We start from the raw sequence: 1,148,999 nt of genomic DNA, 5'->3' as shown, positions 1-1,148,999 counted from the left end.
CCAGGGAATGGAAAAGTCATTTATCAGAAACAGTGCAGCTGCAATGCGTAAAGCGGTTGTTTTGTTAATTGAATTCAATACACCATAACAATGCACAACCTAAAATAACACAACTTTAATCAAATAAAATCATTAGGGTCAAACAATATTACGTATACAAGAAAAGTATGAAACAACATGGTCATGACTGCATAACCCACTTTCATGCATGTAGACTAGAGCTAGAGTCAGGAGATGATTAGATTAGCTCTGTTAGCTTGAGGTAAAGAAGGGGGAAACAGCTGGACCCACTCCGGAGTTAAGAAATAGCACCTGTAAGGCGCACAAATGCATTTTGTCATTTGTTTAAAACACAGAAACAGAAATGTAAAAACCACAAGTTGTGTTTGTGGGGAACTTTTGTACTGAAACTATTTTTTAGCAACCAGTGACGAGGCGCAGTGACTTACTGTAATGGAGTCTTGCTGTTTACACTATTGTTTGTGCACACATTAAAGATACCATAGTGAGTTTTGAAGGTCTTGATAGATGTATTTCTGAACTTTGGATGGAGCCATGTCAACATGTTTCCCCTGTTTACAGTCTTCATAGCTTTAGCTTCAGCTGCGCTAACAGTTAAACTAGCGGGGATCTGCTCTTATCCTAACGCTTATCTTTTCATAACAAGAAAACAGTATATACTGTAAATACTGAAATTTTACACAAATCTCGCAACTGCGAGGATGTAATAGTTCACATCAGTGTCACACAAGCACTGCTAGCTGGCGCGCACAATTGCATTTTGCTAATGTAATCTGCAACCTGTGAGAAAATATGCAGAAACTTATAAACTTCATCTCGTATGATCTGTAATGTCAGGTTTGCCTGCAGTGGTTTGGCAGTTATTCTGTGGTGAATTGACACGTTTTATCTGCTCTTCTTGGTCAGTACTGATAATCACATGCACATCAAGCTAAATCTTCTTGCTATATGGGAATCTGCCATGTTTTATCCTCTGACTAAAGCATGTGTTGGTGGAAAAACACAGGGGCTTCACATTACCAATGTCAGGAGTCCTGTGGAAAGTCTTCATTTGAATGCCAACAGTCATACTGTACATATAGCACTGGCTGACAGCGTTCTGGGCTAAATTCCAATTACTACTCCGTCATACATCCACATTAAAATGCAACACGAGTGAAAAGCTCGGCAGTCGTGGCCATGACAGAGCCTGTATTTCAACGCCAGGAATGAGAAGCCTTTTGATATAGTGAGCTGGAAAGAGCAGTTTAAGTCTACACAATGTGTGACAGCTCTGTATACTGTGGCTTGTTCATCAGTAAAGGGTGCGCTCGCAGCATTAAATTCACTTTCGCTTGTACAGTATCTCCGTTATTTGTGACTTTGAGCCAAGCCTTTGATTAAAGACCGCTGTTTAAATTCACGTTGGAACTTTATAGCCTTTTACTGTGCCTTACAGTGCAGAATGTTATTTTAAGGAATCTTTTTAAACCAAACAAAGTGATGGGTTTAAATGAAATAAAAGTGCCTGGCTGGGCATGGAGATTGGTGGAGCATGATTCCTGGAAAGTGCTTTCCCATGTGTGGGAGGGCAGATCAGTTGGACAGGAGCAAGCAGCAGCCTGTGCTGGTGTTTGACTCAGAAGAGGGCATACTTTTGAATGCACTCCTGCCAAGTTACAGGCACTCCGAGACCTCCCACAGCTGTCTGACTATTTTCTACACCGAGCCTGGGAACGCAGGGCGAGCTGCTCACCTGCAGCATGTTTGGACACTTTCTAATCTACAGACTCTGCTTCAGGGAGTTATGGGGAGCACGGTACCTCTGAGATGTGTGCAAAATGGAAACAAAGATGAAAGAGATAATCTGTAGTGAGGGCGGCTGTATAATATTACTTGATGGGTAGATAATAAAATGCAGTCACATAAATATATGAAGGCGCATGTGCACATGCATATAGACAAACACACACATACACGCACGCTAATGTAGTCAACACGGACCAGATCCTTTAGATAAAGGGATTAAATGACTGGCGGTCTGAGCAGCTATTTTAATTGAAGATTTGCTGATGAAGACACACTCATGCTTAATGGGCCTTTTCTATTTTTATCTCACTACACCCTCACTGACCTTTAGTAGTAAAAATACTGTGCTGCTGTGGAGTCACAGCAAGCTGTATCCTTGACTTTAATGCCATTAAATGAGTCAGTTTTATCCTCTGAAATCTGACCTATGCCACATGTAATGGAAGACAGTGATGCATGCTGGGATTTACTTTAAATCCAGAAGGCGGTAAATCAAAACCAAACATATTGTAGCTGTGTTTTTGCATGCAAGTGGACAAAGAGTATTAAAAAATTAATGGTTCAAGAAAATATTTTGAGTATGCATTAGCTGTATTAGCATTTTTAAGTGATTCTGACAGGAAATGTGAAATAAATGCTCTGATTTGCTTGTTTTCGTGCATTTTTTCCGGTGCATTTTGCAAGCTGCCAATCATCCAGTATCTGCGGTGCCACTGGCTGCTATCATGGCTTCAAAGAGTGCAAATTTGTGAATGAGGCTCCCTCCTTTTATGATGCTGGTGGAGCTTTAAAGACAAGAGGAACTTAACATTATACCTCTCTGGTTTCCTCTCTTCAGTTTCAGCTGTTATGTCTCCCTGTGAATGAATTTTAAGAAGCACTGCAGCACCAGTTTACTACAGTACATTATATTTCCATTCACTGTATTCATGGTTCAGCAGCTCATTGTGATAAAGCAAACAAGCCTTTAAAAATGTAAACACTGACATATTTGCTCTTCAATTAAGTTGATGCCTCACAGTCTGGGACACATATCAGTGTGTGCTGAATGTAAACTCCTCTTATCTTTCATAGTTCATGTTAATGATGATTCATAAAGTTTTTGCCTCTCGGCTTTAGTGCAAAGTTTCCTTTGAACAAACATACTTTTACTTTTAAAACTCGTCAGACCCTAAAAGGATGTGTTCAAAGCTGTGATCATGACTGTTCACCATTTCCTGAATCATTTTAAAAGCGGTTGTATGTGTCATCAGTGGGTGAATCATGGTTTCAGGTGATTTGTGCTCTTCATGTAAACATTGTTTCACTATTGAGACTTTTGCTTGGATGATCACATTTGAGTCAGGGGGCCACTTTTTGTCTAGAAGTACAGCAAATACTGAACTTTGAAATACTCTGCTGGTTGTTTGACAACACTTAAAGATGTTTCCAGACTTTCCCTCGGCTCAACAATAAAGACAGCCTTTCAAACCAATTCCCGTGTTGCAACTATTAATCTTATTATGTTATAAAATGGCATATTTTTTTGGTGAATTGCGAGTGAATCTGCTAATATTTTTCATTCAAAAGGTCAACTGCTGTACACAAGATATCTTCACTGAAGTCCACTCTCAGTGCCTGTCCACTGGAGGTTTAAAGCCTCCACATCACGCTTGTGTAAGATGCATATTAAATCAAGATTAGATGCAAACTAGTCATGTTAAAGTCACATTTAAGGTGAGCAAAGAGGAACCTTCTCATTTCATTAGACGAATGTGAAAACAGCCTTTAAACGTGTCAAACTGAACTTGATTTTTTCACATCCAGCATTCAAAACACAGTTTATTCCAGGAGGACGGAGAACAAGACGCTTTGCTCTGTGACTAAAAGGCGATAAGCAGCATTAGTGACAACACTGCCTGACGTCGGATTTGAACACAGGTGAGAAGTCACACCTGATTTCTGCAGAATGAACTCTGCAGCCACAGTTGAGGCTCCAGAGGTGTGACCGAGACCGAATGTTTCTCACCTCCTGGTGTAAAACGCAAACAATGCCACTGCAGCCCAGTCAGAGTGAGGGATTTAGCAATTGGCGGATTGTTGAATGGGAGAGAGCAGACCGCCGGCGCTGGTGAACAAACAGAGCAGCCACATCAAAAGGCAGAGGGCGTGAACCGAGGATGGACCAGTGACGATGAGGTCAGACAGTCGAGACGTTTTCCTAAACTGAAAAGCTCTGTAATGATTGTAGTGAAGGAAGTTATTATAATGAAAGTGGGCATAATATACTATTTATATAATATACTTTTATAATAGTTCAAACACTTTTTAAATGTATAATTATTATAGAGTTCTAATTTCATTCTTATAATTACATAATAAGAACGTGTCATATGTCATATTTATCATCAGATGGTCTGTGATCTGTACTGATTTAAGGTGGGAAATGGCTGTAAGGGCATCAAGATGACCTGACAAATGAATTTAGTGGAACACACAATTGATTTAGAATTACAGTCATTTCTTCATAAATCTAATTATTGTAGATCTACAACCTGTGGTTCCCAATTGGCCCAAAGATACGTTTGAGGGGTTGTAAGATGTTAAACAGGACAGGAATGCAGAGCAGAAAACATTAATTGTACACAACATTAGATGCATTTTTCCAGACATTCCTCTGATCTCTGTGGGTTTTCCTGTGAATGTAATCTATTTCACTTTCTCAGGACGCTGAAAAACATGTTACAGTTGACCTGATGGCAACCCATGCACATAGACAGGCCTATGACAGTGGTGACTATGAGACACAGGTAGATATTTTCATATTCACCAGTTGAATATGTCTGTGGGGCACAGAATAATCTCTATAAGGTAAAACATACATATATACCATCAGATTAAACAAAGATCTCATTGACGTTTAACCGCTGGGGGAACATGTTTGCTTCTGTTCTTTTAGATGATTGACAGGCCACCATTCTCATACCTGTGGGGCAAGTATGAAGCGCTCATGAGCAGCTGTTTATCTTAGCTTAGCATAGCATACAGACAGGGGCAAACAGCTGTTTCAGACCTCATGTTATCACAAGCTAGCTAAGTTGCCATGGACAGAGTTAGCTCGGTTCTGTCCATGGCGTAGACACAAGGAACGTACTGTTGGTGACTAAGAATTAGTCCCCTGCACTTTTTTTTGTACTGATTGCACAAACATGTTAGTTAGTGATCTTTACAGGTGCTGGAAGATGCACTTTGTTACCTTTATAAATGTTGTTACCTTTAATTTCTTTATGCTAAGCCAAACAGTCGTGGAGAAGTCACTCTCTCCTAAAGCGTCGAACTATTCCTTTAAATGATGAACGTGATACCTGTTGTTACTGTCTCCTCTAACCTCTGCTGTCTTTGTCTTTCACTTCACCTTGCTCCCTCTGTGACCCAGTAAAAAACAAGAATGGCATGTTAAGCTGAGTTAAATTGACATTTAAACAGGTTTACTGGGCTGTAAAGAATCGCAGCAGATTATGAACGCGTGAGACGACTCCGCAGGTACTCATCATAAACTTCACTTTGTTGTGCAACAGAAAATATTCAGTTTCATAAGATCTTTTATTAAAGCCTAAAACTCTGATTGGCGCCTGGAAACACATGACATCACAAGTCCAGTTAAAATCAGCAAGGAAAGAAAGGACAAAAAAATGTGTGTTCATGCAGGATCCCATCGTTCCTAACAAGAATCTGACTGAGAAAATATGTTTTAAACCTTTAAACTAGAGAGCGAGTTTCCAAAGCATGCTTTAGGACGTTGATGGTCCAAGTATTACACTTGAGCGAGTGTGTATCATAGATGATGGAAACTTCAATGTAATAAACACAGTGGGGATTTTTCTCTTATTGTGTCTACAGATCGCAGAAAACTAGACATCTTGGGTCAAAGAAAACCTTGCTGCAAACATACGCCTCTTCACCAAGATGAATGGTGAGTGCAGTGGTTGTGTGTGCACATGCCACCTTATGCCAGTGTGTGTGTGTGTGTGTGTGTGTGTGTGTGTGTGTGTGTGTTAAACTATCCTGTATGATGAGGTGGCACGGTGGTGGGAAACTCAGTCATCCTTTACCAGTCTGGGAGTGAGGGCTGCAGTTTGTCTTTGTTTCCTGGTAGCTGGGTGGGCATCCCCAGTTCATTCATTACCTTAAGTCCTGTAGCAATTCTGTGTGGGATCTGAAGCACGACAGCGCATTCCTGTACCTTAGCAAGAGGGCGTGGGAGGTTTATTTTAATGAGGTTTGTGTTTGTTTAACCTCCTCTCTCTTCATGAAAGCAAGAGAAAATCAGACAGATTGGTCTGCTACAGTCTCGGGTTTGGATCGCTTTGTCTTCTGAGAGCTGATCAGGATGAGTGTTTGAAGTTAATTGTGAAATGGTTTAGAGGTTTGGATGGGAGTTAGAAGAGATGTTTGAAAAGGGAGATAAAAAGCGATGCTGGCGGGAGGATATCCAGTCCAGTGAGCATGACTAACCGCTGACCACATCCAAAGGTTTCTGCTGGGCTGACAGAAGTGTGAAGTCCACAACATGAAGCAACACCAGCACCTGCAGACGTGGAGTCTGGACTGGAAGTGGCAGGCAGTGAAATGATTGCTCAGATGCCCTTGAGCAAGGCTTCAGCTGCTGCCACAACACTGTACTGTTGCTTTCTTGAGCGTTTGATGAGACGATCAACACCACTCATATCTGTGCGGTAAACAAGAAGCTGCAGCCAGGACATGGTTAGCTTAGCTTAGCATAAAGACTGGAGGAGGCAAGCCCAGCTCTGTCCAAATGTAAAAAAAAAAAAGCCAACTACCAGCACCTCTAAGGCTCACTATTAACTTGTTTTCCCACATTTGTTTAAAACCACAGTGTAAGAACAACAATTTGCTGTTTTATGGGAGCTTATGTGTCGGGCTATTTCCTGGTTGGGAGCTGTTGCCTGGTTGCCTGGAAACAGCTCCCAGCCAAGAAATAGTCGGGTACATGACTCTGCAAAACTGTTTTTATGTTTTTTGTAATGTAATGTGTTGAATTTTAGAGATGCTTTTAGAGGTGCTGGGGGTGGATTTTGTTAACCTTGGACAGAGCAAGGCTAGCTAGTTTCCAGTCTTTATGCTGAACTAAGCTAACTGGCTAATCTTATCTAAGATAATGCTTTGCGAGGAATTGAAGTGCATTTGGCGACACCTTCACTTTCTCTTCTAAATAAGTTCTTGCACAGTTTTGCACGAACCTCTATGATAACATCATTACAGCGTTGTCTCACTGATTCAGAGCGCACCTCTGTACACGTGTTGAAACAGCTGCAAACCTTCGGTATATTTGCGGTTTTACTCTAATGGTCTCAGAAGATGATTAAGTTATTTTTTCCCACTTATCTGGACTCTGCTGAGTCTTTAACCTTATGTGGTTTCTGAAGACGCATTTCTAATAATGTTGCTGACTTCCCAGATCTCAGCAGCTATTGTGGTGAGTCAAATATTACCAAAAAAACCCCATCAGATGTGAAATATTTTCCAAACTGCAATAACTGGAAATTCTGCAGGACAACACCTTATTCATGAAGCAAAGCCTCTGTGTTGTGGTTAGGATTTTGTAATAAGTACTGTAGAGATACAGTGTCTTGTGTGCGTAAATGACCCTTGTGAGAAGCATGAGGAGCTCGTGTACAGATTAAACGCTTTCACTCTGCGCAGCTGTAAACAGGAGGCGACCATGCAGAACACCCAGGGCCAGCTTTAGTGTAATGAGTACGCCTCACTCCAAGAAAAAAACACACACATGCTTAGTGAACATCTGCCAGAGCGAAACATTTATTCAGACTAGCCATTTCAAAAACATTAAACAGTGTAAAGCGCCAGAAACGAAAAACAAAGAGAATATGCAAGTAAAAACTGAAAAGCAGATTGCATTCCTCTTTCACCGCATTGTGGCCAAGACGTCACAAACTCTCAATGTATTCTGGCCCAACAGTCTCGTGACCCCAGCAATTACAGATTTATCAAGTTCACACCTTAAAACTATTCGATTCATATCTTTATTAAAGAGATATTTCTCCTCCTCGTCTCCTTCAAGTCTTTCTGCATTTCAAGTGAGACAAATCAACATCCTGATCGCTTAGAAACTGCAACACAGAAAAGACCTTTGACTCCTGAGCTCTGCACAGAAAAAATGCTCTCTCACTATTGAGGCATCCAACTACATGGATGTTTCAAAGCCCTGAAAAGGGGAACGCATGTGAAAGTGATCAACACTGTCCCTTTAAGCATACCAGCATGGCAGTTGTAACACTAGGTACTTCCCAACCACAATGCATATCACCACAGGGGCCCATTCAGGGGTGTATCTGTGTCCTCTCAAAGAAAAGGGGAAGTAAATGGTATTAAAAACATGCAGTGAGTGTCTGTGTGTGTTCCATTAAGACACGTGAAACCGAATCCAAGGCCGACTGCTTCCACCTTTGCATCCTTCCCATTCAGATCAGTATCTTCAGTCGTCTATGAGTGCGACAGCTGCAGTACAACCTGGGGCTTCATGAGGGTCTGCAACACCACCCACCCTGCAAGACAGAGAAAGGGCCATGTTGAACTACTGGTATGACGGTTTGTGAGCTGACTGATTTCATAATGCAAGTTATCAAGAAAACAAAAAAAGGCTGTCAACTCTGCAAATGAGCCGCTCCTTTCATTATGAGTTCAGAGTGTGTTTGTGGTGAAAATTGAGAGAGGATAAATAAAGAAAACACACGAACACACACATTTCCCCCCCTTTCTTTCGGCTCTTAAGTTGCATTTAAGATAAACTATGAAACTTTTGCTGAACAAGTGGTTGCGTGCGTGTATAATGTCAGCAATCATTGGCCACCACACCTATGAAATATTCAGAGCACCTTTCAACACCACAAACCGCAGCTTCCAAGAATGATCATTATGACCCTGAAGGTAGGATTTACTGCAGGATTGTTGCATTAGACTGCGTCAGTGTTAGCTAGGTGTGACTAATAAACTGGGTGTGAGTGTGTAGCTTCTCCTGCAGTTTGTTCCAGCTCATCATTTCAGCCATATAATACTCACACTGAGTGAAACATTCAAACCCAAGACTGTGGTTTCATGCCTGCATAGTCCCATCAAAGTCCTAGCCTGAATGTCTTTGGTTTCTCCTACAACTCAAGACTAAATGAGAACGAAGGTTTTGGATGACATGCTCTCCAGTGAGGTTTTAAGGGGTTAAAATGTTAAGAGGCTCATTGCAGCAAACAGGCCATAAACCACACGGCGGTTTACAGAAGCCTCCAGAGCGGCTGATTTGGCAAAAACCTACTACATTTTATCCTAAAATCATCTTTGAAAGTCATCTTGCTAACCCTGATGCACCATTAAAAAGCAGGGTTTGATAGTTAGTGCCAAGACGTAAAACATGGCAGCAGGGTGTCATCACCAAAGTGCTCGAAAGTTCCACTTTCACCGGCCAAAAAACCCCCCAGACTTGCCCATGAAAGGTCAAACTGGTGATAAGATCCACAAAAATCAGACAAAAAAAGGCAAAGATTCTGTGTAGAAATCAAAAATCAGCAAAACAGCAGCTTGTACTTTTATCACCGGGACCATTTTCTGAATCACGCTTGTTCCAAAAGAGCCTTATCGTTAACTTCAGTGATGACTGAACTTTTGTTCAATCCATTAAAATGATCTTCTCCAGTTATTAAGTACTATTTCCATAATGTTGGTGGTCAGATTAGAAAAAAGGAGATATCCGGACTGTTAGTCCCTCGTATGGGTCAAGCTACAACAACCCTGGATCCTACAATTGTAGGATCATGACAAACAGTGAATGAATGAATGTGTAAAATCTGTGAAGTGGCCCTTTAAGTAAAACTCCAGCTACGATCCAGAGCCAACCAACACAAACTGAAGAGAAAAAGTGGAGTAAAACAGTAGAGGAACTCCTGCTTCACGTCTTTTTACTGCTGACAGATTTGGCGCTTCCATCATCGCCCCGAGTGTATTATAAGGACATTATATGGTTCACACAGAGGTTGACTTCTTGAGCAGCTGAGTGGCTGTAAAAGCAAGGACGCCACGTGTCAGGGAAAATGTATTTCCAGGGGGCTGACAGAAAATTAAAAGAATGTGGGCGAGGTTGTAACCAACACGACCCGACTGGCACCGTGCCCCCTCACGTGATCTCACACTATTTGTGGAGGGTTGGTATCTGAGCGCAGGCGGGCTAAAAGTGGCACTGAGCGAGATGAAATCCTCTCACCGGCGGTCAGTCACATGTAGCTTTACAGTCTGCAGCAGCTCTTATGGACATGCAGGCGCTGCACACTCATATCTGAACCTGATGGCGTGCTGCACTTTCATTTATGCACCACTGCTATTTATACATGACAAGCAGCGACCAAACTAACTGCTGCTAAAACACTGAAGCATGCAGGAAAGCATGTATGACATTTCCCGCCGTGACTTTGGTTCGCTGTGGGAAATCCTTTTTTTCACTCCATGTTGATTAAACCAGGTCAGTCACTTGATAACGACGGCGCTCGGAGGGAAAGTCTCATCTACAATAGGTCACACAGGGAACTGGCTGGCTGCCGTCCATGAAAAGTGTAATGCCATGATACGGGCAACACAATCGCCAGCCGACATCAAATCAGACCAAATGTAACTTGATTATCTAAAGGAGGAATGTGGTCAGAGGAGTAAAGACTGAGCAGGAGCAGTACAAAAAGACAAAAAGCCACAACAGCACACCTGTTTCTTTGCAGTCCACGTTCAGCGTTCACATTGAGAGCGATGGTGTTTACTCACATTTCAGCCTAATTCAGACGCATATGATCAAAGTGAAAAAACAGAACGACTGTGCTAAAGAACACAACTTGAAGTCTGGCAAGATGGATTCTCGCACACGTGATGTCATGTGATCCAGCCCCCTCGCAAGGTAAAGTGTTTCCAGGACCTCTGCTCACCGTAAAACACCTGAACTACATCTCTTCTTCTCTGTCCTCTTTTCATCATAATGAAACTGCATCACATGCAAACATCTGGTGAAGAGTGAGACAGATGGATCCCCCCCCCCACTCCTCTTGGAAAAGCTCAAGAGGAGAAATGCTGTTTCAGTCTGAGGGGTTGAAATAGAGAGAAAAAGATAAATTTATGAATCTAACTGAACGTCCTCAAAAGCCATTCCGAGAAGTCCTCCTTTGCCCTGATAAACCCACGTCATCGGCTGCTGGGTCATGGAGAATCGGGTGGGATTTAACTCTGCAATGAGCTGCTTCTATCTAGTTGAGTAAAAGCAACGTCAGCCCCTTTGAGTCACCAGTTACTAAACGCGTCGAACTCCAGCTGCTTCATTTCTCCGCTGTAACGTGAACCAGCAGGAATGTGCAGCAGTGCCGATGCAAACGGCAGCTGCTCTGACGGTGATCTGCGACCAGTCTTTCATCGACAACAAGATCATTACCCAAAAACCTCTTGACCGGACCTGCAAATAAGAGGGCAACAGATCCTGGAGGGAGGTTAAAGGTCTGACCTGGACCTGCTCTCGCCACCCGGGGCTCACTGACCACCACGATGAGATCTCAAGGCAGTCAGAAAACAGCAAAGCCGTGACGCAACGTTCACACGCCTGAACCTTTCCTTGAATGCAGCAGAGGAACTTCGTCACTTAAGACTGTGTGATGCTGAGTTCAGGGCCAGGCCTTCCTCAAGAGCTCCAGCCTCATTAGCAACCTGTATTTCGGAGGTTTACCCACTGACACGCTGACCAACAGCTGCTCCAGAGGGAAGCCAGCAGGCAAGAGGAGCTGCCCGGTAATGGGGCACTTCCTAAAATCATCTATTTACAAAGCTGAGATTTCTCCTCATACTGAGACGCCGTTATCCAGTGGAAGTGTGTCTTTCTCTGCCAAAACCCGAAATAAATTGGCAAGGGCTGTTCAGCTACTCTTCGTAATGAGTCAGCATTGCTAATGTTTCTCTTCACACAGCTGCTAGCCTCATAGAAAAGTCCATTTTCTGTTGCCAAGGACCACACATATGAAGAACTGGGGACATTTTAGTGGTCTCTTCCTGCCTCTCTTTGATTCACATGAATAAGACACAAATGAGACCACGAGGAGAAATGAATACACCTTTTTATTTCTTTGAAATTGGGTTCAATCAGATAGGAACTAACAGCTGACGGAGGCGGCGTGTCAAATCAGGCTGCTATCAGGTTCAAGGTGCATGGAGAGCCTCCCCTCCTCGACGTCTTTTTACACGAGGAGCCAGTGAAGTCATCACAGCTGCTGCGGCTCTCCCACAGAGGCCGAGTGAAAGGTCGTCCCTCCAGCTGAAGGCTGTAAATTCAAGACGTAAAACGGCACAGACGTACGCTCCAATCAACAGGTGCAGATCCAGAATGAATGCTAACCCGTTTTTTTTTTTCCTCCTCTGAAGGAGCGAGGACAAAGAGGAGCGAGACAGGAGCATTCAGCCTGGAGAACTTACGACGCTCAAATGGCCTTCATTAAAACAACGACAGTCCTTCATGAAACCTCTGCAAATTAAAGAGGACGGGCAGAAACTTGGCTTGTTTGACTCATTTTGGAGCCGTAATTTTAGCGCAACACGTGAGGAATGTAAACAATCAGACGCCACATAACGACAACCGCGGGAGCTCAACTGAAACTAGTTAAGAGATGTAAAGCCTCTTCGTCTGTTTGTGGGGCCTTGCAATAGAAGATCTGTCACAAGCTGCATCTGATGAAAGTGAAACAGGACCACGGTCGCATATTCCGGCGCAGACTACAGGACATGAATTATGTATGAATTCTGACTTTCCAACATAAATCTCTCTGCTCATCCACATTTAGTTTCCACGTCACCTGACAACTCAACCATTATTCAAAATAAGCATGCACACTCTGAGATATTAATCTGTTCTGTCCTTGATGTGATGTTTTCCACGTTTCTGTGAGAAAATGGTGTACATTATTCTTAAGGTGGACTAAATCTATCTTCTGAGTATCAAACAGTGTGAAGTGTATAAAGTTTGTGGTTTCAGCTTCAACTGAAACTTCAGCCTCCCCTTTAGCATCATTTATTTCTTCGCTGCTCCAAACACTCCTAAAATGTGCTTCAATGCAACACATTCCCATCTATCTCATCAGCGTGTGTGTTGGCTTGTGCGCATCACATTGCCCACCTCTTGGTCTTTCAGTGGTTTTGCTAATTGGAACCAGGGCATGACCAATCCAGTGATTTCCTCAATAAACTTGTGTTCATGTCACATGGGATGGAGAGAGCTGATCATGTGAGGGTTACAAACACTGTGTGTTGACAGTATAGTACGGTTAATAAATTGATCGGCCAGGGGGCAGATAATTAATACGCAACTCGTTTGACAACTGATTATTGTTTAAGTCATATTTCAAAGTGGAAGAATTTGTTGTTTTTGTTTTTTTTGAACAAAGATAGGTAAACATAAACATTTAACTATGATGTAGCTAATAAAAATAATTGAGTATAGAAAAATATATATATATACATATATACACACACACACACACACACACACACACACACACACACACACACACACACACACACACACACACACATACATATATATATATTAAAAAGCTCATTTTCCAGTGTAATCCTACAATACAGCACTAAATTCATGAAATTAGGGTTTAATCACTTTAAACAAGGGGCCTGAGGTGACCTGAGGCGTCCATATTTGATTGCTTCCTTAGTTTTTTTCTATTACTACACACCAAGTCTGACAGCTTTCAGGAAAATCTCCACAACTGCAATTACAACCTGGACTTTGGCCTAAACTCAGTCGGAAACTGTCATTTACAGAAACTCCCAAGTGACCTGAGCGCAGCATGAATACCTGAGTCAAGACAGACCAATAGAGGAGCAGCAGACAGGTATTCCAACATGTATGAACCAATGAACATGCATGCTAACAAACCAACGGGCTCTTGCCCCCTGTGATTATCCTCTGCCTGCAGAACTCTCAAGGTTTCTTGGCAACTTCAGATATTTATGTATCTCACATTTTAGTGTAAGAGATAAGCGGAGCTAGTTGGAAATGAAGAAATCGTTGGCCTGGAACATTCCTGACTTCTGAATGTGTCAAGTGTGGTAACTCATTACAGAACAGTAATCCAGCTAATCTGTGAAACCTCTGATGTTTTTGGTGAAAGTGGCAGCAGCTGAGAGCTCACAGCAGCCCCATAACCAATAAATAAAACAGGCAGCAAGTGCAACAACAAGCTAACAATCATCTTTACTTACACTTAATGGAACCAGTAAATAAGACCAGACAACCATCAGTGCATGAAGTCGGGTTACGACCGGCTCATGTTGGAACTGAAATTGAGCATGCAGATATACTTCATGGGAAATTCGATAAATGGATAATGCAGGTAAAAATCGGCTGTACTGTCACCTTTTAAAAGAAAAAGACAGATTTTGGGTCACTCAGAGGTCACTCTAGGTCATACACTAACTTCATACACCACCAGCTTTGTCCAGTGTGCCCTATTTTACAGACTTCCTCTTCAAGATGAGCAGAATTGTGTTAAATTGCTATATGGCACAGTAGAAATAGCCGGCATATGATTCCTCAGGACAGCTCGTCACGCTCACCCACGGTGATATAAGAGCGACTGTTCCCAGCGGCATGCGTGGAATTTCACCATGTTTATTCTTCTTTCATCTCCACTTCCAGTCATTACGACACATCCCACACAAATCCAATAAATGAACAACCAGGCCTCACATTAGCATTCTGATGGAGGAGCGTTTATTTCCTGCTGTAAGAATGACACCATTATTATTCCCAGAAAATCAGGCAAAGAATTTAATGTGGGTCTTTCCACGTCTTAGCTCCTAAATTGCTTCTAGCAGACGCAGTGAAACAACAAAAAACCCCTCATTATTCAGCTTCATTCAGGAGTTTTTTACTTTTTTTTAAAGAAGACTTTCACATTTTTGTGAGAACTTTCTCGGGTCGTTTTTCATTGACAGTTTTGACATTTTCCATGATGTCGGTTCATCTGGCTGACCCAACTGTGAACCATCTGATGCTGTAGATAATGAAGATTTATCTGACTTATCTAAATGTCACAAGGAATTTCGTGCAGTTTTTGTGCCTGGAGGACAGCAGCTGAAGCCCTGAGTGCTGAGGAAGAAAGAGAAATGAAACAGTCTTGGTATGCACTTCAAAGATGACACATGACAAACTAGAGCAGAGCCGATCCTCCAGGTGTGTACGCTGGCCCTTTATTGCCAGTTTTCACCTTTAACAGGAGGGATTATAAAAAGAAGGTAATAATAAATAAATGTTCTTTTCTCATTTCACGTAAAATAAGGGCTGCTTTTCAAAATAAAACACATAACAGAGAGCTTTTGAAAAACGTGCATCTTAACTCCACTTCCCTTCTCAACAGCCTCAACCAATCAAATCTTAACAACTGCACATCTTTAACACCTGCTTCCCTTTCTTGTGTCCGCATGCGTCTCGAGTGATGCTTCACTTCTCGGCTTTTAATAATCTTCACGCTCTCAGAGCAGATGAGACATATTGGTTTTGAACGACCGGTGGGAAAGATGACCCTCTATGAGTCTGTTCTTCCTTCATTAAAAGTTCTCTTATCGCCGTCTATATTTATATATTATATCTCACTGGCTCAATTTGTAATGCTTATTGGAATGCACCCATTTGATTGGCTGAGGAGCATCACGTCTCGTCTGTGAGTTTCCTGGACTGCTAAACCAGCACTGGTTTTTAATGTGAATTTTTTTTTGGACTTTGAGCGAAGCAAACCAAGTGCATCCAGCTCTATTATATTTATGAGAATGCAAACATCTCTGCAGCTGATATCTCCAGATCTCACACCAAAGCAGTCCAGACGGATAAATAGCGCTGCAGGTTAGAGGGGGCAATATGTATTTTTGTGGGGTGAACTGTCCCTTTAAAATAAAAACACTTGGTATAAATGAACTAATTGTCAATTTTTTCAAAAATTGTGAATCACTGCAGCCACGAGAGGTCCTGGAGCACACGCACACACATGAACAGACGAATGATCTCCTTCTGCCTGGCGGATGAAAGATGAAAGATCTCATTCACATATCAATAACTGGGGATAGCCACAACTCTGCTGAACCAGATTAAACACACCGAGGGGAAAACATTCAAACTCAACCAAGTATGCTGTGTACAGTCATTATTTCAGGGAGTTTTTCATCTATGAAGGAGTCATACTGAGGAAGTGTGATTGTCCTCCCAGACAGCTCCTACACTTTAAAAAGGGTCATGACCTTTCTGACCGCACTGTCTGGTCACTGGACACCAGTCTGTGTCCAGCAACAGCACCATGCTCGTGCCTAAGATGACCTCTCGTGCCCGTCAGCAATGGCTTTTCACCCTCCCTCCAGACCCTTGCAACCCCTTCCCCTTACACATCCCAGCATGCCTATCATTTTGAGGAATAACTGATAGCTAACCGAGCTTTACAGGACGGTGGAGTTTGAATTTGAGGCACATTAATCAACAACTGTGGTGAGAAACTCAAGGGACATGTTAGACCAGAGGCTTGGTTGTCCTACATTAAAGACGGGTTTGTGATTAATTGCTGGCCCCGTCACAATGAAACTGGAGGTTTAGCGGTGAACTTTCTTTATGTACATCTAATTCAGCTTCTTTTATCTGGGTTGCAGAAGTTGGAGCATGGCCTCCATTCATTTTTTTGGGCCGCCTTTGAACTCTCTCAAACATGGAAGGCTAAATATTTACACGTCTGCCCTTGCTTGTTTAATGTTAAAAGCACACTCACACAGCAGAGTAAATGAATGAAAAAGCTTTAGACAAAAACACCTCCAGCAGCTGATGAGTACCAGGCCACTTTACAGCGCCGGTCCCACAGGTTCAACCTCCTTTTCAGGGCATGGGAGACAGTGACCCAGGGGTCTGCTCGGGGGCTCAGTGGAGAAGCACAGCCCTGCTGACACTGCTGTCTCTGTGAAAAGAGGCGATCTGTGCATTTAGAGTTGGCTCAGGCCCAAAGAGATTAAACGGAGGTGGGCTGGAATACCATGTGAGGGCATTACAGACAAAGACAACAAGCCATCTGATCAGCTGCGAGCATGCCGTTCATCACAAAAGAATGAGGTGCACAGAGGCACGTACGAGCGAGATTTTAAAAAATGCTCCTTAATTAACGATTCACTAAGCCCCTGCCCCCGACAGTGCCTGTCCAATCATAGCTGAGCAAGCTTTAGATTCTTCCACGTTGAAGCGATGTACATGGAGGTGTAGAAAGAGTGATACCCTCTATATATAGTTTGATCATCCAGCCTTTAAAAAACAAAAACACAAGAGACAAGTGTAAGCAGTGGATTAAACAGTTTGTGCGCTCTGTTAGCAGAGCCTGTTAGCATGTCCGGCTAACTGGCTTACACTGGCCACAGTAACTGAAATGAGCATTACTTCCAAAGACAAATAGCATTTCACTCTACAGATAACAAATTAGATTAAAAAAAAGATGCATTCATGATCCAGGCAACAACGTGGACACAGCTCTAGATGCTTCAGGGAATGAGGTCATAAAATCTGGCATTTCCTGAGTCACCTGAACATCCTCAGCACCCATCTAGCCAGGCAGCCTTAACCCATTCAACTCAGTCAAACTTCAGTTTCATCATGGTCAGTAAACACTGTTGTGTAACGGCCTGTGAAAGCCCATCACACAGCCGACAAACAAAACAAAATTAGACCATGCTGAGGTGCTTTAAGGACAACAGACCGAGCAATGTGTGACTACAGCTTTAACACTTTCTCACTATTAGATACACGGATATATATATTACACAGGAAGTTAAGATTAGACATTGTATTACTTATGTAAGCTATAAACTTGGTATAACGGTAACCTTATCTACAGGAGCAGCATCCATTGGCTGTTTACTGTGGATGTCAGAAAGGACTGTTGAACTAACACAAAACACGCTAACACTGAATAAAGTTTAAAACACCAAATGTTACAGTATATATTCAGAAACAAATGTAGGCTAATGCTCCATTTTGCTAGATACCAGTAGATTATGCACGATTAACTGACATTTTGTTAGCATTCAGTTAGCATAACATTAGCAAAGCCAAACCTTATCATTAACCACCTTAACTTTTGTAATATATCACTTCTTTTGTCTCTTTTTATGGGGATTTGTCTTGCATGTGTGATGATGAACAATTGATAGATGACAAATGACCAGTGACAGTAACAGATAATAACAGCTGCTATGCTATCCTCCAAAAATGGCTGCACCATCCCAGAATGCTTTGCAATTCCCATTTTCGATATCAGAGTTTAAGGTAACGTTAGCAACTATGTCCTGCTCCTCCTTTAATTAATTTGACACTCTACCAACCAAACCAAACTTGTTACCTGAGACAGAGTTACGTTCATTTGGTTTCATCCTAAAAGTGAAAACATACTGTTAGAAAATACAAACAATAAAGCATAAATCTAACTGCTGTCCTCCTTGTCCACATATATAGCAGCCAGGCTAAAGTTAAAAGTATGATCTGATCATACTTCAGGACTAAATATCTCTATAGACCAATATAACAACAGTGCTGATATTTATTTAAATACATTCTTCATGGATCATCAGCTGTTGATGAGATTAACTTTTAGCCGAAGACATATTAGCTTAAGCCTCAAGTCTTTTAGCGCACTAACAAGTACTATGTAGCTATCAAGTGCCCATTTAAGACCCCTTGTTTTAAAACAAGTCAGCTGAAAACATAAAAATCTAAGCAGGAGAAGTTTTCAACCAACTCGTGGAGTTAGCGTTAGCTTAATTGGCTAGCTAGCTGTCAGTGCTGGTTAGAAAGGACACTTTTGTCTTTGCTACATGTGTAAAGTCAATAAAGGGGGCAGGGGTGACAGGATTAATTGAGCCGTCTATTAGCCTAATCTGTCACCTGTATTTAGTGAATGCCAAACGGTGTGAGAGGTGTGAAAATCTGTTGGATTTTAAGATTTAAGCTGCTTCCTCCTGCAGTAATGCAACCAAAACTGCCCTTGTGATGTTTTTCAGATGGATCACCTGGCAGTGCAAACCCTCGCTGAGCCAAAATGAGGTGGGAAGACAGTTTTGGTGACACTTGAGATGTTTGCTGCAGGAAAAAGAGGCAGGACTGAAAGGAAGGAGGCAAGTGAGCAGCAAAGGGAACGAGCTGTGAGAGCTGGACTCCTCTCTCTTATTCTTAATCCTTAATCAGTTTATTTGGAGATCTAGCTAATTCTCCCCAATGGAGCATCTGTTTTACTCCCTATGAAGGGGAAAAAGTGTCCAGGTCAGTCAGAGAGGAGCGAGAGTTCAACTTTCAGGGGAAATAATCATCGGAAGGAAGCTTTTACTAAAAGTGATCTGCTGTCAAGGGTATGCTAAATCTGTCACAAATGCTTTGGGCACAGCTTTGCATCAATGTAAAGACCAGTCATAAGACATGAAAGACCCTTCCCTTTATACTCCCATGTCTAATGGCATGCCTATACCATAAAAGCTTCATGTAACGTTACAAAGTGAAACCAAGCAATCTCACACTTGAGGACAGCAATCTAATCTGTGGTGAATCAGCAGCAACTGAAAAAGTCCCGTTCTGCTTCTCCCTGATAGTGAAAAGAACAACAGCCATCAGCAGGAAGAGGAAACAATGTCCAATGTCACCACAGAGGAGAGAGGAGGATAAGACATGTCCCGCTCTCCAAAATCAGAGGGTTAAACAAAAGGATTCGAATTGTACATTTGTGACAATTAACGGGGAGTTTCAAAACTGTCTCCTCGATCCAAGACGTGGAATTCATCATGAATCTCAGACAAACAAAGACAATCTGCTGTGTGAATGAAAAGCTCATGAGACATGGCAGAGCACAGACGCCTCTGGGACGAGGCATTTTTCTGTCTGATGCTGCATTTGTCTCATTTGGCAGAACCTGGTGATTAGATTTACGAGTACAAGTGCTTAATTTTATTCAGACAAGGAAAAAAAAAAAAAAACACATTCTGGCACAAAATAACACTGGCGAATGGTTGAAACCAGGAAATGTTTAATTGGCTCTTTTACTTCTACTTGCATAGTTCTTGGATCGACCACATGCTGCTCTTATCCAATTAAGAATTTCGTGACTCTAAGCTGTTGCTGTCTGAGATGCTCCTGAAACTTAATCCTCTGGAGAGGTGTCAGTAAATAGATCAAATATATTATATCTACATGTGGTGCAAAGAGCTGAAGAGGTTCACAGAGTAACAGAGCCTCAACTCTTTTCATTAGCGTTTTAATGATAATTAATTAATCAGGCATTTGAAGATAAATCAGTTACTATTTTGCTAATTGATTGATTGATTGATTGAAAGTCAGTTTTTCAACTAAGATTTCTGATATTTTCTGGTTTCAGCTTCTTAAATGTGAATGTTTACTGGCTTTCTTAGTTTTCTGTGTGTATTAAAATGACTGTCTTTAGGTTTTGGACTGCTGGTTGAACAATACAAGCAATTTGCATACATTGATTTCAGCTTTGGGACATTTTTATGGACATTTTAATTACTATTGTCTGACATTTCAAACAATTAATTGACCCATTGGGAGAAGTGTGTCAGGTTTACTGATGATTGACATTATCTATTAAGGAATTTGGCTGAATTTCTCCTCAGACACCGGCTCTGAAGCCTCAACTTAATGCATCATCAGCACATACTGAGTTCTGATGGGATCCTCTGTTTCTCCCTCATTTAAAGGCTGCAAACATCACAGTGTGGGACATTTTTATGTGAGGCAGCATGAGGCCAGGGATCACTGTGCTGCTACAAACATGGAATAAAATCATGACCTTGATGATGAAACTGCAGTTCATTGACGTTTTCAGACTCTTCCTTTCCGTTCATTTTGATCATTATACACGATCATGAAAACCTACTTGGCAATGAACCCGTTCCTGAGCCTGAATATAGTAAGTTGTGCACAAACATACATGCAGCTGACATCCGAATGCCTGGTTAACAACACGCTACAGGATGCCTCCATCAGATCTGTCACCCTGCCAGGGCGTTGTCCTCCTGCAGAGCGAGGACGGAAGAGGAAAGCCTTAACAAACCTGCAGTCCACGCCTGACAACAGCAGAGCAATGAGCCGCTGTCTCTGCCGCGTCTGGCAAGTTTGTGAAGGTGGACGAGTCACAGAGGTCACCAGTAGGTCAGGTGGCTGTGCTCAGGAACCTGTTCGCTGATTAAGATGAAGGATGCTGAGCGCATAAGGCACGGGAGGTGCAAACGAGCCGGGGCCCCGGGGGGCCCATCTGTTGTGGGCAAACAAACGGGGGCTTCAGTGAACAGTCCTGCTCTTCCCCTGCGAGGCTCAGCAGACAGCTCCATTAATCAGGACCAGGATGAGCCTGCTGGGCTCGCAGTGACAAGTCAGCGGTGGCACAAACCCTCCTCCTCCCCCTCCTCCTCCTCACACTGTATCTCCATTAGAGCCTGGAGGTGTCAGCTGATGGCGGCTTCTGTTCCTCTGTTGTCACTATCCGTGTTTTTACAACTGTCCTCTAAGAATAACTGAAAAAAGTGACCCGAGGCGAGCAGGGAAATAATTTATGAGCTGCCATTAATGCCACCAATAAATAAACATCTGCTTCAGGAGCTGGTTTTCACACTGAGTGGCCAAATGACCTTCTGAGAAAACAGACCCTAAGCTGTGATTTAAATTTGACTGTGACAGAAAGAGCTATGCAGTGGATTTAAAAGTCATACTTTACTGAAATGAACAGGATCATTACAAGTTTTCTTACTCAGTGGTTCCAAAGCCAGAGGAAGAGACCCCAACGAGGGAGTGTAGGATAGATCTGACACCTTCAGGTGTCTATGGACAAAATAACAGCTTGAACTGTGTAACCAGTGATGAGAGTTCACATTGTTCCTCTTTAAAAGGCTAACAAGGCATAAAGGTTGGGAACTACTCTTTGGATAAAGAACCAGACAAAAATAAACTCTCTACTAACATACTGTAACTAGAGCTGACAAATATGATCATAATTATTGTCTCAATTCATTAACCTGCCTATAAAATGCCAGTAGATTTTCTCACAGCTCAGGGAAATGTCTTCAAATGTCTTATTTTGTCAGACTAACAGTCCAAAACCCAAAGATATTTGATGATGACCAACTAATCGTTCCAGCCTGCAGTAACTTCGCTCTCTGTGTGTGCAAATAGAATAAGATGGAGCTGTGTGACCGTCGAGATAAAGCCAGCAATAAACTGACTGCAGAATTGTGCACAGAAGTAAAGAAATGGTCAGCAAAAATACTCTTAGAAGTTCTCAAGTCATGTTTTATGACACTGCATCAACACACTGAATCACAGAGGCTGCAGATAGAAGGATTCTACCTTTACAGAGTTGTACACTTCTGTCTGACACCGCTCTGACCCTCTGTGGAGTGTTTTGGCATCTTATAAGCAGGATGCATGGATGTATTTTTAAAAATAGACGGCCGGTGTTCATGTTCCAGCCTCTCACCAGCGCCGGTAACGCTCACACCGATGCAGACCCTTTTTGTAATGCAGTGCTATTTTCAGTCTGCACGCGGCCTTAGCCCCAATTGGCAGCCACGTCTCCTGCATCTCCAGCAGTAAGATAAGACGCGTTCCCTCAGCCTAACTTCTGAAAGAGAGAGAGGGGGGAGGGACGGGAGGGGAGTCCGGGGTGAGAGGGTGCAAGCAGAGACAGTGGAAAGGAAGATGGAGGAGCACTTTAATAGTATGATTCAGCAGAGGTATCAATTCCCACAGATGGCAGGCTGGCTCCTATTGACTTACATAGGAGGGGAGTAAAGAGGCAATCAAAACCACCCCTGGGACAGACAGTCAGCACATCAAAAGGGAGCGGGATCTGCCCGCCCAAGGCTCGCCATCAGGACGGACGAAGGCTGAGCTCTGTGAAGTGTGAAGTGAATGAACGATGAAATGCCCCAAAAGCAAATCAATCTGGTGATTTCACGTGAAGGCGAAACCTTTAAATGTCAGTGTAAACACAAACCTCTATATCTTAACGGATCTGTGCTCTCATGAGAGAATAAATGACTCTCACTGGCGTATCGTGGTTCATTTTGCAGTCTCTTAAATCTGATCACTAAAGTAGTTCAACCGGGGATCCTGAGAGACAACCCAAGGCTGCCTGGACCAGGACCGGCTGTGTCTGCGACGCCGCTGCACAACAGCCGCAGACGAGCCTCTGGCAGTTTCTTTAGGAGGCTGGCAGCTTTCACACTTTCACACCAGCTGCTTTAAATAAAAACAACAAGAGGAAAACACGGCGTAAAGGTGAGAAAACCGCCTCCACCCAAAAACAAGGAGCGACCTGGCAACCAGAGGCTCTCACCTGTCCACTAAAGCTGTTCCTCATTTGCTGGATGCTGCCATGACAGCACACAGGCCAGTCTGGCTGCAGGAGGGAAACCACATTAACCTTTTGCTGGTATTTTTAATCAGCCTGATGAATTCTGCCAGACAGACAGCAGCCTGACCTCCAACCCCTGATGAGCGAGTGATGGAGGGAGTTGCCAGTGACAAGACGCTGTTAATATTTCATCAGCGGCCCTTTAATGATCATTAAACTGCACGGTGAACTCTGCTGGCAACATGTGATCCGGTGTTGTGCTGTCTGCTTCTCTGCGTAATAAATAAGGATGAATTATCCTGTGAATTGGCAAGTGCAACTCTTTTCAGACGTGCTCCTCATTATGGAAATGCATTGGCAGCTTTACACCAAATAAGCTTACACACCACTTTTCTGTAGAAGTTGAGATGGCAATCTGACGAGGTCACGCCCATTATGTTTCCACAACACGGCTCTGAACGCTGTCACGTTAATGTAAAGGTGGAAGCAGCATAGTTTAATTTCTTCAGGGTAAAGTGGTTAAAATCAGTTTAAAATTATTTGGATGTGCTTGAAGTTGCGTAAGGCATTCGTTTTTCGTTTTATGTTCATGTGCACAGAGAGAAATAAAACGAATTGTCTGCTTCATGCCAACTGTGGACAGTTTGACTATACAGCACAAAACTGTACAGGTGAGCAAAAAGGATTTAAATGAGTCAAACCACAAAACATGTTCCTTACTCTGCTTGGATTTGCAGGAAAATGCAGCAGAGGTTTTGTTTTGCTTTGCCCGAAAAGTCAAAGATCTGTTTCACCGCTGTCATTTTTAGTCTACATGAAAACTGCGAAAATAGTCGCTGCTAAAAAAAAAAGGTGCAGATTTAAGCAGTGTTACCTGCACAAGTTGACTTACAGCAACCTGCAGCGAGCTCCTCGCTTTCTGCTGTTTCCATGATTTATCTGTCGCCTTTTCTTTTTTTTTTTTTTTTTTTGGGCTCTGGCACAGGAAGATAACATCCCTATTCTTACTCAGACAATGGCACTGCATCAAAACACCAGGCTTCCACATTCATTTCACAGAGGTACACATGCAAAGGTCTCTGCAAAAAGACCCAGATCATCCAGCAACTGTGCTGAACCGGCTCCTCTTTAACTGCAGGGCAGCCTAATCTGGCACAACGCCAAACAAGTGCTCATGTGGAAGAGAGCTGATTCCTGGTGAAATATTTTGTAATGTGAACGTGTTTCTACCATTTACCTCGCGGTCAATGAGAGAATATAAGGATGCAATTTAGAGTGGGAAATGTGGGCAGCAGCTCAGAGGTCTAGATTTAGGACATTAACAAGGAAATTTATAAGGAGGTCCCTGGTTGCTGATTCAGTTATCAGACTATATCAATATCAGAGCCCAGAATAAGTAAAACTAAATAAGATTTCACCATAAAAGTCACATTAGTTAGTTTTTCTTCTTTTCTGGGCTGGTAAATCATCTCATGACCTCTTCCATTCACCACTGGGAAAAGCGCCAGGACAGAACCTTTGTTCCAACGCCAAAAAACCACCACCGTTACAGATTCCATGTGTGAAAATGGTTTATGTGGCAATCCGGGTAATACATGTCAGATTACTCATCGTGTTTGCAGAGTTGGCACGCAGCAGCATCGTCACGATGCAGGCGGACTCTACCTTTCGCTGCCGCGGGCAAACAAAAGGTGTCTATCCGTCTTGCGCTCCTCCTCTGCTCTGTCAGCTCCACAATGGGATTTTTGAAACCCGCTTATTTCATGTGTGGGATTGTTTCCTTTCAAACTCAAGTCCCAAGCCAGTGTGCCCACTAGCACTGCGGCAGGACACGTAAACACAGTATGTAGGTCAGTCAAACAGTTCGTGGCTGCTCTTTCCCTCCACGCCTGACGTGAACCGACAGCAAAATCAAACACATTGTTTGCCAAGTGTGACTCATCTCTACCGGAGAACCTGGGAGGCAGAACAGGGTTTGCCTCCACACTACCTGTAGCACAGTTTGTGCCAGCGTACCTGTCGGGCCGCTCAGGCAGCTGAGGATCGCGTTTCCTCTCCCTGACGGTTAATCCTGCCTTCCTGTGTATTCATGGCTGTGTCACATGAACTGTGGCGGGCCACTTTTAATGAGCAGAGAAAGCAGAAAGAGATGTCACGGGACAGATTCTGTGAGATCAGTGAGTTATGCAGATAAAACGCACGGGATGTACAATTTCCCATCTGATATCATGGTACAGCTATTAAAAGCGCCCTCATGAGTCGGCGTATTGGACTTAATAAAGTTTAAGTGACAAAGCTTCAATTGAGCTCTGGGATGAGCAGGAGCAGAATATATGGGAGAATATCCAGAGTTTAAAAACTGTGTCAAAACTAGGGGACTTCAGGTGAGGTTCAAGAGGTTAAAGATGAGGTAACTGACATGTTTTACGGTCACATCTTCAATCCTTTTCTTTAAAACACATAAATATAACTCGGGTGCAGTCAGAGTTGAGGCTGCAGAGGTGTCCTTGTAGGCAGAGTGGAGTGCTAAAGCTTAAAGAAATAAAACATTTTTAAAGACACACACATGGTGTCGACTGATTATTGTGAACCAACTGACGGCAAAGACAGATATTTGACTGTTTTCCGCCTGCAGACCAGCAGTTAAGTTTACTTCAACCACAAATGGCACCCACACCTAGTTTTAATAGAAATGCATGTTGTGGTTTTGGCTCTGGGAGGGACGTCTGAGAGATGGGAGGCAGTGTTTGATGACGCAAGCTGCCGTCATTAAGTTTAAAATGACTGTCTGCCACAAATGAGGCAAACAAAACTACAACCTCGATTCCCAAAAAGTTGGGACTGGAAAGTGTCGCTCGCTTGTGATGACTGAGCCTTTCCAGGATGCCCCTTTCATACCCAATCATGATACTATCACCTGTTACCAATCAACCTGATTACCTGCGGAATGATCCAAACAGGTGTTTTTGGAGCTTTCCACATCTTTCCCAGTCTTTAGTTGCTCCTGACCAAACGTCTTTGAAATGTGTTGCTGCCTCAAATTCAGAATAAACAGATATTTAGATAAATCAATGAAGCTGATGAAGTGAAACATTAAATATATTGTCTTTGGCCTGTTTTAAACTGAGCAAAATGCTCACACTCAGCTTTAGCAGCAGCCCCTCAACTCGACTTTGGGCACTCATCTTTACAGACACAACACGAGTATTTACAATACAAAAAGCGACTGTGATGTTATCAAGTCAGGATCATTTTCCAGTCATACATTCGGTTTTAAAGCTACAGGAACGTTAAGTTCTGTACGGATACAGACAGAAGGTCAGATGACATCAATTTCCTTCGCTTGTGGAGCAACTCAAGGCTGGACATCAGTGTGACTGATTGAAACTCTGGGTCTGTAATTCCTGTCCTGGAGGGGGACGCTAATGTGCACAGAAACAGATTGGTGAGTCCTCGGACAGTTTTTCTCTTTAGCACGTGCGCCCCTCTACTCATCCGTCTCCTTAAACTCAACACGACTCCTCTTTAACAGGACCTGTAAACATAAGAAACAGACGTGGCCTCTCATGTTTAGTCCCAGAATGCAAATGCAGGAGTTCATGGTGGTTTTGGTATGCAAGTACACCTGTCTGTAGTCAGTGCCATCAATCAAACTTATGACTCCAAGCCAGTTCATCCTGAGGAATGAATTAACACAGGCGTCAGGGTTTGTCCTTCAGGCGCAGTGCGTAGGGCTACAACTAATGACTGGCCTTGTTATTTATGGATTGGTTTTGTGTATGAAATGTCAGGGAATGGTGAAACATTCAAATCAAGATGTTCCCAGATGCTTGTTCTGCCTGAGCAACAGCCTAAAACCAAAAGGTTTCTTCAAACAATGACAAAAACAGAGAGAAAAGAAGGAAATCTTCACATTTAACAAGGTGGAATCAGTAAATATTTGAGTACCAAGATGAACATCATGCACAAATCTAACAGGAATACACAACTTCACACATGCCACAGATTATTTGCTTTATATTCATAAATCCCACTCTGTCATGTGACCTAAATGAAAAACAGGCATCACTGGAACAAAGTCAGCTGAATACCAAAGATAATTACGTCAACATCTGAGCTCCCTTCGACGAATAACTGTATCTGCAGTCTGGAGAGCAAGCGTGCTGCAACATTCCTCTCCTCCACCAAGACTTGGCTTCAAAAACCTGCCCTCTTCTTGGCCTCCTGGGTGGAGGTCTGCACGCACCACGCTGTGGGGAAACGCCTGTGGGAGAATTAGCCCCTAATCCGGCCGCAACGTCCTGCTTTGACGAGGATCGCCGTTACAATATGGCACATGACAATGCCCCCCCACCCGCACTGATGTCCTCTGCATGCAAACAGTAAAAAAGGCTGACCAGCAACAGCGTTCAGCAGCTTTTTGTCACCGGTTCTCCATCTGAATGCAGATGGGCCGAGGCGCTTGAAAAGTTGGTATGTGACAAAAAAAGGGTGGTCAGAAAGACTTGCTACGAGGTTACGGCAGTCTGAAGTAAACGCTGCACCGCTACAGAAAACATCAAGCAATAAAAGCTTTAAGTGAGAGTTTTTAAATAGGAGATGGAATGCACCCATTTCTCAAGTCTTGGTTTCTTTCCTTTCTTTATCAAATTGTATACTTTAAAAGCATATGAGGTTAGGCAATGACATCATTCAGCAGAGGGACCAATCCCGTTACATAAGAGCCAGACATGGCTGAGAGCGTTCCGCGGCACTGCTCCAAATGGTCTGAGGCTCCATACGCTGCAAAGGCCTACTTACTTATTTACAGTCCAGAGATGAACGTTTGAGTCATGATCTCCAGTGCATTATTTGCGAGCATCGGTGAAGTTATGAAAAAGATGACGACTACACACCACCTCTGTGGAAAATGATGAATAAGATCTGAAGCTTTAGCTTGATTTGAACAAAATCAGGAAGGGTGCTGATAAGGAATGAGACCCTTTCCTTTGTTTATGCTAAGAATCAGCATACATGTCCTTGCTGTTTGTTTTGACTTGTGTACTCAAAACTATAAATGTGAAAACAATAAATTTAATTTATTTTTCTGCAGCGATAGCCGCCCCCTACTTTAGCAATTAGCATTAGCATTAGCATTAGTTAGCAAACACTAAAAATTGTTTGTTATATTGCTTCATTGGACATATTGGCATTTAATCTGCTTAGCCTTCCACCCCTCCTTTAATTGTGTCCACACTGTAAGAGGTGGGAATGATCATAGTTATTACGTTACCCACGTAAACACCGCTCATAACGATAGCCTTAAAAAGGTGGAACGGACAAACCAATAGTGCAGTCAAGACTTGTTGTTGTTGTCGCATGGATATGACGTTGCTTTACCAACAACCGTCTGGCCGTCCTGTTAGTGGAGGGAACGCAAACAGGAAATAAAACCCTTGAAGGTGTGTGGTTCTCGGGGAGCCCCCCAGCAGGCAGTTCCTCTCAGAGAATCCCCAAAACCGCTAATGACACGGCAGCTGTTGAAATAAGAAAGAAAACGTAACCTTTAGCTGCACTAATGTTAGCAAGCTAGGCTAAGTATGTTCTATTTCTGAGTGGAAGCCAGCTAGCCTATCTTGCTAGCTTCCAATTTCCCAGCAGAAACCAAACATAAAAGCATGATGGATCCTCGCCAAGCGTTTTAAGTTGTAAAAGAGACAGATGTCATAAATTGCTAATGGTTCAAACCAGTTCTATGTGTGCTTGTATCAGCACTTTGAACACTATGATGAACTGGGGTCGATAGGGCACCACGAAACTTGATAGTGCATCTTGTGGCAATGTAGGGTGTCAAATGTTAGTCAACTTGCCATGGGAAACAACCACCCAGAAGTTTGAAGCTACGCACCAACTCTACATGTGTTCAAGAGAAGGTTTTAATGGAAAAATGTGCACAATAGCTGCAGGATCATCATTTCCTTCCCCACAGAAATGAGTCGGCTAATCAACTTCCAGCCTGACGCTAAGTATGCGGTGGAGTTGCGTCCGAGAGCACACGTTGTCACATTCCTCAGCGACATATTCCTAAAGACTCTCGCATGGTAAAACGTCTCGCACTAAAAACACTATGCGAGTCGAGACGCTAGCAGCCAAACACAAGTCGTCACCGCCAATAAAAACACACTGACAGCTCGGAGACAGAAACAGAGCATGCAAATGAGGCGGCGCACTCCCAGAGAGGAAAGTGATGTCATTTGATAATAACGATGCTGTAAAATGAGACACAGCCAGAGAGAAAAGTCTCGCTGGCGAGCAGCTACAGTTCTGACTTCAGGAGTATGAACTGCTTTAATCTATTCCAGCTTCCAGCTCTGAAAAACACAGATTATGTAACAGCAGATCTCCGATGTACTCCTGGGCCTCTGAAGTATCTGAAAAGCATGTGTGCAGTCGCTGTGGCGAGGCGGTGAAGTTTGGCTCGGTGCAAGTTTGTGTGGAAAACGCACAGATCTCTGAGATACACTCTAACATACACAACATTTACTACAAAACAACTCCAGTGAGGGTTACAAGAGGTACCAGACAAGCGGAGAGCTGATGTAGTCACAGCAAAGCCGAAAAATATAAATTCCCTTTCCGACTCGAGGAACAGCAAATATATTTGGACGTGCCTCCACCGTACGCATCAATATGGAGTCCAACAACTGTAAACCGTCTCTGCTGCCGTCAACTGCTGACAATTAATGCTTAAATATAAGATACGTCACTGTACCGTGAATACATTCAACTGTTTCTGCTCAAAGTGCCTGCAAGTTTTAGTCCCAGGAACTACTTTTGAAGAAACGAAAAGCGATGTTTTCACAGGTCATTTTTGCACATCGTCGTCAGTCCATCCGTCAGGCGCTTTGCTCTGTGACTCCATGCTGATGTGTCAAAGCACAACGACCAATGAGCTGCCACTTAGATCCTGCAGCGGGTGAATTTGCTCTCCATCCACATGGTTAGAAGAGTTTGCGTTGCTTAATGATCTTCTGGCTTTGTATCCATGCTTATTTATCTTTAAGATGAACTAATGCAAAGCTCTGTGACTTGAATGCATCTCAAACACATTTGAGTCTCAGCCCGACTTATATCTACATCAGGAACGGCAGAACAGTCGTTCTCCGGACGCCGAGCCAGTTTGGACTTGAAAAGCTGAACTTCATTCAGTTACTTAATATGAAATGTTCATAGGAGGTGTTGACAGTGTTGGGAAACTGTGGTAATAAATAATCGATGCCAAGCAGTCGAAATACTGGGCAATTGTGCAAAAAAAGGAGTGACTCTCCAAATGCTGTTGATAATACAGATATGTGGTTTTAAAAACAGATAAAACAAAACTTTTCACCAAAATGCAGCTCAGTTTTCACATAGAACACGTCTCTGTAGATGTCTTTTGACTTGCAAATGACCAAATCACACTTCCTGGGTATTAATCCTGCATTTCTTTGGAACAAAATCACATCAGAGCACCTCATCTGCACGGGGACTCTGAGTTTTCCTGGACAAAACTGGAGCGGGGCAGCCAGTTGCAGCACACTTTCCCTGCTCACAGCTCACCGTCCTGCCCACCCAGAGTCCAACACAATGAATCCACACTAATCCCATCTTTCGTGGTCCTCCCATGTCTCAGCGTACCTCACGTCTCAGACCTGCTGCCCCAAAATCTCTGCGTCACAGCTTTTATATGCACTCAAAAACACTCTGCAATCATCTTTTCTTGCACTCAAACAAGCTCCACACTGGACATAAAAATGTGTGTGCGGTGCCTGATGCCATCACCTTTTATCATGTTTTGTTATGATCCAAAGCACTGCACTATCACACTGACAGCAGAGATTAAACAACGCTTGAAGCAGCAGCAGACTTTGTGGTCCATGGAGAATAAAAGCACGGACAGCAGACAGCACAGAGCAGAAAGTGAGCATCTCATCAGTGGAATCAGCTGAAACAACAGCAGACCAGCAGAACATGCGGCTCAGACGTCTGCAGCTCTGAACTGTGCAGTGTGAGCAGGAGTTGGACAGACAATAGAGAAGCCAGACGAAAATAACACTTGAACTGAGAACAATAGTTTCAGACAGGTTGTATCGCGAGAGGTTTTATATCCACATCAGATTAAACCTCTGCTAAGTCGCTGCCATTCCACACTCACTATCACTGCTTTCAATGAAGTTTCCGCCACACAGATTTAAAGACAGAGAGGTTTTCCCTCATGAGACCATCAGGCCTGATAATCAGTGTCATTGAGGAATTAGTCAAATTCTGATGAATGCAATCGATCGAGGACCGCATGAGGAGCTCTTACCGCGCTGTTCGGCCTCTTTCTCTTGCTGCTTTGTGGCTTTTATATTCCTTTTTGCTGGTGATCAGTCGCGCGTCTCTCAGGCACAAATCTCGTCCTCACTTCCATGTGCTCGCGACCGGGACCACGCGCTCAGGGGAGCGCTCGGGATACGGCGCGTGACGTCACCGCGAGACTGGAAAGCCGGTGGAGAAACCGGTGCAACATCAATAATAATAAAACACGTTGTTTAACAACTAAATACCACATGATATATGATGTAGAGACTTAATTATATGTGGTGCTCAAGTGGGAGGTTATTTATGATGTTTTTATTTGCTATTATTGATTAATTTATATTAATATTCTCACGAGATTTAAACTTGAGCCTTAATATTTGTGTGATATCTTCCCCTGTAATAGAAATGATAAGTTTCTTGGGGAAAAAAAATACATTTGCACAGTGTTAATAGTCTCCACAGGCAAATCATCTGCTCAGATTTATGTTTGCAGCTGTAAAACAACCTAGTTTTGTTTCTATACACCAAAAAATTGGCTTAAGTCTGAGACGTGAAATGATTATAGGCATCATTTTTTGCATTTCCAATCATGCAAAGAATCTGAAGCAGCAATGTTCAGGAAGAAAATCATGTTGGAAATCTGAGTGTGTGTGCATGAACTGATGGTTTTAGTGTTTCTGCTGCATATTAAAGGTAAACCAGCTGACTGCTGAATTCCCTCTTTCATCCACAAAACAGGTCCAGGAGTGATGACGACTTTTTAATGAGATTTCTTCACTTGAGCATCAGCGATATTGGAATATCTTTATTAACAAGCTCCCACTTACAGTTTAAGTGCTTCTATATATAGATAAGACTCCCTGGTCTGAGCTTACCTTGTCTCATTTGACCCCACACTTGAGCAGCACCCAAAACACCATCTTCAAGTGAGAATATTGGTACTTTTAACCATTAAAGTACTTCATCTTTTACCTAAAGTAGACCAAGGAAGAGTGCCTTTGAGCATCATAACACCTGAACATGACCACCTTAGTCCCCGTCAGTCACTTCACGCCATCACGTCTGTGGCTCGCCTCCTCCTGCTGCGACACGCACCCCCAGCACATATGACCGCACGTCCACTCATAAAAAGGAAGTGTGATGTTACGTGTGAAGTGTTTTTGCAAGAACAAGGACACAAATTCAAGAAGAAACATTTTTTTTTATATTTCAAAAACAATCTAGGAACATAATGAAAAAAACCAAACACTGGGTCTGAACATCCAGACAATTGAAATCCAAAAATACATTTTCTTAGGAAATATTAATTATATACAAAACATAAAAATTTATATTTTAGTTTGGGCCCTCAACAGGGTAGCACCATTTTTTAATATTTTATTAATAAAAATAAACTTTTAAATATTTAATCCACCCATAACTTCAGATGAGGCAGTTTCAACATTGAAATCAAACAAGATTCCAAACAACTTAATCCATTTTGCATTTGCATGCAACAACTGTACACCGTAAGTCTTGAACTTGCATAAAAAAACAAAAAGGCCAAAAAGTCTCTGATTCAAACTTTAAGCACGAGAGCCCTGCAGCTGTGCGAGTCTCTGCCTTAAAAGTTCACTTTTCCTGCTCAGCTGTTCTTTGAGTGAGAGGAGTCTCTGTTCGTCCGACTGCATGCTGTAGATGCACTCTGTGGCCTTCTTCAGGATCACTACTTTGGCCGCCTTCTCGTTGTTGGCCACCTCGGGGATCTCGTCCCGCAGGGCGAAGAAGCTCAACTTGAGCTCGTTCCTCCGCTGGCGCTCCAGCACGTTATGAGTCCTTCTCTTGTCATAGTCCTCCGTGTCAGACGTCCGGGGGCTTGAACACTTGCGGTTGCTGCTGATCTGTTTGAGGACCCTGCTGTGGCCGCCGCTACTTCCACCGCCGCCACCACCACTGCTGCTCTCCAGCTTCAGCCTCTTGACAGCCGGCTGCTCGTGCCTCATGGATGGATGGGCGGCGTAATTATGCTGGTGGGTGGAGACGTGGCACCTCTTCAGCACGAGTGGGCTGGGATGCCTGGTCTCGGACGGGCTGGGATCGCACCGTTTCACAGCCTGCCTCTTCTCCACCGTGACCACATCGATCTCCTCTTCCTCCTGGTCCTCCTCCTCCTCCTCTTCCTCCTCGTCATCATCTTCATCTTCTGCAACACAAAAGGCAAAAGAATCACACACACTGCTTCAGAAGCGAGGTTGTAATACAGTCATGCTGCTGGGAAGGGGGGGGGGGCACAATCTCTCCTTCCACATCAGTTGATTGCTTAACACTGCAGCCATACCCTGCAGCTAATCTCACAGCGGTCTACAGCATGACATGGGTGGAACAGACAGCACGTCCCTACCTCCTGCCTGCAAATCTGACTGCAAATCACAGGAATTAAAGCGAGAGTTGACCTGCTTTTATTCAGAGTAGCACAGACAATCCCGGCGCACTCAGCAAAGGGAAATTCTTAATTGCACAGAGGGGTGTGACTGCACGATGCTCACCTGAGTCACTACAACTGCTGCTGCTGCTGCCGCTGTTCGGTGGAGTATCCAGCCCCAGATCCTTACTAGGCGGCGTCCCTGCGCTCTGCTTGGGCGTCTCTGCTATCGGGTAGGGGAAAACCACAGATGGGTCGATGCACTCCGACGCGGACGTGTTCAGATCTTGCAGGTAGCTGCTGTTCAGCCTCCACGCCGCTGCGCCGGCGGGCTCCGCGCACTCGCCGGCCGCCGACTCCTTCCTCGCAGCGTGCAGGGAGGCGAGCCGCTCGGAGACCACCTTCTCCAGCTTGGCCGCGGCGGAGAAGCCGCTCCACATGCAGTCCTGAATGATGATGGACTTGAGGAAGGTCTGAGAGTAGTCGGCGTCGCAGATGATGCTCTGGTTGACCACGTCGTCGCCCAGGAACTCGGTGACCATCTCCAGCTGATCCGCCGTGGAGGGGAAGAGGCTTGACAGGGACGGCCGGCGGCTCGGGGAGAGGGGAGGGGTCGGCAGCAGTTCAAATTTCTTCCAGATGTCCTCGCTCGGTGCCGGAGGCTGAAGCTGCTGAGGGTAGAAGTCCTCCTCCTCGTTGTCATAGTAGAAATACGGTTGCAGAGAGTCGTAGTCGTAGTCATAGTTTTTACTCGCCAAACTTGAAGTCAGCGGCATGTTGTCTCTGTTGTCGTTCTCCTTATTATGAAGCTGGTTGAAAGGGAAAAAATGCTCTGATTAGATGTTTATTCTTAAACGTCCGCAAGTGCAAAGCAGACAGCGGCGGCTCGGCTGTGATCCTGCCCTGCAGCACTAACTTAAGTGTAAGCAACATCACATGGTTGCTCCAAAACATCAACCCTGTGTGCACGCGTTGCATGCATGCAAGGCTGCAGCAGCAGGTGCTCAACTGGGAAACTGATAGTAAATGAAGTGCAAGAGGGGAAACCCCACCTTCACTACCCAGCGACTGACGATAAACTAATACCTTTTCTGCCTAAACTGCTGTGGGAAGGTGACGTGCAAGCTCCAGAAACCCACTCCCTCCCTTACCTTTTAGATTTTAAACCGTCGGCGGAAGAAGACGGGGCGAAATCGACCCAAAAGGCGCAAAAAAGGGCAGGAAAGTTATTCCAACACGAAAGACACATTAAATCCTTCCACGGAGGCGTTGCAGTCGGTTTCAGTGAGGCTGTGTGAAGCATGCATGGGAAGCTGAGAGGCTGCAGGAGCGACCCGTTGAGGACGACGTGCCGTCGGTCCCGAGCAGCGTGAGAATCACAGCTGTGTGCTCTGCCGGCCACAATATAAACGGCCGCAGCGCTCTGCCGCTGTATCCTTCCGCTCAGTTTCCCGCGAAACCCTCGCCGGCCTTAAAAATCTCATAAAACCCAAACTCATTTCCCGATTTTAGTCCCCCAAATAATTTCTACGCGGCATTAAGGTTGATTTAAACTCGAAACACGTGCTTTCGCTGGCATGTTTTGTCACTAAGTGATATATTTCTTCTTTACGCCGGGTCTATTTCGGCGAAGAAGTGGGAGGGGTCATAGTAGAGTAGAGCTCCCATTGACGGGAGACATGCAAAAAATACTAATGTTAGTAGTAGTGGGAGATAATTAGGACGAGTTATTTTACTACCACCCCACCTAAAATATCACTGAGCATCCCAGCTGTCTCATGAATTCAACTCAGTTTCGTTGCAGATTCTGGTCTCATCATAATTAACAAATAAGTGAGATTAAAGTCATTTTACCTGCATTTGAGCAAACCACACACATGCTTGTTTTTTTTTGTTTTTAATCACAATTGTAAGCGACTGTCTGCAGAAATGTTACAGCAGACCCACGTTGTCAGGTTTGCACGATTTGTGCAGCAGCTTCAGGACAACGCAGCGCAAAGCTCGCAGGTGCAGAAGCTTACCTCGATCTGTCTGCAGGCACCGACACCTCTGAAACAGGTGAATTCGACAAGCACACGCGCTAAATAACTGCAGTTTTATTTTTGGGAGGACGCATAAGTTCACGTGCGCACAGTGGGGAACGGTGCGCGCGCTCCTGACCACGTCATGTAGCTGGTTTTTGAGGTTGGACAGATTGGCACCAATTAACTACAGGAAGGAAGTAATTAAAGGGGTCAGATGGGTACCGCAGTCGGACGGAGGTGCCCTTCTCTGCTGTGATGCGGAGGAGGACATTGAGCGGGCTCGGGGCGCCCTCTGCTGGTCAAAGCGCTGCAGGAGCGGAGCAGCCCTGCAGGTGCGGGGTCACACTGATGGCGGTGAACTTTGAACTCCGTGAAGGCAGAGACTGTGGACTGACGCAGATTAAAGACAGAGTTCGGATTCAGTGATAAAACAGGGCTGTGCAGTGGGTTAGTGGAGCTGTTTGATGGGGTTACTGGGTCACTTCATCAAAAAACAGACTTCTGAGAAGTATTAAATGAGAAATGTAAGTTTGCAGCTTTTTGTGCAATCAGATAAAAGAAAACATTTTAAAAAGGATATTTATCAGTGAAATATGATCCACTATTATTCTAACAAAGTGAATTTATCAAAGATTTTAAATGTAGACATTTTACAAGCTGTATAACTAAAACAGTAATTGTGATTAAAGTTCAAAATAAGTCAATAAACAAGAAAACAGAATGACGTGTGGATTCATTTATGAGAATTTATTCTGTGAATACTTTCTCTTACACAAATGTGTCTCTTATAAAAGAGATCTTGATCTCAATCACTCTGCTCATTTACATAAAGGATTAACTCATAAACATGTTTCTAAGCTTTCAAAGACAATAACATGCAAAGTTTGGCCTCTCACTTGAAGAAAATACACAAGTGAAACAGTTTTTCCTCAGGAAAAAGGTAAAAACTACAATCACAATAAACAGACCAGACCATTTGTTTCTGTATTTTTAGTCCAATGAGATTTTGTCCTGAATAAGCAGCCTCCATAAGCTCACTGTGGGATCTGTGGCTCTTCAGGCTTCAGAGAAAAAGATAAATCAATAGTGGAGCGAATGAATGGAGGAAAGCAGAGAGAAGAGGGAAGGAAAGGAGAGAAGAAGGAAGGAAAGGAGAGCAGGGTGAAGGAAAGGAGAGAAGAAGGAAGGACAGGAGAGCAGGGTGAAGAAAAGGAGAGAAGAGGGAGGGAAAGGAGAGAAGAAGGAAGGAAAGGAGAGAAGAAGGAAGGAAAAGAGAGAAGAGGGAAGGAAAGGAGAGAAGAGGGGAGGAAAGAAGAGCAGAGTGAAGGAAAGGAGAGAAGAGGGAAGGAAATGAGAGAAGAGGGAAGGAAAGGAGAGAAGAAGGAAGGAAAGGAGAGCAGGGTGAAGGAAAGGAGAGAGAGGGAAGGAAATGAGAGAAGAGGGAAGGAAAGGAGAGAAGAAGGAAGGAAAGGAAAGCAGGGTGAAGGAAAGGAGAGAAGAGGGAAGGGAAGGAGAGAAGAAGGAGGGAAAAGAGAGAAGAGGGAAGGAAAGGAGAGAAGAGGGAAGGAAAGGAGAGCAGGGTGAAGGAAAGGAGAGAAGAAGGAAGGAAAGGAGAGCAGGGTGAAGAAAAGGAGAAAAGAGGGAAGGAAAGGAGAGCAGGGTGAAGGAAAGGAGAGAAGAGGGCGTTTGTGTTTTCTCTCACTTGAGGTCCAGAGGACGAGGAGAGCAGACCCAAACCTGAACGACGGCCTCTCTCCTGCCTTCGCTCTGGGTGCTGCAGCCATCACACCCACCAGACTCATGTGTTGTGGTCATTGTGTTTATCGGCTCCGGATGTTTCTCGTGTTGCTTTCAGAGCGTCTGGAGACACAGAGGGAAGCTTTGAGACCGGCTGGCATCATTTCCTCTGATAAGTGGAGACTGAAGGTACTTGGGAGAGGTTTGATTGTTTTCTCTTTTCTCTCCCAGTAAAACTGGTTCCACCACTTCTGATTGAAAAGGTCTGCATGCAGTGAAGTGCAGAGGCTAAGTTCGCAAAAACACTATTTCTTTTCCATCCAGGGCAGAGATTTCCATCAAATCGGGATCATTCTGCAATCATTATAAATTCAAGTTTATTTAGTCATTATATTTCACACTCATTTCAAAGTGTGTTTATATGAGACATAAGACGTTAAATAAGGAATAAATCTTAATAAGAAATCTGATTTAAACTAGAGTAAAAGGATAAAAAGTGATGGAAACAGGGAAATAAAAAATAAAGTGAAACGCGGCAGAGATTTGTGGTGTCTTTGTGGTTTTAATTATATAAAATAACAGCAGGCTGGGAAAGATGTGTACGATAATCAAAGCGCTGCTGGTCACTGCATGCCAACAAAGACACACAGCTCCACCGTGAAGGGACACAGATAATGGATTTTCTTTATCAGTCAATCTGTTATATTTTCAATTAACCCATTAATTGTTCAGATGTCACAGAAGAAGAAAAATGTGCCTCATAATCTTCTTTCTAATTGTTTGTTTTGTGCCACAAAGGACCCAGAAGATTTTCAGTTTCAATTCAACAAAAAGTCTCACAGCTGAGAGGCTGGAAAATGATTTGATTTGACTGATTGATCAATAACCTTATCGTCAGTTTTGACTTACTGTCAGAGGCTGTGTTTGAAATCAGACAGTCAGAATGTTTACAGTGACGTTTAAGCCTTTATAGCGCCCTCTAGTGTCCACAGCATGTATGCTACTTTTACAAAAAAAACCCCATCCTACTCAGTGAAAACCTTGTATCTCCAAATTTGGTGACTGTGAATTAGATTTTTTCTGATAAACGGAAGGAGGAAGTTTTCCTTTATGCCCTGAACAGAAATCTCCTTCTACTTAAGCTGAATAAAGCTTTTAAAAGCCTCTGGGATTAGTTGGAAAATGCAGGCTGTTTTTTACACTTTTTAGAGATATGTGGTTCTTACAGGACAGCGTCACTACACACATATGTTGATCTCATAGAAAATGATGCACTGATGTAGATTAAAGAAACCAACAGTATATAAAGTAGTTAAAATGAGCTCAACCTCAACACTGATGCAGCAGTAAAACACTGACAGTAATGAGTATTTTTGATACTTAAATTACATTTTACCAATAATACTTTCTGTTTTTATAAGCAAGGTGTCAAATGCCAGAGGTGGAAGAAGTGCTCAAATCTTGTCCTTAAGTAAAAGCAGCAATGCCACAGTGTAGAAATACTTTGTGAAAAGCAAAAGTATTACCATCAAATTACGCTTAAACTACCGAAAGAATTCAAAATGACATATTCCACAATAATCTATATTATGTTACTGGATTGTAATTATTGATGCATTCATGTGTTCATCACTTTAATGCTGAAGCTGGTAAAGGTGGTTTAACTGCTTTATATAGTAGTATTACTTGTTATTGTTATTTGTATTTGCACTATTAAACTAAATCTGCAAGTAACTGGTTACTAATGTTGTCAGATAAATAAAGTGCAGTAAAAAAAAGTACAATAGTTGCCTCTGAATTGTAGTGAGGTACTCTAGAGTAAACTACTGAGCGTTGGGAGGAAATGGCATCAAAATCACGTTCAAACAGCTGTCACCATATAGAAATAAAACTGATCTTTATGTCAGCGCTGATGCAGCACGCACCACAGATCTGCACTCCAGCTCTTTTCCATTAAACATACAGCAAGATGTGTGACTGTTGGATGAGTCCTGCACCAACTGTTGCAGTTCCTTCCTTTTGACTCACAGGCTGCTGGTTTTCCTCAGACGTTTGCATCGTGCCATGCAGCACCTGACACACCTGACAAGTCATCCACACATCAGCATGTGGATTCAGTGTCGTGCAGCGAGGACACAGTTCAGCATGATGCTGCGGTACGAGGCAGAAAATCAATAGATTTTCAGCGTAGTCAGCCAGCTAAGACAACAATGAGCTGATGGCTGATCTGTCTGACCACTCAAGAGCTAATTGTGTCATTAATTATTGACAGTGACAAAGGCAGTTATTGACGTATAGCCTCTGCACCCTAACCTTTGTAACAGCAGGCTCAGTTTCATTTTGCTCTCAAAATGCAGTTTGTCTCCTCTTGTGTGCCAGCGCCAAGTCAAATATAATAAAATTAAAAGTCAGATTTTTACTACATTTTACTGCTGCTTTTACTACATCCTTTAAACGTGCACACGGTGCAGCTGCAGCAGTGCTCCATTTGTGCCCTGGTGACGTTTCATATTCGTCTCATTCACACCCAGAATAGAGTTAAGAATATCTGGAGCAGAGAAACATTATATATTCAACAAGAGCCAAAGAAAGTGACTTCCACTTTACTTATTTAGCAGGAAATATTTCACCTTTATCATCCACAGAAGTGCACAGATGATCAGTGTGCTGCTTCATCCCATTCACAGACCTGTCACACTCATAACATAATCCCCTGATGGTGATTATTTCAGCTCACCACCATCATTTTGCCAAATTGTTAGCATCATTTCCATTTTTAACAACAGCCGGATCAATAACAGAAATGTCATATTTCCATCATATGATGACAGTGTGTGTGAAAACCATGCTGACTTTGACTCGTTCAGCCCTGAGTAGTGTCTGCAGGCGCTCCTTTCAGCCTGCCCCGGCCTGTTTTCACTACTTCTCTTGTGTCTCTCTTTGCTGGTCCTGGCTCAGTGTCAGCCATAACCACAAACCATCACGTGAAAAATGAAATTCTCTAAAGAAAAATCTCCTCCTGCTTCCTCTCCACTGGTGAACGTACTACACACTTTCAAACTTGGCCTGGGGAGAATGTAAACACGGGCTCTTCAGGGCGGCGTGCTGTAAATCGTTTGGACTAATTTTGTGGGGAGTCAGACAGGCAGTTAGAATAACTCTGAACTAATCTTCATATCCTCAAGCCAAACTTCTCGCTGATGGTCTCACTTCCTTGCTGTGGATTTAAGCTCATTGCTTTGAGCGCATGATGATAACAGAGAGTGCATCAGCATTTTTGAACGTGTAGGTTTGCTTTCAGAAGCTTAAGCGGACACAGTGAAGTCATAGACATATAATAACTACCATTATAATAGAAATGATAGATTTAATCCTACACTTCATCCCCGTCTTTACATAAGTTTGCTGTGCTCTCTGTAACAATGGTAATATAACAAAAAGAAAAATTGAAAATGCTGTTTAAAACTTTGTGTTGTTAATGTACCAACCATTTAAAACCACGTTTAGTGTCCTGAACAGAGCCCTCATACTTTCTGATAAAATACTGCACCTAGTAGGTATAGATAATATGGTATTTGTATCTTTTGAGCAAAGAGCTTTACCGCCTTACTGTCTCTATGATGGATGCTAAATTGTCTTGTTTTTTAGGAGAATACTAACTGTATATAACAGTGTTTTACCTGAACGACATGCAGAGTCCCAGGTGATTGCTGGGGCTGCCTGGAAGCAATGCCTGCAGACAGCACTCAGGGCACAAACACACACCTTACTCTTGTTGGGTTGTTAGAAACAATCATCATTCAGTGGTGCTTCTAGTGAATTGTTCTTATTATGAGTCCTGGTAATGTTCCCAAAGTGACAATTAGTTCAGTGTTCTTCATTTTCTTTAATTAAACATGATTCATGATTGCGTAATCATTTCTTTGATTTGGAAATTAAACTCTTGTGCGACCGGCAGCACCTGATGGCTGGCCGTATGAGCACTTGTTGCCATCGAACTGGTCCATCTTCTAAAAGCTGCGGGCTCATAATCTAGTCAGGTTTAATCAGTCCTGTACACTTGACATGAAGCACAATCTTTCTGCTGTTCCATGAATTTCCTTTTCTTCTCTGTGAAAACTGGGTCAGCCTGTGTTGCCTGTCTCTAAAAACAGACCACACCTGCAGCCTGAGACATGTCAGCTGTCTTGTTTGTGATTTGTGCTCCAGAGCCAGAAGTCACAAAATCCTTTATTCTTTATCCGGATCCCCATGAGCTTCCCCAAAGTGGTCGCTGGCGGGGTTCGAACGGGACGAGAACAATGAAAAGACGACAACAAAGTCAACAAAAACGGCGCAATGCAAGCCAAATACAAAGATCCAAAAAGTAGTAATGATGACCCTCCATTAAAAACCTGAAGGAGAGGAGAGAGGAAGGCAAAGCAGCACGATGAAATGGGGCAAGAGGAGAGGACAGTTTTCAGAGCGCCACCATTTTCAGAGGGTCTGTCCTGCTGTCGCTGTTATGCACTATTGTGCAGCTATCATGTGTCCTGCAGCAGCACCTGTGAGGCTCCGTTTATCTGAAAACAACAGAAACAGGCTGTGAGGAACCCGAGGACGAACACCTGGAGGGCGATGAGCTGCTGAGGTAGAGACAGCATCAGTGCCCTTGATTTCCAGCCGGATCACCGACATCCAGCTTCCACAGAGCTGAGGTGTGTGAAGATCACAGACAGCGTGAAACATGGACGAGGGCCATGGGTTTCAGGGCAAACAGGTGGAGCTGAGGCAGAATGGAGCCTGGTTGCTGAAACCCAGCAGCTAGCTGTCACTCAATAATCCCATAACCATGCACAACTTTAAGCCTTAATATAATGTAATGAGTCATATAAAAACTCCCATGCTGTTGTCATAAATGGGGAAATTAGCCACAGAGATCAAAACTGTTTTTGTACCAGGCTGTAAAGATGAATGTTTTACTATGGAGGTCTATGGGGATTGACTCACTTTCGGAGCCAGCCTCATCTGAGGAACTGCAGTTTTTAGCACTTTTATTTTGCAGAAGTTGGAAAATTCTGCTACAGCAGAGAAGACAAGTGGAGATTTCCACTCACTGAAAGGCAGCTCATCTGCGTGAGTCATGTTTGTCATGCCGCACATCCTCATGCAGGCCGCAGTACAGGCAGATGCCGGTTTCAGCCATGCTGGCAGCATAAATGTACAGATGGCGATGTCACGCATGCTGTTTGAGGCTGTGTTCTTCAGGCCATCAGAGCTGCATTAAATATCAATGGCTGAGCTGACGGTCTGACAGTGAAAGCAAACTGTTACCATCTCTTTGGAGGAGGTGTGCATCAGCAACGGTGTCTTAAATGCATGATATTTTATACAGAACCTGCAATATGTGTTTCAGTTCTGCCTTTCACCGACATCTGTGCTGAGATTTCACCCATTCTGTCTGTTGTTTTCTGCTGAACGTCGCTAATGCAGGAGAGACGTGGCCCTCTGCATAATGCTCCAATCTAATATGTGGCCAGATTTGTTTATCTGTTGTTTTCTAGGCTGAGACGCAGATGGATTATCCTGCGGGCCGACAGGACGCAGACCCAGGGGCCTCAGAGGCAGACGCTCTGTCTGGAGTCATTTCCTGTTTGAAGGTCAAAGAGAAGAACACCTCGATCCTGGTTCGATCCCAATCTGAGTTCTTTAATTTTCAGGATCCGCCACATGAAACGCAAACCCATATTCATTTTTAAAAATATATTTGTCCTTCAGTAGCCGATAGCTGCACAGCGCACACAGAATAACTAAAGCAACGCTGTGTGACTGGTGTGTATGCAAGAGAGTGAAAATGACCCAGGTGTGATGATCAAATCAGGTGTTCCCAGGTGTTGTTACTAAGAGCTGTTAGTCACTAAAATGGCCACTAGGTGGAGCGTTGAATCACCTAAAACCTATATTTGTCATTCATTCACAGGTAGAGTAAATAAAAATCCCTCCCACCATCCCTTACAGTACTGCAGCATCGCTCTGTTCCTACTTCTGCACTGTGTGAAATGAGTCCAGCAACATTTGAAGTTTTGTTTATGGAGGTGTTTCCTTTTGATCATTTCAGTCATCTGAAACACAAAGTTTGCTTGTGTTCTGCCCTCTAAATGTCTGCCAGTCAAATGTGCTCAGAACATTTTTGTGATAGGAGAAACTGATAAAAACAGAGCCTGGTATCTCCAAACCACGCAATATAATTAATGTTGCAGGTGGGTTTTAATAATCTGGGAAACTTGTTAACACGGTTTTCCAAGTCATGGAAAATAATACTAAAATGAACATGTTCATGCCAGCGCCAGTGATCGCTTCCAACGCTGCCACCTCCAACAGCAGCAGGAACAAACAGCACTCTGCTGAGCTAAATGAAATTCTAATTGACTCACACATCCATTATTCTGACACATACAGATAATCTGGGATCCTGGCTGTTGCAACACACACAAGCTGGCACGCAATCACATTTAAAGAGGGCTACCTGAGCAACACTTCATGCTTTGTTATCCAAACACACCCACATAATGAGCTGTAGTACACACGGCTGCATACGAGCTGAACGAAACACACTTCTGGACTATTTGCTTAAAAACCTGCTCGTAAAAGAAAACCACAGAGTCCTCCATTATGAAGGACCCTGTGAACAGTTAGCAGAAGGTAATGAAACAATCCCGACATTATGGAGGAATTATATTGCTTCAGGAGTTCAACTCAAAAGTGTTCTTGCAGGTATATGGGCTCTTTGGTAAACATCTGACTTTAGTTACAGCTGCCAAGGAAAGGCATGTCTGCTAGTAAAAGGCTGAGTCAACTGTTAAAATCACTACAGAGCTTCCCTCAGGCACCAGGCAGAGGCACAAACAACTCTGTGTTTTGACTGAACGTTACTCACAGCGCAGACTTTACTCACGGCTCTTTACGCTGAAACTCTGGTATGTTTCCATTTCACACTAACTGTAAACAGACCACGGTAGCATACCTATGTGTGTGTGTGTGTGTGTGTGTGTGTGTGTGTGTGTGAAAGGTAACAAGGGACTGCGCAATGACTGTGCATTTCAAGTCTGAAAAATGGTCAAACTTCGGTTTCCAAGGTATATATATATATAGGTATAATATGTATATATTTCCCAATTAAATCAGTGTCTAACAAGGGAAACATTTCCTTTTTCCACTGAGCAACAGCTCCTCATTAATGAAAATCTTCTTTGTGAGTTTTTGGCCTCCCAGGTTGATTAAAGCCTAAATAATTAGGATTTTTCAGTCAGAATCAAATCACCAATTGCTATGAGACACACTGTACAAACACAAGCATTTGCATGTTTCAGCTAATTCATGTAATCTCTATATTCAGTGCAATGCATTTCGGTAAAATAAGAGCACAAATGTTCAATATTTCACAAATCTCAGGGTTTTCTTTGTTTGTGTAATCAGTATGCTGTCATACATCTGTCTGCCAGAGCTGAGATTCACCAAATAATTCAATCAAACACATCTGTGTCAGAGATATTTTGTTTTAGTGTTTTCTGTTTACACTCATCTCCACTTTTGTTGTCATTAACTCCAATTTGATATGTTCAGCATTTGGATTAAAAAGCCATAAAACCAGTAAAAATAGACTTGTTTTGGAACAATTTTTCCAGCTTCGTCCAGCAGGGGTCAGCGTTTCCCCAGCTATTGTCCTATCAGGGTTCATCTGTTTATCCTGTGTATAATTTCTGTCCTCAGTGGAGGTGCACAGTGAAAATATGAAAACTTGCATGGGACCAAACTATTATCCTGCGTGAAAATACGCGTGTCACATTCAGATGTATGGCTGGGTTTTCTCACCGTGTGAATCCAGCTGCACACGGTTTAATTCACATGAGCATCTTTGTACCAGATTCCAGTCAAATTTTCCCAGAATTTGGTAGTTTGTTCATACAGAAGTAATATTCCCCTGAAAACGTGTGTAAGGTTTATTCATCATTATCATGCCAGCTGAAGCAAAGCTAGCTCACATTCATGTTATTTCGCGGCCACGGCCGTCTTTAACGCAAACACACATTATGGAGACTGCGTGTGTTGTGTGTTTACACACAACGATAATGAAAGCCAGCTTCGGACCCGGTGATGATGTCACGGTCGGGATGCCTGGCCCACGTGCGGCCAGCGGTTGGTTCCAGCCTCGGGGAGGGTCGACAACAACCGGACTGCGCAGCACAGGCGCAGTCAGACGCGGAGCGACAAAACTAATCCGACCAGTTTCGCGTCGGCGCTTTCATGTAAATTTCCACCGGCGACGCCGCGGGACGCCTCCTCGCTCGAATTCGGCGCAGTTTGATGTCACCTTGCGTCTCCCCCCACCCCCTTGATGATGATTTGGGAGGAAGATGCGCCGGTCTGATATTTCCGTTGACCTTCGCCTCCGCTCAGCAGCATCGAAGCATTGCCAAGCGCAGCCGCCACAGGAGCGCCCCGGCGCCCGCCGCTGCCCCACTTCAGCCTCCCGTTCTCGCTAGAAATACAGGTGCTCCGACCGCCTTCTAGCCGCCACTCTTTGATTTTCTTTCACATCAATCAAGACCGAGGCAGATGCCCTCGCTCTGTCAGCCCGGCTTGTACTATGGTGGAGTTTCCATCTCTCAGTCCCTACTGGCCTCTCATCCGCTTTCTGGTGCCTTTGGCCATCACCAATGTTGCCATCGACCTCGGGGAACAGGTAACGTTTCTTCCTGGCTCGTTGTTTTCCGCCGAAGCGTTCGGTCACTAACGGAAATGCCTGGAGCTGCGGCTTGGCGTTTGCTAGCTGCGGCTAACGGCTCCAGGCGTTATTTATTCCGCCTGTGTGAGAAATGTGTTTGAGGGTCTGAGCATCGGGTTTTGACGTCCAGAAAACAGCGTTTCTCCTCTGTGACAGCTGAGTGCTTCGAGCCCGTTTGGCCGCTTCAACGCGGCGGGCTGGAGCTATAGCCACAGCTAGCTTAGCTGAGCCGCCGTGAAGGTATCCATTAGGCTGTTCTATACATTATTTAGGAAGAGGGACCTCACGCAGAGAGAGGCCCTTGTTTATCCTGATGAAATGTTTTTGTCACTTCTGACAGCAGTTACGTGGAGCTGCTGCGGGTTTTTGATCCTCCAGCCTGACTTAGACAAGCACCTCTCTGTCTGTCTGTGATTTATTTGTCTTCTGATTAATCAGTAAATCTGATCCAGGGCCTGTTTTGGAGATGATGGCGGCTCATGTACCCGGCTCTTTTCTTTTTTTTTTTTTTTTTTTTTTTCATTTTCCCTGATCGTCATATTTTCTTGCTTAGACATTTCCTGTGCGGTCTCGGCTGATCTGGTGGCTGCCCTCTCCCAGAAGACAATGAGCAGATAGTGCGAGAGTAAAAAAACATGGAGATGTTGGGATTAAGCTTATGTAATGGCTCTGTTAGCTGGTATAAATAGCACACAGCCCTGCAAAGGAAAAGGGCAGCAGCAGCAGTTGTAGTTGCTCCTCAGGTAAAACTGAATGGAAATAATTCTGGGATGTGCTGTGGGTGTTTCCTGTGCAGACATTATGAAGGCATGCGCTGCTTTGCATTAGACAAATGTCTCATTGTGCCACATGAAGAAATCCACCATTAAAGCGAAGGCAGACAGTGAAGGGCGGCGGTGGTCGCAGCTCTGTGTGGTCAGAGATAAAGTTAGACCAAGTCATAGTCATGTGGACCGGTCACGCTATGACATACTGAACTTCCCTTGTGTGCTGTCTCACTCCCCACCCCCACCTCGTCCCTTTTCCAGGCCCTCAACAGGGGCATAGCCACAGTCAAAGAGGATGCAGTTGAAATGCTGGCCAGCTACGGTCTGGCCTACTCCCTGATGAAGTTCTTCACCGGGCCCATGAGCGACTTCAAGAATGTGGGCTTGGTGTTTGTCAACAGCAAGAGGGACCGGAGGAAGGCTGTGTTCTGCATGGTGACGGCCGGGGCCATCGCGTTCGTCCTTCACATCTTGATAGGTGTGTGTTTAAGGGTTGTTTGTGCACATGTGATGACACACTGCGCTTAAACCGCATCCTGTAAAAGTTAAGTTTTGGTTTTTGTGGCGAACCTGAGCTTGAATTATTGTAGCACCCTCTGAGAGTCGCAGCCTCTGCTGCTCAAAACAATCTAAACAGGATAGAAACGATCTCTTTCACCTCATCTGTGGTTTCCTCTTTTTATCTGTAGCCTACACAGATTTAGGATATTACATCATTAACAAGCTCCACCATGTGGATGAATCTGTGGGACACAAGACAAGAAAGGCCTTCCTATACCTGGCTGCGTTCCCTCTGTTGGATGCAATGGTGAGTGTGCAGTATAGCAGGATTATTCTGCAAGAGATTTTATCATGCGAGCATGAATGTAACTGCAGCTGACCTATAAATGACTGTTTTTTTAATCCTCTGTCCACGCTGGTCTCACGCTGGTGATGGTGCATTCCCTCCTTTAAAGTCCAGGCCTGTCATCCAGCTGCGGTTGAGCTTTTGTTTTCAAAGCTCGGTGTCTTTGTCTTGGCGTAACATCTCTGTCCATTGTTGTGTTTTGCAGGCGTGGATTCATGCAGGGATACTTCTCAAGCACAAGTACAGCGTCATCGTCGGCTCAGCCTCCATCTCTGATGTCGTGGCCCAGGTAATTTCCTTCGTTTTGACTCAGTGCGTGTGAAGAGATCAGTCTGAGGTTTTACGGCTGCTGTTCTCTCCTGCAGATCGTGTTCGTGGCCATTCTCCTCCACAGTAACCTGGAGTGTGTGGAGCCTTTACTCATCCCGATCCTTTCCCTGTATATGGGTGCCTTGGTCCGTTTCAGCATCGTCGGTCTGGGTTACTACTGTAACATTCACGACAGCATCCCAGACTCCAGTGGACTTGACGTGGGGGTAAGTGCTGCCTTTTAATGCCTAAACTGTGTAGTTGGTTGTCTGTTCATAAAATTAGGAGTAAAGTGTGTCTTTCTTCAAAAATGAGACCGATTTGTTGGACGTGTCTCCATCCCTGCAGGGCGACGCCACCATCAAAAAGATGCTGAGTTTCTGGTGGCCCCTGGCCCTCATCCTGGCCACTCAGCGCATCAGCCGACCCATCGTCAACCTCTTTGTGTCTCGCGACCTCAAGGGGACCTCTGATGCGACAGAGGTGGGTGTGCCAGGAGTGTAATTCACCAAACACGTCTGAACCAGAAAGCTGTCATTCCTGAGTGTGACTGTCACGAATGTTTGAGGAGAATTACATTCCATCTAATCCGGATGTTATCAATGAAGCTGCCACCAATGACATAACAGCGAAGCTCGTATAGTTCTATTGTTGGATAAAAGGTGTCATTAAGAGGGACTTTACAGCTATGTGGAGCCAGTGGACTAATTTTCCCTCAAGTTATTGCAGATGTAATGCCAGATGCTAACAAACTCCCTCTGGAGCTTTCTGGCTTACAGAGACCCTAACTACTAGAGACAATACAAAGCTGTTTACCAGAATGAACTGGAAATCATTGACAACACTGGCTGCCAGTGGTTTGGGTGATTCACCATGTTCATGTGAAACTCAGGGCATGATTACACCGAGTGAAAACATTCCTACATGGCCCTACTGTTCCTGCGTAAAGCCTGTCACGGCCCGTTGTTGTTTGGGACACAATAACAAGCTCAAGGCTGTTATCCAATCGTAAACTTGTGAAAAACCGCACGCCGCTGGGAAAGTGAGAGACACACGTGTTGCCTTCGTGTCTGCTGTTGTTGGGCAGCTGTCATTAATTTTGCTGTGTGTGCTGCGTGTGGTATTTTCAGCATTAAAGCGGCGGCGTGCCGATGACTTATAGCTGTCGTGTCTTTGTCATTCCAGGCCGTGGCTGTCCTCACAGCCACATACCCTGTGGGTCACATGCCCTACGGTTGGTTAACTGAACTGAGAGCAGTGTACCCTGCCTTTGACAAGGTATTCCACGCTCACCCTACCAGCGTTTGCTGCACTTTGTTGTCGATGGGTTTGTTTATGCCTCTAATTCTGCTCTCTTCCCAACAGAACAATCCCAGCAACAAGCTGAACGCTAGCAGCCCTGTCACCAAGTCAAACATTAAAAAGTTTACATTCTGCTGCCTGGCTCTCTCACTCACGGTAAGATGAGCACGTCACATGTTTTCTCTCGCATAATTTCGCGGGTTATGCTCCAAGAATATGGCTTTGATTAGCTCAGAGAGAAGGTGTGGCTCACGGTTTGTTTTCACGGCCCGTGTGGAAACAATCCTTAACTTGTGGCCGGAGTTTTGGATGAAAAGCTGATGAGGTTTAGAGCTGAAACGATTCGTCAAAAGACAAAATGAATCCGCAGCAATTCTGATAATTCCTCATAAGTTATCAAGCAAATCTGCTCAAAGGTGATGATTTTCAGCTCATGTCTTTGTCACAAAATCAATTAAAAATCCTATATTTTGGGGTCTCAGACTATTGGTCAGACAAAATTAGCAACCTGAAGAGCTCATCATCAGAGATCAGAGAGACTCTGATGTTTGATTGGCCAAATGAATTATCATAAACCTTGTGAGGTGTCCTGCCATAAGAAAACAAACCAGGTGCTGTAATTGAGATGCTTGTTATTCGCACATCTAGACCCTCCTTGACAGCTGACCCTGCTAACATGAAGCCCAGTGTTCACTCTCAATGCAGTCACTCCTACACATGCAGAGTATTAGTTTACAGCCTGAGGTGTCTTTCACTGAGACTCCACTTCTCCTACAGTCGGTGTCAGTTGTCCCACCACGGTGCATTACAACTAGCTTGTATCCAAAGTCATTATCTTAGAAATGCTTAATCATACTGCACACACACGTTTGTTTTGACAATAAATACAGTACGGCTTTTTTATTTTCTTTTGGAGGGGGGGGTTTGAATCTATTTCTGCACACACTGATGATATTAGATTCTGTGCAAAAAAAAGAACAATAGAAACACATCAGAACCACGCTGAACGTTTTCCCCAAAACACAGCGCCTGGGCCGTGTTTACCCTTCTGTAATCCTGCTGGCAGACGCCGTGTGCCGGTCAGGCTTCAGACTGACACAACGCGTCCAGCGTTATGCAGAAGCATGTTTGACATAGTTTCTAAAAGATCGCTACAGGCAGTGCTGTCAAAGGTCCCCCGCTCACTCAGCTCTAAACCTGAGCGCTTTTCTCAGAGACAAAGCCAAAATTTCTGAGTTCCTTTAAAAAAACAGGTCTCACATTCAAGGCTGGTTATGCGGGTTCAGACACAGGCGTACTCAGTGTACTTTTGCTTCGCCGTCATGTTGTGGTTTCAGGTTGCACAGAGAGGGACACACATTAGGGTGGAATTTGTGAAGACGCTAAGGAGCTTTTGTGTCCCGTCCCCCCACCGCCTCAGTCTTTAAGAGCTTAATAAAACAGGCATGCACATAAAAGGTGACAATGAACACATTCCCAAAGCCCCTCGCAGGTGAGCTTCTCTGCTAAGTGATGGGGGCTGCTGCTGCATTACGTTTGCTGCTGCAGAGTTTTTGTTTGGATTATCCCGCCTGTACGGTCCAGAGTCTCTGATCATATTTGCCCTCAATTCAACGTTAATACAATGATGCAAAGCCAGTTTCTGTGGAGCAAGAAGGAGCCTTTGCCCCAGTTTGTTGTCTTAACAGCCTGAATAAGAAAAACAGGAAGTTTGTGGCCAAGGTTGGGTCTTTTTAGGAGGAGGAGGAGGAGGAGGAGGAGAATGGCACACCAGATGTGGAATCCCAGAGCTGTAAACATGTATGTGAGGGTGTGTGTGCTCCTCACAGCGCAACAGGCAGATAGGTATGGCCTGTAGCCGCGTGGAAAGCACAAGCTGAGGGCCTTCATGCCAGGGCTTGTTCTGATTACACATGAAGGAGAGACGCAGAATGAAAAACAGCAGAGGAGGAAGTGGAATTTGGGAGAGGAGCAAGGAGATGTTCTGTAACAAAAAAGTCCGTCTTACAAAAGCTGGCCGCGTTGAGGACGGCGAGGCAGCGAGCGCGGATGTGTCACCTTGTTTAGAGGAACCACAGCTGAGTCAGGGGAGACGGCGGCTTCGCTTGAGCCACACAAATTAGTTATTACGCGCCTCCATCTTGCTAAAATAATGATAGATGGTAAGGTAATGCCACGTGAAATCATCGTTCACTGTAATCTCTTCCTATATTTTGGGTTCATGGGATGAAAAACCACAAAACCACATCAAAGGCTTTGGCACAATTCATCAATTCCTGCTACACATGTAAATCAGTAAAAACAGTGAGACGGTGAAATGTTTATGGAAGCGCTCTGGGCCATTTCTTTTCATTTACTCACGATAATGTGGAGCTTGTGGCTTGTCGGCCTTTCTCCTAACCTTATTCTTACCATAAGTATGACTCAGTGTCGGCAGTGTGAAATAATTTTACATTTATTCATTTCGCAGTCGCTTCGGTCCAAACAAACGAGGCGCAGGCAGCGCAGGCCACAGCAGATCAAGTGGAAGCCTCAGAGAATAAATGCGGCAGCACTCGGTTCCACGTTCCACCTGACACATGTTAGACACAAGGTTAGGACGCAAATAGAGAAGGATGTAGCCGAGAAGCACATTAGATGAGTAGGTGCTCTCAGAAGAGGGTTGAAGAGAAGGAAGATTTTTGAGGACTTGGGAAACTCAGGACACAAAAACGTGAATAAAAACAGAATGCAGTCATTTGCGAACAAACTGTTTTCTGAAACAGTTTTAAGAAATGTTCCTGAGCCCAAACGACTGAGCCTCTCTAGGATGCCCCCTTCATACCCAATCATGATGCTATCACCTGTTAGCAATGAACCTGTTTACCTGTGGAATGATCCAAACAGGTGTTTTTGGAGCGTTCCACATCTTTCTCAGTCTTTAGTTGTGCCTGTTGCAACTTGTTTGACGTGTTGCTCAGAATAAGCAGATATTTACAAAAATCAATGAAGCTGATGAGGTGAAATATTAAATATATTGCTTATATGCTGTTCTTAAGGATTAGCAAGTTATCACATTCTGTTTTACGTTTTGCACAGCGTCCAACTTTTTGGAATCCGGGTCGTAGGTGAGCTTTTGTGACATGTTTTGAATGCGAGCAGCCGCAGGGAGCCAGAGTCATGAAAAGTGGAGTGACGACGTGTGTTCGGCTGGTTGAGGACCAGATGTGCAGCCACATTTTGGGCTGTCTGCAGAGGCTTTTCTGTGCATGCTGGCCGGCCTGCCAGCAGGGCGGTGCAGCAGTGAAGGGGAGAGATGAGCAGAGTCTGTTGAGAGTTGAGAGGCCTGTTCAGGCAGATAGTACACAATCAGTCAGATGTCATATAGTACACGATGTTCCGTAAATGATCATTTCATTTTATACTGGCCTTCATTCATGACTTACAACAAATATTGTTTAAGAGTTCATTTTCCTGATTTGGGTTTGACAGATGCTGAGAATGGAGCTTTACTTGAATGTTGAAGTAGATAAATCGTTCACTTTATTCTATGTAAATTGCAGACTTTTGGTTTATGATCTGGATCAAATTTGCAGTGTTAGGCACGACTGGCTGCAGATGTAATTTGTTTCTTGTTTGGATTCGGGTGTTGTGTCGCGTGCTGTGGGGGCTGTGTTTGTATATTTGGTGGATTTCCATTGTGGGATATCTCCTGGAGCGCTGCTTGTGGGAGGTTTGTGTTTGGATGATGTGGATGCACTGTGCTGTTAATGAGTACTTGGAAGAAAAGGGGACCAAGTACCAATCTTTGTGGTATCCCACTGGACAGGAAGGGACATTTAGACTCTCCTCCTGAGCCATGGCACTCTGAAGCCTGGAGGCAGGACTCAAACCAGATGGGTCTTGGTGGCTCAGACAAAGTGGACAGGGCGGTTTGGTGGTTGCTTGGGCCGGCTTACACTTTGTGGGGAATGTACAGTAAGACGACCGCATGTCCAGCTCATCAGAAAAGTGGCCCAACTGGTGGAGGGTCAATAACAGTAAGAGAGATATTGACCTCATTGAAATGAGGAAGGTTGAATTTGTTGTCTCAGGTCTTTACACCAATGAGGTCTTAACAGGGGAAGGCTGCAGCCAGATATGACCCAGATGATGCACTGATTGTTTTTCACTCACAGCTGAGACAACATGAGAGAGTGCGAGACAGTGTAGTCAGAGAGGAACCAGAAAAACCCCTTTCACGGATCGCTATCCCCCCCCCCTTTCGGTGCTCGATCTAAGTTTGGAGTGCAGAGAAACTGTCTTTATGCAATTTTAAACAAATGGATGTATAATTCAGGCTCAGATCAGACAGGCTCACGCCGTTCAACACGCCCTAATGTGCTCATAATACAGTAACAGCTTTGAGATGCTCTGGTAACGCTGCACGTGCCTCAGCAGCTGCTTCCAGAAACAATAACATTGTCCGCCGTGCGTTTGCTCGCTCGCTCTTGTTATGCGAGCTTCAAAGGCCCACATTCGATCTGAAAGCCCTTCAGTTAATGAACTAATGAAATCTAATGAGGCGTGCCGGACGCTCTATTGTGGTGCAGCGAACGCAAAAATGAATTTGCCTTTGTTGGTTTTGTGTCCAGCTTTGCTTTGTGGTGTTTTGGACTCCTCATGTGTCCGAGAAGATCCTGGTTGATGTCATTGGAGTGGAGTACACTTTCGCTGAGCTGTGTGTGGTCCCGCTCCGAATTTTCTCCTTCTTTCCTCTGCCAGGTAAGACCTTCGATTAGCTGTTTTTCAGCATCAGCGTCCAGCTGGATTTTCCTTCCTGCTGTGGCTTTAACCCGGGGCGTAGCTCGGACCAGTGGGGTGATGTTTCCACTTTGTGTGTGTGTGTGTGTGTGTGTGTTTGCAGTGACTGTTCGGGCTCATTTGACTGGATGGCTCATGACCCTGAAAAAGACCTTTGTGCTGGCCCCCAGCTCGGCTCTCCGCATCATTGTCCTCATCACCAGTCTGGTTGTGCTGCCTTATATGGGGTAAGTCAACACTTCAGAGAGCACTGCCGGGGTCACAGAGGTCAGCGCTGTGACTCAGGATTTCTTGTTTCGTATTCTGTGTTTTTAGATCTTTTTTTATACCTGAAAAGGTCAAACAGGAGGAGGCTTCCTTCCGCCTCAGAAACTGTTCAGTAAGTTCAGATAAAAGGCCGCAGCCACTGAAACTTCATACGATCCTTTTGTCTTTCAGGGTTCACGGGGCCACACTCGGGGTTGGATCCCTCCTGGCCGGCTTCATAGGGGAGTCGACAATGGTTGCCATAGCGGCCTGCTATGTTTATCGACAGCAGGTGAGATCACCTGGGCTGTTCGTTGTTACAAACATGACAGCACACACCTTGTTCTGTGATTTCTGAGTTGAACCAGGTGTGTCCCCAGTTTATCATGAAGGTCCTGTTTGATCTGAGCTGTGATGTAACTGAGATGTGCAAGAAGAAAAGACCTCCAAAACCTTTTATCTACACGCTTTTGTGCTCGTCTTCATCACTGAAATTTGGATATAAGTGACAAAAACGATGAGTCGGGCTGTTTCCACTTCCTGTGCAGCCCGTCTGTGTCTCACTGGAGTTTCTCTGAATTTCTAGTCTAGTTCAGTCTTTGCATCTTTGCTCGCTGCCTGTTGTATTTGACATAATACAATAATTGAAGAAAGATTTGCACACAGAGCTGGATAATTTACTCTATTTAGTTTGAAAAGTCCCATTTTTCCTTATTTTCACTAGAACTACTGAATTTGGGACATTTTTGAACCTTTCTTTTTCATTAAGAGCCCAAAGAGCAGCAATCTTTGCCAGTCTCTCTGAATTTGTATTATTTAAATCAAAATTAACTGCAGTCACAGCCAGCGTTTAATGACGGGGGCAAATAACCAGAAGCATAACCTAACGAGGTGATCCGGTTCAAGAGGCTCTGCATGCTCCTAAATACTTCCATCTTCACGTGAGGACTGGATTACGCAGTTATACTGCTTTCTTTCTTTTTGGAGCTTATCAAGTATTAGATTTGCACAACAAAGGTATCAGCTGCAGTTTTTGGCCGCGCTCGGCCTCCTTTTCTCGCTGAGCATTGCGTGGTTTTCATTTCTTGGTCTGCCGCCTCCGCAGAAAAACAACGAGATGTCCAACGAGCTGGTGGTGGAGGGAGAGGACTCCGCCCCGATGAGCGAGGTGTGCTCCAGGACTCAGATGGACGCCATCGAGGAGCTCCAGGAGGAGGAGGAGGAGCAGGAGTGAACTCTCTGACAGCAGGAGGAGAAGGTAAAGCCGACCTCCACGTGGAACTTTGCTGGAGAGGAGACCGCCGAGTGTTACAGTGCTGGAGCAGAGCGAGGACCCGAGTATGGTTTGGTTTCAGAGGTTCTCCCGACAGACTTTGACTAAAGAGTGACGAGGTCTTCTTCACGTGGACCCCCCACCATTAAAACGCACACTGTAAAGAAAGCCATGCACCTCCAAGTGTTCATTCATCAGTGTAAATACCTTCTGTCTTCCGACCTTTTCAACAGTTCTCATCATCTTTGCACCATCACATCAGCGGGTGTATTAACCTCTTTCATGTGTCTACTGGTAAACAAGGGAAAACGACACAGGAGAACGTGTCCTCCTCCGCAGCGAGAAACATCTGTCGAGTGGTAGTGGAGTTGCCAAAATACGGAGTTCATTATTTTATGTTATTTTATCAAGATTAAGCAGCAAGGCCTTGCTTGAATTCAAATATAGACATGTTGTGGGACTTGTTGGGTTGTGCAATCGTATTTTACATACAATGGTGTACAGATTATTGTTGTTTTCTATAGGTAATGCAATGTGTATATTTAATTGCCCAGAGGGGTCAGGAATCCCTCGTTATATCATTGCGTGTGTTACAGAATACAGTTATGATTGTTCACTTTCCATGCAGTCTGGGAGTCCATCTACTTTTGTTTTGCCAAGCATTTTCCTGGTAGTATTCAGACTGTCGTATGTACTGTATATACTGTATAGGCATTCTTATTTGGCAAATAAATTGCTTTATTATTACCCCTTGTGTTTTGTTTTGGCTTTAGGTCCTCGTTGTTTGACCCCACTGCTGTGTGTAAAAAATCATTTTTTCCTTTAAATAACCAGATGTGTATTAAAGGATTGAAGCGCTAACGCCTTCCCTTTGACACGACCAGCTTTGCACATTCTGTGAGGGTGACAAAACACTGAGTCGACCATAAAGCATGTTATTACACCAAATAAGGAAATGGTTTTTGATGTTATATGAGCCACGTGTGAACAAAAAGTCACTGACAGACCAAACAAATGCAGTGTCAGCCTACACAGCGAAGTCACATGTTTGACCCCAGACGGATCCTCGTTAAATCACCTGTTCAAACTCTGACAGAAGTCTAGATAAAAAGACACCAATCAGGTATAGAGCGTTGGAAAATTCATTGTATTCAACCATGTTTTACAGACGGAGTCCAAGACCCCAAACCAACGTCATTTTCTCTGGCATACCTCTGACATGCCATCAGTTCAAAATCCTGCTTATAGTTCTCATTAAATTAGGAAAATTCAAAGTATCAAGCTGATAAAATCAAACATAAAGCAAAAAAGACTTTTACAAAAATTGTACTTTCATTTTATCTAAATGCCGTCCAAAAATCTGACAAGTGCAAGAACATTCCTGCAAATGGCACAAGCAAAGTTTCCCGTTAACGTCGCACCTTCATCGGCTCTGAATTAGGAAATGGCCTCTTATCGCTAATGACCAACATTCATTCTTATTGTGCATTATTTCTAAGGCAACGCGGAGGACCAAGCGAGCGTCTCCTACTGAATCCAGTGGCTGCTGCTCGGGACTGTTTCCAGTATCTGCAGCAACATTGGCACGCTTCTGTCCTCAGAACAGCTTGGTTAAAGGCAACATGTTACACACTGAGTTTGACACACACGCAGAGTTGCAAACACGCACACACAGACCACCACAGATCCTCCGACACAGAGGCCGCGATGACTCCTCCGCTCGTCGTCTGGTGTGAGCTGTCGTTAAACCTGATAAATCATCAAACGCTTCCGCTGACGAATTCAGTCGTTTCACTGATTTGAAATTTTCCAACATAATGAAAAAGAATAAATTAATACACAAACCAAAGTGCCCAAACTCCAGTGTAAACACCAACTGTCTGATCGTTTTGGCGCTGCTGGTAGCTCCATTGGGAAACCAATCTGGACCTAACTGCACATATATGTACACACACCCAAATAGAAAACTCTGTATACAGAACAGTGTGTACAAACGTGTGGAAACCACGTCTTGTACAGGGTCTAGAATCAGCATATTTTTAAAGGAACAGGCATTTTGGGTCGTCCGCTTAAGCGCTCTCATGCCGAGAATCAGATACTAAGATTGACACCCATCTCAAGTCTTCAAGTCTGTATGCTAAATATGACGCTAACACCCCCAGCCAGTTAGCTTAGCTTAGCACAAAAACTGGAAACAGAGGGAAACAGCTAGCCTGGCTCTGTCTTGAGGTCATAAACACCTAACAGTACTTCTTAAGCTGACTGATTAACCCACTTATCTCATTTAATGATGAAAAACTGTGTAAATCCACACGTCATGTCTACACTTCAGCCTTAGAGGTGCTGGGAGGCAGATTTTACTACCTTAGGAGAGCCAAGCTAGCTGTTTCCCATGTTTTCAGTCCTTGTGCTAAGCTAACTAGCTGCTAGCTGCAGCGTCACACTTCCTGGACGGACACGAGTGGCATCGATTTTCTCATCTAGCTCTAAGCAAGAAAGCACATTCCCCCGAATGTCAAACGATTCCTTTAACTGGCGTAAATCTATGAATCTTGATGCACCTGAGGAGTGTTTTGTTCGTATGGCAGGAGATTTCTCTGCAGCGATCAGCTCGAGCTGAGCTCCCTGTGTTCCACAGCTTCTACAACCGGCACGTTGTAGTGGCGATCGTCCTCCGTGACGAGGCACACGGATGGCCAGTCGTCCTTATGGTCGTCCGGGTAATAGGTGACGAACTCCTCCGTATCGGCCTTGTACAGTCTGTAAACTTGAATGGTGCACTGCAAGGCGTAGCCCAGCAGGAACATCTCCACCTGCACAAAAGGCACAAAGCAGGGGCATAATGGCACAGTGAGAGAATGCAGCTTTCCCAAAACAGCACAATCAGCTGCTCGAGCACATGATATTTATGGGTGGGGTTTCGATATGGAAACTGTGCCTGTAAAAGCTTTAATTAAAGGAGTGAAAATAACAATTAAACCACACAACACTTTGATCTTCCTGAAACCTCATCACCCCCGAGGCTGGCGGCGCGGAGACAGCGCAGCTCGAAAACAGAGCAAACAGCACAAGCGCTGGCATGTTTTACTGTTCGGCTTTCACATGATGAGAATGCTGCACGCCCAGTCTCATGACAGCTGACATTAGTAACTGTTTTTGTGTTCGTTACCAAGCGTGACAACGGTTTATCCGGCAGAAATTTACTGCTGGATTCAAAAGGGCACGAAAATCCCAGCAGCTATTTTCTTCTGAGTGTCGTTTTCCATAAAAGCTTCATATAAACGCTCTCTACCTGCCAGGAAACTACTGTACGCAGCCAGTAAAACGTTCAGCGGGTCTTTAAGTGCCCGCTCAAGTGGATCTGCGGTCTGCTGATCGACGAATAAAAAGACGAGCCTCCTACCTGCTCCAGCCCAGCGCTGAGGCCCACGTGGCTGAGGTGGTTGGAGAGGAAGGAGCGCGGGCAGTCGGACGAGTCGCGGGCGAACAGCAGCCAGCAGAAGAGCGGGACGTCTCCGCCGGCCTGCATGCGGCGGTGCAGCTCCACCGCTCTGCCCAGCATCAGCAGCTTGAGCGCCTCCAGCAGCCCCAGCTCCTCTTCTCCTCCCCAAAACGCTCGCTCGCACAGCTGCTGCCGCTCGGCCGCCGAGGAGGAGTCCACCGCCGCCCGCCACTGGGAACGAATCCATCAAATGAATCAATAACTGCTCTGCATGTAATCGTTGCAGCCATTTATCAAACAAACAGGAGGATTTGCTGCAGTTTTCTGTTTAAACTGTTTCTGTCAGACAAAATAAGCAATTTAAAGAGGAAATTTTAGACTGTGTGAGAAGAATTTCTCATTATTCTGAACATTTTCTGGCCTAAATTATTAATCGGTTCATTAAAATCGACTGATTGCCAAATAAAGAAAGGTAAGAAAAGAAGCAGTTAAAGCCACAAGGTCAAATTTTCAATTAGGAATGTAACAAAATGATTAATGTAATTGAGATAATCGAGGGGGAACTGATTGGCAGTGTTAAAGAAATGATTAGAAATCATACTTTCGGGAGCCTTGTGTGATCTGGCCTGCGGTTGGAAGATTTCTTCGTTTGAAGGAAAGCATAGACTAACCAACCGGGTGACAATGCCATCATTAAGCCTCACCAAGATGACAGACGAGTGTGCTAAATACAGGAAAACACCACTGGCAAGCTGGAATTACTGCCCTGTGGTTTCATGCCTCTGTCAAACAGTTCACCTCCACGTCTGCACCAAAAGGTATTCTGTGTATTTTGGGTGAAATGGAAGTTATCACCATATTGGTGGCACAGGGGTAACGGTGGCACGGGTGGCACTGTCGCCTCACAGCTAGAAGGTCCCGGGTTTGATTCCCACCTGGGGCGCTGTGGGCGGGTGCCTGCTGCTCACGACAAAGGGCCTTTCTGTGTGGAGTTTGCATGTTCTCCCCGTGTTCACCTGGGGTATCCTCCATAAAAAACCCCCACTAAAGACATGCAAGAAGATCACCACCTGACCAATGGTGATGAAGGAGAACTGGGTCCCCGGGTGCCGGTCGGCTGGCAGCCCACCACTCCTGGCCTGCCGTGGTGGAAGGACTTACCAAGGATGGGCAAATGCAGAGAAGAATTTCACGTAAGCATGGCGTGTGCAGTTTCCCTCCCTAACTCTGCATGTTGTGTGTTTGTGACTAATAAAGGATGTCTATGTCTTCTTCTTCTTCTTCTTCTTCTTCTTCTTCTTCTTCTTCTTGACATGTTTGATTCCAGTAAGAAACGCGCTGAAAGCTTCATCACACGGTGCAACGACTGGAGCTGGACCTGGAGCTCAACATCAGAGTTGAGGCCAAAAAACATGTCTTGCAAGGTGACGGTGACCTGTCAGCAGCGGTTAATGAAAGATGATTATTTGTTAATTGAGACGTGATTTCAGCCTTTACGCCTCTGCACATCTCCTTTAAATCAGCATGCACTCAAACGCCGTTACGCAACAGCACAGATCGAAGAACAACGCAACGATTCTGCTCAAGAACAACAAACACATCATTTTTATCTGCCATCAGTCCGTCTGACTGATCCCGTCAGTCCTTCGCAGAGGAAACGCAAACAGGAATGTGAAGCAGGGAGGCTTAGTTTCGTTCGTGACTTTACTTCCTGGGGCTGAAAGTCAAAGTGGGCCTCAAAAATCAAGAAAAAAAAAATCTGCTTCTATTTACAGACGTGCTATTGTAAGGTGTGTTTGTCCCATCCCCTGCATATACATCAGTGCATATGAACAGCCATATTCATGGAACCAGCGCAGACCAGAAAAACACAATGGTCTACTCTGAGTGCAATTATACAGGATCCATAATGTCGGGCACAAAACCAGCAGGCAGCACAGCAGCAGAGGTCTGACTTAAAAAAAAACAATGTGTGCAGTAAACAGCAGAATTTCTCACAAGCTAGCAGCGGCTCTGACTGACTGTAAATCCTGGCTGGGGCCTCATTCTGTTATAGTAAAGAGGAACTGTGGTTTTAACTGCTGAAGCAGTTTCTTTGAGGCTGAGGGCTCATCTATCCCTCAAAATCCTTTAAAGCATTACAAGGTTGTGTGTTAATGACCCTGAGCGAGGCAGCAGGGCAGCATTTAGAGGACTGCCTCCCTTTAACATATGGAAGCAATCTCATCTAAAAGCTCTGTGGATGAGTATCAATACCCTCTGTGTCCACGGATAGCATAAAAATAGTGCTGTGGTTTTCTCGCTATGTGTCTTTAAAATACTTTCTCACTGTTTCTGAGCAGATCTGCAGCCGGTACCTTATTCTGGAGAAGCTCCATGTAGCCTTTTAGCTGCAGGGCGGCATCTCCCGTCCCATCTCCCTGCAGGCAGTCTCCCGGAAATGTCCACTGACTTATCAGACCTTCCTGGGCCTCGAGTTGCTTCGGCAGCTGTAAACACACAGAATTAAGAAGCTGCGATGTGATTTCAGCTGCGTTCAAAGGAGCTGAAGCACGGACGTTATTAAGCACGGACGTTATTAAACGGGCATTCTTCAGGATTTTCTTTTCCCAAGCCCATCCCCCAAACTGTGATTGTCCAATCAGAACTTAGCAACTGTAGCGAGGCACAGCAGGTCTGTCAAGCTAATGGTGAAGAGGCGTTTGAAGTGTTTAGAGGTTTTTTAAAACCCAAAAACACAACAGCAAACGGGTAAGGAATTCATTGAACAGTGCGTTAAGACGCTCTTATGCTACCTGCAATCGTTAGCATTGCTAACAAGCTAGCTACAGTAAAACTGAGTGTTACGGCCAAGGCCAACTAAGTTCAATTCATGGCTGCACGTTCACTCCCTCGAAGAGGACTCTCATTTTAAAGCGAGCCACCACAAACATTAAAAAGTCGACCTTGGACTGTGTTTTCAACTGTTAAAGCTAGCTAACATCAGCTTAAATCGTCAGTGAGCTAGCTACAAGCAAGTGGCAACCTCTCTGACTGAAGAATGAAAAGTACCACAAACTGCACTTCCTAGACTGGCCACTTGAGGCTGGTTCCAAAAGTGAGTCAATCCCCATACACCCCCACATTAAACTGTCCAGCTTTACAGCAGAAATAAACATGTTTACAGCCTGGTACATACGCGCTTACTGAAATCACATGAAGGCTTAAAGTTAGCCAACTTCACACTCATGGAGTGAGCGACATGTTTACCATGGAAACGTCCTCCTCCTGCAGCCATGCAGGCAGCTGGGTGCTGTGGGAGAGCACCTGGAACAGCGTCGCTCTGAGGGCACAGTAGTTGTCCCCCCTCACCCTCCTCAAGCTGCCAAACCTCTGGGACATCTCTTTATAACCCTGCAGCAGCACACGGGGACACCACAGGAAGACTCTGAGCCATTAAACATGAAAAACAACAACTGGCTTTAATCTGAAACTTCTCTCCCCACAGGCACACCGACCTTTCTAATGAGAGCACTCTTGGCAGTGTTTCCTTTCCACTCTCTCTCACTGTAAGACAGAATGTCCATCGCCGGGTCCAAACTGCATCTGTCCTCCACCTTTGAAACTGAGTACAAGAGGAGAGTCAGAGGACAAAACTAAAAGACTCCGTATTGTTCAGGACAAAACAAAAGCAGTGTTGTTTCAAATCTCTGATGTGTGTCTTGGATGTACTGACGTGCAGGCGGAGGTCCTGCTTTATTTTCTTGTGATGCTGAAAGCTCCTCGGCTCCTCTGTACAAGTCTTCCTCGCTAAAGGAGAAAAGAACAGTTATAAATTATTAATATTTTCCTTTTTGTCAGCAAATCCTTCTAAAACTAGTGAATCCAGAGCCTGATGGATCTTATTCGTGTGCCACTGAGGCCCAGAACGTCAGCGCTTCACTGGGTGACGTTTCGGTGAACACGGGCACTGCACTTTCTTCTGAGTCAATCCCGCACGCTCTGTCCTGCTGCTGTAAATACTCACTACCGCACCAAATTGGTATGAATCTGCAGCTGAAAATAGACCCCCACCAATGCACTCTTTACTCCTGCTTGAGTAATGTGTGCTAAAAACGGCTCTTCTAAAAAAAACAATGAAAATATACCGTGCGTTTGTACCCGGTGTTTAGAGTTAGGTATCTGGTAGGAATGAAGGGGTTTGGGGCTGAGTGCCACTAACAGTGTTGGTTTTAGTGGTTTTATGGAATCTGTTGACAATAATCCTACAAAACATCATTAAAAAAATGCCAAAATCTCTGCATAACCAGTATTTGCTCGTGTTTTTGTACCATAATCCCATTTCACTTTCACAAGACAGCTGTGTATTCTTCGTGGTTACTCTGTGGCAACAGCACATGCACTTTTTAACCATGTCTCCAGGGATGATGATGATGATGATGATGGTGATCTTTCAAATGTGAAGACTAAACACGTTGTGCTTAGTCTACGTTGCCTCACAGTGTCTAAACAGTGCCTTCCTGTGTTGTAACACAACCTTTCAGATAAAATGACTAACACGTGATGTGCGGCGTTAAAATCTGATTTATTCGCTGAGGTGCTTAAAAAAATGGATCATTACAAACCTGTTCCCCCGGCCATCTTCAGCAGAGCCTTTCTTCTCGGTGACAGATGTCTCGTCCGCCTTCAAACCGGCCGATGAGCTCCCTGTCAGCTGCTCCTCGTCTCCAGTGACCTCCTGGATCTCCCCATCTTTCCCGGCCTGAGCCTCGGCCTCTGTGGGAACGCTCCCCGCCTCCTCCTCCGTCTCGCTCCTCTCCTCCGCTTTGGGAACATCTCCATCTTTGTCCTGTCCTTTCAACATAACTTCCTCCCCAATATCCTGTTTGGCGCTCTCTGAGGAGGTGACCTCCTTGGAGCTCGTAGCTGCACACTCAGGACTTGGCTTTGCATCCTGATCGGACTTCGAGCTGGAGAGAGAGAATTCATCTTTCTGACTCTTCCTGCTTTATATATATATTCATTATTTATGTCTTTAACTCATAAAAATATGCACCTCTTAAGTGACATTTTACATCATGCAGTATTTATTTAGGTGTACAAATACAGCAGAAAATATTTTTGGGAGTCTGAAAATCCTTTCGCTAATTCAACAAGCTGGTGGTGTCTATATGCCCCCTAGTGGTCACAGGAAGGCTCTCAAAAACACAAGTACACAGTTTATGTAAACAAGTGCCTTGTTTTGATATCGCAAACTCTGAACCCACTGACCTGACGCCGGCGTCTGCCAGAGCTGTGGTCTCTGGCTCCCCGACATAGTTGGTGGAGTCTCGTTCCTCACCATCGCTGTGGTTGAGCCCCGTGGGCTCTGATCCAGAAGAAGACTCAGAGACATCATGGCTTTTTATGACTCCAGGACCGGCCTCCTCGCACGCTGAGGAGCTCTCCCGCTCTGGATCCTCAGCCATGGCACTGACACACAGGATGATGGGAGAAAGATGGTCATTTCTACGCAGCAGAGGCTCAGTCTGCTAATGCACACACTGACTGTGCAGGAGCAGGTCGGCTGTATGAGATAAGATGAAACTTTATCGATCCCACGCCGGGGACATTAAGTCGATTCAGCCGACCAGCATTAAGAAGCAAAACAGCAGAAACAGTGGCACAGAAGGCTCACGATAAGGACACAGGATAAAGAATAAAAATCAACTATGTATACACACGCCATTTGTTGAATTGCACTTGTTGCATAAAAAGAGCACTGAATTGAACAGCTCTATGAACATGTGGTTTCTGATGTTTTTGGCTTAAAATGAAGCCATGTCATGGAATATCTGAATCTGTTAAATAGAAAACGGCAAGCAAAATCTTAAAGTTTTATAGTAAAAATGTCTATTTCTGCTTTCCTACTTTTTGAACCATCCCTCCGATGCCTCATTTTTAACTTGCTACCCAACCATCATATCTGCAACCACCGGCCTAAACTCATCGTTTCCTTTACTCTGTACTGCATATTAAGAAGATGAAAATACAAACTGAATAACGGATGATCAAAATAAACAGCTAAATGTGACATATTCCACTTCAGCCTCGTGATGTGGTGATGCATTTTTCTAACCAACACCCAAGACGGAAAGTTTACGGTTTGTCATGTGACTCACCAGCTCGGAGACTCTTTGCCAATCTCCTGACTGACCACAGAGATGGACGGCAGCTGACAAGCTGCTGCAGCGAGCTGCGTGTTTGGCACAGATAACACTTCATTATTGTGAGAACACTCCCCCGATGTCTCGGCCACGGCGATGTCTATAGGGACCTTGGAGCCTTCTTCTTCATCATTATCATCAGTGGACAATGTCGTGCGCTCTCTTGCTGTGTTTGTCTCTGTATGGTTTTCAGGACAAACCGCCTTGGCTGGTAGCGAGGTGCTATCAGGGACTTTGTCCTCCTCTGAGGCTGGATTTTCTTCTTCTGGTGCCGCGTTTGTCGCTGTAAAAACTTGCCAATCAGCCGTGGTGTGTTCCTTCTGCAGGGAGTTTAAAGTGCATTGCAGAAGTTCAGCTTGTCCACCGTCTGCAGGACGGTCCTTCATGTCTTCATCTTGTACTCTGGTGGAGTTTTCTTTGGGGTCAGACCCTGTCCTGGGAGAAGACTTCGACGTCTGTATGACCACCTCTGGCAAGGGTCCGTTCTCCTGAGTGTTATTGGGTCCTGTCTCTCCAACCTCAGGACTCTGCTTCACCTGCACAGCCTCAGCCTTTACCTCCACCTTTACATTAGCCCCATCAGGCGTTGTCCTGAGTAACACAGAGAGGATGCATCACATTATACAACAAAAACAGCCTTCAGACCCTAAACTAAAACCCTGCTCAGTCAGAGCTTTGATATCTTGAGTAATGACCTCTGACCTATAACCAGGAACCCCAAGCTGATAAGTGACAGACAAGATGTTTAAAGACTCTTTCTGTATCATTAGTGTGGAGGAGGCGGAAAAACATCTTTATTCAGTATGTCTTCACAGTAACAACTAGAGCGTGAAATGACAAATAAATGTGACTCTTCCTGAAACCCTTCAAGACCTCGGAAAGTCCCCCAGCCCTGTTTGTGACCTCAGCAGTCTGTGATTTGGTCATATAACACACCCTACGCAAAAACCATCTAATCTTCTCATCAAAACTTTTTTTTTTTTCCCCTGTTGCCCAGCGGCGGGTCACATATTTAACGGTATTTTCATGATCTCACATTTTTGTCAAAACCAGTGTTTAAACACAGCTTCATTAAGAAGTTAGTTTCACTGTTGACAAGTCTCTGCAGAAAGCGGCCGAAACCTTCTTCACTGAGTCAAATCTGATCTCAGTCTGAAACAACAAACCCTTGTGGGAAAATTTGCTACTGTGGGCCTTCAAGTCACTGAAAAACTGAAATGGTACCAGTGGTTTTATTCACTGCTGTATTTTTCTGCATCTATTATTTTCATTTGGTTTATCATTTTATTTTTTATTTATCAGTTGGCTGCTGTCTCTGAGCAGAATTGTCCATCTGGGACATTAAAGGTTTACTCTTCTCTCTTCTGTGGGATCATGAAAATACCTTTAAGGGTGTAACCCGCTGCTGAGCAACAGGTTTAAAATAACTTGATGATTTTTCCCCTGAAGTCCGCATCAGGAAACTCTGTCACCAGATCATGTAGTGACATGTGCAGTGCTGAGGTTAAAAAAATAAGGCTAGAGGTCTCCAAAGTCCAAAAAAAGGAAGTACTGCTGAGAGGGTTATCTCACCTTTGGTCATTAACTCCTTCAGGACCACAAGCGCCCACCGCAATGGTTTTGCCTGTGGCCACCGTGGCCTTCGACTCATCTTTCAGCAAACCACTTCTTTCCTCCGCGCTGCCACAGGGACTCTCAGCGTGACAGCAACTGCTCCCCATCTATGCCAACCGCTCCCTCTGCGTGGGAGGTCAGACAGGCTGGAGGCTGAACGGTGACCTCTGGTCCAAAACAGCCGCAAGCGACCTGATGAGTCGCCGAAGCGTGAAGAATTCAGGAGTCCATGATGACGAGGGTCAAGCAGCCACTAAAGCCAGGAAGCACCCATGTTTGAATCTTGTGTTAGAGCCGGTACCTAAAAAGCAGGAAGTGCAACATCACTGAATGATCGATTGAAAACACGCCCTGAGGGCTAAAACAAGTGTTACAGTAAATTCTCAATCAATAAACACAAGAGGATTAACAACATGAAAAACGACCATATAATGTCAAGTGAGGTGTCTGAGTGCTGTACGCAAACCTGCACACACAATTTATGCTATTACGGCTATCAAAGTTTGTTTCTCCATGTATTTAAATGCTGTATGCTAACAATATCTGGCTATCAGCTAACAACAATTTTGACCCTGTCTGTATACTGAGAGGGAGCAGGTTTGATCCAAATGCAGCATGTGATCATGTACTTTTTTTTAAATAAAACGTGGAATTATAGCTGAAAATTCAAGCTGGGTCACAGATTTTGTTACGATGTTTTTGATATACATTTAGTGCAACACTGGCTTGTTAATTGTTCATATAATCACAAGTAAGCAACGATAGTGACAGGATATTTGATATTACACATTCAACTGTCACTGCCATATTTTTAATAATGACAAAAAAACGTACCTCGATTCAGTTTAATTTCAGTTAAAGCCCACAAGCGTGAAATCATGAAGCTCCGATTCCTGTTTCACTTTTGGCTAGCTGGAAAACAAGCATAAATTAGCTTGCCAGCTAGCTGAGGTAAACTTAAAATATAAACATGCGCTGCTAAAGACTGTTCGCCGTCATGAGAACCACTGGTGCCACACTGGTTACCTTCTATAATTACTAAATCATTGTCGTTTAATACGACGCATTTCATAGATAATGCGTATTTACTGTATTTTATGCGGAACATCTGTTGGTACGAACCCCTAGCTAGCCAGAGCAGCAGGTCACGGCACGGTCCGAGCGCATGACGTCATACTCATGTGCGCCGAGAGTTTTGCTGCATTCAAGGGCTCCTCGGAAACTCGCAAGTTCACATCAACCATGGTGCATTTTGACACATAAACGAAGTATTCATCCTAACAAAAACGAGTGAATTGACCGTTTAGTCTGTCGATAAAGTTAATGGGCAACAATATGTGTTATTGATATGCAAAGCAAATCCAAATGCACCGTTATCAGCTTTTAATATGTGATTATTCGCGGTTTCTTGCTGTTATGTCTGACTCTAAATCAGATATCTGCGTGTGCTGGACTTTAGGACAGACAGAATCAGCAACCTGAACACGTCACGTTTGGCTCTGGGAACTTGGCGTAGCCGTAGTTCACGGTCCCCTGACATCTTCTACACTAAACATTTTATTTGTCTGTTTTATGAGGGCCTCTTCCCACTTCTCCCTCCAGTAATATTCTCTCTGTAATAACAATGGCTGCGTGTGATTGTTCCTTTTACATGCCAAAATTTACTACTGAAACAACTAGAACAGCATCATACAATATCTAAAGCTTAACACCATCCTCTTGTTAAATTCTGTCAATCTGGTAACAAAATATTTAGAAATAAACCTTTGTGGTTTAACCCTTACATAATATTCAGGTCAAATTTGACCCATTTTAACATTTGATGGGGGGGGACTCATTCATTCTTGTAGTCTGAGCAGTGGATTTAGGGAATCCATAAATATTAGAACAAATAAATGGTAATTCTTCATTAGAAAATTCATCTGTGGCCAGTGACAAATAAGCTGTAATATACATGTTTTCATTCAGGTGGGCAACAAAACGAGTGTGAGAACAGAAATATAGTAAAAATAGTATTTTTTAATTTCAAATGTTCAACCATCTTATACAAATTTTGAATGCAAAATTTTATACTGTACTTCATATATACATCAAAACACTTTACAGCCATGTGTGAGAAACGCACACTCGGCTGGTTCATGGTTCATGTGCTGTCAGAGTGTCCCCATGTTGAACCACTACATGTTCTGCAGCTCCTGTATGTGACTGACGAGCTCCTGTGGCAGTCCGAGCTCTGACACCAGCTCCACGCAGCGCTGCACGAGGTAATTCAGGCCTTCGCTCGAGCTGGAGGACGAAGAACGGGGCTTTGGCTGCTGGTGAGAAAGGTCCAGGTCCATCTTTTCTCCTCCCTTGCAGCAGTCTGTTTCTTTACACGCCGCTCCACAGCAGCCCGGGTCTGCCTGCTTCACCTCCAGGTCCTCCATGCTCTCCGAGACGCTGCTCACGCTGGGAGGAGGATTCTCCAACACCTCCCTGATGCCGTTCACGATCGCGTCTTCGTGCTGCGAAACCCGCTGCAGGAGGTCAGTCACAGAGGCTGGGACGGGACTTTCCGGATGCTGGATCTGGCACCAGCAGCATATAGCACTGTGACGTGACACACAAAGAGGCGACAGTGTCAGATACAATGGCACAGAGGAGAGACTGGGACAGAAGAGTCTTCAATGACGAGCAGAACAAAAGAGGCTCAGGATGTTTCTGTGCAGGAAAGAGGCAGAAACCTTTTTAAAAGAGTGAGTGAAAACTGAAAGGCAGGGCAAAAAAGTCATCTAAAGCACACCTAAAATACCTTTTTCTAATATAAATGATCATGAAAAAAATATGCTGTTTTATGTTTTCTAACTACAGAAATCTGCAGCATTATTTTCAATATCTAAAAACTGACAAGTTAAAAAAATAAGCCCGACATAAACACACTTTTCTGCTTTTTAATAATTTCAAAACATGTAGATCACTCATCTCTACATGAGGGGTTACAAATTTAAAGGCTTTTATGCAGGAAAAATAAAATAAATAAGAAGAAAAGGCTGCCATTTTTCTGCTCTTACTGATAAACACAGGTGTCAACTTAAAAAATGTTTGGATAAGAAAACACGTTAATGCATCGACATTGAGAGATGAGATATTGATTAGGATTAATTTACTGAAATATTGTGACATCACATAATAAACACGCTGCCAGTTACTGAAACAGTAAAATTTTGGGGTCAACACACGAATGCAGGTGTTGTCATTTGCCCTTTTTTTAACAGTGAAATGAACATGCTTGTCCCTCGAGTCCCCCCCTTTTGCTTGAAATGCGGTCTGTGGTGAAGACGAGCCTCAGAGATTTTCACACGTTGTTCTACAGTTTAAAATATGTCAACAAATAGCCCCACTGTTGAATTCATGCAAACCCTCCTCACTCAGACTCTGAAACCTTCAGATTCAGAGGAAAGTGTTCGTAGTGCAGCGGAGTAAGAAGCTTAACGGTGGTGATGCTGAAGTCATGCAACTGTGGTTTAGTTCATTTGTAGCCTCACGTTAGCGTTTTACTCCTACTGACTGTATTTATGCTTCAAAAGCCATGGAAGTTGTGTCTGTGTGAAAACTATCTTACTGGACAAAAGGTGTCAGTATCTGAAACTTCTGGTTGTCATAGATCTTACTTTCTGCATTATTATGAACTCAGGTGGAAAGCTCCCTTTGGCTTTTTGTGAGTGATGCTAATTTCAGGGCTGGCCAACAGAAATGCATCATCCCTGCAGCTCTTTCCTTCCTTTTGAAGCCAGGTGACCTCACCACAGTGTTACTTGACATATCAACTAAATGAGGATTTACTGGAGCCACTGTGTGTCATGGGCCTCATGGGAATGGCCTCATCACTTTACTCTGAAGCGATATGACATATCAGATAAATTACAGGATGCTTTACCTTACAATTCCTTTGAGACGGCCCACGGGAGCAATCTGAGCTGCTCCGTCCCTGAAGCCCATGTTGAACCCGACCTGAAGCGAGGCCTCCTCCCCGGCATCTACTCCGTCTACATACCCGTCCTGTCCGCAACATCAGTCAGGAGGGAGACGGCCGGCATTAAGACGCTAAACTTCACTTTACAGACGATGCTCATAACGAATATGTGAGAGGTAGTAGACTGAATAGTAGTTACTACAATGTACACGCCAACTTTAGCATTTTCAGTGAGTTTAACAACATATTTCAAGGCTGGTTTGGGAGCTAGCATGCCGCATAGCATAACGGAGCTAGCTATTAGCTTTACCCATTAGCTTTACCCTGATTCTCTTCTTCATGTTGGATGTCCACTCTTTCGTCTGCAAACTAATGTCGTCCGCATTCTCGTCGAAAACATCTTCTTCACTGTGCGAAACTGCTTTCACCCAAGACATCATGAATTTATGATAAATCCTATTTAGACAAACGCTGTTGGTATTTCACCTACATCTGAACAACCCGAGAGTCTGTAGCCAACTTTAACGCGACCGCAGCGACAGCTTCTAGCGAACAGACTACGTCATCATCCTGCGCCTCAGAGGGAAATTCCACCTTAAAACAGAATTTATTCCGTTAACTTTCTCTTTGAGGCTCAGTCATTTCCCCTTTAAACTTGGCACATGGTTTTACTTAAACAGTATTTAATCACAGAATTGTAACAGACTGGGCCCCAAAGTACCTTAATACAGTACTTTGAGGAAATGTACTTAGTTACACTGGAAATCAAGGCTACCACAATAGACTTTTCTTAAGTTGGACCAGGACAGCGGATGGATTTTGTTTAATCGAATTAGAAATTGTTTTTTTCTTTTTTTCATGCTCTCGTAGCAATTATTCTGGTTTGACATTCACAAAAGATCCCTCTGACGCTTGACAACGTTCATTTAATGATCTCGAACAGAAGCAAATGTTTTCTTTTAGGGTGTACTTTTCCTTTAGCGAACACTTCTTCTGTGGTGTTTTTGGTTGAAGCGTCATCAAAGACACTGCATATCCTGCAGGGGGCGCTAGTGGCTCACTGGAAAACTGAGTGAGGCTCAAACATCAAACATCAGAGCTTAGCAGTGTTCTCAAATGACGGGAGACCAGATTAACTACTTAACACATATTCCAGTTTTAGCTTTAACCACACATCATCATCATCATCATCATCATCATCATCATCATCATCATCATCATCATCATCAGCCTGCTGTTTTTGTCTCCTCATGTCTTTTATTTCTCATACTTTAGATTTGTCATCCTAACAGCATTTTTTAAATATTGTTTGTTTTGTTTTTATTCAAACAGAGATGCAAATAATTAATACAATAAAACACATAAAACTCAATATTATATTTATTTGAAAAGTTTGGACGAGGTTTAGGTAAATGTCTGCATCACTGCTGCACAGTAAAAACAATGTAGGCACATTGTTTGGGAATTTTTAGGGTTTTAAATAAAACAAAGAATTTAGATTTACTTCCAATGTCTAAAGATAGAAAACTCCAACTCCCTTTTCCAGATAGAAAAATTACCAAACTCCTGTTTGGTAAATTGGTAATTGATTTGCAGCCAGTTTAATCAGAGCTGAACCTCAGCCTCAGTTTTAGGCTGATTTCCTGAATTTGTCTGTTTGTTTCTGAGTATGTGGCATTAAACACAACAATAAAAATAATGACAAATACACAGTAATGTTACTTTGCATATGCATGATGAAGATATATGATCCATGCTTTAGACAAGACATCAAAAACTCTCAATGACTGATGTTTGTCTCTCTGAAAGCATCTGCAGCTGATGAGCAGAAAAAAGAAAAATCATTTGACTTTACTGAGAAATGGATGAATCCTCTACATGCTCTGATCAGAAACATGTTGTCAGGGCGGCAGAAATCATGTCTGATGTTGTTTTTTTCCATCTGTGCTGCATGTTCAGTGCAGCCTGAACACTTCAAATCACTGTCCGGTGCATCTTCACAGCTTCCTGTTTAAGTTTTCAAACAATAAAAGTGTCACCCGTCATGACAAACACATTATTCACTCATCAATAATGCATCTCAGCCAGCCTTTTCACCTCACTGCTGAGTTAAGACACAAAGTGTGTGTGTGGGGGTCATGTCGTTTTATTTTCAGATTTTCTCATTCCTCATGCCACGCTTTATGGAAAACACAGGAGAGAGCACACGGCGGGCGCATCCTTTCACCTTGTTGGAAGGCATTTGCAGCCGCTGGACAACAATGGCCTTGAGACCACTCCGAGGCCACGGCGGAGTTGTCTCTGTTCTGGAAATGGAGGCCTCATTCACAGCAGCCACACCTCCAGTCCCCTCGCTCAAAGAGTCAAAACAACCAGCTGGGGCAATCACCTGACACATTTCCATCCAATTTCCACTGCAGAATGTGTTCATTTTCAGGCTAATGGCATGTCATTTTGCTGGAGCCTTTGGTCAAGAATTAATCCTGGAATCAAAACAGATTTTCCGGGGAGCAATCTTCCATCAAGTATTGATTTTTTTACACTCACGGAGCCTGTACTCCCTAATTTAACCTGACAGCCAGCAGCACAATGGACTGGGAGCACCTTGGCATCTCACAGAGGGAGCTCTCCTCCTCCTCCTCGCCCTCCTCCCCTCCTCTTCCTCTCCATGAAGTGAAAGAGAGATTGGGAAGAAGAAGAAAAAGAGGACTCCCAGATGTATAAAACAAAGAGCACTGCTTACAGAAAACACACAGATAACGCTTCCATCTCTCTGTTTTACCTCTAATTATGTTTTCTGGTATAGTGCAACTTGGGCAGGTAAGGCTGAGAGGGAAAAGGGGAGAGTGTTCTGGGGCCATCAGCTATCATTATGTGCCTGTTGACATCTCCCTGTCTTTGAGTGATTCTCATCTGTGATTTCCCCTGGCCATTTTCCACAGATGCATGAAGAGGGGTTTCATCAAGGCCCCCGTAAAAAAAGGACCAAAGTGTCCGTACAGGCCCTCGCTAATAAGAAAGCAAAGATGTGTCCGACCATGTCACTCCTCCACCATCCATATCCGCTCTCTTGATGCCTTCAGATATGCAATCATCCCCCCACCTCTCTGCATGTGCTGTAAGTATACTATACCGTACGTGGAGGTCAGCGGGATGAGAGGATGATGGAGGGCAGGGCCGGTTATTTTCCTGCAGCTCTTAAAGCAGCGATGACCCATGTGCAGCAGAGTTGCACTTTGCCAAAGGCTTTTCCATGTGCTGCTCACAAACTACCTGACTGGAGAGGAAACGGTTTCACTTTTCATCCGCTGCTTTTGACTCATAATCATCCATTTCAGGTAGTAAGCAGCACATTCCTGCAACACATTCTGTAATAACGACTGTAATCATTGCTGTACATCAGCAGGAGGTCTGAAGACGGACCCCTCAGCAGTGGTGGACCAAGTATTCACATCCTTCACTTCAGTAAAAGTGCTAACAATACACTCTGAAAGAACTCCACTGCAAGTAAAAGTCCTGCATTCAAAACCCTTTTAAAGTAAAAGTATGTTAGTACAAAGTGTAAAAAGTACTCATTGTGCAGTAAAATGTTCCCTGTCACTGTTTTATTAGAATATCTGATGTTTTTGGATTCATGTTACTGCTGCATTCATGTTGCATTTAACTGCTGGAGATGTTTAAGGTTGAGCTCCTTTTAATCTACATTGATGCATCATCCTCTATAAGATCATCATATGTTTGTCCTGTGGGAACCACAAGTCTGTAAAAAGTCGACTTTTCATGAGAAAAACAGCCTGTTTTCAGCTTTGTGACGATGAATTTTCCAGCGAATCCGAGAGGCTTTTTAAAGAGTTAGTTTGGCTCAATAAAGAAAAAAGGAAATCATCCTCCAGTTCATCAGAAAAAGTCAGCACATTTGGAGATACGTGGTTTTCACTGGACAGGAGATGAAGAAGCATAATCTGAAAACAAGTACCTCGAATATGTACTTAAATAAAGTACTTGAGTAAATGCACTAACCCTCCACCATGAGCACACACTCCCACCCCCCTCAGCCTGCAGCCTCTGCATCACTGCTGCTCTTTCTGCTTCTTCTTCTGTGGTATTTTTTAGGTAAACTGTCGCTCTGAAGTTCTGCTGTTGGTTGAAACAGTTTCTTCCTGCCACAGTTGATCCAAGGACACTTAGAAAACACAGAAGATACGGTTTCTTTTTTTTAATTTTGATTATTTAAAGTCGCCAAAATGGAGAATATCTGTTTTTAAAGTGCCTGTTTATTCATATTTAAAATGTACTGGAATCAATAATTGATCAAACCACAGTTTAACACGTTAATATTTAGAGGCAACAACCAAATCACATAAATTTAGGTTTTCACTCCTTCGTGACTGAATTCCTCATTTGATTAAACAGAATTACAAAAATCTAAATCAACCCTAAATTAATCTCCCGTTCATTTACATAAACTCAGAGGCTGAAAGCAAAGTTTCATGTTTATTTTTATGTGCACTTCTTCTTAAAATGCCGTTTTTAAAATACCTAACTGTTCTGATTGGACTGCTGTCACTGAAGCAGAACATGAATCAGGATTCATCTTCAAAGACTTATCTACAATAAAAGTTTGTCTTTGAGGACAAAACTAAGTTGTCTCTTCCATCCTGGTGCATTTCAGGTCGGAAACACTTTCAAAATCAAACTTTCAATTTGACGTAATGTAATGTGTCGTATAAAACTCCGTGATGATGGTTCTGATGCTCAAGGCCAACGCAAAGATAATCTTTTAACAAGCAACAACAAGCATGGAGCTATTGATTAAAGGAACTATTAAACAAACTATTTAAACTATTCACTCGCTCTTCAAATACATTTTTGATGGCGGTTCTGATTGTTTTCACCACGTCCTTGTGTTCCTTAGTGCACGTTCACTAAATTCAAAAGAAGTGCGTTAAGGGTGTGCACGCCCACGAGGCCATTAGAGCTGCATGTGAACTTTTAAATAAAGTGTTATTGATTGCTTTCTTTTATCTGCTACAATATAGAAATCCGGAGCAGCAGCCTGTGTGCAGCAGCCAGGTGGGAAGCAGGAGCGCCACAGCAGCTCGTACAGTCCAACCTGAGCGTTTGTGAGACTTCTGGGGAAAAGATTCCTGCACAGAAACACCGAGCAGAGTTCAGGCTGCGAGAAAACAGAGACATCACAGCCTAAAGACATGCATTCAGAAACTGGGCTGCTAGAAAGTTAAATGGACTATGTGCCGATGCAATCAGCTGCTCAAGTCAGACAGGTGTCTCTGCAAAGACCGGGCGATTAACTCCTCTACCTGCAAATACCTCACAGTGTGTCATTGCTAATAATGCTGAAAAAAAGGCTGAAAAAACCCAGAAACAAGAGTGAAAGCAAAAGGGATCATATGCATGGCCAACCTGGATCGCATGTGAGGATTGGTAATTGCACCCCCAGAGGCATCTGGGTGTGCAAAGCAGCAAAGTGGGAGACGCCTGAGCAGCTCGGGCTTCACAGTCAGCGTACCAACATCTCAACCTTGAGGAGGAAGTGAAAACAAGGAGGCGGAGGAGCGGAGGGTGAGGGATATACAGACAGTTCATTTACCCAGAACATCAGCCCACCGCGCATTGTCTGAAAGATAAGGGAAGTGAATGCTTCATGCCTGATGGAAAACAAAGGCAGCAATTTAAAACCATCTGCATCCAACACATGCACCCTCTCCCTCCACCTCTGTGTTTCTGTGTCCTGCCTGATATTGAAACATAATCCATTTGGAGCGCCGACATGTCATAATATTTCTATCCGGCCTCCTTCTCCACATTCAGGACAATTTCAGGTGGGTGCAGGCTGGAATGTTTTATTGCAACAAGTCAGACAGTCGGCTGAAAACTGGAGTCTTCGCTTTGATGCTGTTTAGAAAAAAGTATATATAAAGAGAGAGATGGAGGGACACAAAGAAAAGGAGGACTTATGGATCACTTTAAATCCTTCTTCAGGAGACTTCAGCTGCTTCTGTTGACCTCTACAGGCTCAGAAAGTAACAATAAAGCACAACATCCAGAGATCAAAACTCTTCTTTACTGTAGAGCCGTCTTATAGAAACACCACCACAGCTTCAGGGTGAATCCTCAAACTACTGCACAAACACCGCTTCACATACTGCTGACTTTCACTAATTACACGTAATGTTATACTTCATGTCCTAAACGTGATCATTCACTTTGTGTTTCTCCTCAGATTCTTTCCTCCTTCCAGTTTCTCCTGTAATGCAGCTCGAGGATCTGAAGGTAGAGGGTGCTGCATGTTTGTCTGTTTGTTTATTTAATGTTTGTTTTATGAGTGTGGGCCAACGCAACGTTAGCACAGCGTTCACAGCTTGGTTTGGAACAACAGGAAAACAGACACGGAGATAAACAGAAATACAGTGAAATCCATGTTGCTGTGGGGCCCCCAGCTTCAAGTCTAGCTTTAATCGCTTTATTGCACCGTAACTCTGTATTTTCCTGCATGAATTTGTTCTTAGGTGACTCACAAAGTGCTATCAAAAAATCTATAATCTTTTAAATTAGCACTAATTAATTACCACTCAATAAATTTGGTGCTTGAAGCTTCGGGGCCCCTGACTGTTTGGGGCCCGAGTACAGTCAGAAGAGGTTTCATCAAGCACATGAAGGGCAGCGGTGGAAGAAGTCACTCACCCTGCATCTAAATCCTACCTAATACAGACGTATTATCAGCAAAATGTACTTAAAGAATCAAATTAACTAAACTATCATGATTTAATCATAAAGAATGCATCATATTTTAGAAACTAAAGTAAAACCTTAATCAGAAAAATAACTACAGCTGTCAGATAAATACAGTGGAGTAGAAGTATAAAGCAGTATTAATACAATACAGTACAGCACAGTGCTTGAGAAAATGTACTTAATTGCTTTATGGTTAATTGGACATTTCTGGATGAGTCTAATATTATTAATCTAATGCAGCTCTATTGAATAAAGTTCTCTGAATCAACAGCTAACATGTACAACAAGGGCTGTATAAAGTTTAATGTGACCTTCTGTCATATCTCAGTAGGTGAAGTGTTATTGTTAATCTTTATTTTAGTATTTTCTCCTGTGCTTTTCCTGCCGTGACCTCAGTGAAAAAATGCTTATTGCTTTGATCAGTAAGCGTCCGGGTGATAGACGGTGGACTGGGGTTACGTTGGATGAGCAGTGGAAATTGTTCTGATCAGAACTTCTTTGATTCGACTGATTAAACGACACGTTTTCACATTGGTGCAGGTGAACGTGTGAAGAGGCTTTAGGAGAGGGACCCTGCTTTCTTGTACATAGAAGTTGTTAAATCTCGGATACTGTAAAACTTTCATGCGTGACACACTGTTATCAGATTCACTTCCAAGAATGATTGATAAAAAGCTGAAACCCTGACACTGACTGTAATTCTGCGCTGGGATTCCTCTTAACTGTGCTGCTGCGGCAGACAGACGGCAGAAAAGTAAACTTTTATCAGCAGCAGAATACAAACAGTTTGAGAAAACAAGATATGGGTCAGGAGCTGCATCTGCACAATTACACCGTTAATGGGAAAGACAATGAAAATGGCATGGATCGACAACAAAAGAACATCAAATAACTCAGTGGAGCTGTGTACACCTCAGCCATCACCGCTCAGAAATACATCCAGTGTTTTGAAATGAAGGGGGAGAGAGCTGAAAGGAAGACGAAAAAGCATCGTGAACATCAGTTTTCAGTCTAATGTTAATAATTTATGTTGTCTGTGCTTTTTATTATTATTATTTATTTATTTACTACTTTCTTTTCAGCAGCCTGCCGTTTTTCAAAGGCATCATGGACAGGGAAGCCGTATCAAACTTTTGAGTTTAGTTTCAAAAGGCTTTCTCCCCGTTTATTTATATATTTCTTCTTCTTTACACTTGTCTTGTTGTTATTTGGTGAGGCAAACACATGAAGCTTTGATGAGAAGCAAACCTGACATGTATTCTTCTCCACTGACCCTGAGGAAATCTAAATAAATTGCTAAATATTGTATGTAAGGCTCTTTCTGTAACCTTCCCTCTCATTAAACACATCAAATATTCCGTTCCATTCATTCATCTCTCCAACAACAATGGGTTAAAAGTCCAAAAACACCTTAAGTATGACGGTGTGCATGTGATGAATTAAGCTGCACTTGACCATGACCTTGCAGAGAGGGAGTCAGGACAAGTTTGATTTTATTTGACGCTTTCAATAACCGTGTTTATGTGTGGAGTCGAAAAAGATGAAAAGAGAAGTCAGAGATGTTTTTAGAATATTTGTATGTTGCTGAAATCTTTGAACTTTACAGCAAGCGGCGCCTGTGTTTCTTTTTAAAATGAAAATACAAAATATGAACTCAATTTTTTGTATCTTGATCGTAAATCAATCAAACCTATCTATCTATCTATCTATCTATCTATCTATCTATCTATCTATCTATCTATCTATCTATCTATCTATCTATCTATCTATCTATCTATCCTTCCAACATTGTAATCAATGATAGACTCATCTACAATTCACTTCAATTTGTGATTTAGAGGTAGCTAAAAACACCAAATTACATGAATTTCACTACCGAGTTAAAAGCTAAGATGGCTGCTACTCTGCTTAGCTAGGACTGTTAGCTAGAGTTTAAGCAAGCTGAGTTTTTGTTCGTGAGTTTAACTGCTAACTCATTTAGTTATCTGTAATAGTAAACTGGATTTCCAAGATTGTAACCAATGAGGAACTCATCTACATATCAATTACATTTAAATGTGTGCTTTAGAGGAAGCTAAACACCCCAAATCACATGAATTTGAAAGCTAAGAGATAGCAGTTAACTGCTACTCTGCTAAATTATGTTACGTTAGCTGTTTAGCTAACGTGTTCCTTCTATGACTGGATCGATCTGCATCATTTAGTTCAGGGGAACAAATTGCTGACAGTGAAAGCAATGATACTTGAATCTACAATTTAACGTATTTCAATAATGCTGTGATTTTTTTTTATAAACTATTTAACCTCAGCAAATCATGCATTCATTTAAAAGCTGAGATGTAGCAGAAGTTTAGCTTAATTTCTCAATCATGATTGGTTTTATCTGCCTCATTTAATGAAGTAAACTGACTGACTGAAATGCAGACATTAAAAGCATCGATCATCTATGATTTCATATGTTTATATATGTGATTTAAAGGTAGCTTAATTGCAGCAAATCATGAATTCCACTTGAGTCAAAAGCTGAGATGGCAGTTACTGCCTCTCTGCTAAGCTAGTTAGCTTCAGCGGTGGTTCATTTATTTCCATCACGATTGAATTTAGCTTCTGCCTCATTCAGTTCTGTGTAATAAGAAAGAGAATGACTCAGATTGAAATCAATAATAAATTAATCTATAATATATATTTCATTTTTAGATTTCTGTCTGTGTTCTTTGTGTTTGGGCTTTGTGGAGCAGAACCTGTATATAATAAAAAAAAATCATTCCACTGAAAACAGGAATCAAAATTCATGTCAAACAATTGTTTATTACTAATTATGGTACAAATCAATGTGACATACTTGAAGCTTTTTTTTTTTTGGAAATACACAAAGTGCTGCTTAACTGACCAAACAGATATTGCTCTATAGATTAAGTACAGTTTTCAGTCTATAAAAAAATGAAAACCAACCTCTGCAGGCTCTTCAGCTTTGGTTTCGAGTTCTTCGACTATTAACAAAACATCAAACCGGTTTGTTTGTGTTAGTAAAATTTCACAAAAGCATTTAAAGGTGATTCACAAATCATCCTAATTGGGTTAAGAGCAACATTACTGTAATCTCCTTTTCCTCTACGCGGGTCTACAGGTCTGTGAAAACTGAGAGGTGAACGCCACAACGAATGAGAAATAATGCAGCAATAATAAAAAAGAGATGACCAGAGAGTCACATGTGGTTCAGGAAACCACTTCACGAAAATAAAACAATCATGTGTCACATAATAACAACTAAAGCACAAGCCTCTCCCTCCACATCGAAGTGAACATCGACACACACACAGTGCAGAGTTATCGTCTGTCTTTTCTACTGACCTGCCGCTGCTTGTATGGCATTTGTATGATTCTCACAAGAACAGTACTGAGGTAAACCTTGGATGAACTACTGTACATTTCTACTCTTCAATTCTTTTATCTCAGATTTTAAAGATTGTCAACATCATGAATCTATTTCTCTGTACAATGTGCATAACTATAGAGCTTTGGTCCAGCATTGAAAAGTTGAGCGAAGGCATAACTCCTTTCTGTGTCTTCTTTTTATTTTTTGGTTTTGGTTACAGCTTTATTGTTAAGCCTCAGAACGGATCCATATTCTACCTGCAGGAGCCTGCTGCCTCCCCGTATGTTTGTCTGGTGGGTGGATGCAGACATGTAGTTTCTTGGCCAAAGATTTGCCTGAATGAAATACTGCAAGCAACATAAAAACGCAGTAAAAACACTTTGCTGCCGTAGACGTGCAGATGGAAATTTAGCTTCAATACTCAAATATAAAGTCTCTGTGAGCCACAATGAGAGTCGCCTTTCCTGCAAAACTCACTTTCTTCTTTTAACATGTAAAGCTTCTTCCTGTGTTTTCTAATATTTACCGAGCGTGTGTGTGTGTGTGTGTGTGTGTGTGTGTGTGTGTGTGTGTGTGTGTGTTTTACAGGCAGTGAAGAAGAACACAACAGTGCACGGGGGACTGAAGCACTGAGATAGCCAGCGTGACATGGAAGGACAGATATTGAGCAGACACATGATTCTGAATAAATTGCATCAAATTTCACCTCACTTCACATTAAGTTCACTCGTTCTGACATGTGACACTTATTCTCAACATTCACCTCCTTTTTTTTTTCTTTTCCTGTGAGGGTTTTTGTGAAAGCCTAATATTTGCAGTGACGCCTGGGAGGTTCTTGTCCAAAATATTGACATTTCTCACAAGTTAATACAACGTAAAATGAAACAGTTTAGTGACACGTAGCGACACAGTGATGGAGAGTCAATTAAGCAACATATCAGTGGACTGAAATTAATTTCTGCCATGAAGATCTTGGTACCAAAACCACAAATAAAATCTTGAATACAATCTGCTGAAATGAACCTTTTGAAAGGTTGACTGTAGCATCTGTGAACCTTCACTTAGCTGCGTGAGATGCAGAATATAAAGGAAACCACATTTATCTTTGCAGAGAAGCATATTTGAGTTGAAATACTCAGGTTATAAAAACAGCTGAACTAGAATGAGCTCAGTCGTTTGGTCAGTGGCAACAAACAGGCTGAAAACACACACGGTTTCTTCATTTTAGGGCTTAATTAAAGGGTTTCTCGTGTAAAATAATGTGTTATTTTTCAGTGATATTAGCAAAATTCAGGTAACGATGTTAAGTTTGGTTGGCCTGGTGAAATTCATCTTTAATAATTCTTCTTCGTGTGGTTTGAGTTGAAGCATGCAGAGAGAAATTAGCTCAACAGAAAATTCATCCAGCACATTTTCCATGTTGCCGTGAAGGAATTACAGCAGACACTGTTGCAGCGGTTTGACACAATGGTGTTTTTTTTTTTTTCTTTTTTGTTGTTAAACTCGACCCACAGAGTGAAAGGCTTTAGAAAAAGGGGGGAGAAAGCCGTGTGAAGGAGTAAATAAGAAGGTAAAATCTTCACCAGTCCTTGAGCTGAAATTTATGTGTTCTTTGGCTATCAGGCTTTGGCAACAGAATGACACAGTAGCTCAAAACAAAGCTGCAGTCGACTTGACAGACACTGAAACCCCTCCTCCTCCTCCTCATCATCATCATCATCATGTGAAAGTCCTCAGTTTACTCTCCCTCCGTCCGTCCTCTGAAACAATCTCATGAGATTATTAATAAATACCTGTAAAAGTTGTACAAAGTTACACTGTGACTGAAAATATTTGCAGATGAAACACAAATCAGAGGCAAACAACATTATTATGCAATTGTTCAACAGCAAAGGTAAATTTTTTTTCTTGTCCAAAAGAGAACTTTATCAGTGTGATTTCAATTCGAAGACAGCGTTTTTCGTTTTTTTTTTTAAAGATATTTACATACAAACAATGAAGAAAAAAGTAAGCGAGACAAAGATAAAATGTATACTCAACCTCACACATATAGCTTAGATTTGCCAGTACAAATGTAAAAATTTAGAGCACATTTACATTACAAAATTATTCTTAGTACTCAGATGCAACAGACTTTGGTAAATAGTGTTTTGATTTGGTATGATCTCTTTACTAAATCCCTCCTCGTGGGAACCAAAATTTGGGCGATAGTCTGGTCTGTAAGGCCAGAATCTAAAACTCTTTGAAACAGCACACCGTATGTTTTTACATAATTCTCAGATATTAATCTCTTTTTTCATGTTTTTGGTTTCGCCAAGGTCATTTACATAGCTGTGGTAATCACACTGACAACACATAGTTTTTGTTTGCAAACTCATGACTGTCCGTCCGGGTGACTCGGGAACATTTTTCAGTTCTCATTTCAAGATGAGTTCGTCCACCTTTGTTGTTTTTAATGGCTGCCACTTTTCCACTCCGCTCTTCCAGTCGGCGAGCTCGTTCATTTCGGGAGCTCCTCTAGAGAATCGGTGAGAGGGTCCATTGGTGCAGCCGGGCCGAGGTCGGGCTGTTTCAAACGCTTTATTGTGTTTTTCAAGGCTTGCCTCTTGTTGCAGAACCAGACACGCACCACCTCCCTGTCATAGTTCAGTTTCTCGGCTATTTCCGTCATTTCCTGTCCGGAGGGGTGTGTGTTCTTCTCAAAGTGGCTGTTGAGGATCTCGAGCGCCTGCGGGGTGAAAGAGGTCCTCCGCTTGCGTTTTTTGGAAGGCTCGCTGCCGATAAACTCAGTCAGGTTCTGCATGCCGGATCGGTGGCGGGCTTCAGCCTCGGCCATCCAGCGCTCCAGAACGGGCTTAATCTTCTGGGCGCTTTTAGGGGTGATGTCCAACTTCTCAAACCTGGCAGGATATAAAAGGCCAGGGTTCAGTTTGCCTGTCAGACTGCTACCTATAGTGTTCTCTTGGGCTTCCTGTGGTAGGAAAAAGTGGCTTCTCAGGATGGTGTGTCTGGGGAGAATTGAGAAAAAAGAATCTTACTTAGGTGCCCTGCCAGAACAAGGGATAAGCTGCCTGCCTTTTACTCTCCTCTACCAGAATGCCACAGGGACTGAGACTAACATCCAGGTACACATCCGAGCCAAACACATCCTCTGTATTCTGCACCTGGAAACACCTCAGCTGCAGCAGCTGGAGGTGACGGTTGCCAGTCGTGTGTTAATTTTCTGGAGGAGGCTGTGGTTCTCTGTCCCAAATTGGCAATAGTGGAGCAAGGAGATACTGCCAATGGCTAAAGACAGGTCCAGTTGAACCAACAACATACCAAACATCTACCTAATATACTGTACTTCAAAAAAACCCCCCCCTCATAAATCAACAGAAAAACAGAACAGGAATTATTCCCAAATATCCCATTTCTTTCCCTCAGGTGATAAAACCCCCAAATCCGCTAATGCATGCGTTAAATATGGCACCATCATTTATTTACAAAAAGAGCTTGAATTATTAATCAAAATGTACATTCAATACATTTTTCAAACTTTCTTTCATCCTCTAACAACATCTCATTTCATATTTAATAAGAATACATTTGCACACTCTAATCCTGAAGGCTCCTGCGACTCTGCGGCTGCGTGACACGTAATTCTGACTTCACGTATACTCTGCATTTTAGCGAGTCACAGTGAGAGCGCAGAGTGAAGCTTTCTCTGAAAACACTGCGCGTTGGCAGCTCAGTGACTCTGTCAGGTGCTTTTCCTGTGACATGAGCAGATAGCGTGTGTGGTATCAGAATTAGATGCGATGGAGATGATGATGCTTTACAGTAAAACGATTCCTCTCATGCCTGAAATGTGTGTGTGTGTGTGTGTGTGTGTGTGTGTGTGTGATCTGCTGCCTTAGGAGACCTCGTTATCTGACTTTTGTTTTGATGTTTTTATGGCAACAGATAAAATGATGAAAATGAATGGAACTTTGGTTTAATTTGACATGGAAATGCATGATTTCATTCACTGTTGGTGGATTTCTGAGGTCAAGTGCAGAATTTAAAAACTGTTTTTTAACCACAAACACACACATTTTTAACACGGACCCTTTAAGTGTGGTAATTAGAGAGTATGAGGAGGGTGCAAACTCTTCTGAATAAATATTGTGTTTTATAAAAAAAAAAAAATGTTAATATTGTTTTATATATTTTGAATATATGGTGATTTGTAGTCACATGACTAAATGATGGTCCATACTGTGTATGAAGAGAGTGGAAACAAGCTCAGACACCACTCTGACAGTTACTGTTGGTCTGTTACTGACAGCATGGGACCTGATTGGCTGACAATGCTTTAAAGTTGCTGTGAACTGATCTCATTGGAAAGATTTTAGTCATTTATTGCCTGATTTACGGTTATAAAGAGCGACAGGAAACATGGGAGTAAAGATAGGCGATAAAGTTCCATTTAGACTCGAAGAAACGACAGTCGCAAAAGTTACTGAGATATGTTTGTTATTAAGACGTCTGGGCTGCGCATTTACAGTAACTTGTTTTTATTGAAAGAGCATATCAGGACTCAGTGTCGTGCAGCAGTGATACATGAATGATGGGAGTTCGTCTGAAACTACCTGTTTTACTAACTAACAAACCATAAATTTAACTACAAACACTGAAGTCGTCTCTTAACATCACGTCTATCCACAGAGGAAACGTTGTGCGTTTCTGGGACAAACACGAGGGCGACGCGTGCGAATGCTTTTAGTAAAATAACTCGTGAGCTGACAGCTCTGATGGAAAGACAGCAGAGATCTACAAGGAGCCTCTGCTCTCTGTGGAACAAACAATGCACACAAGACATTTTTAATGGCGAGGTGAGCGGCTGCAGACAGCGGCAGCGAGGGCGAGATGCCCATGCATGCATGAACTTCCTCTGTTTCTACACCTTGTTGGTGCTTTCCTCTTTGTCGACAGGCGGTATTATTTATAACCCTCCTCCTAAACAGTGGGGAGAGGAGGGCTCCATACTGCGGGGAATACATTAGTAAATATGAGGAGTCACCAGAGACAGGACATTTCATGGATCAACAGGAAGCGTGGATACTAAAATGAGTTGAGAGCTGCTCAGCTGGGGTATGCACTCCCTCCACTTGTGCATCAGCACGAGGGAGAAATGGCCCTGAATGCACCTCCAGCCTCTCCGGCTCTTCTTAAAAGTAGCTCAGGAGGCTGCTTAGACGTGCTGTGTGTTTAGGTGTACAGTTTCCTTGAGGTTTTACAGTCATGAACCAGGGAGAGCTGTGTGAGAGCTGGATGCTTAAAATCAGGGCCAGTATGACCTAAAAGCTACAGTCCACGAAGATCGACGACCAGATTTACCTCCATGGTAATAAATATGAACATGGTGTACGATTGTTCTTTAGACATCAGCACATGTATCTCCTTTCTCTGCTGGTTTAATTCTGACATGCTGTTATTGAAAACGTAAGATCATTTTAAAAACTGATCGTATTATGGATCAATCCTACTAGAATCTCAGACTCTTGTTGGCTAGGCTGAAAATCACTGAACAGGATATTTTTATGGCAAAATCTTTTTTTATATGACTCTGCCTGAATATTTCTATTCGTCAGGTGTAACTGGATTAGTCAGAGAGATTCATGTTTACTTCTTTTCCAAACTTGTATTTTATTTATAAGATATGTATAGATATATAAGATATAATGACTTAGGTTTACATACACAGTCATAGAGTATTTTATCCATATTGCTCAAAATGACTGCACTGAGAAGGGGCATGACATGCTAAATATTTCCTGATTCACTCAGTTTGGGCTGCATTTTATTAGCAGAAGTTCTTAGAAACTTGGCTTCTTTTGTTTAACAGTAAAATGATTTTGTATTTTGTAAGGTTCTGGAACAATAACCTGTCCTGTGACATGAGTTCAGTTGAAGCTGTACATCAGTTATCTGATTAAGTTGGTTGCGATGCTCTACATAAGGCTGCTGACTGCCTCCATAAGCTGGCTCTGTACTAAAGGTTTAACTAATGACGATTTATTAACCTTTTCAATCTTAAATCACATAATTAAAGTGATAAACGTGTATAATATTCATATTTGCCAAACCTAAAGCAAACTCGAGCAAAAAGCGGACTCACTGGTACATCATTGGTTTGATGATGCCCTCATGTAATGCCTGTGCCTGTTTAGATAAACTAATAAAGTCCCTGGAAACATACTGAGCAATGAAAGGAGACAAGATGGAAGCATCTGTCAGTGTCTGTTCACTGTCTGGGCTCAGAGCCGGAGCCCCAGAGCTACCGTGATGTCCCGCTTCTCCTCAAACTTCACGTCTATGTTGATGTTAACTAAACTAAAGCATGTGAAGTCTGCCCCTCTACTTAAAACATCAGGATGTCATGTCCAATGTCATACAAACAAAAAAATTGTCTTAACGGCATGAATAACAGCCCGCAGAGTGTTTATTTTTGAAGCTAATGGCTTTTAATGTATGTTATAAATATTTGAATTATTCCTGCCCGTAAATATTTCATGTGTGATTTTAAGACTTTAAACATTAGTCAGAGATGACTGGGCCTCATAAGAACCCCGGCCCCTGTACTGTTTCACATTTTATCGCCCGTTTGATGTTGATGTGATGAAATTTTTAAAAGTGCGTGGCAGTGGCGTGTCACATAAACAGCACAGGTCATCAGCAAAGCGCATGCATTGCGGAGGGACATTAAAATTAATACAGGAATGAGAATTTCACAGGAAACAGAGGAGAATACGCGTCAGAAATGACAAAGAAATGTTCTTAAATTAGATTTTAGAAAATCCTTCACATTAACTTCCATTTGTAAACCTTTTTATATATATATACTGTATATATATACTACTATTTGTTTCTCTTAAAAACTCATATTTGGGCCTGATATAGTCCAATAACTGTGACTTGAAAGGGAAATGCGGCTCATTTGGCCTCCTCTGGCAAAATGTTAGTCAAGTGGAACAACAGGAGGGATGAAACACTGATTGTCTGATTGTCTCATGAATATATAATACACCATTTATGACTAAACTGTCCTCGTGGCAGCAGTAAAACATGGCAATCTTATTAACAGATCATCGCCGTCAAGCTCTCTCATGTTCAGGCGGAGGCCTTAGTAATTATTAAATGCTTTAAGTGCTTCGTGTAATACTTGCGTATGTATTTTGCATAAGTAACGCGCGGCTGTCATGTCAGTGGGTGAGAGGGAAGAGAGAGGAAGAGGAGTAAGTACAGACGTGAGAGCTTCATTTGTCAGGGTGGTGATAGTCAATTATGTATTTTAATATCTTAATAACGTCTGTTAAAACATGGGATGAAAAATAGATGGCAGTTATGAGCACCAGACAACTCAGTGAGGCTGCACGCCGTCATCTGCTTTCCTTTGACAGAATTAGGACATATTGATCAGAAATAATGAGCCCTTTTTGTTGCCGTTTCACCCTCTGTCTTTGCTCTTACCTGCAGATGGCAGACTGGCTGTATGCCGGCCCCTCGGCGGCGCTGAGCGCCTGGCCCACCTGAGTCTGTGTCAGGCCCAGGGACAGCCGGCGGATCTTGAATGCTTTGGCAAATTCACGAATCTCCTCCAGGTTGACCCCGTCCACCTCGCTGGGGGCGGTCTGCGGGTCTACAATACAACACACACCTCATTTTATTAGGCCTCTGCTCCCCCGTCGCTTCACTCATTTTTCAGAGCGAATGAAGCAAACATCCAGACATATGTGATCATGATCTCGTCTCTAAACAACTTAAAAAAATAGTCCTGCTCAGGGTCAGAACTTATTATTTCTCTTTGCCCTCTTTGCTGTTAACTGCGTGCATCTGAGATAAATTCATCTGAGCTGTGAATGCAGGCGAGTCATGGCTCTGACTAGTGAGTGTAAATCGTACATACAAAAGCAATATGGACAAAACCGTATGACACAGAGCTTGTTAATTCAACAGAGGGACAGATCTTCAGCTGGCACATACCGCAGATCTTTTTCTTTAATCTCCTTTAATTTTCTGTATGAATACACATATTCTACAGCTAGCACTCTCAGATAAACAATCAATAATGTATAAAGACATTATTTCATCCTTCGAACCCTTAGTGAAGACAGTCCAGACCTTCAAACCACCTTCAAACTGCACAAATGATAGCCAGCTGCAGTCCGACAGAGAGCAACAAAGAGCGCTCTTTACACAAAGAAAGCTGTTTGTGAATCTCCGCATTTGAGCGCATCTGAAAAACTTCACTGAACCATTTTGAAGAATTTCCCTGCTAATAAAAAGTGATTTCACATTGTACATCAATGTCAGGTGCCCTGGCATCCTGCTTACTAAAGCAAAGTTTGTGCCTCTGAATTATTCATCTTGGTCATTATCAATGAATTATTAAAGGAATCCTCCAAGCGTATTTAAGCAAAAATCTATGGGGCTGCCATCTCGTTGTGCCTCATAAGTGACGTGTGGCGTATGCGGCGCGCTCCAGACGTGTGAACACTTGGAAGACGAGGGACTAGAGACTCCGACTACATGGGAGGGATGAGCACTCACAGCTTTGGGTCCCATCATCTCCACATTGATGAGCATCTCTTCATCATTCCCAACAGAGTCTATTTACTCAGTGCTTTCAAAGACTAATAGTACTCCGGAGCGGCGGTGCTCAACTGGTCCAAACTCTGGATCCATATTTGTCTTTTGACATTGAGTCCCAACCCAAACACGATTTTAGATTTAAACCCTTCGAATTCATTTTGCAGTAATGACCGGTGGAGTAAAGCCTTAACAAATCAAATAGAATAGTGAATATAATGCTTTAAAAATTAAAAACACTGAAACAATGCAGACGATCGATGCCTGTGCCCAAACGCTGCTTTTCTTCACAGCAATAAAACACTAATAAGCTTAATAATTACAGCAGGACAATAACAAGTTAAACGCTCAATTTTTCTGCTGAAAAGGAAAATGAGAAATCTTCATAAATTACATAAAGACTCGTCTATTATGTGCCAGGACGTGATGGCTCACAATACAGTCCAGTTTCTGTCTCTGTCTGTCCTCCACTTCAGGCGAAAAATGTTTTTCTTTTTCTTGAAATGTTCATAATCCACCAGAATTAGACCAAATGAGTCCATAAATGTGACCCAGCAGTAAGGAAATGTGACTGGGAAAAGAGAATAAGTGGATCTGGATCTACATCTGGATACAGACTGTTTTCATTTACATCTGGTGTTAATGAGCATTCTGCCTTCACTGTGATCAGTGCGAAAGAGTTTGCTCATGGTGATCAACCTGCAGAGAATTATCATGTGAATCTGCAGCTTTAAGGAGCTTTACGGTGACCTTCAGCTCATTCTTTTGATATTTTAGGGTCTAGCATCATTTTTACATTAACACCAGACACTGCTGGTGAGCCAGATATGTTTCTCATGAGCTGGTAGACACCAAGAGCTACAAGCGGGCGTTAATACTGGTTAATATTGGCCTTACATTTACAAGGAGGCCAGAAACTGTTGGATCAGGTTTCAGAACGTGGCCCCACTGTACAGGCTGCATTGCATCTGTCTGACATGTGATCACAACGACAGCCGTCCACCTCATGAAGTGGTCTGACTGATCTGATCCCAGCTCGATCCACACCTGCATTAACATGCGTCTTTCCCCATCCAGACAGGACATCCAGGTACAGACTGCGTGCTGTTGGCAGGTGTAAATAAGTAAGTGGCATTGAGGGAGACGCTTTCACCTCTACTCTGTTCCAGAGCGGCTGCTCACTGGTGACCAACAGAAGCTGTGGCTGCAGCGGTGAAATGAATTCTAAGTAGGGTGTTGCTCAGTTGACGTCCTCCGAATAAATAAACGTTAAAAACAACATCAAGGCGAAATATTGCTGACATTCCTCTTTCTGATTGACATTTTCCCATCTGATGATTTCAAATAATGGTAACAGACATTCTCAGCTTTTAAATCTGTTTCTGGCACTTTGTTTGTGGCCAGTGAAGGCAATGACATTTCATCTTCTCTCCTCTGCAGCCGACTCTGATTCTGTCATGGGATTTGGCTTTGTGTATGTACGCCGTAAGTGATATTGAGAGGAAATGATATGACTCATGCTCAGCATAAAGCATTAATTCTATTTACTGCAGAGCTGAACCACAATGATTTTGTGCAGACTCAAAAGTGGTTTATACAATATTTTCCAAGCTACAAGTAAACGCAAACTAAACACAGTGTCTACAACAAGTTGATCAATGGCGTCTTGTTTTTATTAAATTCACTGGCATTGTAGCTGTCTTTGGAATTAGTTTACATGGAGTTTAGGGGAATTGACTCTGACAAATGAAATTTATCTGAATAAAACAGAGTTTTTAAAGGCAATAGCTGCATGCTGACAGGCTGTGGCCCGGTGATTTATATGGCTCTGCCAAAGGCCCCTGCATTGGGAGAATGAAAGTTATGTTCATTATACATAACACGCCACTTTGGATCGTCTAATAAACCAAAGAATTGACAGTCAGGAAAAAAATAAAACAATCGTAGGAGGCTAGGATCAGTCAAAAGCTGTCCACACTGAGAGTAATGTGGATGCTGAGCGTCCACCATGTTGAACCCTTAGATGTTCTTATTCTTCTACCTCTGCTGGTATCTACGCATGCAGATAATTTTGTTTTTGTTTCCTGAAATTTTGAGATATACGTCTCTGAGATTGTAGCCTCCACCTCAAAATGGAGATCAACTGTATTTCATTTCTTGACATAGCTTATTCCTCTGTCACACAGCTCCATTGTTGTCCAAGCATCTGACATTTACCATCCTTATGTAAAAACTCACTCGAGCACCAAATATGTATTAATACTCTGCTGAAAACAGTCCCTCAACAAATACGCTATTTCCTGCTGTTTTGATAATGTTTGCTAAAGGCTGCCGCTCCCAGCTGTTCAAGGAAATTACCCTTGATCTTACCATTTAATGCGTATCGAGGCCACAAGAATCAGTGGAATTTATTCTGTGTGTTTGAAGGCATGTTGTGTTTTTGTGAGCTGTGTCAGACACTTACTGCTGACCAGCTGCCCCACGCTGAGAGCCGAGGAAGAGGAGGAGGTGGAGGAGGAGGAAGAGGCCTGGTGGAGAGGACTCTGTCTGTGGGGCATGTGGAGCAGGTTGGGCTGAGACGATGCGGAGCCTGTCTGACCCTGCTGCTGGACACACACACACACACACACACACACACACACACACACACACACACACACACACACACACACACACACACACACACACAGAGCTGATACAATAACTGACAGCATGCAGTACAGCAAAATATCCATTATTCCCATCACATCGCCACAATAACCATCACTTACAGTCATCATGTCATTATGATGATTGGGCTATAATATGAAATCTAATCAACCAATCAACAGCTATTAAATTAGCCACTTAGAGGCTGAACATAATGAGATTTACCTTGTGCTGGATGATGAATAAACGTTAATTACCGCCTGCAGTATTTAGACTGACAGAGCAGAATATAGTGTCAATAGTCTGCTCAATACTACAGCACTACAGCAGTGATTTACTACTGCAGGAGACAGTGAGAGTCAACTCAGGTACTCCACTGTCTCTGTGGGCTTTACAAACGCTTCTGTGCAGAAAATCAACAGAGTTAAAAAAACAAGGAAACTACTCGTGACAATTAGAGTCTCCTCACTTGTCATCAGACCCGAGAGGATGCTAATAATGGCAGCTTGAACGTGAAAAAAAAAAAAACATGTGGACACAGCAGTCTCCATATCAAACATAATTCATGATCCCCAAGCTACGTGCTCTGATGGCAAAAAAACAAAAAAACAAAACAAAAAAAAAAAAACGATGTATTTTCATGTTTTATGCACATTTGAATTGCTTTTACAAGATCAAGATGGTACATCTTCACTTTTAACGTGAAAAGCTGTCTCCGCTATAAGCTAGGCCGGCTTCTCCTCTCCTTCTTTGCCATTAATTATTTTCTCTGTGGCATGTGTTTGTTTGGATGGTGGGGGGTGTCAACAGCGATGCACACACTGTCAGGACTGTTGACAGGCTCGGAGAATTATCTAGCTTCACTGGAAATATTCTAGACTGCAGGCTCTGACAACCGTAAATTATGCCCGTGGAACAATGTGTACATGCAGGCTTTGAAGTGGAGACAAAAGCATAAACATTATCACAAATACATTAATTCATTCAAGAGTATGATCTGGTGTTTTCAGGGGAGCCACAATTAGGTGTCCATCTGCTGAGAGTTCATCCATTCTGCACTGTACGGGCCTTCAATGTGAACTTTTACGCTGTAATTCAGCGCTGACATCGCCATTATCATGTCAATAACGTTTTCATTGTTGTGTGCATGCATCAGACTCCGCACCCGTGCACCGTATAGATCCTCAAATTGTTCGAGCTGGAGTATGAACTCAAATCTAGTGTGCCAAAAAAGTCCGACTTGAACTCGTGCGTCTTATTCCCTTAAATCGAAACAAAATCCTTCTTGTTCAGGTCAGAGCGGACAAATCATAAGGCTGGAGAGTGTGATTGAGGAAGGAGGGAAGGAGGGAGGGAGAGTGAAAATGGAGAGAGGTGGAGAACAGAGGCAGGAGTGTTTGAGTTTTAAGTGGGGTGATGAAAAGTGTTGCTTTGTTTTGTTTTGTTTCTTTTTTTTTTTTGGTTTGGGCTCTGCAGGGCGCGGCAGTCTGAAAGGTTGGCTGACAAGTGCCTTCCAAGCATGCACAGACACACACGCACGCACGCACACGCGCACACATTGTGAACAGTCGTTCCAAAAGCTGCAATTTTCCAAGTGGAATGATGCAAATGAAGGCTATGAGTGCTGAAGCAGGAAAAATATGAGGTGTTTAGCATAAAGCAGACCTGACGAGCTGGAATATTGCTTTCATGAATAAAAAGAGCTCTGGTCTGACTCCACTAGGTGCTGCTCATTCGACGGTTTTAAAGTCTTGATCATTGTTGAAACATCAGTTTAAGTGTATAATAAGCTGCTCTACAATATCTCGCTCTGTGTGTGTTTGTGTGTGTGTTTGTGTGTTTGTGCATCGGTGTGTATGTTACCTGCTGTCCAGGCTTGATTGGTGACAGCGTGATTCCCTGGGTGTTGATGACAGGCAGGATCTGATTGCCGATCACTGTGGCGATGATCTGGCCTTGAGCGTTGGTCAGAAGCTGAGGTGTAATTGGCTGTACCTGCAGTGCTGGGTTGCCACCCCCTGATTGGCTGGAGGGCCCTGCAGAGTTGGGCATCAGTGGGATTGTTCCAATTATCTACAAAGGGGGTAGAGAGGAGACAAAATCAGCTGGGCGGTTTTAAAAAGAAGATGGAGCAGAGAGGGTAAACGCTACTGGAGGTATCGCTCTTAATGATCTCTGCCGCTGTGAGTCTTTTTTTGCCTTTTTGCGTGCGATCGTAAACCAATCACGAGCCGGTCATTTTGCCGTGTTATGAGGGTAATCAGAGCGCTCGACTTACCAGTTGGTCTGCTCGTGATTTCAAGAGAAACATGCACAAGTGTCCACTGATCTGTCACTGAGGTGGTTTTACAGGCCAGAACAAGTGAAGCCAAAGCAGACTGCTGGGAGCACACTGCAAAGGTCAGCGCTGAATACCTGTGTGTGTGATGGTGCACACCACTGACTGTATTATCCATCACCAGGCCAAGCCCGGCAAGAGTGTGTGACTGTGTGTGTCTGAGTGTGTTTGTGCTTAAGTGTCTTTGTCTGTCTCTGGTGAGAAGGAGTGAGGCTGCTGAGAGACAGAGACCCCCATTTCACCCCCCCCCCCCCCCCCCCACACACACACACAGGCAGAAAGGAAGAAGTGGAAAGAAAGAGCAAGAAAAGAAACAATAAGAGGCAGAAAAGAGGAGCCTCAGAGAGTGAGACAGGACCTTGTGTTTCTAATTCAACTCTCAGGGTCCCAGGGGTACTTCACCCCTCCTCCACCCCCCTCCAGCCCCTGCTTTCCTCTCCTCTGTGGCTGTAATCAGGAAGGGCAGATCAAAGGGGGCGGCAGAGTGTCACTGCAGCGTTTTAGCTCTCAGAGCTGCCAGAGTGTGGCCAAGAGTGGCGCTTTAGGGGGGTCTTAGCGCCTCTTCACCATGATGAAGGTTAATGTCATCTGGGGACTGGTTCTGAGCAGCTCCTGAGCAGCCGTCGCTCCGGCCCCCACCCCCCCGCTGACATCGCTCCTCCACCAAGCCTCATTACACCAGAGAGCGGCTCAACACGGATGAGACGCCCATCACTCTAAATTCTGTTACTGGGCAGAGAGCAAAAATTGCGCTCTTCTTCTTCTCTAAGTTTAGATTTTAGTGCAATCTCCTACACGTCAACCCGAAGCAACACAGAAGTCCACACAGCTTCTACATAGCATTAACCAAGCTCTCTCTGGCTCCTACAGTCTCTATCACCACCGCCGCTGATGTGCTTCAGCGCGTGCTTCGCTCTCCCCCTCCTCCCTAGCCCCCCTCTCTTTGACATAATAGGGAGGGATCAGTGAGAGAAAGGTGGGCCGACAATCTGTAATTCATCCCTGCCATGGCTCATTTGCTTACGTTGCTTCGCATTAGGGGAGAGATAATTTATCTCTCTCTCAGCACCGGCTTTACAAATTCCCTGTAATGCTCTCCTGCCACTTAGCATATTTTATTGCCCTGCCTGACGCTCTTGTCTCCCGAGTCCTACTGATCCCGCTTTGCATGCCACTGTGGCAGGGAACTTGTTCCGCTCAATTATTCATCGTCATTGGACTAAGTGGTTGTTCTATAAGCATAATAAAAGAGCAGGCAAGTGACAGCTTAGCTCTCGTCCCCGTCCCACCATGCAATGCGTCTCCCTCTGACTATCTGAGGCAGATGTTTCGTGGCAGTGTCTCAAAGCTCTCCTGGGGCTGAAGGGGCAGAGTGTGTAGAGCAACTGTTTGAGTGTTCATCTAAAGACTGAGGGGAAACTTTGATATATATTTTCTTAATGGAAAGTGGTGAATTCAGGGGCCTTGAGTTTACAGTTTAAGATAATCAAGGCTGGCTATCAAACCTCATTACTTTTCGAGTAGCAACAGAAACGCGTCTGTAGTATCGAAAAGAGCCAATTTATTGAAACAATGACTGACTGATGATAATTATTCTTTTAATAGAACAAAGCATTTTTTTTAATTAGCTTATGTTTCATTTAAGCAAAGTTCATTATTCAACACAGACACATCTTTTACATTTCTAATCTCCAAACAAAGAATCAAAATAAGTGCTGTTTTAATTTGATATTAGTACCAAATCTCAGATATCATAAAATATCCAGTTGCGCATATTAAAACTCCCCGCTGCGTACTTGTACGCAATTGATAAAAAATGTTTCAAAACAGCTTTTTTAAAGAAGTCCATCCTTGTGTAACATTTCTATAATGTTTAAATCAAAAACCAACTTTGTGTGTTTCTTGTGAAACTACAGACTTGCCGAGTTACTGGTTTTATAGCAAATGCCATTTCAGTCATGAAACACATCAGATCTTGCTATTAATTCCATAACTTCCAATAACATTTGTTAAATAAGCAGCCTTCAGGACCCTCTCTCGTTCACGACCAAGACCCTCTCCTCACTTATCTTTCAGCTTCCTTTATTTGGCTTCCTGTGTTTGCTTCCCGCTCCAGTTCGTACGACATGTGAGTAACGTGCCTCTCTACACCCAGCAGAACTCATTAAGATTATGCTGCTCTTGTTTCCACAGAAATGTCATCTCATCTCTCCAGCCAGGGCAATCTGTGTCTTTAGCCATGGTCGCCAGGCAATATCTCTGCCCATTTTCTCCTCTCCACTGTTCATGCGTTGAATTGAGACCCAAGAGGGAAAATGTTTGGGAAGAAAAAAAAAGTTAACATTCAGAGCGAATCAAAGCCTAAAACAGCAGACTGATAATGGTGACTGGACAGAAGGCATTTTCTGGGTAGGGTGATCAGTTTAACAGCATTTTTTTTTAAATTTTCTTAAATATACAAAAGAATATTGATACAGTAAATGAGTGCAGCTCTGATTAGCTGTTCAACAGAAATATTTAGCCAACAAAAAATGCTGAATTGAGAATTTACTACTTTACTGTGTTTATGTCAATGTAATGACTCTGATTTTTGGAGTGGACAATGTTGGGCATCAACAGATTAACTGATACTGAAAGTAATCAATAGTTGCAGCCCTACAGTGGATTTACAACTACAAGGTCAACAGCAGTTTACACTGACGTTACATGTGATCTAAGGCCTGGAAGCTTCCATCAATACTGAGGGAACACTTGTGTTGTGGTTTAGCTTTGCTCACTTTACAGGCTGACTTGCTTGCAGGTTAACCATGCGTGTGTTCCTTACCCAAGCTCTCACCAAGGACTGGGAATGCTGGGAGTGAAAGAATGGATGGCCTGACAGCCCAAATTCAGGGAGATGAGGGTGTCTCACGCAAAGCCAGGGCATTGCAGTATTACCAAACTGGGATTTCAGAGGTTTCTATGCGTTTTGGGACGTGCGATACGCGACATGAAACAGTGCTTAATGCCTTAATTTCCCAACAGATTTTTACAGTCATTTTAAAGCTACACGAAAAGTGAGAATTTGCACTGAATAAAAGATGTTGACAAAAATGCCACAGATTCATTAAAGGGGGAAAAAAAAGTCTCAGCGGCGAGATAACAATATTCTGGCTTTTATCCACAGCTTTAATCACTGTTGTAGAGGCGGCGAGGACAAAAGAGCCTCATTGATTCTCCTTGGAGAATAAAAATGCAGGGGCCAATATAATTAAGGTTTAAAAACATATTGAACTCCAAACGTTCATCAAACCTGGCACTTTTCAAGGTCCCCTGAGCTCTCGCTTATAAAAAGGTCTTTTGACAGAGCTGTAGAAGAAATTACGAGGTCAGACAGTATACTATGTTTTACATTCAAAGAAAGGTGAGTAAAAAACTCATGCAGTACAGTGGTGACACAGATTGTTGCCTAGATCACAATTAAACACTACCCTGAATGGATAAAAGCGGTTCTCTGGTAAATACAAACAAAAACCTGATAAAAGCTGCGGTACTCTCTTCTGTTTTGTAGCTTTTCCATGCTGACATAAGTTCTCCAAGCGTTTCTGTTGGACCTCCAGCCTTTTGTGTGCTATGTAGTAGCCTGTATAATCTTCTCAGTGATGGGGGGGGGGAGGGGGGCGGGACCTTCTGATAGGGTAGTGCATGTTTCAGAGCCCTCCGTCTGAATAATGCTGTAGAATAATGAGGTGGGGAGCAAAGGCTGTAGCCCAGGGCTTTGACCGTCTCTGTGACCTGATTATGTCAGGGGCTGTCAACCACCAAGACACTACAAAAGCACAGAGCATCCCATCAAGTCCATATCCACACTGATCTGTCCCCAGTGCTCCAGGCACCTTGTGAGCCAGGGAAGTCCATACTGTCTCATTAGCGACATTTAGCATCAAGCGCTCAGACAACACTTTGCTGTAAACAATGAGGCACGGTCACGCTGGTGGTACTGAACCTTAACTGCAGTCAGCTAAATGTCAAATTTAACACTGAAAATCAACTGTGTTAACATGTTTTCTAATGCTAAGAAATGCTGCCTACTGCTTTGGTTTCACCATGTTTGTGTCAAGTTTACACTGAGGACAGTGCAAGTGCTGAAAGATGAAACGGAGGTTAAGGTAAATAACACAGAGTGGCATGAAAGGGCACATTGTCCATACAATTTTCCTTTAATATGTGCCGTGTGCACCTGCGATAAGATGATTCATTAGATAGGGTCCCACAATGACAAGCATCATCGTTCAAGCCTCTGGCTACTGATGGAACAATTCTGCAGCCACCCTGCAAATATGACAAGGTCAGCGTTTTACTGCAACAGGCGCATGCGGATAAGAGAAAGAAGGGATTTGTTTATTCCCAAAAAGCTTAATATATGGCTACGATAGGCTCCAACACAACACACAGACCCACCACTAGAAATCTATGAGGAAAGATCAGAAATACTATACAAATGTTTTATTTGGGACTGCACATGCATACATGACAGATGGTGCAGCAGCATCTCTTACAGATCTGTTACTACGGAAACAGTTTCCTCTCTGCAGTATTTAATTAGCTGCATTAACTGATCTTTCAGAGAGTTTTTAGCTCCCAGCATGCAGCACTCACCTGTCCTTGTGCGTTGGTGACCAGCTGTCCGGTGGCTCCCTGCAGGTTTGACAGGGCGTTTCCAAACACCTGAGAACCGGCGATGGATCCCATGGCTGCTGCCGCTGCTACCTGGCTGGCCAGTGGATTCAGCTGGTGAGGGCAAAGAAATCACTCGTCAAAGCTACATCTGCTTTTTGTTTGGGCTTTTTGCCTTTATTTGATGGGGCGGCTGGAGAGTGACAGGAAAGGGGAGGAAAGTGGGCACGCATGCAACAAAGTGCTCTGGGTTGAAATTGAACCAGGGACGCCTTAGGACAGAGCCTTAGTGCATGGGGGTGCATTCTACCAGATGAGCTGTTGTCGCGCTCCAAAAGTGCATCTGCTTATGTCACTCGTGCAGATGAACACTAGTATAATGCAAATTCCAAACAGAACGGCTTCAGGATGGCTCAGGCCAGAATAGGCTAACTGCAGTGAGGTGTGTATAGTCCAGTGGAGAGGGCGATGCAGTCCATCACACAGATCCCAGAGGTCTGTGCTCCTGAACCCAGCGGGAGGCTCGAGGGTAGGGAGGAGCAGTGAGAACGGGAGGGTGGCTGTGAATAAGTGGCCATTTTACCACTCTAAGTGCTTCCTCTGGCCCCCAGGGTTCCCCACGGGCCGAGCTGAGACTCCTTACCAGCAGCAATGGCCCAACAGCATCCTGCTCTCACAATAGAGCCGGGCAGTGTGGCCATGCATCACTGTATCGTCAACCCCTTCAATACGCTTCGACTAAGAATTCCTCCTGCGTCATAATGCACTAGCACACTGTTACTTTTGAAGGAGAGGAGGGTTAAAATGACCATCTTTACCCTGGCTGTAATGGACTCATCTGGTCTGGCCTGCGGTTGTGAAAAGAGGCTCCTTGCGTCGGGGAGAGGTTGTAGAGCCCCGCCACATCGACAAGATTACCCATATAAATCAAGCTAACCACTTATTAGGGGGCTGAAAATGCACTGCTGATTTGGTTGTAGTGCAGCAGAGCAAAGTCTTATTAGGTTGAGTAAGTAGATCAAAGACCAAGAAGAGATAGGAGACCTCCCAATTACTCAACAGAATAGAGAAATAATAGAAACACTGCTTCGGAGCAGGCTGCCTGCTCCCTGCTGTTAATACTGGTCGGCTACAGTCAAACAAACCGCTGAAATTAAAAGTAGAGTTTATATAAAAGGTTTAAAATAACATAAAGTATTGCACGTGTTCCATATATTGTTAAGTTTATGTAAAATACAATGTGCTGTAAAAGAAATTGCTTCCACACTCTCTGTGCATCTGCAGGGAATTCAGCTTTGTTCATCTGAGATCATTCAGTTGCCATTCATCTTTTATCGTACCCCACCACCATATATTATTACACTTTCTGAAATCAAATGATGAAAAAATGCCACACAGCGATCAATACTTTTTCATTGACAGTAAAGGTTAAGCACATTAAGAATGACACTGCATTTGTCTTATGAAATCATATTTCATGTTGGTGGCCTCAAATTGGCCGTGATTGATATTGCCTCCTCTCGTCTGAAAGTCATCCAGTTTTTCCTCAATAATCGCAAGATTGTCTTTTATGTGTCCAGCAGCTGTCCTTCGGAAATCTCGACGTCTCCAATGTGAGAAAAGCTCGATTCTGACTGTACATGCGACACTAATATGGTAATATGACTTTGGTCAGGCAGGAATTAACCTGCAACATTTGATATGGACTTCCTTTAACTTAAACAATGGGAGAGTATGTTGGCTAATTTGAGTACTCTAACCAATAAGGAACACGACTGCATATGACCATTAAACTCAGATCAACAGCAGGAGATGCATGCATTTATTATATAAAACGTGTAATTTCTCATTCCCAATGCCAGATCTTTAAAAGAATTTTCTAATTTTATCTGTCAAAACAATAAACTGCAAAGATGCAGGGACAGAAGAGAACCTGAATGAGCTGCTGTGGCAGTTTAAGTTTTGTCAACATGAAATACCTCCTAAGTGTTGATAAAGGGGGTCTTTAATCCATGCTGGTGAAAACACAGTATTACCGGTGTTGTGATAGCGAATGGGAAGAGAAAAGCCTACACGGCCAGTTAAGCAGAGTTAAACAGAGGCTGCAGATCAACACACTGATAATGTGATCTGCTCAGGCGAGCACATCCAGGCTCTCCCTGAAAATCTGCTGTGCTTGGTGTCATTGTGTGAGTGATAGGTTGCTGGCGAAGCTTTCAGATTTATTTGAAATATTATCATTGTGTTTCATTCGATGATAGCCCTTTCAGACGCTATGTTATTCTGGTAAATCTAGGTGAAAAGAGAGCAGACTTTATTGCTGTATCTCCTGGCACTGGGTAATATGGACAGCAGTTGAAAGGAGAGCCAGGAATAAGGAGAGGCGAGGCTGTGTTCAACACCTAAACAGGTGATTTTCCGCCACGGTGACTCCTCTCAACACCTCGGCGGGAGGCACAAAATGACAGACCTGGCCCAGCATTTGTACTGATTGCATGTGTTGGAGGAGATAAACAGTGATCTTCCAGTTTGCAGAGCCTGCATGTTAACCATTGTTTCACTCTTTTCATTCCCTGTGAAAAGGGCGTCAAGAGGATTTGCAGCAGCAAAGACCAAGAATGTTTGAGATGTTAATGTCAAATTCAAGTCAGACGTGGAGAAATGTTTTCCACACATTCTTCATGTTGTGTAGCAGCAAAACTTTGCACTCCCTCCATTATATCATGTGACATCATGCTGTCACCTTTAAGTCACCACTCTCTGCACTATCACAGTTTAATATAGCCAAATATACAGGGCTACACAGGGATCAACAAACACAAAATAAATGCCTCTGAGGGGAAATTGTTAAAAATGCATCTTTTCTCTGTGCGGTATGAAGGAGAGGGAATCTAAACTCCACCGGGCTCTCCGTCGCCTGTTTGACCATGAGGGTCACCTGGTGCAGCAACCCGTGTAATCTCAGGAATAGAGGGAAAAATAGCGTCCCCGCAAACCGTGGAGAGACCCCTGGAAACCAAAATTGTCTGACACAAACTAACTGGAGTTTATTCTTGGTTTTGCTCTTTTCATGTGGCCCGTTTGAAACTTAATTGCTTTTTTTGTTCTGGGCCTGCACAGGACAAAAAAAAAGAGCAAAGATAAATGGACAAAGTGGTGCAGACACCAGCAGGCGGGCTGATTTGTCTACGCTCAGGCTTCAGCGGTGTGTAAAACTTCTTTTCTGCTCATCTATGATTCAGCAAGAGAATCAAACATTTATCTAATATATCAGAGAAAACTGAAAGGCAATGAAAGACCACAGAGAATGATTGAGCAAATTAGTGGTCAGTAATGCTTTTAATGAGTGATGAGAATGAGTGAGTGAGAGCAGCTGAATGTAAACTTTTGTCTAAAAGGTGATTTAGACAAAAATCTTGTTTCCTTTTCCTCAGTTCAGACTGATTACAGGTGGAAATAAGTGTGATAGAAGCTGACATGAGCTGTGCTAAAGGCTTCATGCTTTACTCGCTGCCATTCAGCCAGAAGTGCGTCAAAGTGTATATCAGCAGTCAATAGCAGTATTGTTTCTGAGAAGAATGTCCTTTATGTGCGGAACAACATGAAAGTTTCCCTCATTCATCCCCACATCTCTGTCTCCTCCTGCTCTTTTCCCACTCCGGAGTGAATGTAATCAGCTGTGACATGAGAAAACACGTTCTCTGTCTGTCAGGACTCTGCTAGTCTTCTGCTGACAGTCCTCTGCTGACTCTCCTCCTCCTCCTCCCCCAAAACGGCCTCTCCCCCACCTCTCCGTCTCCCCTCCCTCACATCCGCTGTGCTTATGAACATCAAAATGCCATTAGGCCCTCCAAAACACCTCTGGTCCCTTGGTTAGCGGGGCCTCGCGCTGTGGTCGTGCACTCTGAGCCCTCTGAGCGCTGACTATTGCTCACCACTGGGCCTCTGCTGCAGCCGTTGTGAAAAATAAACCCCAAAAAGAGCCATTTTTGGAAAAATATTGGGAAGTGAAAGACAGATAGAACAACTGGGTCAGATAACACCCAGCAAAATACAATAACGCTGCATCCGGTGACGGTCGGACATTGTAATTGCTTAAGGCAGTGGAGGGATGGTGGTGGCAGCGGGTGTCGATGTGGAGGTGGCTGAGGTGGCGTGGCGGGTGCTAATGGAGTGATGTCATATGAAACGCCAGAATGACAGCTAGTTAACTGAGGAGGTTTGGCTGATCAAATAAAATGCATTAACTCCAGGAAATGGATATCGCGGACAGCCCCAGAAATGGCCATATCTAATGAGGCAAAATGCAAATGAAGGAGGAAAAGAGTCGTGAAAACGTTTAAACTAACTATAAAGGGATGATGGAGTGTCGGACAGTGGCCGTCAATCTCCCCACTCATTACCTTCATGTGAAATTAACAGCAGCTTTAATCATTACATAAAATCTGCTCCAGCCCATTTGTTGATAATTGTGAGGCGCAGAGGTTCAGAGTGGGTTCTCCTTCATCAATCACAGCAGCAGTATATTTCCTCTGGTTAGGAGACGCTCTGCAAGTAAAAATATAAGTAATACTACGTTCCTCTTCCACGATTTCTCTTCCTGAGCAATGATCTATAATATTTAGCTGTTTCCAGATGTATTAAATTTGAAACTACTTGGTGATTAAGTATCTACAGGAAAGTGCTGACCGTTTCAGCTTGTGATGTGACATATTTGGTGCAGTTATTCCTGTAGCATACAAGTGTTGGGTTGGAAATCATAGCAGCGTTAAACTGGCGTTGCAGTAAATCTACTGCTGCTCCGGCTATGACTTTAAAGTGGATACCTGGCTGTGTTTGTGGTTGCTGTGAGAAGATGAAAAATAAAATCATTGGAGTCAAGAGATCAGACTATGAAGAAATTATCAGCACTATTATTTCGCTGTATTATCGAAGGCTCTCGCCAGCAATTACCTCAAATATTCAATATGTAATAAAACATATCTCTTGATTTTGGGAGTTCCGTTTCCATTGCGCCGACTGCATCCCATTCGTTTTCGTTTAGGTGGAAATGCCGTCTCTTTGCACTCTGCTGTTGTTTGACATATAAATATAGCATTTGAATGACTTTAATATCCTCCTAATCAATGTCCAGTGATCTTTTGATGTCCTCAATTCAATATAGGAAGGGTCATCCATGCCACAGCTTTATAAACACAATAAAGGTAAATGATTACTCTCCACTGTGGTGTCCAAAAATACGGCCAGTAATGAAGAGAAATGGAGGAGTTTGAGGGGGAGGCCTGTCATGTGTCATTGGCCAACTCTAAGCCCTAAGATTAATCACAAGAGAGGGGCTCTGTGGCTAAGATGTGGTCACCCTTGATCGATAAATCTGCCTCCCTCCCCTCCCCTCCCTCTGCTTCACTGTCTCTCTCTCACTTTTTCTCCCAAATATACACAAGCGTTGGCACAAGCTAAATCAGCATAAGTGGAGAGATGAATTGATGACATTTACAGCCGTATTTGTATTGATTGCTCGAGTTTTGACTTCTGAGGCTCCCCTCTTGGAGGAGCTGACTTAAGAAAATGCACTGTTCTTGCATTCTCGTTGAGTCTATTTACAAAACCATCAATTGCACATTCCCACTCCTAATGAAAAAGGGCATAAAATCACCCACCAGGAAAAAATAGAAATGCAAAAATCTCCTCAGGGAGTTCAAGGCAGCAGAGTACAGTTTAGAGGAATTTCAACTCATGCAGCCCACTATACGTACATTGAAAAAGATGTATCAAATCTAGTCTCCGCTAACCACGAAAATACTGTGGAGGAGAAATTCTGATAATATTCTGCAGGGACCACAAATGGGACTTTTGACTTGGTCTATGAGGAGGGCATAATGCAATAACATTGCATTAGAAGGGTCTTTTTACAGCGTGGCAGCGCTGTGCGGCTGTATTCCTTGTGTGAACCCGGTGCTCTGTTTGCGGTCACTAATGGGCATCAGAAATTACAGGCAGTGGAATCGCGCCCCGCGGGGGGACTGGCCTCCTCAGCGGAGCGGAGCACTTAGACAGTGTCTGGGAGCCTGCTGGAGGAGGAAGGGGGGAACTCAATGTCATAGCCCTGCCTCATAATTAAAGAAACCCTATTCCTTATCCACTGTTAGGTGAGCCCTAGCTTGGTGCTCCATCTGAGGGCTCCCCTGTGGGCGTCTAATGCGTGTTGCCCCCAATGTGCATGTGGGCTGATCAGAGAGCTGTGCCTTTCTGCTGGGTGTCTGAGCTGGAAGCCCTCTGCCCGCCACGAGAGTAACAGGGCCAGGTTTAGAAGAATCACAGACTTCAAAAAGCGAAGAAAATATCAACTTGGTGAGGTCTGAAACCCCAACAAAACCAGAAAAGCCAAAAAGCAAGTGCGAGGCAGGCAGTGGGTGCGATTTAAAAGTGAAAGTGCCTCCACAGTTTTGCAAAGGGTGCCTCTGAAATATGATAAATTTAAGTTTCTCCATATTTATAAATTCAGGGCTCATCGTTGGTCCTTAAGTCTGTAGATTTTCTTCCTGCCTAATCCCTCATTTGAAGTAAATAAAAGTAGTAGAGCTGTCATGGTCAGGTTGTTTTCCTCATCTAGCTCCCATGCTTTATAATTATTCATATGAAATGTGGTTCTGTTGATGGGCAACAGTCTTATTTTCTGCTTCAGTCAACAGTGCACATTTGTATTTCTAAATTGTGGAGCGCTTGTTATGTAAGGCAATTTTCTGCCTTCTTAAGAGCCGGATCTCCTGTGCATTAATAAGAGGCTAGGCTGAGCTGCTGGGGAGCTGAGGGCCTGTTCATGCTCTAAACCACACAGCCCAAACTAGCAGCACAGCCATTTAAACACACAGCCTGGCAGTACATTTATACTGTACAGTACACTTTAACAGCCTTATTAGAAAATTGTGATTTTAAAACAGGTGTTTTCATTGATAGTGGTCAGGTATGAGAATGCTTAGTTTGAGTATGTTCAGATTTTTCTTTTTGCAACCATCTGCATTTATTTACTCACCTTTATTCATCTGATTAATTATGTTTTCTGACAATTCATCTCCCAACATGATGGTCTGAATGCTTTTTTTTAAAGCTTGGCAAAATACTAAAGCCATTTATTTGATGTACATTTTTTGCCTCCAGACAGTCAAAGTTAATCAGATGATAATAAGTTAATAAGTCTAAAAAAATGTCAGAATAAGGAGGACATGACCTCACTGATCTTATCATAATGTTTCGCCAAAAATTTCATTTGTGAATGAATAACCTTGAATAAACACACAATTTCATTATTTTAAATTCCTAAAATTCTGACTAACATGAAGTTGTTTGGCTCTCATGAGCACATCAAAAACAAACAAACAGTCCATTGAAAATATCTGCAAAATTATATTTCTATTAACAAACTCAGTGATCTTTTTCCCAAACCACAGACACCACAGTTGAGTTATGACATAAGATAGATAATGGACTCTTTCCTCAACTTAAGCATTGCCAGTTTCATTGACAAGCCACAGTATGAGCCATTGGGTCCACGTTTGAGCATGTCATTTTAATTTTGATTTAATACCCCGTGGAACGATGGTGGCCCGTTTCGCTAAATTGAATAGACGTGGGGCTGATCTGGAAAATCAATTAATCGATGTGCAAGGCTCATTTAATACACATGTTAATATAATGGGAGAGACATAAAAAAGGAGACATTTGGAGCAAATTGGACAGTGGTGATTTTAACAGTGGTTGACATAAGTAAAAGTGCACTGCAGCGGAAAACAGTGACATGAGTGTCTGAAGGGGCCTCAGCTGGAGACAAAAGCAGCAGAGATGGGCCTGAGACTTGAGGAGGACGGTGGAGAGAATGGGAGGGGGAGCAGGAGGAGGAGAGAATGGCAAGGAGGTGAGGAGAGATGGAGAGTGCAGACAGCCAGGCCTCTGAAAGGCCGTTGTGGTTGGCAGCCGCTGACCTTGGTGACGATGGGTTTTCACCAGAGGCTTCTAATGAAGGCTGATTGCCAGGGAATGGTGAGGGAGCCAAGGGGTGGGGTGGGGGGGAGCTGGGGGGAGGAGAGAGAGCAAGAGGGAGTGAGAAGAGAGAAGGGAGGGAGAGAGAGAAAAGGATAGAGGAGAGGCTCAGGTAATTGCAGCACTTGTGGGTCTGAGGCCCTGCGGTCCTGTGATGTCGGGGTGCAGTGGGGAAGAAGAGAGATGTCTGTGGACGCTTTGGTGGTAAATTGTGGAGCACAGGGATAGGAGGCAGGCCCCTAGGCTGTAATTACCCCTATGAGTGTGTGGATGGAGAGTGGACAGGCCCAGTGTGGGGCTCTGACAGCGATCAAGGAGACGACTGTGAAGGGGAGTAGAGACAGAGGCACAGACAGACGGCAGGAGTCTGGCGGAGGAGGAAGACAGGACGCCTCCATCTCCGCCAGGCCCCCCGCAAAACCAGCCAGCCAGACACTGGACCAAGGTCAGAGGCTATTAGCTAGCACACAACATGCTGGTGACAAGACAGCCATGACAAGAACGGCAGAGAGACAGCACAGCGTTCTTGAAGATGCAGCTTCCGGATGAAGAAAGACATAATGTAGAAGGATTTGGCTAAAAAAAAAAAAGGGCCATAAAAAGCAACTAATTAGCTGAGAGCCACAGAGAGGGAGAGGTGTTGGAGCTCCACTGGATGGCGCAGCTGGGTCAGGGCGGTCTGGGGCGTACGAACTGGAATACGAGAGTTGATAGGCTGGCCTAAGCTTCCCGCTGCCACGGATCAGTATGTACTGCTTCTCCTCTCCCTGCCTGGGCTGATGTAACTCACTGGAGTGGCAAATTACACCAGACCTACAGCTGTAGCCCGACATTATGATTAATTTGATCAGTAATTTCTCCTGTTTTTCATTTTAATCGCCGCGACCATTCTGCTGTGGCAGGTCTTTCAGATCTAATTAAGATCAATTCCGGTGTAACAGACTTGGCGAGCGCCTTTACCCCGTCAAATCCCTGAGCTCTCCGGGCGTGGAGAAAACCCGCAGCTCTAATCAATCAACTTCCAGCAAAATCCAGCAGGCTCCCACAATCAGCCCATTAACACACTTAAGCAAATTTTATAATCTCCCCTGTCTATTTGTCATCACTGTGGTGGCTATTTCAGAGAGCCACAGGCTGCATCTCATTGTACTCTCCATGTTGGGGAGGAGAGAGGATGTGGGCGGGGTAGAAAGGTAAATTCTCACTCCATTTAACCAAATTAGCTGCAGTAATCTGACTTTAGACCATTGGCTCAAGGGGACACAGTCTGTGGCGGCGCGATTTGTGCTCTAATAGGGATATTAATGAGCCAATTAATGCATTTTGTCTCAGAAATTAAAAACACCAAACACTAAAAACACTAGGGATGTAATGAATGCTCAGGATTTCCTCACTATGAGTTGACAGAGAATATCACACACCTCCCATGAGAAGAGAATTACAATGGGACATTAATTGGAACATAATGAGTGTTTGTCTCTCTGCAGCTCTGTGCTGTACTTTCAGCAAATAGTTGAATGGCTGGATGATTCTGCACGTCTGAATAATGACAGCGGGAAATAGGGGTGTTATCTGTGTAATGCTGATTGTATTATGGTAATTATGGCTTGACTTTACTGCACAGACCAGTCCCTCTGAGTAAAGCGTGGAAATGCCAGAAATGCCCTTCCGTGCCTTCAATTAAAACATACAAAGGACCGATCACAGTCTGTGTTTGTGAGGAAGTCTCTGCTCGGGGAGTCTCCCTGAATTAAAAACTTATGTCAATTAACCTGCGAGCTGGTCAGTGATTCCGGGCTTGAAAATCCAATCACTGACCCAGGCGGCGGAGAGAGGCGGAGCCGCTCTTTAAATCCTATTGCAGCCTTGAGTGGGTGCTGAGGCTGCGGCCTGTCCTTGGGTGAGCCCTTTGCCGGGTGACGCATTCTTTGAAAACACCAGCACTGACCCAGAGAAACTAAACCTTTTATGGCCATTCTGCTTCTCCAACACACACACACACACACACACACACACACACACGGCCACACACGCATTCCATAATCCTATTTGATAAGGCAATATCTTAATGATACCTGATGTGGCCCCTTTGGACCCCCTCAAGGGAGGTCTGTCCTCAGTCATCATAATCAGCCTCGCTGCTTCTTTTAGAGAAGACAATCTATATAAAGCTAAGGGTCTCAGTCTTAACAACCGATGAGTTTGCTCTAAAGCAACCCTGTTTCTGCTGTCTTTGTGTGCCTGACAATCACAGATTTTAAGAAATTCAACCGAGTAGGGTTTCCTAGGAAATCAGACACATACATAAGTGGATAGTCTGATTTTAGAGTATCTCTTACCTAAGGTCTGTGTGCGTTGATGGAAGCTTAATGTGTGAATCTGTATGTTGGTCAGTAGCCCTTGTATCCACAGTCAAACTGGACAGTGTGCTTGGTGCGATGTAGCGGCTAGCCTTTGGAGCCCATTAAATCCAGAGGCTGTTTTTCCTGCTGAGTCTCACTAGGCCGTGACAGGGCCGGAGAGGGCTGCAAGGGGGGAAACAAATAGCCCAACTCATCCTGGCCATAAAGAAGGTTGCACCACAACCCAATAAGGGTCTGACGCTGATGAATGTGACCAGGGACAGAGAGGCGACCCTGGCCAGTCTCCGCCAGAAATGAAACCACAGGGATATAAAATAGGTTATTATCGTCACACAGTGACAACCAGACGGACAGAAGGGCAGAGATGGATGGACAGACAAAGTGACTAAAAAGGAGGTTGAGTGGGAAGAGCAGCAAAGATTAAGAGACTGATTATGGCCGGAAAGCCTAAGGTTAGATAACCTCAGAATCCCTCTCTGCCGTAGCAGGATGCGAATCGTGCTTCTCGCCTGGTTGCGAGGTTCTGAGCTGCTCAAGTGTGTCAAGACCTCAGCAACAAGATGCATATTCTAATCGCTCCACATAGACAGAAGAGCTGCCAGGCCCCATTCAAATACTGCAACTTGATAAAGATCAAGTGCTGACAGAGAATCAAAAATTGTGTATCCTGCTTAAACATGGTGTTCTGCCCAAAATCACACCGTCATCAATGACAGCATTCAGACAGACACCTCAGTTATTTAAGTCGAGAATTACGGGAATTAGAAATCTAATTTGTTGCTGATCATGGTGTGTATTTGTAATAATACATTAACAGAATTAGCTGTTTTTTATGAGTGTTTGATGACATGAATGAGCTGAAGTTAAAGAGCCTTATATCTGTGTACAACTGCCAGAGTTGAGATCATTAACAAGTGAATATTATTTAAAAAAGTGATGCACAAATGTTAGATACTGGGTCAGCACTGCTGTTAATACTGGTGGACAGACTGGATTCATGAAATCAGAGGTAACCAATCCCCATTAAATACTGTTTCTATTTAGAATCTGTAAAAGCCTGTTGCTTTATGTAACTTAGTACAAGCTGGTACGATCTCCTCGGGTACGAGCACTACGTCACACAATACCAAATACAGTGGTGAAATTGGATCATATTTTATGGAGAGAACGTTTTCTGGTTTTCTCTCTGATGTCCTCTGGCTGCTCTGCCTCACATCTCTGTGATGCATGGACTTTCTTGATGGACAGATAGCTTTACTTGTTGCTAAAGTCACTGCTAACCAGTAGCTGTTTGCAGTTAGTTATCTTAGTTAGCTGTGCGGCTAGCTGACTGAACTGGGAGCTCAGAGCAGTATTAGTGTTTACACCACCAGCACAGCAGTTTTGAACTGCTGGGGAGAAGAGGTTTGGGGAATGGCGCCAGAATGAGCACCAGAAATGCAGCTGTGCGAGTGGGCAAGGGAACCGGGCTGAGCAGCCTCTACGAACATCATGACAGGCAAAGAGACTGAAGAGGATGTTGGAGGAAGCTAAGAAGAGAAGAAGAGGGTGACTGAGCAAGAAGCAAGAGACAAGAGTGACTTTTAGACTGGCTTTTAGTCTTTGGTGAGAGTTTCACAAAATAAAAGGCTGCAAGACAGACGCTGTTCTGGACTTCTTGCTGTTGGACGACAAAGTAATATTAGTTGGCTCACTATGTTTTGTGTTGTACTTGCTTGATGTTTGGCTGTGTTAACAAAGTTGTGGACTTGCTAGTTTTTGACTTTAATGACAAATGCACATGTACAGCTGTCCATATTTACGACAGTGTTGTACGGGGGAATTCCAGTAAGAAACTGTAAGGGTGCCAAATAGTTAAAAATACCGATTCTTGCATAACACTGCTTTAAATTGTAAAAAACAAAGTAAAAGATAATCGGTATCAGATCATTATGAGGCCAATTCCATGAGTTTAGATTTCAGCATCACACTCACAAAGAGAAAACGTTGGATCGGTGCAGACTCACCGGCAAAGGCATGGGCGGGGTGACGGGTGAAGGGAGGCTGCGGGCCGGTGACTGGTTGGGCCGGTGCGGCGGGGACTGCTGCGGCTGTCCAGAGGTGGAGGAGCAGGCAGAGCCTGGAGACGGGACAGAGGTCTGCTGCTGGCTGGGTGGGGTCATGTGATGCTGGGATGGCAGCTGGTTCTGGGTGTGGGAGTGGGTCTGTTGGTGATGGTGCTGCTGCTGTTGTTGCTGATGTTGCTGCTGTTGCTGCTGCTGGTGGTGCTGCTGCATCTGTTGGAGCTGCTGCAGGTGTTGGAGCTGGGAGTTCAGTGATGAGGTAGCTGTTGATGAAAAGACAGCGAGCTGTTTAATTTCTCTTTGTGTTTGAGAGCTGAACCCGAGAACAAGAAACACACATGAGTTTGGACAGCATATGTTTTAGCACATAAACAGGAAGCCCTCGATATTTGAAGAACATGCTCACACCTCAGGCAGGAACGCACACATGGAGGTGTGGGATGCATAGGGTGAATAGTGAGAGACATGTAAATAGCATGGAGCCACAACAAGGTCCTCCAGGGTTTTTACCCTGCATGATGGAGTGAGTGAATTTAATTTAGCTAGCTGGAGGACAAAGCTATCAAGCCTGACTGATATAATTGCTCTCTCTGGAGCCAAAAGTCTTCATTGTCACTTGGAGAATGTCAGAATCTTTGGTTTAATGGCTTAAAATCTCATAGGAAAGAGACATCCATCTTCACTGGAAGACTTCAGAAATAAACCCATTAACTAATTGGATCCAATAATGGCACACCATTAGAACCTCATTTCTACATTTAAATTTTTATGCCGTTTAAAAAAAAAAAAGCTTAACACTCCGGCTGAGCTGGGCTGTGACCACACCAGCATGCAAATGCTCCCATGGACTCACAATGTCCATCTCAAAAAGAATAGAAGACATATGTAAAAACATCTGGGCATGAACACACAACTTCATGGTAAATTTTTATGGAAGTTCACTCAAAAACATCTGAATACAGAATTTGGTGGATCTTTCATTACTCACTCACTCACTCACTCACTCACTCACTCACTCACTCACTCACTCACTCACTCACTCACTCACTCACTGTTAGAATTTCAGAAGAAATCCATACCACAGCACACACAAAAATAATGTCTATTAAAGGTGTCAATCATAATATTATATGTGAAGAATTGAGCTAAAAAGTCAGCTCTAAGCTGACCTTCACAGCTCCTTAAATAGAAAAAGGACAAGTTTTCATACTGATGTGATGGGTAGATATGTTTTTATACCTGTGCTCACATTCTGAAAGCTCTTGACAGCCTTTTTTCAGTCAAACACACTAGAAAATCCTTAAAAGAAAATATTTTCTATATAGCAAACTACGAACGTATGTGTGCAGTGACACAAAAAGATTATTCACAGGTCATGCTAAATGTAAAAGCCATACGGTAAACAAACACCAGTGACGTTAAACTTTAAGAAATATTTGTCCTACAGTGACCTCCACAGTTCATGTGAATTTGTGCTGCCGCCTTTGAGCCTTTTGAGCTCTGAGCTCTGTACAGAAAACAAAAGGATGAGTACAACAGATGACCATGGCAGGATCCGACATGTTTTTCAGTGGATTGAAAGATAATACAGGCTTCCAAGGGACGGGACCTGATCTGTATGTTGACATTTGACTGGACTCCACGCACTGGACTGCAGTATAAACAGAATTTGACACAGATTTTTCTTAAACTGAGGCCAGACGAGGTTCAGATAGCTCCTATAACTGATGGTAACATTTCCCATGACTAAAAATCAAGATAGATTCACAGAGTAAAACATAACGCATACACACTGTCAACGAGAATTACATTAATCAATGTTGCTTCCTGAAAACGAAGCTAATTGTGCAGTATCTAACAGCTCATTGGTTTAGAATTGTCTAGACGGGAGGTAAAAATTAGAACTGATTGAAGTGAACAAAAGAAACTACTCTTCTCTCTAAAACGAATTCAGTTCTCCCCTGACAATCCTCACTGATATAAATAAAAGAAACAATGTCTCTTCCATCGTGCAAACACCCTAATTACAGCACATAATGTACATATGATGAAAGACGTCTCACTTCGACCTAATATCTACAGCTACACTGACGAGAAAGCACCACACAGTTTACTGTTAAAATGACTTAAAACACAAAGGACTGAATAGCAAACGCTGGTTCAAAAGAGTGAACATCTATTGATAACGCAGCCGAGCAATTGTGAACACAGGCGTAGCTTGTATACATACAGAATCAATGCACTTAAATAATTTAAGTATAGTTGCCTCATAAAAGATAAATAAAACATCAGTGCAGACAAGTCTTTGATTAGTGTGGTCACTAGGACTCCAGGACGGGCACAGATGAACATTTGATGAAGATCAGATCATCCTTCTCTTTCCTCTCTCTGCAGAAGCGCAGCCAAAGAAAGCCAGTAAACAGTGCACTTTTACATTTCTTCTACCTCCTGACACATTGACACCTCTCTCACACCCCCACTATGAATTATATATCATCTGTGCAAACGGCAAGAGTCCAATTCTCACTTGAAATGTTGGGGCAAGTTGTCTGCCGTGCGCCGAGCCCCTGACAGGACCGGCTCTTTTCCTTTGCAACTTCACAACGACAAAATGTTGAGCCCTATTTAAAGATGGAATAAAAGGGAACAAAGACGGAGAAAACAAAAGGGGGCTAAAATGAGATTTCTGTCAGAAAATTATCGAAACCAGGCAAGATCAAAGACGATTGGAGAATTTCCTCCAGCGCCAACCATTACGCCGAGGAACAAGAGGTACAACAAAAAATATGAGGCAAAAGAAAACAAATACAGAGGGAATATGGAAGAAGCCCCATGTGGCCTTATTATAAGGGCTACACCGCAGGTACTATATTCTTTAACAGCAGTGCTTTATAAATTCTGTCATCTTGTTAAGACTGTCAGGACCACTGACCCTCCCTTCCCCTCTAACTGGGCAACTGGCATTTTGAAGCTCATTCTTTTAACCACAGCTGTCTGATTGCTTTGGTTGAGCACATAATCCAAACGGCTTGTCTCAGCTAATTGTTTGCACTCCTTCCTCCAGCAGACACAGGGCCGAGGATGAGAGTGGGAGCTTCACTTATGATGGAGAGAGGGCAAAAGGGTGCCGGGATCCTATAGTGCTCATTATATCTCCCACTGTCTCTTTGTTGTGTTTCATATTCACTCGTTCTCCGACTGCGAAGCAAGCAGCGCTCCCACTTAGTCATCACGCCCGAGGGGTGTAAGAGCACGGGTCCCACTTTCACTGCTGTCACAACTCGCCTATGCTAATGTTTATAATGAGGAATGAGCCAGATCATAGAGGAGAGTCATACAGCTAAGTGACCAGATACAAGCTGAACTGTGGCATTTTGTGCTCCATTTAAACATTTAACAACATTCATTTGGGACTATGAAACACCAGCACTGAGAAGTCTGAGGCCTCCAACCTCAGTGCTTTGAAGAACTGTCTGCCATCTCTCTCTCAGAGCTTTTTCTTTCTTGCTTTTTTTTTCCTTCCTTTTTGCTTTAGTGCCACAGTAGAAATCAACTGTTATCTTTGACTGTCCCGGTCCCAGCTTCTGAAGTACTGGAGGACGAAGCGAGACTGATTGTCAGAGGTCGAAAGGCTAGGTCAAAGCCGGCTCATTCTTCAGACAAAATGCTATTTTTGTTTCCTGTGCGGTTGAGGAGTAAAGGGGGGAGGGGGGAGGGGAGCAGCCTGCTCTCTCATTACCAGCGCTATCTCAGTAGTCCCTGCCAACCCCCCTATTACGGCACTTTTCTCTCTGGGGCTGATTCAAGCTCGTCTCCTTGTTTTCCTCTCAATGCACAACACCTACGTTTACAACTCTCCCCTATGAGTTATCTTATATGTTGTTTGTGTGTGTGCGTGTTTGTGTACAGGTGTGGTCAGGGCAGAAGTCAAACTTTTCACATGTTGATACTCAAACTAAAGGTGATGAACACACAGGACATTGATGTTGGAAAAATGCCACGAATCACAACACTGTGTGTGTGAAAATGAGCTACATTTTGGTACCAGAACCGAAGACACACTCCATGACACACCTGATTCATGTCATACTAACTGCCTCTGTAAATGTATTAGATTAAAAGAAATACAAAACATCAACCGATGCATTTATGCTTTCTAGAAAGCGTATGTCAATAGGTGCTCATCATATTATAGGCCTTAGAAAAGGCCCAGTCAAGGCCAGCGTGAAGAATGACAGCAGTGTAACAGTAATCACGTCCACACAAAAGGACTCCGACTGTCTTTCACTCCATCAAACTGCGTGTGCACCATTCAGCATAATGTACGGTCAGAGGGAAAATGGAGATCTCGTCTCATGTCAAAGGAATTCAAGTTTTCTGGCCATCAAAAAGGAAAATATAGCTCGCAAACCTTGAAAAGAATCTACTGGGTTCACAAGAGTGAATAAAATCTATAGTGGCTTTTGTGTAAGACCAGTAAATTATGTGTGCACTGTATGCTTTTCTTAAAGTTATGGTTATTGCTTTTGAAGTCGTTTTAGTGGTTGGAAGACGTGCTTCGCCTCTGCTACTCCGCTCAGATAGAAAATTAAACAGAGAACTAGGGACGGGCAGTATGGCCCTAAAATAATATCGCGATATCACTGGGTATTTCTGTGATGTTCTTGGCGATATGACAAAACGCGACGTGCAAAGCATTCGGCGATGCTGTGGTGAGCCACGGCGGTCTGTCTGCTTGGTGTACAACTCACAATAGCTGTTGAACTCTCCTTGTACTCAGCTGGGTGCTTCTGCTGGAAGCCGTTAAATAAGTTTGTTGCAGCCTCCATTTGTTGTTGTTGTTCTTGCACTTCTGAAATATTAGTGGTTTGGTGTATATCTGACCTCTAGTAGCCAAACCATTTCCACACTAATGCAGCCGCTCTTTTTGGAGCCGCCATGCTTGTTGTTGCTGTCAAGATGTCGCACAATTGCCGTTATCACGATATGAATATTTTTTTTCACCATATTAAAAATAATACCGATATTATATTGAACAATATCACGTGGCTCATCCCAACTGAGAACAGAAAAACGCCAACTCACATCATCCCTAACTGCTGCTGTGCGTCTGTGAGTGCTGTAAATTAAGAGCTTATCAGAGGCTGCGGAGGAGCCTGTCAGCAGTTAATGAAATTGTCCAACGCGAGCCATCTTGTATTTTTAGGAACTGCTCTCGTCTAAACACAGCTGTCATTCTCCAACAAGAGAGGTGAGAGGGGACAAACAAGTTCCCCATTACTGCTCTGCCTCACGTTCCACTATGGGAGTCCATAAACCACTGTCTCAATTGCCTTTTCAGTGAGTCACACTGATAATTACTCCACTGGAGGTAAGGAGATTTAGACTCTATGAGATCTGGTAATTACAAAGGTGGTCAAAGGAAGGTCATTTTTACTCTGCGGATTAGATCGGAGCACTTGTACACTGATGAAGGGGATAAAATCACTGTTTCTGCACTCATTCCTTTACTTCCACTGATAACTTTCAGCACTGATGGTCACTTTGTCACAATGACACTCGTCCACATGACAAAATGTTAATTGTTTTCATCAGCGATCACCCTGTTAATTATGTCTTTTCGATCGTTTAGTCTTCAAACACGTAACGACACTCGAATCAGGCATGAAAAATAAATAAAATGAAGAAATGTGTTGAGAATGTGACATTTAAACATTAAATCAGCGATCAAAATTCACTCAATGGCTCATCGACAGCGGTGGAGGAAGAATTCAGGTAATTTAACTTAGTTACACTCAAGTGCTGCTCATCACTTCATTGTTACTTCCTTCATCAGTCGTTCATATATTTGTTTGTCGTGTAATGCGTTTTAAAATACATAGTTGGAACATCACGTCTGAAGAAAAAGCAGGAAAACAAACTAAAAAGGACCAAAAATGCTCTTATCACAGCTTTTCTGGAACACAAATTGGTGTAACACCGCTTTTACCAATGAGTCCATACAAGTGGTAATCATGTTAAAGGAATGGAGAATAGATTCCTGCCTTGGCGATGGCTGGAATAAACATGGAGAAAATGAAACGTTAAAGGAAGTAGTGAACTACTGAATAAAAACATTACTCAGAGCCGCAGCAGGCAATATCACTGTTTCAGTCCGGCTGCAGGAGGAACTCAGCGACTACAAAAAAATATAGGCAGTTAAGATTTGAGCGGAGTCGCGGAGCCACAGGGTTTTGGAGAGTAAACCACATCGCTTGTAGGGATCCAGAGATAATGCTTTCACTTTGTGATGCAAGGCAATATCAAGCTGTGTTGTAGAATTCTCACTCTAGGGGAAGCATTTCAAAGAATCAAATCCTCTCCATGGAGATGTTACACATACAAGAAAATCCCTGTGTGCTCGATAATGTTGCCCTTTTGGTGTTGCTTACGCTAGGTTATTGATTTCCAAAGTGTGGTCCAGGGACCTCTAGGGGCCCTTGAGAGAGTTCCAGGGGGTCCCAAACAAAGAAAGATTTCCTTCCTGAGACAGAATATATATAGAAAGATTGTTGAACTTTTCTCCTCTCCAATCAAACGATGTGCTAATGAGGCTGAAAGTGTGCATGTTTTCTTCCCAACTAAGGACTACAGAAGTAAAATCAGTGATATTTGTTGGCTTACTGTCTGCTTTTAATACAAAACCTGCAGACTCTGGCCCTCCATGGCTCCAGACTGCTGTGCACCTGTTTTTATCTAGTCTAAAACTAAAAATCTTCTCAGATGTGTTTTCTTTTTTAGGATAAAACCTTATTCAATTGCACAATGAAGCATTTGGTTAACTTTCATTCTCAGAAAATGTATGATTATGCAGAAACCTCATCTTCTTTTTTATTTTCATGAAATTCTCCAAAGGGAAAGTATACATTTAAGGATATCAACTACAGTTAACTATATACAATACCTCCAAAGACCATCTTAAATCAAATGAAAGATCAAACCTCTTTCATACATTGACAGATTTCCTCGTTTTTGGTTAACTGTCATTTCAAATACTTCTTGAACAGCATGTAATTCTGTGTTGTTCAGTAAGGGGGTCCCTCGCTTTTGTCCTTCATAGTCCAGATGCTGCTGGACTCCCCCCCCTCCCCTTAAGAAAAAAGAGCCTGTCTGCCTGGCAGGACAGACTGGGTTATTACAGCGTGTTCATGGTCCCATCATGTGTCGTCAGACCAAAGCGGAGGCCGCGAGTAAAAGCCTCATGCAAAATTTATGTTCATGCGGCTGTTTCAGTGGGTGGAAAAATCAATATTGCGGGCCTGATGCACGGAGATGACTGAGTGCTCTCTGACTGACAGTAAAAGCTGAGAGAGATTGAGGGGCTACATTTACTGCTCTAGAAATGGAGTGGAGTAGAGTTGGCCTAATAGTCTAGTTCACCTTAAATTAGATTTAAAAAAAGATTTCATTGTGGCTTATTTTGGTAACAACTTGCATATTGAGGGCTTGAAGAAATCACCCCATTAGAACATATGAGAACAAATCAAGAATAAGCAAGCTAGTCTTCAAATCGTCTGAAACACATCTTGCATTGCGGTTTCTGAGCAGCTAAAGTATTGTATATTATGGGGTTATTAAGCCTTCCCTTCCTTTCCAACTTACACAGATTTAAAATGATTGTAGAATAATCAAAAGACAATGTGGGTATGAGGAGGACATCACAGGGCCTTTGTTCTGCGCTGCTTCGCTTACATATGCTTTTGATAGCGTGCCACATACCCACAGTACATTTGGGGAGGAATGTGAGAAGAGAACGAAAGAAAGTGAGAAAAAGAAATTCAGTGGGATGAAATAACCCCAAACAATGGGATTTGCTTTCCATTCTTCTGCCTCCATCTTCTGTCTTTAATTATTCCCTTTGGTTGTCTGAGGGAGCGTGTAAGCACTTTCACACAGCACAACATGCCCAGCAGCACAACACTGTCTGCCTTAGTGATGTGGAGACTTCTGAGTGACACTGAGCCTCTTGTGATTATTAATGCTGTTTAATACAACACAGAGCAGCCACTATGATTGAGGGAAAAAACAGATTTCAAAATGCATGCATTCAAAATGCAATGTGAATGGAATTATGTACTACACGAGCACTGCACTTGAGATACATCTTCCCCATGCTACATAAACAACGTGTACACCATGAAATGAGGCCTAATGTTTTGTAGATGCAACGCGGGAAATGTGTATTTGATAATAACTACCAAGTGTGCTCTATTTTGTACACAGTGTTTAATGGAACTTCAGCTGATCCTGGTGGGATCCTTTGTGCCGGTTTAGTAGTTTCTTCCTGAATCGCATATGAGATATTTGAGAGCCCAGAACGATGTATGATGAATGAAGTAGCATGCTACTTATACGCTTATCGTGCTCACTGACTAGCAACAGGTTCAGCAAAGGGCAGCAGCAGTAAATGAAATTCCGCACCGGGACAATATATCATCAAAAGAAATGTATGCACCCGAAACTTACAAGCCTTCTCCAGATGCGGACAAGGTGCCTGACGGGGTTGGGGGAGGGGGTGAGGGTGGGATAGTAGGGAAAAAAAAAAAGGAAGGGGGGGGGGAGTGGGAGAATAGAGGGGAGGGTTTTGTTGCTGGATGGGTGAGGAGCAAGCAAGGGGAAGCAGCAGATTTTGTTGAATCAGTTCTATTTTCATACTGGCTGATCTGTGTCTTTTAACCATTTCACTGCAGCCGGAAAATGAAAGTACCAGGGCTAATTTCACAGTGAGAGCTCACTGAACAAAACCCCCTACGGTCTGTGGAAAAAGGTGCTAAGTCTACTTTGTCATTGTGAATTACGGCGGCGTAATTCAGGAAACGGGCTCGTGTGTGTGTGTGAGAGAAGAGTAGAAAATATATTCAGTGAGGAAGGCATGAAAAGCCCCTTTTCCCTCTCCAGCCTGCGATGTTCTTGGTGAGGTTTACTTGTGATCTCTAAGTAACAGATATCTCTCTCCAAACGCGCCGTCCTGTACTGATGCCACAGGATCCATCTGTGATGTGTCTGCAGTTAGTCCAGAAATAGCACCCACAGGACTTACATGCTGCTCAGGCCTCCTACGGGACCTTTTAAGCTACACTGATACTGATAAAAGCCTCCACAAATCTGGCCCCCAGATACCTCGGCCATTAATTAAGGTAATTAGGCCCTGGTCAGCAATTAGTAACCACAGATAGCTTTTAGCAGCGGCTGAGACGTCCCCACTGGTGAGGGGTTTGGTTCCACACCATCTGCTGACAAATGTCACCACGGACTCTTTGGTTTCACAGACGGGGAACCGGAGAGCCACGTTTAAAAATGACCTCTGTGTGATCCGGGCGGGCTCCCGGGCTCCCACAGCTTCTGCTGCTGCAGGATCACTTTGTTTGTTCTTTCTTTGGTTCTCTTCTCTTTCAAACATGGAGGAGCGAGCTCTTTGAAAATCCATATGTGCTGCGCATGGCCAGAGCGGGAATAGGAAACATTCACTGCACAAGGTATCGATCAAAATTAGAACATCTGGTCTGAGTGTAAGGAGTATTGATTAGAGCGTAATGCTACATTGATTTGCTTGTATTATTAAGTCCATGATAGATCCACATTAATAATATGTTAATTTACATTATAATGTTATATACACTTATATTGAAAGTGAGGATATATCAAAATAATGCTGTGCATAGCAGTTTTAATACTGCTAGTGTTTATATGAGGACACAGGGCGAGGACAGGCCATTAATATCTTATTAAATCTTTTTTTTTTTTTTTTTACTGTACCTGTGATGTAAACCCACAGGGAACCGCTAACAAAAGACCTACAGAATAAATGTGGGAAACATTCACATACAAATGTGGCATTTAGACTAATAGTAAAATACAGCAGTTTGTATATTTCATCCTGTGGCAAAGGTGTGTGATATAAGCTGCTGTGAGTAGAACAGACTGATAAAAACAGGCTGAATACACACATTCAACCTTAGAGAACAGATCATGCAATAACTCACATTACTGGGGAATGGGAAATAAAGGATGCAGCTGTGCTACTTTACACAATTCCACATTTGAAGCAATCGGTGATAACACCATTTTCATTCCGGTTCAGTCCCATAAAATTACCATTAACATTACAACTCATGCAGAACACAGATAAATGTAAAATGTCACCCAGTTCTGCCAGGCGGGAATTCCAGTTCCACAAGATTACCATCTCTGTCTGCTCTCTCCCACTGCACCTTGTCTAATATTTCATTTACAACATTTCATAAGTTCATTTTCCCCTCACTGACCATGTAAATCACAAATCAATTTTCATTTAAAATGCTTGACTACAGATTGTTGCTGAAAGCTTCTGAATTGCGCCTCAGCAGTACGGCAGACCTTTAGCAAATCTTTCGGAAACAGTCTGGTCGGAAAAGGCAGGGAAAAAAAGAGAGATGTAATTTCTACAAAACAACTCCAGGGCCAAGTGGTCAAGGCATTTCCTGGAAGCATTTCACAAGTGTTGAAATACCATGAAAACAATACACTATGTATTGTAATTTATATCAGATTCTGTACTCCCTCAAACTTGTGATCGACTGGTCTGCTCAATGGGAGCAATAGGCTGATTATGAGATGATGAAGAGATGAACTCTATTGATTGTGCACAATTGTTGGGGATGGCTAATCAATGCATGCAACAAAAATACTGAACATGCATTAAGGAGATCAGTGTGCAGATGATTTTTAGAAAAGATAATTGAGGTTTTAGTAAAAAATACCCACATTCAACTCTGAATATTTTTAAAGTAAACTGTTAAGTTGGCTGAACGGACACAACAGTGTGCATGTTTTTTCAGTAATTACACCAGGGAGAAGGTAATCTGCTGTAGCTCAGGAGCTAAGGGAACAGAAAACAGCTGGCTTAAAATGGAATAATTTGCAAGTTCTTAATCACTCATGTAATTGGAAGCTAATTTGAAAATTTGTCATGATGACATTCAGACTACTAATTCGGAAACCTATCCTCTCCTACTACACTTCTCCAAAATCCATTAAGTAAATGCATTAAACTCTCTGCATACACAGCGCAGGCATGCACAGTGTGTCATGTCCGGAGTCTGCCTTGTGTGTGTTTATGGCAGGAGGTTTGCAAAAAACCTCCGTCAGTATTTACCAGTGAGGGCAGATGTCAGGGTTTGCTGTGTAGAAGCAGACACAGCCACATCTGATTAACAATATTATTGTCCTCCTCCGCACCGCCGTAAAGACTCATCCTGCCCTCCTTTTTTCTTCTCTTTCTTTCTATTTCAGGCTCTGGCAGCGTGCTGTCCTGTGGCACGGCTGAGCCAGAGTGACACTGCCACCATCCACAGAAACAAAACACGAGTCAAGAGCCAGAAGCTTAAGACAAACAGCACTACAGTATCTTATTAGACAGGGAACATAAACATATCTCGGCATGCATACGTTGGAAAAGTCATACTGTATATTCAAATGCATCATTTGTACTCTTATTTTTGGGCAATTATGAAATACGTGTAGGTTGAATTCAGAACAAATCATCAGCATGTCTGCAACAAGTGAAACACCAGGGGGTAAAATTTACTTACATCTCAGCTTCAAAAAGACATCACAGTATAAATCATGAGTCTCGCGGGAGATTGTGTGTGTTCGTATGTGCGTGTACAGTAAACCTGAGCATCAGCCCGAGTGTAAATCTGTGTGTTTGATTCTACCCCTCTCATCGCTCCTCTGTACATTTTGATTGGTGATTTTTTTTCTTCTTTCCGTCGCCAAACTGTCACAAAGGCAGTAACCCCACACATTTCCAAGCTGCTTATTGAAGACAAACAATAAACCACTGGCAGATATCAATGGCAGAGATGAGAACCTGGGTGCCATATCTGCTGGGACTGCCTGGCGAACCTGCCTCTGCCTGCGCTTCATCTCCAGCAGCACCTCTCACTCTCAATTATTTGGCTGCTGTCACAACAAATCAATCAAATTACTGCTCCAGGACTGTGTGCAGCTGCTCCTATTGCACCGCTAGTTGCATTAGCTTTGAAATGTATGAGGTCTACATTTTATCACTGTTATTTATTTAATGCAGCTCTCTCCCCTGCGAGTCATCTTACAACCACAGCAAAGTTAAATCATTAAAGGCCGACGTGGAATACATACTGCTTGAGAACACCTCAAATTAAACAGCGATGAGGGAGAAGTGATGGGTTTGGCCTCTATTGTGTTAAGATGGCAGATGCTGATGTGAGGAAATGGGGACCTCGCACCGGGTCCTCTTGATGTACTCATGTTGTGGCTGAATGTGCACACAAACAATAGCTTTTCTTTTCTTAGCTCAAAAATGATTCAACAAATACACACATGAGAAAAAGGAGCCCACAATGAGCAACTAGTTTGGCTTTAACAGGCCCAAATAGAATGCTTGATATTCTCTGGCTCTGATAATACAATGGGTAAAGGGACACAGAGGTATTCCCACAGCAGACAGAGGTTAAGTCAGTAGCCCGGCCCGGTGATCTAACCTCTTAAAGGAGCAGCAGTCAGCTGAGGCAGAAGAGATGCAGTCTGACATGTCTAACTAGTGTGGAAACATTTGGCTCTTCCCCCAGGAGCCCACCCTTTGGTGGTGTAATGAGCACAGTGATTTCCCTAATTTGTATCATGCCAACACCCGCAACCTGCGAACGACACCGCTGAGCGTTTTCATCAAAACGGCAGACACGTCTTTGATTGGCATTGACACCGGGTCTCATTACTGCAGGTGAGTGGGATGTCGACCTTTATCAGGAAGCTTGAGTGCTGTTTTGTGTTTCCTGCGGACGAGTACAGAGGAACAATGCTCTCACCTCACCATTAGAACTCGCTTCTCTGATGTGATGCGCTGCCTGGCTTTCTGCTGAGAGCAAATAAGATGGGATATCCTTATTAATATGAAAGAGCTCCAGTAAACTAGCTTCTTGCATTACCTTTGAGTGAGTCATAGAGAAGAGGAGTAGACAGATGAGACTTTGTTCTGCTTCCTCCCATTGGGCATTACATGTACAGTGCTTTGATACAACGAGTTTTACAAGTACGGTAATCACGCTTTGCTTGTTATAAAATCATGTGAAATCTAAACCTATTAAAAATGCAGCAGAAAGTTAGCATCACATCTAATAACAAGAATGTGCAGATGTTTTGTCTGCATCAGTCGCACATACTTATCTCTGAAATTGTGAAAATCAAGTATGATTTTTTTATTCTTATGAGCCGTCATATTTACAGACCTCTAGCATGACCCAACCTAGTTTTTGCCTCTGTGAAGTCAGCTAGAATTCTGTGCACTCTGTCACAAAAGATAACTTTCTCCCTTGTTTAGTTTCATTGGGAATTTGTTTTTACTGCATGTTTGCAGGCATAAATCATCCTGACAAATAACCAGTTACCACTGGTGCCTGTGTTTACTGAGTCTGCCACAAGATGCTGCTCAGTTTTATTTAAGCAACTGCTCCAACTTTATAGCACAACCCCATTACAGTGATAGTTATTCATCACAGTCTGAGAGAGCTGCCCTCCTGAAGCTCACAGCAGTCCAGCCGGTTCCCCTCTGTCAATATTAATTCTTGCAGAGCCAGCTTTGATTAGCATGATCAAAACGTGATCAAACATGCTGTTGTTACTGCTTGTTCTGATTTTGTCTTTTCATTTAATTTTCCACATTAAAGCTTAATATGAAAACGTATGATATGCAAGAGCAAACTGGGCTGGAAAACCAAAATTTGATCCAATATAACTTATTAAACACTGGGCTCTTACAAAGACTATGACTAAGAGATTACACGCATGCTGGTTTGTAGCCTTATAGAATACAATTCCTCCATCCTCAACCACCCACTCCCCAAGACAAACAGCCTTATTAGTTGGTCATTAGCCGCCTCATTACATTTAAATACAGCCATTGGCTGGGCTCCTCTTGGAGTCTCATTACTGTGCCTCACAGTTGTCTTGTGTCTGATCTGACGCTAATTAGCTAGCAGCGTGAGTGCTGTAAAGCACACTTGCTCCTGAGGTCGTGAAATGAGCTGACTGCTCCCCGGCGACAGCGCGGCGCTGTATTATATGTGTGATTAATCAGGCCTAGAGACCCGGAGGGGCAGGGAGGGAAAGCGAGGGGGACGTGGGGGCAGAGGCTAGAGTTGCAGTTGTCTGACAGAGGTGCTGTGCCAGCAGGCCTCATTCAGCGGAGCTGTGATGCACTCAGACAGGGGAGTGTGGAGGAGGGCCGCGTGGCCAGAGGGGCCTGGACACAGTCAAGACATTTAGCTTCACTCGTGACTTGTGTCACTTTCTCTCCATGGAGGTCCCTTCAATGCATCCCCTTCAGATAAGAGGACGTGCGAACAGGCAGTCTGTCAGTCCACACGCTTAAAAAAAGATCTGCCACAGAGGCATTTCTCCACAACAGTTTTTTTTTTGCTATCTCTCATGGATAGGGAATTTTATCAGGACATTGGATACCAGACTGCCTGTTGGTTTGTTTAGCAGTGGACAATAAGGATGACTGAGAGGTGTTTGTTTTGGCATTCTGACACCCTGACAATGTGCTTCTTGATCAGTTCATCAGATCACTGAAGCCCCTGGGGTTGTCCCTCACGCACCAGGAGGAAGATCTGTTAAAGTGTGAGTCAGACGGGCCTGCTGGGCCCATTATCGTCCACTACTGATGGATACATTGAAGGGCTCACTGGATAGATGCAGGTTTATTAAAAGCTCTGCCCACAGCGATGGCTGCTGTTATTTATGCATGTTTGTGTCCATTAGGCTTCTACCTCCACATTTCCTCACTCAGGGCATCTGTCCATCCATTTCCCCACATGAAGGGAGCCGTCCCTGCACTTTGTGCTGCCCTGGCATTATTGTAATCTCCATCCTAAAAACACACTGCTTTACATGTAGCCTGGCATCTTTTTACATTAGTGGAGCTCTCTCATCCAAGATTCATGACCAACAGTTTTCCCATCCATCCCTCAATCTAATGGTATAAAAGAGACAATGTTTTAAACATTAAAATGAAAACCATTTACAACTATGATCAAAAGAGAACACTTGGGCATTAAAGTTTAAAAGGCAAGGATAAGTACAGCCATGTGGATGGACAGATGAGGTGGAAAAGAGATAAAAAAGTGAAGTACAGTGCACTCTTATGCAGAGGAAAGAGGCATAAAGTGCTTTTGCGCTGCACTGCAAAACATTGACCTGTAATTAATACGGTTGTTCCTCTGGGCAAGTTGAGGATAGCGGCTTTTTGGGATACAAACCCCTGAAGGATTCTTACCTGCTCAGGAGCTTTGTAAAGCATTTTTATTAAAGAAAAAAACAAAACTGGTCCATGCCATACAATGGATGCATCAAGCTCTTGTTGGGGTTGATATTTGTTTTATTTATTACTAATAGTTCCTGGTGTCTCATGGTCTATGAATCATCATGTATCATTAGTGTTACGTGACCATGAGGCCAACGTCTTTTAAGAGCATCCATCAGCTTCCAAGAGGACCTGAACTATTTTCTCCTTTCTTCCTGGGATGTCATATTGACCCTGTTTTGTCAAAGGAACGAGTCTTTCTATCGCTGCATTTCTACTTGGCCCTGTTCCTTACCTTGCAGGTTCTGGAGGGGGAGCGTCATGATGCCCCCTGCAGCAGCAGCAGCCACCAGGCTCTGGATGTTGGCTGTGGGCAGGGAGAGGACGAGGCCCTGCTGCCCGCCCAGGTGTCCACCTGCGTTGAAGGGGATGAGGATGGGCTGGTTCATGCCTGGCGCTGCCCCGGACATCACGCCGCCAACTGCGTTGGCCAACTGCTGGGCCACCAGGAGGGACTGCAGAAGACACACGCAGCAAACACCAAACATATCATCACTGTGTCATCATGGACATTTCTCTACTTCAGTGTAATGTCCTTTTTGTAACGTCAGCTAAATTAAAACTAAACTACCCACTGCCTGCAATGTGATTACTTCTGATTATGACTCAAAAATGATGAAGTACTTTGAAGTAAACATAGACAAAAGAAATTTATATGAAAGTAAATTCTCCACTGTGCCACATTTTATACAGATACCCAACCTGCCACTTTTTGCAGAGTTAAATAAAAATGCACATTTTCTCTTGTTCTATGACATTGTGTTTATTGTTCATTTGTCTCGTGTCACATGAAAAATATGTGTCCAAAAAAAATTTTTTTTTATTCATTTCTCTCTCAAAATGTGTCTCTTTTACTATAAAACATATACATAGTTTTGACTAAAGATCTTGAACTTGGGGTCAATTACATAAACATAACCAGACAACTGGGATTTGGGGCAACAAGCTAACCTGGTCAAAACTCCAGCGACACTTACTCAACTTATACTCTGTATACATGTCACTGGAGCTTTGACCTTTTTAGACTTTAGAGGTGAAATTGTGCCAGAAATCCCAACTCCGTAAGTAGCTTGCAATAGCCGTTAGCTAGTGTGGGCAGCTAGCACAGCAGCATAATTGGAGGTGTGTCTGTTTATTTAACTCTCCGCCACCTGGTCACACAAAATGAGTGAGGGAGGTACATGTGGAGGCCAACGGTCCTAAGAAGCTCCCTCCACAACTCAGTACTGAGTTGCTGTGTTTTTTTACGTTATCACAATCCTCAGATGTTTCACGAGTAAGTGTAAGATGAATACAATATCATTTTAGGTAATGTAGTGGATTACAGGAACATCTTTGTCCATCTTGAATGCACAACAGCATTTGTATAAACTTGTATGGTGGATGATATGGTTGAAATCATTACCACGGCAATAATAAGGCCATTCTCCAATATATGACAATATGGTAAATATATGAAAACTGTTGGAACCAATGTTATGTATTATATGAGACCAAACTCTTAAGCTAATTTTGCTAGTTTCTAATTATAGCTTGTTCGAAGTCATTCAGTCCAGAATTTTGTGGAACAATAACATTTCAACATTATAATTCCTCTGTATAAAAGATAACACTGAATTACGGCTTGACATTACTTGTGTGAGCTGCAAAATACTTGTGAGATGTGACCAAAGTGACCATATCAGTACTCAGTGTGTTTTGATGAATGAAGTTGTTTTGCAGATGAATTCTGTACTTTGCTGCGCCACAGACAGACAGTCAAAACACACTGCCGTTGGTACTGACAGAGATCAAATCCAATCTTTGTGAACGAGCTGAGCATTTTTCTTTCACAGAGATGCAGAGTGATTTATGTTTCATCCCATTGAACAAATCTCTGGTACCACAGAAATGTGCTTGAAATACACAGTGCTTAAAAAAAATGAAAAGAAAAAGAAAGTAGCAGTACTTCACTCTTTTGATGAGGGATATAACACATCACTCTTGTCTCTTCATGTATCCATTCATTCATATTAGTTAAAGTGGAATCCGTGCAGTCATACCCATAGAGGAAAAGATATGTTATCAGAAGAATCGCTCTGAGATATTTTACGCAGTAGAAAATCTCTTCAAATGTATTTTCCGAGGAAGTGGGTTTGGAAACACACCAACACATTTTTCATTGAGAGCTTTCAGCCACAAGTGGGAAGGTTTGTACCAGGGCTGAAATCTCCATGAATACACAGGGAATGGCATTTTCACTTCATTCATTCTGATAAAAACTGTTTCAAATTACGTCAGCGTTTGAGCGTGTCAAACTGAATCTGCACAGGAGGTACAAGACGGAAGATACTGAAGATGCTACAAAATCCCACAAATTTACTGTTTGGAATAAAATAATAGAAGTACATGGCCAGCTTGTGTTGCATCCACAGCGAAGCAGCCTTTAGACGTTGCTAGGTAAGCCTGGCTGCACTGTGTTGGCTCCTCCACTGTGACTTATGTTCACAAGGCTTTAACTCCAATTGTCAGCTATCTGCTTCTGTTTTGCATGGTGTGTCTGGAGCTTGCACAGGATGCAGAGCGGGCTGACTAGTGCGAAGACCCCGCCATACTCCCGCGCCTGGTGCTCCTGGGTGACAGGCGTGTCACTGTGATAACCCTGCATGCTGCAGAACGCCTGCGCCCACTCCGACATACATGCGATCACAGTTTAAGAGGTACGAGGTCATGTGGGTTTAAAGCCACAAAGCACAGAGAGATCTCAGGGTGAAATATCTGCACTGAGAGACAAACGAGTACCTGTTTGTGTTTCTAAGCCGCTAAAAGAATAATAAAGCACAGAGAGGTGATCGTTGCTGGCAGGAGTAATCACACACATGCTACATGACTCCTCTTTCTCAACATTTGCTTTGATACGCAACAACAGTGCATAACAAATGACAATATCTGACGCTTCTGAGAGCATTCAAAATGACATTTGCCATTAACTTTAAAAAATGAATTAATAATTCGGGAGCTCAAAGAATCCTCAAAGGACAATAACAAAGGCAACCCGTTTGTTAGCTGCAAGTGACATATGTTTAATCTCACATTTTAAACTAAATGTAATCTTGAGTCGAAGCAGCATATAATCAAAGACAGTCTTTGAGCGTTTCATCTCGGAGTCAAACAAAATGAGATTGCCAGGCTTGACAGCAAAGACAGCCTCACATATAAGGGAATAACATTAAAAGACAATTCTGCAATTATCAGATGTAGCTCTGATTTATTTATCATTACAGGCAGCTTTGGAGAAACAGGCAGCTGTTAGGCACACAGGCTGCTGCAGAGAGAACGCTCTTTGGAGGTTTTTTTAAAAGCATGCAGGAGCGCTTAGTCTTAAGGCTGTTTGTTGTGCCAGTTTAAGACTGATTATGTGATTATCTGAGTATGTGCACACGTCAAAATCAGAGATAAGAATAAATCGGGCAGGAACATAATTAGCTCAACTCTGCAACCACACAGCAAGCTTTTACTACGAGAATCCCAAGCATCACTCATCTAGATTTACAAGCAGTTCACCTTCTGCCTTTTCGCCTGATACTCTCGCTCCTCCTCTCCATAGGTGCTGCTGGAAAGCTGCTCTACGCTGCTTGGCAGGCCTGACAGCTGCATGTTGAGAAGCGGTCTCCTAGGGGCCACACAGACACGCAGACAGGGTGTGTGTTGGGCTCTGGATGGGGAAGCAGCCCCGCTCAGGACTGGATGTGGTACCCAGCCTCTCTGCCCATCAGGGGAGAATAGGCCCTTCTATCTGCTTGGCAGCTCTGGCACTGAGAAATTGCCCATAATCACCCAGATAGCAGACTTTTGTCATCCTAACTGCGAGTGGGAAACAGAAGGAAGGTGGATTCATGTTGGGTAAACTACCATCGGATAATGGTTGTTCGAACAATATCCGGCTCTGGAGCGAGAATCTATCAAAACATATTGATCCTGGAACAAGAGAATTGGGTATGGCATGCGGAGCGCCTTTGTTTCTGAAAAGTGTTAGCTTCACAGAGACTGTACTGACAGCATTAATATATTAGATGGTGACTGTTGAGAGCCGCCTGCTGAGGCTCAGACTCTAACTGCTGCCTGCTTGAGATGCTTTCCGCTTTGTGCTTATTTCTTATCTATTACCAAAACAGCGGCTTTGACCAGCGACGGTATCTGTAATCAGAAAAGTGCTTTTAATTAAGCTCATTCTTTATCTCCACTTGCTGCAGATTGACTCTTTCACTGGGGATTTCTCACCCTGCAAACCAGCCCGGCAAACCTGAATGGCTTTCCTGCTCTCATGTTTCCTCTTTTGTTTATCCTGATGAGGATTGACTGTCATTGAGTAACACTGAGTGCAGGGAGAATGGCCTTATTAAAGAGGGTGGAGGAAACCTGACGCTCTGTGTGCGCTTCTGTGTGTTGAGCGGTGACATTGAGCAGCACTAATGAGATAGATGTTCATTAAACATCGCAGAGCCACCAGGCCAATAAATCCAATCAGATAGGACAATTCCTGATTGAGCTATTAACAGGGCTGCAGGCTCAGGCTCTTTGCTCCCCTGCTTGTTTTGACAAGGCCTGTATTGTCAGCTCATTAGTGCCACAAATGAATTACATCTCAGGATGATGTGTGATGACAAAATACTTAATGATTTCACATTTCAGCTGAAAATTATTCGAGGTGTGGGATCAGAGAGGGTGAATGCAACAGGACTAAGTCAGCGGTTTCACCTGTGAAACTGTCAAGACAAACTCCTTAATCTTTTTCTCATTGTGGCTGTGATCAGGGTGAACAGTGACGATCTTTCTTTCGCTCCTGCTGTACTGAAGTTTGGCTTGGCACATGTGCAACACTGGTCACAGTGAAAAGAGAGCAGCACTGCTTCTGAAGGGAGACAAATAAACTGCGAAGGAGCCCGTGACAAAAACGAGGACACCGAGGATAACAGTGGATCCCTCATCAAAAAGAAGCATGCTTAAGCCAATCAGAGATCTCGGTCCTCCTGTGACTTTACACGCACCTGCCTCCAGTTTGTCCAATCATTTATCATCATTATAGTGTCACACTGCTGGTTATGTTAGGACACTGCTACAGTCAAACCAAACAGTGGATACTGTTCAGAACAGAAGCACAGAAAGTGCTGACAAAGCTGTGAATTTTGATTTGATACCTTCCACACATTAACTGACATGACTTTAAAATCAAAGGTCATTTAGGAAGAGATAAAATGCTTTAGTGCTGGACCTGATTTGGTAAGTATTACACCTTTATGTCAGGTGTCCCCGTCCTTCTTGACTTGACTGTCAGTGTGGAGCAGGTGGTCAAAGCTGATGAGGCTGGCAGCTCGTTGCCTCCATCTGTTCAGTGTTGCACAGTCATTTTTAGATGTCTGAAGTCAGTCACAATAGGGTATGTAGGTATGGAGAATAGCAAAGACCACCTCGGCATGTATGGTATACTACAGTATGACTAAAAGGAAGAATTTATGACACGTGCAAAGTGTGGAAAAAATTTACTTATCCGATTACTAGTGGGCGGGGCTGATTGGAAAGCAGTGATGTCACGTACGAACATGAAGGATTTTGAAATATTTGAATCTGATGATCAGCTGGTTGTTTGGTTGCTTTCAGTTCAATCTGATCAAACCAATCCACACAGTCCTGACGAAGCAGATCAATGTTTGAGTGTTGAACAATAAATATTCCTAATAGGTGCTGATATCAAAAACAGTAATTTACAAAGTAATAACAGAGATGCTTATTCAGTCATGAATCTTTAATGTTATGTTTTAGAGAAACAGATTTGAGGTTTTCAGAGGCTTTAAGTAGGCAGCCAAACAACAATGATAAACAGGGGGGAATAAATTGATTCGTTTTACGTCTGAGTATCTCCTCCAACTTTTTTGTTTGTGTGCAGGCACTATTTCCTAAGATAATGCACAATTTATCTCGGCTATGCACACCTGACACTGCAGCTTGAAAAGACTGGATTAGAGAGTACAAACCCTTTCACATTTGTTTGTCTAACATCTTATTGTGTCATTTCTTTTTTAATGAGATGTCTCCAGACGTCTGTAAGCTTGACTCAACGTTTATAGCCCAGTGGGCAATCGTAACTCTTTAGTGAACTTCTTTAATGCCACAAACACAATATTACCTTACTGAAAGTGCTCACGTTATCACTGACTACACAGGGTGTTTGAAGTTTGGCTTCAGTTTGTTGCAGACCCCCTCACTCACCTGTGGACCCATTGGATATCCTGGGTGGGACTGGCCCAGTTGGCTCTGCTCAGAAGGACTGCTGCTGACGTCAGACTGGACTGAACCATCACGAGCTCCTGGGAGAGCAACAGGCAGGAAAGCAGAAAGAAAAAGAGACAACAAAGAGCCCACCTTAGATCAACACAGACAATCCAAGTAGATAAACACACAACACAAACCACACTGTGATAACACGGCGCAGAGTGTCGCACAGTGCAGAGGAGGGCAGTTGGGAAAGAGGGGGAATTTGTATTTAAGTGCTTTATCAATAACCGCTGTAGCACTGAATAAATTACCAACCAGCGGAGAGGCTCATTGATGGGGGATGATGCATACTGGCGGGTCCCCGATGGCCTAGATTACCGCTGAGAGATAGAGCTCCACCACAAACGCCGGGGCCATATTATTCAGCCATTTACATCACTGAGTATCACTCATCTAAACCCACTCCCTCCCTCCGCTCTGAGCCTGCAGCTACGAGACACAATTAGACCTGTTTGCTATGAGGGCAGCGTGGAGCGGAGCAGACAGGGACATGATAATAAGCTTGCTGATGGCTGCAGGGAAAATAAAGGACACCGACGATTGGATATTATAGCAATCCCTATCTCACAGAATCTCCCAGCAGTGCAGCGAGTGTGGACTGCTCTAAAAGGTCTGAAAGGCTGCTTTGACCCTCACCCTTTGACCTCGCCGATATCGAGATCGCATGATGTCTCACAGTTGACACAAAGGCTTGTGGAGTGCAAAGACGAGTAAATCTTGCAGAAAGAACTGTCAGAAAAATGAAATGTCGCTTAGATGTCCTTCACCAAAATGACTGTCTCGAAGAAAAATACAGTACCACCTGACTAAAAATGACTTCATTTTATTTTGTGCGAGTCGCCATTCAAAGGACCAGAAAACTAAAAGCTGGATGAATTTAATGCGAAGGGCGCTCACATCTTACTAAAACAAGAATGTGCACAAACTTCAACCAAAACAATCGTCTCATGAACATGGACAAAGGTTGACTTTCTAAGAGCGATTTTTGCGTCTGATTTGCTAACTGTTCGCTCTCTAAAAACAACGCAGACTCTGTAAACAGGGTGCAACACACAATGATTTTCAAGAAGAGAGTTGAAAAGATGTTGTTGGGCATTTTGGAGGATGAATCTCTTCTGAATAAGTTGGTGAAGGTCAGCTTGTAGCGCCGCAGAAATGTGCTAAAACTATGTGTTATTATAAATCCTGTTCCCTGACTGACATGCTGTCAATATAGTGGATAATATCTACTCAGTGAATCATCTTGCTCATTCATCTCAGTGCCAATGACAACTTCAAGCCTTTTATTGATGCCAACTGCAATGTTTTACCACATTAGCCTCAACCTGGGTGAATATAGCTGTCCTTGATCGACCTTGAAGCGGTTATTCAGCCTTTTCTTTGGAGACATCTTTATCAAGTTGTCTTTTTTGTGCATTTTTACTTTGTATGACATATTGTGCACAGTACCATCCATAAAGCATCTTCTCTCTTTGGATTTTTTTTTTTGCTCTGATTGAGTGTTGAGTTTGTAGAAAGCACACTTTTGTTGTCCTGATCATAACCAGCTACAGTGACAAAATTATTTCTACACACAAATATGCAAGAGTATAAATTCAATCACAGACAGCTGAAAGCGTTGTCTTTTTCCGAAATGCCTCTGAAAGCCCTGAAAATCTATTTTCTCAGTTGGCGTCTTTGTATAAGTGATGGAGTCCTACATGAACAACATTTTGGTTATTTCAGTTCAGATATTTCTGTATTTTTTTTTTAATGAAGTCTGTACTCATCTCACCGGTTTGTGAGATCTGGAGATGTTGCTTTTTCTGACCTTTAGTATTGATGGCTGCTTATTTAGACACATAAATTTCATGTTACAGAGAAATACACTGGATTTGAAGCCAGGTTTTCAGAGGCTTTACAAGTCCAATTATTTCATTAATACTTCATTGTTTTTGGCATCCAACAGCAAAGTAAAACACAGATTGGAGATGTGTCTTAATTAGCAAAACTGACCTTTCAGTAGATGTACTGAAGTGTTAATTGCACTGCAGAGCTATTAACTGCACAACATGTGGTGAATGAAGCTATTTTGCTCTTAAAAAAGCAAACTTCTATTTTTTGATTGAGATTTGAAATTGAAAGAATTTATTTAAGTACAGATGAGTGCCTGGAGCTCTTGTTAAGTCAATTTACAAGCTTATTTATTTCAAAAACACCAATGTGATCGTTTCACAAAAGGGTTATGTGCCATCTGTAATTTCGTAAGCATGACTTTGTTTTGAATGCATGACACAGAAAGTGAATAACACATCTTTATCTTCTTCTTCACAAAACAGCTCTTCCCCTGAATAAAGTGGATTTTGTAGATGAAGTCAAGCCAACCATGTGGAAACGTGTTTGAAGGCCACACAAGCTAGTTTAACTGCACAATGTTGGCAATGAATTAAAAAAATGTAATCACATTTCCACTGTAAGATCGATTTTCTTAAATGGAATATTGCAGCTTTTAAATGAAGAATAAAGTCCTGGTGTATTGTGTCTTTTTATTCAAGGATGAATAGGCTTTTTCTTGTTAAACATACAGGGCATGCAGTGCTTTCTAGTCCTTTTATAAAAGCTTCATACAAAATGTACTATTGAATAGCCTTGCCAGCCAGATCTCATTGCCTGTCAAGTATATTTATGCATTACATTTTTAAACTCTCCTCCGCCAACTAAAATCATTTCATCTTTACATAAAATCCAAATAATTGGTGAATGGCATGACCTAAGAAACTTCAAGCATTTGATGGGTGATGTGAAAGCCCAAGGGGACGCCTGCTTTTCTTGCTGGTTTCTACCTCTGGCTGGCTGGCCCTGCTTCTCGATGAAGGTCCACATCCTCTCGCTTATCAGCCTCGCAACGCAGTGGATATTTTGACAAGCCAGTCTCTTTTCAGCAATTATTTCACCCATTATGGATCACGCTGTGCAAGGCCCCACCCTGTGCACTCTATCTGGGATTAAGATCAATGTGAGCATACAGGAAATATTCTGTGGCTGTATTAGAGTAAATATAAAGCTCCAGATAAAGAAAATTACCATCATAATCTGCTGTATAATTCCACATTTATTTGAGAGAGTAGATATCATGAGGCCATACATTTCTTACCGGATTTAATTAGAGGTATTGTCTCTAAGCAGTTAATTCTCACTTTGGATGTTATTAAATTAAAGTAATTTCTTTCCTGCTGACTTTAAACAGTCTGATTTTCATTTACAGCAACTCAAACTTTTCCATCATCTCCAACGCAATTCTCTAAATGCAGCTGCCACGCTGTGATAACAATAACAAACCCAGCAGTGCTGCTGAAGAACTTTTACACCAGTGAATTATCTCGTTATCGTCGTAACAAAGCTAATTAGCTAAATTAAGATATTCAGCTATAATGAAGGCATGAGACTTTATAACATCATCAAGCGGCACAAACAGTATGGCTCATGACTGCAGTTAAGATATTGGTGGTGAATAATGTATTCTATCTGATAAACAGTGTGGGAGACTTTCTGAATAACGATTCTTTGATGCCTTTCATTGCATCATTTCACAATAACTTAGAAAGCTTCATCCCCTTGCAAATATCTGTAACGTTAACACGTTTATCGCAGGGCAAAAAATCAATAATAAATAAATACACATGCACATCGTTCCCCAAAGGATTTGTGTAATTTCTTTAACTAAATTAAATAGCTGACAGGAGAAATATCCAGGGAGTCAATCTTCAATTCTTTTTTATTACTAGAATCTTTGTACATGTTTTGATTTTCTTTAAAAAAAATGTACTTATCCAGTGTGAATGATTCTTAAATGGATTTCCAGACAGAAATTAATACTATATACAGGGAAAAAAGAGAAACTTTACCAAAAGGAAAAAGTCCTTTGATGCTGCATTTATACGCAGCTTATACAATGAATAAAATGGAATGAATGGACGTATTGATGTGAGGAGAGATGAAAGAAAAGGCCAAGCGGATGAACGGGCGTCGCACTTACAACATTGCTTTACATTCATCCAGGACGTTCAGATTTCGTCTCTGTTTTGAATTTCCTGAAGTGTTTAATTGCTGTTGTAGAATACAAGGGCCATTAAATCTCAATTCTGAATAACAAAAACACTCTTCAGCACTTCAGTACAAACACACATATGTTTTTCATGGCTTTGACTCAAAGTAAGAGGATGAATTTAATTGCATGAATCAAGTTGTATATTCATATACTCATACTGATAGTGACGTGATATTTACAGTGAGATTTCTTTAAATAATTATATTTATTACAGGGCACAGAGTGCAATTTGGCGTGACTTATGTCATGGAAATATCGCCAATATCCACCATTATATAAATTCTCTTTCATTGATCACCAAAGTGGCCACTGGAGAGCGACTTTCAATGCCACACAAGGCAGAAGGTCTTTCTATGCAGTGTGTGTGTGTGCACGTGTTTGGGGAGGGGGCACAAAGAGCTATATTTATTTGACTTCACTCGGCCTGTCTTAATGTAGGGTGCCCCAAGGACTACACCACAAAACAATTAGCCTGGATTTCATAAAGCAATCAGCATGCCACCTTGTCTAATGCAACCGCTTCATACATTGACAGTCTGAATAAAATGGCTGTTATTGAAAGCTTTGTGTTCATGTTAGCTTTCGCCTCAGTGCGTTCATGAATCAATTTTTGCCCATAAAAGAAGCTTTAACACTTAAAGCTATTTTAGTGGAAATGCATTATGTAAGTTGTCAAATGTACGAGAGAGGCCTGGTAACGATTCAGCCTATTCAGAATGAACAGCCAACCCCCATTTTTATAATGGTCCTTTTGAAAATGTCTGGCTGAGTGCATGTGTTTGCTATTAAGATGTTGTCAATCATTTTGCCACTGAAATCTAATCCATGGAAAATAATTTCACATGTGAACACATTTTAAAAGACTGAAGATTATAAGTTAATTACAATCTTAATTGGTATGATAAACTGAATTATCGAAGCAGAGGTATTAATAGCACAAGAAACATGCATGCACAGTAATATAATTTTCATCATCAAAGAGTGTTGTGCTGATTCAGTGTTTGTTGGACAGCCATCTGTGGGCTGTTGAAGCGTAAAGAAAGGGCCAGATAAACAAAAAGCCACATCATACATGAGGTTTAATTCCATCAATACACAACCAATTGTCCCAGACTGTTTGACCATTGATTTTGTTAATACCACTTGGAAAGCTGATGTGGCATTGCAGAGAGAGCTGAGAGCAACAGATGATTTCGCTTTCATTTTTCTATTAAAAGCAGCTGGAGACAAAGTCCAAAAAGTGATGACGCACACAGGCAGAGCTGGGAGCAGAAATTCAGCTCCAAATTAGAAGTGAATCCAACATGCCAACGATCACGGACCAACAAAAAAAAAAAAAATTGTTCTGGTTATTGACTCCTAAACGTTTTAATCCTTTATCACTGCAAACAAAGGCTACATATCTGCAAGGACGTGGACGTTGTCAGGACATGTCTACATCATGCATCAAGGCAGCAGCGTGTAGGTGATTGGGCGTGGGGCGGGTGCTGGTGAGGGGCGAGTGGTTGAGCAAGCGACTTACGAAGCTCAGAGGAAAGCAAGTGAGAAGAAGATGAGGAGAGTAGTGTCAAGAGATTGTCCACCAGCTGAAAAGCCAGGTGTTCCGCAGTGAGTAGCTCAGTAAATATCCACGCAGCAGCTGATGTTGCGTAATTAGCCCATGGATGTAGTATAAATACAACTACAGTGAAGCCGCAAAAATAAGGCAGGAAATCGTTATTGCCCACTGATATTAAAGTACATAAAGAAACACGAAGATAAGGAGCTTAACTAAATCAAACTAGGGAGCAAAGTTTCATCATACATCGGGAATCAATCAATCAATCAGTGGAATTCTAATCTGAATTGATAAAAATCAAACGATGCCCAGGGCACAACCCCCTATAATATGCAATGTGGGCTTTACAGTGATTTATTTAACTCCATGTAGAATGCAAGAGAGCCAAAATCACCAGTGATTTAGTCCAGTGTTTCATTACTCCCACCAAAGCCCTCAACAATAACACAGGGCATAATCTGCTGCCAATAACTCCAGGTGCTCTTAGTCAGATGGCTCCCTCTGGGCTGGCAGGGAAGTAATACTCTGTTTAGAGGCTGGGGTGGAGAAGCTGCTAAGGATAGCTCAATAGTGTTTCTGGGGATAGAAAATCACCAGAGACTGACTTTTGAGTGGCTGCCTGTAACACTATTAGTTACATTATGGCTACTGCTGCTGTGAGGAGGGCTGCCATTTCTTTAATTAAGAGCCCAGCGCAGGGCAAGAGGGAGAAGAGACTACGGCGATCTCTCTGAGCCCCGAACATTAAAGCCTGATTCGTCATCGCACAAGGGCGTCGACCTTACAGGGGAGAAAAAAAATCTATCTCATTCATTATTCTGGCACAAAGTGGAATTATGGAGTTAAGGAATTACACAGGAGGTGGTGCCGTGGAGTGTGCCGAACAGAAAGGATTTTACACCTCAGCAGTTCTGTGACTATTTCTAAGGTGATTGTTAAGCCACAAGCAGGGCAGACAAGACTCAGAGGACAGAAGAAGAAGAAGGAGAAGAAGAAGAAGGGCAGGCAGAGAAGAAATGGATGCAACGGTGTAATAGATGTCTCCACTGCCTGGAGGTTTTCAATGTAAACAACAGGAAACTGTACACTTCAGTTTGTAGAAGTAACCCCCCCCCCCCCCCAGTTTCTGATGAATGGGTGGAGAATCTGCATGCAAACGATGCTTCAAGCAGTGAGGACCCTGTGCTCCAACACTTAAGCTCTCACTCGTGGCCACAGGTCTTCACCAAAAGGCTCTTTGACATGAGAGTGCTCTGCTCCAGCTCTTACCTGTCTCTCCCTTGATGCTGGAGTGGAGATGGAAGCAGCACAAGCACAAGAGGGACCAGAGGGAGGTAAATTGGTGAGAAGAGGCAATGCCCATTTCAAAGGTCAAGAAGGAGAGATGGTGTGATGGAGGGAGGAGGATGGAGAAGGGAAGAGGAATGGGGAGGGGGAGAAGAGGGCTTTTGTGTTGCATCCTCACAGGGGACTTGGGACACTTTGCACATGAGCACATCTGTTACGGTGCGTCCTCCTCATTCCCAAAGCAATGTCAACCTGATTAGCTCAGGGTTGAAAGAGACAAATAATAATCCAAATTATTCTTCATCCTTTTACGGCCATGAGCGAAGGAGGGACGCTGAGATGAAGACTAGCTTTAGAGAGCTGTAAGCCTTTTAGGAGATGCCTGCTTCACTATTGCTCCTCCTCCTAAATTACTTAAATGATATTTGCTCTAAATAGGATTCTGCTGCCGGCAGCATGCGACCATGTGCTGAATGGAGGCCTTCCTCTCACACTGTGTCTGTCTAAACCAAAAGCTCTTGTGACTAGGGTTGAAACGTTATCAATCAATTGGTTGATAAACAGAAAATTCATCACTTTTGATAATCGTTTAAATTCAATTTTTGGTTCCAGCACCTCTAATATAATAATAGCTGCTGCCTTTCTCTGTTTCATATTATGTCAATATATTTGGGTTTTGGACAGTTAGTCGGACAAAGCAAGACATCTGAAGGCATCACCTTGGGATTTTGGAGACAGTGATGTACATTCTTCCCTAATTTAGAGTCTTATGGACCAAACGTTTAATTGATTAACCAAGAAGATAATCAGCAAATTAAACACTGATGAAGACAATCCATAGCTGCAGCCTCACTTTATGACTTCAAAAAAGAAAGAAGAAGAAGAAGAAAGTCTAATTGCACAAAGCTCCATAGTAACAAACTCTAAATGGAAGTAAGAAGTATTTTCAGCTTTTTTTATGGCTAGTGCTGGAAGTCAATTATTCCATTAGTCAATCAACAGAAGAAGAATCTAGACCATTTTTTTCAATTGAATAATCATTTCAAGCCAAATGTCGAGTAGTCACTGGTTCCAGCTTTTACATCAGTGCAAAGCTTCCATCTTTTAGTTTTGTGCTGTTTGTTGTAAAAATGAAGCAATGGAAAGTTGGCTTGGACATTTTGATTTTTACCAACATTCAGAAGAACAAAGCATTAATTGAAAAAACTTAATAACTTATCATATTAATCGATAATAAAAAAATAACAACAAGCTGCAGTTGACTTTCACACTGTAATAACATTAAAAACAGCACCTTTGCTCTGCGATGCATCTGGTCAACTGCAGGACATTTAAAAGCAGCCAGTGGGGTGTGAGGGCAGTCCAGTGTATGTGTTTGTGTGTGCGTGGAGGGGCCAGACACCCACATGTCATGCCTGACACATCAGCCTGGGCCCCCCAGGCTATACGGCACTAATGCTGCCTATGTCCCACTTTCTACCCCCTTGCCCCTCGAAGCCTCCTCTCCTCCCCCGTCCTCACCCCTTCCTTCTGTCATAGAGGTATAATAACAATGGATCACACTCGTGCTGCAGCACAGGCTCAATCACTATAGGATAACATCAGGTGATACAAGCTGAGGAAGAGTAAATCTTTACTTTCACTGAACCTGAGCTAAACAGAGTTTATCCAGAAATGAGTTTATCTGAACAAAGGCCTGTATTAGTTGTTACTGTGTTCCCCTGTTGCAGTGATGTTTACGGAACTGAGTGAGTAAAGGTGGAAACAAGTAAATAATAATGTAGCTTAAAGACACTCACCCCACCCACCCCTCCCAGCGCATTATTCTTGTGGAGCAGACAAATAGTGGAAGGAGGGACGTCAGGAAATAGTATTGCTTTGAAGCACATAACTCTATTCTGGAGAAAAGAATCATCACAGTGTTATTCCACATCCTCAGATATAAAGGGAAAAAACATAATAACTTCTCGATAGCCTGGATCTCTACTGCCCTATACTGGCTCCCCCCCCCCCCCACTCCACCCGCCCACACCCCTGCCTCATCCACCATACACCCACTTCTCCTGCCTCAATCTTTGGTTTCAAAGGAAGCGAATCAGCCAGAAGGACAGAAGGTTATGCATTAGTACTGGTCATTGCTCAAAGAGCGAGCGTTATAAATAATAAAGGCTTGTGAAGGACACAAGGGCTGTGGGATGCATCTCTGGTTCACGCCACACAAGTCAAAGACAAGCCTGTAATTTCTATTCCGAAAATGTGACCCTTGCAGCTTCAATTACATCTCAACAACACCAACCGTGTCCGTGCCAGGAGATGTGATGCCTCTTTGTTAGCTCTACATGAAAGGCTTATTGATATTTGTTATGGAGCGTGTGCGACACAACATATAAGTTTTTGTGAAAATGATTTCCCAACTTAAAGAAAGTGTATAACTAAAATAAATGCATATTGAAATTCAATTTATTTTCTCCACAGCGATCCACCTACAGAACTTGTAATGTGCTTTTCTTTGGAATACTTTCTAGTCAGGGTGCAAATAATCTTCTTAACTTTAAACATACAAACAACAGGCAGAATTATATTACAGTTTTTTTTGAGGTTCTATGTGTTGCTGAAAGTCACTTCTGCATAACCAAGCATCCGTGAAACCTGATGACCTTTGCTGCTGTTTGCATCAGAAACAAGACGTCTGCATTGTGCTCATCCTCCCTGTCCTCCACGCCACGCAGTGATTGTGTTGCTGTAGCCATGGGCACTGCGGGCACATTAGCAAATGTATTACACCTGCTTTATAGGCATGCATTAAGCTTGTTTTCAAGTTTGCACAGACAGCTAAAATCCCCATAATGAGATCCACCTCCTGGGGAGAGACTTGTTCTCCCTCTGTCTCCTTTATCCACTCTTATTTACTCAGCGTGGCCCATTCAGCGCTGGGTTTGCGCCACTTTATTACTTAACCCCACCACACAACATTACGAGGCTCTTTGCATCAGCAAGCAGCCTATCTCACCATGCATCCTGCTCACTAAGCTGATTACACAAAAATAATAAGAACTCGTGCCTGCAGCAGTGTGCGTGTGTGTGTATTTTCGTGTGTATGAATTTGCAACGCAATAGAGAATTTTGCACGAAAGACAGTAGTGTTGTCCCATATTTACACTATTATATGTATATGTATATATAATAATACTATCAAGAATCTTAAATATTTGAGTACACAAAAAAATTAAAATTTGGAACTCAACAAAGAGAAAGAAAATGTTTGGCAGCTATTCTTGAGGCTGTCTCACCAAAATCCACCATTACTTGCATCTGCGATGCACACTCACTAAAAAAAGAGTTGATGAAACTTAAGCATTGTAAAAATAGTTTAAAACTACATTTAAGAGAGAAAGGTACTGCTACAAAGTACTCTCCAAAATAAAGACGTATGTGATTGACTAGTCCTTGAATAGTCCAGATGAAATTAAGTTCACTAATCCAGCAATCTGATTGCAAATGCAGTGTAATAAGTCTGGAAATACAACAAAAGAAGGTGCAGCATTACAGCAGATGTGGCATTTGGTGTGGACTTTTTGTTCTGAATGACCTCCAATACCAGAAATCAATGAAAGATTCATTTTGGGGAGGGGGGTCTCTAGGTGACCTTTGTGAAAATGTTCCACCATTTTGGCAGAATCCGTATAAGTGCAGACCATTTCATGTAGACAGTAAGTGTATGAAATGAGTGCTCCTGTCGTTCCAGCCTGGCTCTCTTTGACAGCATGATGATAGAAGCGTCACATCCTTGGGAGAGTAAATGCAAACTGACAAGAGATGAGCCTTTGGTTGCTGAATATAATACGGAATTGTGCTCTGAGTGTCTTATTATCTTGTCTGTTGATGTCTGAAAGGGGGAGATTTGCTTGAGAAGAGAAGACAGAAACTGCACGCATCCAACACCATCTCGTCCTTTGAAAAAATTGCTTGCCCTACTAACCACAGCTTTCCCACCTAATGTCCACTTCTACTTGGAATAAATACAAGGCGGCAGGATGTTTGTGGTGCCTCGTAGCCCCTGTTAGCTGAAGTGGAAGACTATTTGCACAGGCAAGCTTTTAGGAGGAGAACGACCCTTTCACCACTGCAGTAAGCATGTGGTGGGTGTAGAAGGTGGACAATTTACTGTAGACAAACATGACCGCTACTGTCATTGTCTCCCACTGACTTCTTCTTCTCATACTAGCACAAACTTAAGTCATACATCAGCTCTGTTGAGACGAAAACTTGTGGTTGGCTCTCTAAATATGAAAACACACATATGGCGCATGTAATTGCGGCACAAAGTGGACACGCAGCTGTATCGAAGTTCACAGAGTGATGATGATTCACTGTTGAATATCGTACCAGGCTTCATATTATCACACCTTTTGTACAACAGCCCAGTGACAAGAGATTTTGTACAACTGTATGTGTTTTCTGGAAGTATATGACTATTTATCTTTAGGATGCCCTCAGCAGAACACTTACAGGACATACGACTGTTTCAATAATGAACCAAGAGGTGCACACTTTCAGTCAGCCGTGTTATGAAATGCACTGTGTATACATGTGAGCATGTAGTAAAATTACTCCAAACTCAGTCAAGCCGTCTAAAGTTTCTCCGCATTTAAGAAAATTTCGATTCTGTCGACACAATAGATACACTAACACTTGAATTCCAGGGGAGCAAATTAAGTCATGATGTGCATTTCCTTGAAACTACCAGTGTATGCCGTTATTCTGTGCCTATGATATGAGCGTGCTGGTTCGTGAGCAAATGTCGATCATGAAACCGGAGCATTCAATCAGCGAGGTATCCAGTTTTCTCTTGCCCCTTACTTCTACCACAATGCAAGTAAAAGGGAAAAATCAGGGTGGCTTCTGCACAGTTCACAACCACATAAAGAAGAGGACTGAATAATGGAAGGCCTATAGTTTACAGGCTCAATTAAGGGTGGTTTTAATATCAGTGGCATTCATGGCGATAATGTGAACTGCAAACTTAACACACTCTCCTTGCAACCATGAGAGTTTTACTGCAAACACAAATATAAGCAAATGTGTCTCAAATAAGTACAACATAAAAACCAACTGATGTACCAAAACAATAATGAAATGTTTGCTTTTATACACTGTTTAGCTTTGCTAAGGGTCAAAGCAGCTTCAGATAAATTACTCTGCATTGTGTGGAAAGTGAATATTCTTAAAATGTCAACTATCTTTTGCTTTTAAATTTATGTCCACATGTGTCACACCCATTGGGTTTGGACAGGATTCATAGACCCGACTCTAGAACTAAACACTGAACCAAACACTCGCAACAAAGAGTGCATCCTCATTCTTGACTGGGTAAAAAATGTGAGTGACCAGTCACAGTCACCACACCTTTCCTTTCTGTCTGTCTGGTAGCATTTAAGGAAGCATACAGAAAGATGCTGAGTCTCTCCTCTTCAACCCCACACTCTCTCTGTCTTATTCTTCCTTCCTATCTCCTCCAGCAGAAGACACGACTGCGCCAAGTGTCCTCGTCACTCCCTGCCTTTCTCTGTGACAGGTCATGTGGGCAGCGGTTCCCAAACCAAACCTGCCGCTGGCACAGCCCAAGGCTCCGCCACTGGGCAGAGAGAAAGCAAACCCCCCCCACCAAAATTCACAAGTCACATTGGAGCAGCTCTGACCAGCCACATGCAGTATGAAGACAGGCCATCAAGGAACACCAAAATAGACACTATAAATCTTAATCTTATGCATCCAGAAATTAGCAAAATGCTAGATGATTGCATGTTTTTCCTAAGTAATTTCTCATTGATTAAGTGTCATTATTTATGAGATTCAAATCTAAATAAACAGCAAAGCATTTCATAAAAATCAAGTGCACGTACCACGAGATGGAAAAGCAAAAAGTAGCAAGTGAGGAGCAGAAGAGGAGTCAGATAGAGACTGATCAGAAACGAAGAAGGAGGGAGAGACTTGATGCTTATTAAACCAAATTGCAACACTTCTGAGACAAATCCTGCAGTACACAGTCCTTGTTTAGGAGACTCTAACCTCGGCTTAGAGCTAAACTCTTACTGATGAGGTTTGAGAGTAATATTTGGCTATCCCTCCTCCAAACTCTCGTTGTATTTCATTCACAAATGTTTGGCAAGCTCAGTATATGAGACCCATACTATACTCTGCCACTTGCCAGGAAACACACACACACACACACACACACACACACACACACACACACACACACACACACACACACACACACACACAGATCCACACATACTGATATATTACATTAACAACTCTCATTAAAATCTTGGAAAACAAAAAATATGCACTGTTTACTGCAGTATGAATTGATAACCCAGCAGTAAAACAATTATCTGCCAAAATCTCACAGACATACACACTAAGGCATGCACATACACAAATAAGTACACAGTTTAACTTTCAGAAAGAGAAAAACAGACAAACAGGCCCTCACAAGCAGAGGAGACAAGGTAGTTTGTATAAATATTCAAAACAGTAACCAACATAAAGCCATTAGAGAAAGAGACATAAATAAACAAATTCTATAATAAAAATAACAATAATAAAACTTGACAAAAACAGTAAATGATGAGGACGTGTTAAGCAAATAAGCTCTTTAAAGGAAGTCCTTCAAATTTGTTTTGCGCTATATCTCAAATAATATCTCCTACGAAGCTTTCCACTGAAATTAAGCAGATAAAAACAAAGTCTTGGGAATAATTTGTTAATGGAGGTGGATACATTTCACACGTTAACAATTTCCTTGAAACTAAATATAGAAATTCAAGTTTAAATTCTGTAGCTCTTGCCAGAAGGACAAATCTGTCAAATGTAAATGATATAAATGCAAATATTCAGTTTGTAATTATTTCTCATTCTAATGATTATACAATCTCTCTAATAAAAGCATCTCAAGAAAAAAAATCCTTTATGGCTACATTACGCCTCTCATTACAACAAATAATTTGAAAATTTGCTAAAATGGTAATTGATGTCATTATGCTTATTGATTCATAATGAGGCCCGGCGATTGAATTAGTTCACATGAGTAAAACAGCTCATAATAAAAACACACACACACACACACACACACACACACACACACACACACACACACACACACACACACACACACACTTATTTAGGCAAACTACCAAAATAGTGTGAACACTCAATTAAGCGATAACTGCAAAAATAATGAGGCATGCTGATACAGAAATTGGCTAATTTTGAAGATAATTTGCAACTGAAGATGCCGAAAGACCAAAAATAACTGAATAAACTGAAAACTGAAAATAAATAACTGCAAGAGATAAGCCTCTGCAATAAGCTACTAACAATAACACTATATCTGATGTGCTGATGATAAATACAATATCTAACATTAAGTAGACATTTTAATTTAACTTATCATTTATCTGCATAATTTGCTACTGATTCTAACAATGCTCAAATTACAAATATGACATTTTCTCATTTGAATTAAGGACAAAGTGCATAATATTACCAAACACCACCAGGGTTGTGAAGGTGGGGTTGTAGCAAAGTAGGCTGATAGTGAAAATTGGATTTTCATGGATCAGTTAAACTTTTAAATACATTTTCTATGAAGGAGAGTGAAAGCAAAGAAGCTGCCATAAAATACACAACTGCAATAAAGCATCACAATTATCCGTTAAAGCTTTGGTTTAGTATTTAAAACATATAGTTCTAGAACCATGTGCTGCATCTTCAAAAGGAACTGCAACATAATTACCTGTTGTATTCTAAATAGACTTTCAACTAACCAGACTGCAAAAATGTTATGAGAATCTGAAGTCTAGCAGTGAAGGTGCATAAAGCATGACATAAAATACAATTTCCCACAACGATATCCAAGCTTTAAATGAGCCAAACACTGACCAACTCATTGCACTTAAACTTAGTTTGCTGCCTGACACTGCTGACACCTGTCCCAGCATAGAAGCCCTGCGTTTGCACCTCGCTGCTGTCTGAAACAGACCTCAGCCTGCAGCTTTACGAAGGAGAAGGGACGAACGGGAGGCGTGAGTCCACTTACCGTACAGCTTGTTGGGAGTGCCCTCTCTGTCCGTGGCCTCGGAGGGCAGGAGCAGGGGCTCGTCGTTCAGATCGCTGTCTGGGGTGGCCGCTTTGTCGTCCGCCCGGAGTTCTGCCGCGCTCATGTCGCTGCGCAGGGAGAGCAGCGGCTTGCTCAGCTGCCCTGTAATCATCGGATCCTGGATGGAGCTGGGAGCCCAGGTGGGAAACGGGGAGGAGGAAAAAAAAAGAGAAAACACCCCTGGTTAGATGTGCTTCGGCGTCTCACCCTCACCGGCTCCTTCTCTATGTCTCTACTCTCTACCCAGCTTCTCCTCTCTATTGCTCACTCATCACTCTCCCTCTCTCTCCTGCTCCCTCCCTCTCCAGCTCTCTCTTTTATCTGAGGCTGGTGCTACCCTGCTGATACTGCCGGCTGCTGCCTGGTGAAGAACTGTTACGGATCGCGTGGCTTTACCATTATACCCTGCAGTCCTAAAACAGTGATACATCCATCTCCAAGGGCTCATTACTACCTGACATGTGCCTCATCTTTACCAAACACTAGGCTGACAGCAGTCTACAAAAGAGGTCCACTGGCTGTGCGCTGATAAATAAATGAAATAAATATAATTCTACATCTAAAGAATGGAGTGAAAACACACACCAGTGATTACATCAATTTTCACATAGTTGGGGACAAAAAATGAGATCAAAGGTGACATCTTGCAGCACAGTCTGAAGCAACATGCACTTAAGGCCTGATTTAAACAAGAGATGAAGTCACTGATGTTCCCAAATTTTTCTCCCAATTATTTTCATTTTTTGTCTGCACTTAGAAACAAGAATGAACAGCATCTACATGATTAGAGCAGACATTAGACATCAGTATCATCTGTCTGAGCGTCCTGGAGGAGCAAAGAGAAAAAACATCATGGTTTGAAAATACAAAAAATATTCTTAAGAGCATTTTATAACGCCGTCAGAGGTTTAAATGTTTCCATCAGGGCAATTTTAACTGTAGGAACATCCAGCATTTTTTTTTACTTTTACAAACATTAAAAGGAAAGTTTCTTAATAGCCACTGGAAAACGGCTCTTACCTAACAAAGCTCCAGAAGAGTTAAAAAAAAAAAAAAAAAAAAGAGGTTTCAGAAAGTCCAAATGTTGAAGTCAGTCAAACAGCAGCTAAAACATGCCACCACAGCAGAGACCAGCTAGTACATACTTTCTACTGAACCAGAAGGAGCCAGCTCAACCTTTGTGTATCTGAATGGCCACCACAGGTTCAAGCCTGAGGTTGCTTCCTAACGCAGGCACTGGAGATGTCACCTCCTCCCTCTCTCTCTCCCTCCCTCACACACACACACACACACACACACACACACACACACACACACACACACACACACACACACACACACACACACTCCCTCCCTCCTTCACTCCCTCTGTCTCTTCCCCCTTGTGTCCCCTGACTGGAGAGCTCCTCAGACAGTGTTCACCCCACCTCAGGCTCTGAGACACAGACACAGAGCAGCAGGACTACGGCCTTCTTCCTTATTTATGAATCAAGTCCAACCTAAATGTATCTGAGCTAAGGACAGGTGACCGCCACGTATATAGGCACAGACAGGAAAAAAGTGGGGGTGAGGCTTATCTTGCCCCTGCACCCATGAACACATCCCCCCGCCTCTCTCAGGGTGGTCGATGAGTTCCTGCCCAGAGGGGCCTTTTTAATGTGCTCGGCCCTCTTTGATATGACACATGATAATCTATGAAAATGTTAATCAATAGAAATAGTTTAAGCTGTCGTTAAAAACGTGAGCCAGCTGGTCAATACTCATATCCCTGGTAACAATGTCACTAGTCATCAGGGCTTCATTTGTGGAGCACTTAAATGTGGGACACTGCGCATCAATGCACCTCTCTGCCCGCCGAGGTAAACACATTTTCCCCTCTGTCTGAGCCTGGCCGCACTCTGCATGCATTTGGGTCCACCCCCACCTCCCACCTCCTCTCCTTTGAGTTGCTTGATAGGTCCACTGGAGGGCAAAATTAATACCTAATTGAATCTTGCAGTCATCAAAATAATCAATAGTTTTTTATTATTTATTCTTCACAGTCTGTTGACTGTTTGAAAGCTCAGAGGGACAGGGGAGAGCACAGGCAGCCCTGAAATTTCTACCGTTTCACAATGTAATTTTCGCTGGGGCAAGAGAGTTTGCAAGACCTATAAAAAATGAGAGCAGTGGTTTTTGTTACGAGGTGGGGGAAAAAAATAAAGGAAAAATGGGAATCTTTGCCCCGGCAGCTACGATGAAAAATAGAATAAACAAGCTACTGACACTTCAGAGAAGGGCAGGGTCCTTTCTGTCCATCCCTCCATCTTTTTCCCTTTCCCCTTTTCTCCTTATTTCATCATATCAGGAGTGTGGCGGTACCTCTCTAATGCTGGCATTTCTCTTCCTGACAGACTCCAAACAAGTGCTGGGAATGAGATCAGAGCTCTAATCTTCCCCTGGCCTCTGAGGCTCGAGGATAAGGGGGCAACACATCTCTCACCATCTTACGCAGCTGTTAATTACTTCATTTCAAAACAGCTAGCTCTGCCTATTTGCAATCACGCCACCAAATTGGGCGTGTTTATTAATTTAAGGCCAGGGAGTAATGTAATTACACATAATGGGATAACTGTAATCTTATTGTAAAAATACGCAATAAAAAGGGATATTTAAAAAATTACCATAACAAATTATATTACTGATTCTAAGCAGTGGATGTTTAATGGATTAGCTTCATTTTTTAGAGTAACCCTCGGACCTCTGGTTAAAGCAATAATGCTAGTTTGCTCATTTGTGTGTGTCTAAGAAGGTTGGCGGGAGCAGACATGAAGGAGAAGGTTTGTCTCATTTCTTCTCTGTTCACTCGGTCTGGCCACAGCCCAGAAACAGGTTGCAGGAACAAGAAAAAGCACTTGATCCCCCCTCTGCCTCCTGTTCACCAAACGTCCCCAGTGGCCGAATAATCAGTGGTTAGCAGAGAGTCCCGAGCGTCATCAGATATCCATGCTAATAGCTAGCGCTCTTAGCTGTGCTGTCCCAGTATGAGGGTCAGTGGGTGAGGGGTTTCAACCTGAGACTGACACCCTCCACACCAACACTCAGGGCTCCTCTGGTTATTGAACAGAGAAAAAGCATCAATAATCATTGTTATGGTCATAATATTGTTATGCTTTTAATATGTTATTCCCAATGATCTTTAATATTTATAACAGTATTCAACATGGACTGCCCAAACAGAATACCTGAAAGCTGCACTCATACATACTAAGTCTGCAGTTAGTCTACATTTATCATTAATATATGTCACTGCTTTGTATTAACAGATCATGACACTCGTTGGCTCAAGCTTTTCAGATGTGAGAATTTGATCCTTTTCTTATTTGTAAAGAGTAAAATGAATATCTTTGGGTAAGGTGAGAACGTCACCTTGGGCATTTTCATAATTTTCTGACATTTTGTTGACAAAGGGTTAGTGCTGGGTACTGATGCTCAATACTTTTATGACACCAACTGATCTGTTTAGATACTATCAAGTATAAAAAATTGCCTTGTCATTTGGTGGCAAATTTCAATACCTAAGGGGTAAATCTCATCAGCATTGGTGAGCAGCATGCCCGGACCAAGATCTAACAATGCTGGTGATTGGCTGCCTGACATTACATGCAGGAAAAACACTATGCTAAGCCTAGAGATTTGGCTCGTGTGTGTTGGTTTTTTTTGAGAGGTCTGACTACAGTTTGTGGCTCATAGGTATAAAAATGAAGAAAAAGAAGATAGTCATAGTCCTGTGCAACAGAAATGAAACTTTCTTTCACACAAACTGACCTTAGAAAGCCGATGACAATACCAATTCAACAAAAAAAACCCAAAATGATTTCATAAATTATTTTTTATTTTCCAGTATCTTCTTCAATCTGTCTCACCAGGTGCCAATTAGCGTAATAATCTCCCCCCCTCCACCCCCCTGCTCTTTTTCATTTCTGCAATCAAGCTTTTTTTTAATTATGCATGATGATGTTTATGTTCACACTTTTCTTACTTCTCCAGTGAAAGTCACGGCATATTGTAAACCTGCTCAGCATCAGTATGTCGCATTAAACTGGGACACAGGATATGAGTTTTATAATCTCACTAAAGCACTGGTGACCTGTCCATTTTCCTGCCTCGTGCCAAGTGCATGCTGGGATAGGCCTCAGCACACCTGTAATGCTGAACTAGAAAAGCCACTGTGAAATAGAATGAGATTTAAAATATACCCAAAATATACCCCACCATGTGTCAGACTTCTCTTTCAGGTTTCACATGTTCTTATAAACATCAATGTAATGTACCGGCGTCAAATTCTGTGTTTGCCTCATCAGGTTAGATGACTTTCTGAGATAACAAATGTATTCCAAGCACAAATACAACACACAATACAATTATTGTCTGCAATCAATCTACGACAGCTTTCTTTTAAACTCATTATCACTGGTCTATGTGTCCTACTGGCTACAAGGAAAATAAATTCATATAGTCATTAGCTGATTTGTTTTTCTGCTGGAGACAAATGACTCAGACACAGAATACAAATTTTGTTGGATGTCTCATGTTTTATTTAGTTTTCCAGGAGTAAATCTGAATTCAAATTTACTTCAATGAATTTAAGGAACGTTTTCCACAAAAAAAAAACCAAAACAGTAAACATGTCAGCCCGTATGCTAAAATAAGACCAGCATGTTGAAAAATCTTGCCTTTCTCAAAGTTATAGTATTGATCTGACTACCTCAAACAACTCAAAACTAAAATACAAGTGCAACTTTACTTTATTTTTTAAAATGACATTTTTGTGTTACTATATCAGTCAAAATACCAATTTTGAATAACTGTTCTGTTGTGTTTCCTACGGTATTGGGCAAATATCCCAAGACCTCAGTGTCTAATGTAGTATGGTAGATGATGATTTGTCTCCCCCTTAGGGTTATTAACCAAACTGTTCCCCTCTCTCATGGTAAATGGTTTTTTGTGTAGTAACTTCGCCAAAAGACCTTTATGTATGCAGATGTCTGCAAGTGCTGTTAATCATTTCTGTGATTTACTAATCAGAAATACAAACCTTTGCAGTATTGCATCTGTAAAATGATGTGCTAATTTACTTCCTCTGCATGCACTCTTTCGGAATAGCAGGCCAGTGGTATAAGCAGTCAAGATTTGAAGTGGGCTTTTTTTTTGGACACTCATTAATATGATCAGCAGTTATTCATCTCTACTCCACTAAAACTAAAATGCTCCCCAGTGAATGGTCGGCGGGTCAGTGAAGGCTGAGGGCTATCAAAGCAGTGTATTAAAAGGAGCTCTTTGAAGCTTGTAAACCATGGTGCCCAGCAGGTCCACAACACATAGACGCCTGTGATTGGTCAGGTGTGTGTGTGTTTTTTGCAAGATCGATTCATGGAGCTGACATTCTGGAGCATCAAAGCTTTCAGCACACTAATCTGACTCCTCCTATGAGGGCAAGGGTTGTTTTTATTATTTTCCCTTTATTCTATGAAATGCTTAGAGGGGCTCCTGCATGCTTATGATATGAGTGTGGGCGAGCCATGTGTTTTAAAGGTTTGAAAGGCAATGAAAACATATTGAAATCAAGCTCACACACTGTATTTATCAACCAATAAATAATGCAAAACTATAGAGAGAGCAGCAGAGAATCACAGGGCTATCCATTGGGCACACCGCTGGCAGCAGAGTAGTGACACCACAGAGATTCACACACCGCTGCTCCTCAAAGTCAGCTTCCCCTCACATAGTCTCTGGAGACCTGTGCCACATACACACTCATGCAAGGTGTGAAAATCTGATTTCCCAAAAAGGATCGGTAATTCTCTATGAGGGTGGAAGCCACAATCAATAAATCATTGCTAAGTAGATTGTAAAGAAAAAAAATTATTCCCCCTTGGTATCAGTGCATTAGGATTCTCCTGAGGATGGATGAGGCGAGATGGGGGTGTGAGACAATCTCAATAAAGAAGAGGCAAATCATACCTTTGGCATTCATCTGGACTCTGGCAAGCAGCTGTCAGCAGGATGAAGAAGCACCAGGAGAGTCGACTAACATCTGAGGGATTCATGTGGTCACCGAGTCCAGGAATGTCTAGAAACATGCAAAACCAAAAGTTAACTGACATCTGTAACGTGTATGAAAGCAGTCTTCTAGAGCATTTTAATGTTATTTTGAAATTTGTATTTATTTGTTTATTATATGTTCCATCAAGTGCTGGAACTCAGTACATTTATTCAAGTACTGCATGATGTAATTTTGAGTTGAAGCTGCATCTTTTGTTACTTTACCCTTCAATGTAGAGTGAACTACTCTCGTCACTGCACTTTCATCTGACAGTTCCACTTTGCAGAATCAGCTTTTACACACAAAACTTAATCATCTTAAATAAAGTATGATGCATTTTTAAAATGAGTTTCACCTGCTGCAATGTTAATGCTGCAGGTATATCAACTAAAAAATCTAATAATAATATAATATCCTAAAAGGGGACATTCTGCATATTAAGTACTTTTGTGTTTGGTACATTGGTATATTAATATTGATTAATGCAGCGCTTAATACTACATTGCAGGACATAAGTATTCAAATCCTCTAGTTAGCAGAAGTAGCAACACAGCATCCTAAAAATACTCCACTAAAAGTAAAAGTAGTGAATTCAAACTCTGATTTCAAAAATATGACAGTACGACCATCATGTATAAGTATTACTTAGTAGCTAGCTGTCTGATAAATACAGCTAGCGGGTTAAAAAGTACAATAACTTTTATCTCACTAAATGCAACAGAGAAGAAGTGAGAAGTAACATAAAATGAACACACTCCAGTAAAGTACCACAAAGGTACTTCAAACACTGTACTTGAATAGCTTACTGTAAATGTATTAGTAACACCAAAGGACCTGAATTCTGTTCTTCTTCCATCTCAGCAGCCATCAGCCCTTAAATCCTCTTGGCGAAAGTTTGGAAGATCAGCTAACTGTTAATTGTCTACCATTGATTTATTGGATTTGGCACCTTTTCAAATTGTTGAAGTTGGTGTAATAAAACTCTGTGAAGATATGATTTGTGGTTTAGAGAATATCCTACCTGTACTTGGCACCGTTTGATTAGTAGACCTTGAGCTTTATCCCAAAGAAACAATAGGCTAACGGTTAGCTTAACTTATACATAAGGTTAATTTTAAGAAAGGACATTTTTCCAGAAACTTGCTAACAACTTAACTCTCAAATATGAATAAAAGTGAAAAAACAAAGTTAGAACCGAACAGAAGGCCATTTAAAAGGCAGGAAAGGTTAAGACAAATACAACTACAGGGAAGAAAAGCACAATTAAGGTATCACCTGTTCTTTGTCATTAATTGTCACATCTCCTTTCGACGGTTGGTGTCGGCATTTTCTAGAAAAGACTTCAACACCCACAATGCCTCACGGCTTCGTCTCAGTCATGTGATTTAACTTATGACAGAGGAAGCAGGCTTCGACAACAAACATCATTTTGTTGTGTAGTGGATATTTTTGAGATGAAACAAACCTAAATGCTGTGTTGTGGACCTTTAACATGTATTCTCTTAACGTGTATTAAGATGTTATAACTATTCTTTTCGGATACAGCTGATAACAATGGCGGAAGTGGAGGAGCAGGTGAGCACTGCATGCTAACGTTAGCTGGCTAATGATGATGTTTTATACGTATGTGCATCAAAATAAAAAAAGAAGTATGATCGGTGAACACTGTCAGTTGCCTTTTAATTTGATTTAGCTTGTTATCTACCAGTTTTTTGTCGTTTTGAGAGCGTACATTTGCGTGATATGTGCTAATGGCTTTAGATTAGTTTGACATCTATGTGCTGCCTTTTGTAACTTAGATATTGGAGCTCTTGTGCCCTGGCTAATCTCCACAGTCTGTATTTGAGTTAAATTACATTCTAGTGCACGCAAGCTTTAAATATGGCTGTACTTTAATATAGTAAGACATCTAACGAGAGATTGTTAAAATCTATTTAAAATGTCTCTTCATTCAGGGCAGAAAACAAAGTGAGGAATTCACAGATGAGTCTGAGGTAAGATACACATTAACACTTCACCTACAAGAAGCCAAAGAGTGTTTATATGGAGGTAAATTTAAAAAGTTACACTTAAAATGTGTTGCAGTTGCACCAGTATGTCGATTTAGAAATGTATCAGCAGCAACATATTGCTGATGACAGGGGTGTGCATACTTCTGTCAAGCATGGGTGATTCTTGGACTCAAATTCAGCTCGCTGCCCACTGAAAGGACTATAATACATAGCCAGCTTTCATCAAACCCAGCTCCATCCCAGAAGGATCTTTGTCAGGTTTTGAGAGGTGTCAAACACTCATGAATTACAGATAGCTTTCCAGATCCATCAATATTATGACTGAGCTTGTGCATGTTACAGTACACTTGTGCTTCTGAGAATCACAAGTAGGCTAAATAAAATATGGCTTTACACATCAGCCTGGCAGGAAGGAAGGAGTTTGTCGGTATAGGAAGCAGACAATAGGATGAATTATCAGGGAAAGGTTGCAGCGGACGCTTGCACCTCTCAGAAGAAAACAGTTAAGAGTGAGCGAGAGGAAAAGGGGAAAATCCCAGGCTTGTGAATAGAAAGAGCTCTTACATCCTGTTTTCTGTCCGTGGACAGTGTGTTCAGTGCTGTCGGACACGGACGCTCACAGGAGGAAAAAGCACTGGGGCCTGTGAGATTGTGTTTCATCCAAGTGGTGACAAGCAGCTGATTATTTACTTAGTATGCTGCAACATAATTTAGCTTTCCTGGTGTCTGCCATTACCTGGTTGACAGCAGCCTCGCAGGATAAAGGCAGCGAGCGCCTGCGTGCTCTTTCTCTGCTACTCACAGAAGAAATGAGCAGGATAAGAACTTGACTTGAATGTCAGAGACACGCCGTTCACTGCCTTTGTGACTTAGTCTGATTATTGACATAATGCAGTTATAAGTAAGCCTTGTTCTGAGTGTTTTTGCTTGGTCTTGTTTAGATGTTGTTCATAGGGTTGAGATCAGGTGATTGTTAAGGCCAAGAAGCACCTGCAGTTGTGGAGTTTCTCTCCTCATTCATTCAGACTTTTTCCTGTTATTTGTCACCCCCCGTCTGCTCGATGTGTTTAAGGCAGAAAGAAGTGGAGGGTTGGGTGGCAGGATGATTCATTATTTTCTTAAGAGGGCATGTCGTCTTTTCTCATCCCTGGATGTCAGACTAATGTGGTCTCCAGTGTGTATCTGAAAGCAGAATGCTGCCCTCGGTTTGGTCCAGCGTGATGTATCTGAACTGCCAATAGGCAAAGAATGTGGTGAAAATGGACATAACACAAAGACAAGCTCAGTAGTTGACAAAACAGAAGGCAACTTACAAGAAATGGCAAAAGTTTGAAAATGGGTAGTTTCTCTCTGGGGATGAAGTTTGCCTTTGTTGTTTGATACACCTTTGAAACCCGTGACAAATGCCCTCGCATCAGAAATCTCACAACCAGAATACACAGGAAATAGCCTAGATATGGCGTTGTTGAGTGGGAAAGGATTGTTTTTGAAAATAACATTTTTTCCACGCTATTGTCCCCCACCTCCAACCCAGTAGCACATAATGGCAGACAATGTTTTGAGTTGATGCACCCTCTGGGCAGCCACAGACTGTGCAGCATTGGTTATAAACTGAATTATGAGTAATATTCGGGCTGTGACTGGCCGCAAATGTTGGCTCACGCTGCAAAGTGTAGAATAGCTTAAGTTCGCTTTATGAAATGACTAAATTCATGTATGTCACAGGGGATGAACGGTCTCGTGACAAAATAACTGAATGGCTTACTTCATGCAAGTTAATGGAAATTTGTCTTTGTGCATGTATCTCCTGATACAAGAGACCAGAATACATGAGGGATTGGCCTTGAGTATGGATGTAAAAACAGGCTCCCAAAATGTATTCATTGGTAAAATATGAATTGAATGATGATGAATGATGAATAAGCGAAATAATAGCTCCATCAACAGAACATTAACTATTTTGATAACAACAATTTTGATCATTTGTTCATAATTTCAGTCATTTTTCAAGCAAAAGCACCACATATTCTGTAGTTTTTAGGTCTCAAATGTGAGGAGTTGATGTTTTGATGAAGCTCATGCTAAGTGTAGTGGACTTAAAGGTTCCTTCTTCCGTGTATTTAAAATTATGAATTGTGTATGTTCATGTCAACTACCAAGCTGTTTTCTTCTTCACTGCTTTTTTTGTCTGTCAATCAGTGGAAAAGTGCTAAACAAACATAAATCAGAATACCTGCATCCTTACACAGGGACCCACACATAAAAACATTGCTCCATAGCGCCACTGGTGATCAAAAACTCCACAGAGTGCCTTTAAGATGACTTGCAACTTCTCAGTCGTTTTTTTTTTTTAAAAAGACAGAGCGCAGGATTTAAATGACTTGAAGTGGGCATTTTGTATATTTCAGTTTACTGCCTGAAGGATTTTTGTCAATGGCTTTCAAAGCACGTTGTGAACTATAACATCGTAAGAGGTTGTAATCAACACCTTTCAGGGTGCGTCACAGTCAGAGCACATCTTACAAGTCTGCTTTCTCAACCAGGAGGAGGACAGCGAGGAGGAGCCCAAGCTGAAGTATGAGAGGCTCTCCAATGGGGTGACAGAAATCCTCCAGAAGGATGCCGCCAGCTGCATGACCGTCCATGACAAGGTAGAGGTTATAATCCAACACCCACAAGGGCATTTCAGCCTCAAGTCCAGCCGTCTCAAGTACAGATTTCACATTGTTTATGTACGCATTTGAGAGATGTCCTCTTCAAAGTTGGTTTTCATCCCCTCTGTTCAATCTCTACCGGCAGCCCATTCTTTTCTCACCTTCCCCTGCTCTTCCTCTCAGGGAGGCACACCAGAAGACACCAGGCGCCATTGTCTTCTCCTCTTTTTATTCCCACTCTCACATTTTTTTTCGCTCCTCTCCTCTGTTTGTCCAATGTTGATATTTTTAAGAGGGCCACTCTCGGCCAGATGGTTAATCGTTGTGGCACCGGCAGCACACATGCACGCCTGAGCAGAGCAAAAGTCACCACCAGTTATGTCTCCTCAGCTGATGTTTTATTAACCGCTATTGATTTTCATTTATTTATTTTTACTTTGAGGATTTGGTCCCCCCTCTTTTTTTTTTTAACCTTAAAATAGCAACCGTGCCACAGCGAGAGACATTGCTTTGCTGAAATTCTCAATTTGATCTGACTGTCTTTCTTCCTGGGATTTCTGTGCCTGTGTACCTTCTGCCATCCAGCTACCTGTGTGGTCACACCAGCCCCCTCCGCCGCGGCAACCTCCCACAACCTTAAAGCCACCGACAGCACATATTGCCTTATGTTGCCTCATATTTTAAGTGTCTGAATCGGAATTTCATTTGAACAATTCCATTCTGATAAATCCCTTTAAAAGTCGCTCCGCCTCACAGGGTTGAACCCTTTATTTATTTATTTTTGGTTATTTTATTTGGGGAGATTGCAGGGGCTCTGTCTGACATGCTCAGCTGTGCCTGTAAATATAAGCATTTCATTATAGACTGCACTGAAGCATGGTGGGCTCGCCGCACATCCACATGCTGGTCTAGAAGGGAGGGGGATTAGGAGGAGGGCATGGAGCAGGGGCTGGGGTGGAAGAACACACACTTAATCTAATGCCAAAAGCCCCCGGTTTCTATAATTTTTTTGTCCCAGCGGACTCCCTCACACACACATAAATTCGCACATGCACTCTTGTTGAAGCACAAGACACAGAAACCAGTTGCTGCTCAGCAGAAATAATGGCTCTGCACTGGGCAGGGATGTGATGGGGTTGCATGGGGAGCATGGGAAGAAGTCAGATGTACAGTGCATTTATTATGCTTAAGCATTTTAATTTGAGAAAAAAAAATGCCATTTCACACTGTATGCTTTAATAAATAGGGCTTTTCCACCCCCTGCAATTTCACAGTTTTGCCTCCAAGCCCACCCAATCCCCACTCTGCCCATGTCGCTCCAGCTCCCCAAAGTATTTTTTTTATCCTCTTCCACAGCCTTCATCAGCACAACGTTTTTACCAAAATCCTGAATTTGCTTCCAGTGTCTTCTGGGTCGATTTACGTGGCATTAATTTTTGTCCCCTTTCAGTTTCTTGCCCTAGGTACTCATTTTGGAAAGGTGTTCCTGCTGGACGTTCAAGGAAATGTGACTCAGAAGTTTGAAATTGTGAGTACATTAAAAGCATCGTCCTGCTGTTAGCTATGCTAAGGACGAATGCTAATATGATTAATTATATGATGTGTTATTAATGTTCAAACAATAAATAATGCTAATGACTTGTCATCCTCTGACTGTTCATCTAGCGCCACCATCAGGTCAAAGGTTTGATTTGTCCATTACTGTTGTTTATGACCAAATAATGAGGCTCTGCTGGACTTTGTGTTAAATGCTAATTCTCAAATGTCATATCGAATCATACTTATCATATGTGTCAATATAAATGTATCCTAGTGCCTCACTGTCTGGACTCATAGGGGCCTCAAGAGTCATCAGTGTCTCCCTTGACAACAGTGAGGATTAGTATTAAAGGACGAGTTTGACATTTTGGGAAATAAACTTATTCACTATCTTGTGTTTATTTGCTTTGTTGCAAAGAGTCAAATGAGATCTGTACCACCCTCATGTCTGTCCATTACATGCAGGATATCTGCTGGTATCTAGCTGGTTAGCTTAGCAGCGTAGAGGCCAGTGACAATATTATGGTGGTTACACTTTTATATCTTTCATGAGATGATGATGAGATGGAAACCGAGTGTTACGAGCTGAATGTCCGGAACTGCGACCTGCATCACCATCGCACCAGACAAGTGCCGAAAATGAACGCGTCCACCCAGGTGACATGTTTCCATCACTGCCGATTGGAGCTAGAGCTGATAAATACCCGCGACTCCTGCAGTCATTTGACCTGGGAATGAATGCTGATTGTACCCTTTCCCACTGAAGACAAAAGCCAGATGTTAGTGGGGTTTTATCCGGTGTGGAAGAGGCTTTAGTGAGCTTTAGAGGTGCTAGTTTCCCCTGTTTGCAGTCTTCATGCTAAGCTGAGCTAACAGGCTGCCTGCAGCTTCATATGTGGCGCACAGACATGAGTGGTATCAATCTTTTCATGTAACGCTTTGCAACAAAGCAAACAAGCATGTTTCCAGTCCTGAAAGGCAGAATCCCTTTTCACAGACCACAATGAACACAGTGTTAATCATGTAATGATTAATCATGTAATCATGTCAATGTAATCATTGATATTGTCAGTTTAAAACTTCACATTTGTTGGATTTCTAAGCAGCAATGATCTGATTTAGTCCCAATGTTTTACTTCCTCCACGTATTTGAACTCACTTGACCTGAAGGGAATGAGTCCTGAACAATAATTTCAATTTGCAAGTCAAAAAACCATCAGTAATCAAGGCTGATTTGGCCGACACAAAGGGACAGCTTTACATTAATGTACCTGCACTCGTGCTTCTAACTGCGGCGTCCCTGCTGAGCACATTGATTCAAGTGCTACTCACCGAAACTCACTGCCAGTTATCAGTCAGTGCCTGAAAGAAACAAGGAAGGCGTTTACCTGAATAGAGGAGATGCCGCTGGGTTCAAAATGAATTGGTCAGAACTCAGTGAGAAGCAGAAAAGGATTTTAAATGTGTGCCAAACACCCAGGTGAAGCTAATGCACTAGAGTGACTGTAAATATATAATAAAAAAAGAAACTTTTTCTCCTTTCGTCTACACAGAGGCACAGTCAACCCTTTGGGGATGGTTTTTAAGTAACATTTGCCATGATTTATGCCATTTGGATGATCCTTTTTATGTAAAGAGCCCCATAGTGTCATGAAAGCATCAGCAGTGAATTGACACCCCCTAACCTTCACAGTGTTAATGCCACGCTCTATACGTTGACACATACAGGACTACGCATCCATTACATACTCAAATTTTGTGCTTTTCGCTCTTTCTGGCATTTCACTTAGCGGGGTAAAATGTCAGCCAGCAACATTTGGCCGGCCACAAAGATATTCGCCCACCTCTAAAAAAAGATGCCTCGATATTGTGTCTCCGCAGAGTTCAGTGAAGATCAACCAGATCAGTCTGGATGAAAGTGGAGAGCATGTGGGCATCTGCTCCGAGGATGGGAAGGTGAGATCTCTCCGCTCATCAGCGCCGGGTACTGATCCCTGGGCCTGCAGCAAAAAAAAAGATCACCAATCAGTGTTTTTCATCTTTCATAATTCATCCTCAGATTCATATAAAACTCATCTTATCAGTGCTCAACTTTATGCTAATGCTGTGGAACTGGAGCTGCTTGGCGGTGAATTTTTAGAAGGCAGTTCTCCCACAGTCGGAGCATTAACCTGAAGTTTTATCGTCTTCGTATCTACACATAAACCCATATTTTTTTCATGATGCGGGAATTTATAAAAAGCTTGTACCAATTTTGAAGAGTAGGGGAAAAGCTTGCACTCAGATCCGTTGAGCTGTCAGTCAGCCATCAGGCGTCTATGGATACCCTCTCCATGTTCTCCACCTTGCTGTTATCTTGTCTCTTCTCATCATTACCACCATCCTTCATGGATTTCGCAGTCAAGATATGCTCTCTGATATCACCCTCCCCCTGCTTCTAGCACTCTGGTGGCAAAAACAAGATCTTGTCGCACAAAAAGTGGAGCAGACAATTAAAATCAATGCTACAGCAATTGTTTGCCCTCAACCAATTCAGTTGGCTGTTAATCCTTTGAAAATCTAACTTAATCCTTAATCGTTGGTGCGGTTCGGAAAAGAGATTGCATCAGAGTTTCATATTATTCCTGTACTTTAAAAATAAAAAAAGCCTTCTTTTTTGGGCCTCAGACTGGGTGTCATGGACTTTAATGGTACATTAGGGTTTGTTGTAGCCAACTGAGGCCGTGGTCGAGACCAAGACGTGGACTTCTGTTTCTAAACCCTGCGGGGTTCAAAGAATCAACTTGTCCACTAATTGGTGACCCAGCGGAGGAGCAGGGAGCCAATCAAAGTCTTTTCTCGCCACAATTCCCCCCGCTGGACTCGGATAGTTGCAGAGGCAGCAATTAAATGAGAAATTTTGAGTTATTCACCTTTGCTTGTCTCATCTTTGTTCCAGGTTCAGGTGTTTGGTCTCTATACAAGAGAGGGCTTCCACGAGAACTTTGACTGTCCCATCAAAGTAAGTTGACGGCGAATTTTCTGAAAACTGAAACTGGCAGTGGAAGTTTTCGGCTTTAATGTGTCGTTGTGAAGTAAATGTCGATCGCACAGTGTCATGGCGATAGAATAATGACACCAGCAGCGTTTAGATTGGCTCCCCAGAAGCTTGTGCGTCAACATAGTCGTTCATCTGAAAGTCAACTGTCAGAAAATACTCTGTTATCTTCGTCTCTGCTGTGCAGTTTCTTTCATTCAGTAAGAACATAAAATATAATGAAAACAACCCAGTTTGCTTTTTTTGTCTCCATTATGGAGGAAGTGAAGGGATAAACTCACACTTTTCCCCTAACGTTACACCTACTGCCCCCTCCACCCTGACACCAACACCTGCTGTAGTTACTTGTTTGCATGAAGCAACACTCAAACTGTGTTATTACTCCATTTAAAATGAGGACATCTTCGCCTCTTCAGTGAGCTTCTTTCTTTCATCTTATTTCCAAAGAGTTGTTGTTTCATGGAAATCTGGAAATGAATGCAGCGTGCCCTGTGTTGTTGGTAGTCGCTGGGCTTTGTGGAAAACAGAAAGCGAACTGTTCGTCTTTACGACAGAGGCGACGACAGTAATACCACTTGGAAACACTAGAGGAGGGAAGTTTTATTATTATTATTATTTTTATTATTATTACCTTTATTTAACCAGGAAGTCCCATTGAGATTCAAAATCTCTTTTACAAGAGAGACCTGGCCAAGGTAGCAGCCAGTCAGAACATATTAAAATGCAACAAATGCGACATATTAAACAAACAAACAAACAAACAAACAAAAAACATACATATTCCACAATAAAACAACAAGAACATAGCGGAGCGGACCTCTCAAGAAAAACAAGCACATGTCTCCGTCACCACATTCTTTATGATGCCCTTGAATGTATTCATCGATATGAGTGTTTCTAATCCATGGTCCTTCTGCAGATTATTCCAAGCCCATGGGGCATAGTAGGAAAAGGCAGTTTTCCCCAAATCTGTTAAAACCTGGGGTACATTGAAAAGTAACTACTTGGCGGAGCGTTGAAAAGTTGTTGAAAAGTTTTCCCTGAAGTTTCCCTTTGAGCGTCTTAGCCTGCGTCTGTTCACTGTTACCTGCATAAAACATCATGAGAGATCTCGTTTTGACTCTCCTAAACAGTAAAAACTATGCAGCCTAATCTGCCCGTCGTGTCTTGCTTTGCAGGTGGTGGCGTTACACCCTCAGTTCACCAGATCAAACTACAAACAGTTTGTCACTGGGGGCAACAAGGTAAGTCTGAGTCGTACTTTTTTACTTTGCCAGTCATTATGTACAGTTTTAGACATTTCCCACCACAATAATTCATCCTGATTGTGTCCGAGTGAAACCTAATCCCGCAAACCTCCTCACTTTGGCTCGGCTGAAGGCGATGCGCCTGCCTTTGTCTGGTGTGAAAGGCTCTTACTTTCCTGTCTCCTTGCTGGAGTGCTCTCGGGAGAGCTGCCCATTTTCACAAAGTGCTGTTCGCTCAACAGTGTTTGAAAGGCAATGCTTCACAAGCACAGCAAGTAGATGTCATTATCAAGAGGGTACATAGTCTTAGGATTTCCGGGCGCATACAGTGATCTCTTTCCTGAAAGCTCTCTCTGAGAGGTATGTCACTGCGGAAGGTGGAAAGTATCTTACACATTAGATTTGTCATTTTGTGTTTTTGGAAGTAAAACCATCTACCTGTTACAACACGCCAATTACTGTACACAACTATAAACTGCTCGGAAGTAGCGTCACTGCAAAACCATCCGTAAATAAAGTACACTGACATTTATACAACACGGGTGAGGAAAAACAACTTTTTTATGAAACCCCATTGTTAGTGTTACTTTGCCATTTTCTTTCAATTGCCGCTGATTCCTCTCAGTTCCAACTTGTGAAGGCCTCCACAATGTGCCTGTGATGAAAATCAATAAGCCTCAACGGGAGCCACATCCTGTCAAAGGAAATTCAATTTTGTCTCCACAGTTCTTTTGTCATATCATCTCTTTGTAGAGCAAACTGTTTATTAACATAGCCCAACTGCTGAATTAAAGAGCCTATACAACCTCCTCTCAGCATCCTTGGTCATATTATGCAGCTTTTTGCGGGGCTATTTTGTATCAGTGTGTACAGTCAGGACAGCAACAATGCAGAGTATGTGAATGACTGGCTTTGTCCTCTGCGGTACGTACAATACAAGGCCTGAGCATTAAACTGCAATTTATTAAATTGTTCTGCGGCCGCCTTGATGCCACACTGCATTGTGGTGAGAAACGCAAACCTCGCACAGCACTCTCGCTGAGCTTCATGACAGTAAATATACAGAGCATGAAAGCATAATGTGCTTAAATACTTGTCGCTGTACGCCACCTGCAGCGGCTACAAGAAATGGTGTGTAGCTATTGTGATGAGAGGCAGAAGGATGTATGAAATCAAGCTTGTAATGCATCAACCCTTTCTTTATGGCTTTCACGCAGTCTCCTACTTGCAAATTACATCGACCATGTGAAACTGTAAAATTACTTCTCTCACCACTGAATGTGCAGCTGATGTGAAGCTTTCCCACTCAGACGGAGTCTAAATGAGCAATCTGTCTTCATTGTCTTTGTGCCTAAATGCTCTGAAGTGGAATTAAGATCTCCATGTAAGGACAAAAAATCAGGTTTCACCTCATCATTTGCAGAATGAATGAGAAACTTCCAGGCACTTTGAGTTAAATCTTCAAGGCTGTTTCCACCTTTTGCAGACGCGGCTCCTGACCGGCTGCTCCTGTGCAATGTGCTGTTCATCTACTGCCCTCTGTAGGCTGAGCTGCACGACTGCACCCCTCAGTTGCTGTGCATTGTTAAATATTTTCCCGTTTTCTCTCCCAAAGCTGCTTCTGTATGAGAGAAACTGGCTGAACCGCTGGAAGACGTCTGTTCTCCATGAAGGCGAGGGCTCCATCACTAATATCCAGTGGAGAGCGAACCTCATCGCCTGGGCTAACAATGTGGTGAGTGATCAGGCACAGACGCCAATTAAAGCTGCAACACTGACTGTGAAAATACTAAAAGTCTGGCTTCTTTTAGGGAGTTAAAATCTACGATATCAGTACGAAACAGCGGATCACAAACGTGCTGCGGGACAACGTCAGTCTGAGGCCTGACATGTACCCATGCAGCCTGTGCTGGAAAGACAACACCACTCTCATTGTTGGCTGGGGGACGTCCATTAAGGTTAGCTGCTTTTCTGTCTAAATTCATTACAGATGCTACTCCAGTTTGTCCGACTCTCTGTAATTTCCTTATTTTTTCTCAGATTTGTGTTGTGAAAGAGCGAAATCCTACTGAAATGAGAGATCTGCCCAGCCGCTACGTGGAAATAGGTATGAAATACACTGCACATTTATGTAATAATGAACTGAAAACAGGCAACTGCAATAGTGAAGTGAAATACAAAGTAAGACAGGCTTTGAAAAATATAGTACGAGGGTCCCAGATTAACAAAGATAAGGGAAAAGTGTGATTGAGGTCACTTTGTCTGTTTACTGTGATAAATGCACAGGAATTTGTGTGAGTGATAATGATGCAGGAACATTTGAGCAACTGGTATGTCAGCAGAGGATGATAGAGTCAAACAGGAGCTCACGTTCTGGTTGTGTTAAGTCTAAATGGCCTTGTAGATAAAAAAAAAATGGCTGATATTTTGAAGATGAGGAGACAGATGTATAGAATGTCGTGACGGTGCCACTGAAAAACGTCCAAGATGACGTCCTCAAATGTCTTGTTTTGTCCGCAACCTAAAGATGTTCAGTTTACTGTCATAGAGGAGTGACAAAACTAGAAAATGTTCACATTTCACAGGCTGGAATCAGAGGATTTGGACATTTTTTCTTAAAAAGTTGCTCGAAACGATTAATTGATTATCAGAATATGTGGAGATTGATTTTATAGTTGACAACTAATCGACTAAGTGTTGCAGCTGTAGATTAAATTCATTATAACGAGATATATTTGTAGTATCTTTGATCTTCTTCTGTGTTTTCCCACAGTGTCTGCGTTTGAGACGGAGTTTTTCATCAGTGGTCTGGCGCCGCTGGCAGATCAGCTCGTCACCCTGTACTTCGTGAAGGAGAACTCTGATCACATGGTACTGATGACTTCCTTTACCCCTCCATTAAAGGGCCAAATGTGGCGTGAATGCTTTTGCTCATTGTGTGCGTGTGCGCGTGCAGGACGAGGAGTTTCGGGCGCGGCCTCGCCTCGACATCATCCAGCCTCTCCCCGAGAGCTGTGAGGAGATCTCGTCTGATGCGCTGACTGTGCGCAACTTCCAAGACAACGAGTGCAGAGACTACCGCCTCGGTGAGACTATAAAAACAGCCCTCGCAGAAATGTCAGGCGGCCTTTTGCTGCGCTCTGATTGCATTATGCATCGACTATCAAATGTCAGCTGTAATGCGCAATACGCAGAGGCATAAATGTATTTTCATTAACAGAGCACTCTGAGGGAGAGTCGCTCTTCTACATCATCAGTCCCAAAGACATCGTGGTGGCCAAGGAGCGAGACCAGGATGACCACATCGATTGGCTGCTTGAAAAGAAGAAATATGAGGTTTGTGTGGTTGGATTTTATGAAGGTTGCAAAAGGTTACAGTCTGCAGTTTTAACTGTGTGTCCTGCTACTGTGGTCTGACTGTGACAGGAGGCACTGATGGCTGCAGAGATCAGCTTCAAAAACATCAAGAGACATGACGTCCAGAAAATTGGGATGGCTTACATCAATCACTTAGTGGAGAAAGGAGACTATGACAGCGCTGCGAGGTATGTTTGACGTCCTGCAGATGTACAGCACGCTTATCCATTTGATAAGTTGTACATATCTGATATTTGAAAAACTCCTCAGGGTCCAGATTACAGAGACTTTGCATTTTAAGCAGTTAAACAGCTTCACAAAGTGTTCCTGAGCCCGTGTGGTAATATCCCTCATACAGTCATGTGTTCACAAAGTGGTGAGCCTCACTCCATCCTCGCTTGTCATCTGTTCACTTACACTTTTTACTTTTACTGCACTGCCACTTACCACCTGTTGCACATGTTTTTATGGTTTCATGGAAATTACTTGCCCTACCTGCACCTACCTCATACTGTTCATACTGCTTATACTTCATGCCACTTGCATTACTTACATGTATTTATATTTTTTGGATATTATGACTATTTACACTTCTGGTTAGATGCTAAACTGCATTTAGTTGTCTCTGTGTTGCACTCTGATGATGACCGTAAAGTCTAATCTAATCTAATCTAATTTTATGAGCGACTGAGGCTACGTTTACACTTAGGGAAATCGCATATGCTTTCATGCGGTTTGGCCTCTCGTTTTTTTTAACGGAAAACGATCATTTTTAAAAACTCCGGCCAAAGTGGAGATTTCTGATAACGCCGGTTATGTGTTGGCATGTAAACAGGGTTAAACAGCGTTTTAGGTTCTGAAACGTCACGTGAGTGACCTATGTTTACACTCGCGCCCATAGGTTTGGCATAGTTATGATGGCGCTCGACGGCGTATTTATCCAGGTTCATGTAAACGACAACATTTTTGAAAACGATGTTGTGTGCACGATTTAATTTTTGAAAACGGAGGGGCCAAAATATCCGTTTTCCAAAATACCCTGCTACTTGTAAACGTAGGCTGAGCCTTTCCAGGATGCCCCTTTCATACCCAATCATGATACTCTCACCTGTTACCAATCAACCTGTTTACCTGTGGAATGATCCAAACAGATATTTTTGGAGCGTTCCACATCTTTTCCAGTCTTTAGTTGCTCCTGTCCCAGCGTGTTTTCTATTAAGTTTCTACACAGCGTCCCAACTTTTTTGGAATCAGGCTTCAGTAAAAAGGGAGAATATTTCACTCAAATCTTTATTTAAAATTGTACACAGAGCCACAAGCATCTCCACAGCTAACAGAGTTAAAAAAAAAAAAAACAGACTCTTTTTTTTCCTCTGAATGATTTGAGAACTTTTTTCTGAATGCAGGAAGTGTCAAAAGGTTCTTGGAAAAAACATGGAGCTGTGGGAGAATGAAGTGTACAGGTTCAAGACCATCGGACAGTTGAAGGTGGGTCAGGGGCTCTGGCTCAGATGTCTGCTGTCTTTTTTTTTTTCACAGTGTCAGTCTCTAATCAATATTGCACCACCTCTCTCCGATTCCAGGCCATCAGTCAGTATTTGCCCAGAGGGGATCTGCGTCTCAGACCGGCCATCTATGAAATGATCTTACATGAGTTTCTCAAAACTGATTATGAGGTACTTTAGTCTCGACGTCCTGTGACAGAATTCAGTGTTAATCCATCGTTTGGGCGTCAGCTCATGGCCTGTCCCGCCCCCCGTGCTGTCCACGCAGGGTTTTGCCACACTGATCCGTGAGTGGCCTGGAGAGCTGTACAATAACATGGCCATTGTTCAGGCGGTCACAGACCACCTGAAGAGGGACCCCACCAACAGAACTTTGCTCACCACGCTGGCTGAACTGTGAGTGATCTTAACACATGAATTACTTAAAAAGTTGAATAAATCCAAATCCAAAATCCACTGTCATGAAGCAGCCTGTTGCTGTTCGATGCTGTTGCAGGTACACCTACGACCAGCGGTACGACAGAGCCTTAGAGATCTACCTGAGACTGAGGCACAAAGATGTTTACCAGCTGATCCACAAACACAACCTTTTCTCCTCCATAGAGGACAAGATCGTTCTGCTCATGGACTTCGACAAAGAGGTGAAAGCCAAGTTTCCTGACGTGTTTCTGTCAAATCGCTCATGAAATGTCGTCACCAACAGCCTCGCTGTGTCTGAATCTTTGTGATATATTCTCCTAATTCACTTTGTTAGAAAGCTGTTGACATGCTTCTGGACAATGAAGACAAGTTATCGGTAAGTGTACCTGGCTTCTTTCTTTGAGGATTTGATTAAAATCCGCTGCTGCTGATCCTCTTTCTCCTCTCGGCGCTCTCAGACTGACAGGGTGGTGGAGGAGCTGGCGGACAGGCCCGAGCTCCTGCATGTGGTGAGTTGAGATGTGTATGACTTTAAATATAACCAAATTAGCTCGCAAAATTGAATTCAGAACTGACCTGCCTCATATTTTCCCCCCACAGTATCTCCATAAACTGTTCAAGCGGGACCACCACAAAGGCCAGAAATACCACGAGAGACAGATCGGCCTGTATGCCGAGTATGACCGGCCAAATCTCTTACCTTTCCTGAGAGACAGCACGCACTGCCCGCTCGAAAAGGTACGATTCTTACATTTCATCCTGCTGCAGCTTCAGGAAGCTGCAAGACATGAATGACGCTGTCTCCTCTGTGTCTCTCAGGCTCTGGAGGTGTGTCAGCAGAGGAACTTCGTAGAGGAGACCGTCTTCCTGCTCAGTAAGTGGTAGTTCAGGTCCTACTTTTCAGTGTGTTGGAAATGATTTAAGGGAAGCTAATCCAGCGAATGTTGCTCCCAGGCCGGATGGGGAACTGCAGACGGGCTCTGCAGATGATCATGGAGGAGCTGGAGGACGTGGACAAGGCCATAGATTTTGCAAAAGAGCAGGACGACGCAGAGCTCTGGGAGGATCTCATCTCTTACTCTATCGACAAGCCACGTATGATTCAGCCTCCTGCTGATCTGTTCATCTAATCCTCTGCTTCTCATTTTGTTTGATTCTATCTTTCTCTGTCATTTATTCACTTTCATGATATTCCTCTCTTTCCGTCTGTCTGCCGTCGTCTCCCCAGCGTTCATCACCGGCCTCCTTAATAACATCGGTACTCATGTGGATCCCATCCTGCTCATCCATCGCATTAAAGAGGGCATGGAGATCCCAAACCTCAGAGACTCACTGGTCAAAATCCTCCAGGACTACAACCTACAGGTTAGACATGTCCCTCTTGGATTAGCTTCAGAAATAAACTCACAGCTTCTCTCACTTGGATTACAGATGACTGAATGTAGCACAGATGTGAAACTGTTCTTCACTAGTTTAACTTTGAAAATAAAGGTGAAACCAGCAGTAAATAATTCAGTGCACAAGAATGGGTTAAACGCCTGAGTAAAACTAAAATCTCACGGGTGCCAATATAGTCAGTTGAGGCGGCATTAATACTTAAAAATCAGCAAAAGACCAAGTGGCTCTGTTTTATATACTGCAGCTTCAGTCTAAGTGAAACAAGACATTTAAAGTGTTTTTTACAAACACATAACGATTAGTGAATGTTTTTTACTGTAATTATAGACAAGTATAATTTATATTTATATAACTTATTTGTTTGGATTGTATAAGCTCTGCAGCTCTATTTGGAAATAATGTGTCACTCTAGCAATAATTAGTCATTTCAGAGGAGGAATTAATAAGAAATTGCATCATGTTTAGTCTCTTAAGCAGCTCTTTGATTTCTTGTTTCTAAGATTCTTCTGAGGGAAGGATGTAAGAAGATCCTGGTGGCCGACTCCCTCTCTCTGCTCCAGAAGATGCACCGAACACAGATGAGAGGAGTCAGGGTCGACGGTGGGTGCGCTTGTCTTAGCGTTCCTGAGAAGCAGTGGACATGAAGTCATTTTAATCTCTGCTCATGCATGTGTTGCTTTTCTTTTCAGAGGAGAACATTTGCGAGTCGTGCCATGCTACTATATTACCTTCAGGTGGGTTTTCCATGCACTTCCATGTGTTTTAATGTTGTATTGCATTTTAAAGGTATTTGTTGCTAATTTTCTGCTTCTCACATGTGTTTCAGACATGGCCAAGCCCTTCAGTGTGGTGGTGTTTCACTGCAGACACATGTTCCACAAGGAATGTTTACCATCTTCAGTGAGTAACTTCCCCTTGGTCGTTCATTTCTCTCTCCACTTGCATCTCAACGAATCTCAAACATAATTTGGGTGTCCTGTGATGAGGCTCTTGTATCTTTCCTCTCTTTCCGGCTCAGATTCCTGGGGTGCAGTTTTGCAACATCTGCAGTGCGAAGAGGCGCGGACCAGGAAGTGGAATCCTGGAGATGAAAAAGTGATATGGACTCATGCACTCACTGTGTTGTTATTATTAATGCTTTCATCTTCCCCTCTGTTGCTTCAATGAATATCACTTTCCCTCAGTACTGAACTGTCCACTGACAAAATGGCAAAACATTCATATCGGATCGTCTCTGTATATTTACATCTAACCAACGTAAAGTGCTGTACTTGTTCTGCATGCCACTGGTGTGATTTGGTGAATGTCTGAAAATAAAATCACATAAAAACTGCTCGTGGTTTGTGGCTGATAATTATACATGTGTTCTCTGTAACCCACACAGTTAGCCCTGTCAAGTCCATCAGTTAAAAATGCGTAAGAGGAATCGATTTAAAAATTCTGCACAGAGTTTGTGGTAGAACGTGACTGAAATGTTTGAGTAAAACCACTGAATCACTGGATGGCTCGTCATTAAGGTTTGAAGACCTCTCTGTTTCAAATATGTTAAAGTAAACAGAGTCTGAGCAGAGAGTGTTTCTGTTGGTGAGAGGGTAGTTAAATGTCTGACATACAATATAGTGTGCCAAGAATTATTTCATTCATCAAAAGTGCAAAGGCCATCCTCCACATTATCTTATATTTCAGTATTGTTAGGATTTACTGAGATTTCATTAGATAATAAATATAGAGAAAGAAAACTAAGTCTGTAGTCAAAAACACATTCAACATTAAGCTACAGCTTATTGTAGACATGTTTGTCATAATCGCACAAAATACTCCATGAAAATATGTAAGAAGGTTGTGCATGCATCATAATTGAATACAGGCAGCTTAATATCTGATTTCGTCAGACCTCTCCCTCAAATTACTGATGTTACAGCTTGAATTGGTGCACACACACACGCAAACACTCCTCAAAACTGTTAAGAGGATATACAAAGATGCCACAAGGATGATTGATTTGTGGTATTAAACTCTGATCATCAAAGTCTGAAATATGCAGACTCACTGTTAGTTTTTAAAATATTTGATGGTTTCGTTCCTTCCATGATAACAGAAGCTCTGAAGAAAAACACAGTGAGCTATGAAAGAGATAATAGATAAATACATACTCAGCACTTTGTCAGAATAGACCTGACATCATGATTATTCTGCTAGAAATAAAAATAAATCTGGTTGGATGAACACAAATGTTTAATTCACATTATTTTTAAATTTGGTCCGTCTGTCTAGAAGCTTATATAAAATCTGTACTCTACATGTTGCTATATGATATTTTCTTATGTATGCATTTGACATACGGTCTATGGTTTGCCTTTTTAATTCTGTGTATTGTTTAATTTTAACTTTTAACTTTGTTTAGATCACATTTGCATCATAAATATATAATTTTTGCTTGTCTCCGATCCATAAATGAAGAAGAAAGTCGTCTCGATGTTGAGCGTGCCTGGAGGGCTGCTACGTCACATCCGCCGTTTCCCTCCGGAAGTACAGTTAATTTTTATTCACAGGAAAAAAACAGCTGTTGTTGAGAAAGAAATCATCAAAGTGAGTTTCATTGGCGAGTGTCTTGCCTTTATCTCTCCGCAGACTTCAGTATCGTAGGAAGTACTCTTCTCCCTGCCTGTTCTGCCTGTCTGGCTGCTGTTTTTGCTGACTTGAACGGCGAGTCTCGTTTCGCTCATTTGTTGCGAGTTGCCTGCTGCTAGCGTTAGCTCCCACCACTTCCAGCTAGCACCTTAGCCGCTGTTAGCTAGCTAGCTAGCTAACTGACTATTTCTGTTTCTGTCTGCACAACTCCTGGTGACAGCAACCTCTGTGCTCTGTCAGACAGTCAGTAGGATGATCCGTGTAGATGGCGAATAAGTAAGTAAACGTGGATCGTACATTGCGTGACTCGTTAGCCACCTAGTTTAACTGCGATTTATCACTGTTTATGTCCAGCGTTAGCCAGCCTTGTTGCTTGTGAGGGAAAACCAGGTGATAGTTGATGCATATGTGAAAGTATTATAGCTCGTAATCATATAACACAGATCAGTTTTTGTTTATGTCGTTTGAATACATATTCATTACATTTCATGAATGTTACTCTGCCTACTTAGAAAATAGAAACTGCTTCAAGAAATGTTCCCCCTGGTCCCAGCCAGTTTTATTAAATAATGATTTTAGGATGAAATTGCATCTGTGCTGTTATCGTGGCTTTATGGTGCTTATTGTAACTGCTCTATTTCTGGCTAATATTTTGATAGAATGCCAGCCCCAAAGAGAGGATCATCGCCTCATGATTCTCAGCCCAAGATGAAGAAGTTGGATGAAGAGGATGAGGAGGCTCTGCCATCCAAAACTGCACCAGCTACCAACAATAAGTCCCTCAAAACAGGAAATACGCGAGAAAAGACAGCAGCCCCACGGACTAAGAAAAAACTGTCTTCTTCAGTGGAAGGGGGAAATAAACCAGCCAAATCATCCAAACAGAGTTCCCCTTCGAAGGATCCCAGCAAACCCTTTTCTGGCCCGCCTGTCAAAAAAGCCAAGCTCCTGAAAGCCACAAGTGCCTCCTGCGGAGAAGCTCCCTCACTAATAGCTAACTCCAAAGCTTCCCTGAAGCGGACAGCCTCCACAGAGTCCGAGGATGAGTTGAGTAGCGATGGTAGTAAGACTGACCTCTTTAGAGAGAGGGATGATGGCGACAAGGCCCGCTGCATCAGACAATATTCAAATCGAGTCAAAGCGAAGCGCAAGGCGGAAGAATCTTCTTCTGACCCGCAGGAGACAAGCCAAGGGTCACCCTCTGCACCTACAGACACTATTCAGATGGACCACAATTATGGTAGATTTTCAGATTTGACAAGTGTTCAAACCTTAGGTGAAGCTAATCAGGACAAGAACAGTAAATCTGCACAGCCTGTCACTGAACAAGAGCGACAAGAAATTTTAGTTCATATTACACAATCAGATGTGAAGGAAAGTTTAGTCTCTGCAACGGGGAATGCAACAGCTGGTGCTGAAGTTGGATGTGCAGCTGAAAGTAAACATGAGGAATTTAAAAATGTAGAAAGTCAGGAGGTCGTAGATAACGAAGCACTAGCATCATGTAGAGAAATATCAGACTCTGTCACTTCAGCAGCAGCAGATACGGGTTGCATCACATCTGGAGCAGGGGAAAATGAAAAGGACGACCTGGCAGAGTCCATCAAAAGCCAAAAGGATGTAGATAATGAAACACTAGCTTCGTTAGTAGAAACACTATGTTCTCGTACCGGAGAGACAAATCCAGGCTGTGAAGGTGAAGGACAGGCAGATGAAAGGATGGACTCAGCTCAGCTAAGTCAGACAGAGATGAGCAGTGATATTGAAACGAGGGAGACCACAGTGTCTGTTTCTGAGGAGATAAAGCTGGATGTAAAATGTGAAAGTAAGGAAGGAGAGCATGAAGTGCAGGGAGAGATTGAAGTAGGCAGTATCTCTGCAGGCTGTAGTGATGTAGATATAGAAGATAAAGCATTGTCAAACACACCTAACTCTGCAGCAGAGGGGATCCTGGTAGGAAGCGGTAATCCAGAGAGTCAAACTGAGGAAAATCTACCAACAGCAGAGTCTGTTGGCAGTCCAGAGACTCAGACAGACCTCAGTTTCAAAATTCAAGTCACTTTCAAAGAGGAATCAAAATCTGAACACCTGCAGGATCGAGTGAGCCATGAAGTGCCAGATACAATTACCAACTCCTGTGATGGTGTGGACAAAATAGTCAGGAAGTCTGAAGAAAAGCTCGAGGAAAGTGAAAGGAAAGGAGTTGAGTTACTGTCTACTCAGGCTGTAGCTGGTCCTGGGTCTGTAGCTGAGCTGCACCTGAGTCAAGAGATGATGGACAAGACGACTTACAGCTGTACTGAAGTGACACCAGATTGTGAAGCCGTTCACAAGCATGATCAAAGAGAGGTGATCTCCGATGGTGTTACAGCCTCAGAGGGTCAGACCGACATAAGGTCACAGCAGAGGTCTGACTTGGCGCATAAAGAGGACTTACAAAACCAGGAGAACCACAGTGTTAATGACCACATGGCAGAAACAACTGCTGAAGTCAAAGAAGAGATGAAGTTTGAATGTGCCGCTACACCAAGTAGTCAAATGAAAATGGATGCACAGCCTTCAGCAACATCAGAGCAGGAGATTTCACATCAAGCTGTTACAGTGGTAATACAAAGCCAGAAGAGCCAGGAAGTCATTGAACATGCTACAGACATATCTACAGAATTAAATGAGGATCACGTGGTTAATTCTAACATGACAGAAAATGAAGACAAGGTGAACTTTCAACACACCAGTGGAGACGGGAGTCAAATCAAAACGGAAATGCAGACTACGCTGACCTCAGAGACCTCTAACCCAGCACCTACAGTGGAAGAACAAAGCCAGAGCAGACAGGAGGTCAGGGAACTTCCTGCAGTCATGTCTGCTGAGGGTCATCAAGATATTAGGATTGAAAATCCTGAAATAATGGAAAATGAAGACAAGCTGCACTTTGAAAGTACTAGTGGACCTCAGAGACAGACGACAGCGACGTCAGAGATTCCTCATCCTCCATCTGCAGAAGTACAGAGCCAGGAGAGCCCAGACGCCAGTGAACGCATCACAGGCATGTCCACAGTACATGCAGCACAGAAACATCCTGCTGCAAATTGTCAGAGCACCGAAGATGAAGGCAGAGCTGAAGTGGACACGCAGTCTGCCACGACATCAGAGACGCTTTTAGACATAGCACCTGCAGTAGAGACACAGGTCCAGAAGATCCAAGAAGTCCCTGAACCTGCAGCAGACATATCTGAAAAAGTTCAAGAAAGCCTAATGATTCAGACTCATGAGACTAATGGACATGAAAACGAGGTTATAACAGAATGCTTCAGTGCAACTGGGAGTCAAAGAGAAATTGATTTGCAGACAACAGCAACACCAGAGGGGATTCCTGATCCAACATCTACAGTTGAAACACAAAACCAGGGAGGCCAAGAGGTCAGTGAACTCACCGCAGACACTGAAGCACAAAAAGATTTTTCCGTCGCCAATGTGGAGAGTGAAGAAAACAAGGACGAGGTCACCGCAGAATGTGTGGACTCTACTGAGAATCAAATGGAATTGGATGTGCAAGCAGCAGCAACACCAGAGGAGATTCCTAACCTGCCATCTACAGTGGAAATACAAAGGCAGGAGGTCAGTGAACTCAACACAGAGGTTCAAAAAGATGCAGTGACTGCAAGTTGTGAGAGTCAGGAAGAGGAAGACAAGCTTACGGCTGAATGTGTTGATGTTCTGGAGGCTCAGTTGAATTTGGAAACTACAACAACGCCAGAGGAGATTTGTAAAGCAGCACCCACAACTGAACCGCAAAGTCAGGGGATGGGGGACGTCAGTGAACCCAGTGTGGCCTTAACAAACGAAATTCACAAACCACTTCCTGTGGCAAATTCTGAAGGCAAGGATGATGAAAGCATGCAGACAGAGCCTTGTGCTGAGAATATTCAAGCTGATATGGATCTCATAAGTGGATCAATAGAACGGGTTGATACTGCTTTAGAAGAGGAAACTGGGAGGCAAGTGATTAATGAGGTCAAAGAAGAGGCTGCAATCATTTCCTCTGATAAGGCTGACAAGCCCGTCAGTAATATTGAAAGACCTGGAGAAGGAACTGGAGGCAGTGAAGTGATAGTTTTTGTTTGTGGTCGACCTGATGACATTGATATTGTAATCCAGGCATCAGAAGAGCAGATGAAGACGATTAATCAGGACGAGGTTGAGGTTCATGAAAACCAAGTCGTGTATGAGCCCATTAGTAGTCCAGAGAGTAATGATGACAGAGAGATTTCTGCAGCATCAGAGAACCATGACGGTGTCTCTTTACCAGACATGCAGAGCACAGACACCCAGCAGATGGAAGGAGACTCATCGACCAGTGAAGAAAACAGAGAAATTTGTACTCAACGACTGGACAACGAGAACAAAGCGATCCCACAAATTTGTGTCTCAGGCAGCCAAGAAGTTGAGACAGAAGTAAGAGCCATTGATGAGCCAGAGGGTTGTGTGCCTGCACAGTTGGAGCAGAGCAACATGAGCGTGGACGTGAAACAAGTTGCGGTGATCAGCTCGAGCGATGACATCAGTACGCCAGATGGTCAGTCAGAAGATGCAACGGAAAAAAGTGAAAGCAATGGCTACCCAGACTGCGCCGGTGCCACTGAGTTTTCTGAACAGGTGCAGGATGACTCCGGGCTTCAGGAGGTTGCAGACGCCACTGCAACAGCAACTACAGAGACCACTGTAGTTGAAATACCAGACAGTACATCTGAGGAGTTTGTGATCTTGGAGCCTGTCCCACAGAGTGAAATTCACTTTGATATTGTCACTCAAGCAGCGGCTGAATCGGGGTTATCGGTCTCGCTTTCAGAGCAGGTGACTCCAGACAGCGCGTCGGCAGGTGAAGTGGTAAATGAAAGGATTTTAAATGGCTCCCAACAAAGCGTCTTCCCTGAGGCAGAGGTGCAGCAAACACCTGCTGAGGTCAAAGATGCTGCAGTGACCAACTCGAGCGGGGTAGTGTATCAGGAGACCAGACTTGGAGCAGAAATTTCAGCTGAGGAAGGTGAGGCTGTTCAAAATGCTGACCATTGCCAGCAACCATCAGCTGACATGATGGATGTTAATACCTCACACACTGATGTGACAAGCTCTCATGCTCAAGTCACAAATGAAGACTGTAATGCACTGGTGATGGAGAACGCTGAGGCTAACTTGGATCTACAAGAAGTGCAGATTCTGGAGGATATAGAGATTGGTCATGAGATTGTGGTAGCAGAGGAAGAGAATGAGGAAGATGCCGACATTACTATAATAGAAAAACCCCAGGAAACACCTGAGGCAGTCCGTCCTAAGAAGTCAGAGGAAAAGGTTAATGAGAAAAATAAAGACGACACCTGCGGGACTGACTTGAAGCAAAACAGCACCGCTGAAGTGACTGCAGATGATAAAAAGGGACAGGAAACAGGAAAACCCAAGAAGCAAGAAATGAACACGCAGGCCAGGACCAAAGCCCGCCTGGCTGCTCTGGCTGAGCAAAAGGCTGCAGCATCTAGGAGAACAGCCAACAGACAGCAGCTGAACCTCTTAGCCCTGTGTCAGGAAATCGCAGAGGACATTGCTACAGACAGCATGCTGCTGAAGAGGATAGAGGAAGAAAAGCAAGCAGCAGCGGCAGCAGCAGCAGCGGCAGCCAAGAGTGAGGCCAGCAAGGAGAGTCCACCTGTTAGCACACAGGAGTCAGACACTGTTAACGTTGCAACTCCTGCTGGACCAGAGGGGTGCTCTGCTTCAGTGACGCCTGCTGAGGAGGCGCCCACAGCTGAGCCCTCGACAGCCGATTCTGATTCTGCCGGGGCTAAGCCTGCTGGGGAAACTCCAAAGAGGCGTTTCTTCATCACGCAGGTGTCAGTGCCACTGAAAGCCCACGAGAAGAAGAAGCTAACGAGGTATCAAAGACTGAGACAGGTCGAACTGCAGAGAGAGAAGATGTCCTGGGCGCGTGTAAAGAAACTTAAGTCTGACCAGGCAAGTCAGATGTTCTCAGACATCGATTGGCAAGTACCCCTGTCTGCACTATCTCCGTTTTCAGTGAGTCCTGTGACCACGGCTCCTCCACCCGCAGCCAGTCCTACTACAACACCTCTCCCAAGTCCTGTCTCAACCGGCAAGCCTGCAACACCGAAAGCAGAAGTCCCCAAGGCTGACACTCCAAAGGCTGAGCCCAGTAAAAGTGAACCCACTCAAGTGGAAACCTCCAAATCTGAACCTGCTAAAAATGAACCTGTCAAAACTGAACCCACTAAACCTGAACCTGCCAAAACTGAACCCCCTAAAACTGGGCCTCCTAAGACTGAAACCCGTATATCTACAAGGCAAAGTAAGGCTCAAACTCCTAAAGCAACCCCTTCTCCAGGACCTGCTCCAAAAGTGACCAGATCAGCATCCAAGAGGACCCTCCCACCAATGCCCCCTCCCATGCCTAATGGGCTTACTGCTCAAAAACAAAAGCCTGTTGAATACAAGCCATATAGGCCCAGGCCCAAGTATTCCTTTGACGACTTTGAACTAGATGATGACCCCTTACCAGTAACTCCAGCGAAGCCCAGCCCTCAGTCGAGGCCCACGCAGCTGACGCGACCCAATGTCCAGGCAAACCCTGCAGCTCGACCTAAGCCCGCAGTTCAGTCAAAACCCACAGCTTCACCACAGCACAACCAGGCAAGACTCCAAGCTCAGACCACCCCTGCCGGACGGATCTCAGGTCAGTCGAACCCTGCTGTCGCAACAACGCCCCAGTCGAAGGCCGCCGCCGCAGCGGCCTCTTCAAAAGCCGTCCCTTCGGCTAAAGCTCAGTTAAAGTCGACGGCGCCTCAGTCAAAAGCTGTTTCAGCTCCTGGTCAGTCCCAGCCTGCTGCTTCTGCTGCGCCTCCAGCTGGTAGCAGAGGTGCTGCTCAGCTCAAGCAGGCGACTTCAGCAGCATCTCAGCCCGCTGGTTCAACCACATCTGCTGCTCCTGTTCGTTCAGTGCCTCAGAAAACCACAGATCCACCTTCATCGGAAGATAGAAAATGCAAGGTAAGTCAAGAACAAATTATGCTGCGGGATGTGTCGCAAACGGCATCGTTGGATTAAGATGTTACTCACCTTTCTCTTCTTCTCATGTAGGATACAGCAGGTCCAGTCTCATCAGCTCCCACCTCTTCCCTTCCCTCTGAAAAGGGCTCAAAAGTGTCTGATGGCCCTCAGCAGTGTAAAGAAAAGCATGAAGGTTTGTATTTATTTGCATGATTTATTTAAATTTCTGTCTTGTTGTTGGCGCATTACTAAACACAGGATTAATTCTGTTTTCAGGACGTTTTAGTGAGCATTTATTCTTATGTGTACCTGAAGGCATTTGATATTATTTGCAGTGATATCACTGGATTATGAAGTGTGAAAAACATCCTGCTTTGTCTGACTGCGTAAACGTTGATGTTAATTTCTGCTCGTACAAAATTGTCCTGGTATATAAGAATCTTACATTTTCCTGCAGTCACTGATGTTGATCCGTCTCCAGAGAATAAGACAGACGGAGTCAAGCCAGCCGAGAAGACGTCGGAAAAACCTTGTCAAGAGTAAGAAGTTCCTCTTAAGTCTAAATCCGGCTTGTTTTCGCTTGCAGCAACAGAAACCTGAAGTAAAGTGATGTGTGTTTGTGTCGCAGCAGAGCAGCGAAGCCACAAGATGGCAGGACTCCTCTCTCTGATGCCTCTCTGCAGAAAGAAGTTAAGAAATTAAAGGAGGCTGACAAAGATGGCACGCAAACCATTATTGTGAGTGAATTCCTCTCTCTGCCTTTTTAACTTGCAGGACTCCTGTGCATCTGAACCCCTCAGACTACGATCAATATTTTAGAGCATCTGTCTGTTATTGCACACTATAGCAAGTAGCGTACACTGATGTTGCACAAGTGAGCTGACAGATTCACTTACGCAATATCGGCGTATATACTACAGTGTGTATCTTATTTTATCTTAAACTTTAAACTACAGGTCGGACTATCCTGAGGGTTAGGGGCCTTTTGGGCTGTTGGACATCTCTGACGACAGCTGAAGAAATTCTAGCGTATTTATTTGCAGGATGTGTTTGGACGTTCGCAGTGATCTGTTGCGTTCTTCCTCTCGTAGGATGCAGGACAGAAGCACTTCGGAGCCGTGGCCTGCGGTGTGTGTGGGATGCTCTACTCTGCTGCCAACCCTGAGGATGAGTCTCAGCATTTACTCTTCCACAACCAGTTCATCAGCGCCGTCAAATACGTGGTGAGAGGAAGCTTCCTTAAATGACATGTCTCATGCTTGCCATCTCACAATATTGACTCATCAGGGCGATGCGCAGATGCATCCACGCACAAGGCTTTTCTAAGCTATTTGAATGTTGGAGCGCTTAATGTTTGCTCAGTTTAGTTCATTTGGACACGTGAGAACATGAGCTTTGATGCATAAAACTGACCGAGAGTGTTGAATTCAAGCCACGTTTCCACCAAGCAGTTCAGTTTGCATTTCTATTGACAAAAGTTGTGGACGGTACCACCAGAAGTACCCAATTCCGTCCCACTTTCTCGTCACCCGTCTGTTGAGGCACCTTTCACACTGATCCAGTACTTACAGCTGAATTTAAAACAGTGCAGACCACTGATCAGTCAGACAGAATTGGAGCAGCCAATTTGTCGTCTGCGCTCTGATGTAGGATTTCCCAACTCTTTTTTTTTCTTTTTCAGCAGTATTTTGTCTCACTGCCTGCAGCCTTTTCTCTAAAAAAGTTGGTCGCATGCAGAGAAGAAAGAACACAAGACATTCGATGTCCTTCATTGTGTTCCCGTAGCTCGGTGCATTATGTGTGTGCATAGCGAGTGTGTCGTTGAGCAAGTGGCAGAGCAGTGAATGTGAGCAGTGGAGGAAAAGGTTAGCAGTAAGTCATTGTACAGTACAGGTGACAGTGTGTTAGTTAAGAACAGCACTTAAACAGATTAAACAACTGTGTGAACATAACATAAATGCACCTTTTTCTACAGGGATGGAAAAAAGAGAGGATTCTGGCCGAGTATCCCGACGGCAAGATCATCCTCGTGCTGCCAGATGACCCCAAATATGCTCTGAAGAAGGTACAGAATGCTTACAGGGGCTCACCTTTGACAGTAATCTAAGATAAACAAGGTTATTGTCACTTTTTCAGGGCTGGAAGGATAGAAGTGTATCACTGACTGCATTTACTGTCCTGTTTTTGATCATATCTGGGATGTGGTGTTTATATGGAACATGAAAAACCTGGTTAGTCATGTCCTAACATGATCATAACAGTAATCTTTCAACATCTCAGCCACTCTGCTCTACAGTATATTCAGAATCTAGATGTGTTTACATGCCACAGTGTCCTGGTTTCCATTCCAGTACTCCACATAGCACCAGCATGTTATTTCTCCACTACACTAACTGTTTGTTTCTCAGGTTGAGGAGATCAGGGAGGTGGTGGACAATGACCTCGGCTTCCAGCAGGTGGAGACCAAGTGTCCCTCGCAGACCAAGACCTTCCTCTTCATCTCTAATGACAAGAAAGTGGGCGGATGCCTGATAGCAGAGCACATACAGGAGGTAAGAGACTGCACTAATGTATCAGAATTTCCCCTTGAGGGACGAATAAAGGAATATTGAATTGAATCGTGTAAACACACATCTATGAACACACTGTCAGCATACTGAGCCCCCCCGAATGCTCACAGGGGTACCGGGTGATCGAGGAGGCCGTACCGGAGGGTTCAGAGAGAGAGAAGGTGATGTTCGAACGTCAGAGAGCTTGGTGCTGCTCCACAACGCCGGAGCCGGCCATCTGTGGCATCAGCCGCATCTGGGTGGTCAGCATGATGAGACGCCAGGGCATCGCCTCGCGCATGCTCGAGTGCCTCAGGTCAGTGTGTCGCCAGAACACCCACATTTAACGATCACCTCCAAACTAATTGAACTTCACTAACGCTTCCTTTTTTTTGTGTGTGTTTTGTTGCACAGGAACAACTTCGTATACGGTTCGTACCTGAGCAAAGACGAGATCGCTTTCTCCGACCCCACTCCTGACGGAAAGCTCTTCGCCACACAATATTTTGGCACTTCTCAGTTTTTGGTTTATAACTTTGTGAGTGGAACGCGCTCGTCCCAGCCCCAAACCGATGCAGTATGACAGCCTTCGGGGAAGGTAACGGAGGCTTCAACGGAGACGCTCACTGACCAACGGGACGCGCCGTCACCAAACTGTGACTGATGCAGAATCTGAATTTGCATAAGAATTAAAAAGAAACTGTAAAATTACTCCTTGGAGAGGAAACACATTGGTTGAAATCTCAGGATGAAAACAACAAGGTGTTGTTGAAAAATGTTATTAATTCACCCTTTAACCCCTCCCCGAATAGTATTTTGAAAAAAAAAAAAAGTATTTTCTTTATACATTTTTAAGTAAACAATTGGTTTTATTAGAAGCATAGAGTTTACATGCATGACCTGACAGCAATAGAACACAATGACAATTTCATTGTTTTTCTTTTTAATCCCTGAGAAGCCGAAGATCGACCGACTGCATTAAATAATTTTACATTTTTGTCCTCATTCGGTTTTAATGGTTTTTACTTACATGTAAACTGTCTACATGAAATGTGTACTTGGCATTTTTTTTCATGGTCATCTCTTTACAGTTAGAAGTGATGCTGCCATCGTCTCAAATTGTGTTAAAGCAGCGTTGAAATGTTCCTACTGGGCGGTTAAGGTTGACGTTTTTCCACACTAGACCCCTTGATTTCACCGTCGTGACGTTTCAGACGAGTCGTCTGAACCAGGGGGGCTCATTTCATCAACCTTATTGAACAGGTGTGGGTTAGAAGTGTAGCTTGGGCATTAATGGTGTGCTCTAACTTTCTTAGATCACCTTGCCTGACATGTTTAGTTTTCCAAGCTGAGCCATATACTGTACACCATTTAGCGGGCATTGTAGCCTCTACTGTATGACTGATGTCCTTTCATTTTACCAAGGCTGTCTATTGCTTTGTTTGTGCCTGAATGAATAACGTGTGACTTAAGATGTTGATTTGTTTTTCTTTATTTCTCCCAGCCATACGTCATGGCTTTTTATTGAGTTAGTGTAGAGTACCGCCCTCCTATTTCTTAGTAACAACAAATGAAAATGTATATCAAATTATGTAGATTTATGCATACTATAACAAAATGTATAATGAAAGGTGAGCGAGGTCGTCAGGCTCAGGTGTGAAATGGTGTTTGAGCGATGGTTAGTGTGATCCAGGTTCAGCCTTTGTGATCATAAACAGGAATATTTGCTCAGTGATGAACACGAGGGCTCGCCTCTCTCAACACAGATTTACAGTATCATTGTAATCCATCCCTTATTTTCTTCTCCTTGTTGCTTTTAGAAATACGTGTCGTGTAAGAAGAAGAACTTTGATTTATACGAAGCTGTTATGTAAATATTTATTTAAATAATAAACAGTTTAAAACATTTTCGCTGGTGAGTCTGTTCATGTTGGAAACTTAATACCGGCCCTTTAACTGCTGTTGACCCTTCACATTGTTGTATTGGTCAGCACTGCCATCTAGTGGACATTCTAAACATTTACGTGTCAGATATGCTTTAAAAGAGCTTTTCTCTTCTTTTTTTTTTTTTTTTTGATAGAAAATCATCATTTCCAGAATGTAAACGACTATGAAATATGAATTGCAGTCAATGTTTGCATGTATGCTGTATACACATGTTGGAGCTAAGTGTCAAATGCGTGCACCGTCCAGCTGTTGTGTTTTCTCTTCGTAGGTGCAGATGTAAACACTCCCATCTCAGTGCATTCCTCGACACTCCTGTCACAACACGAGCCTACTCGATGGCAACTTCTGAGAAGCAAAACAGCCTTAGAACAACATGGATACTTCCTCAAGCAGAGAGTGAGAAAACAAGAGGCCTCCGCTCCTCCTTGGAGATCTGATGCTAATCAGCAGGAGAAAACTACTGAGCTGAGCTTCCTAAGGTATCTTTAACACAACGGTCATCTTGGTCTTTTTTGACTTTCACTCAGGCTGGGATCATCTGCACAGTGTGTTCAATTCAATCCAGGATCCCTGGAGATGATTTGGACTGACTTTACTCCAGAAAAAGCTCATGACACAGCGAGAACCAACATTTGTAAATCCACTTTTATTCTCACACATCGATTTAAAGAGACAAAATTGTCAGCTGCCACATTGAAAACCATTTATCCTAGTTCTAAAGGTCAGGTTATTGTAAATATGTGTTAAACTATGGTAACTTAGTGAAAATCAATGTCTTATTTACACTTTACATCACCAATATACAAAACAACATTAAATCAAGCACCACACAGAGTATTCACTGACAGTTCCTACGATCTGCACACAACCTGTGTCATATTCAGTTGCTTTACTGAGTGTGAGGAAAGAAACAACATGACGTCGGCCTGAACTCCAGCTCACACCTGTTCATTCAGTGCAGCGGGGATTGGCCTTGTTGCCTGACATCTGCGGGGGCTTGATCGGTTTTAAGAGTTTTAAAACAAGATTACAGTAATGCTCTGGGTACTTGTTCTGTTGACAGGCAACCTATTAGGAGAAAAGAGCTGCTTTGGAGCGTGAATGGCAAATACACAATCGAGATGTTACAAAAACACGTTCGCTAATTTCACGAGGAGCATGAACTGACAAATCGATCACATATTCGTACATGGTGAAACGTGAGGGTTGATCCAAGGTTAATCTGTTGGCCTGTGTGTCAGTGACACATTGTTCCACATTGGGCAGTCAGCTCAAATGAGGTGACATATGATCGTGTATTATGCCAAGGCTATGGCAACGTCAAGCTTTAGGCACCAAAGACAATATACTGTAGCCAAACCATGTATGGTTATTTAGACAAAAACGTCCTTGTGAAGCTAAAGGAAATGTCCTTACAGGATGGGACAATTCTGACCACAGAAATTGTACAGTAAGTCCAACATGTCAGGCTCCTGAAGCCTTCTGTTCATAACACCTTGACCTCTCCCAGGCTGTGCAACAACAACCTCGCCATCAGGTGGACGCTCGACCAGCGGGTGCACTTTGTTATCCATCATCCTGAAGTCACTAAGAACACTTCCAGGCAGCGTGCCGTTCCGCTCTGCCCACATTTTGGTGTCCTCTGAATTGTCCTTTGTGTCTATGATGCTGTCTCCAGTCACGCTGCTCTTGCTAACTGTGCTCAGGTCATCCTGACATGCGTCTGAGTCACTAGCATGAGGCAAAGAAAAGTAGGTGCACTTCCTTGAAAACGACTTCTTGTCTTCAAGTTCAGACTTTGTGCTGAAAAGGGAGTATGGGGGGTTCTCCTCTGTATCCTCACACACTGCCTCGCCTTCAGGAGAGTTTCTGAAGGCTTTGTTTATTCCAACCGGGTCTGAAACAGACTTTCGGATCTGAGCGTTCTCTCTAAGGAGCAATTGTTCATTATCAGTGGGGACGCTGTCTCCAGGCCCGACCTGTGCGTTAAAAGCAACACATCGCGTTGCTTCGCTGAGGGTGTCCAGTGCATTGGTGGAATTGAAGTAAGACAGCTCAGACATTGCTTTGGACCGGGCGATGTGGAAGGGAGAGAAAATGCTCGAATGTTCTTTCTTTTGCTGTTTCGGTGCAGATGGGGGCCTTTCACCTGCTTCCTCGTCAGGATTAACATCCCTCTTGCCGTAAAGCCGTTCAATTGTTCTCCTCACAAAGCCTTTAGTGATGGATTTCCGTGCTGAGTCGTCCTCGCCGCTGGACAGCTCACTCGAAGTCTGAGACTGATACCCACCACTGGCCGAGGTCTCCGCTCTCAGATCGGACAGCTCTGATGTGTTGGGGCTTGGGAAACGTTTGTGTCCGTGCTGGATATCTGTGGCGCTCTTTGCCAGGAACATTTCCCTGATGGATCTGACCCTGTTGCCTTCAGGTTCCGTGGTTATAACGCCACTGGAATCGTAGCTGAAAGATAATGATGACTGCGGCGCCGATCGGGTGCCGAGAGCCGACTCAGGTGTGGGCTGTTCAAGATCCGACGCAAGAGGGACATTTCTTTGTGATAAACGTCTCACGTGAGACCTTTGGGTCGATTTGTCTCTCTTCTGGGCATCAGCGACTTGCTTTTCCAGAAGAATTACTCTCTCTGCGATAGACTGGGGTATTATTTCTTCAGGTGGATTCTTGAGTTGCTCCACAGCCTTTTCATATTTTTTAACTTCAGACTGAGTTGTCAGAGAAGATGGTTCCTGATAATCTTTACAGCTCTCTTCTATGTATCGGTCCACATTGGCATGTTCCTCCTCTGAGTTGGACTCTTTTTCATAGTAGCTTAATTCTTCTTCATTTGAGCTGCTTATTTGATCATCTTTGGCCTTTGGTTGCTCTTCCTCTGCATGGTCTTCATAGCCGCTGTGGTCATTCCCACTGTCCTCATCCACATTAAATCGATAATGCTTTCCTAAACTGTCAGACTTTACCAAACTGCTGTTGTCTTTTTTGATATATGGATCCTGATTTACTATCAAATTGCTTAGATCTCCTTCTCCAGTATTCTGACTTTGTGTCTCATCTCTCATTTGTGTTTTATCAGAATGGTGGTCTTCATCCTCTGAGCTGACCTTGTCCTCTTCAGTCTCTTCTATCAAAGCCTTTAACTCTGTACATTTTTTCATTTCATGTGGAGCGTCATCAAGGTGTTCATCGTCCTCCATGCTCTCCTGCTCTTCCTCATTGCTAGGCAGACTTTCCTCAATGATGACCTTCAGCGCTTTACGTGCAACCTCAGGCTGTTCTTCCTCTGAGGATAACTCACCCACATCTGAGTTAGATGGACTTGCAGGGTTGGACAAAGCGTCTTTGTTACTCAGCTCCGTACAGTCAACCTCAGCTTGGTCATCTGGGCCAGACATTCTTCCCTCCCCTCTTGCATTCAGTTCGACATAGCAGCTGGAGTTTGGTTGCTTCTCCTCTTCCTCCTCAGAGTGACTTTCAGGGATGGACAAGTCGTCACTTCCCCTGCTCTCCGGTTGTATTCCCTCACATTCAACCTCTGGTTCCTCTTCTGAACTATGTTGCTCACCTGCTTCTGAGCTAGACACACTTTGCTCACAGCTCACTTTCTGCTCTAAATCTTTGTTGGCACTTGACGTGTTCTGCCCTTCCTGTTCTGAACCTGCCTCGTCATCGTCAGGGATACTCTCCTCACTGTGCAACTCATCACCTTCCATGTCTTCCTCCTCCACCTCAGAGGTACAGCTGTCTTGTTCAAGGTTTTTCTCGCTGTGGACTGCTACATTCATGTTTGTCTCTTCTTGGTTTGACTCTTCATCGTGACCTTGCTCCTGACTTTTCTCTTCCTGGTTTTCTTGATTGACTGCATCCATAGATGACTGCATACCCTCTCCATTCTTTGTTTCATGTGTCTGTTCATCATTTGGTTCGGCTGGTGGACATTTGGCCTCTCCCTTCCTCCCATATGTGCTCCCGTTGTCTTTAGCTGCCTGGTCAGCTGGTTTATGCTTTGCTTTCTCTTTTGTACTACCCATCCCGGGTTGTTTTGGCTGGTTAATGTCTGTGAATTTTTTAATGATGGATCTCACATCAACATTAACTTTCTTATCATCAGTGGTATCCGTGACATTGACAACATCTTCATTGGATAAATGAGATGTCAGCTCTACTTTTTCACAAATCTGGGCAGATATCTTTTCTGTATCAGCATTGTCAATTTTGACACCCGCTGAAAGGGATGCAAGCTCCTCTTTGAGCTTCACAGGTATGTCAAGATTATCCATGATCTCATCAATAACATTTTCATCAGTGTCACAGTCTTTTTCAGAGTGAGCTTTGGTTTCGAGTTCCTGCTCTGAATCATTTGGAGTCGAGCTGCGACTCTTGCATTTTTCGCTGAGTTCCTGAAAGCCCTTCCAACTTTGCAGGAGCTGCTTTGAAGCTGACTGCTGTAAATTTGACAAACTAGCTTTTAACTTGTGGGAATCCTCAATGCTGGCGATTTCCCTGAGAGAGCCTATCATTTTCAAAGCCTCGGCGCAGCTGACATTGTTTACGTTCAGCTCATCCATATTTAGGTTCGTTATGCCTTCCTTTAGAGTCATGACAGACAGGAAAGCAAGGAGAGCTTTAGAAGATGAGCCAAAGGTGGAGGCCACATGAGAGGAGAAGTCAGGCAGGCTGTTGGACCTTTCCAGACATGAAGGACGTTTGTTCTGTGTGATTTGTCTAATTGACTTTATTGAGTAGCAAATCTCCTCAAGCACAGGTTTCATGCTTGGCTGATTTGTGATGTTTAATGGCTGTGACATTTGTATTCCTGTCATGGATCTCTCTGTTCTAAGGTCATCTGTCTTGTTTACCTTGTTGTCATCACTCTGATCAGCATCTGATGGCGTAAGAGTGTTACAAGTCTGTGTTTTATCCAGTTCAGCTGCTGCTGTTACACTCTGTGGTGTTTGGTGACGCTTTCTTTCAGATGACGGTTTCCTTTGTGTCTTATTTGTTGCCTCTGATGTACTGTCTGACGAGAGATTTCTGGAGAGAAGCTTCCCACTTGACTTGTGTCTTACAGGTGGCGACACCATGTCCAGAGACTGAGAATATGGAGACAGTCTCTTCCGTGGTTTAGGTTTATAAAGCTGCTTTCTGTCAGTGGAGGGGCTAGCGTTTGGTGTTGCATGTTTTCGTACTCCAGTATTTGGGGACATAGTTTTATCAGGAGCATGGTTATGCATTGATGAGAATTTTGGAGAGTTATAAGGAAGTTCAGGAGAGAATTTCTTGGTTTGGGATTTTCTTTCTGGAGATGGACTACTCATAAGCTTTACTTTTTTCTCCAAGGGTTTAGGTGATGATACCTCCTTTTGAGTTAAAAGTGGTGTTTTATTAATTTTTGTCTCCTTAAATGGAAGCTCGCTTGGTGGAGGAGCCTCACTTGATGAAACACTGCCCGATGACACTCTGTCTGCAGATGTTAAACTACTAGGAGATGCAGAAGAACAACACGACAGACTATTTTTCAGATCTAAGATGCTCTTTGATTGCTGTGTTTCATCTGGTGGGGTGTCACTCACTCGTGTCCCTATTGAACAGATGCCGTTTGGCAGCACATTATCACCCATGTTGATGGGAGTTGATGATGTGGTTGTCTCTGAAGTGGCATCACTACATAAAGTATATTTATCCAGACAAACCTTTCTGAGAGACATTTTCCTGTCAAGAGATAAATCACTCACCAAAGGGGCCCTTTTAATAGAAGGACTTCTTGGTAATGGTGCTTCCCCCAGCGTGGCAGGAATGTCAGTCTGAATCGATGTTGTCATTTCCATTGTGTGGTCAGTGGGTGATATGGTCTTGTCAGATGTAGGACTGATGGATAATGGATGATTATCTGACATTTGACTGCTCACTGATGAGAGCCCGTACAATGGGCTGCTGACCACTGAGGAAACATCCATCACACAGTAGTCAGTGTTTGGTAGCTCTGTGTCTTCAGCAGGTGGTGGGGGAGGTGGGAGCTCCATTGAAAGTGTATTGCAAGGTGTTGCTTTTTGAAAAGAGATCTTGATTGGACTTGATTTATTTTCTGTTGGGGTCTTAGTCTGCGGCATTATTTCAGGACAGTAACGATCTGAGAGAGGCTTTATTTCTTCTTTACTTTTCTGAGCTAAACTATTGCGGTTTTCTGTGTTTGCAGTGGTTGTGTGACTGTCGATGATTTGCTGTTTGACTGCGGTTTTCTCCATTGATGGACTTGTTGATTTGTTGTCAAAGGACTGGATTCTTTGTTTGACAGAAGCCCCTTGCATGTTCTCAGGCAGTGGGTCAGTTTTGAGAGTTTGACATGTTTGTATTTCCGATGTCTCCTCCAAACATTTTACCTCCTCTACCACAATCATCAAGCCGTTATCATTTTCAGGCTCTCCACATCTGCTAACTTCTGTTTGTACAACAGTAACTGCTTCTAATTTTTTACCTTCTTCATCTGGGTAAGCTGTGGGGTTGAGATGGGCTTTCTCCAGCCAGTTTTCCACATATTCATTAGTAACAGAGCTGGAGGAGTTAAAAGCAGGCAGTGACATGCTTTCGCTGACATCATAGGACTCGTTTTCCTTCTTTCTCTCCTGATGAATTGATGTCTGCCGCGTCAGTATTCCCCGTGGTTGGCTTGCTTCATTGGGAGCAACATTCAGCATGATTTGTTCAAAAGAACCCGTCTCACTCTTATTCTCTTTCAATATCGGTGGTATATTTGGGTGTGTGAGAACACATTTTATGGTGTCATCCGACTGTTGTGAGCTGTTTCTTGAAACGCCCCCATCTCCATTTTGTGTTGGTCCCTTTTTAAGTTTCATTGTGCTTTTTGCTGATTTGGATTTATTCCCGTAAATTTTCTTGATGAACCCAGCACTGGAGAAAGTTTTCTTACGTTTCTCGGTTGCTTCTGCATAACTGTCTTTTTGTCTTTTCCCTGGTGACATAAGTCGACGAACATGTCTGTTGATCACTTTGGGTTTCGAGATTACCCTCTTATCCTTATTGACCTCTCTTTTTTGGGGCTTGTCTTTGCCTTTAGTGGGCTTTGGGAATTGTTGCTGAACATTTGTTGCTTGAATTTCACCAGTAATCAGTGAGGGAAACGTTAAATCAGATGTTATAGACATGCTCTCAGTTCTCCAGATGCTGACTGACTCAGAAGCCGTCGATGGTCTCCAGAGCTCAGGCTCAAACTCACTATTGGAGGTGAACTGTCCAGTTCCAGAGGTAGCTGGCCTGCAAGAAGGAATCCCAGAAGCAGACACGCCCTGTGCACAAAGGTTTGCAAAGAAATTATCCTGACAGGTCTGCTGTTCATATATGTGTAAGACAGTTTCAGTGACCTCCTCTCTGCTGGATTCAGTCTGAAGGATTTCAGTCACCCCTGCTGATCTGAATGTGGAGACATTTCTGCAGTTTATGTTGTTGACATCCACAGAGCCAAGTCTTCTAGGTTTGGGCACTGGTTTAGTACTACTCTGTTTGAACACGCAGTACTGCTCGGTCATGGCGCCATGTTCTGTCTGCTCTCTGTAGGAGTAGGAACCAACCATACCGCCCTGGATCCCCTCTGCTGGCAGTGATTTTATGCTCTCCACAGAGGCTTGCTTATTTCTTATTTGTTTGTGCCCTGGTGTAGGAGCTCTCCGAGGGGACTCCACCTCTGTTTGTACTTTGACATTATCTTCTTCATTACTGATCTCACTGAGAGCTCCATTGCTTGGCGATGGTGGATCCTCGTCATTGTTATCTTCAGTTTTGTCCTTGTTGATGGTGTCGATGGAGGCAGCAGGACTTTGTAAATCCACTGAGTTAGATTGTAGTGAGCTGATCTCCTGTTCTGCTTCAGGCTCTGGTAAACAGGTCACATTAAGCTGATTGGCTACACTTGAGCGTTTCAGAGTGGTCGTCCAATGGATGGTTTCCTCTTCCTTAATTGTCAGCCGCACCTTCATCTCCACTGTCATGCTACCATCTTGGTTAACGCGAAAGGACTTCTCAATGTCGTCCTCTGTGGGCAGCAAGCAGTTCTGCCCTCCAGCTCCATCTCCAAGGCAGATGTCGCCCTCTGTTTCTGCTACTGACTCCAACATATGACCCGACTCCAAGTCCACAGAGTTTGAGGGGTTGCTGGGTAGGTCATATGAACTTTCTGCGATGGAGTCATGGATCCGATTCACAATGTACCTCTCAGAGGAGGGAGAGAATTTTCTTGACTTTGAAGTATATGACAGAGACTTCTTTTTACCTTTTCATTCAGTCAGTGAGGTGCCAAAAAGTAGAAATGTCCAAAGATTTCAGGTAAGAATTGAGGGAGAAAACCCAGGAAGCATGAAAGAAGAAGACAGAGAAAAAAGGAAAGTTAGAAATACAATGTAACTACTCACAGCTCATGAAGAACAATACCCGACAGCCACATAGACGGTGTATGTAGGTCATCTACGGTATTATACATAATATCATTGCCTCAGCACTTTGCTAGTCTTCATCCCATGAGAGCAGGTAGATTACCGCAGACACACTGTGGGTGCAATGCAAGGGTCTATTAATGAGAATAAATGTTCTCATTAACTAAATGAAATAAAATGATTGTAGAGGGATCCATCAAAAAAAAAAAAGGGAGATTCTTATGAAAACTTACGGTTTAAAGCCTTTAGTTTTCTGAGGCGCATTCGATTGGTAGGCAGCATTGTTGGAGCTGGTGATTTCTGTACATTGTAGACTGCAGGCCTGAATGGCTCGCGGCCTGCAGCCACGACTGTCCCAGAGCACAGTATCAAACCTGGAAGACCATCCACCTGCAGTAGACAGAAAAATAAAATGAATTATCCTTCTAATGGCATTCCACTGCGTTAGCACTGGATAAAACCTTGAATACATTTGCTAGATTGGGATATAATTACAAAGTACATGCATGCACATATGAAACAAGTCTGTATTATTATTTATTAAAATGGCAGCCTGCACCAGCAGGCTCTGCATTTACAGTATATCCTTGACCCAAAGCCTTACAGTGAAGTATCCCAGAATGCCTTTCTGCGTATTAGGGTGAGTTGCTAAAGAAGCTTAAAACTTTCTCTCCTCATGTGACACTTATTTACAGGCAAGGTTTGAACCAGTCGATTACGGGCCAATAACGGTGCTACTAAAACCTAAACCTGTACATTAGTATTATATTTGAACATAATATATTTGAAAACTGTACTGCCCTCTATGTATCTATCAAATATATTGCTAAGAAATAAAATTATTATGTAATAATATTGTAATGGTTCTGTAAGATGATGCTTGAGTTTGCTTTCAGATTTCAGATTGGGTCTGAATCGCTTTGTCATTCAGGTCATCAGTGTTCTTTGATTTCTGGGCATTAGAAGGGAAGATTTAGTGAATATATTCTGGTGCTTTTTAGGAAATTACAGCTTGCAAAACCCTGTTTTCTTAGAAATAAATTGTGCTGCATGTGTCGTATCGACAGAGAACACTCACCCGTCTGCCATCAGGTGTGTGTAATTTCACCACATGGAACTGCAATAGCTCTGACATATATTCCAGGATGGACTCAAACGTGGGTGTAGTCCTCTTATTAAGCACCACAATGTGTTTTATAGTGGGGTCACCATTGCGAAAAACCAGCAGCCTCTTTGGTGTGCGCACAACCACCGGTTCCTTCTTGTGGATGCTCTGGCCGGGGAAAAGCCTGGCCTGCTGCACAGTCCGGCGGCGGGAACTAACAGGCCTGGCATGGTACCAGGGCGGCAGCTTCTTCCTGGCCAGCGCCAGGTTGATCGGTTTTACCTTACGACTGTCAGAGCAGATGTAGGATTTGCCATCCTCCAGTTCATCCAAAGTGTAGATCGCATGAACCCCCCGGGGAGTGGTGATGTTCCTCACCCCAAACGGCAGGGGAACCTTTTTAGAGAGACTGTCCAGGAGTGCATCAAATGTTTTAAAGGTGCGGTTGTTGATGACCATGCGCAGACCACTGAACTGAGGATCTCCGCTTTTGTAGAAGCAGACCCGCTTTGAGAGGATAGGGTCAATGATGCTCGGGTGGCGAGGGGTGCCGAAGGAGTGCCCGCTCCCTGATGACTGGTCAGGGAGGATCCTCCGAAGCCCCGTCTCATTCATCATGTTGATTGGCTGGGAAGTCAAAAGTCAAGGATTAGATATTCAGTAGAAACATAAAGGCTTCCTGTTTTTTCCACTTTATGCTGCTCAGTTGAGGTTCTGTATGGTTTGATGGAGTAAATGGTCAAACAATGTTTTTGATTCCTTAGCAGCAAAACTTCCTCCACAGAATCAATGAGAAGGTCCAAAAGGTTTCTCAAGTTGCTTCTACAAAACATTAACATTTTTTTACAGTAAACTAATGTTCACACATATTGTTCAACTGTTTTGTTCAATTTTAGAAATATACAAAGTAAAGGGTATTATTAGAACCTAATTACTGTCAGTGATGCAGTAACATAATAATGAGAAGAATAAAAGACACTTCTGCGCTCATAAGACTTCTGCAATTGGGTCAACAGGCAAACATAAGCAGGCTGAACAAAACACCATGTTCAAGACAACTTAGATAATTTATGATGTGCAAACAGCTGAATGACGTCTTGCAGACATATGTTGTTTACTTCTTATGACTGTGGCCATCAGGTAACGTGACCTCACTTCTGGGAATCTTGCCACGTGAACTGCATCTTCAATTATTTGATTACCTGGGTTTTATTAACACGAGTGATACGCAACTGTTTGGCACAGTCTTCTCTTTAACAGTATTTACTGCACCCAGTGCTTCTTTTAGCGCAATTATTAGTTTATGTTTAGTTTAGTTTAGTTTATGTAAGTTTATATAACACCACATTTCAGTATCATGCTTTTAATACAGAATATATATATAAGAATATTCAAGAAGCGAATTAATTTGATCCATGAGAACAGAACTAACTGAGGTCTCAACACTTCAATGCATTGATTGACTGATGAATTATTGTGCATTTCACGTGAGAAAAATATTATTCAAATAAAATATTCATTATTCAGGTAGATTTTTTTTCATTTTCAGGTTTGAAATAGACATAACAAAAAACAAAAAAATATATTTGAAGTAATTGTTGCTTGGAAAAAAATAGATCTGATTCAAATATTCAGTCATTGCATTTCTAATGTTGCAAGTGTTACACATAACTACAGACTATAACTGGAGACTGTAAGCTAAACAAACAAATAGCAAAACAGCAAAAAAAACCTGCAGCATTTCCAAGTGAACTCACCTACGTCGGCATCGTGAGAGTCGCAGCCGTTTTGAAAGGATCCATGAAAAGTTATTCCGCGCTCTACATGATGACTGCTGTTCAACTAACTGCACAGCAACAGTTTATTTCGGGAGACACCAGCATGGTTAATTTGCTTAATCTTTGCTTAAAGTTAATCTCCACTGCAAGTGCAGTGCTTGGAAATCCTCTTCAGAAAGGTGTGTCACACAGATGCATGCAGAGCTTTCGCAGCAGGGCAGGGTGGACTAAGGACTTGACACTTATTCATTGCACATTTTATGTTAAACAGACCTGAAACACATTTGTGCAGATGTTTTTCTCTGGGTTATATTGCCAATGGTGTCTTTTTTGCAAAACCATAACCATTTTAAAAACAAAAATTTTGGAAATTAAAAAAATAAATAAAATAAACAGTCACTCTTAGAACTATATAAGCATTACAGTATAACAAAACATCTGTCAAAGTGTTTTGCACGTGTGTTTGCTTTTATTTGAGACCTAAATAAGAGCACAAAGATGCACCTGCAGAAGGTTCTACGAATTAAAATGCAAGCAGCAGATGGTAAAATGGAGTCCAGTTGTAATATCCGTGCAGGGTTGTAATCTCATTTACGAACTCTTCAGATAATAAGGATTAAGGGGCTCTCTATTAGCAGGACCCTGTGAGAAGAGCACTTATTTTCAATGAAATTCACCTCATGACCTTAACATTGATTATCAACAAATGATTCGTTTTGTCTCTGGAGGCTGAACGTACATATACACATATAGCACGTTAACATGAAATAAAATATGAAATGTATAAATAACATTGGCATTCCTTTAATAGCAAACACACACTTTTATAGTTCCTCTGAAAATACACAAGCTCGTTCTCAAAATACAATTAAGTTTAGAAGGGTAGTGGAGTCCAGTAGATTAGGTTGAACCGTATTACTGGGGTATTAGCTCGTCATGTATACGCTTAACCATGAACTATCACGAGTTGCATAACAGTTACCAAAACCAAGTCTATTTCTGTAGTGAAAGGGATTAGCCGACAAGGGATAACTTCATTCCACAGTAAACCTGGGGCTGAAGTCAAGGAGTCAAAGGAATATACAAAAGTTATCAGGTTTCAGCGCAGCATAAAAGCTTAAAGCGATGACACTCTGTAATACTGTTTAGTTTACTGCTGTAAAAATATCTCAGGTGTGTACGAAAGGGACAATTTGTGCTGTAGGAAAGAATTCCTGCTGAACCCGACAGAGATTCAGGAATGCCACAGGAGGCTCCCATGTGCCGAGCCCGTGACCTGTTCCCAAAACAACAACGAGCACAAAAATGTGAAAAATCCTTCAAAGGAAGCTGGGGGTGAACAATGGAGGAAGCCCTCAGAGTAAACAGGTAGGCCTGAAGCCTGCATGCCCCTCATTCCAGCCCTCCACTCCAGAGATAAGAGAGAAGCAAACGTTGAAACCAAGCGGGTAGAAACGTCTGGTCGCGCTGATACAGCAGCACAGATCCTGCCAAACATACCCGAATCCGACTGAAAATAGGCCTGAGCTGAAGCTCTGCACTCAAAGTAGCATGACAGGTAATAACAACAAATGTCTGAAGCTCTATTTGTCACATAACCTTCCACGTCACAGAGTTATACCGAACCAGCTGGTGATATGAATACTGTTATTTTTCCTTCACATGATTACATGTGAAATCACACGCCGCCATGACAGAGATATCTGTCTCTGCGTTCCGGGTGTATTGTCACCCCTGCCGTGCTCTATTTTTAAGTCCTTGCGCCTATACTACAACTAATTGGCGCCAAGTTAGATTCAAACCTATGCTGTTAATGGGAAAAAATGTGTGATATGTTTTGGCCCTTGTCCCCTTTCTATATTTGGCTCAGCGTCCTCTATGCAGCTGCTCCTCCAGATCTGTCTGCCTGTGTTCCCATCAAACACCTCTCTTCAGTCTGCACATATTGCCTCAATTCGAGAGGCAAAGAGTCTCAGCTCGCCCCAGTCGGCTCATGCTTAAAAGGACAGAAATAATTTGGTGGCTACATAGCAAATAACAGCAGTTTGCTCTGATGTTGCGCTGCGTTTAGCCTCTGTAGTGTCGTTTGAGATAAAAAGCCCAGCTTGTTTTGTAGCCCTTGTAAGAACTGGTTAAAATTCCAAGCATTGCAGCTGTCAGGAATTCAATTATAAGTGATACAGCTGCACTGTGACCAACAGCAGTTTTAAACATTCACTTCAATTAAAAGCAAGGCAGCTGATCCCGCAAATATGATCTCTTTTGAACTTTTCTTGTGCCCCAAATCATTCCCTGTTCTTCCAGAATTCTTGAATATCTACAATAATGTCGATAAATTCCCTTTTTCCTTTGAGGCCGCTTGAATGTGAGATAAAAAAAATGGTGGCTTGGCAGACGTTGAGCCAAAAATATGCTTACTATTCAAAATTCCATTCAAGTTGCATGATGTTACATCTTTTTTCCCCTCTTAACTTCCAGTGGAATTCCCAGGTTTTGAATGAATCCCTGCCAAACGGACTCATAAGGTCACACCACCGCCTGTCCCCTCCCCGCCAAAACCCCTCGCGCAGCAGTCAGAGGTCCCCACCCCATCCATTTTGAGCACTCAGTATCAGCTGTGCCAAGCTTTTAATCTGCCTGGTGACATCCCAGTGTTTCCTGCATGGGACAGAGGGAAAGATAAGCACGCTTCTCTGTGCGGTAAATCACTCCACACTCCCGCTCGTTCACTGATATGACCATTATTCAATTAGGCTGCACTCAAACTCACCACAATTCTTGGTAATTACAGTCAGAGGCTTGGCGGCTGTTTCCACATTATTTTCATTTTCTCCTTGAATATCAATGCGTCAGGAATGATAATCAAATTATGTAATATATAACAAACTGAGTGGGGCCATTCTTTGCATAATGGCCAATTTAACTTTTGAGTACATTTTGCAGTATTGCTATTTGAAGTAAACTGGCAACACATACGCAGTCCTACATCTGAGACTGCATTTTTCTTATTCTTCTCTTTTTCTTAATCCTTATTTTACCAGAATATTCAAAAAAGGCAGTACAGTTTAAAGACAGTATAAACACGGTGTGTTTTCAACATCATAAAGGCTGCAGGAGCGAGACGTTGTGGACTGAAAAAATAAATAGACAAAGGGAGCAAAGGTAAAATACAGTGTTAGATAAGTTAAAATGATATGCAGATTGTGATGATACAGTATATAAACGACCAAGCCCCTCTACAGCAATATAAATACTGAAATGCTCAGAATGTGGACTATTATTCTCCAGAGGACAGTGGCAGGCAGGGTCCTCCTCACCAAAGGGCTCAATACCGCATGGCTGTTAGCTTTGGAGGGCCCGGGCGGAGGGCCAGTCCGCTGACGGGACAACCTGGCTACCCGCGAGCCAGATAGCAGCCCGGGGTGAGGAGTGATTTATCCGTCTGTGCTCGCATCAGACAGCCTTCCTCTGATTAAGGGTCAGTCACTGAGCGACAGAGCTGAGTGGAGTGGAGAGGGCGAGACAGGCGGCCTCCCTGTGTGAGACACTGGCATCCTGACCGCCACACAAATGGACTTTCCAGACGCTGCAAGCAGCACATGTACTGTAGTGTGTGCCTGCCATGAACACACACATTCACACACACATTTACAAGTGGGCATGGACACGGGATTGTGCACGTAGTCATTATTCCTCCTCTCCCTTTTATTCACATACACTAACTGACTTACACACACATAAACAGACACGGCAGAGCCGAGATAAAGACGTATTGAACTGGCCTTGACATTGACTCAGCCTGACAACAAAAGGATGTGGTGAATCTGAGTCGCCCACTGTTTGACTTGTCTCTGCGGGCTGTTAAAGATCAGTGTTCCTCCTGCTCAGGGTTCACAAACAGGTTACCACCTCCATCAATTTCAGGGGAGGTGGTGTCTATTGTGTGCATATACTGTAAGGGAATACTGGAGGGGTGAAAAGTACCCGGTTCAGTTTTCATGGACTCATGGTTGTTTTTAAGTAAATATTGAGATCAGTACTTCTAAAGGGATTAAAAGAAAATTAATTATTGGCCTCAACCGCTACTGATTAACCTGCAGTTATGGCAAAATCAGGACTTTCAACGGTAAGGAAATCTACGAGGAAGCTCAGAAAGAAAACACAGGCACTATTTTCAGTTGGTAGGCCGCTTCATGTAACGCTACTTACAATATGAAAACATCTGTTGGTCCCATTCCTTAATTTATTCCACAATTTCACTCCTGTAAATCCGTCCAAATGTTAAACCCTTGCATGATACAATGTGCCACATGCCCAGCTGCTATTTCACTTGTATGCACTTCCATCGGTGATATTCATGCATTAACGCCTTACTCCTCCTGCGTCCTGAGATGTCCTGCGCTGGTTTCTTTTACTTTCATTTCCTTTGTTGTAGTCATTGTTACTGTGTCTCTTTCACAATGAACTCCTGAGACTAAGTAGCTGTTTTTAAAGCTGTTGAATTGTGTACTGAAAGAAATTACGGCTACAATATTCCTGTTTTACTCAGAATTTACATTAAAAGTAACAAGGGAATGGTTTGTATCTTGTTTTGTGACACTTGTATGTATAGTGGAACAATATTGTGAGGTTTTATTCATCTCTGTGGATAATTGTGAGCTGCTGAAAGATGCTCTCACCTCTGCCAGGCATGCTGAATATTCGGGCTAGTATGGATCTTTAGAATAAAATATCACCAACAATATTGAGTCTGGGAGAGTAACACAGATTTTCACACAACAAAATGAACAGAAATAGTTTCACAGCCATGAGGGGAAATCTTATATGGCACAGATCATCAGTGCAGATTACAATTTTAACAATACACAGTACAATCTGTCCATGAATTTTATGGCCACAACCTCCCTCTGATTTTTACAACATTCAGGAAATCAGAGGACAAAACCTGGAAACATGCTCGATGGTGTCAGATGTCACAAAATTTCACAATATTCAGAAGACCTTACTCCACATTTCAATGACTGAATACAGAGAGTTTTACCTTTCATGTGGTTAAGGAGGCCGATCAAAGCAGACGTTTAACAGCAGACAATACTGCCGAGCGTCCTCACCGTAGATCGAGCTGCTGAAGTGTCATCAGACAATAATCAGGAGCAGCCAGAGAATGTGTACACACCCGATCAGATACACACACCTCTCCATATTTCAGATATTAAATTAATAAAGACACACCTCTGTTAGAAGAAACAAAGACAAGCATTATGATGGGACAATAAATGATTTGGCAAGATTTTACCTGAAAATAATAAATGGTTATTGCACATAATATAGCATTTTAACTGTATAACAATATAATAATGTTCTGTATGTACAGTAATGAACAATTATTTTATAAGAAAATACAAACTTCTAGCAATCCTACAACCATGATTATATAAAATGAGTAATGAACAAAGCAAGAAAGTATTACAACATATTTAAAAAATAAATAGCTATGATCATAATAATAGAGGAATTATTTACATTGCCTAGATAACTGCTCTATTAGAAAAGAGATAATGTGATAGAAAATGTTATAATAAATACACTTATGATACATTATGATACAAGTTGTAAGGCTACTACAAACACTGCATTTTCTAAACGTGGTGTTTCTCTGTCTTCATCATACATCCAAAGCTGTAGGAATATCATAATCATCTTATAATATTTGTATATCTCACATTAGATTTAACATTAGGGGAAAATCCTGACATTTTCAACAGACTTTAGATGACCTGCAGCATTTCTCACCTTGTTTCTTAATGACACATTAATACACATTATGACATTTTATGATTCGCCTATTATGTAATTATGATTTAGCTGTCATGTGTTTACGACGACTTCGAATGTACCATAACAAGCACGTCAGTGACAGGTTACCGCATCAGTAGTAATGACAGCAGAGCTGGAGCTTGAACCCGGCTGTGCGTGACTGCACAGCAGGACCTCTGTCAGGGATTACTGGGCCACGTCACCTTACCTGGATTCATGGCACTCACAGCCAGCTCACGTGCTCTCACCTTCCCTCACTCTCTGACTCTTCCCCAAAGACTCTGGACTGACCTTACTCTGCACCTCCAGACTTAAAATGTCAGCTGTTATTTTTCGCTTAAGTCCACCTCTTTACATCTATACAATAACTGAATAAAAAACTGAATGATACATTTATTTTTAAGGTGAAGCAACTGAGAAAATGTTTAGGTTTATTTATGAGTCCCACCACAGGTCAATATTCAATTTCAGGAAAGGTACAAATATTACACAATCACTGGTTAATGAAAATAAAAGAAAGGCACCCCTTTAAATGGTCTCTTAATCGAATCAAATGTCTTTTTTAAAAACTCAGACTTAATACATTTTTACAATTGTGACATGATACTATAATTGATTAATTCCATCAATTAACCAATATTTAAGAAAACCTCTGCTATCACACACTTTTAAAAAATCAATATTTAATTTTACATTATTCAATGAAAATTAATGTAATAACATAATGTCCTTAAATTATCTGACAATTTCTTGTGCGCACTGAATAAATGTTGCATTTTACATGTCAACCAAATTAGAGAAACATTAATATTGCATTTCTCAAAGTTACCACATTACTACATTATTACTTTTTCACAGACCCCCACCTGGTGAAGGATTAACGTGAGCTTCATGTATTCCTGTGCACAGCTGACCCCTGGTGGCAACAACTGACACTGCAACTGACTTCTGATTAGCATGTAGAAACCTGGAACAGTGCAGCCACTTTTACATGAAGAGAACATTAAATCTGAATTTTTAGACACGTACAGTATGAACATTAGTGAGTATGACTGTGTTACAGATTGTTATCTGCCCACCCAGAGGAGACAGGAGGGAGGAACACACTGTCAGCTTTTGGGGAACTGGAAGTAGACTGTTTGCTATTTCAGTGGAAATGTGTTTGATATTTGTTTGAAGTTCATAATCCAATAACATGAGCACAAATACACTTCCTGTGTAAGAGACAGCTTTCAGACGGATTGTGTTATTGAAACAGAAAAATACCAAACAGTGTCTAGACGTTGTTCTGACTGTAGGTTCACTCAACTTAAACATTTATCTATAAATATGATACTGGAACTTGGTTTTACTCGCATTGTCTTACCCATTTTTTTGGTGGCAAAATTCTCATAAAACCAGAAATTTATGAGTTTGGAAGTTGTCATGTGAATTTTAGATGATAGACATTTGTTTTTATTGCATTCAAAAGGATGAAAAAGCCACAGAATTTATTATTTTATTGAATACAGTATATTAGTAGATTAGTTTTACAAATCTCCCTTATCAAAAAAAATCTGAGGCTGACACAACGATGGAGAAACTGTGTACAAATATTAAACATAATAAAGGGTTCAATTTAAACAGCAAGTTTAGCGTTTTTATTAAATGTCAATAAGAGGAGCAGAAAAAAAAAGTCTCCTGCTCACACACAAACACATGCACATACACATACACACTCATTCAGAAACAATGAGACAACAAAGGGTAGTTGACCCGGGTCATGACACTCTGCCCTCTCCCGTCTTTATTTAGAATATATTTTTATGTATTTTTATTCTTTAGGAAGTCCTACCGGTGATTCCCGAAATGGTGTGAATTTCACAGAGCGTGGCTTCCTCTCGGATAGAGGATGTTCCCAGCCAATCTTTCATGGATGGAGCAAACAGGAGTCATCGGAACGAGGAAGTGGAGACAGGTGCTCTCTGGAAGATTCAAAGATCCACAGAAAAAAAAAACCACAACAGACAATGGTCCATATTTATCTTGTGAAATGCAGCTCAGCCGAGCCTCTGAGTATTTATACTGGCTTTATATTAATTCACTCTCATCACCAGTCATCCATTTTTTGATAAGATAAAATAAAATGCAAACGTATGTAAAACGTGCCTTGATTCACGATGCCACTTGATTCAAACATTCTTTTCTTTTCGCTATTTCAACTGCTTAACTGTTGTTTTAGCTAATGGCTAATGGTATTGCAACATTCATTAGCTATATATATCTAATCATTCATCCATTAGCTTACTAACTTTCATCTAACTCAACCATTAGCGTACCTTCAGCTATTTCACAATTTATTCATTAGATATCTAGCTATCTAATCTTTAGCTATTTCGTCATTTATCTATTTGCTAACTGTTTCAAATGTTTCACCATTAGCTAACCTTCGCTGTTTCAACAGTTTATCCATGAGAACACTTTTGGCTAACTGTTTCAGCTATTTCTATTTTAGCTATTTCATCATGGATCCATTAGCTCATTGTTTCATCTGTTTATGCGTTAGCCACTGTCTGCTCTTTCAGCAATTTATCCATTAGCCACTTTTAGCTGTTTCAGCAATTTATCCACGAAGCCACTTTTGGCTAACTATTACATTTCTGTCTTAGCTATTTCACTACTTTTTGATAGCTAGCTAACAATTTGGCTACCGTTTCAACTTCTTCCATCTCTTTTATTTCTTTCAACCATCGATTCCATCAATTGTATCTAGCTAAGCTCTGTGTTGGGGTGTTACAGCTTGCTCAAATATTCAATATATTTCATGTTAAAACAGTGATTTCATTTTTTTTTTTTAAACCATAGTTGAGCTATTCTGCATCTTCCCATATAGGCTATGCACTGAAATAAATGAATAGTTTTAAAAAAAATAATATAGGCCAGTCATTGGCCCTATAGGATATATGTCTTTGTTTTCATTCACAATTGCTCCCTTTCCCCTCCTCTGTCCTTGGTAATGCCTATCAAGTTAAGTTAGTCATTAATGTTGCTTAGTATGACGTTTAGTTAGTCATGGTGCGCAGTGTTCTTTGCTACGAGACAGCATTGCTCACTTTCCTTACATGTTTCCAAAGAAGGGAGGTCCAGAGCCAACAAGGAGTCCTTTAACAAGGGGACATGAGACTTAAAGAGGGCAAAATGTGGCTGTACTCTGCCAACACCCTTTAGCCTCCCAAAGAAAAACACAGTGCAGAGGAAACTGACTGCTGATGTAGTCATCTTATACTCACTACCCGCCTGGACACGAGCTAAAAATTGTCCTGGATGCCACAAGGGGATTCAAACAAAAGAACAGGGAGCACTGAGCTGATCAGGAGAGGCCTGGAGTTGATTCAGCTCCCTGACTCAATTCCTGACTGTGAAACAAATGTGCCAGCCACCTTGAAAAATGTTCTCTGGTATCAGACAACCATTTTATAATCAACGCTAGCTTCTCTTTGTGTCCTTGTATTAATTTGTGTCTTGACAGTTTATGATAATTACATGTCATCTTACACTTTAATCCTGTTTTAAACATAAATTAAATGATTCCCATTTGTCACTTTTAAATTTCCCCTTCAATAGCTTCAGAGGTAGATTAAATGTTTGATGCTGTATTCACAAATGTTAAAATGAACACATTATTGGTCATTTTTATGCTGCAACATTACCTTGAACAGAAAACTTGATGTCTAATGTGTTGTTTTGTACAGCTTTCCTTGTATTTCAGAAGACATACTAAACAGTCTGTTAATGTTTAATACATTTTACATACGTACAGTGTTGTATCTTCAAAAACAACTACAGTGAAAAGCCTCTCATGAACCAGAATTTAACCAAAAGCCAAAGATTTCTAAGTGTTATGTGTTGCATTCAGGTGTTTCTTTTGCCACTGTACTAGGTGGGTTTAATGGTTCTCAGAATAAAAAGGCTTTGTTTGTTATGTGCTTCAGATGAGACTGATGATAAATTTTTATCTTTTATTGTTCATTTTTCAATTGTAAATTGAGAGAAAACAAAGTTCTTCATTTGTAATTAGGTCCATATAGGCTGGGAACTTTTACATGCACAACCCAATAAATAAAATAGCACTCACAAACTAACGAATTAAAATAAAACAAAATATTTTCCCTCACAACGCGATGGACCCAGCAAAGGGTCTTCAGGGCGTAAGAGATAAAGTTTTCCATCAGAAATGAAAAACAGGTTCTGATGCAAAGCCGTTAAATCACGTTGAGCTTTATGTCACTGTACCATAGCTGCTGTGCAATAAAAATACTTGAAAAACCATTTGCGTATAATCCCTGTGAATTCTGACACAGCAGCTGGCATCTTGGCACAAAAAGTGGGGGTACCTGTTCAATTGATCAACTATTTATAGCTGAATGTGTGACAAAAGCAGAGCTGGAATCAGAAGAAAAGTAAACTATTGAGACGCAGCATTGAGTGAAGATTGACTGGATCCACTATATATAGTGGGGACACAACTGGACGGTGGTGTGACAGGCAGGGACCATAAAAGCAGGCCAGAGAGGGACAGCATATGCCTGGGATTATGAGCAACCAGCCCTGCTTTAGACAAGGGACACACCCTCTCCTGCAGCTGTCTCACATGCTGTATTTGCAATCTGCTATCAATGACTTAATCAGTTTGGGCCCTCGCTGCCTCTCTGTGTCTGTCCCTGAAAGCGGACAAGGGAATCTTCACCTCAACGAGCCTTTTTATTTATGTGTGTGCATTACTGGGTGGTATTTATGATGAAACCAAACACTTTTCAAACACACACGCAGATTTTGAGGTTGTTTTACGGGCACATGTGTTTTGTGATCATAGTAACTTCAGACGACGCCTGTCACGTTGTTCAGTAATGTCTTTGTTTATGCTAAGGCAAAGAATTCCTAATAATAATCACCAAGTATCATGACCTTTGACACAGACTTATTTGCTGACAGTGCTTGATATTTGGGGTTTGAGCTGCAGCTGACCATTATTGTCAATATTGACAAACTATTACAATAAATCAATTAATCATTTAGGCTGTGAATATTAGAAAATAGGTCAAAATTATGTTCCCGGATCCAAATAAGATATCTTCAGAGTCCTTGTTTTGTCCAGCCAACAGTCCAAAAGTAGTCTATCTTCACACATGCGAAGCTGAAAGGAAATGTTTCCTTGATAAAAACGATTAACTTTCGAAGAAGGCACCATTGATAAAAGGTTTTTTAAGTTGAAACTAATGACTTTATTCATGGTTAATAAATCATTTACTTATCCTTAGATGAGCTATTAGCCATTGATGTGAGCAACTTTGTGGTTGCCAGATTGTGGAAAAGCCCTTTGGCTGGTGTTTATTCTGTCTTTTTTTTTTGGAAATAATGCAGCTATATATTTTAGTCTGCACCAATCAGTCAAAGGGATTTTTCTCAGCCTGGCAACAGAAAATTTGCTCTTCTTAATGGCTTATAACAGATCTCTTAATTAACCTGTAGAATTAAGGTGTTATCAAAATTATTGTGCGTTAATTTTCCCTCTGCTGATTAATTGCTTTATCGAGTAATTGCTTTGGCACTATTCTTGTTTTTAACACTGGTTTTGAACAATTCACATGTCGACTGCATCCAAAATTAAAGATCACTGTTTAAAAATGTCTTTTTGTTCACTCTCCTTGTTTCTGAACGGTGGAAAGTTAAGAGAAAGAGAAATCACAATAGCTTGCACCTGGATTCAGCTCATAAGGAGGGCGTATCTCGTCTGGACATTCAGTGTTTATTTATGATGTACAGCACATTCAACTGCAGCTAACATGACATTATAACGACTAATAAAACCTCTGACTGAGCTCCACTGTGTTTGTGTCTGATATTGATGGTTTATTGGGGGCTGAATGAAATAAACTGCAGCTGGCTCTGTGAGTAAATGACGCTGTGTTTGTGAAAGGCAGCTACCTGAGATGAGATTAGGGCAGTGCCATGATTAAGTGCTGCTGTGTTAATGTAGCCGACCGCCCTGCTGTAATCTCTGAGTGGCTCTCTGCAGACTGCTGGCAGTGAGGCCCCGGGACACACACACACACACACACACACACACACACACACACACACACACACACACACACACACACACACACACACACTTCCACAGCGATGGGAACACCATGAAAGCCCTGATTTCCTGAGCTTTGAGCTGTGCTCTCTCTGCTCTGACTGAACGTCTTTTACCTGGAAACACCTGAGGGCTGCTTACTGTAATGTGTAAATAAACCCAAAATGTTTCAAAATGGAAAAAAAATGTGTGTTGATTTATATGAAAAAGCCTGAGTTGTATTGTGGTAAATGTGCAGTGTATAAAATATATTTTTTATATAGTTCAAACATACAATATTTGCATGTTGGTGTTGCTTGTCTGATATTATTATGGCCTGTCTCATAGAAGACATACAAGGTTACTACTATCAACAATTTAATTTGACATGTGTAAAACACTTGAAAACATATTGCAAACAAGATCTATATGACTAAACTACCACATGCAAAACATATAGTGTTGTTTTTGTATAAGATGCACATTCATATGTAATTTTTCAGATTTTTATTTGTCACACTAGTCTTGAGAGAATCTATGCTGCATTTCACTCACATATTGTTTATTTGTCAAATAATTGCACCTCCATTTAAAAGATAAAATCAACTTAATTCAACAGAAAATAGACAAAACATAATCATCACAAAGTCTCATACCAATATTTACAACGTACCAACACCTTCCCGTGACTTAAAAATAAACTTTGAAATGCCAAAGTCACTCAGTGAGCTCTTCCTCGTCAATTATCCCAGATCAATTAGCTTGAGGAGATAATATCACGGCTGACATGGGGGGTCTGTCTCTCCCTAAGTCTGCACAGGTGACCCCCACCCACTCTGCTGAAGCCTCGGGGATCGTGGCCTGAGCCTGTTGTTATGCACCCATTAGCTGTAACAACAGGGAGGATAAACCTGCCACTCAGCTGCAGACTGAATTTAAACGCATTCACACTACTTACAGTGGATTGTTCCGCACAGCCCGGAGGGAAATAAGTCAGCCTGAGTGTGAGCGGTGTAAGAAGACGTAACATCCTACACATATCAGACTTACAAAACGCTTCACAGTGTGTGTTGAAGTCAAGAAGTAGCTGTTAGCATTAAAACGACAAAGCAATCCATATTTTTTCTGATTGAAATAAGAGCTGTGGGAAGAACCAGCAGTATTTACCCTGAGATCCAGCTAGTCCACCACTTCTCTTAAAAAGGAGAATATTTAAAAACATTCAGCACGAACAAAGCGCATGAACATATACACTTCTGGAACATGTTTCCTCTGAAGTGCTAAAAATGGATCGTGAGGTCAGGGTGATTGACCCCCCAGCGAAGAACCTCTTCCTTTCAAATTCGGGAAAATCTCTATTTATAAAATGGGACTCTTTCTTGGCTATAAATACCATAAATTTTCCTCAAGGCTTGGTCTGGTCTCTTATAGATTTTTACCTGATAAATTTGATATATGATGAAGCAACAGACAGGCGTTGGTGGTTAAATATATCACGAGGTCTATCAGTAGACTCACAGAAATAAAACCTGATGTCATTGCTGTGTTATTATGCATAGAGGGAGGATGGATATTGAACTATGCCTCATGTTCAGCTGTGAAAATACACAAAATAAAGTGTCACTATTGTTTAATGGATGTGTAGTAGGCCGCAGTGAATTTTAATGGCCTCTAGCATTAATCAGAGGAGACTAAATCATTTACCGGCAGGATGTCCGGAGCATAAACTGTGCTCCCATGCTGCGAAAACAAGGCGCCATGTGTAACGCAGACACTGAGATTACCTCCACTCTGTCCGGGCCAGGAAGCCGGGTCGCTGCCCTGCTTCCAGGTGAGCAACTGGTGCCGCTGGGAGCCCATTCAGCTCCGTGTGGAAGTGGGAAAAACCAACAGAGATAGCGCCATGTAATACAGAGCCAGCACTGAATGAACGGTAATGTCGTGCCACGTGGAAAAACATCTGAAAAGTGAATTTGTCCTGTGAGGATTTTCATTTTTTTCATTATAAACTCACTGGCCAATCAGCAGCTTCTACTGTTAGGCGACAGAGCTTTTAAGAATAATAAAGAAAGTTTCAGTCAGACTGAAATATAAAAGAATGGGAAATAATAAATACAGGAGAGGATAGGTCTATTTGCAAAAATTTATTTCTCAAAAGTGCAAAAAGTATAAAAAACACCTTCAGTATATACAAAAACTTTAAAATAGTGACTGTACAATATTTATTATCACAAAATGAATTCATATCCCTGCGAGGGTGGAAGAAAAAAAAGTTAAAACCAGTGTTCATAGACAGTAGACAGATACAGTACAACAGTCTTCTCCAAAGATTCATTTCAAAACCTCGTGGACCTCCTGTGCTGAAAACAGATTTAAAAAAATAAAAACATTTTTGTTCAAATTTAGCTGCAGAGATTTGAGGTCAGATCATGTGTCCTTGCAGCAGGGGTGACGGGCCAGGCAGGAGGTTAGGAGTTGTTGTAGCTACAGTAATACACAGCTGTGCTGGCGTCTGACAGCACCGATGATATGAGGCTTTCAGGTCCTTGCATGCCAGCCTCGTGTGGCCCGTACGCCAAGCCTGTCATGTCCGCACGCGCCGAAGAGGAACTCAAATACTGCTCGAACTCGCTGCGGTCCACCTCGGACAGCAGCTCAGAGTGGTGCATCTGCTCCACGCTGTCTGAGTGAGGGTGGGAGTCAGGAGGGGGGGAGAGCTGTCCTGCCCCGCCAGGATGCCTCTTGGGGTGGCCGGGACTGCAGTGCTGGGTGTAATACATGGCCAGAGGGTTGGGGCATCCCATGTAGGAAGGGGGGAGGGCGGCAGGCTGCGGGGGCTGCTCTGGAGCTGAGGTGGGGTGTCGGTGCAGGATGGGGTTGCTGTGGTGGTTGGGGAGGGGGTCCTGGGGCTGGTACTCTGCCGCCTGGGAGTGGTAAGCGTACGCAGGCATCATGTGGCAGTCCTCTTGTGAATGTGGGGGGAAGAACATGGAGTCTGACTCCACAGCGTCCAGAGGAGAGGTGTCAGGCGTAGGGAGGCTGTAGGTTTCATAAGAGGGGCCCCCGAGAGCCTGAGCATCTCGGTAGTGGCTGAGCTGCTGCGGAGGAAGCTGGAAGCCGTGCTCGTGGTAGCCCAGGCCTAGACTCTCCACACACACTCGGCCGTCCCCGGACATCGACTGGGCCTGGTGATCGGACACGCCGTGGACTAGAAAACCAGAGTCCAGCCTCTTAATCCTCTTCACCTGCTTCCGCCGCCGGGGCCTGTACTTGTAGTTTGGGTGATCCTGCATGTGCTGGACCCGCAGCCGCTCGGCCTCCTCCACAAAGGGCTGCTTTTCTGTGACAGGAAGGGCTTTCCATGATTTCCCTGCAGGTCAAGAGGAGAGTGCACATCAGTGATATGTCAGCAGATACTGTACGCAGTCTGGTGATGCACACAAAAATAGCTTGTTGCCATTTTAGGGGGCAGGGACAGGTTTTTCAGGTTACATGTGCAGCTTAACTCTGACACAGTAACTTTTAATATCACAGCAACATAACCTGCTGCCAAAACAGCCACTACAGCAAGTGACAAATAACCATTCACGTTTTTCTGATCCGAATAAAACATGAAATGAAATGAAACACGCGCGTAAAATTCAGAAACAATGAGAGCAATAATATTATCACTTAATAATAACCTGCAGTGCTCTGGCAAATAGGCGAACAGCATGGGGTTGATTAAATAAAGCTTAGAATTACTTACCCAGCATTTTGCTCAGCTCCGCGTTGTGCAGGTCCGGGTTTTGCTGCGCCAGTCTCTTGCGCTCATCCTTCGCCCAGACCATGAACGCGTTCATGGGCCGTCGGATCCGCGGTTCGCTCTTCCCGCGATTCTGGTTGCCGGAGCCGGAGGCGCACGGCTCGTTTTTCACTTTGGTGTCCCCAAGAGGACTGAGGGGGTCGGCCCACTGGCAGTGTCCCATTCCAGGCATCATGACTGACATCGTACACCTTGCCTGGGTCTGATCGTCGCTGGCGTAGCCCGCATCGGGACTGCTCATCTCTGTCCAGCTGGGAGGTTTAGGAGAGCAAAGGCGACAGCGCACGACTACTGAGAACAGCCTACCGATAGATTACAAGACAAGAACTTAACAAGGATTCTGGCTTTCAAGCTGGAATGAAAAATAATTAATCACATCCATTGGCCACTTCCAAGTCTCCCGTGGGCTGATCGGTACCGACTACTCAGCGCTGCATGTGAAGGTTGGTGCGCTATAAACTCACAGGCAGCCAATCACCATGGGGTGGGAGTGCCCACTACAAAGGTGTAAAAAAGTTTCGAGTACCCCGCCTCCTAAACTAGTTTAAGAGCCGGGACCTTCTGGGGAAAGACGCTGAGAGAGTTCAAATGGATGCAAAATTGTGGCTGATGAGGATACACGCTCATGTGCGCATTTTATTTAAATAGAAAGTTATTTCAAGCGAGAATAAGAGTATGAGATATAAAATCCAGGCTTTCGTGTCAGCTTTTAAAGCGGCAGTGTGTTTACCTACTTTAAGAGCGAGGAGACGTGAAACCGATGAACTCTAATCCACAATAACGTTTATTTGGACAGTCACGTGGTCCAGTTTTAATCGTCACCCTTGCATTAGACCGACACTAATACTCAGGCATCAATCACCAGTCTGTGTATTGGCGGGTTAGCGGCGTTAGAATCTTGAATATCAGGTTTACGCGTGGACTTAATGGCTCCCTCATTGGCGACGTTTACGCACGATCATTTGATTCATTTGGTCAGAGACTGTCTTTGAGTGCAGCCTAATGAGACGCGCTGGACAAAACGCGTTAATCCGGCGTTTGAACGCCCTGAAAGTGAAATCAGTAAGAGTAAAGAAAGCTTAAATAAACTCCCATCAGATAGTTGTGAAGCGATGAGGCCCCTGACACAAAAACTGTAAAATGTTGTGATACTGGTGTGACCTTCAAATGTCAAAACACTTTTAGTGTCGTTGGCCGACCAGACGTCGGTCTGCGATGTTAATGACCCAAACAAACAACTTGAGAGAGTAAAACACGTTTCCAGTATCACATTTATGAAGAGAACAGCTCATGTCTGGAAAACAGCCCAAACATCTTTGTCTTAACTTATTTTTACAGCAGTGACATAATGCAGGGACATAGTGGGACTAATGCCAAGTCTGTGGTGACTAAAAATAAAACAGTTTAAAAGAATCACAGAGTATTTGATTATTTTTATGTGCTCAGGATTTGATTCCCAGCTATTATTTTTCTTTCAACAAAGCTTTAGGGTGCATTTCACCTAAAATATCTGTCTCGGTCAAATTATTTTTACCTCATTAGATGCTCATTCACTTCATTGTATGCTTTATAATCCTTGTCTGAGTTTTAAAAAAAAGTTAAAATAAGGCTTACTGTATAAATACGAATATATTTAGCTTTCCCTGAGACTTGACAACATGTTTGAGGTGAAACTTTTGGACTGAGCTGCAATCACGATACTTGATGGACTAGATGACATCAGCCAGAAGTCAAATATAAACTGTTAACTCCATGACACGCGTGTGAGCTACAGAAATGTGTGAGAATGTGTTTCCTTGTTTTTGGAGCAGCTGTGCCAGACCAGGACGGTGGTGCAGGGGGGGAAAAGGTTAAAGCAACCTGTTGCACCTCAAATATCCAGACTTTGAGCGTTTATGTGGCAGAGAATGAAGCCCCCTGTTTGTGGCCAGAAATCCAAACATCACCCACAGGCTGCAGGGGTTCTTATCAGAGCCAGCAGACCTCAACCTGTCAGCTCCGTCTTTTCTCGGACTGTTCCCGTCTGGTTGTGGGTTATGGTCCCTCTGACACGTCAAAAGCGGCTGACAGAAATATGAGAGATGCTTATGCAACGTCTTTGTGCCCCGTGCAGACACCAGCGGGGACTCCACAGCACGCTGGGTGACCCTCTAGGGGTTGGTGGGAGGGTGTTTTGGATGGAGGTCCAGCCAAATGCTGCATGGGACAGGATCTGGACAATAATACTGTCATCATCTATTTTACCGCTGATGACCTGATAAGGTTTTCCCCCTCCGATCCTAAGAGAGTGGAGAAAGGGAGACTCTGTGTGTGTGTGTGTGTGTGTGTGTGTGTGTGTGTGTGTGTGTGTGTGTGTGTGTGTGTGTTGACATGGGCGTGGGCATAAGTGTGCCCTGGCCACCTCTTTCTCTCTTGCTGTGTGGGAGTGAAAAATCCTGGCTTTTGATGGAAGAAGTCATAAAGTCTGGAGTCGTAGCCACATTTCCTCTACAAGGTGAGGTTCAGAGTCAACCCAAAGGAGTGGAGGGGAGGTGGTGGTGGTGGATGAGGGGGAGGTGACACGCCTCATACCCCCCCCCCTCCCTCCATTCCTCCCCCTGTCCCTCCACCAAGTCCCCCACCCCGTGCCTGGGGAGTCTGGGGCTGGGTGGGGGCCAGGGCTCTCGACGCCAGCCTCTGGACTCTGCGCTCAGGGAGAGGTCACTTGGCTTGCTTACACAATGGCATTATCTCAGTTCCAGCCTCGGCTACTGCAGCGGTGAACACTTCCTGTCCCTCTGCAAGCACTTCCTGTCCTTGGCGTAGCAGCACAAACTGTCCGCCTTCCAAGTGAGTTCTGAAACACAGTTGAGCTGCTGGTCGCCAGTCTTGCTGTACAAATGTCTGTGGGTGGCTTTCTTGGGAATTGCACAATGTGTTTGCTGGCTCCTTTGTGCTGAGCTATGAGGCAGTGGTGTTAGTTTAAATCACAGGGACGGAAAGTATATATATGTTAGCACTCTGCACTGATCCCCTGAGCTGTGAAGGCCTAAGCTGGACAAAGACACAGAAGGGCACAGTGTTCTGACTTTGAACAATACTCTGCTAATTAGCAGCAAATACTACTACTATTCTTAAAATCTTACACTTCCTCAATAATTGTTAGTTTATTAATGGAGTGGACAATCAACAGACAATCAATTAAGTTAAAAATTGAATCCATTTATCATGAAAAAACATTTGCTTGTGTCTCATATGAGAATATTTTCTCTTTTTCTATACCTTATGTCAAAGTTCTTTGGGTTGTGGACAGCTGCAAACTAGCAAATTGAAGACATCGAGTTCAAAATTTCCCAGAGTCGAAGGGCAATTCGTGAACATCTTTCACAAATTTATGACATTTTAGAAACTATACTACTATTCTGTACTGTATTATACATACTGTCTGGAGTACTGTCTGGAAATGTCATGTCATTGCTAGCACTATGAAACCCTACATGATTCTAAAAATGTAACATATGTTATAACAGATCAGACTTTTTTGGCCACTTGGGAGCTGAGCAACAAGCTGTAACAACAACAGTGACACATTATCACCTTATAATGGCTAATGTGTCAGCAAACAGTTGCCCATTTGTACATCCAGCAGACATAGAGTAACATCACTGTTCATTAGGTTTGTTCATGTATTCACTCTCTTGTAGCACTGGTTTTGGTCTCCACCAACTCCTGAGGGAAATATCTGACTCTTTAGCTGCTAAATGCTCCACTATATTGACAAGCTAGTTGCTAACTGTGTCTGCTGTCTTATTTTTCCTGAAAACAGTTGCCTTGAATTGGAAAACAACCGATGAGAGCTGTGAGACTCAATCAAAACAGAAAAAGTGTGAGCCAGAGAATCAAAACAATGAGATTAAAGATGCTAAAATGCTTTAGAGTTGAGGGAAACTGCAGAGTTGGGTGATAATTATGTGTAGTGTCATTGCAACATGAAACCCTTTCACATCACACATTGGACCCATTGTTGATGTAAAAATATTGAGTAGTGTCACTTTAAAAATATGTGATTCTAATACTTTAAAACAGCTGTTTGTTCCAATTTGGACGGCTCACCAAAAAAAGGTTGGGTTGGTGTGGAGGGGTTATTGGAAATAAATATCATAGATTCATCTACAGGAAAAAAAATCATAGTTAGCTGCAGCTCTACATCAAACCCAGGTTTAAGTTCTATGCAGTCTTGCACCCAGTTTGAAGTGTGTAGACATTTTGTCATTATCAGTGGTGAGATAGTGATTGTTTAGACTGTCTGATTAGACTATGACTTCCTCCAACACCTGCTCTGGGGAGCGGGAGGTGTTTCAGGATGGGGGAAGGGGCTCATCAGGTGGAGAGAATGAGGGGGTTCAGGAAGTGAGCACATAACAGGTGTGCGGGAGCGAAAGGAGGAGAGAAAACATCTTGTCTGAGATTGATTCTGTAAATAGAAATCACACCGTTTTCCCGAAGCTGGAACAATTCAAGTTTCGGCACTAATCATGTCGCTCAGGAATTTAGAATGAGTTTCTATTCTGCCTTCAGCTGTCAGTCAAAACTCTTCAGAAACTTGTGGAGGACCGACTAGATCTTTAGTAACCTGTAAATCACCCCATAAGGGAGATTACAGATATGAGAGATCATCCACAGGTTGGTGGTTTAATTATGCTCACATGAAGGATGTGAGAGTCTATGTTTGGTAATGTTTTTCCCCTGAGATCCCTCTTTGGTCACAGAAATTGGGGACTTGAAATTCTGGCAAATGACACGATGAAAAAAGTGATAGAAACCGGTCACGCTGCCGAAAGCATTGCTCCTTATTCACCTGCACACACAGATGTTTTTATGTGTTAAATGGTGGTATAGTCTTCCCCCTCCCCCAGGGGATTGGTGGGAAAGTTTCCTTGCCCGGGAGCACACACCACAACCCTGCAAAAAGGGTAGCACTGGGATGTTGTCTGCCGCAGACAAGCGGGGACACAGAGGAAGCCGTCTCCACTCTGGTCTCATTGTTCTGGAGGCGTTAATCTGTCAGGGATCTGCTGGGAATCAGGTGGGAATCTACTCGGCCCTGTTGTGTTTATTGGCCCGTTCATTCCACGTTGAGCGAAGAGGACATCTTCACCCAGTACCCCTCTGCAGCACCATCCTGCCCCCGCCTCACAAAGATGCTCTGATGATAAAACTATTTCTTGTTTGTCTGCGCTGCTCAGTTTGGAGATGAGCATATCCGCCTTATCTTCTTGTCTCGTCCTCATTCTCTGTCTGTTTTACTAAACTGAAGACCGGGTCCAAGACAAATCTTAAATATGCCTTTAGTCATGCTAGCATGAGGATGTTTGGAAACTTTTCACCACAAGTTGTGGTGACCTCAGGGTTTGCGCGCTGCCAGGGGTCAGCCAACAATAAAACGGAAGCAACAACTAAAATAATCAAAGTCTCTTTCCTGAGAACAACCAGAGTGCTGCAGTTTCAGTCAGGCGACTTAGAGGATACAGAAATACAAAATTATAATGTCAAGGATATCAGGTTAGGCTGTAAATCAGTGCCATCAAACGTGAGAAGAGGCCTTTGTGGATGTATCATCTGCCAGAAAATGGTATCTAAACAATGATAAAGTAATCATAAATCATATTGTCTGAGAAAACATCACAAATGTTGGGCATTTTATTCAGATTCTTCCTTAGATAATAGTTGAGGTTTACTCTTTGGTTTACAGCTTGTATATTTTATTAGCTTTAGCCACAATTTCTATCAGCTATGATAATAGAGCCCGCTAGACATGATGCTACGGTTAGCCTAGCCTAGCATAAAGACCGGAAATGGGAGCAGCTATGAAATCTGTCTGCCTCTGATTACTTTTAAACTTTTGTACAGATACTGCCTGTTAATTAGTGAGCTCTAGCGATGGTAAGAGATCTGATTTTGTTACCTCTGCCCTGAGCCATGCTAGCTGTTTCCTCTTGTTTCCAGAATTGATGCTGAGCTAAGCTAACGGATAAGAGCTGTAGCTTCACATTTACCGTAACTTACACACATTGTAGAGGGACTGAGCTTAAAGAGATAAGCCTAATTATTCATGTACATAGCACATAAAAATTAATATACCCATCAAGTACAGTAACCTGTAAAATTAACATGTTACACACATGTACAACAAGTTATGGTTTTACAGTTGGTTACTGGATCACAGCCACTGTCACTTGCTAGCTACAAGGAGAGCAAACACTGGACTTGCTGCCCTGTGTTTGTTAGAAGTGTAAAGGCGATAGTTTGCTATAACACATTTGCTATAACAATTCTATAAAGTGAAATTTTCTTATTTGCTTTTTGCTAAGATTTAGAAGAGAAGATATATACCAGTTTCATACCTAGCATAACAACAAATGAGCCATAATGTGTTTACAAGTGACATTTAGAGGTGTTGTTGTCTGCATGCTAAGCTTAACAGGCTGTTGGTGGTACAGTAGTTTCATGTTTACTGTAAATAGCGTTATTGATCTCCATATTTAACAAAAAAGCACAATTAGCAAGATGTCGAAGTATTCTTTTAAGAATTGGGTTGCGTCCAGGAGTCAGTTAGCTTTGTGAGACAAAAGTCAAACAGGAAGTCAGTCTGTCAACTGTGATGGATGTTTTGTTGACTTTAGGTTATAATTTGAACCTTTACATTGTCTTTCAAATATGTTTAGCTAAGCTGGGGATATTAAAACCTATACGATCATCTGAATGCTACTTGCCATGTTATTATGAGCAACAGAAACAATAGGCAAACCTTTAAAAACAAGCCTATAACTCCAGTGTAACCTACATTTACACTAAGCCACCACCTTGCTTTTAGGGTAGCACTCGTGTTTTAACTGCGTTCCCATTTCTTTACAGCAGCACCACAGGGAGAGGAAAATCTATTAATAGAAGGTCTTGATTGACTGATGAATCGTCATTAGTACGCGGGGGAAAGGGAAAACCCAGGTTTCCTCAGTGAAATGAACAGGGAGGTCAGCCACACGGGACAGCAGCTCTTTCATCTCTTCACTTTTACTGGCCTGACCCTAATCCTCCCCACTGGTGACCAGCGCATTGTCCTGACGGAGGCTAATCGAGACCTGTGTTTATCATTTTTATGACTTTATCCACGAAGACAGAGGTACGGCGGGCTTCCTGTTCTCCAGGTTCCTTGACGGACCAGGCGCATTATTAGGGTCAACCTCAGCTCCCATCTCGCCACAGCATTGTTCCTACCGGTGCTATGTCCATTCCCAAACTGATAAGACTTGTCTATTTTGGGTCTTTCTTTTCTTTTCGTCCTTGACACATGAGTTTGAGCCTGAAATAACTCTTTTAGCTGTTTTAAAAGAGAACAAAACGTGCATACGAATACTCAGAAAACATTACAAAACACCAGAAAACAAATCGCAGGTACATAATAACCACTTTTTAAAATTTTTTTGTCTCATCAGTGGGACGGGATACTCCTAAACAATAAGTCGCTCACTTATGTTCCAACAATAGTTTTGCCTAGCCAAAGAGATAAACACTAAAGTCGTTTTTCTCACGTTTGCTCACACAATTCCTGCCATTACTGTGGGCTTTGTATGGCAAAATAAGGAATTGCTTCATAAGTAGTGGTGAAAAAACAAATGATAGATTATGTTCAAGCAGCATCATTGTTTTCCTGACTGCCACCAGCAACATAAATACCGCTCTCCTCAACTTGACCTGCCTTTGACCCCTCCGCCCAAAGAAGTCCCTCAATTCATCTGATCTGTTTGGCAGCAGCATGATGATGCAGGTTGAAGAGATTGCACTTTTAATCCCGAGCGAATGGAAATCAGAGCAATATCTTGACTCTAACATCGTTTTTTTGATGCCTTTGTGATGAAAGATGATGAGTTAATTACTGATCAAACTCTCCAGAGGTTTCTGGAGATGAGGGGAGAGACAGTGAAGCCTTTGTATATGACAATCACGGTGTGAATTGATTCCTCAGCAGCTCAAACACTCCGAATCCTTTCATGTGTGGCCTTTGCCTTGTTGAGGCACTAAAGCGTCACCACGGAACAAAACGCCAATACCCCCGAGGGTGCTAACAGGACGCCATGTCGGCCCAGGGTGACCAGTGTTGATCAATAAGAGCGTGTGTGATCAGTGGCATCGCACCTAGCAAGAATCTGGATCAATAGAGGTATGTGAGCGAGCTGCAGAGACCGAAGATAAGAGAAAAGATCACAAAACATATCTCGGCTGTGGTGGAAACAGAATCATAAGACTTGGTTTATATGGGAGTTTTTATAGTTTTTTTTCTCACAGTGAAATAATGCGCCGTCATTTCTGGAGATTACAGAACAAATACTCCAAATCGTGGCTGGAACTTCCTCATAGACGCGACAACTTCTCCTTTAGTGGACTGCGGTTAAAGGCTCCTTACAACTGTTTTCCCACATCAGCTCTGATCTTTACCTTTTAATGATGTCACCGTTTTGTGGAATCATTACACACATTTTATAAGCGCAAGCAAAGTCAACTCTGGTACATTCACAGCAGAGGCCGCAGTGCTCCGCAGACCCCTTTATCGTGTTAAAGTGGGAGAAATGGAATGCGCTGCATGTTGTTTTCACACAGCTGTGGTTTTACGGAGGAAATGCACTGTGTGAGTCCTTCCTCCCTGCCTTGTTCCCTTTACACAAACGCTACACAGAGGCAAGCAGCACTGATAGGAAGACTCAACCCACCTTTAATCGTATTCACACATAATTTCTTGCCAGATTGTTTCTTCACGATGACGGAATAAACCTCCCCGCTCGTTCTCGCTCAAGGCTGCCGTCAAATTAATATCCCATCAAATTAGCTAAATCACGAGATGGATTGGTGTCAAATTAACAATGGTGTGCGGTGGAATAAAAATCAGCCTCAGGTGTGAAAATTTAGCTTTCACCTTTTTTTAAATTTCTTTTTTGAGAGCCGATTTTAACATGTTCCAGAAATAAATCATTAAGATGAAACCCTCTGACTGTCTCGACGACAGTCAGTCAAGTCACACTGAAATGAACGCCATGAGAGCATTTTATCAATACATTATCTCACATATCTGTCCTATCTTACACTTCAAGGAGTTTGTGTTTGACTAAAGCTCTCCGTACCTCAGTTCACCTGATGGAGATTATCCCAGTTCATTTACACACAATGGTCCAGATCATCTACTCACTCTGTTTGCACTGCACCAAAGCCTGGCCTGTAGCCTCAGCTTAAAGGAATGCATTTGATCGAATATGCTATTTAGTAAATATTCACTTTCTTGTTGAGTTATACAGAAATTTATACCACTCACATGCCTGCCTGATAAATATGAAGCTACTGCCAGCTTGTGAGCTTAGCTTAGCATTGTGACATGAAACAGAGGGAAAACAGCTAGCATAGCTCTTTCAAAGGACAATTAAATCTGCCCACCAGCACCTGTAAAATTAACATGTTACACACATGTACAACAAGTTATGGTTTTACAGTTGGTTACTGGATCACAGCCACTGTCACTTGCTAGCTACAAGGAGAGCAAACACTGGACTTGCTGCCCTGTGTTTGTTAGAAGTGTAAAGGCGATAGTTTGCTATAACACATTTGCTATAACAATTCTATAAAGTGAAATTTTCTTATTTGCTTTTTGCTAAGATTTAGAAGAGAAGATATATACCAGTTTCATACCTAGCATAACAACAAATGAGCCATAATGTGTTTACAAGTGACATTTAGAGGTGTTGTTGTCTGCATGCTAAGCTTAACAGGCTGTTGGTGGTACAGTAGTTTCATGTTTACTGTAAATAGCGTTATTGATCTCCATATTTAACAAAAAAGCACAATTAGCAAGATGTCGAAGTATTCTTTTAAGAATTGGGTTGCGTCCAGGAGTCAGTTAGCTTTGCTTAGCATAAATACTGGAAATGCTGAGGAATCAAGCTAGCTTGGCTCTCTCCAAAGGTCAATAATAACTCTTCCATTATCATTATTTCTTAGGCTATTTGGTTAATTCATACACAAACTCAAATGTAAACATGACAATTTGCTGTCTGACCAAGCATTGTTGACAGGTGTATTTTTTATTTTTGGACATAGACAGGTAAACTCTTTCCCATTGCTTCCAGCCTTTATGCTAAGCTAAAGTTTATGCTTAACTAAAGCCTTCAGATGTAGGCCTAAGACATGAGAGTGATATCAATCTAGTTGGCAAACTCTCAGCAAAAACATTTAATACTGTATTTCCCAAAATATCTAACTATTCTAATAAAGCATGTGTAGGTCTGTGTTATGAATGCATAATTACTTGTGCTTAAATGAGTAAATGCCATGATAGATACAATTACATTAAAACAAATTTAAAAGCTTTTTGGTTGTGTTTGGTTGTGTTTTTCCTTTCAGTCACATTTTAGCAATCAATGTCAGCTGATCAGCATCCCTCCTGAGATTATTCCTATATGATAACATGGGAAAAGCTCATATCAGGAAACTAGGGGAAAGTCCCTCCTGATATCATCACTAACTGCATCCAGACAAAAGCCTGTTACCTATGCTGACATGCTGCAGCGTGTGAAACAATGGAGACCCAAGAGAACGCTCTGCGCAGCTGAAAAATGGCATCCAGATATTCTGATCAATGGTGCAGACTTTGAACTTTGCAGTAATTGTTGCATTCTGTGCAGTGGCAGGTTCAGTGTTTTTGGCTCGATACCATCCAAAACACGCGTTATCGCTGCAGGCTGTGGAGCATGGGCCCTTATCAGATGGCCTTGTGGCCTTACAATAACACAGGCTCTATCATGCCTTAGCAGACCCATATCTGGTTGTAGTGTCATAGAACAACAATAAATAAAGCCTACAAGCACATAATGTTACTCAAGATGCTCCTATGAACTGGCGTGGGCATTCATTAAATCTGAGGTGACAGAGAAAATAGACCAACCTGAGGAAGATCTCAACAGGTTGCAGTTATTATGAATCATTTTTATTGACTCTATGCTGGTGGTTAGACCAGGAATGAGGAATTCTTCTGATTTCTGAAAGATGTTCATAACAATAACTTAAAGGTTATCTCAGTTCAAGCATGATTCTGTACATTTGTACCACAAACCAGAGTAACACAGCCTTGGCCTCATGTGATCTCCTGTCGCTGTGCTATAAGGCACAGATTTACAGAGTAAATCAAAGCGGACGATTTCCTCAGCTCAGAGGAAAACCCCTCGGAGGAGGTTGATAATGTCCCAATGTGCCCACGGCTTCCTCTCAGATAAATAAATACATAAATAAAAACACGCCTGGCCACTTCAGGTTTATTGTTCCTCTGTAGGCTGTGAAGTAGAAGCTATATTGTTTATAATAAATATGTCCATTAACAGATTTGGCCCCGATGGGTGACACGGCCTCTGTGATATCCCCTCACCCCCCCCCTCCCCCTGCAAGCACCTAGACCCCAGCGGGGCCAGAATGCTTCCATTTAAGGCAGTGATGGCCAAGGAAAAGGGGGACTACAGAGGTTGGTGTCGGTTTGACTGGGCTGAGACTGTGTCACGTTTTCTGGAGTGATAAGAGCCGGAGCAGGAAGCTGTGAGAGGGCAGGAAGGAAGAGAGCTTAGGTCTGGAAGGAGAGAGGGGAGACGGAGGGATGAGGGCAAAGAGAGATGTAGGAGAGCAGGGCCGAGCAGCAAAAACAAGAAATTTAAAAATCAAAAAGTATCCAAGCAAATGCATCAAACTGCTGCATACATGCTGCTGTGTGTGTATTTGAGGTGGACGCTCGCTGCACTGTGTTTCATGCATGCAGGTGGGAGGGAGGGCCGAGCTCTGCTGGGAAACGCAGAGGGAACCTGGGGTCCAGGGGGAAGTGAGTGGCTGACTAAATTTGGTCTGAAAGGCCACACTAACATACACCTGCTTCCCGCAATCAAACAGGCTACACAATGATGACGATATCAAGCATCAGGCTTTTGTCTGTTAACACCACACACAGCAGTATAGCAAGAAGAAAATGTTGATCTGCTGCTTTCCATAAAATCTGCACCAAATGGAATGACAGAGTGGAGCTCCAAGAGTTTCTTACACTGAGCTGTGCATGCGTAGGTGTGTAGTTTTGTGCATATTTGAGCATGCAGCAGGTACCAGTTTTTTGTGCATTTAGTCTTGCCTCTGTCTCTTGTTGCGTTGTTGTTCAAATCAAATAAATAAGACATAGCAGCATGTCTGCTTTGCCAGGTGTTTATCCCTGTTTGCTGTCTTTATGCTAAGCTAAGCTAACCAGCTGCTGGCTGTAGCTTTATATTGAATGCACCGATACGAGAATGATATCTTCACATTTAACTCTCAGCAAGAAGTCAATGACTGATCATAAATGATAAATGTCATGCAAAAAGTGCTAAAAAAAACTAACTTAAATACAACTGCAGTATGCAGACAAGCTCCCATAAAACAGACTGTCACCATCAACCAGCACCATAAACAAGAGGCAAGGAAAAAGGGTTTTCTGGGCCTTAACTTCATCTATAAGCATCAACTGCTGAAACTGTTGGGTGAGGTTTGAATTCATCAGAGCTGACTTTCACCACTGGAGAACTCCGAGGTGAGAATATCAGCGGTTCCACTGCACACTCATCTTTTCCCCTTTTTAATCAATCTGTTTCATCTAAAAAGGATTTCTCTATTTTGAGATTTTAATCCAGTGTCTGAGTTAATCTCTGAAACTCAGGGATTGGAGGAGGGGACAAACGGGGCATCAAAGCCACTCAACTTCAGCCCTGCTCTCACAATTACACCCACAAGGCATCAAGGCAACCAATAAATCACGCGCTCATAATGCCTCTCGGAAAATTAATTTTCTGAGGCTCCAGGCTCGGTCATGTAGGTCAGATAGTCGGTGCTGGTTTGGTCGATTTCCAGGCATTTTTCAGTCAGATTAAAACATGGAAGGAAACAAGTGTAAATGATGGTCATGCCTCTCTCAGGGTGTGTTTAAGAACAGCAGATCAGCTGGACAGAAGCTTGAAGTTTGACCTTTGGTCCAGAATAGTGGACAGTACATATGTGCAGTATTCTTCAAACTGCGTGTTGAGTTTTAAGGGAAATGCAGCCTGTCTGACATTACAGAATAAAGGTAAATTCATATAAATAAATTCATATTAAGACAGGCATTCTGATTTGCTGTGTTTTACAGATGGATTATGGACTCAGCAGAACAGAGGGAGCCCTCCACTGGAACTCAAAGGCATTGCACACAAACTGAAAGCTTTGCTGCTCACAGGGTAAATCCACACACATATATCACTTATTATCACATGGACTAATTCTAAGATTTTGATAATAAACTCCAAGGATTTACCATTCAAAAGGGTTTAAGAGCAGGAACCTTTGTCTCCCTGGGTTTCACTTTTTATCGGGAGCTTGTTGAGGGGATAACAGGCAACAGGACGCAGCAAATAAAAAAATGAAATATCACATAAAATGCGCAGAAGACAAGATGCCACTTTGCTTCCTAGAGCGTAAGCACATACATACAAATGCACAAATACACACACATATGTATATACTGTGTAAGCACATCTGCCCATTAAATCAAAAATGGCTAACAAAGATGTTGTCCCTTTTTCCTGAATACTGTGAATAAAATCCAGCAGTGAAAGCAAAGTCATTCTTTGAATTAACAAATGGGGCCTTTTCCAGTTCAAAGTAGAGACGTGTTCATTTAGAAGTAGGAAAGTTGGGGACAAAAGAAACATTCTCACCCAAAACAGCAGATATAATTGCACTTCCACATATTGCCAAACCCTTATCTGAAATGTCTCAATGCAACCATCAGAGCATTATTCACAATGTGGACACGACAGCAGCGCCATTGGGTAGAAATCAGGGATCTGTCTGTACTGAATCAAGTGTTGCACTATACTGTACTGTAAGAGAAGACCTGCAGGAACTTTCACTGCTGATTGTGATGTTTGTATTTCATAATCATGATATAATAAAGCAAAATAATCGTGCCGTCTCAACAGATTTAATGTTTCACTGCTCACGTTTGAAATGGAATACCTTCAGCAGTACAGAGCCAGAGAGTCTAGCCTCCACTTGCCCTCTGAGGTCTTTATTAGAGGTCTATTACTGTAAAGCTGCTATCAGCTATTAGGGGGGTCTCCCTGGCTGCCACTAAGCAGTAAATAAATATGAGCCTATTGTATTCTTGTAGCCTCACTGTCCTTGCTCCTCCATGCTGAGTAAACGCTCACATACAATGGGAGGCCGGACTGCCTTGTCATTCCTGATCCCCCTAGATTGCTCTTCTAGGTCCTCTGCCTGGGAAAGTGGCAGCAGAGGAAAGAGGAAGCAATGCAAAAAGGATCTGTGAGAATATTTTACTGTGCTGCATCCCACAAATCAGGCCGATCTGATAAATGACGTAATCAAAAATCGTGAACGTATTCTTGTTGATAGCAGAGGCGGAAATGGACATTTACAGTTTTGAGTAGATTGTACTGTACTTTTTACTCCACCACATCTACCTGACTCTTAGGATACAGCGCAGTGCAGAAATCTCTATTATTGAATCTAGAAAGTCTTATTTTCTTAAAACAAGTGAAAAAAATCTGCCATTGTGGTGACATCAGTTCAACCTGTTTTAATAGAAGTCAATGGGATTCGTGAATTTGCCATTTTTTCAGTGATTTTAGAGCTTCCCTTATTCTGTCCTCTTTCAAGATTCCTATAGAACATAACTTGAAATAATCTGACTTGAGTGGCAGATTTGTGCCCATTATTTTCAGTTTAAGTTCTCATATAATGATAAGATACTTTTTTTTTTTTTTTAAATACTACAGTTAAACACACTCAGCAGCTTTGTTCCTGCAGCCTAACTTGGTCTGCTATGACTGTTAGCTTATATTAACTAACTGTAGCAAAATGCTGGTATGTAACAGACATTAATGACTCAGCTGACTGTCTTTATGACTCATTTCTACTTGCGCTTCTCTTTTATCCCGTAATTGCCTGTTGCAGCCATAACAGCCTCTCCTCAGTAAAAGTTACGCAGTCATGATTTCAGTAAGATTTTGAACGCAGGACTCGGGTTTGTAATGTCACTCGTGGAAAGTTTATGTGTCTTTTGTGTGGGTTCTAAGTGGAAAGATTAAAAAAAGAAATTGAAAGTCGTGGAGGTTTCTGGCCTCCTCGGGCTGCCTGGTGGAGCTTCCTCTCCAGTTTCTCCACAGGAAGAGAGCTGACAGGACTGCATGGACTCAGAGTTCTTTGCATGGAAGCAGAAACGAGGCCTTGAGAGAGGAGGGGGTGCGCAGCATCGCCCCCACGGGACGGCATTATTCAGGCCTGCCGCTGCCCCCGTGAGTCCGGGCATAAGGCTGCCAATACCAGGCAAAGGCGGGCGCTGCCGTCCTGTAATCACTGATGACATACATGAAGTAGTTTTCCAGATCGGTTTTCCTGTCCTTCCAGCTGCGAGTGGGGCAAACAGCACAGGAAGAATAACACAAGTTGCAGGCCAGGCTCAGGGAATGTGGCCTTAACAAACACAGCACAAATAAAAAAGTTAAAAGGCCCACTGCTCTCCTCCTGAGAGCCTCTGAGCGAGGGAAGTGAGGCTACGTCCTGAGAGAAGGTCCAACCTTCCTCAACACCCACACAGACTCAACAATAACCTGCCAATCAAACCCAATACTGTTTACTCTGCGTTACCTGCCAGGGCTAGAGCCTGAAATCAAGACCACTTTTCTGACATGGTGGGCTTATCTCGTATGTATTTTGAGTCAAGGGTGTTGAATCAGCTTTTTCCTGCTAATCTTAATATTTGCAAAGAAACGCGTAACCACCAGTAACATAGTAAGGAACCTGTGTAGACTTTGCAATTATGCTCAAATGCTGATTTGGGTTAATTAGTCAAAGTCTTCTGTGGTAATTAGTTGAAGATAGTGTTTCTGGCATATGTTGCTCCTGAAATGGCCTTCATTCGCTCTGGTCTCATGCTTTACTTAATCTCGAACACCTTTGACTGGAATTTATAGCACCTGGATGTCTGATGTAATCTGGACTTGATTTACTGTAGGCAGCTTTGACTACGGCTCTGCCTTTAAATAAAGCTTTGTCAACAGTTTGATATGTCTACTGGTTTGACCATGAAGACATAATGTTAATTTTTTTTCCACCACCCTATCAGAGCATTATAACCAAAGTGATTTTACCACGGCAGCTTAGCACACAATGCATCGCCCTCAGGTGCTACCAGCTTGCTGCATGCACACAGTCTCCTGCCTGCTGAGGGGCCTGGTGAGCTGTCAGGTTTTTACCCCGCTAAGTCAATTAGCAGAGGTGTTAGAGACGCCACGTCAACATAAACTAACAGGTGCCCACTGACAAGGCAGAAGGAGGTGGAGGAAGACACGGAGGGGATGGAGCTGCTGTAACTTCCACTGGATGTTATCATTGTATGGAAATGCTATGAAGCTGCAAACAAACATGCACATGCCCACACTGCATGTAAATTTGACTTTGTTTCGCATATTACTTCACTATAATATGAAAAACTGCATTAACACAGGTTATAACATAGTTCATTGTAATTGTCTTAATCAAAATTGTACATATCATCTGATGGGAAAACATGGTTCTTATTTTGATATGAGTCAGCTAAAACCTTTAAAAAGTCAACTGAAAACTGTTTTAATCCAGTTTGTTTGGCTAACGTTAGCTTAATTAGCTTGCTCGTGCTAACAATCTGTCAGTGATGATTTCAGCTAAACAGGTTAACATGTCAAAATATATAATGACTGAGAAGTAAATATAAGTAGGTCAGAGTTTAATTAATGGTTACTGTTGCTGTATTCCAGTAAATAAAGGGGTGGTGACTGGTAATGAAAACAAGAGAAAAAGAAAATCCAATCCCATCCTGAAATGATAGGCATGTCTCAGCAATGCATCTGGAATGATCATTTAATCCAAAAGCAATTATGCTCAGCGTTATATCACAGACACACACACACACACACACACACACACACACACACACACACACACACACACACACACACACACACACACACACACACACACACACATTGCAGATAAACTCATAGCAGATAAACTCATAGCAGATAAACTCATGGACATAGTCACAGTCTGAGTCATAAAGCACCAGAAGACACTGAGGAAGAAGGTGTGACGTTATTTCCACACAAAATAATGTGGTAGGAATGACTCTGAGCGAAACGCCACGTTTCATTCTGATGAGGGAATCTCGTGTTAAAATGCCTCCACGGTACATAAAGGCACAGGAGACCCGCACACACATACATGTCATCATATACTGCATGGTGAAAATATAAAAACAGCGCAGACACAAACAAACACTTCCAGTTTGAGGATTGTGTTTGTGTTAATCATCCTCTAAATGTTTGTTGACAGGCGTTAGTCTCTTTGCTAAGAGACTCTGATAGAGTATTGTATCTGCCCAGCAGGTCACAGGGACACACCCAGCTGCTCTATTCTCTTCAGTGTGTCTGTCGGACGCTGTTACAGCAATCATCTGTCTGGCGCTCACCGACTGTCTGTCTCTTGACTGGAAACGCGGCTGAGGTCACAACAGTCACGAAAACAGTTCCTCTTTGTGACTTTCTGCACTCCAGAACGAGACTTCGTCCTTCTCATTTGAGGCTTTGAATATTTAAAGCAAAGCAAATTAAAGGGTTAGTTCACCAAAATTAATATCTAACCATGCAGACGGTTTAAGATACATTGACAGCCATAGTTACATTGCAGATTAAAACTTCATACAAAACATAACTATAAAACATGTTGCATTATTATACGTTAAATAAGTCATTAGCATTTACAACAGTAAAGCTATTTATGCTGGGTATCAGTACTATAATCTTAAGGTATCAACCAAAATAACCCAGTGGCAGGTAGTATGGAACCAGTCAAATGATACTTGCGTTCGATCTCTTTTGCATCCAGATGCGGAAAATATGACTGTATGGTTTTGCTTGCAGCCAATCACTGCACTGATTAAATGCGACGTGTGATTGGCTCGCTCCCGCAGCAGCACAACCCAACGGTCTGTGGTCTGATCAAGCGTGGTGTATTTGGCAGAGCTGGCAGTTTTGCAGAGTTATTTGATAAATATTTTAACAATTTGAACATTTCAGAAATGTATTTGTGTAGAAATCATCTGTCTGCGTTGGAATAGTGGACACATGCATCTTTGGGACTTCTGTCACCAACTGAAAACAGTGGAGACAAATTAAATTTAGTTAATGATCCTCATAACATTACATATGCAGAAACAACGTCCTGGTTACTCTGGATTAGTTTTCACAGGGACTGTTTCTTTCTGGGAAAGAAGAGATTTTGATATTTGTGGCTGGATACCGCTGGAGGTGGGAGACCCTTTAAAATTGAGTTAACTGACCCTTTGAAGGTGTCCTTGAGCTGCCGTCTGCACATGTCTGGACCCTCTCTGAAGCAACAGAGCTGCTGAAGATGCAAACCTGTGAGACTTACTGAAGCTCCAGTGGCCTGATGAGGTTATAGTAATCTGATAGGCCCAATTAGTGCTTGATTAGAGGCTGAGCAGACTGACATAATGAAGTGATCAGACAGACACATTTAACTCAACCAGAAATTCCTGTTCTTATGAGCCTGAGAGGTTGCTTTATGGAATTACATTTCCCAGTAGCAGAAACAATGAAGCTTGCTTTACTATTTCTTTAGGTTAAGAACCTGTGGAGTGTTTCACTTCAGGGCTCTTCCTGTTTGAGTTTCCTCTTCAGCTCCAGACAGAGCAGACGTCCCTGCAGGATAATACTCGGATGATCGTTATCTGTAGACAGCAGCGCCGATTTCACCCAAACTGCACTCAGGACAGGAAACTATTGATGACCTTCATGTAGCCGATAAGACAAGAAAAATCTAATTATGACTCTCAAAATCTCAGAAATGTCACAGGTAAGTGAGCACAGATCTATTTTTAGGGTCTAATATAAACTGCAGATATTTGGACCGTCGTACAGAGGGGACATATTTACATATTTAATCTCTAACGAGGAAAGTATTTTATGGTTGAGGAATGTTTCCTCTGAATTACAGCATGTTTGACATGTTGAGATTCCTCACATTCCTCACCGGTGATAAGCTCAAACAGGCCTCTGTGAGCTGTCCAGCAGATTTCTGATCCCTATTCTTGGACACAAGAAATCAATTTAATCTATGAACAGTTCATATGTTTATTGTCCTTAAATAATATGGTTTTGCATGTTAATCACAAATTAAATCTTGAGCAGATTTAGCCACTAAAACACTAAATAAAAGTCTTCATGTATTTCAAAGGCTTGAACATCACCAAGTTAAATCTTTTTCCACATTCACTTTCAGTTGTTTTTATATTATCTAATAAACCAGAAGTCTGTTAAAACACTGCTTTGTAAATATTTGACAAATCATGAGTTTCATAAATGTAACAAAGATATCTGATTTGTCCAGCTGCCATTTCCATCACTGTTTATTGTTGATGATATTTTCACCTGAAACACTGATATCATCCCGTTGTTTTTCCTTCAGGAAGTTCCTGCAACTGCTCATTAATTGTTGCTGAGGGGCCGAAGTTCGAGAAAAACAACAAGTTGAACCAACAGCTTTGAGTTCAAGCTACTAAAAGAGGGAAAACAAGGACTGATGGTACGTAAACCGGCAATATTTCCGTATTATCGTGGATTTTGTGCTATTATTTTGCACCAGAGTACATTTCTGCATTTCACATCCCAGTGTTTTGTAATACTGTCATGGGAATTGAACTGACGTCAGATTTCTTCCGCTCATTCAGGTGGCGTTGGATTGCAGCAGGTCTTCACTTTCCTAATCAGCTTGTCTGCTCTCTCGTCCAAGCAAGGTCGTCCTTCCCTCAGCCGCTGTGCTCATCCATTTCCTTCCAACACCTCGAGATCTGATTTCCATCGCTGACTCACAACATTTCCCTCTGCAGACTCTTTTCCAACCGCCGCTGCTGTCGTTTCCACTGTATGGTGGACACATTTTAGGTTGTGGTTCTTTAATATTATTATCTTATGAGTGAAATGTACTTGGTTAAAGTGTGTGAGGCCTGGAAAATCCCCAAGATGCATTGCAGTGTTAGGACACATTTTCAGGAAGTGAACAGCAGACAAATAAGTTTGCAAAGGTAATTTTTTTTTAACTGACTTGAGAATTATGTAAATGCATCCTCCCAAAACGTTTGATAACTCTGTAATAATTCCCTGTAAATGTGTTGAAATGGATAAATCTGTCATATTTTTAGCCATGCTTCATTCAATGACAACGTAGTCTTTAAAGGGGGTGAAACTTAAGACAGCTCAGAGAACAATAATAAATGTGAACATTGCAGGACTTCACTCTGATTGGTTAATGTGGTGCAACTTCTGCCCAAACAGTGTGTCCAGAGTGAAGCATTGAGGAAATACTTTGTTTTCTTGTGTTTGAAGGCAGATCCACCACACAAAAACCCCAAATAATGAGCATTTAGTTTTAGAAAGACTGCCCTGTATATGATCAGATTTTGTGTTGTTTTGTAGATTTTATTTTACATATTTATCTTTACAGATCACAATCACTAAAACGTCCTAAAACACTCACTTTATGAGTACAATTGATTGACAGTTGAAGGGCCTCGATCTTTTATCAGTCCAGGACCAAGTTCAACCTCGAGGCTCTGACAGAAAACACAGGGCAGGGAAGTAAACATTTTCCTAAATGAGTAAACATTTGGCAGCCAAAGTCGAATGAGTTTGGAGATATGTCGATTTTCAGGCATATTTTTAGAGCCTTTGTGAAATGTTTTAAAATGAAACAGGAAGTTGGGAAGTTTATGCCCCTGGCGCCCACCCTACTTCCCTCTCTGAGCCAAGAAAGACGTGAGGATGGAGATAAAACCGCATGTCAACAGTTTGCCTTCTGCCAAAGGGTGTGTGGTGCAGCTCCAACGCTGTTTAATGCAACAGATATTTAAAATCATCTTAAAGTTACTTGTTATGAGGAGTCGCCCTGTGAAACCAGTGGTGGAACGATTTGTCTGTTTTCCTTTACTGAGATAAACCAAGAGGCAACCTCTGGAAAATGAAGCCAATGTGCCAGAAACTGCAGTTCCTCAAATGGCCACTTGAGGCTGGCTCCAAAAGTGAGTTAATCCCCATAGACCCCCAACTTCACAGCAGAAATAAACATGTTTACAGCCTGGCACCAAAAAATATTTTGATCTCTATAGCTAAGATCATAACAGTTGTACAAGGGTGAATTTTTTATAGAACTTGTTTGTTTTAATTATATTAAGGCTTAACTTTTTGCATAATCATGGCCGCACTGAGTGACAGCTAGCCGCTAGGTTTCAGCAACCGGGCTTCATTCACCCGCCTCATTTTTTGTATTATTTTAATATTTTAATATTTTAATCTTGCTGCGTTCTCATTTTTAAGATACTATTACGAACATGAACATTGTAAGTTGAATTAATTATTTATTGATACACTATAATTACATTGGAAGACAGAAGCAGAAATTTAAGAACACAGCTTTTCAAATACAGATTGCACAATATACACTTTCAGCAGTCCTCAAGAGACACTGAAACATTTAAATAAGTACACCAGTGTTAGCGTCTTAAGACAGCAAGCGTCCCTCTCTGTGGCTGCTATGCTGATGGTAGCTGCTGGGATCCACTGACTCAGGCCTGTGAGGGCTCGGACCCAGGTACTGTTCAAACTCGCTGCGGTCCAGATCGTACAGCATGTCCAGCTGAATCTGTTCCAGGTAAAACTCCAGGGAGGGGCCGGCAGGACACAGCTGGCCCCCATAAAGCCTGGACTCAACCAAATCTACATGGGGACCTGCAGAGCTGGAGAAACTCGACTGCATGTGCCCGTGCTGGCTGCCAAAATACACCTGAGGCTCTGCGAGGTACGCCGGTGGGTTTGGGAACACCTCAGACTTATTTGGGAAAGCGTCTGCAGCTACTGTGTCTGGAAAAACTGGAGCGTTTGGGTAGCTGCTGCTCAGAGGGGTGAAGTGAGCTGGGGAGTTTGGGTAAGCGTGTGTGTTTGGGTAGGACGGCTGCTGGTTCTGGAGCAGGTAGGTGAGGTTGTAGGGCACTGTGAAGCCAGAGCTGCAGAGCGACGGCAGGGCAGCGGAGGTGTCTGCACCTGAAGGCTTGGAGCTCTTCTTCAGCTGCTTCCTCCGGCGGGGCCTGTACTTGTAGTTGGGATAGTCGATGGTGTGCTGGACCCTGAGACGCTCGGCCTCCTGCATGTACGGACGCTTCTCAGCCAGAGACATGGCCTTCCAGGTTTTCCCTGCAGAAACACAGTGACGTTAATTATCTGCAACTGACCAGTGACAGCTAATAAAAACTTAAATGTGAACCTTAATGAGCTAATTTGCAGCTATGATTGGAACTTTTTATGCTGGTCTTATTAGACCAGCATAAAAAGGAGATATTTTCTAGGTAAAATAACTACAAAAATTAAATATTCTAGTATTTTTAAGAAGGGGCACTTAAAGATCTGCAAGAGGCACTTTAAAATCAAGCAACAAGTGCTCATATAATAACATTTTCAGGCTGTTAATTGAAGTCTCACCGAGGATTTTGCTCAGATCCGTGTTCTCCAGGTCTGGGTTAAGATGCGCCAGCCGCCTGCGCTCCTCTTTAGTCCAGATGATGAAGGCGTTCAGGGGCCTCCTGACTCTCTGCTGCGCTGAGGAAGACTTGGCCTCCGGGCTGGTGCAGCTGGAGTCCGAGTTCACGGACAGCGGGCTGGAGGGCCCTGAACACGGCGAGCGCACCTCGGTCAACTGCTCCCCGTCTGCGGAGCCCGAGTCTTCGCCTTCGAACATGTTTGCGCAGAGCTGGAAAGCGGCGGGATCGCGGTTGAAACGCATGGTTACGGATGATGATGATGATGATGGTGATGATGATGGTGCCTTTGGCTGCGCTGCAGGCCGCTGTCATCCTCCTAGTGATGCAGAGTGAGGGATATATGTGGGCGCTCCACCAATAGGAGGCCGGGAGGAGTGGATTTAAGGTGTGAATTCCAGGTGTTTTCTCGGGTCGGCGATAGGCCCCAATCAACGACCTCACGAAACTTAGGATGAAAAGAGTCCTGAGTCTGTAATAATCTACAATTAAGAGGTTATTTAATGTAAAAGGCATAATTCCATGTCTGGATTGACCTAAATAAACCAGTATGCGATCAGAATTGCACATTTTTGCCTCTTTGTGGTATTAATTATGACCTAAAACAAACAAATACTGCAAACTGGTGAAATGAAAAGCAGGGTTGGCTACTAAACTGTCTTTTTTATTCGCACATGTTTGTTTAAGCTGCAAATTTACATCATATTTTACCCTCCTTTTATTATTTCAGACAAAATAATTTAAATTTGACCACGGTTTCATATCTCCTATATCTGTGCATAAATATTAGCAGCCCCTGACATGCGCCGACCATCACTGCAGCTGGACAAAAATCTAGTTTCAGTCTTGCTTCTCTTAAAAACCATATTAAGGAAATCAAATTAAAGCTTTGCCTGTTGGAGAGAAATGGAATCTAATCAATAGGCCCTGAAAGGCAGGCATGATATTGAGGGGAGAACATCAAAGTTTTCAGGAGGCAGGGCTGGTTACTAATTACATTGTGGCTCTCAGCTCTTATCGGCCATCCACTGTCTCTATCAGAGTCCATTTTACAGGACTGAAACAAACATGATCAAGGCGCGTTTATTACACGATTACCGCACACAAATGTTTGCTCCACACAAAAACTGATAGGTGTGCACGATAGGGCGTGATGAGCTCACCTTTAGGACACCAACACACTGAAATAACTGCTTTATTTAACAAAACACTGTATTCGATTTGATTGAAAAGTTGGAAAAATGCTAATAATAATTAAAAAATATAATAAAATACACTAGAAGAAACAGCAGCGGGGGATTTGGCTCTAAATCAAAGAGACAAAAGTGTATTGAAATCAGTGAAAACTCACAGAAACTGTGACTGGGTGGCTGCAGTTACTCTCTTTCAGCCTATGATTAATTTATTTTGTCAGTTTTTGTCCATATCTGTGCTATTAAAAAACGACAGCGCTCAAATCATCATTTTGAAAACATTTGAACCATGAATATTACAAGAAATGAAGGTAAAATAGGGCTTTTGGGTACACAGACTTGCAGGAGGATTGTTTTGATTATAGGAATGTTTTAGTTCTTGGAAATGTACAGTTAAATGCCACGCAAAGCATAAATATGCTCGTTTCTGAGCATTGAAAACACTTTATTATGGTGCCACAAAGCATGACACACATATAAGGCCACTATTATATCTGAATTCCTGCAGAGACATTAACAGTAAAACTAGGAAATAAAGTGAATTCAAATGTTGCGGATCCACCATCAATGATCTCTCCAGAAACTCTCCAGGCGTGTGAGCTCACTTCAGTCTGATAGGATGCCATTACAGCTGCTCGCCTCCTCCGTGTGGTTTCAATGAATATGTGTTTTTGGCACCGGCGGCAAACGTTAGACAAACAATAGATGCCATTATGGGGACAGCAGCGACGTTACATCTGCAATACACGGACTGAGCGAGCTGCAGGAAAAGCTGCACCTGCGCCGCTTTGTGCCTGCAGACGAGCCTCTTCACACTGTAAATACTGTGTGGATTATAGTTTGGAGCAGCGGGGGTTAATACACAAGGCAAAGCAGGGCTGCTTTGTGCTCCATCTTGGACCCCACTTTAAAGGATTTAAGACCATAAACTCATGCATACATTGAAATGAATACTGTCACTATGAGCATTTTGTTTCATCCCTGCAAAAAAGGAGTCATGGAGGAGGATGTCTTAATCAAAAAGCCCAATCAATACCTTGACTTTGGCAAATTCAATACCAGAATTGATTAAGGCATGCTCTTTAAACTGTGCTCTTCATCTCCCTTTGGCAAACAGACTTAAACCACGTTGCATCAGCCGAAACTGATAACGCGGCCGCGCGGCTTTGAGGAGGAGAGATAACATTAAACGTCTCAGGAAATCAATGTGAGCGCGAGAAACGCAGATGCTTATGGTTATTTAAGATTCATCCACATGAAGCCATAGAGTGTCAGTCCTCGGTGAGGGTGGTGGGGGGGTGGGGTGGGGGTCCGTTTCTTCACGTGTTGTCAGAATTAGAGGTGGAATCCACATCAGCGGGACGCACGCGCCCATGCGCTGTGAAAAGCACTAATGGATTTAATCAATTAGCTTGAAAGACGCAGCGTGAATACAATAACGTTAGTTTCGGCTGAGCTTCTCTGTGAATTGAGCCGGCTAAATATTAGACAGTGTTTGGGGGTGAAGGTGGAGGCGAATATGTGGATTTAAAAGTTTGACTTGTGATTTTAAACATTAATAATTATTCTTGTGCGTTAATCTCCCATCCGGACATTATTCTAATATATTTTTTTTTTAAAGGAACATTTGCCTTTTATTCCAGCCCTATTAATGAATCCTAATCTATGAAGTGACAGTAGGGTATCATTGCATTGTCCCATAGCCAAACAAGCTGAATGGGCACTATGCTTTCTGAATAGGGATTGTTGTCAGTGGCTTCTGATCACAATGTGCCATTGTATTGGACAGAACTCATAAATGGGACACTCCTCTCCTTCTTCACTTTGGATCAGTGGTGGGCAGGCTGGCACAGGTAGAGCTGTGCACCAGAGGTCTGCAGGAGCAACTTAGCAGGACTTATAAAGGCCCTTGTGGATTCTTGACAGCTGTGGATGTTGTCTGGGTTGGATTTGGGGCACTTCTGTTCTGATGCAATTGGTAAATGAAAAGGATGGTTTGCTGCGAGCTGGATCACCTGAATTCACATTTTCTATGTGTGGACTGCAGGTTTTTGTCAACGCTGCTGATGCTGAACGCTCTTGCCTTCTCACATTATGGATGTTTGGTGCAGGACTTGCTGACCTGGAGACGACTATCCTGGAAGAGAGCCACAGGCGTGTAAAGCAGGAGGCCTCTGATAATGAAGCACTGTATTCCAGCCTGGCCTCAGTCACTTCACTGCCATCCCACCGACTTTCCTTACAGTGGATCATTCATAAAGAGCTGCATTGTTTCATAGCTGGAAGGTGTGAAGGGGATATAATACTGTTGTGTCAGGTGACCATGATCTTCACAGCGAGGGACTGTATTGCATTGTGTTGTATTGTATGGTCACAGCAGGCCGGCATCAAGATCTGCACTGTCAGGACTCAGACACCATTCTATGCAGTGGGCTGTGCCCCCTGCTCCCCCCTCCACCTCCACTTCTTAATCACGTGTTTGAGCAGATTCAACACTATAGACTGAGGCCCCGGGGTCCTGAGTGCTAGCCTCCACACTCCCCGCGTAAACAGTGCCCTGCCCGGCCCTACATCAGGCCAGCTGAGAGGATTACATGCCCCCTGGTGTAGACAGGCTTAATGTAGCCTCATTAGCAGAACACAATGATGCCCCCACCTCTGAGTCGAGATAACAGGCCAGGCTCAGCCAGACTTCAAACACAGCTCAGACCTACAAGCCCAGGTGGCGCGACGTGCAGAACAAACCTGAGAGCTGAGGATTTGAACTCTTGCACTGGTTTGATCCATCTCACGTCTCTTCAGGGCTGAAATGTCAAGATGATTGACTGGAAATCGTCAGCAGTTTTTACAGCTGATTAATCATTTTTCAAAACCTATCAAGCAAAAATGCCAAACGTGCTGTATTTCCATGTATCATAGTGTGAGGATTTGCTGCTTTTCTCTGTTTGATATCATTGTAGGTTCATCATATCTGTGTTTTAGATGGTTGGTCTGACAAAACGAGCAATTTTAAGATGTCTTTCGCTGCTTGAACTTAAACAGACGTCTGAGAACGTGAGATTATTAGAATAAAACTGAAAACATGAGTGCAACAAAAGATAAAATCAAATAATTAAATCAAGAAATAGGTTAAATAAATACAGAGTAGACATAAGAAAGTGAGATCGTGTGGGGTCAAAGTATTTGTGATGAATTTCTATGATTGTCTTGTAGAAAGACAGCTAGGTCATGGCTTTTTGACCGCCTGAAAGCCATTTTTTTTTACATTAAACACTTAATCAAAAGACTAATTACTTAAATAATCGTAAACTATAGTCAACAACATCTTAAAATCCAATTTGAACCATTATTTAGTCAATAAATGACTAATGGTGTGCGCTCACTCATGATAATCAGGTCAGGATTGTGATTCATTCAAGAAAACATGCTTCAAATCTTCCGTCTGGCTTCTTTTTCCCCCTTTAAGTCATAGCCACACTGATTTCTAATTGTATTGCATTTGTCTGCCACGCAGAGCTGCTCAGAGTGAGACCGGCTAACGAGGCAAAGCTCCACTCATGCTGAAAAACAACACTATTCTTTGTAAATTAGGAATTGTATTCTGCTACTGATAAGAGTCTTATCTGCGGAATTGAACAAGTCTTCCAAGTCTTTTATTGTCCAGACAGTTTTGGATGTTGGTGGCTTATTGCCAGAGCAGCTCATTTATTACATCCATGTTTTTGGACACAAATTGTTCCCTAAATGTGTAAGTCTGACCTTGATCCAAGACCAGATCCACACGTCTGTCCTGAGCAGACAGAGGAGAAAGAGGCCTGCATTTAGCTGTAATTAACCCTAATTATTAACTGGAACTAGAGTGAGATCTGTGACACACCATGATATCTGTGTCTGTCTTAAATGCCTCATTCAAGGCAGCAGATAACCTAAACAATCTGGCGTGCTCAGCTCCAGCAGCAGTGCTTGAATGTTTAATTAAATAGTGTGAACTGGTTAGACTCAGACATTAGATTATTTGGAGCAGAAACCCAAGATAAAATGCTCCCCTAAAACAGACAAACAAATCTTTTTAGCCAAAGTGAATGACTGCTTTCCTAATTGTAATTGATGCAGATTTGAAATCTCTATTCTTTCGTGCAAACTCTCTGCAGCCACGCACTCACCGAGTCGATGTTTGTGCCGGTTAGCTCGCTCTTTTGCTCGTCTGAGACCTGATACAAATTCAAAAGGATCTGCTGCTTTGAAGATAAGCACTGTAGTTCTGCCATAAACAATGATTGTGCTGTTTCTTTCCTGTGGCGTGATTTATTTAAAGTATTATGCTGTAAGGATTTGGGCTGGTTTTCCTGGCAGGGCCGGCTGTGTACGTATCCACTACTTGTGTAGTTTATTGGATACTTGAGATGCAGGAAAACACTCAGGGAACCGCAAGCAAAGTCATCAAAGTGTGACCTTTGTCTTTCAGGGTAACAAATTTTGAAACATACAAACAGAGCAAGAAATTAATCTAAAAAAATGCATTTTTTTTTTACTTAAACACAAAAACTGAGTAAATAAAATCAGCTAAATTTAACCCAGTTTGGGGCATCGCTTGTCACTTTTCTTTTTATTCCTGCATAACTGAGACCTGCCTGCACGGCAGAGGGGACTTTGTATAGTTACACAATGCTTGCAGTCTTGCACGCACGCACGCACGCACACACACACACAAACATATGCTTCCTTTGATAAAGTGTTTTTATACCAGCAGAAATTCTATGGCAGCCTCCCTTAAGACAATATCTGCGTAAAATACCAAGTTATTTATAGTGATTGTGCCATTTTGACTTCAAAAAATAAACACGAGCATAATGGAGAGTTCAAATACAAGAGGGCTGTTATCCAGCCAAAACCGATGCGGTTATATTCTGGTACAGGCAGGGGGTAAATGGTCTTTAAGTGATAACTGTAACATCTGGAAATCCTTATGAGATTCTACATTATAAACAATCTGATTTTCAAGTTAAAACAAGACTGGAAACTCTACAGTGAAAGTGTGAACTTTGTGAAGGTGTCTGACATCCTTAAGTGATAAACACATCAAGATAAAATCACAGTAATTTCCTTAGATATATCAAAGCACAAACATTTCTTTATGGCATCATTATGTAGAAGCGGGAGAAGTCGCATGTTTGCCTGTGATTGTATTCCGAGGGAGGGGGAGGAGGGGGGATCTTTTGAACGTCCACACCAGGATACAGCTGCCTATGACTAATTTCAAACTCCCCTTCTAGGGCCTAGGCAACCCATTTCACAAGTAACACACATCACTAGGCATCTGTTTCCTGTTTTCATTCTTTGAGTTATCTTATTTTCCTTATTTCCCCCTCACCTGTTACAGTTCACGTTCCTTCCATCATGCCGCACGGGCCAGTCGGGCTTCACCACGAGGCCGTCAGACGTCAGCCACTCAAAAGCAAAGACGTGAATGTGGTGTGAATCATGTCATAAATATTCTGTAGAAAACTTATAAAACACCAGAGATGAACTCCCTCCAAAGACCAGTGCATTTGAAAAGGTTTCCAGGATGAAGTTTAATGACAAAACGTGATTCTTAAACACAGAATGCTGTTTTTCCACATTTTTAATATAAAACAGAAACATGTCCAAGACAGTTCTTTACACATTTTGAGATACTGTTGCCATGAAATACTATACATAAACATTTATTTTACTTCTCCTCACACCTATGAACTGTAATATTTCAGAAGTTTCTCATCAGTGGGCTTCAGGATCTTCTTCTCTGGCATGTTCACGACCCAGCCTGGAGCGAGGCCAAAGAAGATCTGTCGAACATCCTTCCTCATGGAGAGCATGTGATACAGTTCGTCCTTTGAAATGTCTGGCAAAATATATCCATACTTCTGTGCCAGGGCTCGCCGGGCCTGCTGGATTTTCTCTGGGTCGGCCAAGTAACCCCGATTTTCAGCATTTGTGTAATACGGGACCATGTCCTCCCCTGGAAACATTCGCTTCGGAATAGGCTGCCCACGTAAGAAGAAGGGGACGGGCTTGATGAGAATCCCTGCAAGAAAGAGGAAACATCTCCAGTCTTATTCTCTAAAACACACACGATGAATGCTGGGTTATGGATGAGTGCATACGACTGATCATTCACTAGTTACCAAGACTTATAGGGTCATAGAAAGTGGTGCTGATGACCCCTCCGTTCTTCTCAATAGCAGCTATTGCTCCTTCAGAAGCTCTCTGAACCTCAATGTTGATTTTTGCAGCAAAACTATCAGCACCCTGGAACAGAGAAAGCACATTAAAAGTGAACTTAGGGCAGAGCAGGGTAAAAAAAGGAAAAAAAACAGGCAGCAAAAACAGCATCTTGATCTGTGACAGTGACAACATTGTTATGTGGTGCCACCTACTGGCACAAGATGATCCAAGAGCAGCAAACAACAACAAACCACATCTTTTCTCTGATCCCCTGTCTCCCATTGACACTGAATGCACTTCCACAACTTCAACAGACAAGGAAGTAACTGGAGTGTTAAATGTTTTATAGCCTTTGATGATGAAAGAACAACTTTGCAACGCGTTTTAACGTTCAGGCAGTTATTACCTCATCGACGAGCTGGACTCCAAAGTCCCTCTTGAGAGGCTGGACTGTCACTCCTCGGGCGTTGACTAGCTGGGTCAGGTCTATGGGCTGGGTCGGGTCGACTCGTCCCAGATCAATCAGGTACTGCAGACGTTTCAGCGACAGAGGCTGGTACTGAGGACGGCGACTGAGGAAGAAACAAACAAAAGCATTTGTCATCTGTGCAACAGCTACGGCATAAATGCAGTTTATGCAGCTCCAACGCTGATACTGCATTTACTTCTGGCTGCTATTATTGATATTGTTGACTCATTCATTTATGTGCATATAACTGTTGGCCAAATAGTGACAAACAGTGTTGGAACATCGTTGTCTTGAATGTGCTCTTACACTGACCGTCGTCTAAGGGGGCGTGGTGAATTTCTGGCAGGTGTTGCAAATTAATAAATGACTGCATGCCCCTGCTCCATGTGTGTGTGTGTGTGTGTGTGTGTGTGTGTGTGTGTGTGTGTGTGTGTGTGTGTGTGTGTGTGTGTGTGTGTGTGTGTGTGTGTGTGTGTGCATGCCGGTCAAACGAACCGATGGCTCCGTACATTTATTCCTCCGTCTTGTGTTAGTCAGCGTTCTAGCCCTTTTTATTATGGCAGCTTCAACAAACAGAAACCAAATATCCTGATATGAAAATGTAGCTTTAGTTCTTTTTCACTCCATTTGCAATGGCGAACAATTACGAGGTCTATACAAAACTGTCCCAAACATCCAAATATGGCCATGAGACTTAGATTTTATTTAATCTATATAAGGAAATTCTTGTAGTTGTGAATGTTTGTGAGAACAGTGCATCTTCTATTTAGTGACAAGCATAACTGGAGGAAATTGTAACTGGACGTTATTTTCTGCAAGCATCTTAAAAGAGACTTATGATCTATGATGTATTTGCTTGTGTAACTTGCAACAACAAACAGTACATTTTTCCCACCAAACAGTCGCTGGTTAATCTCAAAGGTGCATAACAGAGTGACAAGACTTTACCTGTGTCCTTCATGATAGCCATATTTTGGAATGGCCAGATAAAAGGGAGTGTGACCCCCCTCAAATCCCAGCCGAGGCCGGGTGCCTCTCTGTCGCTCTCCTTTATGCCCTCGACCGCTTCTGTTGCCACCATGTTGTCCTCTGCCCCGCCGTCTCTCCTACAATTAAATAAAATACAGAGCAAGGGTTTTGATAGCTTGCTAATGTAGTATCTTATTAAAGCACCTGCCAGAAGGTTAACGTTAGCACCTGCCTCCACAGGCTAACATAACAGGCTAACTAGCTATGTTAGCCAGACTGTGCTACTAAAGAGAGCTATAATAAAGATGGCAAAATTAAAACTTACCGCCTTTCTGGCTCCTGGTTCAGGCCGCAAGTTTGCTAAAGTTATCCGCGGCAGATTCTGCAACACATCTAAAGCTTTACCACCAGGTTTTTTTGGGAAAGACATGTTACTATTGCTCACATGTCAAAGATCGTCCAAACCAAGGACATACACGTCACGTGACCGAGGTGAGCGGAAGTAATTCTGTTTGCTTTGCTACGTTTCAAAATAAAAGCACCACAACCTATAAAAAAAACAATTGAGCTGTCAATCATTTTCGCTTGGATTTCATTGATATTTTTTGGGGTGAATGGCATTAAATGTTATTTCATAAATGTAGGAAAGCAAATACAATTACTTGGTTAAAGTTTAATCGGTTAACATAGCTAATACAAAAACCCTAAAAAACTTTGTCAAAGGTCACGGCACAAGATGTTGCATATTTAATGCATACATCTAATATTTATTTTGTAATGTAGTTCTTCCATCGCTCTATAATCTCAATGTCCATGTTCCTGAAATGCCGAAGTGTGCTTTACTGCCATTGTTAGGGATTTAGCTTTTATTGAAGCAGCGCTTATTGACATTTCAACTAACCAATCTCTGCTTTATATTTGTCATTGACCTCGAATGACAGCCAAACACATAGCGGAGGAGGCGGGACAACATAGCGTTCAGCGCTGCTGGCGAGTTCCGTGCTATCCGTTAGTGGGATCCGGCCGTGTGTTATTTTCCGCAAAATTGAACTTCCAAAAAGAATTTCACTGCCGCCAGCGGTGACACGAGGCGGAGGTACTTTGACCTCCATATTCGGTCGACGTTTGTCCTCCAGCTGTTCGGCATTTGACAGCTTGAATTGAACCTACATCGACACAGACTCTCAGTTGGGGGTAGCGTTATTAGCTAACTAACAGTAGCTAACTTGTCCCTACGTATCAGCTGCCTTAGCGCTGTATGTGCGGCAATAACATGTCAGCGCCCTTACCTGCCATTGTGCCTGCTGCCCGGAAAGCCACTGCGGCGGTGAGTTAACGTGGCAATACTGACGTTTAGCTGCTCTAACTTAGACCAAAAGCAGCTGTAGGTGTCAATAACCGCCCAGCTAACTTACATTACATACAAAACCGCCCAAATTCTGACATGTATTAGCTTGTACTGCAATTATGTGTGTGTGTGTGTGTTTCACAGGTGATATTTCTGCACGGCCTTGGTGATACTGGGTACGTGAAGACGGGTGTTTTTCTCCTTTGGTGCACAAGTATTACTGTCTGTTTCATATAGATAAATGCACTTATATTTAAACTGGGTTATTTTTTGTCCAATATGACAGGCATGGCTGGGCAGAAGCTTTCGCAGGCATCAGGATACCACATGTGAAATACATCTGTCCACACGCGTAAGCACACACAGCAGCTATAATATCAAACTGGCAAGTGCTGGAAAAGTCTGAAGACATCTAATTTCAAGGCCTCATACAGTCTTGACTGTCTGATATTTCACTATAACTGAAATTAAAAGCTGTAAAAGTTTCTAAACTTGTTGACACACAGTTAACAGTCTTACTTTTCTCCGCTGATTACAGTCCCACCATGCCTGTTTCTTTGAACATGAAAATGTCCATGCCCTCTTGGTAAGTGTCACAGTATTTGAGCATGTTTGGATAGTCTGTCAGGTACACCGTGAGCTTCACATGTTCTCTTCTTCTCATACGCAGGTTTGACATCTATGGCTTGAGCCCAGATGCAGATGAGGATGTGAATGGTATTAAAAGAGCATCAGAGAACAGTATGTCTATATATTTGTCACTTTGTACTATGTGGAAAAGACAACACAATGAGGAATGTGCTGCCTCTTTGTTTTTGTCGCGTAAAGGGCTTGTTTATTTAAGTGTTTCCCGTAATTTCTTCACAGTTAAAGCCTTGATAGACCAAGAGGTGAAGAATGGAATACCTTCCCACAGAATCATCCTGGGTGGATTTTCACAGGTAAGTGCGGCATGTACGAAGATGATGCGTTACATAACACTGTTTTTAATGATTCACTGCACGTGTACAGATGGTATTTGAATAACTAAATCCAAAAGATACACACACACACGCAGTTTGAATCCCAGAGAATGACCATATCTGTTTTTATGATGCGTTAGGGTCCTGAAATGACCTCCGTTCTTTGATTCTGATTGCTTTATGCTTTCTGACAATATGAGATATGTGACAGTTTTTCATCTTCAAAAGTGTTGTTTTTTCTTCCAGGGTGGAGCTCTGTCTCTCTACACGGCTTTGACAACCCAGCAGAAGCTGGCTGGGGTGGTTGCTCTGAGCTGCTGGCTCCCCCTCCGCAACTCCTTCCCTCAGGTAGAAAACACATGACACACGGCGGTTTGCACCTGCGCCTTTTACATTTTCAGTGTGCACAGTGCAAATTCAGAGGCGGTTCAGTAAATACTGAAACGTACAGTATGTCTGAAGGACTTGTTCTTCTGAAAGTTCAAATTCATCACCCTGTCTGTTAGTTGAACTGTTAAGTGCTGCCACACATCTTTTAATTGCTCAAAAAAACATAAAAGTGTTCATTTTATCGTGAGCTATTCCTTCAGTTACAGTTTCGGGATATCCAATTGCCAAGTCGTAATCTGTCATAATCAGATAATAAAAATAATCCTAATCTCTTCTGTTCTCAGGCTTCTGACAACAGTGCTAACAAGGACATGCACGTCCTACAATGCCACGGGGACGCTGACCCCCTGGTCCCCTTTATGTTTGGCAGCCAGACCGCAGAGAAGATGAAAAGCCTCATCGATCCATCCAACATCACCTTCAAGTCGTATCGGGGTCTACCTCACAGCGCCTGTCCTGAGGTCAGTGTGGGGACGGGGGGGGGGCGTTGCATTTGACTCCAGCGCTCCAGGTGCCTTCTGTGTCACACGTGGTCTTACTTTGTATCTGTGCAGGAAATGGTGGATGTCAAACGATTCATCGAGAAGCAGCTTCCTCCCATCAGTGACGAGTGAACTCAGGAGCAGCCACACGACCGCACAGCACCATCAGAGTCCTTCGAGCTTGACTGCAGTGAGCCTCCGTGGACGAGGAACCACTGACTTACTTGACAATAAAACCACGCTGCTACTCGTAGAGCCGGACAGCACTGGGGCTGCTCGTTGGCCTGGGAGAGGCACGACCGTAACGATGCTGCGTTCTGACCTGGAGCCACACACAGTTCTCAGTGTTACAGCAGAGTAACATTAGTTGCTTGATTGAAAAGCTCTTTGCCATTGAAACAAGCCATTTCCTGTAGGAAACGTATGTATGGGAATAACTAGGGCTATACTTTATGGTTTAATACCTACTTTCTCACAATAAATGGCCTGTTGCTAAATGTTCTTTTTTATTAATGTAGCCTGTTTGTAGTAGTACTGGAACAATTTTAATAGTTTTGGTCATTTAATTAAGCAAAAGCACAAAACATTTGTTGCTTCCAGCTTCTCAAATTTGAGTATTTGCTGATTTTCTGTATGTTTTAAATGATTGTAAATCAAATGTTTTGGGTTTTTTTTTTTTTGATGTCGGACAAAACAAAGGTGAACAATGATTTTCTGCAGCCCTAATCTGTAAAATATTTCCTTAGGTGCACAAATATAAAGCATTTTCAAAGCACACATGCAAAAGTGTAATATTAAAGCAGCTGAACATGCAGTCCACACGAAGCTTTTCTAATAATGGATAGTACCACATGTTGACGACACACAGCAGCAAAACCAACATACGATTGTGCTTTATTTAATTTGTGAGAATTCAAATAGCTATTTCACACAAATTCCTTTTGAAATACACAAATATATCAGTGGTCATGGTCACGTATTCAGTTTCTTTTTCCCTGTTTCATTTAAAGTAAATATAATATGACTAATATCACAGTATTGAAACACACAGACGATCTATTTCCGGGTATCAGCTCACGGAGTTGTAAAAACTTTTATCTTTGAGAAGAGCTGAAAGCACCAACATATGAAGTCATTGTTGCACCATTCATGTTAGACCAAAGGTGCTTGTGTAGAAGATCTTATTCCAAGGCACTTTCCTTCTTCTTACAACCCCGATTCTAAAGAAGTTCGGACGCTGCGTTAAGTGTGAGTGAAAACAGAATGAGGTGATTTTCAAATCCTTTTCGGCCCATTTTCAACTACAATACAAGGCAATGATGAGATATTTAATGTTCAAATTCATCAACTTCGCTGTAAATTTACACTTTTGATGCCTGCAACACGTTCCAAAAGCATCACAAAGGGGGCATTTTTACCATCGTGCTGCAGCTCAGTAACGTACTGGGAACTGAGGACACTGATGAACAGTTCGCGGTCTCCATTGTTTCTGAAAAACGTGGATGGCAGCATGTGTTGCTCCAAAATCTGCGTGTACCTTTCAGCTTTAATGGTGCCTGAAGTCCTTAAATTCCTCGCAATCGTGCAACGAGACACGTCCTTAAACTGTTGGACTATTTTCACATGCAGTTTTTCACAAAGTGGTGAACCTCGCTCCATCCCTGCTTGTGACTCATCAATCATGACGCTCTCACCTGTTACCAATGAACCTGTTTACCTGTGGAAGATCCAAACAGGTGTTTCTGGAGCTTTCCACCTCTTTCCCAGTCTTTCGCTGCTCCTGTCCCAACTTGTTTGAAACGTGTTGCTGCATCAAATTCAGATTAAGCAGATATTTACAAAAATCAATGAAGCTGATGAGGTAAAATATTAAACCTATTGTCTCTGCGCTGTATTCAGTTGAATACAGGTTGAAAAGAATTAGCAAATCATTGCATCGTGTTTTCAATTATGCTAAACAGAGTGTCCCAACCGTTTTGGAATTGGGGTTGTAAGTTACTGTTAAATAAAACCTACTAGTTTCTACAAGAACTGAATATGCATTAAGGCTCACAATATACCCAAATACAAATGCAGTGCTCACAGATACATGCTTTCCCTCATTAAACAAGGTAGAAAAGTGCAATGTGAAGCGCTTGGGAATATATAAAAATATAGATATGTTTTCGAACAAGTAACTGATGCTGGATCGAGCATTTGTTCTTGTCTGCTCCGAGTATTTTGGTAAGCTAATCATGGGTAAATAAACAGCAGTTACAGCTGGATAAAGACCGGTTTTAAGTAGTGTTCATTTTCCTGTCTGTCTTTCTCTAAATAGCAGGACTCCAACAGGAACACAAGACTCCTTCGGGTGGGACGCATGCGCCATTTTGAAAAGCTAAGTGTGTGGCAGTGGAGAGTCTATGGCTCAGGGGGGGGCTCCTCCAGGCTCTTCAGCAGATCCGTGTACGCAGCCGAGTTTATGAAGCGGGGGTACGAGTCTCTCTGCATCAGCGTGTAGATCTGCTGCTGAGCCTCCTCGAACGTGTGCGAGGTCGGCTCCAGCATGTTGCGGTTTATCACGTCTCGAACATGTGAGTCCAGACTGACCTGGAGAGGACGACCAGATGAAAGACGTGACGATGTGTGAAGAAGTGTATGGAGTAAACACAGCATGCGGAGGTAAAGTTATGAGGTGACGAGTTGAGAGGTAGAAAATTAAAGGGTATGTCCTCCCTGTTGCATCGGCCACTTTTCGCTACCATGGATAGCCATTGAGAGATCACATGCGGCAGAGGACATTTTCACCAAATCTCTAACAGAAATAAACCTGAAATTTGGCGATTTTGTCACCTTGAGGCGTGGACACAGAATTTGTCTTTAACTGTAAGAAGCTCCCTGTTGTACAAGCTAGCTTTGAGCAGCAGTTTTTCAACACAATATGTGCACTGTTGGAAAAAAACCACCTGTATTAACATAATGTGGCAACAAATATGTATGTGATTGTGTGTACAATGCAACTTTTGTTAGGTTTGTTATTTAATTAGTTATTAATTTTAATAAGCAATTTCAGCATTGTGGCCATACCCTCCTCTCGTGGCTCACCTCTTTAGGGGAAAGGATTGAGATGAAGTCCTCGTATATTTGACGGACTTTCTCCTCCACCACAGTCTTGTTGGTCTCCTTTTTCAGCTCCTCGCAGGCGAGCCAGAACATCATGTTCTCCTCGCTGAACTCTGTCCGCAGGAACTGCCTGAAGCAGCTGCGACCGGCTGCACTTTTCATCACCTTTTCAAATGACGTCGGCCAGGAGCGAGCGTCTTCCAGAGTAGGCTTCAGACTTAAAGACAAAAGACCAGAGGACGCATTGGTGCGTTGTTTTTTAATTCTCCCAGTAATGGCACATCACATCGTATGTTTCGTGGAGGGGTCGCAGTGTTAAGCCGTTACCTTTCTTCACAGTTAGTGGTTTCCTCTGTCCTGCGCTCAAAAGTGGACCTCTGTATTGTCTCATCCTCACTCCTAACAGTCAGACTGGAGGGAGAAAAAGACAGAGTGAGACCGGTTATTCTTTGAGGCCAGAAATAGCTCGTCATCCAGTTTAGATTTGCCACCAGGATCCTGAAAGCGAGCATTTAAAATAACTCTGGAGTCTTTAATGTCAGCCTTCCTTACAATGTCAAATCTAACCTGTCAATCAAACGCCTGTGCGACTGTTGAGCAGCTCATTAAAAAAAAACATCTGTGCTAATATGCGACTCTAACAGCCTCCACTCTTCTCTGGAGGCCTTCCACAAGCTTTTGGGACCTGGCAGCAGGGACGTGCTCACATTCAGCCCCGATAGCATGAGTGAGATCGGGCGCTGATGTTATTCCAGTTCATCCAGAGGATGCTGGATGGGGGTGAGGTCAGGAGAGCTCTGCGCAGGCCTCTCAAGTGTCACTGTCAGGTTGAGACAGGACAGGGCTTTCACCAAAATGCTGCTGCAATGCTTGAAGAACTCTTATGTATAATAATGTCCAGTAAAATATGGTGGTGAGATTTCCTGTTCAGGAATAGTTTGACATTTGGGGAAATTATTTGCTTCCCTGCAGAGAGTGAGCCAAGAAGTTTGATGCCACTCTTACATCTGCATGGAGCCAGAGCCAACAGGCTGTTAGCTTAGCCTCGCAGAAAGACTGGAAGCAGGGGACACAGCTAGCCTGGCTCTGACCAAAGGTGACAAAAGACGCCTAGCAGCACCTCCGGAGCTCAGGAATTTACACGGAATAGCTCATTTGTTTTGGGGGTAATGTGCCTGATTATTTCTTGGCTGGGTTCATCCTGGAGTCTTGGGGTCCCTGTGAGGTTGCCTGTACCCTGCAAAAACTCTGGAACTTGACATTTTCCAAAATGTCAAACTATTCCTTTAACTGGATGAAATGAAGGTAACCCAAAACAGCCATGCACAGATTTTCTAGGCCAATTATCCATGTTGGAGGCACTGACGGTTGTTTGTTCCACATCTGAAAGACACAGAACACCTTCAGTAGATTCAGGATGATCTACTGGGAACGTTGGGAACATTTGTGTAAATGGTAAAGTGTGTCAACTGTCCACAGCGTCCTGCGGGGAGCTCCTGTGCGTAATTAAAAAGTTCCCAACACCTGATGTGGCAGCTGGCTGCAGACTAATTGGCTCAGGTGAGGGTCCACTGTGAGCCGTCCCATCTGGGAATGTGGCTGTTGTAGCTGTGCAACAATTAGATGGAATTGATATAGATGTAGAGACAAAACATATTACTCGTCCCCAGCGGAGTGAATTAGCATGGCCGTGTTCTGCACATAACAGGCTGGCTGTTCTCAGAGGAAGCACAAGCAAACGCTTGATGAGTCCAGAGCAGATTAAAACCCCTGAGGCCTCCATCCAGTGACATCCAGTTAAGGTAACAGGACCACTGTGTTTCTGTTTTTCTGGGATGATGGCATGGGTTGTGGTGTTGTTGAGCGGGTGGGCGGATGGAGGCAGAAAGGAAGTTGTATCCACTGTTGTGCTGCTACTAACAAATCAAGCCAAGATCCCTCTTCATCTTCATGTTATAAAAGCATGCAGTATGCTGCTGTTACATTACAGTTTGCACACCACAAGTACATAAAAAAATGAAAAATCTGCATAACAGAAAACAAATTTCTGCCCAGAATTCGTTGTTCAGCACCCTTTCTCTCACACATGATTAAAATATCCCATCCACTCATCAGACTCATCTCGTAACACAGTGCCAACACGCTCTAAAGCATGAATGAAAGACTCAAAACCTGCATTCAGAAGCACGTTGTAGTGACGAGCTACAATACGCCTGCAGAAAATTCAACCTGGATAACAATAAAAAGCAATGTAAATAAAATGAATTTAGCAGCTTCCTCCATTAAAAGCTTAAAAAAGAAAGAACAATGGTCACCAGCAACAGTGCATGTATGAATAGTATATACATGCAGAATAAGTGAATTTAAATGGGTAAAAACAGCAGTATGATACCTTTAAAAAAAAACACTTGTCTAAGCAAATCAGCATGGAGACCGGAGATATAAAAGCAAAGATTTGTGCAATGGTTTACTTTTCTGTCATGGTAAATTAACATGAATGCATTTTCATATCATATAATGAGGGAGGGGCAGACTAAATTGATTACATTATGAATAATGTGTTATATAGACTTCCATCAGCCATCAAGGACAGGAAGAGGCAGAACAGCAAAGTGCATCGGCTGTTTTATTTTATCATCTCTGCTGCATTAAATAGAAAAGACTGATGTTACTCACGGGTACTGACTGACAGACTGTAGGGCTGTGATGATTATTTTCATTATCAGCTCGTCTACAGATTATTTTCTTGATGAATTGATCGATGGTCTTATCTGAAAATGTCCATCTTCAAATGTTTCGTCCAAAATCCAGATATTTAATTTACAATTATGCAGCCTGATGATCAGTGATGACAGCAAAATGATGAAGAAGCTGATGTGTGCGATGGATGGATGGCAGCAAATTAGCAGCCAAAAACCACCATTTCAACCCAGAATGTGTCCAGAAGACAAATGCTTAGCAGAGTGCAGTGAAAAAGCGATCAGACCAAATGTCTCCTGTGTCCAGCCCTGCTGTGTGGGAAGTGTTATTACCAGGAGCAGCTACAGCAGCAGCACCAGCAGAAGCAGCAGGCGTTTGAGGCGTTGGTGGGGGTGTTTCCCATTCTGTGGCGCGCTTGGAGGACACTGGCAGCTGCTTCCTGGTGAACCTGCATCTGTCTCTTACGCATCTCCACCCGCTCTGAGCCCATGGACTGCGAGGAGAAGATGGGGAGATCACAGTGAGACCTGGGTGGGTGGGGGTGTTTACTGGAAGATTATTACCGCATTAAGCCGGAGCACCATCACACGCACAAACATCACCAGATCCAAGAAAGCGCAAGAGATTAAAGATCTGACAGGAGGCGTGCAGACCCAAGAGGGCCTCAAGGAGGAGAGTGAATTGAACCTGATCGATCGAGGAATCAATTCTAATCCTACAATCCCGTGGTGATAATGGCCAAATTTAGGCAACGGTGTCCGAGCTCTTGCGGAATGCGCGATCATGACGCGTGGGGTCAACTTCTGTGCAATGCAACCCCAACGAACGACACGAAACAAGGCGTGGAGCGCGCTTAGGTGCAGATATGGCCATGCAAACAGCTCGAGAAGCCGATGGTTAATGTCCTACCGGTGCGTTGGCTCATGCTGGATGCAACAAAAGCAAATAATGATGAGCAACAGCCGCCCTCCTCTCCTCTCCTCTCTCCTCCTCTCTCCTCTCTCCTCCTCTCCTCTCCTCTCCTCTCCTCTCCTCTCCTCTCCTCTCCTCTCCTCTCCTCTCTGGATGAGGGATGAACAGTAATGATAGCGACAAGGCGTTACTGTTGGACCGCAGCAATCGCATCCATCAGTCGCATCCACGGGAGGACACGCGCGCGCGCGCGCACGGTGGTCGATTCAAGACAAGCACCCCGAAGCAAGCAGCATGCAGCCATTTATAGAAACATAATGACATTATTTGATCAGATGAGCTGATAAGTTGCAGTCGGAGGATTCTTTCCTTCGAGGCAAAAAGCAGCAGATCTGCAGATATTCACATGTTTGATCGGCGCCGTTTTCGCTTTGATCCAGATCACAATATGCACGAATTGAAGATGAATATTTCTGCTGGAATATCCACACAAAGATGCTCCAGCCTCAATGGACCCTCAAATTTCATCCGGCTTAATTTCCAAGAAAAGATGCACAAACAGGAGATGTCTCAGAGCTCTACACTGTCCAGAAGGTCTAATATAAATGTGTACTCACTGTGTCACCATGAATGCCAGGTTACAGATGATTTTTGGCTCGATCGCATCCGTCTGCCTCGACTTGACACAAGCCAGTCGGTTTCCTCTACGCGCATGCGTTTCCTGCAAGTGTGAAAAGATTTTTCTGCGCCCGTGCGCGAGCGGCCAGAACACGGTGCGCGCGGTGTGTTACAGCAATGGCTTCTCCTGCGCAGACTGAGGCTGTCAGGCGACTGCTCGGCACCGAGAATATACAGATTTTATGTTATTGATTGGTGATCTGCGACTCTGTGTTTGGAGACAAGCTGCTGCTGTATTATCAATGCAATTTCAGGTCGCCATCAGTTTCTAGAAATTGCCTCATCTTTTGCTGTCCCACTTAAACCTCATGAGGGATCATTCATAAAACTGAAATGTAGGAATATGTCAAGTAAGCTCTTGATTCCTGACTGTCAAGCTGTCAGTTTGGAAACTGATTCCTCCTTTCAAACTGGATGACAGAGATGGAAGGCAGTTCAGGATGCCATGGCTCTCAATAATTCAACCAAACATCTGGAAAACCTCAATTCCCACAGCTGCAATTCACCTCACCTTACACGCCCAGGAGGCCCAGTACCGCGTGTGTCCGCCAGAGGGCAGTAGTGATCCTTTTAAGCATGCCAGGATATTCTGGGAGCCCAAAGGATGAAGAAAACAAGTGGAGAGCAAGCAAGACAGCGAAGACCTGACGGAGTGAGTGTTGAAAACAGAGATTATTGAAACAAAATCATAAACCAAACTCATGCATGGTCTCTGTTTGGCCTTCAAGCCTCTGTGAGTCAATGTAAGCCATGTGGTGCAGCTTGGTCCCATGCAGGGCTGGAGACATGGACCTTATGAGCTCCCTTTACTGACCAGCCACAAAAAAATGTTTTGGATTTATTATTATTTTTTGCATAATCATTTTAACCATTCTATTATATTTCTTATAAAATTCGTCTGCCTACAAATTAGTCTGAAAGCTGCTGTGGTGGAACTTAACTGAGGATACATGTGAAGGATTTAGTGGCATGTATTGGCAGAAATGCAAAATAATATTCAAAATTATGTTTTCTTTAGTGTTTAATCACCTAAAAAAATAAGAATTATTGTGTCCTTGTGACCGCAGAATGAGCTCTGTGTGTCTACAGAGGGAGCGCTTCCTTTCCCACAGCGTCCGCCATGTTGAACCGCCATGTTCCTACAGTAGCCCAGTGCGGACAAACCAAACACCTGCTCTGAGAAGGGCAGGGCACATTTTTTGTGTTTTTTGCAGCCACCGTAGGGGAGGATGAGATAATGGGTGTTCATTTGGTTGCAGTCTGCAACCTCACCACTAGATGGCACTAAATCACAGAAAAGTCAACAAACATGGACACAGTTTCAGCAGACCTTTGCCTTCTCTCCAACCTGATTAATCATCTCATTACCCCTCCGATTGATCTTGTGACCCTGTAGAGGGGTTTGAACCCTTGCTTGGGAACCACTGGGGCAAACCTACAACAGTAAAATGCTGCAGCTGCAATCTAATAATGTAACAAATGAGAGTATACTTTTACGTGTGGTACTCAAAGTATATTTTGCTGATATTTTGAAAGTATTGGTCCAAAATATCAGAATCAGCCTTAAATAACCCTGCATGTGTTTGTAGATTGTAAAATTGCTTCTCAGTTCATTAAAGTCCCCAAACTCCCAGAGATAATATAACCAAGAAGCCGTCTACATGTAGAATAAATTGAACTCGGGCAGCAATTAATAGCGTTAAATTTATTTTAGATGCTGCTTGTTTGTTGTACAGACAGCAGCTTTCCTTTCAAGTATACGCTGTTAAATTTTCTTATGCTGGCTAATCTGACCAAAACAGAACCTCTATATCTCACTGCAGTACGGCCACACATATCATATCGTCCACACAGAGGAGGAAGACCAATAAAAGTGAATAAATTTTCTTATTCCTGCTCCCAGAGTTCACAGCACAGCACATATTGTTGAATGAGATTATTCACTGCAGCTGAAGCTGCAAATACGACATTGGAAATATGCTAAATGGTGATTGCGGCTGAGGTGGAATATCCATCCTTCTTCACTCTGTATGTGTGAGCTATAAAACAAACTCAATGTACAGAAAAGTCTCTCTCGCTCTCTCTGAGCTGCGTAATAACTCATATATGTTGTAGTCGGAGCAATCTTTGAGAGGAATTGCCTCTTAAATGGATCCTGCTCTCTGGTGAGTTACTGTGATCTATAGCTGGAACATATGAGCACACGTGTGAATCTTTTAATTCTATCACCTATAAACTGTCAGCAAACCGAGCTCTGCTGTATGTGTATCCTTCCTACGTTCAATACAGTGATTTCACAACTTGTCCGAAGAAGATCCTGCAGCACATTCAGTGGCTGTCTGCTGATCCCGTTTACGACCGACCCTGCTTATTATGTTTCCCATTTTCCCATCCCGGAGCTCGATTCCTGACAAGTCATTATTCCCACTTCAGCAGTGAGTACAAATCTTTTAATGAGCTGAGGCTCAAAAAAAAAAAGAAATCATTGGTTTTCACTCATGTTTTGCTCTGTAATTTATACACTGTCAGAGTTTATCGCAGAGCCACAGAGGTTTCCACTGTAATGACTCTTCTTCATTTTTTATCCACTTGATTAAATGCCTTCCTTACGCAGCTCCATAATTTGCTGGATTGTTGCGTATCTGAGTGAGAGGGAAGGCAGAAAATGCCTGCAGGCCACCGCAGCGCTCTGCTGCACAACACCAGTTTTGGAAGGTGAGCACACCTGGATATGACCTCAGGTAAATCACATCCACTGCTGGCACTTTTGACTTAATTCACAGATTTCTTTCCAAACCAGCTCCATCAGTGTGACTCCGCGGAAGCAGGTCACCAACCAAGTGAAAAGAACAAGGGACAAAAAGTTGTAATCGTGGAAAGAAATTTGATGTTCATTTTATTTAAATCCCTCTTTTTTAGTATTTATAAGCAATTAACACATGGTTTATAAAGCACTATAACATAAAACCATGTAGAAACAATGAGAATCTGAAGGGTTTAGAAATGTATTTCACAACAACTACAACTTCTCCTGTTTGTTATGTATATTAACTAAGTTTTTATGTATTTAAAAATACTTCTTCTCCGCCCTCCAGGACAACTGAGTTCACTCCATCTGCTGATGAAGGCCATGAGAATGGTTGAAAGCTCCAGTGTGTGCGCCTTAATGAAGTTTGTTTGGGTCAAACTACTGTTTCAGGGGAGTGTTAGTGGAATATTCATTTCTTCAGCCATGTAAACAACTGGAAACATCTTGTTTACAGCCTCTTTAAATGCTTATTTACAATAAGTGGAGTTAAACTGTTACTGCAGTTTTCGATCCGTCACTATGAGACCCTGCAGCATATTAAATCCAATCTCTCCAAGTAAAATGGTCAAACCATCAGCATTTGGAGCCAAGCCTTTCTTACAATGATTCATAATCATTTATCAATCAGGGGCAATCATTTCTCCAATTTAAACTTCAGTGCCCTTATAGAAACAATTTTGCTGCCATCGCTGAATTGCAGCTAATTTCCAATTTAACTCGGGGGAACGCTTTGCTGCTGGAGGAAATTGGTTTGTTATGATTTCAAGCAGCCCCGAGCGACTATATGTTCTGTCGTTTGTCTGCAGGAGCGTGAAACAGAAACAGAAGCGAACTGAAGACCTCCGACTGCATACGGCTTAGAGGGGCGTCATCATTCAACTTAATGCACTTCCATTTGGATAAAATGAAGAGTTTGAAAGTCTCATAATTTGTTTTCCTCCGGGCCCCCTGCGGATGTCTAAAGTTTTGGTTACAGCTGTCATTTTCGACGAGTTGTTTGTTTGTATGTTGAGGAAAGCAATGCGTTGTGACAGGCACTCAGAGTGAACGCCATCCATATGATTTCTTGCAGCAGGGAGGCGGAATCACGATGATGAATACTACCTCTCTAGGATTTGCAGTAGAGCATTAAAGTTTTATTTTTCATCCAGGACTTGGATTAAAAATGTATGTTTCCTTACTTCAGTCTGTACAGTGTGTGCTCGTCCTGCATGCATGATGAATAATGCCTCATAGACCAGCCCGATCCCTGTGTGTGCACCTGAACTGTATTTCTATGTGCATAGTGTAACAAGACACGTGGACAGCCCAACACTACACCTTCATGTGACTGTCATTCCAAAGCTGCTGCTATAACAGCCTCCGCTCTCCTGTGAAGGTGTCCCAGCAGATATCTGAACATGGCCGCAGGAGTTTCCCCCCATTCAGTCAAAAAAGCATCAATCAGGTTGACTGCTGATGTCGGGCAGTAAGGACGGGCTGACAGTCAGTTCGTCCTGAAGGTGATGGATGGGAATGAACTCTGGGCTCAGGCCAGTTAAGTTCGTCCACACCAGAGTGGGAAAACCATTTTCTGTGGACTTCACTTTGTGCACGGGAGCATTGTCATGATGAAACAACAATTCCAAAAGTGGGGAAGATAAATATGAAGAAAGTAAATGTTTCTGTTCTGGTTATTTTTTTTTACTTTTACCTCAAAAGCTCCTTCACATGAAATAAAAGAAGGTTTGAACTGTTCATAACTCATGTCCACATACAACGCCATAACTGCTCATGAGGAGTTATGAGTAGATATTGATTGATTTTAAAGTATTGAAAACAAAAAGGTTGATCTAAAATTTGATTGCATGAACGACCACTCGCAGCCCAAACAATGACAATCAGCCCATTAACACGTCTTCAAGACTCATCTAATGCTGTATATAACATGATTTTAAATCCTCTGCCAACTGCTTTTGCACCCTCCAAGTGTTTAAGTGCTATTTTCTTATTTATACACTCAAGAGTGAACAATAACAGGAAGACCTTACATTAGCATAATGTAATCCAATACAATAGCCTTGCCGTCAGAGTGATGCGGTTGCTGCACTCCCAGGAGAAGAGGCTGTAATGAGAAGCACAGTGAGCAGGTAATGGAGTGACGATCCATTATAGGACGCATTGCCCAATAAAGATGACGGTATTACCGAGAATCAATTATTCCTTCGCAGTGATCCCAACACACAAAAAACACAACCAGCAGCAAAATGGCTCCACACAGGGGACACACTGACGACATTTTATTGGAAAAACAAAAACCTCTGGAAAAAAAAATCATCACAGTACAACAATCAAAACATCAAGGGGGCCGAGAAGCATCAAATGGATCCACCCGCGGCTCGATACAGATCAAACTGAATGCCTTCCCTTCCTCAGTGTGTCATGGTTTGGGTTTTAGTTATTTCCTGTTTTATGTTGAAAGAGTTTCTCCTCATGTGTCGTGTTTTGTTTGACTTCCTGCCTCTGATTCTTTCCTGTGACTGTAGATGAGTTCCACCTGTCCCTCGTTAGTCCTCCCTCTGCTCTATTTAGTCAGTGTGTTTTCCCTCTTTCAGCTGTCAGGTGGTCTGTTTGTTCCCTTGTCCTGCGTTTGTTTCTTGCCTGTGCCATAGCATTTTGTATTCGTTTGGTCCTTTGTTTTTCTTCTTTGCTTTTTGGGGTTTTGTCCCTGCCTGCTCCTGCAGTGTTTGCCTGCCTGTTTGGTTGGTGTCCTGCATTTGGCTCTTTTTGAACTGCCAAACATAACAGTACGACTTGAAATGGACAGAGGGGATGCTACATTTCACTTTTCAGTACAGAGGGAGCCCCAGGCTGCCTGTCTGAGGTTTCCAGCTCCACTCCTGTCCAGCCCTCTGTTCAGCAGCTCCCTGGCCACTTGCCTCTTTGTAGTGGATTCATCTGCATTTAAAAAACATAACAGGCACTAAACACTCCAACAGCTTATTGACATATGTTGCAGTGAGAAACAACAATACTTGCAATACATCAATTACAACATGCATCAAGGCAAAAACAGACACTGGCTGTATGCGCCTCACATTCTGATAAATCAGTGGGCGGAAGAAAGACAGGAAGTCTGAAGGCAAACACTTAAAAAACAACATCAGCTGGTTCACAGTGGTTCACCCTCCAGGTCCTGGTTTCTAAAACTGACATGTCACCCAGCTGCCATGATAAACTGAAGGTCTACATCCGCCTCCTCTCTGTCTCTGAGTGCTCATACATCCTGTACACACCACACATGGTGGTGCTTCCAGCACAGGCTGCCACAGGTGGGTGCTGGCTGTCTTTAACATCTGTCTGGAGGCCTGTAAAGGTTTAATGTTCTTCTACGTCCATTACTGTTTCAAGGCTTAACTCGTCTCCTGCGGACAGCGACCCGGAAAATACGGCAACTAATTAGAGATCTCTCGGGAATAAAATGAAGGTTGGGAGAAATGGAACATGTTCCTCCAAAATAATTGGACTGAGACAGTGATGGCATGCTGATATACTGCTGCTCTGAGGCAGTGAAAAAAAACAAACCCTGGTGTCTCTACTTCAAGGCAGTTGGTCTCATATTTTAGGATTTGTCAGGGATCCATCGTCTTTGTTCATTACCTGAGAGAGATACAGTAGATGTAAAACAGCCTCCTATATTCTGCACATGTTAAGCATTGCTCTCATTTCGCCAGCAGCAGCATGGCTGACTGTATTACTGTCCTGCAAAGAGAGAGAGAGCAGTTTGGGAGCAGTTTTCAGGCTGGACCACAAGCTGTGTAACAGATAGAAACGCCTTGTAATGCCTTCATTTTATGTCTTTAGGCTGATTATTATGCCAAAAAAGAAAAAAACTGAATAAGTACCTGAATAATCTGAATAATGATTAAAAATGTAGATACTGTACACTGCTTTTGAAAAGCTATTTACAAGATGTTCTTTCACTTTTCTTCTCAATTTGTTTGCATAAAGATCAGCTTTACTATGATTAATAGGTTGCTTGAAGTTATGTGATGTTAAATCCAGATGGAGGGCAGGAAGTGAAAACTGCAATGGACGACGTCCGTCTACTCGAGAAACCAAATGAAAGCCTATAAAAATAGGAGGCATACAGCTTTTTTGTTGTTTTCGTTACCATAGATATAAAACAATAGCTAACATTACACCATCTCTACCATTATCAGGCTCGGTCCTCCTGACAGTTAACAAGCCATTTTCAGCATTTTCTGGTCAATTTCTTGCATTTTTCACTCTTACAAACAACAATTTCTGATACTCAATGAAAGCTCCTTGTGATTTCTTGGTTTGATCGATTTGAGCAACCGTAAACGACACAAAACATCTGCATTTTGAGTGTGTATTATAGTGCTTCCCATGGAGAAAATCACTTCCTGCCCTCCATCTGCAGTTTACACAACAACAAAAGAGCAACGTGATGTCATCTGCAAACAACCTATTACAGCCCATAGGTCATCATGTTTTGCTAGCTGTCTGCTTGTCCATGTGCAATTATATTTACATGGAAATCAATATAATAATCTCTATTTAATGCAAACAAATGGCAGACATCCTGTCTCAAGGGAACTGTTCTTTTCTATGGCACAATAGTTTGACCTAAGGTAAAACTGTCAGATTCCTGTTGTTGTTGTTTTGGCACTATAATGTGTATTGTACCTTTCTTTAATGCCAGAAGCAAAGACAGTCCTTCCTGCACTCGTTCGCTCTGTGATCCTTTATTCTGCCGTCTGGAGAGCTGCCCCCGTTGCATCATCATGAGCGCCCACAGCACAGCAGGTAATTCACAGCTAACACCATTTGGCATTTTCCTTTTATTTTCAGCAGTTTGTTTATGACAAAAGACGCAGGAGGCCTCGGGGTGGCAGGTGCATGCCCACACATGCAACGGGTCATTTACTCCTTGACGGCACGTCACCTCTTCATCACAACAGCAACAAAAGGCTTCAGTGACAGAATAGCAGTTTTTATAAGGAATTTAAGCAAAAGCATCATTTCTCCTTCCTTTAGCGCTTCGTTGAATCTGCAGGTCCCTTTGAATCGCGGCTAATAGTCTTTTGCAGCAAAAATAGCACAAATGGAAAACTTGTCAATGCTAAAGATCCCCAAAGAGAAGCCTCCTCTTTGCTGTTTAAATCAATTTTCCTCCTTTATCTTTCCTCAAGAGGTTGAAGAGGTAATTTAATTATTCCAAAGAGAGACATGGGCGAGGCGTCGTGGTGAAGGTGGTGGAGTGGAAAGAGTTGTTGTGCTTCAGTGTTTTATGATATGAGTCGGTAATGTGGCTTCCTGGATGACTTCACTCAGAAGAAGAGTCTATTTATGGCTGCAAAATATGTTTTAGCACTTTTTGCATCCAGAAGTCTAATTTTGTGATTCTTTAGTTGCTTGTTGTGGTTTTTATCCTCAGCACTGAAGTGATCCGTGTTTTGGGCTGTTAGTAGGATGTCATTTAAGCATTTCAGAAGACGAGAACACAGCACCAGTCAAACCTCAAGCAACAATGTAGAAAACATGTTGTAAATATTGGATTTTATGTTTTTTTAATGTGCTGTCGGGGCGTTCTCAAACTTATCATTCAAAGGTCTGATTTTGAGAGGGAGATCTGGAACGACTGGCAATAACAAAATAACATTTAATCAGTTGATTAAGGTCACATCTCTTGTGATCAGCATGAAACCGAAGCAGACAAGACCATTAGTCCACGTTCATTTTTGACTCATATTCTTACATTTACTCTCGCTGCAGAAGCTGCGTCCTCGAGAAAAGGACACGCTTTCTGTCTCTGCGGTTTAGGAGCTGATAGCAAATTCTCTGGTGGAACATTAATGTGTGAACGCGGCAGCAACTGCACACGCTTTCTCCATCAGTTGCCATGACAATGATGTCAACATAGGGAAATAAGCCACATTAAAGCCACATTCATCAGGAGACAGGATTGTTGTGAAAGATCTGCAGCTACACTGTAAACTGAATGTCACTAACCATTTATTGATCAATAGTAAAGTCATTTCTCAAAATAGAAAACGTTACACTTCATAACGTACTGCAGTCTATTCATAACATGAGGTGGGGAAGTCCTCCAGTCGTGCCATTTAGGCCTAATTATCCTATTATCGTTTAATATATTCACTTTCTTTTAAAATGAGTGTCATTTCTATGAGTCTATATCAGTGTAAACATGAAAAACCCATAATGGAAACTAGATAGTTAACTAGAAAATGCTCTCTGGACTCTATCAAGTCTGAGCTCTGAGCAATAATGAGTCCTAATCTCAACAAAAAAAACCTCCTGATCCCAGACTCAGTACAACAGGCAGCCCATTGCAACTAATACCACCTCAATGAAGTGTGAAAACTTTTCTCAAATTTCTCTTTTTTACATGCAACTTGATAAACAGGTGGGTGGAAATGCGCCTAGTGATTCCAAGATGTTAGAGAGACAGACAAGCTTAGTGTCACCATGTCTGTTTCAAACAAAATCATCGTGTAGCTTCAGGGCTCCTCTTTTGGTTCAAGGTGGACATGTTTAAAGAGGAAAACCAAATGTTCGGTGTTAGAGTAGGGGTGAGAGGATTTAGGACAACCATATTTACAGATGTGAATGGGAGGTAGCACTGACCCTCTCTTTTGTTAACCATCTGCTGCTCTGTCTCCGTCCAGTTGAATTTGAGGGGAATCAGTGACCTGTAGATGAGTCAGAGCTGGGGATCAGCTCAGTGGGGTGTCAAACAAATTGGTTCAAGTAAACTGTTTCTCTTTTGTGTTTGAAAGGAGGATAATAGGGTTACACATCCTGACTTGGTCTTGGGTTTTCCAATTAGCTCTATTCAGAGCAATCAAAGGAACATGAAATGTGCTGTGACCCATTGGTTTGTCTGAGGTGCATCAGTGCACAAACCCGGTGGAGCTTGCTTATCTGTTTTTAAAGATTTTAAGAAAAGAAGATAATGACACAATGTTGCTATTAGACAAGATGGTTTTTCATGTTCAAACACAAAGCACAGCTGTGAGCATTGATGGTAGAGGTCAAACATCTTATTGTTCAATAACACAGTTACTTGATGTTTAATTAGCAGGAGCTATAAGCACAAGCAACAAAGGAAATAAATGAAAAGTGAGCTGTGGATGTGGATAGTGTTTATATCAAAGCAGCTAAGATGTCTGCCTTCAGAGTGCCTGTCTTTTCTCCTGTTTACAATACGCACAGTGTGACTAAAGCTGAGACATTTTGCCCAAGGACATCCTACAATCATGTCCAAAAATATATGCGCCTGCTGCAGCTCAACCACTGAAAATAACGTGTACATTAAGCAGAGCCGGACCGAGCACATACGGTGCCCTCAGCAAGCTAACCAAGCAGGCAGCTCAGTTCAGAGTCAAACCCGGTACTTTTTATGATGAGGAGGAACCATCAAACCACACAAAACAATACAGCAAACAGCAGGAAGTGATGAAACACAAGTGATCCAATAACCAGCACCGCAAAAACAAACAGACTGGGAATTCACACATCCAGCAGATGATTGCTCCAGAGACGAGGCTGATGTTTTACAATGAGGGAGACTTTACAATGTGATCTGATGCCAAGGGCAAAGCTGGCATATGTCTCACACGGACAGATTTCCTGGACGCTGGTTTCACACTGCGGGGGTATTCTGTGAGTTTGTGATTGGATTATTGGAAGAATTATTCCTGCAATTTCAGCACTTACCCACTGTTTGTCGCCTATAGGAAGGGTCCCCTGTGGTGCACGTTTGCTTTTTCTCAAGGCAAGGAGCCACATGTGAAAATCAATGGGCAGTACATTACTTTCCTTCTAACAGAACATAAACAGTCATCACCTGGAGACAAATAGGGTAGTTTCAGTTTAACAACAACTATTTTGGGATATATTCAATATGTCACTGTACAACAGACCATATCTGCTCCATGCAGTTGAAAGATTATATTCCTTTCTACTGTTTGAAAAGAGTCTATTATTCGGACATTTGGCCTGATTAAACTACAAAATGAATGAGAGCGCTGAGGAGAAGAAAGCTGGTGACAAAGGGTGATATTTTCATGGTTTTCACCTCTCAATGAGCGTCCTACAATCCACAGACAAACATATGAGGCAGCAGGATAACGTCATCACCTAGAAAAACAAACTGTACAGGGCACGAAAATGAGAAAAAGACAGAAAAAAAAACTGACGCATGATTCTTTGCACATCCTTTTGTATATATTGTTTATTTTTTCTCAGTATATATATATATATATATATATATATATATATACACACATATAGTTTTATATTCTGTTCTATATTTTGTAGTATATTTTGTTTTATATATATATTCTCAATATAAATATTTTGTTTTTTATATTTGCTTTATATATATATAGTTGTTTCTCTTTTCTTTCGTTTCTAATTTTATTCTAATTCTATCCTTGTAAGGAGCACTGCAACAAAAACAATTTACTTACAAGTAAGTCTTGTACTTACTTACTTACTACTCTACATTACTTAAAAACAGCAATGAGACTTAACATCATGATGACTGGTGATTATCAAACAGCTTGAAATGAACAAATTTCTACTCAGTCCTTTGTTCCTTAAAGATGAATCTGTCTTTACTGATGTACCATCATCGCTGTCAGAGATTCCACGATTGTCAAATCTGTTATACGTACCTGTTAGGACCGAGTGCACGCTGTACGAAACCCCCACTACAGCCGGAGGGGGCGTTCAAATTATCGTATCCACTCACTGATTATACGCTGCTGGTTTAGTGAGAGCTGTAAAAAAGAGAAGAGAATAATCTAATTTAATGAGATTCTCACAGCTGTAAGGCACCGTGCTGGTTTTATACTTCATCCCTGGAAAAACTCTTAGGACCATTATCAAATCTACTTGTGTATTGTCTTGAAACTTGTGTGTGAGCACGGGATCCTTGAGTTGCATTTTTCACTGTTCAGATATGAACTTTGAAAAATGCAAAAAAGGTGAAAAAGGTGAAAGAGGAAACGCAGAAAGATAAAGCAGCGTTCACCATTCACGCTGAAAAAAAGTGTCAATTGAAACAACCTTTTCATATGAGTCAAGATACCGCACAGGAGCAGACAAGAAATATTATTAGATCTGATCATTTATTAGGCAAAATCTCATTAAGGCCACCTCCATGTTCCCACTGAATAATATATGAGAGGTATAATACGATATGAAAACATCAATCAAAACAAGGTGAAGAGAAGCACAAAGACAAAGTGGAAAAATAACATTATAACAGAGAAGTGGAGTTTGTTCCAGGTTCAGTTGATTCAAGTTGGGAGGTTGTTGTGTGTAAAGTGCAACAAAGGGGAGATTTTGTGATGTGGACTTCAGCGTCTGTCGGTCGGTCCGTCCACCTCTTTAAATACTGTCTCAACAGCTGGTCAGTGGACTGCAGTGAAGTTTGGTATGACAGCAGTTTTCTAAGTGCTCCTGAGCTCATGTAGTAATCTCCTTTATCCAATCATGTGTTCACAAAGTGGTGAACCTCGCTCCATCCTCGCTTGTGAATGACTGAGCCTTTCCAGGACGCCTCTTTCATACCAATCATGATGCTATCACCTGTTACCAATGAACCTGTTTATCTGTGGTACCAAACAGGTGTTTTTAGAGCGTTCCACATCTTTCCCAGTCTTTTGTTGCTGCTGTCCCAGCTGGTTTGAAATATCGCTGGGACACAAGAAAAAGATGACTTGCCTGAGCGGAGTTTACCTTTTCCACCTATTCCCTTTTTTCAGCGTGGAAATGCCAGCAGCGGCACACTAATTCACATCTTTGATATATTAAACCTGTAATCAGGACGTCTTTGATCTTCTGCTGTCTTTGTGATTCTGAGTCCTTTCCGTCAGTTGAATCCGTTTGATGAGCTGCGCTTTGATGAGCTATATCAGGCATGTCTCTTGACGGTGGTAGGTCGAGTTTCGTCCCGCATCATTTCCAGGCGGTGAGTCACATCAGAATGATCCATGTTCCCCTTCAGTCTCTACCTGTGCGTGCTCTGTTTGTCATTTAAAGCGCTCTCACTGCCTTGTCTTTCAATCAAGTCAAACATCAGTCAAACATGCCTGAGACAATTTGCATCAAAGTAGAAAAATGATTGCTGCCGTGTTACATCCTGGAAAGTAATAATGGGGAGGATGGAGACTGTAAGATACATGCGACTCATTACAAAGACCCTGTCACAGCTGCTTCATGACGACCCTGTGCTGTACGCCCAAGTCTGCTTAATGTTGTGTTATGCAATGCAATGTAAAGATTAAATGTGCTCAGAGATCTCTGTTATTCTTGCAGCCGAATTTTCAACTCAACTGTTTCCTCTGCAGAAAATCACTGCCGGCCCTCCACCTGCAGAGCGACGTGACGTCATTTGAAAACAACCGATTGATTGAAGCTAAAAATAAATTTGAAACATGGAAAATTGTCCTCAGTGGACTTTGTGCAGTAGGGACAGTGGTGGAATGTACATTTACTTAAGTACAAATTTGAGGTGCTTGTACTTTCCTTGAGTCTTTTAAAATCCTGACTTTACATTCATATACGAGCAGTGATAATCTAATGATATATAATGGTTTAACAGTCCCAGGGGCCATTTTTTCTGCCTTCAATGAAGGACTTTGACTCGTAACAGAGCATTTTTACAGTGTGGTATTAGTGCTTTTTCTGAAGTAAAGGATCTGAGTACTTCCTCCATCACTGAGCTTGTGGAGTTTGTGAGCAGACCAGTGTGGATGGTTCCCAGTGTGTCCACAGTCGGAGCTCTCCAAGTCAGATCCATCGTGGTGGGATGTGGGAGAGTGGGCTCAGGCAAACAGAGGAGTTTCAGGTGAGGTATAAATTGCTGAACACCAGATTTCACACATATTGGCCGAAGCAATGGAGAGGAGACAGAGCGGAGGGAGAGTGCGAGCTGTGAGGACGAGAACCTTCTGGAATATTTATACCACCAAAAACCTGATTCAGCCAAATGATTTCACCTGAAGTCTGATCTGATTGTGATTAATCAGCTTTGTGGGCACACAGCAAAGCTGGACGACCAGTTTCATAAAACGGGCCTAGAATGAAATTGTTGATCCTGATTCTGGTAATTCTGTTTCACCTCCTGTGTCGCAGTGAGTTTTCAAAGATTTAATGAACACAATGACAAATACAAACTTTCTGTCTGTTAAATCCAATGACAGCTTCTCACCCACTGCACACCAAAAATATTTTGACGCTTCCTGGTTCCCATCACATTCAGCTCCTGGACCTGTATGACAGGGACATTTAAAGACTTTCTCCAGCTGATGACACATGAATAAGAAGACAAATTATTCTAACATAGATCTTTAGTGCCATGTAAAAAAAATAAATAAATTTACATTGAAGCTGCACTTTAAATTTTCATATGAATGATGGGTAAAGAGACTCTCAAAGCTCTAAAAAACCCACTGTACACCACCTGCTTGGCACCAAAAAACAAACTAAATATTGGCGGCTAGATTTTAGCATTCAGCATTTACCAGCTAAAGAGCCAGATAGTTATCTCAGGAGTTGGTGGAGACCAAAGCAGAGCAAAAAGGGGGGAAAATATTGGACTTAAATTCGCAGGAAACACAATGCAAATGTCGCACCTTGTCTTGTTTTTGTGTTATGAAAACATCTGTAAAACAAATGTGTGAAACAAACAAAAAAATGTACACAGTACGTTGAGATTTTCCATCCTGCTTGGCTGTGATCTTGTGCATTACCAACATACAAAGATGTGAACAAACAGTATGCCACATAATGATAATGGCTTCAATGTGTGGAGCTGCGAATACAACAGCAAACATTACACAAGTAATCCAGCCTTTCATGTGGAAATCACCCAAAAGTAAATGGGCCTTTCAGTCGGTTTCCCTCCAAAGAATCCTTTTAACTGAGACTCTGAATGTCCCGTTATTTCTATGTCCACTATTTCAAGGTTCAGTCTGAAAAGCATCACACCTTTTTATATTCATTTGGATTCCCATTAACTGTCCGCAGCACAACAGCTACGTCTCCTGGGGTCCACGGGGAAAGTAACAGCGGTTTTATTGAATGAAAATATGTAAAACACTCTGTACAAGAGTGCAAACATATGTAAAATAACCACTGTACCCAAACAAACTTCCTGGTCAAGTAAAGGACAGAAGAGGTGAACTGATTTCTTCAGAGCTGATGGTGAGCTGACAGCTCTTTCATACTTTCATCCTCTGAACTTACCTCGCTCTTGGGCAGGTTCACCGTGCAGTGCAGACCACCACCATGATCAATCCCACCGGAAGGAAAGCGAGCTTTGTGAGACCAAACTTACCTCAGAGAACTGTGTGATGTGTTTAAATCAGAAAATCTTGGCTGAACTTCTCCATTTTCTGCACTATATTTTAAGTTTCTCGGGTGGTTTTGCAGCTATTACGCTTGTACCATCACTATACAGCTATTTATTGTATGTGGAGAATGTTTACTGTTAGCCCATCATCTTCATCCCGTAAGCGGCTGCAGGCTTATGTGATGAACCGTGTGATGATCACCAAAGCATCCTCTTTAAGAGTCAATTAAGACAAAAAGGCTTCTAATTAACCTTTGACAAACCACTCCTGATGGCCCCTGGGAGATAAGGTCTATTGATGGGACCTCAGCCTGCAAGGTGGAATCTGTTTCAGCCCTCTCGCCTGCTGCTCCATGGCGGCCGTTTGATTTTCTTCTGTGCCAGGGAAAGGGCAATTGGTCCAGCACACCTCGGATGTCGGCTTCAATCACTTCCAAATGAGCTGACATGACATGACTGAGTAGCTGAGTGTGTTCCCACTGGATGCCAAGTCAGGGCAGGAAAGAGATGGTGTAATTAAAACGGGGGGAAGAGAAAGCCAGAACACACTTTATTGATCGGATATAAAACCATCTTTGTTGTTAGCGCTGTGAAACAATTGCTTTTACTTTGCAGAGGGATTTACCCAGTAGGTTCTGGATGGCTGCCGCATGCAGTATCCTTGAAGAGGTAACCAATTACCCAGTATAGAGCTGATTCTTCTTCCAGACTACACTCTGGCCCTAAGGGATGGCACAGTCCAGAAGGAAAAGGTAAACAGTAAATAGGATTTTTCTGTATGCTGCTGATAACCTCTGGGGCACATAGCATAAAAGCACTGTAAATCAGCCATCACACCAGATGAAACCCAGTAAAAAAACACTGCTGATTGAAATATTTGTCGGGTGAATCCATCTACAATCAGACCGCTGCTGGGCGAATCAGCCAGGCTTTGAATAATTCAGTTTTTCTGTATATTTGAATAATTAAGCTTCCTTCTTTTGGACTGGCCATACTTCAAATACGGAAAATCAATGTGACATTAACGACTTGATTTAAAGAACTGAGGCGGCGCAGCCCCCTGAGAGTAAACCTGCACAAGTGCAATTTAAATGATGGATTATTGTGCTTTTATGAGAGTTTTCAGACGACACACAAAAACATGCACATTGTTTTTTTAAATAGATTTTGACCACACAAATGTATATTGATTATTTCTATAAATTGAAGCAGTCCAACAAGGAGATTTTAACCCATCCTCTGAAGCAGAGGAGACCTGTATGGAGCTAGAAGAGCGACTTTAAATTATGGCATTGAAAATAAAATCTGGCATTGAAAACTGAGCTGAAAGTGGAAAAACTGGCATTGAAACACTGCAGAAAGTAGAAAAGTTCCACTGTAAAGCACAGACATTAACAATCATTTCATTTTAATCAATTACTTTTGTGTGTTTTCTGATGTGTTTTTTCAACACATCTGCTTCAAACACCTGTACCGTAACTGCAGGAGTATACGTGCATCACAACTCACTGCACACCTAGCATGCGGCTATGCCCTCCATGACATGTTGTTAAGGCTGTTTCTATTGCGGTATGCTAGGTGTGTGGTCATGTCAGAGGCATTCGGGGCAGATTTCAGGTCAGAGTGATATTTTGAAAAAACACACAGGAATACAAAAAATATCAAAATCAAATGAAATAATTTTTAATGTGTTTTATTTTTTAGTGGATCAAGTGTTTCATTGCCAATGTTTCCTTTTTCAGCTCAGGTTTTGTTTTCAATGCCATATTTTATTGTCACTCTTATAGCTCCATACTGTGATATTATCACAGTAAATAAAGTAAATGGGTGCTGTGTTGTGTGGCTCTGCTGCTCCTCTATTGTCATCAGATAAACAACATCCAGGCACTTATCTCAGATAAACAGATAGTGGAATGACACAATAAGCAAAGATTTATAAGATTATTCTCATTATGCCTGTTCGAGGAACACAACTTGATCAGTTGGCATTAACATTTCATGTAAGACAGTTAAAACACGCAGGACTGACACTTCAACTGCCTGCTGGGTGGATTATGGAGTGGGTAACACATTACGAGATACAGAGAGGGTAAACACCTGTAAATGCTGTTTAGCTGCCAAAATCTGAAATTGAGTTTGAGCAAACACTGCATGTACAGGGCAGCCATTAACCCACCACTTACAGCACTTGTTGTAGGTGGTGATAAACAACAAACAGATCCTCCTCTGCACTGAGGCCAGCTGTAGACCTGAGTGGTGTTGAATCAGTGGGGCAGACAGTACTTCAAACAGGCTGTGAAAAGACCACAGAAGTGAGTTATCAGCCCTAATTCGTTACTAACCGCCTCCTGCTCCACTTTGTTATATCTTAATTTTCTCAGTCGAGAAGGTGCAAGACAAAATGCATTTAGCTCTAGACAAATGAAAGCAGTAACACCTCGTGTTTATACGCTGTAAGCTGAGAAATGGCTGCCAACACTTTTATTTGTCCACCTGTAAGAGATCAAATTTGAGACTCATTGGTTTTCTGTAGCCATAACATAATGCTTTAAAAAGGAATGAACACAAAACAAATCAAAACCAAACACCCTGATACAATCTGACTGTTCAGCTGCCGGCCTGAGGATGGATTGCTACACCTGTTACTGACTGTGGCCCACCTGTGATTGATGATGTCATTTAACAGGAAGTGATTAATGTTTTAACACTTGGAGGAGCCTGAAGAAGAAGAAGAAGAAGAAGAAGAAGAAGAAGAAGAAGAAGAAGAAGAAGAAGAAGAAGAAGAAGAAGCCGACTTCATGGAACTTTTTGGAGGCCTTCCTCTGTGTCTTGTACAAATAAATTACAGAACTGCATGAGAGCTGAGAGTCACGGCATCATTTGCATCTTTTCCTCATGTCAACACAAATGTTCTCACAGGTCCCAGTCAGCTGATCCCAGCATCCCCCTGCACATTCCCATTGCCCAACAACCCCCCTTGTCTTTAGTTTCCACTTCCAACTTCTTTGCCTCATTGTTTACTGAGCCATCCTTGCTACTACAATTAATGACTCCACAGTCATTAAATGATAAAAAACAAACACTGTGGTGGCATCTGCAGTTTTCTATGCAGTGGTCTGCTGGAGCTGTGGGAGCTCTGAGGACAGAAAGGGACTGAACAAACTGGTCAGGAGAGCTGGCTCTGTCCTAAACTGCCCTCTGGACTCCATCGAGGAGGTGGGTGAGAGGAGGATGTTGGCCAAGCTACCATCAATCATGGACAAGCCATCCCACCCCCTGCATGAGGGGACTTCAGCAGCTCTTTCAGTAACAGACTGCTGCAGGTCCACAGGTCCTTCATCCCAACAGCGGTCAGACTGTTTGACTTCAGCATTATTTAACATGGCACTGTGTTTCACATCTCAACATCACAAACCTACTGCTTTTGTAATGGTAATAGTACAATGTATTTATTATCCTTATCTGATTCGTGCAATTCAATATAACAATAGTATTTTTTATTGCAATAATATTCTTATATCCTTCTATGTAATGTACATATATTGTTCATTTGTGTTTCTGTATCCTTTTTATTGTCTTTTTTGTTCTTTTCTAACAATTTAATTTCTCCAGTGTGGGATTAATAAAGTTTTATCTTATCTTATCTTATCTTATCTTATCTTATCTTATCTTATCTTATCTTATCTTATCTTAAATATGCAGTAATGTGGCAGGACTGCTTTGGAAATGAATCATTTAAGTCATGTCACGCTTCAATTTCATGCACAACACTTTGTCACTTAGGCTTTATAGTTTGTTTCAGGTTTCAGCCTCTGACCTCTGAAGGGCCGCTTGCACTGTGTGAAAATATCTGATTTCATGCACCCTGAGGACTGACACTGGCACAATAAAGTTTATTCAAGGGATCATGTTGCTGTCGCGAACTTCTTCTGCACAATTACATCACTTTCATGGTGACTCACGCTGATCTAAACCCATATGTGACTAAGATGTGTCCCCCCTCCCGAGCCACTGATGTGTATTCCTGGGTGCTAAATGTTTTCCAGATACTTTGGATTAAATGATAACGGTCCCATAATTGCCTCAGACATGTAGCTCAAAGCGTGTAGGTCAGTCAGGTGTCTGGACGAGGGACACAGTCCCCATTAGCCGGCTGCCTGTCAGGCTGATGGCCATTAGTACGATGGTGCCTGCTGGTCGTCACCTCCATTAGCCTAAAGACCAGTCTGGGGAGCCCCTGGCCCAAGAGGGTCTTCATCAATATAAAGCTGATTGATGGTGAATAATAGCTCTGTTCCTCTAAACAAACTAAATTATTCACAGCTTGACCTACTGCACTGTGCATAGAAATCTCCACAGGACTGGCCCCGAAAAAGAAATGATTGATCATCTTATATGATAAAATAAATAAGCAATTGGTGGCCTGCTCATGCAAAACTCAGCACTTTCCACTTGTGGGGTGAATACAGATGAATGCATTTATAGATCCAATCCCTGACACACGCATGAGCGAGAGGTATATTAGCATCATTATCGATGCTTTTACTGACAGGACAGTATGTCCTCACAGGGTCCAGGCTGGATGAATTATTTGAGCGATTATTGTTGTTTTCTGACTGCAGGTGATCCATATGAATTCCTGTTCAAACACAGCCTGAAATTGACGTTTACAGCTCACTATCTTTGAAAATGTCAGCCGTCCTCATCATGCATGCAGCGCCATCAGGGCTCGTCGTTGATGCTCAATATATAAACATGATTCGGGTAACATTGATCACACAAAGTGTCTCCCTGTGCTTTTCTTTTAAAGTTTTGAGGAACAAAAAGTCACCACGATGACAAAAGATTACGAAAGAAACCTTAAATGATAAAAATATCAATCAAGCTGTCGTGAGCGGCCCACATCTCCACATTAAAAGAAAACTCTCGTCAACGACATACGACAGTTTCTTTATTTTTGATCATGTTTCCTGTTTAAAACGTAAATTCAAAATAATAGAAGGTGGATGACTCACGTGTAATTGTGTACACTGTGTTTTGTATTTATGTAGATTTGCATGATGCATCAATAAAACACTTTATGAGCAAAACTAGTGCACTGTATATAACATGTATTGCTCTTGAGTCTAATTTCTTTTTCTTTTTTTAATTATTATTTGTCTTCATTCATGTCCTACCTCTTTAAAAGCCTGTTCCCTGCGTTGTTGTGGATCAGTAAAAGCCTCATTACTTTAACCCCCCCCCCACTATGAACAGAATACAATCAATTTGTAAATTCTTCAAAACACACTATAATATATAGTTGCAAATATGAGGGCATTTCTGAGTGTTTATTGATTTATTTTAACAACACAGCTCATGAAGTTTTAAAAAGTGGTGTATAAACTATTAATGAATGCATGATAACATTCGTTATAAACATATAAAATGATGCATCATAATGAGCTGTGGTTTGTATGTGTGTATAAAGAGGAAAAACCTGCTTCGTGACACACTGCAAGGGTGCTCATTAACAAACACTTTTAAATTATTTAAGAAGATCTTTAAAAACTTTGCATCAAGTGTTTATATGCTGCTTATAAAAATCAAATGAGTGACTGCACACGTAAAAAAAAACCCAGCTTAAAAACCTACCTGTGATTGATTTGGACACATCTATTTTAACTTTGTTCATGTCTGAGATCGTATATCATTAAATATGATTACAGCTGTGTTACTGTGTATAAAGATAGTAATATAATAATGTACAAATTTAGATTCTGCTAAAAAATGAGGTGATTTAAACAGTGCAACGTGTTTGTAATCATATATAATGAAACATATTTAGCTTATCAGTAATTCAGTGTATTAATGATTTGATAAATTTGTTCACTTTTTTTGTCATTTTGTCCTTTGAAAGTCTTTTTATTGATCAGGGCGAGGAAGAAATCTTGTCACATAAACTGTGATTCAGTGTTGCACAACAACAAATTCTGAAACAGTCGAAGGATTTTACATTTTACAGGCGCTGAACCAAGTGAGGATCAATGAAAGACATTTCATGACAGAGAGGGAATCCATGCGATGTTATTTTCCCTGCAGGGATTATATCGTCTTATTTGGAAGATTTACTTGGTCCATGTTATTAGAGATGAGTCCACTTTGAGCACTTGGAGTTGAATGATGAGAAGACGGATCAACTTAATGTTCCTGAGGGGCACAAACTTTGAAACATCAACGTCAGGTACCTCAGACCAGCACTAACTTTTTTCCTTGAAAAACCATTTGTTTTGCCTTGTTTGGTGATTAACAGACATCGTTTTAGACATTCAAGGTAAGGAGCTTTTCATTGGCTGATGGATGCATGGCGTATTCCACCTTGACAGGGCTTATTAGTAAGAGTAATGATTGCTGCCTCCAGACCAGGGATGTGCTGTTTGGGTTTGTTCGTCATAGTTAAGACCAGTGGCGAGTGTTTCACACCTGCTGGTAGAGGTGTGAACACCTCAGCGACAAATCAGAGGAACATCTGATGCCTCCGTTAAGATGAAACCACGAGGAATGAACGTACAGCATCAATGGAAACATCTGATTTATTTTGTCAGAAGAAATGTCGCTGAATTATTATTATTAAGAAATCCACCCTTTAAAGTGAAAACATACCTTTCATGTTTATATTTCAGATTCAGTATCACATTACCTTCACACCCTGAAAACCAGTGATGCAGTCTGCTTTAGACATAAAACGTGATAAAACCTCACAGATCTTTGAATAAGCCAGCACACCCGGCCTTCCCAGCGATTTGCATTTAATCCACTCCCTCGCTGTTCGATGTTGAACCTGTTTCAAACAAATTCTACATCAAAATTACAGCGTCAGGATGCAGACATAGTGATGTGAATCCAGTTATTGTGCAAGAAACATTACGCGAAGCAAAACTCAGCCAAACACAGAAACCGAGAGAAGCGACAGAAGCTTCCTCTTCCCCCCCCCCCCCCTTTTCCTCCTTCTCCTCTCTCAGGTGCTCCTGGTTTTGGCGATTAGTGTGTGGCCCTGGCCCCTATTTAAGGAGGCTGGAGGAAGAGGAGGAGGAGCTCTCTCTTCCAGATGAAGCAGCTTCTGAGCACCTCCACCATCTTTGTTTGCTGCAGTACTTTGTGATTTGTCTGTTTTTGCTGTATTGCTGAGGATGGGGGGCTGGTAGGCTCGTTTTCACGGCTTTGTTTGTGAGCCAGAAACACAAATAATCAGCAGTTCTGCCACTGTCATTATCAGTTCCACACAACATGGTTGATTCCTTAATTCACAGTATGAATCACTTTTTTAATATATTAAAGTCCTCGTTAGACCCAGAACTCGCTGAGGATCCCTCAGATGTGAAGCGATGCTGGAGATAGGAATTCATTAATTATGATGTTTTAAGTGGGACCACCAAAGGGATGTTTCCATTAATTAACTGTTGCCTATCAGGAAACTGGATAAAAGCATTGCTCATTTTTTTGGCCACATGACACGACCACAGTGCGGCATAAGACATTTCCGTATGTGAGGTCAGGGTCATGTGATGGAGAAATAATTACATAAGTGACTCCGAAGACACCTGTCATTGCACAAAAGCATTCATCAGGTTGATACCGTCCTGCCAAAGCCATAATTTAATAAATTCACTTGTGAATTCTCGTGTGATTGCGTCTATGTTAAATAAAGATTAATTGCCAGAAAAACCTTTCAGAGTGGAATCCAGTCGGTGTGAAATGTATCACCTGTAAACAGGAAAATCACAAAAACACAGCATCCTGGTTTGCACCTGCGGCTCTTTGCTCAATGCAAACTAATAAGCAAAACAAAATCAGATCCGCGCCTTCAGCGCAGCAGTTGAGTCAACAGTGCGGCGACACTTGATGCTTTCAGGTGTGCGATTGTACGTCTTCCTCCCGGCAGCACTCAGGCGTCTCCACCGGCAAACACACAAAGAGCTTAATTGGCAACAGGTGGAGCTCCTCATCCTGACTGGGCTGCACCTGGCACTCTGCTCGGGCTCCACCCGCTCACATAGCAGGAGCCACTTTGTGCAGAAATGCATCTATAATGAAATTGAGTGTTTTAGCTTTTGCAATGCTCGTAGCTCACTTTGTGATCGATGACGGCACAATCTGGCATAACACCAAGACAGACTTACTCCTTCTTCATTGCTTTAAGTGTGTGACGTTAAGCCTGGGGCAGTAGACTTCACATAAAGTTGAATAAATATGACATCAGCTTTTCCACCTCTGCCAAGCATGGCAACACTTCGCAATATTTCTTTGTTTGCACTCATGATTGTTATGCACAAATTGAAAATGTGCATAAAAGCAGGGGGATGGAAACACTTTCTCTTCTTCTTTAAGTACTCGACTTCTCTGCAGAGAAATCTGAGAGTTGCTTGACTGACAGTGTCTTTCTGAAGTGCATTTCCAGCTTGATCTTAGTTTTTGTTCTTCCCCTGCGTTCCCTCGCTGCCTTAGACGGCTGTAGATCATTTTCCGGCGCTTTAATCAGATTATAGTGTTTGCTATTAGATTTATTTTAGACAGTGCAGGACAGGAAAAAATGGGAGAAGCGCTCAGACAGCAGAAGTAAAGCACGTCTTCTCATGACTCTCAGCACAGTTGGCTCCTTTGAAACCAGATTAATTGCACCATTGTGATGCAGCTTTGCAAAAGGGGATTAGCAGCTTGTTCGCAGAGACGGATTAGCCTGAACAAGTCTTTGGACTGTTCAGAACCAAATGGGAATGAGCTCTACAGGTACCGCATGTCAAAACTGAATTAAATATGTCTTAATTGTGGTGCTTGCTTGTCAAAACTGTTTGAATTTAAACTAGAGGGATGCAAAAAATGAGGCATATAATTCAAATCATGCTGGAAAGGCAACTGTGGACGCGTCCCACCTTAAAGCTGCAGCATGAACCAAACGGCCTCACACTGGTCCCTGAATGAGAATGTGATGTGATGGCTCCACTGTGGGCGGCCGATCACCAACTGTTAACATTCATAGTGAGACCAGCAGAGTCTTTTTTTAGCCTGGTAGTGTAATATTGTATGACACAAGGTGATGGCACATCTCCAAAATCACTCCCTCATCCACTCATAGATCCTGTCCATTAAACGCTCAGCAGTGAGCAGGACATTTAGTATATTTTGTCTGTTGTACAGGTTTCAATAGGTTTTTTAGCACAGAAGAGAAAAGCACAGGTGTAAATACTAAAATGAATGATGGCTGAATTCCATTTAGCTGCGAATTCATATGTCAGGTAATTATCATCCTCCCCACATTCACAGTACTCTGCCAGTCCAAACACATATAATATCTGTTATATTTTATTATACTTCACACTAAATGTATTCATTATTTATTATATGTTATAGTATGCTGCTGTACTATAGGATATATGGTATGTTTTACTCTATTACTACTACGATCTTCTCTACATATCTAATACTAAATTAGACTATATGATGTGTTTTTAACATAATATACAAAATAATATATCTTTAATCGTATTACTCTGTATACTCACACAGTGCAAATCAAATAAAGGACTGTTTCAGTTATCTTTATATTTGTATTTCCCTCCTACATATACTTGTAATTATTCATTTAATAATCTATTTATCTGTACTTCTATCTTATCTTTTCTTTTCTTATTAATGCTTTCAAATGTCTGTTGAGATCCTTTTCACCTGCAGTGACTGAACATACACTAAAGCATATATATGCTACGTATAGGAACTATAGAGATTCGTTTGACCCTGACATATGTAGAGTGGTGATCAGACCAGCAACATCAGTTATATTTAAACTCAACGTGGGGGTTTCAGGCCGGTCCTTGATCATGATTTCGACTGTGGCCTTAATTAAAGGTCAGGGATTAAAAAAGGCCATGCGTGTGCAGACCTGTCAGGCTCTTGATTCAGGTTTGTCAGTATCCAAAATGTCTTTGCAGAAGTCGATGCTGTGACACATTCAATGGCTCTGGAGTTCTTTTCCCTGATTCAGCCTCAGGCTTTTGTATCAGCCAGAACAAGCAATTCATCACTCAGGACCTCACACATTAAACCACCCAGTTATCTCGAAGGACTCGACGAGCATGCCTGCCACCATGCTGGCATAGGTTTATACCTCACATTGTTTAAAGGCTTGGTTTTACTCGTGCACATACAGTATTTCTTATTTATGGCCGCACATGCAGATACATGAAGTGAATAAATCTGGGCGAGATAGCACAAGCCAGGGGCAGACTTAGTATTGATATTGATTCAAGTCTTCATGCCAAACAGTCCGTGAGCAGCATATGTTTTACAGTATAAAATTCACTTGGCTGTGTGCTAAATGAAATGCTCCATCTGTTAAATAGAAACATAAAATCCCGCCTCACCAGGTTTACTCTTTAGACTTGCAATATTTTCAAGTTTTCTGACATCTGTGAAAACATCTCAAGTATTAATGTCACATGCTCAAATCCTTGAATCCTCTCCTGTATTCAGATTCTCATTCAGCCTTTCTGTCCGCGGTGGCACACGATGCTATCATTACTCCTCCAGAAGCACTCTGCGCAATGGCGCTCGCAGCTATAAATGACCACATGAGAGGCAGGACCATTGAAGCCAAACTCCTCACCGCTCAGCGGCAGATGCAGCTGAGGCGTCGAATCCGTGTTTAGATTTAATTGTCAGAGCAGCTGGGCTTTTAGGAAGGAACATCATGCAGAATATAAGTGCAAATATTCCAGACTAGATTGAAATGAGTGCCTCTGCAGCCTGGTGATTTATCGCATCATGACTGACCCGAATGAGGGTTTCCTGTCAGGAGCAAAAATAACAATCTAACTTAACCTAGAGGGAATGTGAAGTTAAAAAATGAGGAGGGGGGACAAAGGCAATATCTCACTCTCCTCCTGTCTGTACTCTCGGATGAAAAGTGAAATAAATGTGTGGGACACTGCAGTGGGGATTCCCGGGAGGCCTCTGCTTCAACCTTTTGTTGTAACTTCAAAGAATATTTCACAGGGGAATGATCTTCTCCCTCTCCTCCTCCTCCCCTCCTGAGATCAGTCGCTTGTCGTGCTGCCGTGTGTTGCCTTTATCCTCTGCGGCTGTCACACTGCTCTGCTGCTGTTAAACAGGTGGACTGTAGATGGAAAACAGATAACGAGACGACGTGAGGAGTTATCGTCCAATCGCTGTTAGATTACTTTGCAAGAAGGAGCATAAGAACATATTTTACACTTTGCAGAGTCTGAGAAAGCTTGTAAATTACTTTGAACTAATATGGACAGTAAGTATTTCTACACATAAAGTAAATGTGACTCTCAAGATAGACATAAAAACTTTCACTTGATGTTCTCCAAAGCGAAGGAGGCATCTGAACTCAAGCCTCAAAGTCCTCTAACGTTTGCAGTACTTGTTTTTCACTTTCATATCTTCAAGCAATCTTGATCTATTCTGATTAACCACTGATCAGCTGTCCTCATGTGACCTACAACACGGGTCACATCCCTGCTGATGCTGTGACTGGTTTTGGTCTTCACAGATGCTGATCCAGTGTCTGTCTAGTCTCTTGTGCAAGATCTTTGCCCGTTGATGCAGTACCTGTTCCTCGTGGTTGCTGCACCACTCCGCTCTCAAGAGGTCTGCCATCAGTGCTGTTGTTATACTGCCAACAAGTCACTTAGCAGGAGGTTGTGGTGCTCAATTGTGCAAATAAAATATGCGACTTTGACACCAGAGACCACCAGAGATTTACATCCTGGCTCCTACTGACGATGCTAGTTTCTCTTAATCATGACACCAGTCTTTCCCAAACCTTGACCTCATGATTTTATTTGCCTGAACACAGCTCCAAGCTCCAAGGCAGGTAGATGTTAGTTAGCTAGTGGAGGTCTGTGACGCACACATGCTAGTCAACAGCCCAACAACTGACAAGCTAGCTAGCTAAAACACAACAAAAAGTATCAGCTAAAGACCAGCGGCGATTTCCTGCCAACATTTCTCCCCTTTAAGTTGATCGTAATGGGAGGAGGAGGAAACAGCAAAGAGACACGTATGCTGTACATAATCAATACAAAAGGAACGGCGATAAAAAGTGCAGTTTCTGTGCTGAATGTCTTTTGAGCCGCACTTTGAGAATAAAATTAAATGAAAATCTTTTCATATTGAAATCATGTTCTTCTCCTTTTGAATGATTATGGCAGGTAAATATTGGATTTCTCCTTTCTGACATAGCTGTTATTCATTCCTTTCGTATGCCTTGTCTGAGCATACATGCACATACATACCTCCAGCATACCGTACATGGTATGAATAATTTAACAGGAAAATGATGTTATTCCTCTTTCTGAAAATGTCCTGCTGATCGTGATTACCTCAAGCTCATCATCACTCCTCAGTCCATTTCAAACACAGCGCCTCTGCTCTCTGTTTAATACCTGTTGTGTTATCTCCTAATTTGAATGCAACAATCATCCACCAGTTTGCTCACAAAACACCTTAGAGAATATAAAATATCTACCAGGCTGCACCAGCAGGCCAGAGGGAACAATGAAAGCAGACTTTATATATCTTTAATTCAGCCTTAATTAATTTCAGTTCTGCTCAATCACCACATATGTGACCTTTAAGTGCTGGTGTCTTTTATTCCTTAGTCCTTGCCTGGCTTGTGGCTGATCCGGCTCAGTTGGACGGACAAACCTGAGGTCAGGAGAAAGTCATCTCGACAATGTACATTTCATAATACCTTGACCTTAATATGTCTCAGTGCGGCTGAAGCAGTTCAGTCTGATTTATCAGTGTCATATACAGAGCTCACATAGGGGATTATGAGGATGTAGGAGGGTTACAAATGGCAGAAATTGGGCTCAAATTGGGTTTTGGCCTGAACGGCCTGCGGGGAGAGTTACAGAGGCAGCAGACTCATGTGAACAGCTGCAGTTCAGACCCTACTGACACTGAACACCTAAAAACTTTGTCCTGTGCTGAGGCTAATGAGGAGGGATTTCCCTTCAGGGATCATCAGAGAAAAAAGGGGAAAAATTCCACACAGAAACAGCTGACGTTAGATTTTTCTTGCAACAGAGGTCCACCCCCCCCCCAAAAAACAGAAAACACTGAAAGCATCATGTTATATTAACACGTCCTCAAACTGAAACAGCAGAATAGGTTTGCCAGTGACCCCTAAAAAGGCAAATATGACTGGAGAGTACCGGAAACAAGTATACCCGAAAAACATGTGGTTAACTTTGTGAAACCATTGCAGTTTGATGACATCATGGTAACAATAATAAACACTAAATTAATATGAAACTGTCCTCCCTCCAAAAAATGGCCATATAGGTCGTACCTTATTATTACCCATGTTTACGTGTATTGTTAGGTGGTGACGCCTTCTTGGCTTATTTTAACTTATGTACGTAAGTTAACTTATGACAGAGTGGGTCCTTTGCTACTGACTCCTCAAATGGCATATAGGCTATGACCGTTGGCGAGTACCAGTGAGAGGCATACTGGAAAAACACGTGGTCGTTGCTATGAAATGGTCAGCGATTGGTTACGTCTTTTAATCCGGTCAGAATTACTATGGCCACTAGAGGTCGCCACCTAACAGTAAACATGTGCTGTAATAGGCTGCTTGCACAGACTGCTGTTTTTTGTATATTTAAGAGGTTGACTCAAGAACGTTTTAAGTATTTTTTGGGACTCATAATGAGCATGGAAGTAGCCTGTAAGATATTGTTCTGGCTGAGCAACTGCATGCAAAATTTAATGAGCCTTGTCATTTGCAGGGCTTTCAGGATCAAAGCGTTTTGGTGCTGGGGAGAGAAGGCTTGTTCATGGTCAGACTTCATATGACATATCCACACTATACAAGCTATTTGTACTACACTACATACTTCATTAAGCTGTAGCTTGAGGTACATATTAATTGGTACAAAAAACGTTGGGGCTGTCTCTGACTTCGACATCTCCGTGTGTTCATTCGCAATGCACTATTTAAACCAAATGTACTGCACTCTCTCTCTTTCCATATGGCAATCAATGAACTTCTATCGCTCTGCTCTGATTTTAGTGGTTGTAAAGCTGAGTATGAATCTATAGCGACATGCCAAACCAGCGCTCACAGAGCTCTGCTGCCCGTCTTTATGGTCCGATAATTTAGGTGCTGCTGGCAGGACTTAATAGAAATGCACTTCCAGCACCTTTAACATCCATCTCTGCCAGATATATTTATTAATATTTGCCTGTCCAGTCCCCACAGTTCCCAGAAGCAGCTGGCTAATGAATGAGAGGAAATGGCTGAAGTCACACTTAGAAATGTCAGTTTCCAACAAAGTATGCTTCTGGATTCAGACTGTAATGATCCATATGGAGCGATGGATCATTAGGTTTGCTTCATTATTTTTAAGTATTGACGCACAAGAAGAGAACATTAACTTAAGTCTGAAAAACTTCCTGTAGCAGCTACTGTACTTTAGTATGTTCAAATATAGCAAATTAGCATCAGTGCATCATTAGTAACTAGAGAGAATCATTTAACCTTCAATGCATACCTCCAGTCTTTAGTGACCCTGGACAGTATTAAGTCCTGTGTAATGTTTAACTAATTTTGGGCCCAAAAGCCACAGTTCAAATGCAGATCCATTGATGAGATTTTGAGCTGGAGGTCTGCAAAGGTGAGCCAAAACAACGTTGGAGTGGAGGAAGCAGAGAGAGCTGAGCAGCTAGCTGGAAGGCAGATTGGCTGGATGAAGCGGGCAGGCAGAGACCAAACAAGGAAGATGCACCTGAGGCACAAGAAAACACAGAATTAAACTGGGTTCAAGCGAACACGAGGAAAATACTGACAAGACTTATACTTGGTTGTAGCGTTGGCGCCAAGTTGCCAAAGTGAACAAGCCGGCGAGGACTGGAGTGTCAAGCTGGGGCGTACTGCAGGAGCTTGGACCATGATTTGACTTTGGGGGACCATGAAGGCCTGTACAAAACTTCATAGCAATGCATCCAATATAGCCATTGAGATACTTCATTCTGGACCAAAGCGGCGACCCAACCGACAGAGCAACACCGCCGTCCCTAGAGCCACATTAAAAAAGCCATGTAGCCGATAGAGTTCTAAGCTGGGAATAATGCTGCACGGTACATCGTTCACAACAATAACTTCAGAGCATCGCTGAGGGAATATCTTGTTGTTAGTGATGCTGTCCTGGTGACTCAACTGATAAAAACAGCTGCAAAAGATATTTTTTGAGTACCTCTAGTTTCCCTCAGGTTTGAGGACACTTCAGCACAAATATTCAAATTGCATTAATTTTCTCAGAAGTAATTGATCTAATGAAATGGGGCCATTAACATCCTCAGCAGCACAATCTCTGAGACTCTTAACAAGTTTCAGTGTCTCTGGTAATGTCCCCAAAGCTTCAGTGCATCAAGAGGGCGGCTGATGAAACCATATTAAGAATGCGGCAACACAAAAGCTTTTCGGACTGATCACTTTGTCTCTTGGCCTAATGCACTGCAGCATTAGCCTCAGTGCCTCTGTTTTAAAATGCAAAGTCAAATCAGCGCTACTCCAGTCGTATGTTATCAAGTACACGTTGAAAACAGCCTGCAGCCTCACAGCTCAGCATCAGGGTGATTTATCACATTAAGTCCTCCGACGGGGCGATTCATTTTGTGATGAACTATGAAACACCTGCAGCAAACACACATTTACTCTTAAAGCATGTGTAATAGAGCATTAATTATTAAGGAGCCACATTATAAAGCAATAATTATGGTTCAGCCATGATGAACGGTGCTAATCCCATTTTCATGTTTGAGTTTCATTCAGGGGTTTCTGATTTATGAGGCTTGTTTAGCTCTAATAGATGATTTCTTAATCTTTCTTTTCATACTTACGTACATCATGAGCTCCCCAAAAAACATTTTCATTTGATTTAAGTCATTTATAAATCCTTCCTAAAGGTCACCGCTCACTCTGGTGTGCCTGCTGCCTATGGATGTCATGGAAACAGGGTCGCAACTGAGCAGCAAATGATTCACTATACACCCTGCAGACCACATCACCACCTCCATCTGTCTGGTGTGTCGGTGGCTGTGGGCACCCATCTGAAGACGAGGGAGGGTGCTGCTCTGATGCACACATGCACCTGAAAAAACCTTAAAATACAGAACACTCTGAGCCGGTGCCTGGCCTATCAATGATACGTCTCATAGCAGGCGAGTGGATCAGAAGAAGATTAGCAATTACGAAACACTGTGGGGAATTCTTTAATTTACTAAAACAACTGGTCAGTCTCTCTATCAAGTGACTGTTACTAATATCTGTTGCTGAAAGTCAAAGAGCGTCAAGTATTTTTTGATCCTGATAAAAGTCCTACTTGTACTCTGATGTTTTTTTAAACATATATTTTTGCTGATTTCTTCCCTAAGAAGAAGAAGAAGAAGAAGAAGAAGAAGAAAGTGTACTTTATTTATCACAACACACTACATGCACACGCCATGCTTCTTGTGAAATTAATTCTCCGCGTTTGACCCATCTTTGGTCCGTCCTTCCTCCGTGGCAGACCAGGAGCGCTGGGCTGCCAGCTGACAGCGGCACCCGGGGACCCAGTTCCTTTCGTCACCATTGGTCAGGTGGTGATCTTCTTGCATGTTTTTAGTGGGGTTTTTTGTGGAGAATACCCCAGGTGAACACGGCGAGAACATGCAAACTCCACACAGAAAGGCCTCTTTCCTCAAGCAGCAGGCACCAAAGGCACGATGGAGGACATGCCCCCGGTGCCCACCGCGGGAATCGAACCTGGGACCTTCTAGCTGTGAGGCGACAGTGTTTCCACCGTTTCACCGTGCCACCCAAACACCCTTGCTGACAATGAACTAGCTCATATTATATGTTTTGGGATCACATCTGGAGGCAAACAGCATTTATAGCTGTTCTAACCCCGAAGCCTGATGGGAAAATTAGGATAACAGGGCACATTATCCAGGTTTCCATCCAAATGTAGCACAAATGTTAATGTGCCTTTCCATCCGCTGCTGCAATGAAAACATTAGGTTAGACCCATCAAGGTGGTTGGTGGTGCTAATTTTCCAGTCTGTTAAACCACTGCAGAAGAAGAGGGAATGACAAGATGACATCATTAAAGGAGCGCCGACATGGAAAACTTGAAAAACACGATTGGTTTGACGTCAGTTTCATATAACGATTTCATGAATGTTGCAGTTTCATCTACAACCATTTGTCATCTCTTCGGTAGTTTTCACAATTTATTCATTCATTTATTTTTTCATGATTTACTGTCACTTTTTTTTATTCTTCAAGCGGAGGGTCTTCTTTTCTAATTTTTTCTTCCCACTTCTATGCTGGTTTATACACAGAACAGTCACAAAAGCAGCAGTACATTCAGCATGCTCTCCCACCTCCACACACCTGGCCAATCATTGTGTGACGTGGGAGTGAATGCTGAAGTGTGGAGGGCTTGAAATGCTGTACAACGGCTGACAAGCACTTCCTTTGAAGCACATGACCCCTTTACACAGTCCTTCAAACTTAAACTTAGAGGTCTGATACCTCTGTTTTAAGCAAACCTTGTGTCACAGGTTTCCTGTGATTATTCTCTATAATATTAAAAGTTTTGCAGTAGTTTTGTGTCAACATGGATCTGCTAGATGGCCTCTCTTCACCTCCAGCATGAGCAAAATAATGTGTCTGCAGTGCGCTTTTTAAACTTGCAAATGTCACAAAAAAACACACAACAACAAGTACAAGCCGTGTGGGTGCATCAGGGGTCCTTTTATGAGCCGATGCTGTCTCATTTTCAGCCCCTGCATGACACTTCACTGCCCGAAAAGAACAAGGGTAGCAACAACAAATAACTGTTTGTCTTGTGTTACTCACTGCTAGAAACCCAAAGTCTTGTTCTGCTCTTGTTTCAGACAGACATCATTATTTTGGGCAGTCATCTGAGCATTAGTTTCCATGAAACTTGGCATGTGGAACTACAATCTCATGCAATGGTGGCATGAACTTCAGGCGTTTTGACTGCAGAGAACATTACAACACATTTTAATATAACGTTATGATTGTATCTGTTTACAGCAACAATATAAGATTTGCACTTAAATTATTCATTCATTCATCATCTATACCAACTATCCCTTTCAGGATTGCGGGGGGGCTGGAGCCTATCCCAGCTGTCAATGGGCGAGAGGCGGGGTACACCCTGGACCTGGACCAACATACAAAACAGATTTAACCTAATGAGCATGTTTTTCGTCTATGGGAGGAGGCCAGAGTACCTGGAGAGAACCCACACATGCACAGGAAGAGTATGCAAACTTTACACAGAAAGACCCCGCCCGACCTGGGGATCAAACCGGCGACCTTCTTGCTGTGAGGCACACGCACTACCTGCTGCGCCACCGTGCTGCCCTGCACTTAAGTTAGAAAATGTGGTATTGTTGAAAAGAGTCATTCATCCCTTATATTAACTTATGAATAAGTTTATTCTATTATAATTGTTTCATTAGCAGTTTTTCATGATCATGCTGCTTTTACCTCTATGGATCTCATGCTTGACAAGAAAAAACCCAAATAACAACACATACAACCCCCCCAAAAAATAAGTACCTTACCAACTTAGAAGCAAGAGTTAAAAGGTGAGTGAGAGTACAGAGCACGGCTTTCCACAGATTTAGTCCATCTAAAACGCCGCCCTCTCCATGCTTCTGTGCATTCACCACTTCAGTACTTCATGACCTGCAAGGCAGCGATTGGTGTGTAAAAGGAGAAGCAATCAGCTGAATGTGTAAAACCATGAAAAGCCTCATAGAATAGTAATAAAAGAAATCTACAGGTCGCAGAGAGCTAGCTGTAATTAGCGTCAACCTTCTGTTTATATGCTGCATGTTAATGTCCGTGTCGGGAAATTGATAATTACGATCATGTTTCAACTTTGTTTGTCGAAAAGATTAACCAATAAACATGATGAATGCCAGAGAGCAGCAGTTAGCTCTCTGTAGTGAGGAGGAGGCGTATTAAGTGACTGATGTTCTCACTAGTTTTCACCATCTGTTCCCATGACTGAGATCTTCATCAAAGGATGAACACAGGACAGATACACACCTGATGCCAAATGCAAAAAGACACCAGGTGTTGCATTATGCACACAGCACATATATTAACAACCAGTCCTGGATTGTGACTGAAATTATTTATTTATGCATGTATTTGGTCAAATTGTCACCGTAAGAGAGAGGAAATTCAAATGCTCCTGCAGTTGAAGCACCCCCTGTGCTCATGTTCTCCACTGGATGTGTATTTCTGATACTGACTGGGTGACTTTTGACAATCTGGACATCTGCCGTCACCACATCAGGATCCATGAAAGAGTGACATGATTTGTAAAACACCCTCGTGTCGATATTTCCAACAGAGAATGTGCCGGAGCCTTCCAATATCATTCATCACTTTGAAATGGCATGAAGAACATCTGCTGGGAATTGGTGCAAACAAGGCCAGCAAGGTTCTTCTTTCCCAGAGGAACAAAGAGAACATGAATATATAATAAGAGAAACACATTTCACATGCTGTTCACAGGTGGATCTAGCTCTCAGCTCAGTTCAGTTCATCAAAATGAACTAGTTCACATTCATTTAGTCCATTCTGTTTTAAATGGGCTTGTTGTTGACTTGTAGTCTATATTAATGATTTCTTGTGATCACCGTTCACTCGCAGATTTTTCCCATGACTGGTCGGATGCTTCAACTTAGTGTGTCTGGCTGAATTCTTTTTTTCAGACCTGAAGGGCACAATTGCAAAAAACTGTGTTTTTTCTGTTAGATTCTGCACTGATTTGTTCGTAAAAGTGAATTGCGAGATACACTAGCCATGCAGGCATGCAAATGTTTCCGTTTTTTTTCCAGGATGGTGAAGTCATGACTCGCCTTTCATTGGTTGGTTAGGTTTAGACACAAGGAGAGAGAATCGTTTAGAATATCAGTGTGAGCCAATCAGAGGCAGAGTTGGGCAGATCACACCCTCACCATCTAATCTGATGTTCAGTGAAAGCGCTCTTCTGTCCCTGGCAGATTTTATGAGCTGTAGCTAGCTGCTAAATTAAGCTAACGTCGGCTCCATGATTTGGTTGATACATCTAGGTCACGTGTGAGCCTCCCACCAACCTCCCTTCGCTTATTTGTAGTCATTTTGTCGGCAAAGCTAAAGTTATCAACATCACCTCGTAATATTTTGTCGTTATAGTAAATAAACTAGCAGCAAGATATAGCCGCTACTCAGGCCAGTACAAATGTTACATTATCAGCCAGTTGTATGCAGATAGCTAGCTTTGATTTTGTCTCTTACGTAAACTCACACATTGATATAAAACCACATCAATGTTGCCTATTAATTTTCAATTTTGAAACTTTGAAACTCTTTAATTTGCTCCATCTAAGAAGGTTTCGGTGCTTCTTCTGAGAAGCTGTTAACTGCAAGATAGTTAGCTGGATTAGCTAACGATTACAATTTATTAGAGGTGCAATAGAGGTGCTATAGAAGTGGTGCAAAGTTCATTACAGCACCTCCTCATCAAATATGATATACAGTAGTAGCTGTGAATTTTAGCTTTCACGATGGTGTGTGTTATATTATGAATCACATATGTTTATTGATGTATTCAGCTTCACAGCAATCAAGGCCAAGCCTGCTGAGAGCGCCACATGTGTGGATGCATGTGTGTGTGCATTTATGTGTGAATTGAGGGCCGGGGGGGGATGGGGGGGGGGGGGGGTAACATGGCTCTGAGGCTGTGAGGTCTGTGAAGTGAAGCTGCTGAGATATGCATCAATGTGCCTATTGATCCTGTCTATTGGCAGCTCTCACTTCCCATTAAATCTCAGGCATCCGTCAAAAAGCCAGCGGGGCCCCTGCTGGCTGATGGTGGACGGTCACATCGAGGAGCTTCAATGTGCCGTGGAGGACATGCAGGCAGAAAGCATGAAGGTTTAGTGAATGTGTGTTTATGAAACAGTGAGCATAGCTGAGTCCGCAGGTAGCTCTCACACCGGCTGCTAATGCTAAACAAGTTTTAGGGGCAAATCACTCAGAGAGCCAGCCGCTGTGAGACAGGAAGCTTTCTACACAGTGTTGTTGTTTTCTTTGTGTAATATCAGGCTTCAGTGGGTTTGTGATCTGTCTCTTGATGTAACTTTTGTAATGTAGTTTTGTATTATATTCACATGATGACACTTTTCAACTCTACACAAAGACAGATGGAATGTTTTTTTTTTGTTTACAGTTTTTGCTTAAAGTTTTAAAACATTAAGCGCAAATTTAGACAAAATTCTGCAAAAGATAAAGCAAATGAATGCTTTTTTCCATCCACTGCCGCTGCATCTAATGATTATTAGGAGTTAGTTCACTGAGATAAGCAGTAGGTTGCGCCAGTTCTCCAGTCCAAAAACCATTATACCGCAGCAGAAGAAGAAAGTGCAGAAACAGCTGATCAGTCATTTCATTTAAATGTTCATTATGACAGAACTTATTCGAAAAGGTGTTTCCACCTGTTGTTAAACATGTTTGCTCTTTTTTGAAAAACTGCAAAAACAACCTCAAGTGAGCGTAAAAACTGATATGCGAAATTGACCATTTAAAAAAAAAAAAGACCTTTTCTAATGCGATTTTTCAAAATGCACAAACAAATAGTACGATGGAAGCATGGCTATTTTCTCTTCCAGAGTTTTATAGGCAACATGAGTACTGCTCTTATTGTCTGCTGTAGGCCTGAAAGGAGCCTTCCAAAGTCTGAAGAAATCACCCTGATGACATCATCTTTGGGACCGAGACATAACCGAATATAAAGCCAGAATTACAAACTGCAGCTGTGGGGTTTGAAAATGGCCTTTTAGGAGGCAACAAGTCTTAGAACATTTTTTTGTGTTCCCTGTGAGCTGCCCAAATTTACAGAAACTGATTGATGGATTTTATTAGAGAATTTCATTTAAAAACAGAAACACCAGCTCTGCCTGGGCAGTGAGTGCTTACAGAAAAGGAAAAGTGTGGATAACACAATAGAGCCCTAAGGCTTGTTTCACATTGTGGTCTCATTGGCAAGCATGACACAAAGACATTAATCAAAAACAATAATGCAATACAATGCAATGCAATTATCACTGGTGTCTACACTGACTCTCCGCAAATTCACCCTTTAACAATGTCGACGTGTCCCCATGTATCAGGATTAAGCTGCTAATTCCAACATTCTATTATCATTATTATCATAGAACTACAAAAATGAGACAAAGTTAGAATAAACTGGGATATTCCTTAAAGATCAGGACGAACCAAAGTAAAGCTTCGGATATGTTCTTGGTGGTTACATTTGAAAGCCAACTGTATTATTAGTCGATAGTTTACATCAGGACACACACGTTAGGAGGAGTGATTCCTCTCTGCCTGTAAAAGTCTCTGATCCTCACCTGCCACATCACTTCTGGCCTCTTTCTCCACCTTCCATCCCTCCCGCTTCCTAATCCAACTTTTTCACTACATCAACCCCTAAATTCTCCAACTTTGGTCCTCTCTCTCACTGATGTAGAGGGCCTCCCGTGTGCAGTCCAATCCCTCGGCCGTTGATTGTAAATGCCCCACTCACTCACAGTGCACATTCAGCACTTTCCGAGATGATCGGCTGTTCCTCTGGGTCATCGATCAAAAACATTGGCCCTGCTGGCTCCACACCTCAAGGTGGATCACATAAACATCTACAGTTCAGTATGGATGTGCTTTAAAGGGGACTTTTGTATCGTACTGAATTCATATATCTGTGTGTGATTAGAAAATATGGTTGATCAATGACATGTGAACGCTGTTCTTGTCTGAACTTATATGGCTTATTCTACATTTATACACAATATTTGAACCAAGTTTTCTTCCTGTTGCTTGTGGCTATAATTTTTAACGAGTAGTGTCTGTTGTACGGTGTTCAGGACTATGACTTCCACAGAGGACACCGAGGTCATGCACCCTGTGTATGCTGAATGTCAGATATCACATTTCATTGATTTTCCAACAATTAAAACACAGTAAAATTAATTTAGGTAAAGTCAGGGACTGATTATGCCTTGAAATATGTTTATTAACGTTTAACCAAAACTACAATCTTTGCTTAATCAAAGTGCCTTTATCGCCTGAATCTGACCACATGTAGGAGTCAGGATCTCAGTCTCTGGTCACACAGTCCATCCCAACCTTCTCCTTATGGTTTCGGTGCAGTAAAAATAGTCCACTTTCCTACCTGACGCAGTGCTGCCTGTGAGCATAATGCAGGCAAGGAAAACAATTTAGAGGTACAGTAAATGTAATTTCAAGGAGACGGGCCTGTGTGAGGAAATCACATGAAACAGAAAATTGAATAGTTAAATAAATAAAATATATTCCTTGAACTGCCTGTTAGCATAACACAAGTGTTTTCTGATCTGCTGTTATTTGCATAATTTGCCTCCCAAAAGTGTTTCAAACCACTGTCGAAATATAAATGTTTATGCTGTGATGCTACAGTCAAGGTTTGGTAAGGTTTATGCACAAAAACAGCCTGAGTAGGTTTAGGGAAAGATCATGGTTTGTGTTAAAATAACTGCCCTTTGCTGTCATAGTTCCAATAATAACCAAACTAACAATGATTGTTGGAACTTAACAGGAAGCAAACAGCGATCTTCTGTTTGTTGATATTCATCCACCCCGACCTCTTTTCTAACGACGTCACCTGACTTCCTGCTGTGCTTGTGTCATAACCATGACCGCCTCAATGTACACAAATGTCCCTTTGGGAGGACAGTCTTGTTGAAGGTGCAGTAAGCGATTCTAATTTCTTCTTGTTACCGCAGACATGCATCATTTCATGCATTGCATCTTTTCTTATTGAGGCCAACGTTCCCTCGAATAGAAAACACTCTGGATTCTGCCATATTTCTGTTTTGGTCAGCTCGCCTAGTTGTTAACGTCGTTGGCTTGGCAATACGCTTGTTTTTTTGGTTTTATTTTTGATTTGATTCATTGTTGACAGGTTTGTATTGTGGTAGTAAGGACTCGTGCCCTTCTAGCTAATCCTAAGCATAACAGGGTGATAATGGTTCAGTATTTGCCAGACTTTTCGGTCCATTTTGGCCATTTCAGTTCACTCAATGACAAATCACAGAGGTCGCAGCCTTGTAATGAACAGCAGATTGAAGAACACAGCTCGCAAGACACAATTTATACCACCAAGCTTCTCCTCTGTGAGTTTAATTTCAACTTTGGGGATGGTAGAGCTTTTTCTCCAGTAACAGAAAAATGCATTACGACCTACTCCATTGGAGCAGCTCACAACAACAAGAGCAACACGCTCAATTTCCCCACATATACTGTATGAATCCTGCAGGGAAAACCTCCAGCCTCAAGTCGCTGCTCTCTCCTCTGAACATTTTCCATCTCTGCCTCATGTTAGCAAGTGAAGCTCTGTAGGTAGATGCTTACTCATTTCACACCATACAAACACAAAAGAGCAGGCTGATGTGTTACCATCAAATAGTGATGACCACTCTCACTGTTACTAGTGGTTTAGAAAAAGAAATCTGGGGTGAAAAAAACAAAATGATTCACATGCAATATGACATCCACTTTTTCTTAATTTTGACAGACATCAGTAATTGAATTTTTTAGTATAATTTGAGTGTCTTTTGGGGAAAAAGCTTCCATACTTAACTTGCTCTTTCTCAGAAATCCTTTCAGACAGAAAATAACTGTCAATGTCAGGGCTGCCAAATGAAAATTCATCACCCTGCTTACATAATTTCAAGGGCGGAACTTAAATTAGATCCAAGATTCCTCGTTGACCCGCTCACATGTCTGCGCAGGCGAAACCAAGCGCCAGCGTGTTATGGCGTCCATCTGTCCTTTCAGGCCTGTGAGTTCAGACAAAGCTGTGAAAGATACTCTACCAGCCTCCCACACGTCTTCACAAAAGCTGCAATTTCTGAGCGAACTGAAAGTCATCGTCAGCGCTGAGCATTAGTAAACAGCTAGATCAATCATCCCTCCTGTCACACTACCAAGTAATCAGGATAAAAATATCAGTAAGTTGCTGTCATGCTGAAAGTGGCTCTTAGGATGGAGATGGAGATGGCCAATCATAACACATTGTGAGTTTATTTTGAGAATGTGTGGAGTGCAAATATTGTAGGATGCCTGATTCACCTTTTTCAGAGCGGTCGCCATTCAAAGCATCAAAATATTTGTGCTACAAATCCCACATTTCTGTAATCGCTCTCAAAATAGCACAAAGCACGAGTCGCATCTGATGCTGTTTGTCAGTGAGTTTCAAAGTAATCTTCCTCTAAATCTATTTAATCCCTCACTGTGAATATACACTTGAAATACTTAGAGACATTGACAGAATTGTGACTGTTCACATATAGACAAGTATTTTCCGTAAGCTCAGCAGAGCATTAGTCTGTGTGGAGAAGAGGATGGGCTGGAATTAGAATATTAATGTGATGTTGTATTGATTCCTGAGGTGAAATCCTCTTTAACTTGCTGCTGTACAGTGGGGGTCAGAGGTTAGGGTCAGTTGGAGAGCGAAGGTCCCAGAGGTGGTACAGATTCAGCAGGATGTTTGCCCACACAGAGCTGGATTTGTTTGCATGAACAAAGGTGTCTTTGCTGAACCAGTGCTGCAGCTCATCCCTGGACAGATGTGTACAGATGGTTGAGGTCTACAGTAGATCAAAGGAAACTGAGTTTGACAGCAACATCCTCTACGATTTGAAAATGTTGATCTGAAATATAATTGTCACCAGTGCAATCCAGGTTTTTTGCAATGCTGGGAGCGTGGCTCTAAGGACGGCAATGTGGGCCAATCTGTCCACCACTTCCAGGTCCAGGTTGACCCATCTCAACAACAATTAAATGGATTGTTAAGACATTTTATACAAACATTCATGGTTCACAGAGAGTAGCCCAATGACTTTTCCTTTATTTGTGATTTCAAGGAGGATACATGGGGTTAAAACATGGTCTCATACATTTTGCAACTCATAAAACACAAATAAATGCAAAGTGGTTTGTACATGCAAATCTGTACTTGTATCTGTGCCTTTAATTTGCAATTGTGTATCATTTGTGCATCAACTTTTGCCACTGCGACTCGAGTGCAGGTGCTGTTAAGGTGCTGTAAGACTCACTCTTCTTTGTTTAACATGCAGCCTGTGTGAGGACAGGTGGAACCTTGTAAATGCAATGCAAATAATCTTTAATACAGAGCTGGCTGTTTGCATGCAGAAGGTTACACATAATGAATTAATTTACCCCCATTTGCATAAGTTTAAAGACACAGTTTCGTTCCTTCATCTGATTCTTAGATCAATTTTTTATACCATCTTATTTCTGTGCAAGGTTGTAGCCTATCCCAGCATGCAGTGGGCAAGAGAAAGATTCATTTTCCTCTCCTCGGGGCTGGGGAGGCTGTACTTTGACTAGGTGGAGGCTTTTCTTCTCCTTTTTCAACAATTCGCCTTTTTTCCTCTGAGCTCCAGCACAGTTCAGTCAGTCTCTGTGAACTTGCACCAGTATCACCTTCTGCATCACTGAAATAAAGGAGAAAGTCAGTGAATGTGTGCTGGATATAAAATCAGTCACTCCATGCAAGACGAATGAGGTGGTGACTTTGTGGAGCCAGAGGATGCCAGAATGAAGTTGTCTAATTAACATTCAAAGATCACTTCTCCAGTTTCTGGCTGAAGGGAAACTTGCTGCATGTTGACGCAGGCTCGTGTTAGAGCTTGTAATGTTTAAATAAAAGAGACATTCACAAAATGAAAAAATTTAGTGCAAAGAACATATATAGGATACTTCTCCTTTTCATTGACTTGAACAACTTGAGCCCCAAGTAACTGACCTGATTACTGTCCAGAGACGTTTCCCACTTTAAAGAAACTTGATGGAGGCAGAAAAGTGGAACAGAAATGAGCTCATTCATTACTGAATTTCAGTTGGCAGAAAACTGTTCAAATTATTTTCCTGCCGCAGTAATGACTTTTGACTTTTCATTGTATTTTTTTCTCCTTGTAGCCACTATAATTACTGGCGGAAGCTCACAGATCCGTGGCCTCCTGGGAGCCTTGAGGACTCAGCAAATGAAACCTTTTCATAATCTTCAGACCTTAGCTTCACTGTACTAGATGGGCTGCTTCACTGGCCAATGACACATGGAGGATGAGTCACATTACAATCCACCGTAAATCGCTGTTGTATAACATTCACATAAAGCATTGCCCTAATGCATCAAATGTAAACATTTCTTATTATCAGTCTGATGGTTTCATGTAACTCTGGAGTCAATGCAGCCTTAACGCTGGCTGTCTCTGGTCCAACTCAAGATAAATGTAATGTAATGAACCAGACTTCAAAAACAAAAGATGCAACAGTGAATAAGACATAAACATGATAAAAATAGAAAAACCAACAATGAATAAAGAGACGGTAAACAACTTAATTCATGTTTGTTGACATTTGCCAGGCTTCCTGGTTGTTTGGGGTCCCGCTGTCTAAAACCAATAACAATAATGATTAAAAACTGCAAAAACAATCAATTTTTCTCTTCTGCCCTAATTAAAACCCAGCATGTGGAAATGTGTTGATGTGGTTCCTTTTGACACAAAAGGGATTTTTGACAAAATACATAAAGCGTAGTTATTATTATAGTTATTACACATCTGTGTTTTATTTTTGTATTCCTTTGTCTAATGTGCATTAGTTGTTGCACTGTATGCATGAGTTATCTGTGCAGTCTTATTATTGGCTTGTAAGTCCTCTTTGCCCTGCATTAACCTGTATGAGTGGTGCTAAGGTTTGATCGCATGACTGATGGTTTATGAGCAAACTATTAGAAAGGCACAATGACAGAACTATAAATAGACTTTTGGGGGAGGGGTAGAGCAGTGTGTAACGCATAGACAATTACAAAACCAATTATATTTAGCCATGTATTGCAGCTGGAGTCTGTGAAACCTTGAGCAGAAGTGTGCGTTATTCAGTGGACTTCTGAAATGTGTCTTTAAATCAGAATCATGTTACATGCAGTTCTCTTTAAATAATAAGACCATGCAGTATCAGGTTGATAAAACTGTGGTTTTTGAGCCGTTAGAGGGACTCCACACACAGTGTTTAGCTAGAGACAGATTCTCTTCCCACTCACCGAATGGACATACTTCACTGCTATAACAACACTCACTATAGTCCACTAACAGCCTTTGGTGCCAGTGCTGCAGGATAAAGGAGAGCTGGTTGTTGGCACTGCAGGGGAAAGAGTAAGCTCAATACATCTGGCTGTGGGGCTTAGGAGTATAAAAGCTGTACAGTCGGTACAATAAGATATTTTTCTGCTCTTATTACAGTAAAAATGCACCCTTGAACAAAATGTGCTCAGATCTCAACACTTCAATCAGCATGTTTGAGTGAGTTTTAAAAAGCTACAACCTGTTTGCTTGAGATCTGAGGCTGAGGTGTGTCACCTTTTGGTGAAATGACGATCATTCTTTGCAGGTTGGGTGGTGTGAATCCTGCCTGCACTGGACCTTGGTCATATATCATTGTCCCTCTCCACTCTGTCCACTGAAGCAGAAATACCGCAAAACTGCTGTGCTGTGTCCACTGAAAGTGGTTATGATGTTCATCTATCGTGCATTTCCCTCCCCTCTGTCTCACTGTCACCTCCCCTGCTTCAACACAGAGCATGCAAAAATTTAGGAAACAGCCAAATTTGCTTTAAAACTTGCACCAGGAAACATGTTTTTAGTGTCAGTGTCAGTGAATGTCAGTATCTTTTTTTCTTTTTTTTTAGATTTGTACATCATGAGAGGACAAATACACTATCAGTACTATTTACTATTATCCAGCCTGCTAATTGGGATGCCTTGGTTAATGATGCTCACCAGCTTTTACTCCACTGTGACATAAGGCTGGAGGAAGCTGATTGCCTGCCTGCAGATTGTCATCACTCTGTCATCTCATATTTTGGGTGATGGTTGGCTCTGTGTGTGTGTGTGTGTGTGTGTGTGTGTGTGTGTGTGTGTGTGTGTGTGTGTGCACGCGCTTGTTTTTCTATATTTATGAGGTCCCAACGCCAGAAGCCCACTCACGGTGTGGGGTCCATTAGCTTTGTGGGGACCAAAATGTTGAACCCCATAACAAAAATCACTACATTTTAGAGTGAAGACATGTCTTAATGTTTGTCTTAGGATTATGGTAAGTCTATAGGAAATGAGGGTAATGTCCCCACATGTGACGGAAACAAACGCGCGTGTGTGGTGGGTCTAGCCTGACTGCGCGCCACCTCTCCATCAGTGCGTGTGCACGAGTGTCCGCAAAGCCGCTGCTGCTCCTCTCCAGGCGCGCAGAGCCATCCACAAACTTTGATGAGCTGTAAGCTTCACCAAGGCAACACAACAACCCCAATCACAACTGGGAGAATACGTTTTACATTTAACACGCTGCGTCCGCTGATTTGTGTCGATCAAGGTGAGTAACCTGCGAGCTTCACATTACAGTGATGTGTTTACAGTGCGCGTTTTTCCCTGAACGGCTGGAGCTCCTGTATGTTTATTTCCGACTATGTTTTGCATGATCTACAAGTGGCTCCGGAGCCGAACTGAAGTTTGTAAGGCTGTCACGGTATTGCAGCAACCTCATGATGTATTCTTTTCATTTTAATCAGGATTTTAGTGGCTTTTCACGTGCGCTTTTCTGCCTCGATGTCACCGTTTTTGCCCACCTACACCACTTATTTGCATATAAGCATTATTTCTGTCCAGTTTATCCGCTGGGGTCTTATTTTGAAGCTTTTTTTTTTTTTTTTGCGTATTAACCCATTAAACAGGTGTCAGCATGGAAAGCACTCCGGTTGAAATTTTCAAAGAAGAAAATAAGTGTCTGTCCACGCTGCTGGAGGACTGTTCAGTGAATTCTTCAGCCTGGGTGTCCGGATACTCAGACAGTCGTAATGTGACCCCCGATGATGGCTGGGAGCAGGAGGGCATGTCCCCCATCATCCCCATCATCACTGCAGTCTACTCTGTGGTGTTTGTGGTCGGCTTGTTGGGCAACTGCCTCGTCATGTATGTGATCATCAGGTAAGGTCATGTAAAACAAAGTAAGCATGCAGCCATGTTTTCTGTTATATTACCATAAAGGCAAATGCAACAAGTCTATGGGGTGTCCACTATGCAAGATATACACTGTACGCTTATATAGCAATATCATTTTATTGTGATTTAAAGTAGCAGAACAACTTTAGTTAGAGGGATCTAATCTCTTCGGCACATGTGGGAAGCCTAATCATGCCATGTGTTTTTAGAAATGCAGAAAACAACAGAGGTCCAGGTGGAGCAATGTGTTTCTCCAGAGTCACTGTAAATGTTATTACTTGAGGCAAAGCCACTGGCTTTCGCAGTGACCTCTAGGGCCATCTGGTCTATGTCATAGTTCTCCTCAATGTATCTGATGTCCTTTGATGCTCATTAGAGACAGATCCTTCACAGAGAGACATACTGCACTAAAGCCCACTTAGACAGCTCACCCAAAGCATGTAATGTGCATGTAAAATGCAGGGACAAAATATGTATGAATTTTGTAGAAAAGTGGAGTTCAGAAAACTAGTTTAAAGGGTTGATATCAATAATGTCATTTCTAATGCAACATTTAATGTGTGAAATACGGCATTGTAGAATCGATTCTGCCTCCTTCAGTGGATGAGAAGTGCCAGAAACCTTCAAAGTGGCCCATTTTTATAGATCTAATAACCCTCAAGACCCCCAAAATATAATAACAATATTCTATAAATCTTGCTGCGTCTGGGGGCATGATATTAATCAGAGTTGAAACCAGCGGTGCTTTATCAAGCTGATAGCCTGCTTGCTCCTCATTGGGTATTATTTATGGTGTGCGGGAGCAACAAATCAGCTCTGATGTAATGTGAAATGCAGCAGTGCCGTCCAGTATGCTTCGGTCCATAGACAACAATTACCTCAAATCAGACTGATTGCGTCGCCTGTCGGTAGAAACCACTTTTATCACTTCAGTTCCTGAAAATGCTGCATGTTCTACTGTTTAGTTGCTCCCCGGAGGACAGTAAAAAGAGGTTTTGTGTTGATTTAGTGCAAACAAGTATCTGAAATTACACTCATCCAGGCTCTTACAAAGACAATAGACACGTTAGATATTGAGCTATGAACTAGAAGTAAGCAAACCTCACACGTAAGCGCTCTAAACTATTGTTCTAGTCAATAGCTTTGTATTAATGGATCTAACGACTACATGTACTGTGAAAGGTGTCGCTCGGGGAGATTAACCCGCAGATAATCATCAAACAACTTCCATTTTTGATCTTTCAGCTCATTGTTTTGGTTTAGCCTATTTTTTGCTAGCAAGTTAGCAAAGTTAGCGACTAGCTGGTGAGCATGGTGGAGCATTAAGCAGCTAAAGAGCAAGATATTTCTCTCAGGAGTTGGTGGACAGTAAAACAGAGCTTAAAGGAAGTGAATATTGGACATTCATTTGGCAGGTGGACAAACACAAATGGGAACGCTAGCGTTTTCTGGCTAACTGTTTGCTAACATGATTGTCAAAACACCTTCACAAGCTCACACTGCTCCCAAGTGGCATAAAAAAACCCTGTTAATGCATGTTTAAAGGAATAGTTTGAAAATTTGTGAGAGACACTTTGAATTTAGATTTGGAAAGATTGATATTTGATGACTGATATTGATTCTCATGCCTGTCCATTCAATATGAAGCTACAGCTAGCAGCTTGTTAGCGTAACACTGGTGCTGGTGCTAATACGATTTTGTTACCTTTCGACAGAGCTGTTTCCAGTTTTTATGCTAAGCTAAGCTAATCAGCTGCTGACAGTAGCTTCATATTTGACATACAGACATTAAGGTGGTATCAGTCCTCTTATCTAACGTGTGGCAAGAAGGCAAATGAGTATATTTCGCAAACTGTCAACTATTGCTTTAAGGTTTAAGGTTATCAGTCCTGCCATATTGTCATGTATGATTTTGTCCAAGGATTTTAATGCAAAGAGAAAGAAGTTAGGCTTTTTAAATGCTCTACATGATAACTTGGCACAATAGATCTACTCTAAGAATCACATTTGCAACTTTAATGACAGTAGACAATGAACAGCCTGGTGCCTGCAGTGAAACTTATGTGGCCACAAGTTTGTTGCTGATGTTCAGAATTTTTATTATAACCAAAAAAAAATAAAAATAAATAATGCATCACTTCCTGTGAGCCACAGAAATATTGGCCAGTCACCATGAATCAGAGTAGGTAGTTCTGAAACATCTTATATTAATCTCAGTGCTTCATTACATTCTGTAGGCATTACCACTGGTTTAAAAAAAAATTCAAAATTTTAATTATATTTTATAAAGCTCATCCTCTACTGCTTTCTATTACTGCTATTATAATTTAATGAAGTGAAAACAAGTTGATTATGCGTGACCTGCAATCAGCAGCATACTATACATAACAATGAAGTGTAAGTCACAGAAATCACATTACCTATTCAAGGAAGCAGTGTAGTCTAATGCACAGTGTATAATTTGAAATGAGCTGAGAAACCTTTTAAAAAGTCAGCCAAGTATACGGCTGCAGCTCTGGTCACCTCTATCCCCCTCACTGTTATAGGACAAACTTCTGTTCTGCATGTTTAACAGGTACACAAAGATGAAGACAGCCACCAACATTTACATTTTCAACTTAGCCCTCGCTGATGCCCTCGTCACCACCACAATGCCGTTCCAGAGCACAGACTACCTGTTGAACACCTGGCCTTTCGGTGAGGTGGTGTGCAAGGTCTTCATCTCCATCGACTACTACAACATGTTCACCAGCATCTTTACTCTCACCATGATGAGTGTGGATCGCTATGTGGCTGTGTGCCACCCGGTGAAAGCCCTGGACTTCCGCACTCCGATCAAAGCCAAGATGATCAATGTGTGTATCTGGATCCTGTCCTCAGCCGCAGGGATACCTGCTTTTGTTCTGGGGGGCACCCAGACGAAGAGCGGTGAGAAAGTGCTCTCACATTCCTTTCCGAGCTGAGAAGCTTCAGCCAATTTTTTAAGTTGTGACATGCACTTGAAGTATGCGCTGGTAATATTTTAAGAGCAGAAATATATTCTATCAAGTCCATCAGTGCAGAGTTTTTCATTAGCCTCACATCATGCGTCATCCTTCCTGAATACAGATGATGGCGGGGAAAAAAAAGGCAGAGTTTAGAGCAAAATATTCCTGTTTGAGTGCAGATTAGCTGTTCCATGACATCTTGCTAAAGTGATGGCAGAAAGGCACAAAGTGGAGTTTTATTTATGATAAAGCTCAAGTGCACTTCATCGCTTAATTCACATCCTCTCCCTCCCTCTCTCCTTTGCTCCTGCAGACATAACTGAGTGTGCCTTACAGTTCCCAGAGCCGTACGTGTACTGGGACACACTGATGAAGATATGTGTGTTCGTCTTTGCCTTCGTCGTGCCTGTGCTCATCATCACCGTGTGCTACTCCCTCATGGTCCTGAGGCTGAAGAGCGTCCGAATGTTGTCTGGCTCACGGGAAAAGGACCGTAACCTGCGGCGGATCACGCGGCTGGTGGTGGTAGTGGTGGCAGTGTTCGTGGTCTGCTGGACGCCCATTCACATTTTCATCCTGGTCAAGGCGCTCGTGAGCGTGCCCGAAACCACCGCCATCATGGCCGCCTACTTCTTCTGCGTGGCTCTGGGCTACACAAACAGTAGCCTCAACCCAGTCCTCTATGCCTTTCTGGATGAGAACTTCAAACGCTGCTTCAAAGACTTCTGCCTCTCGGCCAAACTGAGGGGGGAGAAGGTGTCGGGGAGCAAGAAAGCCACCAGCGCCATGCGAGAAGCCGCTGTCCCCCTGGAGAACCCTGATGGGACTAGTAAGCCCACATGACTAGCAGTGGAACTGTCTTCAATTTCCCACATTGGAAAGGAAGACTCACATGACCTGGGCCTAACCCATGTCACATCAGCAATGTAGATAGGTTTGACTCAGTTCACAGAAGATGATTTATTTGCGTGCCGACACTGATATGATTTCATTTCAGAGATCAACTATAAGTTACACATAAATTGCTTTCCATCTTTTCCATAAATCCACATGGAATCAAAAACACTTCCCCTTTGCTGTGACTGTTGTCACTGATTCATATTTTTCCTTTTGTTTTAAAAGTTATGCATTTATTATATGAAGAGGCAGGAAGAAGTTTATGAGTGAGCAATCAGAAAACCATGTGGCATTTTGCAAACATTGCTGCATAAGTGGTAATGAGAATATAATGCCGAAATTCTTCAGGAAAATTGTTGACAATTTAGTGAAAAAAAGTAGAGACTGTAAAATGTAAACATTATTGGCTCAAGTTTCATACAGTATTCTTGTTGCAGCACTATTTTATGCTAATTCTGTTGTATTTTGTTTATGTCTGTCTGAAATTTTAAGATTCCTGTCATTTCCTCCTTTGATTTTTCCTATTGCCAAACGTGCCTTTAACAGTCCAGGATAACACAGCCTTGCATCAGAGGAAAAGGATTTCAGTAATGACGACTGAATGGGGTCCTACGGCACGTCATGCATAGTTTTCGTATGCGGTTAACGTGTCAGTGGTCGTTGCATGAATCACTGACAGCAGATATGCGCCAAAGCCCTTTTCACCTCTGTGAAGAGTCTGGAGTGTGCAGCCTGACTACAATGTGAGAGAACTGACTCATGTTGGACTTTGAAGCCGCTCTGAGGTAAACACACAAAAAAATAAGTTGCACGCAGTTGCATCAAAGCAATTTATTGCAGAGAGAAGTTAAAAGGGAAAATCCTGGACTTGAATGTGCATTTAATATTTGACAGAGGGCTCTCTATCAGCTTTGACTCTGGAGTTGTGTCCAGTTTGATAAGTTGTTCAATTCATGGTGTATAATTCCATCATCAAGTGCTGTTTATGGCTTTTACCATGAAACGCATTGGCCTATTGAAACGCTCATGCTGTTGCTGTAGAGAAATGTTCAATCAGTGCAATCTGAAAACACAAATAGCCGTTTAAACAAGCTGTTAAGCACATTGTTGAATACAGTTTATTCTGTCAACTGTACAGTATGATAGTATTTTGTAAAGATGACAAAAAACAACCTTTGCACAGACATCACTGAAATATATTGTACTTGTAGCATGATTGTTGCTATGATAGTAAATAATGTAACATCGGCAGCCTATATGCTTGATGGACTGTGCTGTTATTTTGAATGTACTGCAAATAGACTCTGTATTATATAAACATAGAAGTCATATATCTCATTAAAGGAGAACTTCAGCTAACATTTAAGTAATAAAATCTATTTCCATAAACACTCATGTCCCTAAACTAGAGTTTTGTGGGTTTGGAGAAACTTGTGTTGTTAACAAGTACATCATGTATACTGCCATGAAATATTTAGAACACAGATTTCTGCTACAAGACAACAACAAAAAAAGCGCGATTATTCTAAGAAAGGACACTGTGACTGAGACACCATTGTTTGTTTTGCAGTGTCTGTGCTCACTGTTTAAAGCTGCTGCTGTATATTGGCTTTGGTCGAGCAGGAGGTGTATTGATCATCCTGTGTGTGAAGTGCTTAATATTAAAGCAAGTTTCACGAATCCTCGTTGATCCTCTTCTCTCAGGCTTGTATGTCAATTTTAATTTGGAAAGTGTAGTGCGTGGTGCTCTCCTCAGATGCTGCCAGAAATATCTGTCTGTCTTTGCTCTGCATCATTACTTTTGAGTGTTTCATTTCAGCAGAATGAAACCGTCGCTTCTTTGATAGAACAAGTTTTAGTGTTTATGTGATTTTTCTGCACAGAGATGAGTTTTAATGGGTGCAGGTGGAGATTTTGTGTTTTACTGAATGCCAGCAGCTCCCCCCAGAGGAAGGAAAATGTAATTACTAAAATACAAGGGGTCTGGTAAAAGATAAATAAATAAACCCTGTGATTGACAGTTGCATTTACACAAGTGAACATCAGCAGATGGTTCACCACAGTCGTCCTAATTAGCGTTTACATTATTAGCTGTCTGTCCAATCAAGAGAAAATTCATTGTTTATCAATAAACAAGCAATTAATAAAACATCCACTGGTCATAGTTACACTTATGCAAAGATTTGCTTGCTTTTCTCCACCTCAGATCAATACAAATTAAATATAGGGGCCCTCTTTAAAACTGGGCCACAAGATCAGGTCATAAAGTAGGAACCACCATAAGGCCCACATCATCACTGCTTTCTCCCCATACTCAAAACAGTACAAATCACGTGACACACAGTCAACTGAATGGTGTCAGGGGCCCTTGGGGGTCTGTCGGTCTGGAGCCCTAGAGCTATTGCCTGCTTTGCCTCATTGGTAATCCAGCCTCAAATGAAGATAAGCAATATTAAAACTTTGCAATATCATTTCTGGCATTACAGACTATAAATGACTCATTTGAGAATTGATAAAGTAATTAGTACTTTCATTTATATAAGGAAAAAGACAACCTACCCCAATATTATTAAAACAGACATCAATCTAAGAGTGTATCCTGATTTTATTTTATTTTATTCTTGACTTTATTTGAGTTGTAACTTAATTTCTTCATGTTACTTTTCTGTGCTCCATCCATTTTTTTTCATGTGATACCTTTTGTAAATCACTTTATAATCTGGGTTTTGATTCATTGTATTTATCTTTAATAGGATGTCTGGAGGTAACACCATGTAAATTAAAGAAAATCAGTCAAACTACATTAGCAGCATGATGTCATGGTTGTGGTGAGGTTAGCACATGCATGTTATAGCTTTTGCCAGATGTAAATAGGTTTCTGTTCGGATATAGTTGGTTTACTGCTATAAATGTTAAATGTACAGATTCCCCACTGTCTGTTACTGTCTGTAACACAGAAAACAGCATTAAACAGTGTCTTTCTGCATCTGTATGACTGTTTGTATGACTTTGTAAAGGAGAAAGCAGTTTATAACCTCGAGCAAAGGAGAAAGAGCTGTGATAATGGGCATAAATAAAATATATGAATCATTAAAGACGTTTAACCATCGACTCCACCCTAACAATGAACATCTGAGCATTTAAGAGGGCGAGGCTGAGGGAGTCGTGATCACGTGACTGAGTGACGTCACCTCAAATTCCCTCTTCCGGGTGTTTCCCTCAGATGGACGGCGGACCGTGACAGCGAACTAACGCAGCTTTCTCGAGTTTTAAAACCCCTGGTTTCGCCAAAATGAACCGTATATTTGGCAGTTCGAAGCCCAAAGCTCCTCCGCCGAACCTCACGGACTGCATAGGAAGTGTAAGTATAATCCTGAAGGAACTTTTTCAACGCTGTCTTGTGAGTAAACAAAGACCGACCCCCTTCTCGCCTCAGTTAGCTAACTGTTAGCTAGCGAACTGCTAGCTAACTTTTATGAGCAGAAAACAGGTCAGAGTCTGTCATATTTAACTACCATGTCGTCTTAATAAACGAGCCAATTAGTCTGTATTAATCATTTGTGACGTTATTGATAGCAGACAGGATTAACCCATTGGGCATTTTTACCTAACACAATGTATTGATCGGGTCAGTCGATAAACAAGGTATTTAAACAAAACAATGGGTCCGTCTGTTCAGGTCATGAATCAGCATTATGTCATTTTGAGGAGGAATTTGAGTTATTTAATCTGCATGCAGCAGAAACCATACCAGGCTTTCAGTAAAATGACTGACATCAACCAGTTATTCAGGTTATTTGTCTGGGCAGAGCTATTATTAGCTTCCTGGGGTGGAGAAAAAAAAACAGATGATATGGGATGTTTAATGGTTCATCATTAGCCTCACTTAAGATACTGTGTATGTGTACCTAAGAGAAAGGCATTCCCTGCACTTTTCGCCTTATAGAGATTATCCGACTGTTGTGATCAATATGTTATGATCAGAGTTGATGTCCTGTTCTCTGTTTTCTAATCTAAGGTCGATGGTCGGGCAGAGTCCATTGACAAGAAGATCGCCAGACTAGATGCTGAACTTGTGAAATACAAGGATCAGATGAAGAAGATGAGAGACGGGCCCTCAAAGGTGAGACTTCCTGTCCAATGCTGCAGTAAAACAAAAAAAGAGCTCCGCTCTCGAAGTCCTTTACAGCTGAAGTCCATTCAGTTCATGTATGAGCTTCAAGTGAGCGTTCACAAACGAACATTTAAAAACATCTTTTTAAAAATCTAGTCGAAAACGGGCAAAATTTTAATTAAAGTGAAGAATTTTAAACAAAACTGTGAATCTGACACACCGTTGTTGTTTAGTAATTCTGCCTTAATCATGATACACTTGTGTCCTGTTTACTTGTTCATGTCGATCATCATTTGGTATCATTGAAGTGTTCTCCGTCATTTTTCTCATTTATTAGAACATGGTCAAGCAAAAGGCTATGAGAGTCCTGAAGCAGAAGAGAATGTAAGTAAAGCCAAAGTGTTTGTATCATTACAACATGACAAATAAACCCTCTGAACATTTTCCTCATCATTCGCAGTTATGTGAGTCTAACTGTGTTTCACCATTATATCTTCCAGGTACGAGGGCCAGAGAGATAATCTCATGCAGCAGTCGTTCAACATGGAACAAGCCAACTACACTATCCAGTCCCTGAAAGACACTAAAACTACAGTAAGACAGAAAATGATCTGCCAGATGTGATAATACCTGAAGAAAGTGTGGCTTTCTGGTAACATTTGCTTTTTCCTTATAGGTTGACGCCATGAAAACCGGCCTCAAAGACATGAAGAAAGCATACAAGAATGTGAAGATCGACAAGATTGAGGTATTTGCTTCTTGGCTACAGATTTACTTCAACAGGAGGGTCATCTAATGTTGGCGATTAGTCAGCAGTTAAGAGATATATTTTCTTTTAATGTGCAGGATCTTCAAGATCAGCTGGAAGACATGATGGAGGACGCCAATGAAATCCAGGAGGCAATGAGCAGGAGCTATGGCACCCCTGAAATCGATGAGGACGACTTGGAAGCAGGTCACTAACATACTCCAACGACTGGATTTTTTTCAGGATTATATGGTTTACATAAAATTTAACTTTGATACAGGAAACCACCTTTAATTCCTCATTATGCATGTGTCCACAGAGCTGGATGCGCTGGGAGACGAGTTCCTGATGGACAATGACAGCTCCTACCTGGATGAGGCTTCATCAGCTCCTTCCATCCCAGAGGGCCTGCCTGGAGAGCAGTCAACAAACAGGGTACTTCACAGTTTTTAGGACTTTTCTCATTAGTTTACAGAGCTGTCTTTAATGAGCACTCTTCTCCTTCTGTTTCAGGACGGCGTTCTGGTGGACGAGTTTGGCCTTCCTCAGATTCCTGCTACATAAAGGAGCGATGAGAGCACTGGCGCTGGTTTTCTATGTATCATAGCCTTTTTTATATTTATCCAACTGACACTCCCAGCCCTAGAGTGCAGCCTTGAAAATCAAAGCCCTGTCCAATGAATGATGGGAACTCTAAATTCTGATTATTATTCTGAGTTAGCTAATGTCATACGTATCTGAGATGATTGTTGTAATCGGGACTCTCTTAACTTTGTACAGTTTCTGCAGCGTTGAGTTGCCAAGAACAGAATAAATCTATTTTTCAAATGATTCTTAATTTTGTGTGATGCGTTTAAGTCATTCGAAATTCATCATTTGTACAAAAGTCACTTTATTGTTAAGTTAAGCAGGCAAATAATAGCCAATAACAGGCATTTGGAAACAACTGTGATTTAAAAAAATAAATATTGATTTCTTTCCGAAAAGTATCGACAAAAGTAAAGACCCCTGATGGCACATCCGCATGAGGAAGATTATCTTCATCATCACCAGCTCAGCCTGTAAGTCTGAGGGAAGATCTTCCTGTGCAGATATTCCACCACGCTGTTGTTGTTTTGCAGTTTTTCAAATTCATAGAAAGGAATCTGGAAGGAAAAAATAATTACTCGGTCATTTAATAAAAACAAACAGCTGACGGGTTAACAGAAAAAGAAATGGGCAAAACAGTCCCAAAGGTTGTAGTTTATGAGCCATGTAGCAAAATGGACAGACCTAACATCTGGCTGACTCTCAAAAACATGAAAGTGAGGGTCTAACCTGAACAACTTCATATCCCAGCAGCCTCAGATGTCGCTGCTTGATGGCCTCTTTTCCGAGCAGCTGTCTTTTGTTTGAAGTGAACCTCTTCTGTCCATCAATACAGAGAGCTATCCTGTAACACACAGCAAACAGCAGTGTGTTCAGACCTGTTACATCACTCCTCTTGACCATCCAGCTCTCAAACATGAACGTAACATTCAGCCTTATACATATAATGCATAAAACCATTTACCTTTTGTGCACCTCATCATTGTAACTGGCAGGAAGCACGTATCCCTTCTCATCAAGCTTTATCTCCACATCTACAGGAGCAAAAACAAATGTTAAGCCTTTGGTAGGCAGTCGACAGGAAGCATTCAGGAGATTGGCAGCTCTCGTGCGTATGTTACCGAGTGTGTAGCAGTACGGCGTCAGAACTTTGGATCCAAAGTACGAACGACCCCCGAGAAATTTCTCCAGTCCAGATTTCACAGAGTTGTACAGCTGTACGTCCACTGGCGTCTCCAGGGAGCGTCCGGGAATGAGGAAAGACTTGATGTGATACTTGGAAAGGAGTTTGGGACCCTGAAGACACACACATGCATTCATTCATCTGATTAGATCCATTTTGCTTTCTATTGTCCTTTGAATGGGAAAACATGAAATATATTGTTTGGCAAGATAAAAACAAATACATTTTTAACCATATTTGATGCCTGAAGTTGACAATTCACACACATGTGAAATTTTACAGGTTAGTTCATCAAAAATATGAAGGTTTTTATCTACAGTCACTACAGGAAATGCAAAGTCACTCAGCCTGTACGGGTTTTAACATAGATGACTGGAATTCACTGAACCTCTCAGGCTGATGATGTTAAGTAAGAGGGTGTGTATTCAGGTTTCTGACTGTGTACTAATCCTGTTGGACTGGCCTCATCTTTAACATATTCAACCTTCACATATTTTACCTGATAGAAAGGACACTCCAACTTCAGAGTCATGTAGAGCTGGGTCAGCTGTGCCAGGGTGATCTGGTCCATCCCTTTGCCCTGCTCTGCAACACAGTCGATTATATTAGTTATTTTGTCAGTTGTTTGGACAATCAGGATGATACTGCATGTGTCTGACAGGATGCTTTACCTTGCAGTTGCTGGAGGAAGTAACTGCTGAAAACTTTGGAGACAAAGTTAACGGGGAACCTCTCCACCAGGGTGCAGGAGTGAAGCAGAGAGAGCATCGTTCGAGGCTGGAAGTGTGTAAAGCGTGAGTGCAGGATGGCCTCAACTTTCCTGAACAGCTGGCTGGCGTTGGGCGGAAGGTACCCGAGCTTACCCAGAGCCATGATCTGCCTGGCTACCTGGCTGGTGTTGTAGTCGTCTGCTCGGTACACGAAGCTCTCTGCGATAGCGTCACACACGGGCGGGGACAGGATGTTCCTGCGGCCAAAGAACTGAATCACCTTGGTGACCGTCTCTGGATGGGAGGTGAAGGCCATTGTGGGCACATACCTCTCCATCGCCTCCACAAAGTAATGATCGCTGTGGCCAAAGTGCATAAGGGCCCCAAGCACAACGGTGAGCTCGTCATCAGTGAAGAGACGTACATGCCGCACGGCCTGCTTACACAGGCTGATCACAAGAGGCATGGCCTGCGTCTGATGCAGGATCACCAGAGCACCGAGCACCCCGCTGACGGCTGCAGGATCCATGCGGGTGGTAACAGTCACAGCGTGGGTGTGCATGGCATTCAACAGGTCCTGGTATTTTCTATCTTGTACCACACCACCTTGCAGTAATCTATAAACAGCAATGAGATCTACTAGGCTCCACTGGGCAGGCTTCTGCTTCTGGATTTGCTCCATCACCTGTTCCAGCATCACACACTCAGGACCATCTATAGCCAGCATCGCTTGGCCCAGTGTGCACAGCTGGCCCACAGTCATCTGCCCTCTGTCTAACCTCTCCTGGCTCTCAGACACCAGCCGAACCATCAGCGTGCTCCACGGATCCAAAAAGAGGCGTGTGCAAGCCAGGAGAGCTGATACCAGCCCAGCATCTGTCAGCCGCTTAGACTCCTGCTCCAGCTGGAAGCACAGAGCAATGATGGTGTCCTTCTCCAGCACTGTGGGATCCCTCAGAGAGTTACCCACCTGCTCCAGGTCGGCCACACGGTGAAGCGCTGCTGCAGCCATGGTGTCACACATAATCCCCACTGAGCGTAGCAGTGCGAACACCTGCCGGGATGAGGAGCAGCTCTTCAGACGCTGCTGGAAAACCTGTTCCTCTGCAGCCGTGGGTCGGTGCAGCTGGGTCAGACGGAACCGAGGTCCCGAATCTCTGTGGAGTCCGACAGAGCTGCTGGCGACGAAGCACGGCTCCCTGATGATGGTGGTGGTCAGGGTCCTTCTCTCGCAGTCAGGCTGGAACCTCCTGCAGTCCCGGCTCCGGATGCAGCCGCCAGCTGAGGTACACAGGCAAGGTACACATACCTGCTGACCCGCACTACTGGTACTCAGGAGCCTGGTGGGGCAAACGGGTCCAACAGGAGGGTAACGTTGAATCCCGAACTGCCAGAGCTGCGGAAATCTCTGGATCAGCTTCAGAGCCATGACTCTGGAACAGGACAGGTCATGCCCAGCTGAAACAGCAAGAAGAAAAACTAATAAACAACAATAAAAATTAAAAGATCTCTAAGGACTTGTTCGAGGACGACGCATTGATTCACAATATGTAACCAAACCGAAATACATAACTACGGGTAGTGGGAGGACTCAGACCCTCCCCTCTGATGTTAACTAACCAACCTTGAGCGTGCTGTTAGCTAACGTTAGCTACTTAGCTGCTAGCTTCATGGCTAGCCTACAAGTGTCGTACTGCTCTGACTAGCGTTTTTTGTTTGTTTGTTTTTGTTTTTTTAAGACTAACGCTTTGACTCACAGTGATAAATAAATAGCAAATGAGAAGATGAACCCGACAAAAATCATACCCGAACTTTCCGACAACAGCAAACGGTGGCGGAACCGGACGATGAGGCGTCCAAACGTGACTCCGTAAGGCTCGCGAGGCTTTCAATGCACCTCGTAAGTCTGTGTTTCTGAAGTTGAAGAACGATTTCTCAACCTTTTCGATTTTTTGATGGGAAATAAAATTGATCGTGCAACAGAAATATTGCTAGATAATCAACGCAATGCTTGCACAGGAGTAAACGAAAGAGCTGACCTATACTACAGGGAGGTGTTGTCTAATTCTTATTAACTTTAGCTCTAAAACACGCAACGTTACCATTATCGTCACCTAAACCCCTACCGTGAACTTCACTACTCAAATTTTCCATTCTGATAAATTAGGATATCACAGAAATGTTCATACGACCTCCACATCACCATACCGAGTATTTTTTAGTTAGCTCTCAACTCCGAGGAACTTCAGGTGGTGTCTTATCAGACAGCACATGGAGGCAGCATGACGCAGTTTCAAACGTTCATACAATATTCATACACTAGGGGGCGATATAACCAGTAAGTCAAATTCCAATGTACAAATGTGTCCCTCACTCCAACTAAAGACCCCTACAAAACCCCTTCCCCTTATCATCGTCGTTTAGACTGCAATTTGACTGTGCTGTAATTCTTGTCCACCACAGGCCACCATTAACAGGGTGCACTCAAACAGCACTTTAAAAGTTGAGAAGCATCCTGGTCCATAGTGGAAGTACTCAGATCCTAAAAGTAACAATGCCTATGTATTACCAGCAAAATGTACTTTCAAGTATCAAAAGTAAAAGAACTAACTATGCAAACAACCACATTCAAAGTGTTAAATTATGGAGCCCTCAAGCTCCAAATTGTGTATCTTAAATATTTTAATACTCACAATAATTGTATGCAACAATATAAAAAATATCTTTCTGGACTTCAAGGACTGCCCTCTACTCCAATCTGAGTTGATCTAATCAGCAACATAACTGAAATTACCTGTGTGGGTATGAGGGGACTTAAATCTATACCAATGAATGATGTTTTGTATGTAAAACCAAAGTAAATCCTAACAGTAACATAAATGTAAAAAGTACAATGTTTCCCTCTGAAATCTAGGGGAGTGTAACATAACACACATAGGATATACTTAAGTACAACACTTTAGTGAATGTACTTCCTTTCCACCACTGCGCCTGCTGCTAAATACGATGGAACCTGATTCAGTCATGGGATGGATTATCAGGCTTGTTTGGTAACTCAAGTGTCCTCACAGGTCTGTTAGGTAAGATTTTTTATATTCAGGTGTGTATGGTGCTTGGGCAGTTTCCCTGTTTGTGCTCATATTAATGCTTTTTCCAAGAAGAATTCAGCTGGTGCGAGTCTGTGCACGTTAACTGAATTTGGTGAGAAGGGAGAGCAGACTAGTCAAGACTTGACTGAGGAGGGACAAATGGTCCATAAGCATTTTAGTTATTGCACAGGGGGAACAAAAGACAGAATAATGCAACACTTATTTCAGTTGTCATTTATAGACGGGAAACAGTCAGCAGAGTACAACTTGATAGAGGGCTTTATTCAAAAAGTTTATATTATAAAATGTAAAAATTCAGCTAAACCCGATCTCATGGATTGCAAAGATTTATCCCTTAGAGCTTCCAAGGTGCTGCCACTTCACATCTTTACATGACTGAAAAACATCTGACAACCTACTGGAGACTTTTCTTCTTATTAAGAGATGTGCGCATATGGCAACACTGGAAGTTCACAACAAATAAGAGTGGATAGTTATTGCTTTGGTTTGTTTAAAATGGGGTTTATACTGGAGGGTTGAGACATGCAGCACGGAGATCGAGCTGACAGGAGAGGCGAAGAGGGTGGAGAGGAGTTTGCTGGCATGGCTCTTTAATCGTCCTTATCCTTGGCACCGTGCTTTAGGATGCGTGTGAACTCCACATAGTTGAAGTTGTTTTTCTTGTCAATGGGGGCCTCCCTAAAGAGCTCGTCCACCTCCTCGTCTGTAAACCGGTCGCCCATTGTTGTGAGCAGCTCTCTGAGGTAATCTTCCTGGATGAATCCTGAGGGGAAAGACAGTCGAATCAGATAAGAAGGCTAAGACGGCCTGAATCAACATCAGAATCTCCTGAAGAAATTCCTCACTCGCAATGATACAATTACCATTTTAGGCAAGGCAACTTTATCTGAAACAGCTTCGAAACACAGCTGCAATTTCAATCAATCTGTTCAATTAAAAAAGAATAAAATGATCTTATTGAGGTCATCTTTACATTGGTAAAGGTTTCACAGCTGAAAGGAAATGACTAGCTGTGCTATTATTAGAGCAAACTGGGATTTTTTTATGTCCATTATTTGAAAGAAATTCAGAATTTACCTGTCCCCTCCTCATCGAAGCAAGCAAATGCATTTCTGATCACATCCTCAGGGTCTGTGCCATTGAGCTTCTCCCCAAACATGGTGAGGAACATGGTGAAGTTAATGGGTCCAGGAGCCTCCATCATCATGGCCTCCAGGTACTCATCAGTTGGATTTTTTCCTGTATGAAGACACAGGTACAGTACACTTTAAATTCATCTGAAGAGTTCGACTGCACAAGTTGTTTTAAGTATGAGTGACATTAAAAGTTAGATATGTTTACTTGTAGAACTAGTTTTCAGACAGCAAACAGCATAGGCACACACCCACATGATTAAATCGCAGAACTGTTTACAGCCTCTTCGTGACATGTAGGATCAGCTCATCCTCAGAGACTCTGACTCACCCAGTGAAGCGAGCATGTCGTGAAGGTCCTCTTTGTCCACAAACCCATCACGGTTCTGGTCAATCATGTTGAAGGCCTCCTTGAACTCCTGAATCTGAGACTGGTCAAACATGGCGAAGACATTGGAAGTGGCGCGCTGAGGGCGCTTCTTCGTGGTCTTTCCCTTAGCCCTTTTGCTCGACATTTTTACTGTTTTATACCTGCGGAAACAGACCAAAATATACACACGCTGTTAGAAAAGGTAAATACTCCTTAAAGTACAACACTGTTCTTACAACGGTTCAGTTTGAGTGACTGACTGTATATTTGCATCCTTCCCTTCATACGAGCAGTGTGTTTAATGTTAAGACAGCCCTTCCTTACCTACAATGATATAGAACAACAGTAGGGACAGTAGAAGAAAATGAGAAAGTAAAGGCTTGACAAGATGAATGACCCCTTATAGACAGGGAGACAGTCTGATCAAAGGTCAAATAGATTGTGTCATTAGTCCAAATACGATTTTGCCATTCGTGCCCAGAACTCAGTGGCAGAGTATTTAAATCCTCTGGCAGCGATTTCCCCAGTGTGGTGTCCTCACTGAGCTATAAATGGAAATGTTCCTCATCTTTCTAGGTTGATCAGCTCACTGCCTACACTAAGGGCAGGAAAACTACTGATGTGAGGACAGATGCCCTTATCAGGCAATGTCTCGAATGGAGATTTAAACCATCCTACATTCACATCTTTGTGTTGACAGATAACTCGTGACTTTCCCACTGGGTGTTGATGGAAAATGGATTCAACCAGACTGGCCGACAAGTACAGTGATATAGTGGAATATTAATAATCTGAGTTAGGGCTGCAACCAATAACTGTTTTACTTATGAACTGAACTGCCCATAATTTTAATATTCAACCATTTGTTGCATAAACGGCCAATCACAAGTTCTGAAAGACTGTAGGCAACTTTACAACGAAAAGCTGCAAATTCTCATATCAAAGACACCGACAACAGCAAATAATTAGTTTATTATTGAAATTTTTAGACAAAGATTTACTGTTCCAGGTTTAAAAGAAACACTATAAATGTGATCGTACAGTACAGTCAAAATATGCAGAGAAGGGATCCTAGTAAGAAAATAATCTGACGTTATTGTGACATTTGCGTTTGCTTGTGTTGCGCACTTTGCAAACCGTGCAAGCCAACAGTTAACATCTAAAATATTCAACTTATTCCTATGTTTATTTGTCTAACGACCTGATTTTAGTACTATTTTTGAACTCCTAGGAGACTGTTAAGTACGTACAGTTTTAATGATCCGCGGCCTAGCTTGAGTCATATAAAATAAAAAGTGTGCCTACGGCTGTGGATGTAAGCCCACTGCAAACACCGAGCAGCCGCTTAAGTTACCCAGACTCACGGGTGGATTTTCAATTCGATAAGATAACAATTAACTTTGCAAGTCTAAAATGCCCCCGCTAATAAGCCGTCGATTTATCACAGTATCATTACGTTAGCTGTCGAACCATTAGCCGCGCAGCTAACAGTTAGCCGTGTTTTCAAAGCGATCATCAACCGAAAACTCAAAATGGCACTATAACCGCTTCCTAAGACATAAGTTGTATTGTATCCTCATAAGAAAGTATTTATAATGTAGCTAACTGTGGTAGACAGAATAATAGAGGTGAAACTCAGGCTTACCTGTCAACGACCCGATACTTGCAAGCTAGCCCGGTGCTGCTCTTTTTCTCAACCACCGCCCTTCACTTCCTGATAATAATGTTGGGTTCCGCACAGAACGGTCAGAACAAACCAACTGAGGAAAATAGGGGTGTCATTGAGTTTGAAACCGTTGTTACACGCCTGAAAAAAATACATGCATTAATTAGATATGAATACTACACCGAAGTTTATAATTTACTAAATTCTATTCGAAAACAGATCCTAGTTATTATCATTTGAAGTAATAAAATACACAATGTACCTTCACACCCCCGGTGGATTAAATGTAACTTCCACAAACGCTCCCTTGCCTGCGTAGACGTTCCTGGATATGCCCTTTTAAGGGAAGGAAGAATGCATCCCTTACATTGTGCATTACGGCGAGGTAAAGCATAAATTATCACCGTGGGAAAAAATGGGCGTTGCCACCAATAAGGAAAACATCTGAGAAAATTATTATTTAATATCAAATGCTTTTGCTATTGCATTCATTCTGCAAATCAGATGCAAATAAAAGCAATCTGAGTTGATGCTGTTTGTCAGGGAAAATAGTTTATTGCTTATTCTGATGACTCAAATTGCTTCATATGCATCTCACCTGGGTGTTAGTTTTGCTCTTTTTTAGCATGTACCAATCACCTTAGCCTGTTTGTGTTATTTGTATTTTATTTATTGCTGTGAAAATGTTTTTATACTGCCTTCTTGGGTGGGACTTTTAACCCCAATTGGACTTAGTCCTTGTTAAAATAAGTGGAGGAACGGACAAGTAAAGGGAAGCTCATATACAAAAACGAAAACAATAAAGGGAAAAATGTTGATAGGATGGATAATTATAGATAGTGACTACCCAGTGTGGGTCAGACAACAGTTGGTACCCCGGTCATTGCTGCAAAGGGAGGCTTACCACTGCAGGGATAACAGAATGTGCAACTGTTGACTCACAGGTTAAAACAAGCCACATCTGTCCTTTTGGTCCAGCTGTCATATCACAGTCAAAATTGATAACACAATGGTTGAACATGTGCCATGAGTCACTCACAGTTACTGTATGTTGTAACCAAACAGACCACCAGTCTAGAGCTCTATCGTCTTAAAATGTTGTTAAAGAAAGGCAAACATGAGTTTTTACCTCTGTGAGCTCAGTATGTTGTTACGTCACTTTGTGTAATGATCTAACATCACTGTCAAGCAAAACGTAATATGACTGACTTACTATAGTTGGATTGAGAAAGCTAAAACTGTGTGATTGGTTAAACCCACTTTTCTTTAAACTTTCAAAGAAAATTAGTGGTGGTCTACCAGCTGCAACAGCTTTCATATATGTAGGCATTAACCATTTCATGTCCAGGTCTAATTGATTTCACTTGTAAAGTATAAGCAAAAAATTTCTTCTTAATCTTCTTTGGTTGATCTCTTTGTATATATTCATGGAAGGTCCTGCTAACTTAAATATACAAAATGACTTAGTTGTAGCATGTATTGTAGCGTCACCTTCATCCACTAGAGTGTGCTAGCGTCATGGAAAACCCTTATATTGCTTAGTGGCGTTGTAGACTGTTAATTGAGGTCATAAATAGACAGTATGTTACCCAATCCTGTGTGGGAGCTCATTTAATTTGCTCATGTTAGAACTGTTAAGTTTAACATTTACACAGCTTTACTGTGTGGGAGCCATACAAAGCACAACATAAAAATAGTCCTAATAAGTCCCATGAGACGTCCATACAGTTGGAATTTCCTGGACAGCTGAACACAGTGACATGCTGCTAACACAAATATCATTCATCACAACCGTCTTCACTTGGACAATCAAACTGCTGGTGTATGTACATTGAGAAATGGACAAAATATTACCAGCATTATTGAATATGATGCACACCTGCAATATCTATGGCCTTAAATGCACCAGAGCTGAAGCAACGCCTTTCTGACAAAGTGTCTACAAAATGTAGGCCTTACAGCTGCAGGGTGATTGCATTGAAATACATTTGATTATACAGAGATATTCTTTCTGTTAAATCAATAACTGAGCGTAGGTTTCACCATCCTTGTTATAAGGTGGAGAAATTTACTGGTGACAACGGTTAAGCACTCTCGTTAAAATTGATTTATGTGACACGTGACATGTAAATACCATAGAGTACAATGGGATGAAGTCATTAGGTTACTATCTTGGCACTTTCCTGGTAAGATATGCACAAGGAAAAGAGCCCTGTATATGAGCTGAGTGACAACTGTTTGGTAACTGGGGCTTATAGTCAAATTAGAGTAAAGCCCAAGTTGTTTGTGATATAAGCTACAGAGAGAGTGCATGCTATTCTTTGGCATTCATTGATATTCACTAATCCTGGAGGCTACCTTTAGATGGTATTAATACACAGATTTTATCATACAAATATGTACAATGTGTCACTTTGACTTATGGTTGTATTAACCTAAGAGCTATTTTTAGGTGACTAAAATAAATAATTATTTGGAGGAGGACTGATATCACTGTCATGTCTGTACAGTAAAAATGAAGCTATAGCTCGCAGCTGTTAGCTTAGTTTAGCATAACAACCAAAAGCTCATTTAGCTTCACCTCACCTTAAAGGCTAGTAAAACTATTAATTAACATGACATTTCACCACATCCAGATATCTCTAACTTTGAATTATACTGCAGCTAGGACATTAATGGTTTTTAAGAGTCATTTGCTTGTTACAGTCTCAGCAACATGATTTGAAGTTAACATTAGCAGTGCTGTTACGCAGATATTATTACTTGTGGACAGAGGCAGGCCAGCTCTTTCTCTTTGTCTCCACTCTTTATGTTAAGGCAAGATATACAGCTACTATCTGTCGAATTAATTCAACATTCATTAATAGTTTTACTGGTGTAGGTTGGTGCATTTTGCAATTTTTGGAGAGAGCCGAACTAGCTGTTTCCCTGTTCTTGGTTGTTATGCTAATCTAAGATAACAGCTACTAGCTGTAGCATCATAGCTTCCATACAGACACGAGTTTCACATCAGTCTTCTTTTCATCTAACTTCTCATTTACGCAAATAAGTGTATTTCCCACATGTTGAATGGTTCAGTAAATATAGTTAAAATGCACGTTAATTACAGCATTAAAGGCTTGAGAGTCAGCTGGACAGGCTGTTCAAGTCACTGCTGCTTTCCTGTGATTCGTTATCTGTCATGTCTCTCAGTTAATCGTAGTGGTTCAAACCAGTCATGTTGGCAAATTATTGGGTGGCTTGTGACATATCCTACTGTACTTGCAAAATATATCCCATATTCATTCGACAGCGTGTAGTGATGTGACCCTGCTTAATGTCTCATATTGTTCTCCTCAGTGTTGATCTCTTTTAATGGGTTTACACGTCAGATTGCTGCCATAACATTTCAGGTATGTTGCCATGCTGACTATTGTGTCATGTGGGACGGTGGTGGGTGAGGGCCAAAAAGGACGAATGATCAACACAGTGGCCTTGGAGGTGTTCATTGACATGATGTTTGCCATGGAAACTTACTAAGTGTTTGTGTTGCAGTCAATTTCCAGAACAACATCCAAGCATCTGTGGCCAATAAATTAATATCGGCCTGCCAAATGGCCTCAAAAAATCTTTATTTAAACAGGAAAGTCCTTTATTTTGGAAACTAATAATTAGGAATCATATTGGCTTCAGTAGTGTATTTTTATCTGCCTTTGATTTATTTGAGTATTGCTTTTAGTAGCTGTTTATGAGCAGAGGGGACGAGAGGGGACATTTGTTTACTTCCAGAAATGAGAGTGAGACCGAAGGAGAGAGTGACAAAGAGACGGTAACTGGTATTTGTTGTATGTGAAGCAAGTAACAATAGCATAGCTAAAGTTAGCAACAGTCACAGCTGAGACTGCTGCAGTAAAAAGTCAAGACAAAAGCTGATAGAGATTAACAGTGATGCCATACTGTCGGCTAAAAGCCAACAAGACCATCACGGTTGTGTAATGGACTTAAAACACTAGAAGAATAACAGATATTGAATCAAGATTGTAAAATTAAGCCAGCTGCTTCACAACTTTGGGCATCGCTGAGAATCAGGAAAAGTTGAGTGTGAGGTGCTTTTGTACTGTGACATTCATTTAAAGTATGTTGACTTTGTCATATTAGTAAGAGGTAAACTTATTTCTTTACTTCTGTTAAGTAACAAAATAACTAGCAAACAAGCAAAAGTAGAAAAAGAAAGAAAAAAAAATGCATATGTTCACTCATATGTGCCGATGCTTATATTTTACAAATGTTATACATGTTTACGATGGATAAAGGAGGCAAGAATTCATAGTAAAAGATCAAATAATATTGCTAATGTTTGGACAAATCTACAACAGTAATCCTGTGTTTACCTTCATATCAGTCAGTAATGCTCATCAGCATAGACCTGCACCCATAAATGTGTTGCACTCTGGGAGTTGACTTGCCCCCCACTCTCTGCTCTCAGCTATATTTATCTCCACCCTCACCATAAAAGGTTGTGACTGCGGCTTGGACACTCCGGCAAGGGCCAATATTATTTTTGTTGTGTAGACTGCAGCCCTGTACTCACCTGCCTGTAGGTTTGCCGGGATATCAAACTTTAAGTGTGGAGTTGGACCACAGTTTTCCATTGAAGCTTGGAGTTTGAGGCTTTTTGTCCAGGGTAAGTGGCAGCTGCTGGGATGAGATGTGATAAACCAGGTTGTAGCTCTTGCACATGTCTGTTTTAGCATGCTGAGAAAATGCCTGATTGCCTGAATCTTATATGATGTCTCGTCAGCTGATATTGCAGGTTTGAATTTGCAGATTTTCATGATGTTTAAAAGACTTTTCCCTGTGGGTTTCTTTTTTGATCAAGGAAATATTACGCAGTTTTTGGCAAGAATATTTTTATATATACATAATTTCTCCAATGTATTATTTTTGTTTAACTAGAGTTGTTGTTTTTTTTTTCCATCTTTAGAGCTACAATAACTATCCATGTTCATCTATATAGAACATGTTGAAGTAAATGAAAGCATGGCCAGCTTGTCAATGCAGACAATTACTGATTTCGACGTTCCAAATTCAGTCACAATGAACCTACAGTATATCATAATAGTTACTCCACCTGCTCTTGAACACCAACTAACCACACAGACAAACATATAGGCAGCAAGAAACTCAGGGCTGGTACCAGGAGCGGCCTGCAGCATGTCTGGATCTATACCGTTCTACCAGAAGCACCATCGCCACTATGACCGTGGCTACCGCAGCAAGGAGACAGAGTCTAAGCTGAGCCAGTACCAGTCCAGCAGCAGATACGCTGGCAGCAGCACCTCCTCTACCAGCAGGAGCAGGGGGTAAGGAGGAGGAAGAGGATCATACCTTCATCAATCTTTGTCACAGGAAACCCCGACTGCTCCCCTTAACAACGTCACCCAGCTGATTAAGTTCACCTCCATTGCCCTTGCTGGATCCCTTCCCTGCCACAGCTTTGGGATTATCTCTCCTGCTAACCATCCTTCCCCTCCGCTCTTTCACTTTGATGGACCCTCACACACACCTGAGGACGGTCGCTCTTTATTCTGGCTGAAAACAGCTGAATCCTGCATGAAGCTCTCTGCATGCAGGCTCAGAGATGCCCTGTTTGCTTTTCTGCATGCTGACAAACGTTACCTTTAACACACCTTTTCCTAAATAACTACAATGACTATTTTGAAAACCCTTTGTTAGATAAGCTGTAAGGAAATGCACTCTTATGTAATGGCGGAGTTATGGTATATGGCACAGACCAAAATAGATTCTTGACCTGTGCATACCATGCTGGAGGGAAAGTGAAGAGTGACAGTTTGTCAGTTGTGTCCACTTGAAATCTGAACCCCTGTGCTGTGATTTTAATGTCTTTAAAACCTGATAGTGTTTGCATTAATTATTAAGTCTTGGGAATTTCATAGCTTCCCTTTATTTCCAACAGACATGAGGGGAGTCGTTGTTCATGAGTGGCCGTTTCTGTCGCCCAGCTTGGTGCAGTCCCTGCTGAAAGCATTGATCAGCATAAGAAAAACAAACCTGATGGTTGTGCTAACTTTGGTTTCATAGCTGATTCTCCAAACTGGAGATTTTCCACCATTTGTCAGGAGGAATAACAAAACAGCCAGTGAATGGGGATCCTATCCTTTACAGTGGCTGGCAAATCTTTAAATGCGCTGGCCCTGAGGGTGTGAACAGGTCAGAGGGCTTAGGTTTTACTCACAGCATCTGATCTTTGCCTTCACACTCACTGCTGGGCAGCCCACCAGCTCCTGAATCTGTGCGGAGAATTATGATATGATGCTGATTTAACAGTCAGGGTGGTCGCAGTTGTGTCGTTATTTCAAAGATGCGAATGCAGACATGAACATGGACTTTTGTTACATGAGATAACGTTTGCTGGACTTAAGTAATGAAACCGACGCTCCTCATGTTATAATCCACTTTTAACGGGAGTTGTTGCTGCCCTGATCCTGGAAAGTCAAGAGAATGTAAATGGTCAGAGCTAAAAGGACAGTGACCCAGATAGATACAGGAAAAATGAGGGCAGTCGCCTCGTCACCCTTCTTGCCCTTCTGGTTATCTCATACTGTGAGATCCCACCCCCACACTCTCACTGCTGTAGATAGTGTTGCCGCAGATAAACTCTGTGGCACCTGACCAAAAATCAAACTTGTCATCCCTTTATGTAATGTATTTTGGAAAGCACACAGAGAGATATAAATGCAGAGTGACTGTAGATTGCTGTATGTTTATAAGGATTCATAAGAAGCGTTATGTGAGTTGAGTTTGGGCCATAATATCAAGTGTACTCAAGCTTTGTGGCTCTGGTATGTGTTACCGTCATACTAGATTGCAGCAAAAGTGTCTCTTTGGTCTCTTAATGATTGAATATTTGGAAATACGCCTTTAAAAAAAGTGGTAAAAATGCAAATTATTCAAAACTAAACCATCAACACTACTTTCCCACTGAACCACCTACCCTCACCTTGGCTTTTCCCCCACATGTTGATGTTGTGTTATTAGTTGTGCTGTCTGGCTGAGAGTCGGGCTGACGGTATTCTATATGTCCCAGACTGAAAGTGTCTTCACACTCTGGGCTGGAGACGAGCAGACTGAGCCCTGTACCAAAGAGAGCCAAGCCAACTTACTTGGCTGTGGATAGAGAGAACCAAATCATCGGCTATGTAGTGCCTATCTTCAGGGGCAGGTAATGAACTTTTCACCACATAAATCTGGAGCTCCAAGAATGTTTTGCAAAGTTATTTCAGTTTTGTTGATATGCCTTGCTCCCCACATCCATCCCTGGCTCTGCTCTACGAACTCCTAGTCAAGAGTTTGCTTCAGGATTTTCGGATACAGAGGAAGCCAGGGTGAGGGAAACTGCTGCATACATGGCTCGCAGGGATTTGTTCACCAGTGGCCTGGAGATGGAGAGGTCAGAGCAGTTCTCCAGGAAGGAGGCCATGCGCGAGTCGGCCGAACGCATCTCTCTGAACAAAAGGGTCAGTGGGGGACTTCTCCATGGGACACCGTCCTATCAGTGCCCAGTTTAGACCTCAGTGTTTGTTCTGATGCCTCATGACATCACCGACGATGTCACAGCAGGAAGTCTCCGTCATGATGTCACTGATTGGCTTCTCTTACCTGTGACATCACAGTAGACATTCTGTTACATGACATCATAGGTGATAAAATAAAATACTGAAATTATACCTTTTAATTATACTTTTCATAAGTGCATGCTACTACTCTTGAGGATATTTGTAATTTTTTACATTTTTTAAAAGTACACTTAAGTACAGTTAAAAATACACTTTTAATAAGTACTTTGTAATACCATGTCAACTATTTAGAGGTACACTTTTTAAAAGCCACACTTATTTTTAAATTAATTAATTATGCAAAAAGTAAAAGTGTACTTGCAATTGTTTTTCTATACTTAAATTCTACTTGTAATACGCGAAAGTATACTAGTTTTGGACCTGGAATCGCAGGAATCGCAACATCTTGTTACTCTTTCATGTCATCACAGAGTAGCTTTTGTTACTTGTGACATCACAGTCAAGAAACATTTAAACATTTAAACCTTAACATTAGGTTATTGACAACAGTTATGTCATTTGAATAGTTGCATAACTGAGCATAATTAATTGCAGTACTGCTAAGGAACACTAAGTGCTTGTGGCTACTACTACTACTTGGTCACTACTACTTCTTGCACAAGAGAGTTATTTATGTCTCTGGGTGATTATGTGAAGTAGTACCCAGCCATTCATTCAGCATCATAAAAGCCACAGTGACCCCCCCCTCACTGTATTTATCTGTCTCCACTCTGCCAGCGAGTCTTACTACTGGGTGGTAAATTCCTCAGGAGATCGTGTTCCTTGAGACAGAGGGAAGCAGTGTCCCCATGGTGTTGTCATGATATGTGCTTAACGGATGCACAACTAGACAGGACCTCAACACCCGCAGCTATTCATAGGACCTCATGAACAACACACGCTCATAACACAAGTGCATTCATCTTGCATGTTTGAAACAAAGGAAATTAAGTTGGGATCTTGCTCAGTTTGTCTATGTAAAAGCTTTGTTTTTGCTTCAACCATGCATTGTGATTTCCTGGTGAAATTTTGTACGGTGTAACACTTCATACTTAGCAAAGGTACAACTGCCCTGAGTGATCCAGTGCTTAAGTACGGTTCTGTTTGTAGATCCATGAACACGAGGAGCACTTTAAGCGCATGAACGAAGACAGCCTGATGCATCCCCCGGAGTTTGTGATTAAACCACGCTCCCACACTGTGTGGGAGAAGCAGTGTGTGCGGCTGCATTGCACCGTCAGTGGCTGGCCCGACCCTCGAGTCGTTTGGTAGGTCGCATACATCACCTGTAGCAGAACCTCAGGTCTGTCCTTTCTGTCCCCTCGAAGTCCTCCACCCAGCTTTCACATCTTATTAGTTTCCTCTTGATTCTGTTTCATCCTCTTTAAATTCTTTCTGTTTCCTTTGTTCTGTCCTCTTTGATGTTTTCTGCCTCGCACGACAAGGTACAAAAACAATGTGGCCATTGACCCTCTTGCCAACCCTGGCAAGTATAAACTTGAGAGCAGATACAGCGTGCACTCACTGGAGATTAACAGGTAGGTGTAGCGCCTCCCATCCACGGTTCTCAAAATAAAGTCTTCCCAAGAAGTTATCTTTTGCCATAGTGTAATATCCAGAACAGTTGATTTTGTAGATCCAGAGGAAACATTGTGGAACATTGTAGCATCCCACTTAGCTCAGCAAAGGAGGAACAAATGATCTTTATCACATCCTATAGAATACATGGGCTGTAGTTTATATATTAGACTGCTGGTGTATGTACAGCACAGAGACCAACGCCACCTGGTGCAGATGACATCACCAATGGTGTCTATTTATTGCCAGAGTATTCCTGGCCAGGAGCTGTGGAACGCTTTGCAGTCGTGGGCTCATAGTTGGTATTATTTACATGCTTGGGAGGGCTGAGGTTGAGGTGGGGGGAGGGCACTGTACACGTGAATCCTTAAGAGATAGAATGTGCATATCATGGGCATTGATCAGCTGATGCTCTCCTCTTTCAGATGTGATTTTGATGACACGGCACAGTATCGTGTCTCTGCCATGAACTCCAAAGGAGAGCTGTCTGCATTTGCCTCCATCGTTGTTAAGAGTAGGTTTCACCACATCGTTAAACCATCACAGTGCAATGCACAGACAAACTCTCAAAAACAACTTTCATGATCACATACTTATTCAAAAACACAAGAAAATCACCAACAGTCAGTGCCATCAGTGTGTGAAGTAATACTTTCTCATTTACTGTAATACCAAAGACCTACTCTTATGTATGAATCGTGCTGTTCTCCGTAGGGTTCAAAGGTGAAATTGATGAGTCCCTGCCAGCACCCAGATGTAAGTGTGAATTTACACTGTGTTTGTTTTTATTTCTATTGTATGCTGTATTGTGGATTTAAAGCTGCAGAGTCACTCTCAGTCTATATTTGCTTGCTGCCCTTTATTTTTACACACTTTTGTGTTTTTCCTCCGTGGATATGGTTATTGTGGTACACAGTGTCTTGTTCTTCCACTTGATTTGCATGCAGTTGTCCCTCCACTTGTCTGCTATGCGTACAGAAACAGTTTGCGCAGTAATACCAAGCTCCGACTCAGCTGTCTCATGCTTTATCTGCAGATGGCCCAGTATCCGAGTATGGCATCACCTTCCAGACTCACATTGTTGATAAGTTTGGTGTCTCGTTTGGAAGAGAGGGTGAGACCATGAGTCTGGGGTGTACGGTCATCATTTACCCTGCCCTGCACCACTACCAGCCAGAGATCCAGTGGTACAGAGGAGGTAAGCAGACGACTCCAAACTGTGGATTATTGTGCTGTGCTGTTTTGGTATCTAAAACATATGAAATGAGTAGTATTATTAAACTAAAATGTTCTTTTTGCATGTTGTTTTATAAAGACTGATGTGTTAGTAGTACATATGACTGAGCTGCTCTTTGTCCTGTTGTGTTCCAGATGTTCTGCTGTCTCCCTCTAAATGGTACCACATGCACTGGAGTGGAGACAGAGCCACACTGACGCTCACACACCTCAACAAAGAGGATGAGGGGCTCTACACCCTGCGTGTCACCACCAAATCTGGATATGAGACCTACTCAGCGTATGTCTTTGTCAGAGGTGGGAACACCTTCCTGGAAATTTAGCGTATTGTGTCTCTAACTGGACTCCTTCAGAGGTGTCTATGCTGCAGACCACTGTACATATCTTGCTTCATGCATATTTAAAGAAGCCTTCCAACCCTTAAACCCATAGTATGGTACCTATCTAAGATATCCTTCCCACAGTCATTTTCTCTGCAGTCCCACTCAACAACAGCTTAATGCAGCCTGATCTTTGTTTTTGTCGAGTATGTCATCAGATCAAGGTCGAAGTCACAACAGCGTGTCCTCTGGCACCTGATGACAATACCACATTTAATAGTCAAAGCATTTGAATGTGAGTGAGTGGTTTTAAATAGGATATCTCTAATAGAGACACCGCTGAGTGGCAACTCCATGGCATCTGTTTGAATACCATGGAAAAAGCGGTCAGTGTAGCTTATCTTTGCTGCCTTCAGAGACAATCTGACCTTTAAAGCTGCAGCTTCTACACAAGTTGAGTATGAACACGCTAGAAAATAGACCCTGCTGTTCGGCCAGTAAAGAAAAGGCCAGGTACAGTCTCCATAACAAAACGCTATATGATCCTGGCTGCCATCAGGCTATTCTCAGAGGGCTCAGCCATGGAATGAGCCTGGCTGTGAGAGCAGATAGATTCTGTAAATATCTGCTTCAAGGAGAAACAATAGGCTGCCCAGTTTCCTTACTGCTCTTTGTGAGCGAACACACTCTGGGTACAGTTATCTCCTCCTGTTTTACCTCCTCATCTCACAGACAGGTCCTCTTAATCTTTGACTCTTTGAAAAGTATCATTTTGTCGATAAGATGCCTCTATAGGTGTTAAAATACAGGCTACATGTAGCAAATTAATGCATGCTCTTTCTCTATGATGTAACTCTGGTCTGTTGTAGACTTGACTACAGTTGATGCCCTGGATTTACCTTTGTGATTCTTTAAGAGTCACCTCTCTCATCCCCTTTCACTGCTGGGTGGGCTTCTGCTAATTCTGTCCTCCTGCCTCTGATCGCTCTCAGCTTGTGTTTAACTTGAGGACCAGAAACATTCCTGGCATCGAGCCCTGCAGCTACACAGTTCAGCACAGGCCACAGCCCACTTTAAAGTTCACCTGTGGGCATTGATGAAACCTCTGAAAACTCGTCTCATATTGACACATGTAGAAGATTTTCCATGAAAATGTTGTGACGGTTCTTGTTAGATGCTGATGCTGAGATTGAAGGAGCCCCCGGTGCCCCTCTGGATGTGCGCTGTCTGGATGTCAATAAGGATTACATTATTGTCACCTGGAAGCAGCCAGCTATCGATCGTGGTAACTCCATCTTGGGCTACTTTGTGGACAGGTCAGTCAGTGTGCTGCTGCCTGTTATTACTCTGACGCTGCTAAAAAAAAAAAAAATCCATCAGTTGTCTCACAGCAGCTCCATCTGGATAAAAACCCTCAAAGAGTTACTTCTACTCCTCTACATGTCATGTTGATACTTTAAGTAATTTTTGCTTATTACATATTTTGCATTAAGTACGTTTTTTTAATCCATGATTTTTACTTGTAGTAGAGTATTTTTACAGTGTTGTGTTAGTACTTGTACTTAAGTAAAGGTTCTGAATTCGTCCTCCCTGGTACACATAGCAGCTATGGTTTGGAAACTTCTATCAAACTTGTCAGATACCACAAAAAGAGGAGGAACAGAGACAATATGTTGTATTGCAGTACACTTTGACTGATATGTGAGAAAATACCAGGAGCAGTTCTTATCATTCAAGATATCTGAATAAAAACCCAGTATGTCAGACTTATATTGTAATATGTGTCCAGATGTGAGGTTGGAACCACCCACTGGATCCAGTGCAATGACACTCCGGTGAAGTTTGCCCGTTTCCCCGTCACCGGCCTGGTGGAGGGCCGCTCCTACACCTTCCGTGTGCGTGCTGTCAACAAGAGCGGCATGAGCCGCCCGTCCCGAGTCTCTGAGCCGGTGGCCGCCATGGACCCGGCTGATCGCGCCCGCATGAGAGGTACTTCACTGCATGTCTGCTCAAACACAGCCTGCCAGTCTGCTGTCCATATTCAAAGAGCTTTATCAGACACGCAGCTGTTATGTTTTTAAGGCATTCCCACTGCCAATACCTAAGATGAAATTCTGGTTGAATATCTTAGCAAAATGTAGAAATTTAAAGATTTCCATCAGATTTCACACAGTGATCATCTGTTTGCTGTCAGGTACCTCTGCTCCCTGGACCGGACAAATCATTGTCACAGAGGAGGAGCCTGCAGGTAGGAGATCTAATCTTTAACTCCAAGATTTACATCAGTCATGTCCACGACACCTGGTGACATAAAGGTCACATTTGTCCAGTATCCTGCAGTGAGGATGATGTGTTCAGGGGCCTGATCTCTTATCTTTTGACCATCAGAGGGCATCGTTCCCGGCAGACCTCTTGAGCTGCAGGTGACTGAAGCAACCAAGAACTATGTGGTGCTGAGCTGGAAGCCGCCTGGAGATAAAGGCCTTGAGGGTGTCATGTACTATGTGGAAAAAGTAAGTTAAAGCTATTTAACAACATATTCTTCCATGTTAACTGCAGTGTTTTTCTGACCTTGCGTCCTTGTTTGTCAGTGTGTCTCAGGCACAGACAGCTGGCAGAGGGTGAACACAGAGATCCCGGTCAAGTCTCCTCGCTTCGCCCTGTTCGACCTCGCTGAGGGGAAATCCTACAGCTTCCGTGTCCGCTGCTGCAACTCCGCCGGTGTCGGCGAGCCATCGGACCCAACAGAGGCCACCACTGTTGGCGACAAGCTCGGTCAGAAAACACATGAACACACATGCATCATAATGTTACGCTCTCAGTTAATAACCAAAAACATGAAATGTTCTGGTCCACAGATATCCCATCTGCCCCGGGAAAAGTTGTCCCGACCAGGAACACAGACACGTCAGTCGTTGTGTCTTGGGAAGCGTCCCGCGAGGCCAAAGAGTTGGTGGGATACTACATTGAGGGGAGTGTGGTGGGCAGCAATGTGTGGGAGCCATGCAACAACAAACCTGTGAATGCCACCAGGTGAAAGGACTCCTCTGTCTTTTTAACCCAGGGTTTCATTGGCCAGCTGTTTCATAGAAATGTGTCGCGGGTTCATTTGCAGGTTCATCTGCCACGGTCTGATGACGGGAGAGACATACGTGTTCAGGGTGAGGGCAGTGAACGCAGCAGGGCTCAGCCAGTTCTCCCAGGAGTCTGAGCCTGTGGAGGTGAAGGCTGCTATAGGTGAGTGAAACTGAGGGTCCGTGCCTCAATACGAGAAGCTACTGCAGTCAGAGGATAGTGAGAACGATACTTTATCCTGTTGTTTATATGTAAAAAAGATCAGTTTAATAATGCCTGTAAAGCAGCTGTTGGTGTTGTAGCTTGCATTTCTGGATTCATTTTGCTGTTCATGTATATTTTGTAGCTTCATTGGATTAAAACAGACAGACAGTTATGTTAGGATATATTGTGTCAGGATATTTCTATTATATACACAATAAATATTGAAGCACCTGTGATCAGGATTCATCACATTCTAGATTATACAGAGAGCACTGCAGCCAAAACATGGTTATTTTTTAATGATTTTAAAAGATAGAAAAATCTAATTTTTAAAACGATTAATTCTAGTCTATATTACCACCCAAAAACTTGACTTCTGAAATGCACTGAACACCACAGACTGATTAGTATAAATATTTGGTGGAATGTTCCTTTAAAGTGAGCCTAAATGTCTGTGGAAGAACTGGTATTTTCCTTCATATGTTGACATGATGTTGTAGGTTACCGCTGCTGTCTTCACTTCTTTACATCATCTGCATCTACACTCCCACACTCTCTCCACCATGGTTCCACTCTGTCACCCTGTCCCGTTATTCTGCACCGTTATGTGCCCCACCTACCCACCTCCCTGTCCACCAACATCCACCTCCCACCCTCCTCCTCCTCCTCCTCCTCCTCCCTGCACAGCCTGAGGCAGGGTCAGGACATGTAGACTTCCTCTAATTTGGGTCAGTGCGATCCAACTCAGCAGTTGTTACAAACCAGCCCACTGTCACACGTCACCACCCCCCATTTCCCTCACCTGTCCTGGGCACAAGACGTGTCGGCAACCCCCACATGGTGCTGAAGGTACCAGCACACACACCTGTCCCACCCCACTGAGCTCCTCTGCCTTAACCTCTGTCGTACCTGCTAACCTGCCGATGGTATTGTTCTGTTTGATGGTTAACTGAGTTTTAATGATTAATTATTTATAAAGTCTGAGATTAGTTAAAAATACACTCTTACTGCACATGACACACATACAGTGCTGCCAGATTTGCCTACTTTTTATGTCATTGGGTGGATAAAAATTGGGCGGCGTGAGATAATTTTGGACTGCCTGGGTGTTTTCCCCTGACAAAAAAAACTTAATATATTCCAATGCCTTGTACTTTGATTGAGACTGAAAGGGCACTGAGTTCAGTAGACTCACAATCAAGAATATGTAATATAATTTCAGTTCATTAAGATTAAGATTAAAGGCTTGAAAAAGCCAGCAGTGGAAGAAGTACTCCAATCCTTTACTTAAGTAAAAGTAAAAATAACATGGTCTAAAAATATTCCTTCACAAGTATAAGTCCTGATTTTAAAATGTTACATGAGTAAAAGTATTACCAGCAAAATGTACTTTAGGTATACGAAATAAAAGTGCTCATTATGCAGAATGGCTCTTTCATGAAGTTATATTATTAGAAAATACTACGTTATTAAGTTTTTAGATTTACATTATTAAGTTTTTATAAATAAAAAAGCTCTCTGACTGACTGACTGAAATCTGACTGGGCTGTTTGGTTTCAGTCAAATCTGTCAACACTATATATAAGGATGGACGATATGGTTGAAATCAACCACTTATTTTTCCACTGTTGTCCTTCATCAAAGAAAAAATCTCCTTACACATATAAAAACATGATCTCTAATGACTTAACTGAAAACCAATAAATGAAGACATTAAAGTGGAGCCCAGGCCCGACACTCACTGTGCACAACAGACCAATCCAGCTGCTGTGATACCTGTCATAGCTGCATGTGTTCCCTAAAGTCTCTCTGCATTTTTACTAACATACCTTTCAGCCTTTGGATGTCACTCATTCACTGGCCAGCTTTGTGCTGAGCCGCATGCTCTGGTTTCCCTTATGAAACACTCAGTAATGAAGCCAATGTATTTCTCTGCGCAGTCATGCAGGCGGACGTACTGCTAATGTCAGGAAGCACTTCTGCTTTGTTAAATTATGAAGAATGCGATGGGCTGCTATACTGCAAGTTCTACTACTACTACTACTAATATTCATTTTTAGAAAAACCGTGACATCTTAAAATAATTGCACTGCTGCATGTGAATTAGGTTATGATCTGCTGCAGCATTCAGTCTCTTCGTCTTTTGAGTGGAGGTGATGAAATCCATTGGCGTTGTTACTAAAGAGCAGTGTTTTTTCATAAAGGGTCGGTGCAAAGCCTGCACATCAACATTCATCAGCTATTCTACTTCACTCGTCTGCATGCTCTCATAATCCTAAATGAAGCTGACTCACCTCCTCACACGGATGTCACTTGTTGGCCATCTTGTCTTCATTTTTCCCTCCCAGTCAAATGAAGACATTTTACTGTATTTGATGAGCTGATGTACTGAATATTACTTTCTGCTTGTCTTCTCTTTGCTCTCTGAACTGATCTTGAGTCTGTCTTTTAAAAAGCCTCTTCTGCTCTTCTCTGCTAACTCCTGTAGGGGGCGGCATCCCTCATGGTGTGTTGCCGGAGATGGGGCCGGGGGGTAACGTGGGCCGACTAACCGAGCACAGGCCATGCTGGACGGGCACGCATGAAACTGTCCAGTCCCCCGCTGACACTAAGCTAAAGCTCAATAAAGCTCAGGCTGACACTGAAACCAGGGAGGGGGCCGGGGCTGCTAGCTCAGGCCTTGCGGGGCCTGACCCCATGGAGGGTAAAAGCAAAGGGGGCAAAAGAGGCAGCGTGTTCTGGGCCCCTGACCTGGCAAAAGACCTGGTCTCAGAGTCTGTGTCAGACTCAGTTTCTGACTCACTTACTGACATAGCTGCACACTTAGACCCAGTCCCTGCTGAGGTCCAGGATCAGACTGCAAAGGCAGTCAAAGAGCCTGAGACCAAACAGGCACATAAGTTCTCTGTAGGTGCTTCAGCTAATCGGGAGACAGCGAGGCCCCGGAGAGAGTCGTCAGGTGAGCACCGGTCAGAGATTTAAATCATCTCATCAGCTCCAAAACAAACCACAAAAAAATCCATCAGTCCCCCTCATTTATATTCTACCCTGACTGTACTGAGAAATAAGAGGAAGAGTTCCCTTCTTAAACTAGTTCTGCAAGGTTTTACTTTCACATTCACCTGCTTTCAACATGTAATTGGATTTTTCAAGTGCTTTGCTGGTATTCATCTCCTTAAGGTAAGTCACTGTGAAACACCAGTAAACTTTAACTCAGCACAGTCACGCTTGTCTGTAGTTTTGGTTCTGGTTTTGGACTTGCTTAGTCTGTTTCCTGTTTTATTTTGAAAGTTGACACTCCTCTTGTGTCATGTTTGGCTTTAATTCCTGCGTTGGTGCGTTGTCCCGCCTGTTTTCTGTGTTTTGCATTAGTTAATTAGTCTCTTGTATGTTACTTCATGCGTTTTCCCTCTTTCAGTTGTCGGGTCGTACTGTTACGATTTGGGGTTGGACCCAAATACAGGACGTCATCAGGCTGAGGCAAATCCAAAAACTCAGAAGAAATAAATATAAAAACTGAGCTCAGAACAAACTTAGCAACCAAACGCAGAGGACTTAACAACTGAAAGTGGGAAAACACATGACCTAAATACACAAGAGAGGTGAAACTAATTAGCGATCACAAAGGCGGAAAGGAGACAAAGGCAGGAAATAAAACTAAACATGACACATGAAGAGAGTGAACCTTCACCATAAAACTGAATCTCAAAGCCAAAGCCATAACAGGCCACCACTTTCCCACAACCTCCTCACTTGGTGGCTCGGCGTCAGTCACCTGGCACCTCAGGACCTGCCGTCACATTGTGTTCCCAAGAGCACTTTAACACACACACAAACACACACATAAGTATGTCATGGCAGGAGCCAGCTGATCACACCCTCTGCTTGAAAAGTGGGTCATCCAGCCGATGTGAGAGCAGGACGCTTGTGACCTGAGACATTTGGTAGCTCACTGTGTACTTCTTCAGATGTCCACCTCTCAGGCACTTTGACCAACTTCTCACCCCGAAATAGGGGAAGGTATCAAGTTCACGTGCCTATTTGTGATTGACAGGCCAATTTATTATCTCCGTGATACATGATCCTTTTTTCAAGAGACCTTTTGCTCACAGCCACTCCTTCATTCGAGTCTTAGAAATCACTTTGTCCTTTGCTGGAATGTCATATTTAACTAATATTAAGGAATAGTTTGACATTTTTGGAAATATTCATATCTGCTTTCTTGCCAAGAGTTAGACAAGATGATAGATGCCACTCTCATGTTGGTCTGTTAAATATGAAGCTACCAGCTAGCCAATTAGCTTAGCCTAGCATAAAGGCTTCAAACATGTGGAAACAGCTAGCTTGACTCCGTCCAAATTTAACAAAAATCAGCTGGCAGTACCTCGTAGCTCACTACTACTACTTAAATAACACTAAATTTTGTTCTTTAAAAGTGTGAAAATTACAAATTTACTGGGGGCTACATGCCGGATGTCAGATGTGTTGTTAGCCGTGGAGTGACTTCCTGGAGGCTTCGCTGGATGTCTGGTTTTTACACTTGGGTTTTGTGCAGACTAAACAAACAAGATACAACATGCTAATTAGTGCACTCAGTCAGGCCAAATGTTTCCCCCTGTTTTCCTGTCTTTATGCTAAGCTAAGCTAACCGTCTCCTGGCTGTAGCTTCATATTTGATGAGCAGAAATGAGAGAGGTATCAAGCTGGTCGTCTAATATTTAGCAAGTAAGCAAATAACTGTATTTCCCAAAATCTCAAGCTGTTTCTTTAAATCATAAATCATCCTGCAAAATCCTGATATAAAGGGTTATTAAAGGTGCAACCATGTTGTGGGTTTGACGGTATTCTGCTATAGCAGGTATTCACCCTATTGTCTTTAACCTTTACACAATCCAGTGGAGACATAATGTTTTTGGCCATGGAAGAAAGTGAGCTGTAATATAGTCAATACCTGCTGTAAACAGAGTAGTTCTCAGTAATGGGTTGCTGAAGCTCAAAAAACACAGTTTTATGGGAATCTCAAAGAACAAGATTATAGATAAATTAAAGCAGCTGGCTGGAGGTGTGATAATAAGTTTGGGAATTGAAAATATCACCTCATTCATTGTAGTGCTTCAGTTTCCCATTACTTCACCCTGTTCCCCAGCTGAGGCATTATGGTGTTAATTTGAGTTTTCTGTCATCTCAGCCTCCCCTACTCCACCCTATGGCATCACTGTCCTGGAGTGTGTACGCGACTCCATGGTGCTGGCCTGGAAGCAGCCAACCTTCATAGGCGGTGCTGACATCACCGGCTACTTTGTGGATTACCGTGAGGTCATCGATGGCGTTCCGGGAAAATGGCACGAGGGCAACATCAAGGCTGTCAGCGAGAGGGCCTACAGGGTGGGTTGAAATGAAATCCAAATGCAGGGTTCAGTCGATTTTAACCGGGCAATTTCATGAGCAAGGTTCTGTCTTTTCGTCTCCAGGTGTGTGACCTGAAGGAGAACAGGAAGTACCAGTTCCAGGTGCGGGCAGCCAACATGGCAGGTGTTGGCATCCCGTCATTGCCCAGTGACACCTTCCTGTGTGAGGAGTGGACCATCGCCGTGCCAGGTTGGGTAGACCACCTGTTTAACCCACTGAGAGAAGGCCAACATGAACGGGACACCCTTTAAAGAACATTAACAGTCATGTTGTCACCTCCTCAAAATTGACCACACCATCCATATATAACTCTGACATTGTATTTTAGTACTTAATAGAAGACATATAAATTAATTTAATGTTAAACTGATGGTTACAGTCAGAGATAAGATCACCAATTATAAAGAAGCATGAGAAAGCAGCATAAAAAACACAAAAGTCCCAAATGAAGCTTTAAAGCTATTGTACCTGTGAGGTGTTTAAGGACCTCTCGCGCAGCCTGATGTGTAATGCCGCTGTGTCTGTTTTGGACCGCAGGACCTCCTCATGACCTGCAGGTGAGAGAGGTGCGCAGCGACTCTGTGGTGCTGCTATGGAAACTGATGGTTACAGTCAGAGATAAGATCACCAATTATAAAGAAGCATGAGAAAGCAGCATAAAAAACACAAAAGTCCCAAATGAAGCTTTAAAGCTATTGTACCTGTGAGGTGTTTAAGGACCTCTCGCGCAGCCTGATGTGTAATGCCGCTGTGTCTGTTTTGGACCGCAGGACCTCCTCATGACCTGCAGGTGAGAGAGGTGCGCAGCGACTCTGTGGTGCTGCTATGGAAACCACCTGTCTACCAGGGCCGTGATCCGGTCAACGGGTTCTACGTGGACATCAAGGAGGCCGACGCGCCCGAGGAGGCCTGGAGAGGCGTCAACAACAAGGCTACGGAGAAGACCTACATCAAGGTCGCCATCATCGGGCTGATTGCTTTACTCTGAGGGATTTTTTATACACGTGTGGCAGCAGCTGGTGTGTAATCTGATTATTTTTCTGTAATTACTCAGATTAAGAATGTGAAGGAAGGAGAGACGTATGTGTTCCGTGTGCGCGCTCAGAATAAAGCCGGAGTTGGAAAAACCTCAGACGTGACAGAGCCGGTCCCAGCTGTGACCAAACCAGGTAGGAAAAATGTTCAACTCTGGTGAGCTGCCGGTGACGAGTGTCTTATAAACCAAGTATTTGACCTCTTCCTTCTCTGGGTTTCAGGCACTAAGGAGATAGTTGTTGATGTTGATGACGACGGTGTCATCTCCCTGAACTTTGAATGCTGTGACATGACCCCCGACTCCAAATTTGTGTGGTCCAAGAACTACGAGGAAATGACAGACTCGTCCCGCCTGACCGTAGAGACCAAGGGAAACAAGTGAGATGTCGCTTTCATCAGCACACCATCAATCAATATTCTCATCCATGACTTTCTACACTGTGCTTCTCCTGCAGGTCCAAAGCTGTGTTCAACACTCCTGGGGAGGAGGACATTGGCATTTACTCATGCCTGGTCACCCACACTGATGGTGCTTCATCCAGCTACACCCTCTCTGAGGAAGGTAAGCTCCAAAGCCCACAAGAACATCATACATTTCAAGAGGTAGATCATCAAATGAGTTTTTGCTTTTTGACCTCTGCTCATGAACCTCTCTCCCGTCTTTGTCAGAGCTGAAGAGGCTGCTGGAGATCAGTCATGACCACAAATTTCCCAGTGAGTGTTTCATGTCATCGCTGCTGTTTCTAAGTGTGTCATGGACTGGACTGTTTCCTGTGAGCTGCCTCTCTCTCTCTTTCTTCATCCCTCCTCGTCATAGTTATTCCCCTGAAGTCAGAGCTGGCTGTGGAGCTGATGGAGAAGGGTAAAGTCCGCTTTTGGCTGCAGGCGGACAAGATGTCAGCTAACGGCAAAGTGGATTACGTCTTCAATGATAATGTTCTCTCTCAGGGGGAGGTCAGTGAGCACAAAAGGAAATGAACCCTCAGTAATTAGTTTTTTGAGAGTGACAGTGTGCAGCTCAAACATAAATGTCACCATTTGAGGCACCAGATTTGGCTTCAAGCTGATTCATGTCTGTAGTTAAGAACAACAAAATAACAGTACAGATTAAAAACAAAATGCAAAGTTACACAAAGAAGACCACAGAAAGCAGGCGATGCAAAAATATACTCAAAATATTATTTTTTTGTGTGTATGATTTCATGTTTTTTTTTTGTGTGTAGAAATACAAGATGAACTTCGACAGGAACACCGGTGTGATTGAGATGGTCATGGAGTCTCTGACCCCGGCAGATGAGGGCACCTTCACCTTCCAGCTGCAGGACGGGAAAGCCACCAACCAGTCCAGCTTGGTACTGATAGGAGACGGTATGTCCAGTCAAACCAAACGAAAATATTACAAAATGTAAAAATCTATCCTCTTTTTTTGTTTAAACACTGTTTTAGTGGCTAAAACCCACAGAGAATCAGTGGGTACTTACTTAATGGCATAGAAATTTTAATTATTTAAATACTGATATCGTACTTACCCTCCAAAACCTGTGAAGTGTAGTATGCACACAGTTGTGCAACTCCGTTCTGCAAGCAAATGCACATTCTGGACACCAGAGGGGAGTAAAACATTTAAGAAAGGCTGTGATTGGGCTACTTTTTGTCAATCTAATGTGACGACACTGATTTCAAATTCCATTCATGTTATCACAGAATTTAAAAGCAGCCAAACGTGGTTACACTTTGTGGTCAGAGTTGGTCATATTGATTAAGGGTTTAACATTACGAACTCTTTATATTTGCAGTGTTCAAGCAGCTGCAGAAGGAATCAGAGTTCCAGAGGAAAGAATGGTTCAGAAAGCAAGGTATGACATGATTAGTGATGATTAGCTGATTAGTGCCTTGGTTCAGGTCAGTACTGATGTCTGGAAAGCAACACAAGCAAGCAAACAAAAAGCCCATCACAGTATCTGTACATGCTCTGATTTCCAGGTATATAACTGCCATGTTTGTTCTAGGTCCCCACTTCATCGAGTATTTGGGTTACGAGGTGACACCGGAGTGCTGCGTCGTGCTGAAATGCAAGGTGAGACAGAACTTTATGGACTCTTCATGTTGCACTCTTTCAAAGAAACACTGTCCTCATTTGTTTACATCCGTGTTGTTGTGCTACATTTCAGGTTGGCAACGTGAAGAAGGAGACCTCAGCCGTGTGGTACAAAGACGGCCGCGAGATCAAAGCAGACGAGCACCTCGGCTTCACCGAGGGGGTCCTGAAGCTGGAAATTGCTCAGGTGAGAACATAAGAGGAGAAACCTGTGTGAAGTCCGAATTTAAGTAAATATTCTATACATGTATATTTCTGTATTGCATCATTGTCACTGAGTTCATTTGCATATATGAATGTAAACGGTGGAATCCTTGCACAGAGATATATAAATACATGGATCCTTCACTCTTTATGGCATCCTTCACCTCAGTGTTGGTCTGCAAGATTTGAGTAAGTTGGAGTAAAACAAAAATGATCAAAATGTATTTTTTACTAATTACAGCTGGAAAGGTTTTATTAGAAATAACCAGCATTATCTGTCATTAAAACAAATATAACATCATATTTTAAGACCTAACAATGCCATTAAGTTAATTCACACAAAATTTTTGGACACCGTTGTCACACTCTCTCTCTCTCTCTCTCTCTCTCTCTCTCTCTCTCTCTCTCTCTCTCTCTCTCTCTCTCTCTCTAACTCCTCTGTCGTCTTCTTCTTCTTCTTCTTCTTCTTCTGTTTTAATTTGAGCTTTTCTCTCACACGTCATCTAACCCTCTCTTCAGTTCTGTGTCTCATTATCCTCATCCCACTGTATCGTCTCTAAACGTCTGTCCCAGTGGCGTTCAGTGACATGACATCCTGCCAGGTGGTCTAACATACTGTGTATAAACATGATGTCACATGTGTCCCATTTCAGCGCGACTCCCCCGCAGACTCAGCAGACTATGCCGGCAGCCTAATGTGGAGAAGACTAAAAGTTGGGAACAGTTATCTGTCAAGGGCCAGTGGCCCCTCTGGTTTTGCCGTTCTGCCTGAGAATGCTTTTTAAATAAATGTTTGTTTGTCTGTCTGTTGGCTTTTTTGCTCTTGCGTCTTATATGTGTTTTCTGCAGCATCCATAGCAGAAGAGAAAGCTTGCCTTTTCAGATGAATACAAATCATATTTCTTGTTTGCTGTTGTTTTGACGGCCGAATCTGACGCTCCTGCTCTCTCTGTCAGATCTCCAAGAAGGACTCTGGTGTGTACGAGGTTGTCCTGAAGGATGACAGAGGAAAGGACACTTCCACGTTGAATTTGACAGATCAAGGTAACCTCGCAGAGTCACGCACTAACATATCCAATCATCTCCTGACTGTAGCAAATATATCACTGTTTCTAACTTCTCCTCCAGGGTTCAAAGACTTGATGAATGAAGTTTTCAGTTTTATCGGTAAGAAAATTAACAATCTGCCCCCAAATAATATGATGCCTGATTAATTTTGAATTTGCATTTTAAATAAATCTTACTTAAATTGCAGCCAATTCCTCCACTCCGCTGAAGATCACAAGCACAGAACAGGGCATCCGAATCTACACCTTTGTCAGCTACTATAATGATTTACTCCAAGTCACATGGCACTACAAGTATGTTTTGTGTCTGCATTGCAGTCTGCGAGCGTGTGTACAAATTAATATGTTCCAGCTACTCTAGCTACTGCAATTAAGCTGTTTTCTTTAAAAAGGATAGCTTCATTTTGAGAGTAAATTGGTTAAATCTTGTGTTTTGGTAATTTTGTACCTTTAGCAAAATACTGCAGTGCTTTGTTCACCTGTAGTTGTCCTCATGTTCCTGTGTGTCCATGTCTTTATCGCCTCTCTGACAGGGACTCAGCCATCGCCTTCTCAGACCGTATCAAGAGCGGCGTGGTGGGAGAGCAGCTGTGGCTGCAGATCTCGGACCCCACAGAGAAAGACATGGGCAAATACGCCATCGAGTTCAATGACGGGAAAGGTGGCCTGAGGAGGACTGTTGAGCTGTCTGGTCAAGGTGAGACCAGCAGTGTAACTGAAGCTTCTATCTTAACCACAATGATTGTAAACTGCAGTTTGGGTGCAGACTGCAGAGACCAGTGTTTTTATATTTCATGACCCCTAATAGCATCAAAAGCAATAAATATTGTCTTTTTTGCTTTGCAGCATTTGACGATGCTTTTGCAGAATTCCAGAGACTCAAGTAAGTCACTAATTACTCAATAGTTATCACATTATTAGCTTTATAAAGCTGCTATCACAGCATGCACATTTTGTTCTGGCTGGAGGAAATACACGAGGAACTCTGCATGCAGATTAAGCCTGGACTTTCACTTCTGATTCTCAGCACCTTTGACCTAATTTGCCATCGCCTCTTTTTTTTTTGTCCTCAGAGCTGCTGCTATTGCAGAGAGAAGTAAGTGATGTTGTGTTTAAAGTGTTTTTTGGTAGATTTTAGACCTGGATGAAGTAGCTGCTGAATCATCAGGAAGGCCTGTCCTTCACATATTATTGGATGTATGGAGTTATGGAGTGAAGTAATACTGCAAAGACAGATCATACAGCCTTTATTCTTTCCTCCTAATACTTACAGATTCCTGTAAAATCAGCTTTAAGTTCCCACTGATTATGTTTATCATATACAGTGCATGCTAGTGTAAATATTAACATGTTTAATGAGCTTATGAATAAAAATGTCATCTTAAATTTAGAGACAAGACTCTGACTTTCTCATCTCAGATCTGGACTAAATATCTCTGACAGCACCGAAAAGTTTTGGAAAATTCACAATCCAATAGAAATTTTGATGACTTTTAGTCCAACATGGTTGTTTACTGTGTTGTTGTTCTTTTCTTACATGTGTGCATTTGCTCAAGGTATCCTTATTTTTCAGAACTTTTAGTTAATGTGATTGAAAGCGCCATAGAAATAAAGTGTATAGATTGTAATTGAGGTAACACTGCTTCTTTCAGATCGTGCTCGAGTAGCAGGAGGCCTGCCTGATGTGGTCACCATCCAGGAGGGCAAGGTAAACCGCTTCAGCTGATTCAGATGTTATGCTTAGACAGCACAGTGACAGTTATATGGAAACATCATGACGTGTCCTGTTAAATTGTCCTCAAGAAAAGCACTGAACCACTATCTGCCCTCTCATGGTGGCAGTTACTCTACTGTGTAATATTACAAGTGTGTGTTGCATGTTTGTCCCTCTACCAGGCCCTCAATCTCACCTGCAACATTTCGGGCGACCCTGTGCCAGAGGTCACCTGGCTGAAGAACGACAGGGAGATCACGTCCGATGAGCACTGCATCCTCAAGTTTGAGTCGGGCAAGTTTGCCAGCTTCACCATCACCGGCGTGAACACGTCGGACTCTGGCAAGTACAGCATCCTGGTGAAGAACAAGTACGGCACAGAGAGCGGGGACTTCACCGTAAGTGTCTTCATCCCCGAAGAGGCGGGCGGCAAGAAAAAATAAAAGCGGTCCAAATCTTGTCGTAAATATGTATAAATGAAAAACGCTGGAAACAGTTAAAGGAAGAGAAAGGCTTGAGGATGTGTTCGATGTTTTGTGCAGATTTTAAACTCTAGAGGTGCTGAATCTGAAATGAAATGTCCAAGAGTTCAGAGAGAAATCCAGAATGTGGGTATGATCTGTAACTCAAAATTAGAAATAATACGTACTCATTTGGTCCAATAATAACAAATCTGAATCGGCGTAAAAAGGTGTTTTTGACATCCAATGTCCAATCAGAAATGTCACTGATGCAGTTTTAGGTTTTCTTTGTGTAAAGCTGTAGCTAATTAATTTTACTCTTTACTTTGTTTCTCTTCGAGGAAAAAACAAAACATTACTTGACAATAGAAAGCCAAAGATAATAGAAGTCATTAAGTTAGTATGGAATGGCTATTAAAAAGCCAAATGAATGTTTTTCCATGTTTTAGCCTATTTGTTACAAATGATGCGTACTTATGATGATGATGATGATGATGATGATGCATACCAACCACTTAAAAACACTCTCAATAATATGAAATTGATCCCAGCTTGTCTAAGCATTTCACAAAGGCTTGAAACATGGTTGAGATACAGAACGTCTTCATTTCTTTAGATTCTGTAGGCCTCCACTGTTTCAGATGAGTTAGCACGTCTCAAAACTTTGACTCTCAGTTTACAATTCTTTATCTTTGCCGTCATTAGTTCCTGTGGCATTCAGTAGCAACGGCAGATGCACCACTAAAATGTTGAGTCATTTTCAAAGCAATGGCTCCTTTATTTTTGACGGGTACCCAAAAGATGCTGATTTCTAGATTTACTAAGCTATGGCTAGTTAACTAATTAAGCTAACGTTAGTTCTTTGAGTTGGGTAAAATTCCATCAACAACTGACTTTTTTAACTTATGTAATGTTTTCACTTTTAACATTACAGCAGAAAAGGGTTTTAGGATAAGGAGCAGCCAATGTATGTGGCAAGCGTTAACACTAGCTCCTCCCCAAATTTAGCCATTAGTGAGACAGGGCGGCTGAGGTTAGCCAGAGCTTTGCTAGCTTTGCATTTGGGACCTGTGTTGAGAGGAGAAATTCTACATAGTGGATTTTCAAGCTGTGAAATGGGCTTTTTAAATACCCTAGACACTACGCTCCTTATCTTTGGGAGTAATTCTGGGCCACATAACCGCTGTAGCTAGTAAGCTAGTTAGCTTAACATGCTTATGTTTTGGTTTTGGAAAGGTTCATCTAAGAAACCTCCACCTCAAGTACACAACATGTGTTGCAAATGGGCTAAAACATTGTAATGTTCCATTTCATCAAATTTTACATTTTGTCCTGTTTTATCATTATTCACAAGCGTTTAAATGTTGTGATCGTGACATCACCTCCATTGTCTCTCAGTCTGTAGACATTATTGTTCCTCACCACTGTTATCCCCTTCACAGTCCATCATTAATGATTATGATGCCTCCTTTATTTGTGACTATGATGATAACGATGCCACTGTAATGAAGACTGTTAGATCACTTTGCATCACTTCCTACTCCCCTGTTTCTTGATGAGACTAATAAAAACGAGCATGTTTTTCCCCACTTCCTCCTCCTCCTCCTCTTTGAGTTGTTTCACTTTGGGTTTGAACCTTCCGCATTTCACCGTTCACTCTGTTATTTCAGTTTACTCTTCCTTCTTTCACTCCCAGTCATGGTTTCTATAGACTTGGACTGCCCGAAGATCAACCACCAGCATGGAGACAACCCTTCTCTTCACTGTAATAACCACAGTGTGCTTGATTGATGATGCTCTGGAAAAAAAAACTAAAAAATAACCAGTAGATGAGCACAAACAGAGCAGGCAAAATCAAGCTCACTTGAGTGTAACTGAGAGAAAACTAATGATGTATCCCCTTGTTGTCTGGTAACCAGCATCCAACGGTGCTATCTCACTGTAGAAATGTATTTAAAGGTTATAAATAGTCATTTTTCTCATCAGTTTTATCATGAGTAGTACTGCTTTAGTGGACTGGAGGCCAATGTGCACGGCCAAGAAATAGTCCAGCACATAATCTCTATAAAACTCTATCTCTATGAGTTTTTGTACAATAAGAATATGTGTGGATTAGTGAGATCTAGAAGTGCTAGTAGGTAGATGTCTTTACCTTTGGACAGAGCCAGGCTAGCTGTTCCCCCCGTTTGCCATTTTTATGCTAAGCTAAGCTTCTATTGCTGTTTCTTCACTGTAAGTTCACACCTATCTCTACAGCTTAGTTCATATCATTTCAAACAGAATACATGAAAAATATTGACAAATTAGATGAAAATGGCTAAAATTACCCACTCACTTGTGTGTATAGTAGTGAATAATAAGCATTACGGTGTCTTTACTTGTGTCATTTACTGGTTTAAAATGTTTTGAACAATCTGATTGTGATGAGACATGAAGCAATATCCGTCCTTATGTTTCAGATAGGAATGAATCAGATTAGATAGATTGATTCTATTGTTAAAGTTTTCATGTATCTGGATGACTTGGCAGTCAGTGATATTTCTGACCTCACTGAGCTTCCTGGGTAAGTAGTGGACATCGTTCTTTGGATGGCGTGAAGGTTAATTCTAATAGAGCAGCGCTTTTTATTTAGATGGTTTAAGTCCAGTTTTTCTCCCCCCAGCTGGAGATCACAGAGGGAACACCTGACTTGGGTGTGACTTCATATTGGACTGATGCAGAAGGAAATGTGGTGTTTGGTCCAAATACCCCAAAGGAAAAGATGAAAACCCCGGTCGCTGGAGCGAAAATGCAGAAGCGAAAAGGTGAGAGGGCTGTTTGAAATATGGGTGTAACGTATGTCCTAAGTAGTCATAAGTGAGATGAAATCTTTACTACTGATTTCTCTTTTGCAGAATCTGTAACTAAGACTCTTCCCATGGAAAAGGTTGAAGAAAAGAAGGAGCATCAAGGGCAGAAAGATGAGACCAAGGCTGCAGTCGATGCCGCGGCAGAACCCAAAGCTTCGGATTCAGAACAAACAAGAGATGCAACAGAAGAGGTTTCTGACCAACCTTTGACTCCTGACCAATCAGAAGCCCCCGAGCAGCCTGCAGACACAGTGGAGGAACCTGAACCATTCGCTGAAACACAGCCTGAAACAGAGTGAATCCAGTGGAGAAAAGTATTGGGTAAAGTCATAAATGCCATAAGTTTGATGAGGGCTTTTGTCCCTAATATAACTGACGTGTTTCCAGTTATTGTAACTTAGATGGTGCATTTGCTTAATGGAGTATTATCTTATATTTTGTATCACATAATCATATTAATGATTCACAGATTCCTGGTTTTACGATTTGCTTGCAGTTGATTTGGATATTTTGTCTTCCGTGTGTATCTTTTTCATCATATTTGCTTGAATAAAGGATTTGTTGACATATTTATTGATTTAAATGGTCACTGTTGTTTGTATGTAGTGCCAGAAGATTTAGGGGTATACAGACACAGAGGTGAAGCAGAGGTGAAGCAGAGGGAGACCAAAATAAACATGAGGAAATTCTTGGGGTGAAACAGAGCAGAATTAATTGAAATCAAAATATGTAAAAGTTGCAGAGGTCCAGTGATGACAAAAGTGTAGCGAGGACGAATGGCCACAGCTCCACACAAAGACAATGTGTTTTTATTCAAAATATTCAATATTTTTTGAGCTATTTACATTTCATGGACAAAGCAGGCAAGAGCATGTGGAAAAACATACAGATTAAGCTTTGCAGATGCTTCAACTAAATGCAAAACATATTTTTATTCCATATACTTTGAATATATTGAAATTCAGGCACCAAACTTGATGTCGTCAATCTATGAAATCCCTGCGTAAACCAGCCAGTCATCGTTTGACTAATCTTGTGTTTTATGGGGAACTGAAACTTACTACTTCCCCTCCAGAGCAAGTGGTTGGTACACTTCATTTGTTCCTCACAACATTCACTTACCGGGTGGCACACTCCCCTTTTTGTGGCTGAGGATTCGAGTTCAGCCCAAACATCTGCCCCGCTGAACTGTTCTGGAGCAAATCCCTGAAAATCCCACACCACCTGCAGGGCTGTTGCTCTGTAACTGACCGTGACCTCTGACCTCCACATGGAGAGTGGACAATGGATTTCCTCCAGTGATATTAATTTGCTTCACTAAATTTCAGTGCAGAAACAATGGGCAAATTGTATTGCATTTAAAATATTTAATTTTGAGGGAAGGTGGTATCTGATTGTGCTGATCGGGGAGATTCTTCGTCATCTACAGCAGCAAATCATTCCACCGATTGATCATCTGAATGATCATAGACTGTATAAAACATGGATGTAGTCTTTGGTATGAAATGAAAACAGTACTCAAGTGCAAAATGATCATTCAAGTGCAGTTCTTGAGTAAGTTACTTTCACTTTCTGATATGATGAGACAGTAGCTGGGACACCACTGAACTCTGAATCATGAGTTAGCGTTTAGCATTTTTAGTATTAAAGATGTATATCTGGGTTAGTGAACATGCACATTGTGGAGGTTGACAGTACAGCCATAATGATGTAATAATTAACCTTGATGATTAACCTGAGACTCTCCTGCGCTGTTATCACGTGCAGCGCCGGCGCTGAGCGGTCACGTGGTGCGGTCGGCTTCACCCCAGCAGCAGCAGCAGCGGCACGAACGCGACACTCCGCTGGTGGAGGAGCCGACCATCGGTACTACTGCCTGCGGGTGAGCCTCTAATCCAGCAGGTAGGACGCTTTCACCCCCGGTTCTCCTCGTTTTCCTCTTTTAACAGCTGTAGAAAGGTAATATTTGACAGAATGTTTATTAAAGCGGGTTCATGTCGCTCCTCTGTGCCGTAAAAATACCGGCAGCGGAGTCCTTGAAACCCTCCTGAGGAGTCATTTAGCGGTTTGTTTGTAACTCGTGAGTCCCGTTTGACGCTGAATATCGCTTTTCAAGTGTTGTGATATGAATGTATGTACGTAAAAGGGATAATTAAGACTGTTCGACCCGCTGTTGCCATCTTTAAAATTGTAGTTTTTCGCATAATGTCAAATGAAAGCCACCAGCGGTGTCCTTAAACGCCTCACAGGTTTCATGACTAAATACTTTGCTGCACCTGAAGGTCTTCTACAGGTGCATCAAGTACAGATTAGAATACATTTTGGGGGCAAAATCATGGACATTACAAGGTAGCTGCTCATGGTTTGTGCAGGATTTATCATCTCATTGTAGTAAACATCATGAGCTGTGGGTCCTGATTTGTGAGATGTGTCAGTGTACAGAGCTGTAACTCATTTCTGATATGAGAGTGAGTATTTACTGAGATTTAATGCTGCTGTGCTGTATTTCTTGCTGTCTGTTCCTTCTTGAAGCCTGTGTGAAAGCTACGTGACCAGTGAATGTGCAGATATTCACATTAATCCTGTATTTTTTCCCATAGACCACTTCACTCACACACACTGGATTTTTGAAACACTGTTGCTTGATTAATTGATTACTTGGTCAAAAGGAAGTTAGTTGGCAACTAGTTTGTTCCATTCATCATTTCAGTCATGTTTCAAGCAAATATATCAACCATTTGCTGGTTCCAGCTTCTTAAATGGACAGATTTTCTGCTTTTCTTTGTCATTTATGACACTAAGTGAACAGTCTTTGGGTTTCAGACTCGTGTTTGTACAAAAGAACTGATTTGAAGATGTCATTTTGGGCTCTTGGAAAATCTGACAAGCATTGTTCATGTTTTGTGATCAAATGATCATTAGTTGCAGCCCTGCTGGTTACAGCTCTTCAAATGTGAGGATTTGCCCCTTTCCTCTATTGAATATATGATCACAGTCAATATTGTTGGGTTTTGAACTGATGGCTTGATTGATTCAAATAAACAGGCAGATTAATCAAATGAAAACAATGGCAAGGTGCAGCCTGAGCTGTGTTATCAGCACACAGGTCACTGCAGTGTTTGTCAGAACTGGTGGCTGAAATAAAAACCTGCAGACTCGTTGACACAACGCTCAAAAACAAAACAACAACAGGCAGACGCAGAATCACGTTGGACACCTGGACGTAGTGAGCAGGACAAACGTGCAGAGACAGGGAAAGCTAGACTTGTGCTAATCTTGTAAACAGGATTAACACCTCTTAAGGCGACCTTAAAGATGTGTCGCGGATGAGAACTGCTTGTGCTGGATTTGTATCATCGGGCACTGGGGCAGTTTGTAACGTAGCATGAAAAGGACCTATGAAGCAAAAAGCTTGGTCAGCTTTATCCTAACTGTGCTGTGTCCATGGAGACGGCTAGATTGTTGTGCTAATATGGGGCCGTAAAGCTGTAAAGTATTAAGTTGATTCCTGTGAATGAGGAGGAACCGCAGCCTCATATTGTTTTAAATAGAAGATCAACACTTTTCAGTTTCCGAATGTCTTTTTCCGACCTCAAAGACCATGTTGACAAAACAACCTCAAGATCCACTTCCTCACCCGTCTTCATCAGCTGGACTTTGCTTAGATGTATTACAACTAGAGCTGAAACAATTAGTCGATTCATTTATTAGTCAGTTAACATGCATTTTTGCATTTTGTTGATAATGTTTGCTGAACTCAGTGAATAACTTTTGGTTTTTGGACTTGTTGTTGGACAAATAAGCATTTTTTTTTTTTTTTTTTTTTTACATTTTAATGATCTAATCAAAAAAATGATAGATTAAACCATCATGAAAATAGTTGTTAGTTGCAGCCCGACTGGAAACTAGATTTTCAAACTCTCCCTCTTCCTCAGGATTTTTCGACCTTCTCCTCCATGTTGTCTTAAAAGCTAAACTTTAAAGCACATCAAAAGCTCCAGAACATGACGTGAACTTTCAGTCTGATTTCATTTAGCTCTATTTTCAGCGTCCTTCGAGCCCACACTGGATGGCAAACCGTGCACATCATCATCATACTACTACATCCTCATTGGAGTGCAGTAGCAGAGGGTCTGGATGAAGCGCTGTGGGAGCCGAGGCTCTTACTAAATATGGTGCTGAGCGTAGAACGTGCAGACAGCATGCAGTCAGCTCACCAGAGAGCTCTGTGTTGCTATCGCGGCTGATGGCTCTCATCTAGACACTTCTGCTTTGTCCATTAAATGAGCTTTGCACTGCCTCTCTACAATGTGCTGTAGTTCACTGGGGGGAAGCCACCGCGCTCTGCAGGAGCACAGCGTGACACTGTCATCAGCAGGAGCCACAGTACGCTATTATGACCGTGTTAGTTATCAGTCAGTTACAGCTCAATCGTCCTGAACAACACGGCTGTAGAGATGGTAGTGTTGTTGCTCCATTGCTTCGGTTGAGACTGAAATATCTCAGCAGCTGTTCGCCATTTATTCAGACATTCACGGTCCCCAGAAGATGAAGCCACTCCAATGTTCTGGGTCATTTCACTCAGTTGGGGACAGTCTATTCAACTGCGGCCTAACTCGAGCATCATTTGTGGTTTTGAGTTTGATGTTTTGGCAACTATTTGCCCTAAAATCTGGTGCAGATGTTTCCCTCTAGATGAAAGCAAAACGCAGGGCCGTGCTAATTAGCGAATCTTAGCATGCTAACAGGCTAAACTAAGATTGTGAACTCAACTCAACTCAACTCAACTTTATTTGTAAAGCACTTTAAAAAACAACCACAGCTGTGACAAAGTGCTGCACATAGGAACATAAATAAATAGATAAAATGAATAAACCTAAAAATATAAGACAAACAATAAAAACAATAGACACAATAAAACAGGAGCAAGGTCTCAAGCTTGGTCGAAAGCCAAGGAATAAAAATGTGTTTTAAGACGAGTTTTAAAAATGGACAATGAGGGGGCCTGTCTGATGCACAAAGGTAGGTCGTTCCATAATCTTGGGGCAGCGACAGAAAAGGCACGATCCCCTCTGAGCTTCAACTTTGACCTCGGTACCTCCAGGAGCAGCTGATCAGCCGACCTGAGGCACCGAGCAGGAGCGTAAAGATGAAGCAGCTCAGAGAGGTAAGGCGGGGCAAGACAATTTAAAGATTTAAAAACGAATAAAAGAATCTTAAAGTGAACTCTAAAATGCACAGGCAGCCAGTGGAGGAACATGGCAAATCTGCTCATAATCAGCATGCTAGCATTGCCATTAGGAGCTTGTTAACATTTAGCCAAAGCAGGGCTGCTAGCATGGCTGTAGACTCTTTGGTATAGGTATTCATGATCTCCAGAGGTTGAATCCCAAGGACTTAGGCGATCCTTTGACTTTTCATGTAGCTGCACCGACTGGTCAAATGTAGTTTGCTACATGACCTCTAAAACGGCTGACCGAATTCAGTTAACCTCAGCTGAGGTTAATGCTAACGTACTACAGCAGGTTTAAAGGTATTAGTGTGCAAAAATGGTCGGTCGTACAGCAGCATGCTAGAATGGAGCTTTTGATGTGCCGTTGTTCATGTAAATGATTCATTTATCAATCAAACAAATAACTGATAGACCCGAATGTTCCCTTGAGCTGTTTTCTGTGTTGAGACTTTTCCAGCACAGGTTGGCAGTGGTTGGTGCTGAGAGAGGTTGTGTAAGCGTTTCCAGGTTCAGGCTGGGGGTTAGCGCTCAGTCAGAGGAGGTGCATGGCACAGACCAGGAGCAGGCTGGCTGAGGAGGGCAGGGGAGGGCAGGAGGCCTCAGCTAAGCTCCGTCCTGCTGGGGTGGCATGGAGCTCTCAGGGAGGTTTCCTGTAGAGCAGCAGGTCCGGTGGCTGCACCTGAAATCCCCTTGGACTGAGCTGTGCTGCTAGACTTCCATTTCAGCAAGAAGAAGGAGTGATGTTTTCCCATTAAATTATGGCTCTGTTATAGCAAACTCAGATTTAATGACCCGGTAGTATTTTATCTGGACAGTGGTCAGGATAGCAGGATAACAGCATGTCTGCTGTATGTCACCTGCACATAAATCGCAGTCATCTCGTGGTATTTATCACCATGTTCCCAACCCTGCTTCATATCGCTTTCACCTGAAAGTCAGAAGAGCTTTCGCGACGCGCTCTCATCACCTCATAATGAGCTGATTATCTTCATTTTGTTTTATGTTCCTTGTGTGTTCAGTTAAATGCATCAGAGTTTAGTGGGTGGAAGAGCTGAATGCTTTCAAAGTCCGTCCAGCTGATACGCAGCTCTGATTCAGTCCAGTCATTGTCCTGCACACTGAAGCACTGCTGACTGATTCTTATCACTGATCGCAGTAGCTGCGTGTTAAAGTGTAAAGATGCACAGATGTTTAATCACCCAGTCAACCTAGACTCACTGATTAGGCCCTTTCTCTTTTGGGGATTTACAGGATTAGTTTGGTCTCATTTTAAGTGTTTTCACAAGGAAGTGTTTAAAAATGAGCAACTCTCTCAAAAAGAGAGTGATAATGAGGGACGGATATGACAGAATGAGGTCTTTTCATGTCTGTGTGCTCGCTGCCTCTTCTTTCCTCGACATGTTTAATGTTTGCTGATGCATCAACTGAGCATGTTAGTTGATTTTAAATGAACCTTCGCAGTGAATACTGTAGCTTTGCTTCATCAGCCCCATTTCCTTCCTTCTCTGTAAGCTGAATGTCGCTGATTTAGATTGAAGGGGTTCATTTTTTTTTTTACACAAGAGTTTAATAGCAAAAAGTACTTCAGCCATGTTTCACAGTAAAGACAACCTGTAGTATAAAGAGGGAGAAACACTTGAGTGCGCGTCTGTTCAGTGATGATAAGTCACAGCTCTTATGCTGTACACTGTTTACTTTCTCTTTTCTGTTTAGGTATATAATGAATAACGCTGCTTATTTGTGCTTTGGTTTCCTTTGTTCAGAGCAGAGTACAGAGTCCTGGTACACTGTGGATGGATGTAATACTTCAGAAGCATGGTGTACAATACGCGCTAATACTTAAAGCTCTGAACTTTGAGCCTTATTGGGGCTTTGAATAATTTTAGATTTTTTTTGTGCTCTCTCCCTGTTTATGGTTGATGAGTCACGCTGTTTCAAATGTTTCAGAACTGTTGTTGTTGAACAGATGAATTCAGCTTCAGAGATGTTTTTCACGTGTTGTCGTGTCCATCAACCTTTTTTAAGGCGACACGTCAAAATGCACATAAAAATACATTGAAGGCAGCAAGGCTGTTATCCTCTGACGCCACGGGTGGAGGTCAGCACCAAATGCACAAACAGAGAGGCCCAGTAAAAAAAAAAACCTGACCTTATCAAACTAAACTTAGCACTAGCTGTGTTTTCATCAGCGCATGTTTATGCACATCATTGCATTAGAAAGACTTTTACAGATGGACGGACAGAAACACACACACGCGCTCGGCTCTGGTCTGCAGCAGCCTTATTGCTGCGTTCGAGGGCCTGATTAAGCCTCCATCAGTTCAGGACTCTTTTGAGGAAAATGGGACAGAGCCGCTGTGTTTAGGGACCGGCCTGCATTTCCTTTGCAGACTATTCTGAACAACAGGAGCCTCACCGCCGGGACGCTGGCCTAGTAAGAGAAAGAAGTGCGTGGGTTCACTCTGCCACTAATTCGGGTGCATTAAACTTGGTTTAGCAGCGGGGGTTAAAGGGGGATTTGGCTGATGGGGGACCCTCAGACCCGGTGCAGCAGGAAAGAATGACTCGCCTTGAAATAGATTGATTTGTACAGTGAGCTCTGGTGGCCTTGTTTTCTTTGCGGGCAGGCTGTGTGATCAGCTGACCCTCTTTCTTCATTTTTGGACATGTTTTTCTGCATCCCACTGGTCAGAAAGAGGCTCAACCTGCTCTGAGGTTTACTCTGTGTGGATTCAGCCAGCTGCACGCTATAATATGTCAGCAGATGTGACCTGGACTATCACCTAGCCATAGTATTAATGGGGAATTTGGCAAATTAAACCAAAGAGCATCATCGTCTTAAACTCAAACTGATGACCCTTGACCAAACAACAAGATAATAGTTAGTCCATTACTGTAAACTTCACCACAATACTGCAGACTACCTCGATCCATAGCCTGTTTAAATGGTCCAGTATTCTCTCATTTACTCGTGAATTTTTTGCCGACAGGTGGACACCATGAACTACGTGGGGCAGCTGGCGGGCCAGGTGCTGGTGACAGTGAAGGAGCTGTATAAGGGGATCAATCAGGCCACTTTGTCAGGCTGCATCGACGTGATCGTGGTCCGACAGCCTGATGGGACGTTCCAGTGCTCCCCTTTCCACGTCCGCTTCGGGAAACTGGGAGTGCTGCGCTCCAGGGAGAAAGTGGTGAGCGCTCGCATACAGATCTGACATTCTGTCGATGGAATATTATGAAATAATGCCTGATTAATTGCGCAACTAAGCTAATTTTTGGTCTCAAAATGTAAAAAAAAAAAAAAGCACATTAAGTTTCACTCCTCCTGCAATCAAACGCTGGTCTTGACATGTAAAAAATGCTGTAAAACATGGAATAAACGTTCAGATTGATTCATCTCAGTGTTGTGATGGAGCTTTTCTCCTCCTCCGCTCTCTGAAACTCTGAACATTACCATCCACTCCTCTGTCTGCTTCTCACAAGAGCCCTTCCTCTCTATTTATAGACACTGTGTAGCTGTCAGCTGACGACTATGGTTGGACTCACAGACTAAAGCTCAGTTTAGCCTCTTATTTCCAACTTGTAAAGACTCGTCCCATACAAAAAGAGGGTCTTACAGAAGATCTGTACCTTTATAAGCTTACAGACAGACAGTGCAGGAAATAGTTGACAGTTTCAGTGATTATGTAAATCATCTGGGCTGAAAGCTTCTTTGCGACTGCGAGGAACCAAGCAGGAAAACACAGAGTAAAACCTGACCTTGACCTCACGTCAAATGTCAGCATCTTACACTTTGAGTAGATATCGGTTCATTTCTTAGCCCCCTGATAGTTTGAAGACTGAGGAAAGTTACACACACACATCCTGATTCAGCCCAGTTCAGAGGAAAAGCTGTTCACTGTTTTTCTCTGGCTTAACTCTAATTCTTCAGGTAAATCTGGGTCACAGTTTTGTTGTTTCCATGAGCTTGTTGTAGATGTGCACATGCTTTTGTGGCGTAAACAAACCTCATTAATGCCAGCTGAGGAGAGAGTGGTTAACAGCACAGCACAGCTTTGTGTGTCTTACTGAAGAGTGTTTGTTTGCAGATTGACATAGAAATCAATGGGGAAGCTGTAGAGCTGCACATGAAGCTCGGAGACAATGGAGAGGCCTTTTTTGTCCAGGAGACAGAGCAGCACAATGTGAGTTTTGAGCTGTGTGTGACCAAAATGACAAAGATTTTTATGTTGAAACTGATCTTGTTTATTAGTTAAACACAGTTACTGCAGTCACAGCATTCACTTCTTCTTGTCCTCGTTAGCTTCTTTTTGTAGCCATGCTAGCAGCACTGGAGAAACACCTGCAGCACTACGATGCTCTCATCATCCTGGGATGTGTTTTGTGTTTAGTGCATGCTAACACCCCAAACTAAGATAGTGAAGGTGGTAAATAACGTGCATGATATTAGCACGCTAGCAGGCTTATGAGCATGTTAGCAGGCTGATGTTAGCATTTAGCTCAAAGTACTGCTGTGGCTAGGAACAGCCTCACATACCTGTAGCCTCTTCGTCTTGTTTATTTTTATTTTTAATTTCATCTCGACACAGGAGATTGTCCCTGCCCACCTGGTGACCTCGCCCATCCCCACAGAGGAGGCTCTGTTCAGGAGCAGAGACCCCAGATGTGGGGGGCCAGCGGCGGAGAACCCCCAGCCTCTGAGTCCAGCAGACCCGGTGTCTGGAAACCTGCAGTCTTGCTCCAACGCAGCCGGCAAGAAGAGGAAGAGACGCAGGAAGAAGCACAAGGCCGAGCCGCGCAAGGAGGAGCAAGCGGCTCCTGCAGGCGGGGAGCTCGAGCTGTGTGAGCTCAGTTCAGACGAGGAGCAGAACGCACACAATGGACGGTAAGCAGACACGTTTGTTTAAAAGCTGGTTTTTTACGTGTTGCTTGTAAACCTTTTGTTCATTTTGCTGTCTTCCATCTTCAGGACATCTTCACTCTCCATGATGAAGGACAATCAGGACCACAGGCAGCATTCCCCCCTCACCACCCTCGAATGGGACAGCTACCCCTTCTCTGACGGAGACTGGTCCCCTTGCACAATGTACGCCCCCCCCATTCAACAATGAGACAGAATTTCCAATCTGCCTCATCAAAAGCAAACAGAGTTGTGAAAAACAAAACACTCTCACAAGGTGGCTACAGCTGACTCAGTGGAAATGTGGTGTTTGTTTACAGCAGGGACATGTCCGAGCCCATGTCGCCCAAGAGTGACTCTGAGCTGATGGTGAAGCCTGCAGAGAGCATGCTCAGGGCCGAGTCACACATGCAGTGGAGCTGGGGAGAGTTTCCAGAATCCACCAGGGTGAGGTTCAGGTCTAGACTTGGAGAATCTGGACCAATCTTTGGTCTTTGAGTGAGATTTGCAGGGTTGGATGGAGTGAGTGGATATTTAGAAATGCGTGCGTGTGTATTTAAGCTTCATCCTGTGCTGTTCTTCCCTGCATCCAGGTCAACAAAAAGGACAAATCTGAGCCGAAGACGCTGACCATCACTCCCTCTGAGAACACACATTTCAGGGTCATCTTGAGCACAGAGGCCCTGGAGGAGGAGTCGAGGGAAGGAGGGAGAACCACAGATCACATCTGCAGTATTGTAAAGCCAGAGCCTCGGACCATCAAAGTCGACGAGCGCAGTCACAAGCCGCAGCCGCCTGAAGCTTCGTCTCACGATACAAGCATCGCTGAGCACGAGGCGGACATTTCAAACTCGACGTCCAGCAGTTTTACCTCCAAGCCGTGTCCCACAAACTCTGACCTCGGCACCAAAACCGTGCACAAGACCAGGTGGACGTCGTCTCCGCCGAGCCGCAGGGACAGCGGCTCTGCTGCCAGCGGAGGCAGCAGCATGGCTGGAGACTCCGCAGCAGTTTGTCCTGATAGGAGAGCCTCCTCTAAACCCACAGACTCCCCCATCAAGAGGAGAAGTAACACGACTTCCTTTAACTCTCTGAAAACGTGTTTTATAGTCTCTGTGCATTGGGTTCTTAATTGGAGGGAATAACAGTCTGTACTTATTTGTCATTTTTAAAAACTGTGTTGAAGCTGACAATCATTTAAAGAGCTCAGTTATTCTTATTTAGCATTTTTAAGGATCGTGGGAAAGTAAACCCACATTATGAAAAGTTTCTCTACAGCTGAATGTAAGTGACGCGAACAGGAAGGATGTGGTTTCTGTTTGGGCCTGAGCTCATTACTGTGTGTCTGCGGCTGCTCTGCATTCACTCACACATGTGAGAAGAAAGCATGAAAAGATTTCTGAGCAGGTGTCTCTTGTCTCTTTCACAAAGGTGTGAGGAAGAGGAGCCAGCACCAGGGACCTGAAGATATTTACCTGGATGACCTGAATGCACTCGAGCCTGATGTTGCTGCCCGGTACTTCCCAAAAAGGTACAAAGCTGGGAACCCTTTCCCAGTAAGGTCATGCTACCTCATTTAGGAGTACAACTACTATCAAACACTGAGGTTTGATTGTTACAGCTCTGATGGCTGCAGCTATTTACACAACTCATTGATTGCTGCTGTGTTTTCAGCGAGTCCGAGCAGGTTCCTAAGCACTGGGTCGAGATGGGGAGGCGCTCTGGATCCCAGTCGCCCCAGTCTGTGGGCAGCGCAGCGGCAGACAGCGGCACTGAGTGTCTGTCTGACTCTGCCGGTGACCTCCCTGACGTCACCCTGTCGCTGTGCGGAGGCGTTGGGGAGAACTCGGAGATCTCCAAAGGTATCCTGTCACCTGTTAGCAGCAGTTATCAGATAAAATGTGTTGACTCTTAGAATCGCAGCGGGCTCAATAACAGAATCCAGGATGGAAAGTAGATTTTTAGAGCTGATCGAATCAAGTTACTCCTTCAGGATGTTAAAAAGGGATTTAATGGACAAAACCTTTGCTCTGTCCTGAAGGTTACCCACCTTTGGCATGAATGCTTTTTACTTTTTTAACCTATATTTCTAACCTTTATATCCTTGATATTTCTTTCCTTTTTTTCTAACCTTTGTTCTTCACCTTAGTCTAATCAGGAATGCGACTCTCTGCGTTTCACTAATCATGTTACTCGTGTATGTGACAAATAAACCATTTGAATCCTTGTTATAAGCAGGATGCAGCTCCCGCATCCTCATGTTATAAATGTAGAAATGTGGGCAGTCGCTGTCATTCATAATTAGACTTTTTTGCTCCTTTTATTCCAGATAAATTCATGGAGCACATCATCACCTACAATGAATTTGCGGAGAATCCAGCAATCATTGACAATCCCAATTTGGTGGTTAGAATTGCAAACAGGTGAGTGTTCGTACTGTAAATCACAGTCACTGGACTCTTGTCACAGTTTAATAGATGCATCATTAATTAGAGTTTAAAAAAATAACTTTTTCCAGGTATTACAACTGGACGCTGGCAGCACCGTTGATACTCAGCATGCAGGCTTTCCAGAAGAACTTGCCAAAGGTATCCTCGTGCTCTGACGTGTTTGTAGCTTCAACTGTAGCTGCACGTTTTTTCTACTTACCCGTGAATCATTTCTGTGAACGGCAGGCTACAGAGGAGGCGTGGGTGAAGGAGAAAATGCCAAAAAAGTCTGGACGCTGGTGGTTCTGGAGGAAGAGCAGCGTAAAGCAGGTACTGAGCGTGTGACAGAACACTTGAGGTCGAGCCACACTTTCACCTGTGTTTACAGTGTTGGAGGGGTCAGTTGGAATACCATACTGTTTTGTCACAGTTTGCATTGTAAATGAGTCTAGACAAATGAGGAACAGGTTTCCCACATGCGTCACTACCCAGTACCTCCCTGTTTTGCATCATTATATGAAGATTTTTAAGTTACAAAAGAACCTTTAGGTCACACATTTTATTGTTCATTGGCTTTAAACTCTCGATGTTCATCTCACAGAAGGCTAACGATGTCCCTCCCTCTCTCCAGTCCTCATCAGAGACCAAGTTAGAGAGGCAGGAGTCTCTGACCAGAGAGAGCCCTGCCCTGCACCCGGCCCCAGAAACACAGTGAGTCAGCAATAAAGCTGTGGCTTCCTCACAACACCACCGTCACAGACAGTGTTGGGTAAACATGTCCCTCAAAGGCCGGTTAGCATGTTAGTCAGCGAGCAGCGCTGCCCTTTTATGACCCATCATTAAGAAATCAGAAGACAAACTTTGAATGTTGTTTGAGGCTGATTCTGCTTTAACTTTGTGTTGGAGATTGCTGCATATGCACTGTTAAACTACTGTAAGCCGCTACAGGCAGATGGAGGTCTGCTGCCCTCTGGTGACTTTAAAAAGTACTGCAGGTGTTTTTTGTTGACCCTGAATCACATTATCCATATACATGTGGCTTTATGTCAGCACATCGCCTGTTATTGGCGTAAATCTATCTGAAACTCAGTCTCCATGGCAGCTTAGCTTGTTTTTCTTGATGCTGTCTGCTGCTCTCTCCTCAGAGTGTATTCTCTCCTGCAGGCAGAAAGCAGCTGAGTGGTCCAGTGACGATGAGACCAAAGAGCTGAACGCCGTGGCACCTGCTCTGACACCCACTGAGCATGTGCAGAAAGAAGGCCCGGCCCCGGCGCCTTGTCACTCCTACAAGAAGTCCCTCCGCCTGTCGTCTGATCAGATAGTAAGACCGCTAGTCACTGATGCTGGTAGTTTGACTCAAATTAAGCAAAGACGGAAGTCCAGTGATGAAGCCGGAGAGGCAAGATGGGAGCTTTTATTTATTTTGTATGTTATTTTGTGTGGTGAGATCCCATCCTGGACCCCTGCTGCTTAAACAAGTAACTGTTCCTCTTTTCTCCTAATAGTAGTAAAATCTTGTCTAGATGAATTACATGCAGAAATACCTGCATTAACATGGAGAAGAGACAAATGCCAGCATGTGAGGACATATTTCTTGTCCGGGTCATGGTCTCAGTGGACATAAATACTACATAGAGGATGAACCCTTTCCTATCTGTGAGCTTCTTGTCAGCCCAAATGAGTCAAATGTTGAAAAAACCTGGTTCTGCTGGATCAGTGCTTATTGTTTTAACTGTCTGTCATTGAGCCTGAGTGCAGTGCTAAATGGATGAGTGCGTCTCTGACAGGCCAGCCTGAAGCTGAGAGAGGGGCCTAACGACGTCACCTTCAGCATAACCACTCAGTACCAGGGCACCTGCCGCTGCGAGGGCACCATCTACCTGTGGAACTGGGACGACAAGGTCATAATCTCCGACATCGACGGCACCATCACCAAGTACGACAACGTCTAAATATCCACCTCTTCATTATACTGTGATGAGTCTCAGACTGCAGTTACATGGGTCGATCTCATTTTCAGGATCTGAAATGAGAAGTCTCATAAGTGCTTAGATTCGTCTTGTTTTCTTCCCACAGATCAGATGTGTTTGGTCAGATTCTGCCTCAGCTCGGGAAAGACTGGACTCATCAAGGAATCGCTAAGCTGTACCACTCAGTGCACGAGTAAGACGCGTTACTGTTGTCCTAGCATGAAGGATGTCAGTGAATGCAGCTGCAGTTAAGGTTTAATCCGTCAAACACTGTCTGACGCTACAGGAATGGCTACAAGTTCCTGTACTGTTCAGCCCGAGCGATCGGCATGGCTGACATGACCCGAGGATATCTGCACTGGGTGAACGACAGAGGGACCCTCCTGCCTCAAGGACCCCTCATGCTGTCTCCCAGCAGCCTCTTCTCTGCCTTCCACAGGTAAGAAATCCTCTCCTAAGCGTTTGTTCTAAGCCTCAGCCTCCACAAAGTACATCTGAAATCCATCACGGGACGTAATAGATTTTGATCGACCTCCAAGGGTTCGAAGCAGCACTGACAGATCTCTGGCATCCGTGCCGTTTAGTTACTGCCAGCAAACCAATGAGCAGATCGAGCAGAAATGGGTATTTTCAGAGGTCGTTTATTCCAATAACTCTGGTGGAATTGAAACGTGTTTCAACACTGATCGCCCTGCTGGTCTCAACATCCTGCACTGCTGAGCAGGATTCAGTTTTTCAAAACTAAAAACCAGAGTTTCATGTGTTGACACTGATTTGTTACTTTACTGACTCTCTTCTTGGATCTTTTTGAAGTTTTTTGGGCACTCGTTGACTTGATAAATGCTTATAAATGATAGCCACTCTTTATCGTTCAGGCTTTTTGAAGCGGGGTTGTATGAGGTACTTCATAGTCAGTGTATGAGCTGTGGCAGCTGGCGGTCGGCACACAGACAGTACAGCCACAGAGGCAGAGCAGTGTCCCGCTGAGGACGGGGTCAGCAAATAGAAAAATGTCTATCAGATTAAGTGCATGCTATATGTTGAATGTTTTCAGGGCTTGACCTCGCTGTCAGACAGCTTACATTTTCTCAGCCGTTCTTTATGCCTACGCTTAAACGCAGCTGCACCGTGTGCTGTGTTACACTGCAGATCAGCTCAGACAGAGATCAGACTGAAATAAGACTTTTCTAAAGATTATGTAAAACCAACCAGTTTGTTGCCTCTTCCACAAACTGCTGCTGATCCTGCAGCGTGATACAGTTGTGTTAATGCGTAGGAATATGGGAGGTCTACGGTGAAGGCCTGAAAACACTGTAAATATAGCGAACACTTAAACCAAAATGGATTATTTGAGGGGGCCGACCGCCATCTCTATACTGTAGGTAATACACTGACTGTACGTGAGACCTCGTACAAGCCCCTTCAAAAAGCCTGGACTATCTTTTAAAGTTGTGGCAGATTTACTAAGAAGTGCAGCAGAAGATCAGAGGTCAAGTCTGTGATCCTTTGTTCCTCTTGTTAGAGAGATCATAGAGAAAAAGCCGGAGAAGTTCAAGATCGAATGCCTCACAGACATCAAGAACCTGTTTTTCCCAAACACTCGTCCCTTCTACGCAGCCTTTGGAAACAGAGCGAGCGTGAGTCTGACATTTCCTCTCTTCTCTTCACTTCTGCATCGCAGCAGCTTGTGTTTTTCTGAAGGATCGAGGATGATCTCTTTTTCCTCTGTTTCAGGACGTGTTTGCCTACAAGCAAGTGGGTGTGCCTGTGTGCCGAATATTCACAGTGAACCCCAAAGGGGAGTTAATCCTCGAGCAAGCCAAAGGCAATAAAACATCGTGAGTGTTGAACCATCACTGGAGCCATTGTTTGCGTCTCAGACAAATGTTTGTTGTTTCCATCGCTGCTTTTTATTTTACAGATACAGCCGGCTGAGTGAGCTGGTGGAGCATGTTTTTCCTCTACGGACTTCCCAACACAACGCCACCTTCAGCTGCCCAGAGTTCAGCTCCTTCTGTTACTGGAGACAACCCATCGCTGAGGTGTGTTTTGAAGAGCTGCTTTAGCTGATATTAATGTTAAATTACTTGAAAATCAACATAAGGCAGAGCGGTCGTTCCTGTCAGGACTCTGCGCACTGCTTTAAAACTGTAATCGTCAGCTTTGGCGGCCGCTGGAGTAGTTTGATAGAAGAGCTTTGGGATATTAATGTGTTCCATATCTCCTCATGTAGGGCTGATTCCCTTCATGCACTAGCAGAGTGTTCTTTGGGCTTACACAGTTAAGAGATGTATGTGAAGGCTCTGCAACTTTTGGCACGTATGAAGCCAAAAGTCTGAAGTATCAGTCGCTTTTCTTATCCTTTGTTACAAGATAAGATACAACTGAAGCACTTATTTAAGCAGTAAAGGGGCTTGAACGGGCCACCGTTCAGTATGAAACAGTGGCAACGTGCTGCCTGCTGCACGCTCAGTCAGCCTGTGCTGCACCAGTCTGCCGTTACCAGCAGGCTGTTCCCACTGCAGTTTAACACAGACATGTGTCTGCATCACATGACTGTCCATCAGAACTCACCCGTCCGAGCTACCGTTCGACCACTCATTGTTATGTTTTCCAGCATAATTATAAAGCAAATTAACAAGACGAACTCCAGATGATGACAGTATTTTAAAACTAAGGATGCAAGCTGCCGTTAAACCGCAAAGAAGAAGAAGAAGATGATGCATCTTAGGGCTGGTTAGTATGAGTAAACACACTCAGCATACACAGAAATACCTGCTAATGTAGTACACATCCAGGCTTTTCACACGGATGAAAAATCCACATACTCAGTATAAATCGTACATTAGTGTGCGATTCCAGACGCAGGCTGCGCCGCGCTTACAGCGACTGTTTTTTCAGTCTTAAGGCCTTATTCACGCTGGATCGGTCTTATTTAATGTGTAGAAATCTCACGTCTTTGCTCTGAATCTTAAGGATTTTGCACTGTTATGCTTTGTAGAAGAATCATTTGGTTCGTAGTTAATAGCTGCGTTAATGCTATTTGGAAAAAAAAAAAAAGCACTTTCTAAACTGTAGATACTGCTGCTATTTGGTATTAAGTTTGTTTGTTTTTTTAATCAGGATTTAGAGTAGAAAGTATTTTTGATGAACTTTGAAAAACGTTTGTTTTTATTCTGCTCAGTTGCGGCTGTCAGGACGATGAAATGTATTCTTTCTGTGAAAGTGATGAACACACACAGTAGTTTACTGGTCGCTTCCAGTGTTTTCTGTAGACTGTTGTGATCACCTCGTAGTATTCCACTTTACATTATGACGAAACAATGTCAGCACAAAGAATGTGTTGGATGATGTTTTTGATCAACAGCTGTTTGATCTGTCAGTGTGAGAGCTGAGCTGTGAAAACGTGAATTATTTAAAGTAATTTTTATAGTGTCAGCTGTAGATCTACTGTACATAAACTGTGTATATAGTATATTTACTATATCAATTGTGCAAATAAACTTTGAAATCACATGTCCTATGTTGGATGATGCTTTAATAAAAAAAAAAAGCTGCATTTGAACAAACAATCAAAGCTTATTTTGTATATTTATATATTGACAATTTTAAGAGGAGTCTGTGTGTAAACTGGTGTGAACTATAGGACAAATAAAAAGCTGATTTTTGCCCAGTAATTAAAAAATTGAATGAAATGAAATTTAGCAATTAACAGTTGGTACTGGGTGGTGAAGGTACAAAAAAAAAAAGAAAAAGAAAAGAAAAAGTCTGTTTTTGAAGTGTGGTTATATGAAGTGCTTACCGTGACTCAGTGTATTACCTACAATAGGTTGTGGTCAGCAAACCACCAATTTGGTGCAGGAAGTTAAACAGTGTTCTGTTTTGGACACTGCAGAGTATTTTCACTGCTTTACCGTGCGGTCAGACAGCGGCTCCAACTGGAAACTGAAGCTGTTAATACTTCTCTCTTCAAAGCCACCAGACTCCCTGGACAAAAACAGTAATTTTACCTCACAGAACAGAGGAGCTGCTGGCCCACCGCTTCCTCGATCGGTTGGTCTGTGTGTGTTGTTGTGTGACTTTGCCGTTTTAAAAGGTTGATTCAGACTCATCAAAGTCACACAATAACACAAACAGGCTAACCGATCGAGGAAGCGAGGGACCAGCGACTCCTGAGTTCTGTGAGGTAAAATTACTGTTTTTGTAAAGGGAGTCTGGTGGCTTTGAAGAGAGCATAGAGGGATATAAAAGCTTCAGTGTCCTTTTGGAAAAGGCCGTCTGACTGCAAGTTAAAGCAGTGAAAATACTCCTAGAGCATACATTTAAACTAATACCAGTTATTTTATGACTAAAATACATTTTCCACAGCAGTGCATTGCTACCTACACCTGTACTCCTGCTGCCTGAGGGTGAGCTGACCATCATCTACTGTAGTTAAACTATTGATAAGCACCTCATATACCCATCCCTTTCATAGCTCCCTTTAAGGAAGAAACAGATCACTGCAGTGGACAATAATTAAATCTTCAAGCAATATGTGTATTTGTAAGATCTACATCATGAACAAAACTTCACAAAACATAAAATAACTGCAGTGTAAACACCATATATTAGTACTCATGATACAAGTAATCTGATGTATTATTTGGAGACTGGTTTTCCTCTTTTTGTTGCTTGCTTTTATTCCTCCTGGTAAATAGATCGTCTTTCCCTCCTCTGATAAAACATTTATAACAATTAGCTTTAGCGTGTCCTCGTTAATGTACACCGTGCTCCACTCATGGCGTAGATAAAGTGTCTTTGAAATGGTCCGGGCTACCGTTTTGATGCGCTGGGGTAAAGAAGCACGGCGCTGAAAGATGACAGGACGTCAGAGGAGGCGGAGGTGGCGAGCTTCCCGGCGGTCATGACCAGTCCTGCTCGATCTCCTCTCCTCAGAGGCAGAACCAGGCTCAGAGAGGTCGAGCTGCTGCAGGTACACTGATCACGTGGCGGCGGTGCTGCCGCTCCTGACGAGAAGCCCGTGGAGTCCAGCTTCTGGATGCTGCGATTGGACACGGACAGGACCGCCTCCACCCTCTCGCCTCGCTGGGCTGTGAGCACGGCGGTCAGCAGGTAGCGGCCATCTGTGGGAGCTGTGAAGATACCTGAGGACACAGCAGGAGGCTCTGAAGACACACGCTCTTACCAAAGATCCACCACTGTGGTCAAACAGCTCAACCACTATCAGATGATTGACATTTTGTACAAACATTCATGGTCCCCAGAGGACAGTGATGTCAGTGATCCCCTGACTTTTCCTCTAGCGCCACCAAGAGGTGGACATTTTTGTCTCTCATTAAAATGTCTAACTGGGGGATGCACTGCTGTGAAATCTGGCGCAGACATTTATGTCTTCAAAGAGGAAGTAAAATCAATTTGCTGATCACTTCGCACCATCATGAGGTCAAAATTTTAATTTATCCTTCACATAATGACTAAATACTTCCTAAATTAGCAAATGCTAACGTGCTAAACATTATGGCTGCTCATCAGCACAGGCCTTCATATCCTTTATGGACCTTATTGTTATATTGATTATTTTCAGACTTAGTTCAGTAATTATTTCCTGTTTCTTTTGTTTAATTTTTCTTTTTCTGTTGCAGTTTGGTGACATTTAGGTGAAGATCAGGGTTTGGGTTAAAATAGAGACCATTTCACAACGTTAACCTCATGTTAGAAAGGCCTATAAAAGACACATTAAGTTACACTGAGGGTCATGGAGTTCAGCCTTGCAGAGCCACAAGCATCATCTGATCTCATGATGAGGAAACGGTCTGCAGGATTGCTAAATAGTTTAAATACATCATCAGTTAATAAAGGTGAATAATAATAATAGCTGAATATTAATCACCTGTATCAGCGTCGTAGTGTCCTCCATCGTTGACCAGCACCTTGTTGAACCGGATGATTCCCATCTCTCCCTGGAACGGCTGAAGAGTCAGACCAGCTGAGAACGACACCGTCTCACCTGAACACGGCACAGGAAACGTCACACACTAACAAAGAGCAGAGGGAGGAACCTGTGCGATGGAGAAACTCTGACCTGAGGCCGGGGCGGGTTTGTGTGGTGACGGTCTGTGAGGCAGGTTCACATCTGCTGAGCAAAAAGAAAAACATCATGCTCTCCTGACGGGCTCAGGGGCGACAAAACCAAAACATCAGAGGCGTATTTACCTGGGATGAGTGGCGTGCTGGCCTTCAGCGGGTCAGATTTAAACTGAGGGGTTGCTATGAAATGAACAAAAAGACGAGACACATGAAGCAATGCTGGGAAACGTGCAGAATGAACGTACATGCAGCTGAGTCTCACCTGGAGCTCCAGCAAAACCCTGAACGGGCATCATGCTGCCGTCAGTGCCCTTTGGCAACTTTGACGAGGTCATCCTGCCGGGGGGTCCCGCCTCTCCGGTCTCCATCACAGGTGGCTGCGGGAGGGAGGCGTCCGGGGGACCGACCGCCACCGTGAGGCTCTTGCGTGAACCCTGAGGGAGTCCTGCATCCTCGGCGGTGACTTGAACGCCTGGCGGAGACAGACGGGGTGGTGAGCGACGGGTCAGACAGGCCAGATGTTTGGAGGCCAGATGTGTTAACAAACCAGCTCGTTACACAGCGACCCTTAAATCTGATGCTCGGGCCAAATGCAGTTATCTCCTTCTAAAGTATAACCCTTAACCCTCCAAACAGAGGCGGGTGGAATGGATAAAATCTGCCCAAGTGTGTGTGCAATCTTACAGTATATTGCAATATCGGTGGATATTATAACATAAAGTTTAGTGAGATTTTAATTGAAAATGTGTTTGTGGTTGAAACAGAAATGATATGAATTGATGCTTTAAATCCAATATTGCCATAAAAAGCAGTTCTGCATGCTGCAGGTTATGTGTTTCGTGTCCAAAAACTGCCAAATTTGGGGCAGTTTATCTTGTAGTTTTCATTTGCACATTCCCTCGTCTTTATTTGTCTTGCTCACCACGAGCGTAGCGCAGCCGAAGTCTCTTTACTGTCATTTAACAAAACACCGTCACACCAGCTCACCACACCTACAATCCAACTCTACTGCAAACTGTGATCTAAAATGGAGATTTTAAATTAAATTGATAGCTCTCGAATGATAGGTTTCACAAAAGGAGCACTGACTGAAGACACTGTCAGATGATCCACAAGGTAATTAGACGACATCCAATACTGCAGTCTTAACATGTTTCAGACTTCTCAAATGGTGTTTGCACCGACAAGTGATGCCAAACCTCATAAGGAAAGCATGCAGATACATCTTCTGTTGTATTTCCACTTTCTCCACTTTAATTTTCAGAAATTGAATCGTGTTTGTGTTTATGGCAGAGCTACTGTTGACTGTCATTAACAGGCAAACAGCGCGCGACCATCTGAGCCTGTTATCAAGGACATAAACAGATAACATGAGCGATGCCTGGCCCATCGGCCGTCATATGGCGACCAGCTCTGAACTACATGTACCGCCGCATTCCTGAGAACCACCACTGAGACGAACCCTGCAGTTTATCAACAAATCAGCCCTCCCGGCTGGGGGCACATAATCACCGTTACTGTGTCTGCAACGAGACGACAGGCCCCGACTCTGCTGTCTCAAATGGGAAACCGGCACATAAAAGGAATACCAGCAGCATACCACGGCACAGCCACATGTTCAATCACCAGACAGCCTGTCCCCTCACCCCAGGGAAAAGGGTAATTTAGTGCAGGGGCCTGAAAACTCTGCCTGTTAAACACAACATGTGGCATGTGGAGGTGAACCGGTGTGTGACCGTAAAGCAGCACAGGGGGGTAAAGCCTGCGCACATGTGCATGTGTTTGCCTGCTCTGCTCTGGGGAGTCGCTCCTCATATAAAGCGAGGTCTTTGATGGGCGCGATTCAGATTGCAGACCAAGTGCCACGAGGATGAAAGAGGCCAACACAGGATGTACTGTATGTACATGTGAGTGTTTGTCATGATGAAAGAGGTGAGCTGTAAATAAATGCAGCTGGATCTGCTGGCGGCCACAAATTTGCATCCCTCCACCGGAGCAGCATGGGAAACCCTCTCCTCCCCCTCCAGCTCCGGGATACAACAGCCCCTTGTGTCACGAGAATGCCCACTTTCCACATTACACACCACATAATAATGACTGCACAGCAATTTGGTGCGTGTTGACTTTATGAGTCACTGTTAGCCACAACAAACTGGCCTCTTAAGACTGTGATTTACAGTAGGAGTCAATAAATCCAGCCACAGAATTTATAGCTCAGAAGATAAAGAGGAGATTGCTAAATGTCTTACGCCAGCTAACGTAACACATAATCTGTCTGGGGTATGAAAAGAGCAGCTACCAAAGGCTGCAGGCTTTATAAATCTTAAGGGTTCTCCGTCAGGTCCCATCTTGTTTCTGGTTCACGGGGTTATCACGTTTGACCGCTGACCAGAGCGCGTCACCTTACAAATCGCCTTATCTCTCGCAGGTCACCGACCCACCAGCTCCACCACTTAGCCTTGAGAGAAGCAGGAAAACATGCTTTCTTATCTCAGAGCGTCCTCATGATAGAGCTCTGCGACGCTGCTTTAAGTCACTTCAGGCCGCCTTGTCAAACAAAAGGAGAAGGATGTGCTTCAAGGGATTAGGAAACATACACATTTTATATGTGCACACAGAGTCTCAGCGTAAACTGTGAGAGGTGGTCGAAAGCTCCAAAAACAGCTGGTGCTGATGAGGACGGTGAGATGTGGTTGAAGGCTCTTAAGATTTCATTCATACAGCTTTCTAATAAGTCACTCTATATAAGTTTACTCATGGCTTTATTCATAGTTAATGAACAATTTGCTAATAAAGCTTCACGTATCAGTTATAAGCATTCATAAGGAGGATTTGTGGGTTGCCAGGTTGTAAAAAATCCTTTTATCGGTGAAATCGAAAGTAGACTACAGACATTTAAAGCTGCACTCTGACCCAACAAAAAGAAAAAACACCAGCCAGAAAGATTTTCCATAACCTGGCAACCCAAGCGTTGCTCCTATTAATGGGTTAAAACTGACCTACAGCGTTATTAGACGGTCGATTAAGTATTAAGATGGCAGCGCAATATTGACAGTTATTCAAGTGCCATGAGTACACCTATCCTAAGGCAAAATAACATTATATGTATTTATTTTGATTATTATTTGAGAACGTGTAGGTCTGTCAGTTTTGTTGTATTCTGTGTAATGACACTCTATCTGCAATATTTTATGATGGTGGTACCAGTTTTTGTTTCAAGTTACTTTCTCACAAATCGACTTAAATGCACAGTGTTTTCTCAACTTTGAGCACTTGTAGCTGTAATGTACATTCACTGGAAATATGAGGGTGAGTGAAGAAACAGGTTTTCAAACAGTCTCAGAGGCTTATGTATGTCTTCCTAAGCGAGAACGTCATGATTAGTAAGCAACAAAAGCAACAAATTCACTTGAAGAATGACAGATTGCATCTCTCTCCATCCCTTTCCTGACCCTCTCATTTAAGGTTAACAGCCGGCATGACATCATGGTAAATACCTTGACAAATGGCCCGTGGGATCGTGGTGCAGCTTTGAGCGCTCACACTGTTTATTTCCCCAGAAAGGGAACTCGGCCGTGGAAGTTCAAACTGAAAGGACGGGAGGAGGAAAAGCACTGAAGAGGGTGTGAGGGAAAGCAGTGACATAAATGTCGATCCAGTAGCACCTAATCTTAACGCACTGAGGCTCTTGGCTCTGAAATAAAGACGCCCCTGAGAGGATCACTGATAAGCTGTGTGGAGATCTCTCTGTCATGCGCTCTAAGCAGCATTTTCCAGTCTCTCCAGATAAGCAGGGAGGGAGACAATAAGATGAGACAGCTGGCAGGCCAAAGACAAACAGAGCGAGTGGGCAAAATGGTCCCTGGTAACACCACTGAGCGAGTGGAAACCATGAATAATTGTGCTCCCACTTGCAAAATTGCCCAATGACAGAATGATGAATTTAATGTTACATTATGACAACATGCCCCAGCGATGACTGATTCAATATTTGGCAAAAATGAGAAAACCGGCATGTCAGAGCTGCAGAAATGAATCAGAAGTGAAAAATTGAAACATATCTTGATGCGAAGCCTCTGCTCTGGAACCAGGACAAGAACCAGGACTATTTTATTTCCAGCTCCCCTCCCATAAGATTCTGGACTGGATCATAGGCTGCATCACCTGCTCCATAAACCAGTGAGTGAAAACTAGCAGGTCCCAGAGGAAGAGACTTGGCTCGTAAACATCATGGGCGTGCTTCTAGTTCACATTTACAACTGTGAGAGTCCAGCTCGGTCTCAAAGCCACCATTAATGAGAAGACTCATACAGGAAGCATGCAACACATGCACCGATATGAAACCTATACTCTCAAATATGCGTACAACAACAAAGCTAAGTCTTACAATAAGAGCCGGGATAAATGCAAAGATCCACCTGATATTAAAGTACAGTAGGTGAACGAGATCCCCCTGGTGTTCCCACATTTTACACCCAGAGAAACACAGCTGCACGTGCAGACTTTATGGACAAACACAAACATAAATGCAAACTTGGATGCAGAAAAAAGCAAAGCGAGCAATATTTCATTGTGCCAAGGCATTGCTCAACACAAGTGGGGTCTATTAAATCAAGCATGTGTCTTCAATCAACGGCCTCCTTTAACTGAGAACATGGCTAAATGGAAATCCAACTTGCTCTCACTCACACTCAAACACTCTAATCCTGTAGCCCCTCCAATAACGCAGTCAGCCTGTGATACACAGATGGACTCCAGTCCAAGCAATGACCTAAAAGATTGGGAAATATTACAGTTATTTGATTGTTATCTCAAGCCTCTAGCAGTGAAGCCTGTCTGGATGATAAATCAGGTTTATCCTGATATAAACTGAGAAGGCAGTGGTTTAATTTGAGACTAGGTAACTTTCGCTGTTTAGTGGTCACTACTTCAGTCATAGAGTCAGTAGGGCTGCAGTGATATGTTTCACAGTATACTGTGGTATAAAAATGATGGTTATCATACCATGCACGTTTGATTATCTAATTCTTTGCTGATACTGAACTATGAAACTCATAGCATTGCAAATCTTTGACACAGTAATGTCCATTATAAGGGAATAACATTAGCTTACATTAGCCATCTTAAGGTAGTGGTCATACCAGACCAACTCAGGCTATAGCAGAAAAATCCTCAAGTGTATGGAAATGAGCAAAAGTGTGTTTAACTGCTAACTTTAATTTGGAAGAATAGGAATTTCTTATTTATTCTTTCAGAAGTTGCATACTGTCACTTTAAATGGCTGCGTCACAGGAACAAAAGACAATAAAAAGGCAATGAAAGAGTTTATGTTGCAGAACCTGCAGCTTACCTGTCCTGCCGGGACTGATGTTCGCTAACGCCTGGAGGTCTCCGGCTACATTAGAGATGAGGTTCTGGAGGTTCTGACAAGTTCCCCTCAGTCCTCCAATATCTTGGGCTTGAGCTGTAACTGTACCATTCAGCTGGTTGACACAAGTCCACAACCTGCTGACGTGATTATTTAGACCCTCTTTAATCCTCTGGAGGCTGTCAGAGATGGGGTCCAGCTTGCTGCATAAACTCTCCACGCTAACGATGCGACTGTCCATGTGGGAAGTCTCCTTTGCGACATCTTCCGTCTGTTCCCGGCAGCGGTCGGCTTCGGCTTTCACCTCCCTGCCCAGCTCGTCCAGCTGGTTCCTCAGTTCGTGATGCTGTGTCCTGTGGAGCTCCAAAAGGTCCTTGGCCTCCTGCTCAGCCCCTGTTTTAACTTGACCCCAGGTAAAGTTGAGACCCTGCAAGGTCTGGGACTGCTGGTGGACTACATCAGATAGCGAGCTCTCCAGCCTGCCCACACGCCCGTTCAGATAGCTCAACTCGCCCTGTAGGTTTCCAGTGCTAGTGCTGTAGTTGAGGAGCTTCCCCTCCATGGCTTCCAGGCCAATTATCTGGGCTCTTAGTCTTGTCTCCATAGCATCTACAGCTGTTTTGCAGCTCTGGAAGTCTTCATGAATGTTATCTACAACAGTCAAATTAGCCTTGTGCTCCTTTGAGGACAGCGGGTCCAAGACATTGAATCGATCTTCTAGAGTTTGAACGGAGCTCTTTAGAAAGTTAATATCCCTCTGCAGAGAGTCACGACTCTCTGGTTGACCACCAGATGGGGAGTGTGTGCTTGTATCTACCAGCAGGGTGGTGAGTCTGTCTTCCATGGAGGCCAGCTTGTCCTCCAGAGTCTCCCTCAGGTCTTTGATGGCCTCTGACCGTTCAATCTTCAGCTTCTCCTCCACAGAGCAGCACTGGGCCACTACAGTCTTCTCAGAAGAGTTCAGACGGATCTCAAGGTTCTCCACACGAGCCAGAACAGAGTCAGACACCCAGGGGTCTTCCTTTCCTGGATCAACCAGCTTGTTCTTAAGGTCTTGGATCTCGTTACGGAGGTCAGTTTCCTTTGAGTCCATGAGCTCGGCCAGGCTGAGGTAGTTGTGTTCTTGTCCCTCACACTGGTCCTGAACGGACAGGATCTTATAATCGCATGAGCTCTTCAAGTCTGCCATTTTGATTTCCATGCCATTCATTAACTCCTCTCTCAGAGCGCGGATCTTCTCGTCCACGTAGCCACGCAGGTCTGTGTCGCTGGCTGTGGGAGCAGGGGGGGGTGTTGACAGTTGGTTCTGAGCAGCATCCATCAACAGGTGAATCTGTCCATCGTGACGGTTGACACGGCCCAGCAGGTCATCCAGGGTATTGCTCTTGGACATCAGTTCGTCTGTGATCTGGCTGATCTTGTTCATGACATCATCCATCGCTGTTGTATCACGTTCAAAAGAGAAGTCCTGCACCTGAACGGTCTGAGTCTCTGCGCCCCTTACACTGGCAGGCTGTCTGATGTTATTCAGCAACGTAACCAGCATTTTACTGGCGTCCTCCTGAAAATCCAGCCTCAGATTAGAGGACATGTCTGTCATTCTTGCCTGCATGTCAAGGACCATCTGGGAGAGTCGCTGCACCTCCTCCTCCAGGTGTTGGTCATTTTGGTGTCCTCCCTGACCCCCTAGTGGTCTATGACCCGTCTGACCTCCAAACTGCCCTTCCCCTCCCCAAGGATGGTTCCTCTGGCCGTCTCTTCGGTGTCCTTGAGCTACACAAAGAACAGAGAGAGAGCGGGTAACAGATATATCAACGCTTTTATTCTGACATTTTTCCAGCAGTTACACACTTATTCAACTTTGTTTCTCATATTTTCATGCTAAATCTTCTTGGTTGCAATCATCTCTTTCACCTTGTTGCACTGGAATATGTCCAGAGGAAGAGGGAGGAGGAGGTGGACGCTCTACTTGGAGCAGCTTTAAGTCTTTCACCTCCCTGCAGTCGTGGCCCTGGTACCCCGGGCAGCACCTCCACTCCAGCTCTGTCACAGTCTTGTATGCAATCTTATACGTGGGCCTGAAGTGGGTCCGATATCTGGAAGCATTTAACACATAAACATGAATACATTGTTCTTCACAGATGTTTTCCAGTGACGTGTGGGTTAAAGTGTGATAGTTGGCTATTATAGAAATAATTACTCGGCTCCTTAAATGCTCAATGTAAGACTTTGTGCAACTCTCCCTCTCGGGAATACAACGTAAACTTAGACAATAAAATCTGTTTGTTGACAACTAAGACTAGATAAACACCAGTCACATTTGTAATTAATGTATCACGCAGTTGGCAGGAAGGGGCTTCAGACTTTCCACCGCATCCACTCATGAGGACACTGCTGGCCCACATGGCCCTGCCACCCGATGATTAACTACATGTCAAATGTGTTTGTTGCTCGATGAACACCAATGCCAAACAAAGGGAGTCATGTCTGTCCATGCTTACCATTCATAAAGATTCAACACAGATGCCTGATTAAAAAGGCCTTTTGCTTTGAAATGAGATTTATTCTTCGAAGAATAAATCGATTTATTCTTCTTTAAAGAAATTTAATTTAATTTAATTTAATTTAAAGAAAATGAACACCAAATGCATCTAATACATATAAAACATTGTGTTTGAGGTTTTCATCTTGAAAGCTTTGTTAGCTTTTGCCTTTAAGAAAAAATGATGTAACACAAATTAGAAATATAGTATGAAAACACAGCAGTAAATAACATAAACGAGAGCACAGGGGAATGTTCACTGAACTTGATGCCCAAAAGGACAAAAAAAATACAGTAAAATAAACAACAGCTCCGTCCTAATCTCACTACCTCAGATTCATCATTCCAAAGATATGATTATTAATATCGCAGTATTTTTGGTACACTGTGTGATGAAAGTAAAAGTATTGCCTCATATTGTTAAAAATACTGACAAAAGCAAAAAACATGCGCCCTTCACCCAGTGCTGAGGACTTCTGGGAACTTACATCACTTGTTGCGCACAGTTTGGCAGCTCCAGCGGACACGGTAAAACCTCCGGCTGCACGAAGCTCTCCGTGCCTCCCACGACGGCACAGCTCACGTTCTTGTGCACAACGTAGGCGCACCAGTTTCTGCAGAAAATCACCGGTTAATCAGCCCTGATGCAGAAAGCTGCGGTGCGGATTCATCACATTCGTTACTTTACCACAAGTGACCGGACGCTTCAGTTTACGCACAGAGGATAAATGCTTAAGTCAGACGTCAAGTCAATCAAATGCAAACATAATTTAAACGCCAGACATCCATTACTCACTTATTTCGCTGACGCGTGTCGGGGCCGGAATATGCGTTGCCCTGGAACATGTTATACTGGAAAGGTGTTCCACTGATGAGAGGAAAAGTTATCAAAACGTGTATAAGAGGCAGTCCGCAGAGTCCGCGCTTCATGGTTAAGCTGTTTTTAAATCCTACAGTATCCTTTGTCAGACTGTGCACAGTGTGAAGGTCTGCGGTCCGGTGATCAGTGAAGGCACCGCGGGCTGTTCCCTCTCTGTGGTGCGCAAACCCAAACAGGCTCCTTCCAGATGCGAGATTGGATGTGACGTTTCGGGAACCCCTCCAATACTGACAGATGCCTTTTTTCCGTTTCTCACATCACACACACAAACACAAAAGCCTAGATATAACTCTCTTCGACATCCAAAAGCACAATGTCATGGGTCTACATTTTTCCAGGGTCCTACATTTGGATGAGGATTGTCTCTGTTTCGAAAAGGCACCGTAATTACCCTCGTGCGTAAAACGTGCGCGCATGTCGGATCCCTTAAAGTAAGATAAGTAGAAATAAGGACACAGAGTTCTTGGTAAATATATATATATTTTTTTCCATACGTTCTTTGACATAAATCATGTTATACATATAACTTTGTCAGAAGCATTTTAATTACATAAGTTTTAAAACACATTTATTTATATTTAAAAACAAATATGTGCAAAAATGGTAGATTACAAAAACTTAAAAATGAAGTAAAATTATCAAAATGTTCGCGTTCAAACTGTCCGGTTGGACTACACCTCTTATGTGGACCCCTGCTTTGCTCTCTTTGTAAGGATGCCAGATGGCTCAGCAGCATGCCGAAGACCCCGCTTCACTGGTCTTACTGGGGTTGACACTAGAAGCAGAATACAGACCGAAGAGAAATCAACAATACTGAAAGAACAACAAGCAAAAAGCTTGAAATGCATTTCCCACCCTTACTCCCAGGCCAACAGACATACCACGCTGTCTCTCAATGTCCTCCAGCTGTTTCTCTTTCTCCTCCAGTTCTTGCTGATTCTTCAGCATTTCTGGAGACCTCATGTCTTTTAAGTGATTCTCACGGTCCTTTTCTGCCTTTACCTTCTTCTCCAGAGCTGAGCGGTACTGGATGAGCAGTTCTGTCGGACAAAGCAAGAGAAGTTAGAGCGAAAACTGACTGAGCAGGACCACGAAAATAAACTTTAAAATATGACTGTGAGGGATGTCACCTGTGTCTTTCGTAACAGTGTAGTACTCCTGTGGGGGGGGGGCTCCAAACACTTTCAATGTGTTAATCGGAGGGGCTTTGTTCTGTAGGCCTCCAAACTTCCCCAAGGCACTGACCCTGTCTCCCTGTCTGGTCAGGATGGTGGGACACGGCATCTTGTTCTGCACCACCTGTGAGCAGTGGCATGTTTAGAGGAAAGATAACCACCAGCCTGTTCATTTATGGCACGGATCATCACTCACCGCCCGTCTGTAGCGGTTTGCAGAGTCCAGGTCATCAATCAGGATAGTGTCTCTGACGAGGTTTTTAAACACTGCAAAGGAAGCAGGAAACCCTCAGACCGGTTGTGACAAATGTAAACACTCGTAACTTCTTTACTGCTTGAACTACAGAAAATCCACAATCAAAGATTAAAGTAGGATGAAGAGCTTATGTGAGATGGCTAAAACTTTTTCCCACTAAAGGAAAAACTCCCAAACTACATTTTAGTGTTGAAAGAGGCTCAATTTCTCCAGAGAGGAAGCCCTCCACGTGTGTGAGGCTGGATCCCAGGTGGAACCATTTACACATGTCTCAATGGGAGTAGCGGGGGCTTGAAGGAAACACCCCGACAACAGAAAACACAAAAGACCTGGGAAGCTTCTGGGAAACCACAGAAACCCTGGACTTCTACAATAAATCTGCGATGAAAAACAACAACTAGGCAATGTTACACTGAACACGGGGAATCCATTGGAGGCAGCTCACCGGTGTCACAGCTCTCCTGGTCTTGGGTGTAAATCAGGAGGTCTCTGGCATAGACTGGGTTCCCGGTGGGCTCAAAGAGCATGCGGTCACCTTTCATGTGTGGCAGCGATCTGTAAGCAATGCAAATCTCAGAGAGGCTGCAGGGATGATCTGACACTTTCAGAGGATTTAGTCCTTTATGTTGTCAGGGTGTGTTTTTCCTGCTGTTCCAGGAAATCACCGACAACCAGAGATGAGAGAGCGACTACAGTGAACATCAAGACTGCATTCATTTTTCTCACCGATTAATCTGCCCATTGTTTAATCAATTCATTGAAAGAAAATGTCAGAAAATGACAAAAAAAAGGATGTAGAAGAGTCAGTTTCACAAGAGTAAACATACACTTGCTTATCTCTGAGACAGCTAATGAATGGACCTCTTCACTCACAAATCGATCGGGCGCTTTAGCTTTCTGGAACCATGTCCTCTCCACTGTTTGATAATGATCGTTTGGTTGAGCTGCATCTGAAAGCAGGGGGTGTCGGTGACTTCCAGCTGGTGAGAATCATCTTCTTGGCAGCTCCCACTCTGAGCAACGAGTGCATCATGCCAATTGTTCCTCAGATGTTCAGTTCAAAACCGTCTCTGAGCGTCCAAAGAGTGCCAGTTCTGGTTCGGGAGGACTGTTCTCGACCTCAGAGAACCACTGAAGTATTTATTTCCTATTAATGAAGTAACTGACTACTAATTTGAGCTTTCAGTCACATTATTGTTGCATGGTTTCATTCGAGCTGAAACGACTGGTCGATCAACTAAGATAATTTACAGCTATTCTTATGACATTCACTCGATCCAGTTGTGATTATTTCCTGCTTTTTGTTCTCTTACGTGGTGATTATTTGAACACTTTGGGACTGTAGGTGAGACCCTGGGCTTTCAGAGATTTTATTGGGCGTGCAACACAACTAACAGACAGTGGAGACTAAGACTGCATTACAACACAATATTCTGCAACATAACCAGAAATAGATGCTGTTAACGGGACGAAAAATACATAATAAAACCCAAACTGTACAGATTTTCTAAATGGTTAGTGTGGTGTTCAGTATGTAATTTGTCAAAACGTGTTAAAACATGCAGTACAGCTGGTGTCGTCCTTTAAGTAGCTGTCACCAACCCATGATGAACCACCACAAGGACCAGCAGGAAGGAAGATGGTCCGTCACCAAAGGGAACTACTGTGCTTATGAAGTCTTATTTCATAAAATCAGAGCTCACACTTACATTTAACAAGCTGTGGCCCTTGTGGAAGAAGACGCTCTTCCTACTTTTTAATCGCCCACCTCTCAAAGCATGAATTAATCTACCTGATAAATTCCTCTGAATTGAATTTCAGATGGATGAAAGCAGGACTTGCTGCTGAGTTGTTAAACAGTCTGTCCAAGAGGGAGTAGCCACGAGGTCTTTAAATGACTGTTGTTGGAAGGCTCGTGGTATGAGGAGACTTATAAATTAAAGACTATAATCAAGGACACGCAGGACTCTCATCAGGAAATCTACTGATGCTGTGTGTATGAACAAGGTGTTAGGATTGATAAACGCACACAAACACAGCCCTAAACTGCAGGAGCCCAACTCTCAAACTGAACTTTTTAGCGTCAAGCTCTGTTTTTAAAGGATCATCACCGACACAGAAAAAGTACCTCTTGCCCGGTGCCACATACACACTGTCGAGGGCCATGACCTGCTGCCTGCCTTGGGTGTTGTCATAGATCCTCTTTGCTGCTGCTGTCGTTTTGGTGACGACACAATCCATGTCGCCCCTGATATGCCAGGAGATCACCCAGGCAGCAGCGTCATCCTGCACAAAGGCCAAGTGGCCAACCTGCAGTCAAACAGATAAGAGAAAGACACGCAGCGCTCAGGAATGTAAACCCTGTGACCGTTTCACACTGCGGCCTGTGAGCCCCCCCCCCTTGTGTTTAAGACACGAGAGCCCTTCTTTCCAATGACATTACCATTCCCAAAACATCCTGCTGCCCCTGAAAGTCATCCTGGATGGAGCAGACTCTTCTGATAAGTCTCGCGATCCTGTTGGCTTCAGCTTTCTTTTCTGCTATCAGCCTGTCAATATCTGGGAACTACAAAGAGTAGAAAATCCACAAATGTCACCTCCCGATAAACAGATCATAATTTCTACATGTACAGAAGTGTATAGAATTAACATCCTGCACATACATGTTGTGTTACTTTCACGTTCCTCTGGATCAGCGCTTTTCTCTGTTCATCCTCTTTTATACTTGCTTCCAGGTGAGAAGCTAGTTTGGAAGAAATACTTAGAGTTAAAGACCGTTTCAAACACATATTGGCAGACACAAAAGTAAAGCACGGGCACATGTAGGGCTCTAAGCTGAAATACTGTTCAGCTTCTTTGTAAAGAAAAATGGCTTTCAATGCACAGTCAAATAGCACACATGCACAATATTTTCTTATTTGAAGAAAAAACTTACTGGTCAGCAATTGAAGGAGTTCAGAACATTCAGAAAAGGCTTGTTTATATGCAGAAATAGCAGTGGTGAGCTCATTTTTCCTCCTGGCTAGTTCAGACACTTTCTGCTGATTCTCCCAATCTACAACAGAAAAGGTAAACAACTGACGCACTTTAAAAGACTGGTTCAAGAAATAAAGCGCATACCTTTGCAGAGTACCAGGGGCACCGAATGTGAAGGGTCGCACACTGGATATTTAAAAAATGTGATGAAGGGAGTGACGTGCTGCCATGCTGTGAGCTTGCTTTGACATGTAGTATGTTATGATGAAGGGTGTGGGGGGGTAGTGATGGATTTCACCTGGTAAGTGTTGGTTCTGCCTAGCTTACAAAATGATCGTTATTAGTCATTTATGGCCACTTTCAATTCAACCCACTCAAAGCGTCACCTTTGTTAACCTGCCACTCTCCATCTCCATCCCCAGGCAGCAGAGAGAGCAGGCAGAGGAGCTCCTTGGTTGAATACGTTAGTCTAGTCTGCCCGACCACAGCTCTGAAACATCAGCAGCCTCACGGTGCTGTGCATTGATAAATCCATGAAGCTGTCCGTGGTGCTGAAGACGGATTTGTACATGCATTTTTCTCCCAGTCTGGCCCTTCTGTCAGTTTCGTCTGGGGGTCTTCAATCTCTAAACTACACACTACAAATACTCAATTCCATCCTATACTACAGCCTCTACGCTCTATCGAGCAGTGTCACCTTCATGATCAAAGTGACAAGCAGGAAGTGTAGATGCACAGGTGAGGTGTGGGGGCAGGGGGCCATTTCCTCCTCCTGCTCCTTGCTACCCTGACAACTGTTGAAAAGAGCAGGGGAGTCAGTGTAGTTGGTGCAAATACAGCTGGGAGGGTCAACAAACGTAATATGCCTCAGCTTTTTGGCTGTTACATCACATTTGAGGAGGGGTCTCAGGGGCACAGGGGCAAAGCTGAAATAAAGTTTCAATCGTACCATTGTAAAAAAAGAAGGGCAGCTCAAAAGGAGCCAGGGGAGCAGAAACCATCGACACTTCAGGTGTGAAGACGAGGATGTATGAACTGCCGTCCTCCCCGGGGCTGTTCTCCATGACAGCCAGCCTCTGCGCACAACAAATATACGATTATCATGTGTGTGATGTGCAGCATTTGACCCTGACCTGCCAAAATAAAGGTTGCTGTGTGTCCTATGAGAAGTGGTTACTCACCGTGATTCGGGCCTTCCCTTCTACCAAGCTAAACTGACAGCTGTTGGTTCTGCCTTCAAACACAGGACGGTTTGTGTCGTCTCCACTTTGGTTCTTTATAGAAACCTTCACTTTCCCGCCCAGGTCCTGTCCGGTTGGGTTTCCATATACATCCTGAAAGCAATCAGGCTGAATTAGGGCTGGGCGATAAAATAGACACGTAATCAATATCAATGAAAAATGCTTCGATACAACATTGGATAATTTTTTTTTCTTCGTGGCGAAGCAAAGTTGGTTGCATGAACAAAGGCACTCGCTCTCAGGTAACAAAGCAACGTAGGGAGTAATCACTGATCAAATGTTTAAATTTAATGTATTTTTCTTCTGGTCCTTATTTTAAATAGGTCATAAAAAATATTAATAATTATCAATATCGACCGATATAAAACACTTAAATCATGATACAGGTTTCAGCCATACTGCCCAGCCCTAGGCTGAATATCAGCTGATAAACATCCAAACTACACCTTTAAATTTCATAAACACACACACACACACAACATTTTATATATCTTCGTATATGTATATATGTGTGTGTGTGTGTGTGTGTGTGTGTGTGTATAGATAGATATATAGATATAAACTGGAAAACTGTTTCTGCTCTCCTTTCAGAGGATATCAGCTCACCATTATCCTCAGAGTCATATTCTCCACCAATGTTCGGCTGGCAATGTCCTCACTCAAAGAAACAGCTGGGGTCGGTGGCTGAGAGTCGGGGCCCAGTTTGACGGGTTGATTGGCCACCACATCTATGGTGATCTGGGAGACAGGAAGCAGTGCTGAGGTAAGTCATGTCTCTCAGTGAACAAGCACTGAGCCGTCAAACAGACAACGTGGAAACAGATTTTAGGTACAACCGACCTGATTACTGAACAGGAAGTTTGTTTTGTCTGTTCGTAGAGAAAACTGGATGGTTTGTTTTCCAACATTTTCTGGGATCTCTTTATCTCTGCAGAGAAAGAAAAACAAAAACAACGTTTGCATGTAATCCACCAACCAGCACTCGGAAAGCTCAGTAATCAACACAGTATATCTCCTTTCTTTAATTTGTAAAAAACAAAACAATTGTACCCAACAGTTTGCCTTCTTATGGTGGTTTAAGCCAAGAGAGCTGTTTCCAGTTTCACTGCCAGTAAGGAAGCAAATAATCATAATTTCCGAACTAAAAATCCTGCAACAGCCCAGAGAGAACAGGATGTGAAAGCATTTTACCTGAAGTGAAAACAGTCATTCTTTTCATTCCCCATGGGCCTGCTGCACCTCAGCTCAGTGGCCTAAACAAGAGAAGTACAAGAATACAAGTCAACAATGAACATGGCTTTTAAAGAAAAGCAGAGAAAACCCAGTGACAGTCCCTCAGTCACTCACCGTAGGTGGAGGCGTATTTCCTGCTGGCAGTCCCGGCCACAGAAACATGGACACAGCAGCAGGGTTAAAAGTCGTCATCGGGCTTCCTTCATCAGACACCACGGTCACTGAGAACACTGAACAGACACACAGGGGCTCTTAGTTTGCTGAGACGGACAATAAACCGCTTGCACAGAGTGAAACAGGAGCTCCACAAACACACAGAAAAAAGACACAGTTGAGATGCAAACCTGGGAATTTTCCTCCAGCAGGACACTTGGCTCTGGTGTCGTACTCCACTGACAGGCTGACAGGTTTGTTGGGATCAGGGATGACGGTGAGATTCACTAGTGGACCATAGATGGGTTTCATGATGAAGGACGCTACAAACTGCAGCTGATAGTACCCCCTAGTGGAACAGCAGGGTAACAACACTCCCATTAGTGACAGCCGGGACATGTATGCACCATTGAAAATATGGACGTCTGATGATATGATCTCTGATTTGGGGCTATTATCACATTATGATGGTAAATAAATGCTCCATTTTCATACAGTATTACAAAGTGACACTCACTTTGGTCCGTTCACCCCGGTAACAGTGAAAGATGCTTTGCTTTCTGAGTTCACGGGTTGTGAAGTAACATCTGTCGTCACCTAAAACAACACGATCTCAGCTCATTAGATTTCTCCTGTTAGATCATTTTGTACAACTCAAGAGCTCCTGTCATTTCTGACTTAATGCCTAGTGTGAATGGAACAGAGTGTCAGAGTTCAAACCTTCAGCGTCGGAGGTGAAGACTTCAGCTCTACCACGACCCTCTGGTCTGGAGAGGGGTTTCCCCACTTGTCACACAGTTGGACGACGAACGGTGTGGCGATGCCGCGGCCATTCAACACCTGCAAAGGCTTTTAGATAAAAAACAAAACGTGCTTTGACAGTTTGCCTTGCTGAATAATACAAATACAACAAAGAGCATCAAAAGCCTTGCGCTATTTAAGGCATTTATACTTTTATTTTGACAATCCTACCTGCTCTGGTTCACTAAGTAGTTTAAGCTGTGCAGGAACTCCAGGGGCCACTTTGAGGAGAACTCGGACCACATAGTTCATGTATGTGAAGCACATCTCTCTGGAGCCAGGAGTCCCAGACAGGAACTGGACCCCCGATACCAGAACAGAGCTGCTGCTCTCCTGATGTCCACACACAGTGAAGATAAACTCAGTAAATCTGCACAGTTAAGGAGGAAGTATTCAGATGCTTTACTTAAGTAAAAGTATTGATAATACTTTGTCTCAACTACTGCAAATCCTTCCATTAAAAATGTAAATTACAAAAGCATTAAACACCAGATGTGCTTAAAGCATCAAAAGTAAAAATAGTCATTATGAAAATGAAATGGTCAGTGTCATTATTATATTGGCATAAATGATTTGTTTATTGAATCCCTTGTTTCAACAAGAAGTTGCACTGAGATCAAAACGTATTTTTCAACAAAGACCTGTGCACCAAATTAAACTAAATTAATTAAATTAAAAAGGAAACGAGTATACTGTTTAAAAGTCATAAAGAATGAAGATGTTTTTGCATTAGCACTGATGGATTTACATGTCATTAGCATTTTAATGTTGTAGCTGATATTGTCCAGTGTTTTTCAGTATAGTTCCAGTGCAGTATGTAACAATTTGCTGTACAACAAGATGTTTTTATTGAGCTGCAACAAGTGGATGAAGTTTTTCTTTTGTTTTTGTTTTTTTTTTTGCTGATTTTCGTCATCTTACATTATAGTAAATTGAATATTTTGAGTTTTGGAAATTATAATGGCCATTTTTCACAAATGTTTGATTGACTGATTGAGAGAATAAGCATCAGATTAAACAATAATGAAAGTAATTGTTAGTTGCAGGCTTTATATTTTCATTACATTTCATTTTATTTTATCCTGCAAAGTAACAAGTAGCCACAGCTGTAAAACACTGGAAACGTACGGCAGTAAAAGTGAAGTACAGTGAAGTACTACAGCTGCAAAAAATGGACTAGAATTAGGAAAGATGCATCTCAGTTACAGCTGCACAACAAATGAATCAATCATTAATATGAGCAGCAAAGTGGTCATATTTGCTGCTGTACATCCTCCAGCTGTGTAGGAGAAAACACTGTCTTCTCATGAGTGCATACTCAACTGCTGCCCTTCAACAACAAAGCCCTTACGCTGCCTGCAAATTTATAAGGGTTGGAAATTTCCAGGCAATAAATCAAAGATCATCCACTTCTTAGCGCTACAAAGGCACATTCCCTCAGTCAGGAATGTGTCTGGTGGCGTCCAAGCAGAGAACGAGTGTTTGCTGTCTATTCAGAGAAAGTCTTCTTTAAAGGGACAGTTTTTGCCTCTTACTGAAGTGTTTGTTGCACTAGAGACAGCTGAGATACAATGAAGACAGCACGAATGAACGACCGCATTTTAATTCTCCCACCTGAAACGTAAATGTGACGGCTGATTTGTTCAGGCCCTCAGCTTCCACACTCATGTGGTTCACACTGGTGGACGTAAGCGCACTGGTTACGTTGTCATACTGGTCCACAAGCTGCAAGCCTGTGTAAGGAAAAAGAGGGGATTCATCTTGTGTGCAAACATCCTCAAAAATCTGGTTTTTGGGTGATTAGGTTCAAACTCACATATATTTTCAGGGAGGGTTTCACCAAGCTTTACTGAGTTTTGGGGCAGAATTGCTTTCAGCCGTGTTGGTTCATCTGGACGAGGACTACAAACAAAACAAGCAAGGATGCTGACTTTGAAAGATGCGAGTTGGGATATGAAAGGAAAAGCTCAACATTTTTGGAAACATACTTTATGCTTTCTTTTGGAGAGTTAGATGAGAAAATCAACACCACTCTCATTTGTGTCTGTTAAATATACCGCTGAAAGTTTGCTTAGCTTAGCATAAACACTGGAACTACTGGGCAAACTGTTAGCCTGTCGTTCAGTTTTTGTACATCTTGGAAATATAATGTGTTAGCTACTGAGCTTTAGAAGTGCTAGCAGGTAGACCTTTATTAACCTTCTGACAGAGCCAGGCTAGCTGTTTCTATTTCCAGTCTTTATGCTCAGGTAAGCTAAACTAAGCTAAGCTAAGCTAAGCTAAGCTAACAGGCTGCTTGCTGTAGCTTGATATTTATCTTCCAGACATGAGAGTATCTATCTTTTCATGTAACTCTTGCCAAGAAAGTGAATAAACATATTTCCCAGTATGAACTCTTCCCTTTAAGCTTGCAAACACTGAACCACACTTTGAATCGGGTATGTGTCTTACACAATGGTAAAGGAGACAGACACACTCTGGTCTTGGTAGGACACCTGATAGAAGTGCTCATCGTCCACCTGTATGGGCACCTGTATATCAGGCAGCTTCCCCTGGGCCAGATCTTCCAGATTTACATCTCCTGTCCAGTTGACCTTAAGTTAAGTGAGCATGAACAGTGAAAAGTCAGCAGTAAGCTGGGAAGAGATCAAACACAACGACTCCTAAATGATTGATTTATCGCAACAAGTGGTGTGTTTTACTGATCAGCACAGACGCAAACCACTGGAATCTCTCCAGCGGAAAAAATACCTGACATTTACAAAACCAGCATCTGTACGGTGGGACAGGATACAGTAAACACAGCAGGAAGAAAACACATGAAAAATGCCAGACGCACTTTGATCTTTGAGGCGATTTCAGGACTGAGAGGTACTTCTCTGCCGGCCTCATCATACAGCCTGTAGAACAGGTTCTCCAGCAAGTCTCCAGCCTGCCATTCTATCTTTTCCTTGTTCCTCAGGAAAAGATTCTCATCACTCTCGCTGTAGACGTCCATCAGGGAGACTCTGGTGCTGGGCAGCACCTTCAGCTCCCTCACAACTGTGGCGACGTTTTTGTGATTCTTTTGGGAAAACAACGGCGGGGTGAAGACATCAAGATTAAAGTTTTATTCGGAGAATGTCCTACTAAGCAGAATCTGGCTTTGTTTTTCTACTTACATGCATGTCGAACTGAACTTTGAGCTTTTGTGCTTCTCCCTTGATTAATTTCAGGTTTATGGGCTTTGTCGCAAGCTGTCCAGCTCCAGAGGTGCTGCAGTCAATCGCCACCGACGGAAGCCCCTGAACCTGAAAAAAAAAAATATTATTATTGTTATATATTGTTAAATTAGAAGAGACAGGGGTAAAAGAGTAGGCCCAGAAAGATGAGAACACTACCTTAAACATGTTTTGTTACATCGAGGAAAAAAAGGAACCAAGGCAAAAACATATTAACAAAAAGCAGAAAAGAGTGTTGAGGTTTCTGCAGATTAAACCAAAATGTATCTTATGAAAACAAGGCTAGCAAAGCGCCGTGAGTTATGGATTACTTATGTGAAGTTGTGAGATTTAAACCCTAATAACAGGGACTCTGACCACATGTTTTGTCAATGGGAGTGATGAGACCTTGTTTTTCCTTTCTTCTAGTAGGACGATGACTAAGAGAAATTTTAATGGTTGCTGCAGGGAGTTTTTCTTTAGCTGGTAAACAGGATGAAGTGTTATGCAAGAGCGCTTCAATTCTCATGAGGCAGACATGCTGAAGCAGATTAATTAAAATACTGCTGCTCAGCCAGGTTTCTCATGCGAAGGTTTGCTTAGGTCTGCTTAGTCAAAATGCAAAATGGTCAGGTGAGGTTTAACACATCTGATGGCTTCCCAGCGGCTGCACATCCATACCTGGCAGCGGACTGTCTGTTTGGGGTTAGCGGTGATGTTTCCAGCTTCGTCGTGTATTTCGATATCGAACAAGGCAGTGTTTCCATTCTCCACTGTGATTGGACTGTCTCCTGGCGTCACATGGAGGGAATGTGGCTTACCTGGAAAACATCATCATGCAGCTAAACTGTGATTATATTGATTATATTGCAAGACGCTAAAAAAACAGAAAAACACCCATCTGCATTATTTTGATCAACCAACAACCCAAACCTCAAATTTATTTCACTTGCAATAACAAAACAGGGAACGAAAGTTGATTCTTACATTTGAGAAACTGAAATCATTAAAAAAAGTTGCTTTAACCATTAATCGATTAATCTTCTGTCAATCAATCATGTGAGTAATTGCTTCAGCTCTAAAACATAACAAAATAACCCAGCGTCGTGTCAATAAGTTATAATCATTTCAAGCATTTATCCAATCGGGGTAACTGAAAGGACAATGTGCACTTCTCACTGATTGCTCTAAATGAATGAATACGTGCAGTCTCACCTGGAAGAAGAACAATGCTGACACTCTGTGTGTCTTTTTTCAAGCCAGGCAGGGTCACTTTCAGCTCGTATGGCTGCAGAATAAAACACAGGAGGGACATGAATAAACATAAATAAGCACACCGTTATTACTATTATTACATGATTACGCTTCCATCAACCTTTCTGGCAAATAGTCCCAGGACAGACATGCATGCACCAGATAGAAAAACTAATAATAATAACAATCACAGTATGAACAAATTATGATGACAGAATTACAGATTCAGGAAAATGTCTTCTGAGCGGAGAGGAGATTTTTTCTAACCTTGGATCGTTGGTAATTCAGGACTTTTCCTCTTAATTTGACACTTCTGATGGTGAACAACGTCCCACTGCTGTCCACTTTCTCATAACACAGGTCCAGATCACTAAATAATAACAATGATTATGACAACAGGGTCAGAGCTAACTCCTGGCCAATTAAAGACATGATCAGATATATGATAAAACTCGTGGCCAAAGACACATTCATACAAATCAGTGACAGATTTGTGCTGTTAGATAAAACCAGGTCAGTGTTTCAAGAAGGAAAATATACATAGAATTAACATTTCAAATAATGGCAGAAACAGAAACGAAGTGGAGTGACCCACCTGCATTTGAGTACAGGCTCGAGATTGGGAGGAGGCATCGTCGGGTGGTCATGAGCGTCTTTCATCAGCAGAGGAATGTCGAACGGCACTCCTACTTGAAGAGTGGAGCTCAGCTCGCTGATGACGAAACTCTCAGCGTTACCCTCTGAGCAGGATAAAGACGCCGTGCGGTTAGTGCGTTCAGACAGGATGATACAGTAAACACAGCTGCACAGGTCTGTGTTGTTCCCTACCTTTGATGGTGAAATGGAGTTCGTAGCTTGGAAGCGCTCTGCCTCCAAACACGTTATCATTAGTTTCACTTATGGCAGTTTTCAGAGTCATAGTATACTTCCCCAGGTGGGTCAGAGTCCCTGTCAAAGAGGAGATGCTTCAAAACTGATGCATGATCTTTCAGCAGACAAGATCAGGACAATCACGAACAAAGAAAAAGTTGATAAATAAAAGGAAATGTACCAATTTTTTTGAACCAGAATCCCCACTTTGTTGGCTGCTGGGCAATGTAAGAGACAATGTCTCGGTCTTGTTTAGGACCTACATATGCAAGACAGAGTTTATAACAACAGAGAAAAACTACAACTACTACAAGCCGTATAACAAGAGCTAAAACAAAGCAGAGCTGGAAAAAAGAGGCAAAAACTTCCTTTGGTTGTTTCACAAATGAAAATTCTCTAGTTTCAACTTTTCAAATGTGATGACTTGCTGCTTTTTTGTTGTCTTTAACAGTAAACTGCATATTATGGGGTTTTAGACCAAAACAAGCAATTTGACTACAACATTTTTTCACTACTACATTTTTCACTATCTAACGGGCTAAATGATCTTACCAACGTGCTGCACGATTTTGAACTCAATGCACAGTTTTTTTCCTGATCCCTGGCCCACTGACGGCATCCTGGCTATCGACTCTTCTCTCCTGTTTAGAATTTCGATTTTGAGGGGCCCTGAAATCACGTGAAAGAGAAAACATAAAACAGCTTGGTCTCCATAAAAAGGGCCATTTTTAACATTATGATGTTTCTATGCACACTCACCACTGGTATGTGAACCCATGTGGCGTACAAACAATGCAGCACTTACCAAACTGGGTCCCAGATGGGCGGACGGCATTCTGTGGCCAGGGGTTACCCTCTGGCCAGTCCACTCTCAGTTTGTCTGGAAGCCTGGAACGAACAAATGCGATTTACCTTAGCTGGTAAGGGCTTAAACGACAACATTAAGTCAGGGTGAGGTGAATCAGCTCCCAAGGGATTCATTCTTTACTACTTAATTACATCTAATACTGTGTGGTCTATGTGCTATTGCTTTGTTTAATAAATGCGTTGTATATTCCAGATTAAATGCTAACAGCATGAGAGCATTTCCCCTAACTGCTTACTCACTTGGCGAAGTCAATGTCGATGTTTTTCTGGATGGCTTCATCAGTGGCGTTTTGGTCAATCTTGGAGATGGGTATGATCTTGGTCATATCATAAAATGCTCTGGGTTCCTAACAAGCAGATTAGCTTATCATTTGCATGCTGAAAACCAGTAAACTAAAAGGCTTAAAATACAGACACAGTGAGACAGATGAAGGATTGACATGTGAGAAAACCTATTACAATACATCCTTACCAGACACACTTCCACCTGTCCTCCTGTGGCATAGACATCTCTTTTGTGATCTCCATGCAGCAAAAAGTGAACCACTTTGCCATACAGAAGGCGCTGCGTTTTCACAGACTTCATCTGCACGAAGAAGTGTGCAGCCATCAATAAAGAATGATACGAATATACTGTCCACATATGCGCTGACAGAAACAAAGACAGATGCTCACCAGTTGGCCTGCTCTGTATATTTTCCCGTCCCATTCGATGGAGGAAAATACAGCCCAGGAATGCTGCATTTTCTTCGGCACATCTGGTCGAATCACGGTCCCCTTGTAGCCCAGGAACTTAATTTGCTTGTCATATTTGTCATGACAGCTTTGCAGCCACTGTGCGAACTCCTTGTTAATGATGCCTCTTTGTTTCTGGAGACATGGAAATTAAAAAAAAACCTCAGCACAGCTTGGTGTGTCCTTCCTAGTTCTCAAATAAAGCTTTAAGTCTGACGAGACTCCAAAAATGAGTTGTACTGCTGCTAACACAAGCATCTTGTTCAGGGAAGGATGCAGTGGACGACCTGCTCTCTTAAGCTGAGCTTTTCTCCCTGTTTCACTCACACTAATGCACTCAATAATGTACCACAGTTACTGAATAACTGTAAAACAAACTGTAAAAACTGCTGTAACTGAAAATAACTGTTCTTTTCCTGAGGACATTTCAAATGATAAATATTACAAACATCAGCAAAACAGCAAAAAAATAATCAGCTTGTATTTCTTTATGTAGCAACAATCTTAAAAATAAAACTTTTGACTGTGAAAGTTTGCATATGGCCACCTGTCCATTCACGACGCGTGTGAAGTGCGTAGCGTCCTTGTTCTTCAGTTTCAGCTCCAGTTCCATGAAGGTGAGCTTGTTCGTGCTGACCTTGAATCTGTCGTCAGCAAAAAGCACCCCTGAAATGCGACTGTAACACTCTGCGGGGATTTTCAGTCCTTTATTCCAAGTGCACCAGTCAAACCTGTAACAAAAGGACAGAACGAAGAGACAGCAAAAATGTAAGAAGACCAACATGCCACCGAGTTGTCTCCTGATCTCAAACGGCTCTTGGAAGAATTCTAAGAATTCAGCCACATTTATCAGTGTTTTGACTAATGATTGGTATGTGTGCAGCTTCTATCCTTTGGCCCCGCCAGTCACTTCCCGGAGTCTCTGCCAGTTGCTCCATTGTGATGATTAGTCTTTTTGCTAAGCTAAGCTAATCACTTTCAGCAAAAGCAAATCAGCACATTTCCCTTCTGACTCTTACAGAAGACGAGCCAAACTGCATAAACATTTGTAACCATAGAATTAAGGTCCCTCCTTAAAAAAATGCACTCACTCAGACACTGTGGTGTAAGGTATGAGCCGTCCATTCCAGAAACAGACAAATATTGGTCTTTTCCCTCTTGCCTGATCCTGGACTCTAGGCTCATTAGTGTCATCCTCCTCCTCCTCCTGAGAGGCTGATCAACAAAGAACCAAAATAAAATCCACAATTTTAATCCAACGCTGTCATACATCATGAAGCAAAAGATTCAGTATTTTAGAGTTTGAATACCTTGCATAGCGTTGGGGTCTTTAGGGTAAGTCTCCTTGTCATAGAGGAAGGGATGATACCGAATGAGTCCCTCTACCGTCCCACCGTCTCCAGTGGTGGCCTTAAACTCAAACGTGTCCACAGCAGCATTGATGAACAGGGTCTCCATGTCATCGTCAACCTCCCTAAGACTCATCACACGGGGACAAACGGAGGGTTTCTCCCGCAAAGTGATCTGATGGAAAGAGAAAAGTCAAATGATAGTATCAACTGAAACAGACTGCGTTACGAAGTCGCTCTCATCAACAATTAAAGCTCTGAAGACCAGCAGCCTCACCTGAATGTCAATTTTAAGGAGATCATCAGCAGAGTTGCTCTTCCTGTTGTTTCCATTGACTCCATGAATGTAATAGTGATATATGTGCCTGAAATATGGACAAAACAATTTCTTTTTTGAATGGAATCAGTCATAGCTGACATCTTGGGACTTGTCAAAGAGTCTTGAGGACATATCTTACGGTGTGGGAGAATGAACTCACGCTAGCTGTCTGGTCCACACTTTATAATCTTGTTTCAGGAAGGCGATATGCTCAGGCAGGACTCCCGTGATGACTACGGCTGTGAAGCTTTCCTTGCCACATTCCTCGGCGATAAGGGCGTGGAGGAAGTGCTCATCATCCTTCTTCACATGTGAGGAGTCACCGGGCTGCAGGGTGAGGATGAAACATCACACAGAGGACAGACAGCAGAGATGTTAGCACAGAGGACTCCAGACTGCCTGTTACAAACCCAGATCACCTTGTTTTGGAGTTCCTAGCGTGCGTTTACTTACAGAGGCTTTTCAGTAAAAGCACTTACCTTTCTGTTTCTGATGGTTCCGCTGTAAACATCCTCTTTGTTCTTCTCTTTTCTCTCAAATGCCTCTTTTGACAGAACCAGCTCATGGACATCTGGGGAGCCCACTGGCTTACTGATCATCTAATGAACACAGGGAACCAAACTGTGCTTATTTCTGACTTATTCGAACGAGGCAAAGCAGGGCTTTAAAAAACTGGTGCCAGATGGTAAACACGCATGCAAGAGGAGCAACTTTGAATGCGACGAAGCCTACTAATTCTTACCCTGGTTGAATCTCCAATGTAGAAAACAGCCTGTTTGCCTCCAACTCCAAAGTAGGATATATCACTGTTGAGACTACGAGGGACAGGATCAGGCCGGACATACGGCTCTTGTTTACTGCAAAAACAAAAGAAAAACAAACGTCATCAAATTTTGGGCATTCAAAACTGAAAGATAAAACACTGAAAGCCTTGGACAATCGTGGCTTATTTAAAACTAGAAGGTAGAGCACACCAACCTTGCAAATTTGCTGTTTTCCCTGGAAAATTTAGAGAGTCTGTACACTGCCCAGTTACTGAGCTGTTTGGAGGTCATCCCACACCCGTTATCCAAAACAATCACAGCAGGTTTCCCAAGAGTTTCATCAAACAGCTGGAAAACCAAAAGAAGTCACTCTTATAGATTTAGGGGTACCGACTGTTTGAACTGTCTGTTGACATGACATTAATGTCCAGACAACATGAAAAAAAAAATATTTATCTCTAAATGATATACAGCTGCAGAACCAACCATCTGTATCTCTATCGTCCTCAATCCTGTGTTTTTAGCTGTGGCCGAAAGAGAGTTGTCGATAAGCTCAGCGAGTGCATACGCTGGAAAAAAATAACAAAAAGGCAGCAAGTTCTGAGTAATGATTTACAGCTTAGTCTTTCCCAATCTCAAGCATTTTGATCAAGTAAGAACTTACGCAACGAGTTCTGGCCCTCGCTGGCGTAGTACTCATACGTGCCGCTCTTGATCAACGTATCATAATGAGGAATAAAGTTGATGCGCTCCTTCGTTGCCACTGACAGAGCTTGATTTTCCTGTTGCAACAAGTACAGAGTGCTGCCATTCTCAAGCTCCTCTGCAATAAAATAAAAAGGGAAAACAACTATTTTAGAAATCACAACAAATTCACAACAGAGAGAGAGATTAGAAAGACGTGGGTTACAGATGATGACATTTACAGGACAAATTCTTGTTAGTTTAAAATGTATTGGTATATTTTATTCATCTAAAATTTATGGAAACACGCTGTTTACTTTTGCACCAACAACAACTGATTAACTCACCAAATTTGTCAAAATCCAGGACTGTTCTGTCAGTTGTGACCAACACAAATGCTTCATGCGGACGGATTGCAAATTCCTGTAAAAAACATTTAAAAAATAAAGCTGAAAATTAGAGTCAATTATTACTTTTTTGTTTCTCTCCTTTATCAGAGCTGAAACAATCAGTTGATTTGATGGTTAGTTGATCACCAGAAAAACAACTGACAGCAAGTTTGATTCATCATCAATAATCAATTAATTGAGTGAGTGAGTAGGTAGGTAGGTGTACTTTATCAGTCCCAAACTGGGGAACTCGTGTTACAGCAGCAGGGTATCTGAGCACTGCACAGGTACAGTAAATACAAGCAATGCACATATCAGAACGAGAGGAGAGAAATAAATGTCAATAGAAAACAAAACAAAATAGACTAAAATAGTCGAATACAGAATCCTAGAAAAAACTAGAGATAACTAGAATACTCTACACTAAATATACTAAAATCTAAACGTAGGATAACATACTATGGACATTAGACGAAGTTGTTTAAGTTTCATTTTTAGTGCAATGAGGAAGATTAGCAGTATGAAGATCATGAGCAAAGTCGCTGAAGGAGCAGAAGCAGAGCAGAGCTCGTCCTCTCAGTGGAGGGAAAACACTTGAATAAACAGACGAGACATGAAAGCATGGAGTGGGGGAGGGTTACAGTCGGGGGGGTGTGGGAGCCTGTTTGTGTAGTGGTGGTGTGGTGTGGTGTGTGTGGAGGAGAAGACGGATACGGACAGATAAGGGCTGTGAAACAAATCTTTCTGCTTTCAGGTCTCTGCTGATCTCTGCTCTGAGTCTCATATTCGGTGGCATTAGGTGGCACGGTGGACAAGTGGTAACACTGGGGGTTCGAACCCCGCTGTGGGCGCTAGGGGCGTGTCTTCCACCATGTCTTTGCTGCCTGCTGCCCTTTAGGGGCCTTTCTGTGTGGAGTTTGCATGTTCTCCCCGTGTTCACCTGGGCTATCCTCCATAAAATGTACCCCGACTAAAAACATGCAAGAAGATTACCACCTGACCAATGGTGACGAAGGAGAACTGTGTCCCCGGGCGCCGCTGTCGGCTGGCAGCCCACCGCTCCTGGTCTGCCGCGGAGGAACGACATTCCAGGATGGGATAAATGCGGAGAAAATAATTTCACTTGCATGGCGTGTACAGTCCGCTCCCTGTAACTCTGTGTGCTGTGATAAATAAAGTTTACTTCTTCTTCTTCTTCTTCTTCTTCTTCTATACCACTGTTGATGCCCTCCCTGTGTGGCACACAAGGCACATTCCAGTCTGTGGACTCAACGCAGGCCTGCAGGGCCTCATTTGGCTGTTTTCCATACAGATGTACTGGCTTGGCATGACTCGATTTGACTTTCATTTGGCAGAGATTTGCATCTCCATGACAACAGGGCAATCTGCCACAAGGTGTGTCTTTAACTGAAGACGCTCTTGTCCTGGGTTGATGACATTTAAAAGCGGTATCCTCCCTTACGCTGGTTTAATAGCGCACTGTGCAACGGTTTTTCGTAGCTAGCTACTTATCTTCATGGATTTTCAGCCTGTTGTTTCAGTTTCGCTTGGCATCGACCGCTTCATCGGTTTCAGCCTCTGGCAGCGGCAGCAGAGGCTATTTAAACATTATAATTCAACTGTTCCTTATGGTGATGATGCTGCTCATTTGACTGACTGCTTTCAGGGTTACTGGTTGCTGTTGGACAGGAGATTTGTAAAGTGAATTTCTTTGGGTTGTGGACTGTTGGGAGGACAAAATGATGGCATCACCTGAGGCTTTAGGAAGAAAAGATTTTCCTGTTTTTAAAGTGGATGTGTGACATGGCATCCCATGGAGAGGTCTCTGCATCGTTACACTCACTCAAGGGACAGCTACACCTGAGTAATGGCACAGTATGAGTGCGAGTCAGCCTTTCTGTATCAGATCAGTGTGGGTCCACCAAAAATCATTCATAACATTACCGTGAGTTTAATTAAGTGAATGTGGCAAACAAGATTTGCTTCTTTCACCAGTCTCGTTTCCTTGCGGGGAATAAATGAAGCATAACCTGTCTACACCCTCTTTGACAGAACAGCAATGCATCCCCGCTTCATGGGGGCTGTAGCGACATGTTATCAATGTTTCACTCGATCCAGCTTAGTTTTACTTACCGTGTATCAATAGACTAAATATCAGAAACAGGTGAGAATATTATGGCATTGTCAGGAGAATAATTCATTGCATGTCTGTTGTGGAAGTGGAAACTCAGTGTGTAAGGTCTCCTCAGAAACCAGAGTTATAATAACCACCAATAGAAATGGTTTTGAATAAGTTGTCTGTTGACAGGTGTTATAATTAGAGGGGAAGACATTTTGTTTTTCCTCTAACAGGATTGTTGAGAGGGACAAATGTATGGTTTTACATATTTCTGATAAATATATATTCATCCCAGTAACGTTACTCTGAGCTTCATGTTGATTAGTAAATTAGTTGACTGAGACAATTTGTCATATTTTGGGCTAATTTGTTGTTTTCTGAGAACTGCATGTTGTCTGTGTCAACTGAAAGTATGATTTAAGCCACAAAGTCATATTAAAACTAATTTGGTCTAACGTTCATAAAACTGAATTTAAGATATGTTAAAACTTTAACCCAACCTCGGAAACAGTCAGCTGCTTCACACCAGAGTGAAGTTAGCCATCATTACCTTGTAGAGAACTCGAAGAAAGCCGTTATAGTCCAGACCGCTTGTTTCCAGCCACCTCTCCGCCTCTGCGTTAGCGTAGCGGCAGTCGTAAACACAGACCGTCTTGCGGACTTCTTGCTTAGAGGATGCAGAGTGACGCTGAGCACCCGAATAAAACATCTTCTCAACTCCAGCGTACAACTTTTTTTGGCTAGCTAAACTACATTTACGTTTTGCCTCCGTCGCAACTGGTTACTGTCCTCCTTATGCGGTCTTTCTGTCGTCTAACTACATTCAGCAGAGTTCCCTTTAACTTCGCTCGCATTTGTTTCTACGGATATCCGCTAGGGACAAACGCCTGAGTCCGACAAACACGGGCAAATACCAGGAACTAGTGATGGGAATTCGACTCATTTTGATGAATAAGATCATTTGGCTCTGCTCAGCCCAAACGGCTCATTTAGTACCACTTCTGACTTATGTGTGCTCATATATCACTTAAATTATTCAATGTAATCACACTAAACCTCATAATTTCCAGAATACCATAATTTGGTATAAAAACCTTCAAAAATGTAAAAACATCAAATACAATCTATTGAATGTCTTTGTACTGAACTATATTTTGTATGTTGGCGCAACATACAAGTCTCACTATGCTTGGGTCTTACTGTGAATACATAAGACATTTCTGGATTGTATTTAACAAAAAACATTAAGGATTATTGTATTTATCTGTCTTGTATTAGTTTAAAATCAAGACAGAAACGATATCGACTCTCAGACGGGAGCCGGTTCGTAGAGCCGACTCGTTCACGAACGACATTTGGCTAACCGGAACACGTCGCTGAGTTTCAAATGCGGTCTACTTTCGGTATCGTTTTGGGGTAAATCCAGTTGTTTGGACGCATTGTTGCTGGGTGTGTCACGGGCATGTGGCAACAGAACAGCACCTAGCTGCTCCCAGATAAACCAACCAGTTTCACAATGTCCGTGGTTTGTCAGAATACACAGGGCTCGATTTTGAATGCGTGCTCACTCATTGATCAGGCGTATTCACGATGCATCCGATTTAAGGATAAGCAAAAATCACGTGTCGAGTGTCGTTTCAAAAGGCAGTGCTTTCGCATTTTAAAAAGCTATCATAGTGTCAATGCCAGTGCCGCTGTTGGTGGAGGAAACACGGATATGTTGCAGGAAACAGACAAACCAGCAAAGGTAAACGCTGCCCCAGAGGCTCAATGCAATTACTTTATAGCGACGTCTGCTGGTCGTAGATGTGTAGTGAAACACCCAGACTCTGCTATCTGTGTAATGACACTATCATTCAACTATCATTTCATTTTGTCTATAAATGTTGGAAACTAGAAGAAAATGACAACTGTAAGTCCCCACAGCCCAAGGTGGCGTTTTCAGATTCACTGTTTTGTTTGACAGTAAGTACAAAACCCAAATGTATTCAGTTTGCTATCATATATGATGAAGAAAAGCAGCGTATTCTCACATTTGAGAAGCTGCAGCCGGATAATTTTTGTTTTGTTTTTCGCTTGACAAATGACAAAAACGATTAATGACTTTTCAGAATAGTTGCCGCAGATGAATTAATGAATCAATCTGACTTTCAGAAAAGGAAACGAAAACACAGCGAACTCAACCAGGGGGAAGTCGATTCACAGGCCTTCCACGAGAAGGTAGATTAAAGCTCATTCTCCTTCAGCTGCACGTGTGTGTTTGGAAAGAGATTTGTGCCCACAGAGATCAATTTAAACGACTGAAGTTGTTTTTTTGTCTGTTTGCTGTTGCTGTTACATGTCCAAACACAGAAAAATAAGTCCCATTTCCAAGTGCTGAAGTATTTTACATAAGTAAAGGTACAGTATACCACAGTGTAAAATTATAAATGATTTGTTGGCTTTATTTTGCTTTAATAATCTGAATCTGTGAAGGAACCTGTAACTCGAAGCCATCAAATAAATATAGTGGACTAAAAAGGACAATATTTGCCTCAGAAATAATGTGGAGTAGAAGTATACAGTTCAAAAACAGCTCCTCACATTTTCAGGTCAGCGCACCACCCAGAATAAATACTCTCTGCGATGTGTGCTGATGCAGATCAGGTCTGTGATCCTGGAGGGAACCAAGTCCTTGGTGGATTCTGCCCGATCCCTCGGATACCTGAAGGAAGTGACGGACGCGGCGAGCGAGCCTCTTCCCTCCCAGGAGTGCAGCCTCGCCGCTCTGTGTGAAATGGCTAAAGAGCTCCCTCCAGTGAGCGAGGAGGAGCAGGAGGAGTGTGTTCAGCCGCTCGTCGCTGAGGATGGCTGCACGTCGCATGTGGACTTGTTCTCTCGGGTAACCGAGAGCAGGGCCGACTGCGCTACAGTGCTCACGCTGATGGGAGAGGAGTATGTGATACCAGCATGCACAGCCTTCCTGCTCTCTGATTTCACAAGAATACAACCTCTAGTCCACTGTGAGTACGATGGTGGGAAGAGCTCATCTGAATACAACACATGAACTGCAGTGAACTGAGAAAATGTGTCATTTTTGCTTTTCTTGGGCCACATGGAACAGATTTGACAAATGCCTTCCAACTGTGGCCTCGGCATGATTGTGGTAACTTCTTTTGCATGGAAAATAAAAGCTGGTCATTGGGACATAAATATGACCACCCCTCCCTGAATCTATCATTGTAAATACTTCCACAGTGACTCAGTGTGTTTCTCAAGGGAGAGCACAGTGGTCGTTTCCCAGCCTGACATTGTTTGCTAAAGCTGCTTATTTCTCCCACAGATGGAAGGAGGTTCGACTTAATAGTCATGGATCCACCGTGGGAAAACAAGTCTGTGAAAAGGAGTCGCAGGTAATTTGACGTTCAGGCATTTTAGAAAGGGGAAAGCAGAGAGGAAGATGCAACTTTATTTCTCTCCAGAGATGACATTTATATACACCAACACAAGAAACAGGCTAAAAAGGTCAGAGGAGAAAACACTAAAACACTTAAAATAAGATAAATTCAGTTATAAAACTACATGCATTGCAAAATGTTGTCAGCAATATCTGACACCAGTGGCCCCCATCCTTTTTGGCTCATTAAACCTTGAATACTTCCATCTGTCCAACACTGTTTCCACTCGAATATCTGTAGCAAATTTCATATCAATCCCATTGTCCAATAGCTGTCAAGATAATTCACTCTGAACCACACATCATCATCCTCACAGTGGCGCCAGAGAACATCTCCTTAACCATCTGTCGCTCCCTCAGGTTGGGAATCACTGCTTTAGACTGTATACATGAACATGTGCAAATGTTCAGTCTAATAGTTCAACCAAGCATTTATTGGCACTCATATACGAATGTTTGGTGACCTTTGGAGGCTCCAGAGAAGGATACAGTGGTCCTATTTACATATCATGACTTTTTCATCTATTTTCTCAATGAAGATACAGTTTTTTGCCCTCGACCCAGCTGAAACGGCTCCCAATACCCCTACTGGCGTCTCCGAACTGTTTAGTGGTCACCTGGGTCACAAACCGGCCGAGCCACCTGCGTTTCGTCCGCGATGAGCTGTATCCACACTGGGGAGTAGAAGTTGTGGCCGAATGGTTCTGGGTCAAGGTACAGAGACTTCGAATGGATGCAGCTGTCAGTGATGGGAATTGAGCCCGTTGGTGTGATTCCAGATGTGTTTAAGGTTTCCTCTTCTCCCTCAGGTCACCACATCTGGACAGTTTGTGTTTCCGCTGGATTCACATCATAAGAAGCCGTATGAAGTACTGGTGCTGGGCCGATATCGTTCCTCCGCAGATAACTCCAGGTGTGACATGAGTGACGTCTCTGAGTTTCAGTTTTCATACTCTTCATGTCATAACCCTTAAATGGAAAAAATCATGTCTATTTTCCGACTTGTTTAACCGCTCTCAGCTCTTCAGAGGTGTCAGAGGTTCCCGTTCAGGATCAGCGTTTGATTGTCAGCGTCCCATCAGCCCTCCACTCCCACAAGCCTTCACTCTCAGGTCAGTGTTGTCAACATTTGAGTGCCAAACCACTTAGTGTGTCTGAGAAGTGCAGTTCTTATTATGCCACCAGAGGGCAATGCTGCAGCATCAGTGATTGTTATCTGGCTGCACAGCTTTAATTATAAGCGCTAAGTCCTACTACAGCCTGCTATAGCAGACCCAAAAGCAAAGGTGTGAGTCAGTTATTTAGGTTTGCATGGCTCAAACTTAAAATGCTACCATTATGACTTTATTCCATGTGAGAAGACTGTTACTACACATGCAGTTATGACTGTTTTTGTATGAGAAACAAACACAGTAAAATAATAACTTATTGATTTTTTCTGCATTGTATTAGTAGAAATATCAGACTTTTTGCTTTTCTACTGCAGACTGTTGACATTTTCTTTTGAGAGTGCTGCCGGTGTTTGCAGGTGTCCATGCTGGAGGTGAGAAAACACAACATGCAGGGCCTCTGTTGCCTTCATGCTAACTGGGGGACTTGATTCCTCGACACATGACGGGTTTGATTTGTCAGAGTGGGACCTCTGCCGCTCAGATTTGATCAAACTTGCCCTGTCTGCACAGATTGCGGTTTTGACTCCGACAAGGCCTGGGCGACGTAGAATCAGTGTAAAACCTTCACAGTGAATATGCGCTATGAATAAGAGAGGCTTGACGTCATTTACCTCCCTCTCAGGGGAATGTGATTTATTGTGCAGTATGGAGAGCCAAACGCAGCCAGTGTTTGCTGGTGCCCTTTCAGAGGCACAGAAAAGCCTCCGCCTCACGGAAGTGGCTGGACATTGTTAAAATACATTGATTTAAATCACAATGATGCCATTGTGGAGCTGTGATACCATAGAGATTAAGTAGATTAGGACACAGATTGTGTTCAGGCTCCCTGTGTGATTCAAAGCCTCTCGGTAGGTTTAAGCAGAACTGGTTTGTTTATTCCAGTTTAGTTTTTCATATCTTATAATGCAAACATCTTTAGACTAAAAATGAAAAAGAAAATGACAGAAAAATGGGTTTATTTGTGGTAGTTTTTCATTGTCTTTTAAATAAAAATGTGTGCTACGACACAGCCAGAATGAGCAGCATCTCCAGCTGTGGTGTAGCTCGGTTGCATCTACTTCAGAGCCCCTTTTTTGTTTTCCTGCGAGAGGTGAGAAAGCTCTGTTGGCAGTGGGTGGGGCTCAAATCTGCGAGTGTAACAATTATAAATTGCAGCGTGCCATGAAATAATAGAAGGACTTGACCCAACTCTTGCACAGATGCCAGTAAAAGCAGTTTAATTTAACACCTCAGGACCTGAAGGATGGATGAGCTTTTCTTTTGTTCACTCCTGCAGTAGATTATGCAACTGCTGGAAATTTAAAATATTGCCGTAGAGTTTGGGCATTACTCACTCTGAGCCTCCTCGTGCTCATCTCCCTGCACCCCTGCTGCACTTTGTGTCCATGTCGAGCACGTCTGGTCTGCTAGAACCAGTGGGCAGCCTCAGTGGTGTAAAGCCACAACCCTCAAGCCTGCAGCCTTGAGAAACCCTGACCCACTTCTGCTCCCCTCTCAGATGGGACTCCTATCGCTGACATTCTTGGTTGCTATGGAGAAATAAGGGACACCAGATACCACACATCCTTGCCAGATGGTCAAGCAGCAGAAAAAAAAGTGTTTGCACTTCTCTGAATGACAAGACGTGTGGTTTTTATTAATTAGGGCCCCCTGCAACTTAAGAAACTGTGAAAAATGAAGTCACTTCCCAACTTGGTGATATAATTAGTGGTTAAATGGCTGTTCCTAATATTCATTTCAGGAAGAGGCACGCTGCCAGTTGTGTGGGTTGCATTACTGTTGATTGGGGGAATGGATCTGTGGCAGCGATCTGTCTGCCAGCAGGTTTAATTGGCACATCCGGTATTTAGCTTTCTTTACCAACACTCCGCTTTTTACTTGATCAATTTTAAAGTGTATATTTTTATATAAGGTGTATATAAAAATATGCTGCTTGCAGTGTCTGGATTCTCAGTATTGACCTCCATTTTTGGATCCTCTGAAGAAGTCTTAAAATTCTTAAAGTTCTTAAAGTGAAGTTGCATAAGGATGCTAAAATTTGGATAGTGTCCTTGTATCTGAGCTCCAAGCAACAAACTGTAAGCAGCACATTGACACATTATCACCTTGCACAGCTGATTCAGCAAACTTATTTACAACCAAGTGTCTTCTTAAAGTCAGATATGGAGCAACATGAGCTGTCATTCAGAGACTTGTTTTAGCCCTGAATTGACCCTCTGGATTTTAGCTATCCATTGTCTTTTCAATTGCTGACCAATCAGCAAGTGATAACAATTTGTCAGATTTGGTACATTTATGCGACTTGTGATCTGGAACACAGCAGTACAACATTAAGTGCTGCATCAGCACAATAATGAAGTATGTAAATGAAGATTAAGATGGTGCCAAAAACAGGACCCTGTGGGACTCCACATGCATGCTGCGAATCAAAGACATTGATTATATTGATTCTACTGGAAAAATAGGTTTGAGAAATTGCTGTTTTGTAATTGAACTAGTGCAGCAGCCCTGTACAATATGATTAGTTTGTGATCAAGCCTAGAGAGAATTTGAGGAGCCTTCAAGGTAAAATATCTGAGACTGAGTATGTTACTTGTCTAGAGAGTAGGTAAGTAACACCTTCCTTTGCCTCAGGCATCTCTCGGCAGAAGTTTTATATGTTGTCCCATTTCAGAGTTAAGAGGATAATTAGATCTTTTATTCTCTGTTCAACTTTGAGAGCTGAGTCACCGGTTGGGGTTGAATTAGTCGGAGAGCTGCATGTTTGGCCTTTCCACTCTGTGACTCTCTGACGTGCAAAGAAAGAGAAAACGGGAGGCAGGACACCGTTTGGATCGGTTCGGGGATCAGGCTTTTGTGCTCATTAACTCCCTGAGTGTTGGCTGAGGCGAGTGTCAGGTTGGTTTGAGCATGCACAAGAGCAGACAGAGTAGCACAGGGGCAGAGGAAGTGAAACGTATCTGTCAGGTGTGCTGCTCCTGGAATATCATCACTTATAGACTCAAGGTCACTGCTGGTCTCCACATAGAAAAATCTGTGCTGTGGAGTGAATGAGCTGGGCAGTTGCCAGTGCTGCCTATTACAGAGTAACAAGCCAAAGTGCCCCCATAAGAAATGGATGCAGTGCAGTAATCTTACAACATGACACCCAGTATATTAAAGCATCCATTTTTGAGCAACTTTTCAGTAGTTTTTCATATGACTCACACAGAACGCCACAAACTTCATGCAATTTACAGACACACAGTATAACTGCAGATAAGGGGAAACATTAAAGGACCAGTGTGTAGGGTTCAGTGCCATCTAGCATTGAGGTTGCAGATGAATACCCCTCCACTCACCCTACGGTGAAAACCCAAAAAGCACCAGAATTTGGTTTGTACCGTGGGAACATGGAGGTGCAAGATGGCAGAGTCCGCGGAAGAGGACCAGTGCGCCATGACATCACTGTTAGAGGTGCGATAGACCTGGAGCCTTTAACTCAAGGGTTAATATAATGTTCAGTGGTTGAATGTAACTAAGTACATTTACTCAAGTACAGTTACTTTGTTACTTAGGTACTTGTACTTGAGGCCTTTCATGCAATTTTAATTATAGCTTTAGTTATTAGTTAAATTACAATTGTAGAGCTTATAAAATTAGGGTTTTCTTTATAAATTAAGCACCACAGACGTATATATAGGTAGAGCTGCATTTTCTTTTTTTAATTTTAAGGTGACAGGGCTCACACATTGCACAGAGAGCAAGAAGAACAAGGGAAGAACTTATTTTTACCTCAGAGAGGATTAAAGCAGCCGTAATCATTCCTCTTCCTCATTTCTTTCTGTCTCCAGAGGTGTTGAAGCCCTACGTCAGAGCTGAAGCCAAATGCTTGGAGCTGTTTGCCCGAAGTCTTCAACCTGGATGGACCAGCTGGGGCAATGAAGTGCTCAAATTTCAGCACACGAGCTATTTCACTTTGACAGCGGCCGATGATCAAGGAGACGTTCCTAAAGACGAGGCCACAAATGAGAACAGGGACGAACCCAGAGACACAGCAGAGTCAAGCTCAGCTGGAGAATCCTCTCCTCCCCGTCACTGTCCCACCTCAGTGGACTGATGACTGACCTTTAACACTTCACTGTTTTACTGTGTTTTTAATAAAGATTCAATAACAAAACACGTCTGTATCATTTCCTTTTGATCTGCACTTCTCATGCATGTGGGACCTTTGATATCTTTTTTTGGGTCAGGGTACATTTTTAAGGTAGTGAATCACAGGGCTGATGATGCATTTGGAGAGATGAAAGTGCATTTCTGTGCAGCTATGTTTTTAACTTCCCACACTGCAATCAGATAAACATCATTCAAGGTTTTATTTTTTCACCCTTTTGAGCAATCTTTGGCACAATATGTGTCTTAAGGATGATCAAAGTATTTCTATTTTTACTCGTTTTATGCTGTTTTGACCTGAATTTCAAAATGTTTCCAAATCTTAATGAAAGAGTTTCACATTGAATGCATTTGGCTTGCTTGTAACTTTCAACAGAGTTTCTTTAAAGTTTTCACTTGAACGCGTCACCGCTGCATCCTGCGCTCTGTCTTTGTGCTGTCAAGGAGAGTCAGATCTATCTATCCATAATTTGTGCATGAATGATCCTTGTTTTCACTGAAAGATGCACTTTTTCCCCATGTCACACTTCAGACCGTCCGCACAGCCATTAAACTGCCTTTTCCTGTTGGGTGGGGCCACTTTAATGAGTCTGTGGTCTCCGGAGAGAGGAGCAATGGTGTTGTGGGGATGAGCAGGGCTGTCTTTAAGGCAGGATGGGGAATGAGTTACGGCCACTGCAGCACAGTGCACATCACAGCTAATGAAGCCAGGGTGTGACTCCGGCAGGATCATTTACACATTACCTTGTCGCTCAAACACACACCCAACACACCAGTCTGTTCATCTATTTCTCCTTCTCTGCCCAGACTAAAGTTAGGATGAGAGGCAGAGAAATACCTTGTTCATTCAAAGAGAAAGCTCTCATCAGAGTTCCTGTAATTAAGCTAAAAACAACAGCGACTTGAGGCTACCTAAAATGTTGAGGGTGCAGTTAATGTGAGTTTTTCAGACCTCTGTTTGTCCCTTCTGTCGACATTTGTGTTAGAGCATTTTTAATTCTGTTTTAAAGCCCTATTATGCAAGAACTGGTATTTTTTGTGCCCCTGCTAATGCATAGCTATAGTTCATGGGCTACTACTAACAACTGACAAACAACTTAATTGATTGGTTTCAAATGTCGTGCTGGAACGTTTTTTGCGAGGTGGAGGTGGAGAAGTACTCAACAGTGCCATTCAGGACGCCAAGGATTTCTTGTTATTATCTGCGTTCCCATGGAAATGAAAGGCAAATGAAAGAAACGCTCACCGCTCATCCTTGAATTTCTCAGAAACAGTTGCTTCATGAAGCACACCACAAATTAATTCATTCAGACATGTGACACACAGAAAGTTGCCTCCATGATGCTTTTTGTTTCCAGTGGCTTTTCATTGACGTTTTACTTCCTTCTGCTCTAAACTTACGTATCATCCATGAGGCTCATTGGTCAAGAATGACAAACTCACTAGTACTTCATCTGCTTTTTGTGATGTGATGTCTTACTCTGCAACCTAATCCTGACACTGGAGAACTCAGAATGGCTGCCTATTGGAACTCTGTCACTGGAACACTGTCACTGTCTGTCCAAATATCTGTTGTTTTCTTCACCCTTTGTTCTCCTTTTTCATTCGTTTTTTTTTTTTCTTTTTTTTGTCATGATCTCTGAATACACAGTCACTCCCTAAAAGCCCACAGCACCCTGCAGAGTGATGTCACCACGGTCATCATCTCTCTTCCAGGCGCCAGTAGATGGAGAGTGTCCTGTCGAACTGGAGATGAAGCACCACAGTGAAGACGTAGTCATCCCTTCTTCCTGCAGCTCCCCCTCTTAGTCTGCTGAAGGAAGACTGTGTGAGTTGTCTTTTTCCTTTAAATCACAACTGTTTGATTTCAGCGTCAATTTTGCAGCTCACACCAGAGGCAGGAGCTTGATCAGTTGAGCACTGAATGTTAGTGGCTTTGTGGGTAGTGTTTGGAGGTGATGAAGGTCCAAGGACATTCACACATCAGATACTACAGTCTGATTTCATATGCTGTTTGATCCAGGTCATGGCACTTCTAAGTGCTTCCAAAGGCAACTGGACTTGCTTGTGGTTCTAGAAGACGTTTTGTTCTCATGGTCAGTTCTAGAACTGAAGAAGCTCCAGTTCTAACTGTCTAGTCAGTTCTAGAACTGAAGAAGCTCCAGTTCTAACCGACTAGTCAGTTCTAGAACTGAAGAAGCTCCAGTTCTAACCCACTAGTCAGTTCTAGAACTGAAGAAGCCTCTTGGATGAGAAGCGAAAGTCATGAGTAGTGGGCTGGTAAATATACTTTGACATATAAAAATGGTGATGTGTTCATTTAATGGGAGGATAGCAAGTAATACACGTTAATCAATGTTTCAACATGACGTCTCATGTCTTCACAAGTTGCCCTGACAGCGTTTGATCAGATCAGACACTTCGCTCGTTCACTTAAGTGTGGTAATGAATGGTTTTGTGCAGTCCCTCGAGTGTGTAAGCAATCACAAGAGACCACCCCATATTGTCAATGGTAAACTGCCAGACACATTTCTCATGTAGTTCTGGGTATGAGAGGCTTGGAGAAAATGTTGCTGTAAATACTCAAAAGCCTTGTCAACAACTCCGCTCACAGAGGGAAAAACAAAGCCTTTGGTTTAGAGAGAGCCGTGCAGCAAACTGGCAGCCATCACGGCTAGATCTCCCACAGGAGGCTGCGGGGGGATGAGAGAGATAATTATTTCCTAAGAGGTGCTGCTTCTCCTCGTCTGCCTCAATCCCTCGGCCCTGTCCTCTGTGCTGTCTTTGCTAGACACATGCAGCTCTGCAACAACCACAACGAGCGAGCAGCAACACTTGGTAGTTTCGTCAGTCAGCATCATCAGAGAGAATGTGAAATCTGGACTCAAGCGTGCAGACGAAGAAACAGTTCCCAAGGTATACATTTATTACCACCAACTCTGATGTTTTTTTTAGCTGCTCTGGTATGTTCTTACATTTCTAATGAAGCATTTTGTGGTAAAAAGAAACACCACCAGTGGATATTTTTATCTCATCTACGAGGCAGACAGTTCAGCAAAACAAGCAGCAATTAAAAAAGTTCATTTTCTCACACTTTCTTATTGTTATTTAGTTTATCTTAAACACTTATCTGTTTCTCTCTGACTCGGACTTCATTATTCACCAGCAGAACTCCCAATATTATTTAGTATTGGGGATTTTTCCTTAAACAGGCAGTGCGGTGAGCTTTGATTTCCTGTCTGATACACATTCAAATGATGATTTCATCTCTTCAAAGGATTCATTTACCCCTAAATTTGAGATGAGCGGAGTGAAAGCAAAGGATTTGCAGAATATCTTTAATGCATTTAGGAGGATGGAGACTCTGGTAATATAATCTGATTTAACGCGGTGCCATGTACTTAATGAAATGGTTCAAAGTCACCCAAGGGACAAGATATATCTGGCTGTCATTAAATATACATATAAAGAGAGATGAGCATGTTTCAGGGCTAAATCGAGACACGCTGTAGAGCTCATAATTTTACAAGAACACACTGCAGCTCACAGATCTCACACTTTTATGCTGAACAGGACTTGGCACTGAAAAGCCACATGATCTGGACTTAATGTGGAACAGGAAGCAAAGGGAACACCACCAGTGGTTCAGTAAAGAGAATGGCCATAAAATATGATTTGAATCAAAGTTTCATTTTATTAATTTTCTTCATAAAATTAAAGCATCAAATGAGTAAAGGCTTTTAAATGATGTATGTAAGGGTCTCCTCTTTGCTCTTTGCACTGCTGCATGTTCTCATGCTTTGCTGCCATCCTTTGTACTTGTGACATGCCTGTGGACTCAGCACATGACTCTTGAAACTTAACATATTGCGATCATGGTGATCATGACGAAGGCTCATGGCTCCTTTTAATGATTGGCGACTAGTTAACACTTCAGTGGTCAGTCTCACAGAACAGTAGCACTTGTCCAGGGAGCACAACCTTGATATGACCTCTTTATGGGTGACAATTTGGGAGACCAGAGGGCGTGGACATTTTTATTTTGACATTTAATTTAGAGGACCTTTTGCAAGTTGGAGGTCTACTACAGGAAACATATGTAAAATAAATAAGATGCTGGTTGAATTGTGGTAATTGAGTCTCACTGGGAATGCATTGAACCCAAGAAGTACCATCAAATTCTGGATCTTAGTGGGTTTTTTTGTCCAGTGTGAAAGCAGTTTTCAGCTGATTTGTCCCTGAGTTGTAAAAACAAATAAAAACGTACTGCACCTGTGTGTCTTCCTGAAAGGATCTTCAAACTTGGTTGAGCATTTGTACCAAAAAACAGATTTTACTAACTAACTAAAGGCAAACACAGAGGACTGACAAATAGGAAATCCTGCTGCAAGCCACTGACAGTCAAAAGCTAACAAGCTAACAAATCAACAAGCTGGGACTCAGTGAAACACACACACACATCTTGCCCAGGAGTTTGATTTTTTTGTCATTTTTGTCCAGAGAATAATGAACGCTATGTTGTAGTTTTTTATTTACCTCTCGCTCCTTCAGTTTTAATTTGATTTACGTTAATTAGTCCTCCCTGTCACTGTGTGGGTTTTGCTTCATGCTGCTCCCCTTTCTTCACACATCCAAAGACATGAATGGAGACTCCTAATTGCCCACCAGTCTGAACATGAGCATTAGTACATTTTGTCTTCTAGCCGGCAACCTAGTGTCCAGGGAATTTTCCTGCCCTCTGCCCAGTGCATGCTGGGAAAGGCTCTAGCTCGATATACGAATATGTGACTGCTGGCATCTCTGCTCTGAACCTGTCTTCCTTCTCATCTCACCCAAACCTCTTTCTCTTTGTCTTTTAATGTTGACAGTTGCTCTCTGCATACTGCCAGAGAGCTCAAAGCCAATATTTCAAATATCACACCTCCTGTCTCTGCTTTACAAGGAGTATAAATGCGACTTCCTTCAGTCTGACTGCTTTTCCCCAGGGAAAATATTAGAGCCTCATTCACATCAACCCCATTTTCGGATTCATTTCAGCCTCTCACTGACTGCTGTCAGCATGCAGTGTCAGTGAGGCCTAATGGCAGATGGACAGATGGACGCCTCCATCCATATTCATTCACAGGATACCTCATGTCTCTCATGTAAATATCTGTCTGTCAGCAAGCAGCATGTGTCAGTGAGTCAATGAAAATGTGTCAGAGAGAAGAAAAAGGACTGTTTGAACATCCCAACAAGAGCAGCAAGTCCAAAATAGTCACTGAAGGAGATAAATTGAGGGATATTAGCAGCTTAGGTGTCAAAATGGCTGACAGGTGGATGGCAGCAGGCAGGAAATCAGTCTGTGCCAGCTTTACAAATCTTCTGGCTTTGCTAAACAGAAAGATTCATGACGGCTCTCTTGCCTTGTCTGTCCTAACTCCGCCCGGTGTTTTATGCATTTATAAACGTGCAGCACAGTACAGTAGCACATGGCAGCAGTGGAAAGGTGAACATGTGGATGGGCAACTTTTAAAAGGAAACGCTATTCCTCAGTAAAGACTTTAGAAGACGCCTCATTATTTCGCACAGGAAGCTTTTCTTAAATATTATTTCTGTGTCAGCGACGGGTCATGTTGCATCACAGTTGATGCACTGCTGCAGGGCACTCCGCTGTGAGAGGAGTAAACAAACTCGTGGAAGTTTTTGACTCTGTGGGAGGAATTCATCTATGCAAATGAATAAAATGCCAAAGGCTGCTGTTTAATACAGATGGCGGCCCAGAATCCCTTTGTGAAAAGGAATAGACTGGTTAAAATGATAACATGGTTTTAATGTTTGATTGTAATGCCCAAATTGTTCTGTCAGCACTAATGTAATGACGCTCTCAAAGGGTGAGGTGGTCCTTAAACAGGTGAGTGAATGCTTTGGAAAGGAGGTGGGTTGAATAAGATTCCTGTGCTTTACTTCACTGGTTTACAGAAAATAACCAAAAGTATGTCCCTGTTCACCTTTGATTGGTTTTTCATGCCTTTATTTAATGTTATAACATGGCATGATATTTTAAGAAGAAGAAAGAAGAAAGAAGAATCCTTTTTTGATCACAACACACAACATGCATAGTTACAGAGGGAATCTGCACACGCCATGCTTAAGTGAAATTCTTTCTCCGCATTTAACCCATCCTGGTCCGTCCTTCCTCCACGGTAGATCAGGAGTGGTGGGCTGCGGCGCCCGGGGACCCAGTTCCTTTTGTCACCATTGGTCAGGTGGTGATCTTCTGGCATGTTTTTAGTGGGGGTATTTTATGGAGGATACCCCAGGTGAACACGGGGAGAACATGCAAACTCCACACAGAAAGGCCCCTTTCCTCGAGCAGCAGGCACCGATGGCATGGTGAGGACACGCCCACAGCGCCCCAGGCGGGAATCGAACCTTCTAGCTGTGAGGCGCCAGTGTTACCACTGGTCCACCGTGCCACTGTTAGAAAGCAGTGTGTGTTTGGGGAAGGCCCTTTCCTGTTTAAGCAATGCATAAGCAAGCAAATACAGTTTAAAAAGAAGCTTTGCATCTAATTTATTGGGAAACAATAATGTTTTAAGTGCTTTTAGTGCTTCATAGACAAATGATAGGATTTTAAAATCTATCCATTGACACACAGGAAGGCGGTGCAGTGATTTAAGGACTGTTGTAATGTGCTGCGTTAGTGACGACTCTGGCAGCAGCACTCTGGACCAGCTGCAGCTGTCTGATTGATTTTCTACTGATACCTGTAAGGAAGTCTAACCTTCACCACTGTTTACTGCTGTAAAAAACAAATATTGCCATTCCTACACTGATTGTGTTTTAGAGAGAAGATGAACTCAGAGACAAAGAAGTGTTTCCTAACAGGTATGAGGACTCAGTCAAGCATGCGCTACTTGAGAATATAAGATTTGTCCTTGTGTAAAACAAAAGGTTGTTGCAGAGCTATTACTTGTTATTCCCTGACAGTATGTGCTTTTCTATTTGTCCATTTCCTGCAGTGACACTGAACTCCCTTCATTCATCCCGCGCTTGTCCTTGCGTCGTTGGGTTTATTGTATTTACCAGACTTCAGCTGTGCCATTACACAGGAAATATGGTCACACTGAGTCGTCCTCCCTTCCCTTGGTACAATCTGTTTTGCTAAATTGGCCACAGAAACCAGAAGTATTGGTATTATACTCTGTAACGGGCCAGGATTTGTGCAGCTAGAGCTCCATGCCTGCTTGGTTTGTGAGTTCATTGTTGGTTTGTGGAATAAGAGGAGCACGTTGTCAGGTTCAGCTGGAGAATACCAATCCCCCTGTCTCCACTGAGCAAAGGTCAGTGGCGTCCAAAACAACGCCCAGGATGACACTGGTAATAATATGACAGTGGATTCTTTCTCCTCTCAAACAGACACTTTTAAGACCCTCGTACCTTCATTTTTTAGCAGGCTGATTGATGATGCAGAAGAATTCAGAGAGGTACATCGGAATTCAAGGGTTAACGCACAATTTCAGTTGATAATTGGGCTGAACTGAATTTGTAATGACCGTATAAACTCATGCTGTGCAGCTACACAGAGCGAGATTTGAAATTCTGGTGAAGATTTAAAAATACCAAGCATGTCAGGCTTAATTTTGGGTAAATGTGTTTAACATGATGCAGAAGACATCTTGAATATTTCCATTTTATGCTTTTGTGCAGCCAATAAAACATGTAGTCTAGGGTTTGAATATTTCAAGCCAATGTTTATTTGTATAGCTGAAATGTGTTTCTTATATTCTTTCATCTACATATTTGTAAATTGGGGAAAAAATAGAAACACCTCTCAATATAATGTAGTCCAGTTCAACACCACTACATATGACAACCTTAATAATAAACATACAGTAAGTCCCTGACAAGACTGAGCTAGACTGAATATTATCATCTTTACTCAAGAAAACATTTTGCATCAAATTTTACAGGTGTACCTAATAAAGTGGTCGCTGAGTGTATATTGCAAACAAATATAGTTACAAGTGAGCTGGTCATCCACGGCTTTAACGACTTTAACCAGACTGCCCAAAACCATCTGTTGGCTGCTCTCTGGCAGCATGTGGGGTGAAGTGTGAACTGATTTGTCTTCAGGCCCAGCAGGACAAAATGTAATGCACCAGATAAGATTTCCTTGTTTTTCAACCTTGAACGGTATCTCAGATGTCAAAAATGATGCTTTAAGGTTTTACAGGTTTTGCTGAAGTGACCTTAGCATCCACTGAAGCCTCTGTTGAACTGGAGAAACAACAGTTAGCAGCAGATGAAAACATCAGATCTGAAACCTCGCTCAGATTAATATGAGGCAAACATACGTACCACATCTCCATCATGCTTTCTGCATTGTTTTCCACTGTTTGAGGTGTGACTGCCTCCTAATATCTAAGGAATATATCAGCAGTGGATGGAAAGGTATATTTTTAATTCACATTAACTTTTATATATATTCCGGAAATTTGGTTAAAAACCTGGCAAGTGAATCATGCAGAGAGCTCTTCACAGATGCCGATGGGTGCAATCCCTTGGCCCTGCCTATGCTTGTACATGCAGGTGCCCATGCATGCAGCTGAGGACAGGACAGGTGAAGCCACACCTGGATTGGTTCTTGATGGTTATAAAAATAGAGTAGAAGTAATAAAATTTGTCTCAGCTGTATCAGTTGTATAAGAACTGTGGCTGTCACTGTGACACTGGGAGTATGTGAAAGAGAGTAAATCCATGAGTGTAGGATGTGGGCTTGTGTTGATGAGGCTGCAGTGCTGGCAGATTGCTGCCGGTAAGAGCCAGCTACCCAGTTATTCAGAGGGGTTTCCATCAATCACAGTCCCAGTGGTGTGTCTACGCCTCCCTAAACTCCCACCTCCGCAGTACAGCAGCAACAACAACCTCTATTTTTTCTTACCTTGACCTTTAAAGAGTACATGGAGACAGGGAAGTAGAGGCAAGATAAATGACATATGATTAGAGTGGCATGTAATTTGTTGTTGAAATATGAAAGTATAGTATATGGTTTTCAGAAATGCTACAAGCATAGAAATGTACAAGTGCTGATCTTTTATAACCTCCAAAAACATGGGGAGCTATCACTGTCAGCCTTTGTATCACCAGCCGAGGGAATAAATTTTAGAGTAATAAAAATAGCTACTATTCAATAAATCCCTGTGTAAACAAAGCCAGCAGTAGGGCGGCTGTTGGCAGTATGGATTGCAGCTTTATGGAAAGAATCCGATGGATAACCTTTGTTAGGTATTGACTCAGACTCTCTGAGTTAGTATCCTGATATTGAGCTGACTGCAGGAGAAGCGATAAAGTGGAAGTAACGTAGAGCTCTGTGAATTTTATTTGTTCAAAGAGGGTTTTAAAGCAACATGTACAAACATCTATTGTATTATACAATAAACCAATCATTGAAGGCTTTTCAAGAAGTCCTTTTCTGGTCATTTGTGGCAAAGATCACTTGAACAAAGTAGTGCAATCATCAAGTTTTTAACTCTTTAAGTTATGTTACATTAGGTTTAGCATACTTTCGCTTTACCTCTTTGTTAAAAAAATATACCATTTATGTATGTATTTGTGGTTTTTGAGTATCTATTTCCATTTTAAGAACCCTTATAAGACCTTTGCATTGTCCTTCCTTTTGTTTTAAATGTTAAGAGGTTCATGTTATTCTGTCAAACCATTTAAAAAAGGAAATAAGAAGAGTTTTATATTATGAAATCCCGTACAACAACACTTAAACCTGCAGCACCAAAACTCTTCTGCTTATGGTTGAATCATCAGTTGCTGCAGGGTTTTATTTGATTGCATTAACAGGTGTTCCTGTAATTGCATCAATACGCTGTAACTTCTTTTGTCCAAGGATTGTGGCGCATGAACTCATTTTACAAAATTAAAATGTTCTTCATTTTAAGCTGTGCTAAATTCATCACCAATAACAACGTCTCCACCCTGGAGAGTAGTCTGAAGACAAACTCTCATCTTCAAAAAGACATGAAAACTGTGTCTGTTGCCATTTATTATGCCAAGGGATGATGAATCATCCACTCTGAATTTACTGAGATCCACTGTAGTCTGTAGTTTGAACACATCTAACCTTCACCACACTGCTAAGATGCTCATTTATACATATTTATAAGTCTTTCCAAAAGGCTTTTCCAAATAAAACAACTAAACTTAAGAGTGTGGATTAAACCTAACACACAATCGTTATCATATCTGGCTAACTAGCATAGTACTAAACATACCATTACTTCCAAGGCCAAGAGTTAGCATATCAATAACTAACTATGCTAATTTAGCAATGAGTTAAGTTATGTTAAAAAAAAGCCCTGTACCTAACACCACTGTGTAGTATTTTGTCACTGTGTGGAAGCCAGTCCTGGATGTTTAGGGTAATGTTAGGTTACGTCTGAATTACATCACAGCAACCCCCGCTAATGTTACCCAAGATAGCTCTAGCCTACGTTTAGCCTCACTGCTTTTTATCTTGTCAGAGAAAACATGTAATTGTATGTAAGCTAAGCAGCCAAATGTGGTTATGGCAGAAAACAAGACTGATACGTATGTAGCCATCAAGTGCATGTTTAAGACACACAACAGTCAACTAAAAGTATTTAAAAGTCCGCCGAAGACAGCCTCTCATTTACTTATGGAGCTTAAGTTAGCTTAATTAGCTAGCTAGCTAAATTGAATAAAATCTGCCAGACACAGGAATTTATGAGCCAGCTTTTGTCCACTTATGTTTGAAATAAGGAACCATATTGAACCATATTGCTGGAAAGTTTTCTCTTTCTTTTTTGAACAGATCCAGGTCTATCATGTTCGTTCATGTGTTGTTCTCCAACAAGGTGGGAAGGTTCTCACTAAAGTTTAATGAGTTTCACCTTTAATGCTGAGAGGCTGTGATGGAAACTGACCCGTCGATAATGAATTTCAGGTCAAATAAAGGTAGCCTACGGTGGCAGGCTGGGGGGTTCACACGTGTGTCTTTTCTAAATGTTAATTCCTAACAGGGGTTTAATTGCTCACGACAAGCCAGACTCCCACTAATCTGTGTGTTCTCTTATGCGTCTTTGTAATCTGAGCCCGTCGTGACTTTATCTTTTTTCTTCAATAGTGATTATAGTCACTGAAAAGCCTCTCACACACAAGCATGAGCGAGTCCACAGGTACGAGACCCCTCTACCCAAAACCAAAACTAAATAAAATTATTGTTTCCTGGCTTTAATGGCACTTATACTGGCAGATAAAGGCCTCAGCCATTCTGGAGAATAAACATACAAAGTTCTTCTTAAATTCCACCTCTTATTTTTTCAAACAAGCCCTGAGGCAGGCTCTATGCAATATTATCCCTCTGTGTTTTTAAAAATGCCATCATTATAGATCAGGAACAAAGAAATACAGCTACCCACACCCACACTTGTGGTTTTTATTAACCCACAAATTACAATTTCAAATACTTTTCTCGGTATTGGGGACCGGATGCCTCGCAGCACCTGCCATGCCTCATAAAGCTTTTCCCTGTTCAGTTTAAGTTACATTTCAAAGTCCACACTACATCACTTCCCTCCTTATTCGCCTTGTTCCTGACAGCTCGCAAATCTGGCACTAAGTACGTCTCCTCTAATGAAATAAAATAGTGTTTCTGGCAGTTTAGGGAAGTCCATTTCTGGGACATTTGTAATTACTCTTCCCTCAGGCACAGGGGAAGACTGTGGCTGTAAACCAAATTAACCAGCAGCTGAAATTGCTCACGCTTGCCATTGAGACTAGTATGAACACACCTCCTGAAGTTGTACTTCCAGTGCTTTTGTTCTTTTTGTTTTAAGCTGAAGGGATGCTGCAGAGTGACAGGTATCTTAGAGGTGTGTCCTCTTGTTAAACTTTTCATGGGGTTTCTCTGAGCTGGTGTTAACATTGTCGAGGTGGCGAAGCATCTCGCTGCCAACTGGCCCAGCAAGAGAGAGCGACAGGGCGGTGACAGGCCGGGGCACACAGGCCTCAGTGAGTCACTGATATGGGACAGCGATGACATGCCGTCACTTCGGCATCCGCTCTCCAGGGCTCTGCAGCTCTATTTTAGAGAGAAGGGACTTAATGTGGAAACTGACTGCAAAACTAAGTGTGAGAGAGACCGGGGAGGGATGAAGCTATAGAAAAATAACCAGCCATCCCCTTTTTTCATCTTCAAAACAGTGAGATAAAGATGATGAAATTGCGTCATCGTGGCACGACAGAAGACAGCCCCCCCCCCCCCAAAAAAAATGACTCCATTGGCCGTTTCAGCGAGAGCCCAAAAGCGTCATATGTTTACATCGACGTGACAAAGCCCTGTAGCGACTGTTGTAATCATGACTGCTGTCCACTGGGAGCAAGGGAGGAAGTAGTGTGACGTTACTATGGAGGCACAAAGTGCAAGAGAGGAGGTCGAAGTGGCTGAACGGGTCAACAAAACGTCAGACTTTAACATGGGAGAACGCTGTTTATGTCCTGTTTCTTGCTGACAGTCAGTGCTGGTTTCTGTTCACCGTGTACACAATAATTGCCTAATCATAACCATATGGTTATTATTGTGACCATGACAATGGAGGTCCCCTCACCTAAGCTAAGTTTTTTATGTGCTTAAATTTAATAAAAGCCTTAACCACAACTATGGAATATCAGAAATCAGCTTTATTTCTGAAGACAAAGAGCACGATATCCTGTCGATACTGACATCAAATCAGAAAATGCTCACATGTACACAACGTATTTTTTCCTTTCATTTGGGAAAAATGTCGCACAAAAGCATGTGAGTGAGACATTTAATTTCATTTAAATTAAGACAGACCAACACATCAGTTTATAAATTGCCAGAAGCAACAAACATTAGGAAGGTGATGACATTAAACCAGATGGTTACAGACTATTATACACACAACAACATAAATCTATGATCAGGAGTTCTGAACAATCACAGTTGGTCATAAAGAACAACTTGGTTTGTAATTGCATGCACACACAGCCACGCACACACACTCATAAAACACACACACTCTAACCCACTAAGGCGAGCTCCTCTCTGTGGGTCTTTGTCTGATTTTGAAATCGGGTAACAAGTTCAGTCTCTTGGTTTCAACTGTTTTCATTTAGTATTCAGCTCCTATTTTCTGATCCCACGTTCCGCTGAGGATTAATTGCTTGCCATCGTTTTTGGAGAGCTTATTATATTTCTTTTGATGTGGTGATTCACATCACCAGGAGTAACTCTATGGGTGCGAGTGAAGGTTGGGGGTCCGGAGCCCGTTAAAACCTGAATCATACAGAAAAATACGAGGATTTCAACAGTTTGTGTCTAATTTGATTGATAAAAACTTAAATTCTGACACCGTGGAAGCACATTAACTAGAGAAAATATCCTTAAAATGCAGTAAAATGGAGCTAAAAACGCAGGCAGGTGCCATTTTCTTGTCTTCAGCAATGTATTGAGTGGCAATCTATCTAAAGGAGGAATGACTCTCTCAACGCATACTAATGACCTGCTCATCCACGTCCCTGAGAGCTAGTGGGGGACAGATATTTCTGACATATGTCAATCAGCTAAGTAAAAAATGACCTTCGGGTGGAGAAGTTGCACTGGAGGTACACCTGCTGGAACAAATATTGTCCGCTTCCTCTCTGGGGTGGAAGCTTTTGTTTTGATGTCATTGGTTCAGGTCTATACAGGGAGGTAAATGACAGGCGCAGCCTCGAACAGAAAGCCTTTAATAGCACAGACGCTTCAGACAGCTTGTTATAAAGTTAGCGCAGGGATAGCCAGTTTGGCCCAAAACTTCTGATATTCTACTCACATGCTGGAGCTTCCCTTCTTTGGACAAGCTCAGTCAATACATGATTGATGGCAAACATAGAGGAGGATTTCCTCAAGGACTCATCCATAACATTTCGTTAATGATTACAGGCCTGGCCTTGCCAAGGAGATGTGGTGAAAGGCGAAGATATAATGGTTTGACCACCAAGCTCTCTTCACAGTCAGTGAACAGCTTAATTAGGCACCTTTTGGGCCACTTTGGCATTTATTCTCGCTTTAAATAAAGTCTCTTCCAGCAGGAACAACTGGCCCTAACACACACATAGACACACATCCTCTAACGCCTGTCTCTTTCTTATCCTCCAGACAATCAGGTCTAAACTGATTTTGCCCTGATTATGCAACTTGATGGGACGGAGCTCGTCTCCTCCCCTCAGACCAGTCTGGGAAGTGTCCCTGCATTAATGCTTAACTAATTCTCCTGCCAGTCAGCGACTTTGTGCTTGTTGCCTTTGACCCTCTGCTAGTTATTATTGCCACCATGGTGGGAGTTCACTAATGACCTGTAGACCAGTTTTGGGGTCAATCATGGGTAATTTCATTTTCCAATTTATGATGGAAAATTCTGCTCTGAGCGCACCTCTAGGATGATTTTGTTCTCCTCAGCACGAATCTTATTTGCACTAATTAAGTGGATTTTGTGTTCGTCTGTTTGGCAGGAGTGGAAATTCATTAAGAACATTTGCTTATTTGTGCACTGTATTTATGTACAAAGATTTACTTAAGTGTTTGCATCTTATTTTATAAAAATTGCTGAACAAATGAGGTGTGGAAAAGGACATGTTCCTCTATATTTTGGTACATTTTAGAGAGAAATATTCCACTATTTCTTCTCTTGTGTTTCACAGATAGTGAAGGGAGTGAAGCCAGTTGTTGACTAATGCCTCTAAACAAAATGAACTTACAAACATATTTGCTTCTCGTCATAGAAAGTCTAAAAATATCAAATTCTAAATTACATAAATGCAGTGTTATACAGCAGTTTATGCAGCATTACCGTATATTCTTTAGTGCTTTCAAAGTATAGCACATTACAGTTTTTTATTCAATATTCAAGATGTCTAAACAAGACAAGCGCCTCCTGCATCAAATGATTTGATGATTAGCCCAGAGGAAACACCACAGCCCTGCGTGGGATTTCTTAATATGTTAAATTATCATGAATCCGAAAATGTGGCAGTCAATAAGCAAACATGCCAGAGGTGATTTGGACCATGAAGAACAAGCAGTTCCGCTAAAAACCCTGAAGTCCTCCTTGTGTACAAAATGAGACTCTATCCAGAGAAAAGTGCCAACTTGACTTATCGGCCTTTAAAGAAAAGTCCTCAAACAGATGTATCTGGCAATGTGAGCTAGCAGAGAGCCGAGACCTGCAGAGCGCTGCGTTTCGTGCCCTCCTTAACCTGTCGAGACCAGTCTGGGAACTACTCAATCAAGTCTCCATGGGCGGAAACAAAAAGACAGAGTGCAAAGGTGAATGAAACATGGAGGGGATCAAGGGGCTTGTGTGTATTTTTATCCCCTGGCCTTCACCAGTCTTGCTTGAGAGCATGTAGCTCTCTATTCGTCTGGGTGAAAAAGTGACCATTTCTTCAGAGCTTCAGAGGAATGAGCTACCTGGATGGCAGCAGAAACGACGGTTTTGGCGGATGAGAAGACATAAAGAAAGAAAGGCTTTTCAGAATGGCTGCACCCCTGGGACAGTGCGTGGGTGAGGTTTGCGCCTGGCTGCTAAGTGGTTATTTATGGAAAGCTTTTGGTATGTTTCGAGGGTATCCCTTTGATAACAAGAATCCCTGGATATCGACAACAACGTCCTGCAACTCTTCCTCTTTCTAGCTAGAAAGGTGTGAGGTAGGAAATTAACACCAGAAAACAATACATTTTATTTTCAGTATGATCTCAAAGGGTCACAAGTCAGAAATGTTGGGAAATTGACAGTCGATCAAAGTGAATGTATTGAATTCAAAACAATTCAGTCAGTCAGATAAAAAAAGCAGCAGATGCCAAGATATCCTGCCACCAGTATGGGTGAAGCTAAACAGTCCTGCATCCTACATTTCCCACAATGCAACACAACATCTTTTATTTGTCAGACCCTCCTGTCTAAACGCCTCCATCTTTCAAACTCCAGTTTGTAAAGGAGGTTTAGGCTTATCAATCATTACAACTCAGGGTTGAACTGAGCTTGTTTGTATTACATTAGCATATTTGGCCTGGATGATAAGGTCCATTACTACACTTGTGTCAGGAGAATGGAGATGTCAGTTCTCTTGACACTTGCGTCCCCTCATCGCTGAATGCATATGTCCACAGGGACAGACGGACACAGGTGGCAGACCTGTTGACATGTTTGTCAGTGCATGGTCGTGAATCGTCTGCAGACAGTCCATTCAGTGTGCTAATTAGAAACTGAGATTATAAATTGTACGCAGTCTCACCAAAGATTGCATGGGAGCATGGGGGCGGATTTAGAGTTACGCAGCATCCACCTGAAAGCCAATGAAATCATGAGACATATGTGCTGCCTTCTGATCAGCTGTCAGGATAGTGATGCACAATGATGAAGACAGAGAAGATGATTCAAAATGTCCTGTTTGAGCATTAGTGCGTGTGCACTTCAGGCTCAATGTACCTCATGAACACACAATCTTACTGTTAATCTCAAAACTGATGCCCAATAGAAGATAATCACAACAGGAAGACATGTTTGGATCATGATAACCTGTTTAACCGTTATATAACAATTTGACAAAGGAGGCAACCCATGGGCATCACAATGGGCAGCGATACAGGTCTGACACTCAAACGCTTCAATATCTGGTGGCGTAATCCGACAAAGGGCTGGCATCACTCTGTGGGGGGCTCTGGGTGACATTTGAGTCCAGCTCCAGGAGGGCCAGATGTGCCGCTTTGATGGAAAAGAGACGTGTCAGCTCAGAATACCAGCGTGACAGAGACGGCACATCCGAGGTAAGACCAGCGCCAGCGTTGGGATGCTGCCGTCTTTTTCTGAAACCTGGAGGAGAGTTCAAATAAAAGCACTTGCTGAAAACTCTCGATACAGTTTCAGGAGGGCTTGGGGGACGCATCTGAAATTCACAGATCAATCTGCAGTGGAGAATCCTCGACGGTACGAGACAGAATAAAAGGAGGAAATAAATAAAGCCAGCTTTATCGCTTGCTCGCTGTCAATTAAAGCGAGGTCTTATCAAAGCCCTCCAGTTTTATTAAAATGCAGTGCACTGACAGGCGAATAACCTCCGACAAATTAATTGAATTTTGACAGACGGCTCATAGCGAGAGGAGAGCGGTGGAGATCATTAAACAGACCTCAGTGGAGATCATCAGACAGACATCGATAAGCTTGGCTGTTTGATGGCAATAAAACACATCATATGACTTTGTTATACAGCAAATATGTTTGCTCACATGCTGTGTTCATTATAAATTCATCCAACAGCAGACTTTTGTGAATCAGACGTGGTTTTTGGGTTGCATTTCCAGATTTTTCCTGAGGGAGGAGAGGACACAACAAAGCTAATGGTGAGCTAAAGGTGCACTCAACAACCTCAAACTTGAAAAATGAGGATTTGAGAGGGCAAAGTGATACAAGAATCTGGATGTTGTTCACTAATAACAACAAAATCAGGCACAGAATATCAGAAAAACATGTTATGATGGTTCTCTTCAAACGGGCAATCCGAGATCAATACAAATGAGCACGATGCTGTTTGTAACTGCAAAGCGCACTGCTCTTGTGAGCGATGGCATTATTCAAGATGTCTCATTTTCTGTGGCTCCTTTAACCCTGATCCTCATATCTAGCATGAGAGGGCTCTGTGATTTAAACCTCTCATACCGTCTCCTTGGGGAGAGCCACAGTGTCAATAGCTTCCCCCCATCTGTCCACCATTTTACTCATTTCTCCATCTACTGTAGATGCCTTCACACCCCCCTCTCAGAGAGCTCAGGGACACCATGACTGTTCTTTTGTCATTAAAAACAACTTCTAGCTTTTTTAATAGCCTCAGCCCACAAACATATACTGATTTAAATGTTTCTTATTATACAGTTTTTCTGTAAATTAGGTTTTACATCAAGACTTTCTTTGCATTTGGTCTCTTCTCGCCTTGTAAAATCAGAGATACATAGCCTTCCATATTTTTTAACCTTGTGACTTTTTGTCCAAAGATTAGTGATTAGTGATGTTTTATGTGGCATTTGAGATTTTCTTGTCTTATCTGGGGCATGTAGTATTAGTGCTTTGTCATTAAACTATGATGCGCAGACATTGCAGCCTGTGAGATAACATTTAGAAAACATAGCTTTAAATGAACAAACATGCAACCTGTCCCTGGAAATGGACCTTTCACATTTGTTTAGCCATGCTAAATATCACTTTATTTCTAATTACAACATGTTAGCATGCTAACATGCTGAACTAACATGGTAAACCTATCTGCTAGCATTAGCATTGTCATTTTGAGCATATCAGCATGCTGATGTTAGCATTCACAACTTTAGCCATACTAAAAAATGTTGTGTTTATTGCTAATCAGCAAATGTTAGCATGCTAATACGCTCAACTATTTAAGTGAATATGTGTTAGCGTTGTCATTTTGAGCATGTTGGCATGTTGAAGGTAGTATGAACAATTTCTACCAGCTGACATTAGCTTAGCATTTAGCTCATAGCAGTGTTGGGTCTGTAAAGTTCAGTCTCACAGAGCTGATTTCAGACAGCGCGCAATTGCCACTGCTTCCTCCATGTCTTAGTTCTTAATCATTTCTTATATTCTAACCCGTTTTATTTAGCTGCGTGATGGACACATGGATAGCTGCAGCCTGTGGTGTAAAGGCTGATAGCAACTGAGTTAGCCAGCGGAGACCTGGCACCCTGCTGCTGCCAACTGAAAATACAAAACCTCTTCAAAGAGATTTCTCTTTTTGCTGTTTGGCTGAATAAAAACGTCTGATGTGAGTGTAATTTAAAACTCTTTTCATTCAAGCAAATACCAAGAAAGACGCCACTGGAGCAACAAATATTTTCATATTGTTCTCTGAATGATTTTAGTGTGACGTCAGAAGGCTCAACTTAAATTTCTTTTGTCATAAAAGTGGGTGAGTGAGTGAAAGGAAGAAAAAAGTACTCTTTATTTAATTTATTTAACAATAGGATTAAAAACACAAGCACCTCCTTGATCAGTGCAGGAATTGTGCTATTAACTCTGATTATGAAGACGTTTATAATGACAATGGAGTAGAATAGCAAATGATTATAGTGCATCAGAGAGAAAGATAAAAGCAGTGTGAGTTGATTTTTATCTCAGTTAAAGTGGATATGGTATGAATAAAGTACTTCATGGGGTCATATTATTTAGAGAAGTGCTTGACTGGAGAACCTTGTGAACAAGTTTCTAGCTAAAGGATGCTGTTGGCATTGAGTCAATGCGTGGGCACATTTTAATGAAATAAATATTAAATTGCTTTATATCCAATGATTATTCTTTGATGACTTGAGCAGATCAAAGCTGCTTTCTTGTTATGGAAATGAAGGTGAGACTGAACGCTGGGTACGTCCAGGTGGATTATCAAACAGTGGCGCTGTAAAAGTTCCTCTCAGTGTGCAAGAAGACGTTTGTCCCAGGCCTCATCTGTTTACCTTAATCTGCATGATGAGGTGAGAAGTTCAGCAGTTTGAAAGGACCTCCATGACAAACAGTGACAAGACTCCCCACATCTCCCAGTTGGCCTGGAAGCGCCCACATATCCCCAACAACAGCTGAAGGCAGTTGCAGAGTAGAATAAAGCACCTAAGCTCCAAGGTCTGTTCACGTCTTCACTGCAACTCTGACCCTGATAACTTGCTAAAAGGAAGTTGGATAGATGGATGGAATACATACACAACTACTCTGAAATACTAATTTACTGTGAACGCATTATGTTCAGAGTGGAAAAGGAGGAATATAGAGGTCGAGGCAGCTACTGGTGCAGTGATAGCAGTGTTGTGCATGAACTTACTAAAAGAGTTCAGGTTTTTGGTGAACACTGAACTGAACATATCAGTTTGCAACAATTGAACGTGAAGATGAGCGTTAACTCCTGCCAGAATTCAGGATGCTCAGACTCTGTTTTATAGCATCAAGCATGCCAGATGGTGAATCCATGATCTGCTCTAGTCTGCCTCTGATTGGCTCACCCTGGTTTATTGCGGAGAATTTCCAGTTTGTGACAGTTTGATTTTTTGGGGAAAAAAAAAAAAAAACCTTTTTGCATTGGATTACTTCTCTATATTGAGTACATCTTCTGTTTTTCCACGTAATACTGCTTTCAACCAGTCCCTGGTATTTGGTATTTGCTTTTCCAACACCCTTTCCCAACCAGGAATGTGCTGAGCTACAGATGAGCTCCCCAACACCATCAGAGGATCTGCATCCAAAAGCACTCAACTGTTGTGGCTACCTCTTGGCTTCAAGCCAAGAAAGTGGGTGGAGTGTCGCTGCAGCCATGTTTGTTTGGGACGGCGCAAATAATCGTGAGTTACCTGCCTTGCGAGCCGTGATGTTACCTGGATTGACCTTTTCCCCTGCAGGTGACAGGATGCAGATTGGCGGGAGAGCGCAGTGGTGGGTCCATGATTAGACCAGATAAGAACTGCAGGGTGTGGTGTTCTCTGTACCGCTGTCACACACATCAAACAGTCAGGTGTCCCCATCAGGTATGAAGGAGCAGCAGGACGCAGAGAGACTGGAGGTGGAGAGTGACTCAACGCTTCACTCCTCTGTGTCTCTTGCGTCTCCACTGCCCCTCTGACCTCTGGGCTTGTTTACGTCCTACACTGTGTGTGTAGGTGAGTAGGCGTGTAGGCAGATGCAGGTGTGTGTGATAACCAGGGGGAGGTGGTGGTGAAAAATGAACCAGCATAAATAAATTAACCTAGAGCAGCTCTCACACTAGCAGTAAAAACAAATTTACACCTCTTTCACACTGACCCAGTTGTATAATTCTCTTCTCACATAAAGAAAGGGAAAGCGAACATGGAGAATTTTCAACAGCACTTTTAATGCTGCTATATATATAAGTCCTGACACTTTTTCACTTTTACATAGAATGCACTTAATATTACGGGTGAGATTCATGAAGTATAATTAAAACCTGAACAGGAGGCTTTTACATGTCTTATTAAATACCGTAAAGGGCAGACTGTCAAACAATGAAGAGAATCAAAATGAGCAACACGCAACTTAATACTGAGTTTTCAGCCAATACAAAGTCATTCGAGTAAATTATGTAGACATTTACAGTGGACTGTGGACATACAATAAAACACAAAATGCTAAAACATGAAAAGTAAAAAGTGGCATTTATACTAATATAATATTTGTGTCTGAAGATAGGGACACGCCTAAACCTGACTATGCATGTAATGTTGTTTCACAGCATCCAAAAAAACACTTTCCACAATTTAAACCCTCATGGGGACTAAAAACTTGCATGAGAGAAAATGTGCCATAGGTCTGATTTAAGTTAAAATGTGAACCCAAAAGCAGGGTGCAGAAGTAGAGTAGAAAAGGTAACGAAAATCAGGGTTTGTAATTTGCAGTAAGCAACAGTAAGCAAATCCAAAAAGAGGAGGAGGCAGGCAAAAACCAGAAACAGGTAGCTATCGGGGTGAGCTGGGGGGCTGGTATGTATACCAAATGATTAATTAGGTGTAACGAGGAGCTGGTGTGCAGGCAGGTGATGGTCAGGTGACTGGGGAACATGAGGAAGGACTGAAGGCTCCTGCTGGTCTGAGAGGGAATGACAGGGTCTGGAATGAGAGAAGGTGGTAGTGCTGCCATGCATATTATGTGCAGAAAAGGAGGATGAAGCCGAACCTGTGACACCTTTCTCCTGCCAATTTCTCTCAAAACAAAAAGTCTTAGATTCAAAGAGTCTCCATCCTCGTCCATTTTCTGTTTGAATCAATTTCCTAATGTCAGTCTGACCCAGGGTCCCAAAAGGACCATGTTCACCCTTCACACAGTCTAATTCCAGTCTGCCCTCGAGGAACAAACAAGGGTGTTTTCTAGCTGTTTTGCCTTTTGTTTAATGGTCATGTGGGAGGGCAAGCAATCGACCAAACACTGCAACCAAGAATGAGGAGCTGGGCAGGATCAGATATTAAAAAAAATAACACAAATACACACCCTGGCTCTTTTGTGTAATAGTAATCTTGCAGAGGGTGAAAAAAATGGGAATACAACATTATTGAGTATTCAGACCGCATATGAGGGGAAAACACACTTCCATTCACACATGGAGATCTCAGCACATTGTGTTCTGCAGGCACAGTGAAGGGAATTTCATTTTCAGACAGCGAGAGCCCATCAGGAGCTTTCCTCTGCTTGTGTGGTATGTGTGGGTGTGTCCCCAAGTGTGTCTCAGCGTCTTCTGGCCAGCAGAGAGTGTGATGCTCTGTTGCACTGCAAACGTGAAACGGTCACTGGAACATCTGGTCACACTGTTAAGTCGTGAAGTTTTAAGCCTCCGGTCTCTTGCTGCATCACTGCGGGCTGCTGCCGTGCCAGACAATGAGAGCGTGTTGGTTTCAACAAGCTGAAATAAATGACCTAATGCTCTGTCTAACTCTGAATAAAGAGTGAACGTTTGCCAGAGCTCCGCGGGCCGAGAGGTGCAGGGAGGTAACGAAAGACGTCATCGGGGAGGGGAGAAACACAAATCGTGGTGGCCTCAGTCACAACTCAGACAGTGTTTACAGAAAGGCTCGTCCAAGCTGCTGTCAGGGGAGAAACGTTTGATTGATCCTCTATTACAGAGAAAAATGACAGCGTTTATAAAGAAGTGAGTTTGACATTTTGCTCTGAGTCACCGGCTTTGAAGGAGCAGACAGAAATAAAAAGAGCTGCAACCTTTGCCAGATTCCTCTTTTAATTGAATATTTCATTTAGATATTTCAAGCTGTGTTTTGGCCTGCATGTATTTGTACCACTGAATGTTTTACAGTGACAGAAGCAATCCAAAATGCATACAGTGCTGTGAGTGAGCTGCAAGATGTGTAGATACAGAGTTCACCCTTTGCAAACTGTTTACTCTGTTAACTACGCTCAGTGACCACCTTACTCTTAAATAACTAAAGGCTGCAGCAGACATGGATAAAGGAAAACAGAGCTGAAGCAGAATGGATCGTTCCATGTATTTTTCAACAGGCTGATTGAAGAGTCTACCAAAGGCATATTTTCTCACTTCCATCCACCCTGAGGTGTCGCAGCACCCTGATGCCACATTATTTCTGCCTTTATGATTTACATGGATTCGCCCTTTAAATCCTACAGTGCGTGATTGAAGAGCAACACCGTCAGCATCAGTCACTGGGACATACAGTATGTCAAACAACTCATCTGCATTTGAAGAATACCTCTTTGTAGCTCTGATCCCATGCGGCCAGCTGAGGGCTTCAGTCTATATGACAGGGGTGAGGGGACGAGACGTGACAAGGCGGGAGCTCAGACAGGCATGCTGCCCGGTGCTACCCTCTCCCTGTTCTCATTATCCTCTCTCTGGGTGTTAAGGAGGAGTGGAGTGGAGATGGGGGCGGAGGGTGGCGGTGGTGGAGACTGGCTGGCTAACCCAACATCCCCCGTGGACAGGGAACAGATGGGACCCGACTCCCTCCACACAAATCACTGCCAAAGAAGCTCGCCTGCTCCCGTGACCGCTTCGAAATGACAACCACTGTTTACTCAAACAAGAGGGGAGTCCAGGGATGATGGAGCGAAGAGAATATTGAGAGATCCTAATCCAGTAGTGGCGAAATACACTCTAAGTTGGCATTAATAACAATGATTTCCAATGGCAACGGTTGACATTTGAGAGTCGATGTTTGCTAGCAGATGTACTGTCAACTCCCATAATGCACTACTGACTAAAGCATCACATAGCCCTGAGTACCTTATGTACAAAACATTTTTCCCCAATTTTCAAAAAGCCCATGTAGTGCAGGTTATGTAGTGTTAGCAATTTAAACATCTGCCTTTACAAGAAGCTACGCTAACTAGCTTGGTAAAATTAGTGATGATTCTCACTAGACAGCACTCTGTGTTGTGCTAACTATTACAGCAAATCATTTCCACTATGTGAATGCTGATAATGATATTTTTTCCCATTTTTTTCCACAAGCCCACATTAGCTACCAACTGTAATTTACATCGTCAGTCCCTTAACAGCATTCAACATTTGGGAGGACACATATCATATATAGCAAGCAAAGACAGCAAGCTAACTCGTTTAAACTTTGGCTGCATTCATAACTGTCTACTACATACTACCAATGAAGGCAGAGTGCAGTATGTATTGCATAATGCTGTTTTTTGAAGTGTACAGTATGAAACTTAAATCGTTTTGTGGCATGCTAGGCTAATAGCATGGCTAATGGTAAACCACTAACCAGATTCAGTTGCTTTTACAGACCAGTATTACTTCACAACAAATGTAACACAAGTTAGAGCTTGTCTTCTTGGTACTTGTGTTGCTTTAGAGGTGTAACATTATCCTTATTTTCATTGCTTCAATCAAACATCTCAGTGGTTTGGTGCTAGTATAGTGGGAGGTTTTGAAAACGGCCTCAGAGAGCAGACGATAACGAGCAAGGCCAATTCACTTAAACTCATAAATGACAGCTAGTTAGCCTAGCCTGCTAACGATAGCAATGATTCTAATGAGACATTACTTTTTGTTATTGTCTCAACACCTGCTGACTCACTGCATTGTTGCCAACTCTCAAGCTTGTGGTGTATGACACATACTTTCACCTTCAGTCTCATGCTGCCCAAACAATTAGTAAAACAGTGAGTAAAAAGGACAGCACAGGTAATGCAGAAAAAAAAAGAAAGAAATGTTTGCCTGGACGTGTCCGCTGTGATCCCAGCTCTACTGCGCTGAGACAACAAAAGTGCATCAGACTGATGAAAGTTCGACAGTAATTAACAGTGGAAAAACACTGACCCACAGCATTAATGGAACAAGGGAGGAAATGATTAATTAAGATTGTCATTCATCCCACTGATGGTCCATCTCCAATCCACCCACCCACCTGTCAGAGGCCTGGGGTACCTGGGTAATGTAGTCATCCACTGGGGACATAATTAGAGAGCTGCCACCTGTACTTCCTCTCCTCTCTCCTCCTCCAGACCTAGACAGGCCTCATTAGAGAGACCAGAGCCTGTCTGTGAGTGCTGAAAAAAGAGTAAGTTAATCTACAGTGGAAATCTGACACTAATTAGTATTTTTGGCCAAAACGCTTTAAAGGTCCACAGAGACAATAGCATTGAATCATGGAATACATTTTAATTGTGCTCATTTAATGCGGAAAACAACAACACATCAAAACATAGCAAGTGGATTTTAATGACCGTGTATTAACAAGACAAAACTGCCAGAACAGTGAAACACCCCCAGTCTCTGGAGGATTTATTGGAAGATGAAGAGGTGAATGAAAGTGTATCTGCTTTGTCCATCAATAATGTCACACCACAGTGTGTGTGTGTGTGTGTGTGTGTGTGTGTGTGTGTGTGTGTGTGTGTGTGTGTGTGTGTGTAGGCTGGAGGGGGATGGATGTTTACTTGACCTGGCTAAAAGTAAAACTCCTTTGAGACCTCTGTTTCAAAACATCTCAAATTGACACCTGCTATAGATCATACCTGTACAAAACAGCTGATGTATTGACTCTGAGCCTTGACGTCAGATGAGGCAGATATTTTAATACTCTTTAATAATCTTTTGTATTTTTACAATATCAGCATCATTTTGCATCAGATCTAATCAATTGATTGTGCTCATCGATGTCTTTTCCTATCAAGATGTGGCATGTGAATTTGAAATATCTTCTCCTGGAAGTAAAGCCCTCACAGTCAGAAGTCAGAAACAAGTATAAAATAAATGTACATCTTGACAAATAAATGTGGATTTCTTAAGCTGACAAAGCATGTTGACTGTGGCCACAAGTAAAGAATTTTAAGTGCCATATTTTCAACAATTCAATATGCAAACAATGATAGTGTAATCCTGTATCATATCTGCATATATTTTTACTACACTTAAAGATCAAAATAAAATCCTCCTTTCAGCTGAGTGAAAAGCTGAGAAGTGTAAATCAAAAAACACCCAATCTTAATTATTCTAGTGCATGTGAGGTCCATCACGATCCTCTTCAGTGCTACAGTTGATTAGAGCTAAAACTGCTTCAAGAGCTGTGGCAGAAACTTGTAAAACCCTTCAGGCTACACCTCTTGAGGTGAAGAGTCATGACTACAATACAATTACCAAACCAACTGGTAGCATTAGATAGAGGCATTATTTCCTCTGCTCTAAATTTAGCTCTAATAACTTCTTTCAGGTCACATATCACTTCTTACACTGTAAAACCAATGGCTGCTTTTAGGAATGCTGTGGCTAACTTGAAGTAGATGCACAGAGGTTACAGTAAGGACAGGGATTTGGATGAATGCTCCCCATAACAACTCACCATTGACAGATGATAACAAGCATCTTGAGGGCTGGCAGATTTCTCATCAATATTACACAGCCAAGACAAATCTGGTGACTGTTTGCTTATTCATCAACCAATAAACCAGAAGAGATGTAACAGATGCTGCTAACATGCACACAGAGATGGAGGCAGACATCGCTCGGTCTGCTCGGTTTCTCCTGGGAGGAAAAAGAGATCAAGTGGCGACAAAGCACATCCTGCAACTTAGTGCAATTGTACAACAAGGGATGGAGAGACAGATAGAGATGTGAGAGTTTTACTGAAAACTAATTGAAGAGCACAGGGCAGAGGTGTGAGAGTATTCATTTAATGGCATGACTATGGCCCTGCCCATCATACAGTACATCCTAACTGCATCTGTCCAGTGTCAGACCTGCTGCAGCACAAATTTACACTTCCTTCCTGGTGTGAATTTGTTATGCAGCACTTCATGGAATACACTTCATGGAAATAAATGCTAAATTGTAGAAACCAAGTATAAAAAATACTTCCGATCCAAATCTGTAATCATTGATTTTTTGTCCACTTGGGGGCGACACAAACAGCTGTGAGGTCTGACATTCACCCTCTTTTTAGATTTGTTATTCTAACACAAAATCTGATCTTTTCCTGAACCTTACCACGTACTTTTGGTGCCTTAACCAAACCAAACTGCAACTGCTTCGTGTTAAACAGAAGTTACTGTATATAACTCCAGTTCTATGAGTATGCACACCCACTGCTGGTAGGTGGTACAATACCAGAGTATGATAATTTAGCTGAATATGTGGTCTTTAAGTTAATTTACTTGTCCAGGCTCTGAGGGTATATAGGGCACTGACAGAATGGTTAGCCACCAGATGGCTGGGTCGCATTGTTGCTAAGCAACTGTTAATCAGTACACTCCCATGCCAAAGTGAAAACAACTAAGCAAACAAACAAACAAACAAATGTAATGGTGACTTTGTTATTATCCTTTAATTAAAAAGTGAAACATTCTGCACAAGTCTTAGATTCAATCAATAGGAGATATCATATTGTTACTTTCATTATACACCACATAATAAAAGCTAAATGTGACGATAAGTATAATTTTATGAAAGATCTGCAGTATATTAAACTTGATGAATCTTCATTACATTACAGACATTCAGATATTTAAATGCACAACGTTGCCAGCAGAGTATGAGGGAGGCGTCTACGCTGACACAAACAAATCAAACTGCAAGAGCAACCAGGGCAGGAGTGAGAGCTTGGTTAATTAACACTCTAAATTTAGCTGCAACTCACACAATACAAGTGTCAGCAACATTATGAATGCTCAAATGATGTGAATGACCCATAAACTCAACAAAGAAGTGAACAATAAGCAAGTGTGCATCAAAGCCGATATCGCCGAAACCAGTGCTACGTCAACAGAATGGCCCTCAGTGTTGATTCGCGGTGCACTCAGCCCTGTTTCATCGTTTGTACGAACGGGAACAGCTGTCTCTGTCCTGCTGCGGCATCTGGAGGATTAGGAGGGGACACAGAGAAAGCACTCATCATGCCAACGAGAGAGGAGAGACACAACGGGGGGACTGAGCCACTACAAAGAGCTAAAGACGTGGAAGCAGGAGGTTTGAAAAGAGATGGAGAGCATGTGTGAAGTGAGATGAGATACTCCAAGATGTTCACGTTTGTGCTGACAGCACATTCAAAGAGAGGATCGTGGTCAGTCTGAAAACGCTGTTTACATATGAAAATGCAGTGATCTGGCTCTAAAGTGCTTCCCATTAACCAATGCCAGCTGTAATTCCAGCTATATGTTGATCCAGTCACTTCTCTGTGGGGCGAACTGGTGGCTAAGCTGTTAGGACGCCCGCTGTGGGTCCCTGGTCCACGTCCAGCCTTTGTTCCCTGTTGTTCCCCGTCTTTCTCTGCCCTACTGTCTCTATGGGGGACCACTCAAAAAGTTAGTCGTCAGACAAAATCATCATATATACACAAAAAGCGTAACAGCTGTGTCAGCTTTATTTTCCAAAAGCTCATTTTCCTCATCCATGCCGAAACATGAGGGTAGTGTTTCCACACTGATCCCCATTTGCATTACTTTAGCTAGACAAGAACATCAACTCGAAAAAGTTTGTGAAACCGCCAATCTGACCTCTTCTCTTCTTCTTCTTCTCTTCCCGGTGCGCAGAGGCTTGAACTCTCATTTGCTGAGAAAACTACTTTCACCACTCTTTCTTGTACAATTGTGCACTACGGTGAATGAATTTGAGGAAAGATTGTCTGAAGGTGTGTTTTCACTGTTTGAACGATTGTGGTACCTCAGCAGCCGACCTTTGCATTAGATGGCATGTTGTGCAAACTACTTTCAAACATACTGGCACCTTTAGTAGAGGCCAATACTAAGAGATGCATTGAGATTTTGCCATCTTAGCTTCATCTAAGGGAAACTGAAATGATTCGAAACAAGAAAATTAATACAAACTGCTTTCGACAAAGTCTGAGTAATGTTTCCTTGTTTATTGCTCTTGCAGCCCTGCTTCACCTACGAGTGGCAGGGCTTCCTTTCTCATTTCACATGTTCTGAATCTCCAGCTTGAGGTCAACGTCAGGCTCAAAGTCTTATTAATCCCATCTTCTCTCTGTTCCCCCAGGTGCATCCCTGCCCCTGTGTGTGTTAACAGCCCAAGACCAGAAAACCAGAAAAGAAATTGGCAGGGGAGAGGCGCTTTGGAGGCGTGTGGGCCTGCACAAAAATAAATCATTCTGTTTTCTTTTGTTCAATCATACAAAGAGCACCATGTCAAGAAGACGTGGCCAAAGTTGGGCTGAATTTTGAGTATCTTTAATTGTAAAAGTAAAGAAACGGTACATCTTTTCTAACCATACTCTTGTTGTTTGTACAGCAGACGTACAAGCCTCTGTGTGTGTGTGTGTGTGTGTGTGTGTGTGTGTGTGTGTGTGTGTGTGTGTGTGTGTGTGTGTGTGCTATCTGAGCTACACCATATTGCTCGTTACATTTCCACCTACTCAACACCACATGGAGAAAGCAAACAAATACATGCAGGAGTGTGAATGTGAAATGAGCAATTAAACACATGTTCGGCTAACGAGGCAGAGAAGCAAAGCTTCTCCACATCAAACAGGAGGATTGGAAAAAAGTGTAAACGGGTTCTCTGTCTCTGGGCGGGATGGAGCTGTAAAGTTAAAGAGCAGTTGTTTGAACATGAATAGAAGGCAAACTGAGTGTTTGAGGGAGTGAAGATATACAATTTCCACATCTATGAGTGCAGTCAAACAAAGAATTTCATGTTAAATTTAAATAAATTTTTAAGGCATTTCCACATTTTCATCTGATGCATCTATGGCTTTGTATATGAGTGTCATATAAGTTAAATGATTCTTTAGAATAAGCAGGTTTCTAAAAAAAAATTGTTCAGTCACTGACGCTTTGTCTCCCTGTTCTCAAAGTGTGCTGTGGACATTGACTTCTCTTGGTTTTTGATTTCTTTGCATCTTTAAATTTTATAAGTGAAGCCTTAGCATCTTCTTGGCAACATCCTGCAGCAAGTGCAACGGCAGCCTACTGTATTATAGTTCAACAGGATGCATTGAAAATCTCACTGAGCAACGATTATCTGCAATTTTTTGATACCCGCTGACACTCTTTTATGAATCGTAATCCCATCTCTTTTAATCAAAACCTAATTTTTCCTGTTTCTCAGCACACTTCATTCATCACGTTCCAGAGTATCAAAAAACTAAATTGCTTTTTCTCCGAGAGACTCATGTGGACAATCAATGAGATCTGGCGAGCGCTGGCTCTCTCATGCTTGTCCGGGGGCATGCTCATACATGCAAACACTGGGATTATGAAATTGGAGATGGTCCGTCTTTGGAGAGCACAGTGGAAAGGTTGCTAAGAGGGATACTCAAACACATGCACAGGACGTCACGTATGTCACAGTGTGTGAATGTATATGAGTCAGAGCCATGAGCAGTTTTCAGACCACAAAATTGTGAAACTGTAACTTGTTTCAGCACATGCTAAGGGGCGTTGAAATGCATCACTTTTGTCCGAAGTCTGAGGGATAACTAGGCCATTTAGTGTGTGTTTTTATTCATGAGGCTGAGAAGAGTTCCTCCGGTTTTATTTAAGACCACACGAAAGCATTAGCATATCTTTGAATCCAATAACTCACTGAGAGATGAAGCAGCAAAGCAGCACAATGAGCTTCATTAATTAAAGCTTAACCACGGAGGTGAGTGCAATTAAATCAACTGGTCAGACGCATCCCTGGGTGGATGCTGACGTGAAAAACAAACAAAAATAAAGCCCCCACCCCCCCACCCCGCCCGCGAAGCCTCCCAGCTATCATCAAGTTCTTGAACAAAGCGCTGCAGAGGGTGCTTCACTTTCTCTGCAGGTTTCCCTGCTATAAGGTCAGCTGTGTTCAGTGACAGCCTGTGCTCAGACTGTGGCTCAGCTTCTTATCCTTTGGCCCGAGTCTGTCCTCTGCTTCCACAACGTGTCAGCAATCAATGACAGGGCTGATGCTCTGCACACACTCACACACACACACACTCACACACGCATCATGGCTGCAGCAAACCAGGAGAATAGAAATCCCTCTGCCTTGTTACCGAACACCAACGGCAATATTCATTTCTTATGATGAGTTTAGCTGAAAAGTGAGAGGTGATGTTGCGGGAGCGTTACTGATGGAATAGAATATGTCAGATCTCACAGAGAGGGTCAATATTTCAATACTAACAATGGATCAAATGACAACAATGACAAACTCACCGATTATCACCCGACAGCAGCTCCTCTCAGCTCTTTCAGCTCATTGTTTTTATTTCTGTTTTGCAACTTTACTGTTTGATTCACAACTCTCATCAGTTTTTAGGCACCGAAGACCACGCCATGGGCATTATGGATGGAGGAGAGCTGAGAGGATAAAGGAGGGATGTATAAAGGTCTGGAAGGATGAGGGGGTGATGGGTGAGGGGTGGAGGGATGAGGTTAGAGGGGTGAAAAGATAAGGGGAAGAAGGGTGAGGAATGAGGGGATGAGAGGAGGAATCCAGGTTGTGGATGGATGGAGGAATGTGATGATGGACTGCTGTCAGCTGGTGGCGAGGAGAGAGGGAGAATTTATTTCCACTGCCCATCAATTACAGCAGACTGACAAAGTTAGCAACTAGCTAGGAAACATTGTGCAGCATTTAGCAGCTAAAGAGCCTCAAATTCCCCTCACGGGTTGGTGGAGAACAAAACAGAGCTAAAAGGAGAGTAAATATAGGATTTTTATTCATGAGTTGTTAAGGAACATGAGTCCAAATGAATGTTAATGATACTTCTGCATGTGTAAATAAGCAACTGTTTCTATAGTTTAGTAACTTTATGTTATTACAAGGTGATAATATAAATGTCTTGTTTATTTCAATACTGTGTGAAAAGGCATACAGGCTAAGCGTAGTGTTATGTTACTCTTTAAGCTAACACAGTTAATTGATGTTGCACTACTCCATCATTTTCTGGTGTTTTCTGCAATTACATAGATTTCACAGGTCATGTTATAACGTTTAGCACAATTATAGCTTCATTTCATACAGATGAAGACACGAAGACTAAAAGAAGCAAGGACACTGAACACTAAAGACAAAGGAGAGAAGAGCACATGCACTGAAAGAAGCAGAGAGACAAAGAAAATGAACGTATGGGAAGAGCGATGACTAAGATGATTTCATTCGAACATTAAACCAAATAAGGATGTGAACTATAAATCTGAGAGGAAATCCAATTAAAGCTTTGCAGAGACAATTGTTTTGGTAAAGTCAGATGAAAAAACTAAAATTGTGCTTTTAAGCACTGACAGTGTGTAAGTTAAGATCCACTCTCAGTGACACATTTGGAACTTATTGTACACTTTCATACGAATCAATATTTATTGAATTCCCGGTTACTTTTAACGGGAGGTGTTGGATAAAACAATTACTGTTTTGACAGAGTCTGAACATCACTCAGCCAACAAGACGCGCAGAGATCGATACTGTGACGCTAATGTTTCATGACCTGTGGTAAATAAGCCGTTCACACCGCTTATTAAGCATTTATAAAGCTTTCACTAAGTGACCGCGCACCATTATTTTGAGATGAGCTCAGCTGAAACCATTTCCTGCGACAGATATTAAATGCTCTATTGAATGGGCGTCTAAAGTGTTCCTTTTTTCATGTTGTAGCGAGGAAACAATTAGAATCTGCTGGACGGCTTCATGAAGATCGTAATCAGCAGGGAATAAATTAAGTTACAGAGCCATGGATTAAGTCACAAGCAGCTACTGTCTCAACCACGTATGTTGAAACAAGAGATTTCTTCACCACCAAAAACGCACATTCAAAGCAGGAAAATGACTTCAAACATCCTGAAAAGTGCAGAAATAGAATATTGCGTTGATACAGAGCGAGTGGCAGGTGTGATCCTGAGCATTAAGGTTAATATAAAACCTGTTTCATTGCCAAAGCACAATTTAACAGGATGACTCATGTTGGAGGTGACGTGACGATTACAGGGTTTCAGTTCATGTCCTCACGCTGCATATCATATTGCACAGAATCAACAACACAAAGACTTGGCATGTCCCCATCTCCCTGTACTGTCTTCCAGTGTTTCCAGCCCCACCCAAGTCCTGAGCACTGAAACCACGATGTCTTTTGATATGGAAATCAAACCGCTAATTCGGTCGTACGTTTAGCTCCTGAGACATCACACCGGCTACATGACTATTCAGTGGTCACGTCAGATGGATGAAATATTTAGTAAACATTGATATTTCTGTCATGAAACTCTTTCATCTCCTTTGAAGTGCCAGAGGCAACACTGACAGGATACTCTCTTTTTTTTTTTTTTTATTGCAGAGTTTTTCTGTAAGCTATATTTGGACGTGAATGACGCATGAGGAGTTTGGACTTGTCTTGTTTTGACTTGTCTTGGATCAGAGTCCAGAATGGGATGTGAGCACGACTGCGTTGTCCAGTCAGAAATGTCAGACAAAGCCCAACATGGAGAGATTAACTCAGCCTTTGTCGACCATGATTACTAATGTGGAAACCCTCAACATGCTCTGTATTTATCTTTCATTGGGACACTCATATCAGCAATTACATTTATATTACAGCTGCTAGCCGCACAGTGTTTGCCTAATTTAGGTTAACAGAATATTAAGCGAACATGAGGACACTTTCAAATTTCCTGTTTGTAATGAATGAGCATGTGCGGCTCGTTCGGGAGTCACTGGAAACCCAATAAACTTTGAGGATATGTTTGCTTTTTCATCGCCTGGATGAGCATGCAACTTTATCAGCGGTGGGAGTAAATTTACTCATGTGCCGTACTTTAAGCTGCCCCGATCTGGATTTTCATATAAACAATGATAAAATGTGTAATGAGCACAGGTTCATGAGGAATGACTCTTTTTTGTGCTTTTAGTGGACGTACTTACAGTCCAGTCTCATTACTCCTGTCAAACCAAAAACCCTCAAATATAGCAACCAGCTGGTGAACATGGTGAAACATTTAGCTGATTAAGAGATAGTCCATCTTCAAACTTTGCACAGGTGAGACTCAAAACTTTTGCATTAATATCTGTGGAGAGCAGATGCATCCATATACCACACAAAATGTCAGGTGATGCAGTGTAAAGAAACATACGGTGGAGGCTGGGGTTGATGGAGAGGTTACACAGGACTGTCACCCAGGACAAGAGGTTTGTTTCATGAGGGAAGCCAAAATATTGTCATTTCTAACGCTTATTTGACAGCTAGCTTGGAGAGTAAGAAAAAAACATATGACAAGCTTATAAAACCCAGCTGAACAGATATATTAAAATTAGCTCCAACTGAACAAGCTACAATGCCAAAATGCTCCTTACATACTGACTAATTACCCAATTATATCAAGCATTTATGCCTAATAATATAACACTCTGCTAGCCTATTTTGTTGAAAATAGTTTTCAATTTTTTTTTAAATTTCTATCACAAAAAAGAAAACCATTTTAAATGCAAACCTTTACTCAGAACAGACTTACATTGTGGTGTTGCTGCTACTTAAGTGAAGACATCTAAATGCTTTTGTCCACTACTAACTATTATCTGCATAAATAATGAGATGGTGACACTTAAATATGATAAATTACAGTTTCACTCACTTGATTGGTTTAGTCTGAAAAGAATCAATATGGTTTTCCTCTGCAGAGTTTCTTCTTCTAACCGCTGTGGTCTGACAGTGACCACTGCACTAAGCTGCTGATGGACTTGTGAACGTCATTAGCTGTGTGAGCACTCCCTCGCTGCACAGAGAGCGCCTCAGTAGAGAGCCCATCTTTAACCTTTTGGGGGTCATTATAGGCAAATAGAGACTCATTTTGATCTCATAACTAATGTCTGATATGAAATATTCAAGGACCCGAGCCTTTGCCAATTAGCCAAGCTGTAGGCGGTCGATGATGCTGCTATGACTGCGTTCGCTGTGACTGGATATGTGACCACTATACTGTCATGGCCAACTGCAAGGCTGCTGTCAGTGTGCCTGTCAGGGTGGGAGGGAGCACACAAAAAGGACATTTCTCAAAGGTGCTGGGATTCACTTCAATCACGAGCACGATGGTTACGTTCTGTTGTGTGGTGCTGCAGGATTTCATAAGGTGTTAGGGTCATAAAAGCACAGATCTATTGTCTTCTAGATACAGTCCAGTGTGACTTGTTGCTGAAAATTAGATTTTTAGCAGTTGAGAAAGCAAATTCATCTCAGATATATTAGCTCTAAATCAGCAAATTGATCAAAATTAAATGAAGCTGAAATGTGCATGTGATTGGTTTCTCTTTAAACTGGTCTATTCCAAGATTACAAACCATCAACCAAGATATTAAAGAGATCAAAATTAGATATTGATAGTGCTTTGAGATGAGCTAAACGTGTGACAGCCCCCTCAGGACACTCATCATTTCAGTTTTTATTGTGTTTTAGTGGTGCATTTTACCAAACAAACATGTAACTAATCAAATTACTGCACCACACAGACAACCTTTGGCCTTCAGGGCCCCTAAGTCTGAGGCCCATGGGTAGTTGCCCATTTTGTCACAGATATCCACAGTGAAGCTTGTATAAAAGGTGCGTGAAGCCACAGGTTTTATTGCTCCCCTCGCCCCAATAAGGACTTTTAGTCTCAGACGTCACAGCAAGACGACGTAACAATGTCCTTCTCAAAGTCTACGATACTAGTTGCAGAAGTTGCTCCAGGCCTTGAAAGTTTCACTTATCACCGCTGAAGAAAAATGTCTAATCTTCCCACCGTACCCCTGAACTCACCTCACCCAACAGAGGGTGGAGCAGGTAATTCTGTGTGACAGCTGAGGCTGAGGGAGTAGTGACGGTGACTTTGACGTGGGAAACTATCGTGCCACCACTGAGATTAAACAGCAACTGAATCAATGGGGAGCTGACCTCATGAATAATGCATGAGGGGCGTTCTCCCAACAACTCCCTTCAAAGCCCTCCAGGAGGAAGTGCAAACAAGTTTAAAATCTGCAGGTGAAGGTCAGATTAGTGGGCTTTGATCACGTGTATGAACGGGGAATCAGAGAAGGGTTTGGTACATTAAGACTTACATGCTGTCACTGAATGTGATTTAGGTACTCAGTGCCAGTTATTTCAGGTCAAGGTCAAGGTATTCAACGTAGGCATTTCAGGATGAAAGGTGAGAAATAACCAAGAACTCAGTGAACACCAAGCAGTACAATAAGACAGCGTGTTTAGAGACAACACTTTTTCTCAGCAATTAAGCTGCTGCATAAAAGGTGAGGAAAGAAAAGTATGCGGTCCATGAGGCACCGCAAGAGTATTTCCACCACTGCGATGGCTGGTATCCTCCACAGTCTCATCTTCGCTCTGAAACTCTCAGGCTACCTCTCTGTGATTTCATTCTGTCCAAAAAGTTTTCCCTCTGGACATAATGAAGGTGGATAATTGGCGGCACGGTGGGCAGCAGGTAGTGCACGTGCCTCACAGCAAGAAGGTTGGCGGTTCGATCCCCGGACGGGGCCTTTCTGTGTGAAGTTTGCATGTTCTTCCCGTGCATGTGTGGGTTCTCTCCGGGTACTCCGTTCTCCGCCCACACACCAAAAACATGCTCATTAGGTTAATTGGTGTCTATAAAATTGCCCTTAGGTGTGAGTGTGAGTGTGAATGGTTGTTTGTCTTGTGTGTTGCCCTGCGATCAACTGGCGACCGGTCTAGGGTGTACCCCGCCTCTCGCCCATTGACAGCTGGGATATGCTCCAGCCCCCCCGCAACCCAGAAAGGGATAGACGGTATAGAAAATGGATGGATGGATGGATATATAGTTAATTTCTATGAAAGCACCATTTTGCCTGGTATTAAAAACACGAGTTCCCTTCTTCAGTACATATGAATAAACTTTGGTAAATATATGAGTAACAATAATTTCTCACTTTTATAGTTCATTTTTTAGTTCATTTTTTAAATTTTAGTACATAATAGAATATTCCCAATGACACCTGAATGAACAGTGATGCTATGAAATGAGCCACAACGTCACATTTCATGGTGGTGTGATGTCCTTCTCACCTTTCAGCCAATCACGTGTCCCCTGCCTCCTCAACAAGCAAGTCAATGACTGCTACCATATTTAGCCAGTTAGCTCCTGTTAGCCAGAGCAACAACAGTGTTGATGTATTGTTATTATGAAAATGAGTAATGAGTTAAGTTTTATCACTTACTGTGTAATTATTTCACAAATGTGTTACACACGATTTATTCACTATTACTTATTTAATAATGTATTTTAATTAATTCACCATCAAATAACTTCATAGGGTGAAGTTCAGCTGCTTCCCGCAGGCTCTTCTGTCCTGCTGAGATGAAAATGGAAATTCAGTTGAGGTGATTAAAAAAAATAACATGTTAAAGTTTAGCAGCATGTGATAAAGTCTTGAGCTTTGCAGTTATTGTTTAAACATGTGGAAGAAATTCAAGTGATTGTCTCTGTCTTGTTGACAATGATGGTGATGATGCCGTCAGTGACGATGCTGACCAAAGCATCTAAATTTATCTCCGCAGTCAAGTACAAGAGCTCGAGCCCTTGAACATCTCAGAGTGTTGTAAATTCTCTTTGTGTTAAATCTCTGAGGGTTTGATAATGCTGCGTGTCTGTTCTCAGAAATGTTTTCATTTCCATGGAAAGTAGCTCAGAGTTTCTATGGAAACACGTCAACGCTTCCAGATGATGCTGAGGGAGGGTGCATGTTTCTTGGAGACATTCCTCTCAGTACACAACAGGTTTGTTGTGACAAGAACTAACAAGCAGCCTGTTCATTATCACCTAATTCCAATTAAAGAGCTCAGACATGATATGAGAAATCCACTTCTTTAAACGAACACAATAATGTTTGAGGGCTACATTATCGATAATTATAGCTACGGAGTGAAAATGTCACAATTTCAAACCCCTCTCGGTTCCACACATTTGTTTGTTGAATTAACTGGCGCATTGTTTCTGGATGAAGATGCACTTTTGCATCCTGAAAGTACCTGAAACAAAATTCTGTGCATCTCACACAGACGCATAAGGTACCGTTTAGCGTCTGTAGGAAGATGCACCAGACTTTCAACTAACTCATCCAATGCAAAATTACTCTCTCATTGCTACTGTTCTGACAATGTAGTATCAAGAGCAAAATTAAAAAAAAAACAAAAAACCCAACTGCGACCATTTCACATTGTTAACCAGGTGTTATGAAGATGCGGAGGAGCTTGACAAGGCGGTGTTTCTGACCCTTGACTGCAGACTTTTCTACTGTGCATCTCGTGCCCAATCCTGCAGCTTTACTCTTGAAAACATACAACAAATGAGACATTTCTACATCAAAGATACAGCAAGATACACCTTTAAGCTCTGGAGGAGTGAGATCAATACTGGGTGCTCATTTAGGAACAACCTGCTCCACCGTTACATATATTCAAACCTGAAAAGCTGCCATGCACAACCACAGTCTTATCGCAAATAGCAACATAAAACCATAACGTATTTAATGTGTTGTTTTTTCAGTGAATCGTCCTCCACCTCTCTTTGAATCCTTCTGCTTGTGTCTGAGAACAAATGCCAAATCTCATCCATAGATTTCTTCAGGTTTAGATTCATGCTGCCATTTCCTGAGAGGACACACCATACGCAGACTGCATCCTGTTCCTGTTGCATTACATCGCAGCCTTTGATGTGATGCACCGAGTTTGTCACTAAAATGCTGTGATGTCAGCTGTGGCGCAGGAAGCATCAAAGGCCCCTCAGAGAAGCAGTACTTTAGAGTCACATCTGAGGTTGTGTCCTCGCGTCTGTCTTACTGCTGTAGCACCTGGGACATCCTGCTCAGTTCGACCTGCAGGTCTGTCACTGTGTGATATACTTCAGTGATCCATTCAAACCTGTTGGGAGCCTTGTTTCTGAATGCCACAGCATATACACATTGACTTTTTTTATTCACACCAATATCCAACAAAAGGCTGACCTTGGGCTTCTATCGATTTGGGCTGAATCATGTTTTGCCACCTTTGTATGATTTCCATTCAGTTCTGCTCGGTGCATTCTTTTGGTGCCAACTGTTGGTATTCAAACCCATCGTTTTACGATCAGTTTTTTATCATCAGGAGGATGAATGGCAGTAGCCATAGAAACGAGAAGTTCAGACTTTTCCAAATAAGTCTTGGGTGTGATATCGACAGTCAAGCTGGTGCTTTTCCCTTATTATTTAATTATGAGTGCTCTCCTGTGGAAATATCAGGTGTTATTAATCTGGCAGGTAGAAGCCCTCTCTGTTGTTGTTCTGATCTGACTGGGAACAGAACAACAGGGGAATTCACTGCAGCTCCAGCCTTGATCAGAGCTCAGCTGTTGCTTTTTAATCATCACTGAACAAACCCAAACCTGCGCTCCATCTCAGTGATAGCCCAACTTAATTTAAAGGCTCTAGATGCCACCGGTTTGTTTTCTAATCAGTCCCTCCAGCTCACATTAATTACCTCTACCCCCAAGTTGCTTCACATTGTTTTCTGCCACCTCATTTTCTCCTGCATGGCTTTCAAAGTACTCAAGTTGTCCCATTTTTCTGTTTTATTCAGCCTGTCCACATTTGTTCTGTCAATTCATGAAGCAATGCATCTAGGCCTACTAAGCAACCCAGTGCTGGCTATGCATGGAAAACATTTCTGACTGAAGCAGAGGCGATGTCGGCAAGTGCAGCAGCAAAAGATCTACTAGTCAAAGTTTCTAAACCCTAAAAACTCATCTCTGTTCATCAAAATTACATTTTTTCCATGAAAAAAAAAAAAATGCCTTCATCTCTTTGAATATACAGAGTGTATTTTTATCATTGCATGCTTTCTCTCAAAGTGATGTTATGTTTTCTGTCAGAATTATCAGAACTAATACAGCCATCAGTTAAATCAGTAGCTTATCTATCTGACAAACTGTTTGGAGTAGTTTGCCATAACTTTCTTCATCAACATCCACAAGCCATATGAAATGTCCTGTCAGCCTTTGACACGAATCAACATGTAACTTGGCAGGCTAACGCTGGCTAATGCTGGCTAACTAGCACATTGCAGATTCATTTTAACTTGCTTAAACATGCTTATTAAAGTATAGATATTTTTAATTATTTGCAGTCACACAGTACTTTAAGATAGTAAGTGAATGTACAGAGCCTAACCATATGAAATCACATGAATTCAACAAGAGTCAGAAACAGAGTGCCTGCTAAGCTAGCAGGAGTTCAGCTGGGTCTTTATTCTGTGTCATGACTGGATTTAGCCGCTTTCTCATTTATGTGGTTTAACAAACAGACTTCACAAGATGTCAGTTCACAGTGGATATAATTCAATTACCTTTGACAGCTAAAGGGGGAAATAATCATCAACTGAATTTAGCATTAGCTGGGACAAGCCGTTGCTATCACCAGCTAGCTTTCACTTGATCTAGCTCTTCAGCTCAATTAATGTGGTTTATATTCTAGCTCTGTTTTGTTGCTGCTGAATATTTTACACACTATTTTCACAGAAGTTAAACTTCTATGGCAGAATATTTTGTATATTTATTATTTATTTTTTGCCAAATATGAAGTGATTCTTCTGTGCTTTTGCTATGTAGGGCAGACTAAGTTTCTTTATACGATTTAAAGCAATTCCTGTGTGGATTTCAAGCTCCCAGTTACAGATAGACAGACCTCAGCATCACCTCCTACACACACCTTTTCACTTTGTTTCCCCACAGTGCTTTTCTGTAGTTTGTTGCTGCAATACATCCATTCAGCTGAGATGAATAATAGTGAAAGCACACTGCTATAATGCACAACATTCTTCAGCAGTGGGATCAATAGAGCAGTCGGCCTTGACTGAATGGATGAGCATGTGTGGGTTTAGTGGGATGATGCTGTCGTTACATCAGTAAATGAACGTTAATTGACTGTGCAGTGTCTTCTTTTCTTTTAAAGCCCGGTCGTGATGGAAATCATTGCAATCTAGTCCTTCACTAATTGGCATCTCCTAATGTCTTCTTTGAGAGGCGTGACGTGTTGAATCTCATGGCCATGAGCGAGAGGTGAGCCAGCTTGGAAGAAGGAAGAAATGGTTATTATGAATATTAAAAATTTACGCCGCTGATCTAAACTCTAGAGAGTTGCTCTTTCACACACATATTGATATTTATCTCTTAAAGTTATTTAACAGCATCCCTGTCTTATAGTTTGTTTTGTGGCTCATTACCATTTTTGCTCACATTACAGGCTTAAAATGGAATGAATGTAGTTATATGCTAATTGGTATTTATCCGTCAGCAACAACACCTCCTCTGCAGAGCGGGACCGGTCACCTATTCTCCCATGAGGCCATTGTGCTACACTCATTGCAAGCTTAAGTAGCAGGTTGAAGTAGCAAGCTGCTAATGAGGTGGAAAATGTGGCAGGTGGACACGGCTTAATGAAACAAAATACTTGACCAAGGAAAGCATTAATGAACACAAGCGAAATGTTTGTGATGCATTTTGGTGTGGCTGCTAGAGATTGTCTTTCTGTCAGTTTATATATAAAATATTACAATAAAAGTTTATTTTTGTTTGACCATGGTTGTCTTGATGCCAAACTGATGCACATAATTTAGTGAAAGAAAGACTCCATTCACACCTGGTATTAAAATAGGATCTCTATGCAGATGTGTTATCTGGATAATAAACAATGCAATCTTACCTTTGTGTTAACGTGTGAACGTCTTGTTCATTCTCCAGAGCAAAACCTGCATGTGAGGATGTAAACTCCATGACTGCTGTTGTAATGCTAATCCAAAGTACACCAGTGCTATAGGACATCGCAAGTTTCAATCTAAAGTGATGTCTGTTACTTATCTGGATGGGCATTTATCTCCAGACTTCAGTGCTACAATCCAAAGAACATGATCCATTAATTAAAGCTTTAAACTTTGTCTCTGAGAGAAGAGGCTGACATCCAACAACTATCCCTCTTCACACATAATGAGACACCATGCATCTTTCAGCACAGCCCTCTTAAAACCAAATCAAATCATTTGTACCTCAAGAAAAGTTATGTTTTATTGTCAGGATTTATGTTATCATATAAAAAGCAAAAAAATACTTTGAATGTGCAGCCCTGATATCTTCCAGTGCCAAATCCTTGTTAACGATTACATCATTGCATGAAAAAGCTGCAAACAAAATGCAGCGTTTATTGGTGTCATGTCATCTCTGGGAATTTGGACCTCAGTCTGAACCAGCAATCCTGTCTCATAGTGGCTGAATGTGTTTGGAGTAAATGATGAAATGATAAAAAGAGAGGCTTAAAGAAAGAACCAGCCCTAATGGATTCATTGACAACTTCTGTGATGAAATAAGGCAACAGGAGGTGAAATAATGTGCGAAGATTGAAGTAATATCACATTTCAAGAATTGATACTTCTCTGCTGCACTAACTCGGGTTTCAACAGCAAAAGAAAACCAAGCATATTCCATGAATCCATATGTATGAAGTATTAAGGCATGATGCAGGACTGGGGAACATCACATCCATGGTTGTGTGTCTGCAGGGTGAGAGAAGACGTGATAATGTTGTTGAGCATTTCATGGATTTATCATATCCTGAGTGCATTGCTGCACAGCAGTCACTAGAGAGTGGAGGTTACTCACCAGGAGAGTGACTTTGCATTGTCTTGTAATTTGACATGTACAGAAGTATCATTGCAGACAGTTTCCTGATATTTGGCTTCTCACAGTTACCAAGCATTTAATGATCTCAGTCACAGTGAGCTGATTGAGGATGACAGGCTTTGTGGAAACTGGTGGCAGTGAGGGAGGCCACACACACACACACACACACACACACACACACACACACACACACACACACACACGTGACTCAGTGAGATCCTTGTTGCCCCAGCAGGGAGGCTGCAGAGAGGGTTGATCTCTTCTGCTCTGCCTCCACAAATGCCAGCAGGTCAGAGCCGAGCAGCTCTGAAAGCTCTTGGTGGAAGAAGGTACATTTCGCTGTCATGACAGCAGAGAGATGGTTATGAACACAGTGGACACCGTTTGTTTGATGATTGGCTGATATTTGACAATCCCTGCTGGCCGTGCAAAGAAAGATGATTGAGAACGAGGATGTTGTTTTAGCTTATTGAGGAAAAGAAAAAAATACTTATTGGTAATGAGTTCTTAGACAACATACCGAGGGAATATTCTCATTAATAACTGCAGCTTTGGACTTTACCCATTTGATTTTTCTGACTCATACTGCAGCTGAAGCTTTGGTTCATACAGGTTTGAATGGAACGTGTCAGTGTCTGAAATCTTTTTAATATAACAATGTAAAAATCATGATGATTTCTTCAGTGGGGATTCTTTATCTTATAATAAATAAATATACACATAATACATATGCATATATATTTTATCTTGTGATAACAGACCAGACCTGCATAGAGTTGAAAAGAATTTGAAAACATCAACCAACACAGATCAATTTCCAAACCTCCTACATAATATTTTAGTAAGACATTAAAGTTTAACCGATTTCATGATTTGTTAATATTTTCTGGTCTTTACAGTCATACCTTAAAGAAAAAATGTACAAAATCTTTACTTCGCTTACATTTTTTGTTTCTTTCTTACCAAAGTTAGAAAGTCCTGGTTTGAGGTGGGTTGGCCTCAGTTGGGAAAAAAGGTAACGTCACATATTTCTGTGCACCATTCAGATGATTGCAATGATGGCTGCTGATTTTTGTCATGAATATTCAATGTTTAAGAGAATTACTCACTCGAGTAAACCAATCAGTTGTTGCAGATATTCCTCTGGCTGCTTGATCAGATCAATGTCCATTTGATTGCATCCTCTCACGCTGCTCTCTGCTCTTTCATGCAAGCCTGGAAGTCAAAGCTCATGGGGAAACGCATCCAGTCACCTCGCCTGACAATGTGCTTAATGACAAAGACCGTTTAGCCTCCTGTGGCCATCACTGCGGGGGCTTCCACCAACAGGGCCTTAATTCCAATCAAGCTCTTCAGCCTGACATCCAGCTCAGCCTCAAGGCCTACAGATCTCAGCAGCTACTGTACGCAAATGTTGGAAAATCTAACATTAATAAAATAGTTCTTGTATTGCTTGCGTTCAAAACATCCCGACATTAGTGGAAGCAGTATTAGCCATTTACTTAACTAAAAGAACTGATCCCTGATCCCTCCTGGTTTTCAGACTGATCACGATTGAGACTGCACGGTTTCTCCTATTAGCTGGTTGCTGTTTGACACTGAGAAACCTGAGAAGTCTTTCCAAGAGGTGTTGATTCACTGAGGTGATATTTTTATAGTTTGTGTCTTCTCACATCAATTTGATATTATTTACATCTTGTGTTGAGCACCTTACATCATCTTCTTTATTTGGCTTTTTAAATTTACAATGAAATAGTGTTCTGGTTCTTTAATCTGATGCATTTCCTGCTAAAGCGGTCTGAAGGGGCAGGATATAATGCAGGATTGTATCATTCAAAGTGTAAAGCAGTGGGATATCTGTTAGGCAGAGGAAGTCTGTGATGTTTTGTTCTGGGGGATTAATTAACCATCGTGGAAGGTTTTAACGAGTTCAAAGTGGAATAGTCCAACCACTTAACCCGCAATGTTCCTCAGGTAGTAATGATAACGATTAGCTTTTATTTGTTGTGCTCATTATTTGGTTATTTTGGTCATTCATCCTGTCTGTCAGTGTTCTCTGGGACATGTTGGTTCAGACTGAAATATATCAACATTACCGGATGGAGGTTAGTGCAGACATTCAGGGTCTCCAGAGGATGACTTTGATGACCCCCTGACTTCTCCTTAACCGTCAGGTTAAAATATTAATGACATTTCCATCAGCCTCAGCTGCACTTTGTGTTCAGTGCTAATTACCAAATGTTAGCGTGCTAACACCCTAAACATGGTGAACTTACCTGCCAAATATCAGCATGTTAGCATTTGTCATTATGAGCATCTTAGCATGCTGACATTAGCATTTAGCTTAAATGACCACTCTGCCTAAGTACAGTCTCACAGAGCTACTGTGCAGACTGTAGAAGGATATAAATTTTAGATTTTTATGTGATTTCACAAGTGGGAGGCAATATGTACTGAGCAGGAATACCTCAGCAGCTCTCAAACATCTACACAAATATTTAACACGATCGTGACATTTACAGTACAAGGTCAGTGATACTCAATAACATGAGTAACACAAGAGAAGTCAGAAATCGGTTTTATAACTACAGATCATGATGATTCAACAGGAGGAGGAAGGAAATGCATTGCGTATGTCATCGACAGCACTCGTTCAATATGCATCTCCTCTGCATGCTTTGATGCTCACACTAGAATCTGATTGGAGGACGGAGTGTAATTGACTGTCCTATCATTGCCGTGATTGACGGAATAAATCAGACAGTGAGCATGTGTCTTCCTCTCAAACTTTAATGAAGGTAATGAATGGACAGGAGCAAATCACCCTGCCCCGCTCACTGTCATGGCCCTCCTCACGCACTCCCCGCCCTCCCTCCTCCACCTCCATCAGGGAAATTCACCGTAGCTCGTCCGGCCGCACGAGCACCTGATCCATGCAGAGAATGATATCGAGGCATCGCCGTGGGGGTCGCCATGAACACGTCGAGCGTGTGAACAGATATGTTGCTCATAAAAGTGTCAAGGTGTCACAGAGAGTAACAGACGTATGGAGATTTACAGCTCTGCCTCTCTGGAATTGCATTTTCAACATGCAATGCACGTGATGCTCACACTGTTTATTTAATCGTGTCCGCCACACAAACTCAAGCCTTATTTAAGCATCCTGAATGTATTTTTTAATTTCAAATCATGAGCGTAAGCAGAAGGAAGTGTTTAACCTGTTACTTTTTCCAGGGTTACAGGAGTTGTTCGACATTAATCAAGCTCGATCTTTGCCCAATTAGTCGTATCTTTAATTAAATCTCTTGAAAATCAGAGGAAGGCTTCTATTAGCATAATTTCAGCTAATTACCCCCGAGAACAACACTGCAGCATAATTTGATGTCACATTTAGACAATTAGCAAATCTGCAATTTGCAAATTCTTTGACCCCCTCAGATCCAAAGATTTTAAGCGAGTTTTTGGACATTTAACAATGAGACACAAGCTAACGAGCTGAGGCAAAGTGTTTCCTCTTGACACTAAATGCCACCTCTCAGGCGTGCGCCCGCTGCCCGTGGTTAGCATTGTAGAAATAACTTTTTTTTTGGCACTAAGGAGCCAAAACTGTCCATCACAGCTGTCAAAGAGATGAACTTTCGCCATGCAAACAGTTTGTGGTCTTCACATTTAACCTTCTGATTTGACTTAAGTTCATCTGGATCTGATTAGGAGGCTGCAACATGACGTGGATGCTTGTAGTTTGCTTTCACTGCAAGTGCAATTAAGGCTAACTCTAAAACAGGACAGAATAAAAAGTCATGAATATCATTCGGCAGGTGGTACAAAGCCAGTTATTAATAGCTCAGTTCCCTTTAGCAAGTTAGTGCCACAGTTTATGCGTTTTTGAAATCTAAGTAAGAATAAGTCTTTTGCAGAGCTCACGTCTCTCGATGAAGCTCCACTACACTGTTTCTGAGATGCAGCAAGGTCACATCGGAGGTGAGCCTCATTGTGAAAAGCCTGCCAAATTATCTCACACAGAGAAGGGCGTGCGTCATAAGGACAGGAACGTTTTTATCGCTAAATCATTTATGACATTTTTATTCAAATCCTACCCCTAAGCTAAAAATTTGTGAGGCATGTATAACCAGGACACTGCTAGCAGACAGTGAAGGACTCCGATCTGAGCCAAGCCCATCAATATACCATGAGGGCCTGTTTCCTCTGTGGCCCGTGGCCAGGTGAGCTCCAGACTCCTGTCCTGCTCTGTAGAAACTCATGCTACAGGACATGCAGGAGGGACTTTTATAGGTCAGTGATATAAGGCTAAATACTTTGAGTGTTGGCGTTTGGAGTGGTTTGCTGAAATTTTAGCACTTTTGATGTAGAAGTATGTTCTCTGGCAAGCGATTTGCGATGTAGTTTATGATGGAGACCCTTCAAGAAAAACTACATTTGAGGAAACGTTGAAATGACAGTGCCCTCTAGTGGCTGTCGTATTAATGACTTGCGTGCGTCAGAAGCAAAGGAGGAAGATGTGCGATGTTATAGAGGCAAAATGTCCACAGAGAGAGGAAGTGGAGGTGGATGAATGAGACAACAAGATGTCGGTCAAATGTTTGCTTCCTGTTTCCCGCCGACAACTAACTTTCTTTTAACTCTGGCTGTTGTTATTCCCTGTGTTTATTAGTGCAGTGTTTCCCAATCTTTTTGAGCCACAGCACATTACTTTACATTAGAAAAATCACAAGGCACACCACCAAACAAAAGTATATTTATTGAAATATAATGAAAATCTAGTCTCAATTTACTCAATTTACTTACTCAGTGTGAAACCTGGGCCTGTTTAGTTGAACACAAAGCTGATATTCTTGCAGGAATTGGAGAAAGACACACAGGAAGATTTCACCTGATGGGTGTTCTAAGCCTCAGAGCACCAATCAGGTGAAATTGGATAATTTTCCACAGCACACCTGATGATTTCTCATGGCACACTTATGTGCCACAGCACAGTGGTTGGGAAACACTGTATTAGTGTAATCATGATGATGAAGATCCCCTAACCTTAACAAACCAACAACAACTACTGTTTAAGTTAGTCAAATTGCTAATCTGGGCTTGACTGGCATGTCTTTCTGTTTATACTGCAGTCTAATAAAGCATAATATGAGCCTCTGATGGAAGGAAACGTTAAATATTCTCCCTACCTCCCTCCCTAAATCACAACTTCTACTGATGCATGTTTATGCTAAAGATCTGTAGCATGCACGTGCACATATAGATTATCTCAGCCTTTTTCAATGACTCAATTAATAATTTGGATTTCTCTGCAGGCCTGAAACTGCTTAATTTGTGGACACATGTTGCTCCAGTAGCTGCATAATTTCACCTGAGTATTAAGAAATTTAATAAAGGAGGAAATCATTGAGTTACAGGCAGGATATTACTTTCAATATACTGTATTTTCATTATATATAATATAATATATTGTATGTAAATGTTTGGTTTCAATATAACAACAGAAAAGAAAAAAGTTCAACACACATAAGAATTAAACACAGACATATTAAGACACTTGAACCGCTTTTGTTGACTTCAGGGTATAAAACGTTATTTTTGGGCTCAGGTATTATAAAACTGACTGTAATAAACCCAAATGGTGATTAATGACGATCTACCAGACAAAGAAAAACTGCATAAACACTCAGGTTTCAACCTTTAATATGTTTCATATGAATAGGAAGACTCACATCGTCTCATCAGTATACAGCAAGGTGATTCAAGTAGGCTCTGTGGGGGGAAAAAGTACCACAGTACTGGATTATTAAAATGTCTGCGCGCATGCATTACCCATAATGCTGTGAGCCCGTATTATGAACACATTATGGCCATTAAATGAGATTGTGGGATCATTCACCTTCATTGTTTATCACCAAGAGGCTAGGACGTGGTTTAAGTTTGAGTTTCGTCGACACAAACTTGCCAAACTTTCACAGGGAGATGATATCCTGGCAGAACCCATTAGAAAGACGCATAAATCCTTTCCTGACTTCATCAAATATTTACTCTTTTTCGCCCAGTCTTCTCATATATCTGCAAACATTCTTGTCAACAAAATGACAGAATTTCCCCAAAAGATATTTAGCCTCAACAAGACATCAGTGCAGATTAGAACAGATGAGAGTCGGCGCCGTGTGGATTGTGGATCATCGTCCCTTCAGCTGCAGGGGCTCCGCGCTCATGTTGCCCATAACAGTAGTGAGCCAGACAGGAGCAATTATTCACCATAAAGCAACATAGAGCTGGCTGAGAGTAAATTACACAGAGAGCCTCGACCAATTACTTCATGTAATGGTGAGACAAATCTCATTTGACACCATAACACCCTTGCATTGAATGGACCAATAATGAGCAAGTCCTCGTTCCTACAAAGCAGAGCGGAGAGGGAAGAGGAAAACACTCATCCTGCTGGTGCATCCTCTCAATTAAACACCAAGAAATGTTTTTGACGTAATTACACCAAGCTGGCTGAGACTTTTATTACGGCCTTTTAATGGTGTTTTTCAGATGGTGGTCAAGCGCTGTGTGGGGGAATCTTTGCTCACCCAGGTGGGCTTTTGTTGAGTTTGGGGTGTATGAGCTGATGAATGTCATGGTGAGGTGAGGGCGCTGTGCCCTCGCTGTCATTAGACAGTGTGCACAAATGAAAAAGGCCATAAGGACCACAATTAATAACACGTCCAGCTGTGGGATCATGGCAAACCACCTCTGGGTCACATTCTGCTGTGAACTTTGACTGTATGTGATAATTATTTGTTGGAAATTAAAACACAGCTCCGGTTATTTGGAAGTGAAGTGAGATTTGCTGCCAGTTAACGTCGTTTCATATTGCTCTTATTAAGAAGGCAGAATGGATTTTCCATGATATTCCAGCTGCCTGAAGAAGACATTTAGCTCAGCATCGTTGTTTCATATATGAGTGAATCATAGGTGTGTGCTATATAAGTACATAAGCCTCTCCTTTAGCTTTTAAGATGTTTATTTAAATAGCTTTTAAATTTCCTTTTTATTGGTCAGGCAGAGGTTGCTTTAATGAAAGAGTCACATACAACCCAACACTGTATACATATCAGACAATAGACATAAACAATGCTGCATCCATGCTAGCAGCTCTGTGAGGCTGCACTTTAAGCTAAATGCTAACAATGTAAGCATGGTGATGTTCAGCAGGGATAATGTTTACAGTGTTCGCCATTGCTGTTTAGCCTGTTCGCTAACAAGCACTCAACACAAAGCAGAGCTGAGGCCGATGGGAATGGTTTTACAGGCATGTGGTTATAAAATGAAGCACTGAATAAATCAGTGCGGGTATTCTCTGTTTTGCAGGCTCAGTATGAAACACCAATATGAAAAGCATCCATATGAAAAAGAGAAAATATATACAGTAGATGCTGTGTGGTACCATTGTCAGAGAATAGGAATGTGCTTTAATCTGAGGGGCTGCAGAGGACCAGGTCTCGAGGGTCTCCAACTCGTCCTCGATGCATTCCAGCACTGCACCATTCACTGTGAATAATGTCTGAATAATGTTTAATGTTTGTATGAATTCAGAGTGTATTCATAAAGAAGTGATGTGCTGCGGCTGCCATGGAAGCATATTTTAGCAGCTGTGAGACATCCCTGTAATGCTAATTTCCGCTGTGGTGAAAGACAAAAAGAGAAATCGTTGGTATGAATTAAAGGATCGTCTGGTGATAGTTAAACGTACAGTGTGTATTCTCAGCAGATGCTACACGTCTCAAGCTCATTCCCAGCACGAGAGAAGACGAGGCCAGGGTTTCATGAGCGACATGTTTTTAAATCTGATGCACGAATTAGATTTAAAGGTGAGCTGTTTCAGAGGCATGTGTGTCCCCGCAGATGTTACCTGTATCGTCATTCACACTGGTGATGCTGAACTGGTCATAGGATTCACTTTTTAAGTCATTTTTCCACTTTGCAGTTCAGCCAAAATTGAATTCTTACACTATTCCAGTTATTATGTGTGAGAACAGTGTAAGCTTGCCGGTGAATCAGTATTTCTTGTAATGGAGCTTTGGCAACTGCTGTGAGTAAGTTAGAAGAGGAGAGATTGGTAGACACAAATGCAACCGATGCTGCAAGAAATTACATTTGCATACAACTGTTTTGCAAGAGCAAATATGTTTGGAGGGAAACGTAATGCTGGCCGAATTTTCTATGAACATAATGAGGAAATTAAAGAACATGGCAGGTCACAAAAGGTTGGTGAATGTATGTTTGCTGACGACATTTGTCTGTCTCTCTCTCTCCATATGACAATCAAGCCGTTCCTCTTAGCTTATGGAAATGTTATCGACCGTTTGTCGGTTTGTTTCAACACAGAAACAGTCAGCAGTGACTTGAGACATAACATTTTTTAACGAACGTGTCACCAAACCAACCTTACCCACACTGCTTTTGTTGCCTACACCTATGCGAACCCTGGATCCTGGTGTTACGCCGCACAAATGTCGTGTTTCATTCACTCGTCTCTGAACATAACCCAGGCAGCAATTACTTTGTCACGTAAGCTTAATTTCTAGGAGACATGATTTACTATGTGATGATCCATCTAGGGCTGCACGGTGGCGCAGCAGGTAGTGCGTGTGCCTCACAGCAAGAAGGTTGCCGGTTCGATCAGACGGGGCCTTTCTGTGTGAAGTTTGCATGTTCTTCCCGTGCATGCGTGGGTTCTCTCCGGGTGCTCCGGCTTCCTCCCACAGACCAAAAACATGCTCATTAGGTTAATTGGTGACTCTAAATTGTCCGTAGGTGTGAGTGCGAGTGTGAATGTTTGTCTGTCTTTGCATGTGGCCCTGCAATCGGCTGGCGACCGGCTCAGGGTGTACCCCGCCTCTCGCCCATTGTAGCTGGGATAGGCTCCAGTCCCCCGCAACCCCGAAAGGGATAGGCGGTATAGATAATGGATGGATGGATGATCCATCTAACAAACAGCTCTTTTGTGAGTCTCGCTAAGTCACCGCGGTGCTCGACGATGTTGGCGAACAAATATATGACATAATTAGATAAGTTCAAATAGAGCGCTGGGACATGAGGAGGAAGCGAAAGTGCATAGGATGACACCCAAGGGTGTTGCCCCTCCATATGTTCCCAAACACTAACAAAAAGGCTTTGCTGAGTGATCCCGGGCTGTCAGCAGATATGGCGTGATCAGTCTTTTTTAATAAGCTCAGAGCTTAACAGTGCACCTCACTGCCAGACAGTAATGGTGCTGATTCTGACATAAAGACTTGTTTGTTGCTCAGCTGTGATTTTTCGGTACATACAGGGGGACAAATAGACGAGCATCATGCATTTTTCAGGACTTTGAGCTTAAAGGGAACAGTAGATTTTATGAAAGCAGTACAACTTTTTCCATCCTGGCGTCTTTACAGTCCGCAGCTGCTGGGTTGCTGAGTTGCTCGTGGTTTTTCTGTGTTGCTGTCACATCTCTGATATCTTATTTGGGCATTATTTATCAGCTACAAAATGATGATGTCAGTGCTTTTCAGTCGTTGAAAGTGTTCTGGTTTTCCAGTCATTCGCTCCCCGCTGCTTCATCAACACTTCCGCCCGGCAGCTTTACCGCAGGAGCAATCTGAGAAGACAAGAGACTTTATTTCAGGAGCAGTCACTGTCTGCTAAGATGAACTGTGAACGGCTAAAGATAGAGGCTCTATTTTAGTAACTGAAGATATTAAAGATACATATGAAACAGGCACAGGCAGGACATGAATGATATCACACTCATTCAGATCTTGGCCGACTGCAAAGCTGCTTTTGTTAAACATCCAAAGGTTATCTCCAGTCAGCGGCCACCAGTGTAATTACGGATGTTTAATTGACAGAGGTTAGTTAGCTGCTGATTAGCGGTCAAGCTACAAATTAGCCCAACATCTGAGAAACAAACCTGCTGTTTTTTTTGGTCATTAACCCACTGACTCACCACATAAAACCATCACGCTGAGCGCATGTTTGTATTTCAGGGACCCCCGCTCACATAGAAACAAGAAAATATGCATACTGTGTACTAATAGTGGCTCAAAATCAGCAGGATGAAGGAAATGTACACCAAAGACTGGGCAGTGGGGGCACATCAATGTAATAGTACACTTAACAGTCACCACCTGGCATTATGAATACATTTATTTTTGAGTTTTACCTGTTTTGATGCTAATACTTGTGTATTTCTACTACAGTGGTGTTGCAGCTTTTACTTAGTAAATGAGCTGAATGCCTCTTCCACCACTGGGTAATGACATGTAAAATCCAAAGAGGGATGAATGACTCATTTGCTTCACCGTGAACAGGATAATATTCAGAACAAGCTGTCTAATCATGTATGACAGGAAATTAATTCCCTCCGCACCGCAGAATGTAATGGTCATGCAGCTATTGCTCAGATAATTTAGAGATATGTCCCAGCTTGAGTCATATCTAATTACCTTTCTTATTCGTCACCTGTTTATTTGTGTGTCATTACAAAGGTGGCCACTTAAAAGGGTTAAAAGGATCCATGAAATCTTATTAGGCTGCCGCTCACTTTGGCAGCTGGGAAGACTGATGATGAGGAAATCTCCGATGAAGATGTATAACACTAGCCTTTCTTCAAATGCCAGCCCGAGGCCACTGCTGTACTGTAGAGAGGAATGAATCCTTATGGGATCAGTGTGGATTAGTCCAAGCACAGTTCTTATGATTCATTTTTTACAGTGTGCAACTTTCCATTTTGAGAAAAGATATTGTTACCTTAACTTTGAATCAAAGGTTTTAATATATTAACAGCAGATAAATGGATGACCTATAACACTAAAGGGGTCACTCATAGTGATGAACCCACAGACAAATAGATATTTTCCTCCAGAGTAGGTGGAGACCAAACACAGAGCTAAAAGCAGTGTGATTATTACAATTTTGCTTCATATCATCAACTGTTTGCAGAGTGACCTGTTTACAGCTTGCATGTGCTTCCCACAGGAAGCCAAAAATCTGTTAATACAGGATTAGAATAAATGATCAGGATAAATCAGATAAGCAAATTTGTTGTCATGTGAAATATGATATTACCACTTTAGTTTCCCAGCAGGTGTCACTCCAAATGGTCTTTTTATCTTTCGTTATTTAAATTGATATTCAAGTTGCCTTTTTGTGTTCATTTCCATTATAAGCATAATAGATATTAGCCTTACAAACGGTAGCATATGTTCCGAATCAACACATCTTACATCATTTCCTTATCAAATATTGATAAAAAATATTGGCTGGAATAAAGATTATTTGTTGTTCAGCTGAAAGTATGTTTTCACGAGGCTGCACAGGAACAGGTAAAAGAATAAGGCTGTAAAGCTCTGATGCTCTTTTTTAAGAGATGAATGAATGCTCTATTCTGGTAGCATGTGATTTATCTCCGCTCGCCCTGTACCTCCTGAAACAACACAAGACATGTATATCCACGTCAGCACAAGTGAGATAAATTAACTTTACCTCTATCTTTAGCAGGATTTAGAGCAAGCAGCTGAACTGATTTATTACCTCCATCTCATTGGCGTCAGATGAATGATGAACGCCTAGACGTGAGAACTACCACAACAGACACTTTATAGCCTTGTTTTTCTTTTCTTCTGTGACCTCTCAACACAGTGGGCAAGAGCATACTGTAATGTGCAGAGAAGTGTGCGATTTAATTGTGTACATATCTGCCAAATCCCCCAAAGTGTCTGTGACCTTCTTCATCTTGTACGCTTGTAAAGTTACAGCCACTGTCCTTTCTCAGTGATGATTTCATGAGGTAATAGGTTGTGCTAATGGAGAGATCGATAGCGTGACGTCAGTAGATGCATATTAATGGCGCTGTGGCCTGTGTGTGTGTGTGTGTGTGTGTGTGTGTGTGTGTGTGTGTGTGTGTGTGTGTGTGTGCTCAGCTTAGCCTCGAGACCTACAGTAGCTCTAATGATGTGAGGAAAATGACATCAGGGGTCAGCTGACAGCCCAATAATGAGTACAGCGTTCAGTCCAAATCCAGGTACATGCTCCCCTACCTCTGGCCTCTGAACCCAGCCTGCCCATGACGTCTGAGCCGGGAGAATGCTAATTGGGCTCTGATGTACTTTTCGGTGTCCACAGAGAGAAGAAAGGTGGAGGAGAATCATGAGTGGGCTGCGGATGAACAACTTTTAAAGGAATATGGAAATAAAACATTAATTCCTCGTTTAGATATGGGGCTCTGTTCAGATGTTGTTAATAAAAACTTCAGCACTTAACGCCTCGGCGAAAAAGGTGGGATGGAGAGCAGACATTTCAAACACTTAACAAGGTATCCTGTGAACTGCTGTCAGCTCGCTCTATTCCCGATGCACTCGCAGAGCAGAGACAACCAGACACACACACACGCGTAACTGAGACTACTGCAAACAAATTGCCAGCTGCTTGGCCTTTATCAAATGCCACATGTCCGCGAGTCATGTGGTCCACTACCGATATAAACCAGACACAAGTGAATCTCATTTAATTGTTCAGTGATATTTCTATAATTGATTGACAGTTTGATAGCCTGTATTGTGGCCACATGTGACACTTATGAGAATATGGTAACCGCTGCCACTGCTGACCTGTGTGCTGACATCTACTTCTGTCTGCAGTTGGATCTGATGGGTCCAGGCATCAAGTTCAGCTGTATTTAACTGTATTTCAAGTAAAGAAAAAGTCGGCAAACTGGTTTAGTAATAATGTCCATTACACAGAAAAATCCACCGCATGTTTGCTGCTGATCAAAGTCTGTAGCTGAGAACGAGCCCTGGAGTGTAGTGAATTGAGGCTGCATTTTGTTGCTATGAATTGCCGTGAAGGTTTCCTTTGTACAGTAAGAGGAAGAACTTGTGATTTTGTAATTCAGAAGCTCCGGCCTCACTTTAAAGAGCTGCCAAAGGAATCAATCCCTCCTCGTGTTCGAGAGTGATCTAAAAGCTGAAGGTTGTTCACCTTGATGCGAATCACATTCTTGTCTTTATCTGGCGCAGATGTGTTTGAATTTGAGGCTGAAGAGTGGCACAAAATCTGGGCAATCCATAGCTGCAGTACGAAAATTCGTTACACAGAGCTGCTGGTCATACCAGACCGAGAGAGGCTGTACAGTAGCTGTTAAGTGCACTGAGTTGGTTGCGATTCATTGCTATGATTTTAACTTTTTATTTGTAAGAGAAAAATGTGTTGTTAATGTGAGATTTTTGTCATTTTCTCTTAAGGATAGAGTCTCGCTTAAAGAGATTTAATACTGGTTCAAAAGGCAGCTGATTCACAGCTTCAGTCCAAAAATAAGTGGCCTTGACAAAACAATCAAACTCAGAGCTGTTCTTTGACTTTTTTGATTGATCAGAATTGCTATAACCCTCATACCAAACTTAGGCTCCGTTTACAGACAAGAGTAAAATGTCCCCTCCCTTAAAAGGTGGAGGATGATGTGCACTTGCATGACAAACGTCTCCTGCTAGACGTCTGGCATTAAGGAAATGACATGTTTCACTGGTGTAAATACAGCAGCAGCTTTCCATAATGGCTGAACTTTTGCACTGTGCTGCAGTCAGTCAAGCAGGGCCCAGGGGGCGGCGCTGATGAAAGGGCTTCATGTGGATTCCCCCTCCGGAAAGCTGCCACTCACACGGCCCCCAGAGGAGAGGGGGGGATCCCAAGTTTAAGCTGTGGAGTTTGCGTCGTGGAGTAGTTGAACGTGGAGTATTTTAGGCCGCAGTTTGCCAACAGCAAAGATGTCAAACAATCGCACTACATGCTGTATGCTTGAATATATTTAATGTACTGATGCTGTGAAAGTGTTAAAAAATTGTATTATTAGTTCATAAGAGATTTACTCACCACTGTGCGTTCATACAGCTGAGCAGGACCGCGAGCATGGCGTAGCCTCTTAGTCTTGTTTCTTCTTCAGGCCTCTAAAGACTTCTATTAAGTAAAATGAAATGGAAAAAGTACTCTCTGGCACAGATTTACTGAGCTGTGTCAAGGCTGTTGAATCTTAGTCTTATTCATCAAAATCTCTCTTCCAATTTTTGTTGATCCACTTCCAATGATTTGCTCAAATGTAGCCCAGAATCCACATTTCCTCTTGAGCCGCAGAATTGTTTGTACTTTTAGCACATTTTCCGTCAGTCTTGCCTCTTGCGGAGCCGTGTGATTAATTTGTGAAGGCATTAGTTCGAGTGTGTGTGTTATGAATAACTACACATTACTCACCCTCAGTTTCGCTCTATCTATCAGCAGCTTGCCTTTGCAGCCAGTGAAAGACAACATAGCTGAGACTGAAGACATTTGACTGAAATATATCCAGGTTGATCTTTGGGTGTCCAGGAAGGCCGACGGCGCCCCGCCCAATCCCAAACGCATCCTCCCGGGACTGGTTGCCTGGCAACACCAGCTGATTGGGTTAGCAGGGTTAAGAAAGGGTCTGGCACGGGCCGGAGGAATCAGATCACTCCCATTGATCATCTTCTCTCTGCACTCCTCTGAGAGCTGAGGCCATGGCCACAAAATCAAAGCCCTGCCATCATGTCTGAGAGGGGGTTATTACGCACACAGGGGAGCAGAGAGAGACACGGCAGGCTTTGTGTGGTTATTCGGTCTTACATCCCATACCACACATCACTGTGTGATGCTGCGACTGTACTCACAAGTGATGTGATTGTAATTGAAGACCTGCCCTGGAGAGAGCAGGTCTGGAGAGCGGGGGGCGTATGGATAAGCCCTCCATGTCCGGAAAAGGTCCTGCTCCGTGGTGACCTATTATCAGATGTTATGAGATATGGGGGATCTATTCAGGGTCATTAGCTGTGATTTGGACTGACGCACAAGTATAAAAAGGTGTCATGTGTAGAGAGAAGACAGAGGGCGGAGGGATATCGGGTGGGTGGTGGTATTCCAAATGCCACCTGCTGCACCCACACTGTGGGACTCCCCTGGTGTCTCAACAGGAGGGGGACACGCTGGACTGATGGATCACATTACAGATCACTTTAATGTCATTATATTATATTGATGATAGCATTGTTCCACCTGTAACATGCACGACAGATCTTTTTCACGGCAGACATTTTGACTTGTCATAGCAGGAAAGAAACAGGCGCAACAAACATTATTAATGATCCAGTGAGTCAGCATGCCATAAAAAACAGAAACCTGGAGCTAGCTCACCCAAATGTAATGTGATGCCATTATTCACACCTGTGCGTGTCCTGCTATGACGTGTCGGGATGTCTGGTGTGAAATAGTCTGTGTGCGGGTTAAATGGCCGTCTGAGTGAGTAATAATGCACCAGTTGTTCTGATATACAAAGACTGTAGACAAGACGATGTGGTAGATTTCTACGCTGCAAGATAAGAGTATGACAGCTAGCAGCTAAAGCCTTCTTGAATGGGTCTAATAAAGCCCAAAAAGATAAAGAAGAAGCTGTATTTAAAAAAAACTCAACACAAAATAAAGCTTTAAAGAAAGCTTATTTAAGATTGTGGCAGCTTTACGATGTTATCATGTTCGCCTTTAGAACAAAACAGGCGTACGTTAGCTTGCTACCTAGCTAAGTTAGCTAACATTGTACTCTACTAGTCCTGCTCCATCTCCGAGTTGTTTGCTTGTGTTTTTTGACAGGAGAAAAAGGCATTTAACTCATGATTTGTTGGGATAATGGAGTGAAATAGATAAAGGATTTTCAAAATTAATATTAGCTTACATATGTAGCTACTAAATCTTTGTAAGATAGCATAGCTAGGCTATCCTGTGCAACCTGTGTGAATGGGCTACTAGCTGGGTATGTCTATGCGTTTTTTCATCATTATTTTAAAGTGATTATAACATTATTTCAATCATTTGCTTCTCATTAGGTGTACTCTGGTACGACTGCAATTGCAAAGGGAAATCATTTTGGAAATCCTTTCAGGGCGAAAGCCACAATCTGCAAGAATTCGCTATGAAATGCTACAAACACACTCAGACCCGGTAAAACACCTGCACATCATCATACTGATAAGGTGCAAAAATACAAGACAAACCTCCTGAATTACAGCCCTTGGTTTTTATATTGTTTTCCACTGTTGCAGTAATTTGTTATGCAAATAATATAGGTCTACTATAAACTTAAAATATATTTTTTCTATCATTGATTCATCAACAATTGAATTTCAGTCCGAGAAATTTGATTCCAAATTCAAAGATATTTGATATAAAATTAAAAATGACTGCAGCAAATATTCACATTTAAGAAGCTGGAGTTTTTGGCGCTTTTGCTTAAAAATCATTGCATTATAATGATAGCTGAATATTTTTTGATAATTAATTGATTAATTGACTAATTGCAGTCTAGAATAAATGCATGCAGGGCATTTCGACTGGCAGGAACCTGAACGGTGCAAAAGAAAAGCTTCGGAGTCTTTCTTCGACCCTCTGTATGAAAACATATCCATGTAACTTTGAACTTTAAATGTTATAACCAAGAAGAGATTAACACTGTTTAAAAGAATGTTTAAAAGATCAGCCACAGAATTGGCTGCATTCTGCATTCAGTCTATTTTGTGATGTGAGCTGAGCTATGAAGGCACGCTGGGAAAAAGATGGCTTCTCCCGTAAGATTATTTTCTGTACGACCGCCCAAAAAAAGGTAGATTTCTCTCTTAATACATGTGGATACATTCCGTCATTTCTGTGCATGTTTAGCTGAAACCAGTCCGCGCCGGCTCTTTCGTTTTTGGCCCAAAGTGACTGTACCACAGTTGAGACTGGCCAACTGTTCCACCAGTACTGCAGGCCTTTGGTGGCGACTGCTGAAGTCCTGTAGAGGTGTAAAGTGCAGCGTGGCAGTGTGTGTTGCGGGCTGGGTGATCCCTCCCACGTCTCTTTACTCATGCTGTCCCGAGGGGAGGCAGACACCCGGCCAACTGGTGTCACTGTTCCTCCGCCAAAGCCACTGAGTCACCATGAAAATGGGGTAGAGATTTGGATCTTTTGCTCTCCTTTCCACCAGCTTATCCTTTCTTTCTGCAGTTCGCTGATTTATTTTGCAACATCCCGTTACTGACCGTCCACAGGGCGACAACACATAACACCCACACAGAAGACGAGAGGAATCTTCTTATTTTTGTTATTTCAGCATGAATTTTACAGTTTTTTTTACCAGGTGTGTGCATGTGTGTTTGTGCTTTGAGACTAATTTGCAGTAGGCTGCCTTGTCCTATGTGTGTGTCTTTTTGATGTTTCATGTTTCCCTCTGTGATGTCCACAAGCTGATTTTTCTCTTAATTCCTTTCATCTCTCTTATGAAACATCCTGTTAAAACTGTCGAGGGAGGGTCTATCTCCATTATAGGAATATTAGTAGTCATTTTCATCCTCCTAAATGTGACCTAACTTAAAGACTTATGGTGATATTGGCTTCAAAGATTAGACGAAATTTTTGTTGTTTACAAAAATTTATTCATACAAATCTTACAACACTTTTTTTTTTTAAACATTTATTGACTTGACCCTTGCAGATCGCCATTTGAAGTAGTAATCTAATATTCACTTTGTACACAGTAAATATATATATATCTTTGAAGATTACTTCATTTTAGTAAGGCTATTGGCGCTTTCATTATCATACATATAATGTTTCATGGAGAGCGGGAAACTGATCCTTCCCTCTATTTTCACAAAAATCTACGTCTAGTGCTCTAAAAACAAAGTGCAACAGAAAGCAGTGCAAGCAAGAGCGCTTGACGTCTAAGCTGGATGCTACTGAAGATCCTACCAAACGTCTGTGAGACACAAAAACAACAACAAAAGGGTGAAATGTAAGCTGATGATGTGCAGCATTGTAGGGCCACTAAATAGCCATCTGTGATTCATGGCGATTTTAAAGTCGATGCAAGACACCACAGCCGCAAACTGCATCCTGCGTCACAAAGCCTAGAGGAGAATGCAAAATTAAAGAAAGATTGATACAGTAAACACATCGAAGAACTTTTTTACCCTGCTGTTTTAAAACTAACTCACTTTTTCTGCAAAAATCTGTGTTCCTTCCTCACAAATCTCAAAGTTGTGCAAACGGGGGGGAAGCAGTAAGACTGATGTCTACTGCTGTAACTTCTGTAACGTGTTTGGTTTTTAGTCTAACATATAGATTTTACACTCTTCAGCCCACCCTTTGCTCCCTTTATTTCCTTTCCCTTTATGTCTGTCTAACTGTGTTTTCCTCTTGTGTGCTTGCATCTCATCCTCCCTCTTCTTTTAATCTAGTCAAGTCGTCAATTACGGCAGCCTTTGCGCCACCCTACAGATTTATAATAGAGTCACTTTAAATGTCCAATCACAGCTGTTTCCTCATATACAATTTAACAGCTGGGTACAAAAATGGCTTGGTCACAAAGCCTAAAAGATAAAGCATGACATTAGACTGGGAGATTCTTGCCAGCAGTTAAGTACATTCAGATAATTCTTCAAAGGAGGACAAAATTCAACATACAGCTTGTGTAGAAACGTCAGCGAGGAGAACAGAACACAAAACAACATCCAGGTATGACGGGTATGTATGTTCGCAGTAGTCAGAAAGCAAGCAAAACCATCTAGTTGGAGTCGTCTGCACAGATGCGGTGGCTAGTGCAATTACTTTAATCATGCAATCTACTGTAGTTTTTACATTGGTTCACATGACAGAAGAGGGAAGCACAATAGACCCAGAGGGCTCAAACACAAAAGTTCAAACTGCCTCTTGTGTCTCTCACAAAGAACAAATCGATGGATCAATCGCCATGTAACAAGTATCATATCTCGTTCAGTTTTTTTATGCTTTTCTTTTCTTTAAATTTGCTTGATGGTGCTTATGATGTTAGTGATACTTATTATATGGGCAGAGAGACATGAGAAAACCTTCAGAAGGATAAGAGGTTTCCAAACACACAGAAACCAGTTGATAGAAACACAAGATTGGCACTTTACATGAGTCAAAGGTGTAAGCTCAGTCTGTAAACACTGCGGAAGAAAAGGACAAGAACGACCTCAAAAGTACTCTGGTCCTCATCTCAGATTTGGGAGTTTTGCCTTATAAAGTGGATAACTGGCTTTTTGAGAGCCTCTAAAGCCAACAGGGCTTTCATCCGGTCTAACCCAGATCTGTTAAGTAATTTATCATCACAATATCACCCTTGCGCCCATAAACAGGACGCAGATAAATCTGTCAATCAGCAGTGATATGAGTGACACATCGGCCTCTCCACATTAGGTGGGATTAAAGGTGCTAATCTGTGAGACTCTAGAGAGACAGGAGCACAAATGAGGTGGAAGAAGAAATCAGGAGTGTTTGGAGCAAGATCACAAGGTTAAGAGTTAAAGGTGAGAAGGAAAGGGAGGGACATGAGACGCCCCCGCGAGGACACAGCCTCAAGAAAGAGCCTGAAACTCACCAGAAATTCGGGAGAAAACTGTTTCAGCCAGTCTCCCATAAAAGCCTCAAACTCATCCCCGTCCGGGAGGGCATCAAAGTCTATGTCTTGTAGGATTTGTTGAATACCTATGTCTTCAAGGCTGTTGTGAATAAAGACAACTAAACTCTTAATGTCACTTTACAAAAAGCAGCATTCAATACATTGATTGTCTTTTAAACTATTTATTTTCCTCACAATCATATCTCTTCACTGGATGTTTAAAAGACAGGGCTGTTGGAGCATATCGTCATTTGAACAATTGTCTCCCCACAATAAATAGGTCTAAAAAAAATAAATCAATGAATACATAAATAGAGGCTATTCTTTTCTCTCTCTCTCTTTTTTTTTAGAATGAACAAAAATTGGTCCACAAAGTAGATATGTATGTCCTCAAGTGCTTTAAGTACAAAATAAAAAAACAATATTATTATCAAAATATTCATTTTAATGGCTTACTTCATACATAAATACATGTTTAAGAACACAAAAGCGATCCACTGATTGTTCAGATCTCAAAATGACTTCATCTGGGGCTGCACACACTTAAGTTTTTTTTTGTTGTTTTGTTTTTCAGGAGGGAGGGGGAGAATGCTACAAATATGCCAGCCGGCGTCCCTTGTTTCTAATTCTCTGTCTATACCTTTTCCCAAGGACTGCCGCCAGGTATTTCTTGACCGCCATTTGCTTTCGGTAGCGGCTGTAGCTGTCTGTGAAGATCCCGTCTGAGTGTCGCTTGGACAGAGGCTCCGAGCTGTCCTCCAGTGTTTTCCCCCCGCTGCGAGAGAGAGAGTGAGAGAGAGACGAGAGGCAGGTCTCACTACCATCACACTGATGCGTTTCCATCCACATGACCCCCTGTATGTACAGCCTGTGGTGCTGAGCTGAGGAGCCTGGACTCTCGGGCTGAGGCTGGAGGGGATGTTTGAGTCATCTTACAAATGATCAGAATTCATTCAGAGCAATGCAGAGCTGCAGAGACCCGATCTGGGTGCTTATTTTGGAGCATTTTTTGGGGGGGGGAATAATCAGATTTCACCATTTAGGTGATTCTAAAACAAAGCAGCAGCCTGTGCTGTCAGAAAGAGTTTGCATGAAGAATGATCGGACAAAAGCCTCAGAGGCATTTTCTCTCTTTGTTTAACTTTCAGCCCACCCCAGGACGATCTGGCATAGATTTTCGACCTGCAATAAGATGTGATAGGCCTTCTCATAAGCTTGGAGTAATTGCAACCCACCCTGCCTCCCCTCCACTGGGACCCCATCCTATAAATTATTCATATGGAAATAAATTTAAGCCTGCGCGGGGGGTTAATTCTTCCCTGTGCGCCTGCACGACGCAGCAGCGGGCTCAGAAAATGACTCTTCCCAAATCAATCAAGTGCCCGTTTGAGCTCTCCACGACCATCCTGCAGCATTAATAAAGGCTGATTCAGGGGGCGCCAGCTTTGGCTGCACGCTGGGGGATAATGGGACCACAGACACGTACAGTACGTATAACAGCGTGAATTATGAGCATTTAAAGGATCAATCCAAAAGAAAGAAAAACGCACATAGGACGGAAAACATCAAGCATAAAAGAAGAGGTGACAACCAAGAAGATGTTCTTACCCTACGCGTTTTGCCATCAGAGAATGCAGATATTTCCTTGCTGATAACTGACCCAGCGCTTTCCTGTAGGCTTTATTAAACATGCCGTCTGCATGCCTTTCCGTTCTGGGGTGACAGATAGCCACACAGTAAAATCACCACACACGCAGCGCAAGAGGCAACAATTTCAAGTAGCTGCACTGCAAAAAAAAATACCCATCTGAACAGGTCAATTACAGGAGGAATATCGGCCTCGTGTTCTGTTTTTTAATTGGAGGAAATAAAAAAATACAAGTGGTTTTTAGATTAATTCACTTGCGTCCATGTTTGAGGCGTTTTCTTCAATTATTTTGCACATAATATGTTGCATTGTTTTATAATTTCTGCTAAAAAGTAAAGGTTTTGCTGCTGAGCTTCAGCGCTTCGTTCGCAGCCAGATTTTATAGATTTTTTTCATTCTTTTCTCGCAGTTTGTTTATTCGTTTAGAAAAAGGCGGATTTAAATCACCTAAGTTCCCCTGGGGATTGAGTTAAAACAGAGACTAACTTGCTGAAGTCGTTTCTTGAGGTGATAAATAATAAAAGACGCTTCTCGTCGTGTTGACAGTTAGACAGCACCTCGACGGTACGTTACACTGATTCACACAAAACGCCAACATAGGTGGACAGAAATAGGACTACAGCGATGAGATGTTCAACATGAATGTCTCCAACGTTGGGGGGGGGGGGGGGGGGGGGGCAGAAAAGTTTTCAGACTGGTGGTGATAGTCACCTTTTCTCTGCTGGTGGGTAATACAACGAGTAGACGTCGTCAGCCACAGACACGGGGCTCCTCACATGATCCATCTGGTCTCTGTCGTAATCCAGGGACTGTAAGGAGTTCCCGTCCTCATCATAAACCTCACTGTCGAGTCTGAAAGAAGCAGACACGTTTTCACAACCTGTTTCCCAGTCTGGAGCTGAGAGGTGACAGCACGCTGAGATATTACCTGCACGTTGCAGTCAAATTCACGATCACACGGAGCCGTTTGACATGTTTTATGAGCTCCTTTAGACTTTTTATGTCTGAAACTTAAAAAAAAAAATATCCACCACAAATGTTTCTTGCTGCCACACCATCTATTTAAATAACATTTCTTTAATTGTGCATGTACAAAAATGCAAATTCATCCAAAATATGCCTTTTTTTCCTGCTAAAAAGTTTTTCTAATCATCAGGTCCAATCTGATCACATAAACTGGTGGATTAATGGGCGCAGGACGCATTGAGACACTGGTCTTCACTGCCTCAGCAGCCTAAATCACATCACAGCCGCTCCCTGGTCAATGTTTCTGCGCAATTATTTCTGTGTGAGCAGCCCTATGGATGGATGGTGATGGTGTTGTAATCCGATCGGCAATTACAGTCCCAGACAGAACTAACTGTGACTGTGAGGCAGGCATGATGTGCAGCCTGCGCCCCGCTGCTCAGCGCAATAACGCACACTCAAAGTGACACTGAAACGGTGGGTGAGGGTGTACGTACCTAACACTGGGAAAGCTAAGCCCCACAGGTGAGCAGTTGACGCTGTAATGCATCATGATTCCATAGATGAGTAAAGCTAAAGTCGCTTTTCTAGACATTGTCCTTCTGCAAAAGAAAAAAAAACGACGTTAAGTGAGTGAACAGGTGAATCACGTGTAAGAACAATTCTTCAATGCCTTCTTTTGTTTCCTGTGACATTTAGTTACTTTCACACCACATCTGTGAATTCTAAAATTAAAAAAAAAAAAATCAGCCACCTGACTTTCTCCCCAAACGCTGCCTACTTTTACGCTGCGTAAAAAGTGCATCCTCTTACCAGTTGCGAGACGCTGGACGCGATCCGCTGAAGTCCTCGACTGGGAGAGTGAGATAGGATCTCTATCTCAGTCCCTCTCTCTCTCTCTTTCTCTCTCACTTCTTCTCCTCTTCCTCTATTCCCTCAGTGAAGCGCCTTCCTCAGTCTCCTTGTGCTTGTTCCGAGTGTGCAGCCCTCCGTGCGCCCGCAGCTCAGTTCTCCGGGATTTCTACGTGTACTCGGTCATGGGCAGAATGAAGAGCGCCAAACATTTGTCTGCGGGGAACTTTGCTGCGTGCTAAGAACTCAACTCCCCTTGGTTTTTTATTCATGAATCCGAAAGGCATGCCTTTTTCACTTCTCACGTAGGTGTGGAGGGGGGGGTGAGGGTAGGAGAGGGGAGGTGGGCGGCTGCGTCATCGCCCCCGTCCCATTGGAGTGCATCCGTCTTCCGCGTCAATGAAAGACCCAGAGCCAAGTCATAAAAAAAGAATGGATCTGGAATTCAAACATGATCATTAATTACACAGTGAATTAATGTCAACATTTGACGTCACGCCATTAGCAGGATCACGTGGCCTGTGAAGCCTGGCGGGATGGAGGGAGCTGTCCGGTGCTGAAAGACGACTGACAGCCTCTCCTCAACAAAAAGTTTGTCTGAGCAAGGCATCAAAGAGATGTCTGATTGATTGACCTGCATATTTTTAGCTATTTTTCCCATGATTCACCTGTCCACCCCTGCTTAGGTCAGGGGTCAGTTACACAACCAGGTACTTCAATATTGTTCAGAGGGACGTTTCATCTGGAAGCAAAGCGGATCTGAAATGTTCGAAACCACCAAATATGGGAATGGATGTTTTCACTGGCCGGTGACGAAAAGCTTTATTAGCATATTCATATATCTGACATAAGCTGTTGTCTTGTGGAGCTGACTGACTTTGACTAACTAAGGCACCAGAAATGTCTCTTATAAGTATATTTATAAGTCATTTTTAGCATCTTCAACCCTTCCTGTTCAGGTCGGAGGTCGGGCTCAGTTACACAACCAGGACATGATAATAACGCACAGATTTAAACCTGAGTCATGTGGCCGAAGGTTTTGAATGAATCAGCTTTTACATTCTGATGTCTTTGTGTTTTATTTTAGCCTTCTTGCCGCACTCCTTATTTGCAGTAATAAAATAAACCATCAGTCTCCCGTGAATGTGTTTTCCAAACGTCACCTCGGAGTTAATAAAAGGAGGCGTGTTTTCAGCTGTGTGATGGTGCATTTTTCAGATAATTCAGTGGGTTTTAGATGGTTTATGATCTTTGGGAGAAGCAATCATTCATGCAGTGACACAGTTCACGTGGAGATTCGTGGTTGTAATTTGATGGCGATGAAAAGATGATGTTTTAGCTTATTTATGTGTTTAACGTCAGAGACCGCCACGTGGAGGTGGCCAGTGCTGAAATGTGCCAGACGAAAAGTTCCTCTCAGGCACCAAAGAGATCATTTATATTTAGAATTTCCCCCATGTTTCACCTTTCTGTCTCCGTTAAGGTCAGAGGTCAGACTGAGTTATAGAAGCAGATATTTGTCAGCTGAGTCATCCGGTTGAAGGAGAGTCTCTTTGGCTCTACTTGATGTCGCTCTTCAGACATTTACGTGGGATTTTATCACAAACCCAATTTCCACAACTTTCCCAGCCTGTTGTTGCTCCTGTCCCAACGTGTTTGAAACATCTTGCTGCATCAAATTCAGAATAAGCAGATATTTACAAAAATCAATGAAGCTCAAAAATGAAATATTTTGTCTTTGTGCTGTTTTAAACTGAGTTTATGTAAAAAAGGATTAGTGAATGATCACATTCTGTCATAACGTTTTCTGATTCAAGGTTGTACATGATTAGATGCTTTTATTTTTGTAGCTGGTGGAGGTGGAGCATGTTTAAACAATTTTATATAAAATAAAGTAGTTTAGTCCAGTGGTTCCCAACATGGGGGTCCGGCCCCTCCAAAAGCCCTCAAGATAAATGTGAAGGCTCATGAGATGATGCAAGAGGAAGAAAAACCATTTACAATAATTTTATTCTAACCTTTGCTTTTTGTTTGTGAAATAATGGAGAAATAATGGAGCATCTAGAAGTTTAGAGGGAAAATGACATGCGGCCTCAAGTACAAACCATCAGTTATTAATCTTCATCACATGTGTTTTATATGTTAAATATTATTTGTAAAACAATAGTTCCCTCTGAAATGTAGTGAAGTTGAAGTATAAAGCAGCATGCCAAAGTACAAATACCTCAAAGCTTTACTTAAATACAGTACTTGGTGAGTGTACTTGAATTAACTTTGTGTTTTCTGCTCTACTTTCCCTCATCTGCAGCTCTCGTGACTGTTTTTACGGCCCGGATACTTTTCATTACCAGTCAGCGGGGTCCTCTCTCCACAGAGGTATCAGGACCATGTGCTGAATCTTCAGTGGGTGATTCAGAGCGGTCGATCCTCCTCTGGCTCTGACGTCATGTGGTGGTTTTTACACTTCACTCTGAATTGTTCAGACGTGGAGAGGAACATGCCTGCTGAGCCCGAGCGCAGCCTTTACTCTGAGAGAGCACTGCACCCAAGTGGTTATGAGAAGAAAGTGCACTGTGATCTGAGTGAGATGACGTTTCATGCTGAATGTGAGTTACCTTGTTTGAAACGTGCAGGCTGGAGGATCAGGTTATAAGATAATAATGATTTTCAAATGGGTCGATAAATCATAAATAACATGTATGTATGTATGTATCATGCATTCTCACAAAGTCTTACTCCACTACATTTGTCTGACGGCTTTAGTGACTCGTTACTTTCACACTGAAGGATGAGGTGTTCCTTTATGGGTTGATCAAGCTCTCCTTCATCTAAATGAACTGTTTAAAACCCTCTTACATTATCTGTAAAATGTCAAATGTAAATGTCACAAAGATGAAAACAGGCTGTTTCTCTCATGAAAAGTTGACTTTTTAGAGATACGTGGTTCTCACAGGTCAACGACACTGCAAACATGTGATGATCGTATAGAAAATGATGCATTGCTGCAGATTAAACTCATATTGATCCAAAAACATCAGATATAACAATAAAAAACTGACAGGGGCCATTTTACTGCACAATGAGTACTTTTACTTTTGATACCTGAATCATATTTTGCTAATATACTACTTACATATTTAAGCGAGGTTTTGAATGCAGGACTACATGTAGTGGAGCATTTTCACAGTGTGCTAGTTGTACTTTTACTGTAGTAAAAGAACTTTTTGGACCCTGAAGTGAGTGGAAATTAATTAACATCTCATACTGAAATGTAAAATGCTGATTACTCAACCAGCCTCTTAATCATGTTAAAACATATTCACCAGAATATCACTTTTTTTATCATCTAATTACCTGTGAGAACATTAGGCAGATAAGAATATTTATCCTGAGGTCACCTGACGCTTGACTCACCACACCATATAAGAGTCTTCCTGTAATAATCACGGTGCAATATTAATAAACCTGCTGCCTGAGCAGCCATTTGTAGAAGCATGCACAGCAAAGGAAATAAACCTCTGTTTGCTCAGATGTGTCTGCAAACAGCCGCGGCCTTGAATTCACACAGTTTCATATCGCTCACGTGGAAGGACAGCTGTGGGTAATCAGAGGCGTACAGTGTGCCAAACGAGACAGGTGAAGAACATATGACTCACTGCAGTTTTAGCGCTGTTAGCTTTTCATAGCGCCTACTGGTGTTGACATGTCGCGTTTAAAGCGTTTTATTGAAGTTTCGGCCTCATGACTCAAATTTTTTAATACTCAGCCTTTACAACCACAGGTGTTGACAGAGAGCAGCTTTTTAAATCTAATTTGTAAGGTAGGTGTGTGTGTGTGTGTGTGTGTGTGTGTGTGTGTGTGTGTGTGTGTGTGTGTGTGTGTTGGGGGGGGAGGTAAGGGGTGAGATGAAATGAAAAAGAGATGCAAAAAGATAGAAATTTGACACATTGAAAAATACCCAAAAGCATATACAAAATGTACAAGTTCATTTCATTCATTAACACTGAGGTTTTTGCTGCTTATTGCTTATTGGAGATACGTGGTTTTCACTGGATAGCCATAAAAAGCCACCATATTAGGATGTCATGTATTTGACATTAGATATTATTTTTCTAAACCCTCAGCTGCCAGTTTATTAAGCACATTTAGCTATAAATTAATCTTAAAGACGTACATGTAGAGCATATAAACTTCAGCTTATGTATCTTCTTCATGTGGGATTTTGTACATCAGTATATTTAAGTGGTTTGTTTGGCTCAAAGCCTTTTTCTAGGTTAATCTCAGGCACCCGATGTCAGATACAAACACTGACTTTAGCTCATCACGTTTTCAGATTTTTCTCTGGAGGAAAGTGACTTCATCATACTTTACAGTTCACATTACCACCCTTCTCCTCAAGTCTGTAGTACTGTGTAGTATTTCGGTCTCCTCACTGCCACACTTTTAACAGTCTGTTGGCTGTTAGCTGTGTGAGCTACTGTACGCATGTGTACTGCTTGTATTCTAACTTTGAGCTTAAGTTTATCTTATCAATAGACCAATAATGTGTTGACCTAATATCCATCCATCCCGACTTCACGCAAGACGTCTTCACTGAAGCTAAAAACAGACAGACAAAAACAACGTTGTCTCATCCCTAAAATGGTTCCAACATCATGAATGCCTTTTTTCTTGTGCTGTATTGAGGTTCTGTTGTACAACTATTGCCCAAGGACACTTTGACAGAGCAAACTTGAACTCAGCACGTCCTGTACTATTTGATAGTACATCGTGTATGAGCGTTGCAAACTGATGATGTGTGGGCTCGTATTGGTCTAACTCACAGAATCGTGTTTCTGAAGAGTGACGACAGCGACGTGTGTGGAATGGATAAAAAAGCACATTCGTGAATCTAAATATTCAAAAATACCTAAAGGACACAAAGTAATGAGGCCATACAAAGAAATAATGTCATCTCTTTTACCGTAAATCATATGAATATCTCTCTCCTGTTATTTCTGATGTCTAAAATCAATCAGCCAATGTTGTGTCAGCTGGTGAGAAGAGTCCCGTTCCACAGCTGGTTTTAGGCATACGGGCTCACGCTCATAGGGAGCAATGAGCTCTGATCAGCATCTTCATCGGGCTCTTATACGACTTCAGGTGTCACAATATGTGAGATAAGATACGGTAACACTTTATTAAGTGTGTCCTGCCTCATCTGAGCAAACCTCCCTCCCTTACACAGCCATGGCCACACAAGCGCTCTCAGATCACATCATTAAGACACCAATCAAATGAATAAACATAAATAAAATTACTTTAATACCACACTCTAGTTGAATCATTCAGTTGTATCTATGGGCATAATTGCTATATTCCTAAAGGTAAAATATTAATATAGTAGCTTACATTTGCTTATATTTGCATCCTTGTGAAATTATGATGTGGATGTCCTCTAATTACAACCAAGAAGAAGTATTCAGATATCATATTTATGTTAAAGTACTGCAGTTATACCACGCTGTGAAAATACTCTGCTAAAAGGAAAAGTACAGCATTCAAAGCTTCACTTAAGTGATAAGTATTATCAGCAGAATGTATCTTAAGTAAAAGTACTCATTGCGCAGTAAAATAATTCCTGTCCGTATTTTACTATTATATCTGAATTTTCTCCAGTGGTTCATCATCCAGTTTATCAGAAACATTCAAAATCACCATATTTGGAGATACGTGGTTTTCACTTGACATGAGGTATGAAAAAGTAGTTCCCAGTTCTCACTAATAATCCTCATGAATTAGCACAGTCAGTCAAAGGCTGTAATGAAATGCGTTTGCTGACTTTACAGCTCCAGTATGTCTTAATACAGTTAGTGATATTCCAGCTTTGACAGCTGCTGCAGCCTTTCCAGTGAGCTACAGATGTGCAGCAGCAGCAGCTGCAGCAGCAGCGCTTTAACCAGCAGGGGGCGCCAGAGCTCCGCACTTCTGACTGAAAGCGGCACGGATTGAGGACGCTTTGAGTCCTCCTTTTTCTCCACATGAAACCATCCTCCGCTCCGCTCCGCTCCTCTTCCGCCCTCGCCTTATTATCTCTCTATGATTTTGTTTAATCCCGCCGGTTCTCCTCCGGTGATGGTCCGCTCTCCCCGCTGCTCTTGGATCAGCTGCACCGGACGGATCTGCGTCTCCAGCTGTGTGGCTCCAGTCCCGCAGGCAGGGTCGGCCATGTTGTTGTGTGGGGGTTGATGTAAGTTTAAGTAGTAGGAAGTAGAGGCGACAAAGAGCTGGGACACTTACGGACCTCACTTTTTTTTTTTCCTTTTTTTTTTTTTTAAATCCCTGCCATGCTGCTGCTGGATTCATCCTCTCTGACAACAATGAGCGTCTCCTCCGCCATCCTCTCACACAGCAGCGCCGCTCTCATTTAACTTCACTAATTCTGCTCTGCTGGATGCATGAAGTGAGGATGAAGGCGGTTCGGTCCCGGTTGGAATAACTCTGATTTTTTTTTTTTTTTCTTTCCCGAATCTGATTGAAGGTGGGGGGAAAAGGGAGCGAACCCAGAGGAAGGACGCGGATTTGTTGAAGGTAAAAATCCCAAATGAAGCGGGTCTTTGTCAGAGCAGCGGGATTAGATAAGGATGGGCCGAAACGCAGCTGCTCGCCTGTCTGACCTGTCATCAACAAAGGAATGAAGCTGCCTCATGATCACACAAATATATACTTGTGTGCAGGTTGTAGTCTTTGCTGCAGTTCTTCCTGCAAACTGTGTATTAATCCTCAGAGCGATTTTAAATAGGCAGAAACACTCAGCATGTGCTTTAAGTCCCACAGGAATATTAGTGCAACCACATCCTACAGCAGATAAACACTTCAAAGTAGGGCAAGGTCACAAGACCACAGATGTTTTACAGTGTAGCAGCATTACAGTCATTTAATTATGTTAAATAGTTCATAATAGGTGGTTTAATTCGCATAAATGTGAAGCTTAACTCGTCATTGAAGGAATATGGTCGTTAAAAAGGTTAAAAGTTAAAACATGTAATTGATGATATGAGTCTTTTTTATCATGTAGGAAAACGTCTGTTTCCATCACAGTTTTCTGGATGTTTCCCTCTTATGATATTAATGTAAAGTCACATTGGCTCCAGGACTGTTAGACACAAGAGGCAGAAAGTGCCACCTCATCATTTCAAATATCAAACCCAATCTTTGACTCATGCTGATTCAGATTGTTGTCAGAGAGTTGAGGAGGAGGAGGAGGAGGAGGTTCAGGCCCTTTTGGCGATGCTGTCAGTCTGAATTCAAACTGATCGAACAGCTGAGTCACAGATTGTGACTCCTGCACTTTGTTGTCATTCGTTTAGTTTACTTTTCCAGGTTGAGGGGCTGGAGGATCGTCCTCATTACCCGCACAGTGTGTGGCAAGCCCGGCTTAAGTAAACTGACTCCACATTGTGTCACATGAAGGATGCAGCTCATCCTGCACTTTTGCACAACTGGGACTGAATCATTGCTGGTCTAAACCCTTATAAGGGCTGGTGAACGTGGAGTGAAGCAATTTAAAGGGGAATACCACCATTTCTAAGAGGTATGTCATTAAAATGAGGCGCCACGCCTCAGCCAGCACCCCGGAAAGGCTGAAACCTGGTCATATACCTAAAAGATAAGACAAGCCTTTATTTACTGCATTACTGAGTGTAATGGTGTCAAACATGAGTGAAAGAGCAAGATCTGATAATAAATAAGTACACAATACAGGAAGTAAAAAAGAGTCATTTATTTAAATCTCTGCTCATATCACTCACCAGTTCAATTTCTAAGTTGTAAGGCTCAGCTCAGGATGTTCAGACGTGCCAAATATGGATCCAGTTTACCGATTCTTCAATCCAAGACCGGAACGACTGCGTGGAACTCATCTAAATTAACTTTATTTAACGTACCATTAGTCACAAAGGCAGAGAGAGGATGTAACTGATAGTGGCAACGCTTAAATTTAAAATAAGGTTGACCAAAAAAAACAAAAACTGTTGCGTAATTAGAGATCCCCAAACAGCTTAATAAGGTCAGTGTCAAGCTGACGGCAATCTGGTGTTTGAGGTCGCTGCAACAAAGTCACTGTGCCATTTAGTCTGTAAGGAGCAGCTGATTTTATACCACAAATTCTGATTTTCTGTCTTTCCAGCTTCAGGAAACAGCATCAGTTCAAAGCTGCTGACTGATGCCTCTAGAGCAGACGATGAAAACCTGAGCGGCAGTGAGCAAGGCAGCAAACACCCAGCAGCACCTGGTAGCTGTATGATCTGCCCTACGCTGAAAATAAAGTTTTTTGTTAGATTTCCCTAAAATTAAAGTCAGCAATATTTGACAGACATAAGCAAAACAAGGACAGGGACGCTTCTTGTGTCATCGTGTTAAATCTCTTGATTGGGCTCACCATTTTTCTGGTCAAGATGTGCCTGTGGGTTTGGCTCTGTTTTTTCCAGAGAGAGCAGCCTAATCCAGTCTTTCACTCTATTAGATGTTGGCTGTTCAAACACTGGATGATTGCAGACACACTCAGGTTCCCAAAATAGCTCACACCTAGCCAAGACTCAGGTGCCAGTATTCAGGTATTCCCATAAGAGCTGTTATTCTAGAAAACGTGTGATGTCTGGCAGCACAGTAACTCGCACGAGCACAGCAGAGAGCTCAGGTTTAGTGATCACATAAACTCAAATTCTAAAGACAGCTGAGGAATCAGGCTGCTATGTTTCAAAGTGAAACGGTCAAGGACCCTCAAGTCCCTCCATTGATTTCCACTGCAGTTAATATTTCTCAAATAGAACAGCTTTACAAGTCATTTCTTGCCTTCAGACTCTTATTTGAGCGTGCTCTCAGCAGAGCTCTACACCCAGTGCAGTGTAAATCTCATTACGAGCCATTTATCGATGTTTCTGTAGAGCTCCGAGGCTTCACATCTGAAACATCATATGACATTCCTCCAGACCCAGTTTTAACCCGTTGGCATTGGAGGAATGTGGGAGATGGTGGCAGGCAGCATCTGTTGCAGATCTGAGGCCCAGTAAAGCTCCAGAGACCCTCCCCGTCTTGCAGCCGCAGCGTCAGCCGCTGACAGCTGTCCGACGGGATGTTGGGCAGGGTTTCACTCCGACCTGATGGCTGATGGATGGAGGAACTCCACCATCGTGCCACTCAGCGCGGCTGCATGACCGCCATCCGGCCAAATGTCGACTTCATTACAGTCTAGATGATCTAAACCCCAGCGGAGTGGAGGCTGTTTAAACAAGTGAGATGCTAAAACAGACCAAAACATATCCGAGAATCAGGGTTTAGTTTATTTATAATGCATGATATGCAAATGAGAGATTTGAAATGCATCTGTTCAGTCACTCTCGAGTGAAAAGTGCATATATTTAATCAGTTTGCAAGCTCTGGAGGAGATAGCACACAGTTTGCTGTTGTTCAATAATGAATACTTCACAAACACATTTTGTAAATTTTCCAATTTGATTCCATCAGCATTACTTTCAATTTTCTCTCTTGTTTTCTTACATAGTTATCTCAATTATACTCCAAAAAACATGAATATGGAAGGTTTTCCTAATGATTAGTAAGTGTCATCCTTCAAAATGCTTATTTTTCCATGCAACAGTCCAAAAAAGTGATAAAGAAAATGCAGAAATCCTCACTTTTGAGGAGCTCTGATGAGTGACGTTTTAGCATTTTAGCAATGCTAGCAAACTGCTCAAAAACTGCTTGAAAACTACTGGATAGATTGTCATGAAATTTGGTACAAACATTCATGTCGCCCTGTAGTAGATTTGAGTTTGTCCAAAGTTTGCACCAAAGACGTTCCAGCCAGCCTCAGCTAATTACTAAATGTTAGCATGCTAGCTCCAAAATTAACGTGGTGACCATGGCGAGCCTGCTAATCATCAGCATGTTAGCATTAGCTGTGTTTCCATCCATGTATTTTTAAGCACATTTTTAAGTACTGCATTAGAAAATTTGCAGATTTTCTTGAAATTCAGGTAAAATGTGCAATGCATTTGGATGGAAAGCCAGCTATATGAAGCATATAGCATGCTGATGCTAGCATTTAACTGGCATAATACGGTCTTACATTCAGATTGGTCCATAAAGAAAGCTTCATATAATTTGTGTGTAAGGCTACAAATAATGGCTCTTTTTATTAAACGTTCAGAAAGCTTGTTTTGCCCGTCTGACATCCTGAAAGCCAAACGTAATCAATTCAAATGAAATGAAACACAGAAAAGCAACAAATCCAATTAAGTGTCTGTCAGTCTGCGACTCAATTAATCAAGCGATGTTGCTTTCTTTGCTTGAACTTGAGTACATTAAATCTAAAGGCATCTCTTTGTTTGTGACCACCAAACTGTAAATGTGGGCCCTCACATAATCCTGCAGCGTCAGCGCACTCAACTAAACTAATGTCTCTGCAGCCTTCTTTAAAATTCTGAACCATGACCGCTGCGAGCTCCCAAACTTCTTCATCATTCCAGCTATCAGCCAGTGTGAGAGAGACAAAACTGAGCTCTCGTTTGCCTTATCAGCACGTCTTGAAGCTCGTGAGGAATTCTCACACTGTGGCTGAAGCGGGGGGAAGGAAAGCGTAGGCAGGTCGCTGATAAGGAGAGCGCAGGTTAGCGTTATCACTGTAACAGAAGAATATGTACAGTTTTGATTTCATAGCTTTTGAACACACAGGGCCGGTTTGAAGAGCTCAGATGAATGTTTTTCTCCCACAGCTGATGATGGAAACGCTCTGTTGCTGGTTAAGCGTGCAGAGCTCTCTCCAAAGGTCTCACAGAGGCATGCATTGATTGGAATCAGGACAATATGAGCAAGTATGGGCAATAATAGCGAGGGTACGCCTCTGTTAAAACTGTGTGTTCGAGCTGGAAGCAAGCAGGGACAAGGGAGGTCAAGGGTCACAGGGAAGCTCAGATGTTCCTGGAGGACTCTGTCCCTCAGGGGGAACATCTGGAGGCTTCTCAGACATCAAACAGTACATTTAGTTTTTGTTTTTTATGTATTTCCTGTATTACTTTTTGGCTTGCTGCTGCGCCTCTTGCAAGAAATGTATTTGGGTATATTGGCTATGTTGGATGCTTGGATAATGCATAAGAGCAAGTACAAAAACTCAACTTGCTTTAGAAGATTAATCAATTATTTCCATAAGCAAATAAGCCTTTTAGCCATTTTTTATGCAAAAAGGTGAAATAGTTCAGTGTCTCCAATGTGAGAATTTGATGCTTTTCTTCATCTTGAATGATAGTAAACTGAGTATCTTTAGGTTTTGGACAGTTGGTCAGACAAAATAAGACATCTGAAGATGTCATCTGTGGGAACTTTTAGCAGGAATCTTTCACAAAACAGTCGTTTAGTAGAGAAAATAACAGTCTGTTCCAGTCCAGTCTGCAGGCTTTCAGTTGCTCGCATGAAATCAGAAAATTTACTGCCGTAGCTAACCAAATCCTGCCAGTTCCAAAAGATAATAATCCTTTTCAAAATGTCCCTGAGCTACTGTGTTAGTGGTCACCCTCCAGCTAACGGCTGGGATAGTTATCATATCTGCGGCAGGTCTGTCTGATGAAGTGTCCTTGAGCAAGACACTGAATCCCTTCCAGCTATCAGTTCTGCAGTAGCTAATAGAGCAATGTGACCTCCCTGGAGGAGGACTATTAAACAAAGATTGTATCTAGTCTGTGGCACGTCAAAGAGGTTTTTAGTACAAAAGATGAGGAAAAACTAAGCAGTGACAAAAAAGTTATCCAAGGTTTTTGGTTCTTATTTCAGATACTTCACACTAAAGAAGAGGCCTCTGCCAGCACTGAATAAAAGAACACACCTCTTTGTTTTTCAGATTTCACAGTCGTGTTGGCTGAAGAGAGAGAGACGTTTCTGCCTGTGGCGGATCATTTCAAACAGTCTGCTCCAAATCATGATGCTTTGATTGAAGCTGAATGAGAAGTCAGACTTATTTTGTCCTCATTTTGTCTCTCTTATCTGTCAGAACGGAGGAGCGCTAAGACAATAGCGCCACGCCTTTCCAATCAGATAGAGGAAGGGGCCTCGGTATACGCTCGTTTGTGTTTTGTGACGATGTGTAAGCTTCCTCTTGTAAACTCTTCACCTTCCTCTCTCATTGTTTCTGAGTGGCTCTAACTGGTGCAACTGGGAGTCCTCCCGAGGTTTGCATGCGATGTGCTGTTGTAGGTCATGCTATCATCCTGGGGGCAGCGGGATGTTGCCGGCAATAAGAATAAGCTTCTATAATTAGCAGCACGGCAGATTTTCCTTGTGGTTTCAAGGCTCTGCTGCTCAGGAATGATCAGAACTGAACAGACTTGGCTGGAAAAGACAGTGAGGTTTGACATTTAAGATCCAGCCTTGCTGAGTCTCTCTGCACAGTTTTGGACTTCTTTATAAGATTCGATGTGACGCTTTGTGGCCATAAAGGCCACACGAGCCGTATTTGTTGATCATTTTTCACCTCATCCAGGATTGCTGCATTCTCACTTTGCAGTCTGAGGTGTGGACAAAGCCCAGGGTGTCATTATGTGACAGCTGGCTGGTTCCGTCATTATGGCTCTGATAGAGGGTCAGATGAGCTGATTCAGAGGCTCCAGGCAAAGCCGGTCTGTATTGTATCCTCACAGCCAAGAGTCAGTAAGAGCCCTCCAACAGAGATCCCCCTCAGCCCTGAAACACATCTCACTGTTGTGCTTTTCAGACGAATGCAGCAAATATTAAAGGTCGCTCCAGGCCAAAAGGACCACGTGCAGGTGGAGGCTGGGGTCAGCACTGTTTCAGCTCCAGGCCCTGGTGGTCACTCCTTTTTTTGTTTTCTGTTTTCCGTTATTATCTTCTTAGGGTAAATCCTCCACCCTCATAATCCTCCTAGTAGCTCAAGCTGGTCGAGTTGGCACTGGCTGCCCAGTTGCCCCCTCCCTCATTCAGCCAACCTGCTGTTTCCCTCTGTGGTTCTCTGTCAGACTAGAATCTAAAGCATTTTCTTTATGCCCACAAGGCCACTAATGGGAATTTTATCTGAGTTACTCTGTTGCTTTGCAGTGCTCGACCCTGGATGTGGTGGGAATCTTAGATATTGTGTTTTTATGTGCATAAAAGGCAAGGATTTATTTACATTTCCCCCGAAGAATTCATTTCATCCAAGTTTAGCTCCAGGTAAAGATGGAGGACCATATATCACGTTTCCAGCTTCGCTCTGTTAATGCAAATATGACCAGGGAACAGGTGTGTATGTACACACCCTGTCTGCCAGATAAGCTCTGAAGCTCTGCTCTCCAGTGGGAACGTCTATGTGTTTGTAACTCTGCTTCAGAGAAATTTACTGCATAAGATCATATTAGGGTAACCACCCGCACTTATTTTAATCATTGATTGATCTATTTTCTATTTATTCAATCAATTAATTAATTGATCATTTGCTTCATAAAATTCCTTGTGCCTGCTTACGTAATAATAAAAACAATAGAACTATGCTTTGGCCCCTTGACGCTGTATTTAGATGATTTGAGCTAAATGCTAACATACTGAAAAAAAAAGGTGTTTTTGGAGCTTTCCACATCTTTCCCAGTCTTTTGTTGCTCCTGTCCCAACTTGACTGAAACGTGTTGCTGGCATGAAATTCAGAATATGCAGATATTAACAAAAATCTGTTAAGTTGATGAGTCAAACATTAAGTATATCATCTTTGTTCTGGCTTCAATTGAGTGGATGTCGAAAAGGACTAACATGTTAGCACATTAACCTCTCCAGCTCCCCACAAGGACAGACTTTCACATAGTTAAATGAGTTGCGTCACCTTTACTCCTTAGAAAAAGAGACATTATGCATGATTATTAATCAAGCTTCTTGTGCAGTGTGAACATAAGTGACAATATACTAGCGTGGTGTTTTACTTTGACATCCAAGGACTTGAATTCTCTTTAAAAGGCTCCATAAGTTCAGCTCAGTATTTGCGCAGTCGTGATAATTTTGGAAGAGTGATGTCACTTCCACGAAACGGCTGATGCCTCGTTTTTGGAAGGGAAAAACATCCTCTCTTTAAAGTGCAAATATTCCTGGGACGCCGTCCAGTGTTTTACAGCGTGGTAAGTTCATTGCCGAGCCATCGAGCCAGGCTCTCGTCTGTCTGATGATGAAACACAAGCCCACCATAGTTGACTAAGCCGCTGAGTGAAGACCTCTGCTTTCCGTGACACTGGTTCTGTCTCGAGGTTGAAGGAAAGTTTGGCTCGGAAAAAGCCTTTTTCCATGCCAACATTCTCAGCATATTGGCTCCAGATTTAACATCTGAGATTAGATTTATTGCCATATTCCTCTGCATATGCTTTTAAGAAATCTGCTTCATTTTGACACGTCTCCAGTGACTGGCCACTCAAAAAATGGTTTCGTAGAGGACGACCAGTGCGCAGCACGAGACGTAACCTGCAATTTAACCGGTTGTACGGTTTTATTTGAGCAAAGTGTTCTGAATCTTTGGAAGGTTTCTGTGGTTTGTCCCCATTTTGTTGATTTCCTTGGCAGTTCAGCGGGAGAACTCGATGAACTCTCGATTACGCCCCTCCTTCTCCGATGCGGAAAAAATCCCTCCCACCTCGAAACATCAAGGCCACTGTTCCAAAATCAGTGAAAGGTGTATTACTTCACCAGCAGATCCTCCTCTGTGACCCTGCAATTCACTGAACTGCTGCCGTGTCGCTCCTGTCACCAGCTGTGCCACAAAGCTGCCCAGTAGCACCACGTTTGTATCGTCTGCTTTCATCCTCCACACCTTCTCCACGCTGAACAAAAGCTCATATTTCACTTCAGTCCTCTATTGTTTTACTGTCTCGTAATGTGTCGACGGCAATTAACCAAGTCCAAGTCCTCGAGCAGCTGTTGTTCTTGGCGAATGAAAACGTTCAGATCTCCCCGAGCTCAGACTTCTTTACAAGCGTGTCTGATTGTCTCCACATTTTCCAGCCCTTCACCTCACAAAAGAATGCCTCAGTGTGACTCCGGCCAAGTTGTGTTAGGAGGAGGAATGACAGCCTCGCACATGGAGGCACACCGATGTTTTAAATCTTGTAGCGTGGTCCGGCTGAGGCGTGGACGGACTATGAGGCAATGAGCCCCTGGGTACAGACATGTTAAAGACTCTCCACCCCTCCTGCGTAGAGCAAAATACCCAGACTGTACATGTGATACTCTGCAGGAGAACCAGAACCTCACTGTTTTAGTTGTTTTGTGTCTCTTTGTTTATGTTTTCAATTCAATATACCTTTATTCGTCCCGCGAGGGGAAATTCCAACAAGAAATTTGCATCTCTTTATGGTCAGTTCGAGTCTCTTTGGGGTCATTTTGCTTCTCATTTGACAGCCCCTTCATACAGAGGCTCTCGCACAGGGACACCATGACCCCTCGGGCCCCTGGGCCTGTGTCCTCTGGGCCTTTTTAGTCACTTCTCCATCAGCTGAGGTCTCTCAATAAGGCAAAAATGTAGAACAAAGCTCTGATGCTGCAAATAACTCATATTTTTCTCCATTTCAAAGCAGAATGGCTTCAGCCTGACTTTAATCTGTCATTTGGACATGAACATTACGTGATCTCTTTATCGAACAGTGACATGTAATAGATCACAACAGTAAAAAATGATAATGACCATCTCATCCATCTGTTTTACACTCATCATTCTTCAAAACATGCATGCACCATTGGATCACTGCGTGTGAGTCAAGCGATTCGAAGCAGATTTAACCATATGTCCCAGTTACCACTTGGCTTATAGTCTTAGTCTTTGCAACAACAACAACAAAATGACTCACATATTAATATCAGGTCATTAAATTTTCATTTCATAAGGCATGTCCTACAGGCCTTATGTTGCAATCGTTAATCCTGCACCTCCCTTGGCCCTTCACTTTATTTATGGATAATCATTGTGAGTCATGAATTGGATTCTCTATTCTTCAATCTTCTGGCATTAAATTGACGGTTCTGGGTTGTGTCTGTCCAGGCAGGCGAGACGATGGGCTGCATAAAGAGCAAAGAGGACAAGGGTCCAACGATGAAGTATCGGCCAGAAAATTCCTCGGTGTCAGACCCCAACGCCACCGCCACCACACCTCACATAGGTCACTACGGTCCGGATCCCACCCAGCTGCAGCAGAATCAAGCCCCCTCCTCCTCATCGGGCTCCGGGGCTGTAAACTTCAACCACACCCTCACGCCGTTTGGCGGCTCCTCGTCTGCCATGACTCCCTTTGGAGGGGCGTCGTCCTCCTTCTCCGGTCCTGTGTCAAATTCCTTCTCTGGTGCTGTCTCAAGTGAGTCGTGTTTTATTGTCAGATGTCATTGTAATGCTGATAAAGGTCTTCAACAAAAGCATCTTCGTATTTGTTGGGTTTTTAGTTTTTGAATTTATTTTTCTTATCAGGCAGCCACAGTGTATGGTATTTCATCTTTAATGCCACATTTTTTAACTATGTATTTAAATCAAGTTGTAGAGACTTCCTAATCCATCATGTTTTTCCTTATTTTAAATCATGCTAGTGGCTTGGCTGTGGGTTGGCTGTAGTGATGATGATCCACTGGTCCCCAGGGAATGACTCTGACTGACTTGATTGTGATTTAAGATATTATTGGTATCACCATCAGGAGGTTGACATGTTTGTTTTGTTGTTTTGTTAATTTTTGGGGGGCTTTTTAGCTTTTATGATAGTGACAGATGAAGGTATGACAGGAAAGGGGGCAGAGAGAGAAGGGACGACACGCAGCAAATGAGCCGCTGGTGGGAGTCAAACCTGCGGCCACTGCAGAGGACTGACAGTCTCGATACATGGGGCGCACACCCTACCAACTGAGCTATAGGGGCACCCTGACATGTTTGTTTTTTAGTAAAAAGTCTCAACAGCTATCGGATGAAATATTTGACAGATACACATGTCCTCTGGGCTGCACGGTGGAGCAGCAGGTAGTGCGCGTGCCTCACAGCAAGAAGGGCGCCAGTTCGATTCCCGGGTCGGGCCTTTCTGTGTGAAGTTTGCATGTTCTTCCACAGACCAAAAACATGCTCATTAGGTTGATTGGTGACTCTAAATTGCCCCTAGGTGTGAGTGTGAGTATGAATGGTTGTGTGTATGTGCCCTGCATTCGGCTGGCGACCGGTCCAGGGTGTACCCCACCTCCCGCCCATTGACAGCCGAGATAGGCTCCGGCCCCCCTGCGACCCCGAAAGGGATAAGCGGCATAGAAAATGGATGGATGGACATGTCCTCCTTTGGATGAACTGTAATAACTTTGATGATCTATTAGCACCTAGCATAGCATCTAGCACTATTGCTTTGTCTGAAACTTTAATTTATGAACAAACATCTGCAAAAATGACATTGCCATTGTCCTACTTTATGGTTAGTGCTAATTAACAAATGTTACAATGCCAACACAGGCTGAACTAAGATGTTGATCGTGGTAAATATACCACCTAAACATTAGCATGTTAGCACTTTCACTGTGACAACGTTAGCTATGCTGTTGTTAGCGTGGAGCTCAATGGGAGGCAGCGCCCACATAAGTAGAGCCTCTGTGAATTGTTAGCATGGCTGTGGACTCCTGTTTCATCCAGTTTTGTCTTTTTTGTTGTGTGGTTCATGATTTTCTCACCAGTGTGCGTGGCCACACGACAGTAAGCACCAAAATGTCATAGCTAGCATGTCGTTAGCTGAGGAGAGTGGTCATGTAAAGTGTAAGTGCTTCGTATTACAGTAAACAGTAAATGGGCTAAAACATGTAAACATACTTAACACTGATCTTAACTCGGTCAGTATGCTGATCCGACATGTAGGTGTCGCCCCTAATGCCCCAGTCATTGTTGTTTTAACTAGCTTTTCCTTGTTAGATGTAACACAGGTCCCGCGATCAACTCTGATAAACGTGCCTGAGCAGCTTAGAGTGATCCTGAGAGCACAGAGATGAGATTGAACCCTCCTGTTTCAGTGGGATTTAGGTTGTAATCCTCCTCCATGTTGGATTATCTGCTCTCAGAGGGGGGCTGAAGGTGGCACTGCCATGGCATTTGCTTTCTACAGGAGATAATGAGATTACTGTTGACAGCATTGTTGTCAGTGGTGGGTATATGAATGTCATCTGTTTGGAAGTGTGGCTGCACAGTAGGCGCCAGTGTTTTACAGGATGTTGGCATGGGATGGAGGGATGAGTCCATTTATACCAGAATTGACTGTCTTGTAATATTTAATTTGAGCTCATGTTAACACCTTGTACCAACATGTTTCATACTCGTAGATTATGAGGGAAATTATTCTATTACAAACAGGTTTGATGTATTGACTTTCCTTTGGCTTCTGTCTGTCTTTGCAGAGTCTAGTCGCGGTCATATTTCCATGCAGGGGAAGTACTCATACTTATAAATTACAAGCCAAAGAAAATCAATACAGTATGAGCTCTTGGACCTTGGGGAGACAGATTTATCCACTTTAATTGGCCATTAAACAGTCACACACACAAGCAAACCTGCTGTGTCCTGATATGGTCCCTCTGCAGCATCATGATGTCCTCTGCTGCTATTATGTGTTTACTCACTTTTAAAAGCTCCCGAGCTGTTTAATCATTACACACGGGCCTGTTTTTGTGTATTCAGGTGGTGTTACGTTCTTCGTGGCCTTGTATGACTATGAAGCTCGGACATCAGATGATCTTTCGTTTAAAAAAGGAGACCGCTTCCAGATCATCAACAATACGTAAGCGTCTTCCTCGTCTCTCCGGTGCAGCAGGGGTGACGAGATGCCTCGCTTTCACACTGTTATCCCAAACCGCACCTGTTCCTTGTGTATCTGGATTCATGAATGAGTTTGATTGCAACTTGTTTCCTGATGCTGGCTTTCTGCACAGCGCTGTGAATTCTTTTATTTCGTTCATGCTGTGGCAAAGTTGTCGCCTGAGGTTATAGCACTGTGATGTAAAGTAGATTAGTCTCATTCAACCCCCAGTGTGACCATGTTTTCCACTCCCACCTCACATGCTCACAGTTTTTGCATCAAATATGGAGGCTTAAATAAATGTGAGGTCAATTTTAAACCTTTAAATTATTAATTATTAACAGTTATTAAACAGTTTTCACCCAGAATATCAGTCATAGCAGGATGTACCAGGACCTGGTTGAGTGTTAAATGAACGAGTCATTTGTCTCATCTCTCCTGTGTCATTGTCCTCCTCGCAGAGAAGGAGACTGGTGGGAGGCTCGCTCCATCAACACCGGGAGGAAAGGCTACATCCCGAGCAATTACGTGGCCCCTGCTGACTCCATCCAGGCTGAAGAGTAAGGCCCCCTTATAGCCTCATTACTCCACCTACAGCGACTGTGCCAGATGACACTCGTGTGATCTCACTTGCAACAAACACACAGTCCAAATATTAACAGCTTCACAAACCAGATTAAGCTTCAGAACGTGATTTTGATGTTCTAAGCAGCGACATCTAGTGAAGCTGTGACTGATTTTCAGCATCTGAGTCACCGCTCGACGCGCTGAGCTTGGCAGGTTTTTTAAGTCAATGCTTTCTATTCATAGGTGGTACTTTGGTAAAATGGGACGCAAAGATGCAGAGAGGCTGCTGCTGAATCCAGGGAACCATCGAGGAACTTTCCTGGTGCGAGAAAGTGAAACTACTAAAGGTGATGATCGCTTCTTAATAAACAGAGTGGTAGAACATAAGACATCATTGAAAGATAAATGGGAATTTCCAGCAGTAAAAAATAGTCATGGAACCAGCGTCTTGCAAATTTTTCAGGCGTCACGCGGTCCAATCATTGACACTCTTGTTTATACGGATGAAGAACATTTCCCTCGTCTCCTCCAGGTGCTTATTCTCTCTCCATACGAGACTGGGATGAAGCCAAAGGAGACAATGTGAAACACTACAAGATCCGCAAGCTTGACAACGGGGGATACTACATCACCACACGGGCGCAGTTTGACACCTTGCAGAAGCTCGTCAAACACTACACAGGTATGCCATGTGCAATGTTTTCGGCTGGCCCTCTTTTTCTGTCTTCACTCATTCATTATTCATCGCAGTCTTTCATCACACCTGGAAATTACTCTCAGTCACGCCCGCCGCTCTGTGCCACCACACAGGTTCCTGTGATACCTGCAATAAGTCCCAGACTGTTACCAAGGGAGATGAATAGCCTGTAATTTTAATAACAGTTGGTGGCGCAGTTATGATTCTGAGCCTCCCTCCTCGTCTTCAGCCCGAGGAAGGTTGAGGTTAAAGGTTTTGTTGTGTTAAAAAGCCACTTCATCTGGTTTATATTTCATCACAGTTAGCATAACAGTATAAATTAATCCATATCAAATGGAGTGAATCGATGCATGAAAGAGACTGGCTTTAAAAAGCTGCATCCTGCTGGTTCAAAGACTCATGTGGGTGTGTGTGGCGCTGCTGGGTGTAATGTAGCGTTTTCATCTCCGCGTCTCGCTTTATCACAGAGCACGCCGACGGGCTTTGCCACAGGCTGACCACGGTGTGCCCCACAGTCAAGCCTCAGACCCAGGGGCTTGCTAAAGATGCCTGGGAGATCCCCCGGGAGTCCCTGAGACTGGAGCTCAAACTGGGCCAGGGCTGCTTCGGAGAAGTCTGGATGGGTAAGAGCGAGGCAGACAATACACGCAGGAACATGCTGAGAAAATTCTGTCTGTTGTCGTGCATTTGTTTAGCGTTCAGCTGTAATTAATGTAGATGTGGAAACACGAGATCAGCCCAGATTTACTCAGGAAATGCAGACATCGTGCGCATAAATTGAACACACACAAACAGTCTGAAGCCTATATTTATTGTGTCTATTTTTGTCCAAACTGGGGAATTATCCACTTCCTGCAGTCGCTTCCTCTGTTTGTTGTATTCTGCATGTCTCCAGAGATCATCTCACTCAGGAGGACCAGACAAATCTATTTGTTCCTTTTTGAACCGCGAGCGTGCATGCGCTCATCCCAGGGATATTTTTGCGAGGAGAGCATGCATGACAGCACATGTCTGAGCAATTACAAGACCTAATTAATGATATTGTCCTGCTCCCACCCCATTAACAACACTGATTACCCCTGCGGCCTGTGGGCGTTTTCTCCCCCTGTCTTTGTCTCTGCAGGCACGTGGAACGGCACAACCAAGGTGGCCATAAAGACGCTAAAGCCGGGCACCATGTCGCCCGAGGCCTTCCTCCAAGAGGCTCAGATCATGAAGAAGCTCAGACACGACAAACTGGTGCCTCTCTATGCTGTGGTGTCTGAGGAGCCCATTTATATCGTCACAGAGTACATGGCCAAAGGTACACACGGATACCTGAAACATACCTGAAAAGCTATTACAAGCTTCAGATGGGTATATTTGATTAGCAATTAAACTGATTTTCTGGGAACCCTTTGCCCTGGAGAGTAACAAGACTCAGCTGTTTCCTGTTACATGACACTGACGAGGTCTATTTTTAAAGAAAAGCAAAACAACATCAAGCCTTTAGACTTTTCAGGCACCAAATTGAGCCTCAGTCATTCAGGCAAGGCGCTGATGTCAGACATGCGCCTGGTGATTTCCTTAAAGGAAAAATGTAAATTTTTACAGGTGTTTTAATTAATATGCTGTTACATATTGAAAGTCCTTGAGGGTCCCTTGTGGTTCCCTGAAGCCTGAAACTGGGATGTTTAATTGAAAACTGCAGTAGTTTTGTGGGAGGCTTTCGTAGCGTCAGCTGCAATGCGTTTTTTTTTTTTTCAGGCTTTTATGCGTAATTAGATTTATGTGTGTGTAAATGTTAACTCTATGACATACGCCTCCGTGTGTGTGCATGCGTGTCTAAATGCCTGCATCTTGCTGATCCGCTGTGTGTTGTGATCTCATAGAGCAACTGCTGTAGTATTTTCCACAGTTCTGCTGCTCTTCCTGCAGAAAAGCCTCCTCTGACAGGCACTAAAGGAACACTAGTGGTTCGATGCCACTATGAACAGCATACCAATTCCCTGCAAAGCTTCATTTAATATTCACTTTAATTTTCCAGCTAGGATATGGTGAAGACCCAGGCCTAAATTGAAATATGTAACATGTCATATAGCAGTACATTAGCATGCAGGTGGTATCACGGGCCTTTTATTGCCTCTCCAGTATAGCTTGGCTGTCCTGCGTTTATGACTTCTGTTTCTGTTTTTGTAGGAAGCTTGCTGGACTTCCTCAAAGAGGGTGACGGCAAATTCCTGAAGCTCCCCTTGCTGGTGGACATGGCCGCACAGGTGAGACAAACCAAATATCTGCATTTTTGTTTCACGAGAGCCGAATTTGTGTCAGTGAATCATTCCTTTAAGCTCTATTTTAAGCCCGTGGTTTTAAAAAAAGAACGACAGCCTCGGGTAAACATGTCTTCCTCTCCCAGATTTGGTCCGCTTTGCTTTTGTTCTGTCGATATTAGCCTCCTCTTTGTGCCTGACAGAGGGCTGGATGAGAGGAGTGCGAGAAGCTAAAAATTGTTTGGCGAAGCAGCCGTCGTGAGATGCTGTCAAATGTTTTGTTTGTAGATCGCTGACGGCATGGCTTTCATCGAGAGGATGAACTACATCCACCGGGACCTGCGTGCCGCTAACATTCTCGTGGGAGACAACCTGGTGTGCAAGATCGCTGACTTCGGTCTGGCCAGGTTGATAGAGGACAATGAGTACACGGCGAGGCAAGGTGGGCACACACACACTCACACACACAGACTGTATGAGTCACAGGTGAATGAGGCATCCGGGTCGAAATGGACAGCGCAGTGACCTCACAGCAAGGGCGACTCCCCGTTGTCTCCTATCATGGTGAATTAGGTTAATAGTGGAAACCAGATGCTCCTGTTCTCTCTGATTAGTTGCGCTTTTCACACGCTGGGCGAACGTGTCTGCTCCTTTAAGGGCTGCTTCACCCAAAACCTTACCTGTAGCGGCATCTAAGTGGAGAAGTTTGCTTTTATTTACTTATTTCTGCCTCCAACATAATACAGTGGAGGTCTCCTGCTGTCACCATAGGTGTGTGTAGGTGAACATCTATGCAGTGAGCCAAACACACTTCAAATAAAGGTTGAAGGTAGGAGCTGGACTATAAAAACAGCACTGGACAACAATTTAAATATATAGTCAAATCAGAAATAATTAGTGGACCAAATGTTTTGTAACAACACTATGAGTCCACAGTCACACAAGTTAATATTATTGAGCCAGAGAGCCCCCACAGGCCCACTGAACCAGGAGAGGCGCTACAGCTCTAGACCCAACACTTACCCACCAGCTTTTGGAGACTGCTAGAATCAAGGCTGCCAACATTATTTAAAAAAAATAAGCCATGTTTCTAGTCTTTTGTATTGTATTCAATGAAGGATTAAGAGGCTAGCTTGGTTAGCATCGCAGAAAAACTCATGAAGCGGCCGTAAAAAAGAATAACTGCAGATGATGCTCCAACGAGGATCATTGGAGAGGACATAAAAGATGCTCGTCAATAGTTTCTCAGTCACAGATCTGACAAAAGGCTGAGAGTGACGACGTTAGCTTAGCCGCTGCAGGGGTGTGACTGCAGTGCTGTCGGCAGAACAGAAGATGAATGAACTTCAGTGTCGAATGGGATGTTTAAGATGCTCAAAGCACTGAAAAGGTTGTGTTTAAAACATTCAGAGGCAACATCTCTTTCCAGTCCCAGGGTTACTTTGATTTATCCACTCATGTCTGGAATTTACAAGAAGACAATGAAAACCGCTCACGGCGAGATTTTTGGATTACTTAGCTTTACCAAAATATGATCTACTTGTCATTTAAGCTGATGACAAAGAAACATTTCCAAAGAACATAATGTCATGCTTGAGCACGTGGAAAGCCACACTAGAGACCTTGTTTTAACATGAGTGAGCTGACCCTATAAACACAAGATCCTTAATAATGTCCTTTATTCTCAACTGTATCCCTCAAATCTCAAATTTGAGCCTTGTGGGACTTTTCTTTGAGCTGCTTTTACAAGCCTGTATGAACCAGAATACCAAAATAATGATGTGATCTTAATGATGTCATCGTGGGTCACTTTGGTCATCGTGATTTCCTGGAAACGAGGCATGAAATGAAGGCCTGCGCCCTCTAGTGGAATCAACTCACCCCTCTTGTCTCCATCACATACAGGAGCCAAATTCCCCATTAAATGGACGGCCCCTGAGGCTGCTCTGTACGGCCGCTTCACCATCAAGTCAGACGTCTGGTCCTTCGGGATCTTACTCACCGAGCTCGTCACCAAAGGCAGAGTGCCCTATCCAGGTGAGTGACAGTGACAGCGCACACACACACACACTCACACTCACCGGTGGTGGCGAAAGAAACGTTCAAACTGCTGTCGGAGGGCGGTGACTCACGGCCGGAGTTATCAGTTTTCAGTCTGTCAGCAGACGTCAAGCTGGCGTGCTCGTTAATGTCGGAGGATGAAGCGAAGCTGTCTGACATTGTCTGCGCTGGTTGTTTATGCCTCTGCAGGGGGAACAGTGACACCCACACACACACACACGCACATTTGAGATTAGACGGGACCATCTGGTGGAGGACGATCAGGAGATTGAACACCACTCTTGTTTATAACCATCTGCCAGGCTGATATTGCCCTGGGGAGCGGTGCCTGCAGTGTTTTGCACCACATTCACACAGCTCTGCTTTCGATCAGATGTAGCCCTGAAAGCACTAATAGATTAGTCCATCGAGGGGAAAATAAAAAAAATCTTTTGATAATTGTTTTAACGAATAATTGGACCTTTTGGGAAATACACACATTCACATTCGTGCAGGAAGTTATACGAGAAGGTCGCTACTCTCTCACGTCTGTGCGCTAAATATGCAGCTATGCAGCCCATTAACTCCAGAAGCAGGAGTAAATGGTTAGCCTGGCTCTGTCCAAAGGTAACAAAATCTGCCTATCAGCATCTCCAGAGATCACTGTTCAACACGTTATGTCTCATTTGTTTAGTCCGTCCAAAAACTGAAGTGTAAGAATGACAGTGTGGTTTTAGGGATCCACTTCAGATAACACCACCCCCTTTTCTTATGATGATAACATGTTCCCATTACGTCCCTGTCACAGCAATGATAGCTAGCTAATCTTGGTCATTTGTACACTGATAAACAGTAAATTCATCCGAGCTACAATATTTGACCCAAAGTGTTCACTCATAGTCCTTCAGAATTAACATTTCACATGACTCAACGCCACACACCAACTGAATATACGGCTAGGAAATAGCACATTAGCTAGCCAGCTAGCTAGCCACCTACCCGCCCGAGTGCAGTGCCTTTCTGAAGACGTGAGGTTGCCTGGCAACAAGCAGAGACATCTTACACTTAGGTTTTAGTACAGACTAAACAAAAGAGACATTACGTGATAATTAGTGGTCTTCAGAGATGCTGGTAGGTGGATTTTGTTAAGTTCGGGCACAACCAGGCTATCTGAACTAAGAAATTGTGATGGCCATTTTTCACCTTTTTTTTTTTTTTTTTTTTTTACATTTTATATTACAAAAACTGAAAAAAATCAGGAGATAGATCAATAAAGAAAATGATCATTAGCTGCAGCCCTAATCTGATCTATAGTCTGGCTAACGTACACACAAACCCCTTCGAGTTTCCTTCTCTCTTTTGTGTCATTACCGTTCCTCTTTTTTTTATTCCAGCAACCTAAAAAAAGCCTGAAAAGTGATTAAAAGCTCTGACGGTCCTTTGTGTCTCGTGTCTCCGCCTCAGGCATGGTGAACCGGGAGGTGCTGGAGCAGGTGGAGCGAGGCTACCGCATGCCCTGCCCCCAGGGATGCCCCGAGTCCCTGCACGAGATGATGAAGCTCTGCTGGAAGAAAGATCCGGACGAGAGGCCCACTTTCGAGTACCTCCAGTCCTTCCTAGAGGACTATTTCACGGCCACAGAGCCGCAGTACCAACCTGGAGAGAACCTATAGCCGCCTGGACTCGAGCAGACCTGCTTCACGGCAGAGAGACGACTGAACTCTTAATTATTCGACTATAAAAAGTCGACTGGAAACCAGGCCAACCAGTCGCACAAACCACTACTCGCTCTACCCACTTTTTCGTCTTTGCTTTCAGCGTCCACCACCATTTCATTTTCATTTTTTGTTTTGATTCATGGTACTAAAAGTCTTTGCTGTGTGAAACGTTTGATTTTTAATGTGGATTTTTCGATAATGTACAGTGATGACTGAGCTAGAGTTAATTTCAGCTCTGTTTTAAACACGCTGCCGTGTATTGCTGTGAAGTACTGTGATAATACCTCGCAGCAGAATAACATATTGTAGAAAAGCAGTCCAACTGTTGGGGCTCACTATGTGGTCCAACGTGGAGATCTCACACTCCACTTGCCTCCAAATATTATTGGTTTGTGGTGAATTGGTAAATTATGCATCAAAACAATAAATTATTAACAGAGATAATATATTGGAGTGATAGGGAGAAGCTCTCAGGGGGCTGATGGTCATCATCACAGTCCGTTTGACGGTGAATATTTAAAGTAAATCCCACACAGCTTAACCTTAGGTACATTTAATCAGCCACATTTCTTTATTTCTTACAAATGAATGACTGGAGTGAGACTGTGACATGTTTTTTTCTGCCTTTCTAATCCTCTGCAATGCATTTTTTTTCAATATTATGTTCTCTGTTCATTTGCTATCATAAGATTTTATTATCGCAATTTATTCATATCACATGGACGCGGTTTTACAGCATCGTCTGGAGACTTCCCCAACTGTCCATCATCATGCAGAAATCTCCAATGAGGTTTTTGTCATAATGCTTTCTGTCCCTCGCTGCCTGGGTTGTATAATCTCACTGTGATCGCTACAGAGACGTGCTTACACAAAGACAGCCTGTATAACAGGTCAGTGAGTTAAACGGTGATGAGACTCGTGGACTTGTGGCTTCTTGCCGAGCCGGACTGACTCATCACACATGAAATTTCTGCCAACAGGAAGATTTTGCAGACTATAAAACTCTTTCTGGAAGTGGAAATCATGATCAAAGCCACCAAATGAGTCGGGAACAACCATTTTATCTTCTAAAATGTGACTGATGAAGAACTTCGGACTCTTTTATGTTCACGAATCTGAGGTGGCTCCACAAAGACTGTTTGTATTGCAGTGATTACAGTTTTTTTTACAGTGATTTTATCTTTGCATTTTGCTCCTGTATCGACTCACTGGGACAATATTATCATGGGAATAACACTAATTGACGCCTGGGCTTGTAAAGGAGGGCTCTGTTATGATAAAATCCTCATTTTATAAGATGATTAATAAAAGATTGTGAAATTCAGACCTAGTTGGGAGGGAAGTAGTGGGTGGAGACTCATCTGAGCGAATCTGTACAATAAAAACGTGATTTTACAGTCCAGTATTTATTTATTTTTTCTCTGAACTGGATGAATTGATTTGTCTCTTTAAACTGGAAAATGATTAAACCATTGACAGGCTGAGGTGGGTGGGTTCAGCAGAGCTTCTGCAGCTCACTTAAGAGGAAACTACTCCAAACAAATGTTAACTCGGCCACAATGTTGCACAAAATTATTAATTTGACAGTCAGGGATGTGAGATTCCCGACGTCTTTGGAGCAACACGGCTCAGATGCGATGGTAAGGAAGTCGCTCCAGTTAATAATCAAGATTTATGTGTTTGCATTTCATTTCTAAACTGGCGCAAAGTGTGAGACCTTTCTTCGCTGTAACTTTCCACACTGCAGCACACTGACCCGGATTATTCGGCCGCGTATGTGATCATCGACACGGACTGCGGGTTGAAAGGCTTCGGCCTCACATTCACTTTGGGAAAAGGGACAGAGATTGGTAAGATTTGCACAGGAGAGGCCATGAGCCCCCGAAACGCACCTTTATGACGCGACCAGCTCAACGGCACGAGCTGTTTATTACAATGTTGCGGATGCGTTCAAGTGCTCAAAATAAACTCCGAATTTTGAATTCCCGCATCGAACTTCTTGCAAATTCCAATTATTGCATTTGTGAATTGAACGAAATCGACGTTGGCTGCGACAGTAATTATATATATTTATCAACTAATTAAATTCAATGCCAAAACACTACTGGTTTATTCCTAAACTTTAGAGACATGCATAATATTCCACAGAAATAACTAGCATGTGCTTTGCTCATACAAGCAGAGCGAAACCATTAACACAGAAAATACAGAAACAAAAATATCATGATGGCAAATAAACTATTTAATAACGAAATGTTATATGTTTGTTTGGAAAAAGTTCCCCGGATTCCGACTCTACGGTAAGGTAACATCATTTCTCACGTGCTTGTTGGGCCGCACACCGCCATCTTGTGGTAATGAAAAACAACACAATTGATTTTAGTTTCGCCTCAAAGACTAAACTACTACAGTTGAGTCAAGTCCAGTAAAGTTGTCTAACGGTAATGGTGTTTGTATTAATGTTGTAAAGCTGTGTTGAGCTTTCATCCTAAAAGAGGCTGATTTTTATCGATTGTAACCCCGCAGTGGTGCGTGCTGTGGAGGCCCTGGTAGGACTGGTTGTTGGGAAAACCTTGGAGGAGATTGTGAGCGACTTCCGTGGATTTTACCGCCTCCTGACCAGTGATGGCCAGATGAGATGGGTAAGAACAAGCAGAGAGAAATGGCTCTTAATATAACAATATAATAACATTAACATTAACGTTATCTTTCACGGTCACAGCACCTTGCTGTATTTGGACACGGAGAGTGATTCACATCCTCTTATATCAGCAATGATTCCTTTATTCTCATTTCAATGAGATATCTGGCTTCTGTCTCCTCACCCAGAACATTATGATTCACAACACTAAATTAGATCCAAAAAATAAGAGCCACATAAATCCAGTTTGGTAAAGGTGAAGCCACTGCTGCTCGATGTCCTCTGGCCAAAGTCTTGATTTGGACAGATGGGCCAAGACAGATAACGTGACAAATCGAGTTTTTTCAAGAAGTGGCAGGTGTGTGCAGAAGAGGCTCTTCAGATAAGAAAAAAGCTATTTCTAACTGTGCAAAAGTGGTCAAATTTTTTTCAACTCTGCCATTCAACTCTGGTCTGGAGCAGCTCGGCCCGGAGAAGGGAGTGATCCACCTGGCCACTGCTGCAGTCCTGAACGCTGTGTGGGACCTGTGGGCGAGAGCGGAGGGCAAGGTGAGGCCAGCATTATTAAAAAAAAACACCTTTTCCCTCCACGAGTATGACACCTCATGACTCACAGCCTGATGTCACTGTCTTCCTGCAGCCGTTGTGGAAGCTCCTCGCTGACATGGTGAGTCACAGGAAACGTAGATCCTTGCTTTTTTGGATGTGATCACAATACAAACAGCATGTCTGACATGTGCCAATTCAGGATCCCAAGCAGATTGTCTCATGCATTGACTTCAGATACATCACCGATGTGCTCACGGAGGAGGAGGCGCTAGGTGAGGCCGGTTTGTGACGTGCAGTGTATGTCTGGTACAGTTTGGGTAACGAAATCCCTTCGTCTGTAGTCAGAGCCACAGACTCGTTCTGCTTCTCTTTTCTCATTCAGACATACTTGTGAAAGCACAGGAGGGCAAGCTGCAGAGAGGTGAGCACACTAAAAAGACTCATTAATTACATGGCTGAATGGGATTTTGCAGAACAAAATTGCCTCTTTAGAAACTAACAGGGGTGCTTTTAGCTTGCGTAATATCCCCCTGCACTCAGTGAGTGCTCTATTAAAACACACTTCTCCTCCTCTGCCAGAGCATCAGATGCTGAACGAGGGTTATCCTGCCTACACCACCTCCTGCGCATGGATCGGATACTCAGACCAGCAGCTCAAACAGGTCTCCAGGCTCTAAAACACATCATTTCTCAGGCTGGACAAATCCTATTCAAATAGCCGCTGTACTGTATGTGAGTTGTGTGTTTCTGCAGCTCTGCACAGATGCACTGAAGAGCGGCTGGACCAAGTTCAAGGTGAAAGTCGGCGCTGATCTTCAGGATGACATACGCAGGTGCCGCCTGATAAGGCAGATGATTGGACCAAATAACACGTTGGTACGGTTGTTTTCGCCCCCACCGTTGTATTTACATTGGGAGATTACAGCGTACCAAAGTGTTTCTGTGTTAGATGATCGATGCCAACCAGAGATGGGACGTAGCCGAGGCCATCAGCTGGGTGTCGAGCCTGGCTGAGTTCAGACCTCTGTGGATCGAGGAGCCCACGTCTCCAGATGACATCCTGGGTCACGCTGCCATCTCCAAGGTGAGAGAGAAGTTTGAAGTTTCAATTTATGTCCTTTTGTAGTTGGTTTGTGTCTCTTTTTGTCATCATTTTGTGGTTGTCTTGTCTCTCTCTCGTCATTTTGTGTCTCTTTCTTAGTTGTTCTGTGCTTCTTTGTGGTCTCTTTAAAGTTGCTTTGCTTCCCTTTGTTGTCATTTTGTCTCTTGGTGGTTGTTGTACACGTCTTTAACATTATTGTGCATCTCTTGGTGGTCATGTTTGTCTCTTTGTAGTAATTTTTGCATCCTGTTCTAGTGGTTTTGAATGCGTTTTGAAGTTTTGTCCCTCTGTGCCCAGTAGGCCCGTTCAGTAATCCATCCAAGGTTTGAAGGCTGATAAAAGATATTTGATTTTGTTGTTTTAGGCTTTGGCTCCACTCGGGATTGGAGTGGCAACAGGAGAGCAGGTCAGTTTGTTCTAGTGTACATGTAACCTGACTGATACTTGTAGTATTTATACAGTAGGTAACACGGGTAACTGTCTCCTCTCCAGTGTCACAACAGGGTGATGTTTAAGCAGTTCCTCCAGGCCTCGGCCCTGCAGTTTGTCCAGATAGACAGCTGTCGACTGGGCAGCGTCAACGAGAACCTGGCTGTGCTGCTGATGGCTCACAAGTTCCAGGGTACAACTCATGAAACCACAAATCACACAAGAGTAAAGTATGGAGCGGCAAAAGGGAGTTAAAGGTTATCAGATAAGTCGAAAATATATGTCATTAACAAACAATGTGAAAAGAAATATCAAGCTTTATACTGTGTTTTTAACCTACAATCGACAAAAAAAACCTTCTTTTTGTCCTGTACCTGCAACATGTAAATCAAAACTTCTTCTATTTATCTCCCACTAGTTCATTTTATCTTTCATCTTTGTTTTTATTGATGTATTCAGTCATATTTCTGATGCGTCTGAAAACCTCTCACTTCCCTTTTTTCAGTTGCAGGGCTCCATAGCATCATCATACCCAGACTGTAATGAAAACATGCCTCTGATGCACATACTATGTTTTTCCACCCAGTGCCAGTTTGTCCTCACGCCGGAGGAGTCGGTCTCTGCGAGCTGGTCCAGCATCTCATTCTGTTTGACTACATCTGCGTCTCTGGAAGTCTCAGCGACCGGTATGAGCAGGATTTGTTTTTGTCACCCGTCGGATCTCGACTGTACCTGATAAACATATATCATCATCATCATCATCATCATCATCATCAGCATCAGTTTTTCTGTTCTGCTTACTTTCTCCCTTCCAGAATGTGTGAATATGTAGATCACCTGCACGAACACTTCACCAGTCCTGTGGTGATTCACGACGCCCACTACATGCCCCCCAGGGTAAGATGAAAACACAGCTGCAAAATACCACTTGAAAAAAAAAAAAAAAATCTCTGCATCGCTCTGAAAAGCAAATGTCGCTTCTTTACGTCGACAATCGTTGCCTCAGGCTGCTCGTTTGAGTACGTGTGCTCGTTGTTCTCAGGATCCAGGATATTCTTGCGAGATGCTGGAGTCATCAGTGCAGAGACACCAGTACCCTGAAGGAGCTGTATGGAGGCTGCACATAAACAAATCACTTCAACATTAAGGCTTTTAGGCTCGAGACTAGACTCGGCTAAGTGACTAATTAGCTGTAATCATTTTAAACTGCTGCAGTAGAAGTGCAGCACACGCTGTTGAATTCAGACTTTTGTCATATTAAGCTGTGTTTTGCTGCTGGGCTCCTGCTGGGAAAATAACAATTCTGAACAAGCTGACAATGTTAAGTCTTTATTTACAAATTAGATACTTACTGACTACTGACTATTTAAAAGACGGGAAGTGAAACACATCTAAATGGCATTTGATCCAAACAACCAAAACATTCCCTCTGACGTAATCAAACTTCTCATAAACTGTACCTTTCTGCAAGAACAATGTGGTTTAAAGTGTCAGGTTTATTATATATACATATAGATGTGGTCTTTTCCACACATGGAGTGACAGACACGCACACACAGAGCAGTGCGATGATAGATTCTCCAGCATTTTCCACACCCACCATATTTCTCCCTCATCGCCATGAAAGCGGGACTTTTCACACAGCCATCTGCATCTTAATGGCGGGGTGAGGGTTGTAGTCGCAGATCTCGAAGTCCTCTGCGCGGAAATCGTCGATGCTCTCCACTTTCCTCAGGATCTTTAGCTTGGGGAAGGGGCGGATCTCCCTCTGAAGCTGCAAATTTAGACAGTGTTAAGTGTGCAGTCGAGCGGAGAGCGTGCAGAGGCAGGAAACTCTTTCCCGGACCCACCTGAACTTGGAGAGGTTCGATGTGGTTTACGTAGATGTGAGCGTCTCCCAGAGTGTGAACGAAGTCGCCGGGCTGAAGGGACAAAATGAAAAACACGTGACAGGTGAGGTGACGCCAGCTGAGCGCACAACGCCACGCTAAAGGATGAGATGGATGAGACTGACTCACCTTGAGTCCTGTGATGTGCGCGATCATGTAGGTAAGAAGTGCGTAGCTGGCGATATTGAACGGCACCCCGAGGCCCATATCGCCCGAGCGCTGGTACAGCTGACACGACAGCTCGCCATCACACACGTAGAACTGACAGAGGGCGTGGCAGGGGGGCAGAGCCATGAGGGGCAGGTCTGCGACGACACGAGAAGATGCAGATTAAAACGATAGAGCGTCACCGTTAACGCGTTTAACGAGCGCTCTGCAGCTGTTAGGAGGCGGTTTCAGATGATCACCTTTGGGGTTCCAAGCGCACATGATGATCCGTCTGTCCTCTGGATTCGTTCTGATGGTGTCAATGACCTTCTGCAGCTGGTCAACACCTTGTCCTGTGTAATCTGTTGAGGGAGGGGATGAAAGTGATCACTGAAGATCTGAAGCTCAGTAATCTTTTGTGTGTGTAGCATACCAAATATGACCATCCATCCATCGTCTATACCCAACCATCCCTTTTCGGGGTTGCTGGAGCCTATCCCAGCTGTGAACCGCTCGCCAGTCGATCGCAACATATAGAGTCAGACAACAATTCACGCTCACACTCATACCTAAGGACAATTTTAGAGTCACCAATTAACCTAATGAGCATGTTTTTGGTCTGTGGGAGGAAGCCAGAGTGCATGCACGGGAAGAACATGCAAATCCCCGCCCGACCCGGGGATCGAACCGGCAACCTTCTTGTTGTGAGGCACGCGCACTACCTGCTGCGCCACCAAGTAATTTCCTGCACCCACAGATGCACCCAACCAGGAAATAGTCAGGCACGTGACCCCAGTTGTCCCATTTTTCTAGCCGTTATGTTAAGCTAACTGTCTGCTGGCTGTAGCTGCATATCAGCCGTAGAGACATGTAAGCCTCAACAAGAGGGACTACAGGCATTTCCCAAGATGTCGAACTGTTCCTTTACGGTTACAAACATGAGTAGCTGTGTGGTTTTTGTGTTGAAACTCTCTGTTGTCAAAACAGAAGCCTAACAACTGCGATTCTCAGTGGAGATCTGCCCACAACGGCTTTACAAAGTCTGAGCAAAAGGCATCCAATTAAAATGCGCACTAATACTTTGAGTGATTAACTGCCGCCAGCGGCATTTCCAGACGACCTTGATCATAAAACCAAATCCACATTTGCTCAACGCGCGAGCTGTTTTAACTGAAATGGAGGCTCGGTGTCAAAAATGAAATGATATAAAAGACAGATGGGTGGAAACCTTCATATAGGACTGACCTTGAGTAGATCACACACACACACACACACACTCACAAAACAAAAGGCCTCGTCGCTGCACGGTAATCTGGATCTGGCTGTGACAAACTGTACCTGCGTGCATGTTTGTGTACTCGGCCCCAAAGTGCCTCCACTGGAAACCATACACAGGCCCCAGGTCGCCCTCCTCTCTATCGGTGAACCCAAGGTTGTCCAGGAAGGCCCGGGACCCGTTGGCATCCCAAATCTTCACCCCTTTCGCTGAGAGCTCCTTTGCATTTGTTGATCCCTGCGGCCACACAATAAAGACAATTTAAAGAACAGCTCAGTCCATTTTTAACACAAAATCATTTGGGTGAATAAAGAAGGGTGAATCTTATCATCCTCACCTTGATAAACCACAGCAGTTCCTCAAGGATCCCTTTCCAAAACACTTTCTTGGTCGTCAGCAAAGGAAACTGATCTACAGATAAACAGAAGCAGGTTCACTGACGACAACACCAATGTAGATATTTGAGTTTAAAAAGGGAATTAAAAAGAAAACTGATTTTTTAACCTTTCTACATAAAGACAAACACATTGAATATTATAATTTATGTATGAGACAGTTAATGCCTGAATAATGAACCATCAGTGAGCCTGTCGGTGCCCCCTGCTGGACAAACTATGAAACATACTTGGTGAACTGCAGCTCCTGTTTGTCGCCTGAGCGCCATTAACATTTCTTCCTCCACTACACATATTTCTACACAGATTAAGATTTTACAAACAAAACGTGATCACTCCATAAAAAAAATGTGCAGTGTTGATTCATTAAACTACCGATCAGTGTATCAATCAGCTCAAACGATCTCCCGTTAATGCGTGAATGACTATCATCCAGCAGTATTTAGGGCGGTCCTGCATAATGTACTTCACTGATACTTCTGTGCTTTTTCTTCCTGGTATTTTCAATGCAGCACTCTTATGAATGAGTATTTACACGGTGGTATTGCTTTTACTTCAGTAAATGTTGTGAATACTTCTTCCACGACTTTGTTTCGTGTATTCATAACATTTACAGGAAACAGATGAAGTACCAAACAAAGTGGAAGCTAGCAAACCTCGCAGACTGTATCTGGCCTGAGCGCCGAACACAGAGATGACTCCTGTCCCGGTTCGGTCCCCCTTCCTGCGGCCGTGCTGCATGATGTACTCGATCTGATCCAGATACCCGCGCTCATCGCAGAAAACACCGAAGTTCTTCTTCTTGTCCTCCGCCGCCATCATGAGGGTCTCTCCCTCCGTCTTACTTCCGTCCTTCCTGTGCACCTCTTCAGTGTGTATTTCTGAAGTGGCGGGCATGTTGGTGGAGAAAAGTGGAGGTGATTTCTGAGCAGCACCGACAGACAGCTGTCCTGTTGTTGTGTGTCACCCGTGAATCTTTCGCGGGTGATTTTGACGTACCGACGCGCCTCATTGAACAGCCAATAGTGGGCCAGGGTCTGCTTCCGGGTTGACAATACATCTCGCGAGACTACCGAAAAACGCGCGCTTCTTACTGTTTTGCTTTACAAAAAAAGCCCTCAACAGGAGCACTAAAGCTTTACTTACTGTTTTAACAGTACTTCCGTCTACCTAAAATAAATTAAAATAATAATTCAATTATAGAAATAAATGAATAAACATAATCAAGTAAAAGTACTCACATACATCCTGTGAAATGTTGCATTTATTATTCTACCATTATGCTATTAAGACCTTTTATTTAAGTAAAAGCAGCGATACTAACATTTTAAAATGTTCCTTTCAAGCAAAACTCTTGTATCTAAAATCTTACTCAAGTGAAACTATGTGAATATTATCAAGAGAATGGGCTTAAAGTTTAAAAGTAAAAAATAGTCACTGTGGAGCCAAAATGGGCTCTGTCATTATTACATTATTATATATTGAGCTATTAGACTATTAGTAGTGATGCAGTAACATGTAAGATACATTTTAATATCATAACTGTGGAATTCATTTTATTTATTCTTTCCGGTTCAAGCATCACATTATATAACAAGAAAATAACTACAGTACAGTTAAATCAATATATATTTCAACCAACAATATTGATATGATAATATAGAACAATAAAATCAAGGTTTTATTTTTGCACAACCAAGAATACAAAAAAGATCAGCTTATTTGTTCAAGACAACTGGTGCTGGACTCCTCAGTCAGTAGCTGAAGGTAACATGTGAACACTGGGATGCTCACATTACTCCAGAAGAGGGAAATAAAACCAGTTTTTAAAGAAAATTAACCATAATTTAAAATGAAGAAGTCAACACAACAAGTCAGTCACAGTTATATATTATTATATATTCCCACATTAATATTCCCATGGTTACAGATAGCAGTGCTGCAGTGCATGTGGATCCATTTAATCTTTTAATACGAAGTCAGTGAAGAGTGAAATTCCTTATTGTTTCTTAGTTACCTCATCACTTTGGATTATAACATATCATCCCATTTGCATTGTGTGGCTCAGAATGAGATTAAATTTGAAGAAATGCACAGGGATTTGTCACTGTGTAAAGTTGGCGGTTTCAAATTAGCTCAATTCATTTTGCTCAAATTCAATTTGGAGCTCTGCCAGATGATGCTGCGAGCCAAACAATTAACTAAGCCGCAACACTGCCAGGATCAATACCTCTTGTCTGCCGTTTACGGAGAGCCAGAGCCTCCTGAGCTACATATTGGATAAAAGCAGGGTCATCCACCTTCAGCTCTGCTGGGACTGAGACAGTTATTGGGGCAGAGTCCAGTAAGGTTACAGCCACGATGCTGTCAGCCTCAGGTCTGAGATTCTTCATCTGTTGCTGTGGATTCACCTGAAAAGGCAGATTGAGTGAATCAGTTCTTATGATGGCAATAAAACAAATTTTCTGGCTCACCTGCCAACAGCTGGTAGACTTAAAATAACACCTAATAAGATTCTCGCCAGCTAACATAATGTATTATGTATAGAGTCAGGGAGTTTTAATTTAAACCTTATTCATTCATTTTAGAGATTGAGCCTGTTATCTGTGACAGTCTTCAAATAACACGATTCATTTGAATTCTCTTTGGCGAAGAAATGCACATGTTGCAGATGGGTTTAACAGTAATCCTCAGTGATTTATCAGCCAAAGAGAAACGCGTTTGGCACTTAGCAACTGTCAAAAGATCCCAAATTAAATACTGTAAGATAATGCAGACAAATCCACTGTTGCTGCAAACATACCACGATCACACTGAAGATGTTGTGTGGGTCCGCCGTGCCGGCCGTCAGCTGGCCGACCCAGCCGTACTTGTCATCCATGTCGCCGAGCCATCGCTGTGTGTCCGCTGTGTGTCTCTGGACCAGCTGCAGCCTGTCGTCGTACTGCTGTCGGGAGGCGTTGAGCAGCATGTACATCTCCTCCATCTCAGAGTGTAACTGCTGGACTCTGGGACACTCTGTGAGTACAAAAGATCACATATGGAGAAGCGTGCATCAAAGTCAAGAGAAAAACTGTGCAATCCCGTCTGTAGACTTTTATTTTCTCAGCTTCTTTGGAATAACTGTTTCAAACACAAAGATATTATCAGATCTGGCAGTTATTTACCTTTTAAGAGATAATCTTCACACGTCTCGCACAAATTCTGGAGCTGCCAGCACTCTGATGCTTGTCTGCGGAGTCGTCTGCACAGATATCTGTTCTGCGTCTGTCCCAAAGCGGAGAGTGATGCTGGATCTTTGTAGATAAACACACAGGAATACCTGTTACAAAGCTTATCATTACCTTATATGTTAGTGAATAAAGTGAAAGCAAATGCTCAGACACCTCTGCTTGTTGGCTGGAAGTACTCCTCAGCTTCTTGTACCTCCTCATAGACATCAGCTACTGTGGAGCTGAATTCTTCGAGCACATTCCTCCCAAAGTCATACACTGAATCCACGATGTGACCCAGACCCACCATCCCGAAGAAGGCAGCGCTCGAGCCGCCCTGCGTGGCCGACAGTGGGCTGGGCTGGAGCTCCGTGTCGAAGGCCGCCAGGAAGGAGCGGCCGAACACCTGCTGCATCCTTTTGACCAGAGTGGCGCTCTGGTTGTGCAGGAGGCTGATGTTTGACAGCAGCTGGCTGAACGACGCATCTGCCTGCAGAAGCTCCATGTCTGCCTCATCCTCTGTGACCTGGTTCTCAGGTGAGTTGGTGCGACCAACGTTCTCCTCATTTTGATCATAAACCTGCTCTGTGGCTTCCAGCTGGGCGGCCATTTTCCTGAAAAACTCCTCCACCTGCAGGCAGAGATTCATAGAAGGGCCACCACGTTTGGAAAATGAGTCTTAACTGTTCTAATCATGACGGATGAGACAGTTATATGAGGAGCATGTTGGGGTCAAACCTTGAATGAGAAAGAGGTGAAGCCACGCCGACATGTAGAGGTATAGAAGGCCTTACATGTATCTTCAAGACAAGGTCGACATTCCTCAAAGGAAGATTTGGTTAAGTCTTGACATTGCCGCTCAGCCTCCTCTAGTTTCTGCTCTGTTTCGCGGGCCAGCTGCATCGCCCCCTGAGGGAACCCCAAAACAGAAAATTCTGTCACAGATACGTTACCTCTTAATAAGCCAGACAGGACGGGAATGCGGTTTGGGGCCCTGGCACAAAGCTCCCGAGTTTTATTTTGAAATGGCATATAAAAAACAAAAAACAGATGAATCTACAGACAGTTCATTTATCCTCGCCACAGTAAAACTACACCCTGACTCCCCAAACCAGCCCTGCTCCCACATGCATTATTCACTGTCTGCTCTGAGGTTTCTCTCTGAGGCTTTGTGTGGCTTTGTCTTTATGAGGCAGAAAATATGCGATGGGCTTCAGAGTTATGCACAAAGACTGCCATGGAGCTGCTCAGGTCTTCTGTGGAAAGTTATTGTGTTTAAATGCAGCCCGACTTGATGCTGTTCTGATTGTGGGTTTCTTTGATAAGGAACGATCACTGCAAATACAGGAGGCTTGCAGATGCTGGGCGCTTATTTGCAATCACAGAATCAGAATTTATACCTTCTTCTTGTCACTGCTGTGTCTCAGGGCGTCCATGAGATGTCTGTGCTTCTCCTCTTTTTTCTCCATCACCTCCTTCACCCGCTTCACCCCGAGTAAGGCCCGCTTTATCTCCTCATCAACATACTGCTCTCCTGCTGCAGACAGCTCTACACACACACCAACATTCAGTTATTCAGTCCTGCAACCACAATCACTGAGAAGTGTCCTCTATGATTGAAGGCCTCACTTGTCAGCGTGTCCTCGTTCAGTGGTGGAGAATCAGCAGCACAGAGCAGGACTTCAGTGATGCAAAGAATCTGAACCAGCAGCCTCCTCATCTTGTCTTGAACTCTGTGAAAAGTGCAGAACTGACTCATTATTCTGCTGTCGAGGAACACAAAGCACCGGGTCTGAATACAAACAAATGTTTCGCCTGCTATGTAACCTGCCACAAGGTGGTGCCGTTTCTTAAGTAATTTGATTTAGAGGTCCTTTAAAAACTACAAACACTGTATGAAACAATAACATGCACCTAATTATCCCAGTGGACAAAAATGTCAGAATATCACATGAGGGTCAAGACAGACAAACATGATTACCAAAAGAGATCCCGTGAACTGAAGCTACCGCAGTCTAATCTTTCAGAGGCTGAAGTGTCACATTGCATAACAAGGATAATAACAACAATATAGTGCGGCTGAATTACTTATTATAATTTATTTAGAAAATTACAATAGCTCACATGACTACTTTAATCTTTGCTAAATAAGGTTGAGTAGTCCTGTTCCAGCACCTGTAGAGGTGGACTGTGGACATTCAGCAACAGCAGGCAACTGTCATATTATTATAATACTTTGCATGAATATTAATCAACAAAATTAAAAGAAAAATAACTGATAACATGAATCAGAGTCAGCACAAACTGCCCAGATAAAATCAATATGTCATATTGTAATTTTCTCTGCTAATTCTGCTTGTATGTCCCTTTTTCTGATGCAAGTACACTGAGTTCAAGCTTTACACCGGAGTCGAATTCCCTGTATGCCGATTCACATTCAAATTCTGATCTTCATTGACTTTCACTGAAAACTGTATTTTCCAGGTTGCATACATCCCAAAATCAACCTTACTGCAAAGTTAGAGCTGTCTTTGATGCTTCCTGTGAAGAAAGACCTCCAGGTGTTAAAGAGTGAATTATGGTGATCCTTGTAAAACAGGAAGGAAATTAACTGTGAAATATTTTAAAGAAGTATGAAAGATTTACCTTGACAACTAACAAAAGCAGCAGGTCGAGCCGGAGAGAGCAGAGTGAGGCGCCTGCATCCTCAAAGGATTGTTCTATTTTTATGGATCTACTCACCAGCACAGATCCTATTAGTGTGTTTGAATTATCAAGCCTTACGCGCACAGCATAACTACAGATTAGCTTAAGACAGGCTTTACTGCACGGTTAACATTACATGCTCGGTTGTTTGCAGGCCTATCTCACTTAATTGTCTCCAACATACTCCAGAGCCCCTCTCAGGTAAAACATTCTGCTCTAATCTCCATCAGACCGACAGTAAGCCTGAGCTCCCCGCAGAGACCTGGCACTCACTGGCATGGTCCCTGCTAAGCTCTGTATTGTAGGCCACGAGAGCAGCAGGAGGACTGCATGTACATGTGCAAATATGCATGCTAATTCAAAAGCACGAAAGAGGAGAGGAGTGTTTGCAGCTTCTACCTTTAACTACTCATCATGTCCTGCATACTGAATGCTGTAGAGTTTTACATTTTTGGATGTACTGGTTTCAATATGAACACTCAAGCCTCTAAACCACACATGGACGTTTTGTTGGTTAGCTGTGATTTAAAGGGGGTGTTTCTGTGATTTAGTATGGCACGTCCATAGAGGACTTGTGAGAGACAGATTTAAGCAGCAGAGGCTGAGATATTGTGACTTGTGGTTAGCAAAGCCCCAGAATCGGTGCAGCTGGATAGTGTCGTTCATTAAACCCTCCCTGCCTCCTGAATTCCTGCTTGTTTCAAACCCAACATCTCACATTTCTAACGCAGGCTTTACGTTAAAACTGATGGATCTCAAAACCACATGCTGTGTGGTCCTTCAGGCTCTACCTGCTTTATCTCAAGGCATGGTCGAACTCTTGAGAGCCTCTTCAGGTGACAGATTAAAGAAATAAACTGCATGTAAACTACTACACACACAGCTTCACAAGTTCCTCAATCTGTGAAACAACATGTCACTCCAACTTCTCCCATAGGTGTCGAGCTGGGTTGAGGTCTGCTGAATATGAAGGCCACAGCATATGATTCGCATCATTTTCATGCTCATAAAACCCCTCAGTCGACCCTCGTGAACTGCTCAAAACCATCTGGATCTGTTATGTTTCTCCACTTGTTTATTCAGCTTTTTCTCACTTGGCTCTATATTGTATAAATATGTCAATTCATGATGAGCGCACAGAGAGACAGTTGGAAGTTGATGGATTGATCCTCCAGGTCAAATTTATTTCAGTAATCTGCATCACAAGCTTGACTAAAAAAACAAGTGAACTCATAAAACTTACTTTTTATTACTTAAAGTAGCTAAATTCAATATTTTCATATTAACAGTGGATCACATGACCGCACAGGTCTTGCCTGAGTCTGCTGTTCCCTTCAGCGTTTTAGCATCTTTCAGCTCATTGTTTTGGTTTTCCAGCCTGCAACTTCACTGCTTTGGTTCACTGCTCTCACAGTATTGTTTCCAGCTGTTGCAGGCAGCTGCTTTCAACGGAAAGTTCCACTAAACTGGTTGTACGCTAAAACAAAATGGCAGACACACACAGTAAGGGGCTAGCTGGTGAACATAATGGAGCATCTAGCAGCCAACGAGGCAGATATTTCCCTCAGGAGAGGCCAAAACAAAGCTAAAATAGAGTGGATATTGACTTAATTTATCAAAAACACGACTCCAAATGAGTGATGAAGTTGTTATGTAACTGCAATAAGCAACTGTTTGCCCAAAAAAGAAGTTCTCGTAACTTTAAATAAATCTCCTACGATGGGACAATGGGATACCACAAGGTACCGTACTACCCCCCTTAAATCTTATGCTATGAATGCAAAGTTAGAAGCAGAGAACTTCCTGTTATCAGTACAGATCCATTTCAGACTTCGCTGCAAGGTCTTAGGTGACATAATCTAAAACATCCATCATCCTGTGTCAGCACTGTATGAGGAAAAAGCCACGTTGCTTCCTGTTCTTCTGGCCTCCACCGCCAGCGACTCTCTCCTGCAGCGCACAGGACAATCAGAGCGGTTCTTATCACGATATCTAAACATGGCAGCGGCGTGGTAAATGTGGAATTCCTGTGTGCTTTCTCAGCCCTCCCTTAATCTGGGCCCACTGCTGAAAGCCTTGACCCAGCAAATGAGGTCCCAACCCCTGAATGAGGACCAGCAGGGGCAGGGCTGTAAGATACCTGACCCTCAGCTGCTTTTTATCAGCTCGTCACGATCCCTATCTGAGCCCTAATACCAGCCCGCTGCTCCAATTATAGCCGACAGTAAAATAACAGTTTTGAAGCCTTTAGGAAAACAAGTAATTAGTCGCTTTTTATCATCCCAGGCTGGTCTGGAATCTAATATGTGGTGGACCGGGTCAGACTTGAGCTATTAGCACTGAGCCTGGGTTTGAAGGCTCTGCTATCCAAAGAGAAGAAAAACAGATCCGAGTTTGATGTTTGTGTTGTTTTTTGTTTTCTTTTTTGTGCAGCTGAGAGGATTTTAGAGCGGAGACGGTTTGCATTATCTGTACCTCTGCCCCGTAAATCAGCTGGTTTGAAGTGGACGAGTGTACATGTGACCCAGCGACACTGAGCTGCACCGTGAGGACACCAGAGTGAGTCTGTCTGATTTCTTTGATGTTTGATGCAGCTGTTTTCTGCCTTTGATCAGTGATCTGCATCTGCGGGCTGGAGAGATTATGGACAGAGGAACTGTTGAAATTATCACTGCACCTGGAGGAGTTAAAGGGAAATGACCGCCGGTGAATCTTACAGTCTGATTTTGATAGATTACGGTCAGTCTTGGCTGCCACTCGGACATTTTATGCAACAGAATTTATTGCTATTACAAATGCAAAGATTTACAACATCTTATAAAAAAAAAGTTATGAAGGATATTATGTATCACAGCAAAGCAAATCTGGTTTGGTATATATCAAACACTGGTACCAAGGAAGACATGTAAAGCACATGGTAAACCTATCAAGCCTGATACAGATAATATAGTACTAAAATTCCAAAATATGCATCTTCATCGGGTGATTTTTGCAATTTTCTTCATGCAAATGAAAAAATAGCCATTGAAGTGAGGCAATTTATAATTAAATTAAATTAAAAGCTGGCTGAAATCATTCTGCTGTGAAATAATTTTTTTCCCTCATTTAATGGGAGTAAATGGAAAAAAATGACTTGAAAATGTGTACATTCTGCAGTATTACAGGAATATGAGATTATTGTGATAAAACAGTTGATAAAATACCCCAAACCACGCGATGAACCCATTATGATTGTGAGTACCACAGAGAGGTCAAATGGCCCTGAAGGAATATCATATGAATATGAAAGTGAGTTTTCATCCTTAAAGGAAATGAGCTGTGAAAATGTAAAAACACAGGAACTGCGCTGAAATGTCGCCGTTTCAGTGTCGCTCCACCTCCCCAAAACTTTGAAATTATCTTTAATGGGTACCAGATTTTCACCCGGGGACGCGATTGCCATCAACCCCCAGTAACTTAATCTCATCTCCGGCTGGATTAGTGCTGTAGCGCCGCACGACGTCCTCGCGGGTCTGTGGTGTTGAAAGCAGCCCGCGCCTCCTCTGTCCCTGCCGGGGGAGACGCAGCAGGGGAGGACGGGACTGTCACTGGTATGACCTCAAAAGACGGAGTGAGACCGCGGCTGTGGTTAGAAGTGTTGACGATGTAAAGTTGTAAAGAGAAAGCTGGAGAGACAGATAGGAAAGACCGGAAACGAGATACACCAGCCTTAAAAATAAGTGTTCCTGTAGGTTGGCCAGAAGAGGGAGTTAAACATTTTGCCGAAAAAAATATTCTTAATCTTTCTGTGAGTTGAGAGGGTTGAAACTGTCCTACTAACTACTGTCTAAAGTAAATATGAAGCCAGACAGAGCAAGGATAGCTAGTTATCTTAGCAGCTAACAATAGCAGCACAGTTTTGAAGGAAGAATATGGCAGCCTTGACATTTTTTCTAGTTGACATTGCACTTTGACTTCATGTTTGTAATTGAACTGTTTTTGGTTGCTGTAGCTTCAAATGTTTGCTGGCTGTCCACCGCTCACTGTAAAAACAACAGTAAAGCTAACAGCCATGAAGCTACTGCCAGACCCTGTGGTGGAGCTTTGACAGTCACTAGAAGCACATTTACGTACGACACATATGTTAATTTAAACAAGATATAGTTAAGATATTTTATCTTGTTTTTTTAATCATTACTAAAAGCAAATGTAAAAAACATATTTAGCTGGTTCAACAAGAAATATCGTGTTTAATAGTGAGCTTTAGAGGTGCTGGTTTGGCAAATTTTGTTGCCTTTCAGCAGAGCTGCATGCTAGCTTTTCCCCCTCTTCCAATCTTGATGCTAAGCTAAGCTAACTAGCTGCTGGCTGCTAGCTTCACATTAAACAGACAATGTGAAAGTGGTGTCATTCTTATTTATGTCCAGGTAAGAGCAAACGACATAACATAACCCAAAAATGGAAAATAATTCTTTTAATAGAGAGTTTGTGTATGGGTGTATTGAGTTAAAAAGCCACTATTTTATTAACAGTGATTCTTTTTTAAATATTGTACCGAATTACTACATACTGTGGCTTTCTCTAGTGTTACGGCAACAAAACGATTTAATTCTGAAAGCGACACCGGAAGTACATCACGTCGGTCTGTGTGGACAGCCTTTACACTGGCACCAGAGCGCACTCCTTCAGCGCAGCGCTGCTGGAAAAAGGCTGAACATCGCATCACTCCTGCAACAACTCCTCTGAAGCAAAGCGAGCGAAGGCACAGAGACGATGGGATTTTAAACCAAAGACATGAAGACATACTTTTAGTGTCATCCTTTCTGTTATCAGCGTGTGTCGTTCTCCGTGGAACAAGTTTACACTTTTGCACTGGATGCTGAGATGCGCAGAAAGTGACAGGGGTCCTCATCTCTTCTACAGTCCTCAACGAGTTACAAAGCGCCATGAAAGGTACGTTGCCTTTACGTGCAGCGGTGCATTTTATAATCCAGACTGGCAGATAACACTTTTAATTCAGACTGCGCGTATTCCTTTGTGGTGCGCGATGCACATCTGGATGACATTACGGTACTGCGGTGCAGAAGTTGTGAAATACTGAAGAGCTTTTTCTTCTCTTCCACCACTTAGCTGCATCCCATTGAAGTTTATAAAAGAGCAAATAATGTTTGCACAATTAGCCCGTGTATGCGGTAAAATGCCACATAATCCCACATTAAACTTGTTGAATGATTATTTGAGAAGCGGTAGAGATGCATTTTCTGAAAAATCGCGCTACAGAAAAGATCCTGCATGACTGATGATGACCATTGAACACCTCTTCCTCAATAACTTGTGTTTACACGCCAACCAGTAGCCACCTAAAGCAACACGCTGCATTTGTAGCATCAAAAAATACAATATTTTATTCATTTGCCAAGAGAAACTGAGGTGAAATAACTGATTGAGTTGGCATCAGAGACTCTTCATCCAGTCAAACCCCCTCTGACCCCCCACCAACAAACACACACTCAGCTCATCCCTCCCTGTCTCCCCTGTCACCCCCCTCGGTCCCATCTGGTTACCATTACCAGTGATGTTCTCTGAGCTCTGCCCCAGTCCTCAGTGCAGTGCAGCAGAGTGTAATTAGAGTTTACTGTCAACAACCCAGAGAAACCGCAGCCTGTGGCTTTTACAGTTCTCTGGACCTCCTATCTCCACACACACACACACACACACACACTGCAGATGATGCTCCACTATCTGCAGCTGAATGCCTCGCTGGCTGCCTCCACTTTGCTAAACTCTACGCTGTATTCAAGGCTAACATTATGAGTTCTTGGCTCTGTGCAGCTGCACTGTTGTGTTTCTGTCTGTTTTGTTTGTGGAGTCCCACTGACTGCTTAAACACAGCGCAGCCCCCATAGCGTGAGCATGACCTATTTACATCATGTTTCTGATTATGTCACACAGACGACTTTGCAGACGAGGAGGAAGTACAGTCTTTTGGATACAAGAGGTTCGGTGAGTGAAAAGTCCTTTTTCTTCAGGAGGAGGAGAGACAAGCCGACACACTTGGAGCTCTGAAGACAAAACTTTTACTGTTTTCAGAATAAACTGTTGTGAATTCAAGCCACTAAGTGTGCAGGCTTCACTCTTTTCCTCCTCTCTGCTGTTACTTACCTTTATATTTCCGGGCATGTCGCTGTAACTGAAACTTCCAGCTGACATAATAGACATGTTTTCCATGTCCGGACTGTCCTCATCTGTCCTGATATTTGGCTCAGTCACTAATGGTTCTGCAGGATTTGGGTTGGACATAAATGCGGCTGACAGTCTGTGAGGTCCAGCTCGCCACAGGCCCGACGACTGCTGACAGAGCTCACCAGATCAAGAAGCTTCAGAAACTCTCTTCTCTCTTTTATCCACTTAAATCGAGCCACTTAAACACACTGAGTCACACAAACATGCCCCAGGACCTCAAAAATGTGCAGTTACTCAAACTGAACTTGTCGTCAGCATATATCTTTCTCTTGTGGTGCGACTCGCAGACACAGCTCACATGTGTTAGGGTTTTGTACAAGTGCACTCGTGCAGCATGGCTGCGTGGCTCAAAGGATGCAGCCTGGCAACTTTCCCAGCAGACTTGTACGCTGGTAGTGAACCAGGAAAGATCGGGATGATGAGGATAAAAAAGCTTAAAGGGTCAGTTCACCCAAATTACAAACAGTCGAGCCGTGCAGCGAGTGCTGGTTGCATTTTTCCCAGTTTTGAGAAATCTGACCCTGACAGCACAAAGGAGGTGGTTAGACAATCGTTAGTGATGCTCATAAATGCAGAGGAATGCTTTACCGACTGTTTTTACATCCAAAGCTTCTATTGAAGGTTTTCAAATGAAGCTCTGAATGTCATATTTTATGACATCACGACCTAAAAAAATCTTGATTCCTTGATCGAAATCCTCAATTTGAATGAAACGATTCGTCGTCTTTTTTTTATCACATCAGCTTAAATGCACGCAGGCAGCAGGTTAATCCAATAAAGACATAAAACACTGATGAAATAATGCTGCAGCGCAGTGAAAATTTTGTGTTTGAAAGGCTCAACGTGGCTTGAAGCAGAACATTTCATTAAATGTAAACATGCTGTGAATTTTGGAAATGACTGCATCTCTCGTTTTTCAAGTTTGGACTTTTGAACTTTACAAAGCTCTGAAGTTACTGGAAATTGGATCATGTGAGTCGAGTCTGAAACAATCCTGCGCAGCCAGCACTTACAGTTTAAAACCGCTAATATTAGTGCAGCCTAATTTTTACCTGCAATGGTGCAGAAATACTGTGTGTGCTGTGACCATCAACAGGTTTCCTGCCTAACAAGTAGTTCCTGTGGCCAAAACTTACTGTAAAGTGGGAAAACGTGTCTTTTGTGACCTTAAAACGTGCGTCTCTGGTCTCTTTTGTCTTCTGTGAGAACTTTAATACAGTCCATTCTGGCCTCCCTCGTTTCTTCTGTAATGCGACACATTATTATGCTCATTTCTTCCTCTTACACGCGACATCACAAAGAAGCATCAGTTCGATTCACTGCTCCTCCAGCTGCAGCTGTTGGATTGCGTTTCCCATCAAGTGCTTTTGGATGAAGAAGAAAACCCTGGCAGCAAAGGGCAAACGCTGTGTCACACACACTCAGACACATCATTATTACTCTCCTTGGAGATGGAGCGCGTGCCCCATCGATTCAGCACTGATTTGGGGTCAGGAGCCTCTCAGTCTCTGTATTCAGGGTGTTGCTGCTGTGTGACTCATTCACACGCAGGCCGGCCGAGGTCCACGAGAAGTGGATGTGAGGCAGCGGACAGCAGCAGCAGCAGAGACGAGCTCAAACTGTGTTTAAACACGATCTCTTTCATCCGGGTCACCCGAGTAGAGGCATCCTGTTTGTCTTTCTCTGTGGGCGCGTGCGAGTCCCGCTCATGGATTAGATTAGGGAGCTTCAGGGAGGCAGCCAGATCCAGCTGACTTTTAACTTTATTCAAATGAACTCCTGACACTCGGAGGAGTCGGAAGAGAGAGCGGCTGAACTCTGAGCCCAGCGCTGTTGGCCCTCTCGGGGGCACGGCAGCTGTTTTGGAGGGGTCGGCTCCGAGGGTCCACCTCACCGCTCCAGAGGCTTTGTTGTGCAATGGAGTTGTGTTCATGCAAAGCATCACAAACGCTCATTCTTCCAATATTAGCACTGTAATGTCAGGTCTCGGGGAAAACATGCGGTTATTTCCTCTCTGCATGTTTTGCTTTAATTCGCTGCGATCTCCCCGGAGACCCATCGTGTTTAAAGTGTTGTGATGTGTGGAGGCTGTGACAGTTGTACAAATCTGAACTCAAAGGAGGATGACTTGACACTGACACAGAGAACACTTAATCCTGCTGGTTCTAAGTAGTGAAATGGGTAAAAAACGCAGAGTCCCTGTGGACTTACATACTTTGATTTACTTTTCTAAAGTGTTACGGGGACGCCATTGATTTCCACCAATTCCAGCACACAATTAAAACCACTCTGCAGTGGTTTGAAACATGGACGCATATTCCATCAGCGACTGTTTAGCCACTTTGATTTTTCAGTGCAGTTGCACGACTGCACGCACAGACAGTTCTGACTTCCAGTATTAGCATGTTAGCTTTGAACAGCGTCGCATGAGTCAACTTAGTTGCTAAGAAAGCGGTGGCTGTCGCTCAGCAGGCGCAGTCCACTAATCGCAGGGTGGGTGGTTCGATCCCCGGCTCCTCCTGTCCCCTTGTTGAAGTGTTAAAGTTGATCAAGACACTGAGCCGCCATTGGTCCTCAGGGTAGTTTGCCACCATCCCTGTGTGAAGGGGCGGATGGTGGCAACGGTTGCCAATAAAGAAATCAGTTTTAAAAGTCGTGATGTTCTTTGGAACGTGGACTTCAGTATTGTAAAGGATGCACAGCTTGTAGTTAATTGCTAAAACGTGCAAAAGTTGCCTCAGCTTCGTGGGATAAAGAATTGGGAGTCTGTTGGTTTGTGTGCTTTGGATTGTCTCTCTAAAGCTGTATTAGGAAAGATAAAGGAGCAATAAAATGCCATATGGTCAGATGGCTGGCTTCATCTCCGTCCTCCAATTCCTTGAATTTCAAGAGTTGATGTGCTCATCTCACTTTTGTAATAACATCTGACACAGCTTTGAGTTTCCTCGCTGCTTTGGCTGTAACTCATCCACACAAACAAACACAGGCCGGCCTCCAGCCTTTGAGTGGACGCCTCTGGAAGGTTTGCAGTAAAAAGTACAAATGTGTAATATCAACACACACGTACACGTAACACACTGTGACCATGTTGCTGAAATGTCTTCAAAAGCACCTTTGGGGTAACGAGTCAGCGGACGTCAGAGAGAACCCAATGGGGAAACACACACACACACACACACACACACACACACACACACACCCTGACACACACACACACACAGTTTAACAGACTGAACTGTTTTTGATTCTCTATCATACACAAATGTCATCCAGAAGGCTTCATACATCAAGTACACAACAAATACACAAATAGACACACATTTTTCCACACTTTTTTTTTTTTATAGTGGAAATGCACAAAACACACACACACACACACACACACACACACACACACACACACACACACACACACACACACACACCAGTGCGTTCACTGAATGAATTCATATGGTAATCCCATCTCTCTTCCTGCCAAGTCGAAGCCCGGCCGGAATTGCTTCCACAGGGCTCAAGGTTTAAACATATTTATTTTTCAGTGGGGGGTTGACATAAGAAGGCCATCAGAATAAAACAGAAATCTACCTGAGCTTTGGCTGAACTCTCGCAGTCCCCTTTAGAGCTGGTATAATCATCGGTCATTGGCTCGACTCACTCCATGAACCGTCCAGTCGTAAAAGCCCTGAAACTGTAAAGTTTATGTCATATCTTCGTTAACGTGGCAGTGAAGTCCTGCACACGCTTCAAGAATGATGCCGCATGATGACGAGCAACAAAAATCAGTGGAAAGGTCTTAAAGTAGGAACATTAAAGGGCTCTGAGAGATGTGACATGGTTTGCAGTCAGTTGTGCAACAGGAGTGGATGATATTCCCTTTAAAATAACTCCATTAACTTTTATTTTGGTAGTGACCCAAAGGTAACAAACAGATATGCTTCTAACGCAGAAGCTCCTGGTTTGACGTGTATTTCAGACACGAGTGCCTTATTCTTAGTTTAACAGCTGAAAACATTTCAACTATTGGCACCCATCAAGCTGGGGTGTCATATATTCAGTATCTGTCAGTTTATTAGTATTTATTGCTCCGTCTATATGTATTGAACTCAAAGTTAAGCTCAACAAGTTCAGGCGCACATCCGATGAAAATGAGGATATAACTTTGCCGATAATGTTAGCAAAATGCTAGTGGCAACCAATGGGAGCAGTATTAGCGTTAATGTGTGAGACAGCAGTCAGGTTTTCTGACTAATGGTATGTTTCTGAATGGGAAAAAATAATGTTTATATAGGCAAAGTTCATAGATTTGAAAGAACTACAAAGGACACTTTTCTGAAAGCACAGCAAACTTACGTCTTGATCCCTCGTTTGAGCTAGAATAGCAAGTTAGCAAGTCAGCCAAACATGAAAGGATTGCGGCCTACATTATGGCAGTCACAGAAACATGTCAAGTGTTGAATTAAATGGACTTTCTGGGGAAATGTTAACAGAGCAGCAAATGATGTATTGTGAATTTCCCCAAAGGGTTTTCTGTTGAGGAAGATAAATGCAAACTGAGTTAGAAATGCTTAAAACAGGTTGAGGTAAAGTCAGGACAACAACAAGTGAATAAGACTTCCTGTCAAATTAAAGATTAAACATCATACATTGACAATAACAAAGTGTGATTGCTTCACAGTTCAGTAAGCTTCCAGTTACAAGGGACATGTTGTGTTGTTGGACTTTGGGCTGTTTTTACTGGAGGACTGGCATGTTGGTCTGCAGGTAGGAGTCAGGGCCAGTCATGAAATAATGGAGGCTTGATTGCTCCCCGTAGCAGGTCCCCCTGGGATCAGCGCCGATGTCTGGATGGGGGTCTTACTCCCTCCGCTGCTGCGTCTCCTGTTCCCACACATGTGGGTTTGGAGAAGCCGGGCTCAGGAGGTTTGCGGCCGGTGCGGAGCCCAGAGTGCACTAATCTATTTCCTGCACTTGTTATGGTTTCTCCAGCAAGGCCCGGAACATTCCTGGAGCCGAGCATGGCGTTGGGCCGTCTGTGCCTGCGTGGAACCAGCTGTGTCAGCACAGCCGGGGCTCGGTTCGGTCCGGTGGGTTTCTCTGGCAAAGAGCATTCCTCGTCTTCACAACCGCCTTCAACTGTAGTCATAATGACACTTCACCCACCACCTCATCCATCCTGGTTAACATGGAATCAAACATGGTTATGTTGACACTGCTGGCCAGCTTTTGTCAGACCCTGACACATTTAATACACGCTGTCATGTGGTACTTTGGAGTGTGTTTGTCAGAACGTTTGATGGGGATTTTCGTGCACTTTGCTGTGGTTTCTTTTTCCTTTTCTTTACAGTGTTGTGGTTTTCTCAGATTTTGCCTCTTAGTTCTTTCTGAAAATTGCGTGGCAGGTTTTGATCACTTAATAGTTTTGTGAAGTGTACAAAGCCTTCTTAAATGTCTGCCTTACCACTGTCAAAAATCTTGTTTTGGCCTTGAGATTTCACAGTCAGCATGTCCTCTGTGTGAGCAGAAATGTATTTGTCTTGATCTGATTGTGCTTCTCATTTTGCTTCTTATGTTTTCATTTTCTCTCATAGACCATCAAGTCTGCATTTCTTATTTCCAGTTACCTAAATTGCTTTTTCCCATAAGAACTGATAAAATCAAAGAACCAAAACCAAACTAGTGGTTTTGGTTCATAGTGGAGCAAAAGAGCTACAGCATATACTTTCCCTCCAGAGGTGGTGGAGAACAAAACAGAGCTGAAAGAGAGCGAATAATGGACTTCGGGCGTATTCAGACCAGGAAAGTCCTTTGGTCCGCTGACTTTGGTTTGGACCAAAATGCAATATTTCTTTTTTGGTTTGGTGCGGTTCCTTTTCACATTGCAGTTTTTGCAAGAGCTCCAGAATATATGAACAAACACATGCGTGCAAAAATCGTTCAATCATTGGACAAAATGGTCTTGGGTGGGGCTATGCAGGGTAACATGGTAAAAAAAAAGGGGGGCGGGGGGGGGGGGGGCAATCTCCAAAAGACATTTCGTCTCCTCTTCACTGCTAATCTTTGAAGATACCGTGCTAATCATAACAATATTTCCCATAATGCCCGCAGCAACGGAGGCCTGTTGCGTCCATAAAGGCATATAATTTTTAGAACTGGGTCGGACCAGCGCGGTCGCTTTCACATATCAAGTGAACCGCAACAGGAACTGGACCAGCAAACCGAGACCACCTCTCCGGCTGGGTCTCGGTCCGACTGTTTGGTCCGCACCAGAGTTCGATGGTTTGCCGATTTTTTTAGTTTGATTTGAACCAAACAAGGCAGGTGTGAGTACACCCTTAGATTCATTAAGTGGACCCAAACATGAATTAAATGGATGCTAATGTTGCTCTGTATCAGCAGCTGTTTGCTTACATGTTACCACACCAACTTAAAGGGTGATAGTATGTCAGTGTTGTGTGTATAGATTGTTTCTGCTGCCCCCAAGTGGCCAAAAACAATCAGCTATTGCAGCTTCATTCCTGTGTTTCACAGTGACCTTCTCTGTTAAAATGAGCTCTCCAGGCACAGAGGTACCTGACCTGAGTATGCAGCGGGTTAAACACCTGTTGTCGGGAGCAGACAGGGATGGGAAAACACTTACTAAAGTCACCTGCTAAAATGGTGCAGACAGCAGTAAAACACAGGGTTTGTCTGGTAAAAATCAGGAAGTGAAAACTGGCTGCTGAGGTTTTGTGTTTTACTCATAACCTTTGTGGTGAAATCAGTGATTTTAAAGCTGTGCTGAATCAACGTAAATATCCACCATTCCTCCACATGCAAAGTAAAGATAGTTCTTTAGTGATTTAAATTGATTTCAAGGCCGTAAATTCATTTTCAAGCACACATGTTTTAGTTTTATTACACATTTTTTCCCCTCTATCAAAAGGTGTCACGCCTCTTCAACACCTGTTCTTGATCATTTGTGGTTTGCTGCCCCACACCTGTTGCTTATTGACTAATGATGCCATTCAATATAAACTCAACTGTGTGTGTCTGCTCTGTTTGGCTCTGATGATGATGTGACAGTCAATATTTCTGTTTTCCTTTAGCTTGTCTCTTCAATGTTTTTGATATTTCAAGTGCCGTAGCCTGGGCACACGTCTTATTTAATGAGTTTTAAAAGCAGTGGGGAGCCCTGAAAACACCCCAAAGCACATTTAAGACAAATTGAGACATTAATGTGGTGACAGGAGGAGAAAGAGACAAATGAAGTGTCGGTGTCTGTGTGGATGAGAGAGAAAAATGTAGGCAGAGACTATAAATGAGTCGGATGTCAGCCAGTGGGTTATAGAAACCAGCTCCATCTCTCTGTTTGTCATGTCAGGCTTAAGTCGTATTTTCAGGGGAGGAAAGTTCTCCCATAGACCTTCGCAGCAGGCTGTTAAAACTGAAGCTTCTGCGGTGTAAACAAAAAGATGATGTACAGACCTGGAATGAGGGATTTCCTGGTATCTGGTTTTGGGAGAATCTCACACCAGCAGACAGGACAGGAGGAGAGATAACACCCAAGATGCTGAATGAGCTGGAGGAGCAGGAGGTGCTGGGCCAGAGGGTATTTTATCCCAGGAGATGGGAGGGGAGTGAAAAGGAAGCGGGAGAAGGTGGAGGCGACGCAGCTGGTTCTAAGAGAAGAGCAGGAAGTGGATGGATGGCTGTGGAGGAGCATGAGAGGAGCTCTTTGTGAGGAGATGAGGGTTTGTGAGTGTGTGTGATGGTGGTAGATAAAGAAAATGAGGTAACAGTGTACGATCCAGCTGGAACTGTTTACACACACCTTTAGGGCGTCTATGACACTCACACATGTCGTTAGAAACCTTAGTTTAGCGCTGCACTTTTCAGACTTAATTACTCCTGCTGTCAGGCATTTAGACTCTTCTCTGTTATAATTCAACCCGTCCAACCTGGAAGCCCACAGAGCTGTCTGAATGTGAAGAGGCCAAACAGGATAACGGCAGCAGATCACAGAGGGGCTTTTTGAGTTTACAGTGGTACGGTCCAGGATAACAGAAGCAGTGGTGGAAAGTAGCTAAATGCATTTACACACATGCTGTCTTCAAGTGTGAAGCTACTTGTACTAAAGTGTGTCAGTTTTACACAAAAGTCCAAAAGTAAAAATATTTTTTGCTGCGTGAATCTGACGGCATTTTGACATTTTACATGTATTTTTTCACACGTTTTCTGTTTGTTCTTGTAAGTTTTGTGTCGTGTAAAAGGAGATGATGCATCCTGATATGATAAATATGACTAATATTAATTTCATTTATCAGTCAGTAGAATCTGATGCGTTGCTATAAATCACACAGCTCAGTCGTATTACAAGTTAAAATGAATTTTGTCGAATGAATCAGTTGAACTGCTGAGCTGCTGTAGGCTAACCTGGAAGTTAGCATCTGGGTTCCCTCAATGAAAAGCCGATGGGATTCTTCCATTAGCTTCTGGATTACTGCATAAAATAAACTCTCTTAGGATCTTAGAATTTGGATTTGAGAGGATAAAAAGTGAGTGAGTGGCCATTGATGAACCATTGAAGCAGAAATGGCTGAGATATTCTGACTTCAATCGCTAATGTGGCTCAAGATCCAAAACCCTTGGACCCTATACGTCCCACAATGCATCTTGATAGCATCTTTCATTACACCTCCCGTCTGTCAGTGTTGATATCTGAGTGATGAAATTTGAGGAACTTTCTCAGACTGTAGAAAACTCCTCCAGGACTTTATCCAACAGCTCTACTCATGGGCTGTTAATTCAGTGCGACACGTGAAGTCCGTGGACTGACACCTTCAGTAAATGATCTGAATACATCTTTCAACACTGGACAGCAGGTGGAGAAACAGCACAATTGATGGTTTTAACATCAAAGTCAATTCGGACAAATCGCGTAAACTTCTGTCCAAACTTTCCAAACCCCTCCCTCTTTTTCTCGCCTTCATTAGGCTGAATAAAACAGCAGTAACGTGACTCCAGGTGCTGGATGCGAAGAGCAGGCGTCAATCGGCGAAGTTTTTGCCAGAACAACACATGTGCTGGTAGTTAGCTGCTATTTTCAATCTGGCCTGTGATCATCCGAGTGTCAGTGACTTTTCGGACTCACCTTTAAGAGTGAAGAAAAGCAGCAAACTCCATCACTGCCCCCCCCAGCTCTCACACACCATAATAACCCCCGGTGTCCTTGATGTGACCCACATGCAGATGTCAGGGAGGGTTTCTGGAGCTCAGTATGGCCTCTATTTAAGTGCCTTTAAGGGGGTGTTCAGACAAGGGGTGTGAGTCATTGATTTGGTGATTAAATAAAGAATAGCAGAGCGGAGAGAAGCCGCTTCAAGACACCTGCGTTCCTTCAGTGCCTCCTTGTGTTCTTGCTTGTGTTCCATTTGGCAGCTCTTTGTTCTGCAGGGACCATGCTCGAGCATTAGATCTTACACTTGTATCCCCTCCAGTGTGTGTGTGTGTGTGTGTGTGTGTGTTCAGCCTCACAATAACTCACAACATCACACTTTTGTCGTACAAACTGATAAGTTTCATGCACGGAGTCTCTCGTGTCCGCGAACACTGAGCGTTCTCCAGCACCTCCGGCAGCAGCTCGCACAGGCACACTTTAACAGCGAACGTGGGGATTCTAATTTCTCCTCTTTTAGTACAAGTAATAAAACCCCCTAAATCTGTTGTTCACAGCCCAAAATGTTAATGAAAGGGGGGAAAAAATGACTGTGACTCCTGCCAAGATCAACCTACAGCTTCCTGGTTTGCAAAAGGGAGTTGAAGCGGAGAGGAACGGTGTTCGGCTCCAAAACTCTGTCAGATGCATAATGACTATCACATTTTCCATGTGTGGCTAAGACTGCAGACAGAGGGAGTTCTGCACTCATTCTCTGGCACCTCGCAGAGCTCTGCACAATGCTCGTCACGCATGCATATGGGTAATTAACAAATTATAAAGGACTGAGATGCACTATATTTCTGTTGTTCTTCCAAGGATCGCACACCTGATTGAGTTTAGCTGCTCCACTTTGAGTTTAAGCGGCTCTGAACATGCAGAGTTTGTCCTGATGCGGTTCACGTTCGCTGTAGTCTGTGTTCAGCGACTCCATATGTGCACTGCCTGCAGCCTCCCATGTACGGTGGAGCTGTTAAAGAACCAGTGATTTGCCAAAAATAGCAAGTTTTTTGTGCAGGCAGACAGACAGTAGCAGGACATCATAGAAAGAGCAAAGAGACCGTGTGAGACACAATAAGCGAACTATACGCATCACTCCATAAATATACAGCAGTTTTACTGCAGTTTGGTTTGTTTTACTGCTAGTAAGAAAAATGTCAAGTAGAGAAAATGTTTTAGGTCCCTGCAGAGGCAGAGCGTGAAAAGGTTAAAAACAATGGTGGTGAACTTTATGTGAAAATGGACAAACCTCTGGACCATAAAAACTCCAAATCTACATCTTCACTGTTTCCACTGTTCAAGTTATGGATCAACAATATAGATGTATAAAAAGGCAAAGTTAATATCGCTGTTATGTTGTGGGACATACGATACGTGATATCCAGGAGTGCTGAGGTAAAGGCAGCTGGGCTTGCTTACAGTAAATCATGGAAGACACCTTCAGCTTAGCATTCATAGATATGCTATGACCTGGATGGACGGCTGAGACAGACACAGATATGTGCGCTGTATATACTGTAGGATTAGGACTCTTTTTCTTGTGGTATGAATGGAATGGCAGCACTTGAGTCCAGGCCAAGATTTCTCTACGGAGACGAATAACTCATCTCATTCACCGGTTTATGTTTGCATGGACTTTCTTTAAGGACAGATTTCCTCAGATGTAAAATCCTGCTGCTGTTGTTTCTCATTTTCACCGTCGAACTGTTAAAGTAAATCCTGTAATCCTGTAAGTCGATACGGGACGATGCACGAGCGCTTTCACAGATTTCTGTTGCTCGTCTCTGCACACGTCGCTGAAAAGGTTGTGAACTCACAGCAGTTTAATTACAAATTGTTTCTGGTAATCAGATCTTGCTGTTGGAGTAATACAGTAATCACAGTGCAGCGCAGATTCAGTTCTTCCATCATTTAGAGAGTTTCTCCTCCCAGCACTTCTTCTAAATTGCCCTAAACAAACAGTGGAGTAATTTAAAGCCATTGTCTGGTGTTGATTACCTCTTTCAGTGAGTGGTATCGCCTCTGTGCGATTCACTACCCAGATGTCAGACAGCTCCTCCTGCGTCCTGACGCTTCGTCTTGACTGCAGGCTGCTCTGAGGCAGGAGAGCGTGCCACCCTCATGTCTGGAGCGCGTCTGTCTGAGCATACCTTGGCAGAAAAACGTCCTCTTCTTCCTGACCGGCGGCGGGGAGAAGATGGCTTGTTGTCATTCGGCCTGACAAACCACGCCCCCGCATCCGACCGCAGACGTGGCGGGCCACCCAGAAGCACCTCCAGCACCAGAAGAGAAGGCATTTCCATTGTTGTACCCACCTCAGAGAGCATCCCACCGACCCTCAGACCTGCTCCTTTTTGTAGTTTGTCTTGCTGACTTTGGAGGAAAAGTGTATAATTTAATAATTTGTGGTTTGCTCTCACTCTTGAATATGAATTATTGTCCTGAGCAAACCCTCCAAGTGATCGTAACTTCTTGTTTCCATTCCGAAGTTTCCACCTTCTGAGCAAATGCAGATTTTGTTCAAAACACGCGTCTGCTTACATTTACAGCATTGAATGCTGCTTCGCTGACACTTTATGAAAGAATATCACCTGCAAAGCTCAAAATATGATCAGCTACAAGATTACATGACCACAAACTGCATGTGACGTCCACTTTTCACCCATTTATGTTTTCTGAAGGCTCACCTCATGTGTAATTCAACTGACTCTCAGCCCCTTTGAGGCAGTCTAACCACCTGACAACACGCAGACCACAGCCGTATTCACATTTTACAGCCCTCCATGTTCTCTCGAAGCCACTGTCAAATGATAGAGCGTCTTATTACAAACAATCCTGAAATCACAGAGCGGCTCCCTCCACGATGGCCATAATGTTATACCGACTTTACCCACAAGCAACGCCAGACCAGAAACCACCGGGTCGAGTGGAGGAGAGAAACTGTCAGTCCGGAGCTGATGTGCTGGAGGAGGAAGACGTTCAGAGCAGAGGTGCTCCGGTGTCCTCCGTCCGTTTGGCAGCGCCGGTGACGCATGTGGTCGACCTGGTGACGAGCTTGGCTGGTGCGGTCGCGCTCTGAAAAAGAAGCGTCCCATGTTCCTTTAAGCCTTCCTGGTTTTATCTGGCAGCACCTCAGCGGAGCAGGAAGTGCAGTTCAGCACATTTACATTTCAGACGCTGTTTTAGTCGGACATGGGGCGCGACAGGCGACTGAGGCTGAAATTCGACCTGACATTGCAACAACTGGATATTTTTAGCTGTAGATGTTTGAACGTCAAGTCTTTGTGAAGATAAGATCGTTCTGCTGCAGACTGTTTGTTCATTCACCCATCTGACAAGCGATATTTCAGCACTACTCATCAGACTTTGATGGGAATTCAAATCACCCCACCAGCGATAACATGGCCAGTCGCATTTGTGTCGACTTAGCAGCTATAATCCTGAAAATGAGTGCAACCGCAGCTGAGAGCACACTTCTTTAACAAGACACACGTTAGACTAAAGTTACTTTGGAGAGCCAAAGACTAATTCTGACATATGTACTGTAACGTTTATTGATATGTACTGTCTAAGAGAAATAAACTTTATGGTGAACCAGCAGACAGATAAAACGTTGTGGACGCTGTGCAGACGAGGCAGAAAGAGCTGGATTTTAATCCCTCGAATGTTTTTTGTGGTTTATTATCTCAGCTGCTCATCAGAGGGAAAACGTGATGTTATTTATTTCTGGCTTTCTCCGACTGCTGACATTTAGACGTTTGTTTGTCTTTGAAGTACGTGCCAGAGCTCAATCGGCAGCGGGGGTCTCAATAGTGGTTTTCACATTTTGACTGGCACCTGAGGCAACCAGCTGGAGACCTGACCTGGGAGGGTAGACGGCGATCAGATGCGGTTTCAGAGACAGAAACTCGGATCCAGATCGGCTCTGCAGGATGGTTCTGGATCCCTGAAAATGCTGACGGGAAGAGAATTACAGATTCTCAGATTTTCTTGTGTTGCAATTTTATTATGAAAGGGAATAAGACTCAAATACCGTATGGTTATATTGTGAAGTGCTGCAGTTTGTGATCATTTCTCACAGTTGAATGGCAGCTGACTTTAGACAAACAGCCTTTGATCCTGTTTCTCATTGGATAAAGTGTTTCTTTTGTTTTTCTTGTCCTGCTCTCCGGACTTCTCTCTGCTTCTTTTTGCTGATGGTGTTGTATTTCCTTCAAAGTTGAGCGTAGGCAGGCTATCAAATTCTGGATGCTAATGTGATGGTCATTAACCAGTGGGCCACACACACACACACACACACACACACACAGACAAAAAGAAACACACTCACTGACGAGAGAGCTGTAACGTTTAGGGTGCTTAAACTCCGATGTTTTGGTTTGTAACTAAAACCCAAGTCGCTCTGTGGGCCCCAAATCCCTGAGCTGAGTAAGTCCATTCCCGCTCTCCGCTCCATTGTTGATGTAGTTTTGTGGAAAGACGACCTGTTTGTGTAACTGCAGCGAGAGCTGAGTCTGTGCAGAGCCGAGCGGGGGCCTCCGGGCTCGTGGGAGGGGGCGGGGCTGCAGGCCGGGAGAGGCCGTGGATGCTGCCGCAGCCCGCCTGCCTGTCTGACCGCAGCTCATCTGAAAACCATCTTAGAAGTGTTTATTTCTCTACCTTTACTATCAGTTGGTGAGATGTTATTATGGTGGGTTGAGGAGTGGGCAGCTTGGCCGGCTCTCTGTGTGTGACCAGAGTGGTTTGCAAGCTGGAGGGCGACTCGAGATTCCTTCTGTTCGAGAAAACAAATTTTCACAGAATTTTGAGGAAATCAACCAAAGAAAATGCGAATAAATGCTTTTTCCTTCCACAACTATGATGTGATTATTTGGAGATGGTTCATTGGGATGAGCAGTAGGTGGCACCAACTATTAATGTGAGTCTGTGAGTGTTTGGAATGTGTAATGTCTTCTTCTTCTTCTTTGTCTTCTTCTTCTTCTTCTTCTTCTGGAGTGGAAGCAGCTGATCTGCAGAGCTTGTTTATTCTCCATCTAACATTCAGCACATTAACCCTTTTTCAAAACAGACCCAAACACATCAAGTGAGCATAAAAATGTTTTTGTGAAACTGCTTTAGCGTCTTTTAGCGTTGTTTTGGTTTTTATGGCCTCCTTTCCACTCTTACCAGTCGCACTTGGAGCAAAAGCAGTGAGCTGTTTTTTATGAAAACCCTCAGATAAACGCACTGCATCTGCAGCACCAAGCAGCAGACAGACGAAGTTAGCAACTAGCTGGTCAACATAGTCGAGCATTTAGCTGCAAAATATTTGCCTCAGCAGTTGGTGGAGACCAAAGACAGAGCTAAAACACAAAGGTAAAAGCTAAATATTGAGCATGGCTCTAAATGAATGCTCCGTGTCTGCTGGAAGTGCAAATGAGCAGCTGTTATATATTCACAGCAAAGGCTTCATAATGTGATAATGTCAGCGTTTTTCAGCTGCCCCAAGTGGTACCAACAAAATCAGTTAATCTTTAAGCTTTAAACATTTCCTGTGACACTTTTCCAGAGGCATAAAATAAATAAATAAAAATAACAAGTGGAGATTTTCAGCATGTTAAAGCACTCAGTGAGACAAAATACTGTGTTTTAACAGAAACTCTCATTTTCTACTTCTTGCCTCTTTCCTTTTTAATATGTGTCTAATGCTGCCCCATAAACCTGTCACTGGATCAAAGGCAATCTGACACATGAATTAGAAAATCTTAATGTGGAAAACAAAGTTCTGCCTCGCTCCCCCACAGCGAGGCGGCAGACAGTTGGAGCCTGGGAGAGCTGCTGGATGCTGCAATGCTGGTTGCCTCACAATTCGACAATGCCTTTTGTTGGCCGGGATACAAAACTCAGAGATATCCTGTCAGAAAGCACCACTTTTCTTCTCTTGTTCCCACTTTAACGTGGAAGACCTGGCCCGTGTCACAGTCCCTGAGAGGTTCTTGGCTCACTGTGGGTGATGTGACAGGGGTTACTGGCTTTCAAAGTCCATCCGTCACTGCTTTCTCTCCACCTCTCAAATCTTGAAATCATTTTGCTTCCACACTCTCCCTCATATTTTCTCACATTTTGTTTTTTTCTCCAAAGTCAACCATTTTGAAACTGAGTGATGGCCTCGTCCTGCCTGTCTTCACATCTCCTCTCACCCTTCTTCGTTCGCTTATAACCGTGAGCATCGTGCCCACCGGTCTCATGTGATGGAGGCGTATGGTTTCCATTGCATGTAATAAAAGAGACTAAATCAGGCCACACACGGAGCCTGGATGGTGTCGGTTTCCTGCAGGGCCCCAGAGCCATCCCATGAACTCAGAACCCTTTGGCCCTCGTTCTGCACTTCCTCTGATTGCGTCATTGGCAGGTACAGCCTCGACGTGCACGCGGTGGTTGTGCTGTAGGACGGAGCATATTCTCCAGGCTGTTAAAGAGTTATTGGATGGGGTAACCGTGCAGCCAGGACCTCCACTGTGAGAGAGCTTCATGCATTGGCTGTGGATCATGTTCAGCACAGCATCTCTCTTTACATGTTCCTTTAGAGGACTATCCAACCAAAAGTACTGTTACAAGAGCCGATTAGTGATGTCATGATCACTTCCATGTCTGTTTTCGTTTTGGACGCAGTGTAAAACATAAGTAAAAGCGTTTTTTGATATATAGTCAACTGAAAACAGCACAAAAACAATAAATTCACCTCATCAGCTTCATTGATTTTTGTAAATATCTGCTTATTCTGAATCTGATGCAGCAACACGTCTCACACAAGTTGGGACAGGAGCAGCTGAAGGCCGGGAAAGATGTGGAACGCTCCAAAAACACCTGTTTGGATCATTCCACAGGTAAACAGGCTCATTGGTAACAGGTGAGAGTATCATGATTGGGTATGAAAGGAAAGGCTCAGTTGTTCACAAGCGAGGATGGAGCAAGGTTCATCATAAGCTCAGGAACACTTTGTAAAACCACTGTCAGTAAACACATCGCATTTTTTTCCAGCTTTTTTTGGAATCGGGCTTGTGTAAAGAGTTAACTTCTGATGCCTTCTAGGAAATTTGCGCTGTAAAAACTAAGATAGATGTTGCCAAGATAAGCTGAGGAAAAGTAGACACACCAAGGAGGTAAATGAAAACATCACAGAAGTTCACCTGGAACGCATCAAACATCGCAGATCGAAGCATTTTAAGTGTGAGAATACCCCAAAGGCTCTTTCTTTACAATCAAGCAGAGGTTAGAAGTGTCTGAAAGTCACTGATTTATGTCCACCAACAGTGAAAGTCATGCACCAGCTCACTCGATCTCACACACACACACACACACACACACACACACACACACACACACACACACACACACACACACACACACACACACACACACACACACACACACACACATTCTTGTGCACACACACACCGTTGCAGCACATGATTCAGTGCAGGCCACCTCACCGTGCCATTGAGAAAGCTGAGCGGCGTATGACTCATTCATTGAGCCATCATCTCCCTCCTGACTCTAAAACATCTTGGCTTCGCTCGCAGTGTATCAGAGATCTTGTAAAACTTCTCATTTCAGTTTGAGTAATGAAGGACAGATGGCATGAAAGACAACTGCAATGTCAAAAAACAAAAAAAAACAATAAGAAACAAACGACAGCTTTGGCATTCAGCGGAAAAAAGCATGTTTCACAATCAGCAGAGATAATGTTGTTGGATAACAGCCGTCCACCGTCTTTGTGATGTAATGAGACTGTCAAAGGGGGTAAAGATGCATTTTAACTGGGCTTTAAGAGAGATGTGTGTAATTATTATGGGATGTAGCGTCGCTTTTGTTTGCAGAAAAATGACAGTTGTGGTGAAAACTGGAGCAGACAATCACTTCCATTGATCTCCTGGGTTGAATCCACAAGCTGCTGGAGAACATGTGTTACTGTCTCACACAGAGCTTTTCAGGTATCACCACTAGGGGGCACCGACGTCGGAACATTTTAAAGCAGCAAACAGTGGCTTTAAGTACTTTTTGCTCATTTTATTTGACATCTGTTGTTACTAGTTACTTTACATCTTCAGATTTTAGATTTCAAATTCTATCAGTTTAAGTGTTGTGACGTAAAAATCTCGTATCTCAAATCTGTGAGTTCGGGAACCCTGAGAGTGACTTGCCTTAACTCTGTGACACATTACTGAGGGTATAAGAGGATTAATTCAACCTAGTTATGGTGATAAGATGCTAGTAATGTTTAGAGATTTGGCAATACCACTTCTAGAGCTATCCCTTGGTGTCTTTGCTGTACATTGAGAGTCAGCTACGTAGCAAATCATGGCTGGAGTCTTGCATAATCTTGCGAAGGTAATTTGATTTGGGCAGCAGGACAGCTGACTATGTTCTCACTTGACATGAGAGCAACAGTAGGTGGCTGTAAGTGTAAACACAGAGCAGGAGGCATCTCAACCAACCCAAGATGAGACTTGTTACGAACTTCTGTGTCGTGGATGTGGTCTGGATTTTGAAAATCCAACACAGTTGGATCCAACCATTTCCTAAATGAATTTGCCGAATGAAATTACTGTATCGTGATATATATCGTTACCACGATATAAAAGATTTTGGCCATATCGTCCATTCTTAAGTCAACCTGCGTTTGTTTTGTACATGTTCTGACTCCTTATGTGCATTTTATGATTTTATACGTTTGTAAACATTTATCTAAAACACTTAAAAGATAGAACAACACTTTATTTTTTTTTTGTCTGTTCAGGGGACAAAGTCCTCCAGCAGCTTCAGTTATTCTGAAGTCACAGGGGTCGAGGTGGTTGGATGAAATGTCAGATTTTTACACAGGAGACTTGTTTGTTTCCTGTTTCTATGCTGAGAGTCAGTGTTAGTTTCTTTTATAATTGTGACCGGGTCATTCTCTAACCATAACCACATATTATTGTAAGCGTGACGATGAAGCCAAGTAGTAATTGTATCCCAAAGCAAGGTCTTTCCCTGACCTTAACCGAGCACTTATTTTAACCTAAATCATGATGCTTTGTGCCTGAATGTAACCAAACCTTAACCGTAGGGTTGTCACATCATAAAACGGATTTAATTTTGAAACAGTGATGATGTCGATCGTGGCATGATATCAGAAAGCACTCGTATGTGTCATCCTGGACGGCATGGACATATTTTGTCATTTCATTTGGACGACTTGTTCTTTCTGTCTCTTTTTTTCTTCCTTTGTTTCTTCTCTCTGCCCCCCCTTTGATCCTTCTGTGCGCATTTCTGTCTCCTTTTCCAGTGTTTTTCTCTCATTTTATCTGCCTTCTTTGCTTCTTTTTATTTCTTGTATCCTTTTCCTTCTTTCTCTCAAATGTCCTGCTTTCCCTGCTGTCTTTTCTTATGTCCTAGTTTCTTTCCTTTTTCTGTCTCTCTTTCATTTAACTGCCCTGAAATAGTGGAAAGTGAACACAAAAAGTTACCTCTCCTTCTTCACAGAACTGTTTAATTTACAATACATGACTTATCATCCCATGCTGATACACTTTCAGTCAAGGCTTTGAGGACTTCTTCCACCGCTGTAGTTTGTCTTGAACTCCTCTCTTTGTCTTTGGTGCCAGGTATAATTCACTGATTGCCCTCTTGGAGTAATCTGCACTCTGGTTCCTGGAAAGGGGTTGAGTGTGTGTTAGGCAAGGCAGGGATCCAAATCACAGTGTGTGTGTGACCTCAGCTCACAGCTTTGTGTTCTCATCCGTTACTATAGCGTCCCTTCTGCTATTTACAGTAAATAAACATTGTCTTTTAATGAGCGAGGCCCATGTATCAGCAGTCCTTGGCTGTGGACATTATTAAGGCATGTCAGGGTAAGTTATTGGCCATGTTGAGATGAAAAAGATGATGTTTGGGTAATCCTTTGTTACAGGAAACGAGGCTGGTGAAAGACACAGACTTGGAGACACTTAATTGCATCTGAGGTGGACACTGTCCGGATGTTTTTTCAGTGTTTTGCTGGAACAATGGGTGGCTTTATCCAGCCAAAGCACACAATGACACAATCACAGGGAATCCATTCACATTTAAAAGCCCACTGGTTGTTCTGCTTTGGGAAGGCTCTTTGTCTTCGGAGCATCATTTTTGTTTTGCTTCGAGCAGTAAAAGTGTTGTTGTCAGCTTGTGGTCTGAGCATCCTGGACGATGGTTGTTTTCGCGGTTGCGGCCGGTCAGATCCGACTGCGTCTGACTGTGCAGGCGAAGGGGAAAGATGACGAATCAGTGTCTGATTTAATGACAAGCAGCAACTAAAGGAAACCGAGTCCCCGATGTGAAACTGTGAACAAGGAGGTCAGTGTCCGCGTATGTTTTTCCACAGCCTGCTTCACGTTCTCTGCTTCCTCACTTTGAACATTCATTAAGATTTCTGTCAGTCCAGAAGCTTTTTTTCATTGTATCAGCAGGCAAACGTAACTCTGCATGCAGCCAAACTTCACGATACAACCTCCAGATATTCTATCCATGTGTTAGGATTTGTGCATCTGGGCTCTGTTTGTGTGACCGATATTTGAGATTGTGTGAAAGACGTTTGTCCTGACTCTCTCATGTCCATCTGGCCATTTGTCACGTAAACAGACAGTCAGGGAATGCAGAGCGACGCCATTTCCTGGTGTCTCTGCGGTGCTTCATGATGATGTTTGGTTTTCTAACTTTATTTAGTTTAGAGTCAAAACCTATTTGATTCTCCGTGTCGACAGTATAGTTTATTTTCAACATGTCCTCATAAGTAAACGACTGAATAGGCTGATAGGCCAGTGACTCCCAAAACGACATATTTGACCATTGGAGAGTACCACTGACGACCGGACCTTCATCGTCATGTGGTTAACGTTGTGAAATGGTCGCAATTTGCCTTGGTTTAGGCACCAAAACTATTGGGTTAGGTTTCCGGAAACATCATGGTTTGGGTTTCAACGTAAATTCAGTACGTTACGTAAGTCAAAATAGGTCAACATCTGGTGTCACGTGGGGCACGAACAGCAGAATGTCCTCTGTTTGTTTCTTTGGCCCGTCCATTCACCCCACTTTCCTCCATATGTGGACTTTCTTGTTCTTTTTACGTCACCCGACTTCCTTGTTAGCTCCCCTAATAATTGCTATGGGCACTAGAGATTACGGCCTAACAATAAACGGAAATATGGGTCGCAGTACCTTACTCATACCGACGACCGTTTTTCTGGTGAGGTCGGCCTATTTTTTGTTTATCATTTTGAAATACAAACTATGTCCAAATCCATCTTGAAAATTACTTTCTGTTCCTGCTAAGAAAGACTGCTCGAGTAAGAGGACATGAATGTGACATGTGCCACATCCCATGTAAGCATGGTTTTGGTAATTTGCAGTTTGAAAGACACCTAGGCGTCTAAGTTCAAACTGGGCTAAATTTGGCTGCAAAAGTGAACTGTATAGGTGTCTCTATTTACATATAACCATCCTTTTAACCGATTTCAGTGATTACCTTTTTAAGGTGTAATTAGGACTTGCTTGACCTTGAAATGCAGTCATTTAAATACTGTAGAAAGAACAGTTATAAGTAACCTGAACAGTCACTTTTCGACCAAATTTAGCCCAGTGTAAGCCTTCACCCCTCTATCTGTGTAGGTATATGGTGACTGACAGTGAGCAGGATCAAGATTAACTAAGGCTAATTACTGACCATCAGCACTTTTGGTATTAACCAAAACCTTTCCAGTGTTTTTAGGTATCGAAAGCTGATATCGAATGGTTGATCAGATTCATGTTCTATGCAGCGCATGTAACTTATTTTTTAGTCAGCAGTGAGTACACCCACAAGCAAATCCTCCATGATGTGCAGCGTTCACGAGTGTGGTTTTTTTTTTTTCTAGCACGGTGAAGGCATAACTCACCTTGCTCTGCCTGACTGGCCAGTGCTCGTTGGCTTCAGTGTTTGAGCTGGTAAAGCATGAGGAGTAGTGATTGGTTAGGATTATGATAAGAGTACAAGGTTAAGCCAATCAGAGGCAGAGTATCACTCAAAAGTAGCAATCAGAGGCCTTGACCATCCTAGAAAAAAATTCCATGTGTGGCCTACCTGCCCCATTGGTTTCCCTCAAATAACAACATAATAAATGGCCATTGGGATATGTACTTAATGCCATTAATAGTAAAGGTGAGGCGAACTACTTGATCTTGATCTTTTCAGACTTACAAATTAAGGGTATGTCCACTTCTCCAGTACACCACTGATTGGTGCAAATGAAGAAAACACAAATGTTTTCGTAAAGCCTCAGTCAGCAGTCCAGTCCGGCATCTGTCTTCTTATTTGTCCCGCTCATCCAGGAAGTGACCCACTGGGAAATGAACAGCAAGCAGGTCACAGCCCCTGATGGAGCCTTAGACAGCCCACTGGTGTGTCCACACTCGGGGGTTGAAAAGATTACAGCTGCTCCATCTCACGGCTGCTCTCTCCGTGAGCTCGCAGAGGAGCTGCGAAACTGAAATCTCGCCTTTGCTGTTGTGTTGTCGGCCATGTGTCTTGTGTTACGCCAGGTGTCCTCCATATTTGACAGCCAACCTAAAATTCTCCACTTATCCGCTGAGCATCTGAAGTTCATCAGTGCAGCGCTGAAATGGAAAAGCCTTCTGCCTGTGTAATAGTTTATACCCTTACAAAGTGTTTTGGTATCATTTCAGCACAGCAGATTTGTAAACACTGTCAGCGTGTTTGGATTGGAACAGCAAATTTGGGCAGCAGCACTTTGATTACTGTGAACTGATGAACTGATATGTTTGCTTTATTGTGGAAGCATGCATGAGCTGACACTTCAAACATGTCAGCAGTTCTGAATGATTCCGAAATGCAATCATTTATCGTGGCCGTATTCCCAGAGTGCACTTCTGTGCTTACAGTTGAACCGGTGGCGAGGGAAGACTTTGGTAACTCCTGATGTTTCATCCACAGCTGTGTTTGGAAGCCACTTTGTGAACTAACTCGCTCCACACCCAGAGCTGGAGCTGTGCTTTTAAAAGACAAATGTCTTTCAGGCATGTACACTTGTTAATACATTTTAAGGAGCCATTCGAGGCTCTTTACGTGATTTGGGCCTGAGCGTCAGCCATGTTTCAGGCTCTGAAAGCTGATGTCATTTTCAGGTGGGTGGTACAATATCTAAGCAGAAAACAACAATCCATTTTCCTCCAGATTCCCCAGTTTCTTGTCCTTTTCTTAATCCCCATCACACGTCTTTCTTTCGTCCTCTGCTAAAACATTTTTTCCCCCACATAACGTCCCGCTTGCTTTGAAGATGTGAACATTTTGGCAAGAAATCAACAAGCGTCACGAGTAGTTGATTTTGTTTATTTAAAGATGTCATGCTTCGAAACAGTTTGATGAAATATGCGGGCCTTCACTTTGCCATTCTTTGGAACACATGTTCAAGATTTATTTAGAGATTTTTCAGTGAAGCTTTAAGTGAGAAAGTAAAGCCGGGCTGTGATTTGGCTGCAGAGCTGGTGCTGGCAAACAGTCAAAAGAAGCATTACATTAAAACCTTTAAAAAAACAAGTAACTTTAAAGCTGCTATGATAAATGTTTTATATTAACTCTCAAATGACTTGTAAGGAGTTACTCACAGTGACAAACCCACAGGGAATCTGTTGCCCTCAACTCTTCTTAGCATCTTTTTGGGGACTCAATTAGTTTATAGCGACACACAACTTACTGTCGATTCTTTCTAATGGCTCTCATGAGTGTGTTTTCTAACAGCAGCATGCGGCTGTTGTCAGAGGAGAAAGCTCTACCTGTTCAGCTGCACCAAAGAAAGAGAAAGTTAGCATCAGGCTGGAGAACAGTGGAGCAGTGAGGAGAAAGAGCCCCTCCGTCAGCCAACATATGCAGTGAGCTGTATGGGAGTTTGATGATAGCATACAGTCATTTTTGGAAACACAGAGCGCACCTTCAGGCGGATGAAGGAAAGTAGGTCTGTTTTTGGCCTGTGAGGTGTCATTGGCAAAGAATCAAAACTCTGGAAGTATTACATTTAAAACCCTTTTAAACTCGCAGCACTTGCCCTTGCTCTTTACAGTAAATCTCATGTTCTCTCAGGTTGGCCTCCCCTCCAGCTGGACTCGGTGTTTAACACTCGGTGGTCATTAACGATCCCTTCGCACCCATAAGAAAGAGTCAAGTTGTTAACTTTGGCATCTAAAGCCCCACTGAGACCGCGACGAGCCAATCGGCGCTGCATTTTTAATTCATCGAAGTATTACGTCATCTAATGCATTTGAACTAGATGTGTGGGGAAATCTTTGGCGCTAAATGCTCCCCGCACCTCAGATTGATTAATAATGTCATGTGATCGACTGGCTTTCAGATGGCGATGGTCATGTGTCGCAATCATTGTGTTGCCGTGTTCTTCCTTCATATCACGAATCTGAAGTTTAATTCCAGGTGCATGAAAAAGAAGAACCCCACACACTACCGCACCCCCCAACCTTTCCACACACACACACACACACACACGCACACACGCACACACACACACACTTCCTGAATTGAAAATGAAACGCAGCTGTGTTCCCGTCAGCACTGTGGATCTCGCCACTCATCTGTCATGAAAGATATCCTGGGAAAGGAATATTCCACCAGTGTCCCCACCAGCCTTTTCGTTTGCCTCCAAAGTCAACCGACTCTGCACCAAGAGAAGTTTAAGGTGCAGATTCAGGAGGAGGCGGCGTTTAAAGTACGTTACACGTGATTAACTTTCATCGCCCCTTGTGTAAAACTCATGAAGCCTGTTTGTGGCTCTCCGGGAAGAAATCTTTGTGCGCACGAGAGAGATGGCGACTGAAAAAGAGGAAGTTTGCTGAGTGAAGCCTGAGTTCAGGAAAATAAGCATGTCGCTGAGTGTAAACAAGTCAGTGGGGGGGATTGTTTTTGTGTCCCCTGCCCCTTCACCACCCGGGCCCTAAGGGAACTGCTGGACTCTTTAATGTGGACTCCAGGGCTGTTTGTCCAGATGTGGGACTCCTGGACATGGAGAGTCCCCAGCTAACACCAAATTCTACCCACATGTCCTTTTTAGACCTCGCTGCTCCAGAAAAATGTGCAATAGGCAGCAGAATGTATTGAATCATGTGGTCTTCTTCATTCTTTTGACACAGGGATCCAGGAGGGCACCCAGTGCACCAAGTGTAAGAATGAATGGGCGCTGAAGACCTCCATAGCTCTGCTCTATGTGCTGTGTACTCTCCTCACCATCGCCGTCGCTGTGCTCGGATATAAAGGTAAGACGAAGCTCCTTTCAGCCCAGTGAGCTCCGCTGTTCCCTCACTGTGATCTGATGGCTACAATTACAGGGGCTCGGGATGACAAACATTTCTAAACATCACCTCACTGATGCAATTTGTTTCCTAAAATGCTAAAATGATTTGCTTACGCTGTACTGAGAGAGCCGGCGTCCAAACATATAATTTGATTTCTTGTTAGTGCTGCAGAGAAATACGAGCATTTCTGTTTGATGAGTGTGCGAGTACACTGAGACCTCATGGAGTTCTTAGTCACCAGAGTGGCTTTCTGCACGTCCAAGCATGACATGAATGTTCTTTGGCAGTGTTTCTTTGTCATTATTTAAAGGCAATAGATCGGTAATGGAAAGTATGAGAAGAGGGCCGCCACACCTAAAAAAAATCAGCAATTTTTCTCTCAGAAGTCACTCATTCATACAGAGTAAGGGTTGGTTTTGAGAGTTACAGGAAAAAGGTGCCACTCTCAAGTACTGAGAAGCCACAGCCAGCAGTTGGTTAGCTTAGCTTAGCACAAATACTGAAAGCAGAGGGAATCAGCTAGCGTGGCTCTGTCTGAGAGTAACAAATTTCACCTTCCAGCACTTCTAAAACTCAATAATTAACACATTACACCTTGTTTGTTTCATATCTGCTGGTTACAAGCCTGGTCAAGAAATAGTGCAGCACATAATCCTCCAGCACAACAGCAACTAGTCATTTAACACAGTTTTTGATATATAACATGCTAATTAGTGAGCTTTAGAGGTGGGCGGTATGCAGATTTTATTACCTTCAAAGCTAGGCTAGCTGTTTCTCCGTTTCCAGTCTTTGTGCTAAGCTAAGCTAACTGCCTGCAGACTGTAGCTTCATATTTAGCCTGCAGCCATCAGAGTGCATCGATAACTCTGCAAGAAAGTGAATAAGTGTATTTCCCAAACTGATGTATAGTTTTGGCATGATTTGTCCAGGTTTGAGGTATCTGTCTCTGAGGTTTCTCCTGCTGCCTCAATACAATGCTGTAGTCCAATGGAATTACGTTTTCAGTGTGCAGAGCATTGAAAAAGTACATTTATCTTCTCTTTCCAAAACATCCCCATTAATTTCCATAGACCTCACTGTCAGCAGTTGCAGGCAGAAAATACAGCATGTCTCTTTGTCATTTGGCTGAGCACATCCTTTGAGTTTCGACCCCACTCTCCATGCTTCAGCCCCTCTGTCTCCGCCCCGCAGCCTTCTCTCAGTTTATTTTACCAACACCCCAAAGCTCACACCTCCGGAGAGGGTCTTCAGCCGTTGTGGAGCTGAACTTCCTGGTTCCATTTTTTTCCAGGTCGGGAAACGGTCTCGCCGTCTTTCGGTGACTTGAACCCTGAATGTTACTGCCATAATTGTCCTAAACAGTTCCATATGCAGCTGTATATGTCCCCCTTATTTTCAGCCTGTGAAAATGGCGTGAAGTTAACATGTTCAGGGGTTATCTGTGTACATTAACAATGATGTCCCCTAACTCGCTGAGCTCAGTCGGCCCTACTTGTTCCATGGTGCATGTTTTCATGCGGGTCTAATTGATCCCAGATGAGCAGTGAGTGAACTCGGTGCAGCTCCAGCAGAACCCACTGAAATTGGGTTTTTACTGGCACTGAAGCAGCTCTGTCAAGGGAACCACAGCTCGGCCTAAACACACTCCCAGCTCCAGATGGTTATGTAGTGAGACCGAGAGCGCTCTATGCACTTAACATGTGTGCTTCTCTCTGTCCTCCATCGGTGACCCACAGAAACGTCCTCTATGTGTCTCCTTTGTTTGATGCAGTTTAAGTTTGGCAGGGTTTCAGTGGCCTCCTGTCATCTCTCCCACGGCCTGTTGTCTTGATTGACACGACCAAAGGCAATATGAGGTAATTCTCTGGACCCTGGAGGATTTCGATCCCATTAATTTTCCTCAAAGAGGGTATGAAAAGTGGCTGAAAGAGGACATAATCTGTGCATTTTACCTCTAACTGGTTTTGAATGTGCACAGAAGGTATCACAGAAGCTGAACATCCTGCAGAGTTCAGCGGTATTACAAAGAGGAGCCTGACGAATCAGTGTCTGGATCCATGGAGCCATGCCTTTAAAAAGCTTCAGATAAAAGGTTGAAAATAATTGTTGATTTAAAGTGAGCTGTGTAAAATTTGAAAGACGAAATAACAGTCCTCATCTCAAAGTAAAAAGTCGGATTCATGAGCAATAAAATGCATCCTTTCTCAGTCCAGTTCACTCGAGGATTTTCCTGCTTTGTCTTACTTTGTCTGGTATGACCAGTAGCATTTTGCAGTTAATGTCAGCCAATGTAAGCAAACTTTAGATAGAGGAGTCAGTTCTGACTTTATGACTCTCCTTTCCTGTGCTACTGTCACTGCCACAGCTAAACCTTCTGTTACAGTAAAACAAGATGTAAACAAACCTCACTGAGCGACATGCTTGTTGTGTGTCGTACGTTGTTGTTGTATTGTAACACCGTTTAATGACACTTAGGATTTTGTATCTGGTTGAGCTTAAAATACCTGAAAAATGTGCAGAGCAGTTTGTAGATGGTGTCTGGCCCTGAGCACTGCCTGCAGGCTGCCTTTCAGGCTGCAGGTACATTCACCAACAGCAGCCTTTTGTAGCCTGACAGGCAAAACCCAGGGCAGCAAAGTCCCTATTCTCTCACTGCTTCTGCCCATAAAGCTTATGGATGTGAGCACAGGTGATAATTAAAAGCAACCTAAATCAAGCTGCTCTCCTCTCATCTAGATTTTTGCAGCTGGACAGTCAGAGGACTCTTTACAGAGATTTAAGTGGCCAAATCAGCTTTTTAACTATAAAAGTTGGGGGAGGCAGTGACAGAAATTTAGAGAATGAGGCAAAGGAAAATGCCTTCATGTCAATTAGTTGTTGAGAATATAGAGTTACTGACTTTTTCCAGTTGATCAAAAGGACATTCAGCACAACATTCAGTGAGTAAACCATGATTTTAGTAATCAAGCATATAATATTTCTGTAAAAACATCACATGAAGGCCCTAGATTTATGTTTAGATCCACTTCCACTTAAAACATCAGTTTGCCCTCAGATGTTTTTCATATTTCTCCCAGCAGCTGTACGTTACACTGAGTTTTGAGATTCTTGCCCCACGGCTCTGAGAAGTTATAAAAGACACAAAGCATGGAGTTTACTCTGCGCTAACTTCATAACTATTTTTACTATTCCTGACTTTAAATGTACTGTATAAGAAAGTTGAATTTTACAAGACAACCTGGACAGTTTTAAGAACCACCCACACAAGAGCTGGAAGGATTTCAACTTGGGTACAAAACAGCTCATTTTTACAACATTTGCACCGAGAAGGTCTTTGCCAAAGTAGCGCTCTCCTCAGCAGCCCTGTTGCAACTTCTTTGCATGTGTGTTTTATGGTTAATTTAGCTCCAGTATGATGCAATGAGTCTCTCTGGATGCCAGGACATGGACAGAATGTATGGAAAAGGTCCAGAAATGTCTGCATGTGGGAGTGCTTGTGTTAGTTTCAGTTTGCAGGCGAGTGTGTGTGTAAGTGTTGATGAAAGAAACAATGTGCCGTAGGTGAAGCATATGGTTCAGGCCTGTGGACTTGAAGTCAAAATCTGGAAATGGGTCCCATATAGTTTAGTGAGTGGAACACGACCTGTCCACCGGACCATTTTCTCCCATACGTAAAAATAATGTAGTAATCCCTGGATAATTTTATAGGTTCATATGGTTTCAAATGTGTTTATTTGTTCCATGAGACAACATTAGGTATGTTTCTAGGACAGCTAATAGGGTGAAGAAAGGAAACAAGAAACAGCTTTGACCATATTGGTTAAACATTCATTTTCCAATTTGAAGTTTCCCAAACATTTCAGTGTCAATTACTCAGAGGTAACTCAGAGACTATTTTTCCATAACAGGCATAAAAGGTCTCCTTTATTCACAGTCTGGAAACTAAAGAATAATTTTCTTTTGCCTTTGAAGTCTTTATTCTTTAGTGTAAGTCTTTATTAAGTTTTCTTTTATTTTTCATTCAAAGGAATTGTTTGACGTTTTGAGAATTGTACTTAATTGCTTTCTTACAGAGAGATCAATCTGCCTCAAGCTTTATATTCGCCCAACAGAAGACAGTTAGCTTAGCATAGCACAAAGATGGAAACAGTTTTGAACATTTAGCGTGGCTCTGTCCGAAGGAAATAAACACACATTTCAGCACTGCTCCCAGAAAATAGTCAAGAAAGCCATAAAACCATTTTGATTTGTTCACTTTGGTTTTTTAGTGAGCTTTAGAGGTGCTAGCAGGCCAATTTTGTCACTTTTTCTATAGAGCAAGGCTAGCTGTTTCCAGGCTTTATGCTAAGTTAAACTAGGCAGAGGCTGGTGGTAGTTTCATACTTAACAGACAGACATAAGACATATCATGTCATCAAACTCTCAGCAAGAAACCAGGCATATTCTCCAAAATTTGAATATTTTGCTTTAAGTTTAATACACACAGGATATAAACTGGTGGTTAAGTATTATACCACAACCTTAAGGCCACTATTAGAGTTAATCAGGCCATAAATAAAAGGCTTTACCTGTGTCCCCATTCGGAGGGATCGATGGATTTAAAGCAGCTCATCTTGTCTTTCTGGTGATTTGACCTCTGGAGGTGAAAGCCTTGTGACTGAACTGTTGTCTTAACTGTTGGAGCAAACAGCTGGGATGCAGCTTCCCAGCAGAGGAGCCCATGCAGTTCCCAGTTAGAGGATGTGTCCCCCTGGCGAGGCTGGTGGTAGAAGTGGGCTGATTCCCTGGAATCCCAGACACATTCCAGAGGAAATGAACACCGGTGTCGCCTGTGGGGGCGTGAAGAGGCTCCCTGCCATAGCGTCTGTCTCTTTGATCCGCATGTTTACTGAAGCCCCCCCCCCCCAGGTCACTTCCTGTCCCCAAGGGCCTTCGCCAGTGTCTTCCCATGCACCTCCAACTGTGGTTTCTGTCATTGGCCACCCACTCCATCTTTGCTGAATCAATGTTTCGTCCTCCCTCCTCCCTCTCACCCTCCATTTAATTGCACTCCAACTCCAAATACGGCTTTTTCCGCATCTCCCTGCCTCTGTCACACTCTAAATCTGGCCTAACCCAAGAGATTACATTAATCGTGTCCACCATTATTACATGCCTACAAGATATGTAGACACATCTCTTATAGTGTCTGTCAGTGAATTTCATTGGCTTCTGCGCTGATCCCTTTTATATATGATGTCTGTGGTTGCAGGCAATTCAGGTCTGTTATATCTTAATAAAACATGGAGCCTGTGATGAGACTGTGACACTAACCTTTGTCCTACCTGTCCTGTTTTTCTTCCAGTGGTGCAAAGAGTTGACAGTGTGTCTGAAGGAATTGCAAACTATGGAGGAAAGATAATAGCTGTTGAGAGTGATTTAAAAAAGCTAGGTAAGTTTGGGTTTGAACTGGACTCAAAGCTAAAGCGAGAGTCTGAGACATTTTTCTGACTTATTGTGCAAATCTCTGTCTTCAGATGATCAAGCAGGGGAGAAGTCGGAGAACACCACCACAGAGATCCAGGCTTTTAAGAACAACATCTGGAATCTCCAGAGGCAGCTGTCTGCGGTGGAGGAACGCATCCACAGCGATCAAGCTAAGCTGAGTCAGCTGGAGAACATTGGCTCAGACATCCAGAGCAACCAGGGCTCCATTCAGGGACTGCTGGATAGCAACACGGCCACCCTGCACTCTGTAAATGGCACCCTGCAGTCTTATGGCAGCATCATTGGGGGTCTGCAGGACGACACAGCCAGGCTGCAGAGAGAACTCCAGCAGCAGGTGAAACTTCAGGACCAGGCGCTGCTCAGCATCAGTAGCCTCAACTTCACCCAGGCCCAGCAGAGAGGCCTCATCGCCGTTCTGCAGCGCTCAGTGGATGACACCAGCCAGGCCATCCAGAAAATGCGCAATGACTTTCAGAGCCTCGAGCAGACGGCCAGACAGACCCGCTCGGACGCTGAGTGGCTTCGCAGCAAGGTGGAAATCCTGCAGGTCATGGCCAGTAATGCCTCAGTTCTTGCAAAGGCCAACAATGACAGCCTGGAAGAGGTGGGATCACAGCTCACTTTTATAGCAAACGAGCTCCAGAACACCAGCAGCCTGGCTGACGCTCACGACCAGACCCTGAGGGAGATTTTGGACCAGCAGAGGGACTTCAGTAACCTCACATCCACCAAGTTCGACCGACTGGAGGTGCGTCTGGATGAGTCAGAGCAGAGCATGGACCGCGTGACTGGCAACATCAGCTTCACCACGCAGCTCCTGGGTGCCATCAACCTCAACCTGAACGAGCTGCGCACTTGTTCCGAGACCATCGGCCGCCACTCAGACTTCTTGCTAAACCTCAACAGCAGCATGACAGATGTGAGGACAGATGCAACCAGCCTGAGGTCCCAGCAGGAAGAGCTGGCAGCACGTTTGGACAAGGAAGTCACCAACCTCTCTATTGTCATGGAGGAGATGAAGCTGGTGGACACCAAGCACTCACAGCTAATAACCAACTTCACTATTTTAAAGGGTGAGGGCCACAGTGTGCGTTGTACTAATGAAATTGATAGATAATAAAAAGAGATAGATAAGAAGACTGATACCACAGTAAATATGAAGCAACAACCAGCAGCTGGTTAGCTTAGCTTAGCACAAAGACTGGAAAAGGGGGAACAGCTAGCCTAGCTCTGTCTAAAGATAACAAAATCCATCTACCAGCATTAACATGCTATATCTTCTTTGTTTAATCCATACAAAAACCAAAGTCTACAAAACAAAAGTTGTTTTTTTTCTTGGAGTTATGTGACAGATATTAAGCTAGGCTAACCGGCTACTGGCTGTAGCTTCACATCCTGCAGAGGTGACAGTGGTGTCAATCCTCAGCCCTTTCCCCAAAATGTTGAATGTTTGTTTCATTATCTTACACTATGTCTTATTTTTCAGGTCCCCCTGGTCCCCGAGGGCCAAGAGGGGACAAAGGACCTCAGGGACCATCTGGTCAGCCTGGCCAGAAGGGAGAGAAAGGGGAAAAAGGTTCTCCAGGGATACGAGGAGCTAGAGGAGAGCAGGGTATCCCGGGACCACCAGGTCTGCCAGGGTTAAAAGGCCTGCCAGGCGCACCGGGCAGCCCTGGGTCCAAGGGTTCCCGAGGGTCAGGAGGAAGGGCCGGACCTCCTGGAGCTAAAGGAGAGCCAGGTACTGCTGGTCTGCCTGGAAGAGATGGACAGCCTGGTCCTCAGGGGGCACAGGGCCCACCGGGTATCAGAGGCTCAATGGGACCAGCTGGTGAGCAGGGGCCAAGGGGACTGCCAGGACCAGTGGGGCCTCCAGGGCCAGCAGGACCACAGGGACAACCAGGAATGCCAATCAGGGGTCCAGTAATTCCTTTTGGCCCCGTGTCTCTGCAGGATGAGGCAGTGGCCCCGACACTATGGGCCCCAGGTACGACTTCACTCATGAAGTTTGTGTTGCAGTTTCACATTTCAACACTTTCCTACAATCATCTCATGAGATGCTGAAGTGATGGATTGAATCAGATAGCATCAGCGTACATCGCTAGATCTAGTTTTGTACAAATTTACTGCTTTGTTTTATCTCTCCAGAAAAAGAATACTGTATTACTCGCATTAAATGACACGTTAAAAGAACATCTGAACTTTTTTGTTTTCTTACCGAGAGTTAGATGAGAAGATCGATATCTGCGAGTATGAAGGCATAGCTAGCAGGTGGTTAGCTTAGGTTAGCATGAAAACAGCGAACAGGAGAAAGACAAAAACAAAATATTCTTACCATAGCTCATATTTGGATGCAGCCAGGTTAACTGTTTCTCTGTTTCCACCCTTTATGCTAAGCTAAGCTAACCGGCTGCTGTTTCTCGCCTCATATTGGCAAGAAAGCAAATAAGCGTCTTCCCAAAAATGTCATTTGTTTTTATAATGAACGTTTTTGAGGATTTATTTTTTAATTATCAAATTAAATGACGTGATGTTTTACAGGATGTCCTTTTGAGTGGCTAAACTACAGAGACAAGTGCTACTTCTTCTCCAAAGACCTGCACAGTTTTGATGACGCTAAGGCAACCTGTGAATCAGCGTCTGCTTCCCTGCTGATCATCAACGATATGGAGGAACAGGTGACTCATAACAGATTTTTGCACTTAAAGACTGAAATCCATCAAAATCATTATGTAATGGAAGGAACGGTTGTCGTTGCTCTGCAGTGTGTGAGGTAACTTCTCAGTTGTGCTTTTTCTGTCCTCATGTGACCTCAGAAATGGCTGAAGAAGCAGACCTTTGGAAAGGGTTATTTCTGGATGGGTCTGACCGACAGGGAGGAGGAGAACGTTTGGCGCTGGCTGGACGGGACTGAACCTGCTTTCACGTCAGTACTAAATCAGAAAATAGCTCTCTCTTAGGGAATGCCATATCCTGTATGAAAGTAGGGGCTGTTCCTGGGATGGATCATTTGTGTCAGAGCTGTGCAAAATACTGCTTTCCAATAATAATAACACGCAGTAGGCTCTCAGTTACATAAAACAACACCAAATAAACACGCAAAGTCTTCTGAAAGTCTCAACTTTCTGATATTTCCTGATTGCTCTGACCTGCATGCAGAACTCACCGCTCGTCTATTCCTGCTGCCCAAACAAAGCAAACAGCTTCACATGCAATAAAGCTTCATTTATTTAGGGTGGTCCATCCAGAGCAGTTCCCTCTGGTTTGCATGTGTACAAAAGACAACAAGAGCAAAAATCCAACATTTAGACAAACGTTAACGCTCACGAAACGGATAAGGTAACAATGTCTGATACCATCTGAACACAGCGATGTGGGATAAAAGCCTGTTAACCTCAAAGATCCACACCGGTGGTCTCAATTAAAATTTCAAAACTTGCCAAAGAAATCAGATGATCCAACTTCAATTCCGGCTGCAGTTGATTCTCTTTTATATCCCTCCTCCACCGCTGTGGTTTTCCACCCGTCTCTTGGATGAGGTGCTGTAAATCTAATGTGTGACCGCCCCCTGCTGTTTGCCTGCAGGAAGTGGAAGGCCGGTCAGCCTGACAACTGGGGCCATGGCCATGAAATGGGAGAAGACTGTGCTGGCCTCATCCACGAAGGGTTATGGAATGATTTCTTCTGTGAAGATCTCATAAGCTACATCTGTGAGAAGGAAATGGAGACCTGTACGTCTGTTTCTCTCTTAAATCCTACTCAGCAAGGATCTTCAGGGTGATTTCCCCACAGGTCTTCTCATGTCTTTCTGTATCTTTTCCCGCAGCAAGATCGCCTGGATCGTAGCGATGTCTTGAAAGGGAGCTTGCGGTGAGCAGCTAGACTTCCCCCATGTGGCCCCGGTCCACTGACGCAGCACATGGAGAGTCCATACGGAGAGAGCAAAGGGACAATTTTGAAATGAGCCCAGGGCTGCAGCAGCAAACGTCTCTCCGACGTTGAAGAGATGCCTTTCTCCTCCTGAGTGAACCCAGTCCAACTTTACCAGCAAGTGCAATACAGCAAGGCAATCAAAGATGGAGGACTTTTATTTTTTAAAGTACCAAATCAACAATTGATTTATATATATAAATATTTTTATGGTTATTTGAAGTACGTTTTATAAAACTGTATTCCATGTGCAACTGAATATCTGAATGTATATTTCATTATGCAAGTTTTGTAGGAAATTATAAATTCTATGAAGCCAAGTGGACTTACCGTAGTGCTTTTCATAACATGTAATTGTCTTCAAATAAAAGGGTGCAAAATGATGCGTAACAAACATCATGTCGCTGATATGCTATCTTTGAGGAGCCTGTTATCTATCCTCACTAATGTCTATTTAGCATTTTCATTTATACGAGTAGAAACAAGAAGTATTTACGCATAAATACAGAAAAATGTCACAATCAGTTTAAGTTCAAGACTGCAAGTTTACAGTTTAGTACTCTGATACAGTATTTTGTGATTAGGAGATCTATTTTTCACTATTACAGACGTACATGTATGTTTATGACTATGAATCTGTGGATCCTACCTACGAATATAAAATGTGCCATTTTCTGCACTCAGGTACTGTTTCCTGTTATTAAAAAAAACACTTGAGTTAAAACAGCAAAGATGAAGGAAACTCTCACAAATAAATCTGTAAAACCTGCGAGATGTTTGCATCCGTTGGCTTGTTTCTACTTTTTTATGCAGATCAGACGAACAGATCCAGAGTCAGGTGATCTGTCTGCATATGACTCGGTGTGAGCGTCATCACAAAACTCTCCACAGTATTTTAGAATTTAGTTTATTGATTTTCCACAAAAAGGTATTTTCACATTTCTGTTGTTTTTTCCTTGAAAAATAACTTTCCCAGTGATTTGACATTGACTTTTATTGTTTTTCTCCTCTCTAACCCAGATTATAGGCAGAACTGTTGGTTTTCTTCCTCTCAATCATTTCACATCCTGGTTTCCTACTTTAGGTCAAATCCAATCACAGTCACTCCTTCAGCTGCACAGAAGATTGAAATGATCTCACAATAGCACCTTTTGTAGGAGGGAATCTAACTACCTTTCGATCAACACGGACATGAGATCCTTTATGTTAAAAAACAAACACAACAGCGACTGAAGACCGCGAGCGCTATAGTCCCGGCGGTCTCTAGGAAAAGCCACTAGTCTATGAAGACTCGGGTTTGTTGAAGATGCACTCTTGTAAATTAATTTGACACAGTGAACATCAAAGCAACATAAAAGAATGCAGAAGCAGAGCCGAGCAGGCAAAATGTTAAGTCTGAGCTGTGCTTGCTCAGGATGCGAATGCATTAAGAAATACGCTTCTTATGAGCCGCTCACATCACGTTGCATCATTTACACATAAAACAAATATACGCAGAAGAAGCAGCACATTGTCTAAATGCAGATTTATTGTCGAGGTATGATAGAACTATGAATATTCTCTCTTTTGAAACCTTGGTTTGTTACAGCCATGCTCTGTCTGTGTAAAATCACTGCGCTGGAATAAAACATAATAAAACTGCCAATTTGGTAGGCTGGGCGATGAAGTGCGGACGACTTCAGGAGACACAACTTACAATCTTCCTCCCATGCTTCATTTCACGTTTCCATGAAAGCCTCTCATTTGCCTTCTTCTCCTTCAGACAGGTGGGTGCAGTGCTGTGGCTCATGTTTTTCAGTGCAACAAGGTGCAATAAGGCTGGCGGGTGAATAAAGGACTCAGGATCAACGTCAGGCTTCTGTCTCAAGCTCCAGCAACACTGGGACTGTAAACATGTTTCCAATATTACCACTCAGATAGGAATTAATCCTGTACAGAGATGCTTAGGATCAGTTATTACTGCTCAGTACTGATGAACTCCTTTCTTCCTGATTATCACAGCCAATAGCTCTCGTCATCTGTGCGGCTCTTCCGGTCCCGTGCAATGAAGAATGTAACGGCCGATGGTGCTAAAGATGAGGATGGTGGGGGTGAAGTGAGCGGGTGAGGTGGAGGCGGGTCTGGCTCAAACGAAGGCGAACTGAGGCGGTGGCTCGTCTAGTCGTCCTTCTCCACGATGACCTCGCCGTGAAGCACCCTTCTCCTCTGTCGCAGCATGTGGAAGTAGAGCTGGGGAAACACTGGAGAAAAGGAAGATAAAGAGGATCGATCACAGAGTCGGCACTTTTCTAACTGATTTTCTGTATGTTACAATCACTTATTTGATAGGAAAATAGCTCCGGAGGCTTCAGTGAGAACATGTTTCCTGTCTCTCTCTAAAGGCCCCAAAAATCATCTTAAAAATCAAACATGAAATTGTGAAAATCACTGACCTGGACACTTCAAACTAAAGTGACTTTCAGAACATTTGCTGATTAGCCTCTTAAAATTAGCATTTTCTGCGTGGATGTTGTATTGGATTGCACTGTTCATGCAATGATTTCCACAGCTAATACATCCCCCTAAATCCTACACACTGCACCTTTAATCATGTAGATTTACTGCTACAGTCAGTATTAACTAATGCTAATAGCTCACTTGTCATGTTTATAGTTTTTAAGAGGCCATTAGCATCATACCCTGAACAGTGTTTCATCGTAAAGTGCAGCGTAGGATGAAGAAAGCTTACGTGGGATGTAGGACAACATGAGGATGATGAGGCAGTAGTAGTAGTCGAAGGACACGTTATACAAGTTGGGGAGCCTCATGGAGTACATCCCAGATCTGCGCACGAACGGCAGAGCAGCATAAATGGTCATCAGTTCTCCGATGACTCCCAGGGGGTACAAGACGATGAAGAGGTTGTATCTGAAAGACGAGTTTTACACGGTCACACACCTGTAGAAAAACACTCCTGCAGTTTGTGGATGTTAGAGCACACACATGCTGAGATGTCCAAACACAATCCACACTCAATGCAACCACAATCAATGCATGTGTGCAACAGTCAGATGCTCTGATGGAAGCAGATGTAACATAAAGTGTATTAATAAGACAAGTAAAAATCTGGGATTGACAGTGCTATGCTGCAGTTTTCTTGGAGTTGGAGTGTTGTTGGAAAACTTTGACATTCGAGACTTAACAGTTGGCTGCCAAACAGCAACTGATCAGGAATTGGTCAGGAATGCTGCTCAGTCGCCAACCGTCAATCATGGATACTGGAGATACCCACAATGTTCCAGAAAACTGGAAAACGGAAATCAATGTGGAGCCGAGAGAAAGAAGAGGCTGAGATAAAACGACATTGAGGTCACCAAAAAACAGGAAAAAACTCCTTAATGTCTGCTTTTAAAATACAACCTTTTTGTAAAAAATGTGATGCAACGTGTTGGTTTTACAGTAAGGTTATTCTTCATATCACAAGTGCTGCTGGAGTTTTGACCTTCAGACTTCTTCCCTTATCCCTGCACTTTGAAAGTGGGTGTAGTTGAGCTAGAAATCCTTAATCTGCTTCTATAACATATTGGAGGAAACCAGCCAATCAAGAGTGACTTCCAGTGCTAACGATGGGGGGGTGACTGAACCTTTGACGTGGATCTCTGGTGAAAAAGCATTTGATTTGGGAGACGGTGTCATGGTCAAAGCTGCAGGATCTGCTTGTGACTGAAATTTGTGCCTCCGACGACTGAGACAATGCTCTACATGCAAACACAGACGATCTCTCAACCTGGATGAAAACTAGGGTTTCAATAAGTTGGAGTAACCATAAAACACGGTCCCAGATTCGTCCTAAAATCATCTAAAATTCAGACTCGAGCTGCTGTTTGCGATATTCTTCATCATCACTTCACATGAGTGTGAGCTCGCCCGCCTCCCTTTGTGACAACACACGGCCTCTCGAGCGCGATCTCCGCCATGAGCCCGACGCACAGAGACCCTGCATTCAGTCAAGAGCGCAGCAAAGGCTCGGGGGAGCGTCTCAGCGGATGTGAGAGAAATGTTGGCCGAACATTCCATGACCAAAACAGATGGTCTTAAAAACAGGAGCAGCTGAACATGAGCCGCTCTCCCGGAGGGCCTGGCGTCTCCTCCGTGCTTAAAGAAAGCCGTGAAGCGTGGGGGGCAGGGAGGAGAGGGGCATTCAACGCACAAGAATCAACTCCCCGACACAAAAGAGGGACTGGCACGAAACTGAGTCCTCTCCTGAGGATCACGTGGCAAGCGGACGCAGCAGGAAAGTGAGCATTTTGCTGGCCAGCCTCTGTTTGTGGGAACGTGGAGACAGAACAATGTGTCGCCTTGTAAATGAGTGGATGTAATATGCAAACTTCAGTATTCTGAAGGGAGATCTCTGGGCTGTAAGATGCCAAGTCTGTGTGTCGGACAGCTATCAGTGTGTACAGCTGACGGCCCTCCAGACGACTCCAATTTCAAATGAGCTACTGTAGCAGAGAGGCACACAAGGCCAGACCGCCGCGTCACAGCCGCTCTTCATACAGTCGGCTTATGTCACCGTACAGCTGAGAGCCATCGTCATCACGACTCACTCATAATCAGTGCGGTGCTATGGGCTGATAATTAAGCCTTTGCATTTAAAGCAACACTTTCTTTGATGGCTAACCTCATCAGAAGTTGTGTTTTTTAACTGTATGTCAGGATGAATGCACACCATCGTAAACCACGCTTCATTCTACTTTTAAATCTGTTTTTTAAATGATTTGATAAAACAGCCCTAAATGTCAGCCTGTGTTTTGTATCTTCTGCATGATCAGTATTGTCACAGCACAATGTTAGCAGTTAGTTCGTCTATCATTTACACAGAATGGCTAATGAGGTGCTAATCAATAAACACACACATGCTTCTCCTCTGTGTGTGAGCCAGGCGATACTTAATACACACAACGGCTGCACTACTTCCTGATGTAAAGCCGCTCTAGGCCCGGGGAGGGAAACATGCCAGAGGTGAAATCGGCAGATCAGTGCCAGCATGCTCAGACACAATGTCCGACAAGGTAAAGTCACTTCAAGCTCGTCCTGGCCGCGAGCGACGGCGTCTCCACCTGGCCCATTTGATGAAGTACGGCAGGTGGTGGAGCAGGTTGAATGTGTAGTAGGAATATCTGGTAATCTCTGTCATCGTCCACACAACCAGGAATAGGATTACGCTTTCTTCACTCTGGATCTTCATTCAAGTCAGACAAAAATGGCAGATGTACAGATTTACGGTGGTGCTTTCACAGGGGCTCGTGCACAGAAAACACTAAAATCTATCTTTGCTTGCAGAATATAATCAAGATGTTCACAGTGAAGAAAGAAACAGTAATAGTAATTGTGCTATTTTTCATTTGCTTGTGCGACTACATTTACTTTAAACAACATACATAATATGTGCACAAAAGCAAACAAAGGAGCAGGAAAAAACAGAGAGGCATCAATAATGACTTAAAAGAAGCTTGTGTGGCTAACTGAAACCCTGCAGCAGCAGCTGCAGGGTGTCATGCTCTCCTCTCATAGTCACCTGTCTGATGCTGTTGGTGATGAACCAAACCATGAAAATGCGTGAACACACTTGAACCCCGGTTACAATCACAGAAGTCCTCACGATCCCTGCAGCAGAGCAGGAGGAGAAAACAAGAGTCTACAGCTGCAGAGGTGCCAACGTGCATTTCTTTACATTTAAACATGAGCCATAAACAAAAATCACCACATACCGATGGCACAGTGTCCCACCTGTAAGACAAGACACACGCCAATCAGAATCTGATACGAAGAATCAAAAATCAAACTAGGGGTGGGCAAAAATATCGATATGGCAATATATTGCAGTACTTTGTCCTCCGATTCAATATTGATATTCAAAATTTGAATATTGATATTTTTTCAATGAATAAATCATATTTCAGACGGGTTGTAAGTCCAGTACGACTTCCGCGGGGTGTCGCTGTACCGCTACCTCACTGCAAGGCACTCTTCTTCTCTTTTTTTCCCCTGGCGGTTGCAGTGAGGAAGTGGAGCCGGAAAAAAACAAGTAAGCGCGGCTGGTAACGTTATACTAGAGACGCCCTCAAACTTTAAGGCAGATGTTTGGTGGTACTTTGGATTCCAAAGGAAAGGAGAAACACACAGTGAGCTGGACAAAGTATACACTCTTTGCAGACACTGTTTCACTCCCATTAGATATTCAGGTAACACAACAAACTTGCGAACTCATTTAGCATGACACCACCCCGACATATTAGCTCAACTCATGTTGTTCATGCAAATATGTTGTAACTTGCACTTGTATAGTTACAATAAAATGGCATGGATAATTTGAATTACATTGTTTTGACTCCGTTTGTCCCATGAATTATCACTACATACAACTCAGATTTTAAGATGCATAATGCCTTTTACATTTTTCAGTGAACTATGTAGAATATCGCAATATATCGCAAAATTTGGATTTCACAATATCATATCGTATCGTGACTCAAGTATCGTGATGTGTATCATATCGTGAGGTCCTTGGCAATACCCACCCCTAAATCAAACAGTGTTCAAATTCTTACCTCAACTAGTGCGAAGGTCTGGAAGAACTTGAGCGTCCTCGCTATACTTCTGTACAGACCCTTGTGTGTGCCTTTCTGGATGTAGAAGCGCAACATCGCCATGGCCAAAACCATCCACCTGGAGAAGAAAAATAACCGGCACCGCTCAGTGTGAACAGTAAGACTGTCAGGACATAAGGGACGGATGGCTTCCTGTCTCCCAGTGCTGATACAAGAGAATCTGGCCAGTGAAAATCATGTTCTCCAGCTCTGCACATGTTTTCAGACGTCCTGTTAGCAGCCAATATATCAGTATAAAACAATCCAAATCAGATGCTGCACATATGTATGTTATTGCTTCAGTTAGGAAACTAAAGAACAGGAGAGACACCAGCTGAGGACAGAATATAAAACATACAGAATGAAGAAAATCCACATCCAGCACAGCAGCAACATGACAAAGAGTTCATGGCCACGCACACCAAAAGTTAAGCTGACTCTCCATCAGTCTGCGCAGTTTAAATCTTCCTCTCACGTCTGCTTCAAAGAGACATTCGCACAAATTCTGTTTGCATTTTAAGAGTCAAGCATTCACAGCTAACGTACATCATATTAACGTGTTTAAAATTTGCATCCAATCTGCACAAAAGTGCCTTATTCACATTCATATTAGCAGCATATTGGCTCTTTATTAGTCATTATACAGCACTTATTAACACCTTATTCTGGATGTTTGGGTTATTCATAATTAAGTTCATAATTCATGTACAACAGCTTCCATATTTACTGTCAATCAGCAGTAATTCTGAGGTTACTGAGGGGAAACTCTTAGCTAATGGTCTAATAGTTGTAGCCTATGGTCACGCAGAATAAGACAGATGATTAGCTGAGGGTCATAGCTTCCATTTGTTTTATGACAACAGTTACAACAATAGCCAACAGTTAACACAAACCAGTGCAAACATCTGTACGCTCTTTCACTCAGACTTCAAAAGTTCTGAGTAAAGATGACCAAACTGCTCCTGAACTCTTAATATACAACCGAAATATAATCCAGGTGAAACATTCAAAGCTCCTTCAAACAAACTCCTCATTCTGTCCTCTGACACTGAGCTGCTTCAGGACAGACTTCAGGACAGATTATCTCACAGATCAGCCAACAGGATCAACCATTAAGTATCAGAAATGACAGTAGAGTGCATGTTACAGTACTGGGAGGTCAAACACGTCGTGTTCAGCTGGAGTCAAACAGACAAACGTCGCTCTGATATAAACTTAAACAACAAATCTGTGTCACGGTCAGTTGGTATGAATGGAAAAGTGCTGATGCCTGCCTGTACAGTCATTAATGTCATAATGTTTCATAGACAGCCCAGATTAGCTGTAAGTGAAGCTGTAATCAGTGGTGGAAAGTAACTAAGTACTTTTATTCAAGTACTCTACCAAGACCTACTTTGACTTTAACTTTGTGATCCTACTCCACGACATTTCAGAGGGAAATCTGTACTTTTTACTACATTTATCTGACAGTTTCTTCACACAAATGAAGATTTTACATGAATAAAATCATGTGATCGGTTTCTAAAATGCAGATTTTAAAGATTAAACCAGTGGCTGGTCGGCCCCACGGTCACGCCTCAGACGTCTCCCAGTGTGTTACTTTTTACTCTACTGCATGTGTTTGACAGCTTTGGCTACTTTGCAGATTCACATTAATAATACAAAATATGATCAGGTAAAATATATGATGTATTACTTTAGATAAAGACAAAACTTCATTGTCAAAATTAGCAAGCTACCCAGCAGTATATAAAGCAAAATATAGGCCTCCTATAATATATATAGTATTTAGAGTCCAGTCATATAATGTACAGTATTCTGGGCCATTCTGCATAATGAGTATTTTTGTACTTTGGGTATATTTGATGCTAATACTTGTGTACTTTCACTTGTGTAACATTTTGCTACTTTTGCTGAAGTAAAAGCTCTGAATACTTCATCTATCACTGATCTGACAGCTCTGTGTTATGGCTGAAGTGACACACGAAGACAGCTACTGAATCCAACCTGTCTGAACTGCCACTTTTTCGCATATAAACAATGGAAATCGACTGGCTTTGATATTCACAAATGTTATGTTGTTACTGAAAAATGTGCCCATTGAGCATTTCAGTGTCCCGGACCGGAGCTCCAGTGTCAGCGCGCTCCGGCTATACTTATCACTGGAGCTGTGGGACGCGCGGTGGGCCTTGACGCAGACGCCGCGCAGTCAGCCCTATTTGGACACGGCTGCAGCGCCAGCCTGTCACTTTCACCCAACGCCATTCATTCATTTTCCAACACTCACACACATATTTTCATCTTTTTCTCGTTTTTTACTCTCCAATCTTCCACTCAACTTTTCTCCAGCTCCGGCGAGCCGCTGGATTTTCAGCCAGCTGGACGCACACTTTCGGCTTGACACTAACTCACACAGTCCTATAAACAGCAACACGCTTCCAGTTTTTTAGGGAGCGGCTAACTTAAAGGCTTTTCTTATTAATAGGCGACGTGGGCGGAATTACGCACGTACCCGGCGGTCATGGCGATGTTGTAGAAAGTGAGCCATGCGGTGACGAGGGCGCTTTTCGTTCTCTTCTTGTTGTTGTTTTCCTTCTCCTCAACCGCGCCGTCCTCCTCGCTGGACGCCATGGTACCGGGGGCAGGGTGGGGAAGTCAGGCAGGGGGCTGACAGCTGGGGGCTGGTGGGGAGGGGAGCAGCAGGGTCATCCATCCATCTATCCGCCCACGGCGCCCCTCTCTCGCGGGACTAGTGCTGCAACAAGCGCGTGGCCTGCCGGTGGGCCGCACGCGGTTATTACGCAGTGTGTGTGTGTGTGTGTGTGTGTGTGTGTGTGTGTGTGTGTGTGTGTGTGTGTGTGTGTGTGTGTGTGTGTGTGTGTGCTTAAAACTGTACCAATGGCATCAGTACTGCAGTGGTGGAATGTAACTGAGTACATTTACAAATTTGAGACACTTAACTGGTTTGTCCATTTTCTGCTGCTTTCTGCTTCTGCTCCACTACATTTCAGAAACAGTTTCTTTAAGTTTATTATCATTACATTATTAAAGTAAAGCAAGTTATTGTGGGGTTAAAACATGCAAATAACTTTATTTGTCGTCATCTGCTCATAACTGACAGACATTGGAAACAGGCACAAAGGCCGCCTGGATATAATCTGGTTTATTTATTTTAAGCTGCAGATGACTTTTCCTCTTGGAACGAAAACTGTGAAAACAGTCTGACTCCTCACAGCATGAAGCCTCGAGCCTGAGCTTTGTTTTGGCAAGGAGGCATTATAAGGAACTGAAGGAGAAGAGGCCTGTGGTATTATTATTATTATTATTATTATTATTATTATTATTATTATTATTATTATTATTATTATTATTATTATTATTATTATTATTGAGTTTAACATATCTACAGGTATTAATCTGGACTGGTCTGGCTGTCATGGAGGCTCCGCCTGAGAAACTGCATCAATGCAGAATCTAAAATTAGCTCTTCTAATCTCATCCAGTAGAAATGTGTATAAACCTAAGACAGCACCAGACCAAAGTGCAGACCACCTGACCCTGATCCAGATACTCTATCAGGTGTTCAGGTGCCAGCAACAGCACAATGTCTGCTGTTTCAGGTTTATCTGGACAAGTCAGCTGCAGCTGTTCTTGACCAACTTGAAACTGCATGAACACACAGTGTTATGGCATGAAAGACGCTGGATGGTATTTGGACTTACTGTATAGCTCCAGATATTTTACGGCTATCACACGTGGCCACTAGATGGCGATCTACATCTACATGAGAGGAGCTACAAACGGCCAGGTTTTCTGTGGTCTTTTGGTTCACACGCGTCTCAAACCCACTTATGTTTGCTGGCTTTGGAGAGTGCTCAGGTTTAATATAGTTTATAACAAATGCAAAGCTGTGTGCAGTTTATCTGCTCAGAATAATGTAGGTCATTATATGTGGCTGATTGGTAAAATGTGATTGTAGCATCAGAAGCATTGACTAGGCCATTCCTGCCGAGATGCCTGCAGTACACACGTATCCTTCAGGGTGCAGATTAGACAAACTTTGTTTGTATCCTGTATATAAAGAGAGTAAAGGGCCAGTCGCATCACCGTCACACCGAGGCACACAATGCCTAGTGCAGTGTAAGCAGTTGGGCGAGCAGAGAGCCAGAGCTGTGGCGTGTGGAAAATGCTAGTGGAGGCAGACAATGCACTGGTCCGAGGCCTGACAGCCCTCAGAGGGACAGGGGTCGCCTCACTGCGACAACAGCCCCCGTCTCCCTCCCTTCTTTTTCTTTTTTTGAGCTACCACAGCATGGGCTCGGGGAGGACGCTGAAGTTCGCCCTGTGCGAGGTGCTGCAGTTTGCAGGCCTGTGCGTGCCGCTTTTCATCGTCATGCAGAGGTTCGCCATCATCGTAGCAAAGGTCAAAGCCTCGGCGCAGCCCCCCGGCGACGGCAGCACGGCCTACTGGTTGATCGTGGCCTCCTCCATTGCCTATGTCACCTCCACCGCCCTGCTGGTCTGGGTACCCCTGAAGTATATGGTCTTCATGAAGAAGAAGTTCCTCATTGGGAGGAAGAAGTGGTGAGTTTGTCCTGACGCCGGCGGGCTGGAGAGCCAGGAATGCAGGTCCGGCCTGTTCTCAGCTGTGTGTGGTCAGCAGCTGGGACGCCAGTGCAGCACTGACCTGAGACCTGACCAGCTGGTTTGACTCTGAACAGGCCCGTAGCTGGTTTGGACTGCACTTGGCTTGTGAATACCATGAGTTAGCAAGTCCTGCAACTGCCTTTGTCTTCCTTCCTTACTTTTTTGTCTTTCCCTTCCTTTGTGTTTGTAACAGGAGGCCTGTGGCCCTCGTATATGTGATCCTGTCCACATTACCCTGCTTTGCCTTTCTCATCGCCAGCTCAGAGGTACAACATGCTGTGGATTGTTTGCCATTTATTTCATCAGTTTATCTGTAATCTGCACCTGAACTTTGAACCCTTATTGTTGCCATATTTGTCAGTCTGTAATTATAGATCCTTTGTGGTTATTTTGGTATTTATTTTTGATTGTATTTATTACCCAAAGAGGCTGCTTGGAGCTTAAAATAATTCTTAAAAATATTCATTTCAACTTTACATTTGGGACCAACATTATATCTGTGAGTGGAGTAAAGGTGATGATTTGTGAGGAGCCTTTTTGGTTCTCAGGGGAGGAATATCAAGTCTTATGGATAAGGAGCTACTGATAAGCAGCTTGGTTCCTCTTCCTGTCCAAGCTGCCCTTGTCAAATCATCTGTCCATGAGGCACATTTTCACTTCCTCGCTGGCTGCAGCCCAGCTCCTATTTGCTGTTTTATGTGGCCCTTTCTAGAGCCAAAGCTGACCTTTTGGCTCTTGCTTATCTGGTGTCTTTTACATAAGTACCATCAATTCTGCTAAGATGACCAGCTTGTCTGCTTTGTTCTGTGTCCTGTTGCCGTTAAGTCCTGACTCAGGCAAATATCAGAGCTGCAAGTGGCCCACAAACCACCAGAGGAGGTCAGAAATGTAGACGTAAATGCTTGGTGCAAAGGTCTTTGATGGGCTCTGTATTGACTGGAAGTGATTGTTCTGGTCAAAACTAATGATTTTCTGGCTGTTTGCGCAGGTTCAGATAAATAACAATATGAAAGATGATACATTCACGGAGCTCCCTGTATCGCTAGTCCTCTTCTCGCTCATCTGTATTGACGTTGTGGAGAGGATACGCCACTGCAGACTGACCGGCCAGGGTGAGCACAGCTCTCTGAACACACTCACTGAGGGCTATAGATCCTGAACTTTCCTCTGCCAACTTCTATAGTGATACCAGGCCAGCTTTACATCGCAGGAGGCAACAAATACAGCTCACAGTTCTTTATATCATTTATCCGGAACAGTTTAACAATTTTAACTTCTTATTCTTTGGAAATGGAGCAACGGAGGAAATGGGCAGGAAATATCTTTGCCACCTCATGTAGGACAGTGCTGAATTGACACAATTTCAGCAGTTTTTCAAAAGGGAGGCAAGGTGTGGTGTGAGAATAAAGCTGTTCATGTGGTATTCCTTTGAAAACCTCGATCCTTCTGAGAATTTTTAATGCCAACTGTCTCATGAAGCTTTGGCTCCAACTACACAGCAGTTTAATGGTTGGATTTTTATGACCACAGTATGTAGTGGTGGCATGTTGTATATTTATTATATTCATTTATCACCATGTCTGACAGTATTCAAAATAAAATCATGCTGATCTTTGGCATTCTTGTCATGTTCTCCAAAAACAGCCGTATGAACACAAACAACACATTGGCAACATGAACAAATGTATTGTCAGATATTATCTTGCTTGCCTGTCCTTTTCTCTCCCCAGCTAATGACATGGAGAGAGACGCCGACATCCCCTCCACTGTCCTCACACATGTGGAACAGGTAACACCAGTAACACCTATCACTCCAGCTGTGCCGGGGCCAGCTGTGCCCGGGCAAGCTGTGCCAACTCCCATGCCACCGGGAGCAAGCCAGCTCAATGACAGGAACCAGAATGGAGCCGGGGCTCGGCCGGAGACCAACGGGACAGTCCCGGGGATACCAGGTAATGCTGGGAGGCCGTTTAGTATCTCCGGACTAAGCTCACGATCAGCGAGCACCACGGCGTACCGCATACCTCCGTACGCCTACACGGGCCCGCTGAGGTTCCTGTGTGCCAGCGACGCCCGAGCAGATGTGTTTGTGGACAGCTTTATGTTCTGGATGGATACGGTGGAGATGGTGAGAGTAGCAGGACATCCCCTGGTCTACTACTCCGGCTGGGTGTTCCCCATCTATATCTTCAGCTACCTGTCTTGCCTGCGTGTGGTGGTCATGCCCCACAGCCCCCTGCTGTCCTCACTAGGAGTGGCCGTGCAGGACTTACCCTTCTTCTTTGTGCGCGTTGGCCTCATCGCCTTCTTCGGCTTCGTCACACCCCTGCTGTATCTGATGAAGAACCTGTTGATCTGCCTGGCCTTTGTCTATTTCAACTTTATGACCAAGCTGAGGGTCTTCAACACAGAGAGGATGTTCTTTTGAGACCAACACTTCAAGCAAAGACAGCGAAACAATAAAACATATAGTAGGAGTCCTTGGCTGGCACAATCAGGAAGTGTAGGATGCTAGGATTCAGGAGGCGGTCGCACCAGCTCTTCACAAGTTCAAACTTAGCCCCGTTGTGACAACACACAATCTACTTTTTACACAGAGATCTGTTATCAGATATCAAACCCAGTAACTGCCAGAGTTACTAGTTACTAAGAACTTTGAAAAACCTTAAGCACAAACCTATTTGTGATTTGGCATAGTACTTATTATGTTAATTAGAGATTTACAAATCACTAAATTAAAAAGGGCTACAATTCGGACTCATTCCAAATTGCATGAATGCCAGGAACTACTTTACACTGAAACACGCATTTTAAAACAAATTTACAAAGGATAGGTAGATAAGATCAATATCATGTTTGGTCCCATAATATTTCATTTCGTAAAGTCAGCTTGTGGTGCTACAGTTACTTCCTGTTTACAGAGTTGATTAATATATTACAAGCTAAAACATTTCTTAAGTGCTAATGGTCCAGCCTGGTTTAGGTCATCACTATGAACACAGGACGAACTTTAGGCGTGAACTGTGTAATGGATTTAAGAAAAGCTGGTGCAACCAAACCAAAGTATGAATTTGTGTATGAAACACAAGAAGATATATTTTGTTAAAATGCATGATGGTACTTTTCACAGGCCAAAAGGGAGCTCTTAGGCAATGTTTTCCCATGCAGGACATTATGTGTCAAATGACTGTTGTGTTGTGTATTATCTACCTTTATGTTCAAACACAGCCTACTTTTTTACCCCTCAAAACCCCTCCCCCTCACCAAGCATGGCACTTTGGGAATGTACCTGTAATGTCACTTGAGATTTTTTGGCAAATTTTTTTCTACCATCATAAAGTGCAGTGAATATGTAAAGGCATAAATCCATGTTGTTTATATTAGGTTTTTCTTTGCTAAGTTATATCCACAGAAGAAGAACAAAGTGTGAGTTTGTATCATTGATACATATATTTTGGTAAGATTAATAAAGAAAGTCATTCAAATACATGTTTTCAGTTTGAAGTTTTGATTGATCACATATGTAGCAACGTGAACTGAGAGTACATTCAGTATGTTTTTGACCTCCATTCAAACCTTTTACGCTGGAATTTGTCCTCTTTCTTTTCAGTCACTCCCCCAGAGAACAAGTTTCCTGTCTTTATTCCACAAAACATTCTCACCACATTCCTTCCCGCAATCCGACGTGGTCCGCGGCACAAGAGCACTGACACCTGGAAGACACCATGTCATTCACTGCACATGTGCAATCTGATGCAGTTCAACACAACAGCGTTGGAAGAGAGAGAAAAAAAACAAATATACATCATCATCATCGTCATATATTACTAAATTATATATTACTATATTAAATTGTACATCCACTTTCCACTCTATGATTGTTCTCTTGGGGCTGCACGGTGGCGCAGCAGGTAGTGCGCGTGCCTCACAGCAAGAAGGTTGCCGGTTCGATCCCCGGGTCAGGCGGGGCCTTTCTGTGTGAAGTTTGCATGTTCTTCCCGTGCATGCGTGGGTTCTCTCCGGGTACTCCAGCTTCCTCCCACAGACCAAAAACAAAATCAGGGTGGTTCAGGGTGTACCCCGCCTCTCGCCCATTGTAGCTGGGATAGGCTCCAGCCCCCCGCAACCCCGAAAGGGATAGGCGGTATAGATAATGGATGGATGGATTGTTCTCTTGTAGACTCTTTGCTAAGGCTGCACAGGTGGCATGTCAGATGTGTGCCACAGAGTTATGGGACTTTAATGCCCCTACAGGACACAAAAGCTGCAGCCTCACGACTCACAGTCCCAGAGAAGTTTCATGTAGTCATTGTATTTTCATGAGAATACGCTGCACAACTTGCAGTGAAGGATTTTCTCATTTCTTTGTGTTTTGTTCAGCATGGTCCATGCAAAGCACAGATATTTCACAGGTACGTGGCCTGTTTGTCTGTACCCCATTTGTCTGAGCACCACTGCTTGGCATCCCTGCAGTGTGAGGCCAAAGTGGTCAGATGTCCACTCACTTCCCCCGATAGGAAGCAGGATTTCCTCCTGTCATCTCTTTCTTCTGACTTGTATCATCATTGCCCTGCTCACCCCAAGCCTCCAGACCTCCTGGGGGTTATTATCCCACGAAAACCCCTGCATCAGCAAAGTGCTTCAGAGTAAACCCAATCCTCATTTACCCTGGCACAGTAACTATGAAGCTGGCACATTCCTGATCAGATGTGATTCTGTTAAATCCAGACACCTGATACTTCTTCAAAGGTAGTCTTGCTGAATGACACGTGTTTTCTGGATTCATTATTAACTGACTGAGGGGCTATTTATAATCATAAATAATAACATAATTCACAATAGATCAAAAACCTCAGATAGAGGTCATATATTAAAGCCTGTTTTGATGAATGAATTCACAAAAAAAACCCATCCAGCTCCTCTTTAGCCTCTGATTTATTAAAAATAGAAATACTGTCCCATCCTGACACAATGTGTTTCCTTGAAGTTATCATCACCAGTGACTTTCAGTTTTTCTTGTGTAATAGTGACATGAGATTGCTTGCTTCACACTTCCTGTCTTCCTATCCTCTGCCAAAAAATCTGTGGAAGCTCAGGGAAATTGCTGTCGTTTCACCAACCGTAGTTACCCATGTGACAGGATATCCATCAGTGTGATTAAGGGAGGGAAACACCATGTCTCTGTGTCAGTGTTGCTCTATGTCACACACCTTAGCACACACCAGACCCCGTCTCTCATGACTGGAAAACTCTCCAACCACCTCATCCACCACTGAATGCAAACTACACACAGAGGATAATGTTACCCTGTTCAAGCCTTGCTGTGGTCCTCTGTCTCCTGCAAGCCCTCCTCATCACTGCTGACATAGGTACGTACCCCTGACTCATTTTTAGTCTATTCAATTTGGCTGTGAGTAAAGCTGTGGGAGTACTTGAATAATACATTTGTTTGAAATTGTCTTAAGAGATGTGCTGCTGAAGCTGTTCTGTTCTGCTCCAGACAGTGGCTCCTTCCTCATCTTCAATGAGAACCACAACAAGTGCATAAAGGTGGAGAGTGCCACCTCCGTGACGGTGGCTGTTTGTGATCCTCACGCCAAAGAGCAGCAGTTTCGTTGGGCGTCCGAATCGCGCGTCCTCAGTCTGTCCCTCAAGCTCTGTCTGGCGGCTACAGAGATTAAAGACTGGGTGAAGGTGGTCCTCTTTGAATGTGATGAGAGTAATGAGCTCCAACATTGGCAGTGCAAGAATGAGACCCTCTTTGGCCTAAAAGACCAGGACCTGCACTTAAACTGGGGCAACCGCAATGAGAGGAACATAATGATCTACAAAGGCTCGGGGCTCTGGAGTCGCTGGAGGATATTTGGCACCCGGGGTGACCTTTGTTCGAAGGGGTTTCAAGGTAGGAAGTGTGGGCACGCGATTGATTTTAGTAAGGATGAAGCCCGATAGTTTATACTGTAGAGTCTAAACTGTGCTGCAGTTTTGTTTTGTTTTTTAGAAAGGTTGAAGGGGCGTTTGATGAGCTTCCTCAATAATGTTTCCTGTTCAAAGTCTTCCCATGCTGAAGATTGAAGCAAGCAAGCAAAGGCAAAATACATTTTTGCCAAATTGTAATTGCTAAGATTCAGTTTGGATTCAGGTACTCATCCTTACACCACTAAACATGGTGGTGTTTAGTGAGGAGTGAGTGCGTGAGGCCAAATACCTGGACCAAAAGCATTCTATTAGAATATCTTTAGGTTGCTGAAATGTTTCTGTCCAGAATGCCACAATCTGCAACGCATCGCAAATATCAAGCATGTTTGATGTAAGGGGAGTCAGTCGGTCACGGATCTTCTCAGCGCAGCAGCGAGATCCTGGGAAATATGTAGCCTGACTCTTGGATTTGAACCCGTCTGCAACTCAATTAAACTAGTCCTGACTGTAAATGAGGGCAAAATAGGAACATGGCTGGTAGCAGAGCTTGAGAAGCTTGAGAAAAAGCTTCAGTGTGGGCGGATGGGCAGCTGATTAATACTTCACACTACTCATCAGAAATATATCGTAAATGGTACACTAGCCATCAGCTGCCTTGTCCACATACTTCTGTGTACTCTTCTTCTTTGTGTACAAAGCTAGATGATGTGCTTCCAAATTCGTTTGTTGAAAGAACCCATCACCCTCTTCCATGAAGGAACTGTTCTGGAAGCGTGATGTGGAAGAACTTGACTGGCCTGCACAGAGCTCCGACCACGACTCCCATCTAACACCTTTGGGATGATCTGGATACTGCGAGCTAGGCCTTCAGGCCCGACATCAGCGGAAGCCCTGCTTGTTTTATTCTACTGAAAAGAACTTTGATGATCTTTAAATCCATGCTCTGTGTCTCCTCAGAGATTTTCACAATAGGGGGCAATGCCTTCGGAGGTGCCTGTCAGTTCCCGTTTAGGTTTATGGAGAAGTGGTACGCTGAATGCACGAAGGACGGTCGCTCAGATGGACAGCTGTGGTGTGCGACAGAGAGAGATTATGATAAAGACAAAAAGTGGGGTTTTTGTCCCACCAAAGGTGAGTGTGAGAAACATATTCCAACCATTTCACATCTGCAATAATTAGCATTATTTGTTTGTCTGTAACTCCTCTAAGCGTGATCACTGAAGAGGTCAGCGCTGACAGGTCTGGTTTCTGACCCTCCTCCTCCTCTCCCCCAGCAGACCACTATCACTTCCTCTCATGAGTTGTCAACACAGCACTGTTCTTGTTTTCCTCTTCTCTCAGGCCTGTCTTTCCTGATGCTGCTCTAAAACTGTGGAAAAGGGACAGAAAAAGAACCCGGCTCACTTTTACTGTACTTTTCTATGACGCAAAACACAGTCCTAGATAGGAACGTAGAAGATGTTTGTCAGAGCTCAAACGAATAGGAGGTAGATTCAATCTGAAGATGGAGACGCTTAAAATCCATTCAGCTCAACAGGTATTACACTACTTTTACTTCATGTTTTATAATGTTTAGTACTTTGGGTCTCTACCTAAATGCAGCATCCTCAGGCTGGGACACTGACCCGGTCACAGGAGTTCAGTATCAGAGGAACACACAGTCAGCGTTGACCTGGCATCAGGCCAGGAAGAGCTGCCAGCAGCAGGGAGCCGACCTCCTCAGCATTGTAGAGCTACACGAACAGTCGTACATCTCAGGTACAAAGCCAGCCTGGCATCAGTTATCCATACAGCACAATGAACCTTACTGAACAGTGACAGCATTGTCATGTATGGGTTGACACAGGGTTGACGAATTCCTTGGGAACATCTCTGTGGATTGGACTGAACAGCTTGGATTTTGAGAGTGGATGGCAGTGGAGCAACGGAAACCCATTCAGATATTTAAACTGGGCCCCAGGTTAGTGAAGACATGCAATACACTGTGATAGAGGCACGATGTTGTTGTCCGTTGTGGTTTCACTTAATGTCACTGGCTGCTTGAAACCAACTATATGATTCTTAAATTATCAAATTAACTTGCAACTACTCATTTACATCAATGAATTTTTACTTTAAAAACACATAATACATGGATTGATGTTTCCAATAGGTCATCCCTCATCAGAGCCAGGCCTCACCTGTGGCACTCTAAACGCTGGAAAAGCCTCTAAATGGGAGAGCAGCGCCTGCACCAAGAAACTTGGTTACATGTGTCGCAAAGGGAACTCAACCAGTCTGCCCACACCATCAAGTAAAATGATATCACCATTTCCAATGAGCATAAGTTGGCATATTATTAGACTGAATCTTCTTTCTCACCTCTTTGGGTCTCTATCCACAGACAAGGCCCAGCCCACCTTCTGTCCCAGTCACTGGGTTCCATACTCAGGTAGCTGTTACTACCTGGAGAGGAGCAAAAAGATGTGGAGGGACGCTTTGGCTGCGTGCCGCAAGGACGGTGGAGATCTGGCCAGTATACAAAACATAGAGGAGCAGAGCTTCATAATATCTCAATCTGGATACTGTAAGTGTCTTTTTCTCCAGCAATCTGTTGGTTCTTACAACAATCATTAAAGCCAATCATTCGAATATAAAATCATGTGATATAAAATGGTGAAGAGTAACAGTAAATAATGTGATACAAATGTGTAGAAAGAGGGTATCTTTGTCATTTTAAAAGACCAGTTCAACATTTTTGTGAAATATGCCTACTTGCTTCCTTGCTCACTAGCTCACTAACTAGTAAGCTTCAGAGGTGCTGGGGGATGTATTCTGTTACCTTTGGACAGAACCATGCTAACCGTTTCCCTCTGTTTCCAGTCTTTGTGCTGAGCTAAGCTAATCTGCTGCTGTACCTTCATACACACCGTACAGAAATGAGAGTGCAATCAATCCTTGTATCTAACTCTCAGCAAGAAAACAAATATGCCCCAAAATGTCAGAGAAGCTGTACTTTATGACTGACATGTGCGTTTAAAACACACAGTGCCAACAGATCTACTCTGGATCGGCTTGAACGATCAGAGGAACCAGATGCTGTTTGAATGGTCTGATCACTCCCACGTTACCTTCACCCAGTGGCAGACTGGTGAGCCATCTCATGCCACCAACCTCCAGGAAGACTGTGTCCTCATCAGAGGACAGGTAACGCTCATTACTGTCCAAATGCAAAAGCAACTTGCAAAATGTTTGTAAATGCAATGATGATACATGTGGTGCAGCTCCTGTCTTCTGTATATGGCTGACACAGGACGGCAAGTGGGCTGACCACATGTGTGAGAAGACGTATGGATACATCTGTAAGAAGAAGGCCTCCACTACACAAGACAAAGGCGCCCATGAGGAAGCCAACCCAGGATGCAAGCTTGTGAGTGATGTAACTTCCTTTAAATAAAGGGTGCAATTACACAACAAAGCCTTTATCAGATCTGGTCTCACACTGTTTTTTATTCATCTCAAGGGCTCGGTCAGGTTTGGGTCTTACTGTTACAACATCGGATCTGAGAAAAAAACCTTCGATGATGCAAAGCGGGCATGCTCAGACGCTGGTGGTCACCTGGTGGATGTGGCTGATAGGTATATTTTCTTATTTATTTATGTTTATGTGAAATATTCCCATATTTCAGTAAAATTTCAGAAAAATGATTGTATTTCTATCACTTTGATTAAACCAAGCTGAGCATTGTATTAAGTTTAGCTAGCTGGGAACAGTTTGTGTTTTTAATGCTCATTACGGCTCATTGTTTTGCTTTTCTATGTTTTCGTGCAGGTATGAAAATGCCCTCTTGGTCAGTTTGGTGGGTTTGAGACCAGAGAAGTATTTCTGGACAGGTTTGTCCAACACGGATGACAGAAGCACTTTCAAGTGGAGCACCAGAAGAAAAGTCACATTCACTAATTTCAATGTGGGCATGCCAGGTACAGCACACTTCTCCTCAGCTCTGCATCTGTGCTCTCTTTCATGTTGTCTGATGTTACATGAACTGTGTGAGTATGAGCTGCCTTTTGATTGGAGGGGAAGCGTCATGAGGCCTTATTCGTAGTAGCAACGTCATCTCTGGAGACTAATATCAGTCTGTTGCTTGGTCCACCATTTTGATCAAGACTGAAAAAAACACTGGATTCATGTTTCCCCTGGGATTAATTTGTACTAACTTTGATATTTCCCTTAATTTTCCATCATCATGAGGTGAACATTTCTGCAGTACTTTGGCTTATGACCAGTTCCCATCAGCCTCAGCTGTAGTTTGTGTTCAGCCCTAACTAGCAAATGTTAGCATGTTAGCATTGGGACATTGGCAGTCTGCGCGTCTTTTCTTTTGTTATCTTTTTATCGTAATCTTGACGTATTTGAGCTCAGTTTATCTATATTTTCCCCAATTCTTTTGGTGTGTTTCATAAAAGACAGAAAACAAGGATGCATTGCCATGACAACAGGGGTTTTTGCTGGATTATGGGATGTTGTGAGCTGCAGCAGCAAGGAGAAGTATATCTGCAAGAAACCAGCAGAGGGTATACAGGTGACAACAGTTCCACCCACCACCCCAGCACTGAGCTGTGAGCCTGGCTGGACCGCTGCAGGCAGGAGGAACGTCTGCTACAAAGTAGGAGGACAAAATGAACTAATCTGTGACATCTATGCCATTTTGAGTACACATCACTCATACTTACATGTTTTTCTTTTTCGCTCATTAAAAAGTTTTACAAAAAACCAAGTAACCTCAAGAAAACTTGGCATGAAGCGCAGGACTTCTGCAAGGCCATCGGTGGGGATCTGATGAGCATACACAGTATGCAGGACCTGAGCAATGCTCCGTATGTTAGATTTACAGCTTGTATACATCAAAATTCACAGTAGACTACTTAACCATTCAAGTAATCAGATCTGCTGTTTTCTGCTGTCGTAAAGGTTTCATTCCTCTGATCCCGCCTGGATTGGCTTCAGCCTGGGTACCAATAAAGGTTTTGTCTGGAGTGACGGGTCGGCTGTATGTAGCACTTTATAGCTGTCATAAAAATATTACTCACTGTCACTCTCAACACTGGTATAATCATGTGTATTTCCAAAAATTATGACCTAGTCCGACTTTGAGAACTGGGGCTTTGGTGAACCAAACAACCACAATGACGACGAACACTGCGCTGAGGTCCACTTTTACTACGGACGACACTGGAATGATCGGCACTGTGAGGCCTACAATAACTGGATCTGTCAGATACGTAAAGGTAAGGCTGACCGGCCTCATCATGGAGCTCCAGTTCACATTGAGCCATTTGTCCAGAGAAGTTATGTGAGGTGAAATTAGAGCTTTGCCCTGCTGTAAAGACTCTTTCTTCATGGTTCTTGTACCTGCAGGTGTGACTCCAAAACCTGAGCCTGCCATAGCTGCGCCAGGTAAGTTTCATGCATGTTAGCATGCTTATATTCGCATTTGGCTCAAAGCAGTAAGTGCTGCCTCACAGAGCTGCAAGTATATTTGCCTTGTTTTTCATCAGTCTCTAATACTGCGTCTGTGCGACATTTGGTAACAGTTTTGTTCCCTTCACAGTGTACAACACTACAGAAGATGGCTGGCTCATATACAATGACACACAGTATTTGATCAACACTGAAAACCTAGATATGGAAGCTGCTAGAGCCGTCTGCAAGAAGGGCTTTGGCGACCTTGCAATCATCACAGGGGAGAGTGAGAGGAAGTTCATTTGGAAACAGGCAAGAAATGTTGAATATTCTTTCCACAAGAACAACAGTGTTCAAAATGACAACACGTTGGATGTTCTCAAAAATCTGATCTGTTGGCAAAAGTACTGAAAAGCATATACGTAACGTAATGTCCCTCTTACCATGACAACAGGTATCTAAAGGCTCACAAGCGCAGTACTACATTGGCATGACAGTGAATCTGGATAAATCATTTAGGTAAATCAAACTACTGTACATTATTTAGGCATAATACTGTGCAGACTGGCTGCTTTCCATCAGCCATCCATCCAAGTCTGAAACCTGGAACACAAATCCAGATGTTGAACAGAGGTTTTATTTATAAGTGATGTCTTGTTCATTATGTTATTCCCATTTTCAGCTGGGTGGATGGCACCCCTGTAACATACACTGCATGGGAACAGAATGAGCCCAACTTTGCTAATAATGATGAAAACTGTGTGACTATATACAAGAGCATGGGTGAGTATACACACTGTGTTGGGTTCATGAGTATTAGCGAACCTAACTTAACCTAATCATTCATTCCTTGTTCTAACTCTGCACATACAGGATACTGGAATGACATTAACTGTGGCATGGAGCTGCCGTCTGTTTGCAAAAGAAGCAATAATTTTGTCAACACAACTATGGCCCCAACTGGTGTTCCCACAGGAGGATGTGCACCAGAGTGGCTATCTTTCCATGGAAAGGTAATGATCTATAACCGCATTTCACAGATTACTCCAATACATTTCTAAAACTCTGCATAATATTCACATAAATGTTTGTGCAATTACTCTCACTGCCAGAAGGGGGAGACAAAGGTTCCACACTGCAGGTTTAAACTGTCCGATGCACTTATGTCTGTTCTGGTAAAATATGCGTTCCCATTTTTTCACACTCGTTGCATACTGTCCCTTTGCTTGTTATTCTAACACACAGTGCAAATTCCTCATTTAACACAGTGCTACAAAATTGTGGGGGATGACAATAAGAGCTGGCAGGAGGCCAGGAAGTACTGCATAAACCAGGGAGGAAATCTGATTTCCATCCTCAACGAGAGAGAGCAAGGTGAGCGATACCAGAAACATGTCGCTAATGTTGTTCACAAAGCACTTTGTTTTTGTCTGTAAAAGTTACTTTTCACTGCGCAGTCACGAAGTATGAAAATAAACCACAATTTTAGGGACTTAGATAACAGTTGTGTCTTCCTTTCTAGCATTCCTAACAACACAGATGCTGAAATACAACAGCGATTTCTGGATTGGCATGAATGATGTCAACTGGGAGATGCACTTTGTGTGGACGGACGGCAAAGGGATATCATACACCAACTGGGCCAAAGGGCATCCGACAACGGTGCCTGAAGGACGTTATACGTTTATGGATGAGGTTATTTCTGCTTCTATATCCAAAGATTTTTCTGTCCTTCTCTCTCTGTCCTGCAGTTCATGCTGACAATGTGATGGCCACATGCTGCCAGAGTAGTTGCAAAGAAGTGTGACATGAGCACAAAACAACTATCTATCACTGGACAACCTGTCACTTCTACCAAAGAACCTTGTTTATCCTAACCTCAGACATTGAAATTACAATAATGAGAGTATATAATAAACAAATTATGTGCGCCCATGTATGTTCAAATGGTGCATGCAGTGTATTGTACAAGAGCTGAACTCTACCATAAACAACAGTAAGACCAAAGGTAATGTAAGATTAATTAACGATTAATTAAAAAAAGTGGAGCCTTGTTCATAAACTAGCTAGTTAAATAGTCGCTGGTGACAGAAAGAAACAAAGTATCATCAGTGAAAGTTGAACAGTAAGTCCCCACAGGAAGTACAATCTAGTAACAAGTACTTTACTTAAGTAAAATACCATAGGTACTTTTACTCCACTACATTTATTTGATAACTTTAACCCTATAAAAGTTAAGATTGTACTTGAAAGAACAGCGTATGAAAAACTTGTACAGTGTATTTCTAAAGATCAAATGAGTTTCTAACATTTTTTCAACTACAATCAGTAAAAAAAAAAAAAAAAATCAACATGCAAAAAGGAAAACAACTGTTAGGAAAACCTCTCGAAACTGTGCAACCACAGGCAAATAATGCGCCTTTTCTGCCTGACAGACGTATGACTGTGTGATTATGGTGGGCAGCGTTTCCAAAATAACAGGATTCTGGAAGGTGGAAGACTGCCACTCAAAACATGGCTTCATCTGTAAAAGAAGCATCGGTGAGTAAAATATGAGCGACGCCACATCATCACGAGTTGCACTGACCGAATTAATCGTCCACGCTAACTGGAGACAACGTCGACGTTGAATTTTATGTTGGAGAGCTTTTCCAGGTGAATGATTTATGTTATTTCTTGTTTACAAAGATTCTCAGATTGTAGTCCCACCCACGACCGTATCACCCAAGGCTTTCTACAAACTTGGCAATGACTCCTACAAACTGGTGACCCAGAAGATGAGATGGGATGAGGCGAGGAGGCAGTGCCAAGCAGACGACGCAGAGCTGGCCAGTATCCTGAATCCTGTAAGCCAGGCGTACATCACCTTGCAGATTTCCAAGCACAACGAGCCTGTGTGGATTGGCCTCAACAACAACGTGGTAAAGAATCTACCTGTTATTGCATGCCACCAACCCAATGGAGACAAGGACCTTTTGGCTCGACACAAAATTAATGCAAGTACTATTTTTCTTTGTCTCAGACGGGTGGGCGGTTCAAGTGGGTCGATAACTGGCTGTTGTCTTACACCAAATGGGGCGTAGATGAGCCAAAACACAACTATGGCTGTGTGTATATGGATGTAGACAAAAGATGGAAGACTGCACCGTGTACCAATACGTACTACTCCCTTTGCAAGAAGTCACCAGGTCAGACAATCCCTCCATTAGTCCTAATGCAATATGTATACTGTACAGAACCAAACAGTATGTTTTCTCATGCGGTGTAATATCACTATTCCAGATGTAGCTCCCACTGAGCCCCCACAGCTCCCTGGAAACTGCCCAAAGAAGCGAAAAGCCTGGATACCTTTCAGAGGCCATTGCTACGCCTTCCTCAGCTCGATGGTGGACAACTGGGCGCATGCCTCGGTTGAATGTCTGAAAATGGGTATGATTATGAAGACTCTCCACTAATAAATTCAAAATTGTGTGAGCGTAAAATCTTGACAGCGTGTTGTTGCGGCTGTGTTTTCCAGGTGGCTCTCTGTTGAGCATTGAGGACCCTCAGGAGGCTCTGTTCATACAACAGAACCTGGAGCTTCTACAGGACGGAGCCAAGTCCTTCTGGATCGGCCTCTACAAGACTCACGAAGGTGAGCGTGGCTGAGGCTTGACAGGCAACAGCAACTGGGGAGTGTGGCTGAGTTATCAGTCATCAGTCTTCAAGAACACTGGATTAATATTAGAGCATCAAAATGAGTCACATTTTGACGTTTCATTTTGTTTCTTGTCAAAATAAAACAGTCAAGCTCGCTGATTTCTTGTATAACAGCTGGAAGAGGAATGCAGTATGAACCTCACTGTCAACTCCAGCCTGTATACAATAACTATGACTGCTACATGTATGTTCCCAGGGTCCAGTGTTCCCCAGTCCAATATTGTTAGCACACATTAACCCTCCCACTGTGTTCAGGTCAAAACCCTTTGCCACGTTCCCATTACGTGGCATATAAATCTGGGGGACATAGGAAGGACTTCAGTAGGATAACATAGCAACCAGAGAAAGAGGTTAAAAATCTTTTCCATGACACAGTGGACTGAGTACAAATTTTGTCCAGATGCTTAGAAGAGTCTTTGAAGATTGTTCAGCAGCCTTTTGAGTGTTTCAAAGAACATTCGGGTGTTTCCTTTTTAAAATCAGATGCTCAGCTCTGCTTCTCTAATGTAACGACAGCACAGGAGAGGCACAGACTGGAGCTGAAGGTAGAAGTGAAAGTAACGAGCTTCCACGTTTCAGGTGAGTGGATGTGGCTCGATAACAGCGCTGTGGACTACACCAACTGGAAAAAAGGGATGCCAAAGTCAGAGTCATGTGTGGACATCAGTTCTGAAACTGGACAGTGGAGTACAAACAGCTGCGGCAGATACAGGTCCTACATCTGCAAAACCGCCAAAGGTACGTTTAATCAGCTGTTATGCAGCTTTTAAATGAGCCATCTGTCGCCTGCAATGATTCATTGTTCTCTTTTTTCAGTTATTACACCGACAGAAAAGCCACCATCTGTTGGTAAGTGTTTTAATCTAAGATATATATTAAATATGATGTTTCAAACTCAAGTTATGTCACTTCTGTTACGTTTTTCCTCCGCAGCCCACGTCGTTAAAGAGCCTTCTAACGGGTCTGCTGGCATCACTGTGGCTGTAGTGCTAGTCGTAATCGCCGTAGTTGGACTTGGTGCCTTCTTCCTCTTCCGTAAACGGATACCCACGCCTGTCTTGGGAGAAAGCACCTTTGACAACAAGTTATACTTCACCAATCCTCTCCGAGCCGCAGTAGACACCAAAGGCCTGGTGGCCAACATAGAGCAGAATGAACAAGCATAGACATGAGATCAGAGGTGATCAGCACTATGACAATGATATGATCAGAGGTCTTCATCTGTTTCAATCTTTATTTTGGGTCACTTTACTGGAAACTGAATCTCCACCAAACCCTGAAGTGTTTTTCCATATAAAGAAGACTGGATCAAAGATAATGATTCCTAATTGATTCATAAGTATTTTATAATAATTCATACAAGCACTGGCACTGCACTAAGTGAATTTGGGACAAGGTGAACAATATTTAACAAAATTTACATGATTATGTGAGCTGTGAAATGTGTACAGATTATTTTTTACTTCCAATCAACCAATCAACATGACTAAGAGCATTTGTAGACCAAACACCAGTTAAAATCAAGAAAGGTGAAGATGTTTTATTAATGCAATTAGCCAGATTTTTTTTTTTTTTAATCTGGGTTGCTTGTTATCACTGGGGGCTCTATGGGCTGTTCATCAGTCTATTCCTGGCTTACGATGTAAATAGATACTCAATAAAAGAAACTGAAACACACTAAACAGATTTTTTTTCTCATTTTTGTTTCTTTTAATTGACCAAAAACTGAGCATTTTACCATCATTTGTGGAGAACAGTGATGTGATTCATCAAGACCAATAAAAGTGACTCAAACTGTTTTCACGAGAGCAGAAGGAAACACAGGGGGTTTGATGATGATCACAAAATGTTCAGTGGACACTGTTAATTAAGCCAGGCTAAGTGCTAACATCAGCATGCTAACATGCTGACAATCACAAGGCTAAGACGCTGATGCTGATGTTCTAAACATCTTTCGCTTGAAATGTTTCAAACCTAAAAAACGACCTCCAAAAAAGTCTAAAAATCAAACACTTTCATAAATTCCTGGACAAAGCACATTTGACTTATTAAAGACATAATTTTGTCATACCAGGAGTGATTAAAGGATACTTTAATGACTTTTCTCACAGCTGTCATCGCTGCCTGTCAGGCTCTTAAGTAAAAGAGAGACGGCGATGTTTGATTCCTGCCTTCTTGAACAACTCTGTGGAAACCTTTAATTCACTTTTGATTACAAACTGTACACGACTAATGTTTGTTTGTATTTTGCTGTGCCTCCTGCAAGTCTGCAGTGGATATACAGGCGCAGACCAGCTTTGATTGGAATAACAGCATGACCTATAAACTGTCATTTGACACACTGGCATGTAATAATTACCACAGATTTTTAACCTTTAAAAATATTACTCTGTCAGGCACCAGGCATTCAATCACCCCTACTAGTAGCTGGCCACCCCCATCACCTAATATTGAAAATGAGGCAGCATTCTCCATGGCAACCACAGCCCTTTAAGGCAGTCGCAGCTAATCCTCAGGAGCTTACTCAACTCTTACTTCTCATAAGAGGGTTTTACCAGCAGCACCAATGCCCAAGAATTCTCCCCAAACAAACACCGGACCCTCTGTTTATCCAACCGGAGGAGGAAAACAAACCTAGTTTCAGCGGCTGAGAGGAGCAGAGGGGAGAACGGTAGGCCCGGTTCAACCGTTAAGCTTCTTCTTCTGTTCTATCTGAGGTATTACTGCAGCTTTTGTCCTCTTATTGCTCGCTCGGTTTGACCTGCAGGGTGCACAGTGTAGGAGGATGCTGGGAAGTGTTGCGAAAAAGCTTGGCGTGTTTTGCATTGTGTGTTTGATCTGCGATGACTCAGAGATCATTCAGCATAAGAAACCCTTTGATTTGAACGTCCCCGGTGCTTTATGTATGGGGCAGCTCTGGGGCTCGTAGTCAGCGCACTGCATGCACTCACTCATACCAGCGCCTGTCTTGTTCTTGAACAATTGATGCTGCTAAATAAGGCAGCTGGTTCGATATTTATACCATTATGAAAACTGACAGTTTTGAACACATTCAGACTTTCTTAAATTGAGCTACAAACAGAAGAGATGCAGCATTTCCAGTGACCTCTGTGCGATTTGACCAGCACTTTATAAACACTCCTTTCTTTTAGATGTGGATCTGTCTGTGTGAGCCTCCACGTTGTGTTAATTATAGCTTCTCCCTAGTTTTCCTCAATACTAATTATTTTCTGTACCGTCTCCCCCTTCATGCCCCCTTCTCCCTGCCCCTGTGCTCTCTCACTTGCCTGCACTAATCCTTTTGTTGTGGACTGAGGGGCCCAGGCTTTGGCTGACCGTTTGGCACTGTGAGGACTGGTTTAGCTGAGGGGTACCCACCAAGCCCTCCTGTCTTCCACCAGATCAGACGTACCTATTATTCACACCTCCCACAGCTCTTCTTTTCTAAAAGCTCTTCATTCTCTCTTCTCTTACCTTGAAACAAACTTCTCTCTGAATTGGCTTCTTTGTGTTTTCTATCCGTCACCTCCTTGTTGTCTCAAGCCCTAAGCCAGTCCTGGGAGCTTGAGGGAGTTGGACAGCCTTGATAGGAACATGCACTTCAGGAGCAGTGCTCCCACTTTGCTGCTGCTGCTGTGTCTTTGTCTGCTGGGGAGGGTGCTGGAGGTGAAAGGACAGGAACCGGGGTACCTGCAGGAGGCTCTCAGGGCCTTGGATCTGCCCCTGGGTACCAACGGCAAGCCACAACTACAAAAGAACCACACAGGTATCCTAATCACCAAGCTCCTCCAGGCGGTGCACTGTGCAGAGCAGACTGGCACCTCTCAGGACGTCTGTGACAAGGTAAGGACGAAACCTGTCTTAATGTAACCATGTAAGTGTCCCTGCATGATAAACTGAGGTACTTTTACATCTATATGCAAATTACATTTTATGCACTCGTCCCATTCCTGCCTGCCTATTCCAACAAATGTACTTGTTGTGGCTGGAATGTGAGTGAATGTGGAGGCTTAAGTCCTTGACCTCTATGGGGCATTCATGCTGAGTGGCTTTAGACATCCTTCAGTTTGACATCATAAACTCCATAGAGTGGAGTTAGAGGTACTTCACATGTTTGTGCGGGCGGGCTGACAATAGGATTATGTGTGTGTCGAGCCTCAAAAGTGAGATTCAAAAATTAAGAGCAACTTTCTACTTTTCCTCACTGTGTGCTGAAAAGTCTGCTTTCTCTCACAAGGAACGGTGCCTCGCGCACTCTCCTAAGCTTCTGTATTTTTGTGAGTGGATCTAATTGGGCTTGTATTCCCCCCGGCAAGACACAAACAGCAGCACAAAGCTTTTCTGAGAAGCATAGTACAGTATATTCAGAGAGAAAACAGGCCTTTTGTCAAGCGGGCTCTCTTGCATCACATGCTGGCATGTAAACCTACAGTCATTACTCACATGACCTGATATTTTGTGACTTTCTGTCCTTAAATCTGCCTCTTTTTTCTTGTATATCCCTGTTCTTGCTGCAGTGCTTGACACCAGATGTAGCTCTCTCTGTGCTCGAGGACGATGGGAAGGCTTACCTCACGGAGGAGGACTACCAGCGGATCTCCACTGTTCTGCTGTACTACATAATTAACTTGCAGGACCTGTGTGTATCAAATGCTGCCTCTCCTTCCTCCCTTTCCTCCTCCTCCTCATTTGGGAACTTTCAGTTCTACCTTTTGGCCCTCACCAATCTACACCCAGCTGAGGACAGCCGCTTCTTATCATCCAGTGAAACAGAAAGTATTCTGCAGCTCATCAACCAGCACTACCACTCCTCCAACCTAGATAGCTCATCAGATTTGCAGGTAAAAAAATCTGAGACATCTATCCTGTAAATATAGTTGCACATCCAAATATAATCATTTCATCTTTGATCCCATAGTGTATGGATGCCATCGGCCTCCTTAAGGATGTTAACGAGCAAGAAAATCCAGGTGCTGGCCAGCCTTCTGTGCCCAAACTGGCTGCAGCCATCATCAGCCATATCCTGCAGGGCCACTGTTTCAGACAGCGGAACCTCCCGTCTCCTGCATTCTTTACAGACTTTATCTTCCAATCCCTGAATCGCACAAGTAACCTGCAGATAATGGGTAAGTCCATGAGCACGGTTGGTTTGTTAAGCACATTTAAACAGACTGACATTTGATTTTATTTAAAGTATTGATGATGGGGACGTCTGCAGCTCTTCTCGGCTGTTTTCAGGCTTTGGAAAATGCAGCCCATGACAGGAAACTTTGACCAATCACAGGTCGATTCAGAGAAGCCATTTTTATTGGCGCAATGGCTTTCATTTTCCTTTTGCGTGTTATTAAAAGTTGGTGTGCCCTCTGCTATTTCTCGCCCCTCAGTGCTGAAGATAAAATAAGATAACACTTTACTACCTCTGAAGCCTGGGGCGCCCTGCCCTCGGGCTGTGATGCACTGGAGGGATGTCTTTGAGAAGATGGGTCATGGCGAGGCTCACCCTGTGGAGAGCGTGGAAAGACTCTTTCTCTTGCTGTTCAAACTTGTGGGTTTGGTGGGAGGGGTTTAGCAGAGTGACAAGAGGCAATGAGAGAGAGGGGGAAGGTTTTTGCGTTGAATATGTTCGAGCTGCCTACTGCAGCTTCAAGTTTATTCTCATTTCAAGGGTTTCCTCTCGCTGCCACTGAATAGGAGGAATGAGTCATCATGCATGAAAGAGCCACTTACCCTCCTGAAAGATTTTCATTAGTCTGGGTTTTTAAAAGAGAGATGGTCTAAATACTGTTTCAGCTGCTTTTCCATGCTGCTAAAAATTAAATACAGTCATCTTTTATATGAAAATGGTCAAATTCACTATTGAATACAAGCCCCCTGCAGGTTCAGTCCAAAATCTCAGTGTGGTGCTGAACGTTTATGCTGGTTACAACCATTAACGATCAGTCATCTCAGCTGTTACTTGTTTTGACTGCATTTCTTTTCTGCATGAAGTTGTATTTCCGCCAATCAGACGGATTCATTTGGTTGAATCTGACCTGCTGTGCTTTATAATGATGCATATCATGATTCTTTGCTCAGACTTGGAGGAGCTGCTTCATCAGCTGGGAGTAGGACAGGACGGAGCAGCACACACTCACGACAGGAAGAGACGGAGCGTCACAGGAAGTTCACAGAAAGGGGCTGGGCGTCCGCTGGATGGATGCAACCCTGAAACTGGAGGAATAAGCCGAGACTGGGCACAGGTGAGGCTGAGGCAAACGTTTGACTTAAGAAGCACGAAAACACGCATGCAGGTGCTGTGAGGCTTGATGTGACGAGCCTCCAACTCATCCACAAATTTGTGTTTCCTTTTGAATCTACTCAGGTGTGTTTTTCAGCCAATCAGCTGGTGGATATTTTTGCTCTGAATCCTCATTTGCCAATTTCCAAGGAGCACTTCAGACAAATTTGCCCCGCCATCATTCAGCAGTTGCTAGGCAATGCATGCGAGTCTGCAGAGCAAAAACGAAAAGGATCTTTGCCCACTGCTCTCGAGAGTAAGACATTTTACAGTCACCGATAAATACGTTGTACAATTTGTTCTTGATTTGTGACTTTGTTTCACTAAACGATCAAATTGGCTATGAAGTCAAGTTCTTTTTCTTTTAGTAGGTTTAATTTTCAAACATTATAAAACACATAAATGGATAAGCGCAGGTGATGCCTAATGAGAGCTGCAAGTGGCTTTTTTGAATGAATAATCTTAACATCTGGGCAGAGAATAAAAAATTCTCTCCTCCCTGCAGAGTATGGCTACAGCACGGCTGCTGTCCTGCTCATCACGGTGGGCTCCATGCTCGGTATCTGCCTGATCTTCTTCAACTCCTGCCAGGAAACGTACTCTCTCATCCTGCAGCTGTTTGTGGGCCTGGCAGTGGGAACCCTCTCAGGGGATGCACTCCTGCACCTCATACCACAGGTATAGGACACAGAGCCACTGCACCATCCTCTGTAACAGTGAGTCAAGCGCCACACATGTATAAAACTCTGTTTTGACTGGAGTGAATGTCTAATTGTCTCCCTCTTTGTCTCCTTTGGAGATCCTTGGCCTCCATGATGACACACACAGTCACGATGACAAACACTATACAGAAAAAAAGGACTATCTGTGGAGGATTCTGGGCATGATCGCGGGGATCTACGGCTTTTTCCTCATTGAAAGAATCTTCTCCTTTCTGGTTCCTTCTCATGGCCATGTGAGAGTGCACTTTTTTTGTAGCCCTTATCAATTTAATGAGACAGATACAGAAGCAAAATACTCAAACCATAGTGTGTCAAGGGGAAGGTGCTGAAGCTGGAGCTGATTTTCTTTATCTAGCCAGAGGCTGAACTTTTACAGTTTCCATGGACAAGCAAGTTTGTGCCAAGTCTGAACTTTTGCAAAGCTGGTCTCATGACTTTCTTTTGTCTGCAGGGTCATTCTAGTGACCTTCCTCTGGAGCTCAACTGCAATGGTCAGTCACAGAGGGGAAAGTCCATCTCCACCATACAGCTGGTGAGTCTCACAACACCCCAGACTGAACTATTGTGTTTTTTATTAGTGTTCTTGGCAGGAAAACCTGATTCCAGTCATCACCCCTGCTATTTACTTGATAATGATAGTGGAGACACAGGGACCATGACAAGGCAGTTCCTGGAACTTAAACAGCAATATATTAAAACAGTGCTACATATGAAGATTTAAAAGATTTATGGCATCATGCTTCTACAGTAGTGGTTTCCACCCTTTTTGGTCTGATTTACCCCCACAGCCCTCACCCAAGTAACCCTCAATGACACCGCCCATTACTTTCCAAAGAGTTTGAATACTCCTAATTATCTAAAAAAAAGATATTGTCATAGATATTTTGCATACAAGATGTAGAAACCCTGCAACTGTAGTTTAGTAGTAGTGTTTGCTCAAGTTGAATTGACACAGCACTACTGAATTCAACCATTTATCCATTGCATTTAGCCACATATTACAGTAAGTTAGACTGGTTGAAGTTGGCTTATTGTAACCAGTAATTAATTATGACAATAAATAGCTCAGCAGAGTTCAGCATCACATTAATTTGTAATCCTATTTGTGTTTATTTTTCTTTAAAAGACAAGTATGTGAATTTTTCTTTTAATAATCTCATAACATGAGAAGCAGCTGTGGTAGCAGATAGGTCAACACACTGGGTAAATATTGTGTGTATGTGCTGTTCCACTGTGGAGTTATTAAAGTCAATATGGTTTAGTCTCCCCGCTGATGCTTCACTCCCTCACAACTCCTTCGCCCACGCGTCAAGAAAGCACTCATGCACTTGTTATAAACAGTGGAGTTCTGCTGGAGGGGACTGCTGACAGGAGGGCAACCAGTCAATTACAGCACAGTTTTGTACAGTTTCTTTATTTGCACACATGCACAACAACATAAAGCAGCTGTGACAATGGCAAGAATTAATCAACCCATCTATCTAAGAATCTCTTAGCACACATACTGTGGATCAAAGAAAGTATGAATCCATTGAATCCATATTCACATTTTAAAGAACTGACTGAAATTCACTTAAATCAATTTTGCTGCGCTGCTCTTATATAACAGGCGATGAAGAGTGGTGTAGGAGGGAGTGAAGGAACAGAGCATGTAGGATGTTGGAGAATGAGAAGTATTGAATCATTCAGAATGCACTTCATGCTTCTGTTGAATCACGTACAGATGAATACATCAAAACGAGGACATTTCGGACGCAGAGACAGGCCAGTCACGTGGAAGGCCTCTTTTTTTTTTTGCAAAACTACAGAGTGGGACCAATTTTCCAACCACTCACGTTACATAAAAATATCCTGTTTTGATGAATTTGTCTCAGCTCCTCTCATTTGATCATTCTTAATTTCTCAGATTAGAATCAAAGGTTAAGAAATTTCATAAAACTGTGCTGTGAATAATTATGTGCATCCTGCAGGGACCAGTGGATGATCTGGAGTGTACAGAAGTATCTCCTGAACACACAGACACAAGGAGGCCTTCACATCAGAGTAAGCTCTGTCGCTATGAGCTGCACAGCGCAGCTGAATGTGATGTACTTTGTAATTAGTTGCCTGGCATGACAGATTAATTGTCACGGTCTGAGGATGAGCTGTAGCGACACAGGCTCCCTTTGTGTTCCCAGGACAAGGGGTTCCCCTGCTGGCTGTGATGGTAATCGTGGGAGACAGCCTTCATAACTTTGCCGATGGCCTGGTTGTCGGGGCGGCCTTCTCCTCTTCAGCCGAGACCGGCATGGCGACCACCGTGGCCATCCTGTGCCACGAGATTCCGCACGAGATGGGTGAGAGGTCACGGTGCTTACTTTGGGAACCCTTTCTTTTTTGGCCCGGAAACACTCTACGTGACTGACAACTTATCTTTCTTCTGCTTTCCGTCTCAAAGGGGACTTTGCAGTGCTGCTCAGCTCCGGACTCTCAGTGAAGACTGCTGTGCTAATGAACTTGCTCAGTGCTCTGACAGCCTTCATGGGCCTCTACATCGGGCTGTTTGTCTCCTCAGAGATGGAAGTGCAGCAGTGGATCTTTGCTGTTACAGCTGGGATTTTCCTCTATTTGTCACTGGTAGAAATGGTAAGAGAGCCTTAGTAAAGTCTCTTAATTTCAATGAAGCCCATGAGATCTTTTTTGACAAAAACTATTAGACCACCCCAGTGAGGCATGCCATTGAAACACTGCTACACATTCTGTCATTGACCATGGAAACATAAAATCATCCCACATCCAGCGTCCAGCTGACGTGAAAACTCACAACAGCAGTGATTCCTGAGGTGTACTTGTACTGCAGGAGTTACTTGTACAGTTTCGAAAGGTACATGGATAGATTGTGCGTGCCTCACAGCAAGAGGGTCGCCGGTTCAATCCCCGGGTCAGGCAGGGCCCCTCTGTGTGAAGCTTGCATGTTCTTCCTGTGCATGTGTAGGTTCTCTCCGGGCACTCCGGCTTCTTCCCACAGACCAAAAACATGCTCATTAGGTTAATTGGTGACTCTGAAATTGTCCTTAGGTGTGAGTGTGAGCATGAATGGTTTGTCTGTTTGTATATGTTGCCCTGCGATCGACTGGCGACTGGTTCAGGGTGTACCCTGCCTCTTGCCCACCGACAGCTGGGATAGGCTCCAGCCCCCTGGCAACCCCGAAAAGGGATGGTCGGGTATAGACAATGGATGGATGGATAGTATATATTGCAAAAAAGCCCACAAAAAGCTCAAGAGTTAAATGGTTGAAATGTCTGCATAGAAATTTGGCTGAAATAAATTTAAAAAGGTACCTTTCTAACCAATATTTTCAGCAAAGCTATTAGTAATTTAGTGCTGCTCTTCGATTCTTCCCTTTCCTCAGCTTCCAGAGATGAATCGCGTGAAGACCGACCGGCCGTGCCTCATGTTCCTCCTGCAGAACCTCGGTCTGCTGATGGGCTGGGCCTGCCTCCTGCTCCTCGCGCTCTTTGAACACGAGCTGAAATTCTGAATGCAGCGCACGTGACGTACCTCTTCACATGGGGTCGAGCTGAAACAAAGGTTGACTTGTTTTCTAGTGCTACTTTCAAATTTTCTTCTGCTCTGTACGCATACGAGCGCTAGTGTGCGCAATCAGGATGTTTTAACAAGTCGTTATCGGCCAGCGAGTCAGTATTTATGATGTTGTAGTCTCTGCACTGGATAAGCAATGTTCATTATAGCGATATGAATCCTCTCTTTTTTTATACTTTGTGATTTTTTTTTGTATGTTAGGTATGTCTGGGTGACTGTATCTGGACACTAAATAGTTAAAACTCCAGTGACCGTATTTGGAAACATCAGGTACAATTGTGCATTTCTGTTTTTCTGTATTTCCATGAAATATTTATGTTGACTCAAACACTCAAATAATTTGATTTTGAAGTAATTTCTCATCATCAAAATATAAAGCCTTGTAAATCTACTTGTTTTTGATTTATATGTATTTAAGTTAGTGTCTTTAAACAGAAAGGGGTCTGTGTAATTTAAAAAGTCATCTATAGTTCATATGGTTTTATACTCTGAACTGGGTCACAATGTCTTTTACAGCTGTGTAATTTCCAAGAAGTTCCCTGAAAAAACGCTGAAATTTGGCCCAATTACAAGGACACTAGAGACAGTGTTTTTTTTAATATTCTTACAATTAGTGAACTCCAATTAAATGCACACTCTCGTGATTCAGTATTTCCCTTCCACAAATTGAGAGGACTGATAAAGGAGACATTTTAAAAACATGCACTTATTAACTGTTCCTCTTTACACTGTCTTTCATTAGACCCCCTATGCAACAAATCACAATGTGCTTTCCAGGAATCATCCTCGGAAATTGTTAGAAATTACAGATCTTTAAAATAGAGCATTACCTTGAATTCAACCTAAAAATATACAAAACCTGATTGGCTTAATGAGAAATTATTACATTAAGTGCAAAGAGAGGACTAATACCTCTTTGTAAGGCATAAGCTGCTCTAAAACACATTTATTTTTGAAGCCTTGTTTGGAGAAACATGCTCTCCTCCAGCATCTCATCTCAGAGGCATTGTTCTTTGTTTTTGAGGCCTCTCTGTGATCCAATATGAGGGCACTTCCACCCACCTGGGCTACTTGTTCTCTTCATCCACCAACCTGGATGACTAACGCTCGCTGTACAAGACAGAAACTCCGGAGCGATCCAGCCCACACAGCACACACGCTCTTTCCTGGCCAGAGTGGGCCTGCAGAAAGAGGTGGAGGAAGAGGAGAATGTGATGAATTCATTACAATGAGATAAAGGAAACACAGTAAATCAACTTATTTGTACATAAAATTGGATTTGTGATATTGAAAGAATGAGTGGGCTTAAGGGAAGATTGTTTTTTCCTTCTTTTTAATCAGCTTGCTGTGATTCAATTCTGGTGCTCTCAGCATCAACATGCTTCTGTAAAGTCTGAGCAAACAGCTGTCGAGCACTTGCCTTATTTGTGCTGGGGATTAGTTGCATGGCGATTATGTTAATTGGCCATTCTGAGCTCACTATCAAAGTGCAAAGTCAGTTATATTGACGGTGTCATGAGATTATTTGGCTATCACGTCAAAAAAAAAAAAAAAAAAAGCTGACACTGTTTATTGTGGCTTTCCAAGTAATGTTCCAACAATAGCAGGAAGTCCATCGCGTTTTCTCTTGTTCGAGCGTTTTTGCTGTTTTTTTAGAAATGCCAACCCCTTTGGCATTTCCAGGAAAGCCTCAGGCCTACTGGTTTGTGTGTGTGTATCTGCTCTTTTGCACCAAAGAGGCATTTTTTTGGCATGTGTGCATCTTTTCAAGGCAACTGCTGCCAGGATGGAGGAAGGAAGGGCTCTTTATCTGGACCACGCTGGTGTGAACACGGAGTATCCTCGCTTGCTCATCAGAGACCTGCCAGAAGAAGAGTTCAGCTCCGGGGCCATTCAGGGCGGCAGAACACACGGAAACAATGGCATAAGCTAAGAGACAAAGCAGGAAATATAAAAGTGTTTTTCTTTTGATTTGAAAGGACTGAAGGGCCGTCTGACTGAAAATAATCCTTTGCACCTGTTATTGTTATTACACAAAACCACATGGGATCAAATCACAGATACTAGGAACTTCTTTCAGTTGTATTTGTATTTTCTATATGTAAAAGTGTAAAAATACAAGGAAAACAACTTTAGGTGAGTTTATTATCTGTACTAAAAACTGCAGCTCAGCAGGAATTCTTGTGTCATTAAGTCTCTAGTTTAAAGGGATACTCCCACAGTTTAGTTGCACTGGATCCAACATTTCACATACTGCAACACAAGACCCTCCATACCTACTAAATGCCCCTATTTTCAAACCTATGCAGTCTGTAACACTGGCTTTCTATTAAAGATTTCCTCTAAGCTAAAATAACCCTTATGATATTGCTATGACACCATCTGGGTTGATTTTTTTTTTTTTTAAACTGTTTTCAGAGTGGTGCTGAATAGTAAACTGACTTTGATGAGTGAAATCAATGGAGTGGCCCTTTAAAATGCTAATACACACAAATCCACTAGAGGGCAATAATGAACAACAAAACTTTACAGCACTGTAGTTAAAACTGGTCTGAGGAAGAGGTGCACTGTACAGGGCTTGAATGGCCTAAAATCAGTGGATATTCTACTGTGTACAGCTTGCAAATATCCACGTGGCTGTTCCTAGCTGTGTAGATCTTTTTAACTGAATGAAAGGCAAAAACATGAAATACCTTTCCATCCCCTCCAGGTCCTCACATGTGAAGATTTGCTGCTTTTGTCTTGATTCTGTCAGAAAAGCAGAAGTGTTACTGGCGTAAAAAACGGTTTCATTTTTGAGTTTCTAAGTAAAAATTTTCCCTACTGTGAAATGTCAAAAATAAATAAATAAAAGATCATGGCCAGTATAGACAGCAGTGACCATCTAACTGTCCCCCTATTGTATTCTTCTGCCTTGTAGCCAATGGTCTGCAATCAGTCACAAATAATAATAATTTGGCAACAGCCTCCTTTTAAGTCTTAAAATCTTCCTTAAATGGCAAAAAACTTAATTAGGTTCGTTTCACAAATCAGTTCTCCACCCACTCTCAATTTGTAAATGAATACAGTTCAGTCAGTTCATCCAAATTAATGGATTCCAGAAAATCCTTGAAACATAATTTGCAGAGGTGGAGGAAGTATCCAGATGCTGAAGTACTAATGTCACACTGTAAACATACTCTGTTATGAGTCAAAGTCCTGCACTGGTGTGCCCTGGGACTGTTACATTATTACAGTATTACAGTATATATTATATGATTAGATTAATTTAAAGCAGGTGTAGTTTGTGGCTGATGTAGTTTGTTAAGGTGGAGCCAACCAGCAGTACAAAATCCCAAAAAAAGAAACTTTAAATGATCAAAATCCTTCAAACGAAATTCAGCTAATCCTCACATATGTGAAGCTGGAGACATGAAATTTTTTGCTGAAAAAAATTACTTCAATGATCATCAAAATATTTTTCTATCAATCTGTAAAAACTACAATAGTTCCCCCTGACGTAGTGTAGTAGAAGTAGAAAGTGACATGAAGTGAACAGACTGAAGTACAAGTACCTCACATTTTAAGTGCAGTACTTTTGTAAATGTACTTAGTTACATTCAACCACTGCGAATGTGTTGTCACTCGAAGGCAAAAAGGCTGTAAAACACTTTATTTTCAGACAGATTTTCATCTTGAACGCTGTTATTCATCTCCATCCTTGTGCACTGTGGGGAGGCAGAAGTGTTGGCGTTGGATGGGGGCACGTGGAGCTGGAGAGCTCTCAGCCGCTGCAGGTAGGAGGGCACTGATGAGGAGGATCTGTGATGCTTAAGGCTATAATATCCGAGAATTCAATCATCATCATCATCTGAACTAGAGGTAAACTGCTTCACAAACCTCTTCCGCTCAAGCTCCTCCTTTCACTCCCCTGCCTCAAACTTGAAGATTGGCGGTGCCAGCTCAGCCGCAGCCCCGCTTCACTTCTCCAAACGCGGACCGGCGACTGGCTAAAAATGCGCTTCAGCTTTCATCTTGGACGCAGCTGGGGCGTCAGTCCGAGCCAAGAGGTTTTGTTGAGTATTTGCTCTTATCAAATGGTGTAATGGTCGTCAATACCACCCCTAAAACAAGAGCCGAAACACCTCTGGACAAACACATGGACTCGCTGGAACATCCGAGATTACTAGTAAGTTAATTAAATTTAAATAACGCCGACATTTTTCATGTCACAGCCCCGTTACAGTTCAAGAAAGTTAGCATGCTAAAGATTCAACTTTAGCTCACCTGCCCTGAACCTGCTGCTTCGTCGCGCCGATTGGTGGCTGCTAGCTTAAATTGAGTTTTGATTACGTAAACCGCGAGGACACCAGCTCGTGCGAGTCCTTTTTTTTTTTTTTTTTTTTTTTTTTTTTTTTTTTTTTTTGAATTGTAACGGTTGACCTAAAACAAAAATGTCGCCGGCGGTGATACGTTTAAGTGTCACTTTACGGTGGTGCCGGTGAGGTTGGTGTCTCAGCATTTTGCTTGTCTTGTTAGCCAGAGTTTAATGTTTTAATCTACATATACAGACTTATAATATCAGATAAGTTTGAACATTTGACTCGTTGTTGGTGACATCTCTCTCTTGACGAAACCGTTTTAGTCCAGCGGTGGAAGTATTTATATCCTGTATTTAAGTAAAAGTAGTGATGCCACCGTGTAGAAATACACCATTACAAGTAAAAGTCCTTCATTCAAAACTGTACTCTCATTTGAGCAAAATGTACTTCAGGTATCAAAAGTAAAAGTACACCCTTTAAGATTGCTATTACATATAGTCTGGCTTAAGTAAAGCTAATTTGATCAATTTTATACGTTATTGGGTAGTCTATAATAAGACATTACGTCCAATTTCAGTAACTGATCAGATAAAATCCATATCTGCAAAGTAACTAGCTGTCAGATAAATGTAATGGAGTAAAAAGTACAAAATTTCCCTCTGAAATGTGGAGTAGAATTACTTCAAACCGCACTTGAGTACTGATGTACTAAGTTACTTCCACCACTGTGCCACCGCCAGAACAGGATGTTCAGAAAGCCTCAGGTAAAATATTACAGGTGGATTATTCATTATCTTTCTCATGCAGCAAAGTGTATTTGTTCAACATATTTCTGTTTGGCTTAGCGGGGTTAATTAAACCTCATCCTGTCCCTCCAGACGCTCTCTGGGCAGCTCAAACTGTTCTACATGACCGGCTCCCTAAGAAACAGTCAGAATAGCTGTCTCTCTCTCTTTTTATATGCATGATTAACATGTCCGGGGGGATCGGGCTGGAATAAAAGGCGGATTTGAAATGAATTTCTGTTTTTCAGTTGCTACTGGCAACACATGCTGTATGAGCACTCGAACTGAGTGCATTACTTTTCCAGCCCTTCACCATATCAGCTTGCATGTTCGAGACCACCCACATAATTACCATCGTTTTTATTACACCTGTCATAATATTACACTTCAAATGAAACACTGAACGCTGTATGGCAACTAATTGAATTTACAGACAGGCTCTGTGTCTGCACTAAAAGGACAGGCTCACATTTGTTCAGATCTGTGTTAAAACACACTCTCACATGCTCATTTGTAAAGTGAAACCGTCTAGTTTGCTGAAATTGATGCGATTAAAATGTGAGCGATGAGGTTCAAATTCACAGTGCTCCCTTGAAAAACAATGCATTTTAAAAGCTTAGCTGCAGCTCATATTAGACTTCAACAAATTGCATGGATATCTTTCCAAGTTTTTAGTGTTTTAGTATGAAATCGCTGCATTAATATCCCTCCACTATAGCTCAGCAAGGAAACATTGTCTGCGGACACACAAGAGGGAGGCGTGTAATAAAAATGACTAATGTAGACAGTAGAGCTGAAACACTGAGTCCATTATTTGTGCACTGGCAGAAAAATAATCCCTATTTGAGTACTGATAATGATTAATCGTCTCGATTAATGTTCTCAATGAATGCATTAATTGTTTGGTCTACAAGATGTCAGGAGATAGTGAAAATGCCCTTCAGATTTTCCTAGTATCCTTTCTGATCATCAGTCATTGTCAGTCATCAAATATCAGTTTTTGTCCAACCAACAGTCCACAACTCAAAGATATTCAATTTTCAGAGATGACCTCAAATTCTGGATGGTCAACCAGAGATTTCTTTGGGCTTGTGCGATTGTGAAAGTAGTCGCCAATTCGTTTTTTCTTGCTCGATCAATCAGTTCATTGACTAATGCTTGCAACTGGTTCACATCATTTTTCACGCAAAAATATTCTCTAGTTGCAACTTCTCCGCTGTGAGTAATTGTGGCTGCTGTTTTATATCATAAACTGTACTTGTGTTTGGGACTGCAATGAGCTCTTTAAACACTTTTTTGACATTGTATTGCTGAAGCCTCAGATTAATTCCTGCTAAACTTTAATGCATTTTTGGACTGAAGGAGGACTCAATTTTGTCCATTATCTTTTAAATTGAAATCATATTAAGAAGAGATCTCTTTGCCACCAGTATGGACGGAGGGAAGTACAGCAACAAAAAAACTGTTTCAGTGTACCTATAGGCATGTATGTATTGTATTCAAACAGGCTGTAAAAGACGGAAACCTCTTTTTTAACAAGTTTGTTCTTTCCTTTTTGGCTCTATGTAGTCTCATGGCAAAGGGGCTCGAAGAAAAGGTCGATTTAAGGGTTCAGATGGCAGCACCTCCTCTGACACCACAACCAACAGCCTAGTTCGCCAGGTAAGGATCGCAGTTCGCTTTTCATTAGTTGAACTTTGGGGCTCGCTGGAGGGTTGGTGGCTAGTCAGCTGCCTGATCAACAACGAGAAACAAAAACTTTGAAATTTTAGCTTTGATTTTTGAAAAGAAATCAGCATATCTATTGGAAAATGACAGTTGGAGAGAGACAGGGAAGAGAGAGGGGAGCAAAGGGCCCAGATTGAAATTAAACCCGGGCCACTGTAATAAGGACTCAGTCTAAATACTTGGTACGCATTACCAGGTGAGCTTCAAGTGTGCCCCCCATAAAATATATTTTAACACCTTGCAAAGGCATATGGTGCCACAGTCTGTGAGCCATATGCTGAAGTACGGAGAGAAGGAGGTTTCTACTGCCTAAGCACATAGTTGTGTTTTTGACATGGTGCAGGGAAGATGTACCTGATCATTTTATGCACCATATAAGAACATCATAAAGTGTTCTGAGACTTTCTGGCAACAGTTGCTTCATTAAGGAATGTCGTGTGTGTGTGTGTGTGTGTGTGTGTGTGTGTGTGTGTGTGTGTGTGTGTGTGTGTGTGTGTGTGTGTGTGTGTGTGTGTGTGTGTGTGTGTGTGTGTGTGTGTGTGTGTGTGTGTGTGTGTGTGTGTGTGTGTAATGCAAACTGGCACAAGAGCCCAGCCTCAGTCATCATCATCCATCAGGGATGAGATGTGCATTGCAGTGAGAGGCCTCTGTAAACACTGCTGGGTACAGTATGTTAAGTGGAGGCCTTTCTTCTAAGCTGCATCCTCAGTGCGGTGAGTGTAGCTGGCGTGTTATAAAGCAGACCCTGCAAGGTACAAACTCAACATGTCTGGTCTTTGTTGAACAGACCTGCAAGGGACAGGATGGGCTGGGTTAAGGATGCTCACCCCTGCCTAAATGTTTTTGCCTTTTTTGGAGGAGGCACACAACGTCTCATCTTTGGCACAGCACCGGTAGAGTGACAGGAAGCTGGAAGAGATCAGAGCAAGACAGCATCTCCAAATCTGCTGTCTGCTTCATCTCAAGGCCATAGAAAACTTCTGAATGAGCTGCTATCATCAGTGTTACAGCTCAAGAGGAGCTGCTTATTGAGAAATTTCCTGATTTTTACCACCACCCTTGGGAGCTCATGCCTATTCCCACAGTCCTGTCCCGAAATGAAGAGTTTCCCTCCAGTGTGAGTCATCACAGATAAACTCAATTAGGCTGAGACTGACCATCTATCTGCAGCGTAACACCACATCCTACAGAAATGAGCGTCCATTAAAGTAAGAGACAGTGGAGGGATGTGGGGAGGGTGGAGGAGTAATGTGTTTCAGGGTCAGTGAGGCCCTCGCCTGCCGAGCAGAAATATCCTCTTTGAGATATTTGCCGCAAGAGGGCCCCAGAAATAGCAGACCTTCCAGTAACTTCTCCTCTGTTTGGATAATAATGTAAATACTGTTTTTCATTTGTGTTATCATAACATCAGTTTTAATCTGGCCTTATTTTCTTCACCCCCGTGCTCAATCATGCTGCCTGTGATTATTTTCCCTTTTCACAGAAGAATGAGCACGTAGTATTGAAATCACTAAACTAACACCATCCCAGGGAAAGTAGATTAGTTTCAACTAATCTTTTGTGTGGTCATCTCACTGCCTATTCATCAATCTGTCATTTGGCTTTCATCTTGTTCTTGTTTCTCTTTGTTTTAGCATTTCTCTCCTCACCATCAACAGTCAAAGTTACTGTTTACTGAGGAATGTTTGCATGACTGGATTTTAAGATTTTGAAATAATCTTTTGTATATTTTGTTTTGCTCTCCCTCCTGTCTGACCTGTTGTTTTTGTGCCTCATAATCCTGGCATGCCCGTAGGCGTCTTATGAACAACTAGTCAAGGTTACTGTGTGATTGATCCACCGCAGCTTTGAACATCATGAAAATGACTTCCCAGTAACTGGGTATAAACGGCTCCTAAAAGAATTAGTCATGTTGCTGCAGATAGAGGGCAAAGGGCAGACAGTGAGTAGGTTGAGAGAAAAAGGATGAGAGACGTTCCCTGTGGTCGTGGCCTGATGCCCGGGGGAGTATGGTGGAGGCTGGGAAGGGAGGAGGTCCAGGACAAACCAGACTGCTTAGCCGTGGGAGTAGCGAGGTCAGTGTTGGAACTGGAGCTCAGCTCTCCATTGAAAAGGAAGAAGGTCAGAACTGTCATAGATTTGTCAGCAAACGTCAACATCAGGTGGTTTACTTCTATTGATGTGGTGGTGGTCTGGTTGTGCAGTGTAAGCAAAGAAATTGTCTCGCTGATGGCAAACATTTTATAATTTGTGGTGCATTGTCCATCTGCCATTGTTTTGACCCTACATCATTGTTTTAGCACTCTGCATGGATTTCTTTTTGCAATCCAGACATTTACGTCAAACCATTTCACATGAGGTGGAAAAACAGATGTTGGAGCCAGCAGCCATTTAGCTTAGCTTAGCATAAAGACTGGAAACTGGAGGGAAACAGCTAGCCTGCCTCTGTCCGAAGTACGGTGGGCAATACCTAAGATTTATATCACACTATTTACTTATTTTTTTAAGATGATGGTATTCTATCATGGGATTATGAAAATAAAAAGGATTAAATAAAAGGGATACACTACTCAAAACACAAAACTATCTCTTTTTACTCTGCTGCAGTGGAACAAATCTTAAAGAAAAAAATAGTCCAAAAAATTGATGTGTTTATTGGCTCCAATAGGAATGAAAATGTGGTATAGGCCTACGTTTGTTCTGGAAGGAGGAACCTGCCACAAAATATAGATTAATTAGTAAATGCAATTTGATTCATTCTCTGAGTTAAACAACATGTAGGATAAGGCATCTCAACAGCATTTATTTGGCAGGAAACCCAAAGTATATTATGCAAGTACAATTGTCAGTGTACCATGGAGCATGTCTATCAAGTACATATACACAAAACAGCAATAGACACACTTACTGATGGGGCACACTCCTGAGGAGGCTTTCCTGTAACAACAAAACCTGCTGAGCTTGTGTTGCAGTATGCAGTAGTTTCCCATATCCAACATACAACTCTGGATATTGAACTGGCTTCAAGTGAGGCTTAACGTTCGCAGTTTCCCTTGACTGCCTCTCAATATTAAATATGCCAGTATGCCAAAATATATATTTGGTTATGATTAAACAAAGAAGATAGAACGTGTTAAGTGAGCTTTAGAGCTGCTGGTAGATGGATTTTATTACCTTTGGACAGAGTCAGGCTAGCCCTTTGTTTCCAGTCTTTATCACTAAACTCACCAGCTGCTGGCTGTATCTTCATATTCAGCTTACAGATGTATGAGTGATTTCGATTTTCTCATTTAACTCTTGGCAAGAGAGCAAATAAAGGGCATTTTCCAAAATGTTGAACTACTTCTTTAAACTTTTTTGTTTTCAAAAGACAGTATGTTTTAGTGTGCACAAGCAGTGTTTTGGTGAAACACACCATATGGAGTCTACAGTCCTTTATTTTCTGGTCATATTGGAAACTCAAACTGCCAATAGGTGTAAATGTGAGTGACTGTCCATCTGTCGACTGGCAATGTGTTTAGAGAGCCTGCTTTGTGCCTAATGCATCCTGGGAAACGATCCAGCCCCCCATGACCCTGAATAATAATAAACTTTCTTTATATAGCACTTCTCTAAAAACAGAGTTAACAAAGTGCTTTACAGAGAGTGAGAAACAAAGCTCAGAGCAAACTACAGGATTAAACACAAAGGGAAGAAATGCTTAAAAGCAAGTCTATAAAAGTGTGTCCTAAGTGGGGAATTTAAAAAAAGACACTGACTTTGCAATTTCTTCTGTCAGGCTGTTCTAAAAAGTATGATCTGAAATGATGAATATCTGGATATTACCTTTTCATGCCTGAGTCTGATGAGCTCTAATTGAGGATGTCAGTTTGCCCTGTGGCTCTTGTAGAAATATTAGATATAAGATACAAGGCTTACAGTGGATTGCCTTGACCAAAGTCTTGAAATATTCTCTGTAACTGACAGGTAACACATACAGAAAAGCACAAAGTCAAAAGAAACCAAAAAAAACAACTGTGTATAAAGCAAAGCAGCTGCCAAAAAAAAGATGTCAGGGACTCGGGGGAGGATAATTTGAATGAGATTTTTGCTGCATTTGAAACAATATACAGTAAAAATGAGGATCTGACGGACAATAGTTCAAACTGTGATTTGCATAACCTGCAGAGCATTATGTCACAATTAACCTCCTGCTGCTTCCCACACTCGTTATGTTTATGTAAATGGTTGCACCAACCTCTGTATCGCCCACCTCCCTCTGTCTCTTTAACCTCCATCTCTATACAGCAGTGTGTCTCCCAACGCAGCAGCTTTTCCTCAGCACATAGTTGGGGTTTGATCCTCTCTGTCTGTACGTTCAGGTTGGAGAAATGTATTTGGTGATGAAAGGCTGTCTGAGAGGGTGTGGTGAGGCCAGGAAATCTCTTCTCACACTCTCCCTGATTGTGGGCATTTTCACTTTTCAGCATCCTCTAGATTGTTTTTTCTCTACTTAATGGAGAGAAGGGGTGACGCAAAGAGCTTATCATTTACTGTGATACTTATCAGATCTGGCAACCCTTTACTTTTTATGTAACAGATACCAGTGCCATACTGTAGTGTTATGGAGAAGCTGCCACTGGAAATTTAACATTAACCCTGCAAACTGCCTGAACTTTGAGCAACTTATGTCATAGTTTTCCAATAGTAGGTATTTCTGGAGAGCCATATGTATTTTCTGGCATGAAACTGCAGTAATGATGTGTGAGTTTAGATACTAGAAATGTGGAAATGTTCTGCTGTGAAAACCACTGCTGCTCTATCAGCCATCATAGAAGCACCAGACTGCCATCTAGTGGCAAAACGAATGAATAGGTATTTAATTTAGCGATAATTCACAGGATCACTACCAGAGTAAAGCAATCAGGGTAAAATCTGTATTTGGGCTCCAGATTTCAGCATTTGGCATTTGATACAAAAACCACCTAGGAAGTTTCTTTTTTCTAAACATTTTTGCCTTTTTTTTTTCTTTTAGTAACAAGCAAATGTGAAAAAGAGAGGAAAAACACAAATGCAGGAAAAAAGGCTTTGCAAAAAGACACATCAGCAGTGCATGTCTTGCATTCACAATGAGCTGAATCCAAGTTTTTCTGCTGTTACATTAACCCTACCCTGCTGTGTTACAGTGAAGGCTAAATTAATTTGGCACTGTGTTGATACACTACCCCCCTAGTCGACAAGGTCAATGCTTTGTGCTGTTATTATGAGTGATCAGAGTCTTCCATTGTAACAACGTCCATCAAAATGCTGTATCAGGCATCATGTGTTAAAACAATGGATGCAAGATGATATAGTGCTATTCTAACCCATTAATTTGAAGAAAAGTGTTACTTATAATTCACAACTTGGTGTTTATCCTCACTCATATTTTAGTAGTAATAGTTTGTAAGCCATGAAATGGAGAGTGCTGCTGTTGATTCTATGCAGTTGTTTTGTTCATAAATCGCTGCAACCATTGATTATTTTCTTTCTATTATTCTGACATTAATCCTTTAATTGTTAGGTGTAGGTGTGTCCAGAAAGCATAATGAACTAAAATTTAACATGCAGCATTTTAGCGTGTGGACAAGATCTCAGCAGCTGAGCGATGATTACTTCTTAAAGGGGGGAAAAGCTCTGACAGACTAACTGATGGATAGGATTCCCTTCTCACTGTAAGTTGCACCTCTCTCTGTTTATAATGATGACTTTCCATCACAGCAGACATGTGTCAGCAAGTGAATTATTGGCAGTAAACTAAAGAAGCCTCGGTGTTGATGAAAGACGGTGCCAGATTTACGTTTGGCTGATTGTCTGTCAGGCCTGAGCAGGAGATATATAGATACTGATACTATCGCTGATGAGCACAAACCTTTACAGCAGGTTACACACCATCTGCACAGAGCCACTTGAGTCCTGAAATGTTGCCTGTATCCACCAATCTGACAATTTCATTTTTTCCACTGCTGTCTTTCCACCCTCTCTCTCTCTTAATGTTTACTGTCATAGTGATGTGCTTTGTTTGATGTTTGTTTAATGTCATTGTCTAAATGTTTTCTTAGAGGACGAAAAATTTAAGAAGAGGCCTTAGGGGTGTTACATGGACACAAACAGTACCTTTCTTGTAAGGCAGCTTTAGGAAAGACGAACCATTTTTTGTGTGTTTGTTCCCTATTTCTATACATTACCTAGTAAACTGTAACATTTAACATATTTTCAGACCTGCTGTTTATATTGGGTTACTTTTGATTGCATTGCTAATATTGAAGGTAAGGTTCAGTAGCATTATACCGGTACTGAATTCTCTTAATCAATAGGTATCCGTTATGAAATGTGGATTTAGGGAGAACAACAAAAGACTGGGAAAATTGTGGAACGCTCCAAAAACACCTGTTTGGAACATTCCACAGGTAAACAGGTTCCTTGGTAACAGCAGATAGTATCATGATTGGGTATGAAGGGGGCATCCTGTAAAGGCTCAGTTGTTCACAAGGATGGTGCGAGGTTCACCACTTTGTGAACACATGATTGTATAACAATAACATTTTGCATGGCGTTCCAACTTTTTGGAATTGGAGTTATATATAGTAATACTGGATATTTGTATCTGAATACAATCAATATCACTTCTGATTTTCAGAGACAGTTGAGTTTGTCCTTATCTCTCTGACAGCAGAAAAGATGTTGTTATTTTCACTGCGAGGCACCTTTTCTACAGAGGAACAACACTGATAGAGTACGTTGCCTCAGATGAGACAAGCTGCCCTTTGCTGGATGAAACAAGTTTTGGGCTTGTCAGCATCAAAGTCAGCTCTCCACAGTATTAAGAACTGGCTGCTATAAAAGAGGTGACAATAAGGGTATTATGGAAAAGGACCACAGCAAATGCATATATACAGAGTCAGTGGCATCTTTTAACATTAACATGCCATCTTAATCATCTATCTCGACAGTCATTTGTGTCAAATTCCATACGAAAGTCACTACTTAACATTTTCAGTAAATCCTTTAATAACAACTTTGTGCATAATAAATATGAGCAGAACTTCACACTCTACCGACTGTTTTACCAAATTGTAACACACAGTCAAATAATGCAAATGTTATTGAACTGAGTGAAATCAGGCATCATGTTGAAAGCTAGCCAAGTGAATGATGCAGCTTGCGTTGATTGAAAGCCATGACGTGTTTACTGTGATGAGACCTGATTAATTCCATCACAAACCCCTATAATTTAAACGAGTGTCTGTTATTATCTTAATATTCCTACATCATTCACACATACATTAATGAAGTGTTTGCAAGTGTTGCCAGAAATATATTTCAAAGCCAAAGCACATTGTTAAATCATTCAAATTCAGTCCATCACTCATGCTTTATGCTCCTGCTGTCCTTGTTGCCAGATGACATTCAAAAACACGTCCGCAGTCATGCTGTGTATATGAATATACTGACACAGAGCGAGAGAATATGTGCCCTTCTGGCTGACACAGCAGTTACGACGACACAGCAGTGAGGAAGCCTGTCGGTCATGAGTCAATCACCTGAACACAGTGGGGAAGGGCAAGAGTGGAGAGGAGGTGAGTGAGGGGAAGAAACAATCACGCCAGCCCTGCGTTCACACTCAGCAGTGTGGCATGACCGAACTGTGCCAGTGACTTCCTTCTACACCACAGGCAGAGTTGTGCTGATGCTCTGCATGAGACACACACACACTTGCTCTCTGCAATATGAAAGCACAGTGCAGTCTCTTCAGCAACCAGTAGCTGTCTCAGCCTCTGTCCTAACCACTCACACAGAGAAAGCATGAAGGTAATGCAATGCAAATGAGGAGCGAAATACAAGGGAAAAATAAAGGCAAGGAGCGAACAGGCAATAAAATCTGAGATAGAAGGGGAGGCAAAAAGTCAAGAAGAAAGCCTGTGTGTGTGTGTGTGTGTGTGTGTGTGTGTGTGTGTGTGTGTGTGTGTGTGTGTGTGTGTGTGTGTGTGTGTGTGTGTGTGTGTGTGTGTGTGTGTGTGTGTGTGTGTGTGTGTTTTAAAGCTTTTAAAGCAGATTGAACCTTGGATGAAAGGAGGGGGAAGAGGTGGAGAGTATAAAGGCGTCGTCGTCCATTAGGAAGCAAGGGACAGCGGTCAATAAAGGACACTCAGAGCTCCACCTCCTTTCCATGCTGCGAGGGAACTTGTGTGTGATGATGAGTGTGTCTAAATCCACCAGCAGCTGAACCAGTGTGCCAGCCAGCAACTGTTCCTCTCTGTCACAGCACACAGCAGCACTGCAGAGGATTTGGCAGCCCAGAGGATCTGTCGGAGTGGTTACAGATTTCGGGGTGGGGTAAACAGTCAGCTCAGACGTGTGCCTCACTGACAGCTCGTGGACACTGTACTGCAACAGTCTGGAGGTGTGGAGAAGATGAGGAGGAGGAGGGAGCATCAGAATCTGACTTTCTGAATCCTGAGAGTTTGTGAGTCAGGGGGGATTTGACGTGCACGTGGGGGATGAGTGGACAGAAGTAGGGGGCTGGTGTGGAAACGTCAGTCCTCTGTTTCCTCTGCTCACTCCTCTGTCAAGGATCCGTCCCTGTCATCTCCTCTGCGTCTTTTGGTGGTCCGCACCCGTGTGGGCCAAGTGTGCAGGCATGGACCGAGGCTGAGTGGATGCTGCTGCCTGACAGGGAGTCTGTGAGACGGCTGTCCATTCCTCCCCGCCCTGGTCCCCTTCATGCCGTGCTGTGGGCTGGGCCATCGCCGGAGAGCACAGCTTCCATATGTGAGTTTATGCCTCTGATGCTGATTTATCACAAGGGCTAGAGGAGACTGTGCGTGAGGGAGATTAAGAGAAGGCGATGAAGCTGACAGTCACCAACATGTGCACACTAATGTGCTTTATTATAATTATTGCATGGTTTAGACTATGAATAATTCAGAGATGATTTGTGCAGGTGTTACATCAAAACTTTGCCGAAAATGTCATTGTTGCTTCAAAGCAGCAGACTGAATGATCAGTGGACGCCTGCCAGCTTTCTCCCTCGATGTTGTTCACTGTTCCCAGCTAGATCTCTATCCAGAATCAATCCTGAATGCTGCAGGATTTAGCTGATTTCATTTGCACTGCTCTGACAGTTTTCTGCAGAGCTCTGCTCTTGCTGTGCATGCCGCCAGACACGATAAATCTTTTATTTCATATTTATTCCAGGGTTTTGGACAGCGAGCTGAGGTTGTAGTGTTCTTGAACACAGAGGGCTCACACTGCAGGTGGACAGCTACACTTTATTGGGCTTTGCTGGGTAATCTAGTGTGTCCTTCATGCTTTCTGGAACAAATAGCTGTGTAGTTTGAGAGTAAGAGGACCACAATGGCTGGTGGGTGAAATGAAAGGTGGTGAGAGGAACATGTGGGTGCTAACAGGTATGGCTTGAGATGGGAAATTTGATGAGGCATGCATTTTTTTATACTGTCCCTTGCATCAGTAATTCTGTCATTCAGCTGTGGTTGACTTCTGCAGACTCTCTTGTTTATAGCTCAAAGGGAGATTTCTGTTCACCAATTGAGCAATGCAAAAAATTAGGATGTTTTTTTTCCCCCTCATCTACACAGTCCTCCAGTACTGCAGATAAGGATGATACTCCTAATTGAGTTTTACCACCAGATGGCCATGTTACACTTTTACTCTCACTCACACACAAGTGCACACATACACACATAGATTCATAAGCACACCATTTCCATGCAGAGTGAAAATGTTTTAATGCCCTCAAGACTCAGAAATAAAGTTTTCATGAGGTGTGATTTTTTTTTATTTCATTGTCTGAAATGAGTTATGATGTCATCCCCAAATCAAAGACAGAAGCTCATTGCACAAAATGTTCTGAACTCAATGAGGCACAGCAGCCTTAGATTGACCAACAGAGTGATATGTCAACACAGAAAGGTCTGTGTGTTCAAATAGTGTGAGGACATACCCATCTAATCTGACCATAATTACGTCGTCTTATGGCTCGAATGTGTCATGGTGCATTTGTAGACACCACTGTACAGACTTTGTCAGAAATGCAGGCAAACTGTGACTGTTTTGATAATTGATTAATCATTTTTCACTATTTTCTTACTTAAAAAAAAAGATCAAATGAAAGAATAATCAGCAGAGTGCTCATGAGGAGTTCTATTTTCCAAAAGGCATGGACTATTAACCAGGATCGCTGCCAAAGCAAAAAGAGAAACTGCATCGGACATCAGTCGACCTGAAGGTTAGGCTGAACCTGTGCCACCAGCCTGAATGACTCTCCGGCCTCATACAGATTAAAGATAATGACGTTTCAAAGCAGCTGCCTTCAATTTGACAGAAATGTCCAAATTCATTACTTGGCTAATTTACAATGTGTAAATTTATAATTGTGTTAACTAACACATAGTAGTCAACTTACAGATAATGTCAGATAATAATGCTGAACAAGTAGCGAATCGAAATTTGACACAGAAGAGGAATAATAATAATAATAAGGAAAAACATGCAGTATAACAGTAGGGCTCGGGGCTTCACCCCATGGCCCTAATAATTTCTTTACCTATAAAATGTCATAAATGTGGTCTATAAAATCCCAAAGGCCAAGAAGACGTCATCAAATTGCTTGTTTTGTTTGACTCACAGTCCAAAACTTAAAAATATTCAGTTACCATCAAATAACAGCAAATCCAAACAATTTAGAAGCTGGATCTTGGGATCCCCTCCAATATTAGTTTTACCCCCCACCCCCACTGGGAGCACCCAGCTTCTGAAGTGGGGCAGCAACTTTCAAAAAACAAAAATGCTTTTTTTTTTTTTCTTTTTCAGACAATCTGTTTTTTGTGACACACTGCAGTAGGCTGAATCAACATTTACTGTACAACTGAGTAAGCTTTAATTTAACTGATGAGTGGATTAGTGTAGCACCAGCTGTTGATACTCTACACCGGACTGTCTAAACCCCATGTGTAAGGTGTTTGCATGAAAACAAACCATTCAGTGTGATGGAGTATCACTGGCAGCATGTGTTTGTGTTTAATTTCTGCGCAAACTGAGCATGTTCAAATTAATAAAATGAGCACAGTTAAAACTAGAGTTTTTGGTTCACAGAGCAGAGTCTAGTTATCTAATGCCAGTAGTGACCTTGAGAGACCTTAACTGCCGTGACTCGCCACTCTTTCTATGACACTCCTCTCACATGTTTCCAATATGGAGCACCAAACCGCCGTTTTACGTCTGAAATGGGGTGGAACACAATTCCGCTCTGGATGGAATGTGGAGCACGGAGACCCGGCCGGATGGGACTCCGTCTGACAGACTGAGTGGCCAGTCCCAGACACTCCTCACGGAAACTCAGCTAATTGAAGACAGCAGGCCCTACTCCATTCCCCCCTTTTGTTTTCTAGGCTTTCCTGCTTGCCATGATGCAACAGTGGTAGCCAGTACTACCTGTGAACTGAACAGAGAGCCAGTGAAATGCACAGAAAGTTTGGTGACAAATAGGCAATATTTTGCAGATGGCAAATAAATATGTTGTCACGATTGTCGTAATTGTCATTTACATTTAAGGTATGTAATCCTGCCTATAGCCCAAACGTCCAACTATATTTTTGGCGAGTCAGCAGTCATGCCAGTGGGTCTTGGAAGTTGCATAGCTGTGCTGAAAGCCAAATGGCAACTTTAGCATGCTAACATAGTGATAATTGTAATATGCTGTTGTTTAGCAGGTATAATATTTACTGTATTCAACATCTCATCTTCAGTTTTTTAGTGCACCACCATTGGGTAATTGGCACCAAACACAAAGTGCAACTGATGATGGTGTGAATATTGCATGTTTTGCAAGTATCTGGATATAAACCAAAATATTGGATAAATTGAATTCTGACCTGATGATGGCACCGTGATGACAACTCATCCTGAGGGGGGATGTGAACGTCTGTACATGTTAATGTTAATGGAAAATCATTGCTGTCCGTGCATGTTATTAAAAAACAAAAATGTAAACCTCGTGGTAGCAGTAAGAGGAAAAGTCAATGGATGCTTAAAATCAGTCAGACTGATCCTTTAATGATCATGAATATGTGCACCAAATTTTGTACCCATGTATTATTTACATGCTGAGATATTTCACGTGACAAGTGAAAACTCTGACCTACTGAGGACGCTAAAGTTACCACATAAAGAATGAGAAACGGCAGAGACTGAAGTATTACTCAGAACACTGTAATTATTCTCAGACAATACTGAGCTTTTGTGTGCTAGTGGTGAGCTAATTTCCCATGGCGAAAAGTGTGCCCTGGAATTCCCAGTTTTCCAGGCCATGGGATGCACGCCCAGGGAGGAGTGTCGGGCCAGCGCAGAGCAGACTGGAGCAGGGTTTCCTTGGCAGCACTTGTGCGTTCTTTCACTTTTCCAGAGAATATGGAAATGTCCGGAAATGGTGCAGCTAATTGGCCATGGCGGCCCTTAGGAATGTCTCGGATTTAGGTGGATTTTTACTGCTTTTACATAATCCATCACCTCACCATGGGACTGGAAAGTGTGATATATATCTTTGAGGGCCTATGTAGAGCATAGCTTCACTCCAGCCTGGAAACACTGATGTCAGTGACACCGTGTGCTGTGTCTGTGTGCACTGACCCCGGTTTAGTTACGGCTGGGCTGTGACAGTCTGAGTTTTAAAACCCTCACTTGTCTGGAAATGGTGAAGTCATGGGGGGAAAAATGCAGCTCACTCCACAAAATATACAGTATTATGGTGAAGGTTATGTATGTCAAGTGGTAAAGATGCATACCACATAACCACAACATACCAGTCTCCTGTCTGTGCCTATACTATCAGAAACTAATATAAGTGAAAACAAAAATAATAGAATATAATAATTCTAAAATTCCTTATTGGATCAGTTAAGTTAAAAGTTAAGGGATCACCAAAGTTAAACAAGTCATCTGGCGGGGAACATGAATTTGTTTACCACATTTCAGATCAATCCATCCAATATGCATTGAGACATTTCACCCAAAATTACAAGTGTCAACCTGCTGGTGGTGCACGGTGAGAAGTAAGGGGCTTACCAGAGACACTCGGATTCATCCTCTGGTGACCATGAATGTGTAAGATTGCATGACAGTTGACAGTTATTTTGGTTTGGGAAGAAGAATTGGACCAACCAACTGGCCACACACAGAAAAATCTAAAAAATATACACATAATGTAATAAATTGTATCTGTATCCTATATCACCTAAATATTTATTCAAGTCTTTTCAAAACATCAGAGTAAATTTATGAAATAAATGTATTCATGACTCTTTATCTTCCTTACAAAATGCACAGCTACTGTGTGGCCAATGTCAGTAAATATATATGTTGAAGAATCGATATGAGTCTGTGGTTTTCCAACCTGCTGCATGAGATCCATACATATGAAGTAATTTGCTCCCTCTGGTGAATGTTAATTTTAGCAGCGTCTCTCCTGCAGCGCGTCATATTGGCTGCTTCGCTGCTATCGGTTGAAAGCAGCTGCTTTAAGGGCTGGAGTGCCGTCATCCATTTTTGTGAGGCTTGCAGTTTCTGGCACAGTCTATCCAGTAATTCCGTTTATTAGCGTTACACTACAACACATGGCTTTTGGAAGAAATATGTCTGTAGTAGATTCTCTGCTGTTGATGGAGCTTATGTATTCATTTGCTGTATGTGAGACGTAGGGGTTATTTTAAGCTTGCTTTACTTCAATTTGACACCATAAATTCCCATACAACTCCCTGTATAATACTGTCAATCATCTTTACTTTCCACTGTCTTGAATATACCTTGTGCTGACTGTACTTAGTGTTGCTTCCTTCCAATAAGGACCAACAAAAGGTATCGAATCTGCAGAAAAATGGACAATCATGCTATCATGAGAGGGATGAAGGAGCTGTGGGCTCGGCTCACGCCCATCAAACTGGCACCTCAGACAGCGAGAGCAGCCAGGCCAAACCGAGCATCACTTAAAACAGGAGCAGATGTTTTTTGAGGCCAATTAACAGTGGAGAGATGTAGACAACCTTGTGCACCAGAGGAGGGCTGCCGGCCCATATGGATACTAGAGACAATTAATTAGAGCGACAGACGTTAAAAATGGATCAGGAGCTGTATAAGGTCTTGCTTTAAATCCCTGCACTCCACAGATTGAGTTTTAATTATGTGTTTGCTATTTGTTATGTGGTGATTTGAGTCTGGAGCTGGAATGAATAGTCGATCGACAGAAAATTAATCAACTGCTTTAATAACCGATGAATGGTTTCGGTTATTTCTCAAGGTAGGATAACAAATATTCTCTGGATCCAGCGTCTCAAGCATGACAGTTTGCTCTTATTCTTTTTACATATGACATTAAGATGAATATGTTAAGGTTTTGACAGTAAGTCAGACAGACATTAGTGTGGCATCTTTTTTGTTGCAGCCCTAACAAAGTTATTTTCCTCAGTTCTTCGTAAGTGCAGCAACTCAAATCTGCAAGAATAGCTGAAAAATCCTTAACTGATCTTTTACAAGTAATCCGGATTGACTTGTGCAAACAGACGTGAGGCGTTGTTGGTGTCAGAGAAAGGAAGATAAAACAAAAGTGAGTTAGCTTGTAGAAGCTGAGTAAGAGAGTAAGAGGTGAGATGATGATTCAGGACATTAATAGGCTAAATTGTTGCCAGAGAGAGTAGATTTAAGTTTGTCTCTTAGCAAAGAGGTACCATGACAACACTTACCAGCTGGGCAAAGGAGACACACCCCTGAGAGGGACATGAAGGGAGAGAAGGAGGCAGGGAGGAGAATAGAGGCAGGAGAGTGAGATGAAGTAAGTGGAGAGGAGGAGAGAATAGATGAAACAGAAAAGAGGAGGGTAATGAGCAGGGGCGACACCTACAGTAGATGAAGACAAGGTCAGTTTCTTTAAGTTTCCCCCTGTTTCTCCCAGTTTTTTTTTTTAGTTTCTGGAGGTTTCAGTGACCTATCAGTCAGCGGAGAGCCACATCCTCTCCTCCTCTCCAGAGAATCAGTATGTTCATCCTAATGCTTCTATAAGCTCACCCTCGGGAACTGGCCACAAGGATCTACTCTGCGATTGGGCGTGCGCTGAGGCTCAGCAGGGCGGGGTTAAACCTGCTGGGATGTTTCATATTCATACTCTGCGTGAATACATAATCTGTCCATCAGGTCACTGTGTGCTGTCAGGAGGAAGAGACTCTGACTTTGCGGGATAAATCTTACGTGATCTTGACTTTTTTTGCCACGTGAAGGAAAACTTTGTCGTCCTCTTCTACCTGAAGTGTGGTCTGATGCTGCTGACAGATGCTGGATTCAGTCAGAGCAGGCAATCTGGGCTCACAGGTTTGCAGGGCAGATGATGACCCCCGGCCATCACCCCTGATCCTGCTCAGACCTGCCCACACGACAGGCTGTGGGGCTGAAATCTGCTGAGGAGGGGGCTTCTCTCTCCACTTTACCTGCCTGCTCTCGTTGCCATGATCAAACAAACCAAGAATAAAAATGTCTCATGGGTAAGTGAGGTGTGTTAGTGGAGCTCCTCTATACTTGAACTACTTACTCCTTTATATGTGGCTTTTAGCATCCGTGTTGTTAGCTAACAAACCGGAAGCCATGTAACATTTTTGCATCGCTATTGATAAGATGTTATGGTTTAACAGATTTATGCAGAGACTATTACAGTATATTCCCATTGGTTTTTGATGCTCCTGTGCCCAGTGGCAATTCCAAAGAGAGGCTTAGAGATTTAGGTATTATATAACTACAAGCTACTACATGCCCACTTTATGAAATCTGGTTATCAGTCTGCCAGCTCTGCCTGCATTACAAGGAATGTAAAGGATGTTGATGAGTTGAAATTATAGACAAGGTCAAGCCATGGCTGAATCTCCAGAAAATAGCAATCTGATTATAACCATAATAATAACAGTAGGTGAACTAGTATTTTCTATCATGTTGTCCAAGGTTTTTCAGTGTGTGTGTGTGTGTGTGTGTGTGTGAGTGAGTTTGATATCTGATTCTTTGCCAGTGCAGATGGATCAGGGGAGATTAGAGTGAGAGTGGGTTTGCGAGGATGAAATCAGCTACTTGGGGAAAAGGGGGGAGGGGCAGGGAGGAGAGGATATGATGGAGTTATGGTTGACTACAGAATCTACTTTCTGTGGACTTTAAAACATTCTCTCTCTTTGACTCTGCAGTTGCTCTGTGAGGGAATTTTCTATCACAGGCCTTCTGTATTAAGGCGCCCAAAAGTCTCAGGGTTGGATAACACAGAGGCCTCAGACAGAGACACAACATAATATTTGGAGGCCATTCTAGCAGACAGCAGATAGGAAGTCTCTCCTCGTGAGGTAGCCAAGGTCTTGCAGATAAACTGTATAGACTGACATTTTAAGAGAATTAGGTCAAAAGTGTCCTCAGTTAGAGGGATGGATGTCAGGGCATACGTAAGTATGGTATGAGCTATTGTTTGGGCTTTGACTATCCAATAGAGTACCAGAAATGTAGAAGGAGGGTGCAGAATATCCATAATAAGGAAATAGTGCAAGGAATAGAAGGGAAAACATGTGACATTGGGGGTATTAATACACCCCATGAGATCGGACATCTTCAGAGTTTGGTGTGGCACTACCTTGGTTCATTTGTGGACATTGTGTTGCTCATCAACTTCTCCTTGATGCATCAAGCCTGCAATAAATACCTCTGCATAACACATCTGAAGTCTCCTGGTGAACTCCCTCCTTCAGCTCACAAGAATTTCCACCACAGCTCTGCTCAGCCTCTTTGTTATGTAATCTATTAGCTCGAGTTACTGTACGTCAGGTGCAAGTGACACTCTCATGGTGTGATGAACCTGAGGCTAAATCATCTTCCATGTACACCATATGTTGTGGACTCCTAAACAGGCATTCCTGTTTGACACTGTGATTACTTTGTGTTTTTGTCCGGTATATTGTACATGTGCACATGTTCCTAAATAGAGACGTACTTATGTGTTTTCCTCCGGAGGGAAACACTGCTCCACTTTTACTCAACCCACCCATATGGCGCATAATGTCACACTGCTGCTTTCTGCAGTGCAGCTCTATGTCCTCATAATGAACCTGATCATTACTGCACACACAGAGCTGGAAAGTTGAGTAACTTAAACACCTTGGTACCTGGTGAAATGATGTCACAGTGATGCCTTGCAGACTTAATTAATGTAGCTTACTAGATTCAAGAGTCTTCGAGTCATTAAGCAGTTTTGCCAGTTTTTAATTTACATAAGATTCATTTTCGTTTAATTACATTTTTTGGTGAATGCTATTTAATTTAGGGAATAGCTACTCCTGATACTGATACTGATGATGGTGGTACAGGCTGCATTGGATTTTAATATATCTTGTGTGCAAGTGGTAATTGAGTTTGATGGTGGTGTTAGTGGTAGTGTCAGTGGGTCATCAGAAACACTGGGAGTCATTAAGTAATGGTCAAGAGAATTTTTTTCAATGGTAGAGTTGGGCCAACTGCACTGTTCTCAAGTCATTGTGGCCTATAGCTGTATTGATTGTGAACAGTTTCTCGTTGTTGGTCTGCAGTACCCCAGCTAGGCTATCGGAGATATGCATTCTCTGTAAAAGTTTTAACAATGAAAGATCAAATGCAATTTTCCTTCATGTGTGCTGATTAGTCCACAGCTCACACTATAGTATCGGAGAGCAATAGCAACTCCCTTAAAGAGGAGAGTGTGGCTTGTGCAAGCATGTGCACATTGATAGAGCAATGTGTCATCCAGACATCCCTTCAGCATGTTGAGTTTGGTCAGCATGCTCACCAAACTTTACATTACGTTTACATTAGTCCCTACTGGTATCTGGCAGATATCAGGCTGCAGAAAATGCAGATTTATGCGATGGAGTTTCAGCACGTCTGCAGTGCGCTGATCCCAGGTATCTATTTGTCTGTCCAATAAGCCTAATGACTTTGTGGGCCACATTCATAATGACAGGGGTGGGCAGTGCCAGGCGGATTAGGACTCCAGATGGTGCTGTTACTGCCTGACTGTCTGTCTGGCCACGGATGTACAGCTGCAAGAGGTCACATGTTTTACTACAGCGGTCAGCTCTGACACTACAGCTCAGTATCACATAGACTCTTCAGTAGCACTAAAGCTGACTATCACAACACCAAGTATCTGTTGACAGAGTGTTTCTGGACTTTTAAGGTATGTTTGTGTATCTGGTGTGTGTTTCTGTGTGCTTCTTATAGCGTCATGTAGTGGAGTTGACCATGCAACAGATGTCACACTATCAAATTAAAGCTTAATGCCCGGCCAGCTGAAGAAAAACACTTCAGAGCTAACCATGACACCGCAGAGCTTAAATGCTCAACTGTGTGTGTGTGTGTTCATTCGTGCATGTCAGTGTGTGTGCGATCTGCATGAGATACTCTTTACTCCACATGAGGCATGACACTTGCTGTTGGAAGAGCTCTTTTGGATGACCACATTTCATTTCCTCTCCTCTAGATATCACCCCAGCAGTGTCACTGGTTGTGACGACTGCGACTTACCAGGTAGCACAGCAGTCAGTATTATCCCTTTTTGACTGAGGCAGAGAGGTTGGCTTTTTTTATGCCAGGCGTCAGCTGCTTGCACCCCTGGGTCATGGTACTCTGAACAAAAACCAGGGGATTTGCATAATTCATTACAGTCGCTGTGGAACGGAGAGGCGACACAGGTGTCCCGGGCATTGTGGGAGAACGAGCATGTCTAAGAAGGCAAAGGTAAAAAAACAAAAAAAACAACAACATGCAACCTGTTCTTGTTTTTGTGTAAATCAGCAGCTTACCTCTCTATCCAGGGCTTGTACTATTAGTTGTAGCGCTGGCTTGTTCCTGAGTGCTTTTTCCGTGTTTGGATTCCATGGATGCTTTGCAGTGTGCACTTGTGTTTGTGATGACATCAAGACTGTCACAGTGTATATCCTGTCTGTGAGGTCTGTCTGCATAGGCCTATACTGTCGGAAATGCACCTAGTATAAGTAGGGCTTAGTTTTTAATCACGGATTCATGTGGGACTGTGTCTGCCTTGTAGTCCTGTAAAGAGGCATTGATGCTCACAGAGCTTTTCTGTAGGTGAAAGACAATCTGCAGAGTCATCTTTCTCTTTCCATGTGTAGATACGTCCAACAGGTGCAATGAAAGAGTCTGTTCATGCGGCTAAATCCCTTCTTTGAATACTGATTTAGAATATTTGGAGCAGAATGATTTAACCTTTTGTCATTGTACACGTTGTAGGGCGGTGTGTTTGAACCTTTTGACTAGTGATTCCTTGAAATTAAGCAATATCTATATTTAAAGAATTTTTAGAGGCTTTAAAGGTTACACAAAGCTACAGTATGTTTACTTTGACTGTCACTTACTGAAATGCGTTGTGTGTGCATGTTAAGCCTGACAAATCCGTTCAGTGTGTTTCCTTATAAAAAAAAAATGCATTTTTTTAGTCTTTTAAATAGTGCATTGTTTACATCCATGTTTGTTAGCTAGCTTTGTTGGTGCATTGCACAGCCCAGTCGCTAGAGTAAAATGTTGGCATTGTATGTTTCTGCAAACCATGGATACATTAAATTTGTACATTTTATATGTATCAGTTCTACAATAGGTGTCAAAGTGATGTAGTTTAGAATACTGGTACATTTGTCTTTGCTGAATTTTTCTTATGGTGGTGTGACAGCTAGGTGAGACGACTGCGAAGCAGCAGAATATTGTTGGAGTCATCCTTGTGGAAAAAAATAAATAAATAAATAAAAAATGGGTATTTTTCACAAGATGTTGGGACATTTTCCCAGCTGTATTTCTGGTAACTATGCTGGGCATTTTTAATGAGACACTGGGATATTTTCCAGCTTGTTTGTGGCGACTACAATGGCCATTTTTAACAAGATGTCGGGACATTTAACAGATGTGTTTGTGACAACTATGCCAGGTATTTTAAGCCAAAACATAATCTTTTCCTAACCCTAACCAAGTGTTTTTTGTGCTTAAACCTAACCAGACCTTAAACCCAATGTTGTCACAACATACAATTGAAAGTTGAAATATAAAGAAAGTTTGAACGGAAAGAAACATCGTTTCAGCATGTCTATGTTTTGCAGAAATGTGGTAATGCCAACTTTGATTGGGTTGGCATTGCCACTTTTATTTGTTCCTTAATGCCAACTGTCGATAGACAAATAGTGAGTTATGGGTAGCAAGAACATGTATTGCATGTGTGTCCTCATGTGGATACATAATATAATCCAAATGGGGACCCACTTGCAAAAACATTATTCCATTCTGCTATTAGTAGTCAAAAACTCCACATGGCAATTTAAGAGGTCAGATAATCCAGTAATTCACAAGATACAAGAGAGAGATTAGAGGAAAGTGCATAAATAAAGCCCCAGGTTTGCAACCATTGCAGTTAAGTGCAGCCTCCTGTTCATATTACCTTTGTACTATGACGTCTTCCAAGGTATAAAGGACAGACTTTAACTGTTTCGAGCCTTGTTTGATGTCAGTCATTTCTTCTATGCTAAATCCTGGATTGGTTGAAAGGCTGGAGCAGATTCAAATCTCCTTACTGAGAGAAGCAATCATTACAAAGTGAGTCAGGGGATCAAGTGGACACAAGCAATCACCCCTGCGGGTGTTATTGTGTGCTGCATGGATCGTTCTCTTCCTCCTGTAGAGATGTACAGTGCACAGAGGACCATGTGACCACACAGCAGATGATCGTCTGTTGCTGAACTGCTCAAACTGTTGGACTGTGTTCAAACTAGAGGCCCATTAGTGATGTCAGAGCAGCACACAAAAGTGGCTTTGTTAGTCCAAAAGGTAGAGAAGTGTGGAGGGAGTATACTGTACAGTTTCTGTTTTATAACAGAAAAATCAGTGTATCGTGGTGTGAACTTTTGTTTTTAAATCTGACTACAAGCTTGCAGTAGCTAGTCTCGTAAAAAAGAATCAGGAAATTCCTTAGTGTTTATGTCTGGAAATTATGTGATAAGTTGACAAAAGAATAATTATCAGAATTTTCAAGGAAATTCAGGCTAAAACCATTAACTGTTTATTGTTATTTACTTAATTAGTATGAGTTAATGGGGCATTATCAGCCGCTCACTTGAGCTTCCGTCCCATTGCTATCCTAATTTTCTATTACTGGAAGCAGTTCCTGAGCTGTCAACATTTTAAGAGGACCTACTTTACTCTAAACTGCAGAGGGCAAAGGAAGCAACAAAACCCAACAATTTTTGGGTGTGTAGGGACATAAAATCTGGGTGGAAATTGGTTCCCATTGAAAAATTAAGATACTTTTATTGGATATATGTAAATGGAAAAAGATAATCCTTAAGCTAGAAGTCTGGTGATGTACTACATTTTTCTCATTGTGGACAAATCCCATTAGAAGACCAAAACCAGCAATGAACCAATCCTTTTAACAGCTAGTGTCTGTGTATCCAAAACCTGATGTAGCCAGACAAGCTATTTTACCTTGTTTCCAGTTTTTATGCTAAGCTGTGCTAACTGGCTGCTGGCTCTAGCTTCATATTTGTGATATTGATGTTTTCATCTAGCGCTAAGCAAACAGCAAGTATGCATATTTCCAAAAAAGTCAAACAGTTCCTTTAAATTTGGGGGAAGCCTTCAAAAAAACACATCATTAGTGCAAAAAACAAGTTGTTGAAAACAAATGTGCACCCAAACCCTAATCACTAAATTACCAGTTATCAGGCCATCCGTTTAGCTGATTGAAAATGACTGAGCCATAGCTATCTGACAAAACAACTTGTGTGCAATCATGTGTGGGTCTGGGTCTCTCATCTACTCTTCTGTCCATCATATCTGTGTGTCACCAGAGGGCAGGGGCTGCATTCTGTGAGAGGGAAAATGTGTTTGCATACAGTGTGCAAGTGTTTCACCCTCTGCCTGTGTTTGCCTGACCCGTGCGTGACTGTATTGGTCACAACAGCCCCAATTTGTCAGGGGAAGAGTTTTTCCTATGAGTCCACGTGGGACAGCCGATGTGTTGATGTGTTCAGCGAGCGTGAAGTGACTCAGCATCACACACTGCACTGCAGCCGCCAAACGTTGTACACTGTTGTACATGTCAGCGCTTCAGAAGTCATCAAGTCTTTGCTTCCAGTCGCTGTCCAGAAACTGAGATGATCTTCATTCCCTTGGGCATGCTTGACAAGCTTCCTTTGTCTCCACTGACTAAACACATCTTGGGAAGGGTAGGCTTTACTCGACTTTTAACTTCAGTCTTTGGTCTCAACTGGAAATGTGCTGCTCTTATACTGCATTAATAGGCTGAGGCTTTTAACTTCAGACTTTACTCCTTTACTATCAGTTGTACAGAAGAGTGCAGACGCTTAGCCTCATTTGTGTGATGTGTGCACAGGTTCAGTGCTATTCTCGGGTTTAGCACACATGCTAGCAGGATGCCCGTTGGTGGAGAGGAGGAAACAGCAGTCGAACTCTCGAGTCACTCAGAGAGGCAGCAGGAAACAGAACAGCTGGGACCTCTATCTCCATCTCTTGTTCTTATTCTCTCAGTCTCTCCCCCTCATTTTCCCTGCTTTCCTTTCTCTCATTGTCTGTAATTAGAGATGGTCTAGGGCTCAAGTGGCCTGGCTTGTGTTGTAGCTAGGTTACCTCAATCAGATGCTGGCTGCTGGCCCTGGGGGTTTTATTAGATGTGAATCACAGCCACATCAGGCCCAGCATGGATTCACCAGTCTGATCTAGCTGTTATGCATCAGGATCAGTTTAGTCCTGCTGTAAATTCATGCTTACCTTCAGAGTTGTTCAGTAGGGTATCATTTGATTTTTTTGTTTTTAATACCTTCCTTTTTGGAATATAAACATGAATTTTTGTTTTTCCCTGTGTAACAAAATAAGCTAAACTAATTGTATGAAGCCCCTTTTCCATAATGTCAAACTATCCCTTTAATTTTGTCTTAACATAAAACAGCTGGGAAAGAACTTTCCCTTCAAAAAGGGTCAGAGTCTAAACTTACAAAATTATGATTTATGTGAAAATATCTGATCAAAGAATACATAAACAAGACGAAGAAGCTAACCAAGTATTCAGTGCCAACTTTCCGCACTCAGCAGTCTTTGATATCCAGTGTTACAGACACGTCAGTGACTCTACAAAAAGTATTCGTTTTACAATTCAGGAATATAGTGTCATTTAAAGTACTATTACTATATGACTATATGACCACTGTAGCAGTGAGCATGGATGATGTATTGTCTATTGTCTAATTATGATCATAAAGGGTCATTAACAGGATCAACTAAATACAGTGAATTTACTGTGGGGTTGTTTTTTTTTTTTGTTTTTTTTAAACAAAGAAATAATCCTATAGTGAATAGGGAATTTCTGGAGGGGATTTTTTTCTTTTCTTTTTTTTTTTTTCCAGGGAAATTGAAAGATTTATCCGCCAGCACTTGAAGTCTGCTTGGAGAGTTTAATTTCTGTAATAGCATTCTTGGCAAGGCAGGCCACCATTGCAGGGACCTTTCTGCCAGATCTTCAGTGATCTAATTGTGGTGTATTTTAGTGCACTAGTGATCTTTTTAATTTACTAAACATCCGTAACATAATTTGTGTGAATCATGGCCTGACATATTAGAACATTTGACAGAAATGAAACACTGTTGCTGTGGTCGGATATTGTTTTCGTCTTTGACAAGATGCTCTGGGTCAGAATCAATCAGTTATCTTCAATATCTGTCATTGTTTGGTCTTGTGTAAAGATGTCTTCAGTGTTGTGATCTTGTACTGATGTAACACAGATTAACTCATGAGTGCTTGAACACTCACTTTAACAAGTGAGTTTGGCAGGGTGCAGAGGTTTTGTTTTGGACTGTTTACTGCAATAGTGAGTGGTGGCCACTGTGGAGCATGCTTGTTGGACGCTTTTGTTCGCTCCTGATATGGAGGTAGATGGTGGTGGAACAGTTTGGTGTGCATGAGAGAGTGTCCTGTAACTAAAAGTACACAGATGTATCCAGCGTAATACAGTACTTGTGACTGATCTGACTTTACAGGCCTTGTACAAACAAATGGTTAACTAGGAATTTACAGCCAAATCAAGGAATTCAGGACAAACAGGGATATTACACAGGGTTAGAATTGATGAATATAGTAAATGGCCTCAATATAAAGATATATAGCCTAAATCTAATATAAATATCCAAAATACGATTATAGACAGCCTAAATATTGATTGCCGGAATATAAATATATTTATCTAGATAAGTATGTTGAATGGCCTTTTTTTGGAGGATACCTTGACATACCTTTGAAAAATACATAAAACATTTGTTTTCTGTGGGATTGTTCTCAGTTTTTATTGAGCTTGGCCTTGGATGAGGCTTCATGCTGTGGTCCCATTGTGTTTTAGCTAATATGGCCTTTGTTCAAACCTCTGTTACTCAATGTCAGTCACAATGCCAGTAGTGATTCTGACTGCTGGGGATAAAACTGCAAAAGAGACCAAAACCCATGTCTGGGATGATGACCCCTGACCTTGAATAGGAAGGAGACAACCATTTGCACCTATATGATTTCTAGGGATATCACCTCCATTAAATGTAATAAACAAAAAATATTTACCACAGTGTAGAGCACATAACTGTATTTCTTAAAATAATTGTCAATTTAGATGAAAAGGCAACATAATCAGCACTGCTTTGAATATGAAACAGTGAGGAGGATATCATGTATTCCAGCTTTAAACCATCTATTTGAGGGTTTTTTGAAACTGTCTTAGAGTGGTGTTGATTCAACTCATTTTTGAGGGTGTAGTTCATGATACTGTTGAATTACACTGTTGTACTGAGAGGTTTTAGGTTTCAGTGGGGGTATACTGAATAACATAAACTTCATGAAGGTAGGATTTATTACAGACAAAATGTAAGAGCAGCAGAATCACAGTTTAATCTACCACCAGCCTCTTCATACTGCACAAGGTGACTCTTTAGTAACTACATAATGAAAGGAAACAACTGTTGGCAATGTCATTTTTTTTAAGTGAAGCACATTGGGATGTTGTATTGATCCCCCCTTGTGGTCCAATTACTGTATGCTGGTTTTGTAAGGTATCCTTGTTGGCCTTTGTGTGCTTGTCAAAGTGAATGCCTGTTGACGTCACTGTGTGCATGTATACTGATCGATAAGCCAAAGGCAATGCCGGCACTCATTTCCCAGCGCTGGCAGAACTAGAAGGCATTGATCCATCAAATCCCATTCAGAGAGCTCATTCAGAGAGAGCTGATAATTGCTGTCGGTAGTGAAGAATGCTATTATATCATTATATTATAATTACTGCACAAAATAAAACAGCTAATCTGGACTATAATTTAATTAGCTTTAGTTCATTTGGCAAATTGTATACAGTAGAGACTTTCAGCTAAAACCCATTACACATTTAAACACAGTAAACTTTATATGGGTGTCCTGAGCATAAAGATCCTGGCAGGGACATAGGAACCATAAACATACAGTGGTTCTTAAGGATTATTTTGATTAAGTGGTATTTTACAATTATCATTCAATGTGTTCCCTAATCATAATCTCACTTTTTAGATTTATTAATTAATTTATTTGTATTTTACTGCAGACTTCACATGTGAAAGTCATTTTTAGTGATCTTTCAGTGACACCAGGTCACACTTCTGATCAACTGTCATCACGCTCAGCATGTGAGGGTTTTTGCCTGCAGGACTGAACTTAATTAGTCTGCTTTCACCTTCATTTACCTTGACCTCATGTTGCCACTGTAGGGTTTGGATTGGACTATCGACTGCAATATGTTTTAGGGCTAAAAAGCAATAATTCCCCGAATTCAGTGGTTCTAGGCTCTCAAATGTGAATATTTGCTCTTTTTTAAATCTTCTGTAGAAGCTACAGGAAGCTATGACGCTATGAAGCTACAGCACAAAGAGCAGGGAAACCAAAGGTAGTAAATCTGCCTACCAGCGACTCTTTAGCTAACTAACATGACACATTATATTTTGTCTTATCTGTACAAAAAACAAACTATTTCTTGGCCTGGCGCAGTGACTTCTTGGTGTCTTGTCTTGTCTTGTCACCATAAGGTTACCTGGTTAAGAAACAGTTTTGCACTTTGTTTTGTTTTTTAAAACATATTGCTAAATATTAAACCTAATTTAGCACATTCATTAAAAAAGACACAATGTAAGATATAGGTTATGTTACAAAACAACTGAATTTTCAACCTGACGTTGAAACAACAACAACAACAACAACGACAACAGAAGAATTTTATGTCAAACTGATGCATCAGGACTTGAAACCATTGTCCTGGTGAGATGAGGATAACTATCTCGCAGTTCGTCACATGCTGAACACACGCCCTGGATGATAATCCCCAAAAAGGGGTTAACCCTGATCAAACACAATATAATCCAGGATTTAGGCTGGGCTGCCAGAAAACATTTTCTCCCCACTGAAAAATACAAATCTGGGCTTTACTGGGATGTCAAATAAAGCTCATGGCTTGTACTTTTATAGTTGTATGATCTTACAGGTTGGACATAAAATGCAACTGTCTGTTCAGTTCTCATCTGTGCTGTTCAGTTGATATGTTTTTCCAGTGGCATAGCTGCATTCCTCTGTCACTGCTGTTTTTATAAAATGAACATTTAAATGAGTTATGGTTTCATTTTGTGAACTTGTGACTCAGCTGTGGCAGTCTCCAGCTCATGTTTTGAGTCACATTTTACCACTTTAATAGAATCTTTAACTTGTTCAGCCTACACAAGCTCTGACGCAACAGCAGCGTGATTACAAAACACACATCACAGCTTCAGAGTGTCTGATGTCAGATCACAAAGAGATGGATCTGCTGGGAGTTCCTTTGAAGTGAATGTGCTTTTTTTACAGGAACCACTACATTTTCTTAGATACCTACCAGCTGCATTACACTGGATCTCTGACTGGTAATAGAAATCTGTCACTTGATTACTGAACCAACTTTTGTATGACTTTGTTTTTATGGATGTAATTGAATGTAGTGTGTAATGAGCTCTTATTCTACAAAGTAGTCTTATTTTTTAACATAAGGCCATCAAGTGACCAAACGGAAAGTTTCAATGGCTTTGGTCCCCTTGATGATGAAGGCGAATATGGCATTTTGTCGATGTAGTGAAGATAATTACTTCCTGACGTTTTGGTCTCAGCAACATGTGCTGAGACTATACAGTGAGTTCAAATCCTTTAGCCGTCCTCTCGTCAGAGTGTAACCTCTTTAAGGCAAAGCGGAACACATGTAAACTCCTCAAGATCACACACTCTCACACAGACATAAAAAGCTTCTGCAGCTGCTTTTGGTACTTTCTGGAATTTTCAGGTCGGCCCTGTTGGCCAGAGATCTTACTTCCTAACTGGCTGTGTGTGTGTGTGTATGTGTGTGAAACAGAGAGAGTGTATATGTGTGTGTGTGTGTGTGTGTGTGTGTGTGTGTGTGGGAGGGGAGAGGGGCAGGGGGGCTTGTTTTTGGGGCTGTAGGACGGTCGCGGCGCTCTGAAGGAGTGTTCTCCCAGCGTGGGAAAGACGCTTGTCTTTTCTTTGCCTCTCAGGGACTAAAGTAGGCCAAAGAAGGGCTGAGAGGAACTAACTTCTCTCCTCTGGTTCCGACTTTCTCTGCAAAACCGTTCCCCTCTGGAGCTGGGACAAGCGGGTTTTTAAGAGTGAAGCAATCGGGCTGGTAGGAGTTGCTGTGCTCAGAGAGGAGATGGGCAGCAGCTGAGGAGATTTTCTCCCAGCCGGGCTGAACAGCACAGAGTCGGGTAGGGCAGAAATGTATCACTCCGGCAGTGAGGAGTCAGATCTGGTAAGTTTGAGTAAACATGTTTCCTGCTACACAAACAGCGTCCTTTCACACTTTTCTGAACCTAAGTCGGCTGTACCGCTCATTCTTCTTCTCTCTACCCTCTGAACAAAGAGGAATGGCTCAGACTGCAGGAGAATGGAGGTTATTAGTGCAGGATTTAAAGGGGCGTAATCATACACTTCCTATTTTTCTCTTTCACTCTGTCGCTTTGCCTGAAAGTTAGTGAGAGTCACGCTCAAGATGCACACTGTGGCTCTCTTGCAGTGTACTGTTTTGAGACAAATCTGCATCTTGTCTGAATTTGCGAGCACCACTGCGTGACCACTACTAGCTTAAAGTGGGGAGCTGAGACAGTGGTTAACAAGCAGAGAGAGGGAAAGAAAGTAAACATCTGGGGTAAGCTTGGTCCTTTATGTACAGAGACCGGCAGAGAGCACAAAACTTGGCTGTGACCCGGAGCAAAAGCTAAAGTTTGGTCTGTTTGTCACATGAGCCAAATAGAGTCTGTAGTGTTTTGTTTTTCAAGTCCTTTTTGTATAACGTCAGAGCAGAATATGAACACGAGTGTAAATGAGAAGATGTCATGTCCATTCAAGCTTCTAGTTAGTATTTCAAACATTTCCTGTTCTATTTGTGTGTGTGTGTGTGTGTGTGTGTGTGTGTGTGTGTGTGTGTGTGTGTGTGTGTGTGTGTGTGTGTGTGTGTGTGTGTGTGTGTGTGATGCAGTGGTAAAAGTCCAAATATTTTTCTGTGATAGTAATCAGTGATCATCACAAGCCACATTAATGTCTGATCAGTCTCCAAAAGCAAGTCTGAGAAGTAGTTATCAACACAGAAAACCCTGTTATAAACAGACTGTTCAAAGCTGCAGATGTTTATTCTGAAGTTGAGATTGAGATACCAGGTATGTCAGGCTGATTAAGTAAATGTGCATAAATTGATACACAGGACATCTATAGTATTTCTATTTGATAAGATGGTTCAGCCATAAGAATCATTTCGGTCTTGTGTTTGAATATTTCACTCAGTGTTAACATAAAACTTCAATGAAGAATGACAAAGAATATATCTTGTATGTTACTGTCCAACAGTGTGGAATAAAAGGGAAAACACATAGGGAAAACAGTATGTTAATTGTTTAACCAGTCTGGAATAACATCAGTATATGAGTGACTAGAATCAGACCAATTCAAGCCATTAAATCATATCAGTGCTGCAGTGTATCTGTGTGTGTCCATGTGTTGAGGAAGCTCATGCAGCAGAGAGTGTTGTCTATCCTGCAGTTGATTTCCAGCTGTGGGTATATGAGAAACTATGTGACTAGCTGCTCAATCAATAGCTGGTTGCTGTTCATTTAGGTCTTGGAAAACCAATTACTCACTCCCACACATGCACACACACACAAACAGAGAGGAGAAAAAGCAGAAGGGATCTGTTCAGAAGTTGTACTTTAAAGTATCCACTTGGTTTGGTTCCCACATCAAGCAACACCTTGTATCTTTTCAGAGTGTGTTTAATTGCCACTGTGTGAGTATCTTCATCTGTCATTGAAGGCTGTGAATAGTCAACAAAGCTGATAATGAAGAGGTTTGTACACCAAGTGGTATTTCAGATTGACTAACACATTTGATGAGAGCATGTAGCGCTTTGTAACACACATTCAAGGTTAAAGTAGGATAAATAAGATCTTTATCGTTCCTTTCCTTTCAGGGGTTTTGTTGACCCTTTGCTGCTTAACGCTTCCTAACATCAACATAAGTAGAAGTCAAATTAGCGAGAATGATGGAAAACACGTATGTGGGTCTGCAGGGCCTTAATGAAGGAGTGTTTTGTAATTTAGCCTGTGATTTAGTTGATGATCACCATAAACACTAATTACAGGATTGCTAACAACGGCTAGCGTTATGAATAATTTCCTTTTTCAAATTGAATAAATTCTTTTATTCATCGAGCTGAAACAGTTAATCAGCAATCGTTGAACTGGTTCCTCAAACAACACGAAAAAGACCAAATTAAAAATATATTGTCTTTTCCTTCTCCAGATATATTTAGAATATATTTTAGGCATATTTAGAGAGAGAGGATCTTTTGTTTAGCGCTAAAATATGGAAAATCCCCATGCCTCTTTGGCAACAAAATTTACCCAGGAATCGTTCCAGATTATATAATTTATTGAGATGAGATAAAACAAATGAAGCTGAAATCATTTTACTCGAGCACAGTCCCATTTGTAGGATGGCATGTTTTGCTCCACTGAAGAAGGTTAGCAGCTTGTTCTGCGCTCTTAGCCAGTTCTCATCAATCATCCACAGCCTGCTTCATACACCAGGAAACTGCCAGAATATTGATGACGCAAGCACAAAATAACAACACAGAATAGCCACTGGCCTCTCTTATTGTATCCCCTTAATCAGCCATCATCCTATTATGGTGCTTCGCTTTCACAGAGGGACCTGAGACCTGCTAGATAAACTAGATCTCACTGTGACGGGATTCACTGTTAACGAGAACAATGTACCTCAAGGGACTGCTGCTGCTGGTTGCAGGTATTACTTACTGGAGGGAAAGGATTAGCACATAATTTGCAGTTGCAGGGGTCCCGTCACCCAGCATTGTCTTGACATTATGTTGCAGGAGTTTGAACTGTTCTCTGGCACAGCATCAGTGAGCAAGTGTCCAAACAATACCTGTTCGTTTGTAAGTTACACAGTCAGAACAGCTGAGCACAGAACAGCGCCTGAAATGATTTAATGAATCTCAGTACTTTTAGACAAAAGTCAGCAATGTTTTGTTATTCTTTTTTTTTTTTTTTCTTTTTTGTCTCTACCAATGACAGTGTCAGTTGGTCCAGACTACAACAACAACTATCCCCAGAGGATGAATCTCTGACTTTTCATTGAGCCAGATCAACAGGGCAACATTTTAAATAAATTACATACACTGGTTTATGACTAAATGCCTGCAAAAGTATGTGTGTTAGCATGCTAACAACAAATGTTAGCATGCTAACACCCAAAACTGAGATGGTGAACATGGGAAAAATAATAATTGTGAATTGTATCTATGTTTAAGTCTTACTCTAAGTGTGCAATGATAGATGTGTACACAAAATGCTTGTAGATGTAAGAACATTTTCAAGAGGCATATCTTGTTGTATGTTGTATGTATATCTTGTTTCTAGCCAGCAACTGTGCGCACTGGGATTGTGTGACTGACAACCAGTGAGTTCATCACCTCGATGGGATAATGCACTTATCTAATGCACAGGCACATGGAATGCTGGGTAAACACTTTTTTCATAGGCCTGTCAGTGTCACCTTGACATCCATGTAGCCAATCCCTCTTCTGCCACAGCAGAAATATCATTACTCCTCCCCCCTCTTCTATCTCTCCCATTTCTCTTTCTCACACACTTTCTTTTTCTTTCTCAGATGTGTCGACAGTCTGTTTCTTTTTCACTTTCTCGCTCACTTGGTTTTCATTCCTCTGTTGTGTGTTAAATATTAGCAATCATCCCTTGTAGCAGTCTCACATCTCTCGCTCTTAGCTGTCGTGTCTGCTCTCATTGTCTCTGTTTTATGAAGGAGGTGCTGCTTGTGGCCCGATGATTTAATTGACTTTGTGTTGCACTGAGTGAAGTGGCAGTGATGGACAGATGGCTAGGAAAAGAGGCTTTGGTTCTAGCCAAGAGTGAGTCATGCCAAGACTGAAACTGCTAGCACACTTGCTTAGCCCATTGTCAGCCCTCTGCAGTTAGTTAATGTCCGTCAGTCAGAAGTGAACATGACTTGGCACGAGCAATAATCCTCATTCTTCAATCATGATGCATGTGAGGTATACTGTGAAGTCTGACCACACTGTCCTATTAAGTTCACTGCTGACGCTGGTCTGCATTTTGGCCATTTTGTTTATTTTGTTAGTAGGTCAGGATTTTAAGATGAGGTTCGTGCCGTCTTTGCCTTCTGATTGGGTTTACTAGTGGGTGAAGTTTGCAAACTGCTGCGTCATTCATAACTTACTAACCTCTTCTATCCTAGTCCATTCATACTTGGTTTTTTACTTCCTTTTATATTACAGGATTATGGCATGGCTTTTCTACATATACGTTAATACTCTGCCCATAAATGCCATCTATTGCTAAGTACACGGCACTTTTCATGTACTGGGGCACATTTTATGAAACAAGAATATATAGCTACTCTGGCAGTGTTTTGAGCTTATATTGAGGCACAGCGGTGCTTTAAAGTCAACACTACCATGCTCACATTGAAATGGCAACATGTTGATGTTGAGCAAGTATAATGTTTCATATAAGCATCAATCATACTTTATAATTTATCCTAACAGAACCTGAGTGTCTATAGCAAATTCCAAGGCAATCCATGAAGTTGTTGTCTAGACATTTCACTCAGCACTGCAAATGTCAGTCTCATGGTGGCTCTAGTCGAAAAGTTAGGGATCACCAAAGTCATTACTATACGTCCTCAGGGGAGTATGAATGTTTCCCAGCACAACAAACATTTGAAAAGGATTCTGTTAGGGTCCCAAGATTGTAAGAGTCATGGTGATGGGACAGTGAATCTCAGTACTGACTCACCACAAGGTCCTCTTAGTAGCTGTTCTTGAGCTTTCAAAAGTATCCAGTGATCTTCCTCTGTAGATTGAGTTGTCATGAAAGTGTAGTTATTCAGCTTTCTATTTTTCTGAACATTTTAAGGACTTGTCGTCCTTGTTAGCTAAAAGTTGACATGGAAATTAAATTTTTCACCTTGGAAACAAAGTTTGACAACGCGGTTTTCTCAACTACTGTTCCCAAGGTCAAGAATTTGCTTTCACTCTCAAACAAGGCCTTCATAGTGTACAACAAAGACGTAATTGTCATGGATTTTGTAACTCCTATTGTTGTGTTGGTCTTTGATGAGTTTTGAGGCCTTCATTTTCCATCATGGTTTGCGAGATATAAACAGGAAGTGTGTGATGCCATGGAGCAGTTCAGTTAGCTGTGGGCTACCTGAGCCTTGTTATTTTCTTCTATAGTTGTTTACATTTTGGTAGATCCGTGCCATAGAGAGTCATATTGTCGTTGCTGTTTGAACTGTAACCATGGATGTGTCAACAAAAATCACCTTCATATGTGAGTTATCAACTTGAGTTCAACAGTTCTTTCTTAGCCCTGGAAACAACTGTTGACAAAACAATCTAGACTCCTGCTGCTTAATTGGTTTGGAGCTTTTGACGGTATCACACCGTCCTTATCAACAGATGAAGTTTGCTCAGTTGAATGGTAGATGTTCAACCTTTTTGTCCATGTTGGCCAAGTATCAACTAAAAATCAGCGGGCAAAAGATGCACGTAGTCATTCCTTCTTGAGCAAACCACAGAGGCAACAAGGCCAAAGCCATTGGGAATCCTGAGAGAGACAGGAGAGGAGTGCAGCAGAGTAAGAGGGTCATATGGGATGGGAAGGAATGGCAAGAGGTGAAAAGAAGTGCAAATGGGAGAAATATGAACGAGAGACCTTCTGGGGAACTGCAAAGAAAGGGGACATGAATGAGAATAAAATTGGGACCAGTAAACAAGCTGTGAGAGACCAGGCAGTGTGGCCTGAGTGGGAGGAAAGAAGCAGGAATCTTACCATATGTAAGAAGTGAGATAAAAACAGCTAAACATAGCAAGGATTCCTCGACCATGAGAGCACTTTATAGCTGACATGCACAGCCTTTATTTTCTGCATGACAGCTCTCCATTTTTATAGTGGATACATATAGAGAAGGACTCCTATAGTGGCCAAAAATGAAAATGAAAGCGTTCAGATCACAAAGCGATTCTTTAGAGTAGTGGCTTCGTCCACTGTAAGTGATTCTGTCAGACGCAGAAGGCAGGATTGGCTGACTCACAGCCTCCTGTTTGACTGTGGTAATAGCCACAATGATTTGTAATGTTGTAATGTAATGATCGCTGTGCCACTGCTGCATGTAGAGGTCATTGGTGCTCTTACAGCAAGGACCTCTGTCCAACTGAATCAATAAGTGTGGTATAGAGACCACAGGACAATTGCCCTTTCAGTTCCCCCCTTCATGTCTCTTGCTCTAACCAATGCAATGAAGATGGCCAGTTCTCACACACAATTCTGTTTGTCTGTTCTGCCTCCCAAGTGCTAGTGCAGATTTGCAGCCTAGTTTCTTTGGCAAGTAGGATTAATATTCGACATTTCTGCAGGACACGATTTAGGTCCAGTGCCAACTTTGTGCGGCAATGCTTGAAGTAGTGTGTTATTTATGTGGCAAGGCAAAGGGTGTAGAGGTCGTGGTGATGGATGGAACTGTGCTGCTGCGTTGTGCCCCATCTCAGGCCAACATATAATGTTGGGTTTTTGATAAAATACTTAACCAAAGAGGATTATTGTGTGATTTTGAAGTGTTTGTAGTTGATGTTTGATTGATAAGGGACGTTGTTGAATGTTCATGAGCCATGCCAGTGGCTCTGTGAGGCTGTACTTTGGCACAGTGTTGCTTTGAGCTAAATGCTGATGCTAGCATGCTAACCTGCTCACAGTGACAATTGTAACATGCTGATGTTTATCTGGTATGTTTTTAGTTTAGACTGTGTTAGCATAATATTTGCCAATTAGCACGAATCAAAAAGTGCCTTGCGTATATTTGGCAACAAACCAGTTTTTTTTAATAGTTGTTGAGGTATTTCAAAGCACAAATGTCAACCTTATGGTGATGCCAGAGGAAACGTTACCGAATCACCAAAATCATTAGCATACATCATCTTGAGACCATGGGTATCAGCCAAATTCCACGCCAGTCCGTTTAGGAGATGTTGAATTGCCATGATGCTTGTATGGCTAAAAAACACTGCAATCAAATGTAAATCATGGCTTTGCTGAATTGTTTGATACCAGCACTTTGTTTGGCAAATGTGATGAGATTTGCTTTTTCCCGATTAATGGGAGGTAAAGTAGGGAGAAGTGTCTTTGAACCAGACAGGTTCTTCCTACTTTGAATGGAGTTGTGATCCTCAGTCAGGGAACCTCTCCTCACAGATCAACGCAGTATCATACTGCTGTTAGATTATTATTAGTGGCCTGTGTGTGGGTGGCACAGCGCTGTCAGTATCAGTGTGGCAGCGGGTCTAGAGGTCGGTCATGTCAGGCAGCCGGAGGCTCGTTCTGTCGCTGTGAGTCTTTGTCAGTGTTGCGATTGGAGTGCAGCCTTCACAGCGTCACCACTCTCATCTGCGGGCTCCACAGCTCCGTGTTCAGAGCATCTGTGCCCTGTGTGCTCTTGAGGCTAGTGTCAACCCACCTATTGAAACATATGTGACCATTGCATGATTTCTTAGCATAGCAGATGAGTACTGTTTTGTTTTCTTTCCTAAACTACCATTGTAGGTGAGGTGAGAGAGAGAGGTTCGATGCAAAGATGGACAAGATCAATGTTTTTGTTCACCATTCCCACCAATCTCACGTCAAAGCATCTCAGGTAATCGCCCTCCTCATCGCGCTAAGTGGTGGTAATGAGCTAAATCACATTATTGTCCCCCAGCCTTTACTTTCATATAAGATGTGTCGTTTTTAAGTGCACGTCATGTTGAAAAGACCCTGAGTAGATGGAGGCCTGTCATTGATTGGTTATGATAAGCACCACTGATTAGCATGTCATCCTTTGATGTACAGTTAATGCTCCTTGGGGAATGACTGCTGATCATAAACTAGCAGGCCTCTTTCCACCGCTGGTCCCACGGGCCGACCCATGACTTCTCTGACCTCACACAACCTCATGATGGGTCAGACAGAGGAGCATCATGCGTCAGCAGTCCAAAAAAAAAACAAAAACAAGAAGACATTTTAAATAATCCATCTGCAGGGCTTAACTTTGGCTGTTTCTTGATGAGGATAGGAAATTTTTAATTAATGATGTGATTATTCTCATTTGTCCTGTGTGGCTTTGTGACGCTCCGTTCAGTTGTAATGAGCCACCGCTGATCTGACAGGCGAGGATTTTAGCTCTGCTTTCACCAAGGAATGCCTAATGCTGACATCATAGTGAAGAACATATTATTTAAAAACACATACAGTATATTTAAGTCTTATTTCTAACAATTAGGGCTGCAGCACACATTTTTTTATTATCTATTAATTTGCTGATTACTGTCTTTACTATTAAAAATACTTTCTGGTCAGTATTAATCACTTGTTTTGTCTAAAAATGTCAGAGACCCTGAAGTGACATATTCAGATGTCTTTTATTGTCTGACCAACAGTCCAAAAATCCAAAGATATTCTGTTTAATATTGTTCATAACAAAGAAAATCCTTTCATTGTTGAAACTAAAACCATTTGCTTAAGAACTTACTTAAACAATTCATTCATTCTGCTCAAACCAGACAGTCAATCCAGAAAAAATAATACAGATACAAATTTATTCATGTATTGCTAAACGGTTACCAGTGTGCTCATTTGCACACTGGTAACCATTTAGCAATATGAAAAGAAACATGCAGTCTATGTTGTAGATGATGCTGTTGAAATAAATTTCACCTTTGCTTAGTGTTCCTGCTAAAAATTAAAATTCAGCAGTTGGACGAGGCATGAATTTTCAGCTTCCATAGGACGGTATGAAAGGAAGTTTCAGATCTTCTGCGTGAATCAATAATGAGAGTAAGGATTAGTAGCAGCCCTAATATGATGTATGATAAAAAATGAGCAGATGTAGATTGACATCCTCTGAGAAGATGGCAATGGGACACCTATTTTTCAAGTATAAACAGCTCATATTAGGGTGGATGGAGTGTGTTTACATGTAAAAAGAACAAAACAGCATGCACAGATGACACATAAACAGTATCCACATAGCACATGCACTACCCAGAACTGATCACTGCAGAGACACAATGAGCAGATGGACTGACTGTGAGGGGTAACTGAGGAAAAAAATGAGGGGAGTGACAGAGGAGGAGGAGGAGGAGGAGGAGAAGAAGGAGGGGTGGGTAGAGACAGAGACAGAGAGGCAGAATCACTGAAGGAGTGTGCAGGACAAACACTAACAGGCTGAGACACAGAGAGTGAGAAAGAGGGAGCTTGCAGCACCTGAGAGGCAGCAGCTTCATTAGCTTCAGGAGGAGAGTCAGTCACAGGCAGCCACACCAGGACTCATGTAGATAAACTGCCATCGCTTGTGGAGCAGCACGGGGAGGCTACAGCGGAGGAGGAGAACGAGGCTGGAGCCAAAGCTTGAATGAGAGAATGAGAAGCATCGCTGCCACCTGACTCATACTGGGAGTCAGCCTCAGCACCTGCAGCGGCAGTCTGAGCAGCTATCAAGGAGACTGGGGCAGACAGGGAGAGAGCTGCTGAGATTATGCGCGGGGCAAAGAGCTCCTGTGGATTCCCCATCTTTGGCAACGGCAGCAGCAGCAGGAGCAGCAGGATCTGTGGCTCTAGAGATAGCAGCAGAGCTAGCTGGAGCTGCAGCAAAGCAAGGAGCTCTCACTCCAAAGCTATTTATTTATCCAGAGATGAAGGTAGCATTTACAGCCAAGGTGTAACAGGAACCAGCTGTCTATGCTGCCACAGTGTTGAATGTACCTGTAGCCAGAGCAGTGGCGGTCACTGCAGCACTGTTGTAAAGGTGACCACAGCAGTGCAGTTAGGTGTAGTTGTAGCAGTAGTGGGGGGGCGCAGTGGCTCAGGACACTGAATGACCAGTGTGGCTGATGAAGGCCACCTGGATCCGCTTGCTGAAACGAGCCAAGGGAGGTCGCGTCAAGAGCTCTGATGCCTGTGTAAGCAGATTTTGAGTGTGTTTACATTGTGAAAGCTGGTCTGTTTTTGTGTGCTTGTGCATGTGTGTGTTGTGCCGTCTCTAGTTCATCCATCAGTCCATAGCGTTGGGGTCAGCGTGGCACAGTTGTGAATTGCCTGGTGATGATGAGACGCTGGGTGTTGTTATCAGTTATGGCTGTCAGATTCTGGGCAGAGCGCCATATCGCCTCCCCCTGATCCACTGGGATGGTGTTCTTAATGACGCCCCATCGTTAGACATGACCTGATGATGTAATCATATCAGGCCAGGTATGTTCACCTGTATTTTTCAAGGCCAAATAGCTCCATAGTAAAAGAAAGGTTAGTGTGCAATAAGATGCCAGTTTACTATATTTATGTATAAATGTGGAAGTGATGCATATATAAGCTCAATGGCGTTTGAATGCTACTGAGAGATTACATTGATCATGAAGATGGTGCCAGCAAAAGCAGCCTATGGATAGTTAATGAGCTTGCTTTCAAATGAGTTATTCATATCAGGTACAAAAGAGGGAGGATGAAAGACACAGAGGCAATTGATGAGCAGCAGGGTTTACCGTAAGATGGAGGACATAAATATGAATAACCCTGTATTGCAACTGTATGTACGGTAACAACTCTTGTGTTGTCTCTATACATAAGTCAGGTAATGTAAGTGGAGAGGTTGGAGATCCTCCTTTGTATGTGTATGTGATGGCAGGGTAATTCTAATCAAGCACAGAGTGAGGGAGGCTATTTTTAACTCAGACAGCAGTATAATGGTGCAGTGAGATGAATGAAAGACCTTGTGTGGGTGGCATAGTAGCGTGCAGGTAAGGATAAGGCTTACACTGCCTTCCCTTACTTAAAAATCCCTTTTAATCTTACTCCCTGAAACTGATATGTGGCACTGGGAAATTTTTCTGTATGTATCTGCAAATGTTGGCATTGATTCCAATATTTAAAAATGAAAGTAAGACTTTTCCTCGCATTTTTGTGTTTTTCTTCAGTATTATTATTTCATCATTGCTTTCGTACATAGCCAAAATGCAGAAACTACATATTTATGCCAGTCAAAGACCAAAATCTGGCTCTGTTTTAAGTTGTCTTAGTTATATATGTTTTATAAAAACATTTTAATGACATTTATAAATGTATTAAATTACAGATGAATAAATTACATACATTTAAAGGCAGATGGAAAGCTTAAAGAACACATTTGTTTGCTTATATTGTGCTTTTGTTTCCTAAACTACTTTACTTTCCCAAAAAGTCTTTCGGTTGCATCTGCGGTCTATGCCACTCATTGTTTTGTCATCTAAAAAGACATGAATGAAGATTTACATCCTGTCTATCTGTTGCAGTTTAGCCAGTCAGCCTGAACGCTTCAAACCCTTTTGTATCTTCTTCGTCCTCTTGTGTAGTAATTGTTCTCTGCTGTTGCAGGGCAGAGTGCTTTAAGAAACCCTTGTAAACACTATGGTCTATACAGCCATAGCATGCAAGTATTACTTTATCTATTTCAGAAATTATTCATGATCTGTGTACATGCAGTATATGACAAGCAAGCGTGCGCATGTGGTAGTGTGCGCTAATGCACTGCACTCAAGAATGTGTCTAAGATGGTAATCATGTGTGTTTTGGTATTTGTGAGTCTGCTTGTTTATGTTATCACATATCACATAGAGATATACTGGGACCTGGTGTTCTTTAACAATTTCCCCCAGTGTTTGTCATAGAAGGATCACAACAAATCTGAAGGCGAGCAGCTGAGAGAGCTAAGGATAGAAGAAGAGCTACTGGTGACGTGATTTTATGAAAAATGACTGTTTGTGTCCTTTGGCGTCTTTTCCAAGAAAAAGAGGAAGTCTGCATGATTTGCTCCAGATTCAATCAGCTCATGTGATTTCCTCAAGTTGTTGCAGAGATGTGATTGATTGTAGAATTCCATTTTATTGAGCGCGGCCTCTTTCATTATTTCATGAAATCCACTGAGACTCCTTTGATGATCAGAACTGAACACTTCAGTCTGTGTGGATGTGTTTGCACATTGAAGTTACACATCAGATGCTCAACTCCAAAGTTAAGCGTGTCTTTGAAGAGCGAGGGCAATGCAAAGCAAATTAAGTTGCGCGTGTGAAGCCCACCATTTCTCTTACACTTGTCAAGTGTGAATCCAAATGGATGGAGTTGAGTTTCAGCGTACGTTTGTCTCTGCAGGGTTCGGCCGACTCCTACACCAGCCGTCCATCAGACTCCGATGTGTCCCTGGAGGAGGATAAGGAGGCAGTGCGCAGAGAGGCAGAGCGACAGGCTCAGGCACAGCTTGACAAGGCCAAGGTTGGTATCCAAAACCTAGCTGCAATAAGGTCACTCTGTCCACTTCTTAACCTACTGAAACATGTGCTCTGTGGGTCCCAGATAGGGTTTGTCAGGAACATTTTGGGTCAGGTGGACACACAAGATTTATTGAAAGTGCGGACTTTGTGATTGTTTCAGTGGGCTGTTTTAGGGTTAAAACTGGACAAATAAAAATGCAAGACACAATTTATGACATTAGGTCTGGGATGGGGCAAGAGAATGCATTAATGATTATGTCAATGAGGGTCCCCGCAGACTGGTTTATTATGCTTGAATGAATGATGTCAGGCATCGCTCAAATGGTAATGTAAACTTTGCACTGGTTGGTTTGTTTTTGGAAAATGAGAAGCTGCATCTACTTCCTTTTTGGTCTCATTTCTTATGCCTACATGTTTTTTTCTTTTTTATAAGGACATGAAAATTAGCTACAGTATTCTCAACCAGGAAGAGGGGTCACCCATCACATTTGAGTTGGGGACAGGGCCACTTACCAGTCTGGTTAAGTTTTTTTTTTCTTATTTCTGACTTCCCCAGCTCGTTTTACCCAGATCTTAATGGTAAATAATTTATATGGTGTTTTATTAATCCTGGGGCAAGATTAGCGGACAGTGCTACAGAACTGACTAGACGACTATGAGAGCAGGGTACTGGAGCTGATTTCAACTGGTTTAAGTTGAAGAAAGGGCTGTTTGGGTCTGCTGATGTGAGAGGTTAGGGGCCTCGGAGGAATCAGCGTCAGTATTTATCAGAGCCAAGCCTCGTCTGCTCTGCTCTGCTCTGCTCTGGGCCACAATTAGTAGCATATAAACAAACACACACGGCAGAGCAGGCTTGCCTTTGTGGGACAGGAATTGCAATCAGAGCTCGCTTCCACAGAATCACTCAAGCTGCTGTCACTGTCAAAATTTATGCCTTTGATCTTTGAAATAATTTGGCTAATGTCACATTCTGTTCTCTTCCCTCTTTGCAGCTCACTGGGTATCTCACAGTGTTCTATTTTTGCATATTAATTCAACCAAGTGTCTGAAAAATTGGTTTATTGTCTTTCACTGGGTGTTCAGTGTCTATAACCCATTAGCTGTAAGCTGTAAGCTTTTGGCGGTCTATCCATTCCAGCAGACACTTTTCTCCTGCTCTGTGTCTTAGGGTAGCTCGTAGCTGGCAAAGACAGATCATTCCAGCAGATCTACAGCATGTTGTTTCCAGAGCCACCCTCTCTGGCTCACTAATTAAACAGATAAGTTGGCTTTATAGATAACCTGTCATAGATTGCCCCTGCTGGCATTTTACATGACAGATGACCAGTAAAAAATAGCCTCTCAGTGGTCTGGCCACCAGAGAGAGTGAGATGGGGTCAGAGGAAGTGCAGACTCTCAGACTGTGAGCCTTTATGGGCAGTAATTCACAATGACTTCCCTGATATTGTACCATTGATATTTGTAAATAGCGTGGATAAAGTGGATGCCTGTAATGCTATGTACAAGATGTCCCATTGCCTTAATATATTTCTTCACATTACTTTCATTTGGCATACAAAAATCCACATGCATTTAATATTGAGAGTAATAGTCAGTCTGTGAAAGCAGCTGTATAATGTCAGGTCTGACAGAATCACCCCAGATGATGTCATCAGGCTTGGAGGCTCAAAATTTTCACTGAAAGTCTGTTAGTAAATAATTCCCGGAGGATTTCACAAATGTATTATTTCCATAATCCCTCATAGTTCATCATAGTCATGTTACAAACTTGGTGAGTGGAGTTTAGAATTTAAGATCATTTAGAGAGGGAGCATTAAAGTGGCAATAAGGTACTTTAAAATCCATATATGTGTATAGTACAAATATTTTCTGATGGTAAAAATGGTGGACTGTATATAATTCGCACTACAGAACCTAATATACTATATTGTCTCTTAGGTTATCTGACTGTAATCTGTTTGAAAGGCACTGTTCAAGTCAGTCCAGTCAAGGTGAATGGCTTACTGAGCATTTAAAGGTGCGATAATCAATAGTTTTATAATAGCAGCGGATGAAACAGCTACCTACATGTGATTCGCAGGTTTGAACCTGAAGACAATTATCAGCGACTCCTCAGTTCCCCTCAGCTGTATGGAGAGTTTCACAATCTTTAAGCTAATTCTTTTGGTGTTTCGGCCCATAACAGTACATTTTTATGTTCCCTCTCACCGCTCAGCAGGCAGATGTAAAAGTCAAAAAGGCACTGTACACCACCTGCCCAGCACCAAATGGCAAAAATCAAAGTTAGCGACTAGCTGGTGAACATAGTGACGTGTTTCCCTCAGGAGTTGGTAGAGACCAAAAACAGAGATAATAGGAGAGTGATAATGTATCAAATGTTCTGATTACAGCTTTTTTTCCACTGCATCCAAGCGGCCAAAGAACCCATTAATGCAGCTTTAAATGTTATGAGTAATGAGTGTTTCCCCTACTTTTGTTGTACACTGTTATAGATTATGTAATAAGTGTAGATCTGAGTCAGAGTTCTTTAATCTCACTTTGTCTGTTGAGAGGCCTTATCTAACCAGTGACAGTGAATACAATATGGAAATGACAGGAATTAGTGTGCACACACATTACAAAACAAGCAATTAATTAAGATAAAAGTTGATGTATGATAGAATACAAACATAACTTTACTCTAACAATGCAGTCCAGCCAAAAAGGGCAAATAACCGATCGCTGCGACGCCATTGTTATTAGCAGCCTTCATTTATCACTACTTAATGTGCATACCTACAATATGCTGGAGCAACCTTGGATAATTACAGAAATCTTCCCAGACTGAATTAATGGAGGTTATGGTTCCCTTCAAACCACATAATATTACATTTTACAGGCTCTCAGTACAGCCTGAGGCCAGTGCACACATCTAAAGAGAAATCATTTCGAATCGATCGACAGCATTCAAGGTGAAACAATGTGGGAATCTAGATTTATAGCGTGAGATCCTGTGTGTGCTGCTAATGGAGAGGCTGTGGCATGTTACATGGCAGATCTGCAACAGCAAGGGCAAGTGTTCACTCAGTCAGTTCAAGTACAGCTCAGAGAGGAGTAGGAGGTATCATCAGCTGAAATACACATGGTGTGATGAGATGTTGTGACAAGCATTGTGTGGTGTTAATTGGCTGTGGTCCATAGCACTGCCTAACAAGGTTCCCAGTTAAAGATACGGCTTCTCTTGAACTGGTTACCTCTGTCTTACATTTACTCTCCCTCTTATATCCATGAATGTGTCTCCTCTCTCTTCCTGTGCTCTGCTTCCTTTCTCTTGTCATTTATCCTGCCGTCCATTTCCTTAACCTTTCTTTTCTTCACCCCCTCCATTTCCCCATCTTCCCATGCTTCTAACCCAGTCTCTAACCCCCCGCCTCTGTCCTTCTCCCTTCCTCACTGCAGTCAATATGGCATCCATAATGAAGGCAGGTGTTACATAAGAGGCAACAGAGCCTTATGGGCTCGGTCAGGAGATGGAGAGATACTGTACAGAAGTGTTAAAGGAGCCATTATGTACAAATCCTGCAGTCACCTGTGGTGCAAGGTGGCATGTAGGACATTTATGTGTGCGTGATTGCCTACAGGTCTGTAAAATGTCATTAAGCCAATAGAAAGCTTCATCTGACAGCCAGCCATGATGGATAAAGGCGAGCAGAGCAGCTGGGAGGGAGGAAAGAGGCAGCGGTCCATGAGACAACCAAGAGAGCACACATACATACGTGTCCTAATGGACCTTATACCTTCATGCAGCCATGTGACTCAATGCATGCAAACGCCAAGGACACTCTGTCCTGTACGAGTCCTGGCACTGCACACATTGGACTGAACGATCTCCTCAGTGGATGGATGTCACAACCATGCACACACACACACACAAACACACACACACACACACACACACACACACACACACACACACACACACACACAGAGCTTACAACCATCACTCCATGGAATAGTTACGTTGCTTTCCACGTGAGGAAAATTATTCCTGGAGGATTTCACTAATGTATTATTTCCATAATCCCTCATAGTTCATCATAGTCACTTCACACCTGTTGTATTTCAATGAGGCATTAGGGGACAGTGAAAGCCATGATGACAAATAACGCCCGTCATCTGTAAAGCTCCTCCCGGCGCTGCTGTTGAATTAACTCCCATAGTGCTGAGCTCCACTGAGCGCTGCTGCCTGTTTGAAAGAATTCGAGTAGCATTTAGCAAATCCAAGCAAATCCAATCAGTTTACTTTGCAGTTGGAGGCGAAGGGGAAAGAGCTGCATGAAAAATAACCATCAAGTCATTTCATCCCATATTGAGTATTAAAGCTGCAGTGACATGGTTTGTTTTTTTTTGCCACTCGAGGGCAGCAGAAACATATTGCTAACACAACATTGACATATTGTGTTTGTGTCCATGGGATGAATGTTACTCCAATCAGTTTTGGCTCTCAACCAAATCCTGAGGGAAATAGCAGCTAAATGTTCCACTGTGTTCACCAGCTAGTTGTTAACTTTATCTGTCTGCCATTTGCTGCTTGGTAGGTACGATTATTGGCTTGAAAACCGAAACAATGGCCTTAAAGATGCTAAAATGCATGACAACTATCTCTTGGAAATGCACAGTAGGGCAAAGATTTTACATTGTATTTTCTATACCAGTTCATCTCCCTAATATCAGCAGGGAAAGTGATCAGTGATTATCTCTTTAGTCGTCACTAGCCAATCTAAATGCCAATTGGCACAGGCCTACTTTGGATATGTAATAACGAATTGTAGGCTAACATGTGCCATGACAACTTTTAAAAGCGCTGGCCGTGAGTGATTACAGCTTTAACGATAAAGGAAAATCGTTTCCACTTGCTTCTATTCCAAATCAATTTGACTCTATACATTATGTGCATTGAACTAACACTGTACTAAAAATTAATTCAACCTGTTGGTGCATTTTATTTTTAGCTTGCTTAGTAAAGATTGCTTAGTCAGATTGTAGGACCGCTATGATGAAACCAGCAGTTTGAGCGGTCTTTGAAAGCATTTTTCAGAATCTGTTCAAAGTCCAAGTGTCATTACATCATCAAAGCTCTGATTTGGTGGGTTCAATTTGGCTCAGAGCTGAATATCACACACTCCTTCCACTCATCTTGTCTTGTTTCATCTACAGGTAAATATTAAGCTTGTGAGTCAATGCTGGGAGATTATTCCAAGATACATTCCTGTGCATTCGTTTTGGCTTGTCAGCTGACTTCAGTCTTGCTTTTCACGCAGTCAAAGGCAGAGCAAATGTAATCTGGTTGAGGGCATGACTGTGTTGCCAACTGTTGCTGCCATCGCCGCCAGGCTGGCTCCAAGATTATGTCCAAATGCATTTTATGTAATTCTGAAAGGGATGTGTGTCTTTTATGGGCACATTCTAGCCTGGCAGAGATCTAGATTTAGACGGTTTGTCTGTGAGCATATGGTTCCCACTTTGCATTTTTTCATGACGTGACCTTATTAAATCTTATTCAAATCCCTTTTGTAAAAAATGTTATGGGCAGAGGAGATTTGACTGGCTGCAAAAATGTGTGTGGAAAGAAAGAAAGTTGTTCTCTCATTCTGTATGTGGACAGTCAGCGCATTAGGTGGCTATATCACGTGCAGGAAACATTTCATTAGCTGTACGCATTATCTCTATTTACTCTTTGTCCTTCAGAGGAAGATCAGCAGTGATCTGATAGAAAGTATCGATTAAGATGCTGTAAAGATTGTGGGATTGATTTATGAACCATTTACATGAGTGCAGTTTGTGCTACTCATAAGTAAGTGCAAGACAAGTGTCTTGCTTTGTGCTGAAGTGGCGATTGCTACAGACACTTACATGTTGCATCACTCTGAATTGTAAAGTGTAAGTGTTTTAGCCTGCAGCAGAGAGACAGTGCAGCAGCCAAATCATTCATAGAGTGATAGCTAAACTATAAGTCTGGATGAGTCAGAGTCTGCTCGTAGCCCTCACCCAGGGTTATTTTTACACCTCGCACAAATACAGAATCACAGCTTACCAACAGTGCACAAAAAGACTGAAATTTAAACAGCTCTCTACTCTCTGGTTGTTATTCTGAGGTTATATGTCTGTTTTTTTCCCCAATTAGGATACAGTTGCTATTTGACATTTTGACATTTTTGTCATTCATATCTTTTGCGCAATCTGACATTTTCATTTTTCTTTTTTGTTCCTCCTGAAAGACAAAACCAGTTGCATTTGCTGTTCGCACAAATGTCAACTACAGCCCAAGTCACGATGATGATGTCCCCGTGCCAGGCATGGCTATCTCCTTTGAGGCTAAAGACTTCCTCCATGTCAAAGAGGTGAGTTCATTAGAGCTGATATTCAAGACACTGATGCTGAGGGAGATAAGCATGATGATGAGGAAGAGATGTAGGATGCGCTAGATAAGTGCCTTTAATTATTCTGTGCAGAAATTCAACAACGACTGGTGGATAGGACGCCTGGTGAAGGAAGGCTGTGAAATCGGTTTCATTCCCAGTCCAGTGAAGATTGAAAACACTCGCATCCTCCAAGAGCAGAGAGCCAAACAGGGCAAGTTCCACTCCAGGTAAAAATCCTCAAGTCTCTGTCTTGGCTGGGAGTTTGTCTAAAATAAATGTAGACTTCTTCAGAGTCGTTGTTGATCACATTTTCTGTTTTCAGTAAATTGGGAGCAAACTCATCCTCAAGTTTAGGTGAAGTGGTTCCTAACTCACGAAAATCTACTCCTCCTTCGTCTGGTAAGTAGGATGGCAGAAAACTTTAGACTCCAACTTTCTACTTAATATATTCTTTCTTTTAAAACAGCTTTTTCCAATTAAATTTAAGATGAAGGTAAGATGAACTTCGTAGATTCCTAATATTCTACTAGTCTACTGGCAATCTACTGGCAATGAAGTTGATATTTACCTGTTAGTTATTTGTTTTAATGGCCATAATTGTACTTTTACATGTTTCATTTTCTGTCTCTTTGTAGTGGCATACTTCCTGTGCTACTGTCAATGTGAAATGTGTCCTGATACCTGTGACCTCCTGTTTTCACCTCTGTGTGATGGTGCTCTTGTCTGTCTGTGTGCGTAGCCATTGACATAGACGCCACAGACTTAGACCCCGAGGACAATGAGCTTCCAGTCAACCTGCGCTCCCCTAAAGCCAGTCCAAACACTGTCATGTCACCCCTAGCAAAAGAGAAACGAATGCCCTTCTTTAAGAAGGTAAACTGTGGACTACCCCACCCTCTCTTCTGCTCTATCCGTCTGCACGGCTCAGACTAAATGCCTGTGGCTGCACAGCCTCACTCAGCGCCCGTTCTGTTTGTCTACACCACTGTTCTTGTCCCTCGGCGTGCACCCGTCCGTTAGCTTGCATGCCTGTTCTTAATCTCTCTCTTTCTCCTCTTCCGTCTCACCACAGCTAAGCAGAAGCAGAAGTCGGTAAGTCGTGGCCCGCAGTGCGCCAGCTCAGCAGGGTCTGGGGATGACCTCTGTGGTCTGAACTGTACCAACCCTCTATATGATTCCTCTGCAGAGACTCAGCTCTGTACTGACCTCTCACCCTACTCACTACCCGCAATCCTGTGTGTGGTGTTTGTCATTGTTCATGTGTCTATAAGTCGACTTGTGACTCTGACAGAGTGAGAGCTCAGTGTGAACAGCATTTTAAGAAGATAGACAAGATCTTAGTCAGCTTCTCTGTATTTTAAAGGAATAGGTCAACATTTTTGGACATATGCCTGTTTTTTTCCTCACAAAAATTCAGATGAGAGGATTGATACAACTCTCATTCATTGAATATGAAATTGTTTACTTAGCTTGACATAAAGACTGGAAACAGGGGAAAACAGCTTGCCTGTCTGTCTCTAAAGGTAACAAAACCAGCACCTCTAAACCTCACTAATTAACATTGAATCCTGACAAAAAACTGAAAAAAGACTCCCCACTCCCAGCCAACAAATGGTCTGACGCCTAACGATTTTATATGTTTCTGTCTGGATTAAACAAACAAGATATATTGTGATAATTAGTGACCTTTGGAGCTGCTACAAGGCACATTTTGTTACCTTTGGACAGAGCCAGACTCGCTGTTTCCACCACTTTTCTAGTCTTTGTGCAAAGCCACACTAAATGAAATGAACGTGGTATCAACTGTGTTATCCAACTCATCTCACCTAACTAACAAAGCAAATAAGTGCATTTCCCAAAATATGAACTATTCCCCCAATGTTTTTGTAAAAAGCAAAAACCATAATAAGTAGCATCAGTTATTATTATTAATATTCTTCCTTTGATCAAAATATGTTTTCCATATGATAAATATATATACACAATGACATCAACAGTCAGTCAGCTCATTTTTTAAAATGCTAATACATTTTGAAGATTTCCCATGACAATGCCGATGTTAACCAAGTCATCCAGAGCTGAACTTAGGCTACCAGAAGTATTTGTCCAGAACCACACTGTCCATTAATACCCTTGTGTTAGTCAGCAGTAGTGTGCATCGGTTCCCACAATGTCCCAAGGGAAGCCCAATGACGACAGCAAATGTTAGACAGAAAGAAAATGTTTGGAAGAGGAAGAGGAAGAGGGGGTGATAGACTCCAACATGAAATCCACTAAAGTACTCATAAAGACAGCACAGACTGAGGGAAGAGCTTCAACATTAGGACATATAAGGGGGAGAAATTAGTAAAAAATAGTAAAATGAAGAAATACTGTGTGGCGGAGATGATAATCGACAGTCCTTTTAAGTAGCGAACCCTCTCTGCTTCCCGGCTGCCTGCTCTCCAACAGAGTTTCAACTCAGATCACGCACGTTTACTGTTTTAAGAAAAAAGAAAGACAGAGACAGTACTTCCATTTTCCTGCAGTGTGCAGGCACATCCTCACATCCTTCAAACACGCAGCTCTGCCAGACGCCTGGGACTCACAGCAGCATCAGGTTCACTGCCTCCCTGTCAGATGCAGACACAAGTGCACTTTCCTGAAGGAAAGTACAATCAGGCTACAAACTATTTAGTTCTGCCCAGAAGTACACAAATGACTGAGTATCTAAATGTGGCTCTCACTGTAAGAAAGTGAAACACCAGATAATATCGCCTCCATCAAAGACAATTATAGTGTGCACTAGTCATGTCATTTGCTTTGCCAACACATTTCAAATAGAGCTGCAACTAATGACTGTTATCAATTAATCTGCAGTCTATAAAATGTTTCAAAACATATGAAAATATTCTGCTTTGAATAATAATTTGGATTTGATGTGTTTTTCCAACAGAAAATATTATATATATGCAAATATTGTTTCAAAAGTTCGATCATGTCACGTCATGGCCGATACCTGATCTGCTTCATAAGGTCAGTAACGGTCACCAGTCAGTCTAATCTGATGGGTTCATCCTTAATTCTCGACTGCTCTCATTTTCAAACATCTTTGTCAAAATCGCCACCATGACTTGATTCAAGACTCAGGCTGTTACACAAACTGAGCTCCACTTTGTCCCAACAAGTTTTTCTACCCGCGTCCTAATTTTTCCAAGTTCTTCAGTTGTAGCCTCTGTCGATCTCCTGTGACTCGCTGTCTGACTAACCTTTCCTGTTACATAGTTTTTCCCGTTTTACTCAGTGACATCAGAAGCATGAAATGGGAGGATTTATCTAAAGATTGTAATCCATCATAAAATATTGTAGTTTACCGTAGCTTGCTTGAAAGTTTGCCAACCAAAGTAAACTGCCAAATTCATTATAAATCACAGCTAGCTTGTGTTTTGTCGGGCCAGCAGAGACATCCCGTTTCATGGTTCACAATGTTCCAGTGCTTTTAAATTGTCAGGTTCATTGTTGTTCCAACCCCTGAAGTGATTTGTGATGGCGAGTGTTTACTTTGTCTCCATAAATGTGTGCAACTGTTTTTCTTCCTCTCTCTTAAGACGGAACACATTCCTCCCTACGACGTTGTGCCTTCCATGCGGCCCGTGGTTCTGGTTGGACCATCACTGAAGGGCTACGAGGTGTGTCACAACTTTGACATTTCAAGCACCCCACTTCTCGGAAATTTACCAGCAAAATATGTGTCCCATTTTAACTCTGTTGTCTCAATATGTCCCTGAAATTTCCTGTCCACAGGTGACAGACATGATGCAAAAAGCACTGTTTGACTTTTTGAAACACAGATTCGAGGGAAGGTAAGTTCCCCGTGACCTTTTTAAAATGCAAGCTCTCATCCTGTTTCCTCCCTCATTCTTCGTCTCTCTCCAACTCTATAGGCTGGTATTTATCTGTCCCCGGAGGTTAGCCAAGGGAGTGTGTAACAAGTTTGTTTGGCCTGGAGATGTGTGCTGCTGCTTTAAATAGGCCCTCTCCATGTCCTTAATAGGCCATAGTGGGCCCTAGAGCAGAGCAGGATTCTCCTTACTCAATGTTGAGTCCATCCACCCATCTGCAGCAGAGAGGCCATGAAGTTACACAACACTAAGATCCACCAGACCACCAGCAACAGCAGCGAATTCTGTCAATTCCCTTTTGAGCCCTTTTCTTCAAACACAGTTTAACTAATGCAGGATGACATGGTGTCCATGGTATCCAGCGACTTTGGTTGGAGAATGGCAACATGAGTAGAGAGTGCGGATCATATGATTGCACTTACAGTGTATGAAGCCTCCCAGCATGCACTTAGGCAAGAGTCCCATGAACATAAGCCTCATTTTATTTGTTTTTCAGTGTTGTTGCTGGTGTTTCAATATTCAAGGTATAAACATTTTACAAAGTTTAGAGTTCAAGCCTCCATCATAAAGGGCTAAATAACATGTTTTCTTGTTCCACTGGAGAACTTTTAGTTGAGTTTATCATGAAACTCGCTTAAAATCATATCAATATTTGTCTGTATCAGGCCATGTATTGCGTTCAGCCTCAGAAATCTTGGTCATGGTAGAGCCTGTGTTTTTAAAGGTTTGGGTTAAAGGACGAGTTGGCCTGTTAGCTTGTTAAAGCGCCTCTGAAGAACGATAAAATGCACGTCAGATTGTCCACAGTAAAATCAAGCTAACTCAGGTCCTTTTTATCAATTGTGCTTCTGTGATTTTTAACAAATCTACACTTGTATTCCTTCTTTTTGAACTCTCTGCTCTCTGCCGTTTGTCTTTGAGATTCTGCAGCTGTTTTCTTCTTCCTTATTTTTAGTCTCAATACAGCAAGAGTAAGTGTTTGCCTTGATATCTCATATAATATCCAAGTGTTTTTCTTGCCCCTTGTTTCAGAATATCAATCACACGCGTCACGGCAGACATTTCTCTTGCCAAACGCTCAGTCCTGAACAACCCCAGCAAGCACGCCATCATCGAGCGTTCCAACACACGCTCAAACTTGGGTACGTTCAGGCTAGAAATCACTGCAATGCCTGGGAACATCTGGTGTTTTGATTCATAATGTTTTCAAGGAGACCAGCTTATGTGGAAAAGGAAGGAAACGATTAAAGAAACTCTTGACAATGGCAATGATATCTCCTGACTGCCCAGAGTGGCCTTGGCCAGTTTTCTTTTGTTAGGAATGAAAGATAGAGCATAAACGCACGATAACAAGTTCAAGAACCGCTCTGATTCGACTGGGGTTGATTGGGGTTCAGATGTGATTAGAATGAAACAGATTCCAGAGTCAAACTGAGGTGACAAGGCTAATGTTTGCTACGGATCAACATGAGCATCAGTCAGCGCCTCCAGCACAGTAACAAGTCCCAGGAAAAGAGTACGCTGGAAGCAAAGAGTGTATTATATTTGAATTTTTTATAATTACAGAAAGCCACCACGCTTCAACATGATCATGTGACCTCAGTCTTTTTCAACAGTGTGCTGCTGTCCCAAAAATAAAACTCATAATGAGATAAAAATATCCATCTTATAAAGCCGTTTTGTGCTCTATGAAGCCTGAAATCACTTTCCCAAAAAGAGCAGATTTATAGATTTGTTTCAGAGTCAGATGAACATTTTCACAAATTTTCTTCAACCAAAAGCGACATTTGCTGAACGCTTGTGAAGCCTTCCTTCCTTCATGATACAGTGCATGACTACAGGAAAACTGCCCTGGAAACAAGTGAAATCATCTCCCCGCTCTGGCATATTTTACCCTCAAAATGAAAATTTGTGACTCAGTTGAACTCTAAATGAGCTGTTAGGTTGGAATGTTTTCATGTTATCAGTTTACTTCAGACTTTGTCGTGACTGGAAGTCATGAAGCTTGGCCATGACTCCTCTCAGACTGGGAATCGTGCCCCGCTGTGATATTTGTAAGATAGTTTTTGCAGCCACGTCGTCATCTGTTAGAGTCGGGGTTGTGTGATGTTAACAGTCCGTATTTGCTAAAAGTAACAGAACAGGGCTCACTGTTTGACGTCAGCGAAGTCTTGATGTCTTTTGAATATTTAAGTTTCGGGGGGAAACAGCTAGCTTGGGTTTGTCCAAAGGTAACAGAATCATAAATTGGTATTTCTACACTTGTGTGGATTAAACAACCAAGATATAATCTGTTCTTCCCTTTCTTCTTCAGCTGAAGTCCAGAGTGAGATCGAGCGGATTTTCGAATTGGCCCGGACATTACAGCTGGTAGTTCTGGACGCCGACACCATCAACCACCCGTCACAGCTGGGGAAGACTTCCCTCGCCCCCATCATCGTCTATGTCAAAATCACCTCTCCCAAGGTGAGTAAACATATCGATCCAGACAGACAATAAGTCAACATGAGATCAAAGGAAACAGAGAATAGAAAATGAGGACAGGGCGATGTTCCCTCTACTTCCCTGGATGTGTTAGTCAGCTGCTCTCTGAGAGTCTCTGACTTGTCCTGGTGTCTTGTCACTGCTCATGTTGACTTTCTGTTTCATGTTGATTTGCTCCACAGCTGTGATTTTAAATACATCACGTATTTGAAAGCGCTTGTTTGAAAGCGAGCAAATCTCTGAGTGGACTGATTCATCGCTCTGACCTTCAGCATGAATAAAAAAAAGCTTATGATTCAGTGATCAATAAAAAAACACAGGCTTGTGGGTAATGTTAAAAGAGAAAAAGCATAGCTAAGGAGGCATGAGATACAAGCTTTAAATCAAAGTGGCATCAGTGTGAATCACTCACAGTGGGATAAAATAAAATACTTCTACCATCTGTCTGCTCAGTTACAGCCTGCTGCCGTGTCACGCACAGCTAAGCCTAATGGGATAATCACAGTATTTTTACAAGTTATAGCATAACTGCTAATATAAGCAAAAAGTACTCAAGTCATTTACATAAATACATACAATAAAATACTAGCACTAAAGTATAAGCACAGAAGTATTAACAATAGTATGTACTTTAAGTATCAAAAGTAAAAGTACTCTGCAGATAAATATTGGTTATATCTTACATTATTAGATTGTTAAAGGGCAAATCCAAAGTTTTTATCAGTCTGTTTACTGGTCAGGGGATTACTACTGCATAAATGTTGTGTGCCTCCAAACCTGATCATTGGACTCAAGTGACATCACTTGAGTCAGCATCAGTTGGGTCTGAGGACAACAAGTTTTAAAATGAGAGAAAGGAGTGAGAAGTTTACCAGACCTCTGGAGCCCACTCCTCATGTCTGCTTGAGAACAGGGCTCACTGTTTGACGTCAGCGAAGTCATGATGTCTTTTGAACATTTAAGTTTCGGGGGGGAAACAGCTAGCTTGGGTTTGTCCAAAGGTAACAGAATCATAAATTGGTATTTCTACACTTGTATGGATTAAACAAACAAAATATAATATGTTCTAGCCAGCGGCTAGAGGCTACATTAGCCGCTGGCTAGCATAACACCACCAAATATCTGATTGAAGTGTCGGCGGTTGCGTTGTTGGTAATGTAGTCCTCTGGTTTTGATAAGTAGGAAGAAAAAGAAGATATCTGGTTCTGCTGCTTCTGCTTGATTGTTTTTAACTTTTATTGCCTAACTTCAAAAGAGGTTATCATCTTTTTTGCACAGCGTATAAATATTTTTCATCAACTAGAAAATGCCCATCCAAAGCCTAAATTTAGTTTTGTATGCTAAAACAATAATGGCCTTGTTGCCTTCTGTCCTTATTTGCCTTTAGGTGCTGCAGAGGCTCATCAAGTCCAGAGGAAAGTCTCAGGCCAAACACCTCAACGTCCAGATGGTGGCCGCGGACAAGCTGGCTCAGTGCCCTCCTGTAAGTTCAGTGGACCCCAGTTATGAGTGACTTGTGTGCAGTGTTTAAAATAACCTGGAGTTTTGTCCTTGAAGAGATGTTTTGGCTCGAGGCTTTGGTTTCATGCATAGTCAGATGCGAGTCAATTTTTTTTTTAAAGCTTTATAATTCGTGCCAGTTCTATTTCTGCTCCTCTGTAATCTGCTTAGTTATTATTTTAGAAAATGAAGCAAGCACCCCAGGCTTGTGAAAGTGCAGTCTTAATTTAATTCAAATAGCAGTTCTTATCTTTTGGGAATTACTGTTTAAGATTTTCTCAGAGTCACTCCTTACATGGCTCAAACATCTTGTATATATAAAGATCAGTATATTTTTTATAGATAATGTTTAATTTTAGACGTCTGTTGATTTCTCAAAACAGTCCAACAATCAGATGTTCAGAGCAGATCAAGAATCTTTTCTTGTGAAATTACACTACAACACTGTCTTGTTTCCTTAATCTCGACTCGTCTCCTTTCCATTTTCGTTAACATGTCTGCACCCTCCTTCCTCAGGAGATGTTTGACATCATCCTCGACGAGAACCAGCTGGAGGATGCATGTGAGCATATGGCTGATTACCTGGAGGCCTACTGGAAAAGCACTCACCCCACCAGCTGCAACCCCCCGAACCCACTGCTAACGAAGCTGCCCACAGCCACCCTGCCCTCCAGCCCAGCCCCGGTCTCCGGCATGCAGGTAAGAAGTGCTGAGTGAAGTCAAGGTGCGATACATGTCGCAAAGCTGTGCAGATGAGCTGGACAAAACAGAGGCTGTGCTAGAGGGCTGGAAAGAGAGAGGAAGAAACCCTGCAGTAAATGAGGTTGAGGGTCTGCCCTAATACCCATGCTTATGGTATTTGCAAGGAGTCAAGTGCCTACATGCATTTCTGGTGTATTTAATTGTTCATTAGACACACCTGATTAATGAGACACCATGCTCACTCCAGCTAAGATGCTTTGTTGGTCTTATTTAATTTCCACATAATGAACAATAAGTAGGATCAGTCAGACAGTTTTTATAGATACGGTCACGTACAGGACTGCACTACTGCCAAATCCTTGATTTCAAAAGCAATTCATTTAGATTTCTTGCTATAAAATGTGTTTTTCAAGTGTATCATGTAGGATAAGTTGTCATTAGTATTGACACTTAACAGTAAGAAACAACACACAACTATGAGTCTTTTCAGCTGTTGTCACATACGAGTGTGTAAATGTATAATCGCTTAACCTGCACCCTCTCTCCATCCACTGCCACCACAATGGGAAATGTAAGACTGAAAATGAAGAATATCCTGATATTGATGAGGAGCAGGAGTGAGCTTGACATGTGATTGCTAGTGTGGTGAGTGTGAAGTGGCCCTCAAAGGTTTTGAGACTTCAGGTGGTCGAGATCCAAGAGGAGTCGGCCTTGATCCTGGAGAAAATACAAACCTTGATGTTTTTTTATTTGCCTCCTCCAGCAGTGTGTGTGTGTGTGTGTGTGTGTGTGTGTGTGTGTGTGTGTGTGTGTGTGTGTGTGTGTGTGTGTGTGAGTGTGTGAGTGTGGGTGTGGGTGTGTGTGTGTGTGTGTGTGCTCACGTTTGGGTTCAGATGTGAATATGTGTGTGTATACAATGTGCACCAGAAGCAACAAGTGAATAATAATCTGCATGAGTTTGTGTGTGTGTTTGCAGTGTTTTTCCCTTTCTTTGTGTCACCCTACTGACTGACGTGTGTTACTGACCTCAGGGTGGCACTGTAGAGCAGAGAGGAGATAGAGCGTTAGTGGAGAGAAAGGGCTCCAGAGAGGATCACCAGCACCACCATCACCATCACCACCACCACCACCAGAGCCAGGACCAAGCTGATGCCGACGCAGAGGCTGAGGGGGAAGTCAATGAGGAGGAGAGGCCTCTGAGGACAGAGTCCTCCAAGAGAGCCCAGCACATCCACCACCGTTCGTCTTCCACCAGGACTGAGCACCACAACCACCATCACCACCACCACCACCACAGCAGTCGAGGCCGGGGCCTCTCCCGGCAGGAGACTTTGGACTCGGAGACTCCCGAGAGCAGAGAGAGCCGAGAGAGCAGAGAAAGCAAGGACTCGGCTTATATCGAGCCACGCACTCAGCTCCTCCACCAGGAAGAGGAGGAGGAAGAGGAGGAGGAGGAGGAGGAAGAAGAAGAGGAGGAGGAAGAGGAAGATCTGGGGGAGGGGCACCCTCAACAGCAACAGCGTTACGAGCCACTTCCCCACCGGGACCACAACCACCATCACCATCACCACCACCACCGTGGTGGGGCGGACGAGGCCGGCCACAGCACGGGACACCACCGCTCAAAGGAGCGCGAACAGGACCATAACGAGCGGAACAAGCAGCGCTCTCACCACCACCGGCCAGCACGCGACCACCACCATCACTACTACGACCGGGACAGAGATAGGGACCGAGAGGGGGAGGTGGCTCCCAAAAAGAGGGGTGATGCAGGGGAGTGGGCCAGAGACTCCTACATCCACCAGTGACAGACCAAATCCCTCTTGAAGCTCATTCGGACTCTCCTCTTAAAGACCTTCTGTTCTCCCATCGTGCTGCTATACCCTGAAACCACAGCATCCTATTTATGTACACTTCCTTTGTAAATGCTGTTGCATCTTTTTCAATGGCAGGATTTTGATTACATAGATACAAATATAAATATATAAATATATGTATGTGTGTATCTATGCATAGACGTTGTTTATGTGTGGATATGCATGAATATTCTTAAATATGCATATTTTAAACCTGTGTTTGATAAAGCATGACACAAAAGCAGAATTTTTTTCTGTACTGAGCTGTGCTTTCTGTGATTAGCATTTTTATTTTTATTATTATTATAATAATTATTATTTTTTTGCTTGCTAGCACTTGAATCATTTGTTCCTTCAGACTACTGCTAGGGTTGACTGCACCGGTTGACTAACCAAGTTAGTTTGATGCTGTATTTGCAGAGGTCTTTTGTTTAAAAGAATAGTTTGGCAATTTGTGAAATATGCTTTTTCACTTTCTTGCTTGGAGTCAGACTTAGTTGCCAGTTTATTAGGTACACCGAGCCGAAGCTAATGCAACACTAATGTAGCAGTCCTGCCTTCAGTTTTTGTTGAAACCATTTGAGATAATTTTATGATCCTTTTGGAGGATGTAATTTGTGGTGCTGTTGACGCTGTTAACTTCACAGATGTTTCCGATATTTTGTCCACCACATTAATATCAGAATGTGAAATATGTGTGTGAATATCAGAACAGAAACACCTTCCAGTATTAATGCAACACAGTTCAACAGCACCGACGCCTTCCTAGAACTTCCTAACAAAAACGTGATTTATTACAGGACTGTTTTATTAGACTGCGTTAGTTTTAGCCAGCTGTACCTAATAAACTGGAAACTGAGTCTAGATGAGAAGATGAATTCCGCTCATATTTGTACGATATACATGAAGCTAGAGCTAGCTAAACTTTGACTAAAAACAGCTAGTCTGGCTCTGTTGAAGGTAAAAAAGAAACGAAAATCACCCACCAGCACCTCGAAAGCTCACTGATTACCACTTTATATCTCATTTGTTTTTTTCTGTACAAAAAACAAAAGTCTAAAAATGAAATGTTACGGTTTTATGGTGGAGTTTAAGTTTAGCTAAGTTAAGCTAACTGAGCCGCTAATGCTAGCTGTAGCTTCATATGTAACAGACAGACATGAAAGTCATCTCCGTCTTCTCCTCTGAGTCTCGGCAAGAAAGCTGCCAAGTGTGTTTCCCAGATCGTCTGACTGCTCCCTTCATTTTATGATCATCGTTTATTGCTTAGTTCCTTTTTTAATTCTGCGTCCATGGTTTTAGACATTTGGTTTTAAGCCTCCTTCGAGGTGCACCTTAGTCTTGCCTTACAAGACAAACGACTTCTACAATAACTTCCTCTCTTACATGCAGTACTGTTCTCTTTGTATGGGTCCAGAAACATTTTGTAACATTGATACACCCTTTATTCTGCACTTTTACTGATTTCACATTGATTTCAAGTGAAAGCAATTTGATATGACATTACAACTTACCGTAGGTCTACTACCAAAACTCCATCGAGGTTCATCTTTTATTAAGTCTGACCCCTTTTCTAATGAATGTTGTTTAATTCCCACTTTAACTCCCACTTCATGGTATAAAGAATGTTCATGTCAGGAGATCATCTTCAGTATGTTCCTCACTAAAAATGAAAACCAACTCAAACCATTCAAAATGTTTACCAGACAAAGATAGCTCTGTTTCCTGTCTTGTGTCTTTTTTTCACTCCCCTGACTCCATCAGTTTGATGCAGAGTGATGCCCTGTATGCTTAATGACGTTGGATCAACTCATATTTTCACTGATTCACGATTCTGAAAATCTGAATTGAGCCCCTCTGTTTACAAAACCACCAACCCCGTCCCTTCACTTTCTTTGTTTTTGCCTGACAATTGTAATTATAAAAAAACTACTCCATTTCTATGCTACGTTGGTAGCATTACAGATTTTCTAACAGTGTACATGTGTATGTACATAAAGCATAAATATGAAGAATAAAGTTGGCAACAAAGGACTGACGAGGGGGGAGAAGAATTTGATGTGTGCTTTGTCAGAAGACCCAGACAGAGGAGAGAAGCTGTGTCTATAAATAGTCATCTGAAAACTTGAGGTAGACTCACCGGCCTGCCTCCTTAGTCGTCATGACAACATCGACATGATGACAATACAGAGGGGATGCATCTAAAATAGGAAGCAGCTTCTCCACAGTCAGATGCCTCCAAAGTAGACAAACAAGGCGCCCAGAGATGCAGCTGATTTGATCTCACAATGTTAATGTTGTCAGAAGGAAAAGGCAGCGAACAGAGCGGCCATTTTAATCTACAGCAACATACAGTGAAACGCACAGGCGGCCGCTGCGTCCAGACAGATGTGTGGATGGATGGAGTGTGACGGTACTCCCAGGAAGAGGGATTGAGCTGAGGTCACTGTGAAGGTCCTGCGTGACGGAGGAACGGGCCAGATGTTTGCGCACTGGAGGCGCAGATCTATAAATCACACTGCGTGCAGATTTATGGACGCCGCTAATTCAATTTGCACAGAATAAATTAGTGCTGAGTGTTGCAGTTTGTATCTAAACCATCGTTTCATCAGTATAATCACTGCGCAGTAGCATCACATGTAACGGACGTGAAGAAAGAAAGATTTTATTTTAATTGGGAACTTTCATAATGATGGATGTAACTTCCTCTGCAGCATCATTTCTCTCTCACAGGCAGCAGAAGCACTAATTAGACGTCCCAGTTGTCTCCACCGCCACTAAAAGACACTAAATTGTTAATACCTCTCATGACCTCTTTCTGCATGCTACTTCCTGATCTGAGATCCAGCCAATCCACTGTCACCATGGCAGCTATGTCGTCACTGTTGTTATGGCAACGCTAGCACTGCTGCATTTGCCAATACTCATCCAGTCTCCATCCCCATGTGCCCCATCTCCCCCCTCCCTCCCTCCCTCCCTCCCTCCCTCTCCCTCTCTTCCTTGCCCTCGGTGTTTATAAAGCTTATCCCTATATGGCCTGCAGTTTTAGAGAGCAGCTGTTAAGAGGCAGATGCTGTAAACAGCACAGTGAGCGTCTTTGTCAACACTGCCCCGTCAAAGCACACAGAGTGTCGAAATATAAACACTATTGTTCCCGTCTGCAGTCTCGTGTGAGAGCTGATGGTGCTGTAAGGGAAAACATGCCCTCCGGTCAGTTTTTCAGGAACTTGGCGATAAAAAAGCCGATAGTGTCCCTGTCGGCTCTGCAGGGGAAGGGAGCCGCCGATCCCGTCTGGTCCCAGCTCAGCTCGGGACTGAACCTCTGGAGGAGGCGCAGCTGCTCAGGTGACAGGCCGGCTCCCAGCATGCCTTCTGCGCCGATGTGAGGCCCCTGAGACAAACACGAGCGTGGTTTGACGAGGTTTCCTGACATCGACATTTGCGGGTCTGTCCACGTGGCTGAAGTGTTTTTTACCTGAGGCTGAAGCGCGAGGCAGGGGAAGGTATCGAGGGCCCAGGCTACCTGCTCCTCATTCTCCGCTAGAGTCACTGTGCAGGTGCTGTACACCAAAACTCCGCCTTTCTTCAACAACCGCACTGCCTGCAATCACAAGATGTATGTATTCATGCATCTGGTTCATAAACACAGAGATCTTTTATTTAAGTGGCTGTAATCAATATTTTGATGTTGCCAGTGTGAAAATTGTTGCTCATGATGAATCTACAGAGAATTATCCCCCGCATCTGCAGCGCTCCTCATCGTCATCGTGTTGATAAGCAACTGTTTGCTGCCCAGATCATACTATCAGAAGGTGCAGGCATGTCAGTGTGATGTTCACAACTTATTTCCGCTGCCCCCAAGTGGCCAAACCAATCACTTTTTGCAGATTTACAACCTTGATTCCAAAAAAGTTGTAAATAAAAACAGAATGCAATCATGTGCAAACAAAGTATTTGCAAAGTGTTCCTGAGCTCATGCAGTAAAACCCTTCATCCAATCATGTGTTCACACAGTAGTGAACCTCGTTCCATCCTCACTTGTGAATGACTGAGCCTTTCCAGGATGCCCCTTTCATACCCAATCATGATACTATCACCTGTTACCAATCAACCTGTTTACCTGTGGAATGTTCCAAACAGGTGTTTTTGGAACGTTCCGCATCTTTCCCAGTCTTTAGTTGCTCCTGTCCCAACGTGTTTGAAACATGTTGCTGGCGTTAAACGCAGAATATCAATTATAATCAATGAGGCTGATGAGGTTTTACACAGCATCTCAACTCTTTGGAATCAGGGTTGTAACTTGTCACATAGTTCCAACAAGTCTGTGGAAATGTGTCGTACACTGACACACGATGCTGAATAACCTTGAGGAAATGCTGATGGAGCACTACACAGTATGTCCCTGGGATAAATGATTGGAGTCTAATCTCGTTCTGGTAATCCATCCAGTAGCCACACTTAAAATTAAAATAAAAATTCACACTAATACTGATTTTCACACTTGCTTCAGTCTTGAGCTACATTTATGTACGTTTGTAGAAAAAGCGAGGAAGATTTACTGCTAAATGTAGAAGAAGAAATACTTTCTGGTACTGCTTTCTGACAAACTCAACAGTCAGAATACATGATGTGTTTTCCAAAAAACTACGACGCATTTTTTCCTTTCAGAGCTGAAAACAGTACCTGACACTCATCTTCTAAAAGCCACTCGAGTGTAAGATCATTGAAAACGTTCTAGAGTATTAATCAAAATGATCAGTATTGCAGCATCAGTGGGTTTGGTTTTAAAAAGTCACGCAAGGAGATTGGAATCGCAGCTTTGTAAGGATTTTTTCCCCATAAATAACATTTTGAGTGTATTTACCCTTTTTAGATCTGAAGCTGTGGATCACAGTCAGTCTAATAACTGCCCAATGCTGCCATCTACTGGTCAAAATGAGCTGCTAACAATGGGATGTGAGAAAACCCCCCAAAGGATATCAGGTGTTTTGTCTGTGGGTGGTGAAACCTACAGCGTGGAACAACTTGCGCTGCAGTGGCTGATAGGAACAGATCTCCTTGAGGCTCCAGGTACTGCCCAGGTTGGGTCTCTGGCCGAGTCCACTACAGGGGGCGTCCAGCAGAACCCGGTCGAAACTTTCAGGAGGGAACGGAGGTCCTGGAATACGTTCAGAAACACCAGTGCTTTGTAAACCCTAAGCCCTGCTGTTGGTCATTAACAAATATTAACAGGAAACTTAAACGTGTCCCTGCTCGTTACCTTCAGTTTCCTGTGCCGGGTCACTGCTCACAGCTTGAGTGCTGTTAAAGCAATAAGCTTTGATGGAACTCAAATGCAAGATTTGGGCGTTTTGACGAATTCGATCAACCTTATTTCGGATCCTGTCCAAGGCCACAACTTCACCCTGTGTGAGACAGAAGGAGACAGGAGTTCATTCACGTTCAGGGCACAAAAAGCATCAGCTGTACCGTCTGCAGATCCTCTAACACGCTCCGGCCTGTGCATGTTAGGAGCGGCTAGCGTGTGCAGCTGACTGCTCATGACCTCTGTAGAACTCGTACCTGATCCCCCATCAGTGCTGCGATGTGGCAGGTCTTCCCTCCAGGCGCAGCACACATGTCCAGGATACGCTCTCCAGGACGAGGTCCCAGCACGTGTCCCACAACTACAGAGGGAAGGTTCTGCACAACATGAAGTCACTTCAGGTTTTCGCAGCAAAGCGAACAGCGTTCAAAAACTCTACGAGTGCATCACCAATCCATCGCTCTGACATCACCAGAGAACGAAAGTAGACATAAATACCTGTAGGAACGTCAGGCTGGGGAGAACACCATCAAAGGAAGGACTCTGGTAAAGTGGATCCACCATGCGAACACCTATTCCTCTAAAATAAGCCAGAGTGAATCGTTTCCCTGTTTGAATCTTGAACCACACCATCACCATCAGCTGTGCACCAGGAGTGCCTGTTTTGTTCAAGAATCACTTCCTCATTTGTTTGTTACTGAGTGTATTTACCACATTATCCTCTTCATATAACACCAAAGCACAGTCATATTTTTCTATATGAAGCTAAAGTCTACTTACTTGACAGGTTCATCTGTGCAGAAGATGCTGGAGCGGTCGATTTGAGCGACTCCGTTTCCCAAAAACGTTCTCTTTCCCTGGAAGCTGGTGGCTCCACGGGTGCACTTACCCTCCAGGTCAGAGAAGACGGACACCACGTCTCCAGCCTTCATGTCTAAGAACAGAGAAACATCAGGTTAAAAAGGCTTTTAATTCAACACATGGCATGTTTTTTTAATTTAATGACATGTGGCTTTGAGTCTTACACTTCGGGCTGGCGACGATCCCCGGGACGAAGACATGAGCCCCTCTCAGCACAGCGCTGCCGCACTGAGCACCAACCACCAGCTCTGAGCTGAGCTGCTTCACCGGTCTGAGAACACAAAACAAAGGGGGGGTCAAACACTGTTGAATCGGTCTCATCAGACAACCGGCAGCTGGATTCACGAGATCACATGGGATCACTCGAGCCAAGCGTGGAGTCAAATAAGGGTCATCACCAGCGTGTGAAATGATGTTCAAAAACAATTTCACAGCCTGCAGCTGTTTATCAGTTCTTGTGTGCATGTGATGATACTCATCCGGATGTCTCACAAAATCGAGTCTGTGAATGTGTAAAAGGTTTTTTTTCCACATGCATACAAAAGCTGACATACAACTGCAGGCTTTGAAATTATTTGTGAACTTCATTTCACGAGCTGTTTGCTTCCACAGCTGAGAATCCATCTTTCAAGGCGCGACCCTTTGTCTGTCAGCTGGTGGATCAGGTTGCGTTTTCATATATACTTTGTCATGTGCAGTCATGTGCAAAAATACCTCCACGTACTTGACTCAAATATCCCCAAAACAGAACAGACCAAGAGATGTTTTTGTGCCATTTCTGTATTTTTAAAAAAATCTCTTCGGGCTCAAACCACACTTGAGTACACACCTAAAAAAAGTCAGCTGAAACGGGTAAACGAAAAGTGTTTCTTCTGTCATCAGTCCATGAAATTCCGTGAGGGTTTGGCCTCAGGAAACACCCGCCCAGCGGTTGGACTCATACTGCAATTTAAGGCTAAGTGTGCGCTCCGTAGAGCAGATTCAGATTCGTCTGACGTTGTTCCAGCATTCCTCGCATACCTCGGGCCATCGACAGGAAGCAGCAGCACATCTGGAACTCGTGGGTGAGGAAGAATCTGAACGGAGACGTCCTCTGCCGACGAGTCGCACATCTGCTGCTTCAACGACAACAACGTACCGACCAATTAGGACTCACGGCTGAGAGGCAGCGACATCTCAAAACGCACTGAGGCCAAGATTCACCTTTTTCAGCTCCTCTGCTAACTTGTGTCTGATCTCCTCCAGGGGAGCCAGATGAGTGCTGGCCCGGACACAAGTATACAAAGGCGGGTGAGACAGGCATGAGAGCAGCTTCTGGAAGCGACACTCGGCCTCCTGATGACCCACCGCGGCCAACACCTGAACGCGACAGAGACGAGCCGGCCAAGAAAAGGAAAACATGAGAGTAAACAATTAGAAAACCGTCAGGAACGCTTCTTTTCATGAGGTGCATTCATGATTCTCCAGGAGAGAGCGACAAGCTCAGAGTCCTACCTCCTTGTTTAAGAAGACACTCCTGAGAAAATCAGAGACTTCAGGACTCAGAGAAATTCTCGGGAAAACAGACATTTCTTTAATCTGTGCAGAGAAAAGTATCCAATTAGTAACAGAAAAGCAAATCAATCATGATTGATGAAGTGCAGCAGGGGTGCTGGGCGTATCTGAGAGGGGATCACAGGCTGGAAGCCCCTGATGTTGATTGGATAAGGCCGGAAACCCATCAGTGGTTAAAACTCCATCACTTTCCAGCAGACAATCAAAGAAGTGATTTATCCCTCAGTACATAGGCTATAATAATAATAACAATTCAAAATAGGTCACAACTGATCATTAAATCATCGTGTTTATTCTGTTTTGTCTGTATTTTATTGTTTGGTTTTGTGTATTTGCAAATTTGCTTACATGAATCCAACATGTGGCATTCGTTCATGCTTGTCCCTGTACAAATAAACATCCAATAAATCAATAATAACAATGCAATAAATGACATACAAATACGTAAGACTACACTGAGTGGCAATTGAACAGATGTAAATAAAAATAAATGCAGTATAAGCACAGAATAAATGACCGAATAATGTGTTTTTAGCACAGATTTAGCTTTAGCTTAGCTTGCCTGTTCCTGATTATGATTTTTCTTTACATATTCTGTTAGTCCTTCTCCACACTGTCCGTCTATTATTGACACTAATCAAAAGTTCTAAATATCAAATAATTAAACAACAGAGTCCATTTGAGGTAACGACCTGAGAAACGCGTCCTCCTCTTCCAAACATTAAATCATTTTCTATATCAGAGCTCATATTTATCATGTAAATGCTCGTAGTGAGTCCTGTTCAACACTCCTGCTTCTTACATTCACAATTAAAAACGCGGCGAGTGAATTTAAGAGTTTATTCTGAGAGTAACAGCGACCTAAAGGCTGATAAATCGTCTTTACTCACGCGCCGTGCCTACCTGCGTGCGTGCTCCTGCTGACACTTCCGCATACGTCACCAGGCTAGTCACATGACACCAGTTGAATTCAGAAAATCGAAGTAATGCAGCCTGTTGATCGCCACCACCTGTTTGAGATTTGTTTGTTTATTTGGAGCGAAAGTAATTTTAGCTTTAGGGACATACTGAACACGTTTATCACAGAAAATGCAACCAAATACAGTATTACAGCGGAAAAAAAACTGTCTTTTCTGAACCTCATTGATCAAAAATTATATATAACAGTAACACTTTCACTTTATTTAGCATTTATATGCGGTAGATAAACATCCAGTTGGTAGCTTATTACACTCTATGATATAGACATGTTTAATTCCTGAAAAATGGCTTTGGCACTTGGAAATATAGTTGCTGACAAATACATGAATAAACACTTACATCCGGTTACAACCACATTATAATGTGTTAGAAATTATTTCTAACGTGTCTGTATACTACTTGCTATTTAAAGTTTTGGCGTTATAAGTCATTTCCAGCTTCGTGCAGTAAAACGAAACTAAATAATAAAAATAATAATTAAAACAATGAAAGTATAAATGCTATTTGTCTGCCTGGTAAAAGGAAATGTGAAATATTGACACAATTTACAGTAAAATAGCTTTACATTAAATAAATCCTAAACTAAAGCATTAAATTCTTCGCTAGTACATATCAGGCTTGATGTTGAGTTAATGTTCATATTACTGTTATTGTCTACTGTCCAGATATCTAACAAATTGTGTTTTGAGGCTTTGGCGACATTGACTTAAAAAATTATTAGATGAACGTAAAATTACTTCTCTACATAATTGTGCCAGTTAGACGTGTGTATGTGTATATTTATCCCTTTTTGAAAGTGTTTTCGAAAGCTGCACTTAAAAAAAGCAAACAAACGTCAACGTCAACGTCATCGCGTAACCGGAAGATAACTGAATATCTGGGGTTGCTCTTCTCGCCGCACTAGCTAACGGGCAGAGGAAGCCGCACGAGCAGACTCAACACAGCGGAGCAGTTCTCGCCCTGTGCTTTTACGATTTGTGAGGCTTTAACGGCACCTAAGACGCTCGATAAGGAGTCATTACATCTGTGTTACCTCTCACCATTTTAACCTCGCGTTAGTTGCGTTTTAAATTTAGCGGGGGCGCATGGAGTCGGCGTCGAAAAGGTCGGTGAGGTGTCTTGCGGACAAGAGATCATCCAGCTAATGTTAGCTAGCCGCAGCCAGCCACGGATTGACCGGGGTGGATTCGAGAGTGGAGAGGCTCGGTGCTGCTGCCCACTCTACTGACGGACGGACGGACATTTGTATTAACCTGAACAATGGGCCTCATCTTCGCCAAACTGTGGAGCTTCTTCTGTAATCAAGGTGGGTGTCGGTAAAATTGTTACGGCTCACTAACCGAGCCGCTAGCTTCTCAAAGCGAGGATAATGCGAACTGTTAGCCTGTTAGCATAAAGTGAGCAGCACGACTCATAATAACAGATGGGGGGGGGAGTTATCTCGCTACATATCTCCGTGACTTCAAGACCCAGCTGTCTTTGTTTAAAAACAGACATCTAAACGACAGCTCTTCTCCTCCTTAGCCACTCAAATACTTAATCTGTTTATCACTTTGTCAACCAACATGATCACCTTAAGTCACAGTAAGCCTGCGGGAGCACGTTCATCGAGTTGTCAATCAGCTTTATCTCACTTTCCAGGACACATCACATCACATTACATAACTTTCCCCTCGCTTTCCGGACAGCAGTTGAATGTAAATATTCTCACCCGGAGAAAGAAAACGGAGCAGAAATGACAGGAAAATAATCTGAGGAGGAAAAGGAGAGGCAAAAGGCAGCAAAAAGCCTGGATAATCCCATCCTTGTAGTTTGTGGCTGCGGGATATGTGTCGAGGGTGTGTTTTGTTTGAGTTTTTCACACGAACAGTGAATCTTTAATTAGATAGATTTTCTTCTCGAGCTGCATCGATTCATTGGTTTGAATCGCTTTTCGGGAAAGGTGTCAAAATTCGCTGATCTTAGCTTCTTCATTGTGGATATTTTCTGGTCTCTTCACTCCTACTTGGCAAAAACATCTTTGTGTTGTGGGCAAAACAAGACGTGTGAGGACGTCATCTAATCCATTTGTGGACCAACTAACCTGCAGATTAATCAATGATTAAAATGATCGTTAGCAGCCCCTTATTAAACTACATTTTCTGGTTGATAGTTTTCTTCCAGTATGTGAGTATTGTTTTTTTTTTTTTTGCAAGATGGACAGTCCAGATGAAGGATAAATGATCTCAGGCTAAACAAAGGAAATACTGATCAAACCTTTTCATAATCTGTTCTTGATTATTATCATTTGATAGTTAACACGAATCCCTTTCATCTTGACTCCTCTGGCCTGTGTAGCTGCATTGTTGCCTGACTCAGAGAAGGACTCCCGACTTTCATTCCCTAATTCTGGATTACACTGTTCCCAGTGTCAGATTTCATTCACAGATTACAGACGAGGTCTGAGGGGGATTGTTAGCAACAGAGTAGAAGCTAATTACATGTAATCAACACTGTATAATTAGATTAACTGAAGGTAGTTTATCAGACCAGGCGTGCTGGTTGTATGATTGCTTTTTAAATGTATGTTTCGGTGTTTTTTATTGATTTATTCTGTTCTGAAGCTTTGTACTTGCTTGCAGCCAGTGGAAATTAATGTTTTTCCTCTTGTCAGTATTGCTGCATAAAGGTGAAATCTAAATGAACACATTGCTGCTTTATCTGAGCAGAAGTTTTCTGCTTAGGAATCTGACCCAACCTGTGTTAGACACAACACATTTTCCCTCTTTCCACAGACAGGCCTTTGTTTCCATTGGATTGTTTGTTGAAGAGCTGTATGCACGACAAATGCAAGCGTTTGAATATGACGACGACGAGGGTAATGGCGACAGGCAGTCTAATTGTGCTGTCAGGATCGTCGCAGGGTAGCTGCCCTTTTAGGAAGCAATAGACATGCACCATCCTCCAAAACCCTGTGTGGTGCACCGAGGCTGCGGGTCCCCCGACCAGACTTCCTTCCTCCCCAGCAGCCGGAGGCCTCAGAAGGGCAGAGAAGTCAAAACACTAAAGTGGGACGCTTTGGCACGGCCGTGTCAGCTCTGATTCTGTCTTCAGTCCGTTACGTTCGGGCCTTCGCTGCTTTAAACTGCGCTAGCTGCGTTTCTGAATGGAAAGAATTCACTTGGAAAAATTTAGGTCAGGGAGTTTTGAGGAAGGAAATAAGTTCAGCCTTTATGATTCTGAAGGCGCAGCAGTGAATAGCAGGAATGCATTGTATAGACTGCAGACACACATGCTTTCTGACGCAGTCATTGCCGCTTATTGTCTTTACTGTGACTGAGGTGAGGACTGTTTTCTGCAGAGGAACGCCTCATTGGAGATTGTTTCTCACACCTTTCATGTGATGTGTTTGTTTTGCAGAGCACAAGGTGATCATCGTTGGACTCGACAACGCAGGGAAAACCACTATCCTCTACCAATTGTAAGTAGCTTTATTTTCACGTTTACAACTGGAACCTCCTCCTTTACTGCATCCGAACGTGCAAAAACTCACTTTCTGCTTCTGTTTTCAAGTCTGATGAACGAGGTGGTGCACACGTCACCCACTATCGGGAGCAACGTGGAAGAAATAGTGGTGAAGAACACTCACTTCCTGATGTGGGACATCGGAGGACAGGAGTCTCTCAGGTCCTCCTGGAACACCTACTACTCCAACACAGAGGTGAGCAGCACGCTTTGTACGCTTTCACAGAGGGATCGTCCAGCTGCGGCCTTTCTGGCAGCTGGTGTGTTTGTTCAGAGCGCAGACGGCAGCAGGGGCCGCCCAGGTCAGAGGGCAGCCTTTCACAAAGGGGCCTGTCTGAAAGGCAGAGCGAGGGTCAGGGGGATTCGTGCAGAGGCAGATGTGTGGGAGATCTTACAGAGAGCTGTCTGTCTGTCTGTCGCATGCGGCGTTGTTTTTACTGTAGTTCCACAGGCAAGAGGCTTCGCTCATTCATGTCTTTCATGGCTTTCACGCACTGGCCCGCGTCTGTGACGTGATATTCAGCGTGGGTCCACCATTCATGTCATGCAACAGGTCACGAGTAAATACAGGGCCCCCATCCATTCAAACACCGCCCGACTCGCCAACTGTTGTTCTCTTACAGGAGCGCTGTATTGTTTCCTGTAGAGCTGAACCAAAACGTTTTATTCAGCAAATATTATGATTCTATGATTTTTACTGTACGTCACAATAAACTGAATATCTTTTTGTTTTTTGACTGTTGGTACTATTTCTCTATTGTTCGTTGCAGCCTCTCTGTTTTCAGACACTTTGTAGACCAAACACATGATCAGTTAATCAAGATAAGCGCTCACTGTGATGGTTTTTGTATCAGGTAGAATTTTCTTGATCATCCTACAAAGAGTTAATGCATCACTTTACAATGGTGTGTGTGTGTGTGTTTGCTGGTTAAAGGACTAGTTTGTAACATTTCTGCGTTAAAATGTCTAAACGTGACTCTGCCTTTGTTAGCTATTTTGTTGATTTGTTTACATTCTCCCAAATGTTTTTCAGTCAGTTTGATTTTCAGTCTGGTTGTTTAACAATGAAGACAACAACTCCCATGATCCCACACTATTTCACAGCATCATCAGACTACCTCTTTTGTTTCCATTGTTTGGATTGAGAGACCCCTAGCAACAGAAATCACATACAGTACATTTCAGAGGCGTAGGACATTAGCTGGCCAGAAGCCCTAAATATCTACAATGGAGTCACCAGGAGCCCTGCGGTTACTGTCGGACAGTTCACCCTTTCACTGACGCAGTGTGAGACTTTCTGGAGATCTCTGGCTGTGGTTTGGGTCTCAGTCATGTTGGATGACACGTGTTGTTGAAACGCTGCTCTTTCCTGGGTCGTTTGCTTTAAATGACGTCTCTCACACCTCTCCAAAATTAACGTGTCTTTAGTCTTTTGTCCTACAGGCTCGCTCCCTCATTCACAAAGGGTTATTAGCATAGCCGTCACCGGGACCCATTGTGAGGCCCCTGGCCCGGAAGTGGCCACCCGCCGTGTTGCATTTCATTGCTGTATGTGTTGTTAACGTCTTTTGGAAAGAGGCCTCTCAGTGTGATTTTCCTCCTCCTCCTCCTCCTCTGCAGTTCATCATTCTGGTGGTGGACAGCACAGACAGAGAGAGGCTGGCCATCTCCAAAGAGGAGCTCTACAGGATGTTGGCTCACGAGGTAACATCTTAACACGTCTTTACACGGCCATGAGGAAACAGACTACACAGAGCTGGCTGTTTTTCATTGATTTTCCACCAAGGTTCGCCCTTTCCACCCTGCTGCATGGCTCATGCTTTCATTGTTCTCTTTCCTCTGCCTCGGCCTCCCCTCAGGACCTGCGGAAAGCAGCTGTGTTGATATTTGCCAATAAGCAGGATATGAAGGACTGCATGTCTGCAGCGGAGATCTCCAAATACCTCACCCTGAGCTCCATCAAAGACCACCCCTGGCACATACAGTCCTGCTGTGCACTTACAGGAGAGGGGTAAGAGACGTACAGTAACAATGGACCTGGAGTCCCGATCAGTTTCCAGATGTTTTAAACTGACCTTCACAAGGCCACAGGTTATAAATCAATACCATGTTTCCTCTGCAAGGAAAACAAAGGCACGTTTATTGATTAAAAAGAGGTGTTCAGATCTTATGCCACAGCATTTTGTTCTCTTCTTTGCAAGCTAGAAATGAATCACAGCACTTTACTCTGCGGTTCATATTCACTGTGGCATATTGCACAATAATATGTGCATTCATTGCACTATAAAAGTACAATAGATTTTTAATTGCACATTTGAGATTGAAAGTATTTGTTGAAACGAGTCTTGAGGGGCTGCTGTGAGTTCTACAGGCCACCAGGTGTCACTGTGGATTTACAGCTCAGAGTCACAAACAGGAAGTCTGTCCATCAGTAGTATATTAAAAATATTTTTTGCATTCAGGGAGAAAGTCACTGAAACACTGTTGAAGTATTCACCACCTGCACGTTTTCCTCCAGTGACACACTTCTTTGTTTCTCCAGTTTATGCCAAGGACTGGAGTGGATGACCTCGAGGGCTGGGCTCAGATAGCCCCTCCCCCAGCCATCGGCGGCCTGACTACCTGCACCACCCACCCGGTGGCACAACAGCTCGTCCTTACTGGCTTCTTGTTACTTTTTATTTTTTTAATGATGAATTTTAACGGACTCTGACCGCCGGCACAGGACGGGAGCGCCGACCCTTCCACAGCTCGGTCTTTGCAGGGCAGCAGCTGGAAAACGTGACCAGAACTAATGAACTCACCTGGTTGTGGAACGAGAAGAAATCATTTCAGCAGTACTCGAGTTCAGAGTAAGTCCAAGTGCAAAGCAGGGCCGGACGCTCGTCGACACTCCGTACATATCATGTTACACTACAGCACGTCATATCAAGAGTATACCATTAGCGTCACGCTGGTGCACAGCGCTGGGAAACATGGTGCAGCTCTTGTTATTTTTTGCCTCTATGTAAGTTTGTTGATGTTCAGGTGAAAACTGGGAGGTTACAGGCAGTATTGTAAAACCAGTTTTATGGGACACTAATTGTTAGTTTTTCAGAATAATGTTCTCATATTTTTTATTTCTCTTCAGTTCTCATTCTCAGTACAGCCAGTAACATCTGCATTCATGACTCCAGTTTCATAAGCTACATTGCTGGTGGTTGTTCTCACACGCACACTTTATCGGTGTCGGTTTGAAATGTGGTGGAATATGAATCTCCCTTCCTGTTACCTTGGAGCCTGTTTGTTATTGAGCCAAGCCGTGTGGAGTCAGAGTGTAGGCATGCAAACGTTTTCTTAAAACTCACCCTCTGGAACAAATGGAAAGTGCTCTGGCCATTTACTTAGCTAAGCATTGAGTGGCTGGAACTTGATCATTTCAAATGCAGGTACAAAGCTCAGTTTTAATGACAGTATTTTTTAAACAGTTTTGTCAGTGATGCATTATGTTTTTTATTTAATTTTTTGCTTTTTTTGGCCATCATACAGTCACGATACTTGATCCTCAGCCTTAACCATGCTGTTCTGAGCGTCTGGAGGTCCGTGTGTGTGTGAATCCTCCTGATTTAGACCCTCTTTGATCCTGTGTTTGAGTCCACTGGCAGTAGATCTATGCACGTGTCACAGCTCCTCAGTGGCCCCAGAGGAGGAGGCGCGTGAGTCTCATTGAACTGGTGTCCATCAGCGAGGTGCCTCTGGGTCTCTTGTGTTTTTGTTGTGGGACAAGGTATTTTTACATGTAACAGAAAAAAGGACGAACTGTGCAGCTCCCAGACTCTTTGCAGCGTTAAAGTTTACAGCTTTGACCTTGATCTCTCAAAGCAAGGGAACAGATCATGTGCTCAGTGTGGTGACGTCTAGTCTGGGTCACGTACTGTATTTCAGTTTTTTCAATTAAAGTTTGTTTTGAACTTTGAGCCTTTATAGTTGTTTTTTTTCCAGTATGTGTGGAATTATACAATTAAGGGGAATAAAATGACATACTTACACAAGCTCGGGCCAAAATGTTACCTTAATGCCAAACAAGTTGATTTTCATGCTGTCAAAGAAGAACCAGGCTGATTCAAACACCGGTTTAATAATTCACATCTGCAATATATCAGCCAATTAAACAAAGCACAGAGCAGTCAAGAAAAGTCACAGAACTCCTACCCACATTTTTAAGGAACGTAAAGAGGAGCTTCTCAGTTTCTAAAAAACAATGGAAAACAGCCATTTCTCTGTCATGTTTCTTTCCTCTAAACTGAACTATACATTCACCTTTCAATGAAGCCTTTGCACTGAGGTAATGAGCGAAGAAAAACACTGGCGGGACCAACATTTAGAAACGGGATTAACCACCAACAGGTCGGGGAGAGGAACGGGGAAAAGGCTGTCGAATCAGACGAAGTATAAAATGAATCATGGGACTAGAAAACAGTGGATGGAAAGAGGACAATGGGACGTCTGTTAAAAGCTGATATGTTTTCTAAGCTGCAACTCAGGTGCCAACGCTTTCCTTGGCAATGCCCTACTGCCTAAAGTACAGACGAGCTCGCAGTAATAATGTTCAACAACAAGTTTCAGTTATAAATGCAGCGTTTTTTTTTTTTTTTTTTTTCAGATTTCAAACTCAGTGCTAAAAACTGTCTCACAGTAACGTCACTGTCGCACATAAAAAGCAACACATAAAAAGAGCAAACAATGAACGAAAAGGGAGTTTCTTAGCCGATCAGTGAGTCAGTCTTAGCTGGGTTTTGGCGGACCCAGTGCAGCCCCCTCCCCGGGTTATCAGAAATCTCAGTTCTCATTGTTGCTGGTGTTATCTGGACTCCTCTTTGACATCATTTGCAAGAAACTCCGCTCCCTTGCAGTCTTTTTCGGCCACTCATCCACAACAAGACCTTCTATTTGAGCGTCCGTGGTCTCTCTGGAAATGTGGCAGGTGTGGAGAAGTCTGTGTGTGCTTGTTTGTTTGGAGCTTACGGTCAAAAAAAAAGAAAAGAAAAGAAAACACACTGGAGGATGTTACCGTGGGGTCTCAAAAAAAAATGTCCCAACGCCTCACGGCACACAGTTCACTGCCAGCAGAAGAGAAGCCTTCAAACATGCACTAGTGTAATGAGTGAAAATGGCTTTGGACGAGCAAAATCCCAAAAAACAAACCAAAAAGGAAAAAGTAGATGGGGCGAAGAACTGGAGGAGAGGAGGAAAAGCCTAGATATTCTTTGGCCGAGGCGCGTCCATCGGGGACATTCACACGCACAGAGCTCTGGGGAACCTGGCACGAGAGGAGAAACACATTAATGCAGATTCGTTTCATCGCACACACAAAACACATCCTGCATCCTTTGCATTAGAAGCCACATCCAATCACTGAAAACCACCGGAGGGTAAGGACACTAACCTGTCCTCGGTGAAGCCGTCCATCTCCTCCTCGTCCTCCAGCTCCATGTCCAGCTCGTTGTCGAGACAGTCGCGGCCGTAGCCACTCAAGACGCTGCAGGTGTCAAAGATTCACACAACTTTTGTTGGATTCGACCTTTCTGTCATCTGAGTGTTTCCGTTATTTGTGTGTGGAAATGAAGGCTGTGGTGATTTAATGTTATCTCGCTGGTAAAGCAGAAATGTCCCCCATAGCGATTAATTAACTAAGCATTCATCTCTACTCTATACAGCCTGAATGTCTCTGTGCTGACCTGACTGAGCGACATGTGAAGAATACAATCCTCTTCAGCTTCTTGTTGTAGAAGAAGTAGTTGAAGGACCAGAGGCTCCCCTCTTCACCAAAAGGGTCCGAGTCCAGATCAGGGTTGTAGCTGCGAACAAATAAGACATCAAGTTGAAAACCTCGACATACCTCGACACCAATTTTCAGAAGCATAAATAACACACACCCGCGTGTTTGTTTACGTGTACGCCTACCTGTAGATGTCACAGCCCTGCAGGTTGATCTCCTGATCGATGGCGCTCCACAGCTCCGGTCCCAGAGAGTTGAATTCCCCTCCCACAGCTGAGAACAAGCTGCCGTTTACTGCGTTCGCCACCTGGAGAGAAACCACAGTCTCACAGTTATCTGACAAAGACTTTTTTGTGTTGTCACAGTTTTCTGTAACAGCCACAGAACAGCACACTAACCCAGTTGAGGCTGGGCTCTCGGCTGAACTCGTGAGCCCGTGCCGCACTGAAGTCATAGTCTGGCCTGAAGGACTCGTTGAGCGTCGTGATGAGGTAGAAAAGGGTCTTCCTGCAACACTTGTCACTCAGGGGGTTCTCCCCGTCCTCAATGCTCTTCCCCAGCCTGGACAGCAAAACACACAGAGGGAAATTCAGAGAAATGCTTCATTATATTTTCAAACTATTCTCAATAAGGTCCTTGACAACTCTGGACTGCAGTACTCACTGTGAGGGGCTGGTGGCGCTGGTGGACTGAGGGGGAGAGAGGGCCTCCAGGACGTGTGGCTCCCCCTCCTGGCAGAACTGCTTGAACATATGTTTGTCATCCCCTGCCATCTTACAGGAGTAGCTCTCGATCCTGCAGAGCAGAAACAAAAGTGCATCAAATGTGTGACTTTCGTGTGCTGCAAACACCAGAGGAGGTCAACACACACACATCAGGGACACTTTTAAAGCATTTCATCAAATACATCAAGCATATGAACCAGTTTTAGTCTTGCTTCCTCAGATGTAAACAAATAAAAATAAACACTATAGGACAATATTTAAATAGAATAAAACGAGCTGTAATGCGGATTAAACTTTTTTTTTTATTGCGTTGCCATTCAGATCTTTTACTGTTTCTTTTTAAGTGTGCACTCTGTCTTTGTTTTGGGAAAATACAAGTAAACTAATTAAAAGGATCATAATGAGTACAAAACAAGTGGACTGCAAGATCTCTCCCAGCCCCGCCTCTGTTTGACACACAGCCCTCGTCTTTCCGCTGGGAGCCATATCTGCACAAACATCTGACAAGAACAAGCTGGTGCTAACATTTCCTGCTTGCTCTTTCATGTTTCTGGGTCAGACGCTGATATGCGAGCGGAGCAGACTGGTGCGCAGTTGTTTGTTTTGCCCCCTCCCACCTAGTGTGTTATGCAAGAGCAAAAGGTTGTGCAGCTTAAGACTACTGAGACCCTCGCTGTCCTTGCCAACCTAATTATAGGACCATTGGGTGGCAGCGACACCACAGTGGAAATAACTGGCCTGGTTTTCCGTACGCAACACAGCTGACCTGCCCGTGAAAACACCGTGGGTAACCAGATGACAGGGCAGACACTGGAGCTGTGTGAGGATCAACACCAACAGACTGTTTTTAAAGAAGCTACAACAGCAACAAGCTCTTAACATCTGCGCACAGCTCAAACCAAAAAAATGCATGTGTTTTAATGTATTTAGTAGTGAGCTCTGTGTAACTTTTATCAATAATGGTACAGAAAAAGTTGATTATTACTGTTTAAAGTTGTTTAATTCAACCCGTACATTTAGTAAAACCAAATGCTTATCTCCTGAAAATACCACAACCCTCCTGTAAGCCTGGTGGGTACATTTTTAGTCCAAGGCTGCAGTTTGCGAGTCCTGCTGCTATGATGGGCCGCCTCACTAATCCACTAAGCAGCCTAAACACCAGCAGCCTTGGCAGCTTCAGCAGCACTCAGCTATCATGCACCACTGCGGTATGTGTTTATGCGTGCATCTACATACGCTCTGATAACATACTTCACAACAGCCTCCAAAATAACCACAGAGTGGTGGTGTGAGAGGACACCGTGCCGTGCGTCACTCTAGGTCACAGACAGCACAGAAGCTCGGTTTCACCGCCCACGCTCAAACCCTGCACAGCTCTGCAACCCACTGCCCTTTATGTAACTCCACTGTCACTAAAACCGAAGGCCTTACATAACCTGAAACACACTGTAGCGCTTGTACAGTCTGCAAAGTCAAAAACATGCAGTGCTAGTTGGCTATTAACTTCGAGCGGAGGCTCTGAAAGCAGACTTTCAGCCTGCAGGTGTCTGTTTGCTCTACTACCACCGTTTATGAGCGCTGTCAGTGATCTCTGAACCAACCACACCTTTCATACACTGACAATCCTTGTTTGATGACATCACACCAGGCATGATTTTTCCCCTATAAGGGGAACTTCAGCGTCCATGAAGTGCGCTTATCCACTACAGTGGCTTTTACTTTCTCTGGCTTTGGTATGAACACAACGCTTGAAGTTTCACTTAAGAGTCGATTTTCTTGTTGAGCCAATAAGTCTGCTCTTCTGAAATACAAGCCGCAAAGCTATTTGCACAAACACACCTTAAGATGGGACTCATGCATGCATCTCTCCAGGGCTGATGAGGTGTGTGTTTACTACGTGTCTGTGCAAAAGCACCTCAACTACAGGAAGTGAACAGGCCTCTGAAAATAATGCACCCAAAAAGTCTGCCAAGAGTCAATTCGTCCCCTGATGACTGTTAGCACATGTAGAAGTGTCACTATATATACATACAACAGCAGTGGGCTCAGGTGTTCTTGTGTTGCTAAGGCGACGACCCTTACCTGCCAAGAATGCGAGACTCTCCTGTTTCAACACACAGCCGGGAGCTGAGGGCTTCAAAGCTGGAGTTTTCCAACAGTTTCATGGCTGTCTGTGACAAACAATAAACAAACACACACGTTAGGAGACTTTTCTCTACGTGTCTCGCTCATTATAAAACATGAAGTTTACATAAAAACGGAAGCAATGGTTACCACGCGCACGTAGCACAGCACCGCTGATTGGCTGTTCAATACAATTTAGCTTAAGTGCTTTTACAAGCTAATGAACCCTGTACATATATAATTAGTTACATAAATAATTAGCACGATCGGGCTACAGCGCCCCGCGAGGGTAAATCTTAAGTCAAAACACAATTTCCCCTTTCTGCAGACCGCTGCCCCTCCCCCACCATGTTCAATTGAAGTTGACAAATCGTCTTCCTGTTTCCACATTACGCCACAATTCACTTACCGAGCAATATTTTCAGCGCAGGCAGAAAACAGCTGGTTCAAAACCAGACACTCGTCTTCTTCGCCGAACTGGTTCCTCGGTGACGCCAAAGATTAACGACCCCCGCTTTGTTGTTGACCAGCTAACGTTAGCGGCTAGCTTGCTGGCTATTAACGCTCCTGTCTTCAATTCACAGCTGAGCTTTTAATTCGCACTCAAGCTTAAGCGTCTTACAAAAGCACTCGGTCGAGAATGAATTATTCTGAGGCCTTTTAAATTTATAGAAAAGCTGCTCTTCCCGATTAAATGCGACGAGATTAAATCCAAAGACTGCTGGCGTCCGTCGGAGTCTGTCTTCAGCGGCATCCCTTTCGACCTGATTTTACTAAAAGGTTTGTATTGGCCAAATCAAGTCGCCTTTTTCGGAGCGACTCGATCAGAAAAGTAGAAACTAACGAGCTACCTAGTCTAATAACTAAACGAAATGGCTCAAGGGTTCTGAAAATCGTCGACTACCTCAGCAACACATCTATTCTCATGAAAACAACGGAATCTACTGTACGCTCAAACCCAGCCCCTTTTCCATTATATACGCTGAGAAGACATACACACCCACTTTTATCAGAGCCCCCTCGTGATTGGCTAGTTCATCTGTCTATATATACTTGACGACTAATGTGATTGGTTAAAACTTCCTTCGTCAGTCCCGCATCTACAGCTGTGTCAAATTTCTTGATTATCTTTATATTTTATTAGGCTATCATAGATTTCATTGTTTTTTTTTTTAAATATTGCATTTGTTTTATTTTATTTTTTTGCGCTTTTGTGCTGCTACCATGTTGAATTAGTCGTCCAACAGAGAGCCGTCATGCCCGTTAAATTATCCTTATTCAATTATGATGCCGAACATTATTGTTACTGTTTAAATGTCGCATGTGACAACTAGGATTTTGGAACAAACCTTTAAAAATACGTATTAATGCAAATATTCTCATTCTGGCTCTGCATAAAATACGCCCAAACGGCCCAAATTTATTTCATCTTTCGTTATTGTAAAATACTGTACACTTCACTACATTTCGCGAAATTTGCTGACTGAATTCATTAAAAACTTACCGGAGCATTAAGCATCTTGCAGCAGCATGATGATCTGACGAAATTAAATCCACCTTCAAAGCAACAGCAGCCAGTTTTAGTGCTTTTCTGGTCGTCCCTTGTCATCCGACCGCCTGCTGAAAGTGAAACTGAACGTCTGCAATGCTTGTTATCTTGCATCGGCCCAGTGGCCTAATGGATAAGGCATCAGCCTCCGGAGCTGGGGATTGTGGGTTCAAGTCCCACCTGGGTCGTATAAATCGTACTTGGTCACATGCTTTATAAAACAGCACATCCTAACCACAATATATAGCACCCTCTTAACCTACTGCATCAACTCGATTGTGAGTAAAGGTGTTGCTGTGTTACGTTCAAGGGAGGTTGGAGCTTTTCTACCTGGACACTGCTATCTAACATGTTTTTGTGTCTAAGCAACTAACAACAATAACAATATGTGAAATAATATTATGCACTGCAGCCGTAAAACACGCTGCGATCTAATCCTTCAAGGAGTTTATGTACTTTCAATGCATGTCCACTAAAACTGTTTAGTTTTGCCACTGACAGGCTAAGACTGTTATTCCACGTCTGCCGTTATATTGCTCTCCTTATTTTCAACGTAAAACACACTTCATTCAAACTTTACGGGAACAACATGAAACTCAAAAAATCTCTTGGTTGCCTTTCCACTTTTCCAATGACCATCAGTTCTGATTTGGTCAAAATAAACTCTTATTAAGAGTTAGAACCGAAAATATTGGGAGAGGAGCAATATGGAGATCAGGCACTGAACAGTGAACAGCATGAAGGAGCAGAATAATTTCACAGTGGACGTACATTGATCGTGCTACAGATTAAACTGCAGCCATTTCATGGCCGCAACACTCTCGCTCAATAATGGACTAGTTTCAAAAGCAGTTGCCCCCATTAGTCACTTAGACACAAAAACATGGGAAAATAGGGTCCAGGTTGAAAAATGGTTTCCCTTTAGCCAAATGCTTCCACATTTTAATAGAACCAACCAGTTAAAAATATCAGTAGAATACTTTAATGATAGAAACACAAACAGTTTGTCAGGTCTGTGGGATATAGTCAGAAACATCCTCCAGGCCTGTGCACTCATTGTCCAGGTACTCCAGGATCACATTACCCCCATTGTACAGAGGGGTTTCTGGGTGAGCCAGCAGCGAGAGCAGGGTGTCGTCCATCCGGAAAGCCTCGCCTGTAAGAGGGTGACACAGCCGCAGTTTCTGTAAACAGAGAGCACAGAGAAACACTGTTAAGACTTATTTGAGAAATACACACTATGTCATGCTTTTTCCCTGGAATATTTAAATGAGAGTTTACAATTCAGTTACACTTGGAAGAAAACCTCAGAGTAAGAAATGCATAAAATATTGAATTTCTTTATGTTCATGCAGAAATCAAAGAAGTGACCCTTTAAATGGAAAGAAAGGATGATTCATTCAGTGGCAGCTGTAAACTTTGTGATTATCAGTGACTCCTGCTTTCTGTTACCTTAGCTGTCAGTATGTTATTGCTGTTCTTGAGGCTGGCCAGAGACGCTGCAAAATCCACCACTTTCCCCACGCTCCATTTGGAGCAGAAGAACATGGGCTGGCTCGACTCTTTGGATTCTTTGGGAAGATATACCTGAAAATAGGTTCTTTCTGTCTGGAAAGCCAAAAAATGAGAGGAAATGAATAGTTGAACAAAATAATAAACACAGAGGAATACTGCAGGTAATCATGTCAATGTGAAAAGTTATTTTCACATCAGTATTTATGAACAGAATCAAGACAGCTTGGATTTTACCTGTGGCAGGCCCTTGTCTCCTGCAGCGTGCAGCTTCAGTTTCATTAAAGCTACCTTAGCTGCAGTTGCACTGTTCTTAGCTCCTCTGCGTCCTTTTCTTTTGGATCCATCCTTTGACTCTGAGTAATCACAAGAGAGTAAAAACACACATAATCCAAATGTAAGTGGGTTGAGGATCACAAATACATGCTCATCAGTTATAACAAGACGAGAGCATTTTGTTTAATACTGATCCCATGTGGACAAAGAAGGAATGAGCAACAAGATACAAACTGCACAGTAACTAACCAACGATCTTCTGCACCAGCTCTTTCGTGGCTGCCATTCGAGGCTTTTGGACCTCCAACTTCTCACACTTGTGATCATCTTGATGACGATGGCTGTAAGGCAAGAACAAAAGAAATATGGCCCTTTCAGTTTCACAAATAAAATAATGATGTACTGTAAAAAATGAGGACAATGCTGTAACCCCTTTCCTTCTTCTGTATGAAGCCTACGAGGTGAGATGTGTCGTACAGGTCGACACAAGCTATGCTGTTTAATAAAAATGTTGCTGGAAAAAAAACTGTAAACCTACGCCAGACAGAAATGTTTTTCACACTGCGGACATATTACTGGCAGCAGTTCTTTCCCCTTGCAGTCCTGAAATGAGCATGGGTGACTTGTGCTGCCACCCACAGACCGTGATTCCTTTTTCACCGGCTCCTGAAAAAAGATAAAGGAAATATGAAAACAACCCAGGACAGGACAGAGGAAAAAATGTCCCAGTGGTAATCTTATCAAAGAAAAAGACATTAGAAACATACCTCTGAACACGAATGTGCCTCTCTGCTTCTGTGTTCAAGGCTGTACGAGACAAAAATAATATAAATGTTTAACCAACAATAACATATGTGGACTGATCAGAGGTGAACATATCAAAGTACATTTATGATGCGCTTCATTGGACCAGTTCTATCTTATGCAACCTTGTACTTTTACTTCCCTATTCTGCGTTTGCCTGATTAGACCAGAGTTACAAGCAATTACTTTACTAAATAGGATTTTTTAAATGAAAGTAAAACTTAGCCTTTCTTTAGGTTGAGCACTTACACGGTGTTGTATTTCTACTTCATTACTTAAAGTTCGGGATCTGAATACTTCCTCTAATTTTGGAAAATCGTAAACATTACGAGATAATGAACTCTTACCAGAAAACACCGCTGCAGCAATCACAAACAAACGGAAGGAAATCTAGAAGAACAAAGCAAATCCAGTGAGTCTCCGAGCTGAATTCAACAACAAGCTGTAAAACACAAACACTTCAATGTTTCCCAACTCAAAATCTGTCTATCAGACACAACTTATTGGCTGAAGTCGCAGATGTAATAATGGTAGACATAAGTAACGTGAGACATCAGTTATACAGTGATGCTAACTCATTTGAATCTGGGCAGAAACTCTTACATTACCAGTGACATAACTGAGAGCCAAACATAATTTCTCCACAAACACCTGTTTCACATACGAAACTCTTTATTTGATATAACTTAGACTGGAAAGTTTTTATTTGATATAATAACTGAACACCGACCATGATTAAAACTAGTTAGCGTTGGCATGCGAGCTAATGTAGCGAGCTAACAGTTATATAGAGTCAAATGATACCAGCTAGCTAGCTAACAGGCTAACCACGCTAAAGGAAAGCTCGGTGTGGTTCATATTAACAAATACGGCAGAATAATGTCAAGCTTTAATACATCTGCTTATTTCGACTCGGGTGGCGATGACACGGACCTTTTTGATTGCAGGAACCGATCTGACAGTGCTTTCCAATGTCTAATTCAGCCATTAGCTAGCCGCGAGTCTGCGGACATCAACATGAACCTTGACCCCAGACATGACGTCACGTGACCGAGATTTTTTTCTTCTTCTTCTGTTCTTGTTTTTTTTTTTTTTAATTTCTCTCGGTTTCACCCCGAGTTCCGTTGGCTGTTTAGATTAAATTAAGATGCAGGTTTAAGTATATATTTGTATCTGTTCGCCTCTGACAGAATAAATCTGATATAATTTATTACATAATTAAAAAACTGAATTAGTTTATTATCTAACTTCAACCAAGAGACGTTCAACCATGAGATTAAAAAAAAGCTTAGGGTGAAAAAAGAGGGAGGTGTCAAGTGTCACCACGTCACGCAGGTAATGATGAAAGGTGTGGCGAAAGGTGCGTTTACTGACTGGTTTGAATTGAAAGGACAAAGCCGTCGAGCTGGAAAATCTGCCCGCAACACACCCGCCCGTCGAAAAAATTTGAAGTAGGCCAGTATAACCACACAGCCTGGAGGAGTTCGTCTATACTCCAGACATCAACAACGGCTAAAAAATGAGCAAAATCACGAAATTATTCAAGGGGAGCTCCGGCTCGAGCTCTTCGAGCTCCTCGAAGTCCAAACACCACCGGTCGCGCGGCGGACCTTCGCCCCAGGAGGCCATCCACAAACTCCGGGAAACAGAGGAAATGCTCACCAAGAAACAAGACTACCTGGAGAAGAGGATAGAGCAAGAAATCACGATAGCCAAGAAGCACGGCACAAAAAACAAACGGGGTACCTCTTATTTTTATCTTGGCCTTAAATTATCTGTGCACCTGTACTTCCTTGCTAGAGGCTTTTATTACCTATGTGCGCCATGGCTTAAAACGGGTTGGATAGAGTCAAAGTTTACCAAGTTTTAAGGGAAATATTATAGTAAAACTTCTTAAAAGTATAAGAAAATGAGATTGAAGATGATAAAACACTTTGAGGTGGAGGAAGGAGCTAAACTAAACTCAAGGCCACACATATTTACCTGTAAGACGTACGTCTCTTAAGGTAGTGTGCAGCTAATACAAGAGGTTTGTTACAAGTGAAGTATTTCATTAAATCTGACATTGAAAGGAACCTACAGAGATCAGTGTGTTTTCTCATGTGAAGCCTTGTGCTCGTTGAATCACCTCAGACTAAAAATAACCATTGGGAGGAACCTTTTATCTGTTGTTTGTGAACGCTGAATACCTCATAGACAGATGGAGGTAAGTCACACCATCAATCTGCGACCTTTCTGTATCAGCTGCCCTGCAGGCCTTGAAGAGGAAGAAGCGCTTGGAGCAGCAGCTCACGCAGATCGATGGCACGCTGTCCACCATCGAGTTTCAGAGGGAAGCTTTGGAGAACTCGCACACCAACACAGAGGTCCTGAAGAACATGGGCTTCGCTGCCAAGGCCATGAAGAAGGTCCACGAGAACATGTAGGAACACTGGACAAGTGTCAAGTTTAGATATGGCACCATTCAGCACGACTGTGTTTTGGATATTGGTTTTTTTTTTGGCTCTTGATTGGAGATCTAATAGTATCTGATATATTTAAAATGATCACACTGTCACCTTTGGAAGTTATTGAATGGAAACGTCATTTCAAAAATCTATTTAAAAAAAGATTAACAAATGAAAAGGACAAATAATCATTAGCGGCCCTGTAATTAAAAAAAAATTAAACTTGACTTTACAGTGTTGTTTAATTTTTTATCTTTTCAGGGATGTTGACAAGATCGATGATCTGATGCAGGACATCACAGAGCAACAGGATGTGGCCCAAGAGATCAGTGAGGCCATCTCCAGACCTTTCGGCGAGGAATATGATGAGGTTGATGCATTTCCTTCCTCCTCCATCCTGTCATTTACTCTTGACACATCACAGATTTGGAAACGCGCTCTGTACTTTTTGTGTGCTAATCTGTTCCCTGATCTGCTACTACTGTAAAAATGGACAAAAAAAGCACCTGACAGAAGTCTGAATCCTGTGTGTGCCTTGTGCGTTTTGTTAGGATGAGCTGCTGGCAGAGCTGGCAGAGCTGGAACAGGAGGAGCTGGAGGACAACATGAGGAGCATGGGCGGACTACCCGCCGTGCCCAGCTCCAAACTGCCTTCAGCGCGGCCCAGTCAGCGCGCAAGTGAGTGCAACTCTGCAAAATCCTGATACTGATTATATTTTAAGTAGTAGCCACAGGAAGCTGCTGCATGTACGTCAACATGTATGAACCACTGTCACCATTGTATGTGCAATGAAATGAATAGCAGACTGACAGTTTGTCACTTTACGAAGTGGTTCGAGGAGCAGCAAAACTGAACTGTCACCTCCAAAACTACAAGCATGTGATTGATGCTGATTATGTTGAGAAGTTAGTCATTAATCTACAAATGACAGAGAATTTTTACTTTCTAACCCATTCAGTGTTAACCGTTTCTTTCTTTTTCACAGCAATCAAGAAAAGGGCTGAAGAAGAAGACGACATGCGTATGCTGGCATCATGGGCAACTTAATGGCATGAAGGCAGCCTCTCACCAAGAGAAACAAATCTAAAAATTCTGCAAAGATCTCTTTCTTTGTTTAGCTTTTTGTATTAATTTTGAAGGTTTTTAGGGAAAATGAAGAGCATCGCATCATTTTTAAAATAAGCTTTTTGCTTATCGGCTTCTAATGCCACTTTGCAGGTCGTATTTATCAAGGAATTGAAGTTTTTAAGTGAAGGAACTGACAAACTGAATTTTAGACTTGTCTTCTTTACCTTTTCTGTCTTTACAGTAATCACTCTTACTTAGCCTGTACAGAATGCACTATTTCCATAGGACTAATGAAGACAGTTATGACACATCGAGTCGATGCTTAATTATATTTCATACAGCTGTAAATAAAGTCTGATTTTGCGTCAATGTTGTAAATATTTTGCTTTATCAACATTCAACAATAAAACCGCTATTGTCTAATAGCATTGTCTTTATTGTATTCATGTAGTGTTTGTCCTGTGTGCCATATATTTGGGTTAATGTGGACTTTTTGTGATTTATATATTCTTTACAAGTTTCAAGTGGTGGGTTCTGTAATTTTTAAAGAACCTTTCCGCTACTCATTTGTAATAAACTTTCAAAAATATCACTTCGTGTAGTTACGTAGCATCCGTTTTGTCGGACCTTTATTTTGAAAGACGAAGCTGGAACCTACGTCATTACATTTCGGTTAGCTTTGCCACCTCTGTCATCAGGTAGGAAGTCCTCGTCCGGCTAACTAGCCTCCCAAAGACAAACAATACCTGAATAAAACCACGATCAGGAATAAGACAATATGGAAGCGAATAGACCAGTTCAGACGGCAGGTGAGCCAGTGACTTCATTATGTTTTTAAAACTGTTTGTTGTTAACTTGCGAGTTACTATGAGGAGTTTCCGTGGCTATTAAAATTAGCGCAAAGTTAGCAAACTGTCTCCAGGCTAACTGTATTTCCCCTCAGACCGGGATGTGACACGTTTCACACGTAATATGTTATGACGTTAAGAGGTTAGAAATATTTCACCTACTGTCATGTTCTTCTTACACTGTTATTAACTACGACTTAACTACAAATATTTTAACTTTAGCAGTATGTCTTGATCAATTGGGAAGCTACGCTGCCACTGCGCGCTAACTTGACAAAAGCTTTTATTTGTGAAAGTTAGGTAAAGTAGAAAATCCCAATATAAATAAACCAAATGGGTTCGCTGAAGCGTATTATTTACATCATTATGTTTATAATTTACATTCACAACATATAAAAATAAGCTAGACATATACGTTTAGTATATTAAATAAGATATAGAAAAAGGTATAAATTACAGAGCATATTAAGGTAAGTGGAGCTGAAATTATAAGTTAGTTGAGCAATTAGTTGACCAGTGGAAAATTCACAACTGCAGAAATGTCTGCATGATTTTAATAAGTTACTCCAGTACTGAAATATATCTATTCAATGACTGCAGCTGGAGACATCTCTGGATCAGAGGAGGAAGCCAGAAAGGCGGCAGCTGCAGCCAAAGCAGCTAACCGCCTGCCTGAAGTCCGCCTGGTGGTGCTGGGCTGGAGGTGGCCGGGGAAGAGCCTGACCGGGAACACTATCCTGGGCCGAGAGGAGTTTCGCTTGGAGCGAGCAGCTGAGTTCTGTGTGAAGAGGCAGACGGAGGTGCAGGAGCGGCAGGTGACTGTGGTTGACACTCCGGGATGGTTCTCCGCCCAGGATACACCATCCTCCTACAAACAGGAGCTAGTGAGGGGAGCCTCTCTCTGCCCTCCAGGTCCACACGCCTTCCTGCTCGTCATCCCTGTGGGCATGTTCACAGAGGTGGACCGGGCTCGCATCGAGGAGCACGTGAGCCTCTTCGGCGAGCGTGTGTGGAAGCACACCATTGTGGTTTTCAGCTGGGCGGAGGTGTTGAGGACCATTTCAATTGAGAGGTACATCCGCAGGGAGGGCAAGGAGCTGCAGTGGGTGCTGGAGAAGTGTAAGCGAAGGTACTTTGTTATTAACAACTGCATATTCGGGGAGCATCCCCAGGTGGGACGCTTGCTGGAAAGAGTGGAGAAGATGGTGGCAGAGGAGGGGGGCTTCTACAACCCAGAGGAGGTGGAGGAAGAGAAGAAACCTCTGGATGTGAATCAGAATCCAGCCAGGGAGGTGCGGGAGCTGGGGGCACGGCCCAAACAGAACTCTGGGCTGGCTTTGTCTAAAGCCATGGAGGTGGAGCCGCTTTCCAGTGAGTGATGTGCCTGTGTTTGCTCAGGAGAAAGTCAAAGTGAGGTTTTAGGATGTTGTGAGTGCCTTGAAAGACCCCTCCATTAATCAAAGATTACAATTAAAGCTTGCTAGTCTTCTTTGAGATTACAGTTTCTTTTGCCAGGCTGGTGTGCATGAAATTTAGTTGTTCACAAGCGAGGATGGAGCGAGGTTCACCACTTTGTGAACACATGATCGGATAAAGGATTTTACTACATGGACTCAGGAACACTTTGTAAAACCGTTACACAGCGTCAGAGCTTTTTTTGGTCTGAGCTAAATCCATGTGAATTAAGCTTGTGTTTCCGTGAAATGCAGCTGTGGTAATAATGCGTTTTTGTGATTCTAGATTAACAGGACACTCTCGGCCGATGGACCGTCTAAAGCACAACAGCCTCTGCCTGACTGCACCGACGGCAAAGCTGCTTATTTGACGAGACAGAAAAGGGTAAACAACAGAAATGTTACTGAATGTACAAGCCAGTGTGATTTATTTATTTTTTCAATCAGACATGTTACCGCGTGTTTTAGCTGTGAGCGTTCTTTACGATGCTTTATGTTCTTACTGTGATGATATGAGAGGCCACATAAACGCCTTTTCTTCCTGCTGTCAAAACATATGTAATGCCCTGTTTTAACATATAGTGATATTTTGGACTTGAGTTAGCGAGATGTTCGTAGGTTTGTAAGTGTCTTGCAGGTTGTGTGATGGGATGGATTTAATTTAATGTAAACGAGGAAGCAGGTAACATCCAACCCAATGTGTACTGGACGCTCCTTTTTCAGGTGCATACCAGTTGAAGAACTGCACTAGTAAAATGTTACTATAATATTCTGTTAATGGCTGTTGAGGGAATTACTTTTTTAACAGTTCCCATTTGTTGTGACCAAACTGTAAATGCTTTACTCATGTTGTAACATTTATAACACTCTCACTGTACAGTTAAAAAGCACTTCAGCTGTTATTGATTTTTCGTCTGTTGCCTTAAAGAATTGATTTTGTTTCCCTTAAATGGTTCTGTCAGATGTTTTTATCACTTTGTGGCGGGGGGATACGCTTGAGGCAAGGATGGGCCGCCGTGTAGACCTGCGATGATGAGTCGAAATATTAATCAGCAACTGCCTTAATGATCAATTAAATGTGTAAATCATTTTCAAAAATGCCAAATTTTCACTAGTTCAAGCAAAAGCAAGCAGAAAAGAAGTCATTTGGCTTTAGGAGACTGTTATGGGTATTTTTCACTTCTTTTTTGACATTTAACATTCACTACTTTGACATTTTATACCTCAAATGATTCATCAGTTAACTGCAAAAATATTCTGCAGATTAATCAGTGAGAAAAATGATGGTTAGAAGCAGCTCTGCTTGTGCTTTCTGCTGCACAGCCGACCTTATAAAGCCTCCACACACAGATGCACTCGCAGCCAGCTGGGAGTCACGTAGCTCCTCTTCCAGGGGACAGATGTCCCTGCCTAACAGCAGAGTCAGCTGCTCTGGACAGACCCTCAAATCTTCATGAGGAGGCGTGCCTGTTTTTTCTTTCGTAGGCCCTTCATAGCTCAGTCGTCTTTTGTTAGCCACACTGATCACCAGATGAATCGGGCACTGTTGCACCACCAAAACAATCCAGTTTAATCACTCCAGTGCTGTTGCTTGTGTGTCTGTGTTTATGGCGCCATTATAACGCTGGCCGAGCTGCACAAAGCATAAACAGGTCATAAATCCTTGCCTTAAACATATCCCTCCACTGCAGGCCGTTTCACACATAATTATACTCAGCTTCACTAGTTTGCTTTTAGTTTACCTGCTGAAATGTAGGTGTGAATCCGGTACTAAAAACATTTCTAGAGTAGCTGCGAGTTTCACGAACCCTGGTTGGAAATTAGTGCCTTAAATATTATGTATATGTCACAGATCACTCCTCACTCCTGGCTCTCAGGACCCACGTCTGCTGGTTTTCACTCACCAAAACCAGCAAAGCCTCAAGAGCCAGTATTTAAAACTGACTTAAAGCCTTTCGCACTGCTGTAAATACTGTAGATCTGTTTCTTGAAAGCAGCTGTCGGTCTTGCATGAATATGTTAATAATCTCAGCAAACCTCATGCTGTAAACTCAGCTCTATGATTGTTTCACCCTATGTGGGAAAATACAGACGTTTGTTGGCATTTAACACAACAATACGAGACAGGAAACGGGACCTGCTGTACACTGGTCCCTAAAGGACTCAATATTATGAAAAAGTACTTTAAATATTCACAATTACAAACACTGCTGCTGTTGTAAATGTCACTTCAGTAGCACCAGTCGCAAAACAGCTGAATTATTTAACATGTGAAGGAGTCTTAAAATCATGACAAAATGTCAAGCACGTAAATTGAAAAAGAATATCAGGCACAAAATAAGGTCAGGATACAGCAGATGTGCAGCATGCACACAAACTGCTGGTAAACATGTAACCTGACACAGCCCACCTCTGCAGCAGTGTTTGTAACGGTGACTCATTTACTGTCTGAGTTCAGCGCATGAATCCAGTTACTCTTAAGAAATTAATGAAAGCAGAGTTGTCTCTCTGAGCTTCGCTGTACCTTTGTAGACCTGCAACATGTCCACTGACTGACACCACTCACAGTTGATTGTTGTGATGGAATGGCTTTATTTTAACTACAGCTGCACTGTGTTGTTTTTCTATTAGGTCTAAATAAATGTATATTTTGATCAAACTCTGGAGCCTGTTCCTTGAATATCTGACAGGTGAAGACTTGTGAGGATTTGTCGCTAAAGAGTTTGTTAAATTATGTGTCTGGGGTGATTTTAGATGCCCGGGCAGTAACTGCAAGCCAAAATGAAAGCTACTGGCTCAAACAGAAGAGACAGCTATAAGGTAACCGAGGCTGCAACTTCACTTTTTGTAATTGATTAAGCTGCAGATTCTTTTCTTGATTTGTCTCTTCATTGTTTAGTCAATGAGATGTTTTAATAAAACCAGCATCACTTCTCAGTGCTCGTGGTGATGTCTGCAAATCGGTTGTTCATCTCACCAACAGTCCAAAAAATATTCAATTTATATCATAAAAAACAAATAAAAGCTCCCATTTTTTCTAATTAAGCTGCAGCCTGAGTATATTTGGCATTTTTGCTGAAAAAAGGACAGAAACAATCAGCTTTTAAAATGGTTGCAAACTAACTGATTTCTCAGCTTATTGTCTCCACTCACACACTAATCGGGCATAACAAACAGCCTGAACATGAGGAGAGTAGGTGGTCTTGTTCAGTAAACAGATGGGAAATAAACTGCTGTCACAAAGGATCAGATTGTTTTTTGTAATAAAAACAGATGCGTTCAGCCTCAGAATGGAGCCATCTCACTTATGTTTGTTACTTTATGGACAGCAGTTCTGCAGCTTGACCACCAGGTGGCAGTAAAACATCATGGTGACATGATGCACAGCTCTGGTGTGACCTTGCCAACATTCATTAATTTGATTTGGGGAATGTCATAGCTGAGTGCCAGCACCCACTTACTACTGTTTATATGCAAACTATGCGGCGCCTGTGTTCATGTAGCACACTTCATTACTTCTGACTGTGCTGTTGAGTCTGTTCTAGTGCCACACATTATAGAGGTTTAATTCTAGCTTCGTCCTTAGTGCTGCTGAACCAATCTTAGGTTAAAAGGTCTGTAAGTTCTGCCTGGCTCGGTCAGTAATATGTTCCTCCTTCCTCGTACCTCCCAGCTTGCTGAGCTCCCCTTTGCTGTCCTGTTTAGTCAGCGTTTTCTCTGTACCGCTGTGGAGCTCTATCTCCTCAATCTGCAGGAAGGCAGTTCTACTATCTACCTGATCCAGGGATTTCACACACACCGGGCAGCATTTTTCACTGCCATGCTCTCTTTCAGAGCCGGTACAGATGATTTAAAGTAGTTTTTTTTTTTTTTTTTTTTTTTTTTATAATATACAGAAATGGGCTGCATGAAGCTGTGGGAAGATTTCAGTCAAGGGACTGACTTGCAGAATGAACGCTGACAGAAAGCGTTCAGCCTTCTGTCAGTCAAATGTTGGCTTCCCTCCAAATTAGCCTGTGCCAAGATCTTATTTAAAGTTTTGGCATGCATATTTAAATTAATTATGGTGGCATTTAAGCCACAGTGATGCAGTAAGTGCCTCCGTTTTCCAGCTGCTGAGTGTTTCCCTGTATTTGGGCCTCGAGTGTACGCCTGAATGCTGATCACTGGAAGTGGCTGTACATGAAATTCCCTCCTTCTCATCTATGGTACTTATGAATACAGCCAAATGTACACTTAAATGAAAGACAAGCAGTTGCACACAGCAGTAGGAGAGCAATGGAGATATTCTGAGGATGTCTTTGTATTTAACAACATTGTTTATTATTTCAAATGTAATCAAAACAACAGCAGTTACAGAAATTACAGACAGCTATGATACTGTGTGATTGAGTCTCATTGTGTGCTATGGAGGGTCATGATAAGACAGAAACAAGGTCACAGTTCTTGTTTCTTTATATCGAGCTCTGGCAAACGTCGCTGACGTAACATCTCTCAATCCAACCCATAAGTCAGAGATCAAAATAATATCACACAGCAGTAACCTATCTCAACAACACCACTATGCTGCTTTTCGTCATCTAAAATAACACTGTTAAAGACAGTGGGAGTGAAAGTGATTAGTCCAGTCCAGTGAAGCAAGTGAAGCCTTTGCTGCGAGACAACATCAAAGTGTTTTCAGCTTTTCTGGTCGTGTTTAAGACAAACGAATCCGAGCGTCAGCCACCTTTTCTCTGACTGCATTTTAACAGTGGTTATAAAAACACTTGCAGTTTCAGGTGGCAGTGTACAACAAGCAGATGTTACAAGCACTTGCAAGGAGCAATTTCTCCACAGGGTTCAAGCTAACAGTAATGAAAAAAAAATCTGTATGCATGAAAAAAAACCATCAGCCTGTTAAACTTAACCCTCTGTGTGTCCTGTTGTGGAGAGGAGTTATGAAGAGTCATAAAAGAGGGTTTGAAAAGCAGGTTTGTACTCAGAACTCAGTGTAAAGACGGATCTGTGTGAAGGTTTAAAACAGCCAGTGAGTCCGTAGTTTGGTATTTGCGCATGACTCTTTGGGTATGTAGGCGGCGAGATGTGTTAACGTATTTAGAGGATGAATGTTTACGTCGTGTTTAGATGATTGACGTTTACCGTCACTAAGCCCCGCCCCCTTAGTTACTGTTGCTACGCACGTCGAACCTCGTTCTGACCTCGGTCAGTTCACAATGATACGGCGGCAGATTTAACATCGAAATAAAGTTATTTTTGCAACAATGGATCCTTGACTTCAGGCAGTGGTGGTCAAAATCAAGTTTCTCATTTCAAGCCAAATGACAACTGTGGCTTTATCAGCCTCAGCTAGCGAGCTAATAAAGCTAACGTTAGCTTCTGACTTTTAAATGTTTCCGGCTGACTGGTTTTACAATACGAATAATGTAAAAGTGGCCATAAATATGTATGTATATGTATGTACACAGCTGTCCGAGGCAGAGGCTAACACACTGTTGTGATTAAGGAAAAATATTTTGCTTGGACTGCATGCTCTTAGAAAGAGGACTAACGGACTGGTGTGGCAAACGCAACTCGATCTCGGGTAATGTTAGCCCGAGTTTGTGCCTCTCCTGTATTAGCATAACACCACATAAACATCGTTTCTCTAACATAATGAAACAGCAATATTTGAAGAAAAAAAAACTTACCGGTATTCTGACGGTATTTTCAGAATCCCCCAAACCTCCTATAACCATATAAATGAATAAAAAAATGTCTACGGCATAATAGATACGACTTTAACCCGTTTCCCAAGTTTGGAACGGGTTCCTATCCCGAATATTGACAGGCCGCCGTCTTTGTTTTGATTCACTATTAATGCCGTGATTCTTGGCTTGGAAGTTGCTACTATAGGAAGAAGCTAGTTAGCCGGACATGCTAACGTTTGATTAACGGTCATGATACAGCGGATAAAAACACTGATAAATCCATTCTTTACACTGTTTCTCTTGTATTTTGGTTTTGGCACGGCTAAATAAAGAGACACCACCCGCCTATTATTTAAATTGTAAAATAAGGTGGACAAATCCAAATCTTGACGGCGTGTCTAGTTACGGTTGCGTAGCTACGATTGGACAATTGCCGTTAGGGGGCGGGGTTTAGAGAGATCGCTTGTATTGCGGGTTTATATTGGAAATGGTTGCCTACTAACCAGTAAACCACCATAGCTACAATTAAACTGGTATGTTCAGGATGGTGTTATGGCTGCTGAGGCTGCGGGCAGGTTGAGGTAAATACTTGGAGATATATCTCACACAGATGCGGATTAGTCTTTGGTCTCAATGTGATGACGACAAGGTGTGAAATAAAAAAAAAATCCAGATGATTGTTATTTTTATGCGTTTTCAGTGTCAAACTGAACGGGTGTAATATTGCACGTTTTATTTTTTCAGTAGGATTCCAGGATATTGACCATGTCTCTAAAATGTGTCTACAATCATTGGTGTAAAAACATGATTTTGTCTTGAAGTGATACCTAAGAGTAGAAATGAGCGAATGTTTTCAGTTAGAAGCCTTGTGTACTGATCAGTGACAGTTATGACTGGAACAGTATTCACATTTAAGTAAAAAAGTAGAGAAAAAAAGGCCACTCATAAAAAATAAAAAACGTTTTTGTACCATACTGCTATACTACAAATGTTTGCCATGAGTTACCTGAATCTGCAAATGTTTTGGCCTTGGTATATACATTAATGTGTTGACATGGATGAGCCAATCATAACATAAACACAGAGGTGCTGGCAACATCTTGGAAAAAAAACCACACTGTAAAATCAAAGAAAACTCCTACCACCAGTACCAGTGTGTTTTGTGGCTCACACAAACTGTATCCACATACCTCAGATTCCAATCAATAAGAATCAACTGTGCAGAGCCAGCTCGAACATATGCACCCATAAAGCAGGTGGATATCCAATCACTACTGTAAACTGCTCTCTTTTGCATTCACACAAATATACACACACAGAGAATCACTTACACTTTAGAAAATATATTCAGCATACACACTCACAAGCGCCTGTCTTGTCATTTTGCATTAGTACCGCATGTCAAATGAGCAAATAAAATGTGCATGGGGAAAAAAAAATGTGCAAACTCTAGTCAGGACAAAATGGCAAGGCAAACTAAAAATAAAAAAAAAACAACATAAAATGGTGTCAATGATGTAAGGAATCAATCAAAGAACCAATCAAAAGAATGAGAAGGATAAGAGTGTGCCCATCACCCATTAAAAATAAAACCCACTGAGATATTCCCAGTGAACAAAAGACATCTTACACCTCATTTGCAGAAAATGAAACCGGCCAAACATCACAAACTAAACTTCAACGCCGAAGCTGAAAGTTCAGAGCTTTTTCTCTGAGCCGCGATCAATCGCGGTGACAGGAGTTCAGCTCGCGTCATATCGCGCGGCTGCAGCCTCTCTGTGCAGAGCGGGCAGTGGAAAAGTCAATCAAGCCTGCTGTGGTATTGAAAAGCAATACCGGCGGTCAATACAGATAAATGTGCCAACCCCTGTGAAAACAACATACTGAAAGAAAAAGGAAAGGAAGTAAAAACCTGATGGATATACAAAGGCCTATACAGTATAACCCCACCGACAATAGAGTGGAAATCTCTGTTCACATACTCTGTTGTTTCTGAAAATATATATTGTATAATTCACCCCCTCAGACACACCAGTACCCAGTCTAGGCAGTCAGGCTGTACAATCCCTCCATGGCGGCACGATAACAGCCGTACAAAACTTAACCAACGCTGACTGAGTCGATGACATCAATGCTGTTCCCTCCCTCTGTCCCCGGTAGGTCAGTTCCTTGCCAAAAGGAGCTGAACGACGGGTTCAAGTCTTGGATCAGTTTTCGGGGTTTTCTCACTTCCTCATGTCGTTGGCTGCTCTATCCAGTCTCGTGTAGCGCTCAAGGGGCCGATTCCGCAGTCTTAATGAGTCATTGTGTACGCTGAGCTCCTCCGCCGATAAGCAGATCCTGGAGGTTCCTGGTGAGAGGTCCCTGTGGAGCAGGAGGGAGGAGGGCCGGTACAGGAGGGGGGCTGCGGGGATGCAGGCGCCCCCCCCTCCCTCAGCACTGCTCGGACTCGATGAAGCCCTCCTTCTCCTGGCCCACCGGCTCTACCTCTGCATAGGCTGGGTGACCCGAGCCCCGGCGAAACTTCATGGCCGGCCATCTGCTTGGGCGTCTCTGCAAGGGCGGGCAGAAGAAGACGTGAGTGAGGTCACAGATCACAGTGTCATCTAAAGGTTATGGCTGAGGTTGATCTTTGTGACCTAAGGACAGCCAGTGTCCACTGTCTATAGAGTGCACTATATTTAACCTCTCGTATCCCAAATCAGCCATATTCACTTTATAGTGCACTATGTTTAACCTCCACTGTTTGATTTGAGTGTCTGAATTCAAAGGGTGTAACAAATCATGCTCTGCCTCTATATAAATATACAAAATAGTCCCAGAAAATACATGATTTTATTTGTGTTTGAGTAACATTTACAAAAAGCTACAGCGCTCAGCAGTCTCAGGAAGTTATTTAGCCTTTTTAAAAAGGAAACTATATATCTATAAACATTTTTTAAGTCTTACATCTTCAGCAGAAACAGGGTAGGGGAGTCAGAAAGTATCGAGAGACTGACGCTGGTTTCTAATGAGCTTTGTTGACAATAATAAAAATATCACCTTCCTCATCCTGTAAAAACATAAATTCGCTGTCTGATGTACAGCATGCCAAGACAGAGCCTCACTTCAGAGAGAGACATCCACATCAGGGAGTTCCTGTGATTGATACTGACCTTGTAATACAGACGAGGAGAACAACTTTGAACATGTGCAGTTTTGGTTTTAAAAGACGCTTGAGCACTGCTCAGTGTGCCACAGTCTGCAAACAGCACCTGCTCATCCTCGGGGGAATTCACATTCATTTATTAAGAAAGACTGTGTGCACCAAGTTTCATCATTCCCCTCGCAAAATCTCCATGCATATGTATGAGGCAGGAGTTGAAGGATAAAATGTACAGAGTCCTGAATGTGGTGCGTTGTTGTGCGGTCGTACAACTCTGTCTTTTCTCAGTATTACACTGGAATGTGTGAAGGTTTGACAAAATCGGTCTTATTAAAACCAAAAGGCTTTGTTCACATTTTAACTAAATTCTGTCAAGGGATAACTGTCCATCTTTTTTTTACCGAAGCTTATATCCTATCCTCATCCTACAGGTCTACAACTTGTTTAACTATTTTTCTGTTTGCCTAATTTGTGAGATAAGTTTTAGTTTACAAAAAAGTTCACCAACAGTCTCACCACCAGATCCATTCAGTAGCTGTTCTGGAGCTTTCTGATCATATCACACAGTCTTCCTCTGTAAAGCTTGCCCAGTGGTCAGGGAGTTGTAGATGATTAAATAAAACATTTTCAGAACACTTCAAGGACTTCTCGTACGTGTTGAAAAAAGTTTAAAACTCTGAGACTGAATGAAATTCATTCTTGACCCCAGAAGAGCGAAGCAATGGACCTTGTGGTGTGCTGGTGTTTCCAAAGCCAATAACAATCTTCCACCTGGAATCCAACTGCCTGGCTTCATGTCAGATGGCAGCGCCTCTACTCACCTCAATAAGGAAGAGGCTGGCTGCGGAGGTCGGGTGATGGTAAACGTACACAGTGACCAGCACGCCGGCGACCATGATGAGCATCACCAGGAGGATGCCGAGGATCAGACCGATGTGCAGAGGGTGTGTACCTGGCATCCTGTCTACAGCGCTGTCTGCAGGCATCACTGAAAAACAACACAAAAATATCCCATTACAGCCTTTTATGCAGCGATACCAACGCTAATGTGTTTATAGGTTAACTCTTAAGTGTTTATACCTCCAGTTTCTCTCCTGTTTTCATTGCAACTTTACTGTGTGCTAATGCTTTTTATTACTTGTCAGTGGTCCCACAGGTGCAATTTAACTATTGAGCCAACCCCAACACATTTAAATGGATGCTGTTAAATGTTAGTGATGATTAATGTGCACTGCCTGCTATAAATAAACAGTAAACACGCCTAAAATGCTGAGATAAAGCATCAAAATTGCTTTTCTGCTTTTGCTGCAGTTCTGTTGTTGACCAGCAGGGGACACTCATCATTCATCAATACCCACTTTCTCAAAACATCGTCACACTTCTGGACCAAATTCTGCAATTTGTCCCCACATTAAAAGAAAAAAAAACAACAAAACACTTAAAACAAAAACACTTCTACAGCAAATCTCCTTCAGCCATGTATGTTTGAAAATATTCATTTTCAGTGGATTTCATAGGGAGTTTAATGTCCTAGAGAAGATGATTAACGGGACATTTCCTTCACTTGGAGAGCAGATTCAGGGTTCATGTTTAAATTAGGTCTTTGGCACTGTGTGGTATGATCACTCTGTGCTCTGTTTAGGTATTCATGAGCAGTTTCTTCTCTCCCCCAAGTACGAGTAAGAGTTAATCCCAAGCCAAGGTTAGCAGCATATGGGACTGATAGGACGAAGAAACAGGCCTACAGATGCTGATAAGATTCCTATTGTAGCCTCCAGCCGTGGCGATGCAAACTGAAGAGGCTGTGTATAGTGACTACACAATAGGTCTGTCCTTCAGTGCGCCTTGGAAGACATCACTCGTCTTTAAAGTACTCTCTCAGATTCATACTGGAGCCTCGACCCAGCAGGTGTTCTTTTTGAAGACGATGAGAGCGTCCTGTCACCTTTCGGGAATATCTGTTTTCATCTATGGCGGCGCAATTTCCAAACAAGAAAAATACAAGAGAATTTTCACCCGCAATTTGTCAGCTGGAAGAGCGCGTAGAGTAAGAATAGAACAGAGCAGAGAGAGAAACTGTGTTCGCAGTGCTGGCAAGACCCGGCAGCCAAACACTGATCATAGCAGGGGAGAACAAATGAAGCGATTATGAAACAAATGGCACGGATGCAGCCCTCATATCGCATCTCACACAGATTTATAGCGGGTTCAGTCTTGATCTATTCACAGATTTCTTCTTCTATGCCCCCCTGACAACCTCTCCCCCGTGCTGATCTCCTCCCTGGCTTTAATTAGCAGCTATAGCCACTGCCGAGCTTGTCAGCCCACCGGCCTCTCCCCTGGCTCCCTGCCTCATTGATTTCCAGCACGCAGAATAACCGAGTGGTAATCAAACCTGTGTGATGTGTGTGGTCAGTAACTGTGAACGTGTGGTTGTGTAAGTCAGTGTGGCCATTATGTGCACTCCTAAGCTGGAAATTTAAAAAGCACTAAGTCTGGATGTTTTGGTGCGCGGAAAGAAAAGATTAGCTCCATTGTCCACAAGCTGACTGTAAACTGTTTTTATAATGCCATTTGGTGTTGAATGTAGTGTTTTTTTCATGCTAGCTCTCAGAGTACACCGTCAGCTAGCAACTCAGGAGCCCTGCTTTTCAGAGAAAAACAGCTTGGCAGAGAAAATGACATTATGACATCCTCACTATTGTGCTTTAATACTAAAAGTACGCAGCATGAGGCTGTTTGGTTTTTCTCAGAAGGCATTTCTCCTGTGTTTATCTGTCAGACCTATAGAGCCCAAGAGCCATCTCTTGGTCAGCTGGAAACAAACGATGCAACCGGCTGTTCGTCTGGGGCGTTGGCTGGTTAGCAGGGGGTTGCGACTGAGCGGAGAAATGGACTCAGAGAGAAATCAACAGCCTAGCAGCTAAATAACCAGCTGGATGCTCTATTTAAACCAACAAGACAGCAGAGGCAAGGGCTCCAAAATATCATCTTTACTGGGTCATAGCAGGATGCTCAAAGAGGGGACGGCTAAAAATGCTGATGCTAAGCAGTTCTAACATTTAGCATGGCTAAAAATACTCTTGGCTTCATAATTGTGGAAATGTTTGGTAATATTTATGCAGTCAGGGCACAGAAATGGCACGTCTTTAGCAAATTGCCCTGAATTCACTCTCCATTAGCTGTGTCCTTATGACTGCTACAGCCTGAGTAAACACTAATGGACTGCAGGAGCTCTTAGACAGCAATAAAACACATTAGAGTTTTGATAAAGGACAAATGAGACCAAGGGAAACCCAGCCAAGCTGCTCTTCTTTCAGCTCTACATTAAAGGGAACACAGGAGCGCATCCATACTCTCACCTGGCTAATGGCTTTTTAGGAAACTGACGGTATTAACTAAGCAGGCTTATAATTCACACTCTTTGCAAATGTGCGCTGAGGGCTGAGGGTGTTGAGGGTGGGGTGCTCCTGTTCTTCCTTATCTCAGCACTTCTGTAGCTCAACATTTCCTACCAGAGTCCAGGTCAGAGGGCACCTTGTTGGAAGTGGCTGATATGAGAGCTGAACAGTTAAAAACAAACCACTCTAGAAACCGTCTGATTGATTAAATCCATCAACAGCAGTTATAATATGGACAAAACCTTCTGTACAAAATCAATAAATAATCTTTGGCTTGGCAGCTTTGCCTGTTTTCTGCTCAGGATGATAATCCTGCCGCCTTCCTCGCAATTACTTTTCACCTTGAGCAACATTATTGGCGGGTCGGCAGTGGAAAAAGGGTTAGATGCATGAAAAAAAATTGCAGATATCATCACAGTGCCAGGCGCGGCGCACGAGTGCCGGCGTGATGAGAGACATGGAGCGTTTGAGTAATGAAAGTGTGAGAGAAGCTGCGGATTTCCAATCCTCTCGAGCAGGAAATGAAACATTAGTGAAGCCATCCCCAAAAAGACTGATAGAGCTGGAAGCCAGTTCAGAGTTTGGATGTCTTGCACATGTTAGAGACATTTATTTACCTCACTGTCAAAAAGACCACGGCCTTTGTCTGAAGCTCTGCTGTCAGCTTTGTGGATGCGGTGTTTTCACTTTATTTCCTCTTTTCAGGGTGAATGTGAAGTAATTTTTCAACAGATGCTTTAAAAAAATGTAATTTTAGGAGCATTACCTCCTACTTTTATTTTGCAATTCAGCAGATTTCATGTTAAATCCACCCAGGCAGCACATAACCTGCAGGAAAAGTTGGCGTTGTGGCTGCTACAACAGTCTTGTTTATTTCTACAGTTAATAAAGGTGATATATCAGCAACTTCTTCGATAACTGAGCAAAAATGTCAGACATTCCCTAATTTAAGCCTCTCAGCTGTGAGGATTTGCTGTACTTTCTTTGTTATTCTGTACACACAAACATGCAAAACAACCTATTTTAAGAGCATTATAAGTTCAGTCTCATTCCCTCCTGCAGTTTCAGAAATATATGGTTTTCTTTAGATCAACATTTATACTAGCATCTATAAAGCCGCTGCATCGTTACGTTTGTCCAGCAGCTTTCTTTTCTACCTAACAGGAATACGGCTGTGTATCGCCTTTGTGACTAATATAAAGTGATATAAAGTGTACCCTGATACAACTACAACTTTTGGGCACGCTGCCTCTACTCTCCTTCACACCAGCCCAGACACTGCAATTGATTTCTGCAGCCCACAAAGGACAGTTAAGCATTATAGTCTGCGGCTGGATGAAGTTTATCAGCTGATTGAGCCACATATCCATCCGCAAAGATCAAAAAGCAATCAGGGACCGATAAGTCAGTGGTAAAAGCAAAACAGGAGGCAAAGAAAACACACACAGCCATGAAAACGGCAGGGATTAAAGGCACGGTTTATCAGCAGCCAGAGCTGCTGGGAGGCAGAGCTGAGGAGGACAGAGACCTACCCTGGTTGTCTCTGAGATGCAGGGCGATCTTGGTGTCATCTGTGAGGAGACAAAGACATAAGTGTCAGACATAATAATCAATATTTCTCTTTGTAGTTTGTTTTTGAACCTCTGACAATACAAGGCCCCAAATGAGATGTGGCTTCATTAGTGGGCCATCCTGCTTTCAACATGAAATTTACTCCATTTAAAATCTGATTAAAAATTAAAGCTTTGAATATAATGTTCCAGCATGCATAATTCAGCACATAGAAGCTGTCTGGGGTTAACTATACATGTGAAATACGGAAATGTAGCATGACCCACTTCTCCTCGAAAGAGGTAGCAGACATTTTACACACATTATGCAAATTCAGCACATACACCAGTCTGATATATTTCACCGAACGATGTAATTCAAAAGGATTTTCTATGTCAACTCTCAACAGGGCGACGGCAGCCACATTTTGGCGTCTGAAACAAATCATTAAATGAGATATTATACTGTAAGCGACCGCATAAAAATTAGTCCGAGTAAATCTCACACCAGAGTGAGGGTCATGAATATGAATCATCAGCGCTGCTCAAGGAAAATAACACAGACGCTATCTGTATGTGTTTCTGTTCAAAAATATCTGCATCAGTGTTCAGATTGATACCAGAGGTGGGTGGAATTTAACTCTGGAAGTCAGAAAACATCCAGAATGTTTCCTTTTTGTGTTTTAAATTGTTTAAATTGCACACTCCTTTACATATAAGTCACCCAAAGTACTCAAATATCAAAGCAGGATTCGTAGCATAGGCTGGAGAACGGAAAGTTGGTCTAAAGTGTTCATGATAAAAGGAAAATGAGAAAGAGAAAAGAAAGAAAAAATCAGCCATAATAACTCAATGGGCCATTCAGCCCAGCTGCAAATAAAGTGTCCATAAAAACAATGAGAAAGCTGCTGATTCAAATCTGTGAAGCTCTCTTGACCGTTAAGCACTTTGGGGACGGTCCCTTACTTCAACACGGTGCCAGGTTTCAGTCACAGCTGTACGTCAGTCCTGCACTGCACAACAAATCTGGTGAAAACTGATTAAAGGTATTGAAGATGAACTTAAAGTTGAAGTGCTGAACTTTAAACTGAAGCATCAGAGAGGTGTTTTAATTTAACAGCACCACAAACTTCACCCTCCAAAGTGACCATAAAGTTGAAAAACTAGACCTCTCAAAAGAGTTTCTACAAAAACTGAACTTTATAACCTTCCTGATTTACTGCAGGACTGCTGCTTTAGTCTCAGCTGGCTGTACCTGGCAGCTGACTGCGTTTCCTCTGAAGCAGCCACAGTTTAGTCGAATGAAAGGAGATCTAAACTTTCCACATTGGGATTTTCCCACCCGCACAGATACATTTCTCCTCTCCTGTCCGTCTCTCCCACTCTCTCATCCAGCTGCAGATCACCAGCTCGACCGTGAGCCACCCAGCCTGCTCTCTAATCTGACCTTTGACCCCTGCAGCTATAGAGACAGGTGAGAGTTGAGGAACCTGATCTGCTGTACGTGCAAGAAAGTGTGCAGGGCTTCTCAGCGTTGACTGAATAACAAATACCACCGAGTGACCTCTCGACTTCCTGGACACTAACACACACCCACATACATACAGTCACACACACACATGCGCGCACCAAATGTGTTTTATGTCCCTTGTCCTCTGTTTGTCCTCTCAACATGAACTGGTTTGATCTGTAGGGCGACTCGTCATGCTTTGCCTCACAGCTGGACAGTTTTCACAGTCCTCCCTCAACTCACCGCAATCACACTCAACCCAGCAGCCCATCCAGCAGCCCAGCTGTGACGCAGCTTCCATTTCAACTCACGACAGAGAAAAGGCCGCCTACTAAAAGTAAACACTTTTTTGGGAGAATGAAATAATTGATGACCCAGGTTTCAATGTAGAAAGCCTTAAAAAAAAACTCGAGGGAAAATGCCATCAGTGAGATAGAAGCAGAGTGGAATAACACCGCAGAGGCCGCAGTCTTACACAACAAGAGTCCATCTCAGGTCATTTAGTCTCTTAAAACTCGGATTTTCAGGCCATCTTTAAGGATTTAGTTGTTTTGGAAAAACATCTTAAAACTCAGTCGTCAGAAGAAATTTAGTTCAAGAACCCAAATCACCTCACAGCCAAGGTCAAAGCCTTGACTTAGGAGGAGCCAAAAGTCCCTTTCAGAGGACCTTGAAGGTGGATTATGGACATTAACTGATACGCTCCCTTTCAGCCGTCATAACTCATTCCAACATTTCCCATCAGGCCCTCAATATGAAGTTCCTCTGGTGAGGTCGCACACCTTCAGAAAATCATTCACTCCAACAGCTGAGTCTGTAGATATTCAACATTTTACTTACTGCACATCCCATGAAAAGACTCACCAGCAGACCAAACGTCCCTGACAAATGCACCATTTCCTCCTGTTTGAGGAGTCCCCAGCTGTTTTTGGAAATAACTGAGTCTCTTTAAGTGTATATCTATGACCTGTTTTAAAATAATTTATGTCTTCAGTGTTTATCTTTACATTTTAAATAAGCATTGAAGAACAGTCTACCCAACACCTGCACATACTTTGCAATTCTTCTTCTCCTTTTACATCCATATTTGATGTATCTTGTAAGACATGCCAAAGTCACATTTCCATCAACCTGTGATGGCCAATAGACATTTTCTGAGCATGAGTCAGACGCACAGCTGAAGCCGGATGTCCTTCAAAGCTCACCTACGTTTGATGGTGTCTCAGGTTCTTAAAAGGATGCAGTAAAATGACTTCATCAGAGAAGAGTGTATGTCTGAAATGATTAGATATTCATCAGCTCAATGTGCATCCAGATTAACCCAAAGCAAGCACGGGGGACACTACATACAGTGCAGTGAGTATAGTATTGATTATATACGCAGTGTGTCACATGATGACACACTAAAATTTAAGACTTGAGTAGGTGAGTGGCTTCTTCCAATCATTTTGATTCAACTCCACCACATCTGGAGCTGATTAAGATTAATAGCCTGTTTACTTAGATGAATTGCTCAAAAGGCCATAAAAAGTGAATTGAGCTGAAAATTGGCACCATAAATTCAGCCAACTCGTAACTCCCACGCCTCCAGAGATGAGGAAGAAAAAAAGAAATGGAAGTAAACAAACTTTAAAGGACACCTTGGCCGTTTTCCTATCATCAGCAGAACAACCCTGAGTCCTCCGTTCGAAGACGATTTGCATGAGATAACTCTGAGATTGTGCAGCAGTGTGGGTTGGGTTAGCTTCCCGCAGCGAATCATGTGCTCAATATGTTAAACTGCAATATCAAAAGAGCACGAGGACCTCGAACTTTGGGGGGAAACACTGTGAATGAATGAATGAATGAATGAAGCTGAACTGAAGGACGCCTCTCATGAATTTAGTGACGTTACAGATGAAGCGTGAGCCCTTGTGAGTACTTAAATCGGATCTGACATCTTTTATCGACATACCACATGTCCCTGTTGGTGTCTGTGGGCTTTCTTTTTATTCTAGCTGTGCTGTGATTGATGATTTGTGATTTAACAGAATCAGCTAACTAATCAGCTTAATTATGGCAGAAATCATAATCATGATTATTTAACACAACAGAATTGACCCCATAATTCTATGTTTATTCTAGTTTATTTCCCTGATCTGCAGCTATACTCTCTCCTCCATTCACAGGAATGTTCAGCTGACCTCATATCACACACATGTGCGTTGCCTCTCTGGCTTTACGTGACATATTCTACATAACTTGACAGTCTGTTTAAGCAAAACATAATTTCACCCTGCCTCTGTATCCTGTTTTCTCCCTTTCTCTAAAAAGGCACAGTCATGGGACCCGACAAGAAGCAGCCCTCAAATGTAAAATGCGACCTTGGAAGACCTTGGAAGACGAGAGAGAGAGAATGCAGGTAATAAAAGGAAACAGCTCTCAGACAGCCTCCGTATCTGGATCAGATCGAGCCAATTTCACTAAACTCCAAAATGATTGTAAAGTCACTTTCCACTTACTGTGACCAAAGCCGGCGCCCATTCTAATTTCCTATTAAACGCTCGGCCTTCAGAAATGAAAATTGGCCATCGCTCGCCTTCACAGTCGTATAATGAAAGCCAATGCTTCATAATTAACCTGAAAATGATTAAGAACAATAGCAGGATGAGAATACTTTTGATACGTCGGCCGACCCATCGTCTGAAAAGGACGTTTTTAGGGAATAAAAGATTTCTGAGAACAAAGATCGATGGCGAGCCGGCAGCGCTGAACGACACGATCACAGGTTTGTGAGGACGCATCTATTTTGGACTGGTGAGATTTGTCTTATTCAATTTGCATTGTTTAAAAGTTGGTACAAACACAGCTGCTGAGCCCTGCTCCGCTGCCTGCCATCTGGAATGATTGTTTCAGCTGAAGTGGAGAGCGACAGCACATATTTATCCAAAAGAGAGAGGTGTCTTGTGCATGTTGTAAAAGAGGAGACACATCAGTACCAATAAAGAACAGCTCCAGCAAATGCACTTCATGTAACATCAAGCCAGAGCAGAGCATCCAGCACTGCTGGAGGGAAAGCTCGGGGCTCAATGTGCACCGTGGCCTCGTCCCGGCTGCGTTTTCTGCCTTACCTTCAGTGGGGACGCTGGTGGGAGGGTGGGAGGTGGAGGGCGCGTCCCCGCCTGCAGCGGCCTCTTTGCTCCTGGATGTTGTTTTGGCGACAACCGTGGTGGTGAAGGGGTAGAGATGCGTGGTGTCGATGACGTCACACATCTTGTCCTTCGTCTGAATGTTGTCACAGAAATAACACAAATGATGTGCATGGAAGGATCTAAGAGGGATCTCGCTGCAGACTGCAGACAAACACAAACACACACACACATCTCAGCAGGTTCATTATTTCAAGTCCTTATCTTGACTGCTTACCTCATCTGGGCAGCTGTTGTCCACCCAGTCCTGTCGATGGCGGTCAAAGCCACTGGAACACCTGAAGCCAGAGGGAGCAAAAATCAGGTGAATCTTCAGTCTGTTAAATAAATATGGTTGTATGGTCGGTGCATGGGGAAGGATTAAGAGTCACAGAGTTTGTACTCCTCATGACGAGTGAACTGATCTTGATCTCTAAAAACTGGTGGCCCTTTAACAGATTTGTAGCGTCATTTAAACCACGCTCATAAGAGTCACAGGTATGATTTCTCATTTTAGATTATGAAACTTTTTACATTTTTACTCTGAATCAAGCCAAACATCTGCACCTCCCACTGCCTCCCCCTGAGGTCTGGATTCAAGGAGGGGGCAGCTTTGTACAGCATGAAGACAGAGGATCTGTGAGGGGGAAGTTCAATAGGTCATGGGGCCTTGGGGATAAGGGTGCTGTAGAGTCGACTGTGTATCACGGTCCAAGACTCCTAATAACCTCAAAAGGCAGACAGTAATCGAGGCGGCAGCTGCTAATCCTTCATGCTGTAAACGGATCAAAATTTTAACTCGCCCACTGGTGAACTCGCCATCTTTCTGTCTTGGCCCTTTGCCACAAACAGTATTGTGTCTGGAAGGAAAGGTTAGCATGCAAAGCAGTAAACCCACTCACACTGCGCTCTGCCCAATAAACTGGAGTTGAAAAGCTTTGGTAGTCTGCAAATTATGTGCCCCTGCAGGTGGGAGACGTATAGAAAAATGCCCACAGATGAAAACAACCTATGACTAACGGGCAATGCAGAAAAGCTGTAGTTTAAAACCAGCAACGGTATCTGTGCTTTGTGCTGCCAGGACAATATGAGTCCAGTAGGGTCTGAGACATCCCCAGCAGGCCCCATTTCTCCAGTGAACATATTGTTATGTTAATAGCTTTATGTGAAGAAGTCCATTTTCATCTTTCTACCTCTCTAATCATCCCATTCCTTTTATTTCCCCCCAAAAACATTCAGCCTCATCTGCTCAATCAGGCGAGACAGATTCCTCCGCTTAATCCCCCACTTTTGCCCGACTGCTTTCCCTGCGGAGAGGGAAGCAGAATGAGACACAATATTAGCGAGCAGGTCTGGTCTAACCTGTGCCTATGGGGAGCTTGTGTTTTGTTTCTTCTCAATGGCATCCATCTCAGCTCGTTGCCATCTAGCGCAGTGAACCACAATGCTTTTAATTACAAATGGGCCGCGGTGCTTCATCTGAATATAAATGAATCCACCAAAGAGAGTATTTCTCCTCAGGTTTCCTGCATTCACAGCAGGATGGATCGATTTCATTATGAGACTTTACTCCAACTTCTTGAAATGCCACCTCAAATTCAGGAAAGACTGTTTGTCTCTCAAGCTGCAGAAAGTAACCTCACACACTGTTTTTAACCCCTGTTTTTAATACTATTTATATAAATAATATATAAATAACTGTTTCCTTAAAACAATCAACAGTGAGTACTGGCTTCACTTTGGACTCAAACCCTGGTCTCCTGTGTGAAGGTCTTGTCCCCGATGTTGCCCTTTATGCTACATTTGTCCTTAGCTCCCATCATTATCACCAAATACTGGTAGTGCACCTTCATCCATGCGAGGCATAACCTGACACTGATAAGCTGTCCTCTTGCGGATTGTACACTCTATGATGTGAGACTGAACTGTTTTTTATGCAGTTGCATTATTAGATTCACTAATGAGACATATTAAAACTCAATATTTGTCTCCATAATGACCAAAGAGCTGCATTCCTGACGCTCACCAGCAATAAAATTCCTCTAAACACATCAATGTTCGGCTACACGGGCACTTACGGCCCTCTGCGGTTCCACTGGAAATTCTGTCCTGCGTTATTAACCTGCTTCAGCACCGGCTGCACACATCAGCCACAACAAGCCAATTTAGTTCAGAACTTAGCATGAAAGAGGCGCCATGCTCTCACCTTCCCAGCACTTCACAGTGAGAAAGGTTCATCAGGGTTTTTCTCTTAAAATGTCAGCGGCTTTCATTAACCCCGGAGCCAACGAGGCTGCCACCGTTTTTAATTAGTGGGTGTTCAAGGCATGTTTGCCTTTTTCAGAGGAAGCGGCTAAAGGATACAAAGGGCAGAGTAAGACTGAACAGTCAGATATTAACACAGCAAGAGCTAATTAAAATGCAGCCTAATGAGAGCACCGCTACAGGCATACAGTATCTCTCCACGGTGTCCATAAATTGCTAAGAGGAAAAACACTTCTTCATGTTTCTGCACTGTACTGTAAATGAGTTTGTCTCTGTCAAAGGCAGGAGGATTTAAGATGCAGAGTGAAGCGAAAGTCAAATTCAAAACCCCCCGCGAGTCCTAAATAACAAATCTCAGCGGACAGAGCAGAAATGCTGCATATTTCTCACGTCAAACACATTACTCACAGAATAAATGATGAGTCCAAAATAATAGAGTGGCAGATTAATATTTGATGCATAGGGCATTCAAAGTGCAGCAGCATTTGAAAGAGAAGAGATGGTGGCTGAATAAACCCCAACAACAGCCTCCAAAAACACACCCAGGCTACACATTTATTAGGACAGTAAACATCTGTTGACTTGCAAGCTGGAACTGTCTTAACTTTCAGTCTATGAATGATTACACAACGGTCTCTCCATAATTTATTTCTTGTTCTCGCTGCCTTTTTCACCCAAACTTTTCCATCCAGCGAAACAAAACCCACCTCAGCTCACATTTCAGCTGTCAGGAAAGTCTGAGGAGGAACGCTAACACTTCTTTTAGCAGCTCAAATATTTACGTTCGTTTGAAGTGCAGGGGAGACGGGAAGGATAAGATAAAAAGGGGCGCAGAGGTTGACAGAACAGGTGTGAGCTGAGCGAATGTTAAAACGCGCTGCTGTCTCATCTAAATGGTAGAACTACATTCCCATTCACTGAATATGATTCTGCTGCGGCGGTAACAGATACTGCGGACGGCTGTGAGCTCTCCAGATGGCTGTTGTTTGTAATTAAGATATGCAAAACCGCAGACAGAACATAAGTTTAACCTTACTGATTAGCTGAAGGACAGGAGAAGCTTTCGTAACTATTTTGATTGATTGATCATTCAATTAACTTTTGATTGTCCAGTGACTCCATGTGAGTTGCTACTTTGCTCAAACTGAACATTTCAGCTTCTGTTTGTCAGACAAAACAAGTCACACTGGGCTCTGGGAGACATTTTTTCATTTCAGTTGCAGCCACGGTGAGAATGTGTCGGAGGGAGAGGAGGAAGAGGAGACGCGGGTCAATCTTTTGAGGGTGAAAGTGTTCAGTCCAACCTGTTGAGCCGATGGCACCAGCTACAGTTGAAGTTGATCTGTGAGGAGATGCACGAGCTACAGCTGGTGAACTGGAGACAGGCTGGAGAGGAGAAAGGGTCAAAACCGGTCAGATCTCAAACCATTTATACAATCAATAGCCTAATGGACATACAGCCAAGGAAAAGGTCTATATGTCGTATAATGAGAAGGAATCCATCTAATAATACTTGTCCAGAAGCCTACACTGACTGAGCTTGAAGCAGTTACAATAAATTCTTCTTACTGGGTAAAGGCATTATTTCCACGGCTGTAGAATTGGTGATCTTCGTCTTCGTCAGCTCCACGCGGTGGTACTCGTAGATTGTCCTCCGCCTCACGTCTATATTTTTGAAGAAAGAGGAGACAGAGCGAGAAAGCGAACAAACCATCACAAATCTTCCACCCAGAGATAAAAACTGGGACAAGTGGTCCCTGAAGAAAGAGGAGAGAGAGCAGGAGGCAGAATCAGGTCATAAGGGATGCTACCACAGCACTTTATTTCTCCCCTCGCTTTGTGCCCAAGCGTCAGCCCACAACTTGGCAATGGACGATAGCAATTTCCCCTGGGAGCCGATATCAATCAGACCCTGTTGAAAGGCTGCCTTCCCAGTCATCTGTAACAGCAAGTCATCAGCCGGGGTAAGATGGAGCAATTGATTAGATACATCATTGACTCTCATTGCATTCTGGCCCTTATAACTCATATGGGTCAGTGTGAAATGGGCTGCTTGCTTTTGCTGGCCATGCATCTTCACTGCCGTCGGTGGAATTGGAAAAGACAAGTTTAAATTACATCCTTTGTTAAAGTGAGAAAGGCTTTTTTAATGTGTGGTATCTTAGCAGATCGAACTTGGTGCTGTTAATACAGTAGTTAATCTAAACCTTAATTTGGTTATGAAACTTTCTGTGCAAGTATTACAGCCATAAAACAGTAAGTCTGTAAAATAAATCATTAGGATGCACAGAAACGTGCGTGTGGCACGGCTCAATACATTACATTTCCCTTAAACTATGTTCAATATCCTCTATTCAATAGCAGCAAGCAGAGACTTGCAAGTCTCATTCATCTTATGGTATTGTAATATGCTAACAAAGTTTAAAATTTAAAGGAATAGTTTGACATTTTGGGAAATAAGCTCATTGTTTAATAAGATGAGAAGATCATTTCCACTCTGCTGTGTCCATTAGCCAGGAGACCGTTAGCTTAGCAAATAAGCAACTGTTTGCTAACAATTCACCATTTCAAGTTAAAGGCGATAATATGTCAGTGATGTGTTCACAAGTGCCCCCCAGTGGCCAAAAACATCAGATTATGCAGATTTGAGGACAAGAATGCAAATAAGTAAATAAAAATCCATTTCATTTGACAGTATTCAAGGTTAGTTGAGTTGAGTGTGTGTGTTACACTCTTGCTCTTCTCATGTGAGACGATGTTGTTTCCCTGCAGACCTGCTTGGTTTGATTATACACAGAACAACTGATCAAAGCAGCAAATGTGAGCCAGCTCGGTATAACCTGAGAATAAGACCGCCCTTCCTTTCCCCTTCTCTCCTCCCCGGGTGCCTGACTTCCTCTTGCCTGTAGCAGAGGGATTATCAGGTGCCTAATGACACGGTGGGGGCCAGAGGAAGGTCAGTACCCCAGCCTGAGGCCGCTGGTGTGTGGGCACACTGTGCAGCCTCACGGGCCTCTGGTTTATAAGTGGAAGGAAGCCAATCAGATCAATTATAGCCTGGTCTCAGCCACAACATAAACAAGGCCTAATGAGGATTTAGCTAACTTCCACTGTTATTATCAAACAAAGGTTTGCAGAAGTGTGACGTCAGTTACACACGAGACGGTCAACATCCCATTCAAATCAAAATCACATCCAGAGAAGTTAACAGCTCTTCTCAGCTAAGAAACATAAAGGGAAAAACGTATGTGTTTGGATACTTGCTTTCATAAAATCACAAGAACTGTTTGGAAATCAGTAGAAATGTGATGTCAGTGCATCGAGTTAAGGATCGATGGTGAGATTGGAGGCACTGCATTGTCCGCTCATCGGACAGCACTCTGGCTGTTTGTACAAAATATTAAAACAGTCGACCTCTTAAAACTCATGATTACACTCTTGGCTCGTCGACATCTCTGATATATTGAGTAACACTGTTTTTCTTCCCAAACCTAAATAGAAAAACAGAATGAAGACTGCATACTGTGTATAATTAATAGCTCTGGTCTTGGCATCTTCCTCCTGGGACTCACAATTATTAATCCAAAGGCTGAGGTGGTTTTATCTTAATTTTCGGGATAACTCACGCTGACTGATATTGCAGAATCTAGCACTGAGAAAGTATATTAAAACCTGGGTCTTCACATGTGGTTGTACCTGACCTGTTAATTACACACCGTGGCCACAGGACACCCACAAATCGTCTCTCTCATCTCTTTCTTTTACTGGATGGGCTGTCGGCCTGCTCTGCCTGGAAGCAGTGTAAAATGTTTTATTTGAGCTTTTAATCCGTGGCGAAGCTACAGTCGGTTAAAAAAACGTCCCCTTGTTGCCATGGTTGCTGTGCAGTAATTGGCCTCAGAGACAATTAACCGAGTTGAAACACTTCTTCATGGTACAGCCTGCGGCGGTCATGCCTCTCCTCTCTGTTTTTTCTCTGGTAATTAAGGTTTAATGTTCCCAGGATATGGAATCTTAACATTCCCGCCATCAGAGGCCATTTATTAATCTGGCATGACTGCCTCGATACATGCTGAAAAATGTCACATTTTTTACCTTCACCCAGATAATCGCTGTTAAATAAGATCTGAAGCAGATCTAGACAGATCCACAGCACAACCTCCTTTTTTTCAAACAAATTAATAACATCACTTTACAGGAAATGTCTTCTCAGCTGCATCGTTTCCAGCCTACATTTCGACTGTACATGCAGAGATCAAGAACAAATGACTTAAGATAGCACATTAATAACCATCCTATGAGGAGGGACTGTTTCACCACGAAAACTGCTGATTCTTGCTTTTTCTAAAGGTTAGTCCCCATCCATCTATGTATAGCCTCCTATTTAAGCGGCATTCTCTATCATTTGCATCAATATAAGGACTATTACTATAAGAGCTTTGGGTCTTTGGTGCTGCATCCTTTGCTGTCTCCACAGACTCCACAGACATCAAGGCCTTGATGGGTGCAGGATGCAAATACTGCCCTTTTCCTGCAGACATGGACATGAACCTGTGTGCTCTGCTGGCTCATTGTACAGCAAGAAACAAAGAAACAAAGCTTTGTTTGGTTCAGCTGCTGCAGGAGTTTGATTTTGCTTGCAGTGACTGAAGGCAGTCTTAGAAATTGACTCCTAATTTAAAAAAAAAAGTGACTGTCCAATCATAACATAAGGAACCATCACTGGGCACTGCTGGCCCGTCAAGGATTACTCTTCATGTTGAAGCAGTGTGCATCGGGCTGTAGTACGATACTCTCCATTTGAAGAGTTTGGAGGGTTGTTTCTTTAATCTAGCCTTCCCGAAACCAAAAACCGAAGGACAGAAATGTAACAAACGGATTAAACTGCGTGTTTCACGTCTCTTAATTAGCTTGGAACTTTCCAAGCAACCCCAGCCAACATTACCCGAGATAGCGCTACATTTTCCAAAGACAGCAGTTACCTGGTTTTTCAACCAGCTCTGGGAGCTAACATTAGTTTCAGCTAGCTATAGTTGATAAATTCTGCCTCTGCCAGATAGTTGTTATTTAAGACACAGGCTAACATGAGAAGACTGCTTTTGTCTGTTTAAATATTTCTGAAGCATTATGATCCACAACGCCAGAGGCAGAAAATAAGAAGCTGCTTTCGTTCTTTTCTGTGTGAAACCAGAGACTTCTCTCAAAAATTACAAAGAATTTTTAGTGGTAAACCTGACACTGTTGTTGTGGTAAACAGCATTTCACAACAGAAAGCTCTGACAGGCGTAACAACACTAAGTAAGACGTCAATTATCAAGCAGTGTCTCAAATACGGACACATCGTTTGGATTTAATGTGATGCATGTAAATGAGGGCAAGGCAGGTATCGTATTTCGTTGTTTGCATCTGAAGAAATGCAGTTTGGTCTGTTTGATCTCTCCAAAAATTAGATACTTTAAAATATTTAGGTTTCTTGAGAAGCACAGTAAGTGCAGCGATGTGATCGTTCAGACGATCAGAGAACACAAAGAAGAGAAACACTCCTCAGAGACGTCATTCACGTTCAACACAATACCTCCGTTTCAATCTGCTTCCATTCAAGATTTCATCGCCCCATAACCAAGAAGCTGCACACACTGGTTTCATCATGCTGTGTCAGAGGCATCAAAGACAGCTCGGTTTATGAAGTCTCGGATGACTGCGCTAACAGGTTCAATATACAAATCACTCAGTGCCAACTGCAGCCTTCGAGAAAGAGATTTTGTAGAAAAAGGCTTCAAATGAGACAGAAAACAAAGTCCATGTCAGAAAATCCTACCACTCCAAGGATGTGGTGTTTTGTACCGTTGTTTTACTCTTAAAGCAGACTTACAAACGTCAGTCTCGTGACATATTGAGCTACAATCGCCTCCACATCCAAGTTAACATGAAGATGCCGAATGAAGGACGAAAAAAGCCCTTACTATGTAATGGGTTTTAAGTTATGAGTTATTAACTTTGAAATAAATGCGATCCAAGTTTCACACACGCAACCAAAACAGAGTTTAAATGGCTGAATAAATCATACTTGACAACTCATTATTGTGGCAGACTTTGAATCAGAGCCCATGTGAGAGAGAGAGAGAGAGAGAGAGAGAGAGAGAGAGAGGGAGTTTGACTGTGGATGAAAAGGTCTGAAGTGTCTCCCCTTTGCTCGCATTGCTTTAAATTTAATGGGCCTAAATTGCAGTACCTCAAAAGCAAATGGGAGAGGCAGATCTGGAGCTGTGCCCACAGCCCTGCCTGCTGCCCACTGAGAGAGATGGAACAGTGTTGGAGAAGAGGTGGTGACAGCTGGAGCTAAAGCAGAACAGGCTGGGCTGAACTCAGAGGTACGAGACACGGTTTAAAGGGTAAAGAGGAAGCTGATGAGACAATGCAGTCAGTCATCTTAATGACTCTTTGCTAAGCCCCGCCCCCCTTAGTTACTGTTGCTAACGCTTTGCATTACTGGATGCAGTTTACCACATCACTGGCCTGCAGAGGTGGAGAACTCCCCATGGATCGTATAAATGAAGGATCTTTCAATAAATATAAACATTTATTACTCTAAAACAGCTGCCTACACACGCAAACACAAAGTTTTCGTTCCTTTTTCACTTCGACAGGGCAGTTGCGTTGCCTCTTGCGTCGCTGCTGGATTTGGAATTCACGAAGCAGAGCTGCACTTCAAAATAAGCATCCCTCATTCATTTTTCACTTGTATGTTATGCAGATTCGCTGAACCACCGCTTTCATCTGTTGTTTAAACTCCTGCATCTGTACATCTGAAATGTGGTTCTGGAGCTGCAGGGGTTTTCCAGCTCAGTGGCAGGTTTACCACTCCAGACTCTTGGTGATTTTTCAAACAATGAGCCTTTGATTTCACACAAAACTGAACAAAAGCAGTTCATCAATTCAATTCAATTCAATTCAATTTTATTTGTATAGCGCCAAATCACAACAGAAGTTGTCTCAGGACACTTTCCATATAGAGCTGGTACAGACCAAGCTCTTTTATCTACAAAGAAACCAACAATTCCCCCATGAGCAAGCACTTGGCGACAGTGGCGAGGAAAAACTTCTCTTTCTTGCTATTCAAGTTGTCATCAGCAGGTTTCCTCAGCAAATGTTTGCTAATTAACGCTAACTGAGATGGTTGAAAATTATGCCTCCAGTGGACTTTTGATGTTTTCAGCTGATTTAAATAAGGTTCATACAAGTGAGCAAATATAATCTGGAGAGGTGTGTTTGACACTCACTGGGTATCTGCTGGATCTTGTGGACCACCACAAAGGCATCAGACAAGCCCACCTTCACCGGGTGATTGACGGAGCTGATCTGTGACACCTCAATGGGGATCTGAAATAGAAGAGGGGGAAATCAATTACCAGAACCACGATGGTCTGACTGGGACAGGCTCGCCCGACAGCACCGACAATTCAACCAATTTATCATCATCTCCCATGGGAATGTGCTGGGCCATTATGCAACTTCAATAAGCATACGTCTGTCTTTGGTGCACAGAATAAACATTTCAGACACAGAAGGAAGTAAAAAGTAAAGAGTTAAACTGGACAAAAAGTCCTCAATGTTTCGCGGATAAATTCTTTAAGGTAAATGAGAAGGAGGTCTGGTTGCTCTTTTCAGACCAATAACAGCAGCATAATGAAATACCTATTAGAAAAAACTCCCGCAGCTTTCAGATCAGCTTGTCTAAAAGGTGAAAATAACAGAAAAGATGCCTGAGTCATAAAAGAAGGAGCCCTGCTGTTGTAACCATTGCAATTACCACAGATCATTACTTAGTTATTGCAATTTCTGCCTCTTGCAGCAGTCTCTGCGGGATAATATTTTCATTGCCATCTGTTTTTCTGTGTTCAGTTCACTTGTATATCCATTTGTCTTTGAAATAAAGAAGATTAATCGACACTATTGGGACATTTAAGAAAAACCTGACATAATTTGAAATAATGTCAAATCAAACATGTGCAAACAGTATGAGGGCATTAAGTGATATTTTCTTAAGGAGCGGCCGTCATTAAACTTATTTTCTCAGTCATGTAGGCGTCACTCTTCTGTGTAATGACCAGAGTGAAAACACATGCTGAAAACTAAAAAGAGCATGTGAGCTGCGTGTTATTCATTTTCCATGAAATGCCTCGATCAAGCCCTGAAATATTCTAGCGCGGTTCATGCTGTTCACCTGTAATGATTCATTCAAATGTGTTTCACTGTCTTTGATACCGGAGATGAAATAAGAAAGCAGGTTTGGTAAAGGAGTCCTGACCTCTTTATATGCAAACACAATCCTGCCGGTGTTGTGCAGCGTCGCCTGAAAGGTGAAACTTCCCAGGTTGTAGTTGTCCTGTAGGTGGACATGGTCCCACTGCACCACCAGAGCGGTACCTAAGGGAAAAAGGGAAAAATACAGCCCATTACCACATATAAGAGAATCACCGAAGGAAAAACAGGCGTCAGTGCTGCCTGCAGATAGCTCACACTGATCTGCTTTTCCCTGGTTTTGAAATACCATCTCTACTGTCTCAGATGTAGCGTGAAACGAACCACTGACCAGGCAACAGGGTGTGAGTAAGAAGACATTAACGTAACAATCATGTTTGCAAGGCGATATGTTTGCGAGGGCTTATTTCCTGGCAGAGGCTTCAGTTCCCCCTGTGGGTGTGAGGTGATTGACACTGAAGTAGTGTGAGCAGTGATATGAAAACACTCCACTGGAGCGGGATGAAACAGCAATAAAACTGAAACTTTTGACAAAACCAAATCAAGGAGTGGTGGCTGCTGTGATGGATTATGTAGCTCCGGCTTCACAACGGTGAAAGTTTTTCATACTGTGCAGGCGCGAATGGCAGCGCTGTAAATGACTTCTTCTTATGGAAAAGTAAAAAGAAAATACTTCCAGCTACACTGGCTGAGAGCATTCACCAGCAGGGATAAAGCGAAGCAGAAGGACAACATTGACGCTAACTTAAAGAGTGCGTAAATAAGAAAAGGACGTCAGGAGTCATCTAGTCATGCTTATACTGTAGTTTTGGCTTTATTTGCTCATTCTTTGAGATATCAGTTCAAGTAAGTAAGGTTTCAGTGGTCTGAGCTGCACAAGTAACTCACACCAAAAGGACTCATCCTTTGGTGTTGCCTTAATTTGAGTATGTACATTAAATTAGCACCAGACCCACGGGGCCCTCAGCTCTACCCTGCAGACAGCGGGGTCCCGCATTACTTTTAACACTATTGTGATTTACTGTGGACTTCAGAGAGCCTATTGATGGGAAAGTCATTCTCTGAGATTTGGCTGTGCACCAGGGCAATAAAGGTCTGTTAACACAACGAATCAATTTTTACATCACACAGCCAGAGCTCCTCCATCCAAAGCAAAGATGAGATTTAGCTCCTCTGCCGACAGTGTGGAGAGCACAGGCGTCTGCTCGCACAGGAAACCCCATTATAAATTCCATGTGGTGTGAACAGACAGCCTCTAGCACTCGACATGGATGTTGCATGTGTTAAAGCAGGAGCTGAGACAAGTCCAAGTCTGATCTTTCATTGACATTTAATATCATGCGACTAATATCACAGCTTGACAACTGTTGAGTGAAGGGCAGCAACTGCAGGGCATTCTTCACTATTTTGAGTGTTTGGATGGGAAATAAGGAAAAGGAGGCAGTGCTGAAGAGCTGCTGTGTGATGCATTAAAGAGGACAGAGTGTAGGAGAAGGCAGGGAATATCTGAGAGAGGAACAGAGCACTAAATTGCTGCCTTATGGCACGGCATGCTTCCTCAGTCAGCACAAGTTAAAGCCTAATATAAGTCTACTTAAAATGCATTGAGTTCAGGAGGGGAGGCTGCCACGCTATCTGGGGCTTCCTGGCTAAAAATACAGAGTGGGTGAGGAGGCCTGGAGGGAGCACACACTGGCCTTGTTTCTAATTCCACTTACAAGCTTAACATGCTGTATAAACTCAAAACAAACAAATGGAATCTAGCTCTATTACGCAAGACCACCCTCAGCACGGCGAAGCATATTTTTTCAAGAGGTTTAGTGAGGTTTAGACAGCATCAGATCTAAAATCTCTTTTATTATGTTTAGTCTGTTTCACATTCAACACTTTTATTCGCTTTTTGAACTGTATTTATGACCATTTGAATAGATGTTTTGACTTGTCGTAGCAGTAAAAGCACAGGTGTCACTAATAACTTTAACGATGGCTGTTCAACTCAAGAATCCCAGTAAGTCACAACAGTGTGAATCCCACTTGTCATTTTACAGTTTAGTTATTAGCAATTAGCAATAACAAACTTGCTAGCGAACAACTAGCTGTAAACTCACACAAATACATGGATTAGTCGTATTTCTGAACACACAACAAACTAAAGTTTTAGAGTCTCATCAGCTCAAATCCACATTGTTCCATACAGAAAAAAGTATTGTCACCAGCACAGATAGTTCAGTGTTTGAACTGATCAGGGATCAGATAAATGCTACAACAGTTCTCCTGGTCTCAGTTGACTGGAAGTGCAATAGCTGATTTCCTTGTAATTTCAGTCTAATTTAAAACGTCATCATCTCAGTGTAAATTGGATATTTGATTCCTCTGGGCCTGATGAACAGCACATTTGTTCTAAAAAACTACTGCTTCTTCATATAATAAAGATTTGAAGAGGATCAGACGGTCGTGTTGCAGCTTCTTTAGGAGATAGAAGTCTACTTGCTTGGTACTATGCATGGAAGTTACAGCAGAGTCCTGCAGTTGTATTAAAGTCTCTAAGTGTCAAACAGGCTGTGAGAGGTATTTTTACCACTGTAATGCTCTCACCACGGTCATGCTGGCGACAACAGTCAAATCTCTTATGTGCAGAATCACTCCCCTATAACTGTGTGATATCGCTTGAAAGACTTCTTAACCAATCACATGTATTCTGTGTTTATCAGATTCTAATTAACACAATAAGTCAAGGTTTTTGTTAAAATTAACAAAGAGGCTTCACACCGTCTCTGTGAAGTTTCACACAACTCCCACAATCCTGTTTGCGCGTTGAGAACAAACAATACGCTTCATCAAACTGCTTACAATCTGATGGAGAGCAGCACCGACTCTCACACAACACAGCACACCATACAGTTCTTCTGATGTATTGGCAGGACATTGACTGATGGACAGTGTGTTGAGAAGCAAGCGGGCTGAGAATCGATCGGCTGCCAGTTTGGTTAAAGTCTGATGAGCTCCACTGCAGAAGGTCACACAGTTGGTCAGTCACTCTGCTGCGGAGGGATTAGACGGCAATGACTGACATGATGGATAACAACCATCACAGATGGCAAAGGAAAGGTGCGGACAGAGAGGAAGGGCGTCAGTTTGGTTTAAAGTCAGGGAATGGAATTTAAGGCGATGCTGCAGAGGTCATGGGAAGTTCAATAAATATAATCTAATTAGGAAGAACTGCTATTTCATAATTTTCTCTCTGAAGATGGCTCATATATCTAAAGTAATAACAGATTATCTGCATTAATTTCACCATTGTTTTGTGCAAATTTGGATAAAACTGATACATACTGTATCAAATAATGTTTTCTGGAAAAATCAATTGAGAAATTGTTGATGTCCAATGTAAGCGCCATTTATCATTTTGTAAATTTGTTTACTGTTAAACTGTTGTTCTTGTTGAGCACAATGTGAGAGTGTTTAAATTTAGGGTTAAGGAATATTGCCGAGCATTTTGTGTGACTTTATTTCTGTTTGTTTTGCCCTCTGAGCTTTATTTTGTCATTCTGTGCAGTTTCCGTGGACTAGCAAGAAGGTAAGAGGAAATGGAATTTTATTGTGAAAAGTGTTTCATAAATAAACGAGTGACGGCGGAGCAGCACGGTTGTTTTACCGTTGGCGTTGCCACCGAGCCGACTCAATGCATAAAACATCTCATGTCGTCCTTAGATGTGGTAATTAAGAAGTTAGAAAAATGTTGACTAAAGATAGCCATGACATCCAATATGTTTGGTTTGATGTGAATGAGTGGAATTATGGGGAATGTTACTGTAGTCATAGAGGGTTACAGAGCCGTAATTTATTGAGCGCTCCATGATATTTGTCAGTTTGCTGGCTTGCTTGGTTTTCGTGACTCACAGAGCTTAAAAAGAAATTGTGGTACAGTTTGCTAACCAGCAGTTAGCTAATTCATTTCTTTCTCTGTTTGAGTATGTTCTGGAGCTTGTTAGCACAAAGTTGGCAGCGGGAAACCTAATTTCATTCTGTCATTACCAAAACAAATGGCTAGCTGGAGCCAAAACTGTGTGAGAGAGAATACACAACCGCTACACATTCAGGCACAAATAAGATATTAGCTGTTACCGTTGTCAAAGTAGATGACGGTGGAGTTTCTGGAGACACTGGGGTCAAAGTTTGCCATGAGAGGAGCGATGTACTGTGTAGCTGTTAGCATCCGGTGGACCACGTCACCTGTGTAGATGAACCCTGGGGGAAAAAAGAGGAAATAACACATAACTACTAACAGAATGGAAGTTTCCCTCTAAGGCATGCTTGCGCGATTAGACTCAGCAATGTTCAATATATCACGTGCAGAGTTTTATGGTGGATTTAGCCTTTAGCAACTCATAAAATCAAACATCAATGTTCTCTCCCTCCACTGCTACATGTCCTCCCTCTGTAGAGCTGTTAGCAGATACAGTATCTTTCAGGGAGACAACACGTCTGGCCTCCAGTCAAAAGCAAAAGCCCCTCATTACCTAACAACCACGACTTCGCTCTCTGTCTCTGGCCTCATGCTACGGGCTGCTTCTGCTTGCAGCGGCGATTAATTAGCGCCATTATCAAAAACAGAAGGGCAAATCTGAGGACCTTTCAAGGAGGATATGCTGAGCGAGCAGTTATATATCATCATGGGGTTATGAGTCTGACTGATTCTCCCTTTTACTCTCCTGTGTACTCCTTTCCATCCTCCTTTGTGTGTTTTTACTCCGCATCATTAATCACAGGCGCTAACGAAGAGACCATGACAACAAAATGGGATTATGTTAACTTTTCCAATTTATTCGTCCCTTCAACGAGGCACAAATAGATCTCTCCACAGAGAGGGACGTGCTCAGTCAACACAAACTAGAGCTGCATCATTTAGCAGCCTGTAAACATGGATATTAATGGACTCAGAAAAGGGGGAAAACGCCCACTATTCATCACGAGGGAATGGCCTTTGCATAACGAATAAAGCACTGATGACAACAGAACCAAAGAGTGTCTTAATTTCCCTGCTGACAAGAAGTTTAGCAAAGTCAGCTGCTACTTCAAGAATTGTTCAAAGGACAAGCTTTTGTTTCTCCTTCTGACTTTGCCTGAATCGGAAAATATTCCTTAGACACCTTAACATGTACCTTTAAAATCTTTTTTCACTCAGAACGAAAGGAAAACATGGCATTTTGGTGAGACATCACATGTATCAATACAATGTACCTCTGAGGAGCATTTGAAGAATTAATAAGACATTAACAGCGACGGTATCTTGAAAAAAAAGTGTGTTTTTTTTAAACAAATGACTCTTTAAAGTTATTTTTGCTACAGGAAAGGGGGCATCTTTTTTTCCCTGCTGTTGCCACACTTTTCTTGTTGAAAACTGTGAAAAAAGTGCATGATTTTTATGATGACAGACGGGGTTCAAACATTAAAGACTGGTTTTAACTTTCCAGTAATAACTAAAAACCACTTTTCTGGACAAGAGAAAAAGAATCAATATTAAAATCCGAGAGCAGGAAGTTCTGGAAATGTTTAACGCACATGTATTATTAAAGAAATAGCTCAACATGCTGGAAAATATGATTTCTTACTGAGAATTATATGAAAAGATTGATATCAATCTCATGTCTGTACGCTAACTACGAAGAACAGCTAGCCGCCGGTTAGCTTAGCGTGGCATTAAGATTAACAACAGGGGGAAATAGCTTGGCTTTGTCCAAAGGTAATCAAACACACCTATCAGCTCCTCTAAAGCTCACTAATTAAGATGGTATATCTCATTTCTTGCAGCGTAGGAACAGGTTGAGAAGTACTCCCAGCCAAGAAACAGTCACATATCGCCCATAAAATTATGAAGTGATGTTTTTACACTTTGTTTTTTACAGATTAAACAATGATAACATGTTAATTACTGAGCTTTGCAGGTGCAGGCAGGCACGTTTTGTTACCTTTGCTAGGCTTGCCCTGGTAGCTGTTTCCAGTCTTTGCGCTAAAGCTAACTAGCTGCTAGCTGTAGCTTCATATTTACCATACAGACACGAGGGATGTCTATCTTCTCATCCAACACTCAAGAAAGTGAATCAGTGCCTTTCTTAAAATGTCAAACTACTCCTTTACATCACTGCTGGACATGGAAAATGCTCTTCACCTCACTTGGTCTTCAGGATGGACAGTTTAACAATAATGTCATCATACAACCCAGAGTAAGAAATCATTCTCTTATAAAGGGATCTGTTTGCCTTTTTTTTTGTTGCAGAAGTTCAACAAAAATACAGCTTACATGTAAAGTGGCTGCCTGAGGCATTTTTCTTTCCCTGCGTGGAAAGAAAAGAGGATTTTGGGGAAAAGTCTCATTGAGGCCAAGCCTATAAAAGCCCATTTCATGTCACCATATGTCTTCTCATACAGTGGGCGGGCTATCAAAACACATCTATCACTTTGGAAACCAGGAGCAGAGCATATCATGAGGGGAATCAATCCTTCCCTAAAGACCTCCCTGCTCTCTATATAGAGCACTGTCAGCACACACACAGTGAGAAGAGGAGGAGAGGGAGGCGGCAGTGAAGACGTGACTTCATTTAGTTGTGTGAAGTCCTCTGACTACATGCTTTGCCATCGTTACGTTGTTATTCCTATTAAAACTGTACATCGCATTTACAAAATAAGCTGAACTCGTGGGCCACTCACTAATTTATCCAAAGCTCTTTTTATATGCTTTTTGTTAAGGCTGGCTCAGGCTATTCCACTAATTAAGATGTCATTAAAAGCAGCTATTGTTAGCAGAAGGACAGTGAGAGAAAAAACAAAAGTAATAAATAATATCTAGTTTCATTATCAGTTTAGTGGTTGGCTAGTTTTTGGATGAATCACTTCATTTATTCATAAGTGTTTAAACTGCTCTGTTTATTATCAGACCAACAGTCTAAAACACAAGATACTATGTGATTAACGATGCCATAAAACAGAAAAAAGCAATTATCAATCGTTGTCAATTAACTTAATTTTGATGAACTAGTCAAATAATTCAGCAGTGTTGGACCATTTTATGGTATCAAATAAAAAAAAAAGTTAAAATCAAAATACATCATTTGGAGTAGGTGTAAAATGTGGAAATGTAGCCAAATTTCAAAAGCAAAAATTCTAGATTTTGGGAAATATACTTTTTCACTTTCATGCCGAGAGTTAGATGAAAAGATCGACACCACTCTCATGTGTTTATGATAAATGTGAAGCGACAGCCAGCAGCTATTAGCTTAGCTTAGCATAAAGACTGGAAACAGAGGGATAGCCTGGCACTCATCTCATTTGTTTCACAGGAATGATTCTGGATGGTTGTCTGCTGGACTATTTCTTGGCTCATGCTAGCTCAGCACAGCACATAATGTTCTGGGGTGAAATAAACATGGAACAACAAGCAAATTTTTGGACAGAACCAGGCTAGCTGTTTCCCATTGTTTCCAGTCTTTATGCTAAGCTAAGCTTCACGGATGCTAGCTGTAGCTGCATATTTACCAGACAGACATGAGAGTGACGTAGCTTGACGAGATGGATCTTGTGGGATCTCGTGGATCCAGCTGCCTTGCGAGGTAAACACGAACACAGTACAGCAGATAATCTCAGGTCATGATCTTTGATTGTAAAGAAGATAGAAGATAAACAGGCAGGGTTGTTTAGTCTACCTGCCTAAATTAAGGTAAACAAAAACATAACGCTAAAGTGACTGGTGATGGCTTCATGTTTGTATGTTGCTGCACTGGCACTTTCACATCCTTTATCTGATTGTACGACGGCACAAACGACGTCCTCCAAATCAACGCTGTACATTCCACCGCATCTCATATTTACCCAACAGTCTATTCAAGCCCGTTTTTATCTTTCGCTCTTTCTTCGGCTTTGTTCGTTTCACTTCACGATTTTCTCCTTTCACTTTAAACCTCCAGAAAGCTTAGAAATCCTCCACACACTTGGCTGGACACACACACAATGCCCTGTGTCAAAGGCTTTTACTTCTGGTGCTGCCTCTGCTCTCCGCCGGCAATCTCCTGAAAACACAATACCACGTATTTGACAGTCTAAAGAAAATCAGACAGCCTCTCAATACACTAAAGAGCTGAGAGCTGCGGGGCGCTCAATAGAGAGGCAATTCATTCATTATGGCCGTCACTTACAGCAGAGGGGGACTGGATGGAGGGGGGGTACCTGAGGAATGACAGATGTAAATTGAAAGAGGAGAAAGAAAGTAGACATGAAATAAAGGAGTCTGAGGTCAAGAAGAGGTTTGAGGATGGTGGGATGGAGTAGCATAATTCTTCCCAAGTTATGTTTATATGTGCTGCTTTCCAAAAGTGCAGGGCTGTGTATGCCCAAGAAAAACATGAGCGGGAATTAGCAGTCCCTTCTAGACTAAAGCTTCACTTTATTGGACATTGTGTTTAGATAAGGTCTTTGTTCCTCAGTTCTGAGCTGTGTTTAACTTACAGGATATTTACCACAGCTGTTCTGAGTGAGAACTGAATCACACACACACACACACACACACACACACACACATTCTATTTAGTCTTTTGTCTTTTAAATAAAAGGCTACGAGGTTTTTATCTAAATGAAATGTCTGCTTCTTGTGTGTTTTTTTTATTGCTGATTGATACAGAGCATTACTGACTCAGCCTTCCAATCCATTATTTCTCACCTAGGGACAATCCTCTGGCACGCAGAACGAAAAGCTTTTTGTATTTCACAACTTTGGAGTACGGAAAATTGGCAACAATCACCGCCATGACTGGGCAAAAAAGCCCAAAAGTTCCCATCTTTGTCACGTTGTTGTCTCCCAGAAATTACGTTGATACACTGCTTATTTGTTTTGTAAAACACATTTTCAGGAAACACTTGGAGAGCTGGCTGGCAGTGGACTGTCTGAGGGGCAGGGGCGAAGGAAAACAAGCACCGGCTGTGTGGGGCACCAGCATACAGAAGAACTTTACATTTATGGTGGGACAGTTTCCTAGCATGTAGGGCACACTACATGGCACTGAATCAGGTTATTTCATCAAGCCATTTTGGTAACAACTGAGCCTCAGAAACAGTTTTTCTTGAAATTTGTGCAGTGATGTGTCCTTATCTTTACCTTGTTTTGAGGTATTTACACTTATTTGCAGAACAGTGTCTCAAGTTGATTTGTATTTCAATCAGCAGACAAAATTTCCTCTTAGGGTCGACACTTTTTGCAGAGTATCTCTCAATTTAATGGAATGAAAAACCCATGAAAGAGGATTTAGACCTCATATGTTTGACAAGGCCGCATGCCAGCCCCATCTTGTTGCCCACATCGTTAACGTGTTTGCAAACTGGCTGCTGGACTGTTTGGAAAGTAACTGTAACTCTGAAAAGACAACACTGAGTGTAATTGTAACTGCTGCGGAGTTTGAGCACAGGTAGTGAAAAGAAATCGTGTTTATTTAATATTCATAAAAACAGTGACTCGCTGACAGCAATGAAAGCTTGGAGAAAAGATGGTGCGGTGGGGAGAGGAGGACGAGCTGACTGATAGGCCCTGAAACGGAGGGATGTGAGGAGGGAGTCTTGGAGAAAAAGCCCCAGAGGCCTGCGAGAGGCAGATAGCCGCCTCCTCCTTCTCGGCTCCCCCTCTCCTCCTCAGTCTCATTCCTCCATCTCCATCTGGAGGAATGCAAATTCTCGCTATCTCCTCTGTGCTTGTATCGTCTGAGCCCGTCCATCCCTCCACACCATCATCCAGCACATTTCTGAAGCCAAAGAAGCCAACTCAACTCTGCCAGCGATGGAGGATCAAGTGGGAGAATGAGACAGAGATGGTAATGATGATAAGAGACACGGTGGATTATTTCTTTATTATTCCAGTGGCAGTTAAACGCAGCACAACATCTCTGAAATAGTTGGGTAAGAGCAGGGCTTTAGTCTTTGATGTGATAATAGCTGGTTGGGGTGTTGTGGTTTCGCCGTCAAGACTCAAGTGGAAAATTGCTTTGCACACTCTGGCAAACACGTCTGCTGTGTCACGTGTCCAACCCACGCATACACTTCTCCTGATACCCCCACCTCCATATCCACGACTATCAGAGTGTGCTTGGCCACTTGGCAGAGGGACTCCGGTTTCCAGTCCAAACCATCGGTCTGGTTTCTCTTCCAGTTAAGTCTGGTGTGGAGTTGTTGGTGCTGAGACTTGGGAGTGGTTTGTTTTGTTATCCCCCAGTCTAGCAGACTATCCCGCAGAGGTGAGAGCTGTAAATGGTCTTGTATCAGGCTGACTGCCTGGCTGGCAGAGTGTTGTTGGTGGTTTTGTACTGTGGTTTGTGCCAGACAGGCCTTTTTCAATCCTGGATCTTCTGATGTAATTTCCCACAGAAAAGAAATAACTCATTGTTTTCTGTTTTCAGAGGTGAGATGTCTTTGTGCAGTCGCCACCACACTCACAGGTACCAGAAACACGTGCAGAAACTCTCTTTTTCTTCTCCATTTCCACTCCGGACTCATTTTAGAAATCTTGCCACATTCCCTACTAAACAGAGCAGCAATAAAAACTGCCTGTGTACAGTGTAACATGCCAAGCACATACAGTATATCCAATAGCAACACTAATAACTACTATTGAGAGAACAGAATCCAAGAACAGCGTTCACTTACCACCAGTCGCCACGGTGATTTCACGCAGGAAATGTCCATAAAAAGGGAAATCGAAGGACAGATTAACTCTCTGTGAGGGGGAAAAACAGACAGATGACCTCGGTCAGAAAGATAGAGGTAAGAAGGGGATCAGAGAAGAGACTGTTCACATCTTAAAAACAACAAGAGGATTTAGATCTGAGGAGAAATGTGCAGAGAAAATACAAAAGGTGCCCTGTGTGCTACATCAGCTCTGCTTTGGGAGGCGTGTGTCACTTCTGAGCAGAAATCTAAAATAGAGATCTAAAGAAGAATGTAAATGTGGTAAAATATATCTGCATATGACCTTTAGTACAACTTTGTACAAGAAGCAAGAAAAATCACATCCTCTTTCAAAAAATGTCCAATTTGATCATTACTCAGGCAAAATGCTAAGAAAGTGAGTTAAAATGATTAAATATGTCAGTTTTTACTCACTGTTTTTAGTCTTAGCCATGCTAACTGCAGGGCATATGGTATGCTAACGCTTTTAAAACTAATGACATTCCCATTAGCCTCAGCTGTATTTTGTGTTTAGTGCTAATCAGCAAATGTTAGCATGCTAACATGCTAAACTAAGATGGTGAACCTGGTAAACATTAAACCTGCTTTACATCAACATGTTAGCATTGTCGTTGTGAGGAGGAGGCTGATGTTTGCATGAAGCTCAAAGCCTCACAGAGCTGCTAGCCTGGCTGCTGGATGGTCACGTGGCTTTGGAAACCCCCTTCGCTGACACCTCTCCGATGTTGGATCGGTGGGCTTCGTCGACCATTACTGTAACCTTCTCACATTAAAATTGCTCAATAACATCACCACAAACGATGGTTTAGGCATCCACTATTTTATCCCTGAACTGAGCATGGTACAGTCAGACAGCACCACCGCCAGAAAATGTTATGGAAGTAAACACGCAGCTATTACACATGATCCTTGATTAAGCTGGGAGGAGTAATCCTGTGGCAAACCACAGTGAATCTCACAGACTATATAGCCGATCCAGAGCTTAACTTTTCTACAATCCTGTGATGAAGTTGACCTCTGCGGCTGTGTTTTGTTTTACGACCTCATTGGCCCAATTCCTTTCAGCCTCTCTGGCAGGCAGCAGTGCCAGGAAGGAATATGGACGCTTTCCCCAACGCTGCTCCAGCACTCGGGGTTTTATACAGTTTCTCAGGACTTTAACTACCATTGTAATAAACCCTATTTGTTTAAAATGTTAGTCTGCTGACACAGTGGTTACATTTTCAGCACAGATGGTATTCACTTCTTCTTGCACTGTAATCTCTCTGTGAAATTAACCAGTCAAGATTTCCATATCTCCTTTTGACTCTGCGTGACATGGCCGGTCACTTAACTGGGAAATTCACTTATGCATTATTTCAAACTAAGCCAAAGTAAGAAAAAGCTCCCACATCCCTCCTGTACAAATTGGAGGAAAATGCTCGCCTCTTTGCCAGGTCTGTGGCTAAAAAGAATAGCTTGTATGGTTCAATCCATCACTACATGACTGAAGGTAGGGGAGCAGAATGCACAATGTGGGACTCTATTCTGTCTCCTCTCCAGCTATTGTTCACCCTGTGTGCCTCTTCTGTTTTTTCCCAGTCTGAGGCTGCTCTGCTGCCTTGTGTGACTTCATCAGTATGTGCCTCACATGGGTCACCTGCTTGTGCAGAGGTGGAGGGAGGGGATCTCTCAAATTCACTGCAGAGAAGCTTTTAAAACTGTTGCTAGAAGGAAGACACTATTTTTCAACCACATCTCCATGGTTTTAATGGTAAAGCCTTTCTGGTGATATATTATCAGCAACCAATGGAACAACATAACAGCTGAGGCTTGTGGGTATAACGTCATATCTGAACAATGAAGCTGTAAAACATATATCGCATAAAGTTGCCGTGAATACTGAGTGAGTCTATCTTTTCTTTGTGTTGTTAGCTTTTTCATCTCCGGCTAAACTAAAGGGCTAGCAGGCACAGGTAGCTGATGACATCATGATGTGTGTTTGTGAGAGGATTAGACCCCCAGTTGCAGATTGGTGTTGAAAGAAAAGGCTGAAACAGCTCAAAGCTTGACTCTGAGTAGACAGATGGGAGGCGGCTGCTGCTGCTGCTGCTGCTGCTGCATCACTTAGCATCTGACTAGTTCAGCTGAACTGGAACAGCAAGTTCAAATGAATCTCGTTGAGTTTTGGGCTGTGGGTTTTCAGACAAATCCAGACTTTTGAAGATATTTGAAACGTGAGATGGACATCTTTTTTTACTGTTTTGAGAGAATAATCCACTGGCTGTTGTCACATCTTAAATGTAAAATTAAACTGCTGCTAAGCTAAATGCAATAAAGCAACAGCCCCCCAGGTATAGTTGAACGCAACAGAGCATCACCTTGAACTTCCCACGACACCAAGGAACTCGCCCCTCATGCTGACTTACCGCTGCTTGTCTGTGCGTGTTGGACAGGATCCCGTGAATCTTCACTTTGTCCTTTTCCATATGGTTGATATTTACCCACAAGTCCTTGCTCATCGGATCCGACGGGCTGTATGTTTTTGACGTGTAGTAGTCATGATCTGTATCCTCCTGTAGAAACAACAAAACAACGTTTACATAATGGTCTCAATATTAAGACTGTGAGGAAGCGCAGTACAACAGAGGTTATTTAGAGGGATGTAACGCAGCTTGTAGGAGAGAGCAGATATTGCTGTGTTGCTCTGTGAATTAAGCCGATGGAGTCTGCGCTTTTATGATATGGTATACAGTGTGAAGAATATATAAACACAGATTTATAAAGACATCCTGTGGCTCATTGTTCCTCTAAGCTGCTGCGAGCCCAAATCAAATTCCAAGCGACACTGTTAGCTGCAATTTCTAAAAAACAATTAAAGCCTCTGCGCAAACAGAAAACTTCTACACGTGGAAAATCTATAACAAAGAGTATTTTTAATTTCGCTGCAGAACAAATTACCTGCTAAATTAGATTATGTCGCAGTGCAATCCTTCGTATTGTGCGTGCTGTGTGTGCGTTCTCTTTGTCCTTTCATTCAACTCTGTGGTTTTCATTAGGGCACACAAAGTGGTTTTAATGTCTGCTAATCAAATTAAAAAGAAAACCCAGGAAGCAAATGGAGTTCTTCCACTCTTTTAAAAGCCTGCACCAGACTGCATAGTCAGGATTGCCTTTTATAACACAAACATTCATGGACTTTTATAAGCCACGTGGGAGCGGCCTGTCTGCTTTTATGTTTCCTGTACAGAATTAGGAAGAATGCTCGTGTCGTGCGCTTCCTATTGCTTCTGTCTCTCCCCGTGGGTCTAATGAGATACCTTACAGCTGCGCCTTTTATCTAAAACAATGTTAAAGTTGATGTTTTGCTGGATGGGGAGCCAGGGAAGTTTACACAACATCTGACTGTGATCTGAGTAAAAGGAACTCACACAGCTCTGTGGATACTTTGATATATGGGTGGTATAATTCTGAGCTACTTGAGCACTTTGGTTGTCAAAAAGCCATGAAACAAACATTAATTAAAGTACAATCCTTCCCTGTTCAGTTCGTTTTGCTTCAAGGAGTCATATTTCCCTCAGAGAGTTATAATCTAATACCTCCACACAATATTCAGCCTGGAATATAAGACAATAAGATAATGTTTGAGGCTTAGCCATGCCTCTGTGGGATTGATAAATATCAAAATACCAAAACAGAGTTTGGCTGTGTAGGTGGTGTTACTTCTGATTAATTTGGAGATTTAAACAAACATTGCCAGAGGCCTTTCATCACAGCTTAAAGTGCAGACAAATCGTGTCGGGAAAGAAGGCCCCTGCAGGCAGCCTTAGTCAGCACATTTCAGAATAGAAAACAAGGGCACTTGTAAAAGGAGTAGACACAAATGCAAAGCTGTAAAGCTTCCTCCTAACCAGCACAAGATGTGTTCTGCTCTTGTGGAGAAGGAGAATGGAGATACAGGCTCCACAGAGGTGAGAGAGACCAGCTGGTGGTCCTTCCCCTCACGGGGGAGAGAGAGAGAGAGAGAGGGGGAAGGTGGGCAGGGTGCCATCGTCCGGCTGGGTGTAGGTGGAGACCACAGCAAACAGAGAGCAGGGTGCTTGACCAGAGAAATGGCCTCACACACACAGAAATACACAACTCTCTGGAGAGGTTTGGTGGGTCACTGTGCCAAAATGTGCCACCAAGTGAAGTGTGGTACTCAACACTGATGTGTGAAAATACAAACTGGAGTTCAGTTCACACACTTGCCTGTTAGAGTGCTTTCAGCAACACAGAATTGGTGTAAAGTGCACACAGAGCCAGTCTTATTTCAGCCCTCCACCCACATTTCAGATACACTGCATGTGTATATTGGTATTGGGCCCATTTATGGCTCTTTCTTGTTGGTACAGTGGCTGGCTTTAAGTGACAGCTTATGTTGTCAAACACATCACAAAATAAAAACAGGTGACCTTTCTGCCTCCTCTCCCTTCAGTCAGTCATTGCCTGCTACACCTCTATAGCCAGTGATCAAATGAAGGCAAAAATACCTAAAAAGTCATATTTTTTACCCTTTTAAATCCATTAAAATGAAAAAAATAAAATAAAAGTCAACAAATTCTTCTATATTTATGGATATATATATATGATAGAACATGATACATGATGAAACGAGGGGGAGGAGAGGAGGAGCGTGACCCTGCCGCTCAGCTTCATCCCCTGCCTCATTTTCATCTGTCCATCACAAACTGAAATACTGCGACTAGGCAGAGGTGGAGAAAACCAAAATTGCTGCCAATAATGGACCATTTTCTGGCTCTGAACACAAAAACAAACTGAAGAAAAGATTCATTTTGTGTGTGCGAAACCTATTCCACACTCACTCCCGTCTCTGTCTGAGGCCTTTACTCGAGCTGCCCACCACATCAATATTGCATTATACTGAGACCTGAATTTCTTGTGCCAACACAGTTTTCACTTCTGAATGGTTCCTTAACACACAGGAGAGCCTAAAGAAAGGAATTCATCGCTTTGCCTTTATGAGATTATTGCTGATGTTTTACTTAAAGAAAATAAGATGTTTTGAAATGTTTCTTAAAGCTGCTACTGAAGACGTAGTCGTGGCTGTGATTCACGAATGTTTTTCAGAGAAATAAAGGAAAACCATAATCCCCTCAACTGCAACCATGTCTCTGCTCCTCAGAAAATAAAATTTCATCACTGCACAAGGAGCGCTTGAGCTTTGAATAAATGTTCCAATATGTTGGGATTAAGCTGCATGTCAGCCATCCCCATACTTCTTTTTCCTAAGACGTTGCACACACACACACACACACACACACACACACACACACAGCAGAGTTAAATCAGACTGTCTGAAAAAGCGCCATCGCTCATGTGTGCAGCTCTTCATCAGCTGATAATACCTGTGATCCATTATTCATCGCTCCGCTCCATCTCCTGCAAGTCGTAGCAGCTTGATGGTGCTGCTGTGTGTGTGTGTGTGTGTGTGTGTGTGTGTGTGTGTGTGTGTGTGTGTGTGTGTGTGTGTGTGTGTGTGTGTGTGTGTGTGGTGAAACTCAACAATGTGAAACCACAAACTGGTCTGTGCCGCAGGAGCCAAATTCTGCTGCCTTTCAATAGTATTATGGATAGCCTGGTGTGATCCAAAAAGTCAGACCTAATCCAAAGCAGACCTGCTGAAAGCTTACCAAAACCGAACGTGCATAAACTTATTTTCACTTGGGTATTTGAGATACTGACACACAGACAATGGCAATAACGTGAGCTGCGACCTGACCTGAGTTTCATTTGGACCCAGTTTGACTTGGGTACTCTTCAGAACCCAGAGGAGCCATCAAGACCTCTACTATTCAACTGGATGCAATTCATGTGTTGGTTTGTGATTGTTTTTAAAAAAATGTGACAATACAGAGAGAAGAAAGTAAATTAGTAGTCTGAGGTGAATTCAGGCACCTGATTTACAATTTCAAAGTTCTTTAGGTCTTTGGTTGTTGAGCTCATGAAGTGGATTTGACAGCTGTCTGCTGGGTTCAGACTGTTGGACGATACGTCTCAACTTCTTCCCAATGTACAAAAATGAAGCCGAAATATCTCGACCATGGGCCGACCCATTTGAGAAAGGACCCAAGGTATCGAGGTCCTGTCTAAACACCTGCCAAACTCAGCTGCAAGTTAGCTGTCAATCATGGCATTACACCCGCCTCTGATAGCATCAAATGACTAATGAAAGACAAACGGACAAATCAGAAAAACTAACAATTGAACATACATAAGCATGGTAAGACCTACCTAAAACAACAGAAACCATAGTACAATGTGTAATTAATCTTTTCTGTTTGGTCCATGACCCATCTGTCAACATGGAGGGATTGGGATTTATGACCTATGCTGCAGCCAGCCACCAGGGATCGATTGAGATGGTTTGGCTTTTGAGGAGTTGTCACCTTGCTTATCTTCATATACAGTCATTGGTTCAGACAGGATGTATCTGCATGTTAAAGTGACCTTCAGGGACGTAGAGCCACACAGAGTTCACTACACAGCGTCACTGCAGACTCACTACCTCTGTTGTCTTTGTTCATCTGCAGAAATGACTGCAAACCAAAATGTTGTCTGATCCACTGAGACGACTCTAACACCAGGCGATGACGCTCAGTCAGACAGCGCAGCCTTAAGCAGACTGGACTGAAATTTAAACAACTTCAGGTTCATCCGTGGAGCAGCTGCCTGAGCTGGTATAGCATTTCAGCATTTAAACGCTGAACAACATAGAGACAGTAAACATCTCTTTCCAAACACATTATCCTCTGGGAATCCTTTTTTTTAACAGACCTGACAAACTGAGATGCAAAACAAACAAAGGGAAAAAAAACTAATTTGCATTCAGCGCAGGTTTTGGAAAATGGAGCGTGGTGAGGGTAAAAGCAGTACTGGGAATCAAGTGAAGTAATAAAAATTAGCAATCCGAGCTGCTTGCTGCCTCGCTGCGTGAATTCTCTCCCTTAAGAAATAACACAAATAAACAGTGAATGCAGTGAAGCATGTAACCCCCGAAGAGCCTCCTGAGCTCCAGATATCCAATAACAAGTCTTCACCATAAACCACACCCTTATTACTACACATCAAAGTAAGCTATACAAACAACACCCCAAACACCAATACAGTGTATGCTTACACTGGCAACCTGACATGTTTGACAGTGGTTAAATTATCAGGACAGGCTGTACTTTGCCAGGCGGGAAAATGAGACCCTCAGATGTACTTATTTCTGAGGGAACATGAGGAGTTATATGTCTGACTTGGCTTCACTTGTGGTGTTGACTGGTGCTGCAATACAACACAGGATTTGAAAAAGAAGCAGTCCGTTCAACTTACCATCCAAGTGGCCGCCACATGTCTCCTGGATGCATGTTTTTGTGGTTTGTTTTCGCTCCTCATAAAGTTCTGAACTGAAACTGTGCCACCTGACAGCTGTAAGCAAGCAGTTTCTGAAAGCTGAGGTCAGGACCCCGTGTCGGCTCGCTTGGTATGCAGACAGAGGTTTTCATCGATTTGTCAGACTGAGCTGGTGTTGAGACCAGAAAAGGCACTTCTTTAAAAAACACAGGCAAGGGTCGCTAACAGGTAGGTAAAATATAATGCAAGAAGTTCAGTTTGAGTAATACAACCATGAGTTTTCATCTGATACCAAATCACTGCACAGTGTTTTAACACACTTCTGTATGAGACAACTATGCAAAGTTATAGAGCTACATTTATTCTATCCGACAATCACAAGATAAACATGCCATTCATGTTGCAAAGTATGTAGGCTCAGTGATTATTCCTGAGTTTTCTTCCCCATAGCTTTCTGTATCTGCACCTCAGAAATGCCAATAAAGTGTTCTCACTGACATAAATGAGGAGATTGTGTTTTTTGAAGCTGTGCTGTATTATACTGCTGTCCAGTAAGAATGCATTTGAAACACTCACCAGTGTACCGTGAGTTTGATAAAAGAAAAACATTAACAACTGAAATACATCACCAACCGCATTTGATAAACATTACACGCTTTCAATTTACAGTGCAGGACAACCGGACAGCCGGGATTATGAAATGTCTGGGAACTAAAAACTATGATCCTCTGGAAGATAACAAACAACAAAAACACAACAGCCACAAGCCATCACTGACAGCATGTCTGGACCAGCATAAACTTTGCCTTCCCTGAATAAAAGAAACTGTGATGAAACTTGGCTTCAACTCAGCGATACCGGCCTGCTCCCACAGTTTGTTCCAGCCTTCCCTTATTTTACCTTACAGTGACTCGAAGACACCTTTAGTCAAGAGGTTGTTAAATCTGGGTTAATGATCTGGAGAGCTGACAGTGAGTCCCAGTCGTTCAGGGCGTCAGACAGTCTGCCGTTAAGGCCACTGTTATGAACCTGCATGTCGAGGTGAAATGAATCTATTGTTGGAAACTCGTGTTATGACACCAGTTAACCCAAACACAGACTGTCCTCAAAGTGGAGGCAATGAAGGAGATGGAGAGATTTCTCGAGTTTCATGAAAGTGGAAGACTAATGTATGGAAATTAAAGCAATTTAGAGTGAAAACTGAGTCAACATGCTATTACTAAGAGGCATATGATACACCTTAAATTACTCTCTGTACATATTTGCATTTTTCTTATTCTAACAGATAATTGGCCAAACTCATAGAAATATGCTTATTCAGTTTCTTGCCAAGAGTTGGATGAGAAGATTGACACTACTCACACGTTTGTACGGTACATATGAGGCTGGAGGCAGCAGCCAGTTAGCCTAGCTTAGCATAAAGACTGGAAACATGGAGAGACAGCTAGCCTGACACGTACCAGCACGCCTCATGCTCACTAATTAACACGTCAGATTTCATTTGTGCAAAAACAAAATGTTGTGGTTTTACAGTGAGTTAAAAGCTGAACTATTTCGCTCCAGTTCCTTGGGGTTTTTGTGGAGATGTCGAGACTCCACTTTCCAGTCTTTATGCTAAGCTAAGCTAACTGGCTACAGGCCATAGCTTTATGCTAAACTGACAGAGGTGACAGTGATATCAGTCTTCTCAAATGTCACATAATTCCTTTAAAACAGTACATTTTTGGTGTAGCTGTAATTAAACAAAATGGTCTATCTCTAAGCTCCTCTTCACTGAAAACTGTGTTTTTCTTCTTGTTCCTGCAGATGAATGTTTGAGCTTCACTGTGCAGAATGATGTATGTGCAGAATTTGACACTAGAAAGCTGTTTTCACATTCATCTGCTGAAAGTGGAAAGTTTCTCTATTCTCCTTTCTCTATTTTGAAGATGTGCGAGCATGATTTGTGACATCACAGTTAGACTGGAAGCCAATCCTGGTCCAATATTCACCTTCTATAAGCGCGATGTGGAAACATGAATCCTCTGATGCGCAAACACTGAGAAATCTCCTGTGAAGCAGTTAAACTTTTGAAATGCCACATAATTTGCAAAATCATAGACTGGGGATCTTTTAATGAGGAGGAGTAGATGTAATTTTAAGGATTTTAACAAGATAACAGAACTTTTTTGTGGAAGAACCATATCAGAAATGCATGTCTGGAGGGGATCTAAATATCAATAATTAACATCATTTTTTGTTGCCGGCCTCTCCAAAATGAAAGAATTCTGAACTTTTTCAGCAAAAGCCATGAATCATTTAAAAAGAAATCAATGGTGAGAGAGTCAGAGAAACCTGTTTCCACACGGGACATATCTCCAACAGACTATTTAAGAGAAGACAGGAAATATAGTTCCAAATCACTGAGCGAAGGATTGAAGGGGGTGATGGACAGTAGGCGTGCCAAAAAACATAAATTATGACACAAAATAACTCTGGGAATGTGTTCAACATCACAGATATACAATGATATACAGCTATGTGTGTGTCTAAGGGTAGATTTTTCCTCGAGGTGGGCAGACAGTCCCTCCTCTGTCTGTCTTTCGTCAGTTAAGCTCATTCAGAGCAGCGGAGACAAGTCTTTAGATCCATGCAGCTCACTGCTGGGTGGAAGATTTCAGCTCGACTGTTTCTGCCCTCTGAATACAGTATGAAGGCTTTCACATGTCAACAAAGTGTTAGAGGCAGGTGAGTGCGTGTGTGCATGTGTGTGTTGAATAATCACAGGAGGAATGACAGGGTGTTTGTGCCGTGGACTGCTTCTCCATCCTGCGACAACAAATGAGCCTCAGAGAGCGACAACAATGAGGGCGGACATGTTTGTGTGATGGCATGTGTGCGAGAGTGTGTGTGCGTGTGGATGTGACATCTGCAGTGCGCGTGTGTATGCATTAGTGTGTCTCCAGTTGTGTCCATACATGAGGGTCTGTGTGAAGTTTGAAGTGTTGCGTATGCGTGTGTGCGTGAGTGTTTACAGCTGACGATCAAAGCCCTCCCCCCTCCTCAGTGAGAGACGCGGGGCTGTGAACCTGAGATGATTAGAAGCCACAGGAAAACTTAACGAGCTGTCTAAGCCCGGGCGGCCGCCATCATTATGACAGAACGCCTCGACGCTGTGCACCGGCCAAGACGCCATAACAAGAGGACACGGGCGATGCCTTTAATTTACGTAGACACAAGCGCGGGCCGGACGCAGCTATCAATCTCCAGCAGCTCCACCAACCCCCTGGAACTGTGGGAGGCCAGGTTAATTTCCTGTTCTGGTCTCTATGAGGTCAAGTTTAAGAGGATCCAGTCCCACACAGAAGGTAGATGAACACCTGAGGGCTGAGCTTAATTTGATATAAAATATTAATCCTCAAAGGCCACTCCTAGTCTTCTTTTTCATTACGAAACATCCACTCTTCTGAAGAGATTTATAATTGCTCAAGGGAAGCAAGCAAAGAGTATTTTTAGGTTCAGCTCAACAGACGGCTTTATCGATTCATTCTCTTTATATTAGTTGGCTTCTTTAGGAGACAGGAATGTTTTACTGCGTGAGCCGTTGTGTTCTGTTGGAGGCGCACTGATCTGAACTGAGCCACAATGAAGCTGGTTCATATTAACCCAGCAGGAAGATGGCGATGGCAAACACTGAATGCTGTTAACTAATGGGATTATGATTATTCAACACAATCATTTGCTGAAGTTCCAGGACATCATTTCTCATTCCATGAAATAACAATATACTATTGACAAATCATATAAAATTCAACTCTTTCAAGTCCACTTTCTATTCATGTACCATTAATGCTATAATTCATTTTGCATGACTAAAGAATCAGTCATGAGGAAAGAGATGATTATCCACTAAAACACTTAACATGAAAACATCGTCAAGTGAACTCTGAAAGTCCACTTTTAAGCTAACATGGACGAGAGGCTCAAAAACAAATGGAAATTCGAGCATCTACATTTTAATGACAGCTGGGCAAATATCGAAAGCTCCAGAACCGCAGATAAATTGACTCTGAGGCAAGAATGTTTGTCAAGAGAAAAAATGTCTTGTTGTAGCTGTAGTTCTGTAACTTTGTGCATTGTATCTTAAAACTTTTGACTGGTTGTGAGTCATGGATGCACTTGATCTATCACACCAGCACTTTCAGTAGAACATAAAACACAGCAAACGCTTTAAAAGCCCTGCACACTCATCCTGCACTCACTGATTTCACATATTATTGAATCATTAGAGCTCTTTGCAGGAGCTTGTTTAGGCTGTTTGATTGACATCTACCTCACTTTGTTGCACCTGCAAGGGCAGGACAAATTACACCTTTAAGGAGTCCAGAAACCTCACGTAATTCCCAGCAGCACACCTCTGCCCATCTGGACGGACGGTAGCAATGGGAAAGATTTGACTTGCCAGTGATTATATCATCAGACTACTCAAGGCAGTCGTGTGATTGCTGTGATTACTGTGCATTGACAATAAAACACTGTATCCACTGCATTTGGGTTTAATTACATTGAACGATGGACTTTCACTGATGTGAGTCGTCCATGTTTGCTCGACTTTGAGGCACTTCTGTATTATGAAGCGCCAAGTTAGGTGTTTTAGAGCTCCCCAGTCATAATTATGACTATTTAAGCTTCTGAAACTCATAATTAGAATAACTTTGACACAAACAAGGCATAAAAAAGAAGGAATAGAAGGATCAGAAAGACGTCAATCAAGCACACTCACACAGCCCTCAGAAGAGCCAAAGTAAGTCAAGATGTATTGCTTAACTACATAATTAAAAATAGCTCAAGAGATTTACTGTTGCATCACATTTCCATAAATTTGGGGGTAGTTAAATAAAAGAAACTGCCAAAATCAATGTGGCCAAAGCTGAGAAATCCTGACTTTGTATGGGTCAATCTCCAAAAGCCCTGGATTCTCCACCTCCCATAATGCAACTGGATGGTCTTCCACTAAACACTAAAGAAAAACCCTCATGACACTGTTAAGGTTACTTTCCCAGAAAGCTCCCTTAGAGTCACAGAAGACATTCTACAACATGATGAGTAAACAGAAATGGTCCTCATGCACAACTCAGTGGAGCACCAGTTTAATATTTATGCGAATCATCACCTACCTCTATCTGGGAGCTGTTGTCTGTGTCCTCTGCAGACAGCAGGCCTGGAAAGCCCTCAGGCTCCTCCTGCACAGGATCCTGGTCCTGTTCCTGACTGGCCCTGTTACTGTCCATGTTACGAGGTTTCGGGGGAAGCCATCTCCTCCACCGGTGACTGTACAGCTTCACGTCCACTGCTGTGTCCTCATCTCCTGCCTGCTCCTGCACATATGAGTAAGAGACCCCTGAGGAGACAGAAAAAAAACATGTCAGCAACAAAAGAAAACCAAATCACCCTAAAGTGGTAATTTCATGGTGTTAAATGTGCAGTAGGTCACCACATATGTACTTCCACTGTATGCAGTATTTTGCAGATTGGTGGGTTGTGCAAGAAAAATAACTACACAGGAGAATAATATTTTTACTTTCACTATAGGCAATAGTCAAATCACAGAGGCGGAGACTATTCAGTCTACTGTGTTTCTGCTGCTCCCTCATAACTCATGGTCTCTGCAGACTTTTCTCATTTCCCTAGGGAGAAATATCACTGCTTGAAACAGATGCACATTAGGAATGACTCAGCGGCCATCACACAGATCAGTGGGCCACAGTCATACAAAATCATACCTATCCCAGAGTGTGAAATGAGATGCTGGCGACAGGCGAGAAATGGTACTGTGTTACTGTAAACACTGACGGAAGTGATTAACCGAGCCTGAGACAGACTGCTGGATCCGAGGTGCAATGTGCTGCATCACTGTGAGGATTGAAATGAGGATGGAATATGCAAGAAAATTACATAACCATTGTAACAGATACACACATGAGCGATTGAGTGAGTGAATTTTCCCTGAATAGGAGTTAAAGCAGAGGTGTTGTCATTCTGTCCTAGTCTGTGTTTATTAGCAGCGAAATGTAGAAAGTACACAGTAGCCAGTCCTTTCATGGTGTTACAGTACAGGCTACACATTTCATTTGAGTCCTGCTTCTACGTGTCTGACAATTGATAAACACACCTCTTAGTTCATTTGTAACAAGCCAGTTTGAACATAACACAGACCAAACCTGAAACAACAGGTTTATAACCAGCTCTCTGCAACAGATTTATCACATCACGTTTATTTATGTGGGTTTGCATTTATTTCCTGCTCCCTTGCTTTCCCTACCGATGCAAAAGTTAAGCTTTAAACCTGAAAAGGATGCATGTTCTCCATTTGCTTACATGGGCACGGGTTTCCCCAAATCGCATGGATTAGAGATGTTAAATCATCAGTAGGTATGAGTGAGAGCAGGCACGTCTGTTTATCTGTTAGTCCTGTGATGGGCTGCAGACTTGTTTCCCTGCCTGCAGGCTAACGCTCAGCATGCTTGGATAAGCTCCTGCTCCCCATGACCCTAATAGGATTAAACGGTTAAATACAATTAGTAATAAACTTTATTTTCATAGCACTCATCCAAACACAAAGTTTACAAAGTGCTTGCATGCTGCTGCAGCTACAAATAGTTTTGGTTTTAGGCTAGAAAATACTGCTGATTCCTCTACTATTATTCTGTTGCTTGTTTTTTACAAGACAGAGGTCACTGGGTTTAACTAGCAGAGCGCGTTTTCCGCTCCTTTCCTCTCTGCCTTTTTTCTCTCACGCTCACATTTTTTTCTCCTTGTCGTCCTCCTCTCTCCTCTCTCCGGGCCCCCGACCAGCGGCTCTCAGGAGACGAGGAGAGAGGTGGTGAAAGCAAGCGGAGGCGCTTCAGATGCTAATTCACCCAAAGTGGAAGCTGACAGATTCACTTTATAATGAGCATCGGCAAAGCAAGAGGCAAAGAGACCAATCTGCTCTTTGAGGTGGATGTTGATGCACAGTTTAATTGAGCAGAAGGCACAGCAAAGAGTAAAGTAAGAAAGAGGGCCGAGCTCAATTTGCGGCTAGTTTTTTCAGAGCCAAAGCAGAACAATTAAAAGTTAATGCTCACGTTCAATCAGTTATGATAACAAAAATCAAAAAATCTCAGTGGAATTATGGACCCGCTTTACAAAACTAAGAGAGGCAGCATTCATCTTTCAAGCACCACATATTAGAAATTTCCAAATCAGGCCTAAAACTTGTATGTGTATTTTAGACTGTCCCTGAAACTCTGTGTCCTTAACATGTTATTTTACAGCTTTTACCGCTTTCTATGAACATAAACACATCTTATATTATTTGCCAAAGTTACATGAGAGATTTCTGTATTAATGGTTTGTGTGCGTTCGTCTCACTGGTTTTGAAGTGAGTGAGGTTTTTTAATTTGCTTAAATGCTCTGTTTTGCACCATAATTTGACAAATATAACAGAAGTTATCTATATAATAATCAAAATCAGAACCTAATTTGAGGTTGTTTGCTTTTGTTGCTACAAGATGTCACTGACATTACATTTGATGATTTGACTGACTTGAAACCAAATAGTTAAATAAGGTATTATAGGTACCTTTTTCTAAACAAACAGAACATTCAATGTCTCCTGTCGCACTTTCTGCAACGAGTTGTCTTAAACAGTTAGCTTAGCTTGCTAGCTAGCTAAGTCACAGGGGTGACTGGCTAGTTTATCTAGCTAACTAGCTAGCTAAAATTTTGAAGACCAGAAGTTAACACAAGGTGGAACTTTTCTTGGTTATCTTGAAGCTTCACAAATAAGCACAAATGACAAACAGATGAAAATACAGACGTTAAAAAACTAAAACAAATTCACGAAAGCCCTAACCGCTTTCTGCTAAACAACTCCTAACAGACAGAACATGTTGAGTCATGGCTCACAATGCTAATCACCAGTTTTCATTTATGCTAGCTCACAGTTAGCTGAATTTGAGACCCGACCTTCAGCAAAACAAAAATACAGCAACAATATTTTGCTTACAACATCTTATGTTTGATACTCACAGACAAAAAAGGTGATAAATTGCAGCAGGAGAAGCAGTCACCCTCTTACACAACAGCACTGTCACAGAATTTCCAGAAAGGGCAGTATAGCACACAGAACAGTTAGCAGTTAGCCGTTGTCAGAATATGTTTTCAGCTTGTGGTGTTGTTAGCCTGCTAGCCATGCTAGCTCTCACAGAGTTGCAACCCTGCTCACGCATAATTGTCCTATTTTTTGCCAGGCGAAATTGGTGTTTTGTTCATTCGTAGTGCTTCCTCTTACAGAATTACCAGTGTTTTGCTTGTGTTATAGCCTTTGTGCGTAAATACAACTTTAAGGCCACTAGTTGTAAGTCCTGGAAGCTCTCCTGGTCTCATTCTCACCATACCACTAATACTTCATGACACTCACTCTATGCCTCATGGTCATTAGTCACACCCATGCAGACAAAGTAGCCCAGGAAAACTTCCTGTCAACAGCAGTTATATCCTATACTTTAATCCAAGAGGCACCTAAACATCTATTTTCATCCTTCAAAGGATCTTTGTCAGTTCCTCAATATACGATGGAAAGCTGGCAAACAGCGGATGCTTTAAAACACACCATGACCACAACATAGGGGCCTTGAATAAATGGCTGCTCTTTTCCCACCATGTCCCCCTGTGAACAGTCATGATGAGTCACCCTTTACAGGGGCACATGCACCTGCATTTCTCTTGTGAGCACCACCTCTGTGACTCAGGGGCAGCAGATTCTTATTATCCAGGGGAAACTCAGAGTCTTTTGTCAAGCATATGGGAGGACACAGAGGGCAGACCCCTGAGGGACACTTAAAATAACCCCCCAGCAGGACAAGGCTTCTCCTCAGTGTGAGACTGTTCCTCACCTTTTGTGTGTAAGGAAATCTTTCCCCTTCTACTTTTCTTTCAGTGCATCTGAAAGCCCCTGCATACCTTCACCCTGACTCTGTCGAGCAGCCTTGTTGGCTGGACTCACGCCTGTCAACACCTCTGATTCACAAACACCGGAGGGACTGTAATTCGGTTCCACCTAAAACGTTTCAAGGACGTTTAGGAGGTCATAAAACCGCAGAATAAAGGTGCTGTCTGCACCCCTTCTTTCATTCAGTTCCTGCTTGTTTTCCCTTCTTTTCTCTCAGTTCCCACCTGACGCAGTGTTGCTGACAGGAGACTGCCACACATGACTGGCAAGTAGAGGAGGTGGGATGCTTCGTTGCATTTGTGCATGCTAGTGTGTGACTGTGTTTTCAGCAGAAAAAGGATAAGAAAGTCACATCCCTCTGCGGTTTCTTAGCCTTTCTATCGCTGGGTGTCAGAGTGCTTAATTTAGTGCCCACTGAAAGCTGTTTTATCAGTGTACCAGCACACCCTGCCAGGCACTCTGGAGGACCCTTACAGTGTGGAGTCTGTGCAGATCAACTCAACAGGGTCAACACAGATATAAGTTGGCATAACTATTGCCGAGGCCCATCATTTTACTGGAATTGTGCCAATTGTAGCTTCAAAATAACACAGAAATGTAGATAATGTGTGATGAAAGGCCCTCTTGTGAGAACAGAGCTCAAACATTCTTACATGAAATGCTGGCAGTGTGATTAACAGCATCGTTCAAGATCATATGGGAGAACATTGCAATTTTTCCTCCATTCAACATGTCTTGGTCTCTTCATTAGCAGTGATTCATTGGGAGCATTTGTCAGGAGAAGCACTCCATCTCTCACACACACTTTCAAAGAACTAGCAAACAATAATGCACTCAGCAAAACCTGAGCATTACAGAAATCTTTAAGCTGTGTGATAATGTTTTATTAAGTCAATTCACCCAAACTAGGGAAAAAAAGCGTATTTTCTCACTTGCATGGTTCAGTAGCTAGTCACAGTTTTACATGTCTTTGTTTTGAGATATCCATCTGTAATTTTTCTGTCTCCACCCAAAAACAACAGCAACTGACCCCTCAGATATTTCAATTTAAAGATTATTATTTAGTCTCTAACATGTCAGAACATTGTGAAAACAGACCAATGTGACGTAGTCGAACTGCTTTTTTTTGTCTGATCCCACAATATTACATTCAAATAGATATAAAATAGTGCAAATGAGCTAATCCTCATTTTTGAGAAGCTGACAATAGAGAATGTCTGGCATTTTTGCCTCATTATATTCAATGTTTATTTGTATAGGGACAAACCAACCAATGCCACACACCACAATAATTCAAATCACTTTGCAATGCAATCAAGTCATTGTTTCATCAGTGTTTGACACTGACCCACCGATGAGGAGCATGGTTTCATTTTACAAGCCAAGCTACATTCAGGATCATCTCAGAGCAAGAGCAATGACAACAGACCGAGACTCAAAAATGTGGAAAGCCCTGACAGAGCGTCATCAGCCTTGGCTGAGGCAGAAACAGAAAAGATGAGACACTCAATATGACTGATTAGTTCATAAACTGGGTCTAATAGGAGATGGCTGCTGCTTTGATCTTGACTAGATGTGAGTTCTTGAAGGAGCTTCTCTATTTCTTATTGTGTGTTCATAGATTATAGATTACATACAGAAAACTGCAACACCACATGCTCCATTGTCATATTGAAATGCGCAGCATGTGTGATGCTCAGTAATCCTATAGCAGACCGTTTAAATCTTTATGGCCTGGGGTTGAGAGACACATTAACCATTACTGCTGCCTCCACATAAAGCAGAATCCACAGAAATCACAGACAGGAGACTGTCTGAAATGATCATGCAGAGCAGAGTGTGCTTTTCTAACCTGCCATAGCTTGCTTTTTACACATCCTCTCTTAAAAATCGCAGCCTGTCATTAAGCAAACACATAAAGTCGAAAAGCTGACGGCAGGAGAAAGTTAAACACCGGCAGACAGAGAGGCAGCACCTGCAAAAGAGATCCAGTTTCAAACAGCGCTCATAAAGTGATGAAGGGCGTGATAAAACTGAAAATTTATATAGATTAAATGTGAGATATGTCTAAACCTCAGATAATCGGTGCGTGAGAGAAGCTAAGACAGGAAAATTAAACAGTGCAGGAGAGGGCTGAGAGAACAAAACATTCTTCTTTCAGAAAACTCAATGACACGCCAGGTTTCTCCGCTAAATATATGATGACTTTGACTTCAGACAGAGGCATCAAGCGTCCTGCCTGTCATGAACGCTTGATTATACGAGAGATTTTGTTTTGCCGACAATTATTCACACCTTTCCAAGTCAAAGCACTGCAACACAAACGTCCCCTGAGGTCTAGATTAGGACTGCAGATAGAGACGTGTGTGTCTCTCTCTGAATCACATTCACTTGCTTGTTGAGGACATTACATCTAAAATCTTCAATGATGATTTATAACTTCAGTAGCCCACAGGTGGATCTGGGCAAAGCATGAAGAAACATTTGAATGTGATGTGACTTCATATTGAATTTTGGCCCTTCTATAGATATATCAGAAAAGTAGGAGCTACACCAGAGGCACTTAACAAACAAGGGACAAAATAATCTCAAGTTCAACTCTCTGTGGTGAGCAGGCATTTCTTGCATGTCGCCCAAATGAGAAAAGAGGCAGGTGTGAAAGGGGGGCTATAAATAAAAGCCCATTTTTGAACTCTCAAGGTGTTAATTACAATCTGCAGAGCATGGAAGGTGGAGGGAATTCATCAGACGGAGACTAATGTTGCGTTTGCTGTGCCTGGGGTGACATAGCGCCTATGAAGAGGGCAGGTGTCACGACTGCATGTTGGAGAGGAAAGAGGGGGACAGGGAAGGAGGTGGCAAGTGTCTGGCTTCAGGTCCAGGTATGTTCAATCAAGGCTTTAACCTTGAAGAACATAATGGTATAAAGTGAAAATGTTCCAATTTGCCTCACGAGCGTCTTCTCAAAACAACCAAATGCACTGGACACAAAATCCAAGCAGGCTAGGCCACAAAGCACCCAGTAACATACCCGAGCACACAGTATCAAACCCCAAAACACAGGGTTTAAAGTGCTGGAGTAAACCATCATGGAGTCTGCTGTCACCGCCGCGGCTTTCTTAATGTAATTGGTGGTTGTCTTGGCTCCGGCGTTGGTCAGTGCAGGAAGTGTATACAAAAATGCTTTGGCAAAGAGACAAACGGCCAGGCACTGAGGGCTGCAGGCAGTCAGGAGACAGCGGGATTACAAAGAGAAGTGTGCTTCCTGAGTGACACAGGCGTTCAGGAATTCAGGATTCCAGTCAGGCACAGTGTCTGTCTCATATTTCAGGAGATTGAGTGATATACTGTACGACTATGAAGCACTGCTGTTGGCTCTCATTCCACTTTTGAACTTTGCGAATGAGCAGCATGGGCCAGGAGCCCTCGAGGCCTTGAATCGCTCTATCATGAGAGTGCCGGAGCCTGGCAGGCAATGTATCACTGGACACTGGACCTCCCGTAACTGATTATTTCTCCTCCCTCCAGTGCAGACCATTACCTGTGGTAATATTGCTGTATTCTTGCAGGTCACCGGCTAGCCGTGGCCAAAATCGTCATCTGCACAGAAGAAAACTCGCCGTTTCTCACTCTGCCTAAATCTCTCCATGAAAACACAAAATCTGCGCTTTCACTGTTCCCACAGTCCTTAGTGCCTGCTTAACAGACCTTAAAATTGAAAATGGTCACATCTCTAGCGGTGAATAGAGAGGGATAAGCAGGACAAAAGCCTGCACTTTTATTCTGATACGCCACATCACAAACAATAGCCTCGCTTTTATCCTCCGGGCTCACACACTCTTCAGCTGAGCTTTTGTGAGTAGAAACACACCTACACACCGGACATCTGAGACATGCTTGACACAATGATGGCTCTTTTCGTCCAGTGTGCCTTTCCAGGAGTTGATCTCTCCATCACTTGAGGTCACAACCTCATGGACTCGCTAATGTCGTGCATGTAAAGTATATTTTATGCCTACTACACATTACCATGAATAATATTTGTAGGTAAGATAAATCAAAAATTCACACTCACTTGCCAAGTTTTCATCATATCATGTGCTTTGATTCAAACACTGTTACGAGAACAACTTCCAGAACTAAATTACAGTAATTTTAAACATATTGATTAGCAAGGGTGCTTTAGGCTCACTGACCACTTCTACATTTCGGTTACTCTAAAAGCAATCGATCTGAGAGGTGACTCAGAGACAAACAGTGATGTGATGCATGTGTGAGAAATAGCACGTCTGTGCCAGGCAGCGCCGCCTAACTGAAGATTGATTCGCTGTAGTGTGGACAGGCTTGTTCTAAGTGTGTGTGTGTGTGTGTGTGTGTGTGTGTGTGTGTGTGTAGATGTATGAGTCTGCAGTGTGTACGATGTTTATGTGTAGATTGTCCTGCAGGTGGAGATTGATTGACTGAGTGTGAATGTGAGTGTATTAACTATGTTTCTTCTACTTTCTTTCTGGAGCGAGGGCTCCAGGCGAGGGCAGACGGGGCCCTTGGGCCTGTCCTTGTCCTTCCTGCTAATCCATCAGCATCACCGGGGCCCTCGCCCCTCCACCCTGTCAAATCTCTCCACACCCCAATGTTAAGCTGAACACTGTGTAAACACACAGAGGCAGGTCGAACTCTTAGCCCGATGGACCTGCCATTTTCCACAGTTACAGAAGAGAGTCGAGGCGAGGAGGAGTGTGAAGGGCCAAGGACAGCCATAAGGACTATGATATCTTTATTAAAAAACTGAACACACAGCTAATATCTGAAAAGTACATTTCGTGCATACATTCAAAACAGCTAGCACGGGTATTTTGGAGAAAAACACAGCCAGTGGAAACAATAGAAATAAGCAAAAACACTGCTTGTCTCATCCTTACAGTCAGATATAGCAGCTATTAACTCTATTATTAAAGAAGTCATGTTTTATAAATGTGTTTTTGATTTAAGCTCAGTCTGACAATGGCTGGAAAAAGCTGTTCCTGAGGGGAGCAAAGAATAGGAAATTATATCTGCCAGTTATCTTCTAAATTAATCACGTGGGCTGTCGTCAAAGCTGAGGTCCTTCCATGTCTTGACTTTGAGAGTCAAGACACTATGATAGTGAAATTTATTAGCCCATTAGCCACCAAGCTAACTTTTTTGCTAGCTCTGAAAAAGCTAGCTAGCATGTTGAGATTTTCTTCAATCCTCATTAACTTTTTTTTTCTTTTTTTTTAATGAAATGATGTACAGTCATGAGAAAAAATGCCAGTTGGGAGTAAACATCACAGTATTGTGGCACAACTCTAGACCAATAATGAGAAACCAAATTTAAGCCATCCTTATCAAAAATATTGGATTGTGTTATTGTAATGAATAAAAACATGTTGGATAATATATAATCAGATCTTGTATTGATTTTGATATCAGTTTCAAGAATCTAGTGTCCGTCTCACTCAACCCTTTATTTCTTATAAAATAGCTGTTATGAATCTTCTCATGTTTAGTCAATGATGCATTCCCCTTTCTCAGTACACTGTCCAATCCATCACGACCAAATCGACCGATAACACGTACTGCGGTTCTCAGACTCCACAGTCGGTCCATTTTCCAGTACAAAGCCAGCCCTCATATCCACTTATGAAATTCCTTCTAATCAACTTAATTTGCTTCAAATACTTAACATGTGAGTGATACAAACCCCTTAAATAAAAACATTCATTACACATGTCCCAGATCTGGATCATTTCCCAGTGAGCAGATGTAAACATATAACCCAGGTTTTTAATGTTCTACAGGAAAAAGATTTTAAAAAAATGGAAAAACATACAAAAAACTCCTTAAAAACTTGCCAAATCCCATATCCTCCCACCAACAGCCTCCAGGCACACACTCCCACAAACCAGCAATAACAAAAAGACTGAATATACTGAAAATCTACAGCACAAGCATCCTCGCAAATACATATTTTAAGACTCCCTTCATCTGTTGTCCATACTGAGCAGAAGATGAGCGAAAAGGAAAGAGAGGACCATTTGCTGGGCTTATAGCTGCCAAACCAATCCCAGCACATTTCATATATCTGTTGACAAACTGTGAGCCACATCCAAGTCACACAGAGTCTGTAATTGCTTCAATCTCTTCCCATTCAGTGGTGGTGACTTCAGCCACTTGCAGGAAATAAGCATTAAATATTGTTTACAACACAATCTCCTCACCCTCGATGGCGGTTTTACTGTGCAGCATGACACCAGACAGACGGCTGATTGTGTACGTAGAAAAGCGAATCTCATTAAGACTCTTAAAATCCCATTCAATCACAAATGAACACTGTCAAATATTTGCACTGTCAATTGAATAACACGATTTCCTCTTTACGTCCTGTGAAAACTTCTAATAAAAATGTCCAATTATGCAGATTTATCTTAGGGGAGAAGATATTCCATCTGAGCTCTGCTTCGTTTCTTTTCTGACAGGACAAGTGAAGAGCACAAAGGTTTCTGCACTTATCAAAGTATGCAAGCTTAATTAAATTCACTGAATGTACAATTCATCAGATTTCTCATTTATTTTTACTCCCTGGTAATTGCAATGGCACCTAAAATGACATGGGCGACAGAAAGGAAATGTTCTGCAGGCTTGAACAATCTAATAAACAGTTCCGCTATTACATTTCTTTAGTCAGAGATGGTTTCCTCAGGAATTACGCATCTGGATGCAATTTAAATTGTTGTCTAGGAGATAAGACGTCAAACTATCACATTAAATGCAGCAGTTTTTCCAGGAATTCTCTTATTGGAAGAGGCAGAAATAGAGTAGCTGACAGATCATGTTGTGAATGTTGCTCAATGTGGGAGAGAGGTTTATTGGTGAGGTCACCAGGGTTGAAATAAAAAGGTGAAAGAGAGAGCAGGTTGTTCTGGTTTATTGCTCCCTGCTGCAGCTCTGGACAGCTGCGTAGTGCAGCTGCAGGGTCCAGGTTGGTGGTAAAGCAGGTTGTTAACAGGTATGCTTGCTCAGCCAGTGGATTTTGAAGCAAGTTGAAGGTGCCGAAAACTGCAGTTCCTCAAACAGCCACTTGAGGCTGCCTCCAAAAGTGAGTAAACCCCCATAGACCTCCATATTAAAATGCCCAACTTAACAGCAGAAACAAACATGTTTACTGCCCAGTCCAAAACAGTTCACGACAACTGTACAGGGAAGGTTTTTTCCACATTAGCAGTCACGTACTGTCTAAAGAATATAACTTGAACGCAGCACCGCCTGTTTGTTTGGTGAGGGCCAGTGGAGAAACTTTGCTGTGCTGTTTTCTGCTGTGCATGCTGACGCTTGCCTCTTCACCCTCGGGCTCAAAGACTCACCGGACATGTCGATCACCTGGGCTGCATGTTGACTCGGTGCATGTGCTGATATGCATGTTTGTGGAAGCGGCCCCTCGAGTGTTAATGAAGGGTGAAACCAGCTGGCCAACGTGTCTGCTTCTGCACCATCGATCCCCCAAACATGCCTATTGATCCTACCCAAACATATTTCTGACCCCTGCAGAGGACACAGGAGCAATTGCTCACTTCAGGACTGATGGCGCCATTTGTCTTGTCTCACTGAACGTGGCTGCGCTGAGTCTTTAATAGAAACAGACAGTTCAGTGCCCTCTGACAAACAGCCTGAGAAACACTGGCTTTGAATGCAAATGGGATACACCTCTAAAATATCCTTCAACTTTCCCTCTGCCTTTGTTTGTCCCTTGCTGCTTTTTTCTAAGGTAGTCTGGATGAGGATTGGTTTGTTGCTCCTGAGGTGATGATGAAGAGGGGGGAGGAGAGGCTGGGATGTTATTTGGGTAGAGAGATGGATGTACCTTGGCAGTCTCAACCCACACTTACAAACCCTCATGATTTTCCCAGGAGGAGAACTACTAACAGTGCCTTTGTTTTGGCTTAGAGTCAGCGAGAGCCTCCTAATCAGTCAGTGAGAAATTCATATTCACACCTATTTGAGCCCTAGGCTTTTTTGATTTAGAGAAAAACATTGTACTGTTGGCTTATTTGTGAGGGTGGGGTGAGAGCTTCAAGTCCAGGGAGGGAAAAACAATTTTGTTTGTGTGGCAGGTGTTTCTGCTTTGCACATGCACACCCTATTATTATAAAAATATGCAAGATAAAGTCATCCCTCCCCCATGTTATTTTTAATTGGTTATTAGTGCTGGCAGTCGTCAGACATGTTCCCAGTAATAATCTGCATGTTGAAAAGGAACCAGAAATCCAGCACACTTTTGTTTGCTTGTATTCACTCTATTTAATTACAATGACTCGCTCCTCATTTTTCTTGGTAAACCTTCTGGTCCCTTCTCATTAAAATGTATTTTAGGAGATACATATATTTACATCCTTGTGCAGAGTGAGATGAAAAAATCAATACCACTCTCAAACTGGTACACTAAATACAAAGCTACAGCCAGCAGCTGACTGGCTTAGCTTAGCATAAAGATTGGAAATGGGGAAACAGCTAGCGTGTCCAGAGGTGAAAAAAACACCTGCCAGCAAAAAGTTGATTATTTATTCTGTGCATGAACTGAGGTGTAAAACTGACAAGTTCATCAGAAAAAGCAAGAAAGTGCATAAGCGTATTTCCTAAAACGTCAGCAATTTGGTTTTTGGTCTTTTGCACCTGTCATCAAGACGTTACGGTGGTCAAAAGCGTTGAAATCTATACTTTCAGAAACCTTTCCACAATAACATACAATAACACAGTTTTCATGGTCGACTGCACTGTGGAATTGTTGCAGTGTACTTGCAGAATCTTGACATTTTATGGGAAAGCTAAGCCCCAAACCCACTCTGCCTTTGAAAATCTCCCTGTTTTGAGACTTTCAAGTGTGACAAGTATGCCTCAGCCCCCCTTCTCTCCCCATGCCATGCTTCTGGGCACCCTGCCATCAGCACTGGGCCCCATGTTCTGCCTCTCTGGGCTTCATTGATCAAACTGTGGGGCCCACAGAGCAGACAGAGCCTTGGCGAGCTTCTGCAAGCAAGCAGAAGAAGGAGAGGGAAGGAAAGGTAGCAGCACTGATGCATTTACACTCTTCTAGTGGAAGAGGTATTCAGATTATTTCTTAATTTGAGGTACTAATATAAAATCTAACATTACTGCATTTGTAATAGGCAAAATGTACTTAAAATATGACAAATTCTCCAGAAAAATGCCTCTTCTGACTAACACATGAAGAAAAAACAAAATTCTTTGAACTTTTATCTGTTTTTTGGTGAAATATTGGATTATTTTACCTGTTTGAGCCTCAAACTGTTATTCAAATAAAACCACATGAGAAGTTTAGAGGAACAATCTCTTTGGTGGAACTGCTAACAACTAGTGATGTGTGAAGGGCCCCAATTTGATTTTCTGCAAGGGGCCACAAGCCAAGAAGGTTGAGATTAATTAAGACTGTCATACTTTCCTTTAAATATAAACACAAAATCTTAATCTGAGTTAAATTTAAACTGTAGTACAGAACAGCACTGGAATGAATGTACACAGTTTTCACCACTGCGCCTCTCACAACTTACAGCTGCTGCACAGAAGACATACATATTCAGAGGCAAATGCTTACAGACAAACAAATAAGTGATGACACATGAATAAAACATGAAAATCTCCCTGCAGTGATAACCTAAAACCACTCAGCTTTTCCTCCAACACATCAGATGAAACGCGTATGACTCGACTCAGGTCAGAAACCACACTCGCGCTCTGTTTGAGTTTTTTGGGAGTGAAAAGCAGGTACCAAAAACAAGGCAACGTCAAAAGGTGTTTAAAAAAAGGGGGCTCTGCCTGCCGCGGTTCAATGTGCCAAAGGTAGGTGATGATGAAGGAGGGAAACGGCAAGAGGGGAGCTGTCAGAGCCGCTGTGCAGGGGTGGGAAAAGCCCTGAGGGGGTTGAACGCTGGGCTGAGTCACTCTGTTACTCCGAGCTGCAGCAGACGCTATCCCCTGACTTCACACCACCTGTCTCTGAGGATTCAACCACGGGAGACAGACTGCCGGGGGCTTTACAGGCAGAAAACACAGGCTCTATTACACTGAGACACACAGGGAGGCCCTGGCAGAACTGTATCTGACAGAGAGGTAGACTTCTGAAGCTACAATTCATCTTTTCTGAAATAATTGGCAAGCCTTAGAAATGAGCGGCCCACATTTGTCAAGAGCCAGTGAATAGCGTGAGGTAATGACGGCCATTTGGGCAGCGATTTTAGCAATTCTTCACCTGTTTCTAAAATGTCTCAAGAGTGATTCTGTCCTTGGAAACAGAAGACAAAGTTTGGTTTGACAAGGAAAATAATTACAGCATTAACATACCATTACTGGCTGGCAGGGAGACAATAGATCAGCAAGAATTCGATTTGGTCTTGCTCCAAATGCAGCCATAATATTTGGCAGATAGTGAGATTATATCTCCATCTGTAATTGATTTCCTATCACACCCTGACTGGGCTTTAAAACTTAATATGAAAAATTATTTAAATAAACATCAATCAAAACGGGAGAATGTGAAACAATATTTCAGAGATGAAGCATTTCAGTTTCGAGGAGGTAAAACTCGAGCGAGAAACGGATTAATCAAACGCAGAGGCAAAGAGAGTCTAACAAGTCCACAGTGGGAATGAAGCCATGCAGAAGCTAGATTTGGTGATTTGACTTGGATGAGAGTGTTTTACAACCTGTTCTGTGCAGACAACAAAGCCAGGCAGGTTTTGTAGAGACCTGTCCCACAGCGGCACATGACTAGCACCGTGTTAGACTGCATAATGACGCCGCTGGCTCTTTAACAGTCTGTAAGGACAGCGCAGTCGTGTGTTGCTGTGTTTATGACCATGTCAGCTGAGGAACTGGGTCACCGCCCAGACACAAACCTGCAGAAACACGACGGAGACAGCTCTGCGCCGTCTCTTGACGCTGTCAGTGGAGCAGAGAAAATGAACTTGATGCTTGTCCTCATACTGAAACACATACAGCGGATCTGCTCATTAACTCCTCCTCTGTGTGACAGCTGACATTGAAGACAACTGGGATTCAGTCATTTCACACCAATTATCATTAAATCAGAATGACGTACGCCTGCACAACAACTGAATAAAAAGTACTATCTGTACTGTCAATACATTCAAGCACCACCCAGCAATGAAGAGGCTACAATTCGAAGAGATGAGGTAAATCAAAAAATTTGATGCTCTCTAAAGTGAGCGAGTGAGTTCTAATTATTCTAATAATTTTGAACACTATCTATCAAACTTAACCCACTAAGCAGACACACATGCCAGTTCCTTAAGAGAGTGGGCGATTATGCAAATGTAAGAATTGATTCAAAGTCAACAAATTTCCATAATTTCTCCACTAATTTTACCAATCACTGCAGTTTTCCACATAAAACAATTCACAAGTGGTGGATACCCACAAAGCATTCTCCAAATCAATGTTACTCTCACAGTAATTTATCACACAAAATGAGAATCAGTAAGCTGTTTACAGTCTCAGTGTTTTACAGCTAAATTACAAATTAAAAATATCATCGCAATTTATCACTGGACAAAACAAGACGGAGAGTCTCTGCAGCCACGCAAGAGGCTCTGTGAGGCTGCACAGCGGTGTTTCAAGCTAAATGCTAAAGTTAGCATGCTAACAGGCTCACAGTGGCAATGCTAGCGAGCTGATGTTTAGGAGGTATAATGTAATTTTTACTATGTTCACCAATTAAGTTGAGATATTAGCATGCCAACATTTGCTTATTAGCACTAAACACAAAGCACATCTGATGGTGATGGGAATGTCGTCAGCCATTTTGCAGGTATTTGGTCATAAATGAAAGGATTGCACAAACTGAAATTTTGAACTGATGAAGGAAACACCATGTGCTTCCAAAATTTCCCCAAAAAAACAAAAAAAAAAAGAGGCAAAAATGAGATCCGGAAAGGATTGAGAAAAAGGAAAATAATTTCCTTTGTAAGCCTTAGCTGAAAGGTCAGAGGTCAGACCAGCAGTTTTAGTCTTGTTTCATGACACTCCAACAGGACACATGCCAGTTGTCCCCGGGGCTTGAACCCAGATCTTTTCCATTCTCCCAGGACAACCTCAACACAGGCATGATGCCACCTTTCAAACACCTGTGCGAGGGCACTTTATTTATAATGAAACACCTACACTCTCTATGCTCTTCAATAAAAAATAAATGAATGCATTCCTGGCCAACACAGCTGAAGCTATCCAGAGCTCAGGCACGGCCGGGATGTTTGGTGACTTACAAAAGCTTTCACATCTGCAGGAGAGGAAAAGGGGAGTAGTGGAAAAATAAGGCTGGGAGAAAACAAGACATCTGCACAAAATTCTGCATGTTTTTTAAAAAACTTCAGCTTTTCATGACAGCAGCGGGGGCTGTGGAGCGTGGGCTCTGTTTATGTTCATGGGAATGTGTGTGTTTGTGTTTCTGAAAGACGGAGCGAAGGAGTGGAAGCTAGCAGGAGAAGCTAAGAGATACAGAAAAGCAAAATCGAACGAATGTCAAGGAGGTGAGTGAGTATTGCATGCAAAACAATAACAGGCTCGCTCTGCTAACAAGCTCGTGATGGGAAGCACCAGCCTGAACTCTGACCTCTCCAACACGCTCTGCAATCCCTGTAAAGCAACACTGAGAGTCTATATGTTCTCTTCAGGTGACCTTTTAAGTTCGAGCCATTAAATATTTATTTCAGAGAAGTTGCTGTGCCGCATCCATGCTTTCATAGCATACAAAATAAGCTCTTGCAGCTGAATCGAGGTTGAGTGCATGGTGGCCGAAAGGAAGCTGCTCCTCCAGCTGTTCGACCCCGGAGTCAATGAGATCAGACCTTGGTGTAGTTCCTCCACTGCCTGCCCTCGCATTCCCTCTCCAGCGTCTCCTCATCTCCTTTCTGTTCATTGTCCTCTTTACGAGGCCAGACCTGTTTTTTTCCCCTTTAAGACAGATGTGCAGTCCCACATGGTATTCCCATCGTTCTTTCCCTCTGAATGCCAGGACTTTCACTGAGCGGAGATGGAAAACTGAAACAGCTGACAAGAGGAAGCTTATCAGCCAGAAAGTGCAAAATGTGCTGTTAAATTGACATATTACAATAGTCTTATCTCAAAGCTGCTGAATCTTCTGGCAAATTATGAGAAGCATCCAAATGTAAACTGTCATGTACACTCAACTTTTGACAGATTAAGTGCATCTACATTTCGAGCAGATAACCTGTGACTGCCCAGACAACCACGTCCTTGTTGCGGCGCCACCACATAAAGAGAGACGCCCTAACAGACAGGGTCAAATTATCACAGTCAATCACTCCGCAATCTACTTCAGCACCGGCATCGAGTGGGACAGCCGAGGTGTCAGGGAGACGGGGCCTTTCATTACCTTCCTGTCAACGCGATTGTAGCCTCATATCAAGCCGGATGTGTTGCCTGTCATGTCTCGGTGGTGGGCTGTCACTGCAAATCTGCCACAGGACACAAACACCTGGGGTGATGCACCGAAATCCCTGTGTCACCCGGGCCAGAGGGAGTGATTTACCTGCCAGCATGTATGTTAGCCTGAGATGTGACCCGAGCGGCTGCAGCATGCATGAGTCAACTTTTTGCTTATCTTATATAAAAGAGACAAAATAGCAGATTGGTTAAGAGATTTGCCTCTGAGCTTCACAGATCTTGTATCCTATTAACTTGGAACGAAGTCCAATATGGAGTCAAACATCGGACCGTTGCCAGCAGTTGAGCTGATGTTCACCATGTGGATTATGTCAACATTCATGTAAAAATACCGGGCTGGCAAATCTGAAGCTTGTGGGAGTCAGTGGGATATTGGAGACTATACTATTTGACTTTAAATGAAAACATCTAAATCTTATCCCTGCACACCAGCCTTAAAAACACCTCTTAAAGTAGCTATAATCAACAGTTTTAGATTAACAGCATTACTGCATGTGATGATAAAGGGGCCCCTCGTAATGGTGAACCTACAGTCCTTCGCTCTACAAGCCATTTTAGTGTTTTTTAGGCTCATTGTTTTGGCTTCCAGCTCAAAACTCTCTGAACACAACCTGCTCTGCACCAACAGACTAGCAGGTAAAGAGACAATTAGCTTGCTCGAGTGATGGGGGAAACCAAAACAGAGCTAAAAGGAGCGTGCATATTGCACTTGAAAGACCACTAATGTTGCTCAAAATTGTGTAATAGTATGTTTGCAGCTTGTTTCTTCTGCCAGCAAGTGGCCAAAAATCACTTTGTATTGGAACTACTTGACAAATGTATTGTTAATGTTTTTAGAACTGATATGATGGGAAAAGAAGTGGAAAAATGCTTTAAAAAAAAAAAAAGCAGCACTAGTGAGGGACAAACTGTGTTTTGTTAGCTGTCTAGACAAACACTAGATCTGCATGCTATAGCAGCCAAAATATACAATTCAATCTCATTGGATTTATACATACAGGATCTGACTTGCAAGGTGTCTGTCTTTTTAAAAGACATTACCTTCCAATTATTTTTAATGATGCACTTAGAGAGGGCAGGGGGAAGTATTTACTTTTCATATTGTCAAATTTATCTCTTTCGATAAAGCAGTCATAAGATTATTAGTTAGGTGTTCTTATGAGCTCATCGTGCGGCAGATTTATGCTGAAGTTCGTGAGATGCAGACCAATCCAAACATAAGCAGAGAGAGACAACCTTTTCTCTGAAAAATGACTGACTTTATGAGGCTCCGCTGACCTTAACAACCCTAAAAGCCCCCCAAAGCTTTTCTCTGTCAGTGACATTCTGCTGTAAATAAAGATTTATCGCTGAATCATCTGAATGTGTTCGCAGCAAATGCCAAGATGAGAAAAGAGAAAATATCTTGCCGAAACTGCCAAACAATAAGTTGATGAAATGCAGCCACTGATAACTGAAGAGACACTGCCAACAATCGGCAGAAAAACATGTCATAAATGTTGATCATTTGCTCTGTTTGTCAGGGTTTTTTAAAGAACTGTGCTGTGTAATTACACAGGATATATTTATAGTATTGCAATGATTCATTTGGAACAGCATTTCCTAGAGTTTCTGTGATTTACTTTTCCTTTAAAATCAATTAGTCTCCTCTGAGTCCTCACTGGAGCTTAAAGGCAGTGTGCTCTGAAGTTGAAGGATCATGTGACCATTCAGTCATGTCGGTGCTCATTGATTAGAAACCTTTTCCCAGCGACTGCATACGCATGATGATATTTGCCTACTTGTAGGGGTATTTATCTGAGGTCTGCTGGCGCGTGCTTTATTTGGCCACAGGCCGACACCACAGTGTTAATGTGTTTGCTTCCCTCACACCCAGGCAGAAAGACCAATTTAGCCAACGGGCCGACGAGTCAGAGGGGTGGACTGCGGTCTTTTCTTGCCATTAGAAAAAGGTCAAGGGTCGGGAAAAGGGACATCCACTACGTCTGTCTAACTTTCCACTCGCTCACTCATCTATACTTCAGGAGAGTTTTACTGCTTAGCCCCACAAAATGCATGACACTACAGTGGATATTATCCTGTAAATGGCCAAAAGTACCTGAACAACCCTGTTCTGGGCTTTTTTCATGCTCAGCCAATCTCATGTCTGTGTGGAGCTAGGAGGTGATTAGCTTAGCTTAGCATACAAAACTAGACTCAAGGGATAACATCTTCTCAACTGACTCCAATCAATACAGAGAAGAAGTGTTCTACCCAAACTGTCCAACCATTCCTTCAAATCACCGAAGCATGCAATGATATTTTAGACAAGAGTAAGATCCAACTTCGTGGTTACAGTTTAATGACTGTCCTTTCCTGTTTCAACTGGATAATGTCCCAGTGCATAAAAACCAAGCGGCAACCCACGGGGCTGAAGAATGAAACAATGCACAGGCGCCAAAGACAGTTCCTCAAATGGCCACTTGAGGCTGCCTCCAAAAGCAAGTCAATCCCCATAGACCCCCACATCGAAATGCCAGCAGAAATAAGCATGTTTACAGCCTGGTACAAAAAAAATGGATTTGGACTCTACAGATAATTTCATGACAATTGTACAGTGGTGAATTTTTCTAAAGGTCATTCATTTAAATTATATTATGGCTTAACATTATGCAGAATTATTTCAGCAACCAGGCTTCATCCGGCCCTCCTCAGCTCCACTTGGAATAAACTGATGACCTCAAACACCTTTGGGATGAACTGGATCTCCAACTGCAAGCCAAGTCAAAATATGCCACCAATGCTTTTGTTACTGAATGAGAGTACAGCTGAAAAAATGTAACTATTAATCAATTAGTCAATTGACAGAAAATCAGCAAGAATTTGATAATTGGTTGGTCATTATAGTTCTTTATCAAGCAGTTTAACAGGTTTGGACTGCTGGTCTCTTTTTGTAATACTCTGAAAATTTGTGTGACTAAACATTTAATTAATCAAAATCAATTCACAGATGAATCATTTTGGAAATGAATCATTACTTGCAGTCCTAAATTGGAGTGAATCCCTGACAGTGAAGTTACAAAATGATGTATTAAGCCTTCCCAGCTGAGTTGAGGCTATTAACAGCACATATTTATGGGTCTACAGTTCATTTGTGCACATACTTTTGTCCATTTAGTAAAATACGACCAGTAACCCTCAGTACCAGAGTGCTGTTTTGTTTGGCTGTGACACTGGTGCCATGGTGACTTGGTGTGATTTTAGTATGAAATTGATTCTTATCTTCTTTCCTTGGGTCAAACTCAAAGTTTGCAGTGATTTATTGATTTCCAGACTCTTCATCAGCCAGGGTATATAGACAGCAGGTGAAGGACAGGCCACAGCCAAACTCAGATGATGGATGACGGATGGATATAAAAAAATCTGGAGCAGGAAGAGAAATGGGGCTAAGAAAGTGGGAATGTGAGAAATAGAGTGGCAGAAGCAAAGACAGAAGTTAAAGGGTGAGTTTTTAATAAGGCATACAGGATGTGTGAATGCTCATAATGCATTTCTCCACCATCAGGAAGGACTGTGAGACGTGAGAAGAGAGGCAGGATGTCTCCTGATCTCAGCAGCAGATTACTGTGACCTCCAGCTTATTAAAAACACATCCTCAGGCCGTGGCTCACAGTCACTCTGGGCCGCCATGCAGCAGGCAACCACTCATTCGAACGCTATGGCTAATCACACAGGAACATTAACAGGAAACTAAGAAAGCTGCAGAGATCCTGATTGTACCCTGGTAGAAAGACTCCTATACTGTAGCTCGGCAGGATTAGTTCATTTTGGTTTGTTTGGAGATCTCACTGAGGCAGGCTTTCACATCTGACAACCTAAGGCTAACTAGAATAAGGTCATCTTCTATGTTTTGTCACTAAAGTCAAAATTATATTTGAATTTTCCTAAAGAAGAAGGAAGCTAGCAAGCTAGGCTAATTAGCATCTACCAAGAACGCGAAAGCTATTCTCTGAAAGTGAAAGCTAGCAAACTAGGCACCAATCAGAGAGCAGACGCTAGGTCGCCTAGCTTGCTAACCGCAGCACTGATTCCCAATAGACAGTACTCTGAATTCATGTTATTTCAACATCTGCCGAGTCATTGTTAGCACCTGCACACTCAGAGTTGTGTTTGTCTCACATTATATAAGGTTGGGTAGGCCTTGCTACTGTAATGTTAGCTGTTTCTGGTCCAGTTTTGGTGACAGCAAATGAAACTCTTAGCAGTGGGTAGTCCTGTAACCTCAGCCCTCCATACATCACCTGGAGATTCAAATCACTACACAACGTATTAACAGAGTCATGGAGTAACATACAACATGCTCAAATCCCACATGGAGCTATGCAACAGCTAGCAATGACAGCATCCCACCTCGTATGCTGCCTGTGTGGTTGTTGGAATTGGAGTGCTGCTATAAATTAGCTTTAGTGCCAAGCAACACAGACGTTGCTCTAATATAATCACGAATAACATATCAGTTGGCACCAAAATTCATGGCCCCTGGAGAACACTAATGTCAGGGGCGCTATCACTCCGGAAAAATAAACATTCACTCTGGCACTTTGACCCAAAAAGTACACAAACACCAGTGATGAATATCCTTATTTTCTGCCAATTTCCTGACACTTTAAAGTGTTGCCTGACCTTCATCTTCATCCTTGCATCACTGAGGTGCTGCAAAGATTCATCCAACAACAACCAATCTATTCCACCTGTTTGCACATAATATACAATTATTAGCTGACAGCTGCTGATAGGTTGCTGTGAAGTCAACTGTTCAATAACCTCAAACACAGGCAGGACACATGCATGCACATTCAAAAGCTTTCATGTGCACATAGAGACATCCACACACAGATGCAGCAACCACGTATCGGGCCTAACCTTTTAATAACCTTCAATTCATCCACTCAGTCCTAATTGTTTGCAGAGACGATGTGTAGACAATGGAGCGCCTCAGTGTAAGATCTGATGAGCTCATCGCCTCCTCTGATCTGAGCTGATCCTCTGCACCATTGAGGAAAAAACACTCCCACAAATTCTCTGCATGTGGCTCCACATCCACGAAGATCAAACAGCCCTGAGGCAGGGACGCTTTTTTTTTTTTTTTAACAGCATTTTACTTATTTTTGTTACGTTGAGTAATGACACTTTTTTAAAAGTCTATTCTAATTAGTTTGACACTAAATGCTGAATGTCTAATCCCTAAGCAACAAAAGTATGAAATATCTCTCAGTTTAGTGGACATGCAGTTCTGCTCCAAACTGTCAAAAGGGCTTCTGACAGCATTTAAAATTTAATTAGCTCCTATTAGTAGAAAAAGGCAATGTGACTTTGAATGACATATTAAAAACCATGTTATGTCATAAACAGCCCAATTGGCTTTGCAGCAGCAGAGAAATCAGAGATTATTGAAGGACTCAGTGACGGGCAGGCGCCTTCAAAAGAAAACTGGCATCACCCCTGCCAGCCAATCAGGGCAGGCTCGTGGCAAAAAAAGGACATCAAGTAACTCATTTATATTCATATCGCCACCTCTCATTTACAGCTTTGGCTCCTTGTCAATAGATGAGATTTTCAGGCCATATATCAATGGTTTGGCTGCACCCTGGAGAGAGGGCATTTCACATTTGACCCCCATTCAATATGTGCTGGGAGGCAGGTCTGTCATTTTATCAGGCCCAAAACAAAACAGAGGGGAAATTTATTGCATCACAGATGTCAAATTACATTCCCACAACAACTCTTTATTTACGACTTCATAAATGTGTTTAGATGAAGTTGGGTTGGCAGCAAGCAGGTCCCAGTTGTGATGATGCACAGTGTGTTGGCACCCTGATCACTTCCAGCGTCTATGATACCAGAGGCTTTTGGGTGAACGGGGAGCCAGCCAGACATTTAATCAATACCTGGACCTCCTCTGCCTGAGACACACATCAGCTTTTGGTTGCTGTGGGACACCAGTGCAATGATAAACCCCTCAACACCGCCCCTGGGTTGAACAATAACCCCAAAATGAGGCTGGACGTTCTGATAAAAGGACATCTTTTAGATTATCTTTCCTTTCATACAGTAGCTCTGAGGTGTGAAACACATCAACACTGACCAAAAAAAAATTAAAAAACCAATAACATTATAGTAAAACATTCATGAAAACATTAAAAAAGCTTTTAATATGTTGTGTTTATAAGGTGTTGAATTTTCTGTTTTGCTGTTCTAATTTGGGAACATGTTTTCTGAAATATTCTGGTTTCTATTTTGTTGTGTCTCTTCTATCAATTACAAATCCTTTACTGTCTGCTGCTTGTACTGGTTAAATGCTTCATCGTTCACTTGTCATTCACTCCCACCTGTATGAGAGAAGAGCACATTTATTACCTTTGTGCAATGGTATGAATAACATATTCATAATTAAACTGCTCACACTAATTTACCCACCATCTAATTAGAACATTCTGGGGCACGGGAGACAAAGGCATTTAAATGGGAGCCAATTAACACTTTATGATGTTAGGGCTCCTCTCAGCACCTGACAGAACAGCTCTCGCATAAACACCTTTTCATGGTCCCAAACACAAAGAATTACCTCCGGAACAAACACCATTCATCACAGTCTTTGGGCAGGACATCATTAGCAGCCTAAAATTGATGCCGTTTACCATTTTAATACAACACCTTGCTGCTAGAAATAGAGTGCAACACATTTCTAACGCAGAGCAGCTCGACAGTCCTAGAGAGGTGACAGAGCACTTCAGCAAGATGGCCCAGATCTGAAGAGCATACATCCTCCGTGACTTTCCGTGAGCAAATACCGCATGAGACAAGACAAAAGACCCATCAGCCTACAGGAAGGAAATTATTGAGAGCTGCCCTCTTCGAGAGCGAGAGGAGAAAGTGGTTGATAGCTGTGTGAGCAACCTCTTCCTCCTCGCAGCAGCTCCGTTTTGTTGTCAAAGACAAAAGGACAGGAAAGCAAAAACGCAAAATGTTCCAAGTGCAAACACACTTTACAAGACATATTCATACACAGCTGCAGTAAACAAACGCCTGCAAGCAGCGAGGCCGAGCTCACAAATCCAGCTCGTGCTTTGATCTGTTGTGCCCTTTACATTGATGTGTTGTTGCCTTCTGGAACATAACATGTGTACACATCACCACATCCAGACCTACCCTGACAACAGGCTGGTGCAAGAAAACACAATCAACATCCAATCAGTGCAGGACATACCACTGGATTAAGACTTGAGGGTCTCTGGTTACCTGGGCAGAGTTTCCCACTTTCTCTGTCTCCCATACAGTCCACACATACAAAGGGTGCTGTTACACCTTGCAATTCATCACCACAAAGACTGAAAGCAAGCCTTTGTTCCTGGCTCTGTGTTGAGCTCTGGGAGCAGCTTTCAGCTAGCAGGCACTGGCGAGGAGACAGAAACCTGAACACCTGGCACATACTAAACTTACCAGAATCACTTGTTGATTTTTTTGTGGTTTGACTCACTTTCGTTCAATCAAGCATGTTTGATTAAGTCAAAGGAAGTACTGGTAAAAAAAGGTCACAGATGAAAATGTGGTCGGTGCCAGTGCTGCTCACACTACGAACGAGCTGCCAAGCCCTCCTGTTTACAGCTTCAGGCTGAGCTCAGTCCCGAGTTAGGAGTTGGACAGCTGAGAGACACTGGAACAAGTTGTCCTAAACTGCATGATCCAAACAAAGATCACCCTGACCTCCAGAAACCTTTGCTTACTTCTGGGAAGAGGCCATTATCTTCCCATTCCTGGCAGTCCTGTTTCCTGAAGGGTCAAGTGATGAACAGCAAAGCCGAGCAGAGCCAGCAGAGAGTCTCAGTGATGTATTACATGAGCTGTGTTGCATCTACATGACTCAATTGAGGAGTGAATTGGCCAAAACAAGTAGCGGAACAATGTTGACCATTCTCTTTCCAGGACAAACAGCGACAGATGACGTTGTCCAAATGTAATTCCCAGAGGCTGCACTGCCCATAAATCTAAGCCAATTTCAATTTGTGTGGCATTTGGTGTTTCAAGGCATCGAGTAATAACATCTAAGTCACCAAGAAGTGCCTCCAAGTGCACAGAACAAAGATAAGTTCAGCAGAAAGGCACATGACAACAGCAAGGTTCTCAATTCTACATCTTTTCAGTCCATATGCATTATACTGCAGATGTAAGGCGGCAAAGAGACGACAGCTCTGAAGCAGTCATCAAAGTCACAATCTTTTCTCTGCCTTCGCATGCAGAAATACACTTGTGGCTGTAAATCTTTTCATTTTCACCCTAAAAATGCTTCAGCCCGTCAACGTCTTGCAGCCTGTGCTGCACTGTGAAAAGCCGTTGCTTCGGGGCATACTTGTTCTTTGTCAGGATGAGTTTGGTAGGGGAAAAGAAACTTCTGGACAGGGGACGCTGAGACATTTTCCGGGCAGAGTAACAAAGGCTGCGCTGTTGGACCTACAGCAAGGAAAACACATCAATGTCTGCGAAGGTTCGCTTGGCACAGTTCAAAACGCTGTTTGAACATACTCAAGTGTGTGCAGCATTAGGAGGCTAATCATGGCAAAGGCTACACCAAGGTTACACCCGGTTTGACAGGTTTAAATCAGAGGAAGGAACAACACCTGCGTGTTATAAAACCAGAATTGACGGCTTTTCATGTGAACACGCTATTAAAATGATAAACAGACGAATAGATCAATCTGAGCTTGGGGGGGGGGGGGTCAGGTTAATTATAATTGCACTCACTGAAATATATGAAGACGCTTTGCATTTTGCTGACTCAGACCACCTCAAAGAACCCAGGGAAATCAGTCACTTCACTGTTAGCTAAACTGCCCCTGCCCCATTTATTACTGTTGCTACACCTGCCAACCTTTGCATTGCCAAGTTCATGATGGTAATGACGGCAGATTCCCTGATTGAAACTCATAGTAATTTGTGTAACAAACATACTGCATATACAAAGTAAATCTATCTCCCTGTACCACAGGCCCACGGCTTCAGCATGTGGATTCAAAGTATGACAAGTCTGCTTTGTTACTGTTGTCAAACCAGGGGGGAGTTTACTGAACGGTCAATTCAAAAGTTCAAAATAACATCCTGGTGCCAATTCAAAACTGACACAGATGCCAGAACAGCAATTATTCAATGACGCAATTTTCAAGAAATCTTGTAAAAGCCAGATTTTCTTTTAACAAACTAAAACGAACTTTTGAAGTGTCTCCACCAAACCTTGATATCTGATGAATAAGTAAACAAGACTACAAGTCTGACAATGCCTTCACTGCCAAATCTCAATCTCAAAAAGTACTGAGGTTTCAAACTCAACCCTGCCTCCGTTTACTTCTCTTGCTGCTGTCTGAATTTAAAAATATAAAGAGTAAAGGCAAGAAATCACCAGTGGAAAAAGAAAAACCGTGTGGGGAGACTGACAGACAAAGATAGAGAGTGAGAGAGAACATTTTCACACACAGTTGCACATATAGGCGAAGGCATGTAGCAGCATGCCGTAAACCCCGTGAGTGACACTGGCTTTTGTGGGACAAAGCCAAGCTGCTGCTCCCGCTGGGCCCAGGATATGAAGCCTGCTCCGGGGTGGGGTGACGGGCTCCTCTGTCGGCAGGCACCTTATCTTCTTTCAGCATGCCTGGACGACCTGAAACACCACCCTCTCCTTTCACGATAGCCATGCATGTAGCACTTTGTTCCCTTTGGAGGGCTGCTTCTTTCAACTTTCTCCAGCGAGCGCAACAAATCTTTGGATTCTTTTCATCATTCCTGTGCAGGCGCCGCGTGAAAAAGCGACAGGGACCCGTACATCATTTGCACATTCGGAGAAGCTGGTTTATGTTATGATGCACAGCTACAGTATGGGCACCTGCAGGGGCTTGTGCGTGGAAAAAACAACCTAGATAGAGGGAACCAATCAGAATCACTCCCTGTCTTCTTAAATACTTTGATTGATCACTACATAATTGTTCTGCAACACCTGCAAGTAATCCCCATCTTTCTTGCTCTCTCATTACAGACAAATAAAACACATAAATGCCTCTCTAACAGGTCTACTGAGTATCATGCATGAAGTCATTCCATATGCGTTTCACATCATTACATCTTTGAGACGTTTTAACAGGTTTCATCCAACAGAGACCCTGTGACAGATCATTCAGCTCAGTGCCAACCAGCCAGCCTTTTTTACGCCATTTTACCCATAAAATTCAGCACTGTGAACTTTAGTTTGCTGTCGTCAAATACCAGGCATTTACTGGCATGTATTGAGCTTATAGGTGCAGAGATTTGACCCACTGTGATCTAATGAGGCACTCAAAAGATCCTATATGAAACCCAAGGTAAAGGAATTTTATTTTACCCAAAACACAAGCGTCCAGCACGTCTCTGCACACATGCAAGACTAGACTGATATTAACAAAGGCCAGATTAGATGACTTCTAAGGAAAAGTCCACCTTTTATCATTTTAAACATTGTGCACAAACCCCTGCAGGCAATGTTTGCTGCATTTTCTGACTGTACTGTTTTCTGCTTTCAGTACAAAATATGATTATATGTCATCTTTTGTTGTCTCTTCCCTGCAGCAGTTGCCATGGGATCATCACCATTTCCTGCTTTACCTCGATCTGTAGGTGCCCTCAGTGTCATGGAGTGCAACAAACAAAACAAAGGCACAGAAAGTTAAGGCTATTTCAGGCATATATGAGCTCCTGTTGTACACACTGCCAGCTCTCATGTGTCATGGACTACAGTGTTCACTTTGGTGGATTAAATGCATTACAGTAATTAAACTGATCCAGAAGCAAATACTGCAGGTAATTCTTCAATTGCTGGATCTTATTGTTGAACATTAGCTTGCCAATATATAACCGTAGAAGAGTGTCCAAGGGAACAGTTTTCCTTTAATATTACACCCATATATTTTTCCTCCTATAATCTCTGTTGTTAATCATCACTCACTATCCTTCAGAGTGTGTTATTTTTGTAATTATGCTGCTATAATTCTTCTCTAGTGAGCAAAGAAGAAGAACTGCCTATTTTCTAAACCTCCTCCCTCTCCTCGTTATCTCCTCAAACTTCCCCCTCCGGGCAAAAGAAAAGGCGACCCCCTCCCGCCTAAATAAAAGCCATTTCACTCATTTTGCTCATCATCTTATGATCTAGCGTCTCCTCTGGCAGCATGCCGCAGCAGAGTCAACAGGAGGAGCCGATAACAGCCTGACTGTGGACGACGCCGCGGTCTACTGGCAATCATCTGTGGAAAAGGGATGTTTATCATGGACAGAAAGTGCTCGTCATCTCTCACTGAACCGCTGACATTCAGATCCGTATCACCCCGTAACAAGGCCGCTTTTACAATCACGAGGCTCCCGCTCCTGCTTCTGACCTTTTCAAGCTTGCTAGACGGACAAGATCCATAATTCTGCTGCTTTGAATAAACTGAATAAATCACACAGAGTAGAAAATGCCAGGGAGTGATTACCCCAGCACATGATAACTCTGGAGAAGCACTGCAACAATTGGAAGTGAAGGAGCTTTTGAGCCACATGAAAGACAATGAGCGAGAGCTAAAGAGGAGCTTAACTGCGCTGGGTTTCATTAACTAGTGGCCTCTTTGCTCTTTGTCTCGGAGCCCCTTGAACTCTGTGTGCCGCTCACACCATCAGCCTGAGCTTCTTCCCGGACTAAAAGGGGCAGGGAGCTCAGCGACAAGGGCCAGGCGTGACTAATGCAGGAGCCTGGTGCTGCTGTTGCATGCTGGTACAGGGGGACGACCCTGCCTCCCCGCCGCTGCGATGTATGGCACGGCCCACTGTGGCCGCATACAGCATATAAACCCCAGCCGCCGCCCCTCTCTGTCTCTCATCCCCTCATGCTGCCCCACCCCCGTCATCCATTCATGGCAGATCCTTTCAGCAGGTCATTCAGAAGGCCAATAAAGAGGCTAGCTCATTCTGTCCGTTCTGAAATGTGCAACGTCAGAAAGAAGGGGAGACGGGGGAGGGCTGGAGGATGGGCCGGCGGGGGTGAGATTCCAAGAAGGCTTACAATCTCCTCACTGAACCAGACAGAGATGGACCTCCCATTTTGAGGAGAGAACTCCACCGCAGACAGTTTATGTCGGGAATCACCCCCGTGACAGGGATGAGAGAGCGGCCATGGCTGCAGAAGCCACGAAAAGGGAAGGCAATTCAGAGCATTTTTAGTGTTTTAGTGTTCAGTTTATGAATCAATTTATCAAATATGAATCCTTTCAAATCCCTTTTTAGGCAGTTTGGGCGGAAATGAAGGCATTGCTTAGTATGTACTGTAAACATGCAGGATCATACCTAAACCACTGAAATTCGGCTGCCTGGAAACGGTGCAGGGCTTTTATTTTGCTTCTTTCCTGTAACATTTATTAACTCTGTCCTGACTCATTTATCCCTTTGCTGTGAGTGCTCGCTCCTCGCTGGAGGCTGTGCTGCTGCTGCAGGAGCCGGAGAAGATAAAGTAAAAACAACACTGTGCAAATAATATTAATCTACTTTATCATTCTTGAAATATCAAGTAAATAAATCACTGTTTCTTCTGCATGAGCAATGCGCTTAATGGTACCTGATGTTGGAATCGACGTTGCACTGGTGCGGGTTTGTTCCCCCTTTAGGTTCGGTTGTGTTTAGGCTCAGCACAGGTAAGTTGCTGGATTAAGGATATGGTTTGGATTCAGGTTAATGTAAGAAGAAACACATACCACCACAGAAACAGAACTCAACACCAGCGGGAGCCTGAGGCCGAGAACTCGTCAGTCTAAAGTTAATCAAAAGCACCACAAGCTACACACCACAAGCACCACAACGTCTTCCTGTCAATGTGCTGTTGACTTTGGTGAAATGTATCCACAGTTTGAAACATCTAAGGTTCAGTCAGTCTTGTTAAGAACAAAAGACAACTTTCCATCCAAATTTTGTGCAAATATTAACGATATTTCCAGAACGCCTTCAAAGGAAAACGTGAATTAATGTGCGTTTCCATCCAGTGCTCTTGAGGAATTGGCGGCAGCAACGTAAACAGGTGGTGGCGCTAATTTTCCAGTCTAGTGAAATTAAACCAACGCAGAAGAAGAGAACAAAAACAGATGATGCAATTAAAAAAGCTCCAATGAAACCTCAAACGGTGGAAAACAAAGTAGACAACAGTTTCCCTGTGGCTCCTCACAGATCGGATGTTTTCACCTGCTGCAGTTTTTCAGTGCAGCGTGGAGGCTTAATGCTGAAATCCATTGAACTCTGAACTCAGACACGGAAAAGTGCAATGGAACAATCATTTGAGCCAGAATTCCATGTAGGAAACGAAGACCCATCTAGGCTGAGTTTGCCGACATAAACACACATGACGTCACGGCAATATGGCGGCAGTGTCAGTCAGCAGAATTAGCTCTTCATCAGTTTTTCCTTTGTGCCATGTTTATGTTGTGAAACGTGCTGTAACAAGTTTAGAGTAGCCATTTCCATTCAGCTGAAGTCTGGAATATCGGCTCGGAGGTATGGACTTGCAATGGACTGCAGCATGAGTCACGTGCTTCATGCACGTCCTGGTCTGACTCACAGGAAGCAGTCTGTCGGTATAAGCCTGCCATTGGCCCACTGGTTCCAGTATGGCTATGTGAGACTACGTTCGTACTTTTCTAAGTCTGCAAAGTCTTAAAATTTGTTTGCGATATCTCAAGTTTTGGGGGAATTTAAAGCATTTCAAGATGTTTTATGAGTGTACAAAAAGGGGAATGGAAACGAGCTAGCACGCGCTCCTGCAAGAGGAACTAAAGAGAGACTGTGAGTAAAATGTTGTCTATGCAGCTTTAGAAATCCAGGTATCCTACAACTGGATCAAAATGCTAGCAGCTATTGGAGCCCATCCCTTGTCATGAAGGTCAGTCTGTGTGTGTTTCTCTGCAGCTCACACTCCTATGTGCTTCTGAGTGTGTGTTTGTATGATTGCAGAGGCAGCCGCTGGCAGTATGATGGATGAGGAGCGGTGCGTCGGAGCTGCAGACGTCCACATCGCTGCCTGCGAGCGGGTTAACCCTCCGTCAGCCTCCGCTCGCCTGCATAGAAACACAACTGCGAGCGTGCATCCACAGCGAATGAAATTCCACACACGACCACAATCTCAGCACATTAACAGCCCTCAGCACAGGCTTTTAAATCAGACCACATCATTACACCAGGCAAGACTTTCTCTCTCACGCTCTCCCTCTTTCACAGACACACTCCAGACTGTAGTGGAACATCTCTTTTTCCACTCCGAGAAGCGCCGGAGTGCAGATTAACCCCAAAATCAGCCCCGATTTTGTGAGTGTGCCACTGGTTAGAGTATCTCCGAATGAGCATCACAGACTGAAAGCTTATTTTAAAAAAAAAGGCAATGCACTGAGCTCACAGGATGTTGTGTAATTTCACCCAGATGTTCTCCACAGCTCATCTAACTAATAAATGCAAGGAGGGAAGTGGATGCCTCAAACGGTCTCAGGCTCTGCTGGAGCTGCTGAGACACTCTCCAAGAGCTGAAAGCTTTTCTGCATTACATCTTTCCAGGTGACTTCCAGAGAGTGGAGGAGTCCACCTGCGCTCTAATAATAAAGGCTTATCAAAGGAGGGGCAGGGGCTGCTCCTTACAGTCAGGTCAGTCGGCGACAAGGGAAGCACCTCGCCCAGATGTCTAAAAATACTGTCCTACATACTAAATGTGTCCAGCTTGAGCTGGAGATGAAGCGATGAGGCACTATGAGAGGGAAAATACACATTTTGTTTGGGGTTCTTGAGCCTCTTTCTGATTGTTTTCCAGGTTATGTCAAGTGAAACAAGCTGTTTTCGTCCAAAGCACCATGTCAAAAGAGGCAGGGCGCAGCAGCAGCAGCCAGGTAGATTGATTGAATTCATGAGTAAGACTGAAACTAGTGTGAAACTAAAAGTGTGTGCAGCAACCGGTCGCACACAGCTGATAGCATCTCTCCCTGCCAAAAAGAGCCATACATTCCTGCAACTCTGTGGTCTGCACTCACCCACACACACACACGGGTTTAATTTACAGTGACTGTCAGCAGCCGAACATTTCTCTAACCACTATCTGATATGTGATGAAAATCCGCTGCCAGCAGTGAAAGCCCTGGGAAACAAGAGCTCGCCTGTGTGAACAGAACCGATGCTGGCATGAACTTATTCCACCGCCTGTTGGAGTGTGTGTGTGTGTGTTTGCAGCGTATGGGATGGACTAGATTTGAGATTAGTGGAGTTGAGGTGCACACGCTGTGGCTTTACAGTAGGGATATTGTTCAGTCCTCAACCTCCAGGACGTGTAGAGGGACAGAGCATGCAGGTATCCAGCGTTTCCTCTGCAGGACTCTCTACAGAGAAAAGCACCTGCACTGTTTCATGGTAACTGATCTCAAACCTGCTAAAAGTTGCAGAGGGTTACAGGATGTTCTGGCTCTGAACAGAGGGGAAAATCTCACGCACGAATAAGCCAAAAGACACAAAAAGAGAAAGTTCCAGAGGCAGTTTGTGATTTCCACCTCCCGGATTGAATGATTTGAATGTATTACTGTACGCACACCACACAGCATTAATCAGTGCAGCCTGGGGGAGATGCATGAGCAAAGATGGAAAAAAGCAAGGCAATTAACTCAAACTTGTAGTAGTTGTGAAAATATTATAATCAGAATTAAAATAACGGCTTTGATCTAGACAGAAAAAAGGAAGTTAGTAGGTCATGACAGCCTCCTCTGCTCAGATTATTCCTAAAAATAAGATCATAAAAAAGAAACAGCCTTCAGGGAGTCTGGCTTCTCTTTGTTTTGTACACACAGACCCTCTGCTTTCATTTAAATATGATAAATAAGGGGTTTATGCAACAACAAAGGATGCAATTTGAGCAGAAACAAAGTCATTCTCATGCACAGCAGACCACCCTCCACCTGCGTCTGATAGTTGTGTGAGCAGGACTGATCATTTCCTCCGGCATGCTCTGCACACGCAGCATTAAGAAACGGACCTCAACTCAGTCTGAGCAGGTCTGGTGAAAGCTTGAGGTGCTGCCTCTTACCGTTACTGGTTGTGGTCTCGGCTTGGGCATTCCCCACACACTGCAAAACTAAAGCAAGTCCAACGAGAAGGTCGAACGTCTTCACACCCGCCATATCCAAGTTCCGCCGCTGATCTCTGCTCAATATCCCGGTCGTGTTTTAGAGAGGGGTCTCCGTGTTTCTCATGCACCGACGCCTCTTCACCGCGGACTCCGTCACTCTCCTGCCTCTCCTGCTGCTTTTAAAACGGAAACCTGCCTGCGCTGCACTCGCTGCACTGAGCTGTTTTTGTTCCAGCGTGTGCCACACTGCGCGCTCCTGGAGAGAAAACGCGCTCGTCCTACCGGCTCTCCACCTCCAAAATAAGCATAAAATAATGACGGCAGACAAAGAAAAAGTTCTCTTCTTAAGTGTGCATCCCAGTCCGGCACACTGGTCTCATGCCACAGGACGGAGGTGCGGTGTGTGTGTGTGTGTGTGTGTGTGTGTGTGTGTGAGTGGGCTAATGCGCTCCTGGAGAAGACAGTGCGCTCCCTCCGTCATCAGCTCCTCAGAGCCAATGGTTCTCGTTCCTCTGTTCGATGCTCGCTGTGTGCACCAGAACCCGAGGAGACAAACGCACCGCCGGGGGGACAGTGAGGTTTTTGCCTTGGGGTACTATGAGCAGCGTGTCTGACAAGCAGCGTTTGAGTGATGTGGAGAGATGGAGGGAGCAGAGGTGCTTTTGGGCCTTCTGTTTGCCAGCGGACAAAAGATGCTGATCATCCAAGACTAAACCCCTAAAGGGCTTTGTTTTGATAGAGGATGGAGGCTGTAATGAAAGATATATAAGAGGGGTGGGCTGTTTGCTCTGAGTGCAGTCTTCTGTCAGGATTTCAGTGTTTTATTCCAAATTTACATCTTTGAGTCTCCTTCTGTTTGAAATTCTTTATTTTGTGATCTATCTATCTCCTCTTTCTCACCTTGGCTGCACAGCCAGGTGATTGTGAGGGCGCCCTCTTCAGGTGCAAGTTAGGTCATGATATAATGAATTTGTTCTCTTGTCTGCTTCCTTCAGAACACGCTGCTAAAATATTTACAAAAAAAAATCAATGAAATTCTTTCCTTTAACTATTCTGTTTTGAACTCTGTGAAAGCAAATATGTAGAGCGAGGTTGTGACTGTTTCCTTCAAATATATTTGATTTTTGTTTGCTTAAAAGTCATTTCTTGACAGGGAAATGTTATTCTACATGCTGGTGCTTGTGTTTGGGCCCAGTTGGATCCCTGAAAAGTCTGACTCCTTGTTTGACCTCTTAAAAATCCAGTAAGAGAAATCCAGGGAGTTTATGGGGATTTGTGAGCAGCAGAGTCATGTTTGCAGGCAATTCTTGTACAATTCGGAAAAATCAGGAAGAATTAAGCTGATAAAACAATGTTAAGTGTGTTTTTTGAGCCGTTAAAGAGGGTCGCAGGTCTTCAGGAGCCACAACAGAAGGACAGGGTTAATGAAAGGATGTGAATCTTTATATCTCACATTTAAAATACTTCCTTCTTCATGACTTAAAAAAAGCCCAACCCTGATTCTACAGGTAAGCGTGACCAAACACTCATTCTTTCCCTTCGTTGTTTTGTGCTTTCAGTTTTCTCAGCAGACGTCCAAGAGAGAAAACTTGAAAGCTCTCGTGTGAGGAAGCGTTGCGTCTTTTTTTCCCGTGGCAGCCTCCTCTGCACTCAGGACGACTCACCAGACCTTTTCTTATGCTCATTTTGCACAGGAAGGACAAGTTGGACCACATGCTTGTTCCAATTAAGACGCTCGCGGTGGGAATTCAGGAGCTGCACCACAAGTCATGGAAAAGCTTAAACAGGAGAGGAAACTCTTGCATAAAGCACCACTTTTGTAATGCACTTGGCTGCTGTACATGCATATTGAACATTTCTAGTATATGTTTTGTACTGAATGGGTTTTCATACATTTTTAGTGGTTAAAGAGGTAATAAAATCATCAAAATCCAAACCAGAGGGCACAAATATTCTCCTTTCTCACAGTCTGACTCCAAAATGAAAACAGATCAATAAATAGCAATTACTTTCATAGCTTTGTCAGTAATTAGTCATTACCTTGATTGTCTTCACAGGCCACTGAAAGTCATCTGTCCCGTTATCTTGACAGAGTGGCGACTGCCAACAAAGTGGGCAAAGCAGCGATGATGAGATTTGTTTCTCAAACGAAATGAAGACAGTGGCTGTTTTGTGCCAGAAGGGTCAGTGATGGTACAAGAACATGGATTTTACTCTGGAAGAGCACAAGAGTTTTGTCTATTATTCTTTTTTACGAACACAAGTCACAAGTAAAGAAATGACATAAGACAGAGAGGGCACAACTAAAACAAATTAAAATGATTAATTATGTTATTAACATCTAACATTAATATCTATCTCTATGCTCTGCCTCTAATCTTCCACCTAATGACTTGCTTTAAATCAAAGCAGAGAACATAATAAATTTCCATAAATCTGCTCAGAAGTTATATTAAAAAAGAGACACTTCTAACTTCAGAACTTGCCTGAGAATCGTCATGTTTTTAAGTTTTCTTCAGTATTCAAGTATTCCAGTGATAGTTGTCTGTATTTGCAGTGGACTGCAAACATAAAGTCCTAACAGTCAATTCGGCATACTTTTAATGGTGCAAAAATGTAAAGAAATATGGACAAAAAAAAAAAAAAAAAAAAAAAAAAAACAAACAGGGCTCAGGTTAAACTAATGGACTCCATGGCAACATTATACTTCCTTTTTACTTTGCCCATAGACCCTAAACTATGGCAACCAAAAATTAGAGCTGAATATGCTCCAAATAGAAAAATGTTTTCAAAATCTGTGGACACACAGACAAAAAAATTCAACAATTTGAAGTTGCAGGCATCTCAAAAAATGTGTCTTGAGAATCAAAAAATTGGAAAAGAGGAACCGTATTGTTAATATAAAGATCCTGAAGGCTCTTAATTGTGTAATTACCACTTAGCAAGTCTTGAAGATGAGGCATTCAGGGACGTCTGAAAACTCTTCGCTCAGGTTTGAGAAATAGAGGATGTTTTGACTTTCGCTTCCCTCTTAAACAGCCCAGGGTGACGTTAAGATCATAGGATCAAATAAATATCTGCTGACAGCGCCTGTCCGTGATAGTGACAAAGCCACTTCCTCACATAAATCTGATTCACCCTCGGCGTGATTCGATCAACACACACCTAAAGGGATGTATATCAAACATCTGTACAGCAAACAATCCCGCTGCGATAGAGAAATATGCTGCTCAGAGACGTATTTTCCTCGCAAAAGGAGATTGTGGCTGACAAAAGCAGTGCAGCAATTTAAACCACAAAACATCCTCAGTCTGTCCAGGATCAGGATGAAATGTGATTTGGTCATGAGTCTGGGAAAGCAGACCTTTCTCCTCCATCCGCACACATGCACTTCTCCACCCTCTTTTCTTTCCTTTCCCCCTCTCTCTCTCTTCAACTCTCTCCAAGCAGTATAATCATCACAGGAGTTGAGACTCAGCGGCCGCAGCTCTCCCTTCAGTCTGCAGCTCTAATCACCTTGTTCCACAACTCCAGCAGAAAGAAGCCAGACTAGTCCTCAGATGACCGCTCTGAAAAGCTTTATCCATTTTCCTCAAAGCATCCTCTTTCACTGTAAACTCCCTTTGAGCCTTTCTTTCTCCCTCACTCACAAACCCTCTCTGACTCCTTCCCTGTGTGACGTGAAGCAGGATCAGGCACAGATGCCGTGAACTTTTGCTTGGCCGGAGACCACACCGCACTCCGTCTCCCCTGGGCGACCTTAAAGAGCATCAAAAAGTCTGTGACGAAATTAATGAAATGACGTGGGAGGCTTCCAGCGACATCAAGGCGTTTAGATCTGAGGGCGGTGGCAAGTGTACATTTTCCAGAGAGTGCTCATCTGTAGATTTGGGTCACACTTGTTGAGTTGCAGAGCAGCACGTCACCGCAGCATTTATGATGCTTGGCCGCTTAATCACCAGAGGACAGGGGGGCGGAGTGGCGAGCTGAAAGCACCGAGGAGAACAAGCTCAGCTCTGTTTCTGTTTTTCCATTATAGCACTGACGATTATTAGCCTTTCTGTCTCACAGTAATATTAACAAGACCTGAACGCACACAACCATTTAGCTTTGAGTGGAAGCTGTTTTCCACAACTGAACTCAGGCGTGGTGCACCAAATGAGACTTTCTTCAAGGTAAATTAATGTTGGACATCAGCCCAGTTGCCAGAATAAATGTTGGCATTGTATGTTTCTGCAAAGCACGGATATGTTAAATTCGTACATTTCATACATTTGGGTAGCACGGTGGAACAAGTGGTAACACTGTCGCCTCACAGCTAGAAGGTCCCCGGTTCGAATCCCGCTGTGGGCGCTGGTGGCGTGTCCTCCACCATGTCTTCAGTGCCTGCTGCTCGAGGAAAAAAGGGGCCTTTCTGTGTGGAGTTTGCATGTTCTCCCCGTGTTGACCCGGGGTTTCGTCCGTAATAACCCCCACTAAAAACATGCAAGAAGATCACCACCTGACCAATGGTGACGAGAAGGGATGGGTCCCCGGGCGCGGGCACCGGCATCGGCTGGCAGCTGGCAGCCCACCGCTCCTGGTCTGCCGTGGAGGATCGACAGACCGAGGATGGGTCAAATGCGGAAAAAATAATTTCACGGAAGCATGGCGTGTGCATGTAGTGTGCAACTAACTATGTGTGATAAATAAAGTACATTTCTTCTTCTTCTTCTTCATATGTAGCCTATCACAGTTTCTACAAGTACAAGAGCTGAGGGGAAGATGGTCACATGACGGTTTTTAATGAGGTTTTTTCCACATGTATTTTTGATGACAAAACTGGGTTTTTGTGCCTAAACCTAACCAGAACCTAACCACAGTGCTGTCACAACAGTAACTGTAAACTGAAAGGTGAAGGTTGAATGTGAAGCAATGTAAAGTTTCAACATATCTGTGGTTTGCAGAAAAGTACAACGCCAACATTTATTCTGCCGAATGGGTTGTGGATGTGCATGATAATCGCACAAATCAGGAGGACAAAACTTGCCTGGTGCATGAATAAACTTGATGTAAAATGAAGCATATTGCAGCTAAAGAGCCAAATATTTGTCTCAGGAGTTGGTGGAGACCAAAAAGAGGAGTGAATATTGGATAAATATGAATGCTGGTGCATGTCTAATAGATGTGTAAATAGGCAAGAGCTTGCTAACACTTTCACCATGCCAACTTTAAAATGTGATATATCAATGATGGGTTTGCAGAATAGATAACTTTAAAAAAAAAATCCACCTGTTGGCTTTACTCCAACAACTCCAGCATGCAGACTTCAGGAGGATCTCGTTCTACCTGTCAGTATCTTGCTTTACATTTCAAACTGATTTCTCCCCATTTTAACCATTGATCACCTTCAGTCAAACAGAAATCTGTGTGGTCAACCACATGCTCAAACTTCAGTTCAGGAGGGATTTACTTCACAAACGACGGCCAAACATGACCACTACAACAACTCTAAAAGGAGGGAGGAGCAATGCCTGCAGAGTTTCTCCAACAAACTACTGAGCTGCACAAGCTTTCTCACCAACGGTCATACAATGATCACTCTCCAATGAGTAATTTACTGTATTTCTAATCCACGGCAGAATAAACAGATCTGCTGCAGAGGCTGTTTATCTCAGTCTCTACAACCCCATTTGCGCATCTCATGAAGCAAACAATAAAGAATCTCATTAATTCAGCATGTTTGATAGCACGACTGTCTTGTATTTAGAAACTGAAGCCTCAGTGCACAATGAGGGAACGCGGCAGAGCGTGGGACAGGTCAATATTTACGGCAAGAACAGGGTCTAATTGGTTGTACAAGGTGCATAAAATACCCGTCACAATGAACCTTTACTGTACAACACAGGAGGCAGTTAAGATGTAGATAAAATAGCTTTAAAGCCCTAAAACCACACAAGATCCAACGAGAAGCAGCTCAGTCTACTCAGTCTCAACAGAGGCCGAAACCTGGGGTGTTTTTCTGAAGAACAGTCAGAGGACGACCTCCCGGGCTGATCGCCATCCACTGTCACTGAACAGAGAGAGAAGAAACAGACATTTTCCTCTGCACTCAGCCAGAGAGGATGAGAGAACCAACTCTTAGCTATCATTACATGGAAAGCGGGTAAATTTCACCTTGACCTGACTGGGCTGGTTGGGTAACCCCAGCGCCCGGCTGCAGGAGGAGAGGGAATTGAGCTGAATGCTGCGATAGCAGGTGACAGCCCGGGACTGGAGAGGACTGAGCTGAGCAGTTATGTAAATGAAGAAAGAGTCAACTGTTATTTTGACAGAGGGAGTCCTTAAAGGCTGTCAACGCTCTTCAAGAGCGATTCCATTACAGGCACCTCTCGGAGTCGAGTGGCACACAAACAAAGCGCTGACCTTCTGATGGACTCTGCTCTGTGACTAACAAAACTGTCACAACAATGGCTCCGGTGAGAAAAGCTGACTAACGTTGCTTTACCAGCAACACAAAGACAAAGGCTGGTGGCGCGTAGCAGCTCTCCAGCGCGCTATTCAACAGCACGAATAACGAAGCCACCAGAAAAAGGTTCGCCCAGGACAAAAAACATTGAGAGCTGCACATTCTCAGCAGGCTGTCATGTGAGTGTGTGCAAGCTAGGCAAGGCAAGTGGAAGGTGGCATTGTTTGTGTCTGTGTGTGGTGGCACGTTAGTGGAAAAGGTTTTTGTGTCGGCCATTGATTGGAGGTTTGTTCGGTCAAATGTCACCGGGTTGACACAAACAAACATTGATGTAGAGGCTGTGAAAAGGCTGAGCTGGGGGTTTTGGTGATTCACAGAGAGGTGTCCTTCTACAGGACTGTCGGCTTTGCGGTTGTTAATACTGCTAACAATGACAAAACTAAAACAAGAACACAAATAGGAAGACGGATCAGAATGTCTTCTGAAATGTTTATTCAATACTGCTTTACAATGGCAGAGAGCAGGAAGCAGTGAGGGATTAAACGTATCTTAGTTTTGCTGTTTGTCTTCACATTTACATTATATTTAAATCAATGACACATAAACGTACAACGTAAAAAGGTAAAATTTACAAAACGCATGCTTGCATGTCAAAGCCTGAGCTGGCACCTCCTGCTACTCTGCTAAGCTAATTTGTGTTTGTAAGAGTTTAGCTTGGTTTTTGTTCTTGGATTTAGCTTGTGTGGAATAACAAAATGATTTATCATGATGGTTAATTAAAACTGACTTACTACATTCACCACATGACTCATGACAGTTTGGGAAAAATCAGTCAGTAAATTTAGCTTTAGCTTGAGCTGAGGCTAACTGTTGTTGATCGCTCCCACTTTCTTCACAATTCACAAGTTCTAAATATCTTTGAGATGATAAATTGTGCTTGTCTAAACTTTACATTAATTTGAAATCAATCAATTTCAACTACACTTAGTATGGGATTTAAATGTAGCTTAACAACACCAAATTGCATGAGAGGATCCAAAGCTGACAGTTACTGCTACTCTGCTGAGCTAGTTACTGTTAGCAAGCAATTAGCTGTTTTCTTTTCTTAAACATGATTGAATTACAGCAAGCAAAAGCAAAGGACTTGTTGCTTTATGCATATTGATATCTTTTAATTAGAAAAGTCACCAAGTAAATTTGATTTTAGCTTAGGCTAGCTAAAGTTAGCCATGGCTATCCGTGCTATTTCTAGTGCTATTTCTCCTGCTTTAATGTGACTTTCCAGTGGTCGTCTGTCACTCTCTTACATGCTGTTTTCATGGAAATGATAAATTTTTATAGCATAATACTTTTTTATACAGTAAAACAGAAAGTCAGATTCCAGCTTAAGCTCAGTTCTGACCAAATATTGAGTTGTTTTTTGGCTTTGCAGGGCAGAACAGTGAGTCAGAGGAAAAGGCAGTGAGCCAATATAAGGCGAGGGCACAAACAATAAAACAGTGGAGCAGCTCAAAGGCTGAAATTGATCCTGTGGCCCTCTGATAAATCTCTGACCCAGAATCCACCTACAGACTCAGCAAAGACTCTGAAGTGATGGAGAACAAGACTAAACAGTAATGACACTGGAGATTGTGTTCAAGCAGTCTAAAAATTAAAGATTCATAACTTGAACTTGAACCAATATGAAGGAATGGGAGTGTGTTTTGATGTGTTTTTGACTAAGTGCAGGCTCTCAGAGCACTCACACAAGCCAACAGATTTACCTGACATTTATTATAAATGGGATGGAGACAACATCAGTTCATCGCTGCTGTGACGCTAAAAGCCATAAATACAAATAGGAAAAAGGGCCAAAAAAAGAAAAAGAACTTTAAAAAAACATGTTTTTGTTCTATATATGCTGAGCTATTTTCATTTAGAAAAAATAATATTGAACACATACACGCTCATTTGAAGTGTCCCAGTAAGCTTGATTGAACAATGTCACGACCATAATGCTGCGGTGGCTAAATGGAATCCAGCCACCATTAACTTTATCTACACATGTGCTTTCACTCCGATGACATGTCAAAACATCTCCTGAGAATAACTGAATTCTGGGTTTGCACCATTCTATAAATACTGAAATATGAAGGCAAGAAGATGCTAATCACATTAACTTTTTTATTGGTTTCATCAAACTTCAGTTCATGTGCATCAATGTGAGCTTTCTTCCTTTTCCCAGTAAGTTCCAGTTTCACAATATTGCAGCGCAAGAGTTTGCATAATGTCTGAAAAATGTGCTCAGAAGCAACAGCAGAAGCTTGCATACGCTCTAACTGTATTGCCTAACGTGAGTTTAAAGGAATCGTTAGACGTTCTGGGACATGCATTTCGCTTTCTGCCAAAAGTTAGATGACATGATCGATGCCTCGTGTCTGCAGGGTAAATACAAAGTTAGAGCTTTAGAGGTGCTGGAAGGCTTATTTATTATTTATTTCTGACAGAGGCTGTTTAGCTGTTCCCAGTTTTTAAGCTAAACTAGCCAGTTTAGTTTCATATTAAATGAATCGATAAATCAGAGGTCTTCTCTTATAACTCAAATATATTTCCCAACATGTTGAACAAATCCTTCAGCTGATTTTAATCTGAATCATTGTCAGCACTTACTGAGCCCGAGAGGAGGGTGCCTACATGAATCTCCAGCAAATCTCACTGTACAGAACATGGCCTGATCTTGTAAATCACCGTGTTGACCATCAAATCAGAGTGTTATTTATGCTGCCATGTGTGATGATTCACAGCTGAGGAGAGCCATGAGTGTGAAATTCATAACAGACTGGTTTAACTGTGCCGTTAATGGTCCCATCTGCTGTGCGCTGGTTGATACAGAGAGTTTGAGGCTGAGTTCACACCACACCCAAGGCAGCTGCAGGACGAAGACTTGTAAGAGATTTTAATTTGCAAATAAAACAGGGCAAACTATTTTATTTGCACTTGTGAGGATTAGAAAGGATCACTAATGAAGTCGGGACTCCATTTTGAGACTCTGTATGTTCAGTGGAGCCTTTCAGCTCAATGAACTGGATGTTTTCTGCTTTTGCCAGCACTAAAGAAAACCTTTAATCACCATGCACAAGGCACCCACAACCATTTCTGCGAGTTAGAGTGCTGGAACACTATTGATAGACTGATGAAAAGGCTGTATTCGGTTCACAAAACGGACAAAATGTGTTTTAATTTGTTCTAATGGCCATTTTGATGCATGTACTGTTGAATTTTGACATTCAGCATTTCTTTAAAGTCTATCTGAAAATGATTAGTTTGACTCTCTCTCCAATTTTAACTACTTAAAGGAGCGTTTTGACATTTTGGAAAATACAGCTGGTTAGCTTAGCTTAGCATAAAGACTGGAAACATCTTAAGGTCGCAGAAGCACCTAACACCCCGTAAAAGTTTAAGTTTCAGATGCAAGAGATGCTGCAGAAGAATCTCCATCACTGTTCTTTAAGTATTGTTTAAACTAAATTTATTGGTATTTACAGAATATGGACACAACCTGCTCAACAATCATGGGCTCATGTGCAGCCCTTTTAGCTTATTTTCACAGTGCCAGATGGGTGAAGGGTGTCTCATCATTCATTGGATTAATGAATAATTTAGTTGTCAGAACAGTAAAAGCAGTGTGTCAGAACTGACACTGAAATACTTCCTTGTAAAATATCTTTTCCACTCTCCAACTGCCTACTCTGCACCTCAGCAGGTCAAGACAAACTCATCAAGGATGTGCACACACTGTTTGACCCAGATCTACTGCAGTGTCAATACCTAAGGTCCATTGTTTTTATGCTTCAGAGTTTTGCGGTCAGCGCTGAAAGCATCAGGGGGGTAATTGTACAACGGGTTAGCGAAGGACAGCTTGGCTTCTTTCCAGGCTGAACCCTGCTGAGGACAAAAACACAGAGAGAGACTTACATCACGCCAATGACTTCTGCACAAGTAATGAGAGAAAAGCCCCAAAGGCTGAGCAGAGATACCTTACCTCCACCTCCCTCCTCCAGGGGTAGACACTGATGGAAAGCCCCCGACCATCTCTCCTCCTGGGGTTAGCTCTGGGACAGCCGCCTGGCCTTTCATGCGGGGACGGGAGCTGAGGGGAAGAAAAATCACGTACACTGGCTTAAAATTAGATGAGGCTTAATGTGCGAGAGCGCATGAAATGCAGACGCAATTAAAATCAAATTGACCTGTTATGCGTCCATAATTACACCTCTAACCTCCATAAAACATTTCATCATCTTCCAGAGGTGGAATAATCACACACTGTTTCCGCTCTTAAACGAGGGCTGAAGCGGATCTGCCTGGGCTGTGGAGATACCAGTTCACACCTACACCTCTCTATTTATAGCTGCGTCCTCGCTGACAGCCACATGAAAGTAAACCGGCACAAACATACAGAACACACTGAAATATATGATATATGTTGTGTGCGAGTCACACTGTAGGAAAGTCGTCTACCTTGGGAAGATCACACTTGTTGCAATTAATGAAGCATGCAGAATATTGCTAATACTCTCTCATAAAAAAACATGAACAGTGTAATGAGACTACATATCATCAGCATCACACGCTCACACACACACACACACCCAAACAGCACCATTAAATCCATGATAACCTCTATCGTCAGAGTCATGACAGTCGACTCTCAACATCACTCTCACTTTCATTACTGGCCATTATCCAAATGGAATAACTCTGACAGTATCACCTCTAGTGCTGAGAACTTTTTCAGTGATAGCAGGAGTAACAGCGGAGAAACAAAGCAAACAGTGGCTGGAAACAATAATGGTACACACATTTACTCACATACTGTACTTAGTGTAATTTTGAGGTACTTATACTGTACTTTACTTTAGTCTTTAAGGGAAAGATTTGAGATAAGTTTAAAAAAAAACAAAAACATATAGATATATTATTTTTTATTCTTTCCTCTCGCCTTTTCCTCTTCATCTTTTAGAGGGGGCCTGGACCCTTGGTTATGAATCACTGGACTAACTGTATACAAAGTAGATGTTCTGGCTCCACCTCAACCAACTTCAAAGGTAAAATGATACAGGCACATTGATGTATCAGTATTAATATAACAATGTCAGACATATAATAATGTATCAGTTCCAGGGGTGTTTTTCTACATAATGAATACTTTTACTTTTGTATATTGTGCTCATAATACTGCTGTGTTTTTACAGAATATATTGTTTTTTTGGAGGATTTTGAATTGAGGACTTTGAAGGTAAAGGATCTGAGTACATATTCCATGCCGCAGCAGTGTCATGTAATCAGCCATCAGTCTAAAAGCCTTGTAATGTCTAAAGCTTCTCATCAAGTTGCGTTCTTGTTGTTGATTAAACTGGTTATTTCGGGCGCTGTAGCTTGTGGCGTTGCATGTGATCAGACTTTATAGGCCAGTTGTCGCATTACTGTGTAAACATAACAAAAACAAATGTCCACATAAACCATAAAATCAATACTCTAACTCGAAAATGTAATCGAGCAGAAAGGCTGGGCGATCACCTCCTGACCTCCTCTGACATCAGATCCTCTTATTGAATAAATGTGAGGCGGATGGTGGAAAAATGAGATTTGTGTGGCTGAGAAACCTAATGTTGCCCGAACAGAAATCGCTGATGATTGATTGGACATTTTAGTGTGCTGACCTCTGCTCTCCCATCGAAGGTTGGGTTATCCATCACCCCGTACTCCATCGTGTCGGACTTTCTGTGGAGCCGGCAAAGAAAGTCCACTCTTCATCATCAACATCATCATCTTAAGTAAAAGCAAAAGCAGCCACAGTGTCATCATTGCAGAACTCACATAAAGCAGCATTTTTTCTTGCATAAAGCCAGAACGCAGACAGCGACTCCAGCTGCGAGCAGAAGCAGTCCAATGGCGATACCGACGTACACGGCGTCTAAACGAGAGGGACGCACATTGAATCATCGCTGCCTTTAACGAACTGCAGGGACGTTAACAGGGTCTGCAGCGATGCAGTGCATAAATTCAAGTGAGACAGTTTAACAGAGACGAGCGGGGAGACGCTCTTCTTTATTACCCAGCTGTCTGTCCTCCGGTTTGGGCGACGGGGTGGAGAGAGACGGCTTCTCCTTCACATGACAACGGTTGCCGGTCCATCCTGGATGACACCTGTGATCAAAGAACAGTTTGAAAGTTATGACACTGATGACAGCAGCCAATCAATTAGCTCTAACTCACTGTTAAATAAAGGCTTTTTTTGTTGGTTTTTTTGGGTTAATTGCCCGTCCCTAATAGTCTTGGGCATCACCTTTTAAAACACCTCCATCAGCACCACTCCTCATGTTCCACGTGTTTTAAACTGGATGTTATGAAACACTACTACTCTTAAACCACTTTTCTCACGATTGCAGCACATTGTTAAGGTGTTAACACTGGCTGTGGCTGGTGGGAGGCGAGTCCTTTGCAGTTTATTAGTTAGACAATAAATGTAGTTAAGATCAGCCTCACAACAATTTGTTATGCTCTTAAATATAAACATTTTTCACACAAACTCGTGTTTTATTTGTTCAAATAAGCTGAGCCACTCCACGATCTTTCCATGTACCCTCTGGTAACTGCTCCAGGCTGCCCAGGTTGGGATTCGTTGACATTAAGAAAAGTAAAGAACAAAACTGGCCTCATCCTTTTAAATGTGACCAAATGATAAAAGTGAAATAAAGTAAAATACTAAAAAGAATATAAATCATAATCTCTATTACCCCTGTACATACACACATTCTCTCACACTACTTAAAAAACAAACAAAAAAACATCACTATCTTGATAAATGGTGCAAGATTTATGTGCTGGACATCCAGCATGGAAACACAGAGTAATTACAGTTTGGGCCTCCCTGGTGAGCTGCACATTCGACCAAACGCACACTCTGCTCCAAGTCAACATCTGTTCAGTATCAGCTTGATTTCTGAGCAACATTGACCTTCTAATGCGAAACACACAGCTCTCAGCGAAGCCAGACTGTCATTATCATTCAGAGGGGGTCAGGGTATATATTGTGTGACGGTCTGGCCATGGCAGTGGGCGGTCCCTGGCCTGGTTCCCAGGTGGGTCCTGCTCAGCAGAGTGGAGGAACGTGATGCAAATACTGAGCCAGAGGTGCCCTCCAACGCTGGTGTCGGGCTCTGCTACAGCGCGGCTGTTATCAATGCTGGAGCAGCCACCAGAGCTCCATACCACACTGTGCAGTGAATGGCGGCGGTAAAGTCCTGTTACAAAATGAGAGGAGGCAGTGGTGGCGGCGCTGCATCGGGGAATGTTGGACGGGGGGGGGGGTGAATAAAAAGGGGAATCAAAGACAAGGAGGCCCAAAGAGAGAGTGAGAGCGAGCAGCAGTGAGACCTCTTCACAGTGCAGAAAAACAACTTTTAAAGCCCAAATAAAATCACATTTAATCAGCGTTTTTTAGCAGCCCAAAACAACGCAACATACACAACTCTTTCTATCAGTCGCTTTTTAGCAGGAGGAGAAACAGTCTTAAATATTCCTGTTTCTCTGAGTGTCAAGGGGGGCGTGTCTGTGTCCGATTGACCAGAGACAGATGTCGGTGGTATTAAAGAGCAAGAACCACAGCAGCATCTAAACGCACCAACGTGACTTCTGCAGGTACGTTTACATGGTTTGTTACAGAGAAACATCTGGGAAGTCTTTCACGGAAACTGGTGGGAAAGGGGCAAATATGGTTTAAAATGTAGAGATTTGACTGGCTATAGGGAAACTGTCGACATAGACAGAGAACTGATGGCATTACGAAGAATTAATGCAAAGACAGGAAGCAGATAAATATGCAGTAGCAGGCAAAAATTTTAAAAAGTCTTCAGTTTTGAGTAGGATTGGGTTTTTCTTTCAATAATACATCACAATATACTCTGCACACTTTGTGCTGTCAGTGATGTGACTCTGGTAAACAAGTGTCTCGCCTGCTGCGCAATTCCCATCCAGTCTGTGGAAAAAGCAGCCTTCTGACTGAGGATGAGGAAATGTGAATCTCTCATTGAGGATTCGCTGGAGCGTAATGATGTTAGCAGATCCAGCGGCAAGTCTCATTATTGCATTCTTACTTTCAGGATGAAATATCTCATTGCAGACATTCCAAGCCGCTGATGCAGACAACCAGATTCATGAGCTTCCTAAAAAATCTCCAACTGAGCCATCCCGGTGTGTCTGTCTGGAATGTGTTGTGCTTACGCCAACATGACGGCCTCCCTGCAGATTTATCTGACGCCTGAGGGGTTTTTTTTTCGGTCTCCCCACTAAGACCATTGGTAGCAGGGCCGTGTTTAAATATTGACCAGCAGAATCCACGAGAGATTCCCAGGAAACACTGTGCGGGTGGATAAAAGAAGGCAGAGCCACCCTGGTTAAGCTGTCGTGGATAAGCAGATTCCCACATGCTTCGTGGAGCGTGTCTCTTCCAAGGAGAGAAACAAGGCTGATGGGATTTCCATGTTTCAAGTGTTACAAAGAGAGATAAAGGATGGGAGGGCGAGTACGAAGAGCAGACATGATGCTTATCTTTGCTTGCGCATGTTTAGAAGTGTGACAGAGTGTGTAGGTGTGTGTTGAGCGGCGTGAGCGTGAAGTTCAGCTTACATGCAGACCGGCCCGTGTCTCTCCACCAGGCACGAGCCACGATCCAGGCAATACAGCGGAGGACACTCTGCAGATCACACAGAAGAAACTGATAATCATCTAAAAAATACAAAGAAAATAAAACCCTCTGCTCTGTTTCTGTGTAACCCACAAACATCAAGTTCTCGGTCCTCCTGACGGGAAACAGACGCACGGTGAAGCATGTTACTGCTCTGACATCAGAACGTGAAATCAGTGAATTAGGTTGTCGGAGGAAACTGTTGAATTTCATCCATTAACCTCTGCAGAGAGCATTTTTTTTCCCATCCTGTGCATCTGCCTGCAAATGTTCGTCCCTCCATAGGCTGTGTGAGGTTTATCAGGGTTGCCTGTTAAATAGTCATCATGTTTCAAACACCATTATGAAAACCTGAAGTCCTGTTCAGCCTTGATAAAGTGACTTTGGCTTGGCAGTGAACGCAGGCTAAATGTGAGGTTTGGTCTTATTCCTGAATATGCAAGAAAGCAGAGGTTTTAATGGATTTTGGCAGCTCGCTGTAACCGCTGAGGTGTGCTTTGAAGACTAAACAGCCAGACTTGAAAATGTCCTGGGAGTCACTGCTAAGGCTGGAAATGAGCATGAATGAAGTTTGGCAACACTTGAGTCAAAACTGACTGGTGGCTCATGAGAGTGTGATATACGTATATAAATAGCAAAATCTATGCATTTCAAAACAAACAGATGGAGGAAAGACAGCTTGCCACCCAGCTTGAAGGCCTTTTGTACAGAGATGGAGAGCTATATTTAAATAAAATGTGAGAATAACTCCAATGAAATGAAAGTGAAAACTACTTAAACTATATGAAAAGTGAAAAGCACTGATCGACATCGAGCTATGCCGAAGGCCAGAATCAGTATTTCTCTAAAATCAGTGTGCCTCTTGTCGCATGTCTGACCTTCAAGGCCGGGGAATGATAAAATGGACTACGGTTAATGGCAAAAAGCTTGAGATGAGAAGGTAAGTAAAAGCATGTTACCATGGCAGCTGGACTCATCGGAGTGAAAAGGCAGACAGTCAGCAGAGTGGTCACAGCGCCTCTGAAGAGGGACACAACCGGGCGAACCTTCACACACCAGTTCTCCCAGCTCACACTGCATCAGAGCTGGGGGACAAAAAAAAACGAGAAGCAGAGGGAGACATTACTGAAACATGAAAAGGGGTGAGCAGAGTGTTTGAGAGGTTTATTCTCAGATCACTACGAGCAAACCACAAATGGGATATGACAACTCAAGCTCTCATTGATGCAAGAGGTGGCACAATTTCCCAGTTCTTGCACCAATTTTCAAACAGTTCAGAGCGTTTCCACCGCCAGGAAAACTGGTTCCTACACAGAAGAATCATTTTCTTTTTTTAGTTAAAAAATAAAAAGAAATGCATTTCAGTTAAAATCCAACTAAACAGGTAAATAAGACCCATCATGCAGTTATGTTGGTAACTGATTTAACTGGCTGGTTTTAAATGCAAGGACACAGACCAGTAATACAACTGGCCTCATGGTTAGAAGAACATGTTAAAATATATATTTTCTTCCCCTTAATCATATCTACAAGAGCCACACAGTTTTATTTGTCCAGCCTTTGCCTGTAATATCATGTATCACCACACATTTGTCATTACAAACATGACAGATAAATGAATTTGGCTTAAAGGTATTGCGACGGCTACATACCACTGCTATGAGAAAGCATGTTTTTTAATTTAACCAACACTTGTTTGAACCACCTGTGGCTGTCAAAGCTCTTCATAGCTTTTAAACACTGTTGATAAGTCTGTATGGGTCATATTCTTGTCACCAAACACCTGTGAAGTGTTTGTTCTGTCCTCAGTGCTGCATGTATACTGACATCAGTCACTAACCCTTCTTGACAAAGACACACACACACTTACGGCAGCTGTACTCATCCTCTCCATCGGGGCAGTCTGCGATGCCGTCACAGCGCAGTATGGAGGGGAGGCAGATGGCATTCAGACACTGGAAATGTCCAATCAGACAGCTGTCCTGAGGAGGAACAGTACCGGGCACGACAGCCTGACAAAACTGTTCGTCGGAGTGGTCGGCACAGTCCGGCTCTCCGTCACACCTCCAGCTCTTTGGGATGCACTGAAAGGAGTACATGCACTGGTACTGGTCCACAGCGCAGGTCAGAGGCTGCGGAGTTGCTGGTCCTGAGGGGACACATCACAGGGAAGACACATGCACATACTTACACATGCACGCCGACAGCTTAACACACCTTAAATCTGCTTTTATCGACTTTAGTCCACACACAGTCAGGATCCCTCAGGGAGAAATCTCAGAGGATTTTTTAAAAAGAGACATGCTAATGGTCTGTCTGAGATCGATCACGAGGACTGGTTCTTCAGAAGGTCAGCCAAAGAAGCGACTCAGGGGTGAAACGAGAGTGTCGGGCTGGGAGTGAGGAAACGACACAATATAAATGGAATTGCTTTTCCCCCCTATTGCCCTCTGTGCCGTCCCTCGGCGCTGACCCAGGGTCCACAGTGAATTTATATGGACCTACAGGGCAACAGGCCCCATTAACTCACGACACTCTCCCTCAGGGTCCACACAATTTAAATGGAAACGGAGCAGGGGAGCATGGATGTTGGTGGACAGAAAATGTGGAAAAAGAGGAAACGGGAGAAGGTGAAAATTGGAGGAAATGGCTTGAAAAATGAGCAGCAGTGCTGAAAGGACAGGAAATAAGAAAAAAAACAAGAAACCAAATGGAAAAGTGAAAAGAGACAATAGACGAAACGTTGGCTTTACCTCCAACCACACACTCTGCAGTGTAGGAGATGTCATCCAAGGCGATGTCTGTCCACATGTCTCCGCCCACCTCTGCCTGGAAGGTCACTCTGAAAGGAGCCGGGTTGGACAGGATGACATGCGCGTATGTCCACTGGTTACCGTGTTTGCCGGTGGCTGACCACATCAACAGACTGGTGCCACTGGGACCAACAGTGTAGACCTGACGAGGTGCAAAACAAGCATGGAAATAGTGGGTGACACTAAAGGACGTTGAGACTGAGACTGCATTTCCACATACGTCCACACATTAAGTAATGGACAGAAGTGAACAGAATATAACAGAACCGGATTTAAGAAATGAGTCATTTATACAGGTGCCATTTCTAATTCTGGCTCATTTGTGAACATCGACGTGTTTTTTTATTTTTTCAGTGTCATGCCCAATTAGTTTGCTTTCTTAATGTCTGCTTAGTGTTTGTCGTCCTGAAATTAACCCAGCAAACAAAGACGGCTAAAAAAGACATGAAAAGATGGATATGACAATCAAGCCTGTGAGGTGACGGGCTTTGATGGATTATTTCCTGGCAGGGTGACGTTCATTTCTTCCTGTGGGTGCGCCGGTGATTGACAGTAAGCAGACTGTAATGTGGTGACAGGCTCAGTGAAAGAGGAAATACATTTCTGACAAAACCAAATTAAGCCTTCAGGTTGACTGTGATGGATCATCTAAAAGCGCATACAAAAGGAAAAAAAAACATGTTTGGAAGACAGATGCATGACACAAACTAACAGAAAAAGACTTATAAGAATTATTTATGGAGATGTGGCTCAGATTAAATTACCTTCAGTGTTCCCATCCTGTCAGAGCTGTGCATGTAGTACCAGAAACGGAGGTGACACACGCCGATACTAGCAGGAAATGGACTCCTGGTTGTCACCTTGGCGATGTCTCCCTCCCTCTGCGTGGCTGAGTGTATGTACAGGAAGTTCCCACCAGCACCTTTGGACATACAGCACAACACAGTGGTAGTATGTTAATGTAAGTTATGAGTAATAACCAACCCAACCATTAGATTTTAGCCTCACTGCTGCAAAGAAGTAAGTAAAATACATGATATTTGGACAGAAGAAAGTATTTGTGTTGCAGCCTGCAGCCTAAAGCTGCAGAGAGCTTCTTCAGCTCGGCTTGGTTCAAAGATGAGACGGCATCTGTGTGAGGCCAGAACAAAGTGGGAGTTTTCCACATGAGAAAAAGAGGATTTAAGCCCATCACAATCCACAGAGTGCAGCAACCTGCTCCCACTCACAAACACACTCCTGACTCAAAACATCAAAACAGTCTCTGCAGTCAGTCTGATTAAAGGCAGTGTCTGCATCCGCACATGTGGCTCCGTCATCCAGATGTTAGCTAACAATGCAACCAGGTGATCTCATGAGTCCCTCTTGTCCTCCAGCTCTCTTGTGTGTTTGGTGCAGATGACTTATTGATCTGCTCTGGAGTGAGGTCATAAGTTCATTCTATGACACAGCGTCCAGATTCATCTCTGAGATCAATAAACTCAACTGGCCAATCAGAAGTGGCCGTGAACTCACAAACAGTCCATAAAAGGAAGAATTAGAGCTACACGGTACTCAAGCGTACGGTCAATCTATGAGATATGTTGCATGATACGATGACTCGGTGTCGCACACCTTCCTCCAGTCCAACGTCACCTCTGCAGCATCAGAGCATCCAGTGTAAACATGATACACGTCCCAGTACAGTGACGAATGAGCTGAAAGTCCTATAATATCTCAAAATGGTCTAATTAAAGCTGCAACTAATGATTATTAACATTACTGATCAATGTGACAAAGAAGATGATCAGAAAATAATAAAAATATGCAGCTTGGTCAAATAAAAGGTTTACATCCATCATTTTCCAACAACATAAACCAGACTGACTGATTAATCTGCAAGTTGTTTTAGCTGAGCAGTGTTAATGGACTCAGGCTGCTCCTGGACTTGGCTCTGCATTACTTGTTGTCTATTGCTTCATTTTCTCTCTGTGAAGTAAAGCAAACTGTGCTCTGACACAGTCTCCCCTCAAATTAACTTAGACTACACAAAACTGCAGTTTCATTTGCATCATTTCACGCTGTTACTGTTTGTTTATCAAGGTCGTCCATGAACACCAAGAGTGATTTTTTTCAAGGGCGGGCAAGCAAAGCTGTACTAACAAAATGCCAACAGCAATTAATGAACACAAATTACAGGTGAAGTCAGATGGAAATGAAGGTTTACACTGCCTTGAGTAGTGAGTGTAACCTTACTCCAGGATTAATTGTTCATTAATCAGTGGCAAAAATCATGTTTTGATGCAGCAGCATCACTGTACACAGGATAAACAACACGTCCAATGCTGTTAAGCTCAGTTTGACTCGCTGACATTGATCAGGATGTATTATTAACCCTGCCTTCACATGCCTGTCGAAAGCTCCAGTTTCCCAGCTGTCAAGCTGTAATTACAAAAGCGTTGCACTGAGCCGACTGCGAGCTGAAAAAACATGGAGGATGTCAGGAGGACGCAGGAGCTGTTTGTTCATAATTTTGGCAAAGTTTTTTTTTTGACAGCATTATTAATCTTTTACTAAAAAACAAGGCAGGAAGCAAACACACGCAGCGAGTTTTGAGCACAAACAGAGCCCTTAATGAAATGTGTCAAAGGTTAGGAGAACTCACAAACTTGATTTCCAAAGCCGCCTCCTGTAACTAAAACCTGGAGATATACTCGTGTCCCAGTAAAATCCCCAAACAACACATGCTAACATTTAAGTGACAAAGTCCTCGAACTGACATACGACTCCGCCGGGCGCAGAGGAGAATGTTGGGTGGCATTATTATAGAGCTGCAAAGTCTGCACAGGGAGGAGGTGGGGGTGAACGGACGGGTCAGCGAAACACGGGAATTTGCCAGCGGAGACCGCAGTTTGTTTCCCATTTCCTACCAACAGTCAATATTGTTTCTCTTAACCATGACCGAGATGTTTCCCCAACATTACCCAGTGTTGTTTATGCCAGAAGTTACCCGAACCGTGACCATGGTGGCGTAAGATCACAGGACAGATTTATTTTCCAGCGGTGATTTGTGACTGCTTTGGAAGGCGCAGACTAATAACGACGCCCTGCTGATGGTTGTGTCACATCAGAAATGCTTATGTAGTCATTTTGGATGGCACATTGTTGAATTTGGAGCAGTCGGACGGGTGGGTACTGACCAGGACTGTGGTCGGCCTGAGGTCCAGCTCCCGGTGTCTCACTGCAATGACCGATCCTCCAATCAAAGTCGTCATCGGTGTCCTGATGGAGCTGGCAGGTCTGTTCCCACTGGTTTTCATCCATGTCGAAACTACAAGCGCCTGGTATGCCAGCGATGTGGTCTGCGAGAGAGAAGAGGGAGAAGTCCGGCCTGAGAGTTGTTTTTCAGCTCCACGGTGAGGCGGATTCACTCTCCAAAGAAAGTCATTTCTCATTTCTACTCACCGCAGTCTATCTCATCGGACTCATCAGCGCAGTCTGGCTTGCTGTCGCACACCAGGTGGGACTCAATGCAGTGACCACTGCGACACACAAAGTCTGTGACAGCAGGACAACTGACAGCATCCACGGCATCTAAACACACACACACAAACAGGGAAAGATCTGAGGGAGGAACAATTATCAGATATTTCATCTTTTTTTAGGACTGACCCAGCAGACAGGAAACTATCTCCCCTTTACAGTTCAGATCCATCAAATCTAACGTCAGTGACAAAGCTACAACTGCGTCTTATTAAAACACAGCCTTCCTGTTCTCTGCGCCAAAGGATGCGAGCTGCGGAGAAGGCGGTAAACAAAAGCAGACAAAGGCCTGTCAGGCGAGTCAAAGCCTCCTTCCTCCAGCTCCGCCTGGTTTGAGACAGAACGGAGAGGAAGGAAAAGAGATCAGGTGGAGCAGAGACAGCACATAAAGCTACGTTCTGCATGTGGACGGGTGTGTGCGCTGTTCGACTTCAAAGGCAGAGACATTAAACGTTGACTGAAGCAAGCGAAGAGTTGAACGTCATTCTGGGAGTTCAGCAGGGTTAATACCATCACAGAACAAACTGAAAATCTTTTTTTTTTCATGCATTTAAAGCTGAGGGAAGTTGTGCCCAAGTGTCATTTACTTTTGGACAGACAGCCAGTCGTCCAGCGGACGCCTCGCAGTCTGTTTTGATGTACGTCTCGCTTGACTGTCGGTCTGTATAATAGGTTACGTCTCTCTATGTTCTCCAAGTGTGTTTATGTTTATGTGCTGGAGAGGGAAAGGAAACATCCCACATGGTGTCCAGCTTTGTGCCAGGTCCTGTTTAATGTGGAACATCTGTCTCGGACATAAACATCAAACGGCGTCTGTCAACACAGAAAATCAAACTCTCTCCCTCTGAGACACAGTGCCGCTCTCTGTCTCCGCTCACGTTCTGAGTGTGCCAGTGGCAGAATCAATTTCATACCCCAAACTATCAGTTAAAAAGATCATAAAATAATTTCACAGCATATTTACAACTTGCTTGTGAAGATTACTGGAAGTACGTTTGATAAAGCAAGACAGAGGATGGCGAGAGAGAAGCGGAATCGAATTTATTCCAGAATTATTTTAAAACTCAGATTCATTTTCTAGGCCACGCTCACTGCTATGGTCACTTATTCAGGGAAACCACCTGACAAAGTAATCATAGCAAGAAAGCTTGGATCTGGAGGGGATTACATCAATCATTAATGGAATGTTGACGGTTCACAAAACAGAGTCAATTCACGAGTTCGGTAATCTTGAAAGACCAGTTTACAGATGTGATAACTTCAAGGAAAAGTCAGATGTGCGCTGGTATGAAAAGCCAACTGACTAAGCGAGTTAATGACATTAATAATGAAATATTTTTCTCAAACTATCAAAGGCTACTTTTGAATTAAAGAAATTAGACTTCCACAGCTGCCCTGCACAGAGCGTGAAGTTTGCTGAATACTGCTGATTACTTTGCCAGGTGGTGAGATTTTTGGCTTAAAGAAGAAAAAAAACTTTCCACTCCAGTGCTGCATTCGGGAACAATTGCCTTTCAAGACATTTCCCATCTTCTCTGCCCACCTACTTGCATTTTTAACACCTCAAACATGGATGAAAGTGCTGTAAAGTACTTAAGCCAAAAAAGGCAAATGGCTTTTTATTCATCACACGTTCGCTGGTATGATGGGATTCAGTGAATGTCTTGGCATTTCTTACCAGTTTCCAACAGATGTTGATCACTTTCCATAACACCCTGTTAAATAAATAGTTTGACCTTTTGTTAACACATGCTTATTTGCTGAGAGCTACAGGTAGCACAGAGCAGTGCTACCTGTAATTCTGTTTCCAATCCACATGATAAGCTAGGCTAACTGTCCGTTGGTTTTGGTCAAGTATGGTATGGTTGTTGAAGTAAGAGGCCAGTGTGTTTGTTGGGCTACAATGACAAATGTAGTTGAATGAAGCAGCTTTCACAAGACCACATTCTGACAAAGGTAGTGTTATGCAGGCCAGTTTTGTGGTGAGCGGGCTAATGGCGAAGAAGCTAAAACCTCATTCAGAAGCAGAGTTTGTGAAGGAGCGCCTTGTTGATGCTGCAGAGCTGCTGGCACTGGACAAAGTCAAACAGCTCCAAAGAGTCCGTTTGTCTCAAAGAATTCATGGAGATGAAAGGAAAACCTGTCGTGGAAACTCAGCGATGGCAAGTGTGATCTGGACTTCACGGTGGACGTTACCAAGAACCTCTCAGAGCTGAACCTCAAGCTCCAGCCAGATTCATACCTCCCTGCTTTCAGATGGGAAATCATTTGAAGTGAAATTAAAGCTGTGGCAACCGTAAAGAGGAAACACCGAGCATTATCCTACTCTGCAAGAACAAACTCATTTAACAAATTTAATGTGGGACCAGCTGATGAGCCCAGCAACAGTGAGCTCAAAGCTAACAACCTCCCTCTGCTCAAGGTCTATAAACTGTATGTACGTCATGAGGATTTTCCCTTTGTGAGGAGACACACACTGAAGTTTGCGACTCTGTTTGGGACAGCCCTCGACTGTGAGCAGCTCTTTTTAAAACCGCCTCCTGCAAAGACTCGCTGAAGCAGTATCATCATCGCTACCATCTGACATCAGACGTCTCACCAGAGAGAGGCCGTTCCCGCCATCGCATTAGAGGTTACTGTGATCTATGTGTTCAATAATTCAGTATGGCCCTCGAAGGAGGTTATAAAAATTCAAATGGCCCTCGATAGGAAAAAAGGTTCCCCGCTGCTGGTCTGAGGGCATAACACTTAGACTGCTTACAAAACGTGTGGACTGCTCGTATCACATACTTGGGGCACAGTCTATGAACTCCAGATCATCCAGGGCGGCTCCTCCACTCACGTCCCTCGAGCGAATCCCCTCAAAGATCAGCTCAAAGTTCCTCAGCTTCCTCAGGGGGACCTCTGCTCGGTTCCAATTGTTCCCTTGATGCTCCGTTTTGTTCCACGCATCCCACAAGTCGTTCTCCGTCTGGGGAGAAGAGCAGCGTTGACAGAAGACGATCATGCGGAGCCATTTCTGGTTACGACGTCAACTCTGATATTGTCACCAAGAGCTTCAAAGCGGATTCAAAGCTGCAGCAGTGATTATTGTCAGAAACATGCACTTCAAAATTTGAGCATCGAGTCACAAGTCAAGAGCGATGAATGAAGTTAAAATGAGCTGAAATTAACTCTTGGCCAGATTGCTGCTGCTGAGAAACAGTGAATACCATCTAAAGGGAGTCATTAAAGTTTCATTAACGTAACATTGTAGTAATAAGTTCCCCTGGCTTGAGACCTGCTATTGAGAATTAAAGCGTGCTCTCCCTGAGTTATGGTAATGGCTTTCTCTCATGCCACATGTGGAACATATTAAAAGACAGGCCAATGTGTATTCCTCTGTGAGTCCTCTCCGTCTTTTCCCATAGTACCAGGCAGGCACTAAATCACGGCTAATACAGCTTTGAAGCAACAAATGTGACTCTCAAAGGGCTTTAGTGGATGTATGCGTTACGAGCCAGAATCTCACTGGCGGTTTTTAGATGTCGTGTCAAGAACATGAATGAGACAGTTACAAAGTCGTATCGCATCATATTAAGAAGAAATGGTTTTCAAGCAAGAACATGAAGAAGCAGGGAAGGGTTATTGGTGAGGCAGCAGAAACTGCTGGTCTATGTCCTTTATTCAATTTCAACAATAGCACAGAGGTTATTTTTCACAGGGAACGATGAATTTGAAGCATATAGAGCAGGCATGTCAAACTCATTCCACAAAGGGCCGAGTGGCTGAAGGTTTTCTTTCCAACCAAGCAGCAGCACACCAGACTTGACTCATTTCATTAGCTGATCTCAGTCTTCAGACAGCTGATTGGTCAGACTGCATGCTCTTGATTGGTTGGAGGAAAAACCTGCAGCCACACGGCCCTTTGTGGAATGAGTTTGACATGCCTGATATAGAGGAAGACAGATCTGTGTACGCACACTATCACCCACACTATCGTGTTCACAAAGTGGTGAACCTCGCTCCGTCCTCGCTTGTGAACGACTGATTCTTCCCAGGATGCCCCTTTCATACCCAATCATGATGCTATCACCTGTTACCAATCAACCTGTGGAATGATCCAAACAGGTGTTTTTGGAGCGTTCCACATCTTTCCCAGTCTTTAGTTGCTCCTTTGAAAATTCAGAATTACTGGTGTTGCAAGCCAACATAAACTTTACTGAAAGAGGGTTATGCCCTCCAAGGTAGGTTAGCCAGCTGGTATAACTGACTTCTGCCATGTTTCCCTTCCTGCAGATTTAGTGCCAGACTGACTCATCAAACCTGTTTTATATTGATTTGAAGCCCGACTGTCACGCTGCTGATACCTGGTTTTGTCTTTTTCCTGTAGGTAGTGGGAAGCCCTGCTCGCGGCGCATATACACCCCTCTTTGCATGCACCGTGAAGGCCTGAAGGGCAGCGGCCACTTTAATCATCTCGTGGGTTTGCGTTTTCTTGCAGTGTAAAGCTGCAGTGTTGCTAGTGATCACTGAGCGCACACGTGGTGTTTCTGTTGCGGTTTGCAATACAATCTCCCCGCGGTACAACCACGTCTACTAAATTGCTGCCATTATATGCTGTGTTATATTTCATAGTGAAGTCAGTTGGTGTTCTAGCGGTTGAGCTGTTTTATTTATTCATGCACACTGAGAAATAAAAGGTTTTGGCTTGGATTTACAATCATTTCTCCACCAATTATCCCATTTTTCACATTAGTTGTGAGCTGAATGTACATCTTCTGATCTTCTTGAGCCCATAAAAATGGACTGTGCCAAAACCTAAAGAGTCGGGCCTATTATGGACTGTAAGCTTATATTGATGCATTGCATCGGACACTGGCTAATCGAGAGGAGGTAATAAGGACTGAAAGGCTCTTATTGCCACTTATTGCAGCTAAATTACATCCATGTTGTGGGAACATACAAACCTTCGATCTTATTATCTGAGGTGACTGCGCTGAAAAGCGTTAAAATCCACTTCAGCTCCAGGTCGATATGGAGACATGCTGCCTAGTTAAACCACAGAGTGTTTAATGGAGGAAAGTATAGATTTAACTACCCGTCCTCCCGCAGTTCATGACTGTCATATTAAGACTGCCGTAACACAATAATTCATAATAGCTTCCTCGACCTCTGGTCTTTTTAAAGGTGACTGCGGGTCTATAACATCACATCATTAATTCAGTCTCAGCACGGTGAGAATCAGTCTCAGAAGCGTCAAACTTTCTGGACACTGCAGGTGAACTGAATTCTCACGATGTGCGACATCTAACTTACTATTCCTGGAGTTGACTGCAGTAAAAGACCTGGTCTAATGTACTCCAAACCAGAGGACAAGCAATGTCACATTCTGCTCTGCAGTTTGAAAGCCTATTAAAATGCACCCTTGGGTGAGGCATGCACAGGCTGTCTCCTCTGCTTTACGCCAGTGGAGCCCTGGCTTGAAATAATCTTGTTACTGTGAGAATAGAGCATAGATTAATAAGCAGCGTTACAGCAGGACTTATCCAGATTTATGTCATGGAGTAAAGGCTCAATCTATAAAAGCAGCCTTAGAGCGACTGACGAGTGTATGATACTGGCATACGTAGCTCACACTTAATGTCTGGGTGGCATATCAGCCGAGGCATTTCCTCCATCAGTCTGAAGGTTTGTCTCCTGAGCTCGCAGTCGAGGTGATGCTACCGCAAATTCAGTTTGCTTAAAGTGAAAAGTAGATAAACATTTGCATAATTTCATTTACATTACCCCCCCCAGCGACAGTCAAGAGTTGATTGAAACAATGAAAGTTGTTATCAGAGTAAAATGTTTATTGTATTGAAAATTTGAAATGCCCTATGTCTTAACCGCATACTGAACGTTCCACTAAACTGAAATCCAATTTGTATTCATGGATTTTTTCATTTTATGGAACCGCTGGCAGCTGTTTTTCTGTCGACTCACCTTCGATTCAGAGTGCGACCGCTTTTTTTCTACTCAATCTGAGCATATTGTTTGCGTGACAGAGCCGCTCTACCACCGCGCTTCATATCAGGAACATGTTCAAATGATTAGCTTTGTTGTGCTGCATTTTACTCGGGGGGGACATCCCTTCTTCGGTTGACTGGCAGATGTTTGGCTAGCCATAATGGCAGGCGGGTGGAATACCAGTATACTTCTATGTGACGGTGAGATCATCCCTGTCTGATGCTGTATTTCAGAGTTTGTGTTGATTCAGTAAATATACATCAGACTGCAGAGCTTGCGTGCAAGCATGGTTTGAGAGCCTGATTCTGTTGTGGTCCTAGCCGACACATCCAGTCCACCCGCTGCTGAAGACAGTTATCAGCGTGATGAATAATGACTCCTGGGAGCAGTTCACAGGCCTGGTGATATAAATAGACAAGACGGTTGAGCCCTTTGTGGACTTCACAGGGGAAAACACTTGCCAGGTAAATATAATCCCCTCCCTCCCACCCTGTGTCTCTGCCCATTGAAGCCTCTAGTGCCATTACCATAACTGCCTTTGTTCTTCAATCAACCTTTAAAGATGGCTCACCCTGTGTTTACACTGTGATGCTTGCAGAGTGTGTGTATCTGTAGTCATGCCTGTGCAAATGTGTCTTTATGTTTGTATTTATGTTGCCGCTTGGACTCAAGGCAACGCTGAGGCCATAAAAATGTCTCATGTTGTAAATTATAGCACAAGCAGTATCTTTGTGTTGATTTCTTTGAACCTTCATGGTCATGCATGCACTTGACATCGTTTGTGTGTCAGAGACATAAGACACCAACCAAGCGACACGCACAGTCAGTGTCTAAAAGCGTATACAATGACCTCTGACCTCATCACCCTCTGTCTGTGCTTAAGTGATTCCACCATTGTCGTGTCTTGATCTAACCTTCTTTAAAAGGCCAAATTTTACATTTTCCATCTGTAAGTGAACACGGAGGACATGTAAAATAGTCCACATGCATTCATCATCTACCGCCTCTCAGGGAGTCACATAATCAATCAAACAGCCAGTGGGCTTGATTGAGAAACTGGGCAAATCCCATGATATGAATTTCTAAGAGTGGTGCTGTTCTCTCTCCACCAGGCTTTAATGTGCAATCAATAATACAGTTGGGAGTGTTTGTACAATAGCTACACTCAGAACAGCATGAATAAATACAAAGTCTACATCCACATGTGCCAGATTGAGTGTACGAGCAGTATATGATACACAGGATGGATGAACATTTAGTCAGTTGATATTCCTTATTTAAATTTTATGAGCAGGTCCCACAAAAAGACTAAAAATATATCAGTAATTTCAAGTTGGTTCCAACTAAAGACATAAATCTTTAAAAAAGTAGCATCTACTCTCACCTTTAAGACAGCTTGAATTACCCTGTTTCTAATTCAGCTGAGACAGGAGTGAATGGTGCATTAGTTGGAGATGATTTTCATTATTTTACAGCAGAAGGACAGTGGATGTGAGAATCGCTCGTTGTAATGAAGAAAGATGTGACATCATTTCTGGACAACACGGTGGTCAATGGCACAGAGGAATGAGCTCTTAGTGGGATCAGTTCAGTGTCCTTTTTGGTCTTTTCATAGGATGTGTTGACAAAATTCAGTACTGTGCCTTATTCATTAATCTCTATTATTTATTTTTCATGTTTATATTTCCACTGTGCGTCTGTCACCTACCAGTAAGACCCAAAGAAATACTTCAGTTCAAAGTGCTGATGGAGCTTTTACCTCTTGAATAAGTCAGTTATTCTCTCCAAAAAAACAGTCAAGTCATGAGCTCTGCTGCAACACAAGACAGCATCAGTGTCATTTTTGCAAGAGTAATGGTATGTAAATGCTGCGAGATGGGACACAGTGTCTGGTTGTTTGAGAAAAAAAACAAACACTGTAAGATTTATATGATAACTCGCTGACCTGTTTTGCAAAATGAAAAAAATCTGCAGCGTTTGCAAGGTCGCACTAACAATGGCGTTCGTGCGGCGCATGTGTGAGGATGTGAGGAAAATTTGCACACCCACACACCAAAGAATGAACCTATCCACGCACAACTCCTGCACCTTGCCCTTGAGTCGCACCTGAGAAAGTTAAATGAAGTTGAGGGTACACAGACCACAGGATGGAGGCAGAGTAAATCACAGCAGAATTTCAATGGCAGAAAGCTGCAAGCAGAAATCTTAATCCCTGAAAGTCAACCATGCATGCACAAACTCGATGGCTGAGTGCCTAACAAGCGAGAAGCCTTGAGAACTGGCAGGGCTGGTGTGGGCCCAGATGGCGGGGAGGGGTCGCTCTGGGCCTAGGGCTGACCATCACTCACCTCCACCCCCCACGGACGCACTGTAGATCAGAAAAACTGGCAGAGGTTGACAGCCTCACCTCCCTTTTTACCAAATTACTGAGACCACTAGACCGCAGCGCTAATATGATGCAATTACTGTCTCCATTACGGTGATTTAATATAATCAGGCTTTATTTCTGATTCAGTCTGACCACGGTAACCACACTTGATGGAAAGCGGTGGGTCTGGCATCTGTGAGATTCATCATTTCTTATCATGCTGCGCACAAGCTGAGTCAACCCCTATCTAAGTCAAAACACAGATGGTCTACCTTGATCAGCAGGCGGATTGTTCCTGTGGCCTTGTGGGAAATGTAGTACCAGAAGGAGAGCTTGCAGATGGCGCTCGACTCTTTCCAGACGGAGCTCCTGATACGAGCTGTATCGCCTTTGAGTCCCACTGGTGTAGCTTCCAGGTAGAGGAAGTGACCTGAAGGGAGACGAGGCAAAGAGGAAATGTTTCTGTTTGGGCAGCTGTTACAGTCACTGACAAATTACAGCAAGGTCACAAACAGAGTGGTCGGGGAGTGAGGGGCAGGGGTCACAGAGTAATCTTTGACACATCTAATATCTCACTGCCTTTTGACACTCAGGGACCTCTCTGAAAGTTTCTCAGTTGAGCCAAGCTCATAAAGAAAGGAGAAAACCTGGGAAGATGGCCGAGCACAAAACCAAAGGGAGTGCACCCGTGCTGTCATAAGTCTTTCTTTTTGCAAATATCTGGCAATTATTCTCTCCATTACTTGGAATAACACACATTTCAGAGCGCCTTTTTCATAGTCTGCTGCTCTTTATCGTTATAACCTTCAGTGCTGAACATCATAATCCAAACAATCTTAAATTTTAAAGCCATAATCCTTCAGATCTTCATGAAATAGAACCAATGAAAGCAAGTCATTCAGTGTCTTTACATGCAGTATCTCTCTATAGAACAGTTTTCATTGTTAGTGGCAGGGTCTGCCATTTCCGTGCTGCATACAGTTGCCTTTAATCAAAAGGAGGGATGCACAGGAAATGAAGCATGCATATCATCCAGTGGTTCTGCTTTTAATCATATCTCATGGACATCAGCCTCACTCAGCTATATACGAGCTGTTTTAAGTCATAACTGAAGGAAGACTGGACGTTTCCTGCTGTCGCTGCTTCACATTAAAAGCATTCAGCTGGCCAAGCACGCCGTGGTTTTTATTGTGATCGGTGCACAGAACAAGACAATGACCGATTTCTGCATTTTTTTCACGAGCGGGTAATTTTCAGTTTTCCAAATATATAGTGGAACGAGAAAGAGCAGCCAGAGTGAGCTGTTGGATAAAGAGCTGCAGGGGACAGGCTGCACATCTCCAACTCCTCGGCGAGGCAACCATCTCCTTCACTGCGCTCTGCTGTTGTGTGGACGCGACTTGAAATCAGATCACTGGCGCAGTCATTAGTGACTGATCAAAACAATGTGAGTTTGTTTGGCTGCACTGTAAACAGACACAATTGCTCTCAACTCAGTGTTTACTGTGACGGGTCTTGAGGATTAGAACTTTAAGATGTTTAGGAGAAGCACGTCCGCAGGAGCTTTTGTGTGCGCATGTGTTTATTTATGCATGTGCGTCCCCCTGTAACATGAACATTGTGTAATGGCCCTGAGACCCTGCATCGATCACCTGAAGGCTCACCTGCTGTACATTCACATACAGGGAAGTAGCTCATTGATTTTGTCACTGAAGTGGCTAAAGCATGAATTAAACATTGTGGAGAGCGACCGCAGCATTTTGGTTTGAACAGGTGGAAATTTAAAGTCAGCTCACTCTGATTATACGAAACCACCCAGAAGTGAAGGTGCACTTGTTCGATTATACAATGGTAATTCAAAAGGAGGCTATAACAGCAAGGAAATCTGGAGCTAACAAAATTTTCTAACTTTGAAATTAGTTTATAAATGTGTACGAACAACTCACAAAATACATGAAGGAACACTGTGAACACGTACCACTTTCATCCAACCACGTGTGATCATGTGGAGGCCGTATGCGTTTGAGCGATCCGGCCCCCAGCGTCCAATCAAAACTGTCAGCCGGGGAGCTCCTCCAGCCACAGCGGCCGTTCTCAAAGGAGCAGGAAGTCCCACAATCCTTTTCATCAGTGCCATCGCCGCAGTCGTCTGTGAAGTCGCAGCTCTGGGCCGGAGTGAAACACTGGCCATTTTCACACGGCAGGAAGCCTGACGGACAGGAGCCTGGAGATGAGACGCACACATTAAATATCACTCAAACTCCTCGTGTTGCTTCCCGACATCAGTCTGTGGCTGATCTATGTCCTTAAATGTAAAGTGATCAAGGTCCAGGGAGGTGGTTTTTGTTGCCTTTTGACAGTCAGACGAGAAGCTTCTCCATTTCCCGTCTGTATGCCAAAATAAGCTAACCGTATCTGGCTTTAGCTTCATATTGACTGTACAAACATCAGAGAGGTATCGATCTTACAACCCAAGTCTCGAAAAGACAGCAAATCAGCCTAGATCCAAAAATCTCAAACTGTTCCTTAAAGAACTGAATAGTGCAATGTTGTTTTTTTCATTAAAGCTTCACCAGATTTAACAGCGCCACAACAGTTTAGCATTAAACTCAGAGCACAAGAAGTCAACTCAAGAGTGTGGAGACCATCTGCATGCAACATCAGGGGCTCTTTAAGAAGCTTAAGAAGACAAAAGGAGCATGGGGCTATAAGCCCAAATCAGTGTATCATAGGGTGGCGGTGCTGGAGTGGCTGGAATCTGCCTCTTTTGGCGCCAGGCATTCCAGCAGGGTCAACGCTTGGCTTTAGGGAGTGTTAGAGAGGGAGATGAGGCGTGATGAAGAGGGGTGGTCCCAGTAAGTAAAGGAGAGAAAGGGGTATAAGTCCCTCCTAATCCTTTGTTCCTCTTCAGATGCACGGGACCAGAAGCAATGAGCCCCAACAAAGGCACATAGGAAGCCAGGAAGCCACGGTTCCCGGCTGCGACACCGGGCCGCCTCACCGCCCGGTGTGGAGCGCGCTGAAGCTGTAGCTCAAGAAAAGACCCCGTTCGAAGCGAGTAATATCTGTTCACATATGTATGTAGTTCTTCAGCTGTTACCTCAGCTGTGAATGTAGACTAATGAGTTTGCCCTCATTAATTCCAGTCTGTATCTTGTTACATGGATGACTTCAGGGCTCTGCATTGCTATCTGTAATGTGACCTTCACACCAGGGAGCCACTGTCCTCAGATACAGTGTGTCTGTCTGTCAGACACCCTGGGTGGCATACTGCCCCCTGGTGAGAGGATTTTACTCCCGATCATCATTATGAAGAATTCACACTGAACTACTTCTGGAGTTAGGTGTCTGACAGACACATGTTATCCAATCATGGCAGCAACAGGAGCCATGTGATCCACTGTACTGCTGCCTTTATTCTGACATATTTCTCATTTCATTTGCAGCATTTCTCCAGCTTCCTACCGTTTTCTTTGAATAACTCATAAATGAAGCTCCCTTTCATTCTTTGACAGTGACAGCATCAAAACCACACTGCCCTCCTGGCATGTGTGATCAGGAAACCTTGTATGCACAAAGCGCTTTTTGATCAAATTCACAGCTGTCATAAAGAAGATTAGATTGACCTTAAGAGATCAGAGGCCACTGATGATAAGGGGAAGACAAAGAACAAGTCTAGTAACATCTATCTGTTAAAGTAATGGCTTTCTGTCATTCGGACACTCAGTGGCCACATGGTCAGGCACACCTCTACAGCCTGATGCAATTTCCTTTTGTCAGTTTTCTAATGGATTTAAAATATATTTAGCCATTGAAGCCTTTATGACCAACCATCATGAGTGACTCCTCTGCTGAATTTAATGTTTTCTCATCACTTTCAATATTTAACTCTGACTGCGCTCTGGCAGCGAATGGTGGACCTTAAATTGGGACAGCTGTATGTAAAACGACTCCTGGATATCTTTTTTCCATACAGTTGGCAGACAGATACATACATACTAACCTCTGAATATGCTAAGCCTCTTGTGACAGCGCATTATATTAAAATTGTTTGCAAGTACGGGCCTACAGTGTCTTGTTAAAGCCAAGACAAAATGCCTAGCCATAAAAAACACATTTTGCCACTCCATCATGTAATGTGATAGTGTTATAGAACGAGGCAGTGGAGGAAAACGGCCCTGAGGGGCTTCAGGATTTAATTACAGTTCTTGCTGTCTTCTGTCTCATTGGTATTACTGTTCGTCCTCTGCAGCCTGCTGCAGCGAAGGCTCGCCCTCCCTGCTCCCTTAACGATGGGATGGACTTCACTTCCCTGTCAGGGCAGCGGTGTTACTCCCCGCCTTAACCTTCAAGAAATACTTCCTATCCCTCCGTTCTCCAGACGCCCTGACATCCCTTTCTTTATCCACCGAGCTTCACTTGCTCTGCTTTTACTCGCTCTGAAAATGTCCCTGTCATGCTTTGTGAAAGAAAAAAAAACATCTTCCCTCTCACCATGGCAATATTTCTTCTGTCCGCCTTATAGCTCTACATCCTGAAGTCTTTACGACAGATGCTGCCAGCTCCTTTGCATAAGATAATCACTCACTGTACAGCACATGTATGTAAACTGCTGCCCTCGTGCGACTAAAAGTCATCTCACCCAAATGACAAAATGAACCGTACTTTTTCGCTCTTCTTGTTCAGGTTTTTTGACACCTATCTGAAATATTTACTGACTATTTAAATAAATGACAGTATAAATTGTGTTAAAAACAGCTCCTGTTGTTTTGGATAATGCACAGAATACACAGTCGAGGGACTATTTCTTCAGTAGAAAGAAGTTCCAGTGACAATGTATCATGACGAGGAGCAAACAAAGCTTTGTTCCTGTAAAGACAAACTGCTGCTGAATTTCTTAAATGCATCACACACAACGCTGCATTCACATCCCCTGGATTGCGGTTCAGGGCAGCAATCTCAGATGCTGAGATCTCAAAACCTGGACAAATAAAGCCAAAACTAGACTTGAATAACACTCGAACACCCTGGTGCAGGCATCACACGGAGCAGGAGGGTAAAAGATGATAAACTGTGGGTGAGATACTAAATGTAAAGGCATTAAAATGGAAGCGTCATCAGCGTACAGACCTGCGTTACATCTCAGTGAGGCCTCACCGCTTTGGAGCTTGTTAGTGACTGATTAGCACCCTGACTCTGTGAGAGTCTGGCTATGCACTGTGAGCACTAACTCACACAGAGAGACAGTGAAACATGTCAGAGAAAGACACTGCTATAAGGAAACTCTTCACCACACATCACACTTCTGCTGCCAAAGACTTGTCCAGCTCATCTCAAAATGACAAGGAGACTCTTGCAGGGGCCACACAGCTTCACTTTCATCCCTTTCCAAGCACAGACGATGCAGGGGCTCGGTCTTCTGAGCAGCATCCAATACAAGAGAAAGGCAATAAATTTAATAGGCCAATCATAGCCACAGTAACAACAGCAATAAATCAGCTCCTGTTCTTCTCTCTCACCTCTTAAAAGCTTCCCTAATAAAGAAGGTAAGGGATGCAGAGGAACATCTAACAGATGAATAGTTCCCAAGTCTGAGATACAGAAAATGATGGGGCTTTTTGTCAGGGCTTAGACGAGCTGCGACAAACACTATGAAGGACCAAGTAAATGTTTCACAGTGTTTTTTTTTCCAGCAGCATAAACTAGTTGAATTTAATTTTGCTTTCTTTAGAAATGCTGCATCAATTTCTGAAACAGGCCTCCAAATGAAGACAAAGCTCTAATATCCCAGCAGACAGCCGTTCTCTGATTACTCATATGAGCACACTATTACAGTGAAAGTCATCACAACTGCAATTATGTACGTTTTAGTAACGTGATATCTTTTCTAAATCTAATTTAGCAGCTGGGGCCCCACAGCCATGTTCTTCTCACACTGTCAGTTCAGTTTCACTTCGCCAAAACACAGCAAAAGTTATCTCATGACGATTTCCTTAAAGAGATCGAGTGCTGACGGCGAAGCGTGAAATGGAGGATTTTGGTCTTGCAGGTGTAACAGTTGTTGTTACTTTGGCACTGCTGGTCAGTGACGTGCAAAAACTGAACTAAAACTTTGAATCTTTGCCGTATCTAAACATTTTGGATTATTCTCATATCGGAAAGCAGCCCTAAAAAAAAGACACAGATGTACAGTTATTAACTAGGGGAGGTGCTTAAAAAACAAGCTTAGCCTATAAAAACAAGGGAGACAAAGCAGAGTGTATACCTGCGGGAGGTGGAGGAGCGTCGTCCTCTCCTGCAGGTGAGGAGGCGAGCAGACACCCTGGAGAGAAAGTGATGTCATCCAGGCAGATGTCACCCTTCGGACTTCGGCCCACCTTGCCCTCAAATATGACCTGGAAGTCCCTGGTGTCGCTCAACGGGATGTCCCTCGTCTGCCAGTAGCTGCCCTGATCTCCCATCAGGGTGAGGAGGAGATGAAGATGTCCTTCGCTCTTCCTGAACACACTGAGGGTGCCGATGCCGTCGCCAGACATGTGAAAATAGAAACGCATCTGGACAGAGGAGGGGAAGGGGAAAAACACGGCTGACCCACAGAGTGTGCCAATGTGAATTTTCAAAATTGTCCTACACTGATGATCAGCTTCAATTTTGCAGGCTTATATCTGCAGAAAAATACAGCACTGAAATGGAAATCCAGGCAAATCCTGAGTAACAGCCATATTATGTATTATTACTGATGACTAAGTAGACACATCACGTCTTCTTGGCACTGCTTTCTTCTCCATTATGTTTTTCACTTTTCTTATCTCCTAAATTACCGTTACTCCTCAGGGGAGAATATGGAAAAAAAAACAGTGTAGACATACAAAGGTAATTACATTTCAGTCTCTTTCCTTTCAGTCCTTTTCTTTATGAAGGCTTAGAGAGAAATTGTGTCTCTCCATCACGCAGCACTGAGGCAGCGATATGTTTGATAGGTTTTCTCTCCAAATGGAGGCTTGTTCATGAGCTGGAGCAGCACAACAAAACCCTCCATCACAGCAGGGAGATGGCTGGTGCTTCTCTCCTCCTCACTTGCCCCCTGCACAGCCCTCCCTTCAGTTTAATTGGGGCCTTTTAGCTGACGGTGTGATTGATTGACAGGTCAGCCGTGGGATAAGACAGACGTGACACACAGAGCAAACTGTGCAGTCAATCAAGACATCATTCCCTGTAGGGCGTCAGGCTGACAGCCGGGAGGATGCGCACATGCATGCACACGCACACACACACTATGAAGTGCTCGAGCACATATATTTAAGTCTAATTGCTTGTTTAGTTACAACACATTTTCATCTGTAAAGTACACGACTGGCTGATTCAGAGATGGTCATATTTTACCATCAATTTCTGAAGGCTGCCTTTTTGAAATACCTCCAAACTTTTCAGAAAGACACTCCTATAAAATATAAATATGAAACTACAGCCAGGTAGCTTCATATTTATCTTACAGATATGAGTGGTATCGACCTGCTCATCTAACTCCCTGCAGGAAAATGAATTAGTGTATTTCCCAAAAAGCCAAACTAAAACATTGAATGTCATTCTTGTAAATATACCAAAAGTGTTGAATTTAGCTTCTCATGCCCTTAAGAAATCATTGATCTGTGAAATTTTAAGTTGGTCATTGTTATAATTTGTTACTTAATAACTGAAAATGATATTCTGAATTCTGAAGATTACAGCTGATTCTGCCTCTTCTGTCATTAGAGCACTGAATAACACATAGAAATATGAATATATAATATATTAATACAAATTAAATGTATGCAGTATCTTCAGTATGTAGTTAAAATATGCCAATATGTCGATTAGAGCAACAGTAACGCAGGAGGAAGCTTGAAAATTAGATTCACAGAATACATTTCAGTGTTCATGTTAGGAAAGCCACATGAATTCAAATGTTTTATTACATTTTTTAGTGTTAACTATTCTATCTATTCTGGTTGTTAGTTTTTTGCCTTCCTGTTTTAGCACTTTGTAGTATTTGTTTATTTCAGAACCTGTAAAAATGACCTCAGTCCCCAACGGAGCAGACAGTAAATGCAGAACTAAATTGGTAATATATTGATCTTACTCTTCAAGCAGTTAAAATACTGGCATCATAGCGACTTGCCTTCCAGTTTGAAGAATGAGCTAAAAATAACGTTCAATATTTAGTGGAGCTTTTGTAGTCTAATAAATGCTCCAGGACCTCCGCCTTCTGCACTTTGACCTCTGCCTCACCTTGCACTGTGAGCTCCTGCGGCTCAGTAAGGGTCCTGCTATGCTGGCGGTGTCTCCGGCTGTCTGGGGGAAGGAGCTCTCCAGATAGAGGTAGTGCCCTGAGGAGTCCCTCAGGGTGTGGTCACTCAGTGGCCCGGTGCCAAATGTTGGAGTGCTGCCTGTTTTGATCAGCCAATCAAAGTTATCCTCTTGGCACTGACGCCAGGAACAGAGGTCGAACTCAAAACTGCAACGCCCGCTAAAGCCCTCTGAAAGACAGCAATAAAAAAAGAAATCCATCCAGGCTATCCAATTATCTGGAAATTAATCTTTTGCATGGTGTCATCGGTCAGACACTGGAGGAGGCCTCACTGCAGATATAGGGGTCCTCGTCAGAGCTGTCCCCGCAGTGGTTGATGAAGTCACACAGGTTGTCCTGAGGGATGCAGTGGCCATTAGCGCAGGCGTACTGCTCAGGTGTGCACGGCTGGTCTGAAGGAAGAGGCGGGGAGCACTGCAGGAAGCTGACATCATCTATCACCAAATCGCCCATGTAGCTGATCCCTCGCTTTGCCCGGAATACCATCTGAGAAAGGAGAACAAACCAGGATCAACTCTCAGTCCCATCTGTCATATAAGCACAAGTGCTTTGTGCAAGTTGATGCTTAATATCATCAGACAAGGCACGTAAGTCACTGCAGTCAGTTGATGAAGACCACAGAGACAAGACGAAAAGGGGACTTGGACTGTGAAAAAGGGGCTCGGTGTGAAAAGGCCCTTCAGCTGCTGATTGTACCATCAGCATGGATCTAACTCTGATCGAGGGTTAATGAAAACGTGCAAAGGCCGTGTTATCTATGACTGCTGCCGGCTGACACAGGTCCTCTGCCCCTGCAGCGTGTGGACATACTGACCTGAAACAACCTCGGCAGAGAGACACCATGAGGGGACTGCAACTCTGATCACTGTCACTCACAAGTCATTAGACTGAATTAGAATCAATCGATTCATCATCGATCAAGTCTGTGTGTCCAATTTACCCCGGCCTAACTGAAATTAGGCCAATTACAGTGATGTGCGCGGTCATCTCAGAGGCTGTCCTCCAGATCAAACTGAATGACAGTAATCTGAAACACAAGTCTAGGATCGAAAAAGTGACGATGACACTGGAATACGCATCATGTCAGAAGGACTCTTCATCTCATATACTACACCCCAGCACTGTACGCAGTCTTCCACACATTTGCTCAGTAAAGATCTGAGAGTAGTAATGAATAATTGTTGTTGCTGTTCAAGCAGCAGTTCTGGTGATAATTCTGCCAATAAAAGCAGCCGTTGGGTCATAATTACAGTATACATTAGAGCAGGGTGGAGGCTGACTGTTGTGGGTGGGTACAATCAGCGTCAAACACTGTACTGCCTCTATTTCATTCATTTCCAACCTATTAAAATTAAATTGTGGAAAACTAGAACGCAGCGTTGGCTCCATCACTGTTGATTAGTTTTTGTAATGTGTTGAGAAAATGATCATTTTATGAAAGGTTACCGCCCCACAATGTCATGCTATGTTGTTATCAGCGAGCTAGCTGCCATGTATTCCATGCATTATGCATTTGAAGCACATTCCATTCTTTAGCTTTGCACACGGCGTGTTAATGTTCCCATCAGCTGTTCATGGAACACTTATCAATAAGGAGCGAGAGAATAAATGACTGCAGAGCAGGGAGAGAGGAGGAGAGCCCAGGAGAGGAGAGGAGAGGAGAGGAGAGGAGAGGAGAGGAGAGGAGAGGAGAGGAGAGGAGAGGAGGAAAAGGAAAAGGAAAAGGCATCTCATAAGATGAAGCCCAAAGGAAGCTTTTCGTGGCCTCTGTCGCCAGGTGCTGAGGGAACGTTTGGGTCTCTGTAGATAAAGATGTAGGATCTTTACCAGCTCTACATGGATGCGTTGATGAGGTAAACATTAAATCTATGCAATCACCACAATTCCAAGGTGGGCACCCAAGATCTCCAATTCGATGTCTGACCAAATGAAATATGGTCACAATCTGCCCTTTTGTTCCTGAGTTAAGGTGTTGAAATATGGCCAGAAAAGTGTTTCTGCAGAACACTATGATGTCACAGTGAAGTTGACCTTTGACCTTGACTTGTTCATTTTGCTCCATAAGACATTTGTGTGAAACGTTGCCATAATTAGCATATGAATCATTGAGTAATGGCCAAAAAAAAAAACGTATTCTGTGTGGTCACAATGACTTTGAGCTTTTATCCTTGACGACCAAAATGCAATCAGTTCATCCTTGAGTACAAGTGAACGCCCTAGAGGTGTTCCTGAGATTTTACATTCCTGCGAATGGTACGTACGCATGTAAATACGTGTGGACAAAGAGCCTGAAAACATAATGCCTGCAGCCATCGCTGAGGCATGAAGACGACTGAAGAAGGGAACAAACATCATCCAAACATTTGATGCAGTATTATTAACCAGACAAAAAGACGAGCCCTTTCACTACATTCAATCTGCTGAAATAACACACAACACTGACCTGAAGGTTGTCTGATAACCCCAAAAACACTTCTCCTCGTCTCCATTTGTTGCCTTGGTTACCAGCCTGAGACCAAACCACATGAGAGACGTTTCCGTGCTTCAACAGCACCTGCACACGTGAGAACAAGAGATACAAGAAGAAGAGATGCAAACTTTTTTTCTTTTTTTTACACAGACGAGTATTCTGCTGCTGACTGCAGCGTGTTTAATCTGCTTACTTGCAGTGTTCCCACTGTGAAGCCGCTCATGTAGTACCAGAAGACCAGAGTGCACTGTGGCCCAGTGGAGGAGATGACAGGTGTCTGGAGGTCAGTGGTTTGACCATAGCCACCGTTTGAGCTGTCCGCACACATATACCAGCCCTCCAGACTGCCTCTATGGGAGGAAAGACAGGAAGTACAGCACAAGATCATAATTATGTCCCCAGCTCGAGAGTCAAGCAGCGAGCCTCAGCAGCAGCTCAGGGTTTGCATCATTATTAGATCACTGTCTTGTTTTTACTTGTACTGTGAGTGTAAGCGATGTTCTATTAAGCACCTCTGGACACTGCTTGTGTTAATGGTGCGCCATCATTTTCTACTCTGACATCCTTTTTTCTTTTTCTGTAAACTTGTGGTTCCAAGTTTCCACATCAGTGACTGTCCTCCTTGTGACATCATGAAGCGTGTTTGTACGTGCACGTGTTAAATTTGACAGCTAGAGCTGGAGCAGCTCTTCAAATAATCAGTCAGTCAACTGGCCTAATATTAATCAGCAATTTGATAATTCATTATTTATTTGAAGTAATTAAAAAAAAAAAACGGCGAACATTCTGTAGTTCCTGTGTCTCAGTTGTAAGGATTCACTTTTCTTCTATATCGTAGGTGATAGTAAGCAGAACATATTTGGCTTTTAGTCTGTTGGTCGGACGGACAAAACAATATTTTATAGGCGAATCTGTCAATTGAGAAAATAACCCAGCAGATTAATCGATAATGAAAATAATCATTACAGTGTTTGCAGTCCTAATGACAACACTTTACCTACTCTTATTGATGCTCATCATCTGTTTTCTAGCTCATGAACCAGCAAGCTATAAACTGCTCACCGACAGTAAGATGAGCAGTGCTGTAATAGCCTTCACAGCCTCATCTGTATCCTCACACTGTGAGCACCGTGCCTTTATCTGCCTCAGCCGTTTCTGCCTCTGCTTTATTTAAGTCCCATGAGGCGAGTGGCTCCACTTGGGTTAAATAAGACGCAGCTTCCCCTCTCCATTTCACCCCGCCTGCCTTATCGATTGAGAGCCGGCCGAGGCTGCTGCAGGAGTGAGGAGGGAGAGAGTCATGCAGACGGAGAGGTGATGAAAGAAGATAGTGTCTGCATTTCTGGACGAGGATAGAAATTACTGAAATATATTGGTCAGGCTGCGCCGCTCTCACTGCCCACTCAATAAAACACATGTAAGGACGATCAGGTCCTGTACATGTGCTATGGATGGGCCATGCTCCCTCATTTTTTTGACAATTAACTAACTGATTAATTGACTTATTGTTTCAGTAGTAGCGATCCATCCATCCATTGTCTATACCAGACTATCTCTTTCGGGGTCACGGGGGGCGAGAGGCGGGGTACACCCTGAGCCGGTCGCCAGCCGATCGCAGGGCAACATATACAAACAAACAACCATTCACGCTCACACACGCAGCTACGGACAATTTTACCACCAATCAACCTAGTGAGCATGTTTTTGGTCTGTGGGAGGAAGCCGGAGTGCCCGGAGAGAACCCACGCATGCACGGGAAGAACATGCAAACTTCACACAGAAAGGCCCCGCCCGACCCAGGGATCGAACCAGCAACCACTGTGAGGCACGTGGACTACCTGCACTATCGGCTGGTACTCACAGGGTGTGGTCATAAATAGGGCTGTGGTACTCCTCTCCATCATGAATGTTCCCCCCTTTGTTAGGTGACCAGCGAAACGTGTGGTTTGGGATGAAAGAGTGGACAGTCTCCCAACCACAAGTGTCGGTCTCAAAATCGCACTGTTCCTTCACTGCAGAAGAAGAAGGGAAGAAAACATGAGAGAAGGTGGAAGAAGGGAACGAGAAAAGAGAGAAAAAGCATTGAGGAAACATGTGAATGCTGTAACGGAAGTTGTTCATGTAGAGATTTTAAATGAAGAAAAGATGTTTTACCACAGTTTAATTCATCTGAGCCATCAGAGCAGTCCTGCCTGAAGTCACACACTTTGCTGTTGGCCACACACTCCCCATGTGCCCCACACACAAACTCTCCATCAGGGCAGCTGTGGGGCTGAACTGTGGGGGCTGGGGTGGTCACTGCTGGGGTTGTGTTGTTCGGTTTGGGGAGCTCTCCTGGAACAAACACACAAATCAATGTCAGACGCTGAAAATGAGGGAGGTGCAACAACATTTTGTGTCATGGCATAATCACTCACCTTCATACGGTTCGCAGTCCAGGAAAGAAAGGTCGTCGATGGAAATGTCTCCGTTAAAATCATCTCCAACTGTACCTTCAACCAAAATCTGTCAATAAACACAAAAAACACCGAAAAGAGGAGAGTGAATATTGGACTTACACTTATTATTTGGCCAAACGTATGACCCAAAATGAACGCTAATGCTCCACCTCAGTTGTAAGAAGGCAATGGTTAACGCACTGCTAACACATTAGCTCTGGTTTCCAGCAAAAAAGTCAGAAAACCAGGATATTGTGTACTGTATGAGAATATATAGACCTTTTCAACAACAGTTTGAAAAGCACAGTAGAAACTGCTAACTTGCTATCAGTTTAACATCCTTGTTTCATGCTAAGCAACACCAGCTAGCAAGCAATGGTATGCAGCCATAATTAATTAAAGTCATTAATTACCATAATAATAATCCAACAATTCTAATGCTGTTGTTTTTTCTTTCTAACACCATTTAAGTGCATTGAGTGTGCTTCCTGCTGGCTTGCTCATAAGCTTTGCTACACACTCTGAATTTTAAGTTTCGTCACAGCTTTCCAATGCGACAAATCATTAGCTAAAAGATTACTGCGTTAAATAACTGGCTGTCAGCAGCCACCAGGTCTGTTGACTTTGTGTCACTGCCAAGGAGCAGAGCATAATTTGGAAATACAAAACAAAGAGTCTGGTATCAGTTTTCAATGAAGGCAATTTGAACCTCAGAAATAAGGAAATGTTTTCTTCTGATAATGTCATTACTGAAGTAATCAGACCAACACTGAATGGGCATATCTAATAAGCAAAGAAAGCCTGTTAATCGTTCATTTGAAGCACTATCTGGAAGAGGTCCTGTGTGAATATTTACTGCAGCTTTTTAGAAAGTCACATTAGCATGATTCAAGCAGCAGCAGTGTTCAGCTTCAATGCATTTTGAAATATTTTTCCAATAATCAGCCATTTCCACTTGTTGCCTCTGCAAACAGCTCGAAACAGTTTAATTAACTGTAATGCTGCTAAGCTCACTGTGGCTGTTTTGTGGTCTTTGGTCGTTCTAAGCTGAGACAGTGCGGTTTTCACATGCAATGTGGTAATGCGTAGAAATCATTATGCAGTGCATGCATAATAAATATGAGCAAATGGCCCGAGTCTGAATTTAATTCATCAGTGTGTCTTTTTTGTCCACTTTTAACCTTTCTGCAGTCAATTAACTTGACAAACAGAGCTCCTGTTTTCAAAGCCGTAATGAAGGAAAGTCTTTAACCGCCTGTCAATTTATATTCACTTATGAGTAATGACAACAGCTCATCCGTCTTGAGGGATCGATGTCGAGTAGTGAAGCTATTAAATAGATCTTCATCATGCGACGCTGTGGTGCACTTTTAAATACAGACTCTTTGTGTCAGTCATTGTTGCCTTCCTGGGAGCTGTGTTTACCTGTAGCTCATGTCTGCATGTCTGTCTTTGATTACACAAGGGCACTGAATGCAAATGACTCAGAGAGGGATGTGATGTGACTGCAAGTGGCATCATAATAACATAATGCCTCTGAACCAGTGTGGAAAGCAGCTCAGTAAATTTTCTCATTTACTGCACCTGTGTGGAAAGATTTGTACTTCGAGAACAAATTTTCATTTTTTGATAGTTTCATTGAAGTGGGGAGATAATGTGCTATCAATTGACTACATTTTAAGCTTTTAAAATATGATGCTTTGTTACAGATTAAACTACCCAACAGTAACAGAGTAATAGTCCAAAAATACATAAAACTCTCTAAAGGTGGCAATTCTGCATAGCGAATACTTTTAAATTAGATATATTTGTTCATAATAATGTTTTCAAAGTCTATAAATTAAATTAAAAATATCAGGTACGCAGGAGAAAGCACAATATTTACTTGTAGTGGAATATTTTTACACTGTTGTGTTGCTACATAAAGTGAAGGACTTGAATACCTCCTCTATGATGGTTCTTAATGTAAATGAACAACTTGTCAATGATCTAAGGAAAGCAGAGGACGTGAAAGGAATGTAATATCTGAAGCATATTCTGTCTTTCTGCTCATTTCAATCTGATAAAAAATAAAATCTGATGACAGACAGATCCTGTGCAAACTCAAAAGAGTCCTATTCTACAGAGCAGAACCCTCAACACGCATTAAGAAAGATTTTATTCCCCTTTTTGGGTCAGTTTCTGGAGCTTGATAGTTACCTGGAAAGGCCGAGCGCTGCTGAGGTAAAGAATCTTCCTGTGCCACAGGTTTCCCTGGTCTCCGTATCGTACCCATAGCAGTAACCCGCGGCCTGTAGCTGTGGTCCTGAGGTACACTGCCAGGCAGAACACATGCGAGCCGAACATGTGGTAATGGAAGCGGAAAACACAGTGGTGGGACCTGGACGGGCCCTTGCCGCGCTGATGGGTGGGCTGGAAGACTCTGCTCAGCAACACAGCCGTGTCCTTGAACTCCTGGGGCGCAGAGGCCTCGATGTAGAGGTAGTGGCCGTAGCTGGTGCCCAGCGTGTGGTCCTTCCAGGGCCCCGTGTTCAAGGTCGGAGTGGGGCCTTGGATGCGGGTCCAGTCGAACACATCTCCTCCACTCTGTTCTTGTTTCCAGCTGCACAGCCCGTCCTCGAAGTTACACTGCAGCTCTGGAGCTGTGAGACATGACAGGAAGTCAAGTTCACTGGAGCAGGAAACACTTGACAACATGAACTTCACGAGCAGAAATAGAAACAACCGCTAGGTACTGTACTGAAGTAGAATATTGTTGGATTTGTATTTTACTTGAATATTTCCAGTTTCCACCACATTATACTTCTACACATTTCCCAGGGAAACACTGTACTTTCTACTGCAGTGCAATAGTTAAAGCATATGATGAACTGATAATAGTAATCAGATTTTAATCATATTTCTGCATTAGTCCTTTTACTTTTAATACTTTAAGTACATTTTGCTAAAAATACTACCATACTCGTGCTTAAGTGATGTCTCAAGTGACACAAAAAACTTTATACAACTTTTTCACATGAGCACCAAAAACCTGTAAACACACTCTGATGTGTAAAATCGGAGGAGCTCCTCTGTAAGTGAAGGATCTGAGTATTTCTTCTTTCACCACTGAATATTTGTAAGCAAAAGAGACACTCACAACACCCCTCCTCATCGGATCCGTCCCCACAGTCGTCCACAAGGTCGCACAGCTGCAAGTGCTCCACACATGCCCGGGTGTGCACGCAGTGGAAATGCGTGTGCGTGGGGCACTCGGTCACCGCTGGGGGCAGCGAACAGTTCTTGAAGGTGACATCGTCCAAGGCGGAGACCCCGTCAAACACACCGAGGCTGATCTTAGCAAGAGAGATCTGGAAGGGCTGGGTGATGCGTCCCAGCTGGACAGTGGCCTGGTTCCAATGGGTCCCCTGGTCGTACAAAGCCTTCCATATGAGGGTCTTGTTTTGGGCCCCGTTGATTCGAAGGTACATGTCTGCAGCCCCCACGGATATGCCTGAGTTATAATGCCTAAAGAGGATGAGGAAGACATGGAGGTTCAGCTTCTACTGACATTAATATTAAAGCACAGCAATATGTGCCTTCCCTGGTATTATACTTTTGAAAGGATCTCCTCACACCAGATACTGTAAATCACAGATTCCTCTTGTGACAATGCATATGCTTGCTCGACAAGGGCTTTTGATTACCCTGCAGAAAGAAATGTAATTTATAAACCTCCAGCACTTTTCTGTCAGGAGTACCCCTCCAATCACCTGGTAGAAAAAATAAAATCTGTCATTTGACATAAACTTTTAGGGGCCATAAAACTGTCAAAACATGAAAAATTCAGATGCGCATCTTCCCATTGTGTTTGACTGTGAAGTGAGAGATGCTGAGAGAGCAGAGCTGAGACAGGTGAAGTGATGGGTGGAGGAAAAGGAACAAGATCACGAAACACAGAGGAAGAGAGGCGGCAAATGGAAAAAGTCTGAAAATTGCAGGGTGGATCTACGGTGATGAGAGGTCATGTTGAATAGAGTTTATAAAGTGGGAAAGGAAGCTGTTTGGAGTCAGATCAGACTCAATATTAATGAAGGATTCACAGATGGATTTCTGGATTTCTATGCAAATGACCATATAAATATTTTTCAATGCACACAAATAGTCCTGGTATTAAAAACTGATCCACATATAAAAAAATGAGCTTTACAAATGGAGCTCTGATGCAAACACTAAAGATCTTGTTTAAATGTAGCAGAAATCCACAAAAATATGTATTTGAAGTTTTGTAATTTTCAGCAAAAAGACGTTTGGATGTTGTCACATTTATATACAAACCGTTGAACCTGCTGCCATAAACTTTACTGCATTTGTGTGTGGGTGCTTTGAGACTCCCCTAATGTGGGAATTATCTGTAGCCAATCAGATGGCTTGCTCTGCCTCAGCCAATCACATAAGCGTAGATTCAAGGGTATGCGGTGTACATACCCACAGGTCAACCTGGTTTCTGCTCTCCACACGTAAGTGATAACTCTCATGTCAGGCATCATTAAGTATGTCTGAGTTATGAATAAGTTAGCTAGCTGGCTAATTTGGGTTGTCAATCAGCATTATATGGCTAACTTGTTAGCTAACGTTAGTATTAAATGCCACATCACTATTTAACATATACATTCATGCACCACAGGAGAGTTATCACTCACCTGTGGGGAGCAGACACCATGATGAGCCTGACCTTCAGGCAGCTGTTAGACACTCATGCTCTAATTCATTATCGCAGACTGTGGGTGGAACGCTATCACGTTAAACGATACCTTTGAATCTACGCTTACGTGACTGGCAGAAGAGGAAAGAACAAGCTCACAACAAATACACACAAACGCAGTAAATGTTCACACATTGGGCAGTTTGTAAATGCAGTTTCAACACTTTGTCTATAAATCCAAATATGCTGTTCATGAAATTGCAAATACTTTAATATACAGATATAAATTTAAAGCGAGAAATATTTGTGAACCTTTTTCTATACGTGGATCTGTTTTACATTTATACACAACTTATCTGTTTTCGTGTGCAGTGAAAATATTTATGTGGAGAAAGTCAACATTTGTGAATCCTTGCATTAATATTGACTCCGTAAAGCTTCAGTGTGTCTCACCAGAAGGTCATGGTGCACCCGGAGGCCGATTGCGTGAACCAGGGTCCTCGCAGAACAGCCCTTGGATAGACACTGGTGCTGTTCTTCACTATAAACATGAAGTGGCCTGCAGTGAGTGAGACAACAATTACTATTCAAACCATATTCAGCTTCTGCTTTATTACACACACACCCACATTGCTGCAAACACCTTGTTCCGCCAGACAGTGAATCACCTTTAAAAGAGCTAAAACCATTACAGATGCAGACAGTGAAGAGGTCCAATTACTATTCGACTAAACGCCTTCGCACGCTGTTGTTGTTGTTGCCGCCAGATGGGTCAATTTCAATACCTCTTGTTGTGGGATTTTTGTGCATGACGATATCTAGTGTGTATATCAAGAATCATGGGATAAACAAAACATAACCTGCTGACTGCAGTCGCCATGCCAACAGTGTCTTGTTGATGAGATGGGTCAGAGGACAACGGCGTGGCTTGTTTGTAACAGCCGGGCTGCAAATGTGCAAATAGCTGCGCTGTGAACAGTGATACGCAGAGGGGCATTTCATTTCACACATTTTCAGGCTGGAGAGCTGCACGCACGACACAAAGAAAGGCTGCAATGCCAAGAAAGAAAAACGTAGCCAAGGCACCTACAGAACACAAAGCATCATTTACACGGATTAAATGTAATGTTAGCGCTGTCTTGCTAATGAACTGCTAATTTTTGTATCGAAATTAAAATAAAGATGTCATTTAAAATTGGATAGATCTACACATGTGATTTAAGAGAGACTACATCCATGTTCCCTCTGCTGATGGAGTTTGCTTTGTGTGGTTTTTCTTGCGTGTAGTGCAGTCTATGTGACACTGCATCACATTTTCTCTACTGGACTTTTCTTCTTGCACACTGGGCCGCTTCAGTGGGCACTTAGGGGGCCATAGGGGGCATCCAAGAGGGCACTTTTGGAGGGTGTTCCTCAAACATGGGGTTGGCCATGGGAGCAACTGCCCTCCACAAATGTTTGGCGGTGCAGTGGTGATGCATTCATGAAAAGTCATTAAAACAGTTTGACAAGGAAAATGACAGCTGGTCAAGGGGAGGGTATGAACAGCAAGAATCCATAAATCCATTCCACCTGATGCTGTACAACATGAGCTGGTGCTGTGATGGAGTTGGATCATTTCCTTGGCTCATATTGGGTGCTTAACTGCCAAATAAGCAGTGTTTGAACACCACATTGCCTACACATTGTTGCACACAAGTTCTCTGAGTGGACACAATCATATTTTCTAATGCTTCAAACAGATGCTCCCACCAGGATACGTGCCATTCCACAAAGCTTGAAGGAAAAGATGCGCATAACTTCGGTTCACTGCCTGCACAGCCTCCAAATCTGAGCATCTTTTCACAGCATGTTCACACAAATGTACATAACAAGACAACAGATGGTGTTGCTGCATGGTGTTGTCACGTCAATGTACAACAGGATTCCTTGTTAAACCCATAAACACATCCTCAGATTTAAACATTTTCTGGAAGGGTGGAGAAAAGGCGATGAAGACGCAATGAGGCAGAATATACGGAAACATTTTGTGCTACATAAACCGACAAGAGACTAATATGGTGTTTCACTGTGAGCGCATTTCAGTGAATGATGTGGCGTTAACATGCAGAATGAGTACAGCACATGTCGATCTCCTTTCTATTATTCAGATGGCTGAGACAGCATTTTTTCCATGAATTGCTTATCTCTCAAAAACACACACAAAAAGGATTTTCTTTCCTTCCAGAAAAAACTTGATTTGATCTTTTCATAATATTATCTTTTGCCAGTTATTTCTGACCAAACACTGGGGACACACTGAAATCATCTTATCAGCTCATCACATTTCTTTTCTTATCCCACTGACTGGCAACTAACTGCATATTGCTAAAGGCAGCGCTGCTACTGAACATACGCGGTACGTTTGCTTCCTTACCATCGGTGCTGTTTGTAGAGTGGTCCAGAGGTGGTGGGTGGCCGTAGAAGTGTGGAGGCACCTCAACAGAAGAGCCCCTGACCCAGTCAAAGCCATCGCCAAGGGTGAGCTCGTACCAGCCACAAGAACCACCCTCGAAGTCACAGTTAGAGGCTGAACGAGCACAGAGGCAGGAAGTGATTGAGACTGAAATTCATTCTGAATTCTTGAAATTCAAGCTGTTTTCAAGGTCAAGAGTAACTTTCTAAATCTCAACTTTTAAACAAACATGGATGAAAAAAAGTCTTAAAGTGCTCAGAAAAACAGACATCTGAACATCTGTGTTCCATGACAACCTGAGCTCCATCTGCTGAGGGAGATTGTGTGATCTAATCTAAAGCTCCAGAAGGCCGTAAGTCACACTTCTCTGGCTTGGATGGACATGAAACCCTCCCAGTTAAATCAGTATAAAAGATTAATAGCTGCTGCAGAAAATATCTGGTCCTTTGATCAAAGAAAAGGTATAAGCCTCGGTACATAAAAACTTCCCGAGGAGCTTAAAATCTGTTACATGCGCCGCGAACAGGAATAAAAGCTGAAAATCACACTGGGGAAAAAAAACTGACAATCCAATCAACATCTTAAATCAATTCACTTTTGGATTCTGGGTGTATTTTGCATTAAGTCTGCAGCTCTGGCACCAGGTTTTATTCACAAATTCACTGATGAAGTGCTTTGAATTCACTATGGCTGTGACTGGCTTCCTCTCCATCGCAAAATTTAGACCCATCTGCCAATCAGATCGAAAAAAACTCATTTCTCAGAGACAAAATTATAATTGGTGGTCATAACATGAATCTCTGTGATCGTTACAGTATCCTGGAGAGAAAACATTAGAAAAGCGTGAGTTTGTTCACTCACTTAATTTCTAATAGAGGCATGAAAAAGCAGGGAGAAACTCTTTAGTGGGTGTTGAGAAGAGCAAACAATGAGTATCATGTCATGTTTTTAGAAAATGAAAGAAACCGCACAAAGGAGATAACATATTCTCTGTCAGCTGATTTTCATGAATAAGTAAGCCTGACTGGATCAATCTACAAACTATCGAGCCCTCGTTTCGCAGGGAGATTGTACCTGGTGGCAGACAGAACTTTATAGGTTTATAGGAAGCCAATCAAAACGCTGATGGTGTCATTATTCCACAGCTGTTACGATGTGCAATCAACATTTACTTCACGGTGATAAATTACAGCAAAAACTTGTCTGTTGCCAGTTTACATAAAGTTTCACATTCTCTATGAACTCATTTGTTGGGTTCTACTTCTCAGCACACACTGACGAAACAAATGTAAAAATAACAGAACATCAGATGGAAGTCTGCTTGGTACTGGAACAGGAAGCAGTCAGGTGTTTTCAACCACTTTCATCATACTGGCAGATTAAAATAAATCACCAAACTGCTCTCAGCCAAAAGTGCAAATAGACTGTGATTATTTGGCGACAAGGTTCTTACGGCAGCTGGCTTCGTCCTCTCCATCGGGACAATGTGGGGTGAAGTCACACACTTTGCTCTCCTCGATGCACCTCCCACTGCTGCAGGCAAACCAGGAGGGAGGGCAGACGGGAGGAGGGGGTGCAGTGCTCTCTGCAACAGAAATCAAAAGTGAAAGACGAATACGATCCACATTTTTAATGGAATTACCGCATTCAGTTGCAGGAGGCACTTTGAGAGCTATGAAAGCAGATGCAGACCCAAAGAGTTACAGTGGTTATCACAGACTGCTATCATGGGATTTTATCATTAAAAGAGCACTCATGGGAGCTCATGGCGGATTAATATAGATGAGTTCTGCTGCATCCAGAGAAAGTGAAGTACATTAGCCGTGTTAGGGAAGATTAGATTCAACTGTGGAGTAATGAATGAATGAAGTCCAGATACTTTGATCAATAGTACGTCCCAGACCCCATCGCTTAAATGAACTCAATTCCATTCCGCTTATGAGGAGACCTGGAAACATAAGTGAAAAATTGTCCACTTTTTAAATGGCTTTTGGCCGGCTATTAGAAATCAGCTCTTAAAGCGGTTTCTACTTTTAGATTTCTGCAGTGACTAACTTTGAAAGAGAAAAAAATTCACAGTCTTTAAAAGCGACAGACGGTGTCTGAAAATGTGTTTTCAGTTAATATGACTGATTAGACATCAGCAAGAGAAGATATCTGCTAAAATGATTAATTTACGGCAGAGATTCTGGAGAGTGGGCCAGAGAAGAGCTGACCAGGCATAATGACTGGGACTATCAGACAGGCATATACAGAGAAAGGATGGCCCTGATGAATCATATGGTGGCTTCTCAAAAAATATGAGAGACACAAAACACCCTTGGAGACACTCCCATATGCAAAGACTGTGATTTATAGTAACAGGGTGTAAAAGATGTGTCAAACCCAGCCTGAAAATACGATACACAATAACATGTTTCTGTCGCATTTTCAGCCCACATCCAGTAATTTATAGGCCAGTTTTCAATGATCATAGCGCCAGTTTTGTGACAGTGCACTTAATCTGAATTCATTGATGGCATGAACCCATAATTTTACGCAGTAGATGGGATGAATAATCAAGCACATGGGACATAAAGAATCCTATAGGTTACCATAATGGCGGGTAGTTAGCAATATTAGATATGAGCCATCTCTCAAAATCATTTCCTTGTCTTCCCTTGCCTGTACAGGTCAGGCTGCACATGCCAGTCATGCATAATTACCCTTTGCAGTGTAGTAAAGTGTTATAGTTATTTTAATGTGACACCCATTGTTTTTTTTTTCTCCAGCACTGGAGCTCAAGTTGGCTTCAGTTTAGGATGTCGCTCTATGCACCGCTGCTTGTATGATAACGCCAGCCTTGTTTTGCGAGCTGTGGAGCAGCCCACAAATCCACTGTTGGGAGCAGAAGACAGATGGAAGCTACGGGACCGAGTGCCAAGGTGACAGTGTCTCGTTTCATCCGCTCAGACATGCTAAACGTCTGGTGACGGTCCAGCACTTGTCCCTGTGTGTTTTGCTCTTATTTAACACACTTTACTCAACTTAAACCTGGCGGATGGAAGCTGTGAACAAGCTGCAAACAGTTGTACAGCCAGCAGACGTGGATTTAATCTAAAAATATTGATTATAGCAGCTTAAGTTACAGAAATTTGTCTCCGGAAACGATCCTCTACAAACAGAAATAACCTATTTAAACCACATGGGTAAAGAAACACTGGGTTTCCACAAATACAGTCCAACAGAGTGGCAGATGAGGGAACTAACACAGCAGGAATCAAAGGAACCAGCTCATTGTGGCTTTGGGTACCACTGGGGACGAACAGGAAATTTAAGCCTCCTGATTGGCTAAAAAGCGAGCACCCTTGCCGCTAACAAAAAAGATGCAACCTCTGCAAAATAAGTTCCACAGGTTAGACTGCTCGCCTGCACACCTTCCATGGGGATTTTAATAAATGAATGAGGAAGCTAGAGTTGCGATTGATTTTTAAAATTTACATATTCAGTAGAAATCTTTGCGATTCATTTAGCAAAAGTCCTTGGTGCAAAGGCTCCGACTACTGACATTAATCCTGCCTTTAGAGCAGCTCTGTTACCACTCTGGCACTGATGCTCCACCAGGGAGCCCTAAAAAAGCTGAAGGCCACGGGTTCTATCCCAAATGAGACAATAAAGAAAGTTCAACACTTGTTTCACAGGTAGAGAGCGTGGACATCATCCCATATTGGATGAATAATAGCACTTGTAAAGAAAAGCTGAAATACCCGTATATCACGCAGGCAACATGTAAAAATTGTCCAAAATGCCTCGTGGACGGTGCTTCATCAAATCCTCCTAGCAAGATGTTCAGCTGTATCACATTTATCACTGAGGTGCAGGCGGCGCGCTATAGCAGACATAAATAAACCCACAGAATGTGGCGCTGACTGTGCTCCATATTCAGTGCAGGGAAATGTGTCGTAAGCACTATTTTAATGATTCAGTTATTCTGTTGTGAATCTCATCCTGGACTTTAATGTCTCCCCCCGTTATCAGTATTCAAAACAAGTTTGTGGTGGTTCGTTTATGCGTGGCGATATTTCAGCATGTCGGGGTCTGAACGTGTCCTGTCTGTGTGGTGAGATGTTATTAATGGCAGCCGTACCAGGTGCAGTCACGCAGCCCGGACTGAAGGATAGGTCATCGATGGCCAGGACCTCAGAGGCTTCGCTGTCTGCTGAAAGCTGCCCTCGAATCAGCACCTGGTGGACACAGAAAGAGTCTTTTTATTGCCCTTCCACACAACCTGTCTTTGCGCATTGTGGCCGGTATGTGTGTTTGCCATGTGTGTCAACATGTGTGTGCTGGACTCATACTGACGCCCCCTGGGAAAAACCTACATCAGCTCTGTGACGCTGTGCATCGGCGCTTTGAGCTAAATGTTAACACCAGCATACCAACGTGCTGATGGCGGCCTACAGGGTGGAAAATCTAATGACACCCTGTATTGTGGTGGGAATATTTTGGAGTTGGGGAGGGGGGCGGCTGAACAAGGCTGTTAGAGGGTTAACATCGATGGCTGTGTTGAGGCCAAGTGTTTTAAATATCCTGGACCAAAAGAATGTCAGCCACAGGCAAGTCAAGAACATATGTAAAAGCAACGGACACCGTGGCTTCACTATTCCTCAGCTTTGTTTCCAGTATCAGGTCGGTGGTCCTGAATTCAGCTGAGATGGCTTTCACAGTGTTCCTCCAGAAGGCTAACTTCGGACGCCGTGTTGCTTTCCTTGGCAGTAGCCTCAGTGCAGATCTTCTTGCTTTCATTTACCAGCCATATTTCTTTCATATGTCAACTGTAGGATGCTGATGAGCTGAAGTCAAATTTCAGGGCCGGGAGCAAGATTCAAACTGCGTCTACGCCATCTGCCCTCAAACCAGAAGTCAGCAAAAAAAGATTTCACCCTGAGTAAGACATTAATGTGTGTAGTGACTTTCATGGCGATCTGTGCAGTAGAGACATTTGACTAAAAGCTACGCACCCAGAAAGGCATCATCATCTGGGAAACATAAGTTTTGTACCAGTCCATCTAATAGTTGTTGAGATTGTTCAGTTACCCCAAAGCCATGATGCTAACTAGCTAAAAACATCACATTTTCTCTGACTGTCACAGCGCTAATATCAAAGCTGCACTGATCAAAGTCCACAGAGCAGCTTTATCTCGACCAGAGGAGGTTTACAGCCCGTTATGACTGATCTAAACAAACAGTGGGTGTGTCGTCATGTGTGGTGAGTAAATGCACTCAAATGCACAATTGGTGATACTTGTCAGCTGGTATTTCTTCTCTTTCCTCCAGAACTGGACTTTGAGGCCATTAAAAGTACAATCTGTGAGATGATAGCAGTGAGTGTACATAACTCTGTATTTAGGATTTCACAGCCAAACCGGTGAGTTTATCTGATGCAGACAATGAACTCTCACTCTCAGAAAATCCTGTTTTTATCCGCGGAGTCACTTAGCTCTACAAAATACTCTTTCATAGATTTTCCGCGTTTTTGCTTCAAGCTTTAGGTCAAATCTTTATAATATTGTGCACACAGCTGTCCAAAGAAAAGGTTTCTACGACACAACTAGAGAACAACCTGTTCAACAACCGCATGAAAAAGTGCAGATCGTTAAGCAAACTGACTGAAATTGGAATCACCCGAAATCACAGTGGTAAATAAAAACCCAATTAACCTAACTGCCTTTAAAACAGGAAGTAGATTAATGGAGGGGAAAGTGATTGTTGGCAGAGAGCTGACCTCCCTTTACCCCTAACTCTGGTTTAGCCATGTTATGAAACTGGTCTGGCTGCAGTTGGAGACAGATGGTGAAGGCAGAGAAGAGGAGAACAGCAGCGCACTGTCATTGTCTGAGGATATAGAAAGGACACGAGCAGCAGGCTTCAGGAGTCCAGATGGCCTGTGAAGGGTCCAGTTGGGTCAGTACCCCCTCACTGCACATAAATGGCTGCTGTTGCGCAGCTCATTTCTGCTGAGACGACTTCTTCAGTTTCACTTACACTCTACATCTTCCACGGTATATTTTAACATGCAATGAAAATATCAACACATATGGCGGCCTTTGAACAGTCCTTGTGCATGTTGCATATCAGCCTACAGCATAGCCTACTGTGCAACACAATATGGTGTAATTCAATCAGATGATGTCAGATATAAACTATACATTGACAACATTTTCAGTTAGACATTAGCAAACAATCGCTAGTTGACCAACTGAAAAGACGAAGAAAAAAGTTCATTAGTTCATTAGTTAGTTCTAATTGTGTTTTCTGATGACCTAATGGATTTAAGTTCAGTATTCGCTCTCCTTCTAGCTCTGCTTTGGTCTCCACCATCTCCACTGTGTTCACCAGCTAGATGCTAACTTTGTGGTGTGTGGTTTGGGGTTTGGTAGGTAGCATACACTCAGTTTTTGACATACATATAGTTAGGTTTTGATTTTAGAATATATTATTTCCGGCTAAAACAACACAAAAGCTTCCTGAACAAAAGAGTGTATGATGACAATCCTTCTAAAGACTACGAAGAATTAAGAGAGCGAAGAAGAACACTTGGCTGTGCATATATATAACTGAGTGATGTGACTACAGTAACTGTATTAGCTATTAAAATAATTTCTGAATGTTACAGACCTGAAAACTGTCATTGCTGGAAAACTTAATCACCGTCCTCGACCATTTTCCCGTCTGTGGCTGTGTGGAGTTTTCCCACACCTCTGTGCTCTGACCCAGAGTCTGAACCAGGACCTGAAGATCTCCATCTTTTGCCCCAACATAATGGTAGAAACTCATCTACGGAAAGAAAAGGCAGGATGTCACCAGCTGCTGTCATGTGGCTGTTGAGGATTTTGTCTGCATGTCAGAGATTTAGTTACCTGGCAGGTCTGACTGGGCAGGAAGACGGGACTGTCCAGGTCTGCTGTGGTTCTGTTTCCTCCGACAGGTAGAAGGGACAGGAAATGTGCTGACGGAGAGAGAAGTGTGGGGGTGCAGGTATGGACAAATATGAATAAAACAGGTACAGCGCAAGGTGAAGGTTGTTAATTCATGAAACGGCGGATGTCAAACGCTCCCACCTGATGTGTTGTTGGTGTGGACATGTTTGAGTCCCGGGGCCTCAGTTGTTCTGATCCAACGCGCCTCCGAGCTCTGGACCAGGTCACAGAATCCCTCCTCAAAGTCACACCTCTTATATCCCGAGCCTTCAACAGAAAACGTGTTTCACCCTGAATATATATTGTGCCGTGAATGTGTGTCCTGGGATTAGGCTGTGGTTTCTACACACCATAAAGATTCGTCAACTCGGCAGCGCTCAGGAACTAAGTGGCTTCTCATTTTGAGCAGGGGCTCTTATTTGGCTTTATGGCCAAATGTGCAACAAGGGACAATAAAGCATTAGTGGTAATACTGTATTTTCAGAGGTAGCCAGGCAGGATCAGCAATGACGCAACAACGAATTACATTTCTATTTTAAGACATATAAAGAATTTAATTTAGCTGCATTTCTTGGCTGCCGTGGTTTTTGGGAACACTGTTAAAAATTGTGCTCATATCAGTGAAGCTTTTAGTTTGCATCCAAGCCACCATTCAACTTCGCATTCATCTGTATGTCGTTCATCTGCAAAAGAAATTCTGCCACCAATTACAAATATGTTTATGATGATTTTCTTTATTGCTTATATTTTCTTATATTTTAGTCCTGATAATAACCACTCTGCCTTTCACCGCACTGCACACTGCACTTATTTATCTGATGATAAGACTGAAGATTCAACTATAGCCTCAAAAGTCTACTCTTAGGCTTTTGTAAACTTCAAAAGCAACAGTCAAGTGAGAAAGTCACTGTTAACAGACGTGTGTTGCTGTTGTGGCTCATTAGAGGATACAAAGACATTGTTTAAACTGAACTTCATCCTTTAAGTTCTTCAGTAGTTTTGTTACAGAAATAAACCGATGGTGTGAGTCTAAGTGGAAGGCAATTAAACATCATGGATATGTTGTGTCCAATTAGTGAAACACCTGCACACCTTCGCCATAGAGAGGCAGTTCTCTCTCCACGTCAGCGTCAGTCCCCTCGAAATTTTGCTTTCACGTCACATTTAAGCAAACAATGAGCCGCATCACTTTTTGTTTTTCTCTAATCTGCTCTCTTCTCTCAGCGTCATGCGAGTTTAGCTTATTAGACTGGAGATTTTCCTGCTTTACTCACAGTTTTCCTCATCGCTGCCATCTCCACAGTCGTCAGTGAAGTCACACACACAGTCCTCAGGCACACATAATCCCTGAGAGCAGGTAAACTCCTCAGTCAAACAGGCAGACACGGGGGAAAAAACCAGAGAGAAGGCCAACAGCAGCCACACCGAGCCCAGCCGCAACGTCATGAGCCTGGTTATTGTTTGTCCTTTAACGTCTAACGCCTTCCCTTCACCTCCAGGTAAAGCATTTTGTTGTTAAGACATGAGGAAGAACTTCTGTCAAAGTAGAGATTTCCTTCACCGTGTACACTTTACTCGGACTGATCCTGTGCGTGTGTTCAGGCTGTTAGCAATCTGAAAAGGGTCATAAATGGCTTTTATGGCTGTTACTCAATAAGGTCACTTTGCCACTTTGCATGTTGCTGTATTTAACAAGGACACATGTCATTACAGAAAACAAGAAATGAATACAATTCTCTAGAGTCTTGGTGGTGCTGTCCTCTTGATATGGGTTTACACTTATAAAAAGCGAAGATTAGCAATAAAATAGGTGATTACAATTGGAGATACATGGTTTTCACTGGACAGGAAGGGCATGAAAAACTGTAATCTATAAAGTAACTAGTGACTGAAGCTGTCAGTTTAAAGAAGTGGAGAAAAAAGTACAATATTAGCCTCTGAGATTTAATGGAGAAGAAGTGTAAAGTAGAAACACTGAAGTACAAGTACGTCAGTACTTAAGTAACTTGAGTAAATGTATTTTGTTACATTCCATCACTGACGACTACTCGTGCTACCACTACTATAATAATGTGGTTTATATGCTTTTTTTCCTCCAAAGCTAAAGGAAAAATGGCACTTGGGTTGGGAGCAGAGCCAAAAAAAAGTCTACCTTTAAGATCGATAGCCTCAAACACAAAAGGTAAAAAAAATATGGTACTACAGTGCGTGCATGCACAGCAAAGCCACAAGGTAAAGGAGAGAAATCAAAAAGCTGTCCGCTGCTAGAACTGAACACTGCCAGGCAGACAGGAGAGCACAAACGGCTTTTAAATAACCACTGCTAATAATAACAACACAAAATTTAATGGCAAAACTGAAGAGTCTGCACAAAGCCCATTGTTTCCAACAAGATAAAACACATTACCACTAATTACAAGTAATACTAATTACAGTACTGCAGGTATAACAAGGAAGAGATGAGCTGAGTTCAGAATATGAACTGCCATAAGAGGATCATTAACTGGGTCCAGCAGGGCTCAGCCTCACTTTACAGTGAGGCATAATTTCATTTCACAGCAATCAATAAAGACAAGACCTTAAAACAGACAAGCAGCAAGCCAATACAAGAGCTGCTGTAGTTCAAATGAAATTAACCTTGAGAGAAAAGGCGGGCTTGACAGCTCCATGAGGGACGAGGGAGCAGTGGAACAAGGAAAAGATCATGTCTATATTGACCTCTATTGGCAGTGGGAGTGAGGGTGTATAGAGTGCGGCTGGCAGCATGTTGAGACTCTGCCACGTGTAATGCAGAAGGCCACAGACTGAAATGTGTCCTGTTGTTTCTGAATACCAAACCTCAACTAGCCACTTTGAATAACAGTGTTAGGATACAAAAATATATAGAGCGGAAGAGAATATAAGGTCAGGATGATTAGATGCTAATCATCTTATTCCAATTTTAACATGTAACAGGGAGGTGCCAGAGTACACAGTGGTCAAACATGATGACTCATGACCACAATTAGCTGATCTCAACAAGGGGGAGTCATTAACATCTGCCGGCAAAGAGTTGAGCCAACAGGGCAGCACAAAGCTGACTTCATTTTTGAGTAAATAAAGCTGGGAGTCCATTAAAAACAATTATTTTCAGACAGGCTCATAATACTCAGTGCAGCAGGTTATAAAAGCAGTCAATCACTCTACTCACTGGATTAAAATGGGACTTCACATAAAGAATATTCAGTGCAGTGTAGTCCGGGAGCTGAAGATGCCGGTGAAAAATAAACACTAAGAAGTCAACAGCTATGCTAACAGCCCTGTGGTGCTGCACCTAGGCATGTGCTTTGAGCCAATGCTAACGTCAGCATGCTAACATGCTCAGAAAGACAATGCTAGCATGCTGAAGCTAAGCAGGTATAATGTTGACAATGCTCATCGTCTTACTTTAGTGTGTCAGCACTGGTTAGGAAGAGACACTGAAGAAAAGTCTGCTGAAAATCAGAATGTCCTTCACTGCAATCCATCCAACAGTTGCTGAGGTTTGAGAAAAGAAGTGGATCAAACAACAGACTGGCATTGCCATGCATGGATCCACCCCTCTATCATCAGAAAAATGCTCTTCTGTTCATTTATTTCCTTCCTCTTCCATTTTGAATCTTATGAATTCTTAAGAGCTCTTGTTTGATTCACCTTCAGCACTTTAAGCACTTAATAAGATAAATTTATCACTGATGGCACTGGTGTGACCCCCTACAACCATTTGTCAAAGATCTGAACTAATCTGTTTCACACACATAGTCTTGTACATATTAAAACAAAGACGTGATTAAATCCTGTTCCCGTTTCCAACCAGACGGATTGTCTTCGACCTCAAATGTCTGCCCCTCTGTTGATGTTTCATCTGAGTAATGATGAGTGGGAGGTTACCCTCACACACTCACTGATAGCAATGGAAAAAAAATGGAGTTAAAAATCCCATTATCTCACAGGTTTAGAAAAAACACAGAGCGACTGTGCTGAATAGAAAGTCAGGATGTAGAAAGAAATGCTGCCTGGTGACATTTTTTTAAATGTAGGACTGAAACGAATCAGTCTGTTGTAGGAAAGACAAAAAGAAAACAATCAATGAAATCTCAATGAAGTACACACTTTACGTTCCCACACATATTTCCATTCAGCAGCAGTAGGAAAGCTGTGCAACTGTGTTTTTACAGGAACTGTGGCTCTAGCAGAGCAACAGAAAGTTGTGTTGCCTCATCATTCGTCTTCATAATGGCTTTCTTCCTACCCTGGCACCTTGCGACAGTCTGTTAATTAGAACTTATTGACAGCGAAGCACATTTGCATGACACTTTGAATGCAGCCATTCTGCTTTCACAGTCTTGCTCAAGCCGTGGAGCACCTGCTAATCTTCCTCCAACCTGAATCCAGTGATTCACTGCTGAGTGGAGTCATCATAACAGCTGGGGTTTAATCTTAACGCTGTACGTGATGCCTCACTCAGCCCCTCCAATCTACACAGTATGAGAGGGAAGATCCTGCAGTGCTCTGTGATGTGTGATTGTGCACAAAGCGGCCAACAAAGCATTGACAAATGAGAGGCAGAAACCCAGACTGCATTAAGCATCCCAGTCTTATGCAACAAATTTGCCAGATCCTTGTCCTTCCACAATGCTGCCACCTGTCAGTATTTAAGAGCCACTCTACCAAAATACCTGCACCTTACAGGAAACCAGTTAGTCATCAGTCATGCTATTCATCTCAAGCCCCCTGCAGGCGACCAGACTTTATTTTTAAAGATATACTTCACACCAACACAACAGCATTGGTGGAGGAAGTATCGAGATTATTTAAGTCAGCCTGTCACCACCAGAAAAACAGCCGTGTATGTCGTCTGTGCAAGCAGGTTATTACAGCCCATATTAACGTCTATTGAAAGTAATGCATCAAATCATGATAAAGTCTTTGGAGGGCAAAGAACCTGTCCTTCTCTCCCTCTGGTCATTAGACCTCAAAAGGAAATCACTGGAGTAAATACAGCTTGATTGCCGAGCGTTTTGTCAGACAGGAGCAGAAGAGAGGTTTTATAGAGGCAATCCAAAACGATCATCTGATCTGATTTAACAGGCATTTTCTCCACAGTAACTTTAACCTTTAAACTTCTTCTCAAAACATAAATCTGATACAGTCTCAGTGCTGTCTACTCTATCACGAAAAGTATGATCCTATTGCAGAGAAATAAAAAGGAGTACAACAACCTTTTTGATATTCAAGTGCTGCAGCGGATAAATTATAAAGGGAAAACGACAGAATCCTTGACCATGGCAGCCCTGTGCGTGAGAGTGTGTGTGAGTGTGTGTGTGTGTGAATAACGAGCTGACATCAGGGCCGAATTCATGCAGTATTTGCTGTGATTAAGGCATTTACATCCATTTGTCATGCACGGAGAAGCACTGAGTCTGTGTGGTTATAACCATGTGCAGGTCAACACGCAGCCGTCTGTATCCAGGTCTACAATGACAACTGCTACATGTAGGACTGCTTCTATACATGATCAGCAATACAGACATGGAATTAGAAATGCTGCCATAGTGGAACAAAATGTCAAGGCTCATACGAACCATGTCTGCGGTTCAGGTTGACAGGTGATTGATGTGGGTTCGCAGCTGCTGTGCTGGATTCATGTTTATCTTGTCCATCACATCAGTGGCATCAGACCTCCTGCTTCCTCAGGCCTGTAATGATTAAAAAAGGCTGTTTTCTTAGGTCTTGTTCAGACTGCCAAACCAAATCTGTTTTTTTTAGCTATATCTAGATTGTATCCATCTTGATTTTAGAAAGTCTGGACAGCAAGAACCACATGAAATAACTTTTGCAAATGGAATCCAAGCCACATTTGAGGTGATGAAATGCAATTCAAATGGGATTTCTGCAGCCGCATCTCAGTCCAGATGCTCTGGTCGCTCAAATTGGATGTTGAAGTGCATTTTGCATCGCAATCTGACAACAAATCCAGAGTGATGGAAGTGCATCAGAGCAGCTGAGCAGAATCCACGGTGCTACTAGCAGAGCAATGGAGGGCAACACAGAGAACAATAGTCCAGAACAATAGACCATGCAATAAACTGTCTGATGGCACTTTGGTGGGAAGCGCCTGTTCAGGCAATGCTAGAGTTTCTCATGTTTTTATGTTGTAAAGCCACATCTTCAGCGTGCATAGTTACTGATGCCTACATTGTTAAATCAGCAGCCCACACAGGTTGGTTTTTGATGTCTGGACACACAAATCCCATCTGAACACTTGGAAATAACAGTGTGGACAGTCTAAAAGGCTTTGAGAGACAAAACAACAAAGTCTTTGTTGAATTTCTCTCTAGTACAGAGATGTTTCACAGAGATGAAAATTTCATGTAGAATATCTCATGCTCTGTCTTCTCCTAAAGCTCCAAGATTTCCAGGGATGGTACAGACTTAAAGATATTTCTCCATAAAGCACATTCTCACAATAAATGTGTGGTGTGCCCCAGGGGTCAAATCTTGGTCCATTCTTATTCTCTGTGCTTGTGGTCCTCCATGACAACAAAATATATCATGAGGCCTTATTGTTGATGAAGGTAAACAATACAGTATATCTCTCTTTCTCTAAAACTTATGTATGGCAAAACCGAATATTTTTTTCCTTGGGCTATATGCTATTTTTCACAATTAGCCAAAATGAATTATCTATATCTAGGAAAAATTCAATTCCAGTCTAGATTTCAAGCTATTTACATTCAACTAAGAAACACTGCAAATATCAAACCTTTTGTTCAGCTAAGACTGTTGTCACTCATGCCTTTATTGTTGTTATGGTTTGCAATGTGAACCCCAACACAGAACACAGACAGGGAAACTGATAAGGTTTAAACGGCTTGCAAAGGAGCAAGCAGACTTGTACTCATCCTAAGTACAAGGGAAAGACAGTCAGTTCAATTTAGGAATACAGTATAAAGAACAGATTACTAACCCTAGAGGCCTGCAGTGTGTCTCTACCGCTGAAGCGGAAGCAATGATCCAGCGACAAGTGGGAGTGGAGCCGGCGTTGATATACTGCCAGGCTGATGGGCTGATGGACAGCAGGTGGGGAGGTTCAACAGGTGTGCCTCATCAGCAGGGATCCAGGAGCCAGGGGAGTGAAAGAGGGATTGCCAAGACCACACCACAGACACAGGCATGCAGGGGACAAAGGGAAGGGGGAAACATAAGGAAGCAAAGGAAAAAAAAAAAAACTGGGATATGATGCCTCTACCTCAACCGATCGAACACAAACAAGACATAGATCACACACTTCCTTGCTGTCCGATTTAAACATGTTACCTTTGACTGACAAAGCATTTGCATGACATGGTCAGGTGGCTCCTCGTGCCCTCAGAGAAGTTATCCCTGGGAGAAGCCACAGCTCCTCAGAGCGGAGACTTCCAAGGCCACGACTGAAAACTATCTGTGAGTGTATAACTGATTTTACTAGCCTCTGAATTTGAAACAGCTTTCCTCAAGGCCTAAGAAATGCTTCTTCAGCATGTTCTCAAAATTCATTTCGAAATGCCCTGTATGCCCTCTGCCTTTCATGCCTTATCTATCATAGGGAGATGACAGGGAGTTGAGAAAGAAAGATGGAGAATGGCATGCGACAAAGGTCTTGAACCAGACTCATACTGGGGATGTCACGATCCACGATCTGTGCCCCAAACCTCTAAACCACCAGGGCACCTAATGTCCATATTTATACTTTTTGTTTGTGTGTTTGTTTACATCTGTACAAATTCTGTGGTTGGTTGGTGTTGTACCTTGACTGATTCAGTGTAGATATGCAGGAATTGCAGCATTACAGCATTTTATTGCTACAACAAAGTATTAAGCTAGCTCTGCTTTTAGCACTGGCAACAGACTGCAATGCTCCTCACCCAGAACAAAGTTTAGACAAAATATGTCAAAATGTCTCAGCACCATTAGCTCTGTCTTTGCTCCACTGGTTTGGATGATTTGGGTGATGCACTCTTCTTAGTCTGGAAAAGTCTGAGGTGGGTAGTTCAGGGTTTTGGGTAGCATGTTCCCTGTTGTGTGTGTGTGAAGTTCACTGGTAAAGGTTCAAGGAGTTCCTGACCGATTCTGACGGAGACAGTGCTTCCTCTCCTCAATGCCCTTGATGTGTCCCGCCAGGAGGAGCTTTTAACTTGTCAAAGTCAATATTTCACTTTTCTTACTGGCTCATTTCAAGGGCACCGCTTACCAAGTTGAAACATGTGGAGAGTTCTTAAAAGAGGTGAAATATTTCTGATTTTACTTGACAAGATTTTTTTTTTTTTTTAGACATGGTTACATGAATATTTTCATCGTCTTATAAAATCATCATTGGTCAAGCAAATTTCAGTGCTCATTATTAAAAAAAACTATTAGGCTATATAGGCTATTTGAACTTAATAAGATGTTCACTTGATTATACGAGAACTTAAAACCCCTGTCTCTATGATCATTTCCTTTCCGTTTTACTCGACGGCACACATGACTCACCTTATTATAACGGAGGGTCTAAACTCTCTTCCTAATTGTTTTGCCATGTTTCCTGTATCACACAAAGTCCTCAGTCCTCTGCCAGAGCAGATCAGCTAACACATGCTGCCATTTCAGCCTCGTCCAGTCACAAGTGTTGCCAGGATATGGCTGCAATACGTGTCAAATGCTCTGCTATTTACAAGGGAGGTGAACATGATTTTGCAGAGGATGCTGATTAACCTGTCATCATATTAAATATGTACCCTCTTAAAGGCCTCTTAAATTCCATGAAGAGTTTATACTCTCCTATCAGTGTGTAGTATTAGAATGAGAAAGAATTATCTTGAAGGAAAAGACTCTTTATCATTATAGAAATGTAGTAGAAAAAAGTAGATGCATTGTGATGTACTCTAATATCTAACTCTCATGCCTACAGCCACTAGAGGCAGTAATTACCTTTAATTTTGTAACCATACAAGAGTATGAATTTGGGTGACGAGCCACAACAATATTTCTGTCGCAGTTTAAGAGGCTGTGTGAGATGTGGGGTTAAGTTTGAAGATTTTCAGTATTTTCAAAAGAAAAGATGAAAATTTAGTGCTATTTTCTCTCTGGTATGTCGTTTGACATTTATAGCCAAGTGAGGACAGCTTAAGAGTGCATACTTTCCATAAAAACGTATTATTTCACCATTGAGTAAGATGCATTTGTTCTGGTTGGTAACAAAAAGGCTGAAGGCTTGCTCTCCAGCACCATTAGCACTGTTACTTGCAGGGAAAACTGACATTTTTCTTACACTGCAAGTAAAATATTTACATACCGCTAAAACCTGAAAACAGAAGGGAAATACACGAGAAATCTGTCTTTAATAGCAAAAGGTAATTTCAAGGAACTAAAGAGTTAGTGCATTATACATCTGGTCTGCTGCTGAAGGATTAAACATCTATAACAGCTCTCCATAAAATGTACGATGTGTATATATAAGATGTTCAGTAGTGTCAGTTTTGAATGTTTTGTGTCAGTCATTCCTGAGAAGCTTAAGGTAAAGATGACATCTAGTACAACCAACTGCCTGATGCAAGCATCCTATATTTGGTGTATAATTGATGGAAGTGTCATGGTTAAACAATGAAGCATCCCTGTAAAATGTAAATTAAACTGCAGAATGCATGAGAAGACAAGATTACACTGACCCTCATATAACTGTCAGAGTGGTGGCTGCACAACACATCTCAGAAATTGAATTTTTCTGTAAATTAATCAGAGTCTCAGGCACTGTAATCTCTGTGCGGAGAGTAGTTAAAAGGAATAAACAACTCTATGACTGACCGGCTGGGAAAAGGGAATCAGGACGCTATTGGATCCCAAAGTGTGGAAATTTGTATTTAAGGATTAAAGGACATCAGGGAGGACTGCACATCCAATTAAATTAAACTAGAGATTGTTGGTCTTGCAGCTTTTGTTACTAACCTCAAGTAATAAAAGCTGCAATAATCAAATATGCTCAGTCAGCAACAAAAAGACTGGGATTGACAAGAAATGAGCATTGGTGGGGTGAGGCCACAGGGAGCTGAAAGTAACTGGCCCATCATATCTCTCTAATAGCATCCAGCTGCATAGTTATTGATAAATTACAGGCATGAGCCAGTCAGAACTGCAGAGGTATTGTTTTTGTGTACACATGTTTAAGATAAACTATCTAGAATTTCAGAAATGGCGCGGTTGAATTTTAAGAGGCTCCAATCTTGTGTACATATTACTTGGAGGCATTGTTGGACTACGAGCCAGGAAGAAAACATAAAAGGTGTTTTCTCTCCTCTCCATTGTATTGTACCAGTGCCCGAGGCTTCCATTCTGCCCGTCTGTTGAGCATATGGTGTTTATTCCACCAATTTTAGTACAACAAATCAGTTTGGTCTCAACTGAAAATATGTTCAGTTCTAACAGATCCGCCCTTATATGGAAGGGGAAAGCAATCCAGAAACTCATCTTGTTTAATAAATTGTCCAATTAACAGACTATCTGTGTGAAAATAACAAGGCATGTGTGCATGATAGGTTTTCAAGTAGAAAGGAAAAAAAATCTGTCAAAGAACATGATGGCAGAGTGACTGAATCAGAGACATTTTGACGTGGCACAAAGCAGGTGTAGGTGACATACTTGATTAAAGCTGAAGTCCACACAGCTGCTTCAGTTTCAGGATATATTGCGCATGCTGTCTCACTGTCACACTGTCCGGGTTCACAGGGACACTTAAATGCAACAGAGAAATTCAAATTATTAGTAATACCTGTGCTTTTCCAACTATGACAAGTTAAGTATTTGGCCACAGCTAACATCACCATGCTAATATGCTCACAATGCAAAAAAATTCATGTAAATTTGCATAATATTAACCATATTCACCATCTTAATTTAATGTATTAGCATGCTATCATTGTTCTGGTTTTGCAATCCTAGCATAGTTAAGAAAGCCACTAGCTGCTGAGGCTAAATTGCTGCTAATACAAAGTTCTAAATAACTATTAATATACTGCTCTGTATTCTGTTTTTATTTGTACTCTTATGTACTCTGTCTGTTTAAAACATTAAAGACAATGTCATACTCCCTGTACGGACTGACGGTTTTCTTGTTACTGTCAAATTAGCATGCTAGCACTAGCCCAAGCTAGTAGCTAGCCAGTAAGCTATACTAGCTTTCCCCCCCTCATAATTCCTTTGGTCTAACTCTTGTTTCTCCTACTTCATCTTTCTCTAGCTTTCTGTATCACCAGTACTGTTTTCACAGTTTCATAATTACCTTCATTTTAGACTTCAAAGGCCAACTGCTGTCTTCAACCTTCACACCTACATTTGCAGGCATAGTGAGGGCAAGAATACCTGTCCTCAGTTTGTCAAGATACAGATATTTTACTTGTTTTTTGACACTCATTCAAAAATAAATCTCCAACATTTCAGGACAAACAGGCATGTATGCCAGTCTAGATAACTGGCAGTTCTCTCTTTCTGCTTAATATCTTTCAATTTTTTGAAAAATTTGTATTCAAATAACAATAGATACCAAACTGAAGTAAAGCCAAGGTAATGCACACATCAAGAGACCACAACATCATGAAACCAGAATGGCCAAGGCCCCTGCTTGCATTTCAAAAGGTGTTTTGATGGAAGTGGTATTAAACTGCTTTATATCAAAGGCTGAAGTAATGAGATGGACGAAGATCCCGCAGGTCATATGAAGAGACTGCAGCAATAAATTAAGTAAAAGCGTCTTTATTTGTGTTGTGCTTGCGTGTGTGCTGCTGCCTGTGTGTGACTACTGTGTTGCAGTAGTATTAAAGCTATGCTTTCTGTGAAATTAGTCCTTCAGAGTGTGCAAATAAAAAAAGTGATTACATTCACAAACAAAGCATCAATTACAGCTGGCATAAATTTAAAGCCTGAGCAAGCAGGAAAATATTACAGCATCTCCCATGATGTGAATCCACTTGCTAACAAAGTATTCATCACTGTCATCATAATTAGCCTCAGTGGTCCAAACTTAAAGCATTTCTGAGGTCAGGTATGATAAAGGATGAAATAGCATCGGTTTCAACTGAATCAATACCTGCTTGGAATATATATACAAATTAAATCTAAGTAATTTAATATCAGTAACAGCTAAGATGCATCTTATTCGTAAAAGTCTTGTTTGTGTTTTTTAAGGCTTGCTGCAAGACAGAGGAGCTTCAGAGCGCAGTCATCTTACACAATCCTTTAGCGCCATCTAGTGATTTATCCGTTATGGCTTTTTTAGGAAACAACACAGTGGGCACAAATCAAATTTTGTGATGTAATATTATGCTTGTATTATCCCTCAAAGCTCCGTGCATGTTTCTTACTTTATAAAATGTCACCAGGATAATCCACTCAGTATCAATGCTGCTTCCCAGGGAGTCCTGGACACATTACTAATAACACAATAATTCAATCAAATCATATCAAAGAGTTGGTACAGCCTGTGGATCAAGTGTGTGTTTTATCTTGAACATGCTTTTGATAGGAGTCCTATTTCAAAGCACATTCTTCACATGGATGGATGGAAGAGTTAACTAAGAAAAAACTTAATTTCATTTTCTCACTTGTTCATCAGTCAGTCATGCTGAATCAGTAAATTCATTATCACTCTGGATGAACTGTATGTTTACATGTCTTGGTGGATTTAGCTATGGGTGTATAGAGAGTGGGAGTATGCACTGTGGACAGGTGGAGGTAGAGCACCACTGGTGACCAAACAGACCAGCCTCAACAACTAGTTAGAGCCCTGTGCAGTTTATATTTGCATGCACATGCCCAAAAACACCATTTGACAAATTAGAAAAATGCAGTTGCACAATAAATGTTACAACTATGTATTTTTGTATTGAATTCAGTGTCTTGCGATGAAGCTCTTCTCTGCTTAATCCATGAAACAGAGCACCACCAGTGTGATACGATCTCTTCTTTCACTTGACTGACTCAATCACTGAATTTAACTGTACAGAAGTTTAGAAATCGCAGGTCCTGTGAAATATCGTCAGTCCCTGTAGCAGCACGGTACACTCCTTCATTCCAGACCACTTTCATCAGTGTCAGGCAAACTATTTTTCAGTTTTTACATATTTATGAACACCTCTGCAGGAAGATGAAATGTGCTTATAGAAAACCAATAGAAAGCACAGATCTCTATAGGGAAGTGAAAAAAAGATTTTTCCTGCAGTAGAAAAGAACATTTAAATAAAGTAGAAGGAAGGTTTTGGAAATACTGGGGAAAAAATGCCAAAACATATACAGAAGTTTCTATTCAGTGGTGGAAAGTTCTACAGTATATTTTCCTCAAATACTTGTAGTACTTGAGTATTTCCATTCCATTCCAGCAGAAAATATCTTATTTTTTACCCCACTGCAGTTATTTAAGACTTTCAGCTCCTCGTTACTTTACAGAAAATGTACACATAAAATTTGATTGACTGACAGTACTTGTCAGCATGTCTGATAGCCTTACTAAAGTTGAACCCCAGGTTTTCTACAGAAGTCTAAAGCGTTTCCTGGTATCATCCCCTTAAATAGATGCCTCTTGAGGAGAGTTGTAGAACCTGGTTTTCAGCATTGTAAAGCCCTGAATGTTCAGACCATTCATTAAACACTACAAGGTGAGGGTAAAAGTGCAAAATCGAGCTTAACAGATCACAAAAATATGTCACAAGCGCACAGGATCGAATCCGTGTTTTCATTATTGCAGCCGTGACGTTACGCCTTTACGTCTTACGTCAGACGTCCGCATAAATTGTAAACACTCTTCCTGCTCCAGCAGCAGCATCATCAGTAATAGTTAGCCAGCTGGCGAGTCAGCTAACATGGAGTGCCAGCGTTTAATATTTCACCCGCAAAACGTTTCCAGTCGTGGCTGTATAAGTTAATGCTGTTAATAATCCATGCAGATATCAGGTGATGTCCTAAATCTTTTTCGGGGCTTTACAAGACCGCATCGAGTTACTGTCATAAAGTTTGTGGTCGAGCTAGTTTCGGCTAGCTAACTCTCAGACGTCTAAAGTCTGCTTCTTCTGCAAAGACGCCACATTATTTCCGCTGGTTTATTGTTTATGCTCAAAGCTCGCAGTGCTCTGCGCTAAAATGGTGCTTTCCTTGGTGAGCCTTTGCGCCAGGGAGGTGGTGAGTGACCACAGCTCGTCCCCCTGCTGGCTGAGGTGGGTGCCCAGGGAGCTGTACAGACCGCTGCTGGAGGCCGCGTTCAGCAGCTGCAGACCGCTGGCTGTGGGCGAACTCGTGCAGAGGTGGCCTGAACGCACCCTCCGTGTTGGCGGACGGAGGAAACAAGGACAACCTGCGCCAAATCGACTCTGCATTCAGGCTCTGTTACTTGCAGTTGTCAGAGGACTGTCGGACCAAAGGTAAGCAGTTTCTAGAAAGTGGATCTGTTCTTGTTTAACAGTATTGTTCCTATGAGTAACATTTAAGACCAGTTCCTCTTTCCTAGGTGCGCCCTGCAGGTTTTGGATCTCTGTGGACTCCAGGGAGATGAAGGAGGGCTGGGAGACCCCATGGGAGGGTGGTCTCTGACTGTAGCTCTCTGCACCATGGCTGTTCAGGCCAGAGCTGCAGCTCAGAGGGCCCAGAGGAGAGAAGGAGAGCGGGAGAGGAAAAGGTTCTCAGCCCTGGAGAGAGAGAAGGATGTGAAGAGAGAGAGGGGGCCGTGGAAGAGGGGAAAGGAGCCAAACGGACATGAAGCAAGCACAGACAAAGAGTTGGAACTGAAAGACAGAGGGAGGACGGGCTCATGTGGGATTCTGGGTGAAAAGGAGCTGATTAAAGGTGTCAGGAGGAGGATGGAGATGGAGAGGAAAAGAGAAACTGCAGTGACAGGTTTCGGAGGCAGCAGAAAGGAGGCAGAAGAGAGAGATGTAAATAGTGATGTGTTGGTGCATGTGAGAGCTGATCTTTTTGTAAATGCTCGTTCATTGGAGCGTTTTCGTGTGGCTCTGAGCACATTGGGACCCCTCAAGCTTCAGTGCAGATACCTGCGCGTGGAAGAGATTTCGGTGTCTAGTATCAGGACCCTGCTAGACCTCCTGCCCTGCCAGGGTCTTCTAGGCATTGATATTCGCTACAGCAGCCTTGGGGTGGCCGGTTTGGCGGAGCTGTTGCCTCTGCTCTCCTCCTTCCCTGCATTGAACTCTCTTCGCCTGCACTACTGTAACTTGGATTTTCGTAGAGACCGCCCCGGCCAGGAGGAGACACTGAGGGACTTGTCTCTGGGTCTGGCAAAGCTTCAAGAGCTGCGACGCCTCAGTCTCACTGCTCTGCGCCTGCCTGGACAGCTTCGTGTGCTGCTGAGGTATGACCTGATCTGATGGGAATTTCTCACCATTTTTTGACATCTTATACAGCCCTGATTCCAAAAAGGTTGTGATGCTGTGAAAAACATAAATAAAACAGAATGTGATGATTTGCAAATCTTTTTTGACATACACTCAACTGAAAACACTACAAAGACAATATGTTTGACCTCATCAGCTTCATTGATTTTTGTAAATATATGCTTATGCTGAATTTGATGACCCCAGTATTTATGAGACAGAACAGAAACAATTCAAGCTCTACCATGAATATTTGAATAATACTTTTTTTTTTTGTCCTTCCTCCTTTTGTCACAGCTCTTTGCCTCAGCCTCTGCAGATACTGGAGCTGCCATATTTGAGCCTGAGCCCAGCTGACCTTGCTTATCTGTCCTGCAGCCATCATGCCTCCACGCTGCAGCAGCTGGATCTAAGTGAGAACCATCTGGACGAAAACACCCTGCCCTCCATCCGCCGCCTCATCTCCCAGGCTTCCAGCACCCTGCAGCATCTCTCTCTAAGTGGCTGCGGTCTGACCGATGGCCTGCTGGGACTCTTGCTGCCCTCGCTGGGAGGCTGCTGGGCCCTCAAGAGCCTGGCTTTGTCCCTGAACCCACTCTCTATGGCTGGCCTCATGGACCTGGTGAGGATGGCTGTGAGAATGCCCTCCCTCCGTCACTTACTGTACCCCAACCCCCTGGAGGACTACCAGCCGGGCCTTCCTGACCTGCCATCCAGCGCTCAGCTCTTAGACTGGCCGCTGGATGAAACCACAGACATCAACACGACCAGCAGCCAGCTCAACAGAGTGCTGATGGAAAGCGGACGCTCTGACCTCTTTCTGACATGCGACCTGCTCAATTATGATAAAGACTTGGTGGACTAGAGCAGAGGTGAAGGGTAGGACACAGGTGCTTTTTAGTTTGCTCACCGACACATACCCGAGCAATGTAGATACACCTGACAATCACAGCATCACCTTCCTGATGGGCTAGTATTCAGTTATGTTTTTTAATCTTTCTTTTATCACCATCTGTCTTGTGTTCAGGCTGAATTATTCATTTATGCTTTATGTTAAATACAAAGTAGCAAGACACTCAGTACAATGCAGACCTCCATCAAGGCACAAACATCTCCTTTTTTAATGAGAATTTTATGGGGTAAATGTCAGGCGTGATGATGGGGTGAGGAAGAAGTCCTCGTGTCACCAAATCAACAGGTCTGTTATTGTATCATCAGGGGATTGATCAGAAGACTTACATGACATACGGAGGAGATAGTAACAAGCCATGCTTCAGTAAAATGGTGCTATCCTACTTTAATAAGTTCACTTGTTGACTATGAATTAAAGTGTCACTGCTGGTTTTGTACCAAAAATAAGTGCTTTGTAAATTATAAACTGTCCGCTGGCTGAGTATTACAGGCTGTCTGCACTCGTGCCTTTACAGCTGTCACCATTCAGACACAGCGTCTGATCAGCTGTTACACGTACGACTGGTCACAACCAAGCTTGACAAGTTTCCCTTTAGACCGTCCTTTCCAAACACTACATCCTTCAATGCAAATTGAATTTAGCTGCAGAATATTTAGGGTTATTTTAAATGCATACCAGTGAACTGAGCGGGGGTGGAAGTGTTCAAGTAAAAAAATCTGTTTTGCCTTTCAGATAAACTTATTTAAAAAAAAGCCCCGCTCCTGTAACGCAGTGAAACTTCTCAGCTGGCTCGGATGCAGTGCAGCTGTCAGTCAGTCTTGGAAAGTGGAAAAGACAAAACACAGCTAGATGATCCGCCAGCATCGTTCCGGTCTGCTGTACGGGGGCTTTACAGATTGACGACAGGGAAAAAAAAGTGATGGATAAAGCGGACTGTGTGCAAACACTGTGCAATGTGTGTGGTTTACGCTGGCAGCAAAACTCCAATATGATGAAATATTTACGAAGACATCATCCCAGCGTGCCTGTTGATAAAACCCGATCTGCACAGAGCCACAGTCCTGAAACGAACGAACCAAACGGGGAATTTTATCAACTGTTCCACCCCGAGAGCTCTACTGAGTTTTTTTTCTGCTTTATTCACCCGCTCATTTATTTTATCTTTGTTCCGTTCTAATTTATAAATCTGTCAAATTGTATTTCCTGAATATCTGTCCATGATTACACGTTTTTGTATTCATTCAACTTGTATATCCAATCAAAAAGTATCATTATCAGGAAAAGACTGTACCAATCAGCCTTGTACCACATGAATGCATTAACAAGTCACAGAATAAACCAGTCATAAAGCGAAGTTTTAAGAGTCCTTTCACTGTCAAACATGTGAACATATTTCAAGCTAATATTTGTTAGATGACTCGTCAGGTGTTAATGACTGAGCGGCATCATCTGTAGTAGTTGACATATGACTGCTGTTGAATGAAGTAGCGGCGAGGTGAGACCTTCACCCAGTCCTCGTCTGTGTAGGTGTGAAAGGGGCGAAGAGTTACCCGAGATAACGGCAAAGAGATGAAATTGGGAAAGTGTGTGAGGCAGGGACGGCGTCTCAGCGGAGGCAATGTTAAACCTGCAGGACAGGAATGCAATAGATGTTATAAACCATTAGACTTCTACGAGCACAGCTGCATGTAATCACACCCTAAACCCAATCAAGTCTTTGCTGAAGTATGGTGAAATCTTACCTGGGGGCCTGGATACCCTTGCCATGCTGTGCGTCTCTCCTAGACGAAGGATTGGTTGAGAGCTACTACACAAACAGACAACTGGGTTACATTAAAAACTGTAGTGGAGAAGAATCTACCATAAGCACGTGATTTTTACCTACCAGTCATAAAGGGGCAAAAGCACTGTGTTTTTGCGATCAGCGGGTGCAACACATCGCCTCATTCTGCACTCCTCTTTTTGGACGGAGCAGAAATAATTCAGCACATCCACCACGCTGAAGGTCGGCGGCTTCCACTTTGCTGTACTCCTGAGGTACAGATACCTGCCATGTCTCTGGAGGCATGGGAAGAGAGACAGAAAGCAGTTAATCACTTACAGTAGCAGGCCAAAACCAGCCACGCCATGCCAGTCAACAACACTATGACAAGCTCTCATGAACTCCTATTTAGAGGAGTTAAGGTCACGGTAAAGGACATCAGAAGGAATGATTCACAGAAGGAGAGCCTCTCAGTTTTCAAACACCTGTTCTGTCCTTTTGTCACACTCAAAAATACTCCATGGATGGTGATAATGATCGTGAAAGATGTCTCATTTTTTTCCATCGTAAAACAAAAATTTATGGTCGACAGATTAACATTTAAATGAAACACGTCTGTTACTTTGTATCTGGAGATCCATAACTCCAGCCAACAATCTGCTCTGTCATGGAGGCTTTTCCAGATGTCAGACGGGTCCTGCAGCTCTGAGTCCCAGCTCTCCAGCTCCGGCCACAACCACTGCTCAGCCTCTTTTATCCCTAACATAGTCAGCATGCGCAGCACTGTTTCACTATTGACGGGACAATAACATCATACAAACTTTCAGTCATTTCAGATTTCAGAGGATTCTTAAATTAAACATGCAATAACATTTGTTGTTGCGACTGTGAACTCTGACATATCATCACCTACTAAGGCGATATGGAGGATGTTTACGCATACAGTTGTTTATTTATACATCTGTCAGTTAGAGAGGTACAGTCCTCTTCCTGTCCACCTGATGAATATAACTCGAGCATCGCTGTCTGTTAGCTCTGTTTCCACCAACTCTTGAAGGAACTATCTGTCTTTTTAGCTGCTAAATGCTCCACTATGTTCACCAGCTAGTCGCTCACTAGCTCACATTGTTTTCATTTCGGTTATATACCCTTTGAAGATCAAGATGCTTGTATTGTCATTAATTGGGATTTTAAGATCGACTGACTCACCAGAGACCCAGTTTTTTAAAAGCCAGAAGAGCAAGAAGCATTTTCAAAAGGTCATAGCCAGCAGGTTTAAGACCGACCAACAGATTCAGCATTTCAACAAGCACAGTCCGCTCCACAGGTGACTGAAATACACACAGGAAAAACAATTAGACATGTCTACCTCTTAAAATTCATGCTAACAAAGTCGATCCCGGACATACAGTACCATGTGAGGTCTCACAAGTCTGGGCACCAAGTCAATGAGGCAGTGGTGAAGCTTGTCTGCATCCTGTAGGAGTCCCTGGGTGTGCAGAGCCTGCAGGGCAGCGAGGATCTTAATCTTCAACGGAGCACTGCAGGTGTTAAGACAGCCCAGCAGCTCCAAGGAGAAGTCCTCTGGAGACAGGGAGCTCGGGATACACTGCACGCAAGCACACGTTCATCAAGACCCCAACTTGGACCAACTCCACCACTGTGCATGATTGGCTGGTGAATGGATATACAGTATGTGTTTGGCACAGGCTACCTTTCTATCAGGATACAGGTCTTTAAACCAGCCTGCATCTGCAAACTGTCTGAGGAACGACGGCACCTTAGGGGTGGGTTCCCGCCGTGGGAGTGGTGTTGGGGTCCTTGAATGGTGAGGAGGTGGAGTAGGAGTTTGGGGTTTGGGTTGCTCTATTGGAGAAATTATCTGTGGAGGCTACAGGGACAAGTGAAGATTTACACAAATGAGAGCTGCTCTTTTATGTGTTCTGCTGTGAGATGAAGACATTACACGCTCTCACCTCTTCATCTGTCTCCACGATGTCGGGTTTCTTCGGTATGGCAGCAGGCAATGGTTTGACTTTCATCAGGGTCTTTGGTTTAGAGATTATTAAAGGAGCCTTTTTCTCCTGCTTTTAGAGAAACAGATCAAAACCTTGCTTCCAGACATGTTTGCATACTATTATACATTTCTGCAACTTAAGTCCAGAATGACTGAGAATAAGTTTGCACTTATCATGTCAGCATTTTTTACCTCCTTTCTCTCCACATTCATGGGAATGTTTAGTTTAGATCCAGGGTGGATGCCCTCTTTTAAGGTAGGAAGGTTACAGGGCTTGTAGTCATACGGTTCAGGATAAAGTGAAAGTTTATCTGGATCAAAGGTGTCCTCCAAATCAACCTGATAACACAGCATGAGGCTATTAATGGTGTAGTTCTCTTAGCGTAATGAAAATGTGCAAAATATTGAAATAAAACACCTGATTTGTGAAAGTTTCAGGAAAAATATTATCACAATTGAAAAGAAGCAGGCAAACTAAGTGACGGGAGATTTAGAAACCTTAATATTGGGGGGCAGCCTATATATTATCTTCATGTAGCGATCAAAAGCCTCTTTCTTGGTTTCCTTTGTACTGGGAGGCTTTGCTTTGTTGCATTGTACTGAGTCTTGTAGCAGTGCAGCTAGGTCTTTGTTTGAGGTCAATAATCCCTCAAACTCCTGGAAAAAGACAGATGGAAAGGATATTCAAGGTATTTGAACGGATTTTTCAGAGTGCCATTGACATGTCTTAAAATCTATCAGTTCACACTCACCCTCTGTTTCCACATGTCTTCAGTTGCTGGAAATTCCTCTTCCTCATTTCTGTCAACACTTGCATTCCTGTTTGTACCATTATTGTTCACTCACAGCTTATTAAGTCAACGTTTTGGATTATTCTTAATATGTAACACGAATAAATCTTACTTTCTTTTGTTGTACTTTTCTGTATTCTGCATTATGGGCAAGTCAGGGACGGGCTCAGGGCAATAAGTGGAGAGGAGCTGTGAAAATAGAACAGGATTAAAGGCACGTTTTGTTTACATTTTATCCCCCACAAGCCCATCAGGCACACTGCAAGCTGAATAGTTACCATTTGTTGGTAGTTGTTTGGCAGGAACTTTGTGCAGTCGATCCTATACAGATCCCCTCTGAGGCCAAGAAACAGTTCCCCTCCAAACCCACCGTAAGCCAGACACTCAGGCACAGCATTCAGCTGTAGCATCCTGGAGGAGTCACGGATACATTAAGATAAGTAAAGTAACACATATCACTAAATTATCAGTCACGAGTCCAACCTGATCAGGTGATTCTCCTCATTCCAGATACACACTGTCCCATCTAGACTGCTGGAAACAAACACCTCCAGATCAGGACACACACACAATCCTGCAACAAAACTGAGCCAGTCACTCACACATACATAACATAAATGCAGCACCATCCAGAACAGATAATCGATTCATCAGGGACACAAAATTTCATGCTGCTTTTTTAAAACTGTTTCAGTGACCTGCGAAGCGGTCTAAATGTCCTTCCTTGGGTGGATAACTGGTTTGGCTCTGGTTGAGTAGGTGAAAGTACATCAGGCTGTAGGCGCCATTGTTGGGCCCTTGAAAGGTCAGGGCCAGCTGGGGCCCCAGTGCTGCCATGTAGACTAGAGGCTGGTTACAGCGCAGGCTCAGCTGCTGGCTGAGACACTCCTGGGTGTAGGGGGATACTCTCCACACCACTACTGTCATGTCCTCACCTTAGGAATGAGGGAAAAGTTGTAATGTAAACACTGACAAGCATTCAAAGGCAATAAAGTTACATTGGGAAATACCTGCAGAGAGCAGGTAGCTGTGCTCAGGGAACACCTGCATTGTGGTAACTCTCTGGCCATCATGTGCCGCCGTCCGGTACAAGACCTGCCCATCATCCATTTTCAGAACACTCACACAGCCTCCACTTTGGCCAAGAATGACAAAAAACCTGTGACCAGTTGCAAAAAAACCAAGCACCTTTAAGCTTTTATCTCAGGATGGCTAACAAAAGAATATGTTAAATAAAATACCCATAAGTATTTCCTTGAAGAAAATGTTCACAATTTTCTTTCGAGAAAATCCTTTGATTTCAAAGTGTTTACCCTTAGTTATGTATAAGTATTCTCTCCCTATTTTTCCCCATAGTGTATTTACCAGAAGCAGAAAAAAGGCCTACTTATTCTTGGCATCATCAAGAGCTGCTTTGTTCCTGTGACTGCATCCTCTTCTCTCCTGCAAACTCCTCCACTCCTCTAAAGCTCCCTGCGTGTCAGTCACATGACTGTAAAGAACCAGGCAGCAAGCCGGGCCAGGCATCAGCAGATTCTGGCCATCATTCTCTGTCATGTTGTCCCTGTGGTGCCAGGGTCCCTGGCCTCTCCTCTTCCACTCTTGCATCAAAGTGATTGGATTAGTGAGTGTGTTGGCTTGGAGCACCGTACCTGTCTCAGTCAGAGCAAACAGAATCTCTTTTTGCAGGCAGTAGTCAGCACACAAAATCCTCTGCTTTGCCTTGAAGGAAGTCAACACATCTCCTGTTCCTGCAGCCACAAGCATGATATCACTGTCCCCTCTGACACAGAGGACTCGTGTAGGGTAAGGAGCAGGGAAGGGGGGAACTAGGATTTGTCTCAATGGGCATCCTTTGTCCCCTTTGAATTTGCAGTGGAGGGTGTGCAAGGTTCTGATGGTCCATACGTCGACACCCTGGTGAGAGAAGGAGAAGAAAGTGTCTCCCTTTCCATTGCCTCCTATGCACAGTGGAGGGGTTTTCTGCTCTGTGTGGACACACTCAATCATGTGGCCCTCTTCCACGTTCCAGCAACAGATCGTACAATCCACAGAGGCTGATAACAGCATGCTTAATGCAGGGCAGTAGAACAATGAGTTCACCACACCTAGACACCAAGAAACAGATCATTTCAATCTTACGTCTATTCATAAAGACGGACAAAATGTGAATAGACTTTATGACTTTACCATTATGTCCTTCAAGAGCCACACGTAGTTCCCATTCTGGACCCCATATTCTAATGGAGAGCGCTTCAGATGCAATGATCAAACAGCCCAGTTGAGAGCAGTACACCATCGCAGTGATATTGCTGTAAAAAATAACTTGTTAATCTTCATGCTGAGAAACTCGACCCTCCACCAATCATATCACATGCTCCCATACACACCTTGAGCAGAGATCCCTCTTGTGCTCCAAAACCTTCCCGCAGTCGAGGTCAACCACTGTCACGACCCACCCATGCACAACAAAGGCTCTGTGGGGCCTGCCAGATTGTGGGGGAGCCAATGCCATTTCAGTGAATGTGCTGAACTGCAGTCCCTCCTGTATCTTCACCTTACACCTCATGAGCATCACCGACCACACACACACATTCCCTCTACCTGCAGTCACCACCTCTGTGGAGTGTTCTGCAGCTTGACAAACACGTATGTCCAGGGCATCGTCAGCAGCATCCAGGGGCTGTAACTCCCTGTCCAGGAGTGTGAAGACAGGCCCTGGGCCCCAACCAACCAGACAGCCACAGATCTTTGTGTTGGTCAGGCCCATGAAGGGGAGGCGTGCTAAGGGAGTGTGCTTGTGGCCGTCAGCTTTGTAGAGGCAAACTGTGTTGTCTGAATGGAGGCTAATAAATCCCGCAACAGCTTCAGAATAAATCATGAAACGCACGGGGCTGTCACATGAGAAATGCTGTTGAGGATGGAGACCATGAGTGAACACATGCTGCTTGCTCTTGGAGTTTTTTACCTAGAGTCAGACATAGAGAGAGCATATAAGGTGTGCGAGACCTCTGAAAGTGATCAAAGCAGGTGAGGATCATGTCAACATGGTCTACCTTGCCTGTAGCTTGCTTCACATCCTGCTTGAACAACTTCTGCTTTCCCAGTGTCCTCCCATTTGATGTCCCATTCAGAGGCCTTATGTTGGGACTGGAGCAGGCTGCTGTTGTTGCTGTCGTCTCCTCGCCTGGGGCCTCCATCTCCACTACTGTCTACACTGGACTGCTGCATCCACCAACCTTTTGCACTTTTGCAACAAAATTCTACTTTTTTTGCTGATGGCTATGTGACATTTACTTGTGTAGGACAGTCTAGAAAAACACAAACAAAATTAAACTTTGTAAGGTGTTCAAATAAGATTATCTAGTCTACTTTAAAAATGGTAAATAACAAAATGTAAAAGGCTATAATTACACACAATATCTTAAGTACCTTTACCTGTTAAAACAACGTTATGCTATTTGGTAATACAGTAAGAGACAGGAGGTACACTTATTATAAAGTGGACAAAACATGGTTTCAACACAAGTCATCATCATAAGACAACCAAACAACAAAAGTAACTCACATTTTAGCTGACGTGAACGTCACTCCATGAGCTAAACACTAGCTTAGCTAACCTCAGTTTTTTTTCGGTCTTCTGTAAAATTGAAGATTTATAACGTTGGGTATCACGCCAAAAGTTGGCTAAAGTAAGCTAATATTTGTGTTTACCTTCCACAAACTAGTATTTATATAGCCCGGTGCTACAATATGTCTTCAATCAATGCAACGTTACGTTAATTTAGCTAAAAATAATGAACAAAGCTAGCGGAAGTGTGCTAAAAGTTGGATCTCTCAGGTCCCAGGCACAGCGCGAGCAGCTCACTGTTGCCAGGCAACGGGTTACTTGGCTGCATCCATGGCTGCGGGTCGCACGAGTTCGACTGAAAGCAGCAAAAATGGCTTCTTATAAAACAGTGAAGACAAAGAGGTCACGTCCTAAAGTTCTTTGGGGTTAACCAGGTGCTTAAATAACACAACTACAGATATACTCAGTTTATTGTATAAAAATGATCTTGATCTTGTTAATACCATACAAATATTTCACATTAATCAAAGAGTAGAAATATTTACATCAGCAAACATTTACATGACATATTTCTTACAATGTATTTAGAGAGGATACTGGGGGATCTTTGGTATTCGGCCACATTCTTCTCATAGCTATGTTAATGTAAAATTTTCTAGCCATGTGCCATCAGTTTAAGAGGAAAACATAGATCAGATTGAAATATGCCATACACTGTACAATGTGACTGTGACAAACAGATTTAAAAATAGATCTTTATGCTCTTGTGGAGTTGCAGCAAATCTTCCGAATGAGCACAAACACATCAGTCTAAATGCAGCCATATCAGACGCAGCGTTTCAGAAGGCTTCATTGATCATACTCTCCAGCTTCTCCTCTTCAGCAGTAACGAGCACAGTGAAATCTCTTGTGAAATATTGCATTTCTATGGTTCCTGATTCGTGCGCCAGTGCTATTCCGGAATATATGTTCTGTTGTCCCGCGTCTCCAAACACAGCCATGGCAGTCACCCTGAGGAGAGAGCAGAGCATGTGCACCACAAATCAATACAAAAATCAAAAATTCCTCAGAAAAACATCATCACTCATGTCTGGGTGATTCTACCTATCAGAATCCATCCTTTCAGTGACCACAGGCTCTGTGTCATTTTTCAGCAGGTCCCATATGTGGAGGTTAGAGGCTGCGTCGAGGACACAGAAGACTGCTGGTCTGGTTTGAGCCCACTGCAGTGAGACCACTGGTTCACCAGCTGTACCGTTCTTCCACTCTGCCACAGGCTGCTCATGGCTGACTGCATGCAGCCTGATGCTGCCGTCCCCACAGCCCACCTGGAATAAGTGGAAAAAGGTTTCAGTGTACATTATGCAGTATATTTATGTTTACGTTTTTATCAATGAGATGGTCTTGAATGTTGGTCTGTGTTGAACATTGCACTCTCACCAAGAACAAATGTTGCATGAAGGGAGAAAAGTGGATTGAGCTGACATCAATGGGTCGAACTCTCTCCTCCTGAAACCTGTAAAACTTCGGCGGAGCCTTCAAACCGTGACTTGTTCCATGATTGACCACACCCTAGACAGAAATCACATTAATACACTGCCACGAAATGACCAAAGCTGTTACTGAGGTGGAAATAATTTCTGAATATCTTCACGGGGTCAATTTGAAAGGGCATCACGGTGCAGCAGACAAGATTATGCTCACCATATTGGTGCCAATAAAGAAATGATTGGAGTCTGTTGGAAGGAATTTTAAATGAAGTGTCTGCAACGGCCCCATTTTCACTGCATCTCGCGGTGATGCCCTGAGAGCCAGACAGCCCAAGAGAGGGAGAAAAGTGCCGAAGCAGAGGTGAAAGGTTACAACATTCCCAGCCAAAAACAAACCGTGCAACGGTGGAACACGACACTGCTGCACATTCACACTGCACATACATGACCATAGATATGCTCCCATCAGACGTGGAGGTGACACAAACAACAGCCCGCAGTACATAACAAACAAGATCGTATGACCGCGACTGAGCAGCTGCGTTCCACTGGGCAAAAACATTGTGTGGTATTTTGAGCCCAGCGGCTGGCAGTGACAGATGATCATCATTACTATTTATCAATCTCACCTCTCAGCAGTGAGGAGGGAGGCGCTGTGAAGCAACTTTACTTTGCCCCCAGGCCTGAGTCCTGCAAGAGAGATGGAGAGAGAGGCTGAAGCTGCTACCACACATGTGAGAAAGCTGAGGAAGTTCATGGAAAGAGAGGGAGCGCTCTGAAACATGACTGCCTTACCTAGATCTGTTGGAGAGCCAGACTCGTTGGCTTTTGGGAGTTCCACTACCACCTAAAGGACACAGGGAGGAAGTCATGAAAGTCCGTCATGGTAAAACTTGGTTGTTTGTGTAGAGCTGTGGTTTTCTAGTCGCCCTGTCCACAGGTTTTCACCACAGGACGTACAGACAGCTATCACTGGATGTCTCTAGCACTGAAAACATGATGATTTCCAAGCAAGTTCTGGAGTTATAAGGAGGCATCTTTTTTCTATGATTTACAAGACGATTTATCAAGGTCATTTATTTGAAACAGACATCAGAGATAAGATGTCCTCGGGAAGTCTGAGTCCCGCTGCGTCTGAAAATATCTGTATCAGGTCTGTGTGTTTAGATTCAATTGTGGCAATCAGTGATTAAAGGTTTTTAAAGTACCTTCATTTGCCCCCATGAGCTGTGCGATAATAGTAATTACAATAACTTACTTCCTGCTGCTTTCACAACATTGGCATGCACATGTCACTTTCACCTCACACAGTATCTTCACCTCACGTTTCTCCCACTGCGTCCCCTGCCTTACCTCCTCTGTGGCCCCCCAGGGGAAGCATGCCACAGTTTGAAAACCCCTGGTGTCAAGAGAAAGTATGTACTACACTGTATGTACTACTTTGTTGCCCAACCTACCCAGAAATTTAAAACCCCGCTTTCATCCAGAGAAGCCAGCTGGAATGACAATCCTGACGACTCTGGATTGTGAAACAGAATAACAATTTAATATAAAACCGACTGTGAATGACAAAAACATAGAGCACATTCATAAAATGACACACAGGATCCCGATCAGTGGGTTTTCCATTCCATACCTTCCTCAGACGCTAAAAGGGGGACCTCTGGCCTCAGCCCTCCTGCTACAGTGGAGGGGACAACTTCCACAGACGTCACAGATGAGAAATGGCCGGCACTGGACATCACTGCATCTTTGTTGACAAGGTGATAGAAGAGAGGCTATCAGCACACACTGAATCAGAGCTCCTGTTATGTAAGAAAACAGCCTCTGAACCTTAAGTGAGAGAGGCAGCAGGGGCCGTGCTGAATCACCATAGACTGTAAATAAAGATGTTTGTCGCTTAGTGCCTGCTGACATTCATTTTCTTGGGACTGCAGAGCACGGAGTGAAATACGAAACTACAAAGATGACCGAGTGAAAGATCAGGGGGCTTTAAATTCTCAAAATAAAGCAGGGAGGGGGGGTGTTGGTCCCCAGCCACGATCCCAGACCTCTGTCCTTATGTAAAATTCATACCACACACACCATCAATTACTTTTAAAAATTGTTAGTCTTTGATTGATTCATCCATCCAGTCATTTTCTCCTGCGTGTCCAGGTCATGTTTAAAGACAAATTAATAGTCTTAATAGGACTTCTTGTTATATGCTGCTGGCAAGTGCTGACAAAAATGTGATATAAATCTCATAAATAAATGCACATGGAAAGAAATTCTAGGTCTTATCATTCCTCCTGGTTTTCATTGATGTTTTTTTCCTTATACAAAGATTAAATTTGAGTCATAGTGAAACACAGAAGAAAATGGTTACCCATCATCTGTCACATACCAGTGGAGAAGGTGGGCTGTCGGAAAGTCCACTCATCCTCCCCTATCTTCAGGCGGTAATGGTTACGAGCGTGCTCCCTCAGGTCCCACAGCACCACAGAGCCGACTGACGTGCCTGCAAACACCAGTGTGGCCTTTCCAGGGCTGAAGCAACAACACTGCACCTGCAGCAGTGAGCATGAAGAAGGTCACTGGTGTGAAGTGAAGCTGTCTCCTACATCACAAACATGTCAATCTCAAGTTCTGAAGTCTCTTGACTGTCTTGAAAGTAAGTTTAGATATTTATGTTTATTTTACTTATTGTTAATTCTCAGAACTACCTTTGCTATAATTAAAAAGGGAACTTGAAAATGTCACCTCAGATTCATAGACAAGGACTTTTTGAGGCCTGGACGGCTCCCAGATGTTCCAGATGCAGATGATGGTGCAGCTGTCCAGACGCACAGCACTGGGCTTAGTTGTCGGGCTGTGGACTGAAATCATGGTGTGCCTCTGCACCTGAGAGAAGTGCACCAGGCTGATGCTGCGACCTGCAATTGATCAAACATGGTATGATCCATGGGAAGAACTACCCAAGCAGCACAATCACAACTGCTATGGACCACAAAGTACAAAAAAACAGCTGATGAAATACACGCTTACCATAAAGAAAAGGCAACTTAGTGTTGAGCTGTAAACATCCATCGCTGAAAGACAGCGTGTCTGTTTGAGACCTCAGCTTCCTGCGGGATTTTCTCTCAGCTCGATCCTCTTCCAGCAGGACCACCATCACCTGGATTCAGTCACACAAGACAACAGGCGTTTGTTGTTTGATGCAGGAAGTCAACAACTGCTCCATTTTTAAAACCGTGCGCGAGGAAAAAGCGAACCTGTGAGGCTGAGCGCAGAAACGCTGTCAGACGCTGTGAATCAAAGTTCGCTTCCCTGATGGATTTGTCTCGTGCTTCATGAGCGAGGTTCGGATCTGTCACAACAAAAACCTCGTCGTTAAACATGCAAACTCTGAGGTGATCGGAGAAAACTCTTGGCTGTTCCTTACCACCACAGGCCCCACTGTGCTCTGGAGGATGCTGTGTCCACTTCTGACACACCTCTGTCTCCTCTGTCTGGACGTCTCTATCTGCATTGTCCTCATTACACTGAACGTAAGCCTGACAGGGACGAAATTTTCACACATTATTCAGACACAATATTTCCCTTTTCTCTCTTATAATTTGGCTGCAGGTATCTGTGTAAACCAAATGAGGCAACAGAAGGAAATACAGACCTGCTTTGTGTTTGCAGTTCCAAAGTTTCTGATGTACATGTCATATTCATTCACAGGTGGGAGATCCAAAAGGGAGAACGTCATTGAGAAATCCAGATCGATTAAACGAAGAAGCTCTGTGCTGCGTTTCCTGTAGCCAGACAAAATACACATCGAAGGCACATTAAAAAGTGCTCGAAAACCATGAAACATTTTACATGAATCTGTTTATTGCAAGTTAACTTACTTCTGTTTTGTGGCAACTTTCTTGCTGACTTCACGCTGCTTTGCAGCCACAAAGTCGATAAACTTCCCACGCTGGGAGGCTCTGCTCTGGGCTTTCTCAGATCCTATTAGCAGAGCAGCAAAGATGCATTATGTCTCGTACAATTCTGCACAAAATATGCTTCAGCTCAGACATCCAGGTACACTGTAACATGCAATGACACCAAGTGCATATATGTTGGGTAAAATTAACTTTACCCCTGGACCATCTCGGCCCATCTTCCTCCTCTCTGCTTGTGATTTGTCTGGACTGAGCTGTTCCGACTCTCTCGTTCTCTTCATCCATGGCTCTCTGAATCGCTTCAATTTCCTTTCTCCTTTGTGCTGTAAGTTCCTCCCTCTCTTCACCCACCTCTGGATGCTGTGACTCCTCGTCTTCACCTTCGTTTGCACTCTCGTCCATCTCCTCAAAATCCTCCTCATAATCCTTCGAGCAGAGAAACGTATTAAGAGCTATAAAGGGTGATTATTTATTATTATTTTTTTATTTATTATTTATTTATCTATTGCTTATTACATTCAATATGTTTAATGCAAAATATATATGAGAACAAACTTAAACTGGATGCAGTAATGAAAAGCTATGAATACTCACCACTTTCTTAGAACGTTAATCGATAACAGCATGCAAAAGTAACACAAAAATACGTAAATGAATGTTAAAAAACTAAAATTTTATCACGATGAGGATTTGATGCTACAGTATGCGACCAAGTATGCTGTATTATTACCTCAAAGTCATCCTCATATTCCTGGTCAGCCAGATCTCCATCATTGGCAACCTGCAGCCATGACATGAAAACATGAAAAAGAAAATATCTTACATATTTAAATAAGTGTTCAGAAACTCTTTGGGACGGTGCAGCATGACAGTGAAACTGAAGATGAATATAATGTATAAGAAAAGGAGTGCAGTGCATGCAGTGCAGACAGCAGATGGCTCCCAAGACCAAGATCATCAGTTCAAGCTTATTTTTTCCCACATAACCAGCTGCACTGAGAGCTGAAATATGGTTTGCTTTCATGCCAGAAAAGGAAATGTAGCTGTGAGATAAAACTGTAGCTGGTATGGTATTATAATATTTATGTTCAGCCCGTTATTGGTGGGAATGAGAAATCACCAGATTAAAAACAAAAAGAAATCCAGACATGCACAAAGTAACACAGCATCTTACAGGCTCCTCTGTGTCTCCTACACCTGCCACACTAGCTGTCCAGTGCTCAGATACTTTTGTTACATCCTGGATCGCAAAAATGACACATGGGGAAAAAAAGGCAAACGCTCCATTAGGAAGGAGAAAATAGAAGGATCTATAGGTGACAGTATACAGGCAACATGCATGCATACAAACCTCAGTCTTAGTCTCACGCCTGTGACTGTTGTCAGAGGCTGATTTCTTGGAGCTGGTTCGCTCTCTGTGATGATTTCTTTGTGGGTCCTCCTCATCTCTGTGCCTTCTCTCCTTGTGTGCGTCCCGTTCTGCTCGCTCTCTGTCACCACGGTGATGCCTGACCTCTTCACCTGACCCCTTTAAGTCTCGATGCCCCCTGGATTCACTGTCATGCCTCCGCTTTTCATCCTGGAGAGCAGCAAAATCCAAATAACACGATGTAGCTGAAGGATTTTGACACAAAGTTACAAGTCACAGCGCTGAAAGTGAAATGCTCTACATATGTGACATTTAGGCACAATGTTGATGAATCACTCAAACTGCAAAAAACTGATGGACAACTGCACATTCTTACATGATCTCCTCTCTCTTTGTGCCTCCTCTCTCTCTCCTCTTTATGTCGTCTATGTTCATCTCTGTGCTCTGAAATCACAAAGTTCCGCATGTTGAACCCACATATGAATAACATGTCAAGCTAAGTGGACACTCTGAAGTGGCCTTACCTCTTTCCTCCTTCAGTTCCGAATGCTTTCTGTCTCCGTGTCTCTCTCGCCTTTCTTTGTCATTCCTCTTGTCTTCATGTTCATCTCGGCGTCGCTCTCTCTCTTCATGCCGATCTCTCCTCTCTCTTTCATGCTTTTCTATCCGATCTCTGTCTCCGCTGTCCTCGTGTCTCCTTCTCTCCCTCTCAGTCCTGTGCTCTCTGTCTCGTTCTTCTCTCCTTTTTTCCTTGTCTCTCTCTTCCCTCCTTTTATCCCTGTCCTCCTCGTTGTGCCTCTCTCTATACCTTTCCCTCTCTTTCTCCTTGTCTCTGTGTCTTTCCTTGTCCCTCTCCCTTTCATGCTTCTCCTCTCTATCTCGCCTCCTCTCTCTCTTCTCCCTGTTATCATCACCATACCCCTTTTCATCTACCAACTTGTCTCTTTCCCTTCTCTTTTCCCTGTCCCTCTCATCTCTTTTATCCCTTTCCTTATCGCCTCTCCGATCCCGTGAGCCCTCTTTCCGTTGATCTGCATATCTGTTTTTCTCATCTTCATCTCTTCTCTCTCTTGTAGTCTCCCTTTCCCTCTGCTTGTCTCCCTCTCGTCTATACTCCTTCTCCAGGTCTCTGCGGCGCCTATCTAGGGACCCTCCACCACGGTGCTTTCTCTCGTCGCCATGTCCTTCCTCCTAAAAAATGAGTAAATAAAACCATTTACATAATTTGGATGGAATTTCGTCCATTGATATAAATCCAGCTTGAACCACCGCCACTTGCAATACTTCCCCACACTCTCTGAAACTTACCCTGATGTGTCTTCTCAGGTCAGCTGGTCTCCATGTGTCTTCCTTGGTGATTTTCTACATATACAGATTATTTATGTTCACTAGATGATCATGTCAAAGCTCATTCAAAGACAATATAAACAAATGTTAACATCGGACCAAATATATGCCACCCAATCCATCAAAAACACGTTCATGTCTTAAGATAACTAACGTAACTACCGCGGCGGACATAACGTTATCCATTGAAAATATGTTGCCCAGCTTTAGTCTGCATACGGTGAGGTCAAAGATGAAGCCATTACCTTGTCGCTTTGCATGTTCTCATCTGTGTATTTATTTCTGAAGTCTCTCAATCGCCGAAAACTCGCTCATTTTTTGTAATGACGCCGCCATGATGGTAAATCTCTAGTGCGCAGCCGCAGTTAGTTGAAACCAAGGAGACGCGTCACTTTAACTTGACAACAGGCTTATGAATCAATAACAGAACACTCCCTGGAATCAACAACCAGTCGCCATGGCAACACTTAACGAATTCACCGTCAAATCTGTATTTTTAGCAAAACGTATGAAACGTTTCAAGTTTGCGCAAACGATTATTATTATTCGGCAGTAGTCCCACCGGTTGCTGCGAAGTGAGCTTCAGTTCATTTTCGATGATCGCTGTGAAACTCTTGTGTTGATCGATTTCTCTGTGCTCGTCATTCCACAGCAGTTCCTATTTTAACGGCTCTGCCATTCCATAGCTAGTTAGCTAGGTAGAAAGATACGTATTTACTTGAAATATAAGCACTAACGTATGCTTGCTTTCTTCTCTTTAATTTAAGAATAGCTAATGGACTTGACGTTGCCGAGGTTTTACCACAGCTGATAATTACAGGCTGTGACTACCGCGAGTGAGCACCAGATGGCGGTATTTAACCTTTTTAGCTAGGCTACAGGCACCACTGGGAGCTCACAGTGCATGATCCCTGTGTGTTTTGGGAAATTATCATTTCAAACCTGTGAAGAGACAGAGCGAGTGGAGCTGTGGACCGGACTGGGTCAGCTGGTCAATTTAACAAGGAAATGCACGCTGAAGCTTTTAATCGTTTCGGAAATTAAAGTGGTCAATGCCAACGATTCCTCCGAGGGCAATGGGCTGGTGTGCAGTTGAGCCAACGTGAGAACAGGGTCCCCAAAGGAACCGCTTCGGTCCGCTCGCACATGGGAACCGTGTCTCCCAACTTGATCCGCATTTTATCAGTTTGAAGACGGACATGTCTAGAGACAGCATGACAGATGTAAGAAGAGCCCACTCCCACAATGCGAGCCCTGCTTCAATTAAGGAGAATGGACACGCCGTACCGAGCCCCGCTCAGCCCAACTTTCCCCATCCCTCAGCGGGGAACATACCCGACGACACCCCGGTGTCCTCGACCAGCGAGCTGACCCAGACCTGGGTTCACCTCGCAAAAACGTTTGTTCTCATTTTCCCCATTTACGCATTGGGCTATTTTGAGTTCAGCTTCAGCTGGCTCTTGATCGGACTCGTTATTTTTTTCTGGTGGAGGAGAAACACAGGAGGGAAGCACAGCCGGCTGAGTCGAGCTCTCGCTTTCTTCGAGCAAGAGGAGAGAAGTGTCAAGCAGAATCTGACGACCTCTGATTTACCACCATGGGTAAGACTCTGTCAAATACAGTAGATGAATCAATGTCCACGGTCGCTTATCCAGGCTGAGCCGTTTCTCTGAAGACCGTGTGGTATTTTTGTGCTAAATATTTTGGAGTTTCCAGGAAAAACAATCAGCTGACAGGAGCATGAGTTGAGCTGTAAAGCTGTGATGGAGCAGCTGTTCCCCCAGCAGTGACATTAGACTGAGTCCCAGTCTAAATACAGCAGGGTACAATGGTAAACCAGACACCACGCTGGAAAGAAACATGCCCACAGGGTCTCTGTTATTTTGGGATTCAGGCTGCTGTCTCTCTTGCAGTGAACTCACCTTATTACAGCAACACTTGTTAGATTGTCAGATAACATCGGTGTTCTTGACTTTTCCATTCAGGGTTAACAGTTCAGTGCTGAGGGTTTTGAATCTCCTGAAACCTCCCCCAAGACCCTCAGCAGACCCAGTATGTAAACTGATGATAGCATAGGTTGCATTTAATCAAGTGGTACCCAACACAACCTAGATAATAACATAGCGATAGCAGGTATTATGTATATATGTATATATGCAAAGTTTAACTGCAGGATGTTTTTCCCAAAGATAAATATTTAATGTTTTGGAAGGCATGTGTTATGTGACTTTTCTCCAGCTCTAGTGCCTTTGAAAGAGGTCTGTAAAACACCCTGTAATCCATGTTTTTAACTGGTGCCTGGAGGGAGCTGGATTAAAGCATCAAGGGGAAACATGGCTTCTTTAGTAATTATATATTATTATAATTAATATATAATAATATTAATGCTCTTAGTTTCCCTAATGAAGGTAATACAGTATTTATGTGGCAATAGCTTAAACTCCATGTTCTCTTCAGTGTTGACTCTAATGGAAGTCCAATGGACAGAGATCAACTGTGGAAGCCCTTCATATTTATTAGTGCCCTGTGTGTCTTCTGGACTGGAAAATAGAGTGAAATTTTGAAAGGCCTGTTCACAAAAACGTTTTTTAGGACACCAGATGGTCCCAGGAGTCCAGTTTGGAAATCACTCAGCAAACAGTTTTCGATTGCACTTAATCAAGTGCACAAAATTAAATTAAAGTGAGCCTCGAGTCTCGGCTCTTCAGCTTATCTAATTTAACTGTTAGCCGAACTTGACTATAAACCCAACGCTTTCTGTATCAGACTCACCCAGCTCAACTGGTCAGCGATGTGAAGTGCAGCCTCATTTTGAACAGTAAAAAGCTTATTCTGCTGACACATGGCTGAGGAGGCATTGAGGCTATTAAACGAGAATGTAGGAGCTAGATGAGGTAGAGCAGCAGCATCCCACTTAGCGGGAAATGGCATTATTGAATGGCCTCAGCACCCCCTGCCTTAAGTCTGCGGTTGATAGAAGAAGCTGCAAGTCAAGCGCTGCACGTACCTCCGGTCAAACCTTGTGAGGCCGTGCATGACCATCGCAAGAAATATCCCTACATGTCCCAGACGGACAAACTGAGCACATGTCACTGCATTGATACTGTAGCCTAACCCTAACCCAGCTCCTGAGTCTTGGCTAGGGCCAGTTCGGCTGAATCGAGTCTTAATAGACGTGTCACCGCTGCCACAAAGGCTTTTTTAACCAGAGGACCTCCATTCCCAAGCCTCCATTGCTGAAGTGTACTCCTCCTTGTTCCAGTTTATACCCTCAGATGTTTTCATCCAGGGTGAGTCACTGGCTGGCAGGGGTAGCAGCTACTTACACTGAAAGTATCTGTAAGGGTCTGAGTTTAATATCACATGGGAATGGAAATGAAAAAAAAAAAACATGCACTGTCTCACCAACTGCTATATTTATTCATTTATGACGTTTCAGTCTGCTTTGTTAGATATACGAGGAAGCATCACAACAGTTCCATATGGAGAGATGCTCATGAAATCAGCCAGTTAGAGGATCCCAGACATTAGTTTAATTGGTGAATGACAAAGTAAATAGCAGATGTGGCAGTATTCTTCTTTAATCGTACAATTTAACTATACATAAAATATTTCACTGTGTGTTTTTTTATGTCACTTGGGACAAAGGCAGTAGTGAAGAAGGAGGCCAGTATGTTGCTTGTTGTTCAGTTTTCTGATAGGTGTGTTGTTAAGAGGAGTCATTTGTGTGCGTTAGAGTAGAAACACGTAGCTGCACTTATGTCAGTGTGACTTATGGGATGTACTGTAAGTTTGAAAGGTAAGCACTGCAGTATGTGTGATGTCAGCTGAGTCAAATAGTTTGTCTGCTGCCTCTCTGAACGTGGTACTTTAGCACTTTTTGAAGACACAAAGCTGATGCCTCATTAACTATACTGTCTAATTATATTTTGAGTCTGTCCTGATGACTTTACTTACCCAGTTTAGGCAGTTTGAATAAAGGGAGAATAGTTTGAAAACCCAAACTGTTAATTAAACTCTCAAGACGTAAACCCCAACAACACAGCAACGAGCTAAATAATTAAGATGCTCTGCTCCCACTCTGCTGCACGGCTCGGTTCTCTCAGCCAGCACTTAAACGTGTCCTTTTGACTATGTCATCCATTACTCCACCGACATTTCCAGAATAAGATCACTGTGTCAGCGCTAATAATGAAACCGTGCCTGCGTCCCTTCCAGAAGATTATATTGTTTACACCTCGCAACATAAACTATAGGCCTGCATCTGTCATATTAAGAAGGACTTTCTGTTCCCTGTTCTCCTGCTCTTTTCTCTGCTTTATCCACACTTTGACATAAATGCTGAATAAGCACTTTTGCTGCCACCGTGAGGAATAGTGCTGTCCCTTGTTGCTGTCCCAACACATCTCATATCTCAGCAGCACCCCAGCCAGATCCGTCACTTTATCTTACTGTTTAGATTAGGGAATAAACGCCTTCAGTTCAGTGTGATGGAGAGGGAGGCTTGTATATCTGTTATTTATTAAGGTGGTGTGTGCATGGCTGCACACCTTTGTGCACGGTATTGACTTCATTCTCCACATTTCCTTTTCCTCGTGTTAAATCAATGTCTGATTTGCTTCGGCCGTTTGAGAAGATTAGTCAAACCGCAACTCAGTCTCTCAGCACAGTTGTATTATGGACATCCGTGGAGGCCTAGAGTCAGACTGATATTAAATAGTGGTAGAGGATTTATCTCGGAATCTAAAAGCACAGTCTTAAGGTGATCTTTATTTTCTAGTTTATCTGTGAATTCAACAGTCTTGAGCAAAAAACGCCTAACGAATGCTCTTTGGTCCCATTCAAAATGTGAAGGAAAAATAAGTTTAAGGTTTTCGCTGATGTCTGACAACAGCTTACACACCAAAGATGACGATAAAAGAATGGTCATGGATCAATGCATTCTTCACGTAGAAATGAAAATCCTTGAAAAAATTTTGCAAACTTTTCCTTCATCTTCTTTCTGTTATTTATCAAGCAGCCACTCCACATCAAAGAGCTCCTGCAGCAGTGGCTCTCATGCATCATCACCCAGTGGAAGCACACTCTTTGTAATGATGGTGTTGTCAGACTGTCATATTGCTGTCAGCAATGTAGACTCCAGGTTTGTTTTCACATTTCCAATGCCCAAGAGACGTGTCTCGTTCCAGCTTTTGCTTTTCTGTGTAGCAGAATTACAACCCAAAAGCTTTTCAGGAGCAGAATTTGACCTCCGAGTTGTTTGGGAAAGTCGCTAACTTTAAATTTCTACTGTACACAACAGCAGTTTGAAACAGTCTTTGGTCCAGACTGAAGTATCTAAACAACTATCCAATGAAAATTTGGAGCAGATATTTCTGTTGCCCAGAACATCATTCCTACTAACTTTGGCGATTCCCTGACTGCTCAACTAGCATCACCGTCAGGTTAACATTTGTGGTTTTGAGTGAAATGTCTCAACTATTGAAGAGATCCACAAAGGGATTATGTTTTGTGTTTAGTGCAGATTAGTAACGTGCTATGCTGCAACGTGAGCATGATAAAGCTTGTTAGCATTGTTCGGGTGGCACGGTGGAACAAGTGGTAACACTGTCGCCTCACAGCTAGAAGGTCCCGGTTCAAATCCTGCTGTGGGCGCTGGTGGCGTGTCCTCCACCATGCCTTCGGTGCCTGCTGCTTGAGGAAAAGGGGCCTTTCTGTGTGGAGTTTGCATGTTCTCCCCGTGCTCACCTGGGGTATCCTCCATAGAAATACCCCCACTAAAAACATGCACGAAGATTACCACCTGACCAATGGTGACAAAGAGGAACTGGGTCCCCGGGCGCCGCTGTCGGCTGGCAGCCCACCGCTCCTGGTCTGCCGCGGAGGAAGGACTTACCAGGATTGGTTAATGCGGAGAAAATAATTTCACGAAGCGTGGCGTGTGTGCAGTCTCCTCCCTGTAGCATGTGTGTGCAGTGATTAATAAAGCGAAATCTTAATCTTAATCTTAATCTTAACACAGTGACATTAGCATTAGCATTAGCAGCAGATAGCGCAAAGCCCATCTTGTGCCAAATTACAGCCTGATGGAGATGCTGGAGAGGCTGTGGACTGCCTTGTTGTGACGATGGTGTGATAAAGGTTGTGTGAAACATAAATAAAAAGAGAACGCAATCATTTGCAAATGAACTGTTTTTGTCGACAGCGGTTTCGCAAAGTGTTCTCGGCTCGAGCCCATCTGCTAATGTACTTTATGCAGTCAAGCGTTTCACAAAGTGGTGAACCTCGCTCCATCCCTGCTTGTGAATGACTGAGCCTTTCAAGGTCAAACATTAAGCTTGAGGTCGTTCTACGGTTTGCAACTGAGTGTATTACAAAAAAGGATTAGCAGATTATCACATTCTGTTTCATTTCTGTTTTACACATCATCCCAGCCATTTTTTGAAACTTTGAAATGGAGGCAGGCTGGTACGACGGCAGTGATTTCCTCCAAAGCGGTGGCTTTTTAAACTGAAAAACAAAGAATTTCACTAATATGAGTCAAAGTCCAGTTGATTAAAATTGACGTTTAAATAAAAGCTTTAATCTTTAGTGATCACACACGAATTTCAAATGTATTTAAAGTCAGATTGCCTGTGGGACAAACCTCTCCACTGAACCCCTCACAGACTAGAGATTATGTGCTCTGTTTTCTCCATTGTAGGTTCACTTCCCAGACGTGGAGCGAGTGGAGTGGCTAAACAAGGTAAAGAATCGAGCGGCTGTCTGTTGAATTTGCTTGCCTGAGTGAAGCCCTCCTCCTTGCTTTTTATACACTGGAGTAAAAGGGATGTCTGTCGCTCCTCTTCCCACTGGGCCTGTGAACGTTGCCACACTGCAGCACGTCTGACTTAACATGCAGCCCTGTTTTCACGGCACAGTGAAATGCATTAACCCCTGTGAATCCCCATGGCAACAACCTGGATGGACATCTTAAAGCACTCAAGAGTAAACATTAAAACGATCTAGATACTGACATCAAAATTTCATTTGTTCGTCCCTGCTTGATGCTTGTGAGTGACTTAAATAGAGCAAAATTTTGAATATTTTAAAATAGCTGTGTCATTCGCAGTGTGAGAGATGTACCTGTGTGAGGTAGCAAGAAGAGCCTGTACATGCCTTTATAATAATATGATGGAAAAAGACAACATTTTTTCGACACACTGCTATGATTGATCTTTAAAATTCAGTCCTTTCTCCCTGCATCCCCTCAGACAGTGAAACAGATGTGGCCCTACATCTGCCAGTTTGTGGAGAAACTGTTCCGCGAGACCATCGAGCCGGCGGTGAAGGAATCCAACTCCCACCTCAGCACCTTCTGCTTCAGCAAGATCGACATAGGAGACAAAGTGAGCGCCTCCTAGTGTCCCTGCACGGTTCTGAGAGCGATCGTGTGTTGTTTCAGCTGTCACTAAACAGACTACTGGCAGCAGGTGTCGTTAGGACAGCTGGTGAGGGTGCGCGGGAGCTCGAGCGGGAAAATGCATGCATGTCGCTGACATATGTCCTTGTTTCATAAATAGTTTCCATGTGGGGTCGGGAGAGGGGTCGACTGTGGGCTAGCCACGTGGGAGTTTGTGAGCGGTGGAGGTGTTGGTGTTGTGTTGATAGACTGGAGTGGTGCAGTGGCCATAATGATTCCCTTTGTTGCGTTGTAGCCCCTGAGGGTCAACGGGGTCAAGGTTTATACAGAAAACGTGGATAAGCGGCAGATTATCATGGACCTACAGATCAGGTGAGCCTACCACATCCCTTTTGAAACCACTTTTACCTCCGTAGCTTCTTTCTGATCGTGGCTTCCGCAGACCTTGAAGGAGTAGTCCACTGATTCTTCTTCATTGTCAAAACCCGACGTTACCCATAATGCAGCATGATTACCAACAGTCGAGTCGGGGATGTGGGCAGTTTTACGCACTTTGTCAGATTTTGCGCAGCTCCCTCTGGAGCCACTATGTGACTGTTCTCACATATGCAGCAGTACTCCCCAAAACAGATTTTGATGTGTAAAATATGGTGTTGCTCTTTAAAGGACTGTTGATCTGAAATGAAGTTTCAGTCCTTAATCATTCAGTGCTGGTTCATTTGGCGACACCCATAGTCAGTGGTGATAACAGGAAGTAACTTGCTACAGCTCTAATATGGTGTTAGTAGACTGAGCGATAAGCAGTGAGGTTGATAATGAAATAAAATTAAAAATAAAACGCTGACCATAGATCATTTATTGTAATTTAACCTTTAAAGTCTGGAAAATAAGATGATTTAAAAATGCTGAATATGATTCACTGAGCTCAGTAACGACAATCGCATCACATCTGGAGGGAAATCTTAGATGTTTCCAAGTATAAAATCAAATACAGGAAAGGAAATGAGTAAAACATGGAGGCACTATGATGTCTAAATCAATGTAATGCCTTATCCAACCAAATCAGAGCTTCCTTCTAGCCCTCCCTCTAAAATTGATGGAAAGTAAAGGAACCATGGCACAATATCTGACACAATCTGTGTTTCTGTCACTCAGCTTTGTCGGCAACACTGAGATCGATGTTGACATCAAACGCTACTACTGCAAAGCTGGCATTAAGAGCATCCAGGTAAGGAAACTCCTTTTCTTCACATCCTCACAGAGCGGTGGTCCTCTGGCATGAGTCTTGGCCTCTACAATGGCTTTCAGGAAGGATCCTGTAGCGTTGGATAGAAGGTGACACAGTGACTTCGGGTAAAGGTTTCCTGTCACCTTGAAGTTTCGAGGTTTTTCCAGAACTGGATGAATCACAGCTTTGATTTTTGTGCAGCATATAACAGACGCTGAAGGTATTTGCACAGGAACACTGTTTCTTACTATTTTTGTGCTGTGATGAGTGTTAAATGTTCGCACATGTAAGGCTTTAAATGTATAATTTCATCAAGCGCTGGTATCAAAGTACAAATTACTAATGTGCATTGTGTACTCATACTGATGAAGCTGTACTAATAACAAGAAATTCTCTACAGCAGTGCTTTCCAAACCCTTTAATAGTGCCCACTTGCAGCCCTTTGTCACAGATTGCATACAGCTAAATATTGTGAACAGCTCAACCAAAGACTCATTTTCTCAGACTGTTTACTTACGGTCTCGTAAAAATGCGGACAGAGTGTTGTACTGCAGACATGTTTTTTTTCTTACTTTCCCATTTATTGTCTTGTAACCCCTTAAGGGTTTGAAGTTGGGAACTGTTTCTCTGCAGAGCTATAAAGGTAATCAAGTACAACAGAGTGGCTGAAGAGAAAATAAAATAAAACTGAGTCATAATAGAAAATAGAGTGTAAAAACGGAATTATAGAAGGTTTTGGTGTGCACATGAACTTTGAATCACTGTAAAGAAAATCTAATTATCTCAGAATGAGCCCCTCCTCTATGAAATGTATGTAATTGACGTCATTTTTAACACAGAAACTGTGAAAAATGAATGAAAATACATCCCCATTTAATTTAAAATCATCCTCATTCAGAAAATTCACCTGCTCTCTGTTGTGCCTAAGTGTGTGTGTGTGTGTGTGTGTGTGTGTGTGTGTGTATTCTTGTATGTCCTTGACCCTTTTGTGTGTTGCTGCAGTGAAACAGTGCAAGCAGAAGAAAACAATCAGCGTGTCTCCTCGGAGACCGAGCGCCGTTAGGTCCGTCCCTGGGGGGAGATCTGTTGCTCGCCGCCCTCATTGTGTAACTCAGGCAGACCTACATATCTCTCCAGCTCATTATCAGCCGCTAATACATGAGTCCCCATCACTCCTTGAGCTGGTTTACACACAGCAGGTGCTTTTGACTCCATGACACTGCTGAGATTAGTGATGGCTTTGTGAGGAGTGGGGTTAAACGCCGGCTGATATTGGTCTTTTATTATTTATTTTATGTGTCGTGTGGTCCCACTACCGCGATGGAGGTCCACTTGTCACCACGGCTACTGCACATTAAAAGCCTGTTAAAGCTCCAAATAAATGATGTCATTTTCCTTTCATAAGCGAACCCATTATGTAAGATCTATGCATCATGGTTTTGATGTGTGTGCTGTTGCCTTTGAGACCTCATTTGCTGTTAAGATGAATAAATCAAAATCAGGTTTGAATTCTTGCTCATACCTCTGATTAATTCAAGGATATATACTTCAGTTTGGTTGGCCAGCTACTGTCTGTGTCATTTTTTAATCTCAGAGGTGACAAAAGATTGAGCTTTCCTTGACCAAGAAATAAAATGAAGCCTGTAAGTTAATGAGATGACATTTCCTTTGAAGAGCTGCACAGAAAAACTAAAAAAGAGCTTTATCAGTAACAGTCCCAAGAGTGTTATTGGTATTGGTTGGGCAAGATTTTCTTACCATCCATCCTGAAAATATAAATATAGTCTGAAAACAAATTTATTGGTGCTAGAATTGAAGCATCCTTTGTTCCCTGCTGTGGATTAGAGCAGCTGTGTGGCATCCACATGACGCATGTAAAGCGCTTCCAGCACCATAATCCCTGTAATTGTCATAATATGTTACTGAGAAGGTGGAGGATGACACGGGGCAGGTGTGAAATGAGGCTGTGATTGAGTTTCCAACCTGTCATGTGCTCCAGCTGACAGCTCGACTGCTGAGGAATGTCGAGCGCCAGCGAGGCGTGACTTCCCTTTACCTCTGAACCTTTGTGTACGAGCGTGTCAGCGCGTTGCTCTTGTGTTTCCACAGATCCACGGCGTGTTGAGGGTGGTGATGGAGCCGTTGCTGGGTGATATGCCTCTTGTTGGAGCTCTGTCTGTGTTCTTCCTCAAGAAGCCAGTAAGTCCAGACGCTGGTAATATGACACTGGTTAATCCAATTAAACCTGTTTGATAGAGAAGCAGTGGAACTTACAATGATGCCGCACTTTAAATAAATGCAATATGATTAGAGTGGAGGCTATTAAGCTGGGATTTGCATGTGGAAATACAAAACCAGCTTGCTCCTATGTCTCTGCCAGCACCTGAGATGATGCAGCAATGCAACACTTTCAGTGTTAGTCTGTTATTTTACATGACATTTGATAAGAATAATGAAAATTTTACATGATCTTCTCTGTATCCATTAGTTTTGCCAAAGTTGGCCCCGTTTCTGTTAATATCAAATAATGTCCAGGATGTGTTATATACCTCAGTATTTCATACTCTCGCTAAGCTTTATGATATTGCACGACATAAAACAAATTGCTCCTTGGTTTTCGGCTTTGCTAATCTTTTTGCCTCTCTCAGGCAGAACATAAATTGGACGTTAAATGTTAATTTTCTAAGTCAAGTCACTGCTGAATCACAGTACAATCTGTTTCTTCATTCATCTTCATTTTACAGCCCAACCACTTCCAGTTTAATTTCAGTGTATTTGCCCTCTCTGGTATTGCTGTTGACACTGCCTTTTGCGCTCCATTGATTAAACCCTTAAAAACTCATCTCTGTCCATCAGAAATAAATATTTAGAAGTTTTTTCCTCACACTGGCTGAGCTGGAACTCTGCACCTTTGCCTTCATGTGCAGATCTAAGCAGTCCCTGTCTGCAGGTCCGCCCACCCTCCACCCTCCACCCTCCACCCTCCACCCTCGCCTGCAGCTGACAATCTGAAACTGTTCTGAGTAACGTTTGCAGTCATTTTCTTCATCAACACTCCCAAGCCATTTAAAATGTCCTGTCAGCATTTGACATGAATCATCATGTAACTTGGCAGGCTCGCGTTGGCTAACATTATCACACTGCAACAGTCAACAGATAAAACAACAAAAATAATCTTACCAACATGTTGGCCTGTGCTGCTGTGTCCTCAGGATAAATGGACGGAGCAGCGTCTGGCTTCAGTTTCAGTTTTGTGTCTGGAAACAGGCTACAGTTTTTCAGGTTCTCCTTCTGCAACTTTGCAACCAAAAACAGAACAAGTCTCTGCCATCACTTTGAAAATAGTAAAACTTAGCTTGCAAAATAGCAATACAAAGCTACACCTGGCTTCTCCTCTGATACTCCTCCTTTCACAGCAGCCTCGCCTGCAGGTTAACGGGTTGTTCCTGAGCTGTCTTATATATGAAACCCTGCTCAGCAATGGTATTATCTGCTTATGCTTATCTGATATGTCTTGTAGCATATAATATAAAAAAACTGCATATGGACATGCTAACATGGTTAAAAACTTGATTCTAGTTGGAGGTGGTATTTAATCGACACCACCGCTTGCACTTCACTTTTCTTGTTACTTCCATTTTCCAGTCCGTCAATCTCCCTGTTCAACCCCTGTGCAGAGCCACTGCTGCATAGCTTAAAAATGTTTGACCGATTTATACTAAATGGGAGGACCCAGTGGAGCTATAGCAGAGCTTTAAATAGCCGCAGATCAAGCCAGTCCTACTTTGGCAGATTTCTCTACCCAAGGCACTCAGCTAAAGCTCGGCGCGGAGATATTACTGTAGGAGGCTGAAGTGAGAAGGTAGCAGCCAGTAAATCACGGTGCAGTTCCACATGCGTACACACACACTTATGCATCTCATCTTCTGCCTGCCTCTAGTTGAGGAGCATTGCATTGGTACAGAGAAGGCAAGAGAAAAAAAACACAAAAGCAATTTCCTAAAAAAGCAACAACAAAAAAAAAAAATTCTTGACATTTTGTTTCCTGGAAACCAAATAACTCATCGTCTTTCTGTCAGCGTGCCATACAAGGCCTGATCCACAGTACCAAATGATTTAGAAACGTTTCCAGACCATAAGAGGTCTTGACCGCGGCGGGTCTGTGTGATCGCACTAATGTGACTCAGCGCAGTGTAAATAAAGAGATGCAACGCGTTCTGCAGAGAGAACTGAAAAGGACTTCTGCTGAAAGACATCCACTCCATGTTGTGAGCACTTGTTCTTCATGTAACCCACTTATCAATAGATTGACTGTAACACAGTGGCAAAACGTCAAAATGAAGTCATTGAGGTGACCAAACTATTATTGTAACGACTGGTGAGAAAATCATTTTTCACAAAAATCTTTAGGAGCTGCGCTAAAGGAGTCCATAAGAGAGTCTTGCTGAGAGTTAGATCATAAATCTGGTGCCACTGTCGCATCTGTACGCCAAATGTGAAGCTCCAGCCAGGAGATAGTTGAGCATAAAGACTGGAATCAGGGGGAAGCAGCTGTCCTGGCTCTATCCAAAGGTCATCACATTCAGTGAACTTAAGTCATGGAGTCTTGGAGACTCCGGTGTTAATTAATGAAGGGGGCGCTGGTGGGATCTTGCTACCAGTTTAGCGTTTTCACTGTGTTTCCAGTTGTTATGCTAACATAAGACAGTAACTGCCTCCTGGCTGGAGCTTCATCCTGAGCGCAGAGACATGAGTGCGATATTGATCTTCTCATGTAACTCTCAGCAAGAAAACGAGCAAGGTTAATTCATAAAGTGTCAAACTATTCCTTTAAAGTTGCCTACCATGTCTTACCAGTCCTTCAAATCTTCTTGAGAAACTGGAACCTGCAAATGTTGAATATTTTTCAGGATAAGTTCATTCTTATCAGAATCTTCTGCTATTTTTAGACTGACTAAGTGATTTAATGGCCAATTATTTCTGCCTTGATCGCAGACCAAGTGCTGTTTTTTCCAGTACCTCATTGCTACCCAACAACAACACGTCGAGTCTTCTGCACACTCTGCAGAGAAGTGATTTGCAGGCAGTTGTGTGTCCCTTCGCGCCACGCTCCCACAACACTCAGACCTCCCATCACATCATTCAGAGCCCTGCAGTGCTCCCTCTCTCCCCTGCGGCGCTCACTTCATCTGCTGCAGTGAAAGCGACTTGGCCAGAAAAGAAGGGTGGGAAGGAGTCATTAAGAAAACACAGCGACTTCAGCGTGGAGGCAGAAACAGATCAAAGCTCAGTGAGAGGCGGGATCTGCCTGATGCTGATGATCCACACTCTCTTCGCTTTGCTTTTCTTTTTACTGTCTTCCCTTTTGAAAATGTGAAAGCCTGCTGCCAGCTTTACCCAGAAAGTGAATGGAAATTGGTTTGCACTGTACTCCAGACGTACTCCGGAGTACTTTGGAAAAACTAGTACTTTTGACGATGGAGAGCTAAATTGTTCCTGACCTCATTATGCAATGAAAACTAATGAGACCACAGAGGGCTGCTGCTACGTCCATAAATATTTCAGTAAGCAGGTGTTTTTGTATTCATTTCCATATGAAGATCTGTGATTTCTGCCTAATTGTGCATACAGCATCCGCTTAAACACTTAAAAGGTAAAGCATAAAAAAACAAAAAAGGTAAAAACAATACGCTTAAGGGCCAGAAAGGCTGCTGTTTTTATATTTTATTAACATTCCATTGCCAAACATCTTTCCTAAATAATTTAAATATCCTGGGTGAAGCATTTCTTTGTTTTCAAAGTCCACCAAACCAGCAGCACCTTTTCACACAACTTTTGATTTATATTATTTTGCTGCAACTTGTGTCGGACTCTTTGTCCGTGCTGTTATTATTCAGCAGGGCTTGTTGGCCAGAAATAAGAGGCGATGAGGTGAATGGAGCACAATAAACAGAAAACAATAAACTGAAGTGTTTGAATCAATTTAATTTACACTTTCTTCTGCTGCAGCCCGTCCACCTGACCTCTTCTCCTTTCCCATTTTCTTTTAGCTTCTGGACATTAACTGGACTGGCCTCACCAATATACTTGACATTCCTGGACTCAAGTAAGTCAGCTCAAACGTGCTTTTTGTGCTCATCAAGAAATGTCTTTGTTGGTGCGTGTGAGGGAAATGAAATGAAACCTGGAGGATCAAGTTTCAAAAGAACAATAATTCATTAAGCACCTGAGACTTAATCTGCAAATAACGAGGAAATACTTTCGCTGTGCTCTCTGGGGGTATTTTCACCAGAGCCTGTCCTGTCCAATATCTGAGGAGATGGATTTCACCAAATGCACTGATATTATTTTCTGCTAAAGTTTTATTGGAGTGCTGGATGCCTGGGGTGTCCTTGTCCTTGTTGCTGTTGTGATTAAGAGCTTGACCTGACTTAGCTGATGGAGGTCATCGTTTTGCAGGCTGACAGTGAGCTCGTGCACGTTGGCAGTACGTTTACATGCACACATTACTGTTAATATCCAGATTAAGTAATAGTTTAATGATCTAACTGGGCTAAAACAGTTAAGGTCAGAAAATGTGCTGCTTGTAGCCAGTTTCTTCAATCTTTCTTAGGTTGTCTTGCTTATATTAAGTGTCTCTTCCCCTTGGGGTTGTGTGGGCTGAGCGGGGAGTAAATGAGCGTCAATTAAGAGTCGCTAACAGCCAAACACAATTACTCGCTGCTGTCTGAGTGGTTCATACATTATTTACACCACAAAGAAAGTGACACATGCATGAATGCTGCTGCATGTGATTTTCTGGGATTATGGCTGGTTGTCATATGCCCTGCTGATGTGGGCAGACATGTTGGCACAGGCAGCATTTAGTGGCTGGTCGCTGTCAGCTCTTCTGTTGAGTCCTCTGTGGGTTGAAATGGATCTATGTAGCTTGTGCAATGCAATCTGTGTGTGTGTGTGTGTGTGTGTGTGTGTGTGTGTGTGTGTGTGTGTGTGTGTGTGTGCGTGCATGTGTGCGTGTGTGTTGGTGGTGGAGGAAGGAGAGCACGTGCAGATGAGAGGGAATAGCTGGTGGAGTGGAGGCGCAGATGGTGAAATCGTAGCTGCAGCGACTGTTCTTTGAATGTGGCGGCAGACAGACAGCGTCAGCTGCCTACTTGAAGACTCGCCCAATGTGTCGCTGTTAAAGCCTTTTTTTATCATGTTCTGTGTACATGTTGTGATATGTCATGGTTGTTGGGTTGGTTTTAGAGTCAGAGTACGAGCACGCGAGCAGCTCTGTTAGGCTGCTCTCAGCAAAATGCTAACGCTAGCATGCTCACAATGACAACATGCTGATGTTCAGCAGGTGTAATGTTTACCATGTTCAGCATCTTAGGTTAGCATGTTTGCATGGTAACATATGGTTAGCGCTAAATATTAAATGGATACATGAAAACACCATGAATGCCTGTTTATAATTTCATGGCCATCCATCCTACAGTTGTAGAGATATTTCAGTCTGGACCAAACTGACAGACCTGTGTTACTTACCCTGCAGCCACGCCGCTGCTAGCATTGCTAATAGCATTACTGTCTGTCAAAAGATGATGGACATTTTTCTTTGACATGGCTCTTGAGAGTGAAACACACTCTCTAACACTATACTGCGAATTCTGTATATTAAGAAGTGTCCATGTCTGCAGTCAGCACTGTTCTGAAATGAATCTCCCTGTTATTACTGTGTGCATACACTGGCAGGTATGTGGGGGTGTTCCAGTGTTTATACCCGCGGGGGCAACAAAAATGCAGCAATAAGCGCTGATGCAGCAGGAATCCCTTTACGCTCTCAGATCTCAGCTGGAGAAACGCTCTGATCAGTCCCCCTCCAGAGAATCATAAAGTCTCTAATCGGCTCACAGAGAAGAGCTGCAGCCCGCCGTTTCAAAGAGGAGCTCAGGGTTGATCAAATGAATGTTTCTCCTGACTGCAGCCAAACACAGCTGAGTTGATTTCATTGTCATCGGATGGATGGTGTGCTGTTTTTGTGTTGTTTTAGAGAAGCAAAGGAATTTTCTGCTTTTAGAGGAATTTTAATTGCTTTACTTTGACAGTGCTGCTGAATTACCTTCATGACTAAGAAATTGCAAGGTTAGAATGAACTGCAGGCACTTATGAAACATTCACTCTAAGTGTCCTGGTGTTGGAACTCATTCATAACCTTGACTCTTGCACCTACACCTACAATAAATCCCAATAAACTCAGAACTACTCTTTACTTTGAAATGTCAAATAGCCGCTGGCTAATTGTAAATTGCTGGCATCTGAATGGTTTGACATTTAGAAATCTTTCCATAATTCAGTTCACATTTTGCTTATGGATTTTGGTCTCTTAGCTGCCAAGTGAGGTGCTTTCACTGATCCGTTGGCTTTTAGTTTCTGTTTGCTATTGTATGCTAGGCAGGGCTGCAGCTAACCGCTATTATGAGTTAAATAATCTGTCTATTATTGAATGAAGTATCGACTATTATGAGTCACCAAGTGACTCAGCGGCTCTTGTTTAGCTAAGCTAAGCTAAGCTTTTTATGGTGTATAACAAATTCAGTTCTTAAGACGTTGGAGTATCAAAATTGTTGCATGGTTTTCTAATTTTAGCTACTGTTTTTTTTTCTGTTTCTATGTCTTATTCTACTTTTAGATGGTCGAACAGGTGTCAAAAAGGCTGGATTTAATTTAACCTTCACCAAAAATGTAGTTACTGTGTTTTGACTTTGCAGTACAGGAGACCTCATCAGTGTAAGTGGACGTTGTTGGTTTGGGCAGCGACTCTGGAACATCCTGGGTCTAATTCAACAGGACATCTTGGATAGAAGTTCCTTTAATTTATAACACCAATTACACACAGGCTGTCATCTAGCTACTGTAAGTTGCTGCTCTGGCGCACTGGGGATAGCTACATCAGGTCCTGTATTAGTAAATGTCCCATTAATTTGGCTGCTTGTCAACAGACCATGTTGTTGTATCTCATGTGGCAGCGCTTAAGTGTTTCCTCCAGGCCATTGTGTACATTTAGTCGGTGTGTTTTCAGGGTCCCGGGATCACTCCGAGAGACATTTTCAGGCGCTTCCAGTTGGTAACCCAGACAGTTTATGAACGCCTTTCATTAGGACATCCGCATCATGATATATGGACAGCTGTGCTGTAATCACAATTATTTTTCTTCGAGGGACAGGCGGAGCCATAACACCAGATGATGAATTTTCATTCTAATTCCATTTTTTCCTTGCTGTGATTGCAATTTTACAGCTGTGCCACAGCTAAATGGATCCAGGGACTCCTGGCGGTAATGCCATTCTCTGCCCTCACTGTCATTGTTGTTGTCATGAAGTGTTGAATCATTTGCGGAGCAGAAAGACATTCAGAGGCTTCTTGGCTCGCAGCACCAACATGCTTGAACTGACTCCAATTTTCCTACTATCTTCTCACATGTAAAGCAGAAATGTACTGTACTAAGCTGAGATTAAAAGAGAATATTTATAACCCAAGGGCACCCTTACTTAAATAATTCACTGCTTCATTCTGTTTATCCTGCTTTCCTCCTTTCTCACCACCCTCCCTCCTGTCCTTGCAGTGGCTTCTCTGACAGTCTGATTCAAGACATCATCTACAGTTATCTGGTTTTACCAAATCGCATCACCATCCCACTGGTCGGGGATGTGGAACTGGCCAAGCTGCGCTTCCCCATGCCGAAGGTACAAATACAGTGTGAAAATGAAATGACACATGAGGTGGTTTAATCTGCGTCCTCTAACCGTTTGGGTGAGCTCATACGCTGACTGCTTCATGGGGAACTATCTCATGGGCTCTGTGTGCTGTGTGTTTCATTGTTCTTTCTGTAATAAAAGAAAGCAGATGTCAGGGTTTTGTCAGTAACTCACAGCTTTAAAACAGAAAAAAAAAAAAAAAGTAATGGCTTTGTCGCTAGTACCCATGGCAACAAGGTAAACACTTCACTATATTTCAATACAAGCTGCGTCCTTGAGGAGATACTGCTTTGTGACGTTTAAGATATTTTAGGCTTTAATTGTTGTATGCATTGTATGCACTCTTTTCCAGTAAATATGACTTTACATTCACTGATCAATTGATTACTACACTCACTATGTTTACATGCAGTCAAGTAACCCTTTCATAACCGGAATATCAGCAATAACCCGGTTGCGCACGGCCATGTAAACACCAATAACCCTTTTGAAAGGGTTTTTAAAAACCCGAATATGACCCCTGGGTTACTTCTTTTCTAACCCGACTTTTTGGTCATGTATACGCCGGAATATCCCCATCAAACAGAACATTAATTTGTCTTCTGCGCATGTTCTGTTCGCAAGGAATCTTGGTCTTTTGAGTGCAGGTAGCATGGATATGGATGGCACAGCTCCAGCTCCATTTCCTATTTCTTCAAGTGAGACAGAATAGTGTGAAGTACTGGTGGTGGGTCAGTACCAGCACCAAAATGCAAACGAAGGCGACTGCTACCGACCCGGGCTGTTCATTATCCGCCGTGCTGCTGTTGTTGTTGTTTTTGGATGCAGGAAGAAGAAGCTGAAATGACGCGCATTGCGTCATGATGTTCTCCGTGCGTCGCTGTTTTGATTGGGATATCCCAATTGATAACCCTGTTTGCTCACGCATGTAAACAGGTTATTCCGAATGTTTCAGAAGCCGGAATATTGACCATAACCCAAATATTGACTGCATGTAAACGTAGTGACTGTTTCTCAACTCCGGTCCTCGGGCCCCCCTGCCCTGCATGTTTTAGATGTTTCCCTCCTCCAACACACCTGATTCAAACGATTGGCTCGTCATCAAGCTCTGCACTGGCTTGATAACGATTAGACTAAAAATTTAACGGAAAGTTAATCAAACCTAATTTGATAATCCATTAATTGTTAAAGTCATGTATCGTGCAACAATGTCAGATTTTCAAATGCAAGGTTTTGCTGCTTTTCTCTGCTTCATGTCACTTGATGATTAAAAAACACATTTAGTGTCTTCTGAGCCACATTTAACATGATGTACAACACTTGTTCCCATTCAAACAGTTTTCTTTAGTTTCTTGTCTCTAGTTCTTACAACCATTAACGTAATTAAATAATTTCAAATAACAATATGAAGAATATTATGTGACTACCGGACGCTGGTAACAAGCCACAGTTTTCTCTTGCATTGCCTCGTGATACTCGGTAGGTGAAGTCACATCTTATCAACTCTGACTCTCTCGTGGCCTCGAAGTGTCAGAGGCTGCTATTTCAGGGTCGCTCCCCTTAACGCTGTGCTCTGCGCGTCTCCACAGGGAGTCCTCAGGATTCACTTTCTGGAGGCTCAGGATCTGGAGGGGAAGGATAAATTTCTGGGAGGGCTGATAAAGGGCAAGTCCGACCCGTACGGCGTCGTGCAGATCGGCAACCAGCTGTTCCAGAGCAAGACGGTCAAGGAGAGCCTCCATCCCAAGTGGAACGAAGTTTACGAGGTGGGGCGTTTGAGTAATAGTGTCATTTGTTGACAGATGAAACGAGTGTATTCTCCCAGCCTGCATTAGAGAATCTGTCTATTGATTACACATGCCTGCACCCGCCTCAGCCTGTGCTTCTGCTCATCAGGCGCTGGTGTACGAGCACTCAGGTCAGCACCTTGAGATTGAGCTGTTTGACGAGGATCCGGACAAAGATGATTTCCTGGGAAGGTGAGCTGCTTTCATTTCCTGCCCTGCTCTGATCCTAAAACACAGTCTCCACAAGAAACAAGTCCACAGAAACATGACTGACACATCAGAACAAGTGTTGTTGTAATCAACTGGCTTTATATAGACAAGCTGAGGGTCTGGTGTAGCGTTGCATATTGGTCCTAAACCCAGTGTGGACGCCTGAGGGGATGGTGTGGTGAAAGTAGACATCCACCAGTAGACATCAGTTATAGTAAAGAAGAAGTGGTGTTATCCCACAGTTCCAAGCTCAAGGGCAAAGTCATCGATTTTGCCCCAAGGCTGTAACACTACACCCAGCGCTTACGCCACGAAGGAGCCAATCAATAGCTGGACCCCCTCTGCTCAGATTAATTGGTGTGATTTCTCTGCTTTCTGTGTGCCATCTTGATTTGAGGAATTATTTGTCATTATTCACAGCCTGATGATCGATATGACTGAGCTGCACAAAGAGCAGAAGGTTGATGAGGTAAGACCATGTCAATGGTCAAGTTACGGTACTCTTGTAATTAGAATACACTGAGAGTTTAAACATTATGCATCTTCTAGGAATTGTTTGACATTTTAGGAAAGATCTTTACTTGCTTTCCTGCTGAGAGTTAAATGAGGGGATTGACACCACTCTCGTGTCTGTACGGTAAATACGAGGCTACCAAAAGCAGCTGGTTAGCTTAGCTTAGCCTAAAAACTGGAAATGCAGCGCAACCTCACAGTTACGACAAGACTTATCGTACAGGTATGAGGGTGGTTTGCGTCTTCTCATCTAACTCTCCAAATTGTCAGACTGTTCCTTTAAAAAAAACACTTATGTGCTGTTTTGGCACATATTTTTAGCCACTCGTTACCTAAATCAATACTTGGGTCCCTTCAGTGACTTAACTCAGTAATTTAACTTTGACGTTTTGTCACGCTGTTGCAGTGGTTTAACCTGGAGGAAGCTTCTACGGGGAAACTCCACCTAAAACTGGAGTGGCTGTCTCTGCTGTCCACACCTGACAAGTTGGACCAGGTACAACACTGAAGAGAAAAAACTTTCTTGCTTTAACAGAGCAAATCCTGTGTCACTGTGTCTATATTTGCTACTGATACTGGAGGGTTGATAGCCAGCAGCCATCTTTCTCTGAGGTGACTGCATTTTCTGCCCAATTAGGTGCTGCGAAGCGTGCGTGCAGACAGAAGCCTGGCCAATGACGGATTATCGTCAGCGCTGCTCGTGGTCTATCTGGACTCAGCAAAGAACCTGCCAGTAAGATCCTGTGATGTGACTTTATTTTGATGCTGGCAGTGCTGTTGTTCTGATGTCAGAGCTTGTGCTAAAATATTTGAAGAGGCTTCTGCGGGCTTCTTGTTCTCCACCCAAAACACACACACCACATTTAGCAACACTCTGAACCAGTTTAGTAAGAAATACCAGTGTGGCCCACTTGTTTAGACAAGGATTATTGGTCACTGTGCAGCAATGCTCCGCTTTCCTGTTACCGTAATGTTTCAGGCTTTGTGGTGCTTGACTGACCTCCAGGTGAACCTAACAACCAAGCGAGCAGGTTTATTATTTTGCTCATTATCTTAGCTGCTCCAAACCTGCCCATAAAACCAACAACTGGCTATTATGAATGTGGCCTACAGCTCCAAACGGGTCAATATGTTTTGTGATCAGGTCATTACAGCTCAGGGATTCTGTCTTCTATCAAGATTTTTAGAGCTGTTGTCAAATGGGAACCTTGAACTTGCAAAACCTCAAATTTTCAGGAGCGTTGTACATTTTTTTTTATCTAATAAGCTCTGATTACACCAAATGAGGTAAAACTTACCTGTGACCTTTAAATAACTTGGAGTCAAAACAGCTAAAAGGCTTTTCGCAGTCAGTTACAGAATAGCACCTTTTAGCCATCTCAGATCTCATGACTCAACTTTTCTCTCTTCCCTCTTCACCCAAGAGCGTCTTCACAGGCAGCTTAGGCTGCGGAAACTTAAGCGAGAGGAGAGCGTCCGGTCTAGTCTTTTGTGAGAGCAATACCTCAGAGTATAGGACAATATGCGTGAGTCCCGCAGTGATGTTGCATCCTGCTAGTGTTAGCATTAGCCGTGTGCGATGGTGTGGGGTGGACAGTAACAGGACCTGTGTCTCAAAGCATGCGTCAGCTGCACGGTTTTAATGTAACGTGAGGATAATTACCCCGAGTGCCCAGTAACCATTAACATGAGGTAGACACTTCAAAACACAGGAAACAGATGCATATTGTGCTAAATCAGGTGCAAGCGTGAAATATCAAACGTCTACAGAACAAAGAGCTGGAAACCGCATTAGTGAGCCAATTAATGCGCAGTCGTACAGATACAGAAGGCCTGTAGCTTGTTAAAAAGTCACACATTGTTAGCACCTCCAAATATTCCCAGAGGGAAATAGCCTCATTATTCTGACCTACGTTTTCATTGTTAGCTTGCTGCAGTGTCGACACTATCAGCCCTCATGCTGCTTTTTACTATGTATTACCCATACTATCCATGTTTCAGTACGTATATCAACATAGTCTTGTGGGCTTTTCTCATGCCTCTTAACCATTGCCAGTCACTCCCGCCCTATTAACTGTGGGTGTGATTTTCTCCCCCAAATCTCCTTGTGGCTTAAAGAGCAACCTGTCAGATTTCACCTATGATGGGTTGAAGCAAGTCTCAGTCTTTAAGGCCCTGAAGGTAATGTGGGAAAAATGGATTGCATGTACTGATCACACCCTGTGTCTCATCTGTTGCTCTTCGCCTGCGTCCTCAAGTGCACCGTCCAGCGTCATGTGACTGTGATGAATCAACCAACCAGAGTGAATTTCCTTGATGTGCATGAAGATGAATGATTGCATTGTCCGCTTTATGACGTGTTGTGCTTTGCACGCCTCTCTTCTTCTTTGTGGTGACACATGGTTTTCCACGTTTCCGAACTCAAGTGATTTGGCATGCACACGTCTAGTATTGCACTCAGATATTTCTAAAGGAAAGAAAATGTGTCTTCAGTCTTTATGGTTGATTGAAAACAGTGGCCACTTTTCCTTGTGCTCATTTTTATGGCATTGCAAATGAATGGGGCCATGTCCACCTCAGACTGGAAGTTATGGTATGGAACAGGAGCTGATGATTGTCGGCCCAGCATTCCTGCATTTCTCATGATGTTGGACAAGCAAATGTCAGTAACAGTGAATACTAAATGTGGCATTGTATTGTAAAAACATGACACTACAGTTAAAGAGGAAGAACAACAGCAGGTGATACACTGTGTTACAACATACGTAGTTGTTCTATCCAAACGTATCCAAAGGTTACACAAACTCTCAGTCAGGTCAACTGCTGCATTCTTCCAATTGACAGAAGTCGTTTCTTACCTTCAATAGTTCCAGGAAGTTTCAATCCTCCCATGCAGCGGCACTCCCTCATTGCAACATGAGTCCATGGTGAAACTCACTGCAGCATTATGGGCCACTTTCCTATGGCATCACAGGGTAACTGGAGTAAAAATACTTCCAGTTTGCACCCAGTAGTTCACTTTTTAAGATTAAGATTTTTACTTTATTAATCACGGCACATATGTTACAGGAGGGAGACTGCACACACGCCATGCTTAGTGAAATTATTTCTCCGCTTTTTGCCCATCCTGGTAAGTCCTTTCTCCGCGGCAAACCAGGAGCGGTGGGCTGCCAGCCGACAGCGGCACCCGGGGACCCAGTTCCTTTCGTCACCATTGGTTCTTGCAGTGTTTTTTGTGTTTTTTTTTTTTTTACGGAGGATACCCCAGGTGAACACGGGGATAACATGCAAACTCCAGGAATCAAACCCAGGACCTTCTAGCTGTGAGGTGACAGTGTTACCACCGTGCCACCGTATGCCGCCATTTATTCTAGGGACTGCAGTGCTGCTGCTGCCTGGTTGGGCTGGCTGCTAGCAGGGTGACAGACTGAGCTTCTGCATCATCAAATGATATAAAGCAGCTGAGCTGCTGCGCATCGCTCTTTCATTTCTTCATTGCGTCTATACTGAAGTTGTTTTGATATCTAAAATGCTTCTTTTACTTCCTCTTCTTGTTGGTCTTTCCACATCAGTCGACATCAGAGTAGAAGTTTTTGAGAACACTTGACACGTTTTCTGGATGTAGACTTTTTTTCCTTACTTTATGCACACAATGAGGAGCACACCACATTTTCAGCGAGCTCTCCTTAATCAACCTGATGAAGGCAGGATATTTAAAAATGTGATTCACTTGTTAAAGATGTGTCACCACGATGACAAATGCGTGGAAATAAGATTGAAAATCAGGGTTTTGTTAATTGTGGGTTAACTGTTTACTGAATATATTTCAGTCTGAAAGCACAAAATGCCAAGACACCCACCTACCCACACCTAGTGATGACCCCAGTTGCAGATGTGAAGTCAAGCCAATTTTACTTATGTAACTGAATTATGTAGCAGAATCACAGATTTGTCTCAGAGGGCAAAATACCCTTGATTCAGATCAGGAAAAACTCCACAAAGAAAACTTTAACAGGGTAAAGAAGGGAAAATAATGCAATAGGTGTTGTTTATCCACAGATGTATAAAATGACAATATAGAGAAACAGAATCACATTTTAGGCAAAGTAAGTGCGAACATATAGCCTCAATAATATGAAAGGTTTTTTGTCCTCAGTTCCGTCTGAATTCAAGTCGGAGCATATTAAGAAGGGTGGGGTTGTGATAATGAGCCTGCATGAACAATATGGAGCTTAACTCTAATGCTGGTGAGAAACTTTAACTCCCTCCTCGAGAGAAAGGATGGGTTAACATGAGTTAAGACTTTCCCCGTGGCTCGTAGATATGCACAGTATTATTATTCTGTAAGGAGTCCTGGATAATACTTAGCTGTCAGAACCCAGCATGCTAAAATTAGAAAGCAGAGGAGACAAAGCTTGGCAGTCTCCTCGGTAGCCGCTGTGCCTGCAGCCCTGCTTGTCAAACCGTATGGTAATGTGCCTTCCCCTTTGAACCGCAGACTCTTCCACCATTGTGTGCTTGATGCAGAGTCTCAAGAAGCTGATGTTTTAGTTTGGGTGTAATTATGTCGTCCGTTACTGACTTTGTGCATTGTGTGTCACAGCGAGGAGAATCGGCTAACTCCCCTCTCTCTGACTCTCTAATAGTCTGCAAAGAAGAGCAGCAGTGAACCCAGTCCTTATGTGCAGTTGACTGTTGGGCACAAAACACTTGAGAGTAAGGTGAGTCATGTAAGCATCGGTGAGTGTTATTATATTGTCAGATTTCATTCTGTCTGAGACGAAAAAAAAATACCCTCTGCAGGTGATTGTGGAATTAAAGGAGAGAGTGTAGTATTACAAGTGCTAACAGCCTCCAACATACCATTATGTGTCGGCAAAAGAGCCATTACACTGACATTTAGTGTGCTCACCAGCTATTTCTCATAGAATTCAAAAGGGAAATTAGTCAGGAGGAGGACCAAGTTATTATTGATGCTGAAGGTTTACGACAAGCATCTAATGGCTTTAGAGAGGTTTGTTGTATTAGACTCCTTTTGTAGCAGAGTTATAGGCTAAATAGTTAGAAAGACTACTACAATACCCACGAGACTCTGTGCTATCACTGCAAAGAAGAAGCCAGTCAATCAGAGTCGTAGCAAACTCTAAATGTTTTGTCGTTACAGGAACGAAACAGAGCAGCTGCTGAATTGAACTAAAACTGAGCCAGAATCTCAGAATGCTGCAGACTGCATCATGAATTTCCTCCATACTGTAATCTTTAGCCTCTGTCCACTGTTAGCTGCCCACGTAACAGCATTTTAAGCTCTCTGATTAGATGTTTCTGGCTGAACTGCACCTTGGGTGTCCGAGCTAACTCTTATGTTTTCATGTACATCGGCTTTGCAGATATTTTTAGTTTTTAATCTTTTGTGCTAATGATTCAAGCGACAGAATTTCATACACATCTAAGCCGCTTCACAACTATATGCATGAGAGTGAGTGACGCCAGTGAAGGTGCAGCGTGTACATGCCGGCATGGTCCTTAGAAGAGGTCTAATCAGACAAAATAAGTAAAAAGACCTGTGCTGACTGGCTGAAGTTCAGGACCAAAGACATCTCTGCCAGGCCTGTACTGCTGCCATCTTCATATTCTTGCTTGTTTCTGTGGCTTTTTGCCTTCAGGCTGGTCTTTAGCAAGTGAGAAACAGACTATTTGGGGCTGAGGTGACTGAACGGGTCACTCGTGTTCAACTGCTTGACTATAGAAACTCCTTGTCTCTCCTTGCCTGCAGTATACTATGTTCAGGAGTGTTGTGTCGTCCTAAAACTGTGCAAAACTATATAAGTAAGAAACACCCTTAAAGCTTAAAACAATCACTTTTAAATTATAGTCATTGTTCCATTTAAAATCCTAATCCTAATTGCTTAAGTAAAGAGCCAGAAATATGAAAAGCCTGCCACTGTTCAAATTCTTTATTCATGGAAAGCAGTGGTGTGGGGAAACTTTGACACGTCAAAGAGGAGATAATGAAAATCAGCAGAGCTCATTAGAGGTTTTAAACAACATTATTGTGTTGAGTAGAAGTGTAGAAGTTAAAATAGTACATGTTTATGTATAGGTATAATATGGAACAACAACAAAGTATAATATGCAATATATATAAATATAGTATCATGCGCACAGTCTGAGTGTGTTATTGCTGATATTATGGTGGTGTATTCAAGCTCAACACTTTGTAATGTCCTCTCCTGATGAACTAGGGTTTTCATCAGTTGCTCTAATGACATTTAATTAACACCTAACAAATGAGTACCTGTCTGCCCGTAAAGATCCGGTTCAAGACCAAGGAGCCTCTGTGGGAAGATTGTTTCTCATTCCTCGTTCACAACCCCAGGAGGCAGGATCTCGAGGTGGAGGTAATGCTGCACCAGCCTTCACTGACAACATGCCTGTTTTATAAGATCGCCCACCGACTTGTGGAAGTCGCTGACTCTTCATCTGTCTTAATGCACAGGTAAAAGATGATAAGCACAAATGCACCCTGGGTAATTTGATGGTGCCTTTGAGCAGCCTGTTAGCGGAGGAAGACATGACGCTGACTCAGTGCTTTCCTCTGAGGAACTCCGGACCCAGCTCCGCCATCAAACTTAAGATGGCCCTGAGGGTAAAAAAATGGACCTGCATGCATTAGTGATTTAGGGATATTCATTTCATGAGAGTGGAGCAGATGCTCAAGATCTGCTGATTCACACAGGATGGGCTGTGAGGAGGCTGTGAAGTGAGCTGTGAACTGTTTGCTGAACTGAAGGTAAAGATGAGCTAATGAAGCTAATATTAGCTTCAGGAGTAGGTTGAAAACGCTGTCGCCAGCTGAGTTCAGTCTGCGGAAACCATCCCACTCATGCCTGAACTCAACCTGAATGGACAAGCACCCTTTAACCCCTGAACTCAGACATTCACTTATTTCACAAACATGCTTTGCTTCTACACGAGACCAACGATATATTGACATTGTGTGACAGACTAGCATAACTTTTAATACTGTCTAAAACAAAGGATGCTGTTGTGCTGGTAAATTGCATTACCCTTCTCGAAACAAAGCGCATTCTCCGTTGTTGAATCACCACAACTGATCAAAGAAAAGAATGACTGCAGCCATGTCACAGTATTGACCTGCACTGAAATAGCTTTCCTATATTGGATCACAACCAACTCAAGATTCATAATGGACATTCACAAAGGGAAATGGCTTTACGGGCTTATTGACAGTTCTGGAGCCATTGTCGAGAGATATATAGCACCATAAAGACAGATTTCACCAAGGTGCTGAACAGCCACTCGAACATACCTGAAGTGTTTCAGCAGCATTAAAGCCATTTTACAAGAAAAGGTTAGTCATTCTGACGGTGCAGGCTTCTTTGAACAAACCAGAGGATTGTAGTCACTCTGAGGTTGTACTGTATGTAAACCCACCAATCAAACTAAATGGAAATAACATAAGTAATATTATTCTGAAACTGCAGTACTTAGCTGTAGTTCTTCATCATCATTCCTTGTAATGTCCTGTCTGTCTGTAGATCCTCTCTCTGGAGAAGCAGGTATCCTCAGACCAGCCCTCCTCCGTCCAGGTCAGGAAGTCCAGCGTGCCGCAGCCAAGTACGGCCCCCACCCAGAGGCGATCTGCCTCGGAGTCCCCGCTGCCTCCGCCCACGCCTCCGCCACCTGTAAATGCTTCCACCCTCACCCTCCAACAAAGGGATGGCGAGCCGTACTCAGCCAGCCCTCGCCGCAGTACCTCCAACCTGAGCACCTGCATCTCCAGCTCCCAGAAACACCTGCCTCATAAGGAGTCCACTCCCAGCCTGGCCTCGGACATCTCCCTGCCCTTCGCCACCCTGGAGCTTCAGCAAAGGCTCCGTCAGCTGCAGAAGTAAATGGCACATGTGATGCACTGCTTTAAAATCATTTCCCACCTACTCCTCCTGTCTGTCTCTATATTTTACTCCCCATTTCTAAATTTCATCATAATGTTTTTCGATTAATTGACTCATACATTTAAATTCAGCGCTTGCCTCTGATGAAATGGCATTTTTTGTTGAATATGTACATTAATGAATATTTTATCAGACTACCTGTCAAGCTGTCCATCTGTCCCTGCTTCATCCATGCTGTATAAATTCACCTGCAGCCTCTGGAAGTGACACTGACTCCCTCTGATGTCTTATAGTGGCTCGGCCCCCAGCCAGTACCCCCTGGGTGAGGTCCAGCTGACTGTTCGACACAGCTCCCAGAGGAACAAACTCATTGTGGTTGTGCACGCCTGCCGGTGAGGTCCACAACTGCCAACGTACTCTGCGTTCCCATTTGTTGTTTGAAAGATATATGGTAGACTTGCTTTCATTTAATTTCCAAAGACTTTTCCTCCACACATTTGTCCTTGTATTTTGGCCCCAGTCTCAGGCCTTTGTTGTAATTCATGGGAAGTCATTCTTCAGAATCCAGAACCTCTTGCCTCTTGTGGCACTTAAGACTGAATAAGCAGCATTAATCTAAGCAACATGTGCTCAGCAACATGTGAGTGAAACACTTTCGTCCCGTGTGTCCTCAGTAACTTGATAGCCTTCACCAAAGACAGTTCAGATCCCTTCATCCGCCTCTATTTGCTGCCTGACAAGAGCCGGACAGGGAGGAGGAAGACGGGCACAGTGAAGAGGACCCTTAACCCAGTTTATGATCAAACGTGAGTTCAGACATTATAGATGCATGATATTAGATTTTTGCTGATATCCGCTATGATGATAGTTTCCAACTTATTTTGGATGATTGTCGATGCAGATTTATGCACATACTGTTTAAAGTGTCATCTTATCGGCCTGTCATATCAGCAGAAATGTCAATTTTGGGCCAATACCAGTCTTTGATTTTAAAGCCTTTATCTGCAGATACCCTTGATGTGCCGATATTATCATGTATCCCCACTTAAAATGCTGATCAGTGGCATGTTTGTAAGCTGCAAAGTATTAATAAATACTCAGATGTGTGCTGCAGCTGTTGGGCCTTTCACATGTGTCTATCACTAATGAATAAATAAATAAATAAATGTGTGTGTTCGTAGGTTTGAGTTTAGTGTATCCATGGTGGAGCTCCACAGGAGAACTCTGGATGTAGCCGTGAAGAACGGAGGAAGCATCCTGTCCAAACACAAAGGGCTTTTGGGAAAGGTAACTCCTGCATGTTTCTGTTTCTGCCTGTTATTAGAAGCATTTTCCAGCAGCACAGCCAGCCCTAAGTCCTCCCCAGAGTCAGAAAGCTTCATTTCTTTTTGCTTTTCGCAGGTGCTGGTAGATTTAAGTGGGGAGGATATATCAAAGGGATGGACTCAATGGTAAACTTGGATTTTACGCTGTGCAGCTTTGAATGATTTCTTGCGGTAATAAGCAGACTATTTTTGTGCTCAAATGTATTTATTTTTATCATTTTCTCATGCAGGTATGATCTGAGTGAAGATGGTTTGTCGTCTCAAGGCTTGAGAAGTATTCAAGATCCCTTCCTCACATAGTCACACCGTCTCCCTGCTGTAATATAGTGATCTTGTTTATATAAGGGCACATCGTTCTGTATTCATGTACATGTTTCATATAGTTTACAGCCTTTATTTCAGCATGCAAGAGGTTTTTTCATGATCATGATTGGAAGACACTGTAACATATTGTAATGCGCTGAAACACACTAACTGCCTTGTCTCTGTTTTCAGTGTTTTATGTAAATATCAGTTCGTTAACGTGTAGTTACAAGAACAAGCAGGCGTTCTCATGGCATTTTATTTAATTAAGGGAAGTGATATTGAAATCTGTCAAACCTGTTGTTGCTTTCTGTCCAGTTTGTTCAAATGTGACAAATTCTGTCGGTTTGTTGTCTGAGAAAACTCTTACCAAAGGAACAGAAACAATCACAGACGTAGGCTTCAGTAGCAGTCTTGACTTTGATATGTTTTTGTCATGCAGTGTTATTTGATTGTCTATTGTTCTTTATGCTCGATTACAAACGTGGAATGCATACATGCAAAGGATGAAATGATTGCTCCATTTTCAGACGACTTTGTGCAATATTGGTTGTTCTGAATGTTGTCTAAGATGCTGAAGACCTGGGGGCATTTTAGGGCTATGAACAAGTGCTGTATTATATGAACAATGCAGAGGATACTTGAATAAGGGTTTGACTGTTGTTCAAACCAGTTGAGTCTAACAAACAATATAATGTGAGCAGAGACAACAGTTATTGCATTTTATGAGCAGGGCTGCCAGAATTAGTTGTTAAGATGACAGTTATGTCATAGACTTGTACATGTTTTGCTATTGGAGCATTATAGACTTTTCTTGTTATCTATCCTGTGCCTTAAAAAATGCAATGTAATTTTTGCCTTCTTAATGTTATTATTTTGAATGATGCCTCATTGGTTTTGAAAAATAAATGGTTTCTCTTGTGAAAATGGTCTCTGCTTTTTTTTTTTTTTTTTTGAAACTGGTTCTTCTGTCCAGCGTGGACTATGAATTATTCGCACTTTAGACGTAAATGTGCATGTGGATGGGAGTATGTGGTCAGGGACTTGAGCAAATTGCGGGATTCGACCTTGCAGCAGAATTTCCCTTGAGAAATTGGGTGTAATCGAAAAAGGAGATTTCTTAACGGAATAAATAAAATCACGTGCAACTTCAGTACAACACCATCATCAAAACATATGTGGTCTGGTAAAAATACCACGAGTTGTAAGATGCACACAACATATATAGAGATTTGTCGCCATCAAGTGGTAGAAGAAGCGGATGACAATTATACGTCAACGTCTAAAATGGACGTAAGACGTCATTACGCACGGGGCGTCGACTTCGTCCAAATTTGCGCGGGTTCGCTGTTATGGTTGCTTGTCATCTGTCTGTCTGTTTCCAAATTACAAATAAAACGGTAAGAGACGAAGTTCTTGCTTTATGTGTTGTGCTTTTGGGATTAGAAGTAACAATACTATCAGTACCGACGCACAGAGCAGGAGTAACGGTCGCAAGAAACACTTTTAACGTTAAACGACGAACGGACAGCCATGTTTGTTTGGACTGTGTTACAGTAACGTTAACGTTAGTCAGCTAGGTTAGCTAAACTGGCATAACCGTAACATTTGCGTTTCTCATCACAGGTTTACGGGGAATCTTGTTCCCTGTCGCTTGGAAAAACAAAAACATGTCCAAGCGAGAAGCGTTTCTAGAGGCCGCCTGTAAGGAAAATGTGGAGGACTTCCTTCGCTTCGTCCAGCTTCATGTAAGTAACGTTAATATCAAACCAGGAGTGCAGACCCATCACAAATCTCCTGAATGTGTCTCGGCTTCGTCTATTACTTGTGTCGTTGGTGCTCTTGCCTTAAAACTGTGGAAATATACTAAATATTCCCACACATCTCAGTATAACACTGTTCGATGAAAGAGCAATACGAACTACAGTCTCCAGAACAACACCAGGTTGAATCAACGCTTTTTTTTTCTAACAAAAACTGAACATTACAGCCTTCGTGAAGGTTTTTTTTCAGGGCTGCTGTATTTGACTGTGTCAACTTTAGCAAGTTCAATAGAAAGTGACGACTAAATGTACATATTTAAAAGAAAGCTGTGATCTCTAATACAGACGCAACTCTGAAGCTCTGTGGTTGTAATATAATTTGGAAAATGAGTCTTAAATTTCATTACATCTGGCAGCTTCTGCAAATCAGGTTGCTCTGGTCATTGTTTATTTAATTCAATTTTTTAATCTAGTTTATACAATTTTGATTAAATGTAAGATTTTCTGGCTGACCAACACAAAACAAAGGGCTCAATGCAGCACAGATACGCTTCTATAGTGCTACTAAGCTACCAAGCATCTATTTGTATATTTGCATTGCAAAAATATTTTAATCACCAGTTTAGAGTTTGGTATCTGTCAGTGTGTCTATCCTGTGTCTCTCAAGTTGTTTCTCTCACTGCTCCTGTCTGTGTTGTTGAGCAGAAGGACAAAACGGAGCCTTTCGATGTGGAGGAGGTGGTGCAGGAGATGCCCAGAGACCAGAGACAGACTCTGTGGAGGAACCTGGCTTCACTCCTGCAGGAAGTCCTGCACGAGTCGCCTCCGGAGCGCTGGGAGGAGGGCAGGGGGGAGGGTATGGAAGTGGAGCTGGCTGCAGACCCTGTGAGTTTACTAGTCAGTGTACAGTGTGCAGTTGTATTTTTGCTTCCATATGAACTGTAACAACATGCATTGTTAAAATCTACCTGTATTTGCTTTTCCATGTTCAGAAACATGCCATGACTGTCGTGGACGGTGTGACACTAGTGGCTGCAGTATCCTTAAAGGTCCTGCAAGACGGTGACACCTACAGTGTCCTTCTGGAAATTGCCCACAAGCTTCATGGTTGGTGTCCCTGTGAATTTTTCTCTCTGCTAAATTGATGTGTCTGTGTAGATTATTTCTTTGTGAGATGAGTCTCTTGTTTGTGTCTTTCCACCAGATGTTCTGGTGTCGCTGCCTGTCTCAGAGGCGCCGCTGCAGCTCCGTATCCACACGCTGTGCGAGGCGTGGTGGAAGAAGGGCCTGAAGGAGAAAGAAAAGTTTGGTCGCACTGCTATCCTCATCTCTCTGCAGAAGAGCTTCATTTTGAAGAAACCAGTCAGTATATGACCCCAGCTACACTTCAGGTCAATCAATGTCGGGCCTTTTGCTGTGGCCTTAAGCTTCTGTTGTCATCATTCATCTGTCTTGTCAGGGTGTTGAGATCCAAAGAGTCTGGAGTCTGCATGATGTGCTTTTGAGCCTGGACTACGCATCAGAAGACAACAAGCAGATTATCGACTTATTGCTTCAGTGCTTTCACAGTCCTGTTTACATTAGAAACGATGACGTAAGTAGAGTGATAATTAGCCGCTGTGTGCGTTTAAGTCACTGTCATTTCTTTTCCCTTCTTCTTTTGTCATTGTTGTGGCTTTGTCTGTTAGCTGTCAGCCTGATGATGTGCATATTGTCACAGGGAAAGCGATTCCTGGTATTTCTTTTCAGCTGGAACATCCACTTCATCTGGGTTATTCATGGCACCATCAAAAACCAGCTGGAGTTTTATAGCAAGTAAGACGCTCACTTTGTTCAATTTGACAGTTGTCACTTTTCTCTTCATGTTATTTATCACTGAATTGCTCTGTGCAGGACCATGATGACTCATATTACGGAGATCTACTTCAGAGCATGGAAGAAGGCTATTGGGGACTTCCTGGACCAGATTGAGAGCACATGCATTCAGGATTTTATGCAGAATGCAATCTTCCTTCATAGAACATCTCCTGTCCATGCCAAAGTCCGACAGGTAGACGTGTTACCTTCTTTCATGATGTCCATACTGTATCGTGTGTGTTTAGTCTCTGATCTCCCTGCTCTCATACGCAGATCGTGAGCTATGTCCATGCAAGGAAGGGCTGTCACAAGGTGGACAAGATGCTCTATAATCTCTACAAGCCCATTCTCTGGAAAGCTTTAAGTGTACGGATACAAATTTGTAGCTCATTCAGGCCAGTATTTTATTATTTTATTCTCGCCTAATGTCTTTCTCTTTGATTCCTTCAGGCTCCAAACTTTGAGGTGCGCGCAAACGCCACTTTCCTTTTCACTGAGGCCTTCCCAGTCCACGACCCGGACCAGAACAACAAAAACATAGATGAGGCCATTCAGAAGCAGCTGGACACAGCTATGGTAAGATCCTTTAAAGCTATTCATCTCCTTTTTGAGCTTAAACGGGAGCAAAATACAATCATAATCAAAATTACAAACCACCCTGTCTGTGATCCGCAGGGCCTCCTCAATGACCCTCATCCCACGGTGCGTTCAACTGCCACGCTGGGAGTCTGTAAGATCCTGGCTAAGTGCTGGGAGCTCCTTCCTCCCACAGTCATTGCAGACTTCTTGAAGAAGCTGGTGACGGATCTGGCGGTTGATAGCAGCTCCCCTGATGTCCGGTGCTCAGTCTTCAAGGTAGGAGATGCTGTTTCTGTCTGACCTGGTGTGTGCTGTGCTGGAAAATGTAGCTGTGGAGCCTTTTAGACTTAAATTACTGTTGTGAAATCTTACCTGGGATCTGAGGAAATGGACTGTATTTATATGGCACTTTTTAAGTCTTACCGATCATTCAAAGCACTTTACGACAAGAGCCAACACACACACACACACACACACACACACACACACACACACACACACACACACACACACACACACACACACACACACACACTCACTCACTCACTCACTCACTCACACACCCAAGGATACTTGTGGACTGCAGGGATCGAACCACCGACCTTCTGATAAGTGGACGGCTGCTCTACCCGCTGAAAGCATGTTTAACAACATGTTGAACAAACTGGCAGTATTAAGTCAAATTATATTCAGAAATTATAATCATTTGGGACTCTCATCCAAAGGTTTTGTGATGACAGACTGTGAGCATTGTTGCCGCAGACAGAATTAGCACAGCTGTCTTCATTGGCAGCAGACAGGATGTTTAATGACTTGTGGTTTGTGTAACATTTTCCCCAGTGCCTGGCTATTGTATTGGACAACGCACTCAGCCATCCGCTGCTGGAAAAACTCCTGCCTACTCTCAAATACAGCCTTCATGACACCTCGGAGAAAGTCCGCATAGCTTTCCTTGACATGCTTATCAAGGTGAAGGCAGTGCGTGCCGCCAAGGTACTGTTAGCTTTATACATGGTTGTGTAATCGTTGCAGGTTTTGAAATGTGCTTCTTTTGTCTACTTTGAATTATTATTATCTGGTTTCTAGATTGGGAATTGATTTCTTTAACACAATTTATTTGCTGTTTCCAATTAAACAAAGCAGTGTTGATAGTGCGAACAACTGAAACGACAAAGAAAAGAAAAATACAATACAGCTATACAACTGCAGACTCTCCATATTGAGAGCAACATGTTGTCCAGTAATATATTTTAATGACAGCATGCCTGTCAGATTGTAGTGGGTGCTTTTTGTCATAAATACAAAGGGGAATGGACTGCGAAGACTCGAGGATCAGGACAAAAATAAATATAACTAAAACAGTATCCACAAGCAATAGTAGATAACATTAAAATTAATCAATAACAACAAGATAATACAAGAAAAGTATGGATGTATATGCAATACTGAAGATATGCTTAAGTGCTGGTACAAAGTGAAATCTAATCTCCTCACGAGATGCTCATTAATGCCAGCTGTAAAAAAGCCCTCTTGTGTCCCACTCTTCAGTTTTGGGATGTGTGCAACATGGACCACCTGCTGGCCCGTCTGGCTATCGATTCCCATTCGGTGTCCAAGCGCATCGTCGATCTGCTCTTCAAGTCCTTCTTCCCTGTCAACGATTCTGAGAGGGAGTGGTGCTGTCGGTGCATCACTCTCATCCAGATGAACCCCATAGCTGCCAGGAAGTTCTACCTGTACGCCCACAAACACACAGCCCCCACTAATATAAGTAAGTGCCTGTAACCCTCATTAAAGATGAGCCAAACAGCAAATCATTCAGCATGCTGTGTTTGCAGTTTAAGTTCAATGTCCAGTAGCAGTTTATCCCTTTGTCTTCCAGTAAAGCTGATGTTGGCTATTCGCCGTGTTCTGAACAGCTGTATCCAGGCTGACCTGTCTGAGATGAATGACAGCAACAAGGAGAACAGCGCAGTAAGAGACGCCGATGCTAACAGACTGTTTCTGTAGCTCCACAAACTGAACTTTGAGAAGCACTCAGATCTTATGAAAATCAGACTGAAATTTCTGTATGTGATGTGAGTGTGTGGACACATACTCAGTGGCTGCTTTGTGAGGCACACCTGTAAAATCTAATGTAATCCAATACAAGAACCCAGCCATCAGTTGTGCTCTTACAAAGATAATAATGTTCAGTTTTGATTGACACAGTCGGAGGTCTAACGTCTTTGTTATTGAGTTTGCGGTGTCTGGGTCCGTCCTCTTCTGTGTGTTCTGCATTTCTGATTTAAAAAATGATGAAAAGGTTAATCCATCATCAGAATACTTGCTGAGTCAGCATCTTTTTTCAACTTTAATTTAATTTCATGCTTTTGAACATCCGGATAGAAATGATGAAGTCTGACGCTTGTTTTTTGAAATTTTGATGTTGTAGCTGTTATTCAGTTGTCAATCTTAACCTATACTTTCCTGAATGGAATAAGACGTAGGAGCGCGTTGATCTTAAATAGTCTATACACTTTGAGTTTATGGTGTTTGATCCCAGCAGGCTGAACCTCTGCTGGGGAAAGACACGTCCGTCATGGCCCGTCTGCTGGAGGTCGTGGTCATCCTGTGGAGAAGTGTCGAGAAGGCCCTGAAACAGCATGAAGAGGCCCAGAAGTACACTTTTGCCAAGTTTGGAAATGTCATGGCCAAATATTTCCAGACCTTTGAGGTGCTTGAACCTGCACGTGTTTGTATTTTTCAGTCATGCTTCATGAACAAACACTATAAAACATTCTTGATTTGTTTTTCAGGATGAACAATGCACCGTTCCTCTCATACAGCTGGCCTCCTTCATGCCTGCTGCTGCAGTTCCAACCTTCAGGTGTCTCCACCTCGTTTGGCCTTTCACCTTTTCCTCTTCTGTCTGACTGACTCGTTCTCGTCTGACATGCCTCCCTCATGCCGCTCTCTCGTCCTCAGCTGTGGCGTTCTGTCCAGACTGAGGAGGATGGACCCAGGAGCAGCGCCGGCACAGTTCAGCCAGCTGTTAGACTGCATGTGCAGCTGGGGCCACGCCGCCGACATCCTTGAACTTGTCACCGACTGGCTCGCCGAGGCTCTGCCCAAGCAGGGGGTCAGTCGACACAACGCCAATGCGCTTCGACATGAAGGGCGGAAGCTAATGTTGGGTTTCTCAGATTTTATGAAAATGTTGCTCTGGGTAAAAGTCCTCTTTCTTTCAACTTCAGGAGAAGGGAAACACCAACCGAAAGGTGCGTATCCAGGAGACGGTGGAGGCCAAACCTGACCTGGCTCTGGCTTACCTGGAGCACCTGTTCAGCCGCACTTCAACACGAGAGAAGGTCCTGGCTCTCGGTGAGAGGCCTCTGAAGCAGCTCCATTCAGTCTTAGGAAACTGGAGGGTATGTTGGATTTTAGAAGCACAATAATTAAAAACAGTGAATCCCCATGACGATAAACATTTCGTCTGTTTCCTCGATGACACGTGAACCAGTGTGATATTTGTCTCAACAGTCGGTGCTCTACACTCACCTCAGCGCCACCACAAAAGACCCCAAAACTCCCAGCGTGGAGACGGCCCTGAAGGTCCTCATGTACCACGGCCGTCTCGGCGCACATCTGCAGCATCATGTGAGTTTCTCTTTCTGCACACACTGTTTTTCTACCTTCTCATCCTGCTGTTCACTTTTATTAACACCACGGCCGTACGTGGTTACAGGACGTTTAGTAATCACTGTTTGTAAATGAGCGCTCCACGAGAACGGCTTGGGACTGAATTCTTGGAGAAAACTAATCAGCGATGCTTTTGTTAATAAATGAATCGTTTTTGGTGAAAATAGCGAAACACTGTCAGGTTCCAGCTTCTCAGCTGACAGGATGTGCTGCTTCTCTTTGACATAAACTGAACAGCTTTTGATTTTAGACTCATTGGCAGACAAAATTTGAAGACGCCACTTTGGGCTCTTTAAAGTTGTGATGGGCTTTTTTTTTTTTTTTTTTTGGGACACGTCATAGACCGAATGATCGGAGACATAATCTGCAGATTAAAGGATATTGGAAACGATCGTTAGCTGCTGCAGGGGGTGTTGAGCTGATAACGTTTCGAGGTTTTGTCTGTCTGGTCTCAGTTGTATATTTTACTCATGTCCAAATCTAAATTATTTTCCTTGTTAAACTACCAAAGTTAAGAAATTGAGCAGGTTGCTTCTGTCCTAGTCCTCAGAGGGTCGAGACTACCTGCTCTCTCTGGAGAATGTGGCAGCGTGGGTAGCTGAGAGGGTGCTGCCCTTCCTGACTAAACATCCCAGTCATGGTGATGAGGAGGAGGAGGGGGATCTGGCGAGGTCTGAGCCACTGGCTGCACAAATAACTGAGGTGAGCTCCATACATTTAATTATGCCGGTGTGTTTTCACCAGAGGACTTTAGACTGGAGAACTTCCTCTAATAATTAATTGACCCAAACAAATATGTGCTTGGCATATTCTAAGTGTCTGTTGTGCCTTTACGGACTACAATTAGTGGAGCTAAATGACTTGCTGAATATGCAAGGCTGCAGGAAGCACCAGCATTTAATTTGGCCAAATAGGGAAAATGTGTGTGGTCTCCATTAAGGGAGATGGGACGCTCTTTTTCACTGCAGCACAAATGAGGTGGGTACATTTCCGTGGGCATTACCTGCAGCAGCTGCCCGTGAAAATGCCTTTTATTTTGTGACGGTGTAAATTATTGTTTGATCATTACGTCTTTCACCGCACAATTACAAATAATTACCCCGGAGCTCCCAGCATGGGACGTTTTTCTGATGCCTGTTGATACCAAACATAAGCGTGCAGCTACTCTGAAGTGAGGTCTGTTACGATGGATGCAGATCAGATGGATGGATACGAGCGCTGTGTTGGAGTCTGTATCTCCTAAAAATATTTCTGCAGTGAGGTCATAATTGTAAAGATCAGATGTCTCTGCAGGAAACCGTGTCTCAGAGCCAGTTTAGGTTTTTGTCTGGCTCATTTTCAGCCTAATACACGGCCCGCACCAGGGCTGGAGATGAAAATACACAGTTATGTTGTTATTCAGAACATTAAGTTTTGTAGAGCCTTTTTGCCTCCTGCCTCCAGCACTTTCAGTTCTGCTCAGTAAATTTAGACTCCTCATAGATTGTTCTGCTCCACTCCACACACACTCTGTGTACATGCCTCCTCCTGCTCATCCTGCCATACTGAAATAGGCTTATTTTCTTTATTTGTGCCATTATTCTTCAGCCTGTCACCACATGGCTGCTGCGATCAGATATTGAAAATAAGCCCGTTTCAGTGCATTTCTTATTCATGTCGTGGTGGGGGATCGTAAGCAGCCACCAGCAGAAATGATCATTTTGCTGAAGTGTTGTTCCCCTCAGACTCTGTCTCATTTCTGTTTGCTGATTTTAATAAGTGCTCTTTTTTTTTGGAGTGTGAAATGTTTTCTTCACCATGACGCTGATGCATTTCACCAGAGTTTCCTGACAGTGTGCCGAGACGTTTTGCTCGTGGGTTTGGGCGACGAGACGCTCAAGGGTCAAATCCTCCGCCTGTGCTCGCTCACCCTCCTCTCAGGTGAGTGTTTCAAATGTCTCTTTAAGTGAATAATACAGCAACAGCACTGGAACAACATCGAGCAGAAGCTGGAGTTTATTTCCCTTTAAAACGGCCCTGTTGCCTCTCATTTACCCTAATTAACATCCTCACGTTGTGTTTCCAGATGCAGGCTACCTGTGCATTCCTGCCGTACTGCTCATTCTGAAGGAGGTGGCGGACAGCTATGTACCGGAGGACATCAACCAGGCTCAGGAAAATCAGGAAGACCCAGCCGCTGTCATTCTGGGTGTGGTGGCCAACATCTTCCAGAAGATTATAGAGCTCTTGGCTCGCCGTGTCAGGAAGGAACCAGAGGAGGGGAAACAGGTAGACATTTCTGTTTATTCAGTGTACCACTCCCTACAGTTTGTTGTTCTACATAAATTGAACCTGTTTATTTCTTACATGATCATCTAATGGACTTTTTCCCTCCTGTTTAGTTGCCCTCAATATCCCAGCACTGTACAACTTTCTCTATCAATATCGTGTAAGAATATCTCCATGTTGTTGCCTCACTTAGCTGTGTCAGTCAGCCGTCCCCGGCCTGACAGACTTCCTCCAAGTGGCTCAGACCTGGGACACAGCCCCTCTCAGCGGGGTCTTCGCTACTCTTTTTGCTGTCATCGTCGTGGAGAAGAGACATTTGCTCCAGAAGGTATGAGCCACAGCGAAGACGGGACACAGCATTTGTCTTTTACCAATATCCCACATGTCCTGCGCATGATAAGGGACTTGACAGATTACATTCTTGAGCAATTCAATTAAGGGAATGATGAATGCTGGTGTGGTCTCATTTTTAAAGATTACCCATCCTGAGGAGGTGATGACTTCAGAGTCATTGGAGGACATGCCTCCTCTGTCCAACATCCTGCTGTCTGTCATCCTCAAATCACCCTCTGTTACCAGGTAAATATCCCCCGTCCACTCACACACACCCACACCTGAAACCTTAAAACCTTGACCCGGTGCGCCAGACGGTTTCTTGCACAGAACCATCTGGAAAGTCGTCCCTGGAAACAAATACTTGTTAGGTGATTGGATGAACCATCTGTCCATCGCCGTCTGTTACGTGATAATTTCAACCAATCAGATCAACACACCACATGATGTTGTAGTAGCATTCTTGCTAATAAAAAAAAAAGCAAGCTTCAGTGCCGCTCTTTGCTCTACTTTCAATGAAGAAATACTCTGATGCTATAGCAGCATCTACGCTAACCTCTTTAGGAGCCGGCTTTAAAACACCGCCCACTCGTAGCTGCCAGTAGTTCCTCGTAGGACGCTGGTGGTTTGGACACAAACACATAACCTGAAGCCTTGCGCGATGGATTCTCAGCTAAAATTTGCCACAGCCAACTGAACATGCCTTCAGCTTAGTCTGTCGTCTGTCCTTTACAAAGGTAAATCTTATTCTTCTGTCTATTTCAATACATATGCTTAAGCTGATATGATTAATATACAGTGTAAGAGCCGTGCTGTCTTCTTTCAGGGCCTTTTTGACAGAGGTTGTCTCATCGTTGGACTCGGAGGCCATCTGCAGTCTGCACGAACTGACCGCCGTCCTGCACGTCTTAGTGGTCATCAAACACGGTGCGTTCACGTGATCAGATTTTCCTGCTTATTATAAACCCAGATTAGGTAGTTTTCTTTCTGCTGGTAAAGATGAATCACGGTTTGTTTCATGTGGCACAGCGGGTCAGTCTAAGGCGGGCTTGAAGAGCGCAGCCACGTCCGTCCAGCAGCAGCTCCACAAACACGCAGTCATGTCTGCAGACGGCACAGACATCCAGAGGTAAGTGAAGAAAATATGATTTATTTCAGATAATCTGTGAATAAATACATTTTTTGATTTCTGAGCTGTAATGACTTCCCTTTTTTAATCCCTTTCTGCCACAGGGTTATTTATGAATCTTCTGTGAAGGCCTTGAATGAAATTCTGGATTTCTAAGTCGACCTGTTTGATATGTATATCTGCTTCACTTTTGCATTTTATGAAACCAAGGAGACAAGTATAATATCAGCCTTTATTTGGCAGACAATGAAATACAAAACTACACTGACCAGGCGTTTAAAACATATGATTTGGACTGAATCTGAAGCTGAGGACAGTGCCTGTCTGTTACCATGTTTTTCCAGATTGGCTGCACTTCTCTGCGTTGATTTATTTGTTGATGGCACACATTGCTCAAGTCTCGTCCCTCATAATGTTCAGAAATATTGATCGTGTAGTCCAGACTGCAGACGTATGGTTTCTTCACCAGCCTCCTTTAAAGCTTTCTCTCCACAGCTCTTACTCCACTTGTTTTTTGACCGGTTTCATTTCATGTTTCTCTCTGTTTATATATATCTGTTGGTCTGTCACTATGTAAGCTATTGTGTGCTGCTAATGAGAATAAAACAAACGGTATCAATCAACATGAACTTGATGTTTACTTCTTTCTCCGACGCTTGGCTCGCCTTTAAAGCAGTTTGCCAACTAATCACACTGTACAGACAAGCAATAAATCACCCTCTCTTCATCCTTCTAGGGGACTGGCCCATTTTAAGAATATGCATACTGTTTTGATGTAGTCGATATTTGTTGCTGCGCACTCAAGAGACACAAAGTCAAACGTTTTGTCTGATTTCAGTAAAGCTGAAAAGAAAAAGGTGATTCTGATATTTCCTCTTGGAGAAAGACGAGCAGGTAAACATTTCATTGTCTTGGTGCACATTCGTTATATTTTAATTCTTCAATCCTCTTTTGTTTTGCTTTTGTTCTGCTCTTCTGTACTAAAGAACATATTGAGGTACTTGTACTTGATCTACTCCTCAGGATCTCAGAGGCAAATGTCATTTTACTGCACTCCATTTATTTGACAGCTGTAGTTTCCAGTTACTTACAGAGTAAGATTTTACATATAAAACATCAGTTAAAAATCATGTTGCATGGTCACAGATTAAACTATGCAGCAGTTCATATAAACATCTTTATATACATCATTCATATAAACTACTTCAACAGTAAAATGCTGCGTATTCAATATTCAGTATTAACAAACCGCTGATATGATACTAATACCAGTACTTCTACTGTCAGTACTTGAAGTATATTAAGCTAATTCTACAGTTAGATTGCAGGAATGCAGGACTTTTACTTGTAATCAAGTATATTTACATTGTACTATTACTTTTAAGTAAAGGATCTGAATACTTTCTACCACCAGCTACGATGCTGTTCTCATCTAGAATCGCTTCAATTTAAACAATAATTACAATACTGGTACTTTTTTATAATATGCGTTTTTACGTGTGTGTATGTGTTACATACATGTATGGGGGTATATATACATATATAAATACATTGTATATATGCTGTATATGTGTTAATATTTATGTTGCCTTTGTTTTTGTTTCATTAAGAGTTTCTTTCACTTCATTTAGTCACTTTAATCTGGAATATGTGGGCCTTTATTTTTTCCTATCTCTGCATGTCGAGGTATACTCCTCCAAAAATAACTAAAATAAGGATAGTAATAAATGCCCACAGTAGTTTAAAGGGACAATAAAAACGCCAGCTTGCAGTGAGATGTACAGTGAGAGGTCGTGTGTTACTGTAGCTTTCCTCTAAGGGCATTTTTGCTGTCATGCTTCTTATGAATCAGACTTTAGAACAGCACGTTCATTTTTCCAGTCGAGCTAATAAGATTGTGTTTCCTTCAAAGCCTCCGGCCAGTAATCATTTAGTAGCCGCTCCTGTCTCCTCAGCCCTCCATCCTTCATCCATCCTTCATCCCTCCATCCTCCGTCCATCCATCCATCCAGGGCGCTGTTGCATGCTGCACGCATCATCCCTCCTCACCATGTGTGTCTGACGTCAGAAACTTAGGAGGGGCTCTCCGTCAGGCTGGTTGCTGTTTGTGGTGCTGAAACAACGCCTGTATTGTGTTGCCATTTAGCGAGTCTTTTCTGCGTTTCCAGCCGCGCTTTCTCCCTCCAAACATGCCGCTTTAGTCCGAGCAGCTCGCACCTGAGCTCGCGTTAAACATGCAGTTTTAGCGGAGGTGTGCGATGGATTAGTGGCAGTGCATAGGCAGGAGCGGTATGGATTCAGTGTGGTGTCCCATCCTCTTCGCTGCATTGGCTGTCAGCCTCTGCTCCTCACCTGCCCTCGCTGACAGAAAATTTGGTAAGCAGTTGTTTTTCAGCTTCTTTGGCTATCATTTTCCCTCTCGTCTTATCTGCCCGTCCACGGTGCTACATCCACCTGACTGCCTCGGCTTGTCTGGGTCATCTGCACTGACATTCGCTCTCTTTGCAAAAGTTATCTTATGTAATAGTTTATTCTAGTATTTGCAAGTGCATGTGGCCTTATTGCAATTTCCAAAAACTTGTGTTTGTGCTTTGGTGCAGCTGTTGGGATGAGATGTGAGGATCCAACAGGAAAAGTTACATAATCCATCAGGCCTGATGGATAAGATGTTTGCTCTGATCACTCCTGTGTGATCAACATTGTTATTTATCTTAACTTCTAGCTTTAGCAAGAAATACACAGCTTTGCTTTACACTGTCAAAAAAAAAAAAAAGAGACAACTTTTGCAGCCACTAATGAGTTTTACAGCCAGGTTGACACTCGCAGTGAAAATAATGCACTAAATTTCATGTGGGTTTGACGGTCTCCGTGCCCATAAGGAGCATGCAATTTTAAATGCAGTTAAATATTTAATAATATCCTATGCCTCCTCAGGAAAAGGGCATCTTTTATACAGCTCTGTTTCATTTTCAGACTTGGCCGGGTTGTATTTTCATTACCCTTGATTTGTTCTTCCAGCCCTGCCTCAGACACTACACTGTAATTGGAAAAAGTGTGGCCCATGTCCAAACTATGGCATATTAGAGGAGCCATTGTGGTAATTGTGTCCTTTTGTTAAGACCGAAAGAGATTAGAGGATCTCAGAGTTGTCTTAGGGCTTCAGGTGTGTGCGTGTGTGTGCGCGCTTCCTTACCTTCCTCCAATTTTCACACCTCGTATCACACTTACTGGTCTAGGATCAGCAGTCAGAGCACATGACAGTATAAACTTTATTATGAGCAGGAGGCAAATATAGGTCTCAGGCTGACACTCTGCTCTCTGGTGATTCACACAGGCACCGAGCTTCATCATATTCTTTATATTTAGAGCACAAGGGTGTTTTTTTTTTTTTTTTAAATCCATCCACTGTATACCTTTTTCAGTTTTGAATGCATATAATCTGTGCTGTTGTTGCCTATTAGGTTAACAAGCATAATATAGATAGCTCAGACCTTGTCATTTAATAACATGGGGATTCTCTCCCTGCAAGTTGGCCAATTTATGCTTCGAATACTTGTGAATGAGTCAGTGCTTATTCCCCGAGTGCATTTCTCTCATTGAATTCTCAGTCTGTTTTTCTCTGTGTGTGTGCAAGAGGTCTCCATTGTCAGAGTGTGGCTGGGACTTAGAGATGCTTATTGTTTTTAATGAGTCCCACTGCACATTGCGCAGTGTCATTTGAAAGCTTTAGATCTAAGTGTGCTGGCGTGATGCATGCATATACATATATATTTATATACCTCTGTATGTATGTGTGTGTACGTATGCATATGGGTGTGTAGATGTGTTTGTGTGGGAGAGAGACAGTGAAAGTGTGCTGCGTGTAGGTGCGTACGTCCTGCTTGTCTGAGAGCACATGGAAGCCAGACGGGGAGAAATAAGTCTGCAGCTGCATGCTCGGAGTATGAAATGAAGCGCTGTAAGGTTTAAACAGTGTTGTGAATCTGGCCCTGCGCACAAGACTAAAAACATCAGAACTTTTCAAGTTTATGCAGCCTGAAAAGTGTCGTCTCCGGAGAATATCTGAAAAATCACCCAAATATAGAGTTTGCAGTGTTTGACTTTTTAATGCACGAGCACAAGTGTAAATCAGTGGTAAAATGCACACAGACAGCAAAACTAAAGATTATATTCAACTGCACGGCACATGAATACATCAGAAGCAGCTCAAGCTCTGTTAAACTGCCTCACAAAAGATAAAACACAGTAAAACATATTCGTTCACATCGAGTTTACATCTGAATCAGACTTTTTGGCATCATATTTAACAAATTAACAAAAAATATGCCACAGAAATGCATAATCTTTGTCAAAACATTGTGTAAAATTGTCAGACAGACAGCTACACAGCTAACGCTAAAGCACGGGTGATAATGGGGGAGCTAGCCACAGCTAGTCTTAGCCAAAGCTAAATGTTAGCTTACTGGTTTCCTCTAGCTGTAGCCTAAACTGTTGTTGAAAAATATCCATTTTGTTTTGACCAACATCTTGTTAATTCAGTTTGTTATTCCACATGACTAATGATGCAGTAACTAAATCCAATCATGGGGACATAAAAACAGCTAAACTCTTGCTAGCTGTAGCTATCTTAGCTTTAGCTAGCTCCTTTAAATCACATATTTGAATCTATTGAATTTTAAACTGATTTAATAAACTAATATTTTCCTCACATAGATTTCAGTATTAATATTAGCTAGGAGTAGATGGACAGGCACACAGAGCCAAACAGAGACACATTTAAATAATCAATATAGCCAAAGTTTCTTTTAACAAAGTGGACTGAGAGACCACATTTTATTGGTAGATAATGCATTTTACATTTTGTGAAAATTATAGCCCAAGGCAGAGTACGCTTTCTGAATTTTTTAGGTGTTTTGTAGGTTTTTGGTGAAATAATCAGCCTGAAAAGGCATAAAAAAGGAGTTTTGCAGTTTTAGCAGCCTGAAAACTTCAAACATAGATGAATCCAATCATGATGGAGATAAAAACCCAGCTAAACTCTTGGTAAGCTAAGCAAAGCAGCAGTATCTGTCACCTCGAGTCTGCTGGGATTTATGTGATCTGTGTTGTTATCCTGCCTTAAAATCACACATTAATCACCCAAACAGACGTAAAATGAAGACATTCCAGCCGTTCGATCTGTTTCAGCATAGTGAAGGTCACATCTGCCTCACATGGTTTAGATTCAGACATGAAAAGCAGTAAAACACCAAGTCAGGCTGCTTGGTCGCCTTGATCTGATGGTGACATCTCTTGCAGGAGGACACACTGGTCTTCCAGTGAACTGGAGAGGTCATGGAGGGGTTAATATGTTGTGCTTTTCCTACTGGAGTGACTCACGAACCAGCCTTGAGTCCAGCGCCTTCAAACGAGGCATAATTTAAACGGATGCTTGAGAATTAGCCAAAGGCTGGTATTTGTACCAGTGGGAGGCGTTTGACAAACGTAACGAAACTGTTACACATTAATTATGTCATAAAGTACTCCCTGGAAGGCTGTTTAATGCCTCTCTTCTGATGAAAGAAGGGAAAAAAGTGGATGGAATTAAATTTAGGATTGGCATCTGTTCCACTCAGCTTTATTTTAAGAGAGCAGGAAGGTTAATGCCCTGTTTACACTAAGTTAGGAAGAATAGAATTTGAATAATGAATGCACTGACTACTGAAGGGAGGCCTGCCAATGGAAAATTTGCAGAAATTGATTTTGTAGCGCATTAACACTGAAGCGCCTTGAAATCAGTGTTGCTATCAGGCTTGTTGTTAAAATTCTGTTCAGCGTCTCTTTTCTGTTTTTTTCCGTTTTGCAGTGTCCTGAATCCCAACAACAGCCAGTGAAAATCCCAGAGTTTGTTAACTTGACGGCCCATTCTCCAGCTGCGAGGTCGTGTTTTGTTAGCAAGATAAATGTGCTTTCGCCAGGTTTGTTGAGCAGACCCTGAACGGACTGAAATAGGAGAAATATAAATCTAATAAAACGGAAGTTCTGAATAGCTTTTGGGATTTTAATGAAAATGGAAATACCAATCCAACTCCCACCAGCTCTACTCTAATAACACATTCACAGATCTAGCAGGAACACAGAGATCAGACATTTTTCTCCAAAGTGAGAATGCATGAAAAAAACTTCAGGCCTTAATCACACCATATTGATTGAGTTGATTACCAAAGCCTCACGTCGCATTTGCAGCAGGCTTTAAAGGATTCTGTCCCAGCTCACGTAAGCCCACTTTATAGAAACAACTGCCTTTTAGACTCAGATTAAGGAGTGTTACACTGGTATTGATGGATAGAGATATGTGACAGGGTCGGTTATCTCCAATATGAACATGGAGACGCTGTCCTTTAAAGCTGTGCTGCTGGGTCTTTTCATTACGGCTGGCTATCAGCAGCCATCGCCTAATATACTCAGACAAGTTAGATTTGATTCATAGGCTGCTGAGCTCTATCTATTTCGCCACGGGCCTCTGTCATCCCATAGATATCAGGACTGAGTAGTGATATCAAATATTTTACAGTAGTTATAAATCACCTGAGAGGATTGAAATGTGGTGTGACGTGAGGATAGACACTTTACAGCGGTGCGGATTATGAACACGGTGCCGTGCAGTACAGTGAGGTTAGGCATTTTGCTGCACTGGAAGTGGTTGTTTTTCTCCTATATGTTGTGTGGTTTGGGTCGTCTTATTATTTTCTGAGTTGCTAGGACACTCCCAGTCTGTCCCAGTGGACCACTTACTCGAATGTGGTTTATCCTGGGAGCAAACTTACTATAGATCACAGGGGACAATATTACACTGAGTCACTTCATGTGAAAGGAGGGAAATGCGAGGTAACTACAACTGTGCTTCAAATGCAATTCATATATATTTTATATTTTTTTGGTGTGTACCATGATAAAAGCATAGTGCAGGAGAGTCTGCAGCCATGCAAGCAGCAATGTGAGGCTGCACTCACGCACAGCAGTGCTTTTTAAGCTAAATGCTAACTTCAGCATGCTAACATGTTTACAGAGACAATGCTAAAATGCTTATTTTAAGCAGCTGTAGTGCTTATTTAACTGCTAATTTGCAACAACATCTGCTAATTAGCATTAAACACCAAGTGCAGCTGAGGATGATGGTAATGGAATTATAGTTTTGTAGCTTTTTGGTCATAAACCAATCACATACCTTGACCTGATGAGGGCGCTACAGGGAGAGTCAAGTATCTTCAAAGTTATTACAATTCAGCCTGAAAATTTCATGCTAATCCATCAAAAAAGTTGGGACATTTCGCTAAAAGCCACCAACGTTGGCCCCACGTTGGCACCAGAGGAAAAGTCGTACGCTCACCAAAGTCAGTAAGATTCATCCTCTGAGGACCATGAATATCTGGACCAAAATAGGCTCACAGTCCCTGGAGCCCCAGCACGGCTAAAAACTTTGAATCAACTGTCTAAACGGTCCATTCAGACCCCAAATCAAAATGCTTTCTACACCATCACTAGCAACACATCCCTCACAATGTCTCATACTGCATATTAGTCTTTAAAAGCAGAGACGTTTCTGAATAATGAAAACTCCATTTGTGAAACTCTGCTTGAACGTCCTTTGAAACCGAATCATAATTAAAGTAAAAACCGATCCAAGGATAAAAGCTAATAGGACTGCCAAAACTAATATAACTCTGCTGTGGTGTCTCTCATGCTCTCAGGAAAGGTCGCAGTGCGTTTTTCTTATCTCTTAGGATGCCTGAGTCATCTTGACAGAACTGGTAAAGGGTCAGCTTGAAGCAGCTAGCGCCGCCCCTCAGTTCAGCCTTTATTGACACTTTGGATGTGGAGCTTTTCTGGAATTCACTAAAGGCTTTGACTCATCCAGTAAATGGCAGGCTATTTATTGGATGAGACTTTATTTTGACATACAGCCCTTCTTTGTGCACATAGCTGCGCAGGATGGGTAAATGAGCATTTGGTGTTATTTGCAAAGCCTGCTTTTTCCCCAAATTAATAATCTCAAACAGCTGCAGCTGAGTGTAATTGGTTTAACATCAAGATTTTCTGCCATCATCTGTTGTTGAATGTAATATACGCCAATTGAATCAAACTGATAAACTATTAAAGATGACTTCTCAGCTGCACTGAACCAACATACAGCTGCTACAGTCTTGTTTTCGGGGTTCAGCTTGCCATGAATTGTAAACTGATCAGCTATTCATGAAGTGTTGCTGTATTTCATGGGGAATGTGAGATTTTTCAGTTAATTTCGAAGTTGCAGCCTCTAAAGTGTAAGCACTGAATTTCAGAAGGAAACGACACAAAGCGGGCTGTATATTCCTGGCTTGGGATGCTGCCACGGCTGGTGTGATAACAGACGAAGCGCGATGTTTCTTTGTGACTCAACAGATGCTCGGAGGAGTGTGTTGGCTTTGAGTAGTTATTGAGACGAGGGAGTGGGAGCAAAGCGGCTGGCTGTGCTTCTGCGTCTTTCCTGACAAATGTCAGTGGCTCTTGAGAGGAAGTAAGTCAGAACTGTGTCGAATAGACGTGTCGAGGCGATCCATCTCGTTATTCTCTTCCCCCGTTTCGGTTCAAGGTGAACCTGGAAGACATTCTGGGTCAAGGAGGAAGAGTGCCACAGGAGAGGGAAGGAAGGTTATGTTAGTTTTTTTGGGGGGGAGGGAGGGCTGCTCTTCTTTTACACTCTAATCTAAAATTAAATTACATTTCAGTGGAGGTTTATCACCCCTCGGAGACTTGTCAGGTGTAAGAATAAGACGCATTTATACTACTATGTTGGTAAAAGTGTTTTCCCACTTGCGCATAAAAGTGCAAAGAATGTGTTCCTTGTGCTTTCTCACCTCGCCATATACCTGAGCTTCACTGCCTCGCGACACAGAGAGCGTGAAAACATCCCCAGGCATTGAAAGGAAGGCTGGACGGCTCCGTTGTGCCTTTTCACGACTGTTTCATCCAGTTCAAATTAAACGGTGTTGATAAAGGGGTCAGTGTGAAGGTCACCTCTGTGTTGCAGAGCCAAGATTTATAATGAGGACAATAACACCGTAATGAGGGTTCTGAAGGCTGCGAGTTGAGCACAAGAATTAATCTATACTATCTCAGCTGTGATTAAAGCAGTAATGTGTCTGCTTCGTATTAAGGTGATGCTGATTAATACTCTAGACCATTTCTCAGTGCAGCAGGGAAACAAAATGACTGTCGGTGGGCAGTCAAGGCAAGGGAGAGGTGCTGAAAACCTAATGGGGGAGGTATTTTCCTATTTCTGTGACTAATTGATATGATTGCTGTAGTCCATGAAGTGCATTAGTGACATTTTCCTCCTCAAATTTGGCTCAGATCCACCACAATTTATTTGGTTTGCAGCACTCCAAGCTTGGGTGTGGAGTGCTGCAAACCGAATACCAAGCTGTTTGTAGCATTGCAAAACTGCCAGTGTGATTAGTTGGCAATGCTGCTGCATCCTGCTGAACCTTAAAGCTGCACTTATCAATATTTTTATATTAACGATGGATCAAATGAATGTGAAAGGGGTCGCTCATAGTGACAAACTCACAGAGAATTATCACCAGGATCTGCAGTACGCCTCAGCTCTGTCGGGCTTTAAAGCGTCTTTCAGATCATTCTTTTGGTTCAGTCTAATTGCTGGTATCAGTGCTGTATCCAGCTGTAGCAGGCAGCTGTTAAAGCGAAAAAGCCCATATGAATCCACTATACGCTGCCTGCACGGGACCAAACGACAGGCAGACAAAAGTAGTGATTTAGCATTTAGCTCCTAAAGATATTTCCCTCAAGAGTGTGTGGAAATCAAAAGAGAGCTACAGTAGAAGAAAGTGGACTTAAATTCACCAAAAAGGGCAGAGATTTTATCAGTTGAAGAGAAGCTCTTCATAAATACAACTCTGGACAACACTGTTGGTGAGTATCCAATTAATGTAAGCCAGCACAAGCTCTGTTTTAATTGTACCGAAAGTCTGTGAGAGACTTAACTGATTGGTTTGTTTGATTTTGGAAAGATCTGTGGATTCTCCTCAAGCCACACAAAGTGCCTTTCCCCTGTGATGAGAAGCGGTCTGAGCGGACTGAAGTGTGGTACCCAAATGGCCCTTGAGCTGCATTAACACAGCCAAAGGTGCTTTACTCCACAGGTGACGCCGCTGAGCAGTTTAATTTGGAGCTATGAAATCACCAAACAGGCACAAGAACGATTTGAGCGCGACAAAAATGTCAAGTCACCTTCGTTTGCATGTCCGCTTTTCATCTGCAGGAAAGTAGTGCCCAAACACAGTTGGGGGTGCGATGACCTGCGCCTTAAATGAGGTTCAACTGGCGCTCATAAGAGTTAAATGTTTGACTTCACCTGGGGGCTGGAGATTTCCCCCGGGGGCCAGATGGTGTTGGTTCACTTGGAGCTCCTCAGCACATGAGGAGGATGCTTCGCTGTTTGACTCGCTCGGGCTCCGCACTTCAACACCCAATCACACCTCAGAAGAGGGGAGAAAATCAAATGTCTGAATCATTCATTGCGGGTCACAGAAAAGGTCAAGCCGACCTATTTCTGGGTCCTCCGTTGCCGCAGTGACGCTGCCATCTTTAATTCATGGCGGTTGTCTGGGCTGTAGCCTGGAGCTGGCAGCTGAGTGACTGAGAGTGACCTGCCTGCCTGGGAATCCTGAGACAAATTCTCTGGAAAGTCGGTGAGAAATGTGTTCAGTTACACTCCTCTGGACGTCAGGTGGTTTCACATCAGGGTCCCTCTTCAATCAAAGTGACCTCAAAGCCCCCGGACTCCCTGCTTCGAGCTCCTGCTAATTATTCATGTTGTTAAGTAACTTTGGATTTATTCTCTGATGCATTACACTTGCCTTGAAGGAAAGTTTGACATTTTAGGTAATAAACCTATTTGCTTTCTTGCCAAGAGTTTGACATGTCTTCATGCTAAATATAAACCTACAGTCAGCGACCAGCTAACTTAGCTTAGCACATGGACTGGAAGCATCGAGCCTGGCTCTGTCCAAGGTAACAAAGTTTGCCTATTAGCACCTTTAACGCTCAATTAACATAATATATCTCATTTTCTTCATTGTACAAAAGCAGACGTGTAAAAATAACAACTGTTAACTGTTATTAATCAATGAGCTTCAGTGGCAGGCAGTTTTTGTTACCTCTGGACTGAGCCAGGCTAGGTCTTTGCCCCTGCTTCCAGTCTTTGTGCTAAGCTAAGCTAAGCTAACTAGCGGCTGGCTGTAGCTTCATATTCAGTGCACAGACATAACAGTGGTATTAATCCTCTCTCTGTCTCAGCAAGAAAGTGTGTGTATTTCCCAAAATGTCAAATCTGTCCTCCAAGCTCATAATGGACATTTATCTGTAAAACAGTATTTAAAAAGCAACATAGCAGCATTTTTGCAGTGTGAAAATGAATTGTCAACAGTGTGATTCACCCCACAAACATGAAATATAGTTGCGACTTATAACAAAATCTTGTGTTTCGATGAAAAGTGCATGAGGAAATGACGACATTGAGGATGGTGATGAACTCACCGCGGCTGATTTGCTGACTTGTAACGTGCAGCTTTTGACAAGAACAGGCCTGCTGGAGCAGAGAAAAGCTTGGAGCCATCTTTAATTTTAGCAGGAGAGCGCCGTAATGACACAAGCTGTTTAAATCTGCGGACATGGTGTCAAGCTGATGCTAATTTGCTTGCAGGTGATGTTCCTCTCTGCTGTCCCTGCTCCAGCCACGCTCCCTTTTCAATTCACTTGCACTTTTATTGCCGTTGTCACCAGCTGCACTTTTCCAAAATGGCTTTTTTGGCTGACAGTACAGGTGTGTGTGTGTGAGCAGAAACGAGTCAGGTGTCCTTGGTCGCATAATTATAATAAAAGATATGTCGGTGGCCCCAGAGAGTGAATGAAATATGTCCTAAACTGCAGCAGGCTCTGGGAGTGGCTGTCCTCGCTGCCAGACTCCCAGCATCCTCCTTGGCCCCTCAGACATCGCAGATGGTATCCCGGCACTGGCCAACCACCTGTGAGGGGAAAGTGAACGATCAAGTCACTGACTTCATGTTCGGCCTTGGGTTTAGCCTCATCGGGACGTATTTAATGTTCCAGGCAAGGTCAGCCAATCGCGGCCAAGTGTCTGAGACAGTCTCGAGCAGCTCGTGCAGGCTGAAGTCTGCTCTGAGATGTGTCAGGGGTGGCTTGGTAATGCACACGTGAAGATTATCTAAGATATTAATATGGCTGTAATATATTCTAATGAGAGACTCTCAGTCATAATTGCTTTTCCTGAAATGACCTTAAATGAGCTTTTCCCTTTAAACACGCTCCTCTCTGATTTCACGCCCCCGTGAGGGTAGACACGCGTTGTGTTATGTCCCTGACACACCGTGTGGCTGAGATTTAGCTGAAGGAGAAGGGTTTGTTGCGTGTGTGTGTGTGTGTGTGTGTGTGTATGGATGCGTATTACTCATGCTGTGGGGAAATATGTCTGTTTACACTGTCACATTGTGGGGACTCGCCTTCTTTATGAGGACAAAACACAAGTCCTGATAATGTAAATCATTACATTTTAGGGTCAAGACTCAAGTTAAGGTCAGGGTAACTGTGTGTGTGTGTGTGTGTGTGTGTATGTATGTGCGTGTGTGCGCTGATCCTTGCTTACTTTTTGAGACGATGCACTTGCTGCCCTTAATAGCGTTTAGTTGCAATAAGGCAGGCAGGGGGTGTCATGGGAAAGCGTCTGCCTGATTCACAGCTGTGGATGGAGGCTTTGGAGAGGTTCAGGCCACACTTAATTGATCTGGGTTCCCTTTTCTGCATGTATTTCTTGAATTGCTTTTATGCAAACCCTCCATAGCATATGGCGTGTAATTTGCAAAGACACTCTGAGACAAAACGCTGTGAGATCTGTAGAGCTGCAGTTTTATCTAGCATCTCTTATTTCACAGTCTGCTGAGAATACAGGCTGCTAACTAGCCGTATATCATGTTAAAAAACTGTGAACTGACTTACTGCATCCATTAACCTTCTGGATACTCCCTGCATACTGTAGCTGTAAATTAGGTCACACACTGCCTATTTTGGGAGGTGAAGCTGCTGCACATTTGCAGCACCTGTAGCTAGCTCACATCTAGTGCTGCTGCTTTGTGATCATGTTCTTTATTGATTAATCTGACAGCTATTTTAATGATTAATTGATGAAATGAATAAAATTCTGTAAAGATGTTTAGTTTGCCGTGATATTTGGCAAAGCAGTGAAGCCACGCAATCAACCAGTTTTGAATATAGGTTATATATTTATGAATTGTCCATAGACAGCATCAATCAGCAAGATTTTTTTTTTCTGTTTTTCTTAAATATATTTGGGTTGTGGACTGTTGGTCATCAATCAGGAAAATATTTGTCCTTCAAAGCTCCATAACTGTCGAAATTGTTGTATTTTTAGCCTATATGTTAAATATTGAGACGCTGGGACACCAGATAAAGAAATGAAGATTATGCATTGAACAGGTTTAAGCGTAAAGGATCAGCTGAAAAGCTCTCACATCACCTCTGTTGATGCACATGCTCGACTATCAGTGTTTCCCTTTGATGAGATCTCTGTGATTGATCTGTGATGAGGTTGACATGGCAACAGAGCATCATCACTCAACGGCGCGCGTAGCACTTTTGTGGAAAGGTCATTTCGCTTGTGAAATTATCTTGTAAGCCTAGAATTACACGAGACAATGTGACTATTCTCTGTCAGGATGCTTCATTGAGATATAGCCTGGACGCCTTGTTTTCACCCGCTTTCCTCCTCTAACACAGTCAGTCCAGCATCCTTTTTTTTTTTTTTTTCCTCCACCTGAGGTAATCAGCAGCATCCACTGTGATTGCATTTTAATTAAAAGCCGCCATTTTAATCATCTCTGGCATGATGTTGGAGAAAGAGGATGTGGCGTTATCAATCCTACGTCCCTGCCTATCACACGTGCATGCGCATACCATCACACACACATGCACACACACACACACCTGACTAACTATGCTTGGCTGGATGCTTCATTAAATGGAAGGTCGTAATTAATATTGAGAGCTGACAAGGCCTCCCCGAGAACCCAATGAATTAAGCAGGGAAGTGATGAGGAGGTAAAGTTGAATGGACTGACACTAATTGCGGAGCGGTGAGATGCTTGATCAACAGGGATCCCGTGAGTCTTTCAGCTCAAGTGGCTGCTCTGCATAAGTTTGGCCTTGTTGTTGTCATCTTCAAGCTAACTCTAAGATCTTCTTGGTACAATAAGATGGAAATCTGAGCGGGCCCATAAACTAAATATGTTCAGATTACTGACACACATGATAAAGAAAAGCAGCAAATCCTCACAATTTAGAAGCTTGAATGAGTTCATTTTTGGCATTTTTGCTTGAACGATTAATCGGCTGCCAAAATAATCAGCCGACTTACTGTTTCAGCTTTAATTAACATTTGCCAAGAATTACTTTTCATTTATTATATCTCAGTTTATTTCTTTCTAATACTAATCTATTATGTAATTTTTTTTGCCCTCTCGGGTGCAGTGCAGCAAACCGTAAGCACAATATTGACACATTATCATCTTATGAAGTTTACATGGCAGATGTGTTAGCAAACAGTCACCTGTTAACACATTCGGCAGACAGGGAGCAGCACTAGCATCCGTTTGAAGTCGTATTTCTGTCCACCTGATGAATGTAAGTCCAATATTCCCTTTCCTTTTAGGAGGAACAAATCTGGCTCTTTAGCTGCCAAACACTCCATCATGTTCACCAGAGAGTTGCTAACTTTGTCAGCCTGCTGTTTGGTGCTGGCCAGGTGGTGTGCAGACTATTTATTAGGCCTGATTCAGACCACTTTGTCTTAAATGACTGTCATCGTGTCAGATTTATCTGCCATAAAGTCTTGCAGTGTCTTGGTCGGGTGACTTGAGCAGGTCGTAGGAGATGTCACACTAAACGATCTAAGACAAGAAATTCAGATATGCTAGTCTTTGTGTCTCAAACTATATTGTAATTGAATTCATTGTTAATAAAAAATATTGATTAAAGCAGCCTGAAGCAGTTCTACATGAGCTTTAAGAGATGAAACAGTTTGTAGGGTTTCCTTTTGTTTATATAGTGCCATACAGTATCATATAAGCGTCATTGTGTATCTATTGTGGCAGGAAATCAATGTGCTGTTTTCAACCAACGTCAGCATTTTAAAGTTATGGTTAACCTGCAAAATATAGCTGAGTCTGTCCATGAAAATGAGAGCTGTATGAGCGAGGTACGGGTTGTCAGAAAAACAATTCGTGGTCTTGGTGTTCGAGCGGCAAGTTGTTTCTCTTCAGTTCAGAACATTCTGCCTTTTAGTTTTGTTCCAGAGAGCTGAGTGACCTTACAGCTCTGTTATGATGCCTCACTCTACATCATTAAATAGCCATTTCGCTGACATATTGAAGCCATTATCTCCAAAAGGTGTAATTTCATGAGATGTGCCCTCAGCTTCCAAACAAAATGGCTGCATATTGTTTCTCCACGATCAAGTTCTCACGCAGGACTGGACTTTAACAATTACAACGGAATAATGACCCGAATGATGGATCCGCGAAGACGAAACTTCAGCAAACTCGGATGCCTAAAAAGTTCCCGTCTCGTCCGCACCTGTGCTGATTATCTGCCCTTTCTCTGTCAATTGATGAACAGACTTCTCGCACTTATCTCTTCTCATTATTAAAGAGGTCTGACAAAGGCCTCTCCTCCCACTCAGCCTGTTCTTTATTCGCCGTCATGAGCTGCTTGTTGCTGTCCGTCGAGGCCACCGGGCCGAGAGGGTGCAGCCAATTACGTCACCGCTGCTGCTGATGAGCTGAGAGAGGGGAATAACAAAGATAAAAGACTCGAAGAAAGAGGGGTGAGGCTTGGCCTAGTTGTTTACAGATTGTTTCTGTGCTGCCGACACTGCAAACGCCATAAACTCTCTAGCATGAGCCTCTCGACAGCTTACTGAACAAACCTAAATCAAACCTAAATTCTATGTTCTTAGCGGCTCGTTTCTTGGCTGAAGGTTCGGTTATTGTTTGGGCTCCTTTTGACCCTCAGTGTGCCACTTCATTCAGCCTACGAGACAGAAAATAACACTTTACGAGTAGTCCCACAGACTTTTTCTCTCTCAACTCCGTCTTTTCCTGGAAACATGTAAATGTGGAGGATCACCTGTGCAGATCGGCGAGCAGAACAATCAGTCCTCTGCTCGCTGCAACTCCCACGTGTGAAATATGAACACAGGGTACAGCTACCCATAATGCTCCTGCCATCTGTTCATTTATTAGTCTGGAACACCCAGCCCTAGTCCAAGCGTTAAAGTTCATTAATATTCATACAACATTCATATATGGAAACGTTGCCCATGGAGTTGGGGTATTAGTGTCAGAGACAGGATAGGAGAAGTCGCACTAATTGATGATTGATGGCTCTGCCATTAGCAGCGAGGCCCACAGCCAGAGTTAATGTAGTACTAAGCTGCACTTTTATAGACCGGTGGCATATTTAGAAATTGTGTGACAGGAGATAATTTTGCACTGCAATTTAGTACATTTTCTGTATATTCAGTCATCTGTTGTATATACTGTGTATGCTAATGGCCTCCATTTCTGTCCAATATCAAGGCATTCATTATAGTTTCATCATTGTCATTTGAAGTATATTCATACAGTCATTAGACTGCTGTTAATTTTATTTATTATTGTTGTTATTTTTTCTATATATATTATTTAATTAAATTTTTTCCCCTTCTATTTACTCCTCATATCGTCTGTCTTCTGTCTCACCTCCAGGTTGCCTGTTTGAAGACGAGCTCTGTACGCCGTATGAGTTCTGCGTCAACGGTAGGTCAGATTCAGAGACTCATGAACGCCCACCACACCTCATTATATTGTATAGCATCCCTGCGGTACACGACCACCATCGACCCAACACAGTTCTAAAGCCGCCCGGTTATTTTTAATCATTCGGGGATTTCTAGGTAGATATGTGGCCATTGGAGAGCCAGCTGAAAGTTTCAGCTCAGTTAAGACACACAAGTCATGTTTAAAAAAAAGCATTAAAGCATCTGGACTGCAGCGCTAAGAAACTGTACGATGCAAACAATAGTTCATCTGACTCCAAGGCTTTTCATCTCTACCAGTGAGATGTTTTGCCTTTTATATGTCAAGGTTTCCGCAATCCCCGAGTGGTCACGACCTCATCTACAAATCATCTTGTCTTGTAAGGATGGATGTGTGTGTGAGTGTCAGTGGTTGTCATGACAACGCGTCACCTGATGAATAGAGGGGAAATGTCGGGGCTTTTCACAGTGTGGCATTCAGCAGAATCACACGGCGGGCTTTTCATCCCGAAGGGGATTGAAAGCATGTCGATATCGAGGATCATCTTCACAACAGAGCCATCGAGAAAGGTTAATGTATTCTCCCATAGCTGACGGTTTCAACACAGGAGCAGTGGCTCAGGATAGCGTCTTGGGCTTGCATGCTTACTGGGGATCCACATCCATCCCAGTGCATGTTTGTTTTTGGCCTCACGAGCATAATGATTAAATGCCTGCGCTTTGAGGTTGTTTGTTTTGTTTGACTGAGTTTTGCTCACTTAATTTACCCTCTGCAGATTCATCATACAATCAATTTCACAAACACGATGAAGTCAGCAAAGGGAACGCTTGCTTTCTGGCAGACAGTGAAAATGCATACAAAACGTGATGTGACCTATAGGAGACTGCATGGACTAACACGCATGGCAAACAATGAAAAACAGGACAAGTACCAGTTGAATATTAATATGTCAGAGGAGGATGAGAAGGACAAAAGATAACATAGGATGTCAAAAGATTAAAAAAAAAAATCCCCAGAGCTCAAGGTGACATCCAGAAATTATTTTGTCCAATCAGCAACCCCATAGTTAATATTCAAAATTCAAAATATTCAATGTATATGTTGTATTTATATGTCAAAATAGTTGCAGATTCATTTTCCTTTTAATTAATGAACTACTACATGCTCACCTAAGTGCTTGCAGAGACATTACATCTACAGTCAGATATAAACTGAGAATGAGAAATATGCATAAAATTCACTTAAAAGTTGTAGAAATAAAAAATAATTGGGAAATAGCTAAAGAAAAAAAAGTATCTTAAAGAAATAGTGAGATAAGAAGATTGATCCCACTCTAATCTTTACAGTAAGAAGCTACAGCTAGCAGCCTGCTAGCTTAGCTTAGCTTAGCTTAGCTTAGCTTAGCGTAAAGACCGGAAGCAGGGGGAAGCAGCTAGCCTGTAACAAACCCACCATACCACACCACATAAACCCCTGCCCCTTGTAACTTGTACATTTCAGATTTTCTAACTCTAAACAAGGCTCTTTGTTAATTAGGGAGCTTTAGAGGTGCTGATGGGAGGATTTTGTTAAGGGCAGGCTAGCTGTCTTGATGCTAAGTTAAGCTAACTGTCTGCTGGCTGTAGCTACAATTGGCATACGGACATGAGAGTGGTATCAATCTTGTTTGCTTGTGAAATGTTTTTTAGAGGATATCTGTGGAGGGCTAAGGTCTAATAGGGCGGAGGAGTCAGTAGTCTTTGGGTTTGCCGCATGTTAGAGAAGCAAATTTGGGTATTTCTACCCTTATTTCCATATTAACCTAGTTTAGGAGCACGCAGCGCTGAAAAGAAATCTAAAAAACTGACTTTAATTACACTCGCTGGATTGGTACAGAGCTGTGTGTGTAGACTAATAGAGGGAAATTGCTGACACCTCGACAGAAACATTCCCCAGAGGCAGAGAGGAGGGTCGTGGTGGGTGTGGAAGTTCCATATTACATTAGACTATCATGCAAATCATGCAAAGCTATGATATGGTCATTTCTTTTGAGATTTAATGTGCCTCTTCTCAGACATCTTTTCATCTTCAATTTTATTTTTTTAACCACGCTTTGGCCCAAGGAGCAGCACTCACATTATCCCTCTCACGCTGAAATGTAATTACAGGCACTATGCTTGATAAAGGCAAACATATACAGGCAAGAAAGACTAATGTTGGATTAATGTTGTACCTAATATGCAAGTAATGAGACATTATTTAGCTTCATAACCTTGTGCGCATACTCAATCTACGCTCTGTCACTCTCCATCAGGCTCCTGATGAGCAGCAGCCTCGGCACAGACAGAGGATGAGTGGGAGTAACTAGGTCTACCACTTCAACTCATCCCCAGGTCCCTGAAGGAGTAACCTGGTTTATTCTGGGCTGGGCCAACCATGCTCCTCCTCACCCGTGCTGTTGCCATGCAAGGTGGCTGAGGGGAGGGAATGTCTGGATGTTGTTAATCAACACCATTTTACGTGTGGTTGACGATCACTTATGGTGTTTTTACCTAAAACAGACAAAAAAAAAAGTGTTTTCATGTTTTGCTCTTTTACAACATTGAATCAGTAGATTTAATGTGACTTTTTTTAAATACAGATCAGCAGAAAAAAAAGACTATTTTATGTCAAAGCCTACAGATCTTAACAAAGCGGTCTAAATTAATCAAAAATACTCAAATTATCTCTGGTGCAGCCAGTTGAATGTTGGCTAAACCTTGTACAGAAGCTACTAGTGATACCATTTGCCTGTTATGCTTGGCGGCACATACGAATAACATTGGCAGGTTTACCACCCAAAATTCTTCATGATTTTCTAACCAATGGGTCTCTAATTTCACACGTAAGTAAACGAAAGCAGGCTTTTCATTTCTGGCAGACGACTGAAATGACTGTTGCTAGCAGTCTTTAACAGCTGTGGCTAGCTAGTGTAAGCTAATGCTAACGCTCAAACTGCACAGGTTGGGTGAAACCTCTGTCTCTAAAATGACCTTTTTAATGTTTCAAGCTGTTTTAAAAAATCAAGAACCCTGTAAAATGTAAATTGTATAATGCTAAAAGAACATAGACACATGAAAATAAAGCAGCATTGCTTGTGTACTGCAGGTTAGCATGTGTTAGCTGTAGTATTAGCAATAGTACATTATTATAAACAAAATGAAAAATAGGGACAAGACTGTAAAGACTGCTGCTAAAGGTGCATGTAGTACAGTAAATACTGACTTAGAGGGTGTGAATACTTATGCAAACAGGTATTTGCTGTTTTATATTTGTGGTTAATTTAGATCAATTTGCCACATTAGGACTAATTTAATCAATTGTTGCACAAGCAGCAGCTGAATAAATGAAGAGTCCATTTTTGGAAAAAGTTTCCTCAGTATGTTCTTCTGCTGCTGTTGTGTCATTGATTAAGTAGGTCAATTAACACCCTCCATATATCATTTGATCTTCTGCTGCCGTGTCCCGTTTTGGAACCAACGTCTTCAGATCTTTATTTCCATCTTCAGAGGAATACTTTCCTAGAGATTCCTCTAAAGCGTGTGTGATTACCCTAAGACCGGAAATGCATTTTAATTTGATGCAATTCTCTGGAGTCTGTGGCTTACTGCTATGATAAGCTAACCTAAAGTACAGCAGATAAGTGCTACATGATTCCCTGAGGGCACCGGTTGGCTCCTATTAAACACTTAACCAACAGCGTTTTATCGATTGGCGGTTATCTTGCTTCCACTTGGGCCAATATTGTCTGAAACGTCCGCACTGTATTTTAGATTTAAACGATTTAGGTGATGCTTCTATTGATCGAATCTTGCAACAAGTTCAACTGCAGCATAAACACTTTAAGTAACCACTACAAAATCTATAATCCCAAACAATCTGCATGGGCAGAGAAGGAGCGCCAAGGCAGGAGATGCAAATCCAAGAATAATCAAACATGAAGTGATCAGTGAGGAAACGCTTAACTAGCTCTTAGGTTGCAAATATGTGGGGCTGTAATGGAAGAAGTAAACAGATATGTTAAAAATAAATGTAATAATAGACCTAATTTATATTCCACTGCCAAACTGAATAGGCAGCATGTTTTGATGTCGCTCTGAGAGTCTGGTTTATCTTTATTAATTTCTGTATTTACATGTAGATTGCATTGCATGCATAATGTAATTATCATTTCAAAGCCACAATTTTCACATAAAAAGTCTGTAAACACTTCATTAATCATATCCTGATCACTATAGCTTTTGTTTCTGTTCTTTTCTTTATTAGCAGACTACATCTGGACGGTCTCGGTGCATTGATTTAGGCCTATTCATTTTCATGACATGAGTTGCACAGCTAATACACCTGTTCCAATACGTCTTAATTTGTCTCCTGGGTCCGTCTTCCCCTCCTTCCAACGTACAGTCTTTTGGAATTGCTTTGCTGACTGTCAGCATTAGTGTTTGCTCCTGTTATCCCAGAGCATTAGCTTTCACAGTTTAAATAGCTTTAGCAGCGGCCGGGTGTCACAGTGGGAGGAGAGACAGTGTCTGGATTTAGAGCTCTTTACCTTTTTTGGCTGAAAATCTTCTTCTTTATTCCTGTCAACATGGAACTTATCCAGACATTGCTTCTCTTTGGTGAGAGTGACACTCATTTGTTGAATTGTACATCCAAGGATTGACTGGTTATATGGCCTGTTTTATGCATTATTGATTACATCGATCAGGGCTCATTTGCATTGCAGTTGCCGTTTCTTCATCACAGTGACAGCATTAGTCTTGTCTTGCAAGTAGGCACAAATTGATCTATTGTCAGCTTAATATTTCCTTAAACGTGACAGATGATCTATAGAAAATCTCTGTGTTCTGCTCTGCGTGATAGACTTTGAAGGTGTTGTACCTACAAACAACCCCAGTTCCAAAAAAAGTTGGGATGCTACACAAAACATGAATGAAACACAGTGTGATCATGTCCTTTTGGACATATACAGTATATAATACAACATAAAGACAATTAAAACATACTTCATTGATTTTCATAAATATATGGGAGACCTCTCTGATATTTAATTGCACTGCATTTCTCTTTTATTTCCAGACTAAGACAAACCTCCATGCACTAAACACATGCTGTGCTCCCCCAAGCCTGAAATTAAAATGTTTTAGCTGTCAGAAACAGGGAGAAAAAAATCTGTTTCCTGCAAACTGTCAACTACAAAGAGCTGTTGTGGCTTGTTTTGATAATCTCAGTATTGTGAATATACACGATAAAGTGACAGAACAGCGCTCTGTGATTCATCATGCATGTGGCTCTGAATGGCTCAGCATCACCTCGAGAAATCAATCAACTGTTGTGTTTGCCAAACATGAAGTTCTTTGTTGTAAAATACCTCTGACTTCTATTTTTAATGCACTGAATCCCTGTGTGTTTGCGCGTCTCTGTGTCTGGTTGCTATCGGGAATGTCCCTGACAACGGAGAAGGAAGTAACATGTTTAACAGTGTCCGTAGCCATAGAAACCAATGAGGGATGCAGAGCATCAAACATTTAACAGTTTCCCATCACTTGTTATGTCACCAGCCTCCCCTCATTTCTTACATAATATGTGTTGTTTGTGTCTAACTGGGAAAATAAATTACACCAGAAGTCCCTGACAAAACCTTATACTATAGTGACAACCTTTTTTTTGCCATATTAATCGTGTCACTTTTGATGATATCATTACAAAAGAGGCGTTGTTGGCAAGGAGCATCGAGACAGTTGACGTCTTGTGATTCAGACCCGTCTGTGATGATCTGTGCATCTGTAGGTGGGAAGTTTTCCTCTGCGCTGCTCGAGATCCCAAAATAACTCCTCTGCGTTGTGCTGTGTCGTCAATGCTAATTCGCCGCCTCCTGCTGGCTTTTCCCTGTACGGAGCCGTCATTTAACGGGTCACAGGCGAAGGGGGGACGTCAGGAAAACACCCGCTTCTCGTTTAGAATAAGAATTCAATTTATAGCCCGGACTGACATCACATTATTATCTTTGTAATTATCAGTCACTGAATTTTACACCAAACATGGCACTGTAATTACATTTTGCTAGTCGAAGGGGAAAACTGATGCTTGATGACGTTTAAATAGTTAAAATAAAAAAGTGAATATTTCTCTTCCACCCTCTTGGTGCAGAGATGAAGCTCGACATCTCTCGGTGTCAAAATGTTGCGAGTGTCACCGAGCATCAGTCGGACCATTGATGTTTCCTGCCATTGTCCGACATCTTGGGGCTAATTAACGGGATGCTGTGGTGCGTGACAACGTGTTGATTCACATCATTAGATCCCATCTGATCACAGTGGCATTGTCTCACATACTCTCACATGGTAGTATGCATGATTGCGCGCACACACACACACACACACACACACACACACACACACACACACACACACACACACACACACACACACACACACACACACACAAGATGGCCCGGATCGAATCTGCAGGATTCATCTCCAGAGATCATCTGTGCGGTGGAGTTTTCATTTAGTGAGTGTAGCCAACAAGATGCATGGATTTATCTCTCCAGCTGAAAGAAGGTGACAACGCGGGTCATTTATATTCCAGGCATTACATCTGCACACTGCTTTCTGACCCCATGAGCCTCAGCATCCTTCTGAGGTCTAGACCAGCCACTGAATTATGGGGCTGATAGGGACTATGTGGCGTGGGTTGCCTGGCAACCTGTATTGAGTGAGGCGGGAGGCCTGCTGATAGGGAGATTACCAGGGTTCCTGATAAAGTCCTTCCTGCCATGAACGGCTGCTTATCGTGGTGCTGTCAGAGGAAAAATGTCAGCTATTAGCTCCCCCAAACCAGGCAGTCAGACGTACGGAGGCACTGCAGGTGCCACACACCGTTATAACATTTCAACTGGGAGATGTCATTTGTCCAGAAACTTTTGTTACGTCTTTCTAATGTGTGATTCTCACATTCAGCTATGAAAGTGTGTCCCTCATGAACCTGTTTTCACTGTTTCCTCTTTGCTTTTCCATAGATGGAGTGTTCGGAAGGTGCCAGGAGTTAGCCCGTGCAGACCTGTACACGTACGATATTTCTTCCTCTGCTCTGCAACGCCTCAGGATCCTCCTACAGAAACTGGCGCACAGAGGTACACGCTGCCCGTTTGCCTGTCCATCTTTGTCCGAGTGCTTTTTATTTTTCTGTTCGGCAGCCGTTATCAGTCATGTACAGGGCTTACAGCAAATGCCTGTCAACTACTATTGTGTGAAGCAAGCCAAATAAACCAAGCTGTCTCTTTGGCTAGCACAGCATAGCACCATTGAGCCAGAACAGGTCATTTGACTCATAGCGGCCCATTGTTTTGCCATCATCACCTAACTCCAGCAGCCAGTCTAATTGGCTTGTATGTGGTAGGACATTTAGAGCTAATTTTGCGGATGAGTAACTGTGAGGTGTGCAGTGTAATCACATCAGACAGTCTCTCCTACTCAATCAGTGGCAACAGCTATTGTGTTTGTTATAACAGGTTGCATCTTCACGGGCCTATAGTGCATTTACAATAAGAAATGACTATACAGCTCACTGTGAATGAAGTTACAGCAGGGATTTCGAGAGTCAGTGGTTTAAGTCCCCCAACCTGGTGCCACGCTGGAGTCATGCTGAGAATTTAAAGTCTCATCACCTCAGGTCTGTCACATTCATATGGCTGATTTTATACTGACGTTTCATACTGGCTGTGGTCGACTGTGCTTCTTCTTCGTCTTCTTCTTGCTGAGGGTTTTTACTGTGTTAACGACAGCTAGAAATGACTGAAGCCTGCAGGCAGTCTGCTGATAGAGATCCATTGCTGGAACTGCTAAACAAATGGCTCTGGCATGTTTGTTTCAACAAGTAACGAAAGCACTCTTGGAAATATATTTTCTGCCCTTGACATGCCAACAATTTAATGAAAAATAGCTTGACTGTCATGTAAATCTGAATTTCTTAGGATGTTTCCAGCAAAGAAATATGTACTTTGGTACATATTCTTCTTCTTCTTCTTCTTCTTCTTCTTCTTCTTCTTCTTCTTATTATTATTATTATTATTATTATTATTATTATTATTACTATTACTTGGGATTAAATTTCATGGTTTTTTCACAGAAATTCCCCTCAGTCAACGATTTCTTACAAGCTCAAAGTCCTAACTTATTATTGGTACTAATTTCATAGCTCTTTCCAGGAAAGTCAGGAAATGATTAATAAATTTGTCGGGAAATTGCAAACCCGTAAAATAAAATTGCTTTTTTTTTTTTCCTCTACACATTTTCTCCACAATTTAGCTGCCTGTAACTGCAGTCATAACCCACCAGGGGGCAGTAGACACCTTTAACACAGACCGTGACCACAAACACTGGCTTTCCAAACATAATTGGCTTTGCAGGCCACTCTGAGCTTAATATCTTTTAACAGGCGTGAACCAGTGTTGAAAATCATTAAGAGTAAGCAGTCGGCCAGAGGAAATAAAAAAAAAGAGAGAGAGAGTAAAAAAAAATCTGTGATGAATATTAAGCCAGGCGAGACCACACATTCATTCTAATTACTGCTTAGAAATAAACAAATGAGAGTGAGGAGGATGAGAAGAGATCTGGTGTGTAATTTTTTTTCCTGCTTGATTTTAAGGGCGTTTAATTCTTTAGATGCTTTTCATCACGGGCCTCGTTCTCTGACCTTGTGTTTTTAGACACCCGTTTACAGACGCTGCAGACATGACATCATCACTTTGAATCATTCTCCCTTTTCTGTCTTGTAGAATCACATCCACAGACACGGAGCATTATCTTCGGATGAGTCCACAATACACTGTTAATGCTCGGTGGCACGTTATTCTTATCAGCTCAACAGCTATTGAAGTGTCATCTTTGAGATGTGCAGGACCCTTTTTTTTTGGGCCCATTGTACTGTAACCTAAATTGAAGAGATGACGGGGAAAAATGGGGAGGAACATCAATGGAATCGATTTACAATCCTCTTTATCTTGCATCAGAGATGCAGGTAGAAATCACACAATCTCTGCTCACTGCACAACACCAATGTCATTCAGATCAATAGGAATTGACCCTTGCACAAAAGGGCTTGGGTTGTCTGGATGTGTCCCCATAGACAGAGCACACTGTCTTCTATTAAATTTTCACTACAATACCTTTTGAATGCGAGGCCCTGTCATCCAGCTGTAAATGACTTTTATATTACACAGCATCCAAAGCTAAGCAACTTTAGTATTCACCATGTGCAGCCACAGTGCGTCTACACATTTCATAGCCCAGACTGCTGTCATATTTCTTGGGAGTCATTATGGCTCTGCTAAATGTGTGTGTGTGTGTCTCTGTGTGTGTTTGAGTGTATGTTTGTGCAGACTGGGATTACAAGCACAAGAGCTAATTCAGTAACTATAGTGTATTAATTTGATGTACAATACATTAAAATGATGGACCTTTTAATTAAGCATTTTGCTACACCTTGCCCCTGAGCAGCAATTGTCCAATCATAGCTTAGCAGCCGTGACTAAGCACGACAAGTCTGTCTGGCTTTGGATTTTACAAAAACCAAGAACAGAACTGCAACTCCGGATTTAACTTTGTTTTCATGTGCTCTGTTGTGAGATGCAAATATTAGCCATACCAACTGAAGCTCACTACCTACAGTAGTAACCTAGCATTATTTACAAAGGTATGGGTATTTGATTAGCTAACTACATTAGGTTTGCAAGGTATGTTACCTGCTCATAACTCGAACATCCAGCTTGTGTGAGCCAAGAGGCTACTACACCAGAGTGTAAGGTTAGTGGACATTTACTCTCCTACTGTTATCCAAGTATGGTTTTTCATCCTAAGTATCCAAACCAACGAGGTTTATGATAGAACAAATAACATTTTATTTATCAACATGTCTATTTACAATACAGTACTACAGCTAACTAGCTCTACCATGCCTTGACATACACGGGCAATGTTGTTCCTTATAAGCCTGTGAGGATGCTAACTTTTTGCCTGGGACAAGTAGCATTAGCCTCAGCCTTTTACCACATATCATGTATGTGGCCATCATGTGTAAATTTGTGAAGCATTTAGAGGCTTATTGCTTCAAACAAACAAAACCCACAGTTATAATGTAGAAATGATAGCAGATCCATCACTGTCTTGCCAATGTTCAACTCTGCCAAACTCCCGATTTATCCAAAAATGGCCAAAGAGGTGGAGCGTGGGTGGAGCTGAGATGGACCAAATGAAGCCTGGTTGCAGAAACCTAGCGGCTGACTGTCGCTCGAAGCAGTCATGCCCATAATTCTTAATATTACTTTAAGCCTTAACTAAATTTTAATGAGAGAGTTATATAAAGGCTGTCAACAGGTACAAGAAATTAGTTATAGAAACCGAAGCAGTTTTTTTTGTACCAGGCTGTAAACACATTCATTTCTGCATTTTAATGTGGGGGTCTATGGGCTTGCTTTTGGAGTCAGCCTCAAGTGGCCATTAAAGGAACTGCAGCTATTGGCGCTTTCACATAAGCTTTCAGTCAAAGCGGTTGGAGTTTGCCGCTTGGGTAAATCTCATCATTGTAAACTGGTTATGTATCACCATGCCAGAATAGAAAGCTTGCCACGCATAGCAACAGAGTGTATGAAGGAGGGTGGGGCTTAGTGAACGGTCAGTTGGGACTGCAAGACCGATGAAGGTTAATTCTGCTTTTTTGAACTGGTTATTGTCATATTTTTCCATTCCCGGTCAAGCTCCATACTCTCAACATCAGAAAGCATCCTGTCAGAAAGTAACCCTGGTGTTCTTGATATACCACGTTAGACTACGCTAACGTGCAGTCGATTGACCTCATGACCCTGTGCAGAGCGGTGGATACTCCTGTAATACAGACAAGTGAAGTAAGATGATGCATTGTGACATTTGCATTAGCTCCATTGACAGGAAGCGTCAGTCAAGGGGAATCAGTGACCATAAACTGACACTGTCACTCCAGTGCTACTGAAACCGCATGTTACTCCCACTTCATGCACAAACATGTTTTCTTTGACAGACAATCAACAAAAAACTATTGTTGTTCCTCCTCATATTCTGCTCTGTCTGTTCCTTGACAACCTAACTCGTGCTGGAGAGAAAAGAAGTCAGACACAGATACGCTCGCGCACTAACGTGCCATGTGAAAACAAGAGTGCTTTTATTGAACCATGCAGTGAGTCCATGTCTGTGAAGGGGGCAGGATCATTTCAAAGAAACCTGCTGCAGAATTTTACTCTGAGAAAAATGATTCCCACCTCAGGCCAATAATTGTTTGTGTCCTCGGAGATGTTCACCACTTGTTTTGCAGTAATGTGTATTACTTCAGTAGATTTGGACAATGTGGCAATGCATATTATTTTGGTCTTCAGTAGGCATTCACTAGCGCAGAATACAATAACACCTTTAACCTTCCTGACTTGCTCGCCGATCAGTCATTACAAACTCACGCTGTGCAGTCAAACTTTGTTCAAACCCTCAGAACTTTATTTTAAATTCTGGTGGAGATCCTGAGGTCTCCGAAGATACCAAATATTTCTGGCTGGATTTGGGGGAAATGTGTGTAAAATAATGCACAAGATATCTAGAATATTCCCATTTTTAAGAAATAGCGCAGCCTCAAAGAGATTGAGCTGTGGGTTTGAATATTTCTCAACTCTGAACATAATACAGCATTATTATGCTATGGAAAGTATGTAAAGTAGATAGAAACATATTCATATCTGTGGATCTGCCACGCCATTTCACAGTTGGTTTTATTTTCATGTCAAATGTGGATTGACACATTGCATTTTGACTAATTAGGTAGAACTCGCTGCTAAATTATTCACGCTGTCTTCCATTAATGCCTTTAAAATCAGTCGGTGGACAGAAGTAAAGGAAAGGGGAAAATCTGCATTTCAAAAACACCAGATGAAACTACAAGACGTGTAGACTGGATCCCATCTAATAGGCTTTGAATATTTAGGAGCACCCCTCCCCTCTCTCCCTCTCTCTCTGTCACACAGAAAACAGACAGGAGGCCAACAGAAATATCTTGCTTGTTTGAAAGCTGTTGCGCTAATGGCAAGGCGTTAATTAACTGAGGCATTTGCCTGAGACGGCATGCTATCCTTAACAGGCAAAAACCGGCAGCACTTGGTGATGGAACCTGCTCTTTCTCCGGACTTACAGATGAATTTGCATGACATTTAGCTCCTCAGTGCCAGGATAATCAGCTGAGAGGTTGATTGAGAGGAATTCAACCGTAAAGGCCCCACTACTTTTCTTCCTGACTTTTTCCTTTACAAAATGGCTCACTTTGAGGCTGTAATTTGCGCTTGCATACCTTTTCCCTCAAGTGTGCCCATCACAGACACACAAAGCATGGTATGTATGGAAATGAGTGCATCCCCCAGGAGACGGAGGGGATAGAGGTGTCACAGTCAATGAAGCCAGCCTCATCCTGTTGTGGCGCCATCGCACTCTGAACCTGTTTAACCAGCTGCAGCTATCCGCAGGTACCATATGGATCCTTTAGGGCTGAAGTCAGACCTGATTTCCCCATCGCGACTGATGATAGCGTAAATGATCATCGCCATGCTGATATATAACAAGTATACACCACATCGGTTAAGCCACGGGTAGTTAACCGTCATTGTTGTCCGGATGGATGGCCGCGTTCCAGAACAGTGACAACATACGCTGCTTTGTGCTCCATTCAGCGCTGCCAAGAATGACTGGAGGCATCTGTAGCTGCTCTGCATTGCTCAGATCCTCATCTGGTGCTTATGAATATCCCATGAATATACCCAGTGTCTATGGGTGAGAAACCAGGCTAATGAAGACATTCTGTGGTGTTGATACATTCATTCTTTCATATATGTTTAAACCCAGGCTTTTAGTTTATCGCTGTGAAACATGTCCACGTCATTAAGAGCAGCATTGTTTCTTTAGATGGGTCCGGTAAAAGGTCATGTATGTGGCTGCTAGGAATCTGAGCCATGGCCACAACGTAATTACATCTTTGTCATTAAAAGGTGGTTCTGCACTGGTATGAAGGTGGTCAGTGGCTCCTTTAAAAAAGTATATCTTTAGTATTTCTGCGCTCTTTGCCGATGGAATGCTGGGCCTCTTGGCTCATTGGGAATGGGGCCATGTTTTGGGTATCTTTTTTGCTTGGGTAGCTCCATCTGGTCCTGGCACCACTGCGCTTTGCCCCTGCCCAGGAGTTCTGCATCCCAACTATGTGTTGGCAATTAGCAGAGATGTTGGCAAGGCGTCAGGCCGCAGTGTGACATTCTCCCTGGGCTTGTTGACTGGCTGTGTGTGTGTGTGTGCATGTCTGTGTGTGTACGTGTGTGAATGTGTAGTCATGGCTTCCTTTGAATGTGTCGTCATTGAAGCCCTCCTCCACTTTAGCATTCTGATTCATCTTTGCAGTTTTGTTTACCTTGTAAAGCTGAGAGCGCTACGAACAATCTCCCCAACTTAGAGAACATACACACTGTACAGTCACCGTTTACAGACACACTGTCCCAAAGAGAAACTTTTCTAATCATATTTAGTAATATTAGTCTTAGGGTAAAAGTCAATTTTTCAGTAATTGCATGCCAGCCATCCTTTGTTGTTTGCATGCAGCTCTTTCCATGTGATGGCAAAGTATTTTAAGTTTATCTGAGCGATCAGACTTCCAAATGTTTTAATTTCATCTTTTTTCCAATGTCAAGCAACAGTGCACTAAAGAAAATTGCAAGAAAAGCCCAGAAAGTATTAAAATGGTCAGGCAGTGTGCCTCCAACATTCATTTTGTCCCTGGAAACAACTCTGGAGTCACAAAATATCAATAACTGAACTCTTGCCAGGAACTTGAGTTGGTAGTTTTAGCCTAGCGTTCCCATATATTATTCCAGTCATCCTCAGTTATCTCAGGCCTAATTCTCTCTAATACCTCTGGGTTTGTCGTTAATTTTGTATTTTATTGTATAATCTGTTTGACCTGGAGATATCCACAGAAATCTTTTTTGTTCAAGGTTATTTTGAAGTGAGAGGTCCACCACATCCCCTTTTGTTTCCAGGTTTGACATGGCAGGACGACATCACTCAGCAGGTCATCTCTAGGGAGCTTTCCAAGCTGAGGAACATCCCTCTCCGCCATCGAGCCACACCTCCCAGCCCCCTGACCGCCTACAGCAGCTCCAGAGACAGGAAAGCAAGGCCTGCTCAGGCAGAGCTGAACAGAAACATTCAACAGTACCTGACCGGCCTGGGCTTCCTGCCATCGTCCGAGGTCGATGCACAACCGGGGATCCAACAAGAGGGAGTTCAGGTAAGACTCATAGCGGTGATATTGGAGCACCTTAGACAGGTGTGACTAATGAAAAAATGCTATATAGCTGCATTATGGGAAATGTAGTATCTGGTGTTTTTGGATTTGAATCTATTCCAGAGACACTAAAAATCAATGTCGCAGCCTTTTTTATAATCCCGTCTCTGGCAGCCTCAACTTTAAGGAAGTGACATATTAAATAGCTGGAGACCTTTAAGAAACTGTATTTAAATGTCATAATGTCACCACGTGGCTCGAAATATGGCACAAAGGTCCAGGTTTAAGGCAAGAAATACACAAAGTAAACAAAAAAAAAACATGTTTCCACTGGCTAAATTATGGATGGGCCTCTTCCTATTCCTTTTGAAAAAGAGTCAACGTCTTTTGCGGGGGTGTCCCTCTTGTCCCTGCACATCTTTTGTTTTTGCCTCTGTCTTCTCCTCCTGCTCCCACTGAGCAGGGACCCTTTTACACAAAGATCTTCCATCACCTCTTTACATTATTCAGTCCTCATATTTAGGGTGGAACCCCAGCTTTGTGTGAAATGTGCTCTGCATCCGTCATTGCTGAGCCGCTTCCTGCTGCTGTGTCAGTGCAGCCATAATGCAAAGTTGAAGAGTTCAGGACCTTCCTTATTGATGAGATGAGGTCCTTTGTTGTGTAGTGTGATGGAAAAAAGCAAACATGGTTAGTATGAATGACAGAGCACCCCCGTCTCGCTGTGCTAATGCCATTATGGCCTCTCAGTATGCCGGGCTTGGAAAGACTGACATTTTCTCTATATACATTTGAAGGACAGAAAATGGCACCAAGGGAGATAGCTAGTATTAGTGCAGCAGGGACATGGATAATAAATATAGTGCATGCTGAATTGAAGCGTGGGTCCTTATGATTCAGATGAGAAGAATGATTTATCTTTCTCGTGAATAAACAAAATCATACATTTTGGTGCCGGTATTAATGCCAACTACAATGCCAAATGGTTAAAAGGCGTCTGTGTACGAGCGCATTGCAATGTAAACACGTAATTCATCATGCGTCAAATATAAATTTATTTGGCTAACTCTGAAATCAGACGACATATTTTTTCCTTTTCAGATAAGGGTTTGCTGCTACTTCTCTGACAGAAGGGATGTGCTTTTAAAGTTTGTTGTGTGTTGTGGGAATGCATGAAATTACTGTTTGAGTGACATTATCTCATCTATGATTTCCATAATGTAATTTCCAAGGGCAGTTGTCTTTGATCTCAAATCCCTATTCATATCCTGTCCTGTCTAGGCGAGTCCAGGTTGCTTCTCTTTTTATACTAAAACCTGTCACAACAATGCTGACCCAGCACAACCCATCTTCTGTTCTCATGGGGAGAAAAAAAAAGAATATTGCAGAGCAGAAGCTAGGTTGAAGATTAATCACTTGAATGTTGTCACTTTAGCTTTGCAGAAATGAACAAAACTCATAGCTACGAGAGTCTACAGCCATGCTAACGGCTCTGTGAGGCTGTACTTGGTCAGTGCTTTTATGCTAAATGTTAACTTTAGCATGCTAGTGTGTTCACATTGAAAATGATAACATGCTTGTTTAGCAGATATAATTTCTTAGTTTAGTGTGTTAGCATGCTAAGATGTTCACAGTGACAATGCTAACATGCTGATGTTTAGTGGTTATAATGTTTACCAGGTTCGACATCATAGTTTTATGTATTAGCATGCTAACATCTTTGCAGTGACAATGTTAACATGCTTACCCTGTTCATCATCTTACCTTAGTGTGATAACATATTTTCAGTGACAATGCTAACATACTGACGGTTAGTGGTTATAATGTTTACCAGAGTCACCTTCTTAGTTTAGTCTTCTAGCATGCTAACATAGTCGCCATTACAATGCTAACATGCTAATGTTTAGAATTTCTAATGTTTAACAGGTTCACTGTCTTAGTTTAGTGTGCTAGCATGCTAACATGTTAACAGTGACATTGTTAACATGCTAATATTTAGCAGTTATAACGTTAATCAAATTCACTATTTTTAATTTAGCATGTTAGCCTGTTAACATGTTCACAGTGCCAGTGCTAACATGCTGACGTTTATTGGGTTCAATGTTTACGATGTTCACCTTCTTATCTTAGTGTGTAAGCATGCTTAGTGATGAGCAACAACAACAAAAAAATGAGTAGGATTCATCCTTTAGGGACCATGAATGTCTGTAATTTCAAGGTAGTTCATTCAATAGTTGTGGAGATATTTCAGTCTGGACCAAAGTAGTGAATTGATTGGCTAAAAATGATGTCTGACATATTAACAAATGCTCTAATGTGCTAAGTGACCATGTTCTGTTATAGAATGGAGATGTCAAGTCTGATGATCGTTTGGAGGCCAGCCGGTCAAAACCACAGCAGGGCTGGAAGGAGACCACTCTCTACAGCATTCATAAAGGAGATGGCCAGCCTCCACTCACCAAAGTCTTCACCCAGAGTGGAGAGGGCAGACACCCCAAACTCAGTACAACCTACTCTAACCAGGACTTGGGAAGGAGCAAACTGCTGTCCAGCCAGCTGGAACGGCTTCTTGCAGAGGTACCGAGCACTCAGCAGGGCGCTCCAGGTGGCAAGGCTGCGTGGCCCAAAGGGAAGCTCCACTACCTCAGCTATATCCAACCAGCTCAGAGTGACCACACAGAGCCGCAGTCTCAGATGGCTTTTGGCTCCAAAACCCAGAGGCCCAATCTAGACAGACTTCTGCTCAAGGCTGGCTCAAACCGACTGACCCCCAAAGAACCTCTTAGTGTCACGGACGGTAAAATCAGCTTTTTAGTTGTTTGTTATAGATTTTATTTTTTATTTCACACTCTGGCTTTCTAGATTTACCTCCAATATAGCTTGTTTTTTTCATTTTTTTCTTTTCTTTTCTTAGTATGATTGTGGGTTCTTATTCTTCTGTCTTTCCTGTCCAGAACAATTCATCCAGAATATGGTGAACCAGCTGGGAAGGCACAGCATCAACATGGAGGCTTTGATGGGCAAAGACCTGGACCAGCTGGCTGAGGTCATCACAGGAACGCTGCAGGAGGTGCACGAGAAGCGGCCTGTGGTTGAGGCCCAGCCAGAATCTGGAGCCGCTGTCTCTTGGGGGGGCAAGGAGGGTAACAGGGAGCCACTGGCAGCCATGCAACTGAATCAAGACCAAGACCTGAAATCAGACAAAGGGCAGGATCTAAACCTTAAAGACAGACTGAAAATGAAACAACAAGGTGCATGTTTTTTCTGTTGAGAAAGAAAATATAAGCTGGCAATATTTGGAGTAGTTATGTGTTTATTTTCTGTCAAAGACACAAGTCTAAATTTATAAATGCTTTGATAATGCTTTGTTTGTATGATCCTCTTCGAAAGTGCTGCCAAATGTATTTTTGAGTCTTTCATTTTGAGTCCTAACTGTTTTTGCTTTGCTAAATACAAAAGAGAACTTGAGTTTTCACACAATCTGCTCACATACATTGTGTTTGTTTCCAGGCCAACAAATAGATGGTGCAGACAAAGAGCCTGTTGACAAGGTGAATTTAAAATTACTCAACAAATTGGTTTCTCGGGGAGCGAGACATGTCCAAACTTACACTTTATTCACTTTTGAATGCTACTTCAGATAGGGATGATTTCAAAGTTGTGCAGACCAACCCTTACTCTTAATTTATTAGACTTCGAAAGCAAACTCACAACTGCAAGACCTTTAAAAGCAACATGAATTAAAGTAGTTTTGCACGATGCTGGAAATCTTTTTTTTTTTACTTAAAGTAAGTCAAGCTACTCAATGTGCCCTTTAATAAATTGTAAAGGAAAAGGATGTCATCAGACCTTGGACAAGCACTCAGACATAGAAGTGTCAGTGAATGCAACACAAATTCATACCTTTTCAGTGACTGAAAGAATTTAGGTCTCTATTCAGGGTGCTAATTAATTTTTCCTCAATGCTTAATAAAGTCTCTGAAAAGGAAGGTAAAAGTAGTATACAGGTAAAATGAAGCAGAAAGAGCTTTCACTATTCTAAAGAGACATCTTCTTTGATTCAACACAGCATGCAGCCTTCTTCTCCAAGCTGCTGGACTACCTCAACCTGCAGCCCTTCGGTAACGCGCCAGAGGTCAACATCAGGCCGCCAGCTCCCCTCCAGAAAATGGTCGGGCTGGAGAGTGTCCAAAGCCGGACAACGCAGGGACAAGTCCCCGTTCCCCACTACTGGGAGGAGAAGACTCTGGCTGTGCCTGCGAAGGAGGGCTCCTCCCTGCGTTTAACCGGTGGTGCAGAGGGGCCTGACGCTCAGGTGGACTCAGAGATCCAGAGGTGGATGCAGGGGCATCAAGCTTCAGCAGGGAAGAAGCAGCTGGAGGAGCCGCAGAAGAAGGACATGAGAGTCAAAACTCAGCTGGTCCACGTGGGGGTGAAGGAGTTTTCCAGCAGAGGGAAGGACAGACACTTTGGCTACATTATCACCGGCTCAGAGTGAGTTTGGTTTAATATACAGTAAAACGTGTTGATATAAGCATGATCAGATTCTAATCGAATTTGTAAAACCTTTACATGTTCGGCTTAAGTTGGTGCTTCACTACTGTATACAGAATCACAAAGTTTAGTTAGTTAAAAATAAGATTAGAAGTTGAGGAATTACAGATACAAATACTGATTATTATCTGAGAATGTTGATTCTCACGGATTAAATATGGTGTTGTTAGCAGTTTGAATTGAATGCTTGCACCTAAATTTATGAATGATTAGGCACCTTTTATTAGAATATTAGACATGTTTTTCTTTCAGCATTTGATATGATGTGTACTTTTCCCAATAAAGATAAATAATAATTAAAAACATTGCTTAGAAAACAGCATTTTACAGTACAGAGAGACTTGCTGTGGCAGCTGTCCAGGACAACATTATAGATGTGGGCTTGCAAACACTAACAACAGAATGATCTCCTGCGTGTCTAAAACCTGCTTTACCTTAGTCAGTCCTCGAAAACATGCACGCTAAAGACATCAACAACAATCTTGTAAAAGCTACTCTCCTATTTTTAAGTGGTTATTATCAACTGACTCGATGGTGTAGCTCACAGCTTCATATTATAGTTTATTGCTCCACTCACCAGTCGTCAGCCGCACTGTTGGACCCGTTTCAAGGCAGACTCATTTTACATACCTTAATACCAAGCATATATCTGCTTTGTTCAGTTACTTAAAACTGCCTTTAAGAGACGCAATTTCTGTCAAAGCCGCCCACGTATTCACGTCTTTATGGAAAAGAATACTGTAGTTTGAGATCCTTAGTGTGTGCTGCACCTGATTACAATGGCGGGGATGATAAATCCCTCTGTGTGTGGGTATTACTGTGCCGTATTACGGCTTTAATGATGATACTTTGTCAGGAAGGGTAGCCAAGTTCTCTCTCTCTCCTTCGCTCTCACCTCTCAGTCAGCTCAGGCTCAGCAAAGATAAGTTCCTATCGACTGTGTCTTCGCCCGTGGCCTTCTCTCAAATCCCTTTATGGCGTTATCAAGTCCGGTGTCAGTGGGTTGTCCTTCACCTGTTCAACAGACGTAGGCTCATAAAGGTCCGATGGGCACAATCTGTGTCGCCTTATTGCTGCACGTATAGAAACGCAGATTAAGATGTAAACACACAGTATAGTTGATTATATGGCGGGGGGAAGGAAACAGGTCACCTTCTGAATGAAACATCTTCACCCCCTCCTCCTCGTCTGTCCTCAGCCCTCAGTGGACACCTATAGTTGGCCCATAGAGGTGTCTGCATTTGCTGCAGACCTCATGATTGCACGGTTGTTATCCCCAGCTCCTTCGCACCCTGCAGTGAGGCTACGCAAACCTGCTTATCTGACAGCTCCTGACATTGTGGTGGTGGTAGTGGGGGGTTTGGGGAACGAGGGGGGGGGGGGGTGGGAGGAAGTGAGGGAGTGAGGGAGTGGAAAGGTATGGAGAGAAGAGAAAGAGACAGAGAGAGAAACCCAAGGGGAAAAGTGCTAGCATCAACAACCAAGTCACTCCTGGAGCTCTCCAGTTGCTAGAATTACCGCAGAGGGATGCAAACGTGTCTGGAATTGCTTCGGCGAATCTTTAACTTTCAAAACCCCTCAAAAAGTGGAGAAAAAAAGAGCCACCCACTCTCTCAAAGGTGGAGTGAACCAGCCGCTCATGCACAGCGCGCTGCTCTGTGTTCTGCTGCCGTATTGTGGTGTCAAACGCGGGCCAAACAAAACAATATCTCAGCATCATTTTTAACTGCAACGTGTCTAATGATTGTACGTTTTTAACGCGAGAGGATGCTGAGAAAAAACATATAACTGATAATGCACTCACTACCCAGTGCTGCGTGGAATTGGTTCCCAGTTCATTTCCCATTACTCTGCTATGGAGTGCTCAGGAAAATTTGAACAATGTCTCATTATGATCCATGACTTTTTGCTGCGTGTCACCTTGCAGTCACTTGGCAGTCTCAGTGATTCCAGGTTAAGCTGTCAGCAATAAAGTAGCTTTCTGTGTGTGCGTGCGTGTGTGTGTGTGTGCCCTTCTCATTTCCTCCATCCAGCGCGTTGGCCTGCAGATTGCCTTTGTTTGGTCTATTTCCTTGGCGATTTACTCTCTGAGTGAGAGAGCAGCCACGGACTGAGCTGAGATGAGGCATGGCTTTATCAGACCACCATTACACTTCACCTCCATTCCATTTGCACCTTATTATTCTCATCTCACCGCGAGGGAGCGTGCGTGGCCGGCGTGTTTGTGTACTTTGTGTTATCATGTTTTACTTTGAGCGTACGTGCGCGCGAGGGAAAGAAAAAGCGAATGTGGGCGAAGAAAAAGAAGGATGAGGGAAGGAAAGGGAGAGAAAGGCACGTCCATATGATACAGCCATTACACCTCATGCAGGTTCCATTTGCACCTTATTGTTTGTCTCATTGCTGGAAAAAAGCGGGTGATTTACCAAGCCTGAAGAGGCAGCTGATCCCTTTTCCCTTGGCACGGCTCTTTGTGTGTTTGTTTGTGTTTGTGCGTGCCTTGTGTGTCTGCGAGTGTGTACATGTGTGCGGTACATCCATTCAGACAACCGTAGCTTTTGCTTGTGTGCAATGACCCATTTGTGGGTATGAATTGTGGCAGTATCTCCCTAAAAAAAATAGCATTTTAACGGCTGAATAGCTGTGTGTATCTCGTGTGGGTATGGACCTCTGAAAGTGACGCCCAGCTGTCCGTGTGTGTTTCTCCCCCAGCTCCCTCACCGCTGACCAGGGCTCGGACCTGATGGAGCGGCTGACGCAGAGGCTGAACCTCCACGCCGCGGACCTCACCCAGCTCTCGTACGTACAGGCCCAAACATCCCGTACGGTCTCAAATAATGATTCACCTTGCCGTTTACAAGTCATACGTTGCATAAAGGATAATTGCCCCTTTTCAAAGCATTTGAAATGGTTTTGTTGTGTGCTTTTGAGCTCGGGGAAACAGTGAAGGTTGTCCAGACATTGCAAGGACTGTTTGTGAGGAAACTCTATGCCACACTGCCAGAGACTGTAGGCGTTTGTTGTTTTTCTGACCTTTTGGAGTGTTTGACTTCTCGCAGGGAGAGAAATCAGGCCTAATTACCTCCAGACACATACTGATGTCTCCATTGTATTCAAAACACTGCCTCGCCACTATTGTCACTGTGCGCCTTGTCAAAAAGAGAGCAGTCAAGCCATCAAACGATGCTCAGTTAGAGGCAGAAAGAGGAAGAGAGAGAAAAGGAAGCAGCAGTGGATCGAGAGCTGGAAATAGAGAAAGTAGTCCAGCAGGAGGCGGGTAATATATTAATGAGCGGGCGAACTGTCCTTGAACCCAGGCTGGTTTGTGCTTGTACCATAGTTCTGCTGTACATTTGGTGTCAGACCATGTAGGAGGCAGAGGAGATGTGTTCGCCTAAGATCTGACAAGCCTTTCAAGACGCTCCTGCAGGAAGAAGTGAAGTCTGGGTGGTTCAGTAACACCCGCAGCATATGAACACCAAAGCCGGCACAGTGCAGTCTGTGGCTGCACTGTAACTGTAGATACAGAGTATCCTGACTCAGATAATAGCTGCTGAGAGGGTAAACTGTCTGACAGTACTCTGTAGTCTAGAGCTCAACGTTGAAAATACACAGTGACCTCAAAACAAACGCAACCAAAGAGACGTTACGATCTCCATCTTTTAATTCAAGCTTTGGATTCTGATGAGCAGGAACACCAGGACGTGTCACCGTGCTGGCACTGATTGAGTCAACCTCGTGATTACACCTGTCATTTCACATCACTCACAAGCAACTCCTGATTGACATAATGATTACTGTCATTATCTGGATGCTGATGAGTAGCCAGTGACGTTATTGCACTGTGCAGTTACTCATATGTCCGGTGGTGAAAGAACAATCCACATCCTTTACTCAAGTAAAAGTAGTCGCACGACAATATAGTAATACTTTAGAGAACTATGAGCCATGCATTCAAAGTTTAGTTTAGAAGTTTTATATAAGTATAAAAGCACTCATTTTACACAGCGTTAGAAATTTACGGTATATCACTGGCAAATTATTACTGGTTATTATATCTGTGATGAAAAGGGCTCAGTGATAATTAAATATTATCCTTTGTCAACTTTCACTGGAATATTGTCATTACAATACAAACATACGTATTTCATCATTCTACAGGATTGACTTAAGATTCTGAGTAAATTTTAATTACATTTATTTTCATTATTTCCTACGATTTCGCATACATTTGCTGTGTTTCGGCATATATGTGTTGTTGGCAGAGCACTCTTAATATCATGATTCCTACAGTCTCACCCAGCCTGACAGACGCATGAACGCAGAGGTTTCCAAACACAGACATCATACACATATTTCTAGATTCAGTGTTACTTACACTTTCTGAGGACGTCATTAACTCCAATGTCCTTTTACGAATAAATCCACTACGATATCAAGAGACACTGCAGAACGTGCCTGAGAAATCTCACGTTTTTAGGTTTCCTTAAGTATCAAAGTAATCCACTGATAGTTGTCTGTACATCTGTGGCTGCATTGCAAACAGGAACTACTAATAGCTAATTTGGCATCCTTTTAATGGTTTAAAATTGATTTGTTTCTTTCCCCTTTATTCTTACTTTTCTTTTTTTTTGCATTCCCCTGCTTCAGGCTGCGTAGTTTCATACAAATAAGCTTCATAGTTTAGGAGAAGATGTGTACCATGTGTAAAATCTCAATCTTCCAAGTAATTATAGTTTAGGTTTATGTATAAAATAAGATAAAATGTAAATACTGCCTGATTAAATGTACTCAGGTGCTGCATATTTCCTTTAATGCACAGTGCATTAAAGCTGTTAAGCCAGTGTAAAAGCCACAGACAGACGCCTTAAATGAAGCTTTCACACTGTATTTCACCTCATATTGATAACAGTATTATCTACAGAAGACAAATACAGAAAATGCCCTCTTTGTTGGGCTTGTTTATCCCTGTTCTCTTTCCTTTTACAAAGTAATGAAAATGCATTTGTGTAGAAATAGCCAAGGCGGACGACGTGACGCAAACCCATTGTGCCTCTTGCTGCGTGACGACGGCAGGTGAGGGATTGAAAGCCTCTGTCTGGATATGAGGCGGCTCGAGTACGAGAGCTGGGTCAGAGCACGCCGCCCTGCTTCGGGGGCCGCTTGCTTCTCGCTCGCTCTGATGAGCCCTGATAGGAAGACTGGAGAAGAGATGCTCAAATATGACAACAGGGAAGGCAGAGAGGAATTTCAGACAGAGAATATGAGAAGAGGAGGCTGAGGGTTTTCGATGTTGTTGAGATTGTCAGACGCTGCACACAATTATGTTCAAGTCTCTCGCTGCAGTAATCAGCGCAGAATATTCCCTTTTCAACAGAGATTTGAAATAGCAGTTTTGGATGATGATGGGCTGGGGGATGATATGAGCCTTCTTCAGATGACGTAAGTGCTTTGCTCGTCAGAAACACTAGGGGGAGTGGGATACACACTCACAAGTCCGTCCTCACACACAGACTGTGCCGGCGCGCAAACGCACACACCCCATGCCAATATCCCGCCAACCGGTCTGCACATACACACTCGTCATGTCCCAGCAGCAGCGCCAATATGAAGTCCAAGCTTACACATCCGATAACACAGGAGACAGAGCGAAGTCCTCCAGATAACTTATCTGTCTTAACTTCATCTCCCAACTGTGGTAGTGTTCCCCCCCTAGTATATTTAAATAGGGTTTGTGCAGCCTGGGAAAAAAAAAAAAAAATCACGTCAGTTCAATTTGAGATGCATCGAGATCTCTGGCAGAATACGTTCAGCCAGGAAGGATGGAGGCAGGGGTAAAGATTGTGGAAATATTGACATTTACGTGAGCAAACAGAGCCCAGGTGAAGGCATGAGAGAAGGACATATTTCTTTTTTCCGAGCCGTGTGTGGGTGTATGTATGTGTGTGATCATGTTCACGAATGCATCGGTGCATGCTTGGGTCCGTCTGTCTGCCGGTGCCGGCTCATATATCGCCTCTGGCCGAGTGAGTGAAGCTGCCTGTGTAGCGGGCTGACTGATGGTGAGTGGGTCTGGGTCACGGCACTCTGGCAGTCTGATGAATCTCCCTCTCTGTTGTTCACTCTGCAGAGGCACACTATAAATGTATGTACACTTTCCAGGACTTACAGTAACTGTTAAGACACCATGATGTACTGTAATGGCTTAACGATTTAGAGCTGATGGAAAGATGGCACAAGTAGACATCTCAACTCACCATTTATGTTCATATTCACTAATTATCTAGAAATTCAGGACTAACTATTGGCCCATATCATCATCTCTCTGTCCCTTATCACACAATGTGATAACTCATTAATCCTTTTTGACATATACTCAATTGAAAACAGTACAAAGACAATATATTTAATGTTTTACCTCATCAAGTTGGGACAGGAGCAACTAAAGACTGGGGAAGTTGTGGAATGCTCCAAAAACACCTGTTTGGATCATTCCACAGGTAAACAGGCTGATTGGAAACAGGTGATAGTGTCATGATTGGGTATGAAAGGGGCATCCTGGAAAACTCAGTTGTTCACAAGCAAGTTCCAGCAGTTTTCAGCTAAAAAGCTCAAAATATCCACTGTCCCCTACCTGCTCAGCCCCACACAGCAGACAGATAGTTAGCAACAAGCTGATGAACAAAGTGAAGCATTTAGCAACAAAGGGGACAGATATTTCTGTCAGGAGTTGGTGGAGACCAGAAATGGAGCCAAAAGAGTGAAAATCAGATTTACATTTGTAAGGTGGACAAGAGCCTGACTCTGAATGAGTGATAACGTTAATTCATACTGTAGCTGCTGGATCTGTGAATATGAAACTATACGCTAACAAATTCGTAAGGTTGTTTCTGCTGCCATCAAGTGGCAAAAAAAAAAAAAAAAATCATTATGTGCAGCTTTAACTACATATTATGTGTATTCTCCATTGCTTTCCATTAATCTCCGTACATGAAAATCTATTATCAGACACTTGCTGGAGTTATGTAATTTATCTTGCATTCATTCTTACCAGAACTACTTTGTCATTGCATCAAAAAACTTTATTGCCATGCAATAATAATGACACAAAAACTGTTCTGAAGCGAAATTAATGGAAATCAATAGCTAGCTCGAAAAGCATATCTACAATCACAAGTCCTTGGGCTAAAACGTGCAAAAAGAGTGGTACAGTCTTAAAAGGGAAGATTCACTCAGAAAAATTTCATGTTATCAGGTGAAGTCTGTCTTTTATTGAGCCCAGAAGTCTTATTTTCTTGAAACAAGTGACAAAAACTGCCAGTGCTGTATGATTGCGTCGGCCTGTTTCAAGCACAAATCAATCTGTAAAACAATTTTCCACAAATATCAGTATATTGAAAAACACAGAATAGGGCTGCATTAGAATCAAGAAAGAGACTCGACTCAGTAAAATTATTCAAGCCTGTAATGTGTTGGAGACAGGTTGAAATACACTGACCTAAAAGACAAAAGGTCCTTGATAAGATGCAGATTCTCACCGTGTGGAGCACATTTTAAGAGTCTCGCTAACGACCTGTTACCAGCTCGGGAGAGTGATGCATCCGACTCCTGCATTGATCATCTGCTCCCTCATGCCAGGTGTTCATCATCCATACCTCAGATATCACTGGTTTCACTTTGAGTTTGACAAAACTTGAGCAAAAATGATCTCACTGCTGCATTCCAGCATTCAGAACCCTAATTGGCCCATTGGGGAACTACAATTACATCTCAAAACAAGGTGCCATATTTGTTACTGATTGGCCCCGACAGGGTCTTCATCATTCGTAGGGGGATGAAATGCTCATTGTTGCCTTGTTAAAACCTGCTTTGAAAGACAGCCCTCCCCAGGACTATGAAGTCACTCTTTATTTGTTCTCTTAGCTGTCAAAAATGCTCTCTTTTGAGCCTCTTAGAAAAATATTTTCATGTGGGATTTTAGTAGGTTACAGAGGACCTGAGTGCGATTTTGATTTTGCTTCAAAATTCGCAGTTAAATACGCTGTTTTTCCTGACCACTGCTGGGAGTTCTTACAGAGTCTGGTGGGGTTGTTAGATTTTATTTCATGGCCAACCTCAGAGACCTTCGATATTTATTCTGCTCCGGGGGGAGAAGTCTGTTGCTGACTCTTGACCAGACAGACGAGAATATAAGCACAGGGAGTACAGGCAGGTTATTGTAGTGAAAAGAAAACAAGGTGCTCAGCTGATGACTGTACTTTGGTCTTTGGCCAAACTGAAAAAGAAAGATGGTGATTGTACTGTATGTCTTTCAGAAATACGGCATCTGGTCGTTAACAGCCTCTCTTTGCATCTTCACACCTTTTATTTGTGCAAAGTTAAACATAAGTGAAAGAAGATCAATACCTGAACATACAGCCAGCAGCTGCTTAGCTTAGCTTAGCTTAGCTTAGCTTAGCTTAGCAGAAAGACAGGAAACGGGGGAAACAGCTAGCCTGGCTCTGTCCAAAGACAATAAAATCCACCTACCAGCACCTCTAAAGGTCACTAATTAACACGTTACATCCTGTTTGTTTAATTTGTCCAAAAATTAAATTGTGAAAGCGACAAGCTGCTGCTCTATGGGGGGTTGTGTTTGGGACTATTTCTTATCAAGGAGCAGAAACTTCCTGAAGTCTCCGCTGGGTGCAAAGTGTACATCACCCACGTTTTGACAGTCACTATGGTTTTGCACTTAAAGCTGCAGAAAATAGACCCAAGGCATGAAAGAAAGCTTTGGGTTGCGTTTACATGCATATAACGATGAGTAAAAAAAATGTGAGGCGCTGTGCTGCGTCTGTAGACAGCTGGGGTGATTAAAGAAGGAGTGTATTTATTTGGTCAGGTGTGTTCAAATCAGCACAGTTCCCAAAATGCCGAGCTTTTCCTTTAAATTTCCTGCTCTTTCTTTGCTGTTTTCCTGCAGAGTTCTGGGCCCGGCGTTGACTTTCAGAATTGGCCCCAACCCCAAGAACGTGACCACTGCAGATCTGGTTCAAGTTGCAGGTATGAGCGCTCTATATTTTCCCTTGTATCACCTCTCACGCAATCATCCCGTTGACAGCCTTCATTGCGATTCATCTCATTTTCACTAGCCAGACCGTTCTGTCACCGTCTGTGCTTCAGCAAATGAGAACACAGATTAGTCTCTCCAGATACAGTAGATAGACTGGCGTTCATCTTGTTCAGACAAACCCCTGTCCCAAAGAAGATTATCAACAGAGTGCAATGACAGATGACCATCAATTACTGAGATGATGAGTCTGGTGTGCACACGTCTCCTGTCTACACACACGCACACACACGCTTAGATACAGAGTACCAGATAGTTTATTTGGTCTCCTATTATATCCAACAGCCTGACAGGTTGAAACAGGTTTGCACCAGCCAATCAGTTAGAGTGTATCCTCTTTTGTGTGCGTGTGTGTCTGCGTGTGTGTATGCACTTGTTTGATGTAGACTGATGGAGAGCTGTCACCCACAGAAAGGAGGGTTGTCAGTATGCACTGCCTCCGCTCCCCTGTTCATTGTCTGCAGTCCGATCTGCCCGGCGCTGGTGTCGGTGTGTGTGTGTGTGTGTGTGCGCGCGATGCGTGTTGGATGTGTGTCGATGTCCTTGCTTTGGTCGGAAATGACTTTCAGAAGCACAGCAATACTCCCAACAGTCAATATCATCCAATATCACCCCACTGGAATCAACATGTTGGTGTTGTTATTGGCTGAAATGTGTTGCTGCTCCAGTTTTTCAGCGCGGCGACATTTTTTGGCACCAACTCGTTTCCTATTAGGGATGTGCTGGATGACGGCTGATGATACAGATTTACCGCAAGGAAGGCTGGGCCGGGGGTTGAGCTTTGGTTCACTGGTTTCGTGCATGATTTTTTTGCACATGTGTGTGCTTGTTGGATTAAAGTGTGTGTGTGTGTGTGTGTGTGTGTATCCCTCACTGTCGTCCCACTATTGCAATGTTTGCTTAACAAAATGATCAAATGAGCAAATAGTGCAGCTGCTGTAGATTCACCTCTTCAGCATGAGGTGTAATAATCATACTGTATCATATCATCCACTCTGTTCTCTTTCTTTTCCCTCCCTTTTCCGCTTCTTCATCTCTTTTTTTTTTTTTGCTCCTCTCTTGTGTGACTGACTTTGATGAGGTGGCGTGTGGCGAGAGCTAATGACAGGCATGAGCACGGCTGAAATGTCAGACCAAATGTTAAGTCAACATGATCATCAGCCTGACCCATGTTGATGAATTATGAACACAGCCCACCTGAATAGTGATTTGTAAAAGGCGACAGAAGGAGCTGATTAAACTTCTTACGGTTCAGATGCATCGGCGCCGTCGCTCAGTCCGGCACTGAAATGTGCTAAAAATGTAAAAACTGTGCTTGGAGACAGCAGAGTGGTTAAATCATCTGTTTTAAACTACATGTGTGGCTCCACTGACCTCAGACTAAATCTTGTTAGGGCTTCATCTCCTGCACCCCACCTCCTACCCCCCTCTATTTTCACCACAGTGTGAAGTGAAGTGGAATTCCCACCGTCCTCCTCACATTAAAAACAAAGTAACGTGAATGCAAAAGCTCTCCTTTTAGCCCTGCATTCCCCCTGCAAATATGCACGCATGACATTGAATTCAACACCACGTGTCGACGGCATCATGCTTTCAGAGCGGTTACCAGGTTGTGCAGCAACAGCGTGGTTTAAGGAGTCTGAAAATCAAACTGACACCCACATGCGGTGGCCACCTGGGTAATCCTGGCTGACCATTGCCTTATGTGTGACTGTGCATAAATGACACGGCCTCTTAATGAACTCATCAAAACCCCTGCTGTATTCTGCGCTCAACCTGCTGCTGAGAGCCTGCACAGCATGCTTTATAGCAGTCATTAAAGCAGAAAACCACAAAGTGTTGAATGCTGTAGAAAATTCGGCACACATATTCTTCTTTATAACTTATTAGCCATTGAGTAAGGAGAAAGTGTATTTGCATGAAAAAGTTTGGGCACCTCTGCTTAAAATGTGCGTCGTTGTGAATAGTTGAGTGAGTGTGAATGCATGAAGTCAAAGATCTCTTCAATATTTTAAGCAAGGTTTTGTGTATTTTGGAGTGAAACTATGGGAAGGAGCACCGTGCAAGAGTTTGGGCACCCCAAATGAGTTGAGCTCTCAGATACCTTTCACCAAGGTCTCAGACCTTAATCAGCTTATTAGGGCTGTGGCTCGATCACAGTCGTCTTTAGGAAAGGCCAAGTGATGCAGATTTTAAAGCCTAATAAATACTCTGACTCCTCAAACCTTGTCCCAACAATCAGCAGCCGTGGACCCCTCTAAGCAGCTGCCTAGCACTCTGAAAATTAAACTAATTGATGCCCACAAAGCAGGAGAATGTAAGAAGACAGCAAAGCCTTTTCAGCTAGCCGTTTCCTCGGTCGGTAACTTCATTAAGAAATGTCAGTTAAAAGGAACAGTGGAGGTCAAATCGAGGTCACTAAGATCAAGACAAGTTTCAGAGAACTGTTCATAAGATCAAATCAAACCATCCAGTTTGACTGCAAAAGATCTTCTGATTATTTAGCAGGTGATGCACTCTTCATCTCTGCAGCAGCACTTGCACAAATATGACCTTCATGGTTGAGTCATCGGAAAAAAGCCTTTATCACATAATTCAGCGTCAGAAGTTCGCAAAGGAACATGCAAACAGACAGAAAGTTACTTGTCATGAATGTTGCCTCCATTTGTAAGCTGCCTTTTCTAAGACCTTAGCTATAAAAGATGACTTCCTGTAGTTCTGACGCAAAGAAGGGTCAAGATTTGGTTTTTGAGATAATAAGCTGGAACAGGACCAGATGTCAAAGAGTTATTGATTATACAGAGCACACAAGGACGCACAGAGCCAATGACATTTTTGAACAAAGAAGTGGTTTCACTGTCAAGTGGAGGAGAGGAGGTTTTCTCATTTTCCAGGGTTATTGGCCAGGAAGGGCAAGGTATGGGAGCGGGGGCGAGGATTTTTTATATCTTCCTGCGGTGATATAACATGTATAACAGAGAAAATAAATAAATCCTCACATTTAAGAAGCTGGAAGTGACACATGTTCAGATTTTTTGCTTAAATGTCTTTAACACTTTTACAGATTTTACTGTTGGCTAATGGCTGATGTTTCAGCGCTGCATAGGATATTTTGCATTGACTGTTCCAGCTGCAGCTAGCTATTACTTTCATTATTAATAACGCGGTTGATCATGCTCACCATTAAACTGTGAGCGGTTACATTTTTGAATGTCTCATTTTGATGACCAACAGCTCAAAACCCCAAAAGATGTTAGATTATATTATATGAAACAGAAAATCAGCAAATCTTCACATCTGAGACGCTTGAAGCAGCAGACGTTTAGCATGTATGCTAATCAGAAATGTGAATTTTCCTACATGGGAAAACTCCTTTGAATGTTGTGCATGTACTGTAAAAGGCTGTGGTTAGCTAGTGCACACGTTGCACTGTACATTTACCGTCTGATGCAGCAGTGTTTTAAACCTTCAGTGCTGTTACCTTGACTGTACTCTGCAGCGACTGAAGGAGGTTAATATGGCTCGGCTACATTCTGCTGTCCATCTATCTGCCCATCAGTTCTATTTGATGTGTTCAATAGACAAAGAACAGACAAAGAGACTCGGTTGAAAGGCATGGACAGTATAGAGGAGATTTGATAACTCATTGAAAAGCATCTTTTGGGCAGCAGGTTCTTAGCGGCTGTGTGGTGAAAGGCCTGCTGGGAGGTCTGACTGTATTAGTGGAGGTAGAGGCTCTTGTGTTCTGCTCAACTGGAAAACCGCAGGACAAAGACCCGCACTGCCTAATCCCTGCTCGGCTGCAAAACAAAAGAGAAAGCTGCTGCTTTATCAAAACTACAAGGCATTCTGTGTGTCCGTGTTTGTGCGCGCGTGTGCGGATGTGTGCATGTTTGTGTGTGTGTGTGTGTGTGTGTGTGTGTGTGTGTGTGTGTGTGTGTGTGAGATTTTTTTTTTCTTTTTTTTGCAGCTGTGTTCATGCTGTGCCAAGAAAATGATTTATTCAATATTTGATGAAGTGGCAGCCAAGCTGTTAAAACCAGTGTTAAAATGTGTTGTTTAGAACTCTACTTTTTCGCCGTCTTGCTTCCTCTCAATCTCGACGTGATTTCTAAACATGTAAATCACCTTCAGTTGGAGGAAATTGGATCTGCCAGAGTTGCTTTTGCTCACTGTAAAGCGACATTTTGTCGCTGATGATGGATTTGATCCACTCCTTGTTTCCACTTGCGTGTGCATGAGTAGGTGGATTCATGTGTAGGAAAAGTGTTTGTGCTTCGTGGAGTGTCTATAATTATGTCCTGTCTTTATTTTTTTAATTGATGATATAGATGTGTTTTGATTGATCATCCTCCACATTCCAGATAATTATATCTTACATTGGAGCTTCCTAATGAGCATTTTGGTTATTATATAATGTTATTTAATTGGTCAGCAGCCTGTGCGAGTGTTGACTGATGCCTGGTGTCTCGGTCACTGTCTACCAACTGTGGTCAAGGGTGACCAGGCCAAACGCCATGGTGAGTGAGCATATATGTGTGTGTTAAGAGAGGCTGGTAGGTGGTGGGTGGGAGCTGGGTGAGGACACTCCTATTGTCTCGGCTGTCACGGCTGGACGACCCCGGAGGCCCTCAGAGGCCCCAAAGGCCCCAGAGGCCAGGCCACAGCAATGAGTCCGCGGGCCCCCAGGCCGTGAGAACCCCGGCCCTGGTCAATGAGCGCTGGGAGCCTGGGGACCCTGGGAGCAACTGGCTGGGCCATCTGGACCAGAGAGCAGAGACCCTGACACACGGCTGTCACCCGAGGGAGACACGCAGAGACGTCGACGTAGACAATGTCTGCCCCCATGTTTCTGCCTCTGCTTCTGTCTGCCTGCCTCACACACACACACACACACACACACACACACACGCTCAGTCACATGTAAGTGACAGCAGAAAGGACTTTGGGGGAGAGTGAGAAGGAAAATGTTGATGAGGAAATTCCTGTGTATTTTTGGGCGGACCGACAGTCGTCAGGATTCCATCTGAATGTGGCGCAAATATTCACCGAATTTACAGAAAATCCGCAAAGGAAAATGCAAATTAATTTTCATCCAGTGCTGCCAAAAACATGGTGGAGCTGTGGCGTCCATGTTTGTTTCATGCACTAAGTTGAAGGAGTTTTCACTGGTCCACGCGGCTCTGCTGCTGTTTTCCGTCTCTTCAGTGCAGTCGAAGTCGTGGACGTTTAAGTCACACGCTCCACGTTCATTGTGACTTACTCACCAAACCTGTTTCCATCACACTTTGTCGTACGTTGTTTTTATCCAGACGTCAACTTTTCCTGCTCAGCCAAGCGCAAAAACCTTTCTTTTTTTATTTCCGGTGTCTCCACTCGTGTGTTTTTTGTACCGCAGATCGCATGTTTGCATGAAAACAGATGGCGGGATAACGCACTTAATGAGAAGTTTGCCTTAACGCCAAGAGGAGAGACTTTTGTGGGCAGATGTGAAATGTACTCCGCCCACACTGCGTCTATTGTTTTGTTGTTAAAAACGTAAGAGCGCCAGCCTAAATATAACTGGGACTCTTCTCTAGCTTACTCCATTTGTCCCAGTCTGTCTGCCTGCTTCTGTCTGTCTTCTCTCTCCTCTTTGGGAAGGCCTGGTGCTCCCTCTGATCTGCTTGCAGGCGCAAAACACACACACACACACACACACACCCGTGCAGACAACTCTAAAATGAAAACACGGTAGCTGTGGCTGCATAATGGTGCTAGCTACCATTTGAGTGGTGAGTGGTAGTCTTTTCCAGCTGAGCAGATTAGCATAGATCTCCCACGCAGACAGAGTTGACCTTCACTCTGGCAAACACTTGTCAAAATGCCAACGATAATTACCTGCTCTCTTCGCAAACAGCACAATGGTTTATCCACCTGCATCTCAGGCGTGGAGGACGGCTCTGTAGTGTGTAGCCGCCTGTTTTCGGACATACACTGTTTGTACAGGTAATATAAGCCATGGGGATTCCTATGTGACACAGGTGTGTGTGTGTGTGTGTGTGTGTGTGTGTGTGTGTGTGTGTGTGTGTGTGTGTGTGTGTGTGTGTGTGTGTGTGTGTGTGTGTGTGTGTGTGTGTGTGTGTGTGTGTGTGTGTGTGTGTGTGTGTGTGTGTGTGTGTGTGTGGTTTCTGCTTGATGTTGTAATATTTACCATTCAGAAGTCAGCAAGCCGCCAGAGGCTAAAGAAATAAGTGTGAATTAAATTCTCCGAATGTTGCCACCGCTTTCAATATGCTCATGTCCAGACGCAGCGCTCATACAGCTGGAATGAAATTAGTTTTGTCAGCGTGGGTTTGCACGATTGAGAAACATGTCAAGAAAACTTGTTTGTTGTATTTATTTTTTTAATACAACAGAGCTCTGCGGCGTCTGTGTCGGATGCCCGATTGTCTGTGTGTTCATGCCTTAACATCTGTATCAATGAGCGTAGAGGTCAGAAAACAAGCCGAGTCCTCTCCCCCCTCTCTCCCCCCTCTCTCCCCCCTCTCTCCCCCTCTCTCCCTGGGCTCTCTCCTCTCTCCTCCTCATCACTGGCTGCCCTCTCTGGTTGAGTGCTTGAATGTGCTCAGCTCGGTGATCAAAGTCTTCCTCAGTCTCTTCTCCTCGTCGCCCCTGGCTCTGTGTATGTGCGTGTGTGTGAGAGAAAGTGTGAGAAAGTGTGTGTGTCATCCAGCTACAAGCCCAGCTCTCAGTCGTCTAAACCGTCAGTCTCACTATCTTCTTTCAGTCTCAGTAGTACCCTGCCAGGCTCCCTTGCATCATCTTCCCGTCTGCTAGAGGGCACACACACACACACACACACACACACACACACACACACACACACACACACACACACACACACACACACAAACATAAACCCACGATGATGCTTATTCGATATGACACATCTCACTTTTCTGTCTTCCTTAACATTTATGCATTGTTGATCTCACAAACTTCCGCTGTCTGTTGCAATAGGTAAACCGCAATTTATTCCACACCCCACATGCATGCATCTGTGTGCATGCGTGCGTGCATGTGGATGTGGATGTGTGCGTTTTCTCGCTGCAGGATGCTAGATAACCAGAGTTGCATGAGTCACGAGAAGAACCGCTAAATATTTTGCTTTGTTTTGCTGGAGACATTTCGTCTCTGTCAGGGCGTCAGACGTCTTTTTAATTCCAAGGTCACAATACTTCATCCTCTTTTTTTTTCCAAATCATCTTCTCTTGTGCCTCCAGTGAAAGAAAATATCTGAAATTGTCAAAGACAGCTATTAGAGATGCTCTAACAGGGCATTCGGGTGCTGGATGTCGGTCTCAAACGTTTAGTTTTTATCCTTGTCCCTGGCCCTGGGAGTGAGCTTTCATCAGCCGCTGACTCTTTGTGCTCGTCTCTCAGAAAAAGGTGCGGTGTGGAAACATTTGCTTTTGTGCTGAGGAGCCAAGAATGTTCCAAACGAGGAATCGGGCTGTGTCTTACATTACCCTTTATCCTGTCTATCCTCTTCAGTCGTGCTCTTGCTCTTTCTCCATGCTCTCCTGCACTCAGCTATTCTTCCTTTCCTTCAGTCTTCTCCCTGTACCTTGGTGCAGGGTCAGGGCTGCACTGCTCCTGTAAACATATTTACTGTGTCAACATTGCTGTTGCGAAGCAGCTGAAGACAGTAACAGGTGCCTGTCAACAGCCGGCCAGATCTCTAGTGCATTAAAGGATCTTTGCTGTAGACGAGGATTAGTGTCGCCTGGCATTGTTTGTTTGCTAATTCCATCTCCAAGGTATTTGTGGAAAATAGGCATGAATAATTGAAAGCGATTTCTAGTGGACGAAACGAAGCTATCAGCGAATGGAAGGAGATTAATGAGTAGGGGGTGAAACACAACGCAAATTGGAACAACGGAGCAACCTCCGAGACACCCGGAGAGACCCAGAGTTCGTAAACAAGAATTGAATATGCATTGTTTAAAAAAAAAAAAAATAGCATTGAAATGAGAACGACGTGGATTAAGAAAGGAACTCAGCGATATGTTTAAATGTGAAGTGTGTCAAGGCATGATGTTGTGGTATTAAGGTGCTTTCTCAGTTTCTCCACTCTGAGCATTTCCAAATTGAATCAACATGTTGTGTGTCCTAAATGTGCTTTGATAAAAATCCAACTTTCTGACAAGGTTATGAATACGTTTGGTCTGGTGTCTAAACCCGTAAGTGGCACTTTGCTTTGTGAGTCTTTGTGATGGTTCCTGGAGGAAAGTGGCAGATCCTGATTTTGCTTTCAGCTCGTAAGTTTACGGCTGTGTGACACCATCACAACTCTGCAGCATTATCCATCCATATGCATCTGTACAGACCACACGATCACTGGACAAGGGCTATTTTCTGTCCCCACAGTAACAACATCTTAGCTTGGATTAGCATGAAATTTGGAGAATTGTAAAAACGTTGGTTTAATTTAGAATTTCACTTTAATTTATGACCAAATGCTTAACGTCAGCTCTGCTTTGTGTTCAGTGATACTTGGCAAATGCTATCATGCTAACGCACTAAACTAAGGTGGTCAACATTACACCTGCTATGTTAGCATTGTCATTGTGAGCGTGTTAGCATTTAGCCTGAAGCTCTGCTGTGACAGCGCACTCTTCTTTCCTGATGGTTGCGTCAGTGTGATGAAGTATTTGATTTTACAGGTATTCAATTCAATTGATTAGTCAAAAACAGACCTGTTTTTATAAGCAATGGACCAGAAAATGTACTATATCACAACAGGTGTCAGTATTTTAATACATAAATTACCTGAATAGGAGGTTTTATCCATATTCTGCATGCATCATACTGTACTTCTCCACTTAGTCCTTATTTCCTCTTGATATAACTTATTTTGAAGATAACTTTTGAGCCAGGAGTTTCTTGCAGTCGCACTGAGTGTACACAAAAAGCTAATGAATATGCTATTTGTGTATTTGTTTGGTACAAACGCTTCCAGTTTGCAGGGATTCGTCACTATGCGACTCCAAACTCTTGTAATTGATCATCTCTGGATTCGAGCCAGAGTGCTGATGACACGATTTTTATCTGACCGAGGATTTTACCATGATCTAATTTCCAGCTGAGCTGCGCAGGGCGGCTGGCAACAACACATTTTCTCACACATGGTGGTGAACTTAATAACACAATGGCTCACTAGCTTCATGTTTTATGAACTGACAAAACGGAACATTTTGCCACAAAGTCACAATGATGATTAGCTGCCTCTGAGACGGTCACACATCACTGTTTTTCTCTGTGCATCTTAACAGAATGTGCTGAAGTAAAATGACAGATTTATTAGTATTTTTGCTCAGAAAGACCAGGAAATGTGTCTGTAGCCACCTTTGGCCTCTTCATGTTTTCTGTTCTTTGGCGCTATAAACTGCAGGAGCTGAAGACACGAGCTGTCTGACCGTAGAGATTGGGAAAACTCGTTCAATGTTGCAGGTTTAAGCACCATGTTGAGCAGAAAATCCAACCTCCTCTTCGGTTCTGCCGCCACCAGTACTCTCTTATTCCCCTTTCGCTTCATCCTGACCCCCCACCCCTCATCTCCCCCCATCCCTTCATCTTCCATGCCTCTACCCACAGTGAACGCTACTCCAAGCGAGAGACCGTGTGCTGATGGCCCTCATGTCGAGAACAGCAGGTACTTGTGCATTGTGTTTGTTGAATGCACAGTGGTTTGTACACTTGATGGGTGCTACTTTATGAGGCAGCAGATACAAACAGCTATGTAAATGAGCTTCTTCCCATTTCCTGCTATGAGTCATAATTCAACAAAAGAAAAACTTTCCCATTATAACGTTCTGAACATTCGTGGAGGTTTTTTGCCTCACAGGGAAGTTTAGTTGCAGGCTTTATGTTCCTATTTGTCTGAGTGATGCCTCTTAAAGTGAGCATCTGTTTCATGAAACAGACAAAGTAATGCAGATCTCCGGTTTAGTATCAGGAATTTTGATGCTTCATTTGACAAACATGATGACCGAACTTTAGCTTAAGATGATGCACTTTTTAGGACTCGATAATAGTCCAAATGACTTGTAAAGGTAAGACTGTGTTCTCTTTATGTGTAGCACTTAAAGGGGCATTAAAGCTGCGATATTATTTATATAATTTAACTTTCTGCAAACCAAAACTTCCTTCACCATCCTTCTTTTTCTCTCCAAGAAAAAAAAAGTATTTTGCTTTGCGCTCGCTGTGTTGGTGCAACATTATTTCTTATTCTCAAAGGCCTCTCCTCGATCTGCTGCGGCTCAGATTGTTCCTCATTTGTATATCATTTTGGACTTAAGTGTTTGCCAAATGATTGCATAGAAAATATGAAAAATTATAATAGTGTGCCACCTTTCCCCCACCATAAAAACCTCGAAAGGAGGTAATCAGACCCTGCTCATTCCCAGGTCGTCAAACGCTGATGTTTTGTCACACCCCTCTGCGTCTCATGCAGACAGGCAAGGTAAGCCTGAGCATCTGTATGAGGCGCTCTCGGCTTGCAACTGACGCCAGTGTAAACCCATCTGCTGCAGTATTAGACGCTGAGAGCCAGTCAGGTGACGTAGTATAAAGAGTGACAGTCCATGTAGGGAGGAGGTTCGGGTGGATGGATGGTTAAAACAGGACTTTCACCCAGGACACTTTGACGTATTGTTTTAAGAAGAAGAAGACATACTTCTGTTAATCACAACACACGCATGCTACAGAGGGAGACTGCACACACATCATGCTTAGTGAAATTATTTTCTCCACATCTGACCCATCCTGGTCAGTCCTTCCTCCGCGGCAGACCAGGAGCGGTGGTCTGCCAGCCGACAGCGGCGCCCGGGGACCCAGTTCCTTTATCGTCACCGTTGGTCAGGTGGTGATCTTCTCGCTTGTTTTTAAGAATCAGAATCAGAAATCCTTTATTTATCCCCGAGGGGAAATTGTTTTTGTTGCAGTGCAACAAAAGAAAGAAAAGAGAGAGAACTATATATGTAAGAAGCAAATATAAAATATTTATATTGAGAATGTATATATAAAACAAAACATACCACAAAATATGGAACAGAATATAAAACTATATACTGAGAAAAAATAAACAGCATATAAAAACGGGTGTGCAAAGTAAATTTGGCTACAAAAGGATGTGCAAAGTTCAATTGGTCAAATATGTAACAGCATAAGTGAAAGTCCGAAGGCCATTCACAGGGAGGAGTTGTAGGTTGACGGCCACAGGCAGGAATGATTTCCTGTAGCGTTCAGTCCTGAGTTTTGGTGGGATGAGTCTCTCACTGAACGTACTCCTGTGCCTGGCCAGCACATCATGAAGTGGGTGTGAGATGTCCAAGATAGTCCGTAGCTTAGTCAGCATTCTTCTCTCTGACACCACTGTCAGAGAGTCACACTCCATCCCATTAAGTGGGGGTTTTTATGGAGGATACTCCAGGTGAGCACGGGGAGAACATGCAAACTCCACACAGAAAGGCCCCTTAAAGGGCAGCAGGCAGCGCCCCAGGCGGGAATCGAACCCGGGACCTTCTAGCCATGATGCAACAGTGTTACACTCAAACCATCAACCATTAACTGCTTTGTACAGCGTTAACCACGTGTAAGAAAGGCTTTCTGAAGGCAAAACTCTCCCAGAAGCAGAGTTAGTTGAAAGCCTTACAGTATGTGCTCACACAGATGCTAAAGGGTACCTTGTGCAACAGTATTAGATGGGGGGGGGGCTTTGGAGATGCATTTTAATCATTTTATGTGGCTGCACAGAAACATTTTGCTCTCCAGCCTGATGCTTATCAAATCTTTATGGTGGCAGTACATTACCGAGGATCATTATCATTATCAATTAATCTGCTGATTGTTTTCTCACTTTATCTGTTCCCTTCAACTTAATCTGTGAACACTGGCCATCACAGTGTCCTAAAGCTCAAGGTAATTTAATGGAATTGCTTGTTTTAACTCTAGATATTCAGCTTCCTATCAGATGTTGCAAAGAAAAGCAGCAAATCCTCACAACTGAGAAGCTGGAAGGAGGGAATGCTTAAAAAAATGACTCAAAAGATGAATTCATTATCCCAATAGTTCAGATTCTTTATCTGTCGGTCAGCTAATTGATTAATCAACTCACTGTTCCAGCTCTTCATTTAACTTAGTATGCGTCACAGCCCTCTCTCACTCTCACAAAACTGAGTCAAGGGTGACTAATCGACAGTTGCAGAAACTCTCCGTGTTAGGTTCAGTATATGCTGAAGAGATGTATGTTGTCTCTGTTGAATATGGCCGTTAATGGACTAACAAAACTGCATCAAAGAGGCAGCAGATGACACTTAAAGTCCTTGAAGCCACAAAGGGTTGTTACAGTACAAAACAAAGAGAGATGGCCATACATTTGCCGCAGGATGTAGCCTTCCAGGTGTGTGCGTATGTGTTAATGTTTCTACAATATATCACTGTCTGAGCTCATGAGCATGTGTTTGTATATGTGTGTTTTTCCTCTTAATGGTACATCCGCACCAAATTGGCCCCTGAATGCAGTGCTCTCTGTCAGTGGTTTTGTGAGCTACAAGTGTAGAGAAACAAAGAGAGCCGGGGAGCTTCAAAGCGAGTAGGTGACATTTCGGGCTTTCCATCTTCAAAGCACTGTTTGCTTTTGTAGTTCCTCTTTGAGAATAATTATATATTTTTTTCCTAAAGGATTACAGCTGTCTGAAAACATACTGTAGAATCTGAGGGCCATTTCCAAACAATGAGCTGTCTGTTTTTGTTTTTTTTTACGTTGTTATTTGGAAACATATTTATTCCACTGTAATTTGGTATTATGTATAATTTAACACGACTTTTTATGAAGCATATACTGCATTATATGACGGCCTTATTGGTGGCTATTGGCAGTGAATTGATCGTTGACCCAATAGAGGCACCCGGTAAGTGTCTCCAGATGGGGGAGACGTGAAATCCACCCGGTCCCCTCATTCTCATTCACCTCTCTTCCTCTTGTCTCTTTCTTCCATCCTCCTCATCCAAGTGCCTCTCTATAATTCATGTCCAGGTGCAGCACCAGCTTTCTTTGGCACAGCGCTTGAAAGGGGGAAAAAAAAAGAAGAAGACAGATGTTCAATTTTCACTTCCTTTGTGCATCTCTCTATATCTGTTTGTGTTCTTGTGGACCACTCATGCCCCCTTTTACCTGGAATGCAGATTGTGGCGTCCCTGTAGTTCAGCGTAAGCAGTAATTAGGGCGAGTCACAGCCGCGACTAACCGCTGGCTTCCTCCTCTTCGTGTGGATTCAGACGTTATGGTCTGCAGAAAGATGTGCTTGTTGTTGCCTTTGAGTTTAAACATGAAACAGCGACTGACTGAACTGACGAAAAACAACTGACGGACTGAAAAATAGAAGATAATCTCCGATTCCGTCGTCTTTTTTCTCTTAATTTTGGTTGTAACGAGCTGTAACGGCCATCATGAGAAGCACGAACGCCAAGATGTGCCCACGGCACAGCTGTATTTACATGCAGCTTCTGTGCTTCTTGTCATACAAAACGCATGAACCCCCCGCTGACTGCAAAGCTGCTGGAGTGACTGAACTCCGCAGGTGGATATCTATATTGTGAAGTGACATGTACAGTGTAATGCACAGCTGCGGTCTGGAGAGAGCCAAGACTGAAATCTATAAAGCGTTTCATCGCCATCTTTAACTTTACCAGATGAGACAGACGGTACGTTTGAATATCATAAATGTATTTTTCTTTGGTTCTAGCTGTTGAAGTTGAGAGATATGTGATCACAACAAGGATAAAACGGTTTGATTTTCTGAAATGCTAAATCAAACAGTGGTGTCTTTCCAAAATACATAAGACACTGATATTGATGCAAACGATACTGCTTTAGAGTTTAATTTTGCTGTTTGTCCAACCCACAAAATGAACACGGATTAGCTACAGTTGAGTAAATTTGGAGGTGACAGTTCTCGTGTCTGCCTGTTAAACTCTCATAGTAACCGAGTAAAACTGGTTGAGAATCAGCTGTATTGGCCAAGTATGTGTGCACATGCAAGGAATCTGACTCAACGTACATGCACAGGAAAAAGATTTAAGATATACTTTATTAATCGCAGCACACACATGCTACAGGGGGGAGACTGCACACACGCCATGCTTCGTTAAATTATTCCTCCGCGTTTGACCCATCCTGGTAAGTCCTTCCTCCGCGGCAGACCAGGAGCGGTGGGCTGCCAGCCGACAGCGGCGCCCGGGGACCTGTTCCTTTATCGTCACCATTGGTCAGGTGGTGATCTTCTTGCATGTTTTTAGTGGGGGTTTTTATGGAGGATACCCCAGGTGAACATGCAAACTCCACACAGAAAGGCCCCCCCTTAGAGGGCAGCAGGCACAGAAGGCACCGGTGGAAGACACGCCCACAGCGCCCCAGGCGGGAATCGAACCCGGGACCTTCTAGCTGTGAGGCAACAGTGTTACCACTGTCACACCGTGCCACTTAAAAAGGACATACAGCTCAAATTCAAATTCTGACTTTGATGTGTTACCCAGCATTCATTGACTGTTATGGATGCTTCACTCGAGGAATTAATAAATATGTTAATTGACAATTAACAAATGTCTTTCTGGCGTCTTATAAACTGGTTATTGATTGTTCATATACCGCTTGTGAATTCCAAATGGCACAAATTTAAAATGAAGTGGCGTAATTTCATACAGGAGTGTCGACATAATGTTAAGATCAGGCCTTGTTACATAAAGGGCGCGCCACTTCCTGCAGCGGCGTCAGGCGTCGAACCGAAGCGTCCAATATGAATGTAATGCCAACGGAAAAATAATTATTGCTTAGTGGGATCTTATGCAGGATTTTCCACCGTGATCTCACTGCTCATACTGTTTCTCCCATTGTACAAATGAGATGAGTGAACATGCCCGGAGGAGCTCACAGCACTTTTAAAAGGAAATCATTAGCAGTGGCTGCAGTGTAGGTTTTCACACCTCTACAGAACTTGTTTGGGGGGGGCAGCCACTAATACACTGTTTACATTTTGAGGCAAATATTATGACAACTTTCATAGCGCTTAATGGATTCTGCATGTTATTTTACCTTTTTATCTGTGTGAATGAGCAGAAGTTGCTCACAGTTCCTCGTCAGGCCATCGCTGCGTAACAGACCCTGCTTCATTTTCACTGAATGTCCACAATTATGTGCTTTTGGCAGTAACATGCCTATATTGAATCTGATTTTTTTTTTTTTTTTTACATTACGACCATTAAAACCTGCAATAACGGGCTCACCTCATTGTAATTTCAAATTTCAAGAAACAGGGAATAATCATTGCTCTAATATTCAAATGGTTCCTGTTGGGCACATTTCCTTCGTTCCCACAATAGGACTGTACGATCCAGGCTGCGAGTGTGTCCGTGTGTGTATCCTTATGAACGTACTGTACGTGTGTGTGTGTGTGTGTGTGTGTGTGTGTGTGTGTGTGTGTGTGTGTGTGAAACGAGTACCACAGGGATGCATTTCAAAATAGGTCGTTGCTAATCCCCCTTAAAAATGAACATTCCCCCGCCATGCGCCCATCTGAAAGAGAAAGAAAGTGTAGAAGGAAGAGAGAAAGAAAAGACAATGAATTATGGATAAGTTTTAAGAGGGATATTGCTCCCTGGCCTCCTCACTGTTTTTCATTTCTTTCCTCCCCCCCGTCTCTCTCTTTTTCTCTGTGTCCTCTGCCTCTTCTTAAATCGATACGGGCTGACTGTCATGGGTCAGTAGCCTGTATGCATCAGGCTGGACTGCAACAGAAGAGTACTGTGTCTCCCTGGGCTCTCTGTAGAGGTGATAACTCGCTCCTATCTCAAACCTCTCTTTAAGGGACACCAGCTTTCAATTTAACTCCAATATCCACCTCAGATTGACTTGGGATGACACAAAGGAATATATATATATATATATATATATATATATATATATATATATATATGATCACCATTTATCCAGGAAGAAAGTGAGCATTTCTAAGTACCTGCAGCTATATCATTGCATAGATTGAAAGGATGAAAGTCTGTTTGGCCTTAAGATATTGTGGAGTATTTTATATAAAGTCTTTCATACAAAGATGTCTTTTAACTGATCTTTTTCTAAACCCTGCCCCGCTTAGTTACTGCTGATACTGTATGCCGGACATGCTGACGTTTTCCTCTTATGTTAGAGCAGACAAACACACTGTTTAATCCAGGGGTGGGGAATGTTTGACTTCTGGGCCACATGTGGCCTGCAAGACCATTTGATCTGCCTGTGATGCAATTCATCAATACAAAAAAGCAACTCATAAATATAAAAAAAGGCAATTACTTTTTGCTGAAATGTGATGAAAAAAAGTAACAAAATAGCAGACGAACACTTCCTTTCGAGTTGCTCCTGAACGCAGCATGCACATAGCGGCTATACATAACAGACATATATCATGGAAACTATCAAGAAAGCAGAAGTGGAAGAGGATTGTCGCTTTTTCCGAGAGAAATGTACAAATGTATTTTTTTGTTGAAGTGGTGGCAGTGGGCCTGAGTTAGGGTTATGGTTAGAGATGAAGAAAGCCCACCTCAAGCGTCATTGCAGCTCAAAACATGTTAAAATGGACAAATGTGCTTGGATAAAGTTAATGCTATTTGGTGGAGTTTGGATGTCCAGCGTATCTCCAGCCAGCTTCTCAGCTCTCTGCTTTCAAATGTGAAATCATCTGAAGTGAAATTAAAGCTGTGGCAACTGTAAAGAGGAGACACTGTGCATTTTCCTACTCTGCCAGAACAAACTAATTTAACAAATTTAATGTGGGACCAGCTGATGTGCTCGACATCCTGCAGCACGAAATCATTGAGCTGCAAAGCTCAAACAACAACCTCCCTCTGCTCGAGGTCTATAAACTGTATGCACCTCCTGAGGATTTTCCCTTTGTGAGGAGACACGCACTGAAGTTTGCGTCTCTGTTTGGGACAACCTTCGACTGTGAGCAGCTCTTTTTAAAACGCAGTCTTTCAAAGACTCGCTGAAGTAGTATCATCATCACCACCATCACCAAAGAGAGGCAGTTCCCGCCATCCCATTAGAGGTTAGTGTGATCTATGTGTTCAATAATTCAGTACGGCCCCAGAAGGATGTTATAAAATTTGAAGTGGCCCTTGATAGGAAGAAAAAGGTCCCCCACCCCTGGTTTAATTTTCCATTCTTTACACTTTTGCACCTGCACTTTTGGTTCTGGAGAGAATCAAATGAAGAACCCACCATCCAAGCTCTAAACACAGCCCTGGTTATTGTGAATATGCCTGTCAAGCAGTTTGTTCTTGCACAGCTAGCGTTGCATAATACACCTTACAATTACAACAGTGGCATTTTCAAAGAAACTGATCCAAGGCTGTAGACAGACTTCAACAAAAGCAGGCCTCTCATTTCTACCCAGTAACCGCTGATTTTGTTCAGTTAATGTTGGTTGTATTTTTAATGAACAAGTTCAACTGAGGTTGCTTGAGACTGGCTAAATGCTGGAAAAACAGTACAGAGTAGATGTGCTAGTTACCTGAGGGCTGTATAAAATGTAAAATGAAGTGCTCCTGAAGTAGCCTTTGGTTACTTCTGTAGGTGCTAAGCTTGTTAGCCGCACATGCTAACATTTGCTGCTTACGTTGGAGCAGACAAACACACTATTTAACCCATTCGCTATACTTTTGTTCTTGCATTTTTGCAGCTGTAGAGGATTTTTAAAAGAATCCACCACCTGAGCTCTTTTTATATTCTTTGTATACCGTCTTTATCGATCCCTGCCCACAGCTTCAACATGCAGAAAAATCCTGAGCTCGACAAAAATACGAGCAATTCTGCTCTTATTTCAAATCAGTCTGCAGTTTGTGTGTATCTCAGCGGTGTGTGTGTCTAGCCACAGGCTTCCTCACACTCCAAGTCCAATTACCTGTGTTAAGGCCACATCTGAGACGGGGGATTACAGCATATTATTCTAGCACAAACAACAGTCTCTCTGCCCACCAACCTGCAGGCAGCCAGACACAGGCAACCGAGGAAGGTGTGAGAGGTGTTACATTAGCACCTGGATGTGCGAACAGCAGACTGGTGACCTTTTACCGGTGACTGATACACTACCTGGAAAACTTGTTCGCCTCCCGTAGCTTCCTCCTCTGTCCTCAACTCTTTTCGATATCTTTCCGCCCCTGCCTCTCACTTTTTTTTTTGCCCTTCTTTTCTTGTCTTTCTTTGTGTGATGTTCTGTTTTTTTCCCTCTTTTTGCGCCTTAAATCGAGCTCTTATTTCATCCTTCATTTTCGCTGCTGTATCCATTGAAGCACTCTCCACAGAACCACAGCCTGTCTCAATTTTTCTCTCATTTTTTGACAGTTGATACTTTTACCAGAGGATGTTAGTCAAGATGTCGCCTCTTTCTCCTGACTTGTTGTCACCACTTGAAATTTCCTGCGAAAATGACTGTGATGCAAAATACTCTATTAAACCTCCTCAAGGCACCTCCTGTTCCCCAGAAAGGCCCTGAAAATACATCCCCCGCACAGGAGCAGCTTTACTAGGAGCGATCTGTCACAATTCTCTCACCATAATTTCATATCCTTCTATTTTATTTGTTGCATTATTGGATTTTTGTCTTGTCCTCTTCCTTGTAACATGTAGCAGTCAGCATGCCTGTACAAATCGTTGTGCCTGAACATCCGTGAGACACACAACTTCCTTCAAGTCACCTGCCAGGGGCTCTAATTAGACTGATAAGCAGTGCAACTGGAATCAGCTCTTCCTGGTAATCAGCCCCACGGAGCCCAGACAGACGGCTAAATGAGGAGGAGATGAGCCATGCAGCCCAACAGGTGTCCTTAAAAAGACAGGGAGGTGTGCTTATACAGTCCTGTGTTTCCCCTCTCTAACAACTCCAGAGTTCAATCTCAGGAGAGTTTGGAACATATAGAGAGATTCTGCCGTTATTTGGGAAATTAATACTGAAAAATAACAGTATGTCTGTGCTTCTGTGGCGTATAGATTTAATCATCATGCAGTGACTCTGAACCACTGCCTCACTTTTAAAAGGAATTGTCTGAGACGCTCTGCAGCAGGATGATTGATTCAGAGTGGGGGGATGTGTACAATTGCAAACACACCAGTCAAAGTGTGTGTTTTGATTTTCGAATCGCATCCTGAATGCATTTCTTGCTTTTCTCTTTGCAGTCGCAGCTGCTCTGCTTTAGACATATAATAATGATTATCACATTTTGTCCTGAAGCAAAGTAGTAATAAAGAAAAAAAGAGCCCAGTGACACATCAGGCAGGCTGAATGCAAAATGATATCAGAACTAATAAAATCTCAGAAGGGAAATGTCATATTTGTCATTTTGACACCTGCGTGAGACTGTTGTGTTACACTTTCATTTTACACCCACCACTCCCAGCTGTACGCAGGAAAGCAACACGGCGAGATTAACGCTGCCATCTGAGGAGCAGCCGGGGTGCTTCACAGAGACGGAGGGGGGAAGGCAGATAGGACCGAGCTCCGGTTACTTTATCCACTCTGAGGAAAGATGTCCACCGCGCTAACATCTGTAAATGTGGTTAGAGGGATTGACTTAAAGGCCACTGACAGCGAACGCGCTCGCTTTGACATGAACCTCCTCAGGCTGAAAGCACTTGAATGCCTCAGTGAAAAAAAAAGAGTCTCGGAAAATTAATCTAGATGCTCAGACAGTGCATTAGCTCCAACTGGGAGGCTGAAATTGGTTGAAAAGGAACAAAACAGAAGCTATCAGGTGTATTTTTATACCGTTTTGATGAATCTGTGCTCTGTCAGGGCAACGTTAGCAGCTCAGCACTTTGGGAATCTGATTTAGGATCCATTTTGGGCTATATTGTTTTGAATTATAGAACATGGTGGCATCTTTTACAAATCCAAGCCTTTATCCTGCAATAAAAGAGAAAAATTAAGCAAACATAGTTGATCATTTTGTCTAATTGGAAAAATAGCAGCATACCCCGGTCCTGGCTTTTCTCTGTATTATGTGATATTAACCTGAATGTACGTCAGCTTGCTGTTCGTGATGGCATTTATCACTGTTTTCTGCCATTTTATAGACAAAATGATGCATCCAGATAATAATTAGCACATTAATTGACGATACAAGTGATTGCAGCCCTAATTTCAAATCTCAACAGAGTGCATGCAAATGTAGTTTTTAACTAATTTATGATAACAGACGTAATGACACTTTATTTTCAGGTCCCATTGTTTCCCAGTAATTTCCTTAAAGGGACGCCATAAGTTCTCATCCAACAAAAATGTCTGTCCAGCAGTTGTGAAGGAGTTTCCCGTCGCAGTGACATTAGCTTTTTTTGTGACAAACCCCGGTGTCTTGCTTTGGTTACCAGCTGGAGATCATGGTGGATTCAGCACAGTGACGGTTTAATGTCTCATGGTGGGATCCGTCTTTGGGCACAAGCGCTGATCTGTGTCCTTGGGCCAAACGTACGCTCGGGTAAACACACTCTATGTGCAGATGTTCTCTGTTATCTGTAGATTGTTTGATGATAGATCCTGTTTTCGGATCAAATCCACTTGATTACCGTCGGAGCCCAGCCCACCACCCCCCACCCCCGCTTACTTCGCCCCGTCTCTCATCCCCTCGCTCATATTCCTGACTTGAGTGATGGTGTTTGTGATTCCTAATGACAGTCGGAACAAATCTACGGTAATGAGGTCACGTTGGGTTCGTTTTTTCCTTTCTCTGAAATCACCCTTCACAGCTCCGCGCAATCAACCTGTTCCTGAGACTCAGACTGGGTCCTGGATCTGAGCTCCAGTGAACCAGCGTGAAACAGATCAATTCCTTCCTCTGGAAGACCTCCCTGCAGCCAAAATGGACACCCTGTCCTTCTGAGCATGTCTGGGTTTTTTTTTTTTTTCCAATATCCAAGATTTATTATCTTTTGACTCAGTGGAGCTCATATCCTGGCCTCATGTTAATGCTGCCTGCTGTGTTTTCAAACTCTGCCTTATGACATCCTTAGCATATTTATTGATTTATTTGGGTTTTCTAGTGTGTGTATTTGCGGACCTCTTAGCAGTCTCATCTATGATAATGCATTTATATCTATAACAGAAGAGATATGTGTGCATGCTTGCATGAGCACCCACATCCACGTAATGATGTGTGTTTCTCCTGGCTTGAGCAGGATGTCTGCACCAACACATCATTACGATTCGTTCGAGCCATTAGCTTGTGGAGAGTGAATTGTGGATGAAAAGCACAACCGAGCGTGTGTGTATGTGTGTGTGTCTGCGAATATGTACAGTATGTGTACTTGTGGGTGTGCGGCGTGCCCTCCTGTGCGTCAGTGTGCATACTCAGTATGTGTGTGCTCAGTGATGTGGTTAGTAATGTGGAGACCTGCAGGAGACGGTCCGTGGAGAGAGCCTGCAGGATAATTGCTGCCACAGTGACAGGTAGGGCTGCCTCTGTCAGAGTTCCCTCAGTGGGGAAGCAGCTGAGGAGTGTGTGTGTGTGCGTGTGTGTGTGTGTCTGTGTGTGTGTGTGCGGCTCTGTGTGTCAGCTTCACCATCTCTTCCTCCAATAAGCTTTCCCCCAGTAGGCTCCCTTCAGACGGTGGCAGACTTCCAGATGTTTTCATCTTGTATCACACACACACATCCAGGGAAAGAAATGAAGCTTCTTTTACAGAGAGCAGCGGGCTTAAATTGTTTTTACCTTTTTACCTGAGGAAAGACCTCGGAGTAACGTTTTTCATCATGTCTTAATTTAACACGTTGTTTCACACATTTCACTTACAAAGTGCTGCGTACTGTAGTGGACTCTACATGTCGGTGCGTAAAGACTTTCCACTTGTTGACGTCTCCCTGAAGGCTGCACTGAATGTTTTTTATGCAGTGTCTTGCTGACAGCGAGGCTGTCGGCTTGCGTTATTGGAAAAGGTCATCCAAAGACCCGGCAGCATCGCTCTGCAGCATGCTGGACTTCTGGTGACAGTGATTGTTTCAGATGCACATTGTTTACCTCATCACTCACTGCGATCTTCAAACCCGCATCCGTTTGTTTTGAGTGATTGTCAGATGCGATTCATGTCGCGTATGTCACACATCTGCAGATTGTCATCTCTGAGAGGGAGCGTAAACGCTGTAAACGTGTCCCGGTGAGAATGCAGAGTGGCATCCGTGGGGTTTCTCCCACATCTGGAGGTGCCTGCCATCCAAGTCATTTGCCGGTGCTGCTTCTGTTCCCCCAATCTCCTGCAGCCCGTGAAGAATTGGTGTCAGCACCTATCAAAGGCAAAATGCCTATTCTACACAGAGTGTCAGAGCAGCCACAATCTATTAATCAACCAGCCGGCAAAGAAACAGATATTATGTGTGTGTCTGTGTGTGTGTGTGTGTGTCTGAGCTTGCGTTTGTGTGTCTGCACGTGCAGCCAAGACTCATCCAGATGTATTATTCAGCCATCTTCGAAAAGGGCCTCTAATAAGGGAGGATGCAATTATAAATGTGTCATGTGGGCTCTATTTGAAAGGGGAAGGGGCCTGTAATGTGTTTGATACCCAGGGCAGGGTCTGCCGCAGACTCAAGGCGCATGCCGATTGCACGACCACAGCCATTACAGGAGCGGAAACCAGGCGGCATCTCCTGTCCTCTTTTTCCTACCGCGTTGTCTTTCGACATCGTCTCCGTCAACCAGAAAACGGGTTTTGGCACCTTAAAGGAAACATTTTGCTTTCGTCAAGCGCTTCGTTTTGCAGGAGAGTCAGAAATAGCGAAGGTTTTTGGCGTGTTGATTTAGGCTGAATAACAGCAGTTGGTTTGTTTGGGAGCTCTGTTGGCTTATCCACAGGAAGCGATCGATCAGGGTGAATAAACAGCGAGGCAGCCAGGACCCCCTGCTGTTAACAGCATGGTCCGACCATGTGACAGACTTGGTGGTATATGATTGGCACTGCTGACTGGACATTAGAGCCTAATGATGTCATCAGTATCATCATGAAGGAGAAGAGGGTTTGTTTTCTGTTCAGCTGAATTATTTGGCTGATTGAACCATATTTACCGTTTAGGGATTAAGTTCAGCTGTTGTATTGAATTATGATTATTGTTATCGTTATTATTATTATTATTATTATTATAAGGAAGTAGTTTTAAAGAGTGAACAGGTAGAGAGCTGTAGTTCTGTTAAATGAGTGCTGAAGTCAGACAGTAGACAGGAAATGAATGAGCACACTTTTTTGCTGTACACACACACACACACACACACACACACACACACACACACACACACACACACATTCATCAATGATCAACAACAACCTCATTTAATATAGTAAGATATATATATATTTTTAACACATATCTTTATTGATTTTTAACTTTTAACACATTACACCTCTTTTACAGCATAAATTGGTGATTGTGGGTCACCCTTGAACAGCACCCCCCACCCACTCACCCACCACCTATGGTTAACAAATGGTAATACCAATAATGACAGTATATTATTTGTCTACATCCGTGTGAATCCCATATCTTATAGAAGATATGACTCTTTCTTTTAATTGTGTATGTAAACCTTTCAGCAGCTATGCAGGAGGAGAGTTACCAACCATAGATTGAATGGTGGACAATGAACACTTTTCCAATGTCTCGCAATAAGACGCTTCGTATGTATGAGACAGAGGTTCAACAGCTTATCTGTCTCTGGAATAAATCCCAGAATACAGAGCTCAGCGCACATCAGGATTTCTTTGTCTACAATATTGGAGATTGTGTTAATTATCCTTCTCCAGAATTCTTGTATACGGTTACATTTCCAAATGCAATGGTACAAGGCACCTTTCTCCGTTCCACATTTTATACAGGGGTCTGGGATATTTGAGTTAAATTTGTTAAGTTTTATACAGTATAGGTTCTCATAAGCCAGTTATGTTGAATCAATTTAAATCTGCTATTAACAGATATTATTTGCGCTTGGTAACAAGCTGTCTCCCATTCAGTAAGATATTTATCCATATCTTGATTGGATATTAGCACATAATGATGCTGTTTTCTACCTTTGTGCTCTTTCATTGTCCTCCAGCTCGGCTCCACTTTGCCCCTCTGTTTCATTCGTAGGTCTTCTCAGGTGCAGACCTTCTCATTTGGTGTCTTGATTTATATAAACCAGAAGCAGCAGAACAACATCAGATGTGTGTGAACGAGAAGAGACAGAGGAGAGGAGTGGGTCTGTGGGATTTTCAGTGTGTGCTATATATTAAGTTATTTACTGTATTTTTATCCTCACTGTAAAACACCAGAGCTGATGTGAAAGCCATTTTTTATTAGTGTGTTTGTGTCTCCTGTAGAATATCCTCTCTGTGATGAATTTCCAAGAAGCCACACTGGAAGTGAAAGAAATAACAAGAAGATGAACAAATAAGCCTTATAAAAGCAACAACAGTATCTGTGGACTGATTTGCATTTTGATAAGCATCAGCGTGCAGGAGTCATGTGTAAAGGGCTCACATACATGTTATATACATCATACATGTAATGAACACGCTGCTGCGCGGAAGTCAGCGCCGTGCTTCCTCACACTCCGAGCTGTGAAGGAATATTATTGTTTTTATTTCCCGCCCAGGATTTTGACTGAAAAATGGGTTGCCGTGCGTCTTATCTGGCAAGGGGATCAGGTGCATCTCCCTCTCTTTCCCCCTCCCCCTCCCCCACCTCCTCCTCCTCCTCCTCCTCTCTCCACTCTGATAGGTAGAGACAGCCATCATATGTGCAAGGGGAAAGTGATGGGCGGAATGGCAGCTTTAATATCGGAGCGATTGCCTGCTGATAAGGCTAACGGCTGTGGAGAGGCGTGAGCGTCAGCCCTCCTCCGCAATAAACACTTTCATTTTGTTTGGTTGGAGTGACGGATGGAGAGATGGAAGTGGTGAATAGACGACCTGCGGAACAGGGGAGGGACGGGGGAGATAGATGGAATGGATGTGGATGTTATTCAATATTAACAGATCAATCAGAGGGTGGTGAAATATGCATTTTGTCAACTATATACCCCCATTTGGCCAAAGAGGCAACATTATGATCATGTGACAGCGCCGGCTGCTGCGCCGTGTTCAAATACAAAATACTTACAGCAAACAGTCGGTGATTTGTCTCCCGATGCTGAATTAATATTGCTTCTAACAATAACAACCCTGTCGTATATCAGAAAAATGAATATATATATTCATGACTTTAAGCTCTGATGACTTCATGATAATCATTTCTGAATTGCGATGAGAATCTATGATGAGGAGCGCACAATTGCCTCAGTTTGCAGCATATGGTGGAGAAAAGCAACATTTTAATCAAATTATATCTCAGCACAGATAATTTGTGTTGAGCGCGTATGCTACAGAGCAATTTAAAGGTCACATAAAATCTAGCTTAAATGTGTGCTCGTGTGTTTTCGCTCTTACTTTTTGTTCATTAGTGTTCTTGCCAAAGATGCTTTGAATCGTTCTTTAGATTGATGATTGAAATGGCCTTTTCCCTCTCCTTCAACAAGTCCTTGATGAGTTTTTGAAGTATTCTTCTGTTCTGTCTGATCGCCTGGCTGCATGTTCGGATCCTTAACAGAAACGCGGCGATCGTGGACAGAAACGAAGCACGTTCTTTAATGCTCTTCAAATATTTTGATACACGCAAGTGTAATTGTAAAAATGAGAACCTGCTCTTTGGCGGCAGGCGCAGTTCCAGCTGAAATAATCCAGGTATTTTATGTGTCTGCAATAAATACATTATATAGCGAGCAGCCGAATTGCAAGCCAGTGGGCCTAATTTAAGGATCTAATTTAAAGTTATAACTTGAAAATTTGTTTGAGAGTTTGATTGGGAAACACCTGTGGTTACTGGTGATAACAGTCAGTGTGGCTGATTACAGCAAATGCTCCCCGAGCAGCTACTTTGTCAGAAATACAGCAGAAGAGCAAGTGGTGTATCTGTTCCAGTGCAGCCAAGCAAACTTGCATTGTTTTAATCAAGAATGCAGGAAAAATAAAGCGATTTCGTGCTGCACACAGCCCAAGTACTTTCCAAGCAGAACACAGCGAAGTTCAAAGTCGCTGCGGCTGCTCGTCTTCTTCCATCAGCAGAGGTTGAAAACGACCTGCCGATGAAAGCTGCAGACCCCTTGTCTTGTATTGTTGACACATTTATGATGAGTGATCTTGGCCAGTATTAACCTTGCTGTTAAAGACGTTGTTTCCTGCTGCCGCTTCACAATAAAAGCCACCTCATCTTAGTTCAGCGTGACGAAGCAGCAGCAGGAAATGCTGCATTGCTTCCTGTGGGTCCCTCGTATTCCTCTGTGTTCAGGGTGGACTTCGCTACTAACAATGCAAACTTCTCTATGAATAGGTAATTACAAAATGTAAATTCATTGGTGAAAAAGTGATGAGCGTGAATAGCATCAAAAACAGTTTTTTATTCAATGAATGGTAACTTTAATAGTTCATTTTGCAGATTTAGCAGCCTTTTAGTCCTTTTAATTATGTTGTTTTTGATTGAAGATGGACCAGGTCCAATTGTAATTGTATTGCAAACAAGTGACACTGTTGTCCAGTTTAAGCTATTCATTCACAAAATAGTAATCACCCACTTTGACTGAGTTCATATTGAATAGTCCCAGGCAATTATCTGTTTTATATTCCAATAAAACTGGTGTGCGTGTGTGTCATCCCAATTGAAAGCACATGAAAATGGAGCACATTTTAACACACATGAAAAAGCCCTTTTTACTCTTCCTTTTTCGCCCGCTGAACATCAAATGATATGCCTCAATATGACTCGGATACCGAAAAGATCAAATGAGCAGCAGGGATCAGATCTCGATATTAGAGATCAGACTAGATAGACTTGGACAATGCCTATTAAAATGGCTGGAGGAGCCTCTCTGAAATGAGACCTGACATCTCTTTTCCACAGTCTGTCAGGAGTATTTGGTGGCTAATTTGAAGCTTCCAAAATCTTTGTGTGTGTGTCTGTGAGGAAAAGAGGAAGAGAGTGAGCTCCAGGGGGAGGTTAATATGAGGGGTGACCAGAAAGAGATGCTGTAGGCTGTTACCTGTACAGTCAGTGACAGAACAAGCAATCCATCGGCTGGATTCTCTCCACAGCCCAGATCCATCCAGCTACCAGCTAATGAGTGCGGCAAGTACATGTATTTACATTTAAAGTGGCTGTTGTGGGACTGTCCTTTCCCTCAGGTTGATTGGAGAGTCCTCAGCTTTGATTCACGAGGAAACGCTGACCTTCAGGCTCCTTTGGTTTCGCCATAAGACGGTTAATGCCAGCTTGTCAGTCAAAACCTGAGCTGCAGCCGCCGTGACGCGTATGTGTGTTGATTCCAGGCTAATCTTTCGTAGTTTGACTCATGATGTGTTGCGACCCCAGAGGGGTCCTCATTAGGACCGAAACGTTGTGTGACCTTTTAGCAGCTTCGCCTCCCCCCATCATCTACGACCTCACACAGCTGGGCCCAATTACCTCGCTCATTACCCCCCTCGTAAATAGCACCAGGACCATGCAGGTACTGTATCTATGTATGGAGAGGCAATATGTCGGACTAAATACAGGGGTGGCAACATGATATCAAAGTGAGCTGAGACATGCCAGATGAGGACTTCTCTCCTCTCGCTAATAGCAGAAGATTTCATTTCTTTCTCCTCTCGTCTCCCTCTTTTATGCGGCGCTCTAATTTAGAGACTTTGAATGTATATTTGACCTTTCCAGCCCACTCGCCGCCTCCTTTATCCTCCTTTCAGCCATCCTTCAGAAAACCCTGGCTGACACCTAAAATATAAGATGCCCCCTTTTGCTGCCATGTTGATGAGATGATAGGATGATCAATGTTTGCAGGATCCTTAATAACCAGAAAGAGAAAAGGGGAGAGAGGAAGAGCAAGGGAGATGGATGATTATCCTAAAAGTAGCGTGCTTAATTAGATGGAATGCTGCATACATTGTGGACTGAGTGGATTCATTGGGATAGATTAAAATACTAATTAAACAGGCCCTTGCCGAATTTGGAGTGTGAGGTGGGGTTCAGCTCTTCAGGGTCATTTGCATAGCCTTCATCTGGGGAAATGGGATTTAAAGGACCTGCTCTCTTTCTCTTTCTCTCTTTAACTCTCACTCTTTTTCCTTTTCCCCATTACCAATCACATTCACATGCTAACAAACTCAATTAAAATTATGGTCCTTTTTTTTTTGTTGTTTCACTCCATAATTTGGCATAATCTATTAAGGCCCCTTTGATTTTGTTTTTCAATATAAATGTCTCCATCAAAGTGAGGAAGGGGCGCAGGAGGGGGAAAAAAGTCGGCGAAATGTGTGATCTTGAACGATGGATATTTAACATTGCCTCACTTTGGTTTGATTTGCATGAGAATATCTTTCGTGAACAAAGCTTTGGAAATAGCATGCCATATTTGATTAGATCAATAGATCTGAGGATCAAACTCGGGTGGTGTATTAATTACAGCAAGAACAAAGGCAGGAGCTCAAGTTATTGTGTGCTGTGAATCTACAAGCACTTCATCTGCTTTCTGGCAATCTTTAGTAGGTCTGACTCAACGTGTGTGAGGATACTTTTTTTGGGGGGGGGGGGTTTGGCATTTTATGTTTTTAACCATCCTTGCGGCACGGCTCTGTGGATGACGCTCTCTTTCATCCAGACTGAAATATCTCTAACACTATTTGATTGGAATGAATCATTCATGGTCCCCAGAGGATGAAGCCCAATGATTTTGATGATCTCTGACTTTTCCTCCAGCAACACCGTGAGGTTTTTTTGTGTGAAGGTCTCAACAACTGCAGGATGGATTGCTATGAAAGCTGGTAAAGCTAGCACCATCATCAAGTCACAATTAAATTTTTTTGCATTACATAGCTAATGACGTGTTTAGTGCTAATTAGCGAATGTTAGCATGGAGCGCTGTCTCCTAGAAATTACCTTTATACACAGCTAATTAGCAACAGCAAATATGTTTTGAAGGAATTGTAATGTCGTCTGTATTAATTAACGTACCAGGCAAGTCCCACAATGTATTTCATTTGTTTTCCACCAGAACAGGCAATCGTGTAGTGACTACAGCATTATTCAGCTTTTTTATGGTTATGTTTAAGCACTGACAGCACTTGGTTAATGTTGATCTTTCTCTAACTTCAACCAAAGGGCTTTTATCGCCTAATCCTGAACACAGTCTGGACAGGAACTCTATTCTATTCTAGTGTCACAGTCCTGCACTTTTAATGTGACTCCGGCGTGGTAAATAAAATGTATTTGATCGCAAATAATCCAGCTACAATGTAATAATGAAAGCAATGAAGTTGTATATAAATGGAATTCCTGTGAGGCAGCTTGTAGCATACCAGCGCACTAAAGTTAGATGACCTGGTGAGAATATTATACCCGCTAAAGCTAATTCATACTTCTGCATACCGATAGCCCATGACCGCCTCCTCAGAAATGTGACCACACATTGCAGCTACACCATTTACAGAGATGGACATTGAGGAGAGACTCGGTCACACACATCTAGCACAACCATCTCCCCTGCTTGCTATCACAGTGAAGGTAACAACACACGTAATAATCCCACGTTCAGCCGCCCGTATCACAGAGCAAATGAAAGCATGTAAACACAGTTACTGAGGGGGATTTCATTGAAGTGCGATACGACCCGATCGTGTACAATTCATCCGCCAAGTGTTGCAGTGGTGATATCAACGGGCGAAATCTGATGCTGAGCAATAAATCAAACCTACTCCCGTTAAGCCTTTTTGTCAACCGTAAATCCAGTTTAAACACCAGCGTGTTAGCATTGTCATTATGAGCATGTTAACGTGCTGGCATTAGCATTTAGCATGGCCTCACAGAGCTGCTGGCGTGGCTCAAGACCGTTACCTGTTGCGGGCCAGCACAGCATATCGTTCCTCCAGGTGCCACCACAGAGCTACCCTGAGGATTATTGTGTTTGATGAAGATTTTATGTATGTATGTGTGTGTGTGTGTGTGCATATGTGTGTGGGATGGCCATTTTCTATGACCAGTTTGACATCTGACTCACGCTGTCGCATCCATTGCATCATTCTCGGTTTCACTGACCAGTTGTTCTGCCTCAGGAACTGAAAAATCTGCTAGCTTGTCATCTCGCACTCAACACCTCCTCTGCTTTTGTCTCCCGTGCAGTCCAACAGAAGCAGCAGCTGGAGAAGGAGACAGGCCTGAAGATTGTGGAGGCTGGAGTCAGTGATGTAAGTTATACTCTCTAAAAATATCCATTGTGTGTTAAAAAAAAAAAGAAGAAGAAGAAGAAAGCAAGAGTGGGTGTGCTTGTAATTGTGTGCGTCTTCTGCGCTTGGGCTCATGGGACGGGAATAGCTCTGTGATTCCGACTTGTCTTTGCATTCGTATCACACCTGCAGCTTCAGTTGTGCAGCCAAACACTAATCTGCAGCAGCGATGAATTCCAAACACACATCCTTTTAAGTGTGCTGCTTTGATTACCGTCCCCCGTTTGCGTTTCCTTTAGGTCTCTAAGAGCTGTTGTCACCATGGCGAATAAAACACAACAAGACAAAAGCCGGATGCGTTTTGTGAAACTTAAAGTAAGTGTTGATCATCACCGCGGAGCGACAATAACCAGATTATCTTGAGTGCTGTCACTTTGTCGGGGGCCCTGATGCTCCTGTGACATATTCATTGGCAAAAATTAAGAGGAGAGCAGGAGGACACTCAGGATGATCCAGATGAAAGGAGAGTAAATGTGTATTCATTCAACACTGATAAATATTCATATGTATCAGCGGTAAGGATCTAATCAAGCACCCATTGATGCATCATAGCCCTCCATGCTTGCCTGGTAAATGAGTTTCTCTATGGAAATGAGACAGACAGCCTTAGACCCCTGAGCTGCCCTGATCATGAGGCATGCTGGGAGCTAAATGGATGTGGCCTGTGCATCGCAGGACAGTTGCCATTGGCAACAACCGTCACACACCGTATAGACAAGATCATTTTCCAGTGTTAGTCCTCTCTCTGCTGTCTCCCCTTTGGTGCCACTGCCTTTATTCGCCCATCTGCCTCCTATTTATATCTTTTTTAGAGCAGCAGTCTCTCTCATCTTATTTCACATTGTGTCTTTATCACATGCTTCTCAATTATCTCTGATTCACTTTGTTTCTTCTTTTTTTTCCCTCACTCTGACTTTTGTCCTGTTCTGTGTCTGCCTCTCCTTGCCTCCTCTTCAGTCTTTTATTCCTTCTCAGACTGATTCCTGCGCTTAGCCAGCGCTGGTACAGTGCTGTGTTTGTCATATTGGGCCTATTTGTAGATAATTAGCTGCAATAATAGCCTCTCTGCAGGAGCCAGGGTGAGGGAGGGATGGATGGGAAGAGGGAGGGAGGTAAGGAAAAAAATCTGTCTTCCACCTCATGGGGAGAAAATCTGCGCCAGACTGTGTTTGTAGAAATGCATGTTAGGGAAGCTCGGCATTTACTGTACTACAAATAAAGAGCTGGCAAAGTATAAGCCCTGCAAGCTCATTCAGAGGGCGTTTTATTAGCAACAGCTCTAAACGTGGATGTGTTGATCCTACCAGTTTGTATCCAAGAAGTGGAGAGTTGATGGTAAGTTGGGCAAAATAGTAGCTTTTGACAGGAGAGCCTGTGGAGTGGGCTCTTCAAATACATTAGTTTAAAAGGTGTTAAACCAAAAGCCTGCTTTCAGTAAATTTGCAGTAAATTGACCACGGTTATGAGCGGATGCGTGCTAGAGGTTGCAGAATTGGTCTCCTGTAGCCTGTTTCTTAGTGGCAAAAATAGAAATATGCTGGCTAAAATTGCTCAGTGGATCCATAAGAGGTGCAGAGCGGGAAATTGAGCAAAGCACAGTGCTACCCTTGCACAGGCAGCATTCTTCTCTCTCCCGGTAAGCTCGTATAAAACCATCAATGTGGTCGGTGTCATTAAGTCTTATCACTGACAACTCCCCCCCTCCTCTGTTTTTATTTAAGAGGTGACAAATGACAAAACAGCTTAGGAAGATGTCCAGATAGAGCGAACGTCAATAGCAGTAGATGTGGACGAGGATAAGCAAATGTCAAAGTGGGGGGAAGGAGACATCAATCAATAGGCCGAGCAATATCTACTCCATTATAGATTGCAGGGAAGTCGGCTTCCTAAAGAGAAAAATCAACAGAAAAATACTACTTGTTTTTCTTTCCGTTAACGTATGTGTGTGGGCCAGTATATTTTCTGAGTACGGCTCTTATTAACAGCTGTTTCCCAAGTGTGAGCTGCACTCTCGTGGACACCCAAAAGGCAAGTGGAGGTCCTCTCACGGCAATTCGTGAGTCCTGTAAACGTGTGAAAAACTGTGAGGAGGAAGAGGAAGCCAAGTGGAAAGAAATTCATGGTTGATGTGGCCTCTTTGCAGCTTCTGCATCAGCTGACTCCACGGTCCGTCCTCATGCTACATTGAAGTCATACATATGAATACATGTATCCGTGCTATTATCAGACACTTAGTACTCTAAATGTGGAAATAAGCCCCGGCAGATCATATCGCACCCAAAAGGCAAAAAGCTCTGTGACTGTGCGTCGCCGCTGCTCTCCCCTGCCTCCTCGTATCTGCTTCCGTGCAGGAGGGTGGGTTGGTGATTCAACCTCCCCACCCACCCCGCCTCCCCCTCGAGCTGGAGACAGCGGCCAGGCACCAGGCAGGGTTGCTTTCACTGGCAGCCATAGACACAGCATCGCTGGTACCAGTGGGGAGCGTGGGGAGGAGAAGCAAGGGAATAAAAGAGGTTCAGAAGGATATTTTTGAAAAGGGAGGGGCAATGTTGGTCAGATGTTTTTTCGAAGTGATTTCTCGGTTTAGTCACAAAAAAATCTGCAATCGTCTGACAATCCTCATGCTGCATGTTGGTCCAAATGATAGAAGTATAACAAATCTAGAGCTTAGAAATTATAGCTTCTAGTGAATGGCCTTCAGATCTTACTTAATGCTGGTGAGGTGATGCTTAATCTCTAAGAATATTTTCTGAGGTTAAATATTTCCATGCTAATATTGCCCTAATCAAGGTCTTAATGACCGAACACTTGGTCTGCACACTGATGCGAGTGTGCAGAAGCTTTCCTCCGGATTAAAAATTAAATATTAAAAGAATAGAGAGTATCTCTGACAGCTGAGACGACAAAACGCCACCCAGACTGAGCGGCTGGGAAAATATTGCCTCCAAATCAACATTTTCTTTACTCCGGTATACCTGCTTTACTTGAAATTGCTTTGAAGAGTTACAGTGAATGCCTAATGACCTATAAAACATTTCAAACTGCACATCTGTAAAGAGCCAACGGTAACGTTTTCCCAGATTTCCATTTTCTCCCTGTCGATCTTTCCAAATACACTGCGATACAGATCTCCACATTCTGTACGAGATGGTCCCCATGTGATTAAGATGGTAGTTAAATTGAGATTCATTGACATTTTGACAGCGGTCTCATGTTCGAGATAACTCCGGCACACTGCTTATGTGAAGAGGCACTTACTAAGCATAGAATTCCCTGAGCTGCATGTCAACTGATTATTCAACCACTAAATGTAAATCATATATGGCAGCCAGGGACTCTCTGCTGTGTGCATGTATTGTCTGTGTGGATGCAAGCACAAATGCACAGTAAATGTGCAGTGTTATTGTCTGTGTGGCCGCAGAGTCTGTACTTAATGCGTACTGTAATTGGTATTTATAGGGCTCGCTGTAAGTGTGCATTTTTCTTGTTCTAGCATGCTCATGACGTGTCTATGTGCGCCGGACTCTCTGGTCTTCCATGTGATTTCTACACTTGCCACAGAGTGGAAGTGGATGCAGGCGAAATGATCCTGTCGTGTATCAATCTAGAGGAGCTGGTGGAGAATGCCACCGTCTCATGATGGTCGAAAGCTCACATTATATTTCTAATCAAAAAACTAAGTGCAGAGGCACAGAGGCAAAACTCATCTCAGAGAAAGGTCGCATGTGATGATGACCCCTCCCGATGGATTTGAAGGCTTTCTTTCCAATATCCTGTGCCGTAATTAATGCAAGAGCACATCTATTTGAAAATGTTCTGACAGGCTTCTTTATAAAAATAATGCGATACATCAGCTTTTTAGTATTATTGTATATGTTGTCTCAATTTGAACAATCGAATGTTGAACAAATTAGACCAACATGCAACATGTTGTGCACTGAATTTCAACTAGACACAGCAAACTGCTTACTTATTATCTTCCTCTAAACCATCTACATGAGTTTGTATATACAGGTACGTTCAAGACCTGAGGTTTAAATAGCAATGGTGCTTCATTCTCTTATGTTTAGTGTTTATATTTATTAGCCTTGCTAGCGGCATTTTTCTAGCAATGTCAGTCTGTCAGTTGGTTGGTCCATCGTTTTTGTCCAGACTGAATACTGTATGTCAACATTTACAGGATGTGTTGGCACAAAATTACGTACAGTGAAGTCAGAATTTTAAGCTGTACAGTGTGCTAATTAGCAAATGTTAGCATGCTAACATGCTAAATTAACACATGGCAAACAGTATACCTGCTAAACAGAGTCATGTTAACTAAGCATGCACGTTAAATCTTGGTATTAGTGTCTGGCCCTGCTTCTGTTACAAATGCACATTTTCTCATTTCACTCTGTCCTCCTGTGTCATTTTTATGTTAAAATACAACGCAATGGAAACTTGAGCAGCAAACACCACATTTGTACAGTCACTCTTAACGCACTCAAGAGGATCCAACTTCTGCTTCGGGGTTGATCACTTTAAATTTGCATTTTGTTTTGCTTGAACCCTTTTTCACATTAATATTTATATCCACATTTTTTTACATTATGCGCATGACTATCAGGCAGTATCAGTGCATTTTGCTTTCCTTTAATCTAACAAAGCCCGAATATTGTAGTATAAACCACTTAACAACAAATACCATGTGCAACCATCAGCGAATGCAATTCCTCCGAGCGAATGGGACAAATCATTTCAGAGGGGACTTCAAAGCAAAACTGCGATGACCATTTCCTACCAGAGAGAAGAAACAGACACACAGGCTGAAATAAATAAATAGCGGTGATAAGAGTTGTACAAATTGATCATGTAACGGCATGGCTATATGCTTTACTTCAAAACATATTCCCCCATGTTTGCTTTTCAAGCTGCATGTTTTTTTTAAAGAATCACAAGATGAGAAAATATATTTTTATGTTAATTTCAGAAATCTCTTATTCTCATTTAAGTATGGATGTAGCTCCTCAGAGGAAATTAGAGTGGCTTGGTTGCACTGCTGGATGTATTTTCTACCCATCCTTGTGTGTTGTACAGTGTGTGTGTGCGCCGTAGGTGTGTATTTGTATCAGCCAATCAATTCCACATTGGCCCTCAATTGCCTTTTCCACATTGACAACCAATCCAATCTCCTTCACACACTGTAATAAACCCAAACAATGAAAAAACTGCGGCCTATAAAATTTTCAACAGTGAAGGAAGGCCAATCTGGCTGTTTTAAAAGTGGCTAAAATGCCATTACTGTGGCAGATCTGGATGCGAAATGTCATATTGGAGCAGCCCCACTGTGCCTGCAGCCCTGAGTAACACTGCCTCTGTGGAGACTCCAGCTGCCTCCCACTGATGAAAGACCGTCCAGCAGCTCCGTTTCTCAGCAACCTTTTACCATCACCTGACCTTTGGACTGCAGAAATGCCTTTGATACCATGCCATGCAGTTTGGTATTTGCCTCTCTCTATATCATGACGTGTGCTTTCCCCTGGGTGAGGGTGGACTTGTCTGTTTTTAATGAGTGTCAGAATGTAAAGTGTTTACTCTCCTACCTTTTGCTTCTTTTATGTTCCGCTGCCTTTGTTAAAGAGAGGTACGGTTACTGTCTAAAGTTGACAGTGGTATTTTTATTCAGCTTGTTGAAGGGCAATTCCTCCGCCTATTGTAAGGAATTAAATGAGATACTTTTCTTTTTTCCTGGTGTGTTCGTCTCTTCCTGGAAATAAAAGCTCAAGGCCAAGGTGGCCTTGGAGGTGTTATGGAGATTTAGATGAAATTAAAGCAAAGTCCATTGATGAAAACTCTAACGCTGTTATATATCATCAATCTGTGATGTTCGGTGCTTTCAAACATTCATTCTACTCCAGTCCATGATTTCCTGCATTTTTTGCCATAACTCAGGGTAATGTCGTAGTTCAGTGGTTAATGCCGTTGCTTCAAAGCAAGAAGGCCTTCTTTCTGCATTTTTCCAATTAATTACTTCATTGTTTTGTCTTCAACGTGTAAAAAAAACGCCTGTTATATTTCCCTAAACCTCAGAGTGAAGTATCCAAAAAGCTTGTTTTACTCAACCAAAAGTCCAAAACCAAAAGTTCAGTTTACTGTCAGATATGACGAAGAAAAACATTAAATCCTCACATTTTAGAGGCTGGAACCAGAGGATATTCAGTATTTTAGCTTAAAAAATGGCTAACCAATTAATCAGTGATCAGAGTAGTGGCAAACTAATTGCTCAACCTCTTCTTGCAGTGTTCCCCGGCCTTTGGATGATGGCGTCTACAATTTGTGAAACAAATTGCTCATGTATGTGTTACTGTTGTTTGTATTTAGAGTGCACAAAGAGTAAAACAAACGCATTTATTTTAAGGCATTAAGATTAAAAAAGCAAATTGAATAGAAATATGTAAAATTAAGCAGAAACAGGCCCAAAACTGCTGCTACGCCAAGAGGTTTATCGACTAACTGGTGTTTTACACGATTGCTCTCATTTGTCAACGTAAGGAATTAGTTGTGTTGATTATTTGATTGCATATTGCAATTATAATTCAATACTGGGATACTCTCCATTAACCTTACAAAGCAATAAGCCTGAATAGTGAATTAATAGACTTTTGGTGACTCTATATTTGGTTGGTGTGGGTCGACACAGCAGCACTTCTAGTAAAAGCACAGTAGCAGCAAGAGATGACAGACTTCTTGCAGCTGGAGTTGTTCTCAAACTGCAACATGTCCTGTTCTGTAGCTGCTTTGCATTTTAGACAGTTGAGGCTACTGTCAGAGGAGGAATTTTAAATTCTGCCTCTTCTACGGTGGATTTCTCCCTTTATGTTTGTTAAATGTCAGTAGAAAATGGAGAATCTGGAGAGAGGCTCTTGAGCTTTGAATCTGACGTGCTGACACCAAACCTGATGTTTACTGTCGGTGGTTTGAGAAAAAATCTGTTGTTTATGTTTTAGTCATCGTAGCTGTGCTGTTTCACCGTATCATGCCACCTACTGTTGGACAGTTATCCACAGAAACTAATAGAGTAAGAGTAAGGAAACAGTAATTAGTCCTGACATTCAAGGTACAATGCATTTGTTCCTGTAGTTTAGGCGTATATATTATAAATACACAAATATATTAGTGTGATGGGAGTGACGTAAAGCGTTAACTAACATTTCCTCTGGATCTGGATCTGTTGGAAATCACTGATTCAGCTCAGCCATTTTGATTATTCAACAACATTCAACTTCCATGACTCTCAAAGCAGACTTAAAAGCTCCAATGACATCCTTGTGGGTGCAGGTTGGCCTGGTTGGCATATTTTAAGAGGAAATAATGACACTCTCGACTGCAGCCAGAGACTGACTGGACACCCCGCTGCTTCCCCTCCAACTTCGTCACGGCAAATTCCCTATGTGGTGATCACTGAACTGAGCTGCCACTGGTGTAGCAGCTTATGATTTCTATGCTGCCGTTATACTCTTAGGGTACATGGTAGGCGCCCAATGGAGCTACTGCAGCTCTATATTTAATACTCATGGTGGAATAATGGTAAATAAGCATAGAAAATTACTGAAAGTAGTCAGTGTCTAGACAAACAGTTTACAATGGTAATTATGCCAAATTCACTATTGAAATTAAATTATAGTATTCACTGGTAGATCTACATCAGCTGTAGCTAGCTAGCTAATTAAACTAACGTTAGCTTCACGGGTTGAATGTCTCCGACTGAGTTTTTGATGTGTCCAGCTGATTCCTTTTGAAATGAAAATCCCATGAAAGATTCAGAAATATGGCCTTGATGGCTATCATGCTAACAAACTGAGGCTAAAGCTCCTTTTCCTGGGCAAATGTTAGCATCCTCACTGTATAACCTATGTAGAAGACATAGAAATAATGAAGCAGCATTGTTCAGAGGTAGTCCTATGTTCCCAGGGTCTCATGTTGCCAGGGTTAGGGTTAGCATGTGAGGGCTAAGAGGTGTTTTTGATGTGGTGGCTTGTGTACTTCCTCAAATCTAATAAAGAACAGGAGCTAATGTTAGCCTAATATGATGCAGTCCAAGTTTAGTTAATGGTTAATTGATGGCTGAGATTATGACCCCATGTGTGACCCCCACACCCGCTTTGCCCACAGTTGATAAATACCAGTAATCTGCTTCTGCGTAAGGTAGTGTAAGGTAACTTCTATCTACAGGTGTGACATTGTCCTGCACTTTCACTAAATGATGCCACACTTGTTTGAACAAAAGCTCCGGCTGTTCATGTTGTCAACTGGTGTCTGGCAGCAGCAGCAGCAGTGAGGGCTGGGTGCCTGGGGGAGGCTGAGGGTAGGGGGGGGGGGGGGGGGGGACCTGCGGTGTCCACAGCTGGATACCATGGCAGAGGTTTTAAATGTCAGTGTTGAAGGGGGATGTGGTTGCCATTTGGCCTGACAAGCTGCATGCCAAGGGACTGGCAGCGGGATCCAGGGGCAGGGTGCTCCCGGTCCCGGCCACAGAGCTCTCACCTTCTGCCATTTATCATGCGGCTACTTGCCTAGCGCATCTGGCACCTTAGCATTGACGGCAGCAGGAAAAGCCGTTGCTGCAGGCTAAGCGGTGGCCCATGGTAATCTTTTTAACATTATGACAAAATCAGGGCAGTAGTAGTTGTTTGCAATATAAATTCAGCCCAGAGTGCCTTGTGCTTTAGTTGTTGGAGGATTTTGGGGAAGTTTTGAGTTGCTTGGAGTTCAGATGAGGGGAGTGCTGTTGTGCTTCTGATGTGATCGACAAGGCACAGGTTGTAAATTAAGCAATAACCAGCAATAAGAGTGATGTTCAATAAAAAGCTACACATTTGAGAATATACTGTCATCATTTGCTCACCCTGATGTATAAATTAGTCATAGCTGTCTTTTTAGGAAACCCAACATTTTGAGTTTGTGGTTGATGTGAGGCAGTAGATTAATTATTGCTCAGCGAGCGCACAATACGGAAACCACTTTGCTCTCAGTAAATTAAATGTAATCAACTGTCATATCATCTTTTATTGACTTTAATTGACTGTAATTATGAATCCTGCTGTAACTGCTGGTTACTTTCTGCATGGCAAGGTCAACTAAATTGCTTGATGAGCTGTTATGGTCTTTTATATGATGACCTTGACTTGGGAGGGTGTATGAAAATCTTCTATCTGTGGTGATAAAGCATGAAATGAAACTAGACCACTCTGCTCCTAAGTGGCTTTACAACATCTACTGGCTGTGTCACTGCTTGAAAATACTGTGCTCTAATGGCCTGACAATATATAGACATGGCAATAAGTATTTGATAAATATTCTGTGCATTATACCTGTTAAAGCAACACATAGCTGTAAGACTTCAATTGAAAAGGCCACTTACCTAGCAGATCCCCTGATTTTATCCTTTGTAAATGAGTGTATATTCATGTATTTTATATAAAATAATAAATAGTTATTCATATACATATTTCACTCCTGTGAAAGCCACGTACCTGCAAAACTTCAATGTTTCACAAGCTCAGAAAAACAGCTTGTTTTCAGTTTTGTGACATTGCATTTTTAGCTAATCCGCTGGGTTTTAAATGGTTTATTTATCTTAGGCAGTCACAGAATTTTCTCTGTCTTTATGGAAAATTAAAAATAACCAAATCTGGAGATTCATGCTTTTCTCTGGAGCAACAGTATATTGAATTTAAATCAAAACTATGCCAGAAAGTTGTAGAAAATTAAAACTGTAATTTTTGCTCTACCTGGATCTGCACCGGCCACTTAATTAAGTCTAATAATCATTAATCTGACAGCAATCAGCAACTGATGTTAGGCCCTTTAGCCATGCACTGAAGACATTTCTTTAATGTGTTTGCTGTAATATATGTTGTCTTTCATCCTAATATATGATGCAATCATTGCAAATGTGGCGTACATGTGAAGGTAAAACGCAGTGGCAAAGATCAGACGCTGATAGTGTGCTGTGAACTGGAGAAGCATCCTGCTGTGATGGAATTTTTGCTTTACATATCACAGTCATGTTCATGTGCAGTTGGTTGCCATCATGCCGATTTACATTCACAGACATGCTCATCATGTCGGGTGTTAGCGGCAAACACACAGATGCTGCTAACACCCAGTGCGGTGCAGGTGGATGTCTGTATAAAAATAGGATTTTCTGCTCATAAACAGAAGCTGCTACAAATGCACCAAACCTGAATCATGAGGCCAGTGTGCAGATACATGTATGCAGCTTTAAAACATACAGAATATCAAACAGTAATGACACAAATCCTGCATATTACTTTGGTATATCTTGTAATTGTTTCCCACAGTTTCATTCAAAGCTAACAAACTAAACATCTCCCACTCTGTATAATTTTGGGGAATATAAAATGTGTCAGTTTCTGTGGCTTCATTATCATCAAGCACTAATAGAAGGACTTACATTTCATTGTTGGAAACAACAAAAGGCAAAAGGATCTTGGCAATCCAGGTCCATGAATACATGCAATCACATGTCAGTCACTATTCATTACATTATCCACTTTGAAGAAGGAGGGAAAAAAAGACATCATCACAGCTTCACAAAAAGCCATACAGTGTAATTATGTTTGTGGATGAAAATAGGCGAGATTGATTATATGCATTTACAATAATGAGCCGTCAATGTATTATTACGTTACAGAGCCATCAAAATCTTGACATAAATCATAATTAATTTTGCCTTCAGAATTTCTGATCAGCCATACTTTGTATTGTTGTCAGAGGTTGTGGTGTGAAGCGATGGGAGATGTGAGCGGCAAACAGGCGGCTGATACCGTACTACAGCTGTGGCAGCGGTCTCATTAGGGATTCACAGGGGTTTCTTTCGACGAGCGGTGCTGCTTGGTTTGGCTCGGGGGCAGACTGCTCTTATAAATCTGCTGGAGCTGTGAGACAGACAGACAGCGAGACACGCAGGCGGGCTGCGGCGCTGGGCAGGCAGAGTGTCAGCTCTGTTCGTGCAGAGGATTGTTTTCCAGCGCGAGGCCCCTGACTCTCCCCCAGCTGATTGGTGTGGCTTCATTAGCATGGGCTGCGGCTCCTCCGATTTGCAGTAATTAAAGAGAGAAATCAGAGCGCTTGCCTCCAGTCCAGACGCAGCCAGTGCCTGTCAAGTGAGATCGCTGTGGAACAGATCTAGTGTTCCTGGCCGCCTGCCACTCCACTCCCCCCCCCGCCTTGTCCCTATAGTAAGAGTGAGTCTGGAGGAGAGGTACTGGGTGTTGGCGTCTGTGCCAAGTTACCCCGTAAGTAACCCCCAGGGTTACACAGGCACACACGCCTCTCCCCGTGGGCGCACGCTGGCCCGGCGTTGTCATGGTGATAACAAGGGAAAATGTTTAATGAAGACACTGATGAGAATTTATGAGGCGGTGGCTGCGTGCATTTACAGTGATACGACCCTTAGCCTATCACGCACTGCCTCCTGTGGTCCTACATCTATATCTTCACTTACACAAGCTGTGGCTGATCACCAGTGTGTATGCTCAGGCAGGGGGCCTCAATATGCTGCCAGTCCAGCAACACTCAGGTGCGGGTGGAGACACGTGACGTCGGTTGTCCGATGAAGTTAATCCAGTGGGATCAGAATTATGTATCGTTTCCATTTAGTCTAAACTGGAAAGATTATTATCTGCTAATCTCCTGAGAGGGTTTCTCATGGGGTAATTTGAATAAGAATTTTATTAGGGTGGCTGTACACTCCAGACAAAATTGAATTTAGCGTTTTTAAACAGGCAAAATGACAAGAATTTGACAATAAAGGCGTGGATTGCCAAACATGGATCGCTAACCATCAGCACACCCTCAACTGTACCTGACCACTGGAGCCATGATTGGTTTGGACATAGCTTCAGTTTGATTTTCCACAGAAATTCTTGAGGCTTCTTGTTTCCAGCTGTTTTTAGTTGTTTTCAAGTTGTGTCTCGCTAGACCACATATCTGCCATAGACATCACTGAACAAACAGGTTAGACTCATGGAGTGTGCTTGCCCAAGTTGCTATATCCAACTGCAGGTCTACAGCCCTTGAGAACATGCCAGATTTCATTCATTTTAAGTATACTGCTAACCCTACTGTGGACACAAATGGAAGGCCATCTGGAGTGTGAGGACCTTTGGACAGTACCTTAGCAGACATAGCATAAATGTCCACAGATGCAAACCCTTTCGTCTTGTCTAAGGGTACCAAATAGTTCCAATTTAAGATCCTAATTCGTATCTGTAATTTAGCCTGAAGGCACACTTATTTAAGGATCAGATGGCGCAACATTAAAGTGGGTAGTGTAGTGTAGTGCCACAGGAAAGCACTGTCTGACAGCAATGTGAAGTGGTGAATATACTGAAGAGTACACTTAAACTGGTGTTGATTATTCTAGGTGGACGTTTTTTAAGGTGGATACAATACGTTTTGCTGCTGACCCTGTCCACAGCAGGACATTGCTTTGCTTTCTACAGCAGTACTCCTGTCTGCCTCTCCAAACTGGGAACATGCTGACCACCATCTACGTGATGACTGTGCATAAGCACCTTATACAACACCACTTCAAAAAACCTGAACTATCCATTCAGTGTCTTTCAAGATGGTCGTTATTTCAGATTAGGTGATCATGGTTCCTTAAACTCCTGCCATGACTTGACCCAGATACATGTCAGACCTGCAGTGTTTCATGACCTGAATGACAGACTTCTGGCAACCATCAAGATTCATGTTGTAGACGTTGACGAACTAGTAAAGGGAAGGCAAATTCTCTTGTCTTTTTATTTCCTGACACCCCATATCTCTTCAATCAAGCTACTATCAGGCACATATCCTTTAGTCTAATCCCGGTGTTACTGAAAACAGTCGAGTAAATTGATTGCATTTATACAGCATTCTTCTAGTCTTACCGACCGTTTAAAGCACCTAATGACACAAGGCAGCTACCATGCACCTGCTCATCAGGAGCCATAACTATTCACACCCACGCTCACAATTTGGGGTTCGGGGTCCAGTATCTTGTCCAAGGACACTTTGACCACTGTGTCCGCTGACCACCGACCTTCTGATGAGTGGGCGACCGCTCTACCTCCTGAGCCACAGCTGCCCACAGTTAAGGCAGCACACTGATTTGGCTGGCTGGAGGGTGCACTGGAAAAAGCACTCACCCAACACAATAAAGACCTGAGTTCAATCCCCAGCAGCAGTGCTTATGCATTTTTCTGAGATTGTGGTGGAACTCTTTGTACAATCAAATTCAGCACTACTGAGAAATACTGTGTTTCAGAGCCTTTGAGATGGTATGTGGACCCAGGTGTGGAGGGGACACATCCTACTGAACCCATGAAGTTATTCTGTGCTCTCCACTGAACACTTCTTTGTCCTTTTACTGTCAGTCTCAGTATCAGAGTCTCCCAGCCCACTAAGTCTCTTGTGACTGGGGTTTCAATTATGAATGCTACCTTTGACTACCTCTGTTATTCCGCGGCAGCCCACATATCCCTGCCTGCCACCACTCATGTGTGACTTGATGTATTGTCTCACTGTTTTCCCCCCTTTCAAAATTAATTGCAGTTTTATCTCTCCCCAAGATAAAAAAAAAAGCCTGCCGAGAACATAATAGTCTAAAAGTAGTGTGGATTCCATTCAAACAAAACAATTAAAACCTCTGTGTTTTCCTTGTTGTTTTTGGCTGTGGAGGTGCGGATGAGATTTTTCGTGGCCGTTCTTCTTTTATCTTTTCACCCAATAGAATGAAGCATTGCCTTCAATTACCTTTTGTGATTGGGTTGTGTTTTAGCAAACTCAGATCACATTCCGGACCTGACCATTTTATTTGTTGTCTAATGACTTTTCACCTCCGCTGTTGTAATATCCCTCATCAAAAACTAATTACATCTCGAAAATAATTCTTGCCTTTGTGATTAATGCAAATCTGAGCGTAATTTGCGCTTTCTCAGACCGCAGTGCAAACACCTTCACTAATACTGAGTTGACTTCAGTTTTTGGGTGTGTGTACCGTTTGCTAACTTGGTTCAATTAATTTTGGCTGGCATTTTAGCAAACATGAACATTACCCTTGTCAGGCATACTGCTATTGTCAACACAGCTGCAGGTAGAAAGGATCATTGCTGTCAACTAGAGCCAGTTGGGAATTAAGGCTGCAACTTAAATTAAGAAAACTTTAAGTAAACTCAATTTTCACAAACATAGTTGACGACTTTGTCTTCTCTGCAAGAGTTTTATTTAAGTGACCATTCTCTGCTCAGTCGCTATATGCCATAGCTTAGATTTAGCAGTGTGTATATCTGCTCTATGTTAAAACAAAGCCCTGTTCATAACAAGCACAGCCAGCGTTTTGTGTTTAGTTAAGTCAGAGTTTAGTGAAATGCTAGCAGCATGGTAGCAATATATGAGTGCTTTCTCTTTACCTCCACGCCTTCTGCACAGATCATCATCTGATCAGGGCGCTAGCTTTTTGCCTGGGATATGTAGCTTTAGCCTCAGTCTTTTAGCACAATATTATCTACATGCAACCATCAAGTGTACATTTATAATCTCTTTTACAGACTTGTTGTCTTAAAATGAGTCACCTGAAGGCAGCAATTCCAACCAACTAAAGGAGCTAATGTTATCTTAATTAGCTAGCTAGCTACAACTGATAAAATCTGCTAAATCAACAGCTAAATTTATGGCTGCTTAACCTATATAGCATAAATCATTAGCAAAACTATAATAGCCTACACACGATCTGTAAAGAGATTAAAATGAGCGCTCAATATGTATCACTTTGTAGTCATCCTCATAGATTACAACATTTTCTATCATTTTACAGATTATGCTGTGATTTTGTACCCCAGGCTATGACGCCACAACACTGTTTCTTTTTGAAGTGCACATTGTTGTGCATGTGTGTGGGTTTTCCTCTCTGCTTTAAATATAGTCGAGATGACAGGCATAGCATTTACCTTGATGTTTACTGCTTTGAACTACTTGGCATGGGCAATGCCTGGGCTGGGATTCACATAAGAAAGAGGCCTATTTGAACAAGCTCATCTGGGGAAAATACCAGAATGACATGGCTGACACACACACAGGATTTGAATGGTTCGTCTCTGAGCAAGTGAGGAGCATGAGACACAGCAATTCAGATGTTTCAAGTAAAACCTAGAAATGGGACCTTTTTGTGTCTTTGAACATCATCCATTAGGAAATATGGTGTTTCTCTGTCTCTCTCTCTCTCCATCTCACACATTCACCAAGACTCAATGCATTTAAGACATTCACTGTCAAGTTTCTGCACCGTAAGTGATGTTTAAAAGGGAGTTAAGATGGGAGAGCAACGTGTCACCTTTTCCATTTGATCTCTGTATAAGTGCAAAATCAAACCGCAGTCGTACCAACTAACAATATACCAAAATTACATCACTGGAATCCAGACAGACTTTCATACCGAACTTTGTTTTCCGCCTATATTACAGCTATGTCTCGTTATAAATGTTAAAGATAAGCATGGAAATAGAACATTAAAAAAGAGTAAAACCCAGATTAGTCTAGATCTTTCCCTCTCGCACACGTCTTTTAGTATCATTTCAGCAGCAACAATAATAGCTGGTGGATCTGATATAAAAAAAAAACACCAAGAACACCCAAATGTCTTTTGTTTTGCATACATTTCTCTCCGCATTACAGTTTGAAACTAATCCTCCAACACCTTCCCAAATGGAGCTGCAGCAATAGTCGTGCTCAGATATTATTATGAATAATTTATTGCACCCCATTTCAAAGAGCCAAGCAGAAACCCCAACTATTTTTGGTGTAACGGTATCACACGTTAGTTAAGTCTGCAGGTACACATTGCAGCTGTTGGTTTCTTGTGCAGCACTGGTGTGCAGCAGTGTAAACGGTATTAGCCTCTCACTGATATCATTATAGTGTGATTGGTATGTGGACCACCGGCACAGTGTGCTACTGGGCAGGTGTTCTCTTCTGTTTGCTCAAATATATTACAGTTTCTGTCCTCTCTGTGGTCACGCTGAGGTATCCTTGCAGGTATACACGCTCAGTTATATGTATTGTATGTGTGCATGCATGTGTATTTTGCAATACAAGACCTACACACGCCTGTGCATGTATATTCAGATTGCACACATGAGGACAAACATGTAAATATGTTCAAAACTGTTCAGGCTGTAGGTGCAAGCAAACATCTAAGTTATTGTCTCTTCATCCCTTTTGTCAACTCACATGCACCAGCGTCAGTGGATGTCTCTGCTCTGCCATCTCAGGTAGCGCACTTGATCATGACATTTGTTTAACATTCCTCATCCCCCTCTCTCAGCGACACGGCGAAGTGCCGCATACCTCTTTCTCCCGTTGTTTAAACACGTTCGCCGCTTTTCCATCTTTTTTATTAGAAATGAGAAGTGTGTCATGGAGGCAAACACCGGAGCAGCACAGGAGAGGAGGACAGATAAGCCTTGCAGGACTCACGCCGACTGCTCGAACATGTGTTACCCCGAGGAAGTACTTACCAGAGGAACACACAGGTGTGACAGCAACCACGAGTATCGCCAGTGACCATAAGAGTGACTTCAGTACGTTCCTGAGTTTGACTGCTTGTAGGTTTTTTTGTGCGAATGAATCGATGCACGTCAAACCTCCCTGGTGTGATAACCATTAGCACCGGCCTCGCTGGAGGATGTGACATGAGTTGTGAAATCGTACTGTGTGGTGCGTAGTGGTGGCTGAAATGTGTGAAAATGTGTCCACTTACGCAGAGTTCAAGTGAAGGAAAACAACAGGTGCCAAAGTCAGGTTTTCCTTCAAAGAACAGGTGAGGATGGCGTCTTCTTCTTGGTTTCTTTTTCCCTCCTTTTTTTCCTCCATTCTCTGTGGTGTCAGGGGAATGCTCCTGTTTGGATGAGGTTGGATTTAGATAGGACTGACACGTGGGTGACCAGGGTATCTCGTATGAAAAAGAGTGAACAGGGCTCTCTTCCAGTTCGCCAGACAACAGGATTGATATGATCGTATGGTTGACTTAATGTAGGGACTGATTTTCTGGGGATTAACTTCTGGGAGCCTCTATTTCTTTCTTTCTTTCCAGTAATAAAACCACTCACTGGCAGTCGTGATAAAAGTCTCCCACCATGCATTGCTGGGTTGCTTGTGTGTCTTGCATTCGTGGAACAACATGCACTGCAGCCATTCTTTTTTGCATTCAAACTGAACGCAGCAAGATAAAAATTCGCCTCTCTGTCGACGGGTGGTCGGACCGTTTTTGGGCCCTCTGGCAGGAGAAAAACTGAATTTGGACTCTGAATAATTCCTGATAAATGAGGATGCCAGTATGCAAAAAGCATGACGTGAAAAGTGTCACTCTGTGGCATACAAGGATGGAACAAATCTTGTTCAACGAACAGCATAAAATCACAAAATGCGTGATTAATTTCAGTTCTGCAGCAGCATCATACGCATCGTCTAGAATTTAAGAGTTTTGGGGATGCAAAAAAAAAAAATTGTTGAGTCAGTTTGAGTGTGTTCTGCATCAGATTTGGTCAATGCGGGCCGTCTGGTTGGCTCTGCTTTTTGAAGGTGGGGTGGCGTCCGATGTGGCCACGGACCCAGGCTGGACAGCGAGCTCGTTTTTGTTCTCCCCTTCACATTGCCAACTCCAGCTGTCACACAGAGGGACAATAGAGAAGAGGAGGGGGTGCTCTCTGAATGGAAAAAATAAACTGGAGAGCCCCCCGTCACACAGCCACCCCCCCCACCTCCTCCCCTCCCTCCCCAAGACTCGTCATCTGCATTTGACAGGACCCCCGTTCTCCTCTCTTCACCGCCCCTTTTCTTTTTCTTTCTCCTTTTCTCTCCCTGTGCTCTCCATAATCCCCCTTTCTCTCTCTCTCCCTGCTAAGTGCAGCTGTTGCTCTCCATTGGATCCGTTTTTTTTTCAGACTGATTGCTAATTAGGATAGCTTTTTGGTGAGTTTTATCTTTAAAACTTGTTAAACTTGCAATTTTCCTCCCTCTATTTCCTTTATTCCGGCAGATCTTGGAGGGAAGCAGAGAAAAGACTTAGCCAATTATACACAATTTACTTTAGGCTGAGCATTTTTTCAGACTGCACCCAATGTCCCATACAGCATTCATATAGTTTACAACTACTGTACTGTGTGGTAGCCTCTTATTATAGTGCTCACTTCAGCTTTGAATGCAAAAGCCTACTTTGAAGAATAGACTGCCCCATCTCCCTTATTCTGCTCACATAACTGAATCCCTGGGAGAGGGAGCAGAGGAAAAGGAGAGCCTGAGAAAACAGCAATTCACACACCGAACACAGAGACCCCTAGTAGCTCAACAAATGAGTGTCTAGCCCTATGTCCATTCATATCGCCCCTCGGTCCGCAAGCCTATTAGCCAGGCATCGCTCCTTGAACATTCACTGTCGACAACATGTGGAGGCATCGCTATAGCAACCAGTGGATATGACATGTGCAATGGACGGGGACTCCTGAGCTGCTGAATATAAGGAGGGGCTCAGCCTTAACTAAATGATCGCAAAAAACCCAACCCCACCACCTCCCCATCTCTTTTCATTGGCACAGAGACGCTGAAAGGACTCACTAGTGGGGCTTCTGCACATTCTTCCGAGGCTCGGAAAATCAGGCGGGCATATCCCACATTCTTCTCCCTTTTCTTATTCTCTCCGACTCTTTTTTTTTTTTCTTTTTCTTCATCTTCGTGTTGAAGCCGCGCTCTTTTGTTGGCGCTGGGGGACGCATGGGACCCTCGCAGGGGAACTTTTGGAGAAGCGGACTGAGTGGGCGGCCGGGACGCACAGACGCTTCTTGGAGCTGCGGCGGGCGTCAGTGGTTAGCCATGCTCTCTGGAATACAAGACACAGCATCCTCCGTTTGCTGCGAAATGTGCGCTCTGCCCCGCGACGTGGATTTGGGTAATTATCTTCTAGCTTTGAAACGTGTGTCTGTCTTTTTCTTTTTCTTTTTTTTTTTTTTTTTCATTGCTGTGTTGCAAGTTTTAATGCGTCAAATGCGTAAAAGGCGCCCCGATGGACCTGTCTTGAAAACTTGTCAGTAGTCTTAACATCACGTTGAAAGCTGGTTTTGTTTACGGATGAAAATGATTTTCGTGTGTTGCACAGTATTTTAGGCGCTGTGGTTTTGTGGTTTCGTTCTGTTTCATCCTGTGTGCTGCGAGACTCTGCTGGAGATCGAAGGTCCAAAAACCCTATGAAATATGATCCGCCATCGAAGTGTTGCAACATGCATGCAAGTGTAGTCAATCCAAGCGTAAGATCATCGAAGCATTCCTGTAAAACGGGAGCTTGAGCCCGGTGGTTTGTGCGAGCACATCTGGCTGAGGGGGACAAAGTTTGTGTGCAGGTTCATCCAGCCTGGTGCTCCAACTCACAGACCCTGAGAACTGAAAGCTGCTAAATCCGCTCTGTCTGCATAAATTACACTCTTTTAATCATGTGTTGAGTTTAAAAAAAAAGAAAAAGAAAATAAACGCAGTTATCTTGATCTAATTTAAATCTGATGCATCTGAGCTCTTCTCCTATTCCATCTATAGTGGGATTGATTAGAAATTTAAAAAAAATCCTGCAGCAGATGAGTTTCCATCAAATGGCTTTTTCTCACAAATTAATGATTATTTGCAAAGGTTTTTAGAGTTTATGTATTTATCTGAAAAAATAGGCCAATTTCCACAAGTGCTGCATTTATAAAATTAGTACTTGGTGTTTCCAGTGTTTTCAAAGATCTGTGAAAAATAGCATGAATTTAGTGTTTCATGTGTGATCTTTTTTGATAATGGAGGTACACCAGTCACATTTTTTTTCATAGAAACCACTTCATATGTAGCTGATTTCACATCTCTTAAATCTTCAATAGTCGCTCCAACTTGGAAAAAAAAAAAAAAAAAAAAAATCTCCTTGGATTAGGGTTAGCTGAGCTTTGGCAGTTGTGTGTTTTGGAGGATATTCCTCTTGTGCTTCTTAAAGGTATTGTGATGGGAGTGAATGGAAAGCCAGCCGCCCCAACAACACCTCTCCGCCTGACCTTTCCTCTATCATTTGAATAATCCAGGACACCGAAATCCATCTGCCCCTTGTCTCCTCTCAGATTGGCTAATTCACCAGACAGGGGCAATATGAATAGAAGAGAGGAACAGAGGAGGAAAGTCTGTTAGCGAGTTTGGATCCTGCACAGGAGCAACAAAAATGGCCGTGCTGAACATGATTCGAAAGGAATGAAAAAAATGAATTTATTGAGGTTTAAAAGGTGAATTTTGATTGGAAGTAGAATTCATGTAGGGAAAAAAAAAAAAAAAATCTCAGTCATATTTCATATGGATCTTAAATTTCAATAAGAAATCCTGCATAAACAGTCATATTAAAAATGTACAAGTTTTGATTATGGTAATATTTAGTCTGATTTATTAAAAAAATAATTTTCGTGTATTGATGTGAAACCACTCAAATGCTTTCTTCAGTTAAAGTGATTCAGTGTTTTTGAATATTTCAGTCAGGCAAATCTGTTTTTAAGTCATGCTCCAATTATAGTAAAATAGAATAACTACAAAAATGTTTTTTAAAAAAGCAAAGGAGCAAAACTCTAAAGGGCCATGAAGGTAATTCTTAGCCTCACATCTCCCCCCTCTTCCTCCTCCTCTATTCTCTGTCTTTCTGTATCTCCTCTGGTTTCTTTCTAACACGATTACCACCTTCAAACACTCTTTTTGCTTGCAGTGCATTTCAAGCCTGTTTTCTCCCACAGTGGAAATGCTTTTTTATTCATTTCAAGGTGTTTACCTGCATATATTTCAAGAGTAGCCACGGATTGAGGAGGGCCACGTCTTTGATTACCTCGATAAGACTTGTCGTCTCTTCCGGAATAGAGAAAATATTTTAGTCTAAGGGAATAGCTTGGAGTTGATAAGCAGGTTTGGACCAGTATGTCTGTAGGGGGCACTTTGGTTTCAGAAGCAGCAGTCTTGAAGCACTACACCGATGTGACATGCTGTGTCTACATTGCAAAATATGCTGAATATTAGAGCTAATGAGGGTTTTCAGGTGCTATATGTTCAGTCTTTTATTGTGTAATTAAGTCAGAGAGGATGGTGGCTGAAATACATTCTCAAAAAGTACTCTAGCAAATGAAAACTGTGTTCATTTCTAAATGTTCCTGCTGTGTGTATGTTCATTTGATCACCGAACACAGACGACTCACTGGATCGAGGCCATTTCTCCCCTCTGTTACCCGTACATGAGCCTCTTCAAACCTCTCAGTTGTTGACTAACCTCTTAATGCTTGATTGAAACTACATGCTCGAGCCACAGCCATTGCAATCAACGGCAACTGTCGTCAGGCCCAACACAGTAATCGAAAAGACCTGGGCATCCGCACAGCCGCTAAAACATTGGCAATTACGAGCCACAAGGTCAAACCATATTGTTACTGGTCTGAGGTGAAGTGTCTTGTTTTGAAAATGGTATAACAAGATGTAGCCATCATTCAGCCGGCCCATTAGACCCCTCAGGCTAAATGTCAGAGCTCTGCCATTTTTTTTTTTTTTCATGTTCTAGATTTGATTCACTTCAACCATCCATCTTTCAATATTGCATGCAGACAATTAGGAGCCCGCTGATGTATTTGTGCGCTGTTATTGATATTGCCCTTTTGCAGATGCATAGCTATTGGCATGTATGCAGCTGATAAAATTGGCTCAAAGACGGTGGAGAGCTGGCTTTTACAGAAACTACATATTTTTGTGTCAGTCACCGAGGACGGGAAGGATGATTTATGTGAAGCAGATTTTGTTGGGAAAATAGCATCTTTCTCTTTTTGAGTAAACTAACTTCGCATGATGTCTGCATTTAATGCAATCAGCAATGAAAATCTTTAACAGCAGCTACATTTTAGGTATCATTAATTATCCCTCCCAATTATTGCTCCTATTATCGCTGTTATGCTCTCAAAATATTCCGTATCAGTGGGGCCCACAGGGAATTTATCATTACAGTAAATGTCCATGAGTGGACCAATTATCTACACTACAGGCCAGTGTTTTAACCTAGGCTGATACAAATCGCTTAGTTGATATTACAGCACATTAAAAACAATTCTGCCATAGTGAGACATCCCCTATACCCTCCTGTTTGAATTAACATGCAGCATGGGTGTGAATTTTCGAAAAGGCTTTTCTATTCAACTGGTGGTGGATGTATGAAGGTCCAGACTGGGCTGTGCCCGTGTCTCTACAGTCCTGGTAGCCATTAGCTGTGCGGCTTGGGCCAGGGCCTAATCCAGCCAAACTCAGGACCAGAGGAGCTAATTAAGCACAAGCTTTTAGTATCCCATCCTCCTGTAGCTGCACAGTGCCAGCCTGCCCCATGCCAGCACTAAATGGGGTTGTAAATATCTATAGTGGGCCACAGTGTGGACACAGCACTGGACATGAGCTGGTAATAGGGGTTGACTGAGTCTGAATGCATATTATAAGGCCAGTATTACAGCTGGCTAATGAGTGGGGGTGGGTCAGACAGTGGTGGTGGGAGGAAGGAAAGAGCGGGAGAGGAAGTGGAGGTAGGTAAGGAAGCACTCACGGTGCTGTCTAGTCCACATTTTTTTTCACGGGAAAGTCAGGACAAGCCTTCAGGTGAAAATTGATGCACTGCAGACTTGATATGGAGGTTGCTGTAAATCAAAAAAGAGCACATCAATCAGAAAAATGACAGAGTGGCATCCTTTACTGCTCTGACACTGTGCTCTCTCTCTGTGTTTGTGTGTGTCCTCCAGAGGGGCAGCCTGACCCAGATCCCCGTGGTGAAGGAGACCAGGGTGGAGTCAGGCCAGTTCCTGCTGCTCTCCGTCCTCTGCATGCTCTTCATCCTGGTGGCGCTGGCAGTGTCCGCCACTTTCTTCTGCGTGCGCCAGCGCTCCCACCTCCGCATGAAGGAGAAGCTGGCCAGCCTGGGGACTGACACCAGCACGGATGCCACCGCAACCTATCAGGTTAGACCAGCCCCCTCGCTATGGGCCAATCAGGAGCCGGGACACTTGGCCTGCGCTCTGCCATTGGAAGAACACACACTCTGTTCGGATACGGTAGATTTTCTGATTGGTTTGTAAGAGTGTAATTGTTAAGGCATCTATATGTTTGAGTGATTCTCTTCTACCTGCTCTTAGGATGGTTTTTGGCTGTTGTGATGATAGAGGTTGTCTTATTTTGATTTAATTAATTGTCTTTATTGTGCAGTGCAGTAATTGTACATCAGAAATAATCCTTTTTGTGCTTATATGCATAATTTTCATGCTCCATATTTCTTGCATTTTAGACTTCTTGCTCCAACAGATACTCACTCCATCCAATTATTGAATGCTCACCCTTGCCTGAGAGGTGTGTGTGTGTGTGTGTGTGTGTGTGTGTGTGTGTGTGTGTGTGTGTGTGTGTGTGTGTGTGTGAGAGAGAGAGAGAGAGAGACAGGGGAACAGGCCGCCACTGTGACCTATTCCTTCTGTTCCTCCAGGGCCATGGGCAGCCAGGGCTGTATTGATTTTCAGCGTTGGGGCTCAGCTGTGCCCAGCATGGCACTCAGAACATATTTATCTGCATGTCGCGTTAACATTTTCAATATTTAATCAGGTTTTCACAGGGCCTCTCGATCTATTGAAAGCTGGAGGTGTTACAGTGTTATAACAATGGCCGCAGAGATGCAGAAATAAGCAAAAATGAAAAGAAAGAAAGCTTTTTTTGGTTTTAGACACTAGGATTGTGTCCACTTTTGTTTATTACAAATAGATTCTTCATTTTTTAAAATCCTGTTTTGCATCTGTGTCAAATTTTTGCCAATTCATGGTAGCTGTTTTCACTCAGTATAGCTTTAATGATGGGATGCATGCTCTGTCGGGTGTTCATGTGGGTGTGTTCTCTACGTTTGAGGGATACAGTTGTTTTTGTGCTATGGGACAGAGACGTTGTTAGATGGCAGCACATACTGTAGACACTCTTTCCTCTCGGCCTGTTTTCATTCTTATTAGCAGTCTGATAGTGGTAGGGGGCGGCAGGGGCAGTAGTCCCGCGACCAGTGCTCCTCCCTGGGCCCCATGTGTCTCTCCTCTGACCCTCTCTGGTGATAACTGCATCCCCCTACCTGCTCCAGGGACGATTTCTCGGATCCAGTACAGCACGCTGCTTTGCAGAGATGTTGAAAAGTAGGATGAATTATGAGGTGGACCTGGATATTGCCCCGAGGCCAAGGCCCAGGGCACCACTTCATGGCTCTAATCATTAAAGTCTGACGGCGGGAAAGCTGATCCAAGACCAGGGCTTAGAGGGGCCTGTGCTCCAGAGGGAAATATCACTATGATAGATCATGAGATAGCATGTGCTTTCACGAGGCATTTTCTCTGGCCTGCCCTGCCCTCGCTGTTATTAATTGAGTATGGAAATGAATTCTGTGGAGATGACTTTGCCTCCCAAAACCAAACATGATGAGGTTTACAGATTATGAATTTAACACAGAAAAACAAAATGTGACCAATCCTCGTGAAGGAAATGAGGCAAAGTGTGTGCCTGTTTGTTTACACATGCATAAGATTGCTCAAATCAGGCAATGGGGGCTTTTTCATTATTTTATTTTTTCTTTCTTTTTCATTTTGAGTATACTAGAGGAAATAATGCCTAGTCTTCAAATTTTTGATGCCTTGTCTCTGCACTGAGGCATGATGGAAAAAAAGCTGAGTCATTGGGAGAAGTGTAATCTTCATCGCAGTGGGTCTTTTAGCTAGTTCCAGAAACCAGGAGATATCAATCAAAACAGAGGATTATACTTTACAATTGTGCCAATGCATTTTTACCTCCTTTGGTTCTCTCTGGTTATACATTTGCAGTGGAACTCCTGTTTGATTGATGGGTAGATTCTCCTCTTATGTTTCTGTCTTTGCAAATTCTCCTGTTTAAAGCATGTAGTATTTGCTCTGTAGAGCTTGACTGTGCAGGATTTTACTTGAAAAGATCATCTTTTTGACAACTAAAAGATCCATTCTTAAACAATGAAGACAGTCACTGTGTTGCAGCCAGGTGTGACGTTCTAAATTTATTCTGTAAATCGTGTAGGTTTCCTCAACCATGTATTTTTGACATAATTAGTATAAGCTCCATAATCCACGAGGATAAGCCATTAATCTACAGGCGAGTGAGGACAGATCAAGTCGAGCCGAGATACAGGATTTTACAAGGTGCATTTACAGAACTCAGCCCCTAACAGCAAGGATAAGCACATAACCTACATAAAACTATTGTTATGTGCATGAAGAGAAGATAAATGCATGAAACCTTGCAAAGAGTCTGGGAGAAAACTGCATATCTTATGATCAGTGGTTCACAATTATCTCCTGTAATCCCCAGGAGCTTTGTCGCCAGCGTATGGCGATCCGGACGTCGGAGCGTGTCGAGAGACCAGAGACCCTCCGCCACTCGCGGCTCAACAGCGTCTCGTCCCAGTTCAGCGATGGCCCCGCAGCCAGCCCGTCCACCCGCAGTAGCACCTCCTCCTGGTGTGAAGAACCAGTGCCGTCCAACATGGACATTTCTACTGGTCACATGATACTGGTAAGGAAACAATGTGAGTGATGATTCGTGTGGTGGGGAAAGTGGCGAGGGAGGAGAATAGATGGAAGATGGTTGAGGTGTGGTTTGTTGTCAGGCCCTCAGAGACCTTTTGTGGTTCTTGGCATCAGACTGTTACGACTAAACAACCACAACATGTCATGTCTCACTGACTATGCACTAAACCTGCCAGGGTGGGTTTAGTGTACTTGTAGAAACTCCAGTGCTATAAGAATAGGTCATAATCATACATCAGCGGTTCACAACCAGGGCTACTCATACCCCAAGAGGTACTTCTACAGTTGCCATGGGTTACGTGAGCAGCAGAATTAATCAGAAAAATAGAAATAAGGATGAAAACATGAAACAGTTTTGCTAAAAGTAATGAATAGCCAGTTTGATTAGTTAGCTAAAAACAGTTGAAATAGCCAGCTAAAAGTAACGAATAAACAGTTGAAACAGTTGGCTAAAAGTTACGGCTAAGCAGCTGAAACAGTTAGCATAAATTAATTGATAAAATCTTGATATAGCTAGCTGAAAGTGATGATTAACGGTCGAAATATAGTTGTCCAAAAGTCATGGTGAAGCAGTTGAAACAGTTAGCTTAAAGTAAGTGATAAAAGGTTCAAATTGCTAACTAAATCTTATGAATAAATGCCTGAAATAGTTGGCTGAAAGTCATGGCTGAGCAGATGAAACAGTTAGCTTAAATTAATTTATAAAAAGTTAAAATAGCTAGCTTAAAGTAGTAAATAAACTTGAAATAGTCAGCTAAATGTAAAGGATAAACAGTTTAAATTGTTAGCTTAAAGTCACTAGCTTAACTTATTGGATAAACAGTTGAAATTGTTAGCTAAACATAATGTATAAATGGTTGAGATTGTTAGCTTAAAGTAGCTAGCTTAGCTTAATGGATAAACATTTAAAAGAAATAAAAGTAGCTGATAAAAAGTAGACATGATTGGCTGAAAATAAAAGGTGGTTGAAATAGTTAGCTAAAAGTAGTGGATAAATGATGGAAACAACTGAAAGTAATGTATAAATGGTTGACATAGTTAGCTTAAAGTAATGAATAAACGGATGGATAAACATGGAAACAATTAGCTAAAAGTAATTGATAAATGGTGAAATGGCTAAAAATAATGGAAAATGTTTGAAATATGACGTAGTGCAAAGGTAAACTTGACCAGGCTGAACTAATGACAGCTCATTTTTACGACAAAATACAACAGCAAACGATTTTATATAATTAGCAACACCAATTTTAAAATCAATTAGAATGAACACATTTGGAGCGTGACAGGTGGTGTCAATGTAGGCGTAATTGTAGATGTAGGCATAATCTGGAGAGGTCTTTGGGGATACGTCGGACGGAAATGTTGGGAATCACAGATCTACAGGAATAGGCTCGTGCATAGATTATAGTGTATGCTTTTAAAACTCCCTGTGTCTATGAATATGCTAGACCCCGTGCTGAAAACCAACAGCTTGATTTCTCTGTTTATCTGTTTGGATGTGTCTCTTTTTCATCCCTCTCACCTCATCCCCCTCACAACCCTGTTATCGTAGGGTTTTTTTTTCTTTTCATCACTCTTCCCGCTGTTTTCTCCCTTTTGCTTTATCTTGGTTCTGTTGTCTTCATTTTTTCTCCTCCAACTTTTTCCTCCCTTTACTGTGTCATTTTCTCTCTTTATCGTTCCGTCCTGCTTCTCTCCACACTGTCGTTTTCATCTTTTACCCCCTCTGTCTCTCTCGCTCTCTCACTGCTGCAGCAAAATAAGGCAGACATTGTTTTGCGTGATGGGAGCTGCTCAAAACTGAAATATCATTACCCAGCTGATTGTCATTTGGATGTTTTAGAAATTTTGCTAGGTTTTTATTTTGGTTGAAAAAGCTTTCAGTTGCCAACGCTTCCACAAACACACAATGGATTGTTTTAATTTTGCACAACTTTCGCTTCATTCATTTGAGACAAGCTTGATAAAAGAGATGGATAGATGCCTTGCAGTGTTTCCATTAATGGAGAGAGCATTCATCACACTGCATGTCTAGCTTTTATATTGGGAGGCTATAATGAATGAGAGTGAATCTGAGTAATGCCTTGTATTGGTGGTAATAGATGGGTTTTGTTGCACTCGTCAAGGCTTGTTTGTGAAGCCCCTTTTGAAAACATTGACAATAGAAAAGCATTTAGCCCTGCAATAACAAAAGAGGCGCTGTGAATCATTTCTAGGAGCTGTTATTATTAGCCCCAGTTTCTTCACAGCAGCAACGCAGGCATTGCAAAGTAGAAAGGTAAAACACACAGGGACCTTTACTTCTCTTTCATGCCATGATTGACATGGAGATGTCCTATAGGGGTCCTTCTTTAAAATTCCACCACCATCTCACATGAAACCATGTGTGAGATTGCCTTGTTATCACTGATCTCAGACCTATATTTTCCCATCTCTGCTCTCCTCTCCTCTCATCTCCCCTCGCTCGCTCTTTGGAGCTCACACCGTGTGGAGAAGGATGATGAATACATGGCTTTCCAAAGCACATATGCTGGGGGTCCTTTTTTTTTTGAGGCCCAATCACCTCACAGACACACACGCACACACACACACATGCAGGATACACAGCCACTGTGCTACAGCGAGAGCTAAGTTCCATCAGGATAAATGAAGTATGATGTTGCCCCCCACTGTTCGGCCCACCTCAAGACTTAAAAAGTCTTGCATAACGACTTCCAACTTCAAAACTGGAATTGGATGCCTCTTTGTGCTGAGTCATCTGTTGTTGTTTTTTTTCTTTTTTAGAATTATGACACATCTCTACTGTCTTATTTCTATCTATCTATTCCTTTTGCCACTTTCAGCTGCAACAATGCAAAGTTCAAATCCTCAAAAATGATGACCAGCTGTAGCATGGAAGTATATGTGGCTGTATTTCCATGCTTATCGTTGCAGTGCTGTGTGTTCAGCACCATGGACAGCACTTTACAGTCACAAAACAACATCCACTGTCCAGAATCAGGGTCAAAATGTTGATATAGTTGCTTTTGCTCCGGTGATCCTTTGCCTTAATCACCTCTCTCCTGAAAAAGAAAAAAAAATCCATAATTATGTAGCCTGGGGCTCTTTTTCATTATGTTGACTAGTTATTGTTCAATTTTTTTTTTTTTTTTTTTGAAATGATGAATTATTTGCTCAAAAAGAAAACAGACTCAGGCAAAGGAAAATAGCCACCGACTCGTGCAACATGTTCTGCCCTCAGTGGCTTTAAATCACAATTTTACATTTAGTTTATGAGCAATTCAGATTCCATTTAAGGCAAAACAAATGTGTTCTTTTAATTTAGCTATTATTAGTCAGACAAAAAAAACAACAACAGCATATTAATACTTTTTTTTTTCACCTCTCTCCACCGTTTATCATATCATAAAGCTCCCTGTACAAACTGTTACCAGCATTGTTCGTTTTAATTTGACAGCAGAGCTTGACAGTAATGTGTTACCTGTTGTGTCTGGCTCCCCTGGTTGTCCCTTCATCCTGATTTCACCCGGCACCCTCTGCTGCCGAGGAGACTGCTTAGGAAGGATTAGACATTGTTTCCCTGACACCCAGGCCTCCCATCCCAACCCTCTGATTGGCAGACATAATCCCCCCATTCACTAAACCTTCGTTACCCTGTCTCTGGAATACGCCATGGTCCACTGCCTCCCCCTAGGAACGGGAGGGCTTGATAAGGGCCTGCTGGCTGCATTGCATTAAGCTGCGAAAATATGAATTTGGAATGCAATCGATTCAGGGCATCGTTTGAATAGAATGGGATGCAATTCAGAGTGGATTTATCAAGTACATGGAGATGTAATATTGGTAGGGGAGGTGGAATGCTGTCAGGCTGGCAAGCAGAGAGTACTTGTACAGGGTGACAAGAGCATAGTGGTGACAGGCTCTGTCAAGTGGCCATAATGGCATGCTGTCATTTTCCTGGGAAGACAGCACTGTGTGTTTGCGTAGGCGATGCACAACAACACACATGCAAATATACTTGTGTTGCCTGCTATTAGAATTGACATTAACTAGACTTTTTTTTTTTATGTAATTGAGTTTTTTGCATGCATAAAATTAATAGCTTAAACAGGACTGCTTCAAAGCCTAAATGTAGAAATCTACAGTGGTGTATGAGAAATATCACTCTGTGTCATTAATGGGTTCAGACAGAACACGTTGTGCTTTTCTGATCTCTCATTATGCAGCTGCATTAATCGCAAGAGTTGCTTTTTTTTGTTCTCTGTGTGGCTTTTAAGACCCGAGTGGCACCTTTGGTGCCATATCTAACAATAAACTTTGATTTCCATTGTCTGTAGGATTTGTAATGTTCTTATAAGTCACCTAATATCCTTTGCGTGCATGCAGGGGATGTCTGAATTTGTGAGCCATCAAAGGGTAATTGCCTATTATGTGTCGGACAAGCTTATTTGTGATTATCATCGAGGTAGGAATTGTGTATATGCTGCAAAGGCTTGAATTTCCCTTTTGACAGACAGGAGAGAATAAGTCGGATGTAACAATGGAGTGTCACCTCTCTGCTCAGCCTACCTACACTGCCTTTAATATGGGATAAAAACCCAGCACATCTGGGTATCACTTTCATTGTATTAGCCAGCTGATCCCTGACATCAGTTTATGAGTCTGTAATCTTCTGCCTCACACAATAGCGGACTAAACCATTTAACCCCATCGGGAGGGGAGCTATGATACAGGAGCGAGGGCGAAGCACGGCGTTACGCTAAAAAAGACCGTCTTGCCAACTACAGCCTCTAAGCTCCCTAAGACTTGCCCTGGTTTGGGAGAATACACACACACACGCACACACAGGCCTCTTCCCCTCCCCCTCCTCTTTTTCCATCTTTGTCTCTCTAGCGAATTCAATTTTGTCTTCTCCAAGCGACGGCTTAAATGCAGACAATCTTATCAGGGGCTGTGCAAGCAGTGAGGGACGTGATTGAAACACCCCTGAAGTATTTCCAATGCAGACAAACCTTTCAGGAGTCTTAATTGTGTGTGATTTTTTTTCTCTTTGTCAAACACACATGCATCAACACACAAAGACGCAAACATTACCACACCTTCCCCACCTAGACCTTCAGCAGCCTCCTCCTCACCCAGTTGTTACACTATAGAGCAGCTTAGGACAATAATGCTCCATGACACCTGATTGTGGCTTTAATAGCAGATGCTAAACAAGGGTTTAGTGTCTTGCTCCATTTTATTTACTGGTTAGCTCATGGCGAAGAAAATATAATGAATAAATAACAACAAGGTAGCTCAAGCCAGCTATGATATGGTGAAAATGAATTATTCTCATTTAATTCATTCAAATTTTCAGCAAAAACAAACACAAAATGTCTTTTTACAGCCATAATTTTGGAGACGTTTGACCGACTTGAATGGTTCTGGCTTGGTGAGTAAAATGGTGGCTAAGGGGGTGTCTGTTTTCTTCTAGTCATACATGGAGGACCACTTGAAGAACAAGAACCGTCTGGAGCGTGAGTGGGAGGCCCTGTGCTCCTACCAGGCAGAGCCCAGCGCCTGCAGTGTGGGACGGGTTGAGCAGAACTCCAAGAGGAACCGCTCAGACGCCGTGGTTGTATGTGAGTCCGTCCACATGTCCATTCATTTTTTTTTTTGTTTTTAGCCATGAGAGTGTTTCCACCATTTACTAGGCTGCTGCTGGTGGTATATTTATATGTCATATCTTTTATACGGATCCTTCAAAGAGCTTCATAAAAACAGTTTGGTACAGAAGCCAAAGCACTATGAGAAGCTGCCAGTAGAGGCCTCTGTCGTGATCAGAAAATTCTGTGCTTTTTCAGTGAAAATCAGCAGCTTTGAGACTACTTTGAATGAAATTCACCAAAGATAAAGGGCATAATAATATCTAATAACTATATTATTAAGTCGTCAGGTTACAGATTCCTGTTTTGGACTGGAACATGCGCTGAGTCAACATGCTGGTATATCAGAGCTCCAACTAGTGATAGTCGCTCCATTTTGCTGTTTTTTAGGTTCAGCCAAACCTCTTAGATAGCATTAAGTTTCCTGAAATCATCCATTATTCCCATCCTCAAATCATTTTCTCTTGTACAAGCATACTGTTTGAAAAAGCATAAATCTGACCACGCATGTTTTTCTATGGTAAACATCCAAACCATCCACAGGCTGGATTAGAATGAACAATCACATTTTGATTAATAATCCTGTAATATTTGGCCTAGCTGGCTCTGAAACATGCAAACAATGCAGGACCTTTTATTCTAAGAGGACATTTTACCTGGCATGTGCAGTACTTTAACTGGGTATTATGTATGAGGCCATCAAGTGCATACATAAGACCCCTTTACAAGGTTCTCATTTTGGAACCAATCACGGAATTTTAGCGTTAGCCTACGCTAGCTAGCTGCACGAAAGTCATCTTTCCAACAAAATTCATGGTTGTCAACTAGAAATGAGAAGAGGTTTTGTTTGCTTCTGGCTGAAATGTAGACATATAGTTTCAAAAGTAACAGCAAATTAGGATTTGGTTAGAAAAATGAGAATGAAAAGCTCGACAATCAGTTACTTCATCTTCGTACAAGTGGAGTAATCACCTGATCAGCCTCTTAGTAATGTGGATCCATAAGAAGATTCTGTCAAAGTTTGATGGTTTTCATAATTTCACATGAGAGATTTCTGTTTTTCTGTTTTTCTCTGTGCTCTTCTTACCAGTTTGAGGTGGGTGGGGCTCAGTTAGAACACAGTGATGTCACAAAGTTCCATGCACCAATCAGAATTTAGCAACATTTGAATTGGAATCTGATGACATTTGGTGGGTTTCTCTGTAACTGTCCATCAAATCTGATCAAACCACACCCACACAGTCCTGAAGATGAGTTTTTGACTTTTAAACTCATAGTTATTATCATAAATAATACCAAAAGTTTTATTTTTTACTTGAAGTTGCGCCTATGTAGTCATGATTATGAGAAAAAGATTTGAGGTCGCGTTTTCAGGGGCTTTAACTTCAAACAAATGTGTTTAAGACGACGACTGAAGTGGGTTCAGATTCATTGGAAGCAGATTATATGAATCTTGCAACAGTTTCACTTGTTTTAGAAAAGGAGGATTTTAAGGATCAGTACTTACAGGCTTCTTCACATAAAATATATTATTATTATTTCACTTGGAACATTCCTTATTAAAGGTGGAGCAATTCAGGACTTCAGAAAAATGTGTGTGTGTGTGTGTGTGTGTGTGTGTGTGTGTGTGTGTGTGTGTGTGTGTGTGTGTGTGTGTGTGTGTGTGTGTGTATGATGAAAGTCTGATGAAACTGCCCTGCAGCCTTTTCAGTTTCATATTTCTGTGTTGCTGCTCAAAATTCTGTTGTTATTGTGTGGTGTGGAAAAACAGTGGAAAAGTATGTTGATGAATTATGCATCTCCATTACAGACGATCATTCCAGGATCACCTTGAAAGCAGAGAATAACCACGGCAACTCCGATTACATCAATGCAAGTCCAATAGTGAGTATTGTTTATTCATTATGGCTCTGCGTTGTGGCTAATATCTCGTGTCTCTCAAGCCTTTTTTGTACCGGGAACACCTGTTGTGGTTGGATATTACTTTGAGATAAAAAGAAGTTTCAAAGGACTTGTCATTGATTCAAGTGCATTGATCTTCTTCCTAAACTTTGTTCTCCATGCTGGGAGCCTCAGTGGATTCGCTGTGTCTTGCTGAATTGCATTGCTACTTTCAGTGCTTTCAAAATGGCCGCTCTCTGGAGATACCCCTTTTTTTCATCGGCACTAAAAAGAATTATATATTATTTTTGACTAAACAAATGAATCCCACCACAAATCCAGAAAGACCTCAGTGTTTGAGAGTGCTACATTTTTTGTTTTTTGTTGTTTTTTTTTGTTTTTTTTACTATTTTTTCCCCCAAAACATTGCCAGTCATGATTTCCCCTGAGGCTGCTGAAAAGGGATTCCATCAAAGGGAACAGGAAACTATGCATTTCAAATACAGTGCCAAAATTTCTGAGGAGATAGATGAGGGGGCTACACACAGCTGCACTAAAAGCCTATTACTCTTCAGAAACAAACAGTGGAGACTTCTAGATGCTCTATTTATTCCTCCATTTTCTCTAATGGCATATTCATAGAGGTTTTTAGCTTATTTAAACAGTGCTGTAGTGCGACATTCGCCATCTTATAGAATAATATTATAATAGGCGTAATCAATCATGGGAAGAAGTTAGCAAAAAAGCAGACGGGTACATTAGTAAAAGAGTATAAAGTTACCCAAGTCTGTTTTGGTGCAGTTAAAAAAAAAAAAGCATCTAGAAACACAAGCGGATGTTGAGGATGGGTGAAGTAATGGCGGATGCAGTGGTGTGTGGATGAAAGGACAGTAATTACACCACAAAAGGGACCCCTGGCTGAGCCCAGCAAAACTGTGATAATTATGTCTGTCAATGCGGCTTCTTCCTCCTCATTAGCTTCAGGGGCAGTGGCCTACGAGTAAATAATCTGTCGCTTCTTTCTTGGAATCCGGGGTCAGGGAGGCAGAGGGAAGGAGCTCCCTGCAAAGCAGAGGGTGACATGCACACAGGGTAAAGCTTGGATAATGGTTAATGCTTGACCACAAATGATGCAAGCGCTCCCAGATGCACAGCATCATTAGCGGGAGGAATGGTTTCGAGGGAATGTGCGGTGGCATGAAATGTGGTCGGAGCCTGGTTGCCTTTGTCTCTGCTGGCCTTTTCACACAATCAAACGCTGTGTAGCTTTCTGCATTCCCCACCTGTTCTCCATGCTTTTGTTTTCAAACTATCTGTGATGACCTCAAGTCGGCGTTTAGCTCCCGAGCTCCCTGTCTCTCATAAACACCGGATCAAGGTGTTGAAAGTTGAGACGCTTCTCCAGGAAGCGATATTTGTGCAAGCTATTTTAGCACAAGCTATTTTACTTCAAACCAAAGAGCACTTCCTTGCCTTTTTTGTTGTAGTCTATCTTCTTCCCACAATGGCGAGGGGAGGACAGCTGAAACGCAGGACTACTCTTTCATGTTTGCACTTTAGTATTCATGCAGGGATGTCAACACACAGCTACAGCATGTCTGTGTCCTTGAGATTGGCTAAACGGAGTGGCAGCACTAGCATTCGGCACCACCCTTTCTTTTTTTTTTTTTTTAACAAACCCATGAGAGGAATTTCAACCAGGACGGATGAAGGGAAAATTGAACAACATGGTTATACCTAATTGAAGTAGAACAGTGGGTAATGAACATAACATTTCCTGCGTGTCCTTTTGGGAAATTTCTTTAATAGACAGGCAGGTACATTTTGAAATTGCAGCCAGACCTTGTGAAGGTGTGTTTAAAGAACATGTTCAGTCACTCATGCTTCACTTCTGCCCCCCAACGATCGTTTAGTTACTACTAACAACAACATCCACAATGAATATTGACATCCTGCCTGACATCCTGTAGACACTTGATTCAGGTAATATAACTATAAATCATAAACTATAAATAAGATCAAATCCATTATTAAGTATTTCACTGCTAAATGCTGCAGAGAAATAATTTCCAGCATGACGATGACAACACAATAGTCTGTTTCTACCGAGCCTGATGATTTGGAAGTTAAAAGAGAAAACAATTTGACATTTTTAATCCACCATAATGGAAATACATTACAAAGACATAAATACTAAAAGACTTGATTTTTATTTAAAATCTTGGACTAAAGTTGTACGTTGGGGTTTATCGCCCGTTCAGAGCATTAAGAATTAATCCTGTTGTTGAGGTTATTAAACACGAGGAGTGAAAAGTGTTATGGTAATATTAAAGCCGTGAAGAATGCTCCATAATTAAGGTCTATGAGCTTGACAAATGAGTCAAAGAAATGAAAAGAGAAACTAGATGTTCTTATAAGCTCATGTTCGGTGTCCTTGGCGAGTTGTTCTTCAGTGTTTGAAAGGAAAAAGGGAGTTCACAAAGAGTGAAAAAGCCATTAAGAATGACGATGTGGCTTACTGTTATGGTGGTCCTTAACGTTGTGCTCAGAGATGTCACCTTCCTTAAGTCCCTCTGTTACAGTTCAGGGATGTGCTGCAAAGAAAGCCTCCATTTTCATTGGTGGATGTCGCTCAATGTCATGTTGATATGTAAAGATACACTTTCATTTTATAAAGACACGCTGCATCTGTGGTTACCTCGTGAGAGTTCAGCATGCCAGGTTTCAAGTTATGTGCTAGTGGCCGTCGTTCGGAGCAATCGGCGTCCTGCGAGACACTACTGGCAGCTATGGCCGTGATGTAGGTGTGACGTCAGAGCAAGAAGCGACTGTTCGTTAAAAACATCAACGGCGCCTCCTAAAGAGGAAGGCACTGAAGGCTGTTCTCCGTGGAGAAGATGTTTTCGCTCACCTGTTACTTCATATGGTTCATCGATTTGATTGGTTCGTCCATGATGGATGGTGATAGACGGATGGTTCATCCAATCACCTGCCAAGTATTATTTGAAAGTGCCTGAGTGTTTCTGAACAGCTTCCACAGACGACGTCCCCGATGGTTCAGTGTAACAAACCGTCTGGCACATCAGGTTATATCTTTAGTAGGTGTACCATAAATAATAGATTTACAAAAATACAGCACTGTTGGAGTGCCTCGTCTATCATTATAATGCCAAATATACATCAAGAATGCACTGATATGTACCCACCCATTTCTTTTCCTGCAGAGTGTGTCAACATCTTTCCACTGATGCATCTCGCACTCGAGGGTGTGCATAAAAATTCCATTCAATAAAATGCGATCATTGATTTTGCCAACACCTACTCAATCAAGTCTCAATCACATCCCTCAAATCAAGTCCCCCATGTCATTATGTCCCACCCCAACACTCAGCTCCCTCACATCAGCCGCCTGCAGGCTTTACATGCCCCGCCACACCACCATGTTTCATGCAGAAACACGTCAAAGCGTGGCAGAAATTGACATCTGAACGGCATTTCATGAGGTCATTGAGGACATTAGAGAAGGCTGTACACAAGTCTTTATTTTGAACATTCAAAGGATTTGAAGTTAGATTTCAAGGTTTAAGGTTTTATTGTCCTTATACAATACAGATCAGTTGTAGTCCCCTATATGCTACACATGCAGAAAGAGTGGAAACAAATATTCAAATATGTGAAATTAGAATAGAATAAAACAGAACATACTATATAAAAATACCAATAAAGGAAGAAATAAAAAGGAAAACTAAATGATATTTCCAAGAAGATCTACTGTTATGTACAGTGCGTTAGGCAGCAGTGGGAATGAGGGTAGCACAAGGGTAATGGCATGGTAATGTCTGCGCATAACAAACAGTTCAGTGTAAATTCAGAAATCTTTTCACTATCAAGTAGCAACAGTATTTTTTTGGAGGAGACCATTTTCTATTTGCATTGAAAACTGATGAATATCATTTATGCCGTGGCATTCTTCCCGTAAACACTAGAGGTGCCTGTTTGCTTAATTTTCTACTCGACAGGCCGCACCGTGCAAGGTCTTCTTCAGTCTTTTTATGCAAACGTGATGTTTAAAGAGACTGATCTTAAACATTTTGTCACAAAAACAAGTTTGACTGACAGGCGTACAAAGGATGTCCTTCAGATACGTGCTCAAAGCTTATCCAGTGTGGCACAGCGCGATGTTCACAGTTTACCGATGGGAGTCTGTGGTTTTGTCTATGTTCCAATTTAGTGTAATCAGACCCATTAAAAACTAGTCAGATCTTGAGGACAGAAGGGAAGCGACAAAGAGGAGCGAGACTGAATCGATGAATGAAAACAGACAGGAAACACATCAGAGGCGAATGTTTTCTGCTCTCATTTCACCAACCAGATGGAGGCTTTGATGGAAGTCTTTTTCCCTGACTGTGTGTTTTCATCCACCAGTCTCCGCCCAAACACTGTGTCACACTCTGTTCCTTCTCTCCCAGATGGACCATGACCCTCGCAACCCTACTTACATCTCCTCGCAGGGCCCACTTCCCTCCACTGTGGCGGACTTCTGGCAGGTAATGCTCATCTCCGCTCACCGTGGTCTTTCATCTTTTACAGTTCTCTTTCTGCACAGATGAAGGTTTGTAAGAACCGCGACAGAGCTGCACTGTCTGTGGTTTTATGAGTCTGATGTCTTCTTGGTCCAAGAGAAAAGTGTAGATTACTATTTCTAAGGTGTTTAAGCAATGGTGGAATTTCAAAGAGGGATCGATGAACCCGTGTTGCCCCACTTTGTGCCTCTCATGAGCGAAACATCAGAGCGAAGCATCCGACTCTCCTAAAAATATCTACTTTGAAAAACCCAGAAACAACAGTTACTGCTGTTCTGAGGGCGTTTCCACAATTCACAAAAGCTCCTCCAATCATCCGGATAAAGAAAATATACTGTCTGGTACATGAGAGAAACATTTTAACCCTTTTCTTAAGCTGTGACTGGATAATCCAGGTAACTGGAAATGGCAAAAGTGTCCTTGCTCGCTTTGTAAAAACAAGCAAAAAACTAACCTTTGTTGCATCATTGCTGCAATTTGATTCCTCTCAGAGTCCTAACTCGGTCATTTCTGGTGTCCATTGCAAATGAACTTCTATAAATCTGCTTTGAAATCATAAAAAAAAACGTTCCTTATACTGGGAATTCGCTAGGAATCATTAAGTTTTCAGTTTTCTTCAGTATTTACAGTAAGTAATCCAGTGATAGTTACAGTGATAGTTCATCCATTGCTATGTAAACAGGAACTACTAAAGGCTAACTCTGCATACTTTTAATGGTGATTTGCAAAAGTGTGATCAAATAGGGGCTATAAAAACAGGGCTGAAGTTGGAGCCCACAGCTAACTCACTTCATCCATGGCAACATTATGCTTCCTGTTTACATCCCCCAAATTATGGAAAAAATGATTGTTCCAAAACTTAGAGCCTGATTATCCCTCAAATAAAGGAAGGACAAAGCATAATTGTACATTTCTCAGGAAACTGTTTGCTTAGCTCTGTGACTCCAGCGTAATGCTGATACATGAGAGGCACAAAGTGGGGCTTGAAGTAATGGTGCTTCTACTGTTCCTACTCATCTATAAAGCTGTTTAATTCACTGAATATGTGCTATAAACCTGCAGCTTTTACTCCTATATGGTAGTTTAGTTACACACACCCCCAGGAATTCTAATATTATTTATAATGATGCTGCTGTTTGCTCATATTTGCATTTTTCTCCATGCTATTTGCATTCCTTATCTTGTCCATAAATGTCAGACGAACCCGCCATTATTCACTGGCTGTGTGTAGGCTATTGTAAAACATGTCGTCTTGTGTGGAGGTACAGTATGCCTTAAATGATGCATGGTTGCCAAATGGCGTTCTTATGTGTTAATAGGACAGGACTGTAGTAATTAGCGGGCCCATCACCTCCATATGGTGAAGTAACTCCGCTAGCCGTGACCAGGATGTAGAAGTGTGAAGCATAAATCCTGGCAGACCAGCTGGCCCTGCACTCTGCACTCTGCATCATGTGCTGAATAGATACTCATTTTGAATCATTATGATAGTGCTGACTTGGTGTTAGCACAGACGCCAGCACTTGTTTGTGTCCAGGGACGGGTGGTAGCACAAAGTTTAGTCTGGTCAGGTTGAGTTTTGCGCACCAAAAAGAGTGAAGCCCTTGATTTTTGTTGTAAATCACTTTTTAAACCCATAAAACAAACCTGCTGCGAATCCATTAAAAGAAAAAAAAGAAAAATTCATTTCCTATTATCTAAAAAGTGTACCTTTGACCACATCAGCTCAAATAGGAATGACGGCTTCCTGTATTTAATTTGTAAATTTGAAAGTGCCTCAAATGAAACAGTTGATAATTATCTCTTTGTCAATTTGGTTATTTGTTTGTTTGTCTGCCAATTTTTTTTCCGTGCCAGGTGAATAAATGCATATCCATTATCTAATGAAATGGGCCATTTAGCCATGAACTCGACTCTAAATCTTTCCCAATTAAGCAGAAAATAATGGAAAATTAGACACAGATTGACTGACACAATGAACATCAGTTCTGTGTCTGGCAATAAAAAGTAGCCACTCATTATTCAATATGGTTAACCTTGGTTTGTGACAAGAGAGAAAAAACACTCTTTCCCCCCATTAGAAGTAAACAAACAGGGGAAACACTGCCACTCTCATGCAAATGGACCATGCAGGAGGCAAATCTTTTTGCTCTGTCCTATCTAATCCACACCAGCCCCAGGCAGCGCTCTGAAAGGCGGCTCTGCTCTAATCCTCCACTCCTCATTCCCCCATCCCTTCATCCTTCACTCCTCCATCCATCTCCCCTCCCTCTCTCCGTCCCCGGCTATTACCTGAGCTCTGCTGGGCCTCGCTTTCCTGCTCACTTCCCCTCAGAATTCAGTTCACAGAGCAGCAACTTCGGCCATTTTTGAGCTTTTTTTCCCCCACTGTCTTGCCTCCTGCTACGCAAGCGATGTAGAGCAGCTTTATGTTTTTGGAGCCGAAAAATTGATTATCACATAAAAAAACTGACAGGCTTTTTATGAGCTGAAGGTGGAAAATAAGAATGCACTTGTTCCTCACTACCTACAAATATTTGCCAAACCTTACAAGACTAAATGGATAATATTCCCCCACATTATCACCTTGCCTAATCTCATCACATCTTGGCGCAGTTGGCACAGTTGGCGTGTAATGTGTCCACTGGGCTGGATCACAGAAGCTTGTGATTAGTGTATAGTCAAGGCCATTGTGTTTTTATAGCAATCATAAAAGCCGCGTTTCCTCCTCATTTTCCTAATGGCTGCCGTGGGCCTGTATTTTTTTCCCAAGGACACATTAGATTGTGATAAGATGAAATGGAGCAGCGGCTCAGTAGATGTTGTGATCCCGCTCAGGCGACTGAGAGAGGGCGCCACGTGACCCGCCCTCCCGCCGCTCCGCCCAACATTTATCATTTGTCACACACAGAGAGGTGACATTTATTCATACTTCCTGGGCCAAGATTAAGAAATCAATTTCTCTCTAATACAAGGCTGCCATGTAATGCTAATGCGCAATATGCTGCTCCTGGTGGCACAGTTCAGCTACACATTAGTGCTACTTTAATGTCACACAGACGAGTATTAAAGGGTTGTTGTTTGAGGGATGTCTGACGCATTTTCCTCCGGCGTGTAGATGGTGTGGGAGAGTGGCTGCGTCGTCATCGTCATGTTGACCCCGCTCTCTGAAAACGGGGTCAAGCAGTGTCATCACTACTGGCCTGACGAAGGATCTGATGTCTACCACATATACGAGGTACGTTGGCGGGGGATTGAGGAGAAGTCACAAAGCTGGAAGTTTATCTGAATCAGTTCACCCCGATCACAACAAAACATCCTTCCTCCTCTTAGTGGTGTCTAGCAGCGCACATAGTTTTGATTTTATGTTCTGAGTTTATGAGATTTCTGTCTCCACCCCAATGCAATCAAGATGAATTTTATTTGTGCTCACAGCGCTGCAAAACGCCGTTTAAAAAATTCAACAGCGACATGTTCCTCCAGAAAACAATGTCTATAATTTACCAACTTCACTGTGAGCGGTTTTCAGTGGAAATACTCCCTGCCAAATAAAATAGTCCCCATGAAAGCTGCTGAGTAACAAGGATGCTGTTTTTACAAATGTAACTTTTACTTTGAGCACCACAAACAAAATTCAATCACTGCTAATTTTATTGGGACGCTGGAAGAAATCTCAGAGGCCAATATCTCTCAAGCTTTTAAAGGAAGAAATCTGTAAATGAGAAGCCTCTCAGTGTACTTACATATGATAGTAGAGCCCGCCTTCCCAGTTTAACCTGGCCAATCAGGTTGAGGAGTCACAAAGGTTTAGAAACACATGTACACTCTACAGTTAGGGGATTATTAAGACCTCTCTGACAGTGTCTGTCAAAACTGAACATTATTATCTTTGTAGCAGTGGAATTCATGGCTGAGCTGTTGCCTTGGATTAGCATTAGCCTGTTCAGGTGTACCTAATAGTGGCCACTCAGTGTATATTCATATCTCATCATTACTCATAACAACAGCGTCTCAGGTCTTTGTTCGACACTGCGGCATAAAGTCGCTCACAATAAATATAATGAACACATTCCCACATTCGTATCAAACTTAATTGCACCTCATTTCACCAGACAAAGTTACCCTGTGATAAAAAGTGCAGAGTCTGAAAGAACAGTTCATATCTTTGATTACTGTGTGTCATTTCTTTAAGCCTTCTTTCAACCAAATTAACCTCTTTTAATGAGAACCGCACATGTAATCACTCCAAAGCTTCCTCCTTCCTCCTCGCAGTTTCTTTCTTTCTGAACTGGAGGAAGCTAAATTGCCAGTGCGGGACACCTAAACTATTTGCATGGTTACCGCAAAGACTAAGTTGTAATTTGGGTGAAGCAGCCCTTTAAAACATTTGGTGCAAAAGCTTCCTTAAGCTCGTTCCTGCAGGTTGTTGCATAGTTATGAATGAGATATGACTGCTGGCTTGTCATTCATTAACCAAATGTCACCCTTTGCTTTTATTCCTTCTTCTACTTGCAGGTCAACTTGGTGTCGGAGCACATCTGGTGCGAGGACTTCCTGGTGCGCAGCTTCTACCTGAAGAACCTGCAGACGAACGAGACGCGCACCGTCACCCAGTTCCACTTCCTGTCCTGGATGGACCGCGGCATCCCCAGCTCGGCCAGGACCCTGTTAGACTTCCGCAGGTAGAGTGAAGGACGCTGCAGGTTGGCCTCAGACACTGGAGCTCAGGCAGATTCCCACCTTTACGACCGGCCTTTATCCTGAGCTCGTTCTTAATCATCTTCCCTTATACTCTGTGTTCTGTCAGCGCCTCTCTGGTCTCTGGTCTCCTTTTTGCCCCTCTACCTTTTGGTGTCCTAGAGAACAGTTATTCTAATAAGGACTGTGTTTCTGTACTATCCCTTTCATCCTGGGCCTGTTTCCCTCACCTCCCTCCAGCACATGTGATGCAGCAAATTAACAGCCCTGCACTGCCTGGCTTGGCTTGGGAAGAAAAGAAAAGAGAAAAAATACCTAATTCAAACACCCAATTAAATGAGAGCTGTCTCACTAAAAACACGGGAGAGGGGGAACGCTAGTGACTGAATAACCTCACTGTGTTCTCCATATAATGCGTTCTGGCAGAAGAGCAACAATAGCTCCTCTGGGAGAACCCAGAGGGATCGGAAAAGCCCTCCAAATGAGAATAGATGCATCTGATTTGTGGATGGAAGTCTGTCCCGCCAGTTTGTAATGCAGATGAGAGAGAGAGAAAAGAGGATGTGCAGCGTTATCATGTCATCCTTTCCTCAGAGTTGATGCTGTTTTCTTTCTTTTTCTTTTTTCTTTTTTTAAATTACACTGGGTGTAGCTCGCAGTTCTATTTATTTATGATATTGGTGTGCTGCTTTGAGCTGTGTTTTGATTACATACATAAGTTTTCCTTTCCAATCTGTTGACTAGATTGCCTTGATGTAACCCCATTAACGCTGCTGTAGGTTATTGGGAATCTAAAGCTCTCTGATTATTTGAGTCAGAGGTCTCAGATCCACACGATGTACTGCACACTCACGGTTTTCACGGTTTCGGCCAACTCGGTATTTTGCGGTTGCCAGTGTCATTTTTGTGATGTTGCAGCTAGTAATATGAGCCCAGTTGCATAGTCACAAAAGTGATCATTGGAAACTGTGTCTCCTCAGCCAGGCCTGTGCACAAACTGTCTTTCTCTCACTCCTGACTCTGTCTCCTCTCTCCCCCTCTCACTGCTCCTTCCTCTGGCTTGCATGGGAACTCCAAACATCTCTGTATGCTCTTAACTAAGGCGAGATTCTGATTTTTCTGACATTTATATACTTAAAATGGAAAAGATATACACTTAATGTGAGGTAATTTGATATCAAAACAAAAAAATGAATTTAGTACACCCAAAAACATCAAAGGCCTTCTTCCTGCAAAAGAAGCAGTGGTTCATTTAAAGTAGCTTCATCACATTTTGATATTTAGCTACGTTCAGTGCATGTAGGTAAATGATAAAGCCAAGCCAACATCGCAGCGAAAAGAAACGTCAAAGCTCACACTGACATCAAATAGAGCACAGCTGTGCTTTGAAGCGCAAGTGCACATGGGAAGTGCAGTTCACAGTTGTAGTTCTTAAGGTTCAAATACATGAAAAACTCACAAATACAACATATAAAATGCAAAAACTGGGGTTAAACCAGCAGAAAGCAATGGAAAATCTGACATTATACATAGAAAATCTTTGTATCAATACAGTGTCTTATAGTATGTTCAGCAAGATAAAATATTATAAGCTACAGCACATTATTATTACTATAAGTAGTAGCAGAAGTACTATAGTACAACTGACACTTCCATTTATATTACAGTGTATTAATGCAGTGTGCTTTATGCTGTATTTTTCCATTTATTTCTAATGATTATGGCTAATAAGTTCAGTTAAAAGTGACAAAAACGCTCGATAGACGAGACAAACTGAACATGTGATGAGATATTCAGACATTTATTGTTCGCGTCGTCGTTGAAAGGTGAGAAACGAGGGACACGGAGGCTCTCAGTGTAGTCAGTTTCCATGACAACGGCGGGGTGTGAAAAGGCTTGTTGGCCTTCACCGTGCCTGTGGTGTGTAACATTCATAATTGGCCAGGGTTAATGCGTTGGCGGCGGGCAATCACAACATCACACCGCCACATCCATCAGCCTCACGTGTCACAATGGTGCTGTTTGAAATGATGCTCAGTTTATTTAGGCGGTGCGACACCGACTTCTTCCCCCGTCCTCGAGTTAAAGTGATTGATTGACTGGCGGGTGCATCTCTGCGGTTTCTGCTTGTTCCTTTGATTATTGCTGTCGTTAATTCCGTCCTGACCGCAGCGCAGAAGTCCTTCATTATCACTGCTGTTATTCAGCAAAGAAGAGTGTGATTCAGCAGCCTGTGCATGTCAAACAACGTGCCGTCAAGCTGGCGATAACATCTGATTTTCTCTTTTTTTTTTATTGCAGAAAGGTTAACAAGTGCTACCGGGGTCGATCTTGCCCGATAATCGTTCACTGCAGGCAAGTATGACTATTCGAACCTGGTGACAGTGGCTGACCCTGCTGAGTTGGGATGGCGTTTGTTTGTCGTGGCCTGTGTGTTGGAGGGGAGAGGCTGTTTGTTTTAAAGCCGCTCAGTCCATTTACTCTATCTGGGTCCACTGGAGCTCCTGCTTATTCCACTGGCTGTGCCTTTATGGAAATGGTGTGGCACAAAGACACTCAGCCAGAGACACTTCCATTTCCCATTTGGTCGAGTTAGTTAACTGGCCTTGATTGGTTTGTATTAAACACCAGGTATCTGTCTGACCACTTTTAATAGTCACATCCTGTTAAGTCATGCGTGGGGCCGGGCTGCCTCTGAGGGAACTGTGCGGACTGAGTGTCTAGCAGTGGATTAATGAAGCAGTGGTGCTCAGGCCTGCTCTCCTGTTTTATTGGCCTTGCCTTTATTAGAGAGATGTGCACGCCTTGTTTGCAATTAACATGCAGAGCCGTTGAATGGCCGGCGGGCACAAAGGGAGGCTTTTCATAAGACTATCTCTGGAGTAATGGAAAAGCAAGGCTCTCCAAAAGCTGTTCTCGAACCGCCCCTGGCCTCTCAACCTCTCCTCTGCTCCTGAGGTGCATTCATTTAAAAGCCTTTGTCCCCAGTGTGCCTCAGAAACCATTCCCCTCTCCCCAATAGCCGAGCAAGTCTCCAGACCACACATGCACTCGTGTGCAAAGGTTTAACATCGTCACATTGATTGGACCATCAAATATTCAGATCTGTCGAGGCATTTCCATAAGAATATTAAGGATTATTATTGATTTCTGCTTTTTAAGTGTTCCATTTTATCTGTTAATAGCAGGTTTTTGAGCAGACGGAGCAGTGTGTGTCTGTGTGCATCGACTCATTTGTGTTTAAATATACTCCACAGTCTCTCAGCAGATGTAAATGAGCAATTTGTTTCCTTCTAAGAGAAACACTCTGAGATTAAAGCGTCACTCCGCCACCTTAATGATCTCCATCTCTCTCTCTCCCTGACTCTCTGCAGTGATGGAGCTGGCAGGAGTGGGACTTACATTCTGATTGACATGGTCCTCAATAGGATGGCTAAAGGTAACGATCAATGGCTTCCCTTTCACTCTTTCTGCCTGCGTTCAAGTGTTGCCCTGGCAACGCTAAAGCCTCTCATTTTCCACAGAGGGTGTCGGGGATGCATTAGAGGGTGACTTTTCTGAGGCCTGGCGAGGCAGCGAAGACAGAGGCAGACACGGAGGGAGCTGGAAGGAGTGGAGAGAGTGGAACAAAGAGAGAACAGAGAAAGGGAAAATGAAAAAGAAACCTGCACCCACATTAGTAATTATCTATTTAAGCTAGCGTCACGCCGTATTGACCTGCAGCACAACTGCAACATGAATTTAGATAGCACATGCATGGAAATGAAACGTTTAATGGCCAAATACATTGGAAACCAGAATCTGAAAATGTTGCTCCAATGGTTTGAATCAATATTTAATATTTAATGGGAACAATGGGCTTATTTTATTTCGTTTCATTATTGAATTATTCTCAGGTACGTTTGCTCCCTCCTGTCGCCCTTTATACCGTCTTCTATTTTTCCTGTTTTACACAAATAGAAATTAAAACTGCCTGAGAGCTCCAGGGTGATAAAAATCTGTTCGTTCAGCTGCTTTTGCACATTATTTTCTGTGATTTTGACTTGTCGAGTTGGGCCCTAGTTTGCAATGCATAATCAAAAAACACAGTCAGCGAAGATAATCTGCAGCTGGTCACAAATCACAGCACCCTGGCGTCATCATGGACGTCTGCTGGAGGAAATATTACCCACAAGTCGAAATAAATTTGAAACAACTGGGCAAGAAAAGCCACCTGAAGAGGATCTGTGTGGGAGTGGGTGTATCATTACATGTAAAACAGGAATGTTTTGAAGGTAGTTTTGTTTCTAAATTGGAGGACCTGCGCCTGAATCTCAAAGCAGGAGTTGTAGCTGAAGAGTACGTATGAATAAACGGAGATTGTTGTGAGCTGCATCACAAAATAACCAGCACAAGTTTGACATGCAAACACACTTTGTGGACCTCTGTTGTTGCACAGGACCCGGGTCCCTCCAAAGCCGCCTTAGGTCACCTTTAAAGTCCTCCTTAGCTCAGCCTGCCCTCTGCCCTTCGCCCTTTGACCTCTGCACTTTACCCTCACTCCCAGCCCGTCAGTGCAGGTTAGGAGGACGCCCCCCCCCCCCCCCCCCCCCTCTGGTGCAGACCCTCCCTTCGCAGTCTGTAAAACAGTAATAAGACTGACCCGTCCTGATGGGGCTCATGTGGCTCGGTGACGAACGCGCCGTTGTCCGCGGTGATGAAAGGTGCCACCCAGCCTCTTTTTAATCTTTTGTTTCCTGCTCCAGAATCGAATGTATAAAATGAACATAATCTCACTCTCCAAAGCTTTATTTCCTTTGGTCGAAGAGCCTCTCTTCAGCTTTACTTTGGAATCCAGCCCTTCTGAGACATGAAAGTCTTGTCGGAGCATTGGAGCACTTTGAGTAGTCCAGCTGCATTAAATCCCTTTTTTTTCACCCTCTCTCACCCACACACTTACATACATTTCCACTCTTCCTCCATCTGATTTGCTTCCTTTCTCTGCCTCACTTTCAAAAAAAACATCTTGAGAGTTCAGGGGCTCCCTCCTCGTTCTCTCCCTCCGTCTCTGTCTGTTCTCCCAAATGAGCTCTGGAGGTGCCATCTAAAATCCATAAATCTGAAAGCAGAATCAGATTCTCAGATTAAAACGACACTCTCTCTGGAAGCCAGGACAGACTTAACTCAGCAGCAGCTGATCAGTGCTGAAGGTGAGCAACTGTTGCACAGGTTAATCTTCAGTGTGGCTGCTGCAAAGGCTATTTAATTAGACTTTGCTGATTGTCAGATACACACATCCATGCACACACACTCAGATATTGTGTATCAAAAAGCTCTTTGCAGACTTCATAGTGGGACATAATCTAAACCAATTTTTGAACAAGATTCTCGCAGAGAAACCGGCGCTTAGCGTTTCTCAATGCATTATTGCACATTTCCCAGACCCCAAAAATATCCTCTTGCATATTTTATTGAGAAACAGTCTGTGGCTCTCATCCAAGTCTTTCGAGGGATGAATGTAATAATTTTCAATCGCTGCGCTGTTCCAAAGGGAGCCCAGTATAAAGAGAGATTGACAGATGTGAGCTGGATTACTCTGCTGCTTTGAACTCAGTCCAATTTTCGGTCTGTTGCAGGTGCTAAAGAGATTGATATTGCCGCTACCCTGGAGCACTTGAGAGACCAGAGAGCTGGCATGGTCCAGACAAAGGTAAGGTCCCCGGCTTTGAGTTAGAGAGGTGGGGGAGACGGGAGGAGGAGGGGAGGGGAGCAGGGAGGGAGGGAGGGAGGGAGGGAGGGAGGGAGGGAGGGAGGAGGGGTTGCAGTCATTCAAACAGACGATTGTCTACTTCATGTGCGCAGGATCAGGGGAAATGATGTGGTAATTGATAACTGCTTCAGGATTAGAAAAACATTGTCTTGGAAGATAATAACTGACTGTTCCACATTTATCACAAGACACACAGAGACTGACCAAGATCTTCCGTTACAGAAATATTTTTTCTATGAAACTGCAGCAGTTTAAGATCTCCGCTTCATTTCTACCACCGACACAAATGTTTATAACGACGCACAGCACTGAAAAGCTGCAAATCCTCACTTTTCAGAAGCATGGTTGCTGCATCTGCTTGAAAAATGAGTCAAACCATTAATTAATATCACATGTGTAGTTTAAAGGGTTTTTTTATTTATTTCCTGTTCATCTTTATACATTTTCCCTGTGTAAATCTGTAGATTTCATGCGTCTCTCTTTGGTGTCAGCGGTTTATATCACAGCAGACACGTCACCTCATAACATTTTAGGAAATGATGAGTGTTTCCTCTCATCCTCTAATGCAGATAACACAACGCCTCTGTTGTCCTTCTCTTGTGAACAGAAGGAATAATAATAATAATAATAATAAACCTGATGCAGCAGTGGGTGATAATATTTATGGATGCTGCTCGCTAACAGACTCCAGTGTTCCTCGATGGTTCATTAATGCTGCTTTTACAGCTCTGCTCTGTTCAGCTCAGGAAAGCTTCTCAAGCACTCTCTCCTTTTCTCTTCTGACAAGTCTAAGTGAAATTATATTGGAGTATTGTTGATTCCACTTTGTGGCTTCATGCTGGGTCTACGCAGAAATTAGATTGTAATGAGGTATGAAATTTAGAGTTAGGTTTCAAGGATTGGACAACCAATTATCTTTTTTTTTTTCTCCTTCCTGATGTTGCCACTTTATTTTTGGATAGAGCACCAAAAAAAAAATAAATTCTCCTCTTTTTCTGGTTACTCCCTTTGACAGACGTCAACATGCAGTAATTACAGCATGTGTGACCAGTTTTCTTCCTCGCTAACCGTCCGTCTCTGATCTGTCGAGCAGAGATTGATCTCCCCCCAGTGGTGTGAGCGTGAACAGCACAGCTCGCACAGAAGCTGCTTTTAAAAGAGTCTGTTTTTAACACAGAGAACTTTAAACTCGACTTGGGATTAGATACGGGCGCACAGCCGCGGTGTGGATATAGATGGATGCACCTACATATTCTCTGGCCCTATCGCAACATCAGACGACACAAAAATAGAAAACCCTAATCACTCCGCATAATCTCCACTGCAAAGCGAACGGCACGGCCACCAGTGACTCCTCCGTATTGATTTAGCCTATCCTCGGGCCAGACTATGGCAGGCTATGTGTTGACACATCTAAAGACTGCTCCCTCCAAACTCCTACGTACTTTTTCTCTGAGAGAGGACCCCGTGGCCTGCAGCCTGGGGAGAGGAGAGGAATATAAAAACACCAGGTCCATGGGGCAAACATCAATCAGCCCCTTTTGTGCTCCTCTGGGGAAACTGTGAGTCGGATTCACAAACAACTGCACACACACACACACGCACACACACACACACACACACAGAGCTGAGAGACAGCTTGACTCAAAAGCTTTATTTTAAGACACACCTGGCTGGATCGATGGCGGTGCCGGGTGCTCGTGCACTCCCGGGCTGAAAAGCTCAGAGAGTGGTTCACCTTCACCTCGAGTCTGCGGCCAAACGCATCCAGTGCAGGGTCAGGAGAGAGGGAGGAAGAGGAGGAGGAGGAGGAGGAGGAGGCTGCTGTTGCCAATCATTCTGAAATGGCATTCCTGCGCTGTTCCACACTAAAACTTTCCCTCTTCCCTTCATTCTCTCCCTGCATCTTTCCCTCCTCCACCTCCTCCACCTCCTCCTCCTCCTCCTCCTCAGGAGCAGTTTGAGTTTGCGCTGACAGCCGTGGCAGAGGAGGTGAACGCCATCCTGAAAGCGCTTCCTCAGTGAAGGCATCGCATCCCCCACCTTCTTCTCGCTCGCTGAGCACCGGTTTCCTCTGCCCACTCAAGACTGACATCTCTCTCTGCCCTTCCTTCTCCTCGCTCTGTTTCTCTCTTCTGTCTCTGCCTCCTCTTCACCTCTATATATACTGTATACTTATGAATGTCGTGCCAGATATCTCACCTGGATCCGTATTCGCAGATTTTTGCCTCAGAGTACGACTGTTGATCTGGGATCTGTGTCGTTTTTAGCGATGCAGCAGAGAGTGCGGACCAGTGGGGCCTGATCTGATCTGATGTGGGACCTTAGATCAGCCCTCCTACTGTGAGACCTTTTGTCAATATGAACCCTGGTCCTCTATAACTGTGATGTTGTTCCTGAACATACCGTTTTAGTGCCACTGACGAGCTGTTTACGTGATGTCAAGTGAAGATTTTCGTTCCAAAATCAGCTATCTGCCGTCAAAAATACAAAAATACAGACGCTTTAATCATGACTATTGGCAAATTTAAAGCAAACTATAGTTGAGCTGCAACTGAGGATTATTTTATTAATGTGCTGATTATTTTATCAGTTGAAATGTGAAAAACATAGTGAAAAATGGCCACAGCAGTGTCTTCAATCTGCTTATTTTTCTGATTAGCAGTGAAAATATTCAGTTCACTATCACACATGACGAAGAAAAACAGCTTACTGTCACATTTGAGAAGCTGGAGCCAGAGACTGTTTGGCTTTTCTGCTTGAAAAATGGCCGAAACAATAAATCAGGACGGTTGCCAGTTAATTTTTTTGCAGTTTGACTAATCGTTGCGGCTCTCAACTGTAGTACTTTAAGAATAATAATATGTTAAGTACATTAAGGTGTTCGCCTGTAAACATCCGAGCGTTGTGCAGATTATATCCCTCTCGATGAGCTGATGTATTGGATAGCTTTTTGGAAATAAAACTCCTCACATGTTCCTTCTCCTCTGTGATCTGAATCAAACACTATATACTCAGCATCACATGTTGAAGTGTGTGTGTGTATTGTTGTATTCAGGCATCTCACTGCTGTAAACCACAGATTCTTACAAAGCCTCATGATTCCTGCAACATATCAGGTGGTTTTTTTTAATCCCTCATTGCATTGATCTTACATTTTACACCATCAATTGTTTGTTACATGAACATCTCTGTTAATATTAAATGTAATAGAAACATACCAACTGAGATAGTTCCTATATATCGATAGTAACAATATGATATATTTAAGCAGAACTTCTGTTATTATTTGTCCCTCCATCACTGGTATATTGTGATATTTTGTGCAACATGACAGATTATTCCCTCTATGTATTGTAGAGACAATGAATGACTTTATGAATCCCTATATAGTGCTATCTGAAATGTATACTGAGAGCCTCAATGAGAACTATTTATTTTGTGTGAAAAGTAACATTCAGGTTGATAATAAATCAGAACAGATTATACTTGATTGGTGTCTGGTGTTTAATGCTGTTTCTCTCTCTCTCACACACACACACACACACACACACAAACAGGAGGCCGCTCTTACAGCGAATGGCATTTGATTGAATGGTTGCCTTAGTAAAGTCACAAAGAAAAGATGTATCACGCTCCCTGAGGGTTTGTGTCTGGGAGAGACTCGCAGGTTTGTACAGATGAAATGTTTGGTTCAGCAGCTCTGTCACTGGAGAAAGTGGCTGGGATTTGAAATGAAATCACTCATGTATTTCAGCCACCAAGGTCCTTTCGCAATATTACAGAGCAGAGGTGCCTCGGTCGCTCTACAAGTCCAATTTTATCAATATTTACTGAAGGATGTAGGTGTTGGAGAGTAATTGCTTATTTTAGTATTGTTTTTCTTTGTTTTAGTATCGTTTTTTTATTACCACTTGATTTAGTGGTTTGTCTGCCGCTTCTTGTGCAGATGTTACATGCTTCATGTTTTTAGAAAATAGCTTAAAACTATGCGCTTGCTGTTCCATAATGACATCTGCATAAGTGTGCATTTGCATTCATTTCACCCCATTTTGATGATGATTGAAAGGAGCAGATTTCTCCAGTTTTTATATTGACAAAAATTGGTTTTCACGCCCCAAATTGTGACAGTCAGCATCATTAAATGATCACTGAACAGTGTTTGGAAATGGCAAAGAATCCTCAACACGGGGTCAGCTGAGCTTTCACCACATCTCATGAGCTTCCTCAGGGGATGGAATTACTAATCTAATCAATTACATATGCTTTATGCCACCAGGATAATCCGCTCAGTGTTAACACTTGGGTACTTGTCATAGTTTATTTTCTTACCACACATTGTAAGTATGAAGTTTTAGTTTACGATAAGAAATCTTCTATGTTTAAGTGAGTTTATGGTCGTCTTCTTCACGATTGGAAACATGTTATCAGTACAGGCAATAATACAGCTGTCTTTATGGTTTCACAGGTAAACACACAGGGGAAGGTAGTATGTGTACATATATATGTTACTGTTTTGACTTGCATGTATTTCAAAAGAATCTCTGGTTAAAACTAAAAGTATACGTTTTATTAAGTTTGTAAATCCAACTAATGGTTCCATTAATAGTTAATAAACCATTTATTGATGCTGCATTGATGAGTTACAAGGCATTAAAATAAGTGGTAGTTGTGAAAAATACTTTTAACAGCATTACAAACATGAGTATTCGTATTGATAAAAAAGAGTATTGAGTCTCCGTAATAAGCCATCGACTCGTGTTGTGTCATCAAGCTCAAGTGTGATGCTAAAGAGGATAAACAACAGCCAAAGGCGAATAAATGTTGTTCTTATTAATTGTGTGGAGCTGATCTATAAAGCATTTTTAAATGATTAATTAACCACTAATAAAGCCATTACTTACAACCTTTTAAAGGGCGCCTCATTAGAAAGTGTTAACAAAATAAACATTACAATTAAAGAGTCCTTTTTTCACCATATATCAGCTTAAACTGTGTGTTGGTCACAAGCTGATCATCAGTAAAACTTTCAATATGGAGCATCCCTGAACTGAAGGGAAAATGTTTTAGCCTGACGACCTCTCAAAGTGCTTTTACAACACAAGTCTGCATTCACCCATTCATATGGCGGCTAAGCCACCTGCTCATTGCGGGCATCATCCATTCACACACACTCACACACCGATGGCACAGCATTGGGAGCAATCTGGGGTTCAGTATCTTCACCAAGGATTGTTCAACATATATACCACCAAGGTCAGGGATCGAACCGCCGACCTTCTGATAAGTGAATGACCGCTCTACCCTCTGAGCCACAGCCGCCCAAAATCTGAGTATGATAAGGAGTGTTAGCGGAGAATACAGAAGTGCAAGCACATAAACACATGAAGTACGTATAGAGAATATGTAATTTCCTACAGCGTGTGTGTTTCATGTGTGAACTTGCATTTGTGTGTGTGTGCTGCCCGTTGACATGTCCCTCCCTCCCCTGACACTTCTAATAGCTGGGAATGAGGCTTCATGCACTTCCTGAGGCCTCATTTGCATATGATTTGCTGATGAGCTGCCACTGCTAACCAGCAACGCCAAACCAAAGCCCTATTAATATTCTCCCATTCAGGTTGTAAAGCACACAAACCTAATCAGCTTAGAAATTACTGTATGGAAACCATAATTACGCATGTTTAATTGCTTATCATCTGATGGGTACAAGTTTATTAGAAAATGTATTCATGGTAATTGCTTCCTGAGGTATCTGGTGTGCTACAATACCATGTGATATCCTGTCAGCTCCCATTTTGGAGGATTAATGCGCTCTGGAAAAAGTCACAAAATTAGATACTGTGTATTGACTCTTTGGATGCTTGGTTTAACTCAAAGTGATTTTTAATTTAGTGATTTCTAAATTACTGCTTAAGCTCTGGTAAAGTCTTTGGAGTGAGATCCGTCAAAATCAGCATATCTCGCTGTTGTTAAGGAGAGCTGGCATATCACAGGGATATACGTGACTGTAAAGTAGACCTGTGTAATGAAAATGCTCACAAACCGGCCTGCTGTGGTGGACGCCACCACACAGAAAAGCTGTAAAATCAGGGGAAACGCAGGAGCAACACAAAAGTGAAAAGTCACATGCATGAAATGAGGAAACACATCTTAGAAGAGAGAGTTTTTGAAGGGAAGCCATCTCAAAGCCGATGAATCATTCAGTCCTGAAACAAGCAGATTAAAACACACAGTGCAGGTTCCTCAGAGGGGCCTCCACACCGCCAAGAACGTCGAGTGGGCCTTTTCAGCCATGGACCTCAGTGAGGCTTACAGCTCCTGCCCACTCTTTGATGATCTCTCTATGGTTTATTGTAATCACTGTTGGCTCTCAGTCCTTCCGACACACTTGTAAATTCATGCAGTCTTAATAGGAAACGCATCAACCAGCCAGAAGTTCCTCTATGCATAACTCGTTCTTTCATTAGAGTAGTGATTGGCAACCAGGGGTCCTTGTACACCAGGGTGGCAGTTATCACTATGTGGGATAGAGAGATAATTAAAAAAGAATGTTGATAAGAAAATTAACATATACATATGTTTCATATATAAGAGGAAATTTGGCTTATTTGTGTTCAAGATGGCAAGAAATATGCAGGAAATGGTCCGATGCTGATCTTTAGTAAAAGTATGATGTTCATAATTACAAACTTGACTAAATTTTTGAGACATTCACACCAAATCACCTTTCAAAATCCTCAGCTTAATGCACTCAGATGCTGGTCGAGCACAGGCGTTATGAAAAGAACCATCATTTCCACATGTGACAGGCGACTGTGCACCACCTGCTCAGCACCAAACAGCAGGCAGGCAAAGTTAGTGACTAGCTGGTGAACATGGTGGAGCATTTAGCAGCTAAAGGAGATGGTGGAGACCAAAGCTAGAGCTCAAAGGGAGGGAATATTGGACCAAAAACACAATTTCCAATGAACACTAATCCATACCTGCTGTGTAAAAGGCGATTGTAAGATAAGAATTTTTCATCAAAGGTGACGTACAGGATTAAAGTAACAACTTTTGCAATTAGCAAGCTAGCTGAAACGTTGAAATGGGTATTTTAAGGTGATGAATGAGTGGTACGACAGCAAACTTGGCCAAATGTACTGAAAAAAAAACAAATAAACAAAAGAGACTAATCATCCTGAACGGATATGTGGTTTATGATGGGCATGGAGTGTGTTTTCTTCTACAATTTCATGAAGCCATTGAAGGGTTACAATGAAGGAGTGGTTTGCTTGTGCCAATCTCAAAGGGCAGTGGGGGTACATTGGGAAAAAAAAAGGTTTCATAACCACTGCATTAGACATACTTGAGTTGACTTGCTGTGAAATGCTGTTATTAGTATTTGGTCCAACAGCCTCATGGGTGAAATATCCCCTAAAGATATTGTGGACAAGTCAACAAAAATAATTGATTTTGCTCATTAAACCACGTCCCGTTGAATTATGGGAGAGAACTTGTAGCTTTAATCAGATCTACTTGGTTGCTTAAAAAGTAATTGCTGAGTGCATTAAAAAACGCAGCTGCTTAACTTTTCAAGTCACGTTTGGGTTTGGGAGCCAAGTCCGAGAGGTGCTTTGGCTTTTTGCTCTGGGAGGAAAAAAAAACCCACCTGTGGATCATTAAACTTGTGGATGATGCCACACAACATGCTGACAAACATGTCATTTCCCCATGGAGAGGTTTGGGGGATCCTAGAGTGTTTGCTTGTTGGAAAACTGTCTGGGATGCTTTCCAGGATTTCCCAAAGAGAAAAGCCTTGTTTTTCTTTGCTGATGTTGTTGGGAGTGAATGGAGAGCAGATTGTAGAGGCTGTGCCTCTCATGTCTGTCCAAGGCCTTGATACCTTTGATCTTCTTAAGAAACAAACAAGCTTTTAAACTTGGCACTCCCGGCTAGTATCTCTCCTCTTCTTCTGTTCGTGAAAAACGCTGATCCTGAGAAAATTGATCTTGCCTGAATAGTTACGCAGACTCGTGCTTGTGCCATGATTTTGGTTTAAAATGTGGAGCAAGCTTAGCTAAGATAAAAACTGATGTGGTTTTGCCACATCTTAACGCAGCACAACAGCGTGTAGCTTTGGGATAAATGTTTGCGAAAGCTTGTGTTTTTCTTTCTTATCTTTGAACAAACTACTGAGCCCACAAACAAAACCGTTTTAATCAGCTACAAACAATGTTTCAAGCATCCGAATTTGCCTTTCCAAGTAACATTTGTTCATAAAGGATCAAACAAAGATTAAAACTTCACTGAAACAGTTTTAACAAAAGAGGGATTCCACGTCTGATTCCTGACATCATTTATCCTCAGAGGCTTGTTGCACCAACTGTTCATTGAGTTTGAACTTAGCTGATTTCTAAGATCAGTGGAGATTACTAAATTAAAATGGGTTGCACTGCACAACCCGTTCCTACATAGAAATGTAGAGAGAGGTGTTAGTAAATGTTTTCGTCCAGTAAATGGAAGTTGTAACTGTTAGCTAACTGAACTGGTTAAACTGGCAGAGCTAACGGTAGCTTGCTAATATCACCTGTTTAAAGGTAAGATGGAATATCTAACCTGACACTTGATCAAAACGTTGTTTAATCAGGATTTAAACCGGAACAACTTTGAATAACATTTCAAACAACACAATGTCGGTGAAATTACACGATATTTAGACTAAATTACCAAAACTGTTGGTTAGTCACGTTAGCTTAAGTTAGCTTAACCCCTCTCTCTCATGACTGCATGGCTGCTGACTTCTACAGGCACGTTTTCATGCATGACTACAGCAGATCAAACCTACATTTACAAAGGTTTGGCTGTTAAGTTTAATATATATTTTAGCCTCATAAAAAGATTATTTTTGGAAGCTAAACTGCAGCTCTGATATGCCACCAGCAGACTTACACATTACTAACAGTCAGTTAGCTTGAAGCTAGCTCGTATTTGCTAAAGATGTGCATGTTGCTATGACCACACAAACTGCAGCCAGCTCCAGGTGTGGGACTACAGGCCCAGATGTAAACTTGGGTGCTGGATCCTTCACTGGATTTATGGTCCAGTCATGATCGGTGACGTGGTTCGGTGAAAGGTTTTAGCATGTTAGCAGGTGAAGGTGAGAAGTTGCAGCGAGGGCCAACATCTGGCTGAGCAGAAAATCAAAGCCTTCAATCAAGAAGCAAATCTCCTCTCGTTAGCCACCCCCCTTGCTTCCTCCTCTCCGGTTATTAATGGCCGCGCAACAGCCACAATGACATTTTACACCGTTTCATCCCTGTCCCATCATGCATCTGGGGATACCCTGGCATTTGGCGGCGGCGTTGTCATGAGTGTCTGCGGCGGTGCTGACCAGCACGACTTCAATCCTGCTTACTGTCACTCATCATAAGTGAGTTTATCAACACACATCTAATCGCCACACTCCGCAGGGACCTTAACCATTTGCATACTAAGATTGCTTTCTTTTGCTCGACTAAGAAGGCGCCTCCTTTGCATAATTATTAATGATAAAGAGACACTGAACAAATGTGTCAGAAGGTATTAGCGTCACGTATACAACTAGATTCTAAAGGATGCATTTAGTGGCGTGCGAGGAGGAAAGATGAGGGCAAAGGGTGGGAAGAGAAGAGCAGCACTGTCAAGGGATGCACTTTTGCATGAAGGGAAGGGGTTAATTAAAGGGCTATGGATGGAAAATATAGAGGAGTGTGGCATTTTTTAGGTAGTTTAAAATCATTGTTTGACCATGAAGCCCCATTGAGATTACGGGTGTCTGTCAAAAAGATGACAAAACTGAAAAAAAAAGCACACAAATACTGACAAAAATGTGAAATAACGACAAAAGCACTCAAAGGACTTCCGTCTCGCAGCAGGACGCAGGATGAGGATCCAAACTGATATATAACATATAATTACATCAAAGAAAATATTGCTCCAGTAGAAGGAAAACCCACAGTGGTGAACAACACAAGATGTTTACATACAGCAGAGTCACTGTAGCTGCTCCTTTCAGTATTTCTGCTGTGTACCATTAAAGCAGCAGGCCCATATTGTCTGTCATCTGTTGTCGGTAATTACCACTTTTTACACTGTCTTACCCTCTGTGGATAATGTTCAGCGTCTATACGAGAAGTGTTTCATGTGAATAGTTTGACTGTTTGCCACTTTATATGAAACAGCTGCACTGTTTTTACAGGACAGGAATAAATAAGTCATGCACACTGGTTCAATTGGGGGTTGAAATGCCCTCCCCGTGTTCTCCACTAAACACAGGCCTGGATACCCTCTGCACAGTATAATAGCATGATATTAAAAATGCCCACAGCGATTGTTAAGTCACGGCGCCACATTTGCACCACGATGGATGACCTTTTGTGAATCCTAATGAGGCTTTTTCATGACTTTCAAAAGCAAAACGTACTGTAGCATGTAGGATAATAGCAGCTGTGTGAAAAGTCTGCACAGTTAAATGCTACTGAAATTAAATCACAGTTTTCTGTGCAGCATGTAGTTGCACACACAGATATCAGCTTCATTTTTTTCCTCTTTCCCAGCAACAATTAAAACGATTAAGTTCCTCTTAAAAGCGCTGTTGAGTGGAATCTGTCAATGGTAGCTTGAATATCAGCTGCACGTTTCCTCCCTCTCAGGAGGTGTGAAGCTGTCCAAACTTCACAAGTCACAGCATTAAGAATAATCTCAGGGGTCAGGAGGGGTCGTCGCTGCTCTCCCTCTGGCTCTCCCTCAACAAATAACTGATAATGACCTTTGACCTCCCTGTTTTTGCATGAGAATTGATATCAGTATTCTACACCCCCCTCGTCGTAACCTCAGGACCATTTGAAATGCCAGCCCTCGAAATCCAAACTTGATTTTTTTTTTTTTTTTCTAATGAACCCATCCAGAGACGGGGGGTGGGTGGGTTGCCTTTGGGAGGAGGAGGAGGGTGGAGACGGGGGAGGCGAGCTTTGGGCTCATCTGCATCACAGATTAGGGTGCTTAGAGAAAAATCAACCATCCATGATTCATTACATGTTTCCTGCTGAGCCTCTGAGATGGCAACCGTCCTAGCAACAGGATCCTAGCAACAGCAACAACTCTCCGCCGCCGCGGCAGCCTATCAGAAACTTTGATGCCTGATCAAAATTTAGCCAATGAAGAGGGGAGGACACGCGGGAAGCGTGATGATGCGTTTCCTCATGCTGTTGGCTGCTGACTGAGGGTGTGTTCAGGGCTCTGTGTGTCTGTGTGGAAATCTAATAATCATTTGTGTGGTCTGTGCATTTTTTAATGAATTTAATGATTACCAAACAGTGTTTTAGAAACATTTTTGCTGTCTGTTATAGAGGTCAATTTGACATGATTCATTAATTTCTGCATTGGAGTCCAGATTTTGATCATTTTGCCAACTTTCTATGGATTAAGTTTTGTTTTTAACACCTTTAAAGTGTCCTCACCTCGTCCACATGCATGTTATCCTTATACAGCTACAGCAAGTGTGACTTCTCCTTTTGTCAGTTTAACCAGTTTAGAGCCAAAAATACATGAAAAATGACATAGATAAAAATATACAAATCTTTAGTCATGATTACAGTTGTTTCACTGTATATAGAAATACAGCAGGACAATGCAAGAAATAAGCTTAAAATGCTGTTGATTTGTATGTAAAATGACTTTATTTCAGCTCATTTCAAAGGCTATGTATGCCTGTAAATGACTGAAAATATGTATTCAATATTCTTTCAAAGAGCAAATGTGATGGTATGGGAAAGCCCCACATCAGCACTTTCAACTGGTTTTCTCAGCTTGTCTCTGCAGGACATATCAATGAAACTACTGTTAATGTGAATAAAACATGCTCAGTGCGTTCACAGATTAATAGATGGACTCCAGAGGGTTTTAACCAACATGCATGCACATCTCGGCCCTCACTACGCTGCCTGTTTATGCTCTTTATATGCTCAGATTATGAGTAAAAATTTAATTAGATCTGGAACTGCATTATATTGCATTCTCTGATGTACTCCAACAATGTAGCTTCACGAGGAAAATTCATGCTCTGTAACTAAATTTCTCACATTTCTCAGGCTAGACTTTCTGCACTTCTTCCGTCCTTCATTGTGAGCGTCTCCTCAGCAGCCTAAATGCTGCATAATGATGATCGTGTTGATTTACAGCATGCACTCCTCTCACATGTAAATGATCCAAAAGTGCGGGATGTTTGTTCACCTGCCGCACCGTAATCATACATCATTATCCAAAGAAAGCTTCGGCCATCATCTGATGTCAGATAGGCCTGATCTTCACTTCAAAGGGATATGCTGTGCGCTGGTCCAAATGGTGTGATAATGTTCAGTGTGATAATGCATCACACAGACGTCTCTCTCTCCACTTCAGAGTAATCTTGCTCTTTCCACTGTGCAGTGTCGAGAGGCAGGGTTCCCATCTGCCTGCGCAACCAGAAAACCTTCAGATGCAGTACACAGTTTCACATGTCATTCAGGCCTGGAGCGGCTGACTGAAGGGTTGCACAAAGAATCGCCTCTTTGTCTTTTGTCCAGCAGCCCTAAAACCCAGATATCAACCGCTTGATCCCCGAGCACTTAAGATTTATTTTATAAACCTTTGCAACCAGAAGGTGCCTGTTTCCAGACCTTTGAATCCACTGAGCTGATGATTCGTGCGCCATCATGACATGAAACAGCAGTTTCACGGCTGATAAAGCAATCGATCCAATGAGCGACGCAGGGGAGACACGATTAGCCAATCAGCACCACAGGCGGGACTAAGTGCACTGCACTAAGTATTGTCAAGCTGTTTTTTTTACTTTAGGTCGCTTTTAAAACCCTGGCAAAAGCAGTATGATAGCATTGTGATGACTTTGTTGGTCTCTCGTGATTGGTTAGGAAAACCGACCCCCCCACCACGACCACCAGGAAATGGAGCTGATGCAGAGTCAGACCGTGGATGGAAACGGAGCATAATTCTGTCTATCGGGTAAAACCAGAAGCTTCCTGAACGTATTTATTCTAACATGCAATCAGTGGAGGATTCAAAGCACGAACCCTTAAAGATGACTAATCTATTATGCAAGTAGCAGCAAAGTGTTTCCTTTTAACGCCAGCAGTTGTTTTGAAATCATGCTCGGTTCAGTGGAAAGGGTCGTCAGATATTACTCCTTCAGGCTGGTGATGTGTTACATTTTCCTTGTTGTCTATGAATCCTGTGAAAAGACCAGGACCAACAATGAGTTATGACGAACATGAGCTCTTTCTGAGTCGACCCCCGCATACACCAACCTACTACAATAATACTGTATTAATCCACAGCTGAAAATAGTCCCCGACAAATGCCCTCTCTCCTCCCATCTGAGTCATGTTTGCTTGTACTCTGCAGTTTTATTACTCACTTCTTCACCTGTAAAGATGAAAGTACATACCTGAGAGCACTTTGTACGGACTTCACTTGGAATGAATGGGCTCAGCTCAGCAGCTTAAAGGGTGACTTCATCCAAATTCCAAAAAAACAACAAATTGTCACTTACCTCTAGTTGTATTTGGCCATGCAGGTAGTTTTGGTTTTATTCGTGCAGGTTTGAGGCATCAGTCTGAGCATTTTTCATCTCCAGCACAGTGGATGTGGGTGGATCGTTGTTTGTGGGGGTTTTCATGTTTTCATGGCCATTATTTCTTTGGTCGAACACAGTACTCCAGCAGAAGTATTAATGCAGCTTTTCATGGAAACCTTCAGGACTAAAAATGTACTGAACTGAGATTAATGTAAAAAGAGTTGCAGTAACACAAATCAACATTATATACTCTTAATGTTCACTGCTACTTACTATTCACACAGATGCAATGAGGGAGTCTGGCGTTGTTATACAGTTTCACATCTATGATTGAAGCCCTGTAGTGCTCTTTAGTCTGTGTGTGTGGTGATTTCTCCATGTTGGATCCGTTTGTTGCACCGTTCCTGAAGAAGTTTACAGCACAGTAACTCTTAACAAGAGCTTCCACATATGGTGTGTAAATGTGATGCTTGTTTGAGAGTCAACTAAAACTGATTTACACATTGTTTTCCCCTCATTTCTTCATCTCACTGCATGTATGTTTCTTACAAGTGCGTGCTGATTGCACACAGCGGGGGAGGGCCGTTTTTATCATTAAAGTCGCCTGTAGATTATTCCTCTATGTTTGGTCTCACAGTTTGAATCTACACTTTTTTGGCAGAGGGCTCGGCTCAATCAGCAGACTGTTGTTTCACTTGTAGATTGTCTTCTGCGAGACACATCCCAGACCGTTTCTTCCCAAAATAACATCCACGTTTGAGAAAAGTGACTCTTTGCTGGCATGAAAGTAAAAGCCTCACCGGCTGCATTTCATGTAAGCGTTTGACTGTATTTCCTCACACCTTCAGCCGTAGGATTTCATTTTAAGCCGCCACACTTCTCCTCTTGTGATGGCCTTGAGTGAAACGTTTGTGGAAATCCATCAAACACGAACTGATAGACGTGGAGCTAAAGGAGAAGAGGGGGTAGAGATGGCTCGGGGGGGTCACATACGAGGAAGAGACCAAGCAATGTCATCACCAAACAGATGCTATCATCAAGCGCCTGGGGAAACAGAGGTAGATACATCCAAGACAAGCTGGAGAAGAAACACTGAACATGAAAACACAAGCAGAAAGCTGAAGGACACACTCTGCATGCGATGAGCAATAATTGAATTTACTGATCAGACTTTTTTAGCCACACTAGCCGGCCATAAATTCATGGTCCCCAGAGGATGCATCCTAATGTCTTTGATGAACCTCTGACATGTTATGACTTGGACTTAGACTTAGACAGTTTCTTTATTGATCCCAATTTGGGAAATTATTTTGTTGTAGTAGCAATTATACATACAGCAAACACAGGATGTACACACAATTATTTAGAAAAAGTAACAAAAAATATAAACTGGAATAAAAATAAAAATATAACTCAGTAAAGCTAAATGTAATTATATAATATGTATTATAATATATAATACATATTATATAATATCATATCATATAATAAAAATACAATATAACTAAATATATAAACAGTATTTACAGCAACAAACAGCAAAAAATTTTGTGCAGCCCCACCAGTAGGTCAGAGCCTTCACTTATTAAATGATCAGTCAGACATCTACTTGCACAACATTTGGACATTCACGGTCCCCAGATGACGAATCCTAATGCTGAACCCTGACCTTTGCTCTAAGACCTTTTTTGATTCAGACTGAAATATCTCGAAACTTACTGAACGGATTGGCATGAAATTTTGTGCCAACGTTCTCGTCCCCCTGTGGATGTATCCTACTGACTTTGGTGATCCTCAGACTTTTCCTCTAGCGCCACCATGAGGTTGACAAAGTCCTGCTAATGAAAACTAATAAAATTCACACCTAATTTGTGTTTAGGGCTAATTAGCAAACGTTACCCTGCCAACTGGCTAAATTAAGTATGTTCACCTGATAAACATCAGCATGTTCAATGGTGGAAAAACTAGTACCAGTATAACATTTATTCAACATTCTGCTGAAGTAAAAGTGTCAAAGTATGATCAGATAAATATACTTAAATCAAAAGGCCTATTTTTAAATACTTTATATGCCACTAAGTTGTTCAATCGATGCCAATACAATGCATTTTCTAAACATGTATAAAGCATAAAAGAAATACCGAAAGCTCTACTTAAATACTGCACTTCAGTCAGTGCGCTTGTGTTGTTCTTATTTCCCAGAAAGAGCATATTAACATTGTAACTGCCAGCATGATAGCATCCCATGTTAGCATTCAGCTAGCATGGACTCTTGGTATTGTCCCTGAGTGCATCTTTTTTTTCCTGTGTCTCCTCCAAGCTTTGACCCACCTACCCTACATACAGTACACCCTGCTCACGCTGAGCCCCTCGATCCCGGGATTAAGGGACACTCAGACTGTCCAGACAGATTTCTATCCCTGTCAGAAAACAACCACCTGAGTCAGACGAAGACTTCACTCACTCCACTGTCACAGAGTCAGACTTCCCACAGGCTGCCGTTTGGCGCACTGCGGTCGCACAACCGCCTTCACCGTGCTGGATCTGCTGCTACTGCACTCGTGATCCAGCTGGTACACAAACGCAAAACTTGAGGCTTTTGTCCAGACTCACATAAATCCACCCTCCATTCCCAAGACAAAGCAGCATTAATACCTCTAATGCAATCATAAGCAGCACAAGCAAATACACAAACAAGGCACGAACAATCAGCCGCCGAAGAATCTGGAGATTTATTGTGTTGCAGCTGGATGAGAGTCAAGAACAAGCTACTTGGCAAAATGTACTCCAAAAAGAAACAGAATCTCCCCATATGTCTGCAGATTGATGCTAAATTATGTTTCATTTGACATTTAGAGAAAGTGTCTCATAGCATTTTGTGGAAAGCCGTTATTGTAGGCGGACGTGTAAATCTCTCCGCTCCCGTCACCAGTTTACTGAAAGGACACTTGCTATGATGTTTCCTCTCTCCTAATCTGCTGAGTGCACCCTTGGAAAAATCTCACTCCAATTTAGCTCCACCTAAATCCCTGTCTGACAGCTGTTCCAAAATAAAGCACACCCAGGTGGCTTTTTGTTTCACTTTGTGTGTCCTCTTCCTGCCTCCTTTCAATGCCGTCAGGTAGCCGAATCCTTCTCTAAAATAGTTTTAAAATCTTCTTGCTTCAAGCTTCTTTGACCCTAGCGTTTTCTTTTTTTTATCCACTGAAAGTCTTAAGTCCTTGAGCGCAACAAAAGCCTTCGACATGCAGATGAGTAACAAAGTCTCTCTCGAAGCTTGTTTGATATACAACAGATTTATGAGCAATTTCTGCACCAAACCAATCAGGCGCTGATCGTTGAAAAGAGACAAAACATCTGTGTTTTAGGGCTTGTTTGGTTTAATGTTGATTCAATCTCATGAGCAGTTACAAATGCAATTACATTTATTAATTTCAACAGCACTATACATTTGTTGCGGTCAGGACCTCCTGTTTGAACGGCTGCAGCTCGTTTTATTATAATAACAAAGCGTTGATCTGGCTGAACTGTACCCACTTCTCTGCTTTTTGCATAATATGAATAAAACATGTATGATGCAATTTGTGACACGGCAGATGACAAATTTTGTGCTTTAATCCAACAGTCGCCTCAGAACAGCCCACATTGTTTTATCTGGTGCATTTTATGTTGGTTTTTTTTGTGTACACATAATACATATTTGATATGTTTCATCACGTTCTGGGACACTGGTTTGATTGCGGCTTTTTGCTCATTGTGTAGAATTTTAATTGTGTACAAGTATCGTGCAGTTACCCGATTTAACTGATCCTCTTTTTTAGGATTGATGAATACTTTAATTTTCTGCAATTATGACTATTGTTACACTTTATTTCTTCGTCTGCGTCTGATTTCAAAATCTCTTTTGTCCTTTGAAGTCTATCTGTTTTTGTATCTGACTGTCTAACCAAAGGTGGGACGAAGTCATTCTTTTGTAAGTCGAGTTTTGAGCCCTAAACAAGTCATTATGCACTCTTCACCAGATATAATGCCATTTTAACAAGAGCCTCGATTTACCGCTTCTTGGGCAGCTTCAAATGTGAAACATCTCCTTCTTTAGTTTTCAATCTGCACAAAGTTTTTGTACACAAACAGAATTATCTTTGCTGTCGTTTTTTCCAAGTGGAGCTCAGTTATTTCCTGTTAGTTGCTCGTTTTTCTCTCCTGAAGCTTGACTGGATGCTGCTGAACTGGTTCAGACAAAGTGCTTCTGGGGAACGAAGTGCCGGCTTGCTGAGAATGAACAGCGTTAACTGGGGACATGAACTGATCTCATGGCGCTCCTCTTGAATAACTATATTTGTGACTGGAGTCTGACTCGAGTGCAGACCTCTGTGTTTATCCATTGATGGCAAGCTAGCTACGACCACTGAGGAAGTCAGTTATAGTAAGGGGCTGTATGTAAATGAATGGGCTTGGGAGGGGGCCGAACATGAGGTTTCACCTTCAGGCTGTGCAAAAACAACGATCATGTCAGTTTAGTGCATGTGTGACAAATCGTAGTGCGACAGTTTAAATGGAATACAGTATATGAGAGCAGAGACACATCGTCTGCTCGTGTCATCAATCTGCGCCGTTCGATAAACAGGCTTTAGCTTTAGCTTTAGCGCTGACACAAAACAAACATCAAAACCAGGACAATGAGAGCAACATGTTTCCAGTGTTTTGGTTTGTGTGTGTGCGTGCATGTATTTTTCCCCAAACTTTATTCAAAAGCGGTGCGTACAAAACGTCAGGCCAGCCAGTGTAGTCTGCCACTTCATGTCTTGCTCTGATTGGCTGGCTTGTAGACGAGGGTCACAGCAGCAGACACATTGAGAGAAATCGGTCTTAAATTTCGGAATTTTTCTTGATTTTTGTCTGAATTTTGCCACGGGCTGTTTTTTTGCTTGCCAGAAACTTCAAACGGACCCTTTTTGGATGTGTCTCACAGTGTGACTGACGACCAAAGAGTTCACCGCGCTTCGCTCATGATTGGCAGCTTTTGTCTCAAACAGCCAAAATCTGGATCTCACAGTAATAAAACACGATTGATTGGTACAACTCACTTTGCCATTTATAACTAGCGTGTGCAAAGAATTTAAGGTGGCACACTCCAGTGTTAACCTTAAGGATGGAATGATCGTTTCCATAGCAACCACATGGCAAAAATTCAACAAAGTAATGGCAAACATAACAAAATGACCTATTTCCAATGTGCCACTGTCACCTTTTATGACACATTTACATTCATTTTAACACATTTTACTTCACTTTATACTGTTCTGCTTTCTGTTAAGGTGGATGCTCTCTAGAGAGATAAAGTTCAACCACCAAAAAAAAAAAATATTTAGACCAACCTTCATTCATGTGTTTATACAGAACAATTGTTTTATACAGAACAGCTGCCATTTATCTTGTTTCGTTTTATACCTTCTGTCTGTCTGTCTCGTTCTACTGTATTGAGTGTACATACTTACATTTAACATCATTCCTCTCCGTGTGGTGGTGGTGGGTGTCGGTCGGTGCTCTGCTTCACTCGGGTGAAAGTGGGTGATTTTTCTTTTGAAAGGAGGCAGACTGTGGCTGACAGGGAGCTTGACAGTGAGCTGTCGCTCCGCTCTTCACTCCTCAGGAGGTAGATGTCCTCAGAGTGGAAGTCAATAGGAGGATTTCACTTCTTTTTTTAATATTTTTTTTTTTACACCCAGTCAGAAACAGTTGTGTAATGACTTTTGGAGGAGGAGGGCTGTAAAAAGCAAGGCAATGGAGGGAGATGGGCCACTGCCTCGAAACTGTTTAATTAAACCCTCAGAGACTACTGGCTGCATGGAAACAAGGGCCAAATGAGTTGCTGGGTCATGTGCATGCGTTCTGCCACATGAATAATACAAAACACTGCAGTCTCATTCAAAATAATCTGAGAATACTGCTGCTTCCACGACTCTGTGACAGGAACATCCAGACTGCTTTGAGTCTGTCTGTCCAGCACTGCAGCTCAGGTCACTTCACAGTGGAGACAAAGAACAAATATGACTTGATGAAGAGTTGGCTGATGCTTATTTTTCACTTGATGAAATATATTTGTTTGGTGTTTAAAGTCTGCATAAGAAGTGTTGTTGATGTAGCTTTGGAGTAATTTAATTAAAGCTGCCCTATTCAATATTTTTCAGTTAACAAAGGATCAAATGACTGTGTGTAATTTGAAATGGGTCGGCCACAGTGACAAATCAGAAACATGATGCCAAATCAAAGCTAATATGTTGAGAGCTGGTTGACTGAATGACAATGTGGAAATGCCAAAAGCTGCAGTTCCTCAAGTGGCCACTTGAGACGTGGTTTACACTTGTTACGCTGCCCCCAAGTGACAACAAAAGAGCGCAGGTTTCAACGTCTGCGGTACTGTTTATGCTTTATGATGAGGTTGAAATACATGGCTGTTTTTAGAGCTCAGTACAGATTATTGTTCCTCAGGCAGGAAGTCCTTCAGGGTGAGAAGAAAAGTTTGAAATGTTTACTGTCAGACTTTTGTGGTCAGCGCTTTGGTTTACGTGCCTGCACTGTGTGTGTTGGGGTAACAGCATTACTGCCAATGATAGGAACAGGATTAACAACTGACTCCTGATCCTTTAGAAAAGGTTTTCGGGGGAAAAGAACCAGAAGTTTGAACCATTCTTCAGTTTAAAGATCTGTTTGGCATTTTTACTAATCTGAAAAATGTGCTGATGTCCAGAGGCTCCGTGGAGCAATTTACAGCTGTGAAACCTGCGAGCGACGTTTATTAGCTATCACTTGTATTTTATGGCGTGATTTTTAGTTGATTTAAGGTATGATCAGCTTTTTCTTTATTCATGGATCAATTGTATTACATTGTTTTTTAATCTAGTGGCCAGAGGTGTTCCTGAACTACACTAATGTAATCTCAGAGCATGTGTGGCACAAGACACTGAACCCCGAACTGATCCTGAGGGTCAGGCCAGGACGAAGCACAGTCAGTGTGTGTGTGTGTGTGTGTGTGTGTGTGTGTGTGTGTGTGTGTGTGTGTGTAAATGGATGAATGTATATATATACAACCAGTTCAGGGTGTACCCCACCTCTCGCCTGTTGACAGCTGGGATAGGCTCCAGCCCCCCCCCCCCCCCCCCCCCCCCCCCGCAACCCCAAGAAGGGATAGTCGGGTATAGACGGATGGATGTATATATATAAATTATTATATTGGGTGGCACGTTGGGACAGTGGTAACACTGTGGCCTCACAGCTAGAAGGTCCTGGGTTTGATTCCCGTCTGGGGCGCTGTGGGCACCGGGGGCGTGTCCCCCACCATGCCATCGGTGCCTGTTGCTCAAGGAAAGGGGCCTTTCTCCCTGTGTTCACCTGGGGTATCCTCCATAAAAATACCCCCACTAAAAACATGCAAGAAGATCACCACCTGACCAATGGTGACAAAAAGGAACTGGGTCCCCGGGTGCCGCTGTCAGCTGGCAGCCCACCGCTCCTGGTCTGCCGCGGAGGACAGACGGACCAGGATGGGATACAGTTCCCTGTAACTATGCATGTTGTACTGTGATCAATAAAGGATTCTTCTTCTTCTTCTTCTTCTTAAATGTAGCTATTAACATTTATATTCATCATAGGATACGACAGGATACTATGGAATACAATAGAAGATTGACCGCCCACCAGGACATGTTTTTCTTTAAGCATTTATTAGGAGTCCATAGAAAATGGACATTTCTGAGACATTTCCACTTGCAGTAATCACGAGAACGTGTCAAGGACAGCTCTGATGAGGGAGTTTCAGTTTCTGAAATCTTTTACAAAAACACCTGTGGAAGGTTAACATGTTGCTGAATCCACTCTGAAGAAAATAATGACTTTGAGAGGGGTTAAGAGCCATTTTTCACCCTGCGGGAGTAGTTGTGAAAGAGTGGATAATGTTACCGCTGCAGTGCTAATAGTCACTTTTCATGTATGATGGAGTGAGGAGAACATGTTCATCTCTGTCTGTCATAAAACTCACTCTTCAGTGCTTCCATTCTGCTCTACTCTCACGCTGTCTAGATAGCCTTTTCCCTCCTCATCTCCGCAGAAAAAAAGTAGCTTGACCTCCGCCTGTTCTCACACGCTATACAATATTACGGCAATCATTTTCATGCTCATCACAAACAAGGCTGCAGCTGCAATTCTCCGTCCACCTGAACTCTTTCAAACACACTCTCTGAAACACTGTAAAAAATCCAATCACAGGGGTTTAATTAGGGGTCTGAACGCTCACTGTACATCCACAGGGCCCACCCACAATAAATACAGCAACAGCTAGAGCTGAACTACTAAAAATGGACAAAACAAAACATTGACGTGAGGTCTCTGCAGGCTGATGGAAGCAGTTATGCAGCTGGAGGGGAGATACGGCGCAGCAGTGGGGACGTCGGGCCTGCGATACATAGCAACGATGAACTACTGCCACGCATGATTGATGGCACCTCTGCCAACAAACACATACGTGGGCGTGCGTCTAAGTGTTTGGTTGAGGCTGTTTAAAAAAAGGCGCCGAGTCCACCGAACCGAGGGAAGAGTCGAGGAGCTCTTTTCTTTTTGGACTCCGCCTCCTTTAGCCACAGTTTCTTCCTCTTGGTGTCTGTGTGTCCTGCAAAATAAAAGCAACACGATCATTAAAACTTTCTAATAAGTCTAAATCACACTTTTATTTAGAGTTTATTAGCTTTACCTAATGGCTTAATTAATCACTTATGAATGCTTTGTAGATCTTGTGGGTTGCCAGGTTGTGACTGAACAACATTTTTTCTATTTTTAGAAATACACTTATTCACTTTCTTGCTGAGAGTTATCTTGGGAGATCGATCCCACTCTCATGAAATATGAAGCTGCAGCCAGCAGCCGGTTAGCTTACATTAGCTTAGCATCATGAGTGGAAACAGGGGAAACAGCTAAAATTCCCCTACCAGCATCCTTAAAGCTCTAAAGCAGTAATTAAGATGTTTTATCTTGTTTGTTTAATCTGTGAAAGAGTAAAAACGACATGTCACAGACTATTTCCTGGCCAGGTGCTGTAACTTCCAGGTCATTACTGCACCTGGCCAAGAAATAGTCGGTGACATGAACCTTGTGGAAACAAATTTTCGCTCTTTGATTTTTGCACTGATGAAACAAAAAAGCTCTAACACGAGCTTTTGAGGTGCCAGTCGGTGGATTTTGTCATCTAGCTGTTTCCAGGTTTCCCATTTGATGCTAAGCTACGCTAACCAGCTGCTGGCGCTGTAGCTTCGTGTTTACCGGACAAACATCAGAGTGGCATCAATCTTCTCGTCTAACTCTCAGGAAGAGACTTCCCAAAATGTCAAACCTTTCCTTTCATAATGTCAAACCAAGAGTTCGTCATTTTCCAACAAGTTATGTGTCGTCTGTTTGTAATGTCTGAGCGTCCGTGGTTGGCTGAAATGATTTCACATTCATTTCACTGTGGGATTTATTGGTTGTGACGCTTTCATAAACAATTTTTTCAAGTGTTGACCATCAATCTAAGTGCAGTCAGAAAGGTGTCACCTGATTTCACCTGAGCAAAACCCACATAAAATGTACTCTGAGTAAACGTTTGTTGTTGCCCATTCGCAGTTCTCCCCTGTTTTATTTATTATTTATGAGGCAGTTGTGAGTCCATAGCTGCTGTCAGTTTCAACAAACATTTCACAGTCGGATTACTGCTGTGAAATGAACCATCATGCAGCGTTTGACACCTTCAGAATCCTAATAAAATGCATTTTCTAACATAATTTCTCCCAGTTGTTTTCTTTTGTTTGGCTTGTTTGTGTTATTTCAGTGTACAAATTGCACTGAATGTATACCACACACGCCGTCTGCTGTCTGTCAAAAAAAAACTATAAAGTGTTAGTACATTATATTTCAACCTCTGATGAAGCCATCAGTTCCAGTGTCTAAACACTTCATAAAGAGTGACTTATTAGAAAGTGGCGCAGATTATTCTCACATTTAAAACTTTTAGTTTCAGCCGGCAGCAGTATTTAAAAACGCGCTCTCTGAGGGCCCATATTTGAGTAGTTTGTGTCATTATCTCAGAAAAAGAATTAGGGCTTTTATTTGCACCCCAGCAGGAGACATGCACGCTTAAATTAAAGGTTCCCCCCTTAACTAGCGAAACTGCTCTTCTAAAACCTTCAGCCGCTGCGTGTTGCAGATAATTGCTCAGCTTTTGTGTGTGACTTCCTGACCCCGCGAGGGAAAACAGAGGGCGACCTCTGACCTCTGGTCGTTACTGCAGCATAGAACAGAGCCGCCTAATGAACACCTCTGTCCTCGGTGTTTACATCTGCCAATCAGACACGCCACTCTTCGTCATCGTCCTTTGTGTGGCCATCAGACACAAAAGCAGACAATTAGCTGCGCTTATTAAGGCTCTGCTCTTTAAAGGAGAGCTTGTGTGCTGGTAATTAATCAGCCCTGCTGTGGCGGGTGGGCGGACCTCTCGTTAGTCCCAGGCTCTGTAGGCCGTGCTCCTCCTCTTCCTCTGAGGGGTTTTGGGCAGAGCTCCTCAGGTAGCGCTGGTGCAGGCCGAGGCCAGGAAGTGCGTTCTGTCTGCGGCGACGAAACTCTTCCTCCAAGGGGTCTTCGGCTGAAACGTCTGTGGGTGTGGAGAGAGCAGAGCAGAGCAGAGCGGGGAATGAATCACACCTAAACCCTCTCTCCTCGCTGTCTGGATGGATGGCCTGAGGTGTTCCAACCAACATTAAATCTGTATTTTTTTTATTTTTTCTTTCCCTGTGTAGCGTCTTTGAATTTCAGCCTTCTGACACGAGATGTGCGGTGTGAAAAAAAAAAAAAGAGTCAGCTGAAAGGAAAACATATTACCTTGCGGTGCCCTTGGCAGTGTGAGTACAATCAGACAGGAGAAAAAACACACATCTATTACAGCAAGTTGAGCACAAGTGCAAAAAGGCATATTGATGTAACCAACATGAAACAACAAAGATGATATAAAACAAGAAGTTCAAAGAGCCCCTGAGGCCATATAGACCCCTCCCTCCTTTCAACCATATATTTCATTCATATTTCATCTGCCTGACTTCATTGTGATTAGTCATGTAAATAAAATGAGATTTGGTTATTCTTTTCTCTAGGTAATTTACATTTATATTGAATTAGTGGCAGGCAGGGTATGGGAGGGGGGGCTGGAGTGGGGGGAGACTTATTATGCTGCGAGATTACAGGCAGATCTCATCGCCATTGTGTTGTGTAATTAAGGCAGTGGAGAGGAGAAGAAAGGGGGCCAGATGCTCGCCGTGCTGAACCTGGTCCCATTTAGAGGAGATCTGCACCAGCGTTTCAAAATCCCCGGCACGGCGCGTAACAGCGCAGCCTTAAAGACATCAGGAGTCATCAGAGACCTGGCAGCTTTGTCTGACATACCTGTGGGAGCGCGAGCCCCCCCAACGTAAACACATTGTCATTTTAATCATTAATGTACATGGGAGATTGTGTGCTGCGACACTGGCCTCAGTGTTATTTTTCTCTGCTTTATGTGACATTTTGGAGGCAGATGCACCTCTTTCAGGTGGAGCTCAAGGGATCTGAGGCTGTGTGTGTTCAGGTCTTAACAGAGACAAAGACATCACTGGATTTCAATTCTCTCTGAATAGGAATCTTATTACTGCAGGACCCCCATTTTGACCCAAGACTGTTTCTTTGTCACAAACCCTTTTCGAGTGAGTTAAGGTCGAAATTGGGTAGTTTCTTGCTGAAAACACCTAAACTTTAAAGGTGATTTATGTTGCTTTGGCCGTGGATTGCAAAGAGTTTGCAAATCAGCTTTTTAAATCGAACACACTTTTAAAAACACAGAGCTGACCCCTGTGAGGAGAGACCGGCACCCGGTGGAGCAACAGAAACAGGACAATTGGTGGCTTTACTCTCAAGGTTGCTGCTACTTGTTCTCTATCCAGCTTTGGAAAAACAGCTAATCCCAACCTGCATTTGTCTGGTGATCCTATCAAGTGAAGTTAGACAGCTGGATTAAGCCAACGCGAATGGGACTGGGAGCTTGTGTGCTTTGTTCCAGCCCTCCCTCCCTCCTGAGGATCAATATTTGCATCTATTATGGGCCTGGACGATAAGATTCCTTCCGCTATCAAGTCGCATAATCCATCATCAGTTAATTAATTTCAACAAAAACAATATCAAAGAGCAGTGATGATAATTAGATCTTTTAGTGCTCGTAAAGGCAGCCTTTTATTTTCTGGTCTTAATTTGAAAAGCAGTCGAGTTCCTGGATGCTTTCATTTGCAGCTATTGTCTCGGGAGAGCCTGTCATTTGTCTGCAGTGCTGTGTGTATCTGTAAAAGCTGTTTGATACACACTGTCCAGACTGCAACAGGAGCGTGCACACAGGCGCAAACACCCGGGTTAACGCCTAAACACACACAAACACAAAAATCTGTTCGTGACAGACAAAAGCAGCCTCACTTGCAGCAGGCTGGAGCCTAAAGCCAAAAATACATCACTGTTCAGGAGGAGGCTAACGCTACATGACAACTACAACTGTGGACTAGATTATTTTCAACAGTCCACCTTCCTCCAGTTCAAGACGTGTGGTGTGGTGCTGATGTGAGGCCGCTGCTGAGCACAGAGAGATACAGTCTGTGTCCTTGTCCAGGCACAGTCGAAATGAGACTGGCAGCTTATCTTTGCCATCGTTCATAAAGTGGCCAGCAGCTCTGGGCCGATTTCATGTTTCATGCTAAGCTGTCAAGCAGACGAGGTGGGTGGGTGGGCGTGGGGGTTAAGACCGGATGCTGCTTTCTGCCAACAGGAAGCCATCTTTCATATATGGGGAAACTGGCGGACAGGAAATGACAGTATTGTGTGTCGTATTGGGATGGATGGATGCAGGAGGAGAGGCTGCAAGACGTTATATCCAACAAGAAATACGCAGATTTTTTTGATTAAATCAAAACTAATAAAAAGTATACTGACGCTCAAATATGAATTATTGATGAATACATTGAGGAAATTAAAGTTTTTACATTAAAAATCAATTAAACAAACATGCTTATACTGGAAGTGTGTCACGTGTTGCTGCAGTCGTCCTGCCCATCAATATTTCTCATTCCCTGTTGTGGAAATGGTCATTCAAGTGAAGTCATGTTGTCTTTTGTATACAAACAGCGACATCTAGTGGACGCACGAGGGTCCACCTTCAAATTCAAATGTCTGGTAAAAGGCAGCTTTTTTTTTTTTTTTTTTCAGGGACATCTCAGACTGAACTAAGGACGAAAGGTTTTCATTTTCCTTCCACTTATTATTTTACAGTACATCTTTAATTGAACATGTCATCTAAACAGTGGTGCCCAATCTGGGAGTTTGGTCCCTTTATCAATGGGGTCAGCAGCTGCTTGCGCCAAACATCATTCTCCTTCATGGACTCGTATCTTAGTTTAATCTAAACAGGCAGACGTGATACACATATTTTAAGATTCAGTGTGACTTACACTTCCGGAGGACGTCATTATCTCGGATGTCCATCGTGAACAAGTGTGCGCAAATCCGCTTAGAAATCACAGATAAATAGACGCTCCTTGAACTCGCCTGACAATTAACACGTTTTAAAGTTTTCTTCAATATCAAAGTAATTCAGTGACCGTTGTCGGCACGTTCACAGGTACATTACCAATAGAAACTGATCACAGCTAATTCGGCATACTTTAAAAGGTGCTAATTTCACAAAATAAAAATAAAAAACAAAAAAACAAGCAGAGCAGAGTTTATGTATCCCACAGCTAACCCACTGCCTCCACGGCAATTAACTTCCTGTTTATAGCCCCTAAATTATGGGAAGTGTAGAACCAAAAATTAGAGCCTGATTATCCAACAAATAAATGTAAGACAAATAATATGTAATAAAATTAATTATAACTTCTAATCCGAGCACAAAAATCACACCTCTATTGATCCAGCAGAGGGCGCTATGGCACCATAAATATAATACCTGCTCCTGCAACGCCTCCTCAGCCGCTTGTCCTCCACACTATGATCTCTTTAGAATAATTTAATCATGTAAATATTGACTTTTCTCTTTATTTTCCAGCCTCCAGGAAGTTAAATATGCCAACGTGAAGATACATCATGCTGCCATATTTGTGCAGATCCTAAGATTATTAGCTGCGGTAAGATATTGCTGTTAATGATTTATTTCTAGCGTCATCATCCTGATCTACAGCATCCATTTCTATAGTGCTCATCAAACGTATACACGCACACGTAGAAGCACACACCTGGGGTGGGGGGGGGGGGGGGGGCGTACAGGCTATGTAAGCCATGGAGATTGGCGCAGGGCTGCAGTGTCACCTAGCAACAGGACTGCGCAAGCGCCGCTCCAATCAGCGCTGGAGAAAAGGAGATTTAAAGACAAAAACATACACAGGCTAGATAATGGAAGACGTGGCCTTGCGGCATCAACACACGCAACATATTCCCAGATGTTGCATTAAATGTCCCAGCTGTAGCCCGTTTCAGTCGTGTTGTTGAAGCCTTGAGTCTGAGCTGAAGGCCTCACCCTGCCCTTCTCTCTCTCTCTCTCTCTCTTCCCTCCTGACTTGTCTCTCTCAAAAATATGCAGCGAGGCTTGTGTAAATAAACTAGCCTCGAGCACATTCCTCAAGAAACACACACAGTCTTTTATGTACACAGTGACCTCTGAGCCAGCTGCGTTCACACACACCACGCACTTGAACTTCATGCCTAATGTTTAAAAGAGCACCCAGTCAGCACACCTTAAGTTTTAACACTGATCGGACTTTCCCGGCTGGCAGATGAGACTTCTGGTTTGGCGGATAAATTTTGAGTCCTTTGTTTGGCTCGGTGTGTCTGCACAGCTCAGGTTGTGTTTGAGGGCGTATTCAAAGGAGGTGCACCATCAGCACTTTTACAAGCCCAGAAAAATGTCTGCATGGGAGGGGTGAACCTGAAACATGATGAAGGCCACATGAGTCCAAGGAGTGGGTGTCGCTTCTTTCTCACCTGGTCCGTAAAGGTAAAGGAAAGATACACACCAGCGTGTGATCATGACCATCTTGATCTTTTAGACAAATAATGAACAGGATTATTTCGGTGAGGTCACACGCAGGCAGCACATTACCAGTTTCTGTAGTGTCAGCGACCAAGCCCTAATGTGAGTCACCTGCGTTGAAACGGAGGCATTAGTGGGTTAAAATAATGCACACACGGTGAGCGGCGCAATGGGTGAGTGTACAAGAGAGGCAGCCGCTGTGCTTTCCTTTATTGCGGTTGTGTGAAGCAGGTTCAAACTGTAATCAGGCACAAGCACACACACATCACACACCCAGGAGGAGTGAGACGATAAAAAAGCCACTCAAGCCAAAAGAAACCACCACACACGAGACACCAGGTGAGTGCAGCGCCTTTCCACAACGTTCCACAAACTGATGTTTATTGACCAAATCTGAACTCTTTATTTTGGTTTTCCTTTTTACAAAGAATGAAAACTCCCCTGCGCGTCCTTCAAATGGTGTGAGGATGTTACGTGGTCTAAGTTCACGGTTTGAGTTGCTGACAGAGTTACAGTGAAACTACGAAAGCAGCCTCCTGGAATCAGCAGTCATGCAGAAACACATGAAACACACTGTTATTCTCTCTTATTCTTGTACTTTGAAACTAAGCCTTCCCTGGATTTAATAGGTTGTTTGCAGTCACGTGACATTAAATTCAGACACAGGGCCAGAAGTGGAAACTGCGACGGACGTGGTGGAAGAAAGTGTGCTATTTTAGATGAATTCATGATTTTTCACCCTTATGAACAACAACTTTTGGTACTCGATAAAAGCTCCTCGTGGTTTCTTGGTTTGATCTGAGGAACCGTAAACGAGACAAAACAGGCATTTTCAGTGTGTGTTATAGAGTTTCCTATGTAGAAAATCACTTTCGGCCCTCCATCTGCACAACAAAAGAGCGGCGTGACGCCATCTGCAAACAACCTATTCTCAAATACACAAACAAATGGAAAAGTAAACATTGTAATAATTAATAATCTAAGTCATTCGTATTACACACACGCAAACATGGTAACACAGCTAACAGGTTAGTTCAGGTTAAAAGACAGTAGGGCAAAGGTGTCAAGCTTTAATCATTCACTTGTTAAAGTTGGCCAAATGAAAAGAGCAAAAAATGACATGCGTAAGTCTAAATGTACATCTTCTTTTCCTGCTACAGTAAGAAAGACAACATCAACCCCAGAAGGAAAAAAAGAAATATAACACATACCCAGCATTGTGCATACAGCAGAAATTTAAAAAAAAAAAAAAAAAAAGCACAATTCAATTATTGCAGTAAACAAAAACACAAATTCCAGCAAGATGGTCCCCCCATAATAATGGAATAAATACAAATAAACAAATACTGTGAACATCTCTCTCGCCTCCGTTGTGCCTAAGCTAAAAATGAGAAAATTGTTCTTTGGGAATGAGATGCAGGAGGACAGAGGGACAAGAGACCAACTGCCGGCAGCAAACACAGCCACTGGGCGAGTTCTTCCAGGTGTGAAAACTGTATGTTGGCCAAATGTTGTGGCGAGATAATTACTTGTTGTCCAGTCTTAGGAGCTGCTCCTTACCATTAACTGTTAGGGATTTCAACTGACCGTCCTCCTCCACTTCTACCCGCTCCTGGCCGTTCTCAACGATCCTGTGACAAACACACATGCAGACAAGGAAGTCAGGCTGGTAACGCGCCTCAAAAAAACGCTCTGACATTTCGGGAAGTATGCGTTTTTCCCTTCCTTGCCAAGAGTTACATGAGAAGTTTGACATCACTCCCTTGTCTGTACAGGAAATATGAATGCACAGCCAGCAGATGGTTAGCTTATCTGAGCATAAAGACAGGGGAAAACCTCTGTTTCCAGTCTTTTTGCGAAGCTAAGCTAAGAGGGCTGTAGCTTCAACAATGACCGTAAAGACATGACAGCGATATCAAACTCCTCATTGAACAAGAAAGCAAAAAGCTATTCCCTTAAAAATGCTGGGGTGTGTGACATTTAAGTACCGTTTCGTAGTGATTTTTCTGCCGTTGATGAACTTGGTGGAGGTCGACACAGATCTGAAGTTGCCCATTCCTCCTCCCCCGCCGCCAAAAGATGAAGAAGAGAAGGAAGTGATTCCTCCTCCTCCCATGTCTCCAAATGAGCTGAACCCTGTAAAAGAGCACATATTTGAAGTCAGAATGAAATCATAAATCTACGTGTGGAGTTACTGGATTTGCTGGGATGTACTCACCTGACTCGAACCCTGAGAAGCCAGGCCCAAACGCCGGGAAGCCCCCGAAACCAAAGAGTGATCCCCCCATCCTGCCTCGGCTTGCGGCCCTGTGGCGACTGTGACTACCTCCGAAGAAGTCGTCGAAGGGGTCGTCAGCTGTGGAGGGAAACATTTGACGCATCTGTTAGCAAAAAGCTGCTTTTTTATATACACATGGCGCATATATGGAGCAAAATTAGCATTTATCTAGAATACTGGATCAAGCCAATGAGCTGAAAGTCGCTTCAACACTTTGGGTGATAACTCTCCGTGGGTTTGTCACTACACTACAAAGTTATTTGATCCATTGTTAATCTCACATTGATCAGAGCAGCTTTGAGGCTGACTCCAGATCCCAACAGATACCCGATCATAGAAAAGCTGCGGTGGATGTCAGAGCACCAGTTTGTAATTTCTGGAACAATCTTAACCCTAAACTGTCAAAGTGCCCACCACTTAATTCTCATCCCAAAGCCCTGTGGACATGCTACTAATTGCGCGCTGCCAATGTGGGTCACCCCGGCAGGATAAGGCTGGATCACTGGCACCATTTGCTGAAAGAAGACTCCTCCTTCAACCTTGAATGTACCGAGGCAGCGACAAGAAAGCTCTGTTTGTTCCCTCTGACAGAAAGCTTAAAATAAAAGTGTCCCCTGAACACTGTTGGAACTGCACCGCTGTCCATTTGCTTGGAAGAAGACATTAGAGGAGACAGCTCGGCTCTTGCAAAGCTGTCAGCGAGACGGCGGCCATCGGTGGAAGAAAGAGAGGGAGATGTAAAGTCTGAGAAAGGCTGCTTAAGCACTGCAATTCTGGTTTAATACTCAATTAATCCGCAAAGGTCTCCCCCACCAAACAGACCTTAGTGTAATGTTTACAGATTTTTAATGTAGAGAGACCCACAGGTGACCGTTTGAGACTTGTGTTTGATGTCATACGGTTGTCATTATGGTTATATTCATATAAGCTGAAAAGGCATCTGAAAACTAGTAGCTGAGTGGAAGTGCTTCACTGTCTGGACATCTGGCTGACAGCCGGCGCTTATGGAAGACTCTGCCCGTATAACACTGCACAGGACGTAATAGCACTGAAGAAATTAAAAATGGCTGTAAATGGGTTTTCAAATTGTGCGTGTCCACCATAATGTCCAACAGCTGAGAACAACACAGTGTAAAAAAGGAACACAAGTTATGATTTATTAATGTTTTGTTTAAATCAAATTGTTAGAATTACAGCAGCTGCGCGGGGAGATACTGCGGACCTTTTTCTTTATTTTTAATACTTCTGCAGTATGTCCCACAGAAAGTATGTAAAAACAGTCTGTTGATATCTCCTTCTTGTCCCCTTCTTCACATCCACTTGAGAATGAGCGAGTGCTGGTCTTGGCAGACGACTAAGCCCTCGTCATCGTTTGACTCTCCGTTTGTCTCAACAGGCAGTCTGCTGGTCGCTCAGAGGTGGGTGAGTGACAGATCTACACCACCAGCTGCTGCTCAGTGAGGCAAGCTGCTGGACAATGCGGGACTGGGAGGGGAGGGGGGTGTTAAAAACATATCTGGACTCTCTTCCTATCTATGTCTGCCATCTTAAGGACAGTCAAGAAAACCAAAATGGTTCTTAACAGAAATCTATCCAAGTAAATACACTTAATATAGAGCTGGAATAAACAGATCCGGTGTCATACCAATCAAGCATAATAGAGGCTGTGAAAATAGCACTTGAACTTTGCTCTACGGCCGCAGGCAGCTTTATGGTTTGGCTTTTTTTCAGCGGTCAACAACAACAACTCCTGTGCTCCACCGCTTTATCTTATCCATGTTAATCCACGTCAGCGTCATGAAGACAGCTCATACAAACAATCTGATAAAGCAGACAATGACTTGACCTTCCCTACGAGCTCTAATTCAAGCATCACTTCTAATAAAACTCGTGTATTCGGTTACTCTTTTTTCAGTGAGTTTGTGTTGTAACGCCACGTTTCACATGTGTTCTGACACATGGACACACACGGCGCGCACACACTTGGCGTTATTACATCTGCTTTTGTTTTAATACGGAAGCTATTTTTGAAAGCATTCCAGTTGAGTGATGTAGACGCTCAAATCCATCCTCTGCCTGCGTCTGAACTCCATATTTAGAGCTACACAGGGTGAACTGCACATGCTTTCCAATCAGCCTTTTGCTGAACCCAGACACCCCAGGACAGCCGACAGAAGCTAAACTCCTATAACTACACTTATACTAACCTAACCTAATACTGCTAACAATATTTCACCTTAGCCAGCAGTACACAAGCTTTCAAGGATTATATAAAAACCAAAAAGCTACCTTCATTTTGTACCAAGGCAGTGGACAAAAGAGAGGAGTATCTGTTAGGAATATTAAGAGTGATGGCTTTCAAGCTAATCACTAAGAAGTGGCTTCAAAAACATGTCAAAACAGACAGAAATGAAAGCATGTTCAACACAAAAAACATTCAAAGATGTAGGACTGCTGCTGATGATTATTTCTATTCTCAATTATTCTTCCTATTAACTTCTCAATAAATCTACTGATTACAATTTCATTTAATTTGTATTTATGAGTTTCATTTTCACTAATGGAAAAAACTATTCTGTAAGCATTTGCTTTCGAATTGATGACCCTTCATTCATAATTAACAAAGTTTTTTTTTTAGAAGAAGCTGGAGTAAATTAAGAGGTCTAAACCACAGTTAATAGATGAAGGCTACATACTGAAGTTGAGGTCAACATCCAGCAGAGACACTCAGTGTTTTCCAACCTGTGACATTTAGTGGCAGATGACCTCCTGAGGTGAACTGTGCTTAGTGTATTGGAGATGCACGTTACAGTGCTGTGGGGGATTAGCACCGGGCTTTACAGAAGGTTTCCAGGGTCTAACGCTCCATCTTGCACATTTCTACACGGCAGGAGCTGTTAGATAACAGCTAACAGGCAAACCAATTAGGAAACAGAAATATAAACGGTTTACATGATTGACGCGAAACTGGGACCTTGAGCCGTCCCCGATCAATCAGCGCACATTTTTGACCAGATAAAAGTTACAGCCATTAACTGCAACCCTCTCCTATGAATCACTTGCGTCCCTGTTTCTTCCTCCTCTCTGAAAATAAGAAATTCCATCAGTGCCAGCAGACTTACCAAAGAAATCTGCAAACGGATCTCTGCCGCCAAAGAATTCCCTGAAAACGTCCTCGGGATTACGGAATGTGAAGCCGCCGCCGCCAAAGTGATTGTAATGGCCTCCTGTGAACACAAACAACAATAAAGCTCACAAACTACAGGACTGTTCATCAAAAACAGGACTTCAAACAGCTATCATTATAATCGTCTCCATGGCAATGACAGGAATATTTGTCATTTTGAAAGTCCTCTCCTTACCTCCTCCTCCTCCACCTCCTCCTGAAAGGCCATCTTTGCCGTATCGGTCATAAATATCCCTCTTGTTTTCTGTTGTGGGAAAAGCAGCTCTTTAGATAAGACGTACCAGCAGTCTTCACACTGCACTGTATGCGTTAGCATTAGCATCAATTTTGCTGCCTGTTTTCACTGTGACCAAATCAAAAACATTTCCAAAACACATCCAAATGATGTGCGTTTCATGCACATAATTCATCAGTTCGACTGCCTGCATGTACACTTGTGAGTACTTGGAACTATGCATCAGTTTCTGCTGTTCCACAGTAAAAAAAAAACACATTTACTGTACAGGTCATGCTGACATTCAAGACATAAAATGACAAACAGAAAGCAGAAACTAAACCCACCGCAAGGACTCTGCACAAGAGCTCCACTCGCCAACATAAACAATCGTGGCATTGTGCACCTTAACTGCTTCTGGTGACTGGGCGTGTGTGGTACATAACGGCGACTAATAAAATGAAAAAGTACAGGCTTCTGCTTTGTTCTCAGACCGGTGCTCTACACGCATGTTTACAGCATTCCTCTGGTAACGACCTCCACTTCAGAAACAGAAACATGACTGAATTTTACTGGTCAAAATTTGTCCGTAACATAAAACCTTGAAGGACTGAAAATTGGAATCAGGCGCCTGGTCAAGTTAATAGCTTTGTTTACATGTTTTATTATCAGAAAATTCTTGATTTAGATAATAGTTTTGTCAATTTTAGACTGTATTGTTGTCAGGAAAAGCAATTTTAAGGCCACGCGTTTAAATGACGTTTAACATTTAAAACTCTTTTTGTTAAATGGAAAAAACCTAAATACATCATACTGGTAACTGCTAGCAACAAAACTCTGAAACTGACCTGCTCTAGTGGTCAGAAATGGAAGTGCGGTAGAGGTGACAACAAACATCTACTTTCAAATTCGAGGTGCTAGTGACAAGACATTTAAGTTGGCTACCGTATATAACAGATGTTCTCCCTCTGCCTTACCGTCGGAGAGTACTTCATATGCCTCTGACAGCTCTTTGAACTTTTTCTCTGCTTCATCCTTGTTGTCTGGGTTCTTGTCTGGATGCCACTTCAATGCCAATTTTCTGTAACTGAGATACAAAATACCATACAGTCAATATAAATACGTGGACATCAAAATAGAGACAAACACACGCTTGTCGTCATACACTGTGTATGTGGCAAAGGCAAACAGTCAGTTCTTAATATGGGTGGTAGGAAATTTGTATGTATATATAACAAACATCCCCCTATGAGAAACACAAATCCATATGCAAGTCTTTTTTTAGAGTTGCAACCATGCCTACACCAAACACACAGACACCAACCACCCCTCTATGTGCACACACAAATACATACATGCACACACTGTCCTTCTCCCAACCCAAGCAGAAATAACAAAGACAGCCTGAACTCCACTGACGTGCAGCGTAGGCTCGCACAGCAGCTTACGCTGCATCAGCTGTTTGTTTCTGAGCTCTGCAGCAGCACCGGCAGTGGACACACAGATGCTGTGGATGAGACTGAGAGTCAGCCAGCAAAAAAAAGGCTGCACACAATCCAGGGATTGACCCCCTTATGGATCCATACTGAACAGTCTTTGTAGTCTATGTCTTTGTTGTAATCTGTGACATTATCTGGCAGTCTAAAGCCTGGTCAATGGTCAACCAGCCAGGCTAAGTTGAACAATGTAATGTCAGTGTTTGTAGTCAGAAGTCTGTATGTCCATGAGTAAAAGCTCCATCAGCCATTATCTTGCTCTGAATACTCCAAAGTCTCCGAGGACAGTATTAACTCTTGCTCTCTTGGCGAAAATGTCAAACCAATCACATTTAATCAACAAACAAGACTATAAAGAGCCTACAGCCATGCTAGCAGCTCTGTGAGTTCATGTCATACGGGATGGATTGCAGAGATGGCAAAGACTCCCATGTTAATCATTTGCTAATTAGCACTAAACACAAAGTACAGCTGAGGCTGATGGGAATGTCATTAGTTTTACAAGTTATCAGTCATAAACAACAGTATTGGACCAATAAAAAAATTGTTGACAACGATGGCATGAGATGAAAAGGTAAGGGATCACCCCGGGGTGGACATGCATGTCTGCACCAGATTCCATAATAATTCAATGGTTGTAGAGACCTTTCACTCAAAAACACAATGGAGCACAGTGGTGAACTGAATGACCGACACTGCAATCCCTAGAGCCAAACCGCTAGCATTGCAAATCAATCACAGATCAATAAGACAGAGCTGGGGTCATAAGATAAAGATTAGATTTATTGACTGGTGTTAGTTGAGATACTTTTTGACTTTGGCTGCCAACAATTGAGTGCACAGAAAGAGGAGGCACGCAGCATTCTTCATCATCTTTCTATGCTGGATTCAAACTAGATACTCTTACACTGGTTGATTTGATCAGCAATAATCAGTCATATTCAATTGTTTCCTCCTCTCACACAATATTTTACTTTACTGTTTACTGCAATACCCTCAGCAGCTTTTAGTTTCCTCTGGGGCTCATGTCCTATTTCAAACAGGCTATTTCTGTCCCTAAGATGTGGACAGAACTTCAAATCATTGGAAACTCTTCACTTATCAAAACAAAATGCGCTCACGAGAAACCCGAGGAGGTAATTAACCGTAACTGGTCTGTTCAGTGGGTGACTGTGATTGGTGGGTGAACACAGGGGGAAGATATTTGACAGCGGCAAGGTTACAGAAAGAAGAGTGGAAACTTTCTGCATTGCAGTCTGCTCTCTCTCTCTCACTCCGCTCATGTTGGTTTATACAGCTTGAGGGGATATAATTAACCTATTACACCCCTCTGAGTGGCCAAGTTTTAACAACACCACCACCACCAGGGAAAAACCGGAGCAGAAAGCGCTCAGGGGCACTTACGCTTTTTTGATGTCCTCTTGTGTTGCATTTTTCTGGACTCCTAATATCTGGTAGTATTCCACCATGGCTCTGTCTGTGTGAGTTCGTAGTTGCTGTCCTATGTGACGGTCCGCCGTGTGTCCTCTGCGGAAAGAAAGTTGAGTTCTGTTAAGACATGTTAGCTTGGAGAAATAAAGCCCAGCAATCTGTGACCGAGCGTAGTCATGTGTGACGGATGAGAAACCTCTCTTTCAGACCTGAGGGGTAAATTTGTTAAGGGGAGGGAGGGGCAATGGCTTTAAACAGAGTGGCAATACCCGACAATGTAATCAACTGCACTGAAATAGAGATTCAGGGAGGAGGACAGCTAAGCTAATTCAAGCCCAACAAAATTACATAATAAGCGGGTGATCATCCCTCACCCCGAGGCTGGAACAGAGAAAACGTGACTTATGATTTACTTTTGAAATTAGGAGATAAGGACCATAAAGCATTTTTTTAAAACATGACTTAATGTTGAAGTTATGAAGTTTAGGCTCTCAAAAACAAGACAGGACATGTCTAATGAAAAGGTATCAGAAGATATTCAAGCTGTCCAGATTTAGTTTCAGATTTCCAATTTTTCTGCAATACTGCAACACAGAGGAGGTAACCTGCACCAACATATTGTCATTTAAGTCATGCAATCAAAATCTTTTCTGCACTCTGCATCTAGCCGGATAGATACATAACAACATCTGCTGCCAACACACTGAGTCTTGATCTGGACGCAAATACGAGGAAATATCAAACGACTAAAAGCAGCAGAGATCCAACTGTTTGGATGAGCTTCATGGTGTAAAACTATTCTGCAGAACACAGAACGAGACAAGAGAGACAAAGAGAAGAGATATCACATGACTGATCAAGGTTTGAGTTTTGAACCGTCTCGTGGAGTTTAACGTAAGGTTTATTAGCTAGCTAGCTATAGCTGATAACATCTGACAGCGACGGTTGTCATTTTAGCTAACAAAAATTATGGCTGCTTTTGTCCACCACTGTCTGAAATCAAGAAGCCATTGTTTCAGAAAACAATACAAATTTCAAGTATGCCATGCGAGAATGGAAAGCTAGACCGGTATAACAAAATACAGTCTTTAGCCGCTATCTTCTTCATGAAGGTTTCCTTAAGCTATGCATATCCGTTAATAATGACCTTTACAATATATTCTAAGTTTTACCCTTTGTTGCTTAGTGTATTCTGTGCATAATCCACTGATTATGTATGCAAATCACATTCTGTGTGCAGCAAGTTTTTGTAATTGTTTAATTAAAGTTTAAGACTTTCCCACTCACATACTTTTACTGTGGGTGGGACTTGACTACAATATGTCACAAGTTTTCCGTCAACACTGATACAAGGAGAGCTGGTTTTCAGGCTCTGCTCTGCGGACCGTATGAAGAGGAGCTGAGCAGGAGATCTGTTTCTTCTCCCAGATTAAAGTTACATAGTTTAAAAATTAATCTCTGTATGCTTTGCCTAAGAAAGTCTTGTTTTACTTAAAAAAGGGAGAACCTCACACGACCTCACTTTTTAATATTAAATCATACTACATCACGCTTAATAACATAGTTACTTTCCTCCTACACATAATTGATTTTACTTTGTTTAAACAAACAAAAAATAATACATCTGTAACAGAGCATGCATCATATGTAACTTCTGCCACTCAATCAAAACAATGACAACGAAACAGGTACTTTGATGATGTTGTGAAGTAGCATGGGATCATGGGAGCATTTGTTGGGAGTTGTGCATCCGGTGTGACTGAGACAGAAATGTTCACAAACGAGGTAATAAAGTTTAATTCCCATTAAATTTTAATCGAGTTTCAGGACTCCCCTTCTCTGATGCATCATCTGGTGTTTCCCTGGAAGTTAAAGTAACTGGGGGGGTCACACGCAGTTATCTTGAATAAAATTAGGGATTTTCTGGGTTTGAACATTGTTGGAAACATTTGGGATAATGTAGCACACAAGTCAAAAAACATGTAACATACTCTTGCCATTTTAATGCAGAAGTGTTACACGCACCTTCAACAGACCTCAGACAAATATCTGTGACACATGTCAACCGAAACCTGATAAATCACCCAAAGTTTCTACACTTAAATAGACCTTCTGTTTTCCCTCCAACACCTAAACAAACGATCCAACAACTCGACAGTTGCTTTGTGTGTCTTTCTCAGACAGGCAAAAATCACTCATCAGATAGCAACCGGCCAACTAAGAGGAGGAGAATGCCAAGCAAACCCACAGTCGACTGTCATCAAGAGATATCTCAGCTATTGCACTAAAAATGCTAAACAAACCAGTGAGCACTACTTACATTGGGAGTCCACTGTGTCCTTTTTGTTTGCTATTTATAACCTGTGTCCTTAGCCGTTAGATTGTGTTTGTGTGTGTTATGAGCATGTGGGGGGTTGGGGGTGTTTGGCACATGGCAGTGCCAGTGAGTGACTCCTGGTTGGAACATGGCGCAGGCACTAAACTCCTCTCTTTAAGATGCCTGAATCAGGCAGTAAGTCCAAATCTCCCTCTGACACTTCATTATCTGCCCCCTCATTTTCTGTTGAATTTGCTGATATAAAATCTATTTAAGTGCTATAATGTACTTCTACATCCCAGGACAGACCACAGCATACAGAGATATGACCCAGAAAGTCAACTTCCTGTGCCTGTTTCTAAAAAAAACCCCAAACCAATGTTCTGACTTCTATCATATTAAATGTATTTTCTTTTTTCCCCTCACTTCAGCCATTACTGACCCCCTCACCTCTCACCAGTCCCCTGCAGCAGCTGGGAGTTAATGGACACTAGTGCCTGCCGGTGATGTGTTTACTCATGGTCCTGTGCAGGGAGTGTATCCATGCATGTATGTGCATATTGATGCCTTGTGGTAGCACTGCACAGCTAACCCAGATCTGGTGGATTCCTGCTCCTCTCAGCGTGAACTGAGCAAACAGATGTGGGTCAGACAATCCCATGATGCCACAGTGAACCAGAGGTGATGGTTCACAGAAAGAGGAAATCAGTTATTAAATTTTTAATCATCCTGAAATAAGCATTACAAGGATTCAACTAAATAATGAAGTTAACAATGACATGGGAGGCCTAAACTCTTGTTAATTAAAGCACACTCAAAGAAAAACAGATGGAAAAGCTACAATTTTCCTATTCTGACATAATTTTGACAGCGGATTTGTGCTGCGCATGAATCCCTAATCCATCTCTAACAAACTGACTTCATACATTTTTTAGCAAATTGACTGTGGGAACAGCTGTTCCCATAAACATTTGAACATTTAGCAATTTTCCCATTCAAGCCTATTTTAGGAGGAAATTTCAGTGATTAATTACTGTTGTCTACAAGGATTTCTTTCAGTTTTCATTGTGGTTTAAGAGCTGGGTGAAATAAAAGAGGCTAAAGTCAAAGTACCTCATGGATTTTGAAGTGAAGGTAGTAAAATCATGTAAATGAAAGCAATAGCCTGTTGAGAAAGAGAGGTGATTCATAAAGTAACCCTCTAAATTTACTGGTTGATCTTCAGTTTGACCCTGATGTCCAACCTCAAGCTCACACTTTAAGAATGCAACTGCACATAGATGGTGAGCAGCCAAAATGAAACCTCTATACAGGACAGAGTGTGTTTGACAGGAAGTGATCAGGTGAAGCCCACAGTAATGACTGCTTCTCTGTTTACAGCAGGCAGCTACAGTGGTTTGGGTAACCACCTACACCTTGACATGTGTTCTGAGGACGACTGACTGCAAGCGTACCTCAGGGCAGGACTCTCTGAAGGGACTGCATCGCCCAGCTGGCTTTGATGTAAGGGATTCTCAGGAGCAAAGGGTGGAGGATGCAAGAGAAAATCAATGGATGGATGGATAGATGAATGAAGGATTACTCAATCATTTAAAAAAGAAGGTTGCCAGAAAGAAGGGCTTGCTGGTGTTCATGGGTTCAGGGCAGAGCTAATTAACAGAAGTCAACAGCAGGGGTTTGGTCTCAGTGTGACACATTAGTTGTAGGAATCTATGCAGGATTTTGGAGCAAACACATTCAGACAAGTTGAGCAGCGAGAGATTACAACAACATCTGTTCAGTTTTTTTTTCCCCCCCAGCTGTGCAGTAATGATGTACCAAATGAGATCTCTCTTGAAGGGCCAATATTGTGTAACAGTAGATAACTCAGACTTAAAGTCAAATTTTTGCAATGGTAAATCACAAGAAACAAGAGCAAAGCCGGGAAGGCAAAGACATTAAGATGTTTTATGTCGTACCAACTTATTTACTAAGAGCATTTTTTGTAGGGTGCAGGAGCCACATTTTACTTAGAGTATTTAACTTTGTCAACTCTTTGTCAAAGTGTGCAAATAATCGATAATCACGGAGTAAATTCCATTAAGGTGCATCAATACTTTCCCTGACTCCAGGCTCAGAGAACAGGCTGGAACAAGTTTTCACCCACATTCAAAACACATTAGACCAAAGAATATTGCACAATGTGACAACACATCATATGGATGAATGTTTTACTGAGGAAGTAAACTTTACAAAAAATAAAATAACAGTCAAAAATACATAGATTTCCATCCATCCATTATATATTTGGGATAAGTCAATATTGGCTAAAAATCAGTCTGCTGATAGTCGTCAAAACCTTCCTGAGGAAGAAACATAAAACACTGTCCCTTATGCAAAATATACTATATAATTAAAGGAAGAGATGTGACACGTTAGGTATCTTAATGCAGAGCTATTCAGAAGCTATCAATAGCTTTATTAATATTAATGTAGGCCAAGTGTGCACTGATTCGCTATATTATTTATTATCCAGAAATGAATATCAGATCAGATTCAAGTCACACTGGAAACTCAGTATAAGAGGATACAGATAAAGATTGGAGGGCAACCACATGACAGGAATTTCCTGAGTTACGCCTAACTGTAAGCAACATAATGTCAGTATCAGCGGATTAACAGGGTATGGGCTCATAAAAGGTACATTATTGTTGGAAAAGCTTTCACGATTTCTGTCTGCACAGCAACTCCCCCAGTTAATTACCTGCAAAGCAACTCTAGGTTTAATCTCTTGATTAAAATCTCTGATTAGACTTCCCAGGATCTCTTTTGTTTGACGTGCAATTCGTCCCTACAGACTTCATTTTTTAGAGTAACTGCCTGCAAACTCAGTGTTACAAACTGATCACTGTGTACTTAGTCACATCCAATGTGACTGCAGTCAACAAAGGAAGCAAGAGTTGGTCTGTCAGTGTTCACGAACACCACTAAAAAACTGACACTGACAAGAGCACCGGACAAAACAGGCTCCCAGAAACCAGCACCTAACAAATCGCAGCTGACAGAACAGAGACACAGATGACAGCTGCACACAACACAATAATAAGCTTGTGCTTTACCTGAAATGATACATAGCAACGAGTGGAGTGTTTGTGATTCAAACACGACAGAGTGAGCACATGATCAGCAGCTCATTTGAGTTTTCACTGGATTTCCCCCCTTTACTTTCTATTAGTGGAAACATGTCCTAAGAGGTCATCATCCCAAGAAGACTTCGTTTACTGTAAACAGCAGTGAGCATTAACTCCTTGGACAGGGAATCTGTTCACAAATTTAAATATACGTGGGACATAAAACCCTGAGGGAGGGGAGAAACTTATTAAAACTGATATGCTCCTTTTAGAAAAATCAATTACTGCTTCAGCAACAACCCTGCACCTGTTAAGCCTGCATGTACCACGGGGTCTCCAAATAGTTGTTAGCATTGTAATTTATTCTGCTTTACTCATACCTCACAAAGACAGCGCTAACACAAGTCAAACCTGACTTATATGATGAAAGCGGTCAAACTGGTCAGCCTCAGGAGACCAAGATGCCCCTTTCTGTCATATAATGACTGCATGTCAAACGTTTGTATGGCTGCAAACCTATGAACATGGGTATTTACACAGCATACAGGATATTTCCAGACAAACTCTTAGTTAAATGCTAACAAGACACCCTCATCTCACCTGAACATTTTCCTTTCCATTATGTTGTGTTGTAGTCTAGTCTAATAACCAAACAGGTAATAAAATTAAATCCACATGAATAGATTTTAATTTTTGTAACAATCAACTATTTGTGTAACTCAAAAGCTAAATACACCAAATTTAATATGTTATAACCTAACAGGGTTGCAAAAAATGATAATTTTCACCATCAATTTCTGTGTGGATTATTTTTGTAATTAATCCATTTGTCTGATAAAATGTTAGATAATAGTCTGGAACAAGTTTTCAGATCCCAATATGATATAAAAATATCACATTGGCAAGGATCCTGCAGCTGGAGCCTGTAAGTGTTTGACATTTTTGCTTGAAATATGAAAAATACCTAAGATTACACAACTATCAACATCTGGGGCAATTTCTGTGTGTCAGTTGACTAATTGATTGTTGATGTCTTTCTATTCACATTTCATATCATAAATTAAATGATGTTTGTAGTTGGTTTGCCAGCATACGGAGCAATATTCAGAATAAGGTTAGTTTCAGTTATTGTTCTGTATTTGATCACACTTGCAAATATGCTTCCTCTATCCGAGGCCTGTCGACAAACTGCAGCCTGAATTGAGGAACATGTAGGCTGAATGTGTTTTTTCCTTCTGTAGCTGATGTTTGTGGACTTTCTGGAAGCTACCATTAAAAAAAGGCCAGTCAGACATGACAATGCTGCTGTAACTTGTGTAACACAGCAGATCAGTCAGATTAACAGAAACTTCCAGAAAGTCTCACAGCCGAATGAACTGTTATAGAGATGCGCTCACACACGACATGAGGATATTAATAAAATCTCAAAAACGTTACATAAGGAGTGAAAACACCTCTAAAAATAGTGGCGTCGTAACTTTAATATTGGACTGATAGTCTCGTATTGCCAGACCTTCACCAGCAACGGTTGGTGACAGCATGCTGCTAGCTACAGCGGCAGTTTTTAGCATTAGCATAGCATAAATACCATAAAGTCTAACATATTTGGGTATTGTTTAGGTACCACTGTAAGTTAGCTAGCAGCGGCTAAGTTAACGTCATTTAGGTGAGGATAGCTACAAAAGGAGGGAGCTCCACTCATTGGTTATTCTTTAGGCTAACGTTAGCTCAGCGTTAGCGGGCACTTCGGTCTGTCCTCAAACTGAAAACTAACTTGACTTACGTTTGTGGTGAAATTACGGTAATGTATAATTTATGACACCGACGACAGCGGGGGACATCAGGTTGCGACACCACAGCATCCCCACATGTAGCTAATGTTACTTGAGCCGATGCGACAGGACACGGTAAACACATTCAGCGGTCTTTCGGCAGAGTCAAGCCGCACATACAACACATGTACTACTTATATTTTCACTAAAAACAAAAAAAAAAAAATAAAGAACTGCTCACCTGTATGAAGGAACTCGTATCGGTCTCTCTGTTGTTGCTCTCTCCGTCTTCGCCTGGGTGCAGACCCTGTGACTACAGCCGTTGGTGGCTGTTCGCTGGTGATGTGGCTCCTGATAGCGACTAGCCCACTATGCTGCTGCTGCTGCTGCTGCTTTCATGTACTACCGGAAAAATTAGAGCTTCCAATGCTCTTCAAACCCGACAGAGCAGAGCGGTGGTGGGAGTGCAAATTATTATTTTCACGTACAAAGTCAGTACTCAGCGGCTGCTGTCTGTGTCGCAGTTGACTGTTTACCGCCTGAGTCTGCCACTGCTTGAATTTGTGTAAGTGAGAGGCAAATAATTAAGCACTTTGGACAAGAATCCTAAGATGTAATTTGGTTGTTGTTGTTGTTGTTGTTGTTGTTGTTGTTGTTGTTGTTGTTGTTGTTGTTGTTGTTGTTTACCTCATTTTGTGGCCTTGTCATGTTGAGGGCCCCTGTGTCAAACTCTATTCTTAATACCATTAATTTTTTTGGTTGATACTGTACTTGCATTGTGCATATTCTTAAACAAACCTGTGTTCATCAAGTTATAGAAAATTAACATACTGAATAGAAAATCCAGTTAAAAGTTGGATTCCAGTATTGCAGGAAAAACAGTTGGTTTCCGGATCTTGAGGCAAAATGGATTGGAAAAGCTCAGAAGGGCCCCCCCCCCCCCCCGCTTGTTTTTGCCCCAAGGCCATTTAACAGGTAAATCCAGCCCTGCTTGGATGGACATAAAAATTATCACTATTGCAACTGAATCATTAGTGCAGACAAAAAGCAAAAGCATTGATAACACCATGTTTCAAATGAACATACAGTCATCATCTGCTGCTGCTGCAACCACATTATTAGTGTTACGGCACCTGTGAAGACTAATACTACTGAGAGCTGGTGTTGCATTCAGAGTATTCAATAAGAACTGCAAGGAATCTTCCTTGATGGCTGGTGAGGCCACTGCAACAGTTAATGAGGCTCATGGAAAGGTTGTGTGAATAATTTCATGGCATCACCGCACCGATGAAAGATAGCTGCAAATAATAAAATATATAAAATTTACGAGGGGCACCTGAAAGCACCGTGCCTTTGAGCGTCGACAGTAGTGCTGTTTCACTGACCCGCTCACACACACTCATCACACATGACACTCAACAACCCAGCAAGCCGAGGAGAGAGGACAGTCTTTCCTGAACACATGTGCACGATGTATCTGGTGAGACATGAGTCAGGAAGTGAGGAAACTGGGTGAACTGTCGGATCTTCAGTCATGCAAACATACAGGTACCAAGACCTGACAGACGGCTTTCTGCGCCATCTGTCGTGCGGTGTGGGAAACAGGTGACCTATGACTACTATAATTATCAGCTTTGCCTGTAAAACTCTGTCAATAAAGGAAGGAAAAATATGAAAAGCTTATGTAAATATAAGTATTCACAGTCAAGTTTACTTAAGAGAGCTTTTACTCACAGAGGAACTTTTAATGAATAAAAGCTGGAAAAGCACAGATATTAGTAATAATGTCAACTTTTTTTGTCCACCTTCAGGGGACTGGCATGGCTCACTGGGGCACATAAATGGGGAAAAACATCAATATTAATGCTATATGAAACTTTTCTGAGCTTCTCATGCAATGATGAGGCAAGATATCTGCTGTTAAAAAGCTCTTTGTCTCATATTTGTGACTGTTGGTTAAAACTTTCAGACACTGTGTCTGCAGAAGGTCTGAGTGCAGCCTTTAAATACTGAGATATATGGGCGTTACATGAGGTCATCAAAAACTGGACAGCATGGTGAAGGAGGCGTGAAACTAAGAAAAGCAAACTGACTTTTAATTGCTTTTTAAATATAATCTAACTCCCTATGATGTGAATTTGTTCATATATGTCGTATTTTATTAGTTTTATTTATGTAAGTCTGCTATTAGTCCCTTTTCTTCATTTTATTTTTGCTCACCACTTAATTTTTTTAAATTGTGTTATGTTTGGGTCTTTAAAACACTTTGTAATCACTGATTTTGGTAAGTCCTATATAAATATTACTATATTATTATGTCAGGAGAGACAGGGAGACATCACGATGTCCCTGCCCACACAGAAGAGACCTAACCAGTGAAAACTCCTGTGTGGATGTACCAACAGCAGGTAAGGCCTGCATTATGTGATGTAAGGGGGGCAAGCTTCAAAGTCAGGACTGGACAATTTGCATGTAAAAAGTCCAAATTATGAAAAAGACCGCTTGATTTAAATTTTGACCCCTTTGGCAGACATGGGCTTCCATATTTTCAGCGTACAGAAAAAAGAAACTGGGCAGGATCAGCAGGCTGAACTCATCGTAACCCAAAGAAACAGAATGAAGCGGTGCAGGTTATTGCAGTTTTGAACCAAATCGGGCCTGAAATTACAGACTCGCATTGATTTTAAATGGAAAATGAAGGTCGTTCTTGCAGTTAAAGCCGGCCGGAGCTCTTGCCAGCTAAGGAAGACCCAATGAAAATGACAGATGGCTATTAATTACACTGGACATTATGGGCAGTCAGTATCTAATTAGACTCATTGAGCAGGAGGAATCACAGCAATAGATATCACGCACGGGTCATTTTTATCATTCAGTCAATAGCTTCCTCTGTTCATACTGACATTCATATGCTTTGCTTTGATTGCTGTGGCTGCAGTTTACATCATACATTGACAAATGTGGAAGGTTAAATGACAGACAAGGATAATTCTTGACTGTGAGCTGTAAAGTTGCCCAAATAGTGTAGCTGCTGCTACTCACGCGCAGACTTTTGAAACTCAGAAATAAGGTTGGTCGACTCCCTGTTCATGTCTGGACAGGCAGGAAGTGCACCGATAACGCTGCACTATCTCACATAATACTGTCCTTGTGTGCTGCCGTGCCATATTATCTACCCTTTGCCTTAATTGTAAACTGTATCCACGGTCATGAAGCCCGGTCAATCTCAATTTCTTGTCTTTTCTGCTGCAAACAAACGGCCAAAGTGTAATAATCATGTGTCTTTGAAGTGTTTCCAGGGGTCACCGGTACAATGAGCTGTAGTTCATCCTGTTTCATTTATTAGGAGTTGGCACTGGCAGAAAAAGGCATCTGATTTTACATGAATTGTCCTGCAGATGAACAAGATGAAAGGCCTATAAATGTTCAAGACGTTCCACGTGCAGTACCACTAACTGACCGCCAGATGGCACTCTGTTATAACAAAACACAACCTGAGCAGCGTGCTAGACTTTCTGTTTGATGCACTACCTGCAGCTATGACTGTCACTCTATCTCATGATTTGTTGCTTGTTCATTGAAGGCTGAATCAGGTGTGATTAACTTGTCAGATGCCTCCATGTTGGCCACTTACATCTGCTTTAATGCCCACTTTCCAGGCATGCAGTTGATGGAGTAATCTTGTGCAAAGTAGGCTACAATCCACCATCACCCTGAAGTGATTTTTGATGTTTCCTTGCTCTGCAGCAAGATAAACAAGCCTAAAAGCTTCAATTAGCCCTTAAAAGGCCTATGAGCAAGCTAAAGTATATTACACACTGAGGATGATTCATAACATCCTGCATTAACTTTGTCAGTTATAATCCATCACAAGGTAATAGTCTTAAATAAATCTCATAGTAATTGAGATGAATCCCTCATTTCAATGACAAGTCTGGTTTTTAAGACCCAATTATCACTTTGAGTTCCCTGGCCCAGCGGATGTGCAGGGTTCGGGCTCTGGGTGGAGAAGAGGGGGCAGCGAGTTGGCTGTTTCAGCAGGGAGAAGAGGATGGAGAGATGGACTCGGTCCAAAGGGGGATGGATATCTTCCTGGGCTGTACTGCATGGGAGGGCAGGTGGATTTATGACAAACGCACACAATCTTAATTTGTGCTCAGCCCGATAATGCATCCCAAGGCCAGAATAGTTCTGCTCAGTGTTTCTTAACTGGATGTTTCTTTAATTATATGTCAGAGGCCATAAAACTCAGGAGGAGATTTTCCCACAAAGCACTGTTTTATGTCTCGCTCATTAACGTAAATTACAAGCAACAAGAAAAGAGACTTATGGAAGGAAAATGCAAAAAGAAAAGTGGGTTTATTCATTTCCATACTATCTTTTTTTTCACCCTGCTGGAACACATTTGAAGCCTTATCAACGAGACACGGTTGTTGCTCCCGGAGAGCAAACGTCAGGGCGCCGACCAGGGAAGAGACTGTTCACCTTAGCGAGCATGTGTGAGCACACGAGGCCTCCGTTCATCACACAAGGGAAAGAAAAGCAAACCTGTACAAATACTGAATAACTGAATAATACAAGAGTAGTTGTAAACATATACATATTCACAAATCCATAATCATAGAATACTCCCCCCTCCCCCCAAATCTAGTCCAGCAATAAGCAACACTTCAGATGGCGTGTGCACACTTACGGTATGGTTATCGGACATGACAGTTATTACTAGCAATACTAATCATTGGAGAAATCACAAAAACTGGAGTTTCAATGACCTCGGCGTGAAAATACATGATGGCTGTACAGAAACGCTCCCCCACCTCTGCAGCCCTTGGCACACCACAAGGTGGCTTTGGAGTCCCACAGTCTGTCCCCGTCCGCCTGTCTGTTACTGAATATTGCCTTTTTTTTATACGACGCCACTTCATCTTTGGTGAAAAATAACCGCCCGCTCACGTTAGATCACTCGGGAGAGCAGCTGCTGCCCTCGCTCTCTTAGTCTTGACTGGTATTTCCTGCAAAATTAAACGGTTCTAAAGATTTCTGTAAGATGATTCAACATTTAAATTACTTAAAAGCAACAAGGATTTCTTAAAAAAAAAAGGCTCCCTACCCTGCTTCATCCTTGCACCCCTTTATCTTCAGTCTGTGGGTGATCATTTCCTAAGCCACGGCTTGGCACGCACACACGCACGCACACACACACGCACGCACACAAACACAGTATATCAGACAGGTCAGTGCATCATTTGCTTTCCCTCCTCTAACCCTTAATATGCCTCAAGTCTTTTCCTCCCAAGCCTTTTTGTGCGGCGTGGAGTCCACGGATGCAGGGACAGAGAAGCCTTCGCCCTCCTCAGCTCAGCTCGAACCCAGCGGAGGACTCGATGGCGTACAGCAGCTTGTTCCTCATCAGGTTCTGGTCGCAGAACTCCGGGAGCTTGAGAAGGTTCATGCAGGTGCTGGCGGTGGGCAGGCGCTCCAGGTCGGTGCCGCCGTTGTGGATGCAGAAGACCGGGTAAAGCTCCTGTGTGCATATTAAGCTGTTAATGAGCGCCTGACAGATTGGCTGCGGCCGCAGAGATACTGGAACATTCAGAGATGCTTAAAGAGGAGACAAAAACTGAGACGTGAATCAAGTCCTGTTGATGATTGCCATGTCCGGAGCCATCGCGATTAAGCAATAAATGTCAAATTCCACAAGGGGATAAATGTTAAAAGAGAGACATTAAGCGTTAAGCTAATACAGTGGAAGTATAAATTTAGGAAATCAGGTTGGTGCTTGAAAGGTACTGAGTGGGAACTGGCCCACAGTTTGACCCCTGGATGAGACACCGGAGGAATGGTCATTTCATGTTGTCTATCTGGCATTTTTTAAATCAAGCCTCCTTCGCGATGAGGCCACCTCATCTTCAGACCGTGACACTGACCGTTTCCATCACAGGCCGGGCCGGCGAATAAGCTCCTCCGCCCTGATTTCATCCTGCTATTTAAAGTTAGCGTATACGGTTCAGCGGCCATACTCGCCCGATTAAATGGCTCTTCGGGGGCTTAGCCGTAATGACCCCATTTTTCTGACAATTACCGTATTAAACTATCGTTGCTTATTGAGAAAGTGCCATTACCACGGCTATCATTTTGGAAAAAAAGAGAGTTTCCATCATCTTTTTTAAATGGCTTCTCCTGACAGAGCTATTTCTCCTCTAATGAATCCTGGGCCGTTTCACGACAGCTAATTAAGGCTTAGCTGGCTCAGGCTGAGGGCCGGGTCAGGGGCCGCTCCCCCCACGAATTACCGCCCCTTTCCAGCCCGGAGAAGAGACGAGGTATGGGGGGGGGGCATCCGCACTCTGGCCAAAGTCAAATTGATTGAATAAGGAGTGAAGGCATCTCAAACGTCGAGACAAGGTGCAGTGAAGGATTTTAAGTTTTGTTCCTCACTGTACTGCAGAACTGCAATTAGATTTTCTTAACTAATGACAGCCATAAAGATCACTAAAACCAATCATACGATGATTACAGCTTCTGGTTAGACGAAATAAGACACATAAAAACTCTCTAATGGGCCCGAGCCCCCCATCTCAAACTACCTAAGTGTCCCACAAATCAAGTCAGTGAGAAAGTAAAACGGCCTCCAATTAGGAAATCATTTCAGAAACAGGTTTGCAATAACGACTGAGCACTGCTGACACAATGTTTAGACATCAGAGGGATGAAGCTTCCTTGTATGTTCGTTTAACAGGAAATTGCTGCTTTCTGCCGTGTCACACAGAAGGCAAACGTTCAAAAGTTCAACCTGCTACCGAGTCCTGAATGGCAATATTTGTCCATCCAGGATCTCCGACCAAGCCCTCACATACAGGGCTGCAGATGGAGTTCTTCAACAGATGAAGGTCATGAACTACAAAACAACAGCGGACGTGGAGATAAGGCCTCACCACACCAGTCTTATCGCCGCCTAATTTGAAAATGATCATTTTGAGGGCCGTTATCAGTCTGGGTATTTTCATTACAAGCCCATTAAGAGCGAACACTCCCTTCTGTTGAGCTTGGAAAAGCTGCCGATAAAGGAGGATACAGGCAGTACGCAGTCTGTGAGTCTGGAGGGAAGAAAAGATGGAGCGGAGGGGGGACGTTCGAGCATGGTACACCCTCACCTTGAAGCCCAGCAGAGGAGGTCTGGAGCAGCTGGTGACGAACTTCAGCAGCTTGCGCTTTTCATCGTCCGTGAAGCTTTCGACCACCTCCCAGAAGATCTGGATGACTGGGTGAGTGGCCGTGTACCCACCTGAAGGAGACGATGGAGAGAGTTCTGTTGTCAAACCTGCACTGACACACACGCTCACTGTAGTTAGTGTGAGCAACTCAGGATGACACTTTGGCTAATCTCTACAAACAGGTATTTTCAAGTGAATTCAGATAAAAAGCCGATGGGTTCTGTAAAAGCCTCTGAGCACCACAGCCTACCTGAGTAGTTTGTGAACTTTTTCAGGTCGTCAAGACAAATTGGCACATGAGCTCCAGATATCAGCACCTATCAAGAAAATGGAGAAAAAAAACACCCTGACTTGTAAACATGTTGCAGGTTGAAGGACGGTTTTGCTCATCGTCAGTGCAGCAGCGTACCTGGATCTCCTGCTGGTCGAACATGCGCAGCCACTCCAGGTTGACCACGTTGGCAAGGCCCTGTCTGAAGGCCAGGCAGTGAGGCCTGATCTGCTTATTCAGTCTGTAGTCCGCCACCAGATGGATGTAGGCTATCCGGTTTGCCGTGGTCACGGGAATGTCTTTGCCTCCGAGCTTCAGCTCGACCACCTGAGTCAAAAAGGCACGATGCATTTCCAAGTTTTCCACTCTTTCAGTTGCAGTATTTCACTTTGTTTTTGCACGTCTTCGCTCTGACAGTGGCTGAGTAATATTACTGTTAAGTAGCCATTCTTCATACTTCATTATGCATATCACTGAGGCTACCTTGGGCGCCAGATGACCAACAAACAATCTACGTGCCAGGTGGATTTAATTCAATCACAGAAAAGTAATTAAATGTTTTCCAACGGCACTCTGATTAAAGGTATGGCTCAAAGTGAGTGAGTGTGTGTGTACGGTTCAAGTGCATTTCAGTGGTTCTAAATATAGCACATCCAATGAACATCTGGTCCAATACAATTTGGCCTCAAGTTCTCTTTTCATTAGCTATAGAGCAGTTAGCACTTGATAGGATGTGCTCATCTCTGTTCATAAAGCCGGCGTATGACGACATCAGCAGCTACAGGGGGGCAAAATGTAACGCTCGTCTCTTTCCAGCGCAGCTTTCCTTCCTTTTAACATCGGTTTTCAGAACATAACGACTTCTACAACTGTGATCGAGTGACTTGATCATTTTCTCTTTTCATGATCTTTTAGTTTGACCACCTCTTAAAATCTCAATACAGAAAGGTGGAAATCTGATGTGTTAATTTTCTTTTTTTTAAAAGCAACATTAAGCAGCTTATAGGGTGGAAAATGCCTAAACAGTTGCCCGAATTTCTGATGCTTGAGCAGCAAATACTACAACGTTACACTGGATTAAAACTCCAAAAACTATTTCATGCCTGATAAAGAACTGCCAGTGAAGTTTTAGGAGTTTTAACACACTATGCGGACGCTCATCACTCTGCACGGTGGAAAGTTTTTGACATATGCCCAACAGGACCACTGCATCAGCAATGAGTGACACACAGACTGCCACAAAGACAGACACATGAATCAGCACCTCTCTGACGCAGTCTTTAACAAAAACTGATTGATAAGGTATTCAGTGCAGCGATACTGAATTAGACTGCACTATAAAGTCTTATTTTGTCCCTGAATGCTATGTACAGCATGTGGTTCACTGACAGGTAATCATTTTCTGCCTTTCTTTCTCCTCCACAGTGGATTCTGATTATGTGCTAATGTAAGAGAATTACTGTCCTTATCTTGCTTGCTTTGGCTATCTCACGAGGGCAAATGCAGGGCAGACTGCTCCCGGGTGTGTGCCTAATCTTTCGCAAATTGTTTTCCCTATCGTGTTTGCGATGCCCTATTTGTGACCAGGGAGGCTACATTGTAACTCAACCGTTTCAGGTGTTGTTTGAGAAGAGCTAATAAGACGCGTTAAGGCCCTGAGCAAACAGGGGCTCCGGGTAGAGTGCAGGTCTGGGTCCAGGTGACTCAGAGTGGTGGTGGCGGCTCGTCTCCGCAGCCTTGAGCTTTGGAGAGGACGTGCTTAAGAGCCGTGAGGTGCTTCTGTCAGGCGTGTTCTGAGATAATTTCTGAAGGAAAGGCAGGTGGAACGGTCAACAGAGCCGCTGTGTTCCCTGCGCTGCTGCAGAGCTTAGGGCGACAGCGGCGACGTGCTTTATCTCTCTCAGAGCTGAAAAGTGGCACATCATGAGGGAAATGAATTATTAACGCCACAAAGAGGAACCAAACAGGAAGAAGGAGGGATGGCTGAATGAGCGGTACAGGCCAGGGTACAGGCAAAGACGGAAAGAAAAAAAAAAAAAAAAGAGGAACATGTGAATCATTTATCCGACTCCATCCCACCCCGTCCACAACCCCAGTCACCTGAGCCTCTCCCAGATCGTTGTTGACCACCGTGAAGTTGAGGCCCAGCTCCTCCACGTCACCCTCGTAGCTCTTGAGGAAGAGAAGGTTGCGGTACATCTCCGGGTCCAGCGACGCCAGGTGGTGGATGTCCACGTCCGCGCTGGTTCCCAAAAGCTTGGACAGGAAGAAGCTGGCAAAGGGCAACTCCACCAGCATGTTCTCGTACAGCGCCTGGAGGGAAACGCGGCTGTTAAGTTGAGGACAACTGCAGGACAAGGATACAAGCTCTTTCTCGTAAATTGCCCCACAAACATCAGTCAATCAGGACAAATGAGAAAACGCTGGTGGCGTTAAACGCAGAGATTGTTTATTGCTTGGGTGTCACTGAATAAAACATGATGATTAGATAAGCAAGGAAACTAAATGGGCTGCGGCCTGCATCAAGTAGCGAGCATAATATTACTAAGTACAGATGCAAAAATCTGATTACAACATACATTACAGAACATTAAATTTGCCTACTGCTCTTGTATCAAAGAATCAAGTGATAAGATTTGGTCACATCAGAGTGACTGAGAGCAAAACACTGAACACAATCTATCTAAAACACACAGGCTTCTGTTTCCACCACCTCAAACTTTATAAATGTCAATTCTCACCTTGACCTGAAATGCCATTAAGAACCACAGCCGGGCAGGTGGCTCATAAAACCCAAAGCTAATGTACTGGAATAGTCCGAAAAAGAGCCCGTTGGAGGCATTAAAATATACAGGTCTTTATAAATGATAGCGCTAAAAACCCTGACCGCATCAGCTAAATGGATTATAAATCTAGAGCATTTCCATAATGCATGCATCTTAAACACACACGCGCGCATAAATCACAGCTATTTTCTAAACACAGGTTAATTGCACAACTTCAAACATTGTCTATTTTTTATGCAAAATAATCCACTTAGTATTTCTCTCGTGGCCGGCGCTCATTTCAGACCATATGCGCCTCATGGCCCCTTGAAACCTATCAATAACACTTATGCCGGGAAGAGGCAGCAATAAGTATATGGAAAAAAACCTGTAGCCTTATTTTTTCAATGCCACTTACTTTATTTATGAGTGTTTATTGCCAGAAATTGTGCCAAAATGACTTGGGCCGGATAGAATTAATTATTATGGCCCAGGCCTTTTAATATAAGTGAGTGCAGTGGCAACGCAATTAAAGCAGATCGCGGCGCCATCAGGTGGAATAAATGCCAGCTACATTGCAGGTGCATTCTGTTCGCTGCCAGATACATTCTTTAATTTACAACATTAAGAATCAATAAAATTATAATGCCTTTCAAACGCATCTCTATCAATCAGGGGCGCCAACCTCACACACCTCTAACGGGAACTATCAGTAGCTGGAGATCAGTGAGGAGACTGTGCAGGAGTCTGGTGGGTAAGGCAGGAGGAGGAGGAGGGGGATGAAACTTTCCTCACCCGTTATGGAGCGGAGAGGCCACTGCTGATGAGGTTGGAGGTTTTGCACTAATGAGAGACGAATGAGGCACAAAGAGAGCCTCCTGCAGGTCGTATTACATAATGAGAAATGTGATTTTGACCAAACCATTGTCAGCACTCCCATTGGGATTAAATTAACTTTTTAGTCCAAAGTCTGGAAGGATGGGACCACAAAAGCAAAGTAACCCGTTCCACCATTTGTGCCTTAAATCTTTCGGCTTGTCAGCTGGGTGGACAGGTGAGGAAGAGGGATGATGACCGGCCCCTATTCTGATGTTCAATCCCATTTCAGTGAGTACCCCAGACAAGCCACTCCTGCCTGTAATACATCACCTCCACAACAATGGCACGCCTCGGACATTAATTAACAATATTAATCTCCTGTGTCCTTTGAGCCGCAATGTGCACTGTGCACATTGCGGCAGCGGTGATGCAATCCCAATCTATATAAACGCTTGCCTTTTATCCAGGCAATAACGGCACTAAACAAATATCAATACACCTCTCAAATGGACACTCAAACGTCCATTTTTATGGAGAAAGAGGAACTTAAGGTAGGGTTAATTGAAAGTCAAATTCAAATTAATTTCCCCCTGTCTAATTGCCTGAACCATTAGCTATTGAGAGCACAATATGAAGGGAGTGGGGGCGGAGAGCTTGTAGCTGCTGATTGATGGCTTGCAAAGAATACAGAAGCAGCAGAAGAAGAAGAGGAAGAGCAGGAGGGAGAGGAGGAGTTACGGCGCTCTGATAAGTGGACCGAACCATCTCAGGCCGAGCATGAAAGAAGAGACCCGGATGTTCTTGACTGTAAAACAGATCAAAATGCTATTACCACATGCTTTGAGCGCTTATTTATGTCCTGTCTGTGTGGGCTCGCTGATTTAGTGCCAGCCAAATGCAATCACTACACAAACAAGAGGTAGGAATCATCGGCTAATGGAAGCCCTAATTGAGAGGCGACCGCTTGTCATGAGGTAATTCTTCTCCGGGTTGAGATGATAGCCCCCCCACACACACACACCGCCGTGAGGAAGGCATCTTGATAAACAATCACTAGCACATGCATTAAGGATGATTTAGAAACATTAGGCTCTAATAAATAGTGCCATCAGAGGAAAGAAGGGACAGAAAAACAACGGCGTCAACAGATTACGCCAAGGGCTGATTAACAAAACTGAAGCTTGCACGAGTGCCAGGTTCAAGTTCTGACCCCAACCCTAAAGTCTGCTCCAGAAACAAATGACGGCAATTTCTCTGAACGTTGTCAGCCGCCAGAACAAACACGAAAACAACCTCTGAATTTACATATAGAACGAGTGCAGCCTTGACACTGTCTGCGATTGATCTTCATTGACTTATTGACCATCAAATCAAAGCCGTCTGGGACTCGATCTCACTGCTAATTTGATGATTTTACCAGCGGCTTTTATTCAGACAGTCCTCCTTGTTTTAGGGATGTGGAGGTTTTTTAAAAAGCACATGGAATATCGAATACCATCATCAGGTTTCACTTCAGAAGCTCACCTTTCCGAGGATCCTGCCCAGAAAGTAGTAATGCCTGGTGAAGGAGTCTCCAACCAGCATCTCCGCGGCCGGGCTGGGGTACAGCAGGCCCTCGTTGGTCGTCTTGAAGAAGCCCTGGTTGGGATTGAAGCCCGACTTGAGGAGCTCATTGAGGAACTCGCGGAAGATGCCGCCGCCGTCGATGCCCGCCTCGTCCAGGCCGTGGGCGTTCAGCAGATGGACTCGAATCCGTTTCTTCAGGTCCGGTTCTGATGTCAGGACAAAGGAGGAATTTATGAAGGTACAAAAAGACGCGAAGCATTTCCTGCTTTTTAACAATAAATCAGATCCACTTGACGCCGTGCAGGTACTCATTAAATGGGCACCGTCTCTGACATGAAATCACATCACAAAAACACATTTTGTTGCATGTTATGTCTTTATATTTTAACTTCAGCACCACGTAGCTTAACTAACACTGCTGTGCTGCATAACCTTTGTTAGTCAAATGTATATGTAATCATACACTTTATCTCATTTGACTAACTTTTCATGTTATATAAAATTCTTATTACATTTTTCAATTAAATCCTTTTAAACTTTTGCTTAACATTTCATCTTAACACACCTCTTTTGCAATTTCACAGGAAACCTCTACAGAGGTAGTTTTAAAAACATTACAGCATTGTTTATATTTGTGTTTAACCACTTGAGTTTGAGAATCTATCTTTGGCCCAGACGGCAGCTCATAAACAGCTGTACATAAACCAACAATTAAATCCAAAAACCACCGTTAAAACATGCCATAAAACAATGAGTTACAGCCCATGACGTATTCCTAACAGGATGACACAAGTAAGGCAAGCAAGAAGCGGCCTGTGGAGCAACTTTGCTGCTTTATCTTTCTTTCAACTCGCCTTTGTGACACTTTCAAGTAGTGGGCATTTGGACACAACTGGTCCTGACTTCTAACCTTCATGCAGCCCATTTCCAAATCAGTCAAGGTCAACATTTCACCAGTCCACCTGTCTGTACGATCCCTCCATCATTTTCTTGGTGTACGTAGAGAAAATGGATTGAAATAATTCCAGTAGCATTTTAATCCGGTGCATCATGGGATCTTTCTCAACGTGTTTTGCAAGAAAGCATTTTCTTGACCTGCAGAATATTCAAATCAAATTCTATAAAAAGGTCATCTTTCAGAATAATTAATGTACAGGGATAAATCAAGGCAGCTATAAGTTATAGACACATAAATGATATAGATCATGTCTTCAGCCCAGGTCGCCTACTACTCTTTTTAATCAGATTGGCCCCACCGAAGTGCCCTTTCAAATTTAAACACAAAAGAGGTGACTTAAAATAATTGATTCCGCTTTTATGTGATCCATTATTATAATCGGAACCACAATTATGCTTTACTGAAATTCAATATTCTTCACGAGGAGAGAGCTAACCTTCATCTTTAGTGCTAACGGGAGCCTTGAGTCTCACTAACAGTGAACATCAGCTGTGCCTCCTCTCCCTCGCGTCATCTTGGACATAAATGCGGCACAATTTGATGCATGAAGTGTGCCGGTCTCACATGTTTAACACAAGCAACAATTATTTAAGCTGGCGCCACGCGAGCCGTACCGTTCTCTGGAGAGAGCTTATCGTAGGCATCCTCATAGATGTAGTTGCGCCTGATGGTGACATTGATGCCGTCAGGGAACGGCCCATCCCCCTGCACGTCCCGTTTGTCAGCATAGATTAACCTCTGGAAGATCTACAGGACAGGTGTAAGCCCGGTGGCAGGGTCAGTGACAAATCCTTACAGCTGTAAAACGTTTCATTCTCAGTCCACATTGGACGGTATATTATTCAGCCTATGTCTTTGATAAGCTTTTGTTTAGATCAGAGCAACAAGAGACAGAAAGAAGGTGGAAAAAGGGTATAAGTGAAGTGAAATGAAGGATAATAATAATGCAGAGAGAAAACCAAAATGGCAGGGATGTTATCTGTCAGCTCTAACAGCTCGTATTAAACGGCTGCGATAACATGACAGACGCACACACACCTGGATGTTTACTCAGCATCCCGTGCTTAATCCTGTCAGAGCTGATTATTGTTACCCCCCCATGGTCTCCCTAATCTATAAATAGAACACATAATGATATTTCCGACCACTACTATCGATATACAACCTAAGTTTCAGTTGGTGTGAGGCGTCACATTATGCTGAAAAGCTTTTGAAGAGCAAAACAAAAGGATGTTCAAAGTATAATAATAGATTTTGCATATACAGAATGGCAATAATGCACTTGTAATAGATAGGGCCCTCATTCTGTGTGTGTGTATGTGTGGGTGCGTGCAGTGCAGTACCTTCACTCGCTCCTCGAAAGGAACCACGAAAGGGAGCTCTGTGAGGATGGCCAGATGTCTCTCTTCAGACACAGACAGCTGCGGAGGCTCTAAACCAACTGCAGAGAGACAGAATTCAACATGTTGGAGCGTTTCCTCGCTTTCGTTTTCTGACTCGATATAAGCTAAATGTAACTTTCTTTTTACGTTATCTTTGAGCCGTTATCTGAGGATTTCTTATCATAAAATGAGTGTATGAATAGGATGTTTTTCTTGACTTCTGGGTCTTCATCATACTTCATTTTTAGCCACGTCTGAAGATTCAAAGGTCAAAGTCAACTACAGGCTGACTGGGCTGAACCTCACAGGGATTAACAGCCGAGCTCAGAGAAACTTGAGCCAAGGAATACTCCCCAACATCAGGTGTCATCTGCATGTGACACTCATCTAACAGCATCATTACCGTCCTCACTGCTGCACTCTGCAAGTAAGACCTTGTCCACTGTTGACAGGGCAGCCATTAAAGACTTTTCCATCCTACACTCTTTTAATTACACCCTTTTAATTAACCAAACTGTGAGCTGCCCATCCACCTGCCGGGCTTTATCCATTAAGCTGATGTTTGCTTTGTATTAAACTCTGGGTTTAGACTGTTTAGCCTACAAAAAAAAAAAAAGGCCAATAGCTAAACTGCTCTTCACCCTCCACGCTTCACGTCCACTGCAGCTCAATTATTCTGCCCAATTAGTCAATCTGATCTGCATTTTCCCATCAGGTTTCCATCTTTGAGGAGAAATATGGCCTCGGAGTGGTCAATACGTTGCTCATTCATCAGCCGCGGGCCCGTCCATTTAAGGAAATGAGAAAAGGCCAGACAAACACATGGACCAGATGTGGCTGAGTTCATCAGGTACTTTCACACTAATTGAATTTATCCCATACAGCCTCTGAGTGGGATTAGGTAGATCATACACACATAGTTATCAGCTTGTTTTCACACCAAACTTCACAGAAAGCAGAGGTGGCTCAGAGTGAGCCAGATGAAGCGCTGCCTGCGTCAGTCTGTTTTCCTCTCGGTGCCTAATTGAGACAACGGAGGGAAAACGTGGCGATTTATCAGGAAGGTTAGTGACTTCTCGGAGGCTTCTTCGCTGTGCCGCAAAAGAAATCTTCCCTCCATGTACGAGAGATAGAAAGCAGGGAGATGACTCCTCGCACTTCTTGTGGGAAATAATATCTGTGCACAGCTGTGCAGAACATAAAAAGCAAACACAGAGAAGGTGACTTTGGGCAGCAATTAGGATGATTTCCTGGGCTATGCATCAAGCTGACACCAGCATTACTGTGTACCATTCCAAATTTTCATTGACTGCCAACAGAGAGGCTCGGTGCTGTCCACCGGTGCAGCATTTTGGACAACACTCTGGCAGTCAGGTGGTCCTAGCCGCTCACAGATGTTTCATGAGACACAGATAATTTCAGATTTGTTTGCACACTGAACACAAAACAATCAAATAGCATTAAGCTACTCAACGACCTACAATCTCATGAGTTTATTCAGGTCTTCCTTCTCAGATGAGAAGTGGTTTTGTAAAGCAGTGGACAGATTAGACTACCATCAAGTGTGGACTGAAGCGGTCCAATGCGGCCCATCCGTCTCGTTCTCCACACGTGTCTCGCAGACGGGACGTACAGCTGGGTGACCTGGAGAGAAAAGAGGCAGGTAAGCCAAAGAATATCCTCCTTGAAAACACTTGCAGCCTCTAGGACTTCTTTAAAACTTCCCTATGAAAGGGGCATCCTGGAAAGGCTCAGTCATCCACAAGTGAGGATGGAGAGAGGTTCACCACTTTGTGAACACATGATTGGATAAAGGATATTGGTACATGAGCTCAGGAACGCTTTGTAAAACTGTTGTCAGTAAACTCAGATTGTTTGGAAATGAATCAGGTTTTACTCAGTGTCAGATTATCGGGTTTTCATTTCACAATAAAGCTAAAATCGGACATAACGCCACATCTGACAGCGAACAAATAGAAAATCAAAACATGTGTGATGACAGCGAAGCACCTTATCTGCTCGGATGTTGACCTCCTCAGAGAGCCAGTGACCTGCTGGACAGAAGGGTCGTCTAATGTCGCGAGCTTTCACCATCTTCACCAAGTTAGTGATGACCTGGGTAGTACATCAAGCACACAGACAGGAAGAGCCACGCATTAACATCTCTAACCCACTGCATGGTAAGACAAAGAAACATACATTTCAGGTGCGTGGAAAACACAACACTGATAAAAGAGGTTTTTCTGTGCATATGCTGTTCAACAGGACGAGGCGCCTTCGCTTAGAGGGGCGGAAAAAAAGCAATTTGAGAATTCAGCCATTAGTGAGCCATTTATGGGGAGTATAAAAGAAAAACGACCTGTGCCGTCCCTCAATGTCCAGCCTTGTTAATTACCGGCGAGGTCTGCTGACATCAGCCATCGGGCGGAGAATGCAAAAGAAAGACACAGCAGCATCGGCTCACAGGACTGGACCGCAGAGGGCTCCCAGTTACAATGACCAGCGTATAATGGTTTGATAATGTGCACGCTGAAGGGGCCACCGTTCTTCTGCCTCAACTTGTGTTTATAAAGAACATCTACCTGCACAATTTAACATGAATTTCAATCAGGATTTCAGTCAAAAGACCAGGACTGGGACTGAAGACCTTATGGCAGCACGTTTTCTGGGCGGCCTCCTTTAACGCGACATTACAGGCCGCTGTTGCTATGGCTGCTCGCCGTCAGACATCCGCTGTATAACCTCACGCATGTCATTCGTTAAGGGAGCTGTTACGTCTGCCAATAACAGTTACAGCCAGTCCATTTCCATATAATACCCGAGCTAGATGATTTCAATCGAAATGTTCTTTACTGAAGCACGTCATTTTCATAGAGCGACAATCAATCTCGGCCAATCACTGTGAGGCAACCGGAGTCCGCAATAATGGCAAGTGCAAAATGCTGTAAAAGGTACGTGGCGATGGGTTTGGAGCAGGCCTACCCCCTGACTCTGGGAATGAATAAGCATTCCTTAATTAGCCCATCGGGTTAAGTGCAAGCCTTAATGGGCCTTTCCCAAACTCCAGCGTGACATCGTTCTCCAAACATGGCCAAGAAGAAAGTTCCATTAGCAATATTAATACAAGCTTAGTTGATCATTTTCATTCAATTAACTTCTTTCAATTAAATAGATAGCTCGACAATGGAGGTGATAAAAGATGGGGAGGGACGGCTGATGACACGAACCAAACATTAGCGTGTTAGGGGTCAGCGGCGTTAAACCGACTGTAAATCCCACCGTTCAATTTGGAAAATGCATTTCCCCTGCTCCCCACTTCTTTAATGGGTCGTTTTAGCTGACAAGAGGCCTTTGAGCAGATCTTTTATGAAAATTCCCGACGTGCTCTTCGCGTATTTGCCACCTTTCACAGAACTCCAGTGTTTCGTCTGTCAAAGACTAACAGCCAAGAACAAAGTCGCTTCATTACGGAGAACAGACGGAGGGGAGCAGGCGAAACGAACGGAGGGATGTGGAATGGGAAAAAGAGCCGAGAAGAATGAAGTTAATGCTGTTTTCTGCCTCATTTCCTCTGGGTAAACAACCAATGGACGACCTCCAGGGCAGCGCTCCACCTTGTCTTTGCCTGCTCATGCATGTATGCTTGATTTCCACGAACAGCATTAGGCCGCCGTGCTTCACTGCACAGAGAGGCTACACAAGAATTATCCCTACTGTTAATGTGTCACACACCGTGGTTTATGAGCTTAGGTATCAATGGTAAAGAATGAAACAGATCTTGAGTTATCATCATGAAGATTTTTTTCCCATTGACACCAATTAATGGCCAACATATGCAGTTAAGATATGTGATGTCAGTGTCAAAAGATATGACACACAATGTGTAAATAGATATGGATATTGCTCTAAATGATCAAATAAGCCTATAATTCTGGATTATATTGATGATCATCATCTCTGGCCAGAAAAATACACATTCTTATTTAATTCTTATTCTTATTTACACACTTACTTAAGTGCTTTCTGTTTGAACATGCTTTAAGCACAGTTAGCTTACCGTTAGCACAACTGGACCTAAATCATACAAAATCACCTGAATACAAATCAGTCAAGCTGTGGTTCAATAATGATCTCATTTAATTATTTTTCCTTTGGGACAAAAACAGACTCCAAATGTAAATAATACATTTGGAGTCTGTTTTTATTGATGTTAAAATTGCCATTATGGAAGCAAACATCTGGTCACACTAAATATGAAAACATACATGAGCATCAACTACTTGCTTATTAACATGCACATTAGTAGCACATTGGCTCTTAATTACTCATTGTAAAGCACTTAATAATGCCTTATTCCTTATTTAATATCAGCAAGCTGTAGTTTGGAGGCCACTGAATGAATGGTTTTCCAGAGTGAGGCATTATTAAGTGCTTCATAATAACTAATTCCAATATTTTGGCTAATAAGTAACTAGTGAATGGTGAATATGTGTACCTTAATATAAAGTGTTACAAAACATCAACAAACTCTTTAGCGGCACTGTATGCAGCACAATCTGCAAGATGCTTCTTTGTAAATGCTACATGCACATTTTTGGCATTGTATGCAATGAAACAGCAGCATTATGCCATAAGACTGAGGTCAATCATCTACTACCTGTGTGTGTGTGTGCATGTGTGTGTGTGTTTGAGTTAACAAAGTGTGTCTGCACACACAGTGGCCGTGTAGCCTCCTGGCCCCTCCCACTCCACTTCCCACGCTGTGTTTAAAGACAGTGGGAAAAAGAGAGACAGAGCAAAGAGGACAGCAGACCACCAAGTTGAGACAGCAGTGACACGTTAAGCTACATTTAGGGCATCATATTAGCACCAACTTTATACAACAAATACTTTAAATTTACTTATCATTGCTTACTGCTGCATGCTTATTCTGGTAAATTAAAATCTGCATTCAAGGACATTATCTCTACTTAATGTCCATGTCAAGGCTGGATTCAAGTAAAACAAATTCAGCTGTATGCCAGGCATGACACTGAAACATCAGCTACTTGACAAATCTGAAAAAAAAAACATACATTCAGCTTTATTGGTCTTACCTTAAAGAGCTGCACCCAGCGTTTCTGCTCAGCCTGGATGCGCTGCTGAACCTCAGTGTTCGTCTTCACGCCCACACTGCGGAAGGCGGCCATGTACTCCTCGCGGTGCTCTGTTTTGGTCTCGGGGTAGGCCAGCTTGATGATTCCCAGGCACGCGTCCCTCAGACAGCGAGACAGAGTCACCAGCTCCGACAGCGTGAAGGGCATCATGGAGGACTGCGTCTGCCCTGTTGGGAGGGAGAACGGATTCATTGTCTTTTACAGATATTGATTTCACATTTGCGCGGCGGCAAGACGGCGTGTGACTGCTGAAAACAGAACAATATATTGTTTTGCTAAGACTAGCAAATGAGGGAAATGGGAGAGGACTGATGAGTGTGTCCACAGGATGACAGCTCAAGTTAGACACACGTGATATTAATTTGTCAAAAAGAAGATACAACCAAGGGCACAGATGATGATTAGGGAACATGATGTGAAACTCTTGCACAACAAAGGCAGTACATAACATCTTCTTACAACCAAGGTTCCAAAAAAGTTGTGATGCTGCATAAAACATAAGTAAAAACAGAATGCAGTCACTTGCAAACAAGCTGTGTTTACTGACAACAGTTTGATGAAGTGTTCCTGAGCCTTTCCAGGATGCCCCTTTCATACCCAATCATGATACTCTCACCTGTTACCAATCAACCTGTTTACCTGTGGAATGTTCCAAACAGGTGTTTTTGGAGCATTCCACATCTTTCCCAGTCTTTAGCTGCTCCTGTCCCAACTTGATTGATACGAATAAGCAGATATTTACAAAAATCAATGAAGCTGATGAGTTCAAACATTAAATGTATTGTCTTTGTGCTGTTTTCAGTTGAGTTTATGTCACAAAGGATTAAGAAGTTATTCCATTCTGTTATATTTGTACAAAATGTCAGAACTTTTTTGGAATCGAGGGTTTAGGATCCAATAAAAAAAAGAAGAAAAAATCTTCTACCTTCCATTTCATGACCAAAGAACTCGCTGTCGTGCACGGAGATGAGGGAGTGGCTGAAGAGGGAGCTGAAGAGATAGAAGAGGGGAATGATGCGGTTGGAGTCCTCGAACGACATGGGGGACCCTCGTGAGATCAGCTGGAGCAGCGGCACCATGGAGCTGAGGGGGCAGACGGACAGGAGGAGACTAAGTGCGCAGAAATAAACCACAAGCAAAAGCTGAAAATATGATTGCACACACGCAAAGACAAACTGCCAATAATCAGGTTTGATTTGGCTCACCCAGTGATCATTTTCGTCGTCATGGATGTTATCAGGTGCCAGAGATGCCTCAGGAAACGTGCATTGAAAGCTAAACTGTACAGAAGCCTGCAGCGATCACAGAAGCAGAGAGACATATTGAATTTAAACATTTATTTTGCAAAGCACTGATGAGCAAGACGCCATGCGTTAGAGAGCCATTTCAATCAGATGACACAATCTGTGCGAAGAACAGTAAAATCACTTTCCGTCAATCTGTCTGCTGTGTCAGATTGTTAACTTTGCCCTGTTAACCAGAGGACACGGGGAAAAGGGGAGAAAAAATAAATGACACTGTTAACCAACATTTCCCTCGTAGAATCTTCTTGGCCTTTCTCTCCCCTTTTATACCCTGTGAGGGCCGAAAAGAGATTAAATGAGCCATTAAGCTTTATTTAGGCGAGGCACCTTCCATTAGTAAACTAGTTGCTGCCGAGGGTACCCAGCTCGGGTCATAAACAGCCCTCTGGCTTCCTGCAGGAGCCCCATTTAACTTAATGGCCAAGGGAGCAAGACAATGGAGGACAGAGGAGGAGGGGAAGCCTGGTCCTTGCTGTGACCCCCCAGCGCCAGCATGCTTCCACACTCACGATGAATTACATGATAACGCTGCGGAGGGGCCGCATACCTCGCTATAGTCGCTCTGCACTCACCGGGCTGTGGCACCAAGGTGTGAAGCCGCTCTTTGTTCAAGTGGAGGAGCCTGTGTGTTTGTGTATACTCCTAAATTGCTTGGCTTTTCACACGAAGGGTTAAGTACAGGTGACAATAATGTGTTAAGTAAGCTAAAAGGCAAAATAAAGTGGCCCCGCATATAATAGGCCCTTGTTTAAGAGTGACAGTGCTGACACCTATAAGGATGCTTGAGTTTAATAGGGCGGCATCATGTATTCTCAATGGAGAAGAGGAGGGAAGGTCAGCGGAGAAACGGAGACAAAAAGAGAGAAGAAAGTCGAGCGAGACGAGGAGAATCCTTCACTTGCAGAATATTCTCATCTCAATGTCAATGCTCAAATTCCCATTCCACCATTCAATCTACCAAAAACCCCGTTCAAATCTCCCAAAATGGAAATGAGCACTAGGTGCAGAGTGTCACACGACCCTTAGCGCGACTTGAAAAATGGTTTGTGCACAGCGTGCCGAGCACACGCCATCTGTCAGTGGTACAAGGCTCAGGAGAGAAGAGAGGAGTAGTGCTGTGGGCTCATAACAAGTGATGCAAGTGTTTGATTGAAATGGGAAACAAAGCACTAAATGCCAGCTGACATGCTGATTTACGGCCTGAGAGAACCCAAACCCCCATTTCAATCATGGAATGAACCACTAATAAACAAAGTCAAGACATCAAAAGGGGTTGTGTGTGCATGTGTGCGTGAAAAGCAGCTTGATGAATAACGCCGGGATCATTTCATTTTGCGGTAATGAAAGAATCTCTGTTCAGCAGAAAAAAATAACAGCAGCGCTCGGGTCAGATTTGATGTCATAAAGAGCGAACGAGCCGGTTTCCGCCTAAATATGAATTTGTTTTGCGGACTTTTGCATCAACGCGATCAACGTCATTATCTCATGACAATGCAAAAATAACAGCACCCACTCAAAAGTCAGTGGAGGACCAAAGCTCATCTGCGGCCACTTTCATCAGAGCGAGCCCCGTTAGCAGCGGAGTGCTATGTTGGGTGAAAGCAAACTATCAAAGTGAAATTACACCAAACATCCAACACTAAACAATTAAAGAGAAATTACAGCACACGCACGAGAAAAAAACCCGAGCTTAGTACAATTAGCAAGCTGATCAAAAATCAATTTTGCTCCCGAATCCTCGCACAGCTTTTAAGTCGTCCTCTGAAAAAAAAAAATCATTTCACGAGACATTTTACATATTTAATAAAAAGGCAGCGTGCTGGGTCGGACGGACGACCGGTCCGCCTCTCTCTTCTTCTTCTTTTTTTCTACCAGCAGTAAATCAAGGCCGGGATGCAATTTGCTCCCCTTAGCCTCTTGTAAAGCTATCCCGTCCACTCCTGCAGTGATTAATCTTTCTCAGTGAGCTAATTATTTTGTACAGATATCCAATAATGATGGAAGACGAAGGGCAGGATTTATGGTAAAAGCGCAGAGAAGGAGGAAGCCATAAAAAATTAAGCGGAATGGGGGGATCCGCTCTGAAATTCTTCTAAATTCTGCTCAATCACTTGTAAGCAATGCTGCAAAATTACTAATTGCCCATCAGACTCTAGCTGCTTGTGTCCAGTGTTTTTATTACCCAGGAGGCTAATTTATGTGCATCCTTTTACGCATGGTTTTGAGTAAGTTGGGGCTAATAAAAGAAAAAAAAACAGATGCACAGTAAGACACAGATGCAAACGTGATGTGAGTCTTTATGCACCAACATCTCAAACCACATGTTTATATCAGCTGGCAGCAAGTGGCTCAGCTAATAATTAACTACAGCAGGTTGACCATCCATGAAGCTCAGTCTGGACCACCTCCCGTCAGTCAATGCACCACATGAGCCCCCCCACCCACCACCTCTGACATCCTGGCCCTAATGTAATCAGCCTGAGAAGGGGTAATTGCCCTCATCCAGAACTGACAGCTTCCCTGACATCCCGGCTTCCTTTGCCGGTTGTAAATGCCAGCGGGTACGGACCACTGATAACTGCCTGCCTCACTTCACCGTTATTTACATTACTGCTTACAGCGCGGAAACACATAAAGACACAGTTTTCCCCTCAATCAGCTCGGTGTGTAAACAGCCTCTCTGAACGCAGGGAGACGTGTAAAATGTTATAATATCAAATGAAAATGAAGATGTTGTGTTTTGATTCAGAAACGCCTGCTTCAGAGTACCAAGAGCATTTTACTGAAATAAGAAAAGGAAACCTACAATCTCTGCTATTTCTAATCCATTTACACTATCAGGTTGCTGTTTACGTGACAAAGCAATAAAGTTTCAGGCTGCAGATTCCGCCTAAATGAACAACCCTCATGAGACTGGTGCGTTTGTACCTGACTTTTGGCACCATGAGGCGATGCTGCACCATGAGCGTGTGACAGATGGATGCCATCATGGTGAACACCTCCTCACTGGCTGAGTCCCGCCACACCAGGTTCAGCAGGGCGTTAGTCTGATGCTTCGTGTCCAGCTTGTGGACACACTCCTCTGTGATCAGCTGCACGGAGATTCTGCTGTCATCCTGACGGAGAAGGAAACACGTGTGGGTCAGGAGACCATCTTATTTCTATTTTTATTCAAAGCAGGCTTTTATTCAGTTATTCAAAGCATTTATTTAATTAATTATTTTTTATTTAGATGATCATTTTAGATGAAACAGACAGGATGAGGGGACAGATGTGAGGAGAATTGCTATGTATTCTGCCTATATTGATTACATTCAGGCTGCCATTGCTCTGCCTGCATTGTGCAAAGTGCAAGGTTGAATAATAAAACATATTTTATTTACTATAACACATACAGACTATACTTTGTTATATCTACCCACACTGATAGCAGTACTCCCATTGCTGTGTGCTTAAGAGTGGCACAACTCTAATATCTACATAACAAAACTAGCATGAACCAGACACCTGATGTTTGTTATTACATAAGTTTTTAATGCTGATCCTGATGCAGCTGCAGACGGGGTGGAACCTCATCAGCAGTCAACAGTGCCATATGCCACAACGGGATGCACGGATCTGACTCCAAATGTATCGGGGCCAGACCTAACCAAATCAGTGCATCCCTAATGTGGTGCACATATTTATGAGCCTGATTTATGAACAAAAGGAATACTAATTTTGTGTGTACTTATACGTCCCTGTGGATGTATTGTACCTGCATGGGAGGTGGATGGATGCCGGTGTCATCGTCATCCTCCGAGTCGCTGCTAACTTCAGGCCTGCTGTTGCTCTCCGACACTGGCAGGAGGGGGAGCAGCGTCTGCAGAGCCCGAAGGTACAGCAGGAGACCCTCCTCTGATAGTGAGCCTGCCAACACACAACCATCACCATTACTGTGCACACCATCATATCTTCATCCCTACAAATCAGAGTTCAGGCTTCATGTGAGCGAGAGAGGGAGTGTGCACCTCCCTGAACTGTGCCACCTACTTAAGCAGTTCTCCCCTGCAGAGAGGACAAAGTAAAACACCCACGGCGCCTGGCTCTGCGGTGCAGAGGAGGAGCTGATGGTGGCCTGGAGGGAGCTCAGGAAGGCCTCGAACGGAAATGAGAGACGGACGTCGGACAGCGCCGGGATAAAGAAATGAAAGATCTGTTCGGTGAACGGCGCAGAGATAAACTCCTCAGTAAAGGCCGCAAATACAAACTGCCTGCAAGATGACGAACAGACATGAGACAGGTTAGCACACTGCGTGGACAGGCTAACATGTCGTGTGAAATAACCAGAATCAAAACACTGTATGTCCATAAAGACATTAGCTAAGACGATAGCTTGTTCTAACACCGCCCTGCTCTTTCTGTGGCGAGAGTGCTCCAATATTGTGTCTCCAAACAGAGCTTTGTGTGGCCCAGTCACACACATCTGGTGGGTCAAGTCAGATAATTAGCTGTAAGAGTCCGTGTGTACACAAGTTTCTCTCACTCCCGCCTTGCTTTTCTTCAAAGAAGAAAAGAAGGGCCCTGTCGTTTGTTATTAAGAATGTCTGAAAATGAGGGCAAACAGCCTGATATTCTGCACTCTGGCGAGCGAGCGAGTCTGGGGGTCTTTTATGGCTTGTTGTAAATTGGCCTCTGAAGCAATTACTGCTTCAACACCGACGAGAGGGGACAAAAAACTGCTGCAGTTTGTCTGATCAGTTTAATGGATGATTTTCAAAGAATTCACTGGGGACAAAGGCTTTCCTTTCCTGCTATCGTACGGCTGTCTACACTCTGCACTCAGAAAGGGGAAATTTGGGAGGTCTGCAGACATCACTGACTTTACGAGTGAAGCCTTCTCATCGTATTATGTGCAGACTTGCTTGTAATACTAGCTTAATTGTTAATACAAATATAAAGTCTGTTGCATATGGACACTTAGCAGAATCAGTCTCATCTTCTCAGAATAAAATTTGCAGAACTAATTAAGGATAACCAATGAATGAATACTGGGTACGCTCTGAAACTACTGACTCTGATTCTGTCTGTTTCTATTAAAATATATAATCATTTTGGTTTTGCATTGTACACTCGTGCTGTACCTTGCGCCTGTTGTGCAGGAGGAGTAGGTAAAGTGTAGAGGTTTGAGGATGTGCTCCAACAGTGTGCTTGCTAGAGGGACAGAAGGAGCGTCACTGTACTCCAGACTGGAAGGGAGCCTATGATTCACAAGAATATAAAGGGACCTGTAGTATCCTGAAGAAGAGACACAAAGAGAGATTAAGAGTCAAAACAGATGCTGAGGCACTACCTCATTTTATAAAACATTTCCTGATATAATTACGCACTTTAACATAAAAAAAGGAACTAAACTGAGCTTATCTCCTTGCTACAGCAAACTTGCCCTTGAAAACAACATCTTTATATTGAGAATGCTGGTCAATCAGCCTTCAGGACATCAGACTGTGGTTGACGTGCAGAAAATTAAACAACACGCTTTGTGTTGACAAGTAAAAATCATTTCAGCTGCTGTTAAAATGAGTCACGCCTCTTGGAAAGTGTCAACACTGTGAGATGTACTTGACCTGTGCACAGCGCTGCATATACTCAGGTGCCAGTCAGAGCGGGAACAGCCCATGCCCGGATAAAATTAATCAAACACATCAGATCAATTAACACATTCACATCCCTATACAACCCTTGACGTGTCTGTACTACAGCGCACGCTGCAGTAAGATCACTGCGAGCTTACCTTTCTGTACCACATAGTGCAAAATCTGCTCGAGTAACGAAGCTACATAGTTAGCATCTGGAATAATAGGAAGATAGGTTTTCTCTGAGGAGAAGACTTCTAGCATCCGCATGGGAACGGCCACATTTAAACTGTCGTCCTTGCAGTTCTGCAGGAGTCTGTGGAGACAGAAAGAGGGACAAGTGAAATGGTGACAGCAGCTGCAACGTTCTTTGAGGGCTGCAACGATTAGCTCGAAGCTTCATTCATAACGCTTTCGTAATGTTTTTTCAGAAAAGACAAAATGACATTGAGCACAACCCTGCTTCTTTTGTTATCCCCCTACTGTGTGTTTATGCATCCATCAGCTAAAAAAATGAATTTATCATTTGTTTTTGAAGTACTGTACCTGCAGCAGAAGCCTAAGATCCTCTTGATCTGAAACATACATGTTTGTCTCTGTGGGCCGACCAACAGCTTCACAAACTGACTGTTGAGCTTCACCAGGTTCTGGCACAACCATATCTTTACAAACAAACAAATAACACACATTTTGTTAGATGTATATTAGGCCTCTGGCTATAATGGCCTCTGTCAAACAATCAATAAACTTGTAACTGAAGTTGTATCAAATCTTTACCAATCTATGTGCATCCACACTCTGTCGGTAGAAAAATATGAGCTGTCTGGATAAGAGGCAGAGAACGGGCCCGTCCAATCCATGCTGAGCTCCCACTGCCAGCGTCTGGCTGACACACTCGTCAAAACTGGCCCTCTGGGTGGCATACTGGAAGGAAAAGCTCCAAGGTCACACATTGCAAATGCTGTGTTTGAAGAAGGCTCTATCTGTGGTCATGAAATGCGACAAAGTCTGTTTCCTACAGCGATGAAACAGTTACAGATGTAAAAAACAATAACACCAACATGAACTAGTCGTACACTTTTGGCAAATTACTACTGTCAAGCCAACTGTACACATGAGACAAACAATCAGCCACACAGGGAGCAATTGTTCATGATCAGACCTCTGATTTCATGAAGTTTGACTACTAATAACAGAGGTCCTATTCAGGTTTCTGAAGCTAGACACACAAACCCGCTGACTGTAACTGCGGGCTACGTCAGCAACGACAGTATCTACCAGACCACGAGACAGGCAGCATCATTCATAAACCACCTGCAGGTTACATCAGGGAAAGTTACCAAGTGGTCATATTTCACAGATGTTGTGTTAAATTTAGCTTGTAATACTCATAAGAGTCAACCCCCTTATGTTAGTGACTTACAGTACACAACCAGTAGTAACAGACTGTGTTTTCCCTTGTTCCTCCTTTCACCTTATTTCAAAAGCTGATGTTTGACTGAAACAGAGGCCAATAGCACAGCTGACAATCCTGATACAGATTTTAATATTTGATTCTGAAGGTCATATGTGAGATCTTAAAAACACAGGTGTTCAGTGTGTGCAGACTTACCTGTCGTTTCAAGTCCTGGTAGCCACGTATGTAGGACTGAATGATAATGGCATTTTTTAGCCGTTTTCTTTCATCCTGAGCAATAAAAGAACACATTTTAGAAGTGATGAAACAAAAGAGGCCAAAACCTTTTGACCACAAAACCTTCATATTAAGTGTTTACATGTTGGGCTGCAAGCATTTCAACTGAATTAGTAGTACGATTTTTAACTGTTGAAATGTGCCTCTACGGGAAAATCATTACAGGTTTCTTCAGATAAATTGCACAAAGTTACCTCTCTTTTTCGTCTTTCCTCTTGAGTGCGGTGCAGCAGAGATGCTTTCTCCTCCTGCAAGGCAACACAAGATAACCTTTAGGGTGCTAGTTTAAACAGATGCATGTTTAAATGTGAATGCTGATCATATGTGAGATATATAAATGATAATGTACTGTACTAAGAGCAGCCGGTGTTGTCACTGGTTCCTTCCTCCTTGTGAAAATGACACTTACCTTTTTACTTGCTCCTCCAAGTGATACCTTGGGTCTTGTCTTGAAATCTCCCTCAAAGCTAAACATTGTTAGATTTTTCCCATTGACCGATTCAGAGTTTGCCACTAATTTCTGAAAGAGAAAGCGAAAGGAAAACAAACTCAATGTCCTTATCTAATTACGTTTCCTAATGTTATGACAAACGCTGAGAAAAATGATAAAATGAAAGCGAAAATGACATGACGGATCGTGACTTGGCTTCAACTTATAAACAATTAACTTAAGCTAATCGAGACTTCAACTATTACAGCAATCACCTCTGTTTGCTGTTTTTAATTTATGTGACCAAATTAAGCAGCGTGGAAATCAATGTGGACAACTGTTATACAAGACAAAAGGTTAAGTTATCTGCAGCTAATTATCCGGCTGACAGCTTCAGTTTGGTAGCAACAATAGTTAGCTAGCCGGTTAACTTAGCTAGCTAATGACTCAGCAGCTCTCAGTTGCTACACGCTGCTGACGTTATCTGACTCCAAGCAGCAACGAAGACACCAAATCACAAACCATTTATTGAAGACATGTCGCAGGATTGATTCGGACGTTTGTGAGTAACATGATCGTGTTGACGTTAGCACTGCGGCTAGCTAGCAGAGCAGCTAAGCAGTCAGACAGGCTAACTTTACGTGGAGTGTTTTCCTATGCGCGTGTCCTTTTTGACATGACTCATATTACAGGACACGCATGTGAGAATTTGAAACGTTTACCTTTGACTTTTGAATTAAGGAGTGAAACAGACACAATAACACTGGGAAGGCAGTTTAGGTTAATCCAAACGTCAAGTCTTCTTTTCCTTCTCTCTCTCTCTGTCTCTCTCTCTAGAAATCATCACAACACAGGCAACTGCTAACTTAACTGCATCCGGTTCCTGCGATATGAAGCAGCTGATTGGACAAAATGCGTGCCAATAATATCCGAGCGGCTTAAACCCGCCTTTCAGCTACAGCCATTGAGAAGGTTCTGTGACGTGTGTGTACTGCTTACATGTATTTCTAGTCTATTGTACTTTTACATATCCACCATAAAGAGGAAATCCACAATAAACTGTTGCTTTATATGTTTATTTCATTTGGCCTCACACAGATGCCTGTTGGTTCATTATGGAAATACAGGTGAATATTATTCATAAAACATAATGCAGCACACATAATGTACTTTTGCTGCTCAAAATTAGCTTGTATGCATGTCATTGAAGTTGAAAGGTTACAGGCAAAGGCATAGAAAATGAATAGTGTGTGTACTGTTTATTGATGAGCCTTTTGAAAATGTCTGGGGTTTAATCTGACATCTTTAATTGGCTTCTTTACACCAGTGACACAGTATAGCCAATCATATTTTATGGAGACAAGAAACTGTTTAATGGGACCCTTGCAACAAAGCGGAGCTATGTAAATGAATAAATAAACAATGCAAAACTAAATAAAAGGAAAAAACTCATATGCACAGTTGATGAAACAATCTCACCACAAGGTCCACTGAGTGGTTGTTCTCAAGCTTTCAAAAAACAGAATCACAAAATAGAAGAGAAAAGATGAACTTTCCCCAGTTGTCATAGAAGTGTAAATTCAAGGACCTCTCATCTTTGCTGGACTTTCCTCTTGACACTGGAAACAGCCAACAGTTAAGTACTTACACGTATACTACATGTATGTTTGAATTATTTATCAAACTATAGTCAGTATGGACAAGAGGGTTTGAAGAGCTCAGAAAACTCTCAACATACTTATATTCCCTTGACGTCTGAGAGACTGAATCCAAATACAGAATGAGAGTTTTGATTAAACACATTTCAATGTCCATCCAAACTGTTTATCCAGAATGGGAACGATATCTATACCCATTAGGTGACCATGGGGGCATCTTTTCCATATTAGTGCCGATTTATTTTTCTAAATATCAATAACAAAACAAGTGAGATGCAGCCCAAACAGCAATGGTCTGCTTGTCAGAGGTGGTTCATATTTTGGTGTTCTTGCCAGGCACTGGACAGACTATTTTATTTGACTAGTACAAAATTCCTTATGCGTGGTAGGTATTCATCTCCTTAAAGTCTCCAATTATATGTGGTGTGCCTCAAGGCTTAGTCCTTGGACCAATTACAGTCCACCTCCAGGTAATGACATCTCTCGTCATTGTTACGCTGATCACACACAGTTGTGCCAAGTGTTGACTGAAACTGAAACAAAGGCTAAACTGTAGAGCCATGAAGCTTATCCTCACTAGTTGTATCTTCATTTTAGAATTGATCTTAGCTTGTTATCTTTCTGAGCTTTTGATCTCTTATAAACCTGCACACAGCTGGAGGTCTCAGATGAAGTGAAAAGATCTGCTTGGGCAACACTGGATGGCTGAGCCTCTATCATTACTATCAGGCCTTTTTAATTCTTAAAACATATTCAAATGTCCTCATCACATTCATACATTTCCTCCTATGTTTTGCTATCTTATGTTTTTTGCATCTGGAAAATGACATTATTATGTCATAATATGAAGGTATCACTGGTATAATGGTTCTTTATTACTGTTAATTTTTTTACATTTACATCTGTTTTTATATAATCTATTTGAATTTTGAAGCATGTTTATTTGTTCTGAAAAGTATTTCACAAACATTTTACAAAGATCACAAGCTATATATAAGATGAAGATAGTATATGTGATAAGAACGATTAACAGAAGATTTGGTTAACATGAATAATAAATAGAATCTAATGCAACTGTCCTGCAAAAAAACTTACTATATAACATAATGAAATTGTGTTTTCTGTTGAATAAAGACGCACTGTGTTCATTAAAAGTTTAAATGCATTGACTGTACAAGTTCAACAATGTGTAACAGTGTTTGCTGACTTCTTCCGCTTTTATTAATTCTCTAGATTCAAGAATAAGCCCAATCAATAATGTCTGTCAAGTTCATAGTAACTTAAAAAGTGACATGTTTGCTAAAATAGTACATAAACAGCAGAAGAGCACAAAATCAAAATAAAAAGAGAGAGAGAGAGAGAGAGAGAGAGAGAGAGAGAGAGAGAGAGAGAGAGAGAGAGAGAGAGAGAATATAATCAAGTCAAGCACGAGCATCTATGAAAAAATATCCATTTTAGAAATTAAAAAAAATAAATTTGTGTTGTAACAAGCCTACATATTTTACAGATGTTTATTTACTTACTTATTCACTTGTGTATGTTTTTTTTATTATTATTTTTTGGAGTTGCCTTTGGCTCATTTCCATGTGAATTAAAGCCCATATACTCAAAGTAATTTGTTTCATATATTCAATACTGATTCTGATTTTGTAGCCATATATAAGTATTTATGTGATGCATATATTATTGTTATTATTATTATTAATGGACTCTTTTTTGTCAACAAACTGATGACGGATATCATCGGGCTTTTTATTGGCTGAACGAATAAAAGCTTTAAAAGCATGAGCACGAGACACAGGCGAATGGTTTGATCAATAAGATCTGATTGGGCCCATATATAATACTGAGGACTTAACATATTGAAGCCACGCAGGTATTCTCTTTGTCCACAGTGTATTGATAACACGTCTGAGACTAATTTACCAGCAGCATCGAATTTCACGAAGACTTTGAGATGCTCAGAAATAAATCCTGCTGTAATTATCTCACACTGACGCGGATACTCATGTTAAGTTTTTGTTTCTGACAGAAGAAAAATGCAGCTCAATGAATCTGCCGCTGAAAACTCAGGCAGAAAAAAAAAATGATTATGAGCCGCAAACGTTTCTAAAAGCAGTTTCACGCATTTCATTTGTGCCAGTTAAACCGAACGTATTTATTGCATTAAAAGAGACAGTGCAGGTCCCTTTAAATTGCCTTTTCATGCTCAATACATTTACCAAAGGTAATTAATATATAAACTATCCCGATTTGTCACTTTGATTTGTATTTTAGTTAATTGTGAAAGTAATTACAGAGCAAATTAACAGCTTTCGGGAAAGACCAAGGTTTTAGGCTTCGGTTCCATCTTAAGGCGCCTTATTAATTTTCTCTCCCCTAGATGTGATGAAAAGGAGCGATAAATCTGGGTGATCGGTGAAGGCCAATACTAAATGGCTCCATATTTCACCGCTGCTTTAATAGAAATATTCATGCGGGGCCCTTAATGAAATTAAACCCGCGGTGGGGACGAGGCGCAGCTCGGCCGTGAGGCGACCGAGAGTCCGGCTGTTAGAATAATCACACAGACGGAGGATAAAATGTTTAATTGATGAGAGACCTGCGAAACAAGACTTCCGGTCCGCAGACTCGTTTCTGCTTAACGTCCAGAGGTTAAGATGTTTATCCTGCCCTCCACAATAAGATAATAATTTTTAGAGAGATGCCTCTTTCCTCTTGCATGGCTTTCGGTGAGTCTAAATTTGATATTATAATGTTTTATCATTAGATTTGAGAGTATGGGTCAACCAAGAAAAGAAAAGAAATGGATTTATGTAGAAAGAAAGCTAATTTCAGGAACATTTAGGACAATTTATCAAAGCAAAAGAACTAGAGACCTCTGTAATAGTCAGTTTACGGACTATATATGCTATCATCCGCATTTTCTCACAAAAATAAGCTGCCAAAAGCGTAATCGTGATTTGACTCTCTCCTCTGTCTTCTGTCTTTTTTTTTTTTCTGTCCACGTTTCCATGCAGGCCCGCAGCCCACCCACATCAATCTCCCAGTTATCATTCTGTAATTGGTCATGATCATCAAGGTCCACAATTAAATGGCGATCCTTTACTTGGAAACTACCCGGTGACTTGTTGATTTCCCCCGAGCAAATAAACGTCCCCGGAGCGCGGTTAGCTGATGAATCGACAAAAACTAATCAGCTTTATTGGTAGACAGGTTAAGGGCAACTGGGTGTCAATAATTCTCATTCTGACCTCCTCTTCCATTAACTTTAAGTGGCTTATTAGACCCAAGTCACCCGGAGCCACGGGCCTATTAGCCACATCTCTGTGCCCATCACACTTTCGGGCTTTCAATTACAAAATTCTTTTGCGGCTCCTTTGCGCGCAGCTTGGCCCTGGATTGGACTCATTTTGAAGCCACTTATCTTCTCTGGGAAGTACAAAAAAATCCAGTTGATTGCCCTTTGTGATGTTTCTGATTGGATAAGAAAAACATCGCAATATTTTCAGTATTAGAGAGGCAGAAAATGTAGGATTTTTAGAGATAAATCAGTTTTTAATGTGCGAACCTCCATGAGCAAAAGTCTCCAGACAGAACTCGGTTTGCTGATAACACCATGTAAGCAGCAGTGAGCTTCTAACCTAATCAATTTGGTCGTACAGCTCCATTATAGGAGGCCAGTGCGCGTCTGTCACCTTCAGGTTTGGAGAGCGACAGAAGGAGGGCTTTTACGTGAATTACCCAGTTGGCCTCACAGGGTGATTCAGCTCAAGATGTTGACTTTTGCGCATGATTTCTTCTTCTTTTTCTAAAAAACGGAATGTATATTTATTTACTCTCAAAATTCAGTAAAATAAGCAGAACAGCCTTTCACATCGCCTTACATGTTAGGAGTTTACATCGATGGATAAACACTCATCCAACACGGTTTGGTCTGTGCTGTCATTTAATATTTCCTATATTTCCTCTTTGTCATTAACACCATGTTTTGTTTTTTTAATCATCTCCTTTGAGGCATGCAATTCTAAGATAGATCATCCCTGTTGTTTTAATTTAAGGAAATTCCGGAAGGAAAGAATGAATAATGAAGGGAAATTATCTCAAGACAATGATTTTTTTTCCATGTCAAGAAAAATGAAGATTGTAAAATTGAATTTATTCATTAAATGTGCCTATGAGAGCTGGTGGCTGCAGACGCTTAATAAAACGTTACTACACGTGCTCCTGTGACCTTGGTCAAACTGCTGATGTATACAGAAAGCCAGTTCCCAAAATATACAGCAGGAGCAGCACATTTACTCTACTATAATCATAAAACGAATAAATCCGTCCTTTAGTCAAACGTTTGCTCCATAAACCCGCTCTTAATGAATTATGCAAGCACAAAAATAACATCCAGTTAGAACTGGTCCAAAAACTTCAGTTTTATTTCAAACGTGTGCGTCATTTACTTATAATAGCAATATTTTATGAAAGCAATAACGCAGCCAACATCGTGCTTCGCAGTGATTAGAGCAGAGAGGCGTTGTTGGGTCTGTGGCGCTGGGACAGCCCCCTGCTCGACGGCTGCACCAATCGCCTCCATCTGACGGGGATTAAGTGTGACACGGAGCTCCTCTCTCACACTCCGGACCACATCATAACTTTTGAGAGGTGGGAAAACAGCACCGACTTCTCCTTCGTTTGCAGCAGCACAGGCGACAAGGACGCGCACCGGGGGCCCGATGGAGAAATCCAAAAACTTTCGCATTGACGCGCTTTTAGCAGTCGATACACCCAAGGTGCAGACCTCTCCGCTGGCGCTTGTGACTTCCCTGTCCTCCTCCTCCTCCTCCTCCATCCCGTCGTCTGGAAGCGTTGCAGCCCCGGAGCTGACCACTAGCGCCGACTCGTTACGCACCGAGACGCCGTCTCCGCCGAGGATTTCCACCTGCGGGTTGATTCCTAAACCGGGTTTCCTCAACAGTCCGCACAGCATGGTTGGATTACATCCGCAGAGCACCGCAGGGATCCCCGCACAGGCTCTGTACGGCCATCCCATGTACACCTACTCGGCAGCCGCCCTCACAGGCCAACACCCTGCCCTGTCCTACTCATACCCACACGGCTCCCATCACCACCACACCAGTGATCCCATCAAACTGTCAGCCAGCACCTTCCAGCTGGACCACTGGCTCCGGGTCTCCACAGCCGGGATGATGCTGCCCAAAATGTCTGACTTTAACTGTAAGTAGGTGTTTCATTAAAGAACGCGCTGGCATTTTGTTCTACCATTTAAAATAAACATATGGAATATATATATATTGTGTAGCCGTTTGCTTATGAACGGCGACCCGGACTGATTTAAAAATGTTTGATGGTGCCTAAGAGGTCATAAGCTTTACGCCTGCCAGTTCTGCTACTAAATATTGATAAATATCTCTAAAAATAATTAAGTCTGCGTGGTGCTGCTTCAAGACAGCTCGTGTTACCGTAGAAAAGGCATTAAATTCATATTTTACTCAATAAAGTCAGCGTCCCTCAGACATCACGATGGTCTGAATAAAGGGGCTGTCACAGACTGATGGTTTTTCTGAGAGGAACTAAAATGGACAGATAATGGACAGTGGGAAAGTCGCAGAGGAGTGTGAAACCCACAGTCGACATGCTATTTGCTCACCAGATACTGCCTTTTTGTTTCTGCTCGTTTTAACAGATTTGTTCAAAACGGAGTGGCGAAATAGCTTCTCTATGGAAATATTCATATGTGGACGACCTTGAGCAAGGCAGCACCGAGATGTTGAAAATTCTAGTTTATCGCACAATAACAACAGAGGGATGACAAATGTGGACTGATTTTGAGGCTGGATTCTTAAGTTTCCCTCATATTGAAGGTTTTGGTTATTTATTGTCAGTCACAGGATGTCGGTTCTGGACACTAATCTCTTAATTTAGATGTAATTAATGTCTGCATGAATGAAAAACAACAACTGCTATTAAATCACTGTTTTAAAGATTGCATTTTTAACGTGCAAGGAATTTATGTGTTTTCATTCTTGCAGCTCAGGCGCAGTCCAACTTGCTTGGCAAGTGCAGAAGACCCAGAACTGCATTCACAAGTCAGCAGCTGCTGGAGCTGGAGCATCAGTTCAAACTGAATAAGTACCTGTCACGACCGAAGCGCTTTGAAGTGGCTACGTCCCTCATGCTGACAGAAACTCAGGTAATTTGCCTCAAAGCATTTAGGTCCATTTTTTAAAGGCTTCAAATGCGTTTTTAGAAAATCCACAGAAACTGATGAGCAAGTTATATATATACATTTTTTAGCTTGGTTTCATTTTCTGAAAATGGTCCCGATGCATCCTGACTGGTTTAGATGTTGTCCAGCAATAGCTTTCCTTTAACTCAAATAAAATCCCATCCATCCATCCCGCCGGTATTCTGTTTAAAGAAATATACAGTAGATTAAATCACTTTTTAGACATGTTTTCAGTGTGGGATAATTGGAACGTCGCAGAGGTCAATGTCAGATGAAGTGGTAACCTTTACGCAATCTTTACGCATAGTTACGCACAGGTAGTCTCATAATTGACATGTTTAAAACAATGAAACTAACAATTTTCCCTTCCTGCAGGTTAAAATCTGGTTCCAGAACAGACGCATGAAGTGGAAGAGAAGTAAGAAGGCCAAAGAGCAGGCCGCCCAGGAGGCCGAGAAGCAGAAAGGCAGCAAGAGCGGCCAGGAGAAATCTGACGGACTCGAACAGACGGACTATAACAGCAAGACAGACTCAAAAAACGGCAGAATAAGAGACTTCAGGGACAGTGACGACGACGAGGGCGATAATTTCCTGTACAACTCGTCGGACTGCTCCTCGGACGACGAGAGGAATCACACCAGTGACACAAGTCCGCAGCCTTGAAGCTGAAGAGGGCTGTGACTGTGGGGGGGATTTTCGCTATAAAAATGCAGTTGCATGTAATCCAACCTCTAAATCACCTCCATGGAATTAATGAGCATCATTTTTTTTTGTCATGAAAAGAATTAAAATTGGGTCAAGAATAGATGATCTCGGTGTCACGATCGGGCAATAAAGCAGGGGATTTATGTTTTCTAATACAGATACAATAGGAGCATCATTCAGCGCTCAGCTAAAGGTACACTGTGACATATTGCATGGTTTCTATGCAAACGCTGAAAACTGGCTCAGGTCTTTGCGATCTCTCCCTGCTGTGATGATTAGTTTGTCAGCAATAATCAACATCCCAAAGCTCACAGTACAGTAACTAGTCCGCTGTCATTTCTCTCATGTTGGCCTCGTTTTGTTCTTTGTCATGTTATACTTCCGCAGTGGCTCATATCACGCTGGAAAAAAATGTTATGTTTATTTTTCTATACTGTATTTATAAAATGGTCATACCAGTGCATGCTAAATTATTGTTTAGCGTCCCTCTTGGTGCAAACAATGTGAAATAAAATGTTTTTATATAAAACTCAGTTGGCATTTTTGGGCGCAAGTCTTGTGGTCTTTTTTTTTTTTAAAAAGTAGTCCCTTGATTTACACAGTGTCTGAGCTCAGATGTGGACGGAGGCTTGTGTTTTTCCCCTTGCTCTGACAGGTCGGGTCATGGGAATTACTGTTAATAGCGCTGTCGGATCTGTGCAAACGTGCAGTGAGAGCAAACAGCGAGTAGGCAGTCAGACGGAGGAAACATTTCACACCACACTAGCAATGGGCTCGCATTAATAAACCCTTTAAACGGCTTGTTGAGCGACAACTTGGGCTGCTCCGGCACAGAAATCATTTTAAACGCATTTAGCCGACAGAAAATCTCATTAAATACCTTTTTAAAAATTAATTTAAGCAATATTCTTAAAAAAATTACTAGCTACACCTTTTTGAACAGATACAGGCATAGACTCTATGTAAACTCTTATTTTGACAAGTTATTGATGTGAGGATTGAAAGACAAAATGTCACGAGCCATCTAGCAGATTTAAACCAAAAAATAATCTAATAAAGTGAAATTACAAACATTAAACGTGTTTAAATAGTGAAAAATAAGAGTGGACTTCCTGTGCAAAGCATGCATTTAGGGAGTGTCATGATGGTGACATCCAGCATGATCTCCTTTCAGCCTAATCTTTTATTTTATCATTTTTTCATTAAAATCTACCAGTGTGACTGAGCTGTAAGGCCAGTTTAATAACTCCTCTGTAAATGGCTTTCCACTCTTCAGCTACTTTACAGAAAACACACTCCACACTTGCTTGTCATTGTTCCCGCAGCCATCAGCGTTAAACTATAGCAGGGGTTGACTGATAATGTGCCATTTGTAACAGGATTACTGAGGGATCTGGTGGTTATCTTCAGCTGTTTGCTTTAGTTTTAGCAGACCAAATCAAAGTTCAGCCGAGGGTCAAGCCCAACCAGAGTACACCAGGTAAAGCCGATGGCAACTCTCCGGCTCACGGCTTCAGACAATGGCCAGTGTATGGACTTCACAGTGAGCCTATTGATTCCACTATCTCCACCTTTTTAACTGACAAATTCTGCAGCTTTTCTCCCGCTTGCCTCCATCATTTCCCCATAAAAACGCAGCTGCTCGAGCCCGAAGTGTATTCATCCATGTGGCGATGGAGGGATGCTCTCCTTGCCATCAAAAAAAAAAAAAAAAAAAGCATCTTAAATGTTAAATGCAATCAAAACAACCCTGCAGTCCCCTCAGCATGAGGTGCTTTGTGGACTCATGATGGATGCTTCCTCTGGTTGACCTTGGTGGCCCATTCCTGACCTCGGGCCACGCTCCACTCAGATTGATACAGGCCGCGCCGATGGAGCTAATTAATAAGAGCAAGTATCAAATGTAACAGAACAACTCTGCTATGCTAACCATGCGGGCAGATACTGGTGTCAGCGAGCAAACAGAACTGGCTAGACCAGAGGCCGCGGGGTCACTTCATCAGGGCGTGTAAACACCAGATGAACGACACCAGCGTCCCACTCTGCTCTTGTTTGGTGGAAATATCAACAGAAAAGGAACAACATACAAATATTCACCAATCAGCTGCGTTTAAGGCCAGGACAGACTTTATTATAATGTGCTTTATTTCGTGTGAGAGTGTAAATAGACTCAGTAAAGCCCAGAAGAATGGCTCCAGGTGTCTGAACTCAACAATATTAACTCTTGCTGTGGACTGCCGCCATGAGGGCGATATCAGAAAAAAAACATGATGGCGAAGGAAGAAGAAATGAGAGCAGCAGGAGGAAAACGTTTTGTCCAGTAACAACGCAGTGCCTACATATTCTGATTTGGGAAGTGAAATATAGAAAATATCCAACTATTAAATTGTCCTCTGCAAAACCTGTAGTTATTTATTGCAGAAAAATAAAGCTGAACCAAAACACACTGCATTAAAATAACATACAGAGCACTAAGACTGGTGTGTTTCTACAGGATTCAGTATCATTTTAAAAATCTTCATTGTAAAAAATATGTACAATAACTCCCCAAAGCAAAATCATTCATTTACAATCAAAAACCTATTTATTCTTCTTTGCAGAGAGCTGCAGGTTTGAGTATTAAGAGACAATTCCCACGAACAAGCCGTCTTCTGTCCCACACTTTTCTTACATGCGTCTGTCGGGTTTCTGGTGTGTGAGGTTGTGTGTGTTTTACAGTTTGAGCTTGGCCTCTTTGGCCTCCATGGCTTTGGTGGCGACCTGGGCGCGCTCTGACAGCAGCGCTGCTTGCTCAGCTGGTCCCTGTGACTGGGCATTCTTCAGCAGGAAGTGGCTGATGAAAAGCTTCAAGCCCTCCCGCAGCATTCCTAGCTTGGGAATGCCTGAAATCCTGGCAGGTGGGAAACAATGAGGGACATTGATTTCAGACGTTCACACCGTGCGGAGCAGTAAAGACGAGCGGTTTTGAAGGATGTTGGCTAGTAGAAGCTAACATTGATGTTACAATAGGCTTTTTTAGCCATGCTAGCAGCGTGGCTCCATGGATGGCAATTTTGGTCTCCCCTCCATTTTGGTCCAAACTGCAATATCTCACCAATCTTTTGATGGATTGAAAATAAATTTTGTACAGACATTCATGGTCCCCAGAGGATGAATCCCACTGATTCTGATTATCCTGTTACTTTTCATCTAGCACTATCATTGGGTCAAAATGTTCATTTTTGCAAGACTATATAAATATAGACAGATCTAATGACTCAGCTATACTTGATTACTAGTGTTTGTCCCTAATGAGCAAATGTTGGCATGCTAACATTCTAAGCTAAGACGCCAAACACAGTAAACATCTTGTTAGAATAATCTTGGCGAGCCTGTTGGCATGCTGGCGTTAGCATTGAGCTCAAATCACTGCTGTGCCTGTACAGCCTCACAAAGCTGCTAGGATGACTGCAGACCTGTACTTTAATTTTTCAGTGTGTCTTATGTTTACATTTACGTGCTTGAATCTCCAAACCTCTAAGAACAAAGTGCTCACCTTCCAAATATGCTGGCGAGATCCTCAGGCTCGGTTTCTTGTAGCAGTTTGATCAGCACCTGACGCAAGAAGCGCACTGTGGGCTTATCTAGCTCCCCAAACTCTATGACCTTCACAGAATAACACACAGGAGACCGTCAAGAATATGTTTTAAGATGACATTTAAATTCTAACATCAGATACATAAATGTTACATAGTGAAGGTTTCAACCTGCACATGACTTGTCACTTACTTTGAGTATGGAGAGCGAGAGGCACTTCCTCTGAAGGAGGTGAGTAACCAGCTGGACCAGGTTGTTAAAGGTGCTGCTGGGAAGGTTGGACAGCTCCTTGAACTTGTCCCATAGGCTGAACTGGAAAGTCATCTTGGAGAACACAGGACAGCAAATTGAAAGATGGTACAGGTGCACTGGTCACACTACAAACCAGCTTCTCTGCACAGGTAATCCCCTCATCCAGATCCAGTTTACATGTGAAAAGCAAACATTCCCAGCAGCTCTGGCTGGAGCTCTTTGATGAGGACAATGGTTCATCAGTTTCTGATGTGGACCTGTGGCCTACATGGCAGCGGAGTAGGAAGTGTGTTCTCACCCCCATTGTTTGGAGTCACAGTTTGAGTCAGATCATTTCAGAGGTGAGAGGTGTGAGTGGCTCCCACACTGCAGAGGTGAACCACAGGCCAGGTCACACGCAGTTTAAGAGACTGGGTGGTCACACACATGCAGCAGGACACTCCTCTGATTTTCTCGTGATGAAATGTACAGTAAACTGGCCTCTTTCAATCCTTCACTGGCATGAAGAATAATTTCCTCTCAACCTTCAGAGTCCATTTTCAATTAAGGACCATGAGCAGCATGTTCCGTGTCTTTAATGGAACCAGATCATTTACTGAACGTGCAACAGTCATTTAAAACAGCAGGTTTATAGTGACAATCTTTGAATATTCTGTGCTTTTTCAGCCTCACTTCTTTACTCTTTACTGCTCTCAAGAAAACAATTTTACGTGTTTATGCATCAAACAACTGTCTGGGAAAAAGACACATACTGCACATACTAATCGGATTGTACTAGCGTCTCAGTCATCAACTGATGGGTTTTACCTGGAAGCGGCGATCTTGGCTGCAGAATTTCTCTCCCAGCACGGCGTAATAGGCGTTGAAGGTTTTCTCCTGCAGGCAGCAGTCCATCAGAACATGAACAATCTCTCTCTCCTGCTTGTCCTTCAGGCCCATCCTTCACACGGAGAAAATAAAAGGCTTGAAAATATCAACCTCGTAGCAAAACTAGCTAACCCTTCGGTCAACCGAGACACACTGCAGACGTGCGCAAGGACAAACCTGAGCAGTTTCTCAAATGCATCCAGGTAATCCTCGCTGGTCATAATCACACAGAAGATGTTTCTTCTGACCTCAGTGTTCATCCTCTGTTTCTTGGCCAGCTCCAGGACTTTGGCACTAAACTGAAACAAATAAAACAATGACAACAGGTCAGTGAGAAATGCTGCTGAGGCTGAGGACACTCGTAAAAGTGCTAACATTAGTGACTCATAATGAAACAATAAAACAACACGTTGTCAATACCGTACTTTGACAAATATGAAAAGGTTTTTCTGTAAACCTTTTTTCCATTTAACAAAAGACAAGATGAACTTCTCGGATGTTAAACACGAGAAACAGCACAAGAACTTAATGAAGGTGTAAATAAAATAGATTGAATTTGGCAAAATCTGGGTGAGAACTATCTTAATGAGGAATAGATTACAGATCTAGACTGTGTTACATACAGGACACACTTCAGTTGGTGCTTGATACCCAGAAGAAAATCTGACTAATTTGTATTGACCAATAATGGTGGTCTCCCTCTAAAGCATTAAAATATAATATATATAATATAAAATATAATGTAGCCTGCTGATACTGTACAAACAAATGTAAGTCAGATTAGGGATGACTGATACCAAGTGGCAAAATAATTACTATCAAATTGTTTTTTAATGCAATTAAAAGATTAGAAATGACTCAATTCAAAAGTCAAATCAACACAATCCTGCAAATACTATAAATACTACAACAGCTACACAGCGGGGCATGATGCACACGTGCACTACCTGTCCTTCAGCAGTGCTTGGCTTGGACGTCGTGATCCCTTGTTCGCGGATCATGGGCGCCCCACGCCACGAGGAGCCGACGATCCACCAGCGGCCCACTTGCTCTGCTGCCAGGAGGTTGTCCAGAGAGACCCTCAGTTTCATGTCGCTGCCTGCAGCGCTCCGGTGGACCTGAGTGCCACATTGACCCGGAATTAGACACGAGCGCACGTAGGAGGCAAACACCAGGTGCAAGATATTAAAGTACGACTCCAAATTAGCAATCCTGAAGTGGACAACTGTTAAAACAGTCACAGTGATGATCCTGAAAGCATCCAGCTCTAAAGGTGGTACTCTGGCACCACCTGGTGGTACATGTGGGAGCTACAATAAAAATAACATCCTGAAAGAAAACAATGTTCATACTCAGGATGATGAATAGTACGCTAGATGTTAAAGATTTGCTTTCACTAATGTAGGGAAATGATATTTCAAACAAAGTAGGGTCATGTTGCGAAAATCACCCACCAGAGTCCTCTGCAGCTTCCTCAGTCTCTCCACAGGCTCCGGATCGTAGCCTGGGATCTTCCGCATGTCATTGTTCTTCAAAGCCAGCATGGTTTCCAACATGAAACGCACCTGAGAACAACACATACACTGATGCTCGTGTCCAAACGGATACATAACTGAAAATTCAATGTGGAGTAAATGAGTGATTCTGTTTACCCTGGTCTGATCCTTGAACTTTGACCCCATGTCGCTGGCCTTGCGCTGGCCTTCAGAGATGAGCTCCTTCAGGGCCAGAGCGTCGTCCTTTCTCAGGCCAAAGCCGACATTCCTCAGCACAAACAAAACCAGCTCGACGTCCTTCTCTGTAAAGGCTCCAATGAAAAGCTGCAGGATGTCGAAGATGAGGGCAGAATGCACCACCTGGAAGTTGTAGAGGTGACCGACAATGGCGACCAGGTTGTCGCACTCCTTGCCTTCGGATGGGTTCTTGTACACCTCGTCGAACTTTCGCACGACCGTCTCCAGAAAGTGGGCCCCCACCTGGGAAATGATCAAAAGGGAATATTCCAGGCTTGTGACTGGTGTTACAATCAGATTGCCACACAGGCTGCCACACTGATAATGATCCCGTCTCAGGCCATTCACAGGCTGGAGAGTCAATACAACCCAGAGATAACAATCCTATTACACCTTAAGCAAAGGAAACCAAGGTGTTAGATATCACTTTCCAATTCATTAAAAGAGCATTAGCTTACAGTGGAGATGTGCTAACGCGGCTAATCCCTTTGATTTTTTTCAAAGCCTCCAATGAATAATCCAAGATCTGATGTCAGTTCTCGGGTGAGTGGGCGCTCTCACGCAGGCTGGGAAAACCTCACGCTTCTTATCAATGGAGGAGGCAGTGAACTGAAGGAAAATGAAAATGCCTCCAGAAGGTAAAAGCTGTTTAACTGAGATCCATTTTGCATCTATCACAGGTTTCTTGAGTCAAAAGCAGGGACAAAAGGGGGTGTGTTTACCTCTAACCCGACGGTGTGATGGAGGATGCTGACAAGCAGGACGTGCTCCATCAGCAGCCTGTCGGGCATCAGGGCCGGGGTGACGCAGGCTGCGAGCAGCACCTCCGTCAGGGTGTCGTTCATGTCCTTCCTGCTGCAGCTCATGTACAGCTCCTCCAGCTGACCACTGATGGACACCATGTTGGGCTCACTCAGCCTGAAGAAGAAAACGGATGAACGATCATTTTTCAACAAACACTGAAGAATATATAGAAAATCCTCACATCCTCAGTGTAAGAGGGGGAATGTGTTTTATTCTGTGAGCGTTACCTGTTCAGCAGGCCTTTCACGTTCCTCTTCAGCTTTTCGAGCTCCGCTTTCCGTTTATCGTCTCCAGCGCCACGCAAGTGAGGCGGCACATACTTACCCAACGCTGCAGAGCTGACCTGGACATCAGAAGATCACAATTAGATCCGTTACACAGCAAATAAGATGTCAACAATATGATAATAATAATAAGAAAGATGTGTGAACTCACACTTTCTGATGTGTTTGTGTCGAGAGTTTCTGCCTCTTCCTCTACTTCCTCTTCACTTTCATCATCTGAGCCAGCTGCATCACTCTCATCCTGCTCATCCTCCATTTCCTCCTCTGCTTCCTCCTCCTCATCAACCATATCATCATCATCATCATCATCATCATCATCGTCATCATCATCATCATCATCATCATCATCATCATCAAATGCACCAATGTCTCCATCACTGCCCTCACTCGCCATCTCATCTTCAGGTTCTTCGTCCTCATCTGACAGCTGAGAGTCGTCCTCATCGAGCTTTTCAAAGTTCTCCTTGGCCACGTCCATGTCATCATCACCATCATCAAACATCCCCGCGGCTGACGAGCTGGAGTCAAGCACGCCGAGGACATAATCAAGTCCATCGGCCACGAAGGACTGAGGGAGACTTTTCTTGTTTTTTCTCTTGTTTAATCCCAGGCGCCGCTCTAATTTCTTTATCTCTCTGTCCTCGTCTTGGTTTGCCTCCAGAAGTGCCATTTTTCTGGATTCTTGAAGCTTACTGATTTTCTTGCCTTTCTTGGAAGATGAGGGTGTTTTGGGGTCGTCTGATTTCTCCGCAGGAGCACGACCAGACTCTCCTGAATGCGCTTTGGACTCTTCTTTCTTTGCCTTCTCCATTTTCTTCTTCTTCTTCTGCGGCTGCTGTTTATCAGCCGGTGTTTCACCGAGGGTCTTCTTTCCCTCATAATGACTTTTCATTCTGGCTTTTTTCATTTTTCGCTTCTCTTTGCGCAGCTCCTTTCTGCTTTTCTTTTTTACAAATCTCAAGCCATGGTCGTCCTCCACTTCTTCAGTGCCACTTTTGCTCTTAATAAACTCGTCCACTGCCACCATGTACTTCTGTAACACTGCATTTCCCTTCTTCTTTTTGCTCTTCTGCTTCCATTTCCCCTTCATCTCTACAAATTAAACTTCAGATATTTCCCTATGAGCTGGATAACGACAACTTCATCTAGCTACCCTTCTGTCAGAATCCTCAGCTTAGCTAACAAGCTAACGTGAACGTCATTTAAAAGAACCGTCAACCGTAAAGCACGGGATAAAAACTTTCGCCAATTTTAAACCCATAAATACCTTAAACTTGCACATGTTTCTCCATGAGGACAATATTGTTGCTACGACCCATAAGCAGCACGTGACCATTCCCTTCCGGGGCAGACCGAGGAGCTGTCGCGTAGTGATGACGTACTTTATTTTGGGGCGGCTTTCTTTTTTTTTTTTCCCCTTTTTTTTTTTTTTTTTTAATAGCACAGAGCGCTTTTCCTTCGATGTAAACTGTCTTTTAACCAGACTGGGCTGTATTTGCAGAGGAGGAAAGTCGCAAGAGTTGATCCTGTAGTTGCCAGTTGTACGAGCTAGCATGTAGTGAGTCTGTAGCTTTTTTTTGTATTTGCAATATGAAGAATGGAAGAAGACGATGTTACTATCAGAGAGCAGAATTTCCACAGCCAAGTTCGAGAGTACATCGTAAGTAACGTACGGAGCGGCTAGTCCAGGCTAGCAGGCTAACAACGTCCTCTACTGCACAGTGACGTTAACGGTAGCTAACGTTAGCTTCATCTGTCATTTTGACATGGCAGAATTTATTAAGATCCATAACAATAGTTCAGTTTAAGGAGCAGCCGAAAAATATCTTATTTCATGTCCTGTATAGTTATTGCTTATCCTTGTTTAATTTTAAAACAGTGAGTGAACGTGCTAATCAAAGTTAGCTTATGTTAACGTTAGCTAACGATAACTAACGGTTGTTGATAACAGTGGTATGACTTAGCCAGGACATTGATCGGTGATATTGGTACGGAACTGTGTTAAACATGACTGTGGTTCACGAGGAAGATCTTTAACTGGGCCATGGACAAAATGTCCCAGCCCTTACTAATTCAGTGTCCCTCTTAATTTAGGACTAGGACACATTACTAATTCAATATCTTTGAATTAGTGAGATGAAGTCTTTGTTTTTATGTTGTCTTATCTTATATCTTCCAAAACACGTTAAGGTGGTTTGTAATATTTGTGATGCTCAGCGGAAATAATTTCATTCGCGTAAGGAAGGATGGTATGTTTATGTTTGGTGCAGAACTAATTTAAGATCATAATGTCTCATGTCTTATTGTCATTTAAGGTTTATGCTTTTTAGTAAAATGTCCGTAATTTCTCATGGGTTTTTCTGGTTGGATGATTGTAAAACTTGAGTTTTAGGAAGGGAACCCTGTTTTATGACAGCTTGTGACAGGAGACAATGTTTTTTGTTAGCACGAGATATTACACGTATGAAATTTTTTTTTTTTTTGTCTTGTTTCCCAGCTTCACTGCTTACTTTTGGTGTCTTACACAGTAAGTCCTCGTGGGCTGACTTTTTGGAAGAGCATGACATAAAAAAATAAACAAAGCTGACTCTTGTTGATGCCGTGAAAATTGATGTTGCTCATGATCATCCTTTGCCTGAATCACGTTGTTTTTTAAAGTGCCTTGATGTCTAGCCAGACTTCTTTAGAGAGTTCAAGAGGGGACACTTTGTCTGCAGTTGGTCTTCTTGATAATCCCTGATAGACACTTCGAAAATATAGAAACTATCAAATGTCTCACCGGCAGGCAAGATGAATGTCTTAGCATTCATGTCTTAGCTGGCTTTAGCTTTTGCATTTTGTCCAAAGTGTCTTCTCAGTGTCCCATATCAACATTCTGCACCTAAGATCCCTTTGCACGATTATGTAATATATCATTTAACCTTAATGTCCGTAGAGAGTCAGCTAATGGGTGGATATCTACAGGCGTCAGATGATATTTATTGTTGTGCGTACTTATTTTGCAGCCAAGGTTACTCTGGGCTAAGTTTCACCTTCATAAACATGACACGTTGACGTGGTGGTACGCTCTTATCAGACCCTGAGTGTGGGAAACGGTTTCTTCCGCAATTCCCTACTACTGTAAATAATTATTGAAGAATGCACAGAAAATCCTGTTACCCTGAGCAATCAGTCTAACACAGGATAATGTGTCACTAATGTACATGCGCTTTGGTCAGTAATTACATTTTCCACTGTCACCACCAAGTGGCTCTAACATCATTATCAGGCTTTCATGTGGCGGCCTGAACAACAGACTTTATAACATCATGTTAATCATCTTATCCACAGTTTCATTCATGTTTTCTTATACTTTCTTTTCTTTAAGTACATATAATGCCGTATACTGTATGAACCCATGTTGCTTGTTCACCAGTTTGAAACCGCCAATCCACCACCAATAATAACATTACTGCAGTGCATAAGACATGCTGATCAGCTCATCCACTCGAAGGAATGGCAGGATCCTCTGGGAGAAATATTACAATTACTGTCCCTCACCTGCAGCTTGAGTTCATATGGAGGTGTGAAATACTGTTCCTGACTTGGTTGGTGATGCTTGCTAAGTGCCTTTGAGAAACTTGATTTGTAATTACCTGCTCCTTTCCCATTGCTTACAGTGTTAGACCGTATATTTTGAGGCAAAACAGAATGGCAACTTTGCTGGTGGCAGTGGAGTTAACTGGTCGGCTTGTCGTTATCTCTTCCCAAACTGTTGTGTCTTAGGGTCTGTGCCAGTTTATCAGCTCTGTGCACCTGGTTCTGTGTTATTCTGGGTGATCCCCTTTGTGGACATGGTTTTGCTTGAGCCGCTGTCACCACAGAGTTTTGCAGCTTGTAAATATATCAGCTGTCTTTCACTTGGAAGGAGACTACAGTTGATAAGAAAAACAAGTTTTTGCTCCAGCTGTCAAATAACACCGTGTACCCCCCAGATTGACTGCGGGGGTGTTGGATTTTTTTTCTACATCAGTTTGTCTGTCTGAAATGAGCACGGTCTGCCTGGTGTCTGGCTGACTCATCTCATAATCCCAGCTAGGCCATGATGAGTTGTGCAATGTTGACAGGGTGCAAAGTGCTGAAGTGGGAGCTTCTAACATTAGTTACGTCCCGGCCACTGTCACAGTAGAAGGGGGAATGTGGAATGTGATCTTTCTGTAAGATCATCCAGCTTGTTTTGAGGTCACGGTTACCTTATAAATTCAATGCGTTGGTAATTTCTGGACCACTTTGCATTCAGCATTGGCCTAATTAGTATTGTCAGACATTGGAAAACAGTGATGCATTGCTTATTTTTAACTGGGTCATGTTCATCTATGCCGCTTAGGAGCTAATGATTTGTGTAATAGTAGGGTAGGAATTATTTTATTTCCTTATTCTGCAGACTTTAACAGGCCTAAACCAAATGCACAGCTATTTTTGCGCAGTAAACATTTATAGTTGCAAACTGTACAAGTACTAAATAATCAGATATTTAATCTACGACATTTAAGAAATCCTGTGGATTACCGTTCATTTCTGCTGATCATGGGTAATTACTGAGGCTACACTGACGTCTTTCAGCCTTTAATATTTAATCTTACTACATTTTATGTGTAGTATTATATTGTCGGACCGGTACCCAGCCTCTTGCCCAATGACAGCTGGGATAGGCTCCAACCCACCCGCAACCCCGAAAGGGATAGTTGGGCATAGACAATGGATGGGTTATATTGTCGGGATTAAAAAATATTCAGTAAAGTTTAATCCCATAGTCTAGTATGGGACACAGAGTAACAGGAAATGATGTAAGTTAGAAGTCTGCTGGGTGTACTGTCGATAGCTGCTTGACGCGGCTATAATGTGCTGATTCATCTACAGTCATAGTAGATCCTTCGCTAAGACTCTTATGTTGTCATTTCAGATTTGCTTCCTCCTGTTTGCAGTCCTCTACATTGTGTCCTACTTCATCATAACAAGATACAAGAGGAAGACTGGTAAGCGTTTGTGTCAAATGTGAACGCTCACTCCGTGAGAGCAGAAATCAGCATGCGACTGCTTTTAAAGCATCCGTAACACTTACGCAGGAGAAATGTGCCCGTGATGGACCCATTTTCACAGCAAACAGTAGAAGCTAGTCTGTCCTTCTGGTTATGCTGTGTTTGCTCACAAACAGAGGCCTTCATTGTGTTCCGACTGAAAGGAAGTCTTGGCCGGGAAGGTTTTAGGTGCTTGAGAGACCACACCCTGTAGAGTAATCTGCCACTGTCAGCTCCGTGTAAACTGTATCCACCCCAAATTGCTTTTAGGGCAGTGGCAGAATGAATACAATTGGCCACATTATAAGCTGCCAGTAACGAGGACAGGTTAGTGACATAACCTGTCCTGTCGAATGATATTCAAACAGAGAAGGCTCAAGGAAAGTCTGAATTTCATCCCTCTTTAAACAGAGGGATATGTTTAGTTCATCTCTGACGCAGCATTTGAGCCACAGCAGGCAGACGTGACTGAAGATGTCAGAATCTGACCGAGTTATAAAGGAGAGAACGGAGACGAAAGGCACAGGCAGACATTATGAACTGTATCCCATTTTTCCGGGACAAATTTAGTATGTCCAGGTCATCCAGGCTTCCCTTGTCTCATTCTGAAAGTAGACCACTTTGCACCAGAAATCCCTTCTGGAGTTTTGTACAGTAGAAATCTAGGCTGCTCTTTTCCTCACGCCTCGAGGTTTGACAGCCTATTATTTTTACTCACAGTGGAATGAAAGTAGCATGGTTTACGTTGTTTTTGGAGCATGTATGGATGCATGGAAATAAATAATCAGCCTTAAAGTCCCCTCAACATTGGAATGTCGACCTACTGAGACTGTTTTGCTCCTGTTTTGCACTAACACTCTTACAGTAATTCATGTTGGTATCAGTCGATATGGGTGGGAAAATATCTGACATGACTTCAACATCAGTATGTCCTGGATTTAAAAAAAAAAAAAAGTAGCCAGGCTGTGTTCTTCTCGGTACTGGTTGAAGTAAGATGTGATGTATGAAATGTGGACCTTGCACAGCTGAAAAGGTCACACTCGAGCCACCTTGTGACTGAAGTGCTTTGGTTTCCTTTATAGATGACCATGAGGATGAAGATGCTGTTGTCAATAGAATATCGTGAGTAAAGCTGATTTCAGTTAATCCTACTTCTTTAGAACAATTTATTTTAGAAATTGTGACAAGCAGTGTAGAGTGAAGTTACTTTTAAGGCTAACTAGTTATTTATTAGCCAATGAGGAACTAGTAATCCAACCTTTTCTTATTAGAATGGATGAAAGTGAGCTAATACAGACAATGAAAGTTAGTCTGCTATTTGAGGAGCTCACAGCTAAAATGATTGGGTGATCAAAAGACTGCTATTTTATAATCAATAAATCGTGTAAGTCAGGTTTTGCAGCAAAGATGACAAATTTGTATCACAGTGAGGTAATTGTCTTTGGGCTTTTGAGTGTTGGTTGGACAAAAACAAAAAGATATTTGAAGTCATCTTGGGCAACAACAATACCTGTCTTAAACTAGCAAATAAATCAATAATGAAAGTAACCATTAGTCGCAGCCCTACTACTAATAACTAATTACCTAAATTTAACGAAGCATTGTACTAATTTACCTTCTACCACTCTTGTTGTGTCATTAGCTAGAGCTGTGGTGGCGAGTCTCACGTATCACCCAGTTTAGAGTTACAGCACACATCACACTCCAGGGTGTCTGCTGTTGCCACACGCATCCTGCATGTTTAAGTCCAGCTAAGCAAAATGGTACCTAAGGGTCCAGCATAAATAATGGAAAGCATTTCAGTTAATGAGATCCTTCAGTGATATGGTGAAGTGGGGACTTTTGCCGGCCTACTGAGGACCACTGAGCATATGGTCCCTCCCCTGGGTCCAATCTGGAGACCCGCAGCCTCTGAATCTCGACAAATAGCAGGCTGCAGAAGCACGGCCGGCCCGTGTCTTTTGTTCTAGGGTTGGATTAAACTGAGGAGCAGAAGGATGATGGCGAGCGCAGACTGACAAGTGGTCGCTTTCTCTAAATAAGTGAATTGCTCACTCGCTTTTACTCACTGATTCTTGTAACACTGTAAACCAAGTGACGCTTATGATATAACATGTAATCTAAAATGAATCTTCCAGTAACCAAGTAATTGCATGTCACATATAATCTGACCTGAAACAGAAATGTGTTATTACCTTGCTGTCTTCTGCACGCGTTTGTTTTTATCTAGATTAGACCTAACACTGGTGTGTGTGTGTGTGTGTGTGTGTGTGTGTGTGTGTGTGTGTGTGTGTGTGTGTGTGTGTGTGTGTGTGTGTGTGTGTGTGTGTGTGTGTGTGTGTGTGTGTGTGTGTTTGATTCCATTTGCAGATTGTACTTGTGCACCTTCACCCTGGCAGTGTCGGGTGGTGCCGTCTTCCTACTGCCTTTCTCAATCATTAGTAACGAGATCCTCCTCTCCTTCCCCAAAAACTATTACATTCAGTGGCTCAATGGCTCCCTCATTCACGGTCAGTAGATCCCACAAATCACGTGTGTTTGTATTAAATCATCTATGTTTCTCTCTCTGTCTGCTCTTCAAAGTAAATATCCTCTAACATATTTGGGATGGGATGTGTTGGTTAACGTGCTGTGCAGATTGCAGTGGGTTGCCAATAACCGTTAGATTTGATCATTTATTTTAAAAAGTGATCAAATAAAAATGAATCCTTCAAGGAATATTATTGTTGAGTTTTAATTAAAAGCATTTTTTCAAACAGTTTGAACTCCTCGATAAATGTTGCATTGAAACTGAAACATATAGGAATTCTTGTACATTCTGTTTATTTTTTGGTAACATTTGACAACGTTTTTCCAATGTTGTCACAACTTTCTATTTATTCAGAAATTAGCATGTGTGCTCCTAATTCAGTGTAAGATTTTGTTTTGGTCTTTAACAGCTACGACAAGAAAGAAAATCTAAACTAAATAATGAGTAGAGTCATTCCTAAAAAAGGAGCATAAAGGCATGTTGCGGTTTAGAGCTTTTGGTTTTACTTAAAAACTACTTAAAGCACAAACTGGATTAAAGGGATGTATTAATAGACTGGGGTGTGCAAACTGCGGACACTTTAAACTGACTGGATGTCAGTTTAAAGTGTCTCATCTTGTTTAATTCTTGGTTGAATGCAGCATTTTTATCCTTATTTTTAAGAACTGACACCATCTATTGAGGTTTCCAGCATGATCCTCTCTTTGTTGCTGTCCCCACTGTTAATGATCAAACTTTAAAAAAGAAACGTTGCTTATAACAGTGTTAAGAGCTTCATCGAGACGTTTTTGGGCCAGACTTGTTTCTCTGAGGACAAACTATTCTGCCACAAAACTGTTGAAAATGTCGTTTTTGTATTTAAGGAATATTATTTCACTGTAGGTTTGTGAAGATCTTTAATGTGTAAACAATGAGTGGCAGCTGCAGATTGAGGGAATACACCCGTTTCTTTTACTTCACTTACAATCAAACTATTTGAGATAAAGTCTGTATATCAGATCAATTTATGTCAGGCATGAGGACACTCCACAGTCAGTGTTGATCAGGCTGTTGGGTGCAGCAACAGCCACCAGGGGGCATTAGAGTCCATGACAAAGAGACCACAGTGAGACACTGGCCAGATAAAACCCTGTGCTGGCAGCCCGCCTCACAACTAATACTTAATATTAAGGGACAAAAATCTCTCAAAATTCTGGAGAAACCTGTTTGTGGAGAATGACAAAGAGTCACATTAAAGATACGACTGGCTGTTGATTTCTAACATCGTTTTTCATACAAGCATAAGTGTACACAGATATGTTTGGTTTCTGCAGGTCTGTGGAACCTGGTGTCACTCTTCTCCAACCTCTGCCTCTTTGTCCTGATGCCCTTCGCTTATTTCTTCCTGGAGTCTGAGGGATTTGCGGGGTCGAAAAAGGTACATTGCCCTAAATGTTTGTCGTAGAATTTATATGCACTGTTTTCATTTTCCTTTATTTTATTCATGTGCTACGTTAGGATACTGGCTTTCATCAAAAAAGATGGCTGCGTCAGAATGAGGAAAATGAATCTGATGCTTTACTGGGCGTTTGAACTTGAAAAATCCTGAGAATAATTCTCAAAAGTCTGGAAATTCAGTTTAGTGTCACTGATACTTGAATGATTTATCAGTCATGAGTCACAGGTGAAAACTACTTTGAACTGGAAAAGGTGGAACCCTGTACATTTCCTCTCTCTTGTGTTGATGTATTTGTATGCTTTGCCGTCCATGCAAGGGGTTCCCTCTTAACAGCCAAAGCAGCAGCAGGTGCCTAGTCCTTGCCCTCTCCGTGACTCACGCCACTGACTGTAACCGCCACCGCGGAAAGCTCATTAACCATGAAAGTCCGAATCTGGACTTTGCCCAGCGCCACATCCTGACAAACCCTTCCAATAAGGCCATAGGCTGCAAACGCTTCAACACTGCTGCATCGGCCCCACTGATTTAAAGCCTGATTCCTTGTCACCCCCTCCCCAGCCCCCTAAAATAAAACTTCAAAAGGACAGGCTAATAATCGAGTTGTAAGGCTCAGCGAACTTCCTCGTTTAATTGATTACCCCCCCAAAAAAAGAGGCTGGGGGCTCGTGTTCCAAAAGTCCATAAAGTCGCAGCAACATGACAGCACAATAGAGCCTCGCAAAATGGAGGGGGAAAGATTTACTTTTAATACACCTCTATCCTGTGTCACAGTTTGAAACCTCTCTGGTTTATGTCCCTCCTGGCAAAAGCACATAAAAATTAGTCTGTACTGTAGTGTATAGCCAGTTCTTTTCTTCCTCAGCCCACTAATTTGTTTCGGTTGGATTTCTTCGGCAGAGGGCAGGCCCCGATGTGTAGGAAGCAGGACGAGGGCCTCTTTCACGTTCCTCCTTTTTGTTCTTTTTTTCATTTCAGCAAGACTGTTTCTTGCTACTGATCATCCATAAATTTGCTCAGAGGAAGCACTGTTCAGTGTTGAGCTGCACTTCCAGGTCTGTATTGTGTGTGCGCTATGGAAGGGGTGGAGGTGACACTCACCGCTTCACCTATAAAAGAAAAAATTAACCAAAAGCGAAAAAAAAACAAAAAAAAAAAAACCTGCCTGCAGAGTCGATCATGCGGGCAACAGCGAGAGGAATGTAAAACACAGATCCCAGCTTTTATAATGTGATATTATCCCTTTCCCCAATAACAGCATTAGACCACAATGTCATAAGGTTTTATGTGGCATTTTAACCTCCTGGGCTAATGTTGTGGCACTGCGAGGTCCTTTTGACTGCGGAAATGAAGTGAATGATGAATTTCACTACTAACGTTGTAAGTCAGCCTTTTCATGTGGCTGTGTTTACGTTTGACGATGTACTAAAAGACGCCACCAGAATAAAGATGGAAATGTGGATGGGGTTTTTTTTTTTTTTTGAATGTTAACTGTTCAGCTCTTCAGAGGCTCTGTCACCTGAGTGATTAATAGTTTAACAAATTGTCCAAATTGTGGATGAATCAGAGCGACTTAGGGTCTTGATGTCAGATGTTATGATCTAGCTTTTATTTGCTGCTGTAAAATGTCTCCCACTTTACTGCTGTGCTCTCAAATCTTTGCATAAGAGCTGCATCACTGAGGCCGTTAAAGGTCGTTGTGTAGTTCAGGTTTGGTTCTGATCACGTTTTAGAAACCTATACTATGGTGTATTTGTGCATACAAAGAAGTACACTAGTGCTATGTATTATTTGTGTGTTTTTAGTGCATTGGGAAAGGTAAAAATCCAGGCTTTACAAAGCTAAAAATAGCATTTCTCTCACTTATCTCTTCTAGTTGTCTCCACGCCACCAGTAGATGGCATTATAATGATGGCAGCCGTCCTTATCGTCCTTATTGAGATGATCAGCGTGTTCTGACAAAGGCTGTGAAGACATCAGCACCAGCCTTTGTTCAGACTTCTATTTATATCAAGACGGCTTAACAGTTACACATGAAGAGTATGATATCTGGAAGATATATTTACTCAAAAGCAACTGGAGAAAAGTAAAGAAAAGAAAAAAAAGTCTTGACAATTACAACTTCCTGGTCTATTTCAAGCGTGGTCTAATCTTACTTTCTTAGCTCACATGCTAGAAAATGTGCATTCAGTGCGGCACCCTGTACTAACAATTATTGTGCATTTAGTATAATGAAAAGTTTTGAGTATTTTAGGTGTTTGCATCAAGAAATGATATGTAATTGTGTGGAGTGTGCGTTGCAGTGAATAGTCTTTTGGGCTTCCCCACAGTATTGAGATTTGTTTGATCCTGAAACGAGTTGGAACGAGTCTGACCCCCTGACTGACCCAGCAAAGGGCCAACAGGTTTCATCTGGTAGTTAAAGAAACTCCTCATCAATCTCATCCTAAGCCCTAACCCGCCAATGATGAGAAGTGTGTTTATTGTGGAGGGAGAGGAGCGGAGGGGACGGGGGGGGCGTCTCGCCGAGCAAACCCGCGTGGTGTTACTAAGATACTCCTCTTTGTTGGAGCTCCACAATGGGGGCTTGGATATTTATTTCAAATCTCCTGCACATGCAGACATTTTTCCCAGGCCTTCTTACGGGCAGGGCCAGCCGGAGAATATAAAGTGGTGTTTACATACCTTCCTTTAAGGTCACGATGTCTCCCCAAAGCTGCCTGTTACAATGTTCGTTACCATGGCAACATATTAGTTCGAGCTGGGAATTTAAAAAAGAACAAGCGAGTTGGTCGGGATTTTTTTTTTTTTTTTTTTCTTCCCCTTTCCTCTCGTGACTCAGTTTGTCTGGACTAGGCGATAAGTTCTGAAGCTTTTCTGATTTCTCCGGCAGATTTTTAGCAGTTTTTGCTCTTTTAAAGCAAGATGTCAGCTCGTTTGTGTAGCTTTAAGGAGGGCAGAGTATACGTTGGTAGGCTACGAGGTGCACTTGGGCCTAACGTCTTGCTTGACGTTAAACGCAGGATACAGTCATTTCGTCTTTGAAGACTCATCAGTCTGACACCTCTCTGTAATCAGAACAAGCTGCCGTCACTGTAGGATGTCAAATAAAAGTTGGCAAACATCAGAAAGTACTGAAGCTGCTTCCTCCATTTAAATTCTTCTGTTTTCTGACTCTTTTGGTGAATAAGCCATGAAACCAGCGGGGAAACGGGAGTTTTAAGACACTTCCTGAAAAACCAAGATACTGAACTTTGGCAATGTTTTCTTTTCCTTGCCAACCACCCCCCCCCGCCTCCCTCCGCGGTTTGAACAATACGATGTGACGCTGATCATTTTCCATGCTCTCGTGTCATTTATTAAGAAGTCTCATTGAGAGTCTTTAGAAGTTCATTGTGCAGCTTTACAGGGGAGTGTCCCTCCTCTGCTTTCTGTCTCTGACACGGTCACTGCGCTGCGGCCGGCTGGTTGAAGGATACACTAATAAGGTCCCTGGGCATCTGGCATATCTTTAGCAAAGAGGGCAGTCCTTTTGCTGGGGAGCAAAGAAAAAGGGACCCTGCCCCCTCCTCACTTATTACACTCTTGGCCCTTGTTCCACACGCCCCTGACAGTGAGCAGAAGGATGGTCTGCGGGATGATCTCTGCCACCGCCTGCTGACCTGCTAAGGATTGATGGTGGCAACTAGGAAGCTCCTGCGCCACCGAACTCTCTTCCTTTGTCTGATTCCTTTCACGCTCTCACCCCCACCTCCAACATCCAGCACAGCCCTGCACCTTCCCCAGTATCATCTCTCACACTTGTCCAGCATTGCACAGTGGCATTCAACTTCCAGAGGTGAACTCTCCGCTGGATTTGTCAGCCTGAACCATTACATCAAAAACAGTGGCAGATTGTGGTTTCGTTCCTCTGCAGCACGAGCTAGGCAAAAAAAAAAAAAAAGCTTGTGAACTGTTTCCAGGCCCTCTGCGGTCGTGTGTAATTGGGTGGATTTGGAGGTTGATTTACTTGGCTGGTCATGCGCGTGTGTCTGTCTGTGTGTACGTGAAGTGATGCATGTTTGTTTGCGACTGCATATGAAGCGGTTACTTTCCTCTCTGGCCACTACACGCATTTCTTGGAAGTCTCTCCAGTCTTGTTCGAGCATAGCTGCAGTTAACCAGCCCCTCACTCGATGTCGGTGTGAGGATCAGGGGATGCTGAATATTTCAGAGCTGCTATATTTAGAGGTAGTTACACATTTAGAATGGCAAGAATAGAAACTTTCAGCGGGCGCTCTGGATGCCAAGGCGCAGGTCTTTTTTTTTTCCTCCCTTCCTTCACCAGTTGACAGTTTTATCTTTGATCAGTGATGATAGCGTAGTTGGATTTTCCTATTTTTGTACCATGTTTTTTGTACACATTTGCCCTTCCTTACCTTTGCGACGAAGAACAAAGGACTTAGTTCTGCCCTTGCAAGACTTGCTAACGCTAGACGTAACTTTCACTGTGCAATGTCATGCATGTGGATGGATCAGTGAAACTAATTTGCGCTCACAGCTCAGCGTCCTCTTTCTCTTGCACACTCAAATCATGTCTGACACGGTGGATTGTTCCTCCAGCGAGGCAGGAATGATAGTAAGGGAGGTGACAAGCATTGCCTTTGCCCTAAATGATCTGAATGGGTAATGATTTGAGCCTTATAAATGATTGAGAGACCTATCTGAAGGGAATACACCTTCAGCATGGCATGGGCAGCTTGTTAAGGTGGACTGGTGCGCTTGAGCGGACGCACGTCCTGCATGGCTTCTGCTTGTCCTGATGCATCCTTAAGAGAGCGCGTGTGGGACGTGGCTGAAGTCCCTGAAAGCATTCCTCTCTCACCTCTCTTACCTCTGGGGAATGAGATGCGCTCAGACGTTGACTCCTCTCCTCCACCACTCTCTCTCTCTCTCTCTCTCTCTCTCTCTCTCTCTCTCCCTCTCCCTGTTGTTCTCTTTATTTCTCTCTATCGCTCTCCATCTCTTCCTGTCTCTCTCTTTCTTTTTTTAATTTTGGCGGTGTTGAGAGTTTTCCCCGCTGCCCCGTTGAGCTGGGCTGTGACTTGCTTGATTGCAGCTTCCATCTAGTGAGCTCAGAGTGTGTGAGGCAGTCAGCAGAACTGAACGTCCACGTCAGATTTGTGGCTATATTTTTAGTGTATTGATCTGCATTGAGGGGTGAATGTTGTTAACGGCACGTCACATATGTGTACATGATTCCCTTAAGGTTTGTCATCACTGTGATGTATCTATTAATGTTATATATTTCTTCACAATATTCCACTATGATCTTTTAAGGTTGGCTCCTGCTAACTAAAGACTCAGTAAGGTCCACTCACCCCCTCTGACATTACCTGTCGAGTGGCTGCAGTGTCTACCTTGGCCACACTGGGGCACTCCAGACCCTGCCCACTGTCCTCCCTGTTGTGCTAGAAAATTCTGCACTCGCTCACTGAGGCTTCACCAGAATATGAGCAGAACAGGAGGCGAGAGGCAAGTGACTGCTCAGTGATAGCGAAAGGATGCTTCAGGGGACTTTGACCACTGATAATGAGTGGAACATAAGATTGAGCTTAAATTTCTGTAACGCTAACGAAAGTATTGGCTGAGTGGGTCGGTGACAACGTGTAGACATTTTGCCAAATATACCTGTGACCCATGAATGCTTACATGCAAGGAAAGTGTGAGTAAAAGAGCTGAAGAGTGAGTTCACTGTGGAAATGCTGAAGGACAGGTGGTTTGGATGACAATCATGAACTGTGTTGGGGAAAAAACTTACGCCTTGTCGGATCTAATCTGCAGAATTGAAACCATTTCCATTCTATAAAGCGACTTGATTAGCAGGGGGAACTTTCAAAGAGAGACCCCCGTCATGTACCTGTTGGCAAATACTGAACAGCAACCGCACAGCCATTATGTTAGCTGGTAACAAATTGCTCACATGTACCCAATTTAAGCAGTGCTCCAAAAGCAGAGAGCCCTTGTTATCCCATGCCTGGTAGCCTACCTGACTTGTGTATGAGAACGCCTATCTATCTTACAGTGCTAGACAGCTCGGCTCTCCAGCAGGGGTGGGGGGATGGAAACTGTGTGAACAGGTAGAGGAGGACTTTATTAACCACTCAGCAGTTTGTGACCCGGAAAACCCAAATTACCCCAAAACCCTCTCGTCTGCGCGGCCTGGGACACGACCGTGGTGCTAAGGGAGCTCCTAATCGGCCCCAGATGGGAGGCCTGCTCTTGATCGCAGACAGTAGCTGACCCAGCCAGGCTTCATGCTCCTTACAGCAGCACCCCCCCACCCTCCCTACTCTTTTTAATTTCACCTCTGCAACCACCAGCCCCCGTTAGACCCACTTTATAGACCGCAATATGTGTGTATAAAAGAGCTGTTTTACACAGGAGTCCGTGGGAGCGTTTATGTCATGTTTGTGTGCTGTGAATGGAAATGATGGTGTTTAATATGAGCGCGGCAGGAAGGAGATGTCTTGTAAAATGAATGTGCGTTCTAAAATCTCATATGAAATGTGGGAAATATCACCTCCCAGCTCAGTGCAATGAAGATCACTTTGGTTAATGTGTTTTTGATGTATGTGGATAGAAATTCCTTATGTTTATTATGATACTGATTCCAACCATGTTAACAATCTCTAATTAGACTTCTTTCTTCCTTGTGTACTTTTCCTGTCAGGGCATTAAGGCGCGTATTCTGGAGACCTTTGTGATGCTCTTCCTGTTGGCTCTGCTCATCCTGGGCATTGTGTGGGTGGCATCAGCGCTCATTGACAATGACGCAGCCAGTATGGAGTCACTCTACGGTACGTTTTTAAAGGATTCTGTCTCATTCAGACTTTATAAATGTCTTGTATTTATAAAGAATAGATGAGAAGATTGATACCGCTCTCGTCTGTGCAATAACTATGAAGCTTGATTAGCTTAGCTTAGCATGAAAACTGGAATCGGGGTAACAGCGTGGGTGACTCAAATTAACACAATATATCTTAATCCCTCCACAATCAAAATGTAAAAAAATAAATAGTATTTTTACTCAGAGTTGCATACTTAAGCTGTTTCTTGTGTATTTTCTAAAACGTTAAACTTTTTAAGTCTACATTTCGTGAAATGAGTGTGCTTTTTCTGTAGATCTTTGGGAATTTTACCTGCCATACCTCTACTCCTGTATATCTCTGATGGGAGGACTGCTTTTACTCAGTAAGCCATTTAACTTTTTCACATGCACACTGAAAAATCAAAATGTCATTGCTGATGTGGTGTTCGAGTAGCATCAATCTAACATTGCTGGATTCGGGCACCTTGTTGTGGTCAAACAGTCACGCTGATCACGCTGCTCTCTGTCTCGTATGTAGTGTGCACTCCTGTGGGCTTGTCCAGGATGTTCACTGTCATGGGCCAGTTACTAGTGAAGCCAACAGTAAGTAATCTCTACTTATGGTTGTTCTGTAAATGGTTTGGTGAGTAGAAATCTAAAGCTAGGAGTTTTCTCTGAAAGACTGAACTTGCACAGTTCCACTCAGATCTGAAGCCACTTCGCTTCTCCGTTCTGAAAGATGTCTGTCTCAGTCGGCCATTTACAACAGCGACAGAGGACTACAAATACATCACCAACTCATCCTCCCATCTGCCATCTCTCCAGTCCCACTTTGGGCCTAATTATAACCCATTTCATCTCTTCCTCCTCTGCTCCCTCCCCTTCAGATCCTGGAGGACCTGGATGAGCAGATTTACTGCATCCATTTGCAGGAGGAAGCCCTTCAGAGGAGATTAAACGGTATGTCTGTGGGAGACGTGTTGGCACATTATAGGGGAGGGGAGGGGAGGGGTTGACTGCCCTATTGGGTGTGATGGAGCGCGCCACACTGGAATCAATTAGCATTGAATATTCAGCCAGGCGTACGCACACACTCTCATACCCACAGACAGAGGCAAAAAATCCACACACACACACACACACACACACACACACACACACACACACACACACACTCGACACTGGCCTTTCCCCACCGCTGTCCTACTCTCATAACTTTCTGCTAAAGGGCAAAGCAGCCACAATGGCAAGGGCCATATTTTATGTTTAGGAAGTTTTTAAGGATCCATTTAAGACACTCCAGTGCTTCTGTCACTGCTGGCGAAATGATTGCCTCATTTAATGTCAGGCCTAGAATGGCAGCCTGGGTAATGGGATGGAAATGAAATCTTTCGCAAGAACTTTCGGCTAAGCGACTTTTTGGTGACTTCTGAAAGGACACTAGGAGCCTGGTGCTGTTCTGGACTCAAAGCAAAAGTTTGAAGAGTTTCAGGATGGCGACGATGTTATTTTTTCACAGCCTGCATTTCCTTTTCACGTTCCAGCCCCCTGTGTTCCCAAATTCCTTCTTTGACGTTGAATGATCTCAAAAAGCAGGATGTATTTGGGCCAAACTCCAAAACCTACTTTAATATTAACTCAAGCACGCAACCAAGTGTACAGATGCGAGTAAGTGAAGAGGATGAGCGTCCTTTCAAACCAGGGAGGTAAGGGAGATCGCTCCCTGATAGCGCATGTTTTTGAATGCTACGCCGACCTCCTCCATAGACTGCCACCAATGCGTATGGTTCCTTAAGGCTCATTCCACGCTGCCCTGCTTTGAAGTAACTGATAGAATAATTGTAATCTGTTCCTTATCATCTCCAACCATGTTTGATCTTTACAGGTCTCCTCTGTGAGGCAAAAAAAACCCCCGTGGTTAATGTGTGCACAGAGGGCGAGCTGCAACCCACTTTTACCTGTTAAAAAGGTGGGAATTAGAGGCGACGGAGGATGTTTACGTGAACGTTTTTATGCACGTAATGTATGTATGTGCGCACACTCAACGTTCACGCTCGGGCCGGAGTTGCGTTCCTTTGATCTGCAGCGAGCGCCGAGCAGACGGCAGTTCAGGAACAGTTCACAGGACACACTCCAGAGGCGAGCAATGTTGTCTTCTTGCTTCACCTGCGTCCGCTCCGCATCCAGCTCCTCTAACAGATTATGCTCTTACCCAGTTTGTGTTTGTAGATGTGGACTGTTGAGCCACTTCACTTGATGCATCAGTGTTTATTTACACATCTGGCCCTTTGTTGTCCTTCCTCTACATGTAATTGCCCATTTGTAATGGCATTGTTGATGTCTTAAATCTTGCAGATCAGGCGGTATGGCTGAAATTGGCTGATTGGACATGGGTGTCTGTTTTCCTTGTCAGGGGTATGATGAGCATGATGATGGCAATGTGAAATGTCAGATAAGCTTCTAACACTTACGAGAAACTATTTTTTTGCACAATGATGTGCACGTACATTCTTTCTTTACTGCTTTTGAATATATTTAGCCTTAATTTTGCAAAAGCTACAGATCCCAGATAAAAGAGGTGATTTTATAAGTTATTTTTCAAGCAAAATATGCTCAAATTTGCTTGTTCCAATAAAGCAGAAATGACAAAAGGAAATACACAGTGGTGCTTATGAATCATGCAATAGTTTGCAAAGAGCTCAGGCTGTAGGGGCAAAAGGGGCTTCTACTTAATTCCTGCCAATTGTGCCCAATCAAAGAACCGCTGTGTTTGTGATTTCAACAGGTTATTAGCTTAGAACTTATTGCAAAAAGTACAATCTGGTAACTGGAGTACACAAATATACTGCAGCACAGGCAGTGTGGCGCACACACTTGTCCACACTGCCCTCTCAAGACCCTGATGTGCTGATAGCAGAGCAGCAGAGCGCCTGTCCAGATGCTATGCGGCACAATGACCTTGCCGGTGCCTCTGTTGTCTCAGCATGGTGTTTAGCATATGTGTGGATGACGTAATTTTTCGACTGTGGTGAAGGTTGGAGAGGATACATTGAATTACTCCGGGCCTTCCTGGCTGCCAGAAGCCTCACTCAGCATCTCTGCCTCGCTGTAACTCAGCCTTTTACTTGATGCTGCCAGCAGAAGGAGAAGAGGGATATATTTAACTTCGGTTTGGAGTGATGTCATTGAGGATACTGCAACTGAAATTCTCACCGTTTTCCTCTCCAGCCCAGAACAAGTGATGATAGTGTCTTTGTCTTTGGTTAGATCTGCTGTTTTTCATGGCTGTTAAGGACCTGCTATTCATTTGATCAATGATTTATCTTCCTCGAGTGACGGGTAAGGCCGTGTTTGGATATGTTATGCGCAAAGGTGATAGATTAGTTCACTTGCGGCTGAGCAGATTTGGCTACCCTGAGGCAGGGTTTTCTAGTTCGTCTCTGGAGAAAAAGAGCTGTTGAACTGTCCCTGACATTTCCTGTTGTGTTGTGACTGCATTTGCTCGGAGGGTTCAAACTTCCCCCTGCTTAGATCCTGGGACAGGTATCTGCGAGGGCACAGACAACAGTGTTAACTCTCTCTCTCTCCCCGTCTATCTCACCTCTCTTACCTACTTAAACCCATCCAGACAGGGCGTGTCGTAATAACAGAGGGAAGAAAAAGGTTTGATCAAAGTGATTGGTCCTTCACTCCTGTAACAAAGATGAAAGATGGTATTTTTATTGCACGCTAGTAACGGTGTAACACTGAACTAATTGGTCTTGATCTGCCAATCACCCCAGGGGATGCAAATGGATACTCTTCCACTTTGGCTCCAAGGGGCCTCTACACTAGTGCGTGAAGCTGGAAGGAAAACAGAGTAAAATAGATAAATTAGCCTTAAATGAGCTGGCCTTGTGGTTTTCCTGGAGAATCCCTTGCTGTCTTCTCCAGCCCGCTCAACCAGTTGTGGCATGTGCGAGACAGCTCCTGACACAAGAGATTATTTTTACTTGTTTGAGATCACATTGTTATGTTCTGAGAAGGATTACTTGTTTTGATGGGATTTCTTAATAAGGATAAGTCAAATACCATATGCTGAGGCAAGACAAGCACGGCGAGAAGTTAACATCCTCTTAATTAGCACTTCACCTTGTATTTTTTCTGATTTGATGCGTTTGGTGTATGAGAAAGGTCTGAAAACACTGTTTCCAACTGAGTGAAGAGTTTCTTAAGATGCACACATCACATGTCAAAAAGGTGGGGCTTCAGTTGTTTTTTGTTTAAATGACCTCAGAGCTGAAACTATTATTTAATTGACAAAAAATGATTTTTTTTTTTTTAATTGATCAAACAAACAAGTCAAGCATTTTCTGGTTCAAGCTTCTCAGATATGACAGTTTTCTCCTTTTCTTTCCATCATTTTCCATCGAATAACTTTGGTCATTGCACATGTCAGACAGACAAAACAAGACTCTCTGAACATTTTTGACATGTCGTAGACCAAATGATTAATCCATTCTTTGAAAAATGTACCTGCAGATTTATCGATAGTGAAAATGATCATCAGTTGCAGCCCAGACGACATCTGATCGTGCATCAGATTTCATTAATTTCACTGGTTTCTCTTTCCGCAGGATCGTCCACACACACTTACACTCGAGGAAGCTTTACTCACCAGCTCAACAAAGAACTGGACAATATTAGAAATCAGAGGAATAAATTGGGTAAGTATTTGTATTGTGCGACAGGGCTGATATATTTTGTCTTAAGACCTTGAATTGCCATGGAAATACATGCCAAGAAGTTAGCTTTTTACATATTGCTGACAGGCAGCTGCGTTCTCCCCGTCTGCCTTAATTTCTTAATTTGGACTTGGACCAGAACTGCCTGATAATTTTCCATCCATTTTAGGATATTATAAATGAGGCCTGAGCCTTTTGGGGAGCAGGTTGGGGGGAGGAGAGCACAAAGGCACTTAGGATATTGGACAAGATGCAAACTTTATATTGTAGCAAGCCTTTTAGTGATGTCATTAATTTAGAAGGATGGTGCATATAAAGTGCACTTGGCAAACTTCTCGGGCAGGCAGGGTGGGTGCACTTTGAGAATAAGGAGGACTAACAAGGTTGGAAATGCAGAAAGAAAGTCAATATGGCAAGGACTAGAGGGCAGTCAGATGCACATTGTGAGGGGACAGTGGATGTCCATAACAGACGACATCGTGCCATGTGGTCTGCGGGCTGTCAACAGTGTCTACAAACATGACTGATGAGCTGTTGAAATAAGACGAAGACGGAGGATACAAACTTGAAATGTTTCATCTGGCATGGAAGACCGAGGCACATTAGTTGCTCACCACACGCGCACACACACACACCTTCTGACCAAAATATAAATCACAGAATTAATATTGTTTTTCTTTTTATCCAGGATTTATTGTCGTTTCCACTAATTAAGGCAATGATGAGTGTGGCTAATTAAAGAGGAAGAGCACAATTTATAATTTATGAAATGTATATTACCTGGAGGGAGGTGGTTACTGTGAGATGTGAGATAGTGTTTGATACACACACACACACACACACACACACACACACACACACACACACACACGATATGTTTTACCAAACCGAGCTGTGCAAACCCTGGAAATAAAGCCAGAGGGCTTGAGGTTTCAGTGCTCGTCTTTGATGAACGTATTAATTAACCAGTGGTGGAAAGTGGTTTGTCATGGAGGGGTTCAGCTCATCTCTGAATGCTCTTATTAAAGAGTTGCTTATACATATATTTCTTAAGACTAATAACCTCACGTTTTGTCTCGCTGTCATTTCCTCTCAGAGCGAAGAAAGAAGGCATCAGGTTGGGAGAAGAACTTGTTGTATCCCATAGTGATGCTGATCCTGCTTACAGGAACGGTGAGTGCTGGGACTGACCTATCATTAAGCCCAAACTGTTTACTCATGGCGTACACAGCCTGGCTGGTGGCCACTGGGACTAACACCCTGTACCTCAAACCCCGTCCTCTCACAGTTTCCCCACACAGTCTGGGTGTGGAAACTACTTTTGTTTAATAGCTGTTTAAGACAATGCTGAATAGCCACCTGCAATAACTGTGATTTTCAACAGATTATAGTGTGGGAATACTATTTATGCCGTCTGATATTGTTGGATAAGGCAAGAAAGGCCATGTGAGAGGCATGGCACGTGCATCAAACAACCCCCACATTGTTCAGGCTTTGAGAAGCTTAATGTTGGAACAGTTTACAATCACAAGATGGTTATTATGCTTTACCATACTTACGGATCAGCAAGGCCCCCCACAATTCAATTATATCATGATGCCGGATACTTTGAGGATTTGATCAATCTTTTTCTAAATATACCGTGTGTAAACAAATCTTTATCTTCCTCTCCGTCTGCAGACAATCTCAGTTCTTATGGTGGCATTGAATATCCTTTACCTTCTAGTGGATGAGACTGCCATGCCCAAGGGATCCACGGTAAGCCTACCATCGACACACACACACACACACACCAGTACACGCCCAGAATGTAAACTGCAGAACAGCTTGCCTATCAGACCTGCCATGTTCCTGTCGGAGACATAAATCAAATTCCGGACATGCTCAGATGCACGGTGGAAGAAAAGGCCCGGCCAGATGTTAATCAGGCTCCAGCCTTGAGCCTCTGGTTTTGTTTTGGAAGCTCATTGAAAGTCATTTCACAGCAGCGTGCAGATTCAGTGAACTCACTGCGTGTCTCAAGTCCACGGTGTGTGAATAAGCTGCTTTTCCTCCCAAAGGCACACAGGGCCAGGTGAAGGGCTCTTACTGTGAGGCAGGCGAACAGAGTGCAGAACGGCTCTCAGAGATTCTCATCTCCGCCTAACGTGCAATGTGTTTTAAGCACTCCTTATCTCATCTCATCTCATCTGCAGTGACAGAGGTGCATGTGCGTGCGTGCATGCGTGTGCGTTTGTGGTTGCATTCTTGTCTGAGAGGGGGCAACATAATGTATCCTATTACTCCCTCATTTCATTTTGCGTCTCGCGGGCAACTGACAGAGCTGCCCTCGACATTCCAATTATTTTATTGAGCAGAGATGTTTTCCTTGGCATGACGCATCCCAGAAAATCCCCCAAATTACACTTGTCATGCAGCTTGAAGCTGTCCTCCCTGACAGCGTGGCCCCACTAAATGGTTTACGCGTTTCTTAAGCTGGATGGATGCCACACCTCTGATCTCACAGCACTGCGAGGGAAGGGGGGAGGTCTCGTCCTCCAAAACAATCGATACTGATATGATATCCATCTATCCACCCCGTTAACCTTACCCTCCAGCTCTCAAACTCTCTGCCCCCGTAGTGCAGAAATTCCCCCGCAGTTAACCTGTACACAGTCTGGAAGGAGATAAGCGCAGAGGAGAGAAAGTGAAGTAGAAAGCGGCTGGTCTGAGGTCTGGAGGAGGTACAGCCGGAGCAAAGAGACTCAGACTGTGGGAAAGTCAAATGAGGCCCCGATGCGCTGATTGTTGGGAGGGGGGGGGCACAATGGAAGTGCCTTGTCAATGTTTGTCTTCCTTTCCTGCTAAGCATCCCGCCGTAGTCCTTAGCATACTGAGCAGTGCCCCGATCGCCTTTACAGAGCAGAGGACGGGCAGGGATGATGAGGAGCAAGTAAAGAGGAAGAGAAAGAGCAGGAAGGAGAAGCAGGTGGATGGAGAGGAGGAGATACAGTAGAAACAACAAGGGAGAGGGAGGAGGAGGAGGAGGGGAACTGGAGCTGCCTCTGTCAAAGGACACAGTGTTTTACAGCTTGATGAACATGCACTAAGAGGGACCAATAAAATTGTTACTGCAGGCCCTTCTCTTTGGTAGCAACCACACTTGACACTGTATTTTGTAAAATGGACAATTAGCTGCAACTGGGCCGCAATCCTCACCCCACTAAAGTTTCCCTTCTCTAAACACACACACAGAGCTACACAACAGCGCCTTCCAGCTTCCCCTCACACGCACACTTGGCTGTGAACTTTAAACTTTTGTCCGTAAGCGAATGTGAACTTTAATGGGAGAAAATTGGTTGAGATATCTCAGCACCGCCATCGCACCTCTCAGTTATTATTTAAAAGCAATTATGGGAAACTGATTTCCTGAAATAAGGAACAATTTGACAAGATGGTCTTAACAGTGAGAGTGAATGCACCAGTGGGAATACCGTTATTCCACTCTTTGCCAATTATTGTCAGGAGCTCTACTTAAAAAAAAAACTGGATAAATGATGTTGACGTTTTTATGGCAAGAGGAAAGTGGCAAGTGGAATTAAATACATGAAACTAATATGGCCAGAAAGAATGGCTAGCACAACTCATCGCTTTAATTGCTTAATGATTAAAGATACAGTCACAATATGGGTGGTTTCAGAGCAAACAGTACGCCCAAATGTGCTTTTGGAGTCTCTCCCACTTCTGATTTAACATCCAGAAGGAAATGTATTAAGGAATAGATTAATGTATCTGTAACAACACTACCGCCCTCTACATTTACAGCAACAGTAAATACTAAATTAATTTGGACTTCATTGTTATTCTCCAGGGTTTCCAGAAACTGATTAGAAACCCTTGGCAGTCTTTGAACCATGTAGAAGATAAACCTGCCGTTGTTCTTGACTGACACGTGCACTGATGTCAGTTTGAATTATAGCCGTCTGTAGGATGATCTTTGCGTTTGTTGCCTCTTTAAAATTGGGTCTGTTGTTGATTTGTCGCAATACGGGTCGTCATCAGTGCCCACAGGGCCAGCGGCGGGCTATGGGGAGGTTTGGGTAGATCTTTTCCGTTACACAGTCATTAGAAAAGGAACAGCTGTGAAACAAAGATTTTACTTCACAAACACCTCAGAATAACTGTTTGTACAATTTGATCTACTACAGCCAGAGGGAGTCATAAAGACTTCAGTTCGTATCCTCTATGGGCTGTGACAAAACGTAGCGATGGAGCGCCATCTTGGAACGTGCTCGCCAGTTTCTGTGATACATTCATGGCGTCAGTGTCGCAGGTTTGTCTTTGTAAGACAAAGCTTTCAATATACTGTAGGCGCAGAACATTTTGGTGTGTGTGTGTGGGGGGGGGGGGGGGGGGGGGGTAGTCTGTTGGTCAAAACCAGAGCCTCCATCTGAAAGAACAGTGTAAAGTAAGTGGTGGTTCCCACTCAGACATCCTAGCATTTCCAGAACTGTGTACCTTACGTTCATAGCACCTCTATATATTACATTTACTGTGTTTTTATGGCTGCTTCTTTCTCCTACTCGTTAGAAATGTGATAGCCGGGGGAATTATCTGGATAAGGGTTAGGTGGGCGAGGTAGTGTGAAATAGTTCTAACTATGTAAAGGATGTCTGTTGGTTGCCTTCTTTTTCTATGTTTAAATAAATTAGGTTTTTAAAATATGGTAGCATTACCGAGGAAACCCACCTGGGGTCAAATGTTCAGGACATGAGGCACAGTTGTGCGTGTTCGTACAGTGCTGATGACCTTGCCAGCGCACAGGTATTGCGAGGTGTTAATCTCACAAGCAACGTATGCAACGTCTCTGCTGAAAGAGCCATGGCAGGCAGCACAGACGAATCTACCAGCCCGCCCCCCCCGCCGACCCCTCCCTCTCTTTGACACACACAAACACACACTCCATCACCCTTCCTGCTACTGAAATGAAAAGAAGTAAGAGTTGAAAGGAGGCGTACTGTGAAAGCTAGCTGTCCTGAGCGCGCACATACACGCATATAGCGAGTGCGCGCACACACACACACACACACACACACACACAATCTTAATGCATGCCCGCCCTCCCTCCATTAATAAATTACATCAGATGCTGTCTGCTAATTCCCCGTGTAAGAGAGAAAGAGCACTGCACCATGGCTCTGCAGTAAGCTCCCAGGGATGACAGTTGCATAAAAAGGCATGAAACAACCTGCCAGGCTTTCCTTTTTTCTTCAGGCTTTTTTACAAAACAAATCGAGCCAAGGACACTGAAGTTGGATCCGAAAGAAATAAAATACAGTAAAAGAAATAAACGGTACACTTAAAACTAGGACCATACTCTATAGTGTGCATTGGTAACATTTATTGCCATGGCAAGAATATATATGCACAGTGCACACTGTAGATATCATGCATTGGTGTGGATAGGTGCTATATTTGAATTGCTTTACAAATAAACTGTACATTCAGTATATCCAGCATGACAGGAGTATTGTTTACTGTACAGTGATTGGGAATATACTGTGCAGTTGTAAGCATATACTTCATGCATCTGCGTACAGTTATCTGAATATGTAGCTTTAGGCCGTTTTAAAGCAACTTAGACCTGTAAATAAGTATTTTTTCTAATGCATGACTAGTTTAAAGTGAGCAATCTATGGTCACCTCTTGTGGACATAATGTATAGTACTGTAGGTGCCCCACACAATACGCTGATCCTTTGGAGGATCAAGCCTGGTGCCAAGTCCGACAAAAGCAAATATTTATCATTTGACAACACAGATGTTTGGTATGTGCAGCGCATGTCGATGTATGTCTTTTTCCTGCTCCAGTTTCAAAAGGCCTTAGAGGTTTAGGGGTTGGAGGGGGGGTGGAGGGGTACGCCTTGTGTGTTTGCTGAAGTATTTGTTTTGTTGTTTTTATGTTTTTGGCGTGCTTTCAGCCTGTACACTCTTCTTACCGTAAGCAATGTGCCGTTTTTGTTTGAACACCTGTTCACATATTGTATGATCGACAGTGATTTGAAAAGAGCCTCTTTCATCTTGTTCCATTCATTACTTAGCCAATTTGATTCTGTCTTTCTCAAGTGGGGAAATTCTTCATGCACTGCGTACTTACTTTGCAGGATTTCTGTAATTGCATGTGTGTGCAACTGCCTGCAGTGCCGTCGTTTCCCATTTTCTTTTTTTATTTGTGATGTGTTTATATAAGATCGGTGTGTGATGACATTGAATAACCCAGTTCTGTCTGTGTCTTCCACCTTTCAGGACCGAGGCATCGGGAACACCTCTCTGTCCACGTTTGGCGTGGCTCAGGCGGCGCTGGAGATCATCCTCATGTTGTATCCTTTCAGTGACACCCCCGCCACGCACACCTTCCCTTTTGTCTGTGGCTGAAGTAGCATGCTCCGTGGCCAAGAGCAACACTGTCAAGCCAGCTTTGTTTACTCAGGACATAGTTCAGCCGGACATCTTCCGGATGACCTGTTGTGCTGCTTCGTCACCTTTTATTGTAGCTGAAAAGGTACAGACTTGGGATACTTGGAAAAAAATGACTCAATGAAGCTGTTTTGCATTTGGTCCTTGATTGATCGCTGCACAGCTATTTGATGGTGTCCTCTGTCGTTGGCTTCTACAGCCTGCGAGTCTTTGAGGTTCTCACTCCCAGGAAGGATGACACAACCATGACAACGGTAAAGATGGGATGGGATGGGAAGGTTGGGTGTGGGGTGAAGTGGGGGCAAGGGTGCTGAGATTGCTCCTGATGTGTTTGAGACCCCCTGCGTTTCATCTATTTCCTGTTTTTGTCCCCTTCCTCTCTCACGCCTTCCTCTCCACCCCGAACTCCTACTGCTCACTAATGTTTTCCTCATGGCCCCTCGGTGGCTTTAGTTGATCTGTCCAATATTTGTTTGTGGGTTGCGCAAACACTGGCAAAGTGCAAGCTCCTTTCTTGTACATCAGAGGGAGAGTGGGGTTTTTCTTCGGGGGGTGGGGGGTGGAGGATGTGTGCTCTGTTTGGCCCATAGTGGCACCCATTCACTTGGTAATGAGTTTGGGAGTGGTGAGGCTTGTTAACTAGCCATGACGCTCAGTGAAAGGGCTTGAAAGGACAACAGAGGGAACCTGGTAATGAGCAACTTCAGAGGTACAAATTGTACAATAAGTGGAACCAATTTAACATCAAGTGGTGTGTGCATATGTGTGGGCACATCATGGCTGAAAATGTTTGCAATGGTTGCTTTTTTTTCCTCAACACGTCTCAGAGTCCGTCCGTCCGTCCCCTCACTGTCATATATGTGCTTGAGAGATGTGAAGTTTGATCCTCTGTTCTAATTTGTAGATCATTGGTTGCTGTGTGTCCATCCTGGTCCTGAGTTCTGCCCTGCCAGTGATGTCCAGAACTCTAGGTGAGTACAGGTGTGCGTGTTTGCCTGTTGGTTAGTGAGTGTGGGCACACCTAGCCTGCGTACAGGTTAAGTATTTAAAGCAACAGTTGGACATTTTGGGAAATCGGCATATTCTCTTTCCACACTCGATCTCTGCGTTAAATGTGAAGCTAGTTACTTTAAAAATAATTTCAATAACACAGCAACATATAATTTTTACACTTAGGGTTTTCTGTGGATTAAACAAGTAAGACGTAGCATGTAGCAGCTTTAGTGGTGCTGGTTAATCCATTTTGCAGCCTTTGGACAGAGCCAGCTGTTTTCCCCCGTTTCAAGTCGTTCTGCTAAGCTAATCTAACCAGCTGTTGGCTGTAGCTTGACATTTAGCGCACAGAGTCAAACTTCTCACCTAACTCTCAGCAAGAAAGAGAATAAGGGTATTTCCCATAATGTCAAACAAAGAGAAGTGTAGGTTGAACAAACAGAAAGCATAAATGACCCTCTCCCACAAAAGTTTACAGTGCCGCCACCAACGGCAGACCGTTAAGGTTAGCGAGTTGAATTCTCCTATAGTTTCCCATAGTGACATTCGAAAGGAGTGCGGGGTGAAGGGGTAAAAATGACAGGAGTAGCAGCATCACAATGGCACTAATAAACATGCAGAGTGCAGAGCACAGCTGTTCAAATAGCACTACTCTGTGTGTGTGTTTGAGTGTGTGTGAGAGAGACCAACAGAGTGGGAAAATGGGACGGAGTGAGCATACAGTGACTCATTGGGAGCTTTACAAAATATCAACAGGTTCTGCTTTGTGACGCTGAATAGATAAAAAGGAATAAATGCATGAGACAGAGTTGAAGAGAAAAGGCCTCCCAGCAAAAGAAAAAGACGCGGAGAGTCGAGTGTGACAAAGTGAGATGTTAAGAGACAAGACAGGGTTTTGTGTGTTGACATGAGGTGTTTTTTGTGCGTCGGTGTGGGAAACATGCACCGTACGAGAGAGTGGGGAAGTGTACCACAATGAAAAAATATGCCAGAGGACAGAGTGGAGCGTTTAGCAGCTCGAGTCAGATGTTCCCCTCAGAAATTGGTAGAGACCAAAAATGGAGCTAAAACAGAGTGAAGTTAGATTTATCAGGTGGGCAGAAACACGACTCCACATGTACCTGCTGGATGTGTAAATGAGCAGGTCTGTAGAAACAGAAAGTAACAGAATTTAATAAAACACAGATTCTTAAATCTCTTAAATCACCTCAGCCCCCACCTGACAGCAAAATCCAGTAAGATGGCTCGTTGCTCCTTTTTGAGAGCCACTCTCAGAGATGTGCCTTTTACCTTTAACACCAGACGCCTCACATATTAAGTGTTGCTCACACACATGGAAAATGATCCCACTGTCACACGACAGTGATGAATCTGGCATAATGCGTCTTGGATGTATGACCGGCTGCATGCTAATGTGTCCAACTGTGCTACCGTACCCCTGACATTTCAAATGCCAAGCATCTTTTTACCCCCAATTAGATTTTCTCAAATTACCAAACCAAGATCAAAACCTTTGGCATTAGAAACAGATGTAGCCAGACCACAGTGGCAAGCTCTATTGACTGGGGTCTCCATCATCTCTCTCCCTGTCTCTTCACAGGCAATTTTGTTAAAGGTCCTTGATGCTTGCAAACTGCTTACTGTGGCTGTAAATACATCTCTCCAGACACTGAATCGATTGCCCGGTCTAATTGACGACAGAGGTTGTGAAGATGTTACAGGAGAAGTAGAATGTATATAGACTTGTGCATCTCCGCGCTGCCACATCTGAATATCATTTCTGCATACTGAAATAGAAAATGATTGTGGGGCACAGATTTAACATATTGACGCAGTCATTTCTGTGGTCAGTGCTGTGTGCAAAATTAACATCTGAAAAAAGCCAAATACACTTAGTAACATTATATACAATTGTACACATCAGATTAGTGAAAGCTTAATTATGTCCCGATACTGGATGGCCCAGGCAGCCCGTCCTAGAGAGTAGGAACACCCGGATTGGCTAAGCAGGAGAACAATAGGGTGTTGATGGCTTTCCAGGCAGCTTGCAATCAGCTCGCTGCAACCATCAGTGACAGATGGTTTGAAAATGGTGTAGCAGTGTGGAGCTAAGAGGAGCCTGCAGGAGAAACCACTCCTTTATCTCTGTCTGAAGGTCCTGGGAGAGAGATGAAATCCACCTGCATACCACCTTTGCTGCTATACTTAGTCAGCCATCCTTTCATATTCCACAGGGAACGGTCCTTACAATGCCGCAAACCAAGACACAGTCAAGTGATGAAAACAAGCAGAAACTTTGCAGTGCAGTGGATCAGTGTTTGTTTGTGGATTTGTTTTAGTCTCCATCCAATAACATGCAGAAATGTGTCGCGTTTTGATGACGGTGTTGCATGACGGCGTATTTATGTTAAGGCTAAAAGGTAAAGACACTGAAAACAAGTGCATGTTTCTTTCAGGAGTATCTCTGTTCTTGAGTTGGAATTGTGCAACTTGCAAGTTTGCGCTTGTTTATAGTTTGAATTAGATACGTTGTTAGCTCAGTGGCTCTCAGGTGGACAGGTACAGGTGATGCTATGGAAGAACCACTGGAGAGAGACACTGTCCAAAGAGCCTTAACTGCAGACAGAATGTCAAACCGAAATAGCAATTGTGTTGTGTGAGTGTCAACTTGCTTTCTAACCCAGTTATTTGACTTGTATCTCTGCCCTTCACAGGCATCACCAGGTTCGATCTCTTGGGAGACTTCGGGAGGTTTAATTGGCTGGGAAACTTTTACATCGTCCTTTCATACAATCTGCTGTTTGCGGTCGTGACGACGCTCTGTCTTGTGCGAAAATTCACCTCAGCAGTGCGGGAGGAGCTTCTGAAGGCCTTAGGTAAATTTATCTATTTATTTTTATGTATCCTGAGGGTTTCTAACAGCAGCTGTGAATACACAACAACAAAATCAGCGTCCTGCCGGTGCTGCGCTGGACGTGCTGTAGAATATAAAGCAATCTCTTTCATAATAAAACTTTGACTACTCAATTTCATTCCAACTCTGCAAAAGGTTTGGTCTTAACAGTGACAGCACCACCCTGCTCTGCGGCTTTGGAGGGAGATAGTGTTTATTTCTCTCAGGCGGCACGACCTGCAGTGACAAAATGGAAGAAATTGCAGCGAGATCCAATGTGCTGCGGGACTGACATGTGACAGAGGATGGGGCTAGTCTCAAAGGCTTGTGGTGACAGGCCCTGGATGTTTGATACACAGGGTGGGATAGGGTTAGAAAATGTCAGCAGAGGCACTGAGGGGGAAAAAAGCACATCAATACCTCTGTCTAAGTGAAAGTCTGAGGCTTTTTAATGAGATTTCTCTCCCTTATCTCCCCCTGCCCAGGTCTGGATAAATTGCAACTGTCAAACAGCCCAACAGACCCTGAATCTGGGAAGCTCTCGGCCAACGGGCATCAGAAAACTCTGTGAAAGGGACGATAGATCAACACACACACATACACACACGCATACACACACACGTACATACACACACCTTAGCACAGCCAAAGGGAGATTTCGACAGTCCGGCCTGACTGCTGAAAGGTGAAAGGGATTGGAAGGGACTTAATAAACCCAGGCAGTGTCTGACGGATGCTGCAAATGGAGGCTGAGAGCAATTTAGCTTCGTGACATTCCATCCTCTGCGTCTCGGATGGAAGCTGGGACGGAGCCAGGGATGAGACCGAGGAGTGAAATAGACTGGCATCACTGCAGTGACCTTGATGTTGACCTCAACCGCGACTGTGACTTTAAACCACCCATTTCTTGCTTCAGGGGCACTCTTCCTCCCCCCAGCATCGCTACTAGTTTTCCTACTACAGCCTCCTCACTGCTGCACTAGACAAAAGCAAGAGAGTACAGCAGGTGAAACAATGCACCTTGTCTTACATCAAACTAAAAGGTAGTGGGTTCCTCTGTACTCAGTGTAGTAAATAGACCCCCCCCCCCCCCCCAAAAAAAAACAAAAAAACAAAAAAAAACCCAGTTAGACTCAGTCATTTTCAGTGTCAGTACGCGGTAATCGGTGTCAGTGATACATGGTGCATTTGCAGTTTCTGGTCTCTAATCATTGGTCTTTGATTGTAATGTGAACTGAAACAGGCATGATAAGGTGTCCATTTGTCATTTTTGATTTGTTTAAAGGTCAAAATGTGAAAATAACAAAACCTTTGTGAAGCATGAAAGAAGTCATTTATTCACACTCATCACAGCCAGTACATGAAAGAGCACGGCGGCACAAGTCACATGATATGCAGCGGCGCTGTCGTCACTGATGGGCCTCAGATTTTAGCACTCCTGCTGTCATTTCCCTTTTTATTTGGCTTTACTCAAGTGCGCTTTAACTTTATTGATGATGTCATTCGTTTGAATGAAGTAGGGTAAGAACTTTTTTTTTTTTTAGGTGCTCTAGATTTGAGCTCCTCTACAAATGGGAAATTATATGGGAGTTGTATCCGCTTCAGCTCCGCTGAGCAGGGTGCTTCCGTGCATTTGGGGCTGATCCTGTGGTTGAATTTCCTGAAATTTTATTATGCACATGGTTAGAAAATGTCATCACATTTTTGCTTACCCCCCCACCAAAAAAAAAAAAAAAAAAAAAGGATCTACTTTAAATTCACAGGGCACACAGGAAGATTTGTCAGTTTTCTTTTGACATTTTTGTAAATGTTGTATTTACATGTACATATTATATTGTGTTTCATACCTCTTTTGCATTATTTGGATGTAAATATTGAGCTCTCATTGAGCTCATGGAGGGTCTGACTCACTAAGCTACCTGTATTTTGTTGTACATATATTTTTTTTTTTACAAACACCTAAATCTAATGCAAACCTGTAACAGTCTTCACGTACAGAATGCATGAGTGAAAAATGTGCAACTTTGCAGCCAGTAGAAAGACTTGGTGACTCAGGCCCCATTTACATGTTGTTGTATTGCTGCATAATCTTCTGAACTGTGATGTTCTTTGTCTCCAGAACCACCTTAAATGCCTTAAACGACAAGCGTCTCGCAGGCTCAATGTTAAGGTTGTTTCTTGTTCTGTGTTGTTTGTTTATATGCATGTACATGTGTGTACATGTACATTGTCTAGACAGTTCCACTGTGATCCCCTATACGCCACCGAGTTTCTAGTCTGAAGCCAGCCGGATAGATCATACACGTTGCTTTTGCTATGAATGTTGTCACAGTAGCTCTTATGTAGTGACAGGCTCCATTTTGAGATTCATTCATTACCCATGAAACTTGAGCACTTGCCAGGATAGGGCTGATTGATTGAATTAGGTTGTTTTTATGGGGTTATAGATGTCGTGCGTTTTCATGATGACGACAAAAGGAATGAAGGAAATTTTACTTTATGCATTTGAAACGTGTCTTTCTTAGAGCAGGGAATGTTTTACATCAAAGCTGTCTGCCATTGGTTGATGCTACATTACAAAGACTGGATTTAAAGAACACTTTGCAACTCTCAATCACAAAACTCATGCTGAAGCCATCTTCTCACATGAGCAAACTGGACCTGAGAATGTTTTGTAAAGGATGACCTACATATATATATATATATATATATATATATAAAAAAAACGGCTCTCACATCCCAAACCCAAAGTGTGATTCTGAAAGATGGAATTTAAAGCGTGCAGGTTTATCCCAATTCTTACCAGCAGAAACATCTGGTACATTTTCTGGTACGCTGGGTGCCATTTCATTTGTTTAGTGCGTGTCTGCAGCTTTTATTGGCGTTATCAAGAATCAAATACAGCCCAAACTGATTTGGCAAAGTAAAAAGTATGATACTGTATATTGACGAGAGAATTTTAACTGCTGGGTGAATTATTGAAAGTAAAATTTATGGCTTTACTGTGTGAACTACATTAACTCTAATGGCTTGAGGTGGACTTTTCCCTCCAGCTCCATCATAGCTGTGCATACGTCCACTCAGCTGCAGACTGTGGTAACACCGGGCTCTGCGATGCGGAGCAGGGAAGAGTCTCACCTCTAATAAAACATCACCATCATGCTCCTCACGTGAGCTTCTGAGGTCAGAATCCGAAGGGCCACTTTCTATTCAAGCAAGCTTTTCTGGTTGCCTTTACAGTACATCTCTGTGTTGTGTGGGGGTTTCAAAAGGTGAGAGTTGGCCTTTACAGTAAGTGAAGCAGCTTTTTTTTCTGTCCGTCTGTCAGTCGGTCTCTGCATGTCATTTTTGGTACATGTTTTGTGAATGTATTTTTTTACAATTTCTCAGTTTGCTAAACGTACGTTTTGTTATTTTTGATGTTTGTGTGTTTGCAAATAAAACTAGAAAAATGCTTCGTGAACATGTTTCCATTTGTCAGTGTGACATCCTGCACATCAGCACCGACTGACGCACGAGCTGAAGGAGCCGTGCGGCATTTTGGGAAATATGCTTTTTCAATTTC

At 42.7% G+C, this 1,148,999-nt stretch overlaps 53 protein-coding genes, 1 long non-coding RNA gene and 1 other non-coding gene across 89 annotated transcripts; 27 read left to right on the top strand and 28 right to left on the bottom strand.

Annotated features, from left to right (window-relative positions):
• Positions 1-32,782: 32,782 nt before the first annotated feature.
• On the bottom strand, positions 32,783-192,457 carry LOC139346648 (transcriptional regulator Myc-like). Of its 2 annotated transcripts, XM_070985835.1 has the most exons (3): positions 35,154-35,380; positions 34,127-34,811; positions 32,783-33,783 (listed from the first exon to the last, which is right to left on the bottom strand). In XM_070985835.1, exons 2-3 carry the CDS (start codon positions 34,776-34,778, stop codon positions 33,167-33,169), a joined length of 1,269 nt encoding a protein of 422 aa, XP_070841936.1. In that variant the 5' UTR covers positions 34,779-34,811; positions 35,154-35,380; the 3' UTR covers positions 32,783-33,166. The 2 variants fall into 2 exon arrangements, with proteins under 2 accessions (XP_070841936.1, XP_070841935.1); XM_070985834.1 differs by lacking the exons at positions 34,127-34,811; positions 35,154-35,380 and adding an exon at positions 190,034-192,457 and having other exon boundaries at positions 33,038-33,774.
• Positions 45,986-56,800, top strand: ankha (ANKH inorganic pyrophosphate transport regulator a). Its single transcript, XM_070985846.1, has 12 exons — positions 45,986-46,485; positions 47,556-47,772; positions 47,984-48,102; positions 48,347-48,430; positions 48,507-48,677; positions 48,799-48,933; positions 49,636-49,728; positions 49,816-49,908; positions 54,366-54,495; positions 54,638-54,761; positions 54,973-55,072; positions 55,886-56,800. The coding sequence occupies exons 1-12, from the start codon at positions 46,390-46,392 to the stop codon at positions 56,012-56,014; spliced, it is 1,491 nt and encodes a 496-aa protein (XP_070841947.1). The 5' UTR covers positions 45,986-46,389; the 3' UTR covers positions 56,015-56,800.
• On the bottom strand, positions 57,181-68,464 carry LOC139346650 (nucleolar and coiled-body phosphoprotein 1). Its single transcript, XM_070985837.1, has 11 exons — positions 68,129-68,464; positions 67,253-67,595; positions 65,636-66,271; positions 64,746-64,946; positions 64,100-64,444; positions 63,211-63,284; positions 62,993-63,099; positions 62,745-62,888; positions 61,853-61,984; positions 59,457-59,726; positions 57,181-58,866 (listed from the first exon to the last, which is right to left on the bottom strand). Exons 2-11 carry the CDS (start codon positions 67,399-67,401, stop codon positions 58,660-58,662), a joined length of 2,265 nt encoding a protein of 754 aa, XP_070841938.1. The 5' UTR covers positions 67,402-67,595; positions 68,129-68,464; the 3' UTR covers positions 57,181-58,659.
• On the bottom strand, positions 69,295-71,807 carry otulina (OTU deubiquitinase with linear linkage specificity a). Its single transcript, XM_070986270.1, has 3 exons — positions 71,570-71,807; positions 71,211-71,332; positions 69,295-69,883 (listed from the first exon to the last, which is right to left on the bottom strand). The coding sequence occupies exons 1-3, from the start codon at positions 71,684-71,686 to the stop codon at positions 69,472-69,474; spliced, it is 651 nt and encodes a 216-aa protein (XP_070842371.1). The 5' UTR covers positions 71,687-71,807; the 3' UTR covers positions 69,295-69,471.
• On the bottom strand, positions 83,353-149,217 carry pou6f2 (POU class 6 homeobox 2). 2 transcript variants are annotated; one of them, XM_070986266.1, is made up of 9 exons: positions 148,867-149,217; positions 133,765-133,862; positions 127,754-127,973; positions 112,041-112,360; positions 99,617-99,748; positions 94,504-94,713; positions 92,456-92,597; positions 88,873-89,041; positions 83,353-84,386 (listed from the first exon to the last, which is right to left on the bottom strand). In XM_070986266.1, exons 1-9 carry the CDS (start codon positions 149,036-149,038, stop codon positions 83,879-83,881), a joined length of 1,971 nt encoding a protein of 656 aa, XP_070842367.1. In that variant the 5' UTR covers positions 149,039-149,217; the 3' UTR covers positions 83,353-83,878. The 2 variants fall into 2 exon arrangements, with proteins under 2 accessions (XP_070842367.1, XP_070842369.1); XM_070986268.1 differs by having other exon boundaries at positions 83,771-84,386; positions 92,456-92,594; positions 148,867-149,038.
• On the top strand, positions 156,363-173,514 carry vps41 (VPS41 subunit of HOPS complex). Its single transcript, XM_070985836.1, has 28 exons — positions 156,363-156,586; positions 156,967-157,005; positions 159,567-159,674; positions 161,128-161,205; positions 163,098-163,172; positions 164,155-164,217; positions 165,432-165,497; positions 167,116-167,235; positions 167,312-167,458; positions 167,541-167,607; positions 168,274-168,371; positions 168,457-168,586; positions 168,721-168,836; positions 168,927-169,045; positions 170,264-170,345; positions 170,441-170,533; positions 170,631-170,758; positions 170,859-171,003; positions 171,117-171,158; positions 171,241-171,291; positions 171,383-171,520; positions 171,602-171,656; positions 171,737-171,877; positions 172,011-172,147; positions 172,681-172,780; positions 172,870-172,914; positions 173,007-173,080; positions 173,199-173,514. Exons 1-28 carry the CDS (start codon positions 156,566-156,568, stop codon positions 173,277-173,279), a joined length of 2,559 nt encoding a protein of 852 aa, XP_070841937.1. The 5' UTR covers positions 156,363-156,565; the 3' UTR covers positions 173,280-173,514.
• Positions 174,791-177,273, top strand: LOC139347119 (uncharacterized). Its single transcript, XM_070986589.1, has 3 exons — positions 174,791-175,087; positions 175,471-177,207; positions 177,240-177,273. The coding sequence occupies exons 1-3, from the start codon at positions 175,077-175,079 to the stop codon at positions 177,271-177,273; spliced, it is 1,782 nt and encodes a 593-aa protein (XP_070842690.1). The 5' UTR covers positions 174,791-175,076.
• Positions 177,236-186,324, top strand: LOC139346795 (pneumococcal serine-rich repeat protein-like). 4 transcript variants are annotated; one of them, XM_070986085.1, is made up of 9 exons: positions 177,236-181,867; positions 181,958-182,033; positions 182,313-182,406; positions 182,496-182,604; positions 182,959-183,090; positions 183,843-183,932; positions 184,276-184,419; positions 184,548-184,732; positions 184,831-186,324. In XM_070986085.1, exons 1-9 carry the CDS (start codon positions 177,281-177,283, stop codon positions 184,997-184,999), a joined length of 5,586 nt encoding a protein of 1,861 aa, XP_070842186.1. In that variant the 5' UTR covers positions 177,236-177,280; the 3' UTR covers positions 185,000-186,324. The 4 variants fall into 4 exon arrangements, with proteins under 4 accessions (XP_070842186.1, XP_070842187.1, XP_070842185.1 ...); XM_070986086.1 differs by having other exon boundaries at positions 181,958-182,060; positions 182,349-182,406; XM_070986084.1 differs by having other exon boundaries at positions 181,958-182,060; positions 182,325-182,406; positions 182,499-182,604.
• A 10-nt stretch (positions 192,458-192,467) lies between the features above and the next one.
• Positions 192,468-196,542, bottom strand: LOC139347186 (oxygen-regulated protein 1-like; the record flags this gene model as incomplete). Its single annotated transcript, XM_070986675.1, has 3 exons — positions 195,898-196,542; positions 195,053-195,209; positions 192,468-194,659 (listed from the first exon to the last, which is right to left on the bottom strand). Coding segments are annotated over exons 1-3 (2,994 nt in total), but the record flags the coding sequence as incomplete, so codon positions are not given.
• A 15,213-nt stretch (positions 196,543-211,755) lies between these two features.
• sox17 (SRY-box transcription factor 17) lies at positions 211,756-213,851 on the bottom strand. Its single transcript, XM_070985925.1, has 2 exons — positions 213,368-213,851; positions 211,756-212,989 (listed from the first exon to the last, which is right to left on the bottom strand). Exons 1-2 carry the CDS (start codon positions 213,663-213,665, stop codon positions 212,088-212,090), a joined length of 1,200 nt encoding a protein of 399 aa, XP_070842026.1. The 5' UTR covers positions 213,666-213,851; the 3' UTR covers positions 211,756-212,087.
• Positions 213,852-235,114: 21,263 nt separating this feature from the next.
• On the bottom strand, positions 235,115-236,389 carry sox32 (SRY-box transcription factor 32). The gene is made up of 2 exons (XM_070986428.1): positions 236,089-236,389; positions 235,115-235,803 (listed from the first exon to the last, which is right to left on the bottom strand). Exons 1-2 carry the CDS (start codon positions 236,387-236,389, stop codon positions 235,115-235,117), a joined length of 990 nt encoding a protein of 329 aa, XP_070842529.1.
• Positions 236,390-242,942: 6,553 nt separating this feature from the next.
• On the bottom strand, positions 242,943-245,483 carry mrpl15 (mitochondrial ribosomal protein L15). Its single transcript, XM_070986107.1, has 5 exons — positions 245,305-245,483; positions 244,959-245,116; positions 243,948-244,113; positions 243,502-243,625; positions 242,943-243,401 (listed from the first exon to the last, which is right to left on the bottom strand). Exons 1-5 carry the CDS (start codon positions 245,407-245,409, stop codon positions 243,064-243,066), a joined length of 891 nt encoding a protein of 296 aa, XP_070842208.1. The 5' UTR covers positions 245,410-245,483; the 3' UTR covers positions 242,943-243,063.
• Positions 245,484-245,942: 459 nt separating this feature from the next.
• On the top strand, positions 245,943-248,658 carry LOC139346700 (acyl-protein thioesterase 1-like). Its single transcript, XM_070985920.1, has 9 exons — positions 245,943-246,306; positions 246,472-246,503; positions 246,614-246,679; positions 246,866-246,913; positions 246,998-247,068; positions 247,195-247,268; positions 247,536-247,637; positions 247,964-248,140; positions 248,234-248,658. The coding sequence occupies exons 1-9, from the start codon at positions 246,238-246,240 to the stop codon at positions 248,291-248,293; spliced, it is 699 nt and encodes a 232-aa protein (XP_070842021.1). The 5' UTR covers positions 245,943-246,237; the 3' UTR covers positions 248,294-248,658.
• Positions 248,659-249,039: 381 nt separating this feature from the next.
• LOC139346701 (regulator of G-protein signaling 20-like) lies at positions 249,040-255,636 on the bottom strand. Of its 2 annotated transcripts, none has more exons than XM_070985921.1 (5): positions 255,493-255,636; positions 254,296-254,456; positions 251,591-251,674; positions 251,246-251,480; positions 249,040-250,750 (listed from the first exon to the last, which is right to left on the bottom strand). In XM_070985921.1, exons 2-5 carry the CDS (start codon positions 254,451-254,453, stop codon positions 250,562-250,564), a joined length of 666 nt encoding a protein of 221 aa, XP_070842022.1. In that variant the 5' UTR covers positions 254,454-254,456; positions 255,493-255,636; the 3' UTR covers positions 249,040-250,561. The 2 variants fall into 2 exon arrangements, with proteins under 2 accessions (XP_070842022.1, XP_070842023.1); XM_070985922.1 differs by lacking the exon at positions 255,493-255,636 and adding an exon at positions 254,873-255,106 and having other exon boundaries at positions 249,198-250,750.
• Positions 255,637-297,293: 41,657 nt separating this feature from the next.
• Positions 297,294-299,387, bottom strand: LOC139346548 (uncharacterized). Its single transcript, XR_011603278.1, has 3 exons — positions 299,285-299,387; positions 299,004-299,101; positions 297,294-297,393 (listed from the first exon to the last, which is right to left on the bottom strand). It is a non-coding gene; the product is annotated as an uncharacterized lncRNA (long non-coding RNA).
• A 746-nt stretch (positions 299,388-300,133) lies between these two features.
• Positions 300,134-307,820, top strand: LOC139346843 (delta-type opioid receptor-like). Its single transcript, XM_070986173.1, has 4 exons — positions 300,134-300,325; positions 300,684-300,936; positions 303,527-303,879; positions 304,252-307,820. The coding sequence occupies exons 1-4, from the start codon at positions 300,223-300,225 to the stop codon at positions 304,779-304,781; spliced, it is 1,239 nt and encodes a 412-aa protein (XP_070842274.1). The 5' UTR covers positions 300,134-300,222; the 3' UTR covers positions 304,782-307,820.
• Positions 307,821-308,043: 223 nt separating this feature from the next.
• Positions 308,044-310,533, top strand: chmp5b (charged multivesicular body protein 5b). The gene is made up of 8 exons (XM_070986174.1): positions 308,044-308,196; positions 308,854-308,958; positions 309,287-309,333; positions 309,450-309,543; positions 309,626-309,697; positions 309,796-309,904; positions 310,017-310,132; positions 310,211-310,533. Exons 1-8 carry the CDS (start codon positions 308,128-308,130, stop codon positions 310,259-310,261), a joined length of 663 nt encoding a protein of 220 aa, XP_070842275.1. The 5' UTR covers positions 308,044-308,127; the 3' UTR covers positions 310,262-310,533.
• Positions 310,534-310,574: 41 nt separating this feature from the next.
• fastkd3 (FAST kinase domains 3) lies at positions 310,575-314,050 on the bottom strand. Of its 2 annotated transcripts, none has more exons than XM_070986656.1 (7): positions 313,985-314,050; positions 312,140-313,636; positions 311,968-312,053; positions 311,407-311,581; positions 311,250-311,319; positions 311,015-311,129; positions 310,575-310,842 (listed from the first exon to the last, which is right to left on the bottom strand). In XM_070986656.1, the coding sequence occupies exons 2-7, from the start codon at positions 313,605-313,607 to the stop codon at positions 310,744-310,746; spliced, it is 2,013 nt and encodes a 670-aa protein (XP_070842757.1). In that variant the 5' UTR covers positions 313,608-313,636; positions 313,985-314,050; the 3' UTR covers positions 310,575-310,743. The 2 variants fall into 2 exon arrangements, with proteins under 2 accessions (XP_070842757.1, XP_070842759.1); XM_070986658.1 differs by lacking the exon at positions 313,985-314,050 and adding an exon at positions 313,803-313,964.
• Positions 314,051-315,485: 1,435 nt separating this feature from the next.
• myl12.1 (myosin, light chain 12, genome duplicate 1) lies at positions 315,486-318,506 on the bottom strand. Its single transcript, XM_070986228.1, has 4 exons — positions 318,437-318,506; positions 316,753-316,952; positions 316,366-316,527; positions 315,486-316,051 (listed from the first exon to the last, which is right to left on the bottom strand). Exons 2-4 carry the CDS (start codon positions 316,934-316,936, stop codon positions 315,879-315,881), a joined length of 519 nt encoding a protein of 172 aa, XP_070842329.1. The 5' UTR covers positions 316,937-316,952; positions 318,437-318,506; the 3' UTR covers positions 315,486-315,878.
• Positions 318,507-323,650: 5,144 nt separating this feature from the next.
• myom1b (myomesin 1b) lies at positions 323,651-346,062 on the top strand. Its single transcript, XM_070985915.1, has 37 exons — positions 323,651-323,799; positions 325,545-325,679; positions 325,800-325,974; positions 327,184-327,341; positions 327,519-327,611; positions 328,077-328,165; positions 328,366-328,407; positions 328,688-328,849; positions 329,023-329,184; positions 330,382-330,523; positions 330,997-331,196; positions 331,402-331,455; positions 331,596-331,720; positions 331,799-331,982; positions 332,066-332,240; positions 332,323-332,444; positions 334,975-334,992; positions 337,675-337,871; positions 337,958-338,084; positions 338,666-338,850; positions 338,950-339,064; positions 339,152-339,308; positions 339,386-339,492; positions 339,600-339,644; positions 339,748-339,884; positions 340,154-340,298; positions 340,727-340,786; positions 340,940-341,007; positions 341,102-341,215; positions 342,189-342,276; positions 342,361-342,399; positions 342,488-342,593; positions 342,833-342,996; positions 343,146-343,182; positions 343,373-343,395; positions 343,952-344,007; positions 344,196-346,062. The coding sequence occupies exons 1-37, from the start codon at positions 323,651-323,653 to the stop codon at positions 344,454-344,456; spliced, it is 4,416 nt and encodes a 1,471-aa protein (XP_070842016.1). The 3' UTR covers positions 344,457-346,062.
• A 3,073-nt stretch (positions 346,063-349,135) lies between these two features.
• LOC139346919 (phosphatidate phosphatase LPIN2-like) lies at positions 349,136-365,425 on the top strand. 4 transcript variants are annotated; one of them, XM_070986293.1, is made up of 20 exons: positions 349,136-349,225; positions 355,547-355,747; positions 356,645-356,740; positions 357,149-357,441; positions 357,526-357,642; positions 357,777-357,903; positions 358,050-358,524; positions 358,888-358,987; positions 359,131-359,318; positions 359,786-359,879; positions 359,975-360,044; positions 360,132-360,215; positions 360,517-360,596; positions 361,050-361,206; positions 361,673-361,821; positions 361,962-362,048; positions 362,142-362,294; positions 363,378-363,492; positions 363,590-363,693; positions 363,777-365,425. In XM_070986293.1, the coding sequence occupies exons 2-20, from the start codon at positions 355,556-355,558 to the stop codon at positions 363,919-363,921; spliced, it is 2,826 nt and encodes a 941-aa protein (XP_070842394.1). In that variant the 5' UTR covers positions 349,136-349,225; positions 355,547-355,555; the 3' UTR covers positions 363,922-365,425. The 4 variants fall into 4 exon arrangements, with proteins under 4 accessions (XP_070842394.1, XP_070842395.1, XP_070842392.1 ...); XM_070986294.1 differs by having other exon boundaries at positions 357,146-357,441; positions 357,780-357,903; XM_070986291.1 differs by having other exon boundaries at positions 357,146-357,441.
• Positions 365,426-366,608: 1,183 nt separating this feature from the next.
• On the bottom strand, positions 366,609-376,785 carry emilin2b (elastin microfibril interfacer 2b). The gene is made up of 9 exons (XM_070986285.1): positions 376,652-376,785; positions 376,344-376,469; positions 375,228-375,409; positions 373,296-375,080; positions 368,208-368,417; positions 368,072-368,125; positions 367,941-367,991; positions 367,749-367,865; positions 366,609-367,002 (listed from the first exon to the last, which is right to left on the bottom strand). Exons 1-9 carry the CDS (start codon positions 376,783-376,785, stop codon positions 366,671-366,673), a joined length of 2,991 nt encoding a protein of 996 aa, XP_070842386.1. The 3' UTR covers positions 366,609-366,670.
• Positions 376,786-377,415: 630 nt separating this feature from the next.
• On the bottom strand, positions 377,416-397,829 carry smchd1 (structural maintenance of chromosomes flexible hinge domain containing 1). Its single transcript, XM_070986674.1, has 47 exons — positions 397,671-397,829; positions 394,960-395,035; positions 394,593-394,751; positions 394,415-394,497; positions 394,143-394,276; positions 393,907-394,021; positions 393,644-393,763; positions 393,325-393,491; positions 393,123-393,210; positions 392,807-393,020; positions 392,588-392,711; positions 392,044-392,227; positions 391,437-391,631; positions 391,234-391,347; positions 391,002-391,108; positions 390,700-390,782; positions 390,447-390,563; positions 390,076-390,153; positions 389,853-389,972; positions 389,620-389,764; positions 389,292-389,394; positions 388,986-389,058; positions 388,452-388,591; positions 387,732-387,860; positions 387,410-387,634; positions 387,022-387,164; positions 386,387-386,472; positions 386,185-386,303; positions 384,742-384,903; positions 384,490-384,618; positions 384,287-384,366; positions 383,961-384,118; positions 383,731-383,846; positions 383,575-383,636; positions 383,224-383,311; positions 382,990-383,121; positions 382,324-382,476; positions 382,092-382,218; positions 381,102-381,221; positions 380,830-380,909; positions 380,610-380,732; positions 380,295-380,476; positions 378,612-378,721; positions 378,107-378,177; positions 377,866-378,034; positions 377,617-377,775; positions 377,416-377,510 (listed from the first exon to the last, which is right to left on the bottom strand). Exons 1-47 carry the CDS (start codon positions 397,827-397,829, stop codon positions 377,416-377,418), a joined length of 5,916 nt encoding a protein of 1,971 aa, XP_070842775.1.
• Positions 397,830-398,466: 637 nt separating this feature from the next.
• Positions 398,467-405,887, top strand: mettl4 (methyltransferase 4, N6-adenosine). Its single transcript, XM_070986226.1, has 8 exons — positions 398,467-398,867; positions 399,275-399,340; positions 399,762-400,122; positions 400,443-400,512; positions 401,096-401,270; positions 401,366-401,469; positions 401,577-401,668; positions 405,562-405,887. Exons 1-8 carry the CDS (start codon positions 398,637-398,639, stop codon positions 405,825-405,827), a joined length of 1,365 nt encoding a protein of 454 aa, XP_070842327.1. The 5' UTR covers positions 398,467-398,636; the 3' UTR covers positions 405,828-405,887.
• Positions 405,888-466,052: 60,165 nt separating this feature from the next.
• Positions 466,053-471,835, bottom strand: LOC139346898 (glucagon family neuropeptides-like). 5 transcript variants are annotated; one of them, XM_070986258.1, is made up of 7 exons: positions 471,486-471,835; positions 471,170-471,274; positions 470,418-470,558; positions 469,667-469,771; positions 468,699-468,833; positions 468,038-468,158; positions 466,060-466,544 (listed from the first exon to the last, which is right to left on the bottom strand). In XM_070986258.1, the coding sequence occupies exons 2-7, from the start codon at positions 471,265-471,267 to the stop codon at positions 466,536-466,538; spliced, it is 609 nt and encodes a 202-aa protein (XP_070842359.1). In that variant the 5' UTR covers positions 471,268-471,274; positions 471,486-471,835; the 3' UTR covers positions 466,060-466,535. The 5 variants fall into 5 exon arrangements, with proteins under 5 accessions (XP_070842361.1, XP_070842359.1, XP_070842360.1 ...); XM_070986260.1 differs by lacking the exon at positions 469,667-469,771 and having other exon boundaries at positions 466,053-466,544; positions 471,486-471,794; XM_070986257.1 differs by lacking the exon at positions 466,060-466,544 and having other exon boundaries at positions 467,816-468,158; positions 471,486-471,790.
• Positions 471,836-477,519: 5,684 nt separating this feature from the next.
• LOC139347161 (tyrosine-protein kinase yes-like) lies at positions 477,520-498,989 on the top strand. Its single transcript, XM_070986648.1, has 12 exons — positions 477,520-478,094; positions 487,558-487,867; positions 490,198-490,297; positions 490,777-490,875; positions 491,126-491,229; positions 491,415-491,564; positions 492,047-492,202; positions 492,703-492,882; positions 493,758-493,834; positions 494,117-494,270; positions 495,734-495,865; positions 497,333-498,989. Exons 2-12 carry the CDS (start codon positions 487,570-487,572, stop codon positions 497,539-497,541), a joined length of 1,659 nt encoding a protein of 552 aa, XP_070842749.1. The 5' UTR covers positions 477,520-478,094; positions 487,558-487,569; the 3' UTR covers positions 497,542-498,989.
• A 95-nt stretch (positions 498,990-499,084) lies between these two features.
• enosf1 (enolase superfamily member 1) lies at positions 499,085-503,622 on the top strand. Of its 2 annotated transcripts, XM_070986651.1 has the most exons (15): positions 499,085-499,226; positions 499,334-499,436; positions 500,113-500,228; positions 500,690-500,776; positions 500,868-500,894; positions 500,976-501,048; positions 501,159-501,197; positions 501,356-501,438; positions 501,530-501,652; positions 501,726-501,860; positions 502,243-502,284; positions 502,371-502,500; positions 502,894-502,993; positions 503,123-503,204; positions 503,350-503,620. In XM_070986651.1, the coding sequence occupies exons 1-15, from the start codon at positions 499,146-499,148 to the stop codon at positions 503,452-503,454; spliced, it is 1,326 nt and encodes a 441-aa protein (XP_070842752.1). In that variant the 5' UTR covers positions 499,085-499,145; the 3' UTR covers positions 503,455-503,620. The 2 variants fall into 2 exon arrangements, with proteins under 2 accessions (XP_070842752.1, XP_070842753.1); XM_070986652.1 differs by lacking the exons at positions 499,085-499,226; positions 499,334-499,436 and adding an exon at positions 499,933-500,027 and having other exon boundaries at positions 503,350-503,622.
• A 1-nt stretch (position 503,623) lies between these two features.
• On the bottom strand, positions 503,624-507,059 carry tyms (thymidylate synthetase). The gene is made up of 7 exons (XM_070986653.1): positions 506,671-507,059; positions 505,957-506,030; positions 505,682-505,856; positions 504,604-504,705; positions 504,326-504,501; positions 504,158-504,229; positions 503,624-504,081 (listed from the first exon to the last, which is right to left on the bottom strand). The coding sequence occupies exons 1-7, from the start codon at positions 506,909-506,911 to the stop codon at positions 503,944-503,946; spliced, it is 978 nt and encodes a 325-aa protein (XP_070842754.1). The 5' UTR covers positions 506,912-507,059; the 3' UTR covers positions 503,624-503,943.
• A 1,045-nt stretch (positions 507,060-508,104) lies between these two features.
• LOC139347162 (clusterin-like protein 1) lies at positions 508,105-511,970 on the bottom strand. 2 transcript variants are annotated; one of them, XM_070986649.1, is made up of 8 exons: positions 511,873-511,970; positions 510,856-510,959; positions 510,627-510,775; positions 509,965-510,135; positions 509,401-509,857; positions 509,182-509,310; positions 508,818-509,032; positions 508,105-508,425 (listed from the first exon to the last, which is right to left on the bottom strand). In XM_070986649.1, the coding sequence occupies exons 2-8, from the start codon at positions 510,944-510,946 to the stop codon at positions 508,216-508,218; spliced, it is 1,422 nt and encodes a 473-aa protein (XP_070842750.1). In that variant the 5' UTR covers positions 510,947-510,959; positions 511,873-511,970; the 3' UTR covers positions 508,105-508,215. The 2 variants fall into 2 exon arrangements, with proteins under 2 accessions (XP_070842750.1, XP_070842751.1); XM_070986650.1 differs by lacking the exon at positions 511,873-511,970 and adding an exon at positions 511,739-511,809.
• Positions 511,971-516,590: 4,620 nt separating this feature from the next.
• Positions 516,591-552,877, top strand: LOC139347160 (collectin-12-like). Its single transcript, XM_070986647.1, has 10 exons — positions 516,591-516,864; positions 517,864-517,914; positions 542,531-542,653; positions 548,037-548,123; positions 548,209-549,252; positions 549,666-550,163; positions 550,718-550,854; positions 550,993-551,102; positions 551,762-551,907; positions 552,003-552,877. Exons 1-10 carry the CDS (start codon positions 516,858-516,860, stop codon positions 552,020-552,022), a joined length of 2,223 nt encoding a protein of 740 aa, XP_070842748.1. The 5' UTR covers positions 516,591-516,857; the 3' UTR covers positions 552,023-552,877.
• A 117-nt stretch (positions 552,878-552,994) lies between these two features.
• Positions 552,995-561,527, bottom strand: hacd1 (3-hydroxyacyl-CoA dehydratase 1). Its single transcript, XM_070986573.1, has 7 exons — positions 561,248-561,527; positions 558,697-558,814; positions 557,857-557,875; positions 557,664-557,752; positions 557,206-557,327; positions 554,835-555,013; positions 552,995-554,346 (listed from the first exon to the last, which is right to left on the bottom strand). The coding sequence occupies exons 1-7, from the start codon at positions 561,364-561,366 to the stop codon at positions 554,264-554,266; spliced, it is 729 nt and encodes a 242-aa protein (XP_070842674.1). The 5' UTR covers positions 561,367-561,527; the 3' UTR covers positions 552,995-554,263.
• A 1,520-nt stretch (positions 561,528-563,047) lies between these two features.
• Positions 563,048-565,810, top strand: LOC139347093 (transmembrane protein 236-like). The gene is made up of 4 exons (XM_070986560.1): positions 563,048-563,319; positions 563,576-563,648; positions 564,371-564,494; positions 565,113-565,810. The coding sequence occupies exons 1-4, from the start codon at positions 563,048-563,050 to the stop codon at positions 565,808-565,810; spliced, it is 1,167 nt and encodes a 388-aa protein (XP_070842661.1).
• Positions 565,811-568,592: 2,782 nt separating this feature from the next.
• mrc1a (mannose receptor, C type 1a) lies at positions 568,593-580,123 on the top strand. Its single transcript, XM_070986450.1, has 30 exons — positions 568,593-568,751; positions 568,883-569,284; positions 570,259-570,432; positions 570,904-571,059; positions 571,148-571,261; positions 571,454-571,594; positions 571,685-571,867; positions 572,330-572,487; positions 572,594-572,710; positions 572,804-572,919; positions 573,113-573,261; positions 573,748-573,947; positions 574,043-574,158; positions 574,253-574,331; positions 574,425-574,569; positions 574,700-574,738; positions 574,893-575,056; positions 575,199-575,263; positions 575,427-575,527; positions 575,618-575,757; positions 576,013-576,118; positions 576,267-576,439; positions 577,180-577,285; positions 577,433-577,665; positions 577,767-577,932; positions 578,027-578,173; positions 578,262-578,378; positions 579,023-579,181; positions 579,260-579,292; positions 579,377-580,123. Exons 1-30 carry the CDS (start codon positions 568,682-568,684, stop codon positions 579,607-579,609), a joined length of 4,302 nt encoding a protein of 1,433 aa, XP_070842551.1. The 5' UTR covers positions 568,593-568,681; the 3' UTR covers positions 579,610-580,123.
• Positions 580,124-580,906: 783 nt separating this feature from the next.
• Positions 580,907-591,406, top strand: LOC139347053 (zinc transporter ZIP12-like). Of its 8 annotated transcripts, XR_011603300.1 has the most exons (15): positions 580,944-581,851; positions 581,987-582,286; positions 582,961-583,284; positions 583,362-583,569; positions 584,519-584,682; positions 584,805-584,976; positions 585,226-585,398; positions 585,520-585,675; positions 585,894-585,974; positions 587,413-587,485; positions 587,620-587,778; positions 587,880-588,067; positions 588,835-589,013; positions 589,227-589,295; positions 590,797-591,406. XR_011603300.1 is itself a non-coding variant. In XM_070986490.1 (14 exons), the coding sequence occupies exons 3-14, from the start codon at positions 582,038-582,040 to the stop codon at positions 588,961-588,963; spliced, it is 2,076 nt and encodes a 691-aa protein (XP_070842591.1). In that variant the 5' UTR covers positions 580,907-581,114; positions 581,768-581,851; positions 581,987-582,037; the 3' UTR covers positions 588,964-589,416. The 8 variants fall into 8 exon arrangements, 5 of the variants coding, with proteins under 5 accessions (XP_070842591.1, XP_070842593.1, XP_070842590.1 ...); XM_070986490.1 differs by lacking the exon at positions 590,797-591,406 and having other exon boundaries at positions 580,907-581,114; positions 581,768-581,851; positions 588,835-589,416; XR_011603298.1 differs by having other exon boundaries at positions 588,835-589,295.
• A 1,475-nt stretch (positions 591,407-592,881) lies between these two features.
• On the top strand, positions 592,882-654,772 carry cacnb2a (calcium channel, voltage-dependent, beta 2a). 6 transcript variants are annotated; one of them, XM_070986483.1, is made up of 14 exons: positions 592,882-593,193; positions 595,681-595,773; positions 635,791-635,910; positions 642,167-642,289; positions 642,401-642,537; positions 642,633-642,709; positions 643,383-643,402; positions 645,898-645,978; positions 646,094-646,152; positions 647,224-647,333; positions 648,506-648,657; positions 650,063-650,158; positions 650,692-650,874; positions 651,909-654,772. In XM_070986483.1, the coding sequence occupies exons 1-14, from the start codon at positions 593,110-593,112 to the stop codon at positions 652,683-652,685; spliced, it is 2,112 nt and encodes a 703-aa protein (XP_070842584.1). In that variant the 5' UTR covers positions 592,882-593,109; the 3' UTR covers positions 652,686-654,772. The 6 variants fall into 6 exon arrangements, with proteins under 6 accessions (XP_070842584.1, XP_070842582.1, XP_070842585.1 ...); XM_070986481.1 differs by lacking the exon at positions 643,383-643,402 and adding an exon at positions 643,050-643,183; XM_070986484.1 differs by lacking the exons at positions 592,882-593,193; positions 595,681-595,773; positions 643,383-643,402 and adding exons at positions 604,178-604,629; positions 643,050-643,183.
• A 1,079-nt stretch (positions 654,773-655,851) lies between these two features.
• Positions 655,852-661,303, bottom strand: nsun6 (NOP2/Sun RNA methyltransferase 6). Of its 2 annotated transcripts, none has more exons than XM_070986493.1 (13): positions 661,146-661,303; positions 660,802-660,837; positions 660,394-660,477; positions 660,103-660,258; positions 659,920-660,017; positions 659,064-659,170; positions 658,819-658,972; positions 658,537-658,618; positions 658,296-658,415; positions 657,994-658,138; positions 657,746-657,891; positions 656,209-656,334; positions 655,852-656,124 (listed from the first exon to the last, which is right to left on the bottom strand). In XM_070986493.1, exons 3-13 carry the CDS (start codon positions 660,466-660,468, stop codon positions 655,945-655,947), a joined length of 1,389 nt encoding a protein of 462 aa, XP_070842594.1. In that variant the 5' UTR covers positions 660,469-660,477; positions 660,802-660,837; positions 661,146-661,303; the 3' UTR covers positions 655,852-655,944. The 2 variants fall into 2 exon arrangements, with proteins under 2 accessions (XP_070842594.1, XP_070842596.1); XM_070986495.1 differs by having other exon boundaries at positions 659,920-660,014.
• A 1,033-nt stretch (positions 661,304-662,336) lies between these two features.
• Positions 662,337-668,968, top strand: arl8 (ADP-ribosylation factor-like 8). The gene is made up of 6 exons (XM_070985643.1): positions 662,337-662,740; positions 664,834-664,894; positions 664,987-665,134; positions 666,559-666,642; positions 666,798-666,949; positions 667,481-668,968. The coding sequence occupies exons 1-6, from the start codon at positions 662,695-662,697 to the stop codon at positions 667,527-667,529; spliced, it is 540 nt and encodes a 179-aa protein (XP_070841744.1). The 5' UTR covers positions 662,337-662,694; the 3' UTR covers positions 667,530-668,968.
• An 825-nt stretch (positions 668,969-669,793) lies between these two features.
• Positions 669,794-674,495, bottom strand: maf1b (MAF1 homolog, negative regulator of RNA polymerase III b). Its single transcript, XM_070985641.1, has 8 exons — positions 673,955-674,495; positions 673,504-673,592; positions 671,360-671,491; positions 671,095-671,257; positions 670,882-671,003; positions 670,656-670,775; positions 670,364-670,456; positions 669,794-670,237 (listed from the first exon to the last, which is right to left on the bottom strand). Exons 2-8 carry the CDS (start codon positions 673,584-673,586, stop codon positions 670,213-670,215), a joined length of 738 nt encoding a protein of 245 aa, XP_070841742.1. The 5' UTR covers positions 673,587-673,592; positions 673,955-674,495; the 3' UTR covers positions 669,794-670,212.
• Positions 674,496-675,209: 714 nt separating this feature from the next.
• trnar-ccg (transfer RNA arginine (anticodon CCG)) lies at positions 675,210-675,282 on the top strand. Its single transcript has one exon. It is a non-coding gene; the product is annotated as a tRNA-Arg (tRNA).
• A 771-nt stretch (positions 675,283-676,053) lies between these two features.
• Positions 676,054-678,738, bottom strand: zfand1 (zinc finger, AN1-type domain 1). The gene is made up of 8 exons (XM_070985640.1): positions 678,620-678,738; positions 678,034-678,076; positions 677,650-677,689; positions 677,421-677,548; positions 677,132-677,223; positions 676,844-676,962; positions 676,547-676,702; positions 676,054-676,278 (listed from the first exon to the last, which is right to left on the bottom strand). Exons 1-8 carry the CDS (start codon positions 678,672-678,674, stop codon positions 676,102-676,104), a joined length of 810 nt encoding a protein of 269 aa, XP_070841741.1. The 5' UTR covers positions 678,675-678,738; the 3' UTR covers positions 676,054-676,101.
• A 340-nt stretch (positions 678,739-679,078) lies between these two features.
• Positions 679,079-681,468, top strand: chmp4c (charged multivesicular body protein 4C). Its single transcript, XM_070986308.1, has 5 exons — positions 679,079-679,428; positions 679,931-680,108; positions 680,395-680,503; positions 680,685-680,811; positions 681,120-681,468. The coding sequence occupies exons 1-5, from the start codon at positions 679,206-679,208 to the stop codon at positions 681,179-681,181; spliced, it is 699 nt and encodes a 232-aa protein (XP_070842409.1). The 5' UTR covers positions 679,079-679,205; the 3' UTR covers positions 681,182-681,468.
• A 412-nt stretch (positions 681,469-681,880) lies between these two features.
• gimap4 (GTPase IMAP family member 4) lies at positions 681,881-686,160 on the top strand. 2 transcript variants are annotated; one of them, XM_070985502.1, is made up of 3 exons: positions 681,881-682,011; positions 682,651-683,421; positions 683,791-686,160. In XM_070985502.1, exons 1-3 carry the CDS (start codon positions 681,981-681,983, stop codon positions 683,793-683,795), a joined length of 807 nt encoding a protein of 268 aa, XP_070841603.1. In that variant the 5' UTR covers positions 681,881-681,980; the 3' UTR covers positions 683,796-686,160. The 2 variants fall into 2 exon arrangements, with proteins under 2 accessions (XP_070841603.1, XP_070841602.1); XM_070985501.1 differs by lacking the exon at positions 683,791-686,160 and having other exon boundaries at positions 682,651-683,429.
• Positions 686,161-687,813: 1,653 nt separating this feature from the next.
• Positions 687,814-769,761, bottom strand: plxdc2b (plexin domain containing 2b). The gene is made up of 14 exons (XM_070986413.1): positions 769,206-769,761; positions 735,750-735,973; positions 725,622-725,768; positions 723,172-723,241; positions 716,617-716,739; positions 712,538-712,656; positions 711,510-711,609; positions 705,799-705,894; positions 705,534-705,615; positions 702,203-702,263; positions 701,908-702,061; positions 697,270-697,308; positions 693,158-693,324; positions 687,814-691,744 (listed from the first exon to the last, which is right to left on the bottom strand). The coding sequence occupies exons 1-14, from the start codon at positions 769,297-769,299 to the stop codon at positions 691,625-691,627; spliced, it is 1,596 nt and encodes a 531-aa protein (XP_070842514.1). The 5' UTR covers positions 769,300-769,761; the 3' UTR covers positions 687,814-691,624.
• A 9,667-nt stretch (positions 769,762-779,428) lies between these two features.
• Positions 779,429-827,910, bottom strand: malrd1 (MAM and LDL receptor class A domain containing 1). The gene is made up of 33 exons (XM_070986480.1): positions 827,739-827,910; positions 826,606-826,731; positions 826,405-826,493; positions 826,163-826,321; positions 823,632-823,728; positions 820,959-821,090; positions 819,467-819,619; positions 817,504-817,609; positions 815,506-815,873; positions 814,566-815,008; positions 812,346-812,433; positions 812,083-812,262; positions 811,790-811,940; positions 810,122-810,278; positions 809,902-810,012; positions 807,731-807,944; positions 807,380-807,627; positions 805,377-805,665; positions 801,090-801,335; positions 799,384-799,541; positions 793,546-793,726; positions 790,678-790,806; positions 790,413-790,574; positions 787,998-788,155; positions 787,174-787,375; positions 786,291-786,569; positions 785,380-785,505; positions 784,363-784,429; positions 781,790-781,881; positions 781,552-781,648; positions 781,395-781,455; positions 779,717-779,824; positions 779,429-779,619 (listed from the first exon to the last, which is right to left on the bottom strand). Exons 1-33 carry the CDS (start codon positions 827,908-827,910, stop codon positions 779,503-779,505), a joined length of 5,466 nt encoding a protein of 1,821 aa, XP_070842581.1. The 3' UTR covers positions 779,429-779,502.
• A 12,378-nt stretch (positions 827,911-840,288) lies between these two features.
• On the top strand, positions 840,289-844,135 carry LOC139347166 (leucine-rich repeat-containing protein 14). Its single transcript, XM_070986654.1, has 3 exons — positions 840,289-840,905; positions 840,992-841,849; positions 842,169-844,135. Exons 1-3 carry the CDS (start codon positions 840,628-840,630, stop codon positions 842,734-842,736), a joined length of 1,704 nt encoding a protein of 567 aa, XP_070842755.1. The 5' UTR covers positions 840,289-840,627; the 3' UTR covers positions 842,737-844,135.
• Positions 844,129-849,364, bottom strand: wdr97 (WD repeat domain 97). Its single transcript, XM_070986673.1, has 17 exons — positions 848,742-849,364; positions 848,365-848,513; positions 848,053-848,289; positions 847,838-847,928; positions 847,633-847,765; positions 847,467-847,543; positions 847,316-847,364; positions 847,062-847,220; positions 846,756-846,902; positions 846,523-846,633; positions 846,261-846,437; positions 845,961-846,155; positions 845,756-845,877; positions 845,169-845,337; positions 844,670-844,842; positions 844,527-844,591; positions 844,129-844,411 (listed from the first exon to the last, which is right to left on the bottom strand). Exons 1-17 carry the CDS (start codon positions 849,362-849,364, stop codon positions 844,230-844,232), a joined length of 2,859 nt encoding a protein of 952 aa, XP_070842774.1. The 3' UTR covers positions 844,129-844,229.
• Positions 849,365-851,378: 2,014 nt separating this feature from the next.
• On the bottom strand, positions 851,379-859,415 carry dync2i1 (dynein 2 intermediate chain 1). The gene is made up of 23 exons (XM_070986563.1): positions 859,294-859,415; positions 859,010-859,063; positions 858,226-858,892; positions 858,078-858,145; positions 857,684-857,911; positions 857,507-857,572; positions 857,063-857,113; positions 856,530-856,758; positions 856,294-856,396; positions 856,068-856,197; positions 855,840-855,951; positions 855,670-855,764; positions 855,443-855,572; positions 855,158-855,330; positions 854,802-854,964; positions 854,052-854,165; positions 853,873-853,934; positions 853,211-853,262; positions 853,045-853,105; positions 852,630-852,729; positions 852,366-852,497; positions 852,030-852,253; positions 851,379-851,936 (listed from the first exon to the last, which is right to left on the bottom strand). The coding sequence occupies exons 1-23, from the start codon at positions 859,306-859,308 to the stop codon at positions 851,765-851,767; spliced, it is 3,201 nt and encodes a 1,066-aa protein (XP_070842664.1). The 5' UTR covers positions 859,309-859,415; the 3' UTR covers positions 851,379-851,764.
• Positions 859,416-859,982: 567 nt separating this feature from the next.
• Positions 859,983-890,402, top strand: esyt2b (extended synaptotagmin-like protein 2b). 2 transcript variants are annotated; one of them, XM_070986472.1, is made up of 23 exons: positions 859,983-860,649; positions 865,752-865,793; positions 866,302-866,436; positions 866,746-866,822; positions 867,606-867,678; positions 869,788-869,877; positions 873,729-873,784; positions 877,286-877,406; positions 879,008-879,184; positions 879,315-879,397; positions 879,836-879,884; positions 880,335-880,424; positions 880,566-880,661; positions 882,047-882,109; positions 884,575-884,649; positions 886,240-886,326; positions 886,425-886,574; positions 887,488-887,840; positions 888,138-888,236; positions 888,519-888,650; positions 889,026-889,131; positions 889,246-889,295; positions 889,400-890,402. In XM_070986472.1, the coding sequence occupies exons 1-23, from the start codon at positions 860,248-860,250 to the stop codon at positions 889,467-889,469; spliced, it is 2,676 nt and encodes an 891-aa protein (XP_070842573.1). In that variant the 5' UTR covers positions 859,983-860,247; the 3' UTR covers positions 889,470-890,402. The 2 variants fall into 2 exon arrangements, with proteins under 2 accessions (XP_070842573.1, XP_070842574.1); XM_070986473.1 differs by lacking the exon at positions 882,047-882,109 and having other exon boundaries at positions 860,126-860,649.
• Positions 890,403-891,142: 740 nt separating this feature from the next.
• On the top strand, positions 891,143-901,703 carry ncapg2 (non-SMC condensin II complex, subunit G2). 3 transcript variants are annotated; one of them, XM_070986211.1, is made up of 26 exons: positions 891,143-891,220; positions 891,941-892,120; positions 892,228-892,342; positions 892,440-892,597; positions 892,695-892,829; positions 892,956-893,050; positions 893,129-893,285; positions 893,366-893,458; positions 893,543-893,668; positions 893,768-893,947; positions 894,512-894,664; positions 895,220-895,442; positions 895,554-895,645; positions 896,220-896,387; positions 896,470-896,540; positions 896,639-896,792; positions 896,908-897,081; positions 897,194-897,310; positions 897,896-898,054; positions 899,173-899,272; positions 899,418-899,620; positions 899,814-899,948; positions 900,096-900,199; positions 900,780-900,880; positions 900,983-901,082; positions 901,187-901,703. In XM_070986211.1, the coding sequence occupies exons 1-26, from the start codon at positions 891,143-891,145 to the stop codon at positions 901,236-901,238; spliced, it is 3,423 nt and encodes a 1,140-aa protein (XP_070842312.1). In that variant the 3' UTR covers positions 901,239-901,703. The 3 variants fall into 3 exon arrangements, with proteins under 3 accessions (XP_070842312.1, XP_070842311.1, XP_070842313.1); XM_070986210.1 differs by having other exon boundaries at positions 896,217-896,387; XM_070986212.1 differs by lacking the exons at positions 900,780-900,880; positions 900,983-901,082; positions 901,187-901,703 and having other exon boundaries at positions 896,217-896,387; positions 900,096-900,406.
• Positions 901,704-903,076: 1,373 nt separating this feature from the next.
• On the top strand, positions 903,077-1,028,178 carry ptprn2 (protein tyrosine phosphatase receptor type N2). Its single transcript, XM_070986509.1, has 22 exons — positions 903,077-903,458; positions 917,960-918,010; positions 925,050-925,163; positions 932,121-932,371; positions 934,712-935,165; positions 935,323-935,619; positions 935,879-935,919; positions 936,438-936,862; positions 939,635-939,721; positions 945,888-945,967; positions 976,343-976,407; positions 999,303-999,518; positions 1,001,914-1,002,117; positions 1,007,608-1,007,755; positions 1,009,590-1,009,663; positions 1,014,130-1,014,207; positions 1,017,362-1,017,481; positions 1,018,759-1,018,925; positions 1,021,243-1,021,296; positions 1,022,316-1,022,380; positions 1,024,557-1,024,630; positions 1,026,644-1,028,178. Exons 1-22 carry the CDS (start codon positions 903,374-903,376, stop codon positions 1,026,713-1,026,715), a joined length of 3,222 nt encoding a protein of 1,073 aa, XP_070842610.1. The 5' UTR covers positions 903,077-903,373; the 3' UTR covers positions 1,026,716-1,028,178.
• A 17,822-nt stretch (positions 1,028,179-1,046,000) lies between these two features.
• dnajb6b (DnaJ heat shock protein family (Hsp40) member B6b) lies at positions 1,046,001-1,069,608 on the bottom strand. Of its 2 annotated transcripts, XM_070986273.1 has the most exons (10): positions 1,069,446-1,069,571; positions 1,061,979-1,062,101; positions 1,060,056-1,060,165; positions 1,059,040-1,059,108; positions 1,058,800-1,058,904; positions 1,055,618-1,055,755; positions 1,055,388-1,055,535; positions 1,054,960-1,055,030; positions 1,048,801-1,048,959; positions 1,046,001-1,046,949 (listed from the first exon to the last, which is right to left on the bottom strand). In XM_070986273.1, the coding sequence occupies exons 2-10, from the start codon at positions 1,062,041-1,062,043 to the stop codon at positions 1,046,840-1,046,842; spliced, it is 975 nt and encodes a 324-aa protein (XP_070842374.1). In that variant the 5' UTR covers positions 1,062,044-1,062,101; positions 1,069,446-1,069,571; the 3' UTR covers positions 1,046,001-1,046,839. The 2 variants fall into 2 exon arrangements, with proteins under 2 accessions (XP_070842374.1, XP_070842375.1); XM_070986274.1 differs by lacking the exons at positions 1,046,001-1,046,949; positions 1,048,801-1,048,959 and having other exon boundaries at positions 1,053,557-1,055,030; positions 1,069,446-1,069,608.
• Positions 1,069,609-1,074,298: 4,690 nt separating this feature from the next.
• Positions 1,074,299-1,099,237, bottom strand: ube3c (ubiquitin protein ligase E3C). Its single transcript, XM_070985967.1, has 24 exons — positions 1,099,100-1,099,237; positions 1,098,357-1,098,467; positions 1,098,142-1,098,195; positions 1,097,867-1,097,941; positions 1,097,032-1,097,178; positions 1,096,801-1,096,916; positions 1,096,413-1,096,570; positions 1,095,763-1,095,916; positions 1,094,672-1,094,892; positions 1,094,397-1,094,548; positions 1,093,568-1,093,755; positions 1,090,541-1,090,627; positions 1,090,261-1,090,418; positions 1,089,276-1,089,502; positions 1,086,190-1,086,294; positions 1,085,736-1,085,823; positions 1,084,141-1,084,238; positions 1,083,412-1,083,544; positions 1,081,798-1,082,045; positions 1,078,790-1,079,002; positions 1,076,828-1,077,016; positions 1,076,669-1,076,735; positions 1,076,359-1,076,489; positions 1,074,299-1,074,728 (listed from the first exon to the last, which is right to left on the bottom strand). Exons 2-24 carry the CDS (start codon positions 1,098,420-1,098,422, stop codon positions 1,074,558-1,074,560), a joined length of 3,246 nt encoding a protein of 1,081 aa, XP_070842068.1. The 5' UTR covers positions 1,098,423-1,098,467; positions 1,099,100-1,099,237; the 3' UTR covers positions 1,074,299-1,074,557.
• Positions 1,099,238-1,104,762: 5,525 nt separating this feature from the next.
• Positions 1,104,763-1,106,939, top strand: mnx1 (motor neuron and pancreas homeobox 1). The gene is made up of 3 exons (XM_070985968.1): positions 1,104,763-1,105,264; positions 1,106,080-1,106,240; positions 1,106,652-1,106,939. Exons 1-3 carry the CDS (start codon positions 1,104,763-1,104,765, stop codon positions 1,106,937-1,106,939), a joined length of 951 nt encoding a protein of 316 aa, XP_070842069.1.
• A 2,148-nt stretch (positions 1,106,940-1,109,087) lies between these two features.
• On the bottom strand, positions 1,109,088-1,115,835 carry nom1 (nucleolar protein with MIF4G domain 1). The gene is made up of 11 exons (XM_070985999.1): positions 1,114,649-1,115,835; positions 1,114,441-1,114,556; positions 1,114,132-1,114,327; positions 1,113,329-1,113,652; positions 1,113,131-1,113,241; positions 1,112,624-1,112,794; positions 1,111,854-1,111,975; positions 1,111,617-1,111,749; positions 1,110,750-1,110,881; positions 1,110,517-1,110,626; positions 1,109,088-1,109,871 (listed from the first exon to the last, which is right to left on the bottom strand). Exons 1-11 carry the CDS (start codon positions 1,115,585-1,115,587, stop codon positions 1,109,694-1,109,696), a joined length of 2,532 nt encoding a protein of 843 aa, XP_070842100.1. The 5' UTR covers positions 1,115,588-1,115,835; the 3' UTR covers positions 1,109,088-1,109,693.
• An 85-nt stretch (positions 1,115,836-1,115,920) lies between these two features.
• Positions 1,115,921-1,147,155, top strand: lmbr1 (limb development membrane protein 1). Its single transcript, XM_070985907.1, has 17 exons — positions 1,115,921-1,116,157; positions 1,119,440-1,119,512; positions 1,120,637-1,120,676; positions 1,121,925-1,122,064; positions 1,123,398-1,123,501; positions 1,130,232-1,130,358; positions 1,130,684-1,130,752; positions 1,130,908-1,130,972; positions 1,131,257-1,131,329; positions 1,134,986-1,135,075; positions 1,136,190-1,136,266; positions 1,136,774-1,136,851; positions 1,141,378-1,141,451; positions 1,141,712-1,141,802; positions 1,142,453-1,142,519; positions 1,145,256-1,145,417; positions 1,145,920-1,147,155. Exons 1-17 carry the CDS (start codon positions 1,116,095-1,116,097, stop codon positions 1,146,003-1,146,005), a joined length of 1,479 nt encoding a protein of 492 aa, XP_070842008.1. The 5' UTR covers positions 1,115,921-1,116,094; the 3' UTR covers positions 1,146,006-1,147,155.
• Positions 1,147,156-1,148,999: the final 1,844 nt, after the last annotated feature.

The sequence above is a fragment of the Chaetodon trifascialis genome, chromosome 18 (assembly GCF_039877785.1).
Source record: "Chaetodon trifascialis isolate fChaTrf1 chromosome 18, fChaTrf1.hap1, whole genome shotgun sequence".
Lineage (NCBI taxonomy): Eukaryota > Metazoa > Chordata > Actinopteri > Chaetodontiformes > Chaetodontidae > Chaetodon > Chaetodon trifascialis.
The sequence above is the reverse complement of the archived record's forward strand: the minus strand, read 5'-3'. Positions and strand labels throughout refer to the sequence as shown.

Bases quoted from the DNA above. Each gene is read 5' to 3' on its own strand.
- ankha (XM_070985846.1), top strand. From the start codon at position 46,390: ATGGTGGAGTTTCCATCTCTCAGTCCCTACTGGCCTCTCATCCGCTTT. The intron at 48,431-48,506 runs GTAATTTCCTTC...TCTCTCCTGCAG, and splicing joins TCTCTGATGTCGTGGCCCAG to ATCGTGTTCGTGGCCATTCT. The intron at 49,909-54,365 runs GTAAGATGAGCA...TTTTGTGTCCAG, and splicing joins GCCTGGCTCTCTCACTCACG to CTTTGCTTTGTGGTGTTTTG.
- LOC139346650 (XM_070985837.1), bottom strand. From the start codon at position 67,401: ATGGGGAGCAGTTGCTGTCACGCTGAGAGTCCCTGTGGCAGCGCGGAG. The intron at 64,445-64,745 runs GTCAGTGGGTTC...CTCTCTCTCCAG, and splicing joins CTGGCAGACGCCGGCGTCAG to CTCGAAGTCCGATCAGGATG. The intron at 63,100-63,210 runs GTCAGTACATCC...TCTTGTACTCAG, and splicing joins AGCAGGACCTCCGCCTGCAC to TTTCAAAGGTGGAGGACAGA.
- otulina (XM_070986270.1), bottom strand. From the start codon at position 71,686: ATGATGTCTTGGGTGAAAGCAGTTTCGCACAGTGAAGAAGATGTTTTC. The intron at 71,333-71,569 runs GTAAAGCTAATG...TGTTGCGGACAG, and splicing joins ACATGAAGAAGAGAATCAGG to GACGGGTATGTAGACGGAGT. The intron at 69,884-71,210 runs GTAAAGCATCCT...GTCACGTCACAG, and splicing joins CGTCTCAAAGGAATTGTAAG to TGCTATATGCTGCTGGTGCC.
- pou6f2 (XM_070986266.1), bottom strand. From the start codon at position 149,038: ATGATTACAGGGCAGCTGAGCAAGCCGCTGCTCTCCCTGCGCAGCGAC. The intron at 127,974-133,764 runs GTGAGTGAGGGG...TGTCTTCTGCAG, and splicing joins GATATCCAATGGGTCCACAG to TCCCTCCTGGTGGCCCAGCA. The intron at 89,042-92,455 runs GTAAGTGTCTGA...GTTGTATTGTAG, and splicing joins CGTGGGGCAGCTGGTCAGCA to ACCCGCAGACCGCCCCCAGC.
- vps41 (XM_070985836.1), top strand. From the start codon at position 156,566: ATGGCGGAAGTGGAGGAGCAG. The intron at 159,675-161,127 runs GTAGAGGTTATA...GTCCCCTTTCAG, and splicing joins GCATGACCGTCCATGACAAG to TTTCTTGCCCTAGGTACTCA. The intron at 168,372-168,456 runs GTACTGATGACT...GTGCGCGTGCAG, and splicing joins AGGAGAACTCTGATCACATG to GACGAGGAGTTTCGGGCGCG.
- LOC139347119 (XM_070986589.1), top strand. The intron at 177,208-177,239 runs GTCACAGCAGAG...TGGCGCATAAAG, and splicing joins GAGGGTCAGACCGACATAAG to AGGACTTACAAAACCAGGAG.
- LOC139346795 (XM_070986083.1), top strand. From the start codon at position 177,281: ATGGCAGAAACAACTGCTGAAGTCAAAGAAGAGATGAAGTTTGAATGT. The intron at 182,061-182,324 runs GTTTGTATTTAT...ATTTTCCTGCAG, and splicing joins GTGTAAAGAAAAGCATGAAG to TCACTGATGTTGATCCGTCT. The intron at 183,933-184,275 runs GTACAGAATGCT...TTTGTTTCTCAG, and splicing joins CCAAATATGCTCTGAAGAAG to GTTGAGGAGATCAGGGAGGT.
- LOC139346648 (XM_070985834.1), bottom strand. From the start codon at position 192,398: ATGGAGCTCCCACCTCCCCCACCACCTGCTGAAGACACAGAGCTACCA. The intron at 33,775-190,033 runs GTTCAGAACAGG...CAGAAGATGAAG, and splicing joins CCCTGACGATGACGAGGCAG to ATGATGACGAGGAGGAAGAG.
- sox17 (XM_070985925.1), bottom strand. From the start codon at position 213,665: ATGAGCAGTCCCGATGCGGGCTACGCCAGCGACGATCAGACCCAGGCA. The intron at 212,990-213,367 runs GTAAGTAATTCT...CTTGACCTGCAG, and splicing joins GGAGCTGAGCAAAATGCTGG to GGAAATCATGGAAAGCCCTT.
- sox32 (XM_070986428.1), bottom strand. From the start codon at position 236,389: ATGCGTTTCAACCGCGATCCCGCCGCTTTCCAGCTCTGCGCAAACATG. The intron at 235,804-236,088 runs GTGAGACTTCAA...GTGTTTCTGCAG, and splicing joins GGATCTGAGCAAAATCCTCG to GGAAAACCTGGAAGGCCATG.
- mrpl15 (XM_070986107.1), bottom strand. From the start codon at position 245,409: ATGTCTTTCCCAAAAAAACCTGGTGGTAAAGCTTTAGATGTGTTGCAG. The intron at 243,626-243,947 runs GTAATAACTGCC...TCTCTGTTCCAG, and splicing joins GAGTCCAGCTCGTCGATGAG to GGTGCTGATAGTTTTGCTGC. The intron at 243,402-243,501 runs GTAACTAGTGAA...TCTTTCTTGCAG, and splicing joins CTATGACCCTATAAGTCTTG to GGATTCTCATCAAGCCCGTC.
- LOC139346700 (XM_070985920.1), top strand. From the start codon at position 246,238: ATGTGCGGCAATAACATGTCAGCGCCCTTACCTGCCATTGTGCCTGCT. The intron at 247,069-247,194 runs GTATGTCTATAT...ATTTCTTCACAG, and splicing joins TAAAAGAGCATCAGAGAACA to TTAAAGCCTTGATAGACCAA. The intron at 247,638-247,963 runs GTAGAAAACACA...TTCTGTTCTCAG, and splicing joins TCCGCAACTCCTTCCCTCAG to GCTTCTGACAACAGTGCTAA.
- LOC139346701 (XM_070985921.1), bottom strand. From the start codon at position 254,453: ATGGGCTCAGAGCGGGTGGAGATGCGTAAGAGACAGATGCAGGTTCAC. The intron at 251,481-251,590 runs GTAACGGCTTAA...TTTGTCTTTAAG, and splicing joins ACCACTAACTGTGAAGAAAG to TCTGAAGCCTACTCTGGAAG. The intron at 250,751-251,245 runs GTGAGCCACGAG...CGTCCTCTCCAG, and splicing joins CAATCCTTTCCCCTAAAGAG to GTCAGTCTGGACTCACATGT.
- LOC139346843 (XM_070986173.1), top strand. From the start codon at position 300,223: ATGAGCTGTAAGCTTCACCAAGGCAACACAACAACCCCAATCACAACT. The intron at 300,326-300,683 runs GTGAGTAACCTG...CCCATTAAACAG, and splicing joins GCTGATTTGTGTCGATCAAG to GTGTCAGCATGGAAAGCACT. The intron at 300,937-303,526 runs GTAAGGTCATGT...CATGTTTAACAG, and splicing joins GTCATGTATGTGATCATCAG to GTACACAAAGATGAAGACAG.
- chmp5b (XM_070986174.1), top strand. From the start codon at position 308,128: ATGAACCGTATATTTGGCAGTTCGAAGCCCAAAGCTCCTCCGCCGAAC. The intron at 308,959-309,286 runs GTGAGACTTCCT...CTCATTTATTAG, and splicing joins TGAGAGACGGGCCCTCAAAG to AACATGGTCAAGCAAAAGGC. The intron at 309,544-309,625 runs GTAAGACAGAAA...TTTTCCTTATAG, and splicing joins TGAAAGACACTAAAACTACA to GTTGACGCCATGAAAACCGG.
- fastkd3 (XM_070986656.1), bottom strand. From the start codon at position 313,607: ATGGCTCTGAAGCTGATCCAGAGATTTCCGCAGCTCTGGCAGTTCGGG. The intron at 312,054-312,139 runs GTAAAGCATCCT...ACTGTGTTGCAG, and splicing joins CTTCCTCCAGCAACTGCAAG to AGCAGGGCAAAGGGATGGAC. The intron at 311,130-311,249 runs GTAAATGGTTTT...TGTGTGTTACAG, and splicing joins AATGATGAGGTGCACAAAAG to GATAGCTCTCTGTATTGATG.
- myl12.1 (XM_070986228.1), bottom strand. From the start codon at position 316,936: ATGTCGAGCAAAAGGGCTAAGGGAAAGACCACGAAGAAGCGCCCTCAG. The intron at 316,528-316,752 runs GTGAGTCAGAGT...GTCTTCATACAG, and splicing joins CGACATGCTCGCTTCACTGG to GAAAAAATCCAACTGATGAG. The intron at 316,052-316,365 runs GTAAATTCTGAA...CTTTCCCCTCAG, and splicing joins CTTCGATGAGGAGGGGACAG to GATTCATCCAGGAAGATTAC.
- myom1b (XM_070985915.1), top strand. From the start codon at position 323,651: ATGTCTGGATCTATACCGTTCTACCAGAAGCACCATCGCCACTATGAC. The intron at 325,975-327,183 runs GTCAGTGGGGGA...TTCTGTTTGTAG, and splicing joins GCATCTCTCTGAACAAAAGG to ATCCATGAACACGAGGAGCA. The intron at 337,872-337,957 runs GTGGGTTGAAAT...TTTCGTCTCCAG, and splicing joins TCAGCGAGAGGGCCTACAGG to GTGTGTGACCTGAAGGAGAA.
- LOC139346919 (XM_070986291.1), top strand. From the start codon at position 355,556: ATGAACTACGTGGGGCAGCTGGCGGGCCAGGTGCTGGTGACAGTGAAG. The intron at 357,643-357,776 runs GTACGCCCCCCC...GTTTGTTTACAG, and splicing joins GACTGGTCCCCTTGCACAAT to CAGGGACATGTCCGAGCCCA. The intron at 357,904-358,049 runs GTGAGGTTCAGG...CCCTGCATCCAG, and splicing joins AGTTTCCAGAATCCACCAGG to GTCAACAAAAAGGACAAATC.
- emilin2b (XM_070986285.1), bottom strand. From the start codon at position 376,785: ATGAAGCGCGGACTCTGCGGACTGCCTCTTATACACGTTTTGATAACT. The intron at 375,081-375,227 runs GTGAAAGAGATG...GTGTAGCTCAAG, and splicing joins ACATATTCCAGTGCAACAAG to GACACCGAAGAGACGGCCAG. The intron at 367,003-367,748 runs GTGATTAATATT...CTGTGTCCTCAG, and splicing joins ACACTACGACGCTGATACAG to GTATCTTCACAGCTCCCACA.
- smchd1 (XM_070986674.1), bottom strand. From the start codon at position 397,829: ATGTTTTATTCGGGTGCTCAGCGTCACTCTGCATCCTCTAAGCAAGAA. The intron at 386,473-387,021 runs GTAAGACACATA...TTTTGTTTGTAG, and splicing joins TCTGTCTCCTTTACCATTGT to TCCTCGTCCAGATGAACCAA. The intron at 382,477-382,989 runs GTGAGCTGATAT...GATTGCTTTCAG, and splicing joins ATATGACTCTGAGGATAATG to GATGTATATGGAAACCCAAC.
- mettl4 (XM_070986226.1), top strand. From the start codon at position 398,637: ATGTCCGTGGTTTGTCAGAATACACAGGGCTCGATTTTGAATGCGTGC. The intron at 400,513-401,095 runs GTAATTTGACGT...TTCTCAATGAAG, and splicing joins TCTGTGAAAAGGAGTCGCAG to ATACAGTTTTTTGCCCTCGA. The intron at 401,470-401,576 runs GTGTGACATGAG...AACCGCTCTCAG, and splicing joins TCCTCCGCAGATAACTCCAG to CTCTTCAGAGGTGTCAGAGG.
- LOC139346898 (XM_070986257.1), bottom strand. From the start codon at position 471,267: ATGTCTAGAAAAGCGACTTTAGCTTTACTCATCTATGGAATCATGATG. The intron at 469,772-470,417 runs GTGACTATCACC...CTGTCACCCCAG, and splicing joins TACCCACCAGCAGAGAAAAG to AACGGAAAGGCATGCAGACG. The intron at 468,834-469,666 runs GTAAGAACATCT...TCTCTCTCGCAG, and splicing joins CTGATGGCAAAACGCGTAGG to CGGGGGGAAAACACTGGAGG.
- LOC139347161 (XM_070986648.1), top strand. From the start codon at position 487,570: ATGGGCTGCATAAAGAGCAAAGAGGACAAGGGTCCAACGATGAAGTAT. The intron at 490,298-490,776 runs GTAAGCGTCTTC...TCCTCCTCGCAG, and splicing joins TTCCAGATCATCAACAATAC to AGAAGGAGACTGGTGGGAGG. The intron at 492,203-492,702 runs GTAAGAGCGAGG...TTGTCTCTGCAG, and splicing joins CTTCGGAGAAGTCTGGATGG to GCACGTGGAACGGCACAACC.
- enosf1 (XM_070986651.1), top strand. From the start codon at position 499,146: ATGTTGCACAAAATTATTAATTTGACAGTCAGGGATGTGAGATTCCCG. The intron at 499,437-500,112 runs GTAAGATTTGCA...GTAACCCCGCAG, and splicing joins GGGAAAAGGGACAGAGATTG to TGGTGCGTGCTGTGGAGGCC. The intron at 502,994-503,122 runs GTATGAGCAGGA...TCTCCCTTCCAG, and splicing joins TCTGGAAGTCTCAGCGACCG to AATGTGTGAATATGTAGATC.
- tyms (XM_070986653.1), bottom strand. From the start codon at position 506,911: ATGCCCGCCACTTCAGAAATACACACTGAAGAGGTGCACAGGAAGGAC. The intron at 506,031-506,670 runs GTTTGCTAGCTT...GTTTATCTGTAG, and splicing joins GGCCAGATACAGTCTGCGAG to ATCAGTTTCCTTTGCTGACG. The intron at 504,082-504,157 runs GTGGGTCCGGGA...CTAAATTTGCAG, and splicing joins TCGAACCTCTCCAAGTTCAG to CTTCAGAGGGAGATCCGCCC.
- LOC139347162 (XM_070986649.1), bottom strand. From the start codon at position 510,946: ATGAGGAGGCTGCTGGTTCAGATTCTTTGCATCACTGAAGTCCTGCTC. The intron at 510,776-510,855 runs GTGAGGCCTTCA...GTGTGTGTGTAG, and splicing joins GAACGAGGACACGCTGACAA to AGCTGTCTGCAGCAGGAGAG. The intron at 509,033-509,181 runs GTAAATAACTGC...TTGTACTCACAG, and splicing joins TGAAGATTATCTCTTAAAAG to AGTGTCCCAGAGTCCAGCAG.
- LOC139347160 (XM_070986647.1), top strand. The intron at 551,103-551,761 runs GTCAGTACTAAA...GTTTGCCTGCAG, and splicing joins GGGACTGAACCTGCTTTCAC to GAAGTGGAAGGCCGGTCAGC. The intron at 551,908-552,002 runs GTACGTCTGTTT...CTTTTCCCGCAG, and splicing joins TGAGAAGGAAATGGAGACCT to CAAGATCGCCTGGATCGTAG.
- hacd1 (XM_070986573.1), bottom strand. From the start codon at position 561,366: ATGGCGTCCAGCGAGGAGGACGGCGCGGTTGAGGAGAAGGAAAACAAC. The intron at 558,815-561,247 runs GTACGTGCGTAA...TTTCTTCTCCAG, and splicing joins AACATCGCCATGACCGCCGG to GTGGATGGTTTTGGCCATGG. The intron at 554,347-554,834 runs GTAAGCTTTCTT...CCTTTTCTCCAG, and splicing joins CATGTTGTCCTACATCCCAC to TGTTTCCCCAGCTCTACTTC.
- LOC139347093 (XM_070986560.1), top strand. From the start codon at position 563,048: ATGGGCTCGGGGAGGACGCTGAAGTTCGCCCTGTGCGAGGTGCTGCAG. The intron at 563,320-563,575 runs GTGAGTTTGTCC...TGTTTGTAACAG, and splicing joins CTCATTGGGAGGAAGAAGTG to GAGGCCTGTGGCCCTCGTAT. The intron at 563,649-564,370 runs GTACAACATGCT...CTGTTTGCGCAG, and splicing joins TTCTCATCGCCAGCTCAGAG to GTTCAGATAAATAACAATAT.
- mrc1a (XM_070986450.1), top strand. From the start codon at position 568,682: ATGTTACCCTGTTCAAGCCTTGCTGTGGTCCTCTGTCTCCTGCAAGCC. The intron at 577,666-577,766 runs GTAAAGAATCTA...TCTTTGTCTCAG, and splicing joins TTGGCCTCAACAACAACGTG to ACGGGTGGGCGGTTCAAGTG. The intron at 579,182-579,259 runs GTACGTTTAATC...CTCTTTTTTCAG, and splicing joins CATCTGCAAAACCGCCAAAG to TTATTACACCGACAGAAAAG.
- LOC139347053 (XM_070986490.1), top strand. From the start codon at position 582,038: ATGCACTTCAGGAGCAGTGCTCCCACTTTGCTGCTGCTGCTGTGTCTT. The intron at 582,287-582,960 runs GTAAGGACGAAA...TTCTTGCTGCAG, and splicing joins CTCAGGACGTCTGTGACAAG to TGCTTGACACCAGATGTAGC. The intron at 584,977-585,225 runs GTAAGACATTTT...TCCTCCCTGCAG, and splicing joins TTTGCCCACTGCTCTCGAGA to AGTATGGCTACAGCACGGCT.
- cacnb2a (XM_070986481.1), top strand. From the start codon at position 593,110: ATGGTCGTCAATACCACCCCTAAAACAAGAGCCGAAACACCTCTGGAC. The intron at 593,194-595,680 runs GTAAGTTAATTA...GGCTCTATGTAG, and splicing joins TGGAACATCCGAGATTACTA to TCTCATGGCAAAGGGGCTCG. The intron at 642,710-643,049 runs GTAAGTAGGATG...CTGTGTGCGTAG, and splicing joins ATCTACTCCTCCTTCGTCTG to CCATTGACATAGACGCCACA.
- nsun6 (XM_070986493.1), bottom strand. From the start codon at position 660,468: ATGTCTGTTTTCCCGAGAATTTCTCTGAGTCCTGAAGTCTCTGATTTT. The intron at 658,416-658,536 runs GTATTTATGTCT...CATGTTGTGCAG, and splicing joins CCAGCCTGACGTTCCTACAG to AACCTTCCCTCTGTAGTTGT. The intron at 656,335-657,745 runs GTAGGTTTCACC...TTGTGATTGCAG, and splicing joins AGCGCAAGTTGTTCCACGCT to GCAGTGCGGTTGTTGAAGAA.
- arl8 (XM_070985643.1), top strand. From the start codon at position 662,695: ATGGGCCTCATCTTCGCCAAACTGTGGAGCTTCTTCTGTAATCAAG. The intron at 664,895-664,986 runs GTAAGTAGCTTT...TCTGTTTTCAAG, and splicing joins ACCACTATCCTCTACCAATT to TCTGATGAACGAGGTGGTGC. The intron at 666,643-666,797 runs GTAACATCTTAA...GCCTCCCCTCAG, and splicing joins ACAGGATGTTGGCTCACGAG to GACCTGCGGAAAGCAGCTGT.
- maf1b (XM_070985641.1), bottom strand. From the start codon at position 673,586: ATGAAACTGTTGGAAAACTCCAGCTTTGAAGCCCTCAGCTCCCGGCTG. The intron at 671,004-671,094 runs GTTAGTGTGCTG...GTTTCTCTCCAG, and splicing joins GAGAGCCCAGCCTCAACTGG to GTGGCGAACGCAGTAAACGG. The intron at 670,776-670,881 runs GTAGGCGTACAC...ATTTGTTCGCAG, and splicing joins CAGGGCTGTGACATCTACAG to CTACAACCCTGATCTGGACT.
- zfand1 (XM_070985640.1), bottom strand. From the start codon at position 678,674: ATGGCTGAATTAGACATTGGAAAGCACTGTCAGATCGGTTCCTGCAAT. The intron at 678,077-678,619 runs GTCCGTGTCATC...TTGTTCTTCTAG, and splicing joins CGGTTCCTGCAATCAAAAAG to ATTTCCTTCCGTTTGTTTGT. The intron at 676,703-676,843 runs GTAAAATCCAAG...TTGGCTTTCCAG, and splicing joins GAGACAAGGGCCTGCCACAG to ACAGAAAGAACCTATTTTCA.
- chmp4c (XM_070986308.1), top strand. From the start codon at position 679,206: ATGAGCAAAATCACGAAATTATTCAAGGGGAGCTCCGGCTCGAGCTCT. The intron at 680,109-680,394 runs GTAGGAACACTG...TTATCTTTTCAG, and splicing joins AAGAAGGTCCACGAGAACAT to GGATGTTGACAAGATCGATG. The intron at 680,504-680,684 runs GTTGATGCATTT...GCGTTTTGTTAG, and splicing joins TCGGCGAGGAATATGATGAG to GATGAGCTGCTGGCAGAGCT.
- gimap4 (XM_070985501.1), top strand. From the start codon at position 681,981: ATGGAAGCGAATAGACCAGTTCAGACGGCAG. The intron at 682,012-682,650 runs GTGAGCCAGTGA...CAATGACTGCAG, and splicing joins TAGACCAGTTCAGACGGCAG to CTGGAGACATCTCTGGATCA.
- plxdc2b (XM_070986413.1), bottom strand. From the start codon at position 769,299: ATGGCGGGTGTGAAGACGTTCGACCTTCTCGTTGGACTTGCTTTAGTT. The intron at 735,974-769,205 runs GTAAGAGGCAGC...CTGTCTCCTCAG, and splicing joins CGAGACCACAACCAGTAACG to GGGTCTCTTACTCATATGTG. The intron at 725,769-735,749 runs GTAGGTGATGAT...TTGTTTCTACAG, and splicing joins ACAACAGCTCCCAGATAGAG to GAGGATACAGATCATGACTA.
- malrd1 (XM_070986480.1), bottom strand. From the start codon at position 827,910: ATGACGTTGCGGCTGGGCTCGGTGTGGCTGCTGTTGGCCTTCTCTCTG. The intron at 801,336-805,376 runs GTATACACTCTG...TCTCATCTCCAG, and splicing joins CGCTCCTCCACCTCCCGCAG to GCTCCTGTCCGTCAGGCTTC. The intron at 787,376-787,997 runs GTAATTTAATCT...GCACCTCGTCAG, and splicing joins ACAGGATGGGAACACTGAAG to GTCTACACTGTTGGTCCCAG.
- LOC139347166 (XM_070986654.1), top strand. From the start codon at position 840,628: ATGGTGCTTTCCTTGGTGAGCCTTTGCGCCAGGGAGGTGGTGAGTGAC. The intron at 840,906-840,991 runs GTAAGCAGTTTC...CCTCTTTCCTAG, and splicing joins AGAGGACTGTCGGACCAAAG to GTGCGCCCTGCAGGTTTTGG. The intron at 841,850-842,168 runs GTATGACCTGAT...CTTTTGTCACAG, and splicing joins CAGCTTCGTGTGCTGCTGAG to CTCTTTGCCTCAGCCTCTGC.
- wdr97 (XM_070986673.1), bottom strand. From the start codon at position 849,364: ATGATTGAGTGTGTCCACACAGAGCAGAAAACCCCTCCACTGTGCATA. The intron at 848,514-848,741 runs GTAGGCCTTTTT...AACTGGTCACAG, and splicing joins CTTGATGATGCCAAGAATAA to GTTTTTTGTCATTCTTGGCC. The intron at 845,878-845,960 runs GTACTGTATGTC...TGTGTATTTCAG, and splicing joins GACTTGTGAGACCTCACATG to TCACCTGTGGAGCGGACTGT.
- dync2i1 (XM_070986563.1), bottom strand. The intron at 855,331-855,442 runs GTAAGCGTGTAT...GATCAATTGCAG, and splicing joins TAAGTTGCCTTTTCTTTATG to GTCGCAGCATCAGCCTGGTG. The intron at 853,106-853,210 runs GTAAGGCAGTCA...TCTCTCTTGCAG, and splicing joins TGGCTCTCCAACAGATCTAG to GACTCAGGCCTGGGGGCAAA.
- esyt2b (XM_070986472.1), top strand. From the start codon at position 860,248: ATGTCTAGAGACAGCATGACAGATGTAAGAAGAGCCCACTCCCACAAT. The intron at 886,327-886,424 runs GTAATGCTGCAC...CTTAATGCACAG, and splicing joins GGCAGGATCTCGAGGTGGAG to GTAAAAGATGATAAGCACAA. The intron at 887,841-888,137 runs GTAAATGGCACA...GATGTCTTATAG, and splicing joins AGGCTCCGTCAGCTGCAGAA to TGGCTCGGCCCCCAGCCAGT.
- ncapg2 (XM_070986210.1), top strand. From the start codon at position 891,143: ATGTCCAAGCGAGAAGCGTTTCTAGAGGCCGCCTGTAAGGAAAATGTG. The intron at 897,311-897,895 runs GTGAGTTTCTCT...CTTCTGTCCTAG, and splicing joins GCGCACATCTGCAGCATCAT to TCCTCAGAGGGTCGAGACTA. The intron at 900,881-900,982 runs GTGCGTTCACGT...CATGTGGCACAG, and splicing joins CTTAGTGGTCATCAAACACG to CGGGTCAGTCTAAGGCGGGC.
- ptprn2 (XM_070986509.1), top strand. From the start codon at position 903,374: ATGGATTCAGTGTGGTGTCCCATCCTCTTCGCTGCATTGGCTGTCAGC. The intron at 945,968-976,342 runs GTATGAGCGCTC...TCTCCCGTGCAG, and splicing joins AGATCTGGTTCAAGTTGCAG to TCCAACAGAAGCAGCAGCTG. The intron at 1,014,208-1,017,361 runs GTAATGCTCATC...TCCGGCGTGTAG, and splicing joins CTGTGGCGGACTTCTGGCAG to ATGGTGTGGGAGAGTGGCTG.
- dnajb6b (XM_070986273.1), bottom strand. From the start codon at position 1,062,043: ATGGTGGAATACTACCAGATATTAGGAGTCCAGAAAAATGCAACACAA. The intron at 1,058,905-1,059,039 runs GTAAGGAGAGGA...TTGTGTTCACAG, and splicing joins AGGAGGTGGAGGAGGAGGAG to GAGGCCATTACAATCACTTT. The intron at 1,055,031-1,055,387 runs GTACTTAAATGT...TGTTTGTCACAG, and splicing joins AGAAAAATCACTACGAAACG to GATCGTTGAGAACGGCCAGG.
- ube3c (XM_070985967.1), bottom strand. From the start codon at position 1,098,422: ATGTTTAGCTTTGAGGGAGATTTCAAGACAAGACCCAAGGTATCACTT. The intron at 1,097,942-1,098,141 runs GTAACTTTGTGC...TTTATTGCTCAG, and splicing joins AGGAAAGACGAAAAAGAGAG to GATGAAAGAAAACGGCTAAA. The intron at 1,096,917-1,097,031 runs GTAAAGATTTGA...TTGTTTGTAAAG, and splicing joins GTGTGGATGCACATAGATTG to ATATGGTTGTGCCAGAACCT.
- mnx1 (XM_070985968.1), top strand. From the start codon at position 1,104,763: ATGGAGAAATCCAAAAACTTTCGCATTGACGCGCTTTTAGCAGTCGAT. The intron at 1,105,265-1,106,079 runs GTAAGTAGGTGT...TCATTCTTGCAG, and splicing joins CAAAATGTCTGACTTTAACT to CTCAGGCGCAGTCCAACTTG. The intron at 1,106,241-1,106,651 runs GTAATTTGCCTC...CCCTTCCTGCAG, and splicing joins TCATGCTGACAGAAACTCAG to GTTAAAATCTGGTTCCAGAA.
- nom1 (XM_070985999.1), bottom strand. From the start codon at position 1,115,587: ATGAAGGGGAAATGGAAGCAGAAGAGCAAAAAGAAGAAGGGAAATGCA. The intron at 1,114,328-1,114,440 runs GTAACGCTCACA...TTTCTTCTTCAG, and splicing joins GTGAAAGGCCTGCTGAACAG to GCTGAGTGAGCCCAACATGG. The intron at 1,111,976-1,112,623 runs GTAGTGCACGTG...TATTTGTTTCAG, and splicing joins CAAGCACTGCTGAAGGACAG to TTTAGTGCCAAAGTCCTGGA.
- lmbr1 (XM_070985907.1), top strand. From the start codon at position 1,116,095: ATGGAAGAAGACGATGTTACTATCAGAGAGCAGAATTTCCACAGCCAA. The intron at 1,116,158-1,119,439 runs GTAAGTAACGTA...TTGTCATTTCAG, and splicing joins GCCAAGTTCGAGAGTACATC to ATTTGCTTCCTCCTGTTTGC. The intron at 1,141,803-1,142,452 runs GTAAAGATGGGA...TCTAATTTGTAG, and splicing joins ATGACACAACCATGACAACG to ATCATTGGTTGCTGTGTGTC.